This window comes from Balaenoptera musculus, chromosome 6, assembly GCF_009873245.2.
Source record: "Balaenoptera musculus isolate JJ_BM4_2016_0621 chromosome 6, mBalMus1.pri.v3, whole genome shotgun sequence".
Lineage (NCBI taxonomy): Eukaryota > Metazoa > Chordata > Mammalia > Artiodactyla > Balaenopteridae > Balaenoptera > Balaenoptera musculus.
The window spans coordinates 98,570,408-99,723,840 of record NC_045790.1 but is presented as its reverse complement, the minus strand read 5'-3'; the positions used below and the strand labels follow the sequence as shown (position 1 = coordinate 99,723,840).

Genomic DNA, 1,153,433 nt, shown 5'->3' with positions numbered 1-1,153,433 from the left:
TATGTATTATTTGATAATATTTTATTTTCTCTTCACATTAGAAGAATACATGTTCTATAACAGAATTTAATAAATTTGCCTGATCATTAAACTCACCTGGGGCACTTGATAATAATTCATATTTCCAACTCCCTCTCATGGATATTTTGATTCATTAAGTCTAGGGTGGAGCCTATGCTTTTATAAATCATCCCAGGAGAATCCTATGATCAGATAAGTTTGTCAAACATTCTATATAAGATGCTTTTTATTGGCTGTATATGATTTAATCATGTAGCTATTTCACAATTTAATTTACAGTTCTCTACTGGTAGATTGTGTGTTTTAATGGCATTTTAATACTGAAACAACACTGTGATGGTAGAGAAGTGCACGGCTCTGATTATTTCGTTAGAGAACCATGGCATTTAAAGCAATCTCTCCAGCTCTGTCATTGAGTTTCATATGCTTGGGAACCTAGCACAAGTGCTTCTCTACTGCAAATAATTCTAAGAATATAGTCATTCAGGGGGTGAGATGCAGGCTACAGACTGGGGAAAAAGAGGCACATAAAGCATAAATGTATAAATTTAATTGTTTGACTTTGTCTTAACATTTGTCAATTTACATACATTAAACACCCATTAACATTATACTAGGTACTTTCCTGTGTATCACATTCTATCATCTCTGCAATCCCACAGGAGAATATTATCCTTATTTTACAGATGAGTAAAATAGAGTTTAAAAATGTTAAACCTCCCTAGCTAGTAGTAACATATATATATATATATACACACACACACACACACACACACATACATATACACACATATGTATACATATCTTTGACATGTATATATATATACAGTATATACATACTATATATATACATACATAAGGCATACTATGGGTCAGTACTAAGTATGCAACTATTTTATATGATTTAATCTTTAAGACAACAATATCATTAGGTGTGTGTTATTATTATTATATCAAAGACAGAGTCACTACTGTTGTCCTTTTTTTTTCAGATGAGGAAATAAAAGCTCAGAGTGGTTGAAGATTTTGTTTACAGTAACCAAACCTAACCTAACCTAACCTAACCTGAGAGGCAGTTGTAGTATTAGGACCCAGATATACCTCATTCCTAGACCATTTCTGTTTTCCAAAACACTATAAATGCCTTGAATTCAGCTATCATCAAATTCTTTTTTTCTTTTGGCCGTACCACACTGCTTGAGGAATCCTAGTTCCCTGACCAGAGATCGAACCCAGCCCCCCTGCAGTGGAAGCCTGGAGTCCTAACCACTGGACCAGCAGGGAATTCCCAAATTCTTATTTTCAGTTTTAAAAAATATTCCCCACACCTTCCCTAAAACTCTCGTAAAATTTTTAACTTAAGGAAGTCAAGGAGCCTTCAGCAGGCTTGTATTTCTAGAAAATGAGAGATGCTGAGGCTGAAAAGCAGATGAGAGGCGGACAGGTGGCAAAGGAACTGTATGGGTTTAATCTTAATTTTAGTGGGAAAATAAATCAGATTATCTTCACTCTTGCTCTACTGCTCTCAACGGAGTGGTCCGGAGGGAGCGTAGAGAGAGCGCAGACTTGGCACCAAGAGGAAGAGATTCAGATCTCAACTTAATACCTGCATGAACTTGAACTGCTCATGACCTCTCTCTGAGCTTCCGTTTCTTTATTTGTAAAGCAAGGCAAAATCTAATCAGTGGATGATTGTGATAATTAAATGTGATAATGTGACTAAAAGGCTAAGCGCATTTGAGTTCATAGTGTACTTTTATAATTAGATCGCTCCTTGCCTTCCCCAAAAGCTCCTCCTCAGAGTCCATCTGCCTTGGCTCTACCAGGAGACTGCTTTCAAGGAAGCCCACTGGGGTACATGGGATGGTTTCTGAGGAGGGTTCATTAGGCAGAAGAGTGGTTACCAATCCCAGAACAGGAAGACCCCCTTAGTTTTCAGCTCTTTTTTTTTTTTTTTTATTATTTATTTATTTATTTATTTTTGGGTGTGTTGGGTCTTCGTTTCTGTGCGAGGGCTTTCTCTAGTTGCGGCGAGCGGGGGCCACTCTTCATCGCGGTGCACGGGCCTCTCACTATCGCGGCCTCTCTTGTTGCGGAGCACAGGCTCCAGACGCGCAGGCTCAGTAGTTGTGGCTCACGGGCCCAATTGCTCCGCGGCATGTGGGATCTTCCCAGACCAGGGCTCGAACCCGTGTCCCCTGCATTGGCAGGCAGATTCTCAACCACTGCGCCACTAAGGAAGCCCTCAGCTCTTATTTTATAGACAGTATTGAAAAAAAATCTGAGCTTGTAACACGGAGACCAATTTCAGCATTGTGATTTCATCACTGATACTGACTAAAGAATTCTGGTTAAGTCACTTTGGATACAGATGGTATTGTTCTAAAATGGAGATAATAATAATAATACCTGTATAGTAGGAACGTCATGAATACCAAAGGAAATACTGGTTTGCAAGTGCAGCGTTAACACATCTTGGTTCTAATCCTGACTCTGCCACTGCATAGTTTTGGCCCAGAACTGTGTCCCTCTGGACCAATATCTACACCATCACAAATAAGAGACTTGCAACTTATGGTTAAAATCTCTTCTTTCTCTGATATTCTGTGATTCTGTAACTTGACTAAGGTCTTGCCAAAGCCTAGGTTGCCACACACCTAGTCTGAGTGTTTTCACTTTGTATGGTTATCCCAGCTCACAAATGTGTGTCTTACGGCTTTGGGGAAAGTCTTGTTCCATAAAAGAGCTGCCTTGTTTGGTATCTCCAAATTGCAACCTTTTCTAGATCCCTAGAAATCCCTCATCTGATCTGTGTTCTAGGGAATTTACCTACCTGCCCACCCAACTGTGGTATTCCCTTCCTGTGAAGTTTATTGAATTTTAATTTATACTATATTGATAAAGAAAAGTCGTCACTCATGTGTCAAGAGATCTAGTCCCAGCTATTCTGCTGTGTGGTCTATGGCTAGGCTTTCCCTCAGGAAAAAAAAAAAAAAAAAAAACAACTCTAAAAGGACATAAGTTAAAAACTCCTAGGCCTACTAGTCAGTCAAATGTAAGAGAAGAATGATTTATCACTGGTGCAAAGCATAGTTCAAGACCCAGAACACAGACATTAGGTTTGGGTGACTGGGATCAATGAATAGCAGAATTATTGACTAAATTAAGTTATTCTTGGGAATAGATATCACTGGGACTATAAAATCACACATTTCTAGATTCTTTCATCCTGGTAAACATTAAACTTTACACAGGATCTAAAAGTCAGTGAATCTTGAGTACTTTTATGTGATATAATAGAAATAATAAGGATCCACACTAGCACCTGAATCCTTATCTCAGGATTCAGGTGCTAGTGTGAATCCTGAGAAGCATTTTCTCTTCCAAAAGAAGCATTAGAACTGAGGTTAAAGCAAACTTGAATAAAATCCACATTGTTATTTTCTTCCATCCTCAATCTCTGCCTAATCCTGTACTTTGGGCAAGTTCACTAAAATTCCTTTAAAATTTCTCAACACCTAAAAATTTCTGAATACCTAATCTGAACTAACATTTCTCCTGCCCAGGATCTATTCACCTGGATCCAGCTATGCCTGAAGTCTAAACCTGGATTTTTTTTTTTTTTTTCTAAATACATGAGCCATAATATGTCGTATTTTTCCCAGGCCAATTTGAGCTATAGTCCTGTCAGTTGCAATTGGAACTACATCTGCCCAATGGAAAAATTATCTGCCTAATTAAAAAATAATATTTGCTCTTTTTACATCATGGGACTGATATAAATATCAGATAAATTAACAGATTTTGATCACTAACCATAGTTCCGCTGCCAGCTACTATGCTAGGAGATGAGAATGCAGTGATGAATAAGACAAGGTCTTTTCCCTAGAGAAGCTCAGTCTAGCTGAAGAGACAAGCATTTACAGAAATAACTACAGCAGAGCATGCCTGACCATAGTGAGAATAAAGTTATGGGAGGAAATCAGTCAGTTTTCGTAGAGAAGTTAGAAAGCCTGTACAGAAGAGGGGACATCTGAACTGCATAGTGAAGGCTGGTTAGAAGTTTTCCAAGTAGAGCAATGGCTCTCAATCAGAGACATTTTTAAACTCCAGTGGACATTTTCGTTTGTCATACTTGGGATATGCCAGGGATGCTGCAAAACATCCTGCAATGCACAAACAGCTCCCACACAAGGAATTATCTGTCCCCAAATGTCATTAGGCATAAGGTTGAAAAGCTCTGAAGTAAAGCTATTAAGAAAGAACATCCCAGAACAAGGTGAACATAAAGCCAGGGGTCATGATTAGTTCAGAGTGATGGAAATATCTTGATGCAGAGAAAATAGGTTGAAGGCATATGACGATTTTTGATCTTTGAAAGTGAGGGCTTTGAACATTATCCTATAGGTGTGGGAAGCTATCAAAGTTCCTTTAAGGTTGGGATTAGAAAGGCCTCCTGAGTTGAAAATCTTGGGAGAGAAACAGGTCTGAAAGTTTCTTAACTTTGACTTTGAATATGTGGGGCTACCAAAGATTAGAGGAGGTAAGGATTCCCACGGGAGACAACATTAGAGAACTGTGAGGCTAGAAGGATCAATGGGTTATTAACATTACTGCTGAATTTGACCAAAATGATGCTACTGATATTGGTGATGAAGAAAACCATTGGGTTTGGCTTCCCTTCTAAAAATGTTTATTGGATTCTGAGCCAAGCAGAAGCCCTCTCTGAAAACAGCCTTTTCCATCTCTCCTGTGCCTTTTATTCCCTCTCTTTGGACATTCTGCCAATTCATCTTGGAAGAATTAAATATTTTTATAATGAATCAGATGCTGGTGACAGGTGTCAGATTGATGACTCTGGAGGAGGAAGCTTGAAGTGCTCACGTTCCTCACACTGAGATGACAAGGAGAAGAGTTATGTGTGTTGAAAGATTTATCGTCAAGCTGTCCACAGGCACCTCGTTGGCCTCCAGAGGATGGTTTAAAATTAGACACAATCTGGAAGCTTTTTAGAGCCAAAAAGGAGTGTCATCATGTTGATGTTCTTTCCTCTTGTCACCTTTGGTAGAAGTAAATTGGAGCTTGTATTCAAACACAGTCTACAGTTATACTGAAAGGGTTGCATGTGGCATTCTCCTACCTCTGTTCTGTGCCATCTCCACTTTGGAGAGTCACTGAGTTTCAGAACTAAAAGATACCCCAAAGATCACGTAACTCACCTATTCCATTTTACAGATGGGGGACGTGGAAACCAGAATCAGATTCATGACTTACCCAGGATTACGCAAGATGTCATAGAATAAACTAGAGATAACTTCTATTGCTTTCTTGTTTTATGAGTGCTGTCCTACTCCATTTCTTTTTTTTTTCTAGCTTTATTGAGATATAATTGGCATACCATTGTATAATTTTAAGGCATAAACATGATGATTTAATACACATGTATATTGTGAATTGATTACCACAGATCATCTCACATAATTATCATTTTTTCTGTTGTGATGATGGTGAGAACTTTTCAGATCTACTCTCTCAGCAGCTTTCAAATATACAATATTGTATTGTTAGCTATAGTCCCCAGGACTTATCCATGTTATAGCTGGGAGTTTGTACCCTTTCAACATCATCCCCCAGACCCTGGCAACCACAATTCTACTCTCTGTTTCTATGAATTTGGCATTTTTAGATTCCACGTATAAATGAGATTGTACAGTATTTGTCTTCCTCTGACTTATTTCGCTTAGCATAATACTCTCCAGGTTTATCCATGTTGTCACAAATGGCAGGATTTCCTTATTTTTCTATGACTTAATAATATTCCATTTTGTATATACACCACATTTTTTTTATCCATTCATCCCTTAATTGACACTTAGGTTGTTTCCATGTCTTAGCTATTGTGAACAATGCTGCAGTAAACATGGGGATGCAGATATCTCTTTCCAATAGTGATTTCACTTTTTTAGGGTATATACCCAAATCCACATCTTAAGTGGGTGTCCCCCTAGCCAAGCTAACTCCCCTCCCATCCTATCATCCTGCTCCGCATAGCTATGAATAATAGTAAAACTATTATTAGGAAGTGCCTAATCTGTGCCTGACTATTGACCATGCTAAGCTTTTCACACATACTAACGCTGACTCTGTAACAACCTTAGCAAATAAGTATTATAATAATTCTACAGATGAGGAAACTAAGTATCACAAAGCTTAAGATGCCCAAAGATCATACTGCTAATAAATAATCATTCAAAATTTAAACCAATACTTATATAATTGTGTTATAGCATGCAATCTACCCAGTTCTGCTTCAAAAATGTTCTTTCTATTCCTTCCAGCCATAACAATTTCTGTGTCCATCAAATGGCTCTTTTCAGGGTGGGGTCAGAAAATCAAGGTAATTGACAAAATTCACACTTTTGTTTAATTTTTTCCCTATTTCTGATGATGTTTCCTTTTGTGTGAAGAAAGCTCCAATTGCATTTTGCATATGGTTTTTCTCCCCTAGTTTGTTGAGTGTTATTATGAAGAAAGGGTATTGAATTTTGTCAGATATTTTCTTCTGCATCTATTGAGGTGATCATGGGGTTTTTCCCCCTTTATTCTAGTAATATGTGTACTAAATTGATTGCTTTTCACATGTTGAACCAACCTTGCATTCCTGGGATTAATCCCACTTGGTTATAGTTTATAATCCTTTTTATATACTGCTGGATTCAGTCACTAGTATTTTGTTGAGAATTTTTGCATCTATATGCATAAGGGATATAGGTCTCTCATTTTTTTATGTGTGATGTCTTTGTCTGGCTTTGGTATCATGGTAATAGTGGTGTCATAAAATGAATTTTTCCTTTTCTTTTTTTTTTTTGTTTGAGAAGGATTGGGGTTAATTCCCATATAAAAGGAAGTGGAGTAAACCATTTGCTGAGTTTGAAAAGAACAGCTGGACATAAACAACCTCCCCTTCTCTCTCTTTCACTTGTGAGTGATCCACTTTCAGGGAAGGAGGGGCAAGCTCTTCTCAGTTTTCAGTGCCCTAAGTTTCAACAAAAACTTGGCCTAACATACCTGTCACTGGATGTGTAAGTCTCTCTAATGCTGGAGTCAGCATTAGAAAGATTACTTAATGCAGCACAAACCATTTTCTTAATATTAACTTTATCTATAGCAAAGTTAATATTTTGAACTCTGTTTGCCTTAAGTCCAAAACCTGGTCTGGGAAGAAGGACTTTATAAATCTTTCATGTTCTCTTGGACTTTAACAATATGAAAGCAGAAACCTCTGAATATGTGTTTCAGGGAAAGGATTGAAAATAATCAGAGGTACCTAAAAGTTATCACAGAAATTAACAGAAAGAATACGGGATTTGGAACCTAAACACTTGAATCAAGATTAAAAACAAAATATGCAGCGTAGTATTTTGTATGTGTAACTAATGTTTTTAACTGCCTCTCTCCCCTATGGGCTAGCTACATAAAATTAGGCAAGATATTTCATCCTGCTAAGCTTCTGCTTCCATCTCTGAAATTGGGAATCAAAATATTCACTTTCTAAACCACAAGTTTCTTTCACAGCAAGTGCTAGAGCCTGCTCATGCTGGCTCACAAGGCTGATTGTTTACATCTCTTTCAACTCCACTCTCACTTGGTAGACTGAAGTCCGCCACAATGGAAATAATTTTTCCAGGGCATCAGGAAATGTTATATAAGGATTTTTTCTACCTGGAGAGCTAGTTGTTAAACATTTTACCAACACACCTAATCCAACCTTGCTTCCCACTAGTATGTACATGACAGCTGGTACAGCCCCTTCTGTCCTCAGCTGGAACTTTCCTGGCTTCGAACTAGCTCTTGTCAGAAGAGAGGCAAAGGCAGGAAGAATGCAACTCCACTTAGTTTCCCAAGAAACACAGCTTCTACAACTTAAGATCCCCTCACTATCTTTTGCCAACTGCAGCTTAGAGAACTGTCACCCACATGAGTCGATATCTTTCAGCTTCTTTGTGGTCTCTTACCAACCAATCCATCTCCTCTAGATATCATTTTAAGGATAACAAACCAATAATTAGTATGGTAGTTAGTTTACAAAGTGCCTCTGGAGCTTTATTTCATTTAATCTGCACAACTCTCCTACAAGGGACGGGTTTATTGTCCATATTTTTCAGTTGAGGAAACTAAGATTCAAGAGCAAGTGCAACCACCTGTGCGTTTGAACCCCTCTCCTCTTCCACAACCTTGGGGTAATCAATCAAAATCTCTCTTTATAATTAACCCTTTCCTTTTAGAATCCTTCTCCTTATACTATAAACATGCTCAGGGCTCACATATCCTTTAAAAAAAAAAATCATCTGGCCTGTGGTTACTCTCTATTAACCATTCAGTCTCTGTCTTTTTTCCTTTATCAGCCAAACTGTGGGAAGACCAGTGAACACTTGCTATGTTCATGTCCTCTTCTCCCCTCCTCTCCTATTCACTAGCCAACCACTCTTCAAAAGAAAGACAGAATAGAGATTGCCTAAGATCATATATTCTCAAGTCACACAGACATGCATTTGGATCTGAGCTCTAACATGGACTAGCTTTGTGATCTTGAATCAAAAACCCTTCCATAACCTTTAGTTCCTATCTAAAAGTAGAATCATTGCACCTACACCACAGGACAGTTGTGAGGATTCCAGGATGTATGTAGAGTTTTGGCACAAGTCCAGATAGTCAGGAGATGACAACTCTTATTTTTGCTTGGCATCTGTAGACTCAACTGGTCTTCCCATTTCATGTATGACCATTTTTCTCTTTAAGTGTCTACTTTAAGTGTCTGTTATGCTTCCTTGAACTTTCCTGCCTCTCTCAAGGTGGTGTTCCCTAGGGTTACATCACTGCTCTACTGCTTATGTTACTACACATTTGTTCTAAGTTATCTCATTGGCCTCCAGGCTAATTTATAGACACTGGCTCCCAAATAGGTGTCTTCTGTCAGACCCCTTTCTTTAACTTCAGGATCATATGCCTTCACTTGGATGACCAAAAGCATCTCAAACTCATTAGGTCCAAAATAAGACTCATCATCATAATTTCTAAACCAACCCCTCGTTTGCTATTTTCTGTTTCAGTTGGTGGCACTACTATTTAACCAGTTATACTACTGTTTACCCAGTTATCCATGCTAGAACTTTATACATGAAACTTGACTTTTCCCCCTGATCCTTCTTGATCACAATTTTTTCCATCCTGTGTGTTTCTACTATCTGTCATTGTAGTGAGCAGAATGGTGCCCCCAAGGATATGTAAACATCCTAATTCCTGGAAGCTGTAATGCTACCTTATTTGGAAAAAAGAGGCATTTGCAAATGTGATTAAGTTAAGGATCTTGAGATGAGGAGATCATTCTGGGTTATCCAGGCGGGTCCTAAACACCATAACAAACATCTGTATAAGAGAAGGGCAGAGGGAGATTTAAGACATGCCAAGGAGAAGGTGATGTGAAGGCAGAGGCAGAGTTTGGAGCAATACAACAGCAAGCCAAGAACACCAAAGAATGCCACCATCCACCAGAAGCCAGAAAAGGCAAGGAATGGATTTCCCCCACGAAACTCTGGAAGGAATATGGCCCTACCAACACCATGATTTCAAACTTCTGTCCTCCAGAACTCTCAGAGTTGCTTTGAGCCACCAAGTTTGTGGTACTTTGTTACAGTGGCCACAGGAACTAATATAGCCATCTTTTCTTCATCCTCACTTTCATACCTGTGGTTCTCCCCTTTTCTCATTTGGATGACTGTAATAGCCTCTCTCTCTCCCTATTTTCAGTCTAGTCTTCCTCCAAGTTATTCTCCAGTAGATGCAAATTAAGGTCATGTCACCCCTCTGCATAAAACATTATAAACACCAATATCTTTAACATTGTTTTTAAGTCTTTCACAATCTGATGCTTCTACCTTCTCTTTGGGACCAGGAACTGGTTTCCTGGAAGACAATTGGTTCAGGCAGTAATGCGAGTGATGGGGAGCAGCAGATGAAGCTTCACTCACTCGCCCGCTGCTCACCTCCTGCTGTGCAGCCCGGTTCCTAACAGGCTGCGGACCAGTACCAGTCTGCAGCCTGGGGGTTGGGGACTCCTGCTCTAGGCTCACCCAATTGTTTCTGTTTTTTGCCATCAAGCTTTTCATGCTGTCTCTCCTTTCTGTGTTTATTTCCTTCTCCACCTCTTCTTTGTTACTCTGAACTTAGTACACATTTTAATAAATACATCTTTGTTTAATCTTTATTCCTCATCATGTTGTCAGCTTCTTGAAAGCAGACACCATGTCTCATTTTTCTATCACTTACTTTCCTAATATACCTTACTTATTTTCCTAATTTCCATGTATTTCTAGCACTAGGGTGAAAATAGTAGATTGCTGAAACATAGCTAATACTGAAATGGTCTACTAATCCAACTGAAAAATCCCTGCCCATGGCCATTGTCATGATGACTTTAATGCCATCTTAAAAGGATTGTCCCACTCAGATCCAAGTCTGCTCTCAAGATATTATTTGTGCAAATGGCATGACCACACATGACCCATCACCATCAATTCATCTAGAATTTAGCACTCCTTCATTAAATAATTAATAAAATTCTACTTCTTCCAGGAAGCCTTCTTCAACTGATGAAAGTGAAGCGATTCTTTTCCCACATCTAACTTACTTTGAAATCGTATTCCTCCACTAGATATTCCTCATTCTGCTTTCTTATTTTTTATGCATATACGCATGTTATATTTGTCTGTGTGTATGTACAGAGACACACATGCACACACATATGATTGTGTATATTTAATTATAAGTGTATATTTATATGAATACAAACAACCATCTACATACATATACAAACATGTATGTAAACAATATATATACAAGTTTGTATATGTATAAACATATACATGTTTATATGTATACTTAGCATGCGGATATTCATCTCACATTACTGAGTGAATGTATAGGAAAAATACTTTGGAAAAGGATAATAATAGATGCAGCTATAAATCACAATTTTAAACCTGAAGGGAATTTAGCAGTCAATGTTTCAATCCCTTTACTTTAAAAATGAAAAAAAATTGAAACCCAGTGAAGGGAATCTACTTACTTGTTGTTTCCTAGTGAAATAGGAACAAAATTGAGACAAGAACTCTGGTCGGCTGATACCATGGCTTGTGTGCTATTTTCTTCCTTCCCCTCAACACTGAAACACAAGATTTAGCTCTGACATTCTCTGAAATGGCTCTAACTCCATCGCTTAAGATTCTAAATGATTCATTATCTTTCTTGTACTTTTTGACCAATTCCCAATCTCCATTACCCTTGCCAGTTTCTACATGAAATTTTAGAATCCCATTCTGTAGAGAGTAAGAAAGACCTGCTAACCAAGTGCCCAAGTCAGGTTGTTCTCTTTCATGAGTATGACACTAATAAGATTTATAACATGACCAGGGTGTGCAATTGGTGGTGACAACTAGAGAATTGCCCCAATAAATATTTGACATGACTTTGAGAGCAATAAAATATTTTACTTTTTGCTCAGTTTTCTCTGGGAAGAGAGGAGAAAGAGCCACTGGAGGGCAGGGTAATGGTGCCATAATTCTTCCTAGGGGAGATTATGGTTGTTCAACTTGGATAAATTTCTCTTCAGGTATGAAGAGGTGTCAGACTGGGCTATGAGTCACCGTTCTCCACATCAACAGTTTCAGGATCCTTTGGAAACTATCTTGTGAAATGAGTTATGAGTTTTTGGATAAGAAACAATTTCCTAAACTCAGTCATCACAATTTGGATAAAGTTTCTTTTCTGTGATGTATCAATTCCTGACATTTGGTTTGTTTGCCTTTCCCAGTGCTTCGAGGTTTCTTTATTTAATCCCCAGATGCAAGAATGCAAGAGTGTGAAGGAATCTTAATGCATATGCAGGTCTAACTTCAGTCAGCTGATTGCATACTCTTTAATATCCCTACCAAGAAGTCACTGGTCAAATTTCATGTGGATATATCCATAGACTAGGATCTCACTGACTCATGAGGTAGACCAAGTTAATTCATGATAACTATGACTATGAAAACTCTCTTTCTTATCTGAGCTATACTTCCCATAATGTTTACTTGATTATCCTATCTCTGTCCTCTAGAGCCACGTGGGTTTAAATCAAATCCTTCCTCTATGATAAATGTCAGATATTTGAAGACAACATTCACATCTAACCATTCACAGACAGATCCCACTGAAGACCTCCAAAGCTCTCATTATGTGTCTTAAAAGGGGATCAGCATTGGACACTGGTTGACACAGAGGGTCTAGATGCCCATTATCTTGTTTTGTTTTCCACTAGAACCAGACCTTCAGGCAAGGATTCAAGTTCAAGTACTTTATTAGGGAGGTGATCCTCAAAAACATTTGTAAGAGAGTAAGGAAGTGAAACGGGAAGCAACGAATAAAGAATGAGTTATCAAGCAAGTTGCCACTGAGGACAACTGTATCTAAATCCTGCTGAGGCCAATGTGGATTATCCTTAGGATAATCCTGGAGGAGAGGGAGCTGGGGGTTTTATCTGCCCTCTCCTGTCAATCATTGTTTGAGGAATACTTGAGGGCTGCTCCTGAGGAATATTAATTCCCTACCACTTCCAACCTACTACTGCATAAGAAGAGGGTGCTCTGGAAGCCAAGGAAAACTATCAAGCAAAGAGATATAGGTTCTGGCAGTTGGAGGTTAGTCAATGAAAAAGATACAGGCTGAGGGGATACGGACGGGTATTGACAGTTTCTGCTTCTCTCATTCAATGTTAGCCTAAAGAATGGTGACAGCCAACAGCGAAAATACAGCAAAAAGACCATGGGTCGGCACATAGACGACTTCTATCATCCCTGGCCCTGCTCACCAGATGAAAGACATAAAAATAGAGGAGGGATAAATTTTGTATAAAAAGTGGACCATATACTTCATATACCTCCTCTAACTCCAAATCACCAGAGAAGGCAAAACTATCCTGTCTGTTTCTATTTGGCCTATGAGCCAAGATAGAAGAGAAATGAAAACGAAAAGAAGAATAAAATTTCAAGACATCTGAAAATTACATGAAATTCAAATTCCACTGTGTATAAATATTGTTGGAATACAGCCACGCCTGCACATTTCTGTATTGTCTATGGCTGCTTTCACACTCTAACTGCAGAGTTGAGTAGTTGCGACAGAGAACATATGGCCTTGCAAAGCCTAAAATGTTTACCATTTGCCCCTTTACAGAAAAACACTTCTGGCCCCTACGCTAGAGCCTTGGATAGATCTAGTCTGTACTGGGGAGGTGAGAAGACAAAATCTTAAAGAGAGTTTTAGATTAGCATTAAAGTAACCAGGGCTAAGAATTCAGTAGTATAGCTAGAGTGCTCTAATATATGAAAATGGCTCAGAAGCAAAGGAGCAAGACCAAAAGATGTTGTTAATGAAACTTGCATAGAGTATAGTTGAGGTAAGTGTTGAAAGATTTAAAACTATTTCATGTTTAAACTCTAGAGAGTGTGTATTCACATACATACATCTTGGTTATACATGTTTACATTCTTTTGACGTCTCCTCACACTTAAAATGGAGCTGTATGACCTCACAGCACTTTCAAGGCTGTACTCATCTGGTTCCTGTCTACAGCTCTGACCAGATCATCTTTCACCCTTTGCATTGCTCCGCAGAACTCATACCCCTTCGTCGCCACTCCACTTGCTCTCCCTCAGAAATACCAGCTCCTTCCCTCCGCAGGACTCTGTTCTTGTTCCTCCCTACCTGCCACCCTTCTCCCCCAGCTCTGTGAATAGCTGATTCATTCTTCTGTTTCAGGTCTCAGCCTAGATGTCACTTGCTCAGGGAAGCCACCTAAACTGGCTTTATCCCGTCATCCAATTTCTTTCTTCAGAACATTGATTTCTACCTAAAGTTATGTGCATATTTATCTGATTACAGTTCCCTGAATACATAAAATAGACTGTGAGTTTCAGGAGGACAGGGGCTTTGTCTCTTTTGTTCATCACTGTATCCCCCGCTTTTTAAAAGTTGCATGTTATTCCTTCTCTTAATTTTACTGTGCCCCTAAAACTGCTCTTTAAAAAAATAAAGCCATAAAAAAGATAAATGACCATTTAAAGCAAAAATAGTAATGTATTTTGGGGTTCATAATTAGAAATAAAATGTATGAGAAAAAAAAGAACAAAGGTCAGGAAAGAGAGACATGGAAACATACTAATGTAAGCTTTTTATACTATACGCGAAGTGATATAATGTCATTTGAAAATAGACTGTGATAAGTTATAGTATAAACCCTAAAGCATCCATTAAAGTAACACAGCATAGAGCCTTATCTAATAAACCAACAAAAGAGATAAGAAAAAAATCATGAAAAATACTAACCCAAAGGCAATCAGAAAAGAGGAAAAAGGAAACAGATCAAGCAAATAGCAAGTAGCAGCCTTAAACCAAATCATATTAATAATTACATTAAATATAAGTTGTCTCACTATTCCATTTAAAAGGCAGAGATTGTCAGAATGGATAAACTAACAGGACCCAATTATACAGTGTCTACCAGAAATATGCTTTAAGTATAAAGACACAAATAGGTTACAAGTAAAAGGATGAGAAAAGATATACCATACTAATCAAACAAAAGCTGGAGTGGCTAAAATAATATCAGAGTACCATCAAAGAGACTATTTACTTTCAAGAGAGGGGATAAAAAGTATTCATTCCTTTATGTAAGTCTGAAATAAAAGTATTACAAAGAAAAAATTGCATGTATTAGACACAATAAATATTCATTGAATAAATGAATATGTGGCTTTTAAAAAGTCAGAAATGATAGTAAAATCATAGACTCTTCAAAGACATTGTCATTTGGTAAAGTGGTGTTGGACCAACAGACCTGGGCATGAATCCTAGTTTTGCTGTTTAAATTAATATATAATAACCCTAGGCAAGATCCTTAATCTGTCTGAATCCATTTCCTTATTTCTAATTTGGGATAACAGTTCCTACCTATGTGAGAGGTTATGAGCATTAATGGGATAATGATGCTTGCAAAGTTGCTGGGTACACAGTAGGGCTAAATAAAGGGCAGCAATCCTGCCTCTGCTATTATCATTACAATTAGGCTGAAGTTGGAAAAGGTGTTCTAGAGGATAGATAACCTTGGCGTACAACCTGACATCACAAACAAAGACATAGAGGTCCAGGAGGGGAAGGGGTTTAATCACAGCTTCAATGCAGGCTTGGCTGCAGAGCCAGGACTGGGGTCCAGGTCAACAGTCTCCAGGTTCTGTATCCTTTCTACTTTACCAGCCTGCCTCTATCTTAACACCAGACATCGATTGTGGGCATTCTCCAGAGATCTTGGAAGTTGAATGGAATGTCATGTGTAAAAAATTCCTTTGCTAACCAAATAATGTTTGTGTGAAACATTTTTGCAGCAAACCCAGAGATGGTGTCTCTCATTCCCCCAGCAGCCTGCAGCTCAAGCAGAGTTCAGCAGGGCAGTGTGCAATATTCTGATTTTTCTAGCACTTTTTTATATACCCATTTTGAGCCTTTCCATGCCCTGGGACTTTAATGCTCACTCTAAATAAAGTAGAAAGATGACTAAGCCATCCTGGGCCTGCACCCCTCCAACTTGAGTATCTCATGAGAATGAATCCTCTGAAGTCTCTGGGGCAAACCAAGTTCTGCAGAGAAAAACCCTCCGTGAAAGCAAGGATTACTCTGCACTAAATAATAATTGGCCTAGAGTTGAGATTTGACTGTACTTCTGTGTGGCAGAGAATTAGCCTAAGAAGTGAGGGGAAAATATGATAGAGCAAACCCATATGCTAGAGGAAGCAGTGGGCTAGGAATTCAGAGACGCGGGTTTTAGTACTGAGGCTGCCAAGAGAGCTCTGAATGGTTTTGGGGAGTTCCTGAAACCACTTTGGATGCCAGTTTTCTTGTCTATAACAGGAGGAGGTTGGAATAGATTGTCTCCTTCTTTTCCCAGTCTATCTTGCTAACATCATTCTTTAGATATGGAAGGGGAGATGAGAGAAAGCAGGCAGGCATAAAAGGCTAAGGGTCACATACAAGAAGAGCAAAGAGAGGGGCAGAAAACCAAAATAGAAGGAAGATGGGGATGAAGTTAAGACTGAGTCAGGTAGGGGGAGGCTGGATGGATTTTGCAGATCACTCTTGGAGATGAATACACTAGAGGCTTAGGAACAAGGCAGCAGAGAAGATTGGCTTGCATGCTTGAAGAGTCTCCATGAGAAATTGTGTTAATGAAATTTGCACATGGTTTGCCCCTTCCTCATGCCTTCTGCCACCTGGTAGATTATCATCCAGACTGGAGTGTTTCTGATCTCATCTTATTTTCTTCCCAGAGAGAGGCAAGGGCATTGAGACCATCTGGTCTGGTGTTCCCCTGTGGATTACACCTTACCTAGGGGCCTGCTGTGGGAAGAGTGGAGCCATGTCCCCTCAATTTCTTTCCTCTTGAAAAAAAGAGTCCTAAAAATCCAGAGTCCCACATGTACTAGCCTCTTGTCCCCAGTCAATAGCACCGCCTCCACCCCACCACAAAGCACACAGCTGGCAACAGTGCTGTTTCCATGGTGATAATGGATGGCAACAGGCAGTAATCAAGAAGGGTCGCTGGAGTCATAAGTCATTACAGATTGCATTTAAAGGGACATAGCCACCTTTAAAATGATAAATGACTTCTTCATAGCCTCCCACTGCTCCGGTCTCCCAGAAACAAAGGTTTGCTAGACATCTGTTTTTCATGTTTAACTTCTTTGTATTTCTTTCCGTTTGGACAGTGGAATCAGATAGGACAGTTTTTTCATTAGGATATCCTAAGCACAGCTGCTCACACGCTAGGGTTTATGGCATTTGGGAAGGCAGCCTAGCCAAAAATGAAGTCCTTCCTCTATCCCTGGAAGAACCTGAAATTTCTATGACAGATTCATCTGTCTGGTTCTTTAAAGACACTGGAGTTCCAAGTGTCTCATTGAAAGTCAAATAGTCCTAGGAATCTGACATCCACTAACAATTAAGCTGCATTTCAGAATAAATATAGGAGAAACTCACCTTGAATTTGGACTCAACACATGGGCTTGAGTTCCAGCCATGTCCTCAAAATGGTGACCTGGGGCAAATCCCTTAAACTTTTTGAACATCTATGGCTTCATCTTTAAATTAGAGATAATAATGCTTAGCTTGGTGGGTTGTTATGAGGATCAAATGAGATAATACACTTGGAAACAGAATACAAACCATGTAGTACTTTCTTAATGTAAAATACTTTTTAAACATATTTTAAAATACCAAGTTTAGGAGAGACTGTAATAGTCATCTAGTTAAAAAAAAAATCCTACTTTAGATAAGGCTGTAAAGAGGGGGTATTTTACTGGGTGACTTTAAAGAAATCACTTGTCTTTTTTGAATGATTTGTTTCGTAATCTGTAAAATGGGGATGGTAACTTCTGCCCTGCCTGATGGCTAGGTTGCAGTGAACATCAAATGAAATAGCCCATATGTAGGTGCTCTATATGTAGGTGCTCCACAGTATTACCCAAATGTAAGCTATAGTCATTTAGAAAGCATCTTGTAAAGACAAGATTGGGTTAATAATCACATTCAACTTTTTTTTTTCTTGCTGCAAACCTCCCATTTCAGACCTAAAGTAGTATCTCATTAAAGTCCAATCCTCCATGAGGTTAAAAATAAATTCCTCGCTTCACCCTGTTCTTTACACTTGTATCTTTACTGTGCCATCTCGGTCTTTGAAGCTGAATGTTCTCTAATGGTCTTATTGACAACCTGAGATCAAATAAACATGTTAATATGGAACAGACATTCATTTGATCTGAAGAGCAAGGGAATTGGTCCAAAACAGTTTTTGCATAACAGGTATTCCTCCTGGCAAAACATACAATTATTTTTGAGATCTCTTTGAACTAAGATTTAAACTAAATTGCATGCCATTAATATTTCTCTCTGACTGTTGGTCTCAGTTTTTTAATAAAGTAACAGCTGAGGCAGGGTGCAATTTAGATACACCATGATCCATCTTCTATATTAAGAGATATTAATGATAATATTAGTGATTAATCATGCATGTCACCTCACAGACGTCCTAATACAAGTGCAAATCAGCCACAGCAACCTAAGAAAGTGAAGGTGTGTGTCTGTGGCCCTCTTGGTATCTTCACTGCATAAATCTTATCATTAAATTCCCCTTTGAAATTATCTCGCATTCAGTGGCTTATTGCAAAAACAAAAACAAAAACACTTTTCACTGCCTTGCATCTGGAACTTTAGAAATTTATATTTTATCTGAAAATAACATCACTAAAGGTTTTATCACACAGTTTCTTATATCGCTATAGAAACTTAATTATGATTTCTTTATTTCATCAAACTCTTCAGGTTAAAAGTGACATGAATCTAAATCACTATTATAATTGTTAGTATTATCATCATTGTTCTCGTTAAATTTCTGTTACTGGAGTTAATTTGGTCTCATATTTCAATGATATAAAGTGCAGTTCCAGAGATGATTTTTATATATGTTTGCATTTACATATCAAAAATCCCTGTTGCTGCCTCTGAGAGAGAGGCGAGCCTGTTTGTCACATGTGCTTTGTCTAGGAGGTGCCCTGCAGAAAATGCAACACTCCTCTCCTCTCCCAGACCCGCTGCCTCACGCGTGCATTGCTCAGTGTTTTCCTGAAGGTCCCCCTATACCCAGCTGTCCAGTGCAGCTCGATTTCTTTATCATTCATGCTCATTTCCTTCTGTGGAGCAAATCATATACACGAAGGGCACATCAGTCTTGAACTTCTCCTCTTGCTTTCTCACACTCCATCCTGCTTTCTCCCAACTTCCCATCTGTTAACTAGCAATCGCACCTACTGTTTCTGTTTCCAGCCTTGTTCTGATTACCTCAGCTGTAAAGCAAGTTTTCTCAGTCCTGGCGTATTGACATTTTGGGCTGAATGATTCTGTGTGGTATGTGGGCATTGTAGGATGTCAAGCAGCATCCTCAGCCTCTATCCCCTACATGCCAGTAACATTCCCCCTTCCCAGTCTTGACAACCAAAAATGTCCCCTGGAGAGCACAGTCACTTGAGATCCACCAGTAGGAAGGGAGGTTAGAACCAAAAGGTTGACGATCCTGACTACCAAGACAAACTATAAAACCCTGCTTAGTAAACAATATAGGATAATCAAACATTGATTAGAATTTGAGCCATTTCAAAAAAATAACTTGCTTGGAAAACAAAGTAATGTGGAAAAAGTTTAGAAGAACTCAGTTAAGAAAAGCTGCAACAACCTGGGACAGAGAACATTAGGTTCAGAACTATGGCAAGGGTAGTAAGAACAGATACAGAAAGAAGAGGTTTTGATGTGAGAAATACTTTAACAATGAAAGCGGTAGGACTTAGTGAATAATCAGATGTGGGGATAAAGGGATGGAGAAGAGTTGAGATAACCTCAAGCTATCTGCTTGGAAGACGGGAATAATTGCGATGCTGTAATCAAACATGGATTTATAGTCCACCTTTATTAATGGTATCCAGGAAACATGACATTTCATTTCCTACAGAGTGAACAGCTAGAGAACCAACTGCGTATCCTATTTATCTTTATATCTTTGTATCTATTCAATATCTAGAATTAAAGAATGCTAGTAATTGTCTTTTACTGAAAGCCAAGCAATGTGCTAGCACCTGTATGAGGTACATTACCTATAATCCATAGAGCAACCTTTGAAAGATCAAGATTTTATCCCCACTTTACAGCTGAGAAAACTGAGAAGCTGAGAAGTGAGGAAACTTGTCCAAAGTAACAATAACAGATTAGTGATATAGCCAGGTCTCAGATCTCACTCTGTCTGTTTTCAAAGGCAATGTTCTGTCCTTTGTGCCAACCTCTTTTTTTTTAACATTTTAAATAATTAATTAATTAATTGATTTTTGGCTGTGTTGGGTCTTCGTTGCTGTGCACAGACTTTCTCTACTTGCGGCGAGAGCGGGGGCTACTCTTCATTGTGGTGTGTGGGCTTCTCATTGTGATGGCTTCTTTTGTTGTGGAGCATGAACTCTAGGCGCGCAGGCATCAGTAGTTGTGGCACGCAGGCTCAGTAGTTGTGGCTCGCAGGCTCTAGAGCGCAGGCTCAGTCGTTGTGGCGCACAGGCTTAGCTGCTCCGTGGCATGTGGGATCTTCCAGGACCAGGGCTCGAACCCGTGTCCCCTGCGTTGGCAGGCGGATTCTTAACCACCGCAGCACCAGGGAAGTCCCCAGCTGTCTCTTAATTAAAAGTTTTCCCTGGTTCCATTTATCGCCTCACCCCTGAGCCAGATGACTCCCCCAACCCCACCCCCATTTTGGAATGAAAAAGCTGAGCAAGGGCACAAAAGGGTTTTTGGCACTCCCCTCCTCCTCCCTGTCCCTCCTCCTCCTCCTCCCCCTCCTCCTTGTTTCTTCTCCTTCTCCTCCTCCCCCTCCTCTTCCTCTTTCTCTTCCTTCTCTTATTCCTCCTCCTCTTCCTCCCCATTCTCTGGATTTAGGAATTTCTGTCTCTTACACAAAGGGATACTTTTCCCCTCTCTGGAACACAGGGCAACAGCTTAGCAACTGCCTGCAGGCATTGGGAAATTGGACTGTTCTTACAAGGCCAGAATATTTGGGCTGAATGTCAGTGAATCTAAAACATGATCGATTAATGTACCTTTCCCCACCACATGTGAGTTAAATGATTAGGTGCAAAATTGCTCGAAGCAAAACTGTAATATTTGATCAAAGCCAGAATGTTAGAAAAATGGCTGCAGTTGTTTTTTCTGACTCCAAGTCTGGTTGGTTTTCCGTTTCTCCCAGCTGAAAGCTCAGCACATCTATCTGTTTAGGAGCCTCCCAGAAAAGGCGGGATTGCATAAGCACTGAGAGATCTTTGTCATCCTTGTGTTTCATCCAGAACTGTAAGTAAACATGATCTGTTTGCATTGTGAATGATCCCCTGAAAGGAAGAGGGGGGTGGAGGCTGGACTATGTCAGTCATGTCTGAATGACAGAGAGGTCTGTGCCTCTGGGCACTACTCAATATACCAAGCATGATGCTGCTGCCATGGTAGGATATCAGTCAGCAGTGGTCAAGGCTTTTAGTCAGTAGTAGTCAAAGCTTTCTAATGTTGAGAATAAAGATAATTATGGTGACAGTGATAAAAATGAGATGACTACAATGATGGTGGGATATGAGCATGTAACAGATGGTCCTCTGGCTAGGCAATTTATATGCACATGACCAGTAGGCAAGCAAAAAACCAATTATGACTTTCTTAACAAAAGCTGGACTGGAGTCTTCAGTGGCGTTTCTAACTCCTTCCCATTGAAGCTTTATTTAAGGTTAGGATCTTGCCCTTGCAATGTCATAAAAACTAAGTCAACGTGACATCCATCAGTGTCGTAGCATAAAAAAAGGAGCAAGACAGATGAGAGAGAATACGTTTTTCCCATTTTTCCACGGTCTCTAGTGTTAAAGCGACCTAAACTGTGCAGCCTATATCCAGAGCTCCAAAACAAGCTACAGAGAACAGAGTAAAGATTTCTCACCTCCTACTCAAGGAAAAAGTCTTGGTTCTTTCAACTAGATGAACACAGGTTAGTGGAAATGAATGACATATAAGTACAGGAAGGGGGAAAAAAAATAGGTCAGTGTCTGTTTCTTTTCTTTAAGGTATGAAGACCCTGCCCACTAATAAAATGTGGTCCTGATTTTTAACAAATGACGGTGAACTAGTAAAAGTTGTAGGCAGTGAGACTGAAGATTATTCTACTCTATGAGCAAAAGGGGTCAAATATCACCCTCTTCACTCTAACCTGAGACAGAAGCATTCTTGCTCTTTGACAATAATGATGAATCAGTGCTCATGACATCTGACATTGCAAAATAAGTTTCTAGCCACCACCTTGACTCCCAGAGGTATTACTTAGCCACGAAAAAGGACAAGAGAAAGCTCTGTTTCAAACAGGGATTTTCCAAGAGCTACCTTCCAAAAAGACTAAAGAATTTCCCCAAATTTGTGGTAAGGCTGCCTTCTAGCTTCACCAATCAGTGATGACAGCAGCCCAAATAAGATATGTTATCTGTGTGAGTAAATGACACAGATTACAACTATCCTAGACACTGGTCACATCACCCAAGCATCCTATCATCTCCCTTCCCCCCACCCCTGTCATGTTCTATTTAAAGATGGAACCAGGGAAGTATGCAGCCTACCCTAATTGCTCAGAGGTGACGATACTCAGTAGGAAAGAGAGTGTATGTGAAAGACCGGGCATATGAAATGTAAAAATAAAGTCTGTGTTCTGTGCTCCTGGATTTGCCTTTCTTCTACCCTTCCTAACCTGTGGCAGAACCTATGAGAAATGAATCCATCAGAGCTTCCTAAGTTAGATTGACCTGGCTCCACCCCCACCGTTTCCTGGCTAAATGTCCTTGGGCAAGTTACTTAAGTTCCTGGAGCTACAGTTTGCTCCTGGGTAAGATAAACATAACGGAATTTACTCCCCTGACTGGTTATTAGCATAGAGTAAGATAACATATAAAACATTTGCTTCCAGCTGTGACCTTGAATAAATCATTTTCCTTCACTGCACCTTGGTTCTTCATCTATATAATGGAGGCAACTACCTAAAAATAAAAAGAGCTACCATTTATGTTCATGTTATATGTTAAACATCATATCAAACTCACTCCTCAGGACACATACCAGTCAATATATGTCAATGGCTGATTATATAATCATCTATTTAAATGGCTGTTGTTCCAGTACCATCCTTTAAAGATTTTAACTCATAAGACCTGAAGTGAGATCTGGTGATTTTCTAATTTTAGCAAGTGCCATCTGTGATTTTTATTATTAGGCAAGCTATGAAAACCCATGGGGTGTTGCAAAGATTAAATGAGATGCTGAGTAAAATGTCTGACACATAGTACGTGTTCATTAAGTGCTTTGTCTCTACCTCCGCTTATAAAAATCTATTTTTCAAGTTTTATTAAAGTATAAAGTACACATAGAAAAGTGCACAGCTCATAAGTGTGCAGAAAGTGAGGATGCTGTGTAACTACCCAGATCAAGAACAGAATGTCACCAGCCTCCTTGAAGTAGCGTCAGGCCCATTCCAGTCACTGTTGCCCCAAGAATAAATACTCTTCTGAGTTCCAGCACTATAGATGTTGCCTGTTTTTGAACTTTATATAAATGAAATTATACAGTGTATACTCTCTTTTATGTCTGGCTTCTTTGGCTCAAAATTGTGTTTATGAGAGTCATCTGTGTTGTTGAGTGTAACTGTAGTCCCTTCATTCTTGCTGTTGTATAGTATTCCATTGTGAACTTAGTCATGCTTTTTTAATTCTATTAGATGGACATTTAGTTTCTTTCATCTCTTAGGCAATCAGAGATAACTGTCTCATACACATGTAATTTGGTAAACATGTGTAGACATTTCTGTTGGGTATACATCTAGGAGTGGAATTCTTGGGCCTTAACATTGGCGTATATTCAACATCAGTATATTCTACCAAATAGCTTTCCAAAGTGGTTGTACTGACTCTCTACATCCATCAGCAGTACCTGGAGTTCCCATTGTTCCGCATCTTTGCCAACATTTAATATCATCGGTCTTTTACATTTTGGCCATTTTGGTGGATGTCCAGTGGTATTCCATTTTGGTTTTAATTTTCATTTCCTTGATGAGTAATGATGTTGAACATCTTTTCATATGTTCGTTGGCCATTTAAAATATTTTTCTCTTGTGAACTACCTGTCATCGTTCTCATATTAACACCCCGATTCTTAAAGCTTACGTGCAGTCGATCCTCATTACTTATGGACTCAATTTCTAGATTCTCCTACTTTCTAAAACTCATCTGTAACCCCAGGTCAGTACTCACTTGCTTTCACGGTCATTCACAGACATGTGCAGAGTAGTGAAAACTTGTATTCCGACGTGCACGTTCCCAGCTGAGATCAAACAGGGTGATGCCCTGCCTTCTTTTTCTTTTTTTTTTTTAATTTTAGAACAATTTTTTTTTCCGAATTTTTATTGGAGTAGAGTTGATTTACAATGTTGTGTTAGTTTCAGGTGTACAACAAAGTAAATCAGTAATACATATACATATATCCACTCTTTTTTATACTCTTTTCCCTTCTTAATTCAGTTTCATCCTATAAAGTGTCCTTTTTGTAGTACATTTGCTGCCATGTTTGTTGCATTTTTGAGCTTTTGTTGGTGATTTCACTGTTTGAAACGATACCCAAGCATAGTGCTAAAATGCTGTCTAGGGTTCCTAAGCTCAAGAAGGCTCTAATGTGCCTTACTTAGAAAATAGATGTGTTAAATCAGCTTTGTTCAGGCATGAGTTATAGGGCTGTTGTCTGTAAGTTCAATATTAATGAATTGACAGTGAATTTTAAATAAGGTGTCTTTAAAGGGAATACACATAAACCAAGTTTATATACTGATTGGTTGATGAAAATGTGATCAGAGGCTCACAGCAACCCTACCGATATCTCCCTTAGGAGCAGTGGTTCAGTATTCACCAGGTCAGTGTTTGCAGTGATTTTATGAAACATAACTGCTATGAATAGTGAGGATTAACTGTATTTGGCATCCGTTTCCTCAGAGCAACCTGTGGGCTTGTTAGGATGGGCATAATGTCCCTATCTGACAGACGAGGAAAGTGAGGAGCAAAGAGGTACCATATCTTATCCAACGCTGCGCCACTAGCTAATTCAAGTTCAGGCCTCATATCCAGGTGCCTGGACTCCCTGCCATGTATTTTCTCCATGGATTGACCTTCGTGGTAAGCTCTCCCCAGCTCTATTTTGTGGACACCACAACAGGCATCTCCAGATCAGATGCACATTGGAACTTATTTCCTTATCAGTTTTGCTTGTTGAATCCAAAGGTTCTCTTAGAAACTTCTTTCTAAAAGAATGGGCTACAGTTCTGGTGGTTTGTAATTGATTACATAAATAGCAGCTAAACAAGCTAATGCTGGACTGGACGTAAGCTCTAGTACAAGCCCCGTCATTTATAAGTCATACAGCCGTAAATAACTTGGTCACTTTGAGCCTATTTCCTCAGCTATAAAATAGGCATAATAGTTCCTGCCTTCCTTTCCTCAGAAAATTGTCCAGTTTCTCAAATTCAATGAGTATGGGCCAGACGCTGTACTAAATACATGGGGAGATACAAAAGAAAATAAACACAACTGCTTCCCTTGGGAAACTGTCAACTTATTAAAGAGGATAGAGAATGTGTTTAAGTGACTATAATAAATGGTATCAATTACTAAAGAAAGTAAGCAGTTATTGAAAGAGATGAGGGAACTGCTACTTCTATCTAGCAGGTATCAGGAATAACCTCAGAAGAGGAGAGGCGAAGTGTGAACTATGTCTAGAAGGAGCAATACTAACAAGGATAGCTGGCACTTATTTGCTACGTGCTTGGCCATTCGTATGCATCGTATTATGTCCATCCAGCAGAACAGATTATGGTAAATTCATACAATGGGATGCCACACAGTAGGGTTTCTCAGTCTTGGCACTATTGATACTTGGAGCTGGGCACTTCCTTGTAGGGCACTGCACTGTGCATCGTAGGAAGCTTAGCAGCATCCCTGGCACCTACCCACTAGACGCCAGTAGCACCTCTGCCCAGCTGTGAAACCAAAATTATCTCCAGTCATTGCCAGATGTCCTCTAGGGGGCGGTGGGCAGAGTCGCCCAGGTTGAGAACCAATGCTACCTAGTAATCCATGTGGTGAGCTAGAAAAAGGTATGGTTCTTCGAGTTAGACAGACTTGTTATTCAAATGCTCTACCCCCTGGGCAATTCTGGGATTTCTCTGATCCTGTTTTCTCAGCTGTAAAATGCAGGTAGTAATGAGAACAATTATGATAAGTGAATTAAATAAGATGTGTAAAGGGCTTCCTGTGGCACAGATAGGTGTTGGAGAAACAGTAGGAATTATTTTTATATGTAGCCCTACAATAACCTAAGAGTTAAGAATTACTTCTATCTCCATTTTACAGAAAATCAAACTGGGCACAGAGAGGTTGAATAATTTTGCTGAGGGTTACTTTGCTCTCAAGCCTGCCTGATTGCTTTCACCAATAATGATGTTCCAATAGATCAGGGTGGGGTTGGCGAGGGTGTGGGCATAGGGTATAAATCAATCCAGAAGGGTAAGGCATTGTATGGGGTGGGGGACAATACCCATTGTGAGAATCCAGTGAGATATTTTAGGTACGAGCAGGGAGAGAGCTTCTCATTATTTTCACTGGAGAGAGAACTCAGACCAGGTGGAGAGTGAAGAAGTAAAAGAATGGAGGAGAGTGTATTTAAACTGAAAATCCAAACCAAAGGTACAATTTTGTCAACTCTCATTATAAACACTTAATCATTTACAAAATAACTCTTAAAAACATACCTAGAGATTTGACGAGTCACATCTTGAATTTTTAAGTGTCAGATTCCATGCTGTCAAGAAGGGATAACTGTTATTACCACATTTTATTAATTCTGAGATGCTAAGCAAGTAGCAGATGGAAGAAAAAGAATGATTTCATTAAAGGTGGCAACAAGCAGAACAAAGGGGAGGTTTGCTTTGTTTTAGGCAGCAATGGGGAGTTCCTGGGCTCTCGTCATGGCCCTGCTGGCTGCAAGCTCTGTGACCATGGGCATGTCACCTCTCCTAACCACACCCCCTGAGCCTCAGTGTCCTTTATGTGCAAAATAGAAGGAGGGAATTGCACAAACGTGATCAGGTCCCTTTCTGTTCTGACATGCCATAAATTTGAGATTGCCCCACATTCTCCAGCTCGGTGGCAGCCTCTCTGCCTGTCTGCTTTTAAAAAGACCCCATGTTGCAGCCCTGGCTTGACAGTGCACTGATCTTTTCAGAAGGAAATACAGCCCACGACATACTGCACACACCAATCCAACCCACTGATCAGTCTTGCTCCTTCTCTGATGAGAAACCAAGCTTGTGTCCTGCCTTTTACCTTTCTTTCCCCCCACATCCCACTCAGCTAAGAACTGTTTGGTTCCCAGAGCCAAGGTGGGCAGCTACTAATTGCGGGGGTGAGTTTTCTCTCACCATCTGTATCTCACCACGTTGCAATTATAAAAGTTTTCTCTCAGACAGGCTTAAAGCCCCTAGGCATCCCTTGCATTTTAGGACAAAGGAGCACAGAAACATACAGACTTCTTTACAGGTGAGGAAACTAAGGCCCAAGGAAAAGGAATACCACAAACAACGGAGTTGGTACTGGGGCACTGGGTCTCCCAACTCTCAACCTGGTTTTGATTAGTCCTCCTCTGAACAACCATGCGTTAGATGACTTACTTGGGCCTTATTTCTTTTGCTGAGATGGGAAACAGAGAGACTTCAAGTTTAAAATGTTTTTAATGGAAGAAGAAGAACAGCAACAACAAAAAGAAATGAAAATTAGTGATTAGCTAGTGATGGGGGATGAGGCATGCTTGTTCAGTGTTAACTGACATAAAACCCTACCTTTGACAACTAGTACTTAGGATGCTGCTGCCTGCTGGATTGTAGTTTTTCATTAAGCACCTGAATCAACAGTTATGACCAGAATATGTTCTGATCCAGGCTTTCAGGCTGGGAAAACACTGACCTCAGTTTGGGTCTGGAGCTCCACAAGAGCAGGAATATTGGCTGTTTTTGTTCCCTGGTATACGCCAAGTGCCTCGCACAGAGCCTGACACAGCCGGTACTCAGTCTGTACTTGTACAAGGGCTTTCTGGTTCACGCACAGCTTGGTTGGGCTAACATATGATGGGGAAAACAAACCATTCAACTTGCAACCAACAAACCTGACTTCTACTCTAAATATGTTGCTACTTACTTCTCCCTTGGACAAGGCATATTTTCTCAAGAAACCTCAGTTTTCTCAAAATAGGAATAAATTATTACCAATTTCAGAGAGTTGCAAGGATTCAACATATTAATGGATGATAAAAACCTTCAAGTTAATAGATGATAAAATGTCAATGTGAAGTATCCAGACTACATGAAACAGGTTTTCTTAACCTGGGGATTGGTTTCAGGGAAATCTCTCAACCTCTGTAATTATGTGTAAAATTTTATGGGTTTACTTATTTTTCTGACAAACGGGTCTTTCAGCTGTCATGCAAGTCTCAAAGACATTCACAATATCCAAAATTGAAGCACTACCCTTATAAAGCAATCGTGGCTATTAAAACTTATCCGGCACATCCTGGTTGGTGTGCAAACTCTCTGAGCTCCTGGCTCCTCATCCAGATGGCTCACTACTCCTTGTCCCCTTACCTGGCCTCCCAAGCTCCCTGCTTACAGCTTTGCTTCCATAACTGCCTGTCTTCTTAAACAGTGCCCACTAGTAGTCCCTCAACTTGCTCAGTCTCCCTCTCTGGTCTACTTCCATTCCCAATATCTGGTCTGAACCTCAGATGGCCTTAAGCCTCTGCTTCATCCGTATCTTTAACTCCTTTTGTAAAGTTTCTACTGCCTTGCTCTGATTCTAGAGGCCCATAACCATAGTTGCCATCTATCTATGTAGCTGCCTGTTTTAATACAGCATCATCTTTCTTCCCTGCCTGTCTCCCCTCACCCTTACCTTCAACAAAGACTTTGGGTACCTACCATATACTGTGCCATACACTATTAAGGAGTTAATTAATGTGTTCATCCAACAATGATCATCTGAGAGCTTATTATATGTCAGCAATGAAGAATAAATCCTATTTTTTCTCATAGAGCTTACGTATCAGTATTGGGGACAGAAAGATTAATAAGATCTGGTTGCAGCCTTCACAGTGGACACAGAATGTCTCAGGTCTTGGCAGCATTGATTTCTAGACTAAGATTTTCAGCCTTTGCTTTGCAGACAATGGGGAGTCGTTGAAATTTTTAAGCAGGAAAATAACATGTTTAAAGTGATATTTTAGGATATTCAATCTGGTGACATCTACAGGGTAGACTAGAAGTGGCAGAGCCTGGAGTCAGAGTGTCTATAACTGTAATTGTCAAGGAGAAAAGCAATTAAGGTTTAGGCTAGCCTGGTGACTTTGGAAATAGAGAGGAAGTGGAGAGCTACTGAAGGCGTTATGAAGCATCAGTATGATGGCGTGCAGAACAATAGAAGAATGAACAAAAGACGATTCCAGTCTCTTAACCAACAAGCAGCAGAACTCCTCTCCCATCTCCTCTGCTCTCCTGCCTGTTTTCCCCACCCCCAGGTAGTTCTATGGCTTTTAATATCTCCTTGGCATATATTTTAAGCTTCAACTGCCCTGTCTCCATCCATCGCCCACACTGTCATTAGGGGACTTATCTGAAGAGGCTGAACAGTCATGGAGGAAATTGCAGGCTTGGATTGCTCAGGTGTCACTCAGAAAAGACTGTCTCAAAGGTCATCCCCTCCTCCCCTGGTATCTAATGACCCCTTCATTTCCCTCCATTCCCCTTCCCCAGGTGTAGTTCAATGATTCCATGGGGAAGAGAGAAAAGAATCAACAGGATGATACCTTTGTTTCATCTGCTGCCTCACCAGGGCCAGCAAGAATCTGAAGAAAAGTGGCAAGGGCACCCAGGGAGAGCCAGCCAGCAGGAGGAGAGAGGAGGGGGGAGGGAGGCACCATCCTCTGACATCAGAGCCTGCTGAGCAGCTGAATGCATCTGGTAATTACCAGTGAGCAATGAGGTGCCCAACCCTCCAGAAAGGCCAGGCTCTGGGAGAGTTTATAGCAATGCTTGAGGCTTCCTTTTTGATCCCTCCTTACTTCTCCATGTGTGATTCTCCCAAAGGACCCTCCACCCCACCCAGCAATACCTGAGCCTTTCCTGTCCAGGGCAGAAAATATATTATTAACTTCAGACTCCACATTTGGGGTGTCTTGGCTAAGTCATGGGCACCTAGGCAGTTTCAAAGTTGTGCAGTTTCCTCCCTTCCCTGACACCCAACTTCTCAATAAACCAGCACTTGTAAAATAGATTGTCTTTATCCACCTTTGCTAGAAACTGCCGGATCTAGCAGTTTATCCATAGAAGAGTATTCCTGACACAGTGGCCTCTCTTCTCTCTACTTTCCATACTTCAGACTCCCTCAAGGACTGCTCACCATGACCTTCAGTCACTTTTGGGGGGTTCTAGAGTCCAGCCCTTGCCTGTTTCAGCCCCAGGAGTCTCCTGTTTACCATATCGCGAACAGAAGGATTGGTATTTTAACAAATGGGCAGATCACAAAAAAATACATTGCAATTCTTCATGAATCTTTATTGTTACTATCTGCCTGGAACATTTTGCTATCTGGTTCCTGGTTTAGGAATGTGTTAGAAGTAGGGAAGGCAGCCGGGCAAGAGTGTCAAAGCATGATCCCCTCAATAATGTGGTCACTTTTAAAGCCACTCCACCTGTAAAGTGCTTTCCTATGCATCATCTGATTTAGACTTCACAATAACCCTACCCAGGCTCAATCCCTTACTCCTACTATGCAGATGAGTGACAAAAGCCTGAGGGAAGTCATAGGATTGCTCCATGGAACTGGTACAACTGTGCCTCTCAACCAAAGCTTCTCTCTAACTCTTAATGCTTTTCCCATTCAAAAATTCCTTAGGGAAGTGGTGGGTGAGGAAGGGACAACTTTCCTGACCTGATCATTCTTCCTAGTGCTCATTCTAAATAGTCTACCTCTCTGCCTCCAGTGTATCTGGAGATCATGACACACACACACACACACACACACACACACACACACACACACACACACATTGGTAAATAAGGGAGAATAAAGATCAGTACTCTGTTGTACAGTTAAGCCTGTGCCTATTATGAAAGTAAGGAGGAGAGGAAGAGGAATCTCATATTACCTACCTTCCACGTGTCAGGTACTGTTCTTTCTTTTTTTTTTAATTTATTTATTTATTTTTGTCTGCATTGGGTCTTTGTTGCTGCACGCAGGCTTTCTCTCTAGTTGCGATGAACAGGGGCTACTCTTCGTTGCAGTGCATGGGCTTCTCATTGTGGTGGCTTCTCTTGTTGAGGAGCACGGGCTCTAGGCGTGCAAGCTTCAGTAGTTGTGGCTCATGGGCTCTAGAGCGCAGGCTCAGTAGTTGTGGCGCATGGGCTTAGTTGCTCCGCAGCATGTGGGATCTTCCCGGACCAGGGCTCGAACCCGTGTCCCCTGCATTGGCAGGCGGATTCTTAACCACTGTGCCACCAGGGAAGCCCCAGATACTGTTCTTGATGTGTGATCTCGTGTAACTGCCTGTATTAGTCAGGGTTCTCTAGAGAGCAGAACCAATGGCAGAAGATAGATGCCAGATAGGTAGATAGATAGATAGATAGATAGATAGATAGATAGATAGATAGATAGATAGATAGATAGATAGATAGATATTATTTATTAGAAGTCCCATGATCTGCCACCTGCAAGCTGGAGAACCAGGAAAGCTACTGGCATTATTCAATCTCAGTCTGAAGTAAAGATCTGAGAATCAGAGCAGCTGATGATGTAGGTTCTTCCAGTCCAAGTCTGAGGGCCTGAGAACTAGGAACACTGATGTCCCACGGCAGAAGACTGATGTCCTAGCTCAGGCAAAGAGAGCAAACTTACCCTTCCTCTGCATTTTTGTTCTCTTCAGGCTCTCAATGGATTGAGTGTTGCCCACCCACTTTGGTGAGGGTGGCCTCCTTTATGCACTCCATCAATTCAAATGCTCCTCTTCCTGAACACCCTCACAGACACACCCAGAAATAATGTTTTACCAGGTATCTCAGCCTTCCTTAGCCCAGTCAACTGACACATAAAAGTGACTATCACACCTCCACAGTGTTCCTTAGATTCACAGTCATTCACTCCACAAATATAAATAATTGGTTGCCAGAGTTACACAAAGTACTAATAGACAATTATAAAACAGTGTCCTAAGTGCTATGCACTCAGGGAGTAGGTATGTACCCAGAGTAGGCACCCAAGAGCAAGGCTTGAATCATTTTATTATGCCACTTCAGCTATAAAGGCACTGATGCTCAGAGAGGTAAATTTTATATGTACTGATATGGAACAATCTCCCAGATACTTTGTTCAGTCAGGGGTAAAATAGTGTGCCTAATATATTACTATTTGTATGGGGGGAAATTTTTATTTATTTATATTCTTGTATGCACATCTTTGGAAGAAAATACAAAATATTATTAAGTGAGAATGCATTCAAGGAGGATCCTGGTAGCTAGAGAGAAAGGGAGATTTAGGTTTTACTGTATAGCCCTTTGTAGTATTAGAACGTTTTTGTCTGTGTATATGTATTATTTGAAAATAAAAACATAAAGCATGCCCAGATTGATGATTGATTGAAATGAGATTCAAACCCAAGTCTCAACACAGCTCAATAATTATTTGTTGAAATAACTATTACTGGAAATATAATATGGAGGAGCTTAGAATAGACCTCAGAATAATCAGGAAGGCATGTGGGCTTGACCCTGCAGGTTCCTCCTGGGTACAAAAACTTGCTCTGTGTAGGCCTTCCTTGAGTTCCAAAGGGCAGATTCAAACAGTTCCTAATTAGGGAAGTAAGGGAATGCAGAACCAAAGAAAAAAGCAGTCAATAAATTATAATGCAGCTATAAAGCAGAGACCTAGTTCCCCTCCAATGGATATACATAACAATCTGATACATATATTTGAGTTCTTCTACAGGAACTAAGGACCCCCCACCCAGGTGAAGAATAGTAACTCCAAGCTAGGCACAGAATTCCTAGAATACCACCTGTTACCTCATCACCAACCAATCAGAAGAAGACACTCACCCTGCAGCCCTCACCCCAAATTTTGCCTTTAAAAACTCTTCCCTGAAAGCCATCAGAGGATTTGGGTCTTTTGGGCATGAGCCGCCCATACTCCTTTCTTGGCCCTTGCAGTAAACCTTTCTCTGCTCCAAACTCCAACATTTTGGTTTGTTTGGCTTCATGTTGGACACATGAACTTGGGTTGACAACAGGCTGTGGGTTCAAATGGACAAGGGTACAGAGGTGTGAATGACAGTGGTGTGTTCTGGAAAACTAGTCTTGCTAAGGCAACTGGCATGTGATAGGTATCCAGGGCAGTGAGGCTGGGTGGAGAGAAGGGGTCAGATTGTGGAGATGCCTGAAGCCTGTGCTCCCTCTTTGGACAGGACTCTAACTGTCACCAGGAGAATGTTATGTTTGGGAGCCACTTTTCTAAATGTGAGCATTATTAGCAATTGTGTCAAACTGCCTTTTCCTAAAAGTCTCCCCATGGCTGCCAGAGCTTTAATGCTAATTGGACAGATTGTCTTTGGATTTGAAACACAAACTGTGATTAATGAAACAACTGTTAACGAGTTTGGCCTGAGGTGGTTTCTCTACCTTTGCTTCTCCTGCTGATACAGATTTGACAAGGTCCTGTAGTGCATTTTTTGGCCACTGTGCCTGGCATGGGGAAATTGGCAGCCTGGTCTGAGAAAGATGGAAAATTTGACCTGGATGCCACCTTCAAAACCTGTCCCTCTACTTACCTCATTTTATGGATGAGAAAATCGAGTGTCGGAAAGGGAGAGAGTCTTGTCTCAGGCAACCCAGGGAGTGGGTGAGAGCCAGGCTACAATCTAGCACCAGGGTTTTATTCTGAAAAGATGTTTAACTCCTTTTTTCTCTTTCAGTTTCTTTTCCTTGACTCCCTCAGTCATTTTAATGATCAGACTTGCATGTCACAGTTGTGCTATGTCACAGATGCATTGTTTTTCCTCCATCTTCCTTAGCTTAGGTCTTATTGACTCATCACTGGTAGAGGTTGGTTTGGTGATATAGAGATACAGACTTTAGAGTCATGGGAAACAGAATCTGTAGCTCATATCTACTGTCTATAAGCTATGTGATCTCAGGCAGTATCCTCAAATCTAAAACTAGCAAAATGATACTTACCTTATTGGATATTGCAAGAATTAGGTATGTGATGTATGTAAAGTGTTCAGCATGAGCCTTGGTGATAGTGTGGGCTCACTACATAGTAGTCATTTTTCTTACCTACTTTCACCTGCTTGCAGACTCTAGTTTTGCTCTCCACCCTTTAGAAGCTGTCACAATGCATCATACAAGATTTGTTTTGGTCCGTGATTTTTAGTTCAGGCATACTGTCAGTCTGAACAAATGCACACTGCCCCCCTTTTGTCTATAATACCTAGAAATGCACAATTATTTTTAACAGGAAATAAAGACAAAACTAACTCAATAGAGAAAATAAGCTAAAATTAAAAGTATATTCCTAAATTCCAGAAACAAACAGTCATAAGTACTCTAAGGGAATACCAAAGAGAACTTCAGTAATATTTGGTCCAAAAATTTGCTCTTTGGGATAAAGGCTATAGTTTTAACACCTTTGCAGGGGTAGAAAATATAGCTTTGGTCCTACTTCTCCCTATAGATTAATCAATGTATTTGAAATTTCTTATTAAGAAGATACGGGGGGGGGGACATTCAAGATGGCGGAGGAGTAAGATGTGGAGATCACCTTCCCCCCCACAAATACATCAAAAATACATCAACAACATGTGGAACAATTCCTACAGAACACCTACTGAATGCTGGCAGAAGACCTCAGACTTCCCAAAAGGCAAGAAACTCCCCACGTACCTGTGTGGGGCAAAAGAGAAAAGAAAAAATAGAGACAAAAGAATAGGGATGGGACCTGCACCTCTGGGAGGGAGCTGTGAAGGAGGAAAATTTTCCACACACTGGGAAGCCCCTTCACTGGTGGAGATGGAGGGTGGGCGGGGGGAAGCTTCAGAGCCACGGAGGAGAGTGCAGCAGTAGCGGTGCAGAGGGCAAAGTGGAGAGATTCCCGCACAGAGGATTGGTGCCGACCAGCACTCACCAGCCTGAGAGGCTTGTCTGCTCACCCGCCGGGGCAGGTGGGGGATGGGAGCTGAGGCTCCTGCTTTGGAGGTCAGATCCCAGAGAGAGAGGACTGGGGTTGGCTGCGTGAAAACAGCCTCAAGGGGCTAGTGCGCCACAGCTAGCCGGGAGGGAGTCCAGGAAAAGTCTGGAACTGCCTAAGAGGCAAGAGACCATTGTTTTGTGGTACGTGAGGAGAGGGGATTCAGAGCACCGCCTAAATGAGCTCCAGAGACAGGTGTGAGCCGCGGCTATCAGCGTGGACCCCAGAGATGGGCATGAGATACTAAGGGTGCTGCTGCAGCCACCAAGAAGCCTGTGTGCAAGCGCAGGTCACTAATAACACCTCCCCTCCTGGGAGCCTGTGCAGCCTGCCACTTCCAGGGTCCTGTTATCCAGGGACATCTTCCCCAGGAGAACACATGGTGCACCTCAGGCTGCTGCAACATCACGCTGGCCTCTGCTGCCGCCCTGCATTCCATACCCCTCCCTCCCCTGGCCTCAGTGAGTCAGAGCCCCCTAATCAGCTGCTACTTTAATCCCATCCTGTCTGGGTGGGGAACAGATGCCCTCAGGTGACCTACATGCGGAGGCAGGGCCAAATCCAAAGCTGAACCCCAGGAGCTTTGGAACAAAGAAGAGAAAGGGAAATCTCTCCCAGCAGCCTCAGGAGCAGCAGATTAAATCTCCACAATCAACTTGATGTACCCTGCATCTTTGGAATACCTGAATAGACAATGAATCATCCCAAAATTGAGGTTCCGGAATTTGGGAGGAACTGTAGACTTGTGGTTTGCTTTCTGCATCTAATTTGTTTCCGGTTTTATGTTTATCTTACTTTAGTATTTAGAGCTTGTTATCACTGGTAGATTTGTTTATTGATTTGGTTGCTCTCTTCCTTTTTTATATATATATATACATATATATATTTTTTTCCTTTTTCTCTTTTTATGAGTGTGTATGTGTATGCTTCTTTGTGTGATTTTGTCTGTATAGCTTTGCTTTCACAATTTGTCCTAGGGTTCTGTCTGTCCGGTTTTTGTTTGTTTGTTTGTTTGCTTGTTTGTTTTGTTTTTTTAGTATAGATTTTAGCGCTTGTTATCATTGGTGGATTTGTTCTTTGGTATGGTCACTCTCCATTCTTTTTTTTCTTTTTTCTTCCTTTTTTAATATTTTATTTTTAATAATATTTTTGTAATTTTTTTATTTTAATAACTTTATTTTATTTTTTTCTTTCTTTTGTTTTCTCCCTTTTCTTCTGAGCTGTGTGGCTGACAGGGTCTTGGTGTTCTGTCCGGGTGTCAGACCTGAGCCTCTGAGGTGGGAGAGCTGAGTTCAGGACATTGGTCCACCAGAGACTCCTGGCCGCATGTAATATCAAACGGTGAAAGCTCTCCCAGAGATCTCAATCTCAACGCTAAGACTCAGCTCCACTCAATGACCAGCAAGCTACAATGCTGGACACCCTATGCCAAACAACTAGCAAGACAAGAACACAGCCCCACCCATTAGCAAAGAGGCTGCCTAAAATCATAATAAGTTCACGGACACCCCAAAACACACCACCAGATGCAGTCATGCCCACCAGAAAGACAAGATCCAGCCTCATCCACTAGAACAAAGGCACCAGTCCCCTCCACCAGGAAGCCTACACAACCCACTGAACCAAATTACCCACTGGGGGCAGACACCAAAAACAATGGGAATTATGAACCCGCAGCCTGTGAAAAGGAGACCCCAAACACAGTAAGTTAAGCAAAATGAGAAGACAGAGAAATATGCAGCAGATGAATGAGCAAGGTAAAAACCCACCAGACCAAACAAATGAAGAGGAAATAGGCAGTCTACCTGAAAAAGAATTCAGAGTAATGATAGTAAAGATGATCCAAAATCTTGGAAATAGAATAGAGAAAATATAAGAAATGTCTAACAAGAACCTAGCAAAACTAAAGAGCGAACAAACAATGATGAAGAACACAATAGATGAGATTAAAAATTCTCTAGAAGGAATCAATAGCAGAATAACTGAGGCAGAAGAACGGATAAGTGACCTGGAAGATAAAATAGTGGAAATAACTACCACATAGCAGAATAAAGAAAAAAAGAATGAAAAGAATTGAGGACAGTCTCAGATACCTCTGGGACAACATTAAACACACCAACATTCGAATTATAGGGGTCCAAGAAGAAGAAGAGAAAAATAAAAGGAACTGAGGAAATATATGAAGAGATTATAGTTGAAAACTTCCCTAGTATGGGAAAGGAAATAGTCAATCAAGTCCAGGAAGCACAGAGAATCCCATACAGGATAAATCCAAGGAGAAACACACCGAGACACATATCAAACTATCAAAAATTAAATACAAGGAAAAAATACTAAAAGCAGCAAGGGAAAAGCAACAAATAACATACAAGGGAAACCCCATAAGGTTAACAGCTGATCTTTCAGCAGAAGCTCTGCAAACCAGAAGGGAGTGGCAGGACATATTTAAAGTGATGGAAGGGAAAAACCTACAAGCAAGTTTACTCTACCCAGCAAGGATCTCATTCAGATTTGACGGAGAAATTAAAACCTTTACAGACAAGCAAAAGCTAAGAGAATTCAGCACCACCAAATCAGTTTTACAACAAATGCTAGAGGAACTTCTCTAGGCAGGAAACACAAGAGAAGTAAAAGACCTACAATACCAAAACCCAAAACAATTAAGAAAATGGTAATAGGAACATACATATCCATGACTACCTTAAATGTAAATGGATTAAATGCCCCAACCAAAAGACATATACTGGCTGAAAGGATACAAAAACAAGACCTATATATATGCTGTCTACAGGAGACCCACTTCAGACCTAGGAACACATACAGACTGAAAGTGAGGGGATGGAAAAAGATATTCCATGCAAATGGAAATCAAAAGAAAGCTGGAGTAGCAATTCTCATGTCAGATAAAATAGACTTTAAAATAACGACTATTACAAGAGACAAAGAAGAAAACTACAGAATGATCAAGGGATCAATCCAAGAAGAAAATATAACAATTGTAAATATTTATGGACCCAACACAGGAGCACCTCAATACATAAGGCAAGTGCTAACAGCCATAAAAGAAATCAACAGTAAGGCAATAATAGTAGGGGACTCTAACACCCCACTTTCACCAATGGACAGAGCATCCAAAATGGAAATAAATAAGGAAATACAAGCTTTAAATGATACATTAAACAAGATGGACTTAATTGATATTTATAGGACATTCCATCCAAAAACAACAGAATACACTTTCTTCTCAAGTACTCATGGAACATCTCCAGGATAGATCATATCTTGGGTCACAAATCAAGCCTCAGTAAATTTAAGAAAATTGAAATTGTATCAAGTATCTTTTCCAACCACAACGCTATGAGCCTAGATATCAATTACAGGAAAAAAGCTGTAAAAAATAGAAACACATGGAGGCTAAACAATACACTACTAAATAACTAAGAAATCACTGAAGAAATCAAAGAGGAAATAAAAAAACACCTAGAAACAAATGACAATGAAAACACAATGACCCAAAACCTACGGGATGCAGCAAAGGCAGTTCTAAGAGGGAAGTTTATAGCAATACAATCCTACCTCAAGAAACAAGAAACATCTCCAGTTAAGAACCTAACCTTACACCTAAAGCAGTTAGGGAAAGAAGAACAAAAAACCAAAGTTAGCGAAGGAAAGAAGTCATAAAGATCAGATCAGAAATAAACGAAAAAGAAATGAAGGAAACGATAACAAAGATCATTAAAACTAAAAGCTGGTTCTTTGAGAAGATAAACAAAACAGATTCATCAAGAAAAAAAGGGAGAAAACTCAATTCAATAGAATTAGAAATGAACAAGGAGAAGTAACAACTGACACTGCACAAATACAAAGGATCATGAGAGATTACTACAAGCAACTATATGGCAATAAAATGGACAACCTGGAAGAAATGGGCAAATTCTTAGAAAAGCACAACCTTCCAAGACTGAACCAGAAAGAAATAGAAAATATGAAGAGACTAATCACAAGCACTGAAATTGAGACTGTGACTAAAAATCTTCCAGCAAACAAAAGCCCCGGACCAGTTGGATTCACAGGCAAATTCTATCAAACATTTAGACAAGCGCTAACACGTATCCTTCTCAAACTCTTCCAAAATATAACAGAGGGAGGCACACTCCCAAACTCAATCTACAAGGCCACCATCTCCCTGATACCAAAACTGGACCAAGAGGTCACAAAAAAAGAAAAACTCAGGTCAATATCACTGATGAACATAGATGCAAAAATCCTCAATAAAATAGTAGCAAACAGAATCCAACAGCACATTTAAAGGATCATACCCCATGAACAAGTGGGGTTTATCGCAGGAATTCAAGGATTCTACAATATATGCAAATCAATCCATGTGATACACCATATTAACAAACTGAAAAAGGAAAACCATATGATCATCTCAATAGATGCAGAGAAAGCTTTCAACAAAATTCAACACCCATTTATGATAAAAACCCTCGAGAAAGTAGCCATAGAGGGGACTTACCTCAACATAATAAAGGCCATATATCACAAACCCACAGCCAACATCATTCTCAATGGTGAAAAACTGAAACCATTTCCACTAAGATCAGGAACAAGACAAGGCTGCCCACTCTCACCATTATTATTCAACATAGTTTTGGAATTTTTAGCCACAGCAGTCAGAGAAGTAAAAGAAATAAAAGGAATCCAAATTGGAAAGAAGAAGTAAAACTGTCACTGTTTGCAGATGACATGGTACTATACATAGAGAATCCTAAAGATGCTACCAGAGAACTACTAGAGCTAATCAATGAATTTGGTAAAGTAGCAGGATACAAAACTAATGCACAGAAATCTCTTGCATTCCTATTCACTAATGATGAAAAATCTGAAAGAGAAATTAAGGACACACTCCTATTTACCATTGCAACAAAAAAGAATAAAATACCTAGGAATAAACCTACCTAGGAGACAAAAGACCTGTATGCAAAACTATAAGACACTGATGAAAGAAATTAAAGATGATACAAACAGATGGAGATATATACCATGTTCTTGGATAGGAAGAATCAACATTGTTAAGATGACTATACTATCCAAAGCAATCTACAGATTCAATGCAATCCCTATCAGACTACCAATGGCATTTTTCATGGAACTAGAACAAAAAATTTCACAATTTGTATGGAAACACAAAAGACCCCGAATAGCCAAAGCAATCTTGAGAACGAAAAATGGAGCTGGAGGAATCAGGCTCCCTGACTTCAGACTATACTACAAAGCTACAGTAATCAAAAAATTTGGTACTGGCACAAAGACAGAAATATAGATCAGTGGAACAGGATAGAAAGCCCAGAGATAAACCCATGCACCTATGGTTAACTAATCTATGACAAAGGAGGCAAGAATATACAATGGAGAAAAGATAGCTTCTTCAATAAGTGGTGCTGGGAAAGTTGGACAGCTACATGTAAAAGAATGAAATTAGAACACTCCCTAACACCATACACAAACTTAAACTCAAAATGGATTAAAGACCTAAATGTAAGGCCAGAGACTATAAAATTCTTAGAGGAAAATATAGGCAGAACACTCTATGACATAAACCACAGCAAGATCCTTTTTGACCCTCCTCCTAGAGAAATGGAAATAAAAAAATAAATAAACAAATGGAACCTAATGAAACTTAAAAGCTTTTACACAACAAAGGAAACCATAAACAGGATGAAAAGACAACCCTCAGAATGGGAGAAAATATTTGCAAATGAAACAACTGACAAAGGATTAATCACCAAAATATAGAAGCATCTCATGCAGCTCAATATCAAAAAAACAAACAACCTGATCCAAAAATGGACAGAAGACCTAAATAGACATTTCTCCAAAGAGGATATCCAGATTGCCAACAAACACATGAAAGGATGCTCAGCGTCACTAATCGTTAGAGAAATGCAAATCAATACCACAATGAGGTATCACCTGAAACAAGTCAGAATGGCCATCACCAAAAAATCTGCACACAATAAATGCTGGAGATGGTTTGGAGAAAAGGGAACCCTCTTGCACTGTTGGTGGGAATGTAAATTGATACAGCCACTATGAAGAACAGTATGGAGGTTCCTTAAAAAACTAAAAATAGAACTACCATACGACCCAGCAATCCCACTACTGGGCATATACCCTGCAAAAACCATAATTCAAAAAGAATCCTGTACCACAGTCTTCACTGTAACTCTATTTACAATATCCAGGACATGGAAGCAACATAAGTGTCCATCAGCAGATGAATGGATAAAGATGTGGCACATATATACTATGGACTATTACTCAGCCATAAAAAGAAACGAAATTGAGTTACTTGTAGTGAGGTGGATAGACCTAGAGACTGTCATACAGAGTGAAGTAAGTCAGAAAGAGAAAAACAAATACTGTATGCTAACACATATATATAGAATCTAAAAAAAAAAAAAAAGGTCCTTAAGAACTTAGGCTCAGGACAAGAATAAAGACTCAGACATAGAGAATGGACTTGAGGTCATGGGGAAGGGGAAGGGTAAGCCAGGACCAAGTGAGAGAGTGGCATTGATATATATACACTCCCAAATGTAAAGTAGATAGCTAGTGGAAAGCAGCCACATAGCACAGGGAGATCAGCTTGGTGCTTTGTGTCCACCTAGAGGGGTGGGATAGGGAGGGTGGGAGGGAGACGCAAGAGGGAGGAAATAGGGGGATATATGTAGATGTAAAGCTGATTCACTTTGTTATATAGCAGCAACTAACATGCCATTGTAAAGCAATTTTACTCCAATAAAGATGTTAAAAAAAAAAAGAAGATACACATTTACGTCATCATGCCTTCCTGAGAATTGACTTTTTAATCATTTGAAATGTCCCTCTTTATCTCTAGCAGGACGTCTTATCTTGAAATTGACCTTGTTTGATATCAATATAGCAACTCCAATTTTCCTTGGTTTGGAGTTAGTGTAGTAGATCTCTTCCTATGCTGTTACTTTGAACTTCTTTAATGAACTGTGACTCTTCTAAATAGCATATGTTTGGGACATCGTTTTTTAAATCTATGCTGAAAATTTTCCCCATTTTAACCAAAGTTTTTACTCCATTTACATTTAGTGTAATTATTAATATGATTGAGTTTAAGCCAACCATCTTGCTATTTTTTTCCTCTGAATAGATCCTGTTCTTTGTTCTATGTCACTTAAATCCATTATTCATTGGAGTTAAGGAAGTACTATTAGTATCCCATTCTATCTCTCTATAATTACTTAAAACCTATGCTGCTTTTTTTTTGGCCACGCTGCGTGGCATGTGGGTTCCTAGTTCCCTGACCAGGGATTGAACCCGTGCCCCCTGCAGTGGAAGCGTTGAGTCTTAACCACTGGACAGCCAAGGAAGTCCCTAAAACCTATGCTTCTTTGTTTTATTTATTTACGTTTTACTAGTTACTCTAGTATTAAAATATGTAACCTTAACTTCTCACAATATATATTAAATTAATACTGTACCATATCATATACATTGTAAGAACTTTACTACAGATAATTTCATGTACATTCCCTCTCATTCTTCTTCTGTCATATATTTTCCTCTTCATATGATATAAACACCAAATATATTATTATTTTTTCTTAGTCAATTAACTTCTAAATAATTTAAGAAAAACATAATTTTATATTTGTTTACCCACATATTGACCATTTTCAGTTCTCTTTATTACTCTCTGTATATATGAATTTCTATCTGTTAGTGTTTTCATTACGCTTAAATAACTTCCTTTAGTATTTTTTGGAGTGGAAAAAATGCTCTCAACCTATATTTGTCTGAAATTATATTTATTCCAACTTCAATTTCAAAATAAATTTTTATTGGATTAATAATTCTAGTTAACAGTTATTTTGGTTATTGTTTTTCTCAGCCCTTTAGAGGTCATCACATTGATTTATATCTTGCATTGTTCCTGGCAAGAATTTAGCCAGCATTCCCTGTATGTATATGTACATTTTTTCTCTGTCTGCCATTAAGATTTTTTCTTAATCTCTTTTTCTCTTGCTATCAGTAGTTTGACTATGATGTGCTTATGTATGGTTTTCTTCATGTATTTCCTGCTTGAAGTTTTCTAAATTTCTTGAATCTCTGTTTCTATTTCTGATTAAATGTGGAATAATTTTTACCAATATTTCTTCACATATCATTCTGCCTTATTCTTTCTCTTCATTTCCTTCTGAGATTTCAGTTAACATGCTAGATAAAATAACACTTGATATTATATCAAAAGTCATTGAGGCTCTGTTATGTTTTGATCTACTGCTAAACCCATATATTTTTTTTAATTTCAGGTAGCAAATTTTAATTTTTACTTTTCAGTTTTAGAATATTCATTTTGTTCATTGTTACAGTTTGAATATTTTCCTGAAATTCCACAACTTTTCACTAACTATATTAAAGTTTTCCTGAAAATTGTTTAACATATTTCTCTTTTTTTAAGTCCTTGTCTGCTAATTCCAATATTTGATTGTCAGTGTTTCTATTGAATGATTTTTCTTTTGACTACAGATCATATTGCTATATTTAGTATATTTCTAATAATTACAGGCATACCTCGTTTTATTGTGCTTTGCTTTATGCTTTGCAGTTACTGTGTTTTGCCACAATATTGAAGATTTGTGGCAACCCTGCTATCAAGCAAGTCTATTAGCGCCTTTTTTTCCAACAGCGTTTGCTCACTTCGTATCTCTGTGTCACATTTTGGTAATTCTCACAATATTTCAAGTTTTTCCATTATTATTATATTTATTATAGTAATATGTGATCAGTGATCTTTGATGTTGCTATTGCAAAAAGATTATGACTCACCAAAGGCTTAGAAGATGGTTAGCATTTTTTCAGCAATAAAGTATTTTTTTATTAAGGTATGTGCATTTTTTAACAAAATGATATTGCACACTTAATAGACTACAGTATAGTGTAAACATAACTTTTATATGCACTGGGAAACCAGAAAGTTTGTGTGACTTGCTTTATTGTGATACTTGCTTATTTCAGTGGTCTGGAACTAAACCCACAGTATCTCCAAGGTATACCTGTCTTTTATTGTAAACTAGATATTGTGAATGATAAACAGTGAAGATTCTAGATTCTGTTATCTTCCTCTATATAGTGTTGAGTTTTGTTCTGGCAGACAGTTAAATTACTAGCAGATCAACTGGATCTTAGAGGTTTAGTTTCGGGTCTTGGAAAGGTGACCTATTCCAGTTTTTTCCTGAGTTCTAAAACAAATCCCTTAATCTGAGACCTGTTATTTTCTTCTGTGTCATCCTTCTAATATAAGCCCAAGGTGTTTACCGATTCCCTCTTATGTAACTTGACCTAAACCCAAAACTCTGACTTCCATGAGGTAGGGAGCTGCTGAAACCTCTGATCAGAGATCTAGGGATTCCAGGTGCTATTTTGCCTGTGGACCACTTGCATTTTCATGCCTCTGGCATGCATGTCAGGAGTCAGCCAAGGATTCAAGGGAAGCTAATAATCAGATTTTAGAATTAATTTTCTGTGGCTCCCCCGCTTCTAGCATTTCCCCCTTTTAATTCCCAGTTGCTCTGGCACTCCCAAACTCTGTCTGATTTTTTAGGCAAATAAGACTGCACATTCTGTTTGATCTCCAAGGCATGTGATTGGAAATGGTCTGTTTCACTTCCATGCCAACTTATATAAGCTTCTGAGTTCTTTCCTTCTTTTTGCTGGATGTAAATGATGATGTTGGTGAGGCTCAGAGAATGGCAGTGTTTCAAGATAGAAAAAAACTGAATTATCATATGAAGTTGAGCCACCTATGACCTTGGATTGTTATGTTAGTGAGAAGTAAACATCGATTGGATTAAAAACTAAAAACTTTGAATCTATCAGTTACTATAACAGAATCTACCTTGGTAGTAATACCTTACAATAGGTTAATAAGTATGTGCATGTATATTTATATATATTTACTTATATACACATGAATTCTTCCTAATGTTTTACTCACAAATTTATTGCTAAACTCATATTACATAATATATATAAAGAAGAGCTCTATGTTCCAGTTTTGCTCAAAACTTAATTATAACAGTAAGTGCAAAGGCACATGTTTTGTTTTGTTCTCTTTTAGGAACATCATTGTGTGCCTTCTGATGACTCAATTCTCCCTCCACTTTTCTTTGTTCAAACTGCCAAGGACTATTTGTCCCTATAGCTTGTCATGAGGTCACTTGGCTCTCAAATGCATCATTTATTCTGAAGTCTTTAGCAGTACGGTTTTCTCATTAGCCTGCAACATTGAAGATAGTGTGACACTCCCCTTCACTGAATCATTTTCATGATGTCAAATTAAATTCTTAATTTATCAACTAAGTCAATAAATTAATTTCATAGTCCATGAAAATATCTTTTGAATACAACCCATTGCTGAGAAAGAGTAATTTTGTCATAATAAATGTTAAAGGATTAATGAATACAGTGGCAGATGCAGAGCAAATATTGTCATTTTGACATTAGGATGTGAAAGCTACATGCTGTCAAACTTGCTTACCAACACATTAAAAGTTAAATGCTGCCACTTGGCATCGTAATCTGGCATTGACATAATTATGAAAAACAAATAGAAATACAGGTTTTGAAATTAGATGGTAGTGTTGATTGTAACATTGTAATTTAGAAAAATCTAAGGAATGCAAAATTATTTTTAAGTCATTATCAGAATGATAATTAGCATGTGGACCCAAAGACAAAAATATTCTCTGTGACTTTGTTTATAATATTAAATAATTAAAAACAAGGTAAATGCCCATCATATTAAGAACACTACCTCTCGAGTTAAGCTTTCTGAGTTCTAATGCTAACCACTGCTTCCTAGATGTGTGATCTTGGGCAAGTTGCTTAAAATTGCTTCTGTTCTGTAACTAATAATGGCAATTGTGCTGAATAATATCTGTTCATATTTACACTCTCCCTGCCTTTCTAAGTTCTTCCCTGTATTACAAGGCCTAGAAGATTAGAAACTACATTTCCTCTACATCCTTACCAGTAGTGTTCCAATGTAGGTTCCACCAATGTAAAGCACTTCTGCAAGATGATACGGTAAAAGAAAGGAAGGGTCATTCTTCTTTTGATTGCAGCCTCAATGGTGGCAGCAGACCAAGATTGACCCCTGCAGTGATGTTGGTAGCAGGAGACAAGGGAACTTCCCTTACATGGAATTGGTGGCCATAGCAGGCTCTTGTAGCAACTGTGCAATGGCCAACTCCTGCAACAGTAGCAGCCGATGACCCAGTGAGGCATCTTAGGACAGTAGTGGCTTCTCACAGTTCTTTATATTTGGATAACACTGCCCTTTGCGGGGGAGGGGGAGTGCGGTTCTGATCCTTCTAACTACTAAATAGCTCAAATTTCTATATTTATATGTTTGATGTCTCTTTGCCTGAAATACCTAAACTGGTTTCTGCTTTCTTAATTCCATATTGACTGATAAGGTTATTGTATCAACATAATAGAGCTGCCATGAGGATTTACATAATATGTGTAAAAGTACATAGAATATGTCCTGAAGCATAGAGTCATTCATTAAATGGTAGGTTCTGCTGTTGGCAAAGTCATTATACCCTTGAGGATGTGTCTCATGCTCTTGTTTCTTCATATATCAAGTTATTTATGGTTATCTCCTAGATATGGAAAATGTTATGGTATGGAGATGGCAGATTCTTCTGGACTCGTTCAAAAAGTGAAGGGTTCTATTTGTTTTAATAGAAGATAACATGGTTGAGTGCAGAATGCAAACTCTTTCTCTTGGACAGCAGCTCAAAGTTCAGTTCGTTTAGCCGTAGCTAGCTTATTTAAACTCTACTCCATGCATGAGTGATTCAGCTGTCAGACGGAGATTTGGGAAGAATTTATATACAGAATTCGGGCTGTCCATCTCTGGCTCTGTCCTTTCTAAGATCTGCCCCTCACTTTCCAGCAAATATGATTGCTCCAAACTCTAACTTCTGTTATTGAAGCCAGAAAGGCTGTGTGCCTTCTATCAGAGTTTTAACTGCTCTGCATGGAGCAGACTATGGACTGCCCTCATGCTGAGATAAGCTATGAAAAGGAAGATCTCATTTTTCCTCCAAGTGTCAAGTCCCCTCCAGGATACACCTACTTCTGCTCCCTCTCCATTGCCTTGAAGTAGTTGCTTTTTAATATTTTGTCCATTATTTATTGTTATCCATGGGAGGACCAGTTTGATAGAGGTTTATTTGCCCATTAGTTGAAACAGCTGTTGTTTATGTACACTATTAATATTTTATTGGTATAAATATATAGGCATATTTTATTTATCTACTGTTGCATAATCAACTACCCCAAAACTTAGTGGTTTAAAATAATAACATTTTTTTTTTGCTCATAATTTTGTTGGCTGACTTGGCTCAACTGGATGGGTCTTTTGTTCCATGTGGCCTTGGATGGGTCGCTCACTCAGCTGAATTCAGCTACAAATGGTCTAGGCCAGAAGCTCCACGAATTCATTCACATATCTGGAACCTCGATGTTCTTCGACATGGCTTTTTCACGTGGCTAGCTTGGGTTTCCTCATTAAATAGTGATCCCAGGGTAGTTGGCTTTCTTACATGACAGCTGGCTTTGTGGAGGGAAGATTCAGAAGCTTTCAAACTTCTTAAGGCCGGGGGTCAGAAACCCTAAAATGTCACCTCTGCTGCATTTTATTGGTCAATACAGGTCACAATCCCAGATACAGGGGGAGGGGAAATAGACTTTACTTCTTGATAAGAATGGTGCCATGAGCATGCAAGAAAGGGAAGGATGTATGACAGCTATTTTTGCTAAATGTACACACACACACACTCACATACATAACATTCTGGCAGACTAAAAGAAGAGGGAGCTGTGAGAGGCTGAGTCTTCAGTTGTATCTGCTGTGTTTTATTTCTTAAGTGTAAGGCAAAATAACAACCTAAATATTTGTTAATTCTAAGCAGCTGAGTAGAGGATTGTTTGCAGTATTATTCTGCTGTGCTTTTGTTTGTTGGATTTGTTTTGTATATTTAAAAGTCTTCCAGATAAAAGGCACATAGGCTTCTTGAGCCCCTGAGGCTTTGTCTATGGGGTTGCACAGACTCCTATTGATTGGCACAGATCCATAGGTCTCTAGACACCCTCCTACTCTAACAGTCAGTAATTCTACCTATAAGGAGGGAAAGGACTGGATGACCTTTCAAAGCCCATCTAAGCTCTGTGGTTCCTTGCTCTTTCTGCTGCTCCTGGGATCATTTCATTCCCAACATTGCTCCTTAATCACTCTCCTAGTCATTCTGCTTGAAAGCAGTTTTCTTTATCATGATGTTTTCATACCCTGAACTTTACTCATTACTCTCCTTCCCACCTCATTACCAGAATGTGCTGCTTGAGTTTTGCTCACTTAAAAATAATCTACCATTATAGCTCTGTAGAAATTACCCAGCCAACAGGCATCTGTCTCCTTCAGCATCCATCAGGCTGAAAAGAGTGATTAGAGAAATTGCAGAGACCAGGACACTCTCCACTGGGGTCACACTGGTGATTTTCGTCCTCTAGTCCTACAGAGGAATACCTTCAAGTGGACCCATCTTGAAATGAAAGGCAAAGAGTTCTGAGAAGCTTTGCTGACTTAGAGAAAATTCATTTGTTAACCAAACTTTGGGACCACTTAAATAGAAATAATAATAATCTAATATAGGAAAAATCCTACAAAATAAGTGCAAAACATAGGGGTCTAAGGTGTTCATTCAGCCTTATTTGTAAGAATAGAATATTAGGAAAAAACCTAACAGTACTTGTCTGTGGAATAAAGACATAAATCATAGTACTTGCAAACAAAGGATTAGTGCTTAGCCATTTTAAAAATTGAGGTAAAATCACATGCCCTGACAGGGAAAAGTGCTCATAATATTTTAAATTAAGGCCAAAATTTGCAGAACAGTTTTTTAGAGTTTTATGATGTGATCCTATTTCTCATGAAATAAGATTTTTAGATGAGTGTAGGTATTGTTATAAATACAAGAAAGAAAAAAAAAGAATAATAACTTTCCTGTATTGAAAGCCTCCTATATGTCACACCCTGTGTATGTAGTGTGCACATACCAAATTATTTTATCATTCTTCACAACATAAGGCTGGTTTTATCATCACCATTGTACACATGTGGAAACTAAAGCTCAGAAAAGATAAGGAACTAGTCCCTGGTCTTCTAGCTAGGAAGTAACCAAATGTGTATATGCTTCTTGGTTTGCCTAACTCAAGTGCCTGCATACTTAACCAGTTCACAATATCACTGAACTTCTCACTCTTCAATTTCTCTCACTATCAAAATGATAGTACTCCCTGTCTTTACCCACACTCTGCTCTCCTCCTCTAATATTTTTGTCAGATCTCATTTTACCCTGATTAAAAGTTTTCTGGGGGCATCCTAACATATGGTAACATTTGGCTGAGGAATCTTAAATGTGCCTTTTAATAGCTAAAACATACATATAGTTCAAAATACAAAATAATATATTACCCCATTCACCAGCAACCCAGTTCTCTACATGAAAGGTGACCAATGGTCTCTGTTTTCTGCATGCATTTAAGTATCTATAATAATACTTCAGCTATGAGGAAGTTGTGGGGGGCACTTTGAATTATAGCAGAGTTCTCATCAGAGACTATGGAGGTCAGACAGAAGTGACACAATGTTTTTCAAGTGCTGAAAGAATAAATAATAAAAAAGTAATACCTAAAGCAACCACTAAAAATAAACATACTCAAAAACACTATAGCTAAATCAAAATGGAATTCTAAAATGTTCAAGTTACCCACAGGAAGGTAGAAAAAATGAAAGAATGCAAAACAGAGGTAAATAGAAAACAAACAAAAAAGCAAGTGGAGGACTTAAACCCTCATCTATCAATCATTATATTCATTTTAAGTGGTCTAAACACTCCAATTAAAAGACAGAGATTGACAGACTGGATTTTTAAATGGGTATTATCTGTGTGCTGTCTACAAGAAACTCACTTCAAATACAACGATACAGGTAGGTTAAAAGTAAAATGATGAAAAAATATACAGCATGCAAACATTAATCAAGAGAATGCAGGAACAGCTATATTAGTAACAGATAAATAGACTTCAGAGCAAAGAAAATTACCAAAAACAGAGACAGATCTTATAATGATAGAAGGATCAATCCACCAAGAAGACATATCAACCCTAAATGTATGTGCATCAAACAACAGAATTGTAAAATATATGAAGAAAATTGCTGGAACTTAAAGGATAAATACACAAATCCACAACTGTAGTTGGTGACTGCAACACATTTCTTAGCAATTGATAGAAAACCAGACCAAAAAAAAAAAAAAAAAAGCAAGGATATAGAGTAACTCAACAATACCATCAAAAAAAGTATCTAATTGAAACTTATAGAACACTACACCCAACACCAGAATACACAATTTTTTTTCAAATACCCATGATACTTATACCAATGTAGACCACACGCTCAGATGTAAAATAAATCTCAACAAATTTAAATGAATTGATATGAAATAGAATGCATTCTCTGCACAAGAAAATAAAACTAAAAATCAATACCAGAAAGATAATAAGACTATCTTAAAACATTTGAAAACTAAACAACACACTTCTAAATAATGCATTGTCCATTTGTTCTTATACTAGCAATGAATACATGAACATCAAAATAAAAAATACCATACCATTCACAATCACTAGAACACCCCAAATACTTAAGGTCAAATCTAACAAAACATGTATAAGACTTGTATGCTGATAACTATAAAACAGTAATGAATGAAATCAAAGAAAATTTAACTAAGTCACCACGTTCAGGGATTGGGAGACTCAACATAGTTAAGATGTCAGTTTTCTCCAAATTGACATATAAGTTTACCAGAATTTCTATCAAAGTCTCAGCAAGATTTTTTGTATATATAGACAAGATTATTTTGAAGTATATCTTCAAAGGGAAAAGGGAAAAGAATAATTAAAGTAATTTTGAAAAAAGAAGAATAAACTGAAGGAATCAGGCTACCTGATTTCAAGATTTGCTATATAGCCACAGTCATCACAGATGTGTAATGTTGGTGGAAAAACAGACACATTGATCAATGAAAAAAAATAAAGAACTGAGAACTGAATTCACAAAAATATGGCCAGTTGATTTTTGACAAAGGTGTAAACGCAATTCAAGGGAGAAAGGATAGCCTTTTCTACAAATGGTGCTGAAGTAATTGGACATCCACAGGGAGAAAAAAAAAAAAAAAAAGAACAAGAACCTCCACCTAAACCACACATTTTATATAAATTTAATTCAAAATAGGTCAGACTTAGATGTAAAATATAAAGCTATATATCTTTTGGAAAAAAACATAGGAGAACATCTTTGAGATCTGAGCCTAAGCAGAGTTCTTATACAAATGTGTAGGCATCTAATAAAAGAGCTTTGGAATTCATGGAACACCTAATGCTAAGTGAAAAGTTCTTTAGTTAGATTCCAAAAGTACCATCCATAAAAAGAAAAGGAAAAAAATATAAATTTATCAATTGGTCTTCATCAGAATTTAAGACTTTTTTTCTGCAAAAGACCTTGTTAAAGGCTGAAAGAGAAGCTACAGACTGAATGAAAATATTTGCAAGCCACACATTCAACAAAGGACTAGTATCTAGAATATATAAAGAACTCTCATAACTCAACAGAGAAAAAAAAATCCATTCAGAAAATGGGCAAAAGTCACGAACATATCTTTTACCAAATACAATACTCAGGTGACGAATAACCACGTGAAAAAATTTCAACATCACCAGCCATAAGAGAACTACAAATCAAAAGCAGCCTGTAATATATCTACGTGTCTACAAGAATGGCTAAAATGAAAAATAGTGACATCAAATGCTGGTAAGGATGTGAAGAAACTGAGTCACTCATACACTGCTGGTGGGAATGTAACATGGTGCTATCGCTCTGGAACATATTTTGACAGTTTCTTTAAAAAAACTAAATATGTAGCTACCGAAAGACTCAGCAGTTGAATTGCTGGACATTTATTCCAGAGAAATAAAAATTTATGATCCCAAAAAAATCTGTACACAAAAGTTCATGGGAACTTTAGTCATAATAGCTCCAAACTGGAAACAATCCAGTTACCAATCAATGAGTGAATGATTAAGCATACTATAGTACATTAAGAAAAATATATGGAACTTAAATACAACTCAGTAAGAAAAAGGAATAGATGATTGATACACAAATTTCTTGATAAATCTCTACATAACTATGCTGAGTGAAAAATCCCATCCCTAAAGGCTATATACTCTATGACTCCATTTATATACCTTTCTTGAAATGAAAAAAATATAGAAATGGAGGACAGATTTGTGGTTGCCAGGGGTTAGAAATAGAAGGAGGGGGAATGGAAGTGAATATTGCTCTAAAAGACCCCATTAGAGTCCCTTTTGCTGATGGAAATGTTCTGTGTCTTGACTGTATTAATGTCAATCTCATGTTTGTGATATTGTACTATAGTTTTGTAATGTGTTGTCATTGGAAGAAACTAGATAAAGTATACCTGGGACCTTTCTGCATTATTTCTTACAACAATATGTGAATCTACAATTACTTCAAAATAAAAGTTTAATTAAAAATATTGTTTTACTATCCAAGAACATGGTCTGTCTTTATACTTGTTCAAGTCTTCAAGAACATTTTACAGTTTTCCTTTGTATAGATCTTGGCCATTTTATTATTTATTGCTATTTTATTTTTTTAAATTTATTTTATTTTATTCATTTATTTTTGGGTGCCTTAGGTCTTCGTTGCTGTGTGTGGGCTTTCTCCAGTTGCGGTGAGCAGGGGCCACTCCTCATTGCAGTGCACAGGCTTCTCATTGCGGTGGCCTCTCCTGTTGTGGAGCATGGGCTCTAAGTGCATGGGCTTCAGTAGTTGTGGTGTGTGGGTTCAGTAGTTGTGGCTCACAGGCTTAGTTGCTCCACGACATGTGGGATCCTCCCAGACCAGGGATCGAACCCATGTCCCCTGCATTGGCAGGTGGATTCTTAACCACTGCACCACCAGGGAAGTCCCTATTGCTATTTTAAATTGAATCTTTTCTTCCATTTTATTTTCTGTTTTAACTGTGTGTTATTTGTATTGTGAAAGTTATCGATTTCAGTATATTAATGTTGTTCCCATCTACTTTATTGAATTATCTGATTATTTGTAAAAGTTTTCACTTTATTCTCTTAGGTTTTCCAAGTATACCATCATATTATCTACAGTAGTGATACTTTTACATATTCATTCCCAATGTTTATATCTGTGATTCTTTCTCTTGTCCCACAGAACTGTCTAGCACCTTCAGCAAAAAAAAAAAAAAAAAGATTAACTAATAGCTGTGGGTTTTGTTGTCATTGTTATTTCTGTTGATGGTGAGTTCTTTGTTTCTAACTTTAATGGAAATGTTTTTAGAGTTTAATGTTTCTCTCCACTAAGCAGTATATTTATCATATTAAGGAAATACCCATCTTTGAAAAATATTGCTAAATATGATTACATATTCTGTCTTTTAAAAGCCTCTAATGAAGCACATTGTGCTTCAGAAAAATAGAAAAAATAATGCAAGCCATAAATGCAAGATGCATATATAAGTTTAATTTTTCTAGTAGCCACTTTTAAATAGTAAAAATAAACAAGTGAAATTATTTTTAAAAAAATTTTTTTGGAGTATAGTTGATTTACAACGTTGTGTTAGTTTCAGGTGTACAGCAAAGTGAATCAGTTATCATATACATATATCCACTCGTTTTTTAGATTCTTTTCCCATATAGGCCATTACAGAGTATTAAGTAGAGGTCCCTATGCTGTACAGTAGGTTCTTATTATTAGTTATCTATTTTATATATAGTAGTGTGTTTATGTCAATCCCAATCTCCCAATTTATCCCTCCCCCCAAAATTAATAGTAGTTTTATTTAAATCAGTATATCAAAAAATACTATCATTTTAACATGGATTCAATATAATGATTAATGAGATATTGTATATTCTTTTCCAAGACTAAGTCTTGGAAATTTGATGTATATTTTACAGTTTCAGTACATCTTAATTAGGACTTGCCACAGTTCGAATACTCAATAGTCTGGGTTCGGTTCCTGTTCTCTGCGTTTCCATCATAACTTGTTTCCATCATTCTTCCACTAGACTGTGTTCTTCTTGAGATAAGGAACTCTTGCTTCCCACATCCCTAACACATAGCACAGTATACATAGTAGGTACTCAACAAATACTTTGTAGCACAATGAAGAGGTGTCATGGCATGAGATACAAGCCTTCATGCAGAGCAGAGGAAAACAATATGTCCGGTGTATCTTATGAATGAGAAAGAGAAAACTCTGAACACAAAAATGTAGGACAGAAGACTTGGATAGAAGTGGATGGATTATCAGAAAAGAAAGTAACCTGTTAGACCCACATTAAAACATGTAAATCATGACATCTCAGTACCTAGGTTGCAGTATTAGAGGAAGAGGAGGAAGTGGCAGAATGCATAGGTGTCTGTCCATGTCTTGGAGAAGGGAGATGATGAGATCTGCAGCTTTCAGCTTCAATGCCCTGGGCCACTTTAAATTTAAATGTTTTTTTGTTGTTGTTCTCTTGGTTGGGGTAATGGTGTGAAAAAATATCATCTACCAATCACCATGCTAAAGCTTTAGAGTACCTTGCCCCATTGGAGTGACCCTTTCTCAAGAAAAATCACTGTCTGTCGAAACCTGGAAATCATGTTACTAAGGTATTTCAGTGCTAAAAGTCTCTGTCCCTCTCTGGACTTACATTTTTATATTTCTCACTTTCTAAGACATGTTTCATAGCTCCCAGCCCATCCTGTCACCTCTCTAATGGAAGAAAGATGCATTAGCTTTCAGACACTGACAGCTAGCATGACCCTTGTGATACGTATCCTTGGAAAATTACTGAATAATAACCGCAGTAACAATAGTAATGGATACCATGGACCACATACTCACTATATGTCAGGCACTGAGCTGAGTACTGTATCCACATCATCTCATTTAAATGTCACAAATTTTACAAATAAGTAGTGGGCCCAAGGAGACATAGCTCATAATTAACTGCGCTGGGACTTGTTCCTAATATATCTAACTTCAAAACCCATGAATTCATACATTATATGTTATTGCATACAATGTATCAAACAATATAGAATACTATTCCTGAAAATCTCAGTTATCTATCTTTGCTTTTGGCCAACGCCAGAACATTTGGATTGCACTCCAATTCACTCCTCTTCAGGAAGAACTTCATCTCCATCACGTTGGCCTCTGGGTTAGACCGAGGAGAAATGCTTCAGTGTGTCTGCTACTTTCTTTCCCATGAGAAGAGAGGCAAAATGATTGACTCAGACCCCTTCACATACAGAGACCACAGCAACTCACAGTCAGATGTCTTCTGTGTAAGGGTCAATTAAGATGTGTACTTGACAGGGAACTCTGCTCAATATTTTGTAATAACCTAAATGGGAAGAGAATGTGAAAAAGAACAGATACATGTATGTGTATAACTGAATCACTTTGCTGTACACCTGAAACTAACATAACATTGTTTATCAACTATAATCCAATATAAAATTTTTTTAAAATTTAATTAAAAAATTTAAAAAAGATATGTGCTTGATAGTAAACCAAGGAAATAAAGCACAGATGGAGGAATTTGGTCACAGTGACTGAAGGCACTTTGACAGCTGCTGTACTGATTACATCACGAGACACTTGGCTTTCAGTGAAGATTGTATCTTGATAATCCTTGAAGAGAAATATAAAGCATTTGTCTTTGTAATAGAGTCTTTAAAGGCTTTAACATACATAGGTTAGAAATATTGGCAGAACTTAGATTAGTGGTCCAGTCAGCCCTTTGTATCCACAGGTTCCACATCTGTGTATTTGACCAACTGTAGATCAAAAATATTTTTTAAACAATTCCAGAAAATTCCAAAAAGCAAAGGTTGAATTTGCCACCCACCGGCAACTCTTTACACAGCACTAACGCTGTATTTACAACTATTTACATAGAATTTACATTGTGTTAGGTATTATAAGTAATCTAGGGATGATTTAAAGTATCCAGGAGGATGTGTGTACATTATACGCAAATACTACACTATTTTATGTATGGAACTTGAGTATCCATAGGAGATGGGCATGGGGTGGGGGGGATCCTGGAACCAATCCTGTATACTGAGAGACCACTGTACTCAGCTTTGACTACACATTAGAATCCCAGGTTGCATACCCAGAGACCAGTTTCATCAGAATCACTGGGGGTGAGATCCAGGCATCAGTGCTTATTATAGTCCCCTTGGATGATGCCAATGTTCAATCAATAAGATTATCAAAATATATGTCCCTCTTACCTTATCTTACTTACCAAATGTAAAGTACACTTCTACTGCTTAGTTGTCAGTCTAAATTATTTGCATTGCAGAAAGAAAATGTAGTCTGTTCAATGCCAATTTTTAAAAATATTTGATAATTTATTTATGACCATATATGTCACAAATGCATATGTGTAGATAGTTATATATGTATACTTGGTATATTTTAGAAAAATTATGTTACCAGTTTTTGTGTATAGCATATTTATACATATGAACAAGTACACACATACATACGACAAACCTTGCTAATTTTGTTAACTATTTTTGTCTATTTAATCTATTGATTTCTGATAAAGATATTTTTAAAAACTCCCACTAATGATAGGACGTTTGCTAATTTTGCAAAAAATGATATCAATTTTGCTTTTATATTTTGAGGATCTGTTGTTAAGTGCATCAGTATTCTTTAAATTATGTTTCCTTAGTAACTTTTTAAAATTTACTGTTAAGTAATATATTTCTTTATCTCTAGTAATGCTTCTTTGCTTTGGATTTCATTTTGCTGGTATGTTGCCTCATTATGTTTCATTGCATTAGTATTTACTTAATATATCATTTACTTTACCTTTCAAACTTATTGTGTGATTTTTCTTTCAAGTGATTCTCTTTTAAGGAACATTATAACTGTATTTTTGAAAATCCATTCTGATAATATATCTTATAATGGCAAATTTTATTCATACACATTAATAGTGATTACAGATATATTTAGACTTATTTCTACCTTCTTTTTTTCTTTCCCTTTTTTCGATTCTGCTAGGATTGATATAGTTTCCATATTTATTATTCTCCTCTGATCTTTCAGGAATGTATTTTTTTCACATACATAGATACAGTCAACCCTCGAAATCCTGGGGTTCCACATTTGCAAAAACAACCAACCTCAAACTGAAAATATTTGGTAAAAAAATTCTAGAAAGTTCCAAAAAGCAACACTTGAATTTGCTGCATGCTGTCAACTGTTTATATAGCATTTACATTGTATTTACAACTACTTACATAGCATTTACTTTGTACTAGGTGCAATCTAGAAATTATTTAAGGTATATGGGAGGATGTGCATAGGTTAAATGCAAATACTATACCATTTTACATAAGGGATTGAACATCTGTGGATTTTGGATTTCACAGGGGTACTGGAGCCAGTCCCATTCAGACTTTGAATTACATTTTTTACACAAACATAATTATTATTAATTTTACATTTAAAGTTAATTAAATGTACTGGTATTTTTTTCAATTCTGTACTCACAGAAATTTTCCCATTATTTTGTTTTTTTTAACTTTTAACAATGTTTCTTATATCCCACATCTTTATTTGGGGTTACCATTTCCTTATTAATAAAAGACAACCTGCATTTTTTCTTCTTGAAAGAACCTGAGAGTGTTAACCTCGCTTAATCTTTGCATTCTAAAAAAATGCTTTGCCTTGCCTTCAAACTTAACTAAAAGTTTAGCTGGGTCTAAAACCCTGAGTTAATACATGCTTTCCTTCAATACAGTGATATATTACCCTTTGATCTTAGGGCATCATTATTGTCAAAATGGGAAAGAAAATATCTTGTCAGTCTAAATACTTTGATTCTGTGGCCACTTTGACATTTATCTCTGGTAATTTTTAAGATTGCATTTTTGCCTTAGTTCTACCATTTCATTCAAGGAGTAGGTATTTACTTGGTATGATTTATTCTTCTCTGTGGATCTTTGATCTGTGGACTTGTATTTCGTCAGTTCTGTAAAAAGCCAGTAATTACCTCTTCAAATATTTCTCCTCCTTTTTCCTTCATTAAGTCTTCTGGAACTTTTACAGGGTCTAAGTTGGAGCTTCTCAAGATATCCTTGATATCTCTCTTTTTCTCTTTTTATTTTATTTTATTTTTTTCAAGGGGAACTGTATTTATTTATTTTTAAAACATCTTTATTGGGGTATAATTGCTTTACAATGGAGTGTTAGTTTCTGCTTTATAACAAAGTGAATCAGCTATACATACACATATATCCCATATATCCTCCCTCTTGTGTCCCCCTCCCACCCTCCCTATCCCCTCCCTCTAGCTGGTCACAAAGCACTGAGCTGATCTTCCTGTGCTAGGCAGCTACTTGCCACTAGCTATTTTACATTTGGTAGTGTATATATGTCAATACTACTCTTTCACTTCATTCCAGCTTACCCTTTCCTGTCACCATGTCCTCAGGTCCATTCTCTACCTCTGCGTCTTTATTCCAGTCCTGCCCCTAGGTTCATCAGAACCATTTTATTTTTATTTTTTTTTAGATTCCGTATATGTGTGTTCGCATATGGTATTTGTTTTTCTCTTTCTGACTTTCTTCACTCTGTATGACAGAAACTAGGTCCATCCACCTCACTACAAATAACTCAATTTCGTTTCCTTTTATAGCTGAGTAATATTCCACTGTGTATATTTGCCACATCCTCTTCATCCATTCATCAGTCGATGGACACTTAGGTTGCTTCCCTGTCCTGGCTATTGTAAATAGAGCTACAATGAACATTGTGGTACATGACTCTTTTTGAATTATGGTTTTCTCAGGGTATATGCCCAGTAGTGGGATTGCTGGGTCGTGTGGTAGTTCTATTTTTAGTTTTCTAAGGAACCTCCATACTGTTCTCCATAGTGGCTGTATCAATTTACATTTTCACCAACAGTGCAGGAGGGTTCCCTTTACTCCACACTCTCTCCAGCATTTATTGTTTGTAGATTGTTTGATGATGGTCACTCTGACTGGTGTGAGGTGATACCTCACTGTAGTTTTGATCTGCATTTCTCTAATGATTAATGATGTTGAGCATTCTTTCATGTGTTTGTTGGCAATCTGTATATCTTCTTTGGAGAAATGTCTATTTAGGTCTTCTGCCCCTTTCTGGGTTGGGTTGTTTGATTTTTTGATATTGAGCTACATGAGCTGCTTCTATATTTTGGAGATGAATCCTTTGTCAGTTGCTTCATTGGCTAATATTTTCTCCCATTCTGAGAGTTGTCTTTCGTCTTGTTGATGGTTTCTTTGCTGTGCAAAAGCTTTTAAGTTTCATTAGGTCCCATTTGTTTATTTTTGTTTTTATTTCCATTTCTCTAGGAGGTGGGTCAAAAAGGATCTTGCTGTGATTTATGTCATAGAGTGTTCTGCCTATGTTTTCCTCTAAGAGTTTTATAGTGTCTGGCCTTAAATTTAGGTCTTTAATCCATTTTGAGTTTATTTTTGTGTATGGTGTTAGGGAGTGTTCTAATTTCATTCCTTTACATGTAGCTGTCCAGTTTTCCCAGCACCACTTATTGAAGAGGCTGTCTTTTCTCCATTGTATACTCTTGCCTCCTTTATCAAAAATAAGGTGACCATATGTGCATGGGTTTATCTCTGGGCTTTCTATCTTGTTCCATTGATCTATATTTCTGTTTTTGTGCCAGTACCATACTGTCTTGATTACTGTAGCTTTTTAGTTGCTTCTTTGTTGAAGAATTCTGGATGAGGTTCTTATTATTCCATTCCAAATCATCATTTTTATTGTTTATTAACTAGCATTTTTTCCATTCTTTACATTTTTGATTTAAATGTATCCATATTCAAAATTTCTAACTGGTTCTTTTTTATGTCCACATTCTCCAATTTCATTTTTTTTTTTTTTTTGTTTCCTAATTTCCAGTGTGATTCAAGTTTTCTTTCTTTCTTTTTTTTTTTCTATGATTAACCTACATATTCTTATTATGAACCTTTGTCAAACATTTTGCAGAATTGATTTAATTCATGGTGTATTCATGTTTTGATGATTGGTTTTGCTGGCAAATTTTCTCAGTATTAACTTTCCTCATATGTGAAAGTGTGTGTGTGTGCATTTTGAAGTTTGTTTTTCTCCCTATTCTTCTTCTCACCCCTTCTTGTATCATCCACATATTTATATATAAATATGATTTGAGTGGCTACTATGCAACAGTCCTTATGTAGCTCTGGGGGATATCTAGGCTATAAAACACACAAAAATCACTCCTTGCATGCAGCCTGCATTCCAATGGAAGGAAATAGACAATAGACATAACACATGTATAAATCATATAGCATGTTAATGATCTCATAATCGACTGCATCTGTTCCTCCAGGGCTCCCAGTCCAGAGTGTTGGTTAGGGGCTCCTGCTCTACTGTGATATAAAGCATGATTATTTAAAGTGAAGACCACAATGGTGATGATTCACAAACTGTAACCTGTCGATGATGAGAAAAGTATAAAAATTTAGAGAAAGGCCCTGGAAAATTTTATATCCATTTGACAAAGCAATTTTATTTCTGTCAAATCTAACACAACAAAATTTGATCTTGTATTTGTATGTCTACATTTTATTTCATTTTTCAATTTACTTTAATTGTATTTTACTAAAAAACAACAACTCTGCGTTGAAATAGGGGGAAAAAAACAACAACAACTGTTCTTTGCGCACAGAGTCTGAGAAGCATAGGTGTAGAAGTTCTTCAAGGTGGAAATTAGCTGGTAGGGGCTTGGTTAACCTCTTGATAGAAAGGCTATGGGCTGTGTCTGTGTCATCCCTCCTCCCTAAGTGTGCAGCTTTGTGGAAATCACAGCCTATAGTGGCAGTTGGCAGTGTATGTTTTTCATCTTCTCTTTGTGAGGCAGGCATCTTTGCCCCAAATTTAAGCAATCAATTTGCCATGGAACATTTTAGTTCCAATTATCTGGTGGTCATAGACGGGATTCTCAAAATATATCTAACCCTCCCATTGGACATAAATACAAGGTTCTTTTCATCCTGAGACTTCTGCTTCGTTCAAACTGACCCCTGAAAGAAACAGTAAAAGGAGTATCCAACTGACTGCCAAAATTCCTAATTTCAAACGTTTGCTTGGCCGCTGAATTAATGGTGACCTTAACAATTAACTAATCTCTTTCACTGTTTACCCTTTATAATTTTTACAATAACTCTTCGAGGATTATTTTCATAAAGAAGGAAAACATATTCAGAAATGTGCAGTGACTTGCCTGAGGCAAGCTATTCAGACAAACCCAGGTCTGTCCCAAAGTCCATATGTGTTATCTTATAGAATACTTAAAATGGATGGAGACCTCTCCTTGGGAAGGTCAAGGGTGGTAAAACTCAAACACTGCTATAAAATACTAGCATTCTTTTCATAGCAGGGATTTGGAATCCTGTCCCTCTTGAAGAGTTCTCACTGCACCCTGCCTGTGGCTGCTGTAGTTTTGCTTGCAGATACTTGGGTGTGACAGCAAACAGACTACTAAACTCTTCCCCATTGTCAGAGCTTAGAAGCTGTGACTGACAGGCACTAGACAAGGTAGGGGAGAGCACATGGCCTTGACAACTGACAATGTGTGTTTACCCAGATGCGGCTTGGAAGCTGCCAGGGAAGGGATTTGATTCACCTGGATGCTGATCCACACAGTCATGATTTGCTCACTATTTCCCCTCTCTCCTTCACACCCCTCTCCTTTGCTACCTTTTGTCTTTCGCAAATCCTGACGCCAACATCTAGCTACACTCTCTCTTGAAGACAGGTCAAATTTCATTTCAAAAAGATTACAATGAAAAAGCAGAATTATGTAGACTAAAGCTCTGTACTTTGGTATATGACTCCTAGGAACAAAGCTTTCTTAATCTAGTTACAACAAAATTTGAGCTCTTGTACAAACACTTTTCTTGAATATAACATTCATTCTTAAAGTAGTATTTCCTTATGTATGCATCTCTCATGGAAGATTAAAATGCATGTCCAAGGCTTATTTTGTTTGATCTTAACAAGAGCAGTTGATTATTAAAATATCAAAATTATTCCTATTTCACAGATTAAGAAATTGAGATTCAAAGAAGCAAATCAACCAAGACTCCACAACCCTTAAATTGCAGGAACTGGGGATTTTGGATTCTAAATATGCTCTCTCCTGTGTAATATTCAATTCTGAATATAGCTCTATGAGAACTATTTTTCCAGGAGACTAAGAGTAATAGCTAAGGGATTTGTATGTTTTGCATCCTGCCATCAAGGAGCAAATGCCAAGCGAGTCACTAAGTATGTACTAGGATGAGTAATATCTTTTATTTCCTTTCCATCTCAAATATCCCAAATAACAAAACAAAATTGGGAATGAAAATATTCACATTGTGAGGGGAAAAGGGAATGGGGATGGTATCTTTTCTCCCATTTTGGGTTGAAATATTGGGATTTCAGTGTAGACAGGGGAGTCATCTCTTTTTGACCTCCAGGTCTAGGAATACAATGTTTTTACTAGGCCAGTGAAGGCAGAATAATGGAAACAAATAGCTATAGAGTTGGACAGAAGTAGCCCTACCACTTATTATACCTAGAACATGTTGCTTAAATGCTCTGCACTACAGCTTTCTAATTTATGAAAGATAGTGGTCATAATGATATATATACTAGGCTGTGAAGATTGGGTGAAATATGTCCAAGCAAAACTTTTTAAACTGTAAAGAGTTGTACAAATATGAGTTCTTATTTTGTCCATTTTGTACTTTTCCAAACAGCATAAATTCTATTCTAAGGATGGGTTAACTTGTGGAGGTCCCAAACTGTGGACGTGTGTGGCAATAGCAATTGCAATTAAACATAGTGTGGCTTTGGGGAAATCACATAACCTTTTTATTGTCCCTGTGCTCTTCATAGAACAACCAAACAACATTGTCGTTACTCTCACCTTGAGATGAGCAAGGTTATGTATAATTAGGACTATATAATCACACGTTTATGATCCTGTGTGTGTGTGTCTGTGCACTCTCCTTTTGCAAATGCAATGTAAATTCCTTGAAGTCAAAACCATATTTCTTCTAGTCTGTAACTTTTACAGCATTGGGGAATGGAAATACAATTACTGACTATCAGAGCAGGAAGAGACTTTAGCCTCATTTAATCTAACTCTCCTCGTTTTATAGGTAAAGGACTAGGACCCCAGTGTACAGAAAATAGATGATTTGCCTACCATCACCCAGCAGAGGTTGGAATTAAACCAGATGTTTTGATTTCAACTCCTTGTTTTTCCATTATACCTTACAGTAATATTTGATATATAATTTTCAAATGAATAGGGATAACTAAAAGACATTTAGTGTAGCATCTCACATGGTAGAAAGCAAGTTCAGTGATCGAAGAAATTTTAATAAATTCTGTACTTCAAGAACTTTGTTTTTTTATGCTAATATAAGAATATCCATAACATAGTAGGTTGGTTTTTTTTTGCAAAGTTCTTTGAGAAAAGACTTTTTTAAAGGACAACGGCTATTAGAATATAATAAATAGCAAGTAAACTTGAACAGTTAAGTGAACAAAGAATAGAGGATGGTGTCTTAGGATTTCAACCTCAAATCTGATTACCTGTCTTATTTAGCCTTTTATAACCTATGTAACCTTAGATAAAACTTTTCAGTCTTTGCAGCATGGTTCCTCTTCCTAAGTTGGACATAGGATGACCTGCTCAACCTACCTCAAGAGGCAGCCAGGAAGGTCAAATTTTTTGGAACCACAGAACATGGGTTGACTCATGAATGACTCATTTTAAGCACCAGCCATTCTTCTTTCATTTTGGGAACAGTACTCTCCTTTTTTTTTTTTTTTTTTTTCTGGGAACTACATTTCCCCTCACCCCATCAATATAATTACCATTGGAGCTACAATGTTCTGATATAAACCTGACCCTCCAGCCAAAATTAACAGGTTGAGAGGTACACACCTCACTCAAGCTGAACCAGAATTCTCTCCACTAAGATTTTAGCTTTGGAACTGAGAGTCAGCTAAGAGTTACTGTGGCTAAAAAGCTGTTGAGATCCCTCATCTCTCTCCAATATTTCCTTTGTTCACTAACTGCCAGCCACAACCTTCAGGTATTCCAAATTGTGCTCCCATCTGTTGGCTTTTCCACTTATTTCTTCTCCCAACTATGTCCTGCCCTCAGATATTTGCAGAGCTGACACCCACTCATCATTCGTGTGTCAACTCCAAGGTCACCACTTCAAAGATCTCCTCTAATCACTTCACTAAAGTAGCATCACTTGTCTTTCTACATCACATGACTCTGTTTTATCTTCTTCATAGCTCATGTCAGCAGCTAAAACTATCTTATTTGCTTATGTGTTTATTGTCTGATTTCCCTGTAAGAACACAGACTCCTGAAGGGCAATTCTGTCTTATTCACCCCTGCCTCCACAGCCCTCAGAATAATGCCTATTACGTAGCCATTAATTTATAAGTTAGTAGGAAGTCTCTATGTTCATAATGATCTTTCAAGGTAAGCAGCACTGTCCTCCTTTTATAGTGGAAGGAACAGAAACCCCAAGGACATAGTCATTTGTTCAAGACCCCACAGTTATGAAAGGAGTGGTCATCTCCCACCTGGTCAAGATGGTTTCTCTAGAATCCATATAGTGGAAGCTCACTGATTTTATATTAATAAGACTGTATTTTTGGGGGGGGAGGGGGGAAGGCAGGGTGGTTAGTTGGGTAAAGGTGTGAAAGATCTGAGCAGATATCACGTGCCAGTCAATGCATTTAGAACCATTAGACATCACAGATAAACTCTACCATATAACCACAATGTCCTTTTCTCCTGGTGTCCAGTCTTGTTTTTGGAGCAGTTTCTGCTTATAAGTCTGGGGCTGAAACATTCTGGAAAGCCCTAGGTATCACTACTTTGTAGCTACCAACCTTCTAACACTGATACTGCTTCCTCATCAGTAGGCCTGGATAAGCATTAATAATAAGGGAGAGGAGAGTAGAAGCCTCCTTCTGCTTTCTGCTTTTCTGCCAGATGCCAGTGGGCTTTGTTTTACCAGTGAAATATATTTTTTAACATGTCCATGAAAGAAAGCCAATAGTTGGCAGAGCAAGAGTGACCCCTACACATGCTTCTTCCTGTGGGGATTGAAAATAAGATTCTGTTTGTTTGATTTTCCACAAGGTCAGACCTAGCTGAAATTGGCAGAGGTAACCATTCCCACCTTTACTCTGCTGCCAGATCAGGAGAGAAGCTGAGCTCTGGCCCATTTTTCACATTGAATGAACCTCACTTGAGACAGGTAGAAGAATAAATCCAAGGTCACACAAAGGCTCATATATGACTAACAGTCTGAAATATTTGACTTAATGCTTGACACTTTGAATTATTAACTCATTTAACATGGACAGCAATCCTGCAAAGGAGACATCGCTACCTAAAAGGAAGTTGAAACCAAGAGAGGTTAAATGACCAGTCCAAGATCACATAGCTGGGAAATCACATAGAATTTGGGCTTATAAATAGTAGACTATTTCTGTACTCCCACTTGAGTCAAACCATCCAAGCACTGTTTCAGAAAAGAGGTCTCCCTTGTGATCATCCCACCTTTATATACCGTCACAGGAGAACGTTCTCATTTCACACACCTTTATGAGTGTCACCACCCAAAACTGGGCTCTGCAAAGATCCCTGCATTTCCATGGCAACTGCCACTTCTGTCCTCAATCCTTGTTCCCCATTTCATATTATTCACCTCAAAGCAGTTTTACCGACAGGTGTGATTCCAGGTTACCACAGAGAAGTAGGGATGGCAAAAACAAGTCAGCAGCAGATCGCAGGTCCAGAAGGCTCAGCTGTCCCCAAAAAGCCCAGAAGCCACCATCAGGACCATTTTGGCTTAGGGAAAATGGCTAGTAAACGGATGATTCTCCAACAGTCCTCCTCTTCAGGGTAAATGGAATTCTCCCCACCTGTGCACCTTGTGACCCCAGATGGGTAGTTTAACCTCGGCAAGCTTCAGTTTGTCCTCTAATGGTGAAATAATAATAGCAATACCTATATCATAAGGCTACCAAACAGGTTAAATACTTCAATGCATATGAAGTATCTAGGGCAGTGCCTGGTATTTAGTAAATGCTCAACAAATTATAGTTCCTTGCAGCTCCATTTTCTCTCAATTACTGTTTTCATGGGCCTAGGACAAGCTAACCCCTATGCATATTGACAGACTGACTTTTTGAGTCTTCTTTTTCCCCTTGAAGGCTGATTTTAGCATTCATTTTAATTTTCCTAGATAGACACGTGTGACTTTTTTGTCTGATTGCCTATATCCTCTGGAGTTTACTGTGCCCCTCTAGAAATGGCATGTGACAATGTAGCTCACCTATTTCCATCACCCATAAGAACAACCCTCTCCCAGGCAGAGCTGCTGGGCTTCAGCCAGATGGTCATTCCCTAAAGCCCAGGCCAGCAGATCTCCCTGGACTAATTTATCCTTAGGAGACCCCTGTACACAAGGACATGTATGCTTGGAGTATCTTGCAGAAAAGAATCCAATGTATCCATTTCTGTATTTCAGCATCTGGCTCAAGCCTGAGACAAAGAGAGCGCTCAGGATGCGTTTGCCAAGAGAATTTCTATGTAAATCCCTACATTGCTAGAGCCCCTTAATAACAGCAAAGAATAGTATCAGTCTAATGAGTATTATAGCTAGACCCTGTGCTAAGCACTTTACAGACATAATCTTGGGAGATTAACAGAACAAACCTATAAAAATATACTATTGTCACCCCCATTTTAACAGATTAGAAGACTAAAACTCAGAGTAGGTAAGAGTAACAGAGCCAAGATTAAACCCAGGCTATCAGACTCCAGAGACGGTTATTTCAAGGCAACTGCAGTGATGATATCTCTATCCTGCATTCACTTAATGCCATAGCTCTCCCACTATTCTGGCTGCAACACTTGGGAAGCCAGCTCCTCCAGTGATGGGGAACTCAGTACTTCACAAGGCAGTGTAGCTTTAGTCTTGGATCATGCTAACGGCCAGAAAGTTCTCCCTCATATTGAGTTCAATTATTTCTTGGAGTTCCTTCCCTCTGTCAATTCTGGCTCTGCCCTCTAGAGAAACACAGAAACAAGGTCTCATGTCTTTCCCATATGTTAGCCCTTGTGCTATAAATAAATCAGTCTCCTGCTTATTCCAACTCAGAAAGATGGAGCTAAAGCAGGGGAGGGGAAGGTATGTTAAAAACTAGTCAGTTATTTTTTCAAAAATCTATGATAATGATACTAGCTAACACTTATAAAGCACTTAATATTTCTTTTGAAACACGTTTTTCCCTCCATTCCTGGGTGTATGCCTCTAAGTTTGCAAACAAAGAAAATTTCCCCATTGCTGTTAAAATAGCCATCATCAGACTTGTGAACCACACCATCTGTGGGTGGCTACCTAGTAAATCCATCTGTATTCCATGCAGGTAAATGACAAGGCTGGGGATGATTTAATTGATTGTGACTCTGTTGCATTGATTTCTTTCCTACTAAAATTGTATTGTGCCAGAGTGAATGCAAACTGAAATTTTTAGCGTTAAGAGTGGGCTCTGACATACTGGGAAGAGAGAGGGCTTGGAAAAATTAGAATTATCAGTTGAAGCCCCTTCTTGGAGATTGGCCCTAGACTTCCCTTTAGCTCTAGGACTGATAATAGTGTTGAGTGGGGACAAAAGAGGAACAAATAATAGGTGTGAGTCAGGTAAAATAGAACCATGCATGCCCTAGAGACTTTGTCCTCAGTGTCTGTAGCCCATCCTCTTGGTGCCCTGCCCATAGCTCCTTGGTCCCTGTCAGAGGTCATCTGGAAGTTCAGTGGACAATTCCTGTACACACCATCAGTTCCTGCCTCTAGCACCTGTTTGTCTCTCCCTAAAGCCTTTCTCCAGCTTCAGGAATGGGATCAGCCCACATGTGGTGCAAGATGGAAGATCCAAGGGGTTAAGGGCCCCAGGAGCAAACTTAACCAACAAGGGATGGGGTTGGTGGTTAAATAAGCTTCCTGGCTTCTCAGGGGGACAGCTGTGAGATGTGTTCCACAGTCTCTGAAAGGGTCCCCAGATGGATTGAGTGTCAGCTGTCCCCTCGATAATGTATTCCCTACGGTCTTTCCCTTTTTCCTGGCTCATTTGCTCCCTCCCTCCCCTTGTTTCCTGGGATTATCTCTCTGGTTGACTATTTGCATGCAAATCCTTGTCCCAGTATCTGTCTGTGGGGAAACCCAACCTAAAAGTGTTCCTGCCAAGAGTTACATGGTGACTGTAACCTCCTTTGTAGGGCTGTTGGGGGAAATAGCATTTGCAGTGTTTTGGCGCAGAGCCTGGCCCGCGAGTTCTATGCAAAACAACAGCCACAGCAACAGCCAAAAAAATGCAGAGTGTCCTCCTCTTTATCCATCGCGTCATCCTCGTTCTCATTTTCCTTTTCTTCCTGCTGCTGCTTCTCTTCCCACTCTCTGAGGGTGAGTGAGAATTTTACCCGAGAAACAAATTGTACTAGTCATCAAGCAGGATGTTTAAAAACATTAACTCAAGACACATCAAAAGTGGGGGACATTAAAGTAAGTTCGAATTTGGGAACAAATTTTCATAACCTTGATTAAGACAAAGGGCTACCATACCTGGGGCTCACTTTTACTGGGTACTGGCTCTACCCGAATATGAATGGATTACACTGAGCAACATTTATAAGTGGCAAATGAGCCATAGTGATACTCTGTAAACTATGTATGATCTACAAAGGCAGAAATAGACATGTTCAAAGAGTAGCCAAAAAAAGAATCCTTATGATATTATCAGATTTGGGGGTCTTGGGCAAACAAATATGGCTCAACACCGGTTTTTGTGAACAAAGTTATCAGAACGCAGCCATGATCCTTTGTTTGTGTATCATCTATGGCTTCTTTGGTGCTGCAGGCAGAGTTAAAGCGTTGCAACAGAAATCAGAGTCCACAAAGCCTAAGATATTTATTATCTGGCCCTTCACAGAAAAAGTTTACTGACTCCTGGTCAAGGACACTGCTTTGATTTTTTTTTTTTTTTTAATGTAAAAAGTACCAGGAAAGCATAACTAGGAAAATTATTTTTATATATTTTTTGTAATTCCACACCATGAATAGTATATGCTGTCCCATAATTTCCCACTCGTATTTTTCTTTCCCTTGCTTTTTGGTCCAGAGAACACTTTAGTGGGCAATAGAGCAGGCCATCCAAAAATTTAAAAAAACAGCCTTTCTTTTTTGAATTATAAAAGAGATATGAAACTTTAGGTTGGAAATGGCAAGATTTAACCAGGCAATATTGTTGACCAATGGGTAGCCACTACACCCACACCTCCATCCTAATGGGAAAATAAAATCTATTCCAAGAATTGTCCAGGCCTTAGCAACTCTATATATAACAAACATGAAACATGATACTTTTAAAAACAACCCAAATTATACATAATGCATGCTCATATTCTTAAACTGATCTGTTAGAGATGCTAAAAAAAGATTGCATATATTTCAGTTTTCCCAAAATGTCTCTTTCTCCAACACCAACTATTTTTTCTCCCTTTCAGAGCTCCAGAAATTCTGGAGATCTTCCTAAAATAAAACTAAAATAAAAAAAAATTTTTTTTAAACAAAATTAAAAAAAAATAACAACCCAGGTCTGAACATATTATTCCACTGTCTGAAAACCTTTAAAGATTATCTTTTTCCCAAATTAATTTCAAAGACTTTGATGTCCTATGTCACTTAAATTTTAAGTTTTGTATCCTGATAGCAACATCTGCACAGTGTCACTTTGCATACGCAATGCTATACTCTTTCACTGCCATTCTCCTGACCATGTATTCTTTCATCCCCAGGCTTTTGTTCACATCGTTCTCTGCTTAGAACAACCCCCTTTCCCTATATTAATCTTCTTAAATGTCCTCCTTTATAACTCCTGTCATCCGGATATCACTTACCCCTGGAGGCCTTCCTGAGTTCTCTTAGTCAGCATTAATTTCTACTCCATCCTTCTGCATCTCAGATAATAGTCCTGCCATCTACCCAGTTGCTTAAGCCTGCAATCTGGAATCATTCTTGTCTTCCCCTCCTCCACCTCTCATAGCCAATCTACATCCCAGCTTTGTCCATCCAACCCTCAGCATACATATTGAATCTGTCATGCCTGCTTCAAGCTGCTGTCATCTCAGTGCTGGACAACTGTTTATCTTTCCTTCGCATATCCATTCTTGTTTGCCTCCAATCCATTCTCCACCCTAGTAGACTAATCCTTTTAAAAATACAGATTGGATCATATCACTCCTCTGCTTAAACTTTCTGGTAACCTCCCTTTACATTTGGAATGAAATTCAAATATCTTAAGGAGGCCTGCAAAGTAATTCATGATCTGGCCCCTAAGATCCCACTCCAACCATTCTCCAACTCATTCTAATCCTGTGCTAAATGCCAGCCAACATCAGAAACTTTGTGATTTTCTTCCCTACATCTGAAATACTCTTTTCCTCACTCCTTGCTTGTCCAAATTCTTTGTTCATAGCAAACAAAAAAATTAATTCATTTGAGATGATTTTCATATCTCCTAAGACCAAATCGGGGCATCCTCCATAACCTTGCTTCATAGCACTTGGTTTTCTTCACGTGCAAGAAACTTGAAGCTAGGCTTACTGCAGCTTGCCGTTATATATTTATTCATAAGTAACTTTAGAATATTTGCCTTTCCTACTAGTCTGTAGCCTGTAAATTTATGAACCATGTTATCTTGTTCAACGCTCTATTCCCAGTGCATCTGTGTTTAGTACACAACAGTTCCTTGTTAAATATTTGCTCAAAGGAAAGATGAACAAAAGAATAATTGAATGAATGAATGAATGATATATCATACTGTACATATATCACATAGTTGAACTCCAGTTATTGCATTTACAGCAGCTTATCTGATACCAAACTTGTTTACGTGCAGTCCTGTTTCCCTTTCTGAATTGTAAGCGCTTATGGGCAGTTAGCATCAATTATTCAGCATGGAATGTTCCCACTGATCCTGGAAGCTGGGCCTTCCATGAATATAAGTTGATAGGAATCAACTGCCTTACTCATTTGACTATAATGTAATCTCCTTGAGGATATAAGCTTAATACATACAGTTTTTAATCTCTAGTACCTGGCACATAGTAGATGGTGAATAAATGCTTGATGAATAGATGCATGCATGCATATATATTTATCAGAAAATCAACAAGTCAGCCCTCCACCAGTGGGTTCAGGAATACAGAAGCAAGAACAGACTTTTGGCCTTTTTCCTATTGATTTTCCCCTTATAGCACTGCTGGATCATTTTCCTCCAGGTTCATTTCAGCTCATTAAATGTGTGTTAGAGTCTACACTATGTAGGCACTGAGGTAGGCCTGGAGGTCAGAATACTAGTAGGACCCAGCCCCTGATTTAAGGAGTTCATATACTGAAAAGGTAGAGAGGAACATGAGCATTTTAAGATAATGTAGGTGTTATAGAGGCTGACCCATATGCCATTTACAGGGTCAATGCACTGAGCTCTACTTGCAGTGAGTATTGGCAGGTAAGGTTCACACCTCCTCTTGAGAGAATGACACTTGGCTGCCCGAAGCCACCCACCTCCACTAGTGAGCAGCTCACAGCCAAATGGACACTAAGGAGAGACAATGCTGTAGTGTGGTTTTTGCTCTAGAATCCTGTCCTGTGGATCAGGCCAAGGCTAGGCTGTGCCTCAGACCACATCTGTGCTTGGCTCTTTCCCCTTCCTTACCATACTTTAGTACTCTCCCTGTGTAAATTGCACGGACCCAAACCCCTATCTCAGGCTCTGCTTCTGGAGAACACCTCCTAAGCCATTGTACAGTAGGTGCTTTGATAGGGTGAGTGCATGGAGCTTTGAGAGCACAGGGGAGAGGTATCACATGTGGTCTAGAGACAAAGGGCCTGAGAGGGCTTCCTGGGAGAGAGGCATCCTGAGCTGAATCTTTCTATAGACATGAAATGTTTTAAATCTATAGAAATGTATGAGACTAGTACAACATTATAAAACACATACTCCCCACCTGGAAGTAACTAATACCAACATTGTTTCATAGATGCTTCAAAACTTATACAGAATTAGAGATTACCAATATAGTAGAAAACTTCTTTGTGGGACTTTTCAATTCTATGCTCTTTTTTTTTTTTTTAAATCTCTAGAAGCAACACCTAGCCTGGTAATGATGTTAGAACTTCACAATTATATTTATGTATTTGTACATATCCATGAACAATACATATCATGATATCATTGTTATAGGAGGTACATATGTTAGAATCATACCTAAACTTTGTCAACTTTCTCTTTTATCCTGAATGTTATGTTTTTGTGATCTACCCATCCAGATCTAGACATTCATTTGCATTGCTGGGTAGCATTCCTTATCTTGCCTTCTTTTCGCCTCCTTTCCTGCCTTCTATTAATTGGAAAAGTTTGTCTTTATTTCCTCTTTTTAAATTGAAAGCTATACATTCTGCTTGGCTTAATTTAGAGATTGATCTTCAATTTTAAACATGCATGCTGTATTTAATAAGTTTAAAATTGATCATTTCTGTTTTCTACATGAATATTGTGAAGCACATAGGACCCTTTAACTGTGTTTTCCATGTATTGACAAATATTTTATTTCCACTGTTTTAAAACCCCTCCATTATTAGTGTATGTGTGTATGTGTACACACAGCTATATATGTAAATATTTGAGGTTTCTGTTTATTTAGTGCTAACAGTATGCTTAATACTGTTTACTCAGCTTTGCTTCCTGCATCTTATACCTTCCATTCAGATTCAGCTTCCTTTTTCACTTCAGTTCAACCTTTAATAGTCCTTTTGGAGAGGCCAGTGAGCAGACAAACCACTTCAGTCTTTTTTCTGTCTGAAAATGTCTTCATTTTGATATAAAATATATTGGGTATAGATTTGTTTTTACTTTTCTTAACTAGGATCCTCTATGTTGATTTGATCTGTTTTCAAAACTGGATGAATATTTACTATATGATTTCCTCTTATATGAGGTATATAAAGTAGTCAAATTCATAGAAACAGAAAGTAGAATGGTTGTTACCAGGAGCTGGGAGGGAGGGAAGTGAGGATTTGTTGTTTAACAAATATAATTAAGATTTATAGGATGAAAAGCTTCTGGAGATCTGTTTCACAGCAATGTGAATATATTAATACTTAGCACTACTGAACCATACGCTTAAAATGGTTAAGATTGTAAATTTTATGTTACGAGTTTTTTTACTACAATAAAAAAACTGGAAAAAATTAGCCTATTTTTCTGTGAACATCACTTGCCTCTAGATTTACATTTTCTCTATTAAATGCATGTTGGATATTCACAGTTTTTAGAGACCTAATGTTATCCTTCTTCTTACATCTGTGAACTGCATTTTTTTTGCAGTTTGAGGTAATTTCCTCAAAGCTATATTCCAGTTCACAAATTCTCTTCTCTTCTAGTCTACTGTATCATCCATCCATTGTGTTTTTAATATCTACAAATACATTAATTTCTAAACTTATTTATTTTTTTAAATCCACCTATTATTTGTTCCATATTCTATTGTTCTTGACTTACGTGTACTACTTTCATTTATCTCCTTTGACCGCTTTAAATACACTTTAAAATCTCTTTCAGATTGTCTAGTGTTCGGGTTCATTCAGTGTAAATTCTTCCATTTGCTTCATATGTAGACTCTCCTTCGTTGTGGCTTGTTTCCTTGTGTGGTACACAATTTTTACTAGGAAGTCATCTCAGTAGGGGTGTGTATAATGGGAGCTGCTTGTGTATTGTCTTATAGAAGCAACCTGATGGGTTAGTTTGAGATTCTTTTTTTATATATAAATTAGTTTTTCATTTGGAGTCTTAACACTCCAGAGATTATGTGGATTTAAAGTCTACAAGTATATTTGGCTTTGGCCAAGGATTCTGCGTTCTCACAGGGCTCTAATTTCCACTTATAGCCCTGGGAGGGGAGGGCTAGTGGTAAAATCCCTATATTATATATAGGGCATTTTTTAAGGCTTGTGAATTTTTTCAGGGTTTCAGTTCACCCAGGAGAGCAGAGCCCATACTCATTTATATGACCTCTCCCTACCCCTGTGAGTTAGGGATCAGTCTGTATTCATAGCTCCAACTCCAGGTATTGTGGATTTCCCTCTCTATGCTTTAAGACTGGATGTGTATTGTTTACTTTTTATTATATAATATCTAACATTTTTATGTTTGTAGTGTGGGAGATACGATGAATCTTTCCAGACATGCCCAAGCCTCCATTTACTGGATCTGAGCTAAGTTCTCAAACATGAGTGAGACAGTCAGGCAAAAAGAAGAAGGAAGGGTATGTCAAGGAGAGAAAATAGCATAAAGAAAGAAGTGGGAAAAAGCATCATGGGCTCCATCTTGGTGACTTAGCGTAGGTAGAGCCTGGGGCTCCTGGCTGCCTCTATCCAGGCTGCTCTGAGAGCCAACAGTTACTAGAAGGAGACAATACACAGTGGCAGGCATGAGGACCAGGCGAATCTGGGCTCAGAGATGATATGTCTGCCATGAAACTAGGGATATGGAGGGGGAGGGCAAGTAAGTCACTGTGAAAAATAAGCGAAGTCAGAACATAGAATAAATGAGTCTGATGTGATCAACTCTCAAAACATCCTGGGCATAGGGCAGGCTCACCTGGACATTTCTGAGCACAGCAGCACCTGGCCTGAGCAAAGCACATACTTCACATGTGAGTGTGAAATGTACTTGTGCATGTGCATCACTCCAAAGGGAATTCAAAGTTGGAAATAATCTTTCCAGCAGAACATGCTACTTCTCCAGTGTCCTCATGCCTGGCCTTTCATGGAGGATGTGGGTGGTATAAAAACTTGGCTCCCAAACGTGTGAGGAACTTGGTGCCAGGGAGGGAGCAGTTTGAATCTGAAGTACCTGGAAGATCTGGGGAAGGAAAGAGGGGACATATGTTGGAGAAGCACACTATTCTTGCTACTCAGGGAACCTGCTCCTGGAAGAAGGCAGTGTGGGCCTTGCAACTCACCAGGAAAGAGGGAGCCACTTTGTGAGGAGAGTTTAAGGCAGTGGGTTTCATCTTAGCTCCTCAGAACCCCAGGGTTTTGCAGAAGGACCTCAGGGGTTACTCTTGGAGCAAGAGCAAGGCTGAGCTAGAACATCCCCCCAATTCTACTTCCAACACAGTTGCTTCTGCTTTTAACTGGGATGGTGGCTCAGAGAGAAACAGGAAAATTTTTTATAGTTTTTTTTTAACCCTTTTTTAAAGTTGAGATCAAATTCACATAACATAAAATTCATCATTTTAACCATTTTCAACTGTACATTTCAGTGTCTTTTAGTATATTCACAATGCTGTACCACTGTTACCATTATTTAATGATAGAACATTTTCATCACCCCAAAACAAAACCTATTTTCATTAAAGTCACTCATCACTTCCTATCCTCCCCTTCCTCCAGCCCTTGGAAACCACTAATATTTCCATCTCTATGGATTTGCCTATTCTGGACATTTCATATAAGTGGACTCCTATAATACATGTCTTTTGTAACTAGTTTCTTTCACTTAGCATCATGTTTTCAAGGTGTAACATGTATCAGTACTTCATTCCTTTCCGTGGCTGAATAATATTCCACACATACACCACATTTTGTTTATCCATTTATCACTTGATGGGCACTTGCCTTGTTTTCACTTTTTGGCTGTTATGAATAATGCCACCATAAACATTCATGTGCAAGTTTTTGTTTGAACATACATTTTTAATTTTCTTGAGTTGGTAGGGTTTTAAATGAAAATAGTTCCACAGCTTCTCCCTGTATCCCCCAAAGATGCTTTGTACCACTAACTCCAGGAAATGGTGTAATTAATGTGTCTTAAATGGGAGTGTGAATACTTCTGGCGGTTTGTGGTGTGGTACCAGTGGATACACAAAGCCAAAGGACAACCATCGTGCATTTTATGAAGCAAAATTATTTTAAAGATTGGGGGAAGACAGAAGGAAAATAAAGTTTTTATATTAAAAACAGACAAATATCCAATATTTCATTCGTGGTTTAACACCTTGGAAATCAGAATGCCTTTTACAATCAATGCTATGTCACAGTTTAATTTACAGTGTTTTTTCTTTCTTTCTTAGTGATAAAACAATGATGTGTTTCACAATAAATGCATCTTAGATTTTATGGATTATAGTAATATGGAGTACAATCTACAATTCACATAAAATTTTAAAGATAAAAATGGGAGATTTGGGGCCATTTCGAGCTAGCTGCAGTTTCTGCAGGGTTCCCTGACCACCCCATCGTCCCCTGGGGCTATGGAACACAGTGGTTCAGGCTGTGCCCGGAAGCCTCACGGAGATGGCTTTGCATGGCCCACCCCAGGGTGCTTATCTACCGTCTCCTTCTCTCTGGCTTTGACTTGTCTTCCACCTTCACCACAGGCTCCCAGGATTCACAGCCCTCTCCCTAACACTCTACTTCAGTGTCGGATAATCCCCCTTTTCTTATCTCCCCTCAGTGTAGCTGAGACAGGCTGACATTTTCAAGAAGCACTCTAGAAAAAAGCCAAAGGAAAAGGAAAAGGAAAAAAAAAAAAAAAAAGAAGGAAATAAAAGCAGTACAGAAATTGTCTAATTTTCCATGATTGCATTTCTGATAACTACCATCCTATAAGAGTAAAAAAGAATGTTAGTGAGACCCCTCAATTTCAGCAGAAGTTAATGACTCTTAGGAAGCCTTGGCTCATGTTCCGACTCAGTCCAGGATCACCTATAGCTGACATTCACTCACAAAGTTAGAGCATTGGCTTGATGATTTCTCAGATTCCTCCACTGCTGACATCCTACAGCTTGGTTCTTTCGAAAAAGTTCTGGCCCAAGCAAAATACCACATCTTTGTCCATAAAATGGCTTGAGAATCACTTGAATAGCTAGGAAAGTAAAACTCTTGCCAAAATCATAGAAAAAAAGAAAACGTAGCTCACTGGGTTAACTCATGAAAATTAGCTCTGCATTTTCAAAGCACTGCAGTCGCCGAGAAGGAGTTAGTTCAGAGGTGAGTGGCATAAGTTAACAAAGTGTTGCTAACAACCATTCAGGTTACTTTTATTTTATTGCACAACAGTCTCTAAGAAAAAAATAATTTCAAAATTTATGAACAAAATTTCCCAAATCCTAGAAAAATTACAACAACAACAAAACCCAAAAAACTTATCTTTGAATCTAAACCAGAGAACTCAATGTTCCAGTGACTGGGTGAGTACTTCTGAAATCAGGAGGAGGAATCCACTGTGCCTAATACCTCCTCTCCCCCATGAAATGCTTTCTGGTCTTTGGACTTAAACTTATGATAAGGGTGTGAGGCCTTCTCCTTGAGAGCTGATTATTTTTGACATCTGAGAGTGGTCCTAAGTACTGTATTTTGTCTTGTGAGAGAAGCACATTTAGCAGGAGGAAAGAAGCATTGCATCACTGCATTCCTGCTGGATAACAGACTAAAATAAAGCTAAAGACAGGTTGAGGCATGTTACCAAAAAATCAATCAAAGTTGTGAGTGCAATCAAAACCACGTCTGTGGGAAAGGTTGAAGGAAGTGGGATTATATAAGCTAGAGAAGAGAATACTTATGATTTGGGGGTAGGGACAGAAACAGTCTACAAACACATGAAGATATATTATGTAAAAGCAAGATTGGGCTCATCCTTTGCCATCAAGAAGACCACTATTGTACTATATGAAGTGCACTGTACAATTTTCTAATAGTTAAATCGGTCCAAGATATTATGGCCTGCTTTGGGAAGATCTGAGTTCTTCAAGAAAGGAGGTATGCAAGAAATTAGGTATTCAAGCACCATCAGTTGTAAGAGCTCCCTAATTGAATTGTAATAGACAGTTAAGTGATAGAAGCTCATTTTTAACATCCCTTTAAACCTGAAGTTCTAATGACCACCAACCTATGACAGGGGAATGGAGATTCTCAGCTGTCCCACAAGGAAGGAAGAATATAGACTCTGACAGCCTTTGGGGTGCTTGATTCAAGTTGAAATGTAATGTAGCAAGATTTCCCAGAACAACGACGACAAAAGCTCAGCCTGTCTCACTCTGGCAATGTCTTAGTCATATAAATTAGGGATCATGTGTCACCCCTTTTCAGCAGGTTTACACCTCCCTCCTGACTCTGCAGGTTGCAGCCAGCCCTCTGAAAACTTACTGTTCCCCACATACCACTTGGGAGAAAACTGCGGACCAAGATATAAAAAATGTTCAGACCAGCTGAGCTCTTGCATGGTGCACTGCGATTCGAGCAAAAATGTTCTCTTTCAAGACGGATGACCCTCTTGCCAGCAATTGCTTGGATCAAGTGTTCATGCTGGGCTTGTTACCAGCTCAGAGCACGGAAATCTTGCAGGTAATTTCTACCCGCCATCCAATCTGTTGCTTGCCCACCCTCACACCAGCTCACATTTGTTCCTTCCCAAGATAGATGCAACATTATACGCACCACTTTACGATCCCTAACACAGCAGGTGCGGTTAGGTACATCCAATACCATATTAATAAGGGTTCTAATGAAGAACCAAAATAACGTACCTGCCACAGAAGTTATATCACCCCCTAGGAAAATTAAAGTGGAAAATCATCCCACACATGGTCTATTTTATCTTTGTCTCCACTTCGTTCCCTCTGCCTGCCCCGAAGCATCTCTTTGTTATGTGTGTTAGTTCTTACAGAGTGGTTTCAGCAGGCCTGGGTTTCGTTGCTGAATCACCTGTCCATTTGCTGTGTCATTGGTGGGATGTGCACTGAGCCAGGAAACAGAAGAGCTGGGTAGGAGTTGCAGCATCCCCTCTGCTTCTCTGTCCAGCAGGAACCTTCATTTTAAGAATCTATCCCAGGACAAACTTAAATGATGTTTCCATGGGAATAACAGATGCAAATTTACCCAGAATGATCTGTAGTGCTGGCTACTACAGATTCAGAAATAGAGCAAGCTCCTGCCTTAAAAATATTGATAGTCTGGTATAGAGGTCAGCAAACTTTTCATGAAAAGGGTTAGATGGTAATTAGTTTAGGCTTTACAGGCCAAAAAATCTCTGATGCAACTGTTTAACTCTGCTGTTGTAGCTTAAGAGCAGTCCTAGACAATACGTAAACAAATGTGTTTCCACAACTGTGTTTCAATAAATATTTATAAAAACAGGTGGTGGGCCAGATTTGCCCTTTAAGATGTCATTTGCAGGTCCCTTGTCTAGTTGGAGAAACAAACAAGTGATCCTACCATTGCAGTGTTCAAGAGTGAGTGACATGGGGACTTCCGTGGTGGTCCAGTGGTAAAGAATCCGCCTTCCAATGCAGGGGATGCGGGTTCGATCCCTGGTCAGGGAACTAAGATCCTAGTTCCCTGCAGCGCAACTAAACCCGTGCACCACAACTACTGAGCTCGCACACCTCAACTAGAGAGGCTGCGTGCCGCAAACTGCAGAGCCCATGTGCTCTGGAACCAGCACGCCACAACTACAGAGCCCATGCGCCCTGGAGCCTGCGTGCCGCAACTAAGATCCAATGCAGCCAAAAATAAATTAAATAAATAAATAAATCTTTAGGGGGAAAAAAGAAAAGGGCAAGTGATATGACAAGAGCAAAGCAGCTGAAGGTAGTTAAGGAAGGCTTCCTAGAAGAAGTGAGGTTTGAGTCATAAAGTGAACGATTCAGAGCTGTTTGATCACTTGCCTTCCTCCTTCCTCTTTCACTACCATCTTCCCAGGTGGACTGCTTATTTGTGATTAGATTCCGTTAGATTTTTTTTTTTTAACATCTTTATTGGAGTATAATTGCTTTACAATGGTGTGTTAGTTTCTGCTTTATAACAACGTGAATCAGCTATACATATACATATATCCCCATATCTCCTTCCTCTTGCATCTCCCTCCTACCATCCCTATCCCACCCCTCTAGGTGGTCACAAAGCACAAAGCTGATCTCCCTGTGCTATACGGCTGCTTCCCACTAGCTATCTATTTTACATTTGGTAGTGTATATATGTCCATGCCACTCTCACTTCGTCCCAGCTTACCTTTCCCCCTCCCCATGTCCTCAAGTCCATTCTCTACGTCTGCGTCTTTATTCCTGTCCTGCCCCTAGGTTCTTCAGAACCTTTTTTTTTTAGATTCCGTATATATGTGTTAGCATATGGTATTTGTTTTTTCTCTTTCTGACTTACTTAACTCTTTTGACATTTCTGATAGCTGCAACTGCATCTTCGCCATCTCTGTATCTCCAACATCAAGCTTAGTGCCCGTACATAACCAGGGCTTCATGAATGCTTATTGGATTAAAAGGTATTCAACTTTTACTTGTGTTGACCAGTCTCCCCTCTGCATTTTGGAAGGGGGCATTCCTGCTCCTCTCTGTGCTACAGCCTGGGGAAGACTTTGTAACAAGGCAAGGGAGTCCATATAGCTTACTGGCTACTAGTTCATATTCTAAAGACAGACTGCCTTTGGTATCATGCTCTGCCATTCACTAGCTAAGGTGACCTTAGGTGCGTCACTTAACCTTTCTGTGCCTCAGTTTCCTCTTCTGTTAGAACAGAATATTGATATGACTTACCCCATGTGATTGTTGCAAGGATTATATGAGTTAATAAGAGTACAGTATTTAGAAGGGTTCCTGGCACAGAGCAACTATTCATTAAATGCTGGCTATTGTTAACATTACAAAGCTAAGCATAGTCTGTTTGTAATAACCTTGCACCTCCATGATGGGAGGGGGAAAGAGGGACTGCTGGTATGTGCTGACATTCACTTGGAAATTCTAACCAACTTCCTGGCTCCAGCCTTATTTGTTTGTTTGTGTTAATCTCTCTGCCCTCAGCTGCTGCACAAGGAGAGGAGTTGATTGGCAGCTTAACTGCTTAAAATCAATATAAGAAGCACTTGGGGATTAAAGCAGTTTAAGCAAGGTACTGGCTGGGGTTGGGAGCTAAAACTGCTCTTGAAGGAAACAAGCAAAGGAGATGAAGGAAGTGGGTCACAAATGAAACGGCGTGAAACTGTGTGAGTGGAGGTGAGACTACAACAATAGAGCAGCACGACTTCATCAGAGAGAGATCTTTTCTTTTTATAAAAAATAGAATAAAATAGAATCCAAAACGCTAATCCCAAAATTGCCCCGCCTAGTACTGATTGTTCTGCTGCTTTAAATACACCTGTCTCTACCCTCTGCTCCCTGCCGCCGTACACCCCCACCACCCACATGTGTACTCACTTTCCCCTTTTCTTTTTTTTTAAAGTCACCCTTTTTTCATTTTATTTACTTTCTTTTATTTATTTATTTTTGGCTGCATTTGGTCTTCGTTGCTGCGCGCGGGCTTTCTCTAGTTGCGGCGAGCGGGGGCTATTCTTTGTTACGGTGTGCGGGCTTCTCATTGCGGTGGCTTCTCTTGTTGTGGAGCGCGGGCTCTAGGCATGCGGGCTTCAGTAGTTGTGGCACGTGGGCTCAGTAGTTGTGGCTTGCGGGCTCTAGAGCAGAGGCTCAGTAGTTGTGGCGCACGGGTTTAGTTGCTCCGCGGCATGTGAGATCTTCCCGGACCAGGGTTCGAACCCGTGTCCCCTGCATTGGCAGGCGGATTCTTAACCACTGCGCCACTAGGGGAAGCCCACTTTCCCCTTTTCTAATCTCTGCAGGAACTTCCTTGCCACGTAGAGATGGAGAGATTACATGTCAGCTTTGTTGCTGAGACCTCAGAAGACCAAATCCCACTGGAACTGAGTCACAGAGACTAGGTGCAAGAGTGTCATGGTGGACATCACCCCAACAATCTTGTCTACCCCAATCAGACATTTGATGAAGTTAACACAGTTTGTTCTCACATAGTAGGGGCTCCATTGAGGGGAGCTAAAACTGCGTTCAGTCTCCAGTAAGTCCAAAGTATTCTGAAGTAGATAAGAGAGCCCTTCTGTGCCCCTATCCTACTTGTCTCAGACATACATTGGAAGCTCCATCTCTTGCTCATTCTCCTTTATTCCTCTTATCCTACTCAGTTTGTACACTAGACGTTAAGCTTTTATGGATTTGACAGTACTTAATGCATCTTCCTTGCCACAACTGTTTCAATATGGACCCTAAGATCTCCTATCCTATTTCCACCACAAACTGGTCCCCTACTGGGTTAACCTCAGCCCTAATAAGGAATTACACGTGCATAGTTTACAAGAGTGTTTCCGTACTTTTGACTCTAAATTTCTCATATAATGTTGGTGATTTTCATGCTCAGAGAGCCAGGAAGATCAGACACCTATGCTGTTGAGGTATCCAAAGAACTTGGAGGGCTTCGACCCACATCAGAGAAGACCAGTCTTACAGGAAAACGTCTGACTACATGTGGAACATTTAAGCAGGATGTGATTAGTACTGTGGGCTTTATTCCTACACACTTTTGGGTCTTGTCTTCAAGACGCAATCTCCACCTCCCCCCTTTGAAAGAGAAAAGGGAGCTTTCTTAACATAAGAATACTAACTAATATATGTCACTGGAATAATAGAATAGAAAGTCACTGTTTGGTAATATCAAGAAATAATTGATTCATGGATGGTCAATAACAGAAGTTTAAGCCATTGGTTAAAAGTGTCTTGAAAAAAAGGGCATTTATGAGATTTCAAACCATAATCTCACAGGTCACTTCTTAATTGAGGAAAGAGATTCTTAATAATGGAGACACCTGGGGACTAACACCTTAACCAACTAACCAAATTTAGCAACACCAATAATAGGATAAACTCACATTATGTGTCCCCTGATGTTATTCAAAGTCAGTTACACAATATCTTCCCCAAAATGTTTAACTTGAATTCAGTCATGAAGAATCAGAAAAATCCAAAATTTGGGGCAATTCTGCAAGACAACTAGCATGAAATGCTCTAAAAAATTGCCCATGAATAAAAGTAAACAAACAAACAAACATAGATGAATAAAGGAGAGGAGGGTATATATTAAAGACAATAAGAAAACATAAAAAATAAATGCGATGAGAGACCTTTAATTGGATCTTGGATTTTTGAAAGAGCTATGAAAGTATATTTGGGGAGAACTTGGGTAATTTGAAGACTACATGTTAGGCAATTACCATATTAGTGTTAAATTTCTTGGGTGTGATAATAGTAGTATAGTTCTGTAAGACAAGGTCCTTGTGTTCTACAGGTAGATATAGTCTAAAGTATTTAGGGTTGAAATGTTATGATGCCTACAAGTTACATTCAAAAGATTTGGGGAAAAAAATCCACTGTGTGTTTGTGTGTGTGTGTGTGTGTGCGTGTGTGCACATATATACGCAGATAAAGCAAATGTGGCAAAATGCTAGCAATTGTGAATCTAAATGAAGAATATATATGCATTCATTATAATATTCTTTCAGATTCTCTAGGGGTTGGACATTTTTTTTCAAATAAAAATTGGGGAAGATGGAAAGATTCCCTAATAAAAATTAGGGAAGATTTTCATTTGCCTTCTGAAAATCCTCTTTAAATGTTCCATTTCACAAAACAAGCAAGGTCTCTTGACTACCCTGCTTCTGCCGTTGTTGCTATTATCTTGCCCTTTAATTAAATCTGACAGACAGGCAGGCATGTTTGAGCTGGAGGTAAACCAAGGCCAAGTGGAATCAGGGCAGGGTGTTCTCCCTCTTGAGAGCTAGAGTCTCAGCACAAAGCCTGAGGCAAAGCAGAGAGAAAATCAATAGTCCTCAGCTAAACTCATTTTCAAATGTGAATGTTGCTTGCTTGCGATTAGTGAGAGAAGAACACAGTAAAGAGTTTTTCTCTTGAGTTGTTTTTGTCATTGTGTTCATGGTTGTTGTCTGATGGTCTTTGCCTACCAGTCCAACTCACTATTTTAATATCATCTTTAGATCTAGATAATGATTTATTCTGAATAATGACAGTTAACCACACTTGAGGTGTCTCCTATAAGCTTGTTTACTGGGCAATTTTTGAGATCCTACTAAGCACATAGAAGTGTGGTAGGCTTATGACAGTTGAGGGAAAGAAACGTTTATCAAATCATGTCACAAATATACACTGATATATGTTGAGTGGTAAGGATGATCTGGCTGGAGGACTGACCTTGTCAGGATAGAGACAGAGAAGGTATTTGTGAGTAAGCGATACTGAGCTGAGATATTCAAAATGATAAGGATTAGCTGGGCGAAGTGTGTGTGTGCATATCTGTGTTGGGTATATGCTCAATTGTGTGTGGGGTGTGAAGATGAGTGTAATTGGGAAGTGAAAAGAGTATTCTAGGCCAAGGACAGAGTATAGGCACAAAACCGTGAGGAGGGAGTATGAAGGGTGTTGCTGCCTTCACAGTTTCACTCTAGTAAAGGAGAGAGCCAGCAGAAACCAGCAGATTGCAGCTGTGTATGCACTATGGTGGTGGCATTCTAGTGTCACTGAGATCAAGAAGGCTGAATTTCCCCAGAAATATCTCCATTACCATGTGTCAGAACTTTAAAATCTATCACTAGCCTACACAATCTTTGCCTTCTTCTTACACTTTATTTTAGAGTGCAAAGGATAAGTCCTTTATTCATTGATTTTTTTTTTTCTAACAAATATTTATGGAGAGCCTATGATGTGCCAGGCATGATTCTAGCAACTGAGTCAGTTCCTGTGTTGAACTCGACAGAAACAGTTTCTCCTTTCATGGAACTTATAGTAAATCATCACTCCGCTATAAAATCATGACTGCCTGGACATGCTTCTAGAATCTTGTCTCCCTAGGGTAAATTGCTCTACTATTTACCTCTATTGGCTGCTTTGAATATAAAGTGGATGAGCTGGGGACAGTCTTTTCAACAAATGGTGCTGGGAAAACTAAATAACCACATGCAAAAGAATGAAGTTGGATTTCTATCTTACATCATATACAAAAATTAACTCAAAATGGATCAAAGACTTAACCTTAAGAGCTAAAACTGTAAAACTCTTAGAAGAAAATTTTGGGGAAAATCTTCATGACATTAGATTTGACAATGACTCTGTGCATATGACACCAAAAGCACAGGCAACAAAAGAAAAAAATAAATGTCATCAAAGTTAAGAACTTTTGTACATCAAAGGATATCATCAAGAAAGTGAAAAAACAACCTCCTGAATGGAAGAAAATATTTGCAAATCATATGCTTGTTAAGAGATTAATATCCAGAATATATAAATAATCCTAAAACTCAAAAGCAAAAAAACAAACAACCCAATTCAAAAATGAGCAAAGGACTTAAATAAACATTTCTCCAAAGAAGATATACAAATGACCAGTAAGCACATGAAAAGATGCTCAACATCATTAGTCACTGGGGAAATGTGAATGGAAACAAGATACCACTTAACATATAATAGGATGACTATAATAATAAAAATGGAAAATAATACGTGTTGACAAGGATATGGGGAAATTCAGCACCCATGCATTAGTGGTGGGAATGTAAAATGCTGCCACTGTGGAAAGCAGTTTGGCAGTTTCTCAAAAGATTAAACATAGAACTACCATGCGGCCCAGCAATTCCACTCATAGGTATATATCCAAAGGAATTAAAAGCAGAGACTCAAACAGATATTTGTACATCAGTGTTCATTGCAGTATTATTCACAATAACCAAAAGGTGGAAATAGCCCTAGTTCCCATCAACAGATTAATGGATTAATAAAATGTGGTATATACATACAATGGAATAATATTCAATAGAAAAAAATACTAAAGTTTTGATAATTGTTAAAACATAGACGTCCCTTCAAAAGAGTGTGCTTAGTGAAATAAGCCAGATATAGATACACAAATTTTGTATGATTCCACTTGCATGAGCTACCTATAATAAGCAAATTCACAGAGATAGATGGTAGAATAGAGGTCACCAGGGGCTAGCGGAAGAGGGGAAGGATTAGTTATAATTTTATGGGTACAGAGTATTTGTTGAGGATGATGAAAAAGTTTGGGGTATAGAAAATGGTGATGGTTAGCCAACATTATGGATGTATTTAATGCCACTGAATTGTACACTTTTGAATGATTAAAATAATAAAAATTTTTATGTATATATTAACACAATAGAAAAATAAGAAAAAAAAAAGATAAGAGGGATTCTGAGTTACCTGGGTAAACCCAAGAAAAAGAGATAAAGAAAACTAATTACCAGGTGAGGAGAAGAGGGATTGTGCACATAGGCAGGGGATGTTGGTGATGGGGTAGAACTTGGGACAGAGGGGCGACTAAGGGTACTTAAGTCAGAGGGAGAGATAACCAATGAGCAAATTTAGGTGGTATAATGGCCAAGGGACTTCGATGATCTGGAATGTTTAAATTTGCATAGAATTTATATTTTGGTTTGAAGAAGATGGATAAATAACACCTCTCTTTTCCCCATTGGGACAAAAACATTAGACAGAGAGAAATGAAAATAATTAAGAAGATTATAAACCCCCCAAATTAAAACATTTCATTCTGTCACTTTCCATTTTAGGTTGCCAATGCTGTGATTTAAGTTCCACCAGGACCTCGAATCTCTTTGTGAGTGGTTTATTTTGTACTTCAAGGAAAAATGTCTGAATCCCATAATTTAATGACAAAGAGAAAGGAAAACCTTCAAAAGGTAAGATGGGAATGAGAGAAATAATTTAAATGCAAGGAGTAAGGAGAAGATGTGATAAGGGAAAAGGAAGAACTCCATGAATACAGCAGGAAGCTGGTATTCTAGAGATCAGCAAAGATACACTTGATTCTTTGTATAAGGCAGTGAGTGGATGTGTTAGAAGACACATGACACATGTAAGGAAAGATTGTTCCTTTAGAAAAATATTTTTATTTTCAACTTAAAATGTCTTGGTGCAAAATGAAGAAAATGCTTGGTATGGCTTCTTGTCTTGTTACTGGAGTAGGTTAATTATTTTTCTTTTCTGGAAGCAGTGAAGACTATGCCCTCCTTTTCCATCTTAGAAGAGGTGAGCAGGTATGTGTGACCAGCCCTGTTATCCTCAGCAGACCACACTCCCACACTATTTCTCCTGGGGGTGAGAACCTGCCTGTCTCAGGACTTATTAGAACTTATTCTCAGTATGTGTGACAGTAGAATATCCAGTGACAAGTTTTCCTTTTGCATGTGAGGCTCTGTAAGTGGGGCTTCCTCTCTTCTCTAGGAAAAATATTTAAAAGTAGGTTAAGTTTCTCCTATTTACTGATAGGGATATAGCAAGGTAATAAGCATGAAACATTTATCATGCCATGATACAAGATAAAAAGACTACAGAATATCTCAACATTGTCTACTTTTATGGTAACATACATACATTTTCCCTTGAGAGTTGAAGGGCTCACACCTTGTGTTCTATGGTCTCTAGGTAACAACGTTTCAAGTCCATTCTTGTCCCCAGGTAAAGGAATGGTTATAATCATGACAATGGCCAAAATGCCTTGGTTGTCAGGGAAAGATTTTCTAAGAGTCTCTGATACATTTTACTTTTACTTTTTCTTACTAATTGGAAAAAAAAGGTGAATGCTGTAATGCTGTACTCTTCAAAGTACAGAAATCCTTGCATTTGGCCAGAATCCATGGTAAATTAAAGAAAGAAGCTAGTGTTTCCTAGGAGCATATGGCCACTAAAATAATAACAGTCAATTCATACATGTATATGTGTGTGTATATGTGTACACATGTGTGAGTGTGTGTGTAGTGCTAGGTTCATGTGTTTTCAACTTTATGCAAGATGACCTACAAGTGATGTAAGTTCTAATTCACCTCAGAATGTTGTGTACAAGAATGACACTCTTAGCCTGTAAAAAATTTGACACAAACATTGTAGATTCTTTCTGAAGTACACCATTTACCCTCAGCCAATAAAGAAGAGCTAACAGTTAGATATCCCAGAACCTTGAAGGCAGTGACCCTCCCAAGAACATTGACAGGCATATATGTCACTTTATTTACATGGATATACAGTTTTTCAACCCAATATTAGAGTCATCTCATATTTTTTCACCATTTGAAGAATGGTCATCTATTGTATCCACTCTTCCTTAGAACAGAACCAGATAGTTTTACAGAAGCTGCAGTGAACAGGTCTCTAGGACTCTGAGCTGAGCTGGGAAAATAGAGCCCTGTGGTCCAGCAGCTTACACTCAGGAGGTGTAGCTGGCAGCTTGGGATAGTCATAAATTTAACACAATTGCTTGGAAGAACAAAAGTAAAATGATACTTCTGAGAATTGTGTCTGGACAATGTTACTTCCCAGGCAGCTCTTACTCTTTATACCCAATAGAGATGTTAGAAATAAAATCATAGCCAAGATACAAAGGCACAGTTTTCATCTAGTTCTCTCTTATTAACTCCCTATTACCAATTTTTCTTCCTGTATGGACTTACCAATTGTATAGCATGACTCATTTTGAAACACTGCTTTCTATTTTTCTAAGCCTATAAAATAGTTTTATTATCCCTGTGGTTATTTCGTCCAATTCACAGTTTCAGTATGTTGGGCACTGATGTCTTATTGGAGAGTCTAGCTCATTAGATGGTAGGCAAACATTGTCAGGTTCATGCATTATGAGCCATGGCTACACACTTCCATGATCAACCCACCTCCCGCCAACCATGACCTCTAGAGTAGAGTTGGTTGTTTCCCCCAGGCGCATGTCTACATGGTGTCTTATTTCAGTTTAACACAGCTCTCTGTTGCATGGAATTTTTAATACTTGGATAGCTTCAGAGCAATTTGGGGATGTTTTATCTACCCCAAAGCCATTTATGTCTCTGGAGAGACTTAAAATGCTCCATCCTTCTACCTCATATCCTTTACAGTTCTACTCCCAGAAGGTCTCAAAAGGTTGTGCCCTTTTCTCTGTGGGATTCCAATTATAACAGACAGGTTCATTACCCCAAACCGAGGTATAGAAAGTAGTATCTAAGAGGCTTCCACCACTCAAGAGTGCTGGTGAGCTCTTACTGAATATTCTTTTGTGTTAATAGAGATACTCACTTTAAGTGTATATGTCACTAGTTATACTTCAGGATACGTTTTAAAAATTGTGTTCACACATCAATCAGCTGAAGTTTGTCATGTGTCATGTTTGACACAGTAATTATCATCAGCACAATGACAACCCACTGATTATCTTCTCCATTTAATAAACTAGAACAATATGATTTTGTGGTTGAGATTTCCAGTGTTTACCTCTATCCAGTTCCACTCTCTTTCAGGCACAGGATAATAATTACATTTCCCTACTACCTTGTAGTCTGATAGGACCATGTGTCTAGTACTAGTCAATGGGCTGTGAGAGGAGGTGATGTGTATCATCTCTGAGATGAAATATTTAATTTCCACTCTAAGGCCTTTTTGCACTTCCCTTTACCTGCCACATTGACCATGGAGGCCATGTGTTCCAGATGGCACAGCTGTAGGATGATAAAACCTCCATCAGCCTCTATCACTGAGTCACCAGATGGATGATAGTTGGTCTTAGTGAAAAATATAACAGAGAGCCCTTCAAGATGGCAGAGGAGTAAGAAGTGGAGATCACCTTCCTTCCTATAAATACATCAAAAATTCATCTACATGCGGAAAAACTCCTACAGAACACCTACTGAATAGTAGCAGAAGACCTCAGACTTCCCAAAAGGCAAGAAAATCCCCATACCTGAGTAGGGCAAAAGAAAAAAGAAAAAAACAGGGACAAAAGAATAGGGATGGGACCTGTACCTCTGGGAGGGATCTGTGAAGGAGGAAAAGTTTCCACACACTAGGGAGCCCCTTCACTGGTGGGGATGGGAAGTGGGCAGGGGGGGAAGCTTAGGAGCCATGAAGGAGAGCGCAGCAACAGGGGTGCAGAGGGCAAAGTAGAGAGATTCCCACACAAAGGATCAGTGCTGACTAGCACTCACCAGCCCGAGAGGCTTGTCTGCTCACCCACCGGGATGGGTGGGGGCTGGGAGCTGAGGCTCAGGCTTCGGAGATCAGATTCCAGGGAGAGGACTGGGGTTGGATGCATGAACACAGCTTGAAGGGAGCTAGTGCACCACAGCTAGCCAGGAGGGAGTCCAGGAAAAAGTCTGGACCTGCCGGAGAGGAAAGAAACCTTTGTTTCTGGGTGTGCGAGGAGAGGGGATTCCTTCCCAGTGTGCCCACAGAAGGCAGAACACTGCCTAAGTGAGCTCCAGAGGTAGGCACAAGACGCAGTTATCAGCTCAGACCACCGAGATTGATATGAACTGCTAACGCTGCTGCCACTGCCACCAAGAATCCTGTGTGCAAGTGCAGGTCACTATCCACAGCCCCGCTGGAGCCTGTGCAGCCCGCCACTGCCAGGGTCCCGAGATCCAGGGACAGCTTCCCCGGGAGAACACACGGCATGGGTGTTGCAACGTCACGCCGGCCTCTGCCGCTTCAGGCTCGCCCTGCATTCCATGACTACGGTACCCCTTGCTTCCCCTGGCCTGAATGAGCAAGAGAGCCCTAATCAGCCGCTGCTTTAACCCCATCCTGTCTGGGTGGGGAACAGACTCCTGAGGGCAGCCTACGCACAGAGGTGGAGCCAAAGCCAAAGCTGAACCCCAGGGGCTGTGCGAACAAAGAAGAGAAAGGGAGATTTTTCTGTGAAGCCTCAGGAGCAGCGGATTAAATCCCCACAATCAACTTGATAAACCCTGCATCTGTGGAATACCTGAATAGACAACAAATTTTTTCAAAATTGAGGCAGTGGACTTTGGGAGCAACTGTAGACTTGGAGTTTGCTTTCTGCATCTAATTTCTTTCTGGTTTTATTTTTATCTTAGTTTAGTATTTAGTGCTTATTATCATTGGTGGATTTGTTTATCGTTTGGTTTCTCTCTTCCTTTTTTTTTTTTTAAAATTAATTAATTAATTTATTTATTTATTTTTGGCTGTGTTGAGTCTTCGTTTCTGTGTGAGGGCTTTCTCTAGTTGTGGCAAGCGGGGGCCACTCTTCATCGCGGTGCACGGGCCTCTCACTATCGCGGCCTCTCTTGTTGCAGAGCACGGGCTCCAGACGCGCAGGCTCAGTAATTGTGGCTCACGGGCCCAGTTGCTCCGCGGCATGTGGGATCTTCCCAGACCAGGGCTCGAACCCGTGTCCGCTGCATTGGCAGGCAGATTCTCAACCACTGCGCCACCAGGGAAGCCCTTCTCTCTTCCTTTTTTATTTAATGTATATATATATATATTTTTTCCCTTTTCTCTTTTTGTGAATGTGTATGTGTATGCTTCTTTGTGTGATTTTGTCTGTATAGGTTGGCTTTTACCATTTGTCCTAGGGTTCTGTCTGCTTTTTGTTTTTTGTTTGTTTGTTTTTGTTTTCTCTATTCCTTTTCTTCTGAGCCATGTGGCTGACAGGGTCCTGGTGTTCCGGCCGGGTGTCAGGCCTGAGCCTCCGAGGTGGGAGGGGCAAGTCCAAGACATTTGATCACCAGAGACCTTCCAGCCCCACATAATATCAATTGGTGAGAGCTCTCCCAGAGATCTTCGTCTCAGCACTAAGACCCAGCTCCACCTAATGGTCAGCAAGCTCCAGTGCTGGATGTCCCATGCCAAACAACTGGCAAGACATGAACACAACCCCACCCATTAGCAGAGAGGCTGCCTAAAGTCTTACTGAGTTCACAGACACTCCAAAACACACCACCAGATATGGCCCTGCCCACCAGAAGGACAAGATACAGCCCAACTCACCAGAATACAGGCACCAGTCCCCCCACTAGGAAGCCTACACAACCCATTGAACCAGCCTCACCCACTGGGGGCAGACACTAAAAATAACAGGAACTACGAACCTGCAGCCTGCAAAAAGGAGACCCCAACACAGTAAGCTAAACAAAATGAGAAAACAGAGAAATATCCAACAGATGAAGGAGCAAGGTAAAAACCCACCAGACCAAACAAATGAAGAGGAAATAGGCAGTCAACCTGAAAAAGAATTCAGAGTAATGATAGTAAAGATGATCTGAAATCTTGGAAGTAGAATGGAGAAAATGCAAGAAACATTTAACAAGGACCTAGAAGAACTAAAGAGCAAACAAACAATGATGAACAACACAATAAATGAAATTTAGTAATCAATAGCAGAATAACTGAGGCTGAAGAACGGATAAGAGACCTGGAAGATAAGATAGTGGAAATAACTACAGCAGAGCAGAGTAAAGAAAAAAGAATGAAAAGAATTGTGGACAGTCTCAGAGACCTCTGGGACAACATTAAATGCACCAATATTTGAATTATAGGGGTCCCAGAAGAAGAAGAGAAAAAGAAAAGGTCTGAGAAAATATTTGAAGAGATTATAGTTCAAAATGTCCTTAACATGGGAAAGGAAATAGACAATCAAGTCCAGGAAGCACAGAGAGTCCCATACAGGATAAATCCAAGGACAAACATGCCAAGACACATATTAATCAAACTATAAAAAATTAAATTCAAAGAAAAAATATTAAAAGCAGCAAGGGAAAAGCAACAAATAACATACAAGGGAAACCCCATAAGGTTAACGGCTGATCTTTCAGCAGACATTTCTGCAAGCTAGAAGAGAGTGGCAGGACATATTTAAAATGATGAAAGGGAAAAAACTAAAACTAAGATTACTGTACCCAGCAACGATCTCATTCAGATTGGATGGAGAAATTAAAACCTTTACAGAAAAGAAAAAGTTAAGAAAATTCAGCACCACCAAACCAGACTTACAACAAATGCTAAAGGAACTTCTCTTGGCAGGAAACACAAGAGAAGGAAAAGACCTACAATAACAAACCCAAAACAATTAAGAAAATGGTAATAAGAACATACATATCAATAATTACCTTAAATGTAAATGCATTAAATGTTCCAAACAAAAGACACAGACTCGCTGAATGGATACAAAAACAAGACCCGTATATATGCTGTCTACAAGCGACCCACTTCAGACCTAGGGACACATACAGACTGAAAGTGAGTGGATGGAAAAAGATATTCCATACATAACGGCAATCAAAAGAAAGCTGGAGTAGCAATACTCATATCAGATAAAATAGACTTTAAAATAAAGAATGTTACAAGAGACAAAGAAGGACATAACATAATGATCAAGGGATCAATCCAAGAAGAAGTTATAACAACTGAAAATATTTAGGCACCCAACATAGGAACACCTCAATACATAAGGCAAACACTAACAGCCATAAAAGAGGAAATCAACAGTAATACAATCATAGTAGGGGACTTTAACACCCCACTTTCACCAATGGGCAGATCAACAAAAATGAAAATAAATAAGGAAACACAAACTTTAAATGATACATTAAACAAGATGGACTTAATTGATATTTATAGGACATTCCATCCAAAAACAACAGAATACTCTTTCTTCTCAAGTGCTCATGGAACATTCTCCAGGATAGATCATAACTTGGGTCACAAATCAAGCCACAGTAAATTTAAGAAAATTGAAATTGTATCAAGTATCTTTTCCAACAACAATGCTATGAGACTAGATATCAATTACAGGAAAAAATTACATGAAAAAGGCTGTAAAAAATACAAACACATGGAGCCTAAACAATATACTGCTAAATAACCAAGAAATCACTGAAGAAATCAAAGATATCAAAAAATACCTAGAAACACATGACAATGAAAACACGACGGCCCAAAACCTATGGGATGTAGCAAAAGCAGTTTTAAGGGGGAAGTTTACAGCAATACAATCCTACCTCAAGAAACAGGAAACATCTCAAATAACCTAACTTTATGCCTGAAGCAATTAGAAAAAGAACAACAACAACAACAACAAAAAACCAAAACCCAAAGTTAGCAGAAGGAAAGAAATCATAAAGATCAAATCACAAATAAATGAAAAAGAAATGAAGGAAACAATAGCAAAGATCAATAAAACTAAAAGCTGGTTCTTTGAGAAGATAAAATTGATAAACCATTAGCCAGACTCATCAAGAAAAAAGAGAGAAGACCCCAATCTACAGAATTAGAAATGAAAAAGGAGAAGTAACAACTGACACTGAAGAAATACAGAGGATCATGAGAGACTACTACAAGCAACTTTATGCCAATAAAATGGGCAACCTGGAAGAAATGGAAACATTCTTAGAAACGTACAAACTTCCAAGACTGAACTAGGAAAATATGAACAGACCAATCACAAGCACTGAAATTAAAACTATGATTAAAAATCTTCCAACAAACAAAAGCCCAGGGCCAGATGGATTCACAGGTAAATTCTATCAAGCACTTAGAGAAGAGCTAACACCTATTCTTTCTCAAATTCTTCCAAAATATAGCAGAGGGAGGAACACTCCCAAACTCATTCTATGAGGCCACCATCACCCTGATACCAAAACCAGACAAAGATGTCACAAAAAAAGAAAACTAGGGACCAATATCACTGATGAACATAGATGCAAAAATCCTCAACAAAATACTAGCAAACAGAATCCAACAGCACATTAAAGGATCATACACCATGATCAAGTGGGGTTTATCCCAGGAATGCAAGGATTCTTCAATATACGCAAATCAATCAATGTGATACATCATATTAACAAACTGAAGGATAAAAACCATATGATCATGTCAATAGATGCAGAAAAAGCTTTCAACAGAATTTAACACCCATTTATGGTAAAAACTCCCCAAAAAGTGGGCAGAGAGGAAACCTACCTCGACATAATAAAGGCCATATATGACAAACCCACAGCCAACATCATTCTCAATGGTGAAAAACTGAAACCATTTCCTCTAAGATCAGGAACAAGACAAGGTTGCCCACTCTCACTGCTATTATTCAACATAATTTTGGAAGTTTTAGCCACAACAATCAGAGAAGAAAAAGAAATAAAAGGAATCCAAATAGGAAAAGAAGTAAAGCTGTCACTATTTGCAGATGACATGATACTATACATAGAGAATCCTAAAGATGCTACCAGAAAACTACTAGAGCTAATCAATGAATTTGGTAAAGTAGCAGGATACAAAATTAATGCCCAGAAATCTCTTGCATTCCTATACACTAATGATGAAAAATCTGAAAGTGAAATTAAGGAAACAATCCCATTTACCATTGCAACCTAGGAATAAACCTTCCTAAGGAGACAAACAACCTGTATGTAGAAAACTATAAAACACTGTTGAAAGAATTTAAAGATGATACATACAAGCAGATAGAGAGATATACCATGTTCTTGGTATATCTTTATACCACGATTGGATTGGAAGAATCAGCATTGTGAAAATGACTATACTACCCAAAGCAATCTACAGATTCAATGCAATCCCTATCAAGCTACCAATGGCATTTTTCACAGAACTAGAACAAAAAATTTCACAATTTGTATGGAAATACAAAAGACCCCAAATAGCCAAAGCAATCTTGAGAAAGAAGAACGGAGCTGGAGGAATCAGGCTCCCTGACTTCAGACTATACTACAAAGCTACAGTAATCAAGACAGTAAGGTACTGGCACAAAAACAGAAATATAGATCAGTGGAACAGGATAGAAAGCCCAGAGATAAATCCACATACCTATGGTCAACTAATCTATGACAAAGGAGGCAAGGACACCCAGTGGAGAAAAGACAGCCTCTTCAAGAAGTGATGCTGTGAAAACTGGACAGCTACATGTAAAAGAATGAAATTAGAACACTTCCCAACACCATACACATAAATAAACTCAAAATGGATTAAAGACCTAAATGTAAGGCCAGACACTATAAAAGTCTTAGAGGAAAACATAGGCAGAACACTCTATGACATAAATCACAGCAAGATCCTTTTTGACCCACCTCCTAGAGAAATGGAAAGAAAAAGAAAAATAAACAAATGGGACCTAATGAAACTTAAAAGCTTTTGCACAACAAAGGAAACCATAAACAAGACGAAAAGACAACCCTCAGAATGGGAGAAAATATTTGCCAACAAAGCAACTGACAAAGGATTAATCTCCAAAACATACAAGCAGCTCAGGCAGCTCAATATCAAAAAATCAAACAACCCAATCCAGAAATGGGCAGAAGACCTAAATAGACATTTCTCCAAAGAAGAGATACAGATTGCCAACAGACACATGAAAGAATGCTCAACATCACTAATCATTAGAGAAATGCAAATCAAAACTACAATGAGGTATCACCTCACACTGGTCGGAATGGCCATCATCAAAAAATCTACAAACAATAAATGCTGGAGAGGGTGTGGAGAAAAGGGAACCCTCTTGCACTGTTGATGGGAATGTAAATTGATACAGCCACTATGGAGAACAGTATGGAGGTTCCTCAAAAAACTAAAAATAGAACTACCATATGACACAGCAATCCCACTACTGGGCATATACCCTGAGTAAACCATAATTCAAAAAGAGTCATGTACCACAATGTTCATTGCAGCACTATCTACACTAGCCAGGACAGGGAAGCAACCTAAGTGTCCCATCGACTGATGAATGGATGAAGAGGATGTGGCACATATATACAGTGGAATATTACTCAGCCATAAAAGGAAACAAAATTGAGTTATTTGTAGTGAGGTGGATGGACCTAGTTTCTGTCATATGGAGTGAAGTAAGTCAGAAAGAGAAAAACAAATACCATATGCAAACGCACATATATGGAATCTTAAAAAAGTAAAATGGTTCTGATGAACCTAGGGGCAGGACTGGAATAAAGACGCAGAAGTAGAGAATGGACTTGAGGACATGGTGAGGGAAAGGGTAAACTGGAACGAAGTGAAAGAGTAGTATTGACATATATACACTACCAAATGTAAAATAGCTAGCTAGTGGGAAGCAGCTGCCTAGCACAGGGAGATCAGCTCGGTGCTCTGTGCCCACCTAGAGGGGTGGGACAGAGAGGGTGGGAGGGAGGTGCAAGAGGGAGGTGTTATGGAGATATATGTATACATATAACTGATTCACTTTGTTGTACAGCAGAATCTAACACAACATTGTAAAGCAATTATACTCCAATAAAGATGTTTAAAAAAATACCTGAGTTTTTCTAAACCACTGAGATTTTTCAAAATTTTTTTTTATTGAAGTATAGTTGATTTACAATGATGTGTTAATTTCTGCTGTATAGCAAAGTGATTCAGTTATACATACATGTACATTCTTTTTTCATATTTTTCCATTATGGTTTATTACAAGATATTGAATATAGTTCCCTGTGTTATACAGTAGGACCTTGTTGTTTATCCATTCTATATACAATAGTTTGCATCTGCTAACCCCAAACTTCAAATCCATCCCTCCCCTACCCTCTGTCCCCCTTGGCAGCCACAAGACTGTTCTCTATGTCTGTGAGTCTGTTTCTCTTTCATAGATAAGTTCATTTGTGTTGTATTTTAGATTCCACACATAGTGATATCATATGGTATTTGTCTTTCTCTTTCTGACTTACTTCACTTAGTATGATAATCTCTAGGTCCATCCATGTTGCTGCAAATGGCATGATTTCATTCTTTTTTATGGCTGAGTAGTATTCCATTTTATATATGTACCACATCTTTTTTATCCATTCATCTGTTGATGGACAATTGGGGTTCTTCCATGTCTTGGCTATTGTGAATAGTGCTGCTGTGAACATAGGTGTGCATGTATATTTCTGAATTATAGTTTTCTCCAGATAAATGCCCTGGAGTGGGATTGCTGGATCATGGGGCAACTCTATTTTTAGTTTTTGGAGGAGGCTTCACACTGTTTTCCATAGTGGCTGCACCAATTTACATTCCCATCAACAGTGTAGAAGGGTTCCCTTTTGAGAATTTTGTAATCACGGCATCATAATCTAGACTTTCCTTACCAGTAAAGATTTCTTTCATTATTGAGCACAATGTCATATGACCCTAGTTCCATGTACAGTTACTGCTCAAGGTAGGACCAGGTGTCATTAAGATTTAGAGTTATCTGTATACATACCACCCAGTTTGTCACAAATAGCTACATGAGATTCTACCAGAGTTGTTATAAATTACATTGCTTCCTACAGCCCAAGTTCCATGCATGCAAGGAGCTAGAGCAATTCAGGTGAAGTGAAGGTCACCTTGAACGATAGTAATCTTCATCAAAAGTTGCAGGTTTTTGGGGACTATAGTAGCCATATATTACTGTGATGATGTTACATAAAATCTTGGTGGTTTTACAGCAAAATCATGTATGATCCTGACTCTTTCACTCACTAGTTTATGGATTGCCTGCAAAGAGGATGGGTAGGTATTCTGCCACAGGTTGTGTGTCATTCATGTCACAGGTGTTTCATTCTGGGCCTCAGGCTACCCATGGCATGGTCTTCTCATGGTGGGTGGCAAAAGCACAAGAGACCAAAACAAATTGAGCAAGCACATTTAAAGCCTCTGTTCGTGGCGTATCTGTCAATATACTATTGGCCGAAGTAAGCCAGATGACTAAGCCCAAAGTGTTTGGAGGTGGGGTCGTGGTGGGGATGTATACTCCACCTACTCTACTTAGAGGCATCAAAGCCACATGACAAAGGGCATAGGTGTATACTTCTATTAAAAGGAAGAAGTATAAAAAAATTAAAAAATAAAAAATAAAAAAAGGAAGGAGTAAAAAATAGAAAAAGAAAAATGTACATTCTAGCAAAGGAATCGTACTGAAATAGGAAGAATTAACTAAAGGTCTTTTATTTCAAATGACTGTGAAATCTTACATAATCTTATATTATCTTTCCCCATGATATCATTCAGCTATATAGTCAGTATTTCCCTGTCCTGAAATATTTACTCATGTTATTTATTTATATATTAATATATTTATTTGTTTTTTGGTTATTTATGTATGGAATTTTGTGTCTTGGCCACCTGGTAGTTAATCCTTATCTTGCCTCTTCCTCCTTTGGCAGAGGGCATTTTCCTTTCACTATATACTTAATTATTTTCAATAAATTGTAAAATTAAAGTTAACTCCTGATTTAATCAGTGAGTTATTACAACATTGCTCCCTTGGATTGTGTAAACAAACATATATTCAACACAGTATGGTTCTTTTTATTTTTCCAATTTATAGTTGTTGTTGTTGCTGACCAATTTAACAATTGAGTAAATAAATTGTCTCTATTTCTACTTCTTTCCATTGTGATTTAACCATGAACAGTTCAAGATTTCATACTTGTTTTTCATCAGAAACATTCCTTGGAGCCTGCCACAGTGAATGGCCATACTAATACTTCCCTCTTTCTTATCCATCCCTTGGTCTTATACATCATGAAGGCATGTGCTTTGACAGACTGTCAATAAAGTGACTAATGAGAAGATACACAGGCAGTGATAGAACCATCAACTCTTCTGCTAAAGTTTCAGCTACTGAGGTTTTGATCTGGGACTTGAAGTGTCCTTTGCATGGTTTTACCCCAGGTGCTCTTTGGGATTGAGAGTTGAAGTGAAAGAACCATTTGATATTCAATATGTGAGGCTATTCTTAGAGCACATGTGCTGCAAACCGAGTTATCTGATCTAATTCAGAAAATGTTAATTGCACACCTATGTTTCAGGCATGTTCTAAGCTCTGGGGATATAACAACAAACAAAAAATTCCCTGCCCTTATGGTGCTAACATTTTAATGGGACCCTATGGAGTCAGGAAATGATTTCTGAAATAACTTTCGTAGTAAGACTCCTACCAATAAATCTTCAATTACTGCTTTTACTTAGCACATGACCTCATCATCAGACTAAGGAAAGGAATCAGGGTGGGTTCCATTTTTATTTAAATATTAGCAGTCAGTGTGACCCCAAAATTTTGAAATACCTTGAGACATCCAGGAGGCTGCTATTAGGAGTATAGAAGTGGTAACAAAGAGTGTGTTTTATTTTCTAATCCCTTCTGGTTATAAGAACACATATCCCTAGGCTCTTCCACTAATGGTTTGGATTCAATATGCCTTGGGTGGGCCCTGGATGATTAATAATAAATGGCTCAGTGATTCTTATGATCAGCCATGTTTAAAAAACACTGCAATAGGAGAAGTAAGAGCATAGGTCCAAGCGCTGAAGCGCATTTTCCTTAATCATCACAACAACCTTGCAGTGTAGACGTCTTCGTCTTTCTTTTACAGGCAACAAGAATAGTATTTTCCAAGATCACAAAGTTAGTAACTGGCAGACCTTCAATTGGAACCCAAAGATCCAAGTCTGTCTCCAACATTCAGGCTCCTTCTATCAGACTACACCATCTTTTATTTGTGCATTAGTTCATTTATTCATTTAATCCTTGTTTCTAAAGATATTTATTGAGTATTAGACCTAGGGATGGATGGTGTGGGAAGAGGGGGAATGAAGTTTTGAGTAAGATTCAAGGAACTCAAAGTCTACAAAGTGTTGCATTTATTTAAGTCCATGAAACATATCCTGGGAACACAGAGGAGAGAAAGGTCAGTTGTAAGTGGAGAAATGCTTCACAGAGGAGATGGCATCTCACAGTGTGTATAGATGGGGACAGAGGGCCAAGATTCTAGGTAGAGGGAACAGCGTGAAGAAAATCCAGGGGTCACCAAACACAGATTATAGGGAATCACAGGATGAAGGAAGAGGGGTTTCCACAGTCACACACCTAATTTTAGAACATTTGAAATGGTAATTAAGATTGACATATGTAAATATACTAGATATCAGAATCCTTTTGAAAATTTTAAGCTCTAGCAGCACAGAGCCATCTTTCCCCCTGAGCACAACCTGTGAATCTAGGTAATAGCTGCCCCTTTCATAGGCACCATCTAGTCTAATTCTCTTGGGCCAATGTATGCATTTATATTAACTGCTCGGCCTCTGTGTGCATTTGAGTTCAATCCTTTGAGTAGAAGATATAGAGTAGGTGGCAACAAATGAAGCTACAAAGATGGGTTGGGGCATTGGCAGGTTTCTTTCCCCAGGGGACCAGTTGATGGAGAAGTCACCTAAGGGTACTGAGCCTGTCTGCTGTTAGCTGCTTAAATAAGCTTTTAGCACCTCCCTCACTGTGGAGATAGAGGCAGGATGCAGTGACAGCCCTGGACAAGTCCACTCCTGCCTAGGAATTTTCAGTCTGCTAAACCTGCTGGGCAGATAGTTCTCTAGAAAGAAAGTGGGCATATAGATGGAGTGTGGGCTGTGGATCTGTGGGCTTGACCAAACAGCCTTTTCTTAAAAGGTGAAACTAGTCGGTGATTAGTGGAGTTCTACTTCTCCATTATTACCTTGGGAACTGTTCTGTGACTTAAATGTTAGCTTTATTTAGTCAGCCAAGGAGACAGTAATGGCTTAATGAAGGGGAAGACCCATGAATTTCTAAGATCACTTTGGCATTTTCTTAACCTAGAGATAAATGCTGGAATACACATCGAGGGAAGAGAAAGAGAAAGAAGGAAAGAGAAAGAATTGGAGACAGAGACAGCTACAAAAAGAGAAAAAAATCAACAAATATGTATTGAATGCCTACTATGTGCCAGACACCTCTCCTGGTGGTCAAACTGATGACCATATGGTGGAGAACAGGCTCAACATTATTTTTTCACAGAAGTCAAATATTATAGAAGTTATTTATGTGGATACAAAATACATGAGTGTGAAGGCCCTGGGTCAGATCAGTTAAGCCAAGAGCAGATGGAAGTCGACTGGCTCACCTTAAACACACTTGAAGACTGATTATTATCCTGAGAAATGGGTAAAGGAATATTGACTCAGTTCAAGGCAGTTGGTATAATGGCAAGAGCAGGTGTTTTGGACTCAGCAAGTCCACAGTTTGTTCTATGTCACAAACTCTGCAGTAGCTAGCAAGTTTCTCTGAACCTCAGTTTCCTCTTCCATGAAATAAGAATCATAACTATTTTATTATATCACAGAGTTTGGGTGAGAGTTAGATGATAATATTTTCAGACACACAGTAGGCTCTTTATAAATAAGAGAACACATTCCCCCTTCAGCTGTCTTAGTGACACGGTCTAAGTCATTAACAATCCTGAGTAGTTTTGTCCATGCTGGAGGATAGGAGACAAAATAAATTCAAGTCCTGAACCTCTAAATGAAAGCTAATGAAAAATATATGTTCTCTCACTCCCTTATTTGGCTGTCTGCAAATGATGTCTCTTGATGTGTGCTGGTTCCTCTGCTACTCCAGGACTTCAGACACTGAACTCTGAGTCTTTGTCACATCAGCAGCGCCGAGTAATTCCATACAGAAGCCTGACATTTCCAGTTGAAAAAAATAAATTGATTAAAATTCAAAAGGCGAGTAGTGTTTGGCATTTAAAGGTCGAGGAATCTAGGGAACTATCAACTGTAAGATAATTCAACATTTAACGTGAGTGGGGGTAACCAGGGTGTGTTTCCTTCCCTCATGGCCCTAGCATCTGACTGCTGGGAATATAATTATGGAAAATTTACAGCCTTAAGATGGGCCATCCATCTTTAGGGGTCCTTAGCAGTTGGGGTTCCAAGAGAGTAAGGAAAGATTGATTTGACTTTCCATGGTTTATGTCTTTACTTTTGTTAGGCTGGAAAGAATCTTTGCTTTCCTGGCATGAGCTCTCTGGAACTGCCTTCTTTGCCTTTTGAGATTCGCAGGATGCTTGCCAACCAGTTAGTCTTTGTTTAAAGAGGGAGAGGGAGCAGATCTCTGGACCATAAGCTCCAGGACTTGACTTATTATGCTGCATGCTTGACTCATTACACTGGTGTGATGGACATCCCATTCATCATTACATAGCAAATGACTAGTATACAGCTGGCATGTAGTAAGTAAAAGTCTGTTATAAATATTTGTTGATTGAATGAATTAAAAGACCACATTTAGGCTCTTTCAGATACTACTCGATCTTGGGCAAGTTACTCACACACTCTGGTCCTCAGTTTCCATCTTACTACAATAGGGGCAATTCTCAATTTTTATGTTATTTGTCAACAGCCTGTTAGCTTTATGTTTTCTCCACAAGACAGTGATGTTTAGTGCAGGGACTGTTTTCTTAGGTCAACATACCTCCTCATTCCCGACAGGGATCAGCACAGTGCCTCGGAAAGAGTAGTGTTCAGTGATTTAAAATGAATTAGAGTCCACACCATATAGCATTAAGAGTACTGACATGGAATACAGGAAGCCCAGCGTCTAAATCCCTATCCTGTCACCAATGTGTGATGTGACCTGTAAGTCTTAATTGGCCCATCTGCCAAATGAGAGATTTATGTTAGAAAATCTCCAAGCTCCCAGTGAGTTCTGATATTCTTTGATCCTTATTCCTGTTTTATCAGGACTTTATTCATTAGAGATCATTTACTGAGTCTTAGTAATGACTCAAAATTACAGCAAATAGAAGAGTTTTCCGAAAACATGAGATGACTGTAGGGGATGACATGACCACTGTCTGCAAATATCTAAAGAGTTTTTATGATGGGGCTGCAGATCACTTGTTGTCACTTTTACTAAAAGGAACAGGCTTTGGTTACTGCAGGCAAGGATGCAGTTAAACAAATGGAGAGATTTCTTGATAACTGCAGGGATAAAATGATGCCTACTTTCAGTCTTCTCTACCGGTGAGAGCTTGAGTCCCTGAAGAGTCAATCAATGAATCAACAAATATTTGCTAAGCCTGCTTGCTGCTCATTTTCCTCCTCACGACATTTTACTCAAAGTGTGGATCATGAACCACCTGCATCAAAATCACCTGGAGCTCATGTTTAAAATGTAGATTCTTAGACTCATTCCAACTGAATCTGACTCTCTGGGGCTAATGTCTAGAATCAAATGACATTTCTGTGCATCTTGAAGTTAAGCAAACAATGTTCTTGAGTTTATTAGTCTTAAACAATACTTTCTCCCAACTTGGGGGCTATTAGTATAATAATAACGGCAGATACTATTTGTTGAGCACTAACTGTGGTCCAAACATCTTATTTATATAATTCATAACAGACACACTTGCCCTGTGAAGTAGGTATTATCCCCCCTAAGAGATGAATAAAATAGACACTGGGTGACAAAGTGACACAACCAGAAAGTGGCAGGATTAGAGCTTGAACCCAGGTATCCTTACTCTCATCCCATGACTCCACAGCTGCTTTCCTGACATGCTGGCTTCTAGGAAGGGCATTCTGTGAGACTTGTGTTCTGAAGCCATGACCTTGCTTGTGTCTGAAAGAGGAAAAGAGGTAAAGAAGGTCACAGAGATGCAAGCTCAGCCATATTCAGCTTGGTCTGTTAACTCTGAGTTTCAGAAAGGAGACTGAGCAGGAGCTGGGTCTCAACTCCCTGCAAAGATCCCGAAGTATGGTTTCTCAGAAAATTCATAGATTTTTTTTTCTTTTCTTTCAAGGAGAATGTGGGACTTTTTTTTGTGATCTTACTATGATGCCTACAGGTTACTCAAAACAGAATAAGGAGACAACCTCCTTCACAGATCTCAGTCCAAAGGAGGGACTCCAAGGAGCCACTTTCAAATGGTCCCCATTTACATTATTCCTTATAATTACAAAATAAAATCTCCCTTTTGATTCCCAGCTTCTGGAGGTCAGCAAAGGTCATGGAGGACATGTCTCTTCTCACTTTGGACAAAGAAGGCTAATAGATTATTAATTGGCAGAACTGACGATGTCACAGTGAAATAATCAAATAACCATTATGTCCATTACCAATGATTACCTGACAGGTGTGTCAGAAGTGGAAAGCAAATTTGAGACAGGTAATGTGGGCTGGTGGTATAGAAATGCAGATGATTTTAGGAAACTCTTCCTTACTCTTTCCCTAAAATCTTCTAGATAGTTGGGATACAAGCTCAGCTCTTCAATGTGTTTCCAAACTAATTCTTTAAGGGTTAAAATGTCACCCAACCAACTCATCTGGAATAGTTTAGGGAAAGCATTACAGAGGCAGAGGAATGGTTAAAATGACCTCACTTCTCACTTAGTTTCATTCATTCAACTCACCTTGACTGTCAGGCTAGGAGAACCTGAGGCTGCAGGAATAACTAAGTAACAGCCTCGTTTGGGAGGAGGTCTTGTAATTCATTTGCTATTTGAGGAAGGAAAAAAAAATAACCCTCCACTGGGGAATTCTCAATGTTAAAAGAGATGGCAGGGCAGGATTATCTCAAGGAAATCAGATAAAATTTACATCATAAGGAGTAGGAAAAGAGCAAGGCCATGAAATTGCCTAGGTACCCTTGGGTAAGTCACTTAACCTCTCTGGACCCTGGTTTCCTTATCTCAAATATAAGGGAGTTGGATTACATGATCTCAATTGTCCTTTCTGGCTCTTACAGTCTATGGTTCTACTTCTATTTTTTAGACTTATAGGCTACTAAACTTAGATGTATGACTTACTGAGAAATACTAAATCTATTAAAATGCATTTCCCCACTGCTCAGAAAGACTGAAATCCACCTTAGAATCCAAGGCTCCTTAGAACCTGAACTAACCCTATCAGTTTATCGATGGAGAGAGTAAAGTCCAGAAAAGGAAAAACACTTGCCCAACATCATGTGCAGGTTAGTGGCTGGCACTGTTAGAAAGCAGGCTTCTGGATTCTCATTCAAGAAGGAAGGTGATACAGGGCACTTCCCACCCCATCCCCTTGCTGCCTATACATTCAGTACTGGGTACTAAAAAAAAAAAAAAAAAAATTAAATTTAATTTTAAATTTAAATAAACTTTAAAATAAAGACTATTGCAAGAGACAAAGAAGGACACAACATAATGATCAAAGGCTCAATCCAAGAAGAAGATATAACAATTGTGAATATTTATGCACCCAACATAGGAACACCTCAACATATAAGGCAAATGCTAACAGGCAAAAAAGGGGAAACAGACAGTAACACAATAATAGTAGGGGACATTAACACCCCACTTTCACGAATGGACAGATCAACCAAAATGAAAATAAATAAGAAAACACAAGCTTTAAATGATACATTAAACAAGATGGACTTAATTGATATTTATAGGACATTCCATCCAAAACCAACAGAATATACTTTCTGTGCTCATGGAACATTCACCAGGATAGATCATATCTTGGGTCACAAATCAAGCCTTGGTAAATTTAAGAAAATTGAAATTGTATCAAGTATCTTTTCCAACCACAATGCTATGAGACTAGATATCAATTATAGGAAATAAACTGTAAAAAAAAATACAAACACATGGAGACTAAACAATACACTACTTAATAACCAAGAAATCACTGAAGAAATCAGAGGAAATCAAAAAATACCTAGAAACAAATGACAATGAAAACACGATGACCCAAAACCTGTGGGTTGCAGCAAAAGTAGTTCTAAGAGGGAAATTAATAGCAATACAATCCTACCTCAAGAAACAAGAAACATCTCAAATAAACAACCTAACCTTACAGCTAAACAATTAGAGAAAGAAGAACAAAAAAACCCCAAAGTTAGCAGAAGGAAAGAAATCATAAAGATCAAATCAGAAATAAATGAAAAAGAAATGAAGGAAACGATAGCAAAGTTCAATAAAACTAAAAGCTGGTTCTTTGAGAAGATAAACAAAATTGATAAACCATTAGCCAGACACATCAAGATAATAAGGGAGAAGACTCAAATCACTAGACTTAGAAATGAAAAAGGAGAAGTAACAACTGACACTGAAGAAATACAAAGGATCATGAGAGATCACTACAAGCAACTATATTCCAATAAAATGGACAACCTGGAAGAAATGGATAAATTCTTAGAAATGGACAACCTTCCAAGACTGAACCAGGAATAAATAGAAAATATGAACAGACAAGCACTGGAATTGAAACTGTGATTAAAAATCTTCCAACAAACAAAAGCCCAGGACCAGATGGCTTCACAGGCAAATTCTATCAAACATTTAGAGAGGAGCTAACACCTATCCTTCTCAAACTCTTCCAAAAAATTGTGGAGGAAGGAACACTCCCAAACTCATTCTATTAGACCACCATCACCCTGATACCAAAACCAGACAAAGATGTTACAAGAAAAGAAAACTACAGACCAATGTCACTGATGGACATAGATGCAAAAATCCTCAAAAAATACTAGCCAACAGAATCCAACAGCACATTAAAAGGATCATACACCATGATCAAGTGGGGTTTATTCCAGGAATGCAAGGATTCTTCAGTATAGGTAAATCAATCAATGAGATAAACCATATTAACAAATTGAAGGAGAAAAACCATATGGTAATCTCAATAGATGCAGAAAAAGCTTTTGACAAAATTCAACACCCACTTATGATAAAAACCTCCAGAAAGTAGGCATAGAGGGAACTTACCTCAACATAATAAAGGCCATATATGACAAACCCACAGCCAACATCGTTCTCAATGGTGAAACACTGAAACCATTTCCACTAAGATCAGGAACAAGACAAGGTTACCTACTCTCACCATTATTATTCAACACAGTTTTGGAAGTTTTAGCCACGGCAATCAGAGAAGAAAAAGAAATAAAAGGAATCCAAATTGGAAAAGAAGAAGTAAACCTGTCACTGTTTGCAGATGACATGATACTATACATAGAGAATCCTAAAGATGCTACCAGAGAACTACTAGAGCTAATCAATGAATTTGGTAAAGTAGCAGGATACAAAATTAATGCACAGAAATCTCTTGCATTCCTATACACTAATGATGAAAAATCTGAAAGAGAAATTAAGGAAACACTCCCACTTACTACTGCAACAAAAAGAATAAAATACCTATGAATAAACCTACCTAAGGAGACAGAAGACCTGTATGCAGAAAACTATAAGACTCTTATGAAAGAAATTAAAGATGACCCCAACAGATGGAGAGATATACCATGTTCTTGGATTGGAAGAATCAATATTGTGAAAAATGAGTATACTACCCAAAGCAATCTCCAGATTCAATGCAATCCCTATCAAACTACCAATGGCATTTTTCACAGAACTAGAACAAAAAAAATCACAATTTGTATGGAAACAAAAAGACACCGAATAGCGAAAGCAATCTTGAGAAAGAAGAACGGAGCTGGAGGAATCAGGCTCCCTGACTTCAGACTATACTACAAAGCTACAGTAATCAAGACAATATGGTACTGGCACAAAAACAGAAATATAGATCAGTGGAACAGGTAGAAAGCTTAGAGATAAACCCAAACACATATGGTCACCTTATCTTTGATAAAGGAAGCAAGAATATACAATGGAGAAAAGACAGCCTCTTCAATAAGTGGTGCTAGAAAAACTGGACAGCTACATGTAAAAGAATGAAATTAGAACACTTCCCAACACCATACACATAAATAAACTCAAAATGGATTAAAGACCTAAATGTAAGGCCAGAGACTTTAAAACACTTAGAGGAATACATAGGCAGAACACTCTATGACATAAATCCCAGGAAGATCCTTTTTGACTCACCTCCTAGAGAAATGGAAATAAAAACAAAAATAAACAAATGGGACCTAATGAAACTTAAAAGCTTTTGCACAGTCCAGGAAACCATAAACAAGATGAAAAGACAACCCTCGGAATGGAAGAAAATATTTGCAAATGAAGCAAGTGACAAAGGATTAATCTCCAAAATTTACAAGCAGCTCATGCAGCTCAATATCAAAAAAAAACAAACAACCCAATCCTAAAATGGGCAGAAGACCTAAATAGACATTTCTCCAATGAAGATGTACAGATTGCCAACAAACACATGAAAGGATGCTCAACATCACTAATCATTAGAGAAGTGCAAATCAAAACTACAATGAGGTATCACCTCACACCAGTCAGAATGGCCATCATCAAAAAATCTACAAACAATAAATGCTGGAGAGGGTGTGGAGAAAAGGGAATCCTCTTTTACTGTTGGTGGGGATGTAAATTGATACAACCACTATGGAGAACAGTATGGAGCTTCTTTAAAAAACTAAAAATAGACTACCATACGACCCAACAATCCCGCTACTGAGCATATACCCTGAGAAAACCATAATTCAAAAAGAGTCATGCACCACAATGTTCATTGCAGTTCTATTTAAAATAGCCAGGACATGGAAGCAACCTAAGTGTCCATCAACAGATGAATGGATAAAGAAGATGTGGCACATATATACAATGGAATATTACTCAGCCATAAAAAGGAATGAAATTGAGTTATTTGTAATGAAGTGGATGGACCTAGAGTCTGTCATACAGAGTGAAGTAAGTCAGAAAGAGAAAAACAAATACTGTATGCTAACACATACATACGGAATCTTAAAAAAAAAAAAGGTTCTGAAAAACCTTGGGGCAGGATAGGAATGAAGACTTAGACGTAAAGAATGGACTTTAGGACACGGGGAGGGGGAAGGGTAAGCTGAGATGAAGTGGGAGAGTGGCATTGACATATATACACTACCAAATGTCAAATAGATAGCTAGTGGGAAGCAGCCACATAGCACAGGGAGATTAGCTCGGTGCTTTGTGACCACCTAGAGTGGTGGAATTGGGAGGGTGGGAGGGAGATGCAAGAGGGAGGGGATATGGGGATATATGTATACATATAGCTGATTCACTTTGTTGTACAGCAGCAACTAACACAACAATGTAAAACAATTATACTCCAATAAAGATGTTAAAAAAAAAAAAAGAAGTGATATTGGAAGGAATACTACACTACAATGCTGGGGGTAAAGATGATGCTGATAGTGGTACAGATGATAAAGATGACAAAGTAGTGGAGAGGAATAAAGAGGACGAAGTTGGTAAAGCCATCAAGGTAATAAAGATGATGATGTTAATGAGGGTGGCAATAGTAGAGAGGTGGTAAAACTGAAGCTGATGATAATAATGTGGTTAATAATAATGAAAAAACCAATAGGTCAACATTCAATTAACACAAGCTCAGTGAATTTACATGCCTTTCCGATGCATACTTCCTAAAGAATTTGCCTCTGGCCGCAGCTCTTGTTTTTCCCTTTATATAATGTTATTATATCCCCTTTTTCTGGCCACTCATGATTGACTCAAGGATGGACACCTGGTCCAGGAAAACTAATCCATAGTTTGGGCTATCCTAAGTGAATCAGAACTTCCATCAAGAATTTTTAATATGACACAAGATATAGTCAGTTAACAATGGGCTCTTGACATGGCAGGTTCAATGTTCCTTGTTGTTGTATATCTTTTGTTCACAATTATTTGTTCCTCCCCAGCCTTGTCATGCTTCCCTGCCCCATTTCGTGGGGCTTTGCCATGTGTCATATCCTGACCAATGTGATATGAGCAGACATGATGCTAGTGTCATATGTACAGAAGCTTTCAATTTGATTTCTTGGATTGGCTGGGTTCTTTTGTTCTGGGCTACCTCTATGAGAACAACATGTCCTAAATTGTAGCTTCTCCTTCAGCCTGGGTTACAGAATGAGAAGACATGTGGAATCCAGCTAAGTCTAACAGAGCTGTAGCTGACCCAAAACCCCAAGACATTTAAGTATTAAATATGCATTGATAAGATTTTGAGGTCGTTTATTATCCAGCATACCCTGGTTAAAAACTGACTGATACATATACACTCAGGCCTAGAGCTAACCACAGAGTTTGCAACGTCACATACAATTGTAGGTATGAGGAAGCAGAGAACCGCTAAGAAAGCAAAGGAAGTTATTCTGCAGGAAGAATTAAAGAATAATATCTCAACATTTCTCTCCTGAAGAGATCTGGAGGAATAGGTTGGATCTCAGGAGATCACAATGACAAGATGGGTACAATGCCAAATGCAATAACCCCAGTGTACAATCATAGCTCAGACTTGTGTGTAGCCTCATCCCTACACCTATCATCAGAGTAGAAGCAGCTCCCTAAGGCCCTTATATTTTATCTGAAGGGTTCAGATAAAAGAACCCTTATTATTTCTTCCCAAGTCCAAGTGAAAAGACGTCATCTCACTACAATTGGTTCAACTCCTTTCTCTTACTGAGGGCAATATTTCTGATAAATCAAACATTCTCCAGCCTGGATCCTATTTCCTAAAAGTTATCTTTTAACTCAGTTACAATTTTTGTTAAAAAATACACATCCAGGGGCTTCCCTGGTGGCGCAATGGTTGAGAATCTGCCTGCCAATGCAGGGGACACGGGTTCGAGCCCTGGTCTGGGAGGATCCCACATGCTGCGGAGCAACTAGGCCCGTGAGCCACAATTACTGAGCCTGCGCGTCTGGAGAGGCCGCGATAATGAGAGGCCCCGCGCACCGCGATGAAGAGTGGCCCCCACTTGCCACAACTAGAGAAAGCCCTCGCACAGAAACGAAGACCCAACACAGCCATAAATAAATAAAATAGTGTTTAAATAAATAAAAATAAAAGAAATAAAAAGCCAGCTTGTATATCACCTGCTCTTTAAAAAAAAAAAAAAAAAATACACATCCAGTGAAGAGTGGTTGTTTCTCTGTTTTCTACAAGAGAGAATTCAGAAGATAAAAATTTCTGTATACAAGTTGAACCCTCTCATCTTTTTTTTTTAAATGTCACATAAATATTAAATAATCACAAGCAGAAATTTACTAGGTTTTCTCTATGAAATCCCAGTTTCCTCATATGTGAAAAGGAAATAATAATACTGATGTCTTAGGGATCATGTGAGTATTATATAAGAGAGAATGGAGGATGCGTGACACAGAGTAAGTACTCTATAAATGGCAACTGATATTACTGTAGAGGGGAAGGATGAGGTAGCATACCTGGAGGAAACAGAATTGGAAATAATTTGTGAATTAAATAACCAACAGAGACCCCACCCATACAGGGCTGTTTGGGAGAAGGAAGAGAACAAGTTATGCAAACAGCAAACCTGTCCAAAGCTAACAGGAAGGGAAACCCAGAGTGAATTCCACCTGCTTTCCACCTGCACCTGCTATTTATTTACTTTTCAGCTTCATCAGTCGAGGCCAAATTGTTATTTTTTTTAAAAAACCTCAAAACATAAGGAGAGAAGAGAGAATGGTAGAGAGAACAAGAGGGAAGGGGAAAGAATAAGACCATAATAGCTAACATTTATTGAGTTCTTACTATGTGCCCAGCATAATGTCGCATATGGGTTAATACATTTACTAATCACAATGGCTCTATAGGGAGGTTACTCTTGTCCCTGTTTTATAGGTAAGGACTGAAGTGTGGAGATATTGAGTGCTTTGCCCAAGATGTAACAGCTAGTAAAAGGGAGAGTCAGCATTTAATCCAGCCAGTCTCATTCCAGAGACTGACTTTTTAAATCCCTCCATTATATAGCCTCACAAGGTTTGCTAGAATGGAAAGGAGAAATATCCTAGGAGAGGTGGGAACAGGAAAAAGAATATCATCCTTTCCCTGTGGTCATTCAGATCTTCATATGTGGAATGGATAGCAGTCTGATTTGGAAGCAGTACATTTTGGGACTCTTCCTGACTTTTTTTACGTACAGGCACCATTTGGTTTATGACTTCTGCAGGTTCAGTAAATCTCTAAACCTCATTTTCCTCAGTTGAAAAATCCTATAGTTTACTAAATCACCTCTGTGGATCAAATAATAATAGGACAACAGTTATTTGACTGTTTTTTTTAAAAGCATGTCATTTAGGCAAAGTAATTAGTGCATGGTAACTGCTCAATAAATGATAGCTGTTATCATGATAATTATATATTATTATTAAATTAGTTGGAGAAAACAATCAAGAAATTCTTCATGAAATAAGTGGTATTTCAGCAGCTTCTAGTGGATGGGGAAGATTCTCATAGGTGGAAATCAGATGGATTGTTCTAGGAGAAGGAACAGTATAAGTAAGGCACAGTCATAAGAAAACACAAAATTGATGTTCTGACTTCGCTATTTCAAGAATCAGGGAAGCATATGATACATCTCAGAAATGCATCGCTCTAAAATTTGTTGAAAGACAACCCTTTGGAACTTAACGTGGCAGACCCTTAGCCATCTGGGAACTTTTACTAAATGGAAAGATAGTTCCAGAGGGATCTCCATACTGGAGGTTTTACTGTAGCAAGACACAAATAGACCCGCAATCTGTTTCCACAGGACTGCCAGCAAGTGTCCATCAGAGATCCTCTTCTCCCAGAAATAGTTGGCTTTTCCCTTTATTTTCTGCTGAAGCTATTGGAGGAGCCACTGACCAAAGCCATTATAGGCTCAGACTCCAATTCTAGAGTCTTATTATTTAAGTCAGGTCCAGATGTGGTTGAGACTCCTCAGGTACATCTTTATGTGTATCACTCTTTATCTAAAAACCTGTGACCTAAAAAGGCAACGTCTTCCCCCACTGACCCAACATACAGTGGTGAGCTAGAGGTTGGATAACCACAAAGGACAATCCCACCTAAAAGGGAGAGTAATGAAAGTGACTTAGCTGTCACAATTCTAGGTAAATTTTGTCAGGACCCTGTAATTTAGGAACAGTTACTGTTCTTTGAATAGGGCCTGCATTTACTCCCTAGGAGTAGCTCCCAAATTCATTACTCCCTTTATTTATTTGTTTTTTTTTTTTATTGATATATAGTTGACATACTATATTGTTAGTTTCAGTACAACATAGTGATTTGACATTTAAACACACTACACATGTTCACCACCATAAGTCTAGTAACCATCTGTCACCATATAAATTATTACAGTATTACTGACTGTATTTCTTTATGCTGTATATTACATCCCTGTGACTTATTTATTGTAAACCTGGAAGTTTGTACCTCTTAATCTCCTTTACCTATTTCACCCAAATCTCTACCTTCCCCCACCTCTGGTAACCACCAGTTTGCACTCTGTGAAATAAGAAATAAGTCTATTTCTGTTTTGTTTTGTTTGTTTGTTTGTTTTGTGTTTTAGATTCCACATATAAGTGAAGTCATTTGGTATTTGTCTTTCTCTGTCTGACTTATTTCTCTTAGCATTATATCGTCTAGGTCCATCCATGTTGTCACAAATGGCAAGATTTTATTCTTTTTTATGGTTGAGTCATGTTCCATTGTGTACATATATAGCACATCTTCTTTATCCACTTATCTATCAGTGGACACTTAGGTTGATTCCATGTCTTGGCTGTTGTAAATAATGCTGCTATGAACACTGGGGTGCATGTATCTTTTTGAATTAGTATTTTCATTTTCTTCAGATATATACCCAGGAGTGTAACTGCTGGATCATAAGGTAATTCTATTTTCAGTTTTTTGAGGAACCTCCATACTGTTTTCCATAGTAGATGCAGCAATTTACATTTGTAAATTGCTACCAACAGTGTACTAGGGTTCCTACCAACAGTGTACAAGGGTTCCTACCAACAGTGTACAAGGGTTCCTACCAACAGTGTACAAGGGTTCCCTTTTCTCCACATCCTCGCCGACATTTTTTATTTTTTTCTTTTTGAGGATACCTATTCTGACAAGAGTGAGGTGATATCTTATTGTGGTTTTGATTTGCATTTCCTGATGATTAATAATGTTGGGCATCTTTTCATGTGTCTGTTGGCCATTTGTGTGTGTTCTTTGGAGAAATGTCTATTCAGGTCCACTGTCCCTTTTTTAATTAGATTGTTTGGGTTTTTTGATATTGAGTTGTTTAGCGTCTTTATATAATTTAAATATTAACACTTTACTGGATATATAATTTGCAAATACCTTCTCCCATTCAGAAGGTTGCCTTTCCATTTCGTTGATGGTTTCCTTCACTGTACAAAAGCTTTTTAATTTGATGTAGTCCCGTTTATTTTTGCATTTGTTGCCCTTGCCTGAGGAGACAGACCCCTTCCCAAAATTGCAAAGATCTGTGTCAAAGAGCATACTGCTTATCTTTTCATCTAGGAATTTTATGGTGTCTTACATTTAAGTCTGTAATCCATTTTGAGTTTATTTTCATATATGGTATGAGAAAGTAGTCCAGTTTGATTATTTTGCATGTGGCTGTCAATTTTCCCAGCACCATTTATTGAAGATGCAGTCTTTTCCCCGTTTTATATTCTTGCTTCCTTTGTCCTAGATTAATTGACCATGTAAGTGCAGGTTTATTTCTAGGCTTTCTATTCTGTTCCCTTGATCTGTGTGTCTGTTTTTGTGCCAGTACCATACTGTTTTTATTTTTAACTTTTTAGTTTATATTGGAGTATAGCTGATTAAAAATGTTGACATAGTTTCAGGTGCACAGCAAAGCAACTCATGCTGTTTTGATTACAGTAGCTTTGTATCAATAGTATAGTTTGAAACCAGGGAGCGTGATACCTTCAGCTTTATTCTGCTTTCTCAGGATTGCTTTGGCTTTCTGGGTCTTTTGTGGCTCCATATATGTTCTAGGATTATTTGTTCTAGTCCTGTGAAAAATGCTATTTGTATTTTGATGGGAATTGCATTGAATCTGCATATTGCTTTGGGTAGTATGGAGATTTTAACAATATTAATTCTTTTACTCCATGAGCATGTTATATCTTTCCATTTATTTGTGTTGTCTTCAATTTCTTTCATCAGTGTCTTATATTTTTCAGAGTTTTTCACCTCCTTGATTAAATGTATTCCTAGGTATTTAATACTTTTTGATGCAATTGTAAATGGGATTTTCTTAATTTTTCTTCCTGGTAGAACATTGTTAATATGTAGAATTGCAACAGATTTCTGTATATTATTTTTGTATCCTGCAACCTTAATTAATTTATTAATTCTAATAGTTTTTTGGTAGAGTCTTTAGGATTTCTATATATAGTATTATGTTATCTGCAAACAGTGACAATTTTATTTCTTCCTTTCCAATTTAGATACCTTTTACTTATTTTTCTTGTCTGATTGCTGTGGCTAGGACTTCCATTGCTGTGTTGAACAAGTCTATTACTTCATTTAGCTCTTGACTCTCCCCACGGGATATTAACTTCACTGTCTGAGATGTTCTTGCTGTTTTGTAAGAAACAGCCTTTGTTTACAGCTAAGTAAATTTTTTAGCCTATTTCTGGCCTATAGGAAGTTGAGGGCTTGGAAGCTTTTTAGAAACAAGAGCAATCTCAGTCACTTTTAATGCAAGCTGGTGGTCCATTCTTGATACAACTCCCTTAAAAGCTTTATGGGCTTTCTACATATTAATGTAGAAATGTAGAATCAAATGTCCAATTCATTTTATAGAAGCAACAGCTACAATCTTTTTTATATGCCTCTCTTTACTTTGACCACACATTGTTGTGGAAAAAAAAAATAATGCTCTTAAGATTCTGAGAAGTCCTTTGTCTGACTGAGAGGGCCTATTGGGCATAACTTTAAATCTTTCAGATGTCTTAAAACCATACTTTTGATACCATTAGGCAGCTGCTTAATTTATAAATTATTTAGAATTTTAACTAAGGTTATATTTTTTTCTTGCCTTTAAAAAAATCTCAAACCAGCATTACCCCCAAATAATATCCAGTCATAATACCTTTTTGACCATCTTTTATTTCCCAGTTCAACCCCACAATCACATTCATGAAATAAGATTATATCTCTATTTTATAGTTAAGAAAAAGGAGGCTCAGAGAGGTCAATTTTCATTCTAAAATTACACTGCTATTAGCATAACTGGCATTTAAACTTCAATTTGTCTGTCTTCAAAGCTATAAAATTGACCATTTCACTCCACTGTGTTTCATCATAATAATCTCACCCTCTGGCATTACACTTTACAGTTAACGAAGCATGATCTCATTTGATCTCATTTAATCTCATTTAATCCAAGCCTGAGAGATTGGAGGATTCTCTGTCATGGCCAGACAGAGGGCTAAACTAAAATATAAAACTCAGGACTTCCCTGGTGGCGCAGTGGTTAAGAATCTGCCTGCCAATGCATGGGACCCAAGTTTGATCCCCGGTCCGGGAAGATCCCACATGCTGCGGAGCAACTAAGCCCGCACGCCACAACTACTGATCCCACGCACCTAGAGCGTGTGCTCCACAACAAGAGAAGCCACCGCAATGAGAAGCCCACACACCGCAACGAAGAGTAGCCCCCGCTCATCACAACTTCAGAAAGCCCGTGTGCAGCAACGAAGACCCAACCCAACCAAAAATAAATAAATAAATAAAATTGATTCTTTAAAAAATAAAATATAAAACTTCCTCTTCTCTAATCTTCTTCAACAAAACAAAAATGAATAATTTCAAAATGACTTACCTTCTTCCCTGTGTGTAAAAAAAAGTGCTTTGCCTAATCATTTTCAACCAGCTAAGAGTTTCTGATCAACAGCAAGTGTAAGCACTTAGCAATTTTTAATGCCTTTCCCCACTTTTGTTTCCTTTCACTGAGTTTGGTTGATTTGTGCAATAGTAGAAATGGGTCTGTGGTTGGGGAGAGATGTCACATTGGGCCTCATTTGTGCAAACTGTGGGTGCTAGCCCTGTGGACCAAGTCTCTCACACAGAGAGCGTGGTAGTCTGGCTGACGCCCAGGGCTTAGGAGGACCAAGACACAGAAGCCAATTAGAAACAATCACCTATTACCATTTTTTAACTTTACTCAACAGTATATAAAACTGGATTTGGAGTTCTGCACATTTGTTGATCATTCAACATTTTGAGCTACCACCTAGTAGCACTGCATGCCAGCCAACAGTTCAGAGTGGGCAGTTTTGCCATGTTCTTTGTATAGCAGGGTTTGTTTGTCCAAGGGATTGCCTTTTTTATTGCATTTTGTCCTCCCTGTCTTATAATTGTGAATGGAAAGTGGAAAAACGCAAGTGCCGCTACTTGTAGCAAAAGCAGAGATATAATAAGTGTAATGCAATCGAGGAAAAGCTAGAAATTGCTCCAGCCTAATGGTCCAGTATGTGTGTGTGCTCTGAATGACAGCTGCTTTGAATTTAGGCTCCGTCACTTACTAGCTGGATGACCTTCGACAAAATGTTTTTTCTGTCTTCTACAAAATGGGGATTATAATGAAACTCCTTTCTCATACGTTATGTGAGGATTAAATTACATAATCATGAAAGATGCTATTTAGACACCCTGTAAGGCAGTGCTTTTCAAAATAGAGTTTCCTGACCAGCAGCATCAGCATCACCTGGGAACTTGTTTGAAATACAAATTCTCCAGCCCCACTCCAGACCTACTGAATCAGAAACTCTAGGACTGGGTCCAGAATCTGTGCGTCACCAAGCAATCCAGGTAATTCTAATGCACTCTAATGCTGATACTGACATAAATTATGATGGAGAAGAGCAGGCTCAGAAGTTAACTGATCTAGATTTAAATTCCAGTTCTGCCTCTCAGAAATTGTGTGAGTTGTGGTGAACTATGCAGCCTGTTGGTGCCTCTGTTTTCTCATCTGCAAATTTAGAACAATATTATGTTTATCCTGAATTTGTCATGAAAATTTGAACGACATATCAATCATATCACAAGTCTTCAATGCATGATACCTGGTTGTTTTGTGGTTCTTCTTATCGTTTTATTACTTCTGATTTTAATTGCCCTTAATCCAATTGGCTTTATACTTAATTGTGGAGGAAAATCAAAATCAAAAAGCATATATGAAATATTGAAAATACATTGTGGGAGAAGATTTTTTCTAAAATTAGAGACACATATGAGTTTTATTTATTTTCTAGCTATTTTGGAAAATAACCCTCCTCTACAACAGTAGTTTATAGTTTGATTTCTATACTTTTGACCATCATACACTTTTTTAAGGAAGATATAATTTCCGAATGTATTGTCCTAGCAAAACATCACTGGCCCAGAGCTGGATTCTCTCACCAGGGACTTTCTGGTCTGCCAAGAAGGTAGGGGAGGATGGACAGAGAAAGAGGGAGAATGTCCAGGGCCTGCCAGTCAGGGCCCTAAAGGCCAGTCCCTCTGGTACAGGGCTGGCATTTGCTTTGGCCAGAGGCCCACTCCAAGAAGTACTGCTGGGACCAGGAGCTCAGGTACAGCCTGAGCAGGTGGGACCAGCAGGCTCTCTGATGGCCTCTGCACCTGCCAGCAGGCAGGCATAGTGAAAAATCCAAAAACAGAGGAAACAGGAGAGAATGTAACTGTGGGCCAAGCCGCAGGTAGCCATGGAGACTCTTGGCTGCGCTGGCCAGAACACAGAGCAGAAGCAGCCCTTCCTCCTGTAGACGAAGAGGAAAGAGCAAAATGGATTGTGCTCCTGGTCATTTTTCCGCCACTAACTCGTTGTCAGACTCCGGACAAGTCTCTGGTCCCTACACATTTCTCCATCTAAAAAATCTAGGAAGAGCTGCCATGAAAACCCAGGATTTTAACAATTTGCCTGTAAATCAAAAACCTACCCATGGTGAGTAGGTTTTCTAAGTAGTGCCCTGGACCATGATGGTAACTCTTCTGCCAACCCCAATAATCACCAGCCCCCAGTGCTGGTACATCTCTCTCCCTGTACCATTGCTGTTGGCATGGTAACACTGGCATCTTTGCATGCCTGACCCCAGACCTTTTCTCTATGTGGCTGGATTCTTGGATGGCTGTGTTTCCCTTTCACCCACATTTGGTCTGGTAACAGCCATTGTAATGGATGCCCCAGACATACATCTACCCACAGGATCTAAGGGCACCTCTGATTTCCTGGCATTTCCTAAGTTGCTTACCTTCTGAAGAAAAGTGCCTTCACTTTTCCTAATCCCTTTACTCTGCATTCTCTTTTCTTTCCCTTCAACTCCCATCTCCTCTCAGCTTGGTTTTTGGAGAGAATAAACTTAATTCGGAGTCGCAGCTGAACTTCATCAAGTTACATAACTTCTCTGAGCCTCAGTTTCCTCATTTTTTAACCAGGATAGTGGCATATATCTCATACCATCATCAGCAAGATTAAACAAGAAAATACATATAATGCGCTTAGTACCGGGCCTCCTCTATAGTAAACACACACAAATGAGTACTAATTTTATCATCACCATCATCTTCATCATCATATGAGCTCATAGCATTTATCTCTGGACTCAACTACTTATTTCAAATTTGTCTCCCTACAGGATTGCAAACTCCATGAGGGCAAGCATCCTGTTTTGCTCACTACTAGTTCTTCACCCAGTGGCTGGTCCACAGAATAGGTTGCAAAAATATTTGTGAAATAGATGTTGGAAAGCAGAAGCTGGGCAAAGACTTTTAAAGTATGGTGTGGAATGTGTGTGTGTGTGTGTGAGTATTTCTGCCTCTGTGCTGCAGTCCTGAAGAATCTAGTTCCCTTCTCTGCTGCACATGTAGCTCCACCTCACACTTATAGCCTAATCAACTGGAATGGCCCTTTGGGGACTCTTTGGAGCTACTGTATTTTAGTCCCTTCCTCAAGCCACGCAGCCAGCCTGCCCTCATCCCCAGGGAGCCACGAGATCAGAGCCACAGCCATTTATTACACACTTACTAACTGGTGTGGAAGATGGTGGCTGAAAATTAAGTAGAATAAATAACCAGCCTATCCACAGTTAATGTTTTCAAAAAAGAACAGAGAATGAAGGGCATTTACAGTGTATTTAGATCTCCAAACACAGTACTTCAAGAAATAGACATCTAGAGCCACTCATTTCGTCTCAGCCACATCATTGACAGGTTAACAACCATATACTGAGAATGTACTTTGTGCCAAGCACCATGCTAAGTACAGTTATAGAGAAAACTGCAAGTCTTTGTTGGCCAGGGAAGAAGCATGGGCCAGAAAAGCAAATAATAGAATTACAATACAAACTGATAAACGTGTCCATATGAGAAGCACAGAGCACTTTACGTGGTACCACTTTCTTCTGGATGAAGTCAAGAAAGTTTTTCCAAAGGGAGCAACATCTGAGCAAAGTTTTTCAGATCTAGAGTTAACCAGATGAAGGAGAGGCATGTGTAAATGCATGGAGGGTGAGAACATGATGCTTGTTGGGAAATCCAGGTGCTGATAAGACAGGAATACTGATAATAAAAGTAATAGAAATATAGTAGCTAACACTTTTTTAGCACTTACCACGTGCCAGACCCTGTTCTAAGCATTTTACACGTTCTAACTCATTGAACAACTAGAGCTTAGGGCTCCAGGAGTTGAAAGAATTTGGGAGAAGCCAAGTTCAAAAGTAGATGGTTTCAGATCTTGGTGGTTTTATGAGTAGGCTTGGGAGGTTAGGATTTGATTATGGGAAGATAGGGAGTTACAAAAGGGCATGATTTGATCTTGACAAGTAGATGTTTTAGAATGATTAGTTTCATTGTACGGTGGTGGATGGATAAGAGTGAGCTTCAGACTGGAGTCTGGGAGATCAGTGAATAGACTTCTGGAGAGTTCCAGGTGAGAGATTTGAGCACCTGAATCAGGAAGCAGTGTTGGGAGGAGTCAATATAATTTGAGTTGCTGAGGGCCACACATCTAGATACAGAGTTCGTTCTTTTTTTCCAGCTTTATTGAGGTCTACATAATATACAGTGCTTTACATATTTAATGTAAATTTTGATGAGTTTGGGCATATGCATACTCTCTCTGAGTCTACACTCTTTACTGCCTTCCTTACCACACAGTGTCTCGCAGATGTCAGAACACTTGAGATATCCCTGACACTGCCCTCTGGACTTCCTTCCTTACCAGCTGGGCTATCTAATGGACCACTTTATTTCTCTGAGCCTCAGTTTCCTCATATGCTAAAGGATGGTAGTAAGACCTTCTCTGCTTACATGCAGAACAGGTCAACTCACTTTGCGCTTTCTGAATATTAAACTGTGATGTAAATGTGAGGGCTGTATTGTGCAGATAAGGAAGAGGAGGGCAAGGATGAGAATGGGGATGAGGATGAGGACAGCCACGCCTTTCCAGAAACCATTTCCCTTTGGTTTCACAGGCCAAGCTCTACCCATTAATTTAATCTTTCATAGTACCTTGTCCTGTTCCCCTTCCCCTTCCAGAAAAAAAATAATTTCTCTCTCTTCTCTTGTCCCATTAAAATTGTGCTCACAACTCAGCCTTTACATCAAACAGATTGCAGTCCTTAAATAATGATTAATTCTGGGTAGATTACTATTGATGTCTGATTCAAGACCTGAACCCTCCAATGTCCAGGGACTAGGAGGACACTTTTACATATATGTACCCTTATGTTTAGACTTGAAGACAAGAGTATTTTTGTTGCTGTATTATTTAATTATTCAAAATAGAAGTCACCCACTACGGAAAATGACTGCTTGCAACGTGTAATTTGCCTTCCAAACAAACTCATTTGGGCTTTGACATTTGACAGAGAAAGGTCTGGGAAAATGAGCTGTTTGGAAAGGGTGTCTCTGCATCTGACACTGCCTGAACTTTGGTAGGTTGATTTTTACAATTGCCAGATCATCAAAGGTTACACTCATTTAAATTCTCCCTTTACTAACAAAGAAAGAAAACAAAATGCCACAAGCTGCCTTAACCTGCTGTCCTCCACTACATGCACTAGCTGAGGACTCTCATAAAATTCTTAATGTCTGCAAAAGGTGCGATGAATTTGACAAAATTAATCTATCATACCCTCGTGCACACTTTCTGCATCCTTTCCTCTCTTTGAAAATGCAGAGAGCTCTTGCTCTATTAAATTCTGCTCTGTATAAAAACTCTCTTCCATCAGTACTCATTCAGCCCTCCATTCCTTCACTTTCCAGATATTCTTGGGTTGTTCGGTGTCAGGCACAGAGCTGGGTACATACGGCTGAATGTGTCTGCTTGTTCCCATCTCTTTTCCTATGATGCTGAAATAATCTTCTGACTAGTGTCCCTTCCCCATTTTGCTCCAGTCTTTCCCTCCACAGGCACACCGGAGCCCTTTGATAAAGCACTAATGTGACTGTTTCCCTCCAGTGACTGCAGAAATTGCCATTATACAACTGAGTCTGACACATAGAGCCTTTATTTTATTAATTCACTTCACAAATAGTTATTTAATACCCAGTATATGGCAGGCATATTGTACAAAGTATTGGGAGATATAGCAGTGATTAAAATGGGCAACAACATTTGCTCTCACAGTAGAGAAATAAATAAGTAAATAAACAAAGAGCACAAAAATAAATATATAGCTTTGAACTATCTAGTTAAGAAATAAACACTACTATAAGAGAATAAGAGAGGACATCCCACTTAGGTTGGTATGAGGAGGCTGGGGGAGGTCTCTGGAGTCTGAAGGCGTGACAATCTGGGTAAAGCTTGGAGCCTGAGTAGGAGGTGAGAAACCCTGCGATGTGCTCAAGAAGGGCAGTGTGTTGAGAGCCTCCTGCTCAAGGGAGAGAAGTGAAGGCGGACAGGAAGCTAGGGACCTGGCCATGTGATGCCTTACGAGGCGGTAGTCCTCAGCCCTGATGTTCAATGCTTAGGAGATTTTTTAAACTGCGGATGCCCTGTCCTTACCCCAAATCAATTCCTTTTGAATCTCATAGGGAGGAGCCTGAGCATGCCTCAGTTTATAAAGCTCTCCAGGTGATTCAAATGTGCAAGCCAGTATTGAGAACAGCTGCTGTTCAGTCTTCTAAATTGACCCAACCTCCCACTATGTTTCATCTCCATCTTGCCCATCTATTCCCTAACACTATCCCATAGCATCCTCTCTTCCCCTTATACACTAACCACTTTCATATCTCTTCATTTCTGCTTAACTAGTTTCCTCAGCCTAAAATTCAACCCCCCTCCCAATATCAGTTAGGGATGTTTTTGGCTGCAAGTAATTAAAACCCTGACTAGGAATAGCTTAAATGAACAGAGGCTTATGTTTCTCATATTATGAGTGTCAAGGTAGGTGTCAGCTGGCATTGTTCAGAGGCTTAGTAATACCAGGGCCTGCAAGTCAGCCTTCAGTGCAGGAAGAAGGGAAGAAAGATGAGCCTCAGGTCATTTTCATCAGGAAAACTAGAGTTTTCCTAGAACCACACTCTGGCTGACTTCCCCTTGTGTCTCCTTGGCCATATCTGCATGGGGGGCCTTCTTTACCTGCGGGGGGTAGGCTGAGAGAGTAAAGGGTGGATATGAAATTATTCACTTAGATCGACCATGTTCCATCACCTAGAGCTTGGTGCTGGGGTTCTGTTAAGTGGAATAAGGGGAGGTAGCTGTTGTTTAGACAACAGACACTGTCTTCCACACTTGCTCATAATCTGCTCAATGAAACTCTACCATCCCTGAATAAATGAAAATTGTGGTTCAGGGAGAAAAAGTTACATACCCAAGGTAACTGGTGCTAGTGGTTAGGAGAGACCAAGCAGAAGGGCTCCTTGCTCACACAGTGTTTACACTCAGTTTTAAGTTGGAGGACTTTTTGTGAGTGATGAGTGGGGTTGGGACATGAGGATTCGGAGACAAGGTCAAGGTACAGGTTTGCATCTTGGCAAAACAACAAACTCTAGTGGTCTGACCGGACTCCTGGGTTTGTGTTCCATAAAATTAAAGGACTTCAGAGAAGTAGAGCAGCAAAGAGGGGTATGGGAAGATCTCTTGGATGACCCTAGAGGATATGGGATCTAATAGGTTTTCCTTGGTAGAAAGAAGGAGAAAGGACCCAGGCTGCAAAGAATACAACAACTCCCAGTCCCACCTTCAATACCTCCGTGAGTTTTGGAAGAGGATGAGAGTCTAGAAAGAGATGATACAAAGCTCTGCCAGGATCAGGGGTTAAAACTGCCCTCAATAATTTCAGCTTCCATTGTGATCAGTGTGTGTGTATATATATATATATATATATATATATCCTGGCTGGGAAGGGACCACTTCCTCCAAATCGCTCTTTGAAGCACGTTCTTGTAATTGAACCCTAGCCCCAGATGTCCCTGGCATTTTTTTTTTAAAGCAAAAATTTATTTTTAATCAATGTCCTTTCTGCCGTGGGTAGTGGAATAAACAATAGGCTCTCACCCCAGGGAAATGGGCATGGCTTGCTGCTCAGAAATATGGGTGGTGAAATTAATCAAAGCCCTTCTACTTTCAGCTGCTGACCCTAGACTCATGTGTGGAAACCCATACCATCATTACTATCATTATATGCATCATTTTCATTAAATCCTTATCAACTAAAGAGGTAGATTTCATGATCATACCTGTTTTTCAGATGAGGAAGTGGAGGCAAAGAGAGGTGAGGCAGGTCGAACTGGAGTGGTCAGGGCTAGAACCTGAGCAGTCTGGCCCCAGAGCCTGTGCTCTTAACTAGCATGCTACTTCCTGCCATCACCTATTGTAGTATACTGCCTCCCAATTAGCAATGTCTTCCTCATACCCACTTGGAATCTGTCTTTTGGTACCCACTCTAAGCTTAAGACTATTAAGAGCCAACCATCCTACTCACTACGTAATCAGAGGCCACCGAAGTGAGCCACAGACAACTCATGAAAGTCTTAAGAACCAGTTGTCACCTCTCGTTTCTACCCCTTCTTCTCACTTTCTCCCCATTCCCTTGTTTATCCCTCCTCTTGGCTTTGCCTCTGGCCCCATGCTTGCATCTAAAATTGGACTAAATTTGGCTTTCATTTTTTAATCCACTATACCTTTTTTTTTTTTTTTTGCGCTCAGCTTTTTATTGAACGTGTTACTAAAGAGGTTTAGTCAAAAAGACCAAAGCCCATGTCACCATCAGACTCTTCAGATTCTTCTTTCTTTGCTTCCACTTTCTTCTCCTCAGCTGGGGCAGCAGTGGTGGAGGGGGCAGGACCTCCTGCTGGGGCAGCACCAGCTGCTGGGGCAGGTCCACCTGCCCCCACGTTGCAGATGAGGCTCCCGATGTTGACATTGGCCAAAGCCTTTGCAAACAAGCCTGGCCACAAAGGTTCAACATTTACACCGGCTGCTTTAATGAGGGCATTGATCTTATCCTCCGTGACCGTCACCTCATCGTCATGCAGGATGAGGGCCAAGTAGATACAGGCGAGCTCCGAGACAGAGGCCATGGTGTGGGCGAGTGTTAGGCAGGGGCTGCCGGATGCGGTGCTAGTCGCCGGATGAAGTGAGGGACTCACCCCAACTTGGCCTTAGCTTCCTCGGAAGGACAGAGCACCTTAGCGGCAGCTGAGGAAAAGCTAATCCACTATACTTTTAAAGGAAAAGAATTGTCTGACTTTCCCACTCCAAACTCAAATTGGATCTCCCAAATGCTTTGACTAGTTTTATGGAGCTAGTTCAAACCCTCTTGACCCCAATTTCAGCGTCAACTATGTCTGTTCCAACTCCTCAAAAAAAGGTGCCATCGGCCTTCCAGTTTTCCTTTTGTTATCGTCGGTGTTTATTTTTTTAAGCTAGTGTTTGTTGAGTTCTTGCTTTGTACCAAGCACTGTGCTAAGCACTTGCTCTGTTTTGTCTCACTTGATTCACCCCTAAACCCTGTGGGGTAAGTATTAGTATTCTCTCTATTGTACAGACAAACGAATTGAGCCCCAGCAAGATTCACTCACTTGCATAGGTTTGCACAGCTATAAGTAGACAGATAGGACCCAAGCCCATGTCTGGCTGACACCAAATTTCTCTCTTCTAGGGCTTCACAAAACAAGCCTAAATCTTCCTTCATATGTCAGCCTTTTAAATATTAGCCAACAAATCTTACGTTTGTCTGAGTCTCCTTTAGTTCCAACGACCACAGGTCCAACCACACGCTTCATTTGCCATGATTTTACCTTCATCTCCTCATCAGCCTTCTCTCTCCTCAGTGTGTCCAGCGTTAACCTGCTTTTGGAGTTTGCTGTAGACCTGCATTCACTACTCCAGGTGTGGCCTGATTAACATAACATGTACAGTTGGCCTGTCCCCTCCTTCATCCTTTAGGGTCTGTTTCTGGCGATGAAGTCATACATTATTTCAACAGCCTCTAAGGCCCTAATCAGCAGAATGAATGAGTCCAGAGAGAAATTGCTCCGGAGGGTGTCGACTGTTAGCTCTGGAAATGGATAAAGTGAATGAAAGTAGAGGAGAAACAAAGCCTGGTGAGGAAGACTGTTAGGAGACTAGACTCTTGTGATGGGAGTGGGGGGTCATTGACCGTAGATGCATCGGTTCACATGTAACGTATTACCCCACATCCGGACTCCAATGGTCCAGCTCTTACCTGAAAATTCCCTGGTGGGAAGGCCACCTTGAGGCCATCTGATGTACTTACCTTAGTGTTCTGCTCAGCAGTTAGTGTTTTTGGTGCTGGGCCCCCTTGGTCCTTGTGATCCTGTGACATAATGGAATCAAATTAAAGGCCCATTTACCAGCTTTATTGCCGATTATTTATAATACTCTGGTTCCAAAGTGCTTCTTTATAGAGTGCTTAAACTGCCATCGCTGGATAGAGCTCGCCATAAATGCCTGAACATGCACGGCACATTATGTCCCATAGCCTCAGCAAAAAAAGGGAAAAGATTATTCTCAATTATTTCATATAGTCTATTTTATTGTTTTATTGTAATAAACTGCCATACCTTACACCACTTTAAAATCAATAGTTTGCATTAAAAATAATGAAACATGGCCATTAATCTTGTTTAGCATTTCTGCTATTACTTTCTGATAGTGAATCCGCAATATAGAAAAGGTAATAATTATTCACTTCCAATCAATAGGAACATTTTCAAATGCTCCTGTGTGTCCCACTGCTATTGCATCGATGGGAGTTGATGACAATGGGGGTGTAGATTTAAAGACCCCTGGTTGGCATGAAGTTCTTCATGCCCTCCCTGCACCTGCTAGCACATTCCCTGACTCTCAGAGCATCCTTTTTAATCCCTTGAGACAATATGACAGAATGGTTAAAGACCTGGGCTTTGGAGTCAGACAGCCTAAGCTTAATTCCCAGTTCCAACACTCACCGGTACCCTTTGAACAACTTTGGGTGTGTTATTTAACCACTCACTGCCTCAGTCTCCCCATCTATGAAAAGGGAATGTGAATGTCTACCTTGCAGGTTTGTTGTAAATATTACATGCAAATTTACAGGACATGCCTAGCCCAGTGTCTGAATTGTGGTACGTGCACTAGAAATGATAACTACCATTATTATGCCATGCACACTCAGCGTTGAGAATGGCCTGGTAGACAGCTGTTGTTTCCGAAGAGCTAATAGCAAAGGCAGGTGAAATGGTGGGTGCTGTTTCTATCCTTTTGTTCGTTCATTTCCAGCTGGCATAAGAAGATCCATCTGTGCTTTTTGGTGGTACCCAGCATCTGGACTTGAAACCCTGACAGGAGAAATTAAGCCGTCAATTTGGCTGTGATGCAAGAGGCCTTTTAACTCCCAACCCTTTGCTCTGCAGCAAAGTCTCTGTGGAGACAGCACTAGAGTGAATACATGGTTTTGTTAGTAAATACCCTTTGATCAACACTCAAGTCAAATATAACGAGTGGAGATGGTGAATTCTTAAACTGTAATTGATGGCATGGCTTTTCCTATCCTGTTTAATTCAACAACTGTTTATTGAACAGGTAGCATGTACCACGAGAAAGCCTAGGTGTTAAAGAGTAAAGAGATTCAAAGATTAATAAAGCATAATATTTGCTGTATAAATATCTTAAAATCTAGGCAAAGACACACATGTCACCTAAATAACTTGAGTCCAAAGTACAGAAAGAAAGATTGATTCTATTGAGCAGGGGGAAATTATTTCAGCTAAAGCACAAGTGAGTAGACCCTCATCAGGAAAACAGAGGAGAAAGAATATTCCAGAGAGAGAGAGAACAACAGAGGCAAATGTCAAAGGGCGAAAAATGCACATCTCAATGTTGCTTTGTTAGAATAAAATCTTCTAAATTCCCTGCTGCCTAAAACGCATCTCATGGCTCCATAGTTTCTCAGCCTTAGTCCACTCACTATATTATCCTACCTAACCTAGCTTCCTAACGAACACTACACCAAAACCATTTGTACATTTTGAACAACATGTCCTCTGTTTCATGCCTCTCTAAGCTTGCATTTGCTGTCTCTTGGACTCAAAATTAATTTATCTACCTGAAAAACTATTCTCCTGGAAGACTCAAGCTCAAATATCACCACCTCTATGCAGCCTTCCCTGATGCTCTCAGATAATATCACAGTATGTCGCAACTCTTTGTCTGCATGTCTGTTGTCATGTTCCTTGAATGAATGAATGCACAAATGAATGAATGGATGCATGAATGGAATCATGTCTAATGTATTCAGAAAATGGCAAGTCTGCAGGGATTGGGACCTAGCCCATTTGGGGACACAGTGAGCTGGGCTTACAGGACAGGCTAAGGAATTACAAATTTATTTTATATAAGATTATGTGAATGACCAGAATCATCTCCTAAGAAGATTAACCTAACAGCAGCCTGTAGACAATTTTGGCAAGAGAGAAACTAGAGGCAGACATACAACTTAGATGATGAGGTACCAAAATGCAATAGTTACAGCAGAAATGAAGAGAAGAAGAAAGTGGAGGATATGCTAGAGAAAGAACACAAAAGTTGGCCATGGATTGATTAGAAAAGGGAAGAAGAGTAAAGAGGCAGAGATGAACCTCATATTGCCCCTCTTATCACTGCAAACATTGTTGGGGAAAGATGTTCCTATACCATTCTCCTCCCTACCCCACCTTGCTTTAAGAAAAGTTACTAATCTGTTTAGGTCAGATTCCAGGACAGAGGTAGGAGAATGTACCCCAGGGTAGGGTCACTGAATTATGAACAAAATTTTCATGCTCTCTTCTAGTCTCTCGTTTCATTGCAGCCAGATCAATAAGTTAGCTCATCAGACTTGCAACATTCCCCTGTCTTTCCTGTCAAGAACGCTAGGACCTTGGTACGCAAAGCATGGTCCATGAACCAGCAGATCCAGCAGTGCAGCAGCAGCAGAGAGCTTGGAGAAATACAGATTCTTGGGTCCCACTCCAGAGCTACTAAATCAGAGTCTGCATTTTAACAAGATCCCAGGTAATCGGTATGCACATGAAAGTTTGAGAAGTAATGCTCCAGGAAATTATCACTTCAGTGTCAGACAACAAGCTTAGAAGGTATGACTCTCAACCTGGGCTGCATGTTAGAATCATATGGAGGATTTTTTTTTTAATTTTTAAATTGTATTTTATTTTATTTTTTTATACAGCAGGTTCTTATTAGTCATCAATTTTATACACATCAGTGTATACATGTCAATCCCAATCGCCCAATTCATCCCACCACCACACCCATCCCCCTGCTGCTTTCCCCCCTTCGTGTCCATATGTTTGTTCTCTACATCTGTGTCTCAATTTCTGCCCTGCAGACCGGTTCATCTGTACCATTTTTCTAGGTTCCACATATATGCGTTAATATACGATATAATGTTTTTCTCTTTCTGACTTACTTCACTCTGTATGACAGTCTCTAGATCCATCCACATCTCAACAAATGACCCAATTTCGTTCCTTTTTTATGGCTGAGTAATATTCCATTGTATATATGTACCACAACTTCTTTATCCATTCGTCTGTTGATGAGCATTTAGGTTGCTTCCATGACCTGGCTATTGTAAATAGTGCTGCAGTGAGCATTGGGGTGCATGTGTCTCTTTGAATTATGGTTTTCTCAGGGTATATGCCCAGTAGTGGGATTGCTGGGTCATATGGTAGTTCTAATTTTAGTTTTTTGAGGAACTCCATACTGTTCTCCATAGTGGCTGTATCAATTTACATTCCCACCAACAGTGCAAGAGGGTTCCCTTTTCTCCACACCCTCTCCAGCATTTGTTGTTTGTACATTTTCTGATGATGGGCATTCTAACTGGTGTGAGGTGATACCTCATTGTAGTTTTGATTTGCATTTCTCTAATGATTAGTGATGTTGAGCAGCTTTTTATGTGCATCTTGGCCATCTGTATGTCTTCTTTGGAGAAATGTCTATTTAGGTCTTCTGCCCATTTTTGGATTGCGTTGTTTGTTTTTTTTAATATTTAGCTGCATGAGCTGTTTATATATTTTGGAGATTAATCCTTTGTCTGTTGATTCGTTTGCAAATATTTTCTCCCATTCTGAGGGTTGTCTTTTCGTCATGTTTATGGTTTCCTTTGCTGTGCAAAAGCTTTTAAGTTTCATTAGGTCCCATTTATTTAACTTTGTTTTTATTTCCATTACTCTAGGAGGTGGATCAAAAAAGATCTTGCTGTAATTTATGTCAAAGAGTGTTCTTCCTATGTTTTCCTCTAAGAGTTTTATAGTGTCTGGTCTTACATTTAGATCTCTAATCCATTTTGAGTTTATTTTTGTGTATGGTGTTACAGAGTGTTCTAATTTTATTCTTTTACAAGTAGCTGTCCAGTTTTCCCAGCACCACTTATTGAAGAGACTGTCTTTTCTCCATTTTATATCCTTGCCTCCTTTGTCATAGATTAGTTGACCATAGGTGTGTGGGTTTATCTCTGGGCTTTCAATCTTGTTCCATTGATCTATGTCTCTGTTTTTGCACCAGTACCATATTGTCTTGATTATTGTAGCTTTGTAGTATAGTCTGAAGTCAGGGAACCTGATTCCTCCAGCTCTGTTTTCTTCCCCTCAAGGCTGCTTTGGCTATATGGGGTCTTTTGTGTCTCCATACAAATTTTAAGATTTTTTGTTCTAGTTCCATAAAAAATACCACTGATAATTTGGCAAGGATTGCATTGAATCTGTAGATTGCTTTGGGTAGTATACTCATTTTCACAATATCGATTCTTCCAATCTAAGAACATGGTATATCTCTCCATCTGTTGGGGTCATCTTTAATTTCTTTCATAAGTGTCTTATAGATTTCTGCATACAGGTCTTTTGTCTCCCTAGGTAGGTTTATTCCTAGGTATTTTATTCTTTTTGTTGCAATGGTAAATGGGAGTGTTTCCTTAATTTCTCTTTCACATTTTTCATCATTAGTGTATAGGAATGCAAGAGATTTCTGTGCATTAATTTTGTATCCTGCAACTTTACCAAATTCCTTGATGAGCTCTAGTAGTTCTCTGGTGGTATCTTTAGGATTCTCTATGTATAGTATCATGTCATCTGCAAACAGTGACAGTTTTACTTCTTCTTTTCCAACTTGTATTCCTTTTATTTCTTTTTCTTCTCTGATTGCTGTGGCTAGGACTTCCGAAACTATGTTGAATAATAGTGGTGAGAGTGGACATCCTTGTCTTGTTCCTGATCTTAGAGGAAATGCTTTCAGTTTTTCACCATTGAGAATGATGTTTGCTGTGGGTTTGTCGTATATGGCCTTTATTATGTTGAGGTAGGTTCCCTCTATGCCCACTTTCTGGAGAGTTTTTATCATAAATGGCTGTTGAATTTTGTCAAAAGCTTTTTCTGCATCTATTGAGATGATCATATGGTTTTTATTTTTCAGTTTCTTAATATGGTGTTTCACATTGATTGATTTGCATATATTGAAGAATCGTTGTATCCCTGGGATAAATCCCACTTGATGATGGTGTATGATCCTTTTAATGTGTTGTTGGATTCTGTTTGCTAGTATTTTGTTGAGGATTTTTGCATCTATATTCATCAGTGACATTGGTCTGTCATTTTCTTTTTTTGTAGTACCTTTGTCTGGTTTTGGTATCAGGGTGATGGTGGTCTAATAGAATGAGTTTGGGAGTGTTCCTTCCTCCACAATTTTTTGGAAGAGTTTGAGAAGGACGGGTGTTAGCTCTTCTCTAAATGTTTGAAAGAATTCACCTGTGAAGCCATCTGGTCCTGGGCTTTTGTTTGTTGGAAGATTTTTAATCACAGTTTCAATTTCATTACTTGTGATTGGTCTGTTCATATTTTCTATTTCTTCCTGGTTCAGTCTTGGAAGAAATTGTCCATTTCTTCCAGGTTGTCCATTTTATTGGCATAGAGTTGCTTGTAATAGTCTCTTAGGATGCTTTGTATTTCTGCGGTGTCTGTTGTAACTTCTCCTTTTTCATTTCTAATTTTATTGATTTGAGTCCTCTCCCTCTTTTTCTTGATGAGTCTGGCTAATGGTTTATCAATTTTGTTTATCTTCTCAAAGAACCAGCTTTTAGTTTTATTGCTCTTTGCTATTGTTTTCTTTGTTTCTATTTCATTTATTTCTGCTCTGATCGTTATGATTTCTTTCCTTCTGCTAACTTTGGGTTTTGTTTGTTCTTCTTTCTCTAGTTCCTGTAGGTGTAAGGTTAGATTGTTTAATTGAGATTTTTCTTGTTTCTTGAGGTAGGCTTGTATAGCTATAAACTTCCCTCTTAGAACTGCTTTTGCTGCATCCCATAGGTTTTGGATCGTCGTGTTTTCATTGTCATTTGTCTCCAGGTATTTTTTGATTTCCTCTTTGATTTCTTCAGTGATCTCTTGGTTATTTAGTAACGTATTGTTTAGCCTCCATGTGTTTGTCCTTTTTACGTTTTTTTCCCTGTAATTCATTTCTAATCTCATAGCGTTGTAGTCAGAAAAGATGCTTGATATGATTTCAATTTTCTTAAATTTACTGAGGCTTGATTTGTGACCCAAGATGTGATCTATCCTGGAGAATGTTCCGTGCGCACTTGAGAAGAACGTGTAATCTGCTGTTTTTGGATGGAATGTCCTATATATATCAATTAAATCTATCTGGTCTATTGTGTCATTTAAAGCTTCTGTTTCCTTATTTATTTTCATTTTGGATGATCTGTCCATTGGTGTAAGTGAGGTGTTAAAGTCCCCCACTATTATTGTGTTACTGTCGATTTCCTCTTTTATAGCTGTTAGCAGTTGCCTTATGTATTGAGGTGCTCCTATGTTGGGTGCATATATATTTATAATTGTTATATCTTCTTCTTGGATTGATCCCTTGATCATTATGTAGTGTCCTTCCTTGCCTCTTGTAACCTTCTCTATTTTAAAGTCTATTTTATCTGATATGAGTATAGCTACTCCAGCTTTCTTTTGATTTCCATTTGCATGGAATATCTTTTTCCATCCCCTCACTTTCAGTCTGTATGTGTCCCTAGGTCTAAAGTGGGTCTCTTGTAGACAGCATATATATGGGTCTTGTTTTTGTATCCATTCAGCCAGTCTATGTCTTTTGGTTGGGGCATTTAATCCATTCACGTTTAAGGTAATTATTGATATGTATGTTCCTATGACCATTTTCTTAATTGTTTTGGGTTTGTTTTTGTAGGTCCTTTTCTTCTCTTGTGTTTCCCACTTCGAGAAGTTCCTTTAGCATTTGTTGTAGAGCTGGTTTGGTGGTGCTGAATTCTCTTAGCTTTTGCTTGTCTGTAAAGCTTTTGATTTCTCCATCAAATCTAAATGAGATCCTTGCCTGGTAGAGTAATCTTGGTTGCAGGTTCTTCCCTTTCATCACTTTAAGTATATCATGCCACTCCCTTCTGGCTTGTAGAGTTTCTGCTGAGAAATCAGCTGTTAACCTTATGGGAATTCCCTTGTATGTTATTTGTCGTTTTTCCCTTGCTGCTTTCAATAATTTTTCTTTGTCTTTAATTTTTGCCACTTTGATTACTATGTGTCTCGGTGTGTTTCTCCTTGGGTTTATCCTGTATGGGACTCTCTGCGCTTCCTGGACTTGGGTGGCTATTTCCTTTCCCATGTTAGGGAAGTTTTCGACTCTAATCTCTTCAAATATTTTCTCGGGTCCTTTCTCTCTCTCTTCTCCTTCTGGGACCCCTATAATGCGAATGTTGTTGCATTTAATGTTGTCCCAGAGGTCTCTTAGGCTGTCTTCATTTCTTTTCATTCTTTTTTCTTTATTCTGTTCTGCAGCAGTGAATTCCACCATTCTGTCTTCCAGGTCACTTATCCGTTCTTCTGCCTCAGTTATTCTGCTATTGATTCCTTCTAGTGTAGTTTTCATTTCAGTTATTGTATTGGTCATCTCTGTTTGTTTGTTCTTTAATTCTTCTAGGTCTTTGTTAATCATTTCTTGCATCTTCTCAATCTTTGCCTCCATTCTTATTCTGAGGTCCTGGATCATCTTCACTATCATTATTCTGAATTCTTTTTCTGGAAGGTTGCCTATCTCCACTTCATTTAGTTGTTTTTCTGGGTTTTTTTCTTGTTCCTTCATCTGGTACATAGCCCTCTGCCTTTTCATCTTGTCTATCTTTCTGTAACTGTGGTTTTTGGTCCACAGGCTGCAGGATTGTGGTTTTTCTTGCTTCTGCTCTCTGCCCTCTGGTGGTTGAGGCTATCTAAGAGGCTTGATGGGAGGCTCTGGTGGTGGGTAGAGCTGACTGTTGCTGTGGCTGTCAGAGCTCAGTAAAACTTTAATCCACTTGACTGTTGATGGGTGGGGCTGGGTTCCCTCCCTGTTGGTTGTTTTGCCTGAGGCAACCCAACACTGGAGCCTACCTGGTCTCTTTGGTGGGGTTAATGGCAGACTCTGGGAGGGCTCACGCCAAGGAGCACTTCCCAGAACCTCCGCTGCCAGTGCCCTTGTCCCCACGGTGAAACAGAGCCACCCCCCGCCTCTGCAGGAGACCCCCCCCCAACACCAGCAGGTAGGTCTGGTTCAGTCTCCCCCAGGGTCACTGCTCCTTCCCCTGGGTCCCGATGCGCACACTACTTTGTGTGTGCCTTCCAAGAGTGGGGTCTCTGTTTCCCCCAGTCCTGTCAAAGTCCTGCAATCAATTCCCACTAGGCTTCAAAGTCTGATTCTCTAGGAATTCCTCCTCCCATTGCCGGACCCCCAGGTTGGGAAGCCTGACGTGGGGCTCAGAACCTTCACTCCAGTGGGTGGACTTCTGTGGTATAAGTGTTCTCCAGTCTGTGAGTCACCCACCCAGCAGTTATGGGATTTGATTTTACTCTGATTGCGCCCCTCCTACCGTCTCACTGTGGCTTCTCCTCTGTCCTTGGACGTGGGGTATCCTCCTTGGTGAAGTCCGGGGTCTTCCTGTCAATGATTGTCCAGCAGCCAGTTGTGATTCTGGTGCTCTCGCAAGAGGGAGTGAGAGCACGTCCTTCTACTCCGCCATCTTGGTTAATCCTCTCTATCTTACTCTTAAAACATATGGCTCTTTTCACAGTACATTGTTCCTTCCAATTAATTTAATGATTCTTCACATGGGAGTGGGAGTGGATGGATACTCTTACACATCGCTTTGTGAATGTGAGACACTCTCTTCAGAAAAAAAAAAAAAATGCATTTCCTCCCATGTACAAAATTTTATGAAATTTCAAGGAGTTTCCTGACCACCTAAATCCATATAGAGTTCCACATTAAGAAGCCCTTCCCCCAAAACTTAAGTAATGAATAGAGGTGAGAAGGAAAGCAGACAAACAAGAAAAAGCAGTAGACAGTTTACGAGGCCTTTCCTGGACTTGCTCTGTTTGGAGCAACTGTATTTCTGGAGTTTGGTTCTCTTAAAATTGTCTTTTAAATTAACATGCAATATACATATATTTGCATAATTGCAAGTTAACTCTTAAAAAAACACTATCACCCCAAACTCTCTGGGAAAAAAAAAACACACACACCCACTGCCACTTAGACTTCTGTGATGTAATGGTCATTGTCCATTAAAATGCACACCATGCTGTGGCTGTGAAGTGACCTGAGACATACTGGCATCAATACAGGTCATTTCCTGCCCATAGGATCATACTGTCATCACTCTCTCCACTGTAATGGAGCATGCTTTATTACAGTGGGGTGGTTTTGTTTTTAATGGGTGCTCACTGAAAATAATACCTTTTAAAATGTGCTGGTGTCTAGTGTCCTATATTTCTCTTGACTAATTTGAAATAATACAGTGTTTCATGTACAGACAATCAGTCTATAATGGCCCTGCCCATCATCAGCACCAGGGCATTAACTTTCTCCGCTTTCAAGTGCATCCTTAACATGCACTCAGTGGTTTGTGACTTCTCTTCACCCATTCTGTTCTGCTCTACCCATTCTATTCAATTCTTTCTTCTTTAAGGATGTCTTTCATATCTGATACCATCCGGATTAATTTGATCAATTTATACTGGAGAAAAATTTCACTTGATATGGACCCCGCAGCCCTTACGAGCAGCTGGAGGGAGGGGAGTGTTTTTAGTCACTGTTGGGGATTTAGGCCATGATCAGTATAAACATAGGAAAAAGGAAAGTGTTAGCTTGGAATTTTGGAATTGCACTTTGTACTATTTGGGGATATTTTGATTAGTGACATTTGTCTGACTTTATATTATCAAAAGACATTCATGCATTCAACTGACATGTCGAGTTCCTGGTGTGTGTTCGGTCCTGTGGAGCATGCTTGCATCAGAAGCCTTGGTGTATTCAAGTAAAATTAAGGGGAGTGCTACATTAGCAGTCAAAGCACCTGAACTCCAAATTCCATCAACAACCACAGAGCAGAGAGGGCCGCCACTTACTAAACATTCACTAGGGATCTGGTAAGTGCTTTATAGAACCTGTTTCACTTATTGTGAAAAACATACTCTCTCGTATCTTCCAAGATATTTAATATCTTATTTGTAAGAAAAGTATGGAATTGGCCACCTTTGAAAGAAACAAGAAATTAGATCATAATATTTTAGAGCTAGAAAGGCTTTCAGAGATCATTCACCTGCATTTTCTTCTGTTGCAAAAATGGGTAGACTGAGGCCAAGAAGGGAAGTGACTTTCCCAGAGTCAAATACCCAGTCAGCCACAAAACTGGCACTGAAATCCAGACCTCTTGAGTCTTAATCATGCATTGAATCATTCAATCACAGATGTATTGAGCACTTACTTGGGAGGCATTGAAGATACACATCTATTAGCAATGGGAAAGAAGCACATGGTATTTACATTAGACAGGGAGGACCAGACATTCCATAACTACATAAATAATCACAATTATGGAAAAGTTATACACGGAGAAGTATCGCTCCAAAACTCTCAGGGTATAGGTGGGGAGCAGTGTTCTTTTAACACCACAATGCCTTCAGGTGAACATTTCCCAAATTCTTTTTCACAGTTCACTAGTTGTACATGATAATCTCAATAAAGGGCTCTGTGGTCCAATATGTTTGGAGATGCATGATACCAACCCCCTCTCCAGGAAACTCTAGTGCATAGGCTCTGAGAAGTCCTTCATTTAAAAAAATCTGCTCAGCCTTTTTCAACACTGATCGTCCCTCTTGAGACATGCAGAACTCCATGTGATGCAGAGAAGTAAAGTGCCTTTCTGCTCTGTCCTAGGGCAGAAAAACCAATGGAAATGTCATAAACACATACAGTTGTAATTGCTAAGTCCTTTACTTTTTAGGGCAATTAGGCATAACACTTCCTTCCATCTTCATCATAAAGCCCCTCCTCTCCAACATCTACAAAAATGCACGCGTGTTTTATTCAAAACTTCTTCCAACTCATACTCTACCTTTTGGAAACTGCTGCCGATGGCTCCATCCATTTCATTGCCATTGGGAAGGAGAGATCCAAGATCATGGGTCTTCAGCTGGCAAAAGTCATTCAGGTCCTCACAATAATAGGTCTTATCCTGACATTACTCTGTGCCACTATCCTGGAACACAGAATCGTGAAGTGTTTTAAGGGGGAGAACCTTCAAGTTCACTTAGCATAACCGGCCCTGACCACAGTACAGAAAGGTAAACTGAGGCCCCTGATGTTAAATGACTTCCCTGTGGACCTCTCTCCTCTGTCAACCCCACCCCTTGGACTGTCTCATGGGAAGTCATCCTTCAATGTCAGTCGACATATCTTTTTCCCTGAAGTTTGTATTACATGCACCCCTTTTGTGCTCTCACAGTATTCTATACTTTCCTAAATGTAATCTTTAGCCTGTAAGAAAACTGTGTGTTTATGGCTTTTGTCCCCACTAGAAACTCCATGAGATGAAGGCCCATTATCTGTCATGTTCTTGTCATTCCCACAGAGCCTAGCACAGCACGTGGCCCTAGGTTCATTTGACTCTTAACATTAATAGAATGAGTTGTAAAATGTCTAAGATCACTTAGTGAAGAATGGCTAAGACAAAAGTATTTTGATTCCATATTCAGTGTTCTTTTCAATAAACCTTGTTGTCCCTGACTTCTGTGTCCAGATATGAGGAAGGTCTAGGGACAGAGATTTGCAGATGAGGTGAGAGAACTTTCATTCTCAAGGAGGTTGATGTTCAATCTCAGCCAGGTTCAATCAAACCCTGCAAAAAACAGAAAGCAGAAACAAACTGGATTGAAAAGGGATCTGAGCATAGGGCATGTGTCTCATTCTAGCTAATCAGCATGATCCCCACACAATTATTATATGAACATATGACAAAATTCAGGCCAGCAAGAAGGGAGGAGCAGTTTGCAGAGAGTTTCTGGGCAAGGCTGACTGTACTTCTCAGAGAGAATCTCTAGATATGGGTGAGGAGACATATAGCCCCAGACATTCTGATAGTCAATTTATGGACAAGAAATGGGGTCAGCTTTAGGATGAAGTCAGCATTGTAGAAGGCAAAGCAAATAAACAGGAAGAAACCGCGGCCTTGATGACACCATACGGTCAGTGAATCAAAGCAAACTGAAATCCACCCTACTTCTGAACTTCTAGCCAGTATGATTTTCTGTTCCTCACAAAAAAACATCTTCCCTTTTATATGCCAATTCTGTTCTATTCCTTGGCTCATGGCTCCCAAAGCAGTTCTATTTATGTTCAGAGACTTTTAAATTCTTGCTCAAGTACTATTTTTTCAGTTTCTAGCCCTAATCCCTATCTCAGAGGTGTCTGAACAAAATGCATCATGGTGGCATGGGCCAATGGCCATTCCATCCATTGTCATCTTTCTGATCCCTTTCTTACCTCCCCAGCATCTCTTCCTTCTGGTTCAGTCAACACTAGATGTTCCTATGAACAGTAATTCATGTAAATAGATGCCCACTTCATTCACTTACTAAAATGTTTCTCTAATAAGTATCTGTCTCCCTGGGTTGAGCCCCATGGATGTGTGAGACCTCTAAGTTCCAAGAACTTGGCTGGAAAAGAGGCCCCTGGTCCTTGCTGCCTACAAGGACCCCATGAGAGAAAATAACATTTTTAAAGAGTTCACTTAAGAACATGAACTTTAGTGTTACACAAATCATGATTTTCGTCTTGACCTTGCTACTTAGGTAACCCTGGATAAGTTGCTTCACCTTATGTTTCTCAGTTACCCTGTCTGTAAAATGGGTATTGTGATCTATACTGCAACTAAAAATTGTGAATATAAAATGAGATAATGTAAATTAAGTGATTAGCTGAATTCCAGGCACAGTAGAGATATCCAGTGAATGGTAGTTATGATGAGCATCTTTCAAATGGTCCCTGCTCCTGGTATTCAAGTCCTTAGGTAATCCCCTCCCCTGGTAACTTACTTCTAGCAAATAGGATACAGCAAATATGATAGGATATCACTTCTATGATGAAGTTATGAAAGGCTGTGACTTGCTGGACTCTCACTACTGCCTCCTCAGCTTACACACTTTGATGAAGCTGGCTGCCGTGGTGTGTTGGAGAAATCCATGTAGCAAGGAGCCGAGGGTGGTCTCAGGCCAACAGCCAGCAAGGAACTGAGACCTTCAATCCAAGAGTCTATGAAGAACCAAATCCTATCAACAACCAACAGGAGAGTCTTCCCCAGTCAAGCCTTGAAATGAGACTGCAGCCCCAGCCAAGAGCACGATTGTGCCCTGTGTGAGACTGAAGCAGGCACCCATCTGTCCATGTCCTGATTGCTGACCCACAGAAATTGTGAAATAATAAACATGTGTTGCTTTAAGCCACAAAGTTTGGGGAGAAGTGGTTATGCAGCATAGATAATACAGTAACTGTCAGGCTATTACCACTGTCGCTTCTGCTATTTCTGCTGCTGCTGCTGCTGCTGCAACTGTTAACAGCAGAGAAAATAGTGAAAACCTAGCCCCAGGACTGCAGGACAGAATTGAAAAGTTAGCCATCCATAATCTCAGTACTTTTACCAAATCTTCTGTTGGTCTTAAATTTATTCAACATTTCAACGTTTGCTTTCTACTCCTTAATATATTCATGATTCTTTTTAAAAGTTTAAAAGTACCTACCAGTTAAATTCATTAATTTCCCCCACCTCGGGTATTCAAATCAGATGGTCATTTTAGGCCCCTAGGTCTTATTCATTTCTAGGCATCCTTCACCCCTCACATGTTACCTGTCATTCGCCTCAAGCAGATGCATCTTGGGGATGGTACCAGCCTACACTTGAAAACTGGCTTTGGTAGCATCACCAGAGACTGAGCCTATTGCCTTCATCTATAAAATGAGGATAAGTTCCCCCATCCTCGGAGTGTGGTTTTGAGCCTACAGTGAGAGAATATTTATCAAGTGTCTGAGCAGTAGTATCAAGAAATGTATCTTTCATTTCAAATATCTCTTATGCACGAATCACAGTATCATGGAACATTATGGATCTTAATCTGCCATAGGAAATTACACTGAGAAATAGCAAAACTATACCAAAATTGAAAAAGGAAAATAAATGGCTTAAATTCACAAGAAACTTTTTTAGCTTATCCTGGCACTTCATTTCTTCAGGATTTTAAGGATTCCACAAATGGATATGTGCATTTTTTTTCCTCAGGGGGAAATATAGCCGACTCTTTCCTCCTCGGAGGGTCTGGGGTGGCCACACATTGGGATGTTTGAATAAAACCTGCCCATCCTTTGCTGGGATGTCATGGCCTCAGACTGAATGGCAGTAAAGGAAGATGGAGTAGGATGTGGGGACATTGACCTCAGTAAAGACAACTGACCAATGAATACAAAGCCCAGGGGCCTCTGGAAATTTAGACCATGGTCCGGCAGGTCTTAGGGTTCCAACTCAGCAGGCAGAATAAGTTCAGTTACTTGGGGGTTCCCAAATCCAGGTCAGCCTTCTGTGCATGGTGTGACCATGATGAATATTCTTGTTTTCTGAAAAAAGAGAATGGTAGGAACTAGGCAGTATTATGTAACATGGTACTTCTCTAATTTTACTACACAGACAAATCACCTGCAGATCTTGTTAAAATGTAGATTCTGGTTTAGTAGGACTGGAGTGGGCCTGAGACCCTTGCACTCCTAAACTGCTTCCAGGATTACAGGTGATGCTGAGTGTCTGATCCAGAGATGGCATTTTGAGTAGCAAGGGTATAGGGGGAAAAGCAAGGGCTTCTGGGTCAAGCAGACAGGAGTCTGAGATCTAGTTCAGCCATTTATTAGTTGGATGACTTCAGGCAAGTTACTTAACTCCTCTGAACCTATTTCCTCACCTGGAAAATGACTTTGTTTATTTCCTAGGGTTGTTGTGAGGGTTAAAGGGAAAAATATGCTTGTAGATGCTCAGCAAAGTGTTTTAACATGACAAGTTGCAGGGAGAGGGAAATTTCTACCACATTCCTCATGCTTCCATCTCTGCCAGCCTCTTGCATAGTCAGTCTAATTGGTCATCCCCAGGACATTTAATTAGCAACGTTCAGGGTTCCTTCCTGCTCCCAAGGGGTAAGAAAATCTGGGTACATTTTTGCCTCCTTGGAGAAAACAAGTCTCTGTGTCTGTGTGTCTACCCCATTTCATGTGTGCCTGTAACCAAGTGAGTAACTCCTGCTACAAGTTACTCCTCTGAAGACTCAGCCACCTCAGTTTTTACAAAGGGGGATAAATAGACCAGCCTAGGTTCCTTAGCTTCATGCTGCAAGTAGGCTTTTACCAGAGCTCATCACTGGAGAATATTGGGTATTGGTTCAGCTGTTAATCCAGAAGAGCTTTGTCTTCCATAAGGATATTTTCCCTTATGTACATAGTCATCTCAGTTGAGAGCCCCCAGGGTATGTGAGCAGCAGACCAGTCTTTGAGCATTTACTTAATTCCTGATGTAATACATTTCAATTTTCAAAGCCTCACCCTGATCCCTTAATTGTAGCTGCCACCATTTCATTACCACCACTCTCTTGCTTTCATTATCATCATCATCATCATTATCATCGTCATCGTCATCATCCCCGGCAAGACCCAAACTCATTTTGTTCAATTCTATTTGAAGTGAAATTACTTGAGTGTCTGCGTTGTGCTGTATGGTGGAGTTCTGTCCTCTGCATCTGTGTGTTGGATGGACCAAGTCCATTTGAATGGTCTGTGTGCACTGGACATACTGGTACTGAAACCGTTCAACTCAGATTGGGACTTGAACCCACGGTCTTTTAATTGAGATCACACACCTGGTCTCAGGACTTAATGAAGCTCAGGTTCTTTTTTTTTAATATAAATTTATTTATTTATTTTTGGCTGCGCTGGGTCTTCGTTGCGGTGCGCGGGCTTCTCATTGCGGTGGCTTCTCTTTGTCACGGAGAACAGGCTCTAGGCACGCAGGCTTCAGTAGTTGTGGCATACGGGCTCTAGAGCACAGGCTCAGTAGTTGTGGCACACAGGCTTAGTTGCTCCGCAGCATGTGGGATCTTCCCGGACCCGGGATTGAACCCGTGTCCCCTGCATTGGCAGGCAGATTCTTAACCACTGCACCACCAGGGAAGTCCCGAAGCTCAGTTTCTTGATGTCTCATTGCAGAAAGAATTCAGTGAGAGACAAAGGGATAGGTGAGAAGTGGATTTATTTAGCGAGAAACACACTCCGCAGACAGAGTGTGGGCCATCTCAGAAGGTGAGAGGCCCCGAAATATGGCGTGGTTAGTTTTTAGGGGATGGGTAATTTCATGGGCTAGTGAGTGGGAGGATTATTCCAATTATTTCTGGGAAGGGGCAGGAATTTCCAGGAATTGGGCCACGGCCCACTTTTTGGCCTTTTATGGTTAGCCTCAGAATTGTCATGGTTCTGGTGGCTGCATTATTTAGATGCTGATGTATTACAATGAGTATATAATGAGGTCTACTAGAAGTCGAATCTTCCGCCATCTTGGACCTAGTTGGTTCTAATCAGTTTTTTTCATGTCCTATGGCTATGTCATTCTTTTAAAGGTTGTGCCCTGCCCCCTTCCCTCCTGTTTCAGTACTAGGCAATGGGGATAAAGACATATCAAGAACTGCTTAACTCAGGGACTGGAGCAATGTTGCATCTCAAATGGAAATTTTCATCAGGGAATCCAGCTTCAGGAAACAATGAGGAAATACGAGGCTGAGTGCACCTTCATCCTCGTGGGGTCTCCCCTACCTTGGAACTGGGGTGAGGGAGGGAGGAGGGTGCCAGCCACAGACAGAGGCAGCACCAGAAGATCTGCTCACACTACCAATGGGATTCTTATCTAGTTTAGACATTATCTGAAATTAAAATCATACCTGACATATGAGGCCCTGGAAGAAGTTCATCGTGCTTTCCCCACCTGAGATTATCTCTGTTTAGTTCCTGTGTAATAAGAAGGGCAAACAGAGGATTCTCAATCCGCCCCCCCTCACCCCACCCCTTGCTTTTCTTTCTGGCAGGAAAATAGTCTTCCTCTAGGCCATGGCTTTTGGAGAAAATACTTCCAAGAGTGGCTCTCCTAGAAAGAAACTGAAGCACCAACTTTTGTTTGGAAGAGATCATGTCTGTGTCTGGCCCCAGAGTAGGTGTCCTCCTGTCCTGGTCCCTAAGCCTCACTCAGAGCTAGCATGATGCCTTACTCCTGGTGGCTCTATTGGCACCGTGCTAATTATTTGCACCCATGTTTTCTTGTTCAATCTTGCAAAAGCCTATAATAGAGACAGAATTACTAGTCTCATTTTACAGTTGAGGATACTGCATCTCAAATGGTATGGGGAGTTTTTAAACACATACAAACTTGGATTCTAACCCATGTCCTTTGATCTGTCCCAATGCCCTTTTCTCTAGGACCAAATAGTGAATATTTTAGGCTTTGCAGGCCATGAGGTCTCTGTAGCAACTACTCACCTCTGTCTTTACAGCATGAAAACAGCCACAAATAAGGAACAAATGAATGAATGTAGCTGTGTTCCAATAATGTCCCGCTGTGTTTATTTACAAAGCAGGCAGCCAGCCCAAGGGCAACAGTTTTGTGACCTCTGTTCTAGAATGCTCTCTGGACTCCCACCTCTGATACCTGGTGATAAGCCAGGCAAACAAATAAATAAACATTAGTGGCCTCTGAGTTCCCATTCTGTCCAACACATACCTATGGCCCAGACCTGGTCCCAGGCCCTAAATCACACAGCGTGGCATTTCTTGTGTTGGATACAGCCCGCATCAATCATCGATCGCTATGCCATACCCTTCACGGGGGCATGTCCGACATGGGATAGTACAGTCCACATATTCCTTGCTTAGCTTCATGGTACGGTCCATCATTTAATTTTAGGACACTTTCTATAATATAAATAGAGACTCTGAAGTCCAGTGAGTTAAATAGTGGATCCAGTCTTAGAGCACGGTTTCAGAAAAATACGGACACACTTTTTTCTCCTGGGCAGTTTTCTTATCAACCCTCTGTAAAGGCAAAGAGCAAAATATTAAGTCGTGACTCAGGGACAGCGTTTCTGCCATGGGCTGAGATAATGTGACTCAGGTATTTCCTTTCCAGTGGAGACTGGAGATGAATGGATAGTTAGCACATCTATTAGACTTTCTCTGTCAAACATCAGATATCGTAAATGAGCCTCTGAGAAGTGCTGGTTCTCATTCGATTCACAATCAAATCCTCTAACAAGGACTTAGAATGCAGATAATCTCTAATGTGGATTAAAAGAAAACCCATAGACGTTGGCCACTATGTCATACAGAGAGGTAAAGACACCATCCTTCAAGAACACTTAAGAACTGATGGTTTAGTGCCTTCCCAGAGAAAGAGCCAAACTACTTCAGTACAAATAAGAGCAGAATATCCCTCCTTCTTGGGATGTCTTGGTTGGGGTTGGCAGAGACCATCCTCAATAGAAATTAGAATTAGACTCAAAAAAGAATCACAATCTAAGAGTTGAATAGGAAGCCCAGTCAAGATGCAGAAGAAGCCTTGGGAAACTGCCTGGAATTAATTTTATTAATTTTATTATTTATTTTATTTTATTGCTTATGCCCAGTTTCAATGGTATGTGCAAAAGTGGGCCTACTCGCCTAAAGGGCCACTAAAGAAAGAAAATGGATTTGTTTGGTTAATGATATAAACATAATTAAGGCTCTTAGTTAGTAAAAACCTACTTGTACTCAAGAAATGTTGGTGAAGGTACAGCACCACAGCAGTATGTAAGAGTATCTTCACCAACATTTCTCTGAGAGACAATCCTAAGAATCAGAAATCCAGCCATCTAGTCACTCATTCACAGATTCATGCATGGATGTTTCTATTCATTTATGCATGTGATGATTCATCTATTCCTGGATTAATTTGCATAGTAGGCTCCCAAGATATATTTGAATGCATAAGTACATAAATTCATTTATTCATCTGTGCACAACGTCATTTATTCATGCATCCATGCAACTTTGATTCACTCCTTCATTTGTGGGTTCTCAAAAGTATTCATTAATCTGTTCAACAAATTGCTGTTTAAAACTGACCATACCAAAAAAGCACTGAATTAATCTATGTATGGAATAAAGATGATTCCCTATCTTCATGGAAAGTACACTTAAGAAAGGAGGAACAAACATGTGCATACAATGGCTAAATATTAGGTCAATTTAAAAATGCGTTGCAAGTAAAGCATCGTGTAAGTTAAAAGCAGGGAGGATTTACTTCCATCTGGGGCAGAGATATGGTGGGTAGGAAGCATATTATTATTTAGGAGAAGTTAACCTTGAAGCTGAAGCATAACAAGTAGACAGAATTTGGACAGAATCAGTGAGGCCAAGGGAAGCATATGAGTGCGTGCAATGAGCTGAGAAAACACAACGGGTCTGGAGAAGAATGTGCTGAGGAGCAAGGGGAGGCTCTGTATTGCTGGAGTCCAGGGACTAGAGAAACACTGGACACTAACAGAGAAAGGCAAGAGAGAGCCAGATCATCAAGGACCTTAAACGCCAAGCTAAGGATTTGGGGCTTGATCCTGTAGGTGGCAGTGAGCTGCTGAAGGATTTTAGAGAGAAATTATACCATCAGAAATGGGCTTAAGGAGGTTTCCTTTGGCTGTCATGCATAGAGAGGTGGGGAAAATAGCTAAGGAGTTATTAAGGAGAAACGTATGGAGGACCAGACCTGGAGCTATGAAAGAGGAGAAGATATGTAAGAAAGAAAGAAAGATTTGGAAGATGTTTTGATAGGACTTAGAAAACTGGTCATAGAAAGAAAGAGGGGAAGAATAGGTAGGTGTCTCTGGGGTTTCTCATCAGCGGTCCAGGAGATGGTAATGCCTTCTGAACATGATGAAGGATCAGAGAAAGAGGAGCTGGGCTGGGAAGGAAGATGAGGAGATGGAGCTTGGCCTGGGTCTGCTGTGATTCTCAGGAGGCTGGCAAACGCCCTTGAAAGCAGAGGGAAATAACTCTGGACTCTGCATGAGCCGGCACACCGGAGAGCCCCTTCCTCCTCCCCACCTGCCCCATCAGCCTCAAGTCCTCTCACCACCGGCTCTAAGAAGTACAAGCTCCAGGAAGCCATCAAGAAAGGCTACTGGTTACCGGAGGGAGAAGCACAGGGCTGGGAGCCCTGGGGAGGGGAGAATTACCCACAAAGTGACTTATCAAGCTCGCCTATTTCTGTTGCGTCTTCTCAACCTTGGCCTGAGCTAATGAACCTCAGAGAGCAAAGCTGTCTTTTGTTTGTTTGTCATTTTGAGGTTTTCTGGTTGATTAAGATCTATGCCAGCAGGAGGGTATAACATCACCAGCAATTCTTAGTTCGAGCATCACAGGGCGTTGTCATCCCCTCCTGACAAAATGCTGAACTTAATATAAAAATGCTGTCCCATCCACTTTAGGAGAGAGAAATTGTTAAAAGGATTTCTTTTCTTTCTCCTTTTTCCATTTGAATTGTTATTTTTTCCTCCTCTTATCATTTTCTGCTTTGTTTCACACCCCCTCTAAATCAGGTCTCTTTTAAAAGAGCAAAAATTGAATTCCTAGTTACAGACAAAAACTACAAATGAATCTCTCTCTGAGTGAGGCCAAGGGAAGGAAAAAAGAAAAGAAAAGAAAAGAAACTCTTAGTTAGTGGGTAACACTTAGAGGTTAACTTTTCCTCATCAAACCCTGCTTTTTCTTTTTCCAGGCACTGTTCTGTCACCCCCAGCAATGCTCACCCACACCCTTGAAACCCCTAACTCTTGCTGGAGAAAGACTGCAGCCTTCAGAGCTTCGGTCTTCCGGGGGGAATGTAATTATCTAAACTGGCCTGGATCCAGAATTCAGCTTCCCCATGAAAAGGATTTCTTATGAAAGATTAAGTGGTAACACGTATGTCAACAGCGCTCCCAGCTCTGGAGTAATTCTGAGCAAACAAGAAAATGGCAACAGTTCTTGTTTCCAATCTGGAAACCCTCCCTGGGTCTCTTTCCACCCCAGGTGGCACAGAGCTCTTGATTTTGTTCAGGTGTCTTATCTTGGGAGCCAAGAGACAGGTGAAGGGGACAACGGGTTTATCCACGGTGAGCATTCAGGGAATGGGCGCCAGGGAAGCAGCTGGATGTAGGCAGCCCTCTGAGGCTGGCTGTTTTAGGAACGCTGCACAGGCCACCAGGTCGGCTTAGTCTGGGCCTCCGTCCTGTTTCCTGGAGCCCTGTGTCTTGGCTGGCATGGCAACACTGCCCTCTGCTGGAGAAGCACAGTTATCGCGCCCCACCCGGATCCGATGGCCGAGGGCAATGGCTGGGAATGTGGTGGGGAGAAGAAAGGCTTGACAGCTAATCAACCTCTAGCATCAGCTCTTCTGTGGATGGAATGTCAAGAGTCCCCATCTCTGATGTCAGCCTTGACCCCGGGATGTAGAATTAGACAGACAGCTCTGCCAAGTCCTTGCTCTGTGACCCTGGGCATCACACTTTCTGAGATTCAGAGCAAAGGGAAAGTCACCTACATTATGGGGCTATGGTGAATATGAAATGAATAGTATCTCTTCTGCAAGGGTGACCATACATCCCAGTTTGCCCAGGATGTAATTATTAATAGCACCCTTTTTCATTCTTTGGGTGATAAACAATGTAGTCAGCCTATCCAAAGCACAGGGCACCCTGCCAGGTGTAGTAGTTACTCCAGGAATCCTAGGTTTTCTCTTCTTTATTAGGCTGCTGGTTTTCTACTGTGAATGCTTATGTCCATTTGTAAAGGGACAGGTGGCACAGTTTTCTTTTCCTTTCTTTCTATGGGACAAACTGGACACTAGCTTTCCTTCATTCAACTAAGAAAGCCGTACTGCCATGTTAGGAAAAATCAATGATGGAGGGGCTAGGAGACATAGACAAACCAGGCCAACAAATTCTGAGAATATTCTAAGAAAGCCCCTTCCACTCTGTCCCTGCCTCTTGAAGGGAGGGACCTTCTTCACGGGACAGTGGCAAGGCCCAAATGCATCATTCAGTATGAAAATGCAGTGCTAGACAGCATCTTGTTTTCAATGGCTACCAACTATCCACAGTTTGAAAAATATCTAAAAGAAAAAGAAATGCAGGGCTTCCCTGGTGGCACAGTGGTTAAGAATCCGCCTTCCAGTGCAGGGGACACAGGTTCGAGCCCTGGTCCGGGAAGATCCCACATGCCGTGGAGCAACTAAGCCCGTGCGCCACAACTACTGAGCCCACGCACCTAGAGCCTGTACTCCACAACAAGAGAAGCCACCGCCCTGAGAAGCCTGCGCACCGCAACGAAGAGTAGCCCCCGCTCGCTGCAACTAGAGAAAGCCCGTGCACAGCAACGAAGACCCAATGCAGCCAAAAATAAATAAATAATATAAATTAATTTTAAAAAAAAAGAAATGCAAAATTGCAGCATGTGTAGGCCTATAGCTGTCTAATATGCATTTATTTCTTCCAAGCCTGAGAAATGTGGGGAATTATTGAAATGTCTACTGCTGTGATAGCTCAAATCAGCAACAATGGTCAAATGTTGTTGCATCAACATCCCTGATAGGAAGCTGGCACCAATGCCAGGGTAGCAGCTGATCTGCTTGTCTATTTACATAAATTTGCATTGGTATGATGTTAAAAAATAAATGCTGATATTAAGGGAAGTAGTTTTCCCCCAGACTAAGTCATCTCAACAGCAGAGCAGTGAAGAGCACAGGCTCTGGAATCTAGCTGTTGCCTTCAATTTGTGTGACCTTGAATGAGTCATGACCTTGTTATACTGTGTTTTCTTATCTATAAATGGGAATAATAAGAACACCACCTACTACAGAGGGTTGGTACAAAGATTGAGTTAATGTATATGAGGGACTTAGAGCGTTGCTTGGCCTAGGAGATGCTCAGATATTAGCTACTATTATTATCCCACAGCCTGTCTTGTCTCCCACCACTAAGCTGTGTAACATGGCCTCTGCTTTCTTCCTTCTGTAAATCATAAAAGTTGGAAATCTGGAGCTGGGAGGGATCTCAGAACATCTAATCAGTCACTTTCAAACTTTTATTTTATTCCTTTTAAAATAACCATGGAACACTTTTTGAAAATGAAAGCTTGTATGGAAACCCAGCATGGGGGCCATGTAGAATTGTGGTTAAGAAAATGGGCTTTGCCGACAGACAGGTCTGATTTCCAGCCCTGGCAAACTGCCTATTAGCCCTGTGACTCAAGGCAAATGATTTACCTTGGCTTTAAGCCTCCGTTTCATAAAGTATAAAATAGCAATAGTAATTGTAAATATTTCATAAGGCTATTATGAAGCTAAATGACTTCATACGTATTGAGTGTTTAGTGCAATGCCTGGCACATAATAAGGACCCAATAATTATGTTAACTCTTGAGATTTTAATATGTGAAATAGATGCAAGCAGAGCCACTCCAGGTGAAGCCAGGCAGAGAACCAGAACCACATCGGGGGGCTCCAAGGGAAGCACTATGACTCTGCAGAACACAATTTAAAAGCTCCTGATTTAAGCCAACATCTGGAAACTAAGTTCCAGAAAGCCCCCAGCCCCTGACCACACCTAACATTAAGCTTCCATCAGTAGATTTTCCCACCCCTAGCCAGGGTTCTAACTCTGCCACTGTCACTTACCGGCTATATGATTGTCCGTCTTTCCCCTTGCCCGTAAATCTACAGCCCTGAGACAGCCTCTTTGGTTTAAACACCTTTTTCCAGGCCCTATTAAGCTGAGCAAAAGCATGTGGCATCCCCTGGAATTGGCTTCCAATGAGGTGAAAGTGTCCTGAACTTGCACTTCTAACATCTCCTGCTCCTTCCTGAGCCTTCGACAGCTCACTGCTGGAGGGGGAATGAGTCATTTTGTTAAAAATAAAAACACTACCATCTTCCCTCTAATGGCTTTGTTCATGATCACTGCAGGCTGGCACTGATATGCATTGCAAGCAGCTAGGCGCAGCCCGTGGGCAGCCCAGGAAGCTGGCCTACCCGAAACCGCAGCTTTGTCATCACTTTGCTGAATCTCAGGGGTCCACCTTGGCTGGCTTGTGGGTAGTGTGGGACCATGAATGACATTAGCGTGGGATGGGAGGGATGGCCAGGTTCCAGAAGAGAAGGGCGGTGCTGGACTCAGGAGTCATCTAGTTAGGGGACAAACGGTAAACTTCATAGACCACAGAGAGCTGGTCCAATCTCTTCATTTTGCTGAGACCTAGGAATGAAGAGGAATAAGATGACTTAGCTGAAAGTGGAAAAGTAAGACAAGTACTCAGGGCTTCTGTCTATAATAATTATAACTACTACTGCTACTAGCGCTCTTACTTCTGCCTGCTGTTTCCAGCACTAGGCTAAATACTTTTTATCAATTGCCTCATTCAGTCCTCAATCCCGTGAGGGAGGTACTTTCATTATTCTCATTATACAGATGAGAAAACTGAAGGTTTGAGAGGTTAAGTTCCTTGCCTGTGCTGCACCAGCTAGGACATGATGAAGAAGTGTATGAAGTAAGTTAATTTTTCATAGCTTGGATTCCCAAGCACTGAATCATCAGAGTGTGGGTAGTGGGAAGCGTGTTTCTTTGCCTGTGTGTGTGTGTTGAAAGAGCAGGGACCGTGTCTTGTTCATTGTTGAATCCTCAGTGTTCATCACAGTGCCTGAACAAGAACAGGCACCCTGTAAATATGCTGAGTTCATACGTGAAGAACATGATTGTTTGTTCCTTTGGAGCCTGGGGTTTTTTCCCCCCTCTAATTGAGGATGTTAGTGACTGCTGTACAACTTTGGTCAGAAGAACTTCCTCTGGCCATTTTGGGTATCATCTCTCTTCTCTCCCCATCAGACATCTGACTTATGCTCAGGCTTGTGAGAGGCAATGCATGTTAGGGCTGAATTGGAAGTTAATGAAGCCATGACAATAGTCTCGGTTCCACTGTGTGACTTTGGAGAAGTCACTCATCTTCTCTGAATCTCGATTCACTCAGCTGGAAGGAAACCAGATGGTTTCCAAGGACCTCATGCAACAAGAGCTTCATCTAGTCAGGGTGTAGAGAGAGGTTTCTCAACTCAGCATGACGGGCATTGCGAGCTGGATCATTCTCTGTCGTGGGGACCTGTCCTGTGCATTTCAAGAAGCTTAGCAACATCCTTGGCCTCTACCCATCAGATGCCAGTAGCTCTTCCCCAGCCAGACATTGCTAAATGTCTCCTGGGGTGAGAAGGAGCAAAACCCCTCGTGTGAAGTAAGTCAGGCTCTGCCCTGGCTTTGACATCACCTATCTCAGTGTCCTTCGGGGAGTCCCTTGTCCTCTCTGGGCCTGACCCCTCACCTACAAAAGGAGAGTATTGTCCTATTTCTCCAGATGATGGAGCCATGAATGTGCTCCAGCTGTGATCCCCTCCTACCTGCGCTCTGGGTGGAGGTAGCAATCAGCTGAGAGAATTTGGTACTAAGTGCTTTGATGCAGGCATGCGACTACCAGAATCCATTGCGTAGAGAGAGTATTGCGTTAGCTGGGTTTATCAAACCTCACAATCATGTTTGCAATGCAAGGAAAATCATGTTAGCCCCATTTCAAACCTTCCACCAGCCTCTGATGCCCACACTCCAAGATCCTATCATATTCCGGTTTTTCATGATCTGACCCCTAACTCCCCAGTTCTTCCCCTACTCCCGTGCCATCTTTTTACTTTGAAAAGCTGCTACCTCTGACAGGAATACCCTTCTGTCTATCGTGCATGATAAACTTTAGATTCATCAATCCAAATCTGACCTGAGATATCACCTCCTCCAGGAAGTCTTCCCAAGCCCCCTGTGTATATATTTAACCTCTAGGCCTTTCTCATATCACATAGTGGCTGCCACACGTGAGACTCAGATATGCAGCACCACTTCTGTAAGCTTCAGTGTTTTCACCTGTATAATTGGTTCTGTTTCTCTGAAGAACACTGACTGATGTAAGATATTCATCATCATCATCGTCACTACTGTTCACACACCATTTGGTCAAACATGTATGCCAGAAGCTGTGCTGGGCTCCAGGTTTATAAGAATCAGACACCACTTCTCAGTGCAAATCAGAGGCCTTGGTTATGCCTCTTTCTATTCTGTGACCACAAGCTTCTCTTAGGAAGTGAGCATATTATGCCACCTCCCTCTGAGGGATCTGCTGAGTTTCTCCAGTGAGATAAGAGGTGTAGGAGCCCTTTTTAATGTCAGATGTCACCCCACCCTTGTAAGGGGTTATTATTTTGGAATCAGGGAGAATTCATCAGTTCTGCAGAGGTTAAGCATTCCAGAAGCAGGATTTTGTCTTTGTCCACTGCTGTATGCTCCGTGTCCCGAGCAGGGCCTTGTTGAATAAATAAATGGAAGGCCTTACTCTTCTGGTCTCTGGCTCGGAAAGCCAGGATAACTTTTATCCATGTTCATATTGAATACATAGATAAACATCCCGTCATACAAGGAAATCCAAACCTATCCAAACATGGAGAATGATTTTCTATGAAATCTTCTGGAGCAATCGTTTTCAGATTCCCTTTGAGGAACAGGTCACCCTGTCTCTTCTTCTACTTCCTCTTTTTCTAACTTTTCTTGAAAAACCGTAAGCCTGGAGAATACAATTTGAAAAGAGTTGGCCATAAATATTTTGAGTAAAATTTGGTGTTGGAAGAGCACTGTGCAAGGAGTCTGAAGTTTCAGCTTAGCCTTCTTTCTGCCTCTGACTCACTGTACTCAGAGACATCTGACACTTCCCTTCTCTGTGCCTCAGTTTTCCCATCTCTAAAGTGGGCAAGATGGAATATCTTTGAGTAGTCCAATCAGATGTACTAATCTATGAACAGAGGAGGCGCTCAATTAATCAACCTATTTCTTCCCCCTTTTGCAATATCCCTTTTATATTCATTTTTGTTTCATCTGTTTCTTCTTGAAGAGAGCAAGGGCCCAAGGGGGACCCAGTGGAATGTATCCAGATGATGGAGCGTCAGCTGCAGCATCTGAGCACCTTGACGGGGTTACTGTGGCAACCTGAGCTCTCAGATGGTGAAATTAGGTATCTGCATGACCTGATCAGAAATGACATGGGAGAAAACAAAAGAGCCATAGTTGTGACAGCAGCTGGGACCCCATGTTTGGCTCCAGCAGGATGGAGGCACGGTGCCGGGGGCCGTGTTCCAGCAGTTAAAAGAAATATCAGCATCTATTTGCCAACTAATTACAGAATATCATTCACACATTATCTGGCCAGAACCTGCTCTCTGGTCCACACAGGGCCCTGAATGATAACAGTCTGTTTTTTCCTCTTTTCATTACCCCCCTAATATCAGATGAACATCTTAGAATTTTCTTGGCATAAGCTTGGCTATGGTGGGACTTGCTTTCTCATGATGCTCTTTTCTGCTGCAAAAATGTACACATCTCCTCTTTGCCTGATGTTCTGACTCAAATTTTTCAACTTGCTTTTTCTTGCATCCTGCCTGATGTCAGGGAGCTAGAAAAACCTAACTTCAAATCTTGCTTCTGCCATTTCTTCCTGGAGTAATCTTTGACAACTTCTCTGACTCTTGGTTTTCATGTCCACTATGCCTTCTCAGTCAAGTTCCCAGGTTTATGAGATTATGAAACTATTCTACGCGTTTTAAAGTGCATTACAAAGTGTAAAAATATCACACATATGTTAATGTTTGTGTAGTCTAAATGGCTATTTACATTTACAAACATTTTCACTTCACTAATTATTTCCCAAATTGGGTGTAAAGGAAGTCTAGTTCTATGAAATGATAATAAATGTGCTCTAGGGGAAAAAAAAAATTTAAAGCATTCACAGAATAAATAAAATTGAATTTTAATTATGCAAATTTCTTTGTGCAGACCTCCTCAGTGCCTTTATGCTAGAAATGTTATCTGACCCACAGAAGTTTTTGTTTTCCCTCAGGAATCACTTATTACCATATCCTAGAACTAGTTTAGCAGAAAATAAAATTCGAGAATTACTGAACTACACTACCTTCTATTAAGAAAAGTACACTATAACAACTGCTTTAAAACTAGAAAAATTAATTCAGGAAAATCTAAGAGAGTAAGACAGAGAAATTAGGTCACTTCATTTTTTTCTAGGCTCTGTAATTGTTTTTCGTTGTACGTTTCTTTTTGTTCTTCTCTCTCCGTGTCTCTCTCTCTGCACCCTCCTCCCCTGCTTGCCTTCTTTTTAAAATCACTTGGTAACTTGCCATAAATACAAATTTTCATGTCCCTCCCCAGATCTACCAAATCAGAAACTCTTTTGAGTGGAGCTCAGCAAAAAGTGATTCTGATGGACACTAAAGTTTTCACTTTAAATCACGGATTTAGTTACTTATTAATAGTGCCATCTTTCAATTCCAGATGTCCCAACTTGGACTCTAAATTATGTGATCACCTTAAATATGGCTGTTTTAGCCATCCTGTGTTAGCTAAAATATTTTGATAATAATTTCATTCCTTTTGGTAGACAGCAGTTGCACACACACATGTGCGGGGACACACACACACACACACATATACACCTGGACAGTCCCGCCTCCTCCCCTGGATACACTGGGCAAATAAACATTCCAGCTACTAAAGAATTAATGCCAAGCACAAGAGATCCTTGTTCTGACACCCTGGACCAAGTCCTTTCTGAAGGATCAGTGCCTTACTACGACAGTTAAATGATAATTGTGTCAAGTGCTTGGCACAGTATACAGGAAGAATTCAATAAATAGCAGCTATTTATACTTATTTTCTACTTTTTCTGACGCCTTCCTCTATGTCAGAAACTGTAGTAGGTTCTGGGCATTAAAAAATGAAGCAGACAGACATGACCCCCCCCCGACCCCCAGACTTTACGATCTAATTGGAAATACTGACTGCAAACAACTATGATCCGAGGTGACAAGGGCTGTGGCTGGACAAGCAGGAGTGGTGGCAGCAGAGAGGAGGGGGTCGATCCACCCGGCCTCGGCAGTGGCGGGCAGGAGCGGGGGAGGGGAAATAGACATTCCCTAGGCAAAGCAAGAGTATGCGGAGAAATCCAGCGGGTGAGAAAGAGCGTGGCTGCTTGTGGACATTGTATGCAGCTCAGATTGGCTGGAGTTCACAGTCATGCTGGGGAGAAAATAGGGAATAATGATAATGATGAGAGATGAGTCTGAAGATGTTGGCAGGGACCTAATCATTATCAAGAGATTTTGGAGCCATGTTGGAAAGTTTGAAAATTGTTCTGAGGGCAATGGGGAGCCATTGAAGGGTGTTCAGCAGGGGAGTAGCGTGTTTCGTATTTTATGAACCTCACTCTGGATGTTGTGTGGGGTACACACGACTGAATGAGAGATGATGAGAGCTAATTACACCCCATCGTAGTTGGTGGTGTCCTGGATGAGGAAAGTGGAGTGGGCACGGAAAGGTGTATCTACAACCACATTTATTGAATTTTGCTTCCAAGTTATGAAATAGAATACTTATTGTTTTCTCTCTCATCATACATCATTAAGTTTTGTTTTAGAAAGTAAAATGATAGCATTATGTGTGCATTTGGATCCCTAAATGAGCTCTTGTTTTGATTGTTCTTGCTACCTTTATTGTCCAGACCTTAAGCCTCCGTGTAGATCTCTATCTAATGGAACATTTATTAGTCCATCTAAATATCTAATATCTATATATTACTTCTAATAAAATTACAGTGATATTGTGATTTATAAGAAATATGTATTTGGTCATTTGAAATAAGGTCAAATTTGGTCAAATGACCAAATATATATTTCCCATCTATGTTTGGTCTCAACCCATAGTTCCTGGCTCAGAGCTCCCAAAACCCTTGCAATTTCCTGAGTGATAAATAAGAGCAGTGGGAACATCTTCTGTTATAATAATTTCTCTGTACTCCTCAGTAAAGGCAAAAGGGTTGTCTTATTATTCAGAACAAGCTCCTTTCCACCAAAACTGGGTTTGTATTAATGAAGGTGACTTTTGGAAAGCACCTAAAGATGGGGGCTAGTTGCCAGGGGAACAAACCAGGAGTAGAGGGTTGGAACTTTCAGTTTCACCCCTTGATTTCCAGGAAAGGGAGAGAGGCTGGTGGTTGAATCGGTCACCAATGACCAATTATCTAATCAGTCATGCCTATTAATGAAGCCTCCATAAAAACCCAAAAGGATGGTGTTTGGAGAGACTCTGGGTTGGTGAGCACATGGAGATTTGGAGAGAGTGGAGTGCCTGGAGAGGACATGGAAGCTCCACACCCTTTCCCCATACCTTGCTCTATGCGTCTTTTACATCTGGGTGTTCCTGAGTTATATCCTTTTATAATAAGCCGGCAATCTAGTAAGTAAAATGTTTTTCTGAGTCCTGTGAGCCGATCTACTGAATTAATCCAACCCAAGTTCGGGGTCACTGGAACATCTGATTTATAGCCAGTCGCTCAAAAGCACATGTGACAACGTGGACTTGCAATTGGCATCTAAAGTGAAGGGCAGTCTTGTGGAACTGAGCCCTTAACCTGTGGAGTCTGGTGCTATCTCCAGGAAGATGTGCTAGAACTGAAATGAATCGTAGGACACATGGCTGGTATCCAAGCGTTGCTTGTTGGTGTGGTCAAACCACCTCCCCCACCCCCAAATACACACATTGGAATTTGGGACCAGAATCTTAGTTATTGTCTTCTCATTTGATCTGCAATATAGATCTGTGAGTTAGGCCAGGTAACATTGGAAGTTGAGACCATGAGAGGGTTGGCCATGTTCATACAGATGGCAAGGTGCCTGGTCTTCTCTCTCCAAATCCCATGCTCTTCCACATCATCACTCTGCTTCCCACTCATGTATCAGTGTGTCAGGAGGGCTTTGGGAGAGCCAACATTTGAGAGCTGGAAACTTTTGTGAAGGTTCAAAACCAGTTGCTATGTTCTGCCCACATGCGTCCTACCTGGGCTCAGGACAAGAGATGACAGAAAGGAAAAGGATGAAGGAGGAAGAGGGAGGGAGAGGGAGAAGGAGTGTGTCACCTTCTAATACTGCAAGAGCAGCAAAGGTGGCACTAGAGGACACTTTCCACCAGACCTATAGCTCCTGAGCAATCTTAGAGCTGCACCAAAATGCCCCAGACTCAGCAACAAATGTTCCTCTGAAGCTAGATCCAGGGCAAAGATAACCACTAGCACATTAGGAAGATCACTAGGCTGAGCCTCAATTCTGCCACTTACTAGCTAGGCAACCTCCCCCTCTCTGAGCCTCAGTTTCCCCATCTGTAAATGAGGACGTTAATGATACCTATCTCCCAGGGTTATAGTGAGGGTTATTTCCTGTTAATTTTTCTATTGAAGTATAGTAGATTTACACTATTGTATTAGTTTCAGATGTATGGAAGGTATGGAATATATGTATGTGGTATATAGATACATACCACCTCTTCTTTATCCATTCATCTGTCAATGGACATTTAGGCTGCTTCCATGTCTTGGCTATTGTGAATAGTCCCGCTATGAACAGTGGGGTGCATGTATCTTTTTGAATTAGAGGTTTTTCTGGATATATACCCAGGAGTGGGATTGCTGGATCATATGGTAATTCTATTTTTAGTTTCTTAAGGAACCTCCATACTGTTTTCTATAGTGGCTGCACCAACCTACATTTCCTATGATGAGGATTATTGAGAGGATTAAATGTAGTCATGCCTGGCATGCTCTTCCCCCAAATAGCTGCATAGTTCCCTGACACAGGTCAGGCCTTTACTGAGATGCCTCCTCTCTGAGAGGCCTTTCCTATCCATCCCATTTAAAATTGCAGCACTTCTCCCTCTTGGTCCTTCCTATCCCTCTTCTGGCTTTACTGTTCCCCACAGAACATATTCATTGTTGGACAGTGGATAGCACTGAACATACCTCCATCTAACAAAGTAAATATTCTACTTATTTATTCATTGTGTCTCCACCTTTCACAGGAAAGTAAGGATGGTTTTTCTCTACTGTTTATCACTTTATCACTAGTTCCTAAAAGGATGCCTAGTGCAAAATAGGCATGCAATAGGAACTAGATGAATGAAGGATGAATGAATAAACAAATAAGTGAAAACATTTCATTTGTTGGCTTTGCATTTCCAGACCTGTGTTATGCTCTTAGAGTTTCCAGTAAGCCAAATTTGTTTCTTAATACGTAATCCATGAATATGGTCTCACACAAAAGAAATAATCATTACAAGAAAACAAAGTAAAAATACACAAATAATTACAGCACAAAAGGGCCTCCTTCAACATCCTTATCCTGCTTCTTCCCCCTAGATTTGCTCTTTCAAATCTATCTTATTCAGTCAGAGGCATAGAAATGTTTAGATGTAGAAATAAATACAAGAGCAAATATTTTTGTGGCACTTAACTGCATGTCAAGCATGTTTCTAAACACAATGTACACTAACTCACTATCTCCAGAACAACACCATAAGACAGGTGCTATTTTTACCCCCAATGTATAGAGAAAAAAGCTGAGACAGAGTTGCTATTTCTTTAATATATAAATGGGGTCATACTAGACCTATTAGCTCACAATGTGCTTGTTCCATTTAAAATATGTTGTATTTAGGTACACCTTGATATTTAAACTCAGACTCCATCTGTTCCTTCCATATTCATTTCAAATTAGCGTAGGGCTTTAATTTCACTCCATTTACTGGTTTTTAATCTTGTCATCAGTCTCCTTCCTCCTGGGAGCTGAACTGAATGCCCTCAAAATGCCTTTCTCTAATGGCCCATGGTTTTGCTCTGCCAGCATCTCCCCAGCTCATTACTGTCTCTGCAGTTCTCTCTGGGATAAGGTGCAGGGTATCTCCTGTTCCTCATCCCTGAGGTCAGTTCTACTTAGGAGTTGCCACAAGCCTCCTTTGAGTTTCCTATTGTACCACTATTTGATTCCTTGCTCCTTTGCACCAAGAAATGAATCACTTCCCACTAAGTGGGGATCTTAGAAGGTGGGGAGAGGATAACTTCAAGCATTCTTTAAAATCAACAGATACCCAAGGAAGTCAAGGAGGGGAAACAGCTGCTGCTATTTTTACTAATTTGCTGAATTTTAAAACCAGTTGTTCAACTTCTTTAAGTCTCCAGTTTCTCATATATTAAATGATAGTAGCTCCCAGCTTACTACCTCATGTGTCTGAAGTCTAGTATTTTGGGAGAGTCTGCATAATCATAATGAGTTCTAACAATCTCTCACACTTACAGAGTGATTTACAGCTCACCAAGTACTTGTTGAAGAAGGATATTTCCTAGACGCATAAAATTTCAGAGGTGACCCTTACAGATGAACATATCCAGTGGTTCCCCAACTCTGCTTTACACTCCCTGGCAAGAAGAGCCCAAAGGTATAATGGCAGTCCATGAACACTTCAATATTTCAAAAATGCTAACGGGAATCATACATTTCCGCAATAAAATCAGACTTTAATTGCTTTTGGTGGGAATTACATCAACTAAAATTGGTACTTATTGGAAAACTCATTATCCCTTAATAAAGGTAACTTAATAGACATAACCCCTTGAAACATTGGGGGTCTATGGGGAAAAAAATTATAGAAGGAAAACTTAATCGTGAAATGATGAAGGATTTGGGCCACAGAGATCCCCACATTTCATAGATGAGGAAAGTGGAGCCCAAAGAAGCAAGTTGTACCCTGAAACTCCTCCTCTTCTTCATCACTCCTGTCTTAGATTATGCCTTGTGTATCCTCTGTTGGAATTATGCACTAGTGTCCTGTCTTATCCTAGTCTCTACTGGCTGCTTCCATTTGCCCCTTGAACTGCAACCAAAGTCACTTTTCAGTATGCATCCCACCTCTCCTTTGATGGGTTCACATTCCCTGAAGTCTCCCCATCGTCGTCAGGATAAAGACACACTCTTCTGTTGGCACCCAGGGCTCTTCATGATCTGGCCTCAGCATCCCTTAAGATTCATCTTGAGCTCCAGCCACACTTAATGATTTTTGGTCCCTGAATGCACCAGGCCTTCTCACCGTCCCTCTGTGCCTTTGCATAAACTGGTCCCTCTTCAGAATGCCCTTCCTCCACCTGCTTACCTGTCAACTTAATGCATCTTTCAAGTTTCAGCTACATCACACCTCCTCCAGGAAGCCTTCACTCCAGAATGGACTGAGTGCCTGCTCTGGGCATCTCAGCACCCCATGCGCCCATCCAGTGTATGCTTCTGTTACTGCATTGCAATCTCCTCAGTAGACAGGAAATTGTTAAATGAACATGACTTCCCCAAGATCTCATGGCAGAGGCAAGAGGCAAATGCTAGGTCTTCTCCTGGCTCCATGGCTCTGTGTCCTATAGAACGTTGAAGTGCTGTGAAAATCTCAAGGTTTGGCTTTTCCCTCCATGGATCCCACATTTTGAGAAAAAAAGAAAAAAACCTGTCCAACATGAAATTTATTAAGGGATAATTTTAGGGCTACCAGCAAGGAAGAAGGCATACCATTAGGGTAGTCAGATTCTATCCTCCAGACTGGAAACACTAGGAGAGCTTTAAGGGAAAGAGCCCCAAGTGGAAGCACCTTTAGGCAGAGGCACATAGGGCAGCTCTGCCACGATTACTGTGCAGGTGCAAACAAGGCCAGAGAGACCCCGTCACTCGTATGAGAGAGAACCCAGATAAGGATTCGGGAAGCCTGGTCCCATTATGTCAGGCTCACTCAAAGGGCATTTTCCCCTGGCCTCTCTGCTTTTTGAGACCCGTTAAGTACAATGCCAGGCAGGGAGGCCAGCATCTACTCTCACATGCTTACAGATACGGTGCTGCTACCCACCAAGGCCTTGGCACTTAAAAAACATGGACCCACCTTTAGAACCTCCAAGTCCTGGCCTCCAGCTGCTGCTTTAAGGGACCAAAACCAAAACAAAACAAACAAACAACCGTGACAAGTAGGAGGATCCCCCTCAGCTTCTAATCAGGAGACCCAATGTTTGCAATAATTAAAGACACTACACTTGATTCACAATATATTCAGTCTGCATTATTAGGACCTATAACAACCCTGGACAATTGACAAGCCAAGGACAGTTGTAATGTTGTCTCCTTTTTAAAATGAGAAATCCAAAGCTATAAGTTGTTTAATGACTTTCCTGAGATCTGAAGAATGTATGGAACGTCTCTGTGCACCAACAGGGCCATCAATCTGAAAATGTCAATCCTTACCTCAACCTTGCTGTGCAATATTACACAAGTTACTTAACCTCTCTGATATTCACTTTCCTCATCTCTAAAAGGGAGATAAAAATATCACTCTCACATGGTTATTGTTAGATGAAGTGAATTAATGTACTGAGTACGTTAATTCACTTCATCTCACAATATAGTACATGGATCACTGCACTTGATACCTAGAACTGAAGGACCCTGGTCTTCTGACTCCAAATCCCCCCATCCTTTCTTTTTTTTAAAATTGTTATTGGGGTATAGTTGATTTACAATGTTGTATTGATTTCAGGGGTACAGCAAAGTGAATCAGTTATACAGATATATATGTCCACTCTTTTTTAGATTCTTTTCCCATATAGGTCATTATAGAGTATTGAGTAGAGTTCCCTGTGCTACACAGTAGGTCCTTATTAGTTATCTATTTTATATATAGTAGTGTGTATATGTCTATCCAAATCTCCCAATTCATCCCTCCCCCCACCCCTGCCCCATCCTTTCCGATTGTTCTGCTTCAAACACTCTCTGAGACTTTGGATAAATTATTTAGTCCTCTGGGTATAATTTTTCCATCTATAAAGGAGGTTCTAGTGACCTTACACAACCTCTCTGAATCTCAGTTCCCTCAACTCTAAATTGGGAGGAATAATTACAGTCTCCTCCTTATAGGGTTATTCTGAGGAGTGAAGTAGAAAATGTTTGGAAAGCACTTAAGACAGTGCCTGGCACATAGCCAACACTAAAAATAAATTAACTATTATCACTGTGGTTGTTGCTAATGTTAATATTATTAGTCCCTCCCATTATAAAATGGGATATATACCCTCTTAGTCAAGTGATCAAAACTCAGTTCTATTTGGATCACAGGGAGAAAATAAAATTTCTGTATTTTTACTACCAAAGCCCCCCCACACACACACACTCACCCTTTTTCTTCTTGCCCCTGACCTTAAAGAATCACAGTCTCTCAGGCCTAGAAAAGTTTTCAGAGGTCATCCACTTGACCTGTTCTCCATTTTTTTATTTCTCTCTACAACATCTCCACCAAGTGGCATATACTTAAATACCTCTGGTGATGGGGACCTCACCACCTTATACAGTAGCTCACTCTGAACACAGTTCTGTGTGCTAAGCTCTCTTTTGTGAAGCCAAAATGCAAGTCACAGTAGCTTCTTCATTTTTTCTCACTTTTACACTTCAGCTCTAGCTGGATTCACAGAAGTGAATTCACAGAGAATTTGCAGAAGCCAAGCTTCAACAACATTTTTCTCCAGGCTGTAACAAACTCGAATTGTATTTGTTGGTCATTTTTTTCCTCCCTCTTTCTGGAAAAAAAATCTTAAGCACATTTCACCATTCGAAAGATTTTTTTTTTCTTTCTCCCCGTCTGCTGGTTCCCACTGGGATGAAAAGCAATAAAAAGTTAGAAAGAACTATAGGTTTGCCTTCTGCCTTTGTCACTTAGATGAATAGCACCATAAAAAATGGTGAATGCTATCGGTTAAAGCGAACTCCTTCCTCTCCCTCATACGTTTCACCAAGTTCTGATGCAAGGGGTTTGGACAGGAAAACCTTTTTCTGAAGATGGATAAGATAGTGAGTTAAAGATTTTGCATTAAAAACAGATTCTGGTTATAATATCTTCCTGACAGTGGCATTTTGCTACCCCTGTTTTGTGAGTCCTGTAAATAAAACTCAGGGGGCACATCAGTTGGGCAGGGGATATCTGGGAACCTTGTGAGGTGTCTGCCAATCAGGGCATAATAAAGAGGAACAGTTCCAAGCCAGCTCCTGCAGTTCTCAAGGGGTCTTTCTGCATTCTTTCTCCTTCCCCACCCCCAGCACTGGTGCTCCCTTCTCCTTTTTTTAATGTTCTTTGTATTTCCAATCAGCTCCCTGATCTGGCACCAGCTTTAGGAAGTCGTGTGAATAGACAACATGAGAGGATCTTGTAATATTTCACACTTTCCAATGAAAAATATGCTGGTTGGAAACGTTAATATTTAATAACAGATAAAGTGTCTGAAAAGTTGCAGGAGAATTTTCCATTAAGATATGGAGATACTCAGAAAGTATACTCACTTTGTTAGAAAACCTTATCAGGCTGGGGCAGCAGCCGTGGGGCTCAATCTCTTGCCCTGCTGGGGGTTAAATATGAATTGCGAGCCCAGAGTAAACACAAAGCAGAGAAAGTGCTCCTTGATCCAGTGCATGTCTCTGACGAGCACAGGCAAGATTAGGAACTGAAAGGTGGTCATTGGACTTTGAGTCAGGGCAAGAGGGGCAGAGTCTGGATGTCAAAGATTACTTTGAACTTTTCTCCTGTGAGAATGGTAGCCCGATGGACACAATAATAAATCATAAGCTAAAAGTTACCTTTGTGTTGCAATATATGTTAGAAAGTGTCTTCTCAGCTCTTATCTCATTAGACACTCCATCATGGATGAATGATATGAATCCCCCTTTATGGAGGAGGGTACAGAGCCTCAAAGAGGTAAAGTGATTTGTCCAAAGTCACAGAATAGATGTATGGTTGGGTTTTTAACATAGGTCCTTCTGACTCCAAACCCAGTGTTCTTTGCACTAAAGCATATTATCTTCCGTCAGGAACAGAGGAACAGGTCTTTTGTGGGGAAGATGATAGTGATGATGATGACGAAAGATGATGCTGATAATTAACACATTATCTTCATGTTTCGAGTCCTACTAAGTGTCAAGCCCTATGTTAGATACTTTCTGTGAAACCTCTCATTTAATCCTTATAACAGACATAAAATGCATTATTACTATTATTATTATTTCATTTTACAGATGATCAAACAGGCTCAGAGAGGCAAAATGACTTGCCCAAGATTATATAAGGGATTATTCAAACCTAGCTCTGGATAGATTTTAAATTCCTGAACTTTTATTTAACAATGGAAAAAGGAAAAAAGTGGGAGGTGGGTGAAGAGGAGGATTTAGGGCTGAGAGATGTGGAGTTCAGAGGCAGTCAGGAAAATTGATTTACATAGATAATCCTCCAGAAGTTCACGTACTTAGGGGTGCTCAGAAGGCAACTGGAAACTAACAGGGGCCTGGAGTTGAGGAAAGACATAGGAGGCAGACCTGCAGAGCCAGTGTGTCCTAGGCATGCATTGAGCACCTAGTGCGTGCAATTCCAATCTGCACAAGGACAAGTTGGATGTGGATCCTGAAAAAAGCCCTAAACTTTGTAAAGATTTTCTAAGATCACTTGGTAGCCTTGGGGATCCGCAGAGTGCAGGAGGCTAGATTACAATGATGTGTAGTCATAAGGGGAAGTGAAGAAGGGCAGGTACCGGCAAACTATGGAGAAGTTTGTAGTCAAGGAGCGCAGTGGCAAAATGGCTTAAAGGATTATCAAGGTCAAGGAACTTCCCCCCCTCTTCTTTGAAGATAAGAATTGAACACTTTCATGGGCTACAGAAGGATTCAGTGGAGAGGGAGGGATCAAAGATATAGGAGAGAGAAGAAATAATCAATAGTGCAATTGAAGGCAGTGTTGGAGGATTGCACTTCAGAAAGAAGGGTCACTTTCTTCAGAAAGAAGGGTCACTTTCTCTGCGACTTCAGGCACAGTAAAGATTTGCATCAGTGAATGAATCATATCAGATTTCTGGGGTGGGAAAATCTCAGGGTATGAGCAAGGCAGACTTAGGTTCGAATTCTGATTCTGTCACTTTCTAAATCTCTGATCTCAAATAAATCGATTAACCTCTTGGAGCCTCAGTTTCCACATCTGTGAAAAATATGCAAAACAGAGATGTCACCACCCATAACAATGTTATTGGATTGTTCCAAAGCACAGATTCCCAAACTTGCTTGATTCACAGTTTCTTTAGTATCTCAGTAGTTTTTCACAGGGCCCCTAGGCCAAAATAAATACACAACAGTTCCATGTATTAAGTAGTTGGGTTCAAACAATTTCAAAAGTATGTATGTCCTATCACTTTATATACATAATTTGAAAGAAAGGTAACACTATCATTTCATTCTTAAATAAACACCATCACCTAATTACTCATGGAATGTGTGGGACTGTGGACACTGTACAATTAGATTGAATACCGACATCCCTCTTTCCTGTTCCACATTGGTGTTTGCAGTTACTTGCCTGTTTTTGTTTTTTTTTTTTGACCATACCATACAGCAGTGAGAGCACAGAGTCCTAACCATTGGACCGCCAGGGAGTTCCTCTGCAGTTACTTGCTTTGTTATTAGAGCAACTCACTAAAACCCAGCATCACCTATATATGATGTCATTGAATGGACTGTAGTGTGATCTGATGGTGAGATGGTAAGCTCTCTCACCCTGGTAATTCCAGGGTATTCAGCAGACGTTAAATATCACTGAGCTTCACCCTAAAGTGTTAAATATTTCTTCATGCCCCTTTAAGTTTTCTGTGGCCCCCCTAGGCACCTTGGCACAATTTGGGAACCGTCATTCTAAAGATTAAATTAAATAATACATGTATAATATGTATTATATGCAATTTCTTATCAATTACAAATTGGTAAGAAAAGGTGGAACATCCCAGTAGAAAAAGGAAAAGGATATTATGGGCAAATATCAGAAGAGAAAGCCCTAATGCTAGTACAAGCCTAAACTAGCATTAGGTTCCCCTAGTTGTTAGAGAAATACAAATCAAAACAGCAATGAGATAACATTTTCTCCCAACCAATGCACGAAAATTAAAGATTGATTCCATTTAGTAGCTGGCAAAGGGGTAGGAAAATAAAAACTGTCTCATATTGCCAGTGAGAATATAAATTGCTGTAGCATTTTCAGAAATTAAGCTAGAAGGATCTAATAAAATTTAAAACCTGTCTACCTTTACCACAGCAATCCCATTTGGAGGAATCCAGCATACAGAAATAAAAACACCAGTATACATGGATAGTCAAGGATCTTTATTAGATAATTGTTTATTATAACATAAAACAGTCTGGAAACAACCTGAATGTCCATCAATAGTAGAATAATTCTTATGCATCTATCCTCTGGAGAGTTGTTTAGTTATTAAAAGAAAGAGTTTGGTCTATGTGTATTGACAGAAAGGAATGTCTGCGATATATTGTTAGTGAAAAAGGCAAATGTGGAGTAAATAGGCATAGCAGGTTATCGTTTTTTCTGTAAGGAAGTAGAATAAAAAGAAGCCTATGTTTATACAAGCATATGGGAAATCCAGGTAGGACAAAAGCTAACACACTTAATTGTTGATACTTAGTACAATGTGTGTCTTGCTGGGGGCGGGGTATAAACATGGAAGGGAAGATTACTGGTTTTGTCTATGTTCATATCTGAGTAGTTTGGCAGGTATTCATCTATCAACCAGCATAAGTTATACTGCCCTTCATAAGCTAAAGAGAAAACCCAGTGAAACGTCCCCCCAAAAATGCATTTGGTTTACTTAACATTGTGCGTATCACATGACAGGGATTTTGTATGCCAGTGTTCTGTCTCCGGTTTTCTTTCTGTATGTCTGTTATTCCATTGCATTTCCCTCTACCTAGCTGCATCTCTCCCGCTCCCTTTTCCTCTCCCTCTCTCTCTTTTCTTCTCTATTCTCTCCCCTTGCCTTTATGCCACATGATGTGGGGACACAGACGAGGAATAAGACAGGGCACCTGCCCTTGAGAAGCTTACAGTCTGCGGGGCTGAAAACCAACACATTTTCAGAGAGGGAGAAAGGAAGTGGAGGAAGATGGCACCAGATGGACTTAGTTTTGCGGAAGAATGGGTAAGTCCCCCTACTTAGGAAGAGAGGAAGCTGAGGACTTATGGGGAGTGAAAGTGGCTCAGGCTGCAGTACGGAGTCAACAGGAGATCCCTGGAGGGATTATCTTTCAGCCCTTCTCCCTGGGTGGCTTCAAAATTCATCTTTCTGAAGGCAGGAGTCTGGCACAGGCACCTCAGAAAGGCTCTTCAGGATCTGATTCCTTCATTTTTCAGGTCTCTGTCTAAGACGTACGGGCAGATGGACCCCTCCCCTACCTCATGCTAAATCTTTTCTATTTTAGCTGTGCTCAGAGGCCAACTGTCCTTACCCATTCCCTCCACAGCCTGCCTCACCCATAAAGAGAAACGTCAGACTCAAACCAACTGTACCGTCCCACAGCCTGACCCTCCTTCCCCCACCTCTCACCCCATACACCATCCTCTGTACCATCCTCTTGTCGGCAGCCAGCAGACCACTGTTCCTGGGCCAGCTCTGCCTCTGTCTCCCTAGACAACGGTCCTTGCAGAGACAGAAGAAGGGTCAGATGTCAGGGCCGCTGGGCTAGGATCCCACAAGCTGTGTCCTAGTTTTCCAGGATAAGCTGTCAGGAGTTGCCTCAATGCAGTCCCCTCTTCCCTCTCCCCAAATCCTATTTCTGAGCCTGAAGAAATGGCTTTGCCAGCCTCAGGAGAAGCCTCTTGCCCAGGGAAAGCCAGGCTTGAGAAGCTGCCATCAGACCCCATTGTCTGTGTCCTGGGACCACTGCCAAGGCTCGGGCATCTTGACTGGGGTGGTGGAAGGGCCCTGTTCTGATCCCATCTGTTCAGAGTGAGGGAAAGAAGCCAGGTTCCCTCCCCTTTATCTCTCCCCCCAAACCCCAAGCTTTATGGATGAGTGGCTTTTCAGAGATGAAAAACCAGAGCCCTGTCAAACAAGTCTTCTTGCTTGACAAAGATAGAATCTAAATATAGAAAGGTACAGCTAAGCTCTGCAGCCGAGCGAGCAACCCCATCTGGCACACAGCTTCAGGGTGTTTCCTCCCCTACCATGGCACCTAGCCCAGTGCCCAGGACACAGTAGAGGGTCATCAAATGTTTTGTTGAACTGACCTCCTGAATCTTGCTGAACACCCCTCCCCTACCAGCAGAGAGATGCTGTACAAACATCCCCATGACACCCACTGAAGCTGCCCTGGACCCCTCACTTCCCACCCACACATAGCCCTGGCCCCTCTCCTATTGAGAACATCCTTACAAAAATGCCACTGCCTTGAAAGAAATCTCCCTGAGATGGGGGTAGGGGGCTAATGCATATATTTTTCTTTTCCATGTTATCAGGCACTGTATATCCACTACCTTATTTAATCCTCACAATTATCAAGGATATAATTACTCCCATTTTATAGATATGAACATTGAGGCTAAGAGGTTAACTGACACATCCAAAGCCTTGCTGTTGGAAAACTCAGGTCCATTTCCCCTGCTCCAGAGAACACCATGGAATGGTGAAGGGGGTATTCATGCTGCTAGACCCCATTGACGGCCATGGTTTCCCCCGGATAATTCTCCTTAGGAGCTCTAGAACCCTTCTTTGGTTTAACTAAAAATGATAGAATCATAATTCGTGGAGCCAAAAAGTATTCCAGGAGAGCACGGAGCCCAGGCTCCTGTTTTCAAGAAGATAACATGGTATTCAGATGGTGTGTTTGTTTCCTAGGGCTGCCATAACAAATCACTACACACTTGGTGGCTTAATACAACAGAAGTTTATTCTCTCACAGGTCTGAAATCAAGTTGCTGGCAAGGCCATGCTCCCTCCAAGGCTCTAGGGAAGAATCCTTCCTTGCCTCTTCCTAGCTTCTGGTGGTTACCAGCAATCCTTGGCGTTCCTTGGCTTGTAGGTACATTGCTCCAATTTCCGCCTCTGTCTTCACACGCTTGTCTTCCCTCTGTGTGTGTCTGTGTCTTTCTGTCTGACTCTCCTTCATCTTCCTTTTATATATAAAGACACCAGTCACTGGAGTTAAGGTTTACCCTAATCCAGTATGGCCTCATTTAACTGGATTATATCTGCAAAGACCCTACGTTCAAATAAGATCACATTCTGAGGTTGGGTGGACATGAACTTCGGTGGAGCACTGTTCAGCCCAGCACAGTTGGTACAGCGTGGTGCCAGGAGGGTGGGCTCAGGAGTCAGGCTGCCTGGGACCATAATCCTAGATCTGCCACTTGCTCGCTCTGTGACCTAGAGAAACTCAGCCTCTCTGAATCTCAGGCTCCTCATCTGTAAAATAAGGATACTGGGCTGGTTGGGAGAAGCCACTAAGGTAGTCCATGCACAGAGCTTAGCCCAATGCCCGGCACAAAGTAAGTGCTCAAACGTTAGCTCAGCTCCCTATATCTTGGTAGTTAGGGGCACACACTCTGGAGTCAGGCTGCTGGGGTGAAATCCTGGATCTATCCATTGTGGGAAGATGGACACATTACTTAAACTCTCTGAGCCTTAATTTCCTTATGTAGAACAGAGATAATAACTGTATCTGCCTCATGGTTTACGGTAAGCAGCACATGAAGTAATTCAGATAAGGTATTTAAGAATATCTTGCATGTATGATATCATTTATATGTAGAATCTAAAAAATAATACAAATGAATATACATGCAAAACAGAAACAGGTTCAAATATAGAAAACAAACAAGTGATCACAAAATGGAAGGGGCAAATTAGGGGTATGGGATTAAGAGATACAAACTATTATGTATAAAATAGATAAGCAACAAGGATACATTGTATAGCACAGGGAATTATAGCCATTATCTTTTTTTTTTTAATTACTTATTTATTTATTTTTGGCTGTGTTGGGTCTTCGTTTCTGTGCGAGGGCTTTCTCTAGTTGCGGCGAGTGGGGGCCACTCTTCATCGCGGTGCACGGGCCTCTCACTGTCGCGGCCTCTCTTGTTGCGGAGCACAGGCTCCAGACGCGCAGGCTCAGTAGTTGTGGCTCACGGGCCCAGTTGCTCCGCAGCATGTGGGATCCTCCCAGACCAGGGCTCGAACCCGTGTCCCCTGCATTGGCAGGCAGATTCTCAACCACTGCGCCACCAGGGAAGCCCAGCCATTATCTTGTAATAACATTTAATGGAGTATAAGCTGTAAAAATACTGAATCACTATGCTGTACACCTGAAACTAACATAATATTGTAAATCAACTATACTTCAAGAATAAAATAAAATAAAAATAAAAATTTATTAAAAAAGAATATCTTGCCTATAGCAGGTTCCCAATAAATGGTGGCTATTATGGTATTGGTGTTCCCAATTCGAATCCATATGATATTATATAATCCTGTAACACCATAGCAGACACCCTCAGCAGAGGGGTCCTGGGTTTCTGGCAGAGAAGGACCAGAGTTTTGTGGGCATCAGAGAAATGTGCCTTTCCCCAGAAGGGAGGGACCCACAGGTCTGATGTACTGAGACCAGGTGTCTCTGTCCCGGGCAGTGGTCCAAGAGGCTGAGCCTGTCTCCTCCTCTTCTTTGCGGTTGGCTCACACTCAGCGTATACCCAAGGGATCTAGGGACCTGCTCTAGCTCCAGGGCTGGGCGCTTCCCCACACAGACTCCCATCAGTCTCCAGCTGCCAGATGAAGGTGACTTAGGAGATCTGGGGTGGAGAATGGCTAGGGAGCTGGAGGCAGAGAAGCAGCATGAAGCTCATTAGTAACTGACTACTCTGGTGGAACAGACCTCTCCCGGGGGCCGTAACTCTGTCTCTGGAAGAAAGAATGATGATTGGGAGGTGACTGACACTCGTGCAGCCCACATAGGGGGCTAGGCAGTAGGAGCAAAGCTGAGTCCCTGCTTTCTCTAAATCCCCAGCATATCCGTGGAGAAAGAGGAGCTGCAGCATGAAAAAGGGGGGGAGAGGGTGTGATTTGAAAGGAAGCTGAAAAGCATACTACAGAGCTTCCATTAAGTAGGCAGCAATACTGACAAGGTGTCTGGACTTCCACCATCAAGGAAATATTCTGGAGCCAGGCTCCCTTGGATTTTATTGGGTCCCCAGACTTCTGGGTGATCTTAGATAACTCGGTCTCTCTGAGCCTTAGGTTCCACATTTGAAAAATGGAAATATCTATTTTTCAGAGTTGTCATAAAGACTACATGATTTAACTTACATCGACCTGATTTGTACTGGCTCATCAAGCTCAGCGCAGTTGCCCCTCTCTGAGGACGCCACCGTCCCCAGCACAGCTAGGTTAGGAGCCCTGCCAAGCCCTTACACATTCCTCTGCCATAACATGAACGCTTTGTTGCTGAATTATAATTTTATGTTTGCTTGTCTGTGTCCTACACTAGGCTGTGAGCTCCCTGAGGACAGAGAAGGTCTTGTTCATTTTGGCATTTTCAGTGTCCAGCATAATTCCTGGCACAAGCTGAGTGAATGGATGAATGAACGAGTCTAGTTGGGTAAAAATAAGTCTAATCAGGCAGGTTTTTAGGCAGCAATTTTAACCAAACCATTCTGGAAGGCACAATGGGTTGTATACTGATGAAAAGTTTCTCTCTCTCCCAGGTAACTTTAGTAGAGGTGTGGTAAAGGAAAGTTGCAAGGGGTGATAGAACCAATAAATGGGGAAATGCTGCTGTGTGGGAGGCATTATGCTATGCGTTTTTCATTAATCATGAAATTATTACCAACCAGCTGTATTTATCCTCATTTACCAACCAGCTGTATTTATCCTCATTGTGCATGTGAGGAAACCGAGGCTCAACGAGACGAATTACCTTGCCCAAGATCACAAAGCCAGTAAATAGCAGAGCCGTGGAGTGGAACCCTGATATGCCTGGCTACCCAGCTTATGTCCTTTTCTTTATTCCCCTTCTGATATAAAATTGAGGATGTTTGAAAATGAGTAGCTCGAAAAGAAGAGGGGAGGGGTGGGGTGGAGGAAGCAGCAGTTGAATTGTCTAAGGCTTATTAGATTTAAACCCTGCATAGCGTCTTGCCTTTTCTTCCTTCCCCATTCATTGGCGAAGCAAATGCCAGATAAAGCATTTTGGACACTGAGGTATCAGGGGGCCACTGATGAATTAAAACCCTGTTTGTCAGGGACAGACATTCTTCCAGTCTTGATTATAATGGAAGTGACTTAGGGGTCATAGGAGTCTCAGAAGGGCCTGGGGCTGTGAGGATGCAGAATGCAAAAGAGGAAGAAAAATGTCCTTTTGCTTTTCTCAGAAGGAAAATATTGCCTAGGTATTATAAATTGGCCAGAGTTGAGGGGAACAGTGCCTTGCTGTGGGCTGTGGAAAAAATTCAAGCATCTCTCAGGTGGAGGCAATCCATTGCTTATTGAGCCTGCATTATGCACCGGGGGGCTTTATATGTGTTATCTATTTTAGTTCTCACAAGGCCACCCCCATTTTACAGATGAATATAATGAGTCATGCTGCTAGGATGTGGCATAACTGAGACTCTTACCCGTGTATCTAGCTACAAAGGGCGTTGTGGTTGGAATCTTTACAACTGAAATGAAGCAGAAGTGTAGATACTGAGATGCAAAGTCCAATCTAGCATAAATACAAGTTTTGTTTTTGTTTCATTTTACACTGAATTACCCAAGTATGAATTTCAAACTCCCTACATCCCACTCCTCCCTCTCACCCTTCCTCTGGCCTAAGAGCAGTACTAGCTTTAGGATCCTCCTGAGGCCAACCAGCTCAAGCAACTATGACAAAGAACACACCACCCCAAGGACATAATTAAAAACATACGTAAAGATTTAACTACAAGGATGTTCAACACCAAACTATTTATAATATCAAAAAAAAAAAGTAAGAGGGAACTCCCCAAACACTCAAAAGCAGGCACTTGAGCGAATAAACTGTGGTGCAGTCATTAGATATGTAATTCTATTCAGCAATTTAAAATTATTTGTGTGACAATATTTAGGGACATAAGCATGATCAGGGGTTTACAAGATATAATGTTGATTTTAAAAAGCAGGTTATAAAACCATTTGACTATTGGCATTGTAAGTGGTTTTTAATTCTTTTTGATTATTAGAATGTTTTCAATTTTCTGTATTGAATATCTGTTGTTTTCATAATAAGGACAAATAATGAAAGGTTATTTATAACATGAATAATAAATATTCCAGCCTCAACTCTCCTTCAACTGTGATAATAAAAACACCAGTTTTGGGCTTCCCTGGTGGCGCAGTGGTTGAGAATCTGCCTGCCAATGCAGGGGACATGGGTTTGAGCCCTGGTCTGGGAAGATCCCATATGCCACGGAGCGACTAGGCCCGTGAGCCACAATTGCTGAGCCTGCGCGTCTGGAGCCTGTGCTCCGCAGCAGGAGAGGCCGCGATAGTGAGAGGCCTGCGCACCGCGATGAAGAGTGGCCCCCACTTGCCGCAATTAGAGAAAGCCCTCGCACAGAAACGAAGACCCAACACAGCCATAAATAAATAAATAAAATTTAAAAACAAACAAACAAAAAAAGCACCAGTTTACATGAACACAAAGAGAAAAGAAACCCTAAGTCTGCAGAGAAATCTGACTAAATAATTGGCATCTTTGTTCAAGGAAAGGGGAGCGTCTGCTTTCTGTCTCCCCGAGAGGGGACATGTTTGAAGGACAGCAAGCTGGATTGGAGTTGAATACAAGGAAGCACTGTGTTAATGCAATTGTCATCCAAACACACCATAGACATCTACCCAGTGGGTGTCGATAATCAGCATAGTTAACCAAACTGAGAAGAGTCACGTCACAATAAGGATGGCAATACCAGCTACAGCAACAGCTACATGGCCTATGTGCCATATGCCTTCTATGATTCAACTGTAATCATTAGATGACACTCATTTAACATACGAGGAAACAGAGGTTAAATTAGATGCTTAGCAACGCACATCCAGAAAGTAGCAGGGTTGATCTTGGAACCCAGGTCTGTCTAGTGCTAATGCCCAATTCCATACACTATGCTGATTTCCTTGGCTTCCTCCTCTACCAAAAAATATTCTTCTCACCAAGCTTGCTGTAGTGTGCAGTATTTTTTAATAAACTTGTTAAATTTTAGAATGCTTTTAGATTTACAGAAAAATTATGAAAATAGCACAGAGTTCCCCTATAACCCGCAGTGAGGTTGTCCTACAATGAATATCTCATATTAGCATGTCACAATTAATGAACTAATATTAATATATTATTATTTATTAACATGTATATAGTATCTAGATTTTCTTAGTTTTTACCTAATATCCTTTTTCAGTTTCAGGTTCCCACCTTACATTTATTATCTGGTCTCCTTAAGCTCCTCTTCACTGAGATATTTCTCAGACTTTCCTTGTTTTTGATTACCTTGACAGTTTTTAAGGAGTACTATTCAGGTATTTCATAGAAATACCTCAATTGGGATTTGTCTGATGTTTTTTCTCATGATTGGACTGGGGTTATGGGTGTTGGGGAGGGAGATCACAGAGGTGAAGTGTTATTCTTATCACCTCATACCAAGGGTACATTTTATCAACATGACTTATCACTGATAATGTTCCTCTTGATCACATGGCTAAGATAGTGTTTTTCAGGTTTCTCCACTATGCATTTACTCTTTTTTTCCCCTTTCAAACTGTAATCTTTGTAAGGGAGTCATTATGCGAAGCCCACTTTTAAAGAATGGGGGACACTTGAGGACAGAGTAGGCAGAAAAATTATTTGGAATTCTGCGTGGGAGATTTATCTATATTCCCCTATTTATTTATCTACTCAATCATTTGTCTACATCAGAGTGAACTCATGGATATTTATTTTATACTTTAGGCTATAATCCAATATAGGTTTCCCCCACTATCTGAAAGTATGATAAGACTATGCTTAAGTTTTGTAGGAAACTGCCAAAACGTCTGCTAAAGTGGTTGTATCATTTTCCATTCGTACCAACAATAAATGAGAGTTCTTCTTGCTTGGCATTCTTGCCAGAAATTGCTATTGTCAGCTTTTTGGATTGTAGCCATTCTAATAGGTGTATAGTGGTGTCTAGTTGTTTTAATTTGCATTTCTCTAATGATAAATTATGTTGAGCATCTTTTCATATGCTTCCTTGCCATCTGTGTATCTTCTTTGGTGAGGCTTGTCCAGATCTTTTTCCTATTTTTAAATTGGTTTGTTTGTTTTCTTGTTGTTCTGTTTTTGAGAGTTCTTTGCATATTTTGACTGCAAGCTCAGATCTGTGTTTTGCAAATATTTTCTCTCAGTCTGTGGTTTGTCTTTTAACTCTCTTAAGAATATCTTATACAGAAAAAAGTCTTTAATCTTTCTAAAATCCAACGTACCAAATTTTTCTTCTATGGATCATTCTTTTGCTGTTGTATCTGAAAACTCATCTTCAAATCCAGGGTCATGTGGATTTTCTTTTGCTTCGAGAAGTTTTATACTTTTACATTTAAACTTAGGTGTATGATTCACTTTGAGTTAATTTTTTTGGGGAGGTCCATGCCTAGAGGTTCATGGTTTTTTACACATGGATGTCCAGTTGATACAGTGTCATGTGTTGAAAGGACTATTCTTTCTTCATTAAATTGCCTTTGCATTTTTGTAAAAAATGAGTTGAGTATACTTGTATGGGTGTATTTTGCAGCTTTTTCTGTTCCATTGCTCCATATGCTTATCTTCTTCCACTAATACCACACTGTCTTGATTACTGTGGGTTTATAAGACTTGAAATCAGGTAGTAGAGTCTTCCAATTTTGTTATCCTCCAGGGTTGTGTTGCTTATTCTAGGTCTTTGCCTTTCCGTATAAACTTTATTTTATTTTATTTTAACATCTTTATTGGAGTATAATTGCTTTACAATGGTGTGTTAGTTTCTGCTTTATAACAAAGTGAATCAGCTATCTATATACATATATCCCCATATCCCCTCCCTCTTACGTCTCCCTCCCACCCTCCCTATCCCACCCCTGTAGGTGGTCACAAAGCACCGAGCTGATCTCCCTGTTCTATGCGGCTGCTTCCCGCTAGCTATCTGTTTTACATTTGGTAGTATATATAAGTCCATGCCACTCTCTCATTTCGTCCCACCTTACCCTTCCCCCTCCCCGTGTCCTCAAGTCCATTTTCTACATCTGTGTCTTTATTCCTTTCCTGCCCCTAGATTCTTCAGAAACCTGTTTTGTTTGTTTTTAGATTCCATATATATGTGCTAGCATATGGTATTTGTTTTTCTCTTTCTGACTTACTTCACTCCGTATGACAGACTCTAGGTCCATCCACCTCACTACAAATAACTCAATTTCGTTTTTTTTATGGCTGAGTAATATTCCATTGTATATATATGCCATATCTTCTTTATCCGTTCATCTTTCGATGGACACTTAGGTTGCTTCCATGTCCTGACTATTGTAGATAGAGCTGCAGTGAACACTGTGGTACATGACTCTTTTTGAATTATGGTTTTCTCAGGGTATATGCCCAGTAGTGGGATTGCTGGGTCGTATGGTAGCTCTATTTTTAGTTTTTTAAGGAACCTCCATACTGTTCTCCATAGTGGCTGTATCAATTTACATTCCCACCAACAGTGCAAGAGGGTTCCCTTTTCTCCACACCATCTCCAGCATTTATTGTGTGTAGATTTTTTGATGATGGCCATTCTGATCAGTGTGAGGTAATACTTCATTGTACTTTTGATTTGCATTTCTCTAATGATTAGTGATGTAGAGCATTCTTTCATGTGTTTGTTGGCAATCTGGATATCTTCTTTGGAGAAATGTCTATTTAGGTCTTCTGCCCATTTTTGGATTGGGTTGTTTGTTTTTTTGATATTGAGCTGCATGAGCTGCTTGTAAATTTTGGAGATTAATCCTTTGTCAGTTGCTTCATTTGCAAATATGTTCTCCCATTCTGAGGATTATCTTTTCATCTTGTTTATGGTTTCCTTTGCTGTGCAAAAGCTTTTAAATTTCACTAGGTCCCATTTGTTTATTTATGTTTTTATTTCCATTTCTCTAGGAGGTGAGTCAAAAAGCATCTTGCTGTGATTTATGTCATAAAGTGTTCTGCCTATGTTTTCCTTTAAGAGTTTTATATCTTGTAGTCTCTGGCCTTACATTTAGGTCTTTAATCCATTTTGAGTTTAAGTTTGTGTATGGTGTTAGGGAGTGTTCTAATTTCATTCTTTTACATGTAGCTGTCCAGTTTTCCCAGCACCACTTATTAAAGAGGCTGTCTTTTCTCCATTGTATATTCTTGCCTCCTTTATCAAAAGTAAAGTGACCATATCTGCGTGGGTTTATCTCTGGGCTTTCTATCCTGTTCCACTGATCTATGTTTCTGTTCTTGTGCCAGTACCATACTGTCTTGATTACTGTAGCTTTGTCGTATAGTCTGAAGTCAGGGGGCCTGATTCCTCCAGCTCCGTTTTGCTTTCTCAAGATTGCTTTGACTATTTGGGGTTTTTGTGTTTCCATACAAATTGTGAAATTTTTTGTTCTAGTTCTGTGAAAAATGCCATTGGTAGTTTGACAGGGATTGCATTGAATCTGGAGATTGCTTTGGGGAGTATAGTCATTTTCACAATGTTGATTCTTCTAATCCAAGAACATGGTATATCTCTCCATCTGTTTGTATCATCTTTAATTTCTTTCATCAGTGTCTTATATTTTTCTGCATACAGGTCTTTTGTCTCCTTAGGTAGGTTTATTCCTAGGTATTTTATTCTTTTTGTTGCAGTGGTAAATGGGAGGGTTTCCTTAATTTCTCTTTCAGATTTTTCATCATTAGTGTATAGGAATGCAAGAGATTTCTGTGCATTAATTTTGTATCCTGCTACTTTACCAAATTCATTGATTAGCGCTAGCAGTTTTCTGGTAGAGTCTTTAGGATTCTCTATGTATAGTATCATGTCATCTGCAAACAGTGACAGCTTTACTTCTTTTCCGATTAGGATTCCTTTTATTTCTTTTTCTTCTCTGATTGCTGTGGCTAAAACTTCGAAAACTGTGTTGAATAATAGTGGTGAGAGTGGGCAACCTTGTCTTGTTCCTGATTTTAGTGAAAATGATTTCATTTTTTCACCACTGAGAACAATGTTGGCTGTGGGTTTGTAATATATAGCCTTATTATGTTGAGGTAAGTTTCCTCTGTGCCTACTTTCTGGAGTGATTTCATCATACATGGGTGTTGAATTTTGTCAAAAGCTTTTTCTGCATCTATTGAGATGATCATATGGTTATTCTACTTCAATTTGTTAATATGGTGTATCACATTGATTGATTTGCATATATTGAAGAATCCTTGCATTCCTGGGATAAACCTCACTTGATCACGGTGTATGATCCTTTTAATGTGCTGTTGGATTCTGTTTGCTAGTATTTTGTTGAGGAATTTTGCATCTATGTTCATCAGTGATATTTGCCTGTAGTTTTCTTTCTTTGTGACATCTTTGTGTGGTTTTCATATCAGGGTGATGGTGGTCTCGTGGAATCACTTTGGGAGTGTTCCTCCCTCTGCTATATTTTGGAAGAGTTTGAGAAGGCTAGGTGTTAGCTCTTCTCTAAATGTTTCATAGAGTTCGCCTGTGAAGCCATCTGGTCCTGGGATTTTGTTTGTTGGAAGATTTTTAATCACAGCCTCAATTTCAGTGCTTGTGATTGGTCTGTTTATATTTCCTGTTTCTTCCTGGTTCAGTCTTGGAAGGTTGTGCTTTTCTAAGAATTTGTCCATTTCTTCCAGGTTGTCCATTTTATTGGCGTACAGTTGCTTGTAGTAATCTCTCATGATCCTTTGTATTTCTTCAGTGTCAGTTGTTAACTTCTCCTTTTTCATTTCTAATTCTATTGATTTGAGTCTTCTCCCCTTTTTTTTTTTTTTTGAGTCTGGCTAATGGTTTATCAATTTGGTTTATCTTCTCAAAGAACCAGCTTTTAATTTTATTGATCTTTGCTATTGTATCCTTCATTTCTTTTTTCATTTATTTCTGCTCTGGTCCTTATGATTTCTTTCCTTCTGCTAACTTTGGGATTTTTTTGTTCTTCTTTCTCTAACTGCTTTAGGTGTAAGGTTAGGTTGTTTATTTGAGATGTTTCCTGTTTCTTGAGGTAAGGATTGCTATAAACTTCCCTCTTAGAACTGCTTTTGCTGCATCCCATAGGTTTTGGGTTGTTGTGTTTTCATTGTCATTTTTTTCTAGGTATTTTTTTTTCCTCTTTTATTTCTTCAGTGATTTCTTGGTTATTAAGTAGTGTATTGTTTAACCTCCATGTGTTTGTATTTTTTACAGATTTTTTTCCTGTAATTGATATATAGTCTCATAGCGTGCTGGTTGGAAAAGATACTTGATATGATTTCAATTTTCTTAAATTTACCTAGGCTTGATTTGTGACCCAGGGTATGATCTATCCTGGAGAATGTTCCATGAGCACTTGAGAAGAAAGTGTATTCTGTTGTTTTTGGATGGAATGTCCTATAAATATCAATTAAGTCCATCTTGTTTAATGTATCATTTAAAGCTTGTGTTTCCTTATTTATGTTCATTTTGGATGATGTGTTCATTGGTGAAAGTGGGGTGTTAAAGTCCTCTACTATGATTGCGTTACAGTCGATTTCCCCTTTTATGGCTGTTAGCATTGGCCTTATATATTGAGGTGCTCCTGTGTTGGGTGCATAAATATTTACAATTGTTATATCTTCTTCTTGGATTGATCCCTTGATCATTATGTAGTGTCCTTCTTTGTCTCTTGTAATAGTCTTTATTTTAAAGTCTATTTTGTCTGATATGAGAATTGCTACTCCAGCTTTCTTTTGATTTCCATTTGCATGGAATATCTTTTTCCATCCCCTCACTTTCAGTCTGTATGTGTCCCTAGGTCTGAAGTGGGTCTCTTGTAGACAGCATATATATGGGTCTTGTTTTTGTATCCATTCAGCCAGTCTATGTCTTTTGTTGGAGAATTTAATCCATTTACATTTAAGGTAATTATCGATATGTATGTTCCTATTACCATTTTCTTAATTGTTTTCAGTTTGTTATTGTAAGTCTTTTCCTTCTCTTGTGTTTCCTGCATAGAGAAGTTCCTTTAGCATTTGTTGTAAAGCTGGTTTGGTGGTGCTGAATTCTCTTAGCTTTTGCTTGTCTGTAAAGGTTTTAATTTCTCCGTCAAATCTGAATGAGATCCTTGCTGGGTAGAGTAATCTTGTTTGTAGTTTTTTCCCTTTCATCACTTTAAATATATCCTGCCACTCCCTTCTGGCTTGCAGAATTTCTGCTGAAACATCAGCTGTTAACCTTATGGGGGTTCCCTTTTATTTTATTTGTTGTTTTTCCCTTGCTGCTTTTAATATTTTTTCTTTGTACTTAATTTTTGATAGTTTGATTAATATGTGTCTTGGCATGTTTCTCCTTGGATTTATCCTGTATGGGACTCTCTGTGCTTCCTAGACTTGATGTCTATTTCCTTTCCCATGTTAAGGACGTTTTGAACTATAATCTCTTCAAATATTTTGTCAGACCCTTTCTTTTTTCTTGTTCTTCTGGGACCCCTATAATTCAAATGTTGGTGCATTTAAAGTTGTCCCAGAGGTCTCTGAGACTGTCCTCAATTCTTTTCATTCTTTTTTTCTTTATTCTGCTATGTGGTAGTTATTTCCACTATTTTATCTTCCAGGTCACTTATCCGTTCTTCTCCCTCAGTTATTCTACTATTGATTTCTTCTAGAGAATTTTTTATTTCATTTATTGTGTTGTTCATCATTGCTTGTTTGCTCTTTAGTACTTCTAGGTCCTTTTTAAACGTTTCCTGTATTTTCTCCATTCTATTTCCAAGATTTTGGATTATGTTTACTATCATTACTCTGAATTCTTTTTCAGGTAGACTGCCTTTTTCCTTTCATTTGTTTGGTCTGGTGGGTTTTTACCTTGCTCCTTCATCTGCTGTGTGTTTCTCTGTCTTCTCATTTTGCTTAGCTTACTGTGTTTGGTGTCTCCGTTTCACAGGCTGCAGGTTCATAGTTCCCGTTGTTTTTTGGTGTCTGCCCCCAGTGGCTAAAGTTGGTTCAGTGCGTTGTGTAGGCTTCCTGGTTGAGGGGACTAGTGCCTGTGTTCTGGTGGATGAGGCTCGATCTTGTCTTTCTGGCGGTCAGGACCACATCCGGTGGTTTGTTTTGGGGTGTCTGTGGCCTTACTATGATCTTAGGCAACCCCTCTGCTAATGGGTGGGGTTGTGTTCCTGTCTTGCTAGTTGTTTGGCATAGGGTGTCCAGCACTGTAGCTTGCTGGTCATTGAATGTAGCTGGATCTTAATGTTGAGATGGAGATCTCTGGGAGAGCTTTTGCCATTTGATATTATGTGGAGCAGGGAAATCTCTGGTGGACCAATATCCTCAACTTGGCTCTCCCACCTCAGAGGCACAGGGCTGACACCCAGCTGGAGCACCAAGACCCTGTCAGCCACACGGCTCAGAAGAAAAGGGAGAAAAAAAGAAAGAAAGAAAGAAAATAAAGTTATTAAAATGAAAAATACTTACTAAACATTTTAAAAATTAAAAAGTAATAAAAAAGAAGAAAAAAAAACCAGAAGAAAAGATAGATAGAAAGAAGAGAGCAACCAAACCAAAAACAAATCCACCAATGATAACAAGCACTAAAAACTATAGTAAAAAAAAAAAAAAAATCCCCCAAAACGGACAGACAGAACCTTAGGACAAATGATAAGAGCAGAGCTTTACAGACAAAATCACAGAAAGAAACATACATACACACTCACAAAAAGAGAAAAAGGAAATATATATATATATCATTGTTCCCAAAGTCCACCGCCTCAATTTTGGGATGATTCATTGTCTATTCTGTTATTCCACAGATGCAGGTACATCAAGTTGATTGTGGAGATTTAATCCGCTGCTCCCGAGGCTGCTGGGAGAGATTTCCCTTTCTCTTCTTTGTTCGCACAGCTCCCGGGGTTCAGCTTTGGATTTGGCCCTGCCTCTGCATGTAGGTGGAGTGAGGTCGTGTGTTTCTGCCCAGACAGGACGGGGTTAAAGAAGCAGCTGCTTCGGGGGCTCTGGCTCACTCAGGCCGGGGGGAGGGAGGGGTACGGATGCGGGCGAGCCTGCGGCGGCAGAGGCCGGCGTGACGTTGCACCAGACTGTGGCGCCATGTGTTCTCCCAGGGAAGTTGTCCCTGGATCACGGGACCCTGGCAGTGGCGGGCTGCACAGGCCCCCAGACAGGGAGGTGTGGATAGTGACCTGTGCTCGCACACAGACTTCTTGGTGGAGGCAGCAGCAGCCTTAGCGGCTCATGCCCGTCTCTGGGGTCTGCACTGACAGCCGTGGCTCGCACCCATCTCTGGAGCTCGTTTAGGCGGCTCTCTGAATCCCCTCTCCTCACATACCCCAAAACAGTGGTCTCTTGCAGGTCCAGACTTTTTCCCGGACTCCCTCCCAGCTAGCTGTGGCGCACTAGCCCCCTTCAGGCTGTGTTCACGCAGCCAACCCCAGTCCTCTCCCTGGGATCCGACCGCAGCCCGAGCCTCAGCTCCCAGCCCCCGCCCGTCCCGGCAGGTGAGCAGACAAGCCTCTCGGGCTGGTGAATGCTGGTCGGCACCGATCCTCTGTGCAGGAATCTCTCCACTTTGCCCTTTGCACCCCTGTGGCTGCGCTCTCCTCCGTGGCTCCGAAGCTTCCCCCTCCACCACCCTCAGTCTCCGCCCATGAAGGGGCTTCCTAGTGTGTGGAAACCTTTCCTCCTTCACAGCTCCCTCCCACTGGTGCAGGTCTCCTCCCTGTTCTTTTGTCTCTGTTTTTTTCTCTTTTCTTTTGCCCTACCGAGGTACGTGGGGAGTTTCTTGCCTTTTGGGAAATCTTAGGTCTTCTGCCAGAGTTCAGTAGGTGTTCTGTAAGAGTTGTTCCACATGTAGATGTATTTCTGATGTATTTGTGGGGAGGAAGGTGATCACCACCTCTTACTCTTCTGCCATCTTGAAGGTCAGAATGTCCATATAATCTTTAGAATAAGTTTTCCAATAGCTACATAATACTCTGCTGAGATTTTGATTGTGATTGCATTGGATCTCTAGATCAAGTTGGGAAAAACTGACATCTTAACAATATTGAATATTCCAGTTTGTGAATATGAAATATCTTTCCATTTATTTAGTTTTGCTTTTATTTTTTTCGTTAGTGTTCTGTAGTTTCCACATATATAGATACTACAACAAATTTTTGTTAGATTTATACTTAATATTTCATTTTGTGGGTGCTATTATAAATGATATTTTTAGTAGTAAAATTCATTACTGGTACATAGGAGAGCAATCAATTTTGTGTATTATTCTTGTATCCTGAAATCTTGCTGTCATCACTCATTAATTCCAAGAGTTTTGTTTGTTTGTTTTTTTAATCAATTCTTTGGGATTTTCCACATGGCATCTGAGAATCATGGTTTCATTTCTTCCTTCCCAATCTGTATATTTTAATGATTCTTTTATGATTGCTTTAGATGAAACTTCCATTATGATATTGAATTGAAGTTGTGAGAAAAGGTTTTCTTGCCTTGTTCCTGATCTTAAGAGGAGAGTGCCATTAAGTATGACATTGTTATAGGATTTTTTAGCTGTCCTTTATCAAGCTGAGGACATTTCCCTCTATTCCTAATGTTCTGAGGGGTATTATTTTATCATGAATGGGTACTGGATTTTTTCAAATCCTTTTTTGGTGTCTTCTGATATGATCATATGCCTTGTCTTCTTTGTCCATTCATATGGTTGATACATTGAAATCACACATTGATTTCAAATGTTGAACCAGCCTTGCATACCTAGAATTAATCTCATTGGGTCACAGCATATAATTGTTTTTATACAATGTTGGAATTTATTTGCTGATATTTGGTTGAGGATTTTTACATCTATGACCATGAGATATATCGGTCTGTAGTTTTCCCTTCTTGTAATCTCTTTTATCTGATTTTAGTTTTAATGTAATGCTGGACTCATAAAGTTAGTTTGGAAATTCCCTCCCCACTCCCAACTTCTATTTACTGAAAGAGATTGTGCAGAATTGGTATTCTTCCATGCTTGGTAGAATTCACCAGTGAAACCATCTAGGCCTGGTGTTTTCTTTTTTGGAATGTTGCTATTATTGATTCAATTTCTTTAATACTTACAGGGATATTCAGGTTACGTATTTCTCCTTGTGTGAGTTTTAGTAGTTTTTATCTCTCAAGGAACTGGTTCATTTCAACTAAATTATCAAATTTGCAGCCATAGAGTTTTCATAATATTCTTTTATTCTCCTTTGCATATCCATGGGATCAGTAGTAATAACCCTTCCTTCATTTCTGATATTGGAAAATTGTTTCTCCTCTCTTATTTAATTGGTTAGCCTGGCTAGAGGTTTATTAATTTTACTGATCATTTCAAAGAAACAGCTTTGAGTTTTGTGAATTTTCTCTATTTCCCTATTTCCAATTTCATTTTCTATTCTAATTTTTATTATTCCCTTTCTTCTGCTTGCTTTAGGCTTAAATTGCTCTTTTCCAGTTTCCTTCTCTCTAGTTATACTACCCATCTGTTCTTGTATGTTGTAAATCTTTTCCATTAGAGCCTTAACACATTAATTATAGTTACTTTAAATTCCTTGATAGTTCAAGCATCTGTGTCATAAACTGAATCTATTCTGAGGCTTGCTTTGTCACTTCAGACTGTGCTTTATGTGACCTCATAATGTATCTTGTAATTTTGTTGTTGTTGTTGAAAAGCAGGCATGTTGTATCAAATAACAAGAATTGTGGCAAATAGTCCTTCAGTGTGAGGATTTATGAGAAACTGGCTAGGATTTGGGTGTGTTTAATATTTTGTGTAGCTTTAGGTACCAGAGGCTTCAACTTCCTTTAGGTCCTTGTTTTTGTCTCCCCTCTTAAATTCAGGCTTCCCTAAGTACTGTTCCTCAAAAAGAGTCTGTGTCTTTCAGCTGTTTCATGGGTAATCCACAGTCATTATTCTGTAACCCTGTTGTGGTGTTGGTAAGGCATAGGAACGGGGAGCTGGATTAGTTTCCCATTGTTGCTGTAATGGATTAACACAGACTTAGTGGCTTAAAACAACACACACTCTAGTCAGAAGTCTGAAATCTGTGTCACTGGGCTAAAGTACAAATGTCAGCAAGGCTGGTGTCTCCTGGAAGCTCTAGGGGAGAATCTGTACATCTGACTTCTAACATCTGGCAGCCACATGCATGTTTTGGCTGGTGACCCTTTTCTTGAATCACTCCAACCTCTTTCTTCTCTTTTCACATCTCCTACTTCCTTCTTTGACCTTATTGCCTCCCTCCAATAAAGACCCTTGTGATTAAATTTAAGGCCCATTAGGATATGATAATCCAGGATAACCTTCCCATCTCAAGATCATTTAACTTAATCATATCTGCAAGTCCTCTTTACCATGTAAGGTAACATATTCACAGGCTCTGGGGATTAGGATGTGGCTATCGTTTGTGGGCCACTACTCAGCATATCACAGGAGTATTCTAGAAACTTCTCATTAAAATTCAGCATTTCGCACCAGAGGGCAGACAGCAGAAGCAAGAAGAACTACAATCCTGCAGCCTGTGGAATAAAAAACACATTCACAGAAAGATAGAGAAGATGAAAAGGCAGAGGGCTATGTACCAGATAAAGGAACAAGATAAAACCCCAGAAAGACAACTAAATGAAGTGGAGATAGGCAACCTTCCAGAAAAAGAATTCAGAATAATGATAGAGAAGATGATCCTGGACCTCAGAAAAAGAATGGAGGCAAAGAACGAGAAGATGCAAGAAATGTTTAACAAAGACCTAGAAGAGTTAAAGAACAAAGACCTAGAAGAATTAAAGAACAAACAAACAGATGATCAATACAATAACTAAAATGAAAAATACACTAGAAGGAATCAATAGCAGAATAATAACTAATCAATAGCAGAAGAACGGATAAGTGACCTGGAAGACAGAATGGTGGAATTCACTGCCACAGAACAGATTAAAGAAAAAAGAATGAAAAGAAATGAAGACAGCCTAAGAGACCTCTGAGACATTAAATGCAACAACATTCACATTATAGGGGTCCCAGAAGGAGAAGAGAGAGAGAGAAAGGACCCGAGAAAATATTTGAAGAGATCATAGTTGAAAACTTCCCTAACATGGGAAAGGAAATAGCCACCCAAGTCCAGGAAGTGCAGAGAGTCCCAAGCAGGATAAACCCAAGGAGAAACACGCCGAGACACATAGTAATCAAATGGACAAAAAATTAAGGACAAAGAAAAATTATTGAAAGCAACAAGGGAAAAATGACAAATAATATACAAGGGAACTCCCATAAGGTTAACAGCTGATTTCTCAGCAGAAACTCTACAAGCCAGAAGGGAGTGGCATGATATACTTAAAGTGATGAAAGGCAAGAACCTACAACCAAGATTACTCTACCCGACAAGGATCTCATTCAGATTCGACGGAGAAATCAAAAGCTTTACAGACAAGCAAAAGCTAAGAGAATTCAGCACCACCAAACCAGCTCTACAACAAATGCTAAAGGAACTTCTCTAAGTGGGAAGCACAAGAGAAGAAAAGGACCTACAAAAACAAACACAAAACAATTAAGAAAATGGTCTTAGGAACATACATATTGATAATTACCTTAACCGTGAATGGATTAAATGCTCCAACCAAAAGACACAGGCTTGATGAATGGATACAAAAACAAGACCCATACATACGCTGTCTACAAGAGACCCACTTCAGACCTATGGACACATACAGACTGAAAGTGAGGGAATGGAAAAAGATATTCCATGCAAATGGAAATCAAAAGAAAGCTGGAATAGCAATATTCATATCAGATAAAATAGACATAAAAATAAAGAATGTTACAAGAGACAAGGAAGGACACTACATAATGATCAAGGGATCAATCCAAGAAGAAGATATGACAATTATAAATATATATGCACCCAACATAGGAGCACCTCAATACATAAGGCAACAGCTAACAGCTATAAAAGAGGAAATCGACAGTAACACAATAATAGTGGGGGACTTTAACACCTCACTTACACCAATGGACAGATCATCCAAACACAAAAGTAATAAGGAAACACAAGCTTTAAATGACACAAGAGACCAGATAGATTTAATTGATATTTATAGGACACTCCATCCAAAGACAGAAGATTACACTTTCTTCTCAAGTGCGCACAGAACATTCTCCAGGATAGATCACATCTTGGGTCACAAATCAAGCCTCAGTATATTTAAGGAAATTGAAATCATATCAAGCATCTTTTCTGACCACAACACTATGAGATTAGAAATGAATTACAGGGAAAAAAACGTAAAAAACACAAACACATGGAGGCTAAACAATACGTTACTAAATAACCAAGAGATCACTGAAGAAATCAAAGAGGAAATCAAAAAATACCTACAGACAAATGACAATGAAAACACGACGATCCAAAACCTATGGGATGCAGCAAAAGCAGTTCTAAGAGGGAAGTTTATACCTATACAAGCCTACCTCAAGAAACAAGAAAAATCTCAACTAAACAATCTAACCTTACACCTACAGGAACTAGAGAAAGAAGAACAAACAAAACCCAAAGTTAGCAGAAGGAAAGAAATCATAAAGATCAGAGCAGAAATAAATGAAATAGAAACAAAGAAAACAATAGCAAAGATCAATAAAATTAAAAGCTGGTTCTTTGAGAAGATAAACAAAATTGATAAACCATTAGCCAGACTCATCAAGAAAAAGAGGGAGAGGACTCAAATCAATAAAATTAGAAATGAAAAAGGAGAAGTTACAACAGATACCGCAGAAATACAAAGCATCCTAAGAGACTACTACAAGCAACTCTATGCCAATAAAATGGACAACCTGGAAGAAATGGACAAATTCTTAGAAAGGTATAACCTTCCAAGCCTGAGCCAGGAAGAAATAGAAAATATGAACAGACCAATCACAAGTAATGAAATTGAAACTGTGATTAAAAATCTCCCAACAAACAAAAGTCCAGGACCAGATGGCTTCACAGGTGAATTCTATCAAACATTTAGAGAAGAGCTAACACCCATCTTTCTCAAACTCTTCCAAAAAATTGTGGGGGAAGGAACACTCCCAAACTCATTCTATGAGACCACCATCACCCTGATACCAAAGCCAGAGAAAGATACTACAAAAAAAGAAAATGACACACCAATATCACTGATGAATATAGATGCAAAAATCCTCAACAAAATACTAGCAAACAGAATCCAACAACACATTAAAAGGGTCATACACCATGATCAAGTGGGATTTATCCCAGGGATGCAAGGATTCTTCAATATATGCAGATCAATCAATGTGAAACACCATATTAAGAAATTGAAGAATAAAAACCATATGATCATCTCAATAGATGCAGAAAAAGCTTTTGACAAAATTCAACATTGCTTTATGATAAAAACTCTCCAGAAAGTGGGCATAGAGGGAACCTACCTCAACATAAAAAAGCCATATACTACAAACCCACAGCAAACATCATTCTCAATGGTGAAAAACTGAAAGCATTTCCTCTAAGATCAGGGTCAAGACAAGGATGTCCACTGTCGCCACTATTATTCAGCATAGTTTTGGAAGTCCTAGCCACAACATCAAAGAAGAAAAAGAAATAAAAGGAATACAAGTTGGAAAAGAAGAAGTAAAACTGTCACTGTTTGCAGATGACATGATACTATACACAGAGAATCATAAAGATGCCACCAGAAAACTACTAGAGCTAATCAATGAATCTGATAAAGTTGAAGGATACAACATTCATGCACAGAAATCTCTTGCATTCCTATACACTAATGATGAAAAATCTGAAAGAGAAATTAAGGAAACACTCCCATTTACCATTGCAACAAAAAGAATAAAATACCTAGGAATAAACCTACCTAGGGATACAAAAGACCTGTATGCAGAAAACTATAAGACACTGATGAAAGAAATTAAAGATGATAGAAACAGATGGAGAGATATACCATGTTCTTGGATTGGAAGAATCAATATTGTGAAAATGACTATACTACCCAAAGCAATCTACAGATTCAATGCAATCCATATCAAATTACCAATGGCATTTTTTACAGAACTAGAACAAAAAATCTTAAAATTTTTATATAGACACAAAAGATCCCGAATAATCAAAGCAGTCTTGAAGGAAAAAAACAGAGCTGGAGGAATCAGGTTCCCTGACTTCAGACTATACTACAAAGCTACAGTAATCAAGACAATATGGTACTGGCACAAAAACAGAAACATAGATCAACGGAGCAGGATAGAAAGCCAAGAGATAAACCCACGCACCCATGGTCAACTAATCTATGACAAAGGAGGCAAGGATATACAATGGAGAAAAGACAGTCTCTTCAATAAGTGGTGCTGGGAAAACTGGACAGCTACATGTAAAAGAATGAAATTAGAACACTCCCTAACACCATACACAAAAATAAACTCAAAATGGATTAGAGACCTAAATGTAAGGCCAGACACTATATAACTCTTAGAGGAAAACATAGGAAGAACACTGTTTGACATAAATCACAGCAAGATCTTTTTTGATCCATCTCCTAGAGTAATGGAACTGAAAACAAAAATAAACAAATGGGACCTAATGAAACTTAAAAGCTTTTGCGAAGCAATGGAAACTACAAACAAGAAGAAAAGACAACTCTCAGAATGGGAGAAAATATTTGCAAATGAATCAATGAACAAAGGATTAATTTCCAAAATATATAAACAGTTCATGTAGCTCAATATTATAAAAAACAAACAACCGAATCAAAAAATGGACAGAAGACCTAAATAGACATTTCTCCAAAGAAGACCTACAGATGGCCAAGAAGCACATGAAAAGCTGGTCAACATCACTAATTATTAGAGAAATGAAAATCAAAACTACAGTGAGGTATCACCTCACACCAATTAGGATGGACATCATCAGAAAATCTACAAACAACAAATGCTGGTGAGGGTGTGGAGAAAAGGGAACCCTCTTACACTGTTGGTGGGAATGTAAATTGATACAGCCACTATGGAGGACAGTATGGAGGTTTCTTAAAAAAACTAAAAATAGAATTACCATATGACCCAGGAATCCCACTACTGGGCATATACCCAGAGAAAACCATAATTCAAAAAGACACATGCACCCCAATGTTCACTGCAGCACTATTTACAATAGCCAGCTCATGGAAGCAACCTAAATGCCCATCGACAGACAAATGGATAAAGAAGATGTAGTACATACATACAATGGAATATTACTTAGCCATAAAAATGAATGAAATTGGGTCATTTGTAGAGACGTGGATGGATCTAGAGACTGTCATACTGAGTGAAGTAAGTCAGAAAGAGAAAAACAAATATTATATATTAACGCATATATGTGGAATCTAGAAAATGGTACAGATGAACCCATTTGCAGGGCAAAAATAGAGACACAGATGGTAGAGAACAAACATATGGACACCAGTGGGGGAAAGTGGCAGGGGGTTGGTGGTGGTGTGATGAATTGGGAGACTGGGATTGACATATATACACTAATATGTATAAAATGGATAACTAATAAGAACCTGCTGTATAAAAAATAAATAAAATAAAATTCAAAAATACCCCACAAAACTCAGTGTTTCACTGAGTGTTTCACTGAGGCTGTGTCTTTGGGCTGTGCCCTTCACAGTTGTCTCCTCAATGCTATAACTTTCTCTTTTTTTTATACCCGCCTCCTATTCCTTTCCCAGGATGAAGCATTCTCAATCAACGTCATTGAATCCCAAATGCTATGGACTGTGCTCCTCTTCCTTCTCCCCTTAGGTGAAACAGGAATGCTAGAAGGAGTAATAGAAATGTCCTTCCTCTTTCCCCAGCTGGAACAGGGCTCTCACCTGGAGTGCACGCATTTGTCACGAAGAGGTTCTGGGAGTATTTCATAAATATTACTTATCCTTTCCCATTCACCTGCCAGAGACACAGGGTTCTTCTCACATCTTCAAAATGAGAATCTGGTGGGGTTCCTGAAGGTAAAGCCCATAAAAAGTGTAGGGGAGTACCCTGAGACTGAGGTCCCCAGGCATTTTTGCTCCCATGCTAGTCAATACTCAGCCACAAGCAATTCTTAAAATTACTGTTACAGTGTTCTTACCAGTGTATGGCTCCAGAAGCTTTTGGAGGGAGTCTAGCTGTGTCTTTCTGGATAGGACTCTCTCCCCAGATTTCAGAAAGGCAGGATCAGTTCTCTAAAGGGTCCAAGAACAGTCTTTGGTTTTCCGTTTTTCCAGCTTTTTCTTGTTTTTAAGATTGAAGTGATTAGTCCCAAGCTCTTTATATGCTGGAGCTGAAATCCAGTGTCAAAGATTTTCACCATTATTTTCACTAATGCTTTGTGCTAAGTCATTGGTATCTCTTAAGTTACTGTATCAGTCATGTACCATCTGGGAATGAAAATGAGGAAAGTTTCTCACGTCAATTAATAGATGGAAGAGAGCTTGGTCCCAACCTTCTGCTTTTCAGATGAGAAAATTGATCATAGGTGAGGGAAAAAGAGTCAAGTGAAAACATACAGTGAATTCCATCTATATTTGTCACTGAGACCAGCTTAAAATCGTCTAACTTCTGGGACTATTTAAAAGCAGATTTCCAAAGGATAATTTGCTAAAGATGAAATGTCAAACATGCCTTATGTTTGACATTTATGACAACATAAATGTCAACAGCACTTATGACACAGAGCAGGTACTCAATAAAAGTGTTTTATTTTTGTTTTAAAATGAATCCATGAAATAAAGAGGTCATTGCATGGCCTCTTACACTCAACTCTATAGGTAGTCAAGATCTTTTCTACTATGAACAATAAAACTACAGTTAGATATTTCATCACAATTTAAAAATTTCAAAAACTACAATTAGAGATTGGACAAATCTGGTTAATGGTAAACTCACGCTAGGTTAATATTTCTTTCCCTTTACTTTCTTTTCTCATAATGTTACAAAAAAGAAATGTTATACTTGAAGGTCTCCATTGTAATATTTATAAGAGTTATCAACTGCTGCCTAACAAATCATACCAAACTTAATGGCCTAAAACACACATTTTTTTTCTCTTGAGTGTGTGTATCAACAGAGTGGTTCTTGTTGTCTTAGCTTGTCTTATTTGTGAATCTGCCAGCAGCTGTGTGTCAGTTAATCAACTCTGCTGACTGTAAATTGCTCATAGATGGCCTCAGCTGGGCCCTCTCCATAAGTAATTTGATCCCCCAAAAGGTTAGCCAGGGCTCTTGACGTAGCCAATGATTGGGTTCCAAAGGAAAGTGAGCAAAACACCTCATTAGGCCTCGATTTAGAATCACTGCACTGTCACTTCCATTATATTCTCTTAGCCAGCCTCAGTCACAAGGCCACATTCAAGGGACAGGGAACCAGACTTTACCACTTGACGGAAGAGGCAGCCAAGTTGTATTGCAAAGGATATGGATATAGGGGAAGATTAAGAATTGCAGCCAGTTCTGCATTTACTCTACGAGCTTCTAATAATGGAACAATTTCTCCTAATTTTCCAAAATGCTATTTGGCATTATATTGTATGGATGCTGAGTTTAGAAGTAATGAAAAGGTGAAAGCGGGGTCACTTCTCTGGTCAAATTATATTCAGGAAATGTATTCAATCACCAATTTTCTGTAAGCAAATCACCAAGGTGCCCGAGTCTCTGCTGCACTGAGGAGGGGCGTCTGCTGAGCACCTCACACCTTCCCAGGTAGATAACCACGGCCCGGGATGACGGTGTCTGCGTTCTGTGGCCAGGCAATATAGACATCACTATGGAGCAGCAAGTTCCAAACATGAGACCCAGATCATTCCTCTGACTTTATAACTCACTAGTGAATCTATGAATAAAGCATGCAATTTGTGTGTGTATCTAGGATTCAAAGTCTGCTTTCTCTTTCTGACCATCTTTGCAAACTGAGCTAATGGCCAACAGGACTTTCATATACATCACATCATTTGATCCTCGAAACAGCCTTGCAAGCTGAACAAAGGCTGTCACCCCTGTTCTGCAGATCAGATCATGGAGGTATTTCAAGTTAGCTAAACTCACGCATGGGTTAATCACCGAACCAGAGCTCTCTCTGAGGTTTCCTAACTCCTAGGCTCACATTTATAGGGGATTATATTCCTCTCAAGCACTTCCCTCTGAATTTCAGAAAATAGGCAAGTTTGGGGTTGAACACTTCCCTGATGAGCCACTGTCTCAGCTACCACGTGTTGTAGCCACCACCACTGTGGGCTTTAAAAGGCATTTTTATAGACTGATTCATTTACTCCATTCTTCTAAGTGGGCCTCAGGGAATTTTAAGAGAGAAAGAAACACAAAAATAGACAAATCCAAATCCTGTTACATTTGGTATAAAGAAAAGAATTAATTTTCCTCTCTTCCTACCCAGTAAAGATTTGAAGCCACAAAGAACCCTCATTAACCTCCTATCTTACCCTTATAATTATCAATAATAATAATCAAAGCTGGTGGGTTAGTGCTTCAAGGATAAAATTATGAACCCAACGTTGATAATGTTATTATTGTTCATAATAATGATGGCATGATTAGATGCTGCTTTTACATTTTCACCTCCCATCCCACACCTCCACTGATTGATTCTATAATACACCCTATTTAATTAAGTACCTTTGCCCTTATTTTGCTGATGGTAAATTAAGGCACACAGAGGTTAAATGCCTTTCTCAGTACCACTGAGAGAGGTTGTTTCTGGACCTTGGTGTCTGAGCTTTGTAACCCGGGAGGCTTGGAGGAATGAAAAGAGCATGAATTTAAAAATAATACCAACCAGGATGTGAAGCCTGGTTATGCTACTTTCTAGCTCCGTGACTTTGAGCAAGAGATTGACTCCCCGAGCCTCAGTTTCCTCTTGGGTAGATGGCCTGGCAGGATTATGGGAAAGAAGTTCCTGGCCCTCAAGGAATTTGATTGATTGGGAGGCATTCAGTTAAGCACATTATATTTCCCTTCCAACTCATTCCTAATGTCGAACGAAAAAAAAAAAAGCACAACCGAAAAGTTGAGAATTATATTTTATTTGGCAGAAAAAACTGAGGACTTAAGCCCGGGACACAGCCCCTCAGCGAGCTCTGAGCGATTGCTCCAAAGAGGTAAGGGAGCAGCCAGGATATCTAGGGGTTTTTGCAACAAAGACCGGGTCATCTGTGAAATACAGAAAACCAGGTATCTCTAGTTAATGAACTCAGCACTTTTCTTTGTATGGGAAGATGCAAGAGCCTGGGCTCATCGAAATCATTCCTTTGATATGCATCTTAGCTGTCTAGGGCCAGTATGCTGTGCTCTCCCATCCTGAGTCCCTCAGGGCGCACCGTTGGGGCTGGCCTCAGTGGCTGAGGGCTTGGCGAAGGGCAGTCTGTTTCTCTCCATCCTGAGTTCCCTCAGGCTCACCATAGGGGGTGGCGGTAGTAACTTGATGGCTGTAAATCCTTTGTTTATTGATATGGCAGGCAACATTTTTCACTCACACTACGAGTCCCTTCAAATATAAAAACTCAACAAAAATAACAATTCTTGAAACTGCTAACCCCTTAGTCTACTCTTGCATTAATCTAGCACTCATTTACTGCATACATTTTGTGGGCAAGACACAGTTTTCAGTGTAACAGAGAAATGTTTTTGTAAATGTGGTCTTTAGACTTAACAATAGGATCACCTGGGATAATTGCTTATAAGATAGATTCCCAGGTGCCACGGGAGATTGACTGAATCAGAATCTCTGTAGGTGGAGATCAGCAATCTCCAAGTGATTCATCTGCACCATGACATTTTATATCTACTATAATAACACTTATAAGCTGCAGTACCTATTTTCCAGGGTCCTAAAGAGTAGGAAAGGAAAGTTATGTGTGCAAATTAATATAGTAAAATATATGAAATGATCAAGTACTCTAAGGAATGTTCAAACAAACTACTAGGAAATTTGGGGCAGATGAGACCAGTTAATCTCAAAAGTGATCAGGAATTCCCTGGCGGTATAGTGGTTAGGACTCCACGCTTCCACTGCAGGGGGACCCAGGTTCAATCCCTGGCTGGGGAACTAAGATCCCGCAAGCCTCGCAGTACAGCCAAAAAAAAAGAAAAGTGATCAATAAGTTCTCCCACCAAAAGGTGATACAAGTTTCCCATGAAAGTGTGACCATGATAAAGATTTAAACTTACCTTAGTACCTTTGGCCAAAGCTAGTCTTTCTGGAATTGTAGGTGATTGTCTTTACCCAATGGTGGCCTCTGACATCATGGCAGGAACAAATTCAGCACTTATCCATCATGCAAATCTTGGGCCTTTTTTTTTAATAAATTTATTTGTTTATTTTTGTCTGCGTTGGGTCTTCGTTGCTGCGCGTGGGCCTCCTCTAGTTGTGGCGAGCGGGGGCTACTCTTTGTTGCAGTGCGCGGGCTTCTCGTTGCGGTGGCTTCTCTTGTTGTGGAGCACGGGCTCTAGCTGCGCGGGCTTCAGTAGTTGTGGCACATGGGCTTAGTTGTGCCGCGGCATCTGGGATCTTCCCGGATCAGGGCTCAAACCAGTGTTTCCTGCACTGGCAGGCGGATTCTCAACCACTGCACCACCAGGGAAGCCCCAGGGCCATTTATTTTTTATTTTTTTCCGTTTTTTTTCCCATTTATTTTTAATGTCCAGAATCCTGAAATTCAAACTCCGTTCCTTTTGAACTATTGTCAAAGTTATCGGTTCCAAATTCAAAGGCTAAGAATTGATTTTTTTGTAGCCTACTCTGCTGGAACAATGCTTCCCTGAGGGTGTGAAAATGGAATGCCCCTACTCCTGGTTCCAGGGGATGGCCACAGTATGTAAGGTAATGTGAGGTAAAAACATGTTAGTAATTCAAAATATTATCCCACTCTATTGATTATTAAAGAATGATTTCCCCATCGCATCCTTTGTAATCTTCCCTCATTTCAGTAGCTCCAACACCTTAACAACACAAGGTGAACTCCACAATAATAATAATAAGAGCTAATACTTCTCATCTCCTAACCTGTGATAGGTGCTGGTCTAAATGATTCAAATATATTATAACTGATTTTCTCATTAATTAATTTAAGCTGTGAGGGAATGCTCAGAAGAGGCAGAGAAGCAAGACCATAAGAAACCACTGCCTCCAATTCAGAGATGTTTGTACTCAAAGGTCTTGTCTAGAAAGTTTTCTTCTCCTTTTGACTGTTGGCATCTTGTGATTTAAAACACCTACCAAAATTTCTGGGATATGCCCACCATCTGGCTGCAAGTGGTATCCATCTGGTCCTTGCTCATATCTTGCCTTAATTGATTAAACATAAAGTAAAAATACCTAGATCCTACATATCAACTAGGAGACAAAGTAAAATGTTCTAAGAAAAACAAAGAGGTGAAGGTTTCTCAACAAGTGTCCCTATTTAATTAATATTTAAAACAAAAGGTGTTAAAAGGCTGAAAAAAAAAAGTTCTTATTTCTGGTGAATAAAGATAAGGAAGAATGAATGTTAGCTGAGGCTGATATTTCCCTAGATCCTTGCCACTTCTCTAACTTTGAGTGTGTATTTTCTTACTCCTGTGAACAGGCAGGAGGATGGGTATACAGTGGACCCTTGGCATACCCAAGGATGTGGTACCCATATGGAACAGGTTCAACCAACTACAGATCAAAAATATTTGGGGAAAAAATTCCAGAAAATTCCAAAAAAACAAAACTTGAATTTGCTGCACTGACAACTATTCACATAACATTTGCATTGTGTTTATAAATATTTACATAGTATTTACATTATATTAGGTATTATAAGTAACCTAGAGATGATTTAAAGTACATGGGAGGATGTGCATAGGTTATATGCATAGACTGTGCCATTTTATATAAGGGACTTAGGCATCCACCACAGATACTGAGGGACAACTATAATTTGAAAACCTGGAAATGTGATAAAAGAGGATATTCCAAAAGGAGGGAACAATCTGGATATAAAGAGGTATCATCACCTCCAACAGCATCAGCGTCATCATCTACCCTCTGTTGGGTTTTTCTATGTTTCAAATAATACGACCTTATTTATTCTACACAGAAGACCTACAAGGTAAGCATCACTTTAAACATTTTGTAAATGGTGATCCTGAATTTCCAAGAGACTGAGTTACTTCATTGAGGAAATGCAAATCGAAACCACAATGAGACACCACTTCACAGCTACTAGAATGACTGTAATTTAAAATTTTTAATTAAAAGAAAATAGGAAATAGCAAGTGGTGACAAGGATGTGGAGAAATTGGAACCCTTGTATTACATTGCTAATGGGAATGTAAAACAGTACAGCTGCTGTGGAAAACAGTGTGGTGGCTCCTCAAAGAGCTAAACTTATGGGAATTCCCTGGCGCAGTAGTCAGGACTCCAGACTTCCACTGCAGGGGCCATGGGTTCGATCCCTGGTCAGGGAACTAAGATCCCGCAAGCCGCGCAGCACAGCCACAAAAAAAAAAAAAAAAAGAGCTAAACTTAGAATTACCATATAACCCAGCAGTTCCACTTTCCAAGTATATACCCAAAAGAATTTAAAACAACGACTCAAACAGATACTTGTACACCAGTGTTCATCACAGCATTGTTGGAGGAGGTAATCAAGAGGATGTGACTGCCAGTTGACCCAGGAGCTGGACCCAGGCAATCCTTACCCCCTCCTGTCCTCGGAATGTGCATTCTGCACACGTTTCCCACAGTGGGTGCTGCTTTCAAGGATGCAGCCTTGAGAGAGCAACGTGATGTTGAGACCATCTGTACGGTATACATGACTGAACCCCGTTAAGACCTCTATATAAACTTTTAATTAAGAGTCTGGTGGACAGGTGCAGAGATCTACTTGTCTTGCAGCCGCTCAAGACAAGCCTTGTATGTAAGTTCCCTTGCACTGCCACCTACCAACCTGGAGGGGTCTGCCTCTTTCTTTGCTCTCTCCCTGCCCTCTGTGTATGGGGGCGAGTTTCAGAATTCACCTGGGAAGCTCCTGAGGTTTCAAACAAACAAGTATCATTCTCAATAGTCAAAAGGTGGAAACGACCCAAATGTCCACCAGCAGATGAATGGATAAACAAAATATGGCATAATTATACAATGGAATATTATACAATGGAATATTATTCAGTTTTTAGCACATGCTGACACACGCTACAAGATAGATGAATCTTGAAAACATAGTACTAAGTGGCATAAACCAGACACAAAAAGACAAGTATTGTATCACTTAAATGGAATAAGGCAAACTCATAGAAACAGAAAATACGTAGATTAGAGGTTACCAGGGGCTGAGGGGAGAATGAATGAGGGGTTATTATTTAATGGGTAGAGAATTTCTGTTTGGGGTGATAATGTTTGGAAATAAATAGTGGTGATGGTTGCACAACACTGTGAATGTGATTGATGCCAATGAATCATACATTTTAAAAATGGTTAAAATGGCAAATTTTATCTTATATATATATGTTACTACAATTTTTAAAAAGAAGAGGTTGAGTTACTTACCAAAGTCACACAGTGACTAGGTAGCAGAGGTGAGAGGCAAAGCCGTATCTGTCTAAATCAGATCTCTTACATACTAGATTGTTCCACTTTTCTATACTCATGAACTTGGGGAAATTGCAGATTGCAATGGAGACACACACTTACATTAATTCCTTTATTTTGTGCAGAAAAACTCTCTTTAACTCTTGCTTTCTTGTCCCCTGCATCTAGCAACTTGGATCAAATCATCATTTTCCATGACCTTAAATGTTGTAGTTTAAGAATCTTAACCCCCATTCCTCCATCACCCCAACTGCTGAAAATAACAAGCTTTGGATATATTTTCATTCATTTCATAGCCTTACAGGAACAAAGACATTGTACCATGTTAATGACCTTTCTATTTTCTCTGTTTATCTTTTTTAAAAACATCTATCAGTCCTGATTCTGTGGGAGGAGATTTCAATGCTATGGTCTATGCCAGAGTTAAACAGATGTCATTGAAACTTTGCTATTCTTTGAATTTGAAGGGGATAAAATATAAAATTATCAGGCTTTTCTATGTGGTCCTCACTTACTTTAGAATTTAGTATAAAAATAGTAGGAGTTGGAAAACCTAGCCTCTGGCCTATTTTCTTCCACTGACTGGCTGGGGACCTTGGAAAAGTGACTGACACATATTCAATGCTGAATAAATAACGGTGGTTGTTATTGTTATCACTATTATTATTAAATGTCAGCGATACCTTAGTCGCTGTATCAATAAACTAAAGAAGTTTGATTTGATAATTTCTAAGGACCCTTTCTGCACGTATTTTCCAGAATTCTAATTTTTTATGAAAAACATCAGGAGAAAATCAATCTGCAAATCTCTCTCTTCTAACCCTCTTCTAGCTCCTCATTGGGGAAACTTTTTTTCTAACTTTCAAAGGTTGCTTTTGTTGTTAACGATAATTTATTGTTTTCCCACACTTGGTCAGATTTTTCTTCCCTGGTCCCATTACCCCTCAGGTGAAATTGACACTTTCAAGGCTTGGTGAGTGGAGTGTGAAATAATTAAATTTGACAAGCCTATTGCTTTCAGATTGAGTCCAACTCTCAAATAGTGAGATTGATTTTCCTCCAACTTAGGACAAGAAATGGGTCTGACAAGTTACCACTCAAAAGGAGGCTTTTCAGAGAATTTCAAGCAGGTGAAAGTTGGGCTTATATTGAAAACGGTCCTCCCTGCTATGATGCAGCTAACAATGATTGAACTGTGTAACTCATCTACATAGAGCCAGAGCTGTCATTTGTACTAATTAAGGGAAGGCCAGTCTAAGCTCCAGAAGTGCATGTTTTAGAATTTAATTCAAGTCCCTGTGGGGACATGTTGATGGAAATAGAAAAATATTCATTGGTAACTAGCATATAACATGCTAGTTATAACACAGTGCTTGAAAATTGTTCTCTTAAGGAGTCTAATCATTCTGTGTACTCTAGATTAGTAAGCTTTAACTTACTTGCAAACTTTGCAGATAATGCAAGGAGTTTTATACACTCTTAGTGGACCCCTGAAATAATAGCATTAAGTGGAATGGCTTATACTCAGCTCCTCATGTTTCCATGTAAAGGAACTTGCATTAGCATATTAGTTCTTGGTCTTTCTATACCCCCAGGGAAGTGACTTATCTGATTAGTGAATTCTACCCAAAAAATGGGTATGCGAAGCTCAATTTGCATCTTTGTTTGTTTGTATTGTTTTTTTCAGGTCTGCCTGCCTGTAGGGAGGGTGCCGGCTCAGCTGCCCTTTGTCATGTGCTAAGCTTAGTTGAGCAGTTTTCTGTCTGCATGGAAGACTGGGATTGCCCACTGTAGCAGTGACTGAGCAGGTAAGCGTAACTTATTCAGAGATAAAGTGTTGGTAGGCCCGCCTGGGCAACAGACCCAAAGCCACATCATCTAAGAGCTCTGACAGTAACAGTGGTGATAGACTGATTTTTCTCTTTTGGTTCCTGTGCCTACCTCTCAATTGGTTCTAAACACGGGTGGAAAATAAGATGTCGTTTATTGGAACAAACATTATGTTCCATAGTGATATACAGGGCATGAGCCTAAAATTAGCTCATCGTGTCTCTGTGTGGACAGGGAGAGACTGAATATGTATATTTTGCACACATTTGTGTAAAGGTCACAAAATTAAAGGTTAGGTGATCCAAGTTCAAGTTGAAGCTCTATCTAACTAGAAAGGCAGCGTGGATGGATTCTGGAGCCAAATCTGCCTGGATTAGCATCCTACACCTGCCAAGTAGTATATAGCTTTACTAACTTCGGAAACATTCCATGACTTCCCTTTATCTCCTTCCCTCTTCTAAATGGGAGAGAATAATACCTACTATGTGAGGCTGCAGTGAGGATTAGATGTGATGGTATGTGTAAAGAATGCGGCACGTATTTTGCCTTGGAAAAATGGCTTTCCCTCTGACAGCCTCTGTTTCTTCATCTGCAAAAAATAAGTGGCAAGACTCAGATGTTTAAAAAGTTTCTGCAAGTCTGATGGTCTATGATTCTGTTCTGAAGACTCTGAGAGTAAAATCATGGTGCCTGTGAATTTGTGTGTATGTGTGAGTGTGGGTTTTATGTCTGTGACCCACAAATTCTTGTTTCCTCTCTAGATCTCCAAAATTTTACCATTACTGGAAAACACCAACAGAGGGCATCAGGATTTAATTCTGGGTGAGTTGCTGCTGGAGGCTGAGGTTCTGGTTGCCTGACAGGTCTCTAAGCAAAGCTCTTTCCCCAAAGGCGCGATAAAGATCTCACTCTCCTTCTGACACTGCAGTAACCTCAGCCCCTTCCTTCCCATCTGGCGCTGGGGTACATGCTCTGGCTTCTGTTTCTAGAGTTTCTCCCCCGGGGGTATCTGCCTTTGCCTGGTAAGGGCGCTGACGCATTTATGGAAACAGAACAGTGATTAATGACATCTGAGCTCTCTCTGCTGAGTGCTGAACTGAGATATGCGGGTCTACCCAAGGGCTGCTCTCCTGTCTAAAATGACACCAGGGAACCTTCCAGCAGGCATACAGAGTAGGGCGGCCAAAGCAGAGAGGAGCGTAAGGAGGGAACCCAGGCAAACAGGTGGTCCGCTCTGTGCTTCAGTTTACCCTCTTGCTAAAGGTGTAATTACACTTCACTCCGGGGACACTTCCACATCATGCTGAAGGAAAAGGGCTACATTTGGAGCCAAGTGTCCTGGTATGATCTCTGTCACTAAATGTATTCTTATGGCAAGAAACAAATTCCGAGCTTCATTGTCTTAATCTTCAAAATGGGAATAATCCCATCACAACTTCCTTGTGGGATGGTGTTGAGAAGCAATGGGGAGGAGGCATGAAAAGGCATTTTGGAGAAGTGTGAAATGTCTACATAAAGGGTAGCCTATCGAAAGCACCTTTAGGGCTTGCAGTGATTCTGGTGGTGGCGGCAGTGGCATTAGTCATGTAAGTTGGGTTGTAACCACACTCAGAGATGCTGGGAGTGGGCGCCGTTCGGAGTGCCAGCTGTGGAATCAGATGGTCTTAGTTCACATTTCGTCTTGCCATTCACCTTGCAAATCACCTGTAATCTATAAAGTGGGAATAATAGTCGTAGCACCGACCCCATGTTTTGTGAGAAACATACCAGATGTTGCACGTAAAGCACTTAGTACATGTCCTGGAATTGAGTGAATGCTTAATAAATTGTAGTGATCATTTTTATCATAATTATTGTTTCTTCCTGGTAAGAGGAGACATTCCTGAAGGATGTCCTAATGCCTCACACCTGGAGAACCTTTCCAGATGACTGTGACTCGCAAAGGCTCCCCCTTTCCCTAAACTGCCTTAACACTTAAAATCTGTGCCAGCAGCCCCCAGGCATAATCCCACCTTACATGGCCTGGAGCATCTCATAGCAGCTTGTATAAATTCTGTCCCCACTTGGCATCCTGGTTCCTGCATGCTGGACACTGTGAGCCCCTCTCCTCTCCTTCAGCACCCAAAATATTTATATTCTCATGTAGCATTATAGATGCATTGGTATGCAGATATGCAAATACATCCAGGGCCACACACTCACACTGGCTGACTCTCTGCATTTGGTCTCTTTCCAGAGTGGGGACCCCCCCCCACTAAGAGGAGTTTGAGCTGGAGACACCGTGGGGCCAGGCCTTGGGCCAATGTAACTGGGAATTAGCCATGCCTTTGCTGCTGTGTCCCTGGACTGTGGGATGGGCCTACGCTCTCAGATGCTCCACACCAGAGGGACTTTGGTGGCAGGTCAGGCCGTGGGGTCTGCTTAGGTCTCTGCAGGCTGACCTGATGGGAAGGGAAAACTCAGAGAACAAAATGAGACCTGTTGTCACAGCAAGGGAGTTCTTCTGTATAGACATGTACCCAGGGATCAGCTTGTGGTCCAGGAAATTATTTCCTCTAGCAGGGCACAAAAGAAAGAACGGTGAGCAGTCTTGAATCTCACAAAAAAATTATAAAAGAAAAGGAACAGCCACAACAATGAAAATAATCAAAATTATTTATCCTACTAGGGTATAATTATTTGGCTGCTTCCCCGCTCATTAATAAGAGCCAACATTTACTTTGCCAGGCACTGAGCTAAGAACTTTACACTTACATCTTACAACAGTGCTGCTGGGTCTCTTATTGTGTCTGTTTTTTAAATATGAAGAACTGGAACTTGGGAAGACCCCGCGACTCTCCCTAAGCCACAAAGCAAGCACATGGCAGAGTTCAGGCTTTAACCACTTTCTCCGCTCCTTGCTTCTCCCCTCCTGTGCTTCCGCTGCCCCATCTGCAGCATGCGACTGTCGTTCTGTCGAATTAGATCAAAGGTTCCTCCAGCTGCCTGATCATCAGCATTTCCCAAGGTGCTCTTGAAAAGTGCAAAACCCAGGCCTCTAGGGTCTTAAATGAGACTCGCAATGTGTGTTTTTTACGATGCCCCGGATAATTGTGAGGACCAGCCAGGTCCTCATCTAAGGGGATCCCAGAAGACACGACCAGGTTCCATACTTCTTGTGTCCTTTTACCTCTCGGCTGGGAAGTAAGAAAAGGGGGTTGGGCCCCACGTAGAGACAGCTGAAATAGGGCCTGGAGCCAGTCTCAACCCTTCCCCCATGGGCCTGCCCATAAATATCAGCCTTTTGGGACTGGAGCCAATGTAGATCAGAAGCATTTTCCCCTCGAAGCATCTAACGTCTGGATATGTCAGGCAAGTGGAGCAGCAAGACTGTACAGGCTTTGCTGGTGTTTGGACGGCAGCAGCTCGTCCGGACTCACAAGACATTAACTACCAGCCTTTGCAAAGTCTCTGTGCAAAAAGCGTTTTCTCTGAGCACTAACATTTGGCCCATCTAGAGAGTCAGTCGCTGGTATCCTCTTCCTCCTCCCACATCCACTTGGGCCAAACTTAGCTTCCTAAATTGTTCTCCCAAAGCAAGATTATCGTCTGAGATTAGCTGCGAGATCTGGGATCTAGTTCCAGCTCTGCCTGTGTCTGTGTCCTCCAGACAAGTTTCTTTCCTTTCCTTGCTCCTAGATCCTCACATGGCTTCTTGAACTGCAAAAGGGGTAAGGAAACTAATGCTTGTTTACTCAGCTGAGATATAGACTCAAGTCACTATAACCTGGTGTTTAAGGGCAGAGGCTCTGAAATTCACACCTTGAGGTCACATCTTCTCTCTGCCACTTACTGGCTGTGCAACCTTAGGCTAGTCAGTTTACCTCCCTGGACCTTACTTTTACCATCTGAAAATTAAGGATAATAACAGTACCTAAGTTATAGAGCTGTTGGAAGGATTAGATGAATAATGTACATAAAGTGCCTGGCATTTAGCAATTAGTAACTATTATTGTTATTACTATTATTAAATAAGCATATAAACAGATAACTATACTCTAGTGCCATACACGTTTGAATAGAAACTGCAGGAGTCTCTGAGTTCCTGATAAATGATCCAAACCAAGCCCAAGGTCCCAAAAAAATCCTCTGGCAGGGATCTTAGGCTCAAGTTGTTGTAAAGATTGAGTTGCGGCTTTCCAGGCGAAAGCCAAAGAGACTTTCCCAGGCAACATGGATTCTCCGTGCCAATACCGCTGAACCCGTCCCCAGCATCTCTAGCTATCTTCCCATTCCTGGCATGTGCCCAGACATTCCACCTCAAGGTCATTGTACAGCTGCTTTCCCTCTGCCCACCCCCACTCATCACCAGGTGAGCCCTGCTCACTCTCCCTCCCACCTGACGCTGCACCCCTGAGGCTTGTTTCTGCCCTCTGCCCCCAACGCTGGTTTCCCTATTCCCTACGAACTTGCACTCCCCTCTTGAATGCAACAGGAGCCCCTGATACTGAGTTTGCCTGGTAATGAACTTGTCTATTTCTTTAGGTTCAAGCACCTCTGTTTTATTTCTGGCTATTCCGGGCAACTGTCCACTCCCATTTGGATTCTAACCCACTCTCTCAGGATACCCTGGTGTCCACAGACGTGTGCTCTGGGAATAAGGCATCCCGGGTGAAAGCATAGCTGACAAGGGTCTTCCAAAGTCAGAGAATGGTACAAGGCACTTGGAAAAAAATCTTTTTCATTTGTATGCTTATTTAATCAGTAAATATTTATTTCACCAGGTGTCACAATAAGAACTGGGATATCATTATGAAGAAGGTCTACTGGCCCAACACTGAGGAAATGGATGGGACAAATAGGAGGACAGATAGCCAGATAGAACAACTTATAACATGGAGTGAAGGGGAAGTTCGGGGGCTGTAGGGGCACAGAGGAGGGCGTACTGTCTCATTCAGGGTTCTCAGCTGAAAACAACTCTTTCAGCAGAAAAAGAATTGAGGAAAGGAATGAATTAATGGTGGCTTGCAGAGAACCAGCCTTGCCCACCACACAGCACCCAAACCATAGTGTGGGAATGTGCCAGCAAACCCCACCCTGCCAGCCCCTGCCCAAAGATGGCAGCACATCCCACTGGCCCTGGGTGCTGGACACCAGAACTCCCTCTTCCTGTGGCCTGAACCCCAAATGCTTCTACTCTCAGCAGGAAAGAGAGTCTGTGCAAATCTCCTTCCTCACATTCCTGACCTTCTACTCAAGGTTTCTCTTGGGTGTGCCCAGTTGGTCAGGCTGGGATTATAGCCAATCAAATTGGAATAAGGCAGGACATTGCCCAACCAGAGTGTGTGTGGTGTGTGTGTGCGTATATGTGTGTGTTCAAAAGCTGCTGAGTAGCAGAAAAAGCAAGACAAGGATCCATTACAGATCCCCACAGGAGAGTTGTGGGGGATAGAATGTGGAAGGGAACATGACCAATTTCTCAGAGGCATTGATCTCTCAGCTGAGCTCTGAAACAAGGAAAGAAATTAGCCAGGTAAAGACAGGCCTGGGGGAGTGTTCAAGACAGACAGAATAGCAGGTGCATATGCTTGGAGATGGAAAACAGCAATAGTTCAATGTATCTGGAATAGATTTGGATAGGGGCATGGTCAAAGTTGAGGTTGGAGAGGTCAGCAGAGCCAAGGTCCTAAAATCTTAAATCTCCTGGGCTGAGAAGCAGAAGCAAAAAACAAGGCAGCAGTGTTCTTTTGAGAGACCAAAAAAAGATGATTACACATTCCAAGACTGTCTCTGTGTCTCTGATGTTTCATTTCTTCTTTTATTGAAGACTCTTCATTGCAGCTCACTTAAAAACTCCCTGTAAGTAGAAATCCCTCACCATTATGGAGAATTTCTTCCATAATATCACACAGGCATGGGCTGTTTATGGAAGCATGAAACATTCCTTGCAGGAGACGTTATTTAGCATTCATGATGGAAATATTATCAGTCTCCCTTTGGAAATTAACACAAGAGCTGCATTCTTCTGCCTCTGGTCTGCAGGTTTGCCTTGCACCTCTTGACCTGTGCAAGGCACAGTTTATACCCCATCTCCTGCATGCAGACTTCCTCAGCGGCACCCATCCTTTCTAATCTGACTTCCTCTGGCTTTGAGTACCTCACAAACCTCATGTTCTCAGGTGCATATGTACTATCTTTTAACCCTCTTGCAATGAAAAGCAAAAGGAACTCTTACTACTTTTCACATGTTGAGATTCCTTTTTGTGAGTTCTCTCCGGAGGAGGAAGCTGGACCATAATCTGGGTATCTAGATTTACTGTTTTATGGAAAATAAAAGCTCCTCACCAGAGCTCCTTTGCACACAGTGGGCTTAGTTTCAATGCCAAATTAATATCCAGGCCAATGCAGAGCCCCACAGGGAAGTGTTCTTTCCCTGAGACAGGGTCCACAACAATAAGCAATGCAGGGGTGTGACATCACTCCTGCCTGTCCAGCTATTCATCATGGCAAGTCACGGGATTCAGAGGGGAGAGATCATTGTTCCAACGCTGTGTAAATCTCTTCTGTTCTTGAACCTGGTCTTTGTAGAAATGAGTGAACAGGCATCTACAGAAGACATCGTTTTCTTAGTTTTGTCTCTATTTGATACTGGAGAGATTGCATTATCTCTTTAAATCACAATAGGACTGTGTGAAAATCACTTTCTCTAAGCCATTTATTTGCCTTTAAAATAAAGAGATGACAAGGAAAGTATGTTATTTCTTCCATGAAACACTGCCTCTTAAGAGCTCAAATCCAGAGCCCTTTCCTCTAGGTAAATATCCCAACATCTGGAAAAGTGATCCTCTAATAACTTTTGATGGCACTTTTGCTTCAGGACCCTTTGAAGTGCACCTTATATTGGTTGAAATCAAAGGATCTGAAACGTCATGGAGACCTGGAATTTCAGAATTGGCTTCAAGTACCCCGAGAAGAGGGACTGAAAAGCCTCTAGGATCCGAAGCTACTTTCTCATTTTTGTTTTATTTTGTTTCTCTTCTCTGCTTCTCTCTTGCTTCTTGTCCTTCTTCCTCGGTCACAGCATCCTCTGCTTTCTGCTTGTCCCTGGCTCATGGTGGCTGACAAAACCCCCAACTCTCTATTCCTTTTTCAAAAGCAGCACCCACCATACTGAGCTGATTCAGCTCAGCTATGCTCATTCATTAAGAGTTATATAAAGGTAGCTTCTCTAAAATGGGATATGGACAGAGCAGAATTTTCAACCTGTATTAGTCATCTATTGCTGCATAACAAATTGCCCTAGAACTCTGTGACTTAAAATAATAGTAAATATTTTTTATCTCAGTTTCTGTGGGTCAGGAATTTGGTAGCAACTTAGCTGAGGTTCTATCTCAAAATCTCTCTTGTGGTTACACTCAAGATGTCAGCTAGGGCTACAGTCACCTGAAGGCTTGACCAGGGCTGGAGAATGCACATCCAAGGAGGCTCACTCACATGCCTGAAAGTTGATGCAGGCTTTGTCCAGGAGGCCTCAGTTCCTTCCCATAGGGGCCTTTTCATGAGCTTCTTGACTCTCTTCATGATATGACAGCTGTCTTTCCCCTGTGTAAACAATTCAAGAAAGACTATGAGAAAGCTGCAATGCCTTTTATGACCTAACCTCAGAAGTAGCACACTGTCATTTCTATAATAGCTTATTGGTTACACAGGTCAGCCCTATTCATGGTCGGAGAGGACCATGCAATGACACGAATACCAGGTGGTAAGAATCACTGGGGACCACCTTGGATGCTGGCTACCACAAGAGCCAGCACTAGAACAGGTTTCTAGGGACAGAGATGCAATATCTTCATTGAATGGCTCATGCCAGTGTTTTCCCCTGGGTGATCAAGAAGCTCTCTTTTAGCTACAACCTGAATATTTTTTGCTGTAAATTCTGAATTAAAACCCACTCTTTGTGCCATAGAGTGAGAGATGCTGTACAGCTGGTTAACTACATATTCATGATTTGTAGGACACCACTCACCCAAGAGATCTGTTCTAGTTTCCTTGAAAATGTGTTGCACGAGCCCCTGCAGGGAGCCATGCCCAGCTTAGTGTGAAGCTCTGAGGAGTGGGTGCCCATGTGTATTAATTGATGACGATGATTCATAGGTTGCTGAGTGGAGATGCTCTTTAAATGCTCTTAAAAGAAGGTGGGGGACAAGGCAAGGAAACTCATCACTTCCGTGTGGGAAATCTGAACAGTCAATAGCTTTGACATCTGCAACGTCGGCCACTTTCTCAGAATCCGGAGTTGGCAGAAAAAACAAAGAGCTAAATAGAAAATAATAAAAGAAAATTGTATGTGCTCTGTGCCAAAAAAGGAATGATTCTAGGAAAAAGGTTAAATTCTGAACCCTGGGCTGTCACAATAATGTGTGCTTCAAAGCCCTTATGAGTGCGGAGAAATATTCTGTGGCAAACCCAGAAGTTGGGAGACCTGGCTCCTAATCTTCAGATCAGGTGCACTGCCTTTGGATTCTCCAATGCAGAGTACACCAGGACTAAAAGCTGAATTTTGAATTTTGCTTTCATTGTACAAAAAGTCATTGAGAAAGGACTTTACCACTTTGACAGCAATGCAAAGTTGGGTAAGTATTGTCATCTCCCTGAACCTCTGAGTCCCCATCTGTTAAAAAAAAAAAAAAAAAAGAAAAAGAATAGTAGTAACCACTTTTCCTACTTCTTGATGCTGTTTCAGGTATCAAATTCTGGAAAACAGTTACAGATTTGTAAAGGTCCAAGGAAGCTCCTTACTGGCCCAGTAAGGACTGGGGACCCTTGTAATGCTTGTGCTTTAAAGGCAGCTGCTCCTACTTCAGGCATGTGAGGAGGTAGGGCAAAGGAGCTGGTCCAAGCACCAGACACAGAAATCAATAGTTATCCACCACAAGGGCCTCCGTGACAACGATAATAATCATCACTTTCATATTGGGCTTTATGGATATATTAGGAGCAAATATTGGACTAGTCTCTCTTTCGGTCCAAGTGTGTGAAAAATAAAGCTCAGAATCTGTGGGCATGTGCTTCTGCTCTGTAAGGAACAGGGATTTGAAGATGTAACTCTGCAGACAGACAGAATGAAGAAGAAAGCAGGTGTAGGTGATAATAGAAAGAAATAAGGAAAAGAGACAAGGAGAGCATCCTAATGCTGTTTCAGTTCCTGGTTCCCATTGTTTCTGACGTCCAGCTGCATTCCTGCCCTTGGCTTCAAGAGCCATCCCCTCCCCCCTTATAATAAATTTCCCCTTTTGCATATGTTAAGTATGAGTCTGATTTCTTTTATTCAGAATCAAAATAGTTCTAATATCATTCTTATAAAAAGAATGATCTGTGTCAATTTATGATTCCAATAGAATTGATATTGGTGTTCATGCAGCAAAGACTATGGTATTGTTGAGAAACATAGAAGCACAATGACTGAGAGTTTAGACCCAGGATCCAGACCACCTGGGATCAAGTCTCTGGACAAATCCCTTAACCTCTCTGTGACTCAGTTTCTCTATCTGAGAAATGATGATAAAAAAATAGTAATACCTACCTTAGAGGATTGTTGTGAGGATTGAATGAGTTTTTACATAATCAAGGTCACTTATCATTGCTTCATCTTATGGGAAGAAAAGTCACCAAGTTCCCAGCACTGACGCCAATCTGGACATCTAAAAAACCGATTGATAATTATACACATACAGCGTGAAAAAAAAATGCCTTTTGAGTGTTGAAAGGAGCCATTGTTCCCTGTGATAATGGGATAACTTCAAAGTAATCAAAATTTCATGTTGAAATTGGCTACCACTGCCACATGGAAGATCTCTGAGACCCCAAGCTTCAGATGGGGAGCCCCTAGTGAAAATGTACGTCTGTGCTAAAAAATCCTGGAAATAGGGATAGATAATTGAGATTCTGGCTAAAGCAGAGTGAACAAAGATGCTCTAATTAAATGCTGCATAGGAGCTAATTAACCCATTTATGTGTTTTCTTCCTTTGTGCAATAGGGGAAGCAAATATCAGCATTCATATATTTGCAGCCTATCAGTATGTTGTGTGGGATTCTTTTCCTCTTGAGTACGGTGGGAGGATGCCCACCACGGGATCTCCAAGCCCTAATTCATCTGTCCCGAGGCTTCCGCTTAGTTTTGACATTAGCTCTGGGAAGCACATGCAGGCTTTGCTCTTTGGGCCAATCGCAGAAGTAACCCTGGAAGGTACCACCAGTAATCATATCTGTCTTCTGACACAGGGTCCTTCAGACCATCCCGGAGCTGGTCTCGAGAGTCACCTTGAGGAAAGGGCCTTGGTGCTGGTGGTCCAGTGTGGGCAGCTCTCCTGACTGCTCAGCGATCAGAGAGGCTCTCCTCACTACGGTGCTAAACGATTGACAGACAGGGTATTTCAGGATGCAGAGTCCTCCCACCCACTGCAGCCATGTGGCACAGGTATTTGCTTCCTTGGGAAGGAAGTGATTTATCTGGGGGAGAACACTGTTTTGGCAAAGCGTGCATAGGGACAGCCTCTGTCTCTGCAAGCACGTGTGTGTGTGCGTGTGTGTGTGTGCGCGTGTGCATGAAGCAGTGAGAGTGAAAGATAAAGACAACGTGAACGCCCTAAAAAGGCACTTCTTTATACGAATGCTCGAAAACACATGCTGCAGAAAGACATCAGACCACAGAAATGAATTTCACGGCTATACTTTCTTCTTAGCTGTACTAATTCAACACAGCTGTACTTCTTTCTTCTTCAGAATCAGGAGCCTGCCTTATCACTGGCTTTATTATGAAAACCTTCACAGAGAGGAAATAGTCTTAGAGGGAAACGGGTGGAAGAAAAGAAGAAACGGAGAAAACAGAGCTTGGTGGGAGGGTTCTGGGTAAGGGAGCAAAGAAAATGCATTTGCTCCAAGTTTGAGTTGAACGTGTTATAAGGACTCTACATAGCAGGGTAACTAGTTGGAGTTTTATAGTTGCATATGTATATATGCTTTGCCATTAGCTAGATTACCTAAACATTAACCCTCTGGTTACTTGGCCTAGTGTTTAAATTCAGAGAAGAAACAGTTTCCCTGAAGGATTTTGATCCTTAGTGATTTAATTCAGTTGATTTCATTATAAGCCAGGTATGTAACCAAATGCTTTTAACTTTAGATGAATATAAGTTCATGTTATTACCAATTACTCATTTGTTTCTAGCATTCACCATTACACATATTAGTGAAGCACAAGGACCCAATTTTTATAATCGAAGAAATTGATTTCTTTGGTCAATCAGGAAGATATAACAATTAAAACTCATTCACGTATCAAAAGATCGTATTTTAAGACTTTATTAAACATTGCACAGCAGGTTGAGTTACTGGCAATTGTCCTTAACACATTTGAATGTATTTTATCACAAAGTAGAGAGCTCACTGACACTGGATTGGAAGGGTTTGATTAATTGGCCATTATGACACCTCGGGTCCCATCCCTAGTTGCATAAGGATTGCTGTGTGGCCTTGGACAAGTCATTTAACCTCATCTGCAATGTGAGCACAACCATGTCTTCCTCATCTGCCTCATATTATTGCTATGCAAAGGAAACAAGGTTCGAGTCGTGGAAGTTCTCTGAAAAGTTAAGCCTCTGAATGAAATGCAAGTTTTTATGGATCCACATACACATACACTATTCATGATCATGAATACATAAGGGGCGCCACGTTGAATATGCTGTAGGTGTTTTGTGCTTTGAATGCATGCGCCTGGAGATCCCAGCCCGTAACAGCACATAATGGGTGTCCTCCGTGGGATGTAACCTAGGTGACACTCCACACATTAAGCCGCACCTGTGCTCTGACAGAGACAGCGGTGTGCAAAGAATTTGGAAGATCAGCAGGTGCCAAGGCAGAGAGAGAACGGAGCTGTGCAATGGCAGCACCAAGCCTGTCTGTCCCTCAAGGCCAAGCAGAAATACCACTTTATCCACACAGCTTCCCAGGGCTCCTCTCTCTCCCTGAAACAATTAATTTCTCCCAGATCTGTGTAGCTGGGGCACTTTATTGGGGTAGCCCTGAGCTTTAAGCACCCATGCCAACCCTCACAATATTCAACTGGTGCCAAATAAATAGGGTGCCCAACCCGCTCTGAGTTTGCAGCCCTGGTTCTAAAACTCTGACCCTGAACCATTCCTCAGATTAGATTCCACCCTGTTTGGATGCTCCTGGCTTCCAACTCAAGCCAAGTCAATAAATAGTTAGCAAGAACCTGGTATTTGCTAGGCTTGTGCTAAGTCATGGGACACAGCAATGGGCAACAATTCATGTGCTTGCCTTCATGGAGGTTATCATCTAATGGAGCAATAGACAAACAATTCCAATCTCCAGACTGAGGAAGCCATGGAGAAACTTCCAGAAAAGGTGATGTCCAACCTGAGACCTGAAGGCTGAGAGGGTGTTAATCAGATGAAAGGAAGTTGGGAAGGAAGAGAAGGCAGAATATTCCAAGTAGCACATCCGGGAGACAAGAGAGAACCTGTTGCATTTAAGAAACTGAAAGATGTTTAGTCTGGACAAAGGTAAGTGGTAAGCAAAAGCCAACTTCTTTATGTCTTTATTTCCAGCTTCCCCTTAGATTTTGCACCTTCACACCTGATGTTAATCTCCACCAACTTCAGCTCCAATCCCTCCCCCACAGACTATTAAGCACCTCCCAGCGTGATTGGGTTTGTATAATATCTTCTGGGTGGAGCCTCCATGAGGAGATTGGTGCCCTTATAAGGGGATAAGAGACCACAGCTGACCTCTCTCCACCCCGTGAAGACACTGGTGAAGGCAACCATCTGCAAACTGAGAAGAGAGCTCTCACCAGACATGGAATCTTCCAGCATCTTGATCTTGGATCTCCAGCCTCCAGAACTGTGAGAAATAAATCTTGTTGTTTAAATCCCCCAGTCTATGGTATTCTGTTATAGCAGCCCACACTGACTAAGCCAGGACTGATTTCCCCTGGCCTTGTAAATGGAAACCAATCTGTCTCAAGTCTTCTTTTACATGTAATTGTATCACAGCTCTCTGACTTTATTTTATTTTGCCTATTAGACTTCCAAGGCACAGATGATCTTGTATTTCCTCTCAAGTACGTGGGACAGTGCCTAGCAATATGTTTTCCTATAACAGATTTCTATTGTGTCGCTTTTTGGTTTAAAAGCCTTCAGCGATTCTGCATTCATCTTCAGACAAAACTCTATCACTAAGCACGGCTCACAAGTCCCAGCCCCTGTTAGCCTGCCATCCCCACCTCTGCGCCTTTCCCCTTCTCACTCCCCCCTCCAGTTTCACTGACCATTCACGTTCTCAGTGGCTCCGAGCTCTCCTGTCTTTGAGCTCTCACACATGCTGTTCCCTCTGCTTGCCCCGTCCAACCCCTTCACTCGTACTCATCTCCAGAGTCTCAGCTTATATACCACTTCTTCATGGAGGCTTTCCCTGACACTTGCTTACTTGTTCCTGCTAGAGCATGGCACTTATTACGCTTTACTGAAATTGCGTGTTGGAATTTCTGCTCTCCCACTGTCTGAGCCTTGGCACTCTGGATCATTTGGACTGGGTACCTCTGTTGTGGGGCTGTTCCATGCACGGGAGGATGCCGAGCAACGTGCCCGGCCTCTACCAGCTAGATGCCAGGCTCTCTCCCCACCCCACCCTGCCCCCACGGTTAGGACAACCAAGAGCGTTCCAAAGGTCCCCTGGGAACAAAAGTACCCTCATTGGAGAACCACTGTGCCAGACTCTTCCAAAGGTAGAGACTATGTCTTTTGCACAAGTCTGTCCCCAAGCTGGCAGGTATAATAGTAGAAGCCCACTAATCATATGCTGCAGGAATGAACAGAAGTTCCTACTATAAACTCCTCCTGAACGAATGAACGTTGGGAAGGAAGCTGTGTCAGAAGCACTAGTAGCTCAGAGCCCTGCATTTCTCTTTAATGAATGGGTAGGACCTGCACAAATGTGGTGGTCTTCTCACTTTGGAACCAGTCTCCTCCCTGCCTGTTACATCTGTCCTGGTAGGCAACAGGTCATCTAGTCTTCCACCCCCTCCCCCCACACACATCTTTGGGCTGCCCTGTCCACCCATCTCCCCTCTACAGAACAGAACAAAGGTTCCGGCTCTCTGAGCTTCCTGCATCAAAGATGTTTAAGCTTTTAATGCGAATCCTGATTAATTAACAAGGGCATAGGACTTACATGCATTTCAAGTTGCTTTTATCTCTGGAAGAAAAGATGCCTTTTGTCAGATACTTTCTGTTCACTGTCTAGTTCAGCATTTCAAAGGGCATGCTTTGATGGGCTGAGCAGGTTACCATTTTTTGTGTGTGAAGGGCAATGACTAGTAATTAAGGTTCAGACCCCTTTATGTCAACTCAAGGAAGAAGAATCAAATTCAATCTCGGCTTCATCCAAAATTGATTTGTGTCAAAGCTGGAGGGCTCTTCCTGGTGTCAGAAGGTAGAAGCAAGAAGGGAAGAGTGTGTGCAATGTGGTAATCGTTGCATCCTTTTGGCTTTCAATTTAAAAAGCTAACATTTGTTGAGCACCTACTGTGTGCTGTATCACCTCTCCCACAAACTCTGTGAAAGAGTAGTATTATTTCTTTTACAGCTTGAAGAAACTAAGTTTTGGAGATGTTAAGTAATTTGTCCAAAATATAACAAGTGGGCCAGCCATGCTTAGAATATGGTGGGTCTGATGGTGGGCTTTCTTTTTGAATTCTGTATCCTTAGTGTTTCACACAGTGACTGGCACAGAGTAGGTTTCAAGAAATAAGTTGTTGAATTGATATTACTGAGGACCTACAATGATGAGGTTGCTGGTTGCTTCCAACACCTACTTATCCCTTCTTCCTTAATAACATAATACTCATTTTTACCTGGAAGGTCATAACTCCAACTAAATGACTAAAAAGACATCCCCAGCTCCTTTTCAGTTAGGAGTAACTGTGTAACAAAATCTGGTCCATGAGATACAAGCAGAAGTGTTGTGTTGCACTTCCATGAAGTCTTCTCTTACTCTCTCCTACTATTTAGATCATGCATGTGATGGCTGGAACTCAAGCAGCCATTTTGGACCAGGAAGAGCAGAGCCACACCTTGGGGATTAAGAAGCAAATATATAGAAGCAATCTGGGTACCTGATGGCCAAAGAAATGCTAGAACAGGTCCGTACTATTTCCAGACTTGTTTTATAAGAGAGATAAGTAGACTTCTATCATTAAATTCACTGTTTTTGATTTTTTGTTACTTTCCACTGAACCTAATCCTAGCTGATATAACTACTAAGTGCAGAGCACTGTTCTAGGGATTGCGAGGCATGCTGACATGCCTACCCCATGCTTGTGTGAAGCTCACAGCCTGTAGGAGAGCTTTGATGCATCCATATCTGATGATTATGTGCCACGCTACACTGCAGTCATATAAATTTTCTTTTCAGTCCCCAAATGGTAATCACCACAAGAGAAGATAAAATGCTCAGTGGGAGATGAATTGGGAGATGCCACTTACAGCGGGAGGGACCATGAAAATTTTCATGGAGGAGACACCCCTTGAATCTGGTCTTGAATATTCGTGAGAGTTGGGATCTGCAGAGAATGGGATGATGTTGAATACCCCAGGAACAGAAAAAATATAGGACGTGTTTGGCAGAAGGCCAGAGATTCTGTCACATAAAGTACATGAAGCAAGCATATTGTGTAGTATTTATGAGCGTGGGCTCTGGAGTTAGATGTCTTGGGTTTGAATTCTAGCTCTACTGTTTACTAGCTATGTGACCTTGGCTGAGCCACTAAACTTTCATGAACCCTGTTTCTTCATCTGTAAAATGAATGAGTGTAGTAAGTCCTGTCTTCTCAAGTTGTCAGAATTAAGTGAGTTTTTATGTATAGAAGGCTCAGAGCAGTAGCCATTTCAAATAAACAAGCCCTAAATGTTATCTCTGCCAGTCATCTCAAAAAGCTGGAAGAGTTAGTTGAAAAACAGCACACAGAGCCACAAATGCCAACTTAAGACCATTATTATGAAGGTACCAAAAAGCTGCTGAAGGTTTGTAAGCAAAATTGTGGGTGACAGGAGAGCTATTTTGGGGGAAGTCTTAATGTGTCAACATTTACCATCTTATCATGCTCTCTCTCCCACTCCCACCCTGTCAGCCTACTGACCCGGGTACCTCCTGGTCCCAGGGCACATCAGTACTCAGCAATTCCCCTAGGCCCTTCTCCTGTCTCTGGGGATCCCAGATCACTGACTTAGGCAAACCTGGCTGCTTCTCAGAGCCCTGGGAAAGGAAGCCCTCTGGCTCAGAGCTCCTGGGTCTCCTTGTTCCTTTGGGATTTGCTAAAGCATGTGATTCCTGTCTCACTCTTCTGCTTTCTCTGCCCCAAATTCCCCTGCCCCCAACCCCTCAGGTTTGGTGTCGTCAGTGCTGACATTCTGACTCTCAGCTGTGAAATACAGGCCAATGATTACATCAGAGCTGGGTAAGATGAGCCATTTTTTCCTCCTTGGGGACAGTGGGAACCATGCCACCTTCACAGAGAAGGTTGACCATACTGTATGCTATGGACTAAATTGTCTCCCCCAAATTTACATATTGAAGCCCTACCCCTCAATGTGATGGTATTTGGAAATAAGGCCTTTAAGATATAATTAAGGTTAGATGAGGTCATGAGTGTGGGACCCTAATTCAATAGGATTGGTAGCCTTGTAAGAAGAGGAAGAGCTCTCGCGCTCTCTTGCCCTCTCCACCCCTGGCCACAGGCACACATCAAGGACACAGAGAAAGCAGCCATCTGCAACCCGAGGACAGAGATCTCACCAGACACCAATCCAGCTGCTCTTTGATCTTGGACTGCCAGTCTCCAGAACTGTGAGGAAATACATTTCTGTTGTTTAATCCCCCCAGCCTGTGGTATTTTGCTACGGTAGCCTGAGCAGACTAATAACATTATGTCTACACGTACAGTGCGTTGTATGCCTGCAGCTGTACAGAGGCTCCTCTGAGCTTGGGAGCCAATTGCAGACCTCTTCCGTCAGCAAGTTGCAACCCTCTACTGATAGCTTATCAACAGCCTCCTCCTCTTCCATGCCAGTTGATGAAAGATGCATTGGATTCCCTTGTCCAGATTCCGGGTTGCCAAGCTCAAAGTCACAATCCTATTCTACCTGTGACCATTTAGCCGCCACCAAGAGAGTAGTTTCAGCTTTTCTCCCCCCCACTTCTTCTCAACTTAACATTTTATTGACATTTTAAGCATCTTCCAGTTAAGACGTCTGCATGTGGACATCCAGTGAGACACGCATCACAGCTACAGAGACTATTCCAATACAGACAGTATCAAGCCGGGGACCTGCCTTGGTCTAGACAAAAATAGAATAAGAAAAGTTAAAAAAAAAAAAAACACCCTACATGTGCATTGCTGTTTCACCCAATTTTTATTCCCTCGGAAGATAACATGGAGATGAATATTCATGGTGAGAAACGTGAGGCTTCAGCCTTGGAAGCATAATTTATCATTATTTCGAATTTCATTAGCGCTTTACATTTGTAAAACCCATTTTGGGTCAGGCATTTTGTTTCTTTCCTCCCTTGCCTTTTTCTTCCATGCTTCCATCCTTCCCTAAACACCCTGTCTTCTTCCAAGACCTAAATCAGACACTCACTGTCATTTTTTTTTTTTTAAACATCTTTATTGGAGTATAATTGCTTTACAATGGTGTGTTACTCACTGTCATTTTTTACAGAAATGAAAAATCAGGAGTGAAGAGGGGAACTGACTTTGAAACAGAAATAACCAATCGTGGCAATGGAAATAATTACTCTAGAAAACCTGCTCTGAGGCTGTCAGGCCATCGTGTGTGCTGATGGTGGAGCTGCAAGCTCCTGGTACAAGAGGGTCCATCACATGCTGCCTCTTGCTTCACTTCCCAACCTCAGCAAGGAGCCAAAGTGGAAGCATTGATACAAGGTATCCTTGAGTTTCCTTCCTCCACCTGTGTGACTGATGATCTTAACATAATTTTGGGACTTTTACTGGCAGGAACTAAAACTTTTCTGATTGATTAAAGAGGTAGGAAAGGGAACTATTTTTTATTCAACAGGAGCTATGTGTCAGACACTGGGCATAGGTATATATGAGCATTCTCTGTACTGGTTACCTGTTACTGCTTAATAAACCACCCCAAAATTTAGTGGCTTAAAACCATTGTTTATTATTATAGCTTACACGTCAGTGGGTTGGTTGGAGGTTGGCTATACGGGCTAGGCTCATCAATGCATCTGCGAGTCAGCAGGGATTCAGCTCTAAGCACCTTAACTGGGAAATCTCTGCTCCACGTGTTTGTCGTCTTCCTTCTGAGACCAGTAGGCTAGCCCAGGCGTGTGCTTCTAGCGACTGCAGAAGCATAAGACAGAAAGCAAGAACACACAGGGCTGGGAACTGACCCACCATTCACTTCTGCCTCATTCTATTGGTCAAAAAAAGTCACATGGACATGCCCTGATTCAGAGAGTGCAGAAAGAGACTCTGGCTCTTTAGTAAGAGTAAAGACACCTGGCAAAGGTTGCAGACACTGAGAGAGGTGAAGAATTAGGAACATGATATAATCTACTGCATTTCATTTTTCAAATGATTCAGGGAGCACCTTGCCTAGGCTACCATATGGTGAAGTGAGAACGAGGTATTTTGTTTTTTTTCATTTTTTTTTTTATTTTTATTTTTTTGTGTTAGTTTCTGCTTTATAACAAAGTGAATCAGCTACACATATACACACGTTCCCATATCTCCTCCCTCCTGCATCTCCCTCCCTCCCACCCTCCCCATCCCACCCCCCCAGGCGGTCACAAAGCACCGAGCTGATCTCCCTGTGCTATGTGGCTGCTTCCCACTAGCTAGCTATTTTACATTTGGTAGTGTATATATGTCCATGACACTCTCTCACCCTGTCACATCTCGCCCCTCCCCCTCCCCATATCCTCAAGTCCATTCTCTAGTAGGTCTGTGTCTTTATTCCCATCTTGCCACTAGGTTCTTCATGCCCTTTTTTTTTTTTTCCCTTAGATTCCATATATATGTGTTAGCATACTGTATTTGTTTTTCTCTTTCTGACTTACTTCACTCTGTATGACAGACTCTAACTCCATCCATCTCGTTACAAATACCTCCATTTCATTTCTTTTTATGGCTGAGTAATATTCCATTGTATATATGTGCCACATCTTCTTTATCCATTCATCCGATGATGGACACTTAGGTTGCTTCCATGTCCTGGCTATTGTAAATAGAGCTGCAATGAACATTTTGGTACATGACTCTTTTTGAATTATGGTTTTCTCAGGGCATATGCCCAGTAGTGGGATTGCTGGGTCATATGGTAGTTCTATTTTTAGTTTTTTAAGGAACCTCCATACTGTTCTCCATAGTGGCTGTATCAATTTACATTCCCACCAACAGTGCAAGAGTGTTCCCTTTTCTCCACACCCTCTCCAGCATTTATTGTTTCTAGATTTTTTGATGATGGCCATTCTGACGGGTGTGAGATGATATCTCATTGTAGTTTTGATTTGCATTTCTCTAATGATTAATGATGTTGAGCATTCTTTCATGTGTCTGTTGGCAATCTGTATATCTTCTTTGGAGAAATGTCTGTTTAGGTCTTCTGCCCATTTTTGGATTGGGTTGAGAACCAGGTATTTTGGATTCAACATTTCCCTTCCTTTTTACTTGTCTCCTACAGTTTGGCCCTGAAGACCACACTTAAACTTGCACCCTTACTTTTCAATCAACCATTTCTTTCAGTAGAAACATTCCAGAAAATACTCTCATGCAGTGACTTTTCTTGTTATGGTACCTAATAATTATGATCATAATAAAATGATGATGATTTTAGCTTCCATTCATTGTATGTCTGATCTTGATGATGAAAGGGGATATGAAGTAGGGTTTATAACCAGGAGCTCTAGAGTAAGATGCCTGAGATCAAATCCTGGCCTCAACACTTATTAGGTGTGTGACTCTGGACAAGGAATTTCACATTTCTTAGCTTTAGTTTCTTCATATGACAGATGGCGATACTTACAGTTCCTAACTCTTACAATTGTTGAAAGGGTTAGCTGAGATGAGACCTACACAGCATTTAGCATACTGCCTGGTATACTATAGGGACTCAATCAATGATTAGTACTATTATTTTTTGTTGTTGCTGTCATACGCTAAATAGTGTACTAAATGTCGTACGTGCGTTATCATATTTAAATTGCACAGTGATTAGAAAATAGATCTCTGTTGATATTTGTCTACTTGACCAAAACATTTATTTTCTTATGGCTGCTGTCCCCATTAGGGTCTGCTAGCACATCAAAGTGGCATTTATTGAAGGTAGTAAAAAATTCCAACTTATTCTTTCAGGCTAAGAGACGCTAGTTTTGGAAATGGCCATGCATTTCTTTTGGCGTGTCATTCTCCAAGCCATGCAGAAGTTGCCTTTTCTCTCTCACAGTCCATCTGTACTAGCCACCTGCTCTTTCAAAAACACAGACACAAACAGAAAGCCTTAGGTGATATTAAAGCACATGCTGGATGAATTTTGCTCCCCAGTGGCTGGTGTCCAAGGCAAGGAAGCTGGACTTAACGCTTGGTTCTGCTGATGCCTTCCATGATTCAGGAATTTTAGCACTCTGATCCTCATTCCTAGAGCTCCTTGTGTTGCCAAATGGAAGTCATCAGCAATAGGCTACTTTAGCCACACCTTTGGGGTGAGTGGGTGGGGTAGGCAGGAAAGTGTGACAGAAATGCTTAATAATCAGGAAAAGCTCTCAGAAAAGGGCATTGAGGTCACACTGTCAAATCTAGACGTCATGGATCCAGGTTTTTGATTTACAGATGATAACGGCATTTAGGCTCAGCATGCCAAAAGCCTCTCCATGATAGGGGAAAGGGATAGAGGTGTCATTCAGCAATCAGAAAATGACCCACCAGTACCTGTCCCTATAGATTTCAATTTTACCCTTGGGTCAGCTTCTACTACTCATTTTCTCAAATGGATGCAAATTCCTCCCATCTGTCTGGGGATTTGCTCTTAACCTGAGATAATGGGAATCAGCAGTGAGAGAGGGATCTTCTGCTCTTTTCTATCCATTATCACTTCTCTGATTATTTTGCTGCCCTCGCATGCGATTCAAGGATAATCAGAGTTTGCACGTTGACTGCATTATGAATTCCTGATTCTCGAGCCTTCCCAAGCCACCAAGAAGCATCAAGACACCAAGTCTGGCTTTTTTTAGCACTGAATACTGTTCCTCTAGTACAATGCCTGACACAAAATAAGTATTCAATTAATTCTTGTTGAACTAATGAGTACATTAGTGTTACTGATTCTTGAATCTTGAATTTCTCTCTAGAGTTCTTTAATCATTCATTTATTAATCCATTCATTTGTTCAAAAATATGTATTAGGATTGTGTTTTGGAATTTTGCATGAGTGAAAAAAGATGAATCAAACTGTCCCTAGCTTCAAGCAATTCAGAGTATAGGAAAGGAGTTAAAACTTTGTATCAGTCAGTGATTGGCACAATAATGCTGCGTAATAAAACTATTCTAAAACTCAGTGGCTTAAAATGGCAATAACTTATTTTCACTCAAATATCTGAAGGTTGGCTGGGGGAGTCTGCTAATTTGGGTTGGCTTGGCTAGGCTTGTCTCCAAACTATGGGTTACATACAGATCTTCTATCATATCTGTCACCCTACATGGACCAGTGAGCTAGACAGGGCATATTACTCACATGACAATGGCAGAAGCACAAAGAGACAGCATCACTGCAAAAGCCTTGGCTCATATCACGACTGCCAGTACCTCACTAGCCAATGCAAGTCACATGGCCAAGGTCAACATCAACAAGTTCTGGGGAAGACTCTCTACTCACAGAGGAAGAAGGGAATGAATATTTATTGGACAATAATCTAAAGCATCACAGCCTTAAATGCAAATAGGATATGTGATAGAAAATATTAAATGTTATAAATAAGTTATACAAGGAATAAGGACATACAAAGGAAAAAACTATTGCACATAAAGGATATGATGAGAATCAGAAATGGCCCTGAAGGATGGATGCTATCTGTGCATGCAGAGTGCTAGTTAGGGAAAAATAATCTAGACAGAGGTAACAGGGAATTTGGAGTGTGTACAGGGAATAGTAAGGACATCTACTTTGATGAGGGCAGAGATTACAGGAAGAAAAAATAGCAAGACAGTAGATCAGAAAGGTTGTTTAAGAACTTAAATATCATGCTAATGGGTTACATAAGACTTAGAGCAGCAACAATTAATTAGAGAATAACAGGTGAGAATTAAAGCTAACAACAAAAAATGTGCATGGCTCATTGTCAAGGTAGGTGTTAGACAATATATTAGTTCCTAAGACTCTCCATAGATGTCAGGGAGAATGGGCTACCAATAGACCGAGGTGATAGATACTAGACATTATACTTTTTCAAGTATTATTTTTTCCCAGTGAGTCTTAGTGGGCATCTCAAACCCCAGGCTTAATGCCACGACTGCAGTATATCTCTCCCCTGTGCACCTTCCTCTGCTTTCCCATCCTGTCACCTTGAAGAGAAACCCCTCCTGCCTTCCAAGAAGAGGGTGAGAACCAGCTATTGGCCAGCTGTTCAGACAGAAGCTATGCTACTGAGAGTCCAGAAGACCCAGTGCAGGGCCAAAGGGAGTCCTACCTCTGTGCAGTCTTCCTCGTCCCCCAACCCAACTTCGTTTAAAATGCCACTAACTTTCACAAGAACGTAAAAAGTAGAGATTGACCTAGCCATTGTTTTTAAGTTACAAAATAAATTCCATAATTAATAAATGCATGCATTTGTTAATTTTCCATCAAATACTTATTGAGCACATCCTGTGTGTCAGCGTGTCTCCTAAGGGCTGGATACACAGCAGTGGATGAGAGAGGCAAAATCCCTTTCCTAGTAAAGCTTATATTTGAGTGACGTAGGCAATCCATCAATCAATCCATGAATCAGCTGTGATGGAGAAAATATCGACATAGAAATGATGGTGAATGGGTGGTACTTGTGGAGTAGGGAGTCGTGAAAGTCCTCTCTCTGGGGATGACATCTCCACCGAGACCTCAACAAGCAGAAGGAAGAAGTGAGTACCCCGTCTGTGCCGGCCGTGCAAACTGGGACGCATAATTCAAACCCCCTCTCGCCTCAGTTCCCTGATACACAGAGAATGATAGTACACCTTCCTAGGTTTATAGAAAGATTAAATACATTGTTATTTGTAAAGTGCTTAGAACAGTACCTGGTACATCAAACAGCTCCAGGTTAAAGGTGGAGACAGAGGAGCAGATACTTTTAATGCAGCATATTCTCTTCTCTGCTCCAGGTTGATGCAAGGTGCTAGAAGCAAAGAAAGGAGGGTGTCTAACTCAGCCTGGGGCATCAGGGAAGCCTTCCTTGGGGGAATGATGTTAAATCAAAGCAAAGATGAGGGAAATGAACATTTATTGAGTGCATAGTTGGTGCTAGGTGATTTCTCTTATTAGTTACAGAATTTACTTTTCACAACAATTTTGTAAGCCAGGTATGCTTATGTCCACTTTATAGATGAAGAACCAGCTCACTGATTATATACCTTATCCATGACACTATGGCAGAGTCAATATTCTAAACCCAGATAGCTTATATTAAACCCAAAGCAACTTTTATTTTACCACTATTGCTTTAGACCAAGAAGGTCTAAGATACTATAATAACTAACATCTATTGATTATATGTTTATTGATGATTAATATAGGCTAGACACTCTTTCATTGTTTCATGCTTTTAATCTATTAGCTCATTTAACGTCATCCAACTCCATGAGGTAGTTACTTTTGTTGTTCTCAGATAAAGAAACCAAAGTTCAGAAAGGTTAAATAAATTTTCCAAGGTCACACAGCAAGTATCAGGGTCAGGATTCGAACACAGACAATCAATCTGATACCAGAACAATTGAGCTTATTCTACATCTATGCTGCCTCTCACTCTAGGGTGAAAAGAAGCTTGCACTTGGAGTTGAGGACCTTGATTCAGGACCCAATTCTTCCACTTATTTGTCCAAACTTGGTAAGTCACATCTTTGAATTTTGTTCTCACCACTTATAAATTGAGGCTAAAAACTCTTGTCTTGCTGCCTCACAAGGTTATGGAAGTCAAACTTATGGTGATGAATGTGGAAGCATTCACTGTAAATGAAAGTTATTGTTAATTTTTGTTGTTTTTATTTTCATACCCATACAGAGAATAGTGGAGGTAGCTGACAGGGACAGTCATTTCTTGAAAGGGAGAAGGAGGTAGATGCCTTCAAATACTTGGAGAATTTTTATGAAACTTGCCCCACATAGCTTCTCAAATATATACAATTTGAATCCATAGTGGTAGATTAAACAAGGAAAATATGAATCGGTACATTCTATTGGTCAGAACCAACCAAAGATAGAACCAGTTTTCAATGGAGATAATGAGTACCCACTATCAGTGTGTGAAAGCTATAGGACCTCACGGTGGGGGGATATTGGAATGGAAAAGTCTGCGTCCTAGAGAGGTTTACACCTGGGCAGCTGTGATGGACTCCATGCTAGACTCCTGCTGTTCTGTCTTGTACTATTCAAATCCATCTCCACCTAAAGCCAAAGAAGCATTTTAAAAAATGTATATCTGACTATGCCATCCTCTTACGTAAAATTGCCCAGGGCTTTCCATTTAAATTAGAATTAAACCCAAACTCCTTGCCATGGCCTACATAGACCTGAATAATTTAAGCCATACTAACTTTCTGAGACTCATTTTATCCTTTTCTAGTCTTCCCTCTCAACTGCCTAGCCACGCTGACTTCAAATGTTCGGCTCCTAGAATTTGCCAAGTTATCTCTCGTAGCATTTGGGCCTGCCGCTCCCTCTGCCTGGATTTCCCCCCTCACTTCCCTTCCCATAACAATGCTATTCATTCTTCCTTGTTTCTAATTGACCGCCATGTTTTCAGAGATGCATCACCTGGTCCTCAAATATAAATCAATACATCTCTCATCATTCCACTTCATAGAACTATGTTCTTTTCTATCACAGAACATTTAAAATCATATATTCTCTTTTTTATTGTAACAAGAGTTAACATGAGATCTACCTTCTTCATAATTGTTTATGAATACAGTATAGTATCGTTAACTATACAATATAGTATTGCACAGTGTTATACAGCAGATCACTAGAACTTGATCATCTTGCAAAACTGAAACTGTATACCAATTTGTTGAATAGCATCTCCCCATTTTCTCCTCCCATATATTCATTTTCGATTATTTGTTTTTGTCTGTCTCTTGACTAGACTGTAAGCTCTGTAGGGGAAGAAAACCTTTCCCTTCTTCCTTTCTAGTTTGTTTGTCTGGTCTAATAATTAAGTTGACATAAGACCAAAAAAAAAAAAAAAGGAAAAACTAATTTAATTTCATATGTATGGAAGCTCATAAAAGTCTGAGACTCCAAGAAGTGACCAAAGCAGGCAGCTTTTATATCTTTTAGACAAAGAAACAATAAATTTCTAAAGAATTTACAAAACAAAGGAGTTTGGGCTTGGGGCAGCTAATTAGTGAAGAAGTAACAAGTTTGTTTATACAGCCTTCTCTGCCCTGAATTCTCTGTCTCTGGTGATAAGGATGTCTCTCTACCTCCTGGTACAGAGAGGGTACTTTTCACATGGAAGATGTATTTCCTATTTTCAGGGTACAAAGGAGGATCAGAGTTCCTGCACTGGCTGTTTCTTAAGTAACTTTAATTCAAAGCAATCAGTATGCCAAGGTGGCATATTTTGGAGTGGCATATTCTGCTCCCCTTTAGCTCCGTGAGTGCAGGGACCATTTTAGTTTTGATCATCACTGTATCCACATTCCTGGAGCACAGTATTCCATAGTCCTCCATGAATGAGAGATAAGAGGAAGAAAGGGAGGGAGGAGGGAAAAAAGGAGGGAGGGAGGAAGGAAGAAAGGGCTCTTTTGAGTTTAAATATTTTTTTCTTTTTCCCTCCATAGACCAGAGTCTCAGTAAAAAAAAAAATTACATGTATATTATATATAGTGCCTAGAGCTGAGATGAGGGACTTTCAATAAATTTCGCTGAAAGCCTCTCTAAATGAGATGGAATGCAGCTGGACTTTCAGGAGACTTAGGGAGCCTGCAGAGCCCCAGTCTTGCTGAGTCTGCAGATTCTCATACAATAGTCATCAAATATAGCTTGGTAAGTGGGTCAGGAGTCGGTGATGTCCTCCGTATCCCTGAGATACATCTAAGCAGAGGCCCTTGGAGTCATGTTTACATAAAGCTCCTTAAGATAGTGGGAGAAATAGTGAAAGGAGGCCGTGGAGTTGGGAGTTCAGGGCAGTGAGATCCCTGGTGTAATAAAATGTGCAGGGGACTTGAAAACAGGCAGTCTTGGGGTTTCACCCCAGATCATCAACCAAACTAGCACTTGTCCTTGAGTATAATAGAGAGACTGCATTATTCTCATTTTATAGATGAAGAAGTGATGCTTGAAGAGATAATTAACTTGCCCAAGGCATCAAAACTGGCAACTGGGAGAGCTGGGATTTGAACCCTGGTTTGCCTGACTCTAAGGGTTGCTAAATAAGATTACTTAAAAATTTAAAAAACTATATGCATACAACAGCATGCATCAACAAACTTAAAGATACAGACTGAAAGATGTCTGCTCTCTCCCTACTGTGTTCAAGGTCACATGGGTATTAAATGGCAGAGCTGAAATTCAAAACCAGTGTCATCTTATGCAAGAGGTTGTTCTTTTAACATTCATTCATTCATTTAACAAATTATCATTGATGACCTAACACATGCCAGGCAGCAGAGAACAAAATTGACAGGATTTCTGCTCTAGTGGTAACTATAATTTAACAGGGAAGACAAATGTCAAATAACACTCCTGCAAAGTGGTTGTTATCATCGCTGTTACAAAAGTATGGAAACTCTTAACCCTTACACTATACTGTCTTGTTGGAGGAGGTCACAGAGAGGACGTGACTGCCAGTTGACCTGCGAGCCGGACCTGGGTTCCTTACCCCCTCCTGGGTCTTTGAAATGTACATTCCATCCATTGTTCCTGGAAACATGTCAAGAACGCAGCCTTGAGAGAGCAATGTGTTGTTGAGACCATCTGGACGGTGTATGTGACTGAACCCCGTTAAGGCCTCCATACAGAATTTCAAGATTCTGGCAGACAGGTGCAAAGATCTACCTGTCTTGCAGCATCCAAGACAAGCCTTGCATGTAAATTGCTTTCATCTTATTAGCACTGCCACCTGCCAATCTGGAGGGGTCTGTCTCTTTCTTTGGTCTCTCCTTGCCCTCCGCCTACGGGGCTTACTTTCGAATTTCAACCCAAAGAAGTTAGAAGGACTTCATTAGATGTAAATTGCCTAGTATATTGCAGGCAGCACATTTTCTACGTGTTCCCAATTGTCTCAATGTAAAGCTGAGATTAACAATTGCAACCTCACAGGTGGTTGTGAGAATTAAATAAGAAAATATGTTTTGTGCCTAACTCATAGTAGACACCCAGAAAATGTTGTAGAAATAGTCACTCTATGCTGCCATCACCTTCACCAGTTCAAAATGTAATAGTACAAATAATGTGCTGCAGAAAGGAAAACGACCTAGTACTCGCTAGCAGAGAATAAAGCTTACACTTTTCATTAGTAACATACATTCTAATGTACCAGGTTAGAAGTTCAGCTTGAATAAATATAGAGCGATACTGCAAGGCTTTTTTTTTTAAAACTAAAGCAGGGTTCCAGAGAGAAAATATTCCAGACAGGAAGAGCCAATGGAACCCAGACAGAGGGTCCTGAAAATACACCAGTAGTAAGATTTGGAAGGAAAAAAGATCCAGAGGAATATCACCTATTGCTATGTGCTAAGGATGAAAGATGACAAGAGTAACAAAGGAAGAAGGAAACACGAACAAGTGAAATGATTAAGTAGGCAAAGAGGTACAGAGATTTGGACACAAGCAAATGAATGATGGGGATGAATTAAAGATGAGAGAACTTGGAAAAGAGAACGCAACAGGATGAATGAGGAAAGAGAGTCTTTCAAGGAGTTTTGCGAGGATTTTGACTAGATGGTATAAGAAGGATTTGAAATGACTGCGTAAATCATGGAACAAGAAGGGGTTGATTTAGAGGACCGGGGACAGGGAATGTGGGAGGTAATGAAAGGTATGAGCTGGAGAAAAAAGATAATAAATTTGAGAACTGTTAAGGGAAAAGAGTCAGAGAAGTCCTGGGCTGAAGCAGAAATCAGTTAAACAGATGCAAGTAGAAATGAAGAAAGACAACGGTGATTGAAATATTCTTTCATTTTTCATGAAGGAGAAGTTAGAGACAATGGTAAAAGTTTGCTGTAAATGAGATATAGTGGAAATGTTCTGGAAAGGGAGATGAGAAATGGAGGGAGGAAAGCAAAGAGACAGAAAGGTCACAGAAGGACCAAATAAATAGACATTTGGGGTTGGAAACAAGCTAGTGTTACTGAGGACCTACTGTGTGCCAGAGAGTACTCAGTGCTTCCACTTATACCTGCTGGCTCATCCAACTTTCCCATCACCCAACTTACAAGAAAGATAATTAAGGCTCAGAGAGGTAGTGAATCACTAAAATTAGCCAACTAGTAAGTGATAGAGAAATGAATTTGAGCTTAGGTCAAAGAGAGGTCTGAGTCAAAGAAACAGCAGCAATAGAAATATTTACAGTGATCTAATTTGGAGACATCAACAGTAAAAGGAAAAGCTTCAAGACTGACCTTCGTCTTGTAATTGCTCCTGTACCAGCGGATGGAGTTGGGCCCTGCATGGTTTAAGATGCTGAGGTTGGCAGACCTAAAACGAGAGAGTGTCTGGGGGGAGGTGGCTGAAGGGAAGAAAAGGAAACCATATGCTGGGGGGTAAATGGATTCAACGTGCTGCAGGGAGTGAGGCAGGATTAAAATAACGAGGTGAATTACAGAGAGGGCCATGATTGAAGCAAGAGAAAACAAACGGTGGACATGTGTGGGTACGAAGAGGACTGATGGAGGATTGAGCTTAGATAGAGTAGAGATGGAGCAAGAGATAACACGCTCTTCTCCTGAAGTGGAGTTTGTGTTCTAGACATCATTTTGAAGCTTAAAGAAGAAAGACTGTTAAAAAAAATCACTAGAATCATGGAAATCTGGGAAGGGAGAAAAGAAGGAGGGAAAGAAGGAAAGGAGGAAGGAATAAAAGGAGGGAAGGAGGGACAGACAGAGGGACTAGGAAAGGGTACAGGACTTGTACTCATTGTGGAAAACCAAAAGGATGGGTCTCCTTTCTTCACTGCAGAATTATGGCTAGTGCCTAATACAATACCTGTGTTAGACTTAAAAGTCAAGAAAGGCGTGATTATTCATTAACAAAATACTGCTTTTGTGTCTCTACCCTATGTCAGCTACAGAGCTAGCTTGTACGAACAGGGTGGTAAGCAGGACATACATGGCCTTTGATCTCTTTGAGTTCCCAGTCTAGAGGGGAAGACGCATCAAGGAAACACACTAATAAATGGACAATTATTAAAATATGTAATGAGTGCAATTAAAATATACATGAGGAGATATGAAAGGAAATAACAGGGAAGTCAGAGAGGAGCTAGCTTAAACTGGGGGTTTAGTCATCTTAGAGAAAGTGCTTTATTCACTAAGACTTACATGTAAATGAAAGGTAGCAAGGTGAAGTCTGGAGGGAGATCCCTCCAGGCAGAAGGAAGAACCTTTGGGAAAACACTGGGGACACAAGAGCTTGAAACATTCCAGGAACAAAAAAGAGGTGTATCTGGCCAGAACAGAGTGATGGTGCTGAAGATCTTGTCAAATGGGGCTGGAGAGGAAAACAGGGAGTGAGATCCCAGAAGATGTTTGGATTTACTTATAATGTTAATAGAACCCATTATGGGCTAGGCATTTTCACATATGTGATCTCATTAAATTCCCATAATGATCCTGAGAAATGGGTACTACTTTCCTCCTCTCACAAATAAGAAAATGAGGTCTAACAGGGGCATTATTGAGTGATTTAACCCAATAGGTAAATAGCAGAGATGATATCTCAGCCAAGCCTGTCTCTCCCCAATCCTTGCTTCTCCAAATACACTAGGCTGTCTCAGTCACGTGGTCTGAATAGACGGAATTTTTAAAAAACAGGATAGAGTAAGGTGGGGGAAGAAGGAAAGGAGGAAAACGTTACAAAACTACCTAGAAAGGCAAATATGAAATATTCAAGACGAAGCAAGAGGAAGCATTTGCTGGGGAGCTGGGGAGCTGGAAGGGGTTAGAAAGAACGAAAAGGAATTTCAGATCAGTGGAGTCAGAGGTGGGGGTATGTGGGGACCCTCTAGGAGAATAAATTACATCAGTCATGAACTGTAGCTAATTAAATCAATCATGAACTGTGACTTAGGAGGAGAGGGGAAGGGTGAGAAGAGTGGTACCACTGGCCACAAGACAGGGTATCAGAGTGTGAATAGGGAAGTCCTAGCATCCTGAGGGTAGGTGGGAAGGGTTGGGGCAGAAAGGTGGCGTGCTGTGGCAGAGAGAGCAAGGACTTAGGAGTCAGGCAGATGTGTGTTCCAACACTTGGTAACTGCGTGATCAAAGTCAAGTTTCTTAGCTTCCCTGAGCCTCAAACTCCACATCTATCAAATGGGGATAACAAGCCTCCCTCCAGATGTTGCTGGAATTAGACATCAAAACAGCAGTTATAATTTATTGAGCACCTACTGTGTTAAGCACTTTGCATAATGGTTTCTGAAGCCTCACTACCACCAGGAGGCAGGAATTGTTATCATCACTCATTGATGTTCTGCATAAAGTTTTGAAGCTGCAGAGTATGTGTTCAGAAATATGAGTTCTTTTCCTGTGGTTGTTCCCGATTCGACACTGCCTACTAGACAAAGTAGGTCCTCCTTCAAAATGAACAGCAAATTCCTTGCCTACCTTTTTTTGTCTTGTCTTCAATCTCTCCTCTCCCTCTCAATGAACTTCCTCCATTTCCCTTCATGAGCTTTGCCCTCGCTGCCTTCCATTTGTTTCCACTTTCTGTTCTCGGTCAGGTGTGTTAGTCACAAGCAACAGAGACCAATTCTGTTAATTTAAGCAGTAACAGAATTCAGTAGTGATATTACTCAGAATATCCAGGAGAGCACGGTATCTGGGCTGAAAGTCTGTGAAGTTGAGAGCTCCACTCCAAATCACATCACAGAACTGGCTGATGGAGCTACTGTTGTAGCTGCAGCCAGGCACCAAGAAGGCATTTCACACTTCTGACACCATATGACACTGGGCTCTGAGCAGCAGTGTTAGAACCATTTCTACTAGTGATGAAATCTGGATGTAACTGCCCCACCTGTTACCACTTTGGTCCCCAAGTGGATTCTGCCTAATTCCAGCTTCCTTCCCAGAATCTGGGGTGGGTGAATCTGATTGGTGAATTCTGAGTCACGTGCTCAAGTCTTAGATGCAGTGGAGGCCGAAAGTATCTGGAAATTGTAGCCTCTTCATGGGAGGTGGGCTGTGGCTTAGAGAGTAAAGCCCCCTCTAAGGGATTCATTCAGATGCTGAGCAGTTGCCAGGAATGCCAAATGGCAGATTTAACCCCATGCTGCTAGTCCTACATGGCTCAATTCCAATGCCACCTCCTCTGGGAAGCTTTCTTTGATTTCTCCAAGCATATGTTTCAGAGCACCTCATAAAAGAAACACATGTCTGTCTGTCTGCCTGCCTGCCTGCCTGGTATCTGAGATATTTCTGTGCTCTCTCATCCCCACACCTCCCTCCCCATCGTTATAAACTCTCCAAGGGCAGGAGTTGTGTTTATGCATCTCTGCATCCCCTTATAGTGCCTGGTAGGAGCCCTAGATATTTGGTGGTGAATGAATGAATGAAAGTGTTAGTCTCATTCGACAGGCCTTTGTACCAGGGGTCCATGAAGGACTTGCACAGACTCTGCCTTACATAAGGGAGCCCTTTTTTCCTGGTGTGCACTTCTATAAATGGACTATGTCAGCATATTTGAAGAAAGGGGCATAGAAAATCAGAAAGCCCCATTGCAGAGGATAGTGGCGGATTGTAAGGGTACAAAGGAGAGACTGAGGGAGCCAGGGCGACATATTTTGGAGGGGTAAATGAACTGGAGCAGGCATCAGAGAGGCAGGAGACAATTTAGAATCAGAGGACTTGAAAAGCCAGATTTCCACACCCCCGCCCCCTCCTTGGGTTCACAGATTAGTAAACTGAGACAGGAGAAGCATACCTTACAAACCTCAGAGCTGAAAAAGACCCAAATGCACTCATGCAGATGTGCCTTTCACAACATCTTTGATAGGTGGGCTTTTCCAAGGTCACTGAGGACAGTGTGTTTCAGTGGAAACAGCCAAGGCTTTGGAGCTTGGAGTTCAGATCTTAGCTCTTGTGCTCATTAGCTGCGTGACCCTGGGAAGTCCCTTTACCTCCCTGACCTCCTGATCTCAGTTTCCTCATCTTGAAAATGGGAATCATAATACCCATCTCATTGGAGTATGTTTATGTATAAAAGTTAACATAGGTACATGTCTAGCACTTGGAGAATGCTTAATAAACAGTATAATTAAGTCCAAGTTCACAAAACAGGTTTTGATTTTTTCTTCTTTTGAGTCCTCTCCCTTTATCCAAAGTCATGAAAAAGTAAATAAAATGTGCTGGGAGAGGGAAAAAGGCCTTTCCTATGAAGGGTTAAATACAGAAAGGAGAAAAGAGGCAGAAGAGGGAAGAGCTAAGATGAGAGAAGTTAATGCACGGAGGAGACCACACCAAAGGTGCAGACGGGCAAGAAATACCGGGAGATGGGAAATGGCTCACAAATAATAGGTAGGAAGCATATAAGATTAAAGTCAAGACAAGGTTAAGAATGAAATGAGTGGAGAGATGAAAGAGAGAACAGAGAGAGGAAAGATGAAGAAAAGGAGGGGACTAGAGAAGGGGGGCCACTCAAGGTCCAGATTCCTGCAGAGGTGATGGCTCGCTGGGGGATACCAGGTATGTGGGTCAGAGAGAACCTGCCCAGGGCCAAAAGGCTGCCCTGTGTCCTAGGACCTAGGTTTAGAGCTCAGCTTGAATGCAGGAGAAAAACGACCGGGCTTGGGGGTGGGGTGGGGTGGGGCGGGGCGGGGTTGAAGAGTCGGTGAACAGACCTCTCCTCCGGGAGGGGGATAGAGGATGTGGGAGCCCATGGGAGCCAGAAGCAGACAGAGTAGTAGGTCTCCATCTCGCACCCTTTTCAGGAATTTTACACGCAGAGCAGCCAAGTAGTGCTGTCCAGGTTGGGAACGGGATCCAGAAAAAAGCGCTGGCTTGCAGGGCGGCAGCTGGGGGCCAGAGCATCCTCCTGGAGTCAGTGCAGGAGGGTGGGGGCCTTAGAGGGTGGAGTTCGACAACGCTCTGTCCATTAGCTGTTGGTGCAACCTCCGAGGCCTGGGTAGATGGGAGAGGTGGGAGAAGGAATGCCTGAGTTGTGGGCAAGTGGGTGGGCAGGGGTCTCTAAGGCCACGAGGAATATTTCAGGGACTAGGAAAGGGCACAGGACTTGTTATTGCGCTTGAGGGGAGACAAAGTTGTCTTGACCATCCTCAGGCGCCCCTACCCCCCAGAAGGCGGGGTCTGGAGCAAGGCTGGGCTAAGGCGCGCCCCCAGGTGCAGCCTCTGGGTTGGGCCAGGGGTGGGGTAAAGCTGGGCGACCTGGGTTGAGCCCAGGGGAATAAGGGGAAGCACCCGGGGTCCCTAAGTCTTAGGAATTTGCAGAGGGGTGCTGTGGCTAAAGAATATTGTGAGGGCGGATTGGGGGATCCTGGGAAAGGAGAGGGGGCGACTGGGATTCGCACGAGGCTGGGCGGAGCCTCCGAGACGCTCGGGGTCTGAGTGGGGAGCCAGAGAAGGGGCGGGCGGCGGGGCCCGGGGAGGCGGCGCGGGGGGGGCGGGCCAGGGCCGATCGGGAGGCGGAGCCCGGAGCCGGGGGCTGCTAGCGAGCGGCTCCCACGGCTCCTTAGCTCCGGCGTCCTGGTTCGCTTCGGCGTCCGCCGCCGCCGCCGCTGTCTCTTCCTCCTTCTTCGCCACCGCCGCTCGCAGCACCGCAGCCCCTCCCGCCATGGCCGCCGCCGGCGCCCGGCGCAGCCCCGGCCCCAGCTCGGGGCTCCGGGGGCGGCTGAGGCTCGGCTTCCACCCGGCGCCGCCGCCGCTGCTGCTGTTCCTGCTCCTGCTGCCGCCGCCGCCGCTTCTGGCCGGCGCCACCGCCGCCGCCTCGCGGGAGCCCGACAGCCCATGCCGGCTCAAGACAGTCACGGTGTCCACGCTGCCTGCCCTGCGGGAGAGCGACATCGGCTGGAGCGGCACCCGCGGCGGGGCCGGGAGTGGGACCGGGGCAGGAGCCGCCGCCGCCGCCGCCGCCGCGTCCCCGGGCTCCGCTGGCTCCGCGGGCACCGCCGCCGAGTCGCGCCTCCTGCTCTTTGTGCGTAACGAGCTGCCGGGGCGCATCGCGGTGCAGGACGACCTGGACAACACAGAGCTGCCCTTCTTCACCCTGGGTAAGGCTGGGCGCCGGCACACGCGGGGTCCCAGGGAACCGGGAGCCTCCAGGTGAAGCCAGACGGGTGGGGGCGCCCTGGGGATTCCCGCCTCGGGCTGCCCCGAGAGGGGTTGAGTGAGGGCAGCTGAGGGGCCCGGAGGGCGTACAGGTGGTTGGAATGAGTCTGGGGCAGTATCTGGGCGAGCGCGTGGCGGGAGACCGGGGGCGTGCCAACCCTCCCGCGGTGGGGACCTGTCCGTCCGTCTCTCAGTGCAGACGTTGAGCTCTGCCGCGATCCGTCGCTGACGCCGAAACCCCAACTGCCTGAGTGTGCTTGAGCTGGGGGCCGCGGTAGTCCCCCGCTCGGGAGCCAGGTCTGGGTCCAGCCGCCCACTGCTCCTGGGGCACGGCCACTGGCCGCCCGCGGTCACCGCCCCCTCGCTCTCGCCTGGGAGTCGTCGGCTCTACTCTTCCGGTTCGATTTTCTTGAGAATGGGAGCGGAGTCGCTCCATGTAGAATCCCTCAGTCCGCATAAATTCGGCCTCCCGATGGGTTGGGTGACCTTGGCCAAGTCGCTTCGCCTCTGTGGGCCTCAGTTTTAGCCATCTGTGAAATGGGGCTGGGGAGGACTGAGTGATTTCCGAGCACTGGCGTTCGGAACCCAAGGTCTCCCTCCACTTTCAGATTCTCCCTCCATCCCCGTGGTCGCATTCGCCTTCCTACCCCCCTCCCGGCGGAGAGCACGTTTGTCCCCGCAGCTCACTCACTGGGCTAATAATAATAACTTAAAGGCATGAAGAAGGAAGGGGAGAGGAAAAGGATGGGGGTGGGGGCTCAAACGTAAAAGTTAATCAGAAAGTTCGCCCGCAGCTTGCTGCCTGCTGGTTCCCAGCGCGAATCCCGGAGGAGTCGGCCCTTCCAGGTAGCTGTGGGAGGCGCAGCTGATTTCCCACCCGGGTAATTGATCTCTTAATTATCTCGGAGAGCGTTTACAAAAATGTTGTTCCCCCTTAGCTCTCCCGCGCTCGCCGGTCTCTCTCTCCCCCCTCCCCTCTTGGGGGAGCGGGGTGCGATTGGTTGTCGGAGTCTGGCCAACAGCAGCTCCAGGAAGGCGCCGGGGGCTCGCGCCAGACTCCAGACCTCTTCCGCGGATCCTTGCCTCCTCGGGATCCGGCTCAGCTCCGGCACCGCGGGGGTGTTGGGCCTTCGATGTCAGCCCCTTTGGGGTCCCGGCTTGAACCTCTGAGGTTAACTCCTTGCTCGCCCGAGAAGCCCCAAAGAGTAATCAATGGACTAGACTCCTCTCTCCTGGGAGCCATAATATTTTTGATGTATTTTTGTGACGCCCCCCCTCCCGCCCGCCCGCCACTTCCCTTTCGTGCTGGCCGCCTTTGGAGACTTGAGCGAGTGCCAGGCCCTTTCCTGGTCTGAGCACGTGCCTCGGGTTTCTGGCCCCCGGGCTCTCCCCAGCTGGCTGTAACTTGAGCGTGCTGAGCTTTCTGGGATGCTAGGCGGGAGAGCGCCTTGCAGGTTCCCAGGGGACTTTCCGCGGCGGCGCGTCTGGCGTGCCACACACACGTTCAAGCATACACACGCGTGCGCGGACACACACATATGCACACACACATACACACACACACCAAGAGCCATTTCCACGTGCACTCGTGGGCTGCCCATTTCCAAGTAAGGGGATGGGGGTGAAGATGGGGTTCCTTAGGGCGAAGAGCTAACCTTGGGCTCATGGTCAACTCCTATGACCCCGCCGCAGGGAAGGGTCCTTCGAGAGAAACGGAGGGTGTCCCTCACCACTTCCAATCCCAACCTTCTCCCTCCACCCTCGAGATCTCTCTACTCCCGGATGTCCGGAGAGGGAGGGAGTGGGGATCCTTCTAAATGGCTGTTCAAATGAGGGGGAAAGGGGGGGAACATCCTTGGGTATGGCATGACTTGGAAGCGAGGACCCCAGAGCGTTTCAGTTTCCCTAGGATGTGGAGGACCTGGTCCAGCCAGCTACAGGAGTCGCTCCAGAATTCCTGGAGCTGGCAATCTCTGCGTTTTTAAACTTTGGCTTTCAAGAGGAAATGGGTACCCGGGAGCCCAGGGCAGGCTGAGTAAGGAACTGAGTGTGGAGCTGGAAGTGTCAAATTCCCCAGACCTGTGCTTCAGCATGAGAGTCTGCTGGTGATCTCCACTTGGAGGCTTCCGCCTTCTCTGACTCAGGCGGCTGAGCCTTGGCGGCTGGGGACCGCCTGCTGTGGAGTGGCAGGTGCCGTCCTCCTTGGAAGCCCCGAGCCCTTTGGGGAATCAGGTTCCTCCTCCTCCTCCTTCCCCAGCGCCCTGGACTGGCAAGGCACTCCTACCGGGGATTTGGCTAGCGGGGTAGTCGCCAGATGGCCGAGTACAGCAGGATCTGTGTAGGGAGGCGTGGGCTTTTTATTTGTGTTGTTCTCCCACTGTTTGTGTGTAAACACAGAGTGCACAGTGAGCTCTGGGAGGGCCAGGCTGGCTGAAAATGAGGGCGGGGGGGGGGGAGTACTATGAGTCATTTATGGCCGTATCTCCCCCTGGGTCCCCAGGCAGCCCCATCCCATCATCCCATCTTCAGACCTTCTAAACATCCTTGCCTAGTGTTTGTCTCTGGCGAGTTGGGTGAGTCTTTCACTACCAGGTCACCAGTTCAAGGGATTTGGAGATGGCTTGCGCCACAGATGCACATGCAAAGTCGGTAAATGCTGAATCCTGCCAATAGCGCGGTGTGTGGAGCCACCACTAGGGGGTGATAGTGTCTACCAAAGCTCTCAGGCCATGCTTTGGGTTGTGGGTCTGGAGTTGGTGGTGGTAAAATGTCCCTGGTGTGAAGGGGCGGTGAACAAACAAATAAAAGGTAGAGTTCCCATTCTACTCCAAGTCCAGCTGGGGAAGCTCAAAATTATTTTGCACACGCTGTCTACCATCCCTGTTCACCCAAGTCACCGACATACCTGGCCTTCCCTCCCTCCATTCTGCCTGCCTCTCTTGTTTGAATTATTGGCTCTGTAATTGGTAGTGCCCAGACTTAAAAGACTTTTCTTCAGGTCTTTTCCTCTTCATGTTTCTAATCTTCCCTTCATGTTCCAGCCTGCTTTATGTAGGTGGAAGTTTCCCTCAGAGGTGAAATGCCCCCCAAGTTTCTATGTCTGGGCCTCTTCTTTAGAATCTAAGTCAGTGGTCCTGATAAAGTGAATTTCCTTGAAATTGATCAAGGAATAGCAAACAGTTGTTGAATCCTTAATGTGGTGCTCAGAGCTTTACTCTTGCCTTTTATTATTTACTCACATAAAATATATGAAGTGGGCACTGTTGTAATTTATTCCCATTTTACAGGTAAGGAAACATTCTTTAGAGAGGTCAGGTGCCTAGTCCAAGGTCTCACTTTGAGTAAATGCAGACCTGGGACTGGGATCTCAGCCCATCAGACACCTACATTCTTGGTAATTGCTAAACAGCCATCTTGAGCCAAATATGCACTGAAGGGCTGGTTACATTTATGTAGGGCATGGTGCAGGGTCCTGGAGAGGAAACATAACAATCAGCAGCACGGCAAGAACCTTTCTCAGGGGAGCTTTAGCTACATTGGTGCTGAAGTATGAGAGTGTGAGAGTGAGGCATGAGTTAAATGACCTCCAATGACCCTGCCAACTCAGAGTTCCATGACTCATGGGACGTCAAAGGGCATTCTATGTAGTGGTGCCAGTGAGTGATGGATATGACACATTCTATAACATCAGGGAGGGAGATATCTCTTTAGACTTAGAGAAAGCTGGGGACATTTCCTGGACAGGAAAAAAAAAAAACAAAAACAAAAACCGAGTGAGGTCATGGAGAATGGGCTGGAGGAGAAGTTGAATGCTCCAGGACAGCTTGGGGACTTGATGTTGCTTAGGACCTGGAACTCTCAGCTGTGGCCCGCTCTGACCTTGAACAAGTCATTTATCCCGGATCTTCAGTTCTTTGTGCAATAATATGTGTGGGTAGGTGAGCCCTAAAATAATCCTTCGGTGCAAAGATTCTATGAACTTGAAGTGTGCTGACCCACTCTGTAACTCTGACTAGCTGCTCTTGCTTTTCACTGTCTCCTTTCCTTTGCTGGTAATGTGGGGGTGTTGGGAAGGACTGACGGCAAAGAAAGAATTTGAATGGGAGCAACTGTCCGTGCAGGGCTTCTGAGGTGAACCCGCACATCACCCAGTTCTCATCTGCCCCCAGGCAGCTCCAGAGTCTGCTTGTGGATTTAGCTTTCAGGCCCACCGCTAGGGAAATGGCATCCTTCTTGCTGTGCTTGATAGTGGCCAGGCTGGACTGTTTACCATGAGCCTTGATTCAGCAGAAGGGGGAAAGGAGATAAAACTGAGGAACCACTCATTGTCAGCATCTGTTACTAATTTACCTTGTCCTGTAAATCACACAGGTGAGAAGTGTGCTCTATATTTGGGGGAGGGTGTGTGGAGAAAGAAAAACCATCCAGTAGTATGTTTTTAAATGCATCTGCATGAGCAGATCTGGCAGTGTCCTCAAGATCTGTCCTGAAAGGATGCTGTTGTCAGGAAGCTGATTGGTCTGGGTGGAAGACAAAGATGCTCTGAAATGCCCACTTGGTCAGGTCTGCAAAGATTCCTTAAAATATGGACAAAAATGGACAGCAAAAGAGAAAAGCCCCCAGAAGGAGTGAGGGACCAGGCACAAGGTCAGAAAGGTTGCTAGAAGCAGGGAGTTTAGCCTAAGGGCCGTCCACAAGGGCTGGAGAAGCTTTCTTTGAACGTCAACAGAGAATGAGGCACGTGCTTTTTTTTCTGTCTGATTCTAAGGAATGTCCTAAAGGTGCAAATACTAAGGGGATGGAGTACAACATGACAGGAGGATGTGTCCCTGGGAGCTGTCCAACAACCAAGCATTCTGACCTCAAATGATGACAGGGTCCACATGGGAGGAAGTCTTCAAGCAGGGACCACACAGCTATTTGGCAGGCATTTGGAGAAAGGACCAGAGGCATTGAGGCTATCTGCCCCTTTTGGTTTCTGCCTTGATTCTGAAGGTTGATGACAGTTATTAAGTGGGAGAAAAAAAACAGATACAAATAGTATAAGCTGGGCTTTCTGTAGGGATTTCTGACCACAGAATATTCATTAAAATCAATTCCAGTGATTTTTCCAGAATGGGTAAGAGGGAGCGATTCTGGGGTGGGTGAGAGGGCGAATTTGATGTCTTCAAACAAAGCTAGGCTTAAAAAATGTTATTTTCTCATTTGGGCTCCAGGTCCCTTATCACTAAAGTATTTCAGTAGCACTCAGACTTCAAGGTCCCGTCCTGCTCTGATGGTCCAGGTTTCTGGGATATTGTAAATAAGGGGGGGTGGGCGGTGGTTCAGTGGTCTCTGATCTGAGTTTTTCCCCCTTTTCACTCACTTCCCTTACTCCATCCCCACCCCTTTGCCAGTTCAGATGTGATGAACTCTATTTAACAATTAGGGCAGAGACAGATATATTATCTGCCCTCAGAAAGTACAATTAGCCCTCCGTAGCCATGGGTTCTACATCCGCAGTTTCAACCAACCGTGGGCCGACTGCACTATGCCATTTTATATAAGGGACTGGCACATCCTTGGGTCTTGGAAGGGGGTGGGGTCCTGGAATCAATCTCCTGCAGATACCAAGGGACCATTATACTATGTTACTGAGAGGGTGATGGGGCAGGGTGAGAGGAGGATTCGTTTTAGCTGCTAGAGAGGCCCAGGTTGGGTCAAGGCCATCCAGATTTGCTGTTTCTGGGGGTCAGGAACACGCCATCAAGACAGCACAGCTCTGCGAGCGTTTGTGACCCAGCGCTTGATCATTGTCCTGAATGGGGCCCTCAGGCTGCAAGATCATTCAATGACACTAATTTACAGCAAGCCCAGCAGCAGGTTTGCCTAGGCCCCTGGCAGGCAAAGCCTCCTGCTTCTTACCTCCTTGCTTGGCTGTAAGCTAGGCGTTGGCTGCCATAGGATGGTGTGAACACGTGTGCTGGGGAGAGAGAAGGATGGAGAGTGACAGCGACTTCTTTGGGTAAAGCCATGAAAGCTGTTACCATGACCATCATCTCTGATGGCCTTACAGCATCACAGACTCTCAGAGCACATTGAATCTACCCCCTCCATTTAAATGGTAACACTGAGTCTCAGACAAGGGAAGTAAGCTACCTAAGGACCAGCTGTTCGCACTTAAACCCAGTGGTCTTGAATCCCTTTCCATCACACTGACTACCAACACGTGGCTCTGGGTTAAATATGTCTCAGGTCTGCAACTTGGTTGAACATCATGAGGTGCACCAAGTCTCTCCTCCTCTCCCTGCGAAACAAACAAAGAAACAAAAATCTAAGGAGAACGATATCCCTGGGGAAGTTGAATTTGTTCTCCTGCCCAAGGTATCCAGCTGGTTGGCTCCAGTCTCTCCTGAGAGCCTGAGCCAATGGGTTTTGTGCTGGGGAGGAGGGAGCCTCATTGCTTTTCACTCTAGCTGCCTTGAGGGTGATCAGAAGGCTGCTCTTTTCCAGAAAAAGAAAGACAGAGTCAGATTTAACCTTGAGGTGCAGCAGCATTACGGGGATGCTTTCTTTGCAGGGCTGATACTTCCCCAAGTTCTCATACTGACCAGCTAGTGGCAACAGAAGATTAACTATAGCGAGAGAGAGCCGGCTTTTCTTTCCTCCCAGCAGAGCTTGCAGCCTCTCGGCCCCGGAGAAGGCAGGCGGTGCTGGGCAGGACTCGCTCTCCTCTCCTCTCACTGGCTGTTCACTGCCGTCTGCAGTTCTTTAGGACAACAGCCCCCAGGAAGACTTTTCTTTGGTTTGGAAGGGGGTGGGGTGGTGACAACCCAATGTAAGGTTCAGGACTGGAAGATTTCTAGCTTCCTTACTGGCATACTAGAGCGTGCAGGCGGCCCCTCTGTGAGTCGAAAATTGACAAGGATGTTGTATGTCATAAGCCATTAGGGTTTTCACCTGAGAAGGAACCCTTTCTCCATGCCCGTTGTCACGGCCCCTGCTAGGATCAGACGTCAACACTTCTCTCGACTACGATTTCAGCTGTTAACTCACTGGTCTATCTTCCTCTAGTCTTATCCTCTCTAATCCATCGTCTGTACTTGCAGACAGAGGGAGTGCATTAAAAGCCCAAATCTGATCATGGCCATCCTCTCCTAAAGCACTTCACTGGCTCCCCATAATTCTTAGTATGAAGTTCAAGCTCCTTATTGAGCTACAAGGCCCATGATCAGACGCTGCCCAGACTGTCCTATGCTAAGAAGCCTTCTTTCTTGTGCTGTAACTCTGCCCCAAAGGCCCTGGGAAAATTCCTTCTTACCTTGCAAGGCTGAATTCAACTATGAACTTACCTTTGAAGCCTTTCCTGACCTCTTGGCACGAAAGTTGGACACTCTGGGCCTTGGTGCCCACTAGCGATATAAAGACTGGTGTAACAGTGGCTGGTCCCTTAGAACTACTGAGCGCCTACAACATGCTAGGCACTGCTCCAGCCACTTAAGATGTATGGAGAACAAAAGACATAGATTCCTGTGTTCAGAGAGCTCATATCCAGGAGTACGTGTATATATGCATGTGTGTGTGTGCATGTGTATGTGTGTTGGGGAGAAGATGATAAACATAATAGATGGGAAAATTATGTGGTATGTGAGGTGATAGATTCTATAAAAAAAAAAAAGGGCAAAAAGAAAATGAACATTGTTGAGGTGAGGAAATCAGTTTTAATATTAAATAGGGCCAAAGGATTGCTTACTGAGATTATAGGATTGGACCAAGACCTGAAGGCCATGAAGGCGTCACCAAGCAGATATGTGGAAGAGTATTCCGGGCAGAGAACGGCTCTAGCAAAGAGCTGACTCCAGAGCACACCTGGAGCGTTCAAGGGCCAGCAAGAAGGCCAGCACGGCCGGAGTGGAGTGAGTGGGGGGTGGACAGGACAGGATTTAGGCTGTTACTGTGAGTGCCATGGAGAGCCAGGCAGGACGTTAAGCAAAAGAGTATCCGTAACTGACTTCTGTCTCAAAGGAATGACTCAGGCTGCTCTGTAGAGGAGCAAGGATGGGAGAGGAAGGTCTGTAGGAGTCTGTTCAGGTGAGAGATGACAGTGACTTGGGGCAGAGTGAGAGCAGAACTTCACGTGTTTCTCTGTCTGTCTTGTGCTGCTTGCCTAAGAGCTCTGCAGGCAGAGAACATCCCTCCTTCATCTCTGGGGCTGCGGTGATACACCTTGTGCTTGGCACACCCTAGGTGTTCAGGGCATCTTAGATGACTAGAAACTTAGGTTTGCCAAGTCTCATCTCAGAATCCATACTGTGCAGAACTGGAGAGGTGTTGAAATTCCACTCCTCTGTTAAGGCTGAGCTGGAATGCCACCTCTTCCATGAAACCTTCCCTCTTCTGAGCTTCCACAGCTACTGCCTCTACCTTCTCCTGCCTCCTTATTATTCTGGGGTGTTTGTAGGATGACGAATGAGACCAGTTTGATTAGAGGAAAAAGAGTTGGGTTTAGGGAAGACCTTTTCTTGAGAATCATGGAAGCCAGCTAAGGGACTGGCACCTTTGCATTGTGCCAAACAGAGAGGCACTGAATGTCTGGGGGGAGAGGATCCATCATGGTGTTGGGACCATCACCTGCCATAAATGGTAAGAATTTAGGACATTTTCTAAACGAAACCCTTTTATATAAAGATGAAGAAGTCAAGGTCACCATAGCAAGGCAGTGGTGGAGCAGGAACCAGAGCCAATCTATTGACTCCCAGTCTGGTGTGCCTTCCTCCCACCTTAGTCCAGGCCACTGGGGGTGGGGGGAGCTGGTATGCTGGACTTCACCCTTCTGGCATGGGGTAGGCTATGAAAAAAGCAACCATTCATTGAACGTTTACTATGCCCTGGATGCAGTGCTGGCACATCTGTTATTGCATTTCCTTCTTTCCATGGTGCTGAAAGACAGATAGGATTCATCCCATGTTATAGGTGAGCACGGAAGCTCAGAGGAGTTAAGAAACATACCCAAGATCACACAGCTCTCATACAGCTGAGCTGGGTCCTATCCCAGGTGTGCCTGGTTCCAAACTCCATGCTCTCTCTGCCTTCCATACTGTGCAGAACTAGGAGTGCTATTGAGTTTTCAACTCTTTGACAACCTCTTGTATTTTTTATCTCTTCCTCTTCTCATTACCGAGAAGTTGCAGACGTTTCTTATAGAGGAACTTCAGGTGTGACAGCCTCACAGTCCTGAGGGACTGAACACCTCATTTCTGGGCTACCAGGAGCTGACTCAGCATCTCCCCAGGCCCTGTCGCTCCTTGCTGGTTTGCCAGCAGAGCACCGGGCCTTGTCTCATCTTCTCTAGATGTCACTCGTTACCCCTGGACTACTTGACAAGCAAATTCCGATGCTGCCGTGCCTTCTTGATTTTCCTCCTTCCCTCCTTCCTCGCTTCCTCTCTCCCTCTCTCCTTCCTCCTTCCCCTTCCTTCTTCCCTTTCCACTTCCTTCTTCTCCCAGTGCTTAGGGAATTCCCACCTTCTGCTGGGCATACTGTTACACTGGGGAACCTATTACCTAGACCTTCCAGGAACTTAGAGAAGCTCTACATTCTTTTTCTAGAAATTGTCAAGCATCTGTTATCTGAGATGCAGCCCGTTTGACTAGGTGAACTTCCTTGTCACTCCTCCCCTTCATCCCAAGTTGACTTTTGTCCCCTAGTGCTTCTCAGCAGCATTGTGCAGTTTTTATGCTCCTACCTTGAAAATGGAATTTATATTACATTATCTATACATATGGGATATATATATAATAATATATAATATTTATATATATATATATTATAATGCTATGAAAGTCCTAATAAATAGTGTATAGTTCTCCTAGAATATTAGAACTGGGTAAAAGAATGCCTTTGAGATCCAGCCCAACTCCCTCATTTACCTAGCAAAAAGAAGTACATTTGCAAGGTCCCACAGCTAAGCCATGGCAAAATCCAGTCTGTACCCCAGCTCCTCTGACTGGGTGTGCCACCTCTGAAGACCCAAAGCCCTGGGGCTGCACTACTCCCTAACTGTAGACCTCTGTATGCCCATGAAGAAAGTGAAGGTGACACAGCAGTCCCTTTTCTGGTTGCTGCGATCATTAGTTTTGGGGGAGCCCTCCATCTTCGGTTGTAGTCAGTGGCCCGCACTGTGCTCAGTTGTTACTTACACTGAAGCCATATGAGCCTTGCGGAGATAGTGTGTGCAGAGCACCTAGCACAGCGTCTGGCACTGTTTGTGCTCCGTGCCTCTTAGCCACCTGGAATCCTTTTTATGGAAGGAGGTGGAGGTATGCATAACTAATGAATGCAAATTCCCTTTCCCTTCCCCCTCTTTCCACTTCTGCATGCTGGCTTTGGCCTCTGCCCTCCCTCCCTCTCTCCCCACCAGCGAGGAGGAAAAGGATGAAATTGACCATTGATCTCTGCTCCCTCTCCAAGAGCAGGGGGAAGCGGTTGCGGGGGGTGGGGGGGCTCCCAGGTTGTCTGAGGACAGTTTGGCCAGAGAAACTTGGAGAGGCTGAGTCTAAGGCAGGCGGGTCTTGGGGGAGGCAATTGGGGCAGAACCCTCTCCCTTCTGGTGGCTGCCGACCGACAAAGCCTTGCTCTCGGGCCCCGGGGGAGGTCACGAGTGGCTTTGCAAGCAGCCGCAAAGGGAAGGAGCGTTTCCATTAGCAGAATCCGCAGTAAAGAGATTTCCAGTCACACTCATAGCTGCGTTTGGGGGAATCATTTCAGTGGTGGCTGTGGGCTGAGGAGGGAAGGAGGCAGGGCGGCAAGGAGAGGCATGGAGACGTCTGTCTCCTTGCAGGAGCTGAGAGCGCCAATGAGAACCAGGTACCAGATGCCTAGGGACTCTTGGGGAGCTGGGTGGATCCTTGCACAAACATTCTGGACCACCTACTTCCATCCAGATGGACAGAACCCCCTTCTCAGGAGTCCCCTTGGGAGGCTGCAGGCTTGTTCTCTGCTGCCTTTGCTCTGATTACCTGGGTTACTCTTTTCAAGGCTTCACAGCCGGCAGCAACTTCCTAGGCTTCTGGGATTTGTCACTGGGAAAGGTCCCAGATTATTTAGCCCAGTTTTTCCCAAAGTTAGCGACTCCTCAGAATCACCTTAGAAGCCAGGTTTTTCCTTCCAGACCAGTGGAAGCGCCTGGGAGGGGCCTGGGAATCTGTACTTTAAGAAGTGTACCAAATCCTTGGTGTGTCCCTGGACACCCTGGGTGCAGTGGTCCTGGGTATCTCTTCGGCCTCACCTACTGACATTCCCCATGGCACTTGGGGCTCTAGCTTCACTGATGACTGGCAGATTTCTGGGGGGAGCCAGGCATATTCCCCCTACCTGACTCCTGAATTGAAATGCTGTTTTCTCTGCTTATAATGCTTTTCTGGGTTCTCATTCACCTGGCCATCTCCTAGCCTTAGCTCAGCTATTAACTCTTCTGAGGAACCTTTCTTTCTCCTCCAAGGCTACCCCCCCTAGTAGGGTTGGCATATTTTGTGAACAAAAATAAATGCAAAAAATAAAGTGCCGGATGCCCAGTTGAATTTCAGACAATGAATACTTGCTTAGTATAACTACATCCCATATGTCCCATGCAATATTTGGGATGTAGTTATGCTAAAAATGACTCTCTGATTATCAGAAATGCCAATTTAGCTGGACAGCCAGTATTTTATCTGGCAACCTGCAGGGACCCTGTTTCTCTGCTGTCAGGAATCATATTACCAATGTGTGATTTGTCCCCCAAACCTGCTCTCCCCACATCCCTTCCATCTCAGGAAACCAGACTACCATCCACCCAGTTATTCAAGCAAAGGAATCATCTTTGATATCTCCCTTCCTTTGCCTCTCTCATTCTTTCAGTCAACCAACCTTGTTGGTTTTACTTCTAAAATGACTCTCAAAATTCTTCACTTCTCATGATGTCCTACTGCCATCACCTTTGTCCAAGCTCACTTGGGCTATTACCTCAGTCTCCTAACTGGTCTTCCTGCTGCCTCTCCATCCTCCTTATCCTTTCTTTATATTTTTTGATATACAGCACATGGACCAAATCCAGCTTGCTGCCTGCTTTTGTGTGGCCTGTAAGTCTATTTACTTGTTTAAATACTTGAAAAAGTCAAAAGAAGAATAATATTTCGTGATATGTGACAAGTATATGAAATTCAAATATCAGTGTCCATAAATAAGATTTATTGGAACACACTCACACTCATACCCTTGTGTATGCATTGTCTGTGGTTGCTTTTGCTTTACAACAGCGGAGTTGAGTAGTAGCAACAATGAGTATCTGGCCCACCAAGCTTAATATATTTCCTAATTGTTCCTTTACAGAACAAGTTTGCCAGCCCTGCTGTATACAGTAACCAGAGTGATCTTTTTCAAAAAGCAAATTGGATCTTGCCACTCTCTTGTTTAAAGCCTTTAAATGTTTCTCATTGCTTTTAAGATAAAATCTTAATTCTTTTTCACAGTCTAGAAACTTTAAAAAATGTTGCCTTTTTCTCTGGCTTCATATTTCCTTTTCTCATAGAACTCAAGTCACCTCCTCCAAGAAGTCTTCCCTGACCAAAGCCTTCCCTGGTACACCGTCCCCCTCATAGCTTTCTATCCCGTTTATTAAAAAAAAAAAAACAAAAAAAAAAAACAAAAAAAAACACAAAAAAACCCAAAAAAATTTTATCTGGCAGCTCCTTGATGGTAGGGAATGTGTGTTGTTCAATTTTTTTTTTTGCTCTTCTCCACTATATAATGCATTACGCAGCACATAGTAGGTGCTGAGTAGATGTTTCCTGACCAAATGAATGACACATGGGCAGTGGTAGGGGTGGTAGTTTGTGAACACCATCTTACAAGGTAGCCGCCTCATTGTGTTGTTCTGTTGCTTATCAGGAGATTGCTATCAGGATTCCAAGAGCTAAAGTTTGTAGAGCATGTAGACCAGTGCCCACCACTCAGCAAATGCCATCTAGGTGTCTGTTAAATAAACAAAGATAAACAGACCTATACTTTAATCCCTAGGACACATCCCCTCCCCACTTTATTTGCAGTTGGAGCATGTTTAGGGCAATTCACAGGAAGTCCTGTGAGTAAAGACCTCATGGAGCCAGGGGGCAGGGTCATCTGGTGGCTGGAACTAGGAGCCAGGGGTCCTGGGGTTTGGTCCCAGTTCTGCTGGTGTCTGTGGTCAAGTCCCTTCCACTTTCTGGGCTTCTTACCGTTTCTCATGTGATGAGATTAAAACAAGTGATATTTGAGGTTCTTCTCAGCCCCCTCAGCTCAGCAGGAGCCCAGGAGGGTAAGAAAGATTCCCTTTAGGAGCTTCTGAGGCTGGAAGCTCTGCTGCAGCAGGATAAAGCCGACTCCCTCCCTTCCTTCCTCCATCTCTGCATCCTTTCTGGGGCGTCTGAAGATCAAACCCTCAGCTCTGAACCCAGGTGCAACTCAAATTTTTAAGCCCAGTCTCACACTAATTTGTTCAGGCACCTTCTTCAATTACTTTTTCTCTAGCCTCCCCCAGGGAGGGAGACTGGAAGAAGCTGACCGCCCAAAGTAACCAATTACCTGTCTGCCAGTAGCAGGACTCCTACCGTCCCTCCCTCCCTTCTTTTCTTTCTCCACTTTATTCTGCTGGCCCGTAAACCATCTCCAAACTGCAGAACACTCCAGGGAATGGCTCCAGTTCACCTGCCCACACCCCCCCCCCACCGGCTCCCAGCTGGGGAAGAGAAGGTAGCCCCTCCCCCAAGAGAGACAACAGGTGGGAAGGCTGGTGGCCGAGAAGGGGCAGCTGCGGATCTTGGAAAGCCAAGCGGGTTTTGCAAGCCTGCTAAATACCAGACTGTGCTAGATTAGAGGTGAATGCTTTGGGCTCTAGTCCTGTTTCTGCCGTCTACTTGCTGTGGCCTCAAATAAATGACAGTTCCTCTTTGGGCCTCAGATAAGATTAAGTGAATATTGTCAGAGCCATCTGTCCTTCGGGTAGGTGGGGAAGATTGGACTGCATAAGATACTCCATGAGAGAGGAGGAACCTTCCGGACCTGTCCACTACTGGAATCGCAGGTGTCTAGAGCTGTGCCTGTCACATAGTAGGCACTCAGTAACTATTAGTTGAATGAAGGAATGAATAAATGGAAAATGTGTGTGATCAGACATTGCTAATCAACTTAATCACAGCTTCAGATGCCTCATCAGTGACTAGGATCAACTGGGGTTTGCATGGATGATGAATTCTGTTCACGTTCCCTGGACTCAACCAGTTCACCCAAAACCTGTGGTTCACCTTAAGTTCCCCTTGCTTGGAGCTAAACCCCTTCAGTCATTATTCAGTCGTTCTTCCATCCCAGACATTGTGCTGAGTCCCTTGGGGGCACAGAAATGCAGGGAGTTCACAAACTATTGGGATAATAACACTTGAACTTTTTGATTAAAAAAAAAAACAAAACCTCCCTTTCATGGGTATTTTTAGCATCTCCATATTAGGGATGAAGATGTAGCCATTCAAAGAGATCAAGTCAGTTGCACAAGGTCACATAGTAAATGGGATTAGCTGTATTTATTTTTTAAAGGAATCTTCGTATCACTCTCACAAATGGAACACCAGAATAACTTGCTATAAATGGAAGGTAGCCTGTAAAACTTAGCGTAGTGTCCATGTGCCGTCTAAATTAATCTCTCATACCACACTTTGGGAAACATGGATTTAACCCAATCGCTGAGAAAAAGATATTCATTTAAAATTTAAATTTTGTCCACTTAATTGTGAGATTTCCTTTAACGTATACATTTAAATAATATCTTTCCTGCCTCATAACTCCTACCCATATTTTAAGATCCAGCTTGAATGTGCCTTTGCTGCTTCCAAGATGACTTTCCTGGCTCCCCCGAGAACAGTTATCTCGCAAGCACTTTGTATATTCGCTGCAGTCCGTATTTTCATGAAAATATTGTGATTGTTTGTCTGTCTCTCTTGCTAGTCTTGTAAGCTTCCTGAGTTAAACATCATGTCTCTTTAATATCTGTAACTCCAGCAATGAGTGCATACATACTTAGTAAATTTTTAACCTTAATTTTAGGTTTCAACAAAAGGAATGCAAGCTTGTTGTAGTAACAGATTCAAACAATTCAGGAATATTATACGGGAAAAAGTGAAAGCCTCTCCCCTGCCCAATCTCATTCCCCAGAAGTGATCATGATGAAGAGCTTGCTGGCATCCTAGTGAAATGTAGAATAAGTATGTGCCTGACCAACCACCTTTGGTGATGCGACAGAGAGGAAGTGACTTGTCCAAGGTCATCCGGCAAGTTTCTTGCAAGCAGCTCAGGGATATTAATGAAACCATCTTTTGTTAGGGCGTTGGTTTTTCAAACTGGGTTCCATGATAGATCTGGGGAAGATGAGTCGCTCTGGGCTTCAGCTAAAGAGACGCTCCAATATTAAGCCAGCTCCGGGTCCCAGAATCTACTTGCATACTTGCAGATTCCTTCCAGACCACAGGCAGGGAGTCCTCTTCTTGACTGACCCTATGTGAATGTGTGTATATATATATATATATATATATATATATATATATATACACACACACACACACACACACACATATATAATGTGTGTTTATATATGTATATATACAAATGTGTGTATGTATATACGCACACACATATATATACACGTATGTGTGTACATACATATAGATACATATGAGAGATAGAGAATAGGATAATGATTCTTCTCTCTGCAGAACTAAAAGAAGAAACTGAACCCAGCAAGGGAGGAGCCAGAAAGGAAACAATTATCACGAGTCTGGGGTGGGTGTCTCTTTCTGGCACAGTATTTGACATGATGGGTAAAGCAGTTCTTCTTTTCTTCCTTAAATTATTTTCTCACTTGAGTGGGGAGACAGACTAGTCAGGAGAGGGTTACCTGGGCTTAGGTTGAGTTGCTTCCTTTAGAAGCCCTCGTTTATGAAGCCATGTAGATTGGCAGCTGGTCGAGTTAATAGAAAAAGTGTATTAAAGCATGGAATCCTAAAAAAATAATAATGCACATAAAACGTTTCCTTTTTAACTTAAAATTCGTAAATGTGTATACGTTTGCCAATGATTTGATGTAGGCCCAGGGCCTCTTCTTCGAGTCTGGGTCAACTGATTGGAGTTCCATGTCATCTTTCTTGTATAAGCCATGCTCATAATGTTCCGAATATGATCTCCAATGCTGGTCTCATTAAAGGGGACTGAGAACTTAAAGATGCTTGCCAAGTAATTATTCTAGAGTTTTATGATTCCTTTCTAAATTTTTATAGTTGTCACACCTGACCTAACTCAATAGCAATATTTAAGTGACTTTATTATTATCGTAAGATCAGCTCAGTCCTCCTAGAAGCCACTTTCTTTTGACGCTCATAAATTTTTAATCTGCACAACATTTCATTATATTTTAGAGTTATGAGAAACACAACAGGCATAAACAGGTTTGGGAAACTGGCTCTGTAAAAATGCAGCTGGCGGTCAGTGCAGAGAAGGCTAGCTGAAAGCTTTTTTAAAATAATTAATTAATTAATTAATTATTTTTTGGCTGCGTTGGGTCTTCGTTGCTGTGCGCGGGCTTTCTCTAGTTGCGGCGAGCGGGGGCTACTCTTCATTGCGGTGCGCGGGCCTCTCATTGCGGTGGCTTCTCTTGTTGCAGAGCACGGGCTCTAGGTGTGCGGGCCTCAGTAGTCGAGGCTCACGGGCTCTAGAGCGCAGGCTCAGTAGTTGTGGCGCACGGGCTTAGTTGTTCTGCGGCATGTGGGATCTTCCCGGACCAGGGCTCAAACCTGTGTCCCCTGCATTGGCAGGCGGATTCTTAACCGCTGTGCCACCAGGGAAGCCCACTGAAAGCTTTTGAAATTTATACATGTTTCAGGTTGACAGAGGCATTAATGTCACAGAAATTTTAGTGGTTGAGCCATTAGATAGCATTTTGCCCAAAAACGCTTATTTAAAGAAGAAGAAAAGGGGACCCACTTGCACTTTTGGGGGGAATGTAAATCTTTGCAGCCACTATGGAAAACGGCATGGAAGTTCCTCAAAAAATTAAAAATAGAACTACCATATGATCCAGCAATTTCACTTTTGGCTATTTATCTGAAGAAAATGAAAACAGTAATTCGAAAAGGTATATGCACTCCTATGTTGATTGCAGCATTATTTACAGTAGCTGAGATATGAAAGCAACCTAAGCGTCCATCTCAGGATGAATGGATAAAGAAGATGTGGTTTATACATACAATAGAATATTATTCAACCATAAGAAAGAAGGAAATCCTTCCATTTGCAACAATGTAGGATGGACCTCCAGGGCATTATGCTAAGTGAAATAAGTCAGACAGAAAAAGGCAGATGGTGTATGATATCACTGATATGTGGAATCTAAAAACGCCAAACTCATAGAAACAGAGACTAGCATGGTGGTTACTGGCGGGTGGGGGAAATGGGGAGATGTCGATTGAAGAGTACGAATTTCCAGTTATAAGATGAATACATTCTGGGGATCTAATGTACAGCATGGTGGCCACAGTTCACAATACCGTATTATGTCCTTGAAAGTTGCTAAGAGAGTAGCTCTTAAATGTTCTCACCACAAAAACAAAATGGTAATTATGTGACTAGATGAAGGTGTTAGCAAATGCTCTGGTGGTAATCATTTTGCAATATATAGTTGTATCAAATCAACGCATTGTGTAGCTTAAACTTACACAGTGTTATGGTCAATTGTATCTCGGTAAAACTAGAAACTTTTTTTTTTTTTTTTTTAAAGATGGGAAAACTGAATCCCAGACCTGTGTCAGGAACTCAGGTCAGTTAGACTCTTGGAGTTCATGGCCCCTCCTGGGACTCCCCAGCAATTGTCATGATGCCCCCTTCCTTTTGGGTGGCCTCTGAAGGGAGGCACCCCTACACTTCCCCTGTTTTACAGATGAGGAAACTGTGGTTCAGATACTGAAGTGACCTAGCATGGGATGCAGAGCAAGATGGAGCTGCAGTTCAATTCCCAGATCAGGCCAACTTCCTGCATGCCATGCCAAATATCCCTTTGCTCAAGGGTAGTTTTTCAATATCTTTTAAAATAATTAGGTCTTATCAACTATTTTTTTCCACCTATGACTACACCTTATCTTTCCTTCACTTCAGGAAGGAATGAGAACAGGGATTCCACTTCAAGTCCTCTTTGTCCTCACCCCAGATCTTTCTATAAAGGCACAGCTTTACAGGGGATCTTTGTAACTCTGTCCATCCCTGAGCCAACATTGCAGGCCATCCAAATTTAGAACTCTCAGGGCCCTCAGGCCTATCCAGACCAGCCCTCTCATTGCACAGAGGGAGACCCAGGCCCAGGGGAGGCCAGTACCTTACTAACGTCAAGGGGCGGGGACTGCTTCTGAGTGCAGACCCCAGTCCCTTCGCCTCCACTGGGCTGCCTGCATGGCCCTGGGCCTCCCAGCATGCCTACCTGCTGGGTAGGGTTGGTCAGGTAACGAGAGGGCAGTGTGTGTGTGCAGGCTGCCAGGAGTTTCCGTGCTTTATGAGGTGCACAGTATAATTCAGTATAAAAACCCATTTTGGGGATGTCTTGCCCCATAAAATCTCCTCCAGCAGGAATGGCTGGGAATTTGTTTTGACTTCCCTAGCACATGTTTTTTTAAATACCTTCTCCATCTCATTTTGCTCTTTGCTTCCTTTTTTCCACCGAGTTCTCTTTGGATGATATGCCCGTAGTGGCTTATGAGGGGACACGGTGGGGATGACACTGGGGGAAGGGATCCTGCAGTATAGGTTAATGGGCTGGCAAATCGTTGTGAAAAAGCTCACCTTTCCTGGATGATTCTATCTCTGCAAAGACTTTGGCTCAGGACATGACTTCAGGGAACTGCCTTCAAGAATTATAATCAGACTTTTAGATGTCATTCTTTTTTTTTGTTTGTTTAATTAATTTATTTGTTTTTAAAATTTTTGGCTGCATTGGGTCTTTGTTGCTGTGCTCGGGCTTTTCTCTAGTTGCGGCGAGCGGGGGCTACTCTTCGTTGCGGTGTGCGGGCTTCTCATTGGGTGGCTTCTCTTGTTGCAGAGCATAGGCTCTAGGTGCGCGGGCTTCAGTAGTTGTGGCCTAGGGTGCAGGTTCAGCAGTTGTGGTGCATGGGCTTAGTTGCTCCGTGGCATGTGGGATCTTCCTGGACCAGGGCTCGAACCCGTGTCCCCTGCATTGGCAGGGTTCTTAACCACTGCGCCACCGGGGAAGTCTCGAGATTCAGTTTTAAAGAAAGAAATTCACAGAAATTTACTTAAGACACACCAAGGTTTGTTAATAAAAATATTGCTTCTTAGGCTTTCCTTTGCAAAGCCTGATACATCTTATAGTCTGGGATGTCTTAGGTTAATCCATTAATGACACTTACTGGTAGGAATTCCAGGTCCTTGAAGGGTCATTTCTCAGCCATGCCTTTTCTTCCCATCTTAATCCCCTCCCTCCCTTCCCAGAGCAGGTCCATCCCATAGCTGGGACTTAGAAAGAGCAGTCCCAGGAGTTCTCATTTCCTGGGAGACAGGTGTGGAGAGACCTGTCTGACACGAATGCACAGGTTTGCGCTTCCATTGTTGCTTCCTGGAAGACTTATGAGTGTTTCTTGGAGAGAGAATTCCTGAAAACTCTGCCCTGTGACTGATGGGATGAGAATGGGATACAAGGGTCTCTCCTCTTTTTTCTCCTGCCCCATCCTTTTTCCTTCTTCTCTTTTCCTCCTAAGTTTCTCTTCATGTCCACTTTCTCTCTTCTCTCTTGAACCTCTTTTCTCTCTTCTTTGTCTTTCTCTCCTTTCTTCTCTTTACTACTCTTAATGTCTCTTTCCTTCTTTCTCCCTACCTTGCTGTGTGTGTGTGTGTGTGTGTGTGTGTGTGTGTGTGTGTCTTCCTCCTTGTATCTCCATGCCTCTCTTAACCTTTCTGTCTGCTCCCCACAGCCCTGAGTTCTCTTAAGAATTCCTGAGCACAAGTCACTCCTGTCTGCCTTCCCTGATCAAGCCCCTTGTTGACCAACATGGAGCCGTGCACAGCTCAGAACTGGCTACCTGTGGTCTTCACCTCTGGCCCAGAATGGTATTTGGAGTGGAGACCAGAGGTGCGCGGGGTATTGCAGGGTGCAGGTCTAGCTTGCTTCTAGTGTCAGGGCCTCCCTCCTCCTCCTCACAGGGCTGCCTCCTTGCCTGGCCCTGTTGTCAAATGTGATTCCAAATGTCCTGAATGAGTTTAGAGGCCTCGATGACCATTTGGTCCATATTGGACACATTTGACTGTGACCTTGATTTTCAGTGTGAGGTGGGTTTTTGAGAGCAGCTGGTACAAAGCATCTGAGTGTCTTAAAGTTTCTGTTTTGCTAAATATTCAAAGCTCTTTTTCTGCAACTCTGGTGGGCTCCTTTTTCTCAACCCCCTCTGCTGCTCTAGCACTATTCATCAGCTCTCTTTTCCCTCAAGGCATTAGAAACATCTGCTGGAGAGTTTCAGAAGAAAAGTTGCAAGAATGGTAAACCTTCTTAAGAGATCATTTCTTCTGAAATTTCAACCCTTGGCTGTAACTGACAACAAAAGGCATCCGAGCCAAGTTACCTTATCCCCCAAATATCATGTGCCCTTTTGAGATTGGCCTTAAGGGCATATGCTCAGTTATGAAACTTGCAAGAGTTTCTTAACTTCAAAATAGCAATTGGTCCTGAGTCAACAGGATTTCTTGTTCCAAAAATACAAAGCAAACAAAAGAACAAAATAAAGAAAATGGTGAAGAAGAAGGACAGGAAGAGGAAGAAGAGGTGGAGGGAAAGAGAGAAGACAGAAAATAAAAGTCTAGTCATCTAATGTGTCTGTCCATAGGGTAGACTTAAATTTGCTTCTGGAGCAGGAGTGGAAGTACCTTTTTACAATCCTTGCATTTCTCTTTGTTTCCTCCCATTTCAATATTTAACCTGTAACCACAGCTTATTAGTTTTCCCCCCAACATATGTTTTGAATGCATCCATTTCTTTCTGTCTTTATCCTGGTACAAGTTCCTTTCATCTCTGACCTGTAATTCAGTAGACGCCTAACTGGTCTCTCAGATTCATTCCTGCTCTCACTCCCCTCCCAGCCCTTCCCAATCCATTCTCAAACGCGACCAGAAGGACTTCGTATACTTGTGCACCAGATCACACCTCTTCTCTGCTTAAATTCATAATGACTTCCCATTGTGCTTATAATGAAATACATAGTCCCCAACCAAGGCCTACATGATATTCAACCATATCTGCACATTAGAATGCATGGGAAGCTTTTAAAAATGCTGAGGCCTGGAATCTACCCTAGACTAATTAAAGCAATATAACTGGGAGTTAGACAGTTCAGCAGTTTCTTACAAAACTAAACATGCTTTTACATATAATCCAGCAATTGCATTCCTTGGTATTTACTCAGATGAGTTGAAAACTTACATCCATGTAAAACCCTGACTGCGAATGTTTATAGCAGCATTATTCAAAACTGCTAGAACTTGGAAGCAACCAAGATGTCCATCAATAGATGATAGATAAATAAACTATGGTATATCCAGACAGTGGAATATTATTTTGTTTGTTATCTTCCCAGGTGACTTAGGGGTTCTAACACACAGCTGGGGTTGATGGCCACGGCCCAGGGGGGCTCTGCCAACCTCTGCCTCCACCCATGCTGCTTCTCTCTTACTTGCCAAACCCCACAGAATCCCTCACTGCTCACCCGATCTAAACTGTACTTGGCTATCTGTCTGTGTTTATTGTCTGTTGGCTTCTCTAGACTGCAGACATTTTGAGGACAGGGGCTGTGTTTAGCACTGTGCTTCTCAAAACATGTGTTTCACGGTTAGTCCTTAGTAAATGTTACTGAGCAAGTGAACAGATGAATGGCTAGGTCTGAAAGTTGAATAGATCCCTCCTTCTTGCCCCCATAATGGCAAGCAGAGGAGACTATCGGGGAAAGCGGTGATATCTGGAGCTGGGTAAGATGAAATGTACACACACCCTCCTTCCACTCCTGAAGGGACCTACAGAACACAGAATAATTTCTTTAACCACCCATGGGCGTTCCCCTCTGATCTTTTTGCCCTCCAGCTGATGGCCTGGGTCTCCCACGTTTAAGTTAGGGAATGGATGAGTTAAACTTGTCTCTGTCATTTCCGTTTTCTTTCTCTGCAATAAAGTTAGGGATTGCTTGGTCAAACTGCAGTATAACTCAGTTAGGCTCGTGTGTTCCCATCTCCTTCAGGTGCCTTGGGAGTGACTTATGCTACTGTAGGAAACAGCTCTGTAGTCAGTGAGCAAGCTGAAAGAAGAAAAACCAAAAGCCCTACCCTTGGCCTTCCAGTGCCAGCCCCCGTTGCTGCTTCTTTCATATAAGGAAATTAAATTGCCTTTAGATTGTGAGCAAAGGGAAGAGTGATATAGAAACAGGATATTCACAGGTGCTTTCTGAAGCAGGGATAATTGCAAAGGATTCCTTTAATCCTTGCTTAGTTGGGAGAGAGACACACACATACCATTGGAGAAGCAGAGTCAGGAAGCAGTTAAGAATGTTTCTTGTTTTTGTTTGGCTTGAGTTCTAGCTCCCGGCATAATATCTGTACTTGTTTCTCTGCACATTCAGCAAATTATCTTCTAGCCAATGAGGAGTGACTGATGTCAGATTTATGGTGAGGGACCCCGAGGGCAGAATAGCCTGTGAGCTCTGTTGAAGGATATAGAGAGGAAGGTAAGCAACTATATTTTTTATCCTCATGAGACTTAGAGGAAAAGAGGCTGGGAAGACAAGGCAGAATACTAGGAATTAAGGACCCAGTTCAAGTGGAGCTGCAAATAGTTACCAACCCAGGGAGCCCCAGGCTGTGGTTGAAGAGCTCTGATTTCTAATCTTGGGTATACTTCTAACTCTTTGAGTGCCCTGAACAAGTCATCCATACAACCTCCAACTGTATCAGGGGGGTCGCAAGCAATGGAAACCAGCTCTGTTTACTTAAGCATAGGGACTTTATGGGGTGACTTAGAAGGATGGAAGAGCTGAAGACACAGGCTCAGAAAGGACAGCTCTGGGGATCTTGAGAGCAGTAACCTCTCCACAGTCTCATCCGGGCATCCCCATCAGGACAGAGGGGCTCCAAGTGTTTGTCCATCCTTTCCTCTCTCACTTCGGCATCCATTGCCTCAAAGTGGTCTCGTATGTACCCCTCATCTAGGGAAGAAGAGGACACCTGGATTGACATTCCCTCCAGGCTGCACTTGTTGGAGAGAGAGCTATATTTTTCAAGTGAGTCTAGGGGCTGATACCAAGATGGTTTCTGGGTAGCAAAAACAACACATGTCCTCATCAGGGACCTCGGTATTCTCATCTGTAAGATGATTGTGGTTTTCCAAATCCTCTTTTAGCATCTGAAGCTTTCCTTCAGATAGAATCTCGGGCAACCTACTGTAAAAACCAGAGGAAAGCAGTATTGCTCGGTTGAAGTAGGGGTGAGGAGACCCAAAGCCCTGCCCTTTAGGCTTTCTCTTCCTCCTCCCCTGAAGCGGTCCTTGAAATATCTATTTAGAACCTAGAGATCCATGAAGTGCAGTTAGGTACCAGTGGACTATATGATCTCCAGGACCATTTTCAGCCCTGGCCTTTGCAGCAAAACAGAGCATCTAAGTCAAGGGCTCTATAAAGACTTGCGTAGAGGAGAGGGGGATTCAAGGAAGTAGTTACAGGGCTGAGCAGCCTCTGATTTGCCTGGCAAAGATGATGACCTTCATGTGACCTGCTGCACTCATGCCCCAAAGCATGCCCAGAAGAGTCAGGACTTAGCATCTCCCTCTAGAGAGAAAGGCTTTGCCTTAGGGAAATGATGCTAGGTAGGAGGTGTGTGGACCTTCTAGTTCGAGCCCTGTTTACATCTTGCCGGTCTCCCTGTGTTCTCTGTTTCTCCATCTCTGCTGGGCTTCTTTCAATTCCTCTAATGTAACAATCCCCCTTCTGCCTCTGGGCCTTTGCACAGGCTGTTTCCTTTGCTTCTTTTGTCTGTCTGACTCCTACCAATTTTTCAGATCCTCAATTAATATCACTCCTTCAGAGAAGCCCTTCTGACTTCTCAGGTTAGAGCTGGTCTCCCTGTTTTATATATAAGCTCCTGTTTTTGGTAGCACTTAGTGACAGATTTTAATTATACATTTATTTCTTTTTGATGTTTATCTTTTCTACTAAACTATAAGCTCAGTAAAGGCAGGAATCAAACCTTATTAGATACCAAAAGATGTATGTAGAATGGAGAAATAAATATAGAGCATCATACGATTTTCAAAGTGTTGATTCAGTTCCATATTTACTGAACTGAACACCTTCTGTATACCACGTCCTCTCCTAGGGGCTGGAATGGATCTCTAAATAAAGACATAGATCCAACCCCTGAGTTGCTCATTTTCTTGGTCAGGAAAATTTTGCTGTTTCTCATTTAATCCCCAGCCCACCCCCAGGAGGTCAAGAGGTGTAGACTGTAAGGCCCAGAGAGGTCAAGTAACCTGACCAGTGTCACACAGTGAGTTGGTGGCTATGCCAGGATTGAAGCCTGAACTTCCTGACTCCTGGTCCGGTGCTTCTCTGTTTCTCCCATTCTTATGGAGAATAATGTAATTAGTGGAAATGGACTTTTTAAAATTTAATTTTTATTTTATATTGAAGTATAGTTGATTTACAATGTTGTGTTTCAGGTGAACAGCTAAGTGATTTAGTTATACAAATACATATATCCATTCTTTTTCAGGTTCTTTTCCCATGTAGGTTATTAGAGAATATTGAGTAGAGTTCCCAGTGCTATACAGTAGGTCCTTGGTTTTTTTGTTTTTAGGTTTTGTTTTTGTTTTTTCTTTTTTTAAAAAATTTATTGGACTATAGTTGATTCACAGTGTTGTGTCAGTTTCAGGTGTACAGCAAACTGAGTCAGTTATACCTATACATAGACCACTCTTTAGGAGGTCCTTGTTGATTATCTATTTTATATATAGTAGTGCGTATGTTAATCCCAAATGCCTAATTTATCCCTCCCTGCCATATTTCCCCTTTGGTAACCGTAAGTTTGTTTTCAAAGTCTGTGAGTCTGTTTCTGTTTTGTAAATGAGTTCATTTGTATCATTTTTTTTTGATTCCACATATAAGTGATGTCATATGATATTTGTCTTTGTCTGACTTACTTCACTTAGTATGATAATCTCTAGGCCCATCCATGTTGCTGAAAATGGCATTAATTCATTCTTTTTTATGGCTGAATAATATTCCATTGTATATATGTACCACATCTTCTTTATCCATACCTCTGTCAATGGACATTTAGGTTGCTTCCATGTCTTGGCTATTGTAAATAGTGCTGCAGTGAACATTGGGGTGCATGTATCTTTTTGAATTATGGTCATCAAAAAGTCTCCAAACAGTAAATGCTGGAGAGGGTGTGGAGAAAAGGGAACCTTCCTACACTGTTGGTGGGATTGAAAGTTGGTACAACTGCTATGAAGAACAGTATAGAAGTTTCTTAAAAAACTAAAAATAGAACTACCATATGATCCAGCAATCCCACTCCTGGTCATACATCTGGAGAAAACCATAATTCGGAAATGGACTTCTTAGTACACAACCGAAAGTGCTTTCCCCCAGGGAGAAAGTAGGCTTGGCTAGACAAGGGTGAGGTGTGTGGATGCAGAAAGAGGAAATAAGGGCAGGGGCTTAGCAAAGGAGGGTGCAGCAGCACACATGGGTTTCTGCAGTCCAGATGCTCCCTGTGGTACCCAAGGCAGCTGAGGAATTGAGCTGGCATCTTAGAGTGCCATGCCCTCTGCTCTCAGAGAGAGAGAGAGAGAGAGAGAGAGAGAGAGAGAGAGAGAGAGAGACGTTCATTCTGTGACCTCAGGGAGCTTGCCTTCTCCTTTGCATCCCAGGTCCCTACCTGCTCCGCCTCGCTTCCCATCTCTTTCTCAGCTCTCTCCTCCAGAAATGTACTCTGAAAGCAGCTCATGCTCCATCATGGTCCCAGTAGTGTTGTCCCCAAATCATTGGGTCCTGATGTGGTACAAAGGCTGCATCAGTTCATTTTAGCCCTGCTGGTTAAAAAGAGCACCATGTTTCTGGGTCATTGAGACTCACCAGATCACGGCAGCAAAATGGGTACAAATCCCCCTTCTTCTCGCCTCGCCTCTCTTATACCCCATTTAACCTTGCTGGAGGCTGTCAGCAGCTCCCTATTAATTGGAAATAGCTGCTCATTCTCAGCTCTCTCTAAGCTGGTGACAGAGGGTGGTCCTGGTGAAGGCAGAGTCTTCTTTGACTGCAGGCAGAGTTTCTATGATTGTGGAGCTAGCTGTATTATTTTCTTCTTGTCTAAGTGTATGAAATGTCTGCTTTCATTTTTTTCCCCCTTCCCTCTTGATCTTTGTCAAAGAGTGACAGCTTCTCTAATTAAGCGGTTGAGAAGGTAACCTTAGCAACTCAGAGCTGGCAGTGGAGAAAGAGACAGGGTTCCAGGTGCCCCACTTGCCCAAGCACTGGGTGCTCTGGGCGAGGCACGATTGCTCCCTGCAGGCATTAGCGAACTCCAGACCTTCCCCACCAGAGCTGGCTCCAGAGCTGCCTGGCCATTCTCTGCTGCCTCTCTGCTGCCGCAGGAAATTCAGCCTCATCCTCGTCCTTTTTCAACTGAGGATTAAAACTCCTGGATGCAGGGAATTCCCTATGTTTCCTAGGGCAGGCAGAAGACTAGAGATTTATGCACTCTCGGTTGGCACTTCCCTTGCTGAACTCCTCCCAACCTTCCAGGACACTCCTGCCCCCATGATCTTGATCAAGCAGTTGTCAATATCCCCATCCTCTCACCCTTGCATCTCCCCAGTCTGCTCTGTGCTCATCCCCTGCACAACTGCTTTCCATCTTCCAAAGCTCTTTCCTGGGAAATCTAGTTACCTGCACTCCCCATTCACACATATTTCTCTCTGCCTAAAACTCTTTATTTAATGCTTATCGTCTGGACCACATAATCTAGAAACAGTTTGTTTTAAAAAATTAATTCTTTTATTCTTTGCACGACGTGGTTTTCTGGATCTGAGTTATGCTTTCCCATAGGTGAAGGGCTCACATATTCCCTTATATTCTTTTCACAGTTAGCATATTAATAGGCACCACGTGTGCTTATAATTCACGTGCTTATTGTGAAACAAAAGGAATGTTATGGTCTGTTTCCTGAAGAAGGGGCTTCAGAAAGCTCTGGAAATTACGAGAATTTATAAAATGGGATTTATCACAGTGGGAACTCCGTGTACTGGGACTGAGCTATGGTAGTAAAGGAGGTGCTGAGATATTATCTGTGGATGTCTTTCTTCCCATTTCTCTGTTCTCCAATATTCCCCAATTGCCTGTCATCCATTTATCCATCTTGTCATCATACCACTGATTAATCCATCAGCCATCTACCCATCCGCCCTTCTGCCTCTTCATCTACCATCCATCCATCCATTCTCTGTGCTAAGAATTACGGGATTAGTACGCTTAGGGAGCATTCAGGGCAGGAGAGGTTGGGGTAGGAGGGATGACGTATGCTCAACTGTAATCCAAAGTGCAATCTAATGAGAGCCATGAGATAAATGCCCTGAGTCTTCTGAGCAGGCAAGAGCAGAAGACTGCACATCTGGGAGGGTCTTTAGCGATTTGTCACCTTCAGCCCTCTCACCGTATAATGTGGTACCCAAGGTTCAGAGGAAGTGACTTGCTCAGCATCACCTGTCAAGTTGGAGAACCAAGGTTGGATGGAAAGAACTGTAGAGCTGAAAGAGATTGCTGACTTTGCTCTCCCCTTCTCACAGATGGGGAAAACAAGGCTCAGAGGTGGGAAGGGTCTGGTACCATGTTACTACTACCATTCATCTGGCAGCAAAACTGACATTTGAGCAGAAATCTCTTGACGTGGTTAGGCTCAGTTGTGTGTTATGCTGAGAAAGGACCAGTGATTTGCTTAGGTGAAGGTTATATTGGGATTCACTTCTGTGTTTGAATCACCAGTCCACTTCAGTACTTTCTCCAGTGAACCACACCACTCTCTCCCCAGATCTCCCAAGACACCTTGAGTTCTAGGTAGAACTAGACTCCGCAATCCACCCCTTTTCATGCAACCCAACCTTGTCCTGTGTGACCACGCTGTCTGCTCACCTTGCAAGGACCACCATTTTTACCCAGTCCAGCCCTGCCTGGTGGCCCAATTTTACTACCCAGACGTGGACTGCTCTCCAGATATTCCCAGGCTTCCCTGAAGCCGGCAGCTGAAGCCAGGTCCCAGGCGCCGAGGAGACAAGGTTCTTGGCTGTCGACAGGAGATAAGTGGAGACGTAAAAGGTGATTTTCTGGCCTGTGAGCCCCTGTTTGTGGATTTCATCTTTGAATGGAAGTGCAGTAAATAAAAGCCGTTTTCACAATACGCCAAGCAACAGGTCAGAAACATCTGAGCCGCTGGAATTGATAGAAGGGAGCTGAGCGTAACAAATCTCCCCAAATTGCACCTGGCTCCACTTGTATCAGCTCTCAGACTGCATCCCCCAATTATTGTGCAAGGCAATTATTTCTGAGCGGGAGCTTAAGGCATGTGGATGGGGGTATACTCTCATTGCTTCTCGCCAAATAGAATTTTTCACCCCATTTTTTGGTTAGTGTTTGAGCCCTGATTGAATCTTATCCCCACTCCCCTTCAACATTTTCTTCCCCACCTTGGAAGCTGAATTCATTCTTCAAGGCTCATTCAAATGGCACCTCTTCCATGCAGCCATTTCGTACCTGCCACCCCAGTGTTTCAGTTCAAAGCAATAGTGTTAAATTGAAGCTAAATTTACATACAGTGAAATGCCGAGCTCTCTGTGTACATTTCAGTGAGTTTTGACAAAGGTCTACATCCATGTAACTAAGAACATTTCCATTGGGATTGACATATATACACTACTATGTATAAAATAGATAACTAATGAGAACATACTGTATAGCACAGAGAACTCTACTCAATGCTTTGTGGTGACCTAAATGGGGAGGAAATGCAAAAAAGAGGGGACATATATATATGTACAGCTTATTCACTTTGTGGTACAGCAGACACTAACACAGCATTGTAAAGCAATGATATTCCAATAAAAATTTAAAAAAATAAAAAACATTTCCATCACTCTAGAAAGTTCCCTTGGGATCCCTTCCAGTCAGCCTTCATCCACCCATAGGCAACTACTGGGCTAATATGTATCATTATTAATTAATTTTGTCTGTTCTTGATCTCTTATAAATGGATACATATAATACAGGGAACAGAACACTATGGCCTATGGGCCAAATATAGGCCATCACTTCTTTTTGTATGACTTATGAGTGAATTTTTTTTTTTTAGGGAATATAATAAACGCCATTTTTTTTTTTTTTTTTTTGGCCCACAGCACAATATAATTTAGGTAAATTAAAGTTAGTCATAGGAAGCAATTTGTGTTTTGCAAGAGCACAAATAAATGGAAGGAGCTACACTGTGATAGTTTCCTAGGGATGCTGGGAAATATCACAAACTAGGTGATTTAAAACAACAGAAATGTATTCTCTCGCAGTTCTGGAGTCCAGAAGTTAAAATCAAAGAGTCAGCAGGGCTGATTTCTTCTGGAGGCTCTGAATCTGTTTTGTGACTCTCCTAGCTTCCGGTGCTTGCTGGCAATCCTTGGTGTTCCTAGACACATCACTCCAGACTCTGCCTCTGTCTTCCTTCTCTGTGTATCTGTGTCCAAGTTAATTTCTTCTTTTTTTTTTTTATTATATTTTTTTAATGTTTTTGTTTGTTTGTTTTTTAAATTTATTTTTATTTATTTATTTTTGGCTGTGTTGGGTCTTCGTTTCTGTGCTAGGGCTTTCTCTAGTTGTGGCGAGCGGGGGCCACTCTTCATCGCGGTGCGCGGGCCTCTCACTGTCGCGGCCTCTCTTGTTGTGGAGCACAAGCTCCAGACGCGCAGGCTCAGTAGTTGTGGCTCACGGGCCCAGTTGCTCCGCGGCATGTGGGATCTTCCCAGACCAGGGCTCGAACCCACGTCCCCTGCATTAGCAGGCAGATTCTCAACCACTGTGCCACCAGGGAAGCCCCTATTTCTTCTTTTTTTTGAAATCTTTTTTTTAAATTTATTTTTTATTGAAGTATAGTTGAATTACAATGTTGTGTTAATTACTGCAGTACAGCAAAGTGACTCTGTTATACATATATATCACTACATTCTTTTTCATATTCTTTTCCATTATGGTTTATCACAGGATATTAAATCTAGTTCCCTGTAAGAATGGTTTTTACATTTTTAAATAGTTGGCAAGAAAATCAAAAGAAGAATGATATTTAATGATACATAAAAAATATACACAATTCCAGTTCCAGTGTTCATATATAGTTTTATTAGCACCAGTCATGCCTGTTGGTTTGTGTATTGTCTATAGCTGCTTTCAGGCTGCAATGGCAGGGTTGAGTGGTTGCGACAGGATTATCTGGCCAAGGCCTAACCTGTTGATTATCTGACCCTTCACTCAAAAAGTTTCTCCGTGATCTGTTATACACTCTTCTTTCTGACACCTTTGCTCAGGTTACTGTTTTTGCGATTCATCTATTGTTGTGTATAAGGGTACTTCACCAGTGGCTATTTCTAATTCCTTTCGCTAGAATGTTGTGTCTTATTCTTTGAACTCCCAGAGTGGAAATGGCAAATACGGTGTGCTTTCACCTCTTTCTGTGCCCATGGCTTCGATTCCTGATCAATCATGGTCTGTTTTCCTGCTGGCCTGAATTTGGGCTCAGAATTCATCTCAAGTCAGTGCTCCAGGCAGTCACTGCGAAAAGATCAGAGTTGAGTATGTGTTGAAGGTCATTTGCCATCCTGCTCTAGGAGCATTATAGTGTTGAGCAAAGATGCAAAGAACTTTGGCATCAGACAAAACTGGATTTGAATTCCTGTGCCGCCACTTACCACTTCTTTGTATTTGGGCAACTTGCAGCCTCTCTGAGCCTCAGCTTTCCTCCCTAAACAGTGGGAGAATGATAAAACTAATCTCATTGGTTTCTTGCAAACATTAAAAGAACTACAGATATAAAATGCCTTGTTCAGTTCTGACACACAGTAGATGCTAACTAAATGTCTCTGTAGAACAGACTTGTTCTACTTGCCCAAACCTGCTATTCCTCCTGGTTGGTGAACTCAGAATCCTCCCCGTCATCCACTCCCAAACCATCAGACTCATAGCCTGTTCCCTCCATGTACACACGCCCACCCCCGTCACCCTCTCTTGACCTGACACCTTCTCTTGCTTTGACCTGTGCAACTGGTCACCCTCTACACCCTCCCTGTGACTCCCTCCAATTTATGCTGCCTAATACAGGCAAAGTGAACGTATGACACACACACAGCTCCCACCAATATCCCATTATTCTAAGGATACAGACTAAGCTATTTAAAGTGGCCTAAAAGTACCCATGGTCAACCTCTGCCTACATTTCTAGTCTTAGGTACCATCACTCTCCCTTGCTCCCAACAGCCAGCCACATTGACCTTGACCTCAGTTCTCCTATGAACCACAGGACCACATCTCCCCTCCCACGGTCATCAATATATTTTCTCCCCTCTCTTGGGAATGATAATCACTCCCATCATTTGGGGTGATGAAATGTTCTAAAAGTTCAAAACAGCTGCACCATTTTACAATCCTACCAGCAGTCAGGAGGGTTCCGACTTCTCCACAGTCTTAACAAAACTTTTTAAAAATTAATTAATTAATTAATTAATTTTTGGCTGAGTTGGGTCTTTGTTGTTGCACATGGACTTTCTCTAGTTGCGGCAAGCAGGGGCTAGTCTTCGTTACAGTGCGTGGGCTTCTCACTGCGGTGGCTTCTCTTGTTGAGGAGCACGGGCTCTAGGCGTGCGGACTTCAGTAGTTGTGGCTCGCCGGCTCTGGAGTGTAGGCTCAGTAGTTGGGCCGCACAGGCTTAGTTGCTCCGCGGCATGTGGGATCTTCCAGGACCAGGGCTCAAACCCGTGTCCGCTGCGTTGGCAGGCGGATTCTTAACCACTGCGCCACCAGGGAAGCCCCCAAAACTTCTTATTGTTTGTCTTTTTGATTATAGCCATCCTAGTGGGATGAAGGTGGTATTTTTTTTTTTTTTTAATTATTTATTTATTTATTTATTTATTTATTTATGGCTGTGTTGGGTCTTCGTTTCTGTGCGAGGGCTTTCTCTAGTTGCGGCAAGTGGGGGCCACTCTTCATCATGGTGCGCGGGCCTCTCACTATCGCGGCCTCTCTTGTTGCGGAGCACAGGCTCCAGACGCGCAGGCTCAGTAGTTGTGGCTCACGGGCCTAGTCGCTCCTCGGCATGTGGGATCCTCCCAGACCAGGGCTCGAACCCGTGTCCCCCGCATTGGCAGGCAGACTCTCAACCACTGCGCCACCAGGGAAGCCCTGAAGGTGGTATTTTATTCACCTAGTTTTTTCTTCCTTATCCTTTAGATCCAAATAAAATATCAACCCCTTAAGGAAGACTTCCCCCAATGGCATCACTCCTAACTAGAACAGGTCTTACTGTTCTTTCATAGCTTCCTGTGACCTTTTCCTCCAGAATCCTTATCATGCTTTTTGAATTGTATATGTATTTTTATGATGTTGGATTATTCTGTGACCCCCACAGTCAACACCGAGCTCAAGGAGGGTAGAACTCATCTGTTGTATTTTGAGGGTCCGGCACACTGCCTTGCATGTAGTAAGTGCCCTACCCCCAAAAAGATCTGTTGAATAAAAACATGAATCGATTCCTTCATCTTCTACTGTATACTCCCATGACCTGTGGTTTCTTGTTTTCTAAAATCTTTCACATTAACTTCTCATCTTTTTTTCGGCCCCTAGCCTTGCCATTTTTACCCATCATCCACAGAACTGTCAGATTGATCTTCGTAAAATACTTTAAAAAATCATGCCACTCGGAAAATATCCATGGCTACCTATTATATTTCAAATAAAGTACAAAATGTTGAGCCATTTTGATGAAAGCCCCCCAAGGTGATATGTACTGTAGTTGAGCTCTTGATGAAATATACAGAAGAAAGGGCAGTTATGGAACTTTCTTTCTTTTTTACCTTATTTTTGAGTTTTCTCCCTTGTTTTAAGTTTGGTTGGCACACATCTTACTGTTCTAATGAGCTATAAGCTCCTGGAAGACAAGAAAGTATCCTATTCATCTTTGGATGTCCCACTATGCCTCACAAGTGCCTGGTTTAAAGGAACTGTCAGTAAATGCTTGTTCACTTGGATTAAATTTTATTATTCCTCCCAAGAGAAACATTTACATGCTAACAAAGGGCTTGGAAGATTTAACTGGAAGGATTAATGATGGAATTCCAGGCATCTAACGCAGGCTGGTTGGGGAGATATTTTTGGAGCCAGCCAATCACCACCACCTCATGTTGTCAAGGCCACGTCTTTACATGAACTTGAAGCTAGTTCTCCCTGAGTCAGGTTAGTGACTCTCCTTCTTGCAAGCTGCAGAACCCTGGGTGCCTTTTTTTCCTCCAAGGGGCGTCTAGCCTCACATGCCCCTTCCTGTGCAGACCCTCTGGCTCCAGACCCCAGAGATGGAGAAGCACATGGAACCCTTTGTTCCTGATGACAGAATTTTGACCCAAAGACGTATGTATTTTTTCCTCCTGATAAGTAGGAAGGATCCAAAGGCATTCAGAGAATTGTGGGGTAGGGGGTGGAGATAGGGGTGCACACTAAAATATAGAGAATATTTTAATGCTGGAGAAAAGGGAATCCTCTTGCACTGTTGGTGGGAATGTAAATTGATACAGCCCCTATGGAGAACAGTATGGAGGTTCCTTAAAAAACTAAAAATAGAACTACCATATGAGCCAGCAATCCCACTACTGGGCATATACCCTGAGAAGACCATAATTCAAAAAGAGTCATGTACCACAATGTTCACTGCACCACTATTTACAATAGCCAGGACATGGAAACAACCTAAGTGTCCATCGACAGATGAATGGATAAAGAAGATGTGGCACATATATACTATGGAATATTACTCAGCCATAAAAAGAAACGAAATTGAGTTATTTGTAGTGAGGTAGATGGACCTAGAGTCTGTCATACAGAGTGAAGTAAGTCCGAAAGAGAAAAACAAAAACTGTATGCTAACACATATATATGGAATCTAAAAAAAAAAAAAAAAAAGGTTCTGAAGAACCTAGGGGCAGGACAGGGGTAAACACGCAGATGTAGAGAATAGACTTGAAGACATGGGGAGGGGGAAGGGTAAGTTGAGACGAAGTGAGAGAGTGGCATGGACATATATACACTACCAAATGTAAAACAGATAGCTAGTGGGAAGCAGCCGCATAGCACAGGGAGATCAGCTCTGTGCTTTGTGACCACCTAGAGGGGTGGGATAGGGAGAATGGGAGGGAGACGAAAGAGGGAGGAGATACGGGGATATATGTATATGTATGGCTGGTTTACTTTGTTATAAACCAGAAAATAACACACCGTTGTAAAGCAATTATACTCCAATAAAGATGTTTAAAAAAAAAAAAAAAAAAGAAGGAGAATGTTTTAGACTTTCTCAGATGCTACCAGATGGGTCTAGGGTGGAGCAGAAATTCAAACCCTGAGTTTTGAGACGCACTCAACCTAATTGTCCCTGACCTTTTCCAGGAGAGATATCCCTCTGATAAAAGAAGGGGAGGGGATGAGTGAAACTGCACACCTTAGATTGGGACTCCAACCCAGCTTAAACCCAGATTGGGACTTGAACCCACAGTCTTTTAATTAGAATCACTCATCTGGTGCCTGGACTTACTGAGGCTCAGGTTCTTTGTGTCTCAGTGCAGAAGGAATTCAGCGAGAGGCAAAGTGATAGGCAAGAAGTAGATTTATTAATATAGGACACTTGTGAGAGATGTAAGTGGGCAGGCGAGCAGGCTCTGCCCCGAGGATTAAGTGGGCTACAATTTTGTAATCAAAGGAAAGTGGGGGAGGGGAAAAGACCGCCTTCTTCCAGTGGACGTCAGGCTTACATCATTAGCTCCTCCTTCGTATCAGGCAGGAGAGTGTCTGATCCTGTGAGGTCAAACTAGGGCTGTCATAGCGCTTATTCAAATCAGTAGAAGGGTGGTAACATTTTTCTTTCACCTAATGAACTGGGGCATGTCATGCTTCTATTTATGGCTTTATAGTTAAGCAAGCCTGCTTCATTCCATGATGTTCCAATAGTTTCTTGAGCGATCATTAACTTACAGTGGTCTCCCAAAGTTTCCTAGGTTTCCCTCTCTATCTATACTCCCCTACTGGGACTTCTACAACTACCTGTATAACTCTCCTCTTCTATCCCCATCAGTGGCAGAGATAACATCCTGATTCAGGCCACTTGCAGCACGCGTTCCCCGGGAGTCTCATGATAATTAAAGTTCTTCTGCTATCTAGTGGGAATGTTCCTTCATAACACGGATACCCCAGGAATCCAGACCTTGAAGGTGGTGGGAACAGCTCTGGATTGGGGTCCAGGAGGCCTGGGTCTACTCTCTGAACCCACCAAGTGACCTTGGACAGATCACTCCCTCAGTCTCTGTCTGCTCTCCCCATCCAAGAAATACAGGACTTGGATCCACCTGTCGAGCCTCTTCCCACTCTCATCAACTGTTGAAATGGGCTTCATTTTTTAAATTTACACTTTTCTAAGTTACATAAATAATATATAAAGCCATTCTTTTTGTAAAAATATAAACAAAATCACACGGAGTAAAAAGTAACAGTCTGCCCTTGGCATCCCCCATCTCCCTTCCTACCTAGAGATAATCACCGTTTGTTTGGTATATATCCATCCCAATTACTTTTATCTTTATTTACATCCACATGTATGTGTAAGTTCAAGCATATATCTGTGCTTTTACCCATATGCAGGATTATGGCTCTTTTTTTCTGAGACTTGCCTGTGTGTGTTTTTCACTTAGAGATAATTGGAAATCTTTCGATATCAGAACATTTGGATCTACCTCATTATTTCTAATGACCTCATTTGGTAGTATGAATATACTATAATTTATCCAATGCATTTTCCTATTGATGGACATTTATGTTGTTTCTAATCTTTCACTGTCAAAAGCATGCTACAGTGAACATTTTGTATAGAAAGCTTTCTACTGTGTATGAGTATTTCTATAGGTTAGATGCCTAGGACTAGTATTGCTAGGTCAAAGAATATGAGCATTTTCGATTTGAATAGATACTGCTGAATTGCCCTCCAAAATAGCTGTACCAGTTCACACCCAAACTGTCGAAGTGGAATTTTAAGGGCATCTTTGTGGGTCCCGGATGCTGTCCATCACCTTTCAAAACACCCTCTGCAAGCCATTAGTGATTCCGTTTACAGGTCAGGCGGGTCCTGCCCCGAGTGCCTTCTGCGTCTGGTTTCCTGCAATTCAGCGCTTGCATGACTTCCAAACAGGGTTTTAGAAAAGGCTTTCCAGAATGGGGAGGTGGCTTGATTAACCTCCTGCCCAGCTCAGAGCCCTGGGTTTCCTGAGAATGTCCCAGTGGATCGCCAAGGGCTGGCAAACAGCTGACTAATAGGGGCTGCGGCACCTGGCCTCGCTCAGAGATCGGCCAAGTCCGGAGGAGTTCAAAGGACCTCTCCAGCTCCCTCGCCCCTTCCTGACAAAGGCCCACCACCCAACGCCCTGAATAATGCATTGTGTTCATCCTCTCTTGGTCAGATGGATGGCTGCATTCTTCCCTCCACCTGCCTGCTTTTCCTCCTTTGTCTGCCTTGTGTCTCTTAAGCCTTCAGCCACGCCTGCGGTCTTTCTTCAAACAAAGCCCACTTGTCTTTGTTTCTTACTCTGAAGCCTGAGTCAGGACAGAGAAAGAGAGAAGATTAAAATGCCCACATTTATTCAGCTCCTACTCTGTGTTGGATATAACGTTGGGGAGGCACGTCATCAGCTCTTCCCAAGAAGACCTTGTTGTCCCTATTTTCGAATGAGGAAACTGAGCCCAGAGCCATGGCATGACCTACTTATAGCTGGAATCGGGAGCTGGGGCTTGAATCTACAGCTGTCTGACTGCCTAGCCCAGGTTTTCTTCCCCCACTGTGCGTGACTGCTGAGAAGGAGGACTTTAAAAATATATATTTATTTTAGTTTGTTTTATTTTATTTATTTTGTTACCTTTAGCTGCATGCATCAGCATTCAACTAACCCCCAAACATGTATTTCTTGGTATTTCCAAAGATTCAAAGCATCAGATCCTTCACAGCCATTTCCTGCCAACCCAGAGAATCACTAAGTCTGTCTTGAAACCTTCCCTGATGATTATTCATTTGGATTTGGCTGCTTATCTGTTTGACTGTGCCAAATGGTTTATCTAGCTTTGACATTTTCCTGGAGGCTGTGTCATGGGAAGGGGGGAAAAATGGACTTTGAAGTTAGACTGATTTGGGTTCAGACTTCCTTTACCTTTGCCACTTGCGCACACGTCCCAAAAGGCTCGCTTTACCTCTGTGAACTTCGGTGTCTTCTTTAGGACAATGGACTTACTATTTATAGTTTCTACTATAGTTATGTGTGCGTCTGCTGTCCTGTGGTGTGCTGAATAACTGCCCCTCCCAAGATGTCTACATCCGAATCTCCTGACCTATGAGTGTGGTATGGCATATGGCAAAAGGGACTTTATATTAGATTGATTAACTCAAGAATCTTGGGATGGGAAGATTATCCTGGATTATCTAGATGGGCCCAATATAATCCTTTTAGGAGTGAAGCACTAGCCTGAGAATCTGAGAAGGAGATGTGGAGAGAGAGACAGAGAGAGACTTTTACGGGGGAGGAAGGAGCCAGGAGCCAAGGAATGCAGCTGTAGGAGCTGGAAAAGGCAAGCAAGTGGCATTTTTCCTAGAGCCTCCAGAAAGGAAGGCACCCCTGCCAACACCTTGATTTTGGCCCAGTGAAACCTATTTTGGACTTCTGACCTCCAGAACTGTAAAATCGTGAATTTGTGTTGTTTTATATCACTAAGTTTGTGGTAATTTGTTACAGCAGTGATAGGAAACTGATACATATCCTCAGTAAATGGTGGGCTTCTTACAGTCCATAAGGCAGACAAGACAAAATGGAGCTTGAATCTCTCACTTCTGTACTTACAAGCCGTGGGTGACTTTATGCATCTCGGAGCCTCCCTTTCCTCATGTGCAGTATGAGGTTAGTGATGACTCTTCAGTAGGATTTGTGAAATTTGCATAAGACCATGTGCTAAGCAATATGCCTGGCACAAAACAGATGCTCAGTCATGAAGATTATTAATTTCCTTGACCTATAGCCATGAACTGGTGGTACAGATATCGGTGGTGGAGGATTGTGGTGAGCTGTGTAGTAGAGTGGAGAATACTTGGGCTTTTGTGCCAAAGAGATTGGAATGCCAGCTCTAGTATTTGCCAACTCTGTGATCTTGGACAATATGCCTAAACCTCTATGAAGGACGATGAATCTTCTGAACATAAATTCAAGCAAGGTTAAATGAATACACTGTGCAGACCCTAGCTCAAACATCCTCGTCTAGCTTGAGCTTCTGGAAGGCGAGGCAAAGACTCCTGCCTTGTCCATCTCTCTATGATCTAATGCAGTGTGCGTCACATAATTGTTCATGGAGATTCTTGTTGCATAAGCTGAACTGTGATGGGAGGGAGTTTGGTTTAGTATGATCAGCGTGAACCCCACACCTTACAGGTGAGTCTAGGTAAGGACTAGAGCTCAGGGAGATCCATCAGCAGGAAGAATTGGTTCTAAAGATCAGCCTGCTGGTCAACTGGAAAGGGCAGGGTGGGGACTACAGTGGTTAGGCAGGACCTGACATAATGGGCCTCTAATTCTGGGTTGATGGTATTTGGTACATCCAGATACTCAGGCTTCTGTCCCGCCTAATTCCTCCTTTATGCCATGCCCACAGCTCCTCTTTTGTAGGTGTTAATGGTGAGAAAGGAAACGTCCTTATCTGGACCTTACTTCTTCTATTAACCCCAGGCCTCAAATGAGGCTTCATTCAACAAGATTCCTTCACCCAGCCCTGCTGTGCATTACTAACCAGACGGGAGGATTCATAAAATGGCATTGTGGGGGGCTCTGAGCTCCCCTGACTTAGTGCCTTCCCCTGTATTTGAATTACTCCCACCATTATCCTTTGTTTACTGCCTTGGAGCTAATTTTTGAGTCTTGCAGTTATACAGCCTCTCCCAGTCCATTTGAATTAATTTTGCGAGAAACGTTTTTGAGTTATTGTGGTCCAGATTAAGTCATTTTGTGATCTTTTCATCCACTGTCTTTGTAATTCTGTTGAAAAGCTATCATGTTTATGGGCTGTGATCGGTGCTTTATTTTTTTTTTTTATAACCCCGGCCTTATGCAGTCTCATAATTCCTTTGTTTCCCTGGGCTGTGTCCAATTTGTTAATCCTTGGTGTAGAAGGGCAATAAAAATGGTAAGACATGGGCCCTGCCAGAGCAAGGCAAAGACGGGGGTTGAATTCCAGCTCAGGTAGGGACGAGCGGCTGTCCTTGGTCAATTTGCTTCCGCCTCTTGAGGTCTGGTTTCCTGGTCTGGAAGATGGGAAGACCCCAAGCCTGGCTTGCAAGTGGATGATTGAATGAGATGCCCTGTCTGACAATGCCTGTCACATACCAGCTGGAGGTATTTCCCTCTTCTCTTAGTTCTTAAAGCTCCTACTTCATGTATTTTTCCCTTCTCCCTAAAAGATCAATATGATATTTGATGTTTTAAAAAATTTAAGTATATGTTCTGTTGCTCTTCTACAGTGACTTTTCAGAAATAATTGTTAAGTGCTTCACTAACTATATTAGCTCTTCTCTGGAACACCTTAGGATACATGGCTGTCCAACCTGCTGATTTGTGTTTTCCCCCAAATCGCTAAGTATTCCCTTAACTGCCTTCTGTCATAGCTGTTTCTGTGAGAACTTAATTACTTCCTAATTGTCCACATTTCTTCTCTTTCCTTTTTTTTTCTTTTTCTGGCAAAAGACAGATTATCAAAGACGGGTTCAGGATCTTTGCCACCTTAGAATCATCGTTAATTTCCTTTCTTCCTCATTATGAAGGCAGGAATATGTTCCAGTTCGCTCTCTGATTTCCCACCTGGATTCCTTCTAAGAACTCTTGATAATCTCAGCCTCTCTGAAATCACACCTCCCCTTCAAAAGAGACCTTTCTGAGCAGATGCTTCTCACACTGTACCAGCACATTTCACTGGCCTGCATCCCGTCCTTTGACCTGATGGTTTTTCACGGCAATGGACAATAATTTACTCATGTCTGTTAAATGCAAGGCACCATGTGAGATACCAGGGAGGCAGAAGTGAAGATAGCTCTGTCCTTGGTTTGAGCACCTCGTGTAGATAAACACACGCTCAAATAACAAACAGTAAAATGTTAAAGATCGCATTAGCAGCTAAGGGAGTGCAAGCCAGACTGACAGTTTGAGCAAGTGGACATCAGAGAAGGCTACAGAAGTGAGATTTTAACCAGGTATTTTATAAGATGTAAATTTCCGCATCTGTAAAATGGAATGATTAACACTAACTGTTCAGTTTGCACGTAAAACCAGGTAAATTTTTAAATGCATGGCTTATGCTTAGCATTTGATAATTATGAATATGCTCCTTCACTAATAATAATAATAATAACAATAATAGCAATGCTAGTGACAGCAACAAAAATGTGTATGTCACCTTTTCCCACACTCATTTTATGGTGGCAGATCAGGAAATGCCATCATCCCCAGTGGAGAGATGAGGAAACTGAGTCTCAGAGAAATGCAGTGACTTACCAGACATAATGCTACAACTTAGAAGTGTTAGAACCATGGGAACTGAGTGGAAATCTGTCTCCACATTCAAATTTTCACTTTATGCTTCTACCTTCCAATGTGCTTACAGACAGGAACCTGCCGGATGAATTTGCAAAGTATTCCTCCAGGCAGCCAACATCAGCCAGGAGTTAGCAGGGAAGGGGTGGTGAGCTGCAAAACCTTGGGATTTCGAGCATACATTAGCCAGAATGTATTTTTAAAAAATATTTTTAATAATAGATAAAACTTATTCAGTACCTACTGTATGTCAGGCATTGTGCTGTGTGTTTTTGCATTTATCATCTCATGTAATTCTTGCAGTGTTTTGAAGTAGGTACTACTGTTCTTCCCAGTTTTCAGATGGAAAGACTGAGGCTTAGTGAGATAAAGTGAGTTGCCTACATTCCATGGCTAACAAGTGGCAGCACTAAGGATTTGCACCCTCCAAATCCAGGATCCTAGCTTGCGACTGTGGAAACACCCCTCAACTCTCAAATGTCCATATGAATGGGGTTCGTGTTCCAGCCATTGCACTGGAAGCCTTGGTGAGGGTTACTAACTAGTACCAGTGTTTGATCAGCCACTCAGAAGCTCTCCCCTCCCCTCCTCACCCCCTAGGGGGACAGAGTCAATGAGCCATGAAATGACTAAGGGGCATCTGAAAGAGAGAGGAAAAGCCAGGCACATGGCTAATCCACCAAGGACATAATCAGCCTTCCAGTCATTGCATTGGCTGGAAGTTAATGTGCCCACACTGGCCCTGGGGACTGCAGTCTGGCCTCGTGCAGCTCTTGGATCGAGGGTGTTCAACAAGATGTTGGAAATATCAGTAGCTGCTTTGCCAAGCAGCATTAAGGATTCCCTGAAAACTCTACTCAGCCAAGGCCAGCCCACCACTTCTCACAAGCAAGAGAGGGAAGCTCTTTGCAGGGGGGCAGTCCTGTGGGGATAGGAGACTTTGAGGAAAGTGTGCATTTGCAGCAGGACCGCCATCTGGGCACAGGAAGCCATCACTGGTTCTCTGAGTGTTCTGGTGCCGAGGTGGGAGGAGGGGCTTCCTCTCTCCAAACCTCAGTTTTCTCCTCTGCAGAATAAGAAAATTAGACTAGATGACTCTGCAACGGCCTCCCCGACTTTGCATCCTATGATCCATCAGCGCTTTGACATCTAACGATGATAATAACAAAATTTTATGAAATGCTTTCCATCTTCCAGACACTGTCTAAGTGCTTCAGGTATTATCTCATTAATCCTTACAACAACTCTGTGGGGTGAGGTGCACGGTGATGCTGGCTTTCCGGATCAAGAAACTGGGGCACAAGGAGGTCACAGGTCTTGCTCAGGGTCATACAGCTATTCAGGGTGAACTGGGATTCGAATTCACATCATCTGGCTACTGAGTTTGCATTTTTAACCACTGTGCCTTGCTGCCTTTCAGTCAGTCTTCCTTGGAAACATGGCTCCCCACCTCCCTGTCTGTAGGTGACAGGACACTTTTACGGGAACGGTACTAAGGGAATTTAAAGCATTGCTATTTTTGTTCAAGTTTTGCTTGGATGGGGCAGGCAAGGCAGGGAGTGATATTACCATATTAAAGTATACATAGGCCCTTTTAGTTCCTCTGCTGGGATGAGCTTGCATTGGAATAAATAGAATACCCCCAGTTGGCACTTCCAGCTGGATTTAGTCTTGGCTCTCCCTTGGGTCATGAGGGCCATTTGCTAATGTGGAGTTTAAGAGTTTGGCCTACGGGGTTCAAGGGACCTGGGTTCATATCCCAGCCACTTGGTAGTTGTTTGATATTGAGCACATTACTTAATTATTCCCGTTCCATTTCTTATTTATAAAGTAGGAATTCTAGTAGCACCTACTTCCAAAGGTGTTTGTGAGAATCAAATGACCGAATGTAGTTAAAATGCTTTCTAAACTGTAGAGGTTCCTACGGATGATTGAACATGGCCCGGACTGTAGATAACCTTTTGTGGGTCTGTTTCTCATCCTGATCCTTCTCTCTCCCACTGCTGCCACCCTGAGGACTGGCCTGCAGCTCAGGGGCCCTGGGCCTTTGGTGTTCACCGAGGCATTGCTAGGGCCCGGGAGAAAGAGTGTGATTGATTTGCTTTGCATTGACTGCGCAGGCTGAAAAGTTGTTTTTTTTTTTTTTTTTTTCCCTTCTCCTTTCTTCTTTAGTCCTGGGAATTCTATTTTTCTTAGAGTGTTTTTAATGGAAAGCACTGAACCAAATTCCCTCAAATTGAATTTGGCTGCCTAAACTGTCAGCTCTCCATCTACTACCCTCTGCATCCTCATCTACCCCCAAGCAGGAGCCTCCATGTTTATACCCACAATCACCCGTGGGCTTCCAAACTGGGCTGAGAGAGAGATGGGGGTGTGGAGGGAGGTGGGCAGTATACCTGGGCTTACGGCTGGCCTGCAGCTCCTGCCTACTGCTTGTCAACCAATGTGTCATGACACAGCAAATAGACATGTTTTTGATGCTATCAGGTGGCAGCCTGGCCCTGCGGATGGCCAATCACACCAAGAGTCAGAGGGTTGAGGGTGGGGTCCTGGCACCAAGCACTTAACAGCTCTGTGCCCTTGGGGAAGTCGCTTCACCTCTTAAGAGTTTCAGCATCCCTGTTTATTAACAGAGAACATATCAAGTAATCTCCTTGCCTCAGAAGAGATGTAAGAATTCACTCATTTGCTCATGTGTTCATTCATTCTTTTAGCAAATATTCGTCAAGTGCCTGCAGTGTTCCAAGCTTTGTGCTAGGTAATGATGTTAGGACTCTGAATAAGATACATTTCCTGCCTTCCAAGAGTGTTTAGTCTAAAAGGATGACAGATAATAGACAGTTAACAAGTAACTTGAAGGTCACGTGAAATGCCATATTTAGAGTGAAAATGGCCTGGATCTTGGGGTCAGGTAGGCAGGAGTTTCAGTCCCATCTCAGCCACTTATGAGCTGTGTCATCTTAGGCTGGTTATTTGACCTCTAAGGGCCTTGGTTTCCTCCCATATAGAACTAGTGTTACAACCTCCTTGTAGGGTTATTGTAAAGATTAGAGATATTGTGTTTACTGTTCACTGAACAGTGCCTGGACCCTAAAACGCTCACAATAAATGGTAGCTATTATTATTAGTAATGATAATACTAATAATGGATGGGAAAGTGCTTTCCAGGCTGCAAAACCGTACACAAATATAATGAATCATTATAATCACGTTACATAGAGACTCATTTCCCAAGAGATTCCAAGAGCAATCAGGATCACTGGTGCCTAGAAAAATAAAATAATATTATTAACGAGAAGAAGAATGCTTTACGTTTGAATAGCACTCTTCCAGTTTTAACAAACAGCCGTGGCAGGGAAGAACACTTAGAGAATTCATTAATCCCAGCTGGCCTCTACTTTTGTTGGCAGGTATTATCCTGTGTGTGTTGTAAGATTTTCTGTCTTCATGAGCAGCGCTTTAGCTTCCCCTAAGTAAACGATGGTTTCTATAGATTTGCCCCATGTTACTTGACCCAAGTTCAGCCAGGACTAGTCCGTGCGGACACCTGCTATCAAGGTTTGGGGCATTTCTTAAGCCTACAACTGATTATGCTTCCTCCCGTGTTAAATGCACAGTAATCCTTGGAGACTTGGCTGACTGTGGCTTTGTGATAATGGGATTTTATATTTATAAACCAACATGTTAGAAACGTGAGTTATTTTTATGTACAAGTTTTTCAGATCAGAACTCTTAAACAGCACATGACAATCATGATGGTCCCTGGGGAACCAAACAGTTCTGTGGATTAGTGGAGACAAAAGAGAGCTGTTTACTTTCCTTTTCAATAGAGGGTTAGGATACTATCTCCCACCCACTTGTGCCCTTAACCCAGTGATCATTTGAAAACCTTATCTGTTACATACATTGGGAAGATTAATAAGGGAGATGGAAGGTATAATCATATACTTTCCCTTCCAAAATACGTGGGATTAGTTTAGTCTAAACCCTCTGGAGTGAGGTGCAGGCTTCATAATGGAAACCATGTATGAGAATCTCCTTTGGCAGTTCTCACCACCAGCTGAAAAGAGGTCATTATTTAGGATATGGGCTACTTTTAGCAGGTTTAAAAAAGAACTCCTATGACTCTTGTTTTGTTTTTGTTCCAGTGGATGCCTTCTTTAGTTTGTATTGGGTGTGATATTCATAACTGTGAATGCGTGTGTGTTTGTGTGTGCACATGCTCATGGTATATTTCCCCAAACCCCTAATAAGAATTCTAAATCTCTCAGATTTATTCTTGTCAATTCTTGTACTTTTCCAAAGTCAATGAAGAATTACTACATAAATATTACACTACCTTTGTGAATTCCTGATCCTTAGTTTCTGCTTAAGCCATGTCCATTCCCAGATTGTTAGCTACAGGAAAGCCATTTTTGATTCATTTTTCTTGTGGTCAGGTTGCTATCTGTTTTACAAGTGAGAAACTGAAGAATTACAAGTGGAAGTTGTTTGTTAAAAGAGCACATACTGCACGCTGTGTAGAGGGATACTGTACAGAGCTCATCGTATGGAAGTAAGACAGGGCATTGCAGAGATGACTTTTGCAAGTGGATGGGGCTGGCTTAGAGTCCTTTCTTCCTCAAGGTTTCTGTGATTCTAACTGAACCTAAAAATAACATTAGGTGAAAGCTAGCCAAGTTCTATGTGTCTGAGAAGCAAGAGTATCAGTGACTTGATAGATAAATATCTATGTGCACTCAATCAAGTCCCATAATAATTTCAAGAGTTGATAAGCAGTGACCATAACCCAGGCACTGTGTTACATTCTGGGGCATCGGCTGTGAACAAGCAGAGAGGACTTCAGCCTTTAGGAACTTCCCATCTAGAGGGAAGGCAGACATGAGGAAATGATTCATGCACTCATTGTTTATCGTGAGCAGGGCCTCTGCCAGAGCTTCATATGCATCCTCTCGTTTATCTTTACAACAACCCTAAGAGGATGGGGAAAATGTCCCTCCTTTTGCAGAGAAGGAATTTGAGACTTAGAGGTGTCAGTGAGGAGCTGAAGGTCACAGGGCTCGTAAGTGGCAGAGCCAACTCTAGAACCAGATCGAGCTGACTCGTAGGTCTCAGGCTCACAAATAGTCACCAGACTGCCTTTCCCATTGCTTAGTCTCTACAGACCTCAAGCTCTTCATCGACGAAATGGGTGGCCTGCTTCATCGAAAGCACTCTTACAGGAAATGGTCCAGAGAAGCCTGTACAGTAATATGACTTGTTTTTATTGTAGTTGGTTTGTGTTTATCATTGTTGCTCTAAAACACACAAAATGGAGAAGTAGTGAAGTCTGTGTAAGCCTGAGCCTCCATTCTGCTCTGATGATGTCCCCACTGATTACAGAGCTCACGGAAGAAGATGTAGTTGATGCTATTTGTAGTTCAGAGCAGGTGTTCCCAGAGAGCGGGGGTTGCTGGAACAGGAAGGAAAAGCGGGTGGCTGTAGTGGGGACAGGGAGTTCACACACCAAGATCAAGGCCAAGGTCATAAGGATGGCTCAGGTGTCTAATCTGCACGATGCAGGGAAAGACTGAATCCACTTATTACAGTAAGGGCTTATTCCCTTGTTATGGGAGGAGTTAGGGAGAGGAGAAAAATTCTTACAGAAAGATCATGGGCAAAAAGTGCCCAGCTCTAGCTTAACTAGCTAGATGACCTTGGGGAAAGTCCCATTCCCTCTTGGGAACCTCAGTTTCCTCATCTTTAAGATGCTGATGACAATTTCTGCTCTGCTTTCCACACAGGGTTAATGAAAACATCAAAAGAGAGAATAAAGGTGAAAAGGATCTGTACATTGGAAAGAGCTCCATACATGTTATTTTCTTCTTAATGTTTATCATTAATATTATTAGCTGATCACTGACATCGTCAGTATTATCGTTGTATGCATTCATTGGGACATCCACAGAGTTGGCTGGGCTGAGTCCTGGAAGTCATTGTTTTTTGGAAATTTTAATCTGTTCGTTTATTAAACAAACATGCGGTGAGCGCCTCCAGTATGTAAAGAAGTATGCTAGGTTTTGCAAGATGAGTCAGACAAGGCCTCTGCCCTCAAGGAGTTTACAAGGGGAAGTGAGCAGAGACCCGGGATAACTGCAGAACAGGGCTAAGTGATGTAATGCATCAGGAGCACAGAGCAAACAGAATGCTGTGTTAACTTGTCACATCCCGCCGAGGTGACTCTGTGCTGGGAGAGCGCTGAGAAGGAGCTCAGAGAGCATCACACACGCGCAGCAGGGCGGGGATACCTACCAACTCCCAGGCTGGTGCCTTCCGCCACGGATTCAAGCTGCCTTCTCCCTTTGCTGGAAAGCTCAGAGGCTTGCTCAGCCTCCCGCATCATCAGGACACGGCAGGCTTCCTGGGAGGTTGTGTTGGCCAGACTCTGAGTACTGTTTTGTCAAGTCTTTCTGATGCTTCTCCTTTCTGAGTTCATGCTAGGCTTGCCCGTCCTCCTGGCTTACTGTTCTTTGCAAGTCTCCAGTAACTACATTGTGAGTAGAAGTGATCGGTGCCACTTACGGGCCAGAGCATTTTACCTGCCAGGGGAAGGCCCTCCAGAACTCCCTTTCCTTCTCATGTGGAGACTGGCAACATTTGACCTGGTGGCTGGCCCCTCCGCCTGGGTCATTGAGAGACTAGTGAATGGAGGTCCCCTGTTGACATGGGATGGACGTATAGTATAGCATGAGTAGAACATCCACCGTGATCCTTTAAGCCCCTGAGGTTTGGGAGTTGTTCCTGAAACAGGCTGTAGCGAATGTTAACTGGTATAGGAGCAATGTCGTGACAGAGGTGGGGAGAGTCCAGTGATGCCGGTTTTCTTATTTATTGAGCCTCTTCACAGGGTCCCTGATGCTGCGGTGTGGGGACTCAGAGTTCCTGATGCACCTTGTAATCCAAGTTTGAGCCCGGCCACATCTGTTAGTCTAGGGTGATTTTCTTGCGCTTCCTCAACTAGCATTTTTTTCTTCTTCGAAGCTGCCAGAACTTCATTCCCTGAGGCTTCACTGCCTCCTGTTCTGCAACCATATTTTACACCCCATCCCCTGGCTGTTTATCTTCTGTAGTCTTTTAGGAGGTACCTCATCAACAGCGTTTGGAAAAACTAAGTAAATCATCCTGCCTTTTATTCCGCACTTGATTAAACTTGTCGGAGAATTCAAACAAGTTTATAAGGCTCGTGTTTTTCTCTGCTCACAGAAAGAAAGACCCACCTGATCTGTTTCTTGGTTTAACCTCTGATGTGTGATAGCAGATAGGAGTCAGCAAACTGTGCCCTGTGGCCTGCAACACAAGCCCTTGGGGATGAATTTTTGGTGGTTGTTGTCATATGTTTTTTATTGATTAATTTATTTTTAAATTTTATATATATATATTATTGAATGAAAGAGTCTTTAAATTCTGTAGTGCTTTACAATTTTCAGAAGTTTCACACACATGATTTTATATAATCCTGTAATAACCCTTTTTTCCCCTTATCCCTGTATTGCCCCTCCTCCCTTCCCTCTCCTCACTGGTAAACTCTAGTTTGTTCTCTGTATATGGAAGTCGGCTTCTTTTTTGTTTTATTCATTAGTTTGTTGTATTCTTTTAGATTCCACATGTAAGTGATATCATACAGTATTTGTCTTTCTCTGTGTGACTTATTTCACTTAGCATACTGCCCTCCAAGTCCATTCGTGTTGCTGCAAATGGCAAAATTTGATTCTTTTTTATGACTGAGTAGTATTCCATTGTGCGTGTGTGTGTATGTCTATATATGTCTATCTATATCTATATCTATATCTATATCTATATCTGTACCACCTCCTCTTTATCCATTCATCTGTTGATGGTCATTTAGGCAATTATAAATAATGCTGCAGTGAACACTGGGGTACGTGTTTTTTTAAAATGAGTGCTTTTGGCTTTTTTTGGATATATACCCAGAAGTGGAATCGCTGGTCCACTTCTGGACCAATATATATGGTAACTCAAGTTTTAGTTTTTCGAGAAATCTCCATACTGTTTTCCACAGTGGCTGCTGTAAGGCCATCTGCCCCTCAGACCCAGTGTAACTTGTACAAGTAGGTGATGAACAGATGCTTGATGAATGAACGTGCTCCTGGACCTTCAGTGTTATTTATTTATTTTATTTATTTTTGCTGCATCAGGTCTTAGTTGCGGCATGCAGGATCTTCGTTGAGGCATGCGGGATCTTTCCTTGCGGCACGCGGGCTTCTCTCTAGTTGTGGCGTGCAGGCTCCAGAGCACCTGGGCTCTGTAGTTGTGGCACGCAAGCTTGGTAGTTGTGGCACGTGGGCTTAGTTGCCCCGCAGCATGTGGGATCTTAGTTTCCCGACCAGGGATCGAACCCGTGTCCCCTGCGTTGGAAAGCGGATTCTTTACCACTAGACCACCAGGGAATTCCCTGGACCTTCAGTGTTATATCAGTCAGGGCCCAGGAAGGAAACAGACAGCTCCCTTCTGAACACACTCAGAAGAGGGTAGAGAGTTTAATGGAGGGTGTGGCACGGGTAAGGGGACTGATCCGGGGTCATGAGGCATTCTAGGTTAGCATCTGGGGTGCCTCGGTCTCCTGGAAAAAGCAGGAGGGATTCCCACCCAAATCTGGTTTAGGTGTTGAGTCCGATGATCTCACACACATACACACACACGGTATGAAAGGGTTGATTATTCACATAACTGAAGTCCTTGCGGTGAGCTGGGTAGGCCTCTCAACAGGTCCAAATGGCTTGAGAGCCAGCAAAAGGGACTGGCCTCAGTTTTGATTTGGTTCAAGGGTGGGGCTGGGGTGAGAGATCCCACGCATGGGCAGAGGCTTGCAGAGTTTGAATCTCCAGCCAGTGCCAAAAGGAGGGAGCATTCAGGCGTTCTTATGAGCTTGTTCAGACATAAAGCACAGAGGCGAGATGGAAAGGTGAGGCTTAAAAACTGTCTGTGGTCAAACATCAAAAATAGGAGCCAGACTGCTCATTTCAAGGGGAATGATCTTGCCACCGCAAAGGAGGCAGGAGAGGAAACAGTGATGCCAGGAAGGGGGACCCCGCTTACAGGGACTGGCCACATGGGATCCGCACTCACTGTGTTGAGAACACAGTTCAGCAGGGAGGGAGTGAGCATGATTAATACTCTGACCTGCTGCTCACGCATCTCCTGCCACTGCGTCTCCTGAGCAGAACCCACTGGAAGCAGAAGGCAAGAGAACCTGGGTGACATGGTCTGGAGAGGTCAGTCAGCATCCTGGGGTTAAGGGCATCACAGAAAATGGTTTGGGTATGGGGCAGAGCGCATGGAGGATACCCAGCAGAGAGGGATCCAATAGAAACCAGTGAGATTCTGAATCTTTGCTAGCCACCATGTACTACGCACACTTCATGTGCCAGGTGTCGTGCTTGATATGCAGGATCTTTTCTAATCCTCACAACAACCTTAAGTAGGTACAACTTTTCACAGATGGGGAATCTGAGGCTCAGAGGGGTTAGAGTCTTAAAGATGGGTGGAGCTAAAATGTACACCCAACACTGTGTAACTCCATCGCCGGTATGCTTTACCCTGGACTGTGCCTGTCCCTTCTCTTCTTGGGGGCTGGAGAAGTCCCCACGTGAGGTGTCTGGCACCAGAGAGCTGGGAGCCACAGACCCTTCCTGCCAGCTTTCCACAGAGCCCCACCTTGCTTTAGTTTCAGCTCCTCTTCATTATGCAGCTTTGTTTTACCCTTACTGTGATTCCTTGAGGAAATGATAGTGGCTTCACTTTCCAGCAGGGGAAACCAGGTCTCAGAGCAAATGAAATCACTGGCCTGAAATCACACAGATTTGAATGGGGCAGGGCTCCAAGTCGGCTCTGCATGGCCCCAGGGTTTGGGAATTCCTGCTCTGCCTGGCTTTGCTGGCTCCTTCCTTTTGAGAATGAGAAACAAAGATCCAAAATTCAGTTCCCTCAGTATGTTGGGGGTCTTTGAGATGCATCCAGAGGGAAGCTGTTTCTTTTGTCTTTTTACAATTGCCCTACTTTACCTATCTTTCTTTCCTTTTTTTTTTTTTTTTTGAATGTCCTTCTTCCCTCCTGCCTGACTTGGTACAACATTTTCCTTGGGTCCCGTGGAGGAGCCAAATCCCTGATGGAGGTCACAGGAGTGGCAGCCCTCATTTATCTCCACGCCCCTGGGATTGAGAATTTATTTGTGATGGCAGGCCTGGGCAAGATTTAGAATAATTCAGGGATTTAAGTCCTGAGGATATGCGAAATAAATAATGTCACCCATTCCACATAAAGGGGCCTAATGTAGAAGAAGAAGAAGAAGAAGAAAAAAAAATCAACTGTGATTCTATGAGAAGTAAAGAACAAATCCTAAAAATTGCTAAGTCATTCTGGAGCATAGAATTTTCGGTGGAGAAAGGTATAGATGATGGTCTGGAATAGTCTCGTCTTTTACAGATGGGGTGAGTGTGGCCAGAGAGGGGAGAGCCTTGTTCATGGTCACACAAAGGCTACTAATAAAGCCAAGCCTTGAAATCAGGTCGGCTGCTTGGTCTCAGTGTCCACTGCATTATACCCTGCCCACCATGGATGCAGAGTCATGAAGTGGGAAGGGACTTCATGCGATTCCGGTTGTTTGTACAGCTCCGACTACACTCTATCCACTAGACTGGCAGTGCCATGAGGGCAGGAATCACATCTTACTTAACTGTGTGTCTCCAGCACACTTGCTATTTCCTTTCTCTGGTATAGTTTCCATTCTTCTTTAACTGACTACCTTTGATTCATCCTTCAATTCTAACTTGCACAGTATTTCAAATGGGAAATGCTCTCTGACTCCTGGCTAGGTTAGATACCCCCTGTTGTATATTCCCATATTCCCTGGACTCTTTCCTGATTTCTACATTATGCTTCGTTTTCATTACCTGTTTAATTCTCTTACCCACTAGACCAGAAGCTTTGTGAGAGCAGGGATTATTTACTCGTATTTATTTCAGTAAGTATGCTTAGCACAGGGCCACCAGACATACTCCATAAATGTTTGACAGATCCATGAAGGATGAAATTAAGAGGGTCCTAACCTCAGAGTGTAATCCAAGGATCTCCGAGTGCTGGACAACTACCCACATGTCCTGAGACTCAATGAGTCATGAAGACACTCATCAATTTCTACTACTTCATGTTTAGCAATCAGTAGGAGACAATGGGTTTGCATCCACTTTCTCTTTTTCCCTGCTTTATCCCTGCTGAGAAAAGCTGTTGTCCACCCTTATTTGACTTCCTAACTCCTGATTCTATATTTTGCTCTTCATCAAGTGGTCCTTGGTTTATATAGTCATTGCATCCTTCCCTCCTGACTTTCAGGGAAACTGAGGCTCAGAGAAGTAAAGTTACTTATACAGGCTCATATCAAGACAGAGAGGCCAGGTCAGAATTGCGTCTGTAATCCCTGAGTTCACTCCTCTCTCCTGCCTCTGATAGTTTAGGTCTAAGTTCCTGTCTTCCTTTTTCAACTTGTATTGTTCTCATCAGAGAACCTGGCCCAAATCTGAACTGCAGTACTGAAGTTTCTGTTAAATATTCATGCAGTAATTTCACAAATACTGACTACATACTGACGCTGTGCTGGCTATTCACCAAAAGACTCCCACTCTCCAGACAGGGGCCCATAGCTTTTAAGAACCATATGATTCAACAGTGTTAAGGCATATAGGCCAATTCTTTGTATGGCGTTTTGATGGCATTCTAACTCTGGAACCTCGATGGGTGTATAGGTATTTAATGGTTATCTTTTAACTCATAGTTGAATGACTAAACCCTTATCTCAGCATTATAATAGGTACAACTCGAAGACAGCGTTTGCCTTTCTTGAGTCACAGAAAAGGGAGGAATGTCGGCTTTGTTACTTTCTTTAACACACCGGTTGTTCCTTTTGGAGTGGTAGTAATAATCATTCCTGGCATTTATATTGCATTATCATTGCCTGCAATCATATTTTGCTTTCTTTTCAAAACAACCCATCAAGGTTTAAGCACTTTCTTCCCATTTTACAGATGGGGAATCTGAGGCTCAGTAGCAGGAAGGGGCTTGACCAAGGGCACAGCATTAGGAAGGGGCAGAACCGGAACAATAACCAAGGGGTCCAGAATATAAGATTGATCCTCTTACAGTAGCTAGTGTTTATCATTGAATCTGTGCCTTGCGCTACGTGGAAAAAAGGGCTCTGAACGACATCAGGGACCAACCAGGGTTTACTCCTAGAGTAACTGTATTTGGGTCGAACTCAAACCGTGCTTAACTCCCCACTCCCCTCCCAGTTCACAGGTAGTGGAAATTGACATGTCAGGAGCGGAGGAGCGGGAGGTGAGTTGGGGTAGGCAGGTTCTGGGAGAAAAGTGGGATTTATGAAGGGAAGTTTTTTTTTTTTTTTTTTTTTTTAAATTTATTTATTTATTTTTGGCTGTGTTGGGTCTTCGTTTCTGTGCGAGGGCTTTCTCCAGTTGTGGCGAGCGGGGGCTACTCTTCATCGCGGTGCGCGGGCCTCTCACTATCGCGGCCTCTCTTGTTGTGGAGCACAGGCTCCAGACGCGCAGGCTCAGTAGTCGTGGCTCACGGGCCCAGTTGCTCCGCGGCATGTGGGATCTTCCCAGACCAGGGCTTGAACCCGTGTCCCCTGCATTGGCAGGCAGATTCTCAACCACTGCGCCACCAGGGAAGCCCTGAAGGGAAGTTTTGAAGGATGGGTAGAACTTCAACAGCAGGTGTAGAGAGAGGCATGACAGGATGAGTGAGGGAAGCAGAGGAAAGAGATCTGTTTGAGGAATTTGGGGGGAGGCTGTTGAACTGTTGGATGCAACGGGAGGAGATTACATTTCTCCAGCAGCCCGGAGAGCTTTCTTCATTCCCCTGCTCTTGGGACTACTAGAGAGCAGATGCTGAAAAGTCACTTTCAGGCACTGCCTGTTGTAAATTACATGATAATTTCCACACTCCATGTCAGTGCCACAGGAGGCTGGTGGTCTGCAAGTTTGTGATTAGAGGTGGTGCCCAGGGTGATGTAAAGACAATTGCCCCCAGTTTAACGTTGGCCCCTTTCTCATGCAAATGATGGGAAAGGAAATGGAATTTCCCATTCAGCTGTCATGCCCAGAAGGAGAGTTTTCAACTCCGGGTTGGAGGTATTTGTAATATGACAACTCAAGCAGGGGATATAGCCATGGCCACACCCCTATACTGTCCCCAGTTCTTGAACCTCGCATTGCCCCTGATTTACTCTCTCTGTGTGTGAGTGTGTACATGTGTGTAGGTATTTGAGTGTGTGTGTGTGTATTACCTAGCCTGTCTGACCTTTACTGTCTCTCTGCAAATTCTTAGAAATTATACTGTCTGTGCAGAAACTAACAGGCATATCCTGACTTTTGGACAAACTAGATAGAAGAAGGCTTCTTAAACACCAAACATGATAGATCCTCCCTATAACACTGATTTTACTATAAGTGGATCTGTGATAGGATCATCCATAATATCCTAAATGCCCAGTATTAAAAGGTCTTTCAAATTTATATATGCCTGTAACTCTCCTTTTTCTGATAGGGGAAACCAAGGCCCAGCAGGGGAAGTGACTTGCCCAGGTCACACACATTTACGACGGAACTGTTACTACAGTCTGTGTCTTCTCACTGTCATTCAAGTGTTCTGTCCATTCAAGAGGTTATATACTCAAACTTCCAGAAGGACCTTATTAGAAGGAAAGCCTTGCAACAATGCCAGGAAAGCAACACTTGCAGATTTTCACTCTTAAAAAGCAAAATTAAGGACTGTAGCTAGAATAGGCGGGGTTTGGGTTAGGCATCAAAGGCCTGCTTAGCCATTGATTGGGTATTGATTTCAACCTCCAGAATCCCATTAGGTTCCAAGGACCCATAATAAGTGTGATTCTTGAAATGGAGAAAATGGTAAAGCTAAAGGTAACTTTAATTTAGCCTTCTCTGCTTGGCATAGCCAAAGGGGAAGTGCCAACATGAACCCAGGAGCATAATTCCAATTCTCTTGATAATGCTAGAACCTCAGCTCTGCCCATGATAATTCCATGCAAGTGTCCATCAGAACATAGCTGAAAACGCTCTTCCCCAATCCCGTTCATCCTCCTCAGCTCAGTTTGGCTGCACATTCAATGGCCAAGGTTATATAGTAACAAAGTCAGCAGACAGGCAGCTTTATGACATTTGAGGGACTAGGCACTTGTGCCTTTGTGGGCTGTTCCTCTATAACATTTGAAAAAGTTATCTTATTATTGTCATTTACTTTAAAAATTGTACAATTGTGTTTGTATAAAGATAAGGATATTAATATCATACATGGAAACATTTTCTTTGAACTAAACGTTATTTTTGCTTCTGGTTTCAAGAAAAGTTAAAACATTTTTGTTGGTTCCTAAAAGGTCTGTGGGCTCCAGACACAGTGCCTGATGGATAATCCAGCCCTGCCAGGACATGCTTCATATTCAATTCTTTATCTTTGCTGAGATGATATGAAGAGGGATTTTTTTTACCTTCTTTCATCTTTTCTCTAAAGGCCCCTTTCCTAACCACTCTTGACATACTTCAACTTTGTTTTATTTTTTAGGCAACCATACTTACATGAAGCCCATAAAAATGGGAAATGAGATTGAACAGACATGGTACCACTGTTTCATTGCAGTGTAGAGCCAGTCCCGGCATATTTCTTGAGAAAAGGTAAAGGAGCTGGCTTTCTGCATTGGTGTTGCTTCTCATATTCTCAGAGTGAAATCTAAAGACCTTGGTGTGTTTTAACTGCTGGCCCTGCCGCTTGCAGTAAATGGCTTCGCCTCTCAGAACCTCACTCAGTTTCATCATGTCAAATATGAAATAATAATCTCATCCCCACAGGTTGTAAGTGATGGCCCATATGGAGTGCCTGCTGGCACATAGTAGGTATACAAGAAGAATCAGATCCATGATCATCTTCCTGGGAAAATCGAACCCCTCTCAGTATTTAAAAATTTCGACTTTACGTTGGAGACTCTTGCTTTGGATTGATTACAGGGTACTTGGAGACAGACTAGGGCAGACTTGTAACTCTTGTCTCAGCCTTACCTTTATACCCTATAACTTTGAGCGTGACATTTCCCCTCTACCAGCCTAGGTGTGTGCATCTATAAAATGGGCATTATAACACTGATTTCAGTAGGGTTTGCGGGACGATCTAATGAGACTAGAAGTTATAACACTTCAGAACCTGTTGCACACTCTGCAGTTGTAAGGGGTTATTTCCATTACTCCTCTGTCCCCTGACCCCCAGGACAAGCTGCTCCCCTTCTCTGGGTTCTTGGGGGAAGCATTTTTTATTAGCAGTGCTGTGAATGGGGAAATCTGTCATCCACCACTTTAGCTGTAGCCTGAAGCTGAGGTGCTCCTGTGTCCCCCAGCCTGTCCCCCAGCAGCAGGCCAGCCTCTGCCTCCACATTTCCAATTCCAGCTGCTCAGAGGTAGCCAGAGGGTGTTTGATTGCCCACAGACTCTGGCATTACAGCACAATCCAATCAACTCTCTTTCAGAGAAGAATCCCCCTCAGATTGTAATCAGGGTCCATTCTGTCTCTCCCCATCTGGCTCTGGTCCCCAGGAATCAAGAGGGCTCATTTGCTTCTCTGTCCTGGCAGCTTCTCAGCCTCTGTTCTCAGCCTGGGAGCCAGCAGCCTGGCATCTGGTTGGCGCCTCACTCACTACGTTATACATGGCAGGTCAGGTTCTCTCTGTGAACTCCATTACCCATTTCTAGATGTGGGTTTCTATCACCCAACACCGACATTACTGAAAGAATAAGGTGAGAGAGCATGCTTGAAAAATATTTGGTAAAGGAAAAGAACTGTTGTCATCATACTCAGAGCATTATTTTTGCATACACTTGCAGTGGTGTCTTCAGTCAGAAATGCAAATGGTGCTGAATAGTTTCTACCACGAAGGAGTGGAATAATTCATTTATGCAAGGATTCCTGAACTTCTCATTCATTTGTTCATGCAACAAATACTGAATTTGCTGACCACTCATTCTGTGTCAGAGACTGTCCTAGACCCTGGAGGTAAAAGAAATACAGTCATTTTACAAATAATAATTATCACCCACCCGGACCCTAGAGGGGTCTCTGGAGGATAGAGAAATTAATCCATTTATTCACATATATACTGGTAACGTCTGATATGGGAGGAACCATGGGTACAACTGTGGGGGGAAGAAAAAAAAAGGACAACAGGTTAAGAAGCTTAAAGCCTGAAGAAGGAGATAAGAATTAAACAAATATTTTTATAAGTAATTATTGAGACACATTTTTAGTAAATGCCTTGAAGGAGAAAGCATTGACTATTTTGAGAATGTATAACTCGGTTGTTTATTTAAGGCTGGGAAATCAGGGAAGGCTTCCCCAAGAGGTGGAATCTGAGGTCAGTTTGCTGAGGTTTAGCTGGGGAGTGGGTTCCAGCAGACGGAAGAGAGCCAGCAGCCAGAGGAGTTCTGGTGTGTTCTAGGATGGTGAGAAGGCCAGTGCTTGGCTGGAAGGAGGGAGGGAGGCAGGCGTGACGGGGCCTTAAGAGATTGCCTGGGGCCAGGTCATTGCAAGATCTGGTGGGGAGGAATAAGACCTACCCTGGAGCAACTGAGAGGTTGTTAAAAGAGAAGATCAGTAACAAAACAAGGATAAAAACTGTGATATTTATTCAGTGCATGACCGGCAAAGGAAGGGGGTATTAACTCAGTTTTCATGGCTCAACAAAGTGTTCAAAGAGGGGGATTCTGGTTTTTAAAAGATATGCGGGAGTCTACCAAGCATCTCCAGTAGAGAGATGAGGAGCATTCAACTCTGAGGGAAGAGCAAATGCGAACACGGTCTGTGGGAGAAGTCGCTGGTGAGCTTAGGGAACTGGCACGTGGCGTGAATCTCCAGAGCAACGAGAAGGGGTCTGGAGGAGAGGCAGGGACCAGATGATGAGTGAATTTTACCTTTTAGTGGTTTTTTTCTTAATTGACTTTACTTTTTAGAGTAGTTTTAGGTCCATAGCAAAACTGAGCAGAAAGTACAGAGTTCCGTTGACCCCCTGCCCCCACTCCCAGGATCTCCCACTATCAGTTTCCCCCACGAGAGCAGTACATTTGCAACTGAGGAACCTACACTGACACACCATTATCACCCAATGTCCATAGTGTACATTAAGATTCACTCTTGGTCTTGTAAGTTCTGTGGGTTTTGACAAAACGTGTATCCACCATTATTATTCATACAGAGAAATTTTACTGCCCTAAAAATCCTCTGTGTTCTACCTATTCATCCCTCCCTCCTTCCCTGAACCCCTGGCAACCACTGATCTTTTTACTGTCTCCACGGTTTTGCCTTTTCCAGAATGTCATGTAGTTGGAATCATACAGTATGTAACCTTTTCAGATTGGCTTCTTTCACTTAGTATATGTGTTGAAGGTTCCTATTTAGTGGAGATTTTAGAAAGCAGATGACATGATCAGGTCTGCTATTATTAAGGCTGCTTTTCCTGATGGATTGGAGGTAGAGGTGAACCAAAATCAAGGAGACAGGTTGGAGGCTGTGCTGGTTATCTTTGGAGCTTAAGTGGCTATTATTTAAATTAATTAAATTAAATTAAGTTTTTAGTTGCTCAGGCATATTAGCCGCATTCCAAGTACTCAGTAACCATATGTGGTTAGTGAGTACCATATTAGATAGTGCAGATGTAGAACATTTCATTGTGGAAGAAAGTGCTGGATTAAATGGATTAAAACAGCAATGGATTAAATCTTTGAGGACTTCTTTATGGTTTTCTGGAAAGATTACAGACTTCAGAGTCATAGATAGGTTTTGAGTTGTTGTCAAAACATTTAGTAGTGATGCAGTTTTTTAAATCAGGGTATGTATATGTACATATATAACATAAAATTTGCCATTTTAACCATTTTTTCAGTGTACAGTTAATTAAGTGGCATTAATTGCATTCACATTGTTATGCAACCATCACCACTATCTGTTTCCAAATATTTCATCACCCCAAACAGAAACTCTGCAAACCATTAAGCAGTAACTCCCCATCTCTCTTTCTCTCTCTCACTCACAACCACCACCCCACCCCGCCCAACCCCTGGTATTCTCAGTCCACTTTCTGTCTCTATGAATTTGCCTATTCTGGATATTTAATATAAGTAGAACCATTCAATATCTGACCTTTCATGTCTGGTTTCTTTAATGTAGCATAGTGTCTTTAAACTTCAAGTTGTAGCATGTATGAGAACTTAATACCTTTATGGCTGAATGGTATTCCATTTTATGGATATACCACATTTTGTTTACCCACTCATCTACTGATGGACATTTGGATTGTTTCCACCTTTTTGTTCAGTGATGCGATTTTGAATAATCTACTTAATTTCTGAGCTTCATTTCAATAAAATGGGTATATTAATACTTAAATCCTAGGATTACGCTGAGGATTAGAAGACTCGCCAAAGATAAAGCAGTTGGGATAAGGTTTCCAGTTCGGCAGTGTTAATTTTCTTGCCCCTTTTCCTTCATCTCTGTCAACCACCCTCTCGGTGCCTGGATCCTTGTGCGTTAGAAGCTCAGCAACTGTTTGCCAGTTGTTGATTCTCTCTGGGCCCATTAGCTCAGCTCTGATTCTTGGACTGTGGAGTGTGAGCAGAGTATTTTATTTGACCTCTGCGTGTTTAATGTGTGGGAGGTTCCAGGTCGGTGGAGATAATGCCTCTGAAGCGTCGCAACTCCTAGGATGCAGATGACGGCCTGTGTTCCTCATTAAACTAATAATTCCTCTCAGAGGAAGTGTGGAGAAAATCAGCACTTGACATTTAAAAGTAGATGAAGTCATAAGGAGATTATGACTTGGCCTTGGATAGCATATCTTGGGCCAGATTAGAAATTCACATGAGAGAGTAATTGTTTTCTGGGGTCATACTCTGTGTTCTCTCCTTCCAGGGCTGGAGGCATAGATTCTGAGTCGCAAGGGACTGTTTCTCTCTGAAAGAGGTACATTGAGAAGTCCGGGTTTTCCTCTTAAAGGGACTCAAATGATAGGGAATTCTCACATTCAGTTCAATTAAAAAGATATTAGTCAGTGTCTTACTTAGGATACTTTCACCTGTATCCCAGAGGCTTAGACAGTGAGGACATTTAATCATCTCATGTGACAAAAAGTTTGTAAATTGGTGACTTTGCAGCTGAAGACTGCAGTACCCAGGGTTGGAATCTCTCTGGTTGTCGTAGCCTTCTCCTTGGGGTTCCCAGTTCCCAGGTGGCTTTAGAGCCCCAAGATTCATGAACTAACGTATAATCTAAAGCTGGGATGTAGGCAGGGCAGGCAGAAAGCAGCTTTCCTTGTGAGCTTTTTCCTTTATTAGAAGAAAAGCCTTTTCCAGAAGTGCCTTCAAAGGTTTCACCTTATGGATCATTAGCCAAAAGTGAGGCACATGGCCACCTCTATTTGCAGTGAAGTCTGGGAAAGTGAGCTTTTTCATTCTTATAGAGAGAAGACGGTGGCTAGGAATTGAGCACTGGGTAGCCAACCAACACCCATTTACCTAACACACCTGTGTGCAAGGTTGCAATGGAAATATAGATACTGATAAGGTATGGACATGCATGCTCCCAGCAAACCAAAACCATCGTAAATGGAATACATCCTAAAACAGATACATAAGAAAGCTGGGATGTAGAAAACTGAAGGGAGGAACGGTTTACACTGTCTGTGTGGTCAGGGAAGCCTTCATGGACACAGTGACATGTGCATGAAGTATTAGGATCTGGGCTCAAGTCAAGGCAGCTCAGGCTGAGAGAACAACTTACACAAAGGCACAAGAATGGAAATTCAAGTTTTATTTTTATAGGATGTAGAGTTGAAATATCTGTAGTAAAGCAACAAAGAAGAAAGGAGATATAAAGGTAGTGTATTGCAAATATAATAGGTGTTGAATGCCAGGCTTAGGTGTTTAGATTTACTCTGGAGACATTAGGTAGCTATTAAGGTTTTTGAGTTGGGTTTGCCATGATCAGTTTCCCTAAAGCCTACTACTTCTTCATTATCTAGTGATAGATTTGCCATCGTGACTTTATCTTAATGTTTGTGACTCCATTTCTCAGTTGTATCCAGTTACCCATATCCTTCTCCCAGTTCTCTGAGTAGCAGTGTAGACACGGGTGTTGCAAGCAGAACAAACAGACTTCCACGTTCGTGGTCTTTATGCTTTCAAGTCAAAAGCATGAAAAACATTTCACTTTCTCCCATCTGCCACTCAACATAGAAGTCACATCAGAGCAGGGCCCACATAGGATGGCTTCATTGTGATTTTATTATACTTGCTGTTTTCCCCATTTTGCTGCTTCCATATTAAACGGACTTGCTGGTTTGTCTTTGCCAACTCTTCTGACTTCTAGACACTTTGTCCTATCTTACAGGCTTCTCTCTCTAAAACATTCATTGACTCACTAACATCTTTCACCTAAATTAGTAGATTCTTTGTGCTGTTGTCTCTGATACTCAGTCTCTTTCCCTCTGCCCAGCAGCCCTCCTGCCATAGCAGGTACACAAAGTGCTCTGAACACATCATCACGCTGTACACATGTTTCCCTCTGATGACAGTGTCTTCCTATGGTTTTTATTCCTCCCTCTCCCAGACTGCTTTACAGGAGTAATTAATCTCTCAAAACCCTTCTTAAGCACAATATCTTTTTATCTTCTTAGACTTTTTTTTTAATTTTGGAAAAGTTTTCTAAATATATAGAAAATGGGCACAGACAGCACAGAGATGTTCCATATACCCTGTACCCAGCTTCCCCTAAGGTTGACATCTTACATTTGTACATGTACAAATGTTAGATGTCAACCTTTGGTATATTTGTCAAAATAAGAAATCAAAACTCCCTCTTGCAAGAGCACCGGAATCGCAACTAACTGCTGAACAGTCATCGACAGGAAGATATTGGAACTCACCAAAAAAGATATCCCACATCCAAAGACAAAGGAGAAGACTCCTACCAGTGAGATGATGGTAGGGGCACAATCACATTAAAATGAAATCCCATAACCACTGGGTGGGTGACTCACAAACTGGAGAACAATTATATCACAGAAGTCCACCCACTGGAGTGAAGGTGCTGAGCCCCATGTCAGGCTTCCCAACCTATGGGTGTGGCAATGGGAGGAGGAATTCCCAGAGAATCAGACTTTGAAGGCTAGTGGGATTTGATTGCAGGACTTCGACAGGAATGGGGGAAATAGAGACTCCACTCTTGGAGGGCACACACAAAGTAGTGTGTGCACCAGGACCCAGGGGAGGAGCAGTGACCCCATGGGAGACTGAACCAGACCTACCTGCTAGTGTTGGAGGGTCTTCTGCAGAGGCGGGGGTGTGGCTGTGGCTTACTGCAGGGACAAGGACACTGGCAGCAGAAGTTCTGGGAAGTACTCCCTGACGAGAGCCCTCCTGGAGTCTGCCATTAGCCCCACCAAAGAGCCTGTAGGCTCCAGTGCTGGGTTGCCTCAGGCCAAACAACCAAAGGTAGGGAACTCAGCCCCACCCATCAGCAGACAAGCAATTAAGGTTTTAGTGAGCTCTGCCCACCAGAGCAACAGCTAGCTCTACCCACCACCAGTTCCTCCCATCAGGAAACTTGCACAAGCCTCTTAGATAGCCTCATCCACCAGAGGACAGACAGCAGAAGCAAAAAGAACTACAATCCTGCAGCCTGTGGAATGAAAACCACATTCACAGAAAGATAGACAAAATGAAAAGGCAGAGGACTATGTACCAGATGAAGGAACAAGATGAAACAGCAGAAAAACAACTAAATGAAGTGGAAATAGGAGACCTTCCAGAAACAGAATTCAGAATAATGAAAGTGAAAATGATCCAGGACCTTGGAAAAAGAATGGAGGCAAAGATCGAGAAGATGCAAGAAATGTTTAACAAAGACCTAGAAGAATTAAAGAAAAAACAGAGATGAACAATACAATAACTGAAATGAAAAATACACTAGAAAAAATCAATAGCAGAATAACTGAGTCAGAAGAACAGATAAGTAACCTGGAAGACAGAATGGTGGAATTCACTGCCATGGAACAGAATAAAGAAAAAAGAATGAAAAGAAATGAAGACAGCCTAAGAGACCTCTGGGACAACGTTAAACGCACCAACATTTGCATTATAGGGGTCCTAGAAGAAGAAGAGAAAAAGAAAGGGTCTGAGAAAATATTTGAAGAGATTATTGTCGAAAACTTCCTTAATATGGGAAAGGAAATAGTCAAGCAAGTCCAGAAAGTGCAGAGAGTCCCAGGCAGGATAAACCCAAGGAGAAACACGCCAAGACACATAGTAAGCAAAGTGACAAAAATTAAAAACAAAGAAAAATTATTAAAAGCAACAAGGGAAAAACGACCAATAACATACAAGGAATCTCCCATAAGGTTAACAGCTGATTTCTCAGCAGAAACTCTACAAGCCAGAAGGGAGTGGCATGATATATTTAAAGTGATGAAAGGGAAGAACCTACAACCAACATTACTCTACCCAGCAAGGATCTCATTCAGATTTGACGTAGAAATCAAAAGCTTTACAGACAAGCAAAAGCTAAGAGAATTCAGCACCACCAAACCAGCTCTACAACAAATGCCAAAGGAACTTCTCTAAGTGGGAAACACAAGAGAAGAAAAGGACCTACAAAAACAAACACAAAACAAATAAGAAAATGGTCATAGTAACATACATATCGATAATTACCTTAAATGTGAATGGATTAAATGCTCCAACCAAAAGACACAGGCTCACTGAATGGATACAAAAACGAGACCCATATGTATGCTGTCTACAGGAGACCCACTTCAGACCTAGGGACACATACAGACTGAAAGTGAGGGGATGGAAAAAGATATTCCATGCAAATGGAAATCAAAAGAAAGCTGGAGTTTCAATACTCATATCAGATAAAATAGACTTTAAAATAAAGAATGTTGCAAGAGACAAAGAAGGACACTAGATAATGATCAAGGGATCAATCCAAGAAGAAGATATAACAATTATAAATATATATGTGCACCCAACATAGGAGCACTTCAGTACATAAGGCAAATGCTAACAGCTATGAAAGAGGAAATTGACAGTAACACAGTAATAGTGGGGAACTTTAACACCTCACTTACACCAATGGACAGATCATCCAGACAGAAAATTAATAAAGAAACAGAAGCTTTAAAGACACAATAGACCAGATAGATTTAATTGATATATATAAGACATTCCATCTGAAAACAGCAGATTACACTATGTTCTCAAGTGCACATGGAATATTCTCCAGAATAGATCACATCTTGGGTCACAAATCAAGCCTTGGTAAACTTAAGAAAATTGAAATCATGTCAAACGTCTTTTCTGACTACAATGCTATGAGATTAGAAACCAGTTACAAGGAAAACACCGTAAAAAACACAAACACATGGAGGCTAAAAAATACGTTACTAAATAACCAAGAGATCACTGAAGAAATCAAAGAAGAAATCAAAAAATACCTAGAGATAAATGACAATGAAACACAACAATCCAAAACCTATGGGATGCAGCAAAAGCAGTTCTAAAAGGGAAGTTAATAGCAATACAATCCTACCTCAAGAAACAAGAAAAATCTTAAATAAACAATCTAACCTTACACCTAAAGGAACTAGAGAGAGAAGAACAAACAACCCAAAATTAGTAGAAGGAAAGAAATCGTAAAGATAGAGCAGAAATAAATGAAATAGAAACAAAGAAAACAATAGCAAAGATCAATAAAACTAAAAGCTGGTTCTTTGAGAAGATAAACAAAATTGATAAACCTTTAGCTAGACTAATCAAGAAAATGAGGGAGATGACTCAAATCAATAAAATTAGAAATGAAAAAGGAGAAGTTACAGCGAACACTGCAGAAATACAAAGCATCATAAGAGACTACTGCAAGCAACTCTATGCCAATAAAATGGACAACCTGGAAGAAATGGACAAATTCTTAGAAAGGTATAACCTTCCAAGACTGAGCCAGGAAGAAATAGAAAATATGAACAGACTAATCACAAGTAATGAAATTGAAACTGTGATTAAAAATCTTCCAACAAGAAGTCCAGGACCAGATGGCTTCACAGGTGAATTCTATCAAACATTTAGAGAAGAGCTAACACCCATCCTTCTCAAACTCTTCCAGAAAATTGCAGAGGAAGGAACACTCCCAGACTCATTCTATGAGACCACCATCACCCTGATACCAAAACCAGACAAAGATACTACAAAAAAAGAAAATGACACACCAATATCACTGATGAATATAGATGCAAAAATCCTCCACAAAATACTAGCAAACAAAATCCAACAACACATTAAAAGGATCATACACCATGATCAAGTGGGATTTATTCCAGGAATGCAAGGCTTCTTCAGTATATGCAAATCAATCGATGTGATACACCATATTAACAGTTTGAAGAAAAAAAAACATATGATCATCTCAAAAGATGGAGAAAAAGCTTTTGACAAAATTCAACACCGTGTTATGATAAAAACTCTCCAGAAAGTGGGCATAGAGGGAACCTACCTCAATATAATAAAAGCCGTATACGACAAACCCACAGCAAACATCATTCCCAATGTTGAAAAACTGAAAACATTTCCTCTAAGATGAGGAACAACACAAGCATGTCCACTCTTGCCACTATTATTCGACATAGTTTTGGAAGTCCTAGCCAATTCAATCAGAGAAGAAAAAGAAATAAATGGAGTACAAACTGGAAAAGAAGAAGTAAAACTGTCACTGTTTGCAGATGACATGATACAGTACATAGATAATCCTAAAGATGCCACCAGAAAACTACTAGAACTAATCAATGAATTTGGGAAATTTGCAGGATACAAAATTAATGCACAGAAATCTCTTGCATTCCTATATACTAACAATGAAAGATCAGAAAGAGAAATCAAGGAAACAATCCCATTCATCATTGCAACAAAAAGAATAAAATACCTAAGAATAAACCTACCTCAGGAGGTAAAAAACCTGTGCTCAGAAAACTATAAGATGAAAGAAATCAAAGATGACACAAAGAGGTGGAGAGATATACCATGTTCTCGGATTGGAAGAATCAATATTGTGAAAATGACTATACTACCCAAAGCGATCTCCAGATTCAGTGCAATCCCTATCAAGTTTCCAATGGCATTTTTTATAGAACTAGAAGAAAAAATCTTAAAATTTGTATGACGCCACAAAAGTCCCTGAATAGCCAAAGCAATCTTAAGAAAGAAAAATGGAGCTGGAGGAATCAGACTCCCTGACTTCAGACTATACTACAAAGCTACAGTAATCAAGACAATGTGGTACTGGCACAAAAACAGAAATATAGATCAGTGGAACAGGATAGAAAGCCCAGAGATAAACCCATGCACCTATGGTCAACTAATCTATGACAGAGGAGCCAAGGACATACAATGGATAAAAGACCAGTAATCACTCTTCAGTAAGTGGTGCTGGGAAAACTGGACAGCTACATGTAAAGGATGAAATTAGAACATTCCCTAACACCATACACAAAAATAAACTCAAAATGGATTGAACCCTAAATGTAAGACCGGACACTATAAAACTCTTAGAGGAAAACAGAGGAAGAACACTCCTTGACATAAATCACAGCAAGATCTTTTTTGACCCACCTCCTAGAGTAATGGAAATAAAACCAAATATAAACAAATGGGACCTAATGAAACTTAAAGGCTTTTGCACAGCAGAGGAGACTATAGCAAGACGAAAAGGCAGCCCTCAGAATGGGAGAAAATATTTGCAAACGAATCAATGGACAAAGGATTAAAATCCAAAATATACAAACACCTCATGCAGCTCAATATTAAAAAAAAAAAGCAACCCAATCCAAAAATGGACAGAACACCTAAATAGACATTTCTCCAAAGAAGACATACAGATGGCAAGAGGCACATGAAAAGCTGCTCAACATCACTAATTATTAGAGAAATGCAAATCAAAACTACAACGAGGTATCACCTCACACTGGTTAGAATGGGCATCATCAGAAAATCTACAGAGAACAACTGCTGGAGAGGGTGGGGAGAAAAGGGACCCCTCTTGCACTGTTGGTGGGAATGTAAATTGATGCAGCCACTATGGAGAACGGTATGGAGGTTCCTTAAAAAGCTAAAAATAGAATTACTATATGACCCAGCAATCCCACTACTGGGCATATACCCAGAGAAAACCATAATTCAAAGAGACACACACACCCCAGTGTTCATTGCAGCACTATGTACAATAACCAGGTCATGGAAGCAACCTAAATGCCTATCGACAGACGAATGGATAAAGAAGATGTGGTACATATATACAATGGAATATTACTCAGCCATAAAAAGGAACGAAATTGGGTCATTTGTAAAGACGTGGATGGATCTAGAGACTGTCATACAGAGTGAAGTAAGTCAGAAAGAGAAAAACAAATATCGTATATTAATGCATATATGTGGAATCTAGAAAAATGGTACAGATGAACCGGTTTGCAGGGCAGAAATATAGACACAGATGTAGAGAACAAACGTATGGACACCAACGGGGGAAAGTGGGGTGGGGGGTGGTGGTGGGATGAATTGAGAGATTGGGATTGACATGTATACACTAATATGTATATAATAGATAACTAATAAAAAAAAATACATCTCAAAAAAAAAAAAACTAAGAAATCAACCCTTGTATGTTACCATTAACTAAACTTACAGACATTATTCAGATTTTACGTGATTTCCACCAATGCCCTTTTTTCACTCCCACGACCCAATTCATGTTTCCGTGTTGCTTTTAATCATTGTGTCTCCTTGGTTTCCTCTGATATGTGATAGTTTCTTAGTTTTCCCTCCCTTCCTTCCTTCCTTCTTTCCTCCCTCCCCTTCCCTTCCTTCCTTCTTCTTTCCTTGATCCCTCCCTCCCTTCCTCCCTTCCTTCCTTCCTGCCTCCCTCCCTCTCTTCCTTCCTTCCTTCTTTCCATTCTTTCTTCTTTTTTTTTGTTTTCAATTATCTTAACAGTTGTTAAAGAAACTGGTCAAGTATGTTATAGAATGTCCCGCATTTTGGGTTTGGTATGTTTTTTCATGATCAGACAGAGGTCATATGGGTATGGAGAAGCACACTGCAGAGGTCATTGTATCATATCAAAGAGTATATAATCTCAACCTGATGTTACCCTGATCACCTCGTTAAGGTGGTATCCACCAGGTTTCTCCACTGCAAAGTTACTATTTTTCAAATTCTTTATTCTGTTCCTTAGAAGCAAGTCATTAAGTGCAGTCTACATTGAGGGAGAGGGGAATCAAGCTCTACCTCCTGTAGGGGGGCATAACCATCTCCTTTTTTGAGCCTTCCTCGCCCCTTAAGAACCAGGGAGCTATTTCCTTTCAGTACTTTTTCTGATCCATTGGCATTCACTTGTCTGCCGTCCTTCCCCCCAGCCCCCATTAAGAAGTGGACTGCTGAAGCCAGGGGTCATGTCTCATTTGTCTGTCTCTTCAGAATTTAGTTCATGATAGATGCTCAGCAATAAATATGACCCCAACTTAACTTCTCCCAAATTGGGTGCTTTTACTCTGCTGTGACCTTGGAGACCTCTTCATGGGAGGGGCTAGCGAGGGGGGGACCGAGTCTCTGCCAGTGCCCTTAGCCCCTGTCTGCTGCATCTATGTTTGAGCTTGCCATTTAGATTTGAGGACAGAAGATAAAATCCTTTTTGACCCACGTGCCTGATGATCAATGGCCTTCCCGACATGCTTCACTGCCCCCGCCTAGCTCTCTATGGCACCAGTTGTCACTCGATAAATCCATAAAGAGACAACTCAATTGTTTTGACTTTCGTCCACCTTTTCCACTGATTCTTCTTTTCCAAGTTAATGGAGCAGAGGGAGGGGGGGCAAACGATTAGAAGCTACACACACTTTCTTTTTCGGCAGAGACAAATGCCTCTGTATGCTGACAGGATCATAAAACATGAATTAAGAAATCAGTTATTAATGAAATACTCCAACCTAATATCATAGCAATGAAGCCCTTGGCTTTACACAAAGTGTCTGGCACTTGTAACATAAAAGCTTAGAGTTCTTTCCTTGCCTCTATTTTTTCCACAGTAGAATACAGCTGCAACAATCGAAACCAGAATTTTCAAGCTCTGATCTAGAATAAGTGTGGACAAATGGCTCTCTACACCCAAACACACACATATACAGACACATTAGAGATTCATAGTACAAATCAGTGTATCAAGGAAGTACGCCCTGGGCAGCTTTACAGGAAATAGATGCATTTCTCTTTGCTTGTCTCAGCATTTCCTAAGTTTATTCGACCAAAGAAGGCTCTATTTCCTATTAATGACTAACAAATGTAGGGTTCCACAGAACACATTTTGAGAAACAAGAATGTAACTGACATTGCCCAGCACCTCTTGGATCACATGGACGCAGAAGAGTGGTGAATTGAAATAAGAATGTGTAGACTTAAAAGGGAGATACAGCAAATCACCAGTATTATTTGTGCTCAGTTGTGTTGCTTCTTCAGTCAGAGTGAGAAATTTTAGATTGAAGTGGCTGGAAAATTGCCTTGAATCCCTGCTTCATTTTTCCTTTGGCCCAATTGCTTAGTCTTCCCCATCCTGGGAGCAGGGTTGACCTGAACTCTCAGGCCCAGGCTGAGCAGGACCCCCCCCAGTTACCTACCTACTTACTTATAAATAGATTGTGCTCCTTTCTGATTTTAAGCTTGGTGCAGTGTTGGTTAGAGACATTAAAAATAATGAGAATGTAGGTTAAGTGTAATCTTCTGATCTGGTAATAGACTCTCTGATTAGCATTTTTTCATTTCCTGTAGATTCCAGCTAAACAGCACGCAAAGGGCTTTGGAATCTAAATGACTGTGACAGTTTAGTTTTCAGAAAGCTGAACATGTAGCACGCAGGTCCCTGGGCCTTCTCTGCCCTTGTCGTCTGGTGCTGAGTGTTTTACCCAAGAGTCATGAGGTCAGATGCACCTTTTTGTTCCCTTTTAGCAATTCACACCTTCTCTGCCCTTGAGAACCTGCTTCTGTTTTTGTGGTTATAGCCATTATCTTCTCACTTTTTGTTTATTACCTTTTTTTTTTTTTTTTTCCAGAACGACATATGTATATATAAAGGACAGAGCATTGAGTGTAGTGGAAAAAGGGAATTGCACTAGACAAAGCAGAAGACCTTACTAAATAGCTGTGTGATTCTGAGCAAATTGTTAACCTCTCTGAACCATGGTTTTCTCATTGATACAATCTTGGATAACAGGAACAACCTCCCAGGGTGGTGGTGAAAGCAAATGAGATACTGAAGTAGGAAGTGCCTGTATGATTACTGAGAACCATTTACAAGTGAGCTCTCAGTATAATATGTTTAGGTAGTAATTTCTAAAGTGTCACGCTCAAAAAATTCACTTCTCCCTGAAGTCTGTTAGTCATTATAGAGAGTGCTTCCTAACTGGAAGCCCCTTAATGATTTTGGAGCCATGTTGCATGTGCCTTTTCTCCTTGACTGCACCTCCGTTAAATATTCCACAGTTTCCACTCCAAAATCTGCTCCTTGGATGTCCATGGGTACCAGATATACCAGGTCACCCTGCCTCAGGTAACACACACCACTGAAGCAGCAGGATACCCTTCAGGTTGTAGATTGGTGGTAGACTAGTAAGCGCCGACCAGTTTGATGACACTTACCTGCATCTCTGACTCTGGTCAGTTACCTTGCATTTCATTTTCCCCAGATGTTAAAGGGAGTGCATCTGTATTGAGCACGGATTATTTGTAAGCATCATGTCCAGTTCTTCTCATGACTCCCCATTTAATCCTCATCCCAACCTTAAATATGTAGGTGTGAGTGTCCCCATTTTACAGACAATGAAAGTTAAGCTCAGAGAAATTAAGTAAATTGGTCAGAGCTGGCAGTGATAGAGTTTGAACCCAGATCTTGTAATTTCAATACTGATGTAGTATGTACATCCCCTTGAGAACATAGAGATGGCTTCGGGCAGATTCATTCACATCACTGGCAAGAGAAAGAGATGGAGGAGAAAATCTAAGGCACTTATATTCCTCCTTAACATATGAGGGCAATTTAATTGTTTATTTCTGCTTAATGATTTATCAGTAAACTTAGCTTCTGTTCTTGGCTTGGTTTCAGTTTCTGTGTCTGCAAAATGAGAGAATTGGGCAGCCCTTCCTGCACTAAGATAATAGGATTCTAGAGGGTGAGTGCAGGTGAACGTGTTAGTTTGGTTGATGGTGGACAAATGCTGTGTAAATAGGTGGTCAAGTTCAGAGCTTGGTAGGATGTGCAGTTTTGGGTTCTACCTGAGAAACTAATAAATGCTATATTGGTCATACTCAGTTTCCTAGTTTTCTATGCTTTGCCTTGATTTGATATCTGCAAATGCTTTTGAAAAGTAACAAGAACTCTGGTGGAATAGCGTACTGCACTGGACAGAGAATCAGTGCACACAAGTTTAGTCTTGACTAACACCCACGGGCCATGTAGCTTTGGGCAAATGTCATAACGCCCCTGAGTCTCCACAGGGGATTAGACAAGATAAAATCTAGAAGATGCCTGGTGTCATCATGCCCTCTCCTCCTTTCCTTTCTCTGCCCATCAGTTGGCCTAACTGCGAAGTGAAGATTAAAATATAGGCCAGAGTGGGAGCCACAAGAAGACCTGCATAGTGGGTGCAGGGAACTAATTAATGGGACTAGGAAGGTGTTAGAGGGGAGAGAGAAAACTACAGAATGGAGAATGTTAGTAATGGAGGAGCCAGAGTACAGGGATAGGGTATAAGAGAGAAAGAAGAAGAGATAAAAGAGAATGGGCTAAGGAAGGGTGCGTGTTTTCTTGAAATTAGCTTCTTTCCTGCTTTTCTCATGGCCAGTTTCTCCACATCTGTCACCTCCTTCGGTTTCAATGTCACCTCCTCTGAGAAGCCCTCCCTGACTGTCCTGTCTTAAAAAGTCTCTGCCTCAGTTATTCTCTATTGCTGCATGCTGTTCATTTCCTCTGGTACTTAACACCGATTGTAACCATGCACTTAAAAAAGTTTTTTTTTTAATTTTTAAATTTTTATTGAAGTATAGTTGATTTACAATATTTCATGTGTACAGCAAAGTGATTCAGTTATACATATATATGTATATACTTTTTCAGATTCTTTTTCCTTATAGGTTATTACAAGATATTGAATATAGTTCCAAGTGTTGTACAGTAGGTCCTTGTTTTGTTTTGATTTTTGGATAAAGGCCAGACTGCTTGGGTTTGAAAACCCAGCTCTGCCACCTCCCAGCTGTGTGACCTTAGGCAAGTTCATAGTCTGTGAGTCACAGTTTCCTCATCTCCCATCCAGGGATTTTGTAAGGATGAAACAATTTACTACATCTTAAGCACTTAGAATTGTGCGAGGTACATGGAGAGCTCTCACAAAGCAGCTGTGGCTGTGATTCACACTTGGTTATGTTCTACATACATCCATAACGGCAAGGATTTTGTCTGTTTCTTCTCCACTGACCACCCAGAACCTAGTCTATGTCTGACACATAGTAGGTACTCAGCATATACTGGCTGCATGACTAAAATGAATGTAAAATATAATAATAACTTAAAAAAAAAAAAGATAAAAGAGTGAGCGTTAAGGGCAAGCCTTGCAGGCTGGAGGATTCACGGACACAGGCGTGGCTCCAGGCAGCCCCTTCCTGGGCTCCTTTGTGCTGCGGCAAACGCAGTTCCAAGGCAGAACATTGGGGTGGCTTCTTTTATTCTGATGGACCCTCCCACCTGTCACCCTGGCTCCCTTAGGATCCTGGGTCTCTTCATTCAGCCACAGCCTGTCCGTGCCCTGGGAGGGGAGGTGATGGGGCACGTCCTCCACTCTTGTGCAGGCTGCATGTGTGAGCATAGCTTTCCACATTCTGGGGAAAAAATAAGTAAGTAAAACTAATTTATGTTTGGATGAAAAATGCATTGGGGCCCTTAGGAGACATGAGCGATGGGAGGGCAGCGCTGGCATTAGTATCGCTCACAATACTTCCGCCGGCTGTTCCCCTCCCCGCCACTCTTGCCTCACGCTTTTCATTACTCTTAGGTCTAGAGTAGAAACCCATGTTCATTCTTTCCTCTTCCCTTAGCTTCAGGCTGGGGGGATGAAGAAATGAAAACAAAATAAATCATCAAGAAATAGGGGGAACTGCAAGAAGGAAACAGGGCTTCGAAGCAGGGAGAGGTGTTACCTGTGTGTCTGTGTCACTCTGCGGGGTGTGTGAGCCTGGGGTGTGGGTACACACAAATTAATATGGCCACCCCGGGGCACTGCTGTCCTCCAGAATCCAGAGAGCTTCCCCAGATGTCTGTGGTGCTCAGAGTTAACATGGCCCTTTTCCTTTTGGGACTCCCAGGGTCCTGGGGGTGAACAAAGCTGGGGAGGGACAGGGTCTCTGGGGTTCGGGGCTCATTAAGGCTTCGACATCTCCACTCTGCCTCTGCTTTCATCACCCTCCGCACAAGGCGTCCTGGCTCCCAACCTGCCTGAAGGATTCATTTCCATACGCAGAGGGCTTTGAAGTCTTACTAGCTGTGCCATGGTGTAGGGTTTAATTTTCTCTTGTTAATGTTGCTTTTGGGGATGGGTTTTCCCTCCACGTGTTTGTGTAGACTTTTGTGTAGTTTCTCTGGCTTCTTTTCTCAGTCGTGCTGTGCTGGAGCTCTGTCTCCTCTCTCTTTCTCTCTCTCCCCCTCCTTCTCTTCCTCCCTTTCCCCCTCTTTCCATATGTCTCTCTACTAGTACTAATGGTGGGGCCACCTTGGGAATTTGCTTCTCCTGCTTCAGGAATTTTTGGAGTAACATCTAAGTGGCAGACTCTCCGGGTGATACTTTGTGAGTAGTTCTAGCCCTTCACCCCTCCTCCTTCCCTTTTCTCTTCTCCTGTTTTCTACTTTCTCCTGTTCTCCGTACCTTCCTTGATCTCTTCTTCCTTAATTTTCTCTTTTTATTTATTTTTCCCTTATTCATTTATTCATGGCACCAAGGATTAGGCCAGTGGCAGGAGGGGTACAAATCTGCAGAAAGTGCTAGCTCAGCCTTTAAGAAAGGCACATTTTAGGGGGAAAGAGAAAGTTGGTAGAGAACTAATTAATGCGGGGTAGAATGGGCTTGGGAAGTAGGCAATGAGCAGGGGAGTAGACAGTATAGATTGTGTTGAGAGCTGGGATCCTGGAACCATACACGTGGGTGGGGCTGGAATCTCTTTCCACCCCTGGTTGGTTAATCCATCTTGGGCAAGTTAAGTTACTTAACCTCTCCAAGTCTCAGTATTCCCATCTCTGTAATGGGGATGGAAATAAGAAGATCTGCCTCACAGGGTATTTGTGAGGATGCAATGATGTTATTCATTGAAGCGTCAGCCCTATGCCTGAGTTTTAGTGCTACACAAGCATCATCTGTCAATACCACTTTTCAGTGACATCATGACAGTTCAGCTAATGTTTTCTGTGAGGCTCTCCCAGGAAAAGTGAGTTCAGGTACTGGGGTGATCTGAGAAATCGTCTTGGATGAGTTATTTTCATATCAATTCTTAAGGGTGAGTAGACTATGTACAAGTGTATTTGTATTTGGGGTGAGAGCTGAGTGTAGTTCTCACAAAAGGAACAGATGAGCAAAGTGACAAAGGGGCCCTGGAGATTTTCTCTTTGCAGAGTTTAAAAAGCTTCCAAGGTGAATTATCGGGTGTACTTGTTTGCATTCTTAAAGTTTGCATCGTGACTATGAATAAAGAACAACAATATGGTGGGCTGAATAATGCCCCACCACCAAAAAAAAGAAAAAAAAAAAATCACATCCTAATCCCTGGAACCTGTGAATGTCACCTTATAAGGAAGAAAGGTCTTTGTAGATGTGATTAAGTTGGTGCTCTTGAGATGGAGAGATTATACTGTATTATCCAAGTGGAACCTAAAAGTAATCACAAACATCCTGATAAGAGGGAGGCAGGAGGAGGTTTGGCTTTAGACAGAAGTAGAGAAGGCAGAGATTGGGGTGACGCGGCCATAAGCCAAGGAACGCCGGCAGCCCCCAGAAGCTGGAAGACACGAGGAACAGATTCTCCCCTAGAGCCTCCAGAGGGTGCACAGCCCTCCTGACACCCCTTGCTTTTGGCCCAGTTAAACTGATGTTGGATTTTTTGGCCTCTGGAAATGTGAGAGAATAAATTCCTGTTGGCTTAAGCCATCAGATTTGCGGTAGTGTGTTACAGCAGTCAGAGGAAACAAATACAAACAATAATGATATTTGCGTGTGTTTCCAGCCCAGCACAGGGATGGCCTCTTAGTAGATACGCTGTCCCTGTGTGGGAATGAAATGGCAGTGGACAGGATTCCTTTTGGCCGCCTCTTCTTTCCTAAAGCTTTGCTTCTCTTATCAGCTCTCCCTGTCTTGTTTTTTTTTGTTTGTTTTTTTTTGTGTGTGTGTGATGAGGGTGAAAGAGCAAGCATGACCGCATGACCAGTAGCCATCCTGATCAGAAGCCAGCTTCGGAGGCTGAAGTCAGGAAAGCGCTGTCCAGCAAACCAAGCTCCTGAAATTCCCACAGCACCTCTCCTCTGTGGTCTCACAGAATGTCCTTAGGACCGCAGAGTCATTGAGACACTGTTTTTTCTCATTGTATTCCACAATGGCCTGGGGTTCTCCAGAGGAGATGCTACTGAAGGTAGGCAGGGGCAGGGGCAGGGGTATAAGTGGGACTCGTGGTCCCCATGCCCACGAAAATATCCACTCTCATTTGCTAGGCATGTTCTACTTGTACTTCTGTATAAAGCTGTGTTTGAAGAAATGATTCTGTTCTAAAAACACAGTTTGAAAATTGCTAAATTACATGTCAAGTCCACCCCCCTCACTTTATATGTGAAGAAACAGGGACTCAACCAGGGGAGACAAATGACCAAATGTTGCTGGTGAATCAGTGGCAGCGCAAGGAGTTAAACAGGAGGTCCCTGAGCTCCTCTTCCTGGCACTGAAAATCCAACTCTAAGTCCACATGGTGGAGGGGGATCCAGAGATAGCACTCAGTTTGGGAAGCTCCAATTCACTGCAAACTAGCCTTTCCCAAATTCTCTATGCTTCCCACAGACTTTCTGCCGTCCTTGCCACGTTAAGTCGAATTATCTCGCCAAGCACGTACTTTTTGTTTTAGTTTTCACCTGATAATACTGAGTTTCAGCAGGACTAAGTGACTTCGCAGCAGTCAAGCAGCTAGAAGTGGCAGGATGGGGGATTCAAACTCCTGACCATCTGGCACTTTAGCTTATGCATTCTTGCAACTCTGAACCTGATTGTGCCATTCACAGAATGGAGATGCCTTGGTGGGTGTGGACCTTTCAGGGATCTGTGTTTGGTTAACGACAGTTAATGAATAGCTCTGTGCTGCTTTGTAATAGATGCCATGAAATGGAGATGTTAAAGATTACCTCTTCAGCCATGGGGAGAGGTGATGTTTGACCAGGTGTCCACCTAGCCAACCATACCAGAAAATAGCCGTGGCTATCACTGCAAACTCGGGTCCACACTTCCACTTGAGTCAAACAGCTCATATATTCTTGTTTCCCTAAATGAAGGATGCACTCAAGCAATTGAAAACAACTTCTGGGACAATCTTGTTCCATTATGTCTAATGGAATTGAGTGTCTGTGGCGCACAGTGTGTGCTGATATTTTGCAGAAACAAGGCGGGATTTTCCCATTACTCTCAGGATGGATGAGACGTGAAATGAACTCCCCAGAGACCTCTCACTTTGTCACAATAGAGCTAGTGAGTCACATTAGGAGATTTGGGGAACAAAATGCATTTTTGGTTCCTGCTTTGTATCTACCCCTACACTCTGTGCCTTCTTTCCCATGCATTTCTCTTTCTGCTAAAATTGGGTGGCAAGAGACCCATATGAAAAAGGCCTATATAAAAGGATTCATCTTGCTGTTTAAAGAAATGTCACTGCTGTTTGGAATACAAAGACCCTGCTCTGAACATGGCATTGTCTTTTTCAATGATTGTTTGCTGCTTTACATTTTTTTCTTTTCTTTTCTTCCTCATTTTGTTTTCTTAACCTCCGGCTCACAAAGATGAGGAAACTTACTGCCTCTAGCTTGGAGGCTGTGTCTGCCTCTGTCTCTCACCATCTGTCTGTGTATCTCTGTCTCTTGTGTGTAAAAATGTTTTGGCAGATCATTCCTATCTCAGTGAATAAAGTGCCCATAACAGAGCAAAAGGCAGTGACCAGAAAAGAAACTATTTGATTCATGAACATATACTCTCTCTGGGGTCCATTTCTACCTGGACTACTTCCTTGTTTCTTTCTGTCCTCACTTTTATTAAGTTGTTTTCTCCTCAGAGCATGACATGAGACTTCCTTGCCCAAGGACTTTAAGAGACACAAAATGTCCCATCTCACAAAATGTGAGCGCGACAGTAGTTCTGAAAGACCATCTGATCCTCTCTCTCTCTCTCTCTCTCTCCCTCTCCACTCCAACCTTAACCAAGGGTAGTCTTGGGTCTGTAGAGAAGCCAGCACCATGGCCAGCCTCCTCCTGAAGTCTCCTCCGGGTTTTCATAGGCACGAGGCTGTGCAAAGGTCCTGAGGGGTTATCTAGCAGTGGTCCTGGCTGACTGTGTTGCTGATGGCCAAGCTGAGGCCCAGAGGGATGAAGGTCACATGTGATAGCTGCTCAAGGTCACACGTAATAGCTGGCAGAGCTGGGACTGCTGGCCTGGCTCCCTTTGCTTTTACTTTCCAACTCATCATATAGACATAAAGGGATGGGGATCTCTTCCAAAAACAACATTGTCATGCCTTTTATGGTACTTTACAGTTTATATTAAGGGTTCCCTGTCGGTAACCTCATTTGACCATGGAGGCAGCGATTCCGTGAGATAGGCTAAGACTGCCATTGGTATCTCCTTTTTACAGAGGCAGGAAGTGAGGAGAGCTATCCAAGGTGGCAGTCAAGAAAGCGGCAGAACCAGACTCTTCCGCTCTATGGGTTGGGACCACACATTTCTGCTGCTGTTTTGGCTTCACTCCCCCAAAGGGCTTAGCATGGAAGAGACTGGTAGCCATGAGGCAACTGACTGATTCTTTGGGTGCAGGTATTTAACAGGGCACACAGGCATTTTTCTTTTACAACCTCTCTTCCTGCCAGGCTAATATCTCTTCCGACATGGTCACACCTTCCCTCTTTTCCATGTGTCTTTCTGTTGGCCTGGAGGGGTGTGGGTGAGGGAAGGGGTTATGCTGTCTCAGGAAAAGAGACATCTGTCCTTCCCATGCAGGGAACAGAGGTTTCTCTTTGGGCCCTACCTTTTCCTCAACAAGCCTCAGTTCCCATCTCAACGGTGCGTCAGCATCAAGATGAGTCTTCTTTGTCTTTCTGCAAAAAAATTACTTTTTGGTAAGGGTGAATATTTCCAGACTTAACGGATCAGTGCATTAAAATCCATAAATATTTGATCAGCATGTGGTCCTCAGAGAGGCTCTTGTCAGAACAGCTGAGTGGGTATGTGTGCCTCTCTCCCCCTTTCTCTTTCTTCCTTCACCCTCTTCCTCCCCTCACCCCAAACATTTGGGTAATCTATTTACTAATGAACTCAATGTATCCATTTTTCTCCGTTGGTGTCAGATTTCATTAGGAAACATGGGAGGCCTGACATTAATTGCATGAAAAATGGGTCTCAGGGAAGCTGTTGGGTTCTTGCTTCTTAACAGAGAAAAAAGTTTCTCCCGGAGAAAACATGGTGTTTCTCTGCTGGTCTGATGACATTGGAGATGTGGCAGCAACAGATTATGTGCGTGTGTGTGTGAGAGAGAGAGCTATATCTCAGGGGACCTGTTTGGGAGCCTGTTCCCATGCCTCCTCTTGCCTCTGCAATACAAGGATCATCTGTACCTTTCAAATCTCAGCTCCAACGTGGTAGAAATATCAGTCATTGTGGAGTTAGACTCATTTACATTCCTATCCTGACCCTATTCCTTGAAAGTTCTGTGACCTGGAACACTCGGAGCCCCGGTTTCCTCCTTGGCAAAATGGGAAATACTAATACCAGTTGCTAAGAGCAAAATGGGGGGATTGGCAGTATTGTAGCCAGGAGCCCAGTGATGCCTGGATCCTGCCATGCCCATCACCTCTTCTTCTCCTGAGGGATCCAAGGTCACCTGGAGGGTTACTTTGCAATGCTTGAGGGAAGGCTGGGATGAAACCAGCAGCTTAACAGCAGCCCAAAATGGGGTCTACACGTCCTCCATCATCACCTCCCAGCTGGTCTAGACTGTGGGATCTAAATATCTCTGGATAGCTGCATGAACCCTCATGGTTGATGAGAGAGAGCCATCAAAGCTGGGTGATTGAATGTATCCATGAATTTATCCACCCGTCTGTGGGGTCAGGAGACGTAGAAAAGGGAGGGATGTGCTGTTTGATTTCAGTGACCCAGCCTGAAAGTGAAGGTGACCCAATCATTTTCATAGGTCTCACCGATCCATTTAAGAGCTAAAGCTTGGGAGATTAGTGGCTGTGATGGGGGTGGGAGAGAGAAGACACTCCTCCCTTTATATTTATCTTATATAATTGATTTATCTTATTGTTAAAAGAAAGTAAGACGGTAAATGAAATGTGCCTAGTGTGATGCCTGACACATATTGGGTGCATGGTAAGTGAGAGCGCCCCTCTGCGGTGAGGTGTGTCCTGCTCTCCCCCTCTCCTTTACCTGCATTTGCACAGAGACAGATCTTCGTCTTTCTTACCCTAGTGCATTTATCACTTTCTTCTATGTCTCAGAGTATGTTACAAATATCATCTATATTTACAATTAGTTGCTAAGCCCTTTAGGGCAAGGATCCTGTCTTATGAGTGCCCATCACAAGGTACTCCATCTGAAAAAGTTTTCGGACAGATTTTCAGATGGGTGGTTGGATGGATGGATGAACAGATAAATGGAGAAGAGCTTGGGCTTGAGTGCTTGTCTACTTAAAGAAGGGAGTCTTTAGGTGTAGATCTAGAAGGAATAAGTAGGCATGTTTTATTTGGGGAACTAAAAGATTGGGGGGGGGGAGACACATCTGTTAAGATTATGTTCAATGTGACTCAGGATATTAGATGTCCTAAAGGCTAACGTGAGTAGAAAATAATAATTTTTTTAAAAAGTCAGCTATTACACAGAGTACTGGTAGCTTCACTTTCTTATCTGCAAAATGGGAATCTTTCCTAACCCCCCTGTTCTCTCCAGGTAGTCTGTGAAGATGAAAGGATGATTAGAAAGTATTTCACATTGTAAAATTATAGATAGATAAATGATAGATAGCGGTTCCGTATTTGTTTTATTTTTCATATGAATAAGAACAGAATTAGATTCAGATGGATATTCGGCAACACTTCAGCTGCATGAGGGAAAATGAGCTGACTTACTGTTTCCACTAGATCGGCTTGCCCAAGGTCATGAGCATTGGTCAGCGCATTGCCGTTGATCCTCCTTGGATATTAGATTAGTTGTGTGTGCTTCTGCGTCTCCCCTTGATTCTGAGCTTACTCAGCGCGCCCTACACAGCGTTTTCACTTAAAACAGAGTCTGTACTTGTTGGTTATTTGCGGAGAATTCTCCACTTTCCCCCCCGTTGTGATGCCTCACTACCTGAGATCTGCTTCATTAAGAGGGAATCTTAACAGTGAAAACTGCAAGGGTTGGAGTTAGACATACGTACTGACTAGGTGTAAAAGCTGTTCTGTCTCCAGAAAGTCACTTTCTCTCTCTCAATATCCTCGATATCCTCATCTGAAAAATGGGTGTACGGTACTACTTTTAATTCATGGTGTTTTTAAGATAATGGAATGAACTACAGTAATGCGTGCAAATCACCCTGTCTAGTGCCAGGCATGATTGTTCACATGGTCTTGTGCAACATATGGTGCATAATAAACGCATGAAAATGACCTCTCTTTTCATTGCTCTCTGTTATAACTTCTCTAGGATTGTTAGGTTGGACAAATGTGCAAGGATTTTGATCTCTGGAACCCAGAAGTCACAGGTCATTGCCCTACAACTAAACAATTTTAATTCCTTGAAGAAGCCATTTAACTTCTGGCTGCCTTTCTCCCATTGCGCTCTGTGGACCCATCTGTACGATAGGAACTCATGTAGGAATTCGCGGTAATTTGTTACATGGGGCAGAGGTGCAGGAGGGATGTGTATGATTCCTTGGACCCCTCACATTAAGTGTGATTTGCATATGGTATTTTTAAGATCCATCTTCATTCATTCAACGTTAGCACTCTTTCTTCTTATGTATGTATTTATCTATATTGCTCCTCTTTCCAAAAATAATGTCACATGGCTTATGTATTCATACAAATAGTGGCAACAAACAGATACACAGCTAAGGGGGAAAATGGAAGGTCTACACTTTTGAGTATGGACCTAGTGTTGTTTTGCATGTCTTTCTTTTTTTTTTTTAACATCTTTATTGGAGTATAATTGCTTTACAATGGTGTGTTAGTTTCTGCTTTATAACAAAGTGAATCAGTTAAACGTATACATACGTCCCCATATCTCTTCCTCTTGCATCTCCCTCCCTCCCACCCTCCCTATCCCACCCCTCTAGGTGGTCACAAAGCACCGAGCTGATCTCCCTGTGCTATGTGGCTGCTTCCCACTAGCTATCTATTTTACATTTGGTAGTGTATATATGTCCATGCCACTCTCTCACTTTGCCCCAGCTTACCCTTCCCCCTCCCCATATCCTCAGTCCATTCTCTAGTAGGTCTGCGTCTTTATTCCCATCTTGCCACCACTAGGTTCTTCATGACCTTTTTTTTTTTTCTTAGATTCCATATATATGTATTAGCATACGGTATTTGTTTTTCTCTTTCTGACTTACTTCACTCTGTATGACAGACTCTAGGTTCATCCACCTCACTACAAATAACTCAATTTCATTTCTTTTTATGGCTGAGTCATATTCCATTGTATATATGTGCCACACCTTCTTTATCCATTCATCTGTCGATGGACACTTAGGTTGCTTCCTTGTCCTGGCTATTGTAAATAGACCTGCAATGAACATTGTGGTGCACGACTCTTTTTGAATTATGGTTTTCTCAGGGTATATGGCCAGTAGTGGGATTGTTGGGTCGTATGGTAGTTCTATTTTTAGTTTTTTAAAGAAGGTCCCTACTGTTCTCCATAGTGGTTGTATCAATTTACATGCCCACCAACAGTAAAAGAGGATTCCCTTTTCTCCACACCCTCTCCAGCATTTATTGTTTGTAGATTTTTTGATGATGGCCATTCTGACTGGTGTGAGGTGATACCTCACTGTAGTTTTGATTTGCATTTCTCTAATGATTAGTGATGTTGAGCATCCTTTCATGTGTTTGTTGGCAATCTGTATAACTTCTTTGGAGAAATGTCTATTTAGGTCTTCTGCCCATTTTTGGATTGGGTTGTTTGTTTTTTTGATATTGAGCTGCATGAGCTGCTTGTAAATTTTGGAGATTAATCCTCTGTCAGTTTCTTCATTTGCAAATACTTTCTCCCATTCTGAGGGTTGTCTTTTCGTCTTGTTTATGGTTTCCTTTGCTGTACAAAAGCTTTTAAGTTTCATTAGGTCCCATTTGTTTGTTTTTATTTCCATTTCTCTAGGAGGTGGGTCAAAAAGGATCTTCCTGTGATTTATATCATGGAGTGTTCTGCCTATGTTTTCCTCTAAGAGTTTAATAGTGTCTGGCCTTACATTTAGGTCTTTAATCCATTTAGAGTTTATTTTTGTGTATTGTGTTAGGGAGTGTTCTAATTTCATTCTTTTACATGTAGCTGTCCAGTTTTCCCAGCACCACTTAGTGAAGAGGCTGTCTTTTCTCCAATGTATATTCTTGCCTCCTTTATCAAAGGTAAGGTGACCGTATGTGCATGGGTTTATCTTTGGGCTTTCTATCCTGTTCCATTGATATATATTTCTGTTTTTGTGCCAGTACCATACTGTCTTGATTACTGTAGCTTTGTAGTATAGTCTGAAGTCAGGGAGCCTGATTCCTCCAACTCCATTTTTCTTTCTCAAGATTGCTTTGGCTATTCAGGGTCTTTTGTGTTTCCATACAAATTGTGAAATTTTTTGTTCTAGTTCTGTGAAAAATGCCAGTGGTAGTTTGATAGGGATTCCATTGAATCTGTAGATTGCTTTGGGTAGTATAGTCATTTTCACAGTGTTGATTCTTCTAATCCAAGAACATGGTATATCTCTCCATCTATTTGTATCATCTTTAATTTCTTTCATCAGTGTCTTATAATTTTCTGCATACAGGTCTTTTGTCTCCTTAGGTAGGTTTATTCCTAGATATTTTATTCTTTTTGTTGCAATGGTAAATGGGAGTGTTTTCTTAATTTCACTTTCAGATTTTTCATCATTAGTGTATAGGAATGCAAGAGATTTCTGTGCATTAATGTTGTCTCCTGCTACTTTACCAAATTCATTGATTAGCTCTAGTAGTTTTCTGGTAGCATCTTTAGGATTATGTATAGTATCATGTCATCTGCAAACAGTGACAGCTTTACTTCTTCTTTTCCAATTTAGATTCCTTTTATTTCTTTTTCTTCTTTGATTGCTGTGGCTAAAACTTCCAAAACTGTGTTGAGGAATATTGGTGAGAGTGGACAACCTTGTCTTCTTCCTGATCTTAGTGGAAATGGTTTCAGTTTTTCACCATTGAGGATGACGTTGGCTGTGGGTTTGTCATATATGCCCTTTATTATGTTGAAGTAAGTTCCCTCTATGCCTACTTTCTGGAGGGGTTTTATCATAAGTGGCTGTTGAATTTTGTCAAAAGCTTTCTCTTCATCTATTGAGATGATCATATGGTTTTTCTCCTTCAGTTTGTTAATATGCTGTATCACATTGATTGATTTGCATATATTGAAGAATCCTTGCATTCCTGGGATAAACCCCACTTGATCATGGTGTATGATCCTTTTAATGTGCTGTTGGATTCTGTTTGCCAGTATTTTGTTGAGGAATTTTGCATCTATGTTCATCAGTGATATTGGCCTGTAGTTTTCTTTCCTTGTGACATCTTTGTCTGGTTTTGGTATCAGGGTGATGGTAGCCTTGTAGAATGAGTTTGGAAGTGTTCTTCCCTTTGCTATATTTTGGAAGAGTTTGAGAAGGATAGGTGTTAGCTCTTCTCTAAATGTTTGATAGAATTCGCCTGTGAAGCCATCTGGTCCTGGACTTTTGTTTGTTGCAAGATTTTTAATCACAGTTTCAACTTCAGTGCTTGTGATTGGTCTGTTCATATTTTCTATTTCTTCCTGGTTCAGTCTCGGAAGGTTGTGCATTTCTAAGAATTTGTCCATTTCTTCCAGGGTGTCCATTTTATTGGAATATAGTTGCTTGTAGTAATCTCTCATGATCCTTTGTGTTTCTGCAGTGTCAGTTTTTACTTCTCCTTTTTCATTTCTAATTCTATTGATTTGAGTCTTCTCCCTTTTTTTCTTGATGAATCTGGCTAATGGTTTATCAATTTTGTTTATCTTCTCAAAGCATCAGCTTTTAGCTTTATTGATCTTTGCTATCATTTCCTTCATTTCTTTTTCATTTATTTCTGCTCTGATCTTTATGATTTCTTTCCTTCTGCTAACTTTGGGCGTTTTTTTGTTCTTCTTTCTCTAATTGCTTTAAGTGTAAGGTTAGGTTGTTTATTTGAGATGTTTCTTGTTTCTTAAGGTAGGATTGTATTGCTATAAACTTCCCTCTTAGAACTCCTTTTGCTGTATCCCATAGGTTTTGGGTCATTGTGTTTTCATTGTCATTTATTTCTAGGTAGTTTTTGATTTCCTCTTTGATTTCTTCAGTGATCTCTTGGTTATTAAGTAGTGTATTGTTTAGCCTCCATGTGTTTTTATTTTTTACAGATTTTTTCCTGTAGTTGATATCTAGTCTTATAGCGTTGTGGTCGAAAAGATACTTGATACAATTTCAATTTTCTTAAATTTACCAAGGCTTGATTTGTGACGCAAGATATGATCTGTCCTGGAGAATGTTCCATGAGCACTTGAGAAGAAAGTGTATTCTGTTGTTTTTGGGTGGAATGTCCTAAAATATGAATTAAGTCCACCTTGTTTAATGTATCATTTAAAGCTTGTGTTTCCTTATTTATTTTCATTTTGGATGATCTGTCCATTGTTGAAAGTGGGGTGTTAAAGTCCCGTACTATGATTGTGTTACTGTCGATTTCCCCTTTTATGGCTGTTAGTATTTGCCTTATGTATTGAGGGGCTCCTATGTTGGGTGCATAAATATTTACAATTGTTATATCTTCTTCTTGGATTGATCCCTTGACGCTTATGTAGTGTCCTTCTTTGTCTCTTGTAATAGTCTTTGTGTTAAAGTCTATTTTGTCTGATAAGAGAATTGCTATTCCAGCTTTCTTTTGATTTCCATTTGCATGGAATATCTTTTTCCATCCCCTCACTTTCAGTCTGTATGTGTCCCTAGGTCTTAAGTGGGTCTCTTGTACCCAGCATATATACGGGTCTTGGTTTTGTATCCATTCATCCAGTCTATGTCTTTTGGTTGGAGCATTTAATCCATTTACATTTAAGGTAATTATCAATATGTATGTTCCTATTACCATTTTCTTAATTGTTTTGGGTTTGTTATTGTAGGTCTTTTCTTTCTCTTGTGTTTCCTGCCTAGAGAAGTTCCTTGAGCATTTGTTGTAAAGCTGGTTGGTGGTGCTGAATTTTCTTAGCTTTTGCGTGTCTGTAAAAGTTTTAATTTCTCCATCAAATGTGAATGAGATCCTTACTGGGTAGAGTAATCTTGGTTGTAGGTTTTTCACCTTCATCACTTTAAATATGTCCTGCCACTCCCTTCTGGCTTGCAGAGTTTCTGCTGAATGAGAAGCTCTTAATCTTATGTGGATTCCCTTGTCTGTTGTTTGTTGTTTTTCCCTTGCTGCTTTTAATATTTTTTCTTTGTATTTAGTTTTTGATAGTTTGATTAATATGTGTCTTGGCGTGTTTCTCCTTGGATTTATCCTATATGAGACTCTCTGTGCTTCCTGGACTTGATTAACTATTTCCTTTCCCATATTAAGCGTATTTTCAACTATAATCTCTTCAAATATTTTGTCAGTCCCTTTCTTTTTCTGTTCTTCTTCTGGGACCCCTATAGTTCGAATGTTGGTGCATTTAATGTTGTCCCAGAGGTCTCTGAGACTGTCCTCAATTCTTTTCATTTTTTTTTCTTTATTCTGCTCTGCAGTATTTATTTCTACTATTTTATCTTCCCGGTCACTTATCCGTTTTTCTGCCTCAGTTATTCTGCTATTGGTCCCTTCTAGAGAATTTTTAATTTCATTTATTGTGTTGTTCATCACTGTTTGTTTGCTCTTTAGTTCTTCTAGATCCTTGTTAAACTTTTCTTGTATATTCTCCATTCTATTTCCAAGATTTTGGATCATTTTTCCTATCATTTTTCTGAATTCTTTTTCAGGTAGACTGCCTATTTCCTCTTCATTTGTTAGGTCTGGTGTGTTTTTACCTTGCTCCTTCATCTGCTGTGTGTTTTTCTGTCTTCTCGTTTTGCTTATCTTACTGTGTTTGGGGTCTCCGTTTCACAGGCTGCAGGTTCGTAGTTCCTGTTGTTTTTGGTGTCTGCCCCCAGTGGCTAAGGTTGGTTCAGTGGGTTGTGTAGGCTTCCTAGTGGAGGGGACTAGTGCCTGTGTTCTGGTGGATGAGGCTGGATCTTGTCTTTCTGGTGGTCTGGTGGTGTGTTTTGGGGTGTCTGTGAACTTAGTATGATTTTAGGCAGCCTCTCTGCTAATGGGTGGGGTTGTGTTCCTGTCTTGCTAGTTGTTTGGCATAGGGTGTCCAGCACTGTAGCTTGCTGGTTGTTGAGTGAAGCTGGGTCTTGGCGTTGAGATGGAGATCTCTGGGGGATTTTCGCCATTTGATATAACGTGGAGCTGGGAGGTCTCTTGTGGACCAGTGTCCTGAACTTGGCTCTCCCACCTCAGAGGCACAGACCTGATGCCTGGCTGGAGCACGAAGAGCCTGTCACCACACGGCTCAGAATAAAAGGGAGAAATAAAAGAAAGAAAGAAGAAGATAAATAAAATACAATAAAATTAAAAATAAAAAAATAATTATTAAAAAAATTTTAAAAAGTAATAGAAAAAAAAGAAAGAAAGAAGAGAGCAACCAAACCAAAAAACAAATCCACCAATGATAACAAGCACTAAAAACTATACTAAGAAAACAAAGAAGCAAAAAAACAGCCAGACAAAACCCTAGGACAAATGTAAAAGCAAAGCTCTACAGACAAAATCACACATAGAAGCAAACGCATACACACTCACAAAAAAAGAAAAATGGAAAAAAATATATATATCATTGCTCGCAACGTCCACCTCCTCAATTTTGGGATGGTTCATTGTGTATTCAGGTATTCCACAGATGCAGGTACATCAAGTTGATTGTGGAGATTTAATCTGCTGCTTCTGAGGCTGCTGGGAGAGATTTCCCTTTCTCTTCTTTGTTTGCACAGCTCCTGGGGTTCAGCTTTGGATTTGGACCCGCCTCTGCATGTAGGTCGCCTGAGGGCGTCTGTTCTTTGCTCAGACAGGACGGGGTCAAAGGAGCAGCTGATTCGGGGGCTCTGGCTCACTCAGGCCGGGGGGAGGGAGGGGTACGGATGCGGGCGAGCCTGCGGCGGCAGAGGCTGGCATGACGTTGCACCAGACTGTGGCGCCATGCGTTCTCCCAGGGAAGTTGTCCCTGGATCACGGGACCCTGGCAGTGGCAGGCTGCACAGGCCCCCAGACAGGGATGTGTGGATAGTGACCTGTGCTCACACACAGGCTTCTTGGTGGCGGCAGCAGCAGCCTTAGCGGCTCATGCCCCTCTCTGGGGTCTGCACTGACAGCCGTGGCTCGCACCCATCTCTGGAGCTCGTTTAGGCGGCTCTCTGAATCCCCTCTCCTCACATACCCCAAAACAGTGGTCTCTTGCAGGTCCAGACTTTTTCCCGGACTCCCTCCCAGCTAGCTGTGGCGCACTAACCCCTTCAGGCTGTGTTCACGCCGCCAACCCCAGTCCTCTCCCTGGGATCTGACCGAAGCCCGAGCCTCAGCTCCCAGCCCCCGCCCGCCCTGGTGGGTGAGCAGACAAGCCTCTCGGGCTGGTGAGTGCTGGTTGGCACCGATCCTCTGTGCGGGAATACCTCCGCCCTTCCCTCTGCACCCCTGTGGCTGCGCTCTCCTCCGTGGTCCCGAAGCTTCCCTCGTCTGCCACTCGCAGTCACCGCCCGTGAAGGGGCTTCCTAGTGGGTGGAAACCTTTCCTCCTTCACAGCTCCCTCCCACTGGTGCAGGTCCCATCCCTATTCTTTTGTCTCTGTTTTTTCTTTTTTTCTTTTGCCCTACCCAGGTACGTGGGGACTTTCTTGACGTTTGGCAGGTCTGAGGTCTTCTGCCAGCGTTCAGTAGGTGTTCTGTAGGAGTTGATCCACATGTAGATGTATTTCTGATGTATTTGTGGGGAGGAAGGTGATCTCCACTTCTTACTCTTCCGCCATCTTGAAGCTCTGCATTTCTTTTTAAATTCACCCTTTATAGCAGAACTTGTCACAGCAGCTCAGGCTTTCACTTGGGGGAAATTGACATGATATGGCCCAATGAAGGCACAGACACACGGGGACCTGGAACTTCTGAGTACAGAACAAAGGAATGAGAAACCATTTGGGAAGTGGGAGGAGTGATGGGGATGGTCCTTTACTACAGGAAGTCACTTGGCTGGAGGGTGAATAATCAAACCTCCTCAGTGAGGTCGGGGACACTGTAGAAGACTGAGCTGGCTGGACGGTGATAGCAGTCAGGTGGTGGGAGTTGGTAAGGTGCTTGCAAATCAGTCAACACACACGAGGCACAGAGTAGGTATGAGATAGTGTTATTACTTACCGGTATCTGGAGACAGGATGGAGCAAATAAGGACGAAGGCAAGCTTCGTCTTTGTCCCCTTGGGGAAGCAGGGCGGCAGGTGCTAATTGCCCAGGCTTCTAGGGCCCCGAAGCCCTGACTTCCCCTTTTCACCTCTTGAAGAACTTTCTTTAATTCTCCTCTGATCTCCCCAGCTGAATGTCAAGGAAACAAAGAGCAAATTAATCCCGGCATGAGGGGGGTGGAGGTTAATTTGTATAACAGATGAGTGACATCTTACGAATGGATTATTACCCATGTAGTCTCTTGGGAGCTGTGTGAGCATGCGTGCACACACTCACACACACACACACACAGGTCATGCATGCAAATCTTTCAAACTCTCACCATACCCCAGTGTCTCTGGTTTGAGCCGTTGTTTTATAGACAGACTTAGAAAAGATCAGAATGGGGAGATTTCTGTGTGCCTTCTGGTCTTTTTTTTTTTTCCCCCAGACCTCTTGCCTCCTTAAGCTGCCTATACTGGTTGCCAATTTGTTCAACAAAGCTGTCGTGTATTGTTAATATTGTCAGGATTTATGAGCATTGCTAAATGTGTGCCTGGAATAATTTCTTTTCCTTTTCTTTCTTTTCTGTTTCTCTCCAAAGAGCAGCATGGAGGGTGGAACTCTGGGTACAGACAGACATGGGTTCTAGTCTTAATTCTGCCACTGACATGCTGTGTGATCTTGGGCGAGTCCATTTTTCTCTCTTGCCCTGAGTTCTCCATCTGTATTATCAGATGGGGTGATATTTAAGGGACCTTATGGCACTACAGTTTTATGACTTGACTGATTTAAGTCGTTCCTCATTCAGTGAAGAGGAAGACTATGAGAAAGTCCATTCTCCTTTCTGAGCCTCAGTTTCTCTATCAGCAAAATGTAAGTAGGGAGGGAGTTCAAGGATGCTTGCAGGTCTAATTTAATATGGAGATTAATGAAATGGCCTTTCTGCAATCTGGGTGCAATGCCAGCTCTTGGCAATTAATGTCATTAGAGACCCAGATCATTCCAAACAGTATATCTGAGTTCCAAGTAAATCTGTACCTAACTGAAGGGTATATCATTAGATTGACCTTCCTAACATGGAGGTGTTTATATTATATTCAAGCCCAGTACTCCCCAAGCACAGGAGCTTAAGGTGGAGAAGTCAATTCAGAAAATTGTAGCAGTGTGGGGGGAATCATTATTCCTTTTTTTTTCTTTCAACAAATATTTACTGAGTGCCTACTATGTTCCAGCCACCATTTTGATTCTAGGAAACCAGAAGGATCCAGTAAGATTTTTTGGAGCATAGAGAGAAACAGACAATAAACAAGTAAATAAATACATAAGTGTTGGCATTTAAGGTAGCGGGAAGGGCTATGAAGAAAATAAAGCAAGGTGATATGATAGAGTGCCTGGAGGTACAGGGTAAAATAGGGGTTGTTGATTTAGATAGTGTTATCAGGAAAACGCTTCCAGGAAGTAGCAATTGAGCAGAAATTAGGAAAATGAGAAGAATGAGCTGTAGGAAGGTCTGGGGGAAGGCATTCCAGGGAGAGGCACCTGTGAGCGTAAAGCAGCAGAGTGTGTAAAAGGAACTTAGCAAGGTAGGCACTGTGGCTGGAGCTGGGTGAGAACAGGGAGCCAGGTGGGTAGAAGCAGAATGATGGGAGATGAAGGCGGAAAGTGGGGCTGGCTTTGCTGATCATCATTATCCTCCACACTGTCAAAGGAATCCCTGACTTACCGCTTCCGGGTAATCCTTGCAGTATCCCCTGGGGCAAACACTGTTGTCGCCATGTTGCGAATAAAGAAAGGGCTCAAAGAGGTGGCTGACTTCGTCTCGTCTCAGAGGTAAGGGGCTGGATGTCTGGACCTGAAAATCTGCCTGACTCCAGGTACAGGGCTTTCCACCCAACCACACTGCCACCTGAGGCAGTTCTAACAAAGGCATTGAGGAGGGGCCACTTGCCTCATCATATCCTGCCCCTTCCATCCCTGGGGAGAGACATGAGTGGCAGTGAGGGCGCTGTTCAGGGCAGGAGTCAGCAAACGGTGCCCTCCTCCCCTATCTGTTTTATGGAAGCACAGCCACACCCCTTTTTATGTGTTGTTTGTGGCTGCCTTCCCACTACAGTGGCCAAGTGCATTGCTAAAGAGACCACGGCAGGCAAAGCCAAAAATATTTACCATCTGGCCCTTTACAGAAAAGTTTGCTGACCTCTCTGGTTTGGAACATGAGTTGGTGAATAGAACCAAGTTCTCCAACCTCGTCTTCTTGCTCCAGGCCATTAATCTGGGCTAAGAGGAACCTGCGATTTGGAGGGGGAGGAAAACTAGCCCTCTGCCCGGCCCTAACGTTAACTCACCACGTGACTCAAAAGAGACCTTTTTTCTCTCCCGTGTAAATTATCTTATGTTTAAAATGAGCAAATTGGACAAGATCCGTGGCCTCCAAACTATCTTATCCGTATTTTCCATAAAAATCTTATACGGAAGCCCAGCATGTAAAATAGAATTTAAAAACTGCTCTGTTGAGCCTCCCAATCCCCCTGCAATCCCCCTGAAGACCTTCATGGGCATCTTTAGGGGATGACACTTTGGGGCCATTTGAAAATCACTGGATTAGATCATTTGAGGATCTGTTCTGGCTCTCAGATTCTCTGTTTATAATGAGCACAGGTGGGTACCTCCTCTATGGAGATGTTGAGAAAATCAGTTTTCTTTTCTGTAAATTAAAATTGCCTTTGGAAAGAGAACACATTATTTTTCCACTCTGGCTCTCAATTTCCTCATTTATGGAATGAGAACAGTCATCCACACCTCACAGAACCATCCTGAGAATTCAGTGAGGTGGCACATGCCAAGGGCCAGGTGATGAGGTGGAATAAACAGGAATTGGAAGCCTTCCAGACATGGTTTCAGGCATCAGCTTAAAAAAAAAAGGTTTATTGAGCTATGTCACATACTATAATTCACCCATTTAGCTTATACAGTTCAATGGATTTTAGTATATTCACCAGTGCAGCCATCACTAGTCAGTCTTAGAACATTGCATCACTTCAAAAAGAAACCCCATGCCCTTTAGTGAATACCTCCCTAAGGAATCACGAATCTACTCCCTGGACACTTCGTATATATGGAATCATATAATGTGTGGTATAATATGTGGTATTTTACGACTGGCTTCTTTCACTTAGCATGATGCTTTCAAGGTTCATCCATGTTGTAACATGTGTCAGTAAATTCCTTTTTAAGACCATCTGATATTCCATTGTATGGATATAGCATATTTAGTTGATCATTCATCAGTTGATGGGCACTTGGGTAGCCTTTTGGCCATTGTGAGTAATGCGGTTGTAAATATTCATACACCATTCTGTGTGTGGGCAGGCATCAGCTCTTGCCTTGGGTGAGCAGCTTAAGCTCCCTGAACCTCCATTTTCTCCAGTTTTTCATCCATTAAATAGGCTGAGCCTGCACGCGTGTGGGCTTGTTGTGAGGGTTATAAGAGAACCCATGGTAAGACATCTAGCATAGAGCCTGCCATAGCATAGATGTCTGATAAGTAGTTGTTTACTCTTATTATGAGACAAAGCAAGTTCTCAGAAAACAAAAAGGAGTTTGTCTCTTCCTCTCTTTACTTTTTGTGTTAAGTCTACAGGCTCCTTGGTAGCAGGGAGCTGACCCCCTCCCCCATAGTGGGCCTTATATTTTCTAGATTTTGGGGTTCTGTTCCTTTCAGGCAGAAGCCGAGGAGCCTTCCTGGTGAAGTCTGAAAGAAAATTAGCATCTTAGAATATCTGTGAAAAATAAATGGAGCATAAATGGAGCAGTTGTTGAGGAGAAACGTTCTTGGAAGGTTGTAGAGAGAGGAAGGTAATTATCCTTCAGCTTTCCAACTTTAAAAGGGTAAAGAGACCCTTCCTAAGTGTTTTTGCAGCAAAACTCAGACATTTAACTCACAGACCGAGCTTTTTTTTTTTTTTTCCCTGTGTTTGATAGTCTTTTAGTTTATCTTCAAAAGATCCGATGGGGAAGGTATATTAGGACTGTGTTGGTGATTAACAATGTTCCGAGTGCATGCACGATGGGCCACGTGCTTGGTGCACCCTGCCCATTTATTCATCAGTTTTTATCCAGCATTCACCATGTACCAATAACATTTTGCTAGCGTTGCTGGGTAGATATGCCAGTGATCAAGACAGACACAGCCCTTCCTCCATCGGGGTATAGCTTATCTCATTTAACCCTCAGAGCCCCATTTAATGGATGAGAACACTGAGGCTTGGTAAGTTAAGCTGTCTAGTAAGTGGTAGAAACCTATTGGAATTCTAGTCTGTCTCAAGACTTTGTTCATTCTATTAACCTGCACTGTTTGAGGATAAACACATGACATAGGAAATGTGACTCCTGCAATCAAGACATTCATAGTCTTCACCATCTAATCCCTTCTCTCTGTGTAAGTATTGATTAAGCTACAAGTAACAGGAAATCCAACACTCCAGTGGCTTACACAAGATAGATGGTTGCCTCTCTTGTAGGTGTTTCTGGTGTAGGACACTGTGTTGGGTCCTTTTACCTTGTTGCACGTGGCCTGCATTCTCAAATTCACCTCCTAGACCAACACGGTTGTCCCAGCAGCATCCACTGTGTCCAAATTTTAGCCATGTGAAGGACAAGTGTCCAGGAGAAGGGCATGTCCTCTTCATTTCATTTCGGGTAGGGTTAAACTAATTAGGTCGAGTTCAACTAATTTCCATTTTCATCCTGTAGCCAGGACTCAGATGTATGGTCACAATCAGCTCCAAGGGAAGGTGGAAATTGCCCAGCTAAACTTGGGGGATTCTCTTCCTGCTGAGAGGGGAAGATTGTGTTTTCGGTGTGTCGGGTGGAGCGTGAACCATCTCTGCTGTGTTCTCTGTCCCTACTTGTATTCTTGGAGGCAGACATGGAGGAGGGCCGTGGTGAGGAGGGGGCAGAGAAAAGGTTATTTGGGTGGAGGCAGGATCTTGCACCAAAGGTCAAGCTGAAGTGTTGAAGTCCAGATGGGGGGCTGTGAGCTACTGGCTGCTTTCATTCCCGGAGTCCAAGGTGTGACGCCTTTCTCTCTTCCCTTCTGTTCTCTGCATTGGCATCGGTCCCCAGGGAGTCCTCCAGGAACCAACCTAGAGGGGCTTTGGAGAGGGGCTCAGGGTGAAAAGCTCTGCTCTGTGTTTCCATCCATCCCCAACATCTGGCTACGCTTTCTTACTCTGTGTCTCAGATGGACTCATTCTTAACCATGTCAGTTGGGTTTCCTGCAGGCTTAGGCAGAGGCTGTAAAAAAAAAAAAAAAAAGGCGAAGGAGTTCTTTACCACCTTAGGAGTTCTTTACCACCTTTATTCCCTCTTGGGAACTGGCTGGAGTGACCTAGCGGGAGGGTGTGATGAGGGCAGCCAGGCTCGCTTGGGGATCTCTCCTTCAGGGTCTCTGGCCTCATCAGCTTATTTCCCTGGTAATGGAGAAGCTGTAGGTGCAGACAAGTAAGTGCTCAAATGGGTGCATAGAGGTTAGGAGCAAGGGCTGTGGGGTCGCAAAGTCCTGGGCTTGAGTCCCTGCTCTGCGAGTCACTGGTGACCTTAGGGAAACTACATAACCCCTGTGAGTCCCAGTTTCTTTGCTTAGATTTAACGGTGATAACAGTTCATACTTCACAGGGCAGATTAAGGATTAAAAGAGCTAGTGTACAAGAATGGCCAAGTACAGGCTCCCAGGACAGTGTGTGCTTAAAAACGGTCATCATGTCGATTATTATTTAAGTGTCCAGCTCCATTCCTGGAACACAGTAAACAATAAGTGGAAGCTATTATCATTACAGTCTCCTGGCTTTTCTGGGCCCTGCATTTATGACCTCAGCGGCAACCGAGCACAGCCCGCTTTACATGGAGTCCTGAGAGCTTGCACCTCTTGCCAAGTGATCTTGGAGAAGTAAGTGCACGTGGCCCCTCTTTTCCCCTTCACTCCATGCTCCCCTCCTTCGTCATTTAGTTGATTAAAAACAGCAGGGTTTCTTTCTTCTCCCCCTTGCTGGGTGGTTCTCCTCCCCTCTGTTCCTTTAAAATGCTATCCTAATTCATCCTCACCCATCAGTGACAGGGATCCTGAATGCATGTTAAAAAATGAGAGACTTGGGAGCAGCGAGTTGGACAAATTAACTGCTTGTCCTGAAGAAGGTGGTGCAGCTGTGGCTTTCTCAGAGCTGTGACAGTAGCTTCCCATGTCTGCTCTTTTTTTTTTTTTTTTGACCTGTAGTTCTTTAAGGGCAATCAACTCAAATACGTCCTCTTTCTGTAAGTCTTCCCTGCCCTCCTATAGAAGGTCACCCATCCCTGGTCCTCCAACTAGAGGTGAACCTGCTATGACCCTCTTACCAGAGGTTACCTTTCTCTGGTGAGACATCTCCTATAGGCCCAGACTCCAGACTTGGGATGGTACCCAAGCCTTCAGTTTCCCTTTCAGTCTCCAAAGAGCATCCACTCTTCTTTTTCTCTCCATGAGACTCCTATTCATCACCCACTCTGTGAAGGGTTCGCCATCGCTTTCTTCTTGCAGTGACTCGTTGCTTATTCACTCAATCACTTTGTGCCTCTCTGGCTGCATTAACCCTGGGGCTGGTGGTGAATGGCTGTAGAAAGACCCCAGGTTCCAGTCTCGACTCAGCCTCAGCCTCAGCCTGACTGAGTGACCCTTCAGCCCCTTTCTGTGCCCATTTCCCTGGGATGAAAAATGAGGTTGCTCAGCAGTCTCTACCATGCCCAGGGGTGGTGAGGGATTAATTAACAGTCATCAGGAAAGTGCTTTTCTGCAATGTATGGAATATCTAGAGAAGACCAATGAACTCAGTAATTATAATAATGCAAGTGATGGGAAACAGCATTGGCCATTCAACCTGAGGTCTTTACAGGGGCAGGTCAAGGTAGAGAGGTGATTCTGGAAGTTGGCAGATATCCAGCTCCACAGCTCTGAGTAGCCCCAAAGGTTCCCGAATCTGGCTTTCCTTCCCTTCCTCTTCATGGCCCTCTATTTTTCCAGACTCAGAGATTTCGCACATATTATACTCTCTTCTTCCATCTCAATCTACCCCATTTTACCATGATTTCAATTTCACATATGACTTTTGGGACATAGAAGCTTGGAACTTCCCCAAGCTCCTCAATTTTGTAGATGTGGAAACTGACCCCCAGGCTGGGAAAGGGAATCGTTTAGGGTTGTATAACAATTACAAAGACTCAAGAGAAATCCAGAATCCTGATCTCAGAATCAGAGATCTTTTTCTCCCACCATGCATCTTCTCTCTCAACCATGCCTTTGAGCTCTGCTGGAATTACTCAAACTTGGTCCTTCGATTTATCCTTTGGGCCTGTCCACTTAAATGGAGCAAACCATCACTGAGCACTTACTCTATGTCAAGCTCTGTGCTTGGCTGTCAAGCGAATGAGGCTGAAACCCTCTTCTCAAAGGGTGCTTTGTACATGCTGGGTGTGCAAGACATGTATTGAATGGTTGCTTTCTTCATCACTGGATCACCAGCTCTTAGCATAGTGCCTGGAACATGAGAGTTGTTCAACAAATAGTCACTGAACGAGGACTTTTGAGCTCTTTCTTAGCAACCTTTCAAGAGGCTTCTGCATCAGGTTTTTACCCTCCAGTTCACTCTATACATGACTCTTCCCCAGACACAACGCCTGTAGTGTCACCACCTCTGGTCTTTGTTCACAAACTTTCAGCAGCTGTCCATTTCCTGCCTAACATATACATGCTTCTTTGCTTGGCACACTCGGCCTTGTCAGGTGTGGGCTTGACTTCCCTCTTTAGGCCTGCCACTCAAGGCTATCATCTTGAACAAATACTGTAGCTGAAATGACCTCTGCTTTCCAGCTACATATACTCCCCCTGCATTTCCATCTCAGGACCATGCTTATGTGCTCCCATTGCCTGAAATCCATGCCCTCCACTCAGTCTCAAATGTCCCAGTCCTTGAGGGTTAACCTATAAGTCATTGCCCCTATCCATGGTAAACTAATTATCCTTCAAACTCCATCTTAAGTGTCATTTTATTTTTGAGGATCTTCTTGTCATCATCACTTCCACATAGATTAGACACCCCTTTTTTTGGCCCTGTTTCTTTGAAGATTCTTTCTTGGCACTTGCAACGCTTTATCACCCCTATCAATTTATGGGTCTGCCTCCCCCCGCTCCAGTCTACCAGCTGCTTAAAGGGTTGGGATTGTGCCCACGTCCCCAATCTTAACCCCCTAATACAGAAGTGGGTGCTCCGAGATTCTCATACGGAAGCAATACATGGTTCAGTCTCTTCCATATGAAGCCTTTTGTCTACCCTTCCTACACAGCCACCACTGGAAGTGATTTCTTCATTTCCCACTGTAGAATTTGCTTTGTGCAGTTGGATATCTCTGCTTGCACTCATTAGTAGTATTTACATGCCTGTTTGATTCCTGGGATCTGTGATCAGCCTCCAGTGTTTGGTATTGTGAAAAGCGGGAGGGTGGGATATCAAGAAAGCTTGTTTGCGTCTTGGCCGACCGTAAACTTGCTCCATGACCGTGGGCAAGGCCCTCTTTGACTCTGAATGCCTGTGTAGTCTCCACGTCTGTAAAGAAGGTGTTGGACTAAAATAGCCATCTCACACTGGCTGCCTGCAGGCCACATCTGGCATGCAGAGATCATTTTGCTTGGCTCGTAAAATATTTTACTTTAAAGAAGTGGATAGGTTTCTAGAATGAAAAAAAAAAAATACATGAGAAATTTCACACAACAGCTGGATTTCTAGCTTCTCTGGAAAAATTAGAAGAGCTGCCAAAACTGGGCCTCTTTCCTGCATGGCAATGCGCTGCTGGGGCTCCATTGTGTTGATTCTTCTGAAAGGGATATGAAGTCCCCGTCCGTCCCCCACCCCCCCGCCCGGTAACTCCCTGAGGCCAAGTGTCAGTTGTCATTTATCATCATGTACATGCTGCTGATTTTCCCCCATCCATTCTGTGCCCCTCATTTAACTACCAGCCTGGCGTCTGAAAGGCTTTGATGTTGGGACTCCTGAATTGGATGAGAGTTCAGGGCTCCTTTCGTGCATTTCCACCCCCTTCCTCCATTCCATTTCCCTGACTCCCCTTCCAGCTTCTCCATCTCTAAAAATCCCCCAATCCTGCTCAGTCATTTGTCAGGGAAGGGGGTGGTGGGAAAGTGGCCTTATCTTGATGGTGGAATATTTTGCCTTCCTGTAATCCCTGCATGTCCATCCTAATTACTTCCTTATCAGTCTCCATGAGGATATACAGCAGGTAATTAGGAGGGGAATTGATGAGCCACTCTTCATCATTAAAGAGTCTGGTGGGAAAGGGAGAAGGGAAGAGGAGCCTCTGAAGCCGGGAAGGACAGTGGGGCTCCAGCCCTGAGTGCCCGGCTCTTGGTCATAGGGTCAGTCTAGGTCAGCCTAGCTCAGACTCGCCACTGGCTGGGCTGGCTGCTCTCACAGACATCAGAGAGGGCGCCTGGAGAGCCCACGGCCACAGAGGAGATGGGAGGAGGGCTGTGCTGTCTGTGTCTGTGTTGTGGAGCCAGGAGGTGAGAGGTGAGCCCCTGCACTCTGGCCCAGACCCCTCCTGTGGACAATCCGGAACAGTCTAGTGCCTTCTGGAAGGGCAGGCCAGTCTGTGCTGGACCTGCAAGAGTCTGGCCTGTCATCGGCCTCTCCCTCAGGGACGGGGGCCAAGAATCTCCACTTCAGATGGCGTCTCTTGTCTGCCTGCTTTATTATTAAATAAGTTACACGGGCGATGCCACAGTCTCTCGCCAACCAGCTGCTCCAGCAACATCTCACTCCCGCCCTCTCAAGTTTGTCGCTCCTGAAACACAACATGCAGTGTCCTTGACCCCTTATTTCCCCTTATGCCCAAGCCACCCTTGCTTCTCCAGCTGTAGGTCACCCAGGCCAGGTCCTGCCTGCTGCAGTACGTTTCCCTCAACACCACTCCTAACCCCCTCCAGCTGCCTTCAGATCTGATCTCTTCCTTTCGCAGTAGAGGAGGAGGAGGGCCAGCCTACCAGTCTCATCTCTTTTTCAGGTGCTTAAATCTCTGTAGAGGCTCCTTTTGGATATCAGGGGAAATTCCAAATCCTAAGCATGGCCTGCAAGGCCTGGCAGGATCCAGCCCGCTGTCCATCTCTCCAGCCTCATTACCTACCGTGGCCTTCTTCCTGCTTCCTCAAATCTAGATATCAGCTATGCTGCATTTTTTTTTCCCAGTTTTTTGAAGGATCCATATTCACCATTTTTTCCTGTATATTCACATGTGCTTCCTCTGGATGGAACGCTTTTGTTCACCTTGTTCTCCTTGAAAACTCAACTGACCCTATAGCTCTCAATGGAGATGTTACCTCCTCCCATGAGCCTATAAGACCGTGCTAGGGTTGGGTCTCCTCCTTCAACTCCCATAGCCCCGCTGTGCTCAACTCACTGAGTACTTTCCACATGGCTGTGGGTACCATATGGCTAATTGGCACATGTTTCTTCGCATCTAGGAGGGCACATGGCCATGTCTGTCTTGTTTCTCTTTGTGTCCCCTGAGTCTAGCATGGTATCCAGCTGATAGTTAGGCAGTTAGTAAATATTGGTTGATTGATTACATGAATTGAGTTAAATACAAGTAGATTCAACTCATTTTACTTTGAGCCTTTATTTCCTCATCTACAAAGTGTGTTACGTCATATATCTACCTTCCTACAATGAAGATGAAAAGCAAAAATGTACAGGAAGAAAGAAAAACAATTAGAATGTCTGCTACATGATTCCATACGAGGGACATAAATAATATTGGGATGAGAGTCAATCCTGGACATAGTTCATACTAAAAGGATATTGACTTCTCTTTTTTTTTTAATTTATTTTTGGCTGCGTTGGGTATTCATTGCTGCGCGCGGGCTTTCTCTCGTTCATGTGAGCAGGGGCTACTCTTCGTTGGGGTGCGCGGGCTTCTCATTGCGGTGGCCTCTCTTGTTGCAGAGCACGGGCTCTAGGTGCGTGGACCTCAATAGTTGTGGTGCGTGGGCTCAATAGTTGTGGCTTGTGGGCTCTAGACCGCAGGCTCAGTAGTTGTGGTGCACAGACTTACTTGCTCCATGGCATGTGGGATCTTCCTGGATCAGGGATTGAACCCGTGTCCCCTGCATTGGCAGGTGGATTCTTAACCACTGCGCCACCAGGGAAGCCCCAAAGGCATGTTGACTTCCAATACTGAAGGTTTCTTTGTGGTCATGGAATCTTCCCCCACCCCTCCCAACTTCTTTTCATGAATACAGTGTTGGTGATTCAGGATGAAGCAGGGGGTGGGATGGTATTCTGCAGAGTGGTGGCCTGAGTGGAGCCTTTCACCAGGACTTTGGAAGGTCTTTAGTTGGCAAAGCCATAAAGCTTTTTGGAAGATAATGTTCATGTTCCCTGAAGAGACTCTGTCTGGGAAGGGCCAGAACGAAGAAGTCAATTACAGACACTGAGTGAAAGCAGGTAGGATCATATGGTGGTGTGGTGCTTGGCCAGAGCGAAGGTCTTTTTTTTTTTAGAACCTACAACTTTTGACATTTATTTATTTATTTATTTACATCTTTATTGGAGTATAATTGCTTTACAATGGTGTGTTAGTTTCTGCTTTATAACAAAGTGAATCAGAACGAAGGTCTTAATTGATTGCCTGGAATGTCAGTTTACATTTGAGAATGTGCCTTCAGGAATCAGAGATGGGGCAGACAGACTGTGCCCAGATCAGTTTATTGCAGCTGATTTTTTGTTTTTGTAAAAGAAGTTGTTCTTTTCAAGCTGTGTGTGTGCGTGTGTGTGTGTGTGTGTGCGTGTGCGCGTGCGTGTGTGTGCGTGTGTGTGCGTGCGTGTGTGTGCGTGTGTGCGTGCGTGTGTGTGCGTGCGTGTGTGTGTGCGTGTGTGTGCGCGCGTGTGTGTGTGTGTGCGTGCGTGCGTGCGTGTGTGTGTGTGCATAAAAATGGCTCACTCTGTGTCTGCACCAGACCCGTTATGGGAATGGATAAACTTCAGCCCTCAGGACTGTCAATCTAACATCACGACTAAAACTAAATTAAAAAAACAAAAAACAAAAAACAGAGAGAGGAGGAATTGGAATACCTTAGTTTTTTTGTTTTGTTTTTTGTTTTTTGACCTTTATTAAATTCTGGTCTTGACTCTGGGAGAGGGGGAAAAAAAATCGTTGTTTCTATTCTAGCCCCCGAAGGTTCCCATTACTGGGTAGGCTGAAGGAGTGTAATAACACCGCCAGAGACAGGAGAGTGTGTTGAGGATACCCACATCCTCTGCTTAGGAAGCAGAGCTGGGGAGAAGCCCGACTGCTGAGCTGGAGCCCGCCTGTGCCTGCGCTGTGCTGGGGGCAGGACCCACCATCGACACCACCCACACCCCCCTGCCTGCTGCCCCACTGCCCAGAGCCAGCGGGGTCGGGAGCCCTGGCGAGAGGAAGCAGTGGGGGGTCCTTGGAGCCCCAAGGACCTAAGGCAGAGGGCTCTGCCATCCGGCTATGGTAGGAAGCAAGGCAGGTGAGCCCATGAGTGGAAAGCCAGGAGGTCAGGCTGGCAGAGCGGGAGCCCACAGACTTAAGTGCACACGCCCCATTGTGCCATTTGTTGCCTGTGTGACACTGGTGAGTCCTCCCTGCTCTCTGGGAGTCTGTTACTCACTAGAAACATGGGGTGATAACAGCCCATGATGCTCATGGACATCGGCATGACGACATGCGGGCATAAGATGCCCGGTGGGCCTGACATGTCCTAGGCAATCATTAAGGGTTAGTGTTCCATTCCTGCATTTATTTACTCAATCCTAGGCCACAGTATTAGCAGCTTGGGATTTAGACATGAATAAGAATGCAAGGTTTCCTTCAAGGGTGCAGAGGAATAACCACAGTGTGACCAAGCGAGCATAACTTGCTTGTAGATGTGGAAAGCATCTCTCTGCTGTCCCAGTTTCAGGAGGCCCTGGAAGGCTTGGCAGAGGAAATGGCCCAGGAGTTGGGGAGCAGTAGAGGCTTGCCAGGTGGTGAGGTGGGGACGGGCAGGGAGAGAAGATTCCAGACGGAGGGAACAGAATGTGCAGGTGGTGAGAGATACCATGGTGCATTCAGGACCCTGGGATTGATTAGTTCTGTATTACTGGGTTAGTACATTTTTATTATTTTTACTCTAGACCAGTGGTTCTCACCAGGAGGCAATTTTGCCCCGTTGCGGACATTTGGCCATGTTTGGAGACATTTTTGTTTGTCCCAGCTGGTGGAGGCAGAGGTGCTACTGGCATTTAGTAGATAGAAGCCAGAGATGCTGCCCAGTGTCCCAACGGGCACAGGAGGATCCCCACAACAAAGAATTATCTGACCCCAAATGTTCATAGTTCCAAGGTGGAGAAACCCGGCTCTGGAACATCAGAACCTGGCCTGGTAGAGAAGGTGGTTCCTTAGGTGTTGCCTCTTTGATTTTAGTTAAAGACTCATCCCCCATCCCTGTCCCAAATATCCCCTAATGTTGTCATGGTGCTGACCACTCCCCTCTTAGAACTGAATATTCATGACAGTGACTGAAATGCACATGGGATCTATGACTTGATTCCATCCATCTGAATTAGGCATTAGCAGCCATTTGCACCTTAGCCTGAATCATTTCATCAGATTATTCAGTCATTTAGCAGGGAACACAGCTTTGGATGTGGGGGGTATGGGGACCATAAAGTTCTGGAACTGGGTTGCTTAGAGGGCCAGGAAAGCCACATTGGGTTCTGTAGCTAGAGATGTATAAGTGGTTTTCCCAGCATCACAACTATTCCATTGATCATCTGCTCTTGACCCGGTACTGATCTAGGTGTGTCACTGAATCATTTCTTAGGGACTCATCAGTTCTTCCGTTTGGTCTATAAATATTCACTGAGCATCCACTGTATGCCAGACGCCTTGTGAAGTGCTGGACCTCGTGGTTTGGGTATTACCACTCCATTTCACAGATGAGGAAACTGAGGCCCAGAGAGGGGATGCCACTGCTAAAGACCACAGAACCAGGACTCACATCCAAGGTGCCTTTTAACAGCCAGGTCGCCTTCCCATGGATTGAAGTGGCTGTGTCCCTCTCACCAGCTGGGCTAGGACTTTGGTTTCGGTCTGTGTCTGACAGCATTAAGTGAAAGAAACTTGATGGAGTGTAGTATGTAGTACTCATCCCTGCTTGACAGAGTGGTGGAGGAGATGTGCCTTTTTATGCATCAGGAATGTGCATTAGCGGACAAGGAGCTGGAAAGTTAGGCTGCCCATCAGCCCGGGCCACCTCTGCACGCTTCACATTTTAATTTCCAGAGGCTTTCTTTGATTCTTGCTGTTGTGTTTGTCCCAGGCAGGGAAGCAAAGAGGAAATGGGTTGCTGTTCTTTGGGCTGCGTGATGAGGTGTTAGTGGGTGGCCCTTGTGGGGAGCTTGGGGTGGAGGAGGGACTGTCTGACTTCTTGGTTAGGCTCTAGGCCAGGAAAGCAAAGAGCTATGAGAGGGGCGATTAGTACACCTGACTGAGCTCATGTCCAGAGTCTTGAGAACACAGCAGAGGTTCTGCTCTTCCACGTGCCTTGAAAGGAAACAGAAGGTGCTGGTTCTGGTCAGTAAGGAGGGGCAGAGTGACAATATGGGGTCAACATGGACTTTAAATGTAGACCTTCATGGAGTACAAAGTCCAGAGCTACCACTTCCTAGCTCTGTGACCCTGGGCAAGTTACTTAACCTCTCTGGGCTTGTTTCTTAGTCAGTTGATTCTAAGAAGTAAATGTGGTCCTATATGCAAAGGGCTTTCCGTCTTCTCCTCTGAAAGGCACACAGAACAGTCTTGTTTGATGATTCTCAAACTTGGGCACAAAGTCATCCCAGGCGGAAGCTGATGAAAATGCATATGCCTTGGCTCCTGCCACATTCCTGTATGAGTCCAGTGAATGTGGGCCCTGGGAATATGCATTTCAAGGAACATCCCAGTCATCCTTATTGGGGATAAATAAGCAGGGGAAACAAACCTTTGCGATCTCTTAAATCAACACATCTCTCCCCTGCTGGCAAAACAAGCTCACTTGATGGCTTTATTTGGTTCTCCCTGCTGCCTGGTAAAGTAGATATTTTCACTATCTTCATTTTGTGGACGAGATAAGAGGACCAAAAGGCTGATTTAAAACAGTTCCTACATTTACATCAGCTTTCAGTGTGTCAGTTCCAATGTTATGAACTCGAACCCAGGGCATAGTAGAGAAATTGCGGGGCTGGGAATTGGGCAGCCTGCCTCTCCCACTAGGTGTCTTGTGGGTCTTGGGCATTTTTACCTCCATGTCCAGATCTCTTGGCCTCAGTTTCCTAATATGTGAAATTGGGACCACTGACAGGGAGTGAACTCAGACTCCTCACTTATTCTTTTTCTTTAACCTCTTTATTGGAGTATAATTGCTTTACAATGGTGTGTTAGTTTCTGCTGTATAACAAAGTGAATCAGCTGTACATATACATATATCCCCGTATCTCCTCTCTCTTGCATCTCCCTCCCTCTCATCCTTCCTATCCCACCCCTCTAGGTGGTCACAAAGCACCGAGCTGATCTCCCTGTGCTATGCGGCTGCTTCCCACTAGCTATCTATTTTACATCTGGTAGTGTATATATGTCCATGCCAGTCTCTCACTTCGTCCCAGCTTACCCTTCCCCCTCCCTATGTCCTCAAGTCCATTTGGGGATGAATTTCTTATTCCCATTTTACAGGATAGTAGAGTAACTTGTCTGAGGTTTTACAGTTATAAAGTGAGAGAATCCAGGTTTTATTTTTTTCCTGCTGGGCTGGAGGCCTCACTGTGCTGCCGGGAGAAAGCACTGGATTAAAATATAGGTGGAATCGCATTGAGCATTAGTCTGTCACATGAAGGCGCAACTATAGATCTGCATGAAGCAACTCATTATGGGGCCTCACTACATATTTAATAAAAAAGCATGTTCAGAGAGGAGCACGACCCTTAATGATTACTTTGATCTTATCAGAATAAATGGTTCCTTTAGAGCGAAAGGCTCACTCCTTGGAAGAGAAGGGATTATTCCCAGGAGCCTTTGGAAGAAGCAGTTTTCTAAGTGGTGCCCTGTATAAAACACATGTGCCTTAATTTGCCTCTCACAGTGACTAGTTGAGTCCCCTCGCCTCAGAGCAGCAGAACCAGCGTTGGGTTTGGTCCTTGTGGAGTACTCTGTGTTCACAGAGCGCTTTATGACAGCTAGGTCTGGTGGCCTCTGTGACCCCAGGCCTTCCTCCGGGCAGCCCTGCGTGGGAGAAGTGGCAGCCAGTGGCTGAGATGCAGGACTTGGTTATCATCCAGCTTGGGCACCTCCTGGGTGACCGTGGGCACACCTTTTCCGCTGGAGGCCCCAGGTTTCCATCACAAAATGAGGGCATTGCATGCATGCATTCTGAACCCCCTCCAGAGTCATGCTGCACGTTTGAGTTAGCTCTCTTATACTCGGAGCCCCAAGCTGGGCCAAGAGGAAAGGGGTGACACATCCCTCAGAGAGCACAACACCACTAAATCAGCCCCGACCTTGGATTCCTGGCCTCCCTTATACCAGAGGCTCTTCAGTGTCTGCTGATCCTCCCAAGTGTCTTCTTCCTTCAGCCAGGAAGAAAGAAAGTCTAAGATGGACCAAGCCTGGAGCAGGGGCCTGGGGAGTTTGGAGTAACCTAAACTGTGAGATGGCTGTGGTCGCGTTATATTCAGATGCACGATGATAATAATAATAGCTAGCATTTATAAAATGTAGATTTTCCTGCCAAAGTTGTAAGCGTGTTACACATTATAACATATCTAATCCTCACAAAATTCAGGGATAGAGGCATTATTATACCCCCATTTTGTAGATGGGAACACTGAGGCCTAGAGAACATGAGCAACTATTGAAAGGCCCACAGACCAGCGAATGGCAGAGGAGGGATTTGGACTCAGTCAGGCTGACCCCCAAGACCATGCCCTTACCCTGGGTCACACAGCCTCACTAGTGAGCATCTTGTAACTTGGCAGGACAGTTCCATTCTGCCTGCACTCCACTGTGGCTCCAACAGGAATCCAAAAGAAAGCAGAGGCATTCTGGGCCACCTTGGATCTGGTACCTTGCTGAGCCGCCAGCGTCTCTGACCAGGGGTTCAACTACCCTCCACACACCCAGTCCTGCTGGCTCTCTGCCCTGGCTCCCGGCCCCTCTCTGGAGTGGGCAGCTAGGGGCTGGCACTTGGCCTGCCTTCACCGAGTGTCGGAGCCCTGCCAGTACTGTAGCCGGGAGGGCTGCTCCTGTATCCAGGACCCAGCTCTCTGGGGACTCCTCCCTTCAGTTCTCCCAAGGCTGGGGGGTGGTCTCTGCAGTGGTGTTAATAGCTGGCAATGGATGGAAGTGCTGCTTCTCCCTGGAGGATCTGCAGGGTCACAGGGGTACCTTCAGTGCCTTAAATAAAAGGCCTGGGTTTGACAATCCCAATAGTGCAGGGGGTAAGAAATGAGATGTGAGGGAAAATCTTGGTACTGCTATTAACTCACAATGTGATCCTGGGAAGGAGAATCAGCTGTCTTGGAACCTTGGTTTCCCCACCTGTAAAATTGGGGTCAAGAACTTACATTTCATTACTTTATTCATTCAACAGATCTGTATTGAGTGCCTGCTATTTCCCAGGCATGTTTTAGGCTCTCCTGACTCAACAGTGAATAACAGCTGAGTAAAGCCAGCCCCAGGTTCCTTTTCAGTCCTGGCATTCGATGGGCCCATGAGCTTATGGCGGGTGGGTGTGGAGGCGTACATGAGGCAGAGATGTGGAGATGCTTCCTGAGGCTCTGAAACCTCATCTAGGGGTGCAAGGCTCCAAAGTTGTTTCATTTCTGCGTCCTGAGGGAGGAGAGATTGTGTGTGTGTGAGCGTGTGTGAATGAGAGAGAGAGAGGAGGGGAGGAGAGAGAGAAGAGACAGTGTGGTGACAGATAGAGGAGGGACAATAGACAGAAAAGGAGAAAGCGGAAGGAGCAGTGAATAAAGGAGGAGGAGGCAACAAAGGGAAGAGGTGAGAAGAGGGACAAATAAACAGAGCCAGAGGGTTCTCTGTTTATGCTCCTGGAGCCCAGATAGACCCACAGAGTGTACCCTCCTGAGCTCCACTCCGCTTCCCTCCAGCCTTTATGGATTCTGGCATAGCTTCTCATCTCCCTTGGCCTCAGAGGCAAAAGGATCCCGAGACTCGAGTCCGCATTACACTAGGATCCCACCAGCTGTCTGTGTGTCTGTCAGGAATCTGCCGGCCGCACACTGGTCTGTGGTTTGTTCTCCTCCCCACAATGCCCACTAGGAAACCTGAAAGTGGAAGGCCCAGCAGTACTCAGATTTTAGGGAGTCCGTGTCCAGCTATTCCCGGGGGCAGGGATGCAAATCTTGGGGGTGATGCCCTCAGCCAGAGGGCGTGTGAAGAGGGAGAACATCGTCCTGTATGTATCCCTCCAGGCAGGGCTCCGGGCTGCTTCCTGACCACGTAGAGTACCATGGCCCAGGAGTCAACAGCTTCATCCCTTTCAGTGCCTCTCCTCCCTCCAGCCCCCCAAGAGGCTCTTGTAAGGGAGAGAGTAAAGATGCTGCCATAGAGAGAAAGCCTACCGTACCTCCTTCCTTCCTTTCTTTTTCCCTCCCTCCCTCCCTCCCTCCTTTCCTTCCTTCCCTCCCTCCCTCCCTCCTTCCTTCTTCCCTTCCTTCCTTCTCCTTCTCCTTCCCCCAGTCCCCTTCATTGAATTATCAATACTGTTTGGCAAGTTATGTTTATTTTTTAATTACCCCTAGTTTATGGATGAGATCCCCAAGCACAGAGAGAGGAACTGGCTTACCTGGAGGTACTCAGGTAATCCGTGTTGGACCCTACACACTTCACAATGCTGCCTGATTCCAAAGCCCACAGTCAGGGAAGCCACCACAGAGGAGTGGTTAATTGCATTGGGCTGGATTGCCACAGAGTGTGTGATTTGCAATCAGTGATCAAATCTTTCAGCACTTCACGTTTGTCATTTGTTTTTTTCATCTGTAGGATAGGATTGGTATGAATATTTACCTCCTAATATTGTTGTGAAGGTGACATGAAACAGTTCATTTAGATCACTTAGAAGTTCTGGGCACACAGCAAGCCCTCAATTGATACTACCTATTATTACCATCTGACCACAGTGAGTGGGAGATTCAAATTAAGATCCTCCAGCAAAGATGTATCTTAAGAGGTCAGAGTTAGGGAAAGCTGGCTCACTCCATCCTGGACTGAATTTAGGGAACTGAAACTTAACACAGTGAAAAGTGCTGCTCAAGTGTTCAAAGAAACAACTGCAAAGTTTTGAAGAAAGAAACGAGGGAACAAATATTTGCAGAGAATTTCTGTTTGCCAGATGTTGGGTGGATCACAGAAGCCCTGGTGAGGAAGGTGCTATGATCCTATTTTTTTAGATAAGGAATCTGAGTTTTAGAGAGTTAGAAGGATTTGTCTAAGCTCACATGTCTGGTAAGAAATCCAGGTGGGATTGTAATCCAGGCTGGCTTCAGAGACACATGCTTGTCAGTCTCCCAACTGTGGGCCAAGGTTGGCAATTGCGGGAAAGCTGGTGAAACAATTGACCTTCAATGTCTTAGCAACTCAGCTGAATAACATAGACAGTGTCTCTGGATTGTTATTCTTAAAGAAAACTGGAAAACGGGCTCGACCCTTTCACTGCTGAGGATTCTGTAAGGACTTCTTAAATATTGCTGTGCTTATTCTTTGAAATACAAAAAAGGGGAGAAAACTACCCTGTATAATATTTTAAAGTTCATAAAACATTGTGAAGTACCTAGGTCATTTAGGAAGGTGTGATCACTTATGGTTCTCGCAAGGCTAGAGGTTCTAAATTCAGGGGATTTTGATGGAAAACATCAGAGTATATTGGAGTAAATATTTGTTATTCGTGTCATGGATTTGTTTCGAAGGAGCCAGTCCAAACGTACCCTGCTGAGCAGTTCTCTTGCGGCCCTGCTGTAGTATCTCAATTTCAAATCATTCTCGGTTCCTTCTATGTGGAAACACTTCCCAAGGGTTTTCTTTACTGACATAGGTGGCCTTAGGGAACAATCTTGGGTACACTACGAATCAGCAAGAATCTGAGCGTTCACCTATAAAAATATCAAAGGATAGGACACAGCAAGGGTAGGTTTCGGTGACCAGTAAAGATCTGAAAGAATTTGTCCTTAAATAATCATACTCAGGTCAGAGCTGGGTAGGGGATGATCCAGAAAACCCTGGAAGCTAAGAGGACAACTGTAGGGCCACAGGGCCTTGTCTTGGAGTTGGTAAAGTGGGGAGCGATATTTAGATCTTGGCAAAAGAGATCTGAATGGTGTCTTGGGAGATGGAAGTGAGCTTCAGGTTTGGCCACTGACGCCTGTTCTCTGAACCCTGTGTCTTCATTGCTAACGCAGACCCTGGTTGTCCTGGGATGCTCTTTGTTCAAAATGAAATTAGGCTTCCATCTATATGTCACTTCACTTAAACTTTCAAGATGGGGGTAGGCAGACTCACTGTGTGTGTGTCTGCCTGTGAGTGAAACAGACACGTTCTTAGCAGTGTTTTATGAAAACAATAAAATCCAAAGCCCCAGTAACTACAGATTCTCTCTCCTTTTCAGCTAGGTGTCCTTGGGGATTCAAGCCTTAAGGCGTTGTCTTGCAGTGCATTAGAAACCTGTTAAAAGCCTCTGCCTGTTAGTTAGGGAAGTGATACATAGTGTTTTTGTTTTGTTCCTGAGAAGAAGGGGATTTGCAGGAAGAGAGAGGTGGAAGGAACGCTTAGGAAGCAGCGACATCAGTGTCAAAGCACAAAGGAAGAAAAGAAAGTTCCAGAGAACATTTAGAAGGTTGAGACAGGTCTCCTCTGGTCTGGCTTTCAAAGCCTCTATACCCTTTTCCAAATTGCCATGAGACACGGAGGTCCTGGTCTTCATTGCACATCCATGACTGTATCCTGAGCGATCTGATCACAGACGGACCACATGTCTCACGTGTGAGATCATCCCCCAGTGTCTGACACCTGTCGGGACTGGCCGGTGCTGGAGATTCACGTCTCAGAGAGGTTCGGTGACTTTGCAAGGTCACCCAGCAGGCAGTGGCCCCAGCGTCGTGAGTCAGGGACACCCAAGGCCTTGTTTATCTTCAGCATGGGGTTTTGCACTTTCTTGCACAGAAAGCTTTTAGAAAGCTTTTCCCATCTTCACCTGACAAATATTTGACCACTCCTCATGGCTGCACTGGGACACTGTCTGTCCAGGAAACTTTCCATGGTTGCCCCTTAAGGTAAAGTTAATCATTGCCTGCTGTGCATTAGTTCTCTGTCGTGTGCATGATTCCGGAGCTGCATTTCTCACTCTGGTGCGTTGATGAGCTGAATGCTCACCCCACCAACCTGAGGCCTGACTGAAGCAGGAGGAGACCTGGTCTGATTCCTCCCTGTCTCTTGGCCATCTCATGCTCACAAGCTCCTTGGAGCTGGAGCTCAGTAAATATGAAATAATCCAAACAGAAGAGCCAGGTCAGAAGCAAAGCCCTGGGTTGCAGTGTCCTGAGGGTCTGCCGTAACCACACATGTGTCCTCCCCAAGACCCTTTCCATCAAAACCCCACACAGAGGACCTCAGTGCAGACAGTGAGGGGCGAAGGAGACAAAGTGGCACCCAGAGCTGTGTGTCAACAAAGGGGGGCTGCAATGAGTCAGGTTTCTAAACAAGGAGTCTTAATGCTGGCTTTATTTCCTTTGTCAGGAGTTGGGCAGGGAGGGGGGAAGCAACATAAAAAGTGAAACCACGTTAGTAAACAAAGGGATGCCACAGTCTCTGGAGTCTGTAAACTTTCATCGGGGAGTGAGACATCATGAAGATAGGCGCGGTGGCCACATGGCTTTGATGCATTTTCCACGGGTTTGTTCCAGTTTTTATTGCAATCCTGAAAGGATTTAACACATTTCAAAAATGTTCAGAAGACTTGGACTTCTGAGCCCTTCATTTTAGGGATGGGAGGATGGAGGCTCCGGGAGGGGAATGGGTATCTGTTCAAAGTCATAGCACATAAGTGAATGTCAGGGTTGGGTCTGGAGCCCTGACCCCATGTGCCTATTCTAGGGAGACTTATGAGCCAAGTCTAGACCGGAACTCCCAAACCTTCGTCATTTCAGGGATGTCATCATCATTTCGGCCATATCTGCATTTTCTTTTTTACTTCTTTTTTTCCTTAAAGTAATATATGTGTTGTAAATGGAAACTTTAATATTATGATGATAAATGGAAAACTAGCATCACTTACAAAAATTAGAAGGCCACTATAAAAATGAGTACATTGAAAGCAAAGCAGTGCTATTACATTCTAGCCCCTGGTGCTAGCAGCCAGGGGGATTTGAGCCTGAGGGCTGCTCTCTCTGGCTTGTTAGGGACCTTGTAGCCCCTCACCGATACTTCCTCCTTGAGGTTAGCGGAAGGGCCAAAAGACACTGGAGAGGATATAGCTTTCTCACGTTGTTATTCTCTCTTCATTAATTTGATGAAAATGGACTGCATGCGGTCATCCTCTGCACCAGCATCCGTGCATCTCCCTGCACTTTGGAAAATTTCCCCTAATATATTAGCAGCAAGAGAGAAGCCTTAGGGGCAAGAGGGCTTTTCTTGTTACCTTAATGATAGCTAATCTGTACTAAGTGCTTACTCTGGGGTTCGTATTTTACCTACTCTACTTCCTTTGATAGATACAGTCAACTGCCCTATTTAAAGATGGAGAGACTGAGGGTCAGTAACGTGCCCATGGTCTCATAGAGGCTAACTCACAGTGGACCCAGGGGTCACCTTGGCTGTCTGGCTCCAGGTCCCCATTTTACCATGCTATTCTGATCATAATGGGGGGACAGCTCAGAGGCCCTTTGGAATTGTTTCCCCCAAGGAAGGCCAGAAAGAGCTTCGGCAGGGATATACTATGGGTACCATGAGAAGAGCATTTGCTCAGTTAATACATACTAATGAGCACTTAATATGTGCCAGGCACTGCACTAGGCTCCTGGCGGACACAGCAGTGAACAACACAGGCAAAAATCCTTGCAGCTGTGGAGCTTACTCTCTAGTATGTATGTGTGTATGCATAGGGCAATTAAAAAGAAATAATAAATCATAAATGATGATGTTTATTAGGTAGGCCACCTGATTTCTTCTTTTGAACTTGCCCTTTATGCATTAGTTTGGCATATTTGGGCATATTTCTGTCAGTTTCTGAATCTGTAAAACAAAGGGTAGACAAGATGTTCAGTTTCTAGGCTCTGAGATTCTGGGTGGGTTTGTGCTTCCCTTTTGCTGCTGAGTCCAGGAAGGGAGTGGATGGTGTTTCCTTGAGCTTTCACTTGGGGTTGGGTCCTAGGAGCCAGAATGACTGGCATCTGCCTCTGGCGGGAAGTGGGGCCCTGAAAATCAGCCCTGACTGGTCATGAGCAGGGTCTGTGGACATGATTTCACTAGGAGGATAAATTTAGAAATCAATTATAAACGTTCTGTAGTCTTCTCATGTCTTCTCATAAAGCAGCTTTTCTTTGGTGGGGGGAGGGTAAGCCTACCGTTTATTGAGAGCTCATGTCTATGCCTGATGCTTTATTAAGCACTTTACATGCATTATCTTAATGAAGCTCACAGCAGCTCTGTCTTAAATTAGGTTCCTCTAGAAGCAGACCCTGGGACAAGGAGATGAGTGCAAGTAATGTATTTGGCAGTTGGTCCCAATAAGCCCCAATAGGGCAAATGAGGCAGGCCCGGGCAGGGAGCCAACAAAGGGTGTATAGCTGAGCAGGGGGCTCCTGTGGGCATCAGGGACTCAGTCCCACTGAGGAACTCTGGGTGACAGTCTAGAACATGCCAAGGACCATCCCAAGCTGGGGCATTTATTCCCCACCTCCCATCTGTCATTGGCTAAGGGCTATGACATTGAGGGATGGGGGGGAAACAGGTGGAGGACATTAAAACTCCCTGGCATTTCTGGCCTCTTCACGAGGGTTAGGAAGGGCCTGGGTGGAGTGCAGGTACCTACAGGAGAAAGCGCTATCGCCTGTGCAGGGAAGGTGTGTCCCAGGGAGGATACGGGTAAGGCACAGACGGTGTTGGCTACACACCCTGCCAAGATAGCACCATCACTAACTCATTCAGAGTTGAGGACACTGAGGCTCAGAAAGGGGAAGTGTCGAAGACAGGACCAGGGGTGGCATCGCAGGGCCCATCCAACATGAGAATGCGGGGCACCTTGTTCACAAATTATTAACACTTTCGAGATGGTGACAGCAAAGCCTTAACTAAGCTTAACTAAGCCCTGTGTGATCTCACAAGTCATACACCGGGAGCTGGCTCTGGTCAAGGATCTCAGAGGTATAAGTGACACCTCTGAAACCACTGGTGTGCCTGTCACCACCCATTGTCTTTTTTTTTTTTTAAACGTTGGGTTTATTTATTTATTTATTTATTTATTTATTTATTTATTTATTTATTTATTTATTTATGGCTGTGTTGGGTCTTCGTTTCAGAGTGAGGGCTTTTCTCTAGTTGCGGCGAGCGGGGGCCACTCTTCATCGCGGTGCGCAGGCCTCTCATTATCGCGGCCTCTCTTGTTGCGGAGCACAGGCTCCAGATGCGCAGGCTCAGTAGTTGTGGCTCACGGGCCTAGTTGCTCCGCGGCATGTGGGATCCTCCCAGACCAGGGCTCGAACCCGTGTCCCCTGCATTGGCAGGCATATTCTCAACCACTGCGCCACCAGGGAAGCCCACCCGTTGTCTTTCTAACATCAACATTCACTGGCTTCCAGTGCTGGTCAGAGTACATTCTATGAAAGGAGCCTGGATTTTGTTGGAGAAGCCTGCTCCATTTTTCTCTCAGGCAAGTCCCTTCCTCTCCATGGGCCTCCGTTGGCTTATCTGTTTAAAAAAAAAAGGTTATCCTGTTGCCTCTGGGATGGAAGGATTACTTCCCCTGCAGCTCTTTCACCCTCGTCTAGGAGAGGAGAGCTCTCTCGTATCTGTTCCTGCTTTTGGGTCAGTGACCTCAGGGTCAGGATTTCTCATCTTGAAAATGCATCGCCTGCCACAGAGCACATTCGGAAAAGAGTGTTGATCTGGGGGTCAGAAGGGCAGGCCCTAGTCCCCGTCCAGACATTTATTGTACAGTGACCTTGGCCAAGACACTTCACCTCTTCCAACCTCAGTGTTGCTAAATCTGTATTATCTCCGAGGGATCATCCAGCGGTGCTATCCTCTGCTAAACAGCCAATATTATCGAGATTAGCTAGCTACCTCAGGTAGTAGATGCAGCTGCAGGAGGGCCAGTAAGAGGAATGAATGCTGTAGGGTGAGGATCATGGACTTAGGCTGTGTGGGTCTGAATGCTACCTCTGCTGTTGAACTCCCTTGTGATCTTTGCTTAGCGCCATTTCTCTGACCCAAATGTGTATGTATGTATGTGTGTATGTGTATACAGATATATGCATCCATATGCACACACATACACAAATATCTGTGAACATATAATGGGTTGTAATAACTGTCTTGAAAGGTGGTTGTGAGGATTATGTGGGAAAGTGTGTGTGAAAGGGCTGGTGGGTAGTTAATGCTTCTCATTGTGGCAAGGGGCAGAGGGGTATATTAAGGTCATTTTGCATCTCTCTTTCCTTGCTGCTTTGGAAAGTAGTCGTGCAAATATTTTTAAAACATCTAGTCCAGATCCCAGGGAGAGGACTGGGGTTGGCTGTGTGAACACAGCCTAAAGGGGCTAGTGCGCCACAGCTAGCCAGGAGGGAGTCCGGGAGAAAGTCTGGACCTGCCTAAGAGGCAAGAGACCACTGTTTCGGGGTGCGCGAGGAGAGGGGATTCAGAGTGCTGCCTAAACGAGCTCCAGAGACGGGCGCGAGCCGCGGCTATCAGCGCGGACCCCAGAGACGGGCATTAGACGCTAAAGCTGCTGCTGCCGCCACCAAGAAGCCTGTGTGCAAGCACAGGTCACTATCCACACCTCCCCTCCCGGGAGCCTGTGCAGCCTGCCACTGCCAGGGTCCCGTGATCCAGGGACAACTTCCCTGGGAGAACGCACGGCGTCCCTCAGGCTGGTGCAACATCACTCCGGCCTCTGCCGCCGCAGGCTCGCCCCGCACTCCGTACCCCTCCTTCCCCCCGGCCTGAGTGAGCCAGAGCCCCCAAATCAGCTGCTCCTTTAACCCCGTCCTGTGTGAGCGAAGAACAGACGCCCTCAGGCGACCTACATGCAGAGGCGGGTCCAGATCCAAAGCTGAACCCCGGGAGCTGTGCGAACAAAGAAGAGAAAGGGAAATCTCTCCCAGCAGCCTCAGGAGCAGCGGATTAAATCTCCACAATCAACTTGACATACCCTGCATCTGTGGAATATCTGAATAGACAACTAATCATCCCAAAATTGAGGAGGTGGACTTTGGAAGCAACTGTAGACTTGGGGTTTGCTTTCTGCATCTAATTTGTTTCTGGTTTTATGTTTGTCTTAATTTAGTATTTAGAGCTTATTATCATTGGTAGATGTGTTTAGTGATTTGGTTGCTCTCTTCCTTTTATATATATTTTTTAATTTTTCTCCTTTTTCTCTTTTTGTGAGTGTGTATGTGTATGCTTCTTTGTGTGATTTTCTCTGTATAGCTTTGCTTTTACCATTTATCCTAGGGTTCTGTCTGTCCTTTTTCTTTGTTTTTTTTTAAATTTTTTTGTACAGTTTTTAGTGCTTGTTATCATTGGTGGATATTTTTGGTTTAGTTGATCTCTTCACTCTTTCTTTCTTTCTTTTTTTTAAATTACTTTTTATTTTTTTATTTTAAATAATATATATATTTATTTTAATAACTTTATTTTATTTATTTATTTATTTATTTATTTATTTATTTATTTATTTATTTATTTATTTATTTTTTTCTCCCTTTTCTTCTGAGCTGTGTGGCTGACAGTGTCTTGGTGCTCCGGCTGGGTGTCAGGCCTGTGCCTCTGAGGTGGGAGAGCTGAGTTCAGGACATGGTCAACCAGAGACCTCCCGGCCCCACATAATATCAAATGGCAAAAGCTCTCCCAGAGATCTCCATCTCAACGCTAAGACCCAGATCCACTCAACGACCAGCAAGCTACAGTGCTGGAGACCCAATGCCAAACTAGCAAGACAGGAACACAACCCCACCCATTAGCAGAAAGGCTCCTTAAAATCATGCTAAGTTCACAGACACCCCAAAACACACCACTGGACACGGTCCTGCCCACCAGAAAGACAAGATCCAGCTGCATACACCAGAATACAGACACCAGTGGCCTTTACCAGGAAGCCTACACGACCCACTGAACCAACTGAACCAACCTTACCCACTGGCGGCAGACACCAAAAACAATGGGAACTACCAACCTGCAGCCTGTGAAAAGGAGACCCCAAATACAGTAAGTTAAGCAAAATGAGAAGACAGAGAAACACACAGCAGATGAAGGAGCAACATAAAAACCAAACAGACCAAATAAATGAAGAGGAAATAGGCAGTCTACCTGAAAAAGAATTTAGAGTAATGGTAGTAAAGATAATCCAGAATCTTGGAAATAGAATGGAGAAAATACAAGAAATGTTTAACAAGGACAAAAATATACAAGCAGCTCATGCAGCTCAATATCGAAAAAACAAACAACACAATCCAAAAATGGGCAGAAGGCCTAAGTAGACATTTCTTCAAAGAAGATATCCAGATTGCTAACAAAAACATGAAAGAATGCTCAACATCACTAATCATTAGAGAAATGCAAATCAAAACTACAATGAGGTATCACCTCACACTGGTCAGAATGGCCATCATCAAAAAATCTACACACAGTAAATGCTGGAGATGGTGTGGAGAAAAGGGAACCCTCTTGTACTGTTGGTGGGAATGTAAATTGATACAACCACTATGGAGAACAGTAGGGACCTTCTTTAAAAAACTAAAAATAGAACTACCATATGACCCAACAATCCCACTACTGGCCATATACCCTGAGAAAACCATAATTCAAAAAGAGTCACGCACCACAATGTTCATTGCAGGTCTATTTACAATAGCCAGGACAAGGAAGCAACCTAAGTGTCCATCGACAGATGAATGGATAAAGAAGGTGTGGCACATATATACAATGGAATATTACTCAGCCATAAAAAGAAATGAAACTGAGTTATTTTTAGTGAGGTGGATGAACCTAGAGTCTGTCATACAGAGTGAAGTAAGTCAGAAAGAGAAAAACAAATACCGTATGCTAATACATATATATGGAATCTAAGGAAAAAAAAAAAAAGGTCATGAAGAACCTAGGGGCAAGATGGGAATAAAGACGCAGACCTACTAGATAATGGACTTGAGGACACAGGGAGGGGGAAGGGTAAGCTGGGACGAAGTGAGAGAGTGGCATGGACATATATACACTACCAAATGTAAAATAGATAGCTAGTGGGAAGCAGCCGCATAGCACAGGGAGATCAGCTTGGTGCTTTGTGACCAGCTAGAGGGGTGGGGTAGGGAGGGTGGCAGGGAGACGCAAGAGGGAGGGGATGTGGGGATATATGTATATGTATAGCTGATTCACTTTGTTATACAGTAGCAACTAACAGAACATTGTAAAGCAATTATACTCCAATAAAGATGTTAAAAAAAAAAAATCTGGTCCAGCTTTAAGATGAAACAGACCTTGGCCCCGCTAGTCTGGGAGTTCCCCAGTGGAAAATCCCGCCGGCACCTCTCGCGGGACTCAGCAGCAGGAAGGGGCTCAGCGCACATTATTAGATGAAAGATGGACTCTACCACCTCTTCAGCTGTTTCCCTTCGTTGCCATCTTCACTTCCTCCCTCTCTTCCCAACACTGTCCTGTTCTCCTTCCTGACTGCTTCCCTTCCTTTATCCCCCCAAACGTACTCTCCTTGCTCATCTTCTCATCCAGTTCCCTGTTGGCTGGGAAGCACCTCTGCCGTGCACTGAGTGCTCTGCTCTGGAAGGAAACTCCTGAAGGTGCACCTGAAGCCAGGAAGATTCCAGAGGCCAGGCAGGAACCCAGGGCTGGCCAGCGTCCCTCCAGGTTCCCCTGAGTCCAGAAAGTGCTCTGGGGCGAGAGGAGCCAAGTTCACATTTCCACTCCTGCCGTAGCACCTTAGCACGTGCCTTCACCTCTTGGAAGCTCAGTCTCTCTGTAAAATGGGCTTGCTTGTAGCTCCCTGGAGAATGTCCTGAGGATCAACTGAATTCACTGTGTGACGACGCTGAGCATCGTGTGTGGCCGTCAGAAGAGCGTGGGGAGGATTAGGAGCACGTTATTTCTGCTCCGGACTCTCCAGCCCCTGCGTCCAGAGCACTGGCTCTGGCTCGCCAGCCAAGCTGCCTGCACAGTACATGGAGTCAGAGCCTCACAGGAGTGTCACCAGGGCCGCCGGGGGCCCGGCATCAGCGGGTCTCTTTCTGCCTCATGTGAGTCTTTCTCTTTCAAGGACATCAGCCTGTGGGCTGAAATAGGAATTTTTTTCCCCCCCATAACAGAATCAGAGAGCATTAAGTGGATGGGCAGGCAGGGAACAGAGACTCCACGATGGCCTGTCAGTCATGCTAGGAAAGAGGAAACAGCTTTCAGAGACTATGGGGGAGAGGATTTGGTCTTCCTCCTTGAGTACAAAACCAGGCCTCTTGGAGGACAGATCCAGAGATATTCCTAGGGCAGAGAGGGGCTTTTCCTGATGTCGGTTATATGAGGACATAAATGAGTGCCCAGGTATATCCTTAGGCTGGATGTAGTCCTAGCTGTAGGTGTGTGCACGCCTGAGCACATTTGTGAATTTCTACCCATGACTGCGGCCATCTGCACCTACGTGTAAAGATACCAGTGCACATACATGTGAGTTTGGATATGCAGGATAGAGCATGCACGGCAGTGTGCAAATGGGGTGAACACACGGTGAGAGTGTGCATGTGTGAGGATCCTGCATACGCCTGTGGTTGCTGTGTTGTCAGTGTCCACATATGTATGTGGATATGTACATGGAGACCCGTGTTTACGTGTGTCGGGGGATGCATGGATGTGCGTGCACGCACAGCTACTCACGATGCTAGTGTAAGGAAGGGAGCAGTTTTGAAAGATGTACATGCGAGTCTACATGCAACCACACATATTCTGTAGCACTGGTGTCTGTATCGTACATAAATGCTTCGATCTGTGTATTCATGCATGTGCATGAGAAAATGACTGCGTGTGAACACGTGTATTTGTGTGTGCAAGGAGATGTGGATGCTTCCAGGAAGTACACTGATGCAGACATTCGTGAGGAGGTGCACGTGTCTGTGAGCACAGCCGTACTTTGGGAGCACAGACAGATGAATGTGTATGCTCACCTGCTGGGCGTCTCTGCAGGTACTTTGAGCTTGTGCAAACCTGACTTCCTGCTTACCTATAACTCCCCTGGGCTAATTCCCTTATATATTCTCTAGAGATGATTTCTCTAACTTTGTCCTCACTTCCAGTGCCAGCACACTGCCTGGTTGCCCCTGTGATGGGCACACACCTGCCAGTCACAAGAGCATTCTGGTAACATGGTTTTTTCTCGTGTATTCCACATCACTCTCTGGACAAGAACCTGGGTGGTGATGATGGTGGTAGGAGTTAAACCACCAAGTGGTCATTAAAGAGCAAAATTCAGAAAAGATAAAAAGCCTGTCAGGAAGGTGTATGGGATGAGTGCATGGGACACCATGTTGGGGGGGCCCTCTGCTCCCAGTTTCCATTTGTAACTATCATGCGATAGAACTGACGCCTGTGGATGAGAGTCCCCATGCAGACCGTGAAGTGGGAGACATGGTTCTCTATGTTCTCTGATAGCATTAAGATACAGAATAGGGTCCAAGAACCTTTCCCACTAGTGACATTCTCTAGTAAATCCTCTGAACAGCCTCTGAAGATGGCATGGCTGTTCCCATTTTACAGGTGAGAAAAGTGAGGTTCGGAAAGGGAAGCAGGTCATTGGTGGAGCCAGGAGTCCAGTTAGAATCTGGCAGATGGAGTATAAGAGTCTGTCCTTGAGGTCAAGAGGCTGGATTCTTGCCGACCCAATCCCTGATTTACTAGGTAATCTGGGACCACACCCTGTCCTCTCTGAGTTTCAGTTTTCTTGACTCTAAATGAGAAGTGGAGATTCAGGAAAATGATGCCTGAAAACTCCAGCACAGGGCCTGGCATGGCAAAGGCTGAGTGGGCTGTGTTGGCTCAGTCTAAGTGTAGTTTCTGTGGTTCCGGAAGTGGAGCCGGCAGGTGGTGTGAGGGTGGGGGAGGTGTGACACTTCAGAGATCACTGTTCCTAATCCCATGGCCCGAGGATATTCCAGGTGGTAACCACAGTGCCCTGAAGGGGTAATTGGACAGATGTGATTCTTATTCTCCAGAAATTTACAATCAAAGACAAGCCCTGGAGCTTCAGAGCAAGCAATCCCCAAACTCCACATTAACTGGCATAAAAACAATGAATCTGTGTAGCACAGAAGAGTTGGTGGGAGAAGCAGCACATTCTGTTACAGACCTCATTGAGCAAGTGCTGGTGCCAGGTCTTGTGCTGACACGTTATCTCAACGCTGCACACATGTGGATTTATTATGATCTGTAAGCCATAGCGATGTTGGGAGGATGAAATGAGATGAAACGTGCAAACAGCTAGGAACAGAGCTTTAGCACATCGTAAGCACTTCATAGTGTCAGTCATTCCATTCTTTCAGGGTAAGTGGCTACGTTATAGCAGGCGCTGTTCTAGGCACTGGGATACAGGGATGAAGAAGACAGTACGGTCTGTGCCTTCCTGGAACTCACACTCCAGTGATTATTATGACATTATTCCCCCCAGTTTATGAGGAAAATGAGACCTTGGGAAGTTAGGTGACTTCTGCAAGGTTACTCAACAAATAAAGAGAGTGGCAGGGGTGAGAACCTAGGTGGCTGGTTTCAGAGACCAAGCCCTGCCCCTGTGCTGTATTAGGGAGCTGGGGTATTAACACATGGGAAGGAATTGTGGCCTTTCTCATTGAGCCTCTTGGTTTCAGTTTTCCAGACATCTTCCATCAGGTTGAATAGTATTAATCATAACTATGAATTTGGCACAGACAACATTTTATTCAAAGTATCTTCTCATGAATTTCTCCCTTTACTTATTCCAGTCTTCTAGTGAAGGAGTCAGGGGGAGGGATCAGTCCTCCCATTTGACAGATGAGGAGGCTGAGGTCTCACCTAGGGTCACAGAGGCAAGATGAGAGTGGAATTCGTCTTTCCTGACTGCTAGCCTGGCAATATGGGAACCACATTCTGTCCACTCACCGGGGAGTCTGGAATTTAAATCAAATAAAAAGGTGTCCAGCAACGGTCACAGGAGTCCTTGGGCCTGAGCCTGTCGGAGAAGTCCATGATTTGCCATCATTAAGGCTTCACTGTCCTGGTCCAGAAGGATATTGGACATCCTGAGCCTTTTTCTCCTTCTGCTGTGACGTAGTCAAAAAAATCAAGAGGGTCCTTTCACCTTCCCCAGCCCCAGCCTGGCATCCTCTTATCCTCCCTTTCCTGCCACAGGGCACCATCTGTAGCAGGTTTAAATTGGACTGAATGGTGTGGAATTGCAAGTCAAAAGGATCCTGTGATCATTCCGCCCACGGCCCGGGGCTCTGTGCTCTGCCGCGTTATAAATAAGAGTAATGGAGTAAAGGCTGAATTACAATCAAGGCTGCTATGAACACACCGAACAGGCACGGGGCTTATTTAAGGAATATAGAGGCAGATTATGCTCCCGAAGCTATGCAGTCAGAGCCAGTCAATACCTACTCACTCTTTCAAATCAGGGCCACGGAGATTTTGATTAGGAGGAGGAGAGGCTGGGGGGATATGGTAGGATCCCGAGCTCTAGGAAGTTTTCAGAATCCATTTGTTCTGTTCTACACGTGCCCACCACTGATCACCTCTTCTGAGCTAGGTTTTAGGGAGACACCAGGCAGTAAGGGAGTCTAAGGCTTCTTAAAGAAGCTGGGAGACTTGGGGAACAGAGGGTAGGTGAACTGTGAAATAACTAAATTGATAATTATAATACAATGTGATAAGCACAGCAGTGAAAGGAGGCAGAGAGCAGGGGCCCCAATGCAGCTCTGGAGGGAGAGAGGCTGCACGAAGGAGGAGACATCTGAGTTGTTCTTCCGGTTAGCTACTGCTGTGCAGCAAACACCCCCGAAACTTAGTGCTTAGAGCAGTTTTTAAGCTCATAATTTTGTGGGCTGGTACTTTAGGCTGAGCTTAGCTGGGCACTTCTTCTGCTGGTATTGGAAGATATCCTCCGGGCTCTCTCATGTTCTTGTGGTCAGCTGGCAGTTCTGCTGGGAGCCGGATGATCTGGGATGGATTCTCCTGCGTGTCTGGTGGTTAGCAGCAGGCTTTGTCTGGGGTGCTGTGGGCAAATGGACCGTGTTTCTCATCATTCAGCAGGCTAGCCCGGGCTTCTTGTCATGGACGTTTCAGAGTTTTCAAGAGCAGCAAGAAAAAGCAAGACCCTGGTTCACAAACACTTTTCAAGTCCCTGCTTGTGTCATTTTTGGCGTTGCCCCTTTGGCCAAAGAAAGTCATGTAGCTGACTCTGATTCAAAGGGAGAAGAAGCAGACTCGTCTCTTGATGGGAGGAGTGGAGATCTGCACTGTCACATTACACTGGTGTAGAGGTGAGGAGGAGAAGAACTGTTGATGGTTTAGTTTACTTACAGCTGAATTCTGAAGATTACGCAAGCAAAAAAACAGTGAGAAGAACAGCCTAGGGAGAGAGAACAGTGTGAACAAGAGCATGGAGGTATGCCTTTAAAGGCAGGGAGACAGGGAGGGAGTGACACAACTGGAGACACAGACAAGGCACAGGAGGGTCCCTTGTCATGATTTGACCTTCAAATGCCATAGGATCCAGGTTGGTCCTGTTTTGATAGATGCTGCAAGGGCTATAGAGTGTGATGGGGGCGAGGGTGGGGGACAGGTGGACCCATATGCTCTTAGGATAAGAGACTTTACCCGGTTCCTTCTACTTCTGGGTCTCCATCTCTCTAAGTACCTCTGGCACCCACTGTGCCTTAACATTACCATCTGTGAATTGGACCAGGGAGTCTCACCCTCTTGGACCTCTATTTTAATCTTGTATCAGCCTGTATTTATCAAGCAGCTGTTATTGCAAAAACTGCTGAGCTACCATGAGGGAGTCAGAGGAGATAATAGGGATTCCTGGCTCAAAGGGATCTCATGATCTAGCAAAGGAAATGAGAATCATGGACAGGTGAGGTTGGTGAATCATGAGAGGGAGTAGAAACTCGGCAGAGGAGTTCAGAGCTCAGAGGAGGGAGAGGGCATTTTGGGGAGGGCTCTTCAGAGGGGTCGGTTCAGCTGGGTTTTGCAGGGTAGGTAATGTCTGTGCGCAGAAGAAGACATTAGAGCGTCCCAGGAAGGAGGCAGCATGAACCAAGACTGGGAGGTCGGGCTGTGCTTGGGGCCTGTGGGCTGTGGCTTGGAGCACAGAGGCAATGGGCTTAGTCCAGAGTATGGCCCTGGAATGAATCCATCATGTGAAGATACTCCTCCTGGTCCAGCCCCTCACCCCTTGCTGCAAATAGCTGGTAGTCAGTGGCAGGTGTGTTCACTCTCTTCATCTGCTCGTTGCTGGGTTTTAAGGTGTCATTTTTCCTCTCTCAGCACCCACAGCACTGCACGGTGCCATGCTCTCCTGACTCATCACATTTTGTGACCTGTCAGGTCGCAATCCAAGCATGTGACACTCACACGTGGAACCCTGTGGGCTGAGGTGAAGGTGCTGGAGGTTGACAAGTCAGACTCAGCAACAGACATAAGGAGCCTTCCCGGTGGCATCTTCAGGAGGGGCTGAGGGAGACCTGGGGTTATGAGGGAATTCTACACACTCCCCCGTTGCTGCAAAATCCCTTTTAGGCATCAGAGAGGTTCCACATCTCACCTCTGTGCTGGTCCCTGTACATCTATGTCTCCCCCCCCCCCCCACCTCTGTGGTAAATCCTTGTTTCTGGCACTCCTGTAATCCATGAATGGCACTGGATTGTGAAGCTGTGTGTCTTTGGGCAAATTGCTATCTCTCTCTGGTCCTCATGTTCCCAGTCAGTACAGTGGTAGAGTAGATCATTGATCACCATACCTTTGCACTCTTTTCCTGTTGTGATTTTCCATGATTCCAGGTCAGAGCCAATAGGAGTGACTTAAAAAGTGTGGAGGGCACTGGGAACCAGACAGAAGGGTCTTGAAGACTCCAAGTGAAACGGGAAGTTTTATCTCTGTGACCTCTGCCTCCTTTTTCTCTATATTTGATACCGTGTCATCCTCCACTGCTCTCAAAACAACCTGATTGTTCTTGTCTTGCCAGTGGCGAGTTAGAAAAAGAGTAAAGAGAAGGCAGACGACTGACAGGGAATGTGCATACGCTAAATGCTGGGCTGGCTCCTCCAAACACTTTATCTCCCTTAATTCTCACAAGATCACAAGGCGTTGCTTTCATGATTCCCATTTTCCATGTGAGGCAAGTGAAGCTTAGAGAGGTGAACTTAACTTGTGAAAGGTCACCCAGTGAAATATAGGAAGGAGCAAAGTGGTCCTAAAACTTCACTCACTGTAAGACAGAATGCTTCCTATTCCTCTCTCCCAGGGGAGATTTGCATCTTAAAAAACAAAGGGCACACCACTTAACCCTGGCAAATGACTTTATAAGACGAGATGTATAGACAGAGCATCTGACTCACCCAGGTGGATGCCTGCCTGGGTACTTTTATCACATCTGCAGTGTGGACTTGAGCCCTCAGTCTATTTACTCCTTTTCTCAGCCCTAATCCAGAAAACACTGGATTTGGAATCAGGAAACCAGAGCTTGAATTCATGCTCTGCCACTTACTTAGATGGAAGATCTTGGGAAAGCCAGTCACCCTTTGGGGCCTCAGATATCTCAGGTGAAAAATGGGCATTCTTTTACCTACTGTATCCATGTGGGTTTCTCATGAGGGCTACCAAGGCAGTGAATGAAAGCTCCGAGCTTAGTGCCTTGCACATAAGTAGGCACTGGTGAAAGACCCTGTCTTCCTTCTGCATCAGTTTGTGGAATGGCGGAGAGGGGCGGGGAGAAAAACTCATTGACTGTTTGGATGTAATTTTTTTTTAAAAAGGAAAAAAGAAAAGAAACAGCAAACCCACAAAGAAACCAAGGGTGCATAGCGAAAGCTAAATGACAAAGAAAAACAGGCAAAAAAATGCAACAAGGAGGGAGGAAAATGGTTCAGGAGAGAATAGCTAGGGGTAATGAGAATCAATTCCATCAACCCTCCATCTATTTTCAAATCTAATCTGAAATGATATGCTCTTCTCTCTTGCCAATATCTCTTTTTTAAAAAAATTTAATTTTATTTACTTTTTTATACAGCAGGTCCTTATTAGTCATCAATTTTATACACATCACTGTATACGTGTCAATCCCAATCGCCCAATTCATCACACTACCACCCCCAACCCCCTGCCGCTTTCCACCCTTGGTGTCCATACGTTTTTTTCTCTACTTCTGTGTCTCAATTTCTGCTCTGCAAACAAGTTCATCTGTACCATTTTCTAGGTTCCACATATATGCGTTAATATACAATATTTGTTTTTCTCTTTCTGACTTACTTCACTCTGTATGACAGTCTCTAGATGCATCCACGTCTCTACAAATGACCCAATTTCGTTCCTTTTTATGGCTGAGTAATATTCCATTGTATATATGTACCACCTGTTCTTTATCCATTGGTCTGTTGATGGGTATTTAGGTTGCTTCCATGTCCTGGCTATTGTAAATAGTGCTGCAATGAACATTGGGGTGCATGTGTCTTTTTGAATTATGGTTTTCTCTGGATATATGCCCAGTAGTGGGATTGCTGGGTCATATGGTAATTCTTCTTTTAGTTTTTTAAGGAACCTCCATACTGTTCTCCATAGTGGCTGTATCAATTTACATTCCCACCAACAGTGCAAGAGGGTTTGCTTTTCTCCACACCCTCTCCAGCATTTGTTGTTTGTAGATTTTCTGATGATGCCCATTCTAACTGGTGTGAGGTGATACCTCATTGTAGTTTTGATTTGCATTTCCCTAACAATTAGTGATGTTGAGCAGCTTTTCATGTGCATCTTGGCCATCTGTATGTCTTCTTTGGAGAAATGTCTATTTAGGTCTTCTGCCCATTTTTGGATTGGGTTGTTTGTTTTTTTTAATACTGAGCTGCATGAGCTGTTTATATATTTTGGAGATTAATCCTTTATCCGTTGATTCATTTGCAAATATTTTCTCCCATTCTGAGGGTTGTCTTTTCATCTTGTTTATGGTTTTCTTTGCTGTGCAAAAGCTTTTAAGTTTCACTAGGTCCCATTTGTTTATTTTTGTTTTTATTTCCATTTCTCTAGGAGGTGGATCAAAAAAGATCTTGCTGTGATTTATGTCAAAGAGTGTTCTTCCTATGTTTTCCTCTAAGAGTTTTATAGTGCCCGGTCTTACATTTAGGTCTCTAATCCATTTTGAGTTTATTTTTGTGTATGGTGTTAGGGAGTGTTCTAATTTCATTCCTTTACATGTAGCTGTCCAGTTTTCCCAGCACCACTTATTGAAGAGACTGTCTTTTCTCCATTGTATATCCTTGCCTCCTTTATCATAGATTAGTTGACCATAGGTGCGTCGGTTTATCTCTGGGCTTTCTATCTTGTTCCATTGATCTATGTTTCTGTTTTTGTGCCAGTACCATATTGTCTTGATTACTGTAGCTTTGTAGTATAGTCTGAAGTCAGGGAGTCTGATTCCTCCAGCTCCGTTTTTTCCCTTCAAGACTGCTTTGGCTATTTGGGGTCTTTTGTGTCTCCATAAAAATTTTAAGATTTTTTGTTCTAGTTCTGTAAAAAATGCCATTAGTAATTTGATAGGGATTGCATTGAATCTGTAGATTGATTTGGGTAGTATAGTCATTTTCACAATATTGATTCTTCCAATCTGAGAACATGGTATCTCTCTCCATCTGTTGGTATCATCTTTAATTTCTTTCATCAGTGTCTTATAGTTTTCTTCATACACGTCTTTTGTCTCCCTAGGTAGGTTTATTCCTAGGCATTTTATTCTTTTTGTTGCAATGGTAAATGGGAGTGTTTCCTTAATTTCTCTTTCAGATTTCTCATCATTAGTGTATAGGAATGCAAGAGATTTGTGTGCATTAAATTTGTATCCTGCAACTTTAGCAGATTCATTGATTAGCTCTAGTAGTTTTCTGGTGGCATCTTTAGAATTCTCTATGTATAGCATCATGTCATCTGCAAACAGTGACAGTTTTACTTCTTCTTTTCCAATTTGTATTCCTTTTATTTCTTTTTCTTCTCTGATTGCCATGGCTAGGACTCCCAAAACTATGTTGAATAATAGTGGTGAGAGTGGACATCCTTGTCTTGTTCCTGATCTTAGAGGAAATGCTTTCAGTTTTTCACCATTGAGAATGATGTTTGCTGTGGGTATGTCATATATGGCCTTTATTATGTTGAAGTAGGTTCCCTCTATGCCCACTTTCTGGAGAGTTTTTATCATAAATGGGTGTTGAATTTTGTCAAAAGCTTTTTCTGCATCTATTGAGATGATCATATGGTTTTTATTCTTCAATTTGTTAATATGGTGTATCACATTGATTGATTTGCATATATTGAAGAATCCTTGCATCCCTGGGATAAATCCCACTTGATGATGGTGTATGATCCTTTTAATGTGTTGTTGGATTCTGTTTGCTAGTATTTTGTTGAGGATTTCTGCATGTATATTCATCAGTGATATTAGTGTGTAATTTTCTTCTTTTGTAGTATCTTTGTCTGGTTTTGGTATCAGGGTGATGGTGGCCTCATAGAATGAGTTTGGGAGTGTTCCTTCCTCTGCAGTTTTTTGGAAGAGTTTGAGAAGGATGGGTTTTAGCTCTTCTCTAAATGTTTGATAGAATTCACCTGTGAAGCCATCTGGTCCTGGACTTTTGTTTGTTGGAAGATTTTCAATCACAGTTTCAATTTCATTCCTTGTGATTGGTCTGTTCATATTTTCTATTTCTTCCTGGTTCAGTCTTGGAAGCTTATACATTTCTAAGAATTTGTCCATTTCTTCCAGGTTGTCCATTTTATTGGCATAGACTTGTTTGTAGTAGTCTCTTAGGATGCTTTGTATTTCTGAGGTGTCTGTTGTAACTTCTCCTTTTTCCTTTCTGATTTTATTGACTTGAGTCCTCTCCCTCGTTTTCTTGATCATTCTGGCTAATGCTTTATCCATTTTGTTTATCTTCTCAAAGAAACAGCTTTTAGTTTTATTGATCTTTGCTATTGTTTTCTTTGTTTCTATTTCATTTATTTCTGCTCTGACATTGATGATTTCTTTCCTTCTGCTAACTTTGGGTTTTGTTTGTTCTTCTTTCTCTAGTTCCTTTAGGTGTAAGGTTAGATTGTTTATTTGAGATTTTTCTTGTTTCTTTAGGTAAGCTTGTATAGCTATAAACTTCCCTCTTAAAACTGCTTTTGCTGCATCCCATAGGTTTTGGATCGTCGTGTTTTCATTGTCATTTGTCTCTAGGTGTTTTTTGATTTCCTCTTTGATTTCTTCAGTGATCTCTTGGTTATTTAGTGACGTATTGTTTAGCCTCCATGTGTTTGTGTTTTTTACGTTTTTTTCCCTGTAATTGATTTCTAATCTCATAGCATTGTGGTCAGACAAGATGCTGGATATGATTTCAATTTTCTTAAATTTACTGAGGTTTATTTTGTGACCCAAGATATGATCTATCCTGGAGAATGTTCCGTGCATACTTGAGAAGAAAGTATAATCTGCTCTTCTTGGATGCAATGTCCTATAAATATCAATTAAATCTATCTGGTCTGTTGTGTCATTTAAAGCTTGTGTTTCCTTATTACTTTTGTGTTTGGATGATCTGTCTATTGGTGTAAGTGAGGTGTTAAAGTCCCCCACTATTATTGTGTTACTGTCGATTTCCTCTTTTATAGCTGTTAGCAGTTGCCTTATGTATTGACGTGCTCCTATGTTGGGTGCATATATATTTATAATTATTATATCTTCTTCTTGGATTGATCCCTTGATCACTATGTAGTGTCCTTCCTTGTCTCTTCTAACGTTCTTTATTTTAAAGTCTATTGTATCTGATATGAGTTTTGCTACTCCAGCTTTCTTTTGATTTCCATTTGCATGGAATATCTTTTTCCATCCCCTCACTTTCAGTGTGTATGTGTCCCTAGGTCTGAAGTGGGTCTCTTGGAGACAGCATATATACGGGGTCTTGTTTTTGTATCCATTCAGCAAGCCTGTGTCTTTTGGTTGGAGCATTTAATCCATTCACGTTTAAGGTAATTATCAATATGTATGTTCTTATGACCATTTTCTTAATTGTCTTGGGTTTGTTTTTGTAGGTCCTTCTCTTCTCTTGTGTTTCCCACTTAGAGAAGTTCCTTTAGCATTTGTTGTAGAGCTAGTTTGGTGGTGCTGAATTCTCTTAGCTTTTGCTTGTCTGTAAAGGTTTTGATTTCTCCTTCAAATCTGAATGAGATCCTTTCCGGGTAGAGTAATCTTGGTTGTAGGTTCTTCCCTTTCATGACTTTAAGTGTATCATGCCACTCCCTTTTGGCTTGTAGAGTTTCTGCTGAGAAATCAACTGTTAACCTTATGGGTGTTCCCTTGTATGTTACTTGTCATTTTTCCCTTGCTGCTTTCCATAATTTTTCTTTGTCTTTAATTTTTGCCATATTGATTGCTATGTGTCTCGGTGTGTTTCTCCTTGGGTTTATCCTGTATGGGACTCTCTGCGATTCCTGGACTTGGGTGGCTATTTCCTTTCCCATCTTAGGGAATTTTTCAACTATATTCTGTTCGAATATTTTCTCAGGTCCTTTCTCTCTCTCTTCTCCTTCTGGGACCCCTATAACACGAATGTTGTTGCGTTTAATGTTGTCCCAGAGGTCTCTTAGGCTGTCTTCATTTCTTTTCATTCTTTTTTCTTTATTCTGTTCTGCAGCAGTGAATTCCACCATTCTGTCTTCCAGGTCACTTATCTGTTCTTCTGCCTCAGTTATTCTGCTATTGATTCCTTCTAGTGTAGTTTTCATTTCAGTTATTGTATTGTTCATCTCTGTTTGTTTGTTCTTTAATTCTTCTAGATCTTTGTTAAACATTTCTTGCATCTACTCGATCTTTGCCTCCATTCTTTTTCCAAAGTCCTGGATCATCTTCAGTATCATTTTTCTCAATTCTCTTTCTGGAAGATTTCCTATCTCCGTTTCATTTAGTCGTTTTTCTGGGGTTTTATCTTGTTCCTTCATCTGGTACATAGCCCTCTGCCTTTTCATCTTGTCTATCTTTCTGTGAATGTCGTTTTTGTTCCACAGGCTGCAGGATTGTAGTTCTTCTTGCTTCTGCTGTCTGCCCTCTCGCCAATATGTCTTAATTCTTCTCTTCCCCTCCCTTATTTAACCAGGTATAACTATATTATTTATCTCCACCATGTGGCTGGGGAAAACAGTTTTGTGTAAAAGATGCATTTCCTAATGGAGGTGGGAATGGGCAGATTGGAGGCAAAGGCAGAGATGAACGCTGACAGATGGGGGCTGGGAAGGAGCAGGTCTGAGGTTCTCCTGGGACTTTCTCTTCCAATTGCTGCTGCAGGGCCTGGCTGGGTCACTGCCCCTGCCATCTCTCCACCTTCTGTCCATGCCCTCCCCAGGGGGCCTCCTAAACCTAGCACCACAGTGATGCCATCATGCAGGCTTTTAACCTCACCAGACATCAGGATCTCGACCTATAAAATGTCCAGCTTATAAACTCTGACTGCTGGCCTCATCCAAACCTGTGATAAACGAGGAGCGTTAACTCAACTCTCTTGCATGTTCTTGTGACATCCTGTGCATACTCTCTTATGGAACCAGATGGTGATCTCTGTTGATTTCCCTTTTCTGCTCTCCTAGATTATGATTTACTTGAGGACAGGAAACTTATAAAATGTGCATCGAGTGGTATGTTTATTCAACAAGTATTTATTGAACACCTGCTGTATGCTAAGCACTGAGGATAGCAATTACCTAGACAGACACAATTCTCTGCCATGAATGAATGAATGAATAAGTGGATGAAAGAATGAGTGAATGGAAGCAAGAGGAAATGGTGCTGCTGTTGCTTAGTGGGAACAGAGGAAAATCCAGACTAGAATGGAAGGTCTTTGAAGGCAGCAATGAAATGCATCTTTTTATCCAATCTATCCACAAAACCTCACACTGTGCTTGGAACATTTTAGACAGTCAATAAATATTTATGGTAAGGTACATTGTTGAATGATGGGAATCATGATTGTATTTGCTTTCAGGACTGGCCATGGGACTTTGCAGATTTCTAAGCACATTGCTAGGGATGACCTTATTTTCTCTCAGTTCTACATTAGATGTGATGTAAGTAGGACAGATCGTGACCACCCCCCTCCCCACTGCCGGCCACACACACTTTTAGAAAGAAAGAAAGAAAATCATAGAAGCTTTGTGATTTGTCCTCAGGTAAACTGTCCAGTTGGTGCAGAGGTATCACACAAACCTAGGCTTCCAACTCCAAATTCAGTGTTTCTTTCACTAACCCAGGCTGTGTGATTATTGATGAAGTCAGAAACATAAGAATATATCCATCCATCCATCCATCCATCCATCTTTTCCTTTTCATTTATAGCATTTGAAGAGATTCATTAGCCTCTGAACTAGGACTTGGTCTGATTGCGTGAGGGAGTCCCAAGTTGGACCTAACACTTTTTATTCTGCTAGCAGATTGTCCATAGGTATAGCATGGTAACCCCCTTTTTACTTTCCTCTCTACAAAATGCTGTCTCTCTGTGTTTCCTCTGCAATGATGAGCTTCCGTATTTTCTACTGGCATCCTCCCACTTCACTCCTCTGCACGCGTGCAACCTTCCTGCCTTCTTGTCTTTGTGCCACTCCTCCATCCGAAATACCCTTTACTACATGGGTACCTGTTGAAATTTTGTCCTTCCTTTAAGACTCCTCTCTGAATACTTTCTATATTCAGCCAGATGTTCTCTCCTCTGCTCTAAGCTTCCTGTTTTGATTTATAGCTACTTATAGCATGATTTTTTTCTGTTCCTTGGACTGAGCTCCTGAGGATAGTTTCTTTATGCCAGATCTCAGAAAAGGTTGGTTGACTAAGTGAATTTTAAGGTGAGCACATATTTGCATCTGCTACAGAGGTAATATATATTCAGTGTAGAAAATGTAGAGAAAAATGAATCATAACATGATTAAAATCATCTCTGATCCCCCCATTCTTGATGTTCCAGTGTTTTTCTTCCCAGCTGTATATGCATATACTTATCTCTAAACAGAATCATAGGGACCGTGTATTTTCTATATAAACTTCCTCTTCTGCTCCATGAGAATGCAACCTCCTTGAAAGTTAAAGTTCTGTCTTTCTCTTCATTTGCGTTCTTCAGGGTGCTTAAACTTGAGCCAGTTGTTGAATAAATTTCTGTAGAGTAGTTATATGGGCATCAAGCCGTCATTAGCGTCCTGAGTTGCCATCTCCTTTCTCTGTCTTCTGGGGATGCCCATCTGAATTCAGATATGAGGACAGCTCAGTTCAACTCACTAAAGATTTATGGAACCTTCTTCTCTGTATTCGGCTACTGTGTCAGGCATGAGGGCACACGGATGGCTCTGATGTATCCCTGCACTAGAGCCCAGTGAGAGAGGTCAGCTATGTAAACAGACCATTTTAACATAGATAAATACCATGTTACAATAAGATGCTATCACCTCTGTATATGAAGTAATATGTAACAAATGGAACTGTGGAATGCTCACTGAGGATCAAGATTAATGTTAAAAGCTAATTTGTTTGTATTATCTCATTTAATTCTCACAACAACCCTACTAAGCAGGTGCTGTTAATATTATTCTCATTTGATAGATGGGGAAACTGAAGCATGAAGAAGCCAAAAAGCTTGTCCAAAGACATACAACTTGAACACAGGGGAACTGGGGTTCAAAATCCAGCAGTTGGTCTCCAGTCTATAATGTTGTGCAGCAGGCAGTATTTCCTCTTAATGGAAGCATAAAGAGGGGGTCATACGGGGGTCAAGGAAGTCTTCCAGAGCGAGGGGTGGGGTTTGGTAGGAAAGGTTATACCTTTCCCACCAGGAAAGGAAAGCTCTGAGAAAATGTCTTCAAAGATGTTGAAGTAAGAAACAGGATAGTGTGTGTGGAAGATTACATAAGTATTTTGATCAGATTTAACATATAAGTGCAAAGAAAGGAGTGAAATAAGGTAAGGCAGAGGAGAAATGCAGGTGCTAGGTTGGTGAAATTAAGTTTTATCCTAAGGGGAATCAAGAGCCATTGAAAGGTTTTCAGCAAAGGAGTGACATGAGCATATTTATAAGTTAGACACGTAATCATGGTAGCCCTTTGAAGGATGGCTGGAAGGAAGGAAAACTGGGGGCAAGGATAACGGTTGGGGCTACTCGGTAGTCTCCATTTGCCCCTTGAGATCCACTCTCCATGCTTTTCCCCCCTGCTCTGTGCCTTGGAAGGCTGACCCATATGATTTGCTTCACTGGAGCACCCTTGGGTGTTTGGTTGGGGTTTGCCCATGTCAGGCACCTGTAAGAGATTAGCAGGTACAAGGAGGGTGAGGTTGAAGCATTTATTACCCCATCACCTCCATGCTTGGTCATGCCTTGTCAGAGTTAGGTTATTCTGCTGGATTATACTGAGGTAGGAGGTAGGTGGGCCCCAGGCTGAGCAGCTGCAGCCAATCACCTGCTGACACTTTGAGATAAGATACTAGCAGGTGCATTGGGCCCTGAGTGGGTGGGTGCAGAGAGACCACGATTTCCTCATTCCTGTGGCCAAGGGGATTTCGCAGCCCGACACATGTGCAGAGAGGGTCCTCAGTCTAGGGAGGAGCCCAAGGAGCGAGGAGACACCAGCCCTTAATATGTCCTGCCAACCTCCCAGAAACCTTCGCGTTGGAATCCATCTTGGCTGGGAGATGTGCACACCCACCAGGAAGGACCCTGAGTCAGGCCAAATATGGGCACAAACAAGATGATTGGCCAGAGACCACCTGGAAGACTGTCTCCCCCGTAAGCGACCTTAGTTGCCCCTATTGGGGGCAACTCACTCTGAGTTCACCTGTGTGCTCTTCCACATGCCCACTGCTTCTAATAAATGCTTTATCTGTTTCACAATCTTGATCTCTTTGCTAAATTCCTTCTTCAAAGAAGACAAGGACTGAGGTCCTTCTTCCAGCCGCCTCACCCCTGAATTCAATACTACCTGAAAGCCACAGCAGCTGACTAGCAGCCCTTTCCTACAGCTATGGCTCTTTCAGGGTGATAGAAGCCTCCCTCCCTTTGCCCCTTCAGGCCTAGGGTGGTGACAGCTCCTTGCTGTTGCCAGCTTTGAGGTGCTTCATCATTGCTTGGCCTTAACCCTGCCTGTGATGATTAATTTCATATGTCAACTTGACTGGGCTAAGGGATTTCCAGAGAACTGGCAAAACATTACTTCTGAGCTCGTCTGTGAGGGTGTTTCTGGAAGAGATTAGCATTTGAATGCGTGGACTAAGTAAAGGATAAAGGCCTCTGTTAGTGTAGGTGGGCATCATTCAGTACCTCTAGGGCCTGAATAGAACCGAAAGGTGGAGGAAGGGGAGATTTGCTCTCTGCCTGAGCCAGGACATCCATCTGTTCCTGCCCCCTGACATTAGCCCTCTTGGTTCTCAGGCCTTTGGCTCAGACTGGGACTTACACCATTGGCTCCCCTGGTTCTCAGTCCTTTGGGTTTGGACTGGAACCACAGCACTGGCTCTCCTGGGCCTGCAGCTTGAAGATGTCAGACTGTGGGACTTCATAGCCTCCATAATCATGTGAGCGAGACCCTCATCATAAGTCTCTTTCTATATAGCTATATATGTTCTATTGCTTCTGCGTCTCTGAGAACCCTAAGACACTTCCAAAGCCTTTGTAAATGGTCCCATTATTAAACACTTCTCAGTCACCTTACTGAGTGTGTCTTCTCTTTTCTGATGAGACACTGACTGGCACAGAGCCATTTGAAGCAGTCCACAAGAGAGATGATAAAGGTTCGCAGTAAGGCAACCACTTAGAGATAACAATGTAGAGATTGATATTGTAGAGATGATAAGGAAGGGTGTGTATTTGAGATCTGTTTCCCAAGCCCACTCCTCAGGACTTACTGCGTAGAGGTGACCGCCCATGGAGGCTGGAACAGCTAATGTCAGGGGTGCGTGAAGTCAGTGTCACTACCTTTCCCAGCTCCTTCTACCTAGGCAGTGAGTTCATCTCACAGAACATCTGCTTTCCCCCTCCTGGCGAGGCAAAGACCATTTGCAAACTCATCAGAAGCGCTCTCTGGCCTTACGTGCATAATCTGCAGGAGGGTCAGTTGGTGCTGTGGAATCTGAAGACGGGTTAGTTAGCCACTTGGGAGACGTTACCAAGATGGCTGGTGATCAGAAGAGCTGCTTATTTTCATAATGACCTTCAGGAATTAAATAAAAATACAATGAGTGCCATAGATTAGGGAGAACAAGCCAATTAAAACCACAACACGCCTTTGGGATTTTTTATTTCTTTTCCAGGAGGCTGAAAGGCATCCGTGGCTGCTGAGGCAGGTGGAGGTCTTCCCAGAATCACTGATGAAGGCTGATCCTCTTGCTTGGCTTTAGCGGGCAGTGGAGGGGATTTGAGCCTATTGAATATTTCACGAGTTGCAGCCCATGTGGGGAGAGCAGTGAAAGGTGAAGAGGCAATCCCTGGGTTTCTTTACGATTCCAATATAAAACTAAGCTCTTCGGGGTGGGAGGGGGGCAGGCATTGGAGTCAGTCTACCGCCGGAAGGCATGGTGCACCAATTCTCCCACTTTAATATCTGCTGTTTCATTTTATATTCATCATGTCAGCATAATCTGCCTTTATGGGAATCATCTTTGTTACCAACCAAATGCGTTTAGTCTCCCTTTTGCTTTAAGTTTGATCGTAATATGACTTGAAGACTTCAATGAAATGTTTATATGCAGGGGCTAGCGGAAGAGGAGAGGGAAAATGCAATTGGAAAATCAATCATCAGGGAATTTCAAGAACCTAGCCTTGGTTATGCTACTGTTTCTTTGACCTGTTTTTAATGGACCCAGGACCGGCTCTCGGAGCAAGTCTACCCGCTGATTCCCTACTGCATGCTGAAAAATGTATACCCTGTTGCCAGACATCCAAAGCTCTTAACTCTATGTCTGAACCATATTCCCACCCTGACATTCTACTGCCCTCCTTCTTGTGCATGTGGCTTCACTGCCCTGAGATACCCAGCCACCCAGCCCATCTCTCTGCCTCCTTCTCTCCTCCGAGGGCTAACAAGATGCCCATCCTCTGCAACACTCATGTTACCACGTTTTGGGAGTGGTTCTTGGTCTCAAAGCTAGGAAAGTCCTGTCCCACCCTCAAGTTCCCAATGGACCTTTACTTTTTCTTTATTTCCCTAATGAAACTCAACACTGCTTTCATCTTATTATTATGGATATGTATAAACACATGTGTGTATGAGTGTATATGTGTGTGTGTATTCATCATTCAGGAATTCAGTATTTTTTTTTTTAATTGATCACTTATATGTGCCGAAGTACTTGAAATGTGGCAGGAATAAGACACATGGGGTCCCTGCCATCCTGGAGAGACAGGTATTAAATGCATGTTCAAGAAAATACATGAAGTAAAATTCTAATAGTGATAAGTTCCATAGAAAGTGTTTGTAAAAGCGGTACAATAGAGAGTGCAGGTATATGGAGAGAAGTACTTTATTATTTTTAATCTTTTTCTTTATTGAAGTATAGTTGATTTACAATGTCATGTTAGTTTCACGTCTACAGCACAGTGATTCAGTTTTATTATATATTTTTCAGATTCTTTTCCCTTATAGGTTATTACAAACCATTGAGTATATTTCCCTGTGCTATACAGTAAGTCCTTGTTGTGTATCTATTTTATATATAGTAGTGTGTATATGTTAATGCTAAACTCCTAATTTATCCCTCCCCCTCTTCCCCTTTGGTAACCATAGTTTGTTTTCTATATCTATGGATCTATTTCTGTTTTGTAAGTAAGTTAATTTGTATCTTTTTTAAATTTTAGATTCCATATATAACCAATGCTGTATGATATTTGTCTTTGGCTTACTTCACTTAGTATGATAATCGCTATGTCCATCCATGTTGCTGCAAATGGCATTATTTCCTTCTTTTAATGGCTGAGTAATATTCCTTTGTGGATATGTACCACATCTTCTTTATCCATTCATCTATCAATGGGCATTTAGATTTCTTCCATGACTTGGCTATTGTAAAGAGTGCTGCTGTGAACATAGGGGTGCATGGATCTTTTCGAACTATAGTTTTGGAGAGGAGTACTTTACGTAAGAGTGGCATGGCCTCTCTGAGTAGGTGTCAGTTGGACTGAGAGACAAAGGCTGAGAAGAAGCCAGCTTGCAAGCTTTGGGTGGAGAGTTCCAGAGACACTGGACAGAAAGTCTGTATGTGCTGAGACAAGAGGAAGCCTGGCCTGTGTGGGGAGTAGTTGTAATTCCTGTAGAGCTGGGGCATGCGATGAGCGGATGATGCGGGGGCGTCCTGGGTCACATTAAATGGAAAGCGTGCACCTTTGTGCACAGTGACATGGGGCAGGGGTAGAATTTCTGCTATTAAAGGACTGTGAGCTTCCCAAAGGCAAAGCTATGTCTCATTTCACTCCGGATTCCAAGCTACTAAGCCACCTGCTATTGAGTAAGTCCTCAGTAAGGTGTGTTGAGTGTCTAAACAGAGAAACACATGAATAAATGAATGAAGGAGAGAACAAATGACCAAGACCTTCTGCTTCCGCTGGGGCAATTTTCCCTCTGAAGTTTCATGCCCCTTCTCCCCTCCCAACAATAGTTTTGGGGTTTTTTTTTCCCTCTTTGTAATAGAGTAAGGCCAGAGCTGTTCTCTGTGATTCAATATTTACTGTTTCACACACTGTTATTATCATTTAACGTTTACTGTCTGCTGACTGTGCACTCGTTGCCGTAGCAAACAAAGAGCTCAATTGGTTCATGGGCTAATTTAGTCAAGGAAAAGGAGATGTTATAAGAGCAACTGGCATAGTAGAAATTATATAGACTGGAAATCCACTGGGTCCAGCTGGGTACCAGCTCACCAGTGACCTTAAGCAAGTGACTAACCCTGCGTGGCCCTCTGTTTTCTAATCTGAACACGGGGATGGCAAGTTCCTTTAATGGTGGGGTTTCAGGCACGGGTGGGGAGAGCTCCAGAAGTAAGGGGTGCAGATTTCAGGAAGGATTCCTCCGCTTCCTCTGCCTGCTCCTGTCCCAGGCTGTGTCAACCAGATGTGGCCTGCCTTGGGGCTCTCTGCCGGTGCCATTGCAGGGACTCTTAACACAGTAAGTGCCTGCCCAGCTGACAGCACACAGACCCTCCTTCTTGAGCTGCTTAATGAGAGACAACAAATTCCAGAGGCAAATCCCAGCGCTGGGTTCCCTGGACATCTGGTTCTGGCTTTGATGCACAGAGAGAAAAATGAGCAAGGCACTGAGCAAGGCCATTCACCATAATGTCTTCGCGTTGCCTTGGCCCAGCTGGCCGGCTGCCAGAGAAGCTGCTTCCACGTCCTCCGATGCTGAGGCTGGGAGGCTGGGGAGAGAAGGTGCTGGGGAGAGACGTGCTTCATAGACTAGGCTCCCAGCCAGTCTCCTCCCCGGGGCCACACAGGGTGCTCTGGGGGCCCTTTGGGGCCTAAGTTCTAGGAGCCGATGTACTCCTGAGATGATGTCCAGCCTTGCTCCACTCTTACTGCAGCAAGGGAAGCCCAAGCAGGTTTTCACTTGGACTAATAACTTACTATATTCCAGCCACTTTGCCTTTGCCTTGGGATAAGGTGGGAGGCTGTTGGTTTAGAGCAGAGTGGTGACGTGAGCTGACTTATGCTGTGGCAGGATTCTTCTGGCTTCTGGTGGAGCATAGACAGAAGAGGCAAGGGTGGAAGAAAAGAGTCAAGTTAAGGAGCCCTTGCAGTAAGCCAGGCAAGAGAGGAGGGTGTCTTGGCCCAGGTGGCTTGCAGTAGAGGAGCTGAGAAGGGTTGCATTTCGGATGCCTTTTGAAGGATTTCCTGATGGACTGGATAAAGAGCGGGAGAGAAAGCAGGCAATCAAGAATGTCTCAAGAGCGTCTGAAGGGTGAATTAGATCCTGTCCCTATTAATAATAATAATGATAATAAATATTAATAGCTAACTTTTTATAGCACTTATTCAGTGCCAGGTGCTCTTCCCCGAAGGACTTTTGATTGTGAAATTGAAGGAGTTAGAGTCTACTGGGAATGGACCATATAAGAATAATTCAGTAGAATTTGGTGAGCAAATATCATCATCTCATCTCAAGGTGACTCTTTTATTCGGTGTCACCAGGTGTGATGGGGGCTGCCGTGGGCATGGGGTGAGCTGACTAGAGAAGAAGTTCTAACTCGTCTTCCTCATCAATCCTCCTCAAGCTCATGTCTGTGTGCATGTACATGAGGTCTTTGGGGACTGTAGAAATACTGTCTCTAGGTCAGCTCTATAGCTTTGTCCAGAGGTCCAAACGTCAGACACTATCAAGGCCATTTGTCTATTGATGGATTGATTGCCTCTGTTTCCTACAGTAACTCTCACTTGAGGAAAGATCTGATAATTCACCAACCCCATCACCCTTCCCCTTTATTCACAGGACACACTGATAGGCCTTGTCCTTCAAACTATTTTCAGGGACACATCCCTTTAGCAGACAGCACTAGGAAAAGATTGTATGATCCCACTGCAAGGACGCTTTTGGTACTGTATGCTCTCACCCTTCTTAATAAGAAGCTATATTGGTACAATTACATTGACTGGAAGTACTATTAAAGTGATACTTATTATTTTGTATTTTCAGAGGGAAAAACAGCATAGAGGCAAGAGTTAGGAAGTTCAAGTCAGGTGACCTTACAATTGACTAGAAAGTCCTAACTTCCCATTGGTTATATGAGAACATTGAAGTAGGAAAGAGGGTTTTCAAGTATTTTTAAGCCATGGAAACCTTTGTGCCAGTACTTCCCTGCTTGAGAGTACAGTATATACAATATGAGGGAACAAATGGAGTGGCTCTGACTGAAGCAGGAGAAATCGCTCAGAACAACCCACTTACCAAGCTCCTTTCCCTTAAAGGGTGATCCTGAGGTACCTCAGCTGGGCCAGATGTTCTTTTGGGCCTTGCCGGCTCTGAGGTTCTGCATTTCTGCCACGAGCATTTCCAGCTCAGCTTCTGAAGAGTTCACAGTCTGAGCTCCCAACTCTTCAGAGATGTCCTTCCTTCACCTTCTTATAGTTCTGTGGCCTCAGAAGAACGTAAGCACATTCACCTCTTGCTTAGTTCGCCTCCACTGTTGGAGTAGAATGAATTACCTTATCATGCATGCTGGTACCAAAAGGGCACCAGGCAGACCTGGGTTCGAATCCTGCCTCTGCCACTCTGTTGCTTGGGGATAACCTTGGCTACAGTCGACTCATCTGTAAGTGGAAGTGATGATCTCTGGCTCAGAGATGCCATGTGGGGAGAGGCATCTCGGTACAGGTAGGTGCCTGCAGAGCTCCTGAACACACGTGGCCCCTCTCCTCCGCGGAGCGCCGAGGCCAGGCCTGCTGCTCACCCAGCACCTTGGGTCTTGTCTTGCAGAGATGTCAGGCACGGCAGCGGACATCTCGCTGGTGCACTGGAGACAGCAGTGGCTGGAGAACGGCACCCTGTACTTCCACGTCTCCATGAGCAGCTCCGGGCAGCTGGCCCGGGCCACTGCCCCCACCCTCCAGGAGCCCTCGGAGATTGTAGAGGAGCAGATGCACGTCCTCCACATTTCTGTGATGGTGAGTGAGTGGGAACGCACTTGGGGCTTTGGGGGGTGGCTAAAGGGAAGGGCGAGTGGAGAGACTGCGGCAGGAGGCAGGGGATTGCCAGCAGGTGGAGGGAAGGAGCTGGCCAAGTGCGAGAGGTTAGAATGATAAACAGAAGGTCGGATGGATCCCGTGGTGTCACTTGGACTGATGCATACTCGTCCATCATCTGTCAGCTGTGACAAACTAATTGTGCTTCAGAGGAGGAAATAAAGGGTCTCCAACTCCTTGGCCTTTTGGCTGACATCTCTGGGAATAGCTGTTTAACATCTGTCACGTGCTTGACCTGCTTTGCTGAGGGCTGAGGTTCAGCGCTCCACAACCAGCCGTTCCAAGAATGACTGAACAAACAAAATTGGAATGGGGCTGCCCTTTCCCAAGTGCCCTTGATGTGCCAGGTGCTTTAACGCTCACAACACCCCCTGCAGTGTAGACCGTGCATGGTGGTCCCTGGAGCTGGACTGGGCAGAGCCGGGGCTGTCACACACCAAAGCCCCCTCCGTTACCCTCACTTTATAGCTGTGAATACTGAGTCAGAGGGGTAAAGAAACTTACCCAAGGTCACATAGCTAGAAAGAGACGGAGCTGCTCTTGGGTATTTGAACCCATGTGTATCTGGCTACAAAAACTGAACTATGTCCTCTACACTCTCTCTCTCAATGCAAGAATTTTTTGACTATCCACCATGTGTGAAGCACTGCACCAGGCACATTCATGGACATGATTTCATTGCATTTTCACCAAGAAGTCAGGCATGTCACTTCCATGTTAGAGATGAAGTTATGGACACAGAGAGATCTGTTGTCTGTTGGCCCCAGGATCTGGAACACTCAGGCTGCTGCCTCCTCAGAAAAGGATGCTAGGACAGAAATCGCCTGAATGGTAGTCTAAAGTGTATGTAGATTCACATTAATGATGTATTAGAAAAGCTGTAATTAATGGCTTTGCACAGTATATAGAAAAAAATGCAATGGGCAGAATGTACAGGGTCTAATTGGCTCAAGAAGAGATCAGATAATAGCTACAGCTGACATCACTCTAGTGCTTTTCACTCCTGAAGCCGTGCTTACGTTATTTTCCCCTTTTTACCTTTAGCACAGCTCTGCCAGATGCAAGAGGGTAGGAAAAGTTAGTCCCAACCTATGTGTGAGGAAGGTAGGGCTCAGAGAGGTAGAGTGATTGACCTAAGGCCACTCAGCAAAATAGGGCTATAACCCAGCCCTTCATTTTTTCCTTCCATTCAGTAGTCAACAGTACTTACCAAGAGCCTACAGTGGAGCAGATCTTGCCTTTTGGGCTCTGTTCTCCCGGTTCCTCTTCAACCTGCACTGTGCATTAGACATTCTCATTAGGGCTGAGTAAGTGCTTGGAAGTTTTCTCTTTTTGGAAAAGCACACACATACCCCAGCCAGACAGCCACGTTAAATTTGGACCTAACGTATGCTCATCACGTGGGGGAACAAATCAAGGCCTTTGTGTTATTCACGGAATGAGTGTGATAGACTTTTCCCATTTTTATATTTAGCGAGTGATGCAGCCACATGCCAAGCCAAGTGGGTGCCTGCATGCTAAGTTTGGGTTGCAAGTTTGTAAGCACCCTCTCAGGGTACTTGCTGAGTGCCTCAAGGGGCCTGGGGCTGATGGGCGTGACAGCTCTTCTTTTAATGTCTGAGTGAGACTCGGTTTGAACTAATATTTATTAAGCATTTTTTGTTTGGCATGGCGTTTACTCACCTCCGTCCTTCCCATAACCCAGTGGCCTAGACAGTATTATCTCAATGATCAGTGAGTCCTGCATGGGCTTTCTCTGCTTCCATGCCCAGTGTTAGTGTTACTTAAATCAGACCCCTCCCCAAAGACTAAAGGCGTTTCTCACTTTTTTCTGCTCATTGAGTTTAGCTTGGAAAGAAGAACTCACTAAGACCCAGATGTCGCTCCAGTTCCCTGTAATTCAGGATGTGGCTGGTGGAGTAGGTCGCGTGGAGGTTGCCAGTCTCTAGACCCTCCCTGCCTGCAAGCTGGAGTGGCCCAAGGCTACCACCTTGTGGTCCCGCCCATTCTTCCCGCCTTCAGTGCTCCCAGATCTTCATCTTTCCTGTCCTCCCCTTACCCTCAGCAGACAGTCCTGTCCAGGAAGCATCGGTCCCCTTTGCATCCATTGATGGCAGCCCAGCCTCTCAGAGGTGGGACATGCCTCAGAGAACCCTGCCCTCTACACAGAGGTAGGATGACATGGTTATAAGCATAGACACCTGAGCCCGAGTCCCTGGGTGTAAAGTTTCACTCTGCCACTTAGCACTCTGGGTGATGTTGGGCAAAGTATTTAACCCCTCTATGCCATGTTTTGTCATCTATAAAAATGAGGATTATACTAATACTTACTGTGTATCAGAGCACTTGTATCAGAGGAGCTTGGCATACAAGGGCATTAGCTTTTATTATTAGGCACACTTTTCTTATGGAGACGTGCTGATGTATTATACCCATTCATTTCATAGATGGATAAACTGAGGTCCAAATACAGGCTAGGACTTGTCCAGGACCCCCAGCCAGACAGCGGGGCTTGGCCTGGAGGACAGACCTCTCCGTGCCTCAGACTCTGTCCTTGCCATTCTGGCCACAGATAATCCAGCAAGAACAAAAAGAGCGTTTAGTTCTCCCCACTCCCACCTTACCAATCTTTTTAATTTTTAAAACAAATCTTGAATCTTTTAGATTTTTAAATCCCAAACATTTAAAATGGCATTCATGGTGGCTGGGACCTGCCTTCCCATTTCACAGATGAAAAATCTGAGATTCAGTGAGTTTAACTGACTTGCCTAAGGCCGCGTGGCTAACAAGAAAGCACTTCTGGGCCCAGGCTTTTCCAAGATTCCAAACTCATGTCACGGGGCTACTGAGGACACCATGACTCTCCCTCTGTCAAACTTTGCGTTGTTACCATCTTCAGTGAAGATCTGAGATGGTTTGTGAGAAGACCAAATCATCCAGTGAAATCTCAAAGAAACCTGGAGGTCAGAGTCAATGTTTTCCATCCGCTTTCCTCAGCATAAATATCCTGCCCACCCATGCAGGGCAGCCAGTTCCAGCTCAGTCACTGGAATCTGCTACAATCCATGCCTACTGGAGTGGAACCAGCATGCCCTTTTGGGCTTGTTAAGCCCTGAGTTGAGCATCTACTTTATCCCAGAAGGTTGCATCATCTGACTATTAATATCCCAAGAGTCAGGCAACAAAGAGGTGTACTCGGTGAAACCCTGGGCAGAGGAAGAAAGTAGAGGGTCATTCATCTAGTCTGCAGCCCCAACTTCAGCTACTCTGAGCAGTCCCATGCCTGCCTCAGCCATGCGGGGGGCACAGTGGATGCAGAGAACAGAGCAGAGGTTCGGAAGGCATGGTCTTTCTTGCTTCCTGCTTCCTGATGGTTTTACTCTTGGGAGTTCCATCACCTCTTTGAGTCTCAGTTTATCTATGAAACAACTGATCTTACCAGTCTCACAGGGTTATTGAGAAGAGTGGAAGAAATATATAAATCGTACCTAATATCTAGTCTGGCACATTGTGGGTATACAATAAACGTGGCTATTACTACTACCGGTGCAGCAATTTTAAAGGACTCTAATGTAGGAGTAAGGAGACATTGGACTGAGTCTTCTTTTTGCTGCTATCTTGCTATCTGATCTAGAGAAATATTCACAATACCTGACATTTTCTGAGTATTCACTACATTCCAGCTAGTGTTCCAAATTTTGTTTTACATGCATTATTAAATTTAAGCCTTACAACGGATCTTAAGGTGGATACTATTGTTATGTTTATTTCATAGATGTGGAACCTGAGATGTTAATAATATCAATAGCTATTGGTGTGAGTTGGTCAAGGTCAAATGGTAAAACCAATATTTAGTTCTATAGAGGCAGACTCCAGATCCTCTGCCCTTAATCTGTAAAGCAGACCATCATTTTTCTTCTCCCTGAATTAGTTGCTGACTTAAATTATAAGATGTTATGGACAAATTAATACAAAGACTCCCACCTCATGTGGAATCTATGGGTGTGTTAAGAGGGGTTATGACTTGGGAGTCAACTCCAATGTTAAACAGTATCTCTGTTGCTGGCTTTATGACCTTGGCCAAATCAACCTCATCATCCGTAAAATAGCAATAATATTTCCTAATTCTCAGATTATTTTCTAAGTACTGAATGAGGTCACACACGCATAATAAAAACAATGGCTACCCTCACTGAGGACTTTCTGTATGCCAGGCACAATCTAGGTGTGGTACATGCAGCATTCCACTTAATTGTTCTGGTTCCTCTATAAGATAGGTACTGCTCCTGTCCCTCATTTACAGATGAGGAACCTGGGAGTTAGTGAGATTTTATAACCTGCTGAAGTTCACATCACCAATGAGTACCAAAGCTGGGATTCCAACTCCAGTCTGCACAAATTAATAAGAATCTTTGCTCTTGGGCGTGATTCTGCATGGTGCAGTGCCTGAAATTCAGTAAGTGCTCACAAAGTGGTAGCTGTCATTAAAATGTTAGCTGTAGTGACAACAGTGACGAATATTGTTGCCACAATGTTTTGAGCAAAGGGATGAAAGGAAATGTTTGATTTGATGTGTGAGAAGAGAAGACCTTTGAGGACATGTTTCTTTCAAAGGGACCATCCCACAGAAAATGCCACAGATTTGTACTGGTGGGCCCCAGTGAGGAGGGCTTACAAAGGACCAAGCTTCCAAAGTGTTTGAGCTCTCCAGAAATGGAGGGGACTGAGTCAGAGGGTAGTGAGGTCCTTGTCTTTGAGGGTATGCAAGCAAAGGCTAGAAGCCGTATTTGTCAGAATTTTGAGAGGAATAATAGTTAAATTAGATGACTGTTGTAGTTCCTTCAAACTTGAAGATCTATGATTCTATGGCATAATATATAGAAAAACACTTTGAGGATTATAAACTGCCCCATAAATCTAAGAAATTATTATTACCATTCTCAATCAGTAGCTTTGTTTAAAGGATCTGTGTGATATGGGGATAGTACATTTTAAAGCTTTCTGTGAAAAATGGCTTTAGATCATTTCCCCAGTCATTGCATTTATTCATTCACAGCATATCATGCATTCCTTAGTTTATTGATTTAATCACTCAATCATGCAATGCTTTACTTGCCCACTAAACCCAACAATGAAAATCCTATCTGGTAGAAAAAAAGAAAAAAAACAAAAGGCTCTAAAAAATCAACCACAGGGTCAGAACAGGCCAACTCTGTGGGATTTGATCTTTAAAAGGGGTCTTAGGTTTTAAGTTGTATTCATGAAAACCCAGTTTTCTGAGCAACTAGTTTTAGAAGGTTCTAGGTGAGACTTGAAATATTGTGTTTACTTTTGGGGATCATATGTTAAGATAAACAATAACTGAGTAGAAAATGTATGAGAAAATAAGACAGCGAAGAGTCTTAAAATAATAATGCTAACAAGCACTGTTATAATGCTTAGTTAGTGTTATAGCCATTGACAGATTGTTAACTCATTTAATCCTTCCGATAATCCTAAATCAATAGATGTCATTATTACTCCTGTTCTACTTTTGAGAACATGTAGGCATAGAGAATATAACTACCATGCAAGAACTGTGGACCTGGTAGCCCAAGGTTCGTAACTGACTTACCGGCCATGTGACTTGGGCATGTTCCTTCCCTCTGCTTCTTCCATTTCCTCATCTACAATGGAGTGAGGATGGAAATACCTGCCAAAGGATGCTGTTGTGAGGATCACCTAAGATGATACACATAAAGCACATATGCTAGAGCCTGACACAGAGTCAGGTCGTCATAAGTGTTAAGACTGCTATTTACAAGTATATGTTTCCTAGGGCTGTCATGACAATGTACCATAAACTGAGTGACTTAAACAACAGAAATTTACTGCCTCATCGTCCTGTAGACTAGAAATCTGAGATCAAGCTGTGGGCAGGCCAAGATGTGGATCTGTTCCAGACCTCTCCCCTAGCTTCTTATAGCACCTGGGCTTGTGGCAAGATAACTCTGTTCTTCCTGGCATTCTCCCTGTGTGGGTGTCTATCTCTGTGTCCAAATTTTCTCCTTTTTATAGGACACTGGTTACATTGGATTGAGGCCCACCGTAATGACACCATCATAACTTGATTACCTCTATATGTAAAGATCCAGTCTCCATGTAAGGTCACATTCTGAGGTACTGGGGATTTGGAGTCCAACATATCTTTTTGGTGGGGACACAATTCAAGAAATAACAATAAGTGCTATTGCTGTGTTATTTATAAGTGATATTAATGAGGGATGCCCAGGGCAACCAAGGTGGGAGAACCCAAAGCCTTTCAGAGTGAAGGCGGAGTAGAAGGGGAAACATCATGACTAAGAGGAATATTTTTAAAAAGATGACAGCAAAAATCCAGTGGTAGGAAAATCATGTGATACACATAGCACAAAAAACTCTGGCCTGGGACTCAGCTGTCCCTGCCCTGTCCCTCATGTGCTCTATGACCTTGAGCAGGTCACATTCCCTTCTTAGCCTTAGTATCCCCATCTGTAAGTTGAGATCCTCAAGCTTATAACTGTTGCCAAGACATGATGAAGTTTGGAAGTACAAATATCCCAAGTACATTTCTATATGTGTGCCATACCTCGTGAATCCCATTTACTTTTTTTTTTCCCCAGAAAGTGAAATTTTTAAAATCACAAATACATTTTTTTTAGTTTTAAAAAATGTAAATCATATGTACCTTGAAGCTTGGCCATGGCTTGCCTCAACAACAAGGATTAACTAAAAGCCCACAGGGTCTCTAGCTAGGCTAATGGGAAGATTAGGAGAATAAGCCACAGCTTCTGTCCTAAAGGAAATATGGCTTATCTCCCACAACATTTAGGGATGCAGCTTAGGGAAGTATTGATGGAATGAGCCTGAGGTGGTGTCAGGAGGCCTGGTTTCCAGTTAAAACTGTACCTCGTACCAGCTGCAGAGATTTGGACAAACCTTCACCTCTCTGAGCTTCTCGATTGGTCATCTGCCAAATGGAAATAAAATTAGAATCATAACATTGAACTGAGATAATGCACATGAAAGCATTTGGCTAGGTTTCCCCCCAAAGAAGTAGAACTATACAGTTTGGTTGGAAGGTTGGAGCTGAAAACACCTTAGACCTTGCAGAATCCAATTCTTGAGATGTCAGCTTTTGCTTGCTTTTTCTGTGAACAGATGACTCTGAACCTCAGTGACTGACCAAACAATGCTTTATTTCTCATGCACGTTACGTGTCAGCAGCTGCAGTCACGGTGGCCCAGATCTGCTTGTCTTCTCATGCTGGGACTGTGGCTGAAGGGGAGCCCCAGTCTGAGACGTTTGGTTTTCATGGCAATGAGCAAGACAGCAGGCAGAAATCTAGGATGGCTCTTAAACCAAATGCTTAGACATGGGTTCTCTCACATTCTGTGGGCCAGAGCATATCGTGTGGCCAAGCCAGTGGTAGGGGTGTACGGTCCTATATGGAGAATGGGCATGTGAACAATTGCAGATAGCAATTAGATGAGACCACGCCTCATTTTACAGATGGAGAAAAATGAGGCCAGAAAATGGACGTTCTCCATCCCTACTCCATTCGTCTGGGCCAGCAATCAAGCCCAGCTGGAGAAGGCTGACAAAGGCATCCTGGATATGCATCTCAGGAAGGGGGCCTGGAGGCAGTTCCTTTGAGCCTTCTGGTCAAAAAGAAATGCAAGATGGGAATGTATATAAGAAAAAAAATCTGCATAATGGGGGGGGGCAAAGAGATAGGAAAAACAGACATCCACCAGTATTTATTGAGCAACTGTTGTACACTAGATGTGTAGAAACTACCAGCGGCAGAGAGAAATAAAAGGAAACAGAAAAAGGGAGCCAAGGACAATGAGAGAGATGTAGAAAAATAAAGGGAAATCGGCAGGAACAGACAGAAAAGGATTTAGCAATAGAAGCAGAGGCGGGGAAAGAGGAAACAGAGAATAAAAGACATGGAGGAAACCACACAGAGACAAGTAAACAGGGAAAGAGAAACAGCAGAGTTGAGAGGGACCAGATAGATTGGGATCCCCAGAAAGAGCCTTGAAGGGTGCTTCACCCCTGACGGGGTGAAGGGTGGGGTGCTAGGAGCGAGGAGGAGGCTGAAGTCCAGAAGATGGGGCAACATCCAGCAGAGACAGGGAGGGTCTGAGGTGGGGCTTCGGGACCAGCGGATCTGAGAAGAGGCCGTGGAGGTTGAGGTGGGTGAGGCTGCAGTGCCGAGTCCTGGAGGGTGGGGGGGGATCCAGAGACTGCAGAGAGGCAACACGGGGAGGGGCCAGATGGGTTGGCAGGAAAATCAGGGAGAATGTCCTCTCCATGGCCACGCCCCACCTGCTTTCCTCCTGCCTCTTGTCCACATTTCATTTTCCTTCAAGAACCCAGGGCTTTCGTTTGGTGTTCTAGCAACAGGGAATGAATGAATGGGGTGTGTGTACAAGTGGGGTGCCATGTTCCCACTGTTTACTCCCCTTCCCACATGTTCTGAGTCTATCCACAGTAAAGATCGAGGTGGGCTTCCTTTGGGTTCATTAGTGGGCTTCCACTTCCTGCTTCACTTAACTCCCCTTTGTCCCCTCTCCCCATCCTCAGGAGGCAGCTTGGTTTGGTGGAAGTGATGTGTGTTTGGAGACAGACAAGTGTGCATTCAAATCGTACTCTTTCCCATATTGCTGTTTGACCTTAGATATATTCCTGAACTTCTCTGATTCTTACTTTCTCCTGAATTTCCAGTGAGGCTGTGAATCTCTCATTCATGGGGCTTAGGGGAGAAATAAATGATAAAAGACACATGAAGTGTCTTAGAACAGTGCTCAGAGAAGATCCCTTTCTTTTCCTTTAGCCTCCTAAAAATTCCTTTCTAATTCACTGTTGGGCTTGGCCTTGGAAAACATCCTTAGAGCTAAGTTGGTCAGGAGTTATTAAGAATATTGACTCTAAAATACTGATATAAATAATTGACTAAGAAATAAATGGGATAGAAGAGATAGCTCTTTCTTACAGTGGAATTCCAATTAATAAATGTAGAGGAAAGAGGGAACTAGGAAGTCACCATTAGACCGTCACCACTGTAATAATTACTACCAACAAGATCCACCCATGTATACTAAAATTCATGGGTGAAACTTCAAGAAGCAGCAGGATATTTGCAGTCTCAAAGAATTACACCACCACCCACCCCCTCGGATATGTATTAATTACAAAAAGAAAATGTTGACTTTACAGTGGAACAATCTGGCAGTTACCACTTGCATTAACTTCCTAGGGCTGCTATAACAAATTACCAAACACTGAGGGGCTTCAAACAACAGAAATTGATGTTGATGCTTTTACAGTTTTGGAGACCAGAAGTCCAAAATCAAGGTGTCAGCAGGGCTGCATGCTCTGCAGGGCTCTAGGGGATAATCCATTCCTTGCCTCTTCTAGTTTATGGTGGCTCCGTGCTTCCTTGGCTTGTGGCTACTTGACTCCAATTTCTGCTTTCATCTGCATCTCACCTTCTCCTCCGTGTCCTTTCTTCTGTGTCTCTCGTAAGGACATGTGTCTGTGGATCGAGGATCCACCTGGATAATTCAAGATGATCTCCCCCTTGCAAGATCCCTAGCTTACTTACATCTGCAAAATAAGGTCATATTCACAGGTTCTGGGCACTGGGATATGGATATATCTTTTTGGGGGTCCACCGTTCAACCCACTACATCACCTTAACCAAGCGATCCAAGTTAGCTTCACCAGGAATAAGACATATGGACAACCTGAATCTCCTGATAGGATGCACTGAGAAGAGCACAATGCCGTTTCTCTGGTTTTCTTGCCAAAAAAACGGTGTAACTTGATTCTAATCATGAGAAAACATTAGAGATAAACTCAAAGTGAGGGACATGCAACAGAATAGCTGACCAGCATTCTTCAAAGGTATTAAGATCATGAAAGACAGGGAAGACTGAGAAATTGTCACAAATAAGAGAAGACAAGGGAGACTCGAAAATTAAATGCCACGTAGGATCCTGGGTTAGACCCGGCCCCCACCTCCCCCCCCCCAAAAAAAAATGTTGGTGGAAAACCTAGTGAAATCCAAATTAGGTCTGTAGTTTAGCTGATGGGATTGTATTGTTAACTTCCAGGTTTTGATTATTCTACGGTTGTCCCTCAGTATCCATGGGAGATTGGTTATAGGACCCCCACAGAGACAAAAATTCATGGATGCTCAAGTTCTTTAGATAAAATGATGTAGTTCAGTTGGTCCTCCGTATCCATGGGTTCTGCATATGTGGATTCAACTAACAGAGGATCGGTTGAACCCATGGATACAGAACCTGCAGATAAGGAGGACCAACTGTATTTTGTTATGAGAAATGTTACCTTTAGGGGGAACTGAGTGAAGACTATGCAAGAACTCTCTGTACTAACGTTGCAACTTCTGGTGAGTCTATAATTATTTCAATATAAAAGAGTTAAAAACAGAAAGACTATTGCTTTTGGAGCAGGACTGTTTGGGTTAGGTCCTGGACTCATGGCTGACCTCTCAGCGTGACATGGTTAAGTTACTCCCTCGTGCCTCAGTTTCCTCCACTGTAAAATATGATAATAATAGTTTCTACCTCCTGGAATTAAAATGAGGTCACACATGTAAACTCTACACAAATGTTGTATCATCCATTTCATTAATATTGCTACTGTCATTGTTCCTCTTTCACCAATGATAAAACCAAGGCCTCGACAGTTAAAACTACTCTTTTCTAAGATCACACAGCCAGTGCCTGAGCCCAGAATTAAAGTTAAGTTTCTGATTCCAAGTGATCTCTCTCCTCTATAGTATTTCTTCTCTTACAGGGGCAAGGATGGGTAAAGACCTTTTAGGGGCCCATCTTCATAATCATCTAGTTAATACTTGACTCTGTGTGTTGTTAATGCAGGTCTGCCCTTGGACTGTGGAAGGAGGTAGCGTATCTTCCTTAGAAGTGATGAGAGCAGACATTTCTGAGGTTCCCCCCAAAAAACAAAAACAGCTACTTTAAAACTCTTCTAGTCCAACTCCTTCATTTTAGAGTGAAAACAAATACAGAAACTAAGCCTGTAGGTCTCAAAGAGTGACGTGGTCAATGTCATGTGGCAGATCAATGACAGAGCTGGCCTTCCCATCTAGATCTCATGACTCTGTGTGTGTGTGTGTGTGTGGCCCCCACTGCACCACACTTTCTAAACCTCCCCCAGCTGTGATGTGCACTCAGTAGATGGCCCCTCACTCTGTGCTGTGGGAGCCGTAAACATATAGGTTCGGCACAATGATATTTCACTTCATTGTGGTAATCATGCTGTCTGCAAATCTACCAATACAGTCAAACAATCACCCAGTTCAAACTTCTGCGGCTAATGTTCCCCAGCTCAAGGGTGTCTTTAATAGCAAAATCATACTTGTGTTTCCTTCCTCCCCTCTCTGTTTTTTTCCTAATCTCTCCCCGATGAGACATAACGTTAATTACAGCAGTTAACGGAAATTCTGTCTCCATTACTGCCTGCCACCTTCTCCATCTTGACTTCTGCCTCCAAAATTTCTCTCCTGAATGAAGGGAGGGGGGGTTTATGCAGATGTGTGATTGTCTGTATTTACCTTTTCTCTGCCCACCTCCTTGGTGCTGAATTTTAAGTCAAGCAGGATCAATATTTTCACTGGGTGGGGGGTGTGCGTGAGTGTGAATGTGTATGCATTGTTTGTGTGTGCCTGCTTTGTAATCTAGCTGTCATTTTGAGCTAATTGTGTTGTTTCCTCTTGTGTGGAAGGAAATCTTATCTGTTTTGGATTAAAATTCAATGAAGGTCATAGCGGCTGGAAAACTTACCAGACTGCTGCAATTAATGTTCATTTGGCTTTGATAAATTGGTACGTTCCCCTCAATAGGACTGGAGTGGATTTCAGAGGCAATAATTCTTCCATTAACTCAATGATTCTGCCTGTGATGGAGGACCTTGTCCTGCTTTTGTTTGTCATCTGTCACTTGGAGGAGCTGGGCATATGTCGGAGATGATTTATCATGATTGCAGTGCCTGCTTGTATCAAAGCATTTAAAACCACAAATTATTTTTTCCCCCTGTAAATTGCTTGATTAAACAAACGTGAGGTTGGAATTAAGGTAGAAAGAAATTTTTGTGCCTCTGTTCCCACCTCTGGGTTTCCACAGTTATGGGGTTATTGCAAGTTCCTTTCAAGCTCAAGGTGAAAATGCATTTGTAGAGGAATAATACTGAGCACTTACTGTATGCCAGGGATTGTGCTGGGAGCTTTATGTGCATTATTTTACTTAATTCTTAAAATAATTCTGTAGGGTAGTTTGTCTTTATTACCTGGGAAGAGTTTGAAATCCATAGATGATAAGCATTTCATCCAATATAAGCAACATAAGATTGGAAACCAAGTGTCTTGATTCTAAAGCCCTTGCATTACCATTCTATGCATTAGGATTTTTAAAAAATTGCCTAATATTATTAAGTTCTACTGTTTACTTCTGGTATTTCACTAGATGTGGAGCCAGATCTCTTTTCTGTACATAAGAATTACCTCAGGTGTTTGTTTAAAAGGCAATTTCCTGGGCCCTGCCCCAGGTCTGCCAGAGCTGAACACCTGCTGTGGGGTTCTGGGGAATCTGCACTATGGCAGGCTCTGCCCCTAATGCTTGCTGACAGCAAAGGTGGAGAATCACTCACCTGCAGCTCCTTGAGACCAGCAGTGGGAAACCCACAGCCTCAGCCCACTAATTTTTTTTTTTTTTCTTTAAACATCTTTATTAAAGTATAATTGCCTTACAATAGTGTGTTAGCTTCTGCTTTATAACAAAGTGAATCAGTTATACATATACAATAGGTTCCCATTACTCTTCCCTCTTGCATCTCCCTCCCTCCCACCCTCCCCATCCCACCCCTCTAGGTGGTCACAAAGCACCGAGCTGATCTCCCTGTGCTATGCGGCTGCTTCCCACTAGCTATCTATTTTACATTTGGTAGTGTATATATGTCCATGACACTCTCTTACCCTGTCCCATCTCACCCCACCCCCTCCCCATATCCTCAAGTCCATTCTCTAGTAGGTCTGTGTCTTTATTCCCGTCTTGCCACTAGGTTCTTCATGGCCTTTTTTTTTTTTTTCCTTAGATTCCGTATATATGTGTTAGCATACTGTATTTGTTTTTCTCTTTCTGACTTACTTCACTCTGTATGACAGACTCTAACTCCATCCACCTCATTACAAATACCTCCATTTCATTTCTTTTTATGGCTGAGTAATATTCCATTGTATATATGTGCCACATCTTCTTTATCCATTCATCTGTCGATGGACATTTAGGTTGCTTCCAGGTCCTGGCTATTGTAAATAGAGCTGCAATGAACATTGTGGTACATGACACTTTTTGACCTATGGTTTTCTCAGGGTATATACCCAGTAGTGGGATTGCTGGGTCGTATGGTAGTTCTATTTGTAGTTTTTTAAGGAACCTCCATACTGTTCTCCATAGTGGCTGTATCAATTTACATTCCCACCAACAGTGCAAGAGTGTTCCCTTTCCTCCACACCCTCTCCAGCATTTATTGTTTCTAGATTTTTTGATGATGGCCATTCTGACCGGTGTGAGATGATATCTCATTGTAGTTTTGATTTGCATTTCTCTAATGATTAATGATGTTGAGCATTCTTTCATGTGTCTGTAGGCCATCTGTATATCTTCTTTGGAGAAATGTCTGTTTAGGTCTTCTGCCCATTTTTGGATTGGGTTGTTCGTTTTTTTGTTATTGAGCTGCATGAGCTGCTTGTAAATCTTGGAGATTAATCCTTTGTCAGTTGCTTCATTTGCAAATATTTTCTCCCATTCTGAGGGTTGTCTTTTGGTCTTGTTTATGGTTTCCTTTGCTGTGCAAAAGCTTTTAAGTTTCATTAGGTCCCATTTGTTTATTTGTGTTCTTATTTCCATTTCTCTGGGAGCTGGGTCAAAAAGAATCTTGCTGTGATGTATGTCATAGAGTGTTCTGCCTATGTTTTCCTCTAAGAGTTTGATAGTGTCTGGCCTTACACTTAGGTCTTTAATCCATTTGGAGTTTATTTTTGTGCATGGTGTCAGGGAGTGTTCTAATTTCATACTTTTACATGTAGCTGTCCAATTTTCCCAGCACCACTTATTGAAGAGGCTGTCTTTTCTCCACTGTATATGCTTGCCTCCTTTATCAAAGATAAGGTGACCATATGTGTGTGTGTTTATCTCTGGGCTTTCTATCCTGTTCCATTGATCTATATTTCTGTTTTTGTGCCAGTACCAAACTGTCTTGATTACTGAAGCTTTGTAGTTTAGTCTGAAGTCAGGGAGCCTGATTCCCCCAGCTCCATTTTTCGTTCTCAAGATTGCTTTGGCTATTCGGGGTCTTTTGTGTTTCCATACAAATTGTGAAATTTTTTGTTCTAGTTCTGTGAAAAATGCCAGTGGTAGTTTGATAGGGATTGCATTGAATCTGTAGATTGCTTTGGGTAGTAGAGTCATTTTCACAATGTTGATTCTTCCAATCCAGGAACATGGTATATCTCTCCATCTATTTGTATCGTCTTTAATTTCTTTCATCAGTGTCTTATAATTTTCTGCATACAGGTCTTTTGTCTCCTTAGGTAGGTTTATTCCTAGATATCTTATTCTTTTTGTTGCAATGGTAAACGGGAGTGTTTTCTTAATTTCACTTTCAGATTTTTCGTCATTAGTGTATAGAAATGCAAGCGATTTCTGTGCATTAATTTTGTATCCTGCTACTTTACCAAATTCATTGATTAGCTCTAGGAGTTTTCTGGTAGCATCTTTAGGATTCTCTATGTATAGTATCATGTCATCTGCAAATAGTGACAGCTTTACTTCTTCTTTTCCGATTTGGATTCCTTTTATTTCTTTGTCTTCTCTGATTGCTGTGGCTAACACTTCCAAAACTATGTTGAATAATAGTGGTGAGAGTGGGCAACCTTGTCTTGTTCCTGATCTTAGTGGAAATGGTTTCAGTTTTTCACCATTGAGGACAATGTTAGCTGTGGGTTTGTCATATATGGCCTTTATTATGTTGAGGAAAGTTCCCTCTATGCCTACTTTCTGCAGCTGCACTATGGCAGGCTCTGCCCCTAATGCTTGCTGACAGCAAAGGTGGAGAATCACTCACCTGCAGCTCCTTGAGACCAGCAGTGGGAAACCCACAGCCTCAGCCCACTAATTTTTTAAATTATTATTTAGTTCTCACGAAACCCTGCCATGCAGGCATTGGCATCACCATCTTACAGATTGAAATGTTGAAGTACATCAAGTTAAGTGGGTTTGTTCAAGGTCACACAGCTAGGGAGAGGCCAAGCTGGGGTCTAGACCCTGCATTTGCCTCACTGGCTGTAAAGCTCTTAAACAGCATCCCCATCTCACCCTCTCCTGCCCTTGACCCTCTATGTCCCCAGCCCTCCCTCCCTTCTCTCAAATTCTGCAGGGGCACCAGCAAGAGTGGCTCTGTGCTTTCCCCATGGACACTCTCTTCAGCTCCTGTTTTATTATAGTCCTTATGTGTCCTGTTGTTCCCCTAATGAAGCGTCTAGAGGCCTGCCCTGTCTTGGCCTCCCTTTATAGGGAGTGAAATATGTTGGTGTCTGTGCCAGGGGCTTTGTTGAGATGGTTCATAGAGCCCCCGGGAGGAGATGTGGGGGGAGACGAGACCTCCTTCCCCTCATTGCAGATGATCTCAGGTAAAGGAAACTCATGCAGGGCAGGTCTGTGCCATTACAGTGATTACAGAAGCATGGCTGAGAGGGGAGGCTGATGAGCTGGACCCGGATCTGACAACCTTTTGCTAACTCTGTGATCTTGGGCTAGCTACTTGCCCTCTCTGAACCTTGATTTCCTCAGATGGAAAATAGGCGTAACAATAATACCTCCTCTAATAAAAACATTGCCAGATACGGAAGCATCCATGGTACGTGCAAGCTTGGTATATGATACCTAGAAGTTTCTCAGTACTTTGTAGCTGTTCTTAAAGCTCTAACACTGTTGACCCATTCATGTTAATAGAACATGTTGTCATTTAACATCTCAATGAAAGCTTGACAATCTATTAAGTAGGTGTCCATTTTAACACCCTTTTATAGCAGGTCAGGCCAAGCCTCAGAGAAAGGGCTTGCTTAGGGTCACACAGTTGGTCAGCACCAGAACAAGAAGTCTCTGGATCCCTGACAGAACTGGGTAGGGGGGGGCCGTTGGTGGATGGTTGCCTGAAGTCGTGTAGCAGGTAATTTAAGGTCCACGGTAAAATTTGGGCTGGGTACTCTGCCTGCCCTTCATTGTTGAGATTGAGTGGCAGGTGTTATGAACTGAATCGTGTCCTCCGCCCCCCAAAAAATCATATGCTGAAGTCCTAACCTCCAATGTGATTGTCTTTGGAGATAGGGCCTTGAAGAGGCTAGTTCAGGTTAAATGAAGTCATAAGAGTGAGGCTCTAATTTAATAGGACTGGTGTCCTTATAAGGAGAGGATGCAGGAACATAGTGGAAAGACCATGTGAGGACACAGTGAGAAGGTGGCCGTCTACAAGGAACCCTGACCAGAAACCAGCCCTGTCAGCACCTTATCTCCGATTTCCAGCCTCAGAGCTATAGGACAATATACTTCTGTTGTTCAATCCACCCTGTCTGTGGAATGCTGTTATGGCAGCTTGAGCGAACTAATACAGAAGAGAATTGTGATTAGTGCCTCCCTGGCCGACAATGGCTGAATGACAATGGCTGGAATACATATTTTCCTTTTCCTCGGCTCTTATTCCTGGGACACAAGGGAAAAAGAAAGAGGGGAGGAAATGATCACAAAGCAGAAAGGGGACAGGATGGAAAGGGGAGAGAAGAAGGGAAAGAGGTTTTTAGAGTGTCTGGCATGTACTAGCAGCTCGGTAAACTGTTAGATGAATGGATTGGGAGGTAGATGATTGGATCCTGTCATGTGTTACAGTTGTTAACTTTTTGCAACATTGTAACACTGGGTGCAGATTCCCAGGTTGCAGGGAGAGGCGCTGATGGTAACAGCTTCCACTTAGTTATTGCAACAATTATTTGAGAGTGCCTTTTATATGCTTGCATGGTCTTCCTCACACACTACTTCATTAAAATTTGCAAAACTGCCTGTTAGTGATTATTCACAGATGAGATGTGTAAGACTGTGCCCATTTGATGGATGAGGAAACTGAGATCGCCCAAGGTCACACGCAGCCAGAGACCTGGACTCTTAGTCTCAAGCCCATGCTCTCCCTGTTGGCACGTTGAGGCCAGTGAAACTGGAAGAACAGCTCACTCAGAGGAGAGACCCACACATTGTTAGGTCTCTCTTTACCCAGTTACTACCTGTGTGACCTAGACAAAGTCGTCTAACCTGACAGAGATCCTCACAGTGGTGGAGGGAGGCTTCAACGAGGGAGCACAGTGCGGTGCTCGGTGCCTTGTCTGTAGGAAGTGCTCTGTAACGGGCAGCTCTGAAGTTGTGCAAACCTTCCTTCTTGTCTCCAATATCCTGTTTCCTGGACCTTAAATCAAGAAGAGCAACTCATACCTTAAAAGACTGTGTTGAATGAAATGAGATAACCCAGGTAGAATACCAGAATAGTGCCTGGCATGTAAAAGATGCTCAGTTCATGGTGACTGTGATTATGATTACCTGTAGTCTCCCAAACCCCATGCAGATTAGGGAGTCCTCACCTTGGGAATCTCTTAGATAAAGCGAAGACAAAGATGATGCTTTTCTGGCCTGTCCCACCCCAGGTTGCTAGTGGGAGGCCCCTGTATGGAGGAAGGCCAGCAGCCACGGGAGGTGACAGCTGGGGTCTCGGAGCCACCCTGGGGACCACCTCCTGCTCCTTGGAAAGTGAAGACATGGCTGGCCTGCCCAAGTGGTGCAAAGTGACAAATGAGGTTGTGAAGCAGCAACAACATCTGTGTCATCATTTCTGCACCAGGAGGTCAACTGGCTTCATAAACCGTGTTGCTGCTGGAGCAGTCTTTGTTTAGGAATTAATTAGGAGAAGCGAAGAACGGCTGCCCATGCAGATTCTGGTCTCTGGAAGTTATAAAAAGCAGATGGATTTTAAGCAAATGCGGTTTTCACCCTTTAACATCAGGTGAAAGGGTACGTATTAGAGCAGGGGCACCCGGGAAACAGGCATTGAAAAGAACACCTGAGCCCTCTTCCTAATCCACTTCTGTGTGCCCACGTGCATGGCCCCATTCTTTTGGCTACTGCAGTTTGTGCATTCATACCACTTTGGTATTAATAATAGCAGAGTCTGCTGAGTCTTTTTATGTGCCAAGAACAGTGCTAGATGCTTTCCACACGCTTATCTAATCTCCATGAGAGTCCAGTGAGGAGGCTTTTCGTTACTGCCTTTTACTTGTGAGAAACCCGAGGCTAAGAGCAGCAAATTCTTTTCTTAGAAGTGATGGAGCTCAGGCTTGAACCCAGGCTTGTAGAAGTCCAAGCTCGATGCCTTTAGCTGCTGTGCTATAGTAGGACCTCCTCACCTTCTCCATGAAATGCTCTGAGTATCCATGTGTAACAGATATCCTAGTATCTGTTAAAAGCTGAGTGAGGAATTTTGAAGAGCAGATCTTGTAAAACACAGGGATTCTCATGTGAGGGCCAATGAGGACCATTTACACTTTCATGCATCAACTCTATTTGGATTTGGAAGTTAATTATCCTCAAAGAATGCATTTTACCCTAGCAATAATAATACTGTTAATGCTAACTAATATTTTACAGTGCTTTTGGCAGTTTCAAGACAATGTTCACAGCATCTACTATTGCATTTTATCTTCAAAAACCATCCTTGGGTATTTAGACATTGATATTGTAGCTATTATTATTATTATTAGCTCTGCTTGAAGCTTAGAAGGGTTCATCATGTCAAAAATCACACAGTGACTCCGTGGTAAAGCCAAATCTCCTTTTACCAAATATCTCAGCATCCCCTGGGGATAATTGGAAGGTTAAGGTTGCCCTGTGGAGGCAAATAGGGAAGAACTCGTGTTGGAGAAGCACATACAATTATGACATATTAGAGGCACAGGGAACCTTTAAATCTCTGCTTATAAGCGTTTCATTTTTTTTTTTTTTAAATAAATTTATTTATTTATTTATTTATTTTTGGCTGTGTTGGGTCTTCGTTTCTGTGCGAGGGCTTTCTCCAGTTGCGGCAAGCGGGGGCCACTCTTCATCACGGTGCGCGAGCCTCTCAACTGTCGCGGCCTCTCCCGTTGTGGAGCACAGGCTCCAGACGCGCAGGCTCAGCAGTTGTGGCTCACGGGCCCAGCTGCTCCGCGGCATGTGGGATCCTCCCAGACCAGGACTCGAACCCGTGTCCTCTGCATCGGCAGGCAGATTCTCAACCACTGCGCCACCAGGGAAGCCCAGCGTTTCATTTTTAAAAAGAAGTAAACCAATGCCCAGTGAAAGAAATTCACTTCTTCAAACTCACACAGTAAGTTAGTGTGACATTGATGATAAAAGATGGACACATTTGAGTTTAAACCCCAAACTTTCTATCCCCTCTACCTATGACTTTGGGCAAGTTAATTTATTTGAGCCTTAGTTTTCTCTTCTGTAAAATAGAGAAAAAGTACTACCAAACAGGATAAGGATTCAGTGAGATGATGTATGTGAAATGGGTGGTACAATGCATGTCCGCAGAGCACGTGCCCACTGAGTGAGAGTCTCTGGGATGGTCGATGAGGAGGAAAACACATGGGCTGGGGACCAGATAGGCCTGAGTGCAACTCTAAGATCCTCCATCATCAGCTCTGTGACCTTGGAATCACTCAAATCCTCTAAACCTCAGTTTTCTTCTAGAAAAATTAGAATGGTGGTTATACCTACACCATTTTGTTTGCCGTGTGTGTTAAAACTAATTTATGACAAAGATCAGCCCAGGGCTTTGCCCACAGTGAACTTGAACTCTCCTGGGTCCCAGTGTGTTCTGCTCTTCCCATCCCACGATTTTCTCTCTCAGCTCCATGCTCCTCAAGCAAAGAAAGAAAGCCCATGGCTCCTTCCCTGAAGCACCACAGTTGATATTCTTCCTTTGGACACTGGAGCTGGGAAGCAGTTTTGGATTCCAGCCATTTCTATAAAAATCTTCCCAAATTTGTGGAGTGATGTGTCCCCTCCATGCACAGAGCTAGAGGAAAAAGATAGCATTAAGTGTAATTAAATATGCACTCCTGCATTTGGGGAATGCATTGGGGGGGGGTTTGTCTTTAAAGTGTCGTTCTTTTTGCAAAGGCACCTGTTATGCTAATGGTGCTGCGTTAGTCTCTCAACTGGGGGCCTGGATGCTTTCTTAGCAGAGCGACTGTGTGTACATTACACTCCATGCTGCACTCCATGGTCTAGCATGTTTTGCTTTTTCTCAAATGTAAGCACCTTGGATTCTTAATTTGGCCTCCATAATGAAGCACGTGGCCGGGAGAAGTGCTAAAGTGATTCCCCCCATTAGAGAGAATGCCTGATGGGAAAAGACTAGAAGAGAAACAAACATTTGTTGGGCAATTGCCATGCACCAGGCGTTGTGCTGAATGTACGACCATCCTCTGCTATTTAATCTTACCACAGAGGTGCCGGGTAGGTATTTGTAGCGTTACTTTACAGATAAAGAAACAGAAACTCAGAGAGGCTACAATTTAGTATTTATAAAACTAATATTTCTTGAACAACCACCCACTGGATGTCAAGTACTGTGTCAGACCCCTGGGCTTGTGTGATCTGGTCTATAGGGTTTAGGACATGGGGAGGGGGAAGGGTAAACTGGGACAAAGTGAGAGAGTGGCATGGACATATATACACTACCAAATGTAAAATAGATAGCTAGTGGGAAGCAGCCGCATAGCACAGGGAGATCAGCTCGGTGCTTTGTGACCACCTAGAGGGGTGGGATAGGGAGGGTGGGAGGGAGGGAGATGCAAGAGGGAGGGGATATGGGGATATATGTATATGTATAGCTGATTCACTATGTTATAAAGCAGAAACTAACACACCATTGTAAAGCAATTATACTCCAATAAAGATGTTAAAAAATAAATAAAATAAATAAATATAAAAACAATATATATAGGGTTTATTAACAGCACTAACCAGAGGCTGACTTGAGATTGAGGCCCCCAAGGACATTAAGCGACTTTTCTAAGGTCACACTCTAGGAATTGGCAGAGCTGGAATTCAAACCTAGATCTCCTGGAGTCCTGTTTAGATTCCTTTGAACCAGGAGGCCTGGAGCTTGTTCCTTCACTTCTTCTGCTTTCATGGAGCATCTCATATGCACAAGGCACTGTGTTAAGCATGGCACTGGGTCTGAGATGAAGGTTTCATATCTTTGGGTAGGGGTGTTGAGTCAAGTATTCAAGGAAGACAGGGTAGTACCATGTCAGGGGCTAGATCAAAGACAGTGGGAAAACAGAGGAGGAAGGGGTAACTTCTAGCTGGAGGGATCAAGGGAAACTTCCTGGGGAAAGGGAAAATTCATCCAGGTCTTAAACTGTGGCATGGATTTGGACATCAGTCAGTGATTGACAACTTCTGCCTCTTTGTCAAGGTCTCTCTGCAGTAGCTGATATTAGCAAGACTTTGGGGTCAGGGATGCGTTCCACACTCATCCTCTTTCCCAGAGGTTATTAGATTCTTAGCTTCCTATTCAGCAATTCACGTGGTATTGACCACTCTGTCCCAAGACAAGGGCAGGGGACTGACCAACCTAGGTAAACAGACATGGCTCCTCCTATGAAAATCTCACAGACTAGAGAAGGAAGGGAGTGTTTAAGTCCTTTTTAGTTAATTCAGGGAAGCCTTGGCAGGGGAAGGTGAACGTAAGTTTAGAAAAGAACCGTATCAGTGATCGATTCCAGTATTTTTCAACATTTTACACCAGAAACCTTCCATCTAAATGAAATGTCATGTAGATACCTAATATGTAACAGACAAAAATGGATCTGTTTTGGCTGGAACTTTGGAAGAGTTCATGGGGGGTGAGGGTGGACGGGACTTGTGTGGCATAGCCACGCCCCGCGAAGGCTGTGCCCTGTGAACATGGCTTGAATATGACTAAAGCACCGTCCACTCCCCATCGTGTAATAGATGGCGGGGCTGCCCTGAGAGGGGAATTTACTCAAGGCCGGAGTCAGTGAGCAAGCCAGCACCAGGCGCAAGCTCTCTATTATCCTACCCCAGGCTTTCTACAACACCATTGAGAGAAGGGATGGTTTTGGTTTTGGGGGTTTTTTGCGGGGGGGGTGATGGTGGTGGTGTTTTTTCACTTCTTATTTTGAAATAATTTTAGATTTACAGAAGAGTTGCAGAGAAAGCACAGATAATTCCCATATACCTTTAAGCCAGCTTCCCCTAATGTCAACATCTTTCATGACCATGGTATATTTGTCAAAACCGAGAAGTTAACATTGATGCCACATTGTTAACTAAAGACTTTGTTTCCCCAGTTTTTCCACTGATGTCCTTGTTCTGTTCCAGGACCCAATCCCGGGTACCATATTACATTTAGTTGTTCTGTCTCCTGAGTCTCCTTCTCCTCAGTCTTTCTTGCTTATCACCTTGACCTTTTTGAAGAGTATTGGGTTAGGTGTTTTGCAGGATGTCCCTGCATTTGGGTCTGTCTGATGCTTTCTCATAATTAGACTGGGATTATAGACTTGGAGGAAGAACACCACAAAGACCAAGTGGCCTTCTCGTCACATCATATCATCAGATATGTGACATCAACAGGATTTATTACTTATGATCTTAACCTTGAGCACTTATGTGAGGGGGTGTCTGCCAGGTTTCTCCACTGTGAAGTTTATATCTTTCTCTTTCCATACTCAATTATTTGAAGCAAGTTTACAAAGTCCAGCACACACAAGGAGAGGGGGATTAAGGGCCACCTCCTGGAGAGAGAGGTGTCAAAGAATGTGTGGGTATTTGTTAAAACCACCGCCGTATTTAATAAATATTTGGGATAGATACTTTGAGACTCTACAGATATCCTGTATCTCCATGAGGTTTTTTTCCCACTAATTTTAGCATTCATCAGTGGCTCTTGCCTGCAGTGATGTATTACTGCAGTGGAAAAAAGGAATTTTAAAGCAAAATAAAAACAAAAATATAAGGGGGAAAAAAGGAGACAGGAAAGGAAGAAGAAAAAGGGTGCACACTTATTAACGCCAGCCTCTTTCCTAGGTGGTGGACCTGGGTCAGGGCAGGTGTCGTGGAGAAAGGAGCTGCGGCATCCTCACCGGCTTTGCCGACCTCCTCTCAACGTGGAGTGTTCTAATTGGCGTCACCATGGCGCTGCCAGTAACCATCACACTCTGAGGCCGGGGGAGGCTCTTTTAACTCTGTTAGGAGAAGGTCAGCATGGAGCAATATAATAGCACCGAACTTGCCTATTTTTTTCTCCAGATTTCATTTTAAAATACACCTGGTTGAGGAAGCAGGAACCTGGCAGACACCCCCTCACATAAGTGCTCAAGGTTAACATCATAAGTAATAAATCCTGTTGATGTCACACACCTGCTGATATGATGTGATGAGAAGGCCACTTGGTCTTTCTGGCATTCTTCCTCCAAATCTGTAATCCCAGTCTAATTATGAGAAAGCATCAGACAGTTTCTATGCTTCTACGTGTATGTGTGTGTTGTGTGTGTGTTGTATGTGTGTTGTATGCGTGCTTCTTTTTTTCTCTGTACGTATGTTTACTACTGGGTCCCCTGGAATTTAGGGAGGAAGGGAATAATGGATCCTTCCTTTGCCCGTATCTTAGCTTTGAGCAGTCACTTAGAGCAGCTTGAATCCTTGGCGAGGTTCCATAAGATCTAGATGATAAAATACAGCTGACTCGAAGCTCAAGGATGGGGAAGCACAGGAATGTATATAAACTGCCCATGCCTGGCACATCTTGGGTGTATCTGGTGCGGGTCACTGAGTTAAGTATGTCAGGTCATCTTGTTTAGCCCTTGGAGCAAATCTAATGGAAGAGGTGACCTTTGAGATGGTGCTTGAAGGGATGAGGGTGGCAGGAATTATTCCAAACAGAAAATAGCATGCAAGAACTTAAGGATCTTAGGAAATTCCCTACCCATGAAAATACTGGGCGGCTTCCTACTCATTTTGCCTAGAATTATCTCTGATTCTGAGGAACTGTTGTGTAGGGGTGTGGCTGCTGGCATCAGTAGAGTGATCAAGCACTTGAATGTTCTCTCTCTAACATCTTGGAATAGTAACACAGTATTAATGATTGTTTCTTAATTGATTAGTGGGTTGGTCGGTCTGCTGGTTGGTAGCTTTAGGCTCATTCAGAGACTCTGCCTCATTACCGTTTGAACTTTGGAGCAGACACTACTGGTGTCCAGCTCAGATCCCCTCAGCACTAACCCTTTCCATGCATGCTGGCTTGACTTCCAGTTGCCAGCACGTGTGCCTCTGGCTAGAGGCTCTCTGGCAGCTCGGTATCCCTCTGCCCAGGCTTGAGGCAGGCTGGAGTGCCAGGGAGTCACCAGCTCTGCAGTGGCAGCACTTAACTGATGATTGCTGGAGGGTGGTTAGTACATACGCCCCTGCCCCTGTCACCCCAGCAGGATAGACCTCCTGTGGTCCACTATGGTATCTGGCTTAATAAACCATCCTTTACTAGACTCCTTCCCTTCCCCGCCTCATTTCCCCGCTTCTCTATGAGCGTTTCCTGGAATCACTTTCCAAATAACCACGTGCACTCAGATCCTTTTCTGAATTTCTTCTGGAGAAAGACAGACTTCAGTGGGCTTCCTCTGTGGCCTCTTTGACCAGGATGTTTGGGCCCAGAAGAGAAAAAGAAAAAAGATGACCTTGACTTCCAGTGACTCTGAAACTGATTTGCTGGTTGAAATAGAGCCAAACACTGTCACTCTCTGAGGCTACATTCCTTACTTGTAAGGGGAGACATTGGCTCAGGTGTTGCCAAAACCCCTCCTGAAGTTTTTGTTCTGAGCTTTCAACTTCCAGACACTTTCATTTCCCCCTATGTGTGTGATTTCCAGGAATTTATTTAATTTGCTTTAAGGAAATTTGTATGCTTCCTGCCTACCAAGTCCCATTTTCAAAACAAACTCTTTAACACTTTCAGGGGTAGGGAAGTTTGGCTATCCTGTCTTCTAGGAGTACTTGTCTTTGACTTTGGATGTAAACCCAGAATATGGGGAAGGGTAGTCGTATTTCCTCTTCCCCCTCCTCCTCTTTCTCCGTCCCTCTGCACTAACCTGCACTAACTTTTCCATTTGCACACACGGAAGAAGACAATCCTGAGCTTGAAAGCTCTGACCTATTTTTGTTTGTTTGTTTCCTGATGGAATATAATAGTAGGTACCGTTTTTAAGAGCTTAGTACATGCAAGGAGCTATGCCAGCACTTTCCATACATTATCCTGTTTATTTCTACAATGGCAGTATAAGGAAGGTACTATTATTATTTTATCATTAGGAAGCTAAGATTGGGAGAGATTATGCAGTTGTTCAAGGTCATATAACTGTTAGTGGTAAAGCCAGGGTTTGAATCCAGGCTCATCTGAATTGAAATCCTGTATTTTACCTATTCCCTGCTTCTCTACATGATGAAATTCGATAGGTATAACTCTAAAGACCTCTGTGTACTTCAGAACGTTAATCGTAAGAACTGGGTAAATGTAGAGGGAGGGGCAGAGAAATGACCCAGCAGCACCTTGGAAAAACATAGGTAGGTTTTATTGGACAATAAGCTGAGTGAAGTAACAGTGTTCAACAGCAAAATATTTTTTTCAATTTAGATTTCATCAGTATAAGTTCTTACCTAGAACAGGGATATTCTGATCTGCTTAGTCGTTTCTTGGAATATAGTGCATAGTTGTGGTATCATCTTTAAAAAAAAAAAGCATAATCAGAATCGAGTGTGTCTGAGGAAGATTAACCACAGGGTAGTGAAAGCATTCAAAACCATATTACCAAAGTTCTGAAGATGACTGGGAGGAATTTAGCCTGGAGAAGAGAAGGCTAGGGGATCTTGGAGGGGATTACTCTTTTAAATCCTAAATATCTCTCAAGGGGAGGTGGGAGTTAAATTTGTCCTGTGTGGCCTTTAGACATAAGAAGCAGTGGGGGGAAGCCACATGGCAGCCGATTCCAGCTCTATTTTAAAATGAAACAGTAACAAAAGTATCCAAAATTGGAATAGGATATTTCAGGAGGTGGTATTCACTCCACCATGCCTGTGTTAGGTTTTTTTTTTTTTTTTTTTGCAAGTGATATAAATCCAACTCAAACTGACTAAAGGATAAATAAGGTCTTTCCTTCCTCAAGGAACTGAAGTATCAAAGGCTAGCTTTAGTGCAGGGATGGTTAGATCAAAATGTCCATATAGAGTCTTTAGGAATATGTCTCTGTTCCTTCACACTGGTTTCCTTTGGGTAGGTTTCATTCTTGGGTGAACTCTCCCCAGGTCACGATAAGATTACTTTATACTTAGCACCACCAGTAAGGAAAGAAAGTGCTTCTTATTTTTAAGTTAAGTGCCTGGACAAACTATCATTTGCTCATGCGTGTATCCTGTGTTAGTTTTCTATTGATGCTGTAACAAATTACCACCAATTTAGTGGCTTAAAACAATACACCTTTAGAGAACAAATGTATGGATACCAAGTGGGAAGGGGGTGGGGTGGGAGGAATTGGGAGACTGGGATTGACACAAATACATTATTGATACTATGTGTAAAACAGACAAGTGATGGAAACATACTGTACAGCACAGGGAACTCTACCTAATGCGCTGTGGTAACCTGAATGGGAGGGAAGGCCGAAAGGGAGGGGATATCTGTATGTGTACGGCTGATTCATTCTGTTGTGCAGTGGAGGCTAACACAACACTGTAAAGCAACCATACGCCAATAAAAATTAATTTAAAAAATACACCTTTATTATCTTATAGTTCTGCAGTTCATAAATTTGAAATGGTCCTCGCTGAGTTACTTTCATGCTGTTGGTGGCAGGACTATGTTCCTTCTGAAGGCTCTAGGGGAGAATCTGTTTCCTTGCCCCTTCCAGCTTGTAGAGGCTGCTCACAGTCTTTGACTTGCACCCCACTTCTTCCATCTACAAAGCTAACAAAATTGAGGTGAGTTCTTCTCACACCACATCACTCTGACCTCCTCTTTTGCTTCCCTCTTCCATTTATAAGGACGCTTGTGATCATATTGGGCCTGTTTGTATGATCAAGGACACTCTACCCTTCAAAAAGCCAGCTGATTGGCAGCCTTAATTCCATCTGCAACCTTAATTCTCCCTTGCCATGTAACCTAACATATTCACAGGTTACAGGGATAAAGACGTAGGCCGATTGGGGACATTATTCTGACTACCACAAACCCTAAATAAGTTACTGTGATGCTCTACTGGTCAACTCTGGGTCAGGTGGCCACCCTTAGACTTAAATTCCAGTAAGCCAGAGCCAGACCATGTCGATTGAGAGTTTTGAAGGGGTATCATGTAGTCTCTCAAGGAAAAACTAGGTCCTTGTTACAAATGAAGAGGAAAGAGATGCTAAGGGGGTTACAAAAATCAACCACAGTGTGGGGTGGGATATTCAGTATTAAGTAGGGGATGAAATTAGTGATTTCAAAGATTTTTTTTCATATTCTGATGTTTGAATACCATATCTGATGGCTGTGCTTAACCACAGAGAAAGGAAATAGCTTATTTCTTTCAATGGATAAAAATTCTATTCTCTATTCCTAGATAAGGCCCTGGGGATTCCTAAGCCCAGACTTACTGTCTTGTTTATATGATTTCCTGGTTCCTAGATGAGAGAATCAACTAGTGAGAGTCATGGGAGACATTTTAGGAGAAATGGAGTGGTATTAATTAATTTTTTTCATACTTTAGAGTCCCAAATGGTCAAGCAGGATTCTTGACCACTGCAATAATGCTAATCAAAAACGTTCTGGTATCATACATATTTTTTTTAAGAAATGAAGAACCCTGTCTTCCTCACCCGAGAAGGATATTTTTAAGGACATATTCTAAAAGATTCCATGCAAGTCTTCAGCAAAATAGTTCCAAAGGGACAAGAACAACAGAAAAAAAACCTTTCTTCCCAAACTTTGCCTTAAGAAAAGCAAAAAGTATGGGTCTGCCCATAACTGAACATTTCCCCCTCCTTGCCTGATGCTAGCTGAAATAGGATGGGACCATGAAATCCTAACCAGTTTCACTCCACCACAGGTGCCTGGAGTGATACATTTCCAGTCATATGCACACTTTAGGGCTACAGATGGTGGAAAATATAGAAAGCAGAGGTAAGAATGAGAAGAGAGTCATCAGAGGTGTTTTAGGGGAAGTGATGTGCTATTAAATTTTTTTCTGACTTTTGAGTCCACAATGTTTAAGCAGGAAGCTTGGCTGGGGCACTTATTGGGGAAACCTTTAGTGATATAGACAATTCAGGCATAGCTATGGAAGTGGAATCAGGTCCTGCATACAAAACACATGCACTTTGAGGATCTGTAAGGTCTTTTAAGCCAAAGTCAGATTGAACAGATCAGCTGCCCCAGCAATGCCCAAGGCATAGCTACTAGACAGGGTGCTGTCCTGGGTGCTGAATAAGCACATGTCCAAACTACTGCCTGGTCCGATTTCTGCCGAACACAGCCTCAACTTGTCTTGGCTCCTATTTGTGACCAAAACCCCACCCCTAATTATACCTCCATAACTGGGTGAAAAAGCCCAGGGCTCCTTCTTTTCCCCCTCAGATGTGACATTTTCATCCCTAGAATGTAAGCTTTATGAAAGCAGAGACTTGATTATGTTCACTGTTCTGTCTACAGGGTCTCAAATCTCATTCATACAAAACACTTGCTAAGTTTGGGTCAGAGGGATTTACTAGTCATATTGTCCTCACTTTCCACTCACTCACTGGAATAATGCATACCTACCTATGTACATGCATACACACACACACAATCAAAAGAGCTACAGTCTTCCTGTAGCACACCTTATAATGTATGGAATTCATCATGTATGGAATACTTCCAAATTCAGTCTTCCTAATCAATTTAAGCTATATGTCATTTGCCTCTGTATCTGTGTCTAGCTCCGTGTCTGCAAAGCACATGGTAGGTATGCAGTATTTTTGTTGAACTGAACTAGGTTAATTTTACAGACTAAAAAACTAAAGTTCAGAGAGAAATGAATGGCCCAAGGTCATACAGTAAATGGAGAACAGTGACATTTCCCTTACCTCCTCCTACACAGTGTCACTCTCCAGACCTTTCAGTTCCCCCACTTTGGTGACTAAATTTAAAGACCACCTGAAGGAATCACGATTCCTGACCTTTTAATTCTCTCAAAAATATTCGTGTTTTCCTAACACCAGGTATGGTGTGGATCTCTGTCATTTATACACACACACACACACACACACACATATATAAATATATAGCAGGTTTGGGGGGGGATTTATGTGTAAAAGTTATGAAGTGTGTGACCAAGAAGTAAGTTTTGGAACTAAAATCACATTGCTTCAGATCTTCCCTCAATCTTGGCACTTGTTTACTAGGAAGTAGACTGGAATGATGAAGTTTGCATCTAAAGATGGGTCCTCAGTAGAATAGCAGGAATTCTCAATTCCTTTAATTAATAATAACCCTCTCACCCTCTGTTCACATGGTAGCTTGCTCAGTGGAGCTCAAAGCGCAGTGCAGGGGCAGAACCACTGTCATCTCACTGCTCTGCATTCATGTGTCCCGCTGAAGGGGTAGAGAGCTTTGAAGTTGTATCACGGTCCTCAGGGATAAAGCTGGGCTGTGCCTAACCCCTTCACCCAAGGCCACGAGAATTCCAGAATCATACTTCGGGGAAAAAGGAAGGTGTGAGGGGCTAGTAAGAGAAGAAATGAAGGAAGGCAGGACGAGAGGGAAGGATAAAAGTAGAAGAGGACATGAGACAATGAGCTAGAAAGCTTTTAACGAGCTTCCACTCTGTACCTTATCCTACGAAAGTCACTTTAGCATTCATCATTTCGATGATTTGCATCTGACATATATACTGAAAGCAGGGGTGAATGAATGAATGTGTTTAATCTCCCCAGCCCTCTAGAATTTAGTGCATACACTTCACATATGAAGAAACTGAGCTGCAGAGAAGTGAAGCACAGAGCAGCTAAGACGAGGGTTTTTGGAGAACAAGAATCTACGTTGATACTTTCACCCAAGGAGAGCTCTGAAAGGCACTGGGAAGGTGGGAGGGCTGAAAAGGAAAGCCTCCTTTATGAGCGGTCACACTAATATCTGCAAAGGATGTCGTTTTATTTATATCTGAGAAAACAGAGGATTGGAAACTTGAAATGTCTTGTCCAAAGTTACACTCATTCATTCATAGATTCTACTATTTTTGAGCCATCTACTCTGGACAAAGGGTGAAATAGACAGTCCCTGCCCCTCAAGGCTCTGTTAAGTTTGGTGTGTGGCTTTTACTGTGGCCAGGGTCCTCTGGATTAAAGGATGGTAGATGGAGGTGAGGTGGAGAGCAGAGAGGAGCAAATAAAGGCGTTCCATGCAGAGGGCATAGCACATGCAGACACACAGAGGCTTCAAGATGTGAGAGCACGGCGCTTTTTCAGGAGTGGAAGTGATTTGTTGTGACGGAGGTACAGGTTGCTTGGGGAAGCATGGTGGGTGGTAAGGCTAGAGCAGTCTGACGGTAGAGACTTGAGTTTTATCCTGCAGGCTGTGGAGAAACAGCAGGTCTTCATAAGCGAGCACAGCATAGACTTCAGAAATGAGAGTACAGAGCGGTGGCGCGGGGGTGTGGGCTTGGGGCTTGGCGTGGCCCTGCGTGAATTCTTGCCACTGCAGTCTAGCTGCCTCCCCTGCTGCAAGCCATAGTGCAGACCATGGCCAGGCAGGTGCTTCCAAAGGCGCAGGGATAGGGAACAAATGAGTAACCCAGTGTGAGTCTGAGTTGAGCTGTTGAGAGCCTGAGCTGTGTGGTAACAATTTGCAACATGAAATTGAAATTAGGTCTGATTGGCTGGAAAGCACTTGGCCTACATTAATGCCCGGGGAGACTCTCTGGGTCTGATTAAGCTGCAGATTTTGCTGGGCCCTCTCCTGATGATCCACCATTATTCATGTCAGCACCAGGCCTGTCAGCCTCCCTCCACCGCCAAAATTAATGAATTGAACTCCATGACCCACACGTTTGATGGGATAAGACTCTCTAAGTCAGCACAAGGCCATGGGGATGGACCACAATTGCTCGTTACTTCTTTCCTCCAAAGGAGAGGCTAAGCTACACCCTACTCTTCCCTTCACCTTCTTTAGCTGCTGAGCTGGCCTCATGAGTGGTGACAGGGAACCCAGGAATTAGGCAACAGGAATACCTAGAACCTGAGACCAGAAATAGTCCTTGGAGATGTAGTTCAACTGTATCCCCACTGCTTAGCTGGGAAGAATGAGGCTGTGTCCCACAATGAGAAAAGAACAGAGGAGGGACTAAAACAAATCTCTCCTGTTCTTTGATTTCCTGTACTCTTTTATACCTTGACTTGCCCCCTAGACTGCTATTTTATTCCTCATTCCCCCTATTTTCTGAGAATGGAGAGAGGTGTGTTAACATTTCCCATTTTGCCAGTGGAATCAAAATTCAGCATCTCTGTTTTTCCTCTGTGTCCTCTCTGACATCAAAGCCAAATTTTCTGTGATGGCTGCTGCCATAGGGAGAAAAATGAGAAAAACAGACATTAAATTGTATTTCTAGTCTAGAAAGAAACTTGGGGGTCACCTTCAGTTCTATCTACAGCATCCCTGCCAAGTGATCTTCAAGCTTCAGCTTGTATGGCTCTAGTGCCAGGGAGCTCACTACTTCCCAAGGTGATCTTTCTTTTTTGGACAGTGTTACCTATTTAGAAAGACATCTTTATGTTGACCTAAAATTTGTGTTCATTTTCCACTCTTTGGTCATAGTTCTGCCATCTCTAGCAGTGAAGCGTGAATCTACTTTTTCTTCCATGTGGGAGTCCTCTGGATCCTTTGAGCTGGTTCATGCTTTCATGCTCTGAAAGTTCATGGTTCATTCTCAGACTCCTGTGTTTGACTCATTAGTAAGCTATTCAATCCATTTAATGAGTCAGGACCATCGCTGTCTGCAACAAAATAGAATGGAATAGAATAGAATACAATGGAGAATATCAGGATTGATTGTAGAAAGTAAGGACCAGTCTTGTTTCTGAAATTTTGTTGTTTGCATGTGTGTGTGTGTATGTGTGAATATGTTGAGTGGGTCCCCTTGAAAAATGTTTTCTTCCATGTCTTGGCTATTGTGAATAATGCTGCAATGAATATGGGAGTGCAGATACTTTTTCAGCTTAGTGATTTCATTTCCTTCAGATGTATACTTCGAAGGGGGATTGATGGATCATATGGTAATTTTGTTTGTAATTTTTTTGAGAAATTTCCATACTGCTTTCCATAATGGCTGTACCAATTTTCATTCCCACCAACAGGGTATAAGAGTTCTTAAATTTATACAATATTGCTTCTCAATTATATCTCAATAAAGCTGGAGAAAAAAAATTTTTCTTACCATGAGTAGTGCTATAAAAACATTGCAAGGAATATTGCTCAGTCTTCCCTTTTTTAGGCTAAACTTTTTTTGAATTGGGTATCATTCCAGCTTTGTAACTATCTTTCAACAATTATTTAACCTTCCTGAACCCCAGTCTCACCATCTCTTAGATGCAGAGAAAGTGGCATGCATCTTTCCTCTCATCATTTTTGTGAGGATCAAATATGGAGTTGAATGTGAAACTAACTTAGAAAGTGAGAGGGTCTGAGTTATAATAGTAGTGGTGGAATGGTAGTACTCATGGGAGAAAGAGTAGTGATAATTTCTCTGATTCCTTCTTTTTTTCCCCCTCCTCCTCTTCCTTTTATGCTTTCTCCTCTTTAATGCTAGTTTAGCACAGTCTAGATTTCCCATTATTGTTTCTTTAATCAAGAGACATCATGATATGGTGAGATGAACTTGGGCTTTGTGAACACACAGACCCAAGCTCCAACCCAGCCTTTTGCACGGTTGTATGACCTTGACAAGTCTTCTAACCTCTCTAAGCCTCAGTTGCTTTACCTTTAAGGTGGGAATCCCAGCCTGTAAAAACGATAAGATTTCATGATTGAACAAGTTATCCAATGTGCATGACACATCATAGAACTCAGTAAATAATAAGTTCCTTTCTCCTGTCCCACCCACTCCCAGATCCCCACCCTCAGAAGGACTCATATTCTCATAGGTTGAAGTCAGTCTCTTCAACCAGGATTGGGGTGAGCCCAGATCCACTAACAGGGAAGGGAGATGTGTATGAATCTCTCCAAGAGGTTTCTTGGCGATGAAGTTGCTCTCTAATAACCTTCTGGAAATAGTGGCATTTCTGAGGCTTGTGCCAGAAGCAGATGCCTCAGGATTCCAGGAATCAGTGTTTGTGCTGCCTCACTTTGGTAGCAGCCTCTGCAAAAGGAAAGGAGATTGGGTTCCCTGGAAAGCATGGGAAGAGGAAGCATAGAGCTCTAACAGGAGTCCTGGGTGAGGCTACACCAAGCCCTGAGTGTTGACACCTAAGTCTCCATTTCCCCATCATCACGCAGAGAAAATGATCATCTCTGCCTACTGACCTCACAGGCTGGGTGTAAGCATCAAATGAAATTGAAAATGAGGCAGTGGTTTTTAGTGATCCAAATGGGAGAATTTTATTTTCGTCTACATAATTTTAATTCAGACCAAGTCTGTTTTTTCCCCTGGAGAGATGATGGCCAGCTCTGGACATGTGCTTCTAAAGAAGTAATTTGTTCCTGCCATGAACTGTGCCCTTCCCGCATCAGGGCTGAAGCTGAACCTCTGCCAGAGGCCTGTCAACCCTGCCCTTCAGCCTGGGACTTGCCCTGGAGGGCCCCCACCAGACAGCCCAGCCACCTTGCTTTTCCCCTCCCCGCCCACTCTGTGTAGCTTCCAAGCACCACTGAAATCCTCTCTCTCTCTCATGCAATCTGTACCCCAGCCAAATTTGGCTTCTCCATGTTCTCCCAACACGCTCTGTAGCTCCAGCCTTCTTCCTGTATTTTGCTCACACTATTCTTTTTTTTTTTTGAGAGGCAGAGGAAAGGCTTTCCTTTGCCTCTAAAGATAGAGTCATCTCAGAAAGCACCTCCTCTGAGACCCTTTCTTAGATTGCTCTAGCTAGAACTAAAGAATCTGAGATTTAAACAACCTGGGTTTAAATCCCAGCTCTAATATGTATCACTGTATGACCATGGGCTACTTCTGAGCCTGTTTCTTCATCTGTAAAATGGGTACAACGCCAATAGTCTCTCAAGGGAACAGTGGGGGTTTAATGTGAGGCTGTGTGTAAAGTACTTTAGTACTTGGTGGGCATTTGATAAATCCTCATAAGGGTAAGAATCATCTTATTTAAGCCCAGCTCTAGCACTTGGCATGGCACACATAAGCATCTGGTAAGTATATACAAATTAACTGAATTAACCAACAATTTAAATCATCTCCCTCCCATCCTTTCTCCGAAAGCCTAGGAGGGGGCTCTTTATAATCAATATCAGCCCTAAGTCATCCTCACCAATTATTAGGGGTCTAGAAAGGTGGAAGTAGCCAGTTAAATCTGGGCCCTCACCCTTTCAGCCAGAGTAACTCCAATTATTTGTTTAATAATTATTAAGATATTAGTATTAGCTAGGATTTAATTTCAAGAGAGTATCTCAGATATAAATAACTGGAACAAACAGCTTCTTTATATTAGTGATTTTTGAAAGATAGGTCAAAACCATTTAATGGGCCATAAAATTTTGAGTGGCTTGCAACAAACATTTTTAAGAGATATCAGAATATAAAAGCATAGAATGGAACAAAATAGGAAATAATAGAACAGAATGCAATGGAAAGGAATGATACAGATCAGAATAGAATGAAATAGAATAGAAAAGGATAGAAAATGACAGACCAGAATATAAAAGGATAGAGTGGAATGGAATAGAACAGAATGGAATAGAATAGAATAGAATGGAATAGAATAAAACAGAACAGACGTTTTGGCATTCATCCATTATACTAAAGGCGAGTAGTTTTTAGTGTGTGAAACTTTTTTTAGGTCAGTTACATACATACATACACATATGTAAAACTATGTATGTCTTATTGCAAGCTCTAATGGAAAATAAATTCACTACTTTATGGTTTGGTAGTCAGCTATGCCCTTGTTTTACTGCTTAAGCTAATGGTCAGTTCTCTGACCAGGAACTGTAACTAATCCCCATCTGGGTCTCCCCATCCTCTAAACCTGGGCCTGGCCATTTATAGAAGCTCAAGATCTATTGGTCAAATTAAATGGCCAAGAAAACATTGAGCTTTGTGGCAGTCATCCCTACAAAAACATGGAAGCTGAAGTGTATAGTGGATTTAAGGAAATATATCAATAATAACAATAAGTTCTACTTAGGGATATCAGTCACTGCTCACATGTTTAGAACAGGGTCTGGCACATAGTAAATGCTCAATGAATGAGAATTATCTTCAGTATCACCCCGCCTCCTCAACTACCACCATTTATCTAATGCTTACTAGGTGCTTTGATGCCTCTTGTCCTATATTCCTCACACCATCCTTTGGCGGTAGCTATTAATGTCCCCATTTGACAGATGAAAAAAATTGAGGCTCAAAAAGACAGAGCGATTTGCCAAAGGAGGTAAATTCCAGTAGAAGCAGAGCTGGCATGAGAACTCCTACCCCACCCTCTCTGTCAGGTTCAAGAGTTCCGTGCTCTCTAAGCACTTCAGAGGCCGCTCAAGGCAGGTTAAGTAGACAGGCCACAACAGTTCAGACTTGGCAAGGCTTCCTGAAGCTGGCCACCCATGCAGATAAAAATCCTCGGGTATGTGGCTGGCGAGACTGCCAAACAGAAGTCACAGGAGGGGATCAGGCAACTGTGTTTTCCAGGCCACTTGTCCCCGAGGTGAGTTCAGCCTTATTCTAGGACAGGAGGCTGGCAGGGGGAGTCGGGATCGTTACAAACCCACTCGCTCCCCCATTGTGCCCTGAATCCCCCTTCATGGCTCTGAGTCAAGGGCTCTGAGTCTGCTATTGATAACCACCCAATGGGCCAGGCAGCAAAGGGGACACAGTATACACCACCTCTTTAAATGTTTGTAATTCTCATTAAACTCTGTGATGCATTGGTGTTCCCATTTCACAGAGGAGGACGCTGTGACTCAGAGATGAAGTAACTTGCCTATTAGTAATAATAACATCGACATCAGATACCCTCACGTAGCACTCACCGAGAGGCAGGTGCTGTTCTAAGTGCTTTAGGGCATACTGGGTGATGCCTGGATTCACTCCAGGGCTGTCTGACTTCAGAGCCCGACTTCTGCAAAGGCACGAGGCTGCCCAGGACCGTGGAAGCGCTTTGGCCAAAAACCTGACATGGGTTTAAATCTGTGCTCCCACATCCCAGGCTGCCTGCTCTCTGGCACATTCCTACACCTCCCTGAGCTTCCGCTTCCTTGTTTGACAGATGAGAGTGATGATAATGGCCTTACAGAGTTGCTGATTAAATAGTACAAGACACGTCTAGTCCCTGACAAATATAAAACACTCTAACGAGGTAGCGATGATTTGATTTTTGTAATGGCCTTGTGCGAAGAATGTAGTCAGGAAACACTGGGCTGTTCACACCATGTGGACGCAGACTAGCTCTGTCCTGCTGCTTGTTTTGTTCTCCATGGCAGTGCTGTGTCTTTGAGGGTATCAGAAGCGTTAGTTGATGATTGACTAAATGAATGAATGAACAAGTAAACGAATGCAATTAACTTAGATATGTACAGCACCTTCTTGATTTCTTTCCAGGTTTTGTTGGAATGAAAACCACCACCTTTTAGTTCTGCCTCTCCATTCTTGGCCTCAGATGGCCAGGTGTATGCAGAGAGTAGGGAGGCTAGAAGTGCTGTCCAGGGGGTCAGCCTGCTACCCTAAGGCTCTGCCTTAGGTATCTACCTTACTGACTATTAGGTGAGCCTGGCCTTGACTTCCACGTGATTTAGACATTCATCCCCATCATTATTAGGCAGAACAAAAAATGTTTTTTCCTTTTCCAAAGACACCTCTCCTCCAACCCATAGACAGTGTAATTTTATCAGAGGCTGTTCTGGAAATATTTAATTTGAGAGACTGTTCTTGCCACTTTTATGTCTAATCTCCAGAAATGGGAATAGCTCTGCCTTCCTGGAGATGTGACCTTCCTTCTCTGGCCTCTTATTAGTGGGCGGCAAGTCTTGGGCTGATGGTCTGCCTGAGGCTTCAGGTCCTTTGTGGGGGTCTTTCCTCTTCGTCCCTCTTACTACTCCCTGGTCTAGACCATCAGCTTCCCTGGCAAACAATAGTGCACTGCCTCGTCTCTGTTCTCCTGGCCCCCAAGTGTGTCTTTGTCGAATTCATCCTCTACATTGCTACCAGCGTGGACTTTCTAAAGCTACATCCTGTCGTGTTGTTTTCCTGCCAATAGTAACTAAAAGGTCACAGGCTCCCTATCAGTCATGGGAGCGTAATATAGCATTGAGTATCAGAGCAAGGATTTTAAATTGAATGAGTGATTGAGTGAATTTCATTCATTCAAAATTTATTGCATTCCTTCTGTGTGCTGAGTACTGTTATGACTACCAGGTATATAGCATGAATAGAAACAAGTCCTTATCCTCATGGAGCTTACATTTTTGTGAGAAGAAGGTAATGCACAAACACATAAATTTATATTATATTATCAGACTGTAATAAGTGTCATGAGGAAAGATGAAGCAGGGTCACGGGCTAGACAATGACAAGTGGTTCTATTTTATGTAAGGTGACCAGGAGGCCGTTCTCTGAGAAGATTTCATTGGCTTGGTTCTGTGAATGAGGCAAGAGAGTAAACAAGCCACTCAGGCATCTGGGGGAGTAGAGTTTCAGGCAGAGGGACAGACCTGGGTTGACAGTCTACCTCCAGTTGCTTCCCGTTTGCGACCTTGGACAGATCATTCCATCTCTGTTGTTCTCACTTTCTTCTCTAAGATAATTTCTCTGGGATAGTTCTGACTTCTTAGTTCTACTTATAGCACCATTCAGGCTCTGACCTGCGCTTGCTCCTGACCCAGCCTCATCCCTTACCCCTCCCTGCCTGGTGCAGCCACACCAAACCCCTGGAGCCTCCTTCCACCTGCTCCTCTCTCCATCTGGGTGGTCCTCTGCTTCCCTCTCTCACCTTCATCCCATTCCCTTTTCCTGGATTACTGCAAGTCCATCTTCAGATATCAGCTTAGACATTACTTCTTCCTGGATGCCTTTGGTGACTCTCCCAGCCCAAGGCTGGGGTATGTGCCCCTAAGTGCTTCCATCACTCTGTTTCCTCCATTCCACCACTGCCCACAGGATCACTAGTGTCTGTGCCCCTCATGAGACTGTGAGCTTTGTAAGGCCGACAGAGCCAACGTTTGCTACATAGTAGGTGCTCCTGAGTGTTTGTTGAATGAATGAATGAATGAATGAACTGTTTGGGTAGAAGTCTGGATCAAATAATGATTAGAAAGGTCTTTTTAAAAAAGAGTCCATTAATAAATTAATGACCAAATGGAAATACTTGTAAAGTATTAACTGAAATTGATGAAAATGTCCTAAGGAAAATGATGGAAACCGTACCAAATAAAAGCATTCCCTGAATGTGTGAAGTACTTTACAGCTTATCGATCCTTCCACCTTCATTATCTCACTTGATTGTCAAACAAACTAGTGAGGTAGTGAGGGAAGTGTGAAGACCTCAAGGGGCAAAGAAGCTTGTGTCAGACAAGATCAACCAGGTTGAAAAGCACGGGACCAGATCTCAAACTCAGCCTTCTGACTCTCTGCCCACTGCAAGCTTTGCCAGCTCCTAGGACTGCAGCATTAAAGCCTCTGTGTGAGTGTGCAGGCGTGTGTGTGTGGTGTTTCCTACGAAGTCTCCTGCTCCCACCTGGACTCAGAAGTCCCGGCATGGGCAGCAAGCAAAAGAAAAGCCCAAGGCTCTGAGAATATGTCTGCCAGGTCAGGGGAGGCTGATACAACTGCTTCCAAAAAGCAGAGTTGGCACTGAGTGTGGGCGGTTAGTGAGTTGATTCTCCAAGGAAAGGGAAAAAGGAGGTGAGGAGGCAGTGACATTCTCTGGAGAGAATATCACCTTGAGGGCCCTTGTGGCTGTTGTCTCAACTGGCTGGGACAAAGAAGGCAAGTAGGACAGTGGCATACATGTGGGTCTGGGGGCCCAGAGACCTGGGTTCTAGTTCCAACTCTGTTACTGTATAGTGTCGCAGCTTGAGCAAGTGCCTTCTTTAGTCTGGGTCTCGGTCTCTTCATTTAAAAAATAATAATAAAGATTAGGTCAGTGGTTTTTAAATCATGCTTCTTGGGACTTCAGGGATTCGTGGCTGTGCTTCTGGGCCAAGAAGGAAAGTGGTGGAGAGCAGGGAAAGGTACAACATGCCCCCTCATTCTTACAGAAACATTCCTCTTACAGGTTTTGTATGTGGGATTTTGAGTATAAAGTGTCATTTGAACAAAGTGTTCTGCTACAAAATGAAGTTTGAAAACCTCTGGCCAAAATGATCTTAAATGGTTTTCCAGTTTGGGCAATCTGTGAAAGGAGAATCAGAGTGAAAATAAAGCCTTCAATTTCAAGTACTCATTCAAGGAAAGAAAGAGGGCAGGCTGCAGGGAGGCAGCTGTGGGATTAAATGGGGATGAAAAGAAGCTGCCATCATTGTCTGTGACTTTGAGATTTAAGACCGGAGAGAAGTAGCTTCCCATGAACCTTTGCTTTCCCTCTTTTCCCTCACGATTCTGTTGCCTTTTTCCCTTCTTCTATTTCTGTCCAAGTAGCTACTTGAAGAACTTGATAGGACTTCAGCAGTTGTGCGTTATCAAGCCACAACTTGATCAGATCATCTTTGTTCTCTTACAAGCGTGACTTGCAGAAGTTGGCCATGAGAATGGATGTTGTCAATACTCATTGAAAAGTTTGTTGTCTCTAATTCAAAAGCATACATGCACCCAAATGTTCACTGCAGTACTATTTACAATAGCCAAGACATGGAAGCAACATAAATGTCCATCAACAGATGATGTGGTATACACATAAAATGGAATATTACTCACCCATAAAAAGGACTGAAATAAAGTTAAGCAAAATGAGAAGACAGAGAAATATGCAGCAGATGAAGGAGCAAGGTAAAACCCCACCAGACAAAACAAATGAAGAGGAAACAGGCAGTCTACCTGAAAAAGAATTCAGAGTAATGATAGTAAAGATGATCCAAAATTTTGAAAATAGAATGGAGAAATATAAGAAACTTTTAACAAGGAAGTAGCAGAACTAGAGAGCAAACACAAATGATGAACAAAACAATAAATGAAATTAAAAATTCTCTAGAGGGTATCAATAGCAGAATAACTGAGGCAGAAGAACGGGTAAGTGACCAGGAAGATAAAATAGTGGAAATAACTATCACAGAGCAGAATAAAGAAAAAAGAATGAAAAGAATTTAGGACAGTCTCAGAGACCTCTGGGACAACATTAAACGCACCAACATTCGAATTATAGGGGTCCCAGAAGAAGAAGAGAAAAAGAAAAGGACTGAGAAAATATTTGAAGAGATTATAGTTGAAAACTTCCCTACTATGGGAAAGGAAATAGTCAGTGTAGGCCAGGAAGCACAGAGAGTCCCATACAGGATAAATCCAAGGAGAGACATGCCAAGATACATATTAATCAAACTATCAAAAATTAAATACAAAGAAAAAATATTAAAAGCAGCAAAGGAAAAACAACAAATAAAATAAAGGGGAACCCCCATAAGGTTAACAGCTGATGTTTCAGCAGAAACTCTGCAAGCCAGAAGGGAGTGGCAGGTCATATTTAAAGTGATGAAAGGGAAAGACGTACAAACAAGATTACTCTACCCAGCAAGGATCTCACTCAGATTCAACAGAGAAATTAGAAACTTTACAGACAAGCAAAAGCTAATAGCATTCAGCACCACCAAACCAGCTTTACAACAAATGCTAAAGGAACTTCTCTAGGCAGGAAACACAAGAGAAGGAAAAGACCTACAGTAACAAACCCAAAACAATTAAGAAAACGATAATAGGAACATACATATCGATAATTACCTTAAATGTAAATGGATTAAGTGCTCCAACCCAAAGACATAGATTTGCTGAATGGATACAAAAACAAGAACTGTATATATGCTGTGTACAAGAGACCCACTTCAGACTTAGGGACACATCCAGACTGAAAGTGAGGGGATGGAAAAAGATACTCCATGCAAATGGAAATCAAAAGAAAGCTGGAGTAGCAATTCTCATATCAGACAAAATAGACTTTAAAATAAAGACTATTACAAGAGACAAAGAAGGACACTACATAATGATCAAGGGATCAATCCAAGAAGAGGATATAACATTGTAAATATTTATGCACCCAACAAGGGAACCCCTCAGTACATAAGGCAAAGGCTAACAGCCATAAAAGGGGAAATTGACAGTAACACAGTCATAGTAGGGGACTTTAACACCCCACTTTCACCAATGGACAGATCATCCAAAATGAAAATAAATAGGGAAATACAAGCTTTAAATGGCACATTAAACATGATGGACTTAATTGGTATTTATAGGACATTCAATCCAAAAACAACAGAATACACTTTCTTCTCGAGTGCTCATGGAACATTCTCCAGGGTAGATCATATCTTGGGTCACAAATCAAGCCATGGTAAATTTAAGAAAATTAAAATCATAACAAGTATCTTTTCTGACCACAACGCTAGGAGACTAGATATCAATTACAGGAAAAAATCTGTAAAAAATACAAACACATGGAGGCTAAACCATACACTACTAAATAACCAAGAGATCACTGAAGAAATCAAAGGGGAAATCAAAAAATACCTAGAAACAAATGACAATGAAAACACAATGACCCAAAAATCTATGGGATGCAGCAAAAGCAGTTCTAAGAGGGAAGTTTATAGCCATACAGTCCTACCTCAAGAAACAAGAAACATTTCAAATAAACAACCCAACCTTGCACCTAAAGCAATTAGAGACAGAAGAACAACAAAAACCCAAAGTTAGCAGAAGGAAAGAAATCATAAAGATCAGATCAGAACTAAATGAAAAAGAAATTAAGGAAATGATAGCAAAGATCAATAAAACTAAAAGGTAGTTCTTTGAGAAGATAAATAAAATTGATAAACCATTAGCTAGACTCATCAAGAAAAAAGGGAGAAGACTTAAATCAACAGAATTAGAAATGAAAAAGAAGAAGTAACAACTGACACTGTAGAAATACAGAGGATCATGAGAGATTACTACAAGCAAGTATATGCCAATAAAATTGACACCAGGAAGAAATGGACAAATTCTTACAAAAGAACAACCTTCCAAGACTGAACCAGGAAGAAATGGAAAATATAAACAGACCAATCACAAGTAATGAAATTGAAACTGTGATTAAAAAGTTTCCAACAAATAAAAGCCCAGGACCAGATGGCTTCACAGGTGAATTCTATCAAACATTTAGAGAAGAGCTAACACCTATCCTTCTCAAAGTCTTCCAAAATATAGCAGAGGGAGGAAAACTCCCAAACTCATTCTACAAGCCCACCATCACCCTGATACCAAAACCTGACAAAGATGTTACAAAAAAAGAAAACTACAGGCCAGTATCACTGATGAATATGTATACAACAATCCTCAACAAAATACTAGCAAACAGAATCCAGCAGCACATGAAAAGGATCATACACCATGATCAAGTGGGGTTTATCCCAGGAATGCAAGGATTCTTCAATATATGCAAATCAATCAATGTGATGCACCATAATAACAAATTGAATTATTAAAAACCATATGATAATCTCAATAGATGCAGAAAAAGCTTTTGACAAAATTCAACACCCATTTATGATAAAAACTCTCCAGAAAGTAGGCATAGAGGGAACTTACCTAACATAATAAAGGCCATATATGACAAACCCACAGCCAACATCGTTCTCAATGGTGAAAAACTGAAACCATTTCCACTAAGATCAGGAATAAGACAAGGTTGCCCACTCTCACCACTGTTATTCAACATAGTTTTGGAAGTTATAGCCACAGCAGTCAGAGATGAAAAAAACTAAATAAATAAAAGGAATCCAAATCATAAAAGAAGAAATAAAACTGTCATTGTTTGCAGGTGACATGATATTATACATAGAGAATCCTAAAGATGCTACCAGAAAACCACTAGAGCTAATCAATGAATTTGCTTAGATATCAGGATACAAAATTAATGCACAGAAATCTCTTGCATTCCCATACACTAATGATGAAAAATCTGAAAGATAAATTAAGGAAACACTCGCATTTACCGTTGCAACAAAAAGAGTAAAATACCTAGGAATAAACCTACCTAAGGAGACAAAAGACCTGTATGCAGAAAACTGTAAGACACTGATGGAAGAAATTAAAGATGATACAAGCAGATGGAGAGATATACCATGTTCTTGGATTGGAAGATCAACATTGTGAAAATGACTATACTACCCAAAGCAATCTACACATTCAATGCAATTCCTATCTAACTACCAATGGCATTTTTCACAGAACTGGAACAAAAATTTTCACAAGTTGTATGGAAACACAAAAGACCCCGGTTAGCCAAAGAAATCTTGAGAAAGAAAAACGGAGCGGGAGGCATCAGGCTCCTTGACTTCAAACTATACTACAAAGCTAAAGTAATGAAGACAGTATGGTACTGGCACAAAAACAGAAATACAGATCAATGAAACAGGATAGAAAGCCCAGAGATAAACCCATGCATATATGGTCACTTTATCTTTGATAAAGGAGGGAAGAATATACAATGGAGAAAAGACAGCCCTTTCAATAAGTGGTGCTGGGAAAACTGGACAGCTACATGTAAAAGAATGAAATTAGAACACCCTAACACCATACACAAAAATAAACTCAAAATGGATTAGAGACCTAAATGTAAGACCGGGCACTGTAAAACTCTTAGAGGAAAACATAGGCAGAACACTCTATGACATAAATCACAGCAAGATCCTTCTTGACCCACCTCCTAGAGAAATGGAAATAAAAACAAAAATAAACAAATGGGACCTAATGAAACTTAAAAGCTTTTGCACAGCAAAGGAAACCATACACAAGATGAAAAGACAACCCTGAGAATGGGAGAAAATATTTGCCAACGAAACAACTGACAAAGGATTAATCTCCAAAATATACAAGCAGCTCAATATCAAAAAAATAAAAAGCCCAATCCAAAAATGGGCAGAAGACCTACATAGACATTTCTCCAAAGAAGATATCCAGGGTGCCGACAAACACATGAAAGGATGCTCAACATCACTAATCATTAGAGAAATGCAGATCAAAACTACAGTGAGATATCACCTTACACCAGTCAGAATGGTCATCATCAAAAAATCTACAAACAATAAATGCTGGAGAGGGTGTGGAGAAAAGAGAACCCTCTTGCACTTTTGGTGGGAATGTAAATTGATACGAACACTGTGGAGAACAGTATGGAGGCTCCTTAAAAATAGAGCTACCATATGACCCAGCAATCCCACTACTGGGCATATACCCTGAGAAAACATAATTCAAAAAGAGTCATGTACCACAATGTTCATTGCAGCACTATTTACAATAGCCAGGACACGGAAGCAACCTAAGTGTCCACTGAGAGATGAATGGATAAAGAAGATGTGGCACATATAAACAATGGAATATTACTCAGCCATAAAAAGAAGCGAAGTTGAGTTATTTGTAGTGAGGTGGATTTACCTAGAGTCTGTCATACAGAGTGAAGTCAGAAAGAGAAAAACAAATACTGTATGCTAACACATATATATGGAATCTTAAAAAAAAATGTTCTGAAGAACCTAGGGGCTGGACAGGAATAAAGATGCAGATGTAAGAGAATGGACTTGAGGACACGGGGAGGAGGAAGGGTAAGCTGGGACGAAGTGAGAGAGTGGCATGGACATATACACACTACCAAATGTAAAATAGATAGCTAGTGGGAAGCAGCTGCATAGCACAGGGAGATCAGCTGGGTGCTTTGTGACCACCTAGAGGGGTGGGATAGGGAGGGTTGGAGGGAGACGCAAGAGGGAGGGGATATGGGGATATATGTGTATGTATAGCTGATTCACTTTGTTATACAGCAGCAACTAACACAACAAGGTAAAGCAATTATATACTCCAATAAAGATGTTAAAAAATTAACAAATGCATATATGGTGCTTACAAAAAACAAAAAAAGGACTGAAATAATGCCATTTGCAGCAACATGGATGGAACTATAGATTATCATGCTAAGTGAAGTAAGCCAGACAGAGAAAGCCAAATACCGTATGATATCAGTTACGTGTGGAATCTAAAATACGATACAAATGAACTTATTTACAAACCAGAAACAGACTCACAGATATAGAAAACAAACTTATGGTATTGAAAGGAGAAAGGGGCTAGGGAAGGGATAAATTAAGAGTTTGGGATTAGCAGAAACAAACTACTCTATATAAAATAAACAAGGTCCTACTGTATAGCACAGGAAACTATATTCAATATCCTGTAATAAACCATAATGGGAAAAGAATATGTAAAAAATATATATGTATGTATATATGTATATATCTGTATATATATATGAATCACTTTGCTGTACATCAGAAACTAACACAACATTGTAAATCAACTATATTTCAATAAAAAAAATAAAGAATATTTTCTCAGAAAGTAAAACTCATTACGTACCTGGGGTAGATGCAACCATGGGGAGCTTCTGGTTCCACTGCTCATGGCACAGATGGGAGATGGAGACCTGAGGAGGGAAGAACCTTGCCCAAAGTCACGGCATCATCAGCGAGGCAGCCGATCGTCTAGCTATAAGGGGTGCAGTCACTGATGGAGGGACACAACACACAGAGTTGTTCAAAGGCACTGTGGGAGTTGCTGAGCTTGAATTTATTTATTTATTTTTTTAATTTTATTTTTTGGCTGCGTTGGGTCTTCTTTGCTGCGCATGGGCTTTCTCTAGTTGTGGCGAGCGGGGGCTGCTCTTTGTTGCGGTGCGCGAGCTTCTCGTTGTGGTGTCTTCTCTTGTTGCGGAGCACGGGCTCTAGGGCGCACGGGCTTCAGTAGTTCTGGCCCGTGGGCTCAGTAGCTGTGGCTCGTGGGCTCTAGAGTGCAGGCTCAGTATTTGTGGCGCACGGGCTTAGCTGCTCCGCGACATGTGGGATCTTCCCGGATCAGGGATCGAACCCTTGTCCCCTGCATTGGCAGGCGGGTTCTTAACCATTGTGCCACTAGGGAAGTCCCTGACCTTGAATTTAAATGCAGATTATTGACATTATATCTTTGGGGTCGGTTTGGGGCCTGTACTACACGCTACCTTTCTGCTTTTTGATCAAATACATGACTGTGCAATAATGCAGGAACTACACGTACTCTGCTCCCGTCTCTAGAAAGGTACAGTCAACATAGATCTTATTTTGTTGATGTTCAAGATCGTGGGACAAGGGCCGAGGTCCCACCCCTGTCACTGGACACACATCTTCCCCCCTGCTTGCAATGTTCCATTGCTCTCATTCCCGTCAGGATTAAGTCCTAGCTCTCTGGCCTTGTATCTAAGGCAACTAGGGCATCCCCTGCCACTCCCAACCTCACATTTATGTCTGGGCTAGACATTGTGAATTTCTTATAGCATCTAAAATGCTCCATGATGTTTTAACCAGAAGGCCTTTGCTCCTACGATTCCCTCCACCTGGAATACTGACTCCTCTTTTTATTTCAGTCTACTTAAGTCAGAGTCAATATTCATTGTTTATAAGTCAGTTCAAGTCTCAGCTTCTTCACGAGACCAGCCTGGCTTTCATCCTCACTGTCTGAATTGTACAACTGTCCTAAGTGTGGGCAAATCATCTTAAGCTCCCTTTGACCATAACACTTTATTGAATCTGGTCAAGGGCCCCTCCTCCTGTCTGAAGTCCTGCAGGACAGGGAACATTGTGAGATCAGAGGCTCCATCCAATTCTCCAGTTAAGTGTTAGGTAAATAGACCTGCATGTGTCTGTTTACCTGAATACACCTGAGCCCCTTTGAATTTCACTTTCTTTGTCTGAGGGATGCAGAGACTAAGGCTATTGGACAGCAGTCTGTGAGAGGAAAAATTAGACCATGTATATATATATATATATATATAAAGGGCTTCATAAGCCATGCCTCATATGGATAAGGGAGCTGTCGCTTTAACAGTCACACACCTGGATTGTGTCTCAGGATCTCCTGCTGCACCCAGAGCCTTGTGCCAAGCCCCTGAGAGATCTAGGAAAAGAGGATGACACAGCCTTCTACCTCTCCTCGTCCTTCAGAAATGAGGCTTTATTTCTAGAAGGGCAGCTCAGCTAGGTCTTGAGGCCAGTCCTTTAGAGGTGTGGGCAGCTGCTGGTCTGTAACTGCAGCCCTGCCTCTGCTGTGAGGATGGAGCTTCTGCCCTGGGTACGCGCAATGACTTCCTTGTTCTGCATACATCAGAAACCCAGACTAGCTCCAGGACCGTGACAGGACAAACTATTTCATACCCGAGACCCTCACACATTGCTTTTCTTGCCTTGAAACTTGTCTATTTGCCTTTTCATCCAAACAGGCTTTAAAAAAAGGAGAGCATTGTAAATCAACTATACTTCAATAAAAAATAAAATTAAATTAAAAAAGGAAATAAGAATTCAGGGAGTTTAAGGGAGAAGAAACTAGCTCACCGTTTCACCTACAATCAAAACTCCCCAAGGAAGGAGAACATGCACTACAGAGAGGGAAAGTTATTTCATTAGAGACATCCTCTCACTCTTTGGCCAGTATACTTTCATAAATGAAAACAAAACAAAACAAAACCAAACCTGAGGGACAGAGTATAAGGGTTTTTTCCCAAAAGCATGCGTGAATGTAGGGTCAGAGGAAGGACCAGTGCCTGGGACCCTCCAGCCCAGGGTGCATTTCCCTGAGCCACAAGGGTTTTACTGCTTGGCCACTTATTCACTGTTGCCCTTGGACCAGTGCCCCTTCCCATCCCTTTACCTCATTTTCCCTTTCTACAAACTATAGAGTCTATTTACCTTCTCTTTGAGATTCTTTCCAGCCGGAAGGTGCGTATCTGTATATAGTTGGCCCTTGGTATCCACAGGGGACTAGTTACAGGACCATTGTGAATACCAAAATCCCCAGATGCTTGAGCTCTTTATATAAAATGGTATAATATAGTTGGTCCTCTGTATCTGTAGATGTGGAACCTGCAGTTATGGAGGGATGACTCCACACACATGTACTGCATACACTTCATTTCATGATATAATAGTGTTTTGAAGTTAAAATATGTCCCTTTTCATTCATCCATCCATTAATCTATCCATACTTAATTCAATTCATTCATTCATATCTTATTGATTATCTACTAAATATTAGGCACCTTATTCAAGTTGGAGTCTCTGCTGTCATGAGGCTTAAGCTCTGGCAGACTCCAGCAGGCATTTTAGATCCAAAGAAGATTAAGATGCTCTTAAAAACCTTGACAGTCAAGAGAACAATATTCATTTTATTTTAATTGAAGTATAGTTGATTTACAATGTTGTATTAATTTTTGCTGTACAGCAAAGTGACTCAGTTATACACATATATGCATTCTTTTTTATATTCTTTTCCATTACTGTTTATCCCAGGAGATTGGATATAGTTCCCTGTGCTATACAGTAGGACCTTGTTGTTCATTCATTCTGTATGTAATAGTTTGCATCTACTGACCCTGAGCTCCCAGTCCATTCCCTCCCCCACTCCCCTCTCCCCCGTAGCAACCACAAGTCTGTTTAAGAGAACAAAATTCTTTTGTGTTTCTGGTTAAAAGTAGTCTTGCCAAAAGTATCATGTTTGTACATGATGCTTTCACGTATATTCTCATATATGATTTTAATAGTGGCCCCTTGTGAATTCAGCAGGATTAGAGAGGATTTTCCCATTTTGCAGATGAGGAAACCAAGGTCTAAAAGGATGAAGTCATTTTCCTTAGGTTCCCACAGACGATTCTTCGCAAAAGAGGCATAAACATGAATTGCCAGGGGTTTTGTCCAGGTGTAGATGACAGGGCAAGAGAGAGAAACGTTGTAGTGGGCCACCAGGCTTTGGGAACAGGACTACACAGTAGGGCTCTGCTTACATCTGCTCGCACTGGGAAGAGGCTCTTCTGAGACATAGGATCCACCTCTGATCACTCTGCGAGGACCTAGCTGTAACTGGGGTAAGAGAGGTTTGGGTTAGTTCAAAGATCCAAGCACTGGGCAGGGATGCTCTCTTCCCTTCGTTTGGCTTCAGGTCCTATGTCTGCACAGTAGGAATGATGCTTACCTACCTACTTCCCAGCAATCCTGAGTGCCCAGTGAGACATGGTGCATTCCTTGAGCAAGACCCCAGGCAAGGCATCGTGTTCCTCCATGCCTGGTACATAGTGGGTGCTCAGTGTTGTTTGGTGATCGTGGGTCTGGAGTGAGGCAAAGGTTGGATGAAGGGGAAGGACATGAAAGCACTCCTTTGTTCTAGGAACTATATTAGGTGTCTTTCACGTATCCTTTCCTTTGACCCTCTCATCACTCTGTGATGTAGGTGCTGCAGATGAAGGGACTTCAGATCAGAGAGGTTAAGTAACTTCCCTACCTCACTCAATGCAGGTGGACCAGAATTGGGATCAGAATCCGTGCCTCTGTTTTCCCTCTGTTTCTTGCATCTTCTTCAGTGATAGAGAGTCCGTTTGGGTAGGTTTCTGTCCTATAGCCAGGAGTGCAGCCTGAGTGATGAACAGCATAGGCAGTGGATGGCCTCGGAAAGCCTTAAGATAAGGAGGCAAGCCATTAATCCTTGCTTTTTCTGTCTTTGTCTTTACAAGTTTCTTATTAGACATTCTCTCCTCACATTTTCAATTAACATTCCTTTCTGATTCTCTCTTATTTTTCTCTCCTGTTCTGCTACAGTTTTTCTTTCTCCATTTTTCTCTCCGAAGTTCTGAGAAGACTTCTGTCATGGTTTCCTTTATTGGTGCTTTTGCCTCTTTGCCTGTTTCCAGAATGTTCTTTTGACTGCTAAATCTGACCTGGTCATTTTCATGTTCAAAATCCCTCACAAGGTAGAGTCCAGGCACCTTCACCTATTCCAGAAGTTCCTTCAGGATCAGGTCTGAACAGTTGTGTCAATGTCAATGCCTACCATCCCTCTGTTCCCACAGCTCACAGCTCTGCAGAGACACCTGCCATATAGTAACCATTTCTTCACCTGCCTGCGCACCTCACCCCCACCCACCAGGGTGGAAGGTCCTTGAGGGAAGGGCATGCTTTGCTCACCTCTTATACCCCAGTCTCTAGAATAGCACTTTGCTCAGCACATAGTAGGTGCTCAGTACATAGTGAACTTAGTGAAGAAATGCATCAGACACCCCACACTCTCCTTTACCTCTGTCCTCTTCCCCAGGATGTAGAGATCGGAAATCCAAATTCCAATATCCACTGTCTGTTTGCTAGAGACACCAGCAGGAAGCTATTAAAGTGACACTTCCATAGCATTTTGCAGACTACAAGCCATTTTATACAGATTAACTGTTTGATTTTCACGACAACCCATGAGCTCGAGGGTGGAGATTTTCATTCCGTCGCACAGGGGAGGACAGCAAGACCCAAAGTGGCTGCAGGACTTGTCCAGGGCCATGCAGTCGTTTTGCCACGTGCCTGGATTTGCACCCTGCATGATCGCTTGCTGCCGTGGACCTTGGTTTCTCCACTAACAAAGACACTCTGTCTTAATTACAACTAATGAGGGAAGGAAAAGCCAGGGTAATTATTGGTGACACATTGAGCAAGTGTGAAGCTCTTAAAGAATTGAAATGCTTTCTTTCTGTACCTTCAAGGACTTTTTCATTACTCCTAATTCCTTAACATTTGTATATCAATTTGGAGGTTTGCAAAGTGTTTTTTTTTTTTTTTCCCTCAATCCTACATTTCATTTGCTTGCCTCTTACTCTATTTAGTGACATGGGCAGAACAAAGCTTTAACACACACATTTTTGTTTTATCTCTGTGCCATGCACTATGCCAGGCACCAAGGACATAATTGTGGGCCATCAGACGTTGCCTCTGCCCTCAGGGAGCTAGTAAACACGCAGTTGTGAGGATGCCAGGAACACAGAATGCTGTGTAGTATAGAGGGCCCTAGGTAAGTGGTGGCTGGAGAAGGTTTTCTAGAAGGAAGCAGTGATCTAAAGGATAGGAAGAAGTTAACTAGGCAGACAGTGGTGGGAAAGGATGTACCAGGCAGGGAGAGTATGTGCAAATTCCGGAAGGCAAAGTAAGTCTGGTTCAAGATTATTGCAGCCCTGTTCATAATCATGATAGCCTAGATGTAAAAACAACCTAAATTTCCATTGACAGATGAATGGATAAAGAAAATGTGATATATAGATATAGAATGGAATGTGTGTGTGTGTGTGTGTGTGTGTGTGTGTGTGTGTGTGTGATGGAATATTATTCAGCCTTGAAAAAGAAGGAAATCCTACCATAGGCAACAACATGGATGAACCTTGAGAACCTTATGCTATAAGTAAAATAAGCCAGACACAGAAGGACAAATATTGCATGATTCCACTTATATGCAGTCTCTAAAATTGTCAAACACATAGATGCAGAGAGTAGAATGGTGGTTGCCAGTGGCTGGCGGGGAGGGGAAATGAGGCATTACTATTCAACATGTATATATTTTTAGTCGTGCAAGATGAATAAGTTCTAGAAATCAGCTGCAGGGATCTCATTAACAGTACTGCATTGTACACTTAAAAGTTTGTTAAGAGGGTAGATGTCAGGTTAAGTGTTATTACCTTGATTTAAAAAAATGATTGTGAGTCATTCAAATGAGTAAATTGAAAGAGGAAGGGACTTGCTTGAGTTGCCCAGTGGATTCAGGGAGGATGGGAAGCCATGGCAGAGACCACCCGCCTCCCGGCCTGTGTCCAGACTCCTTGGACGCCTTTGCCGGCCTCTGCTTTTCAGGAGGCAGAAGGGCAGTTAGGGGGAGAGCCTGGGCCACGTGGGTTCAAACAGATGCCGAGGACTAGCCGGAGCCGGCGCCAGCTGCTGAGACCGTGGTGCCCTGAGCCCCAGCCCTCTGCTGCCCTGCAGCTGGGCCTCGCGCCACTCAAAGATTAGTCACAGACGCTGCAAACACATCCACAATATTGTGTCAGGAAAAGGCGTGAGGCAGCATTCATATAGCAGGCTCATTAGCCTGTTATTATCCATTCACCCAAATATTCCCACTAATCAGCCTTCAGATGGGCAGGATTAATTGGTTACAATCCTTGCACTGGGCACATCTAATTGAAATGGATGCGTTTGCCTTTCAGAATGGACAGCTTATCCATTGCCATTACACAGAGCACGCCCTAGCCCATGGGTTTTGCTGTCAGGGCCATGACAGCAGAGCCCACGGGGGATGAATGGAACCCTTTTCTCACCTTTGTTTGGGGCTGGAGCCCCCTTCTTATATCATGGTGATCAGTTTGCTACATATCCATCTTCCCTACAGGACTGGGAGCTACTTGAGGGCAGATCTGTATCAATTAGCATTGGGTCTGACTACATATAACAAGAAAGCCATAATAATAGTGCCTTAAACAAGATGAAATTTATTTTTTTTCTCATACAGAACAAGTCTGATGAGAGGATAGTCAGGGCTGATAGAGCAGCTCTGTGATGTCTTCAAGGACTTAGCCCTTCCTCCCTTCCTTCCTCCCTTCCTTCCTCCCTTCCTTCCTCCCTTCCTCCCTCCCTTCCTCCCTCCCTCCCTCCCTCCTTCCTCCCCTTTCTTCCTTCATCCTTCCCTCTTTTCTTCCTTATTTTCCCATCATCCTAAGGTGTAGCTACATCCTCATGGTCCAAGATGGCTGCAGGAAAGTCAGCCATCATATCTGAGCCTCAAGCAGCAGGAAGGGGAAAAAAGAAAGGGAAAATGAGGCACACCTCCTAGCTGAAGCAGCTCCCTTTAAGGAGCTTTTGGAAATCCCTCACGACACTTATACTTAATATCTCATTGACCAGAACTTATTCACCTGACAGATGCAGTTGTTAGCTGGAAGTGTACCCATTTAAATAACATCAGGGTCTGTCACTAAGGAAGAAAGGGAGAATACATACTAGACAGGCACCTTGAAGTCTTTGACAAAGTGTCTGGCTCTGATTCAGCTTTGATATCCCTCACAAGGCCTTCCTTGTACATCGTGGGTGTGGTTAGGAATTCAGGTCAGAAAAACCTTGGTATCAGCGCTGGCTCTGCTCTTTACTAGCTGTGTAGCTCAGGCAAGCATTGTGTACTTTCTGAGCCCAGTTTCTTTATTATGGTAATAGTCACACTGACTTTATAGGGTGGTTATGAGGATTAAATGAGTCTATTCTATTCAAGTGCTTAGTAGGGCTTCTGGCACACAGTGAAGCATCAATAATTGACAGCTTCCAGGGTTATGAATGATTGTCATTACCACCATATAGGTGGGTATTATATCCTATTTTAACGAATTCTGGGCTTGGAGGGAGAAGACCTATGTTTCAGACCCACACAATGGCTGTGTGGCTCTGGCAAGTCATTTAACTTGTCTGAGACTCATTCTCATTTCTGGAGAATGAATATAATTCGATCCACTCCCAGTTATGAGAATCAAAGAATTTCTTTCCAACACACTATAAAATGTTATACTATTAACAAAGGTAGTGTTTTGCAATGAGAAAACCACAATTTTAGCGGGGTTGGGGGATCAGGCAACTTAGTTTCACACCCCAGCTCTGTCACTTCATAGATATGTGACTTTGGCACATATCATATGACCTGGCTGGCCCTTGGTTTCCTTACTAGTAAAATGGAATAGCAATACTTTCCTTGCAGATTTCTTATAGAATTGAAGAGAATTATCTATGCAGATGCAAAGTGCCTGAAAAATAGAAGACTCTAAATAGATGACATTGATGTTTCTGGTGATCATGGTGACAGTGACGGTGATGAATCACTCAGTATTTATGGAATGAATGAATAAGTGAAAGAATGAATGAGTCAGCAGGCAAACTGGAAGCTTGGAGTTGGTGTCCTCCATCTGCAGGGCCACACAGAGGGGACACACAAAAAGCCCTGTGGCATTCTGGCACCAGGTTTTGCTCTGGGCAGCCTCAGCCTTGCATGGGGGGTTCCACAGGCCAACAGGCCGTACATGACATGTGTTGAGGAGCCCCCCTAGGGACGTCCTCTTACCATGTTCCTGGGAGAGCAGGTTTCCCAGCCAAACATCACCTCCAGTCATCCTTGGGCCCACCTGCCTCCTACTGAGAATCAACTCCTAGTAGCGGCCGAGCCCTCATCCATGTCTCCAGGCCACCTGTATATACGTAGCTGGGCAGGGTAGCATAAAGCCTTGATTTTGCAGAGAGGGAAATGATAACATTACTTATGCTTTTCTCTTCTAACAAGAGGCGATGAAACCTTTATGATACCTCCAGCCCACATATCCCTGTTACACTTCCATGTTATTCTTGCTTTTCCAGACTCCTCCTGACTTTCCTCCATTAAGTACATCAAGTACTAAGAACGCGGAGCTCATTTGGTACAGAGAGAAACTCAATTATATCCACCAGCAGAGTGTAAAAGAAATGGAGGTTTGAAATATATTTATAGGTTACAGCCTCTAGGTGGAAACTTGCCAGTTTTCAGTCCGGCAGTCTATAGGAATGCTCAGGAGGATGTCAGCTGAGTCTAGGGGAACCATTCCACATAGGAAGCACTCTCTAAGAGGATCTATAGTAATGCGAATGTCAAAGTTAGCTCCAAGTTAAATGAAACTAATTGGACCCTGTAGAACAGTTTGTAAACTGGTAGCCCAAGATCATCTCTAAGCCACAGATGAGTCTCATTTTGTCCACAGTTTAAAAAAAAAAAAATTGGTTGCCCAAAATTTGAAAATCAGGTTTCCAATGAACGTATAGATTATGTGTGTGTGCACGTGCAAAACTGCATGCTCTATGCACAGTGGATCCACATTCTTGGATGGCAACGACTGGCTGGATTTCAGTAGCTGATAACCCTTTGGAAAGATCACATGTGCTGTAGTTTGCCATTGTCCCCACCACTCCCTGTTGTCTCTTTTATTGTATCCTCCTCCCTTCCCTATGTACGTTCTCTGTAGATATTTGTGTTTAGGCCCCTTCTTCACAAGATACTCACTGCTTGAAGTGATACAAAAGTCAAAATGACCTCTAGTGTGAATGAAACCAGATGGATCCTTTAGAAGGTACTCCTGGCTTGTAAGAGTGCAGTTGTCAAAGTTTCTTCTAGCTGAAAATGTACCCAAACTAATCCATTAGAGAGAACTCATGAGTCATGCAGACTCTGAGGAGCTACAGTGTCAACTCTGAAAAGCATCATAAGGACAAATTTAACCAGGACTCAGGTAGTCAGGGAGTGAATGTGAACCTTGTGCTACAGTCTTATGATATGCAGAAGATGAGACTGAGAGTATGGTGTCGAGGGCTGGAGAGTGTCTACCAGGGAAGCAGAAAGCCTGGGTTCCATCCTGAGTTACATCCCTGATGTGCTGAGTGAGTCTGTACAAAACCCTTCTGTCTCTGGACTTTAGACCCCCATTTGCAAAACTGGGATTGGACTAGATAAGTTCTGGAAACCCTTTCAAAGATTGTTATCCTGGAGAAAGACCTGACACATGTTACGGAAGGGCAAGTCTGTAAGAAGGACCATCTAAGGGCAGCTCGACCGTCTGCTCTGAATTTACGACGACTGCCCTGGATTATTGTCACTGCCTGGTCTCTTGGTCCTCTGCTCTCTGGCTTCGTGGTATGTCCCCACCTCATCTCCTCCTCTCCCCCTCCTCACTCTGCTCCAGCTGTAGCAACCTCATGTTCTGGGAGCATGCCAGGCACAAGCCGTGGAGGACATTGCTTCAGCCTGTAACTCCCTTTTCTTTATTCTGGCAGAATCCTACTTTTCAAGACTCAGTCCCTCCTCCTTGAAACCTTCCCAGTCCCCTTCCACTATCACACACACAGTCACACCCAAAGTCGACTGGCTTTGGGATTCCAAGTCCGGCTCTGCCTCTTACCAAGAGTGTCACACAGTTGGCAAGGGTGGCAGGGCTGGGAACCCAATGTCCCCAGTTCTTCCCACCAAGTCCCTGGACCTTCTACTTGACCAGCGACTCATCTTTGTCGCCACTGTGACCACAGGTAGGTTACTTGATCTCTCTGAGTCTCAACTTCTGCATCCAAAAAGGAAGGATCAAAATAACATTTATCTCATAATGTTGAGAGAATTAACGAGTAAGCATACTAACCATGTGATCCTGTGCCTGGCACCTAGGACGCACTCACGTTCTTTAAATATAGAGAGAGGGCTGCATTCATTTCTGTGCTCACTTGCAGCCCATGCCTGAGCCTAGCACAGAGAAGAAACACTATTCTAGGAGTCATGGGACTTTATGTTCGGGCCCTAGCTGCCTTATGAGCTCTGTGATTTGGGGCAGGAAGCTTAACTTCTGTGAGCCTCGGTTTTGCCTTCTAAGCAGTGGAAATGGCCCTGCCTGGCTTTCAGACAGCTGCTGTCTGCAGCACTCACTGGGGCTAATGAGCGGGAGTGAGAAGGATTGGGGATGTCTCTTGAAACCGGAGAGAACACTCTGCAAACGTGAGCCCTTGATTATCATTCCTCACACCAACGGCGTCCTTTCTCCAGTGGGAGCTGAGAGCCACTTGCTGCCTGACAACAGCGGCCCAGATGTTGTCAACATCTGTCTGCTTCGCTGGGCCTTTTACAGAGAGAGGAGGAAAAAAAGGAGTGAGGGAGGATCATATTCCGGAAACTGTGGACAGGTTTCCCTAACTCCTCCTGCTGTCCCTCCCCCACTTGCAGCCCCCTGGGAGGAGGGGCCACTTCTCATTCCTCTCTGGGCTCCAAGTGTCCTGCCCAGTGTCTGGCTTAGGAAACACTGGCTGACTTGATTGTGGGGACTCAGTGCTGCCTTTTGTCTCTGGGGGGATGCTGTTAGCCAAGGATGATGGGGCCTCTTGGTTACCCCAGTAGAGTATATGATGACTTTGGGGTTCAGGAATCCTGAGTCTGCTGCTGACTTGCTGTGTGACCTTGGGCAGGGCAGATACACCCTCTGGGCCTCAGTTTTCACAGTGATAAAGTGATGCACCTAAGGTTCTACGAAGAAGCATTCCTTGCCTGATGGATCCTTGAGTATTGTGGAATATCTTCCAGCTGGGAAAGACTGGGAGTTTAGTATCTGCATGGTGAATAGACCGTTTTTTCCCCTTTTTGTTTGTTTCTACTTGGGAGAGTGGCAGCTTGGCAACTTGGAGAATAATAGCCAGTGCTACTGGGTACCAGGAACTTCACTCACATTAGCTCATTTAATCCTTACAGCAATCCTTCCAGGTGGGCACCGGCATGCTTGTTTCTCTACTGATTAAACTGAGACTCAGAGAAGAGAATTCATTCTCTTATGTCACACAGCTAGTCAGAGAAAAGAGTCATTCAAAATTTCTTCTAGGGTGCTCTGCTTTCCAAGAAGTAATGAGTCTCTCATCACTGAAGGGTGTTGTGGTAGAGATTCAGTCACGGGCTGGGCCAGAGCCAGAGATGTTGGTTGTGGCCTTATCAGTTCATACACTCATAAGCTGTTCAGCAGTGGGAGGCCCCTTGCAGACCCCCTGATACAATCTCCTTTCATAAATGAGGCTCTGAGAGGAGCAAGGACTTGACCAGCATCGCTCACCAGCCTCCCAGAGTCAGGCCGATCTGGGTTTGAACTCTGTCACCTACATCCCTGCCATCCCACTGTCCCTCAGTGAGAGCCTACAGAGGGAGCCCAGCCCCTGTTCCCAGGCCATGGATGCACAGGGCTGGGCCAAGGGACCTGAGGGAGTACCTGCAAACCAGTGGGTCCTCTTGCCCAGAGCCTCCGGGGATGCACCTCCGCCCTTCCTTCCTGCACTGGATGGGGGTGGGAGTGTCTTTATTAAATACCTCTTTCCTCCCTCCAGGGAGTGGGGTGGTAATTGCAGCTCTGTAAGATGGTGGGGTTTCACTTTGCCACCTTCCCAAAACCATGGCCAGTGGCAGCCCTCACCCTGGGCTCCTTGGGAAACACGACTGCGTGTCTCCAAGGACACTGGCTAGCCCGTATACCCCAAGTGCTGGAGGCAGGAGGCCTCGCACCAGCTTCTCCTCTCTGACTCCCTGCTTGCAGATGGGTGCACAGAGAGGAAGAGTGAGGAGTGCCAGAGCGTGGCACAGCGGCCATTGGGACTTGACCTTCAGAGCTACTTGGCCTCATTGACCAGCCCTTCTAACAAGCTTGAACAAATTACCTCCTCTCTCTGAGGCTCAATCTGGGAAAAGGGGATAATAGAACCTACTTCACAAACTTGTAAGGATTAAGTAAAATAACGTTGGTAAGGTGGGGAAGGCAGGGACTGGTGGGTAGAAGGTGCCAGACACTGGTTGTCTCTCTCCCTCCATGGTTCAGGCCTTGCTCTGCATTCTCTCATCTGAGGCCAGCAGTGGAGCCTGAACCAATGTCAGACACAAAAAGAAAATATCAGCTACCTCTGTTTTGTTTGCTTTTGGGAGCTAACTTTTCTTATTACTCTTTTGCCTAATATATGTAGCACTTATGAGGTGCCAGACACTGTACCTAGAGCTTGACCTGTATTAACTCACCTTTCTCTTCCAACATACCCATGAGGTACGTTGTATTTATTTTACAGGTGAGGACACTGAGGCAGAGAGAGGTTGCCCCTTGCGTGGGGGCAGTGGAAGAACTCAGAGTCTAGGGCTCATTGTACCCAACTGAATCTCAAAGTCTGAGATTCGTCCATTACCTTGTCTATTATCAAGCCCCTGCTATGTGTTAGGCATCGTTTCAGGCACCGAAGATGCCAAGCATTGAACAGATAACACCCCTGCTCTCACAGAGCTTACAGCGCAATACAGAGGGAGACTCAAATGTCAGAGCCAGCCCCCGGGATCCCACATCCTGCCCTGAGTACCCTCTCCTTTGCTCATGACATTCTTTGGACAAGTCTCCAACCAGCCAGCAGGCTGGTGTTTCTTCCACTGCTTGCCCACTGCCCCATTGTCTCCAGCTCACTGCCTGCAGCCCAGGACAGCCTCCTTGGCACTTCCCCAGGATGGTAGGAAGCACAGAGCCCAGTTAGCACTGCTTCAGGATGGTGGCCATCTGCGGGCTCTCTCAGAGCCTTCACGCTTCTGCGTCTTATTCAGAATAATCCTCATGTTTTGCTAATGATGGAAGGCTGTGTGGACTGTGGGATCCTATCAGAACTGAATTTATTGCTGAGCTCTGCCACACCGTAGCCCTGGGTTCTTGCACAACTCATTCGGCTACTGTGTGCCTTGGTTTCGGGGTATGTGTAATGGGACTCAGCTCTACCCTAGCCCCATCACACCGACATCACCGGATTCCCGGGGCTGAGAGGCCCACAGCTGGCCTAAGAGGAGCTTAAGGCCTGGAGTCAGAAGGACCTGCCTTTAGTTCCCTGGAAATGTTATTTAATCACCTTCCTCATAGTAAAATAGTACAATAATACATTTTCTCCCCATTTCAGAGATCTTCAGACTGTAGGGCTGGGGCTAGAGTAGGGGAATGAATGCTTCACTCATCTTGGGCATGGAATTGAAAGGGTTGTCAAAACACTCAGGAATGCATTCATTTTGATTTTTTAAAGTAGTGTATTAAAATATTATTTATCTTGATTACTGAGTTTTTGGCATTCCTTTACATTTTGCATGCAAGATGAGTGCCTCCCTCGCCTCGCCCTGGTCCCAGCTGTGTAATGCAGAGCTAGCTGCTCAAATGAGGGAGTACTGCAGGGAAAGGCTTTTAAACCTAAGTGCTGTGCAAATGATGCTGTTTTGTTGCAGTGGTGGTTGTTTGTATTGTTTGCTTGTAGTTACAGTAATATGCTTTTAGATGGGAGGAGATTTTTCCAGAGGGGAGAAGAAACCCTCCCAGATTTTCTACTGAGTCTTACAGGTCTGGGTTCTGATCATGGGTCGGGTCTGATACAGATTCATTTTGGGACCTGGAGCAAATGACATAACATCTTTGAGTTTTCTTACCTGCAAAATGGGTATGTTAGCACCAACCTCAGATTCCCTGTGAAGATTGATTCTGTTAGTGCAATTAATCTGTCAATGCCAATGAATGTCTTGATATTCCCCTTGGCAAAATGAAAGAGTCCTTTTTTTCTAGTTCTGTTCCATGGAACCCTAGAAATTTCAGACTCCCAATCTTCACTTGAATTGGAAATTTTTTATGTTGTGTTTTTTTCCAGAAATGGGTACCCAATGAAGATTTTTTAAAAAGGAAAGCGTTCACAAACTAATGATAACAGTGTTGGCTAACCTGAAGAACTCTGAGTTCCTTTCTTTCTCCTCTGACAGTTGGAAAGGGAGATTTTAGTTTAGAAAGATGAGTGTGTCTGCTCCCGCCAGGTTTCTCTCCAGCCCCTGCCGAGCATGGCGTGAGCATGGCATGAGCATGGCATGAGCATGGTATGAGACGCGTGGCCTGATCAGGAGAGCTTAGCTGGCACTGGAGGACCGGGAAGAGAAAGGGGAAGCGGGGTCAGGGGGCAGTGGTCTGGATGCCGGGCACGTCTGTATGGTCTCTGCTGAGTTTAACTAGTCTCAACTCTGCATCCCAGACACCATCCATCCCTGCCCACAGCTTCCTTTGCAGCCTGGTTGCGGGCAGCTGGGTACCACTGCTGCCTTCTCTGATCTGGGGAGAGAGGGTTGTCTCTGCCTCTAGCCCTCTGCCAGTTACTTCTCCTGTGACTCCCCTTCCTGCTGCCCAGCCCTTGTATACAGCATTGCAAAGACACGCTTCTGTTACAGCGAGAGTCCATCAACATCTTAGCGGGGAGTCATTGGTCCAAATGGAATCTTACAGGGAGGGATCTCCAGTTCATAAGACAGATACAAGAAGCGTTTTATAACAGTGGAGTCCTATCATATGCACATTTAATTTGCATGAATTAACCTATATATGTTTTATGACAAGAGATACGGAGACAGAAATTTAAGAAGTTGGGTCATTTTCTCACTGCTACACTCAGTGAGCATTTATAATCCAGAGGGAAAATGCGATGGGAAACATGAAACTGCTGTCTTCCTTGGTCAGCCTGAATGTCCACTACTCACAGTCGGTGCTGCTGTGCCCTGTGTGCAGTTCTCTTGTTTAAATATATCCTTTTCTTTCTTGCTTTTTTTTAAGTGTGGTTCTAAATTCAAGACAATTATTTCAGGTGCTGAGTCAAATAAATAGTAACAGGGCCATTTCAACTGGATCTTGAAGGATGAGCAGAAATGTAGGTTTCAGTATTTATAATGCAGTGAGAGTTTTGAGAGTATATTTTAATTTCATGCATGTGTATTGCTTACATACATACACGTGTATGTAAATAGCACTTAGTGATTTTCAAAGCCTCTTCACCTGTATCCTCTCATTTGCTTCTCCCAACCACCCTGGGAGTCAGGGACGGTAAATCATCATTGCCACTTGACTGGTGAGGAAAGAAGCTTGAGTGACTTGCCCAAAAATCTCATTAAGAGAATTAAGTTCTGAACTCCTGGCTTCCACTGAGCCTGATACTGATTTAGGTCCAGCAATTTTCCGTGATATCCTCCTTTTGAGTGAGGAGCGATTGCTTGAGGGAAACTGGAGACAGGGCATCCTTCCAGAATCTGGCCCCTCCCTGCTTTCCTCAGGAGTTCCACTGCCAGCCTGCTCTCTGCCTCCTGGAAGGGCACGCAGCCCTGCATCCAGGGAGGCTTCACGAACGGGAGACCCTGGCGAAGCCCCTAGAAAACTCTCTTGTTGACAGCAAAGGGGGAGGAGCCCCAGAAACCAGGCACAGACAATGGGAGGGAGGGAATCATGCCAAAATTCCTCCCTGTGCAGAAGAAAGAAACAAATATTCAAATTGAAAGTGTCCACTGAGAACAAAAAGGAGAGGAAAAACCCACACCTAGTTGCATTGTGGTGCAATTTCAGAACAGTATGGATAAAAGGCAGGGGGATGTAAAAGCTTTCAGAGAGAGACAGAGAGAAACACACACACACACACACACACACACACACACACACACACACACACACAAATATTCCCTATAAAGGAAAGAGAGACAATGCAGTTGTTGGTGAATATGATAATAGTAACAGAACAATTTGCTGAGAACATCTATGGACCAAGTAGTGGGTATTGAGCCACCCAGTTTGTGGTGACTTTTTTGGCAGCCTTGGAAATGGATATCCCCAGCTTCCTTGGGGGCACAGGATTAAGATGAGATTCAGAAACAGGGACTTTCTCTGGGGCAGTCCTATCCCACCTCCACCTGTTCCTCCAGGGTGTTCTGGTTGGTTCAAAATCCACAGGGCTCTGGAGGGGCCAGGAACCCAAGCTAGTTGTTCTTGATTGAGCTCAACCCGTCACCAACATGGGAAGGAAGTGACTCTATGACATGGTCATTTAGTTGAGCTGCATCTAATTCCTCTTTAATTGACACAGTTCCTGGGCTCTCCCATACCTCATCCTTCCAGCCTCAGGCTCTAGTGGCCCCTGAATGATATGTCTTCTTGGGTGGCTGGTTTGGGCGAGCTATCACTGACCCCTTTAGGCTATGAAGTGCTGAGGTTTGGGGTTCCTGTACTTCACCCTGGATTTGAGCTAAGGACAATGTACAGTCTTGGAAGCCCAGCTGGGGCTGGATCTGAGGGGGGTCCTTGGAAGGATATAGATGCAGAATCTTAGGGAGGGATTGGGGAAGCAGAACTTGGACAGCTGCCTTGGAGCAGCCCAGCTTGTGACAGCAAGGCCTCAGGGAACACGTTCTGAGGTGCTTAGCACTCATGGCGGGGGTAGGGGCTTAACCGTGCTTCAGTTGGGATGTTCCCTGAACAAGAAAGTAAAGCATCACCTACCAGCGCCTCCTGCAGCCTGTGCCCTGGGTTCAGGGCGGAGGGCATCACCTAGGTAAGAAGAGTTACTAAGGGTAAGGCAGTAGGTGGCTGGCGATTCTCTCCGCTAACTTGGGGTACTCAGGAAATGCTGAATTCTGTGTTTTTGAAAACTCAGGAGACAAGGAGCAGGAAGGTGAAGAGGAAAGGGTGAATCGTACCAGGTCAGCCCTGATGGCTGCAAGGAGGTCACTGAGCGATTTTTGCTTCCCGCCTCTGTCATTGCTCAAATCAGCCTCCCCTTGAGTCCCCTCTCTTCGCTGTTCTCATTGGTTGTCATCTTGTGCTTGACCCTCTACCCTTAGTAACTACCTTTCCCGGGGTTTTCCTGATCAGGCCCAGTAGGGGAGACCCCCCCAGGCTGTCACAACACGCCTTCCAGACAGTTGACAGCTCCATCACTGGTGCTGGGAAATGGCAGCAAAACAGTGCCTCCAAAAGACCCCTAGTGTGTGACTTGTGATAAGTTTTGAAGAAACTTGATGGGTAGATTATGAAGGCATTGGAAATATTGGAAAGCCTCTGGGTTTACAGCTTTGCTTTCTGTGACTTCAGTGACTCTCTGCCGGAGTTACTGCTGGTATTGGGTTTCTTCTTTCTTTTTCAACACTTATTTTACTAAGCATTGCTCTGTGTAAATCACTTTGCAACAGAGAAAGTTCTCTTATAAACATGAGTCTCAAGATGGGTCCTTACATAAAGAGGAAAAGGTACCTGTTATCATGGTCTTTTTAAAGATGGGGAAACTGAGGCTCAGAAAGGTGAAGTGGCTGACCCAGGGCTGTATGGTTGATCAGTGACAGCCAGGACTTGATGCTACATCATGGACGTGCCCTTTCACTTAAAGTCCTATTATTTCCATCCAGGTATAGGACTAGCAATAGCAAATAGGTATAGCTATCAGTTTGCTTTCTGTAGAAGGTGATTGTGCATGAATAATTGGGTCGGACACCACCTCACCTCTTTGCTTTCTGGTTCATAGTCTCCTGAGCATTTACAAGTAAGTAAATGATTAAACAGGCTTGGAATGCAGACCAACTTCTCCTCTTTGCCCCCAAAGCAAGGAGAAGTAGCCTGACTGTTGTCCTGTTTGCCTTTTAATTACCCACAGTGCTCCTTCCCTGGCCCTAGGAGGGGGCTAACAGCAGTGTGTGTGTGTGTGTGTGTGTGTGTGTGTGTGTGAATTCACTAAGTATCTTCCAGTCTTCTAGCCCTAGGACAGGACTCAAGGATGCTTCAGACTCAGCCCTTTCCCTTTTGGGGCTTCCAGGCCATTTGTGGAGACATCTATCTACCCACTCATTTATCCACTTATCCATCCATCCATCCATCCATCCATCCATCCAAAAGATATTTAGTAAGCACCAACAAAGCACTGAGTGCTACTCTCAGCACTGACAATAAAGTAATGAACAAAATGGAGGTCCTATCTTATGGAAGTTCTATTCCATTAGACCCATAAACAAAGTTAACACATGAATGTATAATATAACAGCAGGGAGAGGTAAGTCCCCTTTGAAACCAGTTAAATCAAGGAAAAGAGACAGAGATGCTGTGATGGACACCAGAGTGAGGGGCGCCGTTCATTCACCAGGGGTGCAAAGGGAGGTCTTCACCGATGAGGCTGTGTCTTGTTTGCAGACCAGCACCTCCACCAAACCTCCTTTCCCCACCCAAGATTTCTCAAGAAGCCAGCTCACGTGCAAAGCTCCCTGCCTGTATGAAAGTTATTTTGAGTGTATTAAGTGTTGACTAGCTTCTCCGTAGCCTCCGGCTTCCATGAGAGTCCGAGCTCTCTTTTCTGTCTCAGGAGGCTGGGCTGTTGGCACAGTGGTTTAAGGTTGGCACAGTATTAGGGACCTCTCCATGGACCGTGTGTGTCTGCAGCACATTCCCTGAGAACGATGCCCTGAGCAAAGGCCACAGGCTCCGGATACCACCGACTCTAGGGACAAACTGAGAGCTTCAGGATTATCATGGACTCTGGATTCTGGAACCAAATGTGTGCCCTGCCTCTAACTGACTCTGCGACCTTGGGCAAAGGCACTTCTAGGCAGCTGTCTTTCCTTGTCTGTTAAATGAAGAGCGCTTCACTCACAGGGCTGCTACGGCCACCTCGTTAAAAAATTACACATGAGCACCAGTGAACTTTCTGCAAACTTCTTCAGTTTATGAGGGAGGGGGTAGGGCCAGGGCTAGGACATAAGTTTTCTGATTTCTTTCTTAAGGCAGTTTTCCTCTGTCAGAATTTTTTAAACTGCCATTTACTGACCACTGGCTTTGTTCTAAACATCGTCTTGAATGCTTTGTGCATTTACTTGTTTAATTCTCACAATAGCCCCATTCTGTGAAGACTGCTCTCCTCAACTTCCCAGTGAGAAAACTGAGGCTTAGAGAAGGGCAATGGCCCACCCAAAGCTGCACAGCTGGTACACGACAGCTCAGTTACCGGAACGCAGGGCCATCACCTCCTGCATGGTTACCCAGGCTGTTTAGTTGGTTACCCAGTCTCTCTGTCACATTTTGGGTATGAGTATACTTGGTTAGATGGGCCAGCCGACTCCGCCACCTTTGAACTTAACTGTAATTGGAATGACAGGGAAGTCCTTTTTATTCCCACTTCTTCTATGTTTTGCACTTAGAAGCTGTCAGAACCTTTGCTTCTTACTCTGTTTCCTTTTGGCATAGAGCTTATCAAACTGGGCATTGCAGTCATTATCTGCTTACTTATCTATTTCCCCAGACTGACTGCAAGTTCTTGCGGCCTTATCTGGGTATTCCTAAATCTAGGAAGAAGGTTTGGCACAGGGACGGGGCATGACAGTAACAGCAGTAACAGTCAAGCCAATAACGGCCACGTATTGGATGTTTTTTTATAGGTCAAGGGCTGTATGACATATTTTACATACATCATCTTATCTAATCCTCACAACAGCCCATTTTGGTGAAAGGGTTTATTCCATGTTAGGACTGCAAAAACTGAGCTTCACAGAGAGAAGGTCACACCACTGGAAAGTGGTAGAGCAAGAACTTGAACTTGGGCCTGCCTGGTTCCAGGCATGCCCTTAATCTGGTGAATGAGTGAATCAGTGAATGAGTGCAAGGCTCCTCCACAGTCACTTGGGTTCATCTGTTTATCTTCATGACTCAAAGAATAGGAAAAAAATCAATCCTCTCAAAGGTGCCCCCCCATCCATCTTCAGAGTGGGATTTCTGACAGAACTTGAGAGGCCACCTGAGGATGTGGAGAAGGATACTGATTTGTGCTAAGTGCCTCCTGTGAATTGTTTTCAGCTCTCTCTCCCACACAGATGGAGAATTGCCACACAGATAGATATAGGTATATGTCAGTCACCTACCGTCAAAGAGGCATTTATAATGGATTCATTCATTAATTCTTCCAAGAAGTAATTGAGGATCTACTATGTACAATGTACCATTCAAATTTATTCAGAAATAAATAAAACCCTGCCCTTCCTTTCACTGCCTCTCACTGTAGAAATACAATCAATGCATAATGAGATCTACTCAGTATTGGACCCTGGGCTTGGTCTTGGGTACATGGAGTTGATTAAGGATGCCCTCCAGGGGCACTCAGGGTGATGAGAGGGTAGTTGGAAGACAGAAGCATGAGTCACTGAGGGTCCTAACAGGTGAGTACTTAACCAGCCAGAGACAGCAAGTTTCACAAAGGCTTGCTGAGAACTCATAACCCAAGAGCTGAGGTTTAAAGGACTAGACAAAGAAGTGGGGGAAGGACATTTCAGGCAGAGTGAGTGGCATGAGCGAAAGCACAGCTGCGTGAGATGGTGCGAGGGATACAGGATGTTTCAGTGGTGTTAGTTCATGCTTATACAACTGAAATGCGAGGCGGATGTCATGAAAATATATATATTTCATCTGTTCAAAAATGCTTTCACGTTTGCCTTTGCTTTTCTGATCTGGAATATTGGAGCTGGAAGGACTGTTAGAAACCAGCCAACTTTATCTACTCGCCCTGAGGAGGGGAAGGGCCATGGTCAAGGTCACACAGCTTGGAATCTGTAGGAGGAGAGCAGGGTGATCAGGGGAATGTTTTGGGAGACTGTACAGAGAATATCTCATACTTTAATGGAGGGAGTTTGGTGGCTTCACCATTGCCTTGTATCTAACTTTTCAGGAAACAAGGCCTTGCATCAATAACAAGGAAGCTAACATTTCCTGACTTCTACTACTTGCAAGCCATTATGCTCAGTGTTCTATAATGCAATCTCATTTAATCCTCCCCAAACCCTCTCAGTTAGGTGTTAGTGACCCAATTTATAGGTGAGAAAACTAAAGAAACACAAGTGATATACCAATGACACCCAAAGGAAAGGTAGCACAGCCATGAGTCAAATCCATGTCTGCCTGACTCAATGTTCGTTAGCTTTCCTCTTGATGAACTGCTATAGCATTCAGAATGATCGCCCAGGATTTGGCCCCTATTCTGATCTGATCTAAAGATGATTAAGAAAGTTTGAGCTGGATGGGGAGTGAGTATGTCTCAAAGAATTTCTGCATTTTCACTTTATTCCCTTGTCATCATCTTGGGAAATAAAATAGGGTCACTAAAAGATACATTATAAGTAGATGATTACTTTAAAAGAAAAAGGTTTCATTTTCTATAATGGGACCTCCTTAAATAGGTCACCCTACATCTGTCTAGTGACAAAGAGATAACTATAGATAAATATAGCCAGCTATATATATATATATATAGATAGATAGATATAGATATATAGATATAGATAAAGATAGTTGTGAATATATTTTTATCCACATGAATACATACATACATGTATATAATATATATTATATACATACACATCTTTGTTATTGTGCATTTATCCGCTTCTAATTGTTCACACGTGTAAACTTATCTCTTCATTTGATTCTGTGCTGGGATCTTTCATAACCTTCTGGGAGCTTACCTAGGAAAAAAATTAACACATAGATTCATCTCTAAGCCAGTGACAGAATCCACACCTCACTGTCACGTTGGCACTTTCTTTCTCTCCCCTTCCTGCCAATCAAACACCAATTCTTTCCACCCTGTGGTGTGTCTTATTTCTATCCCATTAGCTAACTACTCACTTCAACTGCCCTAATCTCAGGTCTCATCTTCTCTCTCTTAGACCAGGGCTTCCTCAACCTCTGCACTATTGAAAGAAATAATTTTTTGTTGTTCCTGGCTATCCTGTGCATGTAGGATGCTTACAGATTTCCTGGCCTCTACCCATTAAATGCCAGTAACACCTTTTCCCTAGTTGTGACAGCCAAAAATGTCTCCATTACCAAATGTCTCCTGCGGGGCAAAATTGCCCCCAGTCGAGAAGTGCTGTCCTAGACGATTGTGAATAGCTATCTCACTGGTCTCCCAGTTTCCAGTCTCCTCACCACATACATCCAATGTGATCTCACCACTCTATTGCTTAAAAAAAAAAAAGGCTCGGATCCTTAATGCCTAAAGAATAGTCATGCCATTTGCACTATGGTTCTGACCTATGTTATCATCTTATTCTCCTGCAGCTCCAGTGGCCATTCCCAGTCTGTGAGGGAGTGGGCCTGCAGTTTTACTGGAAATAGCCCCAGGTGGGAGGTCTTATCCCATATATTTGCCACTGTGCTGTGTGTTCTCAAGCGAGTTTATCTTCCGAGCCTCCACTTTTTCATCTGAGCAATGGGTATAATCATCTAACCAATTGGGGAGCTTGAGCATCAGTAACTCTAATACAAGGTAGAAGATGCTAAAGCTCCTGAAGTAAGGGTTGAGATGAAGTATTCTGGGAATTCGGAGGGTAAAGCGATTCCTTCTGGCTGAGGCTGCAGACTGGGAGATCCCAGAGGAGTTCACCAAGGAGATGGCAGTGAAGGTAGCCGTGAAGTCTGCCTGATAGTTCAGCTTACAGATGTGGGGGTGAGGAATAACAAGGAGGGCAGCATTCCAGGCAGAGGAAATCTCAGAACATTAAATAGGAACAGGGAGTTCCCATGTGGTTGAATACTTAGCATGGTGCCCTATCGTAGGCACACAGTAGGGTTGGTGGCATGGATGGGGGAAGCATGCATTTCGAGAAGATTATCTCAGAAGCATACATTTTGAGACATAAGTTAAGCTATTGATGACCATGAACTGTCAAACTGCAGGACTTTCCAGCTTACTCAGTGGGGAGGGGCTTTGTTTCCCGCTGTGCCTTAGTTATGATAGAAGATGGGTTGAGAACAGTGAAGGAGATGGAATAAAGCCTGGGAGATGGTTCAGAGTGTATTGAAATTATCATGGTGAAAGGTAATGGTGACTGGGACATAGGATGGAGAGAAAGAAGGGTTGGGGAAAGAAACTATTTTGTAGATCAAACTGTCAGGATTGATGGTTTCTCAGCAACTTTGGGGAGTGTTGGCTACATAGTCTGCCTCCAAAACCATTTCAGGATGTTCTGTGATCTCGGTCAAGTCACTTCCACTCTCTGTGCCTGTTTCCTTACCTGTAGCACCAAGGGTTTGGACTGTTTTCTAATAATCCCTCCAGCTTACACACAGTCTGAGGCCTGAAAGAAGACGTCCCAGAGAACTTGGAGACCCAGCCCCTTTCCCTGCTAGCTGTCACTCAGCAAATGGCCAGGGGAACACCCAGTGGATCATCAGGCCTCAGCTGTCCTGGGGCTGGCTGTCGGGACCAGACACAAGTGACGAGACGGGAAGGACGTTACTTGGGAGAATATGCATGTTCGCAGCTCTGAGGATTAAAGGCCCATGTTCTTATCACTGCCTAACAGACTATTATAAATCCATTCTTAGAATACCAAAGCCTTTTGTGGCTTGGCCGTTGTGAGGGAATATTAAAAAGGCCAAAGACAGAAATAATCAGTTTCCGAATGACACGTTGTCAAATAAAGCATTTCTCACATTATCCCTTTCTTTCCTTTCTCTGGCTCCTTCTCCTGTGCCTGGATGTTTTAACCAGAAAAATAGATTAAAATGGGGCCAGGCTGAATGGAGTTCTAACTTTGACTTTTCAGAAGGCTCTCTCGGTGGGGTGGTTTTGGGGGTGCTTTTTATTTTTCACCTCTGTGTGGTTTTCAGCGTTTGATATTGTGTATGTAAGCAAACCAGCTGGAGGCACGAGCACTGGGATAAAGGCAGAGCAGCAAAGAGGGGCCATGCAAGGTCTGATCAGGTGCCCTCTGGATGCTGGGGTCAGATTTACACTCCTCTGGCAAAGTCTGGGCAAGATTTTAGGCTTCTGGATGTTTATTAAGCACCTTCCTGGGCCAAGCACTATGTTTTAGGCTGGATAAATGAAAGCTCAGAAACTAGAGTGGGAAAATGGTCAACCAGATGATTAGGTGGTAGCAGTGTAGCCGGATAACTGACAACCATGGGATTTGTGAGGGAAGGGAGCTCAGCCTCATCCCAACATGCAGAGGCAAAGGTCTTCCCTGAGGAAGTGATGTCCCAGCTGAGATGGCTGGGTGAGTTGAGCTGAGCAGATGAAGAGGAGTATATTAGCTTCCTAGGGCTGTCATAGCAAATTATCACAAACTGGGGGGCTTAAAACAACAGGAGTTTATTCTCTCACAGTTCAGGAGGCCAGAAGCCCCAGATCAAGATGTCAGCAGGGTTTGCTCATTTGGAGGCTCTGAGGGAGAATCTGTCCCATGCCTCCCAATAGCTTTTGATGGTTGCTGGCAATCCTTGGTTTTCCTTAGCTTGTAAATGCATCAATCTAGTCTCTGTCTTCACATGATTGTGTGTGTGTTTGTGTGTGTGTGCGTGTGTGTCCTCTATTCCTTTTTTTAAAGTTTTTGTTTTCAGTATATTTTCTTGGCCGCACTGTGGGACATGTGGAATCTTAGTTCCCCGACCAGGGATAGAACCTGCGCCCCTTGCATTGGAAGTGCAGAGTCTTAACCACTGGACCACCAGGGAAGTCCCCTCTATTCTTCTTATTAGGACACCAGTCCTTGGATTTAGGGCCCACCCAATCCAGTATGACCTCATCTTAATCAATTACAACTGCAAAGACCCTATTTCCAAATAAGATGACCTTCTGAGGTTCTGGTTGGACACGATTTTGGGGGTGGGTATTATTCGAACCACCACGAGGAGGGAATGATTGAGCGCTCTGGGCTGAGGAAGAAGCCATTGGGGAAGTGCTCAGATCATCACACTTTGAGAAGATGCTAATCACACAGTGTGACTCCAGGACAGGGTATGAGGTTAGGACTTGTAGGGAAGGGAGGCATGAGAAGGAAGCAGAGACCTAGGCACGAAGGGGCTTAGGTGCCAGGCTAGGGATCGGGACATTATTCTGAGGGTGGGAGAAGGGAGCCAGGAAGGGGTTTCAAACAAAGGGGAAGGGTATGAAAGGATTGGATTTGGGATAGAGGAATAGAGAGGCTGAAGGACTGAGGCTGGTGGTGCTGACATTTGTGGAGCCAGACTTTTATCTAGATCTTTCATTGTCTTGTTTAATCCTTAGCTTAACCCTTCACATTGGGACCAATCAGCACATTTTTTAGGTGAGTCTGTTGTAGCACAAGGAGGTAGAATGTCGCAGCCAACTTGTCATGGCCAACAGCAAGCAGGGACAGGGGCTCCCACGCTGGCCTGTGTGCCCCCAGGATACCTGCTTACCCCATCACATAACTCCGCCCTTGACATCGCTCACGCTCACCCTTGCCTGGCTCCACTGAGGGATCTGAGACCCGTAATAGAAGGAGTGAGCTTCTATCATTAGAGAGGCTTCTAGTAGGGAAGGTTCCAGGACGGATGGGAACACATATTCCTTCTCCTGTCTCTTTCCCACTTCCTGCCTGACAGCTCAGTGACAACTTCAGACCCATAAGAAGGTAAAACTAATCACCCGAGGCTTGTGCTGCTTGCGGTCTCACAGAAACCTACCCCTAACGAACAGACTGAGATTTTTATTTCTGCAACTCATGGCCACATGTCCAACCTTGTCTGTCTTGGGCTGCCTAGAGGAAACACAGTCCACATCAGATTTGGCTTCGGGTTGTCCCTGAGGCCAGCAGGACCTCAGCTTGCCACCCCTTGAGCCTTGGCCTCTTCTTAACTTGCTTTCTAAAAGTTCACAGCCTTCTCCTTACATCCTCTTTCCCCTCCTGGGCTCCCTGCTTGCCCTGCAGCATTTTCTCCACCGCTGGGGTCTGTGTTTGCTCCTGGCGGGTGGCCTCAGTGGCTGGACACTCCGCCCTGCTCCCCTTTCCAGAGTCAGCGCCTGCTTTTCTGTTTGCTTGCCCTGGTGAAGGAAGACTGCAGAGAAGAGGGGGCTCAGCTCTGCAGGAGTGGAGCGGCACGGCAGCCCGGACCCATCCGGGTGGATGCAGATCATAGTTTCTTCTCGATTTTGAGTCACTCATCTGCTTTCTTTGGGTGAAATGTTCCACTAGGACAGAGGTGGCTCTGTGGTTCTCTTGAGCTCCTTTGCCTGTGCACAGCACCCTTCAGTTGGCAAGGGCCGTCACAGTGGTGTTTAGATTTCATTTGCACAACAACCTTGCGGATACCATGAATGAGTATCGTGAGCATCACGGGTTTACCGCGTGCCAGGCACTGAGCACAGCACTCCGTGTCCAGGAACTCACATCTAACCTCCCTCTCTAAGGACGCTTTTCACACGGTCTTGTGAATGAAAAAATTGTGATTCAGAAAGGTTCAGCCCTTTGTCCAGGATTGCCCCATTTTTATGTGATAGCATGAGATTTTAAAGACGTCTTTCTGACCCCCAGTCTTTGCCCCTAACTATGTGCTATACTATTCCAAGTATTACCAAGTTGAATTTACAGATGAGTGAACGGAGGGTCTCTAGGGCATCTGGGAAATTCGAGATCACATAGTGAGTAGACTTGAATTCAGAACCTTTTCCTGCATGCTCTGAGCCTACCTCTGAAGGTAGGGCTGGTCAGTGGTGCTTGAAACATCACCCCGAGCTGCTGCTATGTCTTGGGTGAGGCCCCCTGAGCCCTTTAGGAGCCCAGCCTGGGGATGTCTGTTTCCGTTGGTCAGTGGCACAGTGAGATCTTGATTACTGGAATTCTCTTTTGGCCCAGTTTTCACAATGAAACCCTGATCTGTAATGGAAGCTGTGTGGTCATTGGCTTAGCTGAGCTGGTGGGAGCGGAGGTCAGGGCAGGCTGGGGAGTGAGGGAAGGGAGCCTGTGCCCCAATAGGAGGGCTGGAGCCACTGGCCTGGGGTCATATCAAATGAATCAGCAGACCATTGAGCTAAAGGGACTCCCAAGCTCAGCTTCCATCAAAGTGGGCTGAGGGACCTGGGTGGTCTTCCTCTGCCGCCTCCTTCTGGAAGCTCCCTAGGCTGGGAAATCTGTGCCTGAAGTTGCCGAGGTAATTTGAGGAGGCAGAGGTGAGGCTGGACAGGGGCTGATTACACCTTGGGTGCGCCTGTCCCTTCCCACCGCAAGCAAAATTGTGAAGCCATGATGCAGTGAGCCTGAATCTCAGCAACACTACCTGGGTTAACAGCCTCCTGTCTCTGGGCCTCTTTCCTCACGTAACATAGGACAACGACGCCTTATGTGCACATATGTAAAGGTAAATGACAGCATATGTAAGTGTTTGGTCCAGACTGAGAAGGATTTAGGGACCCAAGACAAGTTTTGCAGAATGAGCATTCAGGGGCAGAAGGTCAGTCATCCATTCATTCATTCATTTATTCATTCAACATTAAATATACACTTGCTGAATGCCGTTGGCAATAGCAATAGCTAACAGTCTGTGAGCAGTTCCATGTGTCCCACACGGCACTAAATATTCTGCAGGCATCTCACTTAGCCTCACAGTGATCCATTGAGGTGACCCTGAATACTGCCCTTGTTTAACCAATGAAGAAACCAAGGCTCTGAAAAGTAGTGACCTAGTCAAGGTCACCCAGCCTCTTACGCAGTAGAATCTGGACTAAAACTGTGTCAGTCTGAGGTCAGCTCTTAGCCTCTGTGCCAGATACAGCTAGAGGGCTCTGGAAGCAAAGGATGGGGCTTCCTGCCCTCCAGGAGCTCCCTGGGGGTGCTTTATGAGCTGATCCAGGGCTGCGTGGGAATCCAGGGAGGCTTGTTGGGATACAGTGGGGGGAGGGAGGAGTGGTGGTGGTTGCCTGTGGACAGGTTCGTTAAACCTCATCTTTCCCAGGTCAGTTTTGGTCCTGGGTCTGCCCACAGGGTCAAACACCCATAATCAGGGTGGGCAGAAGGGGCCGGGAATAAAGGGCTCTGGAACCAGGCAAGGTCTGCCCCTCACAGCGCATGAAACACCCAAAGGGGAGAGGATAGAGGGCTGAGTCAGGCAAGGCAATTTCCCGAAGGGTATCCATGGACCAAAATTAAAAGCTTCTCTGAAGTGTTTGCCTCGAGATGTGCCCACTGAATCCTGGATTTGAAAACAATGTTTTCCTTTTCCTTCTCGGGATTCCCTTTTACTTTGTGCACACTCACCATCTTTCCCACTTTTCCTTTCCCTTCCTTTTCTCTGTAGAATCACTACGCTGTCAAATAGCCACTGGCTATGCAGTGAAGAACTGGGTTCAAATCCCTGCCTTACCACATCCTGGCCTTTTATTCCCAGTTGGACCTAGGATCAAAACCTGTGTGACTTTAAGCAAGTTACTTAACCTCTCTGAACCACCTTTCCCTCATTTCATTTATGGAACAGAAACTATTACAGAGGATTGCCTTAAAGATTAAATAAAATAACATTAAGTAAAAGTAGTAAGGAGAGGGCCTGCTACTGTTTTCTTGAGTGATAGTGTTCTTCCTGCCTCCTTTTTCTCTTCACTTATCTTTCGTATTATCTCTCCTGTCCACACTCCCCCCTCTGTCTCTTTCCTTTCTTATCCCTGGTGTAAAAAACTGACAAGTAATACCACATCACACATGATTTCTAGATGTAGAGCAATCTCTATTTTATGTTCTGTGGAGGGAAAAAAGGGTTTGTTCTTGTTTTTCTAGGGCTCCAGAGGTACTAAACTATGCACACACACATTTTTTTTTTGAATTTTAGAATTTTATTTATTTTTTTATATAGCAGGTTCTTATTAGTTATCCATTTTATACATATTAGTGTATATATGTCAAGCCCAATCACACACATACATTTTACATACACTTGACAGATCGTACCCATACACACACACACATACACATAAATACGCATACTTATAGCTTTTTTTTTTTTTTTTTTAAGTATATTTATTTTTGAGTTCTGACATCCAGAGAAACCTTCCCGGGGATCCCACAGTAACTCACCTCCAGAGTCAGGACGGGGCTTTCAGCCATACCTGCAACCCTGGTCGCCTGTTAGCCCACTTACCACCCACTCCCCATCCCCCGTGGAGGTGGTGAATTCTAGCTTAGTGAGTTGAAGGACTTGCAAAAGGAAATCATCATTTTTTAATGTAGTCAGCAGGACAGCTGAATCATTTTAGTAAATAATGTTCTTCTTGGCCTAAGCAGGTATCCTTTACAGCAGTCACCCCCCCCCCCCAACCCAAGATAATCTATTCAGGGTTAGTTAACACCTGTCATCTTTGCTAGATGTTATACAAGTAGTTTTCAGAAATTGTCCTTGCCTTCAATGCGATCATAATTAGGGAAGAACAATCAGCCACATGGGTGTGGTTGAAAGAATACAGGCTTTAGAGCTAAAACACCAAACCAAACACACACACACACAGTGAGGCTCAGAGCTTGCTCTGCTATGCACCATCCGAGTTCTAGAGTCTCTTGATTTATTTGCCTCTCTCCCCCTAAACCACAAGCGTGATCCTCCCCAAGTGTAGGGATTACACATCAGGGACTCAACAAAGTGGCCCCGAATCTCCCAGGCAGAAAGCACAATGTATAATGAAGTGAAGCAGGATAACCGAAGGGGCTACCCCTGTTCATTGGAGATGCTTCTGGCACAGAGTGAAAGAAGGGAGGCGAGGAGAATACAAACCTTCCACCTCCAGCCCTTGACAGGTTCTGTGGGGAACACAGACGTGCTTTGGAAATACCCCTGCCCTTGAGGAGTTCACAGAGCAGGATATTTCATGAGTCTCATGAATCATGCAAGATCCATTCGTAAACACTTTAGCCTGTTTCAATTTCATGTATGGTGTGCAGACTCAACCAAATATTTACTGGTTGGATGTGTTAAAGAAAAATAAACATCAGTATGCCTTAAATTTCTGATTAAGGGAGCCCTAGAACAGTGCATTTGTTCATTCATTCATTCAACAAATATTTATGAAGCGCCTAGTTTGTCCCAGGCCCCCTGTTGGGAATCAGTGTTTATGATAATAAAAATATACATTATGCAGAAATTGTTTGACTTGACAACACTATTGTGTATTCCCAGCAGGATGGAACAAAGGCTGCTGTCTCTTGAGCCCTCAGTGGACTCATTCTAGACATGAGGAAGCAAGGCTGAGAGGGTGTGAGCAAATGTCCTGGGGTCACTCAGCTGGTGGAAGGCACATTCAGGACTCAGACACTGTGTGTGTGAAGCCACAGCCCTGACTCATCCCAGTGTTTAGCAGTCTGCATCACTCTGGCGTGACCGTTATCCATCTCATTTGCTCCTCATGGCGACCTTCTGAAGAAGGAAGGGCAGGGGTTCTTACTCACCCTTATACAAGTGAAAAGCAAGGTTCAGAGAGGTGAAGCAGTTTGTCCAAGGTCACACAGCTTGTTGATGAGAAAGCCAGGTTTGGAAATGGGGTTGCTCTGAGGGTCTGAGAGCCAAACCCAGGGATCTGGGCTGAGTGTGGTGGACGGAAGACCCCCTCTGGCACTCCGGCCCGAAGAGCAGTGGCCCATTTGCTTGTCCTTCTTCCCTCCCGCTGCAGGGTGGCCTCATTGCACTGCTGCTGCTGCTGCTGGTGTTCACTGTGGCGCTGTACGCCCAGCGGCGCTGGCAGAAGCGTCGCCGCATCCCCCAGAAGAGTGCCAGCACGGAAGCCACTCACGAGATCCACTACATCCCCTCCGTGCTGCTGGGCCCCCAGGCCCGGGAAAGCTTCCGCTCCTCCCGGCTGCAGGCCCACAATTCCGTCATCGGCGTGCCCATCCGGGAGACCCCCATCCTGGATGACTATGACTACGAGGAGGAGGAGGACCCGCCCCGGCGGGCCAACCACGTCTCCCGTGAGGATGAGTTTGGCAGTCAGGTGACCCACACCCTGGACAGCCTGGGCCGACCAGGGGAAGAGAAAGGGGACTTTGAGAAGAAAGGTGAGTCTTCCTTGTTGCATCCCACCTTCCAGGGGGCATTTTGGGGAGCTGGGAAGAGGCGCAGGAGCTGGGTGGTTGGGGACACAGGAACTGTCTTCTGGGCTAAGCCAATTTTGATTTATAGCCAACTTCCGTTGGGTTTTCAGAGTTTGTTTTCTCTGATTCTTCAGTGTTGATGGGAGGAAAGAAAGAGAGTGTCAATGTGCTTGGAATTGGAGTTTTGAGGAGCATCAGAAGTTATGTAGTCCAACATCTCTCCAGTGTCTCTTGATTACCTCCCTTGATGGCCTTCTCACTGCTCAGGAGAGCTCTCATATCATTTCCAGAAACTACTATTGGAAGGTTTTTCCTTATACTGAGTTGCAATCTGTTTCCCTGGCCCTCTGTGTCAGAAAGTGAATCTGAATTTTTCTTCTTCAAGGCAGCTGTTGGGAAATGTAACAAAAGGAAAAGAAAAAAATAAAAGGCACCCTGTAACTTTTAGAAATCAACCTCAATAAACAATCCCAGTTTCTTCAGCTACCCTGATGTGACATATTTTGAGACATTTCAGCCTTTTGATCACTTCTCTAGATGAAGATTGTAATTTGTCATGTCCTGGCGTGTAACACCAGAACTGACAGACGCTCCTCTTCCTCAAGGTGGGAATGCTCCTGTGCTGAGAAAAAAGCGATTTTCACATCCCTCTTGCTAGCTGTTATGCTTCTGTTGATGCAGTTTGAAGATCACATTTGTTTTTTGTGGGTTTTTGGCCGTTATTACTGGCCCATAGTTGGCTTTTTGATGACTAAAACCTCTCACTCTTTTTCATGTATGCTGTTGCAAAGACCCATTCCCTTTGTTCTGTTGGAGGACAATTGATTATTTGGACATAAGTGCAGGATGTGTTTATATTTGTCTTTATTGAGTGTTATGGCTCCAGCTGGCTTATAGATGGAATTTGGCTATTTTTTCCTTTAGTTGAATACTACAAAAGTACTGTTCTGCTTTCTTCCCATATTGTCTTTGTGAGGCTGGTGATGGGTTAAAGGCTTGGCCTTGAGGCCCCAGTGTTAGAACTACTCTTCTTTGTGAGCCACGAGGAACCATCATCACTGCTTGGCCCAATCCTGGAGCTGTGAACTCGACATTCTTTTCTTCCGTATCTAAGATCTTTCCTCTCAGATCCGTGTTTCCGTGATGCTCAGTGGGCAAATAGGAACACTGGGGGCTTCTTAAAAAGGAGGCATTTTTGTTAAACTTAGAAACACAGGGAGGGAAAAGAGTGGTAAACAAGCGAGAGTACAGGTTTTGGAGTTGTCTGGACCTGGGTTCAGATCTCGTCTCCTTTGTTTGCTGGGTGACCTTGGAAAAATGGGAATTCAATCCTCCAAGTCTCAGCTTCCTCACTGAAGGATTTTTGGAAGGATTAAATATAAAAATAAAATGTGTGTAAAATACCTAATGCAGGGCCTAGTATCTGGTATGTGTTGAATCCCTGAGAGCTGTATTTGTAGACCTCAGGCCCTTGGTCTTGCCTGGGCCCCTAAGACGCTCCCTAATCCAGCTCCCTGTTCTTCGCCAGCCTCCCTCTAAGTGCCACCATGGTCTGCTCAGTGCCCTGGAATGTCTACTTCATTGCCCTTCTCCGCCATGCTCTTCTGTCTTTGAACTGTTGGTTTACTGACAGTTTCCTCAGTCTTTGCTTTCTCAAGCATTATTTATCTTTTTTTTCATGTGACTTCTCATCTTAGCACAAGAACAGTCTGCATTTATTTCATATCTTCACATTTTGTAGGACCTGCCTAGCACAGCGCCTCACGTGTAAAGAATGTCCAGCGAGTGTTGGACAAGAAAGATGACCCTAGAGAGTGAGGTTGTTTGGGAGCAATGCGGTCAGGCCAGAGCATCGTGCCTCTCTTGTCTAATGTAGAAAGTTGCTTGGGTAAGACGGAAAGCATCTTCCCGTTTGCTTAGATTTGGACTTCTGCAGCCTAATTTACTGAGCCTCACTGTGTTTATGCGGAAAATGGGTGAATCAGCAGCCAGTCCGCCCATCTCATAGCTTTGCTGTGGGGATCAAATGATAAATGCACGGCAAGCGCTGAAGAGGTTTTCCCAGAAAACTTCTAGGAAAGGTGTGGCATTTGTTTTCCACACCAGAATCTTCCCCAGCCTAGCCAAGAGGAGTGCTCCATGTCTCCTTCAGTTCCTGGAGCAGGTTGTGATTACTTATCACTGTTCAATAATAATCCATTTCTCTTTCTGTTTTCTACACTAACTAGACTTGGAGATTTTTTAAAATTTTTTTTAAATTGAGATATAATTAACATATAACATATTAGTTTCAGGTATACAGTGTAATGATTCAGCATTTGTGTATATTGAGAAATGATCGCCACAATGTCTAGTTAACATCCGTGACCTCACATCATGACGATTGTTTTCTTGTGATGAGAACTTTATGCTCTTAGCAACTTCCAGATATACAATAGGGTGTTATTAACTCTAGTCACCATGACGTACATTCCATCCCCATGATTTACTTATAAGACTTGGAGATTTTTGAGAGCAAGGGCAGTGTTCCTTATCTTTGTTTCACTAGCGTCCAGCGCAGTGGCTAACGCTTAATAGGTGCTCTGAAAATACTTGTTGACTGGATGATTAACACAACCCCTCAATCATTTGGTCGATCGGATAAATCCAGGGGTTGGTGAGACTCCAAAATTCTCTAGTTCCAGACCTCGAATTATCTCATTGTCCTCAAATCTGGGGACCCTGGAAACCAAAGTGTTGCCAGAGGCCATCAGTAGTGATGACCAGAACCCAGAAAAGAGTAGCCACTGGTTGGGGGTGAAAACCCAGGAAGAGTCACTGATGACAGGTGAGTAACCACCAAGGAGCAGAGCCAAGAAGCCGCCAACAGAGACAAATTCTTTCCCCCCAGCCCCCATCCCCACGCCCACTGCCTCCACCAAGCTCCATATGGAGAACGGAAAGCATCTTCAAAATGGGGAAGCAGGTCACTGCCCATAATCCTGTCTGACTTCTTTTCCTTCCTTTCTTCCTTCTCTCCCCCCTCCCTCCGCCCTCCCCCCTCCCTCTCCCTCCTTCCCCCCACAAGCTGGAAGGTGATACAGTATGGAGATAAACACTCTGCCCTCAGGAGGTGGAACAGTACAGAAATTAAATTTACCACCCAGCTTACTAGCTCTGTGACCTTGGATAAGTCACCTACTCCTCTCCCGTCAAAGGGGCATGATACTGGTATTCTACCTCCAGGGTGATTGGGAAACATAAATGAGGTAACACAGGTAGAGGGTCTGGTACAGTAAACATTCAGTACACATTTCTGTCATTGTTATTCATACCATCAGTCCTCAAAGTTGTCCCACTGTGCCAGAGGCCGTGATAGACTCTGGAATAGAGGTGAGGAAAGCAGAACCTTTGCCCTTAAAGAGCATGGCAGGAAACCTCCTTGGAAACCGAAGCTGAAGCTCGAATAGTCCTGGGTCTCTCTGTGCCACACAGCAAGGGGGTGGCAGAGTTGAGGTGAGAGCTCCAGCCTCCTGGCCAGAGAGCACCCTTGCTGTAGATAGCCGTCATGCTCAGAATGGCCTACATGGCATCATGATGACGGCCCATTTCATTGGGGTTGGGGCCTGCCAGGTCTTGTGTTGCTTAAAGAGAACCCTCAGGCTTGCCATTCTAGCTGCTGGACATTCCAGTTATTTACGCGCACAAAGCGTAGACCTGACTCTTGAATGACAGAGACAGCACAGGGGACAGAATGGTGCTGGATCCAGGGGATACAGAGGACTAACTCCTGAGAGAGGGGGAGGGGCTCTGGCCTCCTCTCCCCACGGGGTCCTCCAGAGTCTGCACACTCTCAGGCTTACCACTGCGTCATGGCTTAAAGATGCCCCTGTCCCTTGCGTTTTCTTTCAAGCAGAACTCTATCTCAACAATAACAAAAGCAGACTCTTATCTTCTGAAATCTCAACTTTAGATGAGAAGCATACAAGAGAAATCTAAAGAGGATGAGTATGAATGCATGAGAAACAAGACCCAGTCCTTGCAAGGCAGCCTGGTGGAGTGGGGGTGAACAGATGGGCTTGGGCTTGGCACCCCGCTCTTGAGCGCACTGGCTGCGTGGCCCTGGCGACCCTCTTAGCCACCTGCAAATCCATGCCTTTGTCTCACCTGTTTTCATCTGACCACGTTATTTTTTTTTCACATTCCTCTGAGTTGGTTTTAAAACCGAGTACGATTTGGAATAACACCAAGCACTTCATTTAATTCTGTATCCCAGCTGCCCTTAGATCCGATAAGGGTAGGAAAGGAAGAAACCTGGGTGAGAAGAAAGTAGAAGACACACTTTTTCCTGAGTCCAGACAGGATACTGGTCACCCTAACCGTGGGGACGTGGTGGCTGGGGGCTGTGCTTGCCGCGTTGTGGCCCCTGAGCTCCTGGTCCTCCTTCCCTGGACAGAAGAGGGATGATTCTGCCGGCAGATTGTGGAAGATACAACAGCAGCAGCTTAGACCACATGTGCTTTCTGTTGCCTCAGGTGGCTCTTGGAGAGAACCATGAGACTCTTTCTTTTACGGGGGGGACCTGGGGATAGCTATGCATTTTGTCCAGAGTGGACAGGTATCAGAGGCTAGGCGATCCCTGTAAAAGTAATCCCAAAGGCCTTTGAAATTACATTGCCAGGGGCTAGTCCCAGCTGCCCCTCTCACACTTAGAATTTCCCCGTAGCTTCAGACTGCTTCATCATACGTGAGCACCGTCAGCCTGCTTTGCAGCTTGGACCTGCAAATAATAGAGGGACCATCTGGAGGCAGAGGGAGAAAGTTTCATTACCAAGCGACAAGAGCTTGGGTTCCCAGACCCCAAGAGCGCTGTACTGATCGGGCTGACTTTCCGCTGATACACACTCACGTGGACATACCCTTTGTTCAACACTGAAATTCTTCAGTGCCGCTCAGTAAGAAGCTTGCCACCCTGAGTGCCCCTCCCCATGCCCTCCTGCTGCCCAGCCATCCCACCGCCTCCCGGGGACCCTCCTGAAGCCCCCGCTGTCCAGGACAGGGTGGCTTTAGACTGCTTCCCCACGGTTATGGCTGGCATCCCGTCTTGGTGGTTAGTGCCTGCGCCTTAGACATTCTCAGGTATTGCGACCATCACCCTTGATATCACCTCAGCCAGTTGCTAGGAATTTAATCATGTCAGTATGTGACTGCTCAGCACTGCGTTGGGTCCATGACAGAAACCTGATGCATTTTAATTCCAATTCTCCTTATCCGTCCTCAAATTTATGTTTCCCTTTCCTGAATATTACGCATGGAAGCTCAAGGAAATTAAAATAACACATTTATCACTTTATCAAGGGATAGGGTAGGGGATGGCTGAATGGATATTGGGTTTTCTTAATTTTGTTTTATTATCGTGAAAGAAATGCATACTATTTGTAATGGAAGGGTGTGAGAGAGGGTGGGACGGAAGGAGAGAGAGAGGGGAAGGGAGAGAGAGAGAGAAAAAGAGAAAGAAAGAAAAGGAAGAAAGAAGACAGGGAGGGAGCAAGGAAGGAATAGGTCTGAGTTGTATAAAGCAAGAACTAAAAGCCCTGCCGTTGTCTCTCCATCCCATCCCACTAATGGGACCCAAAGGCTAATCTTTGATAATTGTTTGATTTATATTCTTCTAGAATATTTTTCCAATATACATACACATATATGGAATGTATGTGTTATATATGTATGGTATAGATATAAATATACGCATTTTGCACCCAGATATACACTAACAGGGCCATCTCAGCCACGTTCATCATTCTGCAGCAATTTCACAGTTTACCAAACAATGTATGAAAAGCATCTTTCCATGTCAGCCCTGCACACCTATCTTCTTCTTTTTGAAAGCTCTATAGGATCCCATCATGGGAACACACCAAACACTCCAACATTTGCTTTTCTACCCCGTTTTGTGGATCATTATCTCAATTTGCTGCACTTACAATGAGTCAGTAAACATCCACACACACACACACACACGCACGCGCACACACACACACACACACACACACACGTATATATTTTTGCAAAGTTTGACTGTTTCTGTAAAACAGACGCCTAAAAGCAGAATATCTGCCTTAAAGGGTGCACATTACACACTTGTAATTACAAATTACACATTTACAATTTGGGGAAGTACTGCCATATTTATTCACTTTAAAATTTGTTTTGTGCTCTCTCGGGAGACAGTATATCCTCTCACACACAGATCTGCACAAACCGCCCGCTACCCCCATCACGTTGACTATTCATATATTAGCATGGACCCTTCTGGTCTTTAACTATATAGTTGCCATCATTTTAAATGTGCAATTTTCTCTTTTGATTTTTTTTTTTTTTTCTGATTAACTTTGGTCCAAATTCTTTTTTTCTTTTTTTTTTTTTTGGTCAGAAGTCAGTCCTCATGGTTACCCTGAGCAATGATTCTTCGGTGAAGTGATGCCAAATAAAGGCTTTTCTTTGCTGTCCCACTTCAGTTCAGGACTTAGGGTGGAAAAAGGAAAGAGAAATGGCATCAGATACCAGCAGTGGCCCACAGTGATAGATGCGGCGGGGTCACTGTCTCTCTGACATGGACCAGTAGGCTAAACCTTACTGTTGCTCAAGATAGCAGGCCAGAAAGTTTCAGGGTGAATGGGACCTTTGTTGAGAGGATGGGGAGGGCGGGACTTTATTGAATCCCTGTAGGAGCCCAGCTGCTGCCCTATACATTATCTCAGTGAGCCATTTGTAATTAACCCTGAGGGGAAGGCAGATGGAAGAGCTGGCTAGGAAACCAGAACTGCTGCTACTGGTGACAAAGATGACAGCTAACCTACACTTAGTGATAATCAGTGTCTGGGAACTTTCCAGAAATTATGTCATTTACACCTCACATCTACCCTATGAGTTACGTACTAATATTGCCCCACCTTACAAAGCAGGAGACTGAAGCTAAGAAGGGTTGAATAATATGTCCAAAGTCGCACAGGAGAAAGTGGCCGAGCCAGGTTAAAGCTCTGGCATGAGAGCTTCCACGCTCAGGGGCCGAGCTGGAATGTGAACACGTGACACCACACTGAATTACATGATCCTTGGGAAGGCACTGAGCTCCTGCAGTCCCAGGGATATAGCTGAAGCATAGCGCCCATGAGCTTGCGTCACTCACAAATATGGCAAGAAAAATAGGTAACTAACATCTATTCTCCAAGGCAAGATGCTACTATAGAGTAATTCTGAGCTTCTAAATCGGCGGAAGGGACTTTGCAACAGGAAGATCCCAGTTTTTCAGAGTGTTTGGAGTGGTCCCCAAAGGTGCAGGGAACTCATGTTTGGTGTCAATAAAGCACTCTAGGGTGACAGAGAACTGAGAAGCTGTTTATTAACTCACCCTTCTGACACCTCCTGTGAATGCCATGTAAATGTCACCCTTGTGCAGCACTTTCTGAAATTCCAGAGCTCTTTCATAGTCAACCCCTTATTCAGTGCCTTATCTTGGTGTTCAGACTTCTTTACACAGAGACTCTAGCCTGTTTCCAGCTCCCTCATCTTCACCCCTACTCATCCATCCCCTCTTCAAGCCACATCAGTCTTCCTGATGTCTCCAAAACACCTCATTCTCACATACCTTCCTGCTTGCATGCCTGCCCTCCCCTTCCATTCTCTACACAGCTTTCCCTCTGTTATGACCACAGTTCCATGCTTAAAGTTTTGCAGAGTTCTCACTGCCCTTGATCCTCATCCGCTATGCTCCAGCCACAGTGACCTCCTTTCTGTTCTTCAAACCTGCTAAGCTTCTTCCACCACCGGCTATTTGCATATGCCATGATTATCATTGTCTGCAAAAATCCCTCTCTTTCCTTCCCCAGTCTGTCATGGCTGATTCCTTCTCATCATTCTGGTCTCAGCTTAAATCCTACTTCATCAGACAAAGCTCTTTTCCCTATGAGTTCTCCCCTTTTGTCTTCTGTAACAGCACTTTTTAATTATTATTATTATTTTATTTTTTTATTTTTTGGAGAGTCCACACACTTTAATGCATTATTCAGTCTGAGATAACTTTTACATGGCACCACTATTATACTGTAGACTCGTACTGACTTCATAATCAACCAAAATCCCTAAATTGTGTTTTATTTGCTTCATCATTATTTTGATTAATTTATTAAATATTTTACTTCTTACTAGCCTCAGGGTTCCATGAGATCATGTCCCAGGTCTATTTGCATTGTTCTGTGACTATCAGAGTGACTGGCACATAATAGATGTTAAAATATGTGTTGGGTCAATAGATGGAGGAGTGGATATGTGAATGAACGGATAGGGAGATATCTTAGTGTCTTTCCACAAGCTGGTAACCTCTGCATGGACTCTTTATCCTTTTTCTGAACTGTATGAACTGTGTTTAGTATCTTCAAATCAATGATTTGCTGAATCTTCCCATCCATCTCACAAGGGAGAAATTATCCTTATCAAAATTTAGAGATCATCCCAAAGTTATACAGTTAAAAGTAATGGAGTCGTAATTTGAACCCAGCTTTGTCTAATTCCCAAACCCAAGCATGTTCTGAAGATTGCACAGCATAATCCTGTCCATTTATTTGATCAGGAGAGGTAAAACATGGGCTTAGATGCTAGCAAGCTAAGTCTCTTAGAGTTGTGTTTCTCAAGTGTTGAATACCAACCACAATGAGAAATATATTTTGCTGTGGCCACACACACATTCTTTTTTTTTTTTTTTTCACACATTCTTTTTTAAATTAGAGTTGATTTACAATGTTTCAAGTATAGAGCAAAGTGATTCAGTTATATATACCTATATATGTCTATTCTTTTTCACATTCTTTTCCATAATAGGTTATTACAAGTTATTGAATATAATCCCCTGTGCTACATAGTAGGTGCTTGTTGTTTGTCTATTTTATATATAGTAGTGTGTATCTGTTAATCCTAAATTCCTAATTTATCCCTCCTGCCCCCATCCTTCCCCTTTGGTAACATAAGTTTATTTTCTGTGTCTTTGAGTTTTGTAAATAGTTTCATTTCCATCATTTTTTTTTTTTTAGATTCCACATATAAGTGCTATTATTTGATATTTGTCTTTCTCTCACTTACTTCACTTAATATGATAATCTCTAAGTCCATCCACGTTGCTGCAAGTGGCATTATTTCATTCTTTTTTATGGCTGAGTCATATTCCATTATATATATGTGTGTATTCCACATCTTCTTTATCCATTCATCTGTCGATGGACACTTAGGTTGCTTCCATGTCTTGCAAATATTGCTGCTATTGTAGATAGTGCTGCTATGAACATTGGGATGCACGTATCTTTTCAAATTAGAGTTTTCATCTTTTCCAGATATATGCCCAGGAGTGGGATTGCTGGATCATATGGTAATTCTACTTTTAGTTTTTTAAGGAACCTCCATACTGTTCTCCATAGTGGCTGTACCAATTCACATTCCCACCAAGAGTGCAAGAGGGTTCCTTTTTCTCCACACCCCCTCCAGCATTTATTATTCATAGACTTTTTGATGATGGCCATTCTAACCAGTGTGAGGTGATTCCTTATTGTAGTTTTGATTTGCATTTCTCTAATAATTAGTGATATTGAGCATCTTTTCATGGGCCTGTTGACCATCTGTAGATGGCCTTCTTGGAGACATATTCTTGTGACTGTGTGTCTATGTGTCTCTAAAATAAGTTTGGCAAAAGCATCCTTCCCCTATTACCTGTGGCGTGCTCTGATATTTTCTATTCTTTTTTGTCATCTCTTTGATGCTGGTGTGAACCACTGAGTTGATTTCACAGTTTATGAGGAGGTCATAACCTAAAGTTCAAAGACCTTTCAGCCTCAGAGAGGCTGCATTGTGCTGGGATATCCACAGAGGGACAGATCCCTGATCACTGGGTCTGTGATAGCTTCCTGGAGGTGTTCCTTACCTGGAGAGCTGAAGGATGAAGATGATTAGACTCAAGGTAAGGGGTTGGTAGAGGAACTAGGAATGGTGCCTGAGACAGGCAAGGCCCGCATGATGGCTTTATGTCTTACACCACTGTCCCTGTGGCCAACCCATTGGGGTTTTTCACCCAACCCTCTGGCCCGCTGGTCCCATCATCTCCATACTTTCTCTTGAAACTGCTCAACCTGCCCTCCCAAAGGATCCTTTGTGTCACCTTTATCTTCTTTCCTTGTATATTTTCTCGTCTACGCTCACCCCCCACCCCCGAAGTTCTCCGCTTCTGCTCCCTGCTTAGGAAACTCCACCCATCCATTAAGCTGCAGCTCAACAGCTCCCTCTTCCCAGTTGTCCTGGAGCCCAGAATGAGCTTCTCAAAGAGCTTGGGGAAACTCATTCCTAACGGCAACTCCCATTTTGACAGTGCCTTCAGGGTGCTGCCTGGGCTACCTGGGGACAAGAGGAAAGCAGAATGGGCAGTGTCGTTTTAAACTGGTTTACACACTGGGATTCCACTTAAGATTATTTTTGAAAGATGGGCAATCCAGCATAAAAAGAAGAAAGGTTTGGATATGACTTTCTTCCACCAAACTCCCCTGACGTCCTTATACCAAACTGCCTTTCCCCTCTCATTGTTCAAAACACCTTTTTTTTTTTTTTTAAGATTGATTGATTGATTGATTGCTATGTTGGGTCTTCGTTTCTGTGCGAGGTCTTCCTCTAGTTGAGGCAAGCGGGGGCTGCTCTTCATCGCGGTGCGCGGGTCTCTCACTGTCGCGGCCTCTCTTGTTGCGGAGCACAGGCTCCAGACACGCAGGCTCAGTAGTTGTGGCTCACCGGCCTAGTTGCTCTGCGGCATGTGGGATCTTCCCAGACCAGGGCTCGAACCCGTGTCCCCTGCATTGGCAGGCAGATTCTCAACCACTGCGCCACCAGGGAAGCCCCCAAAACACCTTTTGAAGTCTGCATTGGAAACCGTTCCAGGGGCTGTTTGGTGTGCCTTCTGTCTCTTGTGCACCTTCATCAGACGTCTGAAGAAAGCTGACAATTTAGTCCCTGCATCTTCTCTTTGGGTACACCTCCCCCTCACTACTCAGTCATTCGTTTATTTAACAAATCTTTACTGAGCACCTACTATGTGCAAGGCACTGTGTTTAATGCAGAAGATACAAAGCAAAAATGGAAAATAGTTTTCTCCTAGAAGCTCACAGTTTAGAGGGGTATAAAACAGTAATAGCTGCTTTATTTTATATAGTCCTTTAACATTTATAGAATGGCTTCATAAACATTATATGATAAACCCTGTGTGTTACCGAATCCTTTTGAGAGACAAAGGACCTTACTCGGGCTCAGAGAAATTAAATCACATCCCACAATACTTAAACCTACATCTCTTGAGTTCAGGTTTACTACTGTTTTCATTTTGCCACACTGTATTTATCCCTGCAGTATCCTGAATATCAAGTTGTTTAACTTGTTACATCCACATTGCCTTCCCACTCTTAATTTTAAAGATCATAAACTCCTAGTCTTTGGAAGTATTCACACAGGATTGGGTAACCATTTGTCAAGGATGGTGTAGCAGGGTTGGAGATTTAGACGCAATTTAAGTAATCCCTCTAATTCTCAGATTGTAAAAGGGGGCTGAGATGTGTTTGAAAATATAGGTTCCTTAAAACTAGTTAGCCTGGAAAGTGTTCAGAATTGAGTCTTTTTTATTTTCTTTCTCTTTTAACTGCAACTGATCACTTGTAGAATGGTAGAAAGTTCATTTTTGCTCCAGTTAATCATACCACATAGTGGAGTTAACAAGGTTACAGAAGACCAGACCCTGACTCTACAACAGAGCTTTTTGACTTGGTTTCTAAGCCCCTCCCCTCCTGGACCTTGGCCCTGGTGCCTAAAAGCCTAGGCTGGCAAAGCGGGGAGGGAGCAGTGTCTTCAAAAGACAGGAGCTCAGCGTCCCCAGACAGCCATCCTCTGAGCTGTCTCCACACTCTCTAAAATAAGATATAGACAGAGATTTGTCATGGAATCACAAACAGGAATGTCACCAAAGCTGTCAGCAGAGTCCCTTAAAATGTCACTTCCCAGCATTAATTGCCACAATAGAAAAACAAACGGGGTGTGCTCTGAACATTTGCTCTCCCCCTCCTGCCTCGTGATCCTCTCCCTGTCTCCCTGTCTCCCCTCTCTCCCGACTCCCTCAGACCCCTCCCCCCTCCTCTTTGTCTCCAGGGACCCTCAGGGCATTCTGACTTGATTAGACTGTGCCCGGGGAGGCAGCCCCACCGCACACTGACAGATGAGGGTGAAGGAGGTTTGATAAATGTCAGGGGCTGAAGAGACTGTTCCCTGATTGATCAGAGCTGGAGCAATTTCCCAGTAGTCAGGGGACTCTCTTCCTCCCATCCTGGCCTCCCTTGAAATGACTGGAAATCACCCAGTGGGAGCCTGACTGTCACACAGGGAGTCCAGGCGGCTCAGATGCAAGTCCCCACGGGGACTCAGCCTGCCTCTGGCTTCCGTGTCCTCGTCCACCTTGGGGATGCAATAAAATGCCATCCTTGTCCAATCATGATTCGTCCTTATTTTTCCTAATACTTCCTGGTTATAAAAGTTATATATGCTTAATTTAGAAAACTTAAAAAAATAAAGTATAGATTATCACTTTTCAGAATACCTCAGTAAATTGCCACAGTAACTTCTTACCATTTTTTCCTTTTTTCATCTTCTCTTCTTTTACATATTGAAAGCAAAAACCTGTTATTTTACATGTTATACTTTTATTAAATATCATATTTCAATATGTTTATCATTCCATTGTAAAACTATCTCACAGTTGATTTATTGATGAACATTTCAGTTGCTTTTTTTTTCCCTTGCTATTTTTTTTATTATTATTATTTATTTTATTTTATTTATTTATGGCTGGGTTGGGTCTTCGTTTCTGTGCGAGGGCTTTCTCTAGTTGCGGCAAGCGGGGGCCACTCTTCATCGCGGTGCGTGGGCCCCTCACTATCGCGGCCTCTTGTTTCGGAGCACAGGCTCCAGACGCACAGGCTCAGCAATTGTGGCTCACGGGCCCAGTTGCTCCGTGTCATGTGGGATCCTCCCAGACCAGGGCTCGAACCCATGTCCCCTGCATTGGCAGGCAGACTCTCAACCACTGCGCCACCAGGGAAGCCCTCCCTTGCTATTTTGTTTTCATCAGCAACAAACATTTTTGTACTTAAATTTGTTTTTCACCATCCTGGTTTATTTCCTCAGGGTATATTTCCAGGAGTAGAATTACTGGGTAAAATGATCTGAATGTTTTAAAGTTCTTTTTTTTTTTTTTAATTTATTTATTTATGGCTGTGTTGGGTCTTCGTTTCTGTGCGAGGGCTTTCTCTGGTTGCGGCAAGCGGGGGCCACTCTTCATCGCGGTGCGCGGGCCTCTCACTATCGCGGCCTCTCTTGTTGCGGAGCACAGGCTCCAGACGCACAGGCTCAGCAATTGTGGCTCACGGGCCTAGTTGCTCCGCGGCATGTGGGATCTTCCCAGACCAGGGCTCGAACCCGTGTCCCCTGCATTGGCAGGCAGATTCTCAACCACTGCGCCACCAGGGAAACCCCTGTTTTATAGTTCTTGATATACATTTAGCTCAACACCCCTGGTGTCAGGAAGTCTCAGTAAACATTTTTTTAAATAGGGAAACATTTGTTCATCTACATTTGTTCAGCGATGCCTTTGCATCGCTGAACAGTTCTGCCCCCAGGTATCTGCATGGTTTATTCCGCAGGTACCTCCAGGCAAATCTTTCCTTATAATCTCACCTTGTCATTGAGGCCATGTCTGGCCACCCCGTATGAAACAGCACAATACACACGATCACACGTACACATGCCACACTCTCTATTCTCCTGTACTTCCTCTTCATAGCCTTTGTCACCCTTTGATCCATCATAAATATTTGTGTGTTTGTTGTCTGCCTCCCCCAGGTATTTTGTCTCTTTTGTTCAATGCTGTTCACTTGTTTAGAACATTGCCTGGCACAGAGCAGACAACAAATAAATAACTTCTCGAATGAATGGATAAATTGAATGAGTAAATGAGTCAATGCATGGCTGACATTGAGCGTTTTCTTCAGCTTGCTTAGGATTCAAAGAATGGACTGTTCAGCTTACCTAATGCAGGTTTATTTTTAGTTGCAATAGGAGTAATATTAGCTAGCCTGTATGGACCAAGCTCTGTGATCAGCACTCAATAAATATTTATACATTTAATCCTCAAAAAATTTGGTGTGGTCAGTACCTCTAATTGCCCCCTTTTTCAGATGAGCCAACTGGGACTGGGAGAGCTCAGGTAATTTGCCCCAGATCACGTGCCAGGATTTGTACCTAGGTCTGCGTGACCTTGAAATGCTCATTTCTCACCAATACTCTGCTGCCTTTACTACTGGAGAACACAGGGTCCAGGGGTAATATAAAACGGTCTCGGGCTTCATGGAGAAGGAGCCATTGTTAGGATATATTAAAAATTGGCACATTGTTTCTGCCATTGTTTAGCTCTGCTAAAGTCATGAATGGGGTGTCTCTCTCTGAGACCCATGTGCCTCCATCTGGTAATGACCTCTCTTTGTCTCCTAGGCTGTGCATGCCCACTGCTTGCTTTTACTGCCTCACAGCTTCTGCTCCTGGCTCCTCTGTGTTCCTTGTGAGATATACGCTCTTTGTCTCTATCTTCTTGTGTTTCCTACTCAAATAGCCCATGAAAGAATCTGTCACATTCGATATATCGAAAGTCCTAATGGGCAGATCCTCACACCAGGCCACACCACCACCCAGCCGTGAACCTGGGGCTGTCTGCCTCTGCTCAGATGTGGAGCTCTGGTCCCATCAGCTTCGCCAAGATGGTGGAGTCTCAGAGTCCCCAGCAGGGCACCCCCTGGGTGATGAAGCACCTACATCTACTTTTCACTAAAGCAGGCATCTGTGATTATGATATCCTGTCCAGAACAGTGTCCTCAAAGCATCATATCCTGTCCAGAACAGTGTGGAGTACATCTGCTTAGAGCTGGGCTGCTGTGTTTGCTTCAGAAGAACCTGGTTTGTGAGTAACTCAGCTTAGTGAAGAGATAAATCAGAGAGTGACAGATTATTTTCCTAAATGGTTCTTTATTTTACAAAAGCATTCACCACAGGATCCCTTTCAGTACGTAGCACCCCACCGGTGCATGGAAAAGAAGGTGGGATTTAACCAACTTTTTTTTTTTTTTTAATAAATTTATTTATTTATTTATTTTTGACCGCGTTGGGTCTTTGTTGCTGTGCGCGGGCTTTCTCTAGTTGCAGTGAGAGGGGGCGACTCTTTGTTGCGGTGCGCGGGCTTCTCATTGTGGTGGCTTCTCTTGTTGTGGAGCATGGGCTCTAGGCGTGCGGGCTTCAGTAGTTGCGGCACGCGGGCTCAGTAGTTGTGGCGCACGGGCCTAGTTGCTCCGCGGCTTGTGGGATCTTCCTGGACCAGGGATCGAACCCGTGTCCCCTGCGTTGGCAGGCGGATTCTTAACCACTGCGCCACCAGGGAAGTCCCTTAACCTACTTTTAGCCTACCAAAATGTTGAAATGTTTAAACCAAAGCAAAACCGTAATGGCCTGGCTTTCTAAGAAATAGTCAGCAGCAGGGTGATGGGTTTGGAATGGGGCAGATGTGGGTGTGAATCATGTCCCCACATAACACCTCGATCTTGGACAAGTTAACTAACCTCTCTAAGTCTCAGATTCCTCCTCTGTGAAACTGTTTTAATAATTGTGTCAGATTCCTCGGGTTGTTTCGAGAATGAAATTCAGTAATACATGAATAGCTCTGTGCGGAGGCCACCTGCCATAAATATTCATGGTCTTGGAAAAATCTTATTTCCTTCCTGAACCTCAGTCTTGCCATCTGTATAATGAGCAGCTTGGACCTTTGCTGTTCAATTTCTACCCCTTTTGATACTGACCAGGGTTCTTGGCCTTCCCCAATCAATAGGAATTGATAAGAGGCAAGACAAGAAGTTCAGGCAAGGCTTTATTGGGCCCCTGCTGTAGTAGGGGGAGGCAAAAACAAGTGACACGTTCCCTTGCTCACTCCCCGAGAGGGGGCGAGCTTGTTCCTTATATAGGGGTGAGGGAAGGGGCGGGTCCAGGGGGTCGGGCCAGAGGCGGGGCTTAGGTGGTTTGCCCCTCCCTTTGGTGGTGGTGTGTGCAGGGGGCATACGCAGTACCCTGTTTTTGCTCCCAGCTCTTCAGAAGTGGCAGTTGGTTTTCAGTCTTTTTGTATCTGGTTGACCATAATTTGCCCCAACTGTGCATGCACGCAGTTATTTTTAGTCCCTTATAGTTTCTTTGTATTCTGTTCCTGGAGGAGACGTTTGTCCAGGTGCAAGCACTGCGGCAAACGGTCCCAGGTCCCAGCCTGTCTCACTTTCACCAGAATTCTGGGGCTCTGGATGCATGGGACTGGTGGAAACTGAGCTAGAACTCAGTGCCACATGCCTCGTTGGCATGACTAATGGTGTGTGAGTAGGGGGGAGAGGGTATTAGAAAAACCAGGAGGTCTCTAAGAGGAAGAGAGGAAGACTTTCTCTCACGCAAACCCTTATCTCCTCATACTCCTTGGACAGAAATGACGCAGAAAGAAAAGGGGCGCCAGTCACTTGCATTCTAACTGGGCTAATAGGTGGCAGAGACCAGTCTCAAGCTTCTTTTTATAGCCTCCTGGCTCCAGGACTCTTCCCTAAGTGTCCCAAGGAGGTCGGCAGAGAGAGATATCACTTCCTCATCATTTCCCTTGTGAATGAAGCCTTCCAAGACCAGATGCATCCACTTCATTATAATTATGTTAAGTGCCGCCTGATTGGCGCAGTACATCACCCCTCTGGAAAGCAGCCTCGCCAGTGGACAAAAAGGCAGCCTGCTTGGGCTCAGCACAGCTCCCCCTCATTCAGCTGTGTCCTTGGCAATGACTGCTTGTGGTACCCAAGGATCTCCTCTGGAGAAGAGGAAACCGTGGGGAGCAGAGGGGAGGGCACTGGCTTTAGCAGGGCGTGTGGCCTGAATTGAGTCCTCCTCCCCGCTGGGCCTCAGCCTGATGATCAGATGCACCATGAGACCTCTACACCCTCATCCAGCTCTTAACCTGTCAGTATCTCAGGAGGCAGGTGACCTTGATATCCTTACAGGGGGTGCTCCCGGGTACTATAGGTTAATTTGGTCCTGGGGGGTCTGAATATGTGGGACCCTGTGTCCTCACCTTGTAAGAAAATGAGGTTTGCCTCATCCTTCAAAAGGGCCAGAGCATGGTAGAAACTATTCTGATATCAAGGGCTACATCTTGTAACCTCAGTTTTCTATGCATGGGTCTGTGGAAGGGGGATGTGAGTTTCCAGAATTAAGAGAGTGTGGCTGGTAAGTCAGCAAAGACTCCTTGGGAGTATTTAAGGCTGAGAAAGATCCAAGAGGGAAGGTGTAGGGATGGAGCTAAGATCTCTCTAAAGGCTGGTGGTTAGGCATGTGGCTCTGGAGCTAGGCTGCCCCAGTTGACTCCGGATACTTTCTGAGATTTACTAGGTGTGCATAACCTTGACATAGGAGTAAATGTCCCCATCTCTCACTGTCCTCATCTTTAAAATCGGGGAAGTCAGAGTTGCATCCATGAGTTTTCAGACTAAATGAGTTAAAACATGTCACAGGGCTTAGAAGAGTGCTTTTGACAAAAGAAAAGCCTCCATTCATGTTAGTTATTATCATGTTGAGAATCTTCTGCAAATAGATTAGGCATTTTGTAAGCTGCTTCATTTAGTTCTCACAACTACTTTTGGGAAGGCAATTCATTTGTTCATTCATTTACCAAAGACTCATTAGGACAGAGCAGCAAAAGTGACCAGCTTGACCCTGCCCTGAGAGACATTGTCCTTTAGTGGGAACCCAGGCTTGAGACCTGAACTGAATTATCACAGTTACTCATTTAACCAACACGAAGCCTCCAGGAAAAACATGTGCTGAGTGTTCTTAGGGAGGAGAGGGGGTACTTGGCCTCAATTTGGCTGTTCAGGAAGGCCTTTCTGAGAAAGGAAGAATTAAGGCGAAGTCAGAAGGATGCACAGTGTTTGGCCAGATGAAGGACTGAAGAACAGCGGAAGAACTTTTGCAAAGCAAAAGCCTGGCCCGTTCCGTGACCTGGTAGGCCAGTGTGACTAGAACACAATGAGGGACTGGGCCAGAGTGCTCTATTACACATAGATGGGGAAACTGAGGCACGGCAAATTAAATGTCTTTCCAGAGGTGACCTACCTGGCATGGAAGGGTTGGGTTGTGCCTGAGATGGAAGCTTTCCTTCCTGCTTCATTAGGGAGGATACCAGGGAGGCTGGTTCTGGCTTGCTTGTACAGGGAATGGAGAGCAGCTGTGTCTGAGCTGAGGGATGTTGTAGACAGAGGGCAGTGACTTAGAAGGTGGTGGGTGGGCCTCGAGTTTCCCAGCTGAGTTTGGACTTTATCTGTTCTAATTCCCTTAGGGTTACAGGCTAGAACTGGATTAATTTCTGAATAACCTTATCCACGCTCCAGGGTTTAATATCTCCTGTGTCCCCTGGGTCATCCTTGGCATGAGAATCCCCTGCTCAGATCAGCGGTATAAAGTGTTTTCAGTTTTTCATAGTTCTGTGTGTGTGTGTGTGTGTGTGTGTGTGTGTGTGTGTGTGTGTGGTTTTCCTCCCCAGAGCTTGCTGACTTCACTGAGGGAAATGCATGGGACGTGGGTGAAATCTGATTTATTTTTTGGGAAGGCATGCGGTACAAAATCATTTCTCTCCCCGCATAAATATGCACGAGGCTGGCCTGCACGCTCCTCCCAGGAAGCATGGGTTGTGTTGGGGCGGAGGGAGGGCCCCACGTGACTGGTGTCTCGGCCCTGCCCATGGCTGCGGGCACCCCGTTAATCAGGGGGGAACAGCAGCCTCATGAACTGTGAAATTGGCAGCCCCCTGACAGCTCCGGGGCCAGTGGAGCAGGGACTCTATTTCACAGCTGGAAGGTGGCAGGGGGGAGTGGGCAAGGAGGGTGCCGGGCTTAGTGGGCCAGAGCAACCGTGCTCCCCTCCTGGCCTTCCCAGACCCCAAATGAGCCTTGCTGTTGATTAAGGGGAGACACGGGGAGAAAGAGAGAGAGAGGAGCAGGCAAGGGAAGGAACACCCTGAATGATAATGGCCATCATAACGCATGCTTATTGATTACCTGCTGTCTACTGAGGTCCAGGCTCTCACTATGCTATGCACTTTTGATGTACTTCTTTATTTAATCCTCACAAATATCCTACATGGTATCATTGGGAGCCCCATTTTACAGACCAGGAAAAATGGGACTCAGAGAGATGAACTGTTGGGTCTTCCCTGGCAGTCTGGTGGTTAAGACTCCGTGCTTCCAATGCAGGGGGTGCAGGTTTGATCCCTCATTGGGGAACTAAGATTCTACATGCCAAAAAATTTGGTGCGGCCAAAAAAGAAAAAGAGAGAGAGAGAGATGAACTGTTTCAACCTGAAAGATGTAGTAGATCTAAGATTGGGACCCATGTCTGTATGTCTGTCTGGCTCCAGAGTCTGCATTTTGTAGCCACTGCACCATCCTGTACTCTAGCATGCTATTAAAACGAAAAAAGAAAGAGAGAAGTGCCTTATTCATTCAGTGGCCACCTACAAAGTGTACACTCCATGCAGAGACTTGAGTCGCTGTGCCAAGTGCTGGGGTTCTCTGGGGATGAACATCTTTGACAGTTCATGGTGTGTGAGAGATCTGGTTCAACAGGTTTGCACAGCAGTATGACATATATTTGAGAGTGGAGCCAGTGTACAATCTTAGCTCTGACATTTACCAGCTCTGTGACCTGGGGCAAGTTATTTAACCTCTCTGGGATGCAGTTTCCCCATCTCTAAAACAGTTATACAGGAATACCCAGATTAAAAAAATGCTTTGAGGATTAAATGAGATGTGCCATGTAGGGTATTTAGAACAGTGCTTGGTGCCTAGTGAGAAGTCCATAAATTATTGCTGGGGAGGTGCTGAAATGTGGAAACGAACAGGTATTCTAGGAGCACACAGGAAACAGCATTTAAACGTGCCGAGGGGGCCAGGGAAGACTTTCCTCGGGAGGTGACATCTTGTAGATAAGAAGCTCATCAGTTAACCCAAGGGGCAAGGGGAGGGGATGTGCAAAGTCCCTGAGGCACCCAAGAAGGCAGGGCACATTCTAGGAGCTGCAAGAAGTCCACAGTGGCTGGATCAAGGGGACATGCGCAGGAATAGCAGACTGGAGAGGAACACAGAGGCTAGATCGCAGGGGCCTTGGACTTTATCTGGAAGGGACTGAGCAGTCATAAAAACTTTTGAATAGGGAGTGCCATGCCCAGATATTTTCCTTCCCAGAAAGATGATTGAAATGGCAGGATAAGCATAGATTAGAATAAGGGCAGGGAGACTGATGGCAGACTGTCTCTGTGATTCAAATGAGAGATGAGGAGTTGGGATGCCCCAGTAGATGCCACAGAGTTTATCTGGGAATGGACCTCCCTGAGTTTGACTCAGAGCTCTTCTGCAGGTGTGCCATGTGATTTGACTTGGCCACCCTGCTATGGACCTCAGTTCTCCCATCTGTTAAATGAGACCCAGTGATCTCTGAGGGGACATCCACCTCCTACTTCTTATATCGTTGGGAGGAAAGGTAAAGAGGATGGAGCTGTCTGAAGTGAGAAGATGGCTAAATAAAAGGAAGAGAGAGTAAGATAAGTCCCTAACCACAGATTTTGCACAGATCTGAGTGACAGATCTGCAGTAGGGCAGGGAGGGAAACCTGCGGTTGGAGACACAAGAGTCAGACAGAAAAGCCATGCCGCCGCCCTTCCCCAGCGAGCCTGGATTGCAGCAGGCAGACAGGGAGGGGACATCCCCGGTGTCCTTATGTTGCACCTTGATTTATTGAGGGAAGAAGGAAATAGAGGACAAAGGAGAGATGCAAGAACGGAAGGCAACTGAGAAGAAGATGAGAGACTTCCCTTTAGAAGCAGGGAGAATATCCCCCATCTCTTTCTTTCTTTCTTTTTTTTAAATAAATATTTATTTATTTATTTATTTTTGGCTGCATTGGCTCTTGCTGCATGCGGGCTTTCTCTAGTTGCGGCGAGTGGGGGCTACTCTTCGCTGCGGTGCACGGGCTTCTCGTTGCAGTGGCTTCTCTTGTTGCAGAGCACGGGCTCTAGGCATGCGGGCTTCAGTGGTTGCGGCACGTGGGCTTCAGTAGTTGTGGCTCACGGGCTCTAGAGCACAGGCTCAGTAGTTGTGGTGCACAGGCTTAGTTGCTTCGCGGCATGTGGGATCTTCCCGGACCAGGGCTCAAACCCGTGTCCCCTGCATCGGCAGATGGATTCTTAACCACTGTGCCACCAGGGAAGCTGCCCCCCCCCCACCCCCCGTCTCTTTCCTATCACTATAAACCATGGGGTCTTGTATTAGGATGACATCTCACAGTACATAGTCCTTTTTATCTCTTGGAAAGACTGTTCCAGCATGTTGGAGATCCAGGAGAGTTGGAATCTAAGATCTGTCCCAGCACTTGGAATACTTCCTGGCATATAGTAAGTCCTCAATACATATTGGTTAAATAAATAAAATAAATGAGCTAATGGAGTCAATGTAGACTGTAAAGCGTTGTGCACATGTGAATTAATCTGTTACTACTCTTACTGGAGAGTCTCCATTTTGTCTACCATGTTGACAAAAAAAAATAAAGGAAGGAGAAGGCTGAAAGGGTTGTGAGAGCACAGGAGGCAGCTCAGCCTGCCTCCTCAGCCGTCAGCCTCCCATCCGGCCAGCCCTGTCTGCGGGTGGCGGCCCCTGAGCAGCACGGCTGCGGCGGTGTGGATCTAACAACTTAATTAGAGCCGGTGCCACTGGCGCAGCCCAGCTGGGCCCAGCGCTCTCCCCCTGCAGATGACATTTTTTCAGTGTTCAGTGCTCTGATTCCTTGTGGGCTCCTTCTCTGGGGCCTTGTTAATTAGATCTAAGTGCAAGGGGTCTGGTGCCAGGCTGGGTGGACCTTGAGGATCCCATTCTTGGGACCCAAGAACCTTACCCTTTCAGAACATAAGTGGTGCCACTTCTCTGCTTGCCCCGAGCAGATAGTTACGGGCATTGGGGAAATTGCTGCCACTTTTTCTCTCTGATGTCCCCTGGCATTGCACACGCATTTTTTTTTCCTTGTCCTTAGGAGCCCAGAGTGAAGCCAGTCTACCCTATGATGCTGTCAAGGTTGGACACACGGACATGTCTAAAACAGCGTCCAGGAGTCACAATCATAAATCCCAACTAAATTCTCTCCCTCCCTTCCTTTTCTTCTGTTCACCAACACTCACTGAGCACCTCCTGTATGCCAGGCACATTTCCGATGGTGGGGACAGAGCAGTCCTCAAAGTAGACACAAGTCTTTGTGCTCAGGAGCTAACGTTCTAATGGGGCGGTGGGGGAAAAGACAGACATTCATCATAGGAATCCACTTGTAGAAACTTTAATGCAGGGCCGTGGTAAGTGAATGATCGGTAGGGACATAAAGAGTGAGAATACTTGGGGCTCGGCTATTCTGAGAACATAACTCCCAAGGCTATGAGATGGGTTCCAACAGTGGGAGACACAGTGGGGATGGAGCAGAATGAGAAAGGGGGAGAATTATAGGCTCTGAGATGGGAAACTTCACGAGGGGCCAGATCACCCCAGGCCTTAGGAGTGATGACAAAGAGCTGGGATTTTCTAGGTGTGATTTGCAGGCCCTGGAGGGTGTAGAACAAAGCAGCGGCAAGTTCAAATTCCTGTTGCTGATGGGAGTATAGAGACTGTAGGGCACACGAGGAGCATGGAAGCTGGGAGAACAGTTAGGAGATTGCTGCATATAACAATAACAATAGTCACTGCTATGCACACAACTGCTACTTATTGTGTGCTCTGTGTTAATTACATTAACAGTCCTCCCAAATTAAGAATACTCAGTGCTGAGAATTTATATCCATGGTTCACTGAATGAGAATATGCAATTTGTTCACTCCTTTCCAAAGTAGGGGGATTTTAATGTTTGAGTTGTTTCATGTTTGAGTTTTCCCCTGAAATTATTTGCAAAATTGGGGATATCTTCAATTTTGTGACAAAAATGATCCACAGCTTTGTCACTCGATGAAAAAGCTCCCAGACATAGGCAGGAGTCAGGAGCACTCATTTCAGTTGCTGGAAAAGTCAGACCTTCAGGCAGCTGCACACCCGGACCACTTTACTTTAAGATCATAAAACAACTTTTATGTAACTGGCTTTGCTATAATGACATTAATACAGGGTAATGGAGAGCCAGACTGTCTAAGTTCTCTTCCAGGCTTTTCCACTTCATAGCTATGGGATTGACGTAAACTGTTTACCTCTTTTCCCCTCAATTTACTTATACATGAAATGGCGATCATAAAATAAGGCTAGTTTTAAGTATTAAATAAGCTATAAAGCATGAACTGTTTAGAACGGTGGCTTGGCCTACACAGGAGCTGCTTTTGTCATTAGCCCTTGCTGCAGTTCACTCTGGGAAGGTCTAGTTGAGGATATTGTTTAATAACTTACACAGGGCAGCAAATAATAACTTTGACCTCAGGAATCAGAACCAAGATCCCCGTGTTCCCTGGCCAGGTGATTATTTTAACGTTATGGACATTTGAGTCTTGTAACCAGTTTCCCCTCTCTGTGCTGTCCGCTGGGATGCTCAGAGTCTCATGTGAAACTGAAACTCTAGGAAGTTGTTAATTTTTATATGTTAATTTTGAGTGCCGCTCTTTCCCTTGGGTTCATCTTTATATCCTTATATCTATTGTTTTTTTTCGTGGATTACATCTTTTTTTAAAATCCTCCTAAAATATATTTTATTTTAGATCATGAGCTACTTTAACCATGCAATAAACTGTGTATAATATACAATGCATGTACATACATAATATATATAAATATTTATATATTATATATACAGTATATATACAGTATATATATTCTTACCACTGAATTAGAACAAATATAAGTATTTTGTAGTATACATCAGATATATTTTTATAAATAAAATACTAAATTACACAGCTAAATCATTTCCTCCACTGATTGCATGCCTCACTACCCCAGAGTTCATGTCTCCCTCTATTTGAATGTTTATGCTTTGACTTCATGATCATATCTGGGCTGGTCTCCCATACTTTTAAATTTTCTATTTTATCACACTCCCACCAGCAGTGTATAAAATCTACTGTTTTCCCAAATTCTTAACAACACTTATTATCAGACAGTTTATACTTTGCCTGTCTGTAAGATATGAAATTACGATTTCAGTGGTGATTTAATTTTCATGTCAGAGATTCCTAGAGGTTAAAGTATATTTTCTTATATTAAGTTTTATTTTTCTGTCAATTTACTCATTTATATCCACTGCACATTTTTCTAGTGGGTTGTTTTTTTTCTTATTGATAATAATAAAATTAACAAAAATAAGTAGCCCTTTGTCATTTGAAAATATCTTCTTCCAGTTTATGACTTACATATTGATTTTGTTAGGAGAATCATTTCCTCATTTTGACCATTTTCATTATAATGCTATAAAATTATTATTTTTATTTCTAGTTTATAATTCTTGTGAATGATGGAAAAATATCTTTCACTCTCTTAATGTCTTAATGATGTTCCTGTATTTCCTTCTAAATTATTAAGATTTGGCTTGCTACATATGGGTCTTTAGACATGGGTTTGTTTATATATGGTATGATTTAGAGGCCTAACGGCTTTATTTTTCACATGGATAGCTAGTTTTTCTGCCCACTCCCCTAAGAGTCCATCTTTACATCTTTACTCCACTGGTTCATAATACTGCTGTCATGTAATAACAAGTTCATGTATGTGGAGGACAGTTTCTGAGCCCTCTCTTCTTTTTCACTGGCTTACTTATTGATCCGTGCTCTAGTAACATGCTGCTTTTAATTATTAGAGTTTTATAATGTCTTGGTATCAGATAGGGCAATGCCCCCTCACTGTTCTCACTTAAGTATCTTGGCTGTTCTTTTCTCTTGACTCTTCTGTGTGAATTTTAAGGTAACTTTCTTCCATTTTAGGAAATGTCTTTCTGTGATTGGTATAGTGATTGCATTGAATTTACAGATCGATTTGCAAAATTCATAAAACTCAGACTTCCTATCCATGAAATAATAGGTCTCTTTCTTTAGGTCTTCTTTTATGTCTTTGAATAGAGTTTTAGAAACTTATCTATACACCTATCATACCCTTTTTATTATATTTAATTTCTAGGAGCATCCCCACTTTCTATTATTATTGCAAATTGTATCTTTTCATTTTTATTACATTTCTTAATTGTTGCTTTCTTGTGTATAGATATACTAGGTTTTCATTGATCTTGAATCCAGAAAATATGATTATTTTATTACTTTTTGCCTATAGATTTTTCTGTGTAAAAAAATCGTGTAATATACCATTAACAGTCATTTTGCAGATCTGTATGTCTTATATTTGTTTTCTCTTGTCTTACTGAACTTACAGTCATTTTTGTTACTGACTTTAAAGGGAAGAATCCTAAAACTCTTTCGTTACATATTATGTGTCTATAGGTTTTCCATAGATAATCAAATAGTAAAAGCTAGTAAGCTTTTAATAATAAGGAAATTTCTCTTCTATTCCTAGTATATTAAGAATTTTAAAAATCATGATTGAAGGTTACATGTTACTAAATAGTCTTTCTGCATCAAGTGAGATGATCATATTTTCTCTTTTAACCTGATTGTGTAGTGTCTGTATATACATACACATTCTACATATACACATATTCTATTAGTAAACCATCCTTACATTTTCTAACATCTTTGACAAGTTTCAATACCAACATTATCCTAGCTTCATAAAATATGAGATTAAGCAGCCTTCCCTCTTATTCTATCATGCTGTTATATATAACTATTCAAATGTATAACTATTGTATGAAATGAGAGCTATCTCATTCTAACATTTGTTAGAATTAATGCTTAAATCTATCTGGGCCTGATATTTGTCCGTCTGTATGTTAGATGGTAAATTCTGTCTACTGATTCACATACTTATATGGCTATTTCAGTTGTCTATTTCTTCTTAAATCAATTTTGGTTTTTTGGATACTATTCCTTAGAGTCATTGTTTTTTGTCTACATTGTCCCATTTATGGACGTAATGTTTTGTGTTTTTAGTCTTATGTGTTAAATATTTAGCAAATAGTATTATATATGTATGTATGTATATGTGTGTGTGTGTGATAAGTATGAGTGCGTGTGCATATCTCCCAAATATTTACCATACCTATAATTATATCCTCATTTTAATTCCAGACATGGGTTTATTTGGGCCTCTTCTCTCAATCTTTTTGGTGTTATATCTATTTTATTAATATTTTTTTTAATTAAGCCACAGTTGAAACTCTATGCTATTTCTTTTCTATATTATTAATTTCTGCTATCTTAATTATTTTCTTTATATCCTTTATTATTACTTCATTATTCTTTTGTAAACTATTGAATTAAAAGCCTAGGTCATTAATTTTCAAACTTTCACTCACTAATATTTGCATTAGATATTTAACTTTATTCTATGTATTGTTTTAATCTCTAGAGGTCAGGTTTTGCTATATAATGTGCCTGCTGTTATTTAGTCCTAAATATTTTTTAAATTTCTTCTTCTTTGAACAATTAATTATATCAAATGTTTTTTGTTTAAATCTCTAAATATACATTTTAAAAGCTTTTTTGTTATTGACACTAATTTTATTATACTTTGTCAGAAAATATGACCTGGATACTATCGTTGCTTATTTGTTGAGGCTTGCTTCGTACCCTGGGACATGGCTACTTTTTATAAATGATTCCTATGTATTTGAGAAACATCATGTATTTTCTAATTATCAGACAAAATATTCACGTATAACCATTAGATCCTGCCTCTTAATTTTATTGACCAAAATGTCCATGTCCAAATTTTTGTCTGCTTTATATATATATATATATATATATTTTTTTTTTTTTGGTTCTTCTTGTTTCTGAGACAGATGTGTTAAAATCTCCCAATCAAAATCTAGGCTGGTAGGCTGGTTAATTTCACTTATTTCTGACAATTTGTGTTCTTTTATGTTTTAGGACTACATTGCTAAGTGAATAAAGTTTTGGATTGCTAATGTTTTGTAGGGAGTTGATCTTTTATCATTAAATCATTAATATCTTTATTGCTGATGGTGCTTATTGACTTTCTTTTAGTTAGTATTTCTCTAGGATATATTCTTTCATCCCTTGTCTTATAAATGAAAGAGCTAGGACTTGGAAAACAAGTAAGTTAGTCAGCTCATAAGAGAATCGGGAATAAAATCTAGGATTATCTGGCAGGAAATAGATAACTGGTAGATGTTTAGCTGAGTCTGATCTTACACGATTTGGTCCGTGGTCAGATCACTTCAGGTCAGAGACTCTGTAATGGTGGCCAGAGTGAGGTGAGCAAGGATTTCTAATGTCAGTTCCAGGAAAGCCAGGACTTATCCCTGCTTTGTCCACTGCTTCATTCCAAGCACCTAGAACACTGCCTGGCACTTAGCAGGTGCTCAGAAAATATGTATTGAATGAATGCATTGTTGAATGGAATCATCTCAGCCGGTCATTTTGTGATGACTTTTTCCCATTTGTGAAAGGCTTGGACGGGCTTGCCCCCTACCCTGCCATTTACAAGCTACAGGACCCCTCACAAACCACGACCACCTTTCTGAGCATCAGTGTAGCCACTGCAGAAACGGACACCATAGGGATTGTCCTCCCTGCATTGCCTCAAGCAGCTTGTGAGGACCATGTGATGTAATGCAGGTAATAAATTAATAGTCCTAGGTAATGTTTGAAGGATAAAGCAGGTAATCTGTAAACTGCACAAATCTTAAGTATATCCTTGATACTTTTTTTTTAACATATGCATATATTCATGTTACCACCATCCGGGTGAAGATTTAGATTGTACCTGCCAAAACATGGGCCACTAGCCACGTGTAACCATTTAAATTTAAGGTGGTTAAAATTGATTAAACTCAAACAACCAGTTCCTTGGTCACACAGACCACATTTCAGATACTGAACAGTCACCTGTGCCTTTGGTTTTATACGGTACCTACTGCCTTGCACAGCACAGAATGTGAACAACATTATTATCACAGAAAGTTCTAGTGGGCAGCTGTATGACAGGCTCTCAAAAGTAACCCGTGTTCTGACTTTTACCGTCAGTTGGTTTTTCCTATTCTATATGTATATGGGATCCTACACTGTGCACTCTTTTGTGTCCAGCTTTTTTTTAGTCAACATATCACGTGCAAGATTCATGCAGAGATACTCGTCTCCCTTGGCTTGTAGTTTGGTGTTTACCCCCCTCCTCCCTCCTTTGGCTGTGAGCTCCCTCCCTTCCCTGGGAGGTGCGTTAGAAACTGTCTAATTCATCTTTGACATCTTTGTCCCCCACTAGGGCTGGCACGGCCCCCATGTGACACGTAGCAGGTGTCCTCAGATTGTTTGTTAAAATGTGCTTTGCCAAGGGTTGACTCTATAAGAAAGCATGTGCTGGCAATGCTAAGCCCATCTTTCTGGTGGCTCCCTTCTGCTGCATCATCCTGTCAATGTTTGGGGAAGCAGCCTGCTTGTTTTTTTCTGGTCTGTGTTTTAATAATTAATACCTTCTGCTTGGAAGTGAAGTTCATCCAAGAACAATCCCAAGCAAATGAAAGCTAAGCTATGAAATCATGGTGGAGAGGGAAAACAGGGAGTCACTATAAATAAACCCCAAGCCCACGTGCCTTTTTTTTTTTTTTTTTGACTCTCACACACAACTATAAATGTTTGATGAAGCATTTTACTTATTTATAAATCCTGTCACAGCAAACAGAGGCATTTGGACCAAGTTCCCCTCCCCACAGCAAATAGCTACATTTGGAAGACAGGAAGACCCCCTGGGTAGAAAATGAATGAGATTTTTTTTTCTTCTTTTTCTTCCTTTTTCTTCCCCCTGAGGCAAAAGGGATTTAGCTATGCTCTAATACTCCCATGAGCAGCCTCTATTTATAATCAGTACCGTTTATTGAACACCTATTCTGTGCCAGGAAATCTATGTAGTGATTTCCCAGGGTATTACCTTAATTCTCCCAGCTCTTAAAGTAGGCATTATTATCCCCGTTTCACAGGTGAGGGAGTTGAGGCTCCAAGAGGATGTGTGTTGTCCGAGATCACATCAGCAATTAACTGACAGAGGCAAAACTCAAGAAGCATGCTTGCCATTCTTTAAACAGTTTTCTAAACTGCAGTTAGGTTCAATTTATTGAGTCGTGGTCAGCATTCAAAAATATGGAAAAACAAACTGCAATGAAATAAGAGAACAGTAGAGTAAGAGAGAATTAAAGAACAGTATAGTGTATCATATTAGTATTGCTTCATGCAGCTTTTGTTCAGTTGGGTCGCAATTTAAAATGCATGTTTTACTATGGGTTCCAGTCTGACAAGTTAGAAAGGAGCTGCTGTGATGACTGAATGCTTCCTCTGCCCTGAAGGTACTAGCCTGATGTCTAAGGATGGACTTCAGGGCATGTGTACCCAGAAACCAGTGGGGTTATAGACCAATGTCTTCCACCGAGCATTTTTCTAAGGAAAGGACTCCAACTTACACTAGATTCCCCAGGATGTTGCGTTCCCACCTCCAAGTATAAGTTAAGAATCCCCACGTGAGGGGCTGTGCCCACAGGCTGTCACACTATGTTTTTTCCTGTGGAAATGAAGATATTGATAAAGCAACTTTTATTCCCATTAATTTAACATGCACAAGTTGTGAAGCATTTGCACACTCACCTTTTCTTAGCTTCCCCATCATCCTCAGAGCTCCTCCCACTATCATTTTAGCCCCTCCCTCCCTCTTAGCCCCTCCCACTATCCTCTTAACTCTTCCCTGCAAGTCTGAATGTGAGGCAGAAGAAGGTTTGAACCAAGGACCTACTGCATAAAACAGGGAACTGTGCTCAATATTTTGTTATAACCTATAAGGGAAAATAATCTGAAAAACTATATATATAGTTGGACCCTGAAAAATCCATATATGTGTCCAACTATATATATAGTTTTTCAGATTATTTTCCCTTATAGGTTATATATATATATATATATGTATATATATATATATAGCTGAATCACTTTGCTGTACACCTGAAACTAACACAACATTGTAAATCAACTATACTTCAATAAAATAAAATGAAAAAAAAAAAACTTCCAGTTATAAGATAAATAAGTTCTGGGGATGTAAAGTATAGCATGGTGACTATAGTTAACAATGCTGTGTTGTATATTTGAAAGTTGCTAGATCTTAAATGTTCTCATCACAAGGAAAAAAAAATGTAACTGTGAGGTGATGGGTGTTAATTAGACTTATTGTGATGATCATTTTGCAATATACACATATATCAGAGCATTATGTTGTACACTTTAAACATATAGTATATCAGTATCTCAATAAAACTGGAAAAAATATATAAAAATATTCCTAAAAAAAGAAAAATTTTAGTTTTTATTTTTTTAAACATCTTTATTGGAGTATAATTGCTTTACAGTGTTGTGTTAGTTTCTGCTGTATAACAAAGTGAATCAGCTATATGCATACGTATATCCCCATATCCCCTCCCTCTTGTGTCTCCCTCCCACCCTCCCTATCCCACCCCTCTAGATGGACACAAAGCACCGAGCTGATCACCCTGTGCTATGCGGCCGATTCCCAATAGCTAGCTATTTTACATTTGGTAGTGTATATATGTCCATGCCACTCTCTCACTTCGTCCCAGCTTACCCTTTTCCCTCCCCATGTCCTCAAGTCCATTCTCTACGTCTGTGTCTTTATTCCTGTCCTGCCGCTAGGTTCATCAGAACCATTTTTTTTTAAGATTCCATATATATGTGTTAGCATACAGTATTTGTTTTTCTCTTTCTGACTTACTTCACTCTGTATGACAGACCCTAGGTCCATTCACCTCACTGCAAATAACTCAATTTCATTTCTTTTTATGGCTGAGTAATATTCCATTGTATATATATGCCACATCTTCTTTATCCATTCATCTGTCGATGGACACTTAGGTTGCTTCCGTGTCCTGGCTATTGTAAATAGTGCTGCAGTGAACATTGTGGTACATGACTCTTTTTGAATTATGGTTTTTTGAATTATGGTACATGACTCTTTTTGAATTATGGGTATATGCCAGTAGTAGGATTGCTGTGTAACCCCCATTTTAGAGGTAAGGAAATTGAGTCTCAAAGAAGCTGACTTGGTTAGTGGTCCCTGTTAATGGTCTTCACCCTGCCATGCTGCCCACTGCCCTGTGGTCCTTTCTCCTCAAAGCTACTCAGCTAATATTTCTAAAATGTAGATAGGTCCTTATTACTCTCCTGACTAAAATCCACTGCTTTTAGGATAAAGGCCAAGTCAGATGCCAGCTAAAATATTCTTTCCTCAGGAGAAAGTTTGCTGACCACCCAGATCACATCAGATTTCCCTGTTTCATGCTCACACAGCCTCCTATGCAGGACCTACCACTCATGAAATTACTTGAGTTGACATCTAGCTCCCTTTCCAGAATATAAGTCCCATCAGAATAGGGTCAATGTCTTCTTTGTTCAGAGCCTAGTATATAATAGGTGCTTAATATTTACTGAATGGATGATTTTGTTTTGTTTTTCTGACTCACAGTCTGTTTTGTCCACCACATACAGGTTCAAGAGAGACAGTAATTTAATATTTCTGCTAAATTTTCAAACTCTCAGAAAGTCTTGCCTCGATATTATGTTCAGCATGTACTGTAAATTGATTTGGGCCATTGTTCCTTTCTTTAGTGTCGCATCGTATTTGGGGAAAAATGGTTAAAATAAAGGGAGGAAAACAGTGGTTTTAAGGAATTTATTTAAGTCACTCCAAAATATCCAAGACACTAAAATACGTAATTGCTAAATAGTATTTTAATGATTTAATTGTAGATGACTCAGAACTATACGGATTTCATTTCTCTTTAAACTCACAAGAATTTAGCAATTAAGGAAAGATGTTTTCAGGAAAAAAAAATAATGTGATCAAAACAAGATAGATAGATAGACAGATATAGAGAAAGATGTAGATAGTATATTGCACTTGTCATGAAATTTGGGGATTTTGCAGGGTCCAACTGGTAGTACTTTTCTCTGTTTGTCAATCCTACCTCTCCAAATCCCCTGTTATATTTTGATTTAGTTTGGTTTTACCTTTTTAGCTTATCTTTCTTTTTTAAAAAACATATTTTATTTGTTTATGTTTTCTTTTAATTTTATATAGTTTTAAAGGTTACTTTCCATTTACAGTTATTACCAAGTATTGGCTATATTCCTCGTGTTGTACAGTACGTCCTTGAGCCTATCTTACACCCAGTATTTGACGCCTCACTCTCCCACCCCTGTAATGCCCCTGCCACCCCCCTGCACTGGTAACTTCTAGTTTGTTCTCTATATCTGTGAGTCTGCTTCTTTTTTTGTTATATTCACTAGTTTGTTGTATTTTTTAAATCCACATGTAAGTGATATCATACAGTATTTGTCTTTCTCTGTCTGACTTCTTTCACTTAGCATAGTACTCTCCAAGTCCATCCATGTTGCTGCATATGGCATTATTTCATTCTTTGTTTATGGCTGAGTAATAGTCCTGTGTGTGGTGTGTGTGTGTGTGTGTGTGTGTGTGTGAGTGAGTGTGTATACACACACACACACACCCCACATCTTCTTTACCTGTTCTTCTGTTGTTGGACACTTAGGTTGCTTCCATATCTTGGCAATTGTAAATAATGCTGCTGTGAACATTGGGGTGCATGTATGTTTTCGATAGGTTATCCTTCTAAATTAAAAAAAAAAAATTAAAGAAGTATCTACTGTGTGGACAGTGGTTGGAAGTTTTCATAGGAATCTCTCATATGTGACCTTTTATCTTCTCACCAATCCCCTGTAGCAGAAAGAATGGATGTTTTCAACATCATTTGGCCTTTGAGGAAAAATGAGGCCCAGAGGGGAGGAGTCAAACATCAGATTATGTGCCTGGTACTGGGTTGGGCTTTTAGACTTGGGCTATCTTCCTTGATTCTTGGGAAGTTCACAGTTTGTGGAAAAGATCTTGAACCATAAACATATACTATGAGAGGGGAATTAGGTGGTGCTAAACTGTTTAACAGGGGGACCCACCTGGTTCAGAGGGTCAGCAAAGATTTTTCTAAACAGCAGAGAGCTTACTGAAGAGCTGAAGGACAAGTCGTACTTAGCTAGGGGAAAACAGGGCATGGGAAGATGCTGCAAGAGCTTTGCTTTGGCTGGGTGTGGATCAGAGAGGAACACGTAACAGCGAATGGTGAGGAGGCTGGTGTGGATGAGGTTATAAAGGGCTTTCCTTGCAAACCGTGCATGAGCACTTGAGTTTGTTCTCAGGTCTTTGGGGGAGCCATTAAAGGTCTTTAAACTGGTGAATCAAAAGATCCCATTTTCATTTTGCAGATCAAATGGACTACAGTGGGGAGGGTGGGTTGGAGAGGGTGCGACTGGGGAGGGAGAGACAGTGGAAGCAGCCAGAGGCTTCGCAGGGCAGGAGGAGCAGCCCCATATGCCCTGGGCTTCTCCTCGTGACTTGACCCTTCAGACTCCATATCTGCCTCTTTGTCTCCCTCTTTCCAGTCCACTGTTTCTAAATGGACACACTCTAAAGCCGTCGAGTGTTATGCATTTGATATTATCATCAGCACCATTATTTATTTTATTGATAAGGCCCAATGCCTGTGCATTGGGGAACCAGTTAGCTGAGTAAGTTAAGAACTATTTGTTAAAAGTGCTAAAAAAGGGGCTTCCCTGGTGGCGCAGCGGTTGAGATTCTGCCTGCCAATGCAGGGAACATGGGTTCGAGCCCTGGTCTGGGAAGATCCCACATGCCGCGGAGCAACTGGGCCCGTGAGCCACAATTACTGAGCCTGCGCATCTGGAGCCTGTGCTCCGCAACAAGAGAGGCCACGACAGTGAGATGCCCGCGCACCGCTATGAAGAGTGGCCCCCGCTTGCCACAACTGGAGGGAGCCCTCGCACAGAAACGAAGACCCAACAGAGCCATAAATAAATAAATTAAAAAAAAAAAAAGTGCTAAACAAGATGATTTTTAGTCCATGATTATGTTCCGGAGGTTTAGAAACCTCAGATAATCAGCGCTTCCAGTGCAGATGTTCCTATAATAATAGCTTTTTCTTACAAAAACAAAAACAAAAACTGGATCTTATTTTGTGTTAGGCATCATACTGTTGCTTTTACATCTAGTTTCTCATTTCATCTTCCAACCAATTTTATGGGGAGGTGGTATTATCCCATTTTGATAGACATGGAGAGTAGCGTTCAAGAAGTGTGAAGTGACTTGTCCAGCAAATCACAGCTGAATGTGTGGAGAAAAGGGACAGTGTTTTGCCACTGGAATTTCAAGTATCTGTGGTGAGCAGGGTTTTGGGCAAAGGGTTTGTGGGGAATATAGAGTGAACATGCATGGCCCTTGCTCTTGGGAACCCGCAGCCTCATGGCACAAATGGTTCATTCCTGGGAGTAACTGTCGAACATCCTTGCTGTATAAGGCTGTGTTCCACGAGAGAGGGGCAGGGAAGTGCCAGCTGAGAGGTGAGGGAATCTCTTCTTTGAGTTGGGACAGCCAGGCAGAGTTATACTGGGGCACTTGGAAAGGAGCCCAGGCCTCCCACTCAGAATCATAGCCTTGCCTCTTGCTGGCACGGCTGTTATTCCACCTCCCTGAGCCTCTGTTTGCTCATCTGTGAGACAAGGGTAACAATACCTACTTTGCAGAGGTTGAAGTAAAGTGTTGAGTGTAATGTACCCAAATCATGTAAGACATGTGGTAGGTGTTCAGCAAATCACACATGCCCTCTGTGTGAGTACAGATGCATATGGCAGGACAGATGTGGAACAGCAGGGCAGCAGAGGGGAGGCACTTGGAGGAGGCGGCCATGACCTCCCCAAGCTATTGCACGGGCACCGTGTAGGCAGTGGGAGTTATGAAGCTTAGTGGTCTTCCTCTACCCTACACTGGCCCTGTGACCTTCGGAGAGTTAGTGAAACCCTCCTGAGTCTCAGTTTCTTCATCTGTACAATGGCTATAATAAGAAGTTATTTAACTCATAGGATTATCATGGGAAGTAAAAGACAATCCATATATGTGCTGAGTTCAGTGCCAATGTAGAGGAGGCAACGAGTCGACCTTGGCCATCACCATTTGTCCTCCTGAGAATAACATGCCCAGTGGGGCAGGAGGGAGGATCCCAGCAGAGTTCACACAAGAGGCATGAGGACAATTCTACCAAAGCCTGACACCCGATGGCGAAGTCTCATCCCTGTGTCTTGCGCTTGAAGGAACCTCCCCTGCTTGGGCTCAGACCCATGCCTCATAAAGACGTTTCGTTCAAACCCAGCATGAGTAGCACATTTCAGGGCCCACTGGCTGCCTAGAAGAGATGGGGGCAGAGGTCTAGGGAGACCTGGAGGCTGAAAATCTGTTTTGACTTTATTGCTATTGATCTTTCCCCAAATTTCGTGCAACATTAGCCTGGGATTTTGCTGCACATTCATTAATGCCAGAATGGAAGCTTCCTCCAGCCTTCTGTTCACTTTTCATTTACACCCAGTGGCAGTCTCACCAGGTGATGCCGTGAAGTGTGAATCCATAAAAACAATCAGCTGCAAAGGGCCAGAGGGTTCTTCAGCCAGCTCGGTGCAGCAGAAAGAGCCCTGGACGAAGAGGTGAACACCTACCTGCCTTCCCATCCTGACCCAGCCTCAGGTGTCATCCCCAATCTCTGTGACCTTGTTCTGCCATCTGTAAATGATATTTTGAAGGTTTTATGCACTTCCAAATGGTGATACTTCTAAAACTGATTTTAAAACCTAATCAAGTGATATATTAGTTGGGAAGGTATTTTAAGACAGAACTATGTATATTAAACCCATTGTTTTGAAACCAGTGCTTTGAAACTCAGAATAAAAGTAGTGAGTCTCTGTTACTTAATCCATTCATTCATTCACTTACCTGACATACACCAGATACCTACTCTGTGACGCACTGTGCACTGGACAAACAGTAGTAAATTATACCAACATGGTTTTGCCAGTGTGGAGCTCATTTCCACCCGGGAGAGATAACAAGCATACATCATTGCAAATATGAGAAGTGTTACAAGAGCTAGGACTCTATGATAAGATGGGAAAATATAGAAAAAGTACCTAATCCAATGGAAGAAAGACTTAATGGTTAACCCAAGTTTGAGCTAAGGGAAAAAGTACATCATTTATAACCATAAACTGTATATATCGATTGTCTCCTGGTATGGAGAATGATTCATGAATTGGGAGATACAGACTCAAGTCAAATTCTCCCACTTCCCTGCCAGGTAATTTTTATCTGGATATGTTTTGATGATTTTATTAAATTAAAAACAAAAAGGAAGTCCTAGTTAGAGTGGAAAAACTGTATTAAAATAATAAACTAGTGTGTAAGAAAAATAGTACAGTAAGTCCCCTACATATGAACGAGTTCCGTTCCGAGAGTGTGTTCGTAAGTCCAATTTGTTCATAAGTCCAACGAAGCTAGCCTAGGTACCCAACTAACACAATTGGCTATACAGTACTGTACTGTAATAGGTTGATAATACTTTTCACACAAATAATACATAAAAAACAAACAAACAAAAAATAAAGAAAACATTTTTAATCTTACAGTATAGTACCTTGAAAAGTACAGCAGTACCAGCTACATCACTGCTGCTTTTATGCTGGCTTCCGGACATCCTGGGCTTGAAATAAAGATTCTGTACTACTGTACTCTATACAGTACTATACAGTAAAGTATCAATACATAAAAGCACAACCACTTGTAGAGGATGCACACACATGACAGTGTACACCAGACACGTGAATTAACTTACGTGATCGGACGTGCAAACGCGTATTCGCATCTTTGAAAGTTCGCAGCCTGATGGTTCATATGTAGGGGACGACTGTATTAGAGAGCTGTAACCTAGTGTGCTGCCTGGCAGTCACAAAGCATCTTTAGTTTTGTCTTCTATCACTCCTTTGTCCTTGTTGAGTAGTATTATGGTATTAGTTTCTTCTCTGCCCCTGAAATAAAAGCACAGTGACTTTTCTGAGGAGCATTAGGTGATAAAAGGCTGACATTTACTTAACGTAGCAAAACACAGTCTCAATTCAGGGCTGTCCGGTGTCTTGGAATAACCAACCCTTCAGTCTCCACTGAAAGGAAAGTCTCTCTGCTGATCCCCCAATTAGGGCCGAAGTTATCTTGGCAGCTGAAGATGGTCGATGAAACTTGCTTGCTTTCTCTTTCTCACTTACCTCCTCCCCTACTTTTTAGCTGTTGTTTCCAACAACAGTGGGACTGGGGTGTGGCTGAAGAGGGAGGAAACATAGGAAAGTCGGGGAAGGTCCAACTTGATTGGCATTGTCATAACATGACTTCAACTTCAGTGATCCGGGGAGAGTTACAGCTGGCTCTCTGTCTGAAGGCATTTTCATGATCTGCTCGCAGACCAGCCCCCATTCCTAATGATCCCTCCTCTGAGGTCCCTTAATGTGGTTGGATGCACCCCTGTTTCCATGTGTTGGTTCACTCATTCTGTTACTCTCATAATTTCTCCAGCTTCCCTCTGGTGAGATCTGTTCCCCCTTCCAGGCAGCCTTGTTCCTCAGAATTTAAGATAATTTCGGTAGCTAACACTTGTATGGCACTTACAATGTGCTAAAATTTTACCTATGTTTACAGTATGTATTATTACGTGATTATCATCCCTATTTTACAGATAAAGAAACTGAGCCTTAGAAAGCTTAAGGAATGTGCCTAAGATCTCACAGCTGGAATGTGGAAGGGCCAGGATTTGAGCTCACATAGTCTATCTTAGAGTCCTTCTTTGAACAGCTATTTTGTACTTCAGCCCCATGCTAGTTTTCTCTGGCTCATAATCCTGGGCCATGGAGAAACTTTAATTTGAAAAGATACCCACACCCCATTGTTCACAGCAGCACTGTTTACAATAGCTAAGATATGGAAGCAACCCAAGTGTCCATAAGAGACGAATGGATTAAGAAGACATGGTATATATATATCATGGGATACTACTTATTAAAAAGGAATAAAATAATGCCATTTACAGCAACAAGGATGGACCTAGAGATTATCATACTAAGCGAAGTAAGTCAGAAAGAGGAAGACAAATACTATATGATATCACTTATATGTGGAATCTAAAAAAATGATACAAATGAATTTATTCACAAAATATAAATAGACGCACAGACATAGGAAACAAACTTATGGTTACCAAAGGGGAAAGTGGGGGAGGGAATGATAAATTGGGAGTTTGGGATTAACAGACACACATTACTATATATAAAATAGATAAACAACAAGGACCTACTGTATCGCACAGGGAACTATATTCAATATCTTGTAATAACCTATAACAGAAAATAATCTGAAAAGAATATATATAAACATATATACATATATTTATATATATAAATATAACATGTTTTATATATATATATATATAACTTATATGTTTTATAGTTATATATATATAGCTAAATCACTTTGCTGTACACCCGAAACTAACACAACATTGTAAATAAACTATACTTCAATTAAAAACAAAAAACCTTAAAAAAAAGTAATTTGTCATTCCCCTGTTAGAACTGAGGGGTTAAATAGTTCACTCACTGGTTCCTAGCTACCCACTTTTCACATGAGCTACTGGAGTGATCTATCTTTAACTCATTTTGATGTCTGATATGTGTCACTTTGGGGTCTCAGCTAAAGTTTCCATTTCTCATCCAGCTGCAAAGTTAAATGATGCACTCTCTTTGAGCCTCTGTTTCTTCATCTATAACACAGTGATGATAACTCTTCTATATATCGTACATGGTTACTATGGAGATCAACTTATATAATAAATCCGGAATTGCTTAGGTAAACCTAAAATTTCTAAAAGAAGTGTGAAAATTGATTGGACGTTTGTAACTGTGACCTCTGCCCTTTTCTCCCTCTGGAAATTTTCTTGTTTTGTTTTCCTTTTCTGGGATTTTGCTCTCCCATCTCTCCATATATGAATCAGATGTGGTCTTTAAGTTCAGATGTGGTCTTTCAGTTCAGAAGCCTCTTGATCCCTGAAGATTTCTTCAACTTTTAATCCCCATCCCTTTGCTGTACCTGTTATGGAGTTTAATTCTGCCGGCTTTTCCAACAGTTAGTTTTATATACCTTTTCCAGGAAAAACTACAAGTTAAGAGAATACTCGTCATCATGATTGTCACCATCCTCATCTTTGTCCTGTTAGCTACCTAGTTTGTGCCGGACACTTTAATAGATTATCTCAGAGACTTGAGATATTCTGGCCAAGTCTATACATGTAAAACAGTTACATAGATGAGATCACTGTGAATTGCTGAGGTTAAGAGGCCTTCCAAAGCAGCACAGCTGGAAAGATATGAAACTGAGTCATCAGTATTTTTTTTTTATTCCAAGCCCAGTGATATTTTAAATATGTATTATTTTAATTTCTGTTATATTTAGTACCAGCATCAAACCACAGCTACCACTGTCATCATCATTACCATTCTACTGTACCTCTCAAAAAAACCTTGTCCCCCTTCAGAGCTCAAGATAGTACCTAGACGGGCACAGGTTGAGTTTGTTGTGTTGCATGCAAAGAGTATTTATAAAGTTGGGTTTATAATGCTGCATTTCATTTACTAAAAAAAAAAAAAAATTATTGAGTGTGTGCTACATTTTAGTCAGTACCTTAGGTGCTGGTGATATGATAGTTAACAAAATAGACAATGTCTTTTCATTTATTTAACTTACATTTGGAATGGTTAAGGGAGGAAAAAAATAATACAATAAATATATAACACAATGTCAGCAGTGATATGTTTGATGAAGAAAAATAAAGCAGAGCAGTGCAACAGAACATGAACATACGAAGAAGCATCCTGTTTTTAAAACTCTGTATCTCAGTCACCTTCCAACAGCCTTCTTAGGAAGATTGGCCAATATTATTGCCTTTTATACAGATGAGAAAAGCTCCAGGTCATGTACTCACTTCTGTGTCACCATGGACACCTCCCTTTGACATGAGCCCCTACAGTCCAGAAACTTAGACCCTCAGTGGTATGGTTTTCATGGTGTTATGGAAACTTGAAAGATTTTTAGGTGTGCTAGCTTAGATGATTGTTCAGCAAATATTCACTTTCCATCTGCCACTGGGAGTCGGACATATTTTCTTTTCCTGTTGACATTGAGCTTGGCTATCTGGCCTACTTGACCAGTGAGATATTAGTAGGTGTAACACAAGCAAAAGCTTGATATGTGCTGTCACAGAGGAGTTTCCTTCTTGTGCTTTCTGAAATGTCCATGGGAATATGTCCCATACAGCCTGCTGGTCCAAAGAGGATGATAGGCATGTGAAGCAGACCTGAACTCAACCTGCAGTTTGCAGACAAGCTAATCCCAGCCTGAATAATCTCATCCTCATGTGGCCCATAGGCACATGAATGAATACAATCTTGAATGAAAAAAAAAAATTGGAGTGGTTCTTAATGGCAGTAAATGACTAATACTAGAATCGAGGATTAAATCTCACCTAGCCCGTTCTAGCTCTTCACTTTAGCCAACTTCCCTAACTTATAGACTCTGTTCCTTTGTCTGTAAAATGGTAATAAAAAACAAACTTCGTGGAGTTGACGTGATGAGTAAATCAGATGATATATGTGAAGCACCCAACATAGTAGATGCTTGATATGATTTTTCTCAATGTTCAAAAGTTTTGATCATGCTTCCTGGTTGCCTTCTAGAAATATCCAAGCAAGCTCAGCTCCCCCGATGTGGACTCTGGCCAGGTTTTCTGGACTACTCTGGGTTGTTCCTTCTGACTTCACCAGTCTTCATTCTTCTCACTCCACAGTGACTCCAACCCTTTTTCCTTTTTGCTTGATAAATTTCAATAAGCACGTAGCACTAGCTGGATAGTGCATGCTGGCATTTGAGCTTCCAGTATGTGTTTATAACTATGCTGCATTATCTTAATTACAATGATACAAGGAAGGGAGTAGGGGGGAGGAGTTGAAAAGAAAATTGTTCAGAAAAATGTTTCAAGAAAAATAACCCACAATTGGTGGACAACAGGCCTGCGATTGTGGTTGTAACTGAAAATGGCACTATTAATGCAGTACTTATTCATTCTGTATAATAAAAAAAGGAAGCTCTTTTCACAGTTACCCAGTCCCAGATGAAATTAACATCCGGTGGCATTTCCCGTAAACGGTTGTTTTGTACACATCGATGGAAACAATTAGGTTGGAAGTGAATGAGAGCTGTGACTGGAGGTTAAGGTAGGGAGGGTCAGGTACATCCAGAAGGACAAGGGTGAGAAAGGGAATTCAGACTTTGCTGAGGATGGGAAAGCAGTGAAGCTCAGAGCAGGCAGTATACTTGGTATCTAGGAAGAACAGTGAGACTTTAAGAATTGGACTTATCTTATGGGTCAGAGCCACAGAGACATTCATGGTAAGTTTGTTGCAACAGGTGAGTGTAAATATTTGCATGAGTTGTGTTTACTTAAGTTTCAAGTTCAGTCATCCACAAACCCTCCTGCTCATGAAACCAGTGCCATCCTTGACTGTCTGCCTGAACCCTGTAATCCTGCCCAAATTCCAGAGTCCGGTCATGGTCTTGCCCAACGATCTCTGCCCTTCTGCCATCCCTCATTGAGGATGATGGTGAGATGAAGAAGTTTTTTCATGCCATGACTTTGTTTTTTTCTTTTCTGTAATGAATGTTTTAATCTAGTTCTGTAGGCAAGCTGATCATGGTAAGTAAAGCATCAATGACAAGTCATCCTTTTATAATTGAAAAGGGGAACATTCAGGCAACCTTTGGCTGTACTGGGGTATAGTTAACCCTGAAACCGTATAGTTATATATCATTCCCAAGGGGAATAACTAGGATGCATCTCAACTTCTCTTATATCCTCCAATTTAGATCTAAGTCCTATCATTCCTGCCCATTCTAACCCCTAAAGATATATGTTTTCAAATATAAACCTTGTTTTCTATTTCCTTTGACATTGTTATAGTCAAGATTTGTATCTTCTTCTGTCTGGACTTATAGAGACTTCTTGAATAAGTGCACAGCCACTAGAATTGGACCTGGGTTAGTATCTTGACTCCATCAACGTTATGTATTGGGATCTTGAACACAATTTGAGTTCTAAGCTTAATTTTTTTTCTTCTACAAAAAGCAGTTTATCGAAGTGCTTACCCCGAATGATTGTTGTGATTATTAAATTGGAAAATTCAGGTAAAATGCTTAGCACAGTTACTGGCACATGCTGAATGGCTGAATACATTTCAGCTCTTTTTAGCATTATTATCATTATGTGTTATTTTCCCTAGGAACCCTCTTCCATACTGACATCACATTGATCTTTCTTAAGTACTTCTCTGACAGTGCCACCCTTCTGATCAAAATCCATATATATATATCTTATAATACATGCCCATATAATCTTCCCTACTGTACAGACTAAAGTTCAGATGCTTAGCTTGGCATTCAAGTCCCTTCCTGATGTGGTCACAAGCTCTTTCTCACCTCGTCTGTAGCAGCATCCCTCCAGGGACACTGGACTCTAGCCATACTAAGTGGCTCATCATGTTTTGAACTGAAGGTGTCTTTGGACTTGTGCTCTTTCTCTATGCCACCCAGGAAAACCCTCTCATCCTTCTTTGATATTCCACACCCAGCATCAAAGTGTTGCTTCAGTCCCTGTGCTTTGCAAGGGAGCGCTAAAGTCATCAGACAGGTAGCCATCTCTCCCTACTTGGCCTTCTGGATATGAACTCCACATCCTCCTCTTGTCATTTTTCTTTTTTTAGTGCTTGAGTCACCAGTTAATTGAATAATTCTTTTTGATGTCCAGTCCAACTTAGTCCAGCTTTAATTTAACTTCATCTTGGTGTAATTTATTGCATCGTCAAGCTCTATGGGAATGGTCTCTAAAATGTCACCGAGATGATTGGCTTCCAGCAGGTTTGCTCCTGACTTAGATCCATGCGCCTTTGCTCATACCAGTCTCTAACTGATAGAGATGTGCATGTCTTTCCTCCACTTTCCTCCTCTGTGTTCAAACATGGCTCAGGAGGTAGACGCCTTGGCCATGAAAAGAGGCAGGTGGGAGGCTGTGGGCTTCCCTCTTGTCAATGTCTTCCTTTCTCAGGCACCATTAATTTATTACACACCAGTGGAGACTTGCCAATTTGCCGCACAGCTGATGACTTGCTATATTGTATCTCAGTTTCTTCTTCTTAGAACCAGATAATGGACCAATTGTTTCTGAGCCCAGATGCACGGACAAGAGGGTTTGTATCTGTGTGTGTGTTGGAGGGATGAAGAAAGGGAGTTAGGAATGGCCTCTTCCCAATCTCCTAAGTATAAGAGCAAGGCAAATTTCTTTGGGTTTCTACTAAGGATAAGACAATTCAAATTATGATTTGTTTCTTCCTCTGTAATTATTGAAAGGCACTTAAAATTAAAATTAAAGCCTCGAGTTGTAAATTCACAGAATAATGGATTTTTAGGGTTATCATTGGTCTGAGCTGTCTTTTAGTCCATCTTTTCTATTTAATACTTGAATCTCCTCTATGTTATTTTTGGAATGTGACACCTTTGCCTACTTACTTCCAGTTTCAGAGGACTTAACCAACCCCACTAGCTCTTCTTTCCATAGTTAGAAAGCTCTGTCATGTAGTGTGCTCATAAGTAATCCATATTACTGTCACGATTGTTATTGATATTATTATTCTTAAGATCATGGTTCTTCGTACCAGACAGATCTGAGTTTGAATCCCAGCCGTCCCACTTACCACCTAGGTTACCTTACTCTAGAGGTTCCCAACCGAGGTGATGTGGCCCCTCAAGGGGTATTGGGAAATATCCGGAGATACTTTTGGTTATCACACCTCAAGGAGGAGGCTAATAGCATCTAATTGGCAGAGGCCAGGCATGCTGCTAAATATCCTACAACACACAGGACCATTCCCACAGCAGAGAATTATCCAGGCCCAAATGTCAGTAATGCTAAGATTAAGAAATCTTGCCTTAGTCAAGGACCTTAACTGTCTCAGGGTCAGTTTTCCCATCTGTAAGAGAGAGATGAGTAGAGTTTGCTTCACAACATCATTGAGAATTACGTGAACTTATATCTGCAGAGCACTTTAGCAGGTACCTGGCCCAGTGTATGCACTGAAAAAAATAGCTCCTGTAATTATAACATATATAATGCATATATCATGGTGCGTGGGACATAGTTAACAGTAATAAGAATATTAAACATTGGTATTATAAGTACTAATAATACTACAGCCCTTCAAATAGTCGAAGGCAGGTGAGTTTACTTTTTATAGTGTCTTTATTGTTTCTTATGATTCCATTACAAGCTTTCATATTAGTCTAGCTTGTCGTCTCTGGATCTGTTCTATTTTGCTAATAGTATTCTTAATGTGACACTCAGATCTCAACACAGTTCTCTAGGTGTGGTCCGAACAATGTGCAGTAGAGACGTCCCGTTCTTCGTTCCAAGACTTTATGCTTCTTTTAATGTAGCCCCAAAATATGTTACCTTCTCAGTGGTCACCTTACTGTTAACTTACATTGAGATCTCTAATGCCCAAATTATTGAATGGAAATGATGGGTAAGGAGAGAGAGGAATAACGCCCAGCTGAACATGTGTTTATAAAATTTATGTTATTGGTGAGGACTCCAAAAAAGCCTACTTGGACACCCACATCTAATCCAGGCATGCAAGGTCCAAATTCTAGACATTTAAATCAGGAGATGAGTGATGAGAGATAAAAGGTGAAGAAGGAGAGGCAGACTCAGAAGAGAAATAGCATGTGTTGTTTATAATCCTGGAGTACCCGTTTTCAGAACAGTAGCTGGAGCGTGAGCCCCCTTCCAGGGCCATCAGTATCTCCAGTGTTGCTACTGGATGAGCTGAGTTTGGAGGTTCTCTCACAGCCTCTACGCGTCTCTCTCTGTCTCTTTTTTTTATCACATTTCTCTACTTCATTGTGCACATCTAGCAAAATGAGAGCATTCCTCAAGACCCATCCGCCCGTGCACGCAGGCTCCCTGAACAAATGGCTTCCTAGGATGAATCTCTATTATTTCACCAAAAAACATCAGAGGAGAAATTTGTTCTGCTCCACTAAAGACATGATTTCCAGTCCTCTCTCCTGCCTTAGCTCAGTTTTTTTTGGCTGCTCCCTGGGAAAACAGTAGAGAGAAAAAAGGTATCCATAATACTTAGCTGAGACAGTTTAACCAGGCTAAAAAAGGGAAAAGAAGATAATTCAGGATTATCTAGCTTTGGAATAAAAATAATTCCTAAGATGCATATGTGAGCCCGGACAGCCCCACCATTCCACAGGCTGACCCCCTCTCTGCTTCTCCCACATCCTTCTTTGGTTTCTCCTCCTATTTGCATCGTATCAGCAGTGGTTAAGATCAGAGAGTCAGGCCAACTTGGGCTCCAGGTCAGGCTCTGCTCCCATATGGGGATACTAATGTCACCCACTTTCCAGGCTGGTGGTGAGTGGCATATGAGGCAGCAGTGCCTGGCATAGAGTAGATACTCAACAGGTCAACAAATCTGAGTTTATAGTATAACTGGTGTGCTTATTTAAATCTTTCTTGTAGATACCCTCATCTCCATTTAGTAAATGAACAGAATAACCAAGGTTCAGAGAGGCACTGCCATTGTACACAAGGGTGAGCAAATGCTAAGAGGCAGATCCAGGATTTGAACCTCAGTGCAACAATAAACTCATTTTGCATCGAGTTTTTACCATGTAGTTTTGTCTTACCTCTTTGTATGTATACTGTCTCACATGAATCTCACAGGCATTTTTATTTCCTGTGGCTCAGAGCAGCCTAGTGAGGGGTTCAAAGTCACACAGCAGCTGAGCTGAAACTGAAGATCTGGTCTTCTTTCTCCATATCTGCTGAGTTTTCAGTTCAGGATCCCCTGCCGTCCCCTTCCCCCACTGTCGCTCTCTGGCCGTCTGCTTGCATTTTTGTGTGGCGGTGGCATGTAATCACACATAATAAAGCAAGGCTGCTCTAACTGTCATGTGGAAATGGGAAATTGAAATTGTAAGCCATTAAATGGAAAATCCCAAGCCTTATAGTAATGCCAACTCAGCCTCAATCCATTATTGTCTATATATTTAGCCAGTCTATTTTTAAGAGTTTAATATTGAGAAATAGGACATATTTATAATGCAGCGGCATTCGTCTCACTCTGAAATCCCTGCCATTTGCTATAGTTGACTTACATGTGTTTAAATTTATAACCACTTTCTTGCGCTGGGAAGATTTGCCCTTAGTTTAAAGGAACATGGGTGGAAAGTCTGCCAGTTGAAGAGGTGAGAACTTTCCCAGTTCCATGTTCTTCTCCCCCACATCAGCATGGGTCGGTAATGCATCTGTGTCACCATGTATATTTTTCATACCTCTCCTTTGGTGCCAAGTCACATACAATGTGAAACATATTTTTTTCATTCATTCAGCAAGCACAGCCCAACCCTGAAAGCTCTGAATGGATGTGCTAGCAGTCTTCATGCCACTGAAGAGAGACATCTCGGTTTCAGGTGGTTGTTATTTCTGGGATTATTCTTATAATTATCATTCATATGGTCTAAAGGGAAGCTGGCTAAGAGGGGTTCCTTTCATCCACTCCAATATGGAAGTCTATTCATTAAACCGTGTTTATCGGTCCCATTCCAAAACAAGCCATGGTGAGGTGTATGAAGCTATTTGTCTAGCTCTGCTATTTATAGGCTATGTGACCCTTGAAAAATTAATCTTGTTGTGCCTCCCTTACCCTATTGTAAGATGGAAATTTATCAGTCAATCATTGCCACAATAATGCTACCTAATAAAAAACTATGAAATCTCAGTGGCATCCAGTAATAAACATTGACTTTCCAAGTGTCTGCGGATTAGATGGAGTGTTGTGCGCATCTCAGATGGATTGCTTCTCATCTACAGATTGGCTGGTGTCAGTGCCCTAGGCTGTAGGATTAGGGTGACTCCGCTCCATGCTGAAGAGCTGTGAGTTCACTATATGTCCGTCATCCTCCTTGGACCGGTAGGCTTCTCATGGTGGTGGCAGGTATAAATGTTTGAGTAGACATATGTGATGCCTCTTGAAGCCTATGCTCATAACTGGCACACACTGACTTCTCCCCACATACCACTGGACACAACAAGTCACATAGCCAAGAACAAATCAAGGGGCAATGAAGTACACTCCATCCACAGTGAAGTTATAGCAAGAGGTAGGTGCAAGGAGTGGTGAAGAGGCTAAAAGTTCCATGTACCGTAGTCATTATGAGAATTACATTCAACCATGGCTTGTTTACTTTAAAATACTACCTGTTACATTATAAACACTCCATAAATGGTAAATATTATTATTCTTGTGATTACGTGACTAGTGAGGTGTTCTTGGCAAATTGGAATGTTACATTTAGGTGAACCTCAGTAACAGATCAACCAGAAACATCCAAGCTAACTCTCTGGGGGAAGAAGTGAAACCAGGAGGAGGTGAAATTTCTGGGAAGGAGGAGAGTAGGGGTTCGAGAGTGGGATTCTCCCTTCCCTGCCAACCAGATGCCAGAGAAACAACGTCCTCTGGCTCAAAATTATGGAGTTAGATCTTCATAAGCAACAGATCTCTCTCTCTCTCTTTCTCTTTTTCTCTTTATATATACCTATATATAATCCCACATGTTTGCCACAGTGCGCCTTACATTCAGGACCTGGTGATCTCTTAGAGGTCACAGCACAAACTTGATGAGAATGAAAGAGCAAGATACGAGAGTGGACAGGGGGCCATGAGCAGAAGATCGATTTCCAGGCTTAGCGTAACAGCCATACCCAGGTCCCAGGTTAGGCTAGATCCAAGGTGTAACCATGGGGGTTGGCTGACGTAGAGCGCAAGCCCTGGGTGTCCCTGGGGTCAGGGAAGATGGTAAGATTTATACATTAGAGCACAATAGGGAGGTAGAGTCCTTAGTCAAAGGCACTGAGTTACCCACAAGGGAAGTGGAGAACCTAGTCTGTATTAAGCTTTGACTCAGTGCAAGGCCTTCGGCAAGCTTATGTCACTTAAGCTTACTAACAGGAATGATAATAAAGGCTATACTTTGTTGAGTGCTTAACCCATTTTGCATACTGTGCTAAGCACTTTGCATATATTACTGCTTTGAATCTTAACCAAACCAAGTAAACAAACAAACAGAACCCCACAGTTCTTGAGAGAGATTTATGCTCAAGGTTTTACATGGAGAACTGAGGCTTACAGAAGTTAAGTCCCATAATGAATAAGTGATAGAATGAAGGTTAAACCCAGGTCTGTCAGATTCTTAAACCACATGCACTTGCTAAACCCAGGGTATCTGAGATAAATATAAAAGGCACAGGAAAGGGTAGTGAGGCTGGATAGCAGGGCTCTCAAAAGAGGTGGACCTTTTGAACTGTAGTCTGGGAAAGGAGGTAGGAGTCCGCAGAAAGAGCCGGACCAGTCTTCATAGCTCAAAAGATGGACTTTCTTTATAATGAAATCATCTCTCATGTCAAGCTCTTGAAAAACCAAACTGTGTGGGATTTTCCTTCTCTACAATTCCTGCCCCTTTTTCCTGCTGATGCTCCTCTTTATGTCATCCTCTTTACCTGGTTCTGCATTCTTTAAGGGTCGGGCAAGTTCACATCTCCTCTGGGGATTTTCTATAGCTTTTCCACATGCAAAAGGAATTAGAGGATACATTTCCAGCCGTCTCATCACCGGGCATTTAGCACACTGTGTTTTTCTTATCTTTATCTGTCTCTTCCACTAAGCAGTGTTGTGTTTTAAAGAAGGCTCGACGTTCAGTTCATGGCTGTGTCCCCAGTGCCCATCTCTGGATACAGCACCCACTAATGGCGTTGGGTGAAGAATTCCAGTTGTAGAATATGGGTGGCCCTCTAGTCACAGGGAGTGCTAAGCCATATACATAGCCTTCCTGTGCAGTTATAGAAAGGATGAATCTAGGAAAAGAATCTGACTAGTGACTGCGAGTTCCGTCAGATTCTGGGCACGCACATGCCACCCGGGGTTGGGTAGAAGACCTGTATTTGCTATGACCGACGGTTTAAGATCTTTTTGGCAGTAACAGTATTAACTGTCATCTTTCAAATGCTTACTCTGTATCAGTATTTGTGATAAGCATTTTAACATCTCATTTAATCCAAAAACAGCTTTATGAATTTGGAATTGCAAGCCTCATTTTAACACTTGGGGAAGCAGAGGCTCTGAGTGCTTAAGTGATTTGCCCATGTTTTACAGCTGGTAAGACACATAGCTAACATTCCAAACTATGGCCGATTCCAAAGCCTTTCCATAGCCATGCCTTGCCACCAAGGTGGTAATAAAGTGACCAAGAAGTCTTTGGCCCAGCCTATCTAGTTGCTTCACCCTTTCTCCCTTGAATAGGACTTGTTGATTTGTGGTATCAACTCCAGCCCACCCTTTGGAAATCTCCTTTGCCTCTATGGTCTCTATAAAATGGGAGGTGGTAAAGACAGCATTAGCTGAGAGAGGTGAAAGTGCTTTGCAGACTGAAGCAAGCAGTGCCTGTGGTTATTGCATTCATCTTGTTGAAAGCACATTTCATTTACATTTATAACTACAAGGCCATGGAGCTGCAAGGAATCTTCAAGACCATCTGTGCCCTGGCTAGGAACTGTGGAACCAGCTCCATAGAACCTGGATGGTATTGTGTTTTTAACAGAGCAGAGGAAAATATCACTACATTTAATTCAGTCATTCAAACTCAATGCAGTTCTCCAGCAGAAATTATGATCAGTCTACAAGTCTGCAGTATTAACTGACAGACCCAAGATAGTGTACATAAGAAAAGGCTAGTCCCAAGTTTTCCAATTTATATTTGTTGCTGTTTGTTCATTTGTCTTGTCTGCTGGCACTTGTTTGAAGATAAGCTGTGCCAGGCACCAAAGGTTTAAGAAAATATATGGAAGAAAAAACTAAAAAGTAAGAAAATTCTATCCATCAACTTTATCCCTGAGAATTGGGAAGAGCTGGCCATTTTAAAAAAATGCGTACACGGGTTTTAAATGTATTCTAGTCATGGAGCATTCTCATCTGGCTAGGGAATACTGGCTGGCTGTTTTCTTTGCTACTTCTTTCTTCTTTCATGAAAAGATGACTCCTATATGAGATGGAATGTCGGGTTCTGGAACTGGATTCTCACAACTTCCAAATTTGATGGTTCTTTGCGTTTATACCAGGTCTTCCTAGCTGAGATGTTCTTTAGGGCTGGGGTGTCTTCTCTTATTACCTATGCCCCCACAAACCTGACATTTGAGTGTGCCCAGCCCAAAGCTTGGATGTGAAAATTGAGGTCTATATTAGGGTTCTCCAGAGAAACAATCAATAGGAGATGTAGATATAGACACGTGTAGATACATCATCTTTTGGTTATATACATCCCATCCGGATGTCTGTCTGTCTGTCTATCTAATGATATCTAGAGAGATTTAAAGAATCATCTCATGTGACTGTGGAAACTGACAAGTCCAAAATTTTCAAGGTAGGCTAGGAGGCTAGAGGTCCAGGGAAGAGTTGTCACAGCTCAAGTCTGAAGGTAGCCTGCTAGCAGAGTTCCTTTCTCCTTGGGGGGAGGTCAGTCTTTTCTCTGTTAAGGCCTTCAGTTGGATGAAGCCCACCCAGATTATGGAGGGTTGTGTTATTCAAAAGCTACTAATTTAAATATTAATGTCCTCTAAAAAATACTTTCACGGGAACATCTAGGAAAATGTTTGACTAAACATCTGGGTACCACAGCTTTGCGAAGTTGACACGTAAAATTAATCATCATAAGATCTGAGGTTAAAATGATCCTAGAATTTGGGGAAATGGAGTGGAGAAGTAGAAATAGGAGACTTGAGTGCTGGACCTTGGTCCGCTGCTGACTTTTATCATGACTTTGTCTCATGGTGCCTCTGTTTTCACATCTGTGTAAAAGGGAAAATGTATATTCTCTAAAATAATTTTCAAAGTGAATATCTTACAATGCAGATGCCTTTCACAATGAATGAATGAATGAATGAATGAATGGATTGAGCAATCATAAAGCTGAAGAGTGAGAGAAAGTTGGGTTGTGGCCACTCTTGATCACTTACTGTGTTCCAGAAGCTCTGTTAGACAATTATGTACATAATTATGTTTAATCCTCCCAACAACCCTGCAGACATTCAGGGAAACTGAGAGTTGTAAAAGAGAAGGGAGTGGCTCTAGGTCACACAATGGCAGAGCTGACATTGGAACTCGGGTGGGCTTTCTCACACTTTGCACTAGGCAGTATGGCCAAGTAATACCCACCTTTTGCTTGGTTCTCTGAACATAGTTCTGTAGTGAGACAAAACTGACAACGCAGGGCATGAGCTGAGCCTAGGACCTCGAGGCTGGACAGTCTTGACCATCGACACTGAACAACGTTCCTTGGCAGAGAAGGTCAGACTCCAGTCAAGTTGAGCCCCTGACTCCAGCCAGGACCAGATTGCCGGGAGCTCCTTGCCCAGATGATTTAAGAGGGGCTGAGCTTTTAGAGTCACTTCCCAGGCTCAGAGAAGTCACATCCAAACTCAAAGACTGGGATATCCATGTCCATCCACCAGGAGGGACAGAAAGAGTAAGTGTGCGGTGGTGCAGTGAATGGAACCCGGGCATCAGAGTCATCATAACCTTAGTCTAAATCCCAGCTCTGCCATTTTTAAGGGTGTGACCCTCGGAGCTTAGTTAACTTCTCTGAGCCTCAGTTTCCTCATTTTAAACAGCTAATGACACTTACCTTTCAAAGTTGTTAGGAGGAATAAATGAGAAAACATAAAGAAATGCCAGCTTCCTTGCCTGGCAGAGAATTGGTGAAGTTTTCAAGCATTGTGAATTTTCTTCTTATGTAGGCTGGGTGAGTCTAGAAAAATTAAAGAGGGTAATGATAAAGGTGATACAGGAACTTGAACCCAAACCCCCATACAAGTTACAGTGATAGAACATCCCAGGCTGTGCAGGGGAGAGAACAGCGCGTGAGTGTTTGAATGGGGACTTGCTGAATGCCAGTGTAGACAGGGCATGCAGTGCCTGTTCTTCAGGGCCGAGTATCAGGCTGAAGCTTGCCTGTTGGCTGGAAACAAACACAACCCTTATGCCTTTGCGGTGGTACTCGGGGTCTGCCTTCTCCTTTCCCTTCTCTCGCTGTCTCTGTCTCCTCTCCTGTCCTTCCTACCCTTCCCTTTCTGTTCTCTCTGTATTATTTTCCAGCTCTCTCCCCTCCTTTCCACTCTTCTTTGCTTCCCTTTTCACCCCCTGCCCTTGATTACTGAGCACAGTTTTCCTTTCCATTCTTGTTTTCTCTCCCTCCTCCTTTTTTCTCTCCTCTTTTCTCTCTCTGTCTTGGCTTGGGGGCCGGGGCTTCTCTCCTCGGTCCCCAGTGGTTCATTCCCATTAAGCTTGACAGTCTCTCATATGTCAATTAGAAAGGGCTGCTTCCCCCTCTTCACCCTCCCTTTCCTGGGCCTGCTGTGATGCTCAGATCAAGCACCATCTGTTGCATTCATCCAGGCGACGGGTGAGCATTTTGCTGCTCTGGGGAGGCAGAGCTCAGCGGGTACCAGGAGGTAACGTGGCTTGTTTGGACAACTTGATATATTGATATTGATAGAGCTACCGAATGGGATTGAGAGGGAAGGGGTCAGGAGAGAGTGGTACGGAGGATGAAATAGGCCGTGGAGGGGTTTGCATAAGCACCTCCCCCTCTAAGCCTGTCTGGGCTCTTGGCACTGTCGCCAAGGCGAGAGGAGCCAAACAGATGGATGGGATTTGCCACAGTCGGGATCAGAAACCCTTGCAGCTCCCTTGCAGCTCAGGGGAGCAAACCTTGCCTCTCTGAGTGTCTTCCTCTCCTCCCAGCTGGTCAAATCTGCATCAGCTTAGGAGAAAGTAAAGCAGAAATAACAGGACAGGAAGAGGCTGACCTTTAGGAATTGCTGAATGTCAGAGCCTCGATGAAAAGGGATGATGTATCAGTCAAGGTTCCAGCTGGGCAAAGAAGGCACCCTCCAATGGGATTTTTAGGTGAAGTTCAACGAAGCTACTATTTATAGAGGTGTAGACAGAGTGAAGAGAATCAATGGGGAAGGGGGTATTGAGGCACCAGGAAAAATAATTATCAGGAAGCCACCACTAATTCCTAGAACTGAAGGTGCAGGGAGAGGACATGGTTTTGCTGGAGTCTGGGGAAAATGGATTTGTGGGAAAGGGGCCCTGGCAGAAGCTGTGGTTGTTGAGTGTCCCCGTCTCTATCAGAAATACGATGCAAAAACAGGAAAGGAGTAAGGGAAGACATCCCCTCAAATTCCCTCCTCCCATATCCTGCCAGAGCATCTCCCTGGGCAAACTCAACTAGTAGCCAGATAAGAAAGATCTGTGAAATAGCCCCTTGAGGGTCTGCCTCCAGGCCATAGAGTGGGGCAGAATGAACCTGTGGGTGGAAGACGGATCTGGGGGTGCAAAGGGAGATCAGGCAGTGCAGATCAGGAATGGATACATGTTCCGTAGCCTCCACTGTGCCAGAAGCTAATATGCGTCACCACTACACACACTGCCTCTCTGCCTGTTCCAAAGAACGCATGTGTGGGGCCTCCACAGAGTCCAGTTCTCTCTGTGAGTGCGAGACCCACATAGCTTGCTGTCTGCTCAACACCTCTCCACGTAGACATCTGGGAGGCACCAAGGGCTCTCACCTAAAACCAAACTCAGTTCACTCCTCTTTCAGTGTCCCTCCTCTCACTGAGAGGTACCATCGTTCTGCTTCTGTGGATGCCAGAAGGCCAGGAGTCATCCTCTCTACCTCGCTCTCCCTTATCCCCCTTTTCCAATAAATCACCACATTCTCAGGGAGGGGTACCTACAAAATAACTCTCAAATGTGCTCCCTGCTCTATCTCCACTGTTCTAACATTTCTGTCTCTACTCTCTCTCCTGCTCTGTCCCTATCTCCACCTCTACTACCTAGCATCTCCTACAAGAACTTCTGTAATGTGGTACCACCTTCCTAGTTGGTCTTCTCACTTCCATTTCTGTCCTTCTCCAATGCATCCTTTCTACTGCCAGAGCGATCTTCTCTAAGTGAAGATCTGATCAAGTCACTTTCCTATCTAAAACCTTCAGTATGTTCTATTCTTAACAAGGCCCAGAAGAGTTAGGGTCAGGGTGGGGGTTAGGGTGAGGGTCAAGGTTAGCGTTAGTATTAGGATTTCCTGCCTCTCTAGCATTATCTCACACTGCTTGCTTTCAGCATTTCAGCCCCAGTGGTGATTGCAGCCCCTTGCATATTCCCTCTCCCCGAGGGGTCTTGATTTAGACTCTTTCCTCTGACTCCTTTGCTTTCTTCACCTCCCCCCTCCCCTGCAGCTTCCTTGTCACCTGATTATCTCATACTCTTTCCAGATCTTAGTCACAACTGCTCACTTCCTTGAAGCAAGTTTCCATGGTTTTCCTAGACAAGGTCATATTCCTCTCCTAGAGCCTCTTATATCATCTTTCACCTCTCCTTTATGGTATACATCAGTTTTAAATTTTACATTTCTCTGTCATTTATTTCATTACTATTGGTTTTCCTGTCTACATGGTGAGCATCACGAGGGGGTTTTGTTTGTTGTTGTTTTCACCATCTTACCCTGCTATGGACTGAAAGTCAGCCTTAACCCCCAACGTGACTGTGACTTTGTCTACTAGACCCGCCAGAGCAAAATGCCACAGACTGTGTGGCTTAAACAACAGACATTTACTTTCTCACAGTTCTGGAGGCTGGAAGACCGAGATCAGGGTGTCAGCATGGTTGGGTTCTAGTGAGGGCTCTCTTTTTGCCTTGTAGATGGCTACCTTCTCTTGGTGTCCTCACGGGGAGATCTTACTCTCCTTCTAAGGCCACAGTGCCATAAGATGAGGGCCCCGATTTTATGATCTCATTTAATCTTAATTACCTCCTAAAGATCCTGTCTCCAAATATAGTCTGCTATAGACTGAATTGTGTACTCCAAAATTCACATGTTGAAACCCTAACCTCCAATGTGACTGTATTTGGAAATAGAGTTTTTGATAGGTAATTAAAATTAGATGAGAACATATGGGTGGGATCCTAATTTGATAGGAATGGTGTCCTTATAAGAAGAGAAAGACTTCTCTCTCCCTCCCTCCCCCTCTGTCTCCATCTCTCCCTCTCCTCCCCCAACATGGATGCACCAAGGAAAGGCCACGTGAGCAGACAGTGAGAAGGCAGCCGTCTTCAAACCAGAATCTGACCTGTTTATGTTATCGAGTCTATGATTTTTGTTATGCAAGTCCAAGCAGACTAAGACATATTTTCTGAAAATACTGTAGAGTGAATGAATGAGTGAGGAGACAAATGAATGCGTGAATTTTCACAGATGTGTGTGGGTCCCTCCCTTGGAGGATTCCAGACAGTGGCTTGCTCTGGACTTTTGACCACAGTTTAGCCCAGCTCTTACAATTTTGTGCGAATCGCTCTCCTCTCTGGGTTTAAAGCATCTGGATTGGGCATGACAGTGCTTCTCAGAATTAGACTGTAGCCTCTTGCTGGAGGGTTCTGTATCCTAGGCTTGGAGTAGGGGGCCCATGTTTGGGATTTTCTTCTTGGCTTACCTTTAAGTAGACCTAACTGTGATACCTGGGGAGACAGATAGCAAGAGAGGCAGGTATGTTACACTACTACAGGGTCATTTGTATTGTCAATTATCTTTTCCTTAGCAAACACAGATGCCCCTCTATGTCCCTAGAGATGAGGCTTCTCACAGAGCCCAATACCCAAACCAGCCCTCTGGGTATGACCTACCCTGCAGACACATGTGTGTCTAAGCTGATAAACTTTCCTGGGAAAACAGGATCTCCTTAAAATTGGTGTTGGGATGTTCAGAAGCCTTCTTTGTCCACTCTGGGAAAAGCTCATCAAAGAAACAGGAATCTTTAACACATCCCATTCCTTGTCATCAGACAGCAAGTAGCTTAAACTGAAGAACTTTCCCAGCCTCTTGAGACATAGGTGGAGGGAGGGTTGAGTCTGAAGATTTCAAAGTCAGGGCTCTCTTTGGAGATTTCTCAGAACAAAGACACTGAGATCATTCAGCCAATCTTCTTTTCTTCTTTCTCATTTCCTCTCCTTTTCTTTTATGTTGGCTCTCTCCTTCTTTCTCAAGTTTTTCTGCTTTTTTTTTTTTTTTTTTTTACTTTTATCTTCTACCTTTTTTCCCTCTGCCCTTCTGCCATCACTCTCTCCATTCTCTATAACTTTCTACCAGTCTCAATTTTGAAATTTCTGAAAATGTGGCTACCAGCAGCTCCTTGGAGGATATTGAAACAAAAAGAATGTTGGAGTAGGATTTAGAAGGCTTGACTCTACCGCTTGCTAGCTTGGAGCTAGTTGTATGCCTTGTTTGGGGTGGGTGGGACTTCAATTTCCCTTAGTAAAATGGGGCTCTTGTACCAAGTGATCTACGTATCACTGCACTGCAGTTTTGTCTCCTGAAATATTGTTTGACCCATGTACTGCCGTCTACCTTTATTGCCACTGTTCTGGTTCAGGCATTATTGCCTCTGGCTGGCTCCTGCAAAAGCCTCTGTACAGACCTTTGTCCTTGCTTCTGTGTGTATTCTCCATACTCTGGTTAGTAATTGTTATCACAGGGGCTTAATTGGAACATGCCAGTTTCCTGTTTAAAACCTTTCAATGATCATCTTTTGCCTCTGGGATAAAATCCAAGCTCCGCAAGGTGGCTTACAAGGTGCTCTGCCCTTTGCAGCCTCATCTGCTCTTCCCGGGCTCCACTGCAGCCACACTGAACTCCTTTCAGTGACTCAAGCACCGTGTTCTTTCTGGCTTCAGATCTTTGCACATGCCTCTCCGTCCACCCAGGGCACTCTCTTATCCCAAATCTTTTCAGCAACTCCACCCTGATTCTATCTTCTTTGCTAATTCCTACTCCTGTTTAAGGTCTCAGTGGAGGTATTGCCTCCTCCTCCAGGAAGCCTACCTTGACTCCCAGGATGGGTGAGCTGACCCTTCTTGGTGCTCCTCTGGTACTCTGTACTCCACTGTCGCGGAAGTATTGCACAGTGTTGGAAATGCCTGGATATGTGTCCTACCAAGCTATGGATTCCTTGAATCATGGATTGTGTCAAACTTTCACCATCATATCTCAAGGGCTTGGGGCAGTACCCTTGAGAACACAGTCAGTGTTGAAGAAATAAATGCGTAAGCCAGCAGATTCATCTCTACTGGCCCCTGTGGCTTCTGCGTCATCACTGGGTCCGGGAGGGAGCTCCAGACACTCCGGGGGGCCAGGCCCTGTCCTCCAGGGGCTGAGGGTGGGCCGAGCCCTAACCTCAGCCCCGTTGCCCACCCTGTAGCGGCAGCTGAGGCGACGCAGGAGCCAGTGGAGTCCCTGATGCAGAAGTTCAAGGAGAGTTTCCGTGCGAACACGCCCATCGAGATCGGTCAGCTGCAGCCAGCGCCTTGCAGTGCCTCGGCAGGGAGGCGGAAGAGGAGAAGCAGGTCCCGAGGTAGGTCCTCCCAGAGCCTCTGGCCAGGATGTCCGCCCGCTGTGCCCAGGTCCTTAAGGTGCCAGGAAGAGCTATGCCCTCTTCCCCCTGCTTCCCTGTGCTCACAGAGCCCATGCCACTGTCCCCCCCTGATAAGTCATCTCAGCTGAGGCCTTGCAGCGAGAGGACCTGTGTCCCTGGGTGTAAAGCTAACCTCTCTGACCCCAGCTGCCTCATCTGAGAACGGGAATGAAATGCCCATCTTCCAGAGAGGTTGAAAAGGTTAGCAACAGTCTATGGAAAGTGCCCAGCACAGGACCAGGGTACAGCAGATGCTCTTCAAGTTGTAGCTGGTGTCACTTTGGAGAGTGTGAGAAAGCCAGGATGTTCTCATGGAAAACATCCTCAGACTGGGATCACAGAACAGGGTTTGGACCCACTCTTTAATAGCCTGAGTAATCTAGTGGTCAAAGCAGGAGTCCTGTGTATTAGACAGAACTGGATTCAAATTTTGGTTTTGCTGTTACCTAACCCTGTCACCTTGGGCAGTCCCTCCACTTCCCCAAGCCACTCGTCTCTGCCCAGCTTCCTGTAACATCTCAGCGCAGTGCCCAGCCGGCGTGCAATCAAAAGTAGATTTTTTCCCTCCTCCTCCTTTTCCTCATCCTTCTCCCTGTCTCTCCTCCCCAATGTTATCATCATTATCATCATCATCATCATCGTCGTCTCCTTCTCTGTCCTTCTCATGACCTTGTGTCTGGGACGAACCCCCTCACCATTACCTGCTTTCCCAATGTCGTCTTTATCCTTCCGTGCACTCAGTGGTCTCCAGCCAGTCACTCTTCCTCTTGACTTTTACTTCTCTAGTTCCTGTAACTTGATTTTGATTATGTCATTTCCCTTCTCCTGTAAGTTCAGTGGTCGTCCAGGGTCTTCAGAAGTGTTCGTGCTTATGAAATGGCATTTGAGGCCCCCAAAGAGCTCCAGTCTCTCTGCTGACTCTTCTAAATCCATGTGTCCCCGCTTCCACGTTTCTTTCCAGGCCAGTTTCTCTGCGTGAAAACCCCTACCTAGCCCCTATGAATAGTCATTGGCATTTATTGACACGTACTCCAGGCAGCAGGCTAAATGCTGTACGTATCTTATCTCATTTGATCCTCAGCAACCCTATGAAACAGGTATGGTGATGATGCCCATTTTACAGATGATATCACTGAGGCACAGAAAGCTGCAGCCACCTGCCCGAAGGAACATCCTAGCAATTATCAGAGCCAGAAAGAACTAAGCAGTCTGAGTCCCAGACTTTTTTAATCAACCATTAGGTTCTATCCTGGTGAAGCCCTACCTTTCTTTCCAAGCTTAACGTGCGTGACGTATATTGGCAAACACATCACTGACTGTCACCATCACAGTTCACCCTGAATTCTCCCATGTGTGAATTCTCCCACATCTTTATCCATGTGTTAAGCACTGACTTCACTTTTGTGTAATATCATTTGCTTTTGTCTGTCTCTCTCCTTAGCTAGACAGTGTTCTTTGAAGGCGGGAAATATCTTATTTGAATCATCTTTGAATTTCTGGGTCTAAATCAATGTCTGCACACATAGTAGACACTTGTTATTTGCTGAGATAATGTCTAGGTCTTAATCCTGTGAATTCCTGTATCCGGTGAAAAACCAAGATCTACACATTTAGGTGAGATCATAAATCGAGGCAGAATTTGATGATGGAGTTCCTTTTTGGAACTCGTGGTAAACCCCAGGTTGAACCATTGTATAATGATAAAGAAAAGTTGTTTTGAGGTCAGCAATGTCTGAGTGCTAATCCATCCCTGTCAGTTTCAACTTGCTTAGCTTTGGAAGAATCACTGGATGTCTCTGAGCCTCAGTTTCCTCTTGTGTAGAATGGGGATGCCAATCCCTACATCAGAGGATTGCTGTAAGGATCTGATGAAATGATGGATATAGACTACCTTGGAGCGCTGAGCTAATGTGTATTAGGAACTGAATAAATGCTATCTTATATTTGTCATGGCTTGGGCATTCAGGATCACTTGTAATTTCTCTCAGCTTTAACTAGCCATCTTTATTGCTCCAATATTCACCAAGAATCTCCTTCCCATATCCTCTCTAGAAATACGGCCCCCATAAATACACTTGACTCCAAGTCCATAACCTCCCTCCTCTTCACTATCAATCTGAATTTTTTTCCTTAGTGTCATATCCTAAACATTTTTATGTCAATGAATTCTTCCAAAAACAATCTCTTTTATGTACCATAACTGTCTTAACGTGGCCTACTACTAGTAAGGCATTTGGGCTGTTTCTAATTATTTGCCCATTATAAACAATGTCATGTAGAACCTTTTTTTTGCATAAAACTTGACCTTCACTTTGGAGTCTGTTTTCCCCTCTTGAATTGCAGAATTAGATAATTCATGAAATCTATTGTTTGACAGACTCTAATTGAATATCAAGTTATTTTAATTTATAAGTTAGGTGGGAACTAAGAGAACTGATACAGGAAGAAATTCATTTTGTCCTCCCTTTCTTTGTCACCATTATGACCACTGCCACCTTTTATCTCCTGCTTCTGACTATACCCGCCTTGAGATTCTCCCCAAAGCAAGCCAGAGTAACCTTTTTAGAAATATAAACAAGATAAGGTCACTGTTCAGCTTAAAATTCTTCAGTGGTTTCCTGTTATCTTTAGAACACAGTCCAAAGTCTTTGCCATGGCCTGTAGCTTCTGTTCCATCTGAATCTGTCCCTGCCTTCTTCGCTCACTTGGCATTTCCTTGTGCTCCAGGCACAATGACTTTCATCATGTTCCAGGAACACAGCGAATGGAGCCCCAGTGTAGGGTCTGAGAACGTGCTGTACTTCTCCTTGCCATGTCTCTTTTTGTTCCCCAGATTCTCTCCTGGCTGGCCCCTTCTCACCTTTCAGCTCCTAACTCAAATGTCAGCTCCTCAGAACCGTCGTCCATGACTACCCAAACGGGGGTACCCAGACTTTTACTCCTTTCCATCCCCAACCTGCTACTATCTGTTACATAACCATTTTTTGCTCCTTCCCTAATATTAGGGTCTAAAATCACTTTTATTTGTTTGCTTGTTTACTGTTTTCCTCTCTAAAATGTAAGCTTCATATTCATAAACCTAATACATAGAAAGTGCTTAATAAATATTTGTTGAATAAATGAGTGCATTAACCTCAAAGATTGTGGAAAAGTGGCTTCGTTTTATAACTTTCAAATTGATGGTAGAAGAGGGATCCAGGATAAAATCAAACCTCCCAGTACAGATCTCCAGGGGATCCTGTGTCCCCTAGAGATAGACTCATTGATGGATAGCACATGAAACGTGCTTAAGTGGTTGCTGTCAAAGCAGTTTTCAAAATGGCTTAATAACGTTGTGCTCACGGTTTTGCTGCCACTATTGGATAAGGTTTTTGCAAGAGAGAGAAAGGCTAGTACGTGCCAGTCCTAAACTTCCCAACGCACACACTTTCCACCACATGTCCTCAAGATTTTCTTGGACAGAAGAAATCCATGGTCAATAACTGTTTTGGAAATTCCGCACACTCCCTCTTTCTCTTGGAAATTCCCAAATGCATCTTAATCTGTGAAAGACCCTGGGAAGTCCTGCAGTGCAGAGAGCTGGGCAGATTTGTTTAGTTCATCATCTGTAAAACCACCTTGACCACAGACCCTCTTTTTCCCCTTGGAACATGTGTGAACATCTGGCAACACAGAAGCATCCATAGAAACACAGTTTTGGAAGTGCTCCATTGGCTTCCACTGACCATCAGAAATCCCAGATATCATGGTCAAAATCCCCAGTCTTTTCACTATCTCTTCCCCCTGCCGCTGAAGTGGCCGTGGGCCTTCTGGCCCACAGTGGGAACACCTGGCCTCTCTCTGCTTCACTGGGCTCTGCGCCTGGCCCATGGTGCTCAGCGGGTCCCAGCAGATGGAACGGTAGCAGAGAACCGGTGTCATGAAACTGAGCACATGCTTGAAATCAGCTCCAATGTGGTTTTGTAGTTAGGGCTTCCTCCTGAGAGACCTGGCAGATGCTGACGTGAACTGTCCTCAGGCAGACAGAGGAAAATGGTGGAGGGCCCCGTGCTGTCCTCTTGTCTGTGACAGCGTTTTATGAGGCAGCTGTTGGGTAGTCAGGTCCACAGGTAGTGAAGAGGAGGTGTTGGCTCTCAAATAAAGCAGAGGAAGGTTTCTATGGATGTGAGGAAAGGCTGCTGAGTTTCATGCAGTCTAGGTAGTGGTCTTTAAAAAGTGGGACTTTATATTTGAAATTGAATTCCACCACTGGCTAACTGACTGATCTTTAATAAGCAAAGAAGCTGTTTGTAGCCTCAGTTTTCCTATCTGTAAAATAGTGCTAATAATGCTGAAATCACATGTAGGGTGTGAGATAATAACCTGCAAAATGCTTAGTCCAGTGCCTGGCACATGGTTGACCCTCAATAAAGAGTAGCTAAGTTTATCATTGTCACCAGGGTCCCGCTAATATGGCCTCCAGGGGCTCACAAATCCATCCCCTCCTCCCCGGGCCGTTGCCTCTGACTTGGTTAAGGTTTCATCATCCCTCATCCAGATTCCTGTGACAGCCTCTTCTTCCCCAAATCCATCTTCCACCTCGGTGGGTGAAGTGATCTTTTGAAAACACACTAAATCAGACCATGTCACTCTCCTGCCTAGAACATTTTCCTGATATTCTGTCACTTGCACTGGGGGCTTTTGAAGCTTTTGCAGTGAAGTCTTCCTGGAGGCAGATGAAAATCAACCCACCCCCCAAACAGTCTGCAGCTGTGCTCACAAAACATCATCATAAGCCCCAAATTCCAGATTCTGTCTAAAAAAAAATCCATGCCATTCTATTTTGTAATATGTGCATATTTATTTTAGTTTAGATTATATTATTTGTCAGTTAAATTATTTAACATTTTCTCAAGTCTTTAGGTAATGTCGATGTCCCGAGAAGAAGAATCATACTTTCGCTGATTATACTAGGATAGTAAGGAACCATCTTCAGTAGGTTTCCATAGGATCCAGTGAGATAATGCCTGTAAAGCACTGAGCACAGAGACAGGCAAAAGGTGCACACAGAACATGTGTTCTATTATTTTATTATTTACTACTCTTATGGCTACTGTTTTATTATTACTTTTACATTTGTCAGTATCACTCTCATGACAGTGATAATGTCAACATCATTCTATTTTTCAATGTCCCATTAAGGATACACTTACCCAGTTTTAGAAGGAAGAGTCTGTAGGATTTAGGGCACACTGTTTAATAGGATTAGAAAGTTGCCAGAGCCGGCTACACAAGGCTCCTTCCTAGCCTGGACTCCAGCCTACCTCTGAATCCCCCCAAGCCACTGTATTCTGTAGCCTCCAGCACACTGTCCGTTTTCCTCTTCCCCCAAAATGACTTGGTTTCCAAATCTGTGTAATGATCATCCTTTACCTGAAAGCCCCTCCCTCTCTTCTCTAGGCAGCAGATTGCTACTCATGTTTCAAATTCTGGTCTCAAGATTTTCTCTGTGAAGACCCCACTCCCCAGCCCACCCTCAGCCCTAATCCAGGCTGAGTGAGCTGCTCTTTTGGGCACTTGTAGCCCCCGTGCTGCTTTCTATCACAGCCCTCATTACAGGACACATCTGCTTCCCTCATCATCTCTGACAGTCCCATGATGGAAAGGACAGTGATTTATGTCTCTCTGCAGACCAAATGCCTAACATAGAACTGGCATAGAATAGCAATTGGCTGAATGGGAGAATATACGAATAGGTGGATGGATGCATGAATGCCTGGATGAATAAAAGAAGCTAGTTGGGAGCTTCATGGAATACAAAGGGTTAAGAAGATGTGGTGCAGCTAGCACTTACTGAGCATTTAGTGTGTTCTCAGTACTATACTCATCATATGTTATCTCATTTAAAAGCTCCCCACATCCCATAAGGTAAGGGCTATAATTATCCCCATTCTACAAAACAGGAAATTCAAGCTTAGGTAGGTTAAGTGACTTGCCCAAGTGTACCCAGCTAATAGACTGTGGAATTGTGAATTCAGAGCCTAGACAGAGCCCATATTTCAGTTCCCAGATGACTATAGTTTTTGTCTTAGCTAGCCTGGCTAAGATCTTTGAGCTGTGAAATTGTATCAGCCTAGTCTAGATACTGGAAGGAAGAGGTTGTAGTTCTCTTGCATTGGTAGGTGTTCCTGTATCATCAGTGCTTCTGTGAGGGTGATCAGGAGCTACAAGGTTCTGGAAAGTGAGGTATCTCTGTTTCTTAGCTAACAAAGAGTCAGGACTGCCCCCTACAAGCTCCCTCTGGCCCCAGAGAGCCAGTTCTATGACCCGAGGAGCAGCAAACCCAGTGGTTATGCCACTGTCCAGTGTTCTGTGCATTTGAAAGGCACTCACCCAGCTTTTTTCACTAAGTCATACAAATGTAGGATGTGCCACCCAGATCCCTGCCAACCAGCACTTCATCATTTAGTGAATGAAGTAGGTGATTAGACATTTGCACCACAAGGAATGCATAGGAAGGTGGTGTGAGCTGGCCTGGGGTGTTTACAAAGCTGGGAGAATAATTAAAGAAGGCTTCACTGTGGAAGTAGCCCTTGAAGAATGCAGTGGTATCAACTGAGGAGAGAGATTGGGAAGGTATTGCTAGCAGAAGAAAGAAATATGCAAAGGTAACATGTGAGTGACACTGTGCAGGGCATTATGGGAATATCTGGGGAAAACTGTGAACAAAGCGAGTGCTGGTGAAGTGGGCAGGAATCAGAATCTCCATCAGAGCCAGGCTCTGGATATCACTCCCACAATCCCCAGCTGTGTCCCCACGCTGGGAAGAGAGGCACATTCTGGCTTCTTTATCCTCCCTGATAGATAAGCCTTGATGTGCTCTTTTACTGGGGGACACTGTCCTTTAGAATGCAGGTTTATGTGGTGTGTGTGTGTACTCTTTACTAGTAAGTAGCTATGGATTATTCACTTAGTTGGAGAAAAATATTCATAAATATTAAGGGCTTTAAATTATTTGCCTTATTGGATTGTTGCTGCGCTTAACCATTAAAACGACAGCCAACCAGATACGTCTTTATTTCTTTGGTTTCCATCTTTGTTCCCTGTGCCCCCTTAATAGCATCCCCTTCCTACCAAGGAGTTTTGGGTGGAGCTTACTCCCCCTTTTGCCAAAGGTAGTTTTGAAACTGCATAATCAAAATGGCATTCAACTTGAAACCATGAGATAGTTACAGGGATAGAAAGAAGACTGGATAGACCCCAGCTACCTAGAGTCTAGCCCTAAATCTATGATGAAATAACCCCTTGCCTCTCTACCTCTGTGACATTTCTCCTGCTTGATTTTCCTCCCTCTCTCCATCGCCACATGCCCCAAACCCTACTCTTCCTTCCAAACAAAACCTTAAAGCTACTTTCTTCGGGAAGTCTTTCCAAATTTTTCCCACATGAAAGTCATGCATACTTCCTCCAAACTTCGATAACCTCTTCTCTATCTTTCTTATGATATTTGTCACTTATTACCTTTTATGAGAGTAATTTAAGGCCACTTCTCTTCTCCCTTAATTAATCTCCTGAAACACAGTGACTATGTACAGGTCATGCCTGTGCTTCCATTGACTAGACTAGTCCTGACAAATAGCAGACACTCAGTTAATGCTTGATGAATTAGTAGACTAGGTTAATCACACGGGCTTTGTGATCTTGGACACGACTTTCCACTCTCCAGGCATCATTGCCCCCATCTAAGAAGCTGTGTGGCTCTGTGGAAACGAGCTCAGGTTCTAGAATCAGATAGATGAGGATCGACAGCGCAGTTCTGCCTCTGACTCCCTCAACTTTTGGAAGTAACTTGTGCTAAATTGTCATTACCTAATTTGTAAATCATACACTCGGCCACCTCATAGGGAGGCTGGAAGGATTAGACTTAATGTATGTAAAGGGCTCAGCAGGCCACACGAAACCTAATAAGTACGTAATAAATCTTTGTTGTTGTTCATTTGGAAAGCAAAGGTGATGGGCTAGATAATTTCCGCAGGTCTCCTCCACCTCAAATGGTCTTTGACTATAAATCTGATTGGCAAGCGTTGTTGTCGAGTGAAAAGTCCAGTATTTGGAGTCAGAAAACCCTGCTTTGAACCCCAGCTGTTAAGTTCAGTGGGTCCTTAGAGAAATTAATTAATTTTCTCGGGATTCCATCCACAGCACCTGGAGATGTGGTGATATCTGCTATTCTTGTTCCTCAAGGCTGTTGTGAGAATGTGCTAGAATACTTATTGAAATCCTTTTTTAAAGCACACTGTAGATTAGCAGCATCCTGGAATCATAGCCTTGGCACCTTCAAAGACAGGGAATAACATGCAGATTTGAACAGGGAGCCTTTCCCCTGGGGCTCTGGCTTTCCTTTTCTGGACCACACGCTGCTTCCAGGAGGTGCTGCCAGGGCCAGTACTACCACAGCCCAGTGATCCCAGGTCAGGTTGGACTGAGGCCCGGGAGAGCTGATGTATAGTCAGAGCACATAGCTGCCTCCATAAATCTTCCCTGATGTGTCTTTCAGAGAAGTTCGCATTCCTAAAAGTGCATGTCTCCTCCAGGCGGTTTTCCTTGTCTGTCTGAAATATGTCACGGGGCCCTCAGTCAATTCTGTCTGGTCTGGCTGGGTGGAGAGGCAACTGCAGGCAGCCTTAAGAGAAGGCTCTGGACCAGGTCTTGGCGGGGCCTGGGGATATAACTCTAGGATATTTCTTTCATCAGAATGGTACAGTACCATGTCAGAGTTGTTGCATAATAAACACCCTGAAACTTGGTGACTTAAAACAGAAGCCACGTATTTGGCTCTTAATTCAAGTCAGGCATTTGGCCCTGGACTCAGCTGGGCAGTTCTTCTGGTCTGGATCAGGCAGGCTCAGCTGACCTCAGTCAGGTACCTGTGGTCAGCCAGCTCTCCAAGGCTGGCTCACATGGGTTCCAAAAGCAGAAAGGACAAGAGCTGCAAGGCCTTTTGAGGCTTAAGCTCAGAAGACACACTTCATCCTTTCTACTTCATTCACTTGCTCACAAGCAAGTTGTGAGGCCATCTTAGACACAGAGGGTAAAGAAACAGTTCATCTCTTGAAGAAGGGGCAAAATATTAGGATGACTTTTGTAACCTACAAGTACTCATGTTTTATGAAGCCTCTATTTTATGCTAAAGCCTGAGCTGATCCTCACAACTTCAGCATAATTACTTCTAATTTGCTGATGGAAAAGTTCAGACTCATATAGATGAAGGAAACTTTATGATGTGGCACAGCTGGTCATGGGAGAACCAGATCCCTGATTCTAATCCTTGTAATAGCTGATCTAAAGACTATACTTTTTTTTTTTTTTTTTTAACCTCTGCTACTTTGTGCCTCTTTAACAGTGCTAAAGACTTCATGATATCAAGCCATTGTTAGATACAGCCTGGCTTGTGGCGTATGGAAGGGCGGTAGATTTGCATCCTGGCTCCATCCTTGCAAGGGCTTTTGGTCTATTGCAAGGTCAGTAAAATGCTTCAGTAAAGGGCCAGATAGAAAATATTTTAGGCCTTTCTGACCAAGAGGCAAACTTCAAGATAGTATGTAGGCACCTATACGAGGAGAAAAACTTTTCCACAGATTTTTATTGATGAAATTTAAAATATAATAATAATCAAGTACCATTTTTTGTAGCAAAGTTCTACTACTGAGAAGAATGGAATTTATTTGACACTAAAATGTGAATTTCATATCATTTTCACATCTTAATACATTCTCCTTTTGATTTGTTTTTACCACTTAAAGATGTAAAAGCCATTCTTAACTCCTGGGCCATACAAAAACAGGCAGTGGGCCACATTTGGCCCACAATCCCTGGCATAAGGGAGCATCTCACATTTGGACTCAGAGAATCCTAGATCCAGCCCCCCCCCCATGACTATCTAATTGCTGTGTGATTTGTGATTTGAGGCGAATCCTTAATGTCCCAGAGCCACTGTTGCCCCAGGCTCCTAGGCACACAACAGAGGGGAAACAATTCCTTGTGTTCTCTAAGTCCACCAAAGGTGGAAGTGAATCTCAAGTTCATCTGATCCAGCTTGCTTGTAGATGTGGAAAATGGTGGAGCCGGAGACCTCTCTCTCTGCCGTAGAGAGAAACTAGCAGACCCAGAGATGGAATGCCACAAAATTGTCCTCGTTTCATGCTATTTGAACATGTAAAATTATGTAGGCCATATTACGTACATAAGGATTGACTACTGGGGAATTTGGATAAAACACGTAGTTAGAAGCTGGCAGATTGTTCTCTTTTCTAATTCAACTGCAATCAAATGAGTAAATCATTTAGAAGATTACAAAGAGAAGGCTTTGTGTTTTCCTATGTTTGAGAAAGACATGGTGAACCAGAGTGAGGATATGGGGTAGAGTTCACAAGCCATTAGCAGGAGTTGTTTGTTTTTTTAATTTAATTTTATTTTTGGCTGCATTGGGTCTTCGTTGCTGCATGTGGGCTTTCTCTAGTTGCGGCGAGCGGGGGCTACTCTTTGTTGCGGTGCGTAGGCTTCTCATTGTGGTGGCTTCTCTTGTTGCGGAGCATGGGCTTTAGGCGCGCGGGCTTCAGTAGTTGTGGCTCGGAGGTTCTAGAGCGCAGGCTCAGTAGTTGTGGCGCATGGGCTTAGTTGCTCCGCAGCATGTGGGAACTTACCGGACCAGGGCTTGAACCCATGTGTCCTGCATTGGCAGGCGGATTCTTAACCACTGCACCACCAGGGAAGCCCAGCAGGAGTTTTTAAGCTGTGCTCCAAATAGGTGCTCAGGGGACGAACAGGCATAGAGGGATATCGCTGTGTAGGCAGGGCTCTTTCATCAAGCTCCTATTCTAGATGCATGTATCGGGCTTCAACATTTTTGGAGAAAAGCCCCAATTCTAGCATATACGCTTTTAAAAACAAAAGTGTTTTTATGACAGAAGCTCCCATTCCTGGATGGAAAGAAAGCCAGCAAGGGCCTTCTTCCTGTTACGTACACACACACACACACACACACACACACACGCATACACACACACATATGCACACACACATAGACACACACACAGGTTGGGTAAAATATAACATTTTTTTTAAACACAAATTTATCTCAAAAATGAAGAAAGGCAACTCCTCAGTTGTAAGGAATGAGGAGGAAATGCAAAAACCTAAGCTTTGAGTTTAGAAGCTGATGTCTTGGTGACTCCAGGTGGGCAGTGGGATGGGATGGGATAAAAATAAAAAGAAAGCAGGAGCAAGGAAGGAATGAAAGATAACTTGGTAGAAAAAAGCCCTAAAGCATGAGTAATCGTAATAACTATAATTTGCATATTAAAATTCAGAGCTAGATTATATTACACAAAATCTATTTATGTGCTGTTTACCAAAGAACTTCTTAAAACATAAAGACACGAAAAGTTTGACAGTGAAGGAAGAGAAAAATATATACTAGGCAAATACTAATCAAATGAAAGCTTTGGGAGAAGTATAAGTATATGACAAAATAAAATTTACAAGAAGAAACAAGAAATCGTTAGGAATAAAGAGTGTCATTAATTAATCATAAAAGGAATGGTTCACCAGGAGACAAATAAAATCTGTACTTACATATGCAAACAACACAACTTCAAAACATATAAAGAAAAAATTGAAGTAGAACAACAAGTAGATGGATACCTAATCGAAGTGGGAGATTTTTTTATAGAAATCTTCCTATTAGATCAAGTAAGCAAAATGCTACTAATAATATGGACAAATTGAACTGTACTATTAAAAATACAATAAAATGGGCATATATAAAATTCTGTCCCTAAGAATTAGAGTTTAAAGATTTTTCTCAAGAACTGAGAAATTCTGTTAATGGTCTTGACATCTTATGACCCGAATGTTCTGGCTTTGGCCCAATTTCCTGACATTTCATTTTATTTTCAATGATAACTCTTTGCAACATTTATGACTAAATGTGAATTCATTTTTATGCCTCTGAAAGAGGCAGGGAGTAGCAATCTGTGTGTACTGATTTTGTTTTGGTTTTGCTTTTTGCGGGGGAATAGGGTATAGGGGAGGTTGTGGTTGAAGGAGAACCCTTCCAGAAAAATAGTCGCTGTCAAAACAAAGCAGTAGTATTTTGTTTCAATCCATATTCCTCATATTTTTCCTCAGGCCAGAGAAATAGTCCATTTTGTCAGGATAGCTTCTGGAACCAGAAGGGCTTTCTCTAGATTACCTCTATATGATCTAGTTGTGAAGGTTTGAAGGAAATAACTGTAGTGTCTGACCTCCTATATCTGTGTCAGTCTGGTTACCTTGCCCAAGGAGTTGCCTGAGAAGGGTCAGTGTGATTCCCTTCATGGAATCATGTGACATTAGCAGTAACCTTTATAGATTCCAAGACGGGAAAAGGTCTTGAAGTCATTTCCCTTTTAAGCAGGACTGCATAGCAGTAACTCTGCAAGGTCTTGAGAACTTAAGACTAGATAATTACACTGGTAATTAATATTATAAATAATATCTTATTTATTTTATACGTAATAGTTTATACCTCTTATATCTCTACCCCTATCTTGCCCCTCCCCCCATCCCTGTCCCCACTGGTAACGACTAGTTTGTTCTCTATATCTGTGAGTCTGTTTCTTTTTTGTTATAGTCACTGGTGTGTTGTCTTTTTTTAGGTTTCACGTATAAGTGATATCATACACTACTTGTCTTTCTCTGCCTGACTTATTTCTGGCCTCATTCTGATGTAGATCGGCTTCTTTGGTCCCAACACAGCCAGAGAAGTCAGATCATCACTATGGCATCATCATTCCTGCCATAGGATGAGGCTCTTCCTAACTGCTCCCTAGCAATCCTGCTGCTGATTCCCATTTCTTGGATTCTAGCCCCTCCTGCTATTATCCTGCCCAGGGCCTCCAACCTTACTGTCATTCTTTCAACTGAGTGCCTACCAAGTATGAGACACCATGCAGAGTCCTGAGACTTCAGCAGAAAACTGGGTATACGAGGTCCCTACCCCTGTGGGGGTCAATGTATGTAGGAGGAAACAGACAGGTTATCGATCAAGCAAGAAAGCATACAGGTACAATGATTACAGACTGTTGTAAGTGCACTGGAGGAAATGACCTTGGCGTTGGCCGTCATAGTTGTCCACCAAGCCTAAGGTAAAACCAGCCAGGCTTCTTCTTCCTTGCCTTGGCTAGAAACCATCATCCCTGCCTGTGACTTCCCCAGCCAAGATGAGGAAGAGCAGATCCCCCTGCCAAGTCCAGAGGAGCAGATCCTGAGGGTGTAGTTTGCTTTTATTCTATTTCCTACTTTAGGACGTATACCTGGTAGGAAACAGTAGCAATAATTGGCCACCTGCCTTATGCCAGTCACTGTTCCAGGTGCTTTCAAATGTATTCTTAATTTTTTATTTTTTAATGATATTCTTGTCTGCTTACATTCTTTTTATTTATGTATGTATGTATGTATGTATGGCTGTGTTGGGTCTTCGTTTCTGTGCGAGGGCTTTCTCTAGTTGTGGCAAGCGGGGGCCACTCTTCATCGCGGTGCGGGGGCCACTCTTCATCGTGGTGTGCGGGCCTTTCACTATCGCGGCCTCTCGGTGCCGAGCACAGGCTCCAGACACGCAGGCTCAGTAATTGTGGCTCACGGGCCCATTCGCTCCGCGGCATGTGGGATCCCCCCAGACCAGGGCTCGAACCCGCGTCCCCTGCATTGGCAGGCAGATTCTCAACCACTGCGCCACCAGGGAAGCCCTCAAATGTATTCTTGTAACCACCTTTCTATAACCCTTATTTTGCAAAAGAAATCGATGTTCAGAGACATGAAGTATGTTGCCCAAGCTCATGTGGTCAAGTCGGTGATGGAGTCAAGGATGTCAGCTTAGATCTGTCTGCTTCCAGCGCTGATGTCCTTTCTCCCACATCGTAGCTCTCTCTCTTTTCAGTGCCTGCCTCCAAACCTGCTTTCACATCACCTGTGTGGGGTCTCTGCACATACACAGGCCTCAGAGGTTAGACTGAAATTTGGCAGAAATAAAGTCAGCCACAAAAACAGACCCTTTTGAATCCCCTAATCACCCTAGTGGGATTTGCATTCATTTTCTTGCCTGATTATTATTAAGAATATGTCGTCTGTGTCAATTAGATTTCATGATTTTGTTGTAAACTTTTGCACAGTGCAACTTAAAAAATCTAGCCTTTTATCTCATTTCAGGATGGAAAATGTTGGTTTGATGTACAAGGTCTAATTGTCCTCACCACGTGTTAGAAATCCAAGTGCAGCTAAACATTAAGGTTAAATGATGATATCACAACTTACTCAGTTTGCATTTTACATCCAGTTGAAAACACAAACCCCTCGCCTCATTAATCCTTTGCAATCCAATTCCCCCACCCCCAAATGAAATGATCCTTTTGGGACACATTTATATCCTTTTAACAGCCGCCTAACAGTTCTGCTGATGGAGTTTGTATCCAACTTTGTTACTGGGTAGTGACAACTTGCCCTGACGGCTATGTGTACATAATTATTCTCTCACAGTTAGACTTAATTAATGCTTACCCTCATCATGATCTTGCAGCTAGCAAGCTTGCTTTGCTTAATGGCAAAAGGATTTCGTTTTTAGCCAAGAGAGACCCCAAAGGGCTTTGTAAAACTCTTCTACTTTTTTTTTAAGAAAAAAAAAAAAGAAAAAAATTGCACCTGAGCCTGTTTCATTTCTTCCTGCCCTCACATTAATGCCACATTGTGAATGGATGTGATGCTACGTATGGGGATGGGTTATGAAACTTAATTTTAGACTAAGTACCGCTAATATGAACAGCTCTGACAGACCTACAAAGAAGATGTATAATTTTTAATATCTTAGTTTAGAATTGAGGTGTCCTGGCTTCATTTTGTTTGTCTCTCTACTAAATATATATATGTGTATTTTTCTAACCACCTCCCCAAATGGGACCCAGAGTTCAGTAATAAATAGCTATGAAAGTAAGGAGACATTAAGAAGAAATGATGGGAGAGACAAAGGGAGTTTGAAGATAAGATTTGGAAAGAGATTATTAGAAAGTTCATAATAAGGAGAGGGTGTGTGTACTTATAAAACCCCATAAGATGGGAATACTTTACAAATAATCTGTCCCAGTCCATGCTTGTGAAATATTCATGTGCTATTTGCTTTTTGTTCCCATAATAGCAATGCCTTGTGTTTGCAGAGAGCTTAACAGTTTACAGCACATTTTCACATCCATTATCTTAGGTGATCTTTACAACAACCATGTGATGTGAGCAGAGAAACATTCACAGATGAGGAGACGGAGGCTCAGGGAGGTTGAGGCACTGGCCCATAGTCACACATCTGCTCAAATAGTAGTCCCTCTTTGCCTTCATTTGTCTTGCTAAAGCATCAGCAGACTCTTAGCTAAAAGATAACATCTGGAGACAGCAGAAGCAAGAAGAACTACAATCCTACAGCCTGTGGAACAAAAACCACATTCACAGAAAGGTAGACAAGATGAAAAGGCAGAGAGCTATGTACCAGACAAAGGAACAAGATAAAACCCCAGAAAAACAACTAAATGAAGTGGAGATAGGAAACCTTCCAGAAAAAGAATTCAGAATAATGACAGTGAAGATGATCCAGGACCTCGGAAAAAGAATGGAGGCAAAGATCGAGAAGATGTAAGAAATGTTTAACAAAGATCTAGAAGAACTAAAGAACAAACAAACAGAGATGAACAACACAATAACTGAAATGAAAAATACACTAGAAGGAATCAATAGCAGAATAACTGAGGCAGAAGAACGGATAAGTGACCTGGAAGACAGAATGGTGGAATTCACTGCTGCGGAACAGAATAAAGAGAAAAGAATGAAAAGAAATGAAGACAGCCTAAGAGACCTCTGGGACAACATTAAACGCAACAACATTCGTGTTATAGGGGTCCCAGAAGGAGAAGAGAGAGAGAAAGGACCCGAGAAAATATTTGAAGAGATTATAGTTGAAAACTTCCCTAACATGGGAAAGGAAATAGCCACCCAAGTCCAGGAAGCGCAGCGAGTCCCATACAGGATAAACCCAAGGATAGACACACCGAGACACATACTAATCAAATTGGCAAAAATCAAAGACAAAAATTATTGAAAGCAGCAAGGGAGAAATGACAAATAACATACAAGGGAACTCCCATGAGGTTAACAGCTGATTTCTCAGAAGAAACTCTACAAGCCAGAAGGGAGTGTCATGAGATACTTAAAGTGATGAAAGGGAAGAACCTACAACCAAGATTACTCTACCCGGCAAGGATCTCATTCAGATTCGATGGAGAAATCAAAAGCTTTACAGACAAGCAAAAGCTAAGAGAATTCAGCACCACCAAACCAGCTCTACAACAAATGCTAAAGGAACTTCTCTAAGTGGGAAACACTAGAGAAGAAAAGGACCTACAAAAACAAACCCAAAACAGTTAAGAAAATGGTCATAGGAACATACATATCGATAATTACCTTAAATGCTCCAACCAAAAGACACAGGCTGGCTGAATGGATACAAAAACAAGACCCATCTATATGCTGTCTACAAGAGACCCACTTCAGACCTAGGGACACATACAGACTGAAAGTGAGGGAATGGAAAAAGATATTCCATGCAAATGGAAATCAAAAGAAAGCTGGAGTAGCAATACTCATATCAGATAAAATAAACCTTAAAATAAAGAATGTTACAAGAGACAAGGAAGGACACTACATAATGATCAAGGGATCAATCCAAGAAGATATAACAATTATAAATATATATGCACCCAACATGGGAGCACCTCAATACATAAGGCAACTGCTAACAGCTATAAAAGAGGAAATCGACAGTAACACAATAATAGTGGGGGACTTTAACACCTCACTAACACCAACAGACAGCTCATCCAAACAGAAAATTAATAAGGAAACACAAACTTTAAATGACACAACAGACCAGATAGATTTATTTGATATTTATAGGACACTCCATCCAAAGACAGCAGATTACACTTTCTTCTCAAGTGCGCACGGAACATTCTCCAGGATAGATCACATCTTGGGTCACAAATCAAGCCTCAGTAAATTTAAGAAAATTGAAATCATATCAAGCATCTTTTCTGACCCCAATGCTATGAGATTAGAAATCAGTTACGGGGAAAAAAACGTAAAAAACATAAACACAGGGAGGCTAAACAATACGTTACTAAATAAACAAGAGATCACTGAAGAAATCAAAGAGGAAATCAAAAAATACCTACAGACAAATGACAGTGAAAACACGACTATCCAAAACCTATGGGATGCAGCAAAAGCAGTTCGAAGAGGGATGTTTATAGCCTACCTATAAACTTTATAGCCTACCTCAAGAAACAAGAAAAATCTCAAATAACCAATGTAACCTTACACCTAAAGGAACTAGAGAAAGAAGAACAAACAAAACCCAAAGTTAGCAGAAGGAAAGAAATCATAAAGATCAGAGAAGAAATAAATGAAATAGAAACAAAGAAAACAATTGCGAAGATCAATAAAACTAAAAAAAAATAATAAAAAATAAAAGATAACATCTGAATCGAGAGTAATATGCTACTTACTTTAATGATTACATGCAATATTAGTGATCATTATTACTTTGCAGTATTATGGGAGATTTCATCCAATAAGCTCCGAGAGGCCACCACTGAAATGTGGCCACTTCAGGATAAGAGGAAACACACTGTTTTTTCATCACATCGAATACTCCTTAAAGACCTTGACCTTGAACTCCAAATAGACCTACAATAAAATATTCTAGAAATTCAGGACTGTAGAATGGGAGCTGGGTACTTACAAATCATCCCGTAGTACAGGTGAGAAAACTGAGGCACAAAGAGGGGAAATGACTTCTCTACCATGAGTTAGTGGCAGATCTGAACCCCCAACCCTGCTTTACTGACTCCCAGTTCAGATCTCTATTCACTACACTATAGCTGTAACCTTAAGCTGGAAGAGGCCTGAGAAATCTCCTTTCTGACAAGTGAGAAACTGAGGTTTAGGTGAGAGGAGTAGCTTACCGAAGGCCACGCTGACCCAGAGACAGAACTGGATCCCAAATCCTGTCTCCTTAATTTATATAAATTTAATTCATTTTCAACAAATGTTGTTTGTGCAAATGTTATGTGCGAGGCATTGTGCTAACTGTTGTGGCTACATCAGCCTACAAAAGCACAGGGAGGCATACTGTGGACACAGGAATATGACCACTTACCCTCATGTGGCACTGTGGGTAAGAAGAACATGAAACTGATTTCCAGGGAAGTTCAAGTCTGCATTTAAACAAGCTGACCTTGGAGCACAGGGCTGAGGAGAGATGGGGTAGAGAAGGTTGGGGAGGGGGGAGCTACTGACCCCATTACAAAGTATCTTTTCTTTGCCTTCCTCCTAATGTTGTTACCTCTCTGAGTCCCCAAAGATGAAAATTTGAATTGAAGAGTAAAGGCTAGATGTCAGTAGAATGTAATCTCTTACATTTGGCCAGCACTTTACAGTTTACAAAACACTAGCATCACCTGTTGACATTGTATCCTCATTTACCAAGGGCTTACTATGTGCCAAACACCACGCCTATTTTTTCAATGTATCTAATGAAATCTTCACAGTATCTCTGTAAGGTTGAAGGTTGTTGTTATCATGGCTCCCATTTTACAGATGGGAAAATTGAGGTTCATAAGATAAAGTTCACTTGCCACAGCTCACATCTTTGATCAGTGACAGAGTATAGATTTGAACTCAGATCAGTAGAACCCCAAAGCCCAGGCTCTTAACTGCAACACACATGTTCTCCATCATTGAAGCTGGCTGCTAGAGCAGGGGGTGATGGAGCTCACAAGGTTGGCCTCTGAGTCCCCATTGCTCTGGGACAGTGACTCTCAAGGGTGGTTTCTGAATGGGCAGCATCAGCATCCTCTGACAACTCGACAGAGATGCAAATTCTCAGACCCGCCACTCCCCCACTCCAGGGTGGAGCCCTGCAATCTGTGTTTTATCGGCTTTCCAGGTGATTCTGATGCACGAGTAAGTGAGGGAGCCATTGCACTAGGAAACTATTCCCAGCCTTGTCTCCTTTGTCATGGAATCTGAGGGCCAGAGGGACCCTGCTGGTCACTGATTCCAGCCCCTTTTGGAGCTTTGTATTATTCATCTGGTCTCCATTTTTTGGTGCTATTCTGTATATTTCACATGGGCAGTCAAAGTCAGGTTAAAAGAGGTTGAGGGTTGAAAGCTTTGCAAACAGGCTCCAAGGAGCTGGGCCAGGTTTAGCGTGAATTGGTGAACTGTGGCACGTGTCTGAACCTCCGAAAATGAAGAGACAAGTTCCACAGTCTTCTGTTTGCCTTCTCCTCAATAAACCACCACCCACTGATGACCACAGGCAGGAGTGCCTCACTGACTTCTCAAAGACTTTTGTTTAAGTTGGTGTTGAACAAGCAAGGGGGGGGGGTGGGGGGGAATTTTCCTGTCTTTCTCTGCCAAGGCCCCTGAACAGCCAATCAAGTCATACATCCACTTATGTCTCACCTTGAACCTCACCTTTGTCCCCACAAAGTGGATGGCCAAGTGCACCCCTTGAAGTCTGTCCTTTGTGCAGAAGTGGCCTATTTTTGGCTTGTATCCATATGTACGAAGCTAGTATCTCTCTGTGAAATCAGCTTGGCCTTCCACCCCCATGCCTCCCCCCAACCCCCGCCATTTACATAAGCATAAGGAAGGGTGCCAGTGGTGGATGGCATGGGATCTGGGCCGTCCACATGTGTAGTTTTGTTGCATGAAGGGGGACCCCTTCCAGGGCCCGAGCGTGGGCTCTTGTCTAACACTTGGAAATGAATTGTCCGAGAAGACACACGTGCTGACACAGCAAGAGACTTTATTGGAAAGTGGTGCCCGGGCGGAGAGCAGCGGGATAAGGGAACCCAGGAGAACTGCTCTGCCACGTGGCTTACAGTCTCGCGTTTTATGGTAATGGCGTTAGTTTCTGGGTTGTCTCTGGCCAGTCACCTTGCTTGGCCCGTAGTCTGACACAGGGTCCTTCCCTGCGGTGCGTGCATCTCTCAGCCAGGATGGATTCCAGCAGGAAGGACTCTGGGAGATTGGTTGTGTGCTCCCTCTTTTGGCCCCTCCCAAATTCTCCAGGTTAGTTTTCGGCAGCAGTACCATGTTCCTTATTGGGACCTCCTGTTGTGAGACAGCTCAGGCAAGTGGGCCTGGCCAAGGCGGCTGGTTTCCATCAGCAGTTCCCTAACAGTTTACCTGTGCCTTCTGAACTTGCTTGGGCCTGATTCTGGATGCGCCACTTTCATCTTATGCCATCTCTCCCACATGACTTGGTGGATCTGACAGAATCCAGCTCATGATAGGCAGCTCTGGCTTCCTAGGCTCTTGATAGGATCTGGCAGCATACCAGGTATAGGCCCCACCAGCCCCCTGCAAATGCATAGCTCTGTGCTGCGTATGGTATGGCCTTATTCCAGAAGCTTGGGGGGGTCTACATTATGAGTCTCCTAATTGGCACCTGCTACAAACTCCACAGAGTATTTATTACCACCAATGACTCTCATACTATAGGGTCCGCTGGATCACGTAATGCACATAGCAGGGTTGTCTGTAGCACAGCCTGACCCACTGCAGATCCTTTTCCTGCTCTGCGATCTACATAGAGCTGGCAGCCTTCCATGCCACTGCGAAAATGGGTCAGGGTAATATCCCCAAGTGTTTCGTATGCTGCTTTCTGAACCCAAAGAGGCCTACCAAGCATTCTGCTTCCTTCCTGGAGTTGTGAAGTGTAAGATGCAGGAATTTCTTCTTTATTTTGGAACAGATATATAGCATACCGCAGACCACAGAAACCTGCAGTCTTCACTGATGTGGCAAGCCCCTATTTCTTCATAGGATTTATCTTGTACTTTCTGGAGTGCATGTATCTCACCAGGCTCTTGAATGTACTTTCCCTTTTTTGTTCTTCTGGTCCAGTTAGCAGGATACATCAACATAGTGGGCCAGTGTGATATTCTACCAAAAGTCCAGGTGGTCCATGTCCCTTCAGACTGTTATGACAGAGGCTTGGATGGTTAATACAGCCCCGGGGCAGGACTGTAAATGTGTCGTGGTGCCCACCCCATGTGAATGGAAACTGCTTCTGATCCTTCTTCGAGAGGGATGGGAAAAAACTTATTTTCCAGATAGATGGCTACGGACTATATGCCCGAGGCTGTGTTAATTGGCTGTAGCGTAGACACCACATCTGGCAGCTGCAATTAAGCCTACAATTTGTTTGAGTGTGTGGTAGCTCACTGCTATCCTCCTGGACCCATCTGAATTGTTAAGGGACAGGGTTGGTGGATTACATGGAGATATGATGGAGACCACCATCCCTGCATCCTCAGGGTCTTTAAGAGTATCACTTACCACACCTACTTACCCTCAGGATGTGATCCTGGTTTTACTTTCCTCTTTGGGTTGGAGATGGAGATGATTGCACTTGCCTTCCCCACTATGATAGTTTACAATAGAGACCAAGGAAACAATGGGAGGAGGATTCTGCCGACTACTCCATATGTCCATGTAAATTATCCACTTGGGGACCGGAGAAATGATCATCTCACTGTGAAATAGACCTAGGTGAGGACTCCATTTGTTACCTGGCAGTCCATATTTCCCCCACTCTAACTATACCTTGGGTCCCTGGGTATCAATGTCAACTTATACTCAACTCTCTTTGAATAGTCTGGATATTCCTCTTACCTGGGTATCTGATTACCTAAATAAATGGCCGTAAATCCCCTGAGAAAGACCTGGAGGAACTGTTGCTATGTACACTTGCTGTGCTGTCGGAGCCTTCCTCGCGGGTACCCAGGCTCTCCTTTGGTCAGTGAGTTCATATCTGAGAACTGGTTTAGATCCAGAAACAGGAACATAGTAGAAGCTTAGCAAATACTTGCTGTCATAACATGATGACTCACTTTGCCGGAAGTGTTCAGAATGTGCGTGGGAAGGTGGAGTCTTCAGTCCTTCAAAACAGAAATGATAAAATTTTCCTATGAGCCACCACCTTCTTCTATTTCAGGGTTTTTCATCTCTCCCCCATACCCAATAGGAGCCAAAATATTTTATAATCATTCAGCGTTTCACTGTTATGTAATCTATGAATACAAATAAATTCCTTTAATGTGAAATAATAGTTGGGCTATGTTAAGAAATTACCTTTTCATGTTCCAGTGCTATTTACCTCTTCACCTTCACTCAGCAACATCTACCCATGGAAAAGATTCTAAAGTCAGGCTCCATCACCTTCTGGGAAAATTCGGGGTAACGGACATGTCCCAATGGGATCCCCTGATTCGTGTCACTCACAAGGACCTTATCTCAAAGAAGAGCTAGCGAGGCAGGAATAAGTGTCCCTATTTTTCACATTACACAACATTTTTTAAAATGCAGAAAAGAGTCAAAGAGGTTAAGTAATTTTCTCAAAACTCACTCAGCAAGGAAGAGGCTGAGCTCACATCATGTGTTCTTTCTAGCACTTGGAAGGGTAGGCTTTGTCATTAAGTGTGGAGTGAAAACTTCTGGAACCAGTGGATGAGGGAGTGTGGTGAGGGAGGTGTCGGGAGGGGCAGGGACACTGGAGGCCACTCTGTGCTCTCTCCCCATCCCCCGCCCCCAACACAAGCCCATCTGGTCCTCAGTAGGAGGACCAGGACCTCAGTAGGTCCCACTGTACCTCGCCTTGGCGCTCTCACCCCCTCAGCCTGAAGGCGTTTCCTGTGAAATCCAGCGCAATCTGTGAAATAACACACCATGCCTAGCAAAACAAAATGCGTTTTTCATTTCCTTCATCTCCCCAGACAGTTCCTCACATAACCAAGCAGGTGAGTCGTTCCTGAAACGTATACATGTTGAAACGTATATGTGTTTACAAGAGATTTCCAAACCTACACATAAGTCTTCTTCTCTTTGGAGTGGGCAGGGACAGCTATAATGTATAATTTTCCCTTCAGCTGTGCAGCTTTGAACTTTTCCACATGTTTTTACGTGCATTAGCTATTCATTCGTTCCACAAATATTTTATCGAGTGTCTGCTATATGCCAGCACTGGACTAGGTGCAGAGTATGGTGATGGAAAAACAGAGATCCTAATCTCCTGACAGTTCTATTCTGATGGAAGAGCGAGGCAGCAAACAAAGACATGGCATCATTTCAGATATTAATAAATGTTATGCAGAAAAACAAAGCAGGAAAAATAAAGTAGAACATGTGGGAGTAAAAGAAAAATAGTATCTCAGATAGGGTAGTCAGGGAAGACTTCTCTGAGGAGGTGACATTTGAGGAGAGGCCTGCATGAAGTAGAAAAGGAACATTCCGGGCTTCCCTGGTGGCGCAGTGGTTGAGAATCTGCCTGCCAATGCGGGGGACACGGGTTCGAGCCCTGGTCTGGGAGGATCCCACATGCCGCGGAGCGGCTGGGCCCGTGAGCCACAACTGCTGAGCCTGCGCATCTGGAGCCTGTGCTCCGCAACAAGAGAGGCCGCGATAGTGAGAGGCCCGCGCACCACGATGAAGAGTGGCCCCCGCTTGCCGCAGCTGGAGAGGGCCCTTGCACAGAAACGAAGACCCAACACAGCCATAAATAAATAAATAAATAAATAAATAAATAAATAAATAAATAAATAAATAAATGATAAATAGATAGATAAATAGATAGATAAATAAATAAATAAATAATAAATAAAAAATAAATAGATAAATAGATAAATAGATAAATAAATAGATAAATAAATAAATGGAATTCCTTTAAAAAAATTATATATATATATATTAAAAAAGAAAGAAAGAAAAGGAACATTCCAGATGAGGAAAGAGCAATGTCATGACACTGGGGCAAGAACAAGGTTAATGTGTTGGATGAAAAAAGGCCAGGGCGAATGATTCCCTGTGAGTGACAAGGAGGACGGAAAGAAATGAGGTTGGATTGTCATGAGGTTGGATTGTCTTTTCTCTAGGAGAGAAAGAAAGCGCCCAGTGATGGCTGCCATGTTTTGGCCTGAGTAAGTGCATGACTAGAGATCATTTTGTTATTTAAGATGGGGAGCCTGGGAGAGTAGCAGGTTGGAGAAGACCCATCAAGAATTCTGACTTGGCCATTTAAGAGTTTCTCATCTGAACTGAATAGTAACTTTGCAAAATATATGGGGAAGATAACCATTATTTTTCTCTTATAAGAAAATAGGTTAGTTAAATGACTGACCAGAAGCCACATGGCAACTTTGATAGAACCCGGGTGAGGACCCAGGAATCCTAGGTCTTAGTTAATGAGTCTGTGTAACTTGCCAGTGAATCCCTTTTTGAATGACAATGAAATCCCCTGGCGCTTGTGCCCTTGTAGGAAGTGGAGAGAGGTTGGAAATAATATGTTTTTTTGCATAACAGTGCTTTTAAAAAGGGATTTCACCTGCCTTCTGCCCAGCTGTTGTAAGATGCAGGAACCTTTGGGTGGAACCTTACACCGAGAGGGATGCAAAGTGCGCCCTTAGATGGCCATGTCTGAAGAAAGACTCAGTTGTGGCGTCTGCTTTGAAACGATGCTGTCTTCTTCTGGCATGGAAATGTGGGAGGGCTGAGGCGGGAGAGTGGTAGCAGAGGGAACTGAAAAAGCAGACTCTCAGGGCATGGTGGAGTATTTCTGTTCGCGACTGAAAGGCTAATAACTCAGCAAACAGGATTAAGCTGGAGAACGTCTCTTCAAAGCATCTGCAGCATCACACCTCGGGGGTGCTGGTGAGAAGAGCTCCTCCTGCTTCATTCTTTCTGGCCAGCCCTTGCTAGCACCTACTGTGTGCCTGGTTCAACACCAAGAACTAAGGAGGGGGAAAGCCCCTGCCTACATTTTGAGACGTTATGGGAGAACTCTTCCTGCCCCCCAAAAAAGCCCCCAACTCTTTCCTAATACAGCTGTATTGGCACCACTCTGGGTATTACAGCTGCTTGGTCTTTCTTTTTCTTCCTCTTTTTCTAACTTTACTTCCTCCCCCCCCCCCCCCGCCCCCAACCCAAGCTATCTAAAAACCGTAAACTTCTCCAAGGGAGAAAAGAAGGAGTGCAAAGAGCAAATTGCACTGAGTTCATTTCGCATGGATCTGAGCTCAGTAAATTTGGCATTTGTCCAGAGCCCCTCACGTCTGTGCCGCAGAGAGTATTGGACCTTTCCCAATGAAGGGGAGACAGGTTCCTCGTTCCAAACAGGCCCCCTTCTCTCCCCTCTTCACCTGCCTGAGGCCTTGATTACTCTGAGAACCTCACTGTTGTCACCACCCATCACCATTCTGAAGTGCTAGGTTATCATATTGTCCGCAAGAGGTATAGGGGAAGAGCCCTGGGTGTAGACACCCAAGAGCTGGTTGTGAACCAGTTATTCTTCTGTCGTCTCCTAGACGCCTGCCTTACACGTTGGTGGTCACCATTCTGCTTATTCTGCTTACATCGTGGAGTTGTTAAATGGACCTACTTAAATGACGAATGGGAAGGTGATGTGTTTTTTTATTTTTGTTTTTGTTTTTTGCTGATGTTTAGATTCTCCTTGATCCCCCCCTCCCCTACCCTCCACCCCCCCACACACACTTTGTGAGTATGGTCATGATCATCTCACAATCAAGGAATAACTCTACTGGCTATGGCACAGCCATTAGGCCTAAGGCAGGCCTATCCCTGTGTAACTCTGACTTGGAAAGAGGGGTTTTGCAAAGATTTTGGAGCCAAGCTTCCATGGTGGTCTCCTAGTCTTACCATCCTCCATCCTTGCATTGAGCAGAATGAGAAGTTTCTCGTGAAATCTTGTACCCGTAACCTTACCTCCTGCTTTGCTTGTCCAAAGTGACAAAGATTATTTAAGGGTAGCAATTATGTGAGTCTGTTGTTCTTGATTATTTGTTTGCCTGTTTATTGTTTTATTCTTGTGTGCCTAGACAGAGGCACAGAAGGCACTACTCTGTCATGCCACATTGTGAAGTCTTCTTTCACCAAGATTTACATAGGTCACAAGAAACCCCCTTCCTCTGTACAACAGTCCGCTTTCCTTTTTTAGTTTCAACTCACTGACTGTTGAGCTAAGACGGATGCTCTGTTTCTCTTATGCAGTGGTGTTTCCTCCACTCTCATGCCTCCCCGCACTTCCACACTTCTAATCCGGAATCCTGACCATTCTCTCTGCTGCCCCCAGGATGGTAGGAATGAGCCCCTACAATGTGTTCCACAGTTCCTGCACTGACCCACGTGGTGGCCTTTCCACACTTCAATCCACCTCCTGGTTTCCTGACCACTTCCTCCATCCAGATCTGAGTTATCTGACTGGAGGGACTGTATCCTGTTAATGGTGATACCCTAGCCTATACCACACAGGCTTGACATACAGTAGGCATTCAATAAGTGTATTAAGTAAACATATACATAAGTAAATAAAATAAAACTACAAGTATTAGCTCAGAACTCCAAGGTTCACAAGATCCTTTTCATCCTTGCAACAGTTCTAACATGATATTCCGTTAGAGATGTAAGACTTCAGAGTTTAAAGATGTCAAGTGACTCACCCATTATCACTGTGTGAGTACAGGTATTATTGCTGCATAATAAATTGCCCCACATGTTGTAGCTAAAAGCAACCACCATTTTATTTTACCCAAAATTTTGTGGGTCAGAAATTTGGGAAGGACTTGGCTGGGCAGCTCTGGCTTGGAATCTTTCATGTGGTTACAGTCAAACACCAGCTTGGGCTGCAGTCGTCTGAAGAGTCAGCTGGGCAGGACATCCAAAATGGCCCACTTGTATGGCTGGCAGCTAATGCTAGTTGTTGGCTAGGAGCTCAGCTGGGGCTGTTGACTAGTGCTTCTACAGGTGGCCCCTCCAACATGGTAGTCTCTGGAGAGTCAGACTTCTTAGATGGTGACTGGCTTCTCTCAATGCAACCCTCCCAAGAGAACCAGGAGAAACTTCATGGCCTTTTCTTTCTTTTTCCTTATTTTAAAATTTTTATTGGAGTATAGTTCATTTACAATGTTGCGTTAGTTTCAGGTGTACAGCAAAGTGAATCAGTCATACATATACATATATCCACTCTTTCTTTTCCCATATAGGCCATTACAAAGTATTGAGTAGAGTTCCCTGTGCTATACAGTAGATCCTTATTAGTTATCCATTTTATATATCGTGGGTTGTGTATGTCAATCCCAATCTCCCAATGTATCCCTCCCACCCCTTTCCCCCTGATAACCATAAGTTTGTTTCCTATTGTTACATCTGTGATTCTATTTCTGTTTTGTAAATAGGTTCATTTGTACCATTTTTTTAGATGCCACATATAAGCAATATCATATGATATCTGTCTTTCTCTGTCTGACTTACTGCACTCAGTATGACAATCTCTAGGTCCCTCCATTTCACTGCAAATGGCATTATTTAGTTCTTTTTTATAGCTGAGTAATATTCCATTGTATATATGTACCACATCTTCTTTATCCATTCCTTCATGGCCTTTCTGACTGATCCTTGGAAGACATACAGCCTCACCTCTGCCATTCTCTGTTAGTCAGAGCAGGAACAAGCCCACCCAGATTCAAAGGTAGGAGATTGTACTTCTCAATGAGAGGTGTGTTAAACAATCTGGGGGCTGTGTTTAAAACCACCACAGTAAAACAGAATTAATGAACCGAGACTCAAACTCAGGCATCCTGACTCCAAAGCCAAGCGTTTTTGGATCTTCCATGATGGATGGAGATGTGTGTGTGTGTGTGTGTATAATGATTGAATACACAATACAGTTCAGAGCTAATGCAGTTTATCAATGAAGGCCTCAGTTCTTCAGATAGGTACAGGAAGACTTATTCTGCTAAAAACATTATTTATGATAAAGTATTGAATTGTCTGTGTTCCAGTTTCACGCCTGAAATGTAGATGAGAAGGAGAACACTTATCCCTCTGGGATTACCTCTTTGCCCTTGATTCTGACCAACAAAAAGTATTATTTGGAAATAATATGTCTTAGACAAAAATGCATATCTTAATCATACATGTAACCAGGAACAGGAGGCTGCTCTTCATCTAATACATGTCATAAACTGGTTTATTTTTTAAATTTAAAATGATTTATGTTCATTAAAGCAAGTTTCTAAAATTCCTAAAAGTGCCACCAGAAAAATAAAAACTTCCTGTAGCCTCATTATCTAAATATTACCAACATTTAAATTTTGCTGTAGTTTATTTTCAAGCTTGATTTATATTTTTCTATATGCAATTTAAAAATCAACTAAATTAAGGTATATTTTATGTACAATAAACTGCATCCATTTAGAGTACACAATTTAATGAGTTTTGGAGATGTATATACCAGTGAACATTTTCATCACCTCCAAAAGATTCCTTGTCACCTTTTATAATACACCCTTCTTTCCATCCACAGCATCAGGCAACCACATATCCTCTTTTTGTCACTGTAGATTGAATTTGCCTCATCTAGAATTTCATTTAAATGGAATGATACAGTATATATTCTTTGTGTGTGGTATCTTTCATTCCACTTAGTTACCTTGAGATTCATCTGTTTTGCATGTATTGGGAGTTCCTTTTAAAATACTGGCTATTATTCCATTTATATGGATATGCTTTATTTTATGCATTCACCCGTTGATGGACTTTGGGGTTGACTGCACTTTTGTGCTACTGTGAATAAAGCTGCTACGAACATTCATGCACAAGTCTTTGTGTGGCCATATGATTTCATTTCTCTTTAGTAAATAACTAGGAATGGAATATCTGGGTCATATGGTTGTTGTGGGTTTAACTTTTCGAGAAATATTTTTTTTCAAAGTAAGTGCCTGATGCACATTCTCATCAGCAGTGTATGAGAATTTCGCATGCTTCAAAACTTTGTCAAAATTGGTAAGGCTGATCTTTTTTTAAAAAATTAGCCATTCTAATGGTTGTGTAGTAGTATCTCAGTGTGGTTTAATTTGCACTTTCCTGATGAATAAAGAGTTTGAGCATCTTTTTATGTGCTTGTTGCCATTCTGAGATTTGGTTTTTTGTTGAAGTATTTCTTCAAATAACTTGCCAATTTTTCAACTGAGTTTTTGTTTTCTTTTTATAGAACTATAAGGAGTCTTTATATATTCTGGATACAAGTCCTTTGTCAGATATATGTATTACAGACAATTTCTCCCATTCTGTGGCTTGTCTTGTCTTAGTGATATCTTTAGAAGAATTTTTTTCATTTTTATAAAGTTCAATTTATATATATATTTTTCTTTTATGGTTCATGCATTTGGTTCCCCATCTAAGATCTTTGCCTACCCCAATGTCACAAAGACATTTTTCCTGTTTTCTTCTAGAAGGCTAATAGTTTTAGTATTTACTCTTAGTTCTAGGATACATTTTGAATTAATATATGTATACAGCATGAACTGAGGGTCTGTGCTCATTTCCTCTAGCATATGGCTCTCCAGTTGTTCCAGCACCATTTGTTGAGAAGATTTTCCTTTGACAACTTTATGAAAAATCAGTTGTGTATATTTCTGAACTCTCTATGCTGTTGCATTCATCTACGTGCCTATCCTTTAGCCAAAAATGCACTATAGCAAGCCTTGAAAACAGGGAGTGTTAAGTCCTCCAGTTTAGTCCTGTTTTAAAATTACTTGGCTATTCGAGGTTTTTTGCACTACCATATAAATTTTAGAATCACCTTGTTGATTTCTACCAAAAAAAGCTGCTGGGATTATAAGTAGTATTTCATTTAATGTATAGATACATCTGGGGGTAAATGGCATCTTAACAATATAGAGTCTTGCAACCCACAAATGTGGTATATTTCTCCATTTATTAAGGTTTTCTTTCATTTCTCTTAGCAGTTTTATGTTGTTTTCATTGAAGAGATCTTGCATGCCTGTTGTTAAACTTATCATTGTGTAGTTTAGATTTTCTTGTACTGTTGTGTGGAATTGTTTTTTAAATTTTATTTTCCAGTTGTTTGCTGCCTATATATAAAGGTACAATTAACTTTCTTATATGAAACTTTCATCTTGCAAGCTAAAGTCACTTATTCTAATAGTTGTTTTGTAGATTTCTTATGATTCTTTTTCTAAACAGTCATGTCATCTGCAAAAAATATGGTTTCATTTCCTTTATAATCTGTGTTTTTTATTTCTTTTTCTTGCCATATTGAAATGGCTAGAGCAAAGCTGTTTCTGTATGTTTGATTTTCAGCTGTTTGACTATAAGGATAGGCTTTTTTCCCCCTCATATTTATCCTGTTCCCTGAGCTTTACAAATTTGCTAGTTTATATCTTACACTAAATTTTGTACATTTCAACCATTATTACTTTAATTTTTAAAGTTATTATTCTGTTTTCTCTCTTTGCCTTCTGTAACTCTTTTTATCCATATTTAGAACTTTTGGTATTGTCCCATAGATCCCTTAAACACTGTTTAATTTTTTTTTCAATCTTTCGTTTCTCTCTTCTTCAGATTAGAGAATTTCTATTAATCTGTTTCCAAGGCAATGATTATTTTCTCTGTTATCTCCATTCTATTAAGCCCATACAGTGGTTAAGAAAAATCACATACATGTTTAATTTTTTTGCTTTTAAACCTTCATTTGCTGTATGTATGTTTGTGTATAATTTTCCTGCTCATAATTCTTATATTTTTTCTTCATTATAACTATCTTCTTCCTTACCCCACTGAGCACAATTATAGTAGTTGTGTTAAGGTCCTTGTCCATCTGCATCATCTTAGGTTGACCTTTGCTGATTGTCTTTTCCCTTGGGAATGGATGAAACTTTCCTGGTTCACCATATGTTGAATAATTTTGGATTGAATTCTAGAAGTTGTGAATTTATTGTATGAAGATTCTTGGATTCTGTTTCTCCAAAGAATGTTGAATGTTGTTTTGCAGGCAGTGAACTTGGTTCGACTCCAGCTGTCTTGCCTGTGGTGAGCAGCAGCTTAAATCTCAGTTATTATTATTACTTTTTTCCTCCAGCTGAGCTGGTTGGAGTCTGCCTTAAACATATATAGTTCAGAGGTCAGCCAGAGATGTGGGCAGAGATTACACACAGATTACAAAACCCTTCTCTAGGTCTCTCCATTTTTGGGGTCTCTCCCTCACTCCCTGGGAGCATTGGTTGATCTGGGATCAGTCCACTGGGTCCTCAGTCCAGAAAAAATCAGTCTTTGTCCTGTTGTTTCTGTTGCCCTGAGCCATACAGAAACTGTGACCTACCCTCAGGACCAACCCTGAAACATAGGAAATTCACCCAATGCTGCCTGCTTTCTCCAAGTCTCAACTCCTTCCCAAAACATACCTGCTTTTATTTACTTTCCAGAGCCCTCAGGTAGCATTTTTTTTCTTTCTTTGTCCAAAATTTATTGTTGTTATCTGCAAGAGGGTTAGCCTGCTAATATTTTACTCCTTTATGCCATAAGCAGAATCTCTACTATATTCAATGATTATTATTTTATAATATAGAGTTTATGTTTTTTACCCTCCTTTCTCAAAATGGATATTGGTCAGACACAAATAATTTCTACAACATCTCATCCTCATCAAGACCCTTTTAATATTCCAGCATAATTAATTATTCCCCTCAAGTTGGACATTTCCATTTTTCTATATTTATAAATAACATGGCACTGAGTGTAAAGCTGCATAAAGCCTTTCCTATATTTAGGATGGTTTCCTTAGGGTGAATTCCCAGAAGTGGGTCAAAAGGGATGGAGATTTTTTAAGGCTCTTTTTTATATTGCCAAATTGCTTCCCAAAAGGGCTGTGCAAATTTGCACTGCTTGCAGCAATTTAGGAAAATGATCATTTCATAAAACCCTTGCCAGCACTGGATATTATTAAACCAAGAAATAACATTTTTCTATTTGAAGAGATGAAAAATTATAACCAAGACTTTATGAACGCATATACACATAATATTTTAATGCCAGAAGATAGATTTTTCTGCTTCTATGACTGGAGACTCTAAAATGAAATAGATGTATTACAGAGAGGAAGACTCTGAAAAATGAAATTCTGAACAAATAATCACAGAGAATTACAGTGAAGGAGGAATTTGGGAAGCATAGAGGGGGAAGCTATATTTGCACAGGAAACTAATACATGGAAAAAAGGCCAAAATGTGGAACAGTTTAGCCTAAGCTTATGAAAATACTCCCAGAAAGGCTGCGACTTCAAATTTGTCAGTGCCTGGTGGACAAATTTGAAAGAAGACAAACAAATAAAACAAGCTTTTTAAATTGCTTTTGGAACAGTAAGAACAAAATGATTGTCCCATTGCATGAAACAACTGAAACCTTATAACCAGATGAAAGTATAAAACTAAATTCATTCTGAGTCTGTCAGATCTGTCACTTATATCAAGAAAAAAAATCTGAAAACTAGGAAAGGGAGAATAAAGATGTTTCATAAGGAATGGAGTTCTAACACACAGAGGAGGTACTAAGTATTTACTTTGAAGTGTCTTCCTCAAGTTCAGTCTCTAGACCCAAGCAAATTACTTTTCCAGGGCTAAAATAATATGAAGATATGTTTTCAGAACCACAGAGTTACTTACACTCTTGAAGGAATAAAGGTAGGCAGAGAAGCTTCCAAAAATCTGAAACGCACAAATCTTATCCTGATTTCAAGTAAGTGGTGAAGCACTTTTGAAACATTTTGATCCTCAAGAACGATAAAATCATTTGGCCAAATTTACATAGTGAGTGTGTGGGATCAGAAGTTGGGAGCATTAGAAGCCATCTTGGGTTCACTGCAAATAAATCATGCCAGGTGAATTGCAGTTCTACTTTGAATATATTTGTTGCACAGGTAGATCAGGGAGATACCATGAAACAGGATATCTGAATGTCAACAAGATATTTGACAAAGCTTCTTATAGGTGTATTGCTTTTTACATGTGTTATCTGAATATTCCATCTTCCCAATTAAGTGCAAATTCTGTGATGGCAGGGAATATTTCTGTTTTACTCTCTACTGCATATCCATTTCCTGGTATATTATAGGCTCTCAACAGATATTTATTGAATGAACACCATTTTTTTGTTGGTTTTCAAAGGAGGAAATGGTAGAGTGCTTGACAGTATAGTCAGTTTTATTCAATTATATGTTTCCAAAGAGTTTTCATTAAGGGACTGATGTCAATTTGAAGAGAGTTCTGTAGCCATGAGCTATCAAGTTCTATTCTCCATCTAGTTCTCTTCAGCACTGATGTCCTTGCCTTAGGTAAGGGAAGGCCTGGCATGGAACCCTGGGAATAGCAAGGACCACAGTTAGACTTCCCAATGCATCCCTTCCCTGTACTGGCTGTATGGCCTTGCCGAAGACAAATAATCTCTGCACACATCAGTTTCTTAATATTTGAAACAAAGATGCCAGCATCAACTTCATCATACTTTTAAACGTACTATATGATTTTAAGTTACATAAACATCTAATCTATGACTTGACATGTTGTAGACACTCAGTAACCTTTCATTCCTTTTCTTACCTCCTGTTCCTTTTCATATTTATCCAATTCACAGGGGGCATATAGTCAGGGAATAATGAAAACATGAGATCACAGGATTAGGACCAAAAATATCCTGAGATACTAGAAGAAAGGGCTGAAATAGATACAATTTGGTAGTATAAAATGTTTTTTACTTTGATTTTAGAAAAATCAATTTTACAAATACATGATGGGAAAGACCAGATTTATTTGCAGTGCATGTGAACAAAGAACTGAGGGCATATTGAACACAAGTCAGCTGCCGGTAAAGCGGAAGCAGTCCTGGACTGCATTATTATAAGTCTTGTGTTCAGAGAAAGGGAGGTGACAGTCCATTTCTGCTCAGTGTAGGTCAGAACACACCTGGATTATCATGCCTAGTTCTGGACATCAAAACTCAAAAAGGAGTTGAGCAAATTGGACTATGTTGAAAAGAATCTGACAAAATGAATTTGAAATATGGGATGCACATCAAAATCACAAAGATGGGAAAACAGTGATGCAATACCCAGTGTTACAGAGGAAGTAGTGAAATAATCACTCCTATATACAACTGATCAGGATGAAATTGGTATAACCTTTCTGGAGGACATCTTGACAATACGGATCAAAAGCTTTAACTACGTCAATACCCTTTGACCCAGCGATTCATCTTTTTACTCTCAAGAAAATTCTACACATGGATGCATAGGGACGTGCAGAAAGATTTGTCTTTAGGAAGGTGTGATGCAATATTACAGTGAAAACTTGGAAACAGTATAAAATGTAAACAATAGAGAATTGATTTAAAATATACATCGATAGAGTGGAATATATTGCAGGCATTAAATGATATTGGAGTCAATACTTAATGACATGGGATAATGTGTGTGACATAGTTTATTTAGCTTTGTCTTAATTCCACAAGCAATCTCAATTCATTAAGAAAAAAAAAACAAAACAGGAAGGTGAACAAGAAGAAGAAAATCTCAGTATTCAGAGAAAATCACTATTAACACTTTGGTGGTTTTAGGTATCTAAATATATATAGATGATGATATTGATATACATATAAATCTAGATATAGATCTAGATGTGTGCATATGCACACACATTTGATATATGTAATTTATGTAATAGCATAAGTGTGAAGCGTATAGTTGGATCCCAATATGTATTTCTGACATAAGTGAATAAATCAATATATGCTTAGATATTTTTAACAAAACTCACAAGATGTACTCATGTAAAAAGACCATAAAATCTAGTTGTAAAAACATATGCATATAAAAGGTAAAATCCTAGAAGTAAGGAAGGTCAGTTGGTAGTGATAGTATTTGACTTGGTTATTATTTTCTTCTTTGTGCTTTCTTATTTGTTTTTCTAATTTTCTACAATAAATAGGCATTGACTCTGTAATCCAAAAAATCATAATTTTTGTAAAATGTGTGATATAAGGAATGGCTGAAGGTATTAGTAGGGATATTTTGCTTGGATGGAAAGATTATAAATGGGCACATGAGCAGTCTTCAGACAGCTGAAAGGCCATTGTATGGGGTCATGGAACAGCCTGAGCCCATGATTCTAAAAGATTGGACAGAATCTAGAGGGGAAATTATTTATTACAGAATCTAGAGGGGAACTTCATTCTTGGCCAGCCTAACAGACCCGAATCTGCTCTCTTATTCTCTTGTATATACCTTCTGGGCCTGCCACTGTATTCTAGTCTTTGCCATTTATGAGCTTTGTGACCTGGAGTAAGTCATTTGTAGTGTCTTTGATTCAGTCTCCTTATCTTTCAAATGAGGATAACAATAGCTCATGCAATTATTGTGGGGGTCAAATGAATTACTATCTTTGGGAAAAAAGTAAAGCGTTGCTATGTAATACTGGGTTGGCCAAAAAGTTCGTTCGGGTTTTTACATAACATCGACCTTTTTGGGCCAACCCAGTATTTACTAGATGTTAATGCTTTTTTTCAGTCATACAGTATGTTATTAACAGGACAGACTTAGGATGTGGGTCTCTGGACACCCAGTTCATCTTTCCATTGCTCAGGGCTGCCATATGGGGACAGGTTGGAAGGAGTGTGGATGTTTTTGTAGGACTAGACAAAGGGGAGTGTTGTGGTTACCTACTACTTCATAGTACGCCACCCCAAACTCAGTGCCTTAAAACAACAGTCTTATTATGCTCATGGATTCTAGAGTCAGGAATTCATAAACAAGAAAGGGAAGATAGACTGTGTCAGCTTTACAATGACTGAGACTCAGCTGGAAATACTCAAGCACCTGTGGGTGACTCAGATGTCTGGAGGCTAGAATCAACTAGAAGCTTCTTCTCTCACATTTTTGCCACCTGGACTGAGATATCTTTTTTTTTTTAACCATCTTTATTGGAGTATAATTGCTTTACAATGTTGTGTTAGTTTCTGCTGTATAACAAAGTGAATCAGCTATACGCACACATATATCCCCATATCCTCTCCCTCTTGCATCTCCCTCCCATCCTCCCTATCCCACCCCTCTAGGTGGTCACAAAGCACCGAGCTGATCTCCCTGTGCTAGGCGGCTGCTTCCCACTAGCCATCTATTTTACATTTGGTAGTGTATATATGTCCATGCCACTCTCTCACTTGGTCCCAGCTTACCCTTCCCCCTCCCCACTGGACTGAGATATCTTGAAAGCTGGGCTCAGCTGTGACTGTTGACTGGACCTCTTACACTTGGCCTCTCCTTGTGGCTAAGACTTCTCACAGTGAGGGGCAGGTTTCCAAAAATGGAGTAAGTGTCTAGAGAATCAGCATGTCAAGAGAGCCAAGCAGATGCTGCATCGCCTTTTATGACCCAGCCCAAAGGTTATGCAGAGTCATGCCTCTTTATTAAAAATGCATGCCTAAGGCAGCCCAGATTCAAGGTGAGAGAAATTAGCCTTCACCTTTGACAGGGGAATGGCAAAAGTCACATTGCAGAAGAGAATGTGGGATGGGAGATTTTGTTATGGCTATCTTTGGAAAATCCAGCCTCCCACAGGAAGCAATGGGATATTCCAGAAGATAAAGCTTTACTGTCATGAGATACTGAGTTAAGCTTAATCGGAGAGCTTCCCCTCCATAGGCAAGCAGTTCTTTGGGCCAAAATCTGGGGATAAATTGAGATTTGTCCTTTCTTGGATAGTGGAATGATCACCTCTGGGATGGCCATATTACACTAAAGGTCAAGTGAGGAATAGCTTAAGCTGGAGCAATATAGACAATCCATTTTTAAAAAATAAACATAACTTTTATTAAGTATGTTTTTTTACAGTAACCAAGCATTAGATATTCATTGGAGGAAAATTATAAAATGCAGATGAAGAACAATAAGAAAAATTTTAAAAATACTCCAAATTTTACTACCCAGGGAATAACCACTAGAGCATCTTCATATATTTCTTTCAATATCTTTTTGTGCGTGTGTGTGTATATAAGTATATATATATATATATATATGCATACGTTTACATACTTTATGTGTGTGTGTATTTTTAAAACAGAATAGGATCATTTTGCAATATGCTTTTTTAAGCTTGGTTCGTAACCCTAGATCATGAGTATCTCAGAATGACTTCTACTTTCCTCTTCTTTATTTTTAAAATTAAAATATATTTAATTTTATTACACATACTCAGTGGAATTCCCACCAAATATCAGCAAATATGTATAAATTTACCCAAGTGAAATCCCTCTTTGTATTCTTCTCTGTTTACTTTTCCATTCAACAATATATCATGGGGAGGTTTGCATGTCAGTAAATAGAGATTTATGTCACTGTATTTAATGATCTCATAAACGTCTGTATTAGAGATATGCCACCATTTTTTTAAGCAGTCCCCTATAAATGGGCCTCTAGGTCATATATGTTTTTCCTGAAATTATAAACAATCATGTTTAATTATATTTTACCATAAAGATATTTTTTAACCATAAAGATCAATTTTTAAAAATTCAACATGAATCCCAAGAACGCTACAGAATCTTCTTCTCTGGTGATCAGATAAACCTGGGTTTGAATCCAGGTCCTGCCACTTCCTGGCTTTGTGACTACGGACAAGGAGGGCCATCTCTCCCAGACTCTGTTTCCATGTTGGAGGAATAGGAATATGTGTAGTCACCTCTGGGTGAAGTGCCTGGCACTGTGCCTGGCCTATAGTGGTACCTGATGACAGGTAGCAGTTGTGGTCAGAGCATCTCCAAATGGTGGATGTGTGTGAACATCTGTGGTTTAGCCCTAGAGCTCAGAGCAATTGTGAGCTGTGTGGTTTAGGGTGTGGGAAGTTTAGCCACTTTTGTCCTCTTCCCTTGACTGGTACCATTTGTATTCCCTGGACAGTTGGGGGTCAGATGGGTTTTGCATTCCCAAGCTACATATTTCTGTATCTGGCACAGTTCTGAGCAATCTAAAAATGCAGTATCGCTGTCACCAGCTCGAGGAAGACACGGAGTCTGAATAATTTAACATGTCAACACCATCCATCATGATACCAAGAGCACGGGAGATGGAGTGTGGAGGAGTGGGTCAACTGAGGGCTGCAGAGCAGGTTTGTGGACAGGGCAGCCCAGTAAGAGAAAGTACATTTGCAGTGAGTTAATTCTCAGGCCCAGGATAGACTATACATCCTAACAATTGCTCCAGCCTTTTCCATAATATGGCTTTCAAGTTGTTCGGATGCCCTGATTTGCCCCAGAGCAAACCTGGGGCCAGGTCTCTCCTTGCCACAAAATATCTGTGTCATCTTGGGGGAGTCTCTATAAACTTCTGAATGTCTCAGTTTACTTATCAGCAAAATTGAGATAATTCCCATGTAGAGGGCTCAACATCATGCCTGGAATATTTTAACTGCTTCCTCACCAGGAAGGAAACTCCAGAAGGTCAGGAAGTTTTGTCTGTTTTATTCACTGCTTTATCCTCCCTCAGTGCCCAGAAACAGTGTTTTGATACAGAGTGGGCGCTTGGTCAATAATCGTTGAATGAATGAATAAAAAAATGAGTGTTGTGGTTATTTGAGGTGACTACTGGGTCCGGGACAGACTGACTGGTCACCCTCTGTGACCTCAAACACTGGGTCAGGATGCCTTGAGCCTGGACGCTTTCAACAGGGCTCTGTGATGTCTCCACTTTGCTCTCACAGTTCCCCATTCTAAGTTTTATCGTGAGTCTTGTGATGTTACAAAGCAAACAGAGGGTCTCTCTCTCTTTTTTTCAAACATTTTATTTATTGAGGTAAAGTTCACATAACATAAAATTAATGATTATCTATTTAAAAGTGTGTAATTCGTTGCCATTTAATACATTCACAAGTTGTGCAACCATCACCTCTGTTTAGTTCCAAGACATTTCCAGTACATCAAGAGGAAACCCCATACTCATTAGCAATCACTCCCTATTCTTCTCTTCCCTCTGCACAGCCCTGGCAATCACTATTTCTTATTTCAGATGTTTTCTATAAATAGAACCATATAACATATGACTTTTTATGTCTGGCTTCTTTCACTTAGCAAAATGTTTTGCTAAGATCCAAAGTGCTGTTTGCAAGGTCCATCCATGTTGTAACATGTGTCCAGCATTCATTTTTATGGCTGGATAATATTCCATTGTATGAATATACCCCATTTTGTTTATCTGTTCATCAGCTGATGGGCATGTGGGTTTCCGCTTTTGGCTATTGTAACTAGTACTGCTATGAATATTCATGTACCAGTATTTATTTGAATATCCTCTCCAATTCTTTTGGATATGTCTAGGGGCAGAATTCCTGGGTCATGTGTAATTTTATGTTTAACTTCTTGAGGAACCAACTGCCAAATTGTTTTCCACACTTTCTGCACCATTTTGCATTCCCACCAGCAACGTATGAGTGTTCCAATTTCTCTACATCCTTTCCAACACCTGTTATTTTCTCATTATTTTGATTGTGGCCAACCTAGTGCCTAAGAAGTGGTATCTATCTCATTGTGGCTTTGATTTGCATTGCCCTAATGACTAAGGGGGGTTTTGAATCAGACAAAATCCAGGTTCACACTGGGGGGCTCCGCAACTTATAATTTGTGTGATCTTAGATAAGCAGTATTGAGGTTCTGAAGGTTGGTTTGCCCCTCAGTAAAACTGGGATGATTCTTACCTCTCAGACCCCATGTGAAGCGTGGATGGGATATTGTGTATCAGGCATCCAGAGCGGTGCTTATCCCACTATGGTATGTGCTTTGCCCGTCTTCTTCATGCTCCATCCCAGACCACTCAGGACCGGAAGGAACAGAGGCCAGTGGAACAAGGGCAGAGGAGCTGCTGCTTCCTCTCCTTTCCTCTTGCCAGCCTCTGCCATTCTCACTTTCTCTCGGCCCCTAAATAGAAATACTTGAGCAGCCCCGTATAATTAATGGCTGCACTGTAGTTCACTGTATCACCAATTTCATATTAAAATGCTAGCAGAGAGGGCCCTTTTCCATTTGTCTGAATCATCTCCAGGTCAGTCTGTAATTGGCCTGTGGCCCCTGCAGATTCTGTGGACACTCAGAGGCTGTACGCCTTGGGAGGCTGTCACGTCCCTACAATGTCACAGAAGGCAGGGAGTCGCCACTCCCACTCAGTGACCATGTGAGCTGAAACTTACTGTCTTCTTTTTAGAGATGAATTCAGACAGTTTGGGGGCCTCGCCCAAGCCCACACACCTAATAAGTGGGACCGCAGTTAGAACGCATATCTGACTCCAGTACCCTAATTTCTTGTACAGAAGTTCATGACCTCTCACGACTCATGGATTAAACCAATCTAAAAACCTACTAGCCTTTAAGTGCCTGAGGGCAGAGACAATGGCTATTGTCTTTTAATGGAATCTGAACTACACCATTTTTTCATCCAAATCACATTAAAAAAATTCAACACCTTCGTGGGGCCCATGGCTTATTCATCTCTCCAGATTCTGGTCCTTAATTATCCTCAGGAAATGTGTCATATAAGTGCCTTCAGAACTGTGCTCTCTGATATGATAGGCAATTGAAATGTGGCTAGTCTGTGCTGAGATGTGCTGTGAGCATAAAATATACACTGGATTTTGAAAACTTGTGAAAAATATATTAAATATTTCAGTAATAATAATTTTATGTTAATTACAAGTTAAGATGATAATATTTTGAACATATTGGTTGAATCCAATGTATTCTGAAAATTAATTTTACCTGTTTATTTTTTACCTTTTTAATGTGGCTAGTAACATTTAACGTTGCATCTGTGGCTTGCATTATATTTTGGGGTTGATGTAGAGGCAGTCTCTCTGAGCCTCAGTTTCAACTCTGAACGTGGTACCTTGGTACTTACAGGAGGGACGTGAGGGCCAGAGTTGTGGGAATCGAGGGGGGACCTGGAGAATCCAGGGCCTTGGTCTTGCGGTATGGGAACACGTGGAATGCTGGAGGCATCACTACGATCTAGCTGAGTGTGATGAGAGTTCCTATCGATAGTACAATTGCTGAGGTTCCAGGGAGGAGCGGTGAAGAGTGGAAAATGTGCCCTGGTGCTGGGGACGAGTGACAGACCTGCTGATCCTCAGAGGTCAAGATCATCAAGCTTTTGCTACTGCTCTACCTCTGCTCTCTCTCTCTCTCTCTCACACACACACACATACACACACACGCGCACACACGCACACTTTCCCAGGTTTTCATAGCCATGAGGCAGGCTTTGCAGGCAGACCTGATTTCAATCCCAGCTCCCTCACTCAGCACCTCTTATCACCTCTCTCTGAGGCATGGCTTATTCATCTGTAAAACAAGGTTCACAATGCCTTCCTTACAAGGATGGCTGTTCCAGGGAGGAGCGGTGAAAAGTGGAAAATGTGCCCTGGTGCTGGGGGCAAGTGACGGACTTGCTAATCCTCAGAGGTCAAGATCATCAAGCTTTTGCTACCGCTCTACCTCTGCTCTCACGCACACACACACACGTGCACACGCACATGCACACACACACACATTTTGCCTGGTTATCGTAGCCATGAGGCAGGCTTTGCAGGCAGACCTGATTTCAATCCCAGCTCCCTCACTCTGCACCCCTCATCACCTCTCTCTGAGGCACAGCTTATTCATCTGTGAAACAAGGTTCATAATGCCTTCCTTACAAGGATGGCTGTGGACATTAAATGAAGTCTTTACTCATATTTTATTGTCCATCAGCCTCGGGACTAAGGGAATAGACGGCAGCCACCGTCTGGATTTGAACTGTGGGTTTATAGCTTACGAGCTGTGTGACCCCGGGCAGGTTACTGACTTTCCTTGTGCCTTCATTTCCTCATCCGTTAAAAGGGGAAGGAAAGTATTAACCTACTTCTTAGGGTTACTGTAAGGATTAAACGAGGCAATGCAAGTAAAGGGTTTAGAACCACGCCTGGCAGAGGGACAGTGCCATGGAAGGCTTAGCTTTTCTTATTATATTCGAATTGCCTGGTGACTTTTCCATCCCCCACTCCCCCTCACCCCCTGCCGCAGCTAGAATGTCCCAGTAAGGAAAGACTCCTGTCTGAATTCTGTCTTCCACATTCACCATAATAGGCCATTTGTTTGGGAAAGGAAGGAAGATGAGAAAGAGGAGGAAAGGAAGGAAGGAAAGGAGGGTTTAGCTGGAATGTTTAAAAGTACTGCAGTAGCAGTAAAGGGCATGGAGTAGACCCCTGACAGGCAGATCCCTCCCTTTTCCTCTGCTGCCCAAACACAGCAGGAAGTATGACAGATGCTTCCTTTACTTAAGGCAGCTATTTCATCACATGCCTTCATTTTCCCCTTGGCCAAAAATTATGTGTAGATGAACAAAAGTCCCTCCCTCCCTCCCTCCCTTCCTTCCTTCCTTTTTCTGTAACAGTAAAATATTTTAATGGAAATTTTAAAAGCCTACTGGTCTCTAAGACCTCTGCTCTTCCACTGCTTCCAGAATCTCCATGGGGCGTCTGCCAACTCCATTTCAAAGGAGAGCCTTTAAATGGGGAATTGCATCCAGTAGAATCTGGAGTCTCCTGCTGTCTCCAGGTCCAGCTTTTAGTTGCTGGGGATTGGGGAGATGAGCACTAAGGGACAGGGGCAGATAGTGGCTGAAGACACATTTGGGGACATTGAACAGGTATTGTTGTCCCTTGTCCTCTCCCATTCATTACAACATACTGTCTCCAGGAAGGAGGAGGACAAGTATTCATTGTTTCCATTTTACAGAGCATTAAACTGAGAAACAGTGTCATAACGGTTAAAAATTTGAGCTTGGCCGTCGGACACCCTTGGGTACCAAGTCTGACTTCACTCATTGTTCACAAATCACCTTCCTTTCTGAACATTGGTTGCTTCATCTGTAAAGCTGGCATCATGATACCTCCCTCCCATGAGGACTATGAGTTTGGAATGAGATGATGTGTGCAAAGCTCATAACACAGCACTTGACACCTTGATGCTTAAAGGACAGTCTTCTTTCCCCAAGGTTCCCTCTTGAGTTGTTTGCAGGGAAAGCAGTTTACATACCGGAGAGCCCAAATTTGGAGCCGGACAGTGTAGCCCTGAGTCATAACTCTCCTACTCATCAGTTGTGTGACTTTTGGCAAGTAACTTTGCTTATGTGTGTCTTTATATTATTGTCTTGTTTGTTAATTACACCTTCCTTACGAGTATATCACAATAAGGATTGTATGTAATAATGTGTAGACATCTAGATACATAGTAGATTGCTACATGTGTTGCTGGAATGAATGAATGTGTAATAACTGTTATAGAAAGCATGTCTAAGAGTGGGATTTTTGTGTACTGAACATCATTTCAAATGTCCCACCAGAGGAAAAGACAAAGTAAATCCTTTCACAAATTGAACAACATTTTCCTCTAACGTATATTTTTCTTTTCTTCAGGTGGAATTTTTGGAATAGGTAATAGGTTTGCACAGTGCCTGATCCAAAAGATACAAAACATTTACAGGGAAAAGTAGTCTTCCTCCAGCACCATCCTTCAGCCACTTACGTCTCCATCCAGGACAACCATGTTTACCAGATCCTTGAGTCTCCTCCCAGATGTAGTCTGTTGATGTAGGTGTCTGAAGCTCCATTCACTAAACAGTTTCCTAAACCAGACTCCCTCTTGTTTCCCACCCCAACATGCTCTGAGGCTCTCCCATCACCATTTCCTCTCTAGGGTAAAGAGTTCACCAGTCCTTTAAGCCCTCTCTTTCCACATCCTGGACTAAAAATAAATAAATAAATAGAGCACAGAGAAAATAAAAATTACCCATATTTCTCCCTGAAGAATTAACGGTTATTAGTAATTTGGTATATTTCTTTCTAGCCTTTATTCCTTTATTGGTTTTGTAATCGACCATTCCTAGCGTGTGAGTGCATCGCCTTTTTCCCCCTCCACATTCCTCTGAGTTTCTCTCTGAAGCATCCCTTGCACTCATCTCTTCCTCTCCATCCTCACCACCCCTGGCCTCACCTAGACCCCCATCTCCTCTTACCTGGTGATCCCTGAGACTCCTGGCTGTGCTCCCTCCCTGGCACCCATTCTGAGGTCTGTGAGCCACCGTCATGTCCTTCCTGGCATGCACAGCTGCTGAACTGATTCTCTTGCTTCAGAACCTTCCGTGACATCCAAAATTAAGCCCCCAGTCCTCAGTGTGGCACTCGGGGACTTCCCCTGGGTGGCTCCAGCAGATCCTTCCCAGTCAGCACTCTGCTCTGGTGCCTCCTCCTGCCCACACCGCCCCCCACTCCCCAGGGATGCTCCAGCTCTTACCTCTCCTCCCAACTCCATTTTCTCCCACTGAAGCCCCCCATCCATCCTTCCAGCCCTGACCTAAAATCTCCCTTCCTCCATAAAGCCTTCCCGGGTCCTCCGTGTTGGGATGGATTGCTCTCTCCCATATTCCCAGTGTCTCACTGTGTGGGGAACATGGCCATGGGTTAGATTAAAGGCTCCTTAGGATCCCGTTTGTCCCCTTGACTAGCTTATGATCCCCTGGCTGGCAAGGACCGGGTGGTATCTATCTTTGCTTGTCCTGTGTCTGGCTCTGGGCCTGGCATAGAGGAAGCACTTGACTGAAATGTGTGTGTGAAATTAAGTCACCTGGAATGTTTTCTCAGAGACAGGTTCATCATTCTAAGCAACCATGTACCTATCAATTATCTGGTACCCACCCCGGACCAGGTATTTAAGTATCATATCTCCTTTAATCTTCAAAGCAACCCCACAAGGTTAACAGCTTTTCCCCTATTTTAGAAAGAAAGAACCCAGGACTCAGAAAGGTGAGGCATCTCCTCAAGGTCACACAGCCCCAAGGCTGCCAAGCCATGGTTAGAACCCAGGTCCGAGTCATGGCAGAGCCTGAACACCTTCTATAAATCATGCCGACTCCTGGGTCACTTGGGATTTACAGAAAGGAGTCCGGGGATGGGGTTGCTGATCTTCGGGATGGATGAGGGATTTAACAAGCTTCTGGAGGCCTGTGATGACTGATGGATTGTGATTATTGCACAGGGGGAATCAGCTTTGGGAGAACCAAGGGGACGTCGGGTTCAGAGGCAGACGATGAAACGCAGTTGACGTTCTACACGGAGCAGTACCGAAGCCGTCGCCGCAGCAAAGGTAACAGAGTCCTTGAGAAGGTTCCAGAACCAGGGTTTGGAGGAAAATCTGGGAAGCAGCTTTTGTGCTTCACGACAAACCCTAAATCTTCTTCAGCCTGGTCCCTATCTAGTTAACACTGAACTTGGCGTCTGATACCCTGAATACTCAGTCTCTATTTGCTTTCTGTCTTACCCCATTCCTCAAAGGATTTAAGTTTATGCAGTTTTTTAAAAATCCATCACAATAGAGAATCGGATTGAAAGGAAAATCAGAGTAAGGAAAATAATTCAAATTCAGCTTAGATGTATGCATGGTAATCCGTGCCATGCTGTGTTGTGTAGTTCTTAGAAGGAGCTGACAGCTTAACTCAGAGATTCTTAGCAACCAAAGTGCAAAAGGAAACATACAGCAGTAAAATGCACAGGGTCTACGGGATAAAACTAGCGTTTGCTCAGGAAATTCTATTTACCTGACACAGAGACCAGACAGAGAGTTCTCCAGTTGGTTCCAATAAACAGGACTCTGGGAGGGCTTCCTGGAAGTCGAAGAGAGACAAGGACCTGGGCCCAAACTTGGCTCTGTCACTGTTCATCCACAGAACAGAAGCAGTAATCCTAACATTCCCATGTTTAAGATGGGGTAGCAATACCTCCCTCTCAGGGTAATGGTGGGGGTTGGTGGAAATGTGAGCATCTCCTGTTTTTTTTTTGTTTATTAGTTTTTTAAATTAATTAATTTATTTTTTAAAAATTTGTATTGGGGTATAATTGATTTAGTGTTGTGTTAGTTTCACATATACAGCAAAGTGAATCTGTTATACAAATACATATATCCACTCTTGTTTAGATTTTTTCCCATATAGACCATTACAGAGTATTGAGTAGAGTTCCCTGTGCTATACAATAGATAACTAATAAGGACCTACCGTAGAGCATCTCCCGTTTAACTACAACTCCCGGCAACAAGTTTTCCCTTTCTCCACGGCCACCATCCTAATGCCTGTCCCCTGCATCCTTTGCTTAAAAACTGTTACAATCACCTTCTCAATGTTCTCACTTACTGTTTCCAACCCATTTTCAACCCTGCAGCCAGAGTGATCATTTTAATAATGTAAATAGGGATCATGTTGCTTCTTCTCTGCTTAGAAGCTTTAATCCATCCTTTTGCATTTGGGAGAGAATGTGAACTTCTTGCCACACCTACAGTCCCCTGAGTGGTCTGGCCCCACACATCTCTCCAGGGCTCCGTCTGCTCTGCTCCCCAGCTCTCTTCTCCAGCACTTCCCCATCTGTCCCACCAGAAACTTCACAAACATTCTCTCCCAGAGCACTTCCCCCGACCTCTCCGACTCACTCCTACTCACTCTGACATCTCCATTTAAATGGCGTGTCTTAGTTGAGCCGTTCTACATCTGATTTCCTTGTTTCATTCTACACCAGCTCCTGTGCTGTTCCCTCTGCAGACTTCACCCCTGGAATTTTACATTTACCGATACGTTCTCTGGGCAATGTTTGTACCCTCCACTGAACTGGAAGTTCACGAGAATAGGTACATCCATTGTCACTTGTATCCAGCTTTCCATCCCTGCACCAAACACAGGGATGGGTCCATATTTTTGGTTCAACTATAGGTTCATATATTTGAACAAATGAAGGATTAACGAATGAATGAAATAAATTCCTAGCCCAGTGTCTGGATTATTACGAGCGCTCAGGGTGAATGGTGGTTTTCCATCTGGCCCCTCTTGTTTTCTCTCACTCCATTCCCAGTTACTGGAAAAAAAAAAAAAGGTCTCCTCTCCTTTCCTCTTCTCTTTTCCGCTCCTGGTAAGTAGAACTAAGGCCTCAGGCCTACCCATTCTTCCACGTCAAGCCACCAGGGAAGGATGTGCCTGGTAGTTGGAGGAAGGCCTGAGTACTGATGTTGAAAGCCAGTTCTGCCTGGGTTCTTCGAGCATGGTTGGAGCAAGTGCAACTTGAAGGGATGTAACAAGTCTGGGAGGTTCTCTGGCAGAGGAGGGTGCACCCAAGGCTGATGGTAGAGAGAGGAGATGGAGTGGGAGGAGAAAAGAGACACCTCACAGGTTTCTCCTCTCTAGGTCTCTCTCTTTAGCCTGTCCCATGAGAGAAATACAAGTGGCATTGGATTCAGCCAGTCCTGGCTGTGAATTCTGACTTCACCTCATCTGCTTTGTGTGGCCATGGATGGGCTTTTCACCTCTGGGTACTTCTCTCTGTATAAAATCGAGCTATTGATAACTACCTCACAGAGCTAGCAAGTCTAGAGATGGAAGGTTATGGGACTCACCCAAAGGTGCTCAAAAATTTTTGTTCTTTCCTCCTGAAACTCCCCTTCCCTTGAAAACAGTCTGCACCCCAAAGTAAATCAGCTAAAATCTCAATTTTGGCAATAGGGTCTACTGGAAAAGAGATTTATGATACAGTCTGGAAATCAACCCTTTCTTCCCTGAGCCTCAGGTTCTTTGTCAGGGAAATGGGACTGTTATTCAAAGGTGTCTGCTATGGCCAGGTAGCACCCCATCCCAAAGCAAAGAACTGTAGTCATCAATATGGTGAGTGGGTGGAGAGGAAGAAAGACAAAGGGACTGAGAAACAGACTGAGAGACATGTGCGTCTGGTGGGATTTCCCTAATCAGAAATCAGCAACCTTTCTCTGTAAATGGTTAATTAGTAAACATTTTCAGCTTTGCAGACCTAACAGGCACGATTGGAACTACTCAACTCTGCCACCTTACCTTGAAAGCTGACACAGACAGCACATAAAAGAATGAACATAATGTGTCCTCATCAGACTTTATTTCCAAAAGCAGATGCTGGTCCAGATCTCACCGGTGGCTCACAGTTTGCTGACCCCTACCCTAAACCATCCGTATCATACAGGTCACCTCTAGGACCGATCCAGGAAGCAAGAGTGAAATCTCACAATGCTTTGTGAAATGAATCTGATCTCAGGGCACACATGGTCTTGCTGCTGAAAGGAGTTTTTTGTGAAGCAAAGAGTTTTATGTTTGGTCAAGTGAATACCCATCTACTCCATCATTTGTTTGGGCTGTGCCAGTTCTGATGGTATTTGACAGAACTAACTGTTGAGGTAGCTGGATATGGTAGGTTCCCACTTGGCAGAATTCCACCTTTATTAACTAGAGATGACACCGCACACAACAGAAGACTCTGGACTCATAGTCCGGAGATGTGGAGTGAAGTCTGTAGTCCCACCACCAACACACTCAGAGACCCTTGGCTAGCGTGTGCCCTCTTGGGGGCCTCAGTTTTCCTATCTGTGAAACAAGGATATTTACATGTCATGTCATCAAGTCTGAAGCTCATTTTAATCTAACCTACATTTAGGGAATGATGCTGGGCAGTGTGGGAAACAGGGCCCGGGCCCCCAGCCTCAAGGTGGTTATAACCTCCTTGCGGGGGGAATGCAGCTCACACAGAGAAGCGATGCTGATCAGGATAAGCTCACGTGTAACTGAAGGTCCAGATGAGAACTGCAGATGGCGTGTCCAGCCACAGGCGCAGGGCTGAGCAGGAGACAGAGCAGGACAGCTGCTGCTGAGTCCAGCATTACAAGCACCCAGCATCGACCTCCCAGCCCAGCTCTGCGCGGGTGGCTGTGTGGCCTTGGGCGAGTCTCTCTCACTCTCTGGACCTCTGTTGGTTGCTCAGCCAGCTCTAGAAACTCAGGTTATCTGATTCCCAATCCCATGCACTTTCCTCTAATCTTTGCTGATTAGTTCCCCAGCAAAGAGAACCAGGGCATGAATGACCCCTGGTTTGGCTTATTTTTTTTTTGTTTTAGTTTCTTGTTTTACTGTGATAGTTCTTTTCTTTTTTTAATTAATTAATTAATTAATTTATTTTTGGCTGTGTTGGGTCTTCGTTTCTGTGCGAGGGCTTTCTCTAGTTGCGGCAAGTGGGGGCCACTCTTCATCGCGGTGCGCGGGCCTCTCACTGTCGTGGCCTCTCTTGTTGCGGAGCACAGGCTCCAGACGCGCAGGCTCAGTAGTTGTGGCTCACGGGCCTAGCCGCTCCGCGGCATGTGGGATCTTCCCAGACCAGGGCTCGAACCCGTGTCCCCTGCATTGGCAGGCAGATTCTCAACCACTGCGCCACCAGGGAAGCTCAATGTGATAGTTCTTAAGCTGAGATTTTCTGTAGTAATAAGAACTCTTGAATTTAAGCAACACTTTGTATGGATGTGTGAATTTTTTTTTCCTTTTGATTCTCCCCCACCAACACACACACACACACACACACACACGCACGCACGCACGCACGCACGCACAGTTTAATCATGTTTTAGAGGAAGTGGACAGGTGAGGGAAAGTTCAAGCCATATCTGCAGAAAAGGAGGCCTTTGGGGATTGAGAGAAGGAGACTGTTGTGAAATTTAATCTGAGAATGCCTGGATGGAGCAGAGACTCCAGGAAATGGGGATGGAGTGGGGCGAAAGGTGAACATCAACAGAACAGTACCTGCCATGTATGAGGGCAGAGGTACAAGGTGCTCTGAGGGTGGGGACGGGAGAGATCCCAGAAGCTAGGTAGAGCCCAAGGCTATAGCTTCGGGAATAATGGCAGATGGGCTGGGGAAATAAGCAGGAGCCATGCCTTGACCATTGGGACACCCATCCCATTCTTTATTCAGCATTTCTCATCAAGCCACAGCGTTTCTTTCAGCCCTAAAGATAATCCATCCAGTTGTCCATTTTATGTACACACAAAAAAACAAGGCTCAGAGAAGGGAAGCATTTTTCCCAAGGTTAAAGTGTCATCTCTTCAAATGACAAAGCAAATGGGGCAAAAGGTTAACAATAGGTGAATCTGGGCAAAGGATGCATGGCTCCTCTCTGTACTCTTCTTATCCTTACAGCTTTTCCATAAATTTGAGATTATTTCCAGACTAAAACAGTAGGTAAACAGTAGTCCTTCTAGGCTGATTACAGGTTTGGAAATCAGCACCCAGGGGTCCAAATCCTTGCTCTGCTGTTTCCTAGCTGCATGAGGTAGGGCAAGGCACTTTCCTTCTCTGAGCCTCAGTTTCCCCTGGGTAACGAAGGGTAAGCCTAGTGTTAGTCCTTCTACCCTTCCTTAGGCTTGTTGCAGGGATTAAAGGAGGGGATGTATGCAAAGGGCATGCTTAGTGGAGCGTGCCTGCCGTGTGATCAGTGTTCACGAAGTGGTAACCAGTTAAGTACAGCAAGTCAGTGTCTGGTCCAGGCACGACTCCATAGCCTTTTTCCAATGTGCTGGTCTGCAAATTGGTCTTGCTTCTAGGGGAAAAAAAAAAAAAAAAAAAAAAGGCATTTTAGGTAAGAACATAAACGTGGTGGGCCCGTCCTCTTGGGGACATTGTGATATGGTTTTCATCTTTGCCATCTTGCCCCTTGCTGTCCCTCAGCCTCTTTCATGGGTACATCTGCAGGCTACCCTCTGCCAGACTGCGGAGCACACCCCTAGGACCTGCTACTCAGAAAAGAGTAAACACTGAAGACAGATCGATTGGTGTTCAATCATCCTCTAAGCCTTTGTAGCTAGAGAAACCGGGAGAGAGTGACCCAAAGCCCAGGCTGTGGAGGGGACGTGGGACAGATGTGGGGTGGGTATGGTGGGCTTGGTTAGGGCAGAGAAGCAAGGCTCCAGGGTCCTTATTTCTCTCAACTTCTTCTGCCCAACTGGCCTGCTCTCCCTACCCAAAAGGGATTCCTACTGAGGACAGCATGACTGGTGCTTAAAACAAAGGGTTAGATGGTAGCCCCAGAAGTGAAAGCATTAGAGCTTTCAGGGGTGGGTTCATCTGTTATCCTAGGGCATGGACATGGGCATAGGGAAAGCAGGGGCAGATTAGGCTGGGTGGAAAGCCAGAGAGAGGGAGTGCTGAGTGAACTTGCGAGGGAAGGTGGGAGACAGGGATAGGGGGAGGGAGAACCAAGCAAGGGAGTGTCATGAAGCTACTGGAAGGCTTAAGACTTGGCTTCTAATCCTGGGTATACCCTTCTTTGGTTATGAGGACTGAGCAAGGCTCTAGACCTCAGTTTCCTAGCTGTCAATCAGTGAGTTACAACTTGATGCCCTCTAAGTTCTCAGCAGTACCAGTCTGAGAAGTCATGATGGAAACTATAGACACAAGGAGGGAGAAAGAGGAAAAGAAAAGACAAAACCACGTTTGATTTATTGAACTCTCTCTGCACTGGTCTATGCTCTCTCTATGCACCATCTTATAGAATTCCAAATAATACCATGGGAAGGGATTATTTTACCTCTGTTTTACAACTAAGGAAACTGGGACTTAGGTCATTTACCTGAGACTACCATGAGGTAAGGGGAGCTGAGATTTGGACTTCAGCTCTTTGGTTTCAAAACCTGGTCAGACCATTATATGACTGAGATAATATATGTGCAGTGCGTACCACAGTACCTGCATAAGATATATACTAAAGAGGCAGGAGGTAGGTACCCATGTCTTGCTGGTACCACAGCCTGATCAGATCCCTGAGAATGTCCTGGTGCAAACTCTGCAACCCTTCAGAGAGCGCCAGCCCTGGAGGAGCTAGGACTGGGAACAGGGACGGTCAGAAGTAGCTCAGACACTGAGAAGTCAGTTCAGTGTGGAGGGAAAAGGCAGCATCCATGTGGACCAGCCCTCCCGGGGTCCTGGTATTTGGTCAGGGAGGAAAACGTATGACAAAGAGATCTTCCAGTGCTGTGCTGGTGCCAACCCACACCAGTCGTGAGGGCCGGTTTCGTTCATCGTTCCCAACTCCGCTGTGAGTGACGTCACAATAGCAGCTTATAAGCAACCATGCTAGAGGTATTTACACCGTGCAAATCGGCAAACAATGCAATGGAGGCTTCCCTTTCCTCCTCAGAGCCCATTGTTAAATAATTACTAGCACACCACTGAGAAGAACAGTCAGTAAGAAGTAAGAATTAAGCTACAAACCAGAGTGCAAGGGCTTTTTTCTAGAAATAGAGCAATCCAGAATCTTTCCCAGAGGACAATGCACTAGGCCTGGGACAAAACAAACTACTAAGTGCAAGGCTTTGGACAGAGGATCTCTTTTCTGAAACAGAAGACAAGGTCAGCTGGGGAGGCTGGATATTTAGGGCCTGCGTAGGAGGTTGGAGACTCTGGTGTTACCCGCTTGAAGGAACGATGAGTCATAGAATCTGGGTCAGGTCAGAGCCAACAGTGGATCAGGTGTCCTCAGCTGTGTGGTAAGAGGGGCTGTCAGAGGCTAGCCAGTTCTCTGACCTCTTTGAACCGCAGAATCACTTGGAAAACTTAAAAAAAAAAAAAAAAAAAAACCCCAATTCCAAATACTTATCTCAGACCCATTATATGGGAATGTCTGGCCAAGGGGTCTGGTATAAAATTCTTTTCAGGTTCTAATTTTCATCCAGAGTTGAGAAAAACCACTCTACAGTTCCCTTGACATATTAGCTAACAGTACATCCCTGTTCTTATTCTGCCATTGGCTCCCACCGAGTGTATCCCCCTTTCCCAAGCCAGGAACTCGACTCCCAGTTCTAAGAGGGATAACAACTTAGAACAACCATTTATTGCCACTTTTGTGCCAGATCTATTGCATATTCACCAGTCATCCTGTGTGATCTATTACTGTCCTTGTCTCTGTATGCAAAAGAATGAAACTAAAACACGGCAGAGTAACTTCTCCAAGGTCATAGAATCAGTAAGTTGCAGGATTGAGTCTTGAACCCCATTCCAGTTGTTTCCAAAATCTGTTGTCACCATACCCCAGCATCAGCCCCTTAGGAGAATCTTACAGGTTTTAACTTCTTCCCTCTTATCATAACTCTTGCCCTGGTCATTAGCTATTTGTTATTTGTAGTAGGTAGATACCTTCCTCCAGAATGTTCCAGCAGCTCCTGCAGGCTTTATAGAGAGATTCTAGTTTCTCTCATGGCGAAATGATACTGGGAGTTTGGATTTCTCTTACTGAAGGAACAGTGAAATGCAGAAACCTAGCTTTGATCTACGCCTGCATTTGGCCCCATTTAATGAGACGTCAGTGAAGAGAAAATTGCGTATTCAGAAATTGTTATAGGCTCAAAAACTCCTGTCTGATGTCTCTCTTCTCTCTCTTCCCTCAAACCTCAGAGGAAATAGACATTGGTTTTTTTGTTGTTGTTTTTCTTTCTTAAAGGTGCCTCCCAGACCAGCTGTCCCCAACCTGCAAACATCAAGCGGTCTTGGCAGACAAGGGTTCCTTGAATGCAGTGAGAGAGTCAAACAACTTCAAAAGCTCCCTCCCCAAGCTCGTGATGGTCCCTGAAATACTGCTTAAATTGTTCTTTCTCCTCCTCCTTAGCGATGCCAACCAGCTCAGCACCTGACAGCCCAGCATCCAAGGGAGGGAGAGGGCTGTCAGGAATCAAATGGGAGACCAAAGGCAATAAAGCAAACATGTCGTTTTTAGTTGCTTACACTAGCGAGAAGGAATAATCAGTCTCTCTCGCTTTCTTGTTTTTCAACTAGGCTCAGCAGGATTCCCTCACCCCCACCCCTTTTCTTTACACTGAGGGATTGTGACTCTCTGCTTCCCACCCAAGCATCAGCACTCTGTCATCCCTTTTCTTCACAATCCTGTGGGGTGGCCAGGATTCTCCTACCCTGCAAAACTCTTTCCCAGATGAAGAGGTGAAACTACCTGGCATGATTGCCAACTGTGTGCCAAGTGCCCTGTGAGATGCTTGCACGCATGACCTCATGTAGCCCTGACTCTTAGTTACTTTCCAGGCTTCAGTTTCCTTTTCTAAAAAATGGAGGTGAGAATCCCAATTTATAGGATTTATGCGATGATCCAGCAGAGTCTTGTGTCACTAGAATACAAGGTATATGAAGGAAGATAATCTGAACACGGCTGGGAAGGGTGAATTGACCCAGATCGGGAAAGAGTTTGATTGTCAAGTTCATTCACCTGTTCATTCATTGAATCAACTAATGTTGACTAAATATCTAATTCTGTTGAGACTATATGCTAATGATCAGGTATAGAGTGACAAATAGACCAGTCATGGGACTGACCTCATGAATCTTATATAGTCTTGCCAGGGAGAAATGGGGAGGGAGAGAGGGTCTCACAAACAAACATGTAAAGAAATATATCATTTCCGACTGTGAGAAGTGCCGCTGAAGAAAATACAGGGGGAAACTCATATCATGGGGCGAGTCATGAAAGACATCTTTTTTTTTTTTCTTTAAACAACTTTTTGAGATATCATTTGCATACCATACAATTCAATGGTATTTGCTATATTCACAGGGTTGTGCAACCATCACCACAATCTAATTTTAGAACATTTTTGTCTCCCCTAAAAGAAACCCTGTACCAATAGCAGTTAGTCCTGAGTTCCCCTTCCCTCCACCCCCTGGAAACCACTAATCTCCTTTCTGTTTGTACAGCTTGGCTTATTCTATACCTTTCATATAAATAGAATCAGACAGTGCTCTCTTTGGGGGTTGGCTTTCACTTAGCATTATATTTTCAAGGTTCTCCCATGTTGGAGCGTCTACCTGTGCCACATCATTCATTTTCATTGCCAAATATTATTCCATTGTATGGATATGTCACATATTGTTTATTGATTCATCAGCTGTTGGACATTTGAGCTGTTTCCACCTTTGAGCTATTATGAGTAATGCTGCTGTGAATGTTGGCACGCTCAACCAAGTAACATCTAAAATTGCAATTGCACTGATTATCCCACAACTTCAAACCCTGCATATCTTTTCTAACCTAACAGTGTATGAAAACACACTATGCTTTCCATCTTATCTTTTCCTAAAAAAAAGGCAGTTTTGTGTGAAGGGATCGTGGCAGCCTATGAGTTGGAATAGTGGAATTTGTGAAGAGACAACACCTGAATGATTTGGAAAAACAAAATTGCTTAGCTAGGCAATGCTTCTTATGTGACAACTTTGCGATGTGTGTGAATTTGCACATCTGTACGCTTATGAGACAGGCCATATGCAAAAGGTGCAAACCTGGGGCCCAGAGGCCAAATTCATCCCCACAGGCATGCTGTGTTGGATAAAATTATTGTATCCAACATTTTAAAAATATGATAAAAATCTTGATTTCTGCTTTCTCTTGAAAATGTAGGAGCTCTAGCCTCACAAGTACTTGCCCTTTCAGATGGGGTCACCCTATTGCAGTTGCCAAGACCCCATGAAAGACATCTTTGAGGAACTAGCAGTAATGCTGAAATCTGAAGGATGAATAGGGGGTGGCTGGGTACTAAGAAAACACATCTCCACATGAGCAGGAGAGAGCTTGAACTTGAACCTATGTGAAATGGGGAGCGCAGGACGGTTTTTGAAGAAGAGAGTTGCATCGCCCTGTGCTGTTTTAAGAAGATCACTCTCTCCACAGTGGAGGAAGAGCTGGAGGGGGACAGACCAGTTAGGAGGCTGTTGAGGTAGTAGGGGGGCCCTCTGGGAGACCATGGGACAGGATGTCTGCTAGGGATATGTTCAAATACAGTTAGAGCTGGTGATTGGCTGTGAGGAGGGGAACCCGTGAGCATTGCTGAAGATGAGTGTTGGATTCTGGTGGGGGGGGGCTGGAGAGAAGCACAGCGCCAGGGAAGGGAAGGGCAGCAGGCCTTCAGGAGGGGGAGGGGTGAGCTCAGCTGTAGAGCTGCTGCCTTTGGGGTGCCTGTAGGCCATCCAGATGGAGACACTGCCAGCCAGCTCTGAGCCCAGGAGAGGTCTGACTGGGGAATGGGAATGTCAGCACTCCGTGGCCGTGCATTCACTTTTCTGTTTCTGCTTCACAAATGACCACAAACTTAGCGGCTTCAAACAACATACATTTATTATCTCACAGTATGTCTGTCATCGAAAAGTCCAGTTATGTCATTGCCAAGCTCTCTGTTCAAGGTCTCAAATCAAGGAGTCGGCTGGGGCTTTCATCTCAGCTGAGGCTCAGGGCCTTCTTCCAAGCACTTGTGGTTGCTGGCAGAATTCATTTCCTTGTAGCTGCATGACTGACATGCCTGCTCTGTTGCTGCTGTCAGCCAGGACCACTCCCAGTTCTTATAGGTTACTCCCTGGCCCTTCTCACAGCCCCCTCCATGGCAGTTCACAGCATGGCTTCCTCAAGGGCAGCTGGCGAGCACCTCTTACACTTTGTCTTTCTTCAAGGCCCCAGTCTCTCTTAAGACTCATTTGATTTGGCCAGACCTATCCAGGGTAAACTCCTATATGATTAACTCAAAGTCAGCTGCTTCTGGACCTTAATTTTATCTGAAAACCCTTCCCCTTTCTCAGATAACATCATTTAATTGCAGAGTGATATCCCATCATATTCACAGACCCAACCACATTCAAGAAGAGGGGGTGTACAGAGGGTATATAGGGCATGGGAATCTTGGGGGCCATTTTAGAATTCAGACCCGCCCCCCACTGGATGATAAAAAAGGCACAGGAGGAACCGACTCTCCTAGGAGAGAGTGTAGACTGGAAACTGAAGAGTTCCAGGTTGTTCGGCTCAGTCATGGATTCTGGGTTGAAAATGTCCTTCTGTCAGCATCACAGGTACCGTCAAACCACCTGGTGCTCCATGGGGAGGAAGCAGATGCCACAGCCCAGAGGCATTGGTCATGAGAACAGCTTAGGGGCTGTGGGACATAGGGATTCAGGGGAGATCTGTAACTAAAGTTCACTGAGTCAAACCTATTCTGTGTCAGACTGGAAAAGGACTCTTCCTTCATGGCTCCTGTTGAGCAAATTTACTAACCATCTGCCTCTTTTAATTAGAGTAGATTTTGGAAGAAGTGCGGTCAACTCTGGTTCTTGCACTCAAATGCTGGGGAACATTGGGAAAGTCTCTTTGGCTCTCCATCCATTCAGTTGGGGTGTGGTGTTTGAATAAATTACGTCTGAGGCCTCTTCCAGCTCTGAAATTCTATGCTTTTATTCATTGGACATACATTGTACATTCCAGGAACAGTATGACTTTTTTGGGAATCGGGGGTTAATAAAACATGGTTCCAGGGAATTTCTTGACAGTCCAGTGGTTAAGACTCTGCACTTTCACTGCCGAGGGCACGGGTCAATCCCTGGTTGGGGAACTAAGATCCTGCAAGCCATGCAGCATGGCCAGAAATAAAAAATAAGATGTGATTCCAGCCTTTAAGAAGCTCCTCTTCTGGCTGCTGTATGTGGAAAAAGTCAAGACCACTGACTATCCCAAGCTCATCTCTCCACGGTGAGAATACTCAGGGAACTGAGATATTTCAACAACATTGGGGATGGCATGCTTATTGTTTCTATCATTTTTCACCTGTGTAAAATCATGTAATAATACTACTAGAGGAAAATAGAAAAATAGAAACAAAAAAGAACCTTCTAGACCAAAGAGCGTATTTCATTTTTCCTCATCGTCATTTACACATATATTTTTCTCATCATTGTAACTGTAATCAACACACACATTTCACTTGCTTTCTTTTTTTTACTCAACATTATATTATGACCATATTTTTTCCATGACACTCTAAACCTGAAGATACTCACTGTAGCATAATCTGTAATATTGAAAAATTAGAATGAGCCTGAATGACCAACAATAGGGAAATGGCTAAGTGAATTACGATGCGTCAACTTGATGGAACATTATGCAGCCAGATAATTGTTGAGAATGATTTTTTAAGAAGGGCGGAATTCACAAACCACAGCGCTTACTTCCGAGGACAGACAGAACAATTCATTTAAAATATATACTTGGGTGAATCACAGTATGTATATTTATTTATCCTTCTCTTTATCAGTTATACTCTGCCTGTTCTCAAAAGGGATTTCAGGTGAGTGGATTTGCTGGAGGTAATTGCACCAGTGTGCAATGCTTGGTTCATGGTCTTTGGAAGTAAACAGGTGGTGGAAGGGACTTCCCTGGTGGTCCAGGGGCTTAGACTCCGAGCTCCCAATGCAGAGTGCCTGGGTTCAATCCCTGGTCAGGGAGCTAGATCCCATATGCTGCAACTAAAAGATCCCGCATGCCGCAACTAAAAAAGATCCTGCATGCCGCATCGAAGATCCCACATGCCGCAACTGAGACCCAGTGCAGCCAAATAAATAAATACAGTAAGTCCCCTATATACGAACCTTCAAGTTGAAAACTTTCAAAGATTCGAACGTGCATTCCATCAGCGTCAGGCATGAGTGAAATTGCAGATTGCCCTCCGTCTCCTGTTGCTGACGATCCTTCAGCTCTACCATCTCCCACCTCCTCTCCCTCCTCCAGTCAGTAACTCTTCTTGCCTCTTCACTCAATGCCAGCCCCTGGATGCCAGCTGTTGCACTGTACTACTGTACTTTTCAAGGCACTGTACTGTAAAATTAAACATGTTTTATTTTTTGTGCTTGTTTGCTTTTTATGTATTATTTGTGTGAAAAGTATTATAAACCTATTACAGTACAGTACTGTATAGCCGACTGTGTTAGATGGCTACCTGGGCTAACTTTGTTGGACTTCACGAACAACTTGGACTTAGGAACGTGCTCTCAGAATTGATCTTGTATGCGTATGCAGGGAACTTACTGTAAATAAATAAATACTAAAAAAAAAAAAAAAAAAAAAACAAACAAACCAAAGGTAGTTGTGAGTCCTAGCAGAGTGATGTTGGGAAGATCACTTTAACCCACTGGCTCCTGCTTTCCTCAGCTCTGTAATATATACTTGTAGTTCCTTCTTCTTCTAAAAGTGGTTTTGAGGTTGAAATGGAGTAATACGAGTAAAGCAGTCAGCACAGTTCCTGGCAGATGGTAGGTGATGGATAAATCTGCCCACTTCCCTTTATACCCTAGGTTAGTGTGTCTCAGTAGCTAGGTCAGATGATCTCAAAGGTCTATTCTATCTTTAAATTGATTCGGAATCTTGAAAAATGTTGCCTATCCCTCTTTCATTATTCATTCAAACCCTTGTGTGTCTGGTCTTGGGATCTCTGGAGGCATGAATGCATTTCATCTTTACCTAATGGAAAAAAAAAATAAAAGAAAGAAGATGAAGAAGTCAAAACTAAGTGTCCAGGTGGAAAGCGTCCTGGACCATGAGAATGATCTCCTTGTACTCTGTCCTTGAATGATGTTTTGAGTAAAATTACTTTCCCCTTTAACATGGTTCCCAACCCTGTGTGCATAGGAAACATGTTTGGGTTTAAAACACAAATACCTACCTTTGGACTTCAACCCAGAGTTTTATTTAAAAGTTTGGGGTAGAGCCTGAGCATTTCTGAGTTTTTATAAAAGCTCTCCAGGTGCAGCCGTGGTTGAGAATTGCTGCCTTAGGGAACCACACCACAGAAGAGTAAGACTGGTGGCCCATGTGCTCAAGGCATGTTCAGCCTGGTAGAGCGATACCAGATCCATCAAATTCAGTGGCTTCCGTTTCTCTCTATTATCTCTCTATAATCAAATAGATTATAATTCTAGGATGTCCTCTTGGCTCTGCAATTCTGTGGTTCTAATTGAAGGATACCTTTTGTTTTGTTTTTAGCAAATGTAAGAAAATGTAGTATTAGCCGCGTGCTGATGGCTGAGGCGGTTTAGAGTGAGGAGTTGGGATACATAGGGTCCAAAAATAAAGGATAGCTCTTCAGAAAAGGAAAATCTTGAAACACACATCTAACGAAATAATTTTCTTTCTGTTGGAGAAACTAGAAACAAGGAGAAGAGAGACTCCTCCCATTCCAGAAGAGGTCTCCAGCAGGCGTTCCACCATTTAAGTCCAAGGTAATTTCAGTTCACAAGACTTGTACTGGAAGCCTGCTGTGTAGGCCCTGGGAATACAGAGACAAGTGAGGCACGGCCTTTGCCCTGTGGGTCACACAGTCTGGTAAGGGCAAGAATCAAATGGGCAATTACAATAGAGCGTGAAAAGGGCTGTGATAGAGGCTGGTGGTGATTTCTGTGCTGGCACAAAAGAAGAGCACCTGACCAGCTTGGTGGGATCAGACTAGGGATGCTGGCATGGGAAATATCTAGGCTGAGTTCTGAAGAGCAGGGTGGTGGTGTTGAAGGGAAGAAGGTCAGAGAAGACTACTGCATACAGAGGGGACTGAGAATAGAGTGAGATTGAGCAAAACGCCTGGCATACTGTAGGGCCTCAAAATTATTCCTGTTGAAAAAGAAGGAAGAAAAAAAGGAAGGGAAGGAAGGATATGTCTACTTCGTTTCATTGAAATGTAAACTTTGAAGAGCAGAGAGCTAGAGGTGACATTGGCTGAGCGATTTGGACTTTATCATGATGACAATGAGAAGCCATCAAAGGATTTCAACAAAGAAGTGATGTTTTCTGACTTGTGTGGTAGAAAGGTCACTCTAGCTTTTGTAGAAGCTGGGATAGAAGGGGACAAGAATGGGGTGAGAGAGAGCAGGTAGGAGGCTGTTGCAGTAATTCAGGTGAAAAATGGTACCATCTGGCCTAAGACAGGGATGGTGGGGATGGAGAGCATCTCCTTTATCACAGGATGTAGCCACAGGCCACACCCACTACCTCCCTCATGTGGTCCAGCCCCATCACCATGGCAACATCCTCTTTAAAATCCCTGACCAGAGAGAGTGGTAACAACTCTTACATCTGTTCCTGGAGGTCCTGCCTCTAAGTTTTTTCTTTCTTTTTCTTCTTTTTTTCCCCTTTGATTGTATCTGATCCAGCCTCACTGGGTAATTGAGTGTTTGAGAGTGAAAAATTATCTCAGGAGCTTGGCCCTTATCTTGACAGCGAAGCAGCACTTTTAATTTAATTTTGTTCGGAGACGCATGGGTAACAAATTTCACTAATCGCCCGACTGTCGCCTTCTGCATGGTAACGAGCCGTTTGTTACTAGGCAGCCCAGCGTAAATACATATGAGGGAGCAGTCGGGGGATAGAGACAGGGGCTGGGGAAGAAGGAAGGGACAGCTGCAATCAATATTAGCCAGGCTGGGGCTGCCACCAGGTGTAGAATCAGAGATGGGAATCCGGCTGCGTAACAAAAAGAGAGGGGCTTGGGAGTTAGGTTCACCAGAGCTCCTGGCCTTGCTCTGCCTCCTTCTGTCTGGGTGCAACCTTGAGCAAGTGACTTCACTCTCTGCATCTTGAGTTTCCTATCTGAAGGTGGAGGTGTATACTCCCTACCCCACTGGGTTATGAGAGTTAACTGAGAAACAATACAATCAGTTAGTATACCTCTAAGCATTATGCCATGATATTTTCAGTGCTGGTGAGGACCTTAAAGGAAATACTCTGCCCCCCCCATCCAATGTTGAAAGTTCTTTCAGAACATCAGCTCCAGACTGTTGGCCAGCTTTTGCCTGCATTCTCCAGAGATGGGGAGCTCACTCACTTTTGAGGCCGCCAATAGTTGCGACTCTCAGAATTGTCTCGGTACACTGGTGTGAAATATGCATCTTTCAAGATTTCCACCCTACCTCAGCCCCCGCCCTGCCTCTGGACCCCTGCAAAGAGTAAATTTTCAATCTCCTCCCTAAGTAAGCTCCCTCCCGCCCGGATTTGGTTAACTCTTCTTGTGTCCAGATAAAAATGCCCAGATGAAATCAGTGCTAGAAAAGCCCTTATAAGTCATGTGGCACAACTTTGCATTTCACAGATGGGGAAACTAAGGCCAAGAGGGAGGGAAATAAATTTAAAAATAGCTGTTATTTATTGAGCATCCATTACGGGCCAAGCACTCTACCTGTGTTCTCATTTAATCCTTTCGGTACAAGGTCTTCTGATTTTGTAGATGGGGAAACTGAGGCACAGAGAGAAAAAGCAATTTGCTCAAGTCACATTTTAAGTAAGGATCACAGAATAGAGATTTAAGCTCATATCTCACTCCAAGACCTGCAAGCTTTTGTGTTGTGATTTTGGTCTCAAAACTGCACAGCAACTCAGGAACTAGAAATGAGGTTCCCTGGCTTCTGGTCATACAGCCACGCTAGAAAAAAGGGGCATCCCAGGGATTCCTGTGTAAAAGGTGGTACAGATTCCCATCTTCTCTGTAGTATCTGGACCAGAAAGCAAGGGAGACTGTGAAAAAGCTACAGAGGTAGCCAGTCAGTCTGTCCCTCCCCCTCCTCCCTGCCCCCTGCCAGACTCCAGCCGATGGATCCTTGGTTCTGGATTTATGAGCCTTCTTGGTGTCTCTCTTTCTTTCCGTCCTAGAGGGCTTGACTCTTCCCTCTCTCAGCTAATTAAAAACCCCAGCCTGGGCTGCCAGCCTTGGATCACAGGCTGCTGGGCAGAGGCGCCGATGCTGCTCTGAAAAAATCACTCCCTGGGGCTGTGGGAGGCTGGAGCGTTTGTCAGAGGGGCTGGGCTCATCCAGGGCTCCTCTGGGACACTTGGGGACTGCTACAAATGGACCATGTCCACCCCTGCTCACCCCAGAAGGGGCTTCATGAGGAGTAAGAAAGTAGGAATCACCCAAAGCTGATGGGGTACGTGTGACACCAGAGTCATCTTCTGAAAGCATTTGTTAGGTCGTGTCATTCCCTCATACACTTTTAACAGCTCCCTCTTGGCCTTCGTAAGAAATTCTCCACGTTTTAGCCTGACGTTGGGTGAGGTGTAGCAGAGCATTGGAAAGCATTGCCTTTGGAGATGGACAGTCCTGAGTGTAGATCCTGGCTTCACTGTTTCCTTACTTTGGATGTGTTACTTAACCCCTCTGTGTTTCATGTTCTTCACTTATGAAATGGAAATAAAAAGCAACATATTGACAGACAGATATACTTCTGCATGTGTGTATATGCATACGTAGGACTCAGTGAGGCATCACGTGCACAACCCTTAACGTCACCCTCGGCATTCTGCTCCATCGTTCTGTCCCTATGGCTGCAGCCATTCCCACTCGCCATTGCTACTTCCACTGTTCTGACTGCTATGACCTGTTGTTAATTTCAGCCAAACCTGCCTGTCTAGCCTGAAATTCCATTCCATCTTCTGCCCAAACACCCACAAGCACACCCCGTACATCTTCACCTGCTAGTGTTTGCTGGTGTGGTTCGATCAGCCTAGAGTGCATTGTCAACCCAACTCTAATAAAGCCGGACTGTCCTTCTAGGTCTGGCTGGAATAAATGTCACCACCTTTCTGAAGCTCGCCCTGATCACTCCAGACAAAATGTCCCCGTGGCATGTTACCTATATCTCTCTTATCATCGAGTCCTTGTCTCTTCTTTAAAATCATGGTTAGTCCTGTATATCTCTACTCCCCTCCTGAGTGGAGACCAGGGGCGGTGACTTGCTCACACCCGTATTGCTAGTGTCTGAAATCATGTTTGAGGTGGTAGGTATGCAATAAATGTTCCCAGTTAGAAGAAGAATCCCAGATACGCTCATCCCCTGTATCGTTAAGGTCGTTTCTTCCTGACAGATCAGAATGCTTTATTGCTCATTCATCCTGTTCTTCCTGGCAGGTGGGGGCTGGTGATAATAGCGGCCTCACCCGGGCTTGGTGTGAATGGAGTGAGCTGTTGCCCTTCCACGATGGGTGATTCCCCAAGCCGCAGAGCTAACCAGTTCCACAGACTAGAGTCCTGTGCTTCTGACTTTCATTTTAGTCTTTAATCCACCAGGGCAGGCTCTGTTCCATTCTCATCCTCACCTGGTGAAGTCTGAAAGGATTTCTCCAGGTTTGAATTACTCTTCTTTCCTTCTCTGTTTCGCAGAGATGTTTGGTAGAAAGAAATTCTACTCGTCTCCTCGCCCAGGGTCCATTGCTGGAGTTACCCAAGAGCGCCTCCCAGTGGTTTTAGAAATAATTTTTCACTCTGAGAGCAGGAACCCTTTGTGCGATCGTGCATTCATCAGTCAGGCATTCACCAGTCCTGCGTTCTGCGTAATTCGTGCTTTACCCTGTGGTAGGTGCTGGAGATATAGGATGGATCAAACCTAGTTCCTGGCCCTGGGAAATTTAGCCTACTGGAGGAAGCAGGGTAACATGAAAACAGAGATGTAAAGTCCATTGCGATAAATAATACGATGGAGGTTTATGGGGGTGTTACAGGAACACAGAGTAGAGCCTTCCAGCCCTGTCTGGAATGGAAGGTAGTTAACAGGAAGAGTGGGGAGGAGAATTTCCTGAAGGAAAGGAGAGCTTAAAGATTAGGTGAAATGAACCTAGCAATATCTAGGAATGGAATGGAGGAGAAGGGCAATCAAGGCGGAAGGCAGTCCTGGAGGCAGAAAGCTGGGCTGGGGGTTGGGGGTGGGTGGGAGAGATCAGCCAAGCTCAGTCACAGAAGGCTGGGGACCTGGGTAAGGAGCGAGGACTTGGTGGATGCAAGCACGGGGAAGTGTTAGAACATCTTCATCAGACAGTGATGGAACAGTTATCTTACCCCATGTTTTTATTTCTGCCATCTCCCTGTGTTTGAATTTTTCCTGCAGTATATTGTCTTTGGCTTTCCCTGTTTTCTCACACTTTCTCTGCCCCATCTTCATGTTCCTCGTCCCTCTTCTTCTCCTTTGTAGATGTCTTCTTGCCTTACTTCCATCTCTCTAATCCTTCTTCCTCTCTTTTCTCCTCAAAAGCCTTAAGGCTGTTTTGTCTTCCTTGCAAAATTCCCTTGGTCTGTACCTCCAGTTTTTTTTTTTTGTTTTTTGTTTTTTTTTGGATATCTAACTTCCTGTCTACTACGGAACAGCAGTTAGAAGTCAAAGATCCTGGTTCTACTGTTACCTTGCTGACTGGTTGGAGAAGCCACTTAACTTCTCTCTACCTTGGTTTCATCCACTGTCTAAAAAAATAATGAGTTGCACTGTGTCTGTGCCAACATATTCTACAACTCCAGCAGCCACCTTCAGTTCCTGGGTTCCAGCCCGTAGACTCAGGGGAACTGGGCCCCTGGAACTGTGCTACAAGGGCCTTGAACAAGATGAGCTCTAAGCATCTGTTCAAATTGATGATTGCATTGTCTTTTTCCTTCCCCTCGATGTCCCCCCATCTCCTTCTCTCCCCATGTCCCTTCTCTTTATTTCTTCCCAGTTCTAACTAGCACCAGACTGCAAGATGCCTGTATCCAAAGGGAAGCGCTTCCAAATGGGGAGAGTGATCTGTAATTGAAAGATGATGGTTTGGGCAGAAGGCATTTGTTTTCATACTCCCTGCATTACGATTCACAGTGTCTCAAACCAGCTGAGACTCGGAAGACTGTATTAGATACGAATTTAGAGGCCTCCCAAGGAGCCTGAAGACTGAACGAGATAAATTCAAGGATATGTGCTATTTTGGAGCAGCTTCATTCTGGGAAACAATAGAATATTCTTTGTCACTCAGCACATGGATTAGGTGTTCTTGTTGGGGTGGTAGAGAGCCTGGGATTCTGTATAATATGTTGTTCAGGAGCATGGACTTGAATGCTAGTCTGAAGTTCAAGTCATGCACTGTCACTTACTGACGGTGCCACCCTGAACCATTCACTTCTCTTGGATTCAAGGTCTTAATCTGTACAATGGGAGTGATGATGTTATTGTCTGAAAGGACTTACTGTCCAGATTAATTGCATTAACCCATGTAATCTTCTACTTACATTTCAAAGATGAGGGCTCTGAAGTCCAGAGAGGTTAAGTTACTTACTAAAAAGTGATAGAATCAAGGTGTACACCAGGTTGACCCCAAAGCTGATGCTTGTATCTTTGACATTATACTGTCTCATGCCTGGTCCTGAAATTCTCTAAGTTTATTTTTAATAGACTTCAGGTAGGGGAGGAGGAAAGGTTAGTAGATGGGCCTGGAGATGCAATAGGTATGGGTTTCTATAATTGGAAAGGAAGGGAGAGAACACAGATTGAGTCATTCATTTATGCGTACCTTAATTCTATAGGAATTTCCTAAGTACTTGTTTGAGTGTAATTAGTTCTGGGGCCCAAAACTGAATCAGATGTAGCCCATCCTCTCTATGCCCCAGAATTTGGTAAGAGGGAAGGACAAATGACTAAAATAACAAGTTAAAGATGCTGAGATGAACTTTATGGGTATATGCACTTAGGGATACCAAGGAAGTTGGGATCTATTCTAATTGGAGGTGCAGTCAGGAAGGCTCACACATAGGCTGGCAGCAACACTCAAACTTAAAAGAAAAGGAGGTCCTCACTGCATGGAAGAGGTGAGGAAGGACATTCCAGGAGGAGGCCAATATTAGTTTCCTGTGGCTGTCGTAACAAATCACCTCAAACTGGGTGGCTTAAAGCAACAGAAATGCATTCTCTTAACAGTTCTCAAGGCCAGAAGTCCAAGATCAAGATGTTGTCTGAATGAACTTCCTCTGGAAGCTCTGAGAGAGAATTCATTCCTTGCCTCTCTCCTAGCCTCTGGTGGCTAATGACAATCCTTGGCATTTCTTATCCTGTGGTTGCATCATTCCAATCTCTGCCTCCATCTTCACATGGCCTTCTCCTCTGAATGTCTCAAACCTCCCTTTGTCTTTGTCTTAAAAGGCCCCTAGTCATTGTATGTAGGGCCCATCCTACATCTAGGATGATGTCATCTTAAGATGCTCAACTTAAATACATCTGAAAACACTTTTTTTTTTTTTTTTTTTAAATAAGATCACACTCTGAGGTTCCAGATGGACATATCTTTTGGGAGCTACAGTTCAGCCACTACAGGTGGAAATCAGAGAGAATATTCATAGGTGTTGGAAAGCAGCCAGATGGGGCCCTATGCCAACAAGGGGGGTTCTTGGGAACATCTCAAGGAGCTTCGATTCTTGATGCTGACTGAAGCTGGGTCACCCCTTCTCTCTAGACCCCAGTTTCCCCATCTTTAACAACAAGGCTCAGCTGAGAATGATCTTTAACATCTTTCCAGTGTTGATATACCTTGGGACTCAGGCAAAGACTGTTTTGCCCAGTAGACCCCAAAACAGCAATCTGGACAAGAGCTGGACCACAGCAGGTTGGAGGAAACACTGGCCGTCCCAGCGGCCCTGGCTGGACCGTGATAACAGCTCTCCAATACCGCTGTTAATCTTTAATTGGTATTTGATTTGATTTAACATGATCTTCTGCTTGTAAAACATCCTGAGATGTTTCTGCGTTGTGAGCGTGTCCTGGAAACGTGGGTTTATTGTATTAACAAGTCCCGGCCTGAACATAAAGGGAGATAATTAGAAACAGCAAAGTCCCTTGGCACGCTCAGGGCAGGCAAAAAGCTCTCGGGAAAACAATCCTTTCAGCTGCTTTCATGTATCCGAATGAGAAATCTGTTGGAGCAGCCCCAGTGGATAGGAGAGCTTGTTAGGGTCACTTAGCACACTATTTCTAGCTCTCAGCCTGTGCCGCCTTTATACAGCTCTTGTGGTGCACCCCTCATAAGTTTTTGCTACAACCCCTGGGAGCTCAACCTAGGAGCCCACTGGGTGGCCAGCAATTTGTTTGTAAGATCTTTTGGCATGCAGAGCGTGCTTTCTCATACAAAACAAATACATCAACAGCGGCAAAGTTTCCAGGCTAGCCCACAAAAGTTGACTTACCTCCTAGTGGGTCAAAAACATTACCATACTATTGAGATGCCCAGATGAGCCCTAAATGGTTCTTTAACCTGAAAAAAATGTACCTTAAGGGTGGCGAGGTTATATAGTGTGGTTATTTCTAAGAATAGCCCTAGTTGGCACTCTACCATGCGATATATTTGAATTAGAATTATGCCTGACATAGCAAGTATATAATAAAAGTCTGTGCAAACTAAGGTGGTTGGGTTCCAAGGCTATTTCATAAGAAGTGTACTTATGTAGAATGCACTTGAAGTAAGAGAATATGCCAGGGTTGGTTAGCTTCTAAGGCTGCACACAGCATTCTGTCTAACCTCTACCCTGGTGTGCCTGAGCTATGGCAATAGTAAAAGTGGCAGTTTGGAGCCAAGGCTGGCCCCTCAAAAAGTTGCATAGTCTTCCTGCAAATTGATAAGATTATGAATATGGATTAAGTTTCCAGTCTTGTCTCCAAACCTAATTAATCTGTTATGTAAGAGAAATATGAATAGTATCACATTCACTACATATAAATATCCTTTATGAAGTTAATTTTAAAGAAATACGTCTTCTGTGTTTCTATACAGTGTGCTGGAAGAGCATTTGTGGGCGTGGGAGCACGCATGCACACACGCAGTCAGACACACACCATCACCATTGCTCTGAAGGTATCAGCATCCATGGGCACCCAAGGGCATGGCTTGGGGCTTGAGTGTAGATTCCATTGAATGTATAGCTCATCTCTATATGTTTTGTTTTTTTCTTTTCTTTTTTAATTTTTTTTCCTCTGAACATGTGAATTTTATTTTTTTTTAATATTTTGCCATAAAAAGGAACAAAATTGGGTCATTTGTAGAGATGTGGATGGACCTAGAGACTGTCATACAAAGTGAAGTAAGTCAGAAAGAGAAAAACAAATATCGTATAGTAACACATATATGTGGAATCTGAAAAAAGTGGTATAGATGATCTTATTTACAAAGCAGAAATAGAAACACAGATGTAGAGAACAAACATATGGATACCAAGGGGGGAAGGGGGGGGTTGGGATGTATTGGGAGCTTGGGATTGACATATATACACAATTGATACTATGTATAAAATAGATAACTAATGAGAATCTCAATGGGTTTTTTTATAGGAATATTTTAAAATTAATTTTTAGTGGAGTATAGTTGATTTAATAGTAACTTTCTTTGATTTTCCATCTGCAGGAATAATGGTGAACAATTCTAGGAGGAAAAAAAAAGTTTAAATATCAGATTTCTGGACCTCACCCCAGAGAGTCTTGTTCAGTAGTTCTTATCATGGGGCCAGAGCACTGTATTTGCAACAAGCCCTGTAGGGGATTCTGAGCTAGGGAGCAAGCAAAGCTGGATCTGCTCAATAGGGTGAAGATATGATTGAAGGAGAGCTGCTTTCTAGGGGCTAGGTATCGGTCAGTGGTTTAAGAGTGGCTGTCTAGTGGTAGTGGTGGCCCTGTGCCCCTGAAAGGTGAGAAGATGCTCTAATGGTGACTGGATCAGACAGGTAGGCAGGGATGGGTGACACCTTAAGTCCATGAGAATGGCATTGGGGGCAGGCTGGGCCACTCAGCAGCCTCACTGTGGGGCCAGTCCTGATGGACATGGCCCCAGATGGGGTCATGCTCCTTCCTGTGCAGAGTTCAATGTACTGCACAGGGAGGGCTCATCCTTTGAACTTCAACCTGGTGTAAAGTCCCAGCTCCACCCCACTTAGCACCTTCAAGGCTTCGGGCAAGTAACACAGCTTCCCTGATGTGTAGAAGTACTGACAGTGTTATAATGAGATTGAAGCATGATAATGTGGGTAAAGAAACTATTAGACTAGATGGCTTCAAATATTTCCTTCCCTCCTCTCTTCCTTCCTCCTTCTCTCCTTGCCCAGGGGCAAGAAAGTCTTCTGAGGACTGAATTGAGGGCCTTCTCTCCTTCATTCTCCCACTGAAAGTTCAAGGATGACAGTATTTATTTTCCTGTTCAGAGAATGTAAACAAGCCACAGCCTGGACTGGCATCAATAATTTATACAACAAATCACATAATGTGCATAATACACAATTTTTTAAAAATTTATTTTATTTATTTACTTTTTTTTGGCTGTGTTTGGTGTTCGTTGCTGTGCGCGGGCTTTCTCTAGTTGCGGCGAGCGGGGGCTACTCTTTGTTACGGTGCACAGGCTTCTCATTGCGGTGGCTTCTCTTGTCGCAGAGCACAGGCTCTAGGCACGCGGGCTTTGGTAGTTGTGGCACGTGGGCTCAGTAATTGTGGCTCGCGGGCTCTAGACCACAGGCTCAGTAGTTGTGGCGCATGGGCTTAGTTGCTCTGCGACATGTGGGATCTTCCCAGACCAGGGATCGAACCCGTGTCCCCTGCATTGGCAGGCGGATTCTTAACCACCATGAGGCATGTTTAGCTTATATTTATGAGATACTTTTGTAAACATGGAAGACATGTTGATTAAGTTGATCTTTGACAAATACCTACAGAGTACGAATATACAAATGAGGATATTAAAGCAAAGAGAGGTTACGTAATTTGCCTGAAATCACACAGCTAGTAAATATCAAGCTGGAATTTAAACCCAAGTCTTCTAGTCCCAGAGCCAGTGGTCCCCTTTTACAAGTTCATCAGCAGAGTAGACACAATTTATATTGCACTGTTGGTTGTTTTGGGCTGTAGCCTTGATGCAACTTGAATAATTTAATGTGGATGTAGCGAATATTTGCATAACACATTATTAGATAAATGAATACTATTGGTAGAAATTACACTGTCTTCTGGTTACAAAATTACCTTTCTTATACTCAGAGCTGACTCGAGATGGAATGAGTTGCAGTGAGAGTTGTGACATTCCTGCTCTAGGGAGTGTATAAGTTAAGGCTGGACGCTACTAAGGATAATCAAGAGTGAAAGGGTTGGGAAAAAAGGCTAGAAAATAATAGGGAAAAGAAAAAGAACAGTAATAATAATGCATAGCATTCAATGAGTGCTTACTAAATACCGGGCACTGTGCAAAGCGCTCACAAGCATATAGTATGTATACATTGTCCCCAATTTAAAGGCAGGGGAATGAAAGTCAAAATGGTAAAGTAGACTGCCTGATCTGGATCTTCAGTAAGTGCTCACAGCAGGATACACACCCAGGTCTGTCTGACTCCAGTCTATGATCTGGCCCTGAAATGCTTAGAGTTCTTAAAAAAGGATTGGTGTGTACTTTGTAACTGTGACCTAGGCTTCTACACGTATTTCTGAATTCTCTGAACTTGGAGGATGAACCCACAGACTGTCAGCCCCATTGAGGCAACTTGTGCTAACCCAGTGGTATGCTGGCAGGCTGGCTCTCTGAGAAAATGTAAAAAGCCTTATTTATAGCATTTGCTTATTTCTCTGGTGTACATTCTCCTACCATGTCATTTCAAGTCATAGATTTAACAAGTACCAAGCAGCCTCCCTGAATATTTAACAATTAGCTCTCTTGAGTCAGCTGGAGCCAGTTCCATTATGCCATTGTTCCAGTCCCACTGACCAACCCGGGATGTATCTCCTAGGAACTGCTATCTTGTCTTTCCCTGCATCTCACATAGTCTGGCCCATAGAGGAAATACAGAAACTCGGTACATATTTGTTGATCAAAGAATAAATAAACAATTGAATGATTCATGAATAATCAAAACTAGAGAGGAGGATGGGAAATAGTGTCTTCAGCCCTGAAATAAGAAGAACACAACATCTTCTTACTAGGAGATTCTGTGTGCTTCTCTGTACTTCTCTATGACAATGAGATGACCTGTTGAAGAAATTCTGCCTGGAGGTACAGTTTGGGTGGAGATGTCAAAACCCTACTTATCCCTTTCCCTTTCTGACCCATCACAAGCCAGCAACTCTGCCTTCAGACGTGCTTTGCATTTGGTGACGTTTCTCCAGCCCCAGTGTTGCCACCACAATCAAGTCACACCACCTCCTGCTCCTCACCACCACTCTGGTCATGACACCACTGTCCCCCAGCAGCCAGACTGAGCAGCCTAACCCATGACTTCATCGTGCCCCCTCCTTCTCAGCACCTTTCAGTTGTTCTCCTGTTCCTTAGGGTTAAGAGCAAACCTCTTAACCTGGCCTTCAGAGCTTTGCATGTTCCTGCCCACCTATCCATCCTCATCTCGTGTCACACATCACTGTTTCCACCGCATTCCACCCTGGAACATCCATCCTGCTGCTTGGAACACCCTTCCTCCCCCTATCAGGACTGGGCTTAACTGTCCCTTTCTAAAAGAGGTCCTTCATCCCACCCTGTTCTTCTCCACTCTAGCATGAATCAGAGTGCACATGATATATTCACATCTGTCAATGCCCGCCCTCACCAGATGGAGAAATTCATGGGAGTGGGGACCACATCTGGTTCTGCGTTGACTCCCTCTGCCCCGCAGTGCTGGAGAGGTAGCTACGTAGGCTTGGGAGGTCTCCTCTCATGGGTCAGAAGGCTGTCACCTGGGAGGCAATGTGACAGAGAGTTTTGGGGGCTTCACTGTGGGGTCAGCCATCTTCAGTTTTAAGTTTTATTAGCTCTGTGATCTCAGGTAGGCAGTTGCATTCATAGGGATTCAATTTTTTTCCTCTGTAAAATGGGTATATTAACAGTAACTCCATCACAGAGTGTTATAAAGATTAAATGAAATAACGCCATGTAAAGCCCTTAGTCCAGGACTCAGCACAGAGTTAAGTGCTTAACCGTGGTTAAGCTATTATTATTTTATTGGGAGACAAAGTGATACTTCATCTGAAACTCATGCTTACCTCATTCTCTTCATCAAGGAGGTAATGCCTGGATTTTATTTTTCCTCCTTGGAAAGTACCCGTGAAAGCTGCTGCTTCTCTCTAAAGTAAGTCATTGGTTGGAAACTTTTCTGTTCATTTGTTCATCCATTTGTTCATTAACCAAATATTAATTTAGCTGCTACTCAGTCCCAGGTCCAGTGGTGGAGAGTATAAGGCAGGGTACATGCCTTTGAGCAAGGTGGAGTCTCATGGGGGGAATGGCAGGTTTACATTCTTCTCTCCCTAGTTATAGGATTTTGCTAAATAACTTTGCAAATAGCCCATTGGAGGATTAGTCTATAAAAAACAATAAACTTTCGCTATATCCTATCCTTTGTAGGTTGAAAACCGAAGGCAGGGAGAGAAGGAAGGAGGGAGGGTCTACTTCCCACACTAAACTTTGAATAAGACCAACCAAGACATTCTTATGCCCATTTTATCGTTTCAGGAACCAGACACTACAAAAACAGAAATGAACATCCCAAGGTCATGTAGTCAGAAACTGGTGAATCTGGGAATTTGAACTCTGCTGACTTTTGCAATGGTATTTTCTATTCTTTGAGCTGCTGACTACTAGAAAACCAAGAAGAAAGCAGCATTGCTAATGCTGGCCCTGGGTGATGATTGAAGGGGAGGAAGAAAGGCATAGTTATGATTCCCAGGGCTGCTGTTACTTCTACTCTAAGCATACATACATCCTAATCTCAGTCCTTATACACTTACATATATACTCACATCCTCACATATATACATAGATTTCTCTGAAATTGACTAGGGCTTCTATTTCAGCTCTTTAAGATGTTCCGATGTGGACATTGTGTAAATAGATATGCGCTAATGCTGTTACTATTATTGCTGTCCCATAAGTTTAACAGTACATGCAGGAAGCTCCAGGTGTGTGTAGCACCTGAATTACAGTTACTTAGGGAACCACTGCTACTGTGTCCCTGCCATCTCTATCTGAGTGATGCCTCTGCACAGCTCCTGCTGCAGAAATAATCTGTGTCCTTCCATCCCAGCACAAGGAACTAAGTGCCCCTGGGGGTGGGCTAGGGAGCATTTTTATAAACACACAAGGATGTGTGACTTGAATGCATTATTGCTGGCCAGCCCTTAGTCTAGGAGGAAGCCTGACAAATCACTGGGTCCAAGGCCTCCGCTAGTAACATTAACAGGTAGAGCAGCTAAGAACGCTCAGTATATACCATACAAGGTGCTGAGAACTTTACATGCATAAAGACACATAAAAAGTTAAGTAACTTTCCCAGCGTTACTCGCTATTATTGCGCCTTTCTTATTATCAGCCACTGTGCTGAAAACTTTTTGTTTTCACTCAAGTAATCTTGTGAAGTAGGCATTTTAATTATTCCTGTTTTATAAATGGGGACACTGAAACATAGAAAGATCATATTGAACCAGCAGCTTCAAGTAGTAATGGGCAGTGCCAGTGCTTGATCCCAGCTCGGTGCGAAGTTAAGGGCTATGATCTTAATCCTTCTTTTTTATTGACTTCCTAAGTTCACATTGTTGAGAAATTATTGAGTTGGGTTTCAAGCTTAATTTGTCTGACTGCAAAGCTCATAAGCCTTCCGTTTCACCAACTTCACTTCTGGGATCAGTGTGTGAACATAGGATCTTGCAGCGAGAAAGAGAGAGAGAGATGCCTTTATACAGATAAAAGGAACTTCCTCCCCTGTGAAGCCAGCCCTGATTTTGTCAAGCACACTTCAGCAGCTCCTTCCTCTCAGCTCTCACTAGGTTGTGAAGTGTTCAGTAAAACAACCTAGCAGTTATCCAGGTACAGTGCAATTATGTCTTCTCCTAACCTTCTCGCGTATCTGACTGTGCCCCTGCAGGTTTGGGCCGTGCCTGGCTCCCTGGCGAGTCCTGAGACTTGTCCAGGGCATGGCACACACAAGTGCTCAGGCAACCTTTTTGCAATGACTGGAGGTCTCTTCTGAACCTGAAGGACCCCGAGTTTCCTGCTCGGGATGCGGGCTTTGCATCACCTCTCAGTCATTCATTCAAGTAAGCCCCAGGATTAGTTATCTGTTCCTATGTAACAAATTATCCCAACATTAGCAGGTCAAAACAGCAAACGGGTATCGTCTCATTTCTTATCTCAACCAGCATTTATCTATTAACGTTTATTACCTCAACCAACATTTATTCTCTGAGTCAGGGGTCCAGGCACCACGTAACTTGTCCTCCAGCTCAGAGTTTCCCTTGAGATTACAGTGATGTTGTCAACCAGGGCTGTGGTCTCCTCTCCAGGCTTCAATGGAGAAGGACCTGCTTCCCAGCTTCCTCATGAGGTTGTTGCAGGATCTGTCCCATGAGGGCCACCCTCAGCTCCTTGTCGTGTGGGCCTCTCTAGGGGGCAGCTCACAACATAACATCTGGCTTCAGCAGAGCAAGAAAATGAGACGAGCCAGAGAGTGTAAGAAAAAAGGAAGGCACAATCTTTTGTACCTACGCTACTGTAGGAAGTGACAGCCCATAATTTTGCTATAGTCCACCTGATGGAAGCAAGTCTGTAGGGGAGGGGATTACACCCGGGTGTGAATCGCAGGAGGCGGGAACCACTGGGAGCTGTTTTTGTTTTTTTTTTAATTAATTAATTTATTTATTTTTCCCTGCGTTGGGTCTTTGTTGCTGTGTGCGGGCTTTCTCTAGTTGCGGCGAGCAGGGGCTTCTCATTGCGTGCAGGCTTCAGCAGTTGTGGCGCACGGGCTTAGTTGCTCCACGGCATGTGGGATCTTCCCGGAGCAGGGCTCGAACCCGTGTCCCCTGCATTGGCAGGCAGATTTCTAACCACTGCGCCACCAGAGAGGCCCCTGGGAGCCATTTTAGAAGCTGCCTCCCTTGGTCCACTTGCCCTCTTTCCTTTTCTCCAAACCAGGTCTTTCTTTCATTTCAGGCAACTTATGCTTATTTGCATCCATACGCTTGAAGAACGACTTATCACCAAGCTTCAGGTTCTCCAATTCTATCCAGGATGTTCTTCAGCCTCCTCTGGTGTAAACGTCCTCTGGTGTGTTACAGAGTGTCTTTGCAGGATAAGTTTTGTGCCTCTAACCCAGTGCCTCTCCGTCTCCTCCACTCCAGAGGTACAGTTGTACATCTCGTCCTTTGTCACAAGGTCTTTGGATCCCACCCCTTGAGATGATAAAGTTCCTGTAGCATCCCCAGCACCCAGCACAATGTTTGGCACTTAGTAGATACCTAGAACATCTTTGTGGACAAAGTGAATAAATGAGGACACGTTTCAGGTTTGCACAGTGCCGGGAGAGCTGGCCTGAAAGGACTGACCACATCATCTCAGATAAAGCCCACTCTCCTGGCAGTGGGCCGTGACTTTCTTTGTGTGCCCCTTACTACCTCTCTTGCTTCTGCTGCCTGCATTTTACTACATGTACCTCCTGCCATTCCAGTTTATGTGCAATGCCCTGTTCACCCTTGCTGTTCCATTCTCCTGGACCACAGGCTCTGTTTTCCTACTTGGCTAACTCTCATGTTACAAGCCTCAACTCTGAGGAATGGTTCTCTGACCTCCAAACCTGCACTGACCTCTGCCACCATGGTGATCCCCTTGCATTACTTTCTCTGTTTGGGGACCTGCTACCCCACTGGGCATTGAGGCCCTTGATGACTCTGATCTCTGGATCCCCTACTCACAGAGCTCAGTGAAGAATGGACTCTCAGTAAATATTCGTTGAATGAATGGATTTCTCCTGGTATAGGCGGGGAGACAGAAGTCCAGAGAAGGGAGAGATTTTCCAAAGGTTTCATAGTGAATGGTGGCAGAGTGGTGTTCAAGTTTGGTCTCTAGACTTCCAGAACACAGCTCTTTCCACAGCACCTTCAGACCTGCCCTTGTCACTGAAGGACGAGACAGAATGTGGGTCTAGCGTGGCCCTTGGGCAAAGACCACTATTGTTCTGTTGGAGATGGCATCTTTCAACCAGCAGGTTTGAAAGGTTTAGGCCCAGAATGTCAGCCTGAAATGGGTAGAGGCCTCTGTATGGAAATGTATTTGGGCAGAAACGCTTCACGGGAACACTTTTTCCTCTTTTCTTTTTTCTTCTTTTATTCTCTTTTATATTCCCTCCTCAAAGGTCTAAAGGCAAAGATGTTTATCTCCAGTTGGCTGTTTAAACACAGTGCCATGTGCTTTTGCTAAAATTTAGTGGTCTGAAGAGGAGACGGTGGATTGGAAAACCAAGGAGGAAAATGCCCCTCTATGTAAAGAGCTGGAGACAAGTGTGTTTTTCCCAGTCAAGTTCCCAGGTGATGGGCAGCCCAACTCCTACACCCAGGAAAGGGCAGAGTCCTCTGTCCCTCATGGGACCCCAGCTCCTCCCTTTATAAGAGTGAGGTTTTGGGTGCGGAGCAAGACCCTTGGTTGGAGAATCTGCTTCCTCGGGCCAAAGCTCCTTCTAGTTTCTTAGATTTGCAAGAGAGTCTTATGATAAACAAGCCCTGGTATGAAGAATAAGGGTATTTCTTGGGTCAGGTAGACCTAGGTGGAATCCCGGCTCTGCCTCTGATTGTTTGTGCAGCTTGGGACAAGGGTCTCATCCCTCTGAGCTTCATTTTCCTCATTTATAAAATAGAGATCATGGTACTTAACTCAGAGGGCTGTTTTTTAACAATACAAGTCAAGCTCCGAGCCTTGGTTCACAATGGTTGCTCACGTGGAATATCTGTTTCCTTCCCCTTTTGCTACATTTGTGTGTCTTCCATGACGTCCTCGTTAAGAGGCCCCTCTGCCTGAATCTTCCTTGTTTCAAGGCTAAATAGCCTGCATCCTTCCTCTGGTGTCCTCTCCTGACATAATCTCCAGTCTAACCCTGGTTACTGTCTTCAGACCATGGACCACTTGTCTGTATCTTGCTTAGAGCATCACGCAGACCTGAGTTACATTACCAGCTCTGCAGCTTACTAGTCATGTGACCTTGAGCAAACTATTTCTCCTCCCTAAGCTCCACTTCCCTGCTCCATAAAATGGGGACCCAAGGGTTGTTGTGAAGAGCAAACTGAATAATGGATGCAAAGGGCCCAGGAGAGGCTTAGCACATAGTAGTTACTCTGTATGTGTTTGACCCTTCTCTTAGTAGAAACTCACTGCCCTTCTGACCACATGACCTTTTTCCCACTTCTGACCCATCATGAATTTATACAGATAGTTTTCTGGATTCAAAGTTCAGTCTCTACATTTATTGGTCTTATATTTAATGATGATGATGATAAAAGTTACTATGCATTGAGCACCTACTATGCAATGTATATTTTCCTACCTAATCTTTCTAATGACCCTGTGGAGTAGATAACATTCACGTTTTATGGATTAGGATAATGAGACTTTTTGAAGGTCAGCCAGAAAATAATGCAGCGAGTTTCTCTAACTTCCAATGTCCCCATTTTTACTCTAATCTACTGTGCTTTAGACTTTGCACTTTGGGATCTAGATCTGGATTTGAATTCTTTGGAGCTCAGTAGCCTTCTAGACTTGGGCTAAACTCAATTTTCTTATTTGTAAAATGAGGAGCTAACAAAACTTTATGATTGATTGACTCAAGTAATATCTGTAAAGTATCTTGTACCACGTGTCATACATAGTGAGTGCTTTAAAAGAAAAGATTATCAGCAGCAGCAGCAATTAAGTGGGTTTTCTTTGAGCTAATCAGCTCCCAGTTTAGGTGATATTCAAACACAGGTTGGATGACCATGGCGGGGAGCATTGTAGGAAACTACCTGTATTATTGTGTTATATGTTAGGGTCAAAGCCCTTTTAGTCCCCTGTGATCCTGAGTTTCTGTGATTCAAATTAAAACAGATGATACATGTGGCAGGAGTTAAGGGGAATTTGGCGTTCCTGTGAGTTGCGATGCTTAGGGCAGACTTCCAGGAGATGGGAGGTCTCTGGTCTTGAAAAGTTGGTCTCCCTTTGACATATTAAGAAAAGTAGGCAGGAAAACACATAGGTGTAGGGAATGCATGCAGCTTGATACAAGGAAGGGACAGGCAGATTTAACTGTGGCAGGGGGTTTATGGAACATCAGGCAGAGCCTTATTTCCCGTTACTTCTCAGGTATAATCTGAGAATCAGGAGAAAGAGGTGAGGAGGAAGGCACACGGAGGTTTGAGGAAGCCCCCTTCCTTTAGAGGCAATGTGATGCAGTGGAGGAAACATTGAGTTTGGAGGTCAATAGGTCTTGGTTCCTATTCCATCTCTGCCCCTTGCTAGTTCTGAGCCATTGGGCAAGTCAGTTAAACTCTGAGTTTCCATTTCCACTAATGTCAAATAACAGCCTCATTGACAGTAGACATGTGAAATAAAAGGGTTTCTGGTGGTAAAAGCCACCACAGCAGACCTAGTAAGTATGAAATGTACAATAAACAGCATTCCTCTCCTCCTGCTTTCACAAACCTTGAACCAAAGTTCAGTGACGTCTTCTAAGAGAATGGAACAGTGACTTTTTTGGCAAGCTCTGAGAAAAAGCAGCTAGAAATGTGTCTTTCAAAAAGATGGGAGATGATTGGCCCTGATCTTCATTGGTAGCCATGGAAACCTGTGGCTGCTTTTTGCTCTGTCCATTTGCACCCACTGCTTGGTCCCTACTCTTCCTTGCCACTCCCCTTTGCATCAGTGATGTGAGCTGAAGGTGGTGGATGCAGTGAAACAGCCTACAGTCTAAGAGGGTGAACCCAGGGATCAAGCACAGGTATCTTAACTTTTTTTTCTCTTCTATAAGTCAGTACCAGCTGATGATCACCTGTGAATCTGAAACTCAAGTGTGACCTTTTCTTCCTCCTTCTTTCCCATTTATTTCTGAGCCTTTCTAGAACTTCAGCTCTTTTGAATCATCTCCACGGTTTCTCATTCAGACACTGCAATTCACCTAGGGAGTATAGCATCTTTTTATTTCCCTTAACGCCATTCCATCAGCCTGTTAAATTCCAGTTGAATAGTATTTAACTTTCTACAACTGGCCTCTTGTAACCTGCCTCTTTTCCTTTCTTGCACATATTTTCTTGTGACTCTAAAGTCCATAAAATTTTTTCTAGCTTTGTTGACATGTAATTGATGTACATCACAGTATAAGTTTAAGGTGTGCAACAAAATGATTTGACTTACATATTTTATAAAATGATTATTGCAATACGTTTACTTAGCATCCATCATCTCAGTAAGATGCAATAAAAGAAAAGCAAAAAGAAGGAAAAAAATGTGTTTTCCTTGTGATAAGCACTTTTAGGATTTACCCTCTTAACACTTTCATATATATTATACCTCAGGGTTAACTACATGTCATCATGTTATGCATACATCCCTAGTACTTATTTATCTTATAACTGGAAGTTTGTACCTTTTGTTCACAGGTCTTCCAATTCCCCTTCTTCCCACCCACCAGCCATGGTAACCACAAATCTGATCTCTTTTTCCATAGTTTTTTTTTTTTTTTTTTTTTTTTTTTTTTTAGATTCCATAGATAAGTGAGATCATACAGTATTTATTTTTCTCTGGCTGACTTATTTCACTTAGCATTATGCCCTCAGGGTCCATCCATGTTTTTGCACATGGCAGGATTTCCTCATTTTTTTATGGCTAAATAATATTCTGGGGTGTGTGTGTGTGTGTGTGTGTATCTCTCATAATTTCTTTATCTGTGGATGGACAGTTAGGTTGTTGCCATGTCTTGGCTGTTGTAAATAATGCTACTGTGAACATGGGGGTGCAGATATCTTTTCATGTTAGTGTAAAACTATACCTAGGAACCAGAAGGGTACAGAACTTGGAGTCAGGCAAGACTGACTATGAAACTGTCCTCCATCACTTGCCAGTGGTTAAGGCTTGGTTTCCCCAGTTTTAGATAGAGACAGTAATCTCCGCCTTGCAAGACTGTTGAAAAGTTTAAGCGGGCAAATGTAAGTGAAATCTTTAACCCAGTGTCTGGCATAGCAGCCACAGTTAATTACTGGGAACTGCTGATATTCCTAACAGTCACCTTTGTATGAACTATTTAAGTAGCTCATTATTTTCCCTACTTTGTTCCATAGAACAATGGTTCTGCAGTATAGCAATACTTTGGGGAAACATTGGGTTAAATTCTGCTAAAGAGAATTTAATGTAGACCTTTTCAGAGATTTTAATATCAGATATATACTCTTGCACCTTAAGAGCTGATTATAGAATAGAGCATATCCCAGACATTTTTGAAAACTGATGTCTTTTTTCTTTTAAGATACATTTTGTTTTGTGGGCAATACCGCACTGGCTCTGTGGGGCATTTGGATACACTTGTGTGGTCAGTGGTTCTGGAGGTAGGGCTCACAGATTCTAATCCTACCTTCACATTTCACCAGTGAGACCTGGGTCGAGTGTCATGGAAAGAGCATTAGGCTGCAGGTCAGGAGATGTGGCTCTCAGGCCCCGTTATTCCCTTGGTGCCTAAATGTGAGTTCACCATTGAGTCTCTGGTTCCTCATTTGTATCCTGGAGATAATAGCAACACCCACTACATTGGATTTTGGTGAAAAGTGAATGAAATAGCTGTGAATAATTTGTAAACTAACAAGAATTGAAAAAAATATGGTGTGCCATCCTCATCACCAACGCCATTGTCACCACACCACTGTCATCAGCTTGAAGTTACCTTCACACTTCCAGGAACAGGTGTCTGCAACTGCCACAGAGAAATCCAAAGAGCCAGCTGTGTGTAGCCCCATTCAGTGTCTGCTGTCGGTGCCTTTCTTGGGTGCTCCAAGCCTGCACTGCAGACACGCTCCTCGTCCACGGGCAGAGCCAGCCAAGGGGCTCCCCAGGGGCCTCATGGATAGTGACTGACCCCAGGCAGCTCAACTGAACTATTTTCTGGGGCTCAGAGAGGAAAAGAAACAGCCATCTAGCTTGCCCCTCCCACCATCTGCCCTCCTTGTAAGCCTCTCTCTGGTGATGCAGAGGTCCCCTTAAAGACCTGTGGTCAATATCAGGTAGGACACTGAAGCCACCATGCATCCACCCACAGTCACCATAGGTCCACAGGACACTGAAGCCACCATGCATCCACCCATAGTCACCATAGGTCCACAGGACACTGAAGCCACCATGCATCCACCCATAGTCACCATAGGTCCACAGGACACTGAAGCCACCATGCATCCACCCATAGTCACCATAGGTCCACAGGACACTGAAGCCACCATGCATCCACCCATAGTCACCATAGGTCCACAGGACACTGAAGCCACCATGCATCCACCCACAGTCACCATAGGTCCAATCTGTCAGCAGATTGACACTTAGGGTTGATTCTTCTTGGCTCAGGCCACATTTAGCATACTGATGGAGAAGTTGTGGAGCATAATGGTTAAGAACTTGGGTTCTGAAGTCAGTTTTTTTTTAAATTTCAGCCCTATTCACCTTTGAGCTGCATGGCCTTTAGCAAGCGGTGGCCCTCAGTTTCCTCTTGTGTCAAGTGTGGGGGAGAGTAGACAGCATCTGATGAGGTTTCTGTGAAGATAAGTGAGATATTACGTGAAAAATGTTTAATTATATTTTCTGGTACAAAGTGCTTTTTATGAATGTTAGTTATGATGATGATGATGATATTCTTTGCTAGGAAAGCCATTGTAGAAAAAGCAAATCTATGCAAAGTATAATAAGGAGACTCAAATATGACTTCAGAGAAATAAAGTAAACTAGCAGTATTTGGTTTGGAGGAAAGAAAGCTCAAGGCAACTGCATTGCCACCTTTAACTAACTAAACAGCCTGGAGGAGGAGGTCTTGGGTACATCCTATTTGACTTGGACAGCAGAAGTTGGCTCACAGAGTGAGATTCTAGGACTGTTTAGTACAACTGTCTGAATATAGAATTGCTGCTTCGCAGGGGGTGAGTTTGCTGTCTCTGGAAGTATGCAAAGGCTGGATGAGCACTTGCACATGAGATCTTATAAAGGAAAATCCTAGGGAAGATGGGAGATTTTAAAGGATACTATGGATTTGAGAGCACCAGGTTCAAAGTGCCAGAGAACACAAGAAACTGGTTCATGGCAGAAATAGAGGGGCAGGGGGTGAGGAGAGACCTGGCCCCTGATGAGCAAGACAGGGAAAAGGATGCCCCAAAAAGGATGCCCCATATTGACACATCACACTGAAGAAGTGTGTGCAGAATGTAGACACGAGGCAGGCTGAGGAAAGGCGGCTGCCTTCCCCAGAGTTCTGAGAAAGCCCCAATTTCAAATATTCTTTCCTTCTGCCTCCAGCGTGACACTTGCACTTGTCAGAGGATGTGTCCCAATTTTAGTTTCCAGAAATACGCAGAGAAGCACAGAGGCGCTGGAGCTCAGGTGTGGCAGGAATCCCGTGAGGTCTTCAGTGAGGTTAGTGGGGCACCCCACCAATCTGTGGTGGTCACCCTGATATGCAGGAGGCTGGGTGGCCTCTCCAGGGCTTTTTGTATGATTTCTGGCTGGCCAGGGACCAATCTTTGCTAAAGAAAGTGAATGAATATATTTGACTAGAAAAGTACCAATAGCAATATTCCACTACTGACACCTCTTGGTAGAATGGGGAATAACATTCAAGCATTTATTCATTCATTCATTCGTTCAATAGATGTTTATTGAGCACCTAATATATCCAGACATGCTTATAGACACTGGAGCTAATAGGAGGGCATAAAAAATGAGGTCTGACACATAGTGGATACACATTAAATAATTACCTATTGAATAAATTAATTCCCAGATAAGGGCATTGAGACTTAGAGAAGTAAGGTGACTTGTCCATGGGGGCCAGCAGCTAAGGTTAAAAGCCAGAATTCCAGCTTCAACCGGAGTATCACCGGCCTCTTGATGTCCATGTAGATGCCAAGTGTTGGGCAGTGGGGTTTTAAGGAATTGAGATAAAAGGAATGACACCAAGAGCGTATATGGATCCCTAAGTGTGTGTGCTTGGTGTTGTAACTGTGATCTCTCATTTAATCCGCACAGTTTACCGACCAGTTAGGGATTATCATTGTCATTTTATAGATTAGAATACCGACGCTCTGAGAATGTAGGTGACTTGCCAAAAGTTAGACGCTACTAACAGGAGGAGTTTGGATTTAAATCTCTATGTCCAGAACCAGAACCTAAAGCGAACCTTTCTTTTGTTCTAAGTGGCATTTCTACCTTTTGGTCTCCTTTACCCTAATGTCTGGGTTCCTAGAATCTCTGTCCCTCACCCCAATTCCTTATGCCATTTAAAGAGAGAAATGAATTCTCAGCTTAGGACCCAGCCTCTCATGCCCCGTGATATCAGGAGGAAGGAATCAGTGGGAGTACAGCAGCTTTTAAGTTTTCCACACACACGGGTCTGATGGGGTTAGATCTGTTGTCTTCATTGTAAAATGTGATTGATTCAATTCCAAATTTAACTTAAATTTGATTTTCCTCTCTCAACCTGGCATTTCCAAACTGAGAATTAATCAAACCCCAAATTATAGGCAGCATGTGGATCAACAATGCCGAGTTATTTCCGGTTGAATTTCTCAAGCAATGAATTTTATGCCATTCTCTGCTACCATGAGAGGAGTTGAGGGGTAAGAGGGAGGGGAAATGAAACTGAAATTAGATTATTAACTTTCTCCAGTTCCAGCAATCAATACGCCCTGGTGAAATTCTATCCCCACAGCACAGCTCGCACCCTTGCAAGTGATGGGGAGGGAGCTCTAAACTGGGATGTCAGCCAGGGATAACCATGACCCTAGCCATCCAAGAATGCTCATGTTATGTATGATATGGAACTATGATTTATTGTTTGTTTTTTTTTTTTTACCAATTATGTGCATCATCTTATTTTGTCCTCAAATCAGCTCTGAAAGAAGACCATTGTTCCCATTTATTCAGATGGAGACATTGTGTCTTCTCAGGGTTAGGTCAATGGGCAAGTGTCACGTGAGATTTTGTGGTTAGGCAGGATTTGAACAAAGGCATACCTGTCTCCAAAGGCCATGCTCCTTCAGCAAGTACATGATACCATCCTGGGACACTTATTCTGTGGTGAAGTGGGAGGTAGTATGATATGGGGGAGAGGATGGAAAGAACTGGTTCTAATCCTGACTCTGCTGCATATGGATTGAGTGACCTTAGAAAAGTCGTTTTATCGCTCTGCCCGTCTGTTGCTGTGCAAAACAGAGATAGTAGTAACTGTTTGCTGTAAGAATTAAATGAGATAATTTCCCTCCACTAAAATGTAAGCTTCAAGGACTTTGGCTGTTTTGTTAACTATCCTTTCCCCTGTGCCTAGAACAGTGTGAGGGAAAAGTTGATGTTCAATAAAAATTTGTTGGACGGATGGCGGGAGGGATGGATGGATATGTTAGGCATAGTTCCTGGATCGTAGTAAGCAGCCAACAAATGGAGGTTCTTTTCCCTGTCTTTGCTCACTGTGATGCAGTGCAGAGCCTGGGTGAGGCGGGGTTGGGTATTATGGGATAGATAGTTTCTACCTTGCCGCTGTCTACAGCCCCTACTCAGAGCTAAGTGCTGATGATCAGTTCCCTAGGCCAGGAACTCTTAAAAAGTCACCTCTGTTTGAGTCCCACTGTGAAGTTTCTGCCAGGCCTAGTTGCCATGGAAACCCCCCAAGCCCTAGTGGCTGCTCCACGGGCATCTGGCCTGAGTGCAGACTTGACCTGCGTGCTTTCTTCTTCCTGGACTTCAGAAACAGCTGTGGTGTTTCAGGCATTCTCTGAGTAAATGGCTACCCCAGGATGCTGTTAATTTGCATTCTCTCTTCCACTCCCTCTGCTTCTTAAAACTCTCCCTGCACTCTCCACTCTGTGTGTCTTTAGTTTCTGTAAAGAATAATTCAATTCCTAGTATGTTCTGATAATGGGTTGGACAAAGAGATAAATAAGTCCTGGTTTCTGCCATCAGCTAGGAGATAAATACCAATGTCTGGCTTGGAAAGATCATTTACCAAGGGCCTATATATGTGCCAGAAACTGTGCTGGTCATTTGACATTTTCTGTCTCATTTAGGTCTTATAACACTCTTGAAGGAAATGTCATTTTATTCCTATTCTCCAGATAAGAAAACAAAGGGCCAACAAGCTAATGTGACTTTACTCCCCACCGTATTGACTCTTAAAGACCTTGGATTACCGTGAAGATTTAAATATAGGGGATGCAATTAGCCCAGCGTGAACCCAGGGAGCTAGTACAAGCAATCCTACTCCTACCCGTCAACCCTCTTCCCCCAACTAGAAATCGGCCCCGTGGAGCCTGGGTGGTATGTCTGGTAGTTGGTTAATTAGTGAAAAGAATGTCTTGGTCACATCTGTTTCTGCTGCTGCGTGGGCCAGTCTGAGAGATGCCTTCTCGGACACTCACAGGGCACTATTGTCCTTCCAGGGAGTCCACTCCCTGATGCCAGGCACCTCTAACCACCTTTCACATCTCACACTCTGGACCTGGTTCACCTTGCCAAGAGTTTGTTCCTGCTGGACTCATGTTTACATGTTATTTCTCTCAGAACAGCCTCCTTAGAGTCTAGACTGGAAACTCAGTGCTGCTGCTAACTGTTATTTGGGGATGGGGGTCGGGGGGTGGGGTGGGATGTTAAATATCTAGGCTAGGAGTCATATGCTGACTTTTTAAGGAAAGACCTATGCGAGGCAACAACGCCTAGTCCATACCCTTTCTGGTAGAAAACATCGACGTTAGCTTGCTTCTGCTATTTAATTATTAAACGGTTAATATTATCAGAGTTTGAAACAGCTTCTTGTGGCTCCCAGATGAGAGAGAAAATGTGTTCCTTTTTTTATGTGGTCCTTTTAAGTTAAGAGATTTTCTGTCTCCTGACACCAGAACCATCTTTTTATCTTAACTGCTCTTCTAGTTAACTAATATTCACCAACTATAACAAGCACAAATATATGAATCGTCCCTACCACAGGCTGTGCTTTATTCTAAGACTGGCAATAAAGACAAAGCCCCTATTCTTTTATTTATTTATTTGTTTGTTTATTTATTTATTTATTTAACATCTTTTTGGGTTTTTTACATCTTTATGTAAAAAGATATATACGCCCATGCCACTCTCTCATTTCGTCCCAGCTCCCCCTTGCTACTCCCCATAACCTCAAGTCCATTCTCTACATCTGCATCTTTATTCCTGTCCTGCCCCTAGGTTCTTCAGAACCTTTTTTTTTTTTTAGATTCCATATATATGTTTTGGCATACGGTATTTGTTTTTCTCTTTCTGACTTACTTCACTCTGTATGACAGTCTCTAGGTCCATTCACCTCACTACAAAAAACTCAGTGTCGTTTCTTTTTATGGCTGAGTAATATTCCATTGTATGTATGTGCCACATCTTCTTTATCCATTCATCTGTTGATGGACACTTAGGTTGCTTCCATGTCCTGGCTATTGTAAATAGAGCTGCAATGAACATTGTGGTACATGACTCTTTTGGAATAATTATGGTTTGCTCAGGGTATATGCCCAGCAGTGGGATTGCTGGGTCATATGGTAGTTCTATTTGTAGTTTTTTAAGGAACCTCCATACTGTTCTCCATAGTGGCTGTATCTATTTACATTCCACCAACAGGGCAAGAGGGTTCCCTTTTCTCCACACCCTCTCCAGCGTTTATTGTTTGTAGATTTTTGATGACGGCCATTCTGACAGGTGTGAGGTGATACCTCATTGTAGTTTTGATTTGCATTTCTCTAATGATTAGTGATGTTGAGCATCCTTTCATGTGTTTGTTGGCAATCTGGAGATCTTCTTTGGAGAAATGTTTATTTAGGTCTTCTGCCCATTTTTGGATTGGGTTGTTTGTTTTTTTTGATATTGAGCTGCATGAACTGCTTGTAAATTTTGGAGATTAATCCTTTGTCAGTTGCTTCATTTGCAAATATTTTCTCCCATTCTGAGGGTTGTCTTTTCTTCTTGTTTATGTTTTCCTTTGCTGTGCAAAAGCTTTTAAGTTTCATTAGGTCCCATTTGTTTATTTTTGTTTTTATTTCCATTTCTCTAGGAGGTGGGTCAGAAAGGATCTTGCTGTGATTTATGTCATAGAGTGTTCTGCCTATATTTTCCTCTAAGAGTTTTATAATGTCTGGCCTTACATTTAGGTCTTTAATTCATTTTAAGTTTATTTTTGTGTATGGTGTTAGGGAGTGTTCTAATCTCATTCTTTTACATGTAGCTGTCCAGTTTTCCCAGCACCACTTATTGAAGAGGCTGTCTTTTCTCCATTGTATATTCTTGCCTCCTTTATCAAAGATAAGGTGACCATATATGCGTGGGTTAACCTCTGGGCTTTCTATCCTGTTCCGTTGATCTATATTTCTGTTTTTGTGCCAGTACCATACTGTCTTGATTACTGTAGCTTTGTAATATAGTCTGAAGTCAGGGAGCCTGATTCTTCCAGCTCCGTTTTTCTTTTTCAAGATTGCTTTGGCTATTTGGGGTCATTTATGTTTCCACACAAATTGTGAAATTTTTTGTTCTAGTTCTGTGAAAAATGCCATTGGTAGTTTGATAGGGATTACACTGAATCTGTAGATTGCTTTGGGTGTATAGTCCTTTTCGCAATGTTGATTCTTCCAATCCAAGAACATGGTATATCTCTCCATCTGTTGGTATCATCTTTAATTTCTTTCATCAGTGTCTTATAGTTTTCTGCATACAGGTCTTTTGTCTCCCTAGGTAGGTTTATTCCTAGGTATTTTATTCTTTTTGTTGCAGTGGTAAATGGGATTGTTTCCTTAATTTCTCTTTCAGACTTTTCATCATTAGTGTATAAGAATGCAAGAGATTTGTGTGCATTAATTTTGTATCCTGCAACTTTACCAAATTCATTGATTAGCTCTAGCAGTTTTCTGGTAGCATCTTTAGGATTCTATGTATAATATGATGTCATCTGCAAACACTGACAGTTTTACTTCTTCTTTTCCGATTTGGATTCCTTTTATTTCTTTTTCTTCTCTGATTGCTATGGCTAAAACTTCCAAAACTATGTAGAATAATAGTGGTGAGAGTGGGCAACCTTGTCTTTTTCCTGATCTTAGTGGAAATGGTTTCAGTTTTTCACCTTTGAGAACAATGTTGGCTGTTGGTTTGTCATATATGGCCTTTATTATGTTGAGGTAGGTTCTCTCTATACCTACTTTCTGGAGGGTTTTTATCATAAATGTGTGTTGAATTTTTTCAAAAGCTTTTTCTGCATCTACTGAGATTATCATATGGTTTTTATCCTTCAGTTTATTAATATGGTATATCACATTGATTACTTTGCATACATTGAAGAATCCTTGCATTCCTGGGATAAACCCCACTTGATCATGGTGTATGATCCTTTTCATGTGCTGCTGGATTCTGCTTGCTAGTATTTTGTTGAGGATTTTTGCATCTATGTTCATCAGTGATATTGGACTGTAGTTTTCTTTTTTTGTGACATCTTTGTCTGGTTTTGGTATCAGGGTGATGGTGGCCTTGTAGAATGAGTTTGGGAGTGTTCCTCCCTCTGTTATATTTGGAAGAGTTTCAGAAGGATAGGTGTTAGCTCTTCTCTAAATGTTTGATAGGACTTACCTGTGAAGCCATCTGGTCCTGGGCTTTTGTTTGTTGGAAAGTTTTTAATCACAGTTTCAATTTCATTACTTGTGATTGGTCTGTTCATATTTTCTATTTCTTCCTGGCTCAGTCTTGCAAGGTTATACCTTTCTAAGAATTTGTCCATTTCTTCCAGGTTGTCCATTTTATTGGCATATAGTTGCTTGTAGTAATGTCTCATGATCCTTTGTATTTCTACAGTGTCAGTTGTTACTTCTCCGTTTTCATTCCTAATTCTATTGATTTGAGTCTTCTCCCTTTTTTTTCTTGATGAGTCTGGCTAATGGTCTGTCAATTTTGTTTATCTTCTCAAAGAGCCAGGTTTTAGTTTTATTGATCTTTGCTATTGTTTCCTGCATTTCTTTTTCATTTACTTCTGATCTGATCTTTATGATTTATTCTGCTCACTTTGGGGTTTTTTTGTTCTTCTTTCTCTAATTGCTTTAGGTGTAAGGTTAGGTTGTTTATTGGAGATGTTTCTTGTTTCTTAAGGTAGGATTGTATTGCTATAAACTTCCCTCTTAGAACTGCTTTTGCTGCATCCCATAGGTTTTGGGTTGTTGTGTTTTCATTATCGCTTGTTTCTAGGTATCTTTTGATTTCCTCTTTAATTTCTTCAGTGATCTCTTGGTTATTAGGTAGTGTATTGTTTAGCCTCCATGTGTTTGTATTTTTTACAGAGTTTTTCCTGTAATTGATATCTAGTCTCAAAGCATTGTGGTCAGAAAAGATACTTGAAACGATTTCAATTTTCTTAAATTTACCAAGGCTTGATTTGTGATCCAAGATGTGATCTATCCTGGAGAGTGTTCCATGAGCACTTGAGAAGTAAGTGTATTCTGTTGTCTTGGGATGGAATGTCCTATAAATATCAATTAAGTCCATCTTGTTTAATGTACCATTTAAAGCTTGTGTTTCCTTATTTAGCTTCATTTTGGATGATCTGTCCATTGGTGAAAGTGGGGTGTTATAGTCCCCTACTATGACTGTGTTACTGTCGATTTCCCCTTTTATGGCTGTTAGCATTTGCCTTATATATTGAGGTGCTCCTATGTTGGGTGCATAAATATTTACAATTGTTATATCTCCTTCTTGGATTGATCCCTTGATCATTATGTCATGTCCTCCTTGTCTCTTGTAACATTCTTTATTTTAAAGTCTATTTTATCTGATACGAGTATTGCTTCTCCAGCTTTCTTTTGATTTCCATTTGCATGGAATATCTTTTTCCATCCCCTCACTTTCAGTCTGTATGTGTCCCTAGGTCTGAAGTGGGTCTCTTGTAGACAGCATATATATGGGTCTTGTTTTTGTATCCATTCAGCAAGCCTGTGTCTTTTGGTTGGAGCATTTAATCCATTCATGTTTAAGGTAATTATCGATATGTATGTTCCTATGACCATTTTCTTAACTGTTTTGGGTTTGTTTCTGTAGGTCCTTTTCTCCTCTTGTGTTTCCCACTTAGAGAAGTTCCTTTGGCATTTGTTGTAGAGCTGGTTTGGTGTTGCTGAATTCTCTTAGCTTTTGCTTGTCTATAAAGGTTTTAATTTCTCTGTTGAATCTGAATGAGATCCTTGCCGGATAGAGTAATCTTGGTTGTAGGTTTTCCCTTTCATCACTTTAAATATATCCTGCCACTCCCTTCTGGCTTGCAGAGTTTCTGCTGAAAGATCAGCTGTTAACCTTATGGGGATTCACTTGTATGTTATTTGTTGCTTTTCCCTTGCTGCTTTTAATTTTTTTTTAATTTAATTTTTGATAGTTTGATTAATATGTGTCCTGGCGTGTTTCTCCTTGGATTTATCCTGTATGGGACTCTCTGTGCTTCCTTGACTTGACTATTTCCTTTCCCATATTAGTGAAGTTTTCAACTATAATCTCTTCAAATATTTTCTCAGTCCTTTTTTTTTTTCTCTTCTTCTTCTGGGACCCCTATAATTTGAATGTTGGTGCGTTTAATGTTGTCCCAGAGGTCTCTGAGACTGTCCTCAATTCTTTTCATTCCTTTTTCTTTATTCTGCTCTGTGATGGTTATTTCCACAATTTTATCTTCCAGGTCACTTACCCGTTCTTCTGCCTCAGTTATCGTGCTATTGATTCCTACCAGAGAATGTTTAATTTCATTTATTGTCTTGTTTATCATTGTTTGTTTGCTATTTTGTTCTTCTAGGTCCTTGTTAAACATTTCTTGTATTTTCTCCATTCTATTTCCACGATTTTGGATCATCTTTACTATCATTACTCTGAATTCTTTTGCAGGTAGACTGCCTATTTCCTCTTCATTTGTTTGGTCTGGTGGGTTTTTGCCTTGCTCCTTCATCTGCTGTGTATTTTTCTCTCTTCTCATTTTTCTTAACTTACTGTGCTTGGCGTCTCCTTTTCGAAACCTGCAGGTTCATAGTTCCCGTTGTTTTTGGTGTTTGGCCCCAGTGGCTAAGGTTGGTTCAGTGGGTTGTGTAGGTTTCCTGGTGGAGGGGACTGGAGCCTGTGTTTTGGTGGATGAGGCTTGATCTTGTCTTTCTGGTGGTCAGGTCCACGTCTGGTGGTGTGTTTTGGGGTGTCTGTGACCTTATTATGATTTTAGGCAGCCCCTCTGCTAATGGGTGGGGTTGTGTTCCTGTCTTGCTAGTTGTTTGGCATAGGATGTCCAGCACTGCAGTTTGCTGGTCATGAGTGGAGCTGCGTCTTAGCTTTGAGATGGAGATCTCTGGGAAAACTTTCGCAGTTTGATATTACGTGGGGCTGGGAGGTCTCTGGTTGACCAATGTCCTCAATTCGGCTCTCCCACCTCAGAGACTCAGGCCTGACACCCGGCTGGAGCACCAAGACCGTGTCAGCCACACGGCCAGACAAAGTTCAACCAAAGTTGTGATACTTATTTCCCTTGTAGGAGTCCACATGATATTAAGAGGCACCTTGGGAGGAGTATATTAATAGCTACCATGTCTTGGGTCTTGCGATTGCCTTTTCCCTCAGTGACATCACCTCCCGGCAGGTCCTGAGGAGACCAGGCTCCTGTGAGAGAGAACTGGACCCCACAGTTTCCCAAAGCTGGAGCCCCAGTGGGTCCTGAGGAGACCCAGCTTCCTTTAGTGGGGACTCGACCCCGGGTTGTCCTGAAGCCCGGGCCATCAGCATGGACTCAGCCCTGCGTGTTCCAGAAGCCAAAGACCCAGTGGGTCCTGAGGAGACTGGCCTCTTGGCAGCTATCCACAAAGCCCCTATTCTTAAATTAAGCAATTTCAAGGTTCTGAGCAATGAACCTGGAAGGAGAGACATAAAGATGGTAAAGATGGGATCCCTTCCCTCAAGCAGCTCACTGATTATTAAGAAAAATAGATATTCATACAAAAATCTGCAAGTGGACTGTCAGGGGCTCCTGTTCCATTAGGGTCCATTTATCTGGGAGTGTTGGTTATCTATGGTTGGCATGATTTTTGATAGTTCAGTGCCTGTGTTTGGTTGCTAATATAATTATCATCACTTCTGGAAGATATGATGCATTTACTGAGATGCTACCACATTCCTGACACTGTGGTAGGCATCGCGATACAGTGGTGAACAGAAGACGCAGTGCCTGCCCTGAAGGAATTTACCATCAAGTTACTAGGTTCTAGTGTTTGAATAAGATATTTTAGGAAGCATAACAAATGTAGGCAGTCTTTCTCCCTAGAGGGAGAGGGATTTACACTTATGATTAATCTCAGTGAGTGATGGGAAACAAGGAAACAAGTGGATTTCTATGCAAAAGAAATAGCTCCTATGCTAATATTAACATGATGAAGAGCACTCACTTTGGCATCACTGCAGTGATGCAGTCCTGCCAGCTCCTGGGCTGGGTAGCAGAGAGCAGCAAGGAGGTATGAATGTAGGGACCCACTGTGAAGGCCTCAGATGCCAGGCTAATCAGTGTGGACCACATCCTGTGGCCAGTTGCTCTATAACAGCTCAAGGGGTTCCACCAGGGAGTGAGATGGAAAGATGTGCCTACACCTCCCTCATCTCACAAGCAAACAGACAATAGAAGAGATGAGGGGTAAGAGGTGAAAATGCTAAGGACATAGAGTACATAGGACTGCATGCTTTTTAGTTGCTGTAAAGGAGGAAGACGGAAGACTGAAAGTTGACATCTAGGTTTCTGGCCAGTTTAAATGGCAGTGCTTTCAATACTTAGGGGAGCCCAGGAGAAGGAAGAGGAAGAGGCTTTAAGGAGATGATAATGCTTCCGGTTTTGAACATGTTGTTTTGTCATACTCATGGGATATTCAGAGACAGATGTCCGGGAGGTTTGGGCATAAAGGTTTGTTCCAAATAAGAGCAGAGTGGGTAATAGAAATTTGGGAAGCATTGTTCTAGACATGTTAATCAAAGCCTTGAAATTAGACGTGAATAGTAAAGCCAAATAATGAGACCCGTTGGGGGCTCAGGATGTAGTCCTTAGAATTTCTTTGCTGGCCCAGCACTCTCCTTGCCAGGCAGATCCAATCTACTCATTGTACTGTGACCGTGAAATTGTCTTTAATTTTCCTAGGCAAAACTCCCCTCCTCATCTCGTGCCCTCTCTACTAGCTCTTAGCACAACTTGCCTTGGATTCTAATTAGCTGTGGATAAGCCTGCCTTTGCCCCCTAGCCTGTAAGCTCCTGCAGAGCAAGAACTATTCTTATTCTGCTCTATGTGTGTCTCACCTAGTAGGTCATCAGTAGATGCTTGGGAAATTAACTTGAACTGATCGGCCTCTAAGTCTGTGAAACCCTTCTAGATGACAGACATTGTATGTACACTATGCCGCACGATCATCACAGCCACCTGTGAGCTGTCTATTATTATCCTCATCATGCACATAAGAAAACTGAGGTTCAGAAATTGAAATAGGTCACACAGCCAAAGAGGACTGAAGCCCAAATATGAACCCAGGATGGTCAAACTCCAAAGCCCATGCTCCTTTCCCTAGGCCCTATGAATTCAACAACACAGTATCTTCTCGGTTGCTTCTAAAGTGAGTAGAAAGTTTAGTATCATCTAAATATTATCAAAAATGACCAGCCTAATTGAGAGAGGAAGAGTAAGAATTGCCACAATTTTGAGGAAGTTTGTTTCTTTTCATCTATACCAAAAGGGTTAATAAGCCCATTTTTCAGAGAGTTAAACAAAGACCCAACAAGGGACCACTGAGCTGTCGCTACAAGCAGAGGCTGGAAAATGTGGTTTCTTTTTCCAGCTTCTCATTTGGAAAACAACAGAATTCCCAAATTCCATGCTATTCCTGTTTCCTCACCCCATGGACTTATGTATCTTTGTCTGTGTTTATGTTACTAGGTTTGCTGAAAAGCCCAGTGAACAAGACGGCCCTGATGCTGATCGCTGTGAGCTCCTGCATCCTGGCCATGGTGTGTGGCAGTCAGATGTCCTGTCCACTCACTGTGAAGGTGACTCTGCATGTGCCCGAGCACTTCATTGCAGACGGTAAGAGCTGAGCGTCGGAGATGCCCCGCATCTACTCGGCACCTTGCACCCCTGTGTGCTCCAATGTTCCCCATGCGTGGCCCAGCCTCAGAATTATATTACTAAAAAAGAGAGAGAGCATCCGAAGACCTTAAAAGAGGTCTTTATCTTTGAAAATCCTGGATTATTTGAATGGAACTAAAGACTGCTTTTATTCCATGGGCAAGGGTAAGGTTTGTTAATAAAGAAAGAATTCAAATGTGCGTGCAGAAAGCTTGAGCTACTTCAGAGAACCTACTGTTTTCTTATCATGCTTGTGCATCCTATGCCTAACTAAAAATACCGCCCCGCCCCCCAAAATAGTCTTTCCTATTTTAAAAATACGACAAAGAAGACTGTATGAGCTTTGTTGGAACTTCCTAAGTGTCCTGGATTATACTCATATCTCATTCGCTGTAAATGTCCTTTACAAGCATGTTATATCCTACCATTTACTCCTCACCCAATTAGTTTGAATTAATGAGACACTGTAGTCGCTATACTCATTCGCAAAGCATGGTCCAAGAAACTGATTAAGGTGCTTGATATCTATTGCTAAAGTGCCCTCCAGAAAATTGTTCCAGTTTATATACTCCAGCAGAATGTGATGTGTTTCCCCAAATGCTTGGCATTATTATTTATTTATTTTTACAATTTACATATATTATAACTTTTCCTTTACATACATTACAAAAAATTATGTTTCTCTATAACAGAAATGTATCCATTTGGGGGAAGAATTTTTTTTATTATTGAAGTGTAGTTGATTTACAGTGTTGTGTTAATTTCTGCTGTGCAGCAAAATGATTTGGTTATACATATATATACATTTTTGTATTCTTTTCCATTATGGTTTATCTTAGGATATTGACTATAGTTTCCTGTGATATATGGTAGGACCTGGTTGTTTATCCATTCTATATATAATAGCTTACATCTGCTAATCCCAACCTCCCCCTCCATCCCTCCCCTCCCCCCTCCCCCTTGGCAACCACTCGTCTGTTCTCTATGTCCATGAGTCTGTTTATGTTTTGTAGATAGGTTCATTTGTGCCATATTTCAGAGTCCACATATAAGTGATAGCATATGATATTTGTCTTTCTCTTTCTGACTTACTTCACTTAGTATGATCATCTCTAGTTGCATCCATGTTGCTACAAATGGCATTATTTCCTTCTTTTTTATGGCTGAGTAGTATTCCATTGTATATATGTACCACATCTTCTTTTTTATTATTAATTTTTATTGGAGTATAGTTGATTTACAAAGCTGTGTTAGTTTCAGGTGTACAGCAAAGTGAATACATATATACATTATATATATATATATATATATATATACACACACACACACACACACACATACTCATTCTTTTTTCAGATTCTTTTCACATATAGGTTATTACAGAATATTGAGTAGAATTCCCTGTGTTATACAGTGAGTCCTTATTAGTATTATTATTTTTAAATGTATTGAAAGTTATCATAATTATAATAAAGAAGAAATATTATGTATGCAGCTTAATGAATTTTTACAAGAGTTCACCCAGATCAAACATAAAACATTTCCAGCACCTTCAGCTTCCTTATGCCCCCTCCCAGTGAATCCCATCCCAGGGATAACCACCCTTCTAGCACCATATTAGTACCATTATTATTTTTTAAAATCTTTCTCCCATTAGATATGTATCAGATGTTTTTGAGATCCTTTATATTTGTCAGCCATATTTTAATGCAACTCGATTTTATCTCTAATTTTTTAAGTTACAGTGTTCACAACTTAGCACCAATCCCTTCAGTATGTTCTGTGCAGAGTGGAACTTTCACCTCCTTTCTCTCCTAGACTTATACTAAAGCATCCTGTGTTTACTCCTACTTCACCATAGTGAACTAGCCCCTACTTTAAATTTTTTTTAATTTTTTTTTATTGAGGTATAGTTGATGTGCCATATTATATAAGTTTCAGGTGTACAACATATTTTGCACAATTTTTAAAGACTATATTCCATTTATAGTTCTTATAAATTACTGGCTATGTTTTCCTGTGTCATACTATATATCCTTGTAGCTTATTTATTTTATATGTAGTAGTTTGTACCTCTTAATCCCCTACCCCAGTCTTACCACTCCCGCCTTCCCTTTCCCCTCTGGTAAACACAAGTTTGTTCTCTATATCTGTGAGTCTATTTCTTTTCTGTTATAATCACTAGCTAATTTTATATTTTATTTTTTATTTCTATTTTTCAACTGAACTGCAAGTAAGTTTAGTATTTCTCATCTTACATGCACTCAGTTGATTTTTTGACCAAAGAAGAAGACTTTTGGTTCATCCCTATCAAATCGTATGTGCACATAAGACAGGAAAATATGGGAATATGAAATGGCAGAGGCATAACAGAAGTAGAAGGAACAAAATTTACTGAAGCAGCTAGGCACATAGGCTCGTGGAGCTTGGGACTGGAAAAATTGCCAGAACCTGGGTGTGGCTGGAACATGGGATGGGAGAGTAAGAGTGATGAAAACCAATAGGGCAAATTTTGACCATTGTTGGAGGCATGTGAACTTACCTTTTATCACCACCAGTCACTATTCATTAATTGTAGAATGTTAGGTCTTAGAGACATCCACATTTTCAACATTTATTTTCACGCATGTAGAAATGGAGCTCCTAAGAGGCTAAGTAACTTGCTGAGGGTCATGATAAGTAGTTTAATGGCTGAGATCAGAGACTATAGAATAATACAAACAAAATTCAAATACTTGTCCTATTACCTGCCACTTCCGTAGCCAAGTGAATTATTTACCTCTCTGAGTCTCAATCTCTGCATCTATAAAATGGGAATGATAATAATACCTATCTCATAGGATTATTGTGAAGCCTACAATTCCATATTTATCAAATTTTTAGATAACATGTAGGTGGGAAATAGCAAAATCAAAGGATTACCCAAGAAAACTGTAAAACTACTGTGGTGGCTTCAAAGGATAGACAAAAATGTGGTAAATTAAAAGGTGCCCTTTCCCGATAATTCTTCTGATCTCTATCATAAACTTAAAGCTTTATGACTACCTGTAGACTTGTCTGTTTCTGCCTCTAGACTGGAATGTCTGTGAGGCAAGGGTATCCCTGATGACAAACGTACCACATGGCCTGTGATGGATGCTCAATAAATATGTGTTGAATGAATGAACAGAGCCTAAATTAAAGCAGAATTATGAAAAGTTCTGTGGGATTCTTCTACCAGATGTCTAAGCAGAAAGGAGAGACCGAGTGAAGGAACACTAAAGCAGAGAATGCATAGAAGTCAAAAAAATTGGGAATAACCATGGAATATACAAGATTAGAGACACAATTTAGCAAACATGGCACACACCGTTAGGAGGACCTAACCCAAAGTGTGTCAGTCTCGAGGCATAATGGAACCGTCTTTCCTTACATGCTATAATATCTTTGTAAGGAATGTACCCTCTGAAATGGGACATGTTTGTGTAAGTCTCATTTTTCTCATCTGTAAAATGGGGATTATTTTGAAAAGATTGAATGACATAATATGTATAAAGTACCAACAGAGGATCTAAAACACTGGGATTGCTTAATAAATAACAGCTGTTATTACTCTTACTCCTAAAATGACCCATAAAGGAAGAGACATCAGAAGCTGGACTATAGTCAGACAAGAAGGTATAAGAAATTATGTAGATGAGAGTGGCTATTCTCAGGAAAATGGAACAGGGAGTCCATTATATGCCCCCCAACCCCTGGCCCATGGAAGTCTTGTAATGTCTCCCCAGTGGAAGACATTAACACTTGAAGGTCCTCCATCTTCTGGGGATCTTCAGGAATCCAGAAAGCAACCAACGCTTGAAGTCAGGTGGACAGCTGTCTAATAGTTCTAGGCAAGCAGACCTGCCACAGCACAATCCAGTGCCTCTTGTGGGTGGATAATCTCTGTGCATTGCTCATTCCATTCTCCCAACAGGTCTCCAAAGTGATCTTTATTATCCCTATTTGACAGATAAAGAAACCAGGACTTGAAAAGCAGTAGAGTCTTGCTTTCCATGGGGGGTGGAACATGATCTGACAAAGAAAAAATCATATGGGTTGGACTTAGTGGGGCCTCTAGCTCTGATTTCTGGAGATATGAGAGTGTTATGCAGGGAGGCAAGAGGGGAAATGATGACGATGGTGCCTATTTTCTTGAACCCTTATCATCACTTGGCGTTAATACTTATAAATGCATTGAGATATAGAATAAATAAAGAGTGCAGATTGCATGTGTGTAATTAAATTATTTTTTTACATATATTTTACAGCCAGATCAAAATATAGGCCCCCACCCAAGGCCACTGGCTGAGTTATAAACAGCAGTACCATCATAATGAGGCTTATCAGGATGAGAGAAACCCCTGTCAAATGGGAGAGAATCCATTGAGACAAGGCCACCCAAGGACCATGGCCAAGGCAGCTCTCACCTTTCTTACCTTCCCCCATGAAGCTTAAGCTGCCAAGCTGCCAGCCCTTTCTTAGTAGACAGAGCTTTCAGCCAACCTTGTGCATTGGGCTGTCTGTGGTGCTGAAGTGTTGGAGATGGCTGAGTAATGGGTTCGGTCTTCAGGAAGAAAATGAATTTTTCACTTGTGTTACAGCATAGTTGTACTTGATGCTTGCTGCCCATGACAAGAAAAAGGTCAGCATGATAAAGTACTTGTCCAGAGCTCAGCTGGTAAGAACAATAAATACTAACAGAGTCCCCATCCAAACCCTTGGCAAATATCGTCTCTTCCTTTGTCTGTGCCTTCTCAAGGCCACTGGTGGCTTTTTGCTCTGCTAAGCACATAGTGAAGGGATGGACTAGGTTTGTGTCCAAATTTACTGAATTTGGCACTTGTTTTTCATCTGAGGCCTATAAGTGATCTTCATTTGGGTTATCTGGGCTCATGATCCCCAGAACTAGTGAATCACATTTTCTAGGAGTAGAGCCCAAGTATTAATATTCTCAACAAGAACTTGAGGTGATCCCTTAACAGAAGTTTGAGAGCTGCATCAGTATCTCTTTAAGTGTTACTTTCTTTTCATCTAACAGATTAACAACTCCTTGAGACCTCTTGGAGCCCTGATAAGGGGCTTTGGTTTCTTCCATCTTAGACTTGATCAATGCTGTATTAATGGAGCTGCCTTATGGTACAATTCCAGTGATTGCCCATCGCACTGAATACCATGTGAATGGTCCAATATGAGTTTTATAACAAGGCAGCTCTCATCACATGGATTTGGGCTTCACCCAAATTGCCCTACAGGTAGCATTATTGATGAATGGTTATTGGTTAACATTAAAAGCTCATATGAGTTGAGATGTTAGTTTCTTCATCCCTCGAGGCTCCCAATGTATAATATGTCAGGATATATTCACCAAATATCCTGGCCCTATAGTAAGCCAGTAGAAGAGACAACTTTTAAAGGAATAAGCTGTCTAGATTAAATGGGTGAAATGGTTCCACTCCAGTGTAGATAGATAACACTATACCTAGAGTTCTCTGTTCCATTTTGTTCTGGTAGTTGTGCTTTAAGAAGCACAGAAGGTCAATGGTATATTGGAAGGCATCCAAAATAAATGAATTGCAGCCAAGAGATTGGGAAAACATTGTCAATACCTAATAACCCCTTAAGGAAAGGGTGGAGGAGAATCATTCTATAAGAAGAGTTGAAGGAACTTAGACAAAAAGTGAGCTTAGAATTATTGAGCATATCTGTTATGAATGTGGCAGTGTTCAAAACACTTTACATGGAGTTACTAATATAATTCTCATATCAGAACCCTGAGGCAGGAATTAGCATCTTCTTTTTGCATAAATGGAAGGTAGTTTTTGGAGATGTTAAGTGATTTGGCCAGATTAACACACAGAAGTGAAGCAAGGTATGAAAGCCCAAGTCTACCTAAACCTCTCATCCAAGTTTTTTCCATGTCCCATGCTTCCACAAAAATGACCATGATAATTATCATTTGTCTTGAAAAGGGAGCAGGCTTGTTCTGGAAGTCCCCAGGAAGCAAAATTAGAGCTATTTGGGTGATGAGGGTGGTCAGAGATGGGAGAAGATTGAGTCTTAATCTGGAAATGTCTTCACTTTCTAAGCTTTAGTCTCATCTATAAAGTGGGGGATTATAGCAGTACATATCTCCTAGAGCTATTGTGAAGAATAAATGAAATAATGCTCATAAGGCTTTTAGCTCAGTACCTGAGACCTAGTAATGGCTCAATAAATCATATACATGTTAGTAGTTGTGATAATACTTTTTTAATATTGGAAGGGGGTCACTGTAAGGTAATGAGTTCCCCATCATAGGGAATTTCCTGAAAATAGATGACCACATTTCTATGAAGCCATAGAAGAAAAGTGAAGAAATGCGTTTGGCTAGGGTACAAACTATTTTGAATCAGAACCATTTTATCAGACTATAAATTTTTAAAACACTTAAATTTTTAGGACCTTTAGAGTATGTTTGTTTATTCTTTACTTCCTCATCCCTGAGTATCACCCATTCTTTGCCTAGGCTCAGAAATGGAGTGACACCCAGGAATGGGTTATGGCCAGTGATGTCTCTTGACTAAATACACCCCCCTACCCAAGCACAGACTGTGTTCTTTTATGTTGATATGCTCACTGCATAAATATCTATGCCACAATATCTGTTTGTTAAGGTCAAGTTAGTGTGTTAGCCTTGACTTTGGGTTTGGACTAAGGTGTATTCAAGTCTTCTCTATTCCCTGTGACTGAGGAATTGGGGATTATGGATTCCTTACCAGCCTATGAAATCCTCAAGTGGAAACGTTCATCATTAGGATGGCCTGGTTCATTAATATGCCGCATGTGTAGCTGCTTTTGAACACAAAATTATATACAATGAATCTTGTTCTACATTTATTTGCTTGCACTCCTACTTTATGTCTTTTAACCCAAGAGTGAGCTAGTGTGTGGCTGTGCTGTTAGTAAGGAATGAGGTTCATAAGTGACTTCAGAGCAAGTTTGCAGTGATTTGAGTACATGGGAGGAGTATTTTCAATTCTTAGAAGTGGAAGTTACACCACACTGAAGGTGACTGCTTAGTCACAGACCACCAGGCAACTTGTCTAAAAAGAGTAGTTCCTTGGACATCTTGCTCTCTGGAATCATCCGGAGCTTTGTTTTAAAATGTTCAGTTTTTATTTCAGACTTTTGAGCACCGTGGAACATGTTCAGGTATAGAAGTGCTCTACAGTATGACCTCTGCCTTTTCCATTCTTAACTCCTTTGCATGCACTTGATACTATTTAGACAGATAGGCTGCCTGGCTTTGTATTACCTCATTTCTATGTATTGCAATCCTACCCATGTCTAAGACCTAACTTAATTTTCTCCTTTCTCCGGAAAACCTTCTTCAACAAAAACCCCAAAACTTCTTCAAAGGAAACGCCCGTCAGAAATAATCCCTCCTTCCTTGAAAATTACATAGGACTGTATTTGTATCTTTCTAATAACCCCACGGTCTAATTTCCATCACAGTTATTGTTATGTATGTGTCACTGGAACAACTGACATAGTCCGAAGAACTGGCCTCCTGCATTAAATCAAGCGCCTCTCCAGTCTTTTCTTGACATTGCAAACAGAGCAATCTTTTAAAATGAAAAATCTCAACATGTTGCATCCTCCCATAAAACTGTTCAAGTACTTCTTATTGTACTCATTATAAAGCTTGAACTCTTTAACATGGCCTTTAAGTCCCAGCAAGATCAGGTCCCTGCCTGCCTCTCTAACCTCACCTTATACCAGTTTCTCTACATTGTTTTCTTAAATATCCTTGGCTGTCTCCTGCCTCAGGGCCTCTGCACATGTCCTTCTTACTCTCGGAAAATTTCTCCCCACTTCCTCAGTTTCTTCGGTACAAATTCCATTTACCCTACCGTGGTTGACCTCCCCTTTCATTTCCCAGTCTCTGCTGGGCCCTTAACTATTCTTTCTCCTTGAGCCCTGCTCTATTCCTTGATTGCACTCATTTCTATTTGTAATTATAGTCTTATTTAGTTAATGTTGAGCTCTCCCACTAGGTTGCCAGCTCCTTAAGGATAGACATCATATTTGTTTGTTTTGAACATTATATTCAGCACCTAGGACAGCACCCAAAACGGAGTGCCCCCAAAGCTTTGGTTGAATGAAAATAAATAAATAAATAAAATGATTTTAATAGCTAGTCTGAAATTTCCTCAAGAGCAAAGCCACAGTTTATTCATGCTCTAAACTATTGTGAAGCCTAATGACGGTTCTGACTCAGTAGACATATAATAAATTATGACTGTGAAGTGAATGAAGGGAGAAAGGTTAGGCAGGTGGATGCAGATGCCCTAAGAAGATACATTCCGGGGAACGACGGTGCAAGAAATCTGAGGCTGCCTCCTCTTCTTATGACTGACTTCACTTCCCAAGGTTTTTGTTCCCATCCCCAAAGATAAGAAACTCCAATCAAACTCACATCTCTCCCCCTCCAACACCAAAATGAAACAAGCCTTATCCCAGAGCCCAGGAAGAGGGGAAAATATAAATTGAGCTGAGATTCAGAACACCCGGGGGGGGGGGAGGTGGCAGTGAAATACCAATAAACCATATTAATATGCTGAAATCAGGAAGAATAGGTTGAACTCCAACCCAGATTTAATAACTATACGCGAGAGAGTGCAGGAGAAGGCAAGCCTAGGTTTCAGTCAGAATTAAAATGAGATCTGTAATGAAACTGGTAATATAATTATAAACTGTGAAAACTTTTTCCCTTCTCCCTTTTCTTGTACTTAATGGACAGCTTGCTAAGCCATGGCCTGGGGCTGGTGCTGGGAGCTGTGGAGAGCCCCTAGAGTGGATTCTGTTTTGGTTTTTTTTTTCGCCTCAAATCTGTTCATTAGAAAAGTCTAAGTCCACAAAACCATGGAAGGAAAAAATGCTTCAAGCCATTTCTTCCTTAAATAGTAACTAATCCCCAGGTTAAAAGTGACAAGGGGCTTGAGGGAGAACAAACCCCGGGAAACCATTCTAAGCAGCTGAACATGTTCAAGCTTTTAAAGATATCACAACAGCCATTTCGGTTGCGTTCTTTAAGGGCACTTTGTGCTATGATGTTAACTTGGCTTCCTGCCAGGATGAATTGTTACTAATTTCCCTTCTTAACAAAAGGTATAACTGAATTTGACATCCAAATTTGGAGACTAATTTCTGTGTTTTGATAGCACATCAAGTCCAAAAATATATTAGTAGGAACTAGAGGCAGAGGATGGTTGCAGGGGGTAGGGGAATTTAATTTATTCTCGTTAATAATTCTGCTGTTGTGAGCAGAAGCCCACTTTGACTTTTTGACTAGGAGGAGAGAATAGCAGGTGGGAGCTTTGATGGGATGGAGCTCGGGACTATGGAGTTAGATGTTCCATCATTGTTGGCTTGGTGTTTGCAAAGTGGTGTAGGGTTGAGACAGTGGTGCAGTGCTGGGACAGAGAAGGTCACATGGTACAGAGGTTAGGTGCATTGATCTGTGACCCAGCGGATGTGAGTTCTACTCCCAGTTCTTCTGATTTCTAGTTTTCTGACCTTGGTAATGTTAATTCATCCCCCACTGCTCACTTTTCTCTCCAAAAGCAGTGTTGATATTCCTTGCCTCAGCTGAGCGTTAGTGGGGCTGGTGAGTGTGCGTGCACTTGGCCAGCTGTGAGCATAGCTCTGATGATGAGAACACTGTGCTTTTCCCTTTCTGTTTGTTCAGTGTTTTATTATTTTTGAAGACAAAGAGGTTGAGAAGAGGTCTTAGTGGGTATGGCCAGGTAAGAAGAAGGTACAATTTTAGAGAGGCTTAGCTTGGCCCCAAGGAAGAAATTAAATAGTTAAAAATTCATGAAGAATATCACCACTTCTTGATTCATATATAGTGCCTGTTTCTTCCCTTCCTTCCTCCCTCCTTCCTGTGGTCAGCAAATATTGCACACCGCCTTCTCTGTGGCATGCTTCGATGCTCAGGGATGCAGATATGGATAAAACACTATCTCTGACCTCCCCCAGTTTGGTGGTAGTAAGACACTACCAAGCAGATGAAATAGGAAACACAGTGTGGTAAGAGTCTTAACGGGGTTTGCAGTGCGTGCTGTGGGAAAATAGGGGACGGGCAGCCAAGTACCCCAAGCTGGAGATGGGGTGTGGTGCTAAGGAGAGGATGTCTTAAGGAGGTGCTACCTGAGTTGGGTCTTAGAGCCACTGGTGCTTCCCTGGAGGTGGGTGATGGATGACACAGGCTTTCCAGAGGGGTCATGGACACTTTTCACTGCATCCCTATAGACTCTGCTGCTCAAGCCTCCTGGTAATTGTGATAATAACGACACTGTGAATTGGTAACATTTACAGAACATTGCTAAGTGCCAGGCCCCGTGCTGAGTGCTTTGCAAAGCATTACCTCATTTAATTCTATTACCACCTGTGGTAGATCCGGGCATTTTCCCCATTTTAAATTTAAGGGAAACTAAAGCTGAGGGAGTTTATGTGACCACCTCAGTGTCACACAGGCAGGAACATGTTGAGCAGAATTATTTCAAATTAGTGGCCACAGGATGTGGTAGACAGAGAATTATTCAATGACAAGATCAGGTCCTACCTCTGCCACAAATTCACCTTGACTTTGGGCAAATCTCTACTTCTCCAGGCTTTTTCCAGGTTTTTTCATTGTAAAATGTGGGAAAGGGAACAAGATGGTCTTAAAATTCCTCCCTGGCCTAACATTCGAACGGTAGAATGAGAAATACTGGGGTCCAGAGTCCCTCTTTCCTCATCCCAGTAGGTATGTGGCCTCCGGAGTATTTATGCAGTCGTTCCATTAGCATCCTCAGTCCTCAGTGCTTTCTGACTCTTGTTTGGGACAGTCTGTGGCCAGGCAGCCCCCGAGCAAGGATCTTGGGAGCAGAGGCAGCTGAGCAAACCTTTCGCAGCCCACAAGTTGCCATTTGAAGGATGCTTAGAAGGACCACAGCCAAGCTTGTGCAGGGACCGCAGGCTCCCGGGGCTGCTGGGATGAAACAGAAAGTGGTGGGGAGCTGGGCCGTGGTGGGAAAGATGGCTCTCAGTCTCTAACTCCCAGCTTCAGCTGCTGAGGGACCTTGAACATCCCGGATGCCAGCAAGAGTATGAGAGGGGGAGGATGCATCATATTCAGAAGGAAATGATGAGATGGGAGGAATAATTAAAACCTGTGTATCCCTCCTGCTTCTCTACCTCCCCCTGCTCATTCCTCCCCGCTTCCCCCTCCCCACTCCCGGCCTGTGGTGCCCAGCAGAGCCTTGCTGTTTGGCTTTCCTCCCTAGCCACGCCTCTGAGTTATCTAACCCAAATATATCTGTAGCTGCACATCCTTGTTTTTTTTTTTTTTTTTTTTTTTTTTTTGGCTGCTGTTGGCAACTTCCTGGAGCTCTGCTGAAGTCCCTGGGCATCTCACCCTTACTTGGAATTATTCCCAGAGCCTGGACCACCCCTAAACTTTCCATGTCTTCCCTCCCCTGCTTTCACCCTGATTCTCATTTGGACTTTATCAGTGAATCCATCCATCAAGACCATCAGCTGACACTGCTGAGTGTCTGCTCAGTGCCAGGACTCATACTCTAGAATTCACTCAGATACTATCTGCACTAAGGGAGTGTGAGGTAGGGGAAAGAACAGGAGATTTAGAAGCAGAAAACCTCCAGTACGAATCTGCACTCCTCCACTTACTAACTATGGATCTTGGATGAGTCACCTCACTTCTCTGAACCATCAATTTCACCATCTATAAAAGTACAGCTCTTCTCCTCTACTTCACAGGGTGTTGATGAGGTTGAAATAGAAAGTGGTATGAAAATAGCCTATAACAGGTGCTCAGTAAATGCTAAGCATGCCCTCAAAGGGATTGCACTTGTTATTTAAAGTGATTGGATAGCTGTAAACTAAAAGACAACACTAGAAGGCAGATCATAATCTGGACCAGGCGGGGCATATAGTTAAGAGTCAGCAAAGGCAGAAATAGAGACACAGTTGTAGAGAACAAACGTATGGACACCAAGGGGGGAAAGCGGCGGGGGGGTGGGCGGTGGTGGTGGGATGAATTGGGTGATTGGGATTGACATGTATACACTGATGCGTATAAAACGGATGACTAATAAGAACCCGCTGTATAAAAAAACACATAAAATAAAATTCAAAAAAAAAGAGTCAGCAAGACTGCTAGGGAAGCCTGGTGATTTCCACTGGACAGATCTGGGTAAAGCTTCAAGGAGCTAGAGGATTTAATTTGCCTTGGATGTGTCCCATCGGAGGAAGCTGGATGGGCAGGGATTGGAAGTGAGACTCTATGCTTTGTTGGAGACGATGAGAGAGAGTGAAGACAAGAAGGGTGACCCTCCAGGCAGGAGGAACAGTAAGAGCAAAGGCGTGGCAGGAACAGGTAGCATCCAGAGCATCTGCGGCTCTATGGGGCTTGAACGGGACCAAAAAGAGGAGCAGATGAGAAGAGCAAGGGTCTCTGTGTTGGGCTTTTACCTTGGAGGTAGTCGGGGGTCACAAAGCCACTAAAGGGTTTTAAGCAAGGGAGTATAAGTAAGGTAGTTGCTTAAAAGGCAATGCAGTATGGCAATTCAGAGTTCAGACTGTAGAGTCCGATGTATCTGGGCTCAACTGCGGGTTCCATGACTTACTAATAGTTATTTGATATTTACAAATGTTACTTAACCCTCTGGCGCGTTTCTTAATCTGTGGAGTGGACATAATAATAATAGCTCCCTCTTAGGAAATTTAAATGAGATACTATCTCTCTAGTATTTAGTAGAATGTTTGGCAAGCACTAAACACTGGGTGGTACTTGTTTTTATTGACCTCATCATCTTCATCACTCTCTCCGAGTCTAAGTTAGTCTCCCTCTTAAATGATCCTGAACTTTTCTTTTTTGCACTCAGCACATTCACAGTTGCTTATTTGATGTCTAATTTGGATAAGAGTCTGAGCTGTAGATTCACACTCCCTGGGTTCAATACCTGGCTCTGATATTTCCTAGCCATGAAGCATTGAGCTAGTTATTTAATTTCTAAGCCCTTGTTTACTCATCTTTGAAAGGGGGGTGATAGCAGTAAACCACCCCCAAAGGGCAGTCAAATGATTGTATATGAAGCACTTGACAAGGGCTCGGCACATAGTCGAGACTTGGGAAACAATACCCCTGATAATGCTACTTTAAACCCCTAAGAGCTAAGATTGTAGCTGTATTGTTCTTGTGGAGTCTCCAGTACACAGTCAGCATTCAATACAGATCTGTGGACAGACTGACCACTGTGTAGAAGGTGAGTCTGAGGGCCCAAGACAGAAGGCAAGCAATTTATTAGGGGGCTGTTACATTTAGTCTATATAATAATGTCTGAACAAGGGCATTAGAAGTGAGAGTGAAGATAAGGGAGTCCTATGGAACGAGAGCAAGGAAACTTAGCAGTTCATTGCAAGGAGGAGCCAAAGAGGGAAAGGAGTCAAAGACTACTTGACATCTGCCTCCTGGGATCCTTTAGAGGCTGGTGACCCCAGACATCAAAATGAGAGTGCTTTTTGCCAAGCTGTGAAGTGCATGAACACCAACAGCAGAGTGCATGGGTTTAAGTCCTAACTCCGCCTTCCCTATGATGCTACTTCATCTTCGGAAAAACAGAGATGCTAATGCACCGGGAATCAGACTGGGATCCTGAGGATTAAGTGGTTGTTAAATGCAAGAGCCTGGCCGTGGTAAACACACCCAAAAGCTAGCTATTATTACTATTCTGCTCACGCACCAGCTTTCCTACGTGAGATCAAGAATCAGGTGCCCACCTCTTGGTTATGTTTGTAGAAAAGAAGGAAAGAAAAATGCAAGGAACTTTGAAGAACACACGGTCTTAGGACCTTTACAAATCCTACCTGGATGGAAATTATTAGTAAGAGATGTCACTATGCTCTGTGAGCAAAATTAATTTGCCAGATCTCTGAAGGCTGCGCTCCTGAAGGTTTGAATCATTTGAGTAATATTTCAGGTGAAGTCTCTCCACAGTCTTCGGGCCAGGATGGAGAATGGAGAGAGTGATCAGTCCTGGCCCTCACACAGGTGCTGACATGACCGGTGAGTGTGAAGGCTCCGGGGGTGGCCGTTTCCTGAAGAGACTCCAACGCAGCATTAACGTGCCGGGCATGGAGCCTGCCGTGGAAGCAGAGGCTGGAAGGGAGGCCCAGGGGCCCAGTGATTGGAGCTGGTGTCACATTTGAAATATGGAAACAATTAACAGTGGCAGCTTCTGCCTCCTCAAGAGAGAATGTAGGTGCAGGGGTGAGGGCACACGGTGGCCATGGGGCACATGGCAAAGCAGCCAGCTTGGCAATTTTCTGAATTGTAGAATGTGAGAGCCAAAAAATATTTTCAGCCTTATCTTTTCTCGTTTCCTGTCTCGTTAGCACTCCAGCCAAATGAAATGGCTGTTTCCTGAAGGCCCAGGTTCTCTTTTTTTTTCCTTTACAGCCATTCCTTTCCTGTCATCTAAATCCTCGTTTCCCTCCACTCCACCTAGCTGCTGCTTCCTGGTACTTAAATGTTCAGCTCAGATGTGGCCACCTTGACTTTGCAGGGGAGACAAGGGCCCCAGCTCTGTGCCTCCAGAGCTCCCTGTTTTATCTTCATCACAACCTTGGTGATGGTCTGTGGTAACTGTCTAGTTATCCTGCAACTGAACCATACACTACTTTCAGGCAGGGTCTCTCTCCTCCACCTTGATAGCCTCCAAATTTTGTCACAGTATCCAACAAGGAGTGGAAACTCTGTATTTTTATTTTTTTCTTTATTTCTCTGTTTTTTTTTAAATTTATTGGAGTATAATTGCATTACAGTGTTGTGTTAGTTTCTGCTGTAGAACAAAGTGAATCAACTATATGTATACATATATCCCCTCCTTCTTGAGCCTCCCTCCCAACCCATCCCCATCCCACCTCTCTAGATCATCACAGAGCACCGAGGTGAGCTCCCTGTGCTATACAGCAGCTTCCCACTAGCTATCTATTTTACGCATAGCAGTGTATATATGTCAGTGCTACTCTCTCAATACATCCCACCCTCCCCTTCCCTCCCTGTGTCCACAATTCCATTCTCTACATCTGCGTCTCTTTTCCTGCCCTGCAAATAAGTTCATCAGTACACTTTTTCTAGAGTCCATATATATGCGTTAATATACAATATTTGTTTTTCTCTTTCTCATTTACTTCACTCTGTATGACAGACTCTAGGTTCATCCATATCACTACAAATGACCCAATTTCATTCCTTTTTATGGCTGAGTAATATTCCACTGTATGTGTGTGTGTATATGTGTGTGTGTGTGTGTGTGTGTGTGTGTGTGTATATATATATATATATATATATATATATATCATATCTTCTTTATCCATTCATCTGTTGATGGACATTTAGGTTGCTTCCATGTCCTGGCTATTGTAAATAGAGCTGCAATGAACATTGTGGTACATGACTCTTTTTGAATTATGGTTTTCTCAGGGTATATGCCCAGTAGTGGGATTGCTGGGTCATATGGTAGTTCTGTTTTTAGTTTTTTAAGGGACCTCCATACTGTTCTCCAAAGTGGCTGTATGCAATTCTCACTGAGGTTGATCTCAAAGGATTCTTAGAGAAAGGAGGGGTTGAGTTGAACATTAAGGGTAGGTTGGGCTTGGACAGATTCATCAACCCCTTCAAAGAATTTGTTTGAGGAGAGGATGAGACTGGTTTGTGCAAAAGGAAATTGAGCTCAGCTTTTCCCCCTCCCTTATCAATCTGCTGAGTCAGCCCTCAGCAGCTCCCAGTCTCACACCCTCCCCAGCCTCACACCCTCCCCATCCTCACGCTCCCAATAAGATCCATCTATACAACAAGCACATACTTATGGCATATCGGGTATTTCAAATACAGTGTGAGACAGCAAATTGGCATTTGGAGCCCTCCAGTCACCTTTTGAATCTCCATCCTTCTGCCCTCCCAGGATCAAGCTCACTATTAGAATCCAAATTAACATAATATTGGTTAATTATAAAAATAATCAACTAAAAGTCGTCAATGTGCCCCTGATGTGGCAGACAGTGTACCAGCTGTTTTACCTACTATGTCTTAATCTTTCCGGAACCTATTCACTCGTGGAACAAATATTTATTTCATGTTCCTTATGTGTCCTGGAGCATTAGAGATGATGTCTTGGAAAAAAAAAAAACAACAACACACACACACATTATAAAGACCCTGCCTTCATAATGCTTTCATTCTCAGCAGGAGACACACACCAAAGCAAGTTAGCAAAATAATGGAATATGTCGAGGCGATGAAATAAGTGAGAGCTGCTGTGAAAATAATTAAAATGGTGTAAAATAATTAAAACAAAGAGGAGAGTTGGGATGTCATCTCAGATAAGGTGGTCAGAGAGACCTCTCGAGGAGGTGGCTTTTAAACTGAGATGTGAAGTGAAGAAGGAAGAAAGGGTACTTCAGGTAGAGGGAACAGCAAACCCAAAGCCATTGACAGAGAAGCTGGGACAGGGTCAGCATGGTTGGGTGGATGGGGTGAGGTGGGGTTGCATAGGTGAGCAGGAACCGGGTCTTCTGTGGCATAGGCATTCTTTTGCCTTTCCATCTGATGCTCAGCAAGGTAGAGCTCTCATGAGCATTCCTTTGTTCAGAGGCATTTCCTGTCTGCCCTGACTTTGTATGTTTAAATTAAGCTGGGCCACCCCATTCCTGGCCTGTTACCATTCATGAAAGGTTTCAGCATCCCTGCTCTGGTCACTTCTCCCCCTGACGTATCGCTTCTTCCCTCATTTATTGCCCTCAGTTCAGTTCTTTGTCTGCCTGACTCCTGACATAGTTTTTGCTTCTTTTCCTCTGCCTGTCTCCACGCTGCCCTGAGAACCAGGGACAGATTGACCTCCCTTTGGGACATGCCTCCCAGGTCCATCTCAGACACAGCCCCACTGCCCACTCTGATTCCATGCACGATGGCACCCAGAAACCAGCTCATTTAACCATCCTGACACCCAGTTCCCAGTTCCCAGTTCCCAGCTACTACTTGTCACCTCATTATTTGAGGTCCATAATTTGAGAGGGATTAGAATTTGACTAAGCAACCTGAGTATTTGAAATTTCAAAGGATAAAGGAATTGGTAAGATGGAATTTCAGGCAGTGAATGACGATTATTATTATTATTTTTTTTTTAAAGAATTTGCCCCCATCTCCCATTCATTTAAGTCTGCTTTTCAAAATCCTTCTCCGTTGCCATAGAAGATGCTACTTGGGGAATCTCAGGGCACTTTCCCGTAATGGAAATGAGAAAGTCAAAAAGAAACACACCAGCAAATAATGTTCCTTTTTGCCCTGGGATACTGTTCGTGATTATTTCTCAGAAGTGATCTTTAATTGTTTCATCTAAAGAGTATGCGTCTTCTTTCCTCTGATTCTCTTCCTAGAGGCTTGTGAATTAGATCCAGCTATTAGTAGCACTTACTAATTTCCTCTGAGTCTTGCTGGCTGAAGCGCTGGGCTTGAAACAACTTTTAATTTTGTTTTTAATTAAATTTCAGTTGTTTCAAATCACTCACTTTTAATGTCCTTTCTTTGCAGCCCTCAGAAGCAACAGGAGCTGTGTGTTCTTGTTGATACACACACACAGTCTGATGTGCATGTATCCATGGCCTGGCTAATGAGTGACTCCTGGCTGAGGTCCAGAGCAAGAGCAGGCAATTAAGAAAATAGAAATGAGTCCCAGAATGAGCCTTTGTTTACCCTGTTATATTCAAAGCTTAAGCAGGAGTCTCTGTTATTGTGTTTGTTTTTGCCAAACTGTATTTGAACAAGGCAACATTCCCTTGTATTTCACAATAGGGTTATCACATATATTTAAGTAAAAAATAGTATAAGAATAGCTAACACTTATTAAGCATTTATTATGTGCTAGGTACTGCTTTAAGGACTTTATGTAGATGACCTCATTTACATTAAAAGTGAGTAATTTAAAACAATGGAAATTTAATTTACATATATTACCTCCCACATTCCTATGAGATTCTCATCCACAGTTTTATAGCTGAGGAACCAAGGCCCATTGAACTGGATCATTATCTCTGGGTTAGTGCGTGGCTGGGCTGGAACATGAACACTGGCCGCCTGACTCCACGGTCCAGCTCTTAAACACGGCACTGGACTCTCCATCTATAAAAAAACAGGGGGCTTCCCTGGTGGCGCAGTGGTTGAGAATCTGCCTGCCAATGCAGGGCACGCGGGTTCGAGCCCTGGTCTGGGAAGATCCCACATGCTGCGGAGCAACTAGGCCCGTGAGCCACAATCACTGAGCCTGTGCGTCTGGAGCCTGTGCTCCACAACAAGAGAGACCGCAATAGTGAGAGGCCTGCGCACTGCGATGAAGAGTGGCCCCCACTTGCCGCAACTAGAGAAAGCCCTCGCACAGAAACGAAGACCCAACACAGCCATAAATAAATAAATAAAATTTAAAAAAAACAGGAAGGGCCTCATCATCTGAATGAACTTAACAACAAAAAATAGAGAAAATTGACTAGTTCTTTGCAAAAGTGAAATTATGTTAGTGTCTATTTGGTCTGTTACATGGCCTCCGGTAAAGCCCGATCCTGTTGTGTAAATTGTAAACCTCACTGTGGGGTTGAGTTCAGATTCACAGAATCCTAGTTTGGGTATTTACCTTTGCTCTTTCAGATACTTAGCACTGCAGAAAGGACAATTGAGTTTGAAAGCAAAAGCATAAATACACGCCAAATCTTACACATCCCCTAGTTTAGCTAACATCATTTGCTTCACTGCTGGTTCCAACCGAAAATATTTAGAACCCAATGATTTTCCATCTTAGAACTTAACGTACTTTATATATATATATATTTTTTTTTTTTTTTGCAAGAAACATTATTTAACTGATATCACCACTTTCCCTTCTCCTCCCCAAATACACACACACACACAGCCTGCTGGGTACTCACAGCAGCTCCTTTCTTTCTCCGCAGCACTCCTTATTTGTAATCCTGTACGTGTTGGTGCATTTACTTGTTTAATGCTCATTTCCTTGTACATTCGCTGCAGCCAAGTGCTGTAGTGCTGTGTCTTTTGTGTTCCCTGCTGAATACCCAGTTCTTCCAACCAGGCCTGGCATATGTATGGCACTCAATAAACATTTGTCAACTATGTGAATAAATATGTTCAGACTTAAACTCAGTAACCAGACTGCTGAGAAGTAAAGTGACAGTTAGATGAAGCACAGGAATGAGGAAATGAGGAAACCGAGTCCCAAAGAAAGTAATAGGTTTGCCCAAGCTCACACAGCTGCTGAACAAGATCTGTCTGACTCCAGAAGCTCTAATATCTCTTGCTGTGAGGATCAAGTGAGATATTGCACGTAAAGGTGTCAGACAGTGTCTTAAGTGCTGAACAAACCTTGCCTATTACTAAGGCTCATTAGTGAGTCTCCGGTGAAATTTGAAGCACTATTGGAGAACGTAGGGGGAAAACTGTGTGGTCGCCTTCTTTTGTTCCATTTAATAACATCTAAGGTGGTGTTCTTCAAAGAGCTGAAAGCACCATTTGTCACTTCGTCCATCCGTCCATCCATCCATCCAAAATGTTTACCGATTACCTGCTAAGTGCCAAACACTGTGCTAAGGAACCCTATTCGAAGATGAGTTAGATATGGATTGTCCCTTCCGAAAGCTCAGTCTCTTCCAAGGTAGATAAGACATCAACTTGCCCAAATCTTTCCACGTGGGGGATACTCCGTAAGTTTGTGCTGAACTCAATCCTTTAATAGTGACAATCGTGTAAGGAGAGAGGTTCACATGCAGGCCATTGGGGCAGAAGAAGGACAGGCCACTTCCAGGTGAGAGGGAGGACAAATTGCCTTTGACTGGGACCCCGAGGACAGGCGTGGTTAGGAGGATGCTGCAGGATACAGGAACACCTGAGCAGAGACAAAAGGATGGATGGTGCTCGAAAGGACATGCCTGGGAGGGAGGAGCAGAACCATTGTAGTGTCGTTTGCTGCCTTTTTTATCCAGTGCCTCTCCTAGTCCAAGGGAGAGAGACAATATTCCTTAGTTGCCAGGGACAACAAAAAATAAATAGCAAGCACATTTGGTCACCAACTATGTGTTTGACTCAATACTGTAAATATATGTATATGTGTATGTGTGTGTGTGTGTGTGTATTTTATTCTTTATTCCTCCCCAAACCTTCTGAAGTTGTTGGTATACTAGTAGCAGTAGTAGTAGCAGTAGTAGTAGTAGTAGTAGTAGTAGTAGTAGTAGTAGTAGTAGTAGTAGTAGTAGTAGTAGTAGTAGTAATAGTAGCAGCAGCAACAGCAGTACTCTTATTATTAAAGCAATACAGGAGTGATTGTAGTAAATATTAAATATGCCCTCATTCATATTGCTAGTCCTAGTCTGTTGGGTTGATGACTCTCTCGGTGTATATTCTTCCAGAATTTTTGCTACTCCTACACTGGCACAAATACATACATATACACACATGCGTGAACACACACACACATACCCTGAATTGCTGCTTGTTTGTTTGTTTCAAACCTGAGATAAGATCCTACATATTCTTAGGCAACTTGCTTTCCTCATCAACCATGGACATCTCAGTATGGTACGTGGAGTATGTGATAGGTATTATTGTCCCTATTTTATAGAAGAGGAGCCAGGACTTTCCTGGTGGCTCAGTGGTTAAGAATCCGCCTGCCAATGCAGGGGACACGGGTTCGATCCCTGGTCCAGGAAGGTCCCACATGCTGAGGCGCAACTAAGCCCGAGAGCCACAACTACTGAGCCCGCGTGCCACAACTACTGAAGCCTGTGTGCCTAGAGCCCGTGCTCTGCAACAAAGAGAAGCCACCGCAATGAGAAGCCTGCGCACCACAACGAAGAGTAGCCCCCGCTCGCTGCAACTAGAGAAAGCCCATGCGCAGCAACGAAGACCCAACGCAGCCATAAATAAATGAATGAATGAATGAATGAATGAATGAATGAATGAAGAGGAGCCCTCAAAGTCAGATAATGGGCATAAAGTTCATCAGCTGGTAAGTGGCAGGATTGAGGCTCCAACCAGTCCTTTCTGATTTCAGAGCCTGGCTCCCTTAAGCTACACCCCCTGAGAACAGAATGAAAGAACTCATCCTTCACATGCCATGTACCAGAAATGTGGATCTCAGTCATCCTATATCCTGTTTGAGCCTCAAGACCTTCATTTGGTCCTCAAATAAAAATCTTACCCTTTCTCTCCTCACCTTTCCCAGAATTCATAGTAGGCTCGGCTGGTGCGGGGCTGGTGGCTCTGGACGCCGCAGTGAGCCTAAGCTGAGCCTCCTTTGTTATGTTGCTCCGGGTACCAGTATTCTGCATTTAAGCAGCTGTTCTCATCTGTGCCAGACGGTGAAATCTGTTTCATCAACATGACTGTTGAAACCTCTGATTTTTGGAAGCCTTGCCCCATGTACTCCTTTGTAGCATCATAAAACAATTAAATTTAGGCTTAGCATTAATTTGAATTATTGTCCGGTTTCCAGAAAATATCTTCTGGAAATGTCAAGAGGAGGTATTACATGTCTTTGGAGATATTAAGTATTGAATTACAGTATTATGTCACTTTCCCCCTGCCATTTCTCTCTCTCTCGTTCACACACACTCTCAGCATGGTCTGATTTATGTTTCAGGTACCACCGTGAGAAACTCAGTACTTAGGGAAATAACCAGAGATGAATATTGACGTAGGCCAAACACACACACACACACACACACACACACACACACACACACACACACACACACACCTTAGTAGTGTGGATTGGTTTTCCTCAAAGTAAGAAGAATGGGAGGCAACCTGGTGTTACAGACAGAGCTCTAGACTCAGAGACGGGTGGACTGAGCTCTGATTTGGAATCATCAGCTTCTTAGCTGTGCAGTTTGAAACATGTACCTTTGACATCCTTCAGCTTCAGTTTCCTTGTCTGTAAAATGGGGGTAAAAGTAACATTTGCCCTCCAGAGTTATTTCTAGGATCAATTAGGTTAATAGCAGCAGCAGTAATAAAAACTTCCATTTGATAAGTGAGGTACACAGAGTCACATATGATAGTCCTTCAAATGCTTCAAGGTAAATATTATTCATCCTCTTTTAGATGAGGAAGCTGAGGAAAGGAATATTAAGCAGATGCCAAGGTCATTCAAATAAAAAATGGTAAGGACACTTTTTGAATCCAGGTTTCCCAATTCCAAGGTCTGTGCTTTTCCCACTGAATTCAAAAGAGAAGAGAATAGAAGGTAAGAGATCTAGAGAGAAAGGAACGCACACACACGTACATACATGCACGCACGCAATGACAGACACACAAAAGCAGGCAGGTGCCTGGACCTAATTTGGTCGGTTGGCATTGAACCCACGGTGTGGCGATGAAACAGATCCCGGAGGAATTGCTAATATGGTTATTCTTAGCGCTCACAGTTGTGAATCGTCCTTGCCAAACAGGCCCTGACGTTTGTGCAGATTGCTTGGGAAAGGCAAAAAGAAGCGTATTTCATAGAAAAGGGTGGACCAGAAGAAGGGGGGATGGGGCAAGGAACGTAGTTAAGCTGCTGGACCTAGAAAATCACAGGGCACATTCATGCATTTGTTAATTCAGCCAGCCAGTCATGTCCCAGCCACAAATTTTGTATTTTCATTACAAATTTATTGAACCTAATAGGTGCCAGGCATTTCTCCAGGGCCTCTACAATGTTACCTCACTCCTGCAACATATTTTTTTTTAATTTTTATCGACGTATAGTTGATTTACAATGTTGTGTTAGTTTCTGTTCAACAAAGTGAATCAGTTATAAATATATATATATCCACTCTTTTAAAAATTCTTCTCCCATATAGGTCATTACAGAGTACTGAGTAGAGTTCCTGCAACGTATCTTAAAATAGTATCCCTTGTTCCTGCCCTAGCCAGCTTGCCCCTGGAAATTGTGAAAATCAGAGATGCTGCTGAGATAAGCCATGAATCCACACAGGGGAAATGACCATTCTTGGGTAGACAGGGTAAAGGTTTTCTTCTTTTAAATGAAGCTATTGTCTGACTGTTTCCCAGGCAGGGCCGCCATGTTGCACAGCTCCAGGAGCAACATCTAAATAGGGTACAGTTATTCACAGAATTATCTGTGTCTGTGTATGTACACATACACAAGCATATATACATAGGCACACTCAATTGTCCAATTATATTGTATATACGAAATATACAATAATATATATACCATGTATGGTATATATGGATAGACATATGATTATGCATAGCATGAATTTTTTTTTTTTTTTTTTTGCTATGTAAAATTTGTCCCCTGGAATAGTACAACTCAGAGGCCCTAGCCAGGCGCAGTCCTGTTCTTAGGCAACTCAAGTGTTTTTCATTTAATGGTCATAGAACCTCTGTGAAATAACTGTTCCCTTTGTACAGATGTGGAAATTGAGGAGGCTTGCCAAGATTAAGTGATTTGTTCCAGGGTCACACAGTTACTCAGTGGCTGGGCTAGGATTTGGTCCATGCTTGTTTGACTCCAAAATCCAGACCTCTGACTCCCATTCAAGTTCATGTCTTATGTGAGCAACTGACAGAGAGGGAAGTTTTTCAATATTAGTCAGACCTAAAGGATCTTTGAGTTTTAGGAGCAACTGTCCACCACGTTCATTCAAGAAGCACTGATCTTATTGGATCAAAAAGAAATCCAACATTGAGATTGGTTTTGATGCATAAATTCCCAATGAATTAATGAAGAATTTTTTTTTGTTTTAAAGAAAGGAAGAAAAGATAAGCAAATTGTTAAATTAAAAGTAAATAGCTGCTTTTAATCTTTAACCACAATTCTTCTTTAAAATTTTAAGTAACAAAGAAAAACGGGAAGCATTTTATGACTTTGTTCTTCTCCCCTGCTGCCTAGCTTGATACCAAATTGTTATATCTCTGGGGAGAAAAATAATTTTTTGAAACTTCAACACTTTAAACCTCTTTTGTTCAGACTGAAACACCCCTAACTCAACTTTGAAGCAAGAGCAAGGATACATAAAGGCTTGTGGAATTCTGTGGCAATCTGTTTTAGCTAGACTTTGATCACAATTTGAGGTGGGAAAGATAGAAAGCGTAGAAACACAATTGCCTGGAGGAAATATGGGTCTGGCACTACAGGGAAACCTCTATTTGGGGAGAGGGAGCAAGGCTTTGAAACAGCTTTATTTGGAAATAACTCTTTTGCTAACCTGGAACACCAGTGGCCTGTCTATAGCCATGCTTCCTTTTCTGGGACATCTAGTGATAGATTCTTCAATGTTTCTTCTATGACATGGACCTCGCAAGGGTATTAGCATTTCATCTTCCCATCGCAGGATCTCTAGCCTCATGACAACTTACTCTCATGGAATCTATTCTTTTTTTATTTAATTTTTTATTGAAGTGTAGTTAATTTACAATGTTGTGTTAGTTTCAAGTGTATAGCAAAGTGATTCAGATACATATATATATCAGAATATATATATATATATTCTTTTTCAGATTCTTTTCCATTAAAAGTTATTACAAGATACTGAGTATGGTTCCCTGTGCTATACAGTAGGCCCTTGTTTTTGCCTATTTTATATGTAGTAGTGTGTATATGTTAATCCTAAAATGCTAATTTATCTCTCTTCCCCACCCGCCCCCACTATCCTCTTTGGTAACCATAAGTTTGTTTTCTATGTCTGTTGAGTCTATTTCTGTTTTGTAAATAAGCTCATTTGAATCATTTTTTTTTAGATCCCACATATAAGTGATATCATATGATATTTCTCTGTCTGACTTACTTCACTTAATATGGTAATCTCTAGGTCCGTCCATGTTGCTGAAAATGGCATTATTTCATTCTTTTTTTATAGACGTTCCTTAAAAAAACTAAAAATAGGGTTACCATATGACTCTGCAATCTCATCCCTGGGCATATATCCAGAGAAAACTCTAATTCAAAAAGACACATGCACCCCAATGTTCATAGCAGCTCTATTTACAATAGCCAAGACATGGAAGGAACTTAAATGTCCATGGACAGACGAATGGATAAAGAAGATGTGGTGTATATATACAGTATAATACTCAGCAATGGGATTTATTCTTGATCGTCATTGTGAAATCCTAGAACAAACACTGAGCTAGAAGTCACAGCACTCGGGTTCTGGTCCAGCCTCAACACTTTCCAGCTCTGTTGCCTTGGGAAATTCAGTTCACCTCTTTGACCCTCACCTCCCTCACGGTGCTAAGAGGCTGGGAGTCGTAAAATCTAGGTTTTAGTTATAGACATTTCACTAATCCCAGTGGGATCTGGGGCACATCTCTCTCCTTCCTTAGCCCTCAGTTTCTTTACTTCTAAAAGAAGAGGGTCTCCCTGGAGCATCCATTCTCAGTGAGGACAGTAATACTTCCAAAGGGGTGAAATTGATTCTTGGGAAGTACGGGGAGGGGGGCACAAAAAATCTTACTCCTTTTATGTACAACAAAACCACAGTACATAAACAGATATACAGTATATCTGTGGTATTAAAAGTTTATGGGTGGGGGAGTGATTAGGGGAAAAAGGTCTAAAAAGGTTCTTTCGTGTGTGATAATAAAAAAAATTAAAAGTCGAGCGGGACTTCCCTGGCGGTCCAGTGGTTAAGACTCTGCGCTCCCAATGCAGTGAGTACAGGTTCGGGTTTGATCCCTGGTCAGGGAGCTAAGATCCCACAAGCCGTGTGGCATGGCCGTACACAAAAAAAAAAAAAAAAAAAAAAAATTGAGAAACTCTGCAGTAGAGGAACTTAGAGTTTTCTAACTGTTTAGAATTAAACCTGTAACTTAGCATCATACAATTCTGATCTATTATATGATTGTTCCAAGAAAATTCTGATCTTCACCAAGTTTCTATCTTCCTTAGACCTTAAAAAACAGTATTTTCATGTACAATAAACAAAAGGAAAGAGGTAACCTTCTTTCAGTTAGCCACTGGACTATCGTAGCGTTTTCTTAGTGTCTTTCTTCTCCTTGTCATATGTATCTCATTCATATACTTCAGCAAGATTACATATTCATTGCAGCCAAGCCGCCATTCCCTCTGCCCATCCAGTGGTGTTGGGAGTACTTGGAACCAGGTCAGGCAGCAGACTGGGCACCTGTGGAATGAATGAAAATAGCTTAGTTCAGATGAGGGTTTTTATCCCGGACTCCACTAACCCCCAAGGGGTCCATGGATAGAACTCTATTTCAGTTACTGGTTTCCTTTGTAATACTATGCATTATGTTTTATACATTTCAAAACTTTCTTCTGAGAAGTGATCCATGGGGACCAATGACACAAAATAAAGGTTAATAAATGGAGCAAATGCCAGGCTTAAGAGATAGTTGCTGTCAAAAAAGAAGTAATACATCAGTTTGCTAGGGCTGCCATAACGAAGTACCGCAGACTATGTGGCTTAAACAACAGACGTTTATTTCCTCACAGTTCTGGAGGCTGGAAGTCTGAGATCAAGGTGTTGGCAGGGTTTCTTTTGAGGACCCCTCTCCTTGGCTTGTCGATGGCTATCTTATGGCCATCTTCTCCTTGGTCTTCACACGGTCTTCCCTCTGTGTGTGCTTGTATCCTAATCGCTTCTTCATGGAAGGACACCAGCCGTATTGGACCCACCCTGATGACTGCATTTAACCGTAATTACCTCTTAAAAGATCCTTTCAACAAGTACAGTCATATTCTGAGGTACTGGGCATTAGGATTTCAACAAATGAATTTTGGGGTGGACACAAGTCAGCCCATAACAGATCAAGAGAGTACAGAGAAATAGGTTGAAGTTGATCCAAGGAAAAAAGAAAGAAATGGCAGAAGGGAAAAGAGCTGGAAGGAGAAAGTCAGGTTAAGGCATCGAGGTAAGTGGCAGATTCCTCTCTCAGAGATGTCTATAAGAGAACCACCCCCCAACCCTGCGACCCTAGAGAGCCGTTGCTCTCTCCCAGAGGCTGAGCACCTCCAGCTACCCACACTGGCTCTGCTCCCTCTTCCAAACCCTCAAACTCTTGTTTTTAACCTTGTTTTTGCAGAGTTTGATCACTCCTTAAACAGTGTTCAGTCAATGGCTGGTGGTAGAATGTATTCATTCTACATTCTGTGGGGTTCTGTGGATTGGGGGGTTGGGGGGAGAGGTAGGAGTGGGTGCATTCTTCAGGGGTCTATTGGGCTGAAGGTAGATGCGCTCCTTATTTCTGCTTCATCACACTTTGTTTTTCCTCCTATGTCCCAGAAAGACGTTTCTCCCAGGTCCAAGTCAGATGGGATCCTCATGGGGAAACATGATGTAACAGAAAGAAGGAAGCCTGTAATTATTTTGCACCCAAAGAAAGAGGGAACAGAAGAGAGAGCAGAATACGTTGGGCTAAAAAAATTCCCTGAGCTTCCTATGTGAAGACCATCTTTTAGCCATACAATTCTTCCCTCCTCTGCTCCCCATTCACCACTGTGACCAGAGCCTTCTTTTGAAATTTTCTATCCATGGTTTTCAGAGGTCTGTGTCATGATTTGAGGTGTAATGAAAGAGATTTGCACGGCTGTCTGGCTCTCCAGGCGGTTTTGTCTGATGCTACCTCCTTCCGTGGTATTTTTAGTTCTCATCTGTAGCTCTCTGTGTCTTTGGGGGCTGATGTGCCTCTGGCTTTTCCGACTCCACTACGGAGTGTCCTGAGCTCCCCAGCTCACCCCGATCTATGCCACACAGTTACAGAAGCAGGCTTATAATCAATGTAATTGAAGATCAGAGTTAATGAGTACCTCCGTGCCCAGGCGGTCCCCTGAGCAACGCCGCACTTCAGATGCAAAATAAGGAAACGATTGGGCTGAACTGAAAATCCATTTGGCTAATTAGATGATGTATATTCCCACAGCCAGTGAGAGAAAAGTATGTATATATTTTAAAATAAGGAAACATGACATTTTGAAGTTGAGATTTTGGCAAAGATTCATTCCGGAGTCATTGCACTCTGAGGAAATTGACTTGAGCACAAAAGAAGACTCTCAGAGCACCCAGAAAAAGGGAATGCATTTGATCCAAAGTCAAGAAAATAAAACAGGGGTCCGCTGGAAAACTAGAGATATATGAGACACATGGAATAAGGCATTTTTATTCCTTTCCTGTGTAAATATTTATTCTCGAAGTACTGGTAGAATTTACCCAGGGAGAACTGCTTGCTACTCTTTGGCTTATAACACTTTCTCTCTCCCTTCCCCCGTCCTCATTCAACACACACATGCACACATACACAACACACACACACATCTTCTGAACCTCCACTATACTCTAAGCACGGTGGTGATAGCACAGTTACATAAGGCACGGTCTTTGCCTTCAAGAAATACACAATCTAGATGGGAGAGTAAGAAAAAGGGGATTAGAACCACTCATGCTTTGCCTTAGATTTGCCACTTTGAACTTCCTTCCTTCCTTCCTGGACTACAAGTTTTCAGTGGACGGACACCATGTTTTGCTCATCCAGAGCATAGGAACAGGGCATGGCACATAGTAGGCGCTTTATTTGTTAAATGAACAAATGTATGAATGAATGGATGAATCTATAACAGGGCATATATAGCTGTTAGTTGAGTGGAATACCTTGTACGTATTAGAGAGATTAAGAGGCATATGAGCCAGGTCTGAAGCCGAGGCTTAAGGGGCAAATTCCGCCTCAGCTTTCACCTAGTTTGTTGTTCTTTTTTGCATTCTTCAAGGTCTAGCTTAAAGATCGACTCTTTTAATGATTCCTCTCCGATCCCCCTTTTTCCTTCCCCTTATGTCCACTTAATGCCCATCCCTTTCAGGCAGTTCTTACAACACTCTAGGATGTATTATATCTACCTGTGCATACGTTTGATCTCCCTCATTATTCTACAGATTTCTTGATGGAGTCAGTCTGTTTTTCAATCTTTATGTCTATTTCTTACTCAAGGAGCAGTTTAATAACTGTTGGCTGAATGAACACATGGCTTAAGCCTTGATTAGATTTTCAGTTACTTCCTTTCACTCTCTGATATGGCAGCTCCCTGCCACACACCTTTGCCCATTCACACGGAGTCCCTCTGGCATCTCTAATCATCCACATCACAAGCCCATGGGGTGAACAAGAGCTCATGAGCCACGATAGCAAAGTTCAAGTTTTGCTTTGGAACTAGGGAGACTCTGAAGGGCTAATCTTGTGTTCTGGCTCCCACAGGCTGAAAAAAACTAAACTTTGGGATCAATGAGGAAGCATTTCTACTTCCCCATTCCATCATAAAGTAAGCTGAACTTTCCTCTAGTCAAGCAAGGAACTTTGATTTCATTATTTCATTCAACAGATAGTCACCAAGCTCCTAGTATGCGCAAAGCCTTTTTACTGAGAGCTGGATTGAAACAGAGTAATGAACAAATCATGACTTCTTCCCTGCAGGAGATCACAACCTATCAGAGAAAGCAAAAGCCCTTCAACACTATAGGAACACACTGAAGGGGGATGCACAGACTCCCAGAGGAGGAGTAGAAAGACCAAGGAAGGCAACTCTGCCTGATACCCAACCAAAGCTCCAATTCTCAAGACAGTCTGGAATAATGGGCAGGTCCCAGCTTTGAATGCTGAAAAACCTGGGTTCAGTTTCCACTTGGACCACTTACTAGTTGTGCAAGTTTGGCTAAGTCAACATCTCTCTGAACTTCATGTTGTCCTTCTGTAAAAGCAGGGACATACCTATGCTGCAAGGCTCTTGTAAGGATTAAGTGAGCATTCATCCCAGGATCTGGACCAGAGAGTGCGTTCAAAGGATGGTAACTTCCTCGTGTCATTAAACCAACAGTACACCTTGGCGTAGTGTCTTTTTAAAGAAGCTGGGGATAACCTGCTCTTGAGTGAGTCACTTCCAATGAGAATCATATTTCTCATGTTTGAAAAGATCTGTTAACCAGTATTGCATTCAGAGCTTCCAAGCTCATAAGAAATCCAAATAGTAATCAAAATAGCTCCAGCAAGTTGAGATTCCCCCATGTGCCAGGGACTTCACGTACTATAGTGGATGTTGTAATGCTGCTTCCAAATCTCTCATTAGAACAGGGGCACTCATTCCCCCAGCCCCCTGGAATGTTGACAGTTGACCACTCTCTCTGAGTCTTCCTTGGAGAAATGCCCTCCATTAAAAGGGACCACTTCATCCAAGTTTACGTCCCTTCCCCAGGGATGTCTTACAGCCTATGACTGGCTATGGGGATACGAAGACCTGACACCCTTATCTTGATTTGGAACAACTCTGAAGGACCATCTCAGTTCCAGGGCTTCCCGTGGGATCATCTGAGCGCTTTGCTACAACGGCATGGCGATCTACCTTCTCCCTCTGCCCAGTCCCACTTTGCTCATGCCCTCACAAGAGAACACCCCAAAAAACCTCCTGCATGCCAGTCTCTGCCATTGAGTCTGATTTCTGGTGAACCTGACCTAAGACAAATGTGTTGTCTCATTAAATCTTTATCTTTTTTTAACCCTGTGAAGGGGAAATCGGTATCCACAGCTTTCATAGGATATAACTGAGGATTTGTTTTCTTGTCCGTTTACAGAGCTGGTGGGTAGCGGAGTGAAGATCTGAATACATATCTTGCTGACTCTATTCTCTTTATCCCTGTGCTGTGTAGCTTTCCTAAAGTAGTGGGATTAGCCAAACTCAGCCCTGGGACATAATTCAATATCCATCCCTCAGTCTTTAGTGAGAATAAATACAAGAATTATCCACTTAAACAGCATGACTGTGCTTTTTAAAAGAAAAATCTGTAGTTGATACTGACGTTCGGTGCCTTGCACAAGGACCCATGTGACATGTTTCTGCTCGGGCTTAGTTCCAGAGGGGAAAATATGGCTTTGGAGATCGATTTGCATATCTCCCCTTGCCAGAAATTTAAAATATGGAATCCAACAGACTTCTTCTTTTTTTGCTTTAGCTGCCAAGGATTTTAAGGCCAACTTCAAATGTGGTCATTTCCTTTTCTCCCAGCCCGATGCTATCTACTCCTAATGCTTTTCACGTAGAGTCCTCTTTCATCCTCACCAAAACCATATTGTCCGCTGTGCTTTTATTTAGGAACTCATTCTATACGATGATAAATCATAACATGTGTATGACTTAGAGAAGATAACATTGGCTGCCATGCCCATATCCTTTCCAGGGAATCTTAGATCCTCAGGGCAGCCAGGTAGGGTCTGACGTGGCCCTGCCTCTCTGACCATTGCCCATTGGACCACAGCTGGGTACCAGAGGCAAGACAAACCCGACCATTGGTTAGCCAGCAGGGTCTGATGGGACCTGACAGAGAGGTTGCTGCCAAACCCACAGGATGTCTATTAATTGAGTCCCTCTTTGGAAAATTTAAATTGCATACATGGAAAGATTTTGTTGCTTGATAGTGAGGTAGAGAGAAGCAGATGTAGGGAGAGAAGCCAAATCATGCTAATTTTGAAACAATTTAAGATCTCCTTCTGCTGAGGTCTCTAGATCTGCCATAAATCTAGAACCACTCTCCAAGTCCAGCTTTGTGAAACCTGGTCCTATTTGACCTCTTTTTTCCCCCATTTCCCTCTGTGAAATTCTACCTTCACTATATTCCTACATATATACACTCACCATTTACACCCAATATGCGGCCACCCTCAGTGGGCTTCTGCTCCTTGACCCCAAAGAATATATGTAATATATATATGTGTATATATGTATGTAACCCATATATGACTGTGTAAGTGTGTATGCGTGTGTGTGTGGGGGGTCTTTTGTTTGGCCTACACAAGCTTTCAAGAACAAATGTAATCCATCATTTCCAAATTGGTTGATTACAATAAAAATCTAAATTTTCAGCCTCCCCTGATGAAAACCTGAAGTCCTTGCACCACTTACCTTTAGACCCATTTGGCAAGAGCTGGCTAGAGCTGAGTTGCAGCTGCTCCATTTTGATAGAGCCTGTACTACCCAGTTCACCCCAAACTCCATCTTTCCTTATTATATCCCAACATTAAGGCATCTTCCATTGCATGAGTGCTGCTTTTCTTTTAGAGGTGCTACAGATTTCTTTGACTCCATCTCTCTCTCCCTCTTTCTTTCTTTCTCACCCTCTCTTTCTCTATCTCTCATACAATAAAACAAAACAAAATGCAACCTAGGCCAGGGGGCCAGGACGCTATTTCCCTTATGCTCAGCCAGTGGTTCCGAGGAATATAATCTGCCTTCCCCCTGTGGGGTATTAGTGACCCCTGTTCCAAGGGGGATGCCTGGGTGACAGAAACAAAAGCTTTTTTTATATTTTAAATTTGAATATTTAATCATTCTTTTCTAGGACAAATGAGGCACTGGCTAAGCACTTTATCTACATTAATTTATTTCATTTTCACAACAGTGAGGTGGGTTCCGTTACTATTCCTATTTACAGATGATGTAGCCAAGGCCCAGAGGCATTGAGTGACTTGTCCAAAGTCCACGGCTGGTAAAAGTGGATCCAGGATTTGAACCCAAGTCTCTCTCAGTCCTAAGGGCCTGACTCTTTAGCACTAGGCTGAACTGCCTCTCATGTCTGACTTGCCTGTCTCTGTTGGCTGCTGACACCATGACTGGCACGTTGTAGATGCTCTGTGAATGTGTGTAGCTAAGCGAGAACAGAGGACCTGGGGTGGTGGGGCGGATGGCTTGTACGCACCTGTCTCTGTTCCTGCCCTGCAGCATCAGTGGCAAGACACCTGTACCCTAAAATCGTGGAGAAAGTAGCTCTCTCTCTGTTTCCCCACAGGGAGCAGCTTTGTGGTGAGTGAAGGGAGCTACCTGGACGTCTCCGACTGGTTGAACCCGGCCAAGCTGTCCCTGTATTACCAGATCAACGCCACCTCCCCATGGGTGAGGGACCTCTGTGGACAGAGGACCACGGATGCCTGTGAGCAGCTCTGCGACCCAGAAACCGGTGAGCCACGAGCAGGGCTGGGGATGGAGGGAGAGAGGGTGTCGGCTGGAAGATGGTCTGCACTCCTTCTGCCTGAAGAATCATGGCTTCTGAGTGATTGACAAGGGGCTTTATGTAAAGGTCCATCAATCCCACTGGTGGTTAAACTATGTACTGCCATGGCCTGACAACAAAGCAAATTCTTATAAAACCACAGCATCTCAGAAAGGACCACAGAGAACATCTCGTCCAATTTCAGCAAAGCAGAGTGTCTGAATGTCACCAGACGTCCCTGAGCTTAGATCCTATCTATCAATACCTTTTACTAGCTGGGTATTCTTTATCATTTTTTTTTATCTTTATTGAAATATAACTGACATATAACATTGTATAAGTTTAAGGTGTACAATGTGATGATTTAATACACATATAAATGATTACAGCAATAAGGTTCATTAACACTTCCATCACCTTACTTTTTTTGTGTATGTGGTGATAACATTTAAGATCTACTCTCTTAGGAGTTTCCCACATATAATACCACATGGTTAACTGTTCACCATTCTGTACATTAGATCCCCAGAACTTTTTCACCTTAACTGGGGAGATGTTGGCTATAGGGTACAAACTAGCTGGGCATTCTTTAGCAAGATGCTTTCTCTCTCTGAGTACTAGAGAATGAAAGTAGCATCTAACTCACAAGCCTGTTGTTAGGATTAAATGAGATAATGTATGGAAATCTCTTAGTATACTCATTTATTCATTCATTTGGCAGATATTTATTGAGTAGCTGGGCACTTTTCTAGGCATTGGTGACATAGCAGTGAACAAAAAAGGCAAAATCTCTGTCCTAATTAAGTTTATATTCTACAGAGACATTAAATTTGCACTGCCTGAGAAGGTAGCCACTAGCCACCTGTGGCTGTTTAAATTTAAGTTAATTAAAATTAAATAAAAGTAAACATTTCCTCAGCCATGTTAGCCACATTTCAAGTGCTCCATAGCTAATGTGTCCAGTGACTACCTCTTGGAGGACTCAGGACATTACCATCATTGCAGAAAGTTCTGTGGGACAGTGCTGCAATAGGCAAACAGGTAAATGTGGATATACTGTGTCAGGGGATGATAAATGCTGGGGGGAGAGCACGAAGCATAAGGGATGCTGAGCTGGGAGTAGGGGCGGAGTTGTTATTACAGAAAGGGTGGTCAGGGAAGGCTTCTCCAAGGTGGTAACATTTGAGCCGGCACTTTAAGATGGAGACGGTGGAAGCCATGCTAACATCTGGGGGGAAAGCATTCTAGGCAGAGAGAATAGCAAGGGACAGCCTCTGCAGCAGGAGCACAGGAAGATCCCATTGATTCAGTACTAGCAGGAAGACCAGTATGGTTGGAGGGGAGAGAGAGAGAAGTTAGGATGCAAACTTGGAAAGAAGCTTGGGAAGGGGGTGGTGATGGGGGGAGGTTGGAAGGCCTTATATAGGAAAAGGACTTTGGATGTTACTCTGAGTGAGATGAGAAGTCATTGGAGGATTCTGAGCAAAGGAGCAACATGATCCGACCTACATTTTAACAGGGCCACTCTGACTGCTGTGTGACAAATCAACTTAGAGGGCGTTCAAGGGCACTGTTTTTCCAATGTAGACAGGAGTTGGTAGTGGCTGGGAACACAGGGATTAGGGGAGAAGATGGTGATAAGTGATCAAATTCTGGATATATTTAGAGTGTAGACTTGACAGAACTTGTTATTGGATATGGAAGATGAGAAATAAAGAGGAGTCAAAGATGATTCCAAATCATTCAGTCTGAATAGTGACATGACAGACTTATCATTTATTGAGTCAGAAGCTGCCGTAGGCGGGTCAGGGCTGAGGTGAAGGGGATCAAGACTGCTATTTTGGATATTAGTTCAAGATGACTCCTAAACATCAGGTAGAGATGAAAAATAGGCATTTGAATCCAAAAGTCTTATTCAAAGAAGAGGTCTTAGCTGGAGATAGAAATTTGTGAGTCAACAACATATGGATACTATTAACCCAAAAGACACCATCTTATTTACAGTTATTGCTTAGTAAATGGACAGCATCTTACTCATAGTTGCTGCCCAAGAGTTATTAATGTCCACAAACAGGGAAATAGGAGTTAGAGAGGAGAAAAGCTTACCAAGATCACAAAGCAAGTTAGAAATGAAGCTGGTATTAGAACCCCAGTTCTCCTTCTCCCCGTCCTGTGCTCTTCCCTACAACTCATACTGGTATATTTTTCTCTGCAATTTCACCTGCCTCTCCATTAACAAGATTCTGGCCATCTTGCCTGAAAATCTCACTGTACTAATGCCGCGAGGAAGCCTCTGTAGAGCTGAGGAGACTCAGTGGCCCAGGTCAAGAGTTTGCTTCCTCTACCCAAATTCTCTTCCCCTTCTCCATGGGGCAGCAATTCGGGAGTAAGGAGGGGGATTCTCCAGGCTAACCCCTGTGTCTCTGCAGAATCAGGCAAGGATTAGGCTTTCTAACCATCATTCCCTCCTTATCCTTTAGTTGGGAGCCTATATTCAGACACATTTTTCCAGCCTTTACATAGGCCTACTGGGGAAGCTATTCAGAAAATGTGATGCAACTCTAGTATACCATTGGACCAGATAGCTGAATCTTCTTTCTCTTAATTAAAACATTTAGACTTTAAGGCACTGACACCCTAAGGAGTGTCCCTTTACCCCCAACACACACACACACACACACACACACACACACACACGCACACACACACACACACGCATACACATGCACTCAACCCCTTAGAGTTGAAGATGTTGCTAGAATCCACTGGGTTGACCTTCTCAACTTTATCACTGATGATACTGATACCCAGAGAAGAAAGATAAAAGGAACAAAGTCACACAGCCAGCAGGTGGCAGAGCCAGGATTCAAACCTAGGATCCTGTGCTCCTAACCAATGCTTCTCAAGCCCTCAGTAGGTCTAGAGTGAGACCTAAGATTCTACATCCCTAAAAGGCTGTCAGCTCTTGCTGATATTTCTGACCCAAGTACTACCCTTGGTACAGCAAGGCTCTAACCTCTTCTTCCCAAATAGTCCTCTCATGTTCTAAACAAACAGCGAGAGGCCCAGTCGCCATGTTTGTTAATTCATTATTTATCTTGACAAAATCACGCTCACTTTTATCACTTTATCTTCTGCCTCTATTTGTCACATACCAGGGGCTCTAGGTACACTGATACCCGCGCTTCCCTGAAGGCACCATGCCTTTTCATGCCTGCATCCCTTTCACGGGCTGTTTTCCTCCCCCTTGAAATGTCTTTCTCCTCCTTTTACTTGGAGACCAGGGGCTCTTTTTATTTCCATTTCATGAAGCCCAAACATCCTTCCTCTCAGAGGCATTCATGACTCGCCACCCCCAGCCCTGACCAAACTCAGGGGTCCTCCTCTCTGCTCTCATAGCCTCTGTGCCTCCCTGTGTTATAGCCCTTGTCCCTGGGCAGTCATTGTTCTTTCCTTGTCTGGATCTATCACCAGACTGTAAGCTTTGCTAGGGGCTGGAGAGGGGGATTCAAAGCATGTGTCTTGCCCATCTGTGTATCTTTAAAACTTATCATTATACTGACATGTAATTCATTCACAAAAAAAAAAAAGAAAGGGGGAAGGAGGGAGAGAGGGAAGGAGGGAGGAAGGAAGGACATTTCCCTTCCCATGCTCCTTGAAAAAATTTGATTCACCAATTTTCAGCTTCTTCCTCCATATCCACTTACATATAAACTCAGATTAAATATTTTCCAGCACTAGAGAAATTGGGTCACCAAGAGCTGTCCAGTAGCCAGACCAGCTAGAGAGTCTCACCCTCCCAAGAACGTTCCCCTTTGCATTCTCCTCTCTGCTCACATTCACAATACTCCCACCCCCCAAACACCCTATGCAGAGTTTTACCTTCTGACTAGAGTTCAGGCTCTTCCCTCTACCTGAAATTTCTTCTATCCTTTAATTATCTACTTTCCAAAATTCTATTTTCTTAATTACCTCTCATTTCCTCTCTGTAGAATGGATGACTTCTACAGTATCACCAGAGTTTTCTGTTGACTAAAAATTTGATTAAAGCATGAGTTATTATTTGGAAACTACAACGCTAAAATGTAAGCTCCTTCAAGCTTACTACTGTATCTTATTTATCCTTCAGCAGAGCACCTTGCTCTTATAAATCACAAGACATAAAGGGATGGGGTGATCTACAGATAAAGAGTGGAAATAGGAACATAAGTTCCCTGAATATATTTTCATGGGGCTTGACTCAAACCCACTATGTAAAATTTATTTCAATTTGTTAAATCCGTTCAAGCAAGATTTTCTTAATTCCACAGATGCATTAAGTCTTGTGTGTTCAGTGCTATGGGAAATCACAGACAAACTGGACAATGTTCCTGCCTTCATGGATTTCACATTTTTGCTGGGATAAAAATAATATGCTCCTCTACAGCTATTATAAAAGACACAATGTAGAATAAATCAAGAACAGGCATTTATAGAGTACCTCATGCCTGGAGAAAAGGGAGAAATGTATTCTAGATGGGAATTTCAGGAGCTCCATCATGGAAAAGATGACCTTTTAGCTGAGCCTTGTAGAATCAGTAGGGAGTATGAATAAAAGGTGCTTGAGCAGAGGAATCTTGATGATGGAGAAAGAGAGGGAGTAAGTCTAGAGTGATTCCCAGAAGCAGAGAGCAGCATAGCTGGGCTGGCCTCTGGAGAATGTGCTACCTGTGAGGTAGAGGAAGAGAACTAGGGGAATGGAAGGAGATAAGGCTGGAAAGGTGGGGTGAAGAGAGCTCCCAGAAAGATGAGGATCTGACGATTCTGGGAACCACCAGGGATTTTAGTAAGGCTACATCGGCCACTGAAAAAGGGAAACCTGCCTTCTATCTATCCAGTTGTTTTAGGGAACATCTAACTGCCCAAGGGAATAGCTGGGTGTTCTCTCCTCAGCCTTCCACCAAGAATTAGAATTTGGGGAAGTCATGGAAAAACGAAACCCCCAAGCCCTGTACATATTCAGATCTTAGATCTGACAAAAGTGGCTTAGCTTCCCTTAAATGAGCCCTGCCTTCTGTGGGTGGGATCTATAGGGCTGAACCAAGTCATGGAGTCCAAATTCTGATCATCATGCCTTAATGCTTTATTGGATGTGTCGGCAAGAAGGATCATTCTTCCCAACTGACCAGAAAGGAGAAGGAAACTGGGGAGATAGTGTTGCTGAAGAATATATAATTGCCGTGATGTGTGAAGGAGCCTGGTCAAGTTTTCCTGACTCTGTGCCATAGCCCAGCTCAGGTGTGTTTTTCCAGGGATTTCAATAATTAGTACCACCTGCAGGGCTGATTATGGAATTGATTCCAGAGTGTGCTGGAGCTGGCTTGTATGGAGTTAAAATCTGAGTTTATATATAGGCGGATATAGAGGAAGAAACTGAAAGTTGGTGAATTCGATGTTTTCAAGGAGCATAGAGAGGGAAATCTCCTTCCTTTCTCTCTCCCTCCCTCCCTCCCTCCCTCCCTTTCTTCCTCCTTTCATTATTTTCTGTGAACTCATGAGAGTCGATTGTTACCATCTCATCCCAGCTCTTTGTTCAGTTCCGTCATGCAGGTAGCTTGGAAATTGGCTGTGATGAGAGTATTTATACCCAACAAAATTGGTAAATGTTACAAACCATGGCTTATTTTCTTTGGAAAGCCAATCGTTAAACATTTACCATCATAACAGTGGATGGGATGAGAACAAACTAATCAAGGACCAAGGCAAAGAAGAGTCTCAGTGATGGCTCAGAGAAGGCTTGAAAACGTTGCCGGAGGGCGGCATTATGCTCCCTTCCAGAATAAACTACCATTACCCTTCAGCTCTCTGAAGGTAGGAAGTGAACATTCAAGGACTACGTGCTGTGGTCTGATCAAATGCAGCACCGCACAGTCCAAATGATCAGGCCTTGACCTTAAGAATGGGGAGAGTGACAGTGGGTAAAGGGGATCAACTCTATGGTGATGGGTGGAAACTCAATTTTTGGTGGTGAGCATGTTGGAATGTGTACAGAAGTAGAAATACAATGTGCACATGAAATGTACAGTGTAACAAACCAGCTACCTCAGTAAAAGTAGTTTAGAAAATGTCATCATGGGTGAATCTTAGTGTGAAACAGCTTTAGTAAATTTCTGCAGATGGGTGGTATCATGTTAAATTCTGTATACAAGATCATTGACGGTATGGCCCCAAACCACATGAGGCAGGTAACTGCAGAACACTAACTCATTTAGTCACTAATTCTTTCACCTATTCGTTTATTCATTCAAGCCTTTAGTGAACCAGAGTAGAATTGGAATATCCTTTGGAATCCTACAGAACTAGGTTCAAATGCTTGCCTTTCTGTTTACTGACTTTGGCAGGTCATTTAACATATCCAAGCCTCATTTTTACATATACAAAAAGAGGCAGATAATTCCCATTTTGCACAGTTGTTGTGAGAAGAAGATGAAAAATCACATTTAAAATGCACTTGGTATGGTACCTAATTTATGGTGGGCACTCAAAACATAGTGTCTACTGCTATTTTATAATCAGTTATTTAGTCCGTAGTGTCTTCACTTCATTAATTTAATAAACATTTCAATTAATTTAATAACTATTTTATGAAATACCTTTAGTTCAGCAATGCACAACTGTGTTAGATTATGTGAGAAGAAAGTAAGATACAGCCTCTGGCCTCTAAGACCTGACCACCTAATGAAGAAACTTTCAGTAACCTGGATGTTTCCATCTGCTGGCTTTTCATTTAGTCCTTGTGTGACTTTTAAACGTGTACAATGAAAAAAGCCATAGGCTCTCAATCCTACTGCCAGCTTTGCCACAGATTTGTCATTTGACCTTGGGTATGTCATGTATTGTGAACTTCATATTCCTTCTTTTCAACAAGGAGATTAGTGGAAACATAATTTTAATGCAAGAAAGGTCCCTAGCGATCATCTAGTCTGATCTATTGAAGGTCACAGAGGCTAAGCAGGTTGCCTGGTGTCACTCAGTCAATTAGTGGCAAGATACGAATTACAACCCTGAATAATTCCTAAGATATTTTCCAGCTTAAAATTCATGTTTCTATGACCTTTTAAGCACTAATAACTTAGAACATAAGTATGATTGAAACAATTTGTAAATGGCATTTAAAGCAGATTGGATTTTCTTTTCAAATTGATAGAGATGTCAGTCATGTTTGCCATCACATGCAGTTTATTTTCATGTCTTCAGCAGACACTTTTCATTTGCAATTGGATATGAAATGAGAATACAAAGTGTGTAGTTATGTCCTATGTATGTCTTATAATGTACTAAATGTTTCCAGTTGTTTATAGATTGTTTCTGTTATTTGCTGATCCCTGTATTATTAACGTTTAAAGGGACACAAGAACTTTATGAAGTTGTAAAGACCAAGAATTCACAGAGAATAAGAATGTCTCTGCCTTGAAGGGGATTGTAGCATGGGTGGTTTCTAGGTAATGTAGTAGATAACATAGGGTTTACGTTGGGTGGTGCTTAGTGAGATGTGCAGTTAAATAAGTTGAGATCTATCCAAAGAGAGCCAACTTTCTGGCAGACCAGAGAGGAGAAATTTATATATGAGAACATAAGTTTTATAAAGAGTTGACCTTTGCTCATCTTGTTTATTGCTGCGTATCAGGTACTGAAACAGTTCCTGCATCAATACATCTTTTCTTGAATGAATAAATGAGTGAGTGAATGAATGAGTGAATTAATGAATGCATGAGAAGCAAGTTTCAGTTGCTGAAAGGTCAAGGGTTGGTTAGTGGGTTGGGTGTAGGGTTCTGGTGTCAAGACCAGGAGTAGCCCTAAGGGTGCTGACAATGACATTTCGGCTAAGTGTGTTTTTACTAAAGATTTTTATCTGGGACAATTAATTCTCTGCTGAAAGTCACCTTCTCCCTTGAGCTCGGTATCACTGTCTTTCTTGAACTCAGAGTAAGCTCTGTCCTTTATCTGGTGAGGATTGGTCCACGTCCAGCTATGCTGTTACCCCAGTGGACCTCAACTGGGGAAATCAGTCCTTCATAAAGTGAGCCACCGATCCTCAGAGCCCATAATGCTCTCCACCTCACCATTCCTTGGTCCCGAACTTTACTGGGAGCTGTATTAAACAAAACTCATCTAAACTGACTGTAAATTAATGAACCCAACGCCTTATTTTGCAGACATACAAGATAATGGAAACAAACTATCCAACACCATTTCCAACTAAAGACGTTCAAACAACAACAGACCAAGATTTTTCTGCTTAAATTCCGTGAAATGAATGTTAATCATAAAAGCACCTTTATCACATCAGACTGATCCATTTGATGCATTCATTATTTATTTATAGCAGATGAGGATGTTAGACAGTGATCAAATATAGCTTACAGTTAAGAGAAGGATGGTAGAATTTGGGTGAGATATCAAGAGGTACATGAATACAGGAACAGCATCTACTGTTTATTATGTACTTGTTGTGTACCAGGTATCATGCTGAGACTGATTTAGTAACTCTCTTGGTCTTCATGACAACACATCTAGGTGGTTATTATTGCTTCCGTTTTCCATACTAGAAGCTGTGTCTTAAAGTAACTGATTGACATTCTCAGGGTCATATATTTACTAAGTGTCTCAGCTGGGATTTGGACCCAGACTGAGTGAAGAGCTACTGTATTGAGAGTGAGTGTGTGAGAGGGTTTGCTTAGCACTGAGAAGAGACAGACATTCTGGCATTCTCCCTCTGGTAGGTATTTGCTGAGAATTCTCAGAGGCAGGCATAAATCCTTTGGACAAAGAATTTGCAGAATAAGTTGACTTGGAAAAAAATAAAAGGACCCGATTGGGTTGGGGATGTGGGAAACATGCAGAACCAGAGAGGTGAAACTGGGACAGCACTTATGAGTTGTAGGGAAACCATTTTTTTATCTCTGTTTGGGAGTCTGGCTTTATCTGGTTTAAATGTGTTGTAAAATGTTATGTTGTGGAAGAGGGTTGAGGTCCTTGGAAAAGAACAATCTGTGTCAAAGATGAGGTCATAAAATTTCAGAGAGCCCACGACAGCAAGCCACAGGACTGCCTGCTCAAGTGCTGGGAAGGACGGGAAGGTTAGAATGGGCTGCAAAAGAGACTTCGAAAACATTTTCTTATTGGGAACATGCCAGTCCCACTGGAAGTTCAAGGCAGCCTTTACTTCTGAACTTGAAAGAAAGAGGTTGTGAGAACCTCATACTGTAAAGCTGCATGGAGGAAGATAACCTGAGATGCATCTCTGGTAATTATCTCCAGGAGAATTGTACTAACGAGGAAGAGGGCTCTCAGCTTCTAAAACTAGATTTTATCATCCAGAAAATAATCTACTGTCATTTAAATTAGAGTCTGTGTTTAATTTTAGTCAACAAATGTATTACAAAAATATATTTGCCCCCCCCCCAAAATGTTCTGTGTCCTACTATTTAAAAAAAAATTCAGGAAGCTTCTAAATATATTTGTAATACCTTATGACCAATGGATTATGAATAAACAAAAGTATGGGCAAAAGTATAGATTGCAGATGGGAATGTTATTAGGACACAAAAGCCATGTTGTGAAGTGTCCACGCTTGTCAAGGGCGAGGCATTTCCAGTAGCCAGTGTGAGAGGTCTTTGCAGGTGTGTTCACTCTGCAGGCTTCAGGCTGCCCTCTACCCACCCCCGCTTCGTAGAAGTCCCTTTCTTCACTTTCTTCACTCATCCTTGTCCTTCTTGTTTCAGTTTAAATGTCACTTCCTCAAGGACATTTTTGCTGACCTTCTAGACTCAGTTATTCCTCCATGTTTTAAGCTCCATTTGTGCACTCTACTTTTTTCTTTATAGTAAATACAATGATAATAATAATGCACATTATATAGCACAAACTCTGTGTCGCACTCTTCTAAGCAAGTCACATGTATTATCTCATTTAATCCTCTCAATAACCCTGTGAGGTAGATAGAGTCATATTTTAACTAAACCAAGTCACAAACAGATGTATGTACCGATATCTTATGCATTATTAAGGAAAAAATGCTGCCACTAATAACCATAAGATACTAATAATTACCACATAAGTCCTCATTTTCAGGGATATTGAAATGTGGAAAGTTGTGTGTCTTAGAATTAGTGGAATGCCTTATTACTATCACCATTTTACATGTGAGGAAACTAAATTACGTAAGTTAATGGATTTTCCCAAAGTCACACATCTAAGAAATGGTAGAGTTTAGACTGGAGTTTCAGAAGTCTGGCTTCAGAGTTTATCCTCTTAACCGCTAGCCTATGCTACAATGTATAGTTAATATACATTTATTTGTGTGGTTCTGTATTCAATTCCTTGTTATCTAAGAGACTGTATGCCATAAAAAGACAAGGATTGTGTCTATATTATTCCCTGCTTTATCCCATTGTACTGATGTTTAATGATGAATAATGGAATGAGTTGATGAAAGAAGAAACACTGGATTTGGAGATAAATTCCATGGGCTTCTCCTAGATCTGCAATTTTTACTCAAGGTGTAACTTTTGACATGCCACTTTGTCTCTGGGCCTCAGTTTCTCTATTTAATATAAGAGGAGCTTACATTAGATTTCTCTAAGTGCTCTCCAGCTCTGAAATTCTGTGTACTGAAAATGTGCACTGAAAGCCAATGCTGTGTCCAACTCTGGCTCTGGAGGATGTAGAAATAGGATCACTCATGCTTCCTGATTTCTTGAAGGAATATACAAACAAGAAACTGGGACCACCACACATTTCAACTCTTAATAAACATCTTGCAATGGTCAAGAACTTGAGCTCTGGATTCCAGTGGACTTGGATTCAAATTCCAACCCCTTCATTTTGGACCTGCACAACTTTGGACACGTTCCCGACCCTTTCTTAACCTCTGTTTTTCTCAGTGGTAAATGGTGGTAGATGATATCAACATAACAGTCCTCAGAGGATGATTACGTGGATTGAACTAGGTAAAGCATATTAAGCACTTAGCACAATGCCTGGTACACAACACTTAACAAATGTTAGCTATTATTAGAGCTGTGCTCAAAACATGAATTGAATAAAATGAGTATTGTAGGACTGTTTAAAAAAAAGGCAGTTTACTATGAACCTGAGCAGTCAGGGAAGGCTTCTTGGAGGGGGAGAGACCAGAGCTGGACCATGAAGCAAAAGCATGATTGTGATAGACCTACACTGTCCAACATAGTAGCAAATAGCCATATGTGGCTAAATTAAAATGTGAATTAAGCCACAGTCCCCGTGTTCCAAGTACTCAATAGCCACACGTGGTTAGTGGCTGTGTATTGAAGAGCATTTCTATGATTGCAGCAAGTTCAATTAGACAGCTGTGACAGAGAGTGAAGAGTGAAATTATGTTTCATATATATTTTATTTCATTTAAAATATTTATGAGTGACTATGCTGTGCTGAGTAATGTGCTAGGAACCAAGATTTAACAGTGAGCAAAACCAGACACATTGCTTGGCCTGGTAGAGCCTGGTCTGGTGCGGGGGTCAGCAAACTACAGCCCACCAGCCAACTGCTGTTTTTCATAAAGTTTTATTGAAACACAGCCATATTCACTAGTTAACATATTGCCTATGACTATTTATAGCTACAACAGCAGAGTTCAGTAGTCATAACTCTGTGGCTTGCAAAACCTAATATATTTGCCATCTGGCCCTTTAAAGAAAAAAAAAAGCCAACCCCTGGTCTAGTAGACTGATTTAATGCTTTGGCATCTGGGTTAAAGAACTGGGTTTGGTATTTATTCTTTCATTCGTGGATTTGTTCATTTAACATTCAACTGGTATTTATCAAGCACCTAATTTAAGCAGGATATCAGGCAGTGACAGAATGAAAAGAACAGATAAAAATTGCTGCCATGATGGAGCTCATATTCTGGTAGGGGCATAGGACAGACAGATGATTAGAATATAGGTAGTAATTAATAAATTGTATCCTATGTTAGAAGTTGATGTGTTATTGAAAAAAAGACTACAGGAAGGGGGGCTGTGAATGCGGAAAAGAGGGATGGTTGCACATTTTAGTAGCCTCTTCAAGGTAGGCACTGTTGGGGAGGTGAGGGAGAAACACGCCTTGTGGATATCTGGCGAGAGCAGAGCCCAGGAGGAGGAGATAGCCAGTACAAAGGCTCTGGGAGTGGACTCTGCCTCACATATTTGAGGAAGATCATGGGAGAGAATGTGGCTGGGCTTCGCTGGACACTAGGAGGATATTAGGAGATGGGGTCAGGGAGGGACCAGAGGACCAGAGCCTCTGTAGAGCTTTTTAAGAACATTGGCTTTCAACCTGAATGCAAGGGGGAGCCATAGAACATTCTGAGTAGAGGACTGATGTCATCTAACATATTTTAAGAGAATTACTCTGGCCACTCTGTTGAGAAAAAATCTATAGGGATAGAGACAAGAGTGGTAACAGGGGAGCTACTTGGAAGACTGATGGAATAATCCAGACCACAGATGCTGGTGGCTTGGGCCAGGGTGGTAGCAGTGGAGGTGGAAAGAAGTGGTCAGAATCTAGATATTGCATTTCATTCATTGCAGTCATTTAGTGAATGCCAATTATATGCCAGGCATCATGCCCAGTACTGGGGATAGTGAGAAAAAGAAGCTGCCATCTCTGTCCCTTTGAAGCTTTCTGTCTAATGAATTGGTTTCAGGCTTTGACTTCAGAGATGAAGAATCCAATTTTTAGGTCCCCCACGTGTGTATGAGCTCCAGGACCAGTTTTCACACTGTCTTTAAAGAAAAGATCCAGGAGAGGGTGACTCTGTCTTAGTCTGCTTGGGCTGTCATGACAAGATATCACAGACTGGGTGGCTTGAACAATAGAAACTTATTTTTCACAGTTCTAGACGCTGGGAGGCCTAACATTGAGATACACTGAATTAGTTCCTGGTGAGGGTCCTCTTCCTGGATTGCAGATGGCCAGTGTCTCAACTTGTCACTGTGTCCTCACCTGGCCTTTCCTTGGTGTGTGCATACAGAGAGAAAGCAAGATCTCTCTTTCCTCCGCTTCTTGTGAGACCACTAACCCCATCACAAGGGTCTCACTCTCATGACCTCATCTAACCCTAATTGCCTCCCAAAGGCCCCATTTCCAAATACCATCACATTGGGGATTAGGGATCTGACATAGAAATTTGCAGGAGACACAAACATTAAGTCTGTAATAGACACCAATGACCTAGGATGAGAGAAGAAGGAAAACAGTGAAACAAATATGTGATGCAAGTGAGGGGGCTGGGCAGAGCTTTCCTGGGCACTCTGCCACACAGGGCTGGGACGAGAGTGAGGGGAGTAAGGAGCCTTAGCACAGAACCTAAGGTGTCATTCTCAGGTGGCAACTTTGAACTTGCACAACCCTGAGTGCCCCTTCTTGGGGAAGGAAAGTATTAACTCACGACAGTGGCCTCTCCAGACCTCCTGAGAAGCCTTTATAAAGACTCTCCTGCAGGGGCAAGTTTGGAGGCGGGTGTCCAGAACAAAGAGAGGCAGAGCTGGAGGAACCGTGCCAGTCATCTAACCCACCCCCTCCTTTTACAGCTGCTGAGGGTGGGTCATCACCCTTGACCTTGGGTCAGCGCCTTGCCAGAGTCAAGTCAGTGGCAGAGCAGAGGTCTCCTGACTACCCTGCTAAGGCTTGATTTCCCTACCTCTTGAGAACATTTTAAGCAGTCAAAATATTTCATCCTTGGGATGTAGGCCCCTGCCTGCAATTTGACCCAATGCCTTCAGGAGTCTTTTACAATGTGTGCAGGCCGTATCGGCTCCCAGCAATGCTTTTCCAGGCTCATCTTGCATGCTTGCGATCAGATCCACTCATTCATGCAAGGAAGAGTTTCAGTGCTGGGCATCTGGAGTGTGGCGGGTTCCCCATACGCTTCGTTCATGTCTTTCTTCCACAAACAATGACTGAGCCCCAAGACTGAGTCAGTTCCCAGGGAGGGAAGTGGACCAGACCCTGCCACCACCCTCTCTTCGCTCGTAGTCAAGCTGCCCTCATAGTACGCTCAGTTTTGTTTTTGGAGAGGCAGTCAGAACAAAATTGTAAGAGTCAAGGCTTTGAAGTCAGGCAGATCTGGGTTAAAATCTTGGCTCTGCCTCTAACTACAGTATTGGTACAGTTTTAGGCAAATTGCTTAATTTTCCCCAAGCCTCAATTTCCTGCTCTTTTTCATCCCAGAAGAAGGTATTCATTCACCTTTGCTAGGTTATTGTGACAATTATAATCAGCATAGCAGTATAAAGTACCTGCTACATTATATGGCAAATATACATGTTCAGTAAATGGGAATTATTGAATCAAGGGCAAAAAGAACCCCCAGTGTTGGCGGTGCTTAACCCACAAAAGACTTAATCGTGATGGAATGGAAGGCGTGATGACAGATTTTGGAGCAGAAGTGGTCTCCATGAAACCATCTGAAACACTGCACTTAGCAATAGTACTGGCCTTTTCTGGTTATTCGATGCCATCTTTAGGGAGCTAGCCCACTGCATCACACTATCTTTCTTCTCTTTCTTGACTGAAGGCAGCTTTCATTTCAATGTAGATGATTAAAGATCTCTGAATAGGAGGGGTGTGTGTGTGTGTGTGTGTGTGTGTTCCTGCCCCAGCCTTTTGGCTACAGTGTTAAGTGGTCTTTTCATTAAAACTTCTTCACGGGACTTCCCTGGTGGCGCAGTGGTTAAGAATCCGCCTGCCAGTGCAGGGGACACAGGTTCCATCCCTGGTCCGGGAAGATCCCACATGCTGCGGAGCAACTAAGCCTGTGTGCCACAACTATTGAGCCTGCGCTCTAGAGCCTGCAAGGCACAACTACTGAGCCCACGCGCTACAACTACTGAATCCCGCATGCCTGGAGCCCGTGCTCTGCAACAAGAGAAGCCACCGCAATGAGAAGCCCGCGCACCGCAACAAAGAGTAGCCCCTGCTCGCCACAGCTAGAGAAAGCCCACGCACAGCAACGAAGACCCAACACAGCCAAAAATAAATAAATAAATTAATTTTTTAAAAAAGATATAAAGAGCTTCACTAGATGAGTGTCTCCCGGACCACGGGGAGTGAGGGAGGTGTGTGGATTTTATGCTGAGCACACCAAAACTGTCCATCAGGACGGGGCACCCAGGAATTCAAGCTGCTCCTCTCAAGCCAAGCAAGGTCAGATGCCTCGCCCTGTGCACCGTGAACGGACAGCTGCAATTTCTCAAGTGGCCACAAATGGACGTGACAGTGAAGCCTGACCTCCTGGTGAAGCCTGGAGCAGGCCGCCTGGACTCACGTTGCTTAAATTTAATGTTTCATGATGAGTTTCCATCCTATACCAGTAAAGGCGGCATAAAAATGTTTTGTAGAAGGATGTGCGTCTTAGGAGTGGGAACTGTGCTGTCCTGCAACTCAGTTGTTGCCAGAAAGTGGGGGCTGCCTGGGACAGGGGTGAGGGGGGCAGAGGCAACAGTGTGTGGGCTCGTGTGAGAGGTGGGCAAAGAGAGCGGGATGGATGGGAAGGGAAGAGAGAAGAGGGAAGGAAGGGAATGAGGAGAATGAGAGAAATCCAGAGAAAGAGGCAGGAAAGGAGGGGACCTGGAATGAGCAGGATGTGACTGTATTTTTGTTCTGGGCACCTTTACACACCGTATCTCACATAACCTTTATCTTTGCATTAACCCTTGAAGCAGACCGACTGTCCTTTATTACCTCTTATTTGAGGAAGAGGAAATAAAGGTGGGTCTGGGGGTTTAACTTGGGCCTCTGACTCAAGCTCAGTTATTTTCACTGCAGAGTGATACAAAGGAAATGGGACAGACAGACAGACAGTGAGGAATATGAAGACGCATACAGAGGCAAAGGCCAGGACAGGGAAGCAGAGACTGAAGAGAGACACAGAAGCAGCGAAAAAGACACAAAGACTGGGAAACAAAGAGAGACACAGATGGGGGAAAAGAGTGAACCATAGAACGGAAGAGAGACAGGGAGGAGAGGTGAGAGCAAGAACGTACGTGTGAATTTAATCAGGCATGAGGGTAGCGGAGTGAAAGTGAGCTGGATTCAGCTGAACATACACATGATGTAAAATGGTACAATATTCCAGATGGAAGGAACTGGAAATGACAATCATCCCAGTTCCCGGGAAGCTGGCCTGACCCTGATCACCTGCCTATAGCTGTGGCTGGGGTCACTCTGAGGAAGGGACCCCCTCAGAAGCAGAGTGCAGATGTCACATGCCCTCCCCTGGTTCTCTCCATTTCCCACAATTCCCGACTATATAGAGGAAGGCCAAGGTCCATGCTGGTGGGTGTCTGGACCCCCTCGCTTTCTGGCCTGGATGGCATGGGCAGAATGGGCAGGGCACATGCGTGTGGCCCACTGTACTCTGTGCACATCTGGAAAATCATGACTCTGTTTGCTTTAATTCTGTAAATGAAATTTGACTTTAAACTCACAAAGATAGCTGATGCTTGGGAAAAAAAGATCAATGCCTCTTTTTCTGTGGAGTGAAGAACTCTTTTGCAAAATGAATAATTACCCTCTGCTTAATTTATTTTGTATATTTCACTTTGCTGTTTCAGGTTTTGTGCAGGCGGCGGGGACGGCAGTGTTATTAATCATCATGTGTTCTGAATAGGATGAGTCTGAGTCTATATTTTATCCTCACAGCATCCTTGTGAATGGGAGAGGACAGGCGTCTGTTCCCCGTCTTCTAGAAGAGAAGGATGAGGCTTAGAGAGATGAAGGGCCTTGAGCAAGGCCACCCGCTAAATGGTGGGGAAACAGAGCCGCAGGGTCCCGTGGCATGACTACCCCCAGCACAGGTGTGATAGGCGGCCAGGGAGAGCCACCAAAGTGGGTCATTTTGAGTGAGACACAGGGTCATGTTGAACTCCTCCATCTTACCTGGCATCCTGTTGGGGAGCTCTGACTCCAAAGTCACGCAGGACTGGGTTTGAATCCTGACCCTGTTGCTTTCCCACTGTATCATTTGGAGGCCAGTCACTTAACCCCGGGAGCTTCAGTTTCCTCATCTGTAAAATTAGGACATTAGCACCTGATTCACAGAGTGGTTGGGTGGATTAACACATGCTGAATGAGATCCATGCACATCTTTTAAACTTGTCCTTTCCCCAAATTATAACCAAGGGGTACAAGATAAAAGCTATGGTCAGGAAAGGACATTAAGACAACCAACTCCCTAATAATAATCATGGCGACAGCATGTTATGATTCTGGAGCCCATACTGAGAACAGAGCATTCTTGGTGTTATTCAGTGCAAAGGGCAGGCCTGATTAACCTTAGTGTAGAATTGAGGAAACTGAGTCTTGGCCAGAGACAGGAAATTATATTCAATACAAAGTCACAGAGCCACTGGGTGACAAATGCAGTTTGAAGCCTGTTCTAACCCCAGTTCCTGTCTTCTCTGCTGTAAACTGACTCTCTCCATGCAGAATGCTTGGATTCGGCATTTGGTAGTGACTGATTTGAGAGGGGATATGTGGGTTTCCAGGGGTTGTTTCCCCACACCTGTGGAACTAGGGTGGAATTTCTCAGTGCCTGACCAGCTGATCTAGAGAAACAAAAGGGCATGTGATTTCCCATTTGTGCCCTGACCTACCTTTGCACCCATCATTTCCTCTGTCTGGAAAACTCCTCCTTCCCCTTGAGAGAGAGGTATTGCAGCCTGGAGACAGCAGCACTATCTCTGGAACCAGGCCCACTGGATTCCGATCCTCTTAGCTTTGTGACTCTAGGTAAGCAAGTTACTTAACCCCTCTGGGCCTCAGTCTCCTCATTTGTAAGATGGAGTCGAAAATAGAACCTGCCTCATAGGCTTGTAGAGTCACATGAATTAATATAAATAGAGAAGTTCCAGCACTGCCTGGCAGTTAGGGATCTCAGAGTTCCCTCTTATTATTACCTCCATCTTCACTGGTGTGAAGGCCACTCAGTCCATAAATAGTAGACCTAGGATTCAGCCTCAGATTGCTTTGATTCCGGGTTGATGCCATTCACCTTCATAGGTCGATGACCCTTGACTTCCCCCTCAACCCATTCCAGGCTGATCTGAGAAGCTTGGATGAGGCAGGCTCTGGGGTGGAGGTTGGGGGGCGGTGGTGGGAGATGGCAGCCCCTTGCCCAGCAGACACAGCTCTGTGTATCCCTCTTAGTAATCCCACGTTGCTTAACTGGAACCAGATCCTTCCTGGTTATCGGAGATGTCTGCGTCTGTATCTGTTCCAGGCTGCTAGTGAGATTTCTTCACCCCTCTCAGTCTTCAATCAGCCATAATTTTAAGGGAGTCTCTTACCCCCATGCGTTCCCCCCAGACACTCATCTGTAGATAATTGTGTGGGGGGTTGCACTCAGGGATGGAGGAGGCTGGGAAGAGAGGGAATGGAGCTGGCTGAGAGGGGTCACCATGGCTGAGACCTTGAAGTCGGGGTCCGGCGTGGCCTGGCCGGTGGCCTTTCAGAGCCCAGGCCATCCCACGTGGGCTGCCCACATGAGCTAAGTCAATAGCCAATTAGTCCCCATGTATCCTTGATTAAGGGCTGTGATCTCCATCAGACCCGGTCACCAGCCTGTGCCGCCACAACCTTTTGGCCTCTATTTTTTTTTTCTTCTTGCTCTCAAAGGCATGATTATGAAAGGCAGGGAAGGCCTGGCAGCTGAAATGCAGGCATCCAAGTTTGTCTCAAATGCTTTGGGAAGAACAAGGCCAAAACATCTCACTCCAGCATTGTAAGGAAAAAGGGGACATCAGAGACACACACACAAGGTTCCTAAAGATGTCATCAAGACCCACCTCCTCACTGTACAGATAGAGAAACCAAGTCTCAGGGAGGGAGGACCTGCCCAGGTCACACAGCACGTTTGGCTGAGTTGACTTCTGAAGAAGTCCTCTTCACTTCATAAAGGTCTGAATTATATCCTCTTGTTATTTCACTCCAGTCATGTTTCTCTGCCTCCCAAGCCTCTATTTTCAAAACCCCCAACCCTTCCATACTTACCCTGCCTCCCCCTCCAATCCCTAGGGAAATGCTGACTTCCAGACACAAGACCAGAGCATGTTAGAGGTAGAATCAAGGAATCTGAACAAGGTTTGGAAGGCTGTTTGGGGATCTCTGAGTACTAGCTACTCATTTTACAGATGGGAAGACTGAGGCCTAGAAAAGTAGAGTGATTTGCCCAAGTTTGCAGATGGGTCAGCACTGTACAGTGTATTCCCTGATGACATTGCTTACATTCAAAACTGCCCAAATGATCTCATTTCTTCTCTAAATAATTATTTTGCCTCTTAACTTTCCCTTCATTTCATATTCCCTATCAACCCCTGGTCTCTCTTCTGTTGAATACATCCCTCTCCAATTCTCAGGCTCTGCTTTTCTCAAGAATTAGGATCAGGGCAGACCTGCTGCAAGAAGCAGCTGAGTCTCACACAGCCCTGTTCTTATCGGGAAACTCAAGGGAAGTTAGAGCAGGAAAGGTACAGGGAGGGAGAGTAATTGATAAGGGGGAAGATTGCCTGGGCCAGTCATGAAGGACTTTGAAGGTTAGACTAGGGCATATGAAGTGTATTGTGAAAGCAACTGAAAGTCCCTGGAGAGTTTTTAGAACGAGCCATGGGTGCAACTGTTCTTTGAAAAGGTAACTGGCCACCACTTAGATTGATGGGCAGACACTGAAAGCAGGTTTCCAGTGATAAGATTTTTTCAGTAGTGCGCATGGACAATGTTCAGGGCCTGCACCAAGGAGAGATGGGAAGGAATGGATCCAAGTGACAAAAAAGAGTAGAATTAGTGGGATTCAGGTGCCATTTGGATACTAAGGGTTAAAAAAAATAGAGTCCAGTCAGAGATTTTTCCAGTTTGGGAAGAGGGAAATAACAGGTTTAAGGTGCATTGGGCAGCTTTCGTTACACTGATGCTGCGTAACAAGAACCACGGTATTTACTGTCCACAGCTCTAAGCAGTTTTCCCCTTTGTTCCACGTCCGGGTGGACTGATCCACCTGGGACTCAGCTGCACTTGGCTCCAAGTTCAGGTTGCATCCACTCTGTTCTATGTAACCCTCATCCTCCTTGGACCAGCCACTGCTTGGAATGTGGTTTTCTCATGGCAAGAGGAAGGAATGCAAGAGAGCAAGCCCAGTCACAGCACAGTTCAAACTTCAGTTCGCATCATGTCTGCTACCAACCCACTGGCCAGAGCAAGTCCTAAGCCAAGCCTGAAGACAGGATAGGGAAGAAATCTCATTCTTCTCACAATCAGGCATGGCAAGGATGTGAATGCATTAATACTGCTCTAGAGAAATGAGGACTTGACACCAATAATTCAGTCTACCACGGGACAAATTTTCCTTCAGCACCCCCTGATCTCCTATGCCTGTCCAGACTCTCTGAAAGCATGTCCTCTTAGAGAGCCATCACATGGCTTGGGAAGGAGTCAGAAAGGTCCTGGACTTGGACGTTTGCTCCTCTGTTCACAATTCTCGGCAGCATACTCACTCTCTCCAAGCCTCAGTTTCATATCATTTAAAGGAGCCAGTGACATCTTCCTCCCGGTGTTGTCATGGATGTCAAAAATCACTTGGGTAAGGTTGGTACATAGTAGATGCTCAATTAACAGAAGGTATGATGCTTCCCTTGAGGCTTACCCCTGCTAGCTAGAAATCAGCCCAACAACGCTTCATTATGTGGGTCCTATTAATTCAATGCAATCCATATAGAAAGTATTTACTTTTTATTTGCTTTTGGACAGGGCTTATTTGCAAGAGCAATTCTTAACCGTTAGTTATAGTGGAATTTTAGAAATCAGCAGGATGCCAATTTCAACGTGGGTGGGTTGGAGCTGCCTCTTCTTCCCTAACCCCTGTGTCTCGCTCATGAGAATTGTCAAATTCAAGGCAACTCCCCTTGCTCTTGCCCTTGTGGTTATGTTTACTGCTGTGATGTTTGTGAGTGTATGAAAGCAGGAGCTTTGAAGACCTGACTCTACAGCCTTGGACAAGTGACTAGTTGAGTCTGAGCTTCAGTTTCCTTATTTTACAGTGAGGACAGAGTGCCTTCCTCCTGGTACTGGTCATGGGTATGGCCTGAGAGATGAGATGCAATAACATATGTCAAGCGTCTTCCACCACTCCTAGCACAAAGCACACCCCCCGTCACACCCCCCGTCATGTTATGCCCAACGCATGCCTCCCCCACCGCATGCCTGGCCCTGAGCTGGGCTGCAGTGACACAGAAGTGCAGAGGTGCACGGGGGCCCCGTCGGAGTCAGAATAGGGAAGGATGCCATGCACACTCACTGTTCTGAGGCCCGGGGTGATGCCTTTTCAAGCTGCAGCGACAAGAAGAGTGAATAGGAAAGTGAACAGCAGCCAGTGTCCCTGCCCTGTGATGATAAGTGACGACTGAGTCGGAAGCAAGTGAAAATGGAATCGTAAGGGGATAACAGGGTGGGAGGAGGGGAGCCAGACCACCGGGTGGGATTGAGAAGAAGTCTTTGCACTTATCTCGTACTCTCACAGGCAGGCGACGAGCTCTTCTGAGCTGTGGAAGACAGAGGAGGCAAAGCCCTCTGGCTGACGCCCTTATTAGTACTTGTGTGTCCTTCACTAGAAGAGGCCATAGACCAAGGCAACAGGTGTTTCTGAGAACAGGGGACCAGACTGGGAGATTATTTCATTCAAGCTGCCCCAAACAAACAGATAAAGAAACTGAAGTTCCTTTCGCTTTGCTTTGCACAGGGCAAACCTTGAAATTGAGACCATCGTTCATCTAGAAAGCACCTTTTCTTTCCAGTAAAACAAGATGCTAAAGTGGCCCCTCCTGTCCAGGAAAAAAAAAAATAACCAAAAAACTGACATAGCTAATGACGTTTTCAGCAAGGAGAAATACGCCATAGACTGTGCTGAGGACTTTTCAAATGCATCACCGATCTTCCAGCAAATAGGTGATATCAGCCTCGTTACCGATTAAGAAACAAACTCGGAGAGGTGAAGCAACTTGATGAAGTTCATGCAAGTTCTCAGTGGCAGATCCAGGACAAAACAAGAGGATTCTAGGGCGCACACTCTGAACTATTTCACCAGTCCGCTGGCTTCATATGATTGGCACGAAGGCACCGTCTGCTTTGAAGTGGTTTAGGGGAGCCCCACACAAGAGAAACTCAGATTGTTCATAATGGAGGGATTCCGTTGTTCTCACCCAACAGTTTATGGAGTGAGAACACATGTAACATAAAATGAGAACTCGATAAATGGGGCTTGAGAGACGTAAAGGGTGAATATTTTAAAACCAATACAACTCATCCATAGCTGATAATATAGCGTTCTAGTAACTAGCACAATGAAAATCCACTTAGTTGAATTCCCTTATGGGAGCCACTTTAACGAAGAGATTAAACTCTTTGTTAAGGTCTACATTATCAATCACTTATAAATGTATGTTTTTAAGGTGTTAAGGGTATTTAAAAATCATCATATTTAAAAAATAATTTCTGGTTTTAAATGTGATACATTATAGGAAACTCAGAAATGTCAGAGGCGTACAAAGAAAAAAAAATGCAAGAAAATGTTGCTGGGTGTATTAAAGTACTGAGACCACTAGTGTAGTGGAAAGGATGCTGAGGTAGTGACCAAGAGTCCTGGGTGCTAATCCGGACTGGCCAAGAGGCTATTACAGTTATTTGGCTAAATGTCTTCACTTTTTTTTTTTTAAATTATTTATTTATTTATTACTTTTTATTTTTGGCTGTGTTGGGTCTTCGTTTCTGTGCAAGGGCTTTCTCTAGTTGCGGCAAGTGGGGGCCACTCTTCATCGCAGCGCGCGGGCCTCTCACTATCGCGGCCTCTCTTGTTGCGGAGCACAGGCTCCAGACGCGCAGGCTCAGTAGTTGTGGCTCACGGGCCCAGTTGCTCCACGGCATGTGGGATCTTCCCAGACCAGGGCTTGAACCCGTGTCCCCTGCATTGGCAGGCAGATTCTCAACCACTGCGCCACCAGGGAAGCCCTGTCTTCACTTTCTGAGCCAGAGTTTCCCCATCTGAAAAATGAAGCTGGGAAGATTTGAACTAGATGATCTTTATGAGCCTTTTTCTACTCTGATGTGAAATAGAAATTCTGTTTTAGCCATTTCATCAGCATTCATGTTTACACTTTCCATTTCCTTGGCAAATACCTGTCATGGATGTAAGAAAGTTTCTTCCAGTCTTCAGCAGAATCATCATTATGCTAAAGGAACTCAGCCTGAATTCACGCTGATTACCGTATATTTATGTATTCACTAATTCACGTATTCACTCACCCATTCATTCATTCATTCATTCATTCAACAAATGAGTCACCTACCCTTCATCAGGTATGATACTGACTACTAGGATATGGAGATGATTAAGAAAAGGTTTCTGCAATCAAGAGACTCCCAGTTTAGTGGGGAAAATAGGCAAAAAGTCCCTATCCTATCGGCATAGGCATTACTATTGTGAAGGATACCCCCTCATTTATTTATGTACCGGGTAGGGCAGCAGGTGCTGGACGCAGTGGTGAGCAAGATGGGGCCCACCCGTTTTTCCAGGGAGCATCTGCTGTGGTGAGAGAGTCAGGGAGCGCGGGCATTCACAGTCAGCACAGGGAAAGCGTGTAAACGTATGTCCCTGGAGAGCTGATCTTCAGCAGCGTGGCTGCCCTGGGTATACCAAGGCAGGACTGAGGATGGGACCCCCCCAGGGAAGGGGTTAATCCTCAGCTCCCGCTGTCAGAGGCTTGCATCTTGCAAGAAGTAAATGCTTGGTTGTGAATAGTAGAGAGGTCGCTGAGCAAGCAAAATGGAAAATGGGAGCCAATAAAGCCAACAGTCATGGCATTGAGGGAAAATCCTGCTGGAGACACCCAACCCAACTGCTAAGAGTGATCAGAGTTAAGGTTAAAACAAAGGGTATTCAGAAAACTAGATGTGAGCGATTCGGAAAGGCAGTGGAAATGACTGGCTCTCACTGGGGCCCAGAACTGATGAACATCTACTCCAAGCTTCCATTTTGCAGATGGGGAAACTAAGTCCCAGCAAGGAGGAGGTTACCTATCCAGTGTCCGTAGAGTTAATGTGTCAGCACATGTCAGAACCCAGTTGCCATCTTGGAATGAAAGGGAAAGAGGAGGGAATGAATTTGTTGAGCGTCTACTCACTTTCTACATGAGCCATGAGCTTTACCCTTCAGTACTTCAATTTATTCTTATATCAGCTCTGAGAGATTAGCAGAACTGTCATTGTCATTCTATAGATGAGACAACTGAGACCTCTTCAAAACATGAAGCAACTTCCTCTCCAAGACCACACATCTTAGGGAGAGAGAAAGTAAGGATTGGAACCCAGTTCTGTGTGTCTCCAGCACTCATGTGCTTTTCCCTCTGCCTCACTTCCTGTTCTCCACGCAGCCTCCAGGGTGGATGCTTCTCATTTGCAAAATACATATTTGTTGTACAGTGAGCGGCAGTAATTAATGATCCGTTCCAAGGCAGGGGAAACTTGCCTAGTAAGCACACACGAAAAGAGAAAAGTACAGCAGTGCCCTTTTTCTGTGTAGATTTCTCATTTTCACTAATATTCCCAAAAGGAGGGAAAGGGGAAAAAAATGACCTGTGCCCTGTCCTGAGTCACTGAGAGGAGAGACAGGAACCTCAGCCCTTTCCCTGGAGTAGAAAGAGCCTCCTTTCCCACCATGCTCCTGGCTCACCCCAGCCTGACTTCCCGTCCCTTTGCCGGAGGTAACCGCTTTACCTCTCCCATCATGAATCATGAAGGCTGTGGCTTGTGGCAGATCATAAATCAGTCCTGGGAGTCTCGAGGACAAATCCCAGGACTTTTAATCTTTAATATTAGACGTGTTTAAAGTGGTGAATATTTCATGAAGGGACTGCTGCATTTTAACACATCATTAGTGACTGCTACCCCTCCCACTTTGGTCGATTATTCTCATCCAAACCTCAAGGATCTCAGCTCCTTCCGTCCATTTTCCTTACCTCTGGCAACAATCAATCAGTCCATTAGGTTGCACGTACTTACAGCCCAGGCGTTCGGTGGAAGACCCTGGGATGTTATTGGAGAGGAGAATTATAGACAGCATCTCTGCCTGCAAGCAGCACCCTCTCATATACCAGGTATCCAGAGAAGGGGAAAGGTAGATCTCTCTCTTTCTCTTCTCTATCTCCTTTTAACAGTCTTATTCTGAATATTGTGAATACTCTCTCTGACCCATTTTTTTCTCCATATTCTGTCTTACTACTCTTTTAGTTCAACCAACATTTACTAAGCCCAGGCTGTTTGCCAGATACTTGCTGGTGCTGGATCTACAAAGATTAAGCAGCGTTGGAATGCATAAAACAAATGAAACTGTTGACACTCGGAATACTTCGTATAAGGTCAAATGTATAACATTTATAGTGAATCAGTGAAAACAATAAGGCTCTTCCATAAATACAAACACTTAGAAATCAGGAGTTGTGGGCGATAGTTGTAGAGCTGTGTTAACCCTAGCGTCTTATTCACTGCTATGTTTTGTTTTGGTGGCACAAGGTTGAGAAAATCCTGATTCACAAGACTTGAAGTTGTAAAAAGCATGAGCTTGTTAGCACCTGGACTCACAGTCTCAGGGTCCTCTTCAGTGAAACAAAGATGACAGGAGAATTTTTTTTTTTAATGAGGCCTGCGTAAAATCTGTTTACCTGGCAACCAGACTTAAAGTGACAGTGCCCTTCAGTGTCCTCAACTCTAGCATATAATATCTGAGCGTTTAGCCATCATTTTTTTTTTATTATTAAAGAGATTTTAAAATAAAACTTTTTAAGGAACATTAAAATCTAAAAGGTGCAAAGTCCCTAAATCTCCCCCATTGAGCTAGACGTTTCCATGAAACATAATTTGAAAACGCTTGGGTCAAGCCAACCAGAATCACTGTAGGACTGAAGAATTGCAGGTTCATCTGGGTATGTGCATGAATGTGATTACCAGAAGATGAGGAAGATGGCAACGTGACAGCAGTAGTCTGGAAATTGATCAAAGCCATAGATAGTTAATTATTCATTCAACTCACAGCGTTGAGCACCTACACTGTTCTATGCAGTGAGTTCAGCCAGGGCACTTCCTACCAGTGTTTCCCAAAGTGTGTTCCACAGGACACTAATCCTATGATTTGTTTCACCAGCAAGCCTTCCAAGGTGAAATAAGTTTAGGGAAAACTGTATACGTTATCACCCTCATGAAGAATCATACTCTACTGGCACTAAGGAATGGTACAGTCTTTCACAAACTTTTTTTTAATGGAATCTATTTTTGGTTTTTTAATGGAATCTATTTTTGGTAAAGCATCTGGGAACATTCCACAAATACATCTTAGGAAAATCTAACAACTAATTGAATCAAAAAATATCCCCCAATCTTAAGGAGTGTACAGTGAAGCAAGACTAATAGTAGCAAGGAGGTAGGACCCTTCCAGAATTTTGAACACTGAAGATACACCAGGAAACAAGACATGTGCCCCCAGAATGAACTTGGCTAATGGGAAAATATACTTAAGGCAGTGTGGGACGCTAGTGGGGATGTGTGCAACCAAGTGTAAGGCGTGGCCAGAAAACAATGACACATGGATACGTGGATGGATGGATGGATAGATGGAAGGGAAGGGACAAGAGGGGAAATGAGAGGAGGAGGGAAGAGGAGAGTAAAACCATTAAGACAAACAAACAACAACAAAACAAAATAAAATCTGGAGATGGTAGATGAAAATAATTTTTCCAAAAGGGGAAATCAGAGGTATTTGGAGGAGGTGGCATTTGTTTTGGGGCTTACAAATGAACATGAGTAGTTCATTCAGGTGGAGAGAATTCAATTTCCTGATTACACTTGTCGTGCAAGTGTACTTTATCATAATTTAAATATTTGAAAATAGGACTTCCATGTGTAGCCACCAGGTCACTTTCTGTTTCCCTCGTTAAGCCATGAGCTCCTTCAGCATCTGGGTTGTACCTTTGACCTCTGCATCCCCAGGGCTGAGCAGAGAGCCTGGCAGGGAGTGTGGTCAGGGCTTGCTGAGTGAATAAGTGAGTGAATGAACAAATGAATAAACTCTTTATTAACCACAGTGGCAGGTAGACCAGAACACCCTCTTTCTGTGACCTTTTCTACAACTAGCCACCTTGCTTTATTCTCTAAGAAAACAAGGAAACTAGAAAGAAGGGCAGGCAGTATTTCACAAGATCCTTTTCTCTTTTACAGGAGAGTGCAGCTGTCATGAAGGCTACACCCCTGACCCGGTTCACAGACACCTGTGTGTGCGCAGTGACTGGGGACAGAGTGAAGGGTGAGTGGCCAAGGACATCAGGGCAGAGACAGTGGAGGGCCCACCTTCCCTGTGGCATTACCAGATGCCCCAAACTGCTCCACAAAGAGGACTCGTCCTCTGCAACAGTTGTGTCCCTGCAAAGCCTGATGGAAAGTGAATCCTATTTCCCACTGAATCACATTTCAGTATTACAGGTACATGATTGATGAATCTTCTAGAGAACAAAGGCTGAAGTTTAGCTCACCCTCCCAAACCATAGGTAATCAAAGACCACTCTCTTGAGTGGACTAATGAAGAAGAATTGGGTTTTTTATACATAATCTCCAAAATGGACAAAGTAGACTTTGAAGTGCTGAGTCCTTCCGTGAAATGGAGCCTTTTATAATATAAATAGTCTTACCCAGTAATTACCTCTGCAAAATTTGATTGTTTGTAAAGCTACTCCAAACAGTGTCCACATATGTATCCCACCTGCTTCTGACTAATAGCATCTTCTATCCCTTTTTCTTTCCCTGTCTCAATTCTTCCCACAGACCCTGGCCTTACACGACACTCGAGAGGGGCTATGATCTGGTGACAGGGGAGCAAGCCCCTGAAAAGATTCTCAGGTGAGTTGACAGTCTGTTGGGGCATGACACTGGGGTATGGAGAAGGGTCTAATGAGGAGGTGTAGTTACGCACCTCCTTAGTTTATCGAGCCTGTGCACTTCCGGCATGCAATGACCCAGGTTGCTATGGGAATCTAATTCCCATTTGTCTGGTATAGACATAAATTGAGATACTTGAACTGGAGGAGACATTACTGATTATCTAGTCCAGTGGTTTCAAAATATTCTATAGCCATAGAACCTCTTCCTGCCACTACCATGAAATCTTGTGTGAAACTTCAATACCTAAGCTGATGAAGACATACAGCAAATTAAGTGGCAGAACTGGGAGTCAGATTTTGGTTGAAATTGATTCAGGGTCCGTGTTCTTAACCTTTGTGCAGATTGCCCCTGCTGACTTAGCAGTCACTTATGGTCCTCCTGCTGGCTATCAGGACTGCTTGGGAAAGCAGAGCTGAAATAATTCCTCTCCTCACAAAGCCCACTGGTAAATGGGAATCAGGATTTAAACTCAGGAAAATAAAACTAGCAATATAGAACAGTGCATGGGCTAAATGATTAACAGAGTGAAGAAATGACCATCCAAGTCTGGGCAAAGTTGGCCAACATTATGCCTTGGAGAATGCAGGGGACTCAGTTGGGTGGGGGAGTGAGAGAAGGTTCTAGAAGGGAAGGGTGGAGGGGCCCCTTTTTTCTGTTTTGTCTCTGCTTCCCAGGGAGTCCCCCAATGGAAACTCTTACATTGCAGGTCTACTTTCAGCTTGGGCCAAGGACTCTGGCTTCCTGTCAGCAAAAGCTTCGTGGTCCCACCAGTGGAGCTGTCCATCAACCCCCTGGCCAGCTGCAAGACCGATGTGCTCGTCACAGAAGACCCTGCAGATGTCAGGTAGGGATGTCATCTCCAGCACCTGTACCACGGGCTTCTTAGAGCCCTGGAAGCCCCTCTGTTTCGGGATCTCAGGAACTCCTGTGGAAAAGTACTCTTCATGTTGTTGAAGTAGGCAGTTGCCTAGTCGATATATAAAAAACACTGTCCAATATGCCATGCTCCACACTCCTGAAAGTGACCTCCATGGTGGGCCTCAGTGCCTTTATATTTCAACATAATTACTTTCCTTTGGGGTTTATATAAAACATGAGAGAGGCGACCACATTCTCTGGCTCATCCTGGGATCTTTAATGATCTTCTCTTATAAAAGACGATTACTTAATAGTATATTGGAGAGTCATGAAGGTAAAAGATTGGAGAATGAGGTGCTTTCTCTCATGACTCAGATACCGGGAACAGATTTTGGGCTAATCCATAGGTTTGAAATGTCAAGGTCAAATGAATTTGTTTTTTTACTCATGAAAGGATGGAGATTACATCTTTCCTTACACATTTTACACCTTGTAGTTAACTTCCTTGTAGACTGACTCTACTGTGTTCTAATTAGTTGCTTACATATCATTCTGTCCTATTATGTGGCAAATCTCTCAAGGTCAAAGAAAATAACTTATTTAGCTTTTTAATCCCCAGTTCCCAGTACATATCGGACAGCTACTAAATGTTTATTGATTTAATTATACCAGTGGTCTTAGATCTGATCCTAGCACTATTCTGGAGCTTTCTAATGGAGGTTCTTTTTTTTTCCCCCTCCCAATTTGATTAAGGGAAGAATTCTAGAATTTAAATGTTACATAAAATGGACTCTGATTTTACTTTCGGAACTGGCTTGTACACAGCTTATGAGCTCCTGAACTGGAAAATGGAAGCATGGCTCTCATACTTCCAGTGACTGTTATTCTAACGTCTAGCTGTCTTTGGGTCATTTTGAATTTAAGATGCTATCATATATCCACGGCATCTTGATAGGAAGCTCCTAGAACCCACGTCTCTTGCTTTACAATTTATTTATTCTCACCTTCTCAACATTTCATGGAGGGATGAACACAGCATGATTTTTTATTGGTATTTCTCCAAAGAGGTAATTTTAAAAAGGATAGAAAATTAAAGGGATAGCGCTTAGAAAATGAAGTGGTAATTACTAAGAACTAAGATGGTTTCATGCACACACAAATTGATTCATGGCAAATTACCATTATTTCCATTTTTGATAGAATTGAGGTCAGTGAGACTTTAGTAAAGCATGTGCTAAGGTTTCTCTGCATTACATATTTTAAAGATGGAGAAAAGACCATCTGGTTGAAGGATTATTCTCAAAGAGACCCTACGACCGTGTCTCAAATCGACTGAAAAAAGGTCTCTACTAGCTTTCCTCAGAGTTCTGTACTGTTGACATTGAATGTGTGATTTCAGTGAAGCTATAAATGTCAGACTGGCTGATAGTAACACTCCCTCTGGAGTCAAATAGGTCTGGGTTACAGTACTATCTCTACCATGGATGAGCTATATCATTCTGGCCACATGCAACTTACTAACTATCCATTTCTTTGCAAAATGAGGATAATAACAGTGCCTACCTCACAGAATATGATGATGATAATAATCATAACTAATAATAATAACTCATCTCCATTGATCATTCCCAAACCCTTTACTAACATGATCTCATTACATTCTTACATCAATCCCAAATGTGATGCTAACATTATTTTTATTTTACAAATTAAAAAAAAATAAAATCCGAGGCATAAAGGTGATCCCTTCACTAGTAAGTAGTGAAGCCAAGTTTCACGCTATGATCTCTCCACCTCCTGAACCCATGTTCTTAACTATTTCATTGAAACACCTCCCAAGAATTGTTGTACTAATTAAATAGTATGTGTAAATGCTGGTACATAATATACTCCCAAAGGTACAGGATTACCAATTTTAGATAAATTCAATTCCCACTACAATAGAGTTCAAGTAGAAACTGGTGATGGTGGGGAAGGCAGAGTCAGGAAGTTTGAGTACTATGTCATACTGCTGAGAATGACCATGGTCTGTAGGATAATTCAGTTGCCTTTTCTGCTCCAATCTGAATTATTACATTAAACAGCAAACCAGACACGGAGAAGAACAGAATATCAACCTACAGGGACTCTGAAACATCTTTGGAAATATTAAAACAAAATTGAGGAAAGTATAGTACTAGAATTTATTTCAGTGACAATATTGTTTGTAGTTGGAAGAAATACTGTAATAAATTGAAAGGGGTGAGACCTTTGAAGGGCATGATCCAGTAACAATTAGATGCTGTAAACTGCTAAGAATGCTGTGCCTGGTTACATGGAGGGTGTGCCTTCACCGAGTTGGGACCAGAGCAGAGTTGCTCAGGATGGGAGAGGGGATGATATTCTGCAATTATGGGTCCTTCTTCTCAACCCTTTGAAGAATATTTGAAATGTATTTCAAATATTTGAAGAATGTTGGTTTGATTAGGTCACTAAATTATTATCCTGCTTGGGGTGCCCACACGTCTTTGTCTGGGCTTGGAGCAATTGCAGACAGCCTTTTAAGTCTTATCTTCATCTTACCTCTCACATACCCATTGGTTTCACTGCAAGGGTAGATAAAAGATTGCAATCATTGCGATTCAAAAGAATCCATGCTATGTAGGTTGCGTTTTCCAAGCTGCACTAATAAACCTTGTTTGACATGACACCACTCAGGCAAGCATATCCTGGGCATTCAAAGAATTAATAAGTTTCAGTCAGATGCTATGTTAGAAATTAATAAATAATAGATCATAATTATAGATAGCCAATAATATGCCACAGAATCACAACTGAGAGATTAAAGGAAAAAGCAACGTCAGAAAGGAAGAGATAAGCATTCCAATAGGATTGGGAAGGAAAATGAAAAGGTGCTTTCCCGGTTGTTGTTTTTTTTGGTTTTGTTTTTAAGTCTGTGACAGATTACTATGAAAGTATGGAATCTCAAACTAGGGGAGGCAGAGCAAGTTAGAGTCAAAAGTAAAGGCTCAACCCACCTGGGTGTCTAAATCCAAAACAATTGATGATAATAAATGTTGGTGAGAATATGGAACAACTGAACTACCGTACCTTTATAGCAGGAACGTAAGTTAGTGTGACCACTGTGTAAATCTACTGGGCAGTATCTACTAAAGCTGAACATCTACATATCCTACAAATAGGATACCACAAATAATATGTTCAAGAATACTGATGGTGGCATTCGTTTGTACTGCCATAAAGCTGGGGGAAGAAAACACAGATGCCCATCAATAACAAGATGGTAGATAAATAAAATAAGTAGATAAATAAAACAAAACAACGGAATGTTATTAATGCTCAGGATTAATGAACACAACCACCACACATGTCACCAATGATGAATTTCACAAATATAAGATTGAATTATTGAAGCCAGACACAAATGAATATGTATGTTTAAATAAAGATCAAAAAAACAGTAAAAACTAATCTGGGATGTTAGAAAAAAGAAGAGGGATTACCTTTGGGTGATGGAGGGGCCAGTGATTCAAGGGAAACATGCCAGCATGCTGGTAATATTTGATTTCTTGATCTGGGTGGTGATTATATGGGTGTGTTCATTCTGTAAAAATTCATCAAGCTGTACAGATAGGATTTGCACACTTTTCTCTATGCATGCCATATGTTGATTAAACATAAAGTTTATTAGGTAAGGGTGTTCATTTTTTTAAAAAAAGCATAGGCTATAGAGCCCAACTGAACTGCGTCAGTTCAAATCCCAACTCCACCACTTGCTTCCTGCACTAGCTTTCCTGAAGCTCTGTTGGCCCTTGTGGATAATGTGGATAGAAGACTATCTATGCCCTATAGGGGAGTGCTGAGAATTGAAGGATATAATACCTGTAAAGTACTGAGTTTGGTGCATGGTGAACTCTCTAGAAGCATCAGTTATTACGTTTGTTGTTATTTTTCTCTCTTTCTTTTGCTGAAAGGACACATCCAATCTATGACATACCTTAAAATCGATAGGGTCTTAGTATTGAGAGTTCGCATTAATCCCTTTGTCATGGGGTTTGAGGAAGACTTAAGTGAATATATAACATCTAGTATGGTGTGGTAGTTCTAGCGGCTTTATGCATATGGAAATATTTGCAGAATGAGTGAAGAGACACATGTGCAGTACACATAGAGTGCCTTGGGGATGGAAAAGGAAGAATGAATTCCTGACCAAAGGAATTAGAAAAGTATTTGCAGGAGAGAGAACATTGGCAGTTAACCTTGAATTGTGCATAGGATTTGTCTGTGTGGAATTTAAGGTGGGAGAGAAGGCTTTCAAGTATGAAGGGTTGAAGGGCCAAGGAAAAGAACTCTCCCCTGGACAGCTCCCATTCTTCAGCCCGTTCCAGCAGGAAGCTGCTGGAAATGAGATTTTTAGCATTCGAGACACTAATGATGTCAGCTACAAAGGTGGGGGAGCGAACTCTAGTTAAATTGCGTGCGGATTCCTTTCAATTCTGAAAACCTTAGCTGGGCCCCTCCTGTGTGCCAGGCACTGTGCCAGGTACCATAGGAATACTGTGATGAATAAGACCCACCGTGGCTTTCAGGGATCTCATGGTGTAGTAAGGAGCACGGAACAAGAGACTGACTTGAGAGATGAAATAAAAGATAGTCATGGAGAGAGAACATGGCAAACAACACTTATTGCTACACACGGGGCCTTCTTCACAATTTCACCAAGAGCTGATTCTTCTTATAAGAGAGATGCAAGAATTGCTATTATGGTTGGAATAATAATCATCTGCAAAGGCCAGCTTTTGGAGCCCCTGAGTGATTTTTCTGTGATCTCAAATCAATGAAAATGAAATGGTGAAACACTGTTAGCTCCCACACAATGTTGAAAGAATAATGGGACATCAGAATACAAGCCAGCATTGCTCACTTGGTGACAATTTTCACACTGAATTAGTTCTGGATAGAATTAAGATGAGTTCCTTGTTCTTTTGGCCTTTCGATTCCAAGCACTAAGAATTTATTGAACACCTACCATGTGCCAGGCTAGGTATCAGAGACAGAGAAATGTTAAGACAAAGATCTTGGGGCATTGAGACAAAATTGCAAACAAAACAGTGTTGCGCTTTGTGACCCTTGCAAAGGTTAGAGGAAAAGTTCAGGGCAGAGAAGGGACCCAAGGGAGGAAGGAGGTGGTTAAACTCACCTGGGAGGTAAAGGAAAGGCCTCACAGAGGAGAGGACCTCTGAGCGAAATTGCAAGGTATTAGCAGGAAGTCACTAGGTCACTGGTTCTCAAAGTGTGGTCCCTGGACCAGTAGCCTCAGCTTCACCGGAAAACTTGTTAGAAAGGCAGATTCTCAGACTCCATCTCTGGTAGACTGACATTGACCCCCAAGGGTATCAGTTTCCAGTCCCTAGAACCTGTAAATGTTACCTTATTTGGAAAAAGGGTCTTTGCAGATGGGATTAAGTTAAGAATCTTAAAGTAGGTTGATTATCCTGGATTATCTGGATGGGCCCTAAATACCATTACAAGTGCCCTTGTAAGAGAGAAGCAGGGGGAAATTGAACGCACACAGAGGAGTTGGCAACGTGAAGAGGGAACTAGAGATTGGAGTGACACAACCGCAGCCAAGGAATGCCAACAGCCACCAGAACCCGGAAAAGGCAAAGAACAGATTCTCCCTCTTGAACCTCATGGGGGCGTGCAGCCTTGCTAACACCTTGATTTTGGCCTCACAGTACTGATTTTGGACTTCTGGTGGTTTTAAGCCATCCCAGTTTGTGGTGATTTATTCCAGCAGCTGCAGGAGACGCATATGTCACCCAAGACCTGAATCAGATGTTTTGGAGGTGGGCCTTGTAATCTTGTTTAACCAGTAATCTGGCTTAACAAGTCCTCAGATGATTCTAATGCCCACTAACATATGCATATAAAGCACTAGGCAGCAAAAGAAAGAAAGGCTCACCTGGCTGCCACAGAAAACAAAGGATGGAAGGGCTTGCAAACTCCAGGGTGGCAAGGGCTTTGGGTCCAGCGGGATTTATATGCTCTACAGTGTTGTTGGGACTCAGTATTTCTGTCTCTCTTCATCCCTCATCTCTGTCTTCCTCTGGGTTAACGTGCTCTTTGGGCACACTCTCACCAACAGCTCCAAGCTTACAGCCTCAGTGGGGCATTGCCAGAGTAAAGAGATGTCCTGTCTCCCCAAGCTTTAAGCAAAAGTCCTGGCACTGAGTGACAGCAGTGAGAGCTCCTCCTTATGTGGCACTGTCCCAAGTGCTTTGCTGAAATGAACTCGTTTAATCTTTACCCATTATTAGCCTTATTACATGCATGAGGAAACTGAGGCACAGCGAGTCTTATAACTTGCCCATGGTCACACAACCAGTAAGTGACAGAACCAGGATTTGAATCCTGAGACTCTGACTCCTGACTCCATGCTCCTCACCTCTAAGCTATGACGCTTCTGTTTGGCCTATCTGGGGACATTTGCCAATATCCCAAATCAATGCCTGAAATTAGCCAGACCTAGGTCACTGACCCACTCTCAAACCAGCAAGGATAGGGGGATCTTTACCCTGTGGATTGAGATTGCAGGTAGGATAGGGGGGAAAGCAGGGGGGAATCAGGACAGGCAGCAAACGGATGCTGAACAACAACAACAAAAAAAGGCAAAACCCACGGATGTCCGCTCCATGGATGAGGCACGGGGTCTTGAAGTGGCATGCCTGATGCGGGAGCTTCCAGGGCCCAGGTCAGTGTGTCTTGTGGGTAGTGCCAAGGGGCACGTGGCAGAGAATACAGTGAGAAGAGGAGAGGAGACGGAACCTCATGCTATTTTCTCCCTCTCCCCCTCTTTCCTCAGTTCTGGGCCACCTGGCCTAGAGACAGCAAAGACTCTGAGGGCACTTGAGGAGAGTATATTCACCACGCCAGGGCCCCCAGCAGATGCTCCTGTGTAGATGCTACAGATATCAGAATCTGGCTTTTGCCCAGGCAGTACCCCAAGTCGGTTACAGTGTATTCTGGAAACGTGGGCCATCCGTCTTAAGGTGAAACCCTCAACAAAAGCACTCTAGGTACTTCCCTGTGTGATGGACACTGTGTAGGCTCTGGAAATGTAAAGACCAGAAGGGGAAGAGGGCGTAGGAAAGCGAGCATAGGCTTGTAATCCTACAGATATGGATACGAATCCTGGCACCACAATTGCTCCCTGAACTCCTTGGGCCAAGTCAGTTTACCTCTTCCAACCCCCATTTCTGAACCTGGAAGATAGAGATTGTTATGCTTCCTTCAGACAGTTGTTGTTAGGATTATGCAGTGTAGACAGAGTAACTAGTACAGCACCTGACACGTAATGCGTACCCTATCGTGGGAAGTTTTTGAAGTTTTAGTCGGCATTTTAGTACAAATAAGGAAATCACTGTATGATGCAGTTGGGTTAAGGTGATAAAAGATGTAGTTCAAGGCCCAGAAGTGGACACAGAAGGGATCCCCTGCATTCCTCTTGATCTCCTTAGGCATCAACAGCAGAAGTAAGGGAGGGTAAGAGCAGCGGAACATCAGGGTGTGTGGGGTAGGCAGGGGTGAGGCTCGGCCAAGGCAGGTGATGTGTCACACTGGGACACCTGGATGGGAAGGCCCAGGGCAGCAGAGCGTCCGGTTGGGGGAGCCCCATAATGGAGGCCTTGTGTGATTTGATACTCAAGACGCTCCCTCCTATTGGAGGTGAGTAAAACTCAGACTTCTTGCCTTTGCCTTCCCTACAACCTTGACAGCTTTTGCAAATGAGTGACTCGTGTGTGTGTGTGTGTGTGTGTGTGTGTGTGTGTGTGTGTGTGTGTGTGTGTGTGTGTGTGTGTGTGTGTGCATGGTGGGCAACCGAGAAGCATACTTTCCTTCCCAGGGAGATGCTGAGACAGGGGTGGGCTTCTGAAGCCCTTATTAGACAGTTTCAGCCCCAAGAAGCTTCCCCCACTTTCCCCTGCTTCACCAATTACTCACGCAGACGTTCTTTTCCCAAAGGACAAGAGGAGTTCAACAGGCAACCCACTTACCTGCTTGAAACACAGAAGAAGGGAGATTTGGGCAAAGAGAATAGTGAAGGCTCTGGAGTCAAACTACCTGAGTTCAAATCCCATCTCTACCACTTACTAGCTGACCTTGGGCAAGGTATTTAAACTTTCTGAGCCTCAGTTTCCAGTTTGTAAATGGGGATGATAATTGCGATTGTATCTTTGGATGTTTTTGCAAATTGATGAGATAATACATTTAAACTCTTAGCCCCGTAGTCAGATATAATCATGACTCACAGGTACTGACCGTTTACTTTGTATCAGGCCCTGTCTAAGCGCTTCACATACATTAGTTCTGATTCCTCCCAATGACTCAGTGATGGAGTTACTACTATTTACAGAGGAGGAAACTGAGGCACAAGAAGTGTAAATCATTTGCCCAACATGTTCCAGGCAATGAGTGGCAGAATCAGGGTTTGAATTCAACCCGTTAGGTGAGAGCTCAGTAAATGTTGGCTACCGTTGGTGCAAGGGGTTCTCTGTGAGATTAAGGGGTAGGTGCATTGGACTTTTTGTCTTCCTCTTTGTTGACCATTTAGTCCATTGAGTGTGTGTGGAAGTCCATTCCGTGCTCGTGGAAGAGTAAATGGGGGTCAGGGGAGACTTTGGGGGCAATAGGGCATCTGTCTGGCACTCACAGCTGGGCTCATGGGATTTGGGCATTGGAATTTGCCCTGCACCACTGCACCCCTCCCTTCTTTTAGGAGAATGAAGCCCCTCCGAGAAGCATTAATATAAAGACCTCCACACTCCCCACCAAATGAATCTGCTCTCTACTCACATCCCTTCACAGCCTTGCTGCCTGTCATTCAGCCAGTGAGCCCAGCGACATATATATTTCCCCTCATTTTAGTTTCGTGATCTTAATAAAAGTGAAGTCTGTTAGGATGAGTTTCTGCCCAGGCTCAGTAAATCTCTTCAAACACCGTTCAGCACCAGATTTCTGTTAGTCTTTGCCACTGGGGAGGCTGCAGCAGGCGCTGGCTGTCAACTGGAGCAGAGGCCCACGGCACAGCCTCTGCTAAATGAAACTCAAACGGAGACTTTGGAATATAAATATTGAAGTGACCCAAGTTGGATAAAGGGGAACCAGTTAGCTAAGCTTCTCTCTTACATGCAGGAGATGCTAAATTATTAAAAGTTTAATCAATGTAATAATAAATATTTGATGTTGAATTATGGAAGGCTCTGTAGATACAGTGAAACTGAGAAATGACTTAGTATATCTGCATTAGAAGTTAAACACTTTTCAAATGGGACTTCTGATGTTGAAATGGGACTGCAGATCTTTCAGTGAAAAAAGAGAGAGAGAAGGGAGAAAGACACATAAAAGTATGAGTTTTTGGCAAGTACACTGGGCTGAGAGTTGGGATGCCTGAGTTTCAGTCCTGACTCCACACTGAAGACAGCAATAGAAGCAGCATTTTGGGCATGCCTGACTGGGCAGAGGCTTTTATATAGCATCTCATATGTGTTCCTTGCAGTCATCTTCCAAGGCCAAGGCTATTTTTATTCCCCCCCCCCCCCACATTTCACAGATGAAGAAGCTGATGTTCTAAGACCCTAAATAGCACAGCTGATAAGAGGATGAATTGGAATTTGAACACAAGGCTTCTGATCTCAAGACCTTTACTCCATCATCATGACACCATGTCTTCCTCCCACTTGTTGCATGGAAACCCTTTCTGCTCTTTATTAGTCAGGATGTTTTTGGTTTCAGGAGAGAGAAACCCAGTTCAAATTAGCTTAATGGCAACTGCCCCGGAAGGCTGCCACGGGAGGGTGAAAGATCAGCTTAGCCACAGAGATGAGGGGGGTTGAGGGAATTATACAACATTAGGATTCTGACTTTCCTCTCTGCATCATCCCACAATGGCTTCATTCCTCCCCACTCACACCCCCATGGTGGGGTTGTGTTAGTCATGAGTTTCCAATACTATTGTACTCCTACCACCAAAGAATGAATGCTTTTCTTCATTGAGTTGCAGTTTGAAGAATCCTAGAGAAGGAATCTATTGGCCTGGCATGAGTTAGGAGCTGACCTCTCAGTTAGTCACCTGTGATGAGGGTACAGGATCTCAGTGTACAGACACAGCCGTAGAAGGAAGTGGGGCGACCATGAGCTGAACATCTACTCCAACCCATGTCTTCAAGATCCTCCCTGGGCTTCTGTGTATCCATCTGCCTGTGTATCCATCTGCCTGAGAGGTTGGACTAAATCAGAGATGGCAGATAGCAGACATCTCATGTGCCAACTCAGATAAATGGGCAGGGGCTGCCTAGGATGTTAAGTTGGGAGGATTTCTGAGGCTACAGACTGACTCAGATGGGAAGATTGTTATGATCAACTCACGATGCCTGCCTTCAATATGGGACGGGAGTGGTGACAGATGGGTCAGGTACTTGCCATCTCTGAACTTGGTGGTATTTAGATGTCCTCCTGTTTTTGCATCTGATGACTTGATGATCATGTTCCTCTGTAAAATGAAGAGAGATTTTCTGGTTGCTGAGATGCAGGAGAAACACAGCCCTGTGGATGGAGATATTGAGGATGAATTAGAAATGGGGCTGTCTTACTCCATCTATCTGCTTCTATCCATCTGTCTGTTATCTCGGGAGGTATATTTGGATAATCTCATCTTGCTGCCAGTTAGTTTCCTGAAATAGATTTCTGGCTTGAGACAGAGTTGAGGCCTCCATCTAGGTGCTTCCTAGATACTGTCTGGCACTATCGCTGTCACTTGTAATGTATTAAAAACAGAACGCTCTAATTTAAGCTGTAAACAAACCACTCATAACATAGAGGCCTTGAACTGTATCTTAGAGTTTCAAAGGCAGGTTTAAACAATTATAAACTCACAAACTGCATGTGACCTTCGGAGTCATTTTTTTCCCTTCCCCCTGCCATCACTCGGATGGTTCTAAACTGCTACAGTCCACCTCTGCCTGTAGATATATCCTAGCCTCTGGGTGTATGGTCACATTGCTTCCTTAGAAATCCCTGCTCTGGTCTCACCTAAGCAGGCCAGGCTTTAGAGTCTGCAAGCAGCAATTCTGGGCAGTGATCATCAAGATAAGCTAAGTTGAGCAATCATTTTTCCTTCTAAGACCACTCACTGCGGGTAGGTAGGACCACCTGTTTCCTTTAGTGTATCTTACTCTGCCTGATAAATACCAGTCCCCTCTGTACCCAGCATACACACACACACACACACACACACACACACACGCACCATGCAGTCTGGTCAGAAAGATGATTGGATAGTCCAGTGAGTCATGAATTGATCTGGATATTAAGCTTAATTCCTTTTCTTCTCACCAACTAAGGAAACCAATATCAAAGAGCGTCCCAACAGGAAGCAGACGGTATGCTCAAGTGGGAAAGGTTTCAAAGGGGGCTCTGCACAAAGTTGGGGGGAAGTCCTAGAAATGGGGTATTCAGTACACTGTGGGTGGTGTCAGTGGGTCCAGGTGAGGGTGAGGTTACCAGAACATGGAGGGGGAATTCCATGGAGACTCCTGCAGGAGCTGTGACGTTTGGTCAAGGGACAGAGACAGGAAAGAAGCCAGAGGAATAAATGTCCCAACCTTACTCACCCACCTCCTGCCAGACCTTCTGCTGGTGCCCGCCACTGGCTGACCCAAGGGAACCCAGGCAAGAGAGCCCATTGAGGTGGTCCATCTAAGTCAGCCTCCTGAGGCACAAAGCTGAGTACAGATGAGCTGAGGGTGGAGGGAGGAGGAGCAAATGGAGGAGATCCAGCAGAAACTCCAGGCCCTTCCATCTTACCTTCAAAATATCCCTCATATATCCCCCCCCACCCCGTCCATCTTCCCTGACACTCCCAGGCTCAGACCCTCCTAAAGAGTCCCACTGCTTTCCGTCCTCTACCCCACACCCCCATGCACATGCCCAATCCAGCTCCTACACAGACCAGGCCATGCCTCTCTTCTGCTGGAACCACTCAGAGCCCCATCACCGGCCCCGCATAGCCTCAGGATCAAAATCCAAACCATTTCACCTGGTACGCATTCCCTCCTAGCACTTCAGAATCTGGCCTTCATGCCCTCTGGGATCTCACTTCCCACCATGTCCTCATCTGCCATTTCTTCAAAATGCAGAATACACTTTAGTGTCTCCTTGCCTTTGGCAGTGCTGTTCTTGTGCCTGAATTGTCCTAATGCTCACACAGTCCCCTGTGTCCCTGGCAAACTACTCCTCGTCCATTGCAGTCTTGCAGAAGTGGCACTTCCTCTGAGCAGCCTTTCCAGAACATTCCCTCCTTCCATCCACCAGAATCATAGCCTTCTCATTGCTATATTCATTCTGCTAGCATACCTCTTCCTTAATTACAGGACAGCACATTGCCCTTGCATTATGGTTAATTGTAGAAGGGTATCCCCCCTCTGCCCTCAGCTGGTGATCTATGTCTTCCTGGAGGTTAAGAATTGAATCTTAACCATCTCTGCATTCCTAGTTCTAGGCAAGTAAGTGGCTCAGAGGAAGGATATGGAACATGTTGAGGCCCCAATTTGATGTGGTTTTGTTGGCACAGTCATGAGGATGTTTTGATATTACCAATAAATTGCTCAAAAAAATATATTTATGCCGTCTCCAAGCATCACCCAGTCCCCTAACGTGGAAATATTCTTCGTATCAAACAGCCTCAAAACTTCCTGCCTCACAGTGTTCACTGTATTGTATTATAAAAATCCGCATTGTCTCAGAGTGGTTCCAAATAACACCTGTATTTGGGGAAGAGTAAATGTAACAAAATAAAACAGGAGTGTTCCCTAATTTGAAAGGTTTGAGAAATCCTATGATAAAGGAAGTTGCTATGTTGATTTCCTTGGTGGAAGCTTTTCCAAGGACATTAATATATTAATTAATGAACATCATGAATCTTTAGGAAGTGAAGTCTGCACATTACTGTTTCCCTAAAACTATTTTACTAGATGCAGGCTCAGGACCAACATTCCTTGACACCCCCTCCAAGTAATACCGTGTTAGCCCAGTGAGGCTCAGAGGCTACACACATGAAACGAAACATCAGAGAAGGGGGGATTTGGTTCACATTCTTTGGGAAGAGGGGGAAGCTGGCCTCTATCCTGTTGGCTTATTATTTCGTGCACCCGGCCGCTGACCTCCACATTCTATCCCCCTGGCCCTGCAGAAGACACAGGGCCCTCATGAGGGGGGCAGGGTTGGGATAGGATGGGCATGCTTGGATACTCCGGAGAGGGAACAAATCCTGGCTGAGTAGAACTCAAAGATCACCTAGAACTGGCAGAGGAAGAAAAGGAAGTAGCAGAGAGAAAAAGTAGTGAGAGAGAGGAAAAACTTTGTGGCCCCCCAGCCTTTTGAAACTCTTAAGCCCAGCCCAGCCTGGTTGTCAGCACCTGCTCTAGTGCTCAAATCCCATTTCAGCCACACACTGTCTGGGGGAAGGTGAGCAAGTTACTAGACCTTCCTCTGCTTCCATGTGCACATTTGCAAAAACAGATAACTGCACCTTTCCTGTAGGGTTGCTATTGAGAATCAAGTGAATTAATGCATGATGTGTTTGGAACAAAAATAGTGGCAGTTATTGTTGTTATAATGTTACAGTTATTTAGCCCAGACTTAATCCACAGTAGGAATTTCTTATGAGGCTCTTTTTAAACTCTTGCCTCTCAGATGGGATTGTGATTCATGCCCTTTGTAAACTCCACTTTCCCTTCTTAGTGCTTTGCATTCAGTAAGTACTCAGTAAGTGCATGAGGATTGTTGTTGGAATGTGGCTCAATAATGCTTCAGAAAGATGCATAGCAGCATTATTCAGAATAACTAAGATGTGGAAGCAACCCAAGTGTCCATGGGTTTTTATTTTACATTATTCACAATAAGAAAAATGTGGTATATACATACAGTGGACTATTATTCAGCCTTAAACAGGAAGGGGATTCTGACATGAATCATCCATCCATCCATCCATCCATCCATCCATCCAACATGGATGAACCTTGAGGACATTACACTAAATAAAATAAGCCAGTCACCAAAAGACAAATGATGTATAGTTCTACTTGTATGAGGCACTTAGTCAAAAAATCATAGAGACAGACAGTAGAATGACGGTTGCCAGGGGCTGGGGGGAGGAGAGATGGAGTGTTATTGTTTAGTGGGCACAGAGTTTCGGTTTCGCAAGATGAACGGTTCTGGGGATGGGTGGTGGTGATGGTTGTACAACCACATGAATGTACTGAATGTCCCTGATCTGTACCCTTAAAAACGGTTAAGACAGTAAATTTTATGCTATATATATTTTACCACAAAAAAAGGGGGTGGAAAGTAAAGTGAAAAAAATAAGGAATAAGAAGTGGAAGGGAATGGTTTAGGGGGAAACATGAATGGCCAGCCTGGCCAGTCATTGCAAGCCATGCCAGACACCTCAAAGGCTATCTAGGTATAGCGTTCCTGGAACAGAGGGTACGGCTCTATAGTGCATCTCTCCCCACTCCTCCCTTCTAGGGCACCTTCCAGCCCTGCCACTGTCCTCCTGTGTACAACAGGAACGACTTCAATGCACTGAAGAGCCCGACATGGATCTGGATTTGCACACAAGGTGCACAGGTGCTAGGGGATGGTTGAGTCAGCTGTGAGGGTGTCCATTCCAGCAGGGTGAACACAGCCTTTTGGAAGGTACGACAGGAAATAGTCATGGAAGTCTATGTTTCCACATATCCCAGAGGAGCCTGGTCTTCGGGGAGAGAGTTTGGTTGCCCAGGAAAGCTGAGGTCCAAAGGAAAAGCCTCACTTCCCTCATCTGTAAAATGGGCTTCAAAAGGGATGATTTTTGTCCCCCAGGGGACGTTTGGCATCCTCTGTGGCCACAACTGGGAAGGTGCTATAGGCATCTAGTGGGTAGAGGCCAGTGATGTTGCTCAACATCCTACAACGCACAGAACAGCCCCGCTAATAAAGAATTATCCAACCCCAAATTTCAGTGGTGCCAAGGTTGAGAAACCCTACCTTAGATGGTTATATTGGCCCCACTGAACATATGAGAAAACTGAGGCGGAAGAGGTATGATTTCACATTCACATTTCATTAATAACTTGCACTATACCCCAGCCCCTTCAAGGGACCCAGTTCTAAAGAGGCTGGTTCATAGTGCAAGCTGTTAAGCCAGAAATTGAAGCATGAAGAGGAAAGATGGTATGCATAGACGTAGCCCGGGGAGACAGGAGGAAGATTTGGTCTCAGGAATAAGGCAGTGCCCTGGCTCCAGGAATGAGTATCATCCTCGGGCTTTTGGCACCCTTCTCAGTAGGGTTCAGAGACTTCTGCAGAGCCCAGCTGGGCTGCATAGGTTCAGTGGCCTGGCTGTGGGGCCAGGAAGAGCATCGCAGGCAGATCTGACAGCAACCCGCACCTCCAAAGTGAGCAGGAGACACCCTGCCCTCCTTTGCTGTGACGGATTTTGCACATTAAAAAAAAGTTTACAATCCCAGCCAGGCAGGCATAAATCACAGCGCCTCTGTGCAGCAGCAGCAGACATGACTTATGGTCCCATCACCATGGCAACGGGAGCGCAGCCGGCACACGCACAAAAGCACTGCTCCCGCCTGACAGGCCCGTGAGGGGCCCTGGTGGAGAAGAAAGCGTTCCGGAGGAAGGATGTATTCTCCAGAACTCACTGCCCATTTGTCTTCATTCTGGACTGGAGAGAGCCCCTCGCTCTTTCTCTCTCCTCATCCCCAGCCAACAGGTTGTTTTCCTCCCTCTCTTCTGCTTGGGGAGGGGTTTTCTTCTTTTAATCTGTTCTCCCAAAGGTTTGCAGGAAAGACCCCAATTAGAGCTTGCAAAGACCTGGATGGGTCTGCCTGGTGGTCCTCCCCGAGCTGTGAGTTAGGATGATAGCTTTCACGTGAGGAGCACAGGTCTGTGCCCACACCTTGAAGATATTTCCTCCACGACGTTGGCAAACCAGCCTCTTAGACTTTCTTCCTGCCTCCCAACCCCTGCCCTCGGAGTCATCCTCTGTGTGCAGCTGGAGTGGATGCTTCGAGGTTGCAAACCTGATCTAGACCCCTCCATTGCACCCCTTGCCTGTTGCCAGGAAGGTGAAGCCCAAACCTCTAACTGGGACACACAGCCCTTGGTGCTCTAGCCCTGCTTCTCTCTTACATCGCATCCCCATGCTCCCTGCTAGAGGCTCCAACCTTCTTGAGGGCTTTTTTGTTCCATGTGTAGTCTTGTTCCTCCTGCCCCTTCATCCGGCTGCCTTCCACTCAGCAACAGGGATTAGCATATGCCACCTCTTCCAGGAAGCCTTCTCGGATCCCACAAGCCCAGTGTAGAAGTCCATGCGTGTCCACAGTGTCTGACACTCACCCTCACACAGTGCTACTGTATTTGGTGATCCCTACTCCACCATCCAGGTCACCATTTCCTCTCTCTAGACACTATCACCTCCTCACTGCACTTCCTGCCTTCACTCTGGACACCCTCCAATCAATGCCGCACATGGTAGTCAAAAGAATATTTTTTTTTCCAACACAAAAACCCAGGTATGTCATTCCTCTGATGAAACCCATGGCATGGTCTCTCCTTGCTCTTATAAGAAGTTCAAACTCCTTGCGTGTCCCCTGCCTGCACCTCCAACCTTCTTCCTACCTTGCACTCTGTGCCCGGCCAGCTGGCCTTGGTTCATTTCTAGATATCTTCTATGCTTGTTTGTCTCTGGCCTTATGTTGAACGTAGAACATCTGCACCCCCATACACACCAGTTTCCAATGAGTACCGCTATTCATCTGCATCTTTTAGGCCTCTGTAAATATCTCCTCTTTCAGGAGGCCAGCTCTTACTTCCTTACATTGGGTTAGGTTGAGCAGCTCTCAAACCTGGCTACATGCATCTAACCTGGTGAGCTTTTAAAAATCGTGGATAGAATTAGTGGTTGAATGTTTGAAGAGGGATAGAATATTCACATCATCTCAGAGTTCCTCTCCACAAGAACCTCCTGGTGTGATGCCCTGAGAAGGCCATAGCATCACTTCTGGAGCACTCCTGCCAAAAACCCATTACCCAGATCTAACCATGAAGAAACATGAGACACACCCAGACTGAGGGGCATTCTGTCAAAGAGCTGACCTGTATTTTTAAGAACATCAGGGCCACAAAAGACAAAGCCCAGTGAGGAGCTTTCTGGATTAAAAGAGCCCAAAGAGACTGTGGCAACAGGGTACAGCACATAAACTGTGATATTCTTTTCTTTATTTTTTTCAGCTTCATTGAGGTATAACTGACAAATAAAATTTTTATTATATTTAAAGTGTACAATGTGATGATTTGCTATGCCTATACGTTGTGAGAAGATTCCCACCAAGCTGGGCTTTTCTTCTGTTATAAAGAATATTCATAAGACACTTGCAGGAATATGTTGATTAGATGATAGCACTATACTGATGATAATCTCCTGATGTCAATAATTGTATTAAAAAGTTATAAAAGACAATATCTCTGTGTTTAGAAAATGCTCACTGAAGTATTTGAGGGTAAAGGGACATCACACCTTTAACTTATTATCAAACAGTTCAGAAAGAAGTGTATGTTTGTACACCATTTAAATACACACAATTACACAATGTGTGTGGATGTGTGTGTGGTGTGTGTACAGACAGCGAGAAAGAATGAGGGAGAGGAGAGAGAAAACAGAAAAAAATTGGGGCATCTGAGTCCTCCGGCTTTGTTCTTCTTTTGTAAGATTGTTTTCACTTTTCTGAGTTCCTTATATTTCCATATGAATAGGATGAGCTTATCAATTTCTGCCAAAAATAATTCAACTGGGATTTTATGAAGACTGCACTGAATCTGTAGATCAGTTTGGGGAGTATTTCCATCTTAACAACATGAAATATTTGAATCCATGAACATAGAATGTCTTTCCATTTATTTAGATCTGCTTTAATTTCTTTCAGCATTGTTTTAGTTTTCAGGGTGCAGGTCTTTCACTTCTTTTGTTACATTTATTTTATTCTTTCTGACGCTATGGAAAATGGAATCATTTTCTGAATTTCATTTTCGAATTGTTCATTGCTAGTGTGTAGAAATATAATTTATTTTTGGACTCAGACCTTGTATCCTGAAGTCTTACTGAACCCATTTATTTGTTCTAATTGTGTGCGTGTGTGTGTGTGTGTGTGCATCTGTATGTATGTATGTAGGTATTCCTTAGGATTTTCTATATGTAAAATCATGTCATCTACAAATAGAGATACTGTTATTTATTTTCTAATTTGGATGTCTTTTTTTGTCTTGCCTGATTTCTCTGGCTAGAACCTCCAGTAAAATGTTAAATACAAGTGGCAAGAGTTCATAGCTCTTAAAACTGTTTGGTAAGTCTGATATTATATTAACTTAAAAAGTAAAAAAAAAAAAAAATAGTCCCTACCTTCAGGAATTCTTGTTGGCTTGGTCTGAGGTGACACTCAGGCAGTGGCATTTTTTTTTTTTTTTGACATCTTTATTGAAGTATAATTGCTTTACAATGGTATGTTAGTTTCTGCTTTATAACAATGTGAATCAGCTATACATATACATATATCCCCATATCTCCTCCCTCTTGCGTCTCCCTTCCACCCTCCCTATCCCAGCCCTCTAGGTGGTCACAAAGCACCGAGCTGATCTCCCTGTGCTTTGCGGCTGCTTCCCACTAGCTATCTATTTTACATTTGGTAGTGTATATAAGTCCATATGTACACTACCACTCTCTCACTTCGTCCCAGCTTACCCTTCCCCCTCCCCGTGTCCTCAAGTCCATTCTCTACGTCTGTCTTTATTCCTGTCCTGGCCCTAGGTTCTTCAGAACCTATTTTTTTTTCTTTTAGATTCCATATATATGTGTTAGCATACTGTATTTGTTTTTCTCTTTCTGACTTACTTCACTCTGTATGACAGACTCTACTTCCATCCACCTCACTACAAATAACTCAATTTCATTTCTTTTTATGCCTGAGTAATATTGCATTGTATACATGTACCACATCTTTATCTATTCATCTGTCAATGGACACTTAGGTTGCTTCCATATTCTGGCTATTGTAAATAGAAATGCAAAGAACATTGTGGCACATGACTCTTTTTGAATTATAGTTTTCTCAGGGTACATGCGCAGTAGTGGGATTGCTGGGTCATATGGTAGTTTTATTTTTAGGTTTTTAAGGAACCTCCATACTGTTCTCCATAGTGGCTGTATCAATTTACATTCCCACCAACAGTGCAAGAGGGTTCCCTTTTCTCCACCCCCTCTCCAGCATTGATTGTTTGTAGATTTTTTGATGATGGCCATTCTGACTGGTGTGAGGTGATACCTCATTGTAGTTTTGATGTGCATTTCTCTAATGATTAGTGATGTTGAGCATCCTTTCATGTGTTTGTTGGCAATCTGGATACCTTCTTTGGAGAAATGTCTATTTAGGTCTTCTGCCCATTTTCGGATTGGGCTGTTTGTTTTTTTGATATTGAGCTGCATGAGCTGGTTGTAAATTTTGGAGATTAACCCTTTGTCAGTTAGTTCATTTGCAAATATTTTCTCCCATTCTGAGGGTTGTCTTTTCGTCTTGTTTATGTTTTCCTTTGCTGTGAAAAGGCTTTTAAGTTTCATTAGGTCCCATTTGTTTATTTTTGATTTTTCCATTTCTCTAGGAGGTGGGTAAAAAGGATCTTGCTGTGATTTATGTCATATAGTGTTCTGCCTGTTATTTCCTCTAAGAGTTTTATAGTGTCTGGCCTTACATTTAGGTCGTAAATCCATTTTCAGTTTATTTTTGTGTATGGTGTTAGGGAGTGTTCTAATTTCATTCTTTTACATGTAGCTGTCCAGTTTTTCCAGCACCACTTATTGAAGAGGCTGTCTTTTCTCCACTGTATATTCTTGCCTCCTTTATCAAAGATAAGGTGACCATATGTGTGTGGGTTTATCTCTGGGCTTTCCATCCTGTTCCGTTGATCTATATTTCTGTTTTTGTGCCAGTACCATACTGTCTTGATTACTGTAGCTTTGTAGTATATTCTGAAGTCTGGGAGCCTGATTCCTCCAGCTTTGCTTTCCTTTCTCAAGATTGCTTTGGCTATTTGGGGTCATTTATGTTTCCATACAAATTGTGAAATTTTTTGTTCTAGTTCTGTAAAAAATGCCATTGGTAGTTTGATAGGGATTGCATTGAATCTGTAGATTGCTTTGAGTAGTATAGTCATTTTCACAATGTTAATTCTTCCAGTCCAAGAACATGGTATATCTCTCCATCTGCTTGTATCATCTTTAATTTCTTTCATCAGTGTCTTATAGTTTTCTGAATACAGGTCTTGTGTCTCCGTAGGTAGGTTTTTTCCTAGGTATTTTATTCTTTTTGTTGCGATGGTAAATGGGGGTGTTTCCTTAATTTCTCTTTCAGATTTTTCATCATTAGTGTATAGGAGTGCAAGAGATTTCTGTGTATTAATTTTGTATCGTTACATTACCACATTCATTGATTGGCTCTAGTAGTTTTCTGGTAGCATCTTTAGGATTATCTATGTATAGTATCATGTCATCTGCAAACAGTGACAGCTTTACTTCTTCCTTTTCAATTTGGATTCCTTTTATTTCTTTTTCTTCTCTGATTGCTATGGCTAAAACTTCCAAAACAATGTTGAATAATAATGGCGAGAGTGGACAACCTTGTCTTGTTCCTGATCTTAGAGGAAATGGTTTCAGTTTTTCACCATTGAGAACGATGTTGGTTGGGTTTGTTATATATGACCTTTATTATGTTGAGGTAAGTTCACTCTGTGCCTACTTTCTGGAGGGTTTTTATCATAAATCGTTGTTGAATTTTGTTCAAAGCTTTTTCTGCATCTATTGAGATTATTATATGGTTTTTATCCTTCACTTTGTTAATATGGTGTATCATATTGATTGATTTCCGTATATTGAAGAATCCTTGCATTCCTGGGATAAACACTACTTGCTCATGGTATATGATCCTTTTCATGTGCTGTTGGATTCTGCTTGCTAGTATTTTGTTGAGGATTTTTGCATCTATGTTCATCAGTGATATTGGACTGTAGTTTTCTTTCTTTGTGGCGTCTTTGTCTGGTTCTGGTAACAAGGTGATGGTGTCCTCATAAAATGAGTTTGGGAGTGTTCCTCCCTCTGCTATATTTTGGCAGAGTTTGAGAAGGATAAGTGTTAGCTCGTCTCTAAATGTTTGATAGAATTCATCTGTGAAGCCATCTGGTCCTGGGCTTTTGTTTCTTGGAAGATTTTTAATCACAGTCTCAATTTCAGTGCTTCTGATTGGTCTGTTTATATTTTCTGTTTCTTACTGGTTCAGTCTCAGAAGGTTGTGCTTTTCTAAGAATTTTTCCATTTCTTCTTTATAGTAATCTCTCATGATCCTTTGTATTTCTGCAGTGTCAGTTGTTACTTCTCCTTTTTCTTTCCTAATTCTATTGATTTGAGTCTTCTCCCTTTTTTTTCTTGATGATTCTGGCTAATGGTCTATCAATTTTGTTTATCTTCTCAAAGAACCAGGTTTTAGTTTTATTGATCTTTGCTATTGTTTCCTTCATTTCTTTTTCATTTACTTCTGATCTGATCTTTATGATTTATTCTGCTAACTTTGGGGTTTTTTTGTTCTTCTTTCTCATTTGCTTTAGGTGTAAGGTTAGGTTGTTTATTGGAGATGTTTCTTGTTTCTTAAGGTAGGATTGTATTGCTATAAACTTCCCTCTTAGAACTGCTTTTGCTGCATCCCATAGGTTTTGGGTCATTGTGTTTTCATTATCGCTTGTTTCTAGGTATCTTTTGATTTCCTCTTTAATTTCTTCAGTGATCTCTTGGTTATTAGGTAGTGTATTGTTTAGCCTCCATGTGTTTGTATTTTTTACAGAGTTTTTCCTGCAATTGATATCTAGTCTCAAAGCATTGTGGTCAGAAAAGATACTTGAAATGATTTCAATTTTCTTAAATTTACCAAGGCTTGATTTGTGATCCAAGATGTGATATATCCTGGAGAGTGTTCCATGAGCACTTGAGAAGTAAGTGTATTCTGTTGTCTTGGGATGGAATGTCCTATAAATATCAATTAAGTCCATCTTGTTTAATGTACCATTTAAAGCTTGTGTTCCCTTATTTAGTTTCATTTTGGATGATCAGTCCATTGGTGAAAGTGGGGTGTTATAGTCCCCTACTATGACTGTGTTACTGTCGATTTCCCCTTTTATGGCTGTTAACATTTGCCTTATATATTGAGGTGCTCCTATGTTGGGTGCATAAATATTTACAATTGTTATATCTCCTTCTTGGATTGATCCCTTGATCATTATGTAGTGTCCTTCTTTGTCCTTGTAATAGTCTTTATTTTAAAGTCTGTCTTGTCTGATATGAGAATTGCTACTCCAGCTTTCTTTTGATTTCCATTTGCATGGAATATCTTTTTCCATCCCCTCACTTTCAGTCTGGATGTGTCCCTAGGTCTGAAGTGGGTCTCGTGTAGAAAGCATATATATGGGTCTTACTTTTGTATCCATTCAGCCAGTCTATCTTTTGGTTGGAGCATTTAATCCAATTACATTTAAGGTAATTATCAGTATGTATGTTCCTATTACCATTTTCTTAATTGTTTTGGGTTTGTTATAGTAGGTCTTTTCCTTCTCTTGTATTTCCTGCCTGGAGAAGTTCCTTTAGTATTTGTTGTAAAGCTGGTTTGGTGGTGCTAAATTCTCTTAGCTTTTGCTTGTCTGTAAAGGTTTTAATTTCTCCATCGAATCTGAATGAGATCCTTGCTGGGTAGAGTAATCTTGGTTGTAGGGTTTTCCCTTTCATCACTTTAAATACGTCCTGCCACTCCCTTCTGGCTTGCAGAGTTTCTTCTGAAAGATCAGCTGTTAATCTTATGTGGATTCCCTTGTCTGTTGTTTGTTGTTTTTCCCTTGCTGGTTTTAATATTTTTTCTTTGCATTTAATTTTTGATAGTTGAATATGTGTCTTGGCATGTTTCTCCTTCGATTTATCCTGTATGGGACTCTCTGCACTTCCTGGACTTGACTATTTCCTTTCCCATATTAGAGAAGTTTCCAAGTATAATCTCTTCAAATATTTTCCCACTCCCTTTCTTTTTCTTTTCCTCTTCTGGGACGCCTATAATTCAAATGTTGGTGCGTTTAATGTTGTCCCAGAGGTCTCTGAGACTGTCCTCAATTCTTTTCGTTCTTTTTTCTTTATTCTGCTCTGCGGTAGTTATTTCCACTATTTTATCTTCCAGGTCACTTATCCGTTCTTCTGCCTCATTTATTCTGCTTTGATTCCTTCTAGAGAATTTTTGCTTTCATTTATTGTGTTGTTCATCATTGTTTGTTTCCTCTTTAGTTCTTCTAGGTCCTTGTTAAATGTTTCTTGTATTTTCTCCATTCTATTTCCAAGATTTTGGATCATCTTTACTATCATTACTCTGAATTCTTTTTCAGGTGGATCACCTATTTCCTCTTCATTTGTTTGGTCTGGTGGGTTTTTACCTTGCTCCTTCATCTGCTGTGTGTTTCTCTGTCTTCTCATTTTGTTTAACTTACTGTGTTTGAGGTCTCCTTTTCGCAGGCTGCAGGTTCTTAGTTCCCGTTGTTTTTGGTGTCTGCCTCTAGTGGCTAAAGTTGGTTCAGTGGGTTGTGTAGGCTTCCTAGTGGAGGGGACTAGTGCCTGTGTTCTGGTGGATGAGGCTTGATCTTGTCTTTCTGGTGGGCAGGATCACATCCGGTGGTGTGTTTTGGGGTGTCTGTGGCCTTATTATGATTTTAGGCAGCCCCTTTGCTAATGGGTGGGGTTGTGTTCCTGTCTTGCTAGTTGTTTGGCATAGGGTGTTCAGCACTGTAGCTTGCTGGTCGTTGAGAGGAACTGGGTCTTGACGTTGAGATGGAGGTCTCTGGGAGATCTTTCGCCATTTGATATTATGTGAAGCTGGGAAGTCTCTGGTGGACCCATGTCCTGAACTCGTGTCTCCCACCTCAGAGGCACAGGCCTGACACCTGGCTGGAGCACCAAGACCCTGTCAGCCACACGGCTCAGAAGAAATGGAGAAAAAAAAAAAGAAAGAAAGAAAAAAATAAAAATAAAATAAAGTTATTAAAATAAAAAATAAAAGAGTATTAAAAGTAAATAATTGAAAAGTAATAAAAAAGGAAAGAAAGAAAGAAGAGAGCAACCAAACCAAAAAACAAATCCACCAATGATAACAAGTGCTAAAAAACTATACTAAAAACGAAAAACAAAAAACATGGACAGACACAACCCTAGGACAAATGGTAAAAGCAAAGCTATACAGACAAAATCACACAAAGTCCATCGCCTCAGTTTTGGGATGATTTGTTGTCTATTCAGGTATTCCACAGATGCAGGTACATCAAGTTGATTGTGGAGATTTAATCCGCTGCTCCTGAGGCTGCTGGGAGAGATTTCCCTTTCTCTTCTTTGTTCGCACAGCTCCGGGGGTTCAGCTTTGGATTTGGACCCGCCTCTGCGTGTAGGTCACCTGAGGGCGTCTGTTTTTCGCTCACATAGGACGGGGTTAAAGGAGCAGCTGCTTCGGGGGCTCTGGCTCACTCAGGCCGGGGGAAAGGAGGGGTACGGATGCGGGGCGAGCCTGCGGCGGCAGAGGCCGGCATGACGTTGCAGCAGCCTGAGGCGCACCGTGTGTTCTCCCGGGGAAGTTGTCCCCGGATCACAGGACCCTGGCAGTGGCGGGCTGCACAGGCTCCCAGGAAGGATGGTGTGGAGAGTGACCTGTGCTCGCACACAGGCTTCTTGGTGGCGGCAGCAGCAGCCTTAGCGTCTCATGCCCGTCTCTGGGGTCTGCACTGATAACCATGGCTCGCGCCCGTCTCTGGAGCTCGTTTAGGCGGCACTCTGAATCCCCTCTCTCGCGCACCAGGAAACAAAGAGGCAAGAAAAAGTCTCCTGTCTCTTCGGCAGGTCCAGACTTTTCCTGGACTCCCTCCCGGCTAGCTGTGGTGCACTAGCCCCTTCAGGCTGTGTTCACACCGCCAACCCCACTCCTCTCCCTGGGATCTGACCGAAGCCCGAGCCTCAGCTCCCAGCCCCCGCCCGCCCTGGCGGGTGAGCAGACAAGCCTCTAGGGCTGGTGAGTGCTGGTCGGCACTGATCCTCTGTGCGGGAATCTCTCCGCTTTGCCCTCCGCACCCCTGTGGCTGCGCTCTCCTCCGTGGCTCCGAAGCTTCCCCCCTCCGCCACCCGCAGTCTCCGCCCGCGAAGGGGCTTCCTAGTGTGTGGAAACCTTTCCTCCTTCACGGCTCCCTCCCACTGGTGCGGGTCCCGTCCCTATTCTTTTGTCTCTGTTTTTTCTTTTTTCTTTTGCCTTACCCAGGTACATGGGGAGTTTCTTGCCTTTTGGGAAGTCTGAGGTGTCCTGCCAGTGTTCAGTAGGTGTTCTGTAGGAGTTGATCCACATGTAGATGCATTTCTGATGTATTTGTGGGGAGGATGGTGATCTCCACATCTTACTCCTCCACCATCTTGAAGGTCTCAGACGTGGCAATTTTTAACAGCTCCCAGTTGGTTGGAATGTACTGCAAGGGTTGAGAAGTTCTGGATCAACCTTTCTGGGAAGAAGCCTTTGTCCTTCTCCACCATAGCATGTGTCACAGTTGACTGTGGTTTCTTATTAAGGTTCCCAATTAAACTGCAAATCCTGCATGAACTGGGATGGTTTCTTTCTTGCTCACCATGATATACACAACAATAGTGCCTGGTACAGAGAAGACTGGAAAAAAATAAATGTCAAAGTCTGTAACTCTCTCTCCAACCCCATGGGATATGTAACACTGGCCCGTTTTGTAGAAGGAAAAATGAGGCTCAGAAAGGTGAAGCAACTCGCAGAGGACCACACCCGTTAGATCAGAGCAGAGGGGAGTTCACATCTCTGCTCATACAGGCCCACCTCTATCAGGGCCTCAGTCATACATGTGGGAGGAAATGTGGCCCAACCAGGCTCACAGAGTAGGAAGTCGAGAGTGAATTAGTACAAGGGTCCTGGCTGAGCCCATTTCATGGCCTGTTCCACTTCACTGGAATTGCCGGAAATACCCGACAGATGGTTGATGGTTCCTCTGCCATGAATGAGCTTAATGACCTTGGGCAAGTATCTTGTCCTCTCTGAGCTTCAGTTTCCCCATTCAAAACTGTGACCAATTAACCTCATCAGGTAGTTATAAGGCCCAAATGATGGAGGATCTTAGCTGGGATCCTGCTAAGAGCCCAGCACAGGGCCTGGCACTCAGAACATGCACAGTACAGGACACCAAACATGTTTGCTAAGGAAAAATAACAATAATGATATGACTGGCATTTACTCAGCATCCGTGGGTTCCGCATCTGTGAGTTCCACCAACCATGGTTTCTGCCAACCACGGATCAAAAACGTTTGGAAAAAAAAAAATTCCATAAAGTTTCAGAAAGCAAACTTGAATTGGCTGCATGTGGCAACTATCTGCATAATATTTACATTGTATTTACAACTATTTACATAGCATTTACATTGTACTGGGTATTATAAGTAATCTAGAGATGATTTAAAATATGTGGGAGGATGTACATAGGTTATATGCAAATACTACACCATTTTGTATAACGGACTTGAGCATCCTCGGATTTTGGTATCCGCGGGAGTCATGGAACTAATCCCCCATGGATACCCAGGGCTGGCTGTATCCCAGAAGCAGCAGCTACCCCAGAGGACACTGAAAAGCCTCTCAATATTCTTGCTGGCCAACCAGCTGGACTCCATAACTCGAGTCCTAACCAGGGGCTTGAAAACTCAAACTGGAAATTGGAGATGCAAAAATTATTGTCTCATCCTGGGCTCCTCTGGGCCTCTCTGCCTTCCTCTGAGCAGGCATCAGGCCCTAGCAGCACCTGGTACCTGCGGTACTATCAGGAAATTGGCTTGGTTAGAGTGTCTTAATGGCCTGCGCTCGAGCCAATTCGATTCCTAGTAGAAAGGGCAAGGGTTTTTGGAGTCAAGCCGATTTGGATTCAATTCTGACTCTGACCCAGCCTGTGTGTGGTTTGGGGCACCTCACTTAACCTTGCTAGGCCTCAGTTTCCTCATCAATAAAACGTGATAATTATACCGTCTTTACAGCTGTGAAAAGCCATTGAACCAATTCACCGATGCCAAGTAATCAGCAGTTAATAAATGTTGTTATTTGCCTCGTTGAATGGGAGAGTTAAAATCACAGACTGCCCTGCCAGTAACAGATATTTGTGGAGGACCTACTGGGTCCGAGATGGTAGAGATCTGAGAAGTAAACTCTTCCAACCCATCCTTTTAGAATAGAGAAGTGGAACACAGAGATGTCATGCAGCTGTCCCTCCAACACAGTGTGGGTATTGGAACAGGCCACTTGGGTTCCGTCAAGGGGCCCTCTGCATTTTATTGAGCTGCATCTCTGTGGTCCAGGTCAGCGCAGAGGTCCTTTTTTCCAGGGTCATCGGTGACAGAGCAGGAATCAGGGCCCTCTTTGGAGGTTGTAATCAAAAGCAGCCTTGAGCCATGAGGATGCAGCTCCAAAGGCTATTGCTTAGCCTGCTGAGGCAGAGGCTTGAGGCCAATATCAGCGGCCCTGGGATCCTGACAGCAAGTGTGGATGATGAATGAGCCGCTTAACGTGATGGAGCAAATTGATCATTGCATCACTGACCACAACTTATTCATTTCTGAAAAGAGGGCAATTCATTACCCTGCATGTCACACTGCCCATGTCATCACCAGAGATAAAAGCCCAAAGCCTCACAGCCTGGGTTTCTCATCACATCTCACCTCTACTTAATGGGAGAACAAGGATGCTGAAATAGAGCACCATATGCTCGAGGCTGCTCTGGGGTCCTTCTGAGCTTGGCCAGAACCTGGGAGCCATTACTTCTTCACCAGGAAATGAATAGGAACAAACCTCAAGGGCTTTTAAAGCAATCAACAATAGAAAATAAGTTGCCACTTTCAGGCCCATCTTGCACTTTCTGCAGCGTGATGTTGAGAAGGATTCTGAGGCTGCATGTGAGCTCAGTAAGAATGAAAGCCAGAATCAATTAGTGATGTCTGCTGTGGGTCAAAAATAAGTAGTCAATCAGACATATACCATCTATAATTCTCCATCCACTGATGGTAATAGTTGGACTATTCCATACAACTCTCAAGTCCTGTTGTCAAATGTGCAGCAGCATTAAGAAGAAAATAAAAGGTAGTTAAAAATAGGGCATGCCATTATAGACAATTAATGAAATGTTTATATCTTACTGTTTTTTCAGTCAATGCAGTAGCTCTCAACTACAGTAGCCCTCCCACAGGTTTGTCCAAATAAATTTTGGGGTAAATTACAAAAAAACGTAACAAAAAATAGACAGATTACTCATGTTACTCTGGTTTGTAATATTTGAAAGTGCAGGGTCTCAACCCAGAGTTTAGATACATTGCAAAATAATAATAATAATAATAATAATGATAGTCAAATGATTCAAGTTTGAAAATATTTTCTCTCTGGGAGGGATTTTTTTTTAATACAGTTGTTCAAAGTGGTAAGTAAAATAGTAGCCCTCAGAAAAGAATTCTGGAATGCTTTTCTTTGAATAGAAGAGAAAAAAGTGGGATGGTGTATAACTTGCTGGTAACAACTTGCATGCTGACCAAATCTGTGGTACCTCCCTGAGCTTCTGCCACCAAATAAACAGCTGGGCTTCCTCTGTACCTTCCCCGCTTTCACTGACTTCCAGGATATGGCCCTCTCCTGTCTGGGGCAAATTCTTCTGCCTGAGCTCTGGATCCCAAGCACTCTAGTGTATTGGGGGACCTTATACTATTGCTTATACCCTCCCCTTCCTGTATCTTTGCAATAGAAACCAGACTGTCTTCACAGCAGGTGACAAAAGCAACTCTAACCAGCTCCACTATAAATGGGAACCCAGTGGTTCTCATGATAGAGATGGGCTTACACATGGAAGTTTCTGGAAAAACAGAGCTCATGCTCCTCCCTCCCTCCTTCCCCCCCTCTCTCCCTCTCTCTCTCTTTCCCTCCCCACCACTTATCTCACCTCCTGCCTCTGTACTGACCACATTATTTCCATATTCTCCGTAAGGTATTAAGGTATGGGATGTAGGCACCAGGAGCTCTGGAGACATATTTTTACATCTTGAACGTAAACGAAACAAACATCTCTTTCTCCGTGTGTCATATAAAATCCCAGGGAAGGATTTGTACTGGCCCAGACAAATGCATGTGCCCTTCACTGGGACAGTTATTACTAAAGGGGATAAAGTACTATAATTGGTCGAGTCTGGCATATGCTGTGGCCAGGATGGAAGCGTGCTTATATATCTGTCCCTTTCCTTCCCACCCCCCCAACCCCATAGCCATGTGAAGTCAGAAAGAGGTAATTCTGGAAAATAAAGGAAAAGAGAAGGAGAAAGACAATTGGGTGATGTTATCAGGATAAGGTAGAAGGGATGCTTACCTAATGAAAACAACTGCCATGACAATCTTCCAGTATTGACTGTTTTTTTACCCAGTATTTAAACATGTCCAACCATGTCTCATTAAAAATAATGATAATTTTAAAAAGCAGTAGTCATCCTCTCTTAATCATGTTCTTCCTTCTATCTATCCACATATCTCTCTATCACTGAACAGCTGCATTTATTGAAATTTTTTTTTTTTTTGGTCATTTCCTAGCCACTTCTCAGCTCACTGGTAAATAGCTTCCTTTAGCCCAATGGTTCTTAACCAAGGGCACTTTTGCCCCCTTTCCCCACCCCCCAGGACATTTGGCAATGTCCAGGAACAATTTTGGTTGCCACAAATGGGAGGGTGCAACTGGCATCTAGTGGGTGGAGGCCAGGGATACTGCTAAACAGCCTATAATACCCAGCACAGCCCCTCACAATGAAGAACTGAATCGCCTGAAATGCTGTTAGTGCTGAGACTGAGAAATCTTGGACCCTTCTTCTAGAATTTGTTCCTGATTGCCTTGCATATTCTTTTATAGACCTCCCTGAGAGACCATCCAAACTCCCAGCTGATGCTGAAATAACTGCCACCACCAACAAGGAAGAAAGAAAAAGACCCTGCCATTTATTGAGCATTTACCATATACCAGGCAGTGGACTAAGTTTCGTGCAACTGCCATATCTAATCCTCACAAAGGCATTACGAGATAGGTACTATTATTGTATGTAAAGTCTCACATCCTTCTCAGAGGGAAATCCAAGATCCAAACTTAAATCTGGCTGATTCCATAGTCTGTGCCTTTAATCACTAAGCAATAAAGACTTTGGAACCCTCACTGTATCCACCAAGAAGCTGTGAGGGTAGGCTTCATCCTTCCTCCTCATAAACATTTACACATTCTGGAACTGGGCATGATATGACCCTGCACCCAGCTTCCCTGAGCCTCTAACACCTGCACTGATTCCGGCACAGTTTCAGTTCATCTTTTCCTCTTCTTCCAGAGGACAAGATTTCAGCATTCTATGAAGCAGGTGTGAGAGAGAGAGAGAGAGAGAGAATTAGTATTTCTCTAGTATATTTTCAAACAGTGATGACAAATGTGTTATAGAAAACTCAAGCCTGGGACTGACATATAAATGGATGCTTTGTACCACATGGCCTTTTTGGATGGTCACCAAGCACAGGAGCATATTCAAACCTCAGGGAAGTCCAATGTTTGCCAGACTCAGTTAACCTTAGATCTCTTTTTTCACAGAGTATTTATTAACAGTTTACTAGAGTATGTTTTGAGACATGCTAATCAAATATGGTTGTTATAGTACAAATAGAAACCACATACTTCCCTCTCCCTCTCTGTCTCTCTTTCTCTGTTTCTCTGTCTCTCTGTCTCTCTCTCTCTCTCTCTCACACACACACACACACACACACACGCGTGCGCACATAAGTTAAACTCTGCCTACTGAAGGTGAAGGGCCTGGGACCAGCAACCCCTGCTCACCCCCGCCCAACACACAATAGCAATGAGCATGCCTAGTGTCAAGATCTTGACTTCTATACACCACTTCCACTGAAAGGAATCCCAGCTCTTTGAAGAAATGGCAGATTTCAGGGCTAAGGCAAGGAAAATAAAACATCTTGAAGTCAGAATCATGGGGACATGTTCAAGGACACAGGAGCCAGCTTGAAGAAGCTTCCACTGGCCAAATTTGGTGCAATTTGGGCCAAATAAAAACTATATTATTTGGATCACAATAAATAACTATAGTGACGTATAATCCAGTCAGTAACATAGGAAACCACCATTCAATACTAATATACGTTAACAAATGAATGCATTGAATGATGAGGAAAGATATAGTTACATAGTTTCAAAGTACCTCTCCACAAAACACTTTATAATTACAAAGGGGAAAGAATTACTTTACAGTAGAGAAAACTGGCAGACAACACCTTAATCCTCGGATGAATAAAGTGAGGATCACCCTAAATGGGACAAATCAAAATCCTTTGCTACCTGAGAGGATGCCCTGACAAAGAAACATGACTTCTGTGACATTATTTTCCAAAGATGCATTACCTGACTCTGATCATGAAGAAACAGGCAAACACAAATTGAAAGGGTTTGGTATTCAAAAGCTTCAAGGTTATGAAAGATAAGAAGAAAAACCGAGGACACATTCTAGATTGAAGAAGACTTAAAGACATGACAAATAATGGCAACACATGATTCTGACTTAGATCATTTTCCCTAAAGTCCATTTTGGGACATTTGGCAAGACTTGAATAGGACTTGAGGAGTCTATGGTAGTAATGCATCAGTGTTAATTTCCTGATTTTGATGATGACACTGTTATGTATGTTTTTGTTTGTAGAAAATACCACTACAGTGTTCAAAGTAATGGGCAATCTGGTCAGCCCCTTACTCTCCAGTGGTTCCTAGGAAAAGATTCTTTGGTCTGACCAGGAACATAAAAACACTGCCTGAATCAAAATTCCGTTCTTTAAGAATGAGTCTGTTTCTCTGCCGGCTAGATTTGAACCAAAGACATCTCTTTCTGGATATCTTCAAGAGTAACAGAAAAGATGCAGCCCATCTCTTTAATTTTTTTTTTAACATCTTTATTGGAGTATAATTGCTTTACAATGTTGTGTTAGTTTCTGCTGTACAACAAAGTGAGTCAGCTATACGTATACATATATCCCCATATCCCCTCCCTCTTGAGCCTCCCTCCCACCCTCCCTATCCCACCCCTCTAGGTGGTCACAAAGCGCCAAGCTGATCTCCCTGTGCTATGCAGCTGCTTCCCACTAGCTATCTATTTTACATTTGGTAGTGTATATATGTCCATGCCACCCTCTCACTTCGTCCCAGCTTATCCTTCCCACTCCCCGTGTCCTCAAGTCCATTCTCTACGTCTGCGTCTTTATTCCTGTCCTGCCCCTAGGTTCATCAGAACCTTTTTTTTTTTCTTAGATTCCATATATATGCGTTAGCTTACGATATTTGTTTTTCTCTTTCTGACTTACTTCACTCTGTATGACAAACTCTAGGTCCATCCACCTCACTACAAATAACTCAATTTCGTTTCCTTTTATGGCTGAGTAATATTCCATTGTATATATGTGCCACATCTTCTTTATCCATTCATCTGTCGATGGACGTTTAGGTTGCTTCCATGTCCTGGCTATTGTAACTAGTGCTGCAATGAACATTGCAGTACATGTCTCTTTTTGAATTATGGTTTTCTCAGGGTATATGCCCAGTAGTGGGATTGCTGGGTCATATGGTAGTTCTATTTTTAGTTGTTTAAGGAACCTCCATACTGTTCTCCATAGTGGCAGCCCATCTCTTTAAGAGGGCCTAGAGGTATGGGATACACAGAGAGAGAAAGTAATTGAGACGGAAAATCAAAGTTGTTTACACATTAATTTCTCAGTGAGATCTGTTATGTGGTCCCTTTGGGAAGTATCTTCCCAGAAGAAATAACAACCTCATCAACCTAACTCAGATGTCTCCATGAGGCTTCCACATTCATTATCCCATTTGTTCCTCAAACAGCCCACAGAGGCAGAATGAACACAGATCAGTCCCATTTCACACAATAAGAAACTAAGTCCCCCAGAAGTTAAGTGACTTACCAACACCACACAGCTGGCAGATAATCGTTCAGTGACTCAAATCCAGAACGATCTGATTCCAAAATGCCTTTAGAGTTCACCCACTGCCTTCCTAGATCACATCAGAGATAGCGTCTCCATCAAAGAAACAGCAACAGTTAGTCTATAACTACTAAAGAGATATCATTCCTCTCCATGATGCATATTCTGCATTGGCCTAAGACATGCTGGAGAACTTTGTCCTGCTTTCTCCCATCTTGAAATGTAAAGGCAATCCTATTTTGGACAAAATGCATACCTGTGGCCGGTCACTCAGGCCAGTCAAGACTGGGGTCCCAATTTTAGGTACAGAGGTGGGTGTGGGGTGGCAAAAAGTCTTGGCAGATAAAGACGGCACATGAATCCTCTGGTCTGCGGAGGTCCTGGACCACTCACTACTCTCATGTACCCTCTTCCTGCCCCATAACCTTTCCACCTCAAGACCTTGAGGTGAGATCCTTGCCCCTTTCTCAAAGGCTCAATTCCCTTATCTTACTCCGGTAGATTGTTTTGATTCCTACCCCCACCCCCCAGGTTGCCTTCCTCTCCTTCCCTGCTTCTGTTTTATTGTCTTCATCCTTCATTCCAGTGCTAACAAATATCGTTATTAGATTTCAAGAAAGTTGCGCAGCTGAGGAGTTTATTAATTTTTCCCTTCGGCTACTAAAAAACCAATAATCATTATCAGAGAATTTAAAAGACAGTGAAAGGAGGAGAGAGGGGTTTAGGTTGGGGGTGAGGGAAATAAACACACACTGTCTAGTTCTAAGATGCTTTTAATGTCCAGAATCTCCCAGGGGACATCTTCCCATTTTCTCACACTAGGTTCCGAGTGAATTGGCAAGCAGCCTCAGGGATGGTAAAAACTCTGGATAGAAGAGAGAGATCACTGCGGGCTGCAGTGTTCATAAAAGGCTTCATGCAGGAAGAGGGGGCATGGGGTAAGCTGAAGGGAGACAAAGACTCATGGTCATAGAAAATGCAGGAAGGAACTGTGTGTCTTGCTCAGGACTGTGATTCCGGAACTAAGAATAATACTGAACAAATTATAAACCTTGCTAGGTTTGTGTTCAATAGAAGGAAAGTGGAAAGAAGGAAGGAAGGAAGGTAAGAAGGTGGGAGGGAGCGAGGGAGGGAGAAAGGGAGGAAAGGGCCATGAATGCAGGCTAGAGTGGTAAAAGGCAATGGATGTATGAATGAAAGATTGCTTCTAACCATCACTTTGGTTGTGTCTTTACTTTGAATACCCTGCTCTTCCCCACTCCCCACCACCATCACCTTCAGGAAAAAGGCTGTTTTTCTTTCAGAAACACTGGCTGCGAACTTGACATTCAGTCCTCCTTTCTTTAGTCGTAAACCAGGTATTTGATAGAAATATCTACCCTGTGATTCAGGGAAAAGTAAGCCCCATCCCTTTCTAAGAGCTAATCATGATCATCTAAACCAATATGATAGATTCTCCTTGCCAGTTTGATCAAGGTTGACGTGTGAACCTCAGTCCTGGCCAGTGAGATGTAGTGGGTGTTGAGAGGTGGTCTGAGATATGTGCCCTTGCTGTTCAGAAGCAGACACCATAAGTGATGGTTACTTTCTGATCTTGGACTTTGCCATGTCTGGCCAGGAAGCCTGAAAATGTTCAGCCTTCTGGAGGCCATGAGGCGAGTCCTCATGAGAGATAAGCCAGCACTGAGCTTACTGGAGTGGAGAGATAGAAACCTGGGTCCTGATAACACAGTTGAGCTGCTGAATGGAACAACTCTGAAACTCTCCCTATCTCTGAACTTTGTGATATAAGCAACACTTCATGTCTTTTTGGATTTAGCCACTTTCAGTCATGCTTTTCTAGTTCTTTGAGGCAGAAGCGCCAAAAAGAAGACAGCACCTCCACCTGATGTAATTAATTCCCTCACAACATCTCAGTTCTCATCTCTGACCAACATTACCCCTTTCTCTCTACATTCTGACCACATCAAGTTGTTTATGGTTCCCCAAACACATCCCACTCTATACATTCACATCTTTGCACCTGTTTTTCATTTGGTCTCCTCTCCCATGTGTCTTTAGGGCAGATTATATTTCCTCTCCCAAAACTAACTGAGATGTCACCTCCTCTGATCTGTGAGCCTATAGCATAAAGGTCAAGAGCATGGACCCAGAAGACTGGTTGCCTGGATTTGAATTCCACCTCTGCCACCTACGACCTTTGTGACCTTGACCATTTTGCTTAATCCTTTTTTGCTTTAGTTCCTTCCTTTCTAAAATGGAAATAATAATAGTACCTCCCCTATAGAGTAGTTATAAAAAATGATATGAGCTCATATATGTAAAAACACTGAGAACGGTGTCCAGCACATAGCAAGCACTGCACAAATTCACTGTTATGGTTCTATTTGTCTGTTTTATATCGGTCTTCACAATGAACAGGTGAGTCTGTGAATTCTGTGAGGGCAGAAATTTGTTTTCTTCATTTCTTTATCCTTAACACCTGTCATAGAGCTGTGCATTGCTAAAGAGAGTGCTTAAAACAAAACAAAACAAACAGAATCTTGTGGGATGGGATGACATGGGATGAAATAGGACGGAAAGGCATGGAATACACTGGATGAAATGGAACATACACGGCCATGTGCAAGGCCAGTGCATTTAAAGCAAAAGGCGTCATACAGAGCTAAGCCTTTCTGCTGTAGTGTTTGTGTTGGGAATGGCAGGCCAGAGGAATGGATTTTATCTTGAACAAATTAAGGAAGCACTGATGAGCTTGATCTACAGAACTACACAGTCACAAGTGTATCCAGAAGATGGATTTGCCTTTTTAAAGAGCTTTTCTGAGATATAAATTACATACCATAATACTCACCCATTTTAAGTGTACATTTCAGCAACTTCTGGTAAATTTACAGAATTGTATAACCATCACCAGAATCCAGTCTTAGCACATTTGAATCAGGCTTCTCTAGCAGTGCGGGTTGAACTGTAAACCCTCACATAAACAGGCCGATGAGGGGCCCAGTTGTGTAGGTTTGCCCAGAACTGAAGGTGGTGGCGGCAGGAATGAGCATCTGGAATGGGCATCTCTTTGCTCCTAGCCTTGGCCCTGGAGAGCGTGGACCCTAACCCCCACATCCCATGAGGTCTGTCCCCCTTCAGTCTTTCCCCTCCCTCCTTAGGCTCAACATTTATGCATAATTTATTATGTACCTTTTCCGCTTGCCCTGCCCTCTAAGCTGTGAGGTCCTTGATGTTTAGGATCATGGCTGATTTAGCTTTTTCTCCCCAGTTCATACCTACTGGCAGCTGGACCTGGCACACAGTAGGTAGAGATTTAAGACAGTTAAGAAACTCAAGAACATCATTAGTTATAGTTCTGGCCCTCAACTCCCCTATGGAAATGGGCTGATGCTCCTGTGGTGCGTATCCATCCAGGTGAGGGTGTGGGACAATGAAGAGGAGAGTTAACGAATATAGAGACTTTGAATTACCACTGCCTCTTCGGCAATTACAGGTCAAGTGCACCAGCCACCTCTGGTCTCCTGCAGTTGTTGCCTCTGAGCTAAGCCACCTGGCTGGTCCCTGAGTCCTCGTTTGTGTTGGGCTGAACTTGACCTCTCATTGCTTCTCTCTGCGAGGCACCTGGAAATGTTCTCCAAATGTCACACCCCTTGTCTCTGTCTAGCTTCTTTGGTGCAGAAAGGAGCCCTGCTCAAGGGGAGCCCTCACAAGCTGTCCCTGATGGGCAGAGTGTGTGTGTTTGCACACGTGCCTCTGGGCAGTAAATCAGCGTCTCAGCTTGTGCAAGAAAGGCAGGGCATTTATTGCAGGCACACATTCCTAAAATAAGCAGTTTGAAGCTGAAAGCAGTGCAGGGCCAGTATCCTGGACCCCAGGGGCTATCTGGGTCCAGCATCCAAGGGGTCCAGGGCAAAGGAATTCATGAAAGCTGTCAGGCGGATGAGAAGCCACTGACTTCAAAGGGAGGTTGGAGGTCAAAAATCAGAGAAGAGGGGCAAATCCTACAGGAGGCTCTGTCTTGGGAGATTAGAGAGATGAGTTCAGATGGAGTTCAAGTTGAACGGAGAGGATGGTTAGCTGTGACCGGAAAAGGGCCAAGGCGCAGACTGAACTTACCACCACTGAGGGCTGAGGGCCTGAGTGGTAGTCATTGTACTCCAAGCTGGCACACTCCACCGGATCAGGAAGGAACCTCAGAGCAGTGGGACCGCATTGGGTCATTTGCGTGTGCGCATGCGCGTGTGTGTGCAGGTGCTGCGCGTCTGCAGGTGGTGTGTTCTCCTCCCTAAATTTCTCTAGACTCTTAGAGCCTGATGGGACTTTTGACTTATCTAGTTAGATTTCTTTAATGAAGAATCAGAAAGGTGCTGCAGTGTGCACGGAACCTACAGCCTTTTAGTAGCAAAGCCAGGATTGGAACCAAGTATTAAGTCTACTGGGCTAGTGTTCTTTCTACTCCTCTGTCTGTGTTGGGTGGCTGAATATCTTGCTCTGTTTTGGCGGCACAGTCCAGCAGTCCCAACTTGGGAGCTTAACTCAGATGCCATTTGATATGCCTAGAGGTTATTCTAATGAAAAGGTAATCGGCTTTCAAATAAAGTCTGTCGTCTGTTAACAGTATTGTTTCAATGTTAATTTCTTAGTTTTGATAAATGTACATGATTTTATGTCTCAACTTAACTGGGCCATGGGGTGCCCAGATATTTGGTCAAACATTATTCTGGGTGTTTCTATGAGTGTGTTTTTGGATGAGATTAACATTCACGTCGGTGGACTAAGTAAAGCTGATTGCTCTCCTGAAAGTGGGTGGGCCGCATTCAATCTGTTGAAGGCCTGAATGGAACAAAAGTCTCCCCAAGTAAGCAAATTCTCCTGCCTGATAGCCTTTGTTTTTTCTTTTTCTTTTTAATTTCATATTTTATTTTATATTGGAGTATAGTTGATTTACAATGTTGTGTTAGTTTTAGGTGTACAGCAAAGTGATTCAGTTATACATATACATATATCCTGCCTGATGGCCTTTGAACTGGGGATCAGCTCTTCCTGGTTCAAAGACAACCTCCAGCCTTGCAATTCAAACTGGGCCATTGGCTGTGCAGATTTAGGACTTGCCAGCCTCTGTAATCACATGAGCCAATTCTTTATAATAAATCTCTGTATATATTCATATATGTATATATATGAGATTATCTTATATAAGATGTTAACATTAGGGGGAGCTGGGTGAAGGGTATATAGGAATTCTCTGTACTGTCTTTGCAACCCTTCTCTAAATTATTCCAGAATAAAAAGCTTCAAAAAAAAAGCCAGACCAGAATCTCAGTATCCTAGATTATCATAATTCCCCAATAAAGGGACTGCAAAGTCCTGAAAGGGCAAAGGGATAAATACAGTGCTAAACAATGTACTATAACCAAGGCTTCCAAATCCCACACTAGTGGCTTCAGTTTTCTTCCATGTGCTATCATTTTCCATCCGAATCATTAAGAATAAATGGTGTTTTTCTTATTTTGTCCCTTCACCCTGGCACCATGAAGTTATGAGATTTATGAGAGCAGAGATGGTGTTTTATTTGTCTCTCTCTCCAGCCCTCCACACACAGGAGGCTTTCACTGATTTTTTTTTTTTTAATTTAGTCAATTTGAAAAAAATACAAAAGAATAACAGGAATGATTTCATTTCTGTCCATATGACTAAAATATATTTGGCTAATTTATTTTTATTTCTGTTTTTTATTAAGAGTCAAGTGTGTGATGAGCCTTTTGCTAGATATAAGGGATAGAGAAGTTACAAAGAAGGAAAACATACAATCCCTGTCCTCAAGGAGTTGACAGTCCTGCGGAAGGCCAGAAAGTAAGAAAATAATAATAATAAAGCAATTATTTTTATCGAGCATTTACTATGTGCTAGCTACTATGCAGGATTGTCTATATAGTATCTCCTGTCATCCTTAAATAAGGCATTGATGCTGGTACTAAAATCAAGACCCTATGAGGTTAAGTCCCTGGCCCAAAGATGTTTTGCCAATTAAGTGGCAGAACTGGGATTGGAACTCGTGAGTAGCCTCCAGCAAAGGCGAAGCTTTTTACTAATGTGCTATCCAATCTTTCTGAGTTAGAACTACTTTTTCACACATCTCTCTTTTTTTAATAGAGTGGGTAACCTAAGAGGAAGGGTTCCAATCATGTTTATCTTTGTTCTTCAAATCTTAACACTGCTGGGCACACAGCAATTAAAAAAAAAAAAGTAAATGCTTGTTGAATTGAATTAAGGAAATAAAACTTCGAGAAACAATGAAGGGCAGAGAGAATCCCTTCCTGGTAATGTTCTTCTTTTTCTTTTTTAATAGCAAGAAATATCTCAGAGAGATGATCAATTCTTCTCTGGAATTATCCCCCTGTGTACTTATAGTAATGAATTGCTATCAATCTGAAGAACAATATTGTGATAAAATATTGAGACCCAGATAATGTGCTGTGGTTTGGACCAATGTGATGTCCTCAAATGGGGCCAAGAGCTGGCCATGGTCTCTAGAGCCCTTTCATGTATCAGCTGAGGGGAGGAGCAATGGGTAAAGGCCTGAAAGCGAACTTAATGTAAGCATTTCTTGGGGACATGGGGGATTCGTAAGGACCCCTGGGGCCTGTAAAATGCCATCATCCAGCCATAGGGCAGTGCCATTGATCTACCATGAGAAAGAAATGTCAGTGTTTCTTGTGGACAAATGGAGTCACGTGTCTGGGGTTGAAGGGGCACAATTTTGGAGGTTGTATTTGTCAAGTGACAAAGAATATGCCTCACCACCTAGAAACCTGTATTCTGTACCTGTTTGCATTAATATGTGACTTAGGAGGTTGTCATCCAGACTCTCAGGGTCTCAGATTTCCTATCTGTAAATGGAGGATTGCAATAGCATCCTTGTCTGCCTCGGAAAGAGTACTTTGTGAGACTGAAATCAGGTAATATGCCTACAAATGATGGCAAATGTACAAAGTGCTGTTCAAGTGTTTTACAGCAGAATGGAGTATGAATTAAGGGAATATGGCAAGAGAGCACAGGTGTTAAGGATAGCCAGTTTGTATATCTATCACTGCATTGCATGACTGAACAAAGGGAAGTTACCTAAATTAAGTAACCTGAGTTATGCAAATCTCCTTGCACTTCAGTTTCCTCATCTGTAAAAGTGGGATAAATGCTTGTCTCGTAGATTGCTAAGAAAATTAGAAACGATTTGTGCCAAAAATTGGCTTGGTACAGGCTCAAACAGCCAAAATATATTTTGTGAACTTTGTTTTGGTGTATCTGCCTCCCCCATTAGACTGTGAGCTTTCTGAGGGCAGAAAAGATATATTTCTCTTTGCAGCTGAGCCTATCATGTAGCTTGACGGTTCAGTAAAAAATAACAAATCTTTATAAAACGAATGAACTATAGTACCAGGATCAACTAGGAATCAGAGAACCACACTTGTTAATTTGTCTTTAAATTTCAATTCCATTTGCACCTTTACCTTGTCTTAAACCTTAAATATGTTTCCTTCTACCCAGCCTCCAAAAACAAAGGTAGTTGTTAATCCTGGGAAATGCTTGTTTTTGTCTTTATTCAACCAATAAATATTTATGAAGGGCTCACCCATTGTGTCACTGACTTACAGGGTGGAAAACTCTACCCAGTCCCTGGCCTTGTTGGAAAGATAATAGATAGTTCTCATAAATGAGAGATTAGAGGATGGACAGATTTGAATCATCCAGGCTGGCTTCCCAGAGAAAAGTGGAGTCCCCAGCTGATATCTGAAGGAAAAGTTGGGGACAGGAGAAAGCAAAGGGAAAACATTACCTAGACATTCTGGGAAAGGCAAGGTGTTCTGGATTACTGCATGAAGGCTGATGGCAGAGGGTGAGGGAGGATGGGGAAGACCAAGTGAGGAGACAGTGGTTGGTCCAGGGACCAACCATGAAGAACCTCATAGATTATATTCAGGGGTCCTGTCTTTTTTCCTGAGAACACTTGGGAGCCATGGACGGATTTTAAGGAAGAGAGAGCATTACTGGATTTCCATTCTAGAACCATTATTCTGGCTCATCTGGAAGATGGACAGAGAGGGAAACAAGGTCACTGTCGTAGAATCATCTGAGCCCAACATTCTCCTGTGAAATACTAGGCCTGTAAAATTAAACCAAATTAGATATCAGACACACATGATCCAAACAATGATGGGCTATTCACACCTTCTCTTATGTTCTGGTCCCTAGTGTCTTAGACCTGTGTCCTCACATCCAATGCTTTGTCCAGCCCCTAAGGAGACAGGCAGTGCTCGACCACCTACCTTTGCTGATCAGTCTTCTTTCCAAAGACATAAACAAGGTGCCAGGCCTTGGACAGAGCTGTGCTCAATGAGAGCAAGGTGGAGACGTGTGTGGGTTCATTTGTTATCCGAGATTCACCCTTCAAATCAGACAGGGTGAAAAGATGGATATCAAAGTGCTCAAGGGCTGTCAGAAAATCCAACCTTTACAGCTTGGAAATTCCTGGAAGAGAGAAATGCCTTCTGGAGACTGTCAGATATGTGCCTGGTGATGTGCTGGGTGCATTCCCAGTTTCAACAGTTTTGTAAAGTGCCTAGGAGCGTGGGCTTTGGGGCCAGAGAGACTTGAATCAATTGTAAGCACTGGCACTCGCTAACTCAGTGACTTTGGGCAGGTCCCTTAACGCATCCCATAAGGGTTGTGGTGAGAATAAAATGAGGCCGTGCGTGAAAGTGCTTGGTGCCTGCTCAGCACAGGAGAAGCGTGGTTGTGCTGGTGAGTGCAGTCGTGATGGTGGTGGCAGCAGTGATGGTGGTGGCAGCAGTGATGGTGGTGGCAGCAGTGATGGTGGTGGCCCGCAGCTCGGTGATTAGGAGCCTCAACCCCAAAGCCAGAATATCCCCAAGTCTGCCACTCACTAAGATGTGGTCTTGGGCAGCTTACTCAATGTCTCTTTCTTGGTTTCTCATCTGTAAAATGGGGATAATAGTAGTACTTACCTGAAAGGGTTGATATGAAGATTAACTTTAATGAGTCACAATTGTGAAGTGTGAAGACAGCTTCTGGAACATGATAAGTATAAATAAGCATTAAATAAATATATAAGCTAATTAATGCTGAAAACAATAAGGTGGGACATGTATATCCCCACATAGAGGAAGAATTGCTTCCTTATCTTGCACATGATGACAATGAAATGACAGGTAATATTAGTGCCAATGTCACCAGCCAGTAAAGGGTGGAAATGGAATTTGAATCCTGTTTTCCCTGAGGACAAGATGGTACTCTAGATTGTGGGAGGAGAAGCTTTATTCTTTTCCTGGCTCATCCCCAAATCTAGCTGTGACCCAAGGAGGAACATGCTTCTGGAGTGATGGATATCTCTTAAAAAGCTCACATTTACTGAGTGTCTTCTATTTGCTAGGCCCACACGTTACATTATTTAATTCTTACAACAATCCTATGAGCTAGGCAGTATTTATTTCTATATTAAAGATGAAGACAGGGACTTACCTGGTGGTGCAGTGGTTAGGAATCCGCCTGTCAGTGCAGCGTACACGGGTTCAAACCCTGGTCCGGGAAGGTCCCACATGCCACGGAGCAACTAAGCCCGTGCGCCACACCTACTGAGCCTGCTCTCTAGAGCCCACGAGCCACAACTACTGAAGCCCGTGAGCCTACAGCCTGTGCTCCAAAACAAAGAGAAGCCACCAAAATGAGAGACCCATGAACCGCAATGGAGAGTAGCCCCCACTCGCCACAACTAAGAAAGCCTGAGTGCAGCAATGAAGACCCAACACAGCCAAATATAAATAAATAAATTTATTTAAAAAAAAAATGAAGACAGTGAGGCTCAGAGAGGTTAAGTTACTTGCCCAGGATCACACAGCTATTGTAAAACAGCAGGGACAGGACTCAAATTCAGGTATGCAAAACTCTAAAACCCATTCTCTGAAGCCCTGGGCTCTCACAGCCTTAATTCCCCAGTGTAGTGAACAGTGGGATACCCTTCTTGGAATTCAGTCCAGGTCCTGTTTTATTTAAAGTGTGAGATCTAGCAGTATATGTTCGACCAGCACGGGCCTAAAGCCTGCTAAGGGAATTATCATTAACTGACACCTTTTGTAATTACTCTTAACAACAACCTAGCGGGGTGAGCATTATCCCCCAAACTTCTTTATAAATGAGAAAAATAAAAGCTCAGAGAATTTAAGTAACTTCCCCAAGTTTGCACAGCTAGAACAGGAAAAGAGCTGGAATGTTCATGCATAGCAGCCTGACTCTAGAAAACCAAACCTATTTCTCCAACAGTCACCATATACAGGGGTGCATATAAATGTCAACAGAAAATAATGGACCGACCATCATCTGTGTGCAACATGCCTCAGCCTAGGGAGCTAAATGAATTCAGAAGCCATTTTTTTTTTTTACAAGGCCATCACTTAGGTGCTTACCAGCCTAACTCCATTGCACTCTGAGGCTTACTTGGGGGTATTGCCTTCCTCATAAGGTTGTCTTAATGGCACTCAGCTCTGTTCATTGCCAAGTGTTTTGTGTGTATTAGCTTCAGCTGGCACTGCTTTTGATGGGTACTCCAGGGCCCTTTATGGGGCTTGGAAGAAAACTTGCAGAACACTGGCATCTCTGCAGCTGTTGAGAAAAGAAACCAGGCTTCTTTGATCCAAGGCATCGAGGCACCTCTTTGGGGCAATAGTTTCTCATTTGTGGAAGTGGGGCTGATCTTTGGCGGGTATGTAACAGTACACAGTGACTGCTGTAAAAAGGTTGAAATGCATTAGGACCAGTTCTTGAATATCTGCTTCCTGAGCCCCAAGTGCCCCTGATGACCCCAGCCCCTCTGCTAGGACTCCCCAGCTGTCTCCTTGATCCAGAAAACAAAGGACTAACACTTGACAAAACAGAGGGCTCCGGGATCCTGCCATGTTCAGATTGGTTGATTGGCAGTGCTTTCTATGTACCCTCTGTTCCATTCTTTGACTGCTACTCCTGCCTGAAGACATTATTTAACTAGAAGACAGAGCAGTCCAGAACAGGCAGACCATCTCAGTATTATTTTTTTTCTTTTCTGACATCTTGCACAGATTCATGTGGATTCCAGCATAATTGGTATGTTCCGCCTATTGCGTTTAAATGGTGATATTTTAGTCAATGATGACTTTTCCTTGGCTTTTTAAAAAATAAAATTCAGGAATGATCTTTGCCAATAAGTCGTAGCTTCCAAAGGGTTGCCAGCTCCTGTTAGCTAGGTTCTGTTTTCATCAGGCTTTCCTCCTGCCTTGTGAAATGAATGCTGGTTTAATTGTTGAAGTGCTCTTGTCAGACTTGTCTTGGCCTGCCTGTCTCATAAACAGGAAACAGAATTGCCGGCTTCTCTGCAGGAAGGGACTGCCTCGTGCTCACCTTCACTCTGGCTCCTCTCCTGTCTGCTTGAAATGGGCCTGAGGGTAGGCAAGGAAACGCGAATAAGACCATTGTGAGGTCTAGGAGACAGCTAGTCTTACCCACTCCTGCAAGGAGTGGAGAGCAGGTAATGAGAAGAAAGTAGGAGGGAAGCTCAGAGTAAATGTGGGCAGTTTGTTTTAAAGGAGCTGGAATTAGCTCCTATCTCTCTGAATGCCCATAAAAAATCTCTCCCCACCCCTTTATTAGCACATGTAACTCTTAGTCTGCAATAACAGAGGCCCAAAATAAAACCTGCTTCCACATGAGATGGAGGTGTAAATTTCTCTTGGGCAAAAGTTCAGAGGGAGGAATATAGGGCCGAATGGTAGCTCTTTACTCCAGGGGTGCTTAGAGATACAGACGCCCGCCAGCTTTCTGTTCCTCCACCCCTGGGATCCAGCTCTTACCCCATGGGCTCCAAGGTGGTAGTGCAGCCGTTGCATCCACACTGTGAGCGGTCGGATGGAGACAGTGTAGAGAAAGCAAATTGTACAACGAATTGCTTCCCAAGGAGGAGCTGCTGTAAGCTACATCCACATATATCGTGTTAGCCACGAAAGAACCCAGCGGTCACACCCAGCCTCAAGGAAGGTTGGGAAATGTGATATTTATTCTGGGAAGCCAGAAACCAAACTAAAATGTCTATGACTATAAAGGATAGGAAGAGCAGCCATGGAAGTCCACCTTCAGTCTGTTTGTCCTTACCTTGAATCAGACACCCGGCTGTGTGTCTGTCTCCACCGTTAGAACTCTAAGAAGGCGGTGACCGTATGTACTTCGTTGTCATACACCCACCAACCGGATTTCATCTATAAGGTGCTCACCAGGAATCTTTAAAAAGCACCTGCATCCAGGGCGCTTTCCCTGGTGACGCACTGGATAAGACTCCACGCTCCCACTGCAGGGGGCACGGGTTCGATCCCTGGTCAGGGAACTATATCCCACATGCATGCCACAACTGAGTTTGCATGCCACAACTAAGGAGCCCACCTGCCACAACTAAGGAATCCTCCTGCCACAGCTAAGACCCAGCACAACCAAATAAATACATATTTAAAATTTAAAAAAAGCACCTGCATCCAATGGTGTCATTCTACTGCTTAAATCCTACAAAAGGCTTCCCATTGACCTTGGTGCCAAATCCAAGCTTATTACCATGGCCTCTCTAAACTCAAATGCACTATATCCACCTCCCACCCCTCATTATCATGGTTCAGCCAAACCAGCATTATTTCTGTTCCTGCAACTTGCAAGCTATGTTTCTTCTCAGGCCCTTTGTGCGTGCTGTTACCTCTGCCTACGATGCTCTCCCCTGACCACTGTTCATTTAGCTGACTTCTCTTTGCTGAGATCTTGGCTCAAATCTACCTCTTGATATTTCCCTAACTTTGCCCAACCGGACATACGCCTGGCCCACTATCACTTTTGTGCCGTAAGAGATACGGTCTTCATATCCCTTATCATTATCTGAAATCGTCGTATGTATGTATGGATGGATTTACTTCTCTTCTCTTTGCCTCCCAAGTTAGGATATAAGCTCCTAGTAGGTAGAGATCTTGCCTGTTTTGTCATCCATAGTATCCTAGACGTGTAAAACAGTGTCTGATACCTAGCAAGCTGTCAGTAAGCATTTGTGGCCTCAACCGTTCCATTAGAGAAGTGGCAAGAGTTTATCTTTAGAAGTTAAAGTCCATTCTTTCTCTTTCTGTTAACTATATTGCCCCACACAGTTGCAAAGTAAAATCTAGAAATCAGCCTACATGAATTCACAAACTTCTTGCCCACTGCCTCTCCCAGGTTAGGAATTTGCCTTCATGCTTTCTCCCGTGTGATGGGAGGGGAGTCTCCATTTTAGGGATCAACCCCCCGGCACCTGTTGCCAGGATGTTGTAGCCTTGAGAGGCCAGCCTCCTCATCCTCATCGTCAACCCATATCTACGTCATCATAAAATGAATAGGATCAGAGGTATAGGCGGATGTAAAGATTAAACATCAGTTGGAGTGGTGCAGCTTAGGAAAGAGAGGCTCAGGGAGATAGAAACTAGCATGTGTTGACCAGACCCCTTGCCAGATGCCACAGCAAGTCGATGCCCTGTTTCGGAGAGGGTGAAACAAAAGCTCAGAGGGGAGTCAGGAAGCCTGACTGGTATGTTTGAGGAACAGCGTAAACTGGGGGAGGAGCAGGAAATGAGGTCCAAGAGGTCCCAGCAGGAGAGGGTGAGAGAGTGCAGACCCAGTAACAGTTAGATGGGGCAGTAACCAAGCAAGCCATGGACAAGGGAAGGAGAAATGGGGATGAAGAAGAGAAAGAATTCCTGAAGCATTAGTGAAGGAGAACCAGAGCCTTAGGAAGTGGTACAGTGGAGGGGAGGGAGGAGTGGACAGTTGTGAAATAGAAGTAAAGGTCAAGGATAATTTCCCAAAAATGCCTGCCCTGGGAGTTAGCACAGGGAACTTGTCTTTATCATGCATACAAAGTGCTTAGTAAATATTTTATTGAATCACATCCAATTTCTTTCCCTTCTTTGTCCTTCTACTGAGCTTCTGCTTTGTTCCAGACTAAATATACAGTTCTGTGATGCTCAATCTTGGATGACATCCCCTCTTTGTCACCCCCAGTTTTGCTGAATGAAACCCGGCATCTTTCAGCGCTGAGGCTAGATCATCCTGAGCCCAGATCACAGTCTTGAGATGTGTACCTTCTCCTGACTGCTCAACGGCTACTTCCTCATCCCCGGCAGCTCCCTCGCAAAACTCCAAACACACAGCCGGCCTTGCCAGGCCAGCAGCGATAATTACAGAACACCAACAAAACCAGCCGTCCCAGCGGTGCCCACCTGGTGCCATGAAGCCATTCTGGCTGTCCTCACCTCTGTTTTACTGTCTCCCCCTTTGTACACTCATCACAAGTTTCCATTAGCTCTAGCAGCAGGAAGTCACCACCCTTTCATGTACGGCCAGCGAAATGGACACCCTGGCCCTCCAGCAAGCATCCTTCCCAGTACATCCCACTGGCCTCCATTAATATTCGGGGACTGACAGCTGAGATTGACTGCCTCATTAGCAGGCGTCGTGTGGAACTCTGACAGTAGTTAACAACTCAACAGTCTCATTTGCTGGCCTATCAGAGAAGTATTCAATCAAAAATGTAATTTGCCCGATGCCTCCATTTAGCATGGGAAGACTATTCCCTCAAAGTTTTAAATAGTCTAATTAAGAGGGAAGAAATAGAAGGGGGAAAATTATTAACAGTATAGGTTTAATGTGAAATTGCTGGAGCGAATTAATAATGCAATAACCATTTTTAGCAGCTGTCTATCAGTTTGTGGGCCAGAGTAATTCAATTAGTCAGCAAAGGGCTGTTCGGATTAGACGGTGGGGAACAAGTGCCATTTTGTCTCTCAAAGGCTCTGTGGACTTTATTTCCCCAGGTTGGGGAGAGATTCGTACAAAACACTCCAAGACGCTGCACAGAGCCAATGTCTAGGGAGAATTGTGCCTCCCGGTTGGAGCAAATGGATTTGTTTCCCATGGTCCCTTGAAAATAGTCCCAGTGCCTCTGCTTGGGGTTAAATTCTTGCAGAGGCAACTTCACAGTGTCAACACCCTTAATTCAAAGCAAACCATCTGCCAAAGTCAAGAGTTCTGGCTGGACTCGACAGGATTGTGGCTGTGTCCCCTTGCAGCCGCCTAATGCCATAGCCACACCGGCCGGTAGCCTTTTCTCTTCTCTGTTGTGTGTTGTGCTCACACTTCTCCCTGACTGTGGTCATGAAGACTTTTCTCTTGAGGATGCCTTCCTAGTGTCTGTTCACTAAATCCTATCAGTCCTTTCAGGCCCAGCTCAGATCTCATCTGCACAAAGCCTTCTCTCTCCCAAACAAGGCTTCTAGTTTCCAGGTCCTTTCCAACTCTGCCCCTTCCTCTTTACCTGTTAACGTGGATAATATGGTGGATCCAACTGGAAGGTAACGAGGTTCAGGTGAGAAATGCCAGAATTGCAGGCAGTAGGTCTAGCAGAAAGAATACAGCCTTTGGACCCAGACATACTTGAATTCTAATTTTGGTTCTTCCACTTAATGGCTGCGTATTCTTAGGTACTTTGCTTCACCTCTCTGTGCCTTCATTTCCTCATTTGTAAAATAGTGCTAAGAATAGAGATAGGATTTGCTGGCTTCTTGTAAGGATGATGGAAAAGCTCATAGTACATAGTAGGTGCTTTAAAATGGCCACCATTGTTATTAATGCACTTACTACAGTGTCAGGCTTATAGGAAATATTGTTGTTGTTGTTGTTTTAACCTTTCCTAACTCATTCCTTTGAACCTCCACAAGTCTTTGTGTGTTTCTGAGAGTATTCTAGTAGTCAATTCTTTTGATATAGTTTTTTTTTTTTTCTCTTTTCTTCTTTTTTCCTCATCTCCCTGTTCCTTTGTAAAGTCATCAAGGGTATGATTTATGTCGTATAGAGTTTGTACCAAGCCCCACCAAGCTCTCAGCCTTACACATGGGGAGCTGGAGTAGCTTCTGCAGAAACTGGATATATGTATAAGGTTAGAAGAGGAAGAGTTGTTGCCATGAAGGTTTGTGAGTAAAAGTGAGTTCAGGGCTATGTGACTACCCATTAGTATTCAAATCTATATGTGCAATTTTCCTTGAATAGCTAAAAAAATTTATCAGTGTTTCTACATGAAGATAGTTAGACTGCTAGACTTTGGTGTCAGTCACAGCTGAGTTTGCATTTCAGTTATTTCTCTTAGGCTTGTAAAGTCCCTTCTCTGAGCCCCAGTTTTCTTATCTGAAAAATAGGTAGTAATAGACCTACTTAATGGACCGTTGCAAGGATCCAGTGAAGTTTTGCATATAAAACATCTGCCGCGGGGGCTTCCCTGGTGGCACAGCGGTTGAGAATCTGCCTGCCAATGCAGGGGACACGGGTTCGAGCCCTGGTCTGGGAAGATCCCCCATGCCGCGGAGCAACAGGCCCCGTGAGCCACAACTACTGAGCCTGTGCGTCTGGAGCTTGTGCTCTGCAACAAAGAGAGGCTGCGACGGTGAGAGGCCCGCGCACCGCGATGAAGAGTGGCCCCCGCTTGCCGCAACTAGAGAAAGCCCTTGCACAGAAAGGAAGACCCAACACAGCCAAAAATAAATATAAATAAAATAAAAATTAAGAGCTTTAAAAAAAAAAAAATCTGCCGCATAGTAGGTACTCAGCAAATGCTAGCTGTTTTAGCATTATTTGGAAGAGAGAGGCAGTTGGGAGACCTAGAAGAGTGATAGGGAGGGAAGCTGAGACTGGCTGTAGAATGTCATGGGAAATGCTGAACTATAGCCAATTGAAAGCAAGGAAGAGATATAGCGGGTTGTTGCACAAGCATGAAAGGGTACGTGGAGAGAATTATGGCCAAAGCTAAACTGGTGTGGTTTCCCAGGGAAGGAGAACACACCACAGGGGGCTGTCAGCACTGAGAGTCCTTTGTATGCAGCAATAGGGCAGTACAATGGTATTTTCAATCACTCACTCATTCAGTCCAAGAACACTTCCTAAGCATCTCCCACAGGTGTGATCGTGAAATAGGGGCTAAAGATGCTTCAGAAAAGACCCCCACCTTGAGATGCTTCTATCAGAGTGGGAGATAACACTTGGATAAACAAGGGGGTTGAACCAGCTGGAGCCCGGGCACCTTGGGTTCCTTGGGAGCCCGCAGGCATCAAAGGGAGGATGGTCTGGGACAGATTTCTGTCATAACTATATATTCACTGTGGCCGAGACAACTCTAATAGATGGAGCCCATCAGTCCAAGTCAGTACGCTCTATGAGTACTCATGAGCATGCTGGTAGGCAAGTGAGGTACCGAAGCTTGCTGAAGAAGGAGCCCGAACACCGGCAAAAGCCAGGAAAACAAAACCCACCAGCTTCCTGTTGGTAACAATAAATGTAAAGGTAATAAACAGCCCCATGACTGTGGGCTTGACACAGCTCTACATCTATCACTGTAGGACCGTGTGAGAGCTACACATGCTAAGGGCTCCACATGCATTGTGTCCTTTAACTGTAGAAATCAATCTCTGGGGAAGTAAGAAGCATTGTTCCCTAAGGAGAGGTTCTGATGAAGGAAGCAGGGGAGACCTGGCCTAACAAAGGCAGAGGAGCTGATGGAAGGGGACAGAGACACCCTGCCACCTACACTTCCCAGCTAAATGCTCAAGGTTTTCTGAACTATCCACAAACAATAAAACGAGGCTTTGGTGTTCATGTGCAGCCCGCCCAAGGATGGACTGTTCAGGCTGACCTCTTCGCTGTAACACAATTAATTAGTTTACCCCAAACTTGTAAACCACATTTCATTGTTCTCAGACTGCCTGCTCCGACTGTTTCCTCTTTCCTTCCTGCTCTCTTATAAATCCAGGTTTTATTTCTAAATAATGGTCTCGTGGCTGTCTCCCCGTTATATAGTAAACTGCATGTGAATAAATATCTCTGGGTTATTCTGTGATCCAGAGCTTGGGCTTTGGAGTCAGCTATGCCTGGGTTCAGATCTCAGCTCTGTTAGTCTGTGGGTGACTTAACTTGCATGAATGACTTGACTTCTCCAAGACTTGGTTTTCTCATCTATAAAATGGAAATTTAAAAAAAATTTAAACCGATGCCAGCTCATCGGTTCTGTGAAAGATTTAAATGAAGCAATCAATAATCAAATGCCTTATTTAACTTATTATTATCAACATAGTCAGGCATATTGTTACAAGAGTTGCTCAAACATTTCTTATAACACTGATGAAAAATAATAGCAATGCAAAATCACTGCACTTGTTTTTTGAAATGGGACCTGATAACATGAAGACAGGGAACAAAAAGAAGGAGAGGTAAGTAGAGGTTCCTGTAAGAGCAGATGAAGCTTCCAAGGCTATAGGAGGTACCAAAGGGAAACGTGCACCAAAAATAAATCTCTATGTTGGAGGGTGGGGGATGGGTGGTAGCAGTTCAGGCACCTGCATAAATTGTTGGGATCAATATGTATTTTGAGGCAATTTTTGAAAATGATCCTAAGAGCTCTGATGAGAGAGAGATTATTTACAGCAGGAATCCTAGGAACATCACTGCTGGTTTCATGGACATTGTAGTATTTGAACTGGGCCTTGGCGATTGGACAGGGGATGGCATTCCAGCCAGTGGCACCGTCCGAGAAAGGGCTGAGATGGAGTGCACAGGAGACCACTTTGGACGGAGAATGACAAAAAATGGAGGAAGTAAGGTTGGAAGGAAGCAATGAGACTTAATCATAAAGGACCTTATTTCTAGACTAGGGTGTTTCAACTTTATGGACGATAAGGGGACATTGGACCCTTTTGAATATGAATGTTCATGCCTGAGTCTGTGGGCGGGAGGTGTGTGTGTGTGTGTATCCTTGTGTATAGAGGGAGGAAAAGGGTGGTATAGGGAAGGAGAGATACATATGATCCAAGCTGGGAAGCAGAAACCATGGTCTTCCTTAATCATTAATCATGACCTATAATATGTGCAAAAAAAAAAATAGGAGCAGCAGGGCCAGGTTTGGGTCTGTTTGAGAAACTGAAAGAAGTGCTCTGGGACTGTAGATAATTCCACCTGAGAAGGCAGTTCCTGGAGTCAGCCCCGAGCTCCCTTTTATGTATCTGTGTGTCAGGGACCTGTATAAACACATGTGTGTGTGCACGCGTGCACATGCGCGCGTGTGCACATACACGGGCATTTCCTTTTCGGCAGAGGAAAAGCAGCCCCTCTCTGATACTAGAAGCCCCAGATGATGAGATCTGGCAGGAGGAAGCACATCTTTTCTTCGTTAAGAAGCTACTTGAAAGACAACTGTCATGATAGGTGGCCATTCCTTCTGATAGTGGGAGATTCCTTGCCCCTCTCCACAAGGTACTTAAGAAGCAGCCGCTCAATGTAAAACACTGGATGGACTGCCTAAGCACATAGTAGACACTCAGTGTATAATCACTATTACCATGATGGTGGTGGTGGTGATGATTCAGTAGGGGCTGTAGCTCTGAGCAGAGTACTTAAAAAGAAGTGTCTGATATTTTGGTAATTGGGATTGAGGGAGTGAGTCCTTATTTCTTTTTTATGTTAGGAAGCAGAGTGGATGTATTCTTCTAGCATTGAACTGAGGGTCAAGAGATTGGATTTTAATAAAATGTCCACTCTCTGGACTTCATTCTTCCCATCTGTGAAATGAGGGATTAGATTCTAAGGAATCTCTCAGGCCTCCTAAGTACCTTCAGTGCCTTATCCTGAGTCATACACTAGGCAGGGCCGAAGGTTCTGGTCCCTTTACCTCAGAGCCCTGCAGATGAGGGTTCAGGGGAAGCAAGTTTCAGCACCGCCAGCAAGTGCATTCTCCTAGTGAGACCTGTTCAACAATGGAGCACACTGCTCTGTGAGGTAGTGAGCTCCCCGTCACTGGAGCAGAGCCTGGTGGTCACTCTGCAGGGAAGATCCAGGGAGATTCCCTCACAAGGGTCAGAAGTTGGATTGAATCACCTCTGCCAAGATTCCTCCCAAGTCTGAGTTTTAAGGATTCTAATTTGAATTCTTATTTCCCACCTTCTGACTCCTTCTGAGATGGCCCATCCCTAGTGCAGACCAGCCAGGCATCAAAGACCTGACGCGATCACCATCCCCAGGAACGAAAGCTGTGGATGTCTCTGCCAAACCTGATCAATGAATGTTGGGTCTAATCACCAAACAGGAACTGTTTCCTACAGCTCCTTCCTGCTCACTCACCTCTTCTGAAAAAAATGCAGATGGTACCACTCTTCCCTCCTTGGAAGTCTGCTTTGCAAAGACAACTCAACTCCATCTCTAAAGACAAAAGAGCAAACGAAGACATGTAAGTGCTGCCTTGGACCCTCGAGGAGTGACTATCTCATTGTGGAAGTATGATCAGCTCAGACCTGGGGGCAGAGAAACAAAAGGCAAAGCCCTTGCCCTTGCCCTTAAAGAGCAACTTGGCTGGCTGGGGTGATGACCTCCAGATGACAGAAGCAACGAGAGGGAGACACAGTACAGGAGGGAGCTTCCTGGCTGCTGACCGACCTCCAGCTGGGTGAAACCGCAGAGGGCTCCACGTCTCCATCCACAAAACGGACTTTGATTAGAGTCTTGGTGTTAAGCTCTTGAAGAGGATGAGCTTGAGATTTAGACAGGCTGTGTTTGAGTCTGAACTTTAGACTTTCATGTCCTCATCTATAAAGTGGTACTGCTGATCCTTTACCTATGAGGGTTTGTTATGAGGCGAAAGTGAGGAATACAGGCAAAGACCTCAGCCCATCTCTGGCAGATGATAAATACTCAGTGAGCCTAAGCCCCATCCTGCACTGCCTCTGCCAGGCTTCATGTCCTATGCGTCTATTGTTTTAGGTCACCAAAAAAAAATTTAAGACGCATTTTCAGAGGAAAAAAGCAGAAATGTTCACTCGTCAAACTTACATCCTACTCCAAAAGTACCCACCACTGCTTAGCAAATTGAAGTGCAGATTCTAGAACGGTTGACATGCGTTTATATAGGGAAGTTTTAACTATATATTTTTCCTGAAACTTGCTTTTTTCTACTTAATACAATGGTTTAAAGATGACTCCGTGTCAGTTCACCCAAATCTACAATATTCCTTTTCATAGCTGATTAATATTCCATAGTACAGATGTATCATGAGCTAACCATCCACCAGTAATAGGCCTTTAAGTTATTGTTGTTGTTTTTACTAATATAAACAGTGCTACAATGAACAGCCTCATGCATGAATTTTAATGACTATGTTTGAGGATTTTTAAGTTGGAATTATATGATAAAAGAAAAGATATTTTAAATTTCGATAGGCAACGCCAAATTGCTCCCCTGACACTATGATTCCAACGCTTAAACTAGTCATTACTGAACATAAATTGATTAAAAACCCATTATGAATCAGGCATTCTTGCAATACATAAAATAAATCATATACAGAGACTTCCTTCAGAAGCTTATAACTTGCTATGGGCACACACTTTCCAAACAGTAACAATACCAGGTATCAAGTACTCAGACACTGCTCAGGGTAATAATAAGGGGCCTTCTGGGGAAGGTGGCTTTAGACTTGGGAAAGGATAGGAGGGCTGTGGGCTATGTCACTCCTAGGGGAGTCCTACCTTCCAAAGAAGTGATCAAGGAGGACTTCCAGAAGGAGGTGGCCCTGGAGCAGTCACATGAAAGAGGAAGGAGCCTTAAATAGGGAGGTAGAGGTGGGTAGGCATGGTTGATGGGCACAGGGTCTGAAACAAAGCAGGCTTTGAGGTCAGACAGACCTGAATCCTGGGTCTACTTCCTATCAGCTGCATGACCTTAGACAAGTAACTTAATCTCCAGGAACTCCAATTTATGCTTTGTAGAATGGAGGTAGTAATCCTAGTAGCCTCAGAGAGTCATCATTCATTGTATCACCAAATACTTAATGAACACATACAAGGGGCCTTGGTGTTGTCCTAAAAAATGGGGGTGCAACAGCAAACATGCCACATAACCCACCGCTGGCCACATGGAGCTGACATTCTAGTTGAGGGTGAAATGAGGCCATGCATGCTCAAGAGCTTAACATAGTGCACAGGACATAGTGAAGCATTTTCATTTAAGCTGCTAAGGTAAGCAGACGTCATGAGCATGAACAGGGCTTGCAAGAGACCAGTAGGATGTTGACCCAGGATTTTGTAAGGGATCCTGAAAGTTCATCGTTCCCGTTCTTCCCTTTCTTTTTACCTTTCAGTCTTCCTCATTTGTATTTTCCTCTGTAAATTATTCCCAGTTAATCTTCCTCTTATAGGAGGAGCTGGAGAACAGCTCTTTGGCTTTTATGCCACCAGATTGTTTAGAGCTTTCATGTAGAGCAGAGTCAGCTAGCTGGTCTGGCTCCTCTGAACGTGACGTGTCGACTGGGGTGGGGGGCTGGGGTTGGGGGAGAGGGGCTACTTCTGGGTCAGAGCCATGTGCTCAGGAGAAAGGTCCTCCTTCATCTACTGAAACTGCTGCTGTCCTTGCGAGGAGGAGACTATTGGAGCTCAAAGCCTTTTTTAGGGAAAAATCTGATCCAACCCCCCACCTTCACTGTACAGTGTTGGGAGAAATAGGAGGCAGTATTTGAAACAAGACTTATCAGTTTTAAGAACTGAATTGCAAAGAGCAAGGCGGTGTGTGCTTGACAGCCGAGAACTGGGGACTGCCCACCCTAATTCCTAACATATCAACGTGGGATTTTTTTCATGATTTGTTTTTTAATTTTATTGAAGTATAGTTGATTTACAATGTTGCGTTAATTTCTGATATACGGCAAAATGATTCAGTTATATATATATATATATATTTTTTTCATATTCTTTTCCATTATGGTTTATCACAGGATGTTGAATATAGTTCCCTGTATACAGTGGGACCTTGTTGTTTATCCATTCTATATACAATGGTTTACATCTGCTAATCCCAAACTCCCAATCCTTCCCTCCCCCTTGGCAACCACAAGTCTGTTCTCTATATCTGTGAGTCTGTTTCTGTTTTGTAGATATGTTTATTTGTGTTGTATTTTAGATTCCACATATAAGTGATATCATATGGTATTTGTCTTTCTCTGTCTGACTTACTTTGCCTAGCGTGATAAATCTCTAGGTCCATCCATGCTGCTGCATATGGCATTATTTCATTCTTTTTTATGGCTGAGTAATATTCCATTGTGTGTGTGTGTGTGTGTGTGTGTGTGTGTGTGTGTGTGTACCACATCTTCTTTATCCATTTATCTGTTGATGGACATTTAGGTTGTTTCCATGTCTTGGCTATTGTGAATAATGCTGCTGTGAACATAGAGGTGCATGTATCTTTTTGAATTATAGTTTTGTCTAGACACATACCCAGGAGTAGAGGAGTAGGATTGCTAGATCATATGGCAACTCTATTTTTAGTTTTTTGAGGATCCTCCATACTGTTTTCCATAGTGGCTGCACCAGTTTACATTCCCACCAATAGTGTAGGCGGATTCCCTTTTCTCCACACCCTCTCCAGCATTTATTATTTGTAGACGTTTTAATGATGACCATTCTGACTAGTGTGAGGTGATACCTCATTGGGGTTTTGATTTGCATTTCTCTAATAATTAACAATGTTGAGCATCTTTTCATGGGCCTGTTGGCCATCTGTATGTCCTCTTTGGAGAAATGTCCATCTAGATCTTCTGCCCATTTTTTTGATTGGGTTGTTTGTTTTTCTGTTATTGAGTTGTATGAGCTGTTTGTTTATTTTGGAAATTAAGCCCTTCTTAGTAGCATAATTTGCAAATATTTTCCCCCAGTCTGTTGGTTGTCTTTTCGTTTTGTTTATGGTTTCCTTTGCTCTGCAAAAGCTTATAAGTTTGATTAGGTCCCATTTGTTTATTTTTGCTTTTATTTCTATTGCCCTGGGAGACTGACCTAAGAAAACATTGGTATGATTTATGTCAAAGAATGTTTTGCCTATGTTCTCTTCTAGGATTTTTGTAATATCATGTCTTATATTTACATCTTTAAGCCATTTTGAGGTTTTTTTGTGTGTGTTTGTGTGTGTGTGTATGGTATGAGTGTGTATTCTAACTTCATTGACTTGCGTGCAGCTGTTCAACATTCTCAACACTACTTGCTGAAGAGACTGTCTTTCTCCATTGTATATTCTTGCCTCCTTTGTTGAAGATTAATTGACTGTAGGTGTGTGGGTTTATTTCTGGGCTCTCTATTCTGTTGCATTTTTCCATGTGTCTGTTTTTGTGCCAGTACCATGCTGTTTTGATTACAGTAGCTTTGTAGTATTGTCTGACATCTGGGAGGGTTATGCCTCCTGCTTGGTTCTTTTCCCCAAGATTGCTTTGGCAATTCTGGATCTTTTAAGGTTCCATACAAATTTAAGGATTATTTGTTCTAGGTTCTGTGACAAATGTCATGGGTAATTTGATAGGGATTGCATTACATCTGTAGATTGCTTTGGGTAGTATGGCCACTTTAACAATATTAATTCTTCCAATCCAAGAGCATGGGATATCTTTTTCATGATCTTTTTAAAAAAAATTTTATTGAAGTATAATTGATTTACAATGTTGTGTTAATTTAATGTGTCATTTTTTTAAAAACAATGGACAGAATCTAAGCAACTCTAAGAACTGCTCTGTGGTTAGCATGGGAGGAGGGGCCTTGTAGCTCTTTGAAAGCAAGTATGAGGCCTCCTGACCTTAACAGAGATGGACCTTTATTCATAGGTCAGCACACCTCAGAGGGCTAAGAGACATTTGAAAGAGGTTGCAGTATCTGCCCAATAGAATTTTTAGGACTGTTAAAGCCTTCACGGTGTGAATTCCAGGGGAACTGAGATAGTATCTTTTTGACCTGTAACAGGAGGTTCTGTTGATCATGGAGGCTGTGTTCCTCTTAAACATTTGGGGAAACAGAAGCCCAGAGATGGTACAGGACTTACCCAGGTCATACAGCCAATTAGGAATAAAATTAATTCCAAAGTTCAGGACTCCCAAACAGTGACCTCCTGTCTCCAACCTCTGTCCCTACCTCATCAGACTTATCCTGTTCTTTGATCCCAACCTGCACTGAACAGTTAAGCTGTGAACTGATCACAGCAATGATACTGCTCTGGTTTTAGTCTTTTCTGTCCTGCCAGGCTCAATGAACACTATCTTAAAACACCCCGTGTGGTGAGCACAATTCTTGGCCCCGTTTTAGAGATGAGAAAACTGAGGCTCAGGGAAATTAACAAACTTGCCCAAAATGACATAGTAAATAAATGGCAGCAGTTTCTAATTTGTGGTATTTATTTATTTTTTTATTTATAAAAGACATTCCCAAGTCATAAGAAAATGGAAAATAGAGAAAATTTAAATAAGTATTTTTAAGTCCCCATGCAAACGTAAATATTGGTTGATACTTCTCGAGTTTTGCTTTTTTTTTTTTTTAACTATACATAGTGTTTTTATTTTTATAAGACTTGTAATGATATGCCTATATGATTTTTCACCCTACTTCCTGTTATAACCTAAGTGTGTTCCGTGTTATCACACAGTCTTTGTAAACATAATTTCTAACGGCTACATTATAGTCCACATAATGGATATATCAGAGGACTGCTAGGAAAAGCATTGGTGGAAGGGGGAAGAAAACATAGAGGGAGTCAAGAAGAAGGTGGGAAATTGACATTTGGAGGCAGAATGTAAATAAGAAAAGAACAAGGGAGGCTCTCATGGGAGAGAGAGGTCATGGGATTAGGCCATTACTTGATTCACAGGTTTTGTAGAAAGGCTTACAGGAGAGAGTGGAGGAGAGACTCTACAGGGGAATAAAGACCAGCTTGCATGTCTAGCCTGGATTATTGCAAGAACCTCCCAAGCCATCTGTCAGCCTCTAGCCTGGTGACATGTGACAAGAAGCTCCATTGAGTATGAGGTTGCCCCCTCTACCCACCACTCCCAGTCACCATCTGCAGGAAGCCCTCCTGCCCCTAGATCGATAAGCATCTCCTCCCTCTGCTTTGGTAGCTCTAGATGCCTTGCTCATCCAGGCAGGTGTAAGGTGTTCTCTAAAGGCAGGCATCATACCTACTGTGTTCACGCCAGAGTCACAGGGCCCAGTGTAGTACTAGGCACATAGTTGGTGCTCAGATAATTTTACCAAATTAATTGGTGAACCAATTAACTGATTTATTACCTTGGGCTACCACAGCCTTCCCTTCTACCTTCCTTTCTCCTTTGCAGCGCTGATCAGTCATTAATATGCATAGGAATCACCTGAGGATCGTGTTAAAATGCAGATGCTGATTCAGAAAGGTTTGGGATGGAGCCGGAAGTTCTGTATTTCTAACTAGCCACAAAGAGAAAGCTATGCCTCTTTAAAGCACAAGTTAGGAAATTCTGTTGTCTCCAGACCCAGGCATTTTAGCATCCTATACTTTAATGCATCCATGCATTCATTCAGAAATGCTCATTGAGCATCTACTATGTTCCAAGCCCTGTGATTGGAATTGAGGACTCAGTAGTGATCCAAGTAAATGTGCTCTCTGCCCTCTTAGAGCTTATGGTCTAGTGGAAGAGGCTGGCATAAACCCAATAACTCACCAATTAATCAATACTTGGAAACTGAGCTATGTGCCAGAGAGTAAAGTAGTGCAATGCTCTGAGGGTTCATTGGGATGGGAGGGGGCTGACCTCAACATGGGTTCAGGGCAGCTTCCTGAGAAAATCTCCATAGATCTGAGATCTAAATGGTGAGCAGGGTTAAAGAGAGAAAGCGGTGAGGGAAGAGCATTTCAGACAGAGGGAACAGCATGTGCAAAGACTCTGTGGGTGGCAAGAATATGGTCATCACTGGGATCTTTGCAACACACAGGAGTCCAAAATTGACATCCTTGTCCCTTAAGCAAAACATGGCCAGGGAAATATCTTCCTAGAGAAATTAGCACTTTCGTTGCCCACATGGCTGGAACAATGGCATTTCCCAAGGTAGTGAGAAATCTTGGATCAATGAGAAAGGTGAGAGTGGAGGTGAGACAGATGGGGGCCAAATCTATGTTTTCTTAGCATCAGAGGTCATGTGGTACAGCCAAAAAGGCTACAGGTTTTTGATGTCAGAAAAACAAAAGACCTGGATTCAAACCTTGCTTCTATCACTTATCACATGTCTTGGGCAAGTCATTTAAACCTTTCTAAATTTAACTTCCTCATCTATGAAATGGGGATAGTAATGCAGTACCTACCTTGCAGGGCTGTGATTGGATATTTTTGAGATGATTTGTATAAAACAGCTACTCAGTCAACTTCCCCTCCTCCCTCCCAGCTTCCAACCTCAGATGCCCTAAAGTGATGTCCAGGGAGTTTCACCAGCTCTTTTCATTGGTGGTGGCCCATCGATAGTGGGGGGAGGTAACAGTATGAAACTCTAGTGTGTAGAAATAAGGTGACCCTCTGAAGAGTATGGTGAAAAATCATCTTCTAAAGCTGGAGTCGACATGCTGGTCTAGTGGTCAAAAGCCTTTTCCCCAAGGAGGAGGTTGGTCACAGCTACAGGGAATCCTTGGCCTCCTAGCAAGGCTAAGGCTGCTGCAGACGTTTGAAGGCATCAGCCCAGATGCTCCCCTCGTGACAATGGCATTGACGTGTCTGCAGAGAGAATGCTTCCCAGGGCAGGAGAGGGCAGTTTGGAAGTTTGGCAGCATGGGGCCTCCTTGAGAAAAAAGTTTGCAAAGAACATCCCAGACTTTGGGGGAAGAGATTATGGAGCTGCTCCCTAATTCCAGGCTCCACCTGTGTGAATTTGAGCACAGAAACACCTAAGGTAGCACCCAGAGCCTTTATGCAGGGCCAATGTGAAGCCGAAGCCCCGCTATGTCACAACCTGGTTTTATGACATTGGACTGGTGATTTCTTCTTACAGGACCATAGTGTACTCATCTATAGAATAGGGATCCCAGGATCTCCCTTGAAGGGCAGTGGAAAGGATTAAATTAGCCAATGGACATTAAAGATTTCCACAGAGTTCTTTGCTTCAGGAGGTGCCATTTTGTCATGGCAAGGGGACGGGCGAGAATAGGGCAGCTGCCAAAGGCAGGCATGACTCTTGGCCTTGCCGCTCAGCCCTGGGTGACACAAGTACGTCTTCTTCCCTCTGAGCTCCACATGTGAAGGGGTGACAACCTCTGCATGAGGGCTTCTGATGATGGTGAACAAGATCAAGACACATAATGAAGAATTTTACAGTGCCTGGCACAAAGTAGGCCCTCAGTAACAGGGAGCCTTATTATATTATTATTATTATTATTATTATTATTATTATTATTATTAATAATAATAATAATAATAATAATAAAACAATAGGGACTGGGATAACCTTAGTTTAAACTTGACCTTCATGGCCAGAAGAGAATAAATACTCAGGAATTAGATGTGTCCTGCTGAAGTTCGGAGCTACTGTCCTTCAAGCTACTGAAGACTTTACTTGGATCATCAAAGAATATACTCCCCTTTACAGATGAAGAACTGAGGCCCAAGAAAGATAGGTCTTTCCCATGTTCACATAGTTAGTAACAGCCTGAACTGAGCCGGACTCCCAGGCTAGGGCTCTTGGTACAAACCTTAGGGATTCTCATTCAACATTTCTTGGCATTAAGACCCTCAACACCACGGCCCCTGTTCTTCTTCCGGCCACATTCCCCACTCCTTCCCTAAAAAGATCTCCACCCCAGCCAAGCTGCTCTTCTTACTAGTAATTGAAAACACCCCCTATTTTCCAGACTCTGCGCCTTTGCCCGTGCTGTTCTTCTCCAGAATGCCCACCCCACCTAAGGAAATATTTCCACCAATCTGCACCTTTTCTGGTCTTCGGGGCCCCGGAGGTAGAGGTGCACCCCCAGAGGTATGCCATGAGGGAATGTGGATATCACCAAAGCACGAGCCCCCCATAATTTCCCCGAGGAATGGATGTGAAGACACTTGGTCCACGTGGCTTCACTCACCTTCTCGCACATGCCAGAGTGTTACGAGCAGTATAGATTATTTTAATGACAGCATTACTTCCAACTGCATCTCTCCCATCTGTTCTTCCCCAATTACGAATGCAGAAACGCAGCATGTGTCTCCATTCTGGCAGTGGAGAATGAAATATAAGTGCCGTAAAGGGGAGTATATTCGTTGAACAATACAGTTGGCACCTGGGAAGCTTGCCTTGTGTTTCAGACTCTCCTGCATCTTTGAGAGGGAGCCAGAGCCTCCTTAAGAAAATGCCACAGCATGCTCGAATCATCCATCCCTTCCCCCAAATTTAGGGCAACTGAGAAATGACAAAGCCAGCAGGGTTTTGTCCAAGAAAGAGACTGGGGTTCTCGTGGAAATGGCCCAAACCAAAGTGAGAGGAAAAAGGAATAAATGGGAAGTCTGTTTGTCACATCAAATGCACGAGGCAGGGGCTGAGGCTGGGAAGGATTAGGTAGAGCAGGTTCTATGGGTGCGAGCAGAATCTGAAGACCCAGAAGCATGCCAGGCAAAGTAACTAAGAGTGTTTTCATTCCCATTTTTGTACACGAGAAAACAAAGGCACAGAAAGGTTAGGTTACCTGTATGAGATCACACAGTGAGGACATGGCAAATCTGAGTTCAAACTCAGCTCTAATAAGAAGTCGATTCGGAACCACCACACAGGTCCTAATAAGGTGATCCCATCTCCCAAGCCGCAGCCACAGTTGAATTGATGCCCCTATTTTTTGCACACCCATAGCTACTTAGCAAAACCCAAGCTGGCATCTCTCAGCCCTGCCACAGCAATAGACAGGATTAGCTGCAGAAAGGAAAGTAAAGAGAGGGCAGCCAAGTCCTAGATTTCAGAAAACATATCATTCTCCGGGCGAAATACACTTCAGGGAGGGAAGAAATCCCTAAATGTTTTATTAGAGGAATTCAACAACTACAAATATTAATAGCAAGGCTATGAATTATTTAAAATTCAACTACCTAAACCAGCCTATAAATCAAACATGAAAGGTTCTTGTCAGAAAGAAAGAGGCCGGGTTTGCTCTTGGTTCTGAGCTCTTAAGAAAGAAGCCTGACCTCGTGTTTATTGAGCACCTACTGCGTGCCAAGTGTCGTGCTTTTCTCTGTTTCCATTTGGAGTCCCACGTGAAGCCTGGGTCAGGGAGAGATTATGTATGGGCTGCAGTTTACAGATGCAGGAAACCAGAGGTTTGAGGTGGAAAGTGACTTCTCTACTGACACATGGTTAGTTAATAGGCGAGCTGACGCTGAACCAGCTTTCGCCTGGATTCAAAGCCGTACCTTTGCACTGTACCAGGCTGCCTCTCGGCTGGAGGACACATGTCGGTGTAAAAGCAGAAAGCAGAGGCCTTAGACACATCATGTTGAAGGCAGGATAACTACCTCCAGCTCCCAGTGGCCGGAACATCACAGACAAGCAAAGCTCCTGGAGTCAGAATGCCTGGAAATTAGTCACGTCTTTGTTTTTGTTACTGCTGCTGCTGCTACTATGGCTGTTATTGTTGTTTCTAGGGAAGTTTTTATTTTGAACTCATTTTAGATTTACAGAAAGATTGCAAAGATAATACCGAGAGTGTTCATTGGCACCTCACCTGTTTTCCTCTGATGTTAACATCTTACCATGACACGGTCATCAGAACTAAGAAACCAACATCGGTACCTTACTCTTCATGAAGCCCGAGACTTCATTTGAATTTCACCAGTTTTTCCAGGAATACCCTCTTTTCTGTTCCAGAATCCAATCCAAGATATAACATTGCATTGAGTTATCGCGTCTCCTCAGTCTCCTCTGGTCTGAGACGGTTTCTCAGTCTTCACTTGTGTTTTGTTTTGTTTTTTGACCTTGACAGTCATGAGGAATACTGGTCAGGCATTTTGCAGAATGTTCCTCGATTTGGGTCACACCATTTCTACCAGCTGTGTGACAGTGGATCCATGACTCACACTTTCTAGAATTCTCTGAGCTTGCTGAGAGTATTGAGTGAGATGAGGCCTGGAAAGCCCCCACTCAGGGCCAGTGTGCTCAGCCAACACAGCCGTTATTTATGGGACTGACCTTACGCTCTTGGGAGTGAAGGTGCCGCGGAGTAGTTCTGCGTGGTAAAGTCTAGGGCATCGGGTTGCTTTGCTCTATAATCACAGAATCCCAGACCTAGAAGGAGTAGTAGGACCATGTGGTCTGACCTGCCGTTGCAGCTTGAATGCCCATCACAGGGCAGATTGCTCCGGCGATGAGGCGTGCACTTATTTATAAGGCACCCATCCCAGCCTCGAGCCGCCGGGACTGGTCTTCTTTCTCTATCCCACTTCCAGTCCGTTACAAGGCTTACAGGAACCCCAGTCCGCTCACTCTCTTACTCTACAGAGTGACTACTTCATTCCTTCCCTTCCTGCAAAACTCTAACACAGCCTCCTGCCATCACGCTCTCAGTGGAGGCCCTTGCTTTTTATTGCACTGAGAAAACACAAGTAATGAGAAGATTCGAGTCTATTAGTTTACTGGTATCTATACCCTAAACTCTGCCTTGCCTTCTTTTCTTTTATTTATTTGTTTATTTATTTTGCAGATTCAAAATATTTTATTATTAAAATGTAAACATATAGAAATTACCAAATACCAAATATTTTATTATTGAACATTAGAGGAAAGAAACTGGCCTTTATTCTTCAAAAGTGTCACTGGCATGAAAGACAAACACAAACTGAGATTCCAGGTAAAAAGAGACTAAAGAAACATGAGAACTACATGTAATATATGGTCCTGGAACAGGTCCTGTGAAACCGCGCACCTCAGATTGGGACTTGAATCCCTGCGCCGGTACTCGAACCCAGCCTAAACCCAGATTGGGACTTGAACCCACGCAGCCGGGACTTGAACCCAGCCAAAACCCACAGTCTTCCAACTGAAATCACACACCTGGTTTCAGGACTTAATGAAGCTCAGGTTCTTGATGTCTCATCGCAGAAAGAATTCAGTGAGAGACAAAGTGATAGGTAAGAAGTGGATTTATTTAGAGAGAAACACACTCCGCAGACAGAGTGTGGGCCATCTCAGAGGGTGAGAAAGGCACCAGGGTATGGGGTTGTCAGTTTTTATAGGGGTGGGTAATTTCATAGGCTAATGAGTGGGAGGAGTATTCCAGCTATTTCAGGAAGGGGCGGGGATTTCCAGGAATTGGGCCACCGCCCACTTTTTGATCCTTATGGTCGGCCTTGGAACTGTCATAGCACCTGTGGGTGTGTCATTTAGCTTGCTGATGTCAGCGTATACTGAGGCTCAAGGTCTAGTGGAAGTTGACTTGTCTGCCATCTTGGACCCATTTGGTTCTAATCAGTTTATGTCATGTCCTCAGGCTATTTCATTCTTTCAAAGGTTGTGCCCTGCCCCCATCCCTCCTGTTTCCCCTGTATTGGATGGAAAATGGAAAAGACAATTATAAAGGACATAATTGGGTCAATTGAAAAAAATTAGAGTATGGAAGTTAGATTTGATAAAAGTATCATATCCATGTGCAGTTTCCTGAGGTTGACAACTATTCTGAGGATATTCTTGTTTTTAGGAAATACACAGTGAAACATGAAGGGTAAAGAGGCATGATGTCTGAAAACTATTGTAATAGCTCAGGAAAATAGATAACAATATGTGTGTGTGGGAGAGAGAGAGAGAGAGAGGAAGAAAACAAATGTGTCAAAATGTTACAAATTGGTGAATCTGGATAAAGGATGTATTTGCCTTCTTTTATGATGGGTGTTCTCCCTGCTCCAGTCTAAGTGCAAGCCCTCAACTCAGCAGAGGTGGGTTTATCAGAAGCAAAGGGAGCCTAAGCTTCAGAGACCTTTATTTCCCTGGCGCCTGTCAGTGCTAGAGGTTTCTAGAGCTTGTATATATTTGAGGTGGAGATTGTGACCATGTATACATACATTTGTATGTTAGCATTTCAAGTAAATTATCTAAAGCCTATGGTTCTCAAGGTGGTGGAGGGCAATGTCTCAGACATCGTGAGTTGTCAAACTTGGGGGACGGCTGCTACTGGCATCTAGTGGGTACACACCAGAGATTCTGCTAAACATCCTACAATGCACAGGACACCCCCCTCCAACAAAGAATTATCTGGCCCAAAATGTCAATCTTGTGCACACTGAGAAATCCCATCCTAAAGAAATCTCAGAAGAAAGATACGTGCATCTTTAAAGTGTTGTTGATTTGCTGTGATTTCTCTTCTCGTATTAAGTAAATATTCATTTCCATAACTGATTTTGAATTCATGATTTTGAATTCTTTTTCTCAAAAGAAACCTCTTTGGATTGCATCAGTGCAGGTCCCACAGAATTTGGACTGTCCCTGAACTCAGGCACTGGGCTCCCTTTCCACCACTGTAGGCTTTGCTTTTGCAGTTTCTCCCCTCTCCTGGATCATGTCCATCAATATAAACGTGTTTTCAGATCTTTCATTTTACAAAACAAAACAAAACCCTTTCCTTGACCCCTCCATAGGAATTGGGCTCCACTCCAATTCTCTGCCCTCTTTTTATAGCACAACCCCTCTAAAGAGTTACCTGTATTCACCACCTCCAGTGTCTCACCTTCCTTCTCTCTTGAATCCGCTTCCGCCGGGCTCTCACCCCCCCTTCTCTCCCAGCAGCACACTCAAATCTCATTGTCAATGTCCCCAGTGACCTTGGTCTTGCCAAATCTCAATGACCAATTCTCAGTCTCTATTTCCTGGACCCTCTTGTGTAACATAGCTAGTCACTCCTTCCTGCCAGAAACATCTTCTTTATTCTAAGACAACACTCTCTCCTGATTCTCATAGGCAGCTCTGACTCACTGGCCTCTGCTGGAGCCTCCCTGCTTCCCGACCTCTAAATGTTAGAGGTCACCCCAGCACACTCCTCAACTTCTCCCTCCCACACGGATTTCATTCAGTGCCCTGGTTTTAAATGCCGAGTAGCTCAGCCCCAACCTCATAAATGCCTCCATTTGAATGGTTAATGGGCATCTCAAACGTTGCATGTCTGGAACCAAACTCATTATGCCCTCCACCTGCTCCTCCCACAGTCTCCCATCCTAGAAAAGGCACCGACGCCCATGTGCCCTGTTACTCAGGCACAAACACTTGGAGTTATCCTTGACTAGTTCTGCCTCTCGTGTCCACGTCCAAACTGTCAGCAGATCCTGTTTTGAGAATATTCCTTGAAAGTACATCTACCTTAAAATATATCCACCTTGAAAATATATCCATTATTCAAAAATGTTTCAACACCCTCAATTGACCTCCGGGTTCAAGCCAGTATCATCCCTCACCTGGGAGACGGCAGAGACTCAAGACTGGTCTCTGCTTCCCCTCTTGCTCATCCCCACCAAGTCCATTCTCCACATAACTGCTGGAATTATCCTTTAAAATAAAAATCATATCATACCACCCCCTGCTCCAATGCCACCCCCGATGACATTAACCATCTAAGCATACTTAGAATGAATCCAACATCCTTTCCACTATCAACTCTTTCTGAGCTGGTCTCTGCCGACTTCTGCTATTTCCTACCACGCCCTCACTCACTCCCTCCATCCCTGGCCTGCTTGTTCTCCTTCTAGCACTCCAAGCTTTTACACATCTCCTAGATGTTTGTGTCTGGTTCCATTACTTCACCCAGGTCTCTTGAATCCACTTTGTGCATGCATATGTTATTAGTGTATAATGCATGTATAATATTACACATGATATGCTTATGTTGTTTTCAGTTCTATATACCCAGCCCCTAAAACAAGAACAAGCAGAACAGAGTGTGCCAAGTGTGTGCTTGTTATCACCCTGTCTTTTCCCCACCTCCTGTGGATCCTAGCTTCCCTCTGGGGCCACAAAGAACAGGGCTCTCCGTCTGCTCTGCGAGAGCCTTTAGAGAAGTGAAACCACCAAAATAAAAAGAGAAAGCTTCCTTATCCAGGCTGAGGATGGCAAAGGTGATAATGAAGATGATGATGTTTTCAACGGGGAGGGGGAGCATGTAGGTGATAGCCTCTGTTTATCAAGTCATTTATTTTATTTTAACGTTTTTATTGGAGTATAATTGCTTTACAATGGTCTGTTAGTTTCTGCTTATAACGAAGTGAATCAGTTATACATATACATATGTCCCCATATCTCTTCCCTCTTGCGTCTGCTCCCTCCCACCCTCCCTATCCCACCATTCTAGCTGGTCACAAAGCACCGAGCTGATCTCCCTGTTCTATGCGGCTGCTTCCCACTAGCTATCTATTTTACAGTTGGTAGTGTATATATATATGTCCATGCCACTCTCTCACTTTGTCCCAGCTTACCCTTCCCCCTCCCCGTGTCCTCAAGTCCATTTTCTAGTAGGTCTGCATCTTTATTCCTGTCTTGCCCCTAGGTTCTTCATGACCATTTTTTTGTTTGTTTTTTTAGATTCCATATATATGTGTTAGCATACAGTATTTGTTTTTCTCTTTCTGACTCACTTCACTCTGTATGACAGACTCTAGGTCCATCCACCTCACTACGAATAACTCAATTTTGTTCCTTTTTATGGCTGAGTAATATTCCATTGTATATATGTGCCACATCTTCTTTATCCATTCATCTGTCGATGGTCACTTAGGTTGCTTCCATGTCCTGGCTATTGTAAATAGAGCTGCAATGAACATTGTGGTACATGACTCTTTTTGAATTATGGTTTTCTCAGGGTATATGCCCAGTAGTGGGATTGCTGGGTCGTATGGTAGTTCTATATTTAGTTTTTTAAGGAACCTCCATACTGTTCTCCATAGTGCCTGTATCAATTTACATTCCCACCAACAGTGTATGAGGGTTCCTTTTTCTCCACACCCTCTCCAGCATTTATTGTTTGTAGATTTTTTGATGATGGCCATTCTGACCGGTGTGAGATGATATTGCATTGTAGTTTTGATTTGCGTTTCTCTAATGATTAATGATGTTGAGCATTCTTTCATGTGTTTGTTGGCAATCTGTGTATCTTCTTTGGAGAAATGTCTATTTAGGTCTTCTGCCCAATTTTGGATTGGGTTGTTTGTTTTCTTGATATTGAGCTGCATGAGCTGCTTGTATATTTTGGAGATTAATCCTTTATCAGTTGCTTCATTTGCAAATATTTTCTCCCATTCTGAGGGTTGTCTTTTTGTCTTGTTTATGGTTTCCTTTGCTGTGCAAAAGCTTTTAAGTTTCATTAGGTCCCATTTGTTTATTTTTGTTTTTATTTCCATTTCTCTAAAAATCCTCAACAAAATACTAGCAAACAGAATCCAGCAGCACATTAAAAGGATCATACACTGTGATCAAGTGGGGTTTATCCCAGGAATGCAAGGATCCTTCAATATACGCAAATCAATCTATGTGATACACCATATTAACAAATTGAAGGAGAAAAACCATATGATCATCTCAATAGATGCAGAGAAAGCTTTCGACAAAATTCAACACCCATTTATGATAAAAACCCTCCAGAAAGTAGGCATAAAGGAAATTTTCCTCAACATAATAAAGGCCATATATGACAAACCCACAGCAAACATCATCCTCAATGGTGAAATACTGAAACCATTTCCACTAAGATCAGGAACCAGGCAAGGTTGCCCACTTTCACCACTATTATTCAACATAGTGTTGGAAGTTTTAGGCACAGCAATCAGAGAAGAAAAAGAAATAAAAGGAATCCAAATCGGAAAAGAAGAAGTAAAGCTGTCACTGTTTGCAGATGCCATGATGCTATACATAGAGAATCCTAAAGATGCTACCAGAAAACTACTAGAACTAATCAATGAATTTGGTAAAGTAGCAGGATACAAAATTAATGCACAGAAATCTCTTGCATTTCTATACACTAATGATGAAAAATCTGAAAGTGAAATTAAGAAAACACTCCCATTTACCACTGCAACAAAAAGTCATTTATTTTAATGTCAGGCTCTCTGCTAAGAATTTACAAACCGTTATTCCATTTAATAGTCATAATAGCTCTGTGGGGTGGTCCTTATCCCCATTTTCCAGACGAGGAAAAAGGCCAGCTTGGAGAACTGTGACTTGCCTGAGCTTATAAAGCAAACAAGTGTAGGGGTGGGTACCCCCACCCTAATCCACTTAACTCTAAAGTCTCTTTTTGTCTTATCCTAGTGCCTTTCATCTTTCTTTCCCTTTTTGAAATTGTTAACTCCAAATTTATTAACCTAGGGAATTCCCCGGTGGTCCAGTGGTTTGGACTCCACGCTTCCACTGCAGGGGGCACAGGTCCGATCCCTGGTCGGGGAACTAAGACCCAACGTGCTGTGAGGCGAGGCCAAAAAATACAAAGAAAGGCAAATTTATTAACCCACATGATCTGTAGAAACACTGGGACGAAGGTCCATCCAGCCCCATAGCCTGTGTCCGTTCCCTGATCCCGCACGCCTCAGCCTGCATGCCTTCAGCTGCAGTTTTGAAGTTTCACAGCCAGAAGTCCCTGCCTCTCACAATGGGGGGGGGGGGGTTGATGCCATCAGCACGTGGCTAAGTACTCAGTTCCAGCGTTCTCGAGGCTGATCTAGTCTGTCGTTGGGTGTGGTCGCCTCCAAACAGTGCCTCTTACAGCCTTGGGTATCTGAGCAAGACAAGACCTCCGAGGGGTTTGATGGGGAAACTGAGGCCAGTGAGGCGGAGGCTTGCCCCAACCTTCTCAGTCAGTTCGTGGCAGAGCTGGGGCTTAAGGACCCAGTCCTCTGGTTCCAGGCATGAAGCTCCTCCTGCAGCCCAGCATTTTTCTATAGTGCCGACCTCCCCACCTCGGTGTCACCCTCCTTCTTCCCCCACCTCCCATTCGTCACCACCTCCACCACGTTTTGTTTTCTAGTTCAAATGGTAATGATCTTGTTCTTACACAGCTCCTTCCTGCCAAATAGATCCCTGCGCACAGTACAGGTGTTGGTAAAGGATATTGCCCACCATCCGTCTTTCTTCATCACACTCTGCTCCTGAAACGCAGCCATTTCTAGGGTGAAATACGGCCCCTCTTTAGCCATGTGTAACACCAGTGGGAAAACCCACGAAGGCAGGCCTGCTTTTCTAGATGAAGCACACTCCAGGTTCTAGGTTGGAAGGTCTAGGTTGGAAGATTTTCTTGGGTCTGGGCTGTGGGCGCGTTGTCACTACTTGGAGCCTGCCCAGAGAGCTTGGTGTGGGGCTGCAGCTCACTCTCTGGTGCCCTTACGGACCCAGACTAAAGGCTGAGGTATCTTTTGGGCCCCAAAGAAAGCCTGGAACATAGGTAACTCCAACCTCCAGGCTCTAAGCGGCAGTGGGAGCAATACATTACCCAGCTCTGTGACCACAGGGCCAAGGAAAAGGGCACTGGTCCTCCAAACTACTGAATTTATCACCTACTCTTGTGAAACAGTCAGTGAATGCATACCCTGGGTTCCAGTGCACATTTCTCCACTTCACGGCCGAGTGATCGATCGTGAACAAGCCTCTTAACCTCTCTGAGTTCTCAGTTTTCTCATTTATGTAAAGGGAATCATACTCCAGCTGAAAGGGTTGTTCTGAGCGTTAGATGAGAAAATGCAAGCAATGCTCTTAAAGAATGTAAAGAATACTTAATAGTTGTTTCGTAATTGTTAGCACTTTTTACTATAAGTCAGTAAGAAGATTAATGAAGAAGTGCTAACAGAGGAATGAAAATAGAAAAATACCAAGCAGAGAAATTTTTAGGTTTATAGATATTTTTATATTTATTGATATGATAATAATATAAGGTTCTCACTTGAAGGTATTTTTAGCTTCTTACTGCTGCTTTTTTCTCTCCAGTTTCTGTCTTTCCTGAGAATTCTCACCTATATATTTTCCCTACTTTTTTTTTTTTAACATCTTTATTGGAGTATAATTGCTTTACAATGGTGTGTTAGTTTCTGCTTTATACCAAAGTGAATCAGTTATACATATACATGTATCCCCATATCTCTTCCCTCTTGCATCTCCTCCCTCCCACCCTCCCTATCTCACCCCTCTAGGTGGTCACAAAGCACCGAGCTGATCTCCCTGTGCTATGCGGCTGCTTCCCACTAGCTATCGATTTTACATTTGGTAGTGTATATAAGTCCATGCCACTCTCTCACTTCGTCCCAGCTTACCCTTCCCCCTCCCTATGTCCTCAAGTCCATTCTCTAGTAGGTCTGTGTCTTTATTCCCATCTTGCCCCTAGGTTCTTCATGACCATTTTTTTGTTTGTTTTTTAGATTCCATATATATGTGTTAGCATACAGTATTTGTTTTTCTCTTTCTGACTTACTTCACTCTATGACAATCTCTAGGTCCACCCACCTCACTACAAATAACTCAATTTCGTTTCTTTTTATGGCTGAATTATATTCCATTGTATATATGTGCCACATCTTCTTTATCCATTCATCTGTCGATGGACACTTAGGTTGCTTCCATGTCCTGGCTATTGTAAATAGAGCTGCAATGAACATTGTGGTACATGTCTCTTTTTGAATTATGGTTTTCTCAGGGTATATGCCCAGCAGTGGGATTGCTGGGTCGTATGGTAGTTCTATTTTTAGTTTTTTAAGGAACCTCCATACTGTTCTCCATAGTGGCTGTATCAATTTACATTCCCACCAACAGTGCAAGAGGGTTCCCTTTTCTCCACACCCTCTGCAGCATTGATTATTTGTACATTTTTTGATGATGGCCATTCTGACTGGTGTGAGATGATATCTCATTGTAGTTTTGATTTGCATTTCTCTAATGATTAATGATGTTGAGCATTCTTTTATGTATTTGTTGGCAATCTGTATATCTTTTTTGGAGAAATGTCTATTTAGGTCTTCTGCCCATTTTTGGATTGGGTTGTTTGTTTTTTGATACTGAGCTGCATGAGCTGCTTGTATATTTTGGGGATTAATCCTTTATCAGTTGCTTCATTTGCAAATATTTTCTCCCATTCTGAGAGTTGTCTTTTTGTCTTGTTTATGGTTTCCTTTGCTGTGCAAAAGCTTTTAAGTTTCATTAGGTCCCATTTGTTTATTTTTGTTTTTATTTCCATTTCTCTGGGGGGTGGGTCAAAAAGGATCTTGCTGTGATTTATGTCATAGACTGTTCTGCCTATGTTTTCCTCTAAGAGTTTTATAGTGTCCAGTCTTACACTTAGGTCTCTAATCCATTTTGAGTTTATTTTTGTGTATGCTGTTAGGGAGTGTTCTAATTTCATTCTTTTACATGTAGCTGTCCAGTTTTCCCAGCACCACTTATTGAAGAGGCTGTCTTTTCTCCATTGTATATTCTTGCCTCCTTTATCAAAGATAAGGTGACCATATGTGTATGGGTTTATCTCTGGGCTTTCTATCCTGTTCCATTGATCTATATTTCTGTTTTTGTGCCAGTACCATACTGTCTTGATTACTGTAACTTTGTAGTATAGTCTGAAGTCAGGGAGCCTGATTCCTCTAGCTCCGTTTTTCTTTCTCAAGATTTCCTTACTTTTCTAAAAAGGATTTCAAGCATCCCACTAACTGAATGACCTCACATAAGACCCTCCACATTTGTATTCTGGGCTGGCATCTCTCCTTTGATCCATTTCAACCACACTCCCTGAGTGACCACTATATGACAGACTCTGGGGTATAAAAAGGAACAAGGTCCAAGGTGCATGTCCTAGAAGCTGACAGTCTATGGCGGGGGGGGGGGGCGGGGGGGAGGGATGGGCACGCAAGCAAATCATTCTTCCTGTAAGTGAGGAGGTTGTACTCGAGCAACAGTATTAAGGATGGGGCTGCCCAGACACCTGATATTGTAAGGTGGGGAGGCAACCGGGGTTCTCTGCTCACCAGAGGGAAAAGAGAGGGAAGAGTCTGGAGGCATCCATGTCCTGCCCCCACCTGCTTCAATCCAAGAGAGCAGCTCTGCATTCTTCAGTTTTCTATACCCAGATCTCAGAAAAAGTGTAGCTTGAATAGAATGTTTTGCTGCTAGTTTTTTTTTTTTTTAACATTGAACAAAAAGCTTCCTCTCGTCCCTTTATGGGCTGACATCCCAGGATTTGCTCCCAGATGTGTCTGCTTTACACATCATTCACTTTGATCCTTATCATGTGTGTTATTGAGTTAGCTCACGTGGGCCTGGCTGGCCGTCTCCCTGGGTCGCCTGTGAGCTCTGTGGGGGCAGGGTCCCTGCAGCCTCCCCTGCTTATCCCCAGCCTCCGAGCAGAGCCAGCCATACAGGAGGTGTCCCCTGGACTTTGGCCGACATCTGAGGGTTGGCTGGTCAGTGGAGAACAGAGATCTGCTTTTTCTGTGTGCCTGTGATGGACGGGAGTGAAAAGCTGAAAAGGATGAAAGAAAGCGCTAGAGAGACAAGTTTAAGTTCAAGGGCAGATAGTATTTCCTGCATGTCTCCTCACGAGGATGTGTGATTCCTAGACCCTTAAAGCAAAGAAGACTGGGCACACACTCAGTCCCACGTTCCCTTGCTCATGCCTCTGGATGCTCTGGGCATTGTGAATGTTGAGGTACCACCTCCTCTTCCAAGGAAGCTGGATTTGAGCCTCACCTTCCAGGTTGTTATGAAGGCACAGGTCTCCCCTGCTGTCCAAAAGTAGAGCATTCCTATGAAACCTTTCATAAGCTGAAATGGTGTAAAGTGAAGAAGCGATCACCTTAGGACACATGTTGCTAACGGACGCAGAGAATAAATCACAGATGCTCACAGACACAGTTCAAAGCTCTGGCAGCTTGATGCTGAGATGCTAAGCGTAGCTCCCAGGTAAGGAGCTTGGTGGTGCCTGTCTCACTGCTCAGGGTGCGAGCTGCTTCTAGAAGGCTCCCTGCAAAACAAACACTGAACGCTGTTTTTGCTTTTCGCTTTTTGCAAAAGTGAAAATCCTCTTCGGATTTCTTTCGATTACTGAAAAGAGGTACGAATGTGGGTCTTTCGCAAAAGCGAACTGGCGTAAAGCGAACTTTTGAAAAGCAGGGGACCCCTGTATACTTGTTAGTTGAGTAGGATAAAACACATTTATTGAGCGTCTTACTTTAATGTATAACTTTCTAATGCTTCGTCTTGTTATACCCGGGTTTCCAGCTGTCCTCTTGAACGTGCGGGTGGGCAGGTCTGCTTAGGAAGACAAGGCGAGCACCTGAGCGGGAGGCCTGGCCTTGCACACCTGCCCTCACGCAGAGCTCCCTTCCACGCGAGAGGAGGCAGGGGCCCCCGGGAGAGGAGAGAGACTGTGTGTCGGGGTGCGTGAGGGGCCGTCCAGCATTCAGGGTGCGTCGCTTGCCTGGTGGATTCGCGGAGGCTTCGTCTCTTTTTATATCCTGTGCACATCTTGGTAAAGTGCTAAATGTTTTGTGCCGGCACAAATGCCCCTTTTGTATCACTCCAGCTCCTGCTGGTGGCTCTTCGCAGCCCACAGTAAGTTGTACATTTATTTCCGCTAGGACTTTTCAAAAAGGAACACACGCTCTGCTGTACAAGAAAAATCTGTCTCTCCCACCTACCCACACCCTCTCCCCCAGAAGTGAAGCTCAAAGATTAGCTCCCTGGGTGATCTTTTTAGTCTCCTGAAATAACCCGGACTCCGAGGAAGGAGGTGGTGTTAGGAGGCTTCCAAGATGGGGAAGGTTTCCGAAGGCTTGGTTTACTCCCCATTCTTTGCAAAAAGAGGGCATAGAGGGGCCTTTAGAGGGCTGGGGGAGAGTTATCTCGGAGGACAGTGCTGGAGACATTTGGCTTGGGCCTCGTAGTCTCACTGCAAACACAGAGCTCTGACATTACCTCCAAATTGAGTTCTGGAGCATTTAGTCCCAGAAAAGCACTGGAGGACTGAAAGATGTTCATCACACGGCCTGGATCTCGAGCTTATTTTTATAATCCTGTTTGTTATGTGAATTTTTGAAGAGATGGAAGAGGCCCAGACCTTTCTGCTGTAGAGAACAGATATAGATCCTACTCAACAGGCAGATTGATAACAGACACTCCTTAGCACTTAAACTATGCCAGGCCCTGTTCTGAGTGCTTTACACATATTAATTGGTGAAATCTCTGCAATTCCAATGCCTGGGGTAGGTGATATCATTATTCCCATTTTACAGGTGAGGAAACTGAGGCCCAGAGAGCTTAAGTAAGTTGTTGGAGGTCCTACAGCTAGTAAGTGACATAGCCAAGATGGGGGAGCAGGCAGTCTGGCCCCCAGGGTGAGGTCTCAACCACAGCATGGTCTGACCTCTTGGAGATGAGCAGCCTCACCCCCTAACCAGTGTCTGAGAAGAGTCATGCTGTCCCACCTTTCACCTCTTGGTTATATCCCAGACTCTCAGCGTCCTAAGAAGAAACCATCATACGGCCACATAAGATTACCTGCCCCTACAACATAGGAGCCTCATACAGCCTTAAACCTTGGTGCTCCTGTGTCCTGCAGAGACACAGATTTCCCCCAGGTATTCACATCATTGTTATGCCAGGCCCTGTGGTAGGCACTGGAGCTTCAGCAAAGGCACGAGAATCCCTGTGCCTGTCCTCACCTCATGCAGGCGAAGGAGAGGGATGGAAGGCACTCACCTTCTGGTGTGATGCTGGCCAGGATGGTAGAGGGATGGGTGCCCTGGGGCACGCAGCAGAAATCCCATCCATGGGAGGCTGATGGGGGCTTCTAGATGCAATTAATAATTAATTCCTGAGACTCAAACAATTAGCAGGCATTAGTGAAGACAAAAGCAGAGGGAGGGAGGGTGGTGAACAGTGTTCCTGGCAGAGACCCGGAGGCAGGTGAGAGCCTGTCCCTTCTTGACTGCCAGCCGCGCCCGTCCCCAGTAAGCCCGTCCACAGGGGCACCTGCCTGGTCATGCAAGCAAAGAGGCTTTCGAGACTTATTTCCTTTGGGCTCCAGACCTCTGCATGGAAGGAAAAGAATATCAAACTAGTCTTGTGACTGTCACATACCACACCCTGATCTGAACTCTCTAACTGTGTCATCTCATTTAATCCTTCTCACAAGGAACCTGAGGCCCAGAGAGGGAATTTGTCTCCTGTCCAGGAAGAGGAGGAGGTGGGCTTGGCATGGAGGTCAGGGTATTGCCAAGCCTGGACCTCTCACACCAGTGCCCTGACATCCGACCTGCCTTTGAGGAGTGATTTCAATGCTACCAGGGAATCCCTGACTGTGAAATTCCAGTTTAGTCCTGGTGGTCTGGCTGAGGCAACACCATTCTCCTGATCATTTATTTTGTTCATTAACCTATATATAACTGGGCAACGTTCAGTGCGAGTGATTCAGCCATTCTATGCAGGTCAGCTGGAGTGGTTCACCTAGGGTGAGAGAGGCTCCACTTTCAAGATGGCATTCAAGTTGGTGCTCGCTGCCAGCTGGGAGCTCAGACGGGGCTGCAGGTTGAGGGACCCAGTAACTTTTCAACTGGGCCTCTCCATGGACTGCTTGGGCTCCCATGCAGTATGGTGGTCGAGTTCCAAGAGAGCAAGGTGCATGGGATGGCATTTTATGACCTAACCCTGGAAGTCACAGAGCATCATTTCTACTGTACTTTATTGATTGACGCAGTCATACACATCAAGCCAGTTTCAAGGAAAAGAGACAGAGGCCCTAGCATTCAATGAAAGGAGTGCCAAGGTCACCTTGGAAGAAGTGTGTGTGGGATGGGAGATAGTGTTGCAGCTATCTTTGGAAAATACAATCTATCACAAATATTTACTATTTACTAGGCACCACTCTAGATGCTAAGTATACTTCAGAAAATAAAACAAAGACCCCTGTCATCATGGACCTTATATTCAAGCAGAGAGGGGTGGTGGTGGGGGAGACAGACAATAACATGACAAATAAAGTATGTAGTAAGTTAGAGGTGATAAGTGCTATTAAAAAAAGAGCAGGATAAGGGGGTCTGGAGTGTGGGGTGAGAGTAGCAATTTTTTTTTTATATAGCAAATTCTTATTAGTTATCTATTTTATACATATTAGTGTATATATGTCAATCCCAATCTCCCAATTCATCCCACCACTATCACCCCCCCACCCCCCTTGGTGTCCATACGTTTGTTCTCTACATCTGTGTCTCTGTTTCTGCCTTGCAAACCAGTTCATCTGTACCATTTTTCTAGATTCCATTTATATGCGTTAATACACGATATTTGTTTTTCTCTTTCTTATTTACATCACTCTGTATGACAGACTCTAGGTTCATCCATATCACTATAAATGACCCAATTTCGTTCCTTTTTATGGCTGAGTAATATTCCATTGTATATATGTACCACATCTTCTTTATCCATTCGTCTGTTGATGGACATTTAGGTTGCTTCCATGATGTAAATAGTGCTGCAGTGAACACTGGGGTGCATGTACCTTTTTGAATTATGGTTTTCTCTGGGTATATGCCCGGTAGTGGGATTGCTGGGTCATATGGTAAGAGAGTAGCAATTTTAAATAACATAATCAGGGAGGTTTTTCCAAGAATATGTCATTTGAACAATAAAATTAAATAAGAAGAGAGAATGAGTGTGTATATATCTGGGGAAAGAACATTCCGAGAAGAAGGAACTACCAGTGCAAAGGCCCTGAGGCACAGAATGTCTGGGGTGTTTGAAGAACGATGAGATCCGTGTTCCTGTGGTAGGAAGTGAGAAGAGCAGTAAGACGTGATGTCAAAGGAGCAGTAGGTGGCCAGGTCATAGAAGAACTTGAGCTTTTACTCTGAAAGAAATGGAAAGCTATTGGAGGATCCTGAAAAAAAGAGAAACATGATCTAACCAAACTTTCAGAAGGAACACTGTGGCTGCTTTGTTGAGAATAGACTGTAAGGGAGGGAGGTCGCAGGTGAGGAGGACAGGTAGAAGGATACTGCAGTAATCCAGGTGAGAGGTGATGGTGGCCTGCGTCCGGGTGGTGGCAGTAGAGGTCGGGAAAAGGGTTTAGATTCAGGAAGTATTCTGAAGTTCATATCTCCTTAAAGAGAGAAAGGGCTCTTCCCCTGCCGCCGCGGAGTTGCGCGGAGGCGGAAGCTCCGGTGCCCTGGAGATTCGGCTGCACCCGAAACCCACCGCCCTGGCCGAGGAAGGCATCGCTGCCGGAGGAGGTGTAATGGACGTTAATACTGCGCTGCAAGAGGTGCTGAAGACCGCCCTCATCCACGATGGCCTAGCACGTGGAATTCGTGAAGCTGCCAAAGCCTTGGACAAGCACCAAGCGCATTTCTGTGTGCTTGCATCCAACTGCGATGAGCCTATATAGGTCAAGTGGGTGGAGGCCCTTTGTGCCGAGCACCAAATCAACCTGATTAAGATTGATGACAGCAAGAATCTAGGGGAATGCGTAAGCCTCTGTAAAAGTGATAGTGAGGGAAAACCCCCTAAAGGGGTCGGTTGCAGTTGCGTGGTGGTTAAGGAGGCTCAGGCCAAGGATGTCACTGAGTAGCACTTCCAATGCAAGAACTGATCAAATAAAAAAACCGGGCTCTTGTTCCTCAAAAAAAAAAAAAGAGAGAGAGAGAAAGGTAGGTGTCAAGCATGATTCCATAACACCCCCTTATCTGTCCTGTGACATTGGCTAGTCTTTGCAGAGGGAAGAAGGTGGGCTTCTTGTCTTGGCTCCCCCTGAGCCCTCTTTCTTGAGAAATGATTCTTATTCTTTCAGATAATTTCATTGGACTCTTTTTTGTTCCCCACAACTTGTCCTTTAAGCGGTTGGGTGGGGTGTCGTACCCACTTCCTGGGGAATGGTAGCCCTATACAATGCTCTGGGACCGTGGTTTTTATGGTGTATCAAAGGGGAAAATGCCGCCTTCATTTTTTTTCCCTTCTGAATATTTACAACGTGCACTTCCTCTGAAAAGTCCTGAAGTAAAGACCTTGTTTAACTTAGTTCAGCACATCATTTCTCAAATATATTTGACTCCAGGAACTTTTTCCATTAGCATACTTCCTCGGAACAATTTGGGAAAGGCTGATCTTATTTCAGTGACCTTCCTCCAAGGAGATCATCAAAGCAGCCAGGTCTCAGTTATCTGCGTGGTTTGGAGCTGCCTGTCCCAAAGCAATTTGCCAGGCTGCTCTGGCCTTTCCGGCCTCCTGCCTGCAGTCTCCTCACCTTTGAGGTCCTGCAGAGGCTGCCCTTTGCTGGGACAGTGCCGCCCCATCCACATCGCTGTCTGCACTGAGATGTCTTGTGCAGGAAAGCTTAGGAGTCAGCACACCGAGGTTGTCCCTGACTCTCCCATTTGTTCCTACAATCATTTACGGGCACTTATTCTATGACGCTGAGCTGTTGGAAGATGCAGAGATGAATCCAAGCTGGGTCTTGCTCTCAAGGTGATTCAGGTACATCAATAGCCGTCATGTAAGGGGAGCTAAAGTAAGAATTGCTATAGGAATAATGCAGCTTTAAGCACAAACACACACACACACACACACACACACACACACACACAATATCAGTAACCAGAAGAGGGTTTGGGATTCAGAACTTGCAAATTATAGCCACTACGTTTGATCTTGGACACATTTTTTCACACTTCTATCATGGTTTTCAAGAAATCCACAAAAAAAATCTTCATTTGATGTAGTAAATAGATTTACCGCCTGGCAAGCCAGGAGCTAACCTAAGGCAAAGAAACCCTAAAGAATAGAACCGGACTGCTGGTTCCCTCACAGTGTGTAATAAATGTATTGTCCCCTCCCACTTGCTTCCTGTGGAGCCTCAGAACCTAAAGGAGGTGTGGGTGGAGGGGAGAAGAGGAAGGAGAGACAGTGGGTAGAGGGAGGAGGGAGCAGGCAAGGAGCACTTAGGCTGGTGGTGAGAGACTTTTCCTACTGGAGACTTACCCTTGGGACTTTGTGATGGAAACTATTCTGGAAACTGCTGGAGGCTCCTACCCTCCCCAGCTGGGGGTAGCCTCGAGGGGTTGCACTGGTGGCCAGATGTCCCATCCTCTTCCTCAGTCATCTTGTAGGATTAGCTAGTATGAGTGGGAAGCCTCCTGCCGCAAAGAATGCATCATTTCACAGGGCTCTATTGTTTTTCTCTGATTGTGTTTAAACTTTCTGTTTCTGAGGATTAAGCCCAAGGAATACAGCCCAGGACAATCTCTGAAAATGAGTTCTCTCTCTATAAATCAATAACAAGAAAACCATAGACCCTCAGAAGCCAAGAACATGATAAGGGAGAGAGGTGTCAAAAAGCAGAGCCCCTAGAAAATGGTGACCCCCACCCCTCCCTGTTAACATCCTTCCACACTCACTGAGCCTTGGTTTCTTCATCCATAAAATGGGAATATGGATGCTTAGTTCTCAGGGTTGCCATGAGGATTAGCTGAAAACCCAGCATGGGTCCCTGGTAATTAATGTTGCTCTGTAAATGGTAGCTGCCATCAGCATCATGGTCATTGTTGTGGAGGGAGGAGGTATCCATGAAGACTACATGGAGAAAATGACATCAGGAAAAATAGGATGGGGCTTCCCTGGTGGCGCAGTGGTTGAGACTCTGCCTGCCAATGCAGGGGACACGGGTTCGAGCCCTGGTCTGGGAAGATCCCACATGCCGCGGAGCAACTGGGCCCGTGAGCCACAACTACTGAGCCTGCGCGTCTGGAGCCTGTGCTCCGCAACAAGAGAGGCCGCGACAGTGAGAGGCCCGCGCACCGCGATGAAGAGTGGCCCCCGCTCGCCGCAACTGGAGAAAGCCCTCGCACAGAAACGAAGACCCAACACAGCCAAAAATAAATAAATAAATTAATTAATTTAAAAAAAAAAAAAAACAAGAAAAATAGGATGTAGGCATGTGGACATTGTGGGAAAAGATGGAATTCCAGGCGGAGGACTAGCCTAGTAGAAGCACAAGGTCCTGAAAGCTTAAGGCACTCTTACAGAAGATGCTCCCCTGCGCTGACAGCTTCGCCTGTGTGGACTTAACCCCACCAGTTCTAACTCAAGGTCATTGAATGACACTTTGACTTTGATCCCACTGCTGGTGTTGTCCTTGTGAAGTGGCCCCTCTGTAATACTCATTGATACCCACAAAGCAAGGCAAAGGACGTGTTCCAGTTCAGCTGAAACCTTGCTCAGTTAAAACCCTGACTGACAGTATGACAATTAGAAAAACTTTAAAAAACTCATTAATTCTGAATCCATTAAATCAGTTTCCTGACTCCATGGAGACTAGGAAGGAACTTCACCTTTTAATTCATTAAAGGAGTGATTTTTTTTTAAGTGTAAGAAACATGGCAAGAAAATGCACGTCCTGTTTTCCAGGGTGCAGGGAACAAACAATATGTGAATGCAAATTATGCCCCAGACAGGAGACACTATTGACTACTTTTTGGCGCTCAGCTTTGCAAAGTCCATTTTGCAACTGGGGAGTCAGAGACTCTTAGCAGAGAAGTTATCTGCTAGGATTACTAGGTCTGATTCCATTTTCCAAACTCTTTCCACATTATTATGTTGTCTTCTGTGATGACCAGACTGTGTACTAGACATCTCTCATTTTTAGAGTTGACTTAAAAATGCATGATTCGATTCTGCTTTTATAAATTAGAAAAATATCACTAAAGCTGAAACCACCCTGACTGTCCCACCCACATTCACCATTGCTAGTCCCATCCTTTCTTTATTTCTGAGTTTCTCTCCTCAAAATTAGCCACTCGTGTAAATGCGGTTTTAATCTTTCCAACATAACTTTAAATGAGTTTGTTGTCGCTTTTCAGTCCTTTAAAAATACTTTTCCATATATGTCACCTACCCAAAGGGAAGCTCTAATGTGTGCCTGTTTTCTTAAATGGTGTCATACTATATATAACATTCTGCATCTTGCTTTTCCCCTCAGAAATATTTTTTGAGCTCTACCCATGTTGACACATATAGAGTCAGTCCATTCCTTTTAACTGCAGGAGAACATTCCAGCACATGAATATACCATTTTTATTCCACAGTGCCCTGATTGAAGGTTATTTAGGTTGTTTCCAATGCTTTGCTGTTACAAACAGTGCCTCGGTGATCACCTTGTACACATATATCTATGCGTGTATGTTTGCACCCTTGAAAAGCTCACACTTAAAAGCTAACAAGTGGAATGCTCATTATAGATCATTTTTATCTGTGTGAGAAGCAGTTTTCAGAAGGGCCTCTGATCCTGGGATCTGGATTGACCATCTGGTTTACAGAGTTACTGACACTCAGTCTTGGAGGGAATGTAAAGATTCAAACCTCTCCTTTTAAAGTTAGATTCTGATGCCCAGAGAGACGAAGGGACTTGACCGTGGTCACAGTACCCAGAGGTCCTTCTTGCATGCCCTCAGCGAGCTTTACTGTTTACCTGTGTCCTTCCCACCTCCTCTTGGCTCTTGGCAGCGGTCACCTACATCTTCACGTATGCGCTACACCTGACTCTCTCTGCCTTCGGGCTTTAGAAGAAACTTGGGAGGGGGGCAGTGGTAGGAGTAATACCCTCAGAAAATTGGCACAACCCTCAACAAATGACAGACAGGAAGCTGGTGGAAAAATACCCCAGGTTCCTTGCCCCTTGGTGGAAAGATTCTGGGTGCATCGTACCCAGCCTCTGAGAGACTCCAGCAAGACTGCAACCGTTTCCCACATGGTGACCCACTTATTAACACACCCTTGTTAGCTTTCCTCCCTCCCTTGTCTCTCTCACTTCCCAGCCCCTCACCTGCTTCCTGGGATCACCTCCCAAATCAACTACCTGTACCCAAATCCTTGTCTCAAGGTCTGCTCTTCACGGAACTCAAAGACTGCATCTGTATGCCAGGGTCTGTGCCAGGCGTAAGGGGATACAAGAAATGAATAATATATGATTCGCTGCTCTTAACAAGTCACAGGCCAGTGACCCAGGTCTTCTGACTCTCCATGCAGTGCTCTTTGTGCTGCATTTATATCTGTGCATTTTAATTCAATGACATTCTTTAAAAAAAAAAAAGGCAATCAGTCTTCCCAGCAATCAGTCTGACTAAATGAAGTTTTATTGTAATAAGTTAATTCCACTGCTTTTTTTTTTTTTTTAATGGGAAAGACCTGACTAAAATATTAATCCTTAAACACAGACCTTCGCTGGATACCAAGCAGTTGCCCCGACGCGCTATCGCCATCTCCATTTTTCTGATATATATGTTTCTCCTCCCTCTGTTCTTAGCAAATGTTGATGTTCAGTTCACCCTGATCAGTGTTTAGCTCTTCTGGTCAATTTATCTTATGTATTGACCTGAGCAGAAAATCAATGTAGTCTTCATTTGCCGTCCTGTTTAATTCGGGAGAATTCGATTCTGTGGAAACTGTGCCCAAACTACTAGAGCCTTGATAGGGTACCACCTACTCCAGAGAGCCTTCCAGCGTCCAGCCTTAATTGACCTCCTCTCCCACCCCCTCCCTGCTTCCACTCGCACCCCTTTAAAAACAGAGACAGTCAAGACCAGACTTGTGTGCTTAGTAAGTACAAATGGATGTAAAGTTTGCTTTCAGAACGGGCTGGGTCTTCGAGATCTCTGCCCAAAGACTCCCTTCTTGTGGGGCCGCTTTCATAAATGCACAGGGAGGCAAAATGCCTTTGCCATAAATAAATAACGTGACCAAGAACACTTCCGAAAAGCTGGTTGCTTTCACATTCTACTGCTGGGGAGCCTCAGGTCCAAAACTGCTGCAGGAGTTTTCCTTTCAAACAGACCTCGAATCCTAATGCCAGCTCCTCCCTGATTAACTGAGATTTTGGGCAAATTACCTGCCCCCTCTGAACTTCTGTTTGCTCACCTGTAAAAGGAGGCATCGAGATTGCTGTCAGAATAACAGAAAATACCCCTGACGCGCACAGCAGGGCACTGGGCTCCTACTGTTATGTGATTGCTGCCATTTGGCTTTTTTTCCTTTTTTAATTGAAATGGAGTCATTGTATTTTTAAAAAGAACTTACATTTCTTTTGGTCACCTTCAAATATCAGCGATCATTCAACACATGTTCCTACTTACCATTTTCTTTTGAAAACCAAGAGTAAAGCCCAATTTAGCCCCAAGTCCTGGGCAGAAAGGGGGCCCACGTGTTTTCTTTCTAGAAACTGGCAGGTAAATGTCTGTCTTGGCATTGGGATCCCCCTTTAGCCTGTGTCTGAGCAGAGCCTGCATGGAAGAGGCTTTTGGTCAGTATCTGACTGAAGTAAGGAAGTAGGGATGGCCGGTTGTTGCTGCCCTGGAGTGAAAAGTATGAATTTCTGGAAAACAATGAACAATTGCAATATTTGGGACACATTATACTTAAAAAAAAAAAATGGCTGTTTATTTGAAATTCAAATTTAACTGATGTCCTGAATTTTTATTTGCTAAATCTGGCACCCCTAATATGAGGTGGTCATCCAATGACATTGAGCTGGTGACATTTGAGCCAAGAGGCTGTCTGGGGAGAGAGCATTTGTGCTTGGATCAAAGATAGCACAATAACAATTGTAGCTCTCTCTAGGCAGCGAGATTAATGGATTTGTTTTTCTTTTTACTTTTCAGTGTTTTCTAAACACCTTAAAACATCAATGTATGACTTTTCTAATAAAAAAAAAAAAATTGATGAAAAGTCAGTGAGCTGGATAGGGTATAGCCTGAGCCTGACCAGGATTGACATTTAGCTTTATCCATCTTCTCTCCTTTGCTTCCTGCAAATCAGGCCCCCAGCCACCCCACCCAGTTTAACCAGCCCCCTCCCCTTTGCCTCTCTAACAAACCGTCTACCCTCGGACCACGTAACCAACCGTAAATGTCTGTATATGAGGGCAGCACCTACTCCACACATCCACCCGACAGAGGAGGCTGTCACCTTGGGTATGGCTTTCTCACACGTGAAGGGTATTTTTGCAACTAATTTCTTTTAAACAACAACTGCTTGGGGGAAGATACGTTAGGCTAGATCAGGAATTACAGGTAAAGAGTTGGAATAAAGTAGTTTTGTTCAAAAAGAGTAGGCAAGGGCTTCCCTGGTGGCGCAGTGGTTGAGAATCCGCCTGCCAATGCGGGGGACACGGGTTCGAGCCCTGGTCTGGGAAGATCCCACATGCCGCGGAGCAGCTGGGCCCGTGAGCCACAATTACTGAGCCTGCGCGTCTGGAGCCTGTGCTCCGCAACAAGAGAGGCCGCGATAGCGAGAGGCCCGCGCACCGCGATGAAGAGTGGCCCCCGCTTGCCACAACTGGAGAAAGCCCTCGCACTGAAACGAAGACCCAACACAGCCATAAATAAAATAAATTAAAAAAAAAAAAGAGTAGGCAAGAGCAGTAATTCTAAATGTATTATTATGTGTAATGTGAGATTTTAAACAGGTAGGGGTATTACTAAAGTAATACATGAAATACTCTAAGTAGATATATGACTGGTTCATTTACATTTCTAAGTCAAGTTTATATTTTCAGGCAAATCAAATAACACTTCAAATCTTCTCAGGAAGGTGGTGGTGAATTTCCTTATATTCAGTAATACTTGGGGAAGGGCTTGCTACACAAGGAACACTGCAGACCTTTCCATCTTAGCTGTTACAATAAATAACAGCTAAGGAACTTCCAGTGGTTAAGTCTAGGTGCTTCCACTACAGGAGGCACGGCTTCGATCACTGGTCTGGGAACTAAGATCCCACAGGCCACATGGCACAAAAAAAAATAACAGCTAACAGGTCTTGAATACTTACATTGTGACCAGTTCTAAATGCCTTTGTCTGTGTTAATGCATTTTATGCTTAGAGCAACCCCATGTCCAGAGTGGTATTGTTACTTCTGTTTCACAGTTAAGATCTTAGGCAGTCTGGTTCCAGAGCCTGCACTTAAAAAAGAAAAAAAAAAAAAATATATATATATATATATATTTTTTTTTATGGAAAATATCAAACATATACAAAAGTAGAAAGACTGGTGCAACAGATCTCCATATGCCCATTACCCAGCTGGAGTAACCTCACCTCATAGCTCAGAGCCCAGCTGTGAATCAAGTGGTACCATATTGCTCATCCCAGCCTGCATTCAAATTCTAGATCCTCCACTTTCTTGCTGTGGAGTACTGTGCCTGTCCCCAGGCCTCGCTATGCCTCAGTTTCCTCATCTATAAAAGGGGGGTAAGGAACACAGGTGCTGTTTCATGGGTTTGGGGTAAGATAGCACATTTTGCCCCGCTCCCTGTTTGACACATAGGAGACATAGCATTATGGGATTAATGTTCATTTCCCGACTCTAACAGAAGCTGCCAGAGGACCAGGCTGACTGAATACCACTGATCACTGAACAGTAGGTATTCAGTAAATGTCTGTCTCAGCCCCGAAGCTCCACCGCATATGGCTCCTTGTCTTTAAGCAGAGAAATTTTCCTGCTCAAGTTAATAGTTAGAACTACTCAGAACCTTTTCAAAAATAAACAGTCTTTAAGAGAAATTGTATACTAATGCAAATATCAAGGTACCTCTGGCTACTGTTAGCAAAATAAACTGAACAGTGAATACAAATACATTAGATGCAGCAACACCAGTCATTTGGATTCTAAGAACTTTGCTTTGATGAGTGGAGCCTGCAAAATTGTTTCTAGAGAGACCGGAATTGCTTTGTGTATGTGAAGGCTAGCAGAGAGCTGAGTTCTTCCTAGGCTAACCTCAAGGCCACTGGCACCAAATGGAATTTTAGGCCAGGCAGAGAGGTAAAATCACTAACAAGATTAATGAGAAATTGCCTTTCTTTGAGCAGCTGCCTCAGGCAGAACTAGGTTGATCTCATACCTCTGCCACTACCAGCCAGGAAAAGGCCACTTCCCTCCTTGGAGACATGATTTGCTTGCCTGTAAAATGGAGATAGCAATCATGAGGCTGACTCATTATGAGACTTAATGAGATAATATTACAAGTGTGTCTCCCCTCTTTAAACATGCTCTTGTCTTCTTTAGCAACAGTGCCATTCACAATGTATCCACATTTTTCACGCAAGAAAACTGAAGCTCAGAGAGGTTAAGTACCCTACTCAGAGTCACACAGCTTTTACAGGGGACTTAATTTCAAGGTCTGCATGCCAACAAATGATTTTGTAACTAAATGCTTGGGTATCATTTATTTAAAGGTGGGGGGGTGGGAAGGGAATCAATAAATGAAATCTTCTTCAGTTCTGTGCACAGAATAAAGATGCCTGAGCCCGGGGAATTGGGCCCTTTTGATTATATAATACAGAAATGGGAAGATTTCCTTTAACTACTATGTTGAGCTATTGCTAGCAATTTGAAATGTTTATGTGTGTCCCAGGCAGCCGATCATCTGGGTGGCAGGTGCAGTTAGAAACATGGCATAAGAAGGGAGTTTATTTATAAAGGGCCTGATGAATCCCTAAAATGAACTTGTCAGTCAGCCCAAGAAATGTAACTGTGAAGGAACAGGAAATTAATGATTGTCCCCCTTGGCATAGACAGGCACTCTGATATCAGGGCTATGATTTGCTGGCTGTCAGCACATTTCTCTCTCCCCCAGCCTAGTTGCTAGTTACTTCTGTCAATAGAAACTCAGTTCAGTACCTCAGAAATGTTGATCAATAAGCTCAGCACTTGCTGGTTGAAATGAGCTTTAGCATTGCCTGGAAAAGAAGGAAAGAATTGTATTCCTTTCTCTCCCTCCTCTCTTCCTCCCTCTCTTCCTCTCTCCCTTTCTCTCTTCTGTAGATGTTTTTTACACCAGCCGCATCAGAGCCTGTGTTAATCTCTGAGGTTATACAAATATTGGGTGGGCCAAACTGTTCGCTTGGGTTTTTCTGTAAGATGTTATGGAAAAACCCAAATGGACTTTTTGGCCAACCCAATAAACGAGAAGAATGAACACTGTGAGTAAACATCATACTCATGTGCCCCTCAAGGTGCCTCAGGAGGGATGCATCCGGGATCCAGGAGGGTGGACAGGCAGGGGACAGCAGTTCAGCCCGAGTGGCACGGTGGAGGGAGGGCTCTTGGATTCCAGGGGGCGAAGAGTGAGCTGGGCTCCAGAATGTGAATAGGAGTCCACCAGACAGTCAAATGAGAGGACGGTTATAGCCACATATTCAGAGATACAGTGGTGAGAAATTTCACGCCCCTGCTCCCTTGTGCTTACTTCTGCCTCCTCTTTTTTTTTTTTTTTCTTTTGCTGCTCCTTTCTCCTCAAGAATGAGCCTCTGGTGAATTGTAACACTGTCACTTTGGGGGCAAGAGAGATAAAAATACAAATGCTGTGCTATTCATATAGTAAAATATAATGCAATGTAATATATATTAGTTCATATCAAGTGATGATAATTTATGAAGTATCTACACTGTGCCAATAGAACCATCAGAAGGTCCCCAAGGGCAAGAAGTAGTGGCTGTCTCCATCTACACTGCTGTATCTAGCAGCCTACACATAATAGGCATGCAATGAATACGTTGCTTTTAGAACGAGTGTCACATCATTTGCCTATGCTACCTCTGATCTCATGATACACCAAGATGAATAAGATGAATAATATACACTACACACAGAGTTATGCTTTTAAACGGTAAATCAGATCATCATACTCCTTTTACAAAATCCTCCAGCACCTTTGCTTCGTACCCAAAACCCCTGCTGTCACCTCCAAGATCCACTGGCCCGTGATGCTCCTTTCAGGGCCAACCCCACCCCTGCCTCTGGGCCTTTGCACCTGCTGTTTCCTCCCGTTGTGACATGCTTTCCCCAGCCCTGTTCTCTCCAGCACTTCCTCCCTGCTTCTGTTCAAAGGTCATCTCCTCAAGCCTTGGAGGTCCTTGGTCTCCCCACACCAGGAATCTCGATCTCGGCCTCTGCGTTCTTTTCCGTCCTTCACTCACCACTCTGACTTTATACTATGCATTTATGTGTTTGTTTATGCCAGTCTCCCCTGAAACATGGCTGGCTCTCAATAATCCCGTATTGAATTTGTCACATAAATTTCTTTTTACATATTTCCGAATTTAATCTACTCAGCAACCCTACGAAATAGGCATTGCTGTCCCCACGTTCAGAGAAGGAATTTAGAACGTAATTCACAATAACACTAACAGCAGTGATTTCTTGAGCACTTGCTCTGTACCAGATGCTGTGCTAGTCACTCTGCATTCATTACCCCGCTGATTATCTCCATGACCCCACAGGACTTCCCTGACGTCTTAGTAAACCAGCACGCCACCCCTCAGCCCACCGCCAACACTCCCTAGCCTCGTTCTGTCACAGTAACTGTCCAACACTTCAGCCATTTAACTCTTTAATCCTTTTAAATTTGTTTGAAGTTTCTCTTCCTAGTAGAATATAAATACCATGAGGGAAGGGACTCTTTTTTTATACACCACAGTCTTTACTATATGTAGAATAATGCCCAACATTTGATATTTCTAAAAGAGCAAAGTCTTTCCCTCCACCAAAAAAGAAAACACGATTTGCAGAAGAAGTCAGTTCCTCCACATGCTTGTACACCGTCTGCACTTGAGTGCTTCACGGACCCTGGGACTTGCCTGTAAGCACGGTCGCCACCTCCTTCCTCCCCCGCACTCTGTCTTTTCTATCCACCCAGCCCAGCAGGCCAAATAGTGGCCTTGTCTAGAACAAGACAGGCAACGCGGGCCTGTGGGCGGTAATTGCATCTTCCCCTGTGCTGTACGTCTCTCTGTCAGCGAGTCTGTGGCTCTTTGCTGCCTGATGTAGGTCCACCCAGATCCTTAAGAAGTAGAGACAAGGGGATAAACCCAGAAGGGAGGAGCCCACGGCTCCCCCATACTCCCTGAGCAGTACCACCGAGGGCCTCCCCATCCTTTTGCCATAAAGAACCAATTTTCCTGCATATGTCTAAATTGATAGTACATGCTAGTTAGTAGACATTCAATAGATATTTGCTGAATGAATGAATGAATGGACTGGTAGTACGTGCTAGTTAGTAGACATTCAATAGATATTTGCTGGATGAATGAATGAATGAATGAATTGGTAGTACATGCTAGTTAGTAGACATTCAATAGATATTTGCTGAATGAATGAATGAATGAATGAATGAACATGCTGCCAAATGAATGAGCAAATTATCCTGAGGCTCGGGAAAAGGAAAGTGCCTGTCCAGGATCTTTCACCTGAGCAGCAGAGCGGAGGACTTGAACCTACTCTCCTGGGTTCCAGGCTCAGTGACTTCCTCTGTACTTCACAGCTTCCTAGGTCCCCAAGCTCAGGCCCCGGATTCATAAGAAACAGGGCCTCTAGATAAAGCCTGCCTGACTGGGTGTGAGACTGAATTTAGAAGCAACTCTATTACCGTTGGTCTCAAGGTGCATTCTCTGCTTTTCCTCCTTGCCTCCTCCTTGCTCCGTGCTCTTCCAGATGGCGGCAGGGCTGTGATGGAGGCCTCCCTTCCCCTGTCTTCTGCCCTCTGCTGGTCTCTCTCGTAAGGCACAAGACAGACATCCCTCCTGGTCACGACCGCCTGAAACTCAGTGTCCTCTCTCAATACCCTTCTCCAAAACCCCTGAATCTTCATCTGGATCTTCTGTTGCCAAAACTCAAGACACACTGAACCAGACTTAGAAGCTCTGAACTGAAGTGTTCCTTAATTATTTGTAGACACATCTCTATTTATGTCATTCCCCTGTTCAGAAACTTAGAATGGCCGGGCACTGCTTATGACAACAGTCAGCAAACCCAAGTAGACCTGCCACAGAGGGGCACCGTGAAGAACTTCCAAAGGGGTGTGATCATGGGTAGTTTACAAGCAATTGATTTCCACATCCTCAACCTTCATGACATTCTGCTTAAGATTCACATTCCCAAGAGTGAGCCTCTGCTTGGCCTGGTTATCAATTCCCTCACTCACCTCACTCATTCACAGAGGAATGCAAGCACCTTGACTGATGAATCTACAAGGCTCTATCCATGGTGTATGTGTGTATGGGGGAGTGATGTACATTTCCACAAAGCTAAGGGGGTGCTTTTACCAGAAGGGGGCATAGATATTATATGAACAAATCTAAGGGCTGTCTACTGCATAGTTTCACCCCTTTTATCACACATCCAACCCAGTGAAATACCACAGCCTCCTTGAAGTGTCTCTTTTTGTTAATTATGTATGCATGTGCATTTGTGTATATGTAATGTTTTCTTGATTTTTGGGGGAAAAAATAATATCATAAAGTTTTTCCATGTAATTAGCTATACCTGGAAAGCATAATTATAAATTTTCACATAACTTATTATATGAATGGATCGTATTGTCACTGTTAGATATTTAGATCGTTCCCACTTTTAACCCTGTTATGGATGATCCTATGATGAACATTCTTGAACATATCTCTTTACCTGGCTGCTCTTTTTTCCTTTACAATGCACTACTATAATCACTAGGTCAAACTGTATGAACACTTCAGAAGTTTGGTAGATTTTGCCAAATCGCTTTCCATAAATTTTGGCGATTTATACCAGCACAAGTAGAATAGGAAGAATATCATTTCACTCTACCCTCGTCAGCACTGAGAATTATCATTTGACAAAAATGCTTGCCAACTTGATTGGTGAGAACTGCTACATTCTTGTCAATGACTTTTGCATTACCACCCATGGTGCAAGCTCAACTCTAATGACCTATTTTCAGTCCATAATATTTATCTTCCTCTTCCTCCTCTTCCTCTTTCTCCAGTTCTCACTTATTTTTTGAAATAAAATATCTACTTATTTTTGAATAAGCATATATATGCACACAGTTCAAAATTCCAAAGATACAAGAAGGTAGAAGTCTTTCTTGGTCCACACACCCAACTACCACCCACTCCCCTCATCCCAAACTGGAAGTAACCTCCTCCCCTTCTGACTTCCCATGGACCTTTTTGCTGTGTCTCCTCTGTTCTTCAACACTGCTAGCTTTTTGGAGGGCAGAGACCATGGCTTAGTCTTGTCTGTACTTCTGACTCTTCATAGCACAGGGGAGGGTATAGCAGGTGCTCAGTAAGTACCTTTGTAATGGATGGTTACATGGAATGATGGGTATATGAATGGATGGATGGATGCTTATTTTGTTGATCCTAAAGAAATTAGGAAACATTGTTTCAGGCTTTGCATACCTAACAGTCTTGTAATTATGGATGATCAGCTGTCAATTACCTAGCGATTTCCCCCACATTAAAAACTCCATTCATTAAATTGTGCTACAGATAACCCTGATGCTTCAAAGTAGCAATATTTCTTTTCAGTAAATGAATTAACTAGTGTTTAATTACCATAACTCACTATCCACTACTATATGTTTTGGCAAGTAGCTGATGGACGCAGGCTTTTCCTGCCTGGAATTTACATTTTATAAAGTAATTGTTTGTAGGCTGGTAGAGGTGCCTCGTGTTCTACGCAAGCTGGAGTCTCTTGAAAAATTGCATTTTCTCCTAACCTGTCACTACCATGCAAGGGCAGCAGGCACCCCAGGTGCTGACTGAGAAGGGCAGTAAGAGGGACTTTACAATGTCTGGACTCTTGCTCGGTGCTGGACAACACGTGGGTGCTTTCGGTGGTTTATCTCATTTCATTGTCACCTCTGTCCTGAGAGGGAGGTGCTATAATCTCCATTTGACCAATCAGGAAGCCGAGGTCAGAGACACCAAGTGACTCTCTTGAAGTCACACAGTGAAGCTTCCAGGCAGAGCTGGGATTCCGGCTCAGAGTCCCCTCACTGGCATCCCGAATGCTTTCTGGTGTTTCAAATTATTCTCTTTTCACGTTTCTTTTCTTCCTTTGTTCTAACAATGCTTGGAATGTTATTTCCTCCCTGCACCTATATTACAGAATCGATTTCCCTACTTTCTGGGATAGAATTGCATTCTCCAGGCTTCTTTTCCTTTCTCTGGCATGTTGTCTCCTCCACTCCCCACACGCATTACCCTCTAACGCCTGCCCTGTCTTTCTTCTTGTTTCCTCTTCCTTTCTTCTCATTTCCTCTTTCTTTCTTCTCGCTTCCTCTTCCTTTCTTCTCGCTTCCTCTTCCTTTCTTCTCGCTTCCTCTTCCTTTCTTCTCGTTTCCTCTTCCTTTCTTCTCGTTTCCTCTTCCTTTCTTCTCGTTTCCTCTTCCTTTCCTCCTCCTCCTCCTCCCCCTCATTGTCCCCCTCTTCCTTCAAGAGCCAGTGTATTGCTTCTCCCTCCAAGAATCCTTCCCCAACCAGCCCAGGAAGAATTCATTGCTTCCTTTTGGAGATCTCATGTATTTTTATGCATCTATGCTGTAAGTATTCACCCCACTTTATAAATCTTGTTGTCTCTGGCCGCAGCCTATGCACTTCTTGAGAGTGGGGCTTTGTCTGGGCACCTCTGAGTGCTGAATATCTAGCAGATGGCCTGGTGCTCAGTAGGTGCCAGTGCATCCCTGTTGTGGTACATTCAGCAGCTCTTAAGTGTGAGTGGCTGCAAAAATCTTGTCTCACCCTAGAAGGTATAGAAGGGGGGCATTGAGGGGTAGCACTTGCCTCTTTGCACAAGGTGCATTGCCTCGTTTATTTCACCCAGTCCCCCAGGCACTGAGGGAACATTGCAATGATGCATTTATAGAGGAGGAAACTCAAGTTCAGAGAGGGAGGTCACTTGGGTGAGGACACGCCCTTAAGAGTTTAAAATTTTCTTTTTCTGAAGGCAAAGTCTGTCCCCCTTTCCCTACACCATATATGCCCCACCAGGAAGGAGTGATTTTGGTGTTATCGTAACTGAGTTTTAATTTCCTGTCTCTTCTTATCTGGACCCAAGCGTCTGGTTATATTCACAGATCGACAGATATTTAGAGAGAAGCTTTCTCTATCAAAGTCTAGGCAGAGGCTCTCAACCCAGGGTCTGTGCTGATGGTCCATGAAATCCCCTAATAATAAATTTTCACTTTCACCAACTTCTCAGTGAAATTTAGCCTTTCCTTCCATTGCAGACATGGGTGTATTAATAGCACCTGTGACTTTTTCGCCAAGAGAAATCACATGTAGTTTTGTACCATCTTACGCTTGTTGTTTCATTTGTTGCAGATGTCTTAAAACATAGTTTATTCTCTTCACTACTTCCAATTTACGGTCATTATTACATCTGTTCCTAGACCTTTTTTTTAATGTGTCAATAAAGAAGCATATATATTATTAGATGCCAGTTGGCTTTTTAAAAAAATGTTTTGATAAATGGTTTCTTATGTAACGCTTTTTGTATTTGATCTTGTGCGTTTAAAAACATTATTCTAAGATGTGGCCCATATGCTTCTCTAGACTGACAAAAGGGTTACAGGTTGAGTTAAGAACGCTTGTTTTCCCAGCTTGGAGTAACTTTCAGGGTTTCAGCCTGAAAAGCAGGCTATTGTCAGTAACAACCACAACAATAAAAGCGAGGGTGTCCATGGAGTGGTTCACATACATTTGCATCCATTCACTCACTCATTCGCCCATTCATTCATTCATCTGTCCAACAAAAGTCTGGGTACAATGTTCCAGGCACTGGACTGCAGTGAGCGTGCCAGAGCCCCGGCCTTCGCAGAGCTTTTATTACCTCATGTCATCCTCATGTAACCTAAGAGTTAGGGGTTATTATCCATGATCCATGCATGGGGAAACTGAGCTCAGAGAGGTGGAGTGACCTGTCTTCTCAGCGAATAAGTGGCAGGGTCTGGGTTTCAGCCCAGGGCTTCTTCCTGGTAGCACAGTTGTATTTATTTCTCATTTCCCTGCTGACTGTATACGACCCTTGATTTCCGTAGATGCAGAACAATGGAAATATTGGATATGATGGATACAATGGAAACCATGGCTATTCTCTCCCCCTCCCTCCCTCATTCTTACATTTCCACCTATCCTTCTTGGGAAGTCACATAAGGTTACTAGAAATCTGAGCTGGAGGGACCCTTAGCAATCATCCCATCATTTTATAAATGTGGAAGTAGAGGCCCAGAGAGGGTAGAGGTTTACCTGGGGACACATAGCAGTACAAGGTAGAGCTAGACCCAGATCCCACTCCTCCAACCCCCAGCCAGAGCCTTTCCTGCTGGAGGATGCAGCCCTGTTTACTCCCTAATGGTGGGCTCTCCTCTGCCCCTGTCAGGCAAGCCCCTCTGCCCTCCCAGGACACCAGGGTCTCCCACTATCGCCGGGCAAGAGGGCTTCTGGAGAACACAGCGCCTTTCCACCTCTTGGAGCCCACCTTAATGAGCTTCCCTATGAGATCAAGCCTCCGCATTGTCACTGAACCTTTTTGATTTCTTTTGAATATAATGATGGGATTTGCAAGGGGCAGGAGAAAGGGGGGCGGGTTGGCAAGGAGGAGGCTTTCTATGAATGAGCAGTCAGCACAGGGAGGAAGAGGTGGCTTTTTGCCAAAGAAGGATGGTCTCAGAGATCAGATGGACTCCAAGGTCACTGTGTGTGTGTGGGTCACACATTATCCCAGCACCCCTGGGGAAAGCCCAGATGTGACAGAACTCCTCCAGGCCACTGGCTGGTTTTGCTTCAGGGCCTGACACTCCCCAGGGAAATATGCTCCCCTCGACACCCAACTCCCACCCCCAGTTCCCTAGGTTAGATTGTCCCCTCTGCCATATGCTCTCCTGGTATCCTGTATTTTGTAAGCATCTATCATAATTTATAATTATAGATATAGACACAGATATAGATGTAGATGTAGATACAGATACAGGTATAGATACAGTGACAGGGACTTGCTGGGTGGCTCTGTTCCATTCACTGAGCTATAAGTTCCAGGAGAGCAAAGCCCATGTCTGTTTTGCTCTTTTCTGTATATTTAACCTCCAACCTCCATGGTGGTGAGTGCTGGGTAAATATTTGTGACATGAACAAATGCATTTCCAAGATACAGCAGACCCTTATGAAGGTGTCTGTATGAGCCTGATGATCGTGAAGGCCTTCTACATCTTCTGTCTCATTGAGTCCTGACCACGACCCTGTGAGCTGAATTTTACTGTCCCTATTTCACAGATGGGCAGTGGCCACACAGAATCATTTTCTCTTTGTCCCCAAGACCACACAGCTGATGGGCCTCATTCACCCCTCCTCCTCTTCCTTCTCCTTGCTTATTCAGTGAACAGCTGCCACATACCCAGCATGCAGGGGGAAGAGAGTGAAGAGGATCTCTGCACGCAGGAAGCTGGCAGGCTCCTCAAAGACACAGGCACTCACAAGAAGCTCTGAGACCACTCAGCACAGCGATATGTATTCCTGACCTAAATTAGTGCAAACCATAATTGCTAAAGGAAGGGGAATGATCAGGGTCAGCTGCAACACCAGTCCCAGAATCTCCAGGTGGGAAGGGATCCTAAGGAGGAAGGCAGGACCCTACTGGGATTGGAGACAGATACACCAGAGCAGAGCCACGGTGTGTCACAGGGCAAGTCCCCACCCCTCTGTAAGCACCAGGTCCTGATCCAAGTGTGTGCATTTCTGTTTTAATCAACAAAATGGGGATAAGAATGGCACCATCCCATAGGGCTATAGCAAGGCCTACGAGATCAGATAGGGACTTCCCTGGTGGTCCAGTGGTTAAGACTCCGCACTTCCAATGCAAGGGACACGGGTTCAATCCCTGGTCGGGGAACTAAGATCCCACATGCAAGTGGCCAGAAGAAAAATTTTAAAAAAAAATTAAAAAAATAAAGAAATAACGAGATAACCCATGTTAAGTTCTCAGGTTGTAAGTTCTCCATAGATTGTAGCCATTGTTGTGACTATCACTATGATATTGTACTGCCCTCCCCCGGAAGCTTGACTTTCCTCCACCCCGATCCCAGAAAATGGCCATCCTTCCTCAGGTTGCATTCCTGCGGTGGCCAGCAGCAGCAGGACCTTGGGAGATAGTGTTCCCATTGCTCAATAGCTCTGACTTTAGAAAAGCCCAAATCTGCTTCCCTGTGCCATGTGCCAGCTCACCCCAGCCCAGAAGCCATCTACCAACTAAACTCTATAAGGCAGATGCCATGTGCCAGCCACTGTCCTGACACTGTTCCTAACATGCTCTTCAGCTGGTCTCAAAACCGCTTAATCCTCAAAACAGGGACTTCCTTCCTTCTTTCATAAAACAGGGATGATCATATCATTTGCATCACTGTGTTTTCATGTGGATTAGGAAGGCTGACACATGTCATGCTTGAACCATTTCCTGGCATATTATGAACGTTCAGTAATCATGAACTATCATTACTGCTGTTGTTGTTATTGCCATCATGATTATATAAAATCGTAGTCTGTGTTATTAGTCTAAATAAAAGCAGAATCTGCTTCTAGAACCCTTTGGTGGATGCGTGCAGCTCCCAGGGTGAAGGGAAGAATCATCGAGGCCTGGCACACGGAACCTTGTCTAGCTTGTCTCCCGGCAGCCTCTGCCGCACCCCATCTCCTCCTCGACACTTCAGCTTCCCTGAATTGCTTGAAGTTCCCCCAATCAGGGTATACCCTCTGCTACTTCTGCCTGGAATACCCCTATCTCATGCCACCCTCCTTCATGTGGCTAATTCCTGCTCAGCCTTTCTGCCTCAGGTTCAATACTGCCTCGTCTGACCCCCCACTACCAAAGTCTGGGTGGATGGGGTGGCCTCTTTATAGTCCTGTGGCCCCAGTTATGTTGTGAGGTTAATTGTTTTTGTTTTTCCCTTCCTCCTTGGCACATGCTATGGCATATCTATCCCTATATCCGCGCCGCCGCCCCCCCCCCACCCCTGCCAGGAACCAGCCCAGGGCCAAATTAGGTATCAATGAAAAAATTTAAGTGAGTAAATGGATACTCTGAGGCCCCAGGTCCTCCTTTTTTCTCTTGCATCGAGCTCCTTACATTCTCAAGTCATGGCCTTTGCAGTTTTGCAGGACAGTCAGATGATTCTAATTTTAGCTGGCTGTTGGGCACCTTCTGATAATATTTGGCATATATTGTCTAATTTATTGCCCTCGCTAACTCTGCCAGCTAGGTATTAATATCCCCATTTTTCAGACAAGAAAATGGAAGCCCAGGGTTTAAGGGACTCACCCCAGGTCTCATGGTGAGTGAAGCTGGGGGACAAACCTGCCGCGTATCACTGTTCTCCACGCTGCCCCTGCCGCTGGGGCTGAGAGCCTCCCTGAACCCAGGGCGGGGCTGGGCAGGGTGGGAGGGCAGCTTGATTCCTGACAAGCCCTGTCCTCCATTCCTCCCTCTCTGGGAGCTCAGGAAACAAGGCCGCCTATTGTCATCAGAGAGTGATTAGTCTGCACCCGTGGGGGTCTTGTTACTGTCTGGGCCCTGAGTCATCCATTAGCACCTCTCTGTGAGTGACACAGACCTTTCCTAGTGTTTATTAACAGGGGGCCACGTCAGCATCTGTTCCCAGCCGCCCGCATGGGGCTCAGCTGACTCGGCCGGCCCAATGGAACCCAGGTGATGCGTTCACACTTAAGGAATCAGCTAGGGAGGGGATGGCAGCCCCACTCAGCCTGGTAGGGTCTGGCTGACTCTGTTTTGAAACCAGTATTATCAAAAAAAAACCCAAAAAGAATTAGAGTGTTAGAACTGGAGAGATGCTTGGAAACATCTTAGACAGGGGCTGGACTTAATAGATGCAGAAATACAGGCAGACTGAGGCCAAAGGAGAGACATAATAATAACCAGTTCAGTACCGGGCATACAGTAGGTGCTCAAATATTTGTTGAATGAATGAATGATAAATGTATTTGCATTGGGTTTTTGAGTTTGTAAAACGTGATCCTATGCATCTTGTCATTGCATCCTCACAATAATCCTACATGGTTGGGAGCTAGAAGGATGCTGTTCCCATTTTGCAGATGAGAAGGGTGAGGTTCAGAAGAAACTTCATGGAGGACAGGGTTCCGTGGCCTGTTAGAAACCGGGTCGCACAGCAGGAAGTGAGCGGCGGGCAGGCGAGCTAGCGAGGAAGCGAGCGAAGCTTCATCTGCCGCTCCCCGTCTCTCCCCGTCTCTCCCCGTCGCTCCCATCGCTCCCCATCCCTCCCCATCGGTCGCATTATCACCTGAACCATTCCCCCCGCCCCCCACCTCCCCGTCTGTGGAAAAATTGTCTTCCACAAACCAGTCCCTGGTGCCAAAAAGGTTGGGGACCGCTGATGTAGGAGAAAGAATGTGGGTTCTGGAGTTGGACATACCTCAGTTCAAATCTAAACTCCAGCACTGACCTGCAGGTTTTCCCACGGAAAACAGGAAATGGCAGTCCAGTCTGCTGTGTCTTTTTGTAAATACAATTTTGTTGAAACGTAGCCGTGCTCACTCACTGCATTTTGCATATTGTCATTGCATGTTTTCTATGGCTGCTTGTGTTTTGTAAAAGCAGAATTGAGTAGTTGGAACAGAGACCATATGGCTTGCAAAGCCTAAGATATTGACTATGGATTTCTGTATAGCAAAGTTTGCCAACCTCTGTTCTGCCTGGGGTGTGTTAGGTACTTAACTAATGTTGGTCTTTTCTCCTCTCAGATGAAGGAGAAATGGCTTTACTGGGATCCTTTTTCTCAGACTTTATAGGCCTTGTAAATACCACAGTGTAACATGCAGAACATGGAGTTGGAAGGTGTGGTGTGAGGAACACTGGCGTTAAGAGCCAAAGACCAGGGTGTTAATCTCGGCTCTGTCCTACCTACCGTCCGACTCAGCTTAAGGATGTGTCTCTGAGCCATGAGTAGTGGGTTGCCTAGCCTCCTCCCAAAACTCATGTCTACCCAGAACCTCAGAATGTGACCTTATTTGGAGATAGGGTCTTTGCAGATGTAATTAAGATAAGGTCATAATAGATTAGGATGGGCACTAAATCCAGTGGGTGGTGTCATTGTGAGAAGAGGAAAAGACACACAGACACAAGGAAGAAGGAAGAAGGCCGTGTGACAATGGAGGCAGAGATTAGAGTGATGCAGCTACACGCCAAGGAACGCCAAGTTTGCCAGGAGCCACAAGAAGCTGTGAATAGGCAAGGAATGATTCTCTCCTAGAGCCTATAGGGGAGTCATGGGTTTGCTGACACCTTGATTTTGGACATCCAACCTCCAGAACTGTGAGAGAATACATTTCTGTTGTTTTAAGTCACCTGGTTTATAGTACTTGTTATGGCAGCTCTAGGAAACCAGTACACTGGTGTTGTCCCCTTTTATTCCAATTCGGATTGAGGCTACTGTGACATGTACATAGACCAGGAGGCAGCACTGGGCAGTGTGCAAAGGTGGCACAGGCTCTGTTCTTCCAGTTCTTCCTCCCCTAAGACACAGAGGGATGGCTATAGATTTCTACCAGCTTTAGAGTTAGGAGAGCTCTGACTTGCCCAAGGGCACAGAGCAGGTTGGACAAGCTCAACGGTGGCCTGGAGAAAGCTCAGGACCTGACGTCAGGCAGACTTGCATGCAGGCCCTGGCCTCAACACTTCACATCCATGCGACCCAGGCCAGTGACATCTCTCCCCAGTATCCTGTTTCTCCAGCTGTACAAGGGGAGTAAAAATGTACACCTTAAGGCTATGGAGACAGCATGGGAAAGGAACCTAGCACAGTTCTCCCGTAGCAGGTGCTCAGGAAGTCATAGAGGATGGAGTTGATGTTGGTGATGATGGTGATTTCTGGCAAAACTAGGACTCTCAGCCGGATCTCCCCATCACCCCAGCCCACCTCCACCTCCAGGGCTGTTCCCTCCATCCCTTTGTGCCCTGCTATTGGGGCAGCTCTGAGCTCCAACAGACCCCAAATCCTGCACTCAGCAGCTGGGATGAGGGATTGAGTCCTGAGTTAAGAAAATGCCAGCGTCTGCCTTAGCTCCCTCTGTCACTTCCCAGACTGACACAATCACTGCTCTCAACTCAGTAACAGCCCCTGTGTCAGGGCTTTGTGTTTTAAATAATGTTCCCCTGGTATAACCGATGTTTATGCAGAATCAGTGCTTTCAAAAGCTAACAGCCTCTTTATTTGTATAGCCTGAGCTGTCACCAGGTTGCCCTGGAAGGTGAAAATTTTTGCTTGTTTTTCTCCCCTCTTCCTTTGTTTCTCTCTGTTGTTCTGTCTCTGCTCTTTCCACTCACACAGTATCTTTCTCTGCACTTTCATTCTCTGTCTTTCTGTGTCTGTCTCCTTCCCCCATCCCCTTCCTCTCTCCCCCCTCCCCTCCCTCCCTCCCTCCTCTCCACCTCCTCCGTACACTTCCACATTTGTTCTCCTTACCTTGGTATTTTCTCCTTTTTTAATCTCTGGGTCTTAACTCCTGTTTCTCCTGATCTAGTTCTGCATTTTTTCTCTCTTTACACCCTCCGTCTTCCTCTCTTTTAATCTCCCTCTCTATGACACTCCTGGGTGCGTCTCTCTAACTCTCTCTGTCTCCCTCTCTCTCTCTGTGTATCTGTCCACTTGTCAATTCATCCATCCTTCCATCTATCCATCCATCCACCTTCTTCTGGATGAGGGTGTTTCTGCCTCTCAGTTTCTCTTCTTTCTTTCTAGCACATTCTCTATATGTTTATCTCTTTTCTTGCTCTCACACTCTCTCAGATTGTCTCTCCCTCTGTCTTTATCTCCTTCCCTCACTTATCACTTCTTCTCAGGATGTTAATATTTTAATAGCCTTAATGTCTTTCCAGGACCCTCAACCCTTTCCATGATTCAAAAGTGGCGGATCTCCCAAGAGCTTCAGTTCAGGGCCTGTTGATTCACTTCCTCCATCTACCTGTTACCCTGACCTCAGTCTATACGAAGTTAGGAAGTGATGGATAAGCTTGCAGCTCTCTTCCTCACATGTTCTTTTTTGTCCCTATACAACAGCCCTGAGCATGAAGGATTTGGGATGGGAACCCAGAGGTGGGGGTAGGCAGGGGAGTGTCCTCGCTGGAGATGCTCTTGGTAAAATTACTGATTGGTGTCGGTGGCATCCATGCCTTCTGGTGTTTTCTTTGTTTCACTTGAAAAACATTTACTTAACATAAGTTCTTACCAGGCCTTGTGCTGGGGGCTAAAGTGGAATGACTAAGTCATGAACCTTTCACTCAAGAAGCTTACAGTCTCTTTGGGAAACCACAGAGTTGTTGATGAAGATCAGTAAGATAATAGATTTAAACAATGGACTCAAAGGAAAAAGGAATTAATTCTGCTTGGGGGAAGTAGAGAAGGTTTCACAAAGGAGGTCACAGTAAGCTTGGTGGAGGTAAGGACTTTGTCCAATGTCACTACTGCATCCCTAGTACCTAGAATGATGCCTGGCACATAGTAAACACTCAATAAACATTTGTAATATATGAATGAATGAATTTGAATATGAACTTGAATTTGAATAATTTTTAAGGATTCTTAGGATTTTGCGGGGGAGAAAATTTGGAGATGAGCATCCCAGGCAGTAAAGCATGGTTAAGGATTCAGAAAGGTAAAGGTACATACTGTACTCAGATCCCCTCTTCAGGGCTGACCCACCCATCCTCCAGAATGTGTCTGAGGCTCACAGCTCTGTCCCTCACTGGGCACTGCCTTCAGCCACAAGGAACTGCCTCTCCCAAGGATACCCCCTTCCAGATGGCAGCCATGCCAATGACTGGCTGACGTGGTGTTGCAGAGGCCTGGATCCCTTGCCTCCATTCAGGGTGTCCCTAAAGGGCCATCCAAGCTCCAGGGCTCCCCTCAGGACCAACTGAGGCTTCAGATCTACATGGCATCAACCACATGGCAGGACAGCCTCTCCCCTGCCCAGTCCTGCCTTGCTCACTTCCTACAAGTATATCCCACGAGGGCCCCTTGATAAACCTCGTATATGCAGTGCTCTGTTTCAGAGTCTGTTTTCAGCGAACCTGACCTAAGTTTGTGTGTTTAGGGAATGAGAAGAGACCTGTGGCTATCAAAGGGAGACTGTGAGGACAAGGTAAAATGTAGCCAGGCGGGTAGGTAGGAACCAGATTATGAAGGACCTTGAATGCCAATGAAACTAATTCAGATTTTCTTCCATAAGTAATGGAGAACTATTGATCCATGGGGTATCTAACTAGAGCGGGGACTTACTAAGTTCACTGGCGGTCAGTATGAAAGATGGGATAGAAGGGGATAAGGCTGGAGTCACGGAATAAGCTAGGAGACTGAAACCTGGAGCTCCAAGCCTGAGGAGAGAAAGGATGGGGAAAGGGATGAAGGATGGTCCAGAGACATCAGCAATAGTGCTCACTGGCCTCCTCTTACAACATGTACATGTACCAGTATCTCCCTTCTTTCAAAATTCCAGATTCCATGAGGCATACAACATGGAAGAATATAGTGCCTCTTTTTACTGCCTGTAGTGTCCCTTTAATAATATCTCCTGCAAGTGTAGGCATCATAAATAACCCAGTGCTAGGATATTCCTTATTTGGGGCCCTTTTTCCAGAATCTTCCATTTGTATCTCTCATGTAATAGAATTTTGGCAGATCCATGGATTATGGTCGCTAGTCTAGTCTTGTCTCTTGTGAACCTCATTTGGGAGGAGCCATGCATTTGCCTAGAATCTTATCACCTTTACAACAGCTGGTGCTACCATTACTGATGGTGCGATTTGTATGCAACAGTCTGAAAAATAAAGTTCTAGGGTACGAGGGTCAGACAGTTCTGTGTTTGTAACTTGGCTCTGCTGTTTATAGGCTGTGTAATAATTTGGGGTAAGCCCCATACCCCCCATAGCTTCAATTTATATACACAACGTTGGAATAATAGGAATTTTGCAGAGTTGCAGAGTTGTTATGGGGAGGTCTGGACTCTGTAGAAACATGTATAATGCAAGTTAAGAGTTGTGTAGTGGGAAGAACTTTCTCTTTGGACTCGGAGCTTGGCACGGCTTTAGTTCTGCCACAGTACAGGTTTGGTGACCTTCAACAAAACGCTTCACCTTTTTTTTTTTTAAATGAAGTATAGTTGATTTACAATATTCTGTTAGTTTCAGGTGTACAACATGTGACTCAATTATATACATATTTTTTTTTCAGATTCTTGTCCATTGTAGGTTATTACAAGTTATTGAATATAGTCTCCTGTGCTCTAAAGTAAATCCTTGTTGTTAATCTATTTTATATATAGTAGTGTGTATCTGTTAATCCCATTCTGCTAATTTATCCCTCCCTCCCTTTCCCCTTTGGTAACCGTTAAGTTTGTTTTCCATGTCTGTGAGTCTGTTTCTGTTTTGTGAATAAGTTCATTTGTATTTTTTTTAGATTCCACATGTAAGTGATATCGTATAATATTTGTCTTTCTCTGTCTGACTTGCTTCACTTAGTATGATAATCTCTAGGTCCATCCGTGTTGCTGCAAATGGCACTATTTCATTCCTTTTTATGGCTGAGTAATATTCCATTGTATACATGTACCACTTCTTCTTTATCCATTCCTCTGTTGATGGACACTTAGGTTGCTTCCATGTCTTGGCTTTGTAAATGATACTTCACCTTTCTGAGCCACAGTTCGCTTATTGCTAAAATGGAAATCTCATGCCTACTTTCCAAAATTATGAGGATTAATGAAATAAATGGTACCAAGTTCCAAATATATTCCTCTTTATCAAAACTAGACAACCATCAGAAATTCCATGGTGGTCCAATTGTTAGGACTCAGCACTTTCACTGCTGGGGCTGGGGTTCAATCCCTGGTCAAGGAACTAAGATCCCACAAGCCACGAGGTGCAGCCAAAAAAAATACAACAACAAAAAACTAGACAACCATCATGTCATATGATGATATACCTATTGAATTTGTTTCTTTTTGTTTTTCTTTACTTCTTATTTTTTAAATATGTATTTCATTTTCTTCATTGTAAGTATAATAAATGATGATCTCAAAAGTAATAAATGCACATTAAAATTATTTTTAACCCAATGATACAGATGTCTGTGGAATTTAACCATCTCCTTTCTCTCCAAGGGAAGAAGCCATGCTGTCCACATACTTTGAAACCATCAATGACCTGCTGTCCTCCTTTGGGCCCGTCCGTGACTGCTCTCGGAACAATGGGGGCTGTACTCGAAACTTCAAGTGTGTGTCTGACCGCCAGGTGGACTCCTCAGGATGTGTGGTAAGTGCCATTGGCCTATGAACATGGTGCCGGCCCAGGTGCCAAGGCTACATGCTGGAGGCCCCTCCCTGTGAGGGGCAGCTGGTCAAGGAAGGTCATGCTACTCATAGCACCTACCTCTGTGGCCTTCAGCACACCAGGCTGCCTTGGTTTCCTCATCTGCAAAGCGGGATAATTAAACTTACCTCCTGGAAGTGTTGGAGGAATGAAATGAGATATTAGAGCTTTAGTACCCAATAGGTAGGTCCTTGAGAGCTCCTGGCCTCTGGCTCACCAACACCCCAGGCCCTGCCCCTGCCCTGCCCCACCGGTACAAGATCCACCAATCCGCTGCAAGCTGTTAATTGGATTAAGGGTCTGAGGGTGAGTTCACTCTCAATCCCAAGGTAGAACAATGAACACCTTTGAAGGAATTCTGTTTACAAATCTCCAGAAGCACCTCTGGATAGGATCATGTATAAAGGTGCTCAGAATGGAAATGAGTTGGGGCCTTAGCCCTCCCCAGTGTATTCACACTGGGGTTTAGCCTTCCAGGAAGCTTACAGTCCAATTGAGAGTGAGGTAGGGCCTGCCTTATTTCTGTGCACTCAGTGGGGAACATGTCACCTGTGCAGAAGAGAAGTTTCAGCTGAGACCTAAGGTTTGTAGAAGGCTTCCTGGAGAAGTTGGTGTCTTAACTGGCTTCAAAAGATGGGTCAACGTACATTAGGAAAAGAGTGGGGATGGCCAAGGCAAAGCCATGGAGGGGGCGTGGTGGCCTTGTTTGCATGGAGCTTTAATATCAAATGTGAGATAAAGACACAGAAGCAGATACGTGAGGGTCATTGTTGCTTATAGAACAAGGTCCTTAACTGGACGATTTGTTTTATAGGAATGACCAAGGGTGCTTGTTTAAAATGCACATTCCAGGTTCCACAGTAGAAATGTTGATTCTATAGATGGGTTTCTGTCCCAGGAATCTGAATTTGTAACAATGTAATGAGTGTGTATATGTGTGAGACGTGGGAGTGTGTTGGAAGCACACTTGGGAAACATTGTCCTACAAGCTGAACACCTTAGCCGGGTATTCAGTGCCTTCTTGATCTGGCCCCTTTCCAATCTCGCCATCACTTTACTTCATTCTCCACTAGAGCCGAATGGAGCTAATTAGTTGTTGTTCCTCAATATACTTGCCACCGATGTGGGAAGCAGAGTGACTTTCCAAGGTCTCACCACAAGGTGGCAGGATGGAGGCCCAAGGACGTGTCTCCAATACTATCAGTGTTAGAGCCACTTTGAGCTGCTTTCCTTAGGAGCTGAGAAGAGACAGCAGCAAAGAACCTTGGAAAGAAGGCTGGTCTGAGTGAAGTGGGCTTACGCCCTGACCTGGTCATTGGCGAGCTTTAAAATCTGTGTTGACCTCATTAGCCTCAGTTTCTTAATCTTTCAAAGAGAGCAATAGCTCTTGAACTCACAGGTTTTCTGAAAAACCAAAGGATGTAACTGGAAATTATTTGAGATTTACCCAGTGCCATTTGTGTGTGATATGATGAAAGCCACAGCTACTGATGTATTTATGTAGGGGATATGATATGATATTTGGGGCCACAAAAATTCAAGAACACCATGTATTTAATTTCCTGTAGTGCTTCTACAACTGAATTTTATTTATTTTCTGCTCCATCCATTGGCAGTGGAGACGTAATTGTAGTCAGTTTAGGTGTGCTGCCTCCTACCACTTCTTGAATGTCTAAATTCAAGGGGACTGAGGTACTTGTAAGGCATGGGAGTGAGGGGATGCTTGGTGCTCAACCATCACCTCTCAACTCCAGTACCTGCTGTCTCATCTGGCCCTTGTCCATCACTCTCCCTCCTTTTTGGCATAAGCCAGGACGTCCCTGTTCCACCTGATTTATAGGTGCATGGTCCATCCTGGTATCTGCTTCTGGCTCTCTTCATCCCCACCACTCGTCATTTGAGGCCATCTGGTTTTAACCATTAGATAGCTTACCCACCCTATTGAGGAAATGAGGGATGTCCAGCAGCTCTTCTACACAACCCTCAGGACATGATGGTCTGAGGGGAGCTGGCCGAAGCCCTCTTGATCCAGACAGACCATGAAGGCATTTGTAGATGGCAGCTTTCATGTCAGGGCAGAGCACTCGACCACATTTACCATCCACTGGACACTATCTGGCAAGTGAGACACAGATCCCCCCTTTGCCTTCAGATCCTTCAAACCCACCTGATTTTCTACAGCCCTCGTCCTTTCCAACCACCCATGTCATTAGCCTGGTGGGAATAGAGACAGGGTCTCTTTAACAAGGTCATCTTGCTTGACTCCCAACATGGCTCTCTTCCCCCCAGATCAAGTAGTCTTTATGGGTGGGAGGGAGGCCACTTCTCTAACAGATCACAGATTCTTCCTATTATTACTATTATCATTATTCCTTCTAATTAGACCTCAACTTCTGAAACCCAAAATTAAAAAAAAAAAAATTTCCTTCTCTTGCTTGGTGTTCTGATTCTGCTGTGCTAATCTTCTCCTGGGATAATGGGTCCTCAGGCATGCAGCTGCCCAAATTGGGGAGGGTCATAGGATGTGTGGTAGGCAGAATAATGGACCCCCAAGGATGTCCACATTCTACTGCCTAGAACCTGTGAATATGTTACCTTCCATGACAAAGGAGAATTCAACTCACGTATGGATTTAGTTGCTAATAAGCTGAATTTTGAAGAGAAAGATTATCTTGAGTTATCAGGATGAGCCCAATGCAACCAAAGTCCTTAAATATGGAAGAGGGAGGCAGCAGAGGAATTCAGAGCGATGCCGCATTGCTGGCTTTGAAGACAGAGGAAGCGGATTATAAGTTAAGGAAAGTCTCTAGAAGTTGGATGAGGCAAGGGAATGGATTTCCGCCCCCCCACCCCACCCCGCCGCCTCCAGCTAGAGCCTCTAGAAAAGGAATGTAGCCTTGTTGAGACCTTGAATTTAGCCCACTGAGGCTTTTTTCCTACTTCTAACCTGTAGCACTGCAAGATAAATTTGTGTTTCTTAAACTGCCATGTTCATGGTAATTTGTTACAAGAGCAGTAGAACACTAATGCAGGTGAGCAATAATGTGGGAAGGGAGGTTGATCCTGGAGATAACACATACAAAATCATCCTGTTATTTTGATTTTTAATTATTTCCAGGGAGACCCTCACCTCTTGACCAGGGATAGAGAAAGTAAAAGTGAATGAAGCACCAAAAGAGGGAGGGGGAGGGAGTCTTGTGCTCCCCTTCAGTGTGCTAAAGAGTAAAAAGTTATCTATTAGAAGTGGTCTAAATGTGACAAACACAATGATGTCAGCAACACACAGCTAGAAAAGTAAGCTATGGTTCCATTTATTCTGTGTGGCAGTATAAACATTGCAAAATTCTAATCAAGATAGAGGGCAAAACCAAAGAAAACCGTTAAGCCCTTAATCATGATACCCTGTGGAGGACATGCCCACCGTCTCTGAGTAGCTGCTGCCCCCTGAACCATTTCACTGCCGCTGTTCCCTTGTGTTATCCTGGTTTTCCCAGCTCCAGAAGGAAACTTGTATTGGACTCAACCCCAGACAATCTGGTGATCAAAACGTATCCTCCTCGGCCCCTTTAGAAATGTCAATTCACAGCTTACCGTCAGTGTTCCAATTTTCTGTTATTGTGTAATAAACCTAATTTGCAGCAACAGGGATGGACCTAGAAATTATCATGCTGAGTGAAGTAGGTCAGACAGAGAACTACAAATATCATATGGTATCATTTATATGTGGAATCTAAAGAAATGATACAAATGAGCTTATTTACAGAACAGAAGCAGACTCACAGACATAGAAAACAAACTTATGGTTACCAGAGGGGAAAGGTGGGGCAGGGGAGGGATAAATTAGGAGTTTGGGATTAACATATACACACCACTATATATAAAATAGATGATCAACAAGGATCTACTGCATAGCACAGGGAACTCTACTCAATATTCTGTAATAAACTAAATGGGAAAAAAATCTGGAAAACAATATATATATATATCTCATATATATGTCATATATACATCATATATATATAATATATATGACATATATATATGAATATCACTTTGCTATACACCTGAAAATAACATACTGTAAATCAAATATACTCTGATATAAAATAAAAATTAAAAAAAGAAGTTCTATTGAACAGAGTTTATCTAGAACACAGTTTATAGTTCTCATTTTTAAAAAAATATGGCTGTATGAAGATCATACCTGATTTTTAGAGAATGTTAGTAATTTGAAAAATTAATTACATTAAGAAAAGAATGAGTTAAAAAAAAAATAATTCGGGCTTCCCTGGTGGCGCAGTGGTTGAGAATCTGCCTGCCAGTTCAGGGGACGCGGGTTCGTGCCCTGGTTTGGGAGGATCCCACATGCCACGGAGCAACTAGGCCCATGAGCCACAACTACTGAGCCTGCGCGTCTGGAGCCTGTGCTTCGCAACAAGAGAGGCTGCGATAGTGAGAGGCCCGCGCACCGCGATGAAGAGCGGTCCCCGCTTGCCGCAACTAGAGAAAGCCCTCGCACAGAAACGAAGGCCCAACACAGCCAAAAATAAATAAATAAATAAATAAATTAAAAAACAAACAAACAAACAAACAAAACAAACTTTTATCCTTTAAAAAAAAAAAAAGAAACTCTGGCTTAAAACAACTCGTTTGTTTTGCTCACAGTGTTGTGGGTCAGGAATATGCGAAGGGCTGAGCTGGGTGATTTGTCTCTGGTCCATGGCAGGTAGTGTATCTGTAGCTGGAGGATTTGCTTTCCAGAGGACCCCTTCACTTACATGTCTGGTTCTGGGGCTGGTGTGGCTTACAGTTGATCCTGGCTCTGTTAGACCTCAGCTGGGTCCATCTCAATGGTGTCTCCATTTGGCTTGGGCTTCTCATGCCATGGAGGCTGGATTTGCAAAGGAACTATCCCAAGATCAAGTGCTCCAAGAGCCTAGGCGGAAGCTGTACGTCTTCTTAGCACCTAGCCTCAGAAGTTCCAGGACATCATTTCTATCACAATCTATTGGTCAAACAGGTCATTGATTTCAGCTCAGATTCAAGGGAAATGAACTAGACTTCACTTGTCCATGAGAGGAGTAGCCAAGAATGTGTGGCCATCTTTAATCTACCCATTTTCCTGCAGCTTGGACTCACAGACCAGGAAGGGACCCTGGAGATCTTCTAACCAAGCCAGCACCTCTCCCACTATGCAGACAGGAAAACAAAGGGCTAGAAAGATGCGGGAGTCACTCAAGTTCATGTAGGGAAGCAGTAATAGAATCAAGATTTGATCACAAAACTCCTTCCATGCAGTTGTACCTTCCTAGGTCATGGCCTTTTAGCATCATCGTTGCCACTGTAGCAGTCCAAATATTGACTTAGCAACACTGTATCCAGCACTGTGAATGTAACAGAGGATACAAGAACAACAGCCCTGCCTTGTTTTATAAGCTAGTTCAGAAGGCAAGATGGGCTTCGGCAGGGCTGCAGCGTGACCTTGAACAGGTCACTTTGTATCTCTGCACAAGAATATCCATCAGGGCTGATATGAACACCAGAGGGAAGGGAGGAGATGTGGGAGAGAACCAACACTAATTGAGCACCTACTGGGTGCCATTTCACTTATGTTCATGGCAGTTCAATGCTTATAACCACCCCCCTAGATGGGTATTATTGTATCCATTTTACAAAAGAGAAAAACTAGTACTATAAGAGCAACCATCCTCACAGTGACTGCGTGCCAGACATGATTCTAAGTGATTGGCTTATTTTAACCCATTTAATTCTCCCAGTCATCCTATGAGCTAGGTTTTATGATTATCTCCACTTTACACATGAGAAAAATGAAACTGGTTGAGAATGGGAGTATGGGGGAAAGCGCAAAGGAGTGTGGGAAGAAAGGGCAGTGCTAGGAGCCTTCCTAGAAATTTAGGACTGAAAGAGGTGCAGAGATTTATACACTTGCTGGACCCTATAGAGTGATGGTATCTTTTAGGAGGTGTGTCTAACGTCATTTTCCAGCCCTGCCTCTGAATTCCAGACCAATCCCACTCTACCCCACCCCCTGCAAGCCACCCAACCACGTTCCCATGTCCTCTTCTCCCTCTTTTTTTTTTTTTTTTTTTTTCCCACTTTGACCTAAAAAGCCATCTGGCCTCCCAGGTGTTAGGAAGGACCAGAGGACCCCTGATTGCCCTTGAAATGCTGAGAGGCAACAAAACAAAATGCTGCCTTTTAAAAAGCCAAGATGAGTAAAGTTACAAATTTTCATTTATTATAGGTCAGGCCCCTCTTTGGCACCACTCAGAGGGAAGCGAAGACTGACATCTGGTTCAGTTAGGGAGAGAGAGGCTGCTACTTTCCATTCCTCATGATTTCCCCTTTCAGTGACGCAATTGGACTGTAATGAAAGGAAACAAAACTCAAAAAGAGCAGGGAACACAAGTAAGGGGAATCAGAAGAGTTGAGAAATCGCTTTGAAGCACAGCCCAGGCCCTGCTGACTGGGAAGCCCGGCCCAGTGTGCCTGGCTTCCTGCCCTTCTGTACGGGCAGAGCGGGGCTGAGCCTTGGTGGAGTCTGGGCCCTGCCAAGTGGGTCTTCCTCCCCAGAAACGGACTCTCCATCCCTGCAGGTCAGCGACAGGGGGTGTGATGGATTCATGGTACAAGCAGGATAGGTTTTGCCAGGGTCCAAAATAGGAGGAATGACGCTTGTCACGGTTTTCTTATTAACCATCTTTATAAATATGCAGTCAAGAGGCAAAGCATCTTTATGCAGACTCTTTCCGAGATGCTTGGTCTGGGAAACAGGATTTAAAGGGTGAAGCATCTTTTATATGGTATCCTCATCAAAGTGTCTTCTGCTCAACCAGGTCCATAGACAGATAATTTTCTTTTCTTTTCTTTTTTTTTCGTTTGACAAATCATTTTATTATTTTTTGTCTCAACAATATACACTGCCCAGAAAGTACCACATGCGTATGTGGTGTGGTGTGTGTAAAGAACCTCTTCTTTAATGGCTTCAAGGAGATAGTTGCCTTTTTTTAAATCAGTTTTATTAGTTATCTATTTTATACATATTAGTGTATATATGTCAATCCCAATCTCCCAATTCATCCCACCACCACCGCCTCCCACCGCTTTCCCCCCTTTGTGTCCATACGTTTGATCTCTACATCTGTGTCTCTATTTCTCCCTTGCAAACTGGTTCATCTGTACCATTTTTCTAGATTCCACATATATGCATTAATATATGATATTTGTTTTTCTCTTTCTGACTTACTTCACTCTGTATGACAGTCTCTAGGTCCATCTACATCTCTACAAATGACCCAATTTCGTTCCTTTTTATGGCTGAGTAATATTCTGTTGTATATATGTACCACATCTTCTTTATCCAGACAGAGAATTTTCTATGTGCACCTTTATCAGTAATACTAGTACCGATGGCATTAATTAATAAAGAAATCAATGCTATCAAATATATCAATAATAGTCTCACTGATGGAGATGCATCTAGAGAGTGTTTGAGTGCTGATTATGGACCAGGCCCTGGGATAAGTGCTTAAAATGCATCATCACAGTGAATCCTCATAGCTGCCTGATGAGATGGGCATGATTACTACTCCTGTCTTGTCCATGGGAAAAGGGGTTCAGAAAGCATGAGAAATTTGACCAGAGCATAAATTCAAACCCAGGTCTATCTAAATCCAGAGCTACTCTCTTACCTCATCAAATGGCAATTTCCAGAGGCTGAGGATAGTTCCCCAAGGATAAAGCAAATGTCCCCATGTCAGGGAGCATACAAGGAGGGGACACTTCCTTCTCCCCACCCTCCGTCAATGTCCAGGGTTCCTTCTTCCTCGTCTGTATCCAGGAGATCTGGAGGAAGAAAAAGGGAGTGAGTATTGGAAAAAGGGAGAGTCAGTGAAGGAAATTTCCAAAGAAGGAAATTGGAACGATGCCTCTTGACTCAATGCCTGTACACAAGGCTCAGACTTTGGGAGGTGAAAAGGAAGGGTGTTCTCTTTCAGTTGGGAGCTGTGCTTTTGCATCTTTTCTTTGTGAACTTCAAATAAAGCCCTCCTCCCTTCTACGTGTGGGGGTGAGGTGGGTGCAGTATGGGGTTTCCAAGATTATAATGTGTGGCATTCTTTTAAAGCCTATGCACCCTTTTATGACATTAAACATTATTCCTCCCATGACGTTTGAAGCTGTCTCTATTTTTCCCCCCTCATTTTATTTATTTGGGACCCAGATTTGCTGGGTCTGATGGTATTTCTGGTAAGCTGGTTTTGTTGTATGGAAGTCATTATCTGTTAAAGTCAAGGAACAGCCCCCGCCCTTCCAAAGTGATGGGGTTTACACTTTGCTTCCCAGAAGGATGGTGTGGAGGAAAAGAGCCCCAGATTGGAGGCAGGGGATAGAAGCTTCAGTCCTGGTTCTGCCACCTGTTGTCTGCAAGCTGGAATAAAGCCCTTCAGGAAGGTGGTGGCCATCTGTGTGGACCGCATGCTGGACCCAGAGAGGAAGCTTGGGACCAGCCTGGGGAGGGCCCGAGGAATTGCTAAGGGCCCTGAAATCTCATGACATATGTTCCCAGAGGGCAGTGATTCTAGCATTGGAAAGATCTGAGGGCAGGGACGGGCAGCATGGGGTGGAGGCCAGGGCTTAACTCATTGGCTGGTGGGGAAAACAAACATACAGTGAGAGGGATGGTGGAGGGGGGATCTCCATCCCTTTGCTTCCCTTTTGTAACCATCTCTGGAGTCATCGTTGACATTTTAATTGTGTGTTTCATGCACCTGCATCAAACACCTTTTCACCTTAGGAAGGTACCACGAGAGAGAATGTATTTCCTCCTACCATCACCTCTGCCTTCAGGAGGTCACAGTTTCTGGCATCAGAGAAACCTGGGCCCAAAACTTGCTCTGTCACTCACTAGCCGTGTGACCTTGGGACAGATTACTCAAGGCCTCTGAGTCTTGGGTTCCTGTTGAGCAAAATGGGATAATAATACCTGGCAAAGCTGCTATTAAGACTCACTGAGATAATGCATACACAATGGGCCAGCACCTGGCCCTAAGCAGGCATGGAGCATCATCACTATTATTATTATTATCTGATGTTTCACGCAGGGATGATGAGGATGGTGGTGGCAGCTCGAATTGTCTGAGTGCTCGCCGTGTCCAGAGCCCCTGACGTGGTCTCCTTCTTGTCCCTTTTCTTATAGGTAGGAAAACTGAGGCAGGGAGAACATAAATAACTCAGGTTCACACAGCTCTTAAATTCTGGAGCAGAGGATTTCAGCCACGCAGGCTGATGCCAGAACTCTCATCCTAAACCGAGGCAGATTCTTCATAAACATCATTTGTAGTGGTTGCCTGATTTCTGTGGACAGGAATATTCCATCATTTACTTTTGTCTTATTGTTGGACATTTTGAGTGTTTATTATAAACAATGTGCTCTGAGCATCTTTGGGCAGAAGCCTCCTTCTGTGTTTTATTTTTTTCAAATACATTTCCAGAAGTCTGTAAGGACGGTTTCAAATTGCGTTCTTGCTCTATGATTTTGGTGAAGGTATGGGATGGATTAAAATGAAAAGGAGTAGCTGTCTCTGGTCTTCTAAGCTTTTCCTGTTTTGGGTGCTGGTTTTTGTTCTGGATCCAACTCAAGGGTGTTGGGCCGAATGGGCCCTTGAAGAAGGGAGTGATAGAATAAAAGTAATACTTGAGGAAGTAGAGCCTGGTGAATTGTGCAAAAATGCATGTGGAAGAGAGTCCCAAAGCAGAGGAATGGTGCAGAGAAGAGTAAATGAGGCAGCAGGGCTGTCATCTCGTTGAGGACCTGAGGGGATCAGAAGCAGTGACTGCAAAGTTCTTAGTGGCCATGCTGAGTGCTTGTGAGGAAGGACTCCATAGCTGTTGGAATGCTGATAATTAGACAGCTTTTTCTTAGCTCTGAAATGGAAACCTTTAATAATTGTGTTTGTCTTAATTATAGTAATAGAATTTTGGCATTTATAAGGTATTTTACCCCATCCAGTTTTCAATCTTCTTTTTATTTTTTTTTTTTTTAGTTTTCTTTTAAGTAACTCATGCTCATTTTAAAATAAAATAAAACCAATTCAAACACTGATGAAATGTATAAAGAAAAGAAAAAAAAAAGCAAGGTCCTACTTTTTTTTTTTTTTTTTTACACACAAGTGCAAGTCTCTATTTATTTATTTATTTATTTATTTATTTATGGCTGTGTTGGGTCTTCGTTTCTGTGCGAGGGCTTTCTCCAGTTGCGGCGAGCGGGGGCCACTCTTCATTGCGGTGCGTGGGCCTCTCATTATCGCGGTGCGCGGGCCTCTCATTATCGCGCCCTCTCTTCTTGTGGAGCACAGGCTCCGGACGCGCAGGCTCAGTAATTGTGGCTCACGGGCCCAGTTGCTCCGTGGCATGTGGGATCCTCCCAGACCAGGGCTCGAACCCGTGTCCCCTGCATTGGCAGGCAGATTCTCAACCACTGCGCCACCAGGGAAGCCCCAAGGTCCTCTTTATCACTTACTTTAGAGATAACTGTGCCACACTTTGAGCTATATATATATCTTCCTATACATTTTCCTCCATGCGTATGCAAATATAAATAAGAATTTATACGTGTAAGTTTTTAAATGGAAGCATAAAAAGTATACAGTCGTGTCCTTTTGGGGTAACTTTATATGTCAGAACTGCATTTCTTTATACATGCTTTTCAAAGAGCATTTCCCTTTCTTCTTTTTAAACTGGCTCCCTAACTTGATCTTAACCATATGTAAACCCTTTTCCGTATGTCAAAAATTAAGATGAGCAAACTGAGGCCAGAAAACATAAGAGCAATGCTTGGCTTGAACCCAGGTGTCCTGAATTCCAATCTAGGACCCTCTCTTCCACACATGTAGTATCCTTCTTTTATTTTTTATCATCATTCTTTTATCTTTTATCATGGGTCTTGGGATAAGTGCATGAGAAATGATGTCATCATCACTATTGTTGTTAATTTGAAAAGTTATCTTTTTTTTCCTGTATTCTCCAGCTTCTTCCTGAACCCTGCCTTCATAAGTCTTCCCCCACCAGCCCAGATATTCTTGGAGACCATAGAAGTTGTCCAGGGATGGCAAACTGTTTGGAGCACAGGAAAAAGAATAACTGGACTCCTGCCACCAGCCACGATCATGAAACCTTTTAGCCTTGAGGGAGCAAACAGTGAGAAGGTTTCATAAAACAGTCATTAGCCTTTCTACTCACTGAGAAAATAGCACCTGGATAGAGTTATATATGTTTCCTGGGAAGTGGGCTAGTTAATCAGAATTCCAGTCCAGAGGAAAGAGCAGACTTGGCTGTGATACAGACTTGGGTTCAAATCACATCCCTTTCACTGGGAATTTGGGTGACTTTGGGCAAATTGCCGAATGTATCTGAGCCTTTGTTATCTTGTCTGTCCATAAACTAGGAATGGTCCTTGTGCCTTATAATGTTGTTGGCTGAGCCCAGTTTGAATAGCTGGGTACCAGCCAGACACAGTTATGTAATCTCACTTGCCAGGGCCAGTACCAATTGGATAGAGAGGAGCTTGGTGAGCTAGGGGACCTGGGATCCTCTTCTGCCTTCCATTGAGTCAAGAATTTTTTTTCACCATCATTGAAAGGAAAGGTGATTTCAGGAGCCCACTGTCCTGGGGATGGTATAGACCTAGGTTGTAACATGATCCTCTGTCTCCGCGTGGCTCTACTTATTTTGCGTTCTTAGCTAAACCCTTTATGCTTTCTACAAACTCAGAGACTTTAACTAGATTCTCTCTGGGGCTCTTTCCTTCCCTGCAACAGTCTGTAAATCAAAGCTGTGCTTGCCTCCCTAGAGGAAACAACCCAAAGGTCAGCCTATAGAACAGCCATTGGGACTTGTACCCTTCCCCACCCTCCCTTGGACAGTTGTTCTTTTGTGCACAGTAAACCTTAGGGAGAAGATGGGGTTGTCCACAGGGTGGAATTTCAGGCAGGAGTGTTGTAACCAACCTCCATGATTCTGTTGTTGCCTCGTTTAGATAATGAGGCATCTCAATTAAAAACTTATTTGTTTCAATTATAAAATTATTATATGCACATATTAAGAATGTTTAGAATACAGAGGGAGGAAAATGAAGAAAAATATCACCCATAGTTATACCACCTCCAATAATCACCATTAACATTTCAATATTTCCTTTTAGTAGCTTTTCTACATGATAGAAATTTTAGCATAATAGATAGAAATTTTTGCATAACAGGTAGAAAATTTTGCATAATATAATTTAGCAATTTTATTATGAAATATAATAGACATGTGGAAAAATGGGTAAAACATTACATGCCGTTTCATCAGTAGTAATTAAGTAATACCCATCACCCAGGTCAAGAAATAGAATATCGCCTGCATTCCACAAGCCCTCCCCTAACACACCCACTGTTTCTCTATTTCCCGTTTTAGCTCCTCTTCCCCTCTAGACCTTCATGCTAATCAAGTCCTTTATCTTTTCTTTATAGTTTTCCCACCTATGTATACATAGAACAATTTATTTTATTCTTTTGATTGTTGGTGGTGGATTACCTAGCATCCAACACATCTCATTAAGCTAGGTAAAACTGATATTCTTCTTTGGTTGAGGCCAAAATTGGCTATCAGCTGGTTCACAGTTTTATTCAAATTTTAGCTGCATTTACAATGTAACCTCCAAGTACCTACTATATGTAGGACACTCTGTTAGGCTCCAGAGTTACAGCAGTGAACTGTGTCCTGGCAGCAAAAAGCTCACAATCTATTTACCTGGCTAAAAAATGATGCTTTGGTCCTACCATTGAATCACATGTGGATGCTTCCTTACGGCCCAAACACGCAATAAACGTTCTCCTAATGATTCCCTCTTGTGTAGACTCTGGGCTAGGCTGTTGCGTCCTGTCCTTTGAATCTTTGGCACCCATATGAACATATTAGTTTTTTTTCCAGCTGGTCCAAAACCTTGCAGGTTTTTCCCAGGGCATACTTTAAAATGTTACATCCTGGGTTCATCCTGGGTGAGAGGAAAACCTTTTAGGCAGGGGATGGGGTTAGAGAGAGAAAAAGAACAAATGTCTCTTAAGCTGCTTGTAAGTGTAACTTTGGATCTTGGAATCCTCACGGCACCCCAGCCAAATGCTAACACCATCCCCATTGTGAGAGTGTGGAAGCCAGCTCAGGAAAAGAGGTGGCGTACCCAGTGTTCCTCAGATGGGAATGGGCGGCATTGGGATCAGAACCTGAATCTGAGGGGCTCTGGTAACCTTGATGGAAAAGTCGAGAGCACTGGTGGGCGGATGGGCTTCCTGGAGCACAGATCCGTGTTGCCGTAGTTGATGACAGTGGACAACGAAATGTCAGTGTTCTCACGTGCACCGCTCTGCACTACAACATGGGGTGAGGGGATAGCTCAGTGGGATTGGAATGGTGTGTGCTTAGCCCAGGGTCTGGCCGATGTTTAGTACTCAGTAAATAGTAGCTAGAGGACAGAGTCAGACAGACCACTGGGGAGGTTGTGGAATTAAAGTCTTGAAGGATGCCGCCGTGGGGCTGGATGCTTAGTGCCCTGCTGTGGGTGGCAGGGATGTGAGAGCATCAGAGCTGACGCTTAGTTCTCAGCGCTTGTAAATTCCCATCCGCCCACCTCCATTCCCGAAACGTTGGATTGGGGAACCTCAGGGTCCAACATATGTGACATCTGTCTCCATTCTGGGGTGGATTTTTTCCCTCCTTTCTCTTTTTGCTGTCTGCGACACACACAAAAGATAAAATATGCAAACTGCCCAAAATTACACTCCACATGCGCTGAATAAATACATACCCACAGAAGCATATGTTCAATGGCTGTTACTCCCTGCGTTTCACAGCCAACTAGCTTATAAAATCATCCTTCACGCAGAGCCCGGGGGATCAATGAGAAGGTGCAGCGTGAGGACGCAGCCTCAAGCTGCAAATTGAGTTTTTAGTTACAAAGGCTTCGGAAGGGAAACCACCCAGTGAAACCCAGCAGGTACTGAGAAGTCCGCATCTCCAGCCTGTCCTATCAAGGACCTGGCTGTGGCCCTTGGATGTCTTGCTCTTGACGAGGCATAGGAGTGGATAAGAGGGGATTCTTTGGAGTCAAGCTCTGTGGGTTTAAATCCTGACCCTGCCACCTACAGTGTAGTATTGGGGACAGGTTGCCTTAAACCTCTTTGTTTCAGTCTCCCAGTATCAAAAAAGGGGTTACGTAATAGTACCTACCTTTCATGGTCATCGTATGAAGAAGTACAACCAAAGGGTTAAGGAAACAGACCCTGGTGCTGGATTTTCTGTCTCTGCCACCCACTTACTGGCGACGTGACCTTGGACAAGTGAACGAACCTCACTGTGCCTCATTTTCCCTATCTAAGTGTGCATGATAGTGGTTTCCACCACCGAGGAAGAGATGAGTAAATGCATGTTCACTGCTTAAAGTGGGACCTGGTTCCATACTAAGCGCTCAGATCATGTCCAAGGTCATTTTCCGCAAGTGCCCCCTTGCACACAGGTCTGAAGCAGGCATACCTTGTCAAAATGCCCTTTTGCTCTGTGCCACTCACAGAGGAAAGAGGACAGGAGGCTTCTGAAAACTAAAAGAAATCCAAGCATCTATGGTGTAGACCTGGAAAAAGCCATCTCTCTTCTCCAAGCCTGTTTCCCATTTGTGAGTGGTGAAAATAATAGTACATCCTTTTCTGAGCGGTGGTGGAGATTGGATAAGATAATATACCCTAGCAACGTGTCTGGCATGTGGGGAGAGCATCATAAATGTCCATTTCCCTCCCAGCGCCCTGAAACCACAAAGTGCCTAACTAAACCCAGGTGTCAGTGATTACAGCCCCGACCTTGACAAGAGGGGCTTCTTCACGGGTGGGGGGGTGTCTCGCTGTCAGCCCAGCAGGCGCAGCGTTGGGATGGTACAGACCTGAGCTCAGTGTATGAGCTCCACTCCACCCCACACCCGCTCACCGTGTGACCTTGGCAAGTCCTCGGACATCTCACATCTCAGGGTCCTCTTCTTCCAGCTGGGATCTGAGTCTCTATCTTGCAGTCCCATGAAGTTAAAACAATGTAATGAATGGAAAAGTACTTTAGAAACCTTAATGCACATGTGAAAAGCAGCATAGCGTGACTCGATATCTCAGCTCTGTCACTTACGTGCCCTGTGGCCTTGGGACAAGTGACAAAAGTTGTCTGTGCCTCAGTTTCCTTCTCTGAAAAATAAGGAGAGTAGTGTACCTGCACCATCAGGCTGGGGTTAACAGTATGAATTAATATTCATAACACATTGAGAACAGTGCCTGGCACACGGTAAGCACTATTAAGTGTTAGCTATTATTATTATTAATGAGCTATACAAAGGCTATTTATTATCATCACTAGACAGTTATTGAACAGACATTCGTCAGGACTCCTGGCAGATTTTCTTGGGAGAGTGTTCCCTGGCCTCCCTTCTGTCAGCTCTTGGTGCTTCTTTGTACCATATAGAAAACCTCAAGGGCTGTAAGAATGTGTGCACTTATTTTTCTCCCCATGCCCCCCACCCCACCCTTTGGAATAGATGCTCCTTGAGAGCTGGAGCTAAGGTTTTGTAGATGTGATGGCCTGGAGGACAGCAGGCTGTGAATAAGCATTTGCTGGACTGAACACCCAGCCCACGCAGGGCCCTGGGGGGGCTCCAGAGAGTTGCAGAAGTCTTGATGACTCCCACCAGAAGGGTGCCCAGGCTGTAGGAGTGAGCTGCAAGCTATGTTCTCAAGCCACTCCCTCTAGAATAACCTTCTCCACGGTTCCCCAGCTCAGGTGCCACTGACTATCAGAACCTATCACCTGACCTCCCTGGGAATCCCTGTCGGCCGCTTGCAGAGAACCATAGGATGTCCAAGCTGGAAGGGCCCTTGGAGACCTACAGCCAGCTTTCTCACTGCACAGATGGGAGGACTGAGGGCCAGAGAAGGGAAGTGCCCAAAGCAGGGACCGTAACCTGTGTCTTCCAACTCCCTGGGCTCCTCTGATGGGAAAGGCAGGCGACCATAACTTCATACAGCCAGCCTTGATCAGCATGTTGTGAGCAAACCCAGCCATGCTTTCCGCCACTCCCGGCATTCCGCGTTTCATTGCGCTTTGCTTTATTGCGCTTCGCAGATGCTGCAGTTTTTATGAACTGAAGTGTCGTGGCCCCGCTGCATTGTCAGATGATGGTTAGCATGTTTTAGCAATAAAGTATTTTTAAATTAAAGTATGTACATTGTTTTTTAGACATAATGCTATGGCACACTTAATAGACTATCTATTAAGTGTGTAAACATAACTTTTATATGCACTGGAAAACCAAAAATTTCATCTGGCTCATGTTAGTGGGATATTCACTTTATTCCATTGTTCTGGAACCGAAGCCGCAATGTCTCTGGGGTCTGCTTGTATTGCTATCTCAGAACTATTCTTTTTTTTTTTTTAATTTTATTGAACTGTAGCTGATTTACAGTGTGTTAATTTCTGCTGTACAGCAAAGTGACTCAGTTATACATCTATATATATTCCTTTTCATATTGTTTTCCATTCTGGTTTATCACAGGATATTGAATACAGTTCCCTGTATTTCAGTACTGTTCTTGAGCAAAAACCGAGCATAAGCCGCTCAGGGTTTACCCACTTCCTCTGTTGGTCTGGATGCTTCTTTGTGTCTCCATAGGACAGGGGTGGTGTGGTGAGTGGAGAGAGCGTGGGGTTAGAGTCAGACACACCTGTGTTTGCACCCCAGCTCTGCTCCTGGAAAGCTGAGTGACCTGGGAAAAGCACTTCTGGCCCTAAAACCTGTTTCCTCTTCTGCAAAATTAGACTAATGATAGCAGGCTCTTAAGGTTGTCGGTTTCAGCAAAGTAGACTAGTGAAGATACCTCGTGTGGTGCCTGGCCTGCATAGGTGCTCAGAGCCTTTGAATTTCCTTTCTCGTGTCTTCAGTAGGAACGCGTTGAAGCTGCACAGATGGCTGGCATGTGGGGAGAATGGCCTGTTGGCATTTCCCTGGAACTCAAGCCAAAATGAAACAACATAACCAGACATTTTATTACATTCCAAAAATATTTACCAAGCATTGAATATGGAGTGATCATAGTCATAATACCTAAACTTTTATAACAATGGACATTTTACCCCGTACCAGGCACTATGTAACGGACATTAAATGTCTAACTTTTTATTTCCCCCACAGGCATTCTATTGAGTAGATATAATTAGGCTCATTTCACACTGAGAATATTGAGACTCAAAGTGTTAATGAAGTGACTGATATTACACAGCTAGTTAAATGGCAACACCAGGTGGGGTTCCTGCCTGACCCCAGAGTGCACACGGGGTGTCTCCCTTCCCTGTGCTGGGCACTGGGGCGGTGCTGACAGGCGGAAGCTGTGTGTGTTACATTCTCTGCCCTGAAATAGCGCATAGGCTCAGAGGGAGACAGACTGTGAACCAGAAACCATCCCACCTGGCAGAACAAAGTTTGTACTAGAAGAATAATTAACGTGGGAGAGAAGGAAAAATGGTTCTTGCTGACTCCGGGCATCAAAAGGAAGTCAGAACTTCTACACAGGGGCTTCTCATGGCACCAGGTATTCCTAGCAACACCCAGCAGGCCGTTATTTATTATCAGGTCCATTGTAAAATGGGGAAAGCAAGATCAGAAAGGTGTGGTGACTTGCCCAAAGTCACACAGCTAGGCAGTAGCAGCAACTGGATTAGACTTCATTTCTTTCTGTCTCCTCAGCATCCTTCTGCTTCTTGAGCTCATGAAGGCATCCACAGAGGGGGGCTGTTTGAGCTGTAACTTAGAGGATACATACGATTCTTTAGAAAGAGGAGGGCAGGCCCGGATGAGGGCAGAGCATGGACAAAGGTACTGAGGTTGGACCCTGCCTACAGCAGACAATGCTGGGCATTGGCCCAGGTGGTTTCCAGATGCGGGGGGAAGGACAGATGAGGCAGGGTGGTGCTTTGGGCAGCGTGCCTGGGAGCTTTCCTCGGGACTGAGGCAGGCGGGCTCTGCCTTCTCCACTCGGGTCCGAGGCCCTCTGGTGGTGCCGGCAGCTGCAGACAGACACTACCCTGGACTATTATTGATCCCTGGAATCCCTTTTTGCATGCCAGCACCCTCCCTCCGTGTCAGCTTTGCAGCCCAGCATAAATTGAGCGGCAGCTGAATTGACATGAGTTGATTAAAACTCCCAGTAATTATGGGTTCTCGACTGGCCCGGTTGTCCAAATCAATGTCGGCAGTAATAGACAGGCCCTGCTGACAGATTGAGGCTGAGCGGGAGGGGGCGGGGGACGGGGAGCTTCCCCACTCACTCCCATTCCTGGCGGTACTCCAGAGGCCTCCTGGGATGAGGAGAATCAGGCTCACTCAGTCTCTAATCAACGGGGCGGTTCTTACTAAAGGACTCAGCGCCTGTGATCCTTACTGACCTCACCAACAAAATGGGTGCATCTCAGAGGTGCCTCTGAGTTTTGTTGTGGGGATTTGTAGACATAGCATATGGGAAATATGCAGCCCATGGGAGGTGCTCGATAAATAGCCATTTCATTTCCTTCCTTGCTTCCTTCCCTTCCTCTTCCTCTTCCCAGGATTCTGTATCTGATCTGTGCATCCAAGACTATCCTGCCAGCATCCTCTCTGAGTCCCCTTGTTAACTCATCATAGGAACCTTCCCATAAGGTTCTCAGAATCCTTTTGTAGCCCAAGCCAGTCTGAACCACTTGCGACATCACAGGCAGGCCACCTCCATGTGGATCAGGGGGAAAAGCACCTCATTTACAATTAGGGAATCTTCAGTGGTGGGCACAGCCTGCCTCTCCCTTGCTGTGTGACCTTAGGCAAGTCACTTGGCCTCTCTGGGCTTTAGTTTCCTCATCTGAAAAGTGAATAGGATGATATTGGTCCTACCTTAGCATTGATGGGAAAAGCAAAAGCTGCCTGTGGAGGTGTTCTGCCTCCTCTCCACATGTGATGGGTCTCCTTCCATTGCTTCCTGAATGTATTTCCTATCTGGGGGAAAGTAATGAGCTATCCACAACAGGAGTTACCATTTTTTGAGCACCTGCCCTTGTTGCAGGTATGTGTCAGGTACATGATCTAGCTTGGTTCTCTCACAAGCCCAGAGAGGTAGGAGTGACTCTCTCCAGTGGAGAGATGTGGAAACCAAGGCTCAGGGAAGCCAGGGCACACAGCAAGGAAATGGTTTGGCCGGATTTTACTCGCAGCTGTGGGGAGGCTGTGTAGCTGCCAGCGTGCTCAGCCTTTCGTTCACGTCTAAGCTCACAGTTGCCGTTGTCTCATTTAATCTTGACCGTGATCTTATGGGGCAGTGCTACTGTTAGGAAGCAGCGCTCTTCCCAGGAGGTAGTACCGTCGTTCCGCTTGCATTGGCAATGCGAGAGAAAGCAGATGTTTCCGGAGCCCTTGGAGGAGGACAAAGCTTTGCCCATAGTCAGGCAGGTTTGGAGGCATCCTTGTGATTTCTTAAAGTGCGCTCCCTCAATCAAAGGAAACTCCCCATTTTCTTCTGAAATACTTTAGACCTACTTCTCCCCTTTTCAAGATCCATAGTTGCTTTGGTACAAGCCAAGCAGCTCAGAGCCCCAGGGAGGGGCAGGGCTCCTCCTCCAGCACCACTGGAGGAAATCCCCCAGGCTTATTGCCTACATGAGTCAATCCGGCCCCAGGAAAAGTTATTCTGTTTTGCAAGTTGGTTGTTCTTCCTTCTGCTTAGAACAGCTGGTCCACCTTCTAGACTTGGGGGTGGGGTGGTGGGACAGCTCATTACAAATTTTGCGCTCGGAGCAATTTGCATTCCATAATTAATGAACATTAAAATGCATAATTACAAACAGAAACAAATGGCTTGGTGCAGATGAAAAGTCAGGCTGGGAAGGAGCACAGGGGATGGAGGAGGAGGCTGGAGAGAGCAGGGCAGGGCCTGCCTGTGCTGGAAACAGCTGGGAATCCCCCAGTTGCCTCCCCTCCACCTGCTAAGATCCTTGAGGCTTTAAGCCTTAGGGACCCAGGCCCAGGGTCTTCCTGTGGGTTCTCTTCTGAGATGGGGCAGAATGGGGGCTGTGAAACTCTGGAGCCCAGCTGACCTGAGTTAGACCCCAAGCCCTCTCACCTACTTACTATAAAGCCTCAGGCAAAGGAACAACACTCCAGGGAATGGGGTTATTCTCGGCTGGACCTGCCCCCTTTCTCCTGCCCACGCCTTGTCCCCCAGAGCCCACCTCCCAAGGCTCCTTCTGTGAGCTCTGAGAAAGTACTTAGAGATAACTGAATTCACTTACTTCAGTAATCTCTTCAAAGTAGCAAGTCAAATCACTTACTCCTCTGCCAACAACCCTCCAGTACCTTCCGGTTATACTTGAATAAACTTGAGACGCCTTCTCATGACAGAAGCCCAGGGTCAGTAACTTTTTTGTGTAAAGGACCACGTAGTAAATATTTTAGGCTTTGCAAGTCACACATGGTCCCTTTGTGTGTGTGTGCCTCATAGTCTTCTTTAAAAATCAAACAAAACAAACAAACAAAAAAACTTTAAAAATGTAAAGAAACATTTTTAGCTCTGGGACTGTGCAAAAATAGGCTGTGGGGGGGAGTGGAGTTCTTTTCTCTATTCCACTAAAAACAACTAAAAACTCTGGAGGTTATATATAAAACAAATGGAAGACTGTGAGAAGTGAAGTGAAGAGAAAAGAAGGCGGCAGACCAGCTAGGGCTTTTGAGACACAAGGAAGGACATAGTGGTCATTCCCTGGGTTTTCTTTTTGCCTCATAGGTCCCAAACTTGGAGCTCAAGGAGACAGCAACTCAGAAAGGCTGATAGATAAAGACACAAACAAGCGAACAAAAAGAAAAAAAAAAGCCTGCTTTCTTAAGGCAAAGTATCAGGAAAAGGGCAGCTGACCAAGAGAGAAAATTTTAGATACTAACCATTCTATTCAGGCCAAACATCACAGAAAATTATAATAATACTAACAACGATAACAACATGCCTCCTCCCCTACCCGTGCTAATAAAGGCCAAGGAGGGAACTGGATTCCATCCCTGGCAGGCTGTACTGAGACCATCTGCCAACCCAGTTCCCCCTCCCTGCTGGGGTGGTGTCAGACAAGGTCAAGTTAGGAGCCAGGACTTTAATCCCCACTGAGAGGTAATGAGCAACCCTCCTACCCCCATGCAAGGTCCATCCAGTGTCAGTGGAGACTAAATAAAGAGCCTGGACTTCACCCCAACCTTCAGTAACAGGGTACTTTCCCCCTCCCTGCTGAGGTATTGCCAGAGGAGGCCTAGTGGAAAGTCAGGACCACTGACCATTGATCAGCAGTGATGAAGCCACCCTCCCTCCCACCCAGATGGTGTCAGTGGGGAACAGTAACTCAGCACACCCACCATTCCCATCCAGGAAACTATCAGTGGAGTCCTCACAGGGAGTCAGCTTCCCACCACCCGCCAGCAGTAATGAGGACCCTTCCCTCTTGGGTATCAGTGGAGGCCAAGTGGGGAAACTGGGATTCTGCCTCTCCCTGACAATAACAAGGTGTGTCTCCCCTTTCGCCTGCTGGAGCAGTGTCAGAAAAAGCCAGATTTAAAAAATCATATTTAAGATTCAGAATTTTAAAAATAATATACCGTAATGTCCCAAATAGCTAGGTTTCCACTGGGAATCACTTGTCATACCAAGAACTAGGGAGATCTCAAACAGAATGAAAAGAGACAACCAGTAAATGCCACTACCAAGCTAAAAGAGATATTAGAATTATCTGATAAATATGTTGGAATAGCCATCATAAAAATGCTTAAGCAAGCAATTATACGCACAAATGGAAAAAAAAAAAATCTCAGCCAAGAAGTAAAAGATATAAAGGAGAAGCAAATGGAAATTATGTAACTGAAAAATACAATAATTGATTTACAAAATGCAGTGGATTGACTCACCAGCAGAATGGAGAGGACAAGGAAATAATCAATGAACTGAAAGAACAGTAGAAATTACCTACTCTGAACATCAAGAGAAAATAGATTGGAAAAGAAAATGAACACAGTCTCATGGGCCTGTGGGACTGTGAAAAAAGATCTAACATTTGTGTCATTGGGGGCCCGGAAGAAGAGAAGAAAGAGAGCAGGACTAAAAAAGTACTCAAAGAAATTATGGCTAAAAACTTCCAATTTAGCAAAATGACTCATTCTACAGATTCAAAAAGCTGAGCAAACTCAAGGATAAACACAAAGAAATCCACACCAACACATCATAGTCAAATTTCTGAAAATATCTTTAGTTTTTCAAAAGAAAAAATCTTAAAAGCAAGGGGAGAGAGATGTCATCTATAGGGGAAACACAATTTGAATGATGGTGGAATTCTCATAAGAAATCATGGAGGCCAGAAGGAAGTGGCACAACATTTTTCAAGTGCTAAATAAAAAAGAGCTGTCAATCCAGAATCCTATGTCCAATAAAATATCCTTTAGAAATGAAGGAGAAATGAAGACATTCTCAGGTGAAGGAAACCTAAGAAAATTTGTCACCTGCAGACTTAGTCTAAATAAATGGCTAATGAAAGTTACCAAACAGAAAGGAAGTCATAAAAGAAGGGATCTTGGAACACTGGGAAGGAAGAAAACACAGTTAGCAAAAATATAGGTAAATGCATTAGACCTTCCTTCTCCTCTTGACTTATCTTCATTGTGTTTGATGGTTAAAGCCAAAATGATAGCAGTATCTGATGTGATTCTACATACAGTCTACCCAATATCTCCAGGTTTCACATCCACGGATTCCACCAACCTCTGATGTAAATTTCCCAGCTGGTTGAATTTGTGGATGGGAAACCTGCAGTTGTGGAGGGCTGAGTGTATTTATTGGACCAGGCCATATGAGGGACTTGAGCATCGGTGGAGGTTGGTATCTGTGTGGACTCCTGGAACCAATCTGCTATGGATACCAAGGGACAACTGTATATTTAGAGGAATATTTAAGAAAATTATGTTATAAATGGGAGAGGATAAAGGGACATAAAGAGAAGTAAGCTTTCTTTTTTTAAAAAAATTATTTATTTTTATTTTTGGCTGCGTTGGGTCTTCGTTGCTGCACACAAGCTTTCTCTAGTTGCGGTGAGCGGGGGCTACTCTTCATTGCAGTGCACGGGTTTCTCATTGCAGTGGCTTCTCTTGTTGCAGAGCATGGGCTCTAGGTGTGTGGGCTTCAGCAGTTGTGGCATGCAGGCTCAGTAGTTGTGGCTCGCGGGCTCTAGAGTGCAGGCTCGGTAGTTGTGGCACATGGGTTCAGTTGCTTTGCGGCATGTGGGATCTTCCCGGACCAGGGATCAAACCCGTGTCCCCTGAACTCGCAGGCGGATTCTTAACCACTGCGCCACCAGGGAAGTCCCAAGAGAAGTAAGCTTTCTACACATCACTTAAACTGGTAAAATAATGGCACCAGTACAGTATGGTAAGTTATGCATACTAGAACAACCACTAAAAACTTTATAAAGAGATGTACCCCAAAATATTATAGATAAATTAAAAAGAATTTCTAAAAAATGTTCAAGTAACCCACAGGAAGGTAAGACAAAGAAAGCAGAGAAATGAAAAGCAGAGATGAGAAAACAGAAAGTAAACCAGTAGACTTAAGTTCTAAACTATCAATAATCATGTTAAATGTAAATGATCTAAATACACAAATTAAAAGACAGAAACTGGCAGAGTGGGTTAAAAATCATGACCCAAATATATGCTCTCTACAAGACATTCACTTCACATATAATGATTTAGGCAGGTTGAAAGTAAACCGATCAGAAAAGACATATATATAATAAACAAAAGCTGGAGCAGCTATATTAATATCATATAAAGCAGGCCTTAGAGCAAAGAAAGTTATCAGAGAAGGACACTGTATAATAACGAAAGGGTTGTCCACCAGGAAGACATAGAAATCATAGATATTTATGCATCAAACAACAGAGCTGCAAAATATATGAAGCAAAAACTAATTGAACTGAAAGGAAAAATAGACTAATCCACAGTTATAGTTGGAGCCTTCCACAACCCTCCCTCAAGAACTGATACAACACTTAGACAGAAAGTTAGCAATTTTATAGATTAGGTTAGTAACACCTGCAACCAAAAGGATCTAGTTAACATTTATAGAACACTCTGTGCAGCAACAACAGAATACACATTCTTTTTAAGTACCTATGGGACATGTACTGAGATAGACCATATTCTGGGCCTTGGTAAAAGGCTCAACAAATTTAAAGAATTTAAATCATACAGAGTGTGTTCTCCAGCCATCACAGAATCAAACTAGAAAGCGATAACAGATAACAAAAAAATCTCTAAATACTTGGAAACTACACAACACATTTCTAAATAATCCATGGGTTGAGAGAAAGTCTCAAGGGCAATTAAAAATACTTTGAACTGAATGAAATAAAAATACAGTATATCAAAATTTGTGGGACACAGCTAGCACAGTAATTCATCTTTTCCTTAAAGTAAAAGTCTTTATATTTAATGAGGAGGAAATTTACAGCCATAAATGCATACATTAGTTAAAAAGTTTCAAATTAATCATCTAAGTTCCCACCTCAAGAACCTACAAAAAGGAGAACAAAAGAAGCTCAAAGCAAACAGAAGAAAGGAAATCAATGCAATTGAAAACAGAAAAATAGATAAAGTCAATGAAACCAAAAAAAAAAAAAAAGATTCTTTGAAAATGTCAAGAAAATTGAAAAAAGATAAACAAAATAGCAAGACTTTTAAAGAAAAGAAGAGGGAAGACACAAGTTACCAATATCAGGAATGAGACGGATAATATCACTACAGACCCTGCAGATGTCAAAAGGATTAATAAAGGACTGTCGCAAATAGCTACACACACATATATTTGACAACCTAGATGAAATGGATCAATTCCTTGAAAAATGAAAAATATCACAACTCACCCAATATGAAATAGATATTTGAGTAGCCCTATAACTATTAAGAAAATTGAAATTGTAACTTAAAAACTCCCCCAAAAGAAATCTCTAAGCTTGGGTAGTTTCACTGGAGATGTAAACCTCAGTGTAAGTCTCACACCTCATACAAAAATTAACTTGAAGTGTATCACAGAATTAACTGTAAAACGTAAAGCTATAACACTTCTAGAACACACACATACACACACACGAGAAAATATTTGAGATTTGAGCTTGGCAAAGAGTTCTTAGATTCCAAGATATAGATTTTATGATACATAAAAGAGAAAATAACTTGGATTTCATCAAAATTAGAAACATTTGCTCTGTGAAAGCTCAGTTGAAGAAGATGAGAAGACAAATTACAGAGTGGGAGAGAAAATATTTGCAAACTGCACATTTGACAAAAGTCTAGTGTCTAGAATATATAAAGAACTCCCAAACCTTAACAATTAAAAACAAACAATCCAATTAGAAAATGAACAAAAGACATTGAGAGACATCTCACTGAAAAGGATATAAAGATGGAAAATAAACACAAAAGATGTTCAGCATCATTAACGATTAGAGACATACAAATTAAAACCACAGTGGATGGGCTGGGCTTCCCTGATGGTGCAGTGGTTAAGAATCCGCCTGCCAATGCAGGGGACACGGGTTCGAGCCCTGGTCCGGGAAGATCCCACATGCCGCAGAGCAGCTAAGCCCGTGCGCCATGCCTGCGCTCTAGAGCCTGCGCTCTAGAGCCTGCGAGCCACAGCTACTGAAGCCTGCATGCCTAGAGCCTGTGCTCCACAAGAGAAGCCGCCGTAGTGAGAAGCCTGCGCACCGCAACAAAGAGTAGCCCCCACTTGACGCAACTAAAGAAGGCCCACGTGCAGCAACGAAGACCCACCGCAGCCAAAAGTAAATGAATGAATGAATGAATGAATGAATGAAAAAACACAGTGGAGGTATTATTACACACCTGTCAGGACGTGTAAATAAAATGAAAAATATTGATGACATCAAATGCTGATGAGGATGTGGAGAAACTGGATTGCTTATGTTTTGCTGGTGGGGATTTAAAATAGTACAACCACCCTGGAAAAGTTTGGCAGCTTCCTAAAAATATTAAACATGTAACTACCGTACAACCCAGAAATTATACTCCATGGCTTTTTTCCCCCAGAGACATGAAAATGTATGTCCACACAAAAACTTGCACACTAATGTTTATAGCAACATTATTCATAATAGCCAAGAACTGGAAACAACCCACATGTCCTTCATCAGGCAAACAGTTAAACTATAGTCCATCCATAGCATGGCATAATACTCTGCAATATAAAAGGGACTAAATATTGATACATGAAGATACCTGGATGAATATGAGAATTATGCTAAGTGAAATAAAACCCTAAAAGGTCACAAACTATATGGTTTTATTTATGTAACATCCTTGGAAATGACAACATTATAGAAATGGAGAGCATATTAGTGGTTGCCAAGTATTAAGGAAGGGAGTCAAGTGAGCAGTGGCTATGGCTTTAAAAAGGCAAGAGGAGGAATCTATGTAGTGATGGAAATGTTTTGTATCTTGATTATCAATGTATATATCCTGGTTGTGATATTTTGATATAGTTTTGCAAGATATTACTATTGAGGAAAACTGGTAATACTCTGGATCTCTCTGTATTGTATTATTTCTTACAGTTGCATGTGAATCTATAAGCATCTCAAAATTGTAATATATATAACTAAAAAAAAAAAAAAAAGCACAGGCCTCTGACTGGATTTGGCCTACAGACCATAGTGTGCCAACTTCTGGCTTAAGTGATTGGGTCCCTTTCTACGTCTCACCCCTTGCCTTGTGCTAACATTGCTTCCCCCTGTCTCACGGAGCTTCAGCTGCATTGGCTTCCTCTGTTCCGTGGACAAGGCCAACACTGTTCCTGCCTCAGGACTTTCATACTTGCTGTTCCTTCTTGGATAACTGTTCCCACTTATACTCACCTGGGAGATTCCACTTATTATTCAGGCTTAGTTCAAATGCTCAGTGTATGCCTCCTTTACTCCATCCCCGTTCACTTTTTATCATATTGCACTTTTGTTGTACTTTTTTACTCTATGAAATAATCATTTTACTTCTTGTTAATTATTTGTCTTCTCCGTAGAGTTTAAGCTCCATGAGAGCAGGGTCTTGCTTGCCTTCTTTACTACTGCATGTCCAGCACCCAGCATCTTTGCTTAGCACTGAGTAGATGTTCAATATACATTTGTTAAATGATCCAAAGAAGGACTTATATGGATGAGAAAGAAAAGATAAACAGATAGTCCCAGTTAGGTTTTATGGGAGGGAATGGGTTCCTTCATTTATCATTTGTTCCACTTACCCATTCATTTATCCTTCATTTATTGAGTGCCTATAGTGTGCCAGGTTCTGAGCCAGATTCTTTAGGTTGTTTTCTCATAGGGTTGCCAGAAATGCCTCCCAGAGAGGCATTCTTATTTCCATCTTACAGATGAGGAGCCTGAGGCTGCCTCTGAGGTGAAGCACTTGCCTAGATGCTCAGTGTCAAAGCCCTGTGTGCAGTTCAAGACTAACATCAGTCCTACTGGTCCCGTCCTCAAGGTGTTGCCCCCATTTAAGGAAGAAAAGCTGAGGCCCAATTAGGTTCAGGGTCACTGGGCGGGTGAGTGGTGTACCTGAGAAGAGTTCTGATCTTCCTCTCTCTAGTACACCAGAATCTCCCTTTTGCCCCAATGACATTCATCTCTTTCCTCTAAGAAGACATCCCCGACCCAAGCCTCCCTACTCCAATATTCCCCACTCAATCACATTTGCAGAATTTCCATTTTCCCATTCAAGTTATACTGTGCTTCTTCATGTTTGCTTTATAACTAGTTCTCTGTCTGACAGATATGTGTATTTCTCATTTCTCAAACTAGATCCTAAGCTTCTTAATCATACCCAGAACGGCAGCTACCATTTGCCGAACACTGTGCCAAGCACTTGATACATTTATCTCACTGTATTAGTTATCCTTTGCTGTGTAACAGATTATCCCCAAATTGGGTAGCTTAAAACAAAAAGCATTTATTATCTCACACCATTTTTAAGGATTAGAAATTTAAGAGTGGCTTAGCAAACTGGGTGGTTTAAGAAAATAGCAATGTATTTTCTCAAGGTTCTGGAGGCCAGGAATCTGAAATCAAGATTGTCAGTAGGGTCTTCCTCCCTCAAAGGGCTCCAGGGGAGAAAGCATCCTTGTCCCTCCGGCTTCTGGCGGCTGCAGCATTTGGTGCCTTGTGGCCACATCACTCCAATCTGCGCTCTGTCCCCACGTGGTCCTTTGCATGTGTGTAATCTCTCTGTGCCTCTTTTTATAAGGACATTTGTGACAGCATTTAGAGCTACCTAGATAATCCCGATTAGTCTCCTCATCTCAAGAGCTTTAATATAATTCCATCTGCAAACACGTACCATAGAAGGTAACATTCACAGGTTCCAAGGGTTAAGATGGGGACGTATCTTTGGGAGCCATTATTAGCCCTGCCACACCACCTCATAGGTTTGCCATAAGGATTAACTACTTAGATACAGTGTTTAGATTATGCCTGGAATATAGAACATATTGTTTTAAAGAATAAAAGTGGTAGGCAATCAGTGGGGGGTGGAAAGAACTGTGAGTAATACCCCGCCCCAGATATCTCCTGTTTCCTGGTGAGAAGGTCAGCCCTTCCTTCCAGCACTCACCCCTCCATCTCTGCAGACAGACGACCGAGCCCCAGGTACCAGCACACAGCTCCCAATGACCCCATGACTAGGTGCCTTTCTGTCTGACAGTGAATGTTCTGAGCCAAGCAGGGGCCTCCTCTGAGCTTGTATTAATATGTACAGCACTTCACTCCCATAGAAAATTGATTTTTCTTTTTAAGCACAAAATGTAGCCAGTTTTATAACCTTTCTGCAGCTTGACAAAGGCCATTTATAACCAACTCTCTCTGTCACCCTTCCTGGCGCCAGTCTCAAATATCTTGGAGAACTCTCTCGTGCATCTGTAATTATGAATTCTTCTTAGGCAAAATTTAATTTCTAAGAGAGATGACCTTTTTTTGTTATTGTGGTTTTTGTAAATTAATTTTGGGGGGTGTGTGTTTTCTTATTGATGTTGTTCAGGATGACGGCTTGGGCAGGGGACGAGGGAGCTGGTTGGGAGGAGAGGAACATTGGGAGGGCATTTTAATCAGCGATGTCCAGTGATGGATGAGGGGGGCCGGGCTCTGGGTGTTAATCTTGGTGGACACAGGAAATCCCAGCAGGGTGACTGAAATTAAAACCTAGTACCTCATTTTCCTCTCCCAAACGCAGGAGAATTGGAACTTCTTCTCCATCTGCTGGACTGGAGATGAGCTCAGCCTCATCAAATGATGGGAAACTAAATTAAATAAATAGGTGGTTTTACCGAGGATATAAGAGCTTCCATTTACGGAGCACTTAGCAGGTACACCCTTAGCTGGGCACACCAGAAGAGCATTCGACTGAGGTCACTCAAGGTTGGAATCGTTGGGGTTTTTAAGGGACCAGAGAGCAACCCGTTTGGTTACCTGGAGGAAAGTGCACATGGCCTGGCAGAGGGTTTGATATCATCTGCAGAGGACCTTGGCTGTCAGCTTTAGGAAGATTCACTTTGTTGTTGTTTAGAATTCATGTATTTATTTAAGCTGGGGAGTGATGCTACTTAGAAATATCACTGGAGACCATTAGGAGGATGGTATACAGCAGGCCAGACTGCAGGCCAGCAGACTGTTTAGGAGGCCTTTGTGAAGATGCAGGAGTCTCATTTAGGACTTCAGGTACTAGGATGGAGAAGAGGTGACACATTCAAGACAGGAAGGAAGAGAACTCACATTTGAGGAGTACCAAATTTCATGCCAAATTCTGAAGTAAGTTATGCAGCCCCTGTGGTCCAACTTAAGCTTGACAACAAATCCACAGATGCAGGTGCTAGGCTCGTTTAACAGATAAGGAAGTTGAAGCTCAGAGAGGGCGAGTGACTTGCCCCAGATCACACAGGGAGAAGGGGAAGATCTGGAGTTTAAACTCATATTGGTAAAAGCTCTTTAAAATATATCTGGCTGCCTCCCATGGTGACCCTATTGGACAATAATAATAAACACAATAATGAAGATGATCCCAGCAATATCAGTATTCATAGCAGCTCACATTTGCTGTATGGTTGCCATATGAGCCACAGAATTCTAAGTACTTTGCACACACCATCTCCCTTCATTCTCACAACTTTACAAGATAGATATCGACAAAAGCTCCATTTTACAGGTGGGCACACTGAGGTTCAGAGAGGTAAAGGACTTTATCCAAGGCCACACAGCTATTAGTTGGTCAAATGAGACTTTCAGCCTGTCTCTACAGTCCTGACACCTACCCCTTTTCAGAAGGTGGGAGGAGAGGGCGTGATGAGACCCTCCACTTCTTCAGCTGTAACCAACTTGTTGCTGTCTCTCTGAGCAGTGCCCTGAGGAGCTGAAGCCCATGAAGGACGGCTCCGGCTGCTATGATCACTCCCAAGGCATCGACTGCTCCGATGGCTTCAACGGTGGCTGCGAGCAGCTGTGCCTGCAGCAAACACTGCCTTTGCCCTACGATGCCACCTCCAGCACCATCTTCATGTTCTGCGGGTGAGTCTCTGTCCCCGAGGCCCGGCCTCTCCCTTCCCAGCAGTGGGAGGGATGCAGAAAAATGATCAGGAACTACAGCCTGGCCCAGCTGGGACTGACCTTCAGTGAAATGGCCTTTCTGCCTCTGCTTTTTCAGCCCAAGAGGAAAAAGGCAACAATATAACCTTCTGTTGGGGATTGAAAAGAAGAATGGAAGAAGAAAAATAAATAATTGATTAATGGTTATAACAGACGGAATCCTTGCTCAGGCTGCATCCTAGGGTCAGGATTTTTTTCTGCAAAAGTCTCTTGCCCCTTCTGCATCACCCTGTAGCCCCGGTCAGTGTATTTTGGAGACAAAAGCAGGCACCTTGAAGGTGTCCCTGAGAAACCAGCAGGTGTGGCGCTTAAGAACAGGGGCTTAGCCCAGGCTTTCAACTTTCTTATTTCAGGGATTAAGCAGTGCCAAGTTCAGAGGTTACCCCCTCTTTGTCCTAATGCCCCTATCAATAATGATAATTAATTGGGGGAGGTGAGGTGGAAAAGAAACAATGCAGGCAAAGCTCAAAGTTCTCGCTCATGCTAAGAAATCAGCTGTTTTAAACTTAGTATGAGACTGAAAGAGGGGGTCACGTTAGGACCAACTTGCTGAGTGACCTGGGACAAGTCGCTGTCCCTCTCTGGGCTGCAGTTTGACGACGTGTGAAATGAGATCTTTGGATAAGGACGCCTAATAGTTGTTCCAATTTATCTTGTTCTCCTTGTTGAAAAAGTCTGCAGTGGGAGTTACCTCTGCCATGGAGAGCTTCTAGCATAGCATTTGGTCCTCAGCAGTCACTCGAGAAAATGGCAGCCTTTTTTCTTCTCTTCATTCCCTTTCTGATGATGTCTTCATATTAGAAAAGTTGCTCATTTTTTGACATTCTGTGACTCAGAAAAATAATTCTTTGCTTGTGCAAGATGGTTGGTCATTGAAGGGTGCTCAGTGCTTTACTAAGATAGAAAAGCAGAGTAAAGCATAAACAAACTTTTCAGTCCTACCTGTTACGAAAGAGGAGGTGGGGGAATGTGTATGGGTTTAATCTCAGTTTAACAGAAAATTAATTTTTACCTGCATGATCTAGTCCACGGAATCTGGTTTTCCTTCTGGGGCTTATTTCAGGGTCTCCAGCCCCATTTACACTGGGTGCTGCAGGCGCCCTTGAGCAGTTGTTAAAGCAACTTGCCGGAGACCCTAGATATGTATCAGTAAGATAAATAAGAAACAAAGTATTGTATGCAGACCTGAATTTATAGGGTCTCTCCTCAGTTTAAGTGACTGCAGGGCAGTGTGGAGTAAATTATGCGTGGGCTTAAATCTGAGACTTGAATAGTAAATCAGCTGTGTTCTTATCATTGTTATTGCACTTGGGGGGAGAAGTGTCCTTCTGTTGCGAATTACAGTAACAGCAGGGGCAACGGCAGTAATGGATTTTGACTTAGAAACTGTCACCACCGTTCATCCCTAGCACACTGCAGCAGTCAAGGGGAATCAGTAGACTTGGGTTCTAATCCTAACTCTACCTCTAACTTTCTCTTAAACATCAGGCAACTCTCAGGACCCCTGACCTTCAGTTTCTCCATCTCTAAAATTTTAATAATATCTACATTAACATACTGATGTTTGTGAAGATTGCAAAGTACATTTATTACTCCGTTCAGGTTAAGTAATGTGCCCAGGGTCACACGGCTGGTAATGTAGCTTACCACCTCTCGCTGTGTGACCTTAAACAAGGTACTTGACATCTCTATGCCTCAGTTTTCTCATCTGTAGAAAAGATGATAATAGCATCTCTCTATAGAGTTGCTATGAGGATTAAATGCATTACATTAATTACATCACAGTTTACATTAATATTTCTAAAGTCCTTTGGAACAGTGCCCTGCACAGAGTCAGCAGTGTATTTGTGTATTTGTTAAATAAAATAGCTGAAGTGAATGATAGTAATGACAACAGCCCTCCACTTGCTCAGTGACCTGAGGTGCTCAACCTCTTAGTTTCCGGGTCTGTGAGACAAGGACAAACTAACCTTCCCTACCCAGAAAGGTGTCTTAAAGTTTTAAGTTAGACTGAATTGGGAGAGGGTGCTGTGAGCTGTTGAAGGTCATCCAAATGCTGATAAACAGGACAAAAACGAGAATAAAACTCAGGTCTCCTAAAACCAACTGCAATGTCAACATGCTTTGAAAATCGTGTATTAAGGATACAAATGAGAAGTCAGCCACACTTGTTAGAAGCACTGTAAACAAAACAACGAAAGCCATTAGCAGGTACTTGTGTGAAAGTTGGTCTAGAGAAGTAGCAGGCTACTGAATTAAACAAGGAAACAAACCCTCGCTCAAGGGGACCTTGTCGACTTGCTCAGAGCTCTGTGCCTTTCTGAGAGTTCCTGGGTAGCACAGGTTTTATAAAACCTATTTTGCAGGCAGGTTAATAGTAGCAGCTAACACTTATTAAGCACTTCCTACATGCCATGACTGTGCTAAGTACTTTGATGACATTAGCCCGTTGAATTCTCATACCAACTCTACAAGGGAGGTACTAGTATTATGATCTCGATTTACTGTCAAGAAAACCAGGCACAGAGGGGCTCAGTGACTTACTCAAGGTCACACAGCTAATAAATAGGGGCGTCGAGATTCAAACCCGGTCCACGGGGCTCCAGTATTAGTGAAAACAGATCTGATATCACCCCTGGCCTCTGGCCACTCCCGGCCGTGTGGTTTTGAGCAAATCACTAAACATCTCTGAGACTCTTGTTTCATGTAGAATCAGTTGTGATTGCAGGAGCATTGGGAGGATTAATTGAAATCACATGTGCATAGAGGCCAGCACATGTAAGCACTCACTACATGGTAGCTATAATTAGTCTGATAGGTATAAAGCCATCTCATTTAATCCTCCAATGACTGAATTGTATGTCCTGTTTACTGCTCTATCTATCTCCAGCACATTAGAACAGTGCCTGGCACATAGTAGGTGCTCAATTAATAATTGTGAAATTAAGTTCCTCAATTGACAAGGCTAAGGAAGTTGTTCGCAGTCTGGCCTTTTCAGCTGTATTTCCAGCTACGTCCCTATTCCTGAATTAGGCATCTTGGCTTCAGCTTCTGGAGTGTTCAACACTGTTCCCTCTGCTTCTCCTCCTCTCTCCCCCCACTACCCCCCTTTGTCCGTGGCCCTTTAGCTTGAATGCTCTGTTTCATCTCAAGTCTTGGTATAGATCTTAACCTTCTTCAGCCAGTCTTCTCAGAGTCCCAAGAGAAGTCCAAAAGTGAGATGTGCAGTTACCGTGAGCTGGGTAGATAATGCCTTGCCCTTCTTTCAAATGGATACCATTAAATGGTGGCTTAATATTATCAAATCTTAACATTTATAGGAAAGACTGTTTTTCTTGTCTTATATTAGTTTGTTTTTTTTGTTTTTTCTTTTCTACCCATAGGGCCCTCTTACCAGGGAAGGGCCATTGACATTTTGTCTCCAATTCTAATTTATCCCAGTGAAATCTTGACACCTCTTGCAGACTGGACCGCTGGCTGGCTGTTCTGGTTGTCAGCCCTAGTCAGGTTACGTTCCTCAAAACTGAGTCAAGCATCCTTTCTCTGGAGTCACACAGCCCCCCACCCCATGCTTCTCACTGTCGCAGCCCCATTGCTGTGTTGACTTACCTGCTTTCCTGTCTGGTTCCTGTCACACTGTAAACTCCTCATGAGCAGGGACTAGGTCTTAATCACCTGTGTGTCCCCGTTGTCACTGCTTGCCCAAGGACTTTTTCAAAGCCATAACTGTCGAATTAAAGAATTCATCCACCTAAGGTTTGCTGCACCAACTCTGTGCCTGGTCTTTGGTGGGGTGATAAGAATGCAAAGAAGCATTGAGTACAAGTCCTTGCCCACCATGGGCAAAGCGGACTCTGGGGACAGCTGTTTGAGCCTCACTTGGTCCTGATTGATGTTGATAGACTACAGGTAACAGTACGATAAGAGAAGCAGGTGGATTTGAGAGAGGTTGAGAAGGTCATTGGATACTAAGATGAAACATTTAGGATGAATCTTATGGGTGAGGAAGCACTTCTTCTCTCCAAGACCTACACAAGTTACCTAGCAACCAAGTTTGTTTCATTTGTGCGTGTGTTTACAGCATATACCGTGCATTCTTCCAAGAGAAGTTAATATTATCCACATGAACCCAACTTATAAAAAACAGATAATATAAAGATAGGACAGGACAGATCAGAGCCATTTGTAAGGAGAGAAAGGGAAAGGGAGAAAATGGTTTCAGGAGCCTGAAATGGGAGAATTACTCAATGTGAGATAAATTTAGCACTGTTTGTCTTGGCAACCAAAGTAAGCAGAAAGAAACATGGTGGATTATAGAATTGTCCTTGCTTGAGAAAAGGAAGTTTGCAGTTTTGGGGGTTTTTGCTTTGCTTTGTTTTGTTTTCCAGAGGATATACTCCTTTCCCTGACATAATTTGCTAAGAGAGATGTTTCCTATATATACCTATATAAGAAGTAGTGAACAATGCCATCAACAGTTTTGAAGTTTCAGTATTTCTCACATCATTTAGAGGAGAAAACTGAGGCCCAGAAGGGTCTCACAGCCAGTGAGGAGGTGAAATTGGGATAGGAGATGTCCCAGGCTACTCTATTCTAATCTGAATATATTGAATATACTTAAATATAATTTACTTTAAAGTGCAGTGAAAATGTACGTAAAAATATGGACTCAAAGAGCACATCCAGCCTCAATAGTCCTTGCTAGGCTATCTGTTTCATGTCATTTTTATGTGATTTTAGGAGGGAGAGGAGATAAATACATGTGTTTAATAGCCATTGTTAACTGGAAGCCTCTTATTTTCATTGCCAAAGCGGAAGTTGGCTCTCATAATGGAAAACACTGACCTAGAGAATGCAGACAGAGATTTTAATTTTCACTGTCAGTAACTAGTTGTAGAGGTATGGGGGATATTCACTCACGCACTTGTTTTGTTGTAGTTTCAAATTTTAGACTGGGCCTGAGCTCTGACCTCTCCGACTGCTGATGGAAAGATGGGGCTTTACCGCTCAGAGTGGACATAGAACGTGCACTTGCCAGCTTCTTGTCACAAAAGTACAACCTTGCACTCTCAGCTGTTTGAAACATTTGCAAGAGCTCAGGTGCGAGACATATTCACAGACAACTGATGGAAGCACACAAAGTCCAGCCATTCATTCAGATAGGTGTTTTCATATGTGGGTCCTGTAAAACATTAGTTCCATGAGATGCTCAAAGACAAAAAAAGGGAAGTTCCAGTGGTCAAGCCCACATGGAAAAGTCTGCACTCTAGAACTGTCTCTTGAAGGTTCACAGGGCACCTGAGGATAATAAAAGCTCTAAGTCCTGCAGTGGTAAAACATAGCATATTTTGTTGGTTCTAAAGTGCCCAGATTTTCCACACTTTAACATTTTTGAAATTAGGATGTATTTTACTATCGATGGTTTGATAGAGTTTAATTAAAAATTGTTTTTTCTTTCTTAGTGTTAGGTGAAATGCTAGTGTTTCTTATAGGTGTTGAGGGTCTTAGAGTAGACAAAATATTTTATATAATTTAGCCCAAGGTTCTCCATGGCATTCACTTCCCTTCCCTTCCTTTTCCTCTCCTTCCTTCTTTTCTGAAGAATACTCTTGAGTATGTTACCTTCAAAATGGCTTTTCTAGAAACTCTGAATTTTTCCCTTGAGTGAAACCTGCAGATGGAGGCCACTCTGACAAGAGTTTTACTAATCTTCACGTTGGTCAATGTTGGGACAGTCCTGAGAAGCTTCATGAGAAACACAAGTGGGGTCCATGTGGCTGAAGGCCTTAACTGCTAGGTCACAGAGGGTCCTGGTCCTGATGACCCCAGAGTGAGATTTCTTACAGGTGTCAGGATCAGCAAAGCTGAGAAAACGCCTGCTTCTCTCTTGCCTTGGTGGTAGGATGCTAAGATTCATCCCTAACATTAGTCCAAGTCTATGTGGTATGCAGTTTCTTGAGCTCTTCTTACCCTTAACTTTGCTCTTTTCTTTTTTTTTTTTTTTTTTTTCTGGGATTTGATTCCCTTCCCCATTTAAAAAAAAAGTTTCTAGTCTATGCATTTCATTACATAATATTATTGATTCCATAGCCATTGAGGAATGAATGAATGCATGCGCAGGTAAATACGTGAATAGATAAATAAATACCCTGCCTTGAGAAGTTGTATAAATGCCATTTCTCTTAGGCCCCAGTTTCCTTTTTTTGAAAAACAAGCAAGATTGGAAGCAGTCATTTGTGCTAAAGTGGAATGAGCCCTAGATTTGGAGGAAGAAGATCCAAGTCCAGGTCCTGGCTTTTCCAAAGTGCTCGTGTGATCTTGGTCAAGGGATTTAAAATGCCAAGCCTCAGGGTCCTTGGTGGCAATGTCAGAATGAAAGTACCCGTCTCATGAAATAGCTGTAAGGATTAAATAAAACATGCTCTTGGCTAAACATGTATAAGCTTTTGTGGTACAGGCTCTGAAGCCCCATCCAATTCTAGTATTCTCTGTAATGTGATGGGTGGGTTCAGGGTAACACATTCACTGCCTTCAGCTAAAATGCCCAGTTTGTATCTCTGTACTTTTTATTTTATGTTTTTCATTTTGGCATGTGTATAAATATAGTTTCATGCAGATCTTGGCTGGTTTCCTGTGAGCCTACACTCTTTAGAATTTCTGTAAGAAAATCTCCCAGACGACAGAATGTTCTAAAGGAGCTGTATAATTATGTCGCATGGTACAAAAATAAGATTAAAAAAAAAAATAGAAACCAACAACTAAATAGACCTTTGCATAAATCATCCTGTGCCCTGAGGTGGCTTGGGGGAAAGAGTTGCTCACGTTTTAAAACTCAAAGGATCATTTGCATTTATGAGTTCTTTCTCTCTCTCTCTGTCTCTCTCTCTCTGTCTCTCTGTCTCTCTGTCTCTCTCTCTCTCTCTCTCACCCTACATCTCTAAGGGTCTTACTAAGCGAACCCGGCCTTTTATCTCCCTTCCTTCCTCTCCTGCTGAGCTACAGTCTTTTCTCACCCCCAGGCAAAAGAAAATCACCATGCACCTACAGTTGTAATATGGCTAAAGTCATACACACACATACACACACATTCATATACACACTTCTTGAAATAGGAGCTCCAGGTTTAATTCCTAGCACCACTCTTGCCAAGGTGTATCTCCATGGGCAAGTCACTTCACTTCCCTAAACTTCAGTTTTCTCATCTGAAAAGGGGAGCAACAACTCCCTGTGAAGGTTGTATATTAGTTTCCTTGTGCTTCTGCAATGCATTACCACAAACTTAGTACCTTCAAACAATACAGATTTATTATTTTATGGTTCTGGAGGGCAGAAGTTCTAAAATCTAGGCATCGTCAGAACTTCAAGGCCGGAGACATAGTCTCTGTGTCTGTTTGTCTGTCTGTTTCTTTCCTCTGCTTCCAAGTTGTATCTCCTTCTCTGATCCTGACACTCTTCTCTACCTCATATGCTCCTATAAGGACCCTTTTGATTACATTGAGTCCACCCAGGTAATCCAGAATAATTGTCCCATCTCAAAATTCTTAACTTAATCACATCCGCAAAGTTCCTTTTACCATGTAAGGTAACATTTCATGGGTTCTGGGGATTAGGAGATGGATGTTTTGGGGGAACCATTATTCTATCCACTACAGATTGCAATAAGGAGAAAAATATATAGAAAAAAAAATTTCACTAGACTGTGGAATCTTGAATGCAGAACTGAGCTTTGTGTATACATGTGTGTATGTACATACATATATATATGCACATGTAGGCACACACACACTACATGTATGCATATGCATGTATATATGTGCATATATAATGTGTATATTCAACTTATATGTAATAATCACACATGTATAAATATATAAAGTTATATATTTAAAATATATGTATAATGTATGTTTATATGTACAATGTATTTCCAATGAATGGCACAGATAATTTCCCAATTACGTAGTTTGAAGCAAAAAAAAAAAAAAAAAAATTGGAAAAGGGTAACTCTGTTGGCTTTAAGAAATCTGGATCTAGAAAGAGGCCAGCAACTAAGATCTGAGAACCACTGGAAGTAGATGTACATTCTCTGGGAAGTGTAAATTGGCTAATAGGTTAAGCAGCAATCATAGGTAATACTAGCATAATCACAGTAACATTAATCATCATCATCACAGCAGCTGATGCATTAATTGGCCACTACATCATAGATACTACTTTATCCTTTATGTAAGTTATCTCTAATTCTCACATCAACCCTATGATAAGGATTATTATTATCCCCATTTAATAGATAATGACACTGAGGCCTAGGGTAGTTAACAGACTTGATCAGGGTCACACAGCTGGGAGGTGGTACAGCCTCTCTTTGACCACAGCATTGATTAGATCCAGAATCTGAACTTGACATTGTGTGTCTCCTTTAGGTAAGGGGGCCTGGAATCTCAATAAATTCACCAAAGTAGAAATTATACAAGCTACATTCTCAGACTAGAATGTGATAATATTAGATATTAACAGCACTCTATCTAGCATATGAATCTATATATTTGGGAATTACAAAAAGCAAAACCTTCTAAATAACACTTGGGTAAATAAAAAAATCAAACTTAAATGATCACCTCTTTAGCAGCGAGCAGGAGCTGGAAAGCTGCATATGAAACTCATGGAACAGAGGCAAAGCAGTAGTCAGGAGCTCCGTGGCATTTACTAAGAAGAAAGAAAGACCGAAAATAAACAAATGAAGCATTCAACTCCAGAAGCCAGAAAAAGAGTTATAAAACAAACGCAAAGAAAGCAGCAGGAAGGAATTAATACAAGTAAAAGCTGAAATACATGACATAGAAAAAAAAAGGAGCCTTGCCAGTAAAATGCAAAAGCTTCTTCGAAGGAGAGAGAGAGAACGTAAACACATTAGTAATGAGCTAGGGGCATAACCATAGAAGCACAGAAGATAAAACAAATTTAATGAGAATACTGTGTGCAAATGTATGCCAATAAATTTAAAAGTCTTGATAAAATGCATTATTTCCTTAGAAAATATAAATTACCAAGTTTGAGTCATGATGCCGTAGAAAATCTAAATAGCCAAATGAAATAAAATGATAAGAGAGCTAAATGTCTACAATTGAAAAGAAGACATCAAGCCCAGGTGACTTTATATGCAGGTCTTACCAAATCATCAAGGAATGGATAACCTCTATCTTATGTGAACTGATCCAGAGAAAGAAAATAAAGGACAGTTTTCTAATTTATTCCATAATCCTAGCATAATCTGAATACCCAAACTGGGCAAATATATACTCATTCATCCAGAAAAATCTGGTTGACGTATTAGAACTGATGGGCTCCTTATGTGGTAGGATGAAAGATCAACTTTCAAAAATCAAGAATAACTTTCCTCAATATCAGCAATAACTAACTAGAAAATATAAGGGAAAACAAACATGAAAACTGATCATATTCCTCAAGTGGAAAATACTGTAATAATAGAAGCTATCACTCTACTATATCCTTGTGCACGCTGTATTTCAGACACAACTCATTTAATCCTCACAGTGGCTCTGTGCGGTGGGAACTTCTTCATAGATAAGCAAAGGAAGTACAGAGAGGTTAAGCATTTTGTCCAGGGTCACACAGCAAAAAATGGTGGAATCTGGATTTGGACTATTGTGGTCTGGATCCAAAACACCTGCTTGTAACCTCTACCATAGTGCATTGCATAAATACCTATGAATAAACCCCCACCAGATATGTGCAAGATTTTTATGACCGAAAGTCTAAAACTTCAGTGAAGGTTTTAAAAGAACACTTGCTAAATGGAGATGCAAACTATGTTTCTGAATTAGAAGACTTCCAACTGTAAAGATGCTGTATCAATCAGCCAGGATAAGATAGGCTTTGTTGCTGTAACAAATGAAGCCTCCCAAACCAGGAGATTGCACACAAAATTTGATTTCTGGTTCACACAAGGTCCGTTGTAATTGAGGCAGTATTCTTCCATCCTGCAGTATGGATCTGGAACACGTGATCTCCAAGCTTACGATAGCAAGGGAAGAGAGGGCTTGAGAATCATGCAACATGTTTGTAAGGGCTGGATCTGCAATGACTTATATCACAGCAACACAGATTCCATCTCTCAGAATCCCTTCACATGGTCCCTTAAACCCAACTGCATGGGCAGCTTAGATGCGTAGTCTACAGGGTGTCCACAAAGAGGATCCAGTGTGGTGAACATAAGACATCATCTCTGCCACAGTTGTCAACAGTGCTCAGCACAGAGTTGACTCTTAATGCATATGTCTTAAAGGAAAAAATTAACAACTTTCCCTCATTTAGTCTACAAATTCAATTTAGACAAGCCAAAATTCCACTAAAGTTTCACATGAAATTTGACAAACCAACTCTAAACTTTATCTGAAGGGAAAAATGAGTAAGAACAGTGAGAAAATTTTGAAATAGGAAATCAGTGTTCTTGACAGGGAGAAGCCTTACCTTGCTACATTCAAAACATGCCATAAAACTCTATTAATGAAAATAGTGCAGAATTATTGCAGGAATATACAGATAATTAAATAAAATTTCCAACTATGTATACGTGGTACACATAAGGATTTAATACATGACAAAAAGGCATTTCAAACTACTTAGGGAAAGGATGGCTCCTTCAGATAATCATCTACCCATTTTAAAAATAATTAAGTTAAATAACAACTCCCACCATGCACAGAAATAAACACCACACAGATTAAATAACCAAAGATGAAAAAACTGTATAAATATGAGAAGAATATAAAGAAAGATTGGTTATTTTTGGCATCTTTGTGGCTTCCTTAGCATCACACAAAATTCAAAAGCAATAAAGGACCAGGATAAAGAGGTTATAAGACATCAAAAGCAATATTAAAATGCAAGTACAGACTGGAAGAAAATTTGGAAGGTGAAAGATAACTACTGAGAAAATATACAAAACATATACAAACCAATAAGGAAAAAGACAAGTCTCACAAAACATGAATGGATAATGAGAACTACAGAATGAAAAATACAAATGACCACGGCATGAAAAGATGGTGACCCTCACCAGTAATCAGGGAAATGCAAATCCAAACAAAAGTGATTAATTTTTGCCATCCCAGATTGGCAATAATGAACATGACAGATATGGAGAAATGAGCTCTCTCATTCATCAGTGATAGGATTGTAAACTGGCAGTGCCTCTACAGATAGCCATTTAGTAGATCTATCAAAATTTAAAAATTCATAAAACATTGATCCAGCAATCCCTCTTTAAGAATCTGTTTTACAAAAAATAAACTCAAAATGGATTAAAGACCTAAATGTAAGGCCAGACACTATCAAACTCTTAGAGGAAAGCATAGGCAGAACACTCCATGACATAAATCACAACAAGACCCTTTTTGACCCACCTCCTAGAGAAATGGAAATAAAAACAAAAATAAACAAATGGGACCTAATGAAACTTAAAAGCTTTTGCACAGCAAAGGAAACCATAAACAAGATGAACAGACAACCCTCAGAATGGGAGAAAATATTTGCAAACAAAGCAACTGACAAAGGATTAATCTCCAAAATTTACAAGCAGCTCATGCAGCTCAATATCAAAACAACAAACAACCCAATCCAAAAATGGGCAGAAGACCTAAACAGACATTTCTCCAAAGAAGATATACAGATTGCCAGCAAACACATGAAAGGATGCTCAACATCACTAATCATGAGAGAAATGCAAATCAAAACTCCAATGAGGTATCACCTCACACCAGTCAGAATGGCCATCATCAAAAAATCTACAAACAATCAATGCTGGAGAGGGTGTGGAGAAAAGGGAACCCTCTTGCACTGTTGGTGGGAATGTAAATTGATACAGCCACTATGGATAACAGTATGGAGGTTCCTCAAAAAACTAAAAATAGAACTACCATATGACCCAGCAATCCCACTATTGGGCTTATACCCTGAGAAAACCATAATTCTAAAAGAGTCATATACCACAATGTTCATTGCAGCTCTATATACGATAGCCAGGACATGGAAGCAACCTAAGTGACCATCGACAGGTGAATGGATAAAGAAGGTGTGGCACATATATACAATGGAATATTACTCAGCCATAAAAAGAAACTAAATTGAGTTATTTGTAGTGAGGTGGATGGACCTAGAGACTGTCATACAGAGTGAAGTAAGTCAGAAAGAGAAAAACAAATACTGTATGCTAACACATGTATATAGAATCTAAAAAAAAAAAAAAGTTCTGAAGAACCTAGGGGCAGGACAGGAATAAAGACGCAGACCTACTAGAGAATGGACTTGAGGACACAGGGAGGGGGAAGGGTAAGCTGGGATGAAGTGAAAGAGTGACATGGACATATATACACTACCAAATGTAAAATAGATAGCTAGTGGGAAGCAGCCGCATAGCACAGGGAGATCAGCTCGGTGCTTTGTGACCACCTAGAGGGGTGGGATAGGGAGGGTGGGAGGGAGACGCAAGAGGGAGGAGATATGGGGATACATGTATATGTGTAGCTGATTCACTTTGTTATACAGCAGAAACTAACACACCATTGTAAAGCAATTATGCTCCACTAAAGATGGTAAAAAAAAAAAAGGATCTGTTTTATAGAAACACACACATGCATAGTGATATATGTACAAAATTCTTCACTGTGGCACCATTTGTAATAACAAACAGCTATAAACAACCAAAATGCCCATCAATAAAGATTAGGTAAAATCATTATGGTACATTCATACTGCGCAATGCCAAACAGTCATTAAAAAGATCGATCTATATGTATACTGATTTGAAAAGATCTCCAAGAAATTATATTAAGTACAAATGCGTATCTCACAACAATGTATAGAGTAATTCTGTTTATGAGTTTATTATGAAAAATTATAATTTTAAAATATATATGATATAAAAAAATTAAAATAATATATTTTATATTATAAAAAGTGTAATATGTATATAGTAGATCTCTAAATGCATTGAAAAAACCCTACAAGAATACATAATTATTAACAATGATGACCACTGGAACAGGAAGTAAGGATATGCGTGGAGTGGAGTAGGAAATGAAGAACTTCTGTGTTTTACTCTGTAGACTTTGATAATATCTAATCTTTTACAACAACAATGTATTCATTCATAGGTGCACGTGTGTGTGTGTGTGTGTGTGTGTGTGTGTATGTGTATGTGTATGTGTGAGAGAGGCGGGCGGGGGGAGGGAGAGAGAGAAGAGCGTGAGATCTACCCAGTATATGATTTCTCGTATTTGCTAGGAACCTTTTGGAATAAATGGATGGAACTATACTTTATTGAGAACTTACCATATACTCTGCACATTTATATAACTCACTTTATCTGTACTGAAACTTTATGAAGGGAGAGTTGCATGTATTTAATAGATGCAAAAAGAAGACAGGATAGACTTGACCAAGGTACCAGGATAGCCCTCCTTCCAAGAACTTTCCACTGTACTTTGGGCAGGAGCATGTAAACATTGGAAAGACAGTCGGTGCATCTGTGCAATACACTGGGAGTTAGAGGAAAACAAGGACAGAGTGACAGCTTGCTTCAGACATAAGGTGCTCCTGAGTTTTCAATAGGAGTGATCTTGGGTCATGTTTTCACCTCTGCCTGCCTACTTCCTGCCTTCAGTTGGGTTCTATGTCTCTAGCATCAGCTAGTGGTTCCTGCATCCTGGGTACACTTTCTTCCCAAACCATGTCACAGAGCCTCTCCCTTCTCCCACATGAGCCTTTTTGCAGTCAGATTCAATACATCTTCACTTCATCCCATGGAAGAAAGGCCGATACGAGACTGACTACTTTCTACTGACTCCAATTAGCATAGTGTAACCAGGGTCATATCATGCAAATAAGAACAACTGGATTTGGAAAAAGCAAGTGAGGGAAAAGTTACCTTTATTGCTAAACAGACCTGATTTTGAGTGCCAGCTTTGCCACTTACTCATGGTGTGACATGCTTTATTTCTTGGCTCCTCATGTCGCTCTCTGTAAAGCAGGAATGATGATACTACCTTTTTCGTGGTTCGAGAATAAACATACAAAGTGCCTAGTCAATAGCATATGCTCAACAAGTAAATACCACCATTGCCACCATTACACCCTCTCTATATTTATTTTGTTAAGTACACTGCAATTTCTAACTGTTTATGCAGTCAGTGTATCATGGAACCTCATAACAGCCTAGTGTATTAATGTAGGATAGTAGTGTCTACCCCCTTTTACAGATGAGGAAACTGGAAACCAAAGAGGTAAAATGACTTGGCTGGCTTCACATACATCACAAGGAACAAAGATGACATTTTGCAGCTATCTTCAATTGTACAGCCTCTTCTCTTGTGTGTCGTATTTATTATGTGCACCCTACCCTCAGTGCCTAGCAAAGGACCATGAACAGATAGACATTCACAGAATTTCAGTTTCTGAATTGATTTTCCATAGGCTAGGACCTCTGCTTTCTCTTTCCCCCCCCCACCCCCATGCCTCTCTAAGAGATTTCTTTCCCACTGTAAACATCCCAAATTGCAAATATTTTTTCCACACCCCATTCAGCTGCCTGTTTGGGCCATAGTGGAGACCATCCCAGTTTCAAAGGTGTGTCAAGGGCCCTTCTGCTGTCAGTATTAGGTACTTAGAGACCAACAGAGGCTGCTAACATTGCTAATTAAGCAGAAGCTGTGGCTGCTGCCCCCCTGCCCACCCCCCCCCGTGTGCTGTCCATGGTCCTGGAAGGATCACCTCTGAGCTACAAGGGCAATAAAAACCTTGTTTTTGCTACAGTCTTCAACCTTGGCCAGCAGATACACTGGGAATAGGTTCTGGTTTGAGAAGCTAGTTGATAATTCCCTGTGAATTGGTCTGTCATGCTTTTTAAAGTTTGTGTGTTCATGGAAAACAGTTTTTAAATTTGCTTTGTGTATGGATGTGCTCTCTGACTTCCCCCTCGACTCCTCCAAAATGTCACAAATGACTTTCCTTGAATTTACCAATTTGCAGGATTAATGTGCTTCTCTCTAGACACCTGTGCCCTAGATAGATTCCAGCCAGAATAGCTGTGTATCCATTGCTAAATTCTGACCTGTTTTGCAGGCAAAGGAGGCCTTGGTTTTAGGTCACCCCCGATGGGGGCATTCAGCATGCGAGCTAACTCTCGGCCCTGTTTTATCATGCAGTTGTGTGGAGGAGTTCAAGCTGGCTCCTGATGGAAAATCCTGCCTAATGCTCTCAGATGTCTGCGAGGGCCCCAAGTGCCTCAAACCTGACTCCAAGTTCAACAACACCCTCTTTGGAGAGATGCTACATGGTTACAACAACCGGACCCAGCATGTGAACCAAGGCCAAGTCTTCCAGATGACCTTTAGGTATGGGACAGACACCTGCACTTCACCCCTCAAGTCACTGACCCAAAATCTGGGCAGGGGGAGGAAGCCATGGGCACCATGGGATAGAGGTCTATTACACTGGTCAGCATCTCCCCCAAATCACTAATGCCTATGCATGAAGTATCAGCAGTCAGCAAAGTCCATTCCCTGAAGTTCCTTTTCCACTGACCTAGCCTTTATTTATCCCACCCTCCCATTTTCTAACTCTATCCACATATTTGCAATTCAATCTTAAGTCATCCTGTAAGTACAGTTAATGGAATTTCTAATGTGATTAATCTTTCTGTCTATTAAAAATAAGTATCTTATGTAGGCTATTCAGGCAGTTCAAAAATAAAGACATTTAATGAACAAGAAAATAAAAATGCCCATCACCCAGAAATAGCCAGAATTAACATTTTCTTGAACATTCTTAAAACACCTCTCTCTCTCTCTTTCCCTCTCTATCTGTATATCAATGTACACACACACATACACACACACACCACACAAACACACAAACATGCCAACTTTCAGTAAAGCTGTTTAGAAATTGCTTTTTTTGCTCATCAGTATGTCAAAGACCTCTTTCCCTGTTAATAAATACAGAGGTACATATGAAATTAAAAGATTGAGACTACTCTCACATAAGAATAAACAGAACAGGGACTGGGTTGGCCAAATTTTATGAAGATTAGACATGCAGTGTCCTTGTGAACGTCTTCTTGGGAGAGTTGAAGAAACTGGGGCTGTTCTATCTGGAGAAGAAAGGCCTTAGGTGGGATTTATTCATGCCTCAAAATCTGAAAGCCATAAGATGGTAGCATGAGAAGAACTGTTCCGTGTATAAGAAATGATTATCTTTAAAAAAACCCTATACTTTTAGACAGTTTTGCATAAAAATGTAATAGGATATTATCACAAAGAAGGGTTCTCCCTACCATCTGAGGTCATGTCAACAAAAGTCAGAACTGGAAAGACACATCACCGTTATAATCATCCTCGTCCTCATCCTGTCCTCTAATTAATAATAATTGTAAAAATAATAATAATAATAATAATTGTGATTGTAGTAGGAGTGGCTACTATTTATCAGGAAATACTGTATATGTCAAGCTCTTTGATAAGTATTTTAAAAATAATAATAACCACTAACATTAATTTAGCACATGCTGTGGGCTTTCGAAGCACTTTCCATTCCTTAATTTAATGTCATCCTCACAATGGCCCCGTGAAGCAGAGGCTGTTGTCATCCCCTTTATACAGATGAGAAGTGGCAGTGTTAAGTGACTTTCCCAAATCCCCCTTATAGGAAGTAAAAGAGCCAGGGTAGTACCATTTTAGCTTCACAATTAAAACCCTTTGAGATACCATGGCCTCCATTTTACAGTTGAAAAGTCAACACCAGAGAGGTAAACTGACTTTCTCAAAGTCACCATCTAGTGAGAGGGAGAGTAAGGATTCAGATATATATCTGGCTGACTCCAAAGCCCTGCTCTTATCTTCTAATGCAACATACCTTATCACTTCCCATTTTATAGAACTAGAATGAAAATGTGAATTCCATAAAACTATTCATCTATGTAGTTATCACATGCTCTTTGAGCACCTGCTATGTCCCAGGTACCATGCTTCACACCCTGTGGTGCTTATAGTGTGTGTGTGTGTGTGTGTGTGTGTGTGTGTGTGTGTGTGTGTGTAACCGTAAGTACTTAATTTGTGGCAGGAATTATGAAGTAAAGATGCGGTGTTCCAGGTAATCAGTTAACAGTGGGATCTAATTTAGTCGGAGTAGAGTGTGTGCGTGGCGGAGGGGGAGTACACCTATTGGATTAGAAAACAATAAGTCTCACAGTCTACCTTGCAGAGGAAGTGTTATTTAACTAATACCTGGAAGATGAGTTGGAGCTAGCATTGTAAAAGGTTTCAAGCAGAGACAGATATTCTAAGAAGGAAAAGAACTTGGTTGGTTTCAGGAGAGGAAGAATGTGGTGTGGTTGAAGCTGAGTAAATATGGAATGTGAAGCCAGAGGGGTAAGCAGTGACGGATTATGGGGGTCTTGCAGGCAGTCTTTATTCTAATAGCAAAGAGGAGAACTCTTAAATGGTTCAAAGAGGGGAATATGTCATGATTGCATTGTATTTTTTGACTTCATGATAGCTGTGCGGAAGTAGATTGCAATGAGGGTGGAAAGGAAAACAGTGGAATGGGGTCAATTAGGTGTCTGTTGTGGAAGCTACTTGAGAATGTTAGTGGCTTCAACCAGGATGATGGGAACACAATTGAGAAAGGGGATTTGGGGAGATATTTGAAAGGTATAATGGACAAGGGCCAGGGAACAGTTGCAGGCAAAGGGTAAGGTTGAGGGAGGAATCAAGGGTGATAGAAGTACTGGCAGCCACATAGCAATTTAATGGCAGAGTCGGGTCCTCCAACTCCCAGACGCTCAAGCCAAGGCCGACACTACTTCGTTAAAAAACTCTCAGAGAAATTTAAGGGCAATCTGGATGAGCTACTTTTAATTCTGATATTCTACAGTCCTGATTTTCTATAGTTTTAATAGTCTATGAAACCCTGTGTTGAGTACCATGATGGATAGAATAAAGCTTATGGAATCCAAAGGAAAACATTAGTCGTCCCTGGCCTTCAAGAAGGGAGTTTACAAGTTTGCAAGAAGACACACACTCAATTAGAAAACAAATATGTGAACACTTAATTTGCGAAGAAATGTTCCAAATGATGCCAGTGGTTTTCAGAGTTCAGAGTTCCCATACGAAGACTTTTGAAAGGAATTAGAAGGAATAACAAAGTGCTTCATAAAGGATGAGGCTTATGAACTGGAGTTTGAAATGATGGCAAAGAACAGTGCCTCTTGGGAGAGATAAGAGCTATAAAGGCATTTTCCCGTCCAGCAAGGAGCATGCAGAAGCCCAGATATATTGATAAGCGAGGGGAGTGGGAGGGACAGGAAATAAAAATCTCCAGATAGACCCAGCTCCAAATCCTGGCCCCATCCGTGACAAGCATAGTCCTACTGCCTCATCTTTAAAAAGGGGTGTTTCATCAGATACCAGTAACTGTAATATGGCAACATTGCTTGTTTTATGTAGTTTGATTTCTCACAGCAACTATCAGAGTGACTGGCACGTGATAAATGATCAAATGCACTAGTTCCCGTTCTCAAGTGTGACGATTAGCTTGGTCCAAAAGAAGGATACAAATTGGGTCGTAAGATGCTAGATCCTGAAGGGACTTCATGGAATCCCAGGATCTCATCTGCATGTGGGAAAGGGACTTGGCTAAGGTCACAAGGCAAGTCATTGCGGAGCAATAACCAGATCTCCTGGTTGTCCAGCATGCTTGCCTTCCCCCTACCAATAGACTGGTTGGTAAGGAGACCTTGGCTCCTCAAAGGCTGACCTGGGACTCTCCAGGCTCAGACAGAATTTTAGCCCCATCAGGAGTCATCCTTCTGCCTCGAACACTCTGTTTATTGTTCCCAGCCCTTCCATCTTGGGTTGTCTCTGAATAGCTAGGGCCGATCTTCCCTGATTTGCTCAGGAAAAGCAGTATAGTGAAGAGACCACACTGTTCTCTTTTGACAACAGCCTCCAGATTTAGGAAACTCCCCAGACTACCATTATATTAGAGTAGCCCATTTCACTTCAGCTCGCTCATCCTCGGCTTCAGTTAAACTTTCTTTGCAATTATTTCTGTCCCCAGACCATGTCACCTCTTGGAGCCACATGCTAAGGCAATTGACTTCCCTCTGTGGGAAGGCGAGTGGCTTCTGATGAATCTAAATTTATCTCTTTCAAGTCTCCTTTCCTGAGCCCCAGATAAAGGGGAGGCTGCGGCTCCTTTGTCCTTCAAGTTTCAGAAGGCAGGCCTGTAAGGTTTTCAGCATCAAAGGCTGTTGCCATTTCTCGCCTCCTCCTCCTTCCTTGCTCTCCTCCTCCAAGTAATCTCCGGTCCAGTCCTCCAGAGTAGCCAGCAGGCACCCCACCAGCCCCATATGCCGCATTTCCTGACAACTGCCTGGCCTGGAATTTCAGACTCTCTCCCAGCTAAAGAATCTGCACTGCGACAGTCACAACTCTGCTTTGTACTCCCCGCTGCCCCTACCTGGATCCCCATGCCTAGCAACTGCTGATAGAAGACAGGTCTGCCTCTCATGTCCTCTCTTGAATCTCTGAAAGAGCAACCTGGATTTCTCCTTTCAAAAAGCCTCACGTTTCAAATCTCTGAGCTGGACAAACTCTTAAAGATTAACAAAATTCAGACCTAACGTCTTATCGTACAGCTGGAGAAACTGAGGCCCAGGAAAGGATATTACTTGCGCAGTGCTCACCATGATTTGGGGCCCCTCTGAGACTGAAAGTTTGAGTTTGTGACTCCCAAACCAGTGTTCTCGTGGTTTCTGGTTCTGTTACAAGGGACGTATGTAACTTCTCCATACCCCCATATTAGTGTGTGCTAAGACGAACCACCTACTTCATCCCTGCTGTCAGCAGAGAGTGAAGACTCAGGTGTCTTGGGGATGCCAAATGCATAACGAAGGGGGCATCTTAGGCAAAGCCCACTTGCATGTACATGATTCTGCAGGAATTTGACCGCATTCCTGGCTAGCTCCTCGGGTTGCCGCACATAGGCTGCAGCCTGTCTCTGGGAGAGGGACGTGTGGAGGCGTTTAGGACCCTGACAAGTCCAGGACTTATCCACTATGTGGGAAGATGAAGTATGGAGCACGCTAAGAGACACAGAGAAAGGTAGCGGCAGGGTGAGAGCGATAAGGAGAAGCAGTCAGAGGGGCAAAGCTGAGACATGGGGAGAGACGAGGATGGAGGAGATACTGAGAGTCAGAGTACAGAAGGAGGGACTGCCAGGCACAGGAAGGGTTAAAGAGATACAGAGTAGTGACAAGGGTTAAAGAGATAAGGAGGTAGATGGTGAAAGGTAGGGGAGTCGGGAAGGAGTGAAAGATGAAAGTCTTGTTCTGTAAATAAGTTCACTTGTATCATTTTTTTAGATTCCATATATAAGCAGTACCATATGATATTTGTCTTTCTCTGTCTGACTTACTTCACTTAGTGTGATAATCTCCATCCATCCATGGTGCTGCAAATGGCATTATTTCATTCTTTTTAATGGCTGAGTAATAGTCCATTGTATATATGTAAAATGAACTTATTTACAAAACAGAAACAGACTCACAGACTCAGAAAACAAATTTATGGTTAACAAAGGGGAAAGGCAGGGGGAGAGGGATAAATTGGGAGTTTGGGATTGACATATACACACTACTATATATAAAATAGATAATCAACAAGGACCTACTGTATAGCACAGGGAACTCTGCCCAATATTCTGTGATAACATAAATGGGAAAAGAATTTGAAAAAGAATAGATACATGTATATATACATATATGTATATATGTACTGAGAAGAAAAAAAAAAAAAAGAAAGGTGAAAGGCTTGAAGGAGGGACCTAAAGTGATAGAGAAAGAAGGACACAGAGTTTACACTGAAGTCACAATATAATTTATTCCCAGGAGGGAGTAAGGGTTGCTTTAAGAGACTGGGTGGTGCCCGGAGAGAGCTCTGGATTAGGAATTGTGTTCAGATGGATTATGAATGCACATAAAAGTCCTTTGGTAAAATGCCAAGTTCTGTGCAAATGTGAAAAGTCAAAGATCTCACTTCTGAATTGCCCCCAAACTCAGTAAATGATGTCAGGCTTTGCTGTTTCTAATCCCTTCCTGTGAGCTGTGTTGGTCTTAATGACCCATGCAAGATCACCGTCAGAATTCCCTTCCCTTAACTCTTGATCAAGGAGGGATTGGCACAGACTGTTGGAGTGAGATAAACTCATCAGAGCTTGGTGGTATTTGCTGTTTTGTTTGTTCCTTTGTATTTTACTTCCCTCCCTCTCCCATCCTTATCCATCCTACCTCATTTTTATAAGAAAGAAAGGTCAACTTCGCTTATAGATTGCAGAGATTTAGATAAACATCAGTCAAGAACTATTATTGAGCCTGGAGTCTCAGAAATTGCACTGAGAAGTTGCTTGGGAATGGGGGCGAATACAGTGGTGGATTTTGTAAAAGCCTCATCAAAAAGAAGACTGTTCTACCAGCCACGGACATTTACTCATAGGCCTTCACAAACGACCTACAAAGAATGTAAGGTGCTCATGAAAAATTTACTAGAAGGGCGCTTGCCAGTCTGGTTTGCTTATCAGATGTGCGTGTTGTACAGCATAAGAGGACGATCTTGGGTAAGATGTGGGATTCAGGATGAGGCACCACCAACCCACGCCTGATGAGACAGAAGGATTCTCGTTAAAGATTTGAGGAAAGCTGGCTTTCACTGGTGGCACCCACTTGTTCCCCCGCTGAAGGTCCTGAGTCACATCTCATTAAGTTGCTCCAAAGCTATGGTTGTTCTGCTGCTTTCCTGGGACGTGGTTAATTGTACACGCTGCTTCTGTATCATTCCCTGTTTTCTACACTTTAATCACGTGTGTACGTTTTTATGTGCCGGGTCCTATACGACATACTTTGTTTTCTCACTTAGTCTTTCCAAGACCTGTTGCAAAGTAGCTATTAACAACCTGGTTTTACAAAAAAGGAAATGAATGTGTCAACCAGACTGCATTAAGCTTTGTCTTGGTAACACACAACTTCAAAACCATGGTGGCTTCACAGGAAAGTGTGTGTGTGGCTCATACCACGTGCTCCGGACAGAATCACAGTGGTTCTGCACACCCTGGTGTTTGGGAACCTGGGCTGACAGAGCATCGTCTTCATGTGCTTCCGTGAACGCTCTCATAGTGGGGAAGGAACTTGACTCTCATTACTTCCTCCTAGAGGTGACATTCTGCTCACATTGCACTGGTCAAATCAAATCTCATGGCCATGGTGCCCCTCCAAGGGTTGAGCTGAGACGTGAAATCCTATTACGTGCAGAGAAGCAGAGACCCAGAAATATGTGCGACATCAATACTGTTTACCACACTGAGGCACAGAGATGTTAGGCTAACTAGCCTGACAGTCATACAGCTAAAAACTGACAGCACACGGGTCTAACAACAAAGCCCATTTAGCAGTAGTGCCTCCCAGGCTCCCGGGATACTCCTACTTCATGTCACCACGTCTGAGAACTGTAATTAGACTTCTGTTCTCTTCTTGTCAGTTTCCTTCATTCAATCCCAAGGAAAGATAGACTTTATAGATGGGAGAACCTTGGAGAACAGTTTGTACAACCCCCTCCATTTGTAGATGAGATGCCCAAGGCTCACAGTTTTTAAGTGAATTACCTAAAATCCCATATAACTAGTAAATAAATAAGTCAGGCCTCTAACCCCCAGTCTATTGGTCTTCTCTGTATTCACTTGGAAGGCTTAGGGAAATAGCATCCAACTCCCACACTGTACAGATGGTAACACCAAGGCCAAGTTTCCATCATTAACAGCAGAGCCAGGCAGGGAAGCTGTTTTTCTAAACTCTTAGGCCTGAGTGTTTTGTAGTATACCACGATCTTATTGTAAAAAAGAAAGCAAAGGAGGTAGGTAGTGGAGAAATTATCAGTTGAAAGTAGCATTAGCTTTTGATTTTCAAGGACATTCCCAGCCTCTCTATGTAGTAATATTCCAGCTCTTGGCAAAATCTTCAACTGACCACCTAGAGACACAGCTGCATGCTACCTTCTCTGGGGGATCAATGGTGAGATCTTTGAAGTGGATTGAGCGACAGAAGTTGGAGGCTGGATCACAGGAGTCAGGGGGCAATTTTCCCTCGGGTCCTGACTCCTGGGCTGACTGTGAAGAATCTCCTTTCTGTGTGTCCATTTTTCCAAGGTTTCCTAACATCATCCACAGGAGTCAAACCCAATATGTCCAGTGTACCTTAGGTCCTGGAATCAGAAAGTCTTCATTCCTGTTCTACCACTTCCACCACTCTTGGCCATTCCCCCCTTCTGACTTCTGTTGTCTCTTCTGTATATTAAAGTGAGGGTAGAGCTCAAAGACTAAGGGCTTCTGACCTAGAATACAGCACTCTTTTTACTCAACTGCCATGGCCAGGGGCCTAGTGAAGCCTTTCCTACTTACCTGATCATAAGAATCATCTAGGGCTATGCCAAGACCCACCAATCTTTTTTTTTTTTTTTTTTTCTCCAGATAAGGGGCCTGGTAAAGTGAATTTCCACTGTATTCCCAGGTGGTTCACATTATCCAGCAATTTGGAGATCTAGTGGCCTGATGTCTAAGATGCCAGGCTCTAGAGTCCGAGTTCTAACTTGCCACTAACCAGTTGTCTGGCCTTGGGCACATTAGCTCATTAAACTCACTTTCCTTATCTTTAAATTAGGAATAATAACAAGACCCACTTCCTGGTGGTGTTGTGATGATTAAATGAGATTGGCCCCCGTTTCATCCCTATTCTCAGCAGACAGGGAGGATCCTGGTGCCATAGCGGGCGGCCAAGTCAATAACTAAGGAGGAATCTTAGGCAAAGGCCATCCTTATGTGCATGATTCTGCAGGAACTTGATCCCATTCTTGGCTGTGACCCAACACAAGGTGTCGGGGTGCCACCATCAGAAGTAACAAGATCCAAATCCCACATCTGCCATTTCCTAGCTCTATGGGTTTGGACAAATCCCTAATCTCTCTGAACCTCAAGATCTTCAACTGTAAAGTGGGTTTTACCCCAAAATATCCTCAAAGAGCTATGGTAAGGATTTAACAGTCTAATAAGCAAGGGTCCTAGATCAGTAGCTTTCAGTAAACACTGTTTTCTTTTCCTTCAGTTGTATTCCTCTCCCCATAGTTCTAGAAGCCACATGGTTGATGAAGATGTATTCTGTTGCATTCCCCCAAATCTCATCTCTGGACTGGAGTCATGGTCGTCCTCCCAGCGTCCTCCAACTAACACATGTTTTGGTGAATACATTGCTTTGGTGAGATGCCCAGGGTAGAGACAGAAATGTAGCCCTTCTTGCTCTATGGGTCTGTTGGAGTTGGACAGCTCAGCCAGCAACGTGGGATGGGGCAGCAGCCAAGGTCACCTTCTTGTGGGAGTATTTATCCCAGCCTTTGGAAAGATACAGTCTCGCTGATGTGTTGTATCACCTGTGTCCTATAGGGTAGCCCCCTTTGTCTGAATGACCTACAGTGAAATACATCTAATTAGCAATGTGACATTTAGACGCTCATGTGTGCTATGTGGAATTTGATAACCTGGGCCCAGATCCAAAAGTTCCAGAAGTATGTTAATCTACCACCTCTAGGGTGATATTAAAAATATTTAATGATCAGCCTAGAAGTGGCATTGACCAATCAAAGAGGACGTCCGTCCAAACAGAATGAAGGTTTAGCTGTAAGCCCTTCTGGACCTCACATCAGCCTCGCTCACCTTCCACCTTTCCTGATTTCCTCCCGCTCTTATCAACTCATCACATCCTCTGGTACATTTCCTCAACACCTTTAAGCATGATTGATATTGTAAAACTATTTTTTCTTTTCTTTTTAAAGCCTGTTTCTGAGGGGAATAGGCAGACGTTTCTCCCATGACACATGTGGACAGAGCAGATTGCCTATCATACTTTTTACATGAGAAAACTGAAGCTCAGAAAGGTGAGGTGTGGCAGCCAAAGTGCCGTGTGCATATGGTCTAAAACCATATGATCCTCAAAGAGCAGGAAAGCAAATAATAGCTCATCATCATCATTATACACAAAACCTCTATCTAAAGGTAGGAATTTTCCATATGTCTGCTTGTAGCCAGAACTCAGTACACATGAAATGCACTAGTGCTTCTCAAACTCTCATGTGCATACAGATCGCCAGGGTATCCTGCTAAAATACAGGCTCTGGTTCAGTGGGTTGTGGGTAAGGCCTGAGACTCTGCATTTCAAATGAACTCCTGGGTCTGAGGACCAGTTTGAATACCAAAGTGTTAAACTGAACTTTATGCTAGATGTGAGCCCAGGTTAGGCCTGAGAATGGAAAAGGATGGTTTCCCCTCCATGTGCCTGTTTGAAAGCAGCAACTGAGTCCTAAGTCCAATGGCACAAGGGCACCATGGTGTCCCAAAGGAGTCTCCCCTCAGAGTGACCAAGTGCAGAGACGGTTTTGGATTTGCAGCAGCCGGGGCGGACAGTGCTGTCCTGCAATTCAACAGGCCCTTAGTGCGTAATGTAGCACAATTCATTCTCTGCATCCATTCGTCTGCTCTGCTCACTGTTGGGTACAAGGACACTGAGCGTCAGTACCGATCGGGGAGGCACTTATCCTGACTCCAGTGTCCTGAAGCTGCAGCTGGGTGCCCAGATCATAGCCTCCTCCATCTGCCCACACTAGAGTTCCAGCCATCACTGGATGCCGTGGAAGGTACTTTCCAGCGGAGAGCTGGGCTACAGTCTGCATTAGATCAAAGGTGGAAGGCAGACTCCTAGAAAATCAGTGAGAAATCCATTTGGGAGGGGACATTGGTCTGGGTGAAGCTTTATTTTTCTTAAGCGCTGAGACCAAAATCTCGTACCGTCGACGCTCATTAGTTTAATTGGGGACAGAAGGAGAGTAGTAAAATTAAGACCTAGTGAAAGATGCTTTTTATTTATTTATTTTTGTGGGGAGCAGGGAATTGCAATCCATTTTTAAACAAGGACTCTCTAATCTCCGTCCCTAATTATAGTAAGAGAAGAAAGAAAAAGAGCTACTTTATTTTTAAAAACATTTTATTCTCAATGTTCACATCTCTAAATATACCAAGCATGGTCATTTTATGAGGAAAACAAATTATACACAGCATATTTTGAATGTTCTCCAACTAACCTAAAGATGTAACTGTAGTCCGCAAAAGGTACTAAAACAACAAAAGTAACCAGGTCCGTTTCACTTCTCTTCTCAGTTTTCTACCTAACCCCCACTCCTTTTGGTTTTGTTTTTAATTTTCTGTCTTCAAAATCCCTGACTACATTCTTTCTCTCTCAGAGTCGAGAGCCTATCGGAATCATGGAGGCATCTGAAGCAGAGACATTTTTTTAAGGAACCGCAATTTCATTACACTCAAATGCAGGCAGTAACTCACGCAGGTCTAAGCACTCAGAAGGAAAAGTCTGGAGGGAACCTTCGGAGCAGATAAGGATAGATTGTAATTAGCACAGTAATTGTAATTAGCAGAGCAACTGTAATTAGCACAGTGATTGTTTGTTCATAATGGGTGCTTCCAAAGTGACTTCAGGCGGTTTGTTCTCTTAAATATCTTCTGCCATTTCCCCGCCCCCCATTTGTTTACACTGCTAATGTAATAATGTGCTTAGCAATCTCTTTTATAAATAAACACTCCAAAGGTACAAGCCAGACTAGCTCCTAGCCAAGCATTATACATCCTTAATTAATGGAGTCCGCAGCACTGAAATTTACTATATTTGCATTATGCTAAGGCAATGCCTGTATATTACTCTCTGAAGAAATCACACTTCAGAAGTCGTTTGTTCTTGTTATTGTTGTTCTGTTAATTACAAGAGGGAATGGGATGTCACCATAGGACTGCACTTGAGGTCAGAGATTCCAGGCCTGGCTTTACCACTTTTTCTCATTTGTTATTTAACAAGTTTTCATTAAATAACCCCTCTGATGTATTAAGCATTGAGGATGAAAAAATGGAGATAGGCAAGGTCCCTACTCTGATGTAGATGGACCGCCGGTCCAGCCTTGGTGTGGTAAGCAGCAGGGAAGACTTTTTGAAAGAGATGCTGGCTGAAACCTGGAGGATATGAACAGTTAGCTAGCTGGGAGAGTGCCCCTGGCAAGTAAGAGCACAGAGCATCTGCAGACATGAACATCAGGGTGGATCATGAAGAGGGTGAGGGGATGGGATTGTAGAGATGAACCATGATGAAGGATGGACCTTCAATCGGGAAGGGTTATTTAAGCACCACAGTAATGGGACCACTGCTGGCTGTAAGACTCTGCACGGTCTTCTAATCTTTCTGGGTCCAGTCTGCTCATCACTAAATCAGGGAACGTAATAGTACCAGTCCCATAGGAGAATTATGGTGGTGGGGGGGGGGGGCGGAGAGGTGATGAGAAAAGTCAGGTTAAAATGCTCTGTAAAGTGTAAAGACATGTGCAAATGTTAGTGACATTTTCCTAGCATGAATCTGAGCATCTGTGAGATACCACTTACTCCAAAATTATGTGCTGGAGTGTGCGTCCTGGCACATTTGAGATCATGTGAGATGCAAATTCACCAGCATTACTTTCTTTGTATTCCTTCCAGAGAAATGAAAAAGTAAGTCTATTCTAAGCTCACATTAATAAGCCTATGCATGTGAATCAAGAAAATTAATTTTTAGGGAAACATTTCCATTTCAGGGAGATGCCCTGAATAGAAATGTATTTAGTAACAATTCTAATGAAAGATATGATCACAGTTTATTAGATGTGAATTAATACAGAAAGCTCCAAGGGCAGTGGCTGGGCTTTTATGTAACACCACCACTGAAAAATTACTATTACTGATAATGTAGTGGAACACCTCAAAGGTGGCTTTTAAGAGTCCAAAATGAGCATTTATTTTTATGTCTCATAAGATGCTCAGAGGTGCCCGTTAAGTGGGCAATTAATTAGCAGGCACAAGCCAGGAGCCTATGACGCAGGCATTCAGTGCATCCCTTACCACTGTGAAACAGCCTTAATCCCTGAATCAGCCAGCCATCTCTCCATCCTCTGTGAGTGTCCTAGTGCTGTGACCTTGAAGCTATTTAGCTTGTGTTGAATGCTTTCTAGAGTAAGAGGAAAGAAATAGGATAAAGGGGTTGGTCTTCCTTGCCGTCTCATAACTCAGAGAACTAAAGTTACACCAAGGGATACCTTTCCAAGTTTCTGTTAATTACCAAACTACTTCTAAGGAGTTAGTGAGGACCCAGCCACCGGAAAGATACAAGCCCAGAAGCTATACAGGCATCTTGCAGCTATACTTGCAAAGGAGGTAGAAACCTAGCTTGAAGTTAAACTAAATTGCAATTAAGTTCTCCTTCAGCCTTGTGATTCAACCAATAAATATATATTGAGTACTTATTATGTGCCAGGTTCTGGAGATGCAAGCTGAACAAGACTCACAGAGTCAAACATTGGTGTAAAGGCGAAAAGAATGTTCTTCTCCTTGGTATTATCTAAGTCTGTGTTTCTTAATTTTTTCCTTTCTGAAGGACCTGGGAGCCATCTCTTTGAAATGTAATCATCAATGAAGAAAGCAGAGAAATACATTTGCAAGTTCAGACATCACTGCACTGTGTGGGGCATATCCCTTGGTTCACCTCCCCCTTGAAGTCCTCCAGCACTTTTCTACTTGCTCAGCCCAGCCTTAAAAACCCCTCCTGCTCTCTGTTTCAATGAAATTGAGTTCAGACCTCTCAACCCTATTGCAATAACCTTGAATAAAATCAGTTATTCACATTAGTTTTTACCCAGTGTCCTTTTTTTCTGATCCAGTGCTCTGTTAGAGCAAAATGGCACTGGACAATGTCAAACAGTCAAGCAAAACTTTATTCGAGGCTATTGCAATAAGGGGAGGGAGGTCTGGACTCAATTCCATTGAAACAAAGGATTTTTAATGCTGGGCTATGGGAGTGGAAAGGTCCTGGAAGACTTCAGGGGGAGGTGGACCAGTGGGATATGCCCACACAGTGTAGTGATGTCTGAATTAAAAAATGTATTTCTCTGCTTTCTTCATTGATGATTACATTCAAAGAGATGGCTCCCAGATCCTTGAGAAAGTCATCCCTGGGTTATAAAACTGGCAAGAGGCTTTTAAAAAGATTAACATGTTACAGGGCAGAGAAGGAATTTACAGTGACAAGTTTTCTAAAGGAAATGCTGTAAGAAAAGGGAGGTCAGGGACCTGGAGTCGGGAAGAAGCTTGCCTGAAGTTTGACCGAGCTGGGCAAACCTTAAGCCGGCTTAGTTGTTACCTTACCTTTAGCTGTTTGTCTCCTTAGGCTCCTCTTGGCTGTGACAGTGGGGTCGGCTGGTTGTTTTACTTGATTCTTTATAGGCATTCAATTTACGAAGTTCAAGAACAAAAGCAGTATAAGAGACACCCAGTGAGGAGTGGTACTCCTTTCCCTGTTTCTCTGTATTCCTTTTCTCCTACCTCCTCTCCAGTTTTATTCATTTACTGGGTATTTTTCCAGTGTTTCTTTATATAAATTCAAGCAAACAAAATTAAATAGCATTCTCCCCTTTCTCTCACAAAAGATGCATAAAATATATTGTTTTTCACCACCCTCACTTATTTATATCTCTTAAAGATCTCTCCACAGACAACACATTTTTCAGTAATGACACAGAACATTCTAGTGCTGGGGTTTGGGATCCCGTTGGTAAATACCATGCCACCACAGAAAAAGTAGGGGCCCCAGGGAGATGGAGCGACCTGGGTTTTGGAGATGGGTGATTCCACCTCTTGGGCCTCACACAGGTGATGTCACTTTTCTTGGACTAATCTCTTCATAGGTAAAATAAGCATCCTTACATCTCATTATGTTGTTGTGAGAAAACTAAGATAAGAAATATAAGGAGCCTGGTCCCAATAAAAGTAACAGTAGTGGTAGTAGTAACAATAATAACAATAACAAACATATACGGTATTTACCCCCCACGAGGTACCACTGTATCTTTTTGTTTGTTTGTTTGTTTCTTTTTTTATACTGCAGGTTCTTATTAGTCATCAACCACTGTATCTTGATTCAATCAAAAATTCTTATTAAGTACCTATTACATGCCACTCATGGTTCTAGGGTACCAGGACTACAAAGGTGAACAAAACCCATAAAAACCCTGCCCGCATGAGTTGTAGTCTAGTGTGGAAGACAATCAACAAATAAATATGTACTATGTCAAGTGTATGCGCTATGGAGGAAAGCAGGAGAAGGAGACTAGGCTGGACAGGGAAGACCTCTTTGCTAAGGTGACATCTGTGCAAAGATCTTAACAGGTAAGGCAGTGAGTCTTGCAGATATGCAGGGATAAGCTTCCAGGCAGAGGGCACAGTAAGTTCACAGAACCTTCACATGTTCCAAGGACAAAAAGGAGCCCAGAGGTGGATGGAAAGTAGTGAAAGAGCAGGCGAATGGTAGGAGAAAAGGCTATAAATACAAAGGTAATGGACGTCAAGAGGGGCAGCGTGGCAATTTGCACAGGGTCCTATGAGTCACATAGGTACAGTACTTCGGATTTTACTCTGAGTGAGAAGAGAAAGAAGCCAGCACATGGATTGAGCAGAAGAGGGCTATAATATCACTCATATTTTTAAAAGACCACTCCATCTGGGGTGTGAAGAATAGACTTTAGCGGGCAGGGTGGGAGCCGGGAAAGCAGTTCTGAGCTTTTGCAGTGGCTCAGGTGAAAGACAACAGAGGCTGGTTGTAGGTGTCCCCATGGCGAGAGGGGGACAGGTTCTGGGTGTATCTTCAAGGTAGAGCAACAGAATTTACTGATGGGGGAAAGAAAGGAGGGAGGCAAGGGAGGCTCCCTGCTTCTAGCTTGAGCGGTTGGACAGAAGGAAGCACCATTGACGGAGACAGTAGGGACCACAGTAGAAGTGGGCAGAAAGGAGGGGAGTAGAAATAGACATTTGTTTGTGACCATGTTAAAAAATTAACTTGGTTATGAAAAATTCCCATCATTTATAGCAATAGACAATAGTGTAATAAAACCCAAGGTACTCCTCACCCTGTTTCGGTCACCATCATCTGGTTCTGTCTAACATATATATCCTCATGGAGATGTCAGAAAGCCAGCAGGATATACAATCCAGCAGAAGAGAGACCAGACTTGAAATGCACATTTCAGATTATTTAGCCTATAGATGGTATAAAAGTAATGAGAAGAGACAAGTTCACCAGGGAGGAGCTAGAGAAGGGGAGAACCGAAGTCCCCAGCCCAGGGGCTCCTGTACTTTGAGGTCAAAGGGATGAAGAGCCACCAGCGCTGGAGGCTGGGGAGGAGCCCCCAGTAGCATAAGAGGAGAAGCCGGGATTAGTCCTGCCCGTTTAAACCCACTCAGTTGTTACAGCAGCGTGACATTCATTTTCTTAATGTCATCCAGCTTGTAAATGGTGGAGCCAGGACTGGGATGTAGGCAGTCTGGTTCCAAACCTGTGCTCCAGTATCCATCTCCCCCATCCCTTCCACCACAGAGTCACACACTCCACTCCCTCCGTAGCACTGCGCTAGACTGAGGGACTTGATGGTGGTGGCACTAGGGGACAGGGAGAATGTTATAAAAACATCCACGTTAAAAGTTAAACTAACAATGCAGAACATTCTGTGTGTGATCGACCACCAAATTATCTTAGTCAGTAATTCAACGCTGCCTAATAATATTAACGATGATAATAATTGCTATTTACTGAGCACGTATCTGTGGGTCAGGCACTCTGTGAAGTGCTTCGAATGCTGTATCTTCTTTAATCCTCACAACAAGTTTATGGAGATGAACCAACGTTATATCCATTCTGCATACAAAGACACGGAGGTAACAGAGCTTAGAAAGTGGTGGCAAGGGATCTGCTCTGTTCCACTGGTGGGTTTATGATTGCATTATTCAGAAGAAAAGGGCGGAAGAAAGGGCAACATAGTGGGTTCAAATCCTAGCTCTCTGCGATGTGGTCTTGGTCATTCAACCACCCGGCCTCAGTTTCCTTATCCGTGAAAATGTAATGAAAAAAAAATCCTATGTCTGGTCCTTGTACTCTCTTTCCCCTGAAATACTTGTAGATACCCAAATAAGTTAATATTTGTGTGATTCTTTATTTAATGTCTACCTTCCCTATTGAAATGAGGCCTGGAACCATTGTTGAATGTTCATGCTAAGTCCCTAAGACCTAGCAAAGTGTCTACATGCCTAAGGTCTCCACAAATGGTAGCTGTAACTTACAAGCTGATTTACTTTTTAAAGTCTGTGGGTAAAGTATATGAGATTTGTGGGTCAGAGTAGCTTTTACGCCCACCCAAGACTGGGAACTTCCCTCTTTCTTTACACCCTGTACTCCTTTATATTTCAGTTTTCCTCTGTGAAGCTGAGGCCATAGCATAGTTTAATGATGAGACTGTGGCTTCGGACTCAGGCAGACCTGGAATTGAATTCAACCTCTGTTGCTATTAGCTGTGTGACCTTGGTCAGGTCACCTGACCTCTCTGAACTTCATTGTCCTCATTTGTACAAGGTGATTATATTAGCTGCCTCATTGGCCGGGTGGTTAAATAGTATGTGGTGTTTAAATCAACTGACCCATGGTAGATGCTTAGTACTGGCTACTTATTTCTCCTTCTCACCCTCAAGGAAGAAACCATGTTTATTTATTGTATGCCCAGTGATAAAAATAAACAGGCGTTAATGCATAGGAAGGGATTAACAAGTTAGAAGCAGGAGAAAGAAAAGAAAGGAGGGCAGGAAGAGAGGGAGGAAGAGAGGAAAAAAGGAAATCAGAAAAGGTTCTGTAAGCTTGTCATTAGGATTAGTTTTTAAAAAGAACCCATTTCATTCATTCACTGAACAGATATCCTGCACTTAATAAATTTTAATCACTGTCCTAAGTGATGGAGATACAGAGAGAGCCAGACAGTGGCCGCATGTACCCATATTTGTAGGGTGACCATACATTCCATTTTGACTAGGACAATTCTCGTTTATGCCTGTTGTCCCAGAGTCCTGTCTACTTTAGCATTTATCCCTGGACAAAAGTCACCTGGATTAGATGATAAACTATATAGTCACTCTACCTACTGAGTTCATAGATAACAAAGGAAAGATGCTTATTCAAATGAAATTCAATCAAGCAAGTTGTGCACTGTGGCGTTTGGAGGTCAGGGTGCTCTTAGAGCAAACATCTGGGACCCACACGGGGGATTAGGAGTCCAGATAGGTGCTCCTCAGGAAGTAATGTTTACGATGAAAAATGAAGGGTGAGTAAGCAGTGATTAGGTGAAGGGAAAGAAGGGAACAGACTATGGTGAGCTGATAAGAGTTGGTACAGAGAGCATATTGCTCCAAATATAAAGACTAAAGGGAATTCAGCCTGGTGTTCAGAAAGTGGCAAGCATGTGTGGGGGGGCTCTCTTTCCTGGTCTTCATTCACTTAGTAGGTCCCTAAAGGGGGGAAGCACCTCTCTGCCTGTCTTTGCCACCCTGCTGTGGGTGGCAATCCCCAGAAAGACGGAAGAAGAATGGAAGTTTATGGAACTTGCACTCCTGGGTTGGCCCAAAGGGACCTGTCACGGAGGTGCCAGAAAAGGCAAAGAATGCCTGTCTCCCCCAAATTAGCTTTTCTTGGAAAGACAGAGGGGAAGCTTTTGTTCCGACAAAGTTATATTAATATTGTCAAGTTGGTGCACTGGGTCGCTGAACTGGTACTTGGGGACTGTCACAATATTGATGGGCAGTTTGGCAAGTTAATTTTAAATCTGTCACTTCACTCTTCCATGACTTCTGCACCTTAATAAAACTCCACAGTGATCGTGGGCTCAGCTGACAGCTGGAGAGTGATCTTTGAGTCTGAAACTGGCATGGAATGATTCTTTCTCCTCTCCCTCTCTCCTCCTGCCCCCTCCTTCTCTCCCTTCCCCACCTCCTAGGTTGCCAACGTGAAGTGAGAAATCCCTCCTCTTATAAAGGCAGTCCCATTGTTGGGGGCAGCATGAAGTCCCGGAAAGGGTGCAGGCTTTGCAGTTAGACCAACTGGGGTGTGAATGCTGATTCTGCCACTGACTAGCTGTGTGAACCTGTAAAAGCCACTTGAGGTATCTGATCCTCTGGTTCCTCTGGCTGTTGTAATATAAAACTCTACATGTCAAAACACCTGCTACAGTTTACCACCTGCCGGGTGCCTTTCTTCCCTTCAGCAATATGCGGGACGTGAGCTGTAGGTATCTGGCCCTGGACTCCAGTGACAAGTGAGCCAGAAGCTATCCCTCTCTACACACCTTTAGTAGATCCAATGCTCAGGCGGTGTCAAGAAACCCATGGAGGAATCAAAAGGAAGGCGATGATTAAAAATGTGCAGCGCTTTTGAGAGCCCCAATGAGTTTCTAATGAGCTTTTTGCACAACAGACTAATAACAGTTCTAATAAAACCCACCCTGCTGGAGCTAAAACCTTCATTTTCTCCACACTTGTAAGACTATTTTTTTCTGCTGGGGCTCCTGAACCAATGCAAATTGCCAGGAACTTGTGCAAACACCCAAACATTATAGGCATGTGACATTCGCTCCCTGGCGCTGTTTTCTATGGCCAGCGTCCAGTCTACTCTAAGACAATCCTATACACCTACTCAAGTCCCCAGCTTTGATCCTGCCCCCTGCTTATACTTGAATTCAATTTTTCCCTGTATTTGAACCTGTACTTTCTTTATCAATGTTGACTTTGCTTATTTTTCTGGCTATCACACTCACTCCCTCTGTATCACCAGTCTTCCAAGACCCAATAGGTTAGGCTGACTGCTTGGTGGGCAATCCCACCCAGCTGACCTGCTCTTTCCTCCTCTCTGTAAAGTGCAATTCTGGGCAATGTGTGAATCCATTGGTGAGCATTTGACATTCATTGTATAGGTATTAATTTAGCAACTGTATTATGGCAAGCCCTATGTGAAGACCTAGTATTTACAGAATTAAATAGAACAGCTCAGAGTCGTGTTGGGGGCAAGAAGAATGAGGTCACTTAAGGGAAGACAATGGAAGACAGCTTCAGTGATAGCCATGCTTGTCCTGATGCGTGAGATTCTTCTGAGACTCTGTCTAGCGCTCACTTCTCAGCCCCTATTCGGTTACACTCTTTCCTCTCCTCCCCTTGAAGGACAGACTATCTTAAGTTTGATAGAAACGTATAGCATATAGTCTCCACTTCCTCACTTTCCAGTTGCTTCTCACACTTTTCTAATTTGATTTTTCCCACATCACTCCCCAGAAATGCTAGTCTAAACTAAGGCCACAGATGATATTACTAGTGAATGCAGCAGAGTGGTTAAGAGCCTGGGGAGAGGAAAGAGAATGCCTGCACTCAGATCTCAGCTGAATCTATGTACTAAGTAAATTTCATTTCATCATCTTTTGAAAGGAAGGGAGCATTTAAACCAGAAAATGCATGCAGACTACTAGGTACGTAGTTAATAGCTTAAGCATGTCATTACTTTTCTTGTCAGCTTCATGCCCTCCTCTGCCTTCCTTGCACCCCCCTGGTCACACAGTGTTTGCAATTACATGTTTGTTTCTTTGTCTTCTTGACTGGCTTGTGAATTTCTCAAGAGCAGAGGCCATATCTTCTATGAATCAATGGCTAAGGCAGATCCTGACCATGTGAACACCCAGTGAATTTTGTGGATGATCAGTAATTGAATGAATGAGTGAATGAATGAATGTCTGAATGAGAGAACTGATGTGAATGAAAAATGGAATGAATTAGTGAGTGGATATATACATGAATATATATGAATATATGTTCAAATGTGATTAATCTGTAGATGAATATATGTGAGAATAAATGCATGAATAAATGAACCCATGAATGGATTAGTGAAGTGATGAAAAACAAAAAAAATTGCCAGGATAGATGAGGGAATGGCTGAGGGCAGAAATGTTATTGAGGGAATGAAAAAAATGACTGAATGAAAAGGTAAGCAAATGAATAAATTAATTATTGACCCCAGGTGGATATGGGAGGAACCTGGATTTAATGTTGGTGAAGGAGAGCCATACAAGGCACATGGCTTTGGGGGAAATTTGTGTCATTCTGGGAAAATGGAAAAAAGAGGCTGGGAGTTGAGCAAAACTTGTTGTCTTTTCTGGAATTTGAGGAATGTTAAGAAATAAATCAATATTTTAAATGTGCTACTATGCTAGGCACTGTGGTCCGGCCATGGTAGGGAAAACATGAGAAGCAGGTGGGGAGAGCACACAGAGATGATGAGGAGAATGGTAGGAATTAACTGAGGCTGGGAAATCATGTGGGGTGGGGTCTATTTGTTACAAGGTCCTTAAATATCAAGTTTAAAGTGTAATTAGTGTTTAGTGTATACTAATAATCACAACAATAATTAACCATTTCATTCCTATTGTACCTAACAGTCTACAACAGTCCCTTTTGGGTTTCTCTCTTGTGAGCTTCCCAAATGCTTCAAGAGGAGGTTGGGCAAAAGCCCTCTCTCCTGCCGTGTGAATTCACTTAATCAAGAGTTTAGATTGAAGCCCTTTCTGCTCTCCTACAGGACTTTATTTACTTATTTTTTTTAATAATTTTATTTTATTAAAAAAAATTTTTTTAATATCTTTTTTGGAGTAAAATTGCTTTACAATGGTGTGTTAGGTTCTGCTTTATAACAAAGTGAATCAGCTACACATATACATGTATCCCCATATCTCCTCCCTCTTGCATCTCCCTCCCGCTCTCCCTATCCCACCCCTCTAGGTGGTCACAAAGCACCGAGCTGATCTCCCTGTGCTATGCAGCTGCTTCCCACTAGCTATGTATTTTACATTTGGTAGTGTATATATGTCCATGCCACTCTCTCACTTCAACCCAGCTTACCCTTCCCCCTCCTCGTGTCCTCAAGTCCATTCTCTACATATGTGTCTTTATTCCTGTCCTGCCCCTGGGTTGTTCAGAACCTTTTTTTTTTTTTTCGACTCCATATATATGTGCTAGCATACGGTATTTGTTTTTCTCTTTCTGACTTCACTCTGTATGACAATCTCTGGGTCTACTCACCTCACTACAAATAACTCAATTTCGTTTCTTTTTATGGCTGAGTAATATTCCATTGTATATATGTGCCACACCTTCTTTATCCATTCATCTGTTGATGGACCCTTAGGTTGCTTCCATGTCCTGGCTATTGTAAATAGAGCTGCAGTGAACATTGTGTTACGTGACTCTTTTTGAATTATGGTTTTCTCAAGGTATATGCCCAGTAGTGGGATTGCTGGGTCGTATGGTAGTTCTATTTTCAGTTTTTTAAGGAACCTCCATACTGTTCTCCATAGTGGCTGTATCAATTTACATTCCTACCCACAGTGCAAGAGGGTTCCCTTTTCTCCACACCCTCTCCAGCATTTATTGTGTGTAGATTTTTTGATGATGGCCATTCTGACTGGTGTGAGGTGATACCTCATTGTAGTCTTGATTTGCATTTCTCTAATGATTAGTGATGTTGAGCATCCTTTCATGTATTTGTTGGCAATCTGTATATCTTCTTTGGAGAAATGTCTATTTAGGTCTTCTGCCCATTTTTGGATCGGATTGTTTGTTTTTCTGATATTGAGCTGCATGAGCTGCTTGTAAATTTTGGAGATTAATCCTTTGTCAATTGCTTCGTTTGCAAATATTTTCCGCCATTCAGAGGGTTGTCTTTTCGTCTTGTTTATGGTTTCCTTTGCTGTGCAGAATCCTACAGGAATTTAGACAAGCAGCAATAAATTGCATCACACAGCGAGATACTTAAAGCAGAGGGGTATATGTTATTTTAAGTTTGATAATGGAGTGACTCTAGAACTCTCATAACAGTACCATGAATGAGTCCAGGGAAAATTTCGACATTGGAGAGTATACTGGGTTCGCTTGCAGGTGGAAGGAGGGATAGCCAGTCATCAGAGGAGAGAGAGACGAGTTAGCACTGCATCCTGAGAACTGTTTTATCCATGGCTTCCCACACAAGAACGTTGGGCAATGCCATGCGGCATGTCTTCCACAATTGTTCTGAGACATCCCCAAATATTTTCCCTATGAACGTTTTTTAATTGACTGTCAGATGAAAGTCTTGGCATTAAAGAATAATAAACATTATAAGAAGAAGATTATTGCTTTAAAAATAAGCAAACTGAAGAAGTTAAAGAAATTCCTCCAATCATAAGGTAAATCAAAGGAAGACAAGGCCAAAATTTAAACTCAGATCTCCCAAATTAATGTCCTTCATTTTCCTTTTTGTTCTGTTTCCTCTACCTTGGATTCCAGAGTAGATTCTTAAGTTATGGTGCTGTCTCTCTAGATTTCTCATTTCCCAGCATCATGGCGTAGGCGTATACCACTCAAGGTGTGGTTGCAAACTAGCAGCATGGGCACCACCTGGGATCTTATCTCAGAAATGCAGAATCCTCCATCCCCCAGAAGATCCACTGAATCAGAATCTGCATTTTAACAAGATCTCCAGGTGAGTCATATGCAAATTAGTATCCAAGAAGAACTGGGTTAGAGCAGTGGTTCTCATAATGTGATCCCTAGACTAATAACCTCAGCATCACCTGGGAACTTGGTGGAAATGCAAACTCTTGGGTCCCACTCCAGACCCACTGAATCAGAAATTCTGGGAGTGGAACCCAGAGGTCTGTGCTTTAGCAACCTTCCCCCAAGCCTCCTTTCACCCCACCACTCTCCCTGGTGATTCTGAAGCATGCAAAGTTTGAGAATGACTGAGCATAGAGGAAAGTACACCAGCCATTAGAATCAGACCCACCTGGAGTGGAACCTAGGAACCTCCACTTCTTGTCTATGTGGTCAGTCACTCCCTCTCTGACCATATAAGCAAAATTATGTTGATGACAATGAAGATGATGATGGTCATAACATCTGCCCCATAGGGAGGTTGTGATAATCAAATTATCGATAATACAGCCTTTCCTCCTGATGACCCAGAGTCTTCCACTGCTTTACATATGTCTGCATTTCTGCCTGGGCTCCCAGTGGCTTTTATGACACTCCCTTCCAGACCACAGATGGGGCTGAGGAGGTCTCTGGCCCTGGCCCTTATAGCAGCACCATCTGTCAGCACCTGATGGCTCTGTTCTTCAACCAGATTCAATAATAGCACTAATCCGCACAATGCAGCTTGAATCAGAGGCAATTTGAATTAATTTAGCAAGTTGAATATCGCATGTGACACTATTCGGTATTTTGCTGGAGCTCAGATCCATAACCTTTACTACACTTCCTTCATCCACTAATTCTGTAATTTTGTCAGGAAAAGCTATCAAGTTGTCCAGGATGATTTGTTCTGCATGAACCCCCAGTGCTCCTTATCACTCACTATTCCATTATCTCTCGAATGCTTACAGATTTTCTCTGGGCACATCTGTCCAATTATTTTACTAAATATTGACACCAGGCTTACTAGACAGTGATTTTCAGGATTACATCTCATTAGCCTCCTTGGAAGACCAGTTCTGCATTTGGTCAGTTTCACTGCCACCTTTCCCTGACCTCCTGCCTCCTTCTGCACACACCCACCACTCCTCCTGGGTGGCATTCCCTGTTGCTTGACTTGGAGAATAATAATATTATTCCTCGGTCCCCCACACCCCAATGCTCCAATAACCAAGGCCATCTTACGTATAGAATCACAGGAAGCTAGAGGTGAAACAGCCTTAAAGAGGAGGTGTATTGTGGGGAAAGAGCCCAGCTGCACTTGGACTGCAAGCCTGGCTTCTCCTCCGCTCAAGTGTTTCATTACCTGGGGCAGGTGGCCACCTCTCTCTGAGCCTCAGCTTTTGTTCCCTCCATCTGTAAAATGGGGCTAAATAAACCTCAAGGGGGATTACCGAAAGGATTAAATAAGACAGATGCTTCATACCCTCAAGTGTTGTGCCTGCCGGGAAATTGGTGCCTTGTTAATGGTAGTCCCCTTCACCTGTACTTTATCTAATGCCCTCTCTTAAAGAAGGGAATCAATCTAGGAAAGAGACATACAAAAGATCACATAGACCCCCCCACAGAAGACATGTCTCTGAGTGCTTGTTCAGTGTAAGTCCATACATTTACCTCTGGCTCCTCCCCGTTAATTATCTACTTTATCTAATGCCCTCTCTTAAAGAAGGGAATCAGTCTAGGAAAGAGACATACAAAAGATCACATAGACCCCCCACAGAAGACATGTCTCTGAGTGATTGTTCAGTGTAAGTCCATACATTTACCTCTGGCTCCTCCCCATTAATTGTCTACAGGTGGATACAACCCCATGCAAAGATCATGGTTTGTCCAGTAGAGCATGGGCTACATCTCAGTCCCCAGTCATCCATCAGTGGGGACCCTTGCACAGTGCACAACCTGCACAAGTGTGTGTAGAGACCCTGCATCTTCCCCTGTGCCACAAGAGATGAGATTTTAAACACATTTTTTTTATAGTTCTGTTTCATTTATTTATTTATTTATTGGCCATGCTGCACGGCATGCAGGATCTTAGTTCCCCGACCAGGGGTTGAACCCGTGCCCCCTTCGTTGGAAGCACGGAGTCTTAACCATTGGACCGCCAGGGAAGTCCCAAGAGGTGAGATGTTAAAGTCTCTTCCAGCCTTGAGATTCTCTGATTTGTCCCTCTTCTTTGAGATGTCACAGAAAACTATGCCTGAAGTCCTGTTTTGGTTTTGTCTGTTTGTTTGCTGGATAGGACAGTGGGTGGAGGAAAGATAAGCAGGTCTATAGGGGTATCTCATACAACTGCTGTGGCAAAATAAACATAAAAAATGGGTCCACATTAAATTAATTTCATTGATTTTGTTTTTTTCCTTCCTGTCCTTTGAAACCTCAAAGTGTGGAGGTTATAACTGGGCCATTTATTATCCGCTGCTGAGGGACTCAGCAGAACCAGCACCTTGGGGGCCTGGAGCTCCTTGTTTACATGTCACCTTTCAGAAACGGATAACTGAGAGTCCTCCTTGCTGGCCTGAGTCCCATTCCATTCCCTTTTATTATGTGTCCCCACAATTCTGTTACCTGCTTGTGGTGTCAGTGAGTCAGCCGCAGTGGCTACAGTAATGACGGCTTTCAGAGCTCAGCTAATGACGCAGGCACTGAGGTGTCTCCAGAACCAACAGCCGGCTGAAGCTCAATTTAGCAGGATTTGAGACCGTGGCATCATGCATTATGCATGAGTGCACCAGCCGCCTGTGTGTACAGATCCTGGGAGTTGGTCGGAGGAAGGGTAGCGGGGGGTGCACATTTATACCCAAGACCCTGCATATTGGCGGTCATGGGAGGAAAATGAGATGTCTCATCATTCAGAGCGTTTGCTGGGAGATTGGCAGGAGGAGAGGGGATGAGAGATTGGTAAATATGAACGAATCTAACCTAGGAAGACAGTACAGCAGACTGGTTAAGAGATGGTCTCTGGGGTGAGAAGGCTGGGGATCAAATCCTACCACAGCAGTTCACTGGCTGGGTCACCTAATGCTGAGGAATTAAGACTCACCTTCCTTATCTCCATAATGGGATTGTAATCCACTGAGGGGATGAAATGGAATAATGCAAACAAAGCTCTTTGTTCTGTGCCTAGCAGCATAGAAAGTGCTCAATTAATGTGGGCCACTATTATTAATGATTGCTTCCTCTGCCAGAAGGAAGTTTCTATCTCCAGATCCCATTCCCACACAGCTGGCCTGCATAGAAACAGAACACCTTTTCTTCTACTCTGATGGATATGACTTGTCCACTGTATAGAATAGAGAACAGTAGAAACAACAGATGGGGACTCTTGTCCCAGTTCTGCCTCAAGGTCATCGAGTAACCTTGGGTGGACCCCTTCCTGATCTTGGTCCCCAGCCTTCTCAGCCACAAATGAGGGGGCAAAGTGGATCAGATTGCATTTCATGGAGGAGCACAGGGTCTTCAGAAGATCTTCAAGAGTCCCTTCCAGAAGAGTACAGATGGGGCTGGAGAAGACTCTCCCTAATATCTGTGTCATGTGTGGGAGTTCCAAACATAGGTTCTGCTGCACATAAAGAAAAGAAATGATTGCAGATGACATGATACTATACATAGAGAATCCTAAAGATGCCACCAGAAAACTACTAGAGCTAATCAATGAATTTGGTAAAGTAGCAGGAGACAAAATTAATGCACAGAAATCTCTTGCATTCCTATACACTAATGATGAAAAATCTGAAAGAGAAATTAAGGAAGCACTCCTATTTACCACTGCAACAAAAAGAATAAAATACCTAGGAATAAACCTACCTAAGGAGACAAAAGACCTGTATGCAGAAAACTAGAACACACTGATGAAAGAAATTAAAGATGATACAAACAGATGGAGAGATATATACCATGTTCTTGGACTGGAAGAATCAACATCGTGAAAATGACTATACTACCCAAAGCAATCTGCAGATTCAGTGCAATCCCTATCAAACTACCAATGGCATTTATCATAGAACTAGAACAAAAAAAATTCACAATTTTTATGGAAACCCAAAAGACCCCGAATAGCCAAAGCAATCTTGAGAAAGAAAAACAGAGCTGGAGGAATCAGGCTCCCTGACTTCAGACTATACTACAAAGCTACAGTAATCAAGACAGTATGGTACTGGCACAAAAACAGAAATATAGATCAATGGAACAGGATAGAAAGCCCAGAGATAAACCCACACATATATGGTCACCTTATCTTTGATAAAGGAGGCAAGAATATACAATGGAGAAAAGACAGCCTCTTCAATAAGTGGTGCTGGGAAAACTGGACAGCTACATGTAAAGAATGAAATTAGGACACTTCCTAACACCATACACAAAAATAAACTCAACGTGGATTAAAGATGTAAATGTAAGGCCAGACACTATAAAACCCTTAGAGGAAAACGTAGGCAGAATACTCTATGACGTAAATCACAGCAAGATCCTTTTTGACCCACCTCCTAGAGAAATGGAAATAAAAACAAAAATAAACAAATGGGACCTAATGAAACTTAAAAGCTTTTGCACAGCAAAGGAAACCATAAACAAGACGAACAGACAACCCTCAGAACAGGAGAAAATATTTGCAAATGAAGCAACTGACAAAGGATTAATCTCCAAAATATACAAGCAGCTCATGCAGCTCAATATCAAAAAACAAACAACCCAATCCAAAAATGGGCAGAAGACCTAAATAGACATTTCTCCAAAGAAGGTATACAGATTGCCCACAAACACATGAAAGAATGTTCAACATCACTAATCATTAGAGAAATGCAAATCAAAACCACAATGAGGTATCACCTCACACCAGTCAGAATGGCCATCATCAAAAAATCTACAAACAATAAATGCTGGAGAAGGTGTGGAGAAAAGGGAACCCTCTTGCACTGTGGGTGGGAATGTAAATTGATACAGCCACTATGGAGAACAGTATGGAGGTTCCTTAAAAAACTAAAAATAGGGCTTCCCTGGTGGCGCAGTGGTTGAGAGTCTGCCTGCCAATGCAGCGGACACGGGTTCGAGCCCTGGTCTGGGAAGATCCCACATGCCGCGGAGCGGCTGGGCCCGTGAGCCACAATTACTGAGCTTGCGCGTCTGGAGCCTGTGCTCCGCAACAAGAGAGGCCGCGATAGTGAGAGGCCCACACACCGCGATGGACAGTGGCCCCCGCTTGCCACAACTAGAGAAAGCCCTCGCACAGAAACGAAGACCCAACACAGACATAAATAAATAAATAAATAAAAAACTAAAAATAGAACTACCATACGACCCAGCAATCCCACTACTGGCCATGTACCCTAAGAAAACCATAATTCAAAAAGAGACCTGTACCACAATGTTCATTGCAGCTCTATTTACAATAGCCAGGATATGGAAGCAACCTAAGTGTCCATTGACAGATGAATGGATAAAGAAGATATGGCACATATATACAATGGAATATTACTCAACCATAAAAATAAATGAAATTGAGTTATGTGTAGTGAGGTGGATGGACCTAGAGTCTGTCATACAGAGTGAAGTAAGTCAGAAAGAGAAAAACAAATACCGTATGCTAACACACATATATGGAATCTAAAAAAAAAAATGGTTCTGATGAACCTAGGGGCAGGACAGGAATAAAGATGCAGACATAGAGGATGGACTTGAGGACACAGGAAGGGGGAAGGGTAAGCTGGGATGAAGTGAGAGAATGGCATGGACATATATATACTACCAAATGTAAAATAGATAGCTAGTGGGAAGCAGCCGCATAGCACAGGGAGATCAGCTCGGTGCTTTGTGACCACCTAGAGGAATGGGATAGGGAGGGTGGGAGGGAGACGCAAGAAGGAGGAGCTATGGGGATATATGTATACATAGAGCTGATTCACTTTGTTAAACAGCAGAAACTAACACACCATTGTAAGGCAATTATACTCCAATAAAGATGTTAAAAATAAAAAACAAAAAAAGAAATGAGAAAACCACTGTTCTAGCAGATACTAATGTTCTTATAATTTTGATGGCCCATGATTCTACAACTTCTTCATGAAAGGGATGAGGTAAGCAGAGGGAACAGTGACCACTCTCTTAAACTATAAGAGATAATTATCTTGAGGATGTTGAGCTAGTTTGGGACAAGGCATGTCTTAAAAGTGTGGAGACATCCTGAGTCTGTTTATCTAGACTAGAGATCTGGTTCTTCAGGAGGCAGGAATGGCTTTACAGTTAGAGCTGATTCTATTCTGGGCTCTACCCCTTACCTGCTTGGTGATATTGAGCAAGTCTCTTATCCTCTCTGAACCTGAGTTTTCTCATCTGTAAAATGGAGGCACTGGCTTCTACTGCAAGGGGTGATGGGGACCGTAGGTGACATCATATACATAATTTCACAGTTCACGGCGTGTGGTATGCACTCAGTGCATGTCTTTTTTTCTCCTCTTCCCCACCTGAATTCTGAATTCTGAATTCTGAATTCTGAATTCTGTTTTATGCCTATACTTCGAGGCCTGCCCTTGGGTCAAGTGCTCTCTTATGAAGAACACATGGTCCCACCTACCTTTCCTGTCATTAGCTATCTTCACTGTGACCCCTGTTCTCCCTCATGACATCCCCATTAGGCTACAGCATTTCCTCCTTCAAATCCACAGACCTCTGGGGCAAAGCGTTGGCAGAAGACTCCCGGAAAGGAAAAATACTTTACTATAGCAGGTTGTAAAGTTCAGTACAGGCCCCTGAGGACAGTGCAAGTAGATGGTGGCTCAGAGTTGGGGCCCAGAACTTTGCAATGGGAACTAGGTATGTTCCAAAGAATAAAATTTTAGAAATAGAGGTTTAGTTCTTAGAGGGAAAGCATCAAAAGAACATGGCTTGCTGGGCAAGGCTATCAAGACAGATATGGGATGGAGGCTCAGTGTCCAAAACTGGTTCCTAAAATGAGAGTAAAACCAGAAGCCAGCCTAATTCTTCCCCTTCCATTCCTTTCTTTATTTCTCCCACCCCCTTTTTAAAACAATGTACTGCTTCTAGGCAAGCCTCAGGCTAGCAGGAAACACACATCTGTAAAGAAATAATGACTCTACCACTTGGTGCATGCTTAACAGACATGAGTAGCACGTGCTAATGTGAAGTTAAGCCTCCTGAGCTCTGACCTGGAGGTTCGTAAATTGCCTTGGACTGCAGTCAGGTCCTGGTGACTGCAGCCAAGACGAGGCTGCTGGCTGGAGTCAAGTGGCTCTGGTGTCGGAAGAAAAGAGCTGGAGGGATAATGGTTGAGGGGAAGGCAGTCCTGGGAATGGGGCTGATCATTTTAACCCATAGTGAACTGCTGGCTGGTAGAGTCTTCTAAGGGGGAGCTTACGTAGCAGGGCTCAGATTGCTAATTCATTGACTCAACCCAATGGCTGGCTTTGCCTGGCCTGAACCCTGCTTCTCTGCTCTTAGCTTGTGGCCACCTAAAATCTAGCCTTTGGATCTGCAAACCTCTAATTGGGGTTCTTCATCACTTACCTCAGTCCTGCTGGGAACCTAGGATCCCTATGCTTCAGAGAAAGGGTAACATCTAATATATTTTGAAAATGTAATGGCATGGGTACCAAACAATCAGAATGGACCTGGATGGAGCTCTCAGATTTACTGTCAGCCATAAACAGCGAGGAAGGTTGTGTGTATGAGAACCAGTGGAAAGTTCACCCTGATGCTGACCCCCCACTGCTCCATGGGACTTGGATCTTCTCTTGTCTGCTTACATGCTTGGCTGCGTGGCCTCTGGACTTTGCCGCTTCTAGATGGACGTGACTGTATTCCATTTGGGTATGGCCACCACCACTATCTATGGTCCTGGACAGAGCTTGGCACTCAATGCACAAATCCCCCCAGCATCCAGCCAGTTCTTGGGGAGGCCTCCTGCCCTGCAAATGAAGAACATATGTCTTATCCCTCAACTTCTCTCAAAACATATGGAAATGAAGTAGGTAATTTCAGATAATGTGATTACAAGGACAGTATACAGAGGTGACTTAGATCCATCCATTCATTTGTTCATGAGCCCCTACTGTGTGCTCAACTCTGAATGAGGTGCTAGAGATGGAAACATGAATTAGATGCTATCCCTGCCTTCTTGGTACTCATGGGCTGGTGGGGTAGATATAAGCATAAACTAAATACAGTATGTTTGACAAATGTTACTAAGTCAAGTGGGGATTAGTTTATTTTAAGGGGATTCGTTTATATCTTCTTTACAATAACTCCATGAGGTTGGTGTACGCTATCCTCATCCTACAGCTGAGAAAATGGAGACACTGAGAGGTTAAGTGACACAAGTAGTAAGTGCCTTGAACCAGCTCTTGTCTAGTCTGACTAATGAGCCCCTCACCCACTTGTTTAATCATTGTCCTCTGCTTGTTCTGTGTTATGAGAGAAGAAGCGTGAAAGCCAGGGGGGCACCTGATATAGCCAGGCCACCTGGGAAGGTTTCTAAAAGGCGATGCCCGAGTTGAATCTTGAAGAGTGAGTGGTTGATAGGAAAGGACAGAGGAAAGGATATTTCAGGCAGAGAGATCAGCAAGTAAAGAAGCACAAAACTTGAAAAGAAAGCACATAAGACTCCAAATGGTTTGGTCTCTGTGGAGCATGAGGGTCAGTCTTTGGAGGGAGAGGTGGAGAGGTGATCAAGGTCATGGAATGCTGGGCTCTACATCCATGGCTCTTTGAAGGACCTCCTAGTTGGCAAATTTGCTTAGGGAGAAAACTAGATAGAAGCATGTGAATGTGTCCTTGGGGAAAACCTTCCAGAGAGTCCTTCTCAAGACCTTTTTACTGAGGAGTCTTGGCTTTCCCATAGGGAACTCATTACCACCTGGGAAAAAGTGCATGCAGGAACACACGTGTTTGGAAACAGGAAACTAACAAACTGGAAGGGGCCGATGGGAGAGTGAGGGGAATGGAAATGAGGTCCCATAAGGAAGTGTTCAAAGCCTGGAGTTGTTTATCCTAGAGAAGCAAACACTCAGGGTGCGGGGTGGGGGCGGAAATGGGAACTACGGTCACATCTGTAGATTACGACAAGGTAGGGAGTGAGGGAGAGAGCCTGGGCTTTGCAACCAGACAGGCTTGTAAAACCTGAAGAAAATTACATCACTTCTCTGGGAACTGAGTTCCTCAGGGCAAAAGGGGAGAATACATAATGGTTTTACAGTACTATCCTGAGAATTAGAGATACTGTATGTAAAGCACCTGGCAACTGACCAACACTCAACAAAGTGGTAACGCTGTTGCTGTCATTGTTGTCCTGCGGAAGAAGTAAGTGAAGGAAGGGCTAGTCTTGCATAGATTTCCCAGCCCTGAATCAACCGCATCACTTATCTTCCTTCCAACCGGGGGACAGCCACATGTAGTTTGTTTTTTATTATTATTATTATTGGAATATAGTTGATTTAGCCACAGGTAGTTTGCATCATTCACACCAAAATGCAGATTGGCACCAATACCCATCCATGGTCTCCAGTATCAGCTGGCTCCTCAGCTCTAGTAGACTGTTCTCTTCCCTCCTCTCCATCCCTGCAGTGGCTTTTTTTTTTAAACCTTCAGAGCCCTTGTTTAAGCCTCTAACACAGCCTCAGCTGCCTTCTCTCTCCTATTGTTTTAAAGAAAAAAACTATGAGACCATCAGGCAAGAAAGGACGTAACTTCCAAACCTCCTTCACACGTACCCTCATACACACCCACTCCTGTCTTAGGAGAAGTGTTTCTTCTCCTAACTAATACTCATCTCATCCCCTCCAATCTTTTAAGAAACTTGTATCATCAGTAACCACCCTCTTTTTTCCTTAAATGTCTCCCTCTCTCCTGATCCTTTCCCCTCAGCCCATAAATGTGTTCATTTCTCCCATCTCATCCGCTCCCCACACTTTGAGTTGCCGTCAGCTACCACCGTATGGCTTCCATTCACAGCCAGCCTTCTAGAAAGAGAGGTCTATGCAAATGGTCTGTACTCCCTCACTTCCCACGTGCTTCCCCACCTACCACATAGGCGTCTGCTCCTGTCATCCACAGAGACTGCCTCCCCCAAGGCCAGCGGGACACCTGCTCATGGTCCCATCTAATACACCTCTCACTTTTTCCCTCACACCAGCTCTTCTCTTGATTTGACCCCAGTGTTCACTCTCTCTTGAAAACTTCTTCCCTGGCTTGTGTGTACTGCACACTCCTGGTTTCCTTCTCACCTCCATAGACACTTCCCAGCCTTTTGGGGCTCGATCCTCAGTACTTTTATCTTCTCTCCCTACACATGCTCCGTGTATGCTCTCTTCCAAGCCTGCATGCCAGTTGGGCCTATCTTCAGCTAAAGTCAGGTATATCCAACCTTCCAAGGATAACCACTTGATGAGCAAACACACCTCAGAGTTGAGTTCTGAACTAACCCATTGGTAGTCACCAGCATGGAGATAATTATTTTTTAAAAGTCCTTTGAGATAAGATTTCCTGGAGAGACTACAGATAGTGAAAAGAGCCAGAACAGATTAGGGGTGGGGACAAGAGAAGGGGCCACCCAAGGTGACAGAGAAGAAGTGGCTGGGGAGGCAGGAGGGGGAAACACCAGAGGGAGGGAGGTCATGGGGTCTTCAGAACATGCTTCATGAAGAGAGTTTGGTCATCTATGTCATCTGCTGCTCTGAGGTCCCCTCGATGAAGGTGGAGAGCAGGAGGGTTGTCAGATTGAAGGTCATCGGTAGCCGTGGTAAGGGTGAGGTATGTGGAATGCATGAGACCAAAGGCTTTTTGGAATGGGCTGAGTGAGGATGAGAGGTGAGAAATCAGAGTCAGTGTGATAACTCCTTTACAAGGAGGACTTCTGGCAGAAAGAGGAGACAAAACATTGGATTTGGGGAGTTTACAATATATTATCGTTATCTTTTTTTTTTTTACCTGTATGACTCCCCTACTAGACTACTACATGCTTGAAGACAGGGTCATTGTTCTTCTGCTTTGTTTTGTTTTCATCTTCAATACACGAGGTCTAACCCAACGTAGGTCTTTAGTAACTTTAGTCTTGAAAAGAGGATTAAAACCATCAACATTTACACAGGTTGTTAATGGAAGTTATGAGCTCTCTTTTCCTATAGATCTGCAATCAGGAACTGGGAGATTTTCTTCCCTCCCTTCCTCCCTCCCTTCCTCCCTCCCTTCCTCCCTCCTTCTTACTTCCACTCTCCTCCTGCCCTCCTTTCCTTCCTTCCTGAGATATTTACCGCATGACTCCATCACTCTGTGGTCCCCACCGCGTTAACCCCAGGGGGGCTCCTGAGGTCAGATCCGACAGTGCTGGCTGCAGGGACCCCTGCTCGCAGAGCGGGCTCTGAGCACAATTCACCAGGAGTGTGTCCCTCTACTGTGATGCATGGAAGACAGAAGACACCAGAAGAAAGGCCCAGGCATTGCCAACGTGCCTTTGAAGAAACCTCGTAGTCTCTGTCTCCGGAGCTGCTCAGCCCACAGACACGCTCATTATTAGTGTCTCCTTGTTACTGTGCTATTAAGAGCTGTCAGCTCCTTCGTTCTAATGTTCTCTTTTGCTTTGAAATGTTTTGTCAGGCCTGCGTTAGCCTAGAGAACAGGGATTCCGAGTTCAGCAGAATGTCTCTTACAGGGCATCCTCCAAGCCTGTCTCTGGGCATCATGCTTAATTAAACTCCAGCAATCACCCTCCCCTCTCCCCAGCCACCCCGCCCGCTGTTCGCAGGGAACCGAGCTCTGGGAGCTGGCGCAGAGCAGGCAGCGGGGACGTGACGCAACCGGAGGCGGGCTGTCGGGGGCGGCAGGCAACCGGATCAGTGGTTAGTTCTGCAGGCTTGGTCCTCTCCCATTCCTCGCCATGCGTGCCCCCGTGGGTGTGCTTATATATAGATGTGTGTGTGAGTGTGTTTGTGTGTGTTTATATGTATATGTATGTCTTCAGGTGCCCTAAGTATATGTGTGTGTGCCTAAGTATTTGTTTATGTCTGAGTGTGCCTAAGTGTATGTGGGTGTGAATGTGTGCTGGTGTGTGTATGTATGTGTATGTGAGAGTGAATGTGTTTGTAATTATGTGTATGTGTGTATATAAGTGAGAATGTGTGCTGGTGTGTGTGTGTTTACGTGTATGTGAGTGTGTATATTTGTGTCGGTATATGAGTGTGTACCAGTGGGTATAGGAGGGATGGCGTTTGGCCCAGATGTCAACACATCTCCTTGTCACAGGTCTAGGCCATTTGTCCACGATGTCTGCCCAATCCCTGCTTCTTTAACTATTACCAGTGATCATTTGAGGCTTGTCTTAGGCTCTGTTTTAAGTGACTTAGATAAGTTTTAATTGAATATTTAGTAGCCTTATTAGTAGGTAATATTAGTCTTCTTTTCACAAAAGATTGAAAGGGAAAATTATTTGTCCAAGGCCACAGCCTTTATTCTCCACCACCATAAAGTTAATATATATTTCTATAGAAAATCCAAGCAATATTTGTAAAAAAAAAAGAAGTTAAAAATCACCTGGAGTGTTATCTGCGTGTGACCGCCTTCACATTTGTGAACCTCCTGTCAAATGTCCTCTTGTGCATAGAGTCACATTTTATGTATAGAAAAATGTATATAACTAGGGTGGCACGGTATATGCTTATCATTTTTTTCACTTAAAAATATCCCCTAGAGATCTTTCTCTAATTTATAAAGATCAGCTATACGTTTTTAAATGCCTGCACATATTCCATCACCCAGACTTATAATTCATTTAATCAATCCCCTATTGATAGACATTTAGATATTTGCCGGCTTTTCACTATCATAAGCTATGTTGTGATAAGCATCTTTGTAAATACAGCTGTGCACATTTGACTGATTGTCTCTTAGGATGAATCCAGGAAGCAAAACCTCTTGGGCAAGAAGCATGCACATTGAACTGTTGATTCCTGATGCCACGTAGCCTCAAGAAAGGTTGAGCAAGTTTACATTTCAAGTCCCAGATGTAGAGGCTTAGCCAGAGGGAAGGCAGCTGGTCCTGATTTAACTCCACTGTTGTGGGGAGGAGGATTTGGACTGCCTCAGGGCTTGGCTGATCCAGGACTCCGGTTTCCACCGCGGGGTGCCTGGAAGACTAATGCAGGGAAAGCGGAACAGGGCTTTCTCTGCACGGAAAGCTTCATTAGGCTGCTCTGCCACATCGGACGGTGCTCTCAGGTAGAACGTGGCCTCCACTCAGAAGGAGCCCTCTTGGGCTGAATTACCCTAATTCAGCCCCATGCTGTCTTGGTCCTCAAATTTGTCATTAGCAAGCGTACTGTAGAGGCATCTGCATTTCACGCAGCGTCTCTCAAAGATAAAGAGGATCCTTACAGAACTGTGAAGGGAAAAGGCAGACAAAGCCGGAGCGGTGGGGCTCAGTATGCAGACACACGCAGATGCCGAGGTACAGAGGGGTCTTTCAGAAGAACTGACGATCCGATAGATGCCTGCATTAGACCATTATTATATTTTAAAATTTACCCTGCCCTCAACTTCCAATCAAAATAACAGGGGGCAGTTAAAATGCTCAGATGCCAGAACTGACATAAAGGTGGAGAGAGAGTGGTATCAGAAACAGTAAATGTAAGTTTGTTGTACTCCAAGTTCATGAAGGCAGGGATGAAGAAAGGGATGACGATTCTTGGAAGATTCAGTGAAGAGTTGAAATGAATGAATGAATGACTTTCGTCTTGAAGTCGTCCACCAAAAGAGGTTCCAGTTGAGGACTGAATAGAAGTGGTTCAGATGTTACCTGCATCACTCACTAGCTATCCTTGCAAGTTGGGTTTGCTAAGGATGCAGAATCCAAGTTCAATAAGCAGGATGTTGATTAGGGAGTGGCTTTGGGGTTAGTAGGTGTGGAGCAGGGCTGGGAAGAAGTCACAGTGCACTGCAGGTTCAACCACAGCCTCAGCTGGGGAGCTCTGGGCTGAAATGGCCCTTCAGCTTGGCCCAAGTTGGGCCCGGATGTCTAATCCTTTATACCCTTGCAATGAGCAGTCATGGGTGCAGGGTGGTAGGGGCAGGATCTTAGACAAGGTGACTCTCTGCGGCCAAAGCAGTCCCTAAAAGGGCTGCACACTGACAGCACACCTAGCATCTGGTTCTAGCATCTGGGACGACAGTGAAGGGGGACCTGAGTGGAGCATTACAGTGCCTGCCACGCTAACTGTATGACCTTAGACAGCCATGTAATTTCTCTGATCAGCTTTCTTATCCATGTATAGAGAACCCCCCTTATATAATGGAAAGGCTGGAAGGATTAAGAGGTCCTCTAAGGGGTGTGCCCAGCACACTATTCTGCCCCAGGGGTCATTAGTAAAAGTTATATTCTCATTTCCCTTCTTCCGGGCTCCCTCTGCAGCCCTCTTGCCTTCCCTGCTGCTTAGTTATCTGGTTCTTTCTCCCCCTCACCCCACTCCCAAGGGGCCTTGCACAGTGCTTTGCACGTTGTAGAAAGGGAACTATAGTAGCACTTACTGAGAATCTACCGTGAGCCTAACGCTGCAAGGCACTTTCTCGTCTATCATATCCTGTCCAGTCCTCTCTGTACCCTGACAGCTGGGTTTTAGCAACCCCGCTTTACCTATAAGGAAACTGAAACTCAGCAGGTGAATGCTCTTGCCCTGGGCCAGTCATACAGCAACTCACTGCTGGAGTGCCAATGAGATAAGAATTCAGGGCCACCTGCCTGACTCCACAACCCCAGACAAACACAGACGGTGTTTCCTCTCAGCACTGCACCCTCGGTGGGGATTTTCCTGCCTGTTTTTAGTCGGAGTGATGAGGGTTGCCTGGAGAAGTTGAAGTTCCGGGTATTTGAAGGTGGCTTTCAGGGGCTCCCAGCCACCGTGCAGCTGGAGGAAGAGACAGGTTGGTATTGATCACGGAAGCTGCGTGCAACACAGCATTGCAGACACCGACTGCTGGGCTTCTGTCGAGAGACCGTGAACAGAGCGTACGCAGACATCTCCAAATCGCTGCACTCGGGGGGCAGATTTATCCTCATTTTCAAAAAGGCAAGGGAGGAAAGGAATCTATCTTATAAATTTGCGGCTGGTGACTATGAATGCTGGTGTGCGTGTTGGAGAGGTGGTGTGATAGAGCGGAATGGTTACCTCAGCCAGGTGTCCGAAGTGGCAGCTGTTATTTATCGGGCACCGACTGTGGGACAGGCACCACGATAGGCGTTGCAGAGAGGGAGGAACACAGCGTCCTCAGTCTTCACCCTCACTTAGCTTGTAGTCTGGTGAACAAGGCAGCCGCTGGACCTGTGATTAGTGGGTGTGCCTCCAGAGAAGGAGGAAATTAGCTCCATCGGGGAGGATCAGGGTGAGGTAAGAAGAGATTCAGCTTTGAAATAAAGTAGTCATGGAATTGAGGCAGTTTTCATCCTGTGATCCAATTTCCCTGAGCCTCAGTTTCCTCATCTGTGAGTGGAGAGAAAAAAAAAAATCCTTACCTCATAGGATTGCAATAATTAAATAAGGCAATGTAGCTAACCTGGAGGCCAGCAGATTTTTCTATAAAGGGCCAGAGAGTAAATATCTGAGTCCTTTATAGAAAATGAGTTTGGGGAATTCCCTGGCAGTCCAGTGTTTAGGACTCCATGCTCTCACGGCTGAGTGCCTAGGTTCAATCCCTGGTCGAGGAACTAAAATCCCAAATCCCACAAGCTGCACGGTGCAGCCAAAACAAACAAACAAACAAAAAAGAAAAAAAAAGAAAACAGAAAGAAAGAAAAAAAAAAGTTTTGCAGCCACCTGATTATTTTTTTAAAATTGAGGTAACATTGATTTATAACATTATATAAGTTTTATGTGTACAATGTTATATTTCTACTTCTATATACTCTACAGCATACTCACCACACGAAATTTAGTTTCCATCCATCACCATACAGTTGATCCTCTTTACCCATTTTACCCTCCCCCCACCCCTCCCCTCTGGTGACCACTGCTCTGTTCTCTGTATCTGCGTGTTTGTTTGTTTTTAATTAATTAATTTATTTATTTATTTATTTTGGCTGCATTGGGTCTTTCTTGCTGTGCACAGGCTTTCTCTAGTTGTGGTGAGCGGGGGCTACTCTTCGTGGCGGTGCACGGGCTTCTCATTGCGGTGGCTTCTCTTGTTGCAGAGCACGGGCTCTAGGCATGCGGGTTTCAGTAGTTGTGGCTCGCGGGCTCTAGAGCACAGGCTCAGTAGCTATGGCGCACGGGCTTATTTACTCCACGGTATGTGGGATCTTCCCGGACCAGGGCTCAAACCCGTGACCCCTGCATTGGCAGGCGGATTCTTAACCAATGTGCCACCAGGGAAGTCCCCTGTGTGTTTGTTTTTGTTTGGTTTGGTTTGTTCATTTATTTTGTTTTTGTTGTTGTTTTTTGTTTACTAGATTTTTTTGTATTCCACATATGTGTGAAATCATGTGGTATTTGTCTTTCTCTTCACTTAGCATAATTCCCTCAAAGTCTATGTTGTCACAAATGGCAAGATTTCGTCTTTTTTGTGGCTGAGGACTGTTCCAATTGGGTATATATTCCACATCTTCTTTATCCATTCATGCACTGATGGGCACTTAGGTTGTTTCCATATCTTGGCTATTGTAAATATATCTTTTCAAATTAGTGGGGGTTTTTTGGTAAGTATCCAGAAGTGGGATAGCTGATTCATGTGGTAGTTCTATTCCTAACTTTTTGAGGAATCTCCATTCTGTCTTCCATAGCGGGGGCAGCCATGTGATTTTTGTTACAAATAACCAACTCTGCTGTTGTAGGGGGTAAAGCAGCCATAGACAGTGTGTCAATGACTCCATCTCCCCACTCATCCCCTTGGTGTGTTGTGGGTGTATTCCAATAAAACTTTATTTATAGGCGCTAAGTTTTGAATTTCATGTAATTTTTACATGTCACATGAAATATGATTTTTTGATTTTTTTTTCCCCAACCATTTAAGAATGTAAAAACTATTCTTAGCTCGTGGCTTGCACAACAAAACAGGCAGGGGGCTAGATTTGGCCACAGTAGTTTGCCAACCACTAATCTGAAATGTGTAGCCCGTGGAGGTGCTCTGTGGATTGGAGTTCACACCCACTTCCCATTCAAGGTGCTAAAGATTCATGTTTTTCAAAGCAAAGCACTTGAATGTCAGCCATCCAGGTTAGCCCTCCTAAGAACCCTGAAAAACAGGCAAAGAGAAGAATGTTATGCCCATTTCAGAGGTGCAGAAACGGAAGCACAGAAATTCAGGGAACTTTCCAAGTTCACAGACAGTAAGTGTCAAAACTGGAGCCTTTGAGGCTCTAATTTTGTGCTATTTTCTGTTTCTGGATATCAGGGATGGGGAAGAAAGACAGCAGAGTGAAGTAATGATTAGATCTAATAGTACTGCTGTAAGTAAATAACTGATAACTCATATTTCTACAGCGTCTTACACCTTGTAGGCCACTGTGACACACTATCTCATTTGCTCTGCATGCTCTGCAAAATCACAGAGGCTGCTAAATGGCAAAGCCATGTCTGTACCTGGGGGGATCTGCCAGGCCCGAGAGAACAGCCCTCCTCAGTGCTGCACATGAGCCAGGCTGCCTCCAGCTGGAATTCTCATCAGCCCCCTTACTCACCCCTTAGTCTTCCTTCTGAATCCACTCTCCATGCTGCAGCCAAAGTGGTCTTCCAACATGCAGATATGATCACGCCACTCCTCTGCTCAGAACTTGCCAGCAGTTCCTCACTGTGCCCAGGAGAAAGTCTGGCCTCCTTAGCGTGGTGGACCAGGCTCCACATAATCAGGTTCAAGCCCACCTGTTAGGCTTCCTCTGTCACTGCTCCTGGCCCTTGCCTTGCCTGGTCCCATCCATTTCTACTGAGCTACTTGTGGTTCCCTGAGTTCCATAGGGTTCCTCTTGCCTCCCTGACTTTGCACATGCTGTTCCCTCTATCTAGAATGCTCTTCCAGTTTCTCTGCCTGAAATACTTTAATTCATCCTTGATTTACACCAGGGGTCTATCACCTCCTCCAGGAGTCTTCCTGGAAACTTTTTGCTCCAGAAGAATTAGGTGGTCCTCTGCTCTCACCTCTTATCAGAGCCCTCCTTCAATAGGTACCAGTTCACATATCTGTCTCTCCTACTAGAATGTGAGTGCCCAGCACAGAGTAGGCACTTTACGAATAGACATTTAATAGTTAAGTAAATGAATGAGCTTCTTAAGGGCAAGGGATGTGTATGCCCCTGGAGCCTAGGTTCATTCCTGGCCCCCAGTAGTAAATGTTTGTGGAGCAGGTCAGTGGGCGGGTGGGGGACGGATGCAGCTGCCACTGGATGGACCGGGGAGGGTGGGGCGCTGTGAGCAAAGTCCACCCAGGACTGCACGTCAACCCTGAATGAGCAGCGGCCATAGGTTGTGGTGGGTAGTTATCTGTTTCCCACCGTGCCACGTGCAGGAGGCGCCACCCAGGGCTCTGAGTTCCCCGCCACCCTTCCAGCATCTCAGCACATCTCTTCTTCCCTAAAACTGCTGAGAAGCTGCGTTCCCCCACCTCCGTGTCCTCCCCTCCTCCCCCCACCCCCGAGAGTAGGTTTGGTGTTCCTACAGATGTTTGTATTCTCTGCAGCTGATGAAAATATTCATTATCTTGTTAGCTGCGGCGGGGAAGGAAGTGCAGATTTGCATTTTCCCAGCTAATCAGGGTGGCACAAGCGGTGCCTGTCACCCAGGCCCGTTCCCTGCCAGCCCCACTGCCTTCTGATGCTTGGAAAGGGGATCCCTCACCCTGCAGCCTCTACCTCGTTCTTCCCCAGGCACAGTCTAGAAGGGAAAAAGGCACCTTGGAGGCCCAGCCTGTCTGTACACACTACCAGATTCCCTCCCCAAAGACCACGTCTTAATGCGTTTCTTTCCTGCTCCAAATCCTCCCATGCTCCCAATTCTCAATCAGGTCTGAACTGCCCAGCCCGGCTTTTCCCCTTAAGGTTAGGGCCCTACACCTGTGTGAAGCTTTACACTTCACAAAGTACTTTCAAAATCATTAGCTTATTCCATCTTAGCAAGTACCCTGTAAGACTGGTATTACCCTCACTTTGGTTTTGTGTTAAGAGGTAATTGAGACAAAATGACTTCCCCAAAATAATGTTGCCATGAAACAGTGCTACCAAAAAAGCTGCCCCTGCTTCCCTGTTCAAAGGCAGTCTTAAGTCTACCTACCACCAGCTTGTCTTAGTGGAGACCTTTGTCCTGGGAATGGCAGAAGATGGGACTTTGAGGCTGAGCTGTGCGTCCCAGCCCTGGCAAGGTGGGGAGCCTTTGGCAGTGACCTGGACGTTCACCCTTGGGCAGGGCCAAAGATCTGTGTACACAAGGGCATGCATAGGTGTTTAATAATAATGATGATGATGATGATGATATTGTCTATTTTGGTGAGCTCCCAAACTTGTCCTGATGCAGCTTCTCATACATTCCGGGAGGTGTCAGGTCTGGTATCTGTATCTTGTCTGACGGGTGAAGAAGCCAGAGCCAGAGAATGAGAATTTGAAAGAGAATGTCAGGCGTTAAACAGACATTTAAATAATGGGCCCAAGGTCATCCAGCCATCCTTCCAGCCATTTCATCAATACATGGCAAGCACTTTTATGTGTCAGGTACCATTCTGGATGCTAGTCGCATAGCAGTTAACAAGACAGATAAGGTCCTTGCCCTCATTGAGCTCACCCTTCTGGGAAGGGACGGGGGTGAGGAGGCAGCCACGAGAAAGCCAACATATATTTCTGGTGGTGGTGAGGGATATGGAGGAAAATAAAGCAGGGTAAGGAATTGGAAAGTTTTCCTTCATATGAGGTGGCCCTGGCAGGCTTCTCGGAGGAGGTGACGGTAAAGCAGAGGCCTGAATGAAGGGAAGGGGTGAGGACTATGAGAGTGGAGGGAAATCGCGTAGCAGACAGAAGGCACAGGAGGTCTCCTGATATCTCACAGGCCAGCTCACCGACTCAGGGGACAAGAGCGTGGTGGTTAAAAAGGGCACTAGAGGCAACAGAATACCGGTTGTAGCATCAGCGTTACTCCCTAGGAGCCATGTGACCACAGGCTAATAATCTCTTAGCCTCGTGAAGCCTCAGGGCCCTGGTGTGTACATGGCACGCAGTCATAGTACCTTCCTCACTAGGCTGTTCTGAGATTTTAGGGGATAATGCAAATACAGCTCTTTGTATTATGTCTGTATGAAGTCAGTACTGAATAAGTTGGCTACTATTACTCTGTGGGGCTTAAAGTCCAGGAAATCATGTTTTTTCTCTCCCATCCTTCCCCTCCTGCTACTTCAGTGACACGTTTATCCAGCACGCACTGAGCCCACACCCCACAGCAGGGTCTGTGATACGTATTAAGAATACAATGGCTCATTTATTCTACACGTAATTGCTTGAGTGTCCACCAGTTCAGGCACCTTCCTAGGTACTAGGGATCGAGAGGTGAGTAAGACAGACACAGGTCCTGCTCTTGTGAACGTCTGCCTGTGTCCTGAGGCTTCAAGTTCTCCTGTCTCCAAGCTGTCCTTTGGCCCCAGAGCAAGCGCCAAGCCCACAGCTGCCAATAGGGCAGCCGTGTATGAATCAGAACAGGAAGCCTCCTCTGGGCAGACACCCCCTGCACCGAGCTTGACTTGCAGAGCAAGGCTGGATTTCACCTTCTCTTCGCCCTCTCGGCAGTGGCATGATCTATAAGGTCACGCGTGGCAGTCCTGGAGAGACCCCCCTACCACCACGCCACACCATCCCAACAATGGACAAGACGCTTCTGACCCAACATAGGTCAGAGCATCCCTGGACTCTGTCTTCATTCTTAGTCTGAGTGGTCCCCAAAGGGGGGACACTCTGTCTCCCTCATTATACCGGTGACCCCTGAGAGCTGGCACACGTCTGTCCCATGAGCAAGCCCTGGGACTCTCAGCATGGCACCAGCCCATTGCTGCTCAGGAAGCAGCAGTATGGGCTGGGAGGAGGAGCCCTGAGTTATGGTCCAGGATGTACCACAGACTGCTGTTGTCTGACCAGAGCCCTTTCCCTCCCTCACAGCAAGTTTCCCCTTTTCATTATCATTCACAACAGCAGCAACAGTATTTACTGAGTGCTTAGTACCTTCCAGGAACTCTTCTCAAAGATCTGCGTAGGTTATTTCTTTCATCCTCAAGCAACCCCATAAGGGAGGTGATTTTCTTGTCCCCATTTTACAGATGAGGAAGCTGAGGCACAGTGGGAGGACTGGACTTGATTTTGACTTCTCAGGCTTCTTCCAGTACTGACATTCACTGGCTGTGTGATTCTGCTATTCATACATTCATTCGTTCAACAACTTGTTATTGAACACCTATCATTATGTCAGGGACCATGATAGGTGCTACATGTATTTTTTTTATTCATTTAATCCTAACAAACTGGTAGAATATAGCTTTTATGATCCATTCTACAGATGAGGAAACAAAGACTCAGAAGGATCTGTTCGTTCATTTGGCCCATAGCCTTCTTTATTGGACACCTTCTATGATATGGGCCTTGTCCTGTGTCCTGGGGAGACAGTGGTATGTATGTGCTGGCCAGACAGATATTCTGTAGTAACTAAGGATAGAATTGAGTGACAGTGGTGACCAGGGGATGAACCCTACATTCTACCATGCAGGAAGGTTGGCCTCCTCTTGAGGAGGCTTGCCAACATACACAGATGGGGGCCTTGTGACGTTATATCCCAGTTTCGATACAACCACCGTAAAAGCCCCATCCTCAGCTGGTCACATGGCCCTCTCCATCCTCTATTTCTCTGACCCTCAGTCACCCACACATCCCACTTCCTGAGCCATGGGCATGCCCTGCGGCCCCCAAGCCCACTGCACTCCCAGTGGGCCAGGAGCCTCCCGTGGCTTCAGTGATTAAGTTCACACATGCCAAAAAGAGAAATAGCATCACAGATGCGGTCGCAAATTTCAGCTAATTAACCATATGGTCTGGATTGCTGACAGAGTGGGAAGGCGCTCTCGGTGACTGCCGATTTCCTGGTTTCCTGGGGGGAGGGAGGACTATTAGGTGTGTCACCGCCTTCTCCAATGCAAGGCTTCCTGCCACCCACTGGGTGTCCTCCCATCTGTCTCTTCTCTAGCAGCTGCCCTAGGGAAAGAAGTCCCCACAGGATGGAAGGAGGGAGTCTGGCCTTATTTATGGTCAGGAAACACCTGACCCAGTTCAAGAGGTGCTGTAGGTGGGAGCACGCTATCTTTGGGTGTAGAATTTGGAGAGACAGGCTTAGCAGGTGAGACACAGTGTGATATAGTGGACAGCATATTGAAAACCTGGACTTAAATCCCAAAGTTGTCACTTATGAGCTGTGTGACCTTGGCCAAGTTGCTTAGCCTCTCTGAAGTTAAGCCACTTAGGACTTCTCCTGAGTGTCAAATAGCAGGATTGGGGTCAGTGATGACCATGCTTTTTTTGGTTCTAAGCATCTCATAGATAGTTAGAGATACTAATGGATGCGAGAAGGAAGTAGTTGGTACAAATTAATTTAACTGGTGCCAGAGCTACACCCCACACCATGGTTTACAAAGTCCCTGATTGGCTTTGAGAAAAGGAAATCAGGTACACTCAGAATTACTGCAGAACCTAGCATAGTTAATAATAACAATTATTACTATTACCTATCGAGAACATTAAAAACCGACTTTATTCCAGAAAGTGTGTTCTTCATTTTACCTATATCATTTAAAATCCTCACAACAACCCTAGAAGGCTGTCAATTTGATCCCCATACACTGATTAGGAAATTGAAGTTTAAATGGGTTATGTAATGTGCCCCAAATCATGTAGATAAGATGTTTTGGAGTGGAGATTCAAATTTCATCCTGGCTGACAGCAAAGCCTTGCCCGTCAGAGTTCCTACAGATGTGGTTATATGAACGCGCTGCTCTTATTTGGGCAGGAAAGTGGTTAAGTGGCCGCCTGACTCCTGCTTGAGAGCTAGGTGGCCACGGAGAAGGAGAGTCTGCATACCAAACTAACCCCAAAATGGTATTTATCTGAGAAAGTGTACATATTTGTTTCATATGGCTGCTGTAACAAACTTTATTATGTACTTAGTAGTTAAAACAACATACATTTATTCCCTCACTGTTCTGGAAGTCCAAACTGAGTCATGTGAAGTTAAAATCAAAGTGTTAGGAGGTCTTCCTTGTAGAGGCTTTTGGGGGGAATCTGTTGCTTGTCTTTTCCAGCTGCTGGCATTCCTTGGCTTGTGGCCACATCACTCCAATCTCCCCTCCCATTTCTACATCCCCTTCTGCCCCTTCTGTGTGCCTATCACTCTGCTTCCCTTTTAAAGGGACATGTGTGATAATGCTTAGGGCACACCCTGATAATCCAGAATAATCTCCCCATTTTAGGAACTTTAATGTGGATGGAGAGGTTAGACTAGGGAACTCTTCCTCTCAAAAGTCCCTTTAGCCATATAAGGTATAGTGGCTTGCTAGAGCTGCCATAACAAAATACCACAGACTGGGTGGCTTAAACAACAGAAATTTATTGCTTATTGTTCTGAAGGCTGGCAGTCCGAGAGCAAGGTGTCAGCAGGTTTGGTTTCCTCTGGGGCCTCTCTCCTTGGCTTTGGATGGCCTCCTTCTCACTGTGTCCTCACATGGTCTTCCTCATGTATCTCTAGTGTCTCCATGTGTCCGAAATTCCTCTTCTGATAAGGACACCAATCATATTAAATTAAGCCCGCCCTAGTGGCCCCATTTTAACATCATCATGTCTTTAAAGGTTCTATCTTCAAATACAGACATGTCCTGAGGTGCTGGAGGATACTGCAAAAATAAATATTTATGTCAATCCCAATCATCTATATACTGAAGTCACACTACTATATATAAAATAGATAACTAATAAGGACCTACTGTATAGCACAGGGAACTCTACTCAATACTCTATAATGACCTATATGGGAAAAGAATCTAAAAAGAGTGGATATATGTATATGTATAACTGATTCGCTTTGCTGTATACCTGAAACTAACACAACATTGTAAATCAACTATACTCCAATAAGAATATAAAAATTAAAAAAAAAATATATATATATATATAAATATTGAGGGGAGACACAATTCAGTCCATAATATAAGGTAACATTCACAGGTTGCAGAAATTAGAACCTGGCTATCTCTGGGGGCCGTTATTTAGCCTACCACAATACTTTTCAATTTAAATGGATCCAGAGGAGCCAGAGCCATAGCTGGGGCACTGGGTCTGGCACTGAAACTAGAAATCAGAAGCAGGGGCTGGATGCACAGGTATGAACAGTAAGGTCAATAACCAGAAAGGTATTGGAAGCAGAAACGATTGGGTCAGGAAGTGTGGTTCAGAATGAAGACTTTGCATGATGAGTACATGCCCAAGTTCTGCTCTGACGTGGTATTTCTGGATGGAAAGAGTGGGCTTGGTGGGTTAAAGGGATAGCAGAGGGAGGAAGAGAGGCTGACTTCTAATAGCAAGGTTAATGTGCAGTTCACACTAGCTGCAGAGGTTAGAGTAGGGAACTATTCCTTTTTGGGATGATAAGATAGTACAGATACCAAAATTTATTAGGTAATTGAACTCAGCAACTTCTAAATGTACTTCCCGGCCTGAAAGCCTCTACTTTAAAACAGGAGTCGGCAAACTTCTTTTCTGAAAGAGCCGGATAGCACATATTTTCAGCTTTGTGGGCCATGTAAGGCCTATGGCAACTACTGAACTCTGCCAGTGTAATATGAAAGCAACAGCAGACAATAGATAAATAAATGGACAGGTCTGTGTGCTAGCTAAATGTTACTTACAAAACTAGGTGGGGGCCACATAGACTAGAATGCTGTGGTTTGTCAACCTCTACTGTATAAGAATACAGTTTAGTAAACAACTATCTGCCTATGCTTATTATCATTATTTTAATGAATAGATTATTTTAGAGCAGTTTTAGATTTATGGAAAAATGAAATAGGAAGTACTGAGTTCCCATTACCCTCAATAACCCTGACCATATGGTTCCTCCTATTATTAACATCTTGCCCTAGTGTGGTAAATATGTTACAACTGATGGGCCGGTATTGATACTATACTGTTAACTACAGCCCAGCCCATAGTTTATTTTATGTTGTACGGTTCTTGGGTTTTGACAAACTCATAATGTCATATATTTACCATTACAGTATCGTACAGAATAGTTTCACTGTCCTAAAGTCCCCTGTAGCATCTATTTATCCCTTCATCTCTCTCCCTGAACTCCTGGCAACTACTGATCTTTTTACTGTCTTCAAAGCTTTACCCTTTACAGAATGTCATGTTGTTGAAATCATACAGCATGTAGCCTTTTTCAGACTGCCTCCTCTCATGCAGAAATATGCATTTAAAGTTCTTCCGTATCTTTTTGTGGCTTGATAACGCATTTATTTTTATTGCTGAGAACTACCCCCATTGTATGGACGTACCACAGTTTGATTGTCTAGTTATCTGCTGAAGGATAGCTTGGTTGCTTCCAAATTTGGCAAGTATGAATAAGGTCACCAACATTCATGTGCAGGGTTTTATACAGACATGAATTTTCCACTCATTTTAGTAAATATCAAGAAGCACAGCAGCTTCGTCAGAAACTAACCACCTTTCAAAGTTGCTGTTCCATCTTGCATTCGCACCAGCAATGAACTCTTCCTGTTGCTTCATCCACATCTTCAGCAGCATTTGGTGTCACCACTGTTTTCGAGTTTAGACATTCTGATGGTTATGTAGTGGTATTTTATTGTTGTTTAATTTGCAATTCCAGAATGACATGTGTTGTGCATCTATTCATATGTTTATTTGCTATCTAGATATCTTCTTTGGTGAGGTGTCTATTATTCAGCTCTTTTGTCATTTCTTAAATCTGGTTGTTTGTTTTCTTATTGTGGAATTTTAAGTGTTTTCTGCATAATTTGGATACAAGTCTTTTTTTTTTTTTGAGGGGGAATACAAGTCTTTTATCAGATATGTGTTTTACAAATTTTTTTCTCCCAGTCCGTAGATTGTCTTTTCATTCTCTTGAACAGTGTCTTTCACAAAGCAGGAGTTTTTAATTTTAATAAAGTGCAACTTATCATTTTTTTCTTTAATGGATCATACTTGTGATGTTGTATCTAAAAATCCATCACCAAACCCAAGATCACCAAGATTTTCTCCTATGTTGTCTTCTAGAAGTTTTTTTAATTTTGGGTTTTAAATTTAGGTCTATGATTATTTTGGGGTCAATTTTTGTGAAAAGTGTAAGGTCTGTGTCTAGATTCCTTTTTTTTTTTTTTTTGCATGTGGATGTCTATCTGTTCCAGCACCATTTTTTGAAAAGACTATCCTTTCTCTGTTGAATTGCTTTTGCTCCTTTATCAAATATCAGTTGATAGTTTTGTGTGGGTCTATTTCTTTGCTCTCTGTTCTGTTCCCTGATCTATTATTTATCTATTATTTCACCAAAACCACACTATCTTGATTACGGTAGCTTTATTAGTAATTTATTTAGTAGTTTATTTAATAAAATTTATTTAATAAATAAATTTATTTAATAAATTAGTAATTTATTTAGTCTTAGAGTTGGGTAATGTCAGTTCTTTGACTTTGTTTTTCTCCTTCAATTTTGTATTGGCTATTCTGGGTCTTTGGCCTTTCCATATAAGATTTAGAATGAGTTTGTCAATCTCTACAAAATAACTTATTGGGATTTTGATTGGGATTGCGCTGAATCTATAGATCAACTTGGGAAGAACTGACATTTCAACAACATTGAATGTGAACATAAATATCTTTCCATTTATTATTTCATTTAGATCTTTGATTTCTTTCATCAACATTTTGTAGTTTTCCTCGTATAGATCTTATACATATTAGATTTATACCTAAGTATTTCATTTTTTGGTGTCAGTGTAAATGGTGTTGTGTTTTTTTTTTTTTTTTTTTTTTTTTTTTTTTTTTTTTTTTTTTTTTTTAAATTTTATTTATTTATTTATTTATTTATTTATGGCTGTGTTGGGTCTTCATTTGTGTGTGAGGGCTTTCTCTAGTTGCGGCAAGCGGGGGCCACTCCTCATCGCGGTGCGCGGGCCTCTCACTATCGTGGCCTCTCCCGTTGCGGAGCACAGGCTCCAGACGCGCAGGCTCAGCAATTGTGGCTCACGGGCTCAGTCGCTCCGCGGCATGTGGGATCTTCCCAGACCAGGGCTCGAACCCGTGTTCCCTGCATTGGCAGGCAGATTCTCAACCACTGCGCCACCAGGGAAGCCCTGGTGTTGTGTTTTTAATTTCAAATTCCAATTGTTCATTGCTGACATATTGGAAATAATTTGACTTTTGTATATTAACTTTGTATCCTGTAATTTTGACATAATCACTTATTAGTTCCAGGAATTTTTGGTTGCTGCTCTTGATTCTTTGGGATTTTCTATTGAATATTATTTTAAAAATTACATTCCTATTAATAATGATGATGATGATGGTAGTTAAGAGTGCATAGTAGGAGGTGCCATGTGCATGCCACATGCACCATCTCATTTAATTCCACAACAACTTACAATCACCAGTATTATTATTTAGTCCCTATTACAAATGAGGAAACTGAAATTTAGTAAAGTGTGGCAACCTATCCAAAGTTGCAAAAGGCAGAACAAGACTTAAACCTTGTCCTTCTTACTAGGAAACAAATAATAGCCATAGCAACAGTAACCACAACTCAGTTAAATATATACCAGGCTGTTTACATTCATTGCCCCTTTTGATCTTTGTAACTGAGTCTATCAAAATTGGTACTATTATGATCCTCACTTAACAAGTGCGGTAACTGAGGCTCCTGAAATGAAATAACTTTCCCAGGATCACACATCTAGTAAGAGGTGGAGTTTAAGATCCATTCTCAATGCATGTGGATACAGTTATTATAGGCAAACTTGAGGCTGAGCATGGCCATGTGATTTCATATGACAGTGTGATCAGTAATTAACAAGGCTGGAAGCTAGATCCAGGGTCTTAGAAACTGAATTTAATTATATTTTGGTGTCAGATTTTGAAAAGGCCAAAAATTGTGTTCATTAATTGGATTTTTGTTTTCCTAGGCCCCTTTAAAGTTTTGACTTCCATTGATTTTAAGGAGCACTTAAAAGCCATTTTCAACTGTCCTATAACAGTATGCACACTTCACCTTGGTTATCATGTAAACTGGCTAATGTCCACACTAGCTGGGTTCTGGATTTGGCTACAACTGATGTCAGATGTGTTGGAATTGAAAACGAAGGGATGTGAGAGATGGTCAGGGCTCCTCATTAGCACAGTGTTGCAGGAAGTACGTGCAAATAGTGCTGCCTTTTCTACTGCCTTTGGGTGTTTTCTTCCTCCGTTGCTAATGACTAATAAAAAAAGAGGGAGAGAGAGAGAGCAAACAAGAAAGCAATTGCTATTAGATTTTCTTCTACTGCAGTAGGTTTCTCATTTTGCAAAAGCTCATTAGAGACGGCTATACGGGAAGACTTCCAAGATGCCCCAGGGGGAATGGGAAAGACGAAAGGGAAGTAGAAACTTGCAGAGATGTGACCCCAGCCACAATTTCACACCAGAACCAGCTGTTCTGAGGTCACATGTTCAGATTCTAAAATGCACCTCATGGCTTGGATTTTTAAAAAAATAAGTTTTCCCTCTCTAACTACTAGCAGGAATAAAGTTATTATAAGTGCATTGATGCTGTGTGGTCAGTTAAAATGTGGGTCTGATTTTTCCTATCTGTTGCTTTAAGTTAGAGGTTTGAAGCATCTTTTTTTTAATTTCTTTTTTTTATTGGAGTATAGTTGATTTACAATGTTGTGTTATTTTTAGGTGTATAGAAAAGAGATTCAGTTACATATACATATATCTATTCTTTTTCAGGTTCTTTTCCCATACAGGTTATTACAGAGTACTGAGTAGAGTCCCCTGTGCCAGAAAGTAGGTCCTTGTTGATCATCTGTTTTATATATAGTGGGGTGTATATGTTAATCCCAACCTCCTAATTTATCCCTCCCCCAACCTTTCCTCTTTGGTAACCATAAGTTTGTTTTCTAAGTCTGTGAGTCTGTTTCTGTTTTGTAAATAAGTTCATTTGTATCATTTTTTAGATTCCATATATAACTGATATCATATGACGTTTGCGATAATCTCTAGGTCCATCCATGTTGCTGCAAATGGCATTATTTCATTCTTTTTTATGGCTGAGTAATATTCCATTGTATATATGTGCCACATCTTTTTTATCCATTCATCTGTAAATGGACATTTAGGTTGCTTCCATGTCTTGGCTATTGTAAATAGTGCTACAATGAACATTGGGGTGCCTGTATCTTTTTGAATTATGGTTTTCTCCAGATATATGCCCAGGAGTAGCATTACTGTATCATATCATAGCTCTATTTTTAGTTTTTTAAGGAACCTCCATACTGTTCTCCATAGTGGCTGTATCAATTTACATTCCCACCAACAGTGCAAGAGGGTTTGCTTTTCCCCCCACCCTCTCCCCCATTTGTTATTTGTAGACTTTTTGATGATGGCCATTCTGACCAGAGTGAAGTGATAGCTTATTGTAGTTTTGATTTGCATCTCTCTAATAATTAGCGTTGAAACATCTTTTTATTCTTTTAATTTGGAGTCTAACCTACTAGAGGTTCAATTTCACAAATGTTTTTGAGACTCTTCTATATATCTAAGGCTTTGTTGGGAGCTGGAGAAGGAGAAGGAAGACACAGTCTCTGCTCTCAATGTGGGGGGAAGAGACACCTCACAACAGTCTCTGTGCTGAGGTTAGAAGAGAAGGATTCAACACATGGAGCTGGGGGGCATTGCCTCAAGCATAAATAACTCTCCTAAAAGTCAGGAGTAGGGTATGTGGTTGCAAAAAATCAAATCAACCAGCAAGACAAAAACAAAAACAAAACCCATGTTATAAAGAAAAGAATTCCAGATCAGTGGCCACCTGTCCCTGGGTTCTTATTATAGCTCTGTCATGTGACTTGGACAAGCTGTGTATGCTGTGTGGAAAGGAGTAAAACAAAAGAATTTGAGGTCTGTTCCAGCTCTAAAATCTGCATCTTTCTTATTCGTCATCAGGATAGGCTTTTTGAGAATGTTAAATTAAACTGTGCTGGAACAGTGTTCTCTACAGCAGCGGTAGCTACCACTTATTGAGAGCTTGCTAGTCCCTGGCCTTCTGCTAAGCTATTCATATTATGGACTCTTTTAATCTTTACAGCAAGTATGTGAGGCAGGGATGACTGTTATTCCCATTTTTCTGATGAACAAACAGAGGCCCAGAAAAATGCAATGTTCTGTCCAACCAGAGCCACACAGGGGATGGGAGGTGGAACCAGGATGCAGATCCAGGTGTGCCTGGCTGCAAAGACTGCTTCAGAAAAGGTAAGAAAGAAGACATACAGTGTCCATGGGAACAGGGCTTCCCCTCTTGGGAACTTCCTCTTAGCCCTCTGGAGCCATTTAGGGATATCCATGTTAGTCAAGGAAATGGACCCAGGGCTGAAAGGGTCCCCAGAGATGGGAAGCAACTTGCTAAAGGCCACACAGCAAGTTAATGGCACAGCTTCACAGAACTGGTCTCCTCCAGCGCAGGATTGAACGCACATGAGGAACGGTGAGAACACACACTAGGATTCAGGGAGAGTCAGTGCCTCAGCCCTTGGAATCATTTGGCAAGTGCTTTTGTGCCCCTGCTCTACGTCTGCTGTTCTGCTAGATCCTGGAGACAGACATGAATAATGGTGTGGGGTGGAGGGGCCCTGAACACCAGAATATGAAGATCCTAATTGGACTTGAAATACCTTTAAAGGTTCAGGGATATTGGCTTCTGCCCTTGACTGTGATAGAATTAGCAGCTAGACCTCTCAGGGAGGGAGGTACACTGGAACCCGTAGCTCAGGGCATGGAGAGAGACAGATCTAGGCTGAGTGGTGCCCCTCCCTCAGCGGGGCAGCTGCCACCTCGGACCAGGGGATTCTGCACTCACACCCTGCAGATCTGTGGGAGGGGGCAGGTTTTAGGCTTGGATCTCATCCGGCTGCATCTGGGCTGTATTTGGGGCAAGGCTAATTTTCCTCTTCAAATCTCATTTATAGCGTCTGAAAAAAAAGAGATAATGACAGCACTTGGTTGGAAAAATGCAGAGGTTGGACCTAGTGATGTCGAACTTTCCCCACCCCCAGCTCTAAAGTTTTATGCCCGGCTGTCAGGGCCTTGGATTCCTTCTCTTGAGAACTGGAGGGACCGTTCGGGAAGACGCTCCGGAGGACGTAGTGACAGCAGCTTGTTCCCCGTGTTATGACAGGATGAGGAATCCCGGCGCTGACACACAGGCGAGGAGATGGAGGGCGAAGCGGCTGAGGAGAAGATAATGTTTCTCTAGCCTGCAATTTCTTTCAATTTCAGGGATCGCAGTTACCAGGGCAGGAGTTAGTAACAGCCATGCCTGGAATGCTAAAGTGAGTTTGGTGCCACCGGTGGAAGCGGTTTTGCGTTTAGAGAGGGAAGGCTTGTGCAATGTGTAACCCAGGCTTCACATTCAGTGTGTGTGTGTGTGAATACACACCTGTGTATGAATGAGGGTAGGGCAGGAGAGAGAAAGACAGGTGTGAGCATGGTCGGAGAGGCGGGTAGAGGAGTGGAGCTGACAGCCCTGATTCAATTGTGTGTGACCCTAGGAAAATGACCTCACCTCTCTGCACCCCAGTTTTCTCACGTTCATCATCGAGGTAATAATGCCTACTTTGCAAAATTGTTGAGAAGTGTTTTAGTTTGTTCAGGCTGCTATAACAAAATACTGTAGACCGGGTGGCCTAAACAGCAGACATTTATTTCTCACTATTCTGGAGGCTGGGTAGTCCAAGATCAAGGCACTGACAGATTCAGTGTCTGGTGAAATCTCACTTCCTGGCTCATAGATGGCACTTTCTCCCCATGTCCTCACATGGCAGAAGGGACAAGTAGCTCTGTGGGGCCTCTTTTATAAGGGTGCTAATCTCATTCATGAGGGATCCACCCTCATGACCTAATTACCTCCTAAAGGCCCCACCGTCAAATACCATCACATTGGGGGTTAAGTTTCAATGTATGAATTTGGAGGGAACACAGACATTCAGTCTGTAATGAGAAGGTTAGAAACAAATCCTCCAGACCATCTAACGCATGGTATGCATTCAATAAAGGGCAGTTACTGTTATTAATGTGGGGATCCATCTGGGACATTCAACCAGCACTGGTATTTTCAGTGACTCAACCTTCATTTTTCAGCATTTCATTTAGGGGGAAAACAAAGCATCCCTAGCATATTTTTGCATCGTTTTTAAGAACAGAGTTAGACTGTTCAACGTCCAGCTTACTAGCTCTGTGAACTTAATTAACCTCTTTGTACCTCTGTTCTCTCCTTAAAATAAAAATAAAAATAAAAATTAGAATAAGGGTTCTTACCTTTCAGGATTGTTGTGAGTATGAAATGAGATATGTGCAAAGCTCTTAGAATGATGTCTAGCACATTGTAAGCAATCAATAGTTATCAGCTTTACAAATGATCCTGCTATTTTGATACTAGCTATCTAGGGAAGAAAGGGCAAGATGGGTAGGGAGGCAGCGATGAGTGAGGCAATGATCCAGGCCTCACGGGAGGGAGATTGCAGTCCCACAGCTGAAGGCATTGTTCGCCCTCCCCCCCCCATTTCCATTCAGCTAGGAAGCATTCGTTCATTCACTGAATAAGCACTTATTAAGCCCCTAGTGTGCTTCAGCCACTGTGTCAGGGCTGGATGCATAGAAGTGAATAGGACAGACATGGTCCTTGTCCTGCAGTGCCCTTGGTCCAGTGAAAGAGACAGTGAGTGACCAGGACCACAAGTCCAGTGTGAAAATGTTAGGATAGGGTACTGTGGAAACTCAGGGAAGGGGCATCGAACCCGCAAATGAAGGGAGAGGCATTGACATAATCCTGGAAAAAGACCCCACAAAACTTGAGTGTGGTAGGCAGAATAACGGCCCCCAGTATGTCCACATTTTAATCCGTGGAATAAATTATCTTACCTGGAAAAGGGAGATGAAGGGTGCAGGTAGAAATGAGGTTGCCTGTAGTTGATCTTGAAACAAAGAGATTATCCTGGATTATCCAGGTGGGCCCAGTGTAATCCCAAGCGTCCTTAAAGTGGAAGAGGGAGGCAAGAGAGGAGCTCAGAGCCATGTGATTCCAGAAGGATTTGACTTGTCTTGGCTAGCTTTGAAGATGGAGCCAAGGAACGTGGGCAGCCTCAGAAAGCTGAAAAAGGCAAGGAGATGGATTCTCATCTAGAGCCTCCAGACGGTGTGCAACCCGCCTGACACCTTGGCTTTAGCCCAGAAACCCATGTCAGACATCTGACTTACAGAGCTATTAGATAATAAGTTTATGTCATTCTGGGGCACTAAGGTTGCAGTGATTTGTTATGGCAGCAACAGAACACCAATACACGGAGCCAATGATATCTTTGAGTTAGGACTGTCCTTCTAGAAAATCACTCTGGCCACAGGATGGTAAACAAGTCGGAGGGGCAAGGCCGGATGCAGAGAGCGCAGTTAACAGGCTGTTGCCATAGGCCCTGGGAGAGGGGATGATGGCTTAAACCAGAACAGACAGCTGTTATGTGCTGCATCTGTACCAGATCCTGGAATCCGAGGGGAGTCAGCCGAATAGATCCCTACAGCCGAGACCTACAGGGCCTGGGATGGAGACAGACATGCAGAGAACAGCCATCCGTGGCAGCACTACCCGACTTGTCCCATGACTCTTCTTCTACTCCCCACTGCATGCAGTTATGATGGAGACCAACAGGTTCTACCTCCTGAGTCTCTCTCAGACCTGTGCCTCTCACCTATATTCTGCCATCCAGCTACTCCATGATGTCTTGGCTGGGTTGCTGCAAAACCTCGTACCTGGTCTCCCTCACCCCAGCCTTGTTCCTTTCCCAGCCCATCCTCCACCCTGCATCCAGGCCTTCTTTCTAAAGCTCCAATCAGATGGCATCACTGTCTTGCTTAAAACCTATAATGGGTCTCCTTGCCCTCAGAATAAAGCGCACCTTCCTTAGCATCATTTAGCGCACACACACACACACACACACACACACACACACACACACACACACACACACCTACCTACCTTTGGACTTGGCACATGCTATTACTTCTGCCTGGACCTCACCCACACCTCCCTTCCTCACTCTCTCCCTGGGTAACCCCTCCCAGTCGGTCAAGACTCACCTTCTCCAGGGAGCCCTCCCAACTGCCCCAGTCTGTGTTAAGTGCCCCTCCCTGGGTCTCTGAACCTCCTCTACGAATCTTAAACTACCACATTAACCTATAACTGCATCTTTATTTTTTATTTTTATTTTTTTAATATAAATCTGATTTTTTTTTTTTTTTTTTTTTGGCTGTGTTGGGTCTTCGTTTCTGTGCGAGGGCTTTCTCTAGTTGTGGCGAGCGGGGACCACTCTTCATCGCGGTGCGCGGGCCTCTCACTGTCGCGGCCTCTCTTGTTGCGGAACACAAGCTCCAGACGCGCAGGCTCAGTAGTTGTGGCGCACGGGCTTCGTTGCTCCGAGGCATGTGGGATCTTCCCAGACCAGGGCTCGAACCCGTGTGCCCTGCACTGGCAGGCAGACTCTCAACCACTGCGCCACCAGGGAAGCCCTATAACCGCGTCTTTAAATAGTTAAGGGTTCAAACATTTTTTTCACTGCAACTCAGTTATGCAAAACACTGTAGTCTTCTTAATTTTCTACAGCCGATATAATGTTTCCCTCAAGTTTTCATTCCACTGACAGCAAAAAAAAGTAGTTCGACTTGCCAGTTAAGGATACAGAACATACTCTTTAGGGTAACTGTTTAGTCTGTTCAAAAGTGAACTCCTCAACAGCCAGCCCTGTCTTTCCCTTACCAGGCAGTCTCCCCGACCTCCGCTTGGCCTCAGGGTGCAGATGGGGCCTGGTAAACATGTGGTCTACTGGATCCTTGCTGGCGTCCACTATGTGATTTCCTGCTTGAGCTTGGCCCTCAGCCCTTGCACTGGCTGCCACTGTGATATGGGTGGTCTTGGGTATTTCTTTTGAGAGGGGCTACATATTGGAATCCACTGCCAAGTCCACAGACACAAAGTCCCCACTCTCTATGGGACCCTTGTTCTAATCTCAGGCCTCCTTCCCCATCCCCGCTTCCTTGGGAGTAGGGGGCTTATGCCAAGAAGTCTTGTCATCTTTATTCTCTTTACCCTGCGGGTGCAGGACTTGGGGGGCTGACTTCTGCTGGCCTCTTACTCACTTACTGATACCCTCTCATGGGACCTTCTGTTGGCTTTTCAGAGAAAGGGGCTCACAACCCCCCCCCAGATTATACCCTGATCTAGGGGAGCAAAGCCCGTTGTTCCTGCTCACCCCCATCCCCCTTGGATTTTCCCCAAACCCTTGCTGGTATTTAAACATTTGTTGGTACCGCCCTCAAGGCTGGGGTGAGTAGGGAGGGGATGTTGACTTCCAAGAAGCCCAGAAAGAGGCTTGGTGACTCTCAAGCCTGAACTCCTGGCCTCTTGGTCTTCTCTCCTGGGCAATTCCTCCCAGAACTAGTGGCAGAAAAAAAAGGGTTTTTGCCTTCCTTTTTCTGTCCTGTGGGAACTCCCCTGAGGTCATAGCCTGTACCAACTGTACATTAAAATAAGATATTATGATCTGGGTTGGCCAGGCCTGCCTTTGATATATAAGGGACCTTCACTCCCAGCACAGGTTGGCTTTCAAAACTATTGTCTAGCTCAAGACACTACAAAGTCAGCTTTGAGATCTAGCCCAAAGCTGAGTGATGGCTCCCTTTCTTTTCTAGAAGGTATGTGCTCTTCTATCTAAGGACAAATGCCTTTGATTTAGACCAATATGACTCATAGGGAATGAAAAAGGCTTCATTTTAACATTTTCAGCACCATCATTCACCTTGCACACATTTTCACACAATTTATAACATGTGTCTTACACTAGGCTGTGAGCACCTTGAGGATGAGGAATGTCTTATCATTGTTTTCCCAATGCCTGGGACACAGTAGTGAAAATTTGTTGAATGAATGAATGAAAGTTTGAATGAAAGAATGACTAAATTCAGGGTGCTTGAACAAAAAACTTGCATGAAGACTCCTAATTAAGAAGCAAATCACATGAGAACAGAGTTTCTAACTGTACCCAAGAAGGGCAGACAAGCGTGAGTATCAGATTACTCACCACGAGACCCTATGACTCCAGCACCTACAGAATGGCTACAAAATCCAGCCCAATGCGTCTCAGTCTGGGGTTCAGAGAAACAAATATTTTGTACCAGCCGCCCACCCCTCCCAGTCCCAAGGTAGGGAGTAGCTGTCCAAAACCACCCAGAAAGGCAGTGACAGAGTCAAGATGAGGACAGGGACCCAACTCCTTGATCACAGAGGAAACCACATCTCGGTCAAAGTTGCCTCTCACTTGGCAGAAAGGCTTAGTTTAGCTGGAGGCGAAGGATGGGTCATGGTTCAGACCAGGGGAGGTGTCCTCATTGGTACTGGGCTCTTCATGGCACCCTTTCAGGAGACTGCGGGCAGCCTAGGGAGAGCCAGGGAGAGCGGCCCCCTCCCTGCGGACACAGCAGCATGCAGGGCAAGACTCCTAGTCTTCCCTTGACTAAGGAAAGGCTACAGACAGTGCTGGCTGGCTCTGGGATGATTTACTTCTCTGGAATACCTCAATTTAAATGCTAATTTCCCCAGAACTGAGGGGTGATCGGCTCTTGCATGCTGGTGGCTGTGTATTAGTGTATCCAAAACACTCACTCACCTATTCCTAAATGGGGACAGGCGGGAGGGAGAACCGCGGGAAGGGTGGGGGGGGAGCCAGGATGGCCGAGGAGCCCAGCTTCCCTGGCTTGTCGTTCCTGTCAGCATGGCTGATGACACGGAAGCTACGCAAGGTACTTGCTCTGGGGAAAGGCCCCCTAGGTTTGGGTCGCTTGGAGGTCGTATGCAGGGGGCATGGGGGGTGAAGAAGCCTGCCCCTACTCTGTACACAGTTGAACAGATTCTTGGGGGGCTTGTGCTGTAGCAGGCCCCGGGCTGGGCTCTCTGAGGCTCTCAAAGGAATCCAGCATCTGGTATGGGGTTCAGGAAAAGGGACTAGCATTAAAGATAACTCGGGGGCAGTTCCCTGGTGGTCCAGCGGTTGCGACTCCGCACTTCACTGCTGAGGGCCCGTGTTCAATCCCTGGTCGGGGAGCTAAGATCCCGCAAGCCGCGTGGTGTAGCCAAAAAAAAAAAAAAAAGCTAACTCTATATGGATCCTCCTCCTCACCCCTTGAAGTTAAACTCATTACTCCCATTTTACAGATGACATTAGGAAGGCTGAATAAAATGTAAGTGACCTCTCCAAGGTCACACAGCCAGAATCTGGATCCATATCTGTATGATTTCTGAGCCCATGCCCTTCCCACCACCAGCTCCCAAGGTAACTGCTGGAATTTACTCACAAACAAGAGGCATGAGAGAAAAGTGACAAGAAAGATTTATTCCAAGTGAGGAAAATTGACATGGTTTCTTGGAAGGGGGTGGTTTTGGACTGGTCCTCCTGTTTCCTCCTAGCCTTCCTCACCCCCCAACCCATCCCCTGCACCTCCCCGATGTGAGTGCACACGTGTGTTCATGTGCTCACCAAGAGTGGGAGTTCCGGCCAGCCTCTGCTGAGTGAGATCACTTTTTCCCATCTCGTGCCTGCTAGCTCTGTGGCCCTGGCCCCTATCTGAGCTCCATGGGAGCCAGGGTGTCTGCATATTAGGAAGTTAGAGGAAGAAAAAGTAGGGTTTTGAAGCTTCTTATGGAAAGGCTGGCATTTTAGACTAAAATCCCCAATATCCCTTGGAAACTAAAGCATTTGGGTACCCCGTAACAAAACATCAGAAAGGACTCCACATAGGTCATACACACATTACTTTTGTCTCTGGGTTTCCTTCCTTTGCTTCCTCAACAAACGTTCATTGAGCACCTACTTTGTATGCAGTTGGCACTGGGCTAGGCCCTGGGGAAGGCGCAGCAAATGGGACAGGCATCGTCTTGGCCCCCATGGAGCTCACAGTCTAGTGGGAGAGTAGATATCCAACAAGGTCCCCAAGAGCACATCTGGGTTAGGAACTATGAAGCTCTTTCTAGAAGAAAAGAGCAAGATGCTATGAGAGGGAGAACTGACCTTGGGAAGGTTTCTGAAGGGCAGAGGAATAATGTGTGGTCTGAGTGACAAGTAGGAGTTGGCCTGCTGCAGGGGGCTGGGGGGCAAGAGCTTTCCAGAGAGAGGGCAAATCCTAAGCCGACCCTTTGTAGGAAGTGAGTGTGCCCCATAAGAGGAACTTACGGCCAATCAGTGCAGCTGGACAGCGGGCAGGGGCAGTGGTTCATGAAACAAGGCAGAAGGAGTAGGCAGGGGCTAGATGGTAGAGGCCTTGAGACCTTCACACAGTGCCTACGTTCTCCACCAGGCACCTCCTCTGAATTCCCACTGCCGTACCCCTAGTGTGCATGGGAGACCCCAAAACACGTTTGTGGAGTGAAAGAGACCTCCCACTCCCAGAGTTCTCCTGAGTCTCCGGAACCCCAGGATCTGCTATTTTAAAAATCTTGTGAATTGTTTCCATATAATGTCAATTGAGATTGAACTGTTTTCATGGATATTTGGGGGGGAGATGTTTGTCCAAAGAAACAGTCGCCCTGTCGCCGTTGGAGACACAACTTATGCAGACCCACACACACAGAGATATGCACGTACAGTGATATCCCTGGGCTCAGAAGCACACCCCTCTCTGGCCTGGTCTCAGGTTATCCCAGTGATCAATCAGGAGCACAGGCTCTGGATTGATCCATTGAATGTGTGCTTACTGAGTACCAGGTTCTCAGCTAGCAGCCCCATTACCACTTTCTAACTGTGGACCTCAGTTGGACAAGTTCCTTAACCTCTGAGGATCCATATCTTCATCTATAAAATGGGAATAATAATAATAGTTATAGAATTCTCACGTGGTGAAAATGACATACACATTCACATGTATCTTGGCACACTACCTAGAACATAGCTGATGATCAACAAATAGGATCAATAAACAAATATTACTTACTCTTCTTCCTATCTTCCTCTTATTAGGATTCGTTAGCTGCCTGGTAGTTTTTACTACACACACACCCACTCACACACGAGCTCTGAGAATCTGGATTTGTTTTCGAGCCAACTGAGTTTCAGCCAGCACCCTGCCATCCTCCCCATCACCTTCCCCAGGTGGGTGGATTCTGAAGCTGCTGCCTGGGTTCTGTCTGAGGTCCTCAGCCCAGGGGCACCTTCCCAGCTCTGCTCTTCCCATCCTGTTTTGCCTCGCGGGAGAGCTGACTAATGCAAAGGCCCTGGGCGCCCTCTGCTGGCAGAGGCCATGCAGGACTTGTGGCCGTTGCCCCGGCAGCCGCGAAGGGGCCCAGTCCTGACGGACCATCACTGGTCCTTGGTCTTTGCTGCAGCTGTCTTGTCATTCCCTGCTCCACCCCTGCCTCCCTCCCTCCCCGATCTCCGCACTGGCCTGTGAACTACCCCCCTTCCATGGTCTCTCACCTTCTCACGCTCTTCCTTGAGACCCTCCCTGCGTCCCGCGAAAACCTTCCTCCGAGAAGGGGAGTGTGCGCCGGCCCCCTGCCCTCCTGAGTCGGCCACTGTGCTGACACTCCCTGAGGTCAGATTTGCCCAGAGTCAAGCCCAGCTTAAACAGAAGGCAGAAGGATTAGAGGAGAGGAACGTGGGGCTGGCGAGGGTGTCATTGTCCCCCTCCTCTGCGATTATAAACGCATAGCCAGAGATGTGAAGTCGTGACCCTGGGTGGTAAAGTGAAAAATGATAAGCTTGCCTTCAGATCCCTCTTCCCGAAATGCACTTGGTGTATAAGGCCAGGGAAGTCATTTCACGTCTCAGAGCCTCCATTTCCCCATCAGTCAAGAGGGGGTGTAATCACGCCCATCTCACAACATTGGAGTGAGGGTCGTGAAGTCACCTGGAGAGCAGAGCCCCTCGTATGTGGTCAGATTACAATGAGTAACAGACCCCTTCTTTCGGCTGCAGCCTGTCTGGGCTCAGTGCACCCAGGGGTGCTACGGCTCTTCCAGCTTTGACAGCCTGTGACTGTCACAGGCAGCGTCTTCAGTGCCCCGCACCTGTGCAGTGATGTGGCGTGTGGGCTCTGGGATCAGACCACCTGAGATCTCCCGCTTCCCAGCTGTGTGGTTTTAAGTAGTTACATAACTGCTTTGTGCTTCTGCTTTTCCACCTCCCAACTAGGGGTCCTAAGGACACCTAATTCATATGGTTGGGTGAGAACTAATGTAAAGTACTTGGAACATCGCCTGGTACATAGGAGGTACTCAATAAACAGTTATTGCCATCATTGTTATTATTGTGATTTCACTAAGGCAGGCTGAAGCGCGCTTAGGATCCCCATTTTACAGATGAGAAAACTGAGGTTTGAGTGGTTTGCTCCAGGTTTCACAGCTAGGATGCAGTGTGGGCAGATCAGGAACTCAATCTTCAGAGCCATCTCAGTCTTGCCCTCTCCTATTCATAAAACAAGTGCTTGGGTCTCGGGGGGAAGGGACCCTTGGCCAGAAGCCTCCAGCCCATCCAAATCCCTGATAGCTGGCCCTACTGACTGTTCCGCATGGCTGATCCATTGTCTCCCCCACACAGCTGGGACGATCTAAAGGACAAGGGGAGAAGCCAGTCTATCTCTGGATCCTGAGTACCTAGCTCAGGGCTGCACCCCGAGTGTGTGCTCAGCGCATGTTAGTTGAATGACTAGGGCACGGGGACGGCCTCCACCTCATTGCATCTCTAAGGGAAGCTCTGTATCACAAGAGGCCACCTCATGAGGGGGACAGGAAGAAACTTAGTTCCTTAGGCCCTGGTGGGTGTTACATGCTACTTGGGGGCACTTCCATGGCCCCTGGCAGGTTCTCTTTTTCTATTCACATGGCTGATCCACATGTCCAAGTTTGCAGACAAATCAAAGGCCAGCCACAAACACCTAGGTGGAACCCATGACAACAGGCACACGTGTAGACATAAGCAAGTACGGCTCTGCACACAAACATGGGCACACCCATGATGCACACAATAGCATGCTTAGCTGTACAAGTGTGGGCCTAGAAACTCAACATCGTGCACGTGCGTGCCCAGCAGACAGTCCAAGGCCCAGCGGCTTACCTCACCAGATGTGCAGTCAGAGAGACCAGGGTCCAATCCCAAATTTACCACCTCTTAACTCTGAACCTCATTTTTCCTTTCGTGTAAAATGAAGATAATGATAACTATCTTGTGGGTCACTGTGAAGATTAAATGATTAAATGGATGCAAAGTGCTTAGCGAGATCCTAGCAAATTAAGGATTCAATCAATAATTGTCAAAGATGACGATGATGATGATGACGAAGATGCTGGTGATGTTGAAGATGGAGACAATGGGTCCTCCCCTGGATTCTGACCTGCTCAGGGGTCAGACACGGAGAAGGTGTTCACTAAATGAATGACTAGATGGTGAGCTTTGAAGGTGCCTGGGGTGGAGTGCATGGGGACGTGGAGTACAGAAAGGAAGGTGACCCAGGCCACACAATGCTTGTTTGGCTGCTTTTGAACTGCCCGCGATCCAGGCTTCAAAGGCATTGCTTTGGCATCACAGATTTTTGTTTGCCTCTTTCTGATTTTCATTTCAAGGTTGCCCATTCCAGGTGGCAAAATGAAGCGCTAAACATCCCCTTCCCTTTGTTCTTCAATCCCCCTCCTCCTCCCGCTCCTCGTCCTCTCCAGACTGTAGTTGGTGTCTCTAACTCTGAGGATTTCTGAATAAGAATGGACCTCAAAAGTCAGCTCTGAATACAGAAATGCCCTGGATACCGTCCATGCCAAGTGGCTATCAAGTTTCCTACTTGCATACTCCCAGCTACAGCAAGCTCACCACCTCGCAGTGGCAGGCTGTTCCATTTTTAGGCAGGTCTATTGTCTGGAAGATTGAAGCCTGCCTCCCTGCAATGCACTATCACCTCATCCCCCACACCTTAAGACTACCTTTGTTCAGGGTTCAGTGCCCCGAGGGCACCCCGAGGCTTGTCTTCTGTTTCCTGGAGTGGCCCTGCAGACAAGCGCCAGAGGTACCTAAAGAATCTAGGGCAAGAAAGAGCACTAGCCTAGGAGTGGGGAGATCTGGTTTTGAGTCTAACCCATTGGTTGTCTGTGAGAAATTTGCTCCCCTTCTCCCGGCCTCAGTTTCCCCATCTCTAAAAGGAGGAGCTTGATCCAAAAGATCTCTTAGGATCCTTCCACTTTAGCACGCAAACACCCATTCTTTCAAGCCTTCCTTTCTCCAGCTCAGTCTCACCCGCTCTTTCTTCAAGCCCTCCACGCTCTCCTCAGTTCCCTCGCATCCTGGCTCACCATTGTCACTGCTTATGTAAAGGGACATTTAGCAGCCAAAGAGACAGTTTATAGAATATCAGACTGTGTCTTAGGCAGTTAGCAGCTTTCTCCCATTAAGTGTTTAAAACTACCCTGAGATCTGACTTTCATAGAAAAAGAAACTGAGGTTCTGAGTGGACCAGGAACTTGCTCCAGATCATGCAGCTAGTAAGTGGTGTTCCAGGATTGAACCCGTCCTTAGCACCATGGCCTCAGTGCTGGGATTCAGGGAGCCAGAGGTATCCAAGCAAGGCCGTCCACCGGCTCACGAGTCAGTGTCTTCTGTGACTACGAGCTCCCTGCCCTCCTTCCCAGCAGCACCTGCAGCCTCCGCTTCCTCCATCTGGCAGCCTCTCTACTCCTCTCCACAGGGAGAACAACTTCATCAAGGACTTTCCTCAGCTGGCCGACGGGCTGTCGGTGATCCCGCTGCCGGTGGAGGAGCAGTGCCGGGGGGTCCTCTCCGAGCCCCTCCCAGACCTCCAGCTGCTCACTGGTAAGACACACATGCTGGACCCCTTCCCAGCCTCCCTGACCACACACCTGCTCTCCAGTCCATCTCAGCTCTCAGCACGTCCAAGATGGGCCCTGCCAAGCCTCTGTGTTCGCGAGGGATGGGATGTGAAAGGGACCTACCTACCATTTCTTGGACTCATATGGACCGTGCAGAGCTAGGGGCTTCCCGGGCTGAGGCCGGATTTACTCTCTTAGCAAACTTCAAGTACACAGTGCAGTATTATTAACTGTAGTTACCGGACTGCACTCTAGATCCCAAAACTGCATTCATCCGGCATAACTGAATCTCCGTACCCTTTACCCAACATCTCCTCATTTTCCCTGCCTCCAGCCATCCTACTCTCTGCTTTTACGAGTCCAACGTTTTTCGATTCCGCATACAAGTGAGATCATGCAGTTCACTTTTAAGTCGTTTTAAAATAAAATAAGTGGAGCTCCCCCATCCCCACCCCAACCAGGAGCCTCTCTCAGTGACAGCATCTCAGTTACACAAGCTGTTTTTGAATGTGGGCACTGGGCCATCCTGGGGGCGTGGGTATCATTCCTCTCGTGTTATAGGTGAGGAATCTAGACTCAGAGAGGTGAAGGGACTGATCAGGGTCACACAGTCAATCCTCCAGGACTAGAACCGGGTGCCATGGCTCCAGGTCTTCTGCCCTTTTCACTCCACTCTGCAGTCCGTCCCCCCACCCCCCAACCTCCGTCTCTCCCCCACTGAGAAGCCGTCTTTTGCAGGCTCTCCTGAGGCTTGTATTTTCTGTCCCACTGCGGGATGCCCATCTGTTCCGCCTCATCTTCTCCCAGTTCCTCTCTTGCCGTTTTGGGGGACTTTCCCAAGATGTAAGGACCCTGGCTCTGCTTTTGTGATACAGTACATTGCGGTTCTGCATTAGTGGTGCAAACTCTTAGGATTATTTGTTTTGATTTGGGGATCTTTGGAGGTATCCTCATAAAGGAACTGTTACATTTTAAGAGGTTTTTTTTTTTTTTTTTTTTTTTTTTTTATTTACCAGAAAAAATACCGCCCCCCAATCCCGGGGCTTCATTTTACCCCTAATCCTTTGGTGGGGATCTAGGATAGAGCCAGGTAAGATGGGGGTCAGAGATTGAGTAGGTCCGGGATGGGTTTTTGGTCAGGAATGGTATGCAAGGAAGTGAGTGAGTCAGTACATCGGTATTTATTGAGAGCCTACTATATGTCAGGCTCTGTTTTGTCTCTGCAGGAGTGGGAATAACATAGACCATGGCCTTGACCTCAAGGAGCTGACATTTCACTGAAGGGGCTTATATTTCAAGCTGGAATCCAGGAGGGACCAGAGATGGGGATAGTGAGGGATGGAGTGATGATCACTTATGGGGGAGACCCAGGGATGGGGTGAGGGGCAGAGAAGATGGTTTGGTAAATTTCTTGATAATCAAAAGAGGTAGTAGGGTTTTTTTGTTTTGTTTTGTTTTCCTTTGGGACACCATTCCACCAAGGGCATAAGCCGCATCAACAGTGTGCATCAAAATATCTGCCTCCCTTTATTGGGGATGGCCCCTCCAAGCCTGCTCTGAATTAAGGCAAGCAGTCATAGACGGGGAAGAGGCTGCCTGGGTGCTGGTGTCTAGTCTTCCTGTACAGACTGTTTTCTTTGCCCTGACTCAAAACACGGCCCTCTCCTCCTCTCCCGCCCTCTCTCCTTCTCTCCCCGGTGTCTGCGGAGGAAGGAAAGGACAGGCAGAGCAGATAAACAGAGAGGACGTATTTGTAACAAAACAACCTCCCTCCAGTGGACATATCTTTGGGGATCATGAATATTTTACTTTAAAATGAAAGCCTCTAAGAAATTATATTATTCCTGAGGCTAAGGGGGGAAAAAAAAGTTGATAGTAATGGACAACTTTAATACTGCAGTAATGTCCAGGAAGAAATCATTTGTTCCAATGAGATTCTCATTTGCATCTTGGTATCAAATATCTCTTTAAGTGCCTCCTCACCAGGGGACAAGAGAAAAGGACAGAAAATGTGCCTGCCATTTGCAGAGGATACACAACAATAATAGTAACTGCTGATGTGACTAGCATTTCTTTTTCACATATTTTTTCCTGATTATAAAAAAAGAGAGTCTGCAGTGCTTAGAGTACAAAATTTAGAAAACGGAGATGAATATAAATCAGAAGACAAGGATCTTTCACACATCCACCACACTAAGTTAACCACTTGCTAACATTTTGTTGTGTTTTTTTTTTTTCTTTGTTTATATTTTGTCTACACTTGTGTTTCACACAATGCATTCTATGGAACATGAGTTCCAGTGAAACCTAAAAACAGGGCTCCTTGGTCAAAAAAGTTTGCAAAATGTTGTGCACTATCTTCATGTACCTTTAAAATGCGTATTAATTTATTCAAGGTGCTGAGAAATTATACAGCTTTTTTTTTTTTTAATCTTTTTTAACTTTGTTTAGCCAGTGTTTCTTGGTCTTGTTTGAAATGGGAACCTTTTATGTGTACGCACAGGTATTTTACGAGATACCAAAGGACATCTTATGTTTCCATGTTAGGAAACAAACAGTCTGTAGAGGGTGAACAAACATAAATCGTCAGATAGTAAATGTGTTAGGCTTTGCACGTGGTCTCTGTCACAGCTGCTCAACTCTGCTCTCATCGTGCAAAAGTAGCCTTAGGCCGTATGTGACGAATGGGCTGTGGTTCTCTTGTCCCCATTCCACATGTAGGACATTTCAAGGTTACCAAAGGACTTCCACTGCTATTAATTTATTTGAGTCTCACAATATGCCTGTGAAATAAGATCAGCCCAGGCAGCCATGGTATCAGGTGGGGAAACTGAGGCACCGTGCTATCTAGCACCCCATGGCAAATTGCCGCCAGAGTTAGTGGAACCGTAAACCCATTCTTGCTTGTAGGGTGAAGGGGGCCATGTGAGCTGTAGAGCAGAGAGAAAAGGCGGGGTTGGGGCTGAGGTCAGAGGCCAGGAAGGAAGAGGCCTGGAGGTGGAGTCCAGATAAAACTGCCAGCCCCAGAGAGAGCCCGCACTCTAGGGCCGATCCTCTGTCCGCTTAGAAGAGACGGCTGTTACCCAGAGCCCAGGGCTGCAGGGTGGGGTTGTAGGGTGAGGCCTTTAAATGCTGGGCTCACATCAGCTTCTTCTTCCCTCCCCAGGAGACGTCAGGTATGATGAGGCCATGGGTTACCCCATGGTGCAGCAATGGCGGGTCCGCAGCAACCTGTACCGCGTGAAGCTCAGCACCATCACCCTCTCGGCAGGTGAGGACTGCCGCCCACGGCCAGGGGACTTGGCGTGATTCAGCTCAGGTCCCCCAAGGATGCTGGCGCTGGAGATGCTGAGGGAATGAGGCCACGCCCCCCCGCCATCAACAATCTCACAGGGAGGGTGGATTGACAAGCAGGCAGGACAGTGGTGTCCACACACTGCAGCAGGTCAATGCAGTAACGGGGCCGCTGTCCATTCTGGGGAGTCAGAGAGGCTCCTGGAGGAAGGGGTGTCTGAGCAGGGTGTGGGGGATGAGTAGGAGAGAGGGGCAAATGATCATCTAGGTCACACTTACATTCTCGAAGTACTTCAGGCGTGTGGATGGTATGAGTTCTTTCAGGCACTGATTCCTCCGGTTTCTCCTGGCTGATTTCTTTTCCTGCCCATTTCCTACTCAGCAGTAATGCGTTCCCTGCTCCCCTCCCCCCACCAACACACACACACACACGCACACACACACACACTGCTCACACTTTGTCCACGTGAACCCTGTGCTTCAGCTGACGGGGACGGTTTGTAGTTCTCAAAATGAGACATTTTCTTTCTTGTCTCTGTGACTGCGCATGCTGTTTCCTCCGCCTGGATCTCCTTGCACATCCTGCAATACTCGGAGATGCCTTCCCCATTATCTATACCCTTTGGAATAATTCAAGGAATTCCCTGTGCTCAACTGCCTGTATTAAAGCACTAACAAGTGCTTGATTCACATCAGAATCCTGTCTGTCTCCCCCACTAACCTGAGAACTGTGGGTAGGGTTTGGGTCTTATTTATTCCTGTACCTTACATTCCTGCACATGACTGGTGCTCCTTTTTGATGAAGGAATAAAAGATAAACGAAAACTGAAAAGTAAGGAAACGAAAACTGAAAAGACGGGGCCTGGCCTTGGGTTTTCTACCCTGACTCTTACTCATAGCACTGCCACTGGGTTATTCTCCAAGTATCTTGCAATGGTGGGGGAGCTCTTTTCTTATCTTTTCTCTTTCAATATCGCTTTGTTCGTGAGCAACATGGAACTCTTTTAGCCTGGGTATTGGGAAGTATAAATAGTAATTATGGCTGACATCACCCAAGCGCTTTATAATGTTTCATATCTTAGGGCTTACATCAGTCTCGAGAGGAAGGCCTTCTTTATCACTTTTTGTTTTTTTTCAGGTAAGGAAACTGAGGGTCAGAGAGGTTAAGTAACTTGCCCAAGGTCACACAGCTAGTAAGTGGCAGAACAGGAGCAGGGCAGGGATTTGAAGGCAGTGTTGTCTGCCTGGATCAAGAGCCACAGGGCATCTCCATGGTGTTATTTATTACTTAACAGAAACCATCTCATTATTAACTCTGCTGCATTAATTACCCAGCTGCATGGGTTAACAGGTTGATGGAGAGGGGTTGTTCTAATCAAGGACCCACTCTTTGAGCCCTGTTTCTGTTTTCACCACCACCCACACCTTTACACCGCGCTTGTGAATAAGACTGCCGTGTTCCTGTTAGAACTACAAAGGTGTATCTGCTTTAATTAATCAATAATGATGCTCCCGAGAACCCCCTTGTAAATCAAATGTTTGCAAATTGGAGCTCATTTTTAATGTTGAAGAAGAGCTTGCTCTTTTACATTTTACTTTGATGTGGCACAGAATCAGTTGCTCTTATAATAACGGGCGTCGGTGTGTCTGCTGTGTCCGGGATCTGTGCCATGAACCTGGTTGAGTTGGGGGTGGGGAAGGATGCATGTGCAGACTCAGAGACAAATGGGACAGACCTCTGCTTTCAAGGTGATGCCTGTTGAAGGTGCAAAGGGTAGGTGCTCCATGCCAGGATGGTGGGAAAAGCTTCTTGGGGGAGGGGTGACTTCCTGGGGCATGAAAGCATGGGTGTGACTTAGGGAGGAAGTGGGAGTCCATTCCAGGTAAATTGTGATGTGTGTGTGTGTGTGTGTGTGTGTGTGTGTGTGGAGAGTGGAGGAGGGATATACATAAAGAAAGAATGATGGAAATCCCAGATCACACTCAGGAGAAATAAGAAAACTGATTTGGCCAGAGGTAAAGCCTGATGTATGTAGCTCACGGGAGATGACCTTGGAGGCCTGGGATACCCAGGTAAGGTCACTGGGCTTTATCCATAGCAGGGAGGAGCCCAGAAGGTCTTAAGTCCCCTGGAAAAATAGCTTGGTGACGTGCCTGTAGGAGGAGGAAGAGGGCAGGGGAGCAGTGGTTACTGAGTGATTGTTGTGCAGGCCCCATGCCAGGCACTGAGGACTCAGGCCCCTTTGGCATAGGACTAAAGACAATGAAACAGCAAGGAGGCCCTTGACAATGGCAGGAGATAGGACACATCTGTTGTTTTAGGGAGGCTGAGGCAGGGGCAGAAAGGGAAGTGATGTTACAGGAAGCTAAGCCAGGGATCAGATATGAGGACACAGACTGTCTGCTGAGCCTGGGCCAGTGCAGCCCACAGGCTCCAGCCGTGGAGAGCTCAGGCCCTGGATAATTGGGTATATGGGAAGTGCATGCATCCTGGGGTGAGAAGAGGAGTGGGTTGGAATCCTAGCTCCTCTGGCTGGAGGACCAAGGCAAATCAGTTCCAGTTTATGACCTTTGACTTGCTCATCCACTCGACAGGGCTTATTATGGTTGGGACTGCAGTGCTGGGCTGAGGTTAAAGTGTCTGGAACATCTAGCAGCGTGCCTGGTACACGCTGGGTGCTCAGTAGATATCGGCTTTGATTTTTCCTGATTGTGATGTTCAGGTCGCCAGCTATAGGCCTTCCTCTGCTGTTGATTCCCTGTCAGACCTAGCGTCTTGTGTGTCCACTAGAGAGAGCAGTCTTTGCAAAATAAGTGAGGGAAAGCTGCGCACATTTGGCTGACACTATGGTGATGGATACAGCACCAAATCCAGGCTTGTCATTTGCCGGCCACCAGCCTCCCAAGCCTGACCACCTCTGCGTGCTGCTCCTCTGTCCAGGCTTCACTGACGTCCTCAAGATCCTGACCAAGGAGAGCAGTCGGGAGGAGCTGCTGTCCTTCATCCAGCACTACGGCTCGCACTACATCGCAGAAGCCCTCTATGGCTCCGAGCTCACCTGCATTATCCACTTCCCCAGCAAGAAGGTCCAGCAGCAGCTGTGGCTCCAGTATCAGAAAGGTAAGCCTGGAGGGCTTGCTGGAGGTGGTGGCCAGATGCGGTGCGGAGGTAAGGCCGCTGGGGAGATAACTGAGCTCCCTGGGAGCTAAATCCGGGCTCTGCCCCATAGAAACTGGGTGGCCTTGGGCAAGTCCCTGCCCCTCTCTGGGCTTCTCGTTCACTGTGGATGGAATGAAGGGCCGTGTGATGATTTCTCAGGAGTCTTTCAGTTCAGGCATTTCCTGAGAGCCCAGGGTGGTGTTCTGGACTCCAGAACCCTGGCCTTCTACTGCACGCTCCTTGTTTCCCACTTTCTCCCCTCGAAACAACTGCCAGGGTCGGGGGGTGGAGGAGGCTGTGGCGTGGGAGTGGTGTCTCCTTGACACCTTCTTCTCTTCAGGTTCTTGAAAGAACCCAAGAAGAGCTCTGGCTCCTTTAGGAGCGATCACCTCCTGTCTGGGGGACAGTTTCAAGTCTCTGCCATGGAGAGACTTTTATCCTCAGAGAGGGTCAGCAGATCTTATTTCCCTCCGATTCTCAGCTATTATTAGAATTGGAATTTCCCAGACGCAGGAGACCAGTCTGTGCCACTCCCCTTGGGAAATCCATTCCCTTCCCACCTCAGTTTTCCCTTCCTGTGAAATGGGTACTTTAGCCATTCCTGTCTCCCTCCTACATGAAAGGAAAGTGGTTTATGCAGTAGCATTTTGAGAAAGATGGAGCTGTGGCATACATGCATTATGTATTATAACAGGTCCATGTAGTCACAGCCCCATTTCACAGATGAGAAGTTGAGTCTCAGATAAGCCAACAAGTCAGGTGCCCCGCGGACACACGTAGCAGGGTGAGGATCACTTCCTGTTACCATTGTTACTATCAGTATCAATTCATTTGAAAAGAAAACCTCTCGATCGATCGACGGAAAGGGTGAGGAGTAATGTTAAAACGTGCTTGCACCTTCTCCATATGGACCAGCCATCCTATCTCCAAGAACCAGATCGACCGTAACTCCTAAAACCACAGAATGTGTGAGCCACAGGGACCTGACAGGTCTCACTGGGCTCAGCACTCCCATTGCACACCTGGGAAAACTCAGGCTGAAAGGGAAGAGGAATCTTGCTCAGAGTCACACCGCTCCTCTGGATAGAGCCAGGACAGAGCGGGTTGCTGCACACTCACTGTCTAGCTCTTCTCATGCTGCCCCTCATCCCCAGCTGGATGAAGCCCCGGCCTTTGTCTTTTCCCGAACAATTCCCTTTGCACCCTCCACCCTGTCATGGTCTCATCCCTCCCTTTCTCGTGTGTGCGACTGTTTGGGGCACGGGGGTTTATAGGTGCAGGGGAATAATTGAGTTGTCTGGGAATAGCTCTGGTTTATGGCTGTGACAACGACTGTCTTTAAGGAAGTGCATTAAATCAATAGAAGTCTCACTGTGCTACCCTATAAATAAGGTGACACATCATTAAGCAGGGCAATAAGCTTCCGGACTTTGAAGTAATACAATTAGGTTATGTTTATAAAAAACCTTCGCTCACTGTGGCCACTGAACCAATTTGCCTCGTCCGGCATTTGGGGCCTGGGACGCTGCGCTAATGCTGGATCCCACCCCATCTCCACCCTCAGCTGCTTCCAGGCCTTGGACTTTTTCACTCCAGAAAATGCTATTTCTTATACACAATGGATGCATGGAATCTATGGCAAGTAAGATGGGGAGGAGGGCAGACAGAATGCTGAAACAGCAGCTGGGGACCCCCTTCAAGACTCAGAGAAACTTCAAGTTTGCCACAAACTTGCTGAGTGAACTTGGTACAGAAGCTATTACTTCTGGGCTTCCAGGGCAAAGGCACTTTTCTTTCTTCCCTCATCCGTGCTCGCTGCCAGAAGAGCATAGGGATACGCTGAGGCCGGCTGATCTGTGTGTTTCTTCCTCTCTGTCTCTACCTGATGTGACCACCTGGATGGTACAGCAAACACTATAGTTTTACTTCTTAAATTTGCAAGTGATGATGGGGAGGAGGTGGATGAGAAGCTGGGAATTTTCCCATGAGGGACAGAAAGAACTCTGGACTCAGAGATAGTTGGTGTGTGTCCCTTCTCTCCCCAGCCACCTATGTGTCACTGACATCTATATGTCAACTGTGTGTCATTGACATCTGTGAAACCAGGGCTCACTGGGGACCAGGTCAGGATGAATCTGGGTTTGGAAGCTGGTCACTCTTGGGGCAGAGCTTGTGGGAAGAAGACGGATTAGAACAGTGTCGAAGTGGGACAGACAGGATTTCAAGTCGATAACTCTTCTTACATCCCTGCCAGAAAACCTCAGGCAAAGTAACTTCTAAGTTTCAGTTTCCTTGTTTGGTAAGTGAGGGATAATAATTTCCTTACAAGGCTTTTGGGAGAATGAAATGAGATAATACAGGTAAAACACATCGCATATAATAAGTACATAAAAAACAGTAGCTTAATGTGAAGTGAACGTTATGGACATCAGCTGAGGATTGTAGCCCTGGCCACAGCTCTTGCTAATGTGTGGCCATAGCCCTCATTTCTCCCTGAAAAGCACCTGTGTCACTAGTCCCTGCAAATATCTTTTCAACCCAGCAAGGGTAGAGGGTAGAGTGCTCTAGGATTCTGTGAAATCTATGTTTAGACCCAGATGGTGGTTTCTTCTTGGTAGGAAAGACCAAGGCTGAAAGAGTAGGCTGTGAAGAGACCAAACAGGGTGTGGATAACAACCACGGACATTGTACAGCCCTTCACAGTTTATACACAGCCTTCCTTTGGTCCTCCCACCTACCCCTTGCGGCAAAGAAGGCACGAATACTCACCTCTTATCTTAGAGCAGGGAAATCTGAACCTAAAAGACATTGGGGGCTTACCAGGACCACCCAGTTTGTTACTGAATGAGCTGGTGTTTAAATTCCAACCTGAGCCCACATCCAGTGTCCCCAGACATTAGAAACAAATGTCCCAGCCTTTCCAGGTTCACTAATGGTGGGACTCTGGCCACTGTTGTGATCCAGCCAGTAGAAGTCATGGAAAGTCAAGGGGGTTGGGGTGAATGTGCCTGATTAAAATATCTCCCACGAGAGTTTTATTTCACTCTCATTCCCCTAAGTGCTTCTGAGTGTGCATTCCATGGGGGGAAAAAAAGTCACATTTATCATTCATTAACCTCTGGTTCACTGGTACTTCCTAAGTGCTTCTTCTCTGCAGACCTCGCGCCACATGCTGGGGCATTGCAGTAGGCAAGACATGGATGCTGTCCTCACGTGGGTCCAGCCTGTATTAGCTTTCCAACAGTTTGTCATTCTTGTGATAGACTTTTTTTTTTAATCTATTGATAGGCGGCTGGGAAAGGCAGGTGGCTGGCATGTGGTAGGGGACCCAGTCACTGTCATACGATTGCCCGTAACTTGTTTCATGTACCACTTCTGATTAGTTGGGGAGTGGCTTTTCTAGACCACTGTATGAAGGTCACTGGGATCACTGGGAAAGAATGCTGTGATCAATGAACAGTATCTGCTCTTTGCAGAAAGGGATAGTGGTCGTCCATACCTTTGTATTGTTTCCCTGTAATAGGGCAAAATGAAAGCTTGAACAACAAGCTTTCATCATCAAGCTGATGATGATTCCAGAGAGGCACTGGGCATGCCAAGAAGCACTAGAAAGATCCAGGCAGGGAGGTGGGGTTTCCTATCACCAAGTGGATATTATGGGCATTCCACCAGTCTAGAGGGGACTGGAGCATTGGACAGGTCAATTAGATGGTACCAGCCAAAGCCAGGAAGAGCTGGACCTTAGAAGGCAACTGGAATAACTTAAGTCATCCCCAGAAGCTCCAGCCCAGGCATGATTAGCTTGGAAGCTGTTCAGCCTGTCAGGTTCCTTTAACCATCGCCTCTGCTCCCAGGCCGTGCTCCAAGCACCACGTCAAGTTTTTAGTCTCTTGCCGCAGCTTAATATTTTCACTATATGCTACTGTTTTCTTGATGCACCTATATTTTGAAAAGCTACTTTTCTCCCAATTGAGGCTTCACTTCACTCTTTGACTTGATATTCACACATTCTTCCTAGCCATGACCTTGACACATGAGTCTTATATCATGATTAAGACTCTCTGTATAAAGTTACCCTTCTTCTGGCTATCTTGGATAAAGACTTCCTCATTTGCAGATAAAACACAGGTTTTGCAGTCAGATGGACCTTGGTTCAAATCCCAGCTTCCCTCTTACAAGCTGTGTGATCTTGGGCAAATCGGTTCACACTCTAAGATCTACTTTCCCATATGCAAGATACGGGATCCGATGGCAGCATAGACACATCAATGATGGACTTATTTATCTACCACTGAGCCAGGCATCTAATTACTATCATGGTCCAATCCACTCCTTCCACCCATGGCTGCCGCATCCACTCAGGTAACCGTGATCCCAGATGTGTGTGTGTAGGTGTGTGTAGGTACACACGTGTATATATTGGGGCAGGGGGAGATATGGCTGCTACTTTACTCGGCTCTCTTGTCAGTTGACTCAGCACTAAGGACCGGGGTAGACTGGACTCAGGTAGAGAGGGACTGCTGGGGTGGAGGCAGTGAGGGAGGGAGCCTTGGAGCTCTACTAGGGAGGTGTCAAAAGGGCTCTGTGACCCTGCACTTTTGTTATCCCTTGTCATTCTCTATTCAGAGGGGATAGTGATGAATGCAGAAATTAAGAGTCTGATCGGTTTCCTGAATTTTCAGTTGCTTCTTTTTTACGGAGAAAGTGACTATGGAAGGTAAAGGATGTGTGCATGTAAAGGAATTGTTCATTGTGTGTGTGTGTGAGAGAGAGACAGAGACAGGGACAGAGAGAGACAGAGACAGAGAGAGACGGAGAGAGATTGACTGAGGGAAATAGGAGGAGACAGAAAAACAAAGAGAGATAGACACAGGGAAACCAAAATCCACAAAGAGAAATGGAGAAACAAAAAGTGTAGAAGAGAAAGTGTATGCGATTAATATGTCTTTTCCAAGTTTAGAGACTCGGTGACCCTGATGAAAGGACGTTCTCCATGTGAAGGTTGAACTGCTCTTGAGTTCAGATTGGGAGAGCCTATAGCATAGAGATGTCTCCACAGATAAATGCCTGTTGCCGCCTTTAAGAGATGTTTTATCTATTATAATTTCCCAAGACTGTCCAAGGGAATGAATTTCTGCATTTCCATTTGAATTACAATGCCCTTTTGAATGTCACCTGAAACATTCCTAGATTACTCTTTAAAGGAATTTTGGCTGTTTGAAAGGCAGCTCAGGGGTTGGGGAGGGGGAGGAGAAGGGAAAGATGTAGTCAAGTGTCACTTGCTTTTGTGAGGACAGGTGTAGCCAAGGGGCTGATGTGAGCTGGAGAACTCTCCTGGGCTTTCAGTTTCCTGAGGGAACTTGCTTCATAGATGCCAACCAGACATGACAGGAGTCAGCCTCAGAGCTGAGACCTGCATGGGTACTGGTCTACTTCCCCGGTGAAATCATCTGGGGGCAGTTTTCAGTCCCATTTGCTTGACCGTTCATCAGCATTTGGTGGAGTTGACCACTTCCCGCTTGAGGCGCTGTCCATGTTTGCTTCCGTGGTACCGGACCTTCCTGGTTGCCCACCTTCCTTCCTGACTGTTCCTTCTCTGTCTCCTCTGCTGGCTTATTCTCCTCTGCCAAACCAGTCAATATGGTTTTGCAGGACTGCCGTTGTCTCTGTGGGGACTCTCAGCCACGCTCTCTGTTGCCATCCCTACACTGACGACTCCCCCTTTACACTTCTGCCTCCAAGCTTTCCTCTGATATGAGCTATCACGGTAGCTCTCTGCCTGCCCGGACTCTGCCCCACACAGCCTAGAATTTTTCCAGGGTTCTGGTGAAAAGCACCTGTATCTGTTTAGAGGCAGAGCCACAAACCTAGAAATCCTCAACATCTCCCTCTCCCTCGCTCCCCCCATTTCCAAACCGTCCCAAGTCTTATTAATTTTAATTACCAAATAGCTTTTGAAATTGCCCACTTCTTTCCACCTCACTGCTGCCGCCGTCATGGCTTGTCTGGACTCTAGCGTTGGCCCCCTACCTGGTCTCCCTGCATCCAGTCTTGTCCCACGTCAATCCAGCTGCACAGCCCTGAGGACATGGATCAGTCCGGGTTCTCCAGAGAGAACCAACAGGATAGATGGGTAGATAGATAAAATTCTCTTTATTCTATGTGATATGAACATGTATATGATATATATTCATATGATATTTATGATATGTATAATATATATGAAAGCTATATATAACTGGTTCTGTATCTATAGAGGTATGTATGTATATATACACACATATCCAGATATATATATATATATAGAGAGAGAGAGAGAGATTTATTATTAGAAATTAGCTCATGTGGTTATGGAGGCTGAGAAGGTCCAAGCTAAGATCTCAGCAAACAGGAGATCCAAAAGAGCCAGTGGTATGAGATCCAGTTCCAAGGCCGGCAGGCTCTAGAACTAAGAAGAACCGATGCTTCAGTTCGAGTCCAAAGGCAGGAAGTGATGGACATTCCAGCTCAGATACTCAGGCAGGAGGAGCTCCATCTTCCTCATGGGAGGGTCAGTCTTTGTTTCTACTCAGGCCTTCAACTGATTGAACGAGGCCCACCACATCAGAAAGAGCAATCTGCCTTACTCAGGCTGCTGATTATTTTGCCGAAAACACCCTCACTGACACCCTCACAGACACATCCAGAATAGTGTTTGGTCAAATATCTGGACACCTCATGGCCCAGTCAAGTCCACGTAAAAAATTAAGCATCATGGGATGTCTCTAAAATGGAGATCCCATCATGCCCTTCCTTCCATGAAAACTCCTGGGTGCCTTGTCATTGCCCTGAGGCTAATTTCCAAACTCCTCCCCATGGCCTCAGGGCCCTCTCAGATCTGCTGTGTCCCCATCAACCTCCTTAGCCCCATCTGTCTCCATGCTCTCTGCCTTCCCGTCACGTTGAGCCGTGTACTCCTTAACTATCACTTGGGTTAAAGTCTCAGCCTGGACAAGGTCCCAGTGTGCTGATGGGAGGTGTCTGAGTATCCCTTGCCCCTCCCCTGGCCCCTTGGCCTCCGTGCAGCTGTTTGTAGGATAGGTCTAGCTCTGGGCTGGTGTTTTTTCTTGGAGAGGACAGGAGGACGTTAAATATGAGCTGGACACTCTCGAGCCTGCAGCACGCCAAAGGAGACAGCCAACTTATTTTCTCCTCAGAACCATGCAAAAAGACGATACCGGATGTGGTTCATTAAATACAAATAGGCCCACGAGACTGCTGTTTCTACCAGATGAAATTACCAAAAAAAAAGCATTTGTCCCCCCGTTTAGATTGAGTCCATCTGGAACGGAACACCCTAGTATTTTTCCTATTGGTACATCCCAAGAATAATAATCCTCCGCTTGTGCTCGGCACAGCACATCTCACAAAGCACTTCCACATACATTATTTCATCCGATTTACTCCTCACAACCAGCCTGTAAGGTAGGCATCATTATCTGCATTTCACGCTTGAGGAAACTGAGGCTCAGACGGGGGAGATGATTTACGGGAGTTCACCCCAGGGAACTTGGCAGAGCAGGGGTTTGAACGCAGGCCGCTTTAAGCACAAAGACCTCGCTTGTCCACCTCTATCACAGCAGCCTCAGAAACCTCTTCAGATGTTGGCATCAGACCCAGGGGAACTGTTTGCTTTCCTGTTCTGTCTCTCTCATCCACAGTTGAAAGAACTGGGGAAAGCTGAGACTCAAGAGTTTAGTCCCTCAGGCTCAGGCAGGGGTGGAAGTACTCTCTTTATTCACCCCTCTGCACAACGTGCTTCTCTAGCATAACTTAGGAGCAATGTTATAAGGTAAAGCCAAACCCTAAAACATCAGGGCTGAGAGAGGCCTTGGCAATCATCTAGCCAGACCTGAGTTTCCCTGTATGTGTCAGTTATGATCAAATGGTAGTGAAATGCTGCCTGGAATAATGCACTGAAAGAGATTCTGGGTCAGGACCAGGCTTGGTGGGGTGGAATCGCTTAGCAGTATCTGCCGTGAATGTGAGAGTAAGAAATGGTGACTCATGTGTAAGGTGTTTTCCATCCCCGTCTAGGTTAGCTATTCCCATTCTACAGATGGGAAAGTTGAGGCCAGTTTAGGTAATCCATTAGGACCTGCCGCTGCAAAGGGGGAAATTTAATAACCAGCTAGAGGCATAATTTGGTCTTTCTTCACCTGAAAACCTACAGCAAATTCAAAGACTCCTAGTCACCACAGCCCCCCACATGCTCATAGATCACGGAGCCATTCATCTGGCAGTGTGCCCATTTTCTTATTTCAGAGTTCCTGCACACACAAAAACACGTGCACAAATAACAGCATTTCCTGAACCACTGGAGACTGTCCCTATTGTCCTAGTTAGGGGACGCGTTCAGAGATTGACACTCTTGTAAAGTAGCTACCTTGATTCTATTCAGACTGGGGCCAGACCACACTTGTTCCCCTATCACAGCCCCATTCCCAGGAAGGTCTCACAGGGACTCAGGGAGCAGGATTTTAGATAGGACCCTTCTCTCGCATCAGTCTTGCTCTAAGGATGTGGAATTTCCCTGGAGATGAATATGGGGCTTTTGTTTTCTCTCTGCCTTCAGCCCCCTTCTGAGAACGAAATGGTCTGGAGGGAACACGGATACCCAGATGGAAGCTTTTGCCTTCCCAGGTCATTATTAGCAGGTCGAACTTTCCACCCTGAGGGCAGCGTCACCCACAGATTCACACCACAGGGCGCCTTCCCTCCCCTGTCTCACATGTTCCCTTCGTCCCTTCTCAGCCCCCAACTTTCCACAACAGTGCTCTGAGCCCCTAGTATATGCCAGGGCCTGTGTCCGGTGCTGAGGATGCCAAGGTGAGTGAATGAGACACGCTCTCTGCTCTCAAAGAGCTCACAGTCAAATGGGAAAGATTTTCAGCAGAACAGATGATTACGGCCCTTTGGATACATGCTGCGCCAGGGAAGCATAAGGCGTGTGTGTGTGTGTGTGTGTGTGTGTGTGTGTGTGTGTGTGTGTGTGTCATGTAGGGCCAGGGGTGGAGGAGGCAAGGTGGGGAGGTAGGCCCCTAACCACCTGGGATGAGCTGGGAATTTCCCTGGAGAAGATTCTAAGCCGAGCCCTGGGGGGTGAGGGCATTTGCCATCTAGGGAGGTGTAGACGGATGGCACAGGCAAGATGCAGGCTGGGTGTGTGGGGCAGCCTGGCAGGTGCTGAGTCCTCCCAGAGCAGTTGGGAGCAATAGTGCCCGAATCCCCTCCGGCATTCCTGAGGGTTGCCATTGGCTTCTTTGTTAGAGCTTTGTATGTCTTTGCGCCTCTGCCATTGGCTCTGTCCACAGCAGAGAACTCTCACAAATAGGAGAGGCTGAATCTCCAAATGCCTAAAATTAAATGAAAACAAGGGACTGGTATGGGAGGTACCAGAGGAATCGTTGGAAAAACATCTGGACCTTTCAGGGTTGTTATGAAGGTGATATGAGATCATGTGATTAATCGGCCCATAGTAGGAACTCAACATGAACTCAGTCATTCTTACCCGCTCCTTACCAGAGGTTACCTTTCAACAAATAACAACATAAAAATCAAGCTGTGTGTGAGTCATCTGTCCCATTTGCCAGATGTGACTTAGGGTTTTCTGAGCCTCAGTCCTTTTATCTTTAAAATGGGCCTCATCATGCTTGCCTCACAGTATTGTTATGAGAATTAAAAGAATCAATGGTTGTAAAGTGATTATCACTGCACCTGACATATAAGAAGTGCTCAGGAAATGCTAGCTAGTATTATTATCATTTATTACTGTGAGATACAATCAAGTTAGTGATGATGCTTATTACTAAAGAAAAAGCATAATGATGTAGCTCTTTCCAGTCCTGACTACGGCAGCCTAAGATATAAGCCCTCTTTCTGCCAGACCTTCTAACACCATGGCTGTTTGTCTCTTGTTGATCTGCCAGCTTGTGAATTTTAGTCCTGCCTGAGCCTGGAGGTGGGAATAGAAGGCAGAGTTATCAGAAAGCACAGCCTGGAGCCCAGCGGTGGAGCACAGGGGACCGTGTTTGCACAGCCGAACACCAAGCTTATAGTGGTCAAGAATGTGTAGGGGTGTGTTGGGGGGAGGGCGGGGGCTGGGTGACAGAGGAGTGGGCAGCAATGACTGACTTGTTTTCTATTTCTACTATGAAACAATTAATCACACGATCTCACACTGTGTTTGTAAAATCCCTGTGAGGTCCAGGTTATTATCCTTATCTTCTAAATGAGCAAACTCATGTGCTCGAGGTCATGTGGCTTGGTAACAGGCAGAGGCAGGATTCTATCACAGGACTGTCTGACTCCAAAGTCCACATACCCTACTGCCCCCCTGTAATAACCAAAGCCATGCACTGAGAACCACTATATGGCAGGAGATTCACTGGCACTTCACATGCATGATCTCATTTAATCCTCCAAACAATCCTCTAAAGCTGGTATCTTTATGCCTGGGAAACTGAGACTCAGAGTGAGTAAGATATATAATCCAAAGGTACACAGGTGGTAAAAGGTACTCTCTCTTGCTGTCTCTTTCTTCCATCCTTTCTCGCTCCAGTCCTCTCACCATTTACTTTTTACTATTATTTAACCACAGTGGGCACTCCAACAAGTGTGTTCTCTCTGAGAGGCCTTTCTCTTCCCCCGAAGCAATTAGAAGTACTTGGTCAGGAAGAGTGAGAAAAGAGGCAGATAGACCAACATGATTCCAGCCTGCATGATGTTGGCCCGCTGGCTCCAGATGCTTGTTTCCTAGCAACACCTTGGCTCTGGGTCAGGGTGCAGGCTTTGATGCAGGCCTTAGAGGTGGACTTGACCAGTGATCCATTGGGTTGGAGCTGGCCTTGGCTGTCTTCATCTGACGCACCAGCTCTGTGCCCCAGGGGTGCCTCCTTAGGGTCCTTGGGATCTGCACTTCTGTCCCCTCCCATTCCACAGGTGTCCAGGGAGATGGAAGACTCCTTTTGGAGCTCTTGGCTCAAGAACCCCTAAGATCTGGGGCACCAGGATCACTGACATTTACAGCTGAAAAAAATCCTTAATTTAATAACTCTATTAATATAGATAATGAAATGGAGTCCCAGGGAGAATAAGCAACTTGCTCAAAGGAATTATACATTAGTGACAGGATTAGGACTCGAACTAGCTCCTTCTTCTCTCTTCCCCATCAAAGAAAGTGTGTTGAGAGGCAATTCAAGGGACCATGTGTTCAAAGGTACATCTTTTTTGTTTGTTAACAGCTTTATTGAGATATCATTTACATACCACACAATCAAAGGTGTCTTTTTGAGCCTTCTTTGGAAGCACTGGTGACTTTGCACCAAGACAAAGTTTGGGTTGATTTCCAGAAGGGAAACACAACTTTATTATTTATAGCTGAGAAGATTCCCTAGGAAAGTGAAACCTGAGGGAACCCTCCCCCCAGCTTTCAACCACATCCCGTTTTTCTATTGCAACTAACAGTCAGGGATTCAGCGAGGCAGCTGGTGGGAGGAGCAGGAGGTGGCATAATCAGCTGGTGCTAAATGTGACCCAAAGTGTTCATGTATATCAACATATGAGCTAAGCTGACCCCTGCCCTGGTTTTATCCAGCAACTGCTTTAGTGCCTGCTTTGTTTCAGGTCCCGTGCTAGATGCTGCAGATGCAGCGGTAAATTAAAAGTCGCTCTGCCTTCACAGAGCTCAGTCTAGCCTTAGAGAGAGGTAGGCAACAAGGAAATCACAATGCAATGTGTCAGTGCTAGAAGGCAAGAAACACAAAAAGGTGGTGTGGACACCTGACTCAATCTGTGTAGTGGATCAGGAAGGGTACCTCAGAAGACCTGGAAGAGGTAAGATTTAGGAGACATTGGTGGGTAGGGAGAGGGAAAGTGTTTTAGGTAGCAGAAAAGCAAGTACTAAAACGGCCTAGAGAGGGATGGAAGCAGTGGTGAGATAAATCTAGAAAGGTAAATAGGTGGGAATAAAATCCCACTGGATATGTAGACCGTGTTAAGGAATGTTTCCTTTTACCAGGAGCATTTTAAAGTCATTTAAATGTTTTATGTAATATTATTAGCACTTACGTTTTAAATCTGACTCTGGCTGGTGTGGGATTGGGCTTGATTTGGGATGGGAGGAAGTGTAGTAGATAGGATGCTAGATTAGATTTAAGAAGATCAGTTAGGAAGTTGTAACACTGTTTCAAGAGCTTAAATTTAAGGTTAGTAGGAGCTTAAATTATCATAGTTATGAGGATGAAGAAAAGAATAAAGGGATGTGAAGAATATTAAGCTGCTAGCAGGATGAGAACTTTATGATTGAATGGTGGGAGGTGGGAGGTGGGAGGTGAGAGGTGAGGGAAGTGATTAGAAATGGTGCCAAAGTTTCGGGCCTACATGCCCGAGTCTATGCTTGTGTTCCTTAAATGGAACAGTAGCGAACAGCAGGTATTGGAGAGCTGAGTTGTCTTAAATATGCTGAGTGTAAGTTTTCTAAGGGATAGCTTCATTGAACACACCAGCCCACAGTTGGCGTGCCAACTGGCAATATAAAGTGGGCAGCTGGATATATACCACTCAAAAGGAAGGTAAGAGCTGAAAAATGCAGGTTTGAGACCTAGTTTCATAGGTCATTGAATTCATAGGAAGAAAACAACATCTCCCAGCATAAAAATAAAGCTCCTCTTTTGTAACTTGTTTCCTTAGGGAGCTGCTTTTCCCCCTGCCACACCAGTATTGTTTCTGATGTTTATTTAGAGCGGCTTTATCTCATTTAGAGAGAGGCTGGTCCAGGCTGCCCATTTTAGGCCAGCTTTTACTGTGGTAAGATGTATGGGACATATTCTCACCCTATATGACAGTGTCTCTCTACAAAATGACCCAACTTCATCCCTTTTTATGGCTGAGTAATATTCCATTGTTATCTATGTACAACATCTTCTTTATACGTTCCTCTGTTGATGGACACTTAGGTTGTTCCGTGTCCTGGCTATTGTCAATAGTGCTGCAATGAACATTGGGGTGCATGCATCTTGTTGAATTATGGTTTTCTCTGGGTATATGCCCAGTAGTGGGATTGCTGAGAACCTACTGTATAGCACAGGGAACTCTACTCAGTGCTCTGCAGTGACCTAAATGGGAAGGAAATCCAAAAAAGAGGGGATGTATGTATATGTAGAGCTGATTCACTTTGCTGTACAGTAGAAACTAACACAACATTATAAAGCAACTATTCTCCAATAAAAATTTTAAAAAGTCTACGGGACATTAAGAATAGTCCTGGTACATATTAAGTAGGCTGGAGTTAATATCCCCATTTCATTGAGGAGAAAAACAGGCATATGGGGCAATGGTCACCAGAGCAGAAGAGAAGAATACATACTTTTAGATTTTTTTCCTTTATCATTTGCACCTTTCATTTAGCTAACAATTAATTAACCTTTTTGGAGGATCCAGGGTATATGTGCCATTTGTATGTGCATCATACATTTCTTCCAGGGTATCAATCAATGAAAGTTTTATTCTCCTAGATCCAGCCCCAGAGTCATGGATCAGGTGAGGTAATACACATGCCTGCGCCCTCTCTACTCTTCGAGTGTAATATTTTTAATTTAACTTTATTTCTAACATTTTTACAGAATCATTAAATTTGTCAAACAAGTTTCAGATTCTTGGGGCTGAGAGATTTAGAGAGTTATTATTTTTAAGTGTAAATATTAAATGTCATTTCACAAAAGCACATGGTTTTATTCATGTGGTTGCTCAGAAATTAAAATTATACAATTTTTTTGTTTATCATATTATGACGTTGTTTTTAATATTTAACTCTAAACATTTGTTGTCACTCTGAAGTAGGGAGATGGACTCCCAGCCATTATTTGGTTCAGATGATGAAACGGATGGTGCTACACACACACATCAAGAGGACTTTAAAAGATTTGTCACTCATGTAACGGAGCTTTCTGGGGAGAGCAAAGGTAGCTCTCAAGCAGGTCCAAAAATGGTTGAGAGAGCAAGGAAAAGAGACTGGCTTGGCTTTTATATAATGGCAAGGGGGGTGGAGTGGGGTTGGAGTGGGTTCCATTTTGCTGGCTGAGGCTTGCATGGTTTCAGCTTCCCTCTGGCACCAAAGGTGGGAGCACTTAGGCTTGCCCAGGTGAGGGGGCCAGTGGGGAAGGGGGAGTAGCGGGGCTTGAAAGCTGGCAGGGATCAAGCATCAAATATGGAGTCAGAATTTTTATTACACTTCACTCTGGATATTTGACTGATGACTGAAATGTGCCATGTTTCACTTAATTGAACCTGAACTTGTTAAGTAACCCGTATGTCACTCTATGAGGCCTGCAGTCTGAGGGTAGTGAGGGAAATATTAGTTCCATTAAATGCCTTGTATGAGAGCCCAACGTGATATATTTTGAGAAATGAAATGAGTGCTTTGGTCACTATCAATAATGTCTGGAACTCTGAAGGGGAGGAAGAGTGTCCTAGGTGAGACCCTTTATTGTGGATTTACTATGTGTAGAGACATATGTGACCTTGATTTTTATATTTTGGGTATCTGTGAGACAAGAGATTCTCAGCATTCTTTACCTCAAAGAGGCAAACTTGGATAGGGAATTGTCGCTGCCATTGTCTAGACCAGATGAGCAGATCATTGACAATGGCCCAAGAGTCTGTAGAAATGTACAGATGGGGCTGACTGTTGGCCTGGGCATCCAGGGCAAAGAAGACGGCATGAAGTTTGGCCGGTTGTGCTGACTCTTGGGTCCAGTCCCATTATCAGGGACATCTCAGTTAAGGACTAAAAAGCAGCAAACTCCATATTCTATGATGGTGGTGACGCCATCTAGAAAGCATATAAAGTCCCTTTGCTGGTCATTCACTTGATCCCAAGGGACTCCCCAGATGGTCAAGATGTCTGGGAAAGGGAGGGGGTGATCTTCTCCAGCATCATGACATCTGACAAAGGAGTAAGGATGGGGGGCACCCCCCTACAAATGTGATATGCCAGAGGTTTGGCCCTATGCTGGAGCTAGGAGGCCTCAGGGGCTGTGCTGAGCTTTCAGGGTGCTGCTGCCATGATCTAAGGCTGTGGGCAGCTGGGGGTCACAGCCTCTGTTTCCAGGAGAGCCCAGTATGCAGCCTGATGTTGCACTGTAATGGCGTATAGCGTGGAGATGAGGAGGGCTGTTTCTTGTACCAAAAGTCCAGGGGCAAATTACGGTTATCATGTGTGGTTCAGAGACTCCAGGAGGCATGAGAGGAGATTGCTGAAGCCTTTACAGTGAAGGAGTCTGTGGGGGTCACCGATTGGAGTGCCTGCTGTATTGCAATTTGGGTAGATTCTACAGTCTTTTGCTGTACAGGATCCCAGTCAAGGTAGGCTGATTTGTGAGTAATAGCATAAATGGGCTTAAGTAAAGTTTGTAAATGAGAAATATGTTGTCTCTAGAACCCAAAAGGCCTGAAAGGAGTTGGACTTATTTTAACATTATAATTGCTGGTTTTGACAGTGTCAGGAACGGAATGGTCCTCAGCTAAATAACTTTCAGGAATTTAACCAAAGTGGCAGGACCTTGTACAATGTATAGGGCAATGGCCCATCCCTTTTTGTGAGTTATTTTGTGAATGTTTATATGTCCTCAATGAGAGTGTCAAATTAATGTCTTTGGAAGAGGGTGTGATCAGTGTGATGGCATTACCGTGCTCCTGGAGAAAGTTGGTTGTTGCATTAAGATGTTGTCTATAAAGATTGTGTGTGAAGGCATGGCTGCTGAGGTACCTCATGGGTAGCCAGATAAAGGGGGATTGTGTCCCTTTGAAGTTAAAGGCAAACTGTGTGCGAGAGGCTGTTGAAATAGGCACTGAACATGACATATCAGCCAAGTCTATGAGTGCAAAGTATTAACCAGTTATTGATTGGATGGAATTTATTATTTCAGTAATTGGTATGGAAGCATTAATGGGTGGGGCCTCAGCATTAAGGTTGCAGTAATCCATTGTGAGGTTTCATTCAGGTTTAAGAACAGGGTAAACTGGGCTGTTAAATAATGAAGCAGTGGGGATAATCACTCTTTTTTCTAAATAGGTCTTGTATATGGATTTTAAACCTCAAAGGTTCTGTTTAAAATGGGCCATATTAACTATTTTAACTAATGGGGGAGGGCAGGGTCCATGTGGTCCCATTTTGGTAAGCCAATTGTAAGTACCAAAACTTAATTCAATTTTAATTTATTTCATTGTGTCAGAGCATTCATACTCAGTATGGAATATTTCAAGGTAATGAGTGTTATGGTTATGGGGAATTTAGGCAAGGCATTAGTTCTGATGATTAAGGTGAGGTATACCTATTTGTCTTCCTTACATATCCTGAAATGTCCTTAGTAACTCCCTTAAGATTATAGGGCGTACCTTGTTTAAATTTAGGGGAATTCCCACATTTAAATCTAATTTGAGCCCCAGTATTGATTAAAGCCATGAAAGTTTGGTAATTAGTGCATTTCAGCAGATGTTAAAAGCTACTTCAGAGTTTAGGTTGTCGAGGCACAAAAACCAATTAGCAATCTTCGAGCTTTTTTGTTTTTTGCATAAATTCTTTTAGTAAATTTTGAAATTCTAATTGGGTCAAATTGTGACCTCTATTTGAGTTTTGTGTTTGTTTCCTCCTCCTGTATTCACTGTTTGTTTTTTGTTTTTTTTTCCTTTTGGTGGTTACTGTATATAGTTTTGTGGTGAGGGGCCCGGGGGGAGTCCTCACTACCCTACTCATAAGTTTCTTCCTCCAGAGTTGCAAATCTGTGTCATCAGGATTAGGGTCTCCCTCATGGCAATAACCTTCATAGGGTTTAAGGATCCTGGGCTTAAACTGAATTTGAATTAACCCCTCAGCTATGCCACAAGGGAACCATGGATACTCTTCTCTATAACCCTGAAGATCAGGATCTTTTGTTTTAGCCAACAGTGACAAAGCAGCAGCAAAGACATTTTGTAGAGTCCTAATGAGCCATCTGCTTTTAGAGTGTAGACCACAACGTTCCCCATGGTGACTGCTCTTCCTGCACATGAACCACCACCAACAGACCCATATATTGCATAAGGTATCAGTATTTCCCTGAGCACTTTATAGAATGGGGGCAATGCCTGGTTGAGACAACCAACCAGTAGTCACAGGGCAAGAGTCATTCCCCTGAAGTCACAGCTTATGCTGGAATCTAGACACATGATTCCATCTGAGACACACATAGATCTGGACCAAGACACATGACCCAGGGCCACTTTGCTCCTGCCCCTTAACGCCAATTATCATATCTTCCAACTCAGTTCAGCTAAACCTATAAGAGAGGCATGGTAGGGCTCAGCAAATGCAGCGCAAGCTGCACAGCTTAAAGCACAAGGTTGCCGGCAGGCAGTGCCTCAGAAAACAAGCTAGCCAGTTAGCAAACCAAAGCAAGAGACTAGAGAGCCCCTGGGATGGTGGTCATTGCCTAACAATGCCAAACAAGTGCTTACTGTGCCAGTTGTGTGGTTATCCCACAGAGAAGAGGGGGACCACCCAAAACTCGGTTCAGATGTTGAGATTGATGATGCTATATATCCACCAAGTGGGTATGAAAAGATTTCTAACTCACGTGATGAGGGTTTCTGGCGAGAGCAATGTGGCCTACCAAGCAGGTCCAGAAATAGCTTGAGAGCAGGAAAAGGAGGCCAGATTGGTTTTTATGGTGGCTTGAAGGTGGGGCTGGGGTGAGGATTCCCGTGCAGGGGCTAGGACTTGTGTGGTTGGGACTTCCCACTGGAACTAAAGGTGGAAGTACTTGAACTTTCTTAGCAGCATGTCCAGATATAGGGCAGAAGATAAAGAGAGAATGGTGGGTTTTGAAAGCTGTCAACATCAAACATCAAAAAGGCAGTAAGACTAGTACAAAGTTATGTCGCTGCGATTGCAGAACTCATTTGGCTTAGGCTTTTGAGGGGGAGCAACTGGATATTATTTCAGGATTTTTTTTTTTTTTTTTCCTGAGACAATGTCATCAGGCATTCCCAGTAAGGAGGTATATTAGAATATTTGGGGGGGGGTGGTGCGGGGAGGTGTACTTTCAAACTACACCTTCTTCCTCCACCTTGGTCTCCCTCAGGTCTCCAAGGAGATTCTGATTCATACTCTACCAGTTCCATAAGAATGAAGCCTCCTTGAGCCATGATTACTGATAGGAGTAAATGATATGGCTTAGGACAGGAAAAAGAGAACCACTTGCATTATTATTTGAAGGGTCATGGACAAATGGACCACTTTTGACCTTTGAATTGCTTTAATGCCCACTCACTCTTGTGGTTTGAACTTCCTGCTGGTACCAGCTTCTCACTCTTCCCTGGTATGTTGTACCTGTGTTCATGACACCCCCTCTACTTGCAAGGCCCTTCAGACACCAGATCCTCTCAACTAAAAGCAGTCTTTTCTTAAACACTTGGCACTCTATTTCCATCTTGCACCATTTATCTTATTCTTTTGTATATTTGTATTATTTTTTACATTCCTTATCTCTCCAGCCAGACTACAAGCTACCTGACTGCAGGGTTCATGATTGAGTCATCTTTGCATTCATTACTCATATAATTACTGCTATTAATAAAAAACAGTAGATGTCATATATGTCTAATGAGTAAGTGAATGAATAAATGAAAGAATGAAATCTAAATCTTAATATTCTGTGAAAATATACAGTGGCATTTTAGTTATAGCTAGGTAAACTGAGTAAATCACCAAAAGAAAATCCTGGTTTTATTTTTGTCGGAAAGATATGCATTTGACTTGCAGTCACACAAACTCTTGTGTTTACACTCAGGATTTCAGTGAGTTACTAAATAATTTTCCTTCGAGGGAAGTAAATGTTTTCCTCACCAGTTTCATAAAATCCTTCTGTCACAAAAAATATGGGTAATCTTATCATACATTTAATTTACTATAATATTAAGATACTGAGCACTACTGAAAGTTTATGAAATGTCTGAAAGTCTGCTAAGCGTGTTACATCCATCGTTTCTTCAGAACAATGCAGTAAACAGTATCGTTTTATTATTTATGAGGAAACTGAGGCTGAGAGGCTAAATGACTCAGTGGTCATAGAACTACTAAGTGGAGGAACCAAGACTGAACTCGCCACCAACCCATCCCCACCCCGCCCCATGCTTACAAAGCCCAAGTTTTAACTACAATATGTTATATTACCTCCACCTGACAATGAGATTTAAGGCTTATTTTAAATTGTGTAATTATTTGGGTTAATGAATGTTGACCTGGAGGGAAAAATCCCTTTATGCTAGCCATCTATAGGAATAGCTAAACATGCATGTTTCTGCCAAAAGTCAAGATGCCATCCTAATTACTTTAATCAAATAATTAGCCTTTAGGTTTTATGTGCAGCTTTCCTAGTGGGATACATTGCTGTGAAAGTTTTGCCTCTGCCCCTCCGGCAATCCCACTCTTCTTCCGATAGGCTTTTTAATTAAGAAGCTGAGCAGTGTGGTTGAATCACCAATGCAGGTCTGAAATCTCCCCCAGTGTTAACATGAAAAATTTGCATCAGTTCACCAAGAGGGAAAGGAGGTCTTTGCCCCCTACAGTGGAAATCACATTTTCTGGGCACGTCACATTTTCTGAATTAGGTCCTTTTATATAACTATCCCATTAGTATATTTTATTTCTCACAACAGCCCTTTAAAACGTAAACTGTCATTTCCTTTTACAAGATGAGGAAACAGTAGCTCAAAAGAGTGGCAGTAGTTCGCAAGTGGCCCAAGGTCACAATAGTTGGGGTAGAGTAAGCAATTGGACCAAGCTGGGGCTGATTACGAAGTACAGGTTCTTTCTACTACTCTAATGTAAACACAATAAAATTACAGCAAAATTATGCAAAAACATTGGGGGAAAACTCAACCACAATTCTATTTGGTAAAATAATTAAAATCATAGAGCTAGAAAGGATTTTAGTGATGATCTAACCCAACTTTCTTATCTTATAGACAGGGAAACCGATGCAGAGGTATGGTGATCATCTGAGGCCACATAGCTAGTAAAGAGTTAGAGCTGTGATTCAGATCCAGACCAAGCCCAGTGGCTTTCCCACTAGAATGCATTGCCAGTCCCAGAGCTGCCTAACTTCAGACTTAGTCAGAGTACCATGAGTATTAATGATATCGACAAGATACAGCCAAAGTTCTGGAGTGTAAGTATTTTGCTAAACACCCTCCTGCCTTACCACGGCCTGCTTGTAAAATTCATCCAGGCATCTGCTGTTTCTTACCTGTGATTTGTTTTGTGATCCCTTGAGGAGCTGCACGTCCTGAGTGCAAATCAGCAGCCTAGTCAGGTATAAGGTAGAGCCCTGAGTTTCATACTAGACTTTGCCTTCCATTTCCCTCCTATAGAGCTGGGTAACACTTCACTTTTAAGAAGCCATTAATTAGTACTAGACTAAAAGTACAACTGCTTTAAGCATTACTTGTCTTACCCACAGGAACACAGACTCAAGCCAAGTTTATCCTGCTGATTGGAATAATGGAGTGGCCGTCTGTGGACGTATCTCAGGCTGCAGTGCACATTGGGATTGACCCTCACAATCATCCACATGGTGCCTATTCCTGGCTTTTGAGGAAGCCCAGGGCAATGGAATACAATTCCAAATACTTTAGAAAGACTGTGAAATAACTTACGAGAAAGTAAACACATTAATATTACTTACCATTTTTAAAAATTTTCTGAGCACCTGGCATAGTACTGGGCTCACAGTAGGTACTCAATATTGAATGAATCATTGCTCCAAAACCTTAAATTCTATATAATTACTCAGAATGATAAAGGAAAGCAGGGAGTTAATGAACCTATAAGTCATTTGTCTGCCTTTATCTTTTAGCCAATGTGAGGGTGTTACTGGAGGGCCTACCATCACCAAGTCATATAAATAACAGCCAATTAAATAACTGAGGACATACTGTATATTAGGCACCATGCTATGTGCTCTTAGCTAGAGATTAAAGCTAACCCTCAATAAAGCTCAAATATATGGGCAAATAATTGCAACACAGTAAATTATATAATAATAGAAACATGAAATAGGTAGAGTGATAGTAAAAAGGAACAGGTGACCAGATTTATTTGAAGACTTACGGCTAATGGGAGGAAATGCCTGAGAAAGGTTTTGAGTGGCAAATAGGAACCTGTAACAATAGGAAAGATGGAAGGTATTATTCGGAGTGGTTGGACAACCTAACCCCACTCTTTGAACAACTCAATAGAAGAAGATAATAGCTCTCACTGATTGAGTATGCCAAGAACTGTAGCGGGTATTTTAACATTATCTCACATCTTACACCCATCATGGAGACAGGGATCACTTTCATCATTTTCCAGAAGAGGAAGGGGTAAGTGACTTGCCAATGGCCATATGGCTAATAAGATGGAACTGGAAGATAAGCAATGCTGTAGTGTAGTGGTTTTCAGAAAGTGTTCTGTAGATTCACGAGTTTTGCAATTGTACACAGGTTAGGTGAGGGGATAAGCCTGTTCTCCAGGCCCACAAGCCTGCTTCAACCAGTGCAGCTGCATTTTGATTTATTACATAATTGACTTGCATGTAAGACTTTATCTGAATAAAGGTATTACTGCTTAAAAAGAGAAAACAACAAAAAAGCAAAAAACTGCTATAACTGAGCAAATCAGTATCTTGAGGAGGCTATACTCTGCAATTTAGTCAACTTGGTAAATAACTGAAAAATTGACTGTACTCAGCACAGCCTAAAATATTCACATCAAAGGAACAAAAACATTCAGACCACATTTATTTCCATTCTGAGCCAGCAGATACCTGCTGCATTTGAAGGCCAAGGCATGAGTGTGGTTCAGAGATGGGGTAGACCTAAATGCTGAAGGCCAAGTGACAGCACTTCCTTCAAAAAGCATAGGCAGCTGGAGGTTTCCTGGCATTGTTTATGTCAAGCCAGCCCACAATGTTATATCCATATCTCTGCTGCGAACCTTGTGCCAAAGGCCTCGGCCGGCCACCGTTACTGCCTCAGCAAGTCCCCCACTGACAGCAAAGATAGATCTCCTGCTTCCAGGTGCTACCACGGATAAAGTGCCTCTAACAACTAGTGGAGTCATTTGTGATGCACTTTTAATTGGATCAATTTCCTCTCAATTATACAATCTTTAGAAATCAGATGCAATTTCATAATCAGAACATGGGGCTTTCTCCAGGTGAAAAGCACAAGACAGACCAGTTCAACATCATTTTAATTAGCTCCTTTCCTATCCTTTGGCAGCTATCACAAGAGAGGCCAAAAAAGCAACACCACCACCAAAAAAACAATTTTGAGTAGCTCGGCTTAGCAGATTTTGGCGTCTGTGAAAGCAAAGTAACAGTTTTTTGGCTTGCCGTCAGCCCTGCACCCAGAGTACAAGATATGTTGCTTGGTAAACACCAAAGCCTGAGGAACCCTGTCACAAAGTCCTTCACCCACTTCTCGGCTTCCTAAAAGCACAAGTTTCTTCCTTTGTTGAACTGTAACTATAAGGATAAAGCAGATGGTGGAGGCTGAGTTTAGAACAGGGTGTTGGTGACTGTAGACCTTGGGGGCTGATTCTGTACACGTGTATGTGCAAGTAAGTTTTGGATTATCTTTACATAATAGTGCTTTTTGCTGAATTTTGACCTAGGTAGATTCGTACTACTCTCAAAGAATGCAGTGTCAGACATGGAAGCAAAGCAGCAAGGTACAACTTATCCCTCCCCTCCCCTCCCCTCCCAAATTCCATATTTAATTAAAAGACATGAACACCAGAGATGAAGAAACAATTATCAATTAGTTAATGCTTGATAGAGGAATGGAAATAAATCCCCAAACCAAATATTATGCACTGACTTGAGGAAAATACAGAATAAGGACCAAACAATTTTGCTTTAGCAATGAAAATGAGATGTGTCCACCTCCCCACTTTGTAGGCCCTGGCCCGTGTAGTACAGTTCCACAGACAACTCTTAGCACAGGGCAGTGGAGAGAGGTAATATGAAAAATGATGTGCTCTAGAGACTATTCAAGAATGTTTGCTGACTATATTAGCATTTATTTTTGTTTATTTCCAACGTCCTATGCTTTGGCATAATTCCAATCCACATGCTCCTTTAAGAGGCAAGCGATTTGCAGGCTAAAGCCTTCGACACCAACGAGGGTCAATCCATTCTCTGTCACACCTGCAATTACAGACCAATCCAAAATGGCACAAAACCCCCAGAGCCAAGAGGTACTGCTTCCCAAAGGGACTATATAGCTCCCATGGTGGCACTAAATGAACGGTCTTTCACTGGTAAAGGTGGTCAGACCTGAGACATCATGCCACAGGAATATGATGTCCGAAGTGTCACTGAAAGGTAGAGTAGATCCCACTAAATGCATGCACACTAAATGCAGCAGAGTTGAAGAGAAAGTGTCACAGACGGAGCATGTTATAATAGGAAGGAAATAATGGACCAGAGTTATCAAAGCCAAAAGAGAGGAAAATCAACGAGGATTCAGTACACGGGGAAATTTCAAATACAGGGGAAAGAGGCTCTCTACTGAAGCCTTAGAAGTGCCTAAGTTCTAATTAAACATCAGCTAACCTCATATCATGTGTCCTATTTGGGGTAATGCATCTGTTAAAGCTCTAAACCTAGGCGAGGAAATAATGCAAATGAAACACACTAGAAGACAGAGCTTCTAAACTTCTAGGACTAGCCAGCTGGAATCAGGACACGGGCCAAGTCTACACTATAGTACCACCAACAACCAAGGAACAGGGAAGGGAGGTTGGTTGGGGAGCAGAAGAAACTGCCATTTCCCAGCCCCTAAGGGGTAGAATATCTCCTCAGATGGTAGCTGTAAATCTTGATGCAATGATCCCAACAGTCCAAGACCAGCAGCTGCCCCTTAGGTGTGAGGGCGATGCCCACGGGACAGGTGAGCCCCTCTCGAATAAGGACACTATAGCCCCCACCCTTAGGAAAGTGGAGAATTTCCTTGCGACTGCTGTCAGCCACGATGAGATCACCACGGGCATCCACACACATGCCAGCAATGCAGCGGAAATCCTCGTTCTCTGAGAAGAAGTGGCTAATCTGGCGACCCAGCTGCCCATCAGGGCCCACAGAGCCAATGGAGAAGCCGCCCTCCAGGTGGTGCTCGTTCTGCCGATTCTCCAGATTGAGGCCCAAGCCCTGGGTGAAGTAGACTGTGCCTTCAGCGTCACAGGTGACAAACTTGGGCCGCACAGCACTGCAGAGGCAGCTGTATTTGACCACCCCTGCCCCTCGGTCAACGGTGAAGCACCAGAGCTTTCCACCTTCCACATCAGTTACCACAAATTGGCCAGATGGAAGGGCTGTGATGCCCCAGGGTTTGCTCAGCTGGCTCCTGTGACAGGCCACGCAGTGGCCATCCGAGGTGTACACCTTGAGGGAGTTGTCATAGCTGTCAGTCACACCAATCAGCCCATGGCAGTTCATGGCAACTGAGAGAGGAGTGAGATTGGGCAAGTCGGCCCCAAGGAAGCTCAGCACAAAGCTATCAATGCCACTGGGGCTGCGGCGGATCTCCTTCAAAAAGCCTTTGCGGGTAAAGACTTGTATACGGTAGTTGCCACGGTCAGCAACCAGCACTTCGCCTTGACTGGTCACGTAGAGACTGACCGGAAGGTTGAACATGCCTGGAGTGCTGCCTTTGGCCCCCATCTTCTTGAGGAAGAGGCACTGCTGGATGTTGGCGGCTGTGTCAGAACCCCGCTGCTTAGCAGGCGAGGCCCTAGGGCTGGCAACCACTTCCTCAGGGCTCATGTCCATCTCTCTAAATGTAACAGAGGATGAGGCAGCAGAGGCTGCAGCCTCCATGGCCCAGGAGTCTTCCATGTTGACCGTCCGCGGCTTCTTAGCGGCCTGCCCGATCTGGAGGGGGCCGACATGGCCGACCTTAAGGAGCTCCACATCCTGCAGGGTGAGCTCCCGGGGCAGGCTGGCAGTGAGCTCCGGCTCCTCCTCATCGGCTGTCTCTTCCAGTAGTGCTACGTCTGCCTGCTTGATCTTGGCCAAGAAGTAGTCACAGCGAGACACAGCCTGCACCTCGGCGATGTTCAGCAGGTAACTCTGCTCCTCTACCACTTGACTATTAGACTTTTCAACCTCAGCCAGAGAGCCGGTGAAGAACTTCCGAGAGCGAGCCAGCTCCTCCTGGACCCTGCGCTCCTCGTGCCCATACTCCTGGAGGACTGCTCTATACCTTGCCTGAAGGTCCTTGGAGACTCCTTCCAAGGCTACCTTCCGGCGCTGCAGCTCCCCCATAAGCTCCCGCAGACGGGCCAACTTCTCTCCAAAGTCCCGACGCCGCTCCTCAGCTGCTTCTTTGACAGGGAGTGTGCAGTGGCCAGGAGGCTGGTGGTCCGCCTCCCGGCAGGGCTCACATAACACCACGCTGCAGCTTCGGCAGAACTGCCGGGGCAGCCGCCGCCCGCACGAGCGGCACATGAGCAGCCCCACGGCCTCACTGAGCCCAGCCGTGTCAATGATCTTCAGCACCGTCAGGTTGTCCGTCAGCTGGGTCAGGCTGGTTATGCGGGTAATCTTGCTGCAAAAGGGACAGCGGACACCATTGATGCTACTGGCCAGCAGCTTCTCCAGGCACTGGCGGCAGATGGTGTGGCCGCAGTGCAGGAGCTTGGGCCGCAGCTGCTCCTCTGTGAAGGACTCCATGCAGATGGGGCATTCCAGCACTTCCCGCAGGGCATCCAGGTTCAGGTGAGAAGCTGCCGCCGCAGCCATTGCTGTTGCTCTGAGGGGGCCTGCTAGCACAGCCCAGGACTGAACGGCTTAGTGTCCATGCTCCAGAGGGTTGAACCCTGCTAAAGAGAAAAGGAAGCCATTATTCCACTGCCTCTACGAGTTAAATCACTCAAGAAACATTTAGACAATGGCTGCCATCACTCAGTTCAGTCACTGACTGGTTTCGAAAGGTAAATTGGGGAATGATTATAAGAAGTCTTCAGAGCCAAAGTGAGACCTTGGAACTTCATTCTGATGAACACAGAGAAACAATGCATGTTTTGGAGCCGGGAACTAATATGATCAAAGCCTTGAATGGAGTGGGGGGAAAGGCAGAGAAACTAGTTCGGAAGATACTGCAAAACTGCCTGGCGAAAGTTACAGGGAGCCTGAACTAGGGAGCAGGTGGTGGAAATGGAAAGAAGATGCATTTGAGCAATATTCCATAAGTACGATCACTAAGATTTGTTAGCTGAGTGGATTGGGGTGGGGAAGTGGTAGAGCTAAGATATCCAAAGACTCAAGCCCGGATGATTTGAGAAATGGTAGTCCCTTATCAGGGACTTAGTTTTGGCCTGAAATACCCCCTCCTACAAGCAGTACATGCCATGAATTCTCCCACCCTCCTCGATCCACATATGCTCATGAAGTAGAACCACAGAGGTCTCAGTGCTCTCTCTGCAGCCTTATGTCAATGTCAATTTATACCCCAAAATAAGAATGAATAGATCTAGCAAGGTGAGGCACAAGGATAAATTCAGCCCTTCTTAAATGCAAATCCTACAGCTGCACCTGTGCAGTCTTGTGATCTGCAGATGGTCAACCATCGAGAAGGAGGAGGAGGAAGACCAGTTAGCCTGGTTTTAAGGGCAATGCAGCAAGCGGAGAAAAGCTTTGCAAATGTCGTTAATGCTTTCTCCACCCATATAGAAGAAGGGGAGTCAGCGCGGAGATACGTGTTACAAATTTCCCCATATTTAGCTTCGTATCACAGTCTGACAGATATTCGGGAGCAGACATGCACAATCTGTCTAAAGTCAATCCAACCTCCCTGAAATCCCACTTTCCTTCTACTGGAAAGGAAAGAGTACACATCTAGTGCTTACTGTGTGCTAGATACCATGCTAGATGCTCCATATACTTAATCTCATTTAATACTCATAATGACCCTATGATGTAGGTACTATTTTCATTATCCTATTTTACAGATGAGGAAGCGAAGGCTCAGAAAAACTGGCTCAAGGTCACATGGTGCAAACACGGTAGAACCACGCAGTACAGATATCTTTAACTTTATTTAACCCAACATTACTTCAAGCTTTTTTTTTTCCCCATCATACAACACTTACCGTACTCTGAGAAATGCTGCCTAACAGCAAAGAATTGTCTCCACAATTAAGAAAGAATAACGAGATTTAGCTGCTCTAGAGTGGGTTAGATTGATTTATTAGCTGAGTGACCCACTCCCACACACCAGCCTGGCAACCTCTTATGATTCAAATCCATGCCTCAACAAAATAACACATTACCACATACCATGAACCTAAAAGGTCTCATGGGACTCTCCGAAGCTGTGAATGCTGAATGCTTAAATGTCATGGGTCTGGCTGCAATCGTATAGAAACACTGATAGAAACCTCAACTCAGGATCCATGCAAACCTCCTCAATTCCAAACCAATAGCTTCAGTTCTCTCTTCCATCATCTGGGACAACAGACTGAGGGCAACATTTGGTATCTGGATCCAGAGCATGTTACTTTACAGTGCACAGGGACATCTGTTCTTCTCAGAACTGGCACTGCAGATCAGCTAATTAAACAAGTCTGCCAACTTGTAAAAATACCAGCAAATTCTTTCTCCAGTGTTCTGGAATATCATACCACCTCCTTCAATTAAAAAGCTTCCTGCCTCCCTGTTTAAGCCATCCACTTTAAAAAATGAATTTACTATGCCCACGCCCATTCCCCAAAATATCTCAGCTGTATGCCGCTTCACTAGGCTCTCTGAGGCAAAAGAGAATATCAAGGATTCCTTTCCTAAAGCTGCCATGCTTTGCCAGGAAACATGAGGTCCCATCACTAAAGCGTCAGGCGTGGAGATAGCTGTGTATCAGGCTAGGCTCCTGCTGAAAGTGGTGTTCCCAGGTTGTAGAAATGGGAGACATGGTTCAGGCCTTTCCTAGGTCTGAGGCTATGTGGCCGGCAGATACAGCCCCTCTCTTCCAGAAGGATACAGCTGGTCATTACTGTTAACACCGAGAAGGATTCAGGTGGAAAGTCAATTTGAAACTCAGTTTCCCTTGAAAAGACGTATGTGTGAAAGGAATTGTCTTATCATCCCAAGTCTTTAAGTTAGCTGCCCGTTTTCTGCCAGCTATAAAATCTAAAACCAATCAGAATGAACCCCCAACATGTTATTTACAATTTTGGCTGCCTCCCTGATACTTTGAACGTATTTCCTGTTGTGCACTTTGTACTGTCAACTCTTGACCCCTCACCTCAGCTTACTGCCCCCCCCCCCACCAATTTCTTTGATCTCATGATTAGTACTGCACACCCCATACTGATACTAGCCCAGCTCTGATTCAGCTTCAGATGAGAATCTACCCCCTTAAGCTGTGTTTGCTCCAGCTGCCCTAAGACTCAGGATAATTCTATAGTCATACCCTAGCCTGATCTAGCTGCTTCTGGCACCACTAGGCTTTCCCCAGTCTATGACATAAATAACAAGGGTAGCAGAACAAAAACAAAAACCCATGAACCTTGAAGTCAGACAGAACTGGGATCAAATCAGCATGTCATTTACAAGTTGTGGGACAGGAAGCAAGTTATTTAATCTCACTAAACCTGTTTTCTTACTTTATAGAAAGGTTACTGTGATGATAATTTCTTACTTTATGAAACGGTTACTGTGATAATAATCCATAGAAAGTGCTTAGTCTGGAAACTGGTAGGTATGCAATGAAAAACTGCTATTTATCATAATTTTAGTAACAATCAGGAACAGCATTAACATTCTAACAACTAGTACTAGTATTAACAAAGCATTTAGTTTACAAACTGCATTTGAAAGGATGAAGAATCTTTCCTTCTATGGCATATAAAGGCACAAAGATTAATAAAGAACCTGTCAGCTTTGAAGGAATTTGATTGAGGACACTAGATATCCATGTTAGAAACTGGCAAATGAATTCACAACTTCTCTTGTTCAGAAAATACCAAGAGGGCCATAAAAGTAGTTATGCAATAAAAAACAGATTTTAGTAGTAGCAGGAGTAGCAGCAGTGGTGGCGGTGGCTACCACCCAGCCAGTGAGAAGGAATGAACAGGCACTTTTCGAAAGGCAGACAGTACCCAAGATACCAGATAATACACTTCAAAAATTAAAATTCTGAACCTTCCCTGGAGATTGTTTTATCTGTTCTCAAAATCAAAGGATTAGAGATGACCTAAGGTTTCAAATTGCCATCCAGTGGTTGAATCCCCACCATGGGATAGTTCTCTAGATGTCTCTATTCCCTAAACCTGTTAGCCCCTTGGGGGGCTTAAGCTATGAGCAAAACTGCAGGACTTTAAGAAATTAATTAAACAACAAATCTTTACTGAGCACCTACTATGAGTCCAGCCCCATGAAAACACTGGAGATATAATTTTGAGCAAAAACAGACAGGAACAGAGTTCTTCACATAAAAACTAGAAAACATGTGAAACAGCACCTACATTTCCTTTCACAAGACATAAAAGTCCATCCTACTTCTGATACAGTCCCCTGGTTTGACTGGGTTTTTCCCAAGGCTTATCACATTTCCTTTCATGACAGCTTTCTAAACTTTGTTTATTCCTCCAGCATTTGAATGGAATGCGAAGCAAGTGCATAACCATCTCCCTGCCACCAATGGTCACTCTCCAGGAGTGGCTAGCAGGGCTGATTTTAAGAAAGTCAGTGAGGTCCTCATCTGACACTCACCCAGTTCTGTGTGTGGGAGAGGATTCTTAACGTTACATTACTCAGGGCATTTAAGGTACCTGCCAACAGCTAAGATAAACTCTGCAAGTAGGGGCTCATCGGGAAACGCAGGCATGACCCCAAAGCTGTACCACTGTGGGGCACACAAAACAACCCAGAAGGGCATGTTTGTAGCGAAAAAAAACCTTTAGCTAGAACTCTAAATCAATAATAGAGTTTGCTGGAAAAAACAAAAAAAACACTTGTCTGTCCTCTGTCTTCCTCCAAAACTGCAGGACCTAGAAAGGATCCCCTGAATCTTCCACAAACATGTGCAATGCTGCCAATAAGACTCAAAGAATATAGGACAAGGGGAAAATCAGCAGTCTTCTTGGGGGACTTCCAACTGATCTTGACCCACCCAACTCTCAGTTCCATTCTCTGCATACAGCATATGCACATTTAACCATGAGCTTTTGATTAAAGGATCAGGAAGCAGATCCTGGGAAAGGTACAAGAGGGGATGGGAATTTGGGGGAGACCAGTGGGGGCTGCTTAGGTTCAATGAAATTTGGCAAAGCAATACTCAGTCCCCTTCCAGCCTCACCATCCTCTCATAATTGCTACCTCTCATAAAACTGCGATTTACTGAATGTCAGGCACCTTTTACACATTACCTCTTATTCTCATAATAACTATGTGAAGTATGTTTTATTCCTCTTTATACATAAGGAAACTAGGCTCAAAGAAAAGCAACCTGTCCAAGGTCTCAAAGCTGCTAAGTAGTAGAAGTGAGATTCAAATCCAGGTGTGTCAACTCCCAGCCATAAAACCACAGCCACGCAAAAGGTGTATTATAGTTTCCTAGCTGATTAGGCTACCATTAGCTCTAGGCACTCTGGCTGAGAGGCTGGTACAGGTACCTAGGAATGGGTTTTTCATCTGATTGTTCCACTAGAAGAACCTACTGGAGGTAGTGTCACAGAGGCAGCACATCCGTGTGCATGACAATGATCCACTTCAAGGGCCTTGTAAACTTTTGACCGCCAAGCGCTCTCCAGACCTGAGTGTATGGGCTCTTAAGTATTGAAAAAGCCTTTCTACTAAAACTAGTATAACGTAACTTATGAGTCAGACAGATCTGGGCTCACATCCCTGCTTTGCAACTTGCTACGGAGCCTTCGGTAAATCATTTAACCTATTAGTTTTCTCATCTGTAAAATGTAGAAGAGCACCTAGATTATTAGCAGGATCATTGGCAGGATTAACTGAGATAATGCACACAATAAGCACTCAATAAATGGTAGCTATTCTTGTTTTCAAGAGATTGAAGCTGATAAGGGCAAGTACTTGTCCAAGATCACCTAGTAAATTAGCAGCAGAGGAAAGATTTTGAACTTTAAGCCTCTGATTCCCAGGCTGATTCCATTTCCATTACATATCTTCCTTAGGGCTGTGTGTGGATATTCCAGCTAAGTCTCTGGCCTTCTGATCCAGTCCTACTATGTTTCTGAGCTGGTCTCAGCAATGCTATAGCTAGTCCTGGAGTTGACAGAGCAAATGCTGTCATTCTTTTCCAAGGGAAAGAAGCCCACAAGAGATCATTCAGAACAGGAGTTACTTTCCAGAGTATGGATGCCTTCAGCCTCCATCCCTGCTATGAAGTGTTTTTTCAAGCCAGTGGCCTCTATACCTCACCCTCTAGTCTCCTGCACCTCATCCTGCCTGCTAACCTCAAGATCCTCTCCTTATCTACCCACTGGTCCTGGTCTAAGAGCAAATCAAGAACAAAGTCCAGGGCTACTCCCTACCTAATCAGATGGATTTATTCCCTTTACAGTTCAATATGATACTCAGCGATACTCACTGGGCCATCCTTTCATTAGAGGGGAATGGGCTGAGATAGATAGTAAGACCAGGCAGGCCCCAGCAAAGAAAAAGCAAGGGAAGAGAGAATATACAGGATTCCAGAGATCTGAATATGAAGCTACCTTTGCCATCTCTAGCTATGGAACCTTAGACAAGTCACTGCCTAAGCCTTAGTCTCCTTATGGGTAAAACTGGATATTGTAGCACCTACTTAGTAGGGCTGTTATGAAAATGAGTAAGAAAGTAGATATGAAAATGAAATTATTACTGAATGTTGAGCATTTACTATGCACCAGACACGAAGCACTCTGATCTACTTCACTGAGTCGTCACAATAATCTGTGATGTAGGTCCTGTTATTAACCCCATTTTGCAGGTGAAGAGCCAGGTACAGGAAGGCTCAGTAACTCATTCAGGACAGAGCCGAGATCGGAATCCGGGATATCGGACTCTGGTGCAGAGTTCAACTTTGGCACTACTGACATTCTGGACCCGATACTTCTTTGTTGTGAGGACTGTTCCGTGCGCTGTAGGGTGTTTAACAGCGTCCCTGGTGTCACTTACGGGAGGCCAGTAGTCCTCCCCGCCCCGACTATAACAGCCACAAATGGCTCCAGACATTGCCAGGTGTCCCCTGGGGGACAAAACCACTGCCAGTTAGGAACCATTTCTTTAGAACTTGGCCCAGGACTAAATGCTCAATGCATCTGAGATCCCCTTTTCTTGTCTCTCTCCCAGTTCCAACACCTCATGTGGGATTAATCCAATCTACTTATATCACTGATAAGGAAAATAAGACGTGAGATCATGTTCCACTCATCCCCTGGAAGTCTCACACACTCACTAGCTGTCACCACAGCTTGAAGGGACAGGCAAAGGCGGGGCTGGGACAGATGACCTGGAAGAGCCTCCTGCTTTATGATTCCACTGACCGCTCTCTTTCCCCCCCCCGAAGCCTACCACTTTCAGCAGGTCTGGGGTTCAGAGTGGAGTCAGTGGTTGTACCACGGCTGCCTCATGATAAGGGATCTCTGGCTAATAATTGAGGGAGGTTCTGCCCCTCACAGGCAAAGTCAGGCTCCTTCAGGAGTCCTGAGCTCAAAGACTTACAACTTTCTTGCTGGACCCCTGAACTCTGCTCAACTCCATACACTCATATACAGTTTCATACATTACTTCTAGGTCTCTGGGTCCCTAGAATTCCCTTTGCTTCCCATGCAGAGACTTCAGGAGAATTCCTTTAGCGGCCCAAGACACCCATCCACGACTCTATTCAGTCTCTTAATTCTACAGTCCAATCAGTACCTCTCCACCCCACCGTTCAACCCTTCCTGAATCCCATTCCCAACTCTCCTACAATACGGAATTCCAGCCTTTTGGGCTCTACCCTGCCAGCCTCACCAGTTGCTCACTCATGTGCCCTGAATCGCTCTGACACAGATCCTTTAATCTCTGTTTCCAAACCTCTGCAGCCTTCAGCCCTGCACCACAGTTTAACACCCCAGTCCCACACCTCACATGTGTGCCCTCCCTCAAGCTGAGCCTCCACCCCCTGCATGCCATCAGGAATCCTGCCCCGCCCTCAAGCCCTGCTCCTTCCTCTTTTGCCCACCCGTGTCTTCTGTCGCTTCAAGCCTTAGCTAGGTCTCTTCTTTTTGCCGACCAGATACTGCTTCCCACTGATTCCCGCACGAACTCAGCCCCTCATTCTTCCCCAGATTCCACTCGGGAAAACGCTTCCTCCTCAGCCATGAGGATAGCCCCGGACCCTGCTCCCTCTGACCTCAGATCTCGCCCCCCGCCCCAAAGCCTAGTGCCCCCAGACTCCCTCAAACCTCCTTAGATTCTGCACCCCAAACCTCACCAAGCCTCCCCCATTCCTTCATATGTCCGAGACTCTGCAACCCTGGTCCCTCCAAGGCCTTCAGATCCCCTCCCGTCTCCCAGATGCTGCACCCGTCTCTCCTCAGGGCCCCACATTACCTCATACCTCCCGAGATGCTGCACCGCGACTCTTCTCAGAGTCCCTCGCTCCCCTCCCCGGCCGCATTTCCTCCGAGCTCCTCAGCCCCTTCTCGGACCCCCGCCGCCTCCCGAGCCTGCCCCCGCGCAGCCCCACCCCCACCCCGGTCCCACTCCTCAGATCCGGTCCCCCAGACCCTGCCATTCTGGCGTGGACCGGCCGCTGCACACCGGCACAGTCCCCCGCGCCGCTCGGCAGCCACCGCCCGCGACTCCGGCCTCGGTCCCGCGTACCCCACCGTCCATCCCGCCCCCTACCTGACCGCCCGCGGCTCCGACGCGTCCACCGCTGCCAGCCCACCCGCCCGCCGCGCTCTGCGCACGCGCCAACGCGCGTCCCTTGGCGGGCGCCAATTCGCAGAGCCGCCTGTCCGTCACTGCGCCCCGCCCCCCCCGAGGCATGCTGGGGCTTGTAGGCAGCGGGGCTCGAGCTCGCGGCCCAGCAGCCGGGTGGCGGCGAGCCCTCTGGAAAGGGCGAGGTGTCTTGGGAACACGTAGTTCAGTTTTCTGTCCCCGTTGTACGGTTAAAGAAACTGAGGCCCAAGTTCGCTCAGCAAGTCGGGAGCTAAACCAGAACTCACGTGTCTGACTCCAATCTGTGTCAACCCCTTTGCTAAACCATGGCCTCCAGGAGTGTTCGTCAGCCAAGCCTTGGCACCTGTCAGAAAGGCCTCGCTCCACCTCAGCTTTGCCATCTGAGAAATGGGTCAAGGAGACAATACAACATCCACTCTCGGGCAAGCACAGAACCTGGACGCGCTTGGGAAGGTAGCGCTTCGGGCCCCTCAGTTCTCCGTGTGACACACCGCAGCAGCCTAGAGATAAGTTTATCTGATGAACAAATTGCTCTCGTGAAGGATTCTGACTCCTCCTCAGCTGGGAGGCCGACAGCGGAGGTAGATATGAGAGCACACTCTCCAGCCTCTGTCCCTGTAGATTGAAGCTACCCAGCAACCCAAAACCAAGTCTAGTTTTGGGGGAGCCAGGAGGGGTAAGAGTCTTCGCAGGTAAGAGATGGTCTAGCCTGTTGGCAGGCGCGGGCCCTGGGTCGTTTGGGGCCAACTACAGGCTCCTGCAGGTGACCATATAGTATAGCTTAGGAATAAGAAGGAGTTTGAAGGAGGATGGGCTTGAATTTGACATCCCGGGTAGACACTGTGACCCTTCACAACGATAAAACAACGAACAAAAACAATAGCGAAACTGGCCGGCTGCAGCTAAACACTTCACGTGCATAGTTCACTTAGTCTTCATAATGACCCTATGAGATAAGGAACTGATGCCGAGGTGACTGAATAACAGGGCCCCAAGTTGATAAGATTGGAACCTGATTCTGAGAACCCAGCCTCTTAACCTCTCGGCCCTTCTTTTTTTTTTTGGGCTGCACCATGGGGCATGAGGGATCTTAGTTCACCGACCAGGGATGGAACCTGTGCCCCCTGCAGTGGAAGCACGGAGTCTTAACCAAGGGACCGCCAGGGAAGTCCCTCTTTCTTTCTAAATGGAGATGAGGTTTGCTATAGGATTAACTGAGATTATTAATATATAGTGGTTTGCATTTAATGAAGGGTATGCTCACTGCCTGCCCAGCAGGTACTTGCAATTTGATGATTTCTCACAAAGCATATACCAGGCTGGACTTTAATTACCCACTTCCCTGCAGTTGTCACCAGTGGGCCGTGAACTCCCTGAAGGACACTGCCTGCTGGTTGTCATATCTGTTAGCATTGTGCCCAGCACGCAGAAGTTGCTGAGTGAGTCAGACTCAGAAATGTGACCTTAGGCAAATCACATCCCCTGTCTGACCTAGAGGTAGTCCAGCTGCGGAATGACTCAGTGGGGTCAATCGAATAAGAGCGGACCATTTTTTGAACGCCACCAATATACCAGACACTCCACAGATACTGTCCTATGTCACAATTAATCTTTTCAGCAATGATTCAAGTAGGCATCAGTAGCTTTATCTTAAAAAAAGAGGCAACCGAGGCTCAGCAAGATTAAATGGCTTGCCTACAGTCACCTTCTAGGAAGTGGCAGGGCTGGAGTACAAATCCAGGCCAGTTAGGCTCATGACATTCTCCAAACCGCCGTCCAAAGACTACCCACATTTTACGACACCAGCCATCTTTCTATTGATACTTTATTAAGTAAGGTTTGTTTTTAAGTCTCAAAAGAGAAGAGAGATGATATTTAGGAATTCAAGGAAAATGAGGCAAATGGTGCCTGTCATTATGACCACAGATCATGATCCTGTCAAGGCAAAGACCCTCAGATGATCTGTTCTGAGCAACATTGCCAGCGAAAAGGAGGGACTGCCCTCTGCCCTGGGTTTCAGCCATGTTGGAGACTTAGTGCAACCTGTTTCACCGGAATGGCAAGGAGCCTCTCTGGACAGAGGCCTGGGGTTCTTCTACCAACCACTGTGTTGCAGGTGGGGGAGATGCGAGAGTTACTGTCAAACTGTTTATTCCCAGCCTTGAGACCTCACTTATACCCCCTTCTTAGACAAGGTGGGGAGTTAGCACTCTGATGAAAACCACAGTTACAAGCCCAAAGTCTCAATTCAGGACTCATCATATTTTTTTACTGACCTTTCCCCTATCATAGGGAGGAGCTAATGGTACTCCTGACAGTCTGGGGATATAGTCCAATCATGCTTTCAAAAAACAACAACAACAACAAACCGTTTCTTTTCTCTTAAAAAAAAAATCTGTTTGCCTTAAAAAATGTTTAAATTACTTACCAGTTAAATTAATTACCATGCTTCCCACAAAAATCTCAGAGTAAAATAAACACCCTGGGAAAATGCACTTATTTTAATCCTGTGGCTTTGCATACCCTTGACACATTATTAGTTTTCCTCATAGACAGAGACATTTAAAAAATACTCTTTGTGGAGTACTTTATTCTTTATTCAGCATTTTACCATAACTTTTTTTTTTTTTTTTTCATTTAACATTTAAACCACCTGTATCAGTTTGCTTGGGCTGTTGTAACAAAGTGTCACAGACTGGGTGTTTTAAAACAGAAATTTATTCCCTCACAGTTCTGGAGGCTAGAAGTCTGAAATCAAGGTGGCAGTGGGGCAAGGCTTTCTGTGAAGTCTCTAGGGAGGATCCTTCCTTCTTCCAGGTTCGGTTGGCCCCAGGTGTTCCTTGGTTTATGGTAGCATAACTCCAATCTCTGCCTTCGGCTTCACATGGTCATTTTCTCCCTGTATGTCTCTGTCTTTCCATGGCATTCTCCTCTCTTTGTGTGTCTGTGTTGACTGAAAAAAATGCATAACCTAAAAGTTGAGAATTATATTTTATTTGGCGGACAATCTGGGGACTTAAGCCCAGAAGACAGCCTCTCAGATAGCTCTATGGGACTGCTCCCAAGAGGTAAGGGAGGAGCCAGGATATGTAGGAGTTTTGCAACCAAAACCAGGTAATCTGAACATCAAAAGATTACTGTTAGTTAAAGAAAACCAGACTTTTCAAGTTAATGAATTTAGTGCTTTTTTTATTTATGAGAAGATGCAAGAGTCTGGGCTGATTGAAATCATTCCTTTGATATGCACCTTAACTATCTGGGGCCAGTATCCTGCTTGTCTCCATCCTGAATCCCCTCAGGGTGCACAGGTGGGGGTTTCTTCAGTGGCTGCTGGCTTGATGGTGCAACATTCTTTGTCTCCTGATACGGCAGGCAACATTTTGCATCCATACCCGTGTCTTCTTTTAAGGACACTGGTCCTATTAGATTATGACCTCTATGTTACCCAATTAAAATTCCAGTATGACTTCATCTTAACTAGTTGCATCTGCAACGACCCTATTTTTAAATAGAATCACATACTGACATACTGGGGGTTAGGATTTCAGCATATCTTTTGGGGGACACAGTTCAACCGATAACGTCCCCCTGTCAGCTAAGCATTGTTTTCTCCCTTTACAAATAAGATCTGTAGTTTAACCTCTCTTTCATTCCCTTTAAAATGGTGATAACAACAGCTAATTCACAACGTCGTTGGGAGCAGAATAAGATATGGGTGTTAAGCACTTACATATTAGGATATTGCCTAACATGCAGTAATGTCCATTGCATTGCTTTTATTAAGTTTGCTTATTAAGTCCACCATTGCGTGGTAGAGGGCTTCAGAGTCAGACAAACCTGGGTGGGAACCCCAGTTCCACCCACCTGGAAGGTTCGGGGACTAGATTAGAAGATGATTCGAAGTAATGCTTAGTAACTTGTTGCAGCTGACAAGCTGTGTAACCTTGGACAGCTTAATTAGCCTTTCTGTACTTCACTTTCCACCCCTGCAAAATGGGAATAATAGTAGTTATCTACCTCATAGCAATGTTGTAAATTTTAGATGATTTAATAGATGTTGTTTTTAGAGCACTTCCTGGAAAAGTGCTCTATGAATGATAGCTATTAGTGTCATTATTATTATTATTACTATTTTGACAAAATGTTCTCTTTTCCTTCTCATATTAGCAGCTGAATTCTGAGGAGAAAGATAAAGGTCTTGTTTATGGAAAATAGGATAGGAAATCTAAGGAGTTAAAACTCGAATGCATCCTAACCAAATTTGTCTGAGTCTGGAGATTTATAACTGCTAGCATTTCCATGAAATAATGGAAAATTATATCTGTCTATCTGTATTACTTAATCTAGCACAGAATAACAAATTACCCCCAAACTTTGTGCTTTGAAACAACACGCATTTCTTATCTCACAGGTTCTGTGAGTCAGGAATCTGAGCACACCTTAGCTAGATCTTCTACTTCATGGTCTCTCAAGAGGCTGCAATCAAGTTATTGGCCAGGGCTGGGGTCTCCCCTGAAAGTTTCAGGAAGGAGCGGTTTCCAAGATCACTTAGGTCGTTGTTGGCAGGTTTCAGTTCTTAAAGGGCTGTCGGACTGAAGGCTTCATTTCCTTGCTGGCTTTTGGCTGGAAACTGCCTTCAGGTCCTTGCCACAGGAGCTATTCCAGGACAGCTTGTTTCAGCAAAACCAGCAAGAGAGAGGTCACAGCCTTTTGTCTGTTGGTTAAAAGCAAGTTACTCAAGTGGAAGAGATTATAACAGACAGTGTGTATCAGGAGGTAAGATCATCACAGGCTGGTTTCGAGGCTCCATCCCTCCCACCCACCTTCCCCCTCTCCCTCTCCCCACTTCCTCCCTCCTTTCTCTTCTCCCTCCCTTGGTCTTTCATGCTGCTTGTGTACATATCTATGTACATCTTACATAGATATCTTATCTTATCTTACATCTGTCTGTCTGTCATTTGTCTACTTTCTGTTGAAACTCTGACTCCAATCTCTGTATGTCATACTCAATCCCTGTGGGTTTCTCAACCTAGCCTATACTTGATACTTAGTAAGTGCTCAGTAAATGTTTGAATTCTATTTAAATTTACAGCATAAAAGAGAATTTTTTAAAGTCAACTTTATCCATCACCTAATATAACCATTATATTGATTATATTTATGTAAATACTTACCAAGTTTCCTTTTAGTCTGTTCATGCATACTTGTGACCATGCTGGGTCTCCAACATTTTTTTTAAAATAAATATAAGGTTTTATCTTTTATTTACTTTATGGAAAAATGTTTGAAATCATATTTTTCTGGCCTTTATGGTTGTCAAACTGGCTATAAGAATTTGTCAAGTTGAAAGCTCATCTTTAAACATTTAACCATCACAAATAAAACTGCATAAATGTCCTTTGTGCTTTCTTTTGTTTGATTTATTTCCTTGTGCTGATATGGAAACAGCTGGTTTAGGATTTTGAATTTTTATTTCAGCATCATCACATTTACGTGCATTGGCCAGATCCAGTTTGTAGTGGTTTGAACTAGTGTGGATAGTCAAAGTGTTACCGAACCCAACTTTGGTCCGCTTGACCACAGGCAGTAAAGCCAATCTACTGACGCTGGGTTGTGGTGAAGCAAAGTGCAGCGTTTATTTCAGGGCACCAAGCAAAGGGTCCAGGTAGTTAGTGCTCAGAAGGCCCAAACTCCCCAGGGCGTTTCAGGGAAAGGTTTTTAAAGAAAGGGTGAAGGAGGGAGCTATCGGGTGTGTGATCAGCTTGTGGACAGTTTTCTAACTGGTTGCTGGTGAGGTAATCGGGAGTCAACATCATCAGCCTTCTGGTTCTAACCCACCTGGGGTCTCTGTGCTTCTGGGCAGCATATCGTTAACTTGTTCCACCTGGTGGGGGTTTCAGTGTCTGCAGAACAGCTCAAAGGATACGGCTCAGAATATTATCTGTAGACCTTGAGGAGGAACTAAAAGTACTGGAATTTGTTTAATGGCTAAATTATTATTATTTTGTCTTGCTTGGCTGTTTTCCTTTCTGCGTTTTCTCACTTCTCTGATTAAATTTACTCTTTGGAACTTGGAGAAGGCCTTAGGAGGCTAAAATTTTTATACAGATAAGAGGCAGGTGGAGGACATGGCGGGGTGGGGATGGAGTGGTGTCAGTTCTGGGAAGGCCCCATAGGATCCTGCCTGGTTACAAAAGGTCAGCAGTAATCAGACAGTGACTGAGCAGAGACTCGGTAAACGTTAGTGGCATTGAAGGCTTGCTCAGAGAACATTCCCTGTGCAGTGGCACCAACCTCAACTCGACTCAATGCGAAGTGAGGCTACTGGAAGCTTGGCCATGTGCTTCATTTCTCCTAAGCCCCACATATCAACCCCAGTCCAGATCTCCTGCCCTCTTGGCTCCAGGATTTCAGCAGCTTTCTCTTTATCGTGGCTACCATTACCCTGTCCATCCATCGGTGTTTTGTTTTTGTTGTTGTTGTTTTGCCCACACCACGTACCTTGTGGGATCTTAGTTCCTGGACCAGGGATTGAACCCAGGCCCTCGACAGTGAAAGCATGGAGTCCTAACCGCTGGACTGCCAGGGAATTCCCAGTTGAGATCTTTTAGGACTGGATGGCAGCAGACTAAGAGACAGTCTCCTTTCCCCAACAGGCCTCACCACCTCTACCCACATATTCTTTTCGTGTCACTGCTATCCATTATTCTAATTTAGTTTTCCCAAAGTAGGCAAATATTATTGCTTTTTAAAAAAATTGATATACAGTTATTTATAATGCATAAAATTGCATTATATGTTCTAAATTGCATTTAGAGGATACTGAAAATAAAGATGTATTTTTTTCCCCATATACAAATTTATAGACCATTGAATTCTATCCATGGGCTTAAGAAGCCCTGGCTGAAGTATACAGGCTGTCCCATGTACTTCCTATGGCATATATCAAAGGCACTTAATGTCTGATTTTTACTTTTAGTGAAGTTAAAGTTGATCAGCAGGTTCAGGTGCAGCGAGTCTGATCCATTCATTAGAATATCTCCCGTCAGCCTTTCTACTAATGGTTTTAGCATTCATCGATGATAGCTGTCTATATCTATTATTTTATTAGAGATTACAAAATGGTAATTTTCTGTCATCCTTCCTGCCTGTATTAAATGCAGTATTTCCATAAAGTAAATTGTGGTTACCCTGAAATCCAGTTCATGATAAAATCTTGACTACTACTTGATTCTTTTACCAGTTTTCAGAATAATGAGCTGGTCTCTTAGCCATCCCCAGTGATGAGCAATGAGCTTTTGTTTGTTTGTTTTTTTCCAGTTTGAGTTTTGGCTTTGGCTTTGGTTTTGGGTTTGATTTGAGGAATGTTATGAATTATAGGAAATTTGTTTATCTGGTCTATTTTAATCAATCACAGTAATTGTTCACTTTGTTCAATGTTAGGCCAGTGTGAGCCCCTCTAAACTGGTCTCCCTGTCCTTTTGAAATGACCACATTGGTCTTTGGCAGCTATCTCGCTTTTGGGCGCAGCAAGACTTCCCAGGCTCAGCTTGTACCATACCTATCCCAGACTTGGAATAAGGAATTTTTCCAAGAATCTTTTGTTCCTTTTAGGGGAAGATGATATTTAAAAACAAGAGTATGGGTGTTAAGGGTATTTATTGCTGTTAGGTTACCATTACTTCTAGGCTTTTTCAGTGGCCAGAGCTATGAAATGTTTATTTTTTTTTAAAGAGAAAAGCAGATCATTAGTGTATATGATTTCCAATAGAAATTTCAAGGTACAGAATTTTTCTTCTTTGACTTTATAAACATAAGAGATAAACAATTCAGGAATAATCTTAGTTCCTAATGACGGTAACATGGTGGCTTGTCTGCTATAGCCCACAGTATACACACAATAGTTTCAAAACAGCAATACCAGTATTACAACTAGCAGTAAGTCCATTAAATCTAGTTTAAGATTTATTTGCAGAACATTTTTTTTTCTTTGGACTGTTTCTCCCTAAGCATGTAAAATCAAAATACTGCATTTTAAAGCCTTTCAACATAATTATTTTCTCTGTGTAGTTATGCCAACACTTTGATATATAGCTGGATATATACATTTAAAGTTTGCATATAATTTGTAGAGATTGTATTATCTTTCTTTTTTTAAAAAAAATGATTTATTTTTTGGCTGCGTTGGGTCTTCGTTGCTGTGCGCGGGCTTTCTCTAGTTGTGGCGAGCGGGGGCTACTCTTCGTTGTGGTGCGTGGGCTTCTCATTGCGGTGGCTTCTCTTGTTGCGGGGCACTGGCTCTAGGCACGCGGGCTTCAGTAGTTGTGGCTCACGGGCTCAGTAGTTGTGTCATGCGGGCTCTAGAGCGCAGGCTCAGTAGTTATGGCGCACGGGCTTAGCTGCTCCACGGCATGTGGGATCTTCCCGGACCAGGGCTCGAACCCGTGTCCCCTGCATTGCCAGGCGGATTCTTAACCACTGTGCCACCAGGGAATTCCCTGTCTTTCTTTTTTGATTAAAAAATATTCTGTAAAAATTTGATGTGGTTCCAAAGCTAAAACTTATAAAGCAAGATTCACTAAAAAAATTCTGGGGGCTTCCCTGGTGGCGCAGTGGTTGAGAATCTGCCTGCCAATGCAGGGGACATGGGTTCGAGCCCTGGTCTGGGAAGATCCCACATGCCGCGGAACAACTGGGCCCGTGAGCCACAATTACTGAGCCTGCGCGTCTGGAGCCTGTGCTCCGCAACAAGAGAGGCCGCGATGGTGAGAGGCCCGTGCACCGCGATGAAGAGTGGTCCCCACTTGCCGCAACTAGAGAAAGCCCTCGCACAGAAACGAAGACTCAACACAGTCATAAATAAATAAATAAATAAATAAAAGAACGTGAATTTCTTTAAAAAAAAAAGAAAAAAAAAGCAAACTGGGCTATTCATTTCAGTAACAGTCAAGTGGTCTTAGTTTGCATTCAATAAAAATAAAAAAATAAAAAAATAAAAATAAATTAAAAAAAAAAATTCTGGCTTCAAGTTTTGTTCTCTTGACCCTATCTGCTCAATCTCCCAGTAGGTAACCATTTTTATTAGTTTTGGTTAATTGTTTCAGTGTTTCTTAATAGGTATTATACATATTATGTCTAACTCTTTACATATAGGTAGATATGATATAGATAGATATGATTACATCTTTTTGTATGTATGTGTCTATACTCCCTCTTCTTTCTTATACAAAAGAAAGCACTATAAATACTGTTCTGTATTTTCCATTTAATAAAACGTATTATGATTACTCCATATCACATATAAAGATTGCCCCAGTTCCTGTTAAGAATATAGACTCCACTGTGTGGATGCACCCTAGTCTTTTAACTAATTCTCTATTTATTGTCCATAAATTATTATTTAAGGGTCATGCTGTTTATCACTATGATGTAATGGGCAGAAGCAACAGGAATTGTACATTTGATTTTCAGAACTTATAACCTGAATCTCCAGCAAGATAACATAGTGGAGGCAGTTTAAGATAGTGGGAACGTGTTTAGAAGTAGGATAAGTCAAATTAGAAGTCTAATTCTCCCTGATTACACCTCTCTGAGCTTCCATTTCCTCAACTTTAAAATACGATAATGCAACCAGACTCTCATTGTTATGATTTATACAGAACAAACGAGACAATGTATGCAAGACAAATAATAGTACCTCTGGCCTGGAATATGTGCATGTAAAATCATAGCTATTATTAATATTAATTTTACTGATTTTCTCAGCGATAAGACAGAGAATCCCATATGGGTCTCAATCCTTTAATTTTTTTTTTTAATCTTTATTAGAGTATAGTTGCTTTACATTCAATTTAAATTTTTTTTAATTTAATTTTTTATTTTTGGCTGTGTTGGGTCTGCATTGTTGCGTGCAGGCTTTCTCTAGTTGTGGCGAGCAGGGGCTACTCTTCGTCATGCTGCGTGGGCTTCTCACTGCGGTGGCTTCTCTTGTTGCGGAGCACGGGCTCTAGGCGTTTGGGCTTCAGTAGTTGTGGCTCGCGGACTCTAGAGTGCAGACTCAGTAGTTGTGGTACACGGGCTTAGTTGGTATACGTCATCATGTGGGATCTTCCCGGACCAGGGATCGAACCCGTGTCCCTTGCATTGGCAGGTGGATTCCTAACCACTTCGCCACCAGGGAAGTCCCTCAGTCTTTATTTTAATTTTATTTCTATTTTCATTTAATTTGATCTTTTGATGGGTAGGCTCATTAGTCCCTTTTCCTGTCCCTAGAAGCACAGCTACGGGGAAGAGGGAAGCTAGTGGGAGAAGTAACACCCTGAACATGTTCTCCAAAAGCATCGCCTATCAGCATGTTTAAAGATGACCTTTCAACCTGAGTATTGTTAAGATTTCAGTGAATATGAAGACTTAGAAGTGTGACAGCAAAACCCCTAAGAAAGTGGTCAGAGGGTGGCAGTTTCTTTTCTAATGGCACCAAAGCCTCCAACTGAGCCATCCCAAGTTCATACCCTCCCTGACGTTTGAACCTGGCAGCCTCTCACCAGCCCCAGGTGGCCTGGTTTGTCTTGTTGGCCTGCTTTGCTGCCTCAAGGTCCTGTCTAAGTAGGATCTGGGAGTCTTCATCTCAAGCAGGCCATTAGCATCTCAGAGGCCTCTCGCTCCCTAAATCCTGTCTAGGAATGATTCCTTGTGGGCATCTCCTCCTTGATCCCTAGTCTAAGAAGCTACTGGAAGGAGGGGGAAGGAATTGAGGAGGAACTCATTTTGGAATCCTTCCTCAAGGGGATAAGTTTTGAGTAGAGTTTTTAAGAAAGAGGAGGAATGGGATCCCAGGGAAGAGAAAGCAGGCTTCTTATTAATGATGCTTCTGCGCTTCATCAGACAGAAAAGAGGCTTTGAAGTCAAAGCCTGAATGCCTAATGGCCTTTGGCTGCAGTGTGTCACCTCTCAGAACCTCTGTTTCCTTGGTTGTAAAATATGGTTATAAAAATTGTAATATTCCTAGTCCAAAGCACTGTTGTGAGGATTCAGTGAGATTTATAGTGTCTTGTGTTTGGCAAAGAATAGAAGCTCAGGAAATGTGAATTTCCTTTCTACCCTCTCCCCTTTTCAAGCACTTGTCCCACCACATCTTAAAAATGAAACGAGGTTGTTATAATAATACTAGTAATAGTAAGAACGGAAATCTCTGGAGAGGCACAGGCGTACATTATCTAAATTCTTACAGTAACTTTTATTATTGGTGATAATAGCCTTATTTTATGCATAAACAAGCAGAGGTTCCAAGAGAGGAAGTAGCTTGTCCATGGTCACACCCAAGGCCTTAGCTAGCCCATAAGTCACATTTTGCGTGAATTAGGAAATGGTGCTCCTCTGCTTGGATTCAACCCCGTGGGTACAGGCATGGCCAGTGGAGCTGAGACAGGATTCAGCCCCGCACTCACCCCCTTGCCTTGTCACTGTCGTGCAGTACACAACTCGCATAACTGTACACAGAAGCTCTGGTCAAATGCGTAGTTTTGATCAAACTGAAATTCAAACCCAGATCTGACTGACATTCAGACCACATCCTTTCCAGCGCTACCTGGGAGTTCATCTCTTCCTGTTTCCTTTAAGATCCTGCTCCATTGTTTATCTCTTCTTTCTGCCTTATCTCCGTCTCTCCCCTTTCCTTCTCTTATGGCTTTTCCTTCCTAGCTGATACACTCCATCAAATCTCTGCACTTAAGTACCGGTAGGATTGAAATAAATCATTATTCATAATATCACCCCCACCCCATACCTAGCTCCAAACCTGGCACTGGTAGGCCTTCTAAGTAATGCTTGTTCAGAACCCCTGTAGTCATCACGCTAGGCTTCCTTATATCATAGCTAAGCCTTTACTCTCCTTCTTGTTGCCCTCGGTGCCTAGCAAGTTGCTTTGCCCGCAGTAATCACGCTTTGGCATGAAAGAACTAAGATTTTTCCCAAGAGCAATTGTCTTAAGCAGGCACTAGAGGGCAGCAGAAGATCACACATGGCCTTTCGTTCACCTTCCTGTTACTGGCCACAGCCCATCTAGTCTCAAGAGGCAGGAGTAAATGATACATTGCAATGCTGACTGCTCCCTGAACAGCAAGAGCGATGTAAGTCAGGGGGAGGCGGGGGCTGAGCATGCCTTAGTCTGTGGGAAGAACCACTTTTGGGCCCACTGAGCTGCACTGGGATTCTTCACTCTGCCCCTTACTTTAGGGCAAATAATACAGCAGGACCACATGGCTATTTTTGTGCTTTTTAAAAATATTAACATAATTCTAATTTGCAAACAAAAGACATCAGCCACTACTGGGCTACTGGGCATTATCCAGGGGTCCCTCTCCCTGCCCCACAGAGAATATGACCTTCCTCAGAGATTGACCTGCTGTCACTTGAAACAAGTATCCTCTCGTAGGTTATACTCTGTCACTCTGAGTCTCAGTTCCCTCCTCTGTAAACGGAGACAACAATTTCTACTTTGTAGGATGATAGCAAGGACTATATGAGATTATAGATGCTGCATCTCTCCTTTGATGCTCAGAGCAGTTCAATGGGGAATTAGTGTCCTCATTTTACAAATGAGAAAACTAAGATTAGAGAGGTGAGGTGACTTACCCAGAATTCAGAATCAGGTAGTCTGACTTAATAGCTTTGGACTTAAGCTTTCAATTCTACCCTTGTCTACTATGTTCCACCAGGTAGGAAGCGGATAGTTTAAGGAGATTCCTGACAGTGTGGTTAAAGCGCCAGCAGGTTACAAGGGAAGCTTTACAGATTCAGACGTGCACAAGAGTGAATAATGCTGAGCTGAAGACCAAGCACTGGAACAAACGACCTCTGACGATGCGCCTGACACCCTAGAATTTATAAATTCTTCATTGAGTTCTGTTTCTCATTTATCCTCGAAATAATCCAAGATTTAGGTACTAGCGTTGTTGACATTTTACAGATGAGAAAATGGAGCCTCAGGGAGGTTAAATGACTTGTCCAAGGTCATCCAGCTGGAAATGGAAAAGCTGGAATTTAAACCCAAACAAGTCACTGTCCTATAGCTTCCCTTCTGCAGTTTGGCATATTACTTGTGAATTTAGGGAAGAAGCTGCAAATCAGGTTAGAACAGGGCATCAGTTGTCCTAGGATTTGGCAGTTTTGTAGACCTGTCCTCTTTTTAGAGTCTCCACTGTTGCTTCCCCTTCCATTCCTCAAACATGCACACCACACACACACACACTCGGGCATACACACCTTAATCAGAAAGCACTCAAGAATGCCCCACAGTTCCTGAGGGTGGGAGTTCACCTGCCTGAACTGTAGTTTGTTGGTTAATCTTAGCATGACCCCAAGTAGGGGCAGGCTTGAGTACTGCAGATAGGGTGTCCAAAAAGCACAAAGTGCATAGCTCTGGGTCTGGGTCTTATGATTAGAATGAGAATTGCAGTTTTTAGATGGCAAGCCAGTCTAGGTTCAACAGAGCTGCCCCATAATGGAACTGGAGGCCTAAAAAGATAATGAGTTCTGTGTCATTAGAAGCATCCAAAAAGCAGTCGGAGGATCATTTGGTGGTGAATGAAACATTAGATGGAATTTCTGACCAGCTGACCTTTAAAGTGCCTTTTACCCATGAGATCCCTTAGCCCATGGAAAGGGGTGGGGAAGCCTAGGGTTGTTGTCTGGGGGTGGCAGGAACGGGGAAGGCCCAAGTGTTTACAACAGGGATGACTTGTGTAGGAGTAAGAATTAGTGCTGAAAATTTTTCGGCGAGAAATATGGACAATGAAAGGAGTAGTGGGACCAGGTGCAACAAGCTAGACTAGTTATAAGCTCTGTGGTCTTGGGCAAATTGCTTTACCTCTCTAAGTTGTCATTTGTACATTAATAAAGTAAGGTTTAAGACTGTCTGCCTTTGGAGCTATGGTGATAAAATTGAGATAGTGGATTTGAAGTCTGATAAGGGTTACAGGAATAGAGGGGATTAAAGGAAAAAAAGAATCAGAGTACACATTCATCTGTTTATTTATTCAGATAGTCACCTGCAAACTGTCTGCATCACATCAGGCATTGAACTCTGTGCTGGGGATGCACACAGTCATTGAAAAAGGTCATAGTTCTTGCTCTTATGGAGCTCACAGTTTAGTTGGAGAGGCAGATATTAATTTAACATTAACTAAAATTTAAAATGTGATAAGCACTATAATGATGATGGTGATGTAAACGGTTCAGTTGATAGTACAAATTGAGAATGATCAAAATATAGTTTATGAATATATGCATGTTCGAAAGTACATATCATAGTTGGTTCCCACACTCCTTTTAACATATTCACTGGCTAACCTTCCTCTGCTCCTAGATGAAAATCTTAGCAAGCCACATCTAATCTATTATAACGTTTGTGGAACAGACAGTGCTATAGACATTTTAAATTGATAACACAGTTTCACATCAGGAATTAGGATGTCTAGTCCAAGATTTTAATCAAATCTCTAAATCTGACAAGTCAGATCTCCTCTCCCTCCCCAGTGGGGATATTAGGAGGTGGGGCAAAGTTGGCCTTCATTCTGTTTCTCTCCCTTGCTCTTCTTCTTCCTCTCCCTCTACAGTCAAAGCAGGAGGGAGGAATGGTAAGGATTAGGAAGCTCATACTTGCCCTGATACCCTTGTATCTGGCTCTGTGTTCTCGGGTCCTGGCAGGTTTCTAAAACCGACCCTCTCTCGTGGCGGGGTGGGGGGCGTTCTGTGGTTTTTCAGCGGTCCTTGTGGCCGGGGCTTCTCCCAAGACCTGAGACGATGTGGCATCTCTGCGGCTGGCTATTGCTGGTCCCCCTCCACCCTCTGTTTCCCTGGCTGCTCACCTTATGGAGACTGTCACCGTGGGGACCCCTCAACCTCTGTTATAATTCCTCCTGGGTAAGACTCAAAACAGATCCAGCCCAGCTCTTTCTCTTATGTGACCCACATCTGGTCCGGGGGAAATACTCAAGCATCTTTCCCACTGGCAACCTCTGGGATTTGGGGCGAACCCCTATGCTGCCTCTTCTGCTCTGCCGCCACAGGCCACTAGAACGTCTGCCGGTGGGGTATGACCCTAGTCCGCTATCTTCCCCGTTGCCGAGAAAACGTAGCAATTTCTCCAGGAGGCACTCTTTTGAGGCTCCTTATCACAAACCTTGGGATTAGAAGGTAACGTGCTCTACGTGACCCACCTGGGGTGCTGGGGACTCTGAACGTTAGGTAATAGCTGTCTCCAAAGCAAATCTCTCCTATATCCTTCCCGTCTACTCTCTGACCTCATTTTACTTCCTTGCTCTGGCTGAGGTTTCTAGAGTTATGAAACTAGTCAGGATTCATCTCCTTTGTAAATTCTGCGTATCTGGGATTTCAATTCTATTCTGTCTTGGTGTCTCAATAGAAATTTCAGTTTTAACATCTTGTTACAACAACAGCACAGCAATAATTACAACAATCACAACAACAACACGGATAACAACTAGTATCGACTGAGTGCTAAACCTTTGCCGGGCACCTTATTTAATCCCTGCAAGTAGTCTTTCAGGATGGCACTATTATTTATAAAGGGCACGCTGGTGATGCTGGAGTTTGACTGTCAGGCTGAGAAGTTCAGATTGCATAGCGCAGAAGTTCAGTCCTTGCCGATGCCATTTCAGCTGGTTACTTTCCCTTTGTTAAGGATATTTCTGTGGGTCCTTGAGCCAGGCTTCAGAGCAATTGCTTTCCTCCAAGAGGAGACAGTAACTCCGCCTAAGAAATGATCCCATTTCAGCAATTCCTGGGAGGCCATTGCTGTAATAAAGGCCATTCTTTATGATATAAAAGTCTCACCCTCTTCCCCCCACCCCCATCCTTAGCGTTTCTAATTTGAGCCCCTCTGGTCCCTGTGGAGCCTTTAAATGCTTCAAGTGCAAGCCTATTGCCAAAGCAAGCCTGTCTGACTCGGGACGCAGCGCCCTGCACTGTTGCCGAATATTGAACAAACATTCACGCAGCTTTGGCTCTCCCAGAAGCCCTTAGTCTGATGCCTTTGTTTTGTTTTCTGGATGAGGGCAAGCGGTGCCATCACCTCCTGCCGAAAAGCCCTGGCTGCCCTCCCAACAAGGAGTTGTCACTTCAACTGAGGCTTTTTTTTTTTTTTTTTCTTTCTGGTGGCAACAAAATAATACCCAGCAGGAATTTGGGAGGAGAAAAAAGAGAGTTCAGTTGGCAGGTTCTCAAATGAATGGGTTGTAGTGTCATTGGAACTGAATTGGGCTTGAAACCAGACATGATCCTATTTTGGAAGCATTGTTCAGAGGGATGGGAAATGTGAACAGAGGATAAGTCTCTTCAAAAATGTTCTTTATCCTTGGCCTGTTAAAGACAGCCTGTTTTAACTAAACTCTCCCATCCCCTCAATGGCAAGGGCCTATGTGAGAACCTAGAGGAGGTCAGAGCAACTGGCAAATTGATCAGCTATTCATCTGTCAACCTTTCAACTGAGAGAGCTAATTTTACTTTGAGAAGAGCTTACCACTTGATTACAAGCCATCAATTAATTGTCAATCCTGAAATTCACAAGTCTTCGCTCTTAGACTCATCAATGCTTTGATGAGATGGCACAGTGATCAGGGTATGTTAATATACATGTATTCAAATATATTATTGAAAATCTTATTGAAAGCCTACTGTGTTCCAGGTAATACGTAAAGTGGATGGCAATCGACGGAACTAACACTGTCTCTGCCCTCATGGATCTTATAGTCTGGAGACATTAACAGGTGATACGTAGAACAGGATGCTGTGAGGATCTTTAGTATGAAACCCTAATAGAGATTGGAGGCATGGGGATGGAGTTCAGGGAAGGCATTTCTGAGGACCTGGCCCCTGAACTAAGATATGAAGGGTGAGTGGGAGTGAGAGCCAGGAGAAGGCAGGGCCAGAGGGTGGGATGGGGAAAGCGTTCTGTGCAGAGAGAAGAGCACGTGCCAAGACTGAGAGAGAAAGGACAGGGTGTAGCCAAGAAACATAAAGGCCAGTGTAGCTGAAAGTAGGAGACTCGGGAGGAACAGGATGACAGATCAGACTGCAGAGGCAGACAGGTGGTCTAGATCGCATATTACCTATGTGCCATGGTAAGGATTTTGGTCTTCATCCTAAGAGCAGTGAAGTGCCATGGAAGAGTTTTAAGCAGGAGGAGAATATAGAGTTTGCCTTTTGAAAAGATGACTTTAGCCACAGAGTGAAGTTGGTTCAGAAACAATTAGCTTTCGCAATTGTAGTATCTACAGAGGAATAATTAATGGAATGGCTAATGGTCTTCCCTGCTGTAACTCTCCTCCAGATCATAACTTAGGTATGACACAATCTTTATGAAAAGGATCGTTGTTAATAAATGCATGGGACTTAGAGGTAAATCCCTTTTTCCATCTAGGTCTCAGGTTCCTCACTTGTTAAGCCGTGGGTTTGGACCAGATGATACCCAAGCGCCCTCCTTTTGCAAAACAAGCCCTTAAATTCAGCTTGAATTCTATACTGCTACTAGAATTCAATTTTCAGCCTGGACTATGGGCTTTTAACCCCATTTTTTTTTAAATGATAGATTGTTAAAAAAAAAAAAAAAAAAGGATTTATTGGACAAAAGCAGACCAGCAAAGATCAATAGCTCATTTTGTTGTTAAACAGATAGATCTTTAACCCAATGTCTATGAATGTCTGTTTGATCAAGGGAATTCTTACTCCCAGCACCATGTTACGTATTTTTCCCAATTAAATTATGGCAAGGTGCTATGAGGGATGGGGCATCTGTGTTCTAAAAAATGAGATAACAAGAGTAGTTTAGTTTAAGTGATGAATTGGTTAACAGACGGCTGGGGTCATGTGCTGAAAGGATCACTAACTCATCATGTGACCTTGGAAAGCCAATTTCCTTCTTTGGGACACAGTTTCCTCTCATTTTAAATGGGAGGGTTTTACCAGATTAGACTTTTCAAAGGTATGCTTTTTCGATAGTTTTCAAAAGATATTTTATGGAGAAAAGGTGCCCCACTCTATTTTTTCTCCTTGGAGGTTAATAATCCAAGTGTATTGATGGTCTATTGATTCCAAAGTTTTTCCTTTAACTAATCCATCATACTGCCACATGCCTGTGTAACCTCTCTCTGAAACTCAGTTTCCCCATCTATAGCAAGGGCTATAGAGCAGAGGTTTCCAAACCTTTTCTGTAAAGGGTCATATGGTAAATATTTTAGGCTTTGTGGGCCATAGAGTCTTTGTTGCAACTACTCAACTCTGGCATTTTAGCCATACACAATATATAAACAAATGAGGGACTGTGTTCCAATAAAACTTTATTTACAAAAACAGGCAGAGGGCTGGATTTGACCCACAGACCATAGTTTAGTGAACTCTGGGTCACAGTGTGGGCTAACTGCTCCCTAATGTCCTCGCGGCTCTGACTCTCCCTGACCTTCTCCCCTGAAGAGTTATTCTCTCCCAAGTTGGAAGTCCCCCTTCTCCAAAATTTATCCCTCTGGACTGCACTTCCAAAAGTCATCATCATCATCTCCTTTTGACATGTCTGTATATAAGACTGTCTCTGTCTCCCCAGCTGCTGAGATGCCTTCTTCACAGCTTTGTTTTGTTTATCTTAGTAACTACCCTTCTTTAATCCCTCTGAAGGATTGGTTAGCTGGAATTTGCCTTGTCTTCTTCCCCCAGAGCCTTTGATCTTGTGCTCATAAGTATTTGCTGACAGCCAGACAGAAAAGGTGGAGCCCAGATCCCAAGCCCGAGGGCCCAGAGAGTAATGAATGAAGACTGCGTTTATTTGTATTTCTAATTGGCAAGCCTATTTCCAGATCAGCTGCATGTCACTGCAAGCCGAGAGCAAAAACAGGAGACAACCTTCTTTCCCCCAGGTCTCGGTGCCCAGGGCCCCTGTTTTCCACTGAGGCAGGAGCTTGCCCTGATTTCACCAGGCTTGGAAGAAACTGCCATCTGGACCAAGTTTTGTCCCTTAGTACAGGACCACCTTGTTTTGCCACTCAGCCTGTACATTGCACAACTTTGAGGACACCATTTACATCATCCGTGATGTAAATGGAACCCTCTGAGTTGTACAAATCACTTTTTCAAGCTTTGAGCCCTTTCTTCTTATGAAATCTTACACCGAAGGCCAGTCTATAAAAGAGATACAAGTGGAACCACTCTATTTGAAGCTGAGATGCAGGTTTAGAGTCCTGCCTGCTCAGTCTCCCTCTTGCCTTCTTCAACCAGCTGCTGAGATGGCTGTTGGGATCCCTAGAATTCCTCAGATGAATTTTGGAGCCTCTAGACTAGATCATAAATGTTGTTCTAACCATTCACAGTTATATAATCTCTCTCTTGATAAAGTCTCAAGTATATCCCTCCCTAGCACCATGCTAGGCACTGAATACTGGGGGGACAGGAGTGGGAGACCCGGCCCCTGGTCTCCCTGAACTGATTTTATGGTTGGAGAGGTCAACAGAAAATGAACTTAACAAGATAGGGTCTTACAAGCAGAAATACTTATCAGAGAAGAAGGGCTGGGGAAAGGAGGAAAGACTTCCTGAAGAGGGTCACATTGGAATGGAGCGCTCATGGGTGGTAAAGATTTGGAGAGGCAGAGGGGAAACGTAGGCCAGGGTGAGCAAAGGCACAGAGGTGTGAAATGCCACTTGTAGGGATAAAGAGGGACAGCACAGAATGGGGCATGCGTCATTCATGCACATGACAGCACACTGAGGAAAAGAAATTTGAATAAGGGAACAGATGAGCATGGAAAGAAAGGGGAAATAATGCCTTTTCCAGACAGGTCCATCTCCTTCTATCTCATTTACCAGTCATAACTGTTTCAGTTGTTATTGTTAACCACACATTGTAGAATTAATCACTATAGGCTCTTGGACATTCAAAGACTTTCCCAAGGCAGCAGAGCTATAATCCAGCAGAAATGAGATTTAAACTGAAATTGACTTGACTCCAAAGCTTGTCTCTCACCCATTACATGGAACTGCATGAAAAATATAGGACTGAAACAAGTTTTTGAAAAAAAGGTAGAATTTATACAAATTAACAGTAAACAAAAGAATTTCTTATTGGGAAAAATATGCTTGAAAATTTACATCTTACAGAGGTCCTTGAAGAATTCTCTAGTCCAACCTACTGACTTTAAATATAAAGAAAGTGAGGCCCAGAGAAAGCAAAGGGTTATTTAATATAAATGGTATAACAAGACACGATTCTGGTCTCTGAGCCCTCAGGTCAGTGCTCTTTCCAAAGCATCATGAAGGAACCACTCTATCATCTTTGTTCCCTTTCCAGTGGATGACTACCTCCTTAGCACATCGTAATGGGTTCAAGAGTCCGACCTTTTGAACAGTACTGAACAATACTGAACTTATATCTCTTTCTCCAGAGACCACGGAGTTGGGCAGCAAGAAGGAGCTCAAGTCCATGCCCTTCATCACCTACCTCTCAGGCCTGCTGACGGCCCAGATGCTGTCTGATGACCAGCTCATCTCAGGTGTGGAGATCCGCTGTGAGGAGAAAGGCCGCTGTCCATCTACCTGCCACCTTTGCCGCCGACCGGGCAAGGAGCAGCTGAGCCCCACACCGGTGCTCCTGGAAATCAACCGCGTGGTACCACTTTACACTCTCATCCAGGACAATGGCACCAAAGAGGTGAGGTCCCCTGACACAGCCACTAAGTCAAATCTAAGAACCAACCCTCCCACCTCCTGCCCTTGTGGGCCCTTTGTCCATCGGAATTGTCATCATCGTCATCAACAGCATGGTGAGGGCTAGCATTTATTGATCCCTTACCATGTTGTAAGCACGTATATAACTTGGTTAACACTAGCTGCTGTAACTGACAAATTCTCGAATCTCAATGGCTTAGTACAATTGAGGTTATTTCTTGTTTGTGCAGAGTCCTAAATAGAAGTTTTTGATGGATGGGTGGCTTTACTCTGAGAAGTAGTTCAGGGTCCCAGCCTGTTCCATCTTGTGGTCCATTAATCTGATGCTTCCACGGCTGCTGTGGAAGAAGAAAGAACATGGAAGATTGCACATGAGAAGTTTAAACGGGCCACGCCTGAAAATGGCAAATTATCATTTCAGCTCCTATTCTGCTAAGCTAGAATTCAGCCACTGGGCACACCTGTCTGCAGATGAAGACAGGGAAATGTATTCTATCTGTTTGCCTGGGAGAAGAAGCTACGGGTTTGGTGAAAACCTAGCAGCCTCTGCCTCTGTACTATACTTGGGTTATCTCATTTAATTTACCCTCCAGATCTATGATTTACTTATAAATATTGAGTTGATTCATATGGAATTTCTGACATTTGACCATTTTTTTATTTATAAAAATGGCAATTCCATATGGTTCATCCTTTTCTCATGCCCTCTTTACAAGTGAGGAAATGTAAGATGTTGAGTGATTTGCTCCATGTTGGTCTGCTCCAGAGCCTACATGCTTAATCATGAAATTATATCTCCTCTTTTTCCTCTTTCTATCTCTCTGACTTTCAATTATAGCATGTCAGGGCTTGAGAGGACTGTATCAATGATTTAGTTCACTGGTTTGCACACTTGTGTTCGTGGAACATTTTTTCCAAATGTAATGTTCAGGAACCCCAATCCATAAAACTAGGAGTAGTGATGCCACTCCTTCAGTAAGGAAGAAGGAAGAAGGCAGATAAAGCATCTCTACTTGGTCCCCACTCTTCCCTCTGCAACAACTTCTGGACAACCCTGGGCCTCCAAAGAAGGCCATCTGGTAGACCACTGACCAAGTCCAGTCGGACTTGGATTGCGTGCCCCTCCCAAAGCATCCTCCTGGGCTGAGTAAGTGCCAGTGCATGGTGAGTGGTCAGGTAGGGCTTCGTAGAGGGCAGATCAGGGATGAGAATAAGGAAGTGGGGAGAGTATCATCAGGTAGAAGACCTGAGGCAGAAAAGAACATGGTCTGTACAAAGACCTATAGAAATTTCCCATGACTAAGACCAAGAGATGGAGGGAGAGCAGATATGAGGCCAGAGGGGACAGAAAGCACCTGATTATTTAGGATACTATAAGCGAGGTCCTGGAGTTTGGACACTATCTGGAGGGCAGTGACATGCTGAAGATACATGGTTAGCAGGAAGCTGATAGGATTAGATTTGTGTGGCAGAAAGAGCCCTCTGGAAACAACCCAAATGACCACCAATGGGAGAGCAGTTAAATAAGGTGTCGAATATGCATACAGTGGAACACTGTACTACAGCCAAGATGAATGAACTATAGTGACACTTAATATGAGATTGATGAACATAATGTTAAATGAAGACAAGAAATCCCAAAGATACGGTTTATATAGCATGATACCCTTCCCTCTATTTTAAGTTAAAACAGACACACACACACATACACGCATATCAGATACACTGCCTTTTAAAAATAAATACAGATGCAATAGAGAGTTTAAAAAAGGAATCAAGGAAATGATGAACGTAGGATTTAGGATGATGGTAATCTTAAGTCAAGCGAGGCAGGGTAATGGCACGAGGGAGCATTAGTTACATGATGGTAGTCAAGTTTCTAGCTGATGTTTGGGTGCTGGATTTGTGGGGCTTTATGAAAGTGCTAAAAGTAGCTAACCAGCTAATACTAACTGGATGAACACATAAAGCCTGACCATGCATGGTGCAGCAATGAGCTTGAGTCACGAGCCGTGCATCTCAAATCATCTAACTCTGCATCAGAGGTCCCCAGACCAACAACAGAAAAGCCAAGAGAGCCAAACGTGTATACATCTCCAAACCTCTGGTTTCAGGGTGAGAGTCAACTGTGGAGTCGTAAGAGTGGCAGCAGGGAGACCCCTGAGGAGGCTGTTGAAGCTTCCAGTAAATACCAAGGGTTGTCTGACCAGTGCCGTGTCAGCGCAGACAAAAAAAAGCAGCACGTCGGTAGCTCTCCAGGGTTTGGTGAGAGAGGCTATGAATATCCCTATTTACGGCTCTTTCTGGGCCACACACTCCTCATCTTTGAGGTGGTTCGATACTAGCTAAGTCACAGGACTTTTTTTTTTTTTTTTGTAATTTATTTTTATTTTTTATTTTTGGCTGCGTTTGGTCTTTGTTGCTGTGCGCGGGCTTTCTCTAGTTGCAGCCAGTGGAGGCTAGTCTCTGTTGCACCGTGCGGGCTTCTCATCACAGTGGCTTCTCTTGTTGTGGAGCACGGGCTCTAGGCATGTGGGCTCAGTAGTTGTGGCTCGCGGGCCCTAGAGCGCAGGCTCAGTAGTTGTGGTGCACGGGCTTAGTTGCTCTGTGGCATGTGGGATCTTTCTGGACCAGGGCTCGAACCCGTGTTCCCTGCACTGGCAGGCGGATTCTTAACCACTGGGAAGCCCCAAGTCACAGGACTTTTATGATGTGTTCTTGGCACGTGTGGTGGCAAGACGAGCGCTGGTTCCTTTCCTCTTTGCTTAGGAGTCAGGTTCCCCACGTCCAGATGCTATGCCAGCTTCCCTCAGCATCGTCAGTTCTGGAAATGGGTCTTCCTGAGGCTGATTCACGTTCTCTCAGAGAAGCCCAGGAATGTGAAAGCGGTCACTAGATGTCACTGTTCTCCTTATGTGGCATCTGCTGCTTTTGAAGCACGAGTCCTTCCTTCGTTAATTCAGTATTTTTGAGCACCTCCTATTTGCCATGTCACGCCCCAAGAAGTGGGTGTCACGCCCCAAGAAGTGAAGAGTGGGACAAATGGACACAAATGAGCGTGGTCTTTATCTTCGTGGAGTTTACAGACTTGTGGAGATGACAGATATTATTGAAACACTCCCACCAAATAAGTGAGAACAAACTGTGCTGAGTACCAAGAGAAGTCCAGGCCTTTGGGTTAAAATCGGGTGACCGAGGGCTTTGTGGGATCAAGGAGGGCTTCTTTAGGGAAATGACACTGGAATTAGCTCTTGGGGGTCGGGTGCCTAAAGTGAAAGTGGAGGACTGGATTTGGGGGAGAGGAGGAGCCTGAGAGCATTCCAGGTCGAAGGCCTAGCTCCTGCAGAGACCTGAAGGATGTGCAAACGTGGCCCATTTCCCTGAGGCCTGGATGGGGAGCTCCATGGGCAATGCCGAGGAGAGGCGGTGGTCAGGCTAGGCAGAGCTCTGAAGGCTCCGGTGGTGAGGAGTTTGGCCCCTGATAGTGGGGAGCATAGAGGCATTAGAGCAGACAGTTAGGCGCTGTCTTCTCAGCTCCAAGCTCCTCTCCTCTAAGTTATACCTGCAAAGGAATGTTAGAGCTGCTTGACTAGTTTCTTCTCTCCCTCCCCAGCCCCCAAAGACAGGCCTGTTTAGAGTTTCACAGCAGCCTAGGGGCCTGCTGTGCATTAGGCCTTTTCGAAGGAGCCAGGCTGTGGTAGGAGTGGGTAGGACAGGCCCAGTGCAGGTCTGGAAACGATCCTGGAGGAGGGGAGCGTGGCCCCTGAGAGAGACTGGTGTGATGAGAAAGCAGCCACTTTCATCTTGGCCATCATTTGTTCCTCTGCCTCTTCCCCAAACCCCCATCACTTCTCACAAGGCTTCTCCATCTCTCTGCGTTTCTTTGCAGTCAGAGGCAGGGACCACATGGATAAAACATAAAAAGGCCTTGGCCTGGAATCTGAGACACTGAGTCATAGCGAGGCTGGGGCAAGTCCTTTTTCCTCCCTGGGCCTCTCTTTTCCTACCTGAAAAAGCAGAGAGGTTGGGTGAGTTTCTTTCTGAGTTTCCTACAAGAGACTTTGCCAAAGTGGAATCAGATAGTGCAAGATCTGTGCTCCACTCAGACTGAGTTGGGATCCTGCCTCAATCCCCTACTCCTGTGGAGTGTTGCTGAATGACCTCTCCAAACCTCAGTTTTTATGTCTATAAAATGGACTCTTGTGATCCCTACTTCATGGGGATCAGATGATAATGAATGTATAGTACCTGGCATGTAGCATGTAATGGGCTTATGTTTCCTGTGATAATGATAAAAATGACGTTTGTCTAAACTGATTCCTTCCTTTTTCTGTGCTTCCTTTGGTATCTCCTCTTCTAGGTAGTACTCGATAACTTTGCAGATGCCCAAAGTGCTAGGGACATGACGTTCAGAGTAGGGTCTGCATTTTGTATGCAAGAGATTAACCTAAAAGGGCAGATCACAAACGGAAGGATTTCAGGAGCATTTTTCTCGCCTTATAAATATTACTGGAACTTGTACTTTATAGGAAAGGATACCATAGGTGGAATTACACATGAGTAAAAGGATTTCCTTCTGTAGACCTTCCAAAGCAGAATGGAACCATTCTTCTCTGGGAGAACACCTGTCTCCTTGAGTTATTTGAGGTGCCAAGTCAACTGCTGAGTCCCATTATATGGCATGGTCAGGAAGTAGCAGAGAGGGGGTGTGACTTGCCTGAGGTTTGTGGGACTGTTCAGGCCTCTGATTCTGGGCAAGGGCCAGGGTGTGCTCTTCATAGCCTTGGGGACCATTGGACACTAGCTCCTTTGGTGGTTGGGATATCCTTGGGTCCATCTCCTTGAATGCATGGGAAAGGATGATGCCTTCTGCCTCAGATGGAAAGGAGCCTTTCATTACACTTTGTGCTGTGGTTCTGAATAAGCAAAGCAGGAAAAAAATTCTTAATGATGGAGAATTTGATTAATGCATTAATCTTCTCCCTCCACCTGTTAAATGACCCTTACACAGCCCAAAGCCACAGAGCTTAGCTAAGCACAACTAGTGCTTAAATGTACAAGACTGTGTGTGGTTATTAACTTAGCCTCTGGGTGAATAAGGAGAGGCTCCAAATGCAGGAGGAAAAATTGTGTCATGGTGAAGAGCCAGATTGAGCTGGATTTGAGTCCCATCTCTCCCGTTGATCGTCTGGGTGACCTTTCATTTTACTCATTTATAAAGTAGACATTACAGTATCTACCCCTATCCATTTTGGGGTTGGGAGTTTTCTTTGGAAGAACTGGGACACCTGGAATCTGTACCAGGTTCTGTCCTTGATTGTTATATGGCATTGGGCATGGATGCTTCTACTGTCTTGTTCTCTGTTTCCTTATCTGTATGATGAAAAGTATGGGCTAACTTTATCCCACAGTCCTTTTTGACAAATCTAGGGTCAGATCTAGGTTCTGCCCTGAAAATCAGGGAAATATTTTGATGTTGGATGAGGCACCTTGTGACCTGCAATTTATTTTCCATCCAAAGATATTACCAATTTTACTCCTTAAGTTAACATTGGGAAGAGAAAGATTTGCATATCTTGTACTCCATCCCAATGACAAAGCATTTATGAGTAGAGATGGATATTAAAATCATACCCTCTGTATTTTACAAATAGTAAAACTGAGACCTGGAGACAGGAATGACTTGCTGTAGGGCATACAGCCAAGTCTGAATTTGAAGTAGTCAGCCATGGCTTCTGACCTTGGAGATGTCTTTTGTCTCTCTCAGACTCAGTATCCTCATCTGCGAAATGGTGGTAACTTTCCGCATAGGGCTCTCATGTAGAAAAATTAAGAGACTGTTTGCTGGTGTTTTGAAGACTATAAAATACTCTGTAGTTCTGGATGCTTTTTTTTTTTTTTTTTTCTATTGCTCGGGTCCCCTGACTTCCAATAATGTGATATATTTTTTTTTCTTTCCATGCTGCCCTAGGAAGAACCATGTGTAATTTTGGTCTTGTTGTGGTTTTCTAATATTCTAGCAGATCCTTCCCCTCTGCCAGAAAGATTTGTTTGCTCAATTTACACTTCTTGGCTCAAACTGAGAAGAGAATTCCAAATGACTGCTCTTTGAAAAGAAATTAACAGCCAAGATCATCCCCCCGCCCCATTATTGCCACCACAGCCATGCCCACCACTGTGACCACTACCCTTATCATAACCACCATCACCACTGCTGCAGCAGCATCACCACCACGACCTCTCACTGGGTGTGTGTAGATACTGTGCGAGGAAAGATAATACAGAGGGAAACACGACACAGATTGTACCTTCAAGGACCTCACGGTCTAGGAGATGAGGCAGGAGAGCCACATAAGTAACTAATTGCTTACACATGTTACATTAATTCATGACTTATTTTCGAACAATACAATAGACATTCCAACAGTGTTAGAAAAGAGGTAGAAAGAAACTCTGGTTGGGGGGCAGTAAATCTGGAACAGGTTCTTGCAGCAGGGAAGGTGGATGTGGACAGATGGTGGATATAGCTTGAGACTACTCTGTTGATGATGAAGATAATCCTAGGTACCAGATGTACATTATATGCCAAAAACTGCCAAGGGCTTTCTGTGCTTTATCTCATTCAATCATCCAAGAACTTCTGAGGGGAATATTATTATCATCCCTATTTAATAGATGAGGAAACTGAGGCTCAGAGAAGCTTGAACCCAAGTCTGTGAGATTCTGAAGCTAACCTAGGCCTGAGTTGGAAAACTCTGGCCCACGGGTGACATCCAGCCTGCCATCTGTTTTTATAAATAAAGTTTGTGAAACACTGCCACACTCATCTGTCTACACATCTCTATGTCTGCTTTCCTGCCATGACGGCTCAGTTGAGCAGTTGCCCCAGAAGACAGTAGGACACGCAAAGCCAAAAATATTTACTGTAGTCCTCTGAAAAAAAATTTGACAAACCTTGGTTTAGACTAAGGTATATTGGAAAAGAAGAGGAAAGAAAGTTATGTCAAATGCTGTGTGACAAACATTTAGAATAGAAGAATAAAACCCAACAAGCACTGAGTGCCAACTATATGCCTGGCATTTTTAAAGTGCCTTATGTGTATTCGTATGTGTTCTCTCACTCTATCCCCTGGCACCTTTGCATTATGATGCCCATTTCACAAATTAAAAAAAAAAAAATCTGAGGACTTAGGTAAATAATTCATCACCATCACACAGCTAGTGACTCTGACCCAGGAAGTCTGTGTCCAAAATGTATGTTTAGTCAGTCATTCTTACTACGGGTGTGAAAAATTTGGGAGAGATAAAATGAGAAGTGATGTGCAGAAAACTGGGTCGCAGAAACTTTGAACGTTGTGCTGAGGGATTGGAGTACCATGTTGAACAATAGGGAGCTCTTGAAGATTGGGGGTCAAGGGAAAGCCATAACCAGATGTGAATTTTTGGATAATAACTACATCATCAACAGCGGAAGGGCGAATTGTAGGGACCAGGGCTGGTTTTTTGTCAAGGGTTATTAATTTCAGGTCTGCAGATCATTGATTTGGATCTGGGTTGTTGGATCTCCATCGCCAGAAAGTTTATGCAGAATTATATATTATTACATTTTTCTTCTGGGGGAAAAGATACATGGCATCAGCAAATTTTCTAAATGTTTTTGACCCAAACGTAGAACACTAAGATAAGAGGACCAGTTAGTTGGGGTGTCCACTGCAGAAGTCCATGTATGGGATGTCTGGGAGGGTGGGGACTCAATTCAAATAATTTTAACAAATGTATATTAAGGGTCTCCCATAGGCTAGGCACTGTTCTGGGCTTTCGGAATACATCAGGGAGCAAAACAGGGATATATTTCAACCATCTGGAGACTTAATTTCTACTGGAGTGTATGTGGGAGACATAAAGTAAACAATAAAAATAGTGAAAAGTATAGGATATTAAAAGGCAAAGGGGAGGGGAAGTAAAGCAGAATAAGAGGTCAGGAGTGTGTAGTGGAGTGTGGAGACTTGGATCTCAGAATGTCACAAAGTCAATCAGGAACACTTAGGTTGAGAAGGGGGGAAGTGTTATTTAAAAAATGCAGATTCCTGGCTTCCTCCTACTGATTCTGTTCCTCTAGAGGACTGAGGCTGAGAATTTTTATTTTCACAGGCTTCCCAGGTGATTCTGATGCACACTGAGCTTGAGAACCACTACTCAAAACCATGGTTCATACGTCTTTCTCATTCTGATATTCCTTCAGGGAATTCCTTGCTTAGGGATTAAGAAAGTCAAGTACTTATAATCTGGAGTAAATCTCTGCTATTGTGGGCCACTTCCTCTCCATCGGTGCATTATGAGAAGGAGGTGAACTGGCCAGGAACCAGGCTGTCAGGCAGTTCTTGGCAAGAGGGAAGATCAAAGAAAAGAGGGGGATATAATCCACATATTACTCAACACGCTCATGGTCAATTACAAAAGAGGAACTTAATGCTTGGCTTGTCTGCTTGCAAAACTGGAAAACATAGCTATTTCATGAGACCAGAAAACTACCAGATTCAGTAAGATATGCAAGACAAACAGACTTAGCAAATGCAAGCATTTTTGCGTGTCAGAGTGTAGAGCTTTTTTTTTCCCCCATGGGACATTGAATTCAGTTAGCAAATGTAATAAAAAAGAGAATCACAGAATGTCTTTTCCTGGTACTTTTAAGAACAACCACTTACTGAGCACTTCAATTGTGCCAGGAGCTCAGCTCAAACACTTTATGTACTTGGTTCACTGAACTCTCTGATCAACCCCACACGATGGGCACTATTATTATCTTTCTTTTCCCTTTGGGAAAAATTGAGGCACAGAGGAGTTAGATCACTTGTCCCAAGATCCTATAAATAAGAACTGGTGGAGCCAGGGTGTGTGACCTGAGCAGTTCTGCTTTTTCTCATTTTGCTGTAGTCTCTCTCTTAGCTACTTCCCTTCAACTTTTTAATAAAGTGTTAAAAAATGGAAGTCTAATGTCTACTAAAGACACTATCATTGCCTAATATTACCTTCTCCTGCCACTGTGTCTTCATTTCTTTTACTCAGTGGCCGAAATATTTGAAAGAATAGACTACTTCTGCTGTCTACACTGATTCACCCCCATTCATTCCAGGGCTGGCTCCCTCCACGCAGTGGAAATACAGTAGCTTCTCCTCATTTGTAACCCGTGCAGACACCACATTGGCCATGAATGACTTTGCCTTTCTTTTGATAGGCACCTTTTGATTTCCATCTCAGTTCTTGTAGTCTGGAAACCAGCGAGACATCCTTGATAACTCTTTGTCCTTCCTACCGTGCTCACTCCCCACCACCCCAAACTATAGCTCATTAACAAACCCTGTAGACTTTTCTTCTTAGGAATTTCTCAAATATGTCCACTTTTACCCATTTTGGTCCAAGTCTTGGCTGAACTGTTGCAGTAGCTTCCTAACTGGCTAACAATGACCCTCACCTCCTCTCACTCATTTTCTTCCTGGTGACCAGAGTGATATTTTCAAAGTTAAAACTTGCTCACATCACTTTTCCAATGAAAACCCTTAACTGGCCTCCAGCTGCTCTCGGGATCCAGACCAAGGTGCTTACCGTGGCCTACAAGGGACTGCCTTTCTAACTTCTTAAAACTCCTGATCGTCCACTTTTCTGGAACTGTGCTTTGTGATGCCAAAGAGCCTTGGTACATGCTGTTCCCTCTACTTGGAACTTGTTTTACCCTCCCCCTCCTTTCTTCTTTCCACTGACTTGACTGCTATTCATCCACCAGATTGCTGAGGCTTCTAGATTTGATAAGATCCCCCTGTTTGTTTATTTGTTTACTTTCTTGAGGCTTTTAATCTCTCTTTCATAGCAGTTATCGTAATTTCTAATTATACTTTTGTGTATGTTTTCTAATCGTTTGATTAATGTCTGTATCTCCTCCTCCTCCACATTTTATTATTTTGTTTTATCATGACAACATTGCCAATGCAGAGGGAAGAGCAGATAAACTCAGGAATGAAGGCATCTAGTCCAACCCTGGTCTACTTCTTGATTCCTTTCTGCCACACCTCACAAATGTTACAGAGCCTGTGTTTGAACATTCCCAGTAACAGCTTGCTCAGTGACCCCTAAGCATCCTGTTTCCCTCACTTCTGGAATATCCATTCTGATATTGAGTCAAAATATTTTCCTGTACATTAAGAGGTAAACTCCATAAGACCAGGGTCTGGGCAAACTTTTGTTCAGCATTGCACCAATAGCTTCTACTATAGTGTCTGACTCATAGTAGAAGTTCAATAAGTATATTTTTAATGAGAATAACTAAATGAACGTGTGAAAAATGAATGACCAACTTGCATCGGCATGCTTGCATGGTGCTTTCACATACACTAACTCCCTTAATGCTTTCAATAGTCCTATGAAGGTAGCAGTGTTTATTTTCACTTTACAGATTAGGAAACTGAGGCTCACAAAGAGTGGGTACCACCCTCTGAAGCCACACAGGGCTACCAAATGTCAGAGCTGGGGCTGGAATCCCTTTTCCAGCTGTCCCACAAGCCCTCATCCATCATACAACCATCATTTATCTGGGTGGGTGTCATGCAAAGCAGCCAGGGTAGTGCTGGGTTTCCAGGAACAGAGCAAGCTGCAGGCCCCATCCCTGTTGGAGCTTATCCCTGTTCACAGGGGGCTCTTCTTGGGTCATTAGGCAACTTCAGTCAGCAGTGACGCTAAGGGCGCAGAGAGAATTCACCAACAATTCAACTCTCTCTGACTATTTCTCTCTAATCTTAGGAGAAAAAAAAAAGTCATTCCAGATGTGCCTCCCAATTCACCAGGCAGATGCAGTTGAAAGCAGCATGAGTTTGTACCATTACACAGTCGGTAAATCTGTGCAGAGCCTTCTCTGGTCAACAGAGTCATGTCATTCCTTGAGTTTCTGAGCAGAAGGGTCCCAGACCATAAATTTAAGTCCCAAGAAGAGGAGAAACCCTCAAGTAATTAGCTTCTTCTTGAACTACATGTTTCTTTTCTTTTTTAGATTCATCTCCAAATTTTCCCACTTGGGGGAGCATTGTCATATTCCTGGATTTTCTGCTACCTAACTCCAAACCAATTTAGTTTAGAAAAGTATAGCATGTACAAAGCTAAAGTGACTAGTATAATGAACCTCCATGTACGTATCATCTTCTAGTTTCAGTAATAATCAACTTACTGCAAGCCTGCATCACCGGCTCTGTCACCTCAAACACTATATAATTTGATATGTAAATGTTAAAGTTCATATTTCTAAAATATAAGGACTCAAAAAATATCAATATCATTGCCTTGCTTTCCAAACTAACAATTCCTCTACACCATCAAATATCTAGTCATTGTTCATGTTTACTAGATTGTCTTATTTTATTTTATTTTTTTTTAAAATTTATTTATTTATTTATTTATTTATTTATGGCTGTGTTGGGTCTTCGTTTTTGTGCGAGGGCTTTCTCTAGTTGTGGCAAGCGGGGGCCACTCTTCATCGCGGTGTGCGGGCCTCTCACTATCGTGGCCTCTCTTGTTGCGGAGCACAGGCTCCAGACGCGCAGGCTCAGTAGTTGTGGCACACGGGCCTAGTTGCTCCGCGGCATGTGGGATCTTCCCAGACCAGGGCTCGAACCCGTGTCCCCTGCATTGGCAGGCAGATTCTCAACCACTGCGCCACCAGGGAAGCCCTGTCGTACATTCTTGGTACTAGTTTGTTTGTTCAGATTGGGATCTAAATAAGATTCAAACATTATGATTGGCTGATAATTAAGTCTCCTTTAATCTATAGGTTTCTTCCTCCAACTCTTTTTATTCCTTGTGATATTTTATCAAGAAAACTGGGTATAGTTCCCAGGAGATTTTGCTCATTGCAGCCCCATGGTATTATTTAGCATGTTCCTCTACCCCTGTACTTCTTGTAAGTTGGTAGTTAGGTCTAGAGGCTCGACCAGGCTTGATTTTTTGGCAGTCCACCACCGCCAGTATTGATAGACTTGTAGATCAAAGTGATCTAAAAGAACAGTTTTGTCTTTGATGCCGGTCAAATCTGTCATCAAGTCCTGGCTGTTCCCTTTCTCCTGTGTAACTTTTGGCAAGGGATTCTGAGCCTTAGTTCCCTCAGATGTGATGTGGGGTTAATAATAATAATAATACCTGACTTCTGAGGTTATTGTATGAAATGAGATGGGCATCTAACATGCTTAGCCTTGTGCCTGGTACGTAGCAAGTGCTGAGTATAGACAAGCTCTTACTTGTTTTACTTCTCCCTTCCTGTTCTTCCCCTTGTCCCTCCTCCTTCGTCTCTCCCACGTTTCATTATTATATTTTATGATCAAAACAGCGTGTATGAGAGAGAAAGAGAAGACAGACTCAGAATGGAAGAGATTCTCCAGGCATCTAGTCCAGCCCTAGTCTGTTGCTTGATTCTTTTCACCCATACCCTGCAGGAGCCTGTGTTGGATACTCCCGGGAACAGCTTGCTCAGTGATCCCTAAGCAGCCTGTTTTCTCACTACTAGAATATCTTTCTTTATATTGAGTCAAATTATTTTCCTGTACATGCCCTGTCTTTGTTGTTTCCAGTTCCATCCATCAACACTGTACTGAGATGGACTTACCTATTGACTTACCAGACAGAACATATATTTTGGAGTCAGAGAGATGAAGATTCAAATACCAGCTTTGCTACAAAATTGCTTTGTGCCTTTGGGCACAGTACTTAAGTTTTTAAGCTTCTTTTTTTCTCATGAGTAAAATGGGATTAATAATGTCTACCTTATAGAATTGTTTTGCAGATTAACTGAAATAATCCACGTAAGGTGCTTAGCAGCAATGTTTGGCTTATAGAAGCAGCTCAATAAAAGTTTGTCCTCTCTCCTAAGTTCTAAGTGACAACCTTTCAGGTGTTTGATGACATCTTTGGTCTCCATTGGACTTTTCTTCTGGTAATCATCCCCGGTTCCTGCAATTGTTTTTCATCACAAGTCTGTTTCTTATCTCAGACTCAGTCTTATCCCAGCCATTCTGAGTATTAGCCTCTGAAAGAACTCAGTATGCCTATGTCCTTCTTGATGTACGCTTTATGAAGAAAGAAGTTAGAATACACAGAGACTGCTTTACTTGCCTGCAGAATTAGGGTAGAATCCAAGTTTCTTGCTTCCAGACTTTTGGATCTGCCCTGGGTCACAATAGCTTCTATCTTTACTGTCATGCTCATAGTATTCAAAACAAAATTTTTGGCTCGCTAAAGGAAACGGGAGCTCAGAGGGAAAATCTCGTATCGGTGTCACAAGCCAGTAGTTATGGAACCAGAATTTAAACCTGTGTCTGTGTGGTCCCATAGCCTGTGGTCTCAACACATAATCTAGAGAGACTACCTCATCATTGGTCCTTCCTCTACTCTTGGACATGGACAAGCTATTCCATCATCAAGTAGCTTTTCTTGGAATCTAGAGTCACCTCCTGTCACTATCTTTTTCCTCACCTTTCCTTGATGATAAAACATCTCGCTCCATTCTTACCTCTTGGTCACTTCTCAGCCCTTTAGAAGCTGGCTTTGGTTACACCATCTGCTTGAAGTTCTCGTCTTAAAACTCAACAAGGACCTGTTTACTCAAGCCAACACCCTCTTCTCAACCCTTTTTTAGAAGCATCAATCCATTCTTTTTTTTTTTTTTTTTTTTTTAATGAAACTCTCTAGGAGTTAAGCCAGCAGTTATTTATTTATTTATTTATTTATTTATTTATTTATGGCTGTGTTGGATCTTCGTTTCTGTGCGAGGGCTTTCTCTAGTTGCAGCAAGTGGGGCCACTCTTCATCGCGGTGTGCGGGCCTTTCACCGTCGCGGCCTCCCTTGTTGCGAGACACAGGCTCCAGACGCGCAGGCTCAGTAGTTGTGGCTCACGGGCCCAGTTGCTCTGCGGCATGTGGGATCCTCCCAGACCAGGGCGCGAACCCGCGTCCCCTGCATTGGCAGGCAGACTCTCAACCACTGCGCCACCAGGGAAGCCCAATCCATTCTTAAAAGAGCTTGGGCTTGGCTCCTTCGACTTTAGTTTGCCCAACCTGAATCCTTTCCAGAAATTACTGCTTCCCTTCAAAAACTCAGAGGGAATGCCAGGAAGTGGAAGCATGGTAGCTGCTTGGGGGTGGGGGATCATACGTTAGTGAGACTCTGTCCATCCCTCCATGGTGCTTCTCCCATAGTTGTTTCTTGAATGTGTGGATCCCATTTTGAATGGAATGGGAGAAAATAGGAATTTAGATATATGTCTAAGGTAGGTATATTGGTATAGCTCTATACTTATATATATATATAGATAGATAGATAGCTTTATTTACTAATTTTTTTTCTTTTCAGGGAGTTACATTAGTTACATTCAAAGTAAACAGACTTATTAGTGAGATTTTGAAATTTTAGGTGCTTTAGTGAGTTGTTATTGAAAGGGCCCAAGTTTTGGAGTCAGTCAGATGTAGATTTGAATTCCAAATCTGCTTACCTGTTGAATGTTACCTGCTTACCTGTAGTGAACAGGTGACTTAGCCTACCTGAACTTCATTTTCTTATCTGTCAGATGGGGATGGTAAGAAGACTCGCTGCCTAGGTTGCTTCTGGGTATTATATCAGATGACAGATGTAAAGAAGGGCAGTATAAGAATCAGATAGACCTAGGCTTACATTCTTACTTTACCAGATATTCTGGAGCTACAAGTTAAATACTCAGAATCTCAGTGAGGATGGTAACAGTATTTAACTCACAGAGTTGTTGTTAGGTTGCATAAGATTATATATGCAGAGCACTTATCAATGCCTAGAATGATTAGAAACTCAATCAATATTAGTTGCAGCTTCTTTCCTCTACCTTTGTCTTCTTCATCTTTCTCTTTCTTTTCCTCCTTCTCTCTTCTGCTTCTGCTATTGCTTCTGATTAAAGCATCCAGCACAGAGTAGGTGTACAATAATTGTAATTGCCTTACCTTCAGGCATCAGCCGATTAAAAAACTGAAAGGGTAGTCAGTTCACAGAGACTAGGAAAGGCATGCTTCCCCAAAGCAAAGGTAATCTTACCGTCCCTGATAGTTGGTTCTAATGACATATTTTTCCCCATTGTAAAAATGTTAAAAAGAATAAAAATAATTCTGAGCATAGATGTGCCTAGAATCACTGTTGCCTGTAAGTAATTGTAAATAACTTTACTACATTCATAATAAACAATAATAATTCATAATAACTATCTTGCTTCCATTTAGAGAATATCCAAGTTTAAAAGCTTCGTCAGTACTCTTTAATTATCAAATATATGTATATGTGTGAACACATATGTGGTTCTGGCATTATTTTAGGCACTTTATAAATTATTCTTATGCTGTTCTTTATTGAGGTAGGTATTAATACATCCTCATTTTACACATGTGGGAATGAAGCATAGAGAATTGAAGTCACTTCTATCAAGTTTGCTCTTTGATGACACTAAGACTTGAACCCAGGGGTTTGGTTCCAAGGATCGTATTCTTAACGTCCATGCTCTGCCATCCCTCCAGCATATGTAACGTCCTTTGCTAGATTAAGGGATCAAGACTTCTCAGAGTCCAACTTATCAGCATGGAAATATGGCTACAATGAACCTGGTAAAAATCTCCCTTTCCATAATTTTTTAGCCAAAATTCCAAGGCACTTTCTCAAAGGCAAAGATAAACTCAGTATGGGTCTAGACAGCATGTCCCCTCCTCTCCTCCGACCTTTCTTTCCCTGCCCCTACCCACAGGCCCAACCATGGAAGCCCCACCAGCTGGAGAGACTACCTCCTTCAGATGCCTCCTAAGGGAAAATGGGTGTACTGGAAAAATGAGGTCACCAGTGGCCACAGAAGGGAAATTTTGCAGTCCTGTACTCAGGAACTCACCACTAGCTTAAGCTAGCATTTAGCAACATAAACTCCACAATCTTGGACGGATCCTCCACTTGAAACCTTCCCACCTGCCCGTCATCTCCAGATGTTCTCACCACAGGGGAGAGGAGTTACTATCTGTCAAAGGACAGCAGGCCTTAGAAGACAGGTCTTGTCTATTGGGTGGGGCTGGGATCCTTGGCTAAAGGCTTCCCTTGGGAAAAGTGTGTGAGTTCCATCCAGGTTTCCCCCTCCAGGACTGAGTGGGCCAGGAGCAATGCCTTGTAGGAGACAGGCTGAGAGGAGGAGCCATCCTCTGAAGAACTTGGATTTGTACAGGACTGAGAAGCCCTTGGCAGTTCAAGGTCACAGGGCAAGATGCCTTGGGAAGATGACTCACGATTAGATGTATGAGGCTACTGATATGGCTGTGTCTTCTCCCTGGAGTTATAACTGATGTTTCCTATTGCTCATTCATCACTTTCACAATTGCTATCAGCTCAGTGACAGGCAGGACAAATGGTCTGGAGACAGTTTGGAACAATGTAAGCACAATCTATTGCCCTGATGACTGAGCAGGTCTACTAGGATAACATAGATTAGACATCCAAAGAGCTCTCAGTCTTCTAATCCTCAGAATTTACCACTCATTCATGCAACACTTACTCATACAACAGACATTTATGGAGTACCTTCTTTGGGTCAGGCCTTGTGCAGGAGCTTCTGATAAAATAAGGCAAAGAACTCAAAGTTCAGTAGAGAGGACAGATATGCAAATAAACAGTTCTATAAAATATTGCGATTCACTAACAGATGTGTTGTCCAAGGTGCAGTGGAGGCCTTCAGTTCTGTTGGGAAATCAGAAAAGAGTTTCCAGAGGAGATTGCAGTTGTAGTGGGTCTTAAATAATGAGTATGGTTTGATCAAAGGTAGAATGGAGTAAAGGCATTATAGGCTGAGGGAAACCATGTGCAAAGACACAGTGGCATCAAAGTGTGTCGCCTATCTGGTCCATGGCAGGTGGTTTAATGTAGATGGTATGTAGGACCAAGGAAGACTATAGTCATGGGAGATGAGCTAAGGAGATTGTGTGGCATCACTGTGTGAAGGGCCCTGTGTGCCAGGCTAGGAAACAGAATCTTTATACTTGTCTCAGTCATAGCTCTTTTATTGGTAAAAAGAGAAACCCACTGAAACAGTCTAAGCAAAAAATGGAGAAATTATTATAATGATACAGTGATTTCTCATGTAACTCAAGGACAGAGAGCACAGCTGAGCTACCAGAATCCAGGAAGCCACTGTCAGCAGTAATCCTGGAGCCTGACATTCTGTTTCCCTCTGCAATTGATTGGTCTCTCTCTCTCTCTCTCTCTCTCTCTCTCTCTCTCTCTCTCTCTCTCTCTCCCCTCTCTCTCTCTCTCCCTCCCTCCCTCCCTCTCTCCCTCTCTCCCTCTCTCCCTCTCTCCCTCTCTCCCTCTCTCCCTCTCTCCCTCTCTCCCTCTCTCCCTCTCTCTCTCTTTCCTTCCTCCCCCGCCTCCCACCTTTTCTGCTTTCCATCCATGTGGTTCAACATGACAAGCCCAGCCTAGCCAAGTCTAGCCTTGCATCTCATACCAGTTCAAGCACTCAGAGAGACCAATGAACATTTGAATCTAAATTCCCAGGGAAAACATGTAATTGTTACAATTTGGGCCAGTTTTGGTCCCACTACTCTTGGCCAAAGCAACAGGGTTATTTTTATTTAGTTCAAATATGCACACCAAACCATCCTTGTATCTGATAACCTGAAGGGTATCTATTAAAAATCCTGTCAGTTTTTATTCTCAAACTGAAGTACCCTGACTCAGGGGGGTATACTGTGATATGCCAGGATATATCTAAAGCCACAGGATAAAGAGATCAGATTCTTGAACTTAATAATACCTAAGAATCACTTGGGAGTGTATTCAATCATGGGTTCCGTAGCACCTCTCCCAAGATTCCGATTCAGTGGGTCTGAGTTTGGCCTGGGAATCTGAATTTCTAATAAGTGTTTCAGGCCATTAATGAGGCAAGAGGGCCAGGAATCATACTATGAGAAACACCTTGGGAAAAACTCCATTGTTTTAATATTAAAAGCAATCAAAGTCTATTGCAGAGTGTCATTTGCATAAATATTTAAGAAAGAGTCTTCAAAGTAATTTTGCACTTGTTCCTTCTGATCTTTGGGATGCTTTGTACAAAAAGCTCAAAAGCCCTTCCATATTTTACTGGAGGGTGTGGAAGGTTTTTGGGTCAAGAACTTTGGCTCTTAGATCTCCTGGGTTGGTCTCAGGAGTAAAGTGAGCATCCGGTAGGAGCATGGCAGAGGTTAAGAGCCCAGGATTATCCTGAGGCCCCAGGCAAAGGAGAAATCTTCCAAGCTAAGGCCAACAGGAGGCAAAGGGACAGAGATGTGACAGGATTAGGGTTCTTAACATTAATTAACTTATGACAGACCAATTGATTAATCAATTACTGGGCCCCTACTCTGTCAGGCACGAGGGATTAAATGGTAAACAAAGTAGACAGGGTTTCAACCTCAATTTGTACAGTCTGAGAGGAGAGACAGATAAGCAATGACACAGACAATAAAATACAACAGAGGAAAATAAGTTTTGTGATAGGGGAAGGTGGGAAGGGATGTGTTACAAAGGAAGGGGTCTATCCCAGGGACCAGGGACTGCAAGAGGTGGTCTCCAAGCTGAGAGCTGATGGGCTGGTCAGTGGGGGAAATTATTGGATGGGGGAAGAGTGTTCCAAGGAGAGAAAATAGCATGTAAGAGGTGAGAGGTGAGAAAGCATAGCTGGAAAATAGGGTATAAAAAGCATGGTGGCAGGAGGTGATGTGTTTGAATCTGAGTCACCCTAGGTTGGTGACATTGTGCAAGTCACCTGATCACACGAGGCCAATCAATTAATTAATTTGGCTGCACTGGGTCTTAGTTTCGGCCTGTGGGATCTTCATTGCGGTGTGCGGGGATCTTTAGTTGCGATATGCATGCGGGATCTAGTTCCCCGACCAGGGATCGAACCCAGGCCCCCTGCATTGGGAGCACGGAGTCTTAAACATTGGACCACCAGGGAAGTCCCCAAATCTTTTTAAAGTTTCAACTTTTTCGAAGATTGCATGGAGACAATGCAACCTAATATACGGGCTTATTATGAGGATTAAATAAGCTCACAGTGGTAAAACATTTAGGCTTTGGAATTTGACACATTTAAGTTTGAATTTTGCTCTGCCAAATATTGGCTATGTGACACAGGCAAGGAACCCAGACTCCCTGGGGCCTCAGTCTCATCTTCTGTGTAATGGGAGTGATAGAGGTACCCAAATCATGGCATTGCTGTGCAAATGAAATGCCTCCTCATGTCAAACACTGAGCACTGTGTGTGACATATAGGTTTGCTCTAAAATGCTCCCTGTTATTTTTAATGCTTTAAAACCCAGCACTTCATCCTCTACGTGAGATGGACGGGAGCTAAAATATGGAGTGAACTGACAAGAAAAATAGCTCCTTGCCTGAGGATCGTATAACCGTATCATCCTGTCTCTGTACGTCTTGGGAAACAGACAGCTGACAGAGCCCTGTGTAGGAACGTCTCAGTGGGTTGTGTATTTATTTCTCTAATATTTTTTCATTAGCAGAGGTAAGTGTGGCAAGAAGGGGTTTGGCTGCCCCTAAACGTCTTCCCCCTGTCGCCCACATTAACAAGCTGTTTTGTCGGGCTCTCATCATTCAGGCGAGAATGGCTTGAAAAGCAAACTTTATCCTGACAAGGGAAATTAGGTGTCGTTCCTGTGATTTATAGAGCCCTAGACTGAGCTGCACAATTTCTCATAAGGAAATGGGTCCTTGCCTATTAGTATTCCTTTACTGTGTGGCCTTGTGAGTGGGGGGGATCTAACTCAGAGGCTGAAACTGAGGGGTAGGGTAAGGGAGGTCAGGGGGCAAAGCTTGGGATTCAGAGTTAGAGGCCCTCTGCTCTGCTGCATTCAATCTGGGGGACCTGGGCTGGTATCTCTTCTCTGACCCTACATTTGCTCATCTGTTCGGATTACTGGGAACAGTAAGAGCTGCCATATCCACAGGTTGCTAGGAGTCTTACAGGAGCTAAGAGACAGACATCCCAGCACCAGACCTAGAGTAAAGAAATGCGTAAATAGGTGTCTCTCCTCTTCATCCCACTCCCCCCTTTGCTCACAAACCATCAATGGCGTGCTCATCGTCTGTGGGGCCTCTTCTACAGAGATGTTAACTGGCAGGAGTTTTTTTTTTTTTTTTTAACCTCTTTATTGGAGTATAATAGCTTTACAAGGGTGTGTTAGTTTCTGCTTTATAACAAAGTGAAGCAGCTCTACATATACATATATCCCCATATCTCCTCCCTCTTGTGTCTCCCTCCCACCCTCCCTATCCCACCCCTCTAGGTGGTCACAAAGCACCAAGCTGATCTCCCTGTGCTATGCGGCTGCTTCCCACTAGCTATCTATTTTATGTTTGGTAGTGTATATATGTCCATGCCACTCTCTCACTTCGTCCCAGCTTACCCTTCTCCCTCCCTGTGTCTTCAGGTCCATTCCCTACATCTGCATCTTTATTCTTGTCCTGCCCCTAGGTTCTTCAGAACCATTTTTTTTTTTTTTTTTTTTTTTTAGATTCCATATATATGTGTCAGCAATACGGTATTTGTTTTTCTCTTTCTGGCTTACTTCACTCTGTATGACAGACTCTATGTCCGTCCACCTCACTACAAATAACTCAATTTTGTTTCTTTTTATGGCTGAGTAATATTACATTGTATATATGTGCCACATCTTCTTTATCCATTCATCTGTCGATGGACACTTAGGTTGCTTCCATATCCTGGCTATTGTAAATAGAGCTGCAATGAACATTGCAGTACATGTCTCTTTTTGAATTATGGTTTTCTCAGGGTATATGCCCAGTAGTGGGATTGCTGGGTGGTATGGTAGTTCTATTTTTAGTTTTTTAAGGAACCTCCATACTGTTCTCCATAGTGGCTGTATCAATTTACATTCCCACCAACAGTGCAAGAGGGTTCCCTTTTCTCTACACCTTCTCCAGCATTTATTGTTTATAGATTTTTTGATGATGGCCATTCTGACCAGTGTGAGGTGATACCTCATTGTAGTTTTGATTTGCATTTCTCTAATGATTAGTGATGTTGAGCATCCTTTCATGTGTTTATTGGCAATCTGTATATCTTCTTTGGAGAAATGTCTATTTAGGTCTTCTGCCCATTTTTGGATTGGGTTGTTTGGTTTTTTGATATTGAGCTTCATGAGCTGCTTGTAAATTTTGGAGATTAATCCTTTGTCAGTTGCTTCATATGCAAATATTTTCTCCCATTCTGGGGGTTGTCTTTTTGTCTTGTTTATGGTTTCCTTTGCTGTGCAAAAGCTTTTAAGTTTCATTAGGTCCCATTTGTTTATATTAGTTTTTATTTCCATTTCTCTAGAAGGTGGGTCAAAAAGGATCTTGCTGTGATTTATGTCATAGAGTGTTCTGGCAGGAGTTTTAAAAATAGGCTTTATTTTTAAGAGAAGTTTTAGGTTCCCAGCAACATCCCAGTGTAAAGTGCAAAGAGTCCCCATACACTCCCCGCCCCAGCCCCCCCAGAGTCCTCCCCATCATCATCCTCCCACACCACAGTAATGCATTTGTTACAGTCAATGAACTGACACTGACACATCATTATCACCCAAAGTCCAAAGTTTACATGAAAGTTCACTCTTGGTGTGCACTCTGTGAGTTTTGACAAATGTATAATGATGTGTATCTACCGTGATAGTATCATACAGAATAGGTTAACTGCCCTAAAATCCTCTGCACTCCCCCTATTCATCCTTCCCTTCCCCCAACCCCTGCCAACCACTGATCCTTTTACTGTCCCCATGGTTTTGCCTACTGGCATGAATTTTTGAGGATCCCAGGCAGTATATCTGGGATGAGAAGTTTTAAAGGGGGTGGGAAAATTGTGGACAGCTTTGAGAAAAAGCAAATTCCAGAACACAAATCAGAAAATGATTAGAACCAGCAATGCTGTGGAATGTATGTCCAAGTTGAAGAAAATACAGGTGATAATAAGGCCCAGAGAGGGTAAATGACTTACAGAGGTCACACAGCAAGTTAGGCAGAAAATGTTAGAGTTCCCTGGGATTCTTGTGTCTGAGCTCTGTAGCCTCTTCCTGTGAGACTTTATTCACTCCTGAGGCTTCTATTACATTGAACTATATAACATTGCTCACGTTTGACTTAAATGTAAATGGCAGTTACCTATAGCATTTTCATTGGCCCATTCCCATAGGTACAGTGAAAAATCTCAATATATGCTAAAGGTGGGGGGAATCAGGGACATAAATAACATTTTTTAAAAAAATGGATTGTGTGTTTGGAGGCTTTGCATTTCAGAGCACAGACTCTAGAACCAGACTCCCTGGGTTGAAATCCTGGCTGTGCCACTCACTAGCCCTAGGATCTTGGGCATAAATGTAAAATGGAACATAATAATCATGCCTACCTCACAGGTTGTTGGGAGAATTAAATGAGTTAATATGTCTAAAGTACTTAGGGTTGTTGTGAGAAGGAATACATATAAAGTGTTTAGAACAGTGCTTGGCTTGTAGTAAGCACTCAATAAGTGTTAAGTGCTGTTACTAATATCCTCTAGTTAGTGAGAATATTGTTCATGATGGTAGGATCAAATGACCTGAGTTCAAATCCTTGTTCTACCACTTTTTAGCTGGGTGACTTTGAATAGGTTGTTTCACCCTTCAGACCTCAGTTTCCTCACCTGTGAAATGGGGATGGTAATAGCAGAATCTGCTTCATAAGGCTATTGACAGGATTGAATGAGATAATGTGTATTAAAATGCTTATGACATTCTCAGTAAATGTTGCTATTATGTTTGTTTCCTATCTAAAAGCATAACAAATTAGTGGCTTGAAGCCAGTTCCAAAGGTAAGCAGCCTTGTATAGTGAATGTTAATTGATATGAAAAACTTAGTTTATTTTCTGCCAGATTCTTGTGGTGTAAACTTGGACAGGTCGCTTTTCCTTTTGAGCCCCTTAGTCTGTGCAAAGTTGTGAAGGCCAATTTCACCTTTCAGGACTCTTTCCGGTCTGAAATGCCAGGGATCTGGGGCAATGAGTAGGTGTGTATGCACTTCAGAGCCCTCTAACTCCTGGGATAAGTATGTAATTTAAGGTGTCTACTTCCCTTTGATCAGCTGCTCCCTAGTTGCTACCTCTTCTAAGTAGTCTTTCGGGATTATTCAGAAGTGAATTACCTGCTGTTCCAGTTATTCATTCCTATGCAATCCCCAAAATTGGTGGCTTAAAACAATGATCATTTTATTATTGTCTTTAATGATCTGGGGGTTGACTGGGCTGAGCTGGGCACTTCTGACTTGGTTCCCTCATGTGGCTGCAGTCAGCAGGTGTCTATGGCTCACCCATCTGGCAGATGACCTTGGCTGTTGGCTGGGTCCTCAGCTAGGTCTGTTGCCTGGAATACCTACATGTGGCCTTTCCATGTGGTCTGGGCTTCCTCACAGCATGGTGGTTGGGCTTTAAGAGTGAGCATTCCAAGAGACATGATGTGGAAGCTTCCAGTTTCTTAAGGCCTGAGCCCAGAAACTGAAGCAGCCGTACTTATTTTGGTCAAGCAATTGTAGAGCCCAGACTCAAGGGGAGAGAACCTGGATCCCGCCTCATGGTGAGGGAAATGTCAAAGATATTTAGGGTCATGTTTTAAAGTCACCACACCTGCCTTCCTGCTCTGTTTGGGAATAAGAATTCTTAAGTCAACTAACATTACCCACTTCTCTTCCCAAATGTTCTCACACATGCTGCTTAAGTATGCAGTCATTGATTTGTAACGAGATGACCGGTTAATCTCCTCACTGTCAGGACACACCAGCATTACTTATTTTTTTCCCAAAGAATGGGGGCTCCAGCCCCTGGTCTCCAACTCCTATAACTACCAGGGCAAGGAGTGATTGGCATCTCCTATAGCCACTCTAGGGGGTGTGCTGATGACTGAATGGCAGGTGGCTCAGGTAGGTCCCATCCGAGAGGTCCAGGCCAGGCTATAAACCACTATTTCTACCTCTGCACAAGCACTGCTATGATGTCCTCTTCAACCCTTCTATGTTCATCAATCCTAGTCCCTCCTGACCAATCAAATGTGGTCAGCATGGGCTCAGGAATTAGTCTTCCTACAAAACTAGAATGTCACCCACTTCCCTTCCTCCCATCTCTCTCTAGGAACATAGGAGCATGTTATTTTAGACCCAAGTGCTTCCTGGGCAAAGAACTACCAACCTACTCTCCTCCAAGCAGTAATCCCAAATGCCTCCAAAAGGGATTCTACTTCCGTACACCACCCTGACCCCTTTTCAACGACATCAAGGAATTTAGTCTTTTTAAGGTGACCAATTGCACTTCTGTCATCTCTTTTGCTGGAAAAAAACCCCCAGCAAGTATGCAAGTTTATTCTTTGGGCGAGCATCCTATTACATATATCTATGGCATTTAACACATATTTTGGGGACCCTACAATGTGTTGACTCTTTTGGTTGGAGCTGGGGAGAGAGAGATGAATCAAGTATATTACCTTGGCCTGGAGGAGTTCCCAGTCTGATAAGCAAGAAGTACACATAAACAAGCAAATTGCAAGGGACTGTGACATGTGCAAAAATTGAACGAGAGGAGAGAGACAGAACCTCTCAAATGACAGGGTCCTGGTGGACAAAAAGTTTCCTGGATTTCAGCAAGGAAACATAAGTGGGGAAAGGGCATTTTAGACAAAGGCACAGCATGAGCAAAGGCTTGGTATGAAGCAGTGCACTCCTATAAGATGGTATGTGCTAGAGCACAGAGTAGGAACAGTAAGAAGATGGGAGAAAAGCCACAGGCTGAACAACAGAGGACTTTGAAATCAGATTAAGAAGTAGAGGCTTCAACCAGAAGGTGGTGGAGTATTTGAAGGGGTGCAAGCAAGGGGGTGAAATAGGCAGTGACGTTTTAGAAAGCTGGGAGAGGATGTGCTGGAAAAGACTGGAGCTGGAAGGCCAGTCCAGGGGCTATGACAATTGCCTAGAGAAGAGGCATTACTAACCTGCACCCAGGAGACAGCCATGGGGCCGGGGGAGAGAAGTTGGTTTGAAAGCTGTTATGAGGTAGAGGGAGGAGCCCAGGGTAACCCTCAGTTTCTGTCTGGAGGCACCAAATTGATGGGAGTGCCCTTCACTGACGTGGGAGATACAAGTAATCTTGAGGAAGGAGAGCATCACACACACACATTTTCCTGGCTTTATGATATCATTTATAAACTTGGTTCATTTCATTCAGCATTCCATGTGAATTTTTAATTCAATTTAACAAATATTGGCTGACTTATGTTATCTGCTAGATACTGCGTTAGGTACTGAAAGGAAGCCTGGTGGTAAAAAGGTAATCTGTTTCTTTCTCCAGAGGGCCTTTCGTCTCCTCAATTGGTATGGGTTGAGCACCACCTGACCAAGCTTATTCGTACTGAAGACAACAGATTCATGAAGCTTTGAGTGAGGACTTCAGGGCATCTTTTTGGTTATACAAAGCAGAACCATCTCAGTATCAAAAATAGCAGACTTGATGTCAGCCCCTGAGTATAATTTTTCAGTGTAAAAAATAGTCATTGTAAGTATAGAGTACGGAATTTAATTCGTAGGCTTAGTGGCATTCTGTATAGATGGTCCCAAGAATCTATCTTAATCAAATACGGAGTGTTAACTTGAAGTTTAAGATTCCCAAGACATTGTCAAAATTTTTAGAGCTGGAAAGTCCTCTTCCTTTGTATTCCCATAACCTCCTGCATGTTACTTCACAGCATTTGAACCATATTAATTGTAATTGTGTGCGTCTTCATCGCTAGACTGTGAATCCTTTGAAGTTAGTGACTGGGTCTAGTCCATCGTCTTTCTCAGCATCTAGATGGCATGTAGTATGGAGGAGGAAGTTCAGTTAATTAAACCCTCCAAAATAAAACCTCTGTGTCCTCATTTTACAGATGGACAAATTGAGGCTTAACTAGAGAAATAACTTATGCAAAGTTCAATTAGGGAAGTAACAGTAGAGTCAAGAATAAATCCTAGTTTATTTTGATTGCTTAACATTTTTTGTGGCTGTTTTCTCATCCTGAGGGGCTTGGTTTGCTAGCTAATTAGCCAGAAGTTGGAAGCATTCGCTAGTAGTGGAAATGCAAACCTTCATTGTCATGAAAACCAATGACCATGCAAATGTAGCCCTTAGCCCTGTATTAAGTACAGGATTTGTTTCTTAAGTGCCTTCACTTTTTCAAAAGCTAGGAGTCAACAATGCCTCTAGTGTAAGGTTTCATTTTCCTCTGAGAACACACACAGGCACACACACATGCACACAACAAACAACACATAAGCACGTGATACAAGCAGAACAGCTGAAAAGGATGTTTTGGATGAAATCTTGGCATTTATAGTTCCTGTGCGACCTGGGAAAGTCCGGCGTGCCAGAATTCAGACAAACTTCAGTTCAAATCCTACTCCGCCATGTGTCTGTGAATGGGAATAGGACACCCATCTCAAAGGGTAATTTTGAGGATTAAATGGAGGAATCGAGTCATTTCACCACAAAGTTGCTCTATCACCTTGGGCCAGCCAACTAGCATTTCTGGGCCACTGTATGTGCATCTGTAAAACAGATTCACTTAGATGATTTATGGAGTCCCTGGAAGCTGGAACATTCTATGCTGTTCCTCCCTTGGGATCTATTTGGATTCGGGATGGAGTGTTGCAAGGACTGGAGATGTAAGAAAAGAGTGAACCTGGGCTGATGCATGCTGGCTTCTGCTGCCTTGCGAGGGCTCCCTGTTTGATGTAGGCCTTTTATCAGGGTGTGTTTGAGCTCTATCCACGGTTTGCCTGGCCACTGCTGCAGTCCCCGTTCTGTTCCTCAGGGTTTGGGAAAGAGCCAGTGGATGTGGAGACTCACAGGCAATGTTTCTTCCCAAGAGCTGCTTGGATGGTGAAACTCACAAAGTCCAGAGAGATTTCCTGTTTTGTTTTTCACAAGCTCCAGTGACTATTGATTACAAAAACCACACACACACACACACACACACGTGCGCACACGCACACACGCAAAAACAAAACACGTACACAAAACAGGATGTTCTCTCTCCTCCCCTTGCTGGAGTCCAAGGCAATCTCTTACCATCTGTGTCACTTTCACCCATGGCCCTGGATTTCACCATTATGATAATTAAGCCCTTAGCTCTAGCTGGAGATGTTACAGAATCTTAAACCACGAGCAGTTGTACATGTTAATTTAAATCAGAGGGAACCGGCAAATGGAGGGAGAAGAAAGTCTGTCAGTCAGCATGACCCATCCCATCTGGTTTCTGCCCTCATGAGAGTGCCCCCTCTGGTGCCAGTAGGAGAACCTATGTTGTTCCTAACATAGGTTCTAACTTGTTGTAAGAACAGTGCTATTATTGTTTGCCAGACTCTGGCCCACATAATTTATATGCAAACACTGAATGGGATATATTTATACTAAAAAAAGTTGTTTATTTGGAATGTGAATTTAACTGGGCATCCTGTATTTTTATTTACTGAATCTGGCAATCCTACTTGGAGTCAACCCCACTGTCCTGAGTGGTTAAATAGAAAAGACCTATGCTTGGGAGTCACAGAGATCTGGGCTGGGATTCTGCTTCCATCATTTGCTTGCTGTGTGATCTTGGGAATATTTCTTCACTGTTCAGGTTCCTAGTTCTCACCTGTGAATGAAGATCACAGTATCTGTTTCTCAGGACTATTGTGAGAATTACACTTTAATGCCCTTAAAGTACCTTCCACTGTGTAATTAGGTGCTTCATGAACATTAGCTCTTATAATTCTTTTTTATTTCTTTGGGTCACTGTTCTTAATTCAGGAGAAATTAGATCATTTGTTCACCCCTTGGAGAGGATATGAGTAAGGACATATGGCAGGAATAATCGGAGCCTTCTCACCAGAGGCACTGAGAGGAATGTGTTGGTGGCTTACACAGTAGTGTCCTTGATACACATGTTCTCCTTCTAGATCTGTATTCTGGCTAAGGAGGCAGACCCCAGACCCACTTTACACAAGCATGCTGTAGTTGAGTCTTGTCAACAGTGCAAGATGGAGGGCTTCCCTGGTGGCGCAGTGGTTAAGAATCCGCCTGCCAATGCAGGGGACACAGGTTCGAGCCCTGGTCTGGGAAGATCCCACATGCTGTAGAGCAGCTAAGCCTGTGCACCACAACTACTGAGCCTGTGCTCTAGAGCCTGCGAGTCACAACTACTGAACATGTGTGCTACAACTACTGAAGCCTACGTGCCTAGAGCTCGTACTCTGCAACAAGAGAAGCCACCACAATGAGAAGCCCACGCACCGCAACGAAGAGTAGCCCCCGCTCGCCACAACTAGAGAAAGCCGGCATGCAGCAACAAAGACCCAGTGCAGCCAAAAATAAATAAATAAATAAAAAACAAAAAAGCAATGCAAGATGGAAAAAGTGTCACCTGGGTAATCAAGTGTCCTTGGTAGTAGGTTTTGTGAAGCTTTAGTTTGAAAAGTACACAGAAAATAAAAAATAATAATAATAATTAAAAGAAAAAAGAAAGCAAGCAGGTAGTCTGTTACCTGGCAAAGGAGTAAGAGATCAACATTCTCTGGAATCCCCAAGTTTGAAAAAGAGCTGTCAAACATTTTGAATCCCCAGTGCCTTGAAATGTCAGTGTAAATGGAGTGACGAAAGCATAAAGCACATCTGAACCTCAGCCTCATGATCAGTTTTTCAGTGTCCGTTCATTTATTCAGTAAATATTGACTGAATAAGTGTTCTCAGTCCCATGGGAACACTCATGTGAACAAGGCATGGCCTGTGCCCTTGGTGGGATCAGAGTCTGTTGGGTGAGACAGGCAAGGGAATGTGATGGTTAGGTGTGGTCTAGTGTGTTGTGGTGTCCAGAAGAGGAGCCTGATTCCAGGCTTAAGAAAGTCAAGGTAGGGTTCCCATAGAAAAGAAGGTTTCATCTGAGACCAAAAGAGTGAAGTGGATTCCAAGGTAGGGGTGGGGTTGAGTATTCCAGTAGAGAGGACAGGATGTATTAAAAAAAAAAAAAAAAAAAAAAAAGAGAGAGAGAGAAAGAGACAATGAAGCACACTGCAATTAAATAGAACATCAGGGGACTTCCCTGGTGGCACAGTGGTTAAGAATCCGCCTGCCAATGCAGGGGACATGGGTTTGAGCCCTGGTCCGGGAAGATCCCATATGCCGTGGAGCAACTAACCCCATGCACCGCAACTACTGAGCTTGCACTACAGAGTCCGCGCACCACAACTACTGAGCCCACGCCCCGCAACTTCTGAAGCCCATGCGCCTAGAGCCTGTGCTCCGCAACAAGAGAAGCCACCACAATGAGAAGACCGTGCACCACAACACAGAGCAGCCCCCGCTCACCGCAGCTAGAGAAAGCCCGTACAGCAGCAATGAAGACCCAACACAGCCAAAATAATAATACTCAATCAATCAATCAATCATCATTTAGAGCAAGGGTTAGCAGACAGTGTACCTCAGAACAAGTCTAGCCTGTCAGCTGTCTTTGTAAATAAAGTTTTATTGGAACACAAGCATGCCCGTTTATTTAAAGTATAATCTGTGTCGCTTTCATGGTACAAAGGCAGAGTTAAGTTATTGTGGCAGAGACTGCCTGGCCATAAAGTCAAAAATATTTACTGTCTGGTCCTTTGCAGAAACACTTTGCTGTCTCCTGATTTAGAGCACACTTTTCATAAGCAGGAATTCACTGTTGGTGGAAATCTTAATGGTTGCATGAGGGTAGATGGTAGCATGCAAAGGAAAATCAGAGGAGTGGTGAGAGATGAGACTAAGAAGGTGGTCAGGAGCTAGAGCAAGTAGTTTAGACTTTATCCTGAGGGCTATGGGGAGCCTCTGAAGGTTTTGAAGCAGGGTGGTGGTGAGGTGGTCAGATTTCTACAAGAAGCAGTGTGGCAAGGTGTTAAGGAGGGCAGGTTCTGGAGCCAGACTGTCTTGGATCAGATCTCAGTTCCATCACTTACTAGCTATGAACCTCAGACAAATTACTTACCTTCTGTGTGCCCCAATTTTCCGGTTTGTAGAATGGGAAATAATGATAATTTTTATTACAGCTATCGTGTGAGGTACTGAAGATGAAATAAGTTAATATGTGTAGAGTGTCAGGCCCAGGGGAGGTTCTCAATGGATGCTCTTACTATCCTGTCTCAGTGATCATTCTGGCTATTGGGTGGAGAATGGCTCAAAACAGAAGAACCCAGTGGTAGAATGCTGGGGCTTTATGCAAGAGATGGTGTCCTGTGCCCAGGAGAGCTCCTCTGAAGCTTGGGTCAATGACTGTCATGGCCACTGGGACCTTCACTCTCCATCTCTCCACCATTGTCATAATCATCTCTTTTGTCCTCCTTTATTCCAGGCCTTCAAGAGTGCACTGATGAGCTCCTACTGGTGCTCAGGGAAAGGGGATGTGATCGATGACTGGTGCAGGTGTGACCTCAGCGCCTTTGATGCCAGTGGGCTCCCCAACTGCAGCCCTCTCCCGCAGCCGGTGTACGTATGTATGGCCCCTCTTCCTCTGGCCACCCCTTTCCATGGACTCATATTCTTGTCCTGCCAGTGTAGGCCATGGCTTGCTTCTGTTCCTAAGGTGCTTCACCAGATGCCTGAAGTCTCTGGGGGCCTGCCTCCTTCTTTGAGAAAGCAGGGAGCTTTGACAGAATGGAATCGTGGCTCGGGGGTAGACACTTACACTGCAGCGTGTGCTATTTTAATAGCGCCAAGCCAGCCATCATTACTTTCTTCACTCATCCATTCGGCAGAGGTTTACTGGGCACTAACTACTGCTTTGCCAGTTCCTGTGTTGACCACTGGGACTACTGAGATAAAGAAAGTGTAGGACCTTTTCTAAGAAACTTTATATTATTCGTTCATTCAACAAATAAGTTTTGAACACCTGCTATGTGTCAGACATTGGGGAATTCATTAATGAGCAAGACAGGCACAGTCTGTGCACTTAGGGAACTGACCGTTTAGTGAGGGGGACAGATGTCAAAGCAAAAACAGGAAAGGATGATACCGTTTAAACATTTAAATAATAAAAATATGAAAGAAAAACAAAGATGTGCTAATGGACAGAACAAAGAGGGGATGCTTTAGTTGGAGGAGAGGGAGATAGTCTGGGAAGCCTCTCTGAGAAGACCTGAATTAGAGTCAGAGTTTGCCAGGCAGCAAATGGCAACAGACGTGTTTCAGGAAAAAGACAGAGCCCATGGGAAAGCCCTGACTCAGGAAACTCACCACTTGAGGAAGTAAAGGAAGGTCATCTTGATTGGGGCAGTGTGATTAAGAGGGAGAGTGGTGTGAGGAGCAGAACAGATCTGGGCAGGAGCCAATACTGAGGATCCATTGTAAGATAGTCATTGCAGAGTTAGTGGGTATAGTGGAAAGAGAGAAGGCATCTGGGCTGGGGACAAGCAAAGTCACCATCATGGTTCTGTCCCCAACTTGCTGTGTGACTTTGTGCAGATCATCCCCTTTTCTGGGCTTTGCTTTCACCTTCTATGAAATGAGGGGATTGCACCTCCTCTCTCAAAGGACCCTCCCAGTTCTCACCTTCAAACATTCCGTTATTTCTTGCTTTGTAAAAGGATTCCCCAGGATCGCTGCCCTCTGTGAGGGAGTATTGATTTAAGGATATTAAAGCGTTCACTGATATACTGGGGGATTGAAGAGAATGGCAGAGAGGTTGGCAGATGACTGTGTTTGAAGGCACTGCCAGTTTAATTGACAGCGAAGCATCATTGAGAATATAGTTTAAACAAATGGAAAGCTAATCAACTTGCTGTGAGCACATACTGTGTACTTGGATTAATTTACTGGATTCCACATTGATCCAAAAGGTGGCTCTTTCTTATCCCCATTATGAACAAGGAAACGGAGGCTGTAATTAATTGCCTAAGTCTACACAAGGGGTATGGTGGCGGGTTGAAGCCAGACTGAATCCTGTGCTTTTAATCTTGACCTGTGCAAACTCTTGGGGCCCAGACAGTACTGGCTGGCAAACAAACAACCTTCCCTGTCACCCCCCTAGGCTGCGGCTTTCCCCAGCAGTAGAGCCCTCCAGCACCGTGGTCTCCTTGGAGTGGGTAGATGTTCAGCCAGCTATTGGGACCAAGGTCTCTGATTATATTCTGCAGCACAAGAAAGTGGATGAATACACAGATACGGAACTCTACACGGGTAAGTAGAAAGTTCAAGACTTCCTCTTTCGTTGAGATGGTGTGACAGAGGAGGGAAACTGGGATTTTCTAAATACCTTTGGAGACTTGGTGTCCTCTGAACTGGGAAGGCATTGGGAAGTTTCACTGTTTGGTGTTTGTTACCTAGTTCCCATACCTGTGTGCTTTTTGGTATGATTTTCTGCAGGGGAAGGTAGCAAATTGTACTTGTAGGGAATTTCTGATTCTCTAAGTTGGATCCACAAAGTCATATATTAAAGTGTTAGTTAATTCAAAAAAGGATTTGACCGTTTCTACTTGGGAAGGCCTACAGGTTACATTTTTGAAGACCTTGATCTGTAAATATATTATCTCTGGGACTGAGATAAAGAAATTCAAGGAATTGCCTTTTCTAGTGAGATGTACTGAGATAGTTGTCTTTCATGCTGGGGAAGAGGATTTGGAAATTATTCAGACATGCAGGAGAAGATGCGGAAAGTGGATCTTAAGGAGTGCTTTAAGTATACTTAAAGAGTATACAGGAGGCTGTGACATCCTGGAGGTGGGTCTGCAGGGCTGGTCTGGCTTAGGGCAGGCAGGGAGCCTGGGTCTGTGGGAGCTGGCCTTGAGGCTGGGCCATGAGGGCAGGCCTGGAGTGCTGGAGTGTCAGGAGCCTGGGAGCCAGCCTGGTTCCAGGGTGGGTCAAAAGCGTGAGCTTGTGGTAGTTGGCCTAGTGCTGGGCCCAGCCGGAAACCCGGGTTCAAGGGTAGATCACCTGGGGGCCTTCGGAGCTGGCAGGTGCCAGGGTGGCTTGGAGACCTGGGTTCGTGGGAGCCCACTGGGAGCCTGGTGCCATGGAAGCTGCTGGGGCCCCTGGAGACAGCAGTTGCTGGGATGAGCCAGAGTCCTGGATTCACACAGAGGTCTTCTGGGAGCCACCTACAGCCATGGGAGCTGGCTCTGGAGTGCAAAGTGAAGTTGGTCTCACTTTTCTCTTTCCTTCCACAGGGACGGTTTCTCTCTCTGCACTGGGCTGCTCAGGCTTGGGGGAGAGGTTGTAAGAGTAATGAGAATCTATCTTTCCTAACCTCCTCGAAGCATCTTTTCTTATTTTTGTGCTTCACCCAGGTGCAATGATCCCTCACCTAGAAACCTTAGTTCTTGTGAAGTATTTCTGTGCACGGACAGCTGTTCAAATTGATTTTTCGGTTCAAATTGTCCCCACAATGCCATTACTCGGATTGGTTCAAATTGATTTTTTCATGGAGGTTGTTAGAGGGGTGATGGGGGCGTTGGGGGGTGGGGGAGAGACAAGTGCTGAAAATTCTTATGCCGCCACGTTGCTAACATTAGTCTCTGAATGATTACCAGGTGCATTTTTATAGCTCAAGTAGTGAATCCCAGAGGGGTCTGTGACCTTCCCAAAGTTCCACAGCCAGTCTGTCCTACTCCCAGCACAGTGCTTGTATCTTTATTTATTATGAATGTTGAATTCTCTGTGTCCATTGAAACGATCATAGTTTATGTTTCTTAGTTTGTTAATGCGGTAAATTATATTGATGCGTTTTCAAAGGATTAAAAAAAAACACCTTGTATTCCTGGAATAAATTAATCCCACATGGTCATGATGCACTATCTTTTTTTTATATATTGTTGGATTTATTGTGTCAAAATTTTGTTTAGATTTTTGCATCCTTATTTGTCAGGTATTTTGATCAGTAGTTTTCTGGTAATGCTTGTGTCTGTTTTGCGGTCAGGATAATTCTGGCCTCTCAAAATAAATTGCAAAATATTTTCTCCTTTTTAGTTTTCTGAAAGAGTTTGGGTAGAATTAGTAATGTATTTTAAAAAAATTGTTTGGTAGAATTCACAAGTGAAATAATCTGGGCTTGGAGCTTTTCTTGTAAGAAGGTTTTAATTACTAACTTAATTCTCTGATAGATGTAGGGCTATTCAGGTTATGAATTTCTTCTTAAGTGATTTTGGTACCTTGTGTATTTCAAAGAATTTATCCATTTCGTGTAAGTTATAAAATTTACTGGCAAAAAATTGTGATATTCTGTTATTATTTTTTTAATATTTATGGAATTTATAGTGATATCATTTCTCATTCTTCATATCGGTAATTTCTGTCATCTCTCTCTTTTTTTTCTGATCAATCTGGAAAGAAGGTTGTGTAATTTATTTATCTTCTCAAAGGATCCGCTTTGATTTCACCTATTTTTGCTATTTTCCATTTCATTGATTTCTGCTCTGACCTTTGTTATTTCTTTTCTTTGGCTTATTTTAGGTTTAGTTTGTTCCTCTTTTTTCTAGATTTTTAATGTGGTAGCTGAAGTTGTTGATTTGAGATTTTTCTTGTAAGACAAGTATTTTCCCTAATTACTGCTTTAGTGGCTTACCACAGATTTTTGATAAATTGTGTTTTCATTTTCATTCAGTTCAAAATATCTTTTAATTTCCCTTTTGTTTTCTTCTTTGACCCATGGATTCTTTAGATGCATGTTACTTAATTTCCAAATATTTGGGGATTTTTCAGATAACTTTCTGTCATTGAATTTTAATTTGATTCCACTATATCAGAGTATACACTTTTTATGACTTTAATCATTTTATTTTAAAAAATTTTTATTTTATATTGGAGTATAGTTGATTAACAAAGTTGTGTTAGTTTCAGGTGTACAGCAAAGTGATTCAGTTATACATATTTTCAAGTTCTTTTTCCATTTAGGTTATTACAGAATATTGAGCAGGGTTCCCTGTGCTGTACAGTAGGGCCTATTATCTATTTTAAATATAGCAGTGTGTATATGTCAATTCCAAACTCCTAATCTATCCCTCCCCCTGACCCTTCCCCCATAACCCTAAGTTTGTTCTCTAACTCTGTGAATCTGTTTCTGTTTTGTAAATAAGTTCATTTGTATAATTTTTTTTTTAGATTCCACATATAAGTGATATCATATGATATTTGTCTTTCTCTGTCTGACTTACTTCACTTAGTATGATAATCTCCAGGTCCATTCATGTTGCTGCAAATGCATTATTTCATTCTTTTTAATGGCTGAGTAATATTCCATTGTATATATGTACCACATCTTCTTTATCCATTCCTCAGTCGATGGACATTTAGATTGCTTCCATGTCTTGGCTATTGTAAACAGTGCTGCAATGAACATTGAGGTGCATGTATCTTCTTGAATTATGATTTTCTCTGGATATATGCCCAGGAGTGGGGTTGCTGGATCATTTTAAATTTATTAAGACTGGTTTTATGGCACAGGATATGGTCTATCATTGTTTTCAGTGTCCAGTTTAAAATCATGTATTTTCTTCTATTTATGGATGAGTTTTTCTATGAATGCTAGTTAGATCAAATTGGTTGATTGTGTTGTTCAAGTCTTCTAAATCCTTTCTGATTTTCTGTCTTCTTGTTGTATCAATACTTGAAAGAATGGTACTGAAACCTCTGATGATGATTGTGGATATATCTGTTTCTCCTTATAGTTCTATCAGTTTTTACTTTATGCATTTTGAAGCTCTGTTATTAAATGAATAAACATTTATAATTTTTATATCCTCTTGATGAATCAATCCCTTTATCATTGTGAAATGGTTGTCTGTATCCATGTTACATTTTTTGCTCCAAAATCTACTTTTTTCTGATATTAATATAACTTTCTCAGCTTTCTTCTGATTAGTGTTAGAATGATTTACCATTTTTTATTTTTTTACTCTTATATTACTTGTGCCTTTTTTTTTTTTTTTTTTTTTTTAATGGCTGTGTTGGGTCTTCGTTTCTGTGCAAGGGCTTTCTCTACTTGTGGCAAGCGAGGGCCACTCTTCATCGCAGTGCGCAGGCCTCTCACTCTCGCGGTCTCTGTTATTGCGGAGCACAGGCTCCAGACGCGCAGGCTCAGTAATTGTGGCTCACGGGCCCAGTTGCTCCGCGGCATGTGGGATCTTCCCAGACCAGGGCTTGAACCCGTGTCCCCTGCATTGGCAGGCAGATTCTCAACCACTGCGCCACCAGGGAAGCCCATACTTGTGCCTTTATATTTAATATGGGTTTCTTGTAGACAGCATGCATTTAGGTCTTTATTCTTTTCTTTTTCTTCTTTTTTTTTTTTCCTAATCCAAGCTGACATTGTTATCTTTACCTTGGGGTGCTTAGACCATTTATGTTTAATATGATATTGTTGTGGTTAGGTTTAAGTTTATCATTGTGCTGTTTGTTTTCTATTGTTCCACTTTTCTTTGTTTCCTTCTCTTTTTCTATCTTCTTTTAGATTGAGTGTATTAATTATTCCATTTTATTTCTTTTGTTGATTTATTATAACTCTTTTGTTAGTTTAGTGATTACTTCAGGGTTTATATATTCATATTTAACATATCACAGTGTGCCCTCAAGTGCCATTATAACACTTCATATGCAGTAAAAGAACCTTATATAGTATACTTTTATTTCTTTCCTCCAAGTCTTTATGCTGTATTGTCATACATTTTACTCATATACATAAGTTTCATAATTCATTGTTATTTTTCTAAAAGAGTAATTATCCTTTAAGTATATTTAATTAATAGTTTTATTGTTTACTCATGTACTTACATTTTTGGTGTTCTTCATTCTTTTACATACATCCATATTTTCATCTGATTTCATTATCTTTCTGCCTGAAGGATATATTTTATTATTTCTTATATTTCAGGTTTGTTAATGATGAATTCTTTCTGCTTTTGCTTTTGTAAGCTATTATGGCTGGGTACAGTATTCTAGATTGGCATATTTTTCTTTTAGTAATTTAAAGATGTTGCTCCTGTGTCTTGCTTACATTAGCAATTTATTGTGTTTGAGGTTTATTAAGCTTCTTGGATCTATGGGTTTACCATTTTAGCCCATCTAGAAAATTGGGGGCCATTATTTTTCTCTCTCTCCATCTTTTTTCTCCTTCAGTGACTCTAAAAATATGTGTATTCAGCCACTTGAAATTGTTCTTTATCTCACTGATGCTCTTTTCATTTTTTAAAATTATTTCTTTTTGCTTGTTTCCTTTGGGATAGTTTCTAGTGCTATGTCTTCATTGCCTTCTGCAATATCTAATCTACTGTTAATCTATGCAGTGATTTTTTTTTTAACTCAGACATTGTAATTTTCTATTTATTTATTTATTTATTTTTGGTTGCTTTGGGTCTTTATTGCTGTGTGTGGGCTTTTTCTAGTTGTGTCGAGTAGGGGCTACTCTTTGTTGCGGTGCGCGGGCTTCTCATTGCGGTGGCTTCTCTTGTTGCGGAGCACAGGGTCTAGGAGCATGGGCTTCAGTAGTTGTGGCACGTGGGCTCAGTAGTTGTGGCTCGCGGGCTCTAGAGTGCAGGCTCAGTAGTTGTGGCACATGGGCTTAGTTGCTCTGGGGCATTTGGGATCTTCCTGGACCAGGGATCGAAACTCTGTCCTGCATTGGCACATTGGCAGGAGGATTCTTAACCACTGCGCCACCAGGGAAGTCTAGACATTGTAATTTTCATCTTAGGAGGTTCAATTTGTTTTTTTAAACATTTATTTTAAATTAATTAATTTATTTATTTTTGGCTGCATTGGGCCTTCATTGCTGCACGTGGGCTTTCTCTAGTTGCATTGAGCGGGGGCTACTCTTCATTGTGGTGAGCGGGCTTCTCATTGCAGTGGCTTCTCTTGTTGCGGAGCACAGGCTCTGAGCACATGGGCTTTAGTAATTGTGGCACGTGGGCTAAAGTACTTGTGACTCGTGGGCTCTAGAGCTCAGGCTCAGTAGTTGTGGTGCACGGGCTTAGTTGCTCCTCACAGCATGTGGGATCTTCCCGGACCAGGGCTCAACCCCGTGTCCCCTGCATTAGCAGGTGGATTCTTAACCACTGTGCCACCAAGGAAGTCCCAGGAAGTTCAATTTGATCTGGCTAGTATATGGCATATATAGTCATAACATTTTTGAGTATGGAATAGAGTTATAATAATGGTTTTGATGTCCTTGTTTCCTAATTCTAACATCTGTATCAGTTCTTGGTCAGTTTAAATGGATTGATTTCTCTCCTCATTATGTGTTGAATTTCCTTCTTCTTTGCATGCCAGGTAATTTTTGATTAAATGCCAGACATTGTGATATTTGCCTTGTTGGGTTCTGGATACTTTTGTATTCCTATAAATATTTTTGAACTCTATTCTGGGCCACAGTTAAGTTATTTGGAGACAGTTTGATTCTTTTGGGTCTTACTTTTAAGATTTGTTAGATGGAACCAGAGCAGTGTTTAGTCTAGGGCTAATTATTCCCAACTACTGAGGCAAGACCCTTCAGTGTGTTCTACACAATGACCCATGAATTATGAGATTTTCCAGTGTGACTGGGAGGAATAGGCACTATTTCTGGCCCCTGTATGAGCAATGGGCATTGTTCTGTCTAATCCTCTTGGGTTGGTAGGCTCCTTACATACATCCATTAACCAGTACTTTGCTGAGTATTGAAAGGGGACCCTACACAGATCTCTTCAATTTTCTCTCTGTACAGCTCTCTCCTCTCCATTACTCTATCCTATAAACTCTAGTCACTTTCATCTCCCTGGACTAAGAACTCTGCCTTCTCAATTTAGGGAATCTTCCAGGCATCTCCCTGCAGTGACCTAGAAACTCTCTAAAGGCAGGAAGCTGCAGAAATTTTAGGGCTCACAGAATTTGTTTTCCATATTTCAAGATCTCTGTCCTCTGTTGCCAGATTTCCAGTTTGAAAACTTGTTTTATGTTATTTTCTTTTTAAAAAATCCTTAATGTTTCAGGTAGTAGGGTAAATAAATCTAGTCTCTGTTTCTCCATCTAGTCCAGAAATGGAAATCCAAGATTCTTCTTCTGATTGTCTAGGAACCAGTGTTCTGATCCAAGAGTTCCTTTTTTTTGATAGAGATAAAACTTCTTTTTAGTTACATGGTCTGGGGACACCCCACAGAGATATTACCCCTTCTTCTTCCTGCTGCCATTCAGAAGTTTGAAGATAATGACATATCTGCCACCATCTTTACAGGTTCTTCTAATTCTTTCTTGTGCTACTTGACTTTAATTCTCTCCACCATCCAATTCTTGAATTTTTCAGTGGACAATTGTCTTTAAAGAAGCAGGATAATGACTCTTATGTCTTTATAATTTGGTATCCTTCCACAGTGCCTGACGTACATAGGCGTTCAGTGTTCACTGAATTGAATTATATGTGGGTAGGCATATACATGTTTTAACTTTTCAACTCTGATGTTAATTCTTTGAGTACTGTGTGGTCTTATGAGGTCTTATGTAGTTCTAGAGACTAGCTGAGTACATAGTAAGCCTTCTAAAATGTGTTATGATTAATTGATGCTGTAGATGATTGGCAGTGGATATCTGAAGCAGAAACCTCATCTCTTTGCCTCCTTGCCACTTTTACTATGTCTCAACAATCTCAAAAGTAAACTTGTACCAAATTTGAAAATTTCAGTCAACTTGACTGAACTTTATCTTAGAGGTTACCAGCCTAATTAAGGAGCGTGGGCTATTTTTTTTTTCCCCAAAAAAACCTGGCTTCTGCTTTCAGTTTCTACCACTTCTCCATGAGAAATCTAGGGCCAGTCGACATCCTTTCTGGGTCTCAGTTTCCCTATCTGTGGAATGGGGAAAATAACACCTATTTCATTAGCTACTTTGAGAGTCAAATGTAGCATAGTTCTTGAGACATGGTAAGTACTGATAAATGCTAGTTGCTTCTAATTTCCATGAATTAAAAAAAGAAAAAGGAAAATTCAATGTTAGGAAGAAAACAAACAATAAAATAAGGTTTAAGACTTGTTTTGTTAGAGAGTTAGGATTGCTCACACATTTGGCCAGGTGAGGCCAGAATAAGGAAATGAGGGCTTTTTCTTTGATCTCTGGATTTTTGCTGGCAGCCGAGTGCAGTGCTGTAATTGTTTATTTATTCACAAGCTCACGCATGCGTGTGCACAGATATACATGCATACACATATTCTCTCTCTCTCACACACACATGCTTTATGACTGCCATCTGTTCAACACCCTTTTGAACTAGCTGTTGAAATGCGTACTCTCCCTCCCTATCTCCTTCTCCTGTCCCCCACCCCTGGGTTTGGCGCCCTCTTTGTTTCCTTCGGAGAAGCCATTGCTCTGTCGGTCCTGGGACTCTATTGGGAAAGCCAAGCATAACTAGCCTCCTGTTCCAGTTGTTTTGAGCAGAGACAGGGCTTGTTTTGGGGGGGTGGCTGAATTCCCCGCACGCTAATCTGTCATCGATATTAAAAACAGACGTCTGGTTCTCCCCCGTGGCCTCATCAGAGCAATTGGCATGGGTTTCAGCCTCTTGGGCAGGGCTAGATGCAGGGGGGTGGGAATAAGAAGGCGGGGTGAGGCACAAGCAAATTTAATGAATCCAAATACCATGTTTGACCTACGGAGAAAAAGGCTGAGGAAGGCGGGAGGGGGGATTGTCCCGAGGTTACACACATGAGCTAGTGGGAGAGTCAGTGCTAGAATGGGGGCTCTGGTTTCTTTACCTGCTCTCCCTGCCAAGTCCAAATATCTTTCCACCAGTGATATTACCTCTGGTGTGCTTTGTTCTTGTTGAGAATAAACCAAGAAGCAAATGGAGATTAGGGGATACAGGGTATCTGTGTGTCTGGGCAGGATGGAGTATCTAGACATATGATGGCAGCTGGGGGGCTCTTCTAGAGAATGTAGCTCTCCAGACTCATTGCTTCTTTGTCATACATGCCAGCTTCTGAGAATCCCAAAACTTTAGAGTAGCAGGACCTTAGCAGTGAGTCCAACTCCCTCATTGCAAGGATCAGAAAAGGAAAGACAAGAAGTGGAAGGGTCTCACCCAACGTCATAACCTCCTACCACACTCCCCTGAAGTTTCTTTGGTCAGCTGCTGGAATATTTTTTAACCTTTTAAAAATCAGAGACTTCTCCCTCTCCCCATGGGATTCCCAGCTTCGCTTTGGGTTTTGGTTCAGGACTGAAAGGCCAGCTGGCTCTGTCGGACCCCGCACGAGGCAGCGGGCCCTCTCTACCATCCCCCACATCTCCTTACGAAAGGCAGCAACATCTGGAACCGGTCAGTGCCCCCTTCTGTCCTGGCATTTGGGAGCCTGATGGGCTGCTCCCCAGCTTATCAGCACCAGGCTCCCCTCCCGCCAACTCTCAGTTCTTATCTCTGTGTCTTCCTTTCTCTATCCTCGCTCTCTCCTTCCTCCCTTCCTTCTTTTCCTCTATGTGTGTCCCTCTTGACATCTTTCTCTCTGTCTCCTCTTTTTCCTTTTTTACTTCGTGCCACCTTCTGCCTATGTCTCAGTCTATCTTTTCCTGTCTTTATCTCTTCGAGCTGCTTAGGCATGAGCTGCTCATCTAGATTCATCTAGATCTGGGTCAAGAATAATATCCTGAAGGGTCAGAAGACACCTCTCTCCATCCCCAACGAAATTCTCTAAACCTTCCCTCCCTGTTTCCATTAAGTCTAATCTACGACTGAAAGGACACCGCCCACACCCTCTCCCTGCACACACACCATCCCATCTTAGACCTTAGACCGATGACCTTCTCAAGTGAAGGGGAGCAGTTATGGAGGTGGGTTTGTGTGGGGAATAACTTAAAGCAAAGGACAGCAAGGTCTCACATCCCCCAGTAGCTGAGAGGATGGTGGCAGCAGCGGCTGTGATGGAGTGATTACATCGGAGCTGTTTATGAAATTCCGTGGAAATTACTCATAGCTCCTCAAGCAGTGCAGGCCATGGCTGAGCCCTACTCTTTGTCTGAGAAGCTAGAAGAGCCCTCACCCGCCTGCTGTCTGCCTGCCCTGGACCAACTTGAGGGAGGTGATGTCATTGGAGACTGGGCCCCACTCCCTCAGCTAGAGTGGAGGGGGGTGAAGGAAATATGTTTTACAGGGTGAGGTACAAACTGACATGCCTGCAAACATCTGGAACTGATCTCAGGTCCTCAGAAAATGTTTCTGTCACTCCAGCTGCTCTTTGGGTGAGAGGTTTCTAAAGTCAAGGGCCTCCAAAGGGAAAAGGTACTTGGAGGGTCTTAATTCTCTCCATTCCCCCATGCCACCCAACCTGCCTTTTATATCACCGAGTGTTTTGTTTTATTTTGTTTTTTTAACAGTTCACAAAGCACGCTTGTTTGTTTCATTCCTGTGTATGGAGCTCTTACTGTGGTCCAGACACTGCAGGGTGTGCTGGGCATGGAATAGGAGCAAGGAAGGCATGAATCCTGCCCTTGAGGAGTTTATAAGTCTACTAGGAGATAAATACAGTTTAGCAAGAAATTACCCTAAAGCATGGTAGGTGATGAAACAATTCATACACTGTAAGAGCACAGATTAGAGGTTTCTAACTCAGTCTAGTGGCATCGGTAAAGGCTATGCAGAGGAAGTGAGGCAATTGTTCAAAATTCTGGTCCCAGTAATTAATCATACTGGTCAAACCTCACTTAAGACTATCAGCCTCCCCACGTGGAGCTCACCCTCTGGCTGAAAAGACTGCTCTTGAGGTTTCCCTTTCTCCCTGCTGCCACCTGTCACCATGCTTGACCTTCGTAGCAGCTGCCCATTATAGATGCCAAGAGAAGAAAAGCTAGCTTTCCCTCTGTACTCTCCAGAACCTCCTTCTAGGCCAGGGAAGAATTATGGTAGGTAGGTGCCTACCTCCCATCCAAAGACTTTGTCAGGATTAAATCTGTCCTTCCTTATGACCCTGAAATGCAGTCATTCCCCAAAAGATAAAGCTAAATAGAATCCAGCCTTCATCTTCTTGCTTCAACTGCAACTGATGTTCCAAGTATCAAAGCTGCTGGTTTTGAGTTTTCTCTCCATCTATGCTCTTGTCATCACAGTAGATGTGTTCAGGTCCTCCTGGGTTCCGAGCCCTACCACCCAGTCTCTCACTTCCTTAGCCTGCTCATCTCCAGTGAACTCTCTTCCGGTCCAGCTCAGCCACCCACTCCTAGTTCACACCCTGGAGTTGTCCTCATGTGATGATGTCCCATCAAAATCATTAGCTCCAATATCCCACTCTCTTTTATCCTGTTTGTTTTTTATCTCTCACCCCTACCATATCTGTCTTTTAACTCAATATGATTCCCTGTTCCTAGGTATCACTGCTCTATCTCCGTCTATCAGTTCCAACTATTTTTTAGTCATCTCCCTATCCATGTGAAATGGACTGAATGTTTATGTCCCCCTAAAATTCATATGTTGAAATCCTAACCCCCAAGGTGATGGTATTAACAGGTGGGGCACTTGGTCAGTGATAAGGTCATGAGGGCAGGTCTTCATGAATTGGATCAGTGCCCTTTTAAAAGACACCCCAGAGAAGTCCCTCAGTCTTCTACCTTGTGAAGTTAAAGTGAGAAGAAGGCCATCTAATAGGAAGTGGACCCAAAGCCTATTGATGTCTTGATCTTGGACTTTCCAGCCTCCAGAACTGTGAGAAATACATTTCTGTTGCTTATAAGCTACCCATCTATGGTATTTTGTTGTAGCAACCCGGAAGGACTGAGACACCGTGGTAGAGTTCATGGCTCATATTTTAATCACTGTTCTCAACCACCTCCTGATCTCTCTTGCCTTTCTGTTCTTCCGTTGCCCTGCTTGGCCAAACCCCTACACTGGATGCACGCAGCAGCGCTCCATCCTCTCCTCTGCTAATACATACATCAAACAGCTAGTGAGAAGCACACAGTTGAGAATATTTGGCACAAATATATCAACAGTCACCAATGTCAACCGGGCTCTTCATGCTACCTGGCAATCCTACTAGACTTCTCCTATCAATTTACTTTCTCTTTCACCAGGCTTCAATTCATGGCACCTTATTCTTACCCCTCTCTCAGCAAATAATCTTGGGTCCTCATTTTCAGAGAAAATAGTATAGGGAGTAGGTAAACTTCCCTCCTTAACTATTTTAAATCTGTATGCTTCTTTCTGCATATTCTTTCCCTTCCCTCCTGTAGCAATGTAGGAGGTGCCCTTCTTCCTCTATAAAGTTAATCCTTCTATTGCACTGTTTCCTGTACCCTACTAAATTTCTAGGAAATTTGACATATCAATTATCCCTCTATATTCTATGCTTCCAATCTCTCCTTCTTTAGTAGATTACTTTTACCATTGTTTAAATGTGCTCATATGTTTTTCTTTAAAAAAAAAAAAAGCATTCCATCTTACACTCTCATAACTATCTCACTTCTCTTCTTTATAAACACACTTTTGAAAGTAGAGTCTGCAGTGGCTGACTCCATTTCTTCACTTTCCACTGGTTCCTTAACTCCCTCCACTCTGTCTCCTGCTACCTCCAAGTTTACTGAAACATTTTTCTCCACAAACATCCGTAACCTCCATGTCATTACATCCAATGACTTTTTTTTTTTTTTTTTTTTGGGCCATAGACTTACTTGATGTCTTCAAGCATTCTACAGGATTCATCATTCTCTTCTGAAACCTTTGCTTTTTTTGGTTTCTTTGACACCATGCTCTCCCTCCTGGTTTTACACCCGCCTCTCGGACTCCACCTCAGCCTCCCTTGCAGACTGGGTCCTCCCCATCTGCTCTTTAAATCCTAGAGCAGCTTAGACCTTGGTCTTTTATCTTCGTTTTTCAATTTAAACTCTCTCTGGGCTAACATCCACTCCCATAGTTATGATCAGTATAATCATTGCTCTTACATTTGTGTTTCCACCTTATTCTTCTGAACTGTCTGTTCATATCCAGCTGACTAGAAGCATCTGCAACTTGATGTCTCACAAGCAATTCAAACCCAACACATACAAAACTGAACTTGTTAGCATCTCCCCACTAGTGTGCTCCTGTCTACGTGCTCATTACTCTCTCTCTAAACTGGTACCACTATAAATTCAGTTCCTTGAAGCAAAATCCCAAGGTTTAACTCTTTTCTCTAGTTCATCCTCATATTCAATTTACAACCAAGTTGTTTTGCTTTGATCTCCATTATCTTTTTTCCCCAGTTTTATTGAAATATAATTGACATACAACATTATCTCTTGAATCTATTCCTTTGTTTCTATTCTCATTGCATGGTCTAAACCACCCATCATCTCTTGCAATGACTTTCTTTTTTTTTTTTTTTTTTTTTTTAAAGGTAGAGGAATGGGGACATTTTTTAAAAATTTATTTATTTATTTATTCATTTTTGGCTGTGTTGGGTCTTCATTTCTGTGCGAGGGCTTTCTCCAGTTGCGGCAAGCGGGGGCCACTCTTCATCGTGGTGCGCGGGCCTCTCACTATCGTGGCCTCTCTTGTTGCGGAGCACAGGCTCCAGATGCGCAGGCTCAGTAGTTGTGACTCACGGGCCTAGTTGCTCCGCGGCATGTGGGATCCTCCCAGACCAGGGCTGGAACCCGTGTCCCCTGCATTGGCAGGCAGATTCTCAACCACTGCGCCACCAGGGAAGCCTGCAATGACTTTCTAATTAGTCTTCATATTAGCCACTTTTTATCCCTTTCAGTTATCAATTCTAAAGCCAGAGTTACCCTTCAAAATGCAGCTTTGGATCCTATCCAGTGCCTAGAACAGTGCCTGGCATATCATAAACACTCAATAAATATTTGATGAATATCTGATTTATAAGTATCATTTTCCTAATTTATACCCTTTAAGAGCTTTCCATAACTCTTCTAACTAAATGGAAAAAAAATGTTGACATGGCCTTTAAGGTTATGAATAACTGTTCTTGCCTACTTCTCCAGTCTCCTATCTGCTCTTGATAGCACTGATTTTCTTTCCCACTTAGGTCTATACACTCAGGTCTCAGCTTAAATGTCACTTACCAGAATCTTCAGATTATATTTGGCCCTTTCTTTAATTATGTGAACTTTTAGCATTTAATACTCTTCTTGTAGCACTTACTATAATTATGACGAATGCATTTTGATTTGGGGGGAAGAAAGGTTGAGCATTTTCCTTTCTCGTTAGAATACTAGCTCCTCTGAAGTGGAGTTATGTTCATCTTTTTCATGACTCTAGCCCAGTGCCTAGTAAAATGCCAGGCATATAGGAGGCACCCAATAAGGACCTGAAGTGTGAGCAGGAAGAAAGAGATGAAGTGAAGGTTGAGAGGTACATGAGGATGGAGAGTATTCCAGGTAGAGGGAAAAGCATGTACAGTGACCTTAAAGTATAAAAGGGTTGTGTACTCAAGTTTAAATTTTGAGTGGCAGAAATAAAAGAGAAGAGACTATAGCAGGGGTGAAATTACAGGGAGTTGTTTAACGCATGCTAAAGAGTGAAAGTTTCATCACCCTGGCTGCTCTATGGAAGATGAATTGAATCCAATATCTCATTTTATCCGCAAATTAGTTTATCTGCAAATTATTCCTTCCAAGTGGCGGGGAATTATTACCTCCATTTACAGGTGAGGGAGTTGAAGATAAGTCTTGTGAAGTTGATAGTTGAAGGTCAAACTTCTAAGAAGAGCGGAGTCAGGAATTGAATTTGGGTCTCCTGACTGTTTAAAAATCCACATTCTTCTCACTGGCAGTGTATACTAGCCAGAGGCAAGGAGCCCCTGGATTGGGGGAGCAAAAAGAATGGCTGAATGGTCTTTTTCTACAGAACTTTATTGCCCTAAGAAAGGATTCTGTGTGGCAGTAGGGGTTAGACCAGGTGGCCCGGTCCGTAGGACTAAGACTCAGCTTCTGTTGCCCACCTGGAGAGATGGCCAACATGGAACTGAGAAGAGGCATCAAAGAGATAGCCCTAAGGTGAAAAGAGAATGGAAGAAAAGGGGTACACCTGTAAGGTCTCTCCATCTTCCACCTGACATGGGGAGGTGGGAGAGAAGTAGATTTTCCTTCTAAGACATTACTGACTGACTTGAAAAAAAATCTTAGTTAATTACTTTTCCATTATGCCTCGACTCTGTCTTTGTTTTCTTCCCCACTAAGACCACTCTAGATAATTCCAATATAACTTCCTCACCAGGCTCCCCTGCTTCTAGTCTTGTCCCTATATTCAGTCTTCCTCATACTGCCATTCTTATCTGTCTATACCAGTGTTTCCCAAAACACATTCCCCATATGTGACTTTCCTAAGAAAAAAAAAAAATCAGTACTAAACATCAATATTTCTCAGTATCGTTGTGAGCAACCAATGGAATGATATATGATGTGTGTGAGATGCTTGGTGCATCGAAGATATACAATAATCACTCATCCTCTTTCCTTTGTTCTTACCATCTTTGAAAACATTCATAATGCTCCTACTTATCTGAAATAATTTGCCTTAAACTAGGTAGCAAACCAGTGGCTACATAGCGTTCTTTTTTAATATTTGAGTATGTTGTCATCATTTGAAATCTGCAAGATTTTTACATAAAAATCTGGATTCCTGGCTTCTGCTGAAAAAGGGTAGTTTTTGTTAATATTGGGCTCACATTCCCACATGGCAACAGTAGACAGGAGAGTTGAGCTGCCCCCTTTAGAGAATGCATGTACACTCTAGTTTGCCATAATCCCCTTCTTCCAGGTTGTCTGACATTCAACCTGCTACATTAATTTGTGTTCTCTGCTTTGCCCCTGTGGATATTCGAATGTGTCATCTGTAACTTAGGCCAGGGACAGAGAACTCTCTTCCCTTGAGAGTTTTGTATTCGCCACTTCTTGGAATGTTTTTGCCTGCTATTTGCCATACATGGATGGGGTTCGAGCTGATTGTCAAATCATAACAGAAATGTCTTATTAAAATTACTTTAGTTTTTGAATTTTACTATGTTCCCCACAAGACTTCTAGCTCTGTGAAGGTATCCCTGTAGTTGATCACTGAATTCATTTGCTCATTCTCACCTAGTACAGAGTATGGTTTGCAGTAGAAGCCTAGTGGGTAACCATTAAAGGAATACACTAAATGAACGAAGTAGAGACGCTGTGGTAAACTCATTTAATCTTCAAAATAATTTTATGATGAAGTTACTATTGTTATTCTAATTTTCACAAAAGCAGAAACTGAGGCACAGAAGTAGCCCACTGCATCATAAGCTTTCTAGAATCCTAAAATATCATACTTAACAAGATCCTTACAGATCAGTTAAGCCAATCTCCTCAATTCAGATGAAGAAGCTGAACTTCAGAAGTCAAGGAACTTCCTCTCAGTCTCCTGGTAAGTTCAGACTAGCACCTAGGCAGGATCTCCTGGCCCCCAGCCCAGCATTGGTTCCCATACCATGGGCCCTTAGGAGTATCCGGGCTTGGATTTGGCCACCAATCCCATTTCCACTCTTCATAAACTTCCTGTGATTGAATTCCCTCTTCCTGAGTCATCCTGTCCTGTCTCCCAAGGGAGAGATTCTGGGTACATCCCTGGAGCCATGTGAGATGAGATCAAGGAGTTGTGTTCACCTGACCCCAAACTCCCCAGGAAGAACTAAATTAGCCTGCCCTGATCCGGCCTCACCCATCCCCGTGGGAGAAGGTGAGGGTGGAGTACCCTGGAAAGAAGGAATTTGGTTATTAACCAACAATGAAGATGGGCTTTTAAGGGAGTTATTATGGGCCCTATTGTAATTGTCCTTTAATCCATAATTTCCAGGTTTCTCTCCAGCTTGTGTTTGGAGACTGTTGACCCATTTAAAAGCCTCAGGCACAGCTGACATCAGTGATGTAGGAGAGCTTTCCAACACATAAGAATTCCCTGGGAGTATTCCCTCCATGATTCCAAAGAGCCTTTTAGAATCACAGGAAATCTGGAAGGAACCATAGGAGATCACAGATAAACCTCTACCCAGTGTCCACCACCCACCCTTCACCTCTTACTCAATCATTACAGATGATGAATAAGACTTGGAGAGGAGAATTGACTTGACTGAGGTCATTCAAAGTTCATGATTTAATTCTGTAAACCTAGAGGACATAACAAGAATCCTGGAATAATTACTGCCCTCAACACTGACCATACAGGTGCCAAAGAGTTGGATCACAATACCTATGGATTTGGGTTCACTCACTTATTATTTCAGACCCCAGGCAGCAGTCATCTTTTGGGGGTGTCTGAGGTCCGGACAGAAAACCTCCAAGAAAGGAGCATACCATTTTCAAAGGCCAGAAAAGACAGAGACCATACATTCTTGTAGGCAAGAACATAAATTCCTTTATATAACCATCCTTGATATATATTTCATTTATATTTGGAAAAGAGAACAATACAACTGAAACTCTTTCCCTTCTTGAGTTGGCTTTTAGGAAGCTGATGACTAACCTAATGTGTAAGGGCAGAAGTCAACACTCATCTTCTTTCTCATCCTCAGGCACATCAAGCTTTACATCTACTTCCCTCTTCCTAGAATTTCCTGCCCCTAGTTGTTTGGATTGTTAGCACCTTCATAGCAATTGGTTTCTTCATCCCATTGTCATCTTCACTTAGAGGTCTCCCTGACCACACCCAAATGTAAGGTTGCTCCTCTGTCACTCCTGTCACATCCCCCAGTATTACTGCTCTCACATCACTTATCATTTTCTGAAATCTCATTTATTTATGTTTTTGCCCATTTATTTTTGATTCCCCTGCTCTTGAATGTAAGCTTTACAAGGGTGAGGACCTCGACTGTCTCAATCCATGCTATATCCCTAGCACCGAAAATATAAATTATGCTATTATCAGAGCTCATGAAACCAGGCAGTTAAAACCACTATGAGTGAAGAAGCAGAAAGTTATCCAATATAAAGAGAGCGAGGATGAAGCAAGAGGGGTAGCATTTGTTAAGCACCTGCTCCGTGTTAGAACTTCGTAGGCACTATGGAAAGTGTACAGCTAATTAAAGGGAAAGGGAAGAGAACCAACGTTTATTGAGCATTTATATACCAGGTGTCTTTATAATATTTAATCATCAGAGTTATTCTGAAAAGTAGTTATTATTATCTTTATTTGACAGCTTGGAAAACCGAGGTTCAGGGGGCAGAGTCACTTGCCAAGGCACATATAGTTGTCAAGAGACAGTGTTAGGATTTGAACCCAACTCTTTGTCCCTACTCTTTGTCCCTACTCTTGATAGCTTCCAAGGAATCCCTGAAGGGGGAAGAACTAAAAACAAGTTTTTTAAATGAAAAAATGGAGAGGATTATCTAATTTAAAAGAAACACAATTTTTAAGAGGTGTGTTTTTGATTGGGGGTGTGTAGGAGGGGCTAGGCACTGTTTTCATGGGAGAAATCATGAGGAAACTTAAACTCTGAGTCACTTGGGTCATATCCTGGGTTGGGGCTACAGGTCCCCATGTTTCACACATCGGTGCAGATGTGCTGTCATCAGGTGCGTGATGAATCACACCTACGGAAGATCACATCTGGCTCTTCTGCAGTGGCTGAGCATCTCAGGGGAGTGCCGGGCCTGTAGCATAAGGAGGCAGGGGGTGAGGAAACTGAGATGCAGTGAGTAGACTCAACTGGCTGAATCTAAAGTGACAGCACAATCAAATGTCAGTGAGATTGGATTCTCCTAATGTTTGTCACCTAAAGATAGCTACATGGACACACCTGTCTTGATGATTATCTAGTTTATAAGTGGGATTTTCCTCTGCATGCTAAGTTGATACTAGTGGCTCATATTTTAAAATTCATTTCTAGCTGACACACAATTATGGACTATCTACCAGGTGAAAAGTTGGTTCCAGACACTGGAGAAATGTTAGAAATGGTTAATTGGGTTATCTAACTGTAAGTCAAAGTAGAGGACATCTATTCATCCTGTTTTTGTTTTGTTTTGTTTTGTTTTTCATTTTGGTTAACCTAAAAAGCCTGAGCAAGGATTGGGAGCAAATGGCTTACTTGATAGGAACACACAGGAAACAGTTGTGAGGCAGCTTGGGCAGTGACACCAGAAGAAGAGAAAACCAATACAAGGGTGTGTTCACAGGTAATTACTGAGTGGTATGGGCTTGATTCCACTGGTGCCTCCTGAGAAGGAGACAGATACCTCTCAGAATTGCTGCCTGAGGATGCAAAGCTGGCGTATGTCTGCTCTGGCTCCCTGCCCATGATGTTTGAAGATTTTCGTTCCTTTCACTTCTGTCTGGGCTGTGCTTACCCTTTTGAACTGAGGACTCCCATGGCATCAAGGAAGGTCTCAGGCCAGAAAGCAGAAAGACACACCTGGCGTATCTCAAGGTGGAAGTTATTGGAGCAGGACAAAGTGAGTCTGAACTCACACTGAAACTGTCCACTGCAGTTGAGGCTGAAATCAGAGACTAGGAGTGTGTGGTGACCTCAAGGATGGTCTTATATACTCATTCAGAAAATGTGTATATTGAACAGCTACACATTTCAAGCATATTGGAAACCAATGCGGAACATGATAAATACTATCCCTTCTCTTTTGGAGCACTACATCTAGGGAGAGAGAAATGAAAAATAGACAATTGTATGATTATAGAATAAACATGAAATATGACTAAATATATACAACAACTTACAATGTAAGAAAAAATAGTTTGGGTTGGGGAACTGGTAATCAAGGAGGCCTTCATGAAGAAAGTGGCCTTGACATCAGCCTAGAAGGATGAGAAGAGTTTCAATAACAGAGATGAGTAAGAGGCAATTCAGAGAAAAGAGCATAAACCAAAAAAGAAAGACATGACGACAGAAAAGAAAGGTGCCTGGAGGAACATAGTGTGAGAGGCACTGGGGTTTGTGGTCAAGTGGGTGAGTGCCATGAAGGTCAGGCGAAGATATTTGGACTCCCTTCTCTGGGCAGCAGAAAGTGATGGAAGGGGCTAAGTTGTGATTAGAATACACCTTCTCATTCTCAGTTAAGAATGGCCTAGATGCAGGTGAGGTATCATGGTGGTTGCAGTATAGGGTGAGCCCCTCCAGTCTTGGCTTGCATAGGGTCTGGGCAACAGAACAGAGGCTCTAATTTGGACAAGTGGGATCAAGGTAAAGATATAAAGCAGGTTAGCTCCCTCCAGACATTCTCTGCCTTTGATGTCCACATGGAGAATGGCATTAGCGTCCCATTCCACCAACCAGGGCAGTTTGATCCTTTTTATTAATGTGTGGCCTAGTGACTGTCCTCAGCCTTCATCCATCAAACACTGCATCATGGCTTCCAGAGCGGCCCACACCCAGTGCCTGGGAAACCCATGGATCATGCCTCCAGGCAGGGAAGCAGATTCCCTTTTATCTCCCTTGCAAAAGCACAAATGTTTGGAATGTGAGTAAATGTACCCAGCCTTCTCTGGGGTTCAGGCACAGCTTCTCCCTGGATGACCTCTTTGGAATCCTCATTCCCAGTGCATTCCAGGCAGACATGTTCTCCTTTTGTTCCTTTAGAGCTGCCTCTGCCTCACTCTTCCAACCCATGTGTCATGGGCAGCATATTTGTGTGGCCACATCTGTCTTGTCTCAGCTGCCAAGGCCATTTGCAAGGCAGATACTAATCGACGTCTGAAAATTTTTCTATCTGGATACCCAGATTCATGGCTTATCTTTAGACTTCACCTGCGTCTCCTCTTTATCATCTGAAGAAGGAAAGCAACATTAGGAAGGGCTGGGTTGCGGGAGACCTGATGTGACACTGAGTCCCTGTGTGATCTTGGCACTCTCCTCTGTGGGCTTCATTTTCCCCACCTCTGAAATGAGGTGGCTGAAATGGATCACCTCTGAGGCCTTTCTATCTTTAAGGTTTATGATTTCGAGCCTCTAGAGTATTAAAGAAATATACTATCCTCTATTCTTTTATTCATTTTTGGCAGAGTGCCTTTGTTTTTCGAAATTTCCTTGGAAATGTAGCATTCATACACACAATTACACTAATCATAAATGTATATCTTGACGAATTTTCACAAAGTGAACACAGCCCTGAAACCAATACCCAAATCAAGAAACAGGACTTTGCCAGCCTCCCAGACGTCCGCTCTGTGCTCCCATTCAGGCATAGACCCTCCCTCAAGGGTAAATCACTATCCTGACTTCTATTAATATAGATTAATTTTGCCTGCTTTTTAAGCTATATGTAAAAGAAAAAAAATGTACAAATTCATTCTGTTGCATCCTGAGTTCTTTTGCTCACCATATTGTGAGATTCATTCATATTGTTGGAGTTGTAGATCATCATCATCATCGTTATTATTGTTATTATTATTATCATTTCTCTTGTTCTTAAGGGAAGCTTCCATTTAAAAAGATGGCAGCAGTTTTTATATCTAGAGACAGCAAGTTAGCTTGGAGCTGAGGTTTTTTTGTCTGAGAAGGTTCTTGTGAATGGCCTCTCTTAGATATAAATATAAAGGTAAGGTTGGTAGGTAACCTTTAATTGCACTGGGGGAAGGATTTGATGAGGGCATTTGGTGGCCTGAAGAAGACTACCCTCTCAATGACATTTGATATGCAGAGCTCAAGAGGAGAAGCTATGAAAATTTGATTTTAAATTGAGTTGCTGGGACTTCTGTCATGGTGCAGTGGTTAAGAATCCGCCTGCCAATGCAGGGGACATGGGTTCGAGCCCCAGTCCAGGAAGATCCCACATGCTGCGGAGCAACTAAGCCCGTGCACCACAACTACTGAGCCTGCGCTCTAGAACCCGCGAGCCACAACTACTGAGCCCACGTGCCACAACTACTGAAGCCCATGCACCTAGAGCCCGTGCTCTGCAACAAGAGAAGCCACCGCAATGAGAAGCCCGCGCACCGCAACGGAGAGTAGCCTCTGCTCACCGCAGCTAGAGAAAGCCCGCATGCAGCAGTGAAGACCCAACGCAGCCAAAAATAAAAATAAATAAATAAATAAATTTATTAAAAAAAAAAATGAGTTGCCGCTGGAAACAAATGGGTGGAAGATCCAATCGCTTTCCCTGGTAAAGTCTAGAGACTCTCAGGTGGGTTAAGATCATCCCCACATGGAGGGTGTCTCAACATTTGGGAGGAAGAAGTCTGATTGGTGTATCGGGCTCAAAGCCAAGGCACAGGCACCTTGGCACAGTGGGCATGGCCTGGGGATGAGGAATGAAACATAATCTAAGGAGCTGTATGCTTGGGAGCCTGAGCCTGGGTCTCTTGTGGCCGAGGAAGTGGAGTTGTCTTCCCTTGGAGAATGGTTGTGGTCTGTGTAAGGCAACTTTCTAATGCCTCTCCCTTCACCACGACCCGGCATACAGAACTCCTGTTTTCCGAAGTGATGTCACGTGGCAGTGGCAGGGATTACAGGCAAAGAAGGAAAGAGGCACCACTGGAGACCTTGCCATAAGGCACTGGGGGGACTTGACTGAGAAAACATCTAGAATTCTTTCACAATTCAAAGGCAGAGGGGTTAACCTCGAGAGAGACACTGGATTCCTCAGCAATGTGTGCATGTGGAACTAAGGGACACTGTTCCAAACATTGAAATAAATGTTTGTGGTCCAAGTTGATGCAGCTGTCTGCAGATGATACATTCATTCATTCATTCATTCACTCATTCATTCAATGATTATTTATGGAGTTTCTGTTAACTGTCTATTCAATATGCTTGGTGCTTTCAGAAGTTATACATCTTCAACTACAATCTGTTCCTCCCTTCAGCATTTTTTCATTCTTCCCATCTTTCTCTTTTTTTTTTTAATTCTCTTTTTTATTGGGGTATTATTTACATGTAGTAAAACGTATGCCTTTTGGTAGAGACTTCTACAAGGTTCAACAGAAATGCCCACTGTTGTGTAACCAATGGCATAATCAAGACACAGAACTGTTCTATCACCCCCCAGAATTCCTCTGTGCTGTGCTTCTGTAGTCGTCTTTTCTCCCCATCCTGACAGTCAGTGATCTGTTTTCTGTTCCTATAATTTTGTCTTTTCCAGAAGGTCATATAAATAGAATCACACGGTATATAGCCTTGAGTATTTCTTCTTTCACTAACCATAATGCATCTGAGATTTATCCACGTTGTATGTATCAGTAGTTGATTTCTTTTATTTGCTGAGCAAGATTCTGTTTTTCATCCATTCATCAGTTGAAAGACATTTAGGTTATTTCCCAATGTGGTGATTATGAATTATCCTTTGTAGGTTCTGCTGGATTTGCTTTGATAGTACTTTGCTGAAGCTGTTTGTATTTATTTTCATGAGGAATATTGGACTGTATTTTTTTCTTTTTTTCATTCTTCCCATCTTTCTTACTGTAACAGGTATGTTGACCTATGGTTAAAAGGCTCCATGTGTCTGCACCTCTTTCAATATGGTTGATAATGAAGCATTTTGTGGGGAGAGTTATCTTCCGGGACATACTTAGCACTGAATAGATCTTTGGTATTTTGGGGGATCATTTTGATCACCGTAGAATTATATGACCTTCCCCACATCCACCTCCCCAAGTCAATTCTCTAGACCTCAGTTTTCCCAATGAAAGAAAAAGAAAAAAATGTTGTACCAGTTCATGTATAAGTTTCCTTGTAGGTCTGTGTTTCCTAGATGCCAGAGTGATGCCAGAGAACCCAGCCGTTTTTCAAAAACATTGAGTTATGTACTTAAAATCTGTGCATTTTATTGTATATAAATGCTATTCCTCAATTAAAAAAAAAATCAGTGTGAGATGTCAGAGAAGAATATCATTTATTGAGCCCTGTGGCATAATACTGTTCAGTAGTAAAAATGAAGCAGGAAGTGTATCATTACATTTTACCGATGAGGCCACTCATGTTCTGAGATGCTAATATACCCAAGGTCCAGTGGTGTCCAGTTTTTACCCATCATTGTTCTAAAGCCTACTGCAGTTATAACTGGCTCTATCTTCTCCACGAAGCCTTTCCTGATTCCCACTCCAGGACCTATTACAATTCTGGGTTCGGAGATATCTTTCCTCTAGAAATTCTGGCATAGACACCATCTCATCTGTTGCTACCGCTGTCACTGTCTCTACTCAATGAATAAACAGAGACTTTCAGTTCCCGAGGCTGTCAATCGACTCTATTTTATAAGTCCTAAATTTGCTGCTAAAGTGTTTTACAAGATACAACCAAACAAAAGCAAGTCTTTGAACAGAAGGTCACAGTTTTGGAAGGGCCTGTTTGCGTTTTAAGAACTAATGCTGGGCATTAAATTCATCTTAAGCAGAGCTGAAATTTCCCTCTGGGTAAGAGGGATGGCTTTTCAATGACCAGGGTCATTTGGGATCCTGGAAAGCAGAGGGTGGATAGTTTTGGCATGGTTTATGCCCAGTGCCTCATTCTTTAATTGACTCAGGTTTCTGGGTGGAGTTTCAGTTTTGTAGTAAGACTCTGGACCTATGACAACAGTCTGGCCAATTTCCCCTCGGTCACTCTAAATGGCAAGAAAAAATACTGGTAACCTTTTCACAGGGCAGAGATGAACCCGGGACCTTGAAATTCTTGTCTACATGGAAGTACAATCACTTTAAGACTGGAAGAATAAGAGGGAGATGCTAGAATATTCTCTAGAAGGGCCTGGGCGTAGACATGAACAAGTCTTGCTTTTGAGTAATCCTTCTACTTTATAAACCCCCTTTCATACATTGTCTCATCAATTGCTTACAATAGTCCTACAACATAGAGTATCCTTGGACTCCTTTTCCCGATATGAAAATGGAGACTCAGAGAGGGAAAGTGATTTAACCAAGGACACATAGCTAGTAAGAGGTACAGTTGGGTCTCAGCTATTAAGGACTCCTGCTCTTGTTGCCAACCAGCTACACTGCAAGGGCTTGGGCTTATCACAGTCAATCCTTTCAGCAACTCTAGAAACTTATATCATTATCCTACTATATATGAGAGAAAACTGAAACCTGGGCATGGTAATGTGGATGGCCTAAAATTAATTACGTGGCTTGGTACCCAGCAGAAGTTATCCCAGTTTTTCTACCCTTGAATCCATACCCAAGACATAATAACCCTCCACATGGAAAGAATGATTCCTTCCAAAGCTGGCCTCAGATCTAGATGTTCTGTAACTGTATTGCTTTTTAACATGACCAGTTGGTTTTTGGAAATCAGGTTTCACCAGCTGTGAATTAGTGGCCTCTAGGAGACAAGCAGTTGCTTTTGATAGCAGAATCTTTAACTTGAGAACATGGCTTCTTTCTAAACTCAAAGTTTCTGTCAAGATTTTATCTTAAAGGTCTTGTTCTTAAAATCAGTCATTCATTAGCCAAAGCCCAAAGACCTTCTCAGAATGCTTACTACCATTTACTGCATATGTCTGTATGCAGACACTCTGCTTAGGACATCAGATATACTTTCTCAAATCCTTACAGCAATTCTGTAAACTATAAATTGTTAGTCCTTTTTATAAGAAGGGAAAACTGGTGCTCAGTCAGGTGAAATCACTTTTCCAATGCAGAACTGGTATTTGATCAAGGTCTATCAGAGTCCCTGCCCTTTCTGGTATGCCAGAGTATCTTTTAACTACTGATCATAGACCATCATTGTTGGGGGACTTTAGATATTATCCAAGTCAACGTCTGTCAACTTTCATTCTAAGCATGTGCAAATTAAGACCCGGAGGAGGAAAGGATTATTCCTTAAGAGGAATTTTCCCACACTCTGCATTAACCTAATCAAGTAGGTTTTGGAAACTGGCACCTGCCTATAGGATTCTCTGGGCTTAGGCTCATCATTGATACCAGGCCAGGCATCCAGGGAGGAATCAGAATGCAACTGGAGACTACCCAGAGATCCAGGGCAAGGGGAGAAGAGGCTTCTTCACCTTTATGCCTCTCCTAAAGCCAGGACCTTGCCTTCAGCATTGTTTTGGGGACTGGAACATTGAAGTTTGGAGGGCCACACCATTCAAATTCCCCTGGAAAATTCCTGTAATGACATACCCACCCATTCTCTCTCTGCTCCTCTCCTTCTTCCTGAATGAGACATAATCCTAGCAACTGGGTTATGTCACATTTCACTTTGTTTGGAGAGGATAAGATTTTCCCTCCTCTTAATTGAGTGACTGAGCCTTTGTGAGCTCACAGATCTAATCTCGAGACGCGGGTGGGTTAAATTTGGTTTTCGAGACATAATAGGAAATAGTGTTTTGGAGAGTTTGGGTTAGAGGGAGTGATTGAATCTTTTTCTCAGAGGCCTGGTTTGAGGGCAGGCTAGGGTTTCTCCCATGCAGATGGGCTCCTCTAGCTCTGGAACAGTCCTCTCAGTGACTCTCTCTGAGATGAATGCGTATACAGCAAAGGCTGGGGAGACTGTACCTGCCTCCAGTCATGTACTCTTTTTCCCCGGAGGCCATAACTTCCTGACCATTTCAGACTCAAGGTTTGTGAATGGATGTGGTACCCAGGAGTTCTGGACATCAGATTCTCTTTGGTTCTGACTTTAATTGAGCTACCAACTTTCTCTGCAGCCTTTGGAAAGTTGCTTCTCCTTTCAGGCTCTGTTTCCCTATCCTGGGAAAAAAAAAAAAAAAAGAGGGAGTGGTGGTAAAAATCTATGTCTGCCACAGTGTGTTTTTGAATTAAGGCTTTAGGGATCATTAAGGATGATTCAGTGTAACCAGCACATGTTCTGAATGTCAACAGTGTGCCAAGCACTGGGCTAAGTGCTGGATTCCATTGGTGAACAAGACTAGACAAGACCTCTGCCTTCTTGAAATTTAGAGTTGAGTAGGGGAGATGGACAATAAGAAATTGACTTTAAGCATAGTGACTCCTGTGGAGGGAGGGCATGCCACTGTGTGGTAGTGTACACAAGAACTGTTGAAAAACTATCTGGAAACAAAATTTTAAAAATTTTATGGCACCAAGAAAAAAAAAAAAAGTCTCTCTTTAGAAGTAGGTATTTCTGCATGATGAGTAGGACAAGTCACATTGTTAAGAGGTCAGCTGATCTTCAAGTGAATCCAACAAGAACTACATCACTGTAGGCTTCCTGGGCTGGAAGCATCTGATGGGATGGGAGACCCTGCATCTAGAGGGGCTGGACCATGGAAAGCTTAAGGAAATGCCTACTTCTGTATTGATATGATAATTTGATTAATATTTGTAAGCTCCAGGAGAGCAGGGCCCAAGCCTTTGTCCCTCAACATTGCATTCCAGTACTCTAGAACAGAGTCTGGCACATGGTTAATACTTAACAAATGTTGTTGAATGAATGTGGTTGAGAGGAGGTGAGACAGGAGCCAGATCACAGAAGGATTAGAAGACAGGCTAAGCTGTTTGGACTTCATCCTGCAGGCAAAGGGAAGCCTTAGGGTGCCTTTTGAAGAGGATCATAAACATGATCAGAGTGGCCCTTTGGAAAGAAATATAACTTTTCTAAACTTCCTGCTCATGATTCTTAGTTTCTTTAACCCATCTATGAGCTTCCTGATGGACCTTTTCTCATGCTTCCTTGTGTTTCGCTCAGTTCCCTGTACAGAGGAAATACTCAGGGGATGTTTGTAGCATGAATGAACGGATGCATGAACAAACAAAGGCACAACAACAACAGAAATGGCTGGATAGGTGGAGAGTAAGGTGTCCAGCACAGGCTTGGAATCAGTCAGCGTGAAGTTTGAAATCTCAGTTAACCTTTATTTTTTCCCTCCCTCTTAGTTTTTCTTTTTTTTTTTTTTTTTTTTCCAATTGTGGACATTAGTGTGTGGCACATAATGCGTGCTCAATAAATTGCAGCTATTGTTATTTGTATTCTTCCTTTCGTGGGGAAGATGCATAATTTTCTAGGAAAGCTATAAAGGACAATCCCTAGACCCTCTCATTCTCTGCATAGTTCATAAAAAATTCCTGCAAACCTTTGAGCTGCCAGAGCCCATGTCAATCATCTAGTACAACCCCTTCATTGTATAGACAAGAGGGTAGAGCCCTGGAGAGTAGAAAGTACTGATCCCAGCGAGTCAGAGGCAGAGCCAGGACTGGAGCCCAGCGCCTCTGGTTCATTACTCTTCATTCATTTTATGGACAGAGCATTTATCCATGAAACTGGCCTTACGATCGCCCGTATTCTAGAGGTAGAATGGAGCCCTAGGCCCTTAAACATTCTCAAGGTCAAATGAAATTGTTCTTCTAGCTTATGTAGCACATCACTTTGGCCATTCCTTTTACCTAAAAAGTGTTGTGATAGTTTCTGGTTTCTTTTATCCTCCCCCCCGCCGCCCCCACCTTGAGGGATATGAGTCTTCAGAAGGAACTGGATTAGCAATGAGATTCATACCAGAGGCTGCTTTGCTGGGTCCTGTATTGTCTCAATAACTTAAACTACTACAAGGGCTTCTGGGCCCAGGCTCTGGATGGATCCAGAAATTGTAATACACTCTAAGTGAGCTGAGTGAGAGAGTAAGAAGAGGAGAGTGGGTGAAGGAAGATGATCACCAGTGAGTCGTCGCACAATGTCAGAGCCAGGATGTGCTCAGAGATCATCTCACTCAACTTTCCCAATTTGTCCAGAGATGGGGCAAGATTGGCTCAGATCATGCAATGTCAGTGCAAAGATAAAGTCAGCGGGGTCTGGTGTTGGATCAGATATAGAAGGTGCAGGAGAATGAGGGTCCAGGATAGATAACACGTGCGTAAGTGGGGATGCTCTTCTTTGGGAAGCAGACGTGATTAAGGTAGAAGATCCTGAGTTCTTTTTTGGGTATGTTGTATCTGAGGTACTTGGAAACACTCAAGTAAAGGCATAGCAACACAGTTGGATATGAGGACCAACCAAGGGAGAAGATGGGACCGTCCAGTGGAACTTCGAGGGTTAATCAGATGAAAGGTGAAACAATGCATGTGGATACACAGTCTTGATAAAGCCAGTTGACCCAGAGGAGAAGTGGGCTTGGGACTGAGCCTTGAGCAACCCCAAATTCTAGGTAGATAAGGCTGACCCTGCAAAAGAGACTAAGCAGGATCAGGCAGATGGGACACTAAGAAGATTGGGGGGATTGAGCAACCAGAAGAAGAGAGCTTCAAGGAGTAAGGGAGTGGTCAGGAGACGGCAGACTCGAGTTGCCCAGAGTCATTCTGGTGGTAAATGGCAGAGGCAAAACTTGAACCCACATCTGTGATTCCAAAAGCCATGTCCCTTCCAAAACACTATATTGCAACCCGGCCATGAGACAAACTGGATGGTAAAATGTCCGTGATTGCAAGCAAAACTGTCCACTCCCTCCCTGACTGGCTCCTAGACCCCAAATGCCCTCAGAAAAGACTGAGGCTTAACGGAAGGAAGGTCAACCAGAACTTGAAACTCAGTCAGAACACTAAAGCTCCTTTCTGCCAAACTTTCTCCCCACCCCCATCCCTGGGGAAAGGGGTCCAACAAAACTTCAATTCACTTATAATTGCTCCACTCCCAGAATTAGAAGGATTTTTTTTTCTTTTTTTTTGTTATTGGTCTCCTTCTAACACCCTCAACTGATGCTTTTACAAAATTGTTATTTTAGGGCTGTTTGGACTTGTTTTCTACATAGCTCTTGTTTTCTATTATTTCTCTCTTTTTCCAGGGTTCAGACTAATTAAAGGAAGTGTAAATCACACCTCGTTTGCACAAAATACCTTTCATGAGGTCTGGAAGCAATTTAGCTTCTGTTTGCCAAAGATCTTTAGGAAAGAAAAAAAAAATCCCCTTGGTTTAAAAAAGATTAATTTCTCGGTGCCAAAAAAACCCATTAAGTGCACCTCCCATTTCTGGGATCTTTTATGGTTTTCATGTGAAAATAAATGGCAGCCAGGGTAAAAAGAAAGGGAAGACCAGGCTGGCTCTGCAATTACGTTTGGCTCTCCCATGCCACCAATCCGGCTGTCCTGCAGCAAAGAGAGGACTTAGAACATAGCCTGGTCTCAGGGCATCCAGAGTGAATGGAAGATCTTTCTACTGGCTGTCTTCTGCTCCCCTTCCCCAATCTCAAATTCTGATTGATATTCTTCCCAGGGCCAAGGGATGAACTTTATCTGTGAGGCTCTAGAGAAGAGGGCAGAGCTGTCAACTCGGGATGCCTCTTGCCCCCTCTATTTAAGACCTGTTTCCTAGTTCAGTCTTGTTCCCTCTTCCCCACCCTCCCATCTCTGCCTCTTCTGTCCCGTGTATGTTCACCTTTGCTCTGAGAACTGACACCCTGCATCTCCCCTGAGGTGTTAACATCCTAGAATGTGGAACCGTGAAGGGCCTCTTGATACCTTCTCATGTCCTCACGTTTTACGATTGGTGACAGTTAGGGCCAGTCAGGGAGATAGTTTGTCTGTGGATCCACACCCATGGCCCAGCAGAGCCAGGGTTAGACCTGAGGGCAGACTCTCAGTCCAATGCCCTTTCCTGTCTTCATAAAGATGACTCTAATAGTAACCATTTCAGACAGCAAGAGGTGGGGAGAAAAGGTGGTAGGCTTGGAGGGATGGTGTGTGCTCCGCTCCTTACATTATACCCTGCTGATGCTTGCATCTGCTACCTTCTCGTAGAGTCAGGCACAGGAAAAGAAAGAGATGAGCTGGGCTCACTATGGAAGTGGACGTGGTAAATTGCAGGAGGAAGAGAAAACCTTTATGACAGATAGATCTTTTATTCAAACCTTAGCCCTTCCATTCTCACCTGGGTGACAATGGACTGCGCCTTTCTAGGCAACAGTAACCCCATCTATAAAATAGGAATAACAGTACCACTGTCCTGCAGTTGTCAGGACAATTAAATGAGCTAGGGCTGTAACAGACCCATAGTGGGGGGTTAATAATCAGAGGCTGCGGTTTCTCCAGGTGCCTTCCTTCTTGAGAGGGAATCAAAACCTCTGTATGTGGCTACTTTTTGGCCCCCCCATCCTCCAAGTGTGGAATCTACTTCCTAAGAAAATAAGTAAATAATAATATGAAAATATTTGGAACTTGTTAAAGCATGAAATTTCCAGACTGCTTTTCTGATGATCTGAACCTTCTATAATTCTTCCAAAGGGAAGAAAGTGCCATGGACAAAAATAACTTTGTCCAAGAACGTATTACATACTATATTTCCTCAGTCAGAATTAAATGAGACAACCATTGTAACTAACCTTGCTCAGCACGGGGCGTATACTGAGTGCTTTTCAGAGGGTGTGTCCTCCCTCTTTTTATCCTCGTCACTTGCCTCCTGGACATTGCTTCCAACTCAGACTCTGTTCTCACAGGCTCAGCACGCAGCCCTCTCCTGTGTCTTCCTCTTTCACGGCCCTGTGCGTTAGTTCCTGGAGGTTCTGCACGTGGGTCCTGATTTCAATCCCAGTTCTATCGCTTAATGTGTGTCCCTTTGCATAACTTAGTCCGAGCCTCAGTGCCTCATCTGTATAACGGGGACAATGACAGCACCTCTCTCACAAGGCTGTTGTTAACGTTAAGTAAGAAAATGCACGTAAAGCACTTAGCAGAGCCCCTGGCACATAAAAAGAACGTGGTAGGTGTTTGCTATTGTTGTTGTTGCTTCTGTAGACCTAGTGCCTGGCCAGAGAAGATGCAAAGATTGTCGAAAGGATGAAAGCTCTCTGTAAGCAAGGGGGAGTGTGCGATGAGTTTTCTGATGGTTTTCAGAGGAGAGTTGGTAACAGATCCAGGGTGGGGCTTGCTTTGTGCGATTATGGGATCAGGCCAGGGCAGTCCTGTTCCCTGAGCCCTACTCTCTTGCTCTTTCGTTTGAGAGTTGGGGATGGGATGATAAGGGGAGAGTGCCCAAATGTTCATCATGGGGCAGGCACAGGCACAGTCGTAAGAGAACCAACAGCACGTGAGCCAGCAGGACCGTCCTTGCCAAGGTGCCCTAATCCTGTCCTGAAGCATTTCCTGCGTTCCCACCCCAGCCTAGAATCCTCTCACGCTCCCTCTGCAGCCATATCTACCAACAGGGCCACCCCTTCTACAACAGCCCCTTGCGGGGGCTACCTAAAGCATCTTGCCTTTTCTGGGTCTGATTGGAAGCTCCTTTTGAAAAACTAAAATACCATGGACCCTGGGTGGTAGACCATCCCAAGTTTGAATTCCAGCTTTCCTACTTAGCAGGTTTGTAATTAAGTCCAATGACTCAATATCCCTGAGCACCAGTTTCCTTGCCTGTGCAACAGGGGTATTAATCCCCATTCACAAGCTTGCCATGAGGGTTACCTGGAACAATGTAAGTAGTACAGCGAGTCAGCTCCTAACATATACTAAGTCTTCTTAGGGGATTAGTCCCCCTTCCTCTTTTCATTGTCTACACTCGCATCCTGGAAGCAGTTTTGTGCCAGCCTCCTGGACACAGGTTGAGTTAGCTTCCTGTAACTGGGAGTGTTCAAGGCGGGGCCAGATGGCACTCAAATGTGGAGAGAGGGGTTGGGCTCAGAGGGATCGGGCTTTTGGGTTCTTCCAAACTTATGATTCTGCTACTCTATAAAATACTACCCAGGCTGAGATGATCAGTGTGCAGACGAGGGGGCTGTTTGTACTCTTCCTCTGCCCCGCCCTGAGCTTCTGTCCTAGCACAGCGCCAGAGTTGCCCTTTAAACGCTTTCCCTCAGAATTTCACGGTGGACCTTAGCCACTCACATTCTCCTGCCTAGCTTCGGCACACATGCCAGTATAGAGAGGGAGGCGTTCAGTGAATGTTTGGAGGGGGAAATGATTAAGAAATTAGTTTACAGGACCCTCTGCAGAAGCCAGTCCCCCTGAGCTTGCTACAGCAGACTCTCTCACTGATGCCTTCCTATGTGAACAATGTTAGGAAATCCCATTAGAGGTATTTTCTCAGCCTATACCCCAAGACCAACCTTACATTAATGTATAAATATTTATTGATCACCTACTATGTGTCAAGCTCGGCACTTGGTGGGGTTATGCCATCCGTTTTCTCGCTTTTTCTCTGGCAATCTATAAATTAAGATTCAATGAAACCTACAGAATTTAGGATGCTCTGCCCTTGCCATCTCCCCATCTTCATCTCTCCTCACTCCTCTGTAGGGACCCCTGATTCAGCCACACCGAAGCGACTACACTTCCTGAAAGACTGTGCCATAGTACCCCTTTCATCTTTTCAGACTTTATCCCCCTTCTGAATTTCTCAATCTCTCTCTCTCTCTCTCTCTCTCTCTCTCTCTCTCTCTCTGGTATTATAATTTCTTCTGGAATGGTTGGGTCTTTTAAACAGTAAGTTTGTATTTTTTATAATCTTTAAAAAGTTAGTTTCATTTTGGATAACAAAGACAAATTAAGTCAAGGAAAGTGATACTGCTCATAAGAAACACAGTATCTGGCTGTGGCAATTTAGAGGGGAGAACTGGAGGTTATTCACCAAGCAGGACGAATTCAGAGTAGAGTCGTGAAGGTCACAGTAGGACTTGGATGAAAGGAAGGAAGGAGGAGGGCATTCTATGTGCAAGTGCCAAGGCCTGAAGGTCAGAACTTGTAAATCACGCACAGGGACACAGAGACAAATGTGGTTTAGCTAGAGTGGATGCTGAAGTGAATAAGGTTGAGCCTTAGACTGGGGTCAGGTGTACAGCACCTTGAATGCCAGGCTGGAGCACTTAATTTTGATTCTGTACCAAGTGGAGAGAACTGTAACATCACTGGGCCTGTGCTATAGATTGAAGAATGGAGACGCTACTCTGATATATTCCATGTGATGAATGCTGGGACTTCTGCAGATTGGCTTGGCTATCTAGTAGATAGAAACAGGGAAGCATTTCCCTTTTCCAAGAGGGAACTAGGTTTGTTGTCTTTCTCTGCTTTTCCAACAGACTAAATCCAAGTACAAGTTCACAGGCACCTTCCACTTCAGCTTATCTCAAATGCAGGGAGCTTGCTCTTTGCAAAGCTGCAGTAAGCTCACCCTCAGGGTGTAGAACACAGCTGGGGTTGGGGTGGAGTGGGAGACAGAAAGGGAACAGTTATGAGCAGGCCTGGGGCCTGGAACTGGCCTTAGAGTCTATTGCTCACTGCACTTGTGTACAAAGGTTCTCCTAGCCCAGAAAGGTTTCACTCCCCTCCCCCTTCATCTGCCTCAGGGGTTGGCAAACTAGGGCCCATGGACTACCTGCCTATTTTGCAAATAAAGTTTTATTGCAACACAACCATACATCCATTCGTTTACGTATTGTCTATGGCTGTTTTCACACAACAACGGCAGTGTCAAGTATTTGCAACAAAGGCTGGAAGGCTCACATGAAGAAAATATTTACTATCTGGCCCTTTGCATTAAAAAGTTGCTGACACCTGATCTCACTAAGGCTTCTCCACCTTTCAAAGCACAGCTTAAATTCACCTCCTCCAGGAAGCTCTCCCTGACCTTCCCAGTTCTCCCTGAGGGTGCTCACCTCCCATAATATGATGCCACTTATTATCCATGAACTTTTACTACCATATTTCCCCTCTTTTTATGTATACTTTGAAAAAGTCTCTCTAAGTACAATGTACAGCTCTTGTGGGCAGGGACCACATTTTAACCTTTCTGTCAAGTTATGTTCAGTAGTAGTTAGCAAAGTAGAAGTATATGTGTTTTGGAGAGTCAAGTCTTGCTCTGTCCCTGGCCAATGTCATGACTTGGAACAAGGCACCTCACCTCCCTGATCCTCTCTTCCCATCTGTAATCTAGTATGATAACATAAGCACCTACCTATCCAGGTTATTGTCCGATCCAAAGAAACAAAACTGACAAAAGCAAAAACAAAGCACATGGTTGCTGTAGTAAGTGGGAACTTAATGGTAGTTGACTTATGCTGCTTGGAATTTTGCTTTACCAATGTGTAAATTTAAAATTTTCTCCCATGGATGTCTGGGAGGAAAAAAAAAATTCCAAGTACTTCTAGAAAACACTGCATGTAGTCATCCCCTTTCTCAGAAATTTATAAAACATATTATCATATTAAAAGCTGTGAGACAGCCTATGGGAAAGAAATCTGTTTCACTTTATTTAACCCTGTATTTTTCAAATTTATTTGGCCATACCTTGAAATAACTATTAATGTCTCATGAGAGGTAATGCTCTGGAAAACACACTTTAAACTGATTGGGCCAGGTGTTCCTTGGGTTCCCCCAGCAACCTTGTCTGAGTTTACGGAAACAGCTTCTCCTTATCAGCCTCCTCTTCAATCACCAGCAGAAGGAATGCAACGGAAACCCACATTTTTGTACAAAATAGTGCCATTTACGTCTGTTTGTTCTATAAGTAGCGAAGTAGTCAATGTGCGTGCTCCCAGGCCCCAGGGGTATTTGCCAAGAAGGCTGTTTGAGAGTTCTGCATTTTGGGGGTGTGTGTGTGTTTGCACTCGTGCCCACATGTGAGCACATGACTCCTTCCTCCTCCCGCTGAGGCTCTTAGAATCACATACCTGGGGCATTGCAAGTCCTGGTACATCCACGACTATTCCCTTTTCCTCCACTAAGTAAAACCCTCTCACAAGGGTGCCTTTGACCTCCTTGCGTTCAATCCACTGCAAAAGTTTCAGTGTTCATTTTGCACAGTTGACCCCTCCCTCTTTCTGGAACTGGAACCCTTAGGTCTCAACCTTGGGTCTCTGTGGAAGGGGGAAATTGAGGCATTGAGGAATTATTCGGAGGGTGGTGGGGGGGATGCATGAAGTCATTGGGTAGGTGTGGGTTTGAGATTCTCAGCTGCGTGAATATAAATTGGGAGTAGCTGTTACTTTCACCAGCCAGGGCCAGCACACACTTTGCAGTCTCTTTCTGCGGGGCTGTGACCCGAGTAGGCGGTCAGGGAAGTCTTCCTTACCCTGCACTCAGGACGCCTCTGCTGTGTACCCACTGCCTCAGTGCACTTGATAACACCCTCTTTCTTCCCAAAAGCATCTTGGTTTGAGCGAGAAATTATATGGTCATTTCCCCTTCTAATGAAGGCTCTTTATTAATGAGGCTGGAAGTCTCATGGATGATCCAGACAGGGAAGAGGAAACCCGAGTCGCGAGTGTGGGCCACACGGCTGGCAGAGGGCGCTCCCACACCACACAAGACTGAAGGCCTGGCTCCCGGCAGGCCCAGGGAGAAGGGGGCCAGCTGACCTTTCTCCAGGCAGTTCTCGGGTTGCCAGAGCAGCAGAGGTGTCAGCTGAGACCGGTCACAGCCTAGGGAGGAGAGGGGCGGGAGGGAGACTGGGGCACCCGAAGGGGAGGAAGAGCCGGCAGGGGAAACACAGACATGCATTTCACAGAGATGGGGACACGGGAGACATGCAGCGTATGCACAGCACACCTACAAACAACACATGCAGTATCTACCACACAGGCACAGCGTACAACCCAGGAATTTTAAAAAAATCATACAGGATGCAGAACCACATGAACGCAACCCGTTGCACAAAGATACACGCCACACGGCCATCTCACCCAGCTAAGCAACAACAAAGACAACACACAGACACACACACATATGTAAACACATCACCCCCAGGCAGATTCAGCCATGTGCAGTATACAAAAGGCAGATAACAAAGACTCGCATGGTAAGCACGCAGGCACACACAGTGGACCCACAACACTGACGGAGACACACAGCCTGGGGATAGCCCACCACACACAACAGACACCCCCAGAGACGTATCATAGACAAGCAACAGAAGCACACACGATGTATAAACATGGCCAGCTCCCCACAGGCATACTGTAAAGACATATGTTATGTACCATATGCCACACTGATCCCCCCAACACAAACCGGCGCGCCTATCACATGAGATGTCATCCACTCGCACAGCACACACCACACGACGCTCACACTCGCTGTGTGGGCACAGGTCCACGTGCCTCAGAAGCACTCGGAGTTCAGTAAATGTTTCTGTAAGAGAAAAGAAAGGGAAGCCAGATATGGGGCAAGAGAAGAGAAAGAAGGTTGAGAAAGATGGAAAAAAGGATAGGGAGGTGAGAGAGAGTGAGGGGCAGACCCAGGGAGGAGGGCTGGGGACCAGATCTGGTACTCTGCTCGCCTCTCCTCCCCAGTCACCGGAGCAGAGAGCAAGCTGTTTTCTGGTGGTGCCCTTGGGGAGGCCGCACAGACTCAGTGGCTACAGCTGGGGTGGATGGTGCCCCCATGAACGTGAGCCACCAGCCTGGGGCCAGAGCTTGGGCCTCATTCTCAGCGGAGTCAGAGGCACCAAACCATAGCTCCATCTCCCTGGGGCCCTGCAGCTCCAGCGAGGCCCCCCCTGACCCACTCATCTCCTTTAATCCTGATGTGAGCCGCTTACACTCCACAGTCTGGCTGGCCCCAGGCAGCAGTATCACATAGAAACTACTAACCAAACTCTCAGTGTATATTTCAGTCCCCCTTTTAAAAGTATACTTTTTCAAAATAAAAAGGGAAAACCTGAGTGATCCTAAGAGGGGTTGTCCCTCTAGAGAAGACAGAACAGTCAGGATGGTAAAGGACTCCTCAAAGCTTGCTTATTGTGAGGCTGAGTAAATACAACTCTCTTCTTGGAATCTCAAGATTTTCAGTGAAACAGATTCAGATCAGCACATCTTCTTGAGCAACCATCCTGGTCTAGGCCAATGCAGGGTCCTGGGATATAGAAATAAAAGACTCAAAATCTGCCTTCCAAAATGTACAGCATAAGGGGGAAAAGAGACACAATGTAAAACTTATAAAACAAGGGCAAAGGGTTAAGTGAGTGCATAGAATTTGGTTTCTTTTATATTGATAAGGAAAGAAGAGGGCAAAGAGGTGAACATTAATTGAAAGCCTACTACACGTACTGTGCTGGGCACTGTATATCCATTATCTTGGTTAAAGCTCGTAAAACGAACGCTGGCAGACGGGGATTAACAGCTCCATGCTACAGATGAAGAAACCAAGGCTGCAGCCGTGAAGCCACCTGCCCAAAGGCAGCACAGTTAGAAGTCCAGATTCATACCGGGCAGTTTGACTTCAAGCCCCCGACCCCTTTTCACTATATGGTACTAATTATTTCCTCTGGCTTTTCAGATCTTGAGCAAGAGCCAACAGAAAGGGGAGAGAGACAATCACAGCAAAGGGACTCTGAGTTAGATGGCATGAGGGCATACTTTGGACTCTCCCACCAGTAAGAAGGCCTATGTCTTCCAGGTTCTGGGCCTGGCATCAGGTCTCAGCTTAGGTGCTGACATGTGGTTCCCAAGTTCCTGGTGATGCCCTCTGTCCTTGTGTGCTTCATCCCTCGGCTCCATCGTGACGCCGCCTACCGTGTTAGGTGGGTGTGGGGATGGATCTCTGGCTTCTTGGATTTCCCAAAGTGTCTATAGGTCAAGAAAAGAAGAAATGGCAGGAGAACCAGTGAGCCCAAATGTGGATTGAGGCTGAAGAGACCTGAATTCTATTTTCCAGTTCACGTTGTTGTGGGTTATCAGATAACAGCAGAGGCGGAAGGAACATTTGGAATCATCTAGTCATTTTATAGGTGGGAAAGCTGAGGTCTGATAACATGCCTTATTAACTTATTGATATTACTGCTATGCTTTCATTAATAATCATATTAGCAACTATTTATTAAGTACTTACTATTATGCCAGGACCCATGCTAAGCACTTTGCACGTATTGTCTCATCACACGTCCGCAGCACTCCTGTAAGGCAGGCGCTCTATTTGTCTCTTTCACACACAAGCAAATCAAGGCTCAGAGACATGCAGTAGTTTGCCATGGGTTGCACAGCTAGCCAGTGACAGCACGGAGGTGTAAACCAGACATGTCTGACTCTCAGCAATCACTCCTAACTGCTCTGGCCTGTGGCTTCCCTGACCAACCTGGAGACAAGGGCAGGGGCAGTTACCCCCGATTTAGAGAGAAGAGAACACAGGTCAGAGGAGAAGGGTATCTTGTTCAAGGTCACAGAGCCGATTATCAAAACCCAGAGCCCCTCGTCTCTCATCTGCTCCCCTTCCTACTGCTCCCTGACCCTATCACTTTTCTTGGTGTCAGAGTCATAAAAGGCCTCACTTTGCCTAGAAAGGATCCCTTTGGAATAACTAGAAAGTGGTGTTCTCCCTCTCCTGGGCCCCTTTAGTACATCACACAGTTGTTAACTGTCTTCCAGGTGGTTCCTTTGGGAAGGAGGACCCTCTACCTCTTGACCCCTTGAATGTTGCCTGGCTCAGTTTGGTCAAGCTCCTGCTCCATCTTAGGTGACTTTAGCTCTCTTCATTAAGGCCTGACCCTATCCACGTACAAGTGCTACGTGATAGTTGGCCCTGGGTTCAGAGAGGGGCCAGCTTCAGGCTGGTGACATAACCGGCTTCAGGTTTCCTCACCAAGGCCATATGTGTTGAGAATGGAGGGTTAGCTGGTAAAGCCTAGAGGGCATTGTGTTCACATGTTGTTGTTTATTCTGGTGGGATCTGTCTCTTACTCAGCAAGGGGATTTACACTGGATTTATCCAGCTGTGTCTGCTGAGATTTGGCTACAGACTCAGATTCCCAGGATGGAGAGGTCAATGGCCGCCTTTGTCCTCAAATACATTTAATTTCCTCCCCAGCTATTCTTGGTTATCAGTCTACTTAGGATACTAATGACTTAGGATAAAGCATCTCCAAAACTCCTTCTGTATGATGAGTTCACTGTGGGCTGGTTGATTGGTACAATCGTGGGCTGAAATTCCAAGCATCCTTGTCCCCACAGCGAAGGCACCCCAGGTTTTCCATCTGTAAAATGGATCTCAGTGTCATTCCTTTTTACATTGTGTGGTTCCTAATCTCTGTCCTTATTCAGGAAGGAGAAGTGAAAAAGAGTGTATCCCACATTTGGGAACTTAATCTGAGTTATTAATGGCATCTAGAACAAGATACTTAGACCTTGGTCAAGAGACAAAGTGCTGGGATTATAGTTTCAGCTCCACCATTTGCTAGTAGTTAAATGACATCTTTAAAATGGAACGCTAATAGTACCTCATAAGGCTGCTGGGAGGTATCATATACAGTAAAGGCTCAATGAGTGTTAGCTACTATTTTTGCTACCTGTTTCATTTTTGTTATTATTAGAGGCACAGTCTCTCTGAGGCTTAGTTTCCACATCTGTAACATGGAGACAGTAACTCTCACCTTGGTATTTGGGAGGTGGGGTGTGAAATGAGAAAGCGCTTCGTACAGACTCGGCAGGTAGTAAAGGCTCAGTAACTCGTAACTACGGTCTTTATCCCTCCCTCTATCCCTCCTTCCCTCGCCTCCTTGATGTCCTTTGTGAAACGGTCTCCACAACACCATCTTTCATTCAGGCTTTGCATCTCTTATTTAAACCACCTCTTACGGGTCTCGTTGTCTTCTGCCTTCTCTCCTTCAATCCGTCTTCCACATCACAGCCAGGTAGTTCACACAAGGCCATTTTGGTATCACAGGCCCTCTCTAAGAAAACAGCAGATGACTGCTTCCCCCTAGCAGAGCCTCCATTTCCAGGGACCTTAGAACCCCCATCCACCTCCTAGACTCGTGCAGAAGCCAAAAGTACACAAGGTCTCCAACCTGGTGACCCGACAGAGACTTCCAGGAACAGACTGGCTGCAGGGCCCTCCTGAGAAGAGCACTCAGGAGTGAAGCGGAACTGGGGAGGGCTGTCCAAAGATGCCCAACAGAGAGACAGAAACCTAGGCTTGCAGCCTGGCGGAGGTGTACCGGAGCCGGTTTGCACAGGGTCCTGAGAACAGTCATGCACATCTCTTCCCAACTCCATGTTCAGTGATGTCACATTGGCAGCAGTGGAAAATTGTAAAAAAAAAAAAAAAAAAAAGTGTAAAACTGGCTATGGTGGGAGTATTTACACCATGGAAATCAGCCAATGCCACAAGTCAGTGCCTCCCCCACTTTTTTTTTTTTTTTTTTTTTTTAATCCAGAGAGCCAGTTGTTAAACATTTACCAGCACACCACTGGACCTCAGTCTCATGAATTGTTCACAAGTCATGTGACCTCTCTGACCCTCAGTTCCCTCATATATCCATTGAGGATAGTGTGTTATTTCAGGTCCTCTGAGAAGCAGATGCTGAGATGGGATGAACTATCCAAGGATTGTCTTAGGGGAAACACGTGTTTGGAGATGAGAAGTTGCTGTGAAGACCAGGAGTGTCATCAGACTGTGGTGCAAATCTGGCCCTGAGTGGAAGAGAGAGAGAAGGAAGGCTTAAGGAATGTTTGGTGAGGACATCGAGGAGTCCTCAAGACAGCCTAGCATCCAAGGAGGAGCCCTGTGTCTCAGTATCCCTGCCATGTCCAGTCATTGGTTGGGAGCAGCCTGTTAGGAAGCGTGGCCTCTGTGCAAATGCAGTAGTGGAATTCAGAACACTCAGACTAGGGCTCTTGGTTAAATGAGCCTCATATAGTTGAATTTCCAAGATGCATTCTCAAGGCTGCCACAGATATAAACATGTCAAATCCCACTGGATATGTCTTATCCAGATCACATCATACAACCTTAAAGATATTTTCTAAGCACCTAAATCTGTGCCAAACACTGTGCTGAGTCTAGAGGATGAAGAGAGGTTCGAAACATGGTCCTTGACCTTAGGGACCCATACAAGCGAGATTGACAAGTAAACAGGCACATGCAGGAAAGTGTGAGAAATAAGCAGGATGGTGAGGAGGCTTGTCATTAAAGACTGCATAGAAAAATAAGTGGTTCAGTGACCCTTGAATGAGCCCGTTACTGGGTAGAATGGGAATCCTGGACAGAAAAATCTTCAAAAGCAAAGGCTCAGAGACATGAAAGAACACGGAAGATTCAAGGACTTGCAAGCAAATCAACATGGGTTCAGCGTAAGATACAAGAGTGGAGTTAGTGAGAAATGACCCTGGAGAAGGAATCAAGGCCAGACAAAGCTAAGGAATTGGATACATTTATTCATCTTGTAGACCGTAGATAAGTGAGGAGTATTACAGACTTTTCATCAAATGCGTATTTTAGAATAATCGCTGGCTGCAGTTTGGAGGATGGACTGGAGAGGTAAGACAGGAGACAGGAAGTCAGGACAGGAGGTGAGGCCCATGTGGGAGGGAGATGGCAGGGGCATGAATGTTGAGAAGGAAATTCAATCAAGAGGCATTTAAGAGACAGAGCCTACATGAGTAGATTTAGGTGGCTGTTGGATTTGGAAGATTATGAGAGTAGAGAGTCTATGATGGTGTCCAGGTAGCTAGCTTGTATTAAACATACTTGTAACCAAGTCTCTCTCTTGACTTTCTAAACCATAGTTTCCGATTATAACCGTTAGTGGGCCATGAAATCAACTTACTGTATTGTGGCCAACATTTAAAATAAATATATAATATAATATATTAGATTATACTGCATATAGCAAGGGTAAATATTATTTCATAAAGCTTTGTTTAGAACATGTATAATGCATGTGTATACTAGGTCGGGATGTAGAATATATGAATCACAGTAAAAAAAAAGTTTGGAAGACCCTTTTCTAGGTTATGAACTCTTGTAGGGCAAGGGTTGTATCTTACACATTGTAAACTCAAGGAATAATAGAATTGGAGGAGGTCTTTCATTCTAACTGACTTAGAAGTTTTGTATCATTGAGGCCCCCTCACCCCCACCCCTGCTGCTCTACCTCTTTTAGCTGGAAATTGATGTCTGGAGAGGTTAAGTGATTTCTGCAAGATCAGATAATTCTCATAATATCCTATACAATACCTGGTTAAATTAAGAGAATGAGTAGATCGATGTATGCCTTTATGAGTGAATACATGAATGGATATGATTATAGATGAATGCAGTAGTAATTCATGAGTAAATGAATGAAGGAGTAGATGAATTCATGAATGAATGAATAGATATATAACTGTATGAAAAACTGAGTGGACGGATTAACAAAGGAAAGGTGAGAGGGGATAAGGGGAGGGAGGGAGGAAGGAAACTCTTGAATCCTCTCACAGACACTGTGAGTCTGTAGATTCCCAGCTAAGGAGTGAAGAAGTTCTGAATGACCCCAGGCAGGGGACAATGGCCAGTTGGAATTAATCATGTGGCCAGCACAGAGATCAGCCAAACTTGATGAAGGGATGACGGCCCTACAGTAGACTTTGTTACACACCCGTTTATAGGGTGAGCTATTAACTGGCCCAGCATGGGAGTAGTCAGGTGCCTGACATCAGAGAATGAATGAGGTGTTTGGGGTGGGTAGAGATGGGCTCCTTTCCCCACCTGTGCTCTGCTGAGTCATCCCCAGCACCAAGGGCTGCTGTGCTATTATTCATCAGTCCCATGACTAGGAGCCAACCAGTTCCATGCACTCTGGGCCACTTCAGAAAGCTGCACATTTAGTTCAGGGGAGAAGTGCATTAAGGTGAAGAGCAAGAACCCAAAGAGCCACCTGAGATCAGTAAAAGTTAACCAAGCCTGAGTCCTTTTAACTATTTGAATCAGGTCTGGGTTTGAATCTGAGCTTCTCTACTTATTTGCTGTATGGCACTGGGTAAGTCTTTTACCTTTCTGAGCTTCAGTTGACTCATCTATAAAATGGACGTAACATTGATCTTATAATATTTCTACGATCTATATGCTTTGCAAAGAGTTTATGCTAAATAAATGCTTATTATCTCCCTCCTTTCTTTGTCCTTCGAATTTCCTACACTTTTTATTCACTCATTAATTCATTTACTCAACATATGCCTATGAAGTGCTCACTGTGTACCAGGCACCAGGTGCGGGGGATGCATGAGTGAACCAAAGAGACAAAGATGAGGAACCTGGAGGAAAAGTGTCCCTGGCAGAGGGAAAAACATATGCAAAGTCCTGAGGTGGTATTTGAGGAGTGGTAGGGGAACTGTGCTCTATTTCAAATTCCTTTTCTTGCCTCTCTGGTGGGAGAATTCTTAATTAACCTTCAGGTCCCATCCCCTTTTTCTTGGGCATCTTGTCAGAGGAATTGCTTTCTGGTGGCCTGCTTAGATCTATACTCCCACTGCAGAATGCAAGTTTCATGAGGCCAAGGTTCATGACTCTCTTGGCTATCTCTGTATTTTCAACACCAAGAATACCCTCTGGCTGAGAATAGAAACTGAATGAATACTTATCAAATACATTATGGAACAAACAAATGAGCCTTCTGACTTTCCCCCTCTCTTCTGTCTAATCAGTGCCTCCTCATTCTTCATCCTTCAAGGTCCTGCCTAAACCTTGCATTCTCCAAGAAGCATTCTTTAACTTGTCAAGGTCACACCCACCTCTCCTTGACCTGAACTTCAGAGTCTACACAGGAGAACACTAGTACTATGGGAGTCTAATAAGTGAGCCATAGAACATAAAAAGAGTCCTGGGATTAGTTAGGGAAATTATTGGTTAATCAAGTCTAAGTGGGTTTCTTTGTGCAATGACTTCTCAGAGACTTGAATATGGTGAAGGTCATTGTGAATCTCAAGGAGAGGGACTGTTAGGGAATGTATCCTAAATGTATTTGACCATATGACCATGGTGTATCTCCCAAAGGAGCAATCTTTAGGATCCCACTTTAGGAAATACTCAGTTGAACCTTACTTGGGACTCTCCCAGCTTCTGCAGTGTTGCTTGGTTTAACCTCAGCTGATGTCTGTCACTCAAGCCTCATGGCCCAAGGCAGCCACCTTGGTTTTGGTTTCTACCTCCTGCTTGTCTGCTGAGAGAAAGGCTGCTCAGGATGGCGAAATGACCTCAGACTTTAAAATTTTCCTGGCCAGTAGGGAACCCCTAAGGAAATATAAGGAGTCACAATTATAAGAATTGGGAGAAAGCCAAGGGAATAAGGGAACACCTGTGACCCAGGCCTGTAGAAGAGGAGGGCATGGCTTTTTCCTTCTTACCCTCCATAGTACCTTCTTAAGTAGTCTCAACAATAAAAGTTTGGCAGGTCAGTTCATGCTGTAAAAATTAAATTAGTGGTGAGTGTAATGGATGCAGTGTGATACCCATAGGGATGGGATCTTTATCTTTGCTCCCTGGGGCTTGTGGGAGACGCCAACCAGTCCCTCCAAATTTTGACAAGGAGACTCTTGTTTTTTCTGTCTCATTATGTCTGTGTCTTTCTCAAAGTTATTCTCTGTTTCTTTTTTTCTCTTTGGTGGTCTCCTTTGTCTCATAAACTTGGTTTGGCTTTTTCTGATCTGGAACCTGATGATCCAGCTAAACTTTAAGAAGTAAAAGATGAGAACTGGTACAGTAGAGAGATAAGAAAAAAGCAACCAATTTTGCCTCAACTTATTTTATTTTACTTCAATTCAGTTTAAATCAATAAACATTTCTTGAACTTCTACCAGAGCCTTTATACCAGGCTTTGGGGAAACTAAGATGAATAAATCATAGCTATTGATCACCAGAACTTTCCAGCCTAGTAGGGGAGACATACACAAAGGTGACCAAATACATCGTGGTACACACTGGATTAGAGGGTGAAAGATAAGAGGGGACCCGGGGGATGTTTGGAAAATCTGTGCTCTCGGGATGAGTTTGAGTTTGAAGCAGGGACTATTGATTGATTGATTGATTTTTTTTTTTTTGAGCATTGGTTTTCAGCATATATGATGTCTCCAGACTTACTTCTCCCAAACTCTCTCACCCTCATTTTTATAAACAACCAGGGTTCATCTGGACACCTCTACATTCAGTCCTGCTAGCACATGCACACATTGTTCTTTGCTCCCATGGCACCTTTCTCTGTCCCTTTGCCTGTCAAACACCAGTCATGATTCTTTGAAATAACTTTCACTTCCTCTGAGAAGCTTCCTTACTATCTTCCTTCTCCTTCTTCTATCCAGGCCCAAATATGAATACTTGAATTCTGTGCCTCTAAAATAACCTAAGTGTCCAGCAATGGATAAATGGATAAAGAAAATGTAGAATAATATATTATTCATTTATAAAAAGAAGGAAATTCTGCCTTTTGTGACAACATGGATGGACTTTCAGGGCATTATGCTAGGTGAAATAAGTTAGACAGAAAAAGAGAAATAAAGTGTGTTCTCACTTATATGTGGAATCTAAAAAAGTTGAACTCAAAGAAATAGAGAGCAGAATGGTGGTCGCCAGGTGCTGGGAGGTAGAGGAAATGGGGAGATGTTGGTCAAAGGATACACACTTTCAGTAATAAATTGAGTAAGTTCTGGGAATCTAATGTATAGCCTGGCATCTATAATTAACAGTGCTGAATTATATACTTGAAAGTTATTAAGAGAGTAGCTCTTAAAAGTTATTATCACAAATTTTAAAAAAAGTAATTATGAGAGTGGATGCAACTGTTAATTTACCTTATTGTGGTACTCATTTCACAATATTTATGCGTATCAAATCATCACATTGTACACCTTAAACATACATATGTAGTATGTCAATAATTATCTCAATAAATCTCAGGGAAAATGAGAAGGAGTTAGCCCCAGGAAACTAAAAATGTTATACAAGAAAATAAATGTCATAATAGTACACCACTTGGCTCAGCGTTAAAAAAAATATCTGTGCCTTGAACATAGTATTTCTATCTGTACTTGTTTTAAAAAGTACTATTGAATGCCCTCTGGGTCCCAGAGACGTTTTTCTAGAGGCTGGAGATACATATGTCAACAAGAAAAGGCATATGGCACTTACAGTCTACTGGGAGACAAACACATTAATTGAATTTTTTAAAGTAATGAATGGATAAGGAAATACATTCCTGAAAAGAGAACATTCGTGTGTTAAGGATGTGAGGCTGGAGGGAAGCTGGAATGATGGACGAACACACTGATGACTATTGTGAACGGAGGAGAAGTGAGGAGGAGGAAAGGTGGGGAGGGTCAGATCACCTGGGTCTAATGTTACAGCTTTTGGGTTTTATTCTAAATATATTGGAAATACAGGGAAGAGGTTGATGCTCCATAAGGAGCAAGTCTTCATTTTATTCTTCACCGTCTTCTTAGTGATAAGAAAAGTGCCTGGCATGATGGTACTCAATACATGTTTATTGAATCAATGAATAAGTGAATTAGTGATAGTACCAGATTTTATTTTACAGATATCACTGTGCTTTTATATAGAGAATAAGTTACAAGGAGTGGAGAGAGGGGATGTACATAAACCAAAGGAACGTGTAAAGTTATGTGTAATGGCAGACCACTTTGGACCCCACGGGGCTGTGGCAGTATAATGCAGTGATTAAGAGTAAGCATTGGAGCCAGATGGTCCTGGGTTCAAATCCCAGCTATGCTTCCTATTAAGCAGCATGACCTTAAATATGTTGCTTTGAGCAATTGTTCCTTTACCAACAAAATATGGACAATAATCGTAGGTATATGTTTGATTGTTGTGAGGATTAAATGAAAAAATAAAAGAAGATAAGTTGCCTGGCAACAACAATAGTTCAGCAAGTAAGAAAGGGAGAATAGTATAGAGGCCTGTACGGAGAGTATAGAGAATACACATTCTTAAATTAGACTTCCAAATTTCAAATCCTGATTCTGTTATTAGAGTGTAACCTTGGACAAATCCCTTAGGTTTCCTGCAGCTCAGATTCCTTACCTGTAAAATAGAGAAAACAATACTACAGACCCACAATCCCTTATCCAAAATCCTTAGTGGTAGGTGTGTTTCTGGATTCAGATGTTCTTTTCTTTTCTTTTAATTTGTAGAATGTAATGAAGTACATATGCTATATACTTTGTTACATTCTCATTGGGTTCTCCGTCAACAACTCCATAATCAAACTTCTTTTTTTCTGCAGCTATACATGTACTTACACAAACACACTAAGTAAAATTAAAGATAAAACACCATAGACAGCTCACAATGAATTCAGATTAGAATTTGCCTCTAAATAAGTTGTGAAAAAAACTGCGATTGTGCTTCATCTTGTTTCTCAGCACAAGTCACATAGGGCTGGTGTCGAGATGTATTCAACACGTGTCTATTGAATTTCTCCTCCCTAAGTTATTTTCTTGTGCATCTGGTCTGATCAGATTTCCAAGGTCTCAGCCTTCTGCATTCTGCATTGGTCTACGGGCTGGAGTAAGTTTAGGACAAAGGCTTTACGCTGGAACAAAGGCCTAGCATGGAGTTTCCAAAGGTCCTTCTGGGCAACATTTGACACCTGAGAGCAGAGGAGAGGAGGTCTCCTCCAGCCCCACAAGGCTCAGGTTTTCCACAGGAGGCACTGGCTGGTGAGAAAGAGGGCAGGGAGGGTGGAGTGAGAACTGCTTCCACTGCTCCCCAGATGTAACCTCTAGAAAGGCAACAAGCTGTCATTTGTGGTTTTGTTTATTTGTTTTGTTGACTGGTCTATTCCAAGCACCTACAAGAATGACTGGCTCACAGTAGATACTCAATAAATATTTACTGAATGAATGAGAAAATGAATAAGAACGAACATTTATTAAATATCTGCCACTCACCAGGCAATTTTACATGATTTCTTCGACCCTCTTATCAGTCTTATGAAGTAGGTAAAATTCTCATCTCTGTTTTACATCAGAGGAAACGAGGGCTCAGACAAGCTCACATCATCAGGATGTACACCTCGGCCTCAGTCCTGGCTCTTTCTTCTGTGCCCCAACAATCTGGTACCTTATGAAAGACAGGCTAACCTGATATCTGTCCGGGGTCTCCTGTCAGCCAGAGCAGACCAGGGCAGGGCACGAAGTCTTCATCTCAGTCCCCATCACATACAGGCTGGCTCCTAGTGAGAGCCCAGGGCTCAGTTGCTGAAAGACTGATCACAATGCGTGGACATGGTCATCTTATTTCTGTGCTTATAGCTCTGTGATGGGACTTCTATGAAAACAAAAAGCCAACAATGTGAATCCAATCATAGCCTCTTGGAACATGAACAGTACTTGAAGCAAATGCAAGTTCAGAGCTGCTAAGGAAGCAAAGAACAAAATGAGAAGTGTTTGTGTTGGTTTGTTATAGCATTTTGTTTGTCTGTATTATGGTGCCTCTTTCTTCCTCGGGCCTTATAATTGCTCAGAGACATAGAAAATATTACATTTGTTTATATATACTTAGAAAAAAGGTAGGGGAAATACACACCAAGATGCCAACGGTGGTTATTTTGAAGTGCAGTGACTGCAGGTAATTCATATTTTTTTTCTATCTTTGCTCATATATAGTTTCCATTATTCCATTGGAGGGCCATGCATCACTTAAGTTATTTATGTGGGAATGTGAAGGGACTCAGCCTAAGATCCTCCAAATTACAGTCCTTTAACTTCTGTACCAACCTGTGGTTCCTTTAAGGACAATTTCCAAGTGGCAATGTCCCTGTCTGCGCTGAGAACAAGAAAGGCGCATCAGAACAATGGTGGCTGTCTGTGCCTAGGCATTTAGGAAGGGGCAAAAAGGGGAAGAAGATATCACTTACGAACGTCTATCATGTGCTACTCACCATGCTGAGTGCTGTAACCACACTCTCATATTTCATCCACCCAAGAATACTGCAAAGTTAGACATCGTTCTTCCCGTTTCACAGAACAAGAGACTGAGAGACTTGAAGAAGTTAAGTTCCTTCAAATCACATATGCAGAAAGTAGCAGTCATTTAGACTCAAAGCACTGGGCTTTTAACCACTACATCACTGAATTGAACAACACTTAGTCACATGCAGTGGTACATCTATTTACATATCTCTTTACCTACATTTCTCTGTCTGTATATATAATGCATATACTTTACCTGTAATGTGCACATGCATATGTGTGGACACATACTCCAGTGACTTCCTAGGTGCTTGCAGGAAAACAAATAGATAAAGTGGGTAGAAAACTACTTCAACGTGTGACTGTGGTCATAGATATATTCTTATCACTCAGAGCTACTGGGTTAAATTTGGGAACATCTGTGTCACATGGCCCTTGAAAGCCAACCTGGGAGGAATTTGGTGACAACCTAGTTATCAACCTCCTTCTTGATTTCTTGATTTCCTTCTTTCTTTCTTTTTTTTTTTTAAATTTATTTATTTATTTTATTTATTTATTTTTGGCTGCGTTGGGTCTTCCTTGCTGCATGTGTGCTTTCTCCAGTTGCGGTGAGCGGGGGCTACTCTTCGTTGCAGTGCGTGGGCTTCTCATTGCGGTGGCTTCTCTTGTTGCGGAGCACGGGCCCTAGGCGTGCGGGCTTCAGTAGTTGGGGCACGAGGGCTCAGTAGTTGTGGCTTTTGGGCTCTAGAGCGCAGGCTCAGTAGTTGTGGCGCACGGGCTTCATTGCTCCGCGGCGTGTGGGAACTTCCTGGACCAGGGCTTGAACCCTTGTCCTCTGCATTGGCAGGCGGATTCTTAACCACTGCGCCACCAGGGAAGCCCTCCTTCTTTCTTGATTTCTCAGTTTTTCTTTATTTGTTCCTTCCTCCCTCCCTCCCTCCCTTTCTTTTTCTTACTCCTTCCTTCCTTGATTTCTCTCTTTCTCTTTCCCTCTTCCTCTCCCTTTCCCACCCTCTCTCTGTCCCTCCCTTCCTTTTCTCTGTCTCCTTTCCCTCCTTCCTTTAGTATCAGCAGAACTCTTTATTCAAACACAATTTAGAAAGGCCTAACGTTCAAAACAAAATAAAAACAGGCGGCTTAGGGATCTAGGCTGAAGTCTTCTCAACAGCCCCTGGGCTCTTCTAAAGAGCCCTAGGACTTAAAACCCATGGATCTAGACCCCCATGCTTGTCACCACTGAGGAAACTTAAGACCAGGGATGCAAAGACATTTCTCCAAGTGTCTCAGAAACTTCTAAGCAGAGGTGAAGCAGGCCTCAAGCATTCCCTCACCTAAGAGCTCTCTTTGCACTTTATTGCAATTATTTATTCAGATTTTCTATTTTCCTGCTGGAAGGTAAAGTACTTTGAGGGCAGAGGCAGCACCTGGACTGTTCTCCACTGCACTCCCAGTACTTAGCTCTGAGCCATGCACCTTGTGGGTGTTAAATACAGTGTTGCTGAATGGACGATCAGCTGGATGAATGTAGTAGATCCTTTTTGCTCAGGCTGGTGCCGCCATGCTGTGAGTTTATGACTCGTCCACATGATGGATCAATATACTCACAGAACTAGCAGCCCCTAACTTGAGAGGCTAATTATCCTAAATAATAATCCATCCCTCCCTACACCCCTACACCCTGACGCCGCTCCGCATTCCACAGCCAACAGCTCCTGTCATTCAGCTATCAGCTCCAGGGTTGGGATTTCTTCTTTTTAATTTAGCTGACCCGGTTTATTGTTCAGTGAATGCTAAATCCATGGAGAAATCCATCTCCATTCCTCCCCTCCTCCCCACTCCAGAGCTGGGGACCTCCTCCTCCCCGGCTCCTAACCTTACCAGTGTCTTCAGAACACTATTTAATAGCTTTCCCTGAGGTCAGCTCCAGTCAGAGGTCTTGGTGAGCTCCGATGGCCTGGGGGTTGGTGGAGGAGAGGAGGTGAAATGTACTAAGTGGGGAGGGAAAAGCCCACCCCCATCCTCCTTAAACCCGTTCTCTGCAGTTCTGGGTTGTCCTGGTTTCACCCTCTTGTTCTGCTGTGTTTCAAGCCGAGGTGGCGTGGGGGAGGGTACAGGAGAAGGGCTCTGCATCCAGGCCCCTGACTTGCTTTTGGCTCAGAGATCCCAGCTGCGCACGAGTGGGCTGGCCTGTGCAGCTGGCCTTGCCTCTTTTCTTGGCCAGGGAGCGGAGAGGCCCAGGGTGGGGAGCTCAGAGAAATCATAGGGCCTCAGCCTCTTGCGGTGGTGGCCTCTGGGCAGCTGTAGGCCATTTTCTGTGGCCTCCAAAGTTAAGGGGCACTTCGCTCTTCCAAGGGCCTCTGTAGACCTGCTTCTCTCCCTTACAGGCAACTGGTTGAGGAAAATAGATGCTCCGGAATATCCGGGAATCACATTATACAAATTAATTTTCCTGGAAACCAAAACTTGGTTTCCCTGAAAACCAAAGTTCATTTGATCCCCTTAAGAATGTTCTGGCTGGCAGTTTCAGGGTTTGAAGAGCACAGATAATCTGAGTTCCCCTCCTCAAAGGACCCTGGAAAATCATCAAGCACAATTTCTCCTACCCCTCACTTGAGCATCACGTTCCCAATTTTGTCATACCTGGGATATTATTAACTTAATGTGTTCTTCTTAAAATTGACTCATTCTTATTATTTTTATTTTTGGTTAAATCAATGATTTTTAAATGGAAATTTCTATCACTACCAGTAAATGGAAAACCAGGACTACTTGCCATAAATAGAAGATAACTCTAAAAATCAGTACAATGAAAACAAAACAATTTTTTTTTAATAATTCTAGACAGACGTTGTTGCCTCTGGAAGGTTCTGAACTGCAGCCTTGTTCTGCCTTTTTTAAGAAAGGAAGGCTGGCAAATGTTACAGAATTGTCAAGAGCATATCAGCACTAAACCAAGCCATTCTCCAAGACTGAATTGGAAGGACTGAAAGAAAATTAGAAAGTTCTTTTATTATTATTAAATGATTTAATTCTGATGTGTCCCACACTTTGGTAAACACCCTGTAACCCAATAGAATGGTTTTTACCAGGGAAGGGACTGGCTCCTAGTCACACAGTAAATCTGTGACAACGGTGGGACTAGACTAGACTGCGGACCCTGGGTTCCAGAGTGGGTTCTCCCCTGCCCCCCAAACACACACCAAATTGCCTCTTTGCATGGAACAATTCATTTTTCAGGAGTAGGGTCTCTTGGGTAAGGATTTTGTCAAGAAAAAGGTTATATTATTATTATTATTTTTTGCCATCACAGCACTCTGTGTCTGTGGTATTGTTAAGAAAGATAATTGGGTTTTTCAGCATTCACTCTGCTTTACTGAGTGAATTAAGTGACTACTATAGTGATAAGGTAATTCGTGCTAAATTATAAAAACTAGAAAGTAAATCATCTGAAAGCATGCTGAACTTTGACTATTATTAATAGTTTAATCATTCATTCATTTGGTACTCATTGAGTAACTTATACCTTCAGATACATTTACCTATAGCTGGTAGAAGACCCTTTGGAGCCTGCTGTCCTGTTCTTCCATAGCAATTTTCTAAACTTCAACTTCTGTTCAAGGTCAAGGAGTCAATAGACTAGTTTACCCCGAATTTGACTTCCCCAGGTGTTCTAAGAGAGGTAAGAGAGGCTGTAACTTAGTTGAGTACGCACATTGCACCAGGGCTGGGCTAGGTAGGAGCTGTTACCACAGCCTCGTGCGTAGAGCAGAGACTCAGCTGAAGCATTTTGCCCAAGTAACACCCTCCGGGGCAGATAGAAATTTGAGTTGGGCTCAAGTCTCCCTGATTCCAAACCTAGCACTTTTTCTACTGCAGTTCAGAGCTACACACTTGTAAGCATTTTGAGAGCAGACAGTTTTTCTCACATCTGCTTTCCATTCCATCTCAGGGCTTAACACTGTGCCCTACACTTAGTTGCTGCTCAGTAAATATCTGCTGAGGATAATGGTGATATAACAGATGGGGAAAGTTGAGATCCAGAAGAGAAAAGTGAAGAAAAATAAGCACTGACCCCTGGCTCAGTGTTTTCTGGACTTTATTACCTCACTTAGGGTTCCTTGGAGGTGAATACTATAAACATCTGAAGTTGCATCTTTTTTATTTATTTTTAATTTGGGAACAAAAATGAAGTGAAGTAAGACTGGTTATTGATCAGTCTTGTTTTAGAGTCAAAGATGGACTCTCTGGCCTCTTCCCTTACATGTCTGAAGATTCTGTGAATCTTGAAACCAGCAGACCTTTAAAAAAGAAAAGAAAAGAAAAGCAATGAAACAAAAAAGCAAAGGGGAGGAGGAAAAATTTGCTCTTCAAAAGGGGATTTGCCTGAGCTGGGCTTAGGTATCTCTTAAGACTCTCAACCAGGGGAAACCTTCAACTCTGTCTCATCTGGCCCTATCCTTTGATGCTACCTCTGTCTTCTCTGTACGGGGCTTGTTGCCTACAGCCCTACTGCCTCCTCTCCCCCAGAACCTGTCCCATCCTCTTCCTCACACAAATAATTTCATGGATTTCCAAAGGAAGCTATAAAATCCCACCAACAGTTCTTGACTCTCCTACAGAGGTCATTTCTCATTTGCCGTACCCATGGCAGCTTGGTCCAGAGTGTCCAGACTTAAACCTGGTCCAAGGTGATGCCAAGTTTCAGGGCACCGGCCCCTTGGGTCTTCATCTTTCCTTTGACCCCTGAGTTGGGTTTTTCACACAGGCATGTAAGGTAGAGCCATTTAGCTGGAGGGATACTGGTATGAAAGAGTTCAAATCCCAGTTCTACCATGGCCTACTGCATAGTCTCCTTCTCTCTGGTCCTCAAAATAAGGAGTTTAGACAAGATTGGCAGTTTCTAAAAATACATTATTAGAAACCTAGGTATACTTTGAGGCACCTCAAGAGCCACCACGGAAGGTAAATTAGAGTAGACAGGAGTTTGCACCCACTCACTTCCTGCTACTATCAGAGTGCCTTACCTTTACCTGTTGGGTTTTCCCCTGAGATTTGATTAGGAATAAGTGGTTCTCTGTTTAAATAAAAGAGTTTAAAACACCCGTTTTCTAAACTCACTTTCCGTTTAAAAAAAAACACCCATCCCCTTATATACATGCACATACACACAACAATACCCCCAAAGAAAATAAATGAAAACAAGCAAAATGCATTATTTCCCTAGTAATATGCCTATTTTAGATGATAGATTAACTCAGGCATGGGAAGGAAGTTGATTAAGAAAGTGCTTTGCTCACTCACCCACACCTTCACACATCCCATGAGAGAAGACTGTTAGACTCTTTGGCGTTACAAGAGTCCAGTGGGCCAACTTTGGCCTCTGGAAACTGCTGGAACAAGGGACCAAATTCTTCATGGACGCTTCCGTTTCTCTGAAGTTTATTACAATCAAGGACATGTGTATATATGTATATGTATGTGCATGTGTGTATATATGTACATGTATATGTACATCCATACATATACACACACGTGCACATGCATGTGTGTATGTATGTGTGTATACACGTACATCCATACATATACACACAGGCACATATGTGTGTGTGTGTGTGTATACACACATATGGCAGGCTGTTTCAAAATCTGTTGGCCATATCCTTATGGGCAGAACTACAAACTTGGTTAGACATCGTATTCCCTTTCCCTGACTGGCCCTAATTCTCTACAGCTCTTTCTATTTCCTGAGAATCTGAGACAGCAAGGTCCTGCTTCCTTGCTCTCCAGCACGATTTCTTACTCCGCCTGCTCTACTCTTCAGTCTCACTGAACTGCAGTGCTCAAGGGGGAAGTGGGGACTAAACTAGAGAGATAGCAGTGAGGATGGAGGGGGGAGGGATGCTAAGAAGTAGAAGCCATAGGACAGTGGAGGTGGTGGGGTGTGTGTGTGTGTGTGTGTTGTATGTATGTGGTGTGTGTGTGTGTGTGTCTGTGTGTGTGTTGTATGTATGTGGTGTGTGTGTGTGTGGTGTGTGTACGTGTGTGCATGTGTGTATTGCTGGAGGATTGCTTCAGGAGAAGGCTGAATGGTCAGAGCGGATATAGACTCTGAGGGTTGAGTCAGGACCACTGACTTTATGGATGTTGATACCAGTTTCCCAGTGGAAGGAAATACAGGAGAAGAAGCAGTTCTGGAGAAAGAGAACTGAAGTAGCTGATAGAACTAAGTCCCAAAAAAGTCAGGAAGGGAGGCTTCAGGGACCTGACATTCATGGGCAGGGGCTGACCTAACAGAGGTGGAGGGGTTCCGTTGCCCTCTCAGATACTCCTCCCCCAGTCTAGGGCCCAGACGAAGCCAGACAGGAGGAAATAGTGGATAATAGCAGAATGGAATGGGGTGTCCACATCGATTTAGTCATTGTTCTCAGTAAAAGATGAATTCTGATGGAGGGGCAGGCTAGGCGGGGAGGAGAGAGAGATGATCTAGATCAGGGGCTGGGCTAAAGTATTTTGCAATGTGTGGTCCATTTATATAAGAATCACCAGGGAGAGCATGCTAATAATGCAAATTACTGCGTTGACCCCAAAGCTACTGAATCAGAATTTCTGGGAATCTTTATTTTTTACACGCTCCCCAAGTGATTCCATATCTACTAATGTTTGCGAGTCACCATGATTGAGAAGCTCCTTGGGATGATGAAACCAAATAAATGTTTTCCCAAAGGGTTCTGTGGGCCCTTGGAATGTCCCTTCCCCTCTCCCTGCACCACATCCTGGCTTCTTGTGAAAGGCGGAGCGGGCGGGGCTTCACTGAGTGCGCTGCTTCCTTTAGGCCCAAGGTTAGGTCCCTGTGTGCCCAAAGGCTGACATCTACTGACAATGGGGCCAAGCCTGCTTCTCTTCCTGGCAGGCCACAGAGCCGTGGAGCAAGAGCAAGCAAGGCATCTTAGGGGTCAGGAGAGTCTGAGTTGTAATCTGTCCTTGGCCTTGTCCCAAGCTTCCCTACATTGAGTAGGGTATTTTTCCATTTTTAGGGATGGGAACTCCTGCCTATCTCACAGGACTATTAGGAGGGGGGAATGAGGTCTTTAGTGTAAAGTTGCTTCAGATCTGCCAGCCTCAGTTTCCTTATCAGTGAAAGAGCATAACAGCATCTTCATAGCTGCAGCCTTGCAGGGTTCATTCTTGTTTTCTCTTCCTTCTTCTCTCCTGATCGCCTCCTCACCCATGCTTCTGATGGTGATACCCACAACTACCCTAGGAGGTAAGAATTGGCAGCCTTGTCTTGCAGCCTGCTATACAAAGCACAGGTACAGCTGGTGCCAGGACCTACACTGAAACCCATCTCTGTCTGAGTTCACAGCTTATTCTCAGAGACGTTACATGGATGTAAATCTGGTCACCTAGGAACTTTCAATTTTGTGGTCTGATACAGAAGTCCAGAGTGCTAAGTATTGCAGAGGAGAGACAAGACACTTGATATAGATTTATAGAAGTTGAGAGGAATGATTCTGACTGTGGATGTCTTAGAGGCACACTTCATAGAGCTACCATATGATCCAGCAGTCCCACTCCTGGGCATAGATCCATAAAAGAGGAAAGCTCTAATTCGAAAAGATACATGCACCCCAATATTCACTGCAGAACTATTTACAATAGCCCAAACATGGAAACAACCCAAGTGCCGATCAACAGACGATTGGTTTAAGAAGATGTGGTATGTGTGTGTGTGTGTACACACACACACACACACACACACACACACACACACACACACACACTGGAATATTACTCAGCCATAAAAAAGAATGAAACATTGCCATTTGTAGCAACATGGATGGACCTAGAGAATATCATACTAAGTGAAGTAAGTCAGAGAAAGACAGATATTATATGATATCACTTACATGCGGGATCTAAAAAATAAAACAACTACATCTGTGTACAAAACAGAAACAGACTCACAGTTATAGAAAACAAACCTATGGTTACCAGATGGGAAGGGGGGAGGGATAAATAAGGAGTTTGGGATTAGCAGATACAAACTACTATATATAAAATAGGTAAGCAATAAGGATTTACTGTGTAACATAGGGAACAATATTCAGTATCTTGTAAAAACCTATAATGGAAAAGAATCTGAAAAAAAAATATATATATAACTAAATCACTTTGTTATATACCTGAAACTAACACAATATTGTAAATCAACTATACTTCAATTTAAAAGAAAGAAGAAAGGCTACCCTCATAGAAACAATAAAAAAAAAACAAAACAGGGACATTTCATATAGGATGTTTTTGTTTTTTTGTTTTTTTTAGGAAACATTTACTAAGAACCTACTAGGCACACAATTCTAAAGGACAAGTAGGAATTAGCCCAATAGAAAAGATACATGTAACATTCTCTTATTCTTTCAATGCCCCCTATATCTATGGTTGTCATTTTTAATATTAACTCATTTTTGCCTCCTCTCTCTCTCTCTCTCTCTCTCCCCCTCCCTCCCTCCCTCCCTCCCTCCCTCCCTCTCTCTCTTCCAGTCACACTTGTTGGGGTTTTTCTGTTTTATGGGTGTTTCAAAAATCATTTTACTCATCCTTTTGTACTGGTTTTGCTGTTACTTTTGACATTTTTTTTTTCTGTCATAAAATTCATATAGGATTTTTTTAAGCAGGATTTTGAAGGATGCCTATGGGGTCCGTTGGCTAGAAAGTGAGCACATCATAAGCAAAGGTATGAAGGTAGGAAACTTCTACACACATTTGGGGAAGTAAATGGTTTTACAAGTAGTGTAAAAAGCATGGAGGGGCGTGGTGATGTAAGAGATGTTGCAGGACCAGATGTCGAATGCCCTGCTGCATAGGGTGTCTGTGGGGAAGGGCACTCCAGTGGAGGCGGGCATCAGACAGGGTTCTGGAATAGGCCTGTGTCAGAGCCACACAGCTGTTCAGCAGGGCCGGAGCACAGGGTCTCCTGACTCATCTGTTCCCTATCTCTAGCACACGTCCTTTCCTAAAGGTTGCAGGGCCCTCTCTGCTGGGATCACCTTGCAAAAGAGCATCCTTCCCGCCTGCTGCCTGGATTGAGCAAGAGGCTGGAGGCGGAGTAAGGAAGCAGCAGCTGTGAGTCAGCCCGCCCCCATGCAGGCTCCAGCCCGGGCCTGGGGCCCCAGCTGGGATGGAGCTCTTGCCTGGGTTGCATTTGCCGAATACGCACTGTACAGCCAAGAGTGGCTCAGGGCTGCCCTGACTCACTGGGAACTAACCAAGTGGCTCGTGCCCCTGCCGAGGCTTTTCTTTCTCTTTTTCTTTCTCCTCTGCTCATCCCCCCTTCTCTTCCCTTGCCTCCTTTTCTTTCCTTTTACTTCCTTCTCTTCTTCTTCCTTTTTAAATCTGCCCTCCTCTACTTTCTTTTTTCCTTTATTTTCAGCATCTTCCTCTCCCTTCTTCAAATCCTCTTATTGTCTACATTTTGTTATTTGTGATGTGACTCAGGAGACCCAGGTTTAGACCAGGCTACCAGTGACTCACCAGAAGGCTTTAGACTCATCCCTTTTCTCTGGGCCTCAATTTGCCCATCTGTCCAGTGAGGCAGCTTGATTAGATGGGGTTTTAAAGACAAAGAGCCATTAGGATTTCTCCTTCTAGAATTCGCTGCTTCTGCGCCTTTGCCTCTTTCATAGATTCCTTAAATGATTGTGTTCACAGGGCTCTGAGAACTCATTTAGGGTCATGGATCTAGACCCTGGCTGCCTACCGGAATCACCTATTGAGCTTCTAACCATTGCTGTTGCCCAGACCCCACACCAGACCGATTCGATGAGAATTTATGGGGTGGGGCTCAGGCATTCATTTTTTAAAAGCTCCCCAGCAGCGACAATTACTGATTTAGAAGAAGCTGCCTTTTGGTAAAGGTGGGGAAACTGAGGCCCAGAGTGGGGAGAAGGACAGGTCCAGGGTCACATGGTGAGTCAGGCTAGAGAGAACCAGAGCCAAGCCTCCGGCCATCTCTGCCCCCTTGGCCCGGACCTGGAGTCACCTTAAGCAAATGCCACCACCTGCAGGGGGCCAGACAGGAGAGCAGGCTTCGGACTCTGCCAGAGCCTGGCTTACAGGCAAGACACAGCCCCGTTAAGCCAGGCGTGCCTTACGGGAATCGCTCCTGGCTCCGGCTTAGAAAACAAACAGAGTGCTTTGGTTTTCTTTGGCTGTGTCCCCCGGTGGGGTAGCTGGGAGAGCACCTGAGGACGCAGGTTTGCTGCTCTTCTCCTGGGCAAAGTGGGGCTGCCAGAGGGGGAGGACAGGAGACAGGTGGGCAGGGCCACTTGCAGGGTGAGCCGGGGGGCACATGCCTCCCCCAGCTGCAAACTGGCTGCCTGAGAACGCACCCCACACGGACGCTGATGCTTCAGCTTGGGTGGCAGTTGCAGGTAAACCCTGTACCTTGACCTGCCTCCAAGCAGACCCTCTTGAGTGTACACAAGCTCCATTCCTCCCCTGCAAACAGCGTTTATAGTGGATAGAGACCTTGGTTGGGCTCTTCATTATAGCTGCTGTTTATTGAGAACTCCCTACATGTCAGGCATTATGATAAGTTCTTTATATATAATTCTCATGGGGATTCCTCACAGCTCACTGAGGTAGGAATGATTAATTTGTCCACTTCACAGATGAAGAAACAGGATCAGAGAGAGGAAGTCCACCATTCCAGGCATGCAGCCCTGAAGGTACATAGTAGATGCACAACTCAATCTCAGGTCTGCCTGATTCCTAAGTCCATAGTCCAGAGCCACTATGTAGCACTGCTTTCATGTGAATCAGCAGAACTGAGTGTGAATCCCCACTCCTCTATGACAGGTCGTGTGTCTTTAAGCAAGTGAATTGACCTCTCTGGGCCTCAATTTCCTCCTCTGTAAATCAGTGCTTTCTCTGTCTATTTCACATGACTGATGTGAGGATCAAATGAAAGAGGTTAGTAAACAACAGAGAGATATACAAATAAGAGATTATTGCTGTTATCGCCAAACGCAGCTGTGTCCACACTCAGGGAACCACCATCACACATACACCTGTCCATATTTGTGACCTTGGCCATTCCTGGCAGCCTCTTTGGTTCCCAAGGACTCAGGTGGAGGAGTGGAAGGGGAGAGAGGCAATAATAAGAACCTGTTTATAAAACACTTCACATCTCTCAGATGAAAGCCTCTAGATAAATATCATGGCACCCCATAAAAGAAAGAATATTATTCCTGCCCCCTCCATCCAGCATGCCTGCAGATGCTCTCATCCAAGCTCAGGGCAGCTGGGTGAAAGTCCAAAGAGCAAGGGCTTTGGTGTCAGAGTGACTGGAGTTCAACTCCTGCTCCTTCCACGTACTGTTTGCGTGGCCTGGGCTCTGTTCCTTAGCATCTCTGAGCTCAGTTTCCTCATTAGAGAGTTGGGAATAAAACACATCTGTCACCTGGTTGCTACAGTTATGCAAGCTCCTGTGTGTATCTCTGGTGAAGGACTCATCACACCAGCTACTATTTACCTCTTGACATGCCTGTCATCCCCATTCTACGGTAAAACTCCACAAGGCAATCACTGGCTTCACTTGCATATGATGGTATATACTCAATTAATGTCAACTGCCTTCTTTCATTTTCTTAAAGTCACTCCATCTTCATACTCCCAGGCCTATCTCTAACTTAATCTATTACTCGCCTAGAACAGGGGCTCGAGGCTCCTTACTTTTTGAGACGTTCAGGCTCTGCTACTTACCAGTTGTCTGACCTTGGGCAATTCAGCTCACATCTCTGAGACTCAATTTCTCCATCTCTGAAATGGGGATGATGTCTCTCGTGTGCCCCCAAATCCTCAGGAGGAAGATCAAATATGATACGACCAGTGAACGTTTGCAAAGTAGAAGGGAATGTTATCTGTAATGGAAACTCAGCGTCTATCAGACTGATATAATTAGATTTGACAGCGTCATTTCTGCTAGGTTCTGGGCACCCTGCCCATGGAATCCTTTCACACCATCATCTAAGATTCAGTATCTTCAGCCCTTCACTTTGGGGTCGGAAGACTCAGGCATCACTGCCGTTCCTGCTGTTCCCAAGTCGTTCTCATCAGTGTCTCCTTGCTGTCTTTTCTCGTGCTTTGCCACCAGGGAATCTGAAACACTGCTCAGTTGGAAGCCTGGGGGCCAAAAGTTGAGTCTGGGCCTTGAATCTGATATCCTACTCTGCAACTCAGCTTCTTTTAGTGGAAAATGAAGAGATTCCAGATGACAGTAATCATCACCTCTCACATTGTTAGCACATTTCTCTTCACAGGGACCTAAAACTACAGGGACTCAGAGAGATGCAAGTGGCTTTCCTAAGGCCACTCAGCAGTAAGGTCTATCTGGTATTTGAACTGTGTCATATTTATCTCTTCATCCCCAATGCCTAGCACAGTGCCTGGCCTGCACCCTATTCAGAAAATGCTAGCACAGTGTCTGGCCTGCACCCTATTCAGAAAATGCTTGTTGAATGAATTCTGACACTGACAACATGTGAATTTGCTTAACATTTTTTTTCTGCTAAAAATTAGTGATTTTGAAATTGGATTTTAAGAAAGCTTTAAGTTGTTTATAAAAATCCTTAAACCATGATTTTCAAATATGTTTCTCTGAGCTTAAGAGATCTGTGGCTACACCTCAGGGAACAGCAAGCTGTGTGCGAGAATAGCTGATGGGAGTGGGTGTGGGGAGATATTGGATACAATCTCTTGACCCCTCTCTCATCTGTCTTCATATGGGATGTATGTGTAAAGTTTAGGAAAAGTGGATTCTACTGCTTTGAGATGTTTGAAAAATGAGTGATTTAAAGTAACGAGAAGTCATTGGCATATCGCAAATTAAGGAGTCCGTAGAGAGTGGAGGGGTGTATGTGGAGACTCCAATCCACAGCTCATTCTCCAATTTTGGGAGAAATACTTTCTATATAAATCTTTAGGATACTTCTGCAGGAACACATGTGAAAGTTACAGAACCTCACTGGCATCTGGCCACAGCTAGGGGCTGAAACTCCAGGCCCTCTCAAACCCTCTGTTTTCTTGAGGATAGCCCATGGCCCCAGGCAGGCGGCCCCCCATGCCAGGTCTGGCATCCCTGGCTGCAAGTTGGCACATCTGGGAGCTTGGCCCAACTCTGGGCCAGGAGCTGCTGGGGCAATCCAAGAACATCTCTGGGAAGATGGAAGGAACTGTCCCAGAGGTGGCAGAGGAGCAGGGCCCATCCATGTTTGTTCAGGCATCCAGGGAGCAGGTAGCTGGGCCAGGAGCAGGCCATTGGCATTCTCACCAAGGGTCTTCTGGCTCAGATTCCAAAACAAGCTAGGGAGAATGTTTCTGCAGCTGGGAAGAAAGATGGGGGAATCCCTCTGAGGCCTTTTTATGCTTCATGACTTTTTATGTCCATAAGACAGCCACAAAAATGTCTCTCGGCTTCATCTTCTTTGCCATGTTTCCCACTGATTTGGCTCCTGGAAAATTGCTGTTGTGTTTGCTCCTGTGGTCTAGAGGCCTGCCCCCCAGTGCCTAATCCAAAGTGTGACCTTTGATGTCAAACGTATAAGGTCTGTGAGCCCTTACTCTGTTCCAGTGTAAGCTTCTGATACACCTAAGAACTAATCAAGCAGACAACCCAGGAACAAAAATGTAAAACTGTCAGAAATGTGATAGAAATGTCAAACGCACATTGAATCTATGTAAATAGAGGAATCCAAGTCATCCTTTCTTTTTATCTGGGGTGTGTAAATATAGTGAATCACCCATAGGAAAAAAAAAAAAAAAACATGGACCATTTCAGGGAAAGACCTACCACTATCATGTCTAAGATACCTGTTTCCTTCGTCAAGGATAATTTTTGATGATAAACATTTTTTTGGGGGGGATGCTGTCCTACGGTAACTTGATTAGGCATGGAGGGCTTCTGAGTTGCTTCCTGTCTCCTCTGCCTAACTATCTGGGGACATTCCATTTTTTTATGGCAAATATCTTCCTTCTCCCAAGACACTGCATATTCCTTAGTATGACTGCCTCAGTGCAAGTTTCAGGGTTGATTCATCATTGAATACTAGAATGTCAGCCATAAAGTGCCCTTGGAGAGTTTTGAGTGCAACCCCCTTACTTTGTAAACGAGGTCCTTTTTGGCAGCTCCTTCCCAAGTACTTCCTCAGGGAATATGATATTGCTAACCCATTCCCTGTTCTCTCTGTTACAACCAGACTCTGTCATTTTCTAACGGAAAAGCCACTGGAGGGTTCAGTCATCCAGCCCAGGTCACGTTGGCTTTGCAAGGAGCGAGGACAAAGTCTGAACTCCAAGTTCTCATTAGTGCTTGTCCAGGGGCCCCATGGCTCGGCAGAAGGTACCAACAGGAACCTCAGAAGCATCATTCTGATGTCACAGATAGTGCTGGGGCCAGCGAGTTTGTCAGCAGGTCCCAGCAAGGAGCTGAGAAGCTTCTATCAGGTCCAAATTCACACGAGAGGAAAACAAAATTCCATCATAATGTTGACCATCTGTGGCTGAGGATGATTTTTCAAGAGAGGCCACTAGAGAGGGGGATGAGGAAAATAAAGACTGTTGTTTCAAGGGAACATGATATGAAAGGGATCACTGATGCAGCTAAGCAATATCGGCTATGGAATAGCAGTACATTATTCTACCTTCCCAAGCTTCTGTTTTTAAAGTAATTTTAAGCTTCTTTTTTTTTTTTTTTAACATCTTTTTTGGAGTAAAATTGCTTTACAATGGTGTGTTAGTTTCTGCTTTATAACAAAGTGAATCAGCTACACATATACATGTATCCCCATATCTCCTCCTTCTTGCATGTCCCTCCCACCCTCCCTATCCCACCCCTCTAGGTGGTCACAAAGCACTGAGCTGATCTCCCTGTGCTATGCGGCTGCTTCCCACTAGCTATCTATTTACATTTGGTAGTATATATAAGTGCATGCCACTCTCTCACTTTGTCCCAGCTTACCCTTCCCCCTCCCTGTGTCCTCAAGTCCATTCTCTACATCTGCGTCTTTATTCCTGTCCTGCCCCTGGGTTGTTCAGAACCATTTTTTTTTGACTCCATATATATGTATTAGCATACGGTATTTGTTTTTCTCTTTCTGACTTACTTCACTCTGTATGACAATCTCTGGGTCCACCCACCTCACTACAAATAACTCAATTTTGCTCCTTTTTATGGCTGAGTAATATTCCATTGTATATATGTGCCACATCTTCTTTATCCGTTCATCTGTCGATGGACACTTAGGTTGCTTCCATGTCCTGGCTATTGTAAATAGAGCTGCAATGAACATTGTGGTACATGACTCTTTTTGAATTATGGTTTGCCCAGGGTATATGCCCAGTAGTGGGATTGCTGGGTCATATGGTAGTTCTATTTTTACTTTTTTAAGGAACCTCCATACTGTTCTCCATACTGACTGTATCAATTTATATTCCCACCAACAGTGCAAGAGGGTTCCCTTTTCTCCACACCCTCTCCAGCATTTATTGTTTGTAGATTTTTTGATGATGGCCATTCTGACTGGTGTGAGGTGATACCTCATTGGAGTTTTGATTTGCATTTCTCTAGTGATTAGTGATGTTGAGCATCCTTTCATGTGTTTGTTGGCAATCTGTATATCTTCTTTGGAGAATGTCTATTTAGGTCTTCTGCCCAATTTTGGATTGGGTTGTTTGTTTTTTGATATTGAGCTGCATGAGCTGCTTGTAAATTTTGGAGATTAATCCTTTGTCAGTTGCTTCATTTGCAAATATTTTCTCCCATTCTGAGGGTTGTCTTTTCATCTTGTTTATGGTTTCCTTTACTGTGCAAAGGCTTTTAAGTTTCATTAGATCTCATTTGTTTATATTTGTTTTTATTTCCATTTCTCTGGGAGGTGGGTCAAAAAGGATCTTGCTGTGATTTATGTCATAGAGTGTTCTGCCTATGTTTTCCTCTAAGAGTTTTATAGTTCTGGCCTTACATTTAGGTCTTTAATCCATTTTGAGTTTATTTTTGTGTATGGTGTTAGTGAGTGTTCTAATTTCATTCTTTTACATGTAGCTGTCCAGTTTTCCCAGCACCACTTATTGAAGATGCTGTCTTTTCTCCATTGTATATTCTTGCCTCCTTTATCAAAAATAAGGTGACCATATGTGCGTGGGTTTTTCTCTGGGCTTTCTATCTTGTTCCATTGATCTATATTTCTGTTTTTGTGCCAGTACCATACTATCTTGATTACTGTAGCTTTGTAGTATAGTCTGAAGTCAGGGAGTCTGATTCCTCCAGCTCCATTTTTCTTTCTCAAGATTGCTTTGGCTCTTCAGGGTGTTTTGTGTCCATACAAATTGTGAAATTTTTTGTTCTAGTTCTGTGTAAAATGGTGTTGGTATTTTGATAGGGATTGCATTGAATCTGTAGATTGCTTTGGATAGTAGAGTCATTTTCACAATGTTGATTCTTCCAATCCAAGAACATGGTATATCTCTCCATCTGTTTGTATCATCTTTAATTTCTTTCATCAGTGTTTTATAGTTTTCTGAATACAGGTCTTTTGTCTCCTTAGGTAGATTTATTCCTAGGTATTTTATTCTTTTTGTTGCAGTGGTAAATGGGAGTGCTTCCTTAATTTCTCTTTCTGATTTTTCATTGTGTATAGGAATGCAAGATATTTCTGTGCATTAATTTTGTACCCTGCTACTTTACCAGATTCATTGATTAGCTCTAGTAGTTTTCTGGTAGCATCTTTAGGATTCTCTGTGTATAGTATCATGCTTTACTTCTTCTTTTTCCAATTTGGATTCCTTTTATTTCTTTTTCTTCTCTGATTGCTCTGGCTAAAAGTTCCAAAACTGTGTTGAATAATAGTGGTGAGAGTGGACAACCTTGTCTTGTTCCTGATCTTAGTGGAAATGGTTTCAGTTTTTCACCATTGAGAACGATGTTGGCTGTGGGTTTGTCATATATGGCCTTTATTATGTTGAGGTAAGTTCCCTCTGTGCCTACTTTCTGGAGGGTTTTTTATCATAAATGGGTGTTGAATTTTGTCAGAAGCTTTTTCTGCATCTATTGAGATAATCATATGGTTTTTCTCCTTCAATTTGTTAATATGGTTTATCACATTGATTGATTTGCGTATATTGAAGAATCCTTGCATTCCTGGGATAAACCCCACTTGATCATGGTGTATGACCCTTTTAATGTGCTGTTGGATTCTGTTTGCTAGTATTTTGTTGAGGATTTTTGCATCTATGTTCATCAGTGATATTGGCCTGTAGTTTTCTTTCTTTGTGACATCTGTGTCTGGTTTTGGTATCAGGGTGATGGTGGCCTTGTAGAATGAGTTTGGGAGTGTTCCTCCCTCTGCTATATTTTGGAAGAGTTTGAGAAGGATGGGTGTTAGCTCTTCTCTAAATGTTTGATAGAATTCGCCTGTGAAGCCATCTGGTCCTGGGCTTTTGTTTGTTGGAAGATTTTTAATCACAGTCTCAATTTCAGTGCTTGGGATTGGTCTGTTTATATTTTCTATTTCTTCCTGGTTCAATCTCGGAAGGTTGTGCTCTTCTAAGACTTTGTCCATTTCTTCCTGGTGTCCATTTTATTGGCATATAGTTGCTTGTAGTAATCTCTCATTCTCCTTTGTATTTCTGCAGTGTCAGTTGTGTCAGTGTCAGCGGAGAAAGTCTTCTCCCTTTTTTTCTTGATGAGTCTGGCTAATGGTTTATCAATTTTGTTTATCTTCTCAAAGAACCAGCTTTTAGTTTTATTGATCTTTGCTATCGTTTCCTTCATTTCTTTTTCATTTATTTCTGATCTGATCTTTATGATTTCTTTCCTTCTGCTAACTTTGGGGTTTTTTTGTTCTTCTTTCTCTAATTGCTTTAGGGGTAAGGTTAGGTTGTTTATTTGAGATGTTTCTTGTTTCTTGAGGTAGGATTGTACTACTATACACTTCCCTGTTAGGACTGCTTTTGCTGCATACCATAGGTTTCGGGTTGCTGTGTTTTCATTTTCATTTGTTTCTAGGTATTTTTTTCTTTCCTCTTTTATTTCTTCAGTGATCTCTTGGTTATTAAGTATTGTTTAGCCTCCATGTGTTTGTATTTTTTACAGACTTTTTCCTGTAATTGATATCTAGTCTCATAACGTTGTGGTCAGAAAAGATACTTGATATGATTTCAATTTTCTTAAATTTACCAAGGCTTGATTTATGACCCAAGATGTGAGCTCTCCTGGAGAATGTTCCATGAGCACTTGAGAAGAAAGTGTATTCTGTTGTTTTTGGATGGAATGTCCTATAAATATCAATTAAGTCCATCTTATTTAATGTATTATTTAAAGCTTGTGTTTCCTTATTTATTTTCATTTTGGGTGATCTGTCCATTGGTGAAAGTGGGGTGTTAAAGTCCCCTATTATGATTGTGTTACTGTCTATTTACCCTTTTATGGCTGTTAGCATTTGCCTTATGTAATGAGGTGCTCCTGTGTGCATAAATATTTACAATTGTTATATCTTCTTCTTGGATTGATCCCTTGATCATTATGTAGTGTCCTTTGTCTCTTGTAATAGTCTTTATTTTAAAGTCTATCTTGTCTGATATGAGAATTGCTACGCCAGCTTTCTTTTGTTTTCCATTTGCATGGAATATCTTTTTCCATCCCCTCACTTTCAGTCTGTAGGTGTCCCTAGGTCTGAAGTGGGTCTCTTGTAGACAGCATATATATGGGTCTTATTTTTGTATCCATTCAAGCCATTCTATGTCTTTTGATTAGAGCATTTAATCCATTTACATTTAAGGTAATTATTGATATGTATGTTCCTATTACCATTTGCTTAATTGTTTTGGGTTTGTTATTGTAGGTCTTTTCCTTCTCTTGTGTTTCCTGCCTAGAGAAGTTCCTTTAGCATTTGTTGTAAAACTCGTTTGGTGGTGCTGAATTCTCTTAGCTTTTGCTTGTCTGTAAAGGTTTTAATTTCTCTGTTGAATCCTTGCTGGATAGAGTAATCTTAGTTGTAAGTTTTTCCCTTTCATCACTTTAAATGTGTCCTTCCACTCCCTTATGGCTTGCAGAGTTTCTGCTGAAAGATCAGCTGTTAACCTTATGGGGATTCCCTTTTGTGTTTTTTGTTGTTTTTCCTTTGCTGCTTTTAATATTTTTTCTTTGTATTTAATTTTTGATAGTTTGATTAATATTTGTCTTGGCGGGTTTCTCCTTCGATTTATCCTGTATGGGACTCTCTGCGCTTCCTGGACTTGATTAACTATTTCCTTTCCCATATTAGGGAAGTTTTCAACTATAATCTCTTCTAATATTTTCTCAGTCCTTTTCTTTTTCTCTTCTTCTTCTGGGACCCCTATAATTCAAATGTTAGTGCGTTTAATGTTGTCCCAGAGGTGTCTGAGACTGTCCTCAATTCTTTTCATTGTTTTTTCTTTATTCTGCTCTGCAGTAGTTATTTCCACTATTTTATCTTCCGGGTCACTTATACGTTCTTCTGCCTCAGTTATTCTGCTATTGATTCCTTCTAGAGAATTTTTAATTTCATTTATTGTGTTGTTCATCATTGTTTGTTTGATTTTTAGTTCTTTTAGGTCCTTGTTAAATGTTTCTTGTATTTTCTCCATTCTCTTTCCGAGATTTTGGATCATCTTTACTATCATTCCTCTGAATTCTTTTTCAGGTATACTGCCTATTTCCTCTTCATTTGTTTGGTCTGGTGGGTTTTTACCTTGCTCCTTCATCTGCTGTGTGTTTCTGTGTCTTGTCATTTTGCTTAACTTACTGTGTTTGGGGTCTCCTTTCCGCGTGCTGCAGCTTTGTAGTTCCTGTTGTTTTTGGTGTCTGTCCCCAGTGGCTAAGGTTGGTTTCAGTGGGTTGTGTAGGCTTCCTAGTGGAGGGGAGTAGTGCCTGTGTTCTGGTGGATGAGGCTGGATCTTGTCTTTCTGGTAGGCAGGACCACATCCGGTGGTGTGTTTTTAGGTGTCTGTGACCTTATTATGATTTTAGGCAGCCTCTCTGCTAATGGATGGGGTTGTGTTCCTGTCTTGCTAGTTGCTTGGCATGGGGCATCCAGCACTGCAGCTTGCTGGCCGTTGGGTGGAGCTGGGTCTTAGCATTGAGATGGGGATCTCTGGGAGAGCTCTCACCGATTGATATTACGTGGGGCCAGGAGGTCTCTGGTGGACCAGTGTTCTGAACTCAGCTCTCCCACCTCAGAGCCTCAGGTCTGACACCCGGCCAGAGCACCAAGACCCTGTGAGACACACAGCTCAGAAGAAAAAGGAGAAAAAAAGAAAGAAAAAGATAATAATAAATAAAAATAAATTTTAAAACATTATTAAAATAAAAAATAATAAAATTATTAAAATAAAAAGTAATAATAATAAAAAAGAGAACAATCAAACCAATAAACAAATCCACCAATGATAACAAGCACTAAAAACTATATTAAAAAAAAACAAAAACAAAACAAAACAAAACAAAAAAACAGACAGACAGAACCCTAGGACAAATGGTAAAAGCAAAGTAATGGTAAAAGCAAAGTCACACAAAGAAGCATACACATATACACTCACAAAAAGTGAAAAATGAAAAAATATATATGTATATCTATATATAAAAAAAAAGGAGGAAGAGAGCAACCAAATCAATAAACAAATCTACCAATGATAATAAACTCTAAATACCTAAACTAAGATAAACATAAAACCAGAAACAAATTAGATGCAGAAAGCAAACACCAAGTCTACAGTTGCTCCCCAAATCCTCAATTTTGGGGATGATTCATTGTCTATTCAGATATTCCAGAGATGCAGGGTACATCAAGTTGATTGTGGAGATTTAATCTACTGCTCCTGAGGCTGCTGGGAGAGATTTCCCTTTCTCTTCTTTGTTCGCACAGCTCCGGGGGTTCAGCTTTGGATTTGGACCTGCCTCTGCGTGTAGGTCGCCCAAGGGCGTCTGTTCTTCACTCAGACAGGACGGGGTTAAAGGAGCAGCTGATTCGGGGACTCTGGCTCACTCAGGCCGGGAGGAGGGAGGGGTACGGATGTGGGGCGAGCCTGCGGCGGCAGAGGCCAGCGTGACATTGCACCACCCTGAGGCATGCCGTGCGTTCTCCCGGGGAAGTTGTCCCTGGATCACGGGACCCTGGCAGTGGCGGGTTGCACAAGCTCCTGGGAGGGGAGGTGTGGATAGTGACCTGTGCTTTCACACAGGCTTCTTGGTGGCTGCAGCAGCAGCCTTAGCATCTCATGCCCGTCTCTGGGGTCCGCGCTGATAGCTGCGGCTTGCGCCCGTCTCTGGAGCTCATTTAGGCAGTGCTCTGAATCCCCTCTCTTCGCACCCCCTGAAACAATGGTCTCTTGCCTCTTAGGCAGGTCCAGACTTTTTCCCAGACTCCCTCCCAGCTAGCTGTGGTGCACTAGCCCCCTTCAGGCTGTGTTCACGCCGCCAACCCCAGCCCTCTCCCTGGGATCCGACCTCCGAAGCCGGAGCCTCAGCTCCCAGCCCCTGCCCGCCCCGGCGAGTGAGCAGACAAGCCTCTCGGGCTGGTGAGTGCCGGTGCCAGTCAGCACCGATCCTCTATGCGGGGATCTCTCTGCTCTGCCCTCCGCGCCCCTGTGGCTGCGCTCTCCTCCGTGGCTCTGAAGCTCCCCCTTCCACCACCCGCAGTCTCTGCCCGCGAAGGGGCTTCCTAGTGTGTGGACACCTTTCCTCCTTCACAGCTCCCTCCCACTGGTGCAGGTCCCGTCCCTATTCTTTTGTCTCTGTTTTTTTCTTTTTTCTTTTGCTCTACGCAGGTACGTGGGGGAGTTTCTTGCCTTTTGGGAAGTCTGAGGTCTTCTGCCAGTGTTCAGTAGGTGTTCTGTAGGAGTTGTTCCACATGTAGATATATTTGTGGGGAGGAAGGTGATCTCCATGTCTTAGTCCTCCGCCATCTTGAAGGTCTGCCATTTTTAAGCTTCTAAAAAAAATTTTTTTATTGTGGTTCTTACCACTTAACATGTACTCTACCCTCTTAGCAAGTTTACAAGTTTTTAAGTGTGTAATATAGTATTGTTAATATAGGTACAGCATTGTACAGCAGATCTCTAGAACTTATTCATCCTGCCAAATTGAAACTTTAGGCCCATTGATTAGCAACTACTCATTCCCCTCCCCCACCAGCCCCTGGAAACTACCACTCTACACTCTGATTCTATGTGTTTGACTATTGTAGGTACCTCATATGATTGGAATCATTCATGATTTGTCCTTCTGTGACTGGCTTATTTCACTTAGCATAATGTCCTCAAGGTTCATCCATATCGTCACATATTGCAGGTTTTCTTTTTTAAGACTGAGTAATATCACATTGTATGTATATTATACATTTTCTTCGTCCATTCGTCTGATGATAGACATTTAGGTTGTTTCAACATCTTGGCTATTGTGGATCTAAACCACAATGAGACATCACCTCACACCTGTTTGGATGGCTGTTATCAAAAGAACAGAAGTCAATAAATGTTGGCCAGGATGTAGAGAAATCAGAAACCTATACACTGTTGGTGGGAATGTAAAATGGTACAGCCTCTTTGGAAAACAGTATGGAAGCTCCTCAAAAAATTAAAAATAAAACCACCATATTATCCACCAATCCCATTTCTGGGTGTATCTAAAGGAATTGAAATCAGGATCCTGAAGAGATATTAACAACTCCTTTGTTCACTAAGCTTCTTTTTTTCTTTTTGACAATCTGTTTCAAAACTATGTCATAATCAGCAAAAGTGAGTATCAATTTCCCTTTATGAGACTCAAGAGTATGAAGAGCTCCCTCATTTCCTTCAAACCTTTTCTATCCATCAAAAAAACAAAACAAAACAAAACTTGCCAGATGGTCCTTAGGATCCATATTTAGTAGAGCTAATATTCAATTTAAAATAGTCCCAAAAAAGCTATATTGCTGTCCAGCACACATACTATATGACTTTTTGTTTGGAGTGGACACTTCAAAAGAGGAACATCAAGGTTACTCCAAAAATAATACTCTTAAAACAACACTTTGACGAATGGAACTGATGAAGGTCTTTAATAACTCCAAAATGTTACCTGTGTTTCCCAGAATCTATAACTTGGCTTTGTTCAGATTTGCCCAAGTTATTTTTAAATTTCACAGTGAACTTACGTTTTGGGGGGAGACACCCTTGCAATGATCTTTGACCAAAAGTAAAATATATATTAACTTGAATTGATCTGATTTTAAAACAACTTATTCAATGGAAGTGACAGGATTTATTTTTCCCCCCTTATAAGACAGTGGACATTAGAGGATCTTATAAACCATTAAAAGTTTACATTACCTTTTTATTTCATTAAAAATCATATAATAATGTTCATTGGACTTTATTATAGTTTGTTGATTTAATATAAATTAATAAAAGTTTCTTAAAGGAAAATTATCAATATATATCAAAAGACAACATATTTTAGGAAAAAATTTTTCATAAAAGATTTGCATGTGAGGATGTTCATGACAGTGTTAACTATAAAGGAAAGAAAAGAAAATCATCTAAATATTACCATTGAAGAAAGCCAGTTACAAAATAGTATATGAGATGTCTTAATTAAAACACTTCTGGCTATAGTGTGTGGGTGTATTTACTGAGAGCTGAAGGGGAAATGTTGTAAATCAAGAAGACACAGGAACTAGGGAGTTTTTGTGAACCACAGGTGCTATTGTCTTCATCATTTGGAGGCCTATCACCTCAGGCCTCTGCTCACTGAGTAGAGTCTCTGCCCCAGTCCAGTGTTTCAGCCAGCTGCCTCTCTTCCTAGTATCTTGGTATTGCCAGCTTTAATTTCCTGGAGAAAAAAATATTATTGGGCCACCTTGGGTTAAGTTTTTACTCTTGGTTCAATCAGCTATGATAAAAGGGATAGGGTTACCTATGAAAACTACAGCTAAAACAGCCCAGTGTTATGCCTGTTGGCACCAGTTCTCAGAAAGCAGAGCTCCTGTTTGGGTAGATCTCACAGTGGTTCAAACCATTATGGATCTTCTGTGTGTATAAGTGTATGTGTGTACGTGTGTGTATGTGTGTACGTGTGTGTATGTGTGTGCATGTGTGTATGTGTGTACGTGTGTGTGTGTACGTGTGTGTGTGTGTGTGGTATATATATTCAAGCAACAATGACTCTAAGAATATATACTGTTGTTATTGTGCTTTATAAATTGTTTCTTTGTGTTTGGTCTGGCAGATTTATACTTTCCTCTTTTTCCTTTCATTTTCTATAATAACCGTATTTTATTTTTTATGATAAGAAAAATGTTTAAAGTTATATAGAATTAACTGTCATGATGGAAAAGGCTATTGCACATTCATTAGAGAATGGGAATGCAGAAGCAGGAACAAATCACTCAGAACTATACCAGTCTGGGATGATCAGACTTTTGGCATATTTCCTTTCTAGAGAATGCATAGTCCTTATGTCATGGAGAACAAATATATTTTTAAATTTTTTCTACTTTTTTTGTTAGGTAGTAGAATTCCAACCTTTCCTTATAGTGTTAGAAACGTTTCGCAAATATGTTAAGGTCTGTATACTGTTTAATAATATGGATATTCCAGATTTTATTTAACATTTCTCCAGTGTTGGACATTTAGGCATTTCCAATTTCTCACTTATTTTGAAGAGTGCTAAAATAAACATAGGCCTTTGCATTGTAGACAAAAATAATCTTATGCGAAGTCTGATAATTAAAAGGAATCTCAAACCTATTAAAAAATTTACATTCTCTGATTGAGCTTACAAGCCATTCTCTTCCTCCATTGTGTTTCTATTCTTTTTGAAAGTCCTGTCTCTGTGTGAGCTCCCTCTGGGGTTAGTGCTTCAGACGTCCTCGTTGGTGCCCTGTACACAGAGCATCAGGAAGCTACTACAAGCTGGACAATTACACACCAAGGAGAACTCATTCAGGGGCCAAAGCTGCCGCCCAAGCAGTTGGCTGCCGTGGTGCACACATTTGACCACAGGCCCAGAGTTTCCCCTTTTACTGTGTTATTCCACTCACTGTCAGATCTCTGAGGATCTGGTGAATGGATAAAGAAGATGTGGCACATATATACAATGGAATATTACTCAGCCATAAAAAGAAACGAAATTGAGTCATTTGTAGTGAGGTGGATGGACCTAGAGACTGTCATACAGGGTGAAGTAAGTCAGAAAGAGAAAAACAAATACTGTATGCTAACACATATATATGGAATCTAAAAAAAAAAAAATGGTTATGAAGAACCTAGGGGCAGGATAGGAATAAAGATGTAGACCTACTAGAGAATGGACTTGAGGACATGGGAAGGGGGAAGGGTAAGCTGGGACAAAGTGAGAGAATGGCATGGATATATATACACTACCAAATGTAAAATAGATAGCTAGTGGGAAGCAGCCACATAGCACAGGGAGGTCAGCTCAGTGCTTTGTGACCACCTAGAGGGGTGGGATAGGGAGGGTGGGAGGGAGACGCAAGACGGAGGGGATATGGGGATATATGTATATGTATAGCTGATTCACTTTGTTATAAAGCAGAAACTAACACATCACGGTAAAGCAATTATACTCCAATAAAGATATTAAAAAAAAAAAAAAGATCTCTGGGGATCTGGGATTCAGAGAGGATTAAGAAATGAAACTACAGATAATCAAGGGAAAAGTACAAGAAATCATTTTACTTTTCTCTTCTAGCATATTCCTTTCAGGAGATAAATTTAAATGGATGTGATATTTTCCTCTCTTCCTTATTTGTCAAGCCTGTGGTCTGGTGCAAGACCTGATGAATGGTGAATTTCCCACCAGGCATGAATAAAAATCTAAATTAGAACATCTCAGATCCAAGAGGATCCTTAGAAATAAATCCACTATAGAGATTTATAAGCTTAGGAATGGAGAAGGTAAGGGATATATCCAGTATTTCATAGCTAGTCATTGACTGGAAAAACGAGCTTCAAGTAGCTGAGACTCAAATACTATATTTCATCACTTCGAGATGCCGTTGATTTTAAGAGCCACTTTATTTTAGGTGCTATTAAGAAAGAAAAGAAAATGCTGCCAACTGAACTATACCCCAATGCTTTCTTATGAATTGAATTTTTAGACTTATTGAAAGAGCCCATTTATTCTGATTCTGTTTTTATAATACATCACTCTTGTGATATAAAAGTAAAATAAATGTTCAGATAATCATAAAACTTTTTCACAGTAAGCTTTCTGCCTTTTCTTAATCACTTTTTGACTCAAGGTCTTTGAATCCCAGGGTTCTCCTTATACTGTCCTGTTCTTTGCCTGCCAGAGGACTGGTTATGCTGTATTTCTTCCCCTCTCCCCAATAGTTTTTTTTAACTGTTGTATTTAGATATAATTTACATACCATATAATTCACCCATTTAAAGTGTACAATTTAATAGTTTTTAGTACGTTCACAGAGTTGTGTAACTATCACCACAGCCAATTTTAGGAGATTTTCAACACCCTCCCCCCCAAATACAACCATTACCCAATTAGCAGTCGCTCCCTATATTCCTCTCTTTTCCCTAGTCTTATACAGCCGCCAGTCTACTTTCTGCCTCCATGGATGTGCCACTTCTGGAGGTTTCACAGAAATGGAATCTTACAATATATGGTCTTTTGTGACTTGCTTCTTTCACTTAGCATATTGTTTTCAGTATTCACCCATGTTGTGGCATGTGTCAGTACATCACTCATTTTTATTACCTTATTTCTTAAAAGAAGACTCCATTATTCTCCCTGGGATTTTCCTTCAAGTTTTATTGCTGGTGCTTTCTCGACCTTAACAGCAGTTGTCAATGAAGCCCATTGAACAACAGTCGGGTTTCATGTTCCTTCCACAATTAGTTCTTAAGTAGTTTGTGGCCTGAAATATTGAGGGTTGTCCGCATCCAACTGTACCACTAGGAACAACAGCCAAGTTCACACGAGCGCAAGCAGTGACATCTGCTGCCAGGCTGACGGAAGCTGTTTGACGTCATCATCACTTGTCAGGCACAGCTCAATTTCAGACATACTGAAAGATGAAAAAAGGAATGTATTCTAGAATTAATAAAGCATGGAATATATCTTCAGTACTTTTCCTTAGATCACCATGAAGAGAGTTTACTCTGAGCACCAACAAACAGCGAGACTTGGGACACACAGCCCAGGAACTTGAAGGGATATTAGAAGTTCACATGTCACACACCACCCAGAGCAAGAGTCCCCTCCAGATTTGTGGGTCTCTGACCTTGGGAATGAGAGCCACCTGGAGAGAGCTTGTAAATATGATGTCACAGGTCACAGCCATGAAGATCGTTTTTCAGTAGGGCTGGCAAAGAACCAGAATCTTTTCCTCACTCCCTCCATGCCTCCCTCCCTCTTTTTCTTTCTTTCTCTCTTTCTCTTCCTTCCTTCCTTCCTTCCTTCCTCCCTTCCTCCCTCCCTTTCTTTCTTTCTTTCCTTTTTCTTTTGTGCTTGCTTGCTTTCCCTCCCTCCCTCTCTCTGTCTCCCCCTCCCTCCCTCCCTCCCTCTCCCTCCTTCCCTCCCTCTCTCCCACTTGGTCTTTTACTTTCTTTCACTCTTTCTCTTTCTTCCTCTTTCTGTCTTTTCTTTCTTTTCCTCTTTCGCTCTTTTTTCTCTTCTCTCTCTCAATCCCTCTCTCTTTCCTTCTTTCTTTTTCTTAGAAGCTAGTTCAGAACTAGGAACCACAGCTCAAGCCCATTCCTGACAGATCAGCCAGAGGTATCCTAAGCATCAATGAGAAGGTGTCACTAGTGAATATGGAACATGCAGATTTGGTTTCTAATCCTGACATGACCACTTAGGAACAGTGTGACCTTAGGCAATTTATGAAGCCTCTCTGAGCCTCAGTGCCATCCTCTGTAAAATGATAGCAGCCTAGAGGGTTGTTGTGATAACTATGTGAAATCACACATGATAGTGCCTCATGTTTACAGACAATACTTCTTCCAATCCCAGCTGCCCTGGCTCAGGTCTTCTCTGGCTTGAATCGTTACCACCACCCCTCAGTACTTATGACTTGAAATTTTAATTTTTTGATTCTATGCTGGTTACCTATTACACATGTGTAGCAGCTGTCCCAGCTCTTCTGATTATGTGATTGTCAATTAAATACTCTGGTTTCACCCATGTGCAGTAGACACTCTTTCCAAAGTCTGTGCTGTCTTTAAAGCTTTTCTCCAAAGTACTCTGCTGGGTTTTCTGGCTTTGGAAACTCAAGGTCAGTCAGCTTCCATCAGATCTCAATTATTCACCTCCCAGGACTTCCCTGTGTGTTTGCAGCTCCCAATGACCCTACCACACATACACATTAAACATGTCACTTCATCTCCTATATGTCCAGGTCCTAGCTGGACAGGAAATCTGCAGTTGTCAGAAATGTGGTAGAACTGCCAAATGAATGTGAAGTTACCAATGTAAATCGTGGAACCAAAATTTCAGTTATGTTTGTTCCACCGTTGTATAAACCTAGAGGCATTTTGGTGAACAAATAGGCCAAATAGAAGAAAAAAGCAACTATGAGCAAGCAGAGGGACCTTGAACCACATGTCAAACAGAACTTCATAATTGCACTTGTGCTGTTACTGTGTTTCTGCATACATGGCTGTGCATTTAGGACATAAAGATAAATGAAAGGTGGTTCTGTTTTAGAAACCAGAGTCTAGTAGGCAAGCAAACAAGGACACGGACAAATGCAATACAGCCTAAGTGTTTCCATGGAGGAAATGGAGAGACAGTGAGAGTAAAGACTGTGCCCCTAACGCAGACTGGGGGATGGGATGGGAACAAGAAGGTGTTTCTGCTTACATTAATAAACAGTTATTGAATAAAAAAGCTACACTATGACTTCACCTTTCATCTAGGCATGATTTTCTGTTTTTATAAATAAAATTAAAATATCTGTATTTATTCACTTAACAGTTATATATTTAGTGGCTATTGCATGCCATGTACTGTCCTAGGTACTGGATATTCAGTGGACAAAAAGAAATGGTCCCCATCATTGGAGGGCTTTTCAAATGCAGCTGAGAGATACTAAACCAACATATATACATAGACATTTCACACTGTGATAGGTTCTATGAAGGGAACTCTTAGGTGTTATGAAAAGGAATATCGGGGGAACTGTAATTTAGTTGATGGGAAAGGGGTCATTCTCATGTCAAAATAAGTCTTCTGTCCTGTTTCCTGATTCTTGTTTGATCGATTCACTCATTTTTTTCATTTGTTTATTCATCAGACATTGTATTTTCTTTTCCATTAGAGTGTATTACAAGGTATTGAATATAGTTCCCTGTGTTATACAGTAGGACATTGTTGTTTATTTTATATATAGTAGTTTGTATCTGCTAATCCCAAACTCCTAATTTATCCCTCCCCACCTTCCTCTTTGGTAACCATAAGTTTGTTTTCTATGTCTGTGAGTCTGTTTCTGTTTTGTAAATAAGTTCATTTGTATGATTGTTTAGATTCCACATATAAGTGACATCATATAATATTTGTCTTTCTCTGACTTACTTCACTTAGTATGATAATCTCTAGGTGCATCCATGTTGCGGCAAATGACATTATTTCATTCTTTTTTATGGCTGAGTAATATTCCATTGTGTATATGTATACCGTTTCTTCTTTATCCATTCATATGTCAATGGACATTTAGGTTGCTTCCACATTCATCAAACATTTTCTGATCACTTGCACTATGTTAGAATTGGATCTGATCACCTAGGGTACAGATATCAGTCTGGGCTCACCAGGAAGTTAAAAAACAAAAACCAACTGGGGAGGCATACTGAAAATCACAATGTCATGTTTCCAAAATTAACATTTATTTTTTTATTTCTTGTCACATTTGGTAGTCATACCAACCTCATAAGGCGAGGATTATAATTATCCCCATACAACAGGTAAGGAAAGAGAAGTTTTTAGAGGTCTCCACCATATGGCACCATGCCTGTAGGGGGGGCGACAACATGTATGCAAACCTGAGCCTTCTGATGTCTTAGCCTTTGTGTGAATGAAATTAGCACCAAATAATAGAGGTCAACTGTGGATTAGAGAAGAAGGAATGGATAGGGCTGTAGAGAGGGCTTTGGACCAGGAGGCACGAGAAGACGGCATTTGAACTGGACCTTGGAAATGAGTAGGATTTCAGTAAGAGGGACTACGCCAGCAGCAGGCAAGGGGATGGGATGAAGTGACCTGCCAAGTTGAGGGAATAGCTCAGGCAAAAACAAAGAGGTACGAAACTGTGAGCTGTTTGGAGATGAATCCAGAAGGGATGGTTTGTGCAGAAAGTGGGTCTGGAATGGTGGTTGGGAGTACATTGCTTAGGGTGACTCTAAAGAACTTGAACCTTCTTCTGAGACCCATCGTGAATAATTAAGGACCTTTCAATAGGGGAACGGTATGGTAAGAGCTTTGTTTAAGGCGGGCACCTGTAGGATAAAGGAGCAAGAAGCCTCCCTTCGCACCTCAGGAATTCTCAGTACTTCTCTCTGCCACAGCTGTTGAACACAGGTGCCTTGCTTTAATAAATCTCTTGTGCTTGCTTGCTGCCCTGGGCTAACCTTATCACCCAAACCCAAGGACCAGTGGTAGAGATGAGACAAATAGCTTTTGGATGTGGGTTTTAAGCTGTTGCTTGATTTATTAACATGTTACAGTGGCCGTAGAGGGCAGAAGCTGTCCATGGTGTTTAGGCTATCAGGCTGGACAAGGGTAAACAAGGTGAGGAGACCCCAGCCCCTGCGCGGGGAAGTCTCCTGCACCTGGGCTCGGATGCTTTCTCCTCTGTCACACCTTCCACCCTCCACCCTACGCTCTGCCAGCAGGGCCCCAGGCAGAAGCAAGAGCTACTCCACGTATTGTCTACAAGTGTTGCAATCATCGCTCTCTTTTAGTTCTCTTTATCTCTGGGCTTATGCCTTTTGGAAGTTGGAGCTTTTGGAGCAGAGACACCTGGGCAGCTTAGAGACAGAAGCGGGCACATCTCCACAGAGAGGCCTGGGACCTTGGCCACAGAGCCCTGAGGAGTGAATGCCCACTTTCATGTAGAAGTTGTGTAGGGGGGCTCACATCCTCACAGACTGGAGAGTTACTAACAACTCTTCAAAATTGCACAGGGGCTCTACGGTTTTCAAAGTGATTCTGCAAACGTTATTTTCCTTTAAGCTCAGAAGAACCCAGAGAAGTAGGAGTTTTCATGCCTGTTTGACAGATAAAGAAACTGAGATTCAGAGAATGACTCCAAGGGTCATTCAACTAAGAGATCAGGAAAACTGGGACTGGGACTCATGTCATTTTGCTCTAAATATAGAGCTCTTTCCATTATGCCACGCTGCCTCACAAAAATCAGTGAAAGGCTGCAAAGGAAAGGTGTTTCTGGCACCTCAGCATGGAAGGGAACTCTGACCACATTTTCCCATGGAAACATTTTTACCCAAGGTGGTTAAGATCTACAGCTCAAATAGTAAAGCACTGTGTTTCAGCAACTCACTTGCCTTCCCGTCAATTTAGTTACGTTTCACGTAGCACCTACTAGGCGAGACTATAGAACAAAATTATAAAAGACATTTTCTTACTCTGGTGAAGAATACAGACATTTGCAGAAGCCACTGAAAAATAGGAGCCTCAATATTTATCCCACCAAGAATCACCTTTCTTCTCCTTCCACCAGGGTGTCCAACCCATGTTAGAAACATCCTGTCAATGAAATGGGGAGGCAGCATCTGTGAGGGTCCGGGTTTTAGAGCAAGACAGACTTCCATCCAAATCTGAGCATCTAAGCTTTGTGATTTTTTTTTCTTTTCTTTTCTTTCTTTTTTTTTTTTTTTTTAACATTTTGACCTTTCTCTCCTTGCTAAAAATCCAATGAGCACTGACCAAAAAATATATTCCATGCATCTGCTGCCCCTGAGACAATGCTTTCTTCGTGGAAGTCAGCTCCTACTCTCTGCCTACTTCATGGAGGACTAGTTCTAGTTATGGGAGGCTCTTGAAACAGGAAAGCAATAATTTGTGAAGTAAGGCCTGTGAACTTCTCGGTTTAGCAAATTATGACTTTAGAAAATAATATTTGAAGCTGGCATCAAAGGCCTGGTTAAGTAGGAAGTGCCCATGTCTACACAAGCCAACCCTGCAAGCCATCCCATCTGAACCATTTCCTGCCACCTGCCTCATACATGTTCATTCTTAGAACCTTCCTGAATAATCATCAGTATCAAAATCACAAGAGCCTCCTGTTATTCAGGGCCTACTTTGGGCCAAGGACTGTTAGGGTCTTTCTATATAATATTGCCAGTTTTCACAGTTCTGCAAGGAAGGCGTCATGACCTTGTAAAGCCGAGGAGATGGATGCTCAGAGAAGTTTAGTAACCCACCCAAGGTCAACATACTCTCTTTTCGATACCATGCTGTCCCAGTAGGCTAGGTCTGCTCTGCTTCTAAAGCAAGAAGTTAGCCTTCTTTTGGAAAGTGAGATAGCTCTAGAGTACCTGAATTTTCTTTTTCTTATCCACAGTTAATACCTGTGCCAACTCACCAAAAATATCACGGTTTAGTAGAATACAGAACTTAGGCAGACCTGGCTTTGAGTCTTAGCTCAGGAATTTACTTACTGTATGACAGGGACAAGTCATTCAGCCTCAGTTTCCACATCTGTACAGTGGCAGTCAACCTCTTCTTTCCCCTCCTCACCCACCTCCTCTTCTCCCTTGTCTTCCTCATCCTTTTTATAATCATCATGATCTTTTTCACAGTGTTGTTATAAAGGTTAAATGAGATGATGGATGTGAAAGGAATATATAAAGTCTAAATGATGACAACAGAGATATGGATAATGACAATATTAGTACCTTTTGAGCTCACAAACATGTTAGCCTTGTGGCAGGGGATGAAGACGAGCATCTTTCTGTGCCATCAATCACTGCACCTACGTCATAGTCTCTCTGAGTCTGAAGCCATGGGCACCTGGAATCTTGTATCTCAACCCTTATTTCCACATGACACATGTGAAGAGTGTAGTCAATGCAAGACACCTCCCCAAGAGATTTCCAGGAGTTTGACTTCTCGCTATAGTTCCTCTTCTTTCTTCTCTTGCCCGAGAAATCATATTTATATGCAAATAAGTGTGAGGGACATTATTATAAAAATTGTCTAAATCACTTGTTCTCAAAATGTGGTTCTTACCAACAGCAACAGCAGTATCTGGGAACTTGTTAGAAACTTAAATCCTCAAGCCCCACTACAGATTTACTGAATTAGTAACTCTGGGGGGTGAGGGCCCAGCAATCTCTGTTTTAAAAAGAATCTCCCACCATAATAAATGATGCATAATAAAGTTTCAGAACCATTGGTCTAGATTTTCTAAAAAGCCAAACATTTTTTTAATTGAAGTATAATTGATTTACAATGTTGTGTTAATTTCTGCTGTACAGCAAAGTGCCTCAGTTACACACATATATACATTCTTTTTCATATTCTTTTTCATATTCTTTTCCATTATGGTTTATCCCAGGATATTGAATATAGTTCCCTGTGCTATACAGTAGGACCTTGTTGTTTATCCAAACATTCTTTTTTTTAATAAATTTATTTATTTATTTTATTTTTTGGGTCTTCGTTGCTGCGCGCGGGCTTTCTCTAGTTGCAGCGAGCAGGGGCTACTCTTCGTTGCGGTGCACGGGCTTCCCATTGTGGTGGCTTCTCTTTTGCAGAGCACAGGCTCTAGGCGCGCGGGCTCCAGTAGTTGTGGCACGTGGACTTACTTGCTCCGAGGCCTGTGGGATCTTCCCTGACCAGGGCTCGAACCTGTGACCCCTGCATTCGCAGGTGGATTCTTAACCACTGCGCCACCAGGGAAGCCCCAAACATTCCTAAATATTTTATCTTTCTTATTTGTGACTAATAACTTCTGATGACCTGACTCAGTGGGTCACAACCCCATTACTGAGAACTGCACGGGGTCACAAAGCAGGCTACACATAAGAGCCACCAGGAGGAGTCAGGTGACCTTTGGCTGCACGTAACAGTAACTGTGACTGACAGCAAGTTACACAATAAGGAACTGTATTACCTCATGTTACCATAAGTCCAGAGGTCGGGTGGATCCAAGTGTGACCTCTGGGAGATCCAGCCCCAGTTCTCTGTAATGCTCTTGTTTCTTCTCCAAGCTTGTAGCAAGATGGCTGCCTGGCACCAATCACAAGATCACCAGAGGGCTTTGCAGCATTACATTTGGATATGTTCAAAGGAGGAAATGGACTCTCTTCCTGTGTTTCTATCCCAAGAGAGAGAGGAAACCTTTCTCGAGAGCCCTCCAGCACACTTTCCCTACACCTGGCTCACATGCCCACCACCAAAGCAACCATCGACAAATAACAGTTGACTTATGATGTAGGTTTTGCTGTTTTCTGTCTGTGGTGGCGGGGAGGGGGAGGTTGACCCTAATCAAAATCAGCATTCTGTCTCCAGAAGAAGGGAGAAATCAAGATTCATACTGACATCCAAATGGGAACTGTTTGAAAATTCAGCTTACCAGGGAATTTGTTTGAAAATTCAGAGATGGGGAGAGGTGTGGGATGGAAAGGATACTGCAAAGGCTGAAACCTCCACCCTCACTGCCACCTGGAAAACTGCACCTGGGGGATCTTCTCAACTCCGTCTTGCTCAGGTCTTCCAAACTACCTCTTCCTTGTCCCATAGCCTTGCCTTGTTTTCTTCCCCGTGCTTCCTTCTGTGGAAGCACTCCCCTCTTTGCTCTCTAATCATCCCATATCTTGTGTGGGGATGCTGAGGAAAGGTCACTTGACAGGAAGTTAGCGGAGCTGCATCCGGCTCCTAGATCCTTCACAATTCCATGTCTCTCACTTATTGCTGTGACAAGTCAACTCCTTTTTCTGATCCTCAGCTTTCCTTATCTACAAAGTGAAAGTAAGATCATCTGCTCAGAAGTGTTGCTGTAAGGATCAAAAGAAAGAAAGAAAAGGAAAGTGCCCTGTAAACTGTAAAGTGCTATGATGCATGTGGGCAAGGGCGTCAGTGATGCCTTCATGGAGGAGGACTTCCCAGTGGGTGTCTTTACCACGCACGTGCACACGCACACGCACACGCACACACCCCCCTACCTCACAGTCTGTTGACTGGTCCTGTTGAAAGGGCACTGAAGTTCTAGAAGAGAGAGTGGAGCATGGTGAAACTCCTGCAGGTTGTAGAGCTGGGTGAGATGATGAAGGTGGTGCCTGTGTCAGTACCGCCACCATGTAACCAGTGTCTAATGCCTCCTCCCTGAACTCATCTGACTCTGCTTTGAGCCTGCTGTGTGACCTCAGGCAACTCACTTTCCTTTCTGTGCCTACTTCTCCATCTGGGAAATGGAAGATTCACTTCAGTGGTCCCTAAGGGACCTGGCTCTGACTCTGAGGCTGTCAAATGACAATACCCCAACTCTGCATTTGAAGGGGACATCTTATTTAGAGCCTGGATAGCCCTTGGTTCTGATCCCAACGTGGTTGTTCACCATCTGTATGAGTTGTTGATCTTGTACGTCCATTTCTTCAAGTGAAAAATAAGCATAATAATGCCAGCTTCACATGTTTCTGTGAGGATTAAAGCAATCACGTACGTAGAGCACCAAGCACAGTGCCAGGCTGTTGCATGGGCACGTGACATGGCACATGTTTTTCTCGACACCATCTCCCCCAAACCAATCCCCAGAGTTCCTCTAGGCCCAAGAATTATTTTAATAGACGAGAGAACTGACATCCAGAGAGGGCAGGTGAATCACAAAGGAAGTCAAAGCACAGCCCAAGTCCAAGCCCAGGTTCTTTTCCTCTCTAGGGAACTGAGGAGTCCATGAGTCCCTCCCTCCCATGTCGGACTCGGCCATCCCCAGGAGGCAAGTGGAAACCTCGGGGCGATGAAGTAAGTCATCACCTCTTTATAGAGCGGAAATTGCTCTGAAAGGGTAATTGGCTTTCTCCCGCCTGGCTCTCTGGAGCCTTGGAGAGGCTACAGCAATCCCTGCCTGCCCTCTTCCCACATTCTCCCAACTTGATACCATCCCTTCCTCCACTTGGCTGCTGCTGGCTGGTCTGCAACACGGATGCTTTGCTGCCTGCTCCCAGCCGAGCACCAGTGCTCTGGTTTGTCTACCGGATGACCCTGGCAAGGCCCATGTCTGGGTGGAGAACACATGGGGAAATCACTCCTCACACCTCCATCTCCTGCGACATCACCTAAGCAACAGAATCCCAAGTAACGCCACTCCCCAGGGTTTACTTGGAGGTGAAGGGGAGCGGTAATGGGAAATACAACTTGGTTGGATAGAAATGACTTTGGATTTAAGTCTGACAGCTCAGCTTGCCAGTCCCTCCTCTGTCATTTACCAGTGGGAGGCCTTTGGAGAAGTTTCTTCACATCCCCAGGCCTCAGTTTATTAATGTGTAAAATGGGAATCAGAATGCCAGCTTGGCTAGCCTCTTGGTGTTTTGTGAGGAACCATGAGTTCATTCAGTACACACTTGTTGAACACCTACTGTGTACCAAACACTATTCTAGAAGCTGAGGACATGGCACTGAACAACAACAACAATTGCCTCTCTATCATGAAGTGGGAGAAGGGGAGATGATGATAAAATAATAGATAAAAGAAAGCAGGAGTTGGGGATGGAGGCTGGGGGATGCCATTTTTGTTAAGGTGATCAGGGAATACCTCTCTGATGACATGACTTCAGAGTCATTGAAGCAGAGTCAGCCAACGGAGAGGGCAAGGGGCTGTAGCTGCAGCAGTAGTGCGGCCCTGGACCACTTAGGTCTTACAGACCATGGTAAGGAGTTGATGGATATGAGATGACACGTACATTGTAAAGTTCTAGCCCAATATGAGTGCCCCTAGCCGAGAGCCACTTCTCCTTGCCTTGGAAGCATATTTTATACGTCAAGGGCAAGCATTGGGCCAGACACTTTACATCACATTAATTCCTTAAAACATTCCATCAAAGTGGGAGTACTTATTCCCATTTATACAAGAGGATGCTGAAGGCAGGAAACCCAGTTCTGTTGGTGTCCAAACACAGTGCTTTCTTTGCCTGTAGCAGCAGACTTCTGCCATTGATTTTGTTTTGCCTTTCCTTTCCCTCCCTCTCTCCTTCCCTCCCTCCCTCCCTTCCTTCCTTCCTTCCTTCCTTCCTTCCTTTCTTCCCTTTTATATTTCTGATGACTCTTCATATCCATTTGCATCATTGGTGAGGGAGAGGTGGAAACAAGGAGGCAAGCTAGTTACCAGGGAAAAGCTGAGTTGGAGCCACTATAGTGTCTGCAGAGCAGACACTCCATGAATCCAGATGGCTCCATTCATCAGCAGCCTCAATGTGATTAAAGGAATGGGTAGACTGTCGGACACTGGAAAACACACAGAATGAGAAGTCAGAGAGCTGCTTTCATTCTTTTTTTTTTTTTTTTTTTTTTGCTGCTATCATTCTTGGCTGCTGCTTCATGTGATATGACTTGAGGCAAATCCCTTCCCTTTGCTGGATATTGATGCCCTATATACAAAGTAGGGTCTGGTGTGCTAGGATGATCAGTAGTGACTGAGTGTGGAAAGCATTTCAGTTATCTTCAGAGAATGCAACATGTGACAATATCTCTACCTCTATCCTTTCCTTATAAAACCCAAATCTCAGCCACACAATTTGCCACGTGACCTTGGCCACCTCTGTGAGTTACTACACCTCTGTGGGTTTTGATATCTTCATCTGAAATGTGGGGAAATAGCTTTGATTCTTGTGAAGCTGAAATGAGCTGAAGTGCATGAAATATTAAGCATAGTACCTAAACGATTGTGAATAATATTTATTATTAATATTAGTTGAGAAGGCATGGAAGAAATGCAAGCAATGGTTAGACATATGTCCTACTCTCAAGGGTTACTGCAAGCATCAGACATGATTAAGTGCTTAATAAACACTAGTTATTATCATTCTCCTGTTAAGCTTTAAGTGAAATGAGTTGTCTTCTTGGACCCCAGCAATCCAGGTTGGTCCCTCCTCATCTGACCTTCCCAACCCTCTCTCCTGCCCTCCTCTCTGCCCTGAACTTGGCCGAGCTCACTCCTAGGAATGCCACATACAGTTGTACAAGTTTTACAGTGCAGAATGCTACCACATGTAAAAGCCCACCATTCCAATTGTAGGCATTGTGGGCACGTATTAATGATTGATCAAGTGTCTTGTTCTAAGAAATCAGAATGCTAAGGCAATTTTCAGATACATAGAAGGAAGGTGTCTTAAGGAAGGGATGCTTGTTTTTTTCTAATTTGCACAGAGGCACCGTATAGGTTAGCAGCGACTCTCTGAGCTTCAGTCCTCCAGTCTGTAAAATGAAGCCCTGAAACAGGTGATGCCTCAGGCTTCCCTTGGCTTTGCATCCTTTCAGGTCCAGAAGTGGGCACTGCCCGACCTGTGCTCATGAAATCAGTCTGCATGACTGTGGAGAGGGGAACTGTGACCGCTTCGAGATCTGAGGGTCCCTGGAGCCTTTGCCTTAACCACAGGTACCAGTAAACTGGGGGCAATAATCCTACCCTGTCTACCTCCCAGGGTTGTTGTAAGGATCAAGCAAGAGAAAGAGAGGGCTTTGTAAACCCTAAGGAGCTGTACAAATTTGAGGGATTGTTTATACACCCATGCATGTGTATGCGTATTTATATGTGTGTGTGTTTATGTGTGTACATATAAATATACGTGTATTGTGTATATATATGCACATATGCATATATACAGATACATTTTATGTATGCTATATAAATGCAGATGGTATATATGTATAATATACTTTATATATATTACAATATATTATATATATATGGCTATAAACTTGTAGAGTTAGGTATGAGTTAGTCACTTATAAACTGTGTTTACCCATTCAGTGTAACCTAAGGCATGTATTAAACAGTAGGAAAAACTGACCAGACAAATTTTCCAAGCTTGAAAACCGACGACGGTTTGTCTTATAGCTTTCATTGTGGATTGAAGAGAGGACTCATTTCCCCTTCTCTATTTAAAGGAAAATTTTAATATAAATGGGGAGGCCAGGGAGTCATTTCAATAGAGAGTGAAAAAAAAAATCTGTGTGTGGGAGGGATAGAAGAGGGGATTTAGATGAGCATGGCTATTGCCTACTCGTTCTCCCTTCTTCACCTTCCAGATCATTTCCCCTGGGGTAGGTGGAACCAGAGGTCACTAAAGTTGCCCTGATCAAATGCTCAAGGGTACCTATTTCTGGTGGAAGCACTTCTGGCCTCTGAGCCTCTTCAGAAAGTCACCTCTCCCCGTGGGGTTTCAGAGGGACCCCAAGGTCCTCCTCCAGTCAGGCTGTGGGAAAATAAGGTCTTTGGCTGTCTTGGTTCGGGGTCCAGAGCTGAAGAGGGGAGGGAGCAGCGTCCGCCCTCTGGGCCAGGGTCTGTGTCCTGTGTCAGGGCGTTGGGTCAGGCCGTGGAGAATGGGAAGAGGAGAAGGGACGCTAGCCAGCCCCGGGGGAGCCACGCGTCCTCGCTCCTCGTCTTGCATTGCTGGACCTCAACGTCCAGCTCGCTCGCTCCCCACATCTCTCTCTGCCTCTGCCCCTGCTGTTTCTTTTTTTGTCTTGTCCTGTTCTCTTCTTGGGTAGTTTCCTTCCTCCCTCCCTTTATGCCTTCCTCCCTTCCTCCCTGTTTCTCTTAATCTTGGCCTCCTTCTGTCTCCATTCCCCTCTGTTTTGGTCTCTACCCGTATCTGTCTTTCTCCGACCCTCTCTTCCCGTCTATGACTCTCTCTCCCTTTTTCTCTCTCTATTCCTTTCTACCGCTGTCTGTTTCTACGTCAGTCTCTTTGTCTCTTAGTATTTCCTGGCTGTGGTTCTCTCTGACTGCCCTTCTCTATTCCTCCCTATTTCCTTCTCTCTGTGTGTCTGTCTCTGTCTTTTTCTCTCTGTCTGTGTCTGTCTGCCTGTCTCTCTCATTTGGACATCTACCTCCTTCTGCCACCTCCCAGGTCCCACCTCCTTCTCAGTGATGCACCTCAGCCTGGTGGAATGGTGTTGCTCGCACAACCGGAAAACCTGACTCATCTTTGCTGGCCTTCTCTCCACCCTCCTGGATGCTCCCTGCTGTGGGGCCTGAGCACAGGGATGGGATGAGGAGAGCAGTGTGCATGCGTGAGGGTGGCGAGGAAGTGGGTTGGGTAATGGAATGGACTCGGGATCTCCAGTCCTCCCTGGTGCCTCGATGGGGTACCCCTGAGGCCACATTTGGAGGGTCCTGGTCAGACTGGGTTTGAAGCTTACATTTCTCCGCAGGGAGAAAGAAGAAAGACAAGCAGAGGCTCCCTTATCTACTGAAGATACCCCAACTATCTGCTCACCCCAGGCTTTGAGGCTTATATTTAGAAAAGGCGAGAAGTTTTGGGCATTCAGCAATTTTTAATCTCTGGGCACATAGTTTGTGCAGTTCTGGTCTGGGAGGAGCAAGAGGTACTAAATTCATGAGGATAATTCACTTTTCCTGGATTGTTTTTTTGTTTTGTTTTGTTTTGTTTTTATTTTTTACTGTGTTGGGTCTTCGTTTCTGTGGGAGGGCTTTCTCTAGTTGCGGCGAGCGGGGGCCACTCTTCATCGCGATGCGCGGGCCTCTCACTATCGCGGCCTCTCTTGTTGCGGAGCACAGGCTCCAGACACGCAGGCTCAGTAGTTGTGGCTCACGGGCCCAGTTGCTCCGCGGCATGTGGGATCTTCCCAGACCAGGGCTTGAACCCGTGTCCCCTGCATTGGCAGGCAGACTCTCAACCACTGCGCCACCAGGGAAGCCCCTCCTTGGATTGTTGAATTTCTCTTCTCTACTTACCCCATATGAAATGTTCCGTGAATTGGTGTTTTTCATAACAGTAATAACAGTAAAGCTGCCATTTGTTGAATGTTTACCAGGTGCCAGGCACTGTGCTAATTGTCTAAATTAATTCTCAGTATGATTCCATTGATTCCTTTAATATAGGCATTTTCACATCCATTTTACAGATGAAGAAAATGAGGCTTAGAGAAATTAAGTAACTTGCTTGGAAGAGTCATTTAGCAAAGTCAGTTTTTAAACCCAGGACTGAGCACAATACTGCCTTTTCTGCTACTTTCCCGCCACCCAGTATTTGATACTGGTGTCTCAGTGAATATAATAGTCTAAGTCAGTAACATGTGGAGGGCTCAGTAAGGGTGAGTGCCTCATAAATGTGCCTTCAGGGCGTGGCTCTGAAGCTGTGTTAGTCATGGTTGGGCTCACAGTCTGGATGAAGAGACAAGAGCACGTGGTACAGCTGCTAATGCACTAGATCAGGAGTCAGGAAATGTGTGCTCCAGCCCCAGTACCTCTTTCCCGAGCTTCAGTTTCCCCTTTTGTAGAATGTGATTTTTCACTTCCATCTTGTCTTGCCCACCTCACCGAGCATTTGTGAAGCTTAAATATGATGCGGAGGCCGGGGCATGCAATGCAAACTGTAAAGGGCTTTACAAAGGAGAGGGCTGTAGGAAGAGAAAGGCATTTCTCGTTGCAAAGACAAGAATCAAAGGGATCGTGGACAGCCAGTGTGGACGCTGAGATGATGCAGCAGAGGGCTTGGCTGCATAGAAATGCCAGGGTTGGGCAGAGATCAAGAGGAGTAATATTAATGAGGGAAGTTTCCTGAGGTGTGTGTCGCGGGCTGACAACTAGACAAAGAGCTCAGGGAAGCTAAGACTGAGGAGGCAAAGTGATAGGCACGTATAGAGGAAAATAAAAGGGTCACAACGCTGGGGTTAGCTGCAAGATCAGATCAGGTAAGGGATGGGAGGGTGCTTGATGCCCTTTGTTTCTATCATGGCCATTTGCATTGGCAGAGAGAGATGAAGTGATTTGTACAGAGTCTCACAGAGAGGCAGGGGTGCAGCCTGTGTCCTCTTACTCTGGATCCAGGGCCTTTTCACACGAGATCTGCTGGCCCCATGGGATTGCTCTTTCTGACACAATTCAAAGGCTGTTGCATGAGGAAGCCCTAGCGCACTGCTCCCCTCGTGGGTCTTCATCCTGCTTGTTCATCAACTTGCTTATTTTGCATGCCCATCGCAGGGCTCAGACGATGAATAAGGCAGGTAGGTCCCTTTCCATAGGTCCTCCCAGTCCACGGGGGAGGGAGACACTGAGTAGGTGATCGCAGGACAGTGGGTTAAGGGCCACAATGGTGGGAAGCAAGGCCACACCGTGGGAGCCCAGAGTAGGAGTCTGACTCTTGCTGGATGGAGGGGTGACCAAGGGAAGCTTTCAGAATGATATTGGGTATGAGCGAAAACTTAAGTTGTCTCAACACATTTACAAAGCCTAGCTGAGTCATTAGTTACTTTCTTCTCCAGCCTCACCTGCCCCCGATTCAGTCAGTGGATCTTTAGTGAATGGCTGCTGTGTCCCCCCAGACTCTGCCAGCCACTGAGGAGACAACGAACAAGATGGACAAGGCTCTTGAACTCATGGAGCTAACATTTTAGTAATCAAATGGAAATAAAGAGGAAAGCAAACAACTGTAGTAACTAGCTTGTCACTAGTGCTCAGAAGAAAATCACAAGTTCTATGATGAGGCATAACTGAGAATGGGCAGTATGGGTTTCCTTCAGACAGGGTGGTACAGAAGGCTCTGAGGATGTGGAACTTCAGCTGAAATCAAGGAAGAGAAGCCAGTTCTCCAGAGCTGAGAAGAGTTTGGAAGCTCCAATCCCAGGGAGCTAGCCCTAGATTTCCCTGCCCTATAGCATCCTCATTCCCCTGGCCCCTTTCTTCTTTGCTCTGTGTCACCGGTGGTTATGTTTTTGGGCTCGTAAAGGTCCTTCGTCCTCACACTTTGTTTTCCCTGGTGCGTCCTTGGGGCTGAACACCGACGTACCTCATTACCCCCCAAAGGACGGTCTCTTCTCCCTCCTTCTAACTCCAGAAGCACCCACCTGACGTTTTAATCGTCTTACCTACACTCTGTGGATTTCCCCTAACAACAGGTGCATCACTCTTTGCCGATTATAAGGCACATATATATATATATATATATTTAATGGACTTAATTGAATTCACTCCTCATGAGCCCCTTGCAGAGTAGATGCTGACATCCTCCTTTTAGAGACGACGAGACTGAGGCCCACAGAGATAGAACAATTAGGAAGTGCGTGTTGTGGTGGAAAAACCACAGGCTCTGGCACCGGATCAGCCCGGGTTCAAGTCCCAGGCTCGCTGTGTACTAGCTGTGTGGCTGGGCAGTGTGCCCCAACTCTGAGCCTCTCTTCTCCTCTTGACAAAATGTGAATAATAACCCAGCTCTGCCAGATTATATGCTGTTTCATCACAACTGCGGTCAGAGGGGCTATTAGGGCCCACCGTCAGCACACAAGTTTTCTGCCTTTTTGCCCAGAGAGGGAGACGCTGAATGAAGACTGGAGCCTGGAGAAAGTAGGATGTGTTAGAGGAACCAAGAGTCTGATGAGAAGCACATCGTGTACAGTTGGTTCTTTCCGCTTCACAACAATGTAATGTTTAGGGATATGATTTAGGAAAGAAAGGAAAGAAAGCCCTCCGTGGATGAGTGCTGTGACGGCAGTGAACACACACTGTGGCACTCAAAGAGTGATGACGAGGGGGATGGGGGGCCTGGCTCTCCTTCCACGCCCCTCCTCTTCCGCAGTCCGGTCCCCAGACCGGCTCTCCTCACACAAGTTAGCAACACCCAGTCTAGCCAAATGTATTAGCATCATTTGTCCTCAAGATGGTGGGGATGACGAGGGCTTTTGCGGCCCTACTGAATCCAACTGTAGAAAAGGGCAGGCTCTATTAGCCAACTGCATATTAATGCTGAGGTTAATATTACTAAATTCTGTATTAATAATAAGTTGCAAGACTCTTTGGAGGGTTGCTCACGAAAGCGGCCATTGCAGTTCTGCCTTGTTTAGCTGTGAGCACCCCAGGGAGGGGGCTTTGCCTGTGCGGCTCAGGACTGTGTCTGCGGTGCCCAGTCCTCTCCCTGGCATGGAGTGGGTGTTCGGTAACTGTGGACTGTTTCAGCAGTGGAGCTATAGGGTCTATCCTAGACCTCAGTGAGGAAGGCTCATCCGTGGATCTTTCTATCAATTCCTCAAAGGCAGAGATTGGGTCTTTGTAGCAGATGCCACTGGGGCAGTGACATAGCCTCTCGGCCCAGGGTTATTTCAGCTGCAACTGTGGTGCACACCCAGGCTCACCTTGTGCTGCCAGTGACCTCAAATGCACACTTGTACTTTCTGTGCCATGGCCTTGTATGAGACTGAGCTCCCTAGGCCTGGGGGCAAGCCGCAGTAAAAAACGTGTGGGGAAATTCACTGTCCCGGGGAGGCTCTCCACCGATGGCCATCAGGAATCATCGGCGGATATGTGCTCCAGCCCCCCAACTTTCAGCCGAACAGTTCTGGGGGAGACATCCCGTTCACTCCTCAGAAGGTCGCAGTAGGATCGAGCCCCCATGACTCACAGCGGCAGATTTAGTGATGCACCTCTGTGTTGACTGTTCCTCTTCCCTACCTCATTCTTCCCATTTCCCCATGCCTGCTTCTTGGAGCCACCTTCTAAATAAACCCTCTGCACCCAAGCCCTTCTCTTAGGCTGTGCTCTCCAGGGAATGCAAACTAAGACATTCTTCTTCATGTTGCGTTCACAGCCCTCAGCTCTTTTTACAGTACAGAGTAAATACACTCATTCCCTAGACAAGTATTTATGGAGAACACGCTGTGTATAGGCAGCTTGCTAAGTGAAGAAAGTCTCTTCATCAGGGGGCTTACAGGGCGGGATGCAGGCAGTCCAGTAATTCATCAGTATAAGAGAGAACGATATGTTTTATGAAGTGAAATAGGGGATAGAGAGGGATTGGATTAGATTGAGTAGCTGGAGAAGGCCTTTCTGAGGAAGTGACGTTTAAGCAGTGATCTGGCTAAGGAGAGGGAGTGAATCACGCAAAGCCATGGGGAGGAACTGTCCAGGTATGGAGAGCACAGGTGCAAAGGCCCTGTGTTAGGAGCATGGTCTGCATATTAAGAGGAGGAGGGATACCAGCCTGGAGGGAGGGAGGGAGGGAGGGAGGGAGCACAGGCAGTGAGGTCGGAAGACAGGGCCAGAGGAAGCAGGACACTGGACATAACTCGGTGATTTGTTGAATAATAGAATCCTTTTATCCTCTGCCCTAGGCAGTGTTTTATGATGGGAAAGGCTCCGGTGTTGGCATCTGACGGCTCTGGATTTGAGGTCCAGCCTTGTTATTTAGATGGAGTGTGACCTTGGGCAACTTGCTTAAGACCTGTGACCTTTTTTGTTTGTTTGTTTTTCATTTATAAAATGGCAATCACAAAATCTACCTCATAGGATTTGTTATCTGGTAGGACTCCTGGTTGCAAGTAACGGAAAACAAATAGAAACTAGCTTTGGCAGAAAAGGGAAAATACTGAGTCATGTATTTGAAATATCCAAGGGTATATCTAGCTTCAGACACAGCTGATCCAAGGCTTCAAGTGACGTCATCAGGACTTGGTCTCTGTCCCAGATGTTAGTCTGATTGATCAGGCCTGGGTCACTTGTTCATCTCTTGCTGGTCTCTGGTATGGCATATCATGCCATTGATCACATGCTCATCTCTGAAGGAGGCAGGAGGCCATAGCTCCACCTAAATCATATAGACTGAAATTGGGGGAGAGCTGGCTCCCCGGTGGAAATCCGGCATGCTATAAGTGGAAGGAGACAGATTTTAGAGCAGGTCAAACCTACAGATGTCCACCTGAGGGCTTGTATGAGGATGTGCCAGAAGTCCCTTAGCACAACACAGGCATATAGGGGCTCTCAGTAGATATCTGCTAGACCGCCATGGCCTTTTTTGGATCCCTTACGTCTTTGGCAGTCCCTTCTCTCCGGTACCATGGGAGTCCTATGCACTCCTGAAAGAGATCATGCAGGAGGCAGCCTGATTTCCCAAAAGAAAGTTCTAATGACAAGTGCTAGTGTTGGGGAGATGAGTGTGGATCCAGGCTTCAACCTCTGAAGTTTGGTTTCACAGAATTCCGCAAATACCTGCATGGCCAGCCCTATGCTGGGTACTGGCGACACAGAGGTAACCAAAATACAACTCTCACCAAAAGCATCTTACAGTCTGTAGGCAAATGTGTAGCAGGAAAACCACAGGCTTTGGATGACGAATGTCCTGGTTCTTGCCTTTTCTCTACCATTCTTCCTTGGTGGATCTTGTTAGGCAAGGCATTTAACCTTCTTTGAACCTAATCCCTCATTTGTAAACGTACAATTAACCTAATTCATTAGGTTGTATTGAATATTAATCAAGACAGGATTGCTTTGAATGTTTAATCAAGATAATTAAGTAAAAATGTCTAGCACTGCTGATGCCATGTAATAAGAGCTAAATAAACATTTTCTTCCCCTCTCTCCTTGACTGCCTACCTTTCTTCCTTCCTTCTTTTTAAAATTACTTCATTTTGCAAAAAATAGGGAAGGTTTTAGGGAGTTAGGTATTATGTAATGTTTCTAAAAGCAGCTGAATTTGACCACTAAAAATTTTGCCATCAGGCAAACTGATGAGACATGATGGGGATGAGGCAGCAGGGGCAAGGGAGCGCTAACATTGGTAAACCATTCATGTAGCAGGTATACTGCATCTATTACTTACTCCTTGCCCAGTTCTCTGATCATCTGCTTTCCAGATGAAGAAGTGGTCTCTCAGAGTTTAATCATCCATCCCTATGTAATATAGTTCATAAGTGTTGGAGCCTGGCTTCAAAACCGGGTGTCATCTGCCCCCCAAACACACTCTCTTTTTCGTATCTCATACTGCCTCTCTCAATGAATGTGAGAATCGTCACACACTGGTTCTTCCGATTTAAAATAACATTGTTTTGGAAGAAGTGAACCAACTGCAGTTGAATGGTGTGAGGCCCTCAGAGATGCATTTTGTCACTGACAAGGTCTCAGAATGAATTTCTACATTTGTCCAAGTAAAGGAAAGGTGGGGAAATGCAGAGCCCTGCCTCTCCCTGGGCACTGCAGCAAAGAGCATCTGTAGGTTAGAGAGAGGCCAGGCCCAGAGTAGCTCTAAATCCCCTTGGTGTTTCTTGAAAAGAGTGTGGAGTCCCAAGCAGGGACCTTTCTCCCCACCTGGGCTAAATAACTCACTGCTCTGGCCCCTTCCATTTTGGAATTTCTTTGCTGCTTTTCTCCCAACCTGTTTTCAATTTGCTCTTGTGGCCAGCTTTGACTGTGACCTCAACTCAATCAGAAGCGAGAGAGAGAGAGAGAGAGGAAGAGAGAGAGAGAGAGGGAGAGAGAAAGAGAGAGGGAGAGAGAGGAGAAGGAGAGGGAAAACAAGGAGGAAGAGGATGGAGGGAGTGATGAAAGGGGAGGGAGAGAGAGAGAATTGAGGCAGGGGGTGGGGCCTGTAGAAAAATCGCTCTGTGCTTTGTTGGGTTGGTTCTGTAGCTTCAGCAGAATTGTGATTGACCTTTTCTGTGGATGGTAATGAGAGCAAGGCTCGAGTCTGAGTGGATAAAGAAATGTGTGTGAGGGTCTGGCCCAAGCCCACTCGGGTTACAGCCCCAGAAGAGCCATAATGGGGAACAGGCGCATTCCTGTACAGCGACTCCCAACTCCCTATCTGTTTTCAAGGAAAGAAAAACAGAAAAAGAATGTTAGAGTCTTGGACAGGCATGGGCGAGGCGGCAGTAGCAGCCTGGGTCCAGGAGGGTTCTGCCATGTGGCCATAACGACTTCCTAGAGAGGAGGGGACAGAAGTGGCCTGGGCAGAGTGTCCTAGTGGAAGGCGCATGGCGCTCAGAGGCAGAAGAGCTGGATTTGGGTTCTGGCCTCTGCCTGGGAGTAGCTTCGAAGCCTTGAATGGGGGTGTAACATTCGTGAGCCTCTATATCCCTATCAGGGAATGTGGCAGAGTTTTAGGATTCAAATATTTTAAGCAATAAAACTTTTAAGCCGAGATTTTTAAAACAGTTTTTATTTTCAACCTAAATAAAACATGGACTATTAGTATGTAAATTAGATCAAACTGGAGTTGATCTGGTTGAAGGTTAGTATAGGTATAGAGGAGACAGACTTCAGCACCCACCATGTCTGCCATTTCTTCTTATCCCCAGAGTTCTAAATATTCTAATTCTCAAGCCACTGTTAGAATTTATTACATGTGTGAAGCCTGTTGAACGTCTTCTGTCTCTCCTGGGCGTTCTGTCTTTCTCAGAGATTTCAAGTTTAAGAAGATGACAGGGTAGAGCTGTGTACCGTGTACATACAGTGCCCGGCACATAGTAAATGTCCAGTAAATAAAGCTCACATTCGTGTTGAATAAAGTTGGTCACAAATTGAGGAGCACAGGCTCCTGGGGCAGCTTTGGAAGATCTTCAGTTCTCAGTGATTTTATCTCAATACGCTGGCTGATATGAATTATCTCACAGGCCATAGGAGTTAAGAGTCCAAGTTTTGTTCCAAGTCTACCTCCCACTTTGTGTATGGCCACAGACATGCCACTTTCTTTATCTGGGCTTTACTTTCATCACCTGGAAAAGGAACAATTTGGATAAAAATAATCTCTAAGGGTCCTTATATCTCCTCTGTTATGATGACACAATAATAACAAAAACAATAATGATAGCTGATATATTTTTTGAGCTCTTACTGTATACCAGACATTGTGCTAACAATTACAAATAGTTGTTATTTGTAAACAATATATATTAGATAGCATTATTATACCCATTTAACATATGATAAAATAGCTGTAGAGAGTCAAGGAACCTGTCTAAAGCAAGCTGTAAGTGGGGATGTACCAGGATTTAATTCTAGACAGTGTAAATGCAGAGCCCAACCTCTTAACCACTGCACTTTATTATTGTTCATTCAATTATAGTGCTGCGTGGAACATGGTATACTGTGGAACCACAATACATGTGTTGAATTGCACTGGTTCACCTTTGTACATGGAGAAGCCCCCAGGCCTTTCTTAGTTCCCCCTCCGCTAGGAAAGGAAAGACAGTGAGGGTCGCTGCATTCACCTGTCCCCTTCTAGGTTGCATTTAAACCTTCTGGAATAGAGTGCCAAAACAAGCAATCTTACAATTCACTTTATGGGTCTGTATTTAACAACCCTTCCTGTTGTCAGATTACAAGCTGTAGAAGGTCTTTTATTGTTTCATTTCCCAAGCCCATAGAGCTAAGAGAGTGGCATGAATTCAATCTCAAATTGAAAAGAATTGAGAAAGTTCCCTTTCTAACACTATCGGTTTTTTTAAACATTCTCTAGGAGGCAGCATAACATAAAAGAAAAGGTATGGCTTTGGAATTAGGATGATATGGGTTCAAATCTCAGCTCTGTCTCTTCCTAAATTTGTGAGCTTAACTTCAGCTTTATAACAGAGATACTAACATTTAACTCATTAAGATTGAATGTTGTGAGGATTAAATGGGAAAAACAAAAGTTGCTACTAAAATATCAGTTTCCTTCATATTAACTCTTTTCATTTGAAGGTTATTATGTGTATATAGTCCCAAACAGAATTGGACACTAAATATCCTTATAATGTGCTTGATATGACTATTTATATACTCCACATTATCCAGTTTCTTCACTTGAACTAAACCTATTATAAACCTTAGAACTGTGTGCCAGTCTTACTGACCAGACATATTTATGGGGCTTTTATCCATGGTCTAAATTATTCTGAAATGCATGGAAATATCTGGAAAACTATGTCCATTTGAAAATGAATGTCAACCATCTTTTGGCTTGAAGACAGTTAATTAATACAGGCCACAGGCATACTGAGTTCCCTCACGAAGGGCCAACTCTTTCAATGGCTATCTGGAAACAAATTGAAAAGCAGACAGACATGTATCCAAGCTCAAAGAAAACAAATGCAAGCAGCCAGATGTGGAATCGTGAAAAACCAAGAGAAACAAAGCCCTCACTCCATCCAGTGAATAGTCCCATGTTTTTTCTCCTTTATTTTTCACCCCATACATTATTCTGCTTTGATACCTATTGGAAGACATTGTTGGTTTATGATTTTACTATGGAAGAAGCTTGACATAAGAGGCCTATAGAAGAAATAGGGATGCCAAAAATTGAGATAAAAGAAACATTGAATTTACCTCTTCATTTTTTAATAGCAAAATCTCTGGTTCTAGACAGACTTTCTTCCTGGACTCAGCCTTTCTTTCTAGATTCCAGACCCATAAAAGAGTCATTGACCCCTTGCTACAGAAAGGAAAACTGAGACTTGAGAAGTTAAGGGACTTGTAATAAATGGGAGAACTCAAATTCAGTCCCAAGTCTGCCTGGCAATAGCAGCTGAACTTGTATGTCACTGACATTAGCCTGATTCAGACACTTGTTCTGGCATCTACATATCGAGTCTATGAACTGTCTTTGTAAAAAGCAGAAAACAAAAAACACTACTCATCAGATCTGCTTTGTTGGACCATAGGGACAAATACGTTTTAGAACTGTTGTCCGTCTGAATCCCAGGGCCATCTAGACAGTTCAGTCAGACACATGTCACATGGTTCACTTGTGAGTGAAGGATGAAACCCTTCTTTACAAGACCAAAAGGAAGTGATCTGTGAATTCTGTCCACTCAGTTCCCTGGTAGAGAAGCACCGTGTCTTCTCAGACACTCGGCCAACATTATTGTTTCATGATGGTACCATCACGTTGGATTGTCCTTAATCCCAAGTAGAGAGAAGATAGTTAACAGATGTTCTCCTCCTGTTTATTACCGAGAATCTAAGCGAGGAGAGACTGCAAGGCCCTCCATATCAGGCATGAAGAAGAACAAGGAATCAACAGTTGGGAGGCCTCATATCATTTCATATCATGTGGTATACAATACCTCACGTGCCTCTAAAATCATCCTGTTTTAGAACTGGAAAGGAACTTAGAGGCCATTTAGTCTGGCTCATTTACTTTATTTTTAAGTCATTTTTATTGATTTTTTTTTCTTGCTACAAAAGCAATACATGTTCCTTGTAGATAATTTTAAAAAAGAGAGATAAGCAAAAATAAGAGAGAAAAAGTACCCATTATCTAACTTTCCAGACAAAGCCACTATTATTCATTTGCTATATTTTATTCCTTCTTCTTCTAGATAGATATATGTGTAAAATGTCCACCAAAAATTATTCTGTAATAGTGTAACCTATCTTCTTAAACTTACTATGCCATGAATATCCTTTCAAATAACTTCATATTTTTCCACAATATTATTTTAATGGCTATAAAATATTCCATTGCATCATTGAACTATAATTGATATTACTGTTTTGATATCATTGAACATTTAGTTGTTTTAAAATGCTTGCTAGTTTAAATAGTACCGTAGTGTTTACCCTCATAACTTAATCTTTGTGCACATCTATGTTATTTTATTTTGTCAGAAATCCTAACAGTGACTCTAGCACCTTCACTCTACAGAGGAGAAAGCTAGAGTACAGAGATGGGAATTTAGTTCTCCAAAGCTATACAGCAAACGCTTCACAAAGCTAAGACTAGATCCCAAGATCCCAGATGTTCAGTTATTCTTTCTAGTCTTCATCTCGTCTTCTTTATTAGCTCTGTTTCTAGTAAACTTCAGCAGCCTCCTAAAATCCAATGGCTAGACTGACTTTTAGAAATCATGGGGTTTGGGGCACTTTCTCTTCTGTTGTCCCTTCCTATCTCATGACCTTCATCACTAATCAGTCATGGAACTCTTTCCCCCTTAGCTGGACCAGTCTCTGCCCATCTCAGCATGACACTCCCTGAATCCAGTACCAGTGCGTAAGAGTGACCGTATGACATGAGACCTATTTTACATCCTTAGTCCAACTCCTTCATCGTACAAGGAAGGAAACAGCAATTCCAAGGAGGCTTGCTTAAGGAGTTAAGAGGAAGTTAGTGGCAGTGACAAGGCCAGAATAGTTATTCTAGACAGAAAGCCCTGTCCTCCTGTTGCATTTTCATGCATTTTTATTACACAGTAATTTACCTCATTTGAGCTTTGCTACAATCTTATAAAGGTAGGTATTAGTATCTCCACTTCACAATTGAGAAAATTCAGGCATAAATTTAAAAACGAGTCATCAGGAGTAGACACTGACCTGTGTCATTTTCGTATCCCGTGCTTGTTCCGTCCATTAATCCTCTTAATAATGGTATCCAGACATTTGATGGGTTTGGACAATAGCAGGAATGTCTGCTCACCAAGGCCTGAGCTGGGGAGCTCATCTTTCTTTGTCTCCCTCCAGGAGAATTCCTGAGTTTTGCCGATGACTTACTCTCTGGCCTGGGTACATCTTGTGTAGCAGCTGGTCGAAGCCATGGAGAGGTCCCTGAAGTCAGTATCTACTCCGTCATCTTCAAGTGTCTGGAGCCCGACGGTCTCTACAAGTAAGACATACTTTGTGTGTGGGGAACGTGAAGCAGACAGGACAATTTTAAGTCTGGGAGGCAAGGCTTGAGTAATCTGTTCAGGCCAGCCGAATGGTTTATAGGCCACTCTGTGTGTGCACCTTAATATGCTAAGGCTTAGAAGTGTCCATTGGAGACGTATGGCCACAGTGAGTCACAGAATCATACAAGGTTAGTGCTAAAGGGTCCGTGGAGGCCAGTAACTTAAAACCAACCCTCCTACTGATGAAGAATCTGCAACCCAAAGAGGGAAAGTGGCAAGTTAGCAAGGAAGTCTGTGACAGGAGTCCCTGCCTGGTGTTCTTTTCTCAATTCCATGATATTTCCTCTGAAAAAAGTTAGATTAGCATATCAGAAGTGTATACGTATATGTAGTATGTATACATATAATTTTTTTATTAGATTCATCCAGTCCCTTAGTAATAGTGTCATCATCACTCTTTCATAGAGTAGATTAGAGTCATTGCATCCAAATTTCTGGAGATGCAGAGGAAGTCATTCTGAGACTCATCTGTTCATCTCAGAGGGAAAAGGGGCTCATTTTTTCTCTGTTTCCCAACTCAGTGAGTGTTGCCACATTCAGATGCAACCATCATAAGCTATAACATACAGTTCTAGCAACCAGCTCTCTTCATTCTCTAATTATGAAACCATAGGCCGCCTCCCTTACTAATCTAGAAAGCTGCAGTTGTTGACAAGGTGGGCATTGTTTTTTTTTTTTTTCTTTTTAACATCTTTATTGGAGTATAATTGCTTTACAATGGTGTGTTGGTTTCTGCTGTATAACAAAGTGAATCAGCTATACATGTACATATATCCCCATATCTCCTCCCTCTTGTGTCTCCCTCCCACCCCTCTGGGTGGACACAAAGCACCGAGCTGATCTCCCTGTGCTATGCGGCTGCTTCCCACTAGCTATCTATTTTACATTTGGTAGCGTATATATGTCCATGCCACTCTCTCACTTTGTCCCAGCTTACCCTTCCCCCTCCCCGTGTCCTCAAGTCCATTTTCTACATCTGCGTCTTTATTCCTGCCCTGCCCCTGGGTTCTTCAGAACCATTTTTTTTTTTTCGATTCCATATATATGTGTTAGCATATGGTATTTGTTTTTCTCTTTCTGACTTACTTCACTCTGTATGACAGACTCTAGGTCCATCCACCTCACTACAAATAACTCAATTTTGTTTCTTTTTATGGCTGAGTAATATGCCATTGTATATATGTGCTACATCTTCTTTATCCATTCGTCTGTCAATGGACACTTAGGTTGCTTCTATGTCCTGGCTACTGTAAATAGAGCTGCAATGAACATTGTGGTACATGACTCTTTTTGAATTATGGTTTTCTCAGGGTATAAGGTAGGCATTGTTGACCAAATAATTATTCAGCTCATTCATTTTTTTCTTTTATTCATTGATTCATTCACTTATCCATCCATCTGTCCAACCATTTATCCATCTCTCCATCGATCCATCCCATTCATCTATTTGTTCACTCTTATACTCCATCATTCATTCACTTATTTATTCATCAATTCTTTCATTCATTCACATTTTTATTTACTCATTTGTAACTCATTTACTTTTTCAGCAGACATTGTCTGAAGATTTCCTATGTCTTGGTACTGTGCTAGAATGCAAGTATAAATGTGCCTAAGACAAAGTTTCTATCCTCAGGTAACTTATAACTTAATGGTAGTAGGGAAGACCACGGGCTGTGGATTCAAATCCAGCTATGACATATTTAGTTGTGTAGCCTTAGATAAGTCGCTTTACCTCTATGAGCCTCAGTAAAAGAGAAATAATAAAACCCAGGTTGCAGAGTTGCATGAGAATTAAACCAGGAGCAACCTAGCATAGTATCTAAGTATGTGCTCAGTAAATATTAGCCCCTTCACAATCTGTAAATCTCCCTCACCTCCAAAACACATCCTATCCCCACTTCCTCTGGAAGACCATGACTCTTCTGAAGACCATGGGGCTCTTTTGAACATGTGACATATTCAGGCTCATTGGTAACACCCAATGCGTTCACATACCAAACTCAGGAATATCACCGTAAGATGGAAATCAGGGCTTCTGACTCTGGCTTTGCCACTGACTATCTCATAGATGTTAGGGCCCAAGTTTTATTTTATACAGAAGGGCAAAATCAATTGGGGACAGTGAGAGCTCTAGGAATGGAATCCCAGAAATACAGTATGCTATCAGGTGTCTTCCAGTGGGACATGTGGGCAAACTTCACAGAGGCGATAGCATTTACCTCAGGCCTTCAATAATGATTTGATATTTAGATCTTGGGAGCAAGAGTCTATAGCCTCTCAATCAGTAAGCTCTGACACCAACCCCTTGGGCTTTAGGGTCACTGCATCTATGAATCACAAATATGTGACTAGGTTATGAGCTGTATGATCCTCTCCAACCCTAAAGACTATGATCAAATGAAGAAAACAGCATTTTTGAAGGATTGCCTATGGCTGGCTTCTGGATCTTCTGTCCCTCATTGAGGGCATAGACTGGAGGCAGACAGAGCTGGGTTCAGATCTCCACCCTGCGCTTTATCAGCTTGGCATTGAGTGAGCTTCTCAACCTTCCAGCCTCCGTTTCCTCCTTTGTGAATACGTAGGTAATACGGTGTCTGGCTCACTGGGACCCCAAGAGGTTTGATGAGCTCATAATGCACAGAAGTTCTTCACTTTGTCACAAGCCCCCAGTAGGAGAGTGAGAAGTGTTAGCTGTTATCACCATTGCTCTTGTTGCCCTTGCTGTAGTAATAATTAATTTCAACTCCCTCCGCCTCCATTCTCCAACTGCTGGGAGAGACAGCATCTAGCAGAGAGGGACCGAGCCCTGGCAGGTGATTCCTGTCTGCTGAGACACCAGGAGTAACCCTGTCTCTGGGTGACATTGTGGGGACTTGGCGTTAGCCAGGCTGGAATCCCACAGGCCCATTATGTAGAAAGCAGTGAAATGTTTTATGGAACCCTGAAAGCAATTAACACTTAGAGCTGACAAATCAGCTGCCATCCTTTAGATAGAAGTGATGAGCGCTTTCCCTCGCCTCTTCTTTTCCTCACTGCCCTCACTGCCCCCCCCCACACACACACGCCCCCATCTCCTTCCCACCTCTTGAAGCAAGAACATCCTTTCTTCTCCTGTCCTGGAAATGTGCTTGTCACGAGCCTGTCATCCCTAACTCTGAGCACTTCTCTATTTTATTTTTGAAATCGATTTTATTAATGGCCCTGGGACCTGGGCACTCTGACAAGGAGCCAGGGTGTTGTTTGGACCCGTCTCTTATCCCACTGGCGGCTCTCCTTCCCTGAAGTCTGACCGATTCGGTCTCAAATTTTAAAATAGTTCCAGTGTCAGTTCTTGAGGGTTTTCATTTTCTGCTTGCTTGTTTCTTACCAAAATTAGTTTTCTTCTTCTTGGGCCAAAAAGGCCATGTGTGGCAGTGGAAAGAGCGCAGGCTTTGGAGGCAAGCGGAGCTGGGTGCAAATCCTGATTCTGCTGAGTACTCACGACCTGCCCTGGGGCAAGTCATTTTTTCACTGCTCTATGCAACAGCTTCTCCCGCTGGGAAAGGGGGGCTGGTAATCCTTCCATTCTCGTAGAGTTATAGGGAAGAGCATTAAGTAAGAAACTCCACGAACGGTTTATCAGAATGCATGGCATACGGGAGGTCTGCAGGAAATGTTAGTTACTTTTGCTTCTTCCTGTTTCATTCTCCTTAACTCAGTTGATGGTTTTCAGTGTCTCTTTTTTCCAAGGACAATCCCAGAAGAGCTATTCTCTATGAGGCAGGTTGGGGTCCCACTAGCCCTGAAAAGAATGAGTACCCAGGATCATTTGGGCAGAAATAGGATGAAAAGAGAGCATGGTCCAGACCCCTGAGTTTTAATTAAGCACAACTGGGCACCAAACCTTCCATCCATGCTGCCAGAAGGTGTGATGGAAGGATTCAGGTGACACAGGCATGGAGGCGCAGTCTCTCAGGCAGAAAGTCTGGGTTCACATCCCACTACTGCCACTCCTGCCTCTGGGACCTTGGGCAGAATGTTCACATCCTCTCCTTGTTTCACAAGTTCAGGATCTTCAAAATGAAGATGCATTAGATCTACACTAGCTAGAGAGTTCTGGGAATGCGTACTTCTGCCGTGGGAATTTTTTCTCATTCTCTCTCTTCTCTTCCTGGGCTCTTGCCCTTCCAACTTCACCTTTGTTTTACCCTATCGTACCTCTCTGCATCTCTGTCCGTCTCCCCTTTCCTTTTATTCCCTCTCCTGTGTGAGTATTCTCTACATAGTTCACTGTCTTTGTCTGTCTGCCATTCTCCAATCATTCCTTCTTTGCCTTCCTATCTGTTAATCTCTTAATTTCTGTTTCTCTGTCCTGTTTCTTATTTGAGTTTTGGTTCCTCCTTCTCTCTCTCTGAATCGGGCCCCCCTTGATCCCCACTCCCTCTCTCCACCCCACCTAGGAAGGCAAAATGCTTTTGCAGCCCCTCTATCCATGTAATTTTACACAGCACCGCCGAGTTGAGACCAGTTGGAGGAGTGAAAGTCAAGGCTGATTCTCTCGTCCTAAGCTCACCCTGGTGTAACAAAACAGAAACATCAGCACTTGGGCCTGTTTAAATTGAATTTCCTTGTTTGTTTCATTTGTTTTACTTCTGAATGAAAACAAACAAAGAGCAGCAGAGGGAGAGGGTCCGCAGACGTTCTGACGGTGTGACCAGCTCCTGCACCTTTGGGTTTTTGGAGTCCGGGGGTAACCCTGAGCAGGAACCTCCACTCAAGGTGGAAGGGTCAGCCCAGGCTGGGCACTCACCATCCCTGCCCTTGCCTGGCCGGAGGCCTAGACACCCTTTTTGTCGCCACTCCCCAATTTCCTATTGTCCAAGGTAATTAGCCTCTGTCTTGTCTTGGCTGCCTTGCCTTTCTCTGATCGTGGACGACTGCCAAAGTGTCCTGCGCAAACACACAGCAGCAGCCAGGCCTAATTCCTGGGGTGGGAGCTCATTCCCACACATTCAGAGGCTTGCTCCAGGCCCGCCCTCACCTCCTTGGCCTCAGCTCTGTGAAAGGAATGCCAAGGGAGCCTGCGTCCTGCAACCACGTGCCAACATCCATGGTGCGACCAGAGGCTCAGGGGAAATGTTCCTTCTTATCAGGGGTGGCTGGAGTTGGAGGAGAGGAGTACAAGGAAAACCAAGGCCCTGGAGGAGGGAAGAGCCTGAGGTCAGGAGTCAGACAGCAGTTCCCACGCTTGTTCCCAGCGAGACCTGGGCCCAGTTCCTCCTGCTCCTCTGGCCTTGATGTTCTCATCTGTGAAATGGAAAAGTTAAACTCAGTGAGCTCTCTGACTTGCACACTGAGGTAGAGATGGAGACTCCAGACCAGTGTCCTGATTCTCAGTGCCCCCAGTACTTCCTGGATACCAGGAGTGTAGTGATGATAATAGTTTATTGAGCACTCACTATGTGTCAGGAACAGTGCTTAAGGATGTTACATGTGCTGTCTCATTTCATCCTCGCCATAACCCTGGTGTCATCATCATCATCATGTTTCATTTCACAGAGGGAAAAACTGGGACTTAAAGAAGTAAACATTTTGCCCAAAGTCACAGGATAAAAAGCGATAGAGCTGAGAGTCATACCCAAGCTGACCCACCCTTCCCTTCCCCCACATGCTGCCCCTGTCCTCGTCCACTCACACATGTGGAGTTGTCAGAAGTACCTGGTAGGAATAGTGGAAGAGTGGAAGAGGGCCTTCTAACTGCAAGCAAACGTTTGCAATGGAAAAAACATTGGGGACAAGAAGACCCAGATCCTCAGGAAAGGTACTTCACACCTCATCTTTCTCATCTGTAAAATGGAGCTAATTCATTCATCCATGAAATGGAGCTAATTAATTATACCTCCCCAAGTTTTTGCAAAGATTAAACTGGGTAGTATATGAGAAAGTGCTTTGAATTTGTCCTAAGATTGTGTGCACATGAAAAGTTATGATCACTCTGTCAAGAAAAGCAGCCAAGGGACGGGCAATAGATATCTTGAGTCCACATCCCTTCCCACACCCCACCACAATATACATATTTTTAAGTTAGGCCTTTGAAATCAGACAGAGGTGAGTTTTTACCTTGGCTCCAATACCTGCGCTGTGTGGCCTTGGGCAAATTTCTTAACCTCTCTGAGTTTTAATTTTGTCAACTTTAAAATGGAATCATAACAGGGCCTATTTCACAGGATTGTGGGGATTTGATGAACTGAAACATGTAAAGAGCACAAGAGAGTGTCTAGCTCATTGTCAGTACTTAATAAATGATGAGAGGGGGAAGGATAACCACTGTTATTACTCTTTGTGATTATATACTTTACCTAAGCATCGGGCCTGGTGTTGCCACTGTTGGCCACTGTGTTCTCAGCATTCCAGTGGGGAGAGCAAGTTAATCCTTCATCTGGCACTGATTCCTTTACTCATCACTCCCTAGGCACACTTGCTAGAATGTACTAGAATGTACCTTCCTTAAGGTCTTTGCTTCTACTGTTCTTTCCCCAGAATAGCCTTCTGGCTCTTCCCATGATCAGTACCTTATTCTCCTTCAGGTCTAGGATTAAATGTCATTTCCTTAGAAAGGCCTTCTTTGACCACATTATTTACAACAGATAACACCTGCTATACACACAGACGCATAAAGCCGTGGCACTTACTAAAGCTGTAGTGATTCAGTATCTAATTTATTGGTTTGTTGTCTATCTTTTCACACTAGACCGTCAGCTGCATAGAGCAGGGTCTATGTCAGCCTTCATCATCCTGTATTCCTGGTGCCTAGAACAGCGTCTGATGCCAGTAAAGAATCCAGTAAATTGTTGTTGAATGATTTGAACAAATTTCTAAGTCAGTGCAGAAATCTGAAGATACTGACTTCTCCCCTTCACTCACTCACCATCTCTAACTCACTTTCTCACCAAGTATTCAGGAGACAGCCACTGTGTGTCTAGCTATGGTCTGGTACCATATCCCTATACCTATCTCTAGGTTTCTATGTCTCTATATCTATCTATCTACCTATCTATCCATCTATCTATCTTAAATCTTACCTAATTTAATCCTGAAAACAACTCTCTAAGGCAGTGACTGTTATTCTTGTCCAACAGATTAGGCTATTAAGGCACGGAGAGGTTAGATAAGTTGACCAGAGCCTCAAGGCTAGTAAATGGAGAAGATACAATTTGAATTCAGCCAGCTTATTTCCAGAGCTTGAACTTGAAATTACCACACTAGTTTATGAGAAGAATTGGACATGTAGAAGTGACAAGGTTCAGGGGTGGAAGCTGTTTACAGGGATCTTTTGTGCAGAGATCCATACTCAGATGAGCTGGAAACACTATGGAAAACAGATTTTGAGTCCTGACACCAAAAGCTACATGACTCCCACTGAACTCCAGACTTCTCCCTGCCTCTGCAATCCTGGTGATGCCACGTAAACAGTTGAGCCCTGAGTCTGCACAAGGACCCCTGCTCTTCCTGGGGATGTACTCCCAATGCCATTCTTGAGATGCCCAGTATCTCCAGCTCTCATCTGCTGAGTTGTTTCCCAACGTCCCCAGTCTGCCATGTGTTTCTGCAAACAAGTCCAGGCTCCCTGCCCCAAAATACTATTCCAAAAGCCCAGGGGGCCTTGACACCTTGGATGGAGCATTGCTGGGCCCCCCATCACCTCCAGGACCCCCCCACCCCCTGCCCGGGCAGAGCCAGGGCAGCACATCGAAGAAGCAGCCAGGGCCACCGCCATGGATACTATAATTACATATTAGATGGAATCCCAAAGTTTCCTTTTATTTACATTCCTACCCTACCCTCTTCATTTCCTCTCTTTGTGCCAAGAATCAGCACAGAATTTACTGGAAAAAGCATGAAAGTCATCAGGAGCCCTTCAGGTCTGGCGTTTATGAATGCTTGCCCAGATGAAGGGAGGCGAGAGACTGGAGGGTCATCCTGTGTCTGGCCCTAAGCAGCTATGAAGCCTTGGACAAGGAGTTTCCATTTTGGAGGCCTGTGTTTCTCCCTTTGTAGAAGAGGGATCTAATGCGGCCATCCCAAAGAATGTTTCGTGAATTCAGATGAATTCGGAGGCTGTGTATCTCAGGAGATAATGGAGGCAAGGATTTGGACTCCAACCCCTGGCGATCAGAGAGGGAAAGGTTGGAGTCTGGGCGGAAGAGTATCATTCAGCTTAAGGCTCCATGCTTCTTCCCTCTTCCAGCTTCAGTGACCCCCGTCTATGCAGTGGGCCTCTTGAGCCAAGTCCCAGCGTGACCGGGCCAGCTTCTCGGGGGACTTTCAGCTCCTGGGAGGAAGGAGATATGCACAGAGGAAGCCTTCCATGCTGACCGGGGCCTGGGCTGTAGCCTCTGAGAGCTGAGGCTGAGGCCCAAGGTTGATCCAGGACACAGAAGGGAAAGAAGCCAGGACGGGCCTGACAATTCCTGCCTCGCTCTTTACTGGCTTTTTCTCCCCACTGTGAAACTTTCTCAGTCCTTTTTTTTCTCTTCAACCCTCTCTCCCTCCCACAGCCTTCTTCCCTCCTTCCATCCTCCCTCCCTCCCTCCCTTCCTTCCTCTTTTCTTCCCCCCCCTTCCTCTCTCCCTTCCTCTCTCCCTGAGTCCCCTCCTGTTTTTCTAACATCTCTCCTCTCCCCCCCCCCCCGCCGCCCCTTTTTGTCCATTTCTTATTGTTTCTGACTCTTCTTTCCCTCTCTTTCTTCCCATCCCATCCTTGCTCTCCCTCTGCTCTGCGCAGGGATGCTGCCTTTCTCTCAGCACTCTGACTTCTCGTCTGTCTGTCTGTCTGTCTCAGTCTTTTGTGTCTGTGTCTCCTTCTCTCATACTTGCTCTCTCTGTATCTGTACATCCTTCCTCTTTCTCCTTTTCTTATCACTTCTTAGTCTCTGTCTTTCTTGGTCCCATGATCTCTCTTCTTCCATGTTCCTGTGCGTTATCCACCCGCTCTACCCCTCCTACCACAGCCTAAGAACAAAGGTCTGGACCTATTATATGACACTGGGGTGAACAGCCAGTTGGGTGTGGCCAAGGGTCCCAGAGCTCAGCAGGGGCCGGGCGCCTCTGATGTCCCATAACCCAGATGGAATGTGAACTTTCTCTGGCTGCGGTGCCCTGTCCTATTGGTCAGGGGGTGGGGTGACGGGGGGCAGCCTAGCTACTCAAGACTCAATTCCATCTAGCGTCAGGTCACACTAACCTCTCCAAAGTGTTCAGTTGGGGCCCCAGAGAGGGAAAGAACTGTCCTCAAGCCAGAAGCAAATACAGCCGTGAGTCCCAAGCCAAGAGAGACTCGTAGAGGAAAAATAATGCTGTTTTTCAGCCGACAGACAGTGAGGCTCCTAAAACCTGCTGGGGACTCTCAGGCAGGCTGTTCTTTCCTCAAACTGCATCAGGATTTCATCCAGGAATGGGACGCCAGCCAGGCTTCTAGAGGGACAGGGCACAGACTGCTTGTGCAAACTCGTGGAGGGTGGAGAGATGGGACCTGAGGCCGTGCTGGGGAGCTAGGCCTTGAACGCCGGGCATAGGAGCTGGACTTGGTCCTGCAGGCAGTGGGGAGCCAAGAAAAGCTGTTGAGCAGGCCCAGGCTATATTTAAACCTGTGTTTTTGGTGACGACCCTGACTGGGGTGTGGAGAACAGGCTGGGTTGAGTTGAGAGACAGTGAGGCCATTTGGTGCAAGTAAAGGCGAGGTCCTCACACATTGGGGATCCAGTGAGTTGGTGCCCTGAGTAGGGCATGTGCTGGGCCGAAGTGGAGAAGCATGGGCTCGGCTCAGTTCTGGAAACATCTGGAAACAGCTTTTTCCTCTTCTTAACAACTGGTGGCTGTGCCGAGCACTCAGGAAAAGGACATATGTGTTGGGTATCCACAATGTGCCTATACTAAACTAGTCACTTGGGGTTCAGAACTAACCAAGCCGAACAAGGTCTCTGCCCTCATGGAGCTCACAGTCGTGGTGGGGAGGCAGAGGAGACTAGCTCTGTGATGCTTCACGTCACGCTCTGCTGGGAAAGACCGGGGGCTGTGGAAATATCAAGGAAGGGTCGCTAACCCAGACGGGTCTAGTGCAGGGCTATTTTGCAGACCTACTGTGAGGTCTTCCTGCAGAAGTAAGAGGAGGTGTTGCCCTGGGTTGAATAGCATCCCCCCCAGAATTCATGACTACCTGAAACCTCAGAATGTGACCTTCCTTGGAAATAGAGTCTTTGAAAATGTAATGAACTAAGGATCAAGATGAGATTTAACTGTAATTAGGTTGGTTCCTAAGTCCAATATAATATAGTGGCTGGTGTCACTCTAAGAGGAAAAGACACACAGAGAGAAGAAGGCCACGTGAAGATAAAGGTGGGGATTAGAGTTATGTTACCACAAGCCAAAGAACACCTGGGGCCCTCAGGAGCCGGAAGAGGCAAAGAAGGATTCTTCCCAAGAGCCCTCGGGGGGAAGCCTGGCCCTGCCGACACCTTGATTTCAGACTCCTGGCCTCCAGAACTGTGAGATAATACGTTTCTGTTGTTTTAAGCCACTATGTTTGTGGTAATATGTTATGGCAGCTACAGGAAACTCATACAGGGGTTTCAGGCAGAGGATAGATTATGAGAAGCCTGGAAACTGAGAGACAGCATGATGAGGCAGAGAGTAGATCTGGAGTCAGGAGGGCGAGGGGAAGTAAGAGAGCTGGGCCTACTGAGCAGGCGAGGGCCTCGCCAGCCGTGTTGGAGCCCCAAGGGCAGCGTGGGAAAGATTCAGTGGAGGATGGTGTGAACGAGCCTCACGGCTGCAAGGAGAGTTGGCTTGCAGGGGGAAGACTAAACATCTGAACAATGTCCAGAGGAGAGGAAGCAGGTCAGCAAGGGCCCTAGAAACGATGCCCCTGGGGAACATTTCAGGGGCCTGGACGGTTTGTTCAAGTTAAGAGAGGACCCAGGAGGATGGCCCACCGTCTTCAGCCCCCTGTAGAGCCACACAGGTAGCAGAGGCACAGCTGTGTTCACTCTGACCCCAGGGAGCAGGATGAGGCGAAGGGTTGCGAGGAAGGCCAATTTCAGGTCACTGTCAAGAAACATTCCAGTGCTGGCCCTCAGTGGGCTGCTAATCTCAGGGGATGGTAAGCCCCACGCTTGGGGAGCAGGAAGCTGAGGGAGATGGAACAAACTCTCGGCAGGGCTTTATAAGGAGGAACTGGCAAGTGACATTAGTGGGTCAGTGTGACCAGATGCTTGATAGCAGGGAGCAGTGGGGACAGTGGTAAACGAGAAATGGAGCAGAGAATTCTTAGCTCCGGCTCATCACTACTAGGTGAGAACGTCAGCCATAAACCTAGGCTTAAGTGAAATCTCTTAATTAGTACTTGCTGGAAACCAATTTAATACTGGTCATATAAACCAATTTTGTAGGTCACAATTAGCCTGCAGGTTATTAGTTTAAAATCTCGAATCTAAGTTAACTCTCTCAGTATATAGATAAGGGAGCCGAGGCCCAGAGAGAGCCATAGGCTTCACAGTGAAGGCAGAACCAGGATTAGCACACAGGGGTCCTGACCCCTCAATCCACGGCTCTTACCAGCAGGCCTTGACCCCCTGCCTTTTACCTCGCGGGTGCTTTGGTAGGGGGAAGGCACAGAGACATCTCAGCATGGAGAGGAGTTCCCAGGATGGGGTCACAAGCCACACTAGGCTCTGTGCCCAGCTATACTGCCCATCAGCCAGGGGCCTTGGACAAAGAGCGTCCTCTTCCTGAACATCAGTTTCTTCCTCATCACAGTGAGGGGACTGGATGGCAGAGTCCCTTCCTTCTCTGACCTTTTAGGACTCTGGGAACTCCTGAAATAGGAATGGACCCACACTCAAAGCCAGGCCTCTCCCTGCTCCCATTATCTTGGCTGTGGGTCCAACACCACATGCTGAGGGCCTACCCCCCCCACACACACACTTCTAAACTCCCACCTCCATCTGTGAAGGAGACTGTTGCTATGAGCAGTCTTGAGGTCATCACTGGAAAGGTGTTAACAGACTACAGGAGATCACCATGAATGATGTGCAGAAACTCAGAGGCAAGACAGAATCCAGATTTCTGGCATTTTTCCTTTTGCTTTATTCTCCTTTCCCCCAAGGACAGATTCCCCCATGTACCAACAACCCCATTCTGCTTTCACATTTGAATCACCGCACAATAGAGCTTGAGGACTCAGACATCATGGACCTGATCCTTCTCTCTTTATAGGAGAAACTGAAGTTCAGGGAAGGCAAGGGCCTGCCCTTGGTCACTCAGAGAACCAACATCAGAGCCGGGCTGGACCAGGGCTCTAGATTCCACTGTAGACCAGCTGCTGCTCTCTCTGGTCCTAGGCCCGAGCGTACATGCCCCCAATCATCTTGGGCATCTGAGAGGCTAAGAGCCTAGGATTTTAAGTTAGACTGTCCTAGTGTCAATTCAAATCTCAGTCACTTTCTGGCTGTACAACATACTTATTTTCCTGGGTCTCAATTTCCACATTTGTAAGGTGAGGGTATTGGTACTCTCTACATTAGAGTTTTGCTGTGATACAAATATAGAGTAGTTAACACATGCAAAGCTCCCAGGCATAGCAGGTCCAGCACACAGTAGGTGCTCAATATCAAGTACATACAAGACGTTTCTTTAGTAGGACTTCATCAGGGATGACCATGAAAGAGAATCATGATTGGCTAATTGTCCTGCCCTCTGTGAAGTTGCTTACATGTCTCTGTTCTCTCTGTGCATCTTCCAGGAGCCCTCTGGACATGATGTGGCAATTTTGGTATCATTTTGCCCAAACATTTGACATAACAAGAGATGCCTTCTCTCCTTTTTTTTTTCCTTCCTTCTACGGTTTCTTGAGCCCATCCCTAATGTAGTTCTCACAATCATAGAGAAATAAGATTGTCAGCAATCCAGGAGTAGGACAGGTTTTAGAAACCACGTTTAGGAGTCTGTGAATCCCTAACATATGGCCTGGGATTTAGTAGGTACGCAATTTACAAAACACCAAAGGTCAGGCAGCGGTATAGCGGGTTGAATGGATGGAGTCAGGCCTTCATGTAAACATCTGCAGCTATTAGCCAAGGACATACATAGCAACACCATGACCACTTCCTACCGATCACTGTTGTCATCAACCATTTATCAAGCTCTTACTACCTCTACACAACATGCTAAAATCTTTATGTCCGCTAACTCTCTGAACCTTCACAATATGGTACTTTCTAAGGTAGGTACTCTAATATCCCCACTTTATATATAAGGAAACTAAGACAGAAGGACTAAGTGACTTGTTCAAGGTCACTTAATTAGTAAATGGCAGAACCATGAATCTAAAACAAGATATCTGGCTCCAGAGTCCACATGTGGATATTCTTTCGCATTTCTCTCATAGACAGTGGTGCAGCTGAAATTCGAAAACTTATGGCTTAGACCAAAGGAGTTTTGCCCAGTGTTGGGAACAAACTTGTAAGGAGCTAATCATCCTGGGATAGAGGGTGATTTGCTTCATAATAAAGCATGGGAGTTCTGAGGGGGCTGTGGTCTCTAATAGTCAGTGTACCTTGGGGGCCTGAAAGACCGGATAGCATTGAGCTGGGTCTGGAAGAGCGGATAACATTGACCATTTAGATTTAGGGCCATTATTGCATCACCAGCAGAGGGACCAGCTGAAATAAAGACAAGGAGGTGGGAATTGAAGGGACACATAAGGGAACAGCAGAAAGTTCAGGGTAGTTGAGATACATAGTATGAAATCTTGGAGAGGCAGGACTTGCAGGGCCTTGTTAATGCAGACCAAAGAACCATTGATTCGTTTTGAGTAGCAGTGAGGAGGCCACATTTGGGTTTTAGAATGATATCTGTGGAGTGTGGGTTAGAGCAGGGAGAGTTAGGGGCCGTGGTAAGAGATACTGAATCTGGAATTAGGATGGCAGCAGAGAGGGATGAAAGGAGTAAGTGGATGAAGAGAGTCCTAGGATGTGAGACTGTTGTGTTCACGGTTTTCTTTGGGAATCTATCAAATGACATAAGCCTCACTGAGAAGACTTGGCACAGGATTTGAAATTTTAAAATCTGGGTTCAAATCCTGACTCTACCAGTTTGTAGTTGGGTAGCCTACGAAGAAATGCCTAAGTTTTGAGACCAAGCCTTTACCTGCATCCAAAAAGTGGTAATAATATATTCGACTTCAAAATGTGCATGTGGAATTGAAAATATATGTATTCTATATGTCAGATTCTGGCACCTAGTAGGCCCTTTATTCCTATCAATTTCCTCCCATTCTTTCCATCTGCTTTAGTCCTGTTGCGGTGAGCATTCATATTCATTCTCTCTCTCACTCCACCCCCTTACTGCCCAACTTCCCTCTCTCTGTCCCTCTTTCCCCAGGATGCCAGAAATGAAATAACATTCTTTGCATGTTTGTTCTAAAGCTCCTGGCCGCCTTCCCGCAGACCCCTGGCTGGGTCAGGACTCATTTGCATTAGCATGTGTGAGGCCAGCATGAAGGGGAGGGAGAGGCCCTGTTTTCAGGGATTTTCATCAGGCGCCCCTGCCAGAAAAAGGAGAAGTTACTATTTCTTTCTGGGAAACATTCACAGACTCAAACAGGCAAGGAAGGCCCAGGGAGCTGCCTCACTTGTGGAGAGGTTGATGGGTGGGTGAGCTGCCTGCCTGACTCCCAGAACTGTATCCAACTCCTCTCACCCTTATCACAGGCCTGCCCCCAGAAATCTCTCCTTCAACATGTATAGTATAGTAACTGCAGACCATAAATAGATCTTTCTTAATCCTATCCATGGCCTGTAACAGGGAGAGGAGAGGGAGAGAGAGCACATAGGGGCAAGAAAGACACTCAGAAGCTACAGGATAAATAAACAGCAATTTTGCTGGCTCCTAGAGATGGATATTAAATCCACAGAAGCATCTTTAAAAAAAAAGCAGTGGTAATCCCTGGAGTTTTTTGTTTGTTCTTGCTATAATCCTGTTAATTTTTAAAATAATACGATGTCATGGAGTTATACTTTCTCCCAGGAATCCCAGTAACCTTGTCCAAATCCAGATAACCAATGGCCGGCCAAAGGAAGTCCTTTGGAGTTGTCTCAGGAGTGCCATTGGCACCATGACATGTGCTTACTCTAGAAGCAAGGATTATACCATTTATAGAGAAGCAAATTGAGTTCCTGGTATTTTATTAGACAACCTCCCATTATCTCCCATTACTTTTCTCAGTTCCTAGCCTCGTTATGTCTTCTTCAGGCAAGACTTTTGCCTCCTCCTTCATAATACTATCCATATAAATACTTCAGTGGAAAAATGAACGAATCAATGATACATACGGTTATTACTTAGAGTGCTTTCAATATGTCAGGCACTGTTCTAAATGCTTTACACAAATTAACTTATCCAATCCTCTCAATAACCCAATGAGGCCAGTATTTTGTTATTCCCGTTCTTATAGATGAGAAAACCAAAGCCCAGAAAAGTTAAGAAATTTGCTAAAGTCATGCACTAGTCAGTAACACAGCCAGGATTTAAATTCAGTCAGGTTGGCTCCAGAGCCCAAGTTCCTAACCATTAACTAACCCAGCCTACCCAGAAGTCACATTAGCATTTAATGAGCCAATGCACACCAGAGCTTGCACTCTCATCCATCACAGGGCCTGGGCACATGCTACACCTCTTATTCAGTTCTCAGCCTAAGTGTTGCTTCCTCAGAATGGCATCCCCAGAACCTGTAATCTCAACTAGGTTCCCTGTCCCTTTCCTTTATTGCAGTTATTAAACTTTGCAATGACACGCATTCATGTGTGTTAACATCTGTCCCGCATTAGACTTGGCAGTCTGTGGAGGTAAAGATGGTGTCTGTTTTGTTTGTCTCCATATACTCAAACGCACCCATGCAGAAGGCACTCAGTAAATAGTTATTGGATAAAAAATTGAATACATGTAATATTACATTTAATCATAACTATAATCCTAAGAGACAGACACTTTTTTCCCCTCACTTTAAAGAAATAAAGGCTCACAGAGGTTCGATAAATTGGGCAAAGTCACTGAGAGAGTAAATGGCAGAACCAGTATTTGAAAGCAGGTCTTTTCTGACCTCAGAGCCCATGCTCTGAACCTCCGCACTGTATTCCCTTCTGTGAAGCCCTATAAGGGACACATAGAGGAATGAGACATAGTGTCAGCCCTAAAGAGCTCCCTGTTCTACTGGGAGGAGCCCACCATACCACAAGCCAATTAAAACTGGTGAAGTGGTTCTACAGCATCATACAAATGATGACCTATGGGAAAAAGATGGCGGACAAGGAAGTTTTTGACAGCCAGGCATGACCTCCTGTAGCCTTTCTTAGACGATGTACACTTACTCTCTATGGGTACGTTCAAAGGTAGCATCCTCCCTATCGGCATTGGTGTTCATTCATTCCATTTGTTTTAGAGTACCTGCTTCTCTGTGGGGCTGTGCACTATATCCCGAAGACCCAGAGATGAACACAATCGTCCCTGCCACCTTAGAGCTCCCGATAAAATGTGGCCCATGATATGAGAGCTCAGAGGGCAGAATGCCTCCTATTCCAGTGAAAGTTGGCCAGAAAGGGTGACATTTTAGTTGAGTGTTAAAGGATGAACAGGATCAGTAAGGTGAAGATAGAAGGGAAAATGGTTTTTCAGGGAGAGGAAATCATATGTACAAAGTTACTGAAGAACAAAGCAACTTGGCAATTTACAAACCCTACTCAAGTCACCACGAGGCAATGGGGCAAATCTGGGTGATGAAGTTGAAGAGGTTGATAAGACTCAAATCATAAAGGGACGTTATTGCCAGGCTAAGGAGTATGGACTTTATCTTGAGGGGAAGGGGAACCGTTAAGGGTTTTAAGCTGCTCAGTAGACATTGTCAGATTTGCATTTTAGGAAGAGCACTCTGGCTAATATACTGGCAGTAGGGTGGAGGTGGGAGAGAACCGTTGGAAGCAAATAAGGAAGCTGTTCCCAAGGCCTGGGGGAGAAGCAGTGAGGTCTGGTATAGACCAGAATTGGAAGAAAGAAGGGTGGTTGAAATCTACAGCCTCTGATGAACAGGATGAGAGAGGGTGAGTAGTGGGCCAGAAACAACCCATCAGCATGCACCAGTTTATCCTGCCTGATGCTTATTGGTAAGGACTCAACTTCGGTCCCTTGCTTTTTGGGCTAGCCCAAGATAGAAAGCATTTTCTTTCTTTTCTTTTCTTTTTTTTTTTTCTATTTAGAAAGCATTTTCTAAGCGCCTACTATGGGCGATGACTGTCCTCTGGAAGATAAAAATTAAGTAAGCTAAGTAAGCCTGTGGGAGTTGGCAACAGTCCCCATTATTCTGTTTCTGATTTTTAAGAGTACTTGACTCTCGTCTGCTTCTGAAACAGCAAGAAATGATTTAGAGGTGCCATTACCATGTGAGAGGCTGATGGGGTTAAAAGGAGAATGAGATATGGTTTCTTTCTCCCAGAGAGCTCACATGCCAGGGGGATGACAGCAAGTAAAGGATAGATGAAGACAGTGCTTCCACGGTTTCATGTCCTAGGTACTAAGACACTCAGAGGAAAAAGCAATTAGTCCCATCTAAAGAGGTGTGGGTCTTTCCCAGAGCCTGCAAAAGTGGTTCTGAGCCAGGTAGAGAGAGATCTGACCAAAGTCGCATGACCAGGCAGTGGTAGAGGTTTTATTTGCTGGTCACTAAGCTGAGCTGCGGAGCCGAGCACAGGGACAGTCCTCCTTCTGGGACAAGAATCCACTACAGTCCTATTAACGATGACGGCTATCTCCCCAGCCGCTGCTTGAGCATGTAGAAATGCATCAGATATTATGTTAAGTGTGTGATTAAACAGCATTAGCATGTTTAATCTTCACAATAACTTTCTAAAAGATATTTCAGAACGGTATGTAAGAGTCTGAACCCTTGGATACAAGTAACAGAAACTCAAATCAAAATTGCTTATGAAAAACTGGAATTTATCCACTTATATCAACTGGCAAGTTCAACAGGTGTGCTGGCTGCAGCCCCAGAGACATCCAGGAGTTCAGATGATGTGATATGGACTTTGTGTCTCTGCCCCAACTTTCCTGTGTGTTGGCTGCATTCTGAGGTGGGTTTTCCTTCTGGGGGGACAGAGATGGAGGTGGCAGACCCCACTCAGGTGCAGCAACCAAACTGACAAATGGGACTAGGCGAGGAGAGTCCCCGGAGAATGGCCTGGTGTGAATGTGAAGCAGGGTGCTGTAGAGAACTGCCTAGAAGCCCCAGCCTCACATCCAGGCTTCAGAAAACATTTGCTGAGCCAATGACATCAGGGCTCATTGTTGGAGAGCATAGTGACATGAAGGTACGTAGACTGGCCGAGAAGCTGGAGATCAGAAGTGTCTTGGTACTGTCTCAGGCCTTGGACCAATCCAAACCTCAGAGATTTTTCTGCAAGACAGAACAGTTTTGTCTTCAAAGTCAAGGTGAATGCAACAGCCCTCACCCAGCAGTTGATTAAGTGCCAGCTCTATCACTCTGCCACTATGTGTCTGTCCTTGATTGAAAAGCCCCCTCCTCACCCTCCCGGAAAACATCAAGTTCTCTGAATGTAAAACGCAGGCAATAAACCCTGCTTTGTCTTGCTTTCAAGGTTATTTGTGTAATAAGCTTTGCAAAGTGTAAATTGATAGGTGTCAGGAATGCATTCATTTGTTCGCTTTAATCATGAAGATGAAAATAAAATGCAGAGAGTATGGAGACAGTACAATAAGCCCCCATGTGCCCACCATGCAGGATTAATACATGTCAGGACTCTGTCACATTTGCTTCAGAGCTCTTTTCTCCTGAAAGAAATTAAAATTAAAGATAAAATTGAAGATTATTTTGCCTCCTCCCCACCAGTCTTATTCTGTTCCCTCCTTCCCTGCTAAGATGTAACCACCGTCCTAAATTTGTATCAGTCTAGTCCAAAGAACAGAGTGAGTTTATGTTTGTTTATTTGTTTGCTTCTTCTTTCGCTTTTTAATTTCCACCATCATTCCTAGTCTCATATGTTAGCAAATTAAAACTGCAGCTGCCTCCAACTGATATTTTGCAGCTTTTGTTATTATTTATTATGAATCTTAATTTAATTTCTGTAACAACCATAGTCACAGAAAGTCCCACTGTGTCTTATCTCTCCTGGGAACCTTTTTTCCCCCCTTTTTATGTCAATACCTGTAAGAAAATAAATAAATATGTTAATAATGTATTCTTCTAATCTTGTGCTTACGCAAAGGCTTACGTCTCTGAGAGCTTGTCCAGCCGTGGCGAGGTCTTATCAGGGCCGGATGCCCCAACCGTGCCCAGCCAGCCTGTTCCCTTATTCTGGTGGCTCAAGGTTTCCAAGGCCGTCGTGTCCAATGGACCAGAGAGGCTTATCTTCATGGGGCAAAGGGAGCCGGATGGGGCTCTGAGTTGGGGCTCTGAGATATTAGACGAAGGCTATGTGGGGTTGCCTGAGTTCACAGCAGGGATCAGACCTGCTGGCTAGAGCGAAGAGGGACAGCATACTGGGGAGTATGTGGCCCTGGTGGTGGAGAGAGACAGACCTGGGTTTGAATCCGGTACTCTGCCGCGTCACTGCAGGGCCCTGAGCCCCCAGTCTGCACGTGGGGGAGGGAGGGAGAGGCACCTCCTTTGCAAGTTTCTTGGGATGTCAGGGATCAGGCATGTAGCACCCATAGCCGTTGACACTTACTTATGGCTGATGGGAAGAAGTTGGGCCCTACTGGCAAGCAAAAAACAGGGCGTGTGGCCCAGAGAGCAATCGTCAAAGGAGTGAGAGGAGGAAAAAAAGAAAATCAAAACAGCAACAACTGCCCAGTGTAAAGGCTGTCTGGGGACCTCACTGACAGCTCAGGCTAAGTGGGGTAGAGGCAGGGTGATACCTTTGGGGAATGGCACCCCGCTGTCAGCACTGTTCTTAGTCCTCACTGTGAATCTGCTTACCATTGCTAAGTGCCTATACAGCATCCTGCCTTGGAGGCAGGGGACCTGGGTTCAAATTCTGGATTTGCTTTGAACTTACTGTGTGACCTAGGACAAGTTGATTGCCCTCTCTGAGCCTTAGTTAAACAAAGGGTTTAAATGAACTACTTGATAAGGTGCTATCCTGGTGCTAATAATTGTTCAGCTTATGAGAATGCTTTTGAGTTCTCTTTAGGAACCTAGGGCTGACATAGGCAAGGCTTCCTTCAAGCTTTCTGGGCAGCTGCTTCCAGCCCCTCCACAGTTCCCACCTCTGTTGAGAATTCTGAGATATCACAAGTCCAAGTCCAGGGTGTTTTCATCATCTTTAACCTTTTTATCAGCATTTGGGATTAGATAGTTGATCTTTAAGTCATACTGTTTGCGCCACCCACCTTTACCCACTATTGCTTTGGCCTTCCTAAATCGGTGAAGCTAACAGCTTATAACTCTTGCCTAAGGAAAGGCTTTGTCAACCCCTTTTCACCTCTCTGAGTAGTTTTACCAGTGCTTGACTTTCTGTCCTGTCCTGTTCACCATTGGCGCCTGTGGACATGTCTTATCTGTTCAAGGAGGAGGGTGAGTGCCTTTTGGATTAGGGCTAAAGTGTTGTTAGTTCATGGTGGGGCGCTGTATAACACGAAGACCACAGATTTGGGGTCAAGTAGCCTCTGGGATGGGACCCTGCTCTGAAACTGGCTACCCATGGGATTCAGGAATCTCATTTCATTCTCTGAGATCTCTGAGTCTCTGAGACTCTGCTTCTTCATCTGAAAATACAGATAAATACAGATAATATGATCTAGTACTTAAGACTTGTTGTAAGGAGTAAATTAGATAACGTATAGCCAATGATTGGCAAAGACGATATGTATGTATGAGATTGTGTGTGTGTGTGTGTGTATGCGTGTATATATATATATCGTGTAGTCGAGTATATCGGGAACCCCTTGAAGGGCAAGGACTGTGTTTTATAGTATTTCTCTTTAATCTCATCTCACACAGTATCCACTGGCACATAGGATTGCTGGGCTGCACCTGCTGCACTCAAGGCTCTTGGGTGCACATAGGTTTCTAGAAATACTGTGATGTGAGCAAACAAGTGTTACAACAGCCACAGAGGGAGTAGCGTTCCTGCGTCTTTGAGCTTGTGAAACCGTAATGCCTTCTCCTCCTCTCTCTCTACCTCATCCTTTCCCCAGCTTTCCAAGGGCTGAATGTGGGGAAAAAAAGGATCCACCTTTGCCCTGAGCAATGCACATGTGATTTCTCACATCCTACCCCCCAGTCCACACGCACACACACACACACACACATTTATGTATATACATTTATTTAATAAACATTTATTAGAGGTCTACCATGTGATCTAGCACAGTTTTTGGCACTGGGGATAGTTCAGTGAATAAAACAGATTAAATCCTTGTTTTTGTGAATTTGATATTCAAGTGGGAGTGACAAACAAAATCAGTAAATATAACAAACAAGGAAATTATGTATTAGAAGATCACAAATATTATGAAGAAGAACAGGGAGCTAAGTGAATGATATTCTAATAGACTTCTAGGTGCAGCAGTTGGGGTGGAGTTGAAATTTAAAAGGGAACCTCATCGAAAAGGAGACATTGGCACAAAGCTTGAAGGAGGTGAGGGAAGGAAGTGGGGAGAGAGAATCCCAGGCAGAGAGAGGAGCCAGCCTGCATTGCTGGGAGTACGCCAGAGGTTCAAGGTGAAGCCCCACTGGATTGAACACAGTTGTTTATTTCTGTTTATCAAAGAAATAGGAAATGCAGATGAGGATTATTAAAAATGCTAATTCTAGCTATGGATTGAGAATTTGGCTAAGGGCATCTTACCTACTCTGAGGACTCCTCCTAACAATCCTGTGAGACAGGTGGAAATGTGTTTGTTTTATTGACAAGAAAACGAAGGTGAGGAAGTAAAGTACTTACCCAGTGTCACATAGCCTGTGAGCAACAGAGAGGATATTTAAACACAGAACTTTCCCTACTTCCAAGTCTATGCCTCTGACCTCGGCATCATACTGAGGTTTTGAACAGTTCTGCTGCAGTCCGCAGGTTCCTACCTTCACAGATAAACCAAAGCCATAACTACCCACTTAAGGTTCCATTGAAGGTCCTGTTTCCCCTTTAAGAAACTCTGGGACAGGGGCTGGGGCAGGAGGTGCTTGCTCAAATTCAGACCTCAGAAAGCTGCACATATAAGAGACCCAGGCCCCAAATGCCTGCCATTTGGAGGCAGGATACTTCTAGATTGACACCACTGGTTTTGTTTGTTTTTTTTAGAGAGTTTTTTGTTTTGTTTTTTTTACCCCAGTTCTAATCCACATACCATGAACTTCACCCTTTTAAAGTATATAATTCAGTAGATTTTAGGATATTCACAAATGTGTTCATCCACCACAATAATTCCAGGATATTTTAATCATCTCAAAAAGAAACTCAATACCCATTAACAGTCACTCCCATTGCCCCCTCCTCCCAGCCCTGGCAGCCACTAATCTACTTTCTGTCTGTAGGAATTTGCCTGTTGTGGACATTTCATATAAGTGGAATCATACAATGTGTGGCCTTTTCAGGCTGGATTCTTTCACTTACCATAATGTTTTCAACTTTCAGTGATATTGTAGTGTGAATAAGGACTTTATTCCTTTTTATGGTTGGATAATATTCAATTGTATGGATATACAACATTTTGTTTATCCATTCATCAGTTGATGGTTATTTGAATTGCTTTCCACTTTTCGGCTATTAAGAATAATACCGTTCTGAAAATTGGTGTACAAGCTTTTCTACAGACATATGTTTTCAGTTCTCTTGAATATATGCCTAGGAATATAATTGCTGGATCATATGGTAACTCTGTGGATAACTTTGAGAGGGATTGCCAAACTCTCTTCCAATATGGCTGCACCATTTTTACATGCCCATCAGTAATATATGAGGGTTCCAATTTCTTCCATCCTTGCCAACACTTGTTATTTTTGTCTTTTTTATCATAGCCATCTTAATGGATAAGAGGAGATATCTCATTAGAGTTTTGATTTGCATTCCCTAAATGACTAATGACGTTGAGCCTATCTCCATGTGCTTATTGACCATTTGTATATCTTTTCTGGAGAAATGTCTATTCAAATCCTTTGCCTATTTTTAAATTATTGAGTTGTAAGACTTATTTATATATTCTGAATATTAGACCTGTATCAGATAGATGATTTATAAATATTTTCTCCTATTATTTTGGTTGTCTTTTCACTTTCTTGATAGTGTCCTTTAAAACACAAAAGTTTTTTTTTTATTTTGGTGAAGTCTAATAATCTATTTTTTTCTTTGGTTGTGCTTCAGATGTCATATCTAAAAATCATTGCCTAATCTAAGTTCATGAAGATTTACTCCTATGTTTGTTCCTAAGAGTTTTATAGTTTTTGCTTTTACATTTAGGTCTTTGAGCCATTTTGAATTATTTGTTTTTTATATGGTGTAAGAATAGGGTCCAATTTCATTCACTTGCATGTGGCTATCTGATTGTTCCAACATAATTTGCTGAAGAAACTATTATTAAAGAGACCATTCTTTCCCCATTGAATTGTCTCGGCACTCTTGTTGAAAATCAAATGACCATATTAATTTATTTCTAGACTCTCAATTTTATTCCATTGATCGATATCTTTCCTTATACTAGTAGTAGACAGTCTTGATTACTGTAATTTTGTAGTAAAATTTGAAATCAGGATGTGTGAGTCTTCCAAGTTTGTCCTCTTTTTCAAGATTATTTGGCTATTCTGGGTACCTTGTATTCCCATATGAATTTTAGGAGTAGTTTGTCAATTTCTGCAAAAAAAAATCAGCTGGGATTTTTATAGGGATTGTGTTGAATCTATAGATAAATTCAGAAATATTTTCATCTTAACAATGTTAAGTCTTCCAATCCATGAACACAAGATATCTTTCCATTTATTTAGGTCTTCTTTAATTTATTTCAATGATGCTTTATAGTTCTCAGTGTGTATGTCTTGTACTCCTTTGTTAAATTTATCCCCAAATGTCTTATTCTGTTTGACAGTACTGTAAATGGAATTGTTTCTTAGTTTTATTTTCTGATCATTCATTGCCAGTGTATAGGATACAATTGATTTCTTTATATTAATCTTTTAACCTGTAACCTTAACTGAACTTTTCTTTTAGATCTCTGTGTGTGTGTGTCTGTGTGTGTTTGTGTGTGTGTGTGTGTGTGTAGATTCCTTTGCTTTTCTATATATAAGATCATGTCATCTGCAAAAGAGATAGGTGTTACATTTTCCTTTGTTATCTGGATGACTTATTTTCTTTTTTGTTCTAACTGCCCTGTTAGAACAGAACCTTCAGAACAATGTTGAATAGAAATAGTGAAAGTGGACATCCTTGTCTTGTTCCTGACCTTAGGAGGAAAGCTTTCAGTCTTTACCATTAAGTATGATGTTAACTGTGGGTTTTCCACAGATATCCTTTATCAGATTGGGGAAGTTCCCTTCTATTCATAGTTTGCTGACTGTTTTTATCATGGAAGGGTATTGGGTTTTGTGAAAGCTTTTTTCTCTGCCTATTGAGATGATCATGTAATTTTTGTCTTTTATTCTATTAATATGATGTATTTATATTGGTTGATTTTCATATGCTGAATCCATCTTCTTTTCATGGGATAAATCCCATTTGGTCATGGTGTATAGTCCCTTTTATATATGTTACTATACTTGGTTAGTATTTTGTCGTGTCTATATTTATAAGGAATATTGGACTCTGTGCGTGTGTGTGCGCGTGTGTTTTCCTTGTGATGTCTTTGTCTGTTTTTGGTATCAGAGTAATACTGGCTTCATACAGTTAGCTGGTAGTGTTACCTCTACTTATATTTTTTTTGGAAGAGTTTGTGAAGGATTGGTGTTAATTGGCGTTAACATTTGGTAGACTTCACCAGTGAAGACATCTGGTGGCCCATTGTTTCATAGGAAAGGAAAGCAAAGTCCATGGGGAAGGACTTCACCCAAGGTCATAGTGTTGATCAGGACAAAGTTGGAGCAGCCCAAGGTTCAGACCAAAGTTCAGCCAGTAACTCCCTATATGCACTGTCTCTAATTCTCCTACTGCTATTGAAAGCAGGTATTGTTGTCACTATGTAACTGATGAGGAAACAGGCTCAGAGACATAGTATGGCTTAGCTACACACCCAGTGGCTGAGCTAGAGCTCTAACCAAACCTTATGAAAAGCAGTGGTATTATTGCTTACAACACCCTCCAGGGTGATTTTCTTTGCCCAGGGGGTTGGTTTTCAAAAAAGCAATATTCCCACTTTATCTCACTTGAGTATCATGAATAAGCAAGACAAGCAAGATAACATTTACCTTACCAAGCACTGTTTTAGGTGTTTTCCATGTTACTTCATTCTTACAACAATCTTGTCAGGCAGATATTATTGACTCCAATTTACAGGTATGGAAACTGAGGCTCTCAGAGATGATGGGAACAGGAAATAGAGCCATGATCAAATTCAGTCCTTCAGACTCCAAGCACAGGGGTTGGCGCCTTCTCCCCACATCCATCCATCCATCCACCCATGGGGAAGCAAAGCTCACATATGTGGTAGAGACTGAGCTCAGCCAGAAGTATATAAGGACCACCCTGCCTATAGTGTTCCCTAACTTAGTGTCCAAGGGTAAATCCAAGTTGGTGACCTCTACTTGGCCTCCTTTCCTCTGCACTTGGCTTTGGCAAAATGCAATCTCAAAAGGCACCACAGAAGAAGAGAAGGACTCTAGGGTCAGATGTGGAAAGAGGAGCAATGTCAGTGTTGAAACGGGGTGACGGTGATGGTGTTCCTGTACTAAGATCTCTTCCTTGTCAAAAGTTGGGAACATGGAGTTCATCCTCCTAATAAACTCTAACCTCCTCTGAACTGTGACTCAAGACCAAGTTGGGACCAATGAATACCTAATAATTCTATTTGGAAACAGCACTGGACTTTGAGTTAGGAGACCTACACTGGGGCCTGGCTGAACTACTATCTGCACAGCCTTGGGAAAGTCAATTCAAATTTCCATGGTTCACTTGCCTCCTTGTAAATACGAACTTAATAATACATATCCCTTAGACAGTTGTAAAGAGAACAGAAGACAACTGTATAAAAGTTCCCAGCTTTGTGTTTAATACAGAGTAGGTGCCCAAGAAATGTGTGTGGAATCTCTAAGGCACTTTTGCATCCATAATGACTGCTTGGTCCTCACAGCCTCCCTGTGGAGTTATCAATAGGTACCTGAGGCACAGAGAAGTCAAATCATGTGACCAAAGCCACATAGCTAGCTGACAAGGTTAAACCTACAAATCATGTCCTCTGTCTCTCAGATCAACATATTTCCAAGTTATGCTTTCCTGTAAAAATTTCTATAACGGAAGTCATTTAAAAATTATTGTTTTTATCTGGGTTTCAGAGAGGCTGTCCAGTATGCAATAAAGATATAAGAAAAAGGCCACAATTTGCTTTAAAGATCCCAGGAATACAAGTTGAAGTGGAATTGGGCATTCCATGCATAATTCATTCCTTCACTTGGAACCATAAATTTAGACTGTGTCTGCTTCACCTTAAAGCAACCTATTAAAAGATGAACATCCTCCAACTAAGAGCTGTGGTCAGTCCAACTGTGTGTTGTCATGTTGTCCACTCCCTGAAAAAAAAGAGAAGTAGGAAAAGAGAGGGGGTGAGAAGGGGAAGGGACAGAGAAGAAGAAAAGGAAGGAGTAAGGCAGGAACTGCTGCTAAAGCCAAGTCAAGTGTGGACCAGAATTTTTCTTTCAAGAGAGGTCAGGTTATACCTGATAGGTGAATGAATGAGTTTAGACAGGCCACGTGCATAGTACTTGTGTATTAAAATCCATTGGCATAGTCACGCCTCTAAGGCTTTCTGAGTGGGGAAGGTAAGGATTGTCTGCCATGTTTTTTTGTAGGAGAAAATGAGATTGTTATAGACGGTTGACATTCCCTGTAGGTTGCAGCTGACAGAGGATTCAGGTGGCCCTTGAATGCATTTCCAAGGCTTAGTTCACTGTTTAAAGAAGGGAGAAGGGACACACCTGAAGCAAACGTAGGGACAAGAATAAATTTTTATTGAAGTGCCGTAGCACTGCGTCCCATTTCTTGTTCACTTGACCATCTCCCTGCTCTCCTGTGAGCTCCTTGAAAGCAGGGGCCACACTCTTCTTACCCATGAGTGGTTTCTCCCCTGCTTGGCACAGTGCCAGGTGTCTATCCGATGTTCCACCAGTGGCAGGCACACACAGAGTGGAGCTGCTGTGATAGTCACTCGTTCCTCAGTTGGTTATTGGAGATACCCTCGACATGTTTTCATTGTAAATCAGTTTATATCTATTTCATTTTAAATGTCAGTACACGAAGCATTTATTTCTGAGTTCTGGTATTCTTGGCACTGTGAGTTTTAAGGTAATGCTCATAACCCAGTGAATTTGGGGGGTCTTGGCAGTCAGAGCAGCGCATGTCTAGCACTGATTCTAGATTGTTGTTGCTTCTGCCTGAGCTTAGGCCCACACTGGTTTCCAAACTTGGCCTTCCCCCAGAGCTCTCCCTGCTGGCTCCCCCTTCCCCTGATTCTTTACCTGTTAGCTCATGGAGCTGGGGGGGTTGAAAGGGGTGCAAGTGTAGGGAACTGATGTTTGGAGTCCAACCGCAGACCGCCTCACCTTTGTCCCAAGCAGGGCCTCCCAGTCACGGCTCAGACTAGGTTGTTTTGAAAGTAGAAACCTGGGCTAGAGTCCTTAATACCAGGACAGTTTCTCTGTGCCAGGCATTGGAATTAAATATTTATGTTGGCAGAAAGCATGGGTTGTCAGCCCGAGTTAGGAGATAAGAAGGTTGGGTTTTGGTGTTGGGGAGTAGGTGGGCTGCATGTGGTATCCGTACAGCCCCTGGCTGATCATTCTCAAGTCCTACTTTGATATACCTGGACTAATAGAGATATTTTGCCTGGTGGAAAGCACCCAGCTGGGGGAAACTTGGGACATCTGAATTCTTGCAGCCAGTCCATACCATCTTGCCCAATGCCCTCGTTTCACAGTCTGGGAAACTGAGGGCAGGACATGCTCCAAGGTCACACTGCCCATTCAGTGGGCGAAACTGGAGTCCAGATCTTCAGCAGGCTGTTGAAGATCTGGGGTCAGAATAGCTGCAGTCAGAATTAGACCTGGGGTCAGAATAGCTGTGTGACTTTGGACAAGTCACCTGAACTCACTGTGCCTATCTGTAAAATGGGAATGACCATTTTACAGATCAAATGGGATCAAATGAAATAATGTAAGCAAATGATTTTAATGTTAAGTACTGTCAAAGCTCTAATTCAGGGGTCAGCAAACTTTTCTCTAGAGGTCCAGATAGTAAATATTTCAGGCTTTGTGGGCCATATGTTCTCTGTTGCAGTCACTCAGTCCCATCACTGTAGTGTGAAAGCATCCACAGAAAATAGATTTTAAGAAAACAAGAGTGGCTACATTCCATTAAAACTTTATTTACAAAAACAGGCAGCAGACCAGTTTTGGCTGTGCACCATAGTTTGCTGACTCCTGCTCTAGATGCTTGGAAATTGTTCTAGTGACTACTGATGACACAACAAATGACCCCAGAATTTAGTGGCTTAAAACAACCATTTGATTATGCTAATGGATTCTGTGGATCGGGCATTCAGACAGGGCACAGCAGGTTGGGCTGTCTTTGCTCCTTTAAGTCTGGGGCCTCAGCTGCAAGGGTTCAAATGCTGGAGGTGACTCAACTGCTTGAAGGCTCCTTTGTGCATCTTTCTGGGGATTAGCTGGGATGACCTGACCATCATGCTGCTGAGGTGCCTGACGTAGCCTCTCTGCATGGCGTGCCTTCCTCACACCAGGGTTGTTGGATGTCCTGCATGAAGGCTCAGGGCTCCAAGCGAGAATATTTCAATGAGCAAGGTGGACGTTGTATAGCCCTTTATGACCCAGATTCACAAGTTACACAGTGTCCCTTCCGCTGTGCTCTATTAATAAAAGCACTCATGACCCCGCCTCATTCAAGGTGAAGGGACATAGGCTTCTGCCTCTCAATGGGAACAATGTCAAAGAATTGGGTTGGGGTGGATCTCATTTTAAAATCATTATAGAAGAGATTCATAATTTAAACACACACATTGAAAAATGGTGAAAGCTTATTTAGCACTTACCACGTGCCGGGTGCTCTTTTGAGTTCTTTATTCCTCCAACATCCCTTTGAAGGAGGTGATATTATCCACACTTTAACGACAAGAACACTGAAGAACAGAGAGGTTAACTAACTTACCCAAGGTCATAAAGATAGTACGGTGAGCTCCAAAGTCTGTTCTAATCATGACCCATCCTGCTTCTTTGTGATCATGAAAATGAGAATTCTCTTTCTACTATTCAAGCAGAACTGGGTTAAGAACCTGAGTCTTGGGGCTGCCAGGTGTCTAGCAGGTCTTCCTGCCAAGAATCAGTGGGAAACATTATTGCATACCTACTCTGGGTTCAGACTGTTCTGAGCACCATGGGTAGACCAAGGAAAGAGGTACGGTGCTCAATTTCATTCATAAGAAACCTAAAATTTGAGTGGGGGGATTGAATTCTGATTTAATTCTCACAACCCTGTGAGATGGAACCTTGGTCCCCATTTTACAGATAAGGAAACCAAGGCCCAGTGGTTCAGTTGCTCTTGCCCAGTAGCTGATGGAGTTCAAACTCAAACCCAGAGCCCGATAATGCAAGTCCATGCTCTTTGCCATAGACTCCAATGGAGAAAGATCTGGAATGGATCATCCCAACTCTTTCAGAGGCAAAGCCCCTAGAAGATCAGAGCTAGCCCATCCCTCAGCGCTGATCTTGGTTTAGTTCCCTCCTTGCAGAGACGAGAGACTGAGACCCAGAAAAGGGCAGTTAGGTGTCCCTGGCCATCTGACTACACAGACCCCGAGCTGGAGCCGGGACTCAGTGTTTTTCCCACCACCCCTGCCTTCCACATTGTGCTGGGAATGGCAGGGAGGGGAGTGATGGTAGTTGATGGAGGGGGGTTGGGGGGGGATGAACTAACGGGAAGTTGTTTGCCAAAGCTGTGTGGGGGAAGGAGCATTTTACAAGACCAGGGCCTCTGGCCTGGAAACATCTGTTTCCCTTCAAATCAGAGAGGAGACTTTTGCCTCCCCAGAATGCCTAAATCACGCGGCGGCTGGGGAAGAGCAGGCGTTGGCCTGGAGACTTCAAACGCATTTTCCCGTCCTCTCGGGGACCGAGTTCTGACGTGGGCCTCTGAACGCCTGTCCCTGCTCTTACCCCCTGTCAGATCCATGAGAAGCTCTCACCGCCAATTAATGTCTTGGTTTCATTCTCTCACCCCTGCTGTGACAGGGTTCCGGGGGTCTTGGATGGGACCAACAACAGCTTCCTTTCCACCTCCCTTCCTCTAATCTCCACTAGGACAACTTACTCTGGGTGTGGGGGGAGGGTGTCAGAGCCTTGGGCTGTGGCCTAATAATAATAATAGTAATAATAATATTGGTAATGGTACCCACAGCTCTCTCTCGTTGGCTGCTAACATGCCAGGCATCAATGGTGAGCAATCTCCTGCCATATCTCATTCTAACAGCTACCCTATTTAATGGGTTTTAATATTATGATTCCTATTTTACAGGTGAGTTTATTGAGGCAAGGCCTCACACAGCCAATAAATGGAGGGCCAGAATTTAAAACCAAATTGCCTGATTCCAAAGCCATGCTTTGGGCCACTCTGTTATTCTATCTCCTTTCATGGCCTTTTAATCTAATCACCTTTTGTTCATTTTATAGATAGGGAAACTGATTTCTAGACAAGGGAACTACTGCCTTATAGTTGATTGAGTCATTCATTCAGTCTGTCATTCATTCTGGAAAGTATTTGCTGGGCACCACATGCTTTAGGTGTCTGAGCACCAGATGTAGGTGGATAGAGATGGGCAGGGCCATAGTCCAGTCCTGAAGACACTCACATACTCGTGGGGGCACGAGAGAAGTGTCTGGGCACTGACCTAGCCATGCCACCTGCGCCGTGACAGGGCACCGTGCAGGGAGAATGGCTTCCCCAGAGGAGATGAGGTTTGATTGATGCTCCAAGGACAAGGTGGAGAGGGTCAAGTGGAGAAGGGGTCGGGTGACCCAGATGGAGGGTGCAGCAAGTGTGAAGGCAAAGAGGTGGGATCCATTAGCAGTTGGATGTGGTTCTACTGTGAAACAGAGTAGGAAGCAGAGATTGTTAAACAAGGCTAAATCTGTGGCCAGTTTGAGACTCAATGACAGAGTCTCAAACTGATGGTGTCAAATGAAGGAACATCAAGGAGTCACGCTGGGGGCCCGGGGTAAGGAGTTTGTGCTTTGTCCTGAAGATGGTGAAGAAACACTGAAAAACACTTTGCATTTGAGTCGTCAATCCCAAGGCACTTCCCCACACATTGAAATCCCAGTACACCAAGATCCTATAGCTGTAGGCATCTGAGATCTCACAGCCCACAGTCTCTGGAAAAGCCGGGATGCAAACTCAAGTTTTCAACCACCTTGGCCAGTGTTCTTCCCCCTGAAACAAAGAGGAAGGAGTAGCGAGGGTTTGAGCCTGGGATTCCCCAACTTCATCCTTGGAGTCACCTCTTATTATAGTGAAATTATCCCATAGGTGCAATTGGAGCTACGTCAGTCAATTGCACAAGAAGCAGGGTGGTGTCTAGGAGGAGCACTGGAGGAGGAGTCGGGAAAGCCAGTGTCTTTACTCTGAACTTATTGGCAGCGGGTCCTTGTGCAAGTTTGTTTCCTCTCTGGGCCTTGGTTTTCTCACCTGTAAAGTGAGGCTGTAGAGTTCGGTGATGGCTCAGGAGTTCTCGTCCACATTATCAGTGGATCTCAGCCTGCGTCAGCAGGTAAAGATGAGAGAACCGAGCTGAGTTAGCCGGCACCCTTCCCGACCCCTGAGAAACGCAGATCTGACCGTGTCCTCTCTCAATCTCTCTCTTTCCCCTTTTCACTCTGTTTTGTGGGTGTGTATGCGTATATCTGTTTCTCAGCCTGCCTCTCTCATTCTCTTCTCTTTCCCCACATCAGGGACTGCCACTTTCTGCCCCTCTCAAAGAGCCCCTCCAAGCCCTGCCTGGTCTGCTAACAGCTTTCAGATGTGTCTCTGGAACAGTTCTACAATTACAGCTGAGACAGGCAGAAAGCACATGGCCTTGTGACTTCTGACCCAGGCCCGTAAGGCTGACATCTTCCTCTTTCGGCACCCCTCCACCCCCACTGGCAGGATGGCCTGAGGACTCCTCTATCCTGGGGCCTCTACTGACATGTTGGGTTACTCTAATAACACAAATAGAAGCTACCTTTTGGGGAGCAAAGATTGAACCAGGCATGCTGCAATCAGTATATCATTGAGTCTTGATCCCGAACTTGTGAGATATGGTTAACTTCACCCTGTTTTACAGGTGCAGAGACTGAGGCTCAGAGACAGTGAAGTGACTTCCCAAGAACTCTCAGCCAGCAACTGGGGAAAGCAAGATTCTACCCAGGTTTTATAATTGGAAAACCTAAGACTACTTCTTTCCCAGCATGCTGTTATTCATGCTGCTTGGCTAAGCAGAGAGGTGACCCTGGACCCTCTTGGTGGAGGAAATGTATTACAGAAGCATCCTGGAAACGTAATTGGCCAGTGGGAAAGCAGTGTTTAAAATTTCTTCTAACTCCTCATGTTTGGAGACTCATTCACATATTTACTACAGCCTTCTATGTTCCCCTCAGTTGAAATGCATCTCCTTCTCTTATACTCCAAGAAAGCATTTTAAAAATGTGTACCCTTGTCCAAATAAGTGCTCTTTATATGGCCTTTATTAAAACTTGCAACTTACAAGCCACTTCTCATGCATCACTCTATGTAATCCTTGAGACAGCCATGCACTGTCTCTACAATTAGCCCCATCTTGTTGATGCAGAAACTGAAATTCAGAAATGCGATGGGATATGCTCAAGTTCATTCATTTACTCAAATATATCAAGTGCCTATCATATGCTTAGTACTGTGTTAAGTGCCAGGGATATAGCTGTACCCAAGCTTCAGGCTAGGGTTTGGGTTCTGCCTCTGCCACTTCCTAGATGTCGTGTGGGTAGTAAGTGCTTACACGGTGTTACCCAATACTCTCCTTACCTCCCTCCTTTGTCACTTACTAATTCTCACATCCTGGAGTTTGACTACGGTCTTGCCTCCGACCCTTCTTCCTGGTCGTAACTCACCTTGTATAGCGCTTACATTTCACATTCATCCACGCTGACCTGTGTAATGGACAGCAGCCTTCCTACCACAGATGCTTGATGCGGAGAGGTGAAATAAGCACAGAGGGGTAAAGTGACTAGTCCAAGGTCACAGAGCCAGGGAATAGAATGGAAAGTGAATGCAAGCCTGGCCGTCTCCAAGACCAGACTTCTTCCTCTGTCACCTGCTGCTTCCCTTGACTGAGACAATCCTGGATGTAGTAAGTGCTAGAACTGAGCTCCGCTCACAGTGCTGAGATATGACAGGTGGAGAGAGATAATCCCCACATCGCAATGCTGTTGTTCTCATGCCAAAGGCTGAACCCAAAAGGTCCAGAAAGCAGATGAATAGATTGGCTTGCATCTGAAGATGGGGCCAAAATATTCCATATTTAGGTCTCTTAGTCACATCTATTAGGTTTAGACCCACACTTGTTTACCCTTGCCAGCACTCCAAGCTAGCTGATGAAAGATAAAAGGTGAAATTAGATTTGACAAGATAGTATAGTACAATGTAGTTAAGAGTATAATCTTCGGATTTAGACAGACCTAAGTTCTGGTCCCCCACTGCTACTTACTTAATATGTAATAATAGGTCAATTACTTGACCTCCTTGGAACCAACATCCTTACTGATAAAATGCAAACAGTCACGGTACCTGACTCATACATTAGGAAGATTAACTGGAATAGTGCATACAAAGGACCCAACACCGATGAGCACTTATTAGATGGCAGCCAAGCCTATCATTACATTTAGGAAGTGGGCTAGTTTTCCTGCACTTGGACTGACAATTCTTCAGGGAGGGGGGACTTGTTTCTTTTGGTTCACATTTGGGGAGACTTAGGATCAGAGAGGTTAGTCAACCAGCCCAAGGTCATACAGCTAGTGAACCTCAGAGCCAAGGTTTGAGCGGATGCTGATTGTCTACAAGGCTCCTGCTTCTGGGGCTCTGGGTGACCTGTTCCCTGCTTGACCCCTCACCCCAGTTCCCTTTGCAGCATGTTGGTGGGACAGCTCAGTGCTGACATTCCTGCAGTGCTAGGAGGTGTCTCCGTGGGTCTGTCATGGGCCTAGTGGCAGTGACCCATAGCAGCAAAGAATGTGGAGTGTATATGGTTATGAGGCTCACTGCCAGCCTGGCTCGTGGCGTCATACACACAGACCTGGCATGACTGATGGATGAATTCCCATGTGCACCAAAAACACCAGCTTCCTCGTAAAGGCAGGATGGTGCTAAGGTACTGTCTGAGTTACAACGAAACTCAGAATCAGTATCAAGGAATAAGCTAAAAACACATTCTTGGGATGGCATGAGTACCTCTTACAGTTCTTCAAAAGAGAAATTTAGTTATTCTTAAAAAGGAGACTTTCACACAAGAAAGACAAATGGTAGTTTCTCCAGAAAGATACTGGCTTCTGCTTACTGTGCCCCTTGTACCAAGAAGTTCTGATTTATAGTGCCTTTTATAAAAACAACCTTTGGACGATCATGTCATGAGGTATTAAAGCTGAGAGGCCCTCTGAGACTTCCAGGTTCAGACCCTCTGAGCTAGTAGTGCTGGAGCTGGAGCAGCAAAATGGCAGCTGAGAGTTCAGAGTATGGGTTTTAGAGTGAGACAAACCAGGATACAGGTCTTGGTTTTTTCATTGTCTAACTGTGATTTTGGACAAATTGCCTAATTTTTTGATCTTCAGTTTCCTCTTCTGAAAGATGGAGATAATGAGAGTGATTATTTTAGGAGGTTTTCATAAGATTAGAAAAACATGTGAAATGGCACTGTTTCAACATAGTTGGAGTTTGGCAAGTGTGCCTAATGGATTTGTATCTGTACAGAGGTGATATCCACAGACCTTTGGTCAGAAGATAGTAGCTGATAGTGGTTAAATGCATGGGCTTTGGAGTCAGACACACCTAGACTTAATTGCCAGTCTCAGTAATTACTGTGTGGTTCTGGGCAAGCTGCTTTCCCTCTCTGAGCCTCATATATAAAATAAAGAGAGTAATAGTTATCTTTTAGGATCATCTGGGAGAATTAATAGCAATAATGCAGATAAAACTGCATAGGTCCCTGCTTGACACATATTAAGGACTCAGCACAAATTAATTAATTTGGACAACCAACTCATATTTATTAACTACCTAATATGTGCAGTCAATCAGGGTTCGTCATTCCACAACTTGCAGTCATAGTGTTATGCCCATTTTATAACATGAGGTAAGTTGAGGTTTTAGAGAAGGGAGAGAGGAAATAGGGCCCCTGGGACTGTAGTTGCTTCTACCTGATCCAGAAAACCCTCTTCCCACTCCACACTACTGCTCTACCCTTGAACACTGGTGAAAGAGGATGGCATGACAAAGACAGGATGCTGAGACGCTTAGCCCTTCTCCCTTCTATTCAGATTGTCGCTGGCCTCCCAGGATTACCTCTTCTTGAAAGTTTACTTACTCCTTTGACTTTGTTTAAACTTCAAAACTTGGAGATCTGGAAGTGTGAAGGGTCAGAGAGCCTTCTCAAAGTAGGCCAGACAACCGTGTCTACTCTAGAAAGAATTCTGTGCCCTGGATTGGACCTGAATCCACCAGGTCTGCAGTTTACCAATTCTCTCCGTCGAATACCACAGAGGCTGCCTACTCCCCCCAGTACAGCATGGAGCTGCAGGCAACAACGCGGAAAGCTGGGGACATGCCTTGTACCTAGAATAACTCCCAGACTCTATCATGGCCCACAGGGTCCCCACCCACCCATCTTCCCACTCATCTCTCTTTGCTACAGCCGCACTAACCGTCTACTCCTCCAGCAGTCTGGATCCTTCTCGCCTCAGGACCTTTGCACTTACTGCTTTTCCTGCCTGGAATGCTTTTCCTCCCATAAGCTAGTTCCTTCTCATTTTCATGTCTCAGATCAAACCTCTCAGCAAGAAGGCCTTTGTGGACACACCTGTCTAAAGCAGCCATGTCCCCCTTCACTTTAGTGTATTATCATTCACCATTATCTATTTTTTTGCTTACTTTTTGTTTAGCTTTATGCAGGCAGGGACCTTAACTCTCTTGCTCATCTTTATAATCTTAGCACCTAAAATAATTCCTGGCACACAGTTAATGCTCAACTAAAATTTGTTAAATGAATGAATGAAAGAATATATAAAGCCATGCAAGATAGCATCGGGGTTGACTTCTCAAGTCCTGGATTCAGACTGCTCTGCCCCCCAGTAACTGTGAGACCATGGAAAGATACACAACTAAGTCTCAGTTTTCTCCTTGGTGAAACGCAGGTGATAATAATCCCTGCCTTCTAGGTTTGCTACTTGTAAATTACGAGATTATGTGCAAAATGCCCAGCAAGGCAGTTGGTGTTCAATACATGCTTAATAATTATCTTTTTTTTCTTTCCAAATCATTTTCCTGCAGCCTAAGCATCCCTGAGTTCTTTCAACTATTATTCCTGTGCTATGATTTTGTGTTCCTCTTTGGAACCTCCAGGGCCTTTTCTGAAGTCACAGCCTTGTGCTGTTTTCTTGTTGTGCTACAGGTTCACTCTCTATGCAGTGGATACACGGGGGAGGCACTCAGAGCTCAGCACAGTGACCCTGAGGACCGCCTGTCCGCTGGTAGATGACAGTAAGGCAGAAGGTAGGTGACCCATTTCTTCACTTCCAAGGTAACTCCCATATTCTCGCTCTCTAAATTCTGCACCCAGCAGTCACTAACTACCACTGCTTTCCTGCCTCACACGCATATTGGCACAGGGAGAAGAAAGCCCAGGGACTAAGGAGGAACCTGGAGATAAATTAATCAAAGCCATGAAGGAAATTGAGACTGACCAGCAGTATCTTTGCCAGTAGAAAGACTTGCTCCTCTTTTATAGAATCTGTGTTCTGACTTAGAGGCAAGGAATGGTGGAGAGTCAGAACCCCATGACTGTGTTCTTGCCCCTTGGCCTAGGCTTTTAGGGACCAATCCCTTTCTTCCACTTCAGGCTACGCTAGAGCTGGCAAATCGGTGGCACCTAGAGGACCACTTGGCTTTGCCGCGCTCATGGCAGATATCATTAGCTGATCAGAGCACACCTTCCCATCTAGCCCAGTGGAGGCCTCAGAATCCTCAGCATAGAGCTAGAGTCAGTAACTATCAGTCAGAATTAGCATGCAAGATGAAACCTTTTCTGCTGTTCCTCGTCCATGAAGTTGTAAGCATTAGGCAAAACACCTGTCAAAAAAAATAGAACCAATAAATCAGATCTACCATATACTTAGTTCTTAGACAATGTGTAGATACAGTTTCTACAAAAACATGATGGTAGCTCATGAGACCTGGTGGTCCACTTCAAGTTGAGCAAATATTTTCTAAGAACCCTGGTACAAGCAATGCAGAAGAGACATGCTCTTCATCTTTCAGGAGTTCACATTCTAGGGGGAGAGAGAGAGAGACATTTCTTCAAATGGCTCAGTCATAAGCTTGATGATAGATGTTTGTGTGCTACCTACCAGACAAGAGGAGATGGTGAGCTATTGAGTCTCAAAAGGGAGGGGATTTGAGATGGTTTCCTGGTAATTTTTTTAAGTATTTTTATTTTAAAATAACACATGAACATGGTTTAAAAAAATAAGAACAATAAAGATCAGAGTAGAAAACTGTACAAAGTAAATGCTCCTCCCATCCTGAACCCAAGTCCCCCAGACTGTCCTGAAGGCAATTGCTGTTAGCAGTAATGTGGGAACATACATAAATTTTGTTCAAAGTCTTCAAAGATGAAAGAATGTGCCTCCTATTCAAGAGAGCAGCCCATAATGAATTTTAGTTACATCAATTAGTAGGAATGACTGAAAGAGTAGAAATTGCCATGAATGGCAAACAGAAGGGTCTAGATTTTCTTTGAAAGATTTTTGAATGGAGAGCTTTTAGACCTGATCACAGAAATGTGTTGGGAGTATTGCAGAGAGGAGATAGAAGTTGACTATTGAGATGAGCCCAAGACAGTTTACTTAAGCCTCTGCACTTGTTTGGAATTTTCTGTTAAATCATAGCCACAAAACTTACGTTAGTGAGTGCAATTATAAGCACTAACTTTGTGCCAGACCCTGTGTTGAGTGCTTTACATCCACGTTTTAATTTAGTCCTCCCAATGTCCCTCCAGACTATATATCGTTATCTCCGGTTGATAGATAGGAAAACTGAACACAGCTGGTCAATGACATATTCAGGATGGAATTAAGGTTTGTCTGTCCCCAAAGACCGCACTAGTGAACTCCTGCATGAATATGCCTTCCTAGTTGCAAGGCATGCTTCCGTCCTCCCTTTTTCCTACTGTCCAGTGATCTGTGCCTGCAATTCTTCCTCCCCAGAGATAGCTGACAAGATCTACAATCTGTACAATGGGTACACAAGTGGGAAGGAGCAGCAGACCGCCTACAACACACTGATGGAAGTCTCAGCCTCCATGCTGTTTCGAGTCCAGCACCACTACAACTCTCACTATGAGAAGTTCGGTGACTTTGTCTGGAGGAGTGAGGATGAGCTGGGGCCCAGGTACGTGGGCATGTGAGCGCGAGCGGGGTGGTAAATTCTTCTTGCTTCCGTTTGACTTTACTGGAGCCTTTCTTCCATAGGCTGGGAATGGGCTTTATGAAATAAATAAGAGTGGCAGTCAACCCTAGTCATGTCAGGGTTCGAGAGGGGAAGTGGGTAGGGAGAATGAAAGAATCTTGGAATTTTAGCTTCTTGGACTCCCGGAATGTCAGATCAGAGACCTCAGTGTTCTTTCAGTCAATCCCTCCCCTTATTCACCTTCCACTTGCAGTTTTAGAGATGGGAAGCGTAGCCTCCTTGATGGGATATGTCCTAACCAACATTGTAGAAGAGCATGGTGACAGGGTCATGGCCCCTAATCTAGGGCTTTTCCTACTCTTTCATAAGAAATCCGAGGTTTTTTTTTTTTTCTGGAATAAAGTCCATTGGTAACCAAGACTAAATACATTCATAAATTCAACATGTATTAAGGCACGATTTTTTGTCACCAGCAGTGACTATGCCAACCACTGTGATAGTTGCCATGGAGGATTCAACCATAACTAACACACAGTCACTATCTTCTGAAGCTTCACAAAGTAGTATCTGAAACTGCGGCTGCATTTCATGCCTTGCACCCAACAATGACATCCATTCATTTATTCAACACAAACTTAGTAGCCCCTCTTTTAGGTCGGTAGTTGATAATGCAATGTTAAAAATGTAGAAACTGTCCCTACCTACGCATAGCTTACTGTTGCAGGTAATTAAACAAGCAGTTGGAAAGAATAGGAATAATAAGGGTCAAATGAATAGACGAAAGGAGCCCTTTGGGGAGGCAAGGCATAGACACTCGGTCTAGGTAACCCAGTGAAGCCCCCATAAGGGCTGAGACTCTGAGGCCTAAAGGGTGAGTCGGGGTCAGACCAGTGGAGGGAGAGGAGGATTGGAGGGTTTGGGGCCAAGGGAGTAGCCTGTGAAATGTTCAGAGGAGATAATACTACATAGGCAGGGGTTTTCCTCTTAAATTTTGGTCATTTGCCTGCCACCTTTATGATTTTTGTCATATCGCCATACCATATGCAGTTCATTTATATTCTATTTCTTCCTTAGGTCCACTTATTGAAAATACATTTGGAAAGAAAACACTGTATCATTTTGTAAAGGGAAAACTAGCACCATCTACCCTTAATAAAGATTAAACTTAAGCATTCAGTACAATGGAAGAAAAACAAAACCAGAAAACAATGTAGTTCAAGCCTAGCTGAGCCTGAGGCTTTCCCTTTAAAAAGGGAGATTAGCAAGTGTTAGAGAAGTACTTAAGACACAGTCCTGAACTAAAACTCTCTTTCTTAAAGTAATCTGGAGGAGGGGAAGAGAGTGAAAATGGGAATCTAAATGCTTTTCCTCAGTGTGATTCATTGTTGTTTAATACTGGATCTGTGATCTTCCTGAGTACCACCTAAAATCCTTTCTCCTGCCCCAGGGGAACTCCTTCCACACTTTGGTAAACACTGTGTGGAGGAACTGAAAGAATTTCTGTGTAGTTGGAGCAAAGTGTGTGACAGCAGGAGTGGGAAGAGATAAGAAGGGAGAGGTCAGCAAGGGCCAGTTCCGAATGCCCTCTAAGTAGGGTTAAAGAGTTTGGATTATCTCTCTAGGGTAATGGGAAGCTTTTCAAGTGTTTTTCACAGGGGGGAGATGTTATCAGATCTTCAAGGGATAAAGATCCCTCTGACTGCAGTTGGAAGTCTGGACTAGAGGTGTCTAGACCAGAAGGAGGCAGTGAGGCCATAGAGGCTGTTGTAACACTAATCCAGGAGAGACGGTGCAGTGCCCTGGGACAGGCTAGTGTCCGTGGCACTGAAGAGGATTGCGTGACTTCCTGAAATACTTAGTAGGGCAGCGTGTTATGCCTTAAATAGCTTTAAAATTACCCTGTAAACTAGGCAAAGTAGGGTATCCTCCGCATTTTATGAATGAAAAGGAATTGGAGGCCCCACAGGGTTAAATGAGCTGCCCAGAGTTTGCTGTGGAGTCCGGTTCTGCCCCAAGCTTTCACCCTGAGCCCTTACAACACTTGCAGTAAACCCCAAGAATTCAAGGCTTGGTTGAGGGATTAAAAAGGATCTTTCCCTGGGGCGGGCCTTATCTGTTTTGCTGGGTCCTGGATTGTAACTTTCTCCCTTTCACATGAAAGAAATGTTCTTTAGATAAAAGCTAAAAGAGAGCAGACAGACAGAAACACAGAGCCCCAGATGAAAGCTGCTGCATGAGTCATCTGGGCTGCCATCTTGCCTGGGGACAGGGAAAGGCATTCTACTTTATTGGGCTTTCCCACAGGGTTCAGGGATTTTAGGTGGAAGCTAAACCAGAGCTTCACTCCTGACTTTGTCTTTATCATCTTCTGGGGTCCTTCCAGGACATAAATCTTCTGGAAAGGCTTTCTGGTCACCCACAGAGGCAGAACAACCCACTCAGTAACGGACCCATTCACCTCCGGCCAGCTAGTCACCAGGCACTATCTGCCAACACCCACTGTGCCACCCAACTCCCTCCTCCTTCGGTCTTTCTCGTCTCTTGAGGGAATCTGAGATTTCTCTGATGTCCCACACTGGCATCAGCAGGAATCAAGGCAGCTGCATCCTAATCCATCCTGGCACTGCTAATAAACTCACTGTGCAACCTTGGCCTGTGGCCCTCTCTGGCACTCAGTCTCTTTATCTATAAGATTGTTGCAGGAAGGGGGACCCTTTCCAGAGCCCGAGAGTGAGCTCTTGTCTAACACTCAGAAATGAATTGTCCGAGGAGACACATGTGCTGGCAAAGCAAGAGACTTTATTGAAAAGGGGCGCCTGGGCAGAGAGCAGCAGGGTAAGGGAACCCAGGAGAACTGCTCTGCCATGTGGCTTGCAGTCTCGGGTTTTATGGTAATGGGGTTAGTTTATGAGTTGTCTCTGGCCAATCATTCTCACTCAGGGTCCTTCCTGGTGGCACTCGAGCATCGCTCAGCCAAGATGGATTCCAGCGAGAAGGATTCTGGGAGGTTTGTAGGACATATGGACTGGCTTCTCCTCTCTCCTTTTCACCTTTCCCGAATTCTTCCAGTTGGTGGTAGCTTGTTAGTTCTGAGTTCCTTACCAGGACCTCCTGTTGTAAGATAACTCATGCAAGTGGTTACTATAGGGCTTGGTTTTGGTCAGTGGTTCCCCTAACAAAATGATAGTAGTACTTTTTTTTTTTTTCTTAGCAGTGAAAAAGCTGTTTTCTAAATAAAGCTTACAAAGAACCCCAGGTCTTAGCTAGAAGTCACCTCCTCAGAGAATCCTCTAAAATTTCTACCCATTCACTTTATCACACCTTCATGTTTTAATTTTCTGTGTCGTATCTACTAGTTTTAGTATCCTATATTGCTTATGTGTTTACTTCTGAGTTATCTATAAGGTATTATCCCCACTACAATGTCAGTTTATGTATAGCTAGTGATCCTTTATGCCCCATTCACTCGTGTAAGTAGGGGCTAAACGATTACTTATTGAATCATTGGATAATGGGATGAGTAGATGTGTGAACCAGGTGACTACAGAGTTGTTCTGGTAGAAGCTAGAGTGGGTGGCCTGGAGCCCCCCTGCTGGGTCTCCTCTTCCACTTCCCCCTTCCAAACCTAAGGGTCCCTGAGGTCTACCTAAGCTATCAAGGACCTATAGATCCCCATTGGAAACAACTGAATTCTGCAAACTCTAAGGTTTTTCTAGCTTAAAAATAACATTCTAAAAAAAAAAATGCATTGTCCTTGCAAATATTAAGGGACTTGAGGATATCCTCACTTATTAATTTATGGAGTCATCGATTCATTTAATGTGCTTACTGTGTGCCAGACCCTGTGCCGTGGGCTGGAAACAGATGAGTGAAGAAGACAGCTCCTGCCTTTACCAGGCTCAACATCTAGTGAGAAAAAGACTGGTCAGCTGGCAGATGCAGTGAAATATGTCACAAGAAGCACAGTATAAGAAGGGTGAGCAGTGTGCTTTAGAACGACGTTTATCAAACTTCAACGTGCCGGCGAATCACTCAGGGGCCTGGTTAAAATTCACATCAACTCAGTGGTCTAGGATAGGCCTGAGAGTGTGCATTTCTGCCAGGCTCTTCAGTGATGCCAATGCGGCTAGTTAAAAAGCACACTTTGAGTGACACGGTTCTGGATGCAGCTGTTGGTGCAGCTAATCCAGACCTGGAGCTCAAGGAAGAATTCCTGGAGAAGAAAGTGAAGTGTATGCTCAGAAGTAAAGGGTGAGCAGGAGTCCTCCAGGTGGAAGGGGAGGAGTGCTCTCATTGGAAGGAACAACCAGTGCAAGGGTGAGAGAGGGTGGGGTAAGAGAATATACCTTCGTCAGGAAGGATAAATCTCAGTGGGGCAGAGAGTTCAAGGTGAGAAGGAAAAGGGGAAAAGAACAAGGCTGAAGAGTTCAGCAGAGGTCAGATCATAATGGCTCTAACGAGCCCTGTTCATGAGTTGTTCTTTCTTCCAAAAGCTGGGTAAAGGTTTTAAACAGAGGATCACTGTGGGTAAATGTACCATGCTTCTTAAGGGTTAGCAAGTATGCAGAACATCAAAGTGTAAAGGAGAGAGAGCAAGACCCTGCCTTGAGTTCATGTCCTAGCTTTGCCACCCACTTGCTGTGTAACCTTGGACAAATTTCATCTCCATTCTGGGCCTCATTTGCAACATGAAAGAACTGGACTCCAAAGTCCCTTCCAGCTGCGAAGCCAAGGAACCAGCAAGCCCTGAAGGTCATAGAGACCAGAGAAGAGGCACACCATGAGTGTCCTTTCACCTCTAGCCCAGCATGGCTTGTTTCTCAGGAACCTAGGATGGCTAGGATAATAAGAGCTTTTCCCAGGAGCACTCTGAGGGCTGGTATCATGGGATGAGCTCAATTAGGATTTTGTTGGCCTATAATCACCAAACCCCAAAATGTTCTCTACTCCTCTGTGGATTTGTGGTCATGTACCCCCATAAAATTTAGTGACAAAAGGGTGACTCTTGCTGCTACCTAATAAATCCATCAGGTCAATGTCCTCCAGAGCCTGGTTCCCATGGCAACCACAGGTTACTGCAAACAGCTGTTCAGAGAAGACCCGCTGACACCCAGCTGTCCCAGCCATACGGTTCCTATTAGGAGAATTGAAAAACTGAACTTATAGGTGGCCAGGGACCAAAATTTGCTCCAGTCAGAATACCCTTGACCACTCTTGAGCTTCTCAATCCTCTTCAGTTATGCCTGATTAAAATGATAGAGTAGGGAAAAGAAAGCAAGCACTTGAAGAGATTTGTTTCAGTGGAATTTATCTGGCTAGATTAGAAATGGTGTATTTCTAATGTCAGCCCCTCTTGCTTCCATGGCAGACATTGCTAATAGCTCACAGAAATCATCCCAGGATTGGTTCATTCTGGGATCTTTCTCAACACAGGCAGACAAGAAGTTTTTCCCATCTGAGAAGGATTAGCACATGCTCTGAACTGTCATTGCTTTGTTCTTAGTGAAAATATTCAAGCCTGGGATGTCAGTGTACCTTTTTCATTCCAAGATTATGTTAGCTCTTTCCTTAGATATCTTGGATTCACTCTCTTGGAATTTCTAGGACATTGGGAACAAGAGCAAATTTAGGCTTCTAGAGCCATATTCCTGTCATTTCAGATGCACTTTTATTTTTTTCTGCGTATTTTGGCATTTCGGAAATCATGAAGGATTGTGCACAATAGATTTGCACATTAAGTGTTGTATTCTTTCTTCTTTTCTTGAAAGGCTGTAATTAAATCAATAGCATCTCTTAAAATTGATGATGTCTTAGAATGGATAAATACAAACAAGACAAACTATGACTTTGAACAAATGTCCCACAGAACATTTTCCCCACTGATAATATAGCAATGTACATAATTATCTTGAAGTTTCCATCAGTTCAAAATCGAAATACTTTTGGGTTCATTGAGACTCAGTTATTCTTACCATCAGTTTAGGAATGAATTCTTGGAAGGTCTCATGGTTTCTTATGAGAGAACAAGGAGGAGACAAAGCCAAATGTAAATATTTTCACTAGTCACCTTACAAATCATATTTCAAACCTGGTGTTGAGGAAATATATTTACATGGCAGTACCTGAGCTTCTGGTTTTCTGTTTAGTGGGGGTGGTCTGAGGCTAAACTTGATGTGGATTTATTCTGAAAGTAACCCCAGTGAACCACTGGGAAGCCATAAAACCATGGCTTCATTGCACATACTCATTGCACCAGCTTTAAAATACGTGTGAGTGTATGCATGTTTTCAAAACGGAAATGCCTTTATTGTATTTTATCCTAAAGTAATTCTTGTTCATTCTGTAACATGTAAATGAGACAGATATATATATAATGGCAAGCAAAAATGTTGTACCCCTGAACCCCTAATCCCCACCTAGAGATAAAATTAAGTGTGCACGTACTTCTCCAGATATCGATATGGATGTGACATGGATATGCTTATGAGTAGGGAAACGGGTACAGACTTAAGGATACATTGACATCTACAGACCACAGTTCCATTTCCATCAACTCTGCTATGTTTAAGAAGTACATACACTTTGTTCTGTTTTCTGCCTATTTACGCTTAATAGCACATGTACAAGTCTTTTCCTATGGATGCATGTGTAAATACGTTGTCTTTTTGAAGGGGCTTTTAGCCAGTTAATTATATGAATGCATCACATATTAATTTAGTCCTCTGTTAAAGACCAACTAGATTCCTTCCAACTTCTTTTCTATTATAAACAAATCTGGGGAAACATTTTGCCCACTTGCCCGATTACTTCCTTAGATCCACATGATGCTCCTGTGTTATTTCATTCCCTTTATCAACCTCTGCTAGAAAAGTGCTGTATTTTGAAAGCTAAGGACTGAAAATTATTAATCCCTTCTTCTTGCACAACCAGGAGGAGCTAGATACCAGGGGAACTATACACTGTCCAAGAAGCAGGTGGGAAATATTAGTTGAACATTTATTTTGGCCCAGTCATTTTTATCTCATTTCATCTCCTGAACAATTAATTTTGAAGACGAAGTAACAGAGAATCAGTGGAGTTAAGTAAATTGTTCAAAGTTACACAACTAGTAAGTGTCAGAGCTCAAAGTATTGTCTTCTGATGTCAAACTAGTGTCCTATCCAGTATAACACATTGCATCCCAAAATATGTGCACAACTAACAGATAATATAGTATGAATCTCAACAGAGAAATGAAATGCTTCAGCAACAAAGAGGAACACGTGACTTAGGGTAGCTGGGAAGATCTGGAAGACCTCCTGAGGATGAAATTTTAGCGTGGCTTTGAAACATGAATAGAATCTCAGTGAATGTGGTCCTCTCATCTCAGGAACCCGATGCTATGACAGTTGTCACAGCATGTTCTCTTGTGAACTGCTCATCAGATGGTATTTCTCTATGAATCAAGCCCCTAATTCCTCTTAGATTAAAAACAAACAAACAAACAAAAGCAACAAAGATCTGCTCCAACTCCCACTACCGTTAGATTCTGCTGTGGTCTGAATGTCCATGCCATTGCAAAGTTCATAGACAGTATTGCAAACCTGATGCCCAAGGTGATGTAACTAGGAGAAGGGGCCTTTAGGAACTGATTAGGTCATAGGCGTGGCGCCCTAATAAATGGGATTAGTGCTCTCATAAAAGAGGCCTCAGAGAGGTCTTTTGTCCCTTCTGCCATGTGAGGGGACAGTGAAAAAGTGCCTTCCATGAACCAGGAAGAGGTTCACCAACCACCACGCCAAATCTGCCGGTGCCAAGATCCCAGATTTCCCAGACTCCAGGTTATGAGGAAGATATTTCTGTTATTTGTAAGCTCCCTAGTCTATGGTATTTTGTTATAGCAGCCCAAACAGACTAAGACAGACTCTTTCCTAAGGCATGCTCGATTTGATCATCTCCAGTGAAGGGGAACCCACTGGAGGTATAGAAAGACCCCATCTACATTTAGAAGACTTTAGTTTTAAGGTTTTGTGTGTGTGTGTGTGCCTTCTGTTAGTTTTTGAGTGGTTTGTTAACACTTAGGTGCTTTGCTGAAGCGATCTGAGATGCTGTTCTTACTCTGTTAACCCTAGTCAAATCATATGACCAGCCTGAGGCTTACTTTTACCACCTGACGACTGGGACTAAAGTAGGCACTGTAGAATTGCAGTGAGGATTACACTTAAGACGATGTTGCATAGGTTTCTGGCACATAGTAGGTCCTCAGTCACCTGTAGTCATTATCATCCCTGACCCTCAGGGTTTTCCCCTCTTGTTTTCAGTTACTGGAACAACATAACCATCTTCCTAAATCTCCGCTTCAGTGACACTTGATTCCTGCTTTCAGCACTTCCACAGAAGACTTGCTTTTGAGACAACCTTCAGCATCATGATCTGGCTGCAGTTTGCACATGTCCCTCTTACCAGAAGTGAGTGGGGCTCTCCAGATGTGGCCTGACAAGGGCAGCGTGAATGGAAGTCATTATTTCCCTTAATCTGCCCTCTCTACTTCCAGAGGTTGTGTTCCAGTTTTTTGCAACTACACTATGCCCTTGACTCTCATTAAGTTTGAGGTCAGCTAACACAGAGACGTTTAAGCTCGGCTCAGGAGACAGAGAGGAGGGAGAGAGCCCAATGGGGATGTTTCCTTACTGTCTGTCCTCTTTTTCTCCATTCCAAGGCCCCCTTAGAATTAGGTCTCTGTCTGAGAACTGTGTCAACAGTGGATCGGGTAATGGTGATGGGAAGAGAACGGTCACTCCAAGGTTCTACAGTTCCCGAAGAAGCGGCATCTGAGTCTAGCTGCTGACTCCTTCACAAGCCATTCCTGTCTCGATCTTGCCTGCTGGGACAATGATAAATTAATGTGTGCTGTCCCTCCTTTACCTCTGACTTCCTATCCCACCAGGCCTGGGTCCTGTCTCCAAGGAGGAAGATTTCATTTCTGGTATTTGAGAAAAGTGGTCATTCTGACCTGCGATTTCCCCCTCCAGGCAAAGCTTGGGGCATGCCTGGCCTTTGATTTATGAATCTCCACTGCCTACAATTTATCACCCAGCACTCTCACCTTTTGTCTCTCACCCATGTCCCCCTACTCGGCCTTTGAGCACCTCCAACCCTTCTCTTCATGGCTTCACCTTCTGAGTTCTTCTGCCTTTGTTGTCTCATTGCAAACCAAGGTGCTGAGGCATAGTGTACAGTGGAGAAAGAGCAGGGGACAGTTAGGCAAACTGACATTGGTTTAGTGCGTATTATATGCAAATTCCTGTGCTAGATGCCTATGGCGGTAATTTCACTCCAGCCTAGCAGCAGCACTACAAAATAATTGTCTCTGTCCCCATATTACAAATGAGGAAACTGAGGCTCACGGAGAAGAAGTGGCTTGCCCTAATGGGCTCTGGAGCCTATGTCCTTTCTACTATAAAATACTACTTTGAATCTTGGCTAACATTTACTGAGAAGCTAAGCAAATTACCCAGGTTATCTCATCTTCCAAAAACATTGTTATTCCCATTTTACTTTGCAGTAACTAAGAGTTAGTAGGAAGAACTTGCTTATGATCCACATAGCTAAGTTATAGAACTAGGATTTGAATCTGGGACTCCAGAGCCAAATATTTCATCTTAGCTCTGTATACTTAGGAGCCCAGGTTCTAGCTTTGCCTTTGTTACTAACTTAAGTTGTTCCTTTAGGCAAATTATTTTCTAATTTCAAACCTTAGTTTCCCCATCCATACAAAGGCTTGGCCCAGTTGAGTTCCAAGATTCTCTCTTTGGAAATAGCTGGGCCCTTGGAGACAAAGCATTTGGTCATGTTGGAGGACTTGTCCTTCCCAACCTCATTTTGTATTTATGACTTGTCAGACAATGACTCCCCATCACCCAAAAAATAGAGTACTTTACCATGGCTCAAAAGAGTCTGGATGGTCTGATCTCTACCAAACTGACTCGTCTCTCACCCATTCTTTGCACTTAACCATTTCAAAAAACTGATGCTTTATGCCCTCTTTAGCCCAACTTTGGATGAGCTATCTCCTCTGCCTTCCCATCTACCTGAAAAATTTGTTTCATCATTGAAGACCTAGCTCAGATGTTATGTCCCCTGGCAAGATTTCTCAGAGCCCCCAAACTAATGATTATGTGTCCATTTTATATGTTCCCATAGCACCCAGCATATTTTCCAACCCAGAACTCTCCCCCTAAATTAGAGGCTCTTACTATTTCTGTCTGTCTGTCTCCTGCCACTAACTTATGTAAGTGCTCAAAGCTTAAACCAGTACACAAACCCTGATGGTGGAGGTGGTGGTGATGGTGATGTACTTTCTGACATGTATCAGGGGCTTAGTATGTGCCAACTACTTTTCTAAGAGAGTTTTACACTTATTAACTTATTTAATCCTCACTTCAACTCCATGAGGTGGGCAAATGTTATTCCCTTTTTGTAAATAAGGAAAGAGAAAGAACAAGTAGCTTTTTAAAAGCAAGAGGAGAAACAAGCCAGCACCCCTAAGTACAGTGACAGGAAACACGTAACACCTGGCTGTGTCTGTACGCGGTTCTTGCTGCTGGTCTTGCCCTCCCCAGGTTTCATTCTCCTCAGTGCAGCTAGAAACGTTTTTAAGCAGTTTGTCTCTGAACCTGCTACTTTGTTGCTTGAAAGTCTTCAATAACTCCCCACTTACCCCTATTGAGGGCTCACTATAGATTCATTAATGTTTTGTTTTGTTTTTTTAAATATCTTTATTGGAGTATAATTGCTTTACATTGTTGTGTTAGTTGCTGCTGTATAACAAAGTGAATCAGCTATACGTGTACATATATCCCCATATCCTCTCCCTCTTGCGTCTCCCTCCCACACTCCTTATCCCACCCCTCTAGGTGGTCACAAAGCACCGAGCTGATCTCCCTGTGCTATGCGGCTGCTTCCCACTAGCTATCGATTTTACATTTGGTAGTGTGTATATGTCCATACCACTCTCTCACTTCGTCCCAGCTTACCCTTCCCTCTCCCCGTGTCCTCAAGTCCATTCTCTATGTCTGCATCTTTATTCCTGTCCTGCTCCTAGGTTCTTCAGAAACTTTTTTTTTTTTTTTTTTGATTCCATATATATGTGTTAGCATATGGTATTTGTTTTTCTCTTTCTGACTTGCTTCACTCTGTATGACAGACTCATTAATGTTTCTTTTGTTTTGATTTTTAAAACGACCTTTGTGGTAGCTGTAGTCATTATTCCCATTTTATGGATAAGGAAACTGAGGCACAGCTGCTTAAACAATTTCCTCAATATCACAGAGCTAGTAAGTGGCTGAGGCAGGATTTGGACCTGAGCAACCAGGCTCTAGAGCCTGTGTGGTACACCATTACTCTATACAACAAACGCCCCAGCTTCTAAGCTCCAGTGGCTGGGGTCCTGCCACTTCTCCCATTTCCCACTGTGAGCCCACTTGCACACCGTATTTCACCATGAAATCCCTTCTCTCTGTGCCTTTACCTAGGCTTCCTGTTATGCCTGTGCCCTCTTCTTTACCTAAACCTTACTCATTCATGAGGCTCAGCACAAGTTCCCCTTCTACAGGAAGTCTTCTTGGATTTCCCAATCCTACCTAGGCACTGTCCTCTGTTTCCCACAGCTCTCACGCCTTCTCTTATCATTGCTCTTGCCACGGGTGTTGCAATTTTCCATCTGTCTGTCTTTTCCTACTGAATCGGGAGCTCTGCCATATAATAAATGCTCTGTAAAGGAGCAACCAATGACTTTGTCTCCTTTAACTTCTCAACTGCCCCATTTGTCAAGTGAAGAAACAGGTTTGGAGATGTTAAGTAAGGTTCCCAAGGACACCGAGCTGCTAAGGAACAGAGCAAGAACTGAAACAAGGAGGGTTGAGAGTAAGCTCCTCGGGCTCCCCCTGAGGAGGCGCCTGCCAGAGGTGAAAGAGGCCTGTGGGTCGAGTGGTAACTCGAGTGTGATTATGAAGCTATGAATTCTTGGCACCTCAGGAAATATTCCACCCAAGTGGTGAGCTATACAAAGAGGACTTTTTGAAAGGCACCTCATAAATCGTGCCCACAAAAGCTACACGCATAAGCCCGGCCCTTTTCCAGCCGCCACGCAGGTGCCTAAAACAGTCTCCCATTTGTGGGGTCTGTTGTCGTAAAACGCCCTCCCTCCTGGGGTCTCAGAGGGGCATGGAGAGGACAGCAGGGGAGAGCCTCTCATTTAGCCCCTCAGGATCCCTAGGCATCTTGAGGATGCTGAGATGTAGAGAAAAGTGGATTCCACAAGGAGATGGACACCTGGACAGCAAAGCTGACTTATGGTATGACCCGCGAAAAGGTCATTCCTTTCCCTCTCTAAGCCTCAGTTTCCACATCTTTAATGAGATTAGGTCAGACTAAGTCTCTGGTTCTCAAATGGGGTGATTTTGGTCCCCAGAGGACATTTGGCAATGTCTGGAGGCAATTTTATTGTCATGCCTGGGGCTGCGGGTGCTATTGGTATCTTGTAGGCGGAGGCCTGGGGGTGCTGCTAAATGTCCTGCAAGACTGTCCCCACAGCAGAGAGTTATCCAGCCCACATGTCAATGGTGCTCCTGTTGAGAAGCCTTGGACTAGGTGATCGCAAAGATGCTTGCTTTAATTTTCTCTGCAGCCATCAGGTCTCCCCGAGGATCCGCTATCTGGTGCTACATAAAGAGCTCTAGATAAGTTCCTAATGATGATCACCGCAGTCCAGGGCGATTCTTGCTGAGAGTAGTGTCCAGTATGACCTTGATCCTGAGACATCACCACAACAATTCTCTATAATAGAAGCTATCATTTATTGGGAGCTTACTCAGGGCCAGCCTTTGGGCATTTCTCTTAGTTAATCTCACAACCAGTAAGGCCACCATCACTATTGTAGAGATAAGAAAAATGAAATAGAGAAGTTCTGATTTGGGTATAGAGATAGAAAGGCTTTCATGAATTAGAAGCACAGAGGACAAGATTTGATTCTGACTGTGAGAAAAGAGTATGAGAGAATTAGAAAAGTAAGAAAGCGGACAGAGAGGGACTTGGTGAGTGTTCAGGCCTAGATCCGAATGCCCAACTCCAATGGTCAGCTTGATGTTTGACCTTGGTCAAGTAGTGTCACCTCTCTGAAACCTGGGCTCCATAGCCATTAAATATGTGTGGAAATAACAATATTTTCAGGGCTGTTGTGAAGATTATATACAAATTTTTAAATGTATGTAAAGTACTTACCCAGCATCTAGCTCATGGCGTTAATGCATTTTAGTTTCTGTTCTTGTTGTCATTTATCATTATTATAATAGTTTACACTTACTTGGTCAGAGTCCTCAGGCTGCTCACCTTGTAACGCTTGCATCTCAGAAGTGAAAGTGTTAGGTCAAAGGTTATACCGCTCTTTTACTTTTTACACATTGCACAGTTAAAGAGGACAAGTTCCAAGGTAATTTTGAACAGGTGTTCAAAATACCACATTCAAGTCAGGCGCGGCTAGGGGATTGTTGGGACAAGAAGTCGTCGTCTGCCCACTGACATTTACTCACCCCCCTCAAAGGCCTGATGCTTGACCTAGGCCCCTGCCTTCACTGCCGCCTCCTCTGTCTTCCAGGAAGGCCCACCTGGTCCTGCGGCGTCTGGAGAGGGTGAGCAGCCGCTGCTCCGGCCTCCTCCGAAGCGCCTACATCCAGAGCCGCGTGGACAGCGTGCCCTACCTCTTCTGCCGCAGCGAGGAGGTCCGGCCTGTGGGTATGGTGTGGTACAGCACCCTCAAGGACACCAAGGTCACATGCGAGGAGAAGATGGTGTCCATGGCCCGCAACACGTATGGGGAGTTCAAGGGCCGGTGAGGGAGGTTGCTGCCCTCCGTGAGCACAGAGACTCTCCGTGGGAGGGGGAGCGGTGCTCTCGCGGATCCTGGGGCCTGGGTGGGCTGGGGGACAGCTGAGGACGGGCCTGGCAGATGAGGCTTGCCAGCAAGGCCAAAGCAAACTCTTCCTCTTGTGGATAGCCGACAGAGAACTTTGTAACCACTGGAATTATTCATTTCCCCCTATCTTTTATTTTTTTCTAAGATCTTATTTGACTCTATCAAAGTCTCTCCTTTTTAAACATTTTCTTCCGGATGGTGGTCAGTCCCGAGGCAGGAGCTTTCAGGTGGAGACCAAGAGGCCTTTCCCCTTCTTCCTTCCTCCTGCTACACTCAGCTTCCTTCCTGCCATGGACCCCAGGAGGAGACCTATGGAGAGACAACTGGACCTCTTCAGCATCAGGAGGGCATCCCCGAGGATTGTTGCAGTGAGGAAGCTTGGGTCTTTAGGACTTTGTTTTTCGGACGCGTTTGAGTCTGCAGGACCCCTGCCTCTTCCTGCTGCCTGTGGGTCTGCCCAGAGTCCCTGCAGGGCTCTCCATGCATTAAAAATTCCTATTGTCTCTCTTTCTGCTCGGGTGCTGTTTCTTACTGATGGGGGCCTTCCGTCTATTCACTCAACAGGTATTTATTCATTCTCTCCTATACACTAGGCACGCAACTAAAGGCAGAGACGCTCCCTGTCCTCAGGGAGTGTACAGTCCAATGGAACTTATAGAGAGGTAGCCAGTTATTTCAGCCTGTGGTAGGGGAAGAATGGAGGTTCTCTGAACTCATTGCTGGGTCGTGAGACAACCTGGAGGGGTTCTGAAAAAGTGATGGCTACGCCCAAAAGATGGGGGGAGGAGAATGGGATTTGCTCCAGGCAGGTGGGACACTGTGGGTAAAAGCCCAGAGATAAGAGAAAGCATACTCCTTCGAGGGCTGCAAGCACTTTCATTGGGAATAGAGATCAAAGTAGGAAGAAGCAAGAGGTAAGGCTGGGAGCTAGGCAGAGCACTGGAAGCCGTGGACAAAAAGTTTGACGGTATTTGAAGTAACTGAAAGCCACTGCGGAGCATTCGCAGAGGAGTCAACTTGCTGTTTAAGAAAAACCATTCCAGCGCCAGAATGGAGGTCGGACCGGCAAAGGCTTTGAAGACGGTGACTACTGTCATTTTCCAGAAGTGATGGCAGTTTGGATCCTGAGGTAATGAGGGAAACCTTCCACCATTAAGTCTCCTTTTAAATGGCAATTGTTTACTTCCGTTTTGTTCCCGGGGAGGGTAATGAGTACAGAGAGGCTGTATATGTCCTTAACTTCCTGGCAGTAGCTCAGAGATGCTAGCTTGCTGGAGGAAATGGGATGTAGGTCAGGTGTTTCATAATGTGGGGACGACACCTGTTAGAGTGAAGGGCGCAATGGGAATTCAGAGGGGAAAATACTGAGTATCAGTAGAATAAAAGCAGTTGAAAATAAGCGTATTTCTCGGTTTTGATGAGTGCTGATGAGATCCATAATCCCCTTCCCGAAAACCTACATGCTGAATTCCCACCAAAGGACCGTAATAATCCACATGGAGAAATAAAGCAGAAGGAGATCCTTCCAGACGACTCAGGTGCCTAAAGATCTGCTCAACCTCCAACACTCTAAGCTCAAAGGTGCTCTTTTAAGAAAGTTTATTATTATTGGATTTACATTTCTGTAAGTATGAAGGTGGAATTTAGATGAATAAATTCCCACTACAGTGTAGATGACTACTCTTCCAAGTATAGTATAGTCAGAGAAGAATACGCTTCTTTCAAAAAAAGGAGGATGAAAAGAAAAGGAATAGAGTTCTTGCCTATCTTAGTCAGTTATGGTATAAAAGAACATCATAGATTAGGTGATTTATAAACAATACAAATTTGTTTTTCACAGTTCTGGAGGCTGGCAAGTCCAAGATCAAGGCATCAGCAGATTTGGTGTCTGGTGAGAGCTGGTGAGTTCATAGGCAGCCGTCTTCTTGCTGGGTCCTCACATGGTGGAAGGGGAGAGGGATCTCTCTGGGGTCTCTTTCATAAGAGCACTAATTCCATTTATGGGATTTATGGGATCATTTCTTAAAGGCCCCACCTTTAAATACCATCACAATGGGGATTAGGTTCCAACATATGAATTTGGGGAGAACACAAACATTCAGTCTGCAGTATTGCCACATGCCAGGCCCTACTCTAAATTGCTGTCATGTGTACCCTTTCCAGAGCCCTAGGTCCCAGGCCTTTAGCGAGTCACCCCATTGCTATAGCTTTCCACTGTCTTGACACAACCTGAGGAAGAGTTTAGCTCAACAGTTGCATAAAGTTAAATTCCCCAGTGCGCTGGGGCTGTGGTCTGAGCCTGATTCAGTTTGAATCTGCATCTGCCACTATTCACGAGCTGTTGCCCTTGGATGAGTAATTGGATGTCTGAACCCCTGTGTCCCCATCAACAAAATGAGGTAAATGATAGTCTGTCCCCGTGGCGTTATTGTGAGGCTTGAGTGTGATAGCAACTATAATGCACCCAGCACAATACATAGTAGGGTCTTTTTTTCCTCCTAATGGACAATATGCATAATGCTATTCATCTTGGAGAGATAAGTAGGAAACTGTCTGTGAAAGTCATAGAGAACTCTGATTAAGAGCAGGAATTAATGACTAACATCCCTGTGAGGTATATGGGTTGTAAATAGTATCAAAAGTTTAACCCAGAGAGCAGTGGCCACAGTGGTGGAACTTAACACAATAGCAAGAGCCCCAAGAAGTATGTGCTTTTCTCTGAGGCTCTCACCGATGGCTGTGGCCTCTGGATAGCTGCCCAGTTTGCCAAAGGTGGCTGGCCCCTGTGAATATCCACCATCAGGCTGTGCCCAGCTCGTTCTCCCGTCCACGCCCCTCCCTGGTTTCAGCCTGCTTTTCCTGGCACTGTGGAGCCTCCTGCCCTTCCCAGCCACCATAAGGCCCTCTGGAGTGGGATTGAGGAGCCTGGAGAGACAGGTGTGTGTGTGGGGGGGGGCCTTGCCATCGCAGGCAAGGAGGTTAAACCAGTATTTGTTAAGCTGTTTCATTGGAAAAAGAAAAATTCTTGAGGTGCAAATGAAGCTTCTGGGTCCAGCGCCCTGTCCTCGGCACAGACAGATTGATTCATGCACTGCCACAACAAATGCCAGGGACGCTCATGTCTCACTCTGCTGGCAAAGATGGGACTTTCCATATGGTTTCCACCACTGAACAGAGGAGTCGTGAACACACAGAGGTGTGTGTTAGGGGCGCCCAGGAAATCGCCTCTACATGACTCCCATCCTCTCTCTGTATGGTCAAGAAGTGTCTTCTCTAGGCAGGTTTCATGATAGAGAGTGCATTTCACGGACAAATGCTGATAACTACCATTCGGGGAGTTCTCCTCGCAGTGACTCGACATACTTATCACATTTAACCATGTGCAAAACATGCAAAACACTAGCCACGTGCTAGTGTGGTTACCATTTTTCCAATTAAAGAAAGTGAGGTTTAGACAGGTTGAATTACCTGCTTCAAATCCTGTAGTTAGCAATTCATGATGTTGAGATCCTGAGATCTAAACTTGGACAGACTTTAAGTATTTCAAACTGGTGAGCGCTGTGCTTACTATCTCTAGGGCAAATGGGTGTAATGCCTCCCTTCTCCATCTTAAGTCGGAAACTAAGTCCCTCTAACTTCCAACCAATGCTTGAGTACTAATTTCCAGGTTTGGGGTACTAAGATGAACAGGACCCAGATCCTGCCCTTAAGAAGCTCCCAGAACTTAGCTAACTAAATACAGTGTGATAAAATCAGACATTTTGGAATCAAGCCAATCTGAGTTTAAATATTGGCTGTGCAGTTTATGGTGAGGGAGGGCTGGACCCTGAGAGAAATGTATAAAGCAAACTCAACAGGTCTTGCTAATTAAGAGGCTCAGGTTAGCTGACATTAACTTCTCTAAGCCTCACTTTCTTCATCTATAAAGGGGATGAATGCACTACCTTAAAGTACTGTTGGGAAGATTAAATTAGATAATGTATATAAAGCCTTGAGAATAAGGCTCTCAATAAGTAGTTATTACAGTGGCTTATTTACATGAGAAGGGATGGGTGAGATTAACTCTGCATCAGGAAGACAGTCACCAGGAAAGCCTTTACAGTCAAAGGATGTATAAGTTCAGTAAGTAGAGTGGAAGAGAAGGGGCATTATGGGCAGAGAGACCAGCATATTTCTGAGTGTGCCATGTTTGAGGGATGGTTAGCAATTGGTGTGGGCTGAGAGGGGAGGGTGTGTTTGGAGAAGTTGGCAGTGTAGAGTACACCGGCCATTGGAAGGCATTAGATTGAAAGCAGGAGTGTGACATAGGCAGATAAGCATTTTGAGAACACGCTTCTGGTTGCAAAGTAGGAGACTGGGGAGAAGGGAGAGAGCCAGTGGCACTAGACAGCATAGAGTAGAGTAGGGTAGGGTAGGTTAAGGTAGGTTAGGGTCGGGTAGGGTAGGATAGGGTAGGGTAGGGTAGGGTAAGGTAGGGTAGGGTAGGATAGGATAGGGTAGGGTAGGGTAGACTAGATAAGTGTTGTTTAGGAGGGAGAAGAGAATGCCTGAGCTAGGGCCATTGCAGTGGTGAGGCTGGATCTGAAGTGACTCAGCAAGACTTGCTAACTAAGAGGCCCAGGGACTTGGGTCTTCCCTTTCTTCTCTGGTGTCTGAGTGTTAGACTGGGCAGAACGTGGGACATGAAGCAGATGACAAGTCCACTTGGGCTCAATGGACAGTGCATGGATGAGGCAGGATTTGTATCATGCAAATATAGTCATTGGAAGGTAAGAGAGCCAAGAGTATAATTTAGCTTTATGTGGAAGCCATGCATGGAACTGTGTGTCACTATGCACAAATGCGTTATGAGTTCCAAATGTCCCCTAGTGAGGGACTATGTAAAGCCAGCATAGAATCTTGTGGAGGAGTTAAGTACTGAACTTACGAAAAGAGTGCTGGATTCTTCATCATCTCCTCCTCCTCCTCCTCCTCCTCTTCTTCCTCTCTCCTTCCCCCCTCCCCCTCCATCATCATCATCATCATCATCATCATCATCATCATCATCATTATCATCATCATCATCATCATCATCATCATCGTCACTATCCTTATAACCATTATCATTTAATTGATTGATTGCTTACCATATGCCAGATTCTTTACATATATATTTCATATACTTCTTACAACAACTCTGTGATATATAAATTATCACCCCATTTTGTAGATGAAGGAATTGAACCCTAGAGGATTTAAGAAACTCCCTGGTCTCAGGCAGCTAGTAAGTGGCAGAACCAAAATTTCAATCCAGGTATCATCTGACCCCAGAATTTTAACTACTGTTAGAACAACTCTGTTGCCTTCTGAGGTGGGGGGTGGCTCTGGGCTCTAGTCTTACCTGTGTAGTAGAGCAGCCGGGTGACCTTGAGCAAGCCATTCCCTCTCTGTGGGCCTTGGGTTCTCTGTATGCCCCCACCATAGTGGGGAAGATGTATGTGCCATGGACATGAGGAAGTATATTAGATGATGACTCATGTATAAAGAACATTTTCACCTCTCTCTCCCTTTAATCTTCACTACCTCCCTTTGAGGTTGACAATGGCAGAATGAATGGCTCCATTTGGCCAGTCTAGACAGGCTTAAGGTCCCAGCAGGGCTATAGATCCTGGATCCCCAGCCAACTCTAGTGCCCTAGAAACAACCGCAGTCCCACTCGTGGTCGTACAACCACTGGTTGCTAAGAGTCCAACAGCCTTGGACAAGTGACAACCTCTCCATGCCTTGGTTTTCTCCTCTGCCCAGTTGGGGGAAATAGTAGCACCCCTCGTAAGGTTAGAGTGAGGATTAAATGAGTCCACATATGTCAGATATTTAGAATAGTACTTGGCATGTAACAAGTACTATGTAAGTGTTAGTTGTTGTTGTCATTCTTGTACTCAACACCCTACTCTGCAGCCGCATTGAAAAATCCCCAGAAATGCCCTCTCACACCTTCCTTCTTAGCCTTTGCATATGCTGATCCCCCTCTTAGCAATGCCCTTCCAGCTTGGGCATCTCCAGCTGAAATGTCTTTCACTGGCTCCCTGAGACCTTTTGCCTCTGCCAGAGGGAGTTGGTAACTCTTTCCTCTGGGGTCTTATGGCGAGGATTCCCTGCCTCCATTCCAGCGTTTTCCTCACTCAGTGTCATTGTCCCCCATAGGACCATGAGGAATGCATGTGCATGGACTGGGCAGGATTCTCTCTGTACCTGAGAGCCTTTCACTGGGCCTAGCTCAGAGCAAAGTATATGTTCATCCAGCAAAATCGAGCTTGATGCCTAGAATGAGGGGATCCTGAGGGAGGATCCTGGGAAGCACATGAATGCCCAGGACCCCTTGAGAACAGTGGCCCTTCCAGTCTGCACCATCAGTGCCGCACAGGAAGGTTCTGGAAAGAAGGCCGCAGCCAAACAAAACCCATGGGCTCTGTGTGGGGTGTGCTTTTTAATTGGCGTCCGCCCGTAAACCTGCCAGACCCTGAAAGGCTCTCACTGTCCCTCACTATCCGTATCCCTTTGGAAACTTTGCTGCGTGTATTTGTACACGTTACAGCTGAAGCCAAGCTGCTCTGTTTTCCTGTTTTACAGGAGTTGGCAGGAGGGGAAGGCGAGGGGCCACAGGTGTGCTCTGCTGGACAAGCGTGTGTGTACGTGTGTGTGTGTGTGTGAGAGTGTGAGAGAGAGAGAAAGGAGGAGGCTGGCGAGGAGGTTGTCAGCAAGTGCCCCAAATGGGAAGTTAAGAATTCAGATTCTGGACCCAGCTCCAACACTAACAGGCTAGGGGACCCCGGGCTCGTTTCTCCCCAGTCTTGCCTTTGGTGTCTTTTCATAAACACATCGGTAAGAATAGCACTTCACTGACGAATCCTTCGGCTCTAACATTCTAGGTTCTCAAGCCCTCAGGGCCCACACTGGAAATGGAGAGAGTAAACAATCCTATATATTTGTAGAGGATGCAGTTGTTTACAAGTCAAACCCCCAGAGGAGAAGTGTTACTTATTCCGAGAAAGCTGCTCTGACTGTGACCCCCAAATCCAGAACAGGGGCTCCTCCTTTTGCTTCTCACAATCTCCATACTTCTGTGATGTCTCTGCTTAGTCCACTGAGTTCTAATTATGCCTCTAGGATTCTGTTTTCTCCTAACATGTGAACTCCTGGGTCGGACCATGTTTTATGTCTTCTGTGCCCAGGACTGGTCAAACCATATGGCAGGTGCTCAGAAGATATGTGCTAATGCAGCTCTACATAGCCTTGAAGCCATTTTTATGTGAGTCTTCTAGGACAGGGCTAGAAGATCTGTACCTTTTATTTTATTATTTATTTATTTATTTATTGGCCACGGCATGCGGGATCTTAGTTCCCCAACCAGGGATCTAACCTGTGCCCCCTGCAGTGGAAGCGAGGAGTCTTAACCACTGGACCACCAGGGAAGTCCCGATCTGTACTTCTTAGACAAGGAAACTGAGGCTGGATTTGTGGTCACACAGGATCTCCAGGCCAGAACAGGTCTTTTGGCCTCTTACCTCTGACCCCAGAGCCAGCCATCCCCTTTGGGGTATGCCAAGACATCCTTTGGTGGAGTTGCTGAGGTGCCACTGGGGGGCTGGAAGACCTCTGTATGGGAACTGAAGTCTGTTCAAATGTAAGGCCTCAGCACCCTCCCCCTGGGCCAGAGAGGCTGGTCTCTTGGGGATTCAGATGAGAAATGACAAATTTCGATAACAACAAGAGCAATAATTACCATTTGTTGAGCACTTTCCAGGGCCAGGGTCTGTGCAAGCACATTAGTTGCACTATCTCATTTAGTTGTCACACACACCCCATGACATGGCTACCAATATCCCCATTTTACAGAACACGTCCTGAGGTTCAGGGAGGTTAGGGGATGGGCCTGGGTCACACCGTTAGTAAGGAGCTGGGATGCAGTCTAACTTAAGACATGGTGACTCTGCAGCTCTGTTCTCATAACCACACCAGAGGCCAATGCTCCCATTCTTTAAATGGGAAGACTGAGGGCCAGAAAGGAAGAAGTACCTGTACCAGGTCATGCAGCTGACAGAATCAAGTGTGGAATATTCCGATTTTATCTCCAGTGCTCTTCTGACCCCTTGGTAACCTCAGGCCCATCCTCTTTCCTGACGTCGGGGCAGGTGGGGAGGGGCAGGGAAGAAAGCCTTACCTCTGTTCAGGAGACAAGGCCAGTGCCAAGTCAGGCCGGCCTCCCCAGGCAGTTCTGTAGTCCAAATACCAGCCAGGTTGCGGCTCACCAGGTTTTACGATCGGGGATGACGTAGTTTCTCTACTTGCTTGCAAGCTATTCAGCTCCACAGTCAACGCACAGCCTTCCATGGGCGGAGCAGGAGCCCAGCGTTGAGAGGGACTGTCTGAGGGGATCAGCAAGGCTGGCCCTGCCTGCTTGGAAAGTAAAATATGACTCATTGGCTGCATGGCCTTGGGCAAATGTCTTCCCCTCTTCGTGTCTTGATCTCCCACGTAATAGAATTTGGAGAATTGGATTGAAACGTCCAAATAGCCTGAGAGCTTAGGAGAAATACAGATTTTTAGTCCCCATTTGTTGAGATTCCAATCGAGTGAAACTTGGGAGAGCCCTGGGAATCTGTATTTTTGCATGAGCCAGGGTGACTTCGATGCATGCCATGTTTAAGAACCACAGGTCTAGATGATTTCCAAGAACCTTTCCAACCACAGCACAAAGAGTCTGTGAGCTTACACAGAGAATTCACAGAGTCCCAATCTCATCTTTAGATATTGTAATAGTAGGTGTGCAGCTGGAAGAATGGACTCTTCTGTTGGGGCTTAAGAGAATAGAGTAGGGACCAGAGGTTTGCCCAGGGAGACTGGTTTTGTCTCCATATGAAGGGCTGTTTTTTTTGTGAGGTGGTTACCTTCGCATAACTAGACAGGTACAAATTGAGAGTCAACCAGGTTGAGATTCAAGTCTCTGTGATGAGGGGTAAATAACTACAGAAAGAGGTGTTAAGGGATAGAGTCATTCTGAGGAATGAATAGGGGTCTTTAGAGTCAGGCAAACTTAGATTTAAATTCCAGCTTCACCAAGCATGGGAATTGTATAGACCTGAAGCTAGATTTTCTCACCAGAAAAACAGGAATCACCAGATTCACCTACCTCACTGGGACATTGTATGGAACACATTATAAATAAATAAGAAAGGGCCTGGCACAGAGCTTGGCACACAGTAGGTGTTCAAGAAAGGCATGTGGTTTGCTTTTGCTTTAGTTTTCACTTGCTCATTCCTTTGGCATCACTATTAGTTCCAGGAAAACCTAACTTCAGGGAGAAAGAGCGTCTCACCCAACCACACGATCTTTTACATAAGAAACTGGGTCTTGTGCTAAAAACAAAATCAACAAACAAAAACAGAATAAAGGATGATTATTGGACAGCAGAGGTTTCCTTAGTTGGTTGGGGGCAGGGGGCATGGGCCTCCGATGAGAATTGTTTGCCCTCGTTCCTTTTAAGTGTTCAAGTGAAACTTCCAGTTGGGGACGAGTCAAGCTCAGAGCCCGCTCAGCTCATCTGTAATTGGGTTAATGGTATTTGGACTTGTTTAATCTATTTGTCCCAGTATCAGTGGGCTGTAACAGTTACAGAACACGCTGCAGTCCTTGACGCTGGGCAAAAACAACGTAATATTTCCAGGCAGCAGGGACACAGGCAAGAGTGGCATTCCCTAGCCTCCTTCATTATCCCAGTCACTCCATGGTGCAATTTCATGTTTAAGCATCACCATGTTGTGTCCCTGTTTGTACCATTACTTTTTTCCTCATGCCTTATATGTAAGTAACACCAAGTTGCTTGAAATTCCTTGCCCATTCCTTATTTTTCCAGACCTCCGTAACTTTACTCATCCTGCTTCCGTGAGTGTGCATACTCTGGCTGTCTTTATTCGTCTGCCTGAGTCTGTTAGGTAGTTGCAATGTCTTTTTTGGCTGTTCAGCAACAGTTACTCCTTCTCAGCAACACCCTGATTTTTTTGGAAGGAAAGGGTGGGAACCACCCCACTGGGTATGGTCTTGGTGGAACGTAAATTGCAGTGTTATATTCTCCCACTACTGATGATTCCTCTCATAATCCAGGCAGAGGTGCCAACTAGAGCCTCACTCTCAGGACTCTGAGTCTTGAGCAGAGTGATGCAGGAGAGGAACAGTGGGGGGTTAGCCGCGGAGCCTGGATGAGATTTTTGAGCTCTTCCTGCTACTGAGCCCCTGACCCCACCTGGCTTTCTAGCTCTTTCAAGTCTTGTTCTCCAGCCTTCTTTTCTGCACAGGTGGAAACCTGTGGACCAAGCTCCCCCAAATGCTCATGATGAGTTCTCCTTGTGTCAAATTCTGTTGCTGCCGCTTGCCACCTATGAACCCTGGCATGGATATTCAACCATGATGCAAGAGTGTTTTCCTTGGGGAGCCTTCCTTGAACTCTCAGATATAGGGCTCATGTATTCATTCATGATATTCCTGTGCAGGACCTACTACGTGCTTGGTCCTATGCTGGGCTCAGGCAACACAAAAGCTAGGTACCTGCCCACTCCTCTGAGATTCCTCAAGTGCCAGGGATCCCATCTATGTTAGCCTTGCCACAGCAGTTCAGAGAGCTCTGGGTTTTATGACTGTCTCCCCTCCAGGCTGTGTGATCTTCAACAGCCGGGCAGTGCTTCATTCACCTCGGGACCTCTGAGGCCCCTCACGGTGCCTGGAGCATCCTTGATGCTAAATAAATGTGTATTGAACAGAACTGACTTACTCTGGGGGACTCCCTACAAAGCAGTCTCAGCCTTAAATCCAAAACTGCTTTGAGAACTAACCTAGATGGTGGTGTATTTCGGAAAGCAAAGAGGGGGAAAAAGGTTGGGAAAAAAAATTGCAATGGTTGTGTGCTTCAATTCAATGAAGCACTCTTTTGCTGTTGGTCTGTTTTTAAAAAATCACATTCTAGCAGTAGCCATGACCCACTGAGGGCTTTGGTGACTGGATGGAAAGATTTAATCGAGGGGTTCTAGTAAAAATCCCAGTGAAAGGGATTCCCATTCCCCCTCTCTCTCCACACCCTTCTCTCTTCCCATAAGAAGCCTTAATGGACCTTCACTGCAACTCCAACATGATGGAAATTACAAAGAGATGGAATTTCCACGTTGGGCAGAGAACAGAGGAATGATATTCTTCTTGCTCCAACCCTGGAACTGGCAAGCTGCCCCTGGGTGGGAGAAAGTGAGGGCAGGAACTAGAGCAGGAGGGAAAAGGAGGCAGAGGCTGAGATGATGGAATACCAGGCCTCCAGATGTTTACTCCTTGCAGATGTGCCCGTGATGGCGTGGCCCACACATCTGGGAGATAATCTTCCCCATGGCTGTCATCTGGAGAGCACTTTACAGGTTATGAAGCCCTTTCACTGTTGTCTCTAATCAGACTCCCACAGCAAAGTGGGCAGAACAGATATCACTGTCCCCATGTGACCAATGAAGCTCCTAAAGTTGTCACATGCCCCCGCTTAGGCAGTGATGACAATAGCAATGACAATGATAATAATGGAAGACAACACTTACAAAGCACTTACTATGGGCCAAGCACTGGTCTGTGCATTCTGCATACGTAGTACTCGTTATTGAATCTACATGGCATTTCTGCAAAATGGCTTTTTTTTTTTTAATCCCCACTTTATAGACAAGGAGAATGAATCACACCAGGTTCTAGCAGTTGACCCAGGATCACACAGAGAGCCAGTGGCAGAGCCAAGATTCAAGCCCAGGAAGTTTGCCTCCAAGATCTATGTTCTAAACCATTATTTCATGTCTGCCTGCCTGTCAAAGCAGGGCATAGAAACAGGTCTGACTCCTAATTTCACTTCAATGCTGATAGCGTTGTGTAAAGATGAAAGTATGATTCGGGGGGAGACATTCATTCATTCACTCAAACATGTGCTGGGCGACTACAACATGCCTGGCACTGGGTCAGACAGTGGGGACAGAGTTGAGGGAGAGTGGTCTCACTGCCCCATCCCACTGGTTATAAGTGCCATGAACATCATGACCACTCTGTCTCTAGCTCCTGAAACATGTTGGGTGCTTAATACATAGTGTTGAATGAACGTGTTGTTCCCTCTCTTGAGTGGTTCACAGTCTAGAGGAGAAAGACTTATAAGTGAATATATACTCATTTTTATAATATATAATTATAATTGCAGTATACATGTGTTTATATATACATACACACACACACATACACACACAACACATATATATATTTATATATATGGGAATGTAGAGAGCTACAGTGTGTACTGGAGATGGAATGGAGGAACACGAGTGTGGGAGGTTACTGGCACCGCCAGTAGTTCAACACACCTGAAAATAGAGAGGTATTACAGGTGGAGCATCATGAGATAAGGCTGGACATGTAAGCCGTGATGTGTCCTGAAGAGCTGGGCATTATTTGATAGGGTTGGGTTCAGCAAACTTTCTTTAAAGGGTCCTACAGTAAATATTTTAAGCTTTGTAGGCCATATGATCTCTGTTGCAACTACTTACCTCTACTTCAAAAGTAGACATAGATGGTATGTCAGCGAATGAGCATAGCTGTGTTCCCCCCAAAAATTATTTACAAAAATAAGTGGCGGGCTATATTTGTCCTGGGGCTGTAGTTTGCTGATCCCTGTTGCAGGGTGTTGGGTGCTCTTGAGGCAGTATGATCAGATTAGGTGTCCTGCATTCATCCCTTAAATATTTCTTGAACACCTACTATGTACCAGCTATAGTAGCAGTTCCTTCACTCTTGTTGCTTACAGACTGGAGGGACAGAAAGAGTCAGTCCCCACAGCCTGGCAAGTGCTGTGATGGACTGAAACAGAGGGGGTTGTGAGGTTGCAGAGAGAGGCCCTTAAACCCAAATTTGAAAGGCTGAACACGCACCACACTACTCCAAGGAAATAATATTTGAACTCTGGCCCAAAGGATGAGTAAAAGTAAATGAACTGAAAAAATGTTCCAGATAAATAAGGGCTGGGTAGAGATAGAGGACGTTCAAGGCTAGAAGGCCTGGGAGGAGTTCAGTGTACCTGGAGCGTGGATTGTGGTAGGAAGAGCAGCAAGAATTGAGGCTGAATATTAAGTATTCGTTAGATCAGTGACACCCAGTAGAAATATAGTGTCAGTCATGCACGTGATTTTAAAATTTCTAGTAGCCACATTAAAAAAAGTTCAAAAGAAATGAGTGAAATTAAATTTAATAATGCAGATGGTCCCCGACTTACGATTTTTCGACTTTAAGATGGTACAAAAGTGATAGACATTCAGTAGAAATGCTACTTCAGGTTTTGAATGTTGATCTTCTGCTGGGCTAGCGATATGCGGTCCGATCCTCTCTCGTGATGTTGGGCAGTAGAAGCCGCAGTTCCCAGTCAGCCACAGGATCATAAGGGAAAACAACCAATACACTTACAATCATTCTGGACGCAGACAATCATTCTGCTTCCCACTTTCAGTACAGCATTCAATCAATTACATGAGATATTCAACACTTTATTATAAAATAGGCTTTGCGTTAGATGATTCTGCCCACCTGTAGGCTAATGTAACTGTTCTAATCACATTTTTTTTTTATAACTTTATTTATTTATTTTTGGCTGTGTTGGGTCTTCGTTTCTGTGCGAGGGCTTTCTCTAGTTGTGGCAAGCGGGGTCCACTTTTCATCGCAGTGCGCGGGCCTCTCACTATCGCGGCCTCTCTTGTTGCGGAGCACAGGCTCCAGACGCGCAGGCTCAGTAGTTGTGGCTCACGGGCCCAGTTGCTCCGCGGCATGTGGGATCTTCCCAGACCAGGGCTTGAACCCGTGTCCCCTGCACTGGCAGGCAGATTCTCAACCACTGCGCCACCAGGGAAGCCCTCTAATCACATTTAAGGTAGGCTCGGCTAAGCTGTGATGTTTGGTAGGTTAGGTGTATTAAATGCATCTTCAACTTACGATGACATTTTCAACTGATGATGGGCTTATAGGACGTAACCACATCATAAATCAAGGAAGATGTGTATGTTTTATTTAATGCAAAATATTCAAAATATTATCCTTTCAACATGTGATTAATAGAAACAATTATCAAAATTATTTATTTTTTTGGTGCAAAGTCACTAAAATCCAATGTGTATGTTCCACGTGTGGCACATCTCAATTCAAACTCACCATGTTTCAAATGCTCAGTAGCCACATGTGGCTAGTGGCTACTGTGTTGGACGGTGCCAGGCTAGATCACGCAGAGCGATCTGGGCTGTCGATGGAGTCTGGTCTGTAGCATAAGTGCAGTGGGATTTTTATGTATCAGTCTGGTAGCAGGATAGCCTGTTATCATTTGGTTTGCAGCTTCCTTCTGACCAATTGCCTTAGGATAAGAAGCTCAAAAAGAGAAGCCGAAAGCAGAAGAAAGGAAGAGGGGGAGCATGGCCAACTCCGGGTGGTAAGGAAAAGGAGAGTGTGTGGCTTTATTAGAATACCTGTGAAAATTGAAAAGAATAGAACCAAATTTCCAACTGACCTAGACAGGTGATGGTCAGGAGGTCAGATGTCTGGGATATCCTGTTCACACAATGAGGAGTCGAAGCCCACACGTCCAGTCAATCATCAGCTCTGTTAACTACCTGATAACCAGCAACCCTTTCATTCGGAACCTGAGGATGTCAAGAGAGGCAAGGCAGGTCAGTCCAGGAAGCCACCTCGTTCCCTTTGCTGCCAGTTGGAGGTCCAGACTGCAGAACCTGTCCCAGCCTGAGGCACGGAAGCTTGGCACTCCCTCACATCTGAACCTCTGAGAGCTGAGACCCATCTTCCAACTGAAACTCACTAGATGGCCTGGGCGGGTGGGCTAGTCTTGGTTACAACAGTCCCTTCTCAGATGCTCAGATGTCCTTCCGTTTGCCCAGTTCCCCACCTGCCATCAACACTTTAAGCATAGGCTTCTACTTGATTTTCCATACTTGACTCTACTCAAATACAGGCAATTGGGCTGTGCTAAGTGTTGGAATTACTGATCATTTTTAAAAATCATGTTTCTGTCTCTAACCACATGCTTGTCTTGGTTAAGTCTGAGCAATTGGAGGTCTTCAGGGCACCTTTTTTAATGAAAAAATGAAAAAGGTTGGTAACATAATTTTTGTGTTAGCACACTTTACCGAAGTGCTGAAAATTTTTGTTTTCTCCATTGGTTTAGTTACAGCCTGGAGTTTGTATCACTGACTGGGTTAACATGTGTTTTCTTCATGAATGGTACCTAAAACTCAGGCTCTGTCCATATTTATTCATGTCTTCCTCAAACAACCCCAGAAGACCTATGGTGAGCCAGGAGATACAGGTTGAATGGGAAGCAGCTTGTGTGTTTGGAGAAATGGAAGAAGTAAATGGACAATTAGTGTAGTATG

At 43.1% G+C, this 1,153,433-nt stretch overlaps 3 protein-coding genes and 1 pseudogene across 7 annotated transcripts; 2 read left to right on the top strand and 2 right to left on the bottom strand.

Annotated features, from left to right (window-relative positions):
* Nucleotides 1-125,931: 125,931 nt before the first annotated feature.
* On the bottom strand, nt 125,932-126,324 carry LOC118897087 (60S acidic ribosomal protein P1-like). The gene has a single exon (XM_036855904.1). The coding sequence runs from the start codon at nt 126,307-126,309 to the stop codon at nt 125,965-125,967; it is 345 nt and encodes a 114-aa protein (XP_036711799.1). The 5' UTR covers nt 126,310-126,324; the 3' UTR covers nt 125,932-125,964.
* A 110,054-nt stretch (nt 126,325-236,378) lies between these two features.
* On the top strand, nt 236,379-1,138,991 carry ASTN2 (astrotactin 2). 2 transcript variants are annotated; one of them, XM_036855709.1, is made up of 23 exons: nt 236,379-236,896; nt 378,189-378,376; nt 455,690-456,074; nt 513,894-514,046; nt 559,203-559,310; nt 608,570-608,716; nt 641,675-641,842; nt 669,188-669,272; nt 669,788-669,862; nt 670,623-670,748; nt 776,940-777,090; nt 807,728-807,894; nt 823,197-823,385; nt 889,592-889,716; nt 892,900-893,004; nt 895,969-896,148; nt 950,650-950,915; nt 981,410-981,543; nt 983,084-983,232; nt 1,084,875-1,085,016; nt 1,122,007-1,122,107; nt 1,123,820-1,124,003; nt 1,137,655-1,138,991. In XM_036855709.1, the coding sequence occupies exons 1-23, from the start codon at nt 236,461-236,463 to the stop codon at nt 1,137,890-1,137,892; spliced, it is 4,002 nt and encodes a 1,333-aa protein (XP_036711604.1). In that variant the 5' UTR covers nt 236,379-236,460; the 3' UTR covers nt 1,137,893-1,138,991. The 2 variants fall into 2 exon arrangements, with proteins under 2 accessions (XP_036711604.1, XP_036711603.1); XM_036855708.1 differs by having other exon boundaries at nt 670,611-670,748.
* On the top strand, nt 750,159-750,542 carry LOC118896911 (annotated as a pseudogene).
* Nucleotides 918,363-930,221, bottom strand: TRIM32 (tripartite motif containing 32). Of its 4 annotated transcripts, none has more exons than XM_036855710.1 (2): nt 930,147-930,221; nt 918,363-922,132 (listed from the first exon to the last, which is right to left on the bottom strand). In XM_036855710.1, the coding sequence occupies exon 2, from the start codon at nt 922,050-922,052 to the stop codon at nt 920,091-920,093; it is 1,962 nt and encodes a 653-aa protein (XP_036711605.1). In that variant the 5' UTR covers nt 922,053-922,132; nt 930,147-930,221; the 3' UTR covers nt 918,363-920,090. The 4 variants fall into 4 exon arrangements, with proteins under 4 accessions (XP_036711605.1, XP_036711606.1, XP_036711608.1 ...); XM_036855711.1 differs by having other exon boundaries at nt 918,363-922,129; nt 930,147-930,205; XM_036855713.1 differs by lacking the exon at nt 930,147-930,221 and adding an exon at nt 929,850-929,926 and having other exon boundaries at nt 918,363-922,129.
* Nucleotides 1,138,992-1,153,433: the final 14,442 nt, after the last annotated feature.

Excerpts from the sequence above, each read along its gene's own strand:
- TRIM32 (XM_036855710.1), bottom strand. The coding sequence starts at position 922,052 with ATGGCTGCGGCGGCAGCTTCTCACCTGAACCTGGATGCCCTGCGGGAA.
- LOC118897087 (XM_036855904.1), bottom strand. The coding sequence starts at position 126,309 with ATGGCCTCTGTCTCGGAGCTCGCCTGTATCTACTTGGCCCTCATCCTG.
- ASTN2 (XM_036855708.1), top strand. The coding sequence starts at position 236,461 with ATGGCCGCCGCCGGCGCCCGGCGCAGCCCCGGCCCCAGCTCGGGGCTC. Across the intron at positions 456,075-513,893 it reads AGGGGACTTTGAGAAGAAAG|CGGCAGCTGAGGCGACGCAG; the intron begins GTGAGTCTTCCT and ends CCCACCCTGTAG. Across the intron at positions 559,311-608,569 it reads AAGCCGTCGCCGCAGCAAAG|GTTTGCTGAAAAGCCCAGTG; the intron begins GTAACAGAGTCC and ends TTATGTTACTAG.